Source organism: Panthera tigris, chromosome C2, assembly GCF_018350195.1.
Source record: "Panthera tigris isolate Pti1 chromosome C2, P.tigris_Pti1_mat1.1, whole genome shotgun sequence".
In the NCBI taxonomy this organism is placed as follows: Eukaryota; Metazoa; Chordata; class Mammalia; order Carnivora; family Felidae; genus Panthera; species Panthera tigris.
Genome location: NC_056668.1, coordinates 91271114 through 92279658, shown reverse-complemented (window position 1 = coordinate 92279658; position 1008545 = coordinate 91271114). Strand labels below are relative to the sequence as shown.

General features: G+C 35.3%; 1 protein-coding gene and 1 pseudogene across 1 annotated transcript; one reads left to right on the top strand and one right to left on the bottom strand.

The window, feature by feature from the left end:
• Positions 1–295696: 295696 nt before the first annotated feature.
• On the bottom strand, positions 295697–296151 carry LOC102971371 (annotated as a pseudogene).
• A 26564-nt stretch (positions 296152–322715) lies between these two features.
• On the top strand, positions 322716–994320 carry NLGN1 (neuroligin 1). Its single transcript, XM_042999129.1, has 8 exons — positions 322716–322822; positions 343046–343858; positions 344301–344360; positions 536614–536673; positions 543254–543406; positions 988166–988351; positions 991825–992614; positions 993498–994320. Exons 2-8 carry the CDS (start codon positions 343366–343368, stop codon positions 994318–994320), a joined length of 2565 nt encoding a protein of 854 aa, XP_042855063.1. The 5' UTR covers positions 322716–322822; positions 343046–343365.
• The last annotated feature ends 14225 nt before the right edge of the window (positions 994321–1008545 follow it).

Here is a 1008545-nt window from a genome sequence, read left to right as displayed (position 1 = left end):
TGTTTTTATTCCCCAAAGGTAATCATTGCCCTGGCTTTTTAACACAATGGTTTAGTTTTGCCTCTTTTTGAAACTTACAAAAATAGTCCAGTCATGATTTCACTGCTCTATATTGCCAATGACTACAGCTATCTTTTACAAAGTACACTCAATATAATGACTTTTAAATTGGAAGTCTACTTTGTCTTCCTCACATAACATTGGATAGCATTCATTTTACATGCCATTTAACATTCCACTAAAATATTATTTATTTTCTACATACTCTAGTGGGTGGATATACCATGATTTTATTTTATTGGGAGTATCAGTGTTTTTGTTATTGTTTTTGTTTTTTGCCAAATTTTCCCAAACAAATACATATCCTCATGCACATCTTTTGGTGTACTTTTTGGGGTTATTTCTTTAGGATTACTCTTATAAGTGGAATTTCTAAGTCAAAGAGCATTAACTTTTTAATAGCCCAGTGTCCTGCTGTGATGTTGACTTACTAAAAAATGTTGCCAATTTATAATCCTGCTAGTAGTACTCTGTGATGGTGTCTCATTTCAACTTCCCCAACAGCAATTTTTGTCGTCTTTGTTAATTTGGTAGGTGAGGAATATTTCCCTTTGATTTTCATATTTGCACTGCCTGGTTACCAGTGAAGTTGATTATACATGTCTATTATGTATATATATTTCTCTTATTATGTCTTATTTATACGTTTTTTACCCCCAGTCTTTCCAAGTTTTGACATTGATTTCTCCATGAGTAGGCAGCTACTCTGCTTGAGTCCCTTAAGTCAATGATTGGGCTAAATCTCAAAGCTGTCATATGAATTCCTTCAAAGTTTTAAAATATCTGTTGAATCCCACACCCCTCCCATAGGTGGCAAGATAGCGCTGGTTGGTTTCAATTTCTTTACCGCACTGCAGTGACTGAGTGAGGTAAGTCAGGTCCTTCTACCCTCCTATACAACTGAAGAAAATTACTTTTCCACAAATGACTTACGCAGTTTGCTGAATGGGAATTTGAACCTGTATCTTCCCGTTTAGATCTCTACTTTTAATAATCTTGAGCTAAAAGTTTTCCCTCTGTCATCACAGGTCAAATAGTTCAGATTTTGTTAGGTATGGAAGCCTATGTATTTCAGACGTGGAAAGAGTTTGTAAAACCAGGCAAAAGAGTAAGTAATTGCTGCAGAATGCAAACTACATGAGACGGACTCTTATACTCCTTAAATAAGGAAAATAATCCCCCAAATGATGCCACCATGCATGGCCATGAAAGTTGTACATGGCACAACTCCAGAGAAGGCATCATCCACATCCATTATGAATAATATGAATGATGTCCTCTGGACTTGTGCAGTGCCACACCTGCATAATCGTCTACAGCACTCTCTCAATATTTATTTTTTATAATCACAAGTGATTTCCAAGCACAGGTCAGTGTAAACTAAAAATAGAATAAGTGATTTTGGATTAGAAACGTCTTCCTGAACTTGGCTTTTAGTTGTCAAAACAATTGATACAAAAATTTGATAAGCCAAGGATCGTTGTTCCAGAAAACATCAAATAATATTAAGGACAAAAAAATTTAAGGCAACATTGTCCCCATAGAAATATGGTTAAAACACTTTCTGTTGGTGTGTATAAAGACCTTTCATGTGCCAAAAGAAAGTAGGACATTTTCTTACAAATACCAGGCAAATGCAATACAGATTCTCTAAGACGAGTTACCTGGTGAGCCAGTGAATAGGAAAGTACTCATAGGGATAAGAAAGAGACCATGCAGTTAGCAATGAACGTTTTATAGTAGAAGCCATTTTAGAGACCATCTTGTCTTGCAGTTACGAATTGTGGTTACTTGTTCAGTCACTCAGCATGAAGTTAGGAGGAATGATTACTAGAGATTGCAGATGGCCCTAAGTGAAACTATCACCTAAGGCTCTCTGAGTTGCTGAAGATAGAGGAGTCAGGATAACCCGGGCATTTTAGTGTTTTCTTTCAGTTAACCTGCTTCCCCTCACTCTACCTGAATATCACATACTTTAATATTTCGTACACCTTAGTCAATAAGTATTAGGTTATTTTTTTTCAGTGAAGCATTGTATCATAGTCCTAGAAAGAACACTGATTCAAAACTAAAAGACAGGACTTAAGCTCTTCCATTAGCAAACTGGCTGCAGTTCCTTATCTGTAGCATTTAGGCTTTGAAGTAATTGATTACTAAGATTTTGTTCTCCTCTAAAACTCTGTGTGTGTGTGTGTGTGTGTGTGTGTGTGTGTGTGTATGATTTAAGTACGTATTTTAGAGAAAGAACATCAAAAAAACTTTCACGAGCTCAAGGTAGAAAAATCAACACACACAAAACTGTAACACATATTTATTTCTTTTTTTTTTAAGTTTTTATTTAAATCCCAGTTAGTTAATAACGTACAGTATAATACTAGTTTCAGGTGTACAGTATAGTGATTTTATACATCACCCAGTGCTCATCACAAGTGCACTCCTTAATCCCCATCACCTATCTAACCTATTTCCCTACCCATCTCCTCTCTGGTAACCATCAGTTTGTTCTCTGTAGTTAAGAGTCTGTTTCTTGGTTTGCTTCTCTCTCTCTCTCTCTCTGTTTTCCCTTTGTTCATTTGTTTTATTTTTTAAATTCCACACATTAGTGAAATCACATGGTATTTGTCTTTCTTTGACTTATTTTGCTTAGCATAATACTCTCTAGCTCCATCCATGTAGTTGCAAATAGCAAGATTTCATTCATTTCTGTGGCTGAGTGTGTGTGGGTATATATATATATACATATATATATATATATATATATATATACACATACATATATATATACATATATATGTATGTGTATATATATATATATACATATATATATGGAGAGAGAGTGTATATATATATATATATATATATATATATACACACACTAGGTATATATATGCACTGCTAGGTATTTATCCAAAGAATACAAAAATACTAATTCAAAAGGGTACATGCACTCCAATGTTTATAGCAGCATTATCTACAATAGCCAAATTATGGAAACAGCCCAAGTGTGTGATGATTGATGATTGCAGGGCAGTTCTCTTTTTAACTTTTTGAGGAAACTCCATTCTGTTTTTCAGAGTGGTTGCACCAGTTTGCATTCCCATCAACAGTTCAAGAGTGTTCCCCTTTATCCACATCCTCACCAACACCTGTTGTTTCTTGTGTTGTTGATTTTAGCTATTCTGACAGATGTGAGGTATTATGGTAATTTTGATTTGCATTTCCATGATGGTAAGTGATGACGAGCACCCTTTCATGTGTCTGTTGGTCATTTGTATGTCATCTTTGGAAAAATGTCTGTTCATGTCTTCTGCCCATTTTCTTAAATTGGATTGGTTTTTGGGTGTTGAGTTTTATAAGTTCTTTATGTATTTTGGATACTAACCCTTTATCAGATGTGTCTTCTCCCATTCAGTAGGTTGCCTTTTAGTTTTGTTGATTATTTCCTTCATGGTGCAGCTTTTCATCTTGATGTAGTAGCAATAGTTTATTTTTCCTTTTGTTTCCTTTGCCTTAGGAGACGTTTCTAGAAAGAAGTTGCTATGGCTGATGTCAGAGAAGTTTATTGTTTTTAGTGCAATTATAAATGGGACTGGTTCCTTAATTTCTCTTTCCTCTTCTTCATTATTGGTGTATAGAAATGCAACAGATATCTGTACATTGATTTTGTATCCTGCGACTCTTGAATTTGTTGATCAGTTCTAATAGTTTTTTAGTGCTTTAAGATTTTCTTTTTTTTTTTCTTTTTTTTTTTCACGTTTATTTATTTTTGAGACAGAGAGAGACAGAGCATGAACGGGGGAGGGTCAGAGAGAGGGAGACACAGAATCTGAAACAGGCTCCAGGCTCTGAGCTGTCAGCACAGAGCCCGACGTGGGGCTTGAACTCACAGACCGCGAGATCATGACCTGAGCCGAAGTCGGCCGCTTAACCGACTGAGCCACCCAGGCGCCTCTCTTTAAGATTTTCTATATATAGTATCATGTCATCTGAAAATAGTGAATATTTTACTTCTTCCTTGCTGATTTAGATGCCTTTTATTTTGTTGTTGTTGTCGGATTGCTAAGGCTAAGACTTCCAGTCCTATGTTAAATAACAGTGATGAGAGCGGACATCCCTGTCTTGTTCCTGACTGGAGATGAAAAGATATCAGTTTCCCTCATTGAGGATGATAATAGTTGTGCGTTTTTTATATATGGACTTTATCTTCCTTCTGAACATACTTTGTTGAGGGTTTTTATCATGAATGGATGTTATATATTTGTTTCTGATATTATCCCTGGTCATTCTTTTACATATCCTTTATAAAATACCTATTCTATTTGTAATAGTAAATATCACAATTTCTTTAAAAAGCCAAAGAGATTAATGCTCTCTTTTGCACATATAGTGTAATTTCATTATCTGAATTGTCTTCAAAATTCTTTATTATGATTGGCAAAATTTTTGGTGAGGAAAATACAAGAAATGTGTTTCCTGTTCTTTGGAATAGGCTTAGCAATTACCTTCTGCTAAAGTGCAAAAGCAATTATGTGCTTTCCCTTGCAAACACAGATTGTTTAAGTTTTGTCCTTGTCTTGAAGTTACGGGAAAAGCAAATTAATGAGCAGGCTTGATATTGTTGAGCAAATTCAGGGGCTACCCCTGAGGATGCATGCTGAAGTCTCATTATTACATTTGGGGCCTTCACAGGGTGTGGGAGCCCTGTGGAACCTCTGGAGCCAATTTTGCAAATTCCAGGTATAGCCCCGCTTGGTCAAATAGCTATTAGTTTCTGTTTGGAAATGGGTGAAGTTTAACTTTACATCCTTCTTGCCTGTTTCGGCATCTCTTGCTCTCGGCGCCAGCTGCAGATACTTCATTTGGGGCTCTCAAGGCTAAAGTTTAGAAACAATAGTCCTTAGAATAGCAAACACAGGATTTGAATTTTTTAAAAGTAAAATCTGGAAGCAAACAAAAATAAAAATGTTCATGTTTACAGAGCATTGGTTTCTACATATTACTGAAAGTTCCCATGCTCTTTTCTCTGCCTCCACATAATTTGAGATAAACTTCTTAGATTTCTGTTCTGAATTAGATTTGGATAGGTAGAGCGTCTAGGTCTGGGGAAATTATGCCAGACTCTTCTTTCCAATTCTACTTCTGGTTCTGCTCCCTCTGCCCCAGTGAATATATCCTCTGGCCCCAGGCCATCTTCTTTGAAGGCATCCCGAGCCTGTTGGTCTTATACCATCCCTCTCGTGTTTCCTCTGCTGGGTTTTAGGTAGTGGGCAGTGCTGTGCTTATAAACCAGCTCTCAGGAAAACAAACACACACACACAAACACTGATTGGCAGTGTGCCAATTTCCATATATAAATATTCCTTACAGTGGCCTCTTTTAAACCACTACCACAAGGTCACTGCACATGGCATTGGGAAGAGAGGTGTACAATTGGCTCCCAGAAGCCAGTAAAGAGCTGGCTCCAGCACACCATGTCTGTTTTTCTTTACAGACACCTTCTGAGTTTCGGTCCTAGATATCTCTAGGCTTTTTGCCCATGATCCATCTATCTTCTTTAATTTTTTATGAATTACACTTATTAGGAGACAAAATCCTTTTTTATTTTTATTTTTTTCCCTTGTTTGGCTAGTTAGTTCCAAGCCAGGTTTTCTGCATCGTCTATATTGTCACTGGGTCCCTCTAATATGCCCACTGCCTTTCTCTCATGCTGTTCTACATCACATCACTCTGGCCACCAGCACAATGTACCTGTTATTCCTTGTTGTTCCAAAGCACATGGCTGCTTGCTAAACTCCCTCTTCCTGCTTAAGGAAAGCATTCTATTATTTTTAGGTCTCTTTCAGGACAGACAGCAGACAGGTTCTGAGTTTCATGCATGATGAAGCCTTTCTCTACTCAGAGTATTATTTCCAATTGATTTCTTTGATGACTGTATCCTTCAGGAAGCTGGGGGCAAAGGAGTGTGATCTTGAGAATCATATGCCTGAGATTTTGCAATATTAAAATTATATTGCACCTTAGTAAAACATAATAGATGTCATACAGAGGAAGTTATATCTGTGGGGGAGTACAGTGAGAGTTCATGGGAAGAGCAGGCCCAGACTTGGACCCCCACAAAGGCAACTTACTTATGTCTTGGTGCATAAGTAAGTTGAATGTGTTCAGATGTACATGTATCATTTTATGTTGATCGTTTTCCAATGTACCTTTACATTGATAAGTATTAGCTGTGCCACATATAGCCCATCATGGGGATTTAAAGGCTCCTATACAGTCCTGAGGAGAAACTCTCAGGGTGTCCAGGGACTTCTCTGCTTCCATGGACATGTAGACACCTCCAGCTTCTGCACCTCTGTCTTCTTACTGTACCACCATACCCATATCCTTATTTCTGGCTTAGCCACTGTTTTGCTTAGCATTATATTGCATGCATTTTAGTTAAATGGATATTTATATGACTTTTAGACTTTCTGAGAGAGCATCAATAAGCATGTCCCATCCAACCAAGCTTAGCTGTATTTTATTAGTGGTATCCTGAAAATGCCTCTTTTCTTAAAAAACAAAAACAAAAACAAACACTATCTAACACCTTTAGAGTAGAAGGCTTGTAAACAACAACAACAAGAACAACAAAAACACCAACAACAAAACCAGAACTCCTTGCAACTCTACTATCGCGTTACTGTATGTCCTGAACCCTGAGCCTTTGTTTCCTCAATGGAAAATGAGGAGGTTGGGGCTTAAACTTGGACCTGGATTGCTAGGTCCTTTCCTGCTGCATCCCTGAGTTGGTAACTTTCACAGTAATAAAAAGATGAGGTGGGGTTGGAGGGTTGTGGGATGTGGCTAGTGAGGAAATAGGTGATTTTTGAGATGGACTCTTTCTGACTGTAGCCCTCACAGCTAAGGTTACTAGATGTATCAAAATTAGAAGATGCTCAGTTACATTTGAATTTTAGATAATCAATGAATAATTTTTAGTACCCATCCATTACAAATAAGACATAGAACATGCTTACACTAAAATTATTTGTTGTTTATCTGAAATTCGAATTTAACCTGTTTTTCTGTATTTTGTCTGGCAACTCTATCTAATGGCAGATAACAGCATAATCTGCCTCGACAAGTTGGGCTGGACAAGTAGGGCATTTTAGCAAAGAACAGAACATCAGTTTGTAAAGACAGAGGTGGGTAATCACTTGGTACCGGTGCAGCATGGGGTGGGGAAGGTGTTGCTTTTTCTTTTTTTGCCCAGGTTGTAATACCACTTCTGTGATTTAAAAAAAACAAAAAAAACAAAAAAAAAAAAGCTGTGTGACATTTTAGTACTGACATAAGAAGTCACCAGGCTAATCCCCAAATAGACCTAAGAACTCTACATGGAGTTGTAGATAGGAAAGATCAGTTACCATAAGAAGGGAAAGATGAAAGAAAAACGATTAGACTTTTTACTTAAAGCAGAAAATATTAGCATTACGTCTGGTTCAGGAATGGAATTGAATGACTTTGTAGTTTGTATTTAAAACGGAGAAAGAAAACTAATAATAGAAGAGTGGAAAAGTTTTAGTAAGTGTTAAATAAGTGTAACATTTAATCAGGGTGCTGCACCAGTATTTTCTTAATCTTCAGCCGCTTGCAAAAAACGACGGTCATGCATTTGTGCAGAAGATTATTGCATCGCTCTCTTCCATTAGTCTAATGCATATTTAGTAGGTAGAGCTTATTAACTAGATAACGGGAGCCACAGCAGTTTTGTGACTGCTGACATTCTATTGTCTACCCACCAGTTGACAGGCCTTATTACTGATGGCAAGCAATAGATGCCCCAGCTCCTGACCTGCCTGAGCACAACAGTTTAACCACATCCAGGTTCCATATGTACTCTGCTTCTCATGCTGAGAGATTCTCACATGGTTTGATTTTCTGTTTTAAAGTGGATATACGTATTCATCTAAGGAGGACACAGATTTTTGCCTCCTCTTCCGTATTTCTTTGGAAATTAATCGTGTATAAGGTATAAACACTTGTACAACAAATGCTTTGCTGTGGGTGGACTTCATTTTTCATTCACTCAAAATTATTAACTTAGCACTTCCTCTGGCCTTGCCAGAGAATCATGATGCAGCATACATGCTAATAAAGGGCTAAAGCACGAGATACGGAGGCACCACTGTGGGCAAAAGTAACTTCTTGCAGAAAGCGCATCTGAAAGGTGTTCTGTAAGTGATAACCTCCAGATTAAGACTGAAGAAATAGGAGGAGGGATTATACAGAGGAGGAGGGCAGGCTGAGTAGGTAGATACAGGCACTCTAGACACAGGTATTGCATGTGCTAAGGTTCAAGAGGAAAGAGAGCATGACACTTTTGGAGCATTTCAAGGGATTCAGTTTGACTGGCAGAGTGAGTGAAGGAGCTTGCAGTGACAAGGGGTGAGATTCAGGGCTGAGCAGGGTCCAGACTGCAATTGTCTTGATGTCATGCTCAGCAGCTTAGAAATTCCTAGGGACTGTGGGTCGCGTTCAGAAGTATTTAAAAAGGAGATCTGTTTAATAAAATCACTGGCTACAGGGTGTAGTATGTTGGAAGGACCACACAGGAGGAAGAGAGATGAGCTAGAAGCTGTAACAGTAATCTAGAAGAGGGTTTCCTAGGTGCCCTCTCTCCCATTCTCAGATTGGCAATTTCAAACGTTCTCCCTCTCCTCATACCTCCGATCCCATCTCCTGATCTGTCACTCTCAACACAAGACCTCTCCTATTCAGAAAGAGAGAACTCAAGAGTCTCCTTGGTGCTGAGCTCTCCCTCCACACATGCTGGCTGGTCTCCGCTGTGTTCTGGACCCCAATGTCTGCCCTCCTCAGAGAACTTGCTCTCACACTCAGGCCCTCCCCACTTCAACACCCCCTTCTGCTTACAGCTTCTCTCTCACCAGCATTGACCCTGGCATGATGGTGGTGTGAATTAGGCAAGCAGCAGTGGACATGGAAAGAAACTGACAGATTCAGGTATATAGAGAAAGAAAAACTGTGTGGATTTTGTGTTTAATGTGAAACGATGTCAGGAAAAATTCTATATGTATCACTCTTAATTTGTACATATGTACGTACATCTCTGGCTCAATAAAACAGAAGAGTTTGGGAAGCCATGTACTAAAGCCAGAGAAATTTCCAGAGTCCCAGGAGAGGATTTGCAACAGGCTACATGTGAGTACCTAATGAGTTATGCTCTGACCATGGGAGTTGTAGGACTCCACTGCATGTCCCAGTGGAAATACCTAATGAGCAGTTGTTTACATGGGTCTGAGTCTCAGCAGAGAAAACTGGGGTGTAATTCTGGAAGTTTTCAGCATATGGATGGTAAATGAATCTATGGCAGTAGATTAAATCACCCAGGGGTAATATTTTAACATAAGAAGAGAAGGAGGCTGAGTGTGGAACCTCAATACCCTCCTTAAAAGGATGAGCCCCCAAAAAGGGACTGGAGACTAAAAAAGAGACTGAAGCCCCAAAAAAGAGACTGGGCAAGGAAAGTCAGGAGAGTGTAGTGTCATGGAAGATGCGAAAAAGGGAGAATTTGGGGGAAAAAAAGACCAATAAAACGTGTTACACGGAGCCAAAATATCAAGTAAGCGTAGGATTAGGAAGCATTTATTGGATTGGTAAAAAGAGATCATTAGCAAGGGAAGTTTTAATAGTTTGTGGGTGGGCTAAGATGCGGGAAATTGAGAAATGTGTGGGAGGAGAGTAAATGGAAGTAACTAGCATAGGAAAGGTCAGGAGAGTTTATTTTAAGGTGGGTGAGACTTGGGAGAGTGGTGCTTGGGGGAGGAAGGTGTTAGCAGAAGAAGGGTTTTGAAGTAGGAAGGGGAGGGTCTGGGTGTGAGAGCAAGTTCTCTGAGGAGGGCAGACATCTGGGGTCGAGGACACAGCAGAGGCCAGCCAGGTATGGGAGGAGGGAGAGCTCAGCACCAAGGAGGCTCCCAATGCTCTCTCTCTCTCTCTGAATAGGAGATTCATTGTGTTGAGAGTGACAGATCAGGAGATGGGATCGGAGGTGTGAGGAGAGGGAGGACATTTGAAATTGCCAATCTGAGACCGGGAGAGAGGGTGCCTAGGGAAACCCAGAAGGTTTACCAGACAGGTGTGAGTACCCAGTGGATGTGGAAGCCATAAACAATATGGAGTCAATCTGAGCAGTTGTGTGATTTCCTCCATTAGCGCTCAGAAGTGGTGATGTGAAGGCTAAGAAAGGAGGCAATGAAATTGATTTAAGGCTAGGGAGTTCCAGGCAGTGTGATGAATGGCAAAAGTCTCCTGGCCAGAGAGGAAGAATTGAGGACCATGGAGATGAGGAAACTGACATCTGCAGAGGAAGAATTGATTATTGAAGGACATGGAGAATTGAGGGTTGAGGATGGAGAGACATGGAGAGCAAAATAACATCTTCAAATAAAACGCCCACATAAGAACTTTGGTTTGCAAAGATAGGTGCTTGCCAAGACTTTCTTAATGAAATTTGTAACATTAGAAATAAATTAATAAATTAATAGCTATGGTGGAAATACAACATGACTATAGAAAAATTGTGGATTATTACATGAAAATGAAAATTACCGTAATGTCAGTGGGAATTTATAGTGCATAAATATATTTGAGAATATAGATGTAGCACTTTCCCAAGGAAGGAGCATGTATTACAGACAATAGGAAATGGATTTTACAAGATAACTATTGAAAGCTAGAAAACAAATAATAATTGTTTACATGTAATTTGTAAAGTCCTTTATCATATATAAACTTCAATTATGAGCATAACTATTTACTAGGATGTATGGAGTTGGACAAATGTATGATTGCACATGGCACATAAAAATAAACACATTTATAATAATTAAAATATATAATATTAATAACAGTCCACTTCTGAAACAGTTTCGCTAATATCAAGATTATGCATATTCCATATTAGAAGCAAGTGGTTTTGGAAATAATATATATCAAATAGGGAGAAATCACTGGATCCTCTAGAATCTATGTAACTACTACTATTACATTTTTTGGTATAAGAATAGTATGGAAATCTTAGTTGGAATGTGTAATTATTCTTACTAAAATGCATTCTATTTATTTATTTATTTATTTATTAAATGTTTATTCATTTTTGAGAGATAGAGCATGAGTGGGGGACGAGCAGAGAGAGAGGGGGACAGAGGATCTAAAGGCGGGCTCCATGCTGACAGCAGTGAGCCTGATATAGGGCTCAAACTCATAAACCTGTGAGATCACAATTTGAGCTGAAGTCAATGCTCGACCGACTGAGCCAACCAGGCTGCTCTAACATGCATTTTAAATGGCAATCAGAAAAACACTAGTGACTCTACAACTGCTTAAATCTCGTAGCATCAAGTCACACAGATTATAGTGGGCTACTTTTCAATGTTTCACTTAATTTTTTGCATATTGCAGAAAAAATTGTTTTTCATATATTTGGAATGTCTCCAGAACAATCAAAGGAAAACATACTTTGACAATCATTCAATTTATGAATGTAAATCTGATTAAACTATATTTTAATTTCAAATTGTTATTTAGAGCCTCGGTGGCTTAGTTGGTTAAGTGACCGCCTCTTGATTTCAGCTCAGGTCATGATCTCATAGTTTGTGAGATTGAGTCCCGCTTGGGCTCTCCACTGACAGTGTGGAGCCTGCTTGAGATTCTCTCTCTCCTTTTCTCTCTGCCTCTCCTCTGCTTGTGCTCTCTATCTCTCTCTTTTAAATGAATAAACATTAAAAAAAATAAAAATAAAAATAATAAAAACCAAATTGTTATCCAACACTACTTGGAGCTCCATGTTTAAAAACAGATACCATTCATATTGGGCAACTTTGTTTTATAAATACCTACTGGTTCTAGTGTTGAACACTATTAAGGTCAATTATTGCCCTACAAATAAAGCCATGTACCCAGAAATTACCTTTAGTGCTTTAGAAAAATGAAATAGAAAGTAGATGTAGGGCTTAGGCCAATGGTTGGTGTCTTATTTTGTGTGTAGTGCTGCACAAATATTTACTCTCCCCCCAAATTCCTATTCTACTGCAACGTCTTCTGTTCACATGGTCCATGATCTGCATCACAGTAGCAAATTTTCTGGGATATGGGAAGGAGACACTGTCTTTTGGTGTCTGATAAACTGCTAGCAGGTGGAGAAGCAGATCTTATTTTCTTCCTCCAAAAGCCCTCATCCTTACATGCCTATGCAAGGGTATGTGCATATAGATATGGATAGATACCTTTTTCTCATCTTGGTGGATGTGGAAAAGAGAGAAGGTGATGGAAGGAGGGCATTTGTATTTCCACAGTAGCAGCAGACATGGGTAAGAAATAATGAAGAGGGTGAAACATGGAAAAGAGAAGAGTGGTGAAATATGATTTAGTCTGTTTTGCAGTTTTGCCTAGAGCTAGCTGCTATCCTTTCGTGCATTAGGGGAAAAATGACAAAATCTTGGGGGCCAAATGTGGCTTAATATTTATATAAGCTTTAGAGTTTACAAAGGATTTTTTCTACAAAATATCTCTTTTGGGCGGAATTGTAACCCAAATTACAGATAAAGACCTTGAGGCTTGGACTAAGTGATTTACCCAGGTTTCATAGGGCAGAACAGGCATTTGAACTCAGATTTTCTTTTCTTTTCTTTTTTAATTTTTTTTAATGTTTATTTATTTTTGAGAAAGTCAGAGACAGATTGTGAGTGGGGGAGGGGCAGAGAGGGAGGGAGATACAGAATCCGAAGAACATGTCAGGCTCTGAACTGTCAGCACAGAGCCAGATGTGAGGCTCAAACTCACAAACTGTGAGATCATGACTTGAGCCGAAGTCAGGCACTTAACCAACTGAGCCACCCAGGTGCCCCTGAACTCAGATTTTCTGATCTTAGAATGCATGCTCTTTGCACTGTATGAGAATGTCCTCTAACATAAATGCCTATTAGAGTAGTCCAGCTATTACAAAAAATAGAAAAGTTAACTTCATTTAATTCTCCCTCCTCACTTTCATTTTCCCCTTTCAGCTCTCTGTATTTAAAGTTTCTATATCCTGAGATTAATGCCATCCTATTAGCACAATATTTTTGCAAGTGCTTACCTTAAATCTAAAGAGAAAGAGAGAGGCAGAGAAGAGGAACTTTTCGGTGAAACACTTAGAAATTCGTGAGAACATTTTTTCAATTACACATAGGTTTTAAATTTTTATTTTAAATAAAAGTTTTCTAGGGTGTAAAACTCATGTTTTATTCTTAGCCTTGCCATGAGTCATTCTCTGCCCTTGGACACCTCACTTAACACGTTGTAACCTAGTAAAAATTTCCTTTTTTCAAAAGTAGCTTGTGTTTGGAATGAGAAAACTTTAGTTTCTTTCGTTGTGTTGTCGCTCTGTTTTCTTAAAGTACTTGAGATTCTGGGCGTCCTGCTGTGATTTGTTCAAGCATAATTTGTAACAGAAATAAGATTGAAAGGTTTCTAGACTTCATGTGAGGATCTCTTCAAAAGGCATCTTTAACGTTGAAGTATGGCTAACCTATTATTTCTTTTCTATGGCCTTGCGTTGGGTCATCCTATAACAGGGCAGCCTGCAGAACCATCCACCGCGAACATCCCTGAGGCTACAACAACGGCTTGCTATGCACTTTGGGAACTTGACTACTAACGTTTCAACCTGATTTTTGCTTCATGAGTGGGAATAGGATTAAATGTTGGTTTTCATTTTTAAGGGTTTTTTAAAAATAATTTAAAGCTCTCTATGGCTATTTTCCTACTCATGTTCCATGTCCTTTATCACTGCCCCTAGCTTTCCCCCTCGCATCTTTAAGAATGTCTGCACTTGGATAATTAGGCACTCACGGTTGTGAAAACAAAGGTCACAAAGGTTGACCACTGAATTTGATTTTCCTAAAGGTTTTTTAAAATTCCATGTGAACTTTGAAACATCATCATCATTGATTTTTACTCATTATTGATTATAATTGGTGTTTTGGCTTTGACACACATTTTTCATACATTTGAGTATCCAATAAAAAATTTCATTTGTTGGAATGCAAAAGAGTCATCAATATATACAGCATGTTGGATCTCAGATGGTTGTAGGTGAAAAGTAGATTTAAAGGTATACGTTTTGGCTTATTTTTGCATAAGTCAATGTTTCACATGGTTTATTTTTTATTTTATTTTATTTTATTTTATTTTATTTTATTTTATTTTATTTTAAGTTTAGTTATTTATTTTGAGAGAGAGAGTATGCAGACGTGAGCAGGGAAGGGACAGAATGAGGGAGAGTATCCAAAGCAGATTCTGACTCAGGGCTTAATCCCAGAACCTGAGCCAAAACCAAGAGTTGGATGCTTAACCGACTGAGCCACCCAGGTGCCCCTCAGAGGGTTTTTTGGGTGACATCTATATGCTAGGCACATTTTGAATGATGTAAGTATCCTGGAAAATCAATTCCTGCTTTTGATGTACTAATAATCTAACTGAAGAAATATTACATTTACATTAAATATCAGTGGGAGTTGAAGATAATATTCACATAAGAGTTGTCACAAAATAGTATGTGATTAACTGTCAAATGAGTGATATAGGTAATAAAACATAACTCTATGAGCTGGGAGGCAGAGAATGCCTAGAAGGAAGAGATGAGACAAACTGGATCTTGAAAGATTATGAGAATATTTGTCAGGAAGCTGGATAAAGGGAAAGCCATGAAGACATGCAAAATAACCTGAATAAATGTAGGGAAGTGGCAAGGAAAAGACCAGTTAAAGGAAAAAAAACCTACTTCTCAGGGAGAAGAAGAAATAAGGTTGATTAGTAGTATGATAGATCAAAGAAACAGAGGAGAGGTTGCAAATAAAGAGCCAAAGAAAGATTTATTGAAGAGGAATTACATGATGAAAACATTGTTTGTAGAGGAAAGATCATGTTAAAGGCATACAGAATGAAATAAAAGAGATTCATGGTGGGCAATTCAGTTGAGTAACATAGCAATAAGGACTCAAGGAAAGAGACACCTATAAGAGTGACATGTGATTTATATAAATACCAAATTTACTCTCTTAAAATTTATGTATTTTTGTCATTGTGATAGACAGCTTATAAAATGGCCCCCAGTGACTTCTGCCTCTTAATCCTTGAGTACTTCCCTCCTCTTGAGTGTGAGCTAAACTTAATGATTCTTCTAATGAGTAGTCCAAAGTAACGGGATGCTACTTTCAAGATTAGGTTACAAAGAGATTGTGGCTTCATCTTGTCCTCACTTGATCTCTTTCTGTTTGTTCCCTCCAAACAAACCAGCTGTCACATTGCAGAAAAGCCCATGTGGCAAGGAGCTGATAACCCTGGCCAACAGCCAATGGAGACCTTAGTGAGTGAGTTTGGAAGCATATCCTCCTTCAGTCCAGCCCTTGAAATGACTGAAGCTCCAACCAACACCTTGAGTGCAGCTTTGTGAGAGACCTTGAGCCAGAGGTACCCAGCTAAGCCATGCTTAGAAACTATGCATGGCTTAGAAACTATGAGCTAAAAGATGTTTGTTGTTTTAGGGCACTAGTAAATCTCATAGAATTTCATATTCTTCTAGATCTTCCAGTACAGGTAAGTGAATACTATGAAGGACCCTCCCACTATAATACAACAACTCAAGCTAAAATACACTTTTTAATGTGTTACTTGAATCACTAGAATCACAGAAAATAAGAGATACTTCCAAGGATGAAATAAACTAAAACCTGAGAGTGGAAACCTTATCCTAGGATAAATATTGACTTATTTCTGGGAATAGGAGACTGAAATTGGGTTTCACTGTGAGATAGATCAGAAAGGATCCTTCAGTGGGGCTAACATGGTTCCGGGTCAATAGTGTCCTGGAGAAGTATACACTATTCAGGCCTTTAGGGTAATCTCCCCAAATTATATTAAAAATTAATCACAGTTAAAATAAAACCAATAACAAACAAAAGGGAAACAAGCAACCACAGATGGAATTAATGTTGAGATACAGATTTCCAAGGACTTTAATGACTGGAATTATTGATAAAGTGTACAAGTAAAATGTTTACAGAATTTATAAAGAAATAAAAATGGAATGTAAATAAACAATTAGGGATCATTAAAAACAACCAGTTATTCCTAAAAGAGTGAAAAAAACTTTAAAATTATAATCATTGAAATTAAAAATTAAAAAATGTTTTCTCAAAACGACAGAAGTTGTATAATGAAAAGTAAATAGATTTTTCTGCCTTTCCTGCCCTAATTCCTAGAAAGAACAGCTTTATACTGTGTCTATGGATTCCCCACAATTAAAGAAGAAGAATTCAGTTCACTTGGTCTATACTTTCTCTTGTCCCTTTGTTCCATCCTTATATTTCTCCTAGTCATGCTTTTCCTTTTAAGTCTCTTGGTTTAATTTCAAGAGTCACTTAATATACTAATCCTTTATTATCTGTTAATGTTAGACAGCGTCTAATGTTAGACAGCTTGCATGTTCACAAGGTAAACTAAGGAATTTTGTGCCCTTAAATATTCTTCCATCCTTTCTTAGCCCTTCCAATTCTTAATTACCTATTGCCACACCTTTATATTGTGGCCATCACTGTTTACCTTCTGTTCTGTTACTACATATCAGTCCTCCTTTTTATGCTTATAGGCAGCATATAAAAATATAAACAATGGTCAACGTATATAAATTCAGAGCTATGTAAATGTTCACCACAAAAGTGAATTTGAATCTTTTAAAAGAAAATGGTGTGCTCTTACTTCACAAGCCTGTGCTGCTCAGAAAGACACATAGCTAACAGGAATGAGTGGAGCTGAGGAGAAGGATGAGAGGGTACATTTACTACAATATAATTATTGTATTTTCTTTATTTGAAGATGAACTTTTTGCTCCTAACATCCGAACATCTCTAAATTTGGGATGCATCTTATAGCTATTGCTGGCCAGGCAGTGGTGGTGTTCATGTGAAAACTTGACCACAACTACTTATAATATCATCATTTTAACTAAATGATTCACACTGTTGGTACTACATGCTTTGAATTTAATTGGTATTTAAAATATCATCAGGAAGAATACCCTATAATTCAGTAATAATACAAACAGTTAAATGCGTAAAAATACAGGAAACAGAGCAGTGAATAATTGCTGAAATGTATATATAAATAAATCTAGAGGAGTTAGTGCAATGAGTATAAAGTAAAAATTCTAAATAATAAAAAGCACTGTGCTATGGTTCAAAAAGAACTTTTCTTCTTAGGGGTTATGATAGCAGTGCACTAATAATTATTGAACTGATAGCTCTTTAAAGTCAAGAAAATATAATTTTAAAATGTGTGTATTATAATATGACTTTACTTCTCAGTAAAATCTTTTAGCCTCCTTATTTTAGAGTGAATCACATTCTTTTTTGTGCAAAACCTTCTAAAATCCTGATCGAATGTGCTTTGCAAGCCTCTACGACAGAAGCAACAGATGTTCCATTCCTTTGGTCCCTGGATATATTATCCCTTTCTAGAGTAACAGGAATTTTGGTTGGACACATTTTCCATTTCCCTTGAGCTCTGACAGTGTGACTATGTTCTGCTCATGTGATGCAAACGGAAGTGATATATGCAATTTCTAGCTTGTGTATGTAGAATAAGAAGAACTTTTCCTCCACCTTTGTCCCTTTATCTTCTTTTGCTTTCCCTCTTTGCTGAGGTTGGAGGGTAAATATGGTGGAAGCCATCTCTGACAGTGAACCAAGGACCAAAAACCAGGGATTGCTGGAAAAATGTTCTAACACCACTGATTCATCCTACTAGCATTGGATCATCTGTGCTTACTGATATATAAGAAAAATAAATTTTTGTTTTGTTGAAGTCAATGTATTTTAAGAGAAAATAGAACTGCTATGTTAGCATAAGGTAGGGTCACAATAGTCTGAAGGATTAACCTTAAAAAACAGATGAAATATTCTAAACTCTAACTCCACCTTTTAAATGATTTCTCTTTGAGATAGTTATTGAGGATTAATTTAAAAATCTCATTACCTGGTAAATGTTACTGAACTCTAATTTTGGATATCAGAAAAAAATTGTACAATAATAATTACCCCACATGTGAGTATAGAAACCCAAAATTATACAGTGTATACAAAGCAGGAAGGCACCTGCATTCATTAAGTTCAGTGCTAGCTACTGTAATCGATAAACCCCGAAAACCCAGAAACTTAACAAATGTTTAATTTCTTGCTAATGTCAAAATAGACTGTGTGCTGGTGGGTAAGGACTCTTCCCTTGCAAGTCTTCGCAGCCCTTTCTATTCAGCAGGAGAAGAGGAAAAGGAGTGAGGATCCTATGGGAAGTTCTACTTGCAATGACTTTCATCTCTTGAGCTCATATTACCTTGATCAGAACTCAGAAATAATTGTGTTATTAGTCAGAGCCCTACCAGATAGAAACTACTTTAAGGATCTGAATGAGGAATTCGTTTCAAGAAATTTAGTACAGGAAATTACACAACTAATAAAAGAGCTGAGAACTCTTTTAAATAAGGGACAATAGATACCCCAGGAGCAGGAAGCTGTTACTTTGTCTAGTCGGAGCAGGTCGGTTACCAGATTCTAGATCATGTTACATATTGGAAGCAAAAACCATGGTGGGGCTCTCTGGTGGGGCTGTCTACAGAGTCTAGAGCTCTGCAGGGTATGTAACCACTGGTATAAATGCCTTCCTGGTCTTTGCCTTCCTCCCACCCCCTGATATTCCTCCAGTATTTCTCACTTGTGAAATCCAGCTAGAAGCCACTCATGCAAGCCTGAGATAGAAAGGCTGGCTGCAAGGGTCAACACCCTGCAATGCAGAACTGATCAGGGAAAGGGGAATTATCTCCGAGCAAACAGGTCACAGATGGACGCCTTGACACACCTAACTACAAGAAGGGTAGAGAATATAGACTGTGTGTCCAGTGGAGAATGTTGATGTTGATGAGTCAGGAATACCCAAATGAAAGGGAGAAGTTGAGGACTTCTACAGTCAGTTGGCAAATCCTTTCTAAAAGGCAACAAGTCCACCATTGATAGTTTCTAAATATATGATGTAGTCTGCCCAAATCCACAGAGTTTAATGTCTCTTGCATTTTAAATAAACTTGGCAGCTTTTTTGTATATTTTTAATAAGCTTAATAATTTTTCAGAAAATACTGGGCTATCAAAAATACAAAAGGTTTCCGTTTGAGTTGAATTGTGTTACGATTCGCTTTGTAGAGAGTGGGGCAAGAGAAGTCTAGAAATATTAATCTCTCTCATCTTAGTACATCTGTGTCTTAAATTTTAAATTCTATAGCTAAAATATCATTGCTTGTTTACTTTCAGCTAACAAAAGGGATTCTGTTAATATTTGTTAGAGAAGCTAAAGAAGGAAAATTCTCTCAGTCTCTTGCCTGGATGTCATTGCAACAATTTTTTAAAGTATAAAAATGGCAGATTATCCTCTTCCTTCCTCTGACTATTGCTTTCTATATATCATTCTCATTTAGTTTTTCCACTTTACCCAGATTACCACTGTATTTTTATTTAACAATTATTGGCATCAGTAAACTGATCTGCAACAAGGAATTGTTTCTAGCTGAGAAGACTGAAAAGCTATTATAATCTAGTAAATTTGTCACCTTAGAGATAATAGAATTAGAGATAATAGAATTTAAAATGGCAAGGAGGGGTGCCTGGGTGGCTCAGTCTGTTGAACATCCTACTCTTGATTTTAGCTCAGTTCATGATCTCACAGTCATGGGATCAACCCTGTGTCAAGCTCTGAGAGTAAAGCCTGCTTAGGATTCTCTTCTCTCCCTCTGCCCCTCTCCCTTGCTCTCTCTAAATAAAATAAAATAAAATAAAATAAAATAAAATAAAATAAAATAAAATAAAATAAAAATAAAATATAAAATAAAATGGCAAGGGATTAGACTAAAGATTAATCAGCCACACATATAACAAAAAATTGTTCAAAAAGCTGAATTTTCTATATTAGCAGTACATATTAACATTGTAAATTTAGGGTGGACATAATTAAGGTCTATCTCCAAGGAAGAAATAGTGCTTAAGAAGTAGTTATTGAAAAACAGAATTCTTTGATATCATAAACAAGTAGATTTGTTTTAATCTGATTCCAGATATTTGAGAATCTCAGAATTATGTATCCTTTTAGAAAACTGGCATTTTTTTCCCCCAGTTTGCTAAAGGTGGACAAATAAATATGCTTTGAAAATAATAATGCATCACTGTTCATGTTCAGCCTATTTCACCAAATGCACTCAAAACGCCTAGCAAATAGTAAGTCATTTTAACTCACATGGTCTCTGTGTCATTTGAAGCTAGAAGAGGCTATGATGGTTTTAGTACAACACTCCTGACTCTTTGATTTAAATCATAAATATTATGCTCTTCAGTTTATAGCTATCGAATCCGGATCTAGCAAGGTCACACTGAATGGAGATTCAGAGTAAGGATGGCAAACAGTTTCATCTCACCATGATGGTAGTGACTGTTTCAGGTGCTGTGGTGAGAAAGATTCTAAAGCCATATCTGGCTCAGCAGGATAGAATATGGTGATTAATATTGATCTCTTCCTTAAGCATAGGAAGGGAAGAGATTTGCAATTCCTGCTTTCATACTTGAGATATCTGAATTTCTGTTCTACATGGAAAATAAGAGTAAGTTGGAGCAAATTTTCTGTGGGTAATACTATATAGATAGTTTTCAAATTAGTCAAGAAGTACTTATTGAACGTGAAGACAACAGAGTTCTTTCTACTTTTCCAGCTGTGTATAATGGCTTTTCCTTCTTTTCTTACTGCTCCACAAATGACTCTTCTAAAGATTAACTATAGGTGAGAAAGGATAATTTTCCAGCTTCGAGGGAGTATTCTTCAATCACTAGTGTGCAAGTGTCTGAATACCTGTTTATAAGGCCAATAAAAAACGTATTGGATTGCTATTTTGCGTGTTCTTTCTTTTTGTTTCTTGAATTATGAGACAGAGAAATTAACAGAAACTGATACTCAAATAAGAATTTTGTTTGTATGTTTTGCAGAGTCATTAAAAATATACAATGAAAAAGGAAATGCACATAATGGGAAATATGGAAGTTAAAATTTATTGGTGGCAAAATATGGTTTTAGAACCTTCTGAGGGCTGGAATTATTTTTAACCCCAGGTGTTTTAGTGTAGGGCTTATCCTTTCTTATTTTAGTGTAAATGCCCTTAATAAGCTTTTATTGAATAAATAATATGTGTCAGCCACTAGGAATGATAGAACATTAAAAAATTTTGGCTGTCTGCTGAGCATATTTTAAATTTTATTGTAGTCCTGGAGATATGAATATGAAGGCAGTTGGGGATTAAGCAAATAGCAATCAAACACAATTTTAGAATACTCTAATTGAAAGCCTTTTATTCATTGGTCGAATTACTTTCTCTTTCTTCTGCAAGAATTCCAGTTTCCCACTGATTACAATAATGTTCCTGAAAAAATTTCTTTTTATTTATTTATCTTTTTTCTATTGTGGTATAATTATTATACAATCAAATGCACATGTCTTAATTGTTCAACTTAATTACTTTGACAGTTGGGTTCATCATTGTAACCACCTTTTAAAACAAGGTATGGAATATTTTCATCACTCATAGAAATTTTCCACATGTCTTTTCTCCATCAATTCTATTTCCCATTCTCCTTTCTTTAACAAGTCACTTCCTGATCATTACCTGTGGTTAGTTTTGCCTTTGGCTTTCCCTATAAATGCAGATAGTCAATGGGTACTCTTTTGTGTCTGGATTCTTTTGCTCAATATAATGATTTTAAGTGTCATCCATCTTTTTACATGTATCAATATTAATGATTATTATTATTACTAAGTAGTATCCCATTCTATAAATATACCAGTATTTGTTTATTTATTCTGTTGATTTGTTTCCAGTTTTTGCTTATTGTAAGCAAAGTGGTTATAATAATTCTTAGAGAAATATTTTGGTGGTCAGATATTTTTATTTCTCCTAGCTAATATTTAGGAGTAAAATATCTGGATCATGGTGTATACAAATTATAATAAGTCCAAAAAAGTTCCCCATAGTAATGGTATCATTTTACATACTCATATTAACAACAGTCATTATCTCTTCTAGTAGTTTGTCCCTTTCTTTCATCTTTTTTTGGCGGAAGGCCAATTATATATATGTTCTACTGTTTGATATTATTCCTCATATGTCAGATACTCTGTTCTTTTTAATTCCTATTTGTACTTTTTTTTCCCTCTTTGTGTCTGTTAGGAAACTTTTTTTTTTTTTGATCTGCCTTTAGTTCACTGATACTGCTCTCTGCTTTGTCCACTCCTCTGTTAAATCCATCTTTTTTTAATTGACATAAAGTTGACACACAATGTTACACTAATTTCAAGTGTACAAAACAGTGATTCAACAACTCTATAGATTATGCTATGCTCACCACAAATGTAGCTACCATCAATCACCATACAACACTACTGTAATACCATTAATTATATTTCCTATGTGCACACTTAATCCCTGTGACTTATTCATTACATAACTGGAAGCCTGTAAGTGTACCTCATATCAAACTTTTCACATGTAACATTTCTGTTTAGATCTTTTTTATAATTATAATTTTGTAATTCATATCTTTGCTCACACTTGCCAATTATTCATACCTATTATCCACAATTTTTACTATATTCTTTAACTTTTTGAAAATCATGGTTATTTTAAATTCTCTGTTTAATAATTCCAATGTTTGAGCTATCTCTGATCTACTTCTATTGACTATTTCCTCTCTTATCCATTGTTCATATATTTTGCCTTTTGTTTGTCTTGTAATCTTTCATTGTGTGCCAGACATTTTGTATAAGGGTAGAAGAAACTGATGTAAGTTATGTTTGTTTCTAGAAAGGGCACATTTTTTAATCAGGCTACCTGAGAAGGGACTGAGTCAATATGTTCTAGTTGACCTGGGTTGTTCTTTCTTTCAACGTTAGTTTTATTTTGTTTCTCATTGTCTTCAAAAGGTTTGAGGATTAAATCAGGGCTTTCCTTTCTGCTGAACTTGGGGCCAAAGTACTGCCAAGACTCCAGAGATCTACCTATGCTTCAAAGTGGGAGCCACCAGCTTTTGAAACTATGGAATATCTCTGTAGTTTACAGCCTGGTTTCCAGTTTATTAGATGTCTGGAGATTTATCTTTTCCAGTCTTGCCCAATGGTTTCTGAATCTGTGGGCGATCTCTTTAGAGATCTTTTACCCCTGTTACCTCTCTCCTGGACTTTGGAGCGCTGTGGCCCTATACTCCATGAAGATGTAGAATGCCTTAAAGAGATTTTTTTTCAGCTTTGGTAATTTAAAATTAAACTGTAATTGCATTTTGTGTGTGTGTGTGTGTGTGTGTGTGTGTGTGTGTGTGTTCCTCTCAGCTCTCTGATCTCTCCAACCTTTTTCAGATGATGAATTTGTCTCTGCTGTCATCCCTAGTTACCCTCCTCTGAGGGAAATGTGCACTTGAAAGAGGCCCTGAACAGCCCAATGGAGCAATCTCTTAGCTCTCATTCTTTGCCACCACTATCCCTTGCTTTTAGGGTATTACTCCTTACACTTGGTGAATACTTATGAGCAAGAATTGGTAGGTAGGTGCAGACTTGGCCTGTGAGTGGGGTTCCTCCAAATTCTAATCTGCCATGTCAGCCTACATGTTATTGCTAACAATTCTTTAAACCTGTATCCAATTTCAACTTATTTACCCCCACCCCCACTGTATCTCACTTTCATGGTGTATTTTCTTTCTCAGCAGCCATGGTCTCTTCTCTTCTATGCAGGACTCAACACTTTCTGTATATTAGTTTGTTTGAGTTTCAGTGTGTATCCAAGTCTTCAATGAGTTTTAAGAGCTATGATTTTTGTAGTTTATCTGGCTTTTGTTATTATTGATTGGGTGAGAGTAACAGTCTCATAGCTTTCTTATCTGATTGGAAAAGAAACTCCATTTATTATATTATAATTATTTTTAATTTGAAATTCCCTTGGTATGCATAGGAATCTCTGGTGTAGGTGAAAATGACACATAATACAGACAGTCAAACAATTACAAGTCCCTGTTCCTACTAAAAACATTGCTTATAGAAAATTAGATGTTTTTATTCTTTGAGTTTAGCAAACTGGATTTTGTAGTAGTTAAAACATGAGGAAATCCTGGATCAGGGCATCTCAATGACTCATACTTTCCTTCTGGTTTCTTGATATTCAAATTTGGAAACATTTAGCAGAAATATTTTGGTGCTCTGAACTGGTGATGGTGTATATAGGTCCTTAATTGTCACTGACTCATTTCACAAAAGATCTTCCCCTGCATTCTATTTCCTAGTTCCCAATCTTCCAAGAAGTATTTTTTGATAATTAAGGAAGACCTGTAATTTCATATGCTGCTCTTATTTTACTTTATAAATTAAGACATCTTTCATAGTCATGGCCACAATTTTTTTTCCAGATAGTGCATAATGTAATTATGCCAGTAATCTTTTTATTTCTGAACTTCATATATTTACTTATTTTAGTCTTTCCCTATAAATCAGTGTCCTTAACTGTTTAATGACTTCCACTGTTTATTGAATACAATTCATATTGTTTATATAAAAACTTCTGGTGGACCTATCTAAACATACCCAAATATATTTATGGTGTGTGTGTGTGTGTGTGTGTGTATAATGTGCATGTACTATACATATATACTAATACACACATACACATTTTAACAGAATTTCTGTATCAACATAAAGTGTTTCATGTTATATTAATATCATCTATATTCTGAAATTCTGTAACTTGTTTCTTCCATTCAATGTACATATATATTCTTATATATATTGATAGCTCATTTTTCTTTCTGTTGTGGGAATTGTCATATTTATAACTTCAATAGATCATCACAGTAATTTGATCAGGCACCTTGCCCTGATTGAATTCTGTCTGGACAAGGATTAAGTAGCAATTTGACACACATCTGTTTTCCTTTGGTGAACGTAAATCTTCCATTCTTGGAATGGAGAATGGGTGTCTTTTTTAAATTCATTTTTCTAGCACTTGTTTGCAAAATCTTCAGAGCAGTTCCTATTCCTAAAATCTCTTTTATTGGTTTTGTATTTTTAAGTTTTCTTGGTATAATGGAAAACAAAATTGCATAGAAACAGTGATGAACAGCTTTCTTTTCTCTTTTTTATACTTTAAGTGTATTTTTGTCTCATTGTGCAGTGTTAGATGGGACTCCACGGACACTCTACAGATCTGACTTATTCTTCTGGGTTAGCTAAGTACAGATGAGGTTTGAAATATTACATACCATTGCCAAATAAATTGGACAAAAATAAATCATATATAGAAGCCCTGATTTAATTAAGCTTGAGACAATATGGAGGCACTTTTTCAAGCTTTTGGAATTGGCTGCTTCTTCAACAGATGCTCCTCTGATGTTGAAAATGACCTATGACCCTTAAACACTTGACCTGCCCAAAATGGTCCCCTTCCCTGGGCTGGTAAGTTTACATATTTCTGCATAGCACAAACATACATAAAAATACAAAACAGGACAGAAAAACAAACCAAAAACAACCTCTGTTACCTGAGATCTGGCACTCACCACTGTACAACATGGCTTAAAGTTCTTGTGGCCAATTGTATTCAGGCTCCAGGGGAAAGCTTCTCCATGTCTTTAGCCTCATGTCCTAGATATCATAAGAGACAGCCTCCAAATGTGGTAAAGATTTAAGGATTACGCCTTTGAACATCAGAAAATGACACTGCTTTATGGTACAGGAAGGATTTGAGAGGCAGAAGGGCTTTATCGGCAGAAAAGACACATTAATTAACTTGTCAAATGTTTTCTTCTAGACAGCTTGACTGCAATAGATTTTGAAGTATAATGAAGTATTGTTTCTCAGTAGTGATGAGATTTCCTTATTTTACTTATTTTTCTATTTTAATTCATGGTTTTGGAAGTGCTAATGAAACAGTGTGAAATTTGTAACAGTTGCACATGATGACTGAGGAAATTTTACAATAAGAAATCATTGCTATTTACTCTGAAACTTTCATACACATAGATGTAGAGGTAATTGAGGTGAATCGTGACACCAGATTTTTACGTTGGCAAAAAGAAGACAGTGAATGCAAGGATTGAGAATAGTTGTGGTTTTATGAAAAAGTAATGACTTAATTAAATTTTCAAAAAATTAAACATCAGACTTAAGCAATGGATTTACATTTTAATATTCATTGTTTTTTAAATATTCATTAATTTTACTATATTTTTATAATTGTAATACTTGACAGATTATTTTATAAGAAAAACCTTTTTAGAAGACATGAAAATAATTTTGATTTAAAAATTTGACAGCATTTGATGAAGTATATATAAATTTTGTATACTTTTGAAAATAACATTACTTTTGTTTATTTAAATTATTCCCATCAGGAGAAAAAATTATGTTAAAAAATATGATCAGAATGATAAAAGCCAGTGTTTCTGCTAAAGTGAAATAGAGACAAATAAAATTTATGTAATAAATATCATACTTATGGATTATGTATAACTGTTTTTTTATTACATATCTAAACATTATTAGCTAACCAAGGAATGCCCAGGCATATGCAGGAATAATTAAATTTAGTCATCTTTTGATATTTTTTTAAAGTTTCATCCATATAAAAACTATAATTGTGCACATATTTTTCAGGTTTTGTTATTATATAAAGGTGTATTTGTCAGGGTAGAAGGGTAAATGTAATATATCTAGTAATTTATTAGTTTGATGTAAATCAAACAATCAGTGATTGGGGCATCTGGGTAGCTCAGTTGATTAAAGGTCTGACTCTTGGTTTTGGCTCACATCATGATCTTGCCTTTCATGGTCCGGCATCTGCCCTGATGGTGTGGAGCCTGCTACGGATTCTCTCTTTCTCCTTTTCTCTCTTCCCCTCCCCGACTTGTGCTGTCTCTCTCTCTCTCAAAAAAATATTAGTGGTTAAATATTTAGTATAAAATTTTAAATATTTAAATATGGCAAATGAGCCCATTTGTCCTCTGTTCCTGTTAGGACTAGAGGGAGGGGTAGAACTGCCCCTACTACCAAAAAAAAAATAATAATAATAATAATAAGGAAATGGACCAACTATTCTATGTTGAAAGTTATTAATTTTCTTGGGTATGATAATAGCATGCGATTAAATGTCTATATTTTGCAGACACGCTTACAGATTTATTTAACAGTTGAAATGGTAAAATGTCAGAAGTTTCCTTTAAAATATGACCAAACAAATCATTATAATATTTCTTGTTTGAAATATTCCTTCTGTTTGAAAGGAAAGGGAGTAGGTATATGCTCCATTTGTAAATTAGAATTTGGCAAAAAAAAAGTCTATTCTTTTATTTGATCAAGAATTTTATTTTCATCTTTATCTCAGATATATTTTGGAGTCTTTAAAAAATCCTGTAAGCATTAGAATGCCAGGGTTAAAACCATGTGTTTTAAAATGAGTTTGACTTGGGTTTTAATCCTACATTTTTACTAGATATTTGATTGTTGGTAAGTTGTTTATCCATCCTAAATCTCAATTTTCTCATTTTAGAAATGACAGTGCTACTACTAACACTGATCTCATAGCATCAAACCGAGGATTAAACAAAATAATGAATTTTGCTTAACACAATGCTTGACACAGAACAAGCACCCAATAAGATGCTAACAACTTAATAGCATCAGCTGGCATCAGTTTTGGATTATAAGACTATTTAGATATGAAAATGGTTGTTCCTTTTAGTTTATGGAAATAGATTATTGGTAATGTTTATGAAGCATTTTCCCCCCAGGCACTCAGTTAATTGTAGCTTTAGTTAGAAGTGAATCTTTTCTTTCTTTCTAATGTAAGTTCCTGAAAGGAAAATGAGCATCTCTGATTTGGAGATGGTGAAGCTCAGAAATGCTGCGATTCTCAAATTGGATGCCTGTGGCTGAGAAGACATCACTGTCTTGTTGAACTGGGGTTGTTGGTAGTAGGAGAAGAGGGGTGGTTTGGATGAGAAAAAGAAGAAAAGAGGAAGAAAAAAGAATAAAAGAAGGATCTAAAGAACTAAAGGAAGGAATGCTAATGCCTGTCACTTAAAAATGTCGGACTATAGGAGAAATGTTCAAGTTTTTAAAATAATTAAAGTCATCAAACATCGAACTACATAAATAATTTTTAGTATTAGAGATAGGAATATATATCCATCCAGGTACATACACACACACACACACATATATATATATATATATATGTATACATACAGAGAGAGAGAGACAGAGAGATTGTAGAACCAGAACCAGAGATTGTAGATTATATAACACACACACATGCACAGACACACACACACACACAAATATATGTATATATTATATTCAATACGCCAACATACTAATTGATAAGTCGGTTGTGGTTTTTCTGTAGTATGACATAATATTAGCTAAACAAAAAACAAAAAAAAATGTTCCAAATCCTCAGAAAAACTACACTGGGTTTAACTGCTCATTTTTTATGTCCACTGAGTGAGACTCCTGGACTTCCTGCACAAAACACTATACCTCTCAGCTAGTATTAGGGGCTCCAGAGCTTTGAGATGACTAGAAAAATTCAGAATAGTCTAACATTTTAATATTATGTGGGCTATATCCTCTTGGTCTTTCTGAGTTAAAACCTTGGAGTTACTTTCAGTACCATTCTCTCAACCTCACATTCCAATACATAGAAGACACTTGCATCATGCTCATTTCTCCTTTGTAATTACTCAAGAAAACCATAACCTATTTATCTCATGCTGACAGTCTTTTCCAGTCTCAAGTTCCATACATCACCGAAGAAGCAGGAAATGCTACCGAGGTAAGAAAGCACGGAAGCATGCGTTACTATGCAGACCAAAAGCCTGTGAGAGAGAGTGAAATCTGTTGCAAGGTTCTGTTGGATATTCTCTGTGGGTGAGGGTACTAGAGACGGGGTTAAAATCTTGCTTACAGCTAATCTACAGCAGGTTTGCAAGTTACCAAGTAGGAGAGGATGAGTCTTAAGTAAGTAAGAAGTAGCTCTTCTCTCTGGGAACAGGCGCCACAAAGAGGCAATTCGCACACAATTTATAGGGAGAAATACATCAGGGGAGCTAAAGAATTACTCCTGAGACCCATTACATTTGAGCATGATGGCATCTGTTCCAGTGATCTATAGCTTCTGTGCGATGTATGTATTTTTGCTTTGGATGATTGTTGGCTCTGTGGGCTGCAAACACAAGTTCCTGTCCATGCTGGAGGAAAAGGTGAAAGGAAATCTCTGGCAAATGTTCTTTTATTAAGAGGGTGAATTGTTGCAGACGGGTTGGAAGAAGTAAGTCAGATGGGCATAAAACAGAGGAAATCAATGAAAAGTTTGTGAATGGAAGTTTGTAACTCAGAATAAAAAATGGAAAAGAAAACAGTAACAGCAATAAAATGCACAAACAGAAAATCTGTCCATATGGGAATTTCATCCCAGTTAAGAGGATTTTCTTATGCAGTGTGTGGGGACTGCTTGAAGAAACCGTGTGCTGTTCTCACTGATACACAGGAGAATCATAGGCTCCACCAACCGGGAAGAATCTTGTTAATAACCCAGGAGGAAAAGACTTAACATGACCACCCTCCTGTGATGGGTTAAGAAGCTGTGGGTGGCCTTGACATGGCTGTGAAGGAGGATTTTCATTTCATGTCCAGCACTGGAAAAACCAGAATTAAGTAGGACAGAGATACTCCCTCTTTGCATCAGTTCTTGTAACTGCCCCCAGCAGGCACATAGAAAGTCTGATCAGAATCAGATACCACCTGAATTCTAGCTCAGAGAATTTCTCCAGTTTTACCCTCCTTTCATAAACTTCAAATTTTCTCATTCATCAGACTGTGTTGCGTCAATTCTTGATTCAGTTGTTCCTCACATACTCAGGCTAAAATCTTGATTTCCACCATTTGACTTTATTCTGTTTGGATTAGGTCACCCTGTTTTGGAATGTCGACTGCGTACCCACATAAAGTGTTGCTTCTAGTAACTGCTTCTTGGTTTTCTAGCTGCCAGCATGGGCACAAAGTCCTGAAATTCTGGGCAGAACCCTGTTCCCTGGGACACAGCTGGCTGGATCCATAGTTCCACTCAGCTTGTTGGCATCTGATTTCAAGGTGATAGAAGTAAAAACAGAAATTTATTGTAAAAAAGCAAGTGCTATTATGGAGGTACAAACTAGGTTCTGTGGGAACCCAGTGGATGGAGCAGACGACTAGGCTTATTTTTATTAAGGCCTCTGAAAAATATCCCACTACCTCCAGTGGGCAAGATGGGGGATAAAGGTAGGTGAATAAAAGTGAAATGCCCTTTTAACTAAAAACTATCCCAAAAGTAACTAATAATGTTGATCAGTGGAGTGAATGATGGAGTGAAATCCTGAATCACAGCACTAATAACAAGCAGAGTGGAACAAACAAGTGGTGACATTGACAAGGACTAATACTTAGGAAAACAACAGCAGTGGCATCTACCACTCAACTGATAGTTGAGCTGTACTGGCTCTTTGCATATATTATATCAGTTAATTCTCTCAAGGATCTGTAAGCTAGGCTGTTATTAGCACTTTATAGATTCAGAAAGGCGAGGAAACTGGCCCAGCTTTGCATAGCTAGTACTGTGCTTTTAACCCTCGTTGGTCCATGTGGAGGCTGCTTAACCCCTTTCGTTGTGTTAAGTCATGTCATTCTCCCAACACACAGTGAGTTAGACTCTGTCATCATCTCCCTCTTACGAACAAGAAAATTGAGGCAAATCTGTCTCCCAAGTTTGGCTTACCATTAGAATATAGTGTGTTATAATAATAACAGATAAACATTTGCTCCAATCTAATAGTAAAAGCCTGGTTAGAAGAGAAATTAAGGCTTGAAAAAACACATGTGATTTATTATTTTGTGGGTCAGAAAAGAGAAGTCCTGGGTGGTAGTTCTATTTTATCATTTATTAGCTATATGTCCTAGGGCAGGTGCATTAAACTCTCTGCACCTCAGTTTCATTATCTATAAAGTGTGGAAAATAATACCAGTCTCCATACCTCTTAAAGCTTTGGAAGAAAAAAATGAGACAAGGGATATGAAATTGATTTGAAACCATGAGTGTTATGCAGATCTACGTTTTTGTTTTTGTTACTATTTTGAAAAGACAACTGGTAAAAAAAATACTCAATAATCTGAAAATGGTGCAGTAAAAAAGGTTATTTTATACTTATATGAATTAAAATAATGCAGACCATGATGTTAAAGATCCAAGGAGATAGAAGTTTGTCTTTGCAATGAAAATGAAAATTAAACACACTTAAAAGCCAAACCTAATAAGATAACATATGAGCCTGAAGTAGAGCTGTGCCCTTAAAATTCTTAAGGCTTTTTATTCCTTCAATTAAAGTCAAGAAAGAAAACGAAGCTTGTAAACAAGGCTACCTGTGGGTAGCCAAAGCACAAAGGAATTCCACACTAGAAGAGTATACAGAGTACATTGGAATATATGCTCTGACTCTCTGAAGTGAATACAAATTTATTTGTTTATGGAATTGCAAACCCACTTACCAATGCCATTATCTGGGCACAGTATTCCTAAAAGAAATACAATTATTATCAGTGAAGTTTTGCCTTCCTCAGGATCAAGGAAAACACAATAAAAGAGAAATTAATTGAACACTAATTTTATAGATCTTCAAAATTTATAATTTGAAATAAAATTTGAATTTTAATTGTGTGGCTTTTCTTTAAAATATGAGGTCTTTCATTTATGTTTAATAATTACGTTCCCAACTTACTAGGAAGAAAAACATGAACTTTTCTTTTTGTTTACTTTAATCTTTATACCTACCACAGAGAATGAACATGGCTTAATTCTTTGAATTTGCTTGAGATAATCCTCTGGATGTTTTTGCCTTTAGAGCTTTTAAAATTAGGCCCTTCGCTCTTATTGAGTAAAGGAATTTCCAAACTTGGATAGCAAAGGGAAGGTCTGTTGTATCCATAGCTAATACCAAGGAATGAGAAATCGGTATAAATTGACTGCATGTGTCATCCTTTGAAGCTGTGACCTATATGAGTCAATCTAAGAGTAATCTCTCTTTTAGAGATGTATAGTCTAAACAAGAATTTCATTGCTTCTTCCATTTCTCTAGGAGAATATAAAGAAGGAGTTGTGTTTCACAGAAAAGCTTATGAAAATTCCAGATTGTCTCCTATTCTCTAAAACCCTATACCTCTAAGTTACTTACCTCCTACTATTCCTATTAAGAGGAATAATATGTGTTGAACTTGTTCATGGTAAGTACCCAATAAGCATTAGCAATTTTCAGTGTTAACTTAGAAGACTATTTTGTTCTTCATGACTTTCTTATCCCTTCCATGTCTTTCCTTCTCTGCTCCTAAATACACACTTCCCCTCCCAACCTAATTCCTCTTGAGCCAGCTTGTCATCTTCTTCCTTCAGCATCACAGCCCGCTGCAGAGCATGGTTGCTCTTTTACTTTCACTTTATTTCTCTCTACAATCTACCAGCACAGTTGTAGCTTTTATACGTTTTGAACTTTTTTGCCAATTCTGCAATGCTGAAATAAAAAAAACCTAACATGGCAACAAAAGAAACTTCCTTAGATGGCTGGAGAAGATCCGGAACTGAGCAGGTGAAGCCAGGACCCTCCAGCAGAGAGAGAGAAGACTGAGAACACGCCCTCTTCAACATACACAGGAACAGGAAGTCGAAATGAAGTTTTTCCTAGCCAAGGGGGATAAGGCAGAATGCTGACATTTGAGAAATGCATTCTGAATAGCAGCTATTTAATCCTCCTACTGCAATGTGAGGCCAGTATTATTGCTATCATCCTACGTTACAGATAAGAGGTTCATATGGCCTTAAGTCATGCATCTGGTTATAGCTAGAAACCTTGGTTTTAAAGACCCTACTATCACCCATTAAATGTGCTGGTTCCCTGAGCTAAGGATGAAGATTACCTGCAAAGCATTGGTAAAGGAAGTTGAAGTTCAATTTGTGAGTTTTCTTTCTACTGACATGCATTCAAAATTTTTTATTGAGTGACAACTATGTATCAAATATTATTCTAGATACTGGAGTGCTTTATGAGACATTAGCAAATTTCTATCCTAATAGTAAAGGAGAGAAGGAAGAAAGGAAAGCAGGAAGGGAGGAAGGGATTAGCTCTATGATAGATTCAGTTGGACTACTATAGGTTGGGTGGTTAGAAAACCACCTTGATAAGGAGACGTTTAGATTTCATTCCAAATGTGATGGAACTTTCTTCCTTTCCCAAAGACACTTAGCTTCTCAACATAACTAGGTGACCATACTTCTTTCAACATTGGCAGTACACTAGAGATTTATGTTCCAGATGGGTTGGAAGAGAGAGAGTCTGGGATTTTTGACATTAGGCCAGATGAGTATTTTGGTACTGTACTGAAAATGAAAGAATTCAATAAAATTCTATTTAGTAAAAGAAAATGCAACTTTCCAACTGCCATCCCCCCAGTGGCCATTCATGTGTATATGCTCATTCTATTCCCTAGTTTGCCCACCCATAAGAGATTGGGAGATTTTCCTTGGATAAAAAAAAAAAAAAAATAGAAAAGTGATAATACTGTAGATGCTAATTATAGTGATAACCCCATTAGATGTCTGAGTTTACGCCATTACCTTAGAGTGAAGCATGCCATTCCCCAAGCCTGCACCACAGAGAGTTCTCATCTATCACAGTAGTCAGTAGATAGTACCTAAAACAAATGAGCAAAAAGAAATTACAGTTTAATCAGGTTTCTTAAAAATGAGGTAAACACCTGAAGAAATAGTTAAAATGAATTGAAAATAGTTGCTTCTGGGAGATAGAAGTAAAGAATGAAAAGGGTTGGGGTAGAAGGGCTTTAAAATGTTATAGAAATATTTGACTTTTATAATTATGTATATATATCACCTTAATACACATAAAAGTTAAATTTAAAGAATGAACCATTATTAAAACATGCCCAGGGGTTCCTGGGTGTCTCAGTATGTTAAGCATCTGACGTAGGCCCAGGTCATGATCTCATGGTCCCTGAGTTTGAGCCCCATGTTGGACTCTCTGCTGACAGTTCAGAGCCTGGAACCTGCTTTGGATTCTGGGTCTCTCTGCCCTCCCCCACTTGTGCTCTCTCTCTCTTTCTCTCTCTCAAAAAAATAAGTAAACATTAAAAAAATTAAAACGTGCCCAGGTTCACACAGGAGTAGACACTACTGATAAAACAACTTTTAAAATCTAAACAAAAATTCCTTGAAAGGAATGCTGAGAATTGTAACAGGAGAAACATGATTCACTAGGTTGATGAAGGCAAGTTTATGTAGCTCTAAAGAGTGTCAAGTTTACATAGTCTAATAGATCTTTCTCTATATTTGGAAAAATAGCTTTGGATATAGACATAGGAACATTTCAAACTTATATGCGCACACAAAATATACCATAACATTACTTTGTTCTTTCACAAGAGAAGCAGCAGTGCATAATGGTTAAGAGCCCAGAGGAGCCAAAATCCTGGGTATGAATACCTTCTTTGCCACAAACTAGCTATGCCTGATTTCCCATCTGTAAAGTGGATATGACAGTAATACCTCGTTCATGGCATTGTAATAAGGATTACATGAATTAATACCTGTAAAGTTAGAATAGTGTCTGCCCCATAGTAAGCACTACATAAGATTTTCCTAATTAAATAAAAAAATCATATTTTGTTTGCTACAAACTTTATCAATGTTATAGGCCCATTACAAGTTTAAGTTCAAAGCTAAATATTCCAAATATTAGAAACTCTTTTAAAATAGTTCTTATATTAAAATTTACTGTGACTTACTGAAAGTACCTAGTTATCTATTTTACCCAACCATATAAAATTAAATACACATGTATGTAAATCACACATATATCTTCATGTACATTTAAATGATAGCTTCAGTGGAATAAAGTTATGAACAACTAGGTAAAGCAGATAAGCAGTAGACACATGGAATATATTTAAGATAGAAAGCTTTGCACTGAAAAGCAGCATGGATAACTTTGCCGTGTCAATTTATGGGTGTGTTTTACCCTGTTTCCTAATGGTTAAAGTTAAATAGCATTATGGAGACAATGTAACTGAGAATGGACACCGGAAGAGGAAATTGCCATGGGATTAAAATTTAATGAAAGGTAGATTTAAATTGGATCTTTAATGCAACTTTTAAAAGCATTGTTAATCTGTCAGCATGTGGGTTGTATCTCTAGTATTTGAATGCACCTTCACAGTGTCCCAGCTCCATCTTTTCCATTAAGTAAAAAAAAAAAACAAAAAAAAACCCTCTTCTTCCATTAGACAAACAAGAGAAAATTCTATGGCTTCAATCAACAAATATAAGTGAACACAAGCAAAAGGTGTAAGGCATAAAAAGAAAATTATGCATTGTCCCTGTCCTTCTTAGGGAGGTAAGGCATAAACAGAAGTTAAGCAATTCAGGAAAAGTTCACCCAATGCCATAAAACCATAGGAGTCCTAACTGAAAATAAAGACTGATATAAAAAATAAAAAAGTACCCGAAAGTAAAGGAAGAAGGGATAACTGGTGCAGCTGAAGGGATGTGGAATTCAGTCCCTGATGGAGAAAGTGGAATTCAGCAGGTTCTTGGAACGTGGATATAATGTGTGGATTCACAGAAGAAAGGAGAGTGTATGCCATTCATGGAGGGTAAAATGGGGCAAGATCTGTTCAAGAAACTAATTTGGTAGAGGAATAGAGAAGTAGAAAGGACTAGAAATAGGGCTTCTCGATCTCTTTTTCTCAGCCAAAAAAAAAAAAAAAGTGTCCAGGTACACTGACTTGAGCTAGGGTTTCTCAGGGTTGAGATCTGAAGGAGGTGCAGGTATGATCTATAACTTTGAAGCCTAGAATCAATAGGTTCCTGAAAAAATAACACCAAGGACAAAAACAAATGAAAATCAAGGTGGTCAGTTCAGAAAACCATGAAGTATAGTGAATGCCTTTTGGAAAGGAGGGTGAAAGGAACAAGTTTCAATGGGCACACAATAGACCAATGTTGAGGAGCTCTCCAAAATGCTCTGACATGGAGGGATGCACTCACAGAGACTTGTGGTCTCACCTATGTTTGGTGATGGAGATGTGAAGAACACCATGCAGGTTCCAGCACAAAGTTGGAATGCTAGGTTGAGACTAAATTATCAGAAATTATAAATTTTAGGGCAGGCATGAATTTTATCCTGGAAGCAATGATGATCTGGAGATTTGCATAGAACTAACTACTGTAAGAAAATAATAAACTTAGGAAGACCACTTAAGTCATTCATGTGTTCCAAAGTAAATGGTGATAGGATATAAACCAGAAAATTAGAAACAGAAATGACAAGGATGATAAATATATAAGAGGTACTGAGAAACAAGCAGTATTAAGTTTCAGGGATTATTTGGCTTCCAAGAGTAAGATCAAGAAAAAGAAATAAATCAAACTTAATTCTAAGCACTTGAGGGTAGGTGGCCAGGAGAAACTTCTGGAGGAACTGACAGAGGAGAGGGAAGGTGAAGATTACATTGCTTTCAGTTGGCAGGTGTTGAAAATAAAGTGTAAAGATAAAGTTATTTACTGAATTTAATCAATGAAGCATTCGTAGCCAACTAAATTTCTTAGGCTTTGCTATTTTAAATCGTTTTAAAAATCCATATCTATTAGCAACTGTAGATTCATAATTTTGATCAGCCTAGGGGTCTCATGTTATTTTTCCTGCAAGCTGATAAATAATATCTGGTATTTTCGAGTCAGCATGAATTAGTTAAGCTGGACTGTAGTGATCTTGATCTGTTTTTTTTGGGGGGGGGGGTGGGGGTGGGGAACAGGTGTTATTTCATTTTCTCCGGTATTCTTGGAGCTAGCTATAAGGATGGAAATACTCTCATTGAAGCTCAAGTTCGGTCCACCACTGAAATTTCTTCAGGTTATGGGCCAGCTGTGGTTCATTACAGCCTTGAAAGTGGCAGTGGCCAATAAGGTATGTGATAGAAGAGCCAATATAAGATTTGAGAACCATGTTTCTGAAGCTTTAATGTACATACAAATCACCTGAGGGATTTTGTTAAAATGCAGACTTTGATTCAGTAGGTCTGTGGAGAAGCTCGATACTCTGCATTTCTAACACGCCCCAGAAGATGCTGAAGTCACTGACCCCTGGACCACCTTTTGAGCAGCAAGGCACTAGAAATCAAAAGAGAGGATTTTAAAACTAAAGAAGGTCTCTGTGCTCCACACTTACAGTTTGCCTTTTCAGATCCACCTTCTACCCTTCTTCACCTGGAACTGTGCCTGAAGAGGCTGACCTTTATGGAGCACATCAGTGAGGTTTCTTTTTGCTGGGGTTTCCTGTTGGTTTTGGACAGTAAGAGAAATTGACTGAAACTGGAAAGAGAGAAGTGAGTGAAATCTGGGTATTTACAGTTATTTTGCTAAAACAGAACATTTGATGTCTTAAAAAACCTCCACAATGTACAAAATCATGCAATTAAAACCACAAGGCTTTGGGGTAAATGGGATCAGGGACAGGACATTCAAAATCTTGGTCAGTCACACACACACACACACACACACACACAGAGAAAGAGAGAGAGAGAGAGAGAGAGAGAGAGAAAGATTGAGAGAGAGAGAGAGAGATGGGAACCTAATAAAAAAACTATAGTACAATTTTGCACATAAATGGTTTAAAAAATACACATCTTCCAATAAATATGGCATTTTACCTTGAAGAAGCCCTGACGTTTGCTTGCAGAAGGGGGCATTAGAAAAGTTGCAGAACGTGAGTTATCATCAAGTGGTGGAAGGAGGATTATCTGAAATTGGAAGGAAAGCTGTACCACCAGATGTGGATGGACGAGGCTCATAACACACAGCGAACTGAAGTAGCTGGTAGATATTTGAGGTGTGTGCATGTGTACGTTTTGGGTTTTCCTACTCAGCACAGTTCAGCTATGCGGTCTTCTCTGTTTACCTGGTATTTCTCATGGATGAAATTGTGCATAAGCAAACATCAAATTCAGTTATGCTCAAATTGTTCCCTAATATATTAATCACATTGGAACAAACATGTGTTCTCAAAACAAGAGTTTTGCTGCAGTTTGCTGCAGATTGTCTGCATTTCTGCTTAGAGATGTGGCTTCTGTAGGTATCCTCTCATACAGCTACAGAAATCACTTCTGGGTTCAGGTAACCACCATTCACCTTTCCCCTTCTGAGCTAAGGGTGGTAACAATTCCCTGCTATTTCTAACTCTGGGTGATTTCACCACCAACTGTTCGTTTCACTTACTCTTGCCCACAACTCTGTGAATAGTCCCTTTAATGCATGGCCATCAATTACCTATGCTGGTTGAGTTTGTTATATGTGTCCTTCCAGTCCTGGACAATATTCAAATGTGATGAGTGATGTGAAGAGATAAAGGAGAATGACAGCGTGGTGGAGAACTTTGGATTTAATTTGTACTGATGTCCATTAACAGATATTTTAATGAGCTGCTTCTGCGTGCAACAGCTGGAGAAACCCTTTAAAAAGTCATAGCAAGTCATTCCTTTTCTCAAAACCTTACACTGGCTTTACTGTACTCTGAGAATAAAAACAATGGTCCTTTCAATAGCTCACAAGCCTGGTTTCCTGTTGCATCTCTGAATTGGTTACTCTCCAGTATCAACTCACCATTTTGATCCCTTTGTTCTGGAGACATTGGTCCACTTGTGGTCCTGGGACACAGTAGGTGGGCTTTTCAATAATGCAGACAGATGTTTGTGGAGGCATCTTAGCTGAAGACATTCGAAGGCCATTTTCTGAATTTGGAGTACAATTTGTAACAGGGAACACAATTTCTAAGTATGAAAGCTCCTCAGACCATTCATCTGAAAAACTAAGTGATATTGTTCAAATTCACATGCTTTCAAACTATGCAAATACATGTCTAATGAAAGGGAGAGCAACCAAAGTACCATAGGCTCTGGGAAATCATCCAAGAAGTCCATTGCCTGACCAGGTAGGGGTCATCATCCCTGCAGGTGGCCATCCAGTCATGGCCTGGAAATATGTCAGGTTTTGTTTTACATTTTATTAGGATTCAATTATAAATCATTTTTTTGAGTGACAAATACATGTGAGTCTTCCTGCCCAGTAGTTCCAACCATGCACTATGATGATAAGATACTATAATTTGTTTCATTAGAATCAAGACTTCCTTGCGTGTTTAAAGTTCATTTCTAAAAAGTTCTAAAACTCAGCAATTTTTCCTCACAAAGCCTCTTCCAGCTTTGCCTGTAGCCAGAGCACACCCAGAATCCTGTCCCATATTCAAGGTTTGTTTATATTTTGCTGGAAAATGCTGTTTTACATTCTTGTAGCCATCACCAGCATCATAAGCTCTTAAATGATTCAAGGCAGACAAATGAGGGGACCTCTATCAATGACACAAACAAATTATATTTAATGGTTGGAAAGTTTAAAGAATGTGCTTTTTTTTTTCCTTCCAACATTCTTAGCTTTGGTCAGGATAGACGAATTCTCCTGGGTTGTAGTTTCCATGTTTACACATAAGAAAATCAAGGCATCTATTTCCTTATATTTTTATCTGGGAAGAACTGTTGAACTTTCAGGACTAGTGTAAGACTAGTTTTATTAAATTGAAGTCACTGAATTGGCTAGAAGAGAAGGCTACCTTTTGATTATGATGCATCTGATTATATGAAATATTTAAATTAGGGAGCTATTTTGCTGTTCTTAGTTGAATGGCTCAAAACAAAAATGAAAGTAAAACTAGTATATTTAAAGCAGTTTTTGTAAGTAGCAATTGTATACATTCTTATGGAGGATTAGTAGAATAATGATATCTAAATCATAACAATGTTCATTCAACCAGTTTTCATTCAATTTTTGTAGAGCATTGATTATGTGGAAATATTGTACTAAAGTAGCAAAAGAATGGCATTTACACTACATTTCACTTTTTTTTTTCTTTTTAAAGTTTATCTATTTTGAGAGGGGGAGAGAGAGAGAGAGAGAGAGAGAGAGAGAGAGAGAGAGAGACTAAGCACAAGCAGGGCAGAGAAAGAGGGAGAGAAATAATCCCAAGCAGGCTCTACCTTTTCAGCACTGGGCTCAAACCCACGAACAGTGTGATCATGACCAGAACCAAAATCAAGAGTCGGACGCTTACCTGACAGAGCCACCCAGGTGTCCCACGTTTCACATTTTTATATTGAAGGACACATCAGCCTTGAAACTGGTAGATGATAGACCCTTTGGGCAACTAAATTACAGTGTTTGCTTCTTTATAATAAAAATATTTTGTATTTAGAGTATGTTCAAAGATAAAGGCTATTCTCCAGTTGTTTACAGTATATTCATTTACATCTCACTGACTAGAAGCCAGATACTTGAAGAACAGGAATCTTGAAGTTCTGTGTTCCTCAACTGCCTAATAGAAATGTAAGGCAAGGAGTGGAAAATGAATAATTATGTGTTGAGTGATGTAAAATAATTCATGTAATCATGTGGATGTTTAGTGACTTGAACTGATGAAACATCTGCAAAGTTGAATTTATGTTTATGTAGATGTTTAGTTACTCTTTGTTACTGACTCTTAAATTGAAACAAGCTTTTATTATAATCATATAAATTCTAAGCATAGTGACTTGAAATTTTTTTACATTTATTTATTTATTTATTTATTTACTTATTTTGAGAGACATAGAGAGAGCACAAGTTGGGGAGGAGCAGAGAGAGAAGGAGACACAGAATCTGAAGCAGGCTCCCAGGCTCCGAGCTGTCAGCACAGAACCTGACGCAGGGCTCGAACTCACAAACCGCGAGATCATGACCTGAGCTGAAGTCGGATGCTTAACCGACTGAGCTACCCAGGTGCCCCTAAGCATAGTGACCTATAAAGACTATTATCAAATTTTTGCAAAAGTTTGGTGTAGGGAAATCTTAATCAGAAATTATTTCTCTTCAGATACTGTGTTTTGTCTTTCAGAAAAGTCAGATGCCCAGGAAAGACACTAGAGGAAAATACTACAAAATATAGAATACAAAAAAATGTTTAAAAAAGCCAGTGACAATATTTGCAGACAGTCACACTGAAAAAGAAACAGAACAGCCATTGTACTATTTGACCAGATAGGAGATGGGTCTGAAAGTGACATGGAATGAAGTAATTTATATCTTCACGACAGCTGGCTTACAGTGAGGTTGATAGGAGGGAAGGTGCACTCTGAGCAAGGCATTGATAGTACTGGGAGCAAATAAAGATCAACAGAGACTCACTTTCTCAGCCAACTTTCTATTCTTGTGTAGAAACAGAAAACACACAGTGATGGGTGCAACATCTGTTGAATTGTTTTTCATGTGCCAAGCTAGAACGGGCTTTTCAGTTTGAGAAACAGCATTTAAAAAAAGAAATAAGGAGAAAAATACGGCACAAAATTAGAAAATATTTATGTAAAGAAATCTTCACAAGATACGCTGTAAGTTCCTGACTGAAAATAGGTTGACAGGCAGCTCGATGGCATAGCTGAGGGAGACAGACGAGAGATTCTGGGTTTCATTTTTTCACACAGTGACAATTAAATGCAACAGCAGTTTGGTACAGTTGGGCTTTAGGGAAGACGTAATTTTTGTCACATATGTTCCTTCTGCTTGCTGATTTATGGGAAGACAATGGCATTGAAGAAAAGAAGGGTAACTGCTATCTGTCTAGGATGAGGATATCCCTTATAACACGGCAATTGCAGGAGGTAGCAAGGAGCTGACAAAAGGTGGTTACTTCTCATTCTCAAAAGTCAGGTAGGATTTAACATCAAACATAAGCCTCACTGTAAAGAAATAAGAGCACAGAACATGAATGATGTGATTATAAGAAGCCTAGTGATGATGCCAACTGACATAATTTCTGGGCCAAGCTATTTGTGTGTGTGTGTGTGTGTGTGTGTGTGTGTGTATTCATCTAGGAAATTAGATTTACTGAATACAGATTATTACCAAATATTATTACCAAATATTTCTTTGCCTTCCCGTCTAATTCTATTGGTTCAGATTGACACATAATTATTTGGCCATATATTCTAGTTAAGTGCTAATCAACTAAGGTCCTTTTACACAGTCAAACACTATTGTTGACTAAATCTAATCCTGTTTCAGGGATGGTCACTGAGGAGAACTAGGGTGAATATGAAGAATAAACAACTTATTAAAAGAATTATCTATATTTCTAAGATGTATGGGTAGGAAAATAATAACTTCTTTATTTCTTGGCCTTTAGAATCCTTCTTTCTTTTTGGAATCCAAGACATTAGTTATAGGCCCTTTAAAAAATCAATTATTGGACAATTGTAAAATAATGATTTCTCTATAATCTGCATCTTGGTTTTGCATTTGTCAAGAATTCAGAAGTTTTGAAAGGAAATTTGTCTTATTTCCATGAATACTACAGTTGCAGTAGTCACATTAATTCCATGTTATGAATGAAATCGTCTCTGGGAAAATAATTTCAAAAAACATTTTAGGAAGGAAAATACAACAGTTAAAAAACCTGCTAGAAATACACAGTGAAATAGAAACTCAGTAGTAATGAGACACTTTATTTAACATGTTACTGTCCACATACAACCTAAAAAACATAATGATAAGGTATATGTAAAAATCTGTACCTTGAAAACACTACTTTTTCACATGCATATGGATTATTTATAAAAATTACAAAACTAATCCAAGTAAAGTTCTGTAACCCAAGCAGACTAGTTGCTATGGTAAAAACAAGGAACTTTTAGAAAGCAAATAATGCACCTCTACCCACCCCTTAGAGCCCCAGTTCTTAAGACTATGTAGTGTTAAAATGATATTCTATTAAATCTTTAAAATTAATATATCCAAAGAGAAAAGTAATGTGATTATCTCCATAAAGTCTGAAAAATATTAGGTAACATTTAGTATCTAAAATAAGAATCAATGCATACTTGTACGATGTAATAATATGTGAATAAACATCTTCACACTATGATAAACCAGTGACACACATTTCCATAATATTTTAAAATTGGAATAGATGACACTTTCATAGTTGTGATGTAATGTGTTAGCCAAAAGCTGGCACCATGCTTTAGCACTAGCAGCAGGAACAAGATAAGGATATCTGCAGTCATCTTTGTTATTTAACAGTGTTATAGAGCTATTACCCAATGCAATTAGACAAGAGAACAAAAGCAAAAGGTACAAAAGTAGAATGTAGAAAGGATCGTTGCTATCACAGAAAAGTGACTGTTTACTTAGAAAACCTAAAAGAATCACTTGGAAAAACTATGACAAGTAAAAATTTAGTAGATCGCTAAGTACAAATTTAATATATATACAGAAATCAATAAAGTTTAATTATAGAAATAAAATTATAGAACTAACTAAATTAGAAAATCTAATAAAATAAATATTCCTTTTACAAAAGAAGCACAATGATTATAAACATAGAATTACATTAATTGAAAAAAATATTTAATGGACAGAAGTAGGAACATAAATGGATAGATTCCTAATCTTAATGGTGGATTTTGACACATTTCTTTCTGACGATGAATGATCAAGCAGACAAAGCAATTATTGGGAACATTAGAAATTGAACAGCATAATCAATAAGCTAATATGATGAATATATAACGAACTTGCATCCATAGAAAATACTCACTCATTTCCAGCATACATAGAACATTTACCAAAACTGGGCAAACTCACAGTAGAACCCAAAATAAGTATCTGCAAAATCATAATCATGCATTCCTTATTTTATAATCTCAAAGAAATGAATATAGAAATTGGAAGAAAAAATCTGCAATTTCTATACTATTAGAATCTAAATCAAGCAAAAAAACACCTTTTCTAAGAAATTCATCGTCCAAAAAAAGAAATTACAATGTGAATTATGAAATAATTACAATTAAATGACAAGGAAAGTAAAAACTTGTAAAATAAAGAACAAACATTTTTACACTTAAATTCATATGTTAAGAAAGAGAAGAGGCTCCGGGGTGGCTCAGTCGGTTGAGCGTCTGACTTCAGCTCAGGTCATGATCTTGCTGTTTGTTAGTTTGAGCCATGCTTCCGGCTCTGTGCTAATAGCTCAGAGCCTGGAGCCTGCTTCTGATTCTGTCTCCCTCTCTCTCTCTGCCCCTCCCCCGCTCATGCTCTGTCTCTGTCTCTCTCTCAAAAAATAAATAAACATTAAAAAAAGACAAATAAGAATAATAGCTCACAAACTTAGAAAATGAAAAATCATGAGGATCAAAATAGGTAGAGGAAAAAGAAAATAGTTAATAAAGTAGACAAAGGAAAATAGAGGTTTTATAAAACTAAACAAAAAAGTTTAAAATAGGCAAAGAATCTGATAAAATTGATCAAGAAAAAAAGAGCAAAATTGAACAAAATTAGGAAAAAAGACATAACCACAGATTAAAAAAAAATCTTTACAGTGGCAAAACAAATTTATGAAATGAATAATTTTCAAGATAAATTTAAATTAGCACAATAGACTCAAAAAAGAAAGAGAAAACCTACTAAATATGTATCCATTAAAGAAACCGAATTAGTAGTTTAACATGGTCACTTCTCATTATTCACAATAGATATGTCTGTTCTATAAGTGACTGTGAACACTGAGGAAATATGAACCATTACTCCTAGAGGAAAATACAAGGTTAGATTCCTGCCAGCCTCTGGCCACAGCATTTTCACCAACCAATGAATACATAGTCTTGTTTTATGTGTGTTTTCTTAAAGATGCCATTTATAATATAATGTTTAATGTCTATTCATTAGCATTGAACTCACAGCCCACGATATTATAACTGCCTGAACAAAGTTTATCTAACCCAGACATTTTCTTTCTCAGCCACATCACAGACTTCTGTTACTTAGGAACATTAAAACAGCACTTCAGCACTACATCTGGGGGCCATTTTAAACAGTACAATCATCAACTAAAAGTACAAAAATGTGAAAAACATGGCACCGAACAGACCACAAAAAAGACGCCGTGTTCAATGTGGTATCTGGAACAAGAAGGCAGAATGTCACCTTGTTTGACTTAAGGTAGGAAGATTCCCTTTGGGTGACCAAGATTTTTTAAAGTTCCATTTAAATCTGTGATGACTACAAAAACACTGTGAATACTCATTTGGGGGTTACAAGTAAATTTTAGCGATTAGGCGGTTTCAAAAATACAGCATTCTCTCACACTAGAGATTAACTGTATATCCAAAAAAATTACAAAATCCCATTTTTCTTCAGAGGAAGATTATACCAAACTTCCAACAAATGGATAATCTTTGTCTTATACAAGCTATTCTAGGGAAAGGAAAAAATGAAATCTTCTTACTTTATTTCTAGGCTTGATAACAAAACTAGATAAGGAAGAAAGATTATCAGATGATTCACTTAATAACATAGAGGAAATATTCAAATAAAATATTATTGGCAAACTAAATTAGAAAACTATTCGAATAACCAAGTAGATATGAAAGGATAGTTTAATAGTAGTAAACAATAAAATAGTTCAGATTGTTAACAGATTAAAGGAGACTAACCTTATGATCATCTCAATGAATGCAGAAATAAAAGGATTGCATAAAATAACACTTTTTTTGTCATTACAAAGCAACACATAACAAAGCAAAACTCTACCTTTTATTGCCATAGATTAGTGGCTGTCAAACTGCAGCATAAGATTCAAATTACCTAGAGGGCTTGTTAAAATACTGATTTCTTGGCCGCACCGCTAGCATTTCTGATTTAGTAGATCTAGTGTGGGGTCAGAGAATCTTCATTTCTAACAAGTTCACAGGTGATGCTGATACTGCTGGTCCAGACAACAGTTTGAAAACCACTGCCATCCGGGACTTAGGCCCAGTATAATCACTATTCTGATTTTTCAAGAACAATCAAAATTATGAACTATTATACAAAATAGCCAATTTTGTAAAATTCTGGGCAGTCCAAATCAATTATGTTTTAGAGCAATATGTAATGTGTGTATATTCCTTGCAGATTTAGAGATGGATGTTCTGTGGTTTAGAATTTTCCTGCCACTTGTGTCTGCCTCAGTTTATATTACTATTGGAGTCCTCCAGAAGTATTCCACCCTTCATACTTAATCATCAGGTGCTTTACGATTATAAATTTGCTATATGTGTAATTGGTCCTGTGTCAATGATTCAGTAGGTTTACAACACATCAGTTGGACCATACAGTTTTCACATAGTTTGCTTCTCCTTCCTTTAAAACAGAACAAAACAATGGTGGTGAACAGAAAAAAGAAAGATTTGTGTGATACAGATTTTTGCTCAGTGGAATTAATGCTTCATTTTTATTTGGAGAAGAAAATAGTACATGTCAGAAGTGGAATATAATTCCTAACTAGTATTTTCAGTAATTTATGTAGAAAATCATGAGCAAGAATAGAAACATGTTGAAATGAGGAAGCTTGGTCAGGGCATTAATAATCTTTTTTTTTAAGTCCAATATACATAGATTTTATTGTATGTTTGTTATTTACCTACGTCCTTTCCATTTTATATTGGTTATTCCTGGTATTCAAAAGTAGCATTTAGCATATATTTAAATAGGATAACCAGAGAGAATACATACAAGTTTTTTGTTCTTTGGCAACATGCTGGTTGATTTTTATATAATTACTTTGTCCTGAAGATATTCATCATCAATGTTACATTTGAAAACTTATTTTATAAAGCTGGAATTAATATTTAAAAGGAAACAGTGGTATTTATAAATTTACATCATCAAAAATTTTCACAAGTGAAAAATAAGTATTTTCCTTTCAGTTTAGTATTTCATTCTCTTTTAAAAGGAGTGGGTACATTTTACTGTACTAGTAAGTGATCTGTGAAGGGCAGAGAGTATCCTAGTCTTAGTTTAGCATGGGAATGCAGTCCATTGTGCAGCTGCACAGAGGGCCAGGGAAACACCAGACTGGCTCCGAAACAAGCCCTATGTTGATGAAAACTATTCCTAAAATGCAGAAATCTTAAGGAATATGATAAAATATATACTTTCATCATGTATTTTTTTTCCTGTCTACATGAATAAATCATGAATTCTCAAATAAAATTTTGGTGGGCTCAAGAAAAAAGATGGTCTTTGGTCTAAGTTGGGGGTAATTCTTTTCACGGCTAGGTGCTGGAAAACCAGTATTTTGAAGAAAATTGAAAGCACCGAAGGGAAAAAAATTGAGTGACACAGGGTATAATGAAAAAATTTCATTCATTTCCCTTAGCTTTTTAAAAAAAGTTTATTTATTTATTTTGAGAGAGATACAGAGCCTGTGTGGACAAGTGGGGAGGGGCAGAGAGAGAGAGAGAGAGAGAGAGAGAGAGAGAGAGACATGGAGAGAGAGAATCCCAAGCAGGCTACCAACTGTCAGCACAGAGCCCTCCACAGGGCTCTATCTCAGGAACTGTGAGATCATGACCTGAGCCGAAATCAAGAGTTGGATACTAGACTAACTGAGCCACCCAGGTACCCCTCTTCAGCTTTTTTAAAGGATGAATTTTCAAAATGCAAAGCAAAAGGTGATTTTGCATTTGCACCCTCAGGAGATTTATTTTCCTGTAAATTGCATTGATTCCATGGATTACTGTAAATTCTCAACTGTCATTTAGATATCTTGTACTAGGGTAGAGTTCTTTATTCATGGAATGCTGTTTAAGTAACTTATATCCATGAATTTAAATCTTTTTTCCTCAGTTCTCTTTTAAGTTCAATATTTTATTTTATTCTTCTTTCACCACCACAGAAATCTACACTTTAGTTTTATGATCTTTTCGTATTCCCACATTTCTAGCTTTACTTGGAGTACTTTCTGGTATCTTTTGAATTTCTGCATCACATCAGTTTCATTCTGACAGATGCAGCCTCTAAAATAAGCTGTGTGATGCACTCAAACCTAAAATAAATCATTATTTGAGTGTTAGGTGCGTCATACCTGCAAATAACCTCATTTATCTAGAGAAATGTATTTAATGCTTATTGTATAAATACCAGTGTTTCAGTGTGCTTTATAATACCATCTGTCACTTCTTTTCATACAATACATAATTCAATGTATCCGTTATTACATTTTTTGAGATGCGGAGTTCTTGCATGTATCTGTACATACTGTGACAAGAATCCAGGTGTATTATAAAAAGTTATATCAAATATTATCCAATATAAAATTTTAATGCATGTTGAATCAAATACTTTCTCTGTGGCTAAGATATGCATCAAGGTAAGCTTATATCATTGGCATCTTTCACCAACTTCATTTACAGTAGATTTTAAATACAATGTTCTGGAAAGTAGAAAAGTAACTATTGTTTCTATTAAGGAATGTCAGTTTGTGTCTGGTTATGCCATAGGGGTTCCTCTGCTAGAGAAGCAGAAGAAAAGAAAATGGTAACATAAAATGGTAACATGTTGCTAGGAAATGATCACATTTTTTAGTTGAAACATTTTCTTTTTCCAGGTAAAATAAGATATTAATTAGATTTATATTCATGGGCATTTAGATCCACAGTAGATATCATTAAAAGGTTAGATTTGTTAGATTAACAAACATTTGTTGGGTAAATCCTAAGTGCCAGACATGAGGCTAAGTTGAGGTGCCTGAATTAATCAGATCCCAGGTGCTCATGCTCTACGCTCTATGCTCTATGAGGGAGATGGACACACGTGGATTGTTAGGAATACTGATGTTACTGGCGCAATAGAGGGGGCCCGGGGACAATGGAGCTGCTGAAAGGGGTGCCTAATTCAGCCTCTGGAAAGAATGAGGTGCCAGGAAGAGCTTTCCCAGGGAGGTTCTACCTAAGCTTCATTTTGAAGAATGAGTAGGAGTTAATTGTTTAGGTTGTTTTTAGATCATGTATCATCTAAGCAGTTTTAGGAAGTAGAAATTCTGAAATTATCTTGTCATGCACAGTTCTGCAAGTTGGATCAAGGTAGACAGTTCATATATCTTTTATTTTCCGCCTTCTTATATACACACATACACACAGATTTTTTTACATGTGGCTTCACTATCAGATATACTGCTTTATAATTAGAACTATATGATATATATTTATGTGTGAGAATAGGTGAAAAGGACTATATATTAGATCATCACTTTATTGTAGCTAAAATTTATCTTCTGAAGCATAATTGCATATTTCTCATCAAAATGACTTTCTCTCTAAACACAAAGAAGACATATTCTTAAGACATGACAAAGTCTCTTCAACAAACTGTGTTGGAAAAACCGGACAGCTACATGTAAAAGAATGAAACGGACCATTTTCTTATACCATACACAAAAATAAACCCAAAATGGATCAAAGACCTAAATGTGAGACCTGAAAACATAAAAATCCTCTAAGAGAGCACAGGCAGTAATCTCTCTGACATCGGCCAGATATGTCTCCTGAGGCAAGGGAAATAAAAGCAAAAGTAAACTATTGGGACTATCTCAAAATAAAATTTTCTGCACATCAAAGGAAACAATCAACAAAGCTAAAAGGCAACTGATGGAGTGGGAGAAGATATTTGCAAAAAACCTCTCAAAGAAAGGGTTATTATCAAAAATTATATATAAAGAATTGAAACAACTCAATGCCCCCAAAACAAGTAATCCAATTAAAAATGGGCAGAAGACATGAACAGACATTTCTCCAAAGAAATCTAGATGGCTAACAAACACATGAAAATATGCTCAACATCACTGATCATCAGGGAAATGCAAATCAAAACCACAATGAGATATTACCTCACACCTGTCAGAATGGCTAAAATCGAAAACGTAAGAAAGAACAGATGTAGGCGAGGATGAGGAGAAAGGGGAAGCCTCTTGTACTATTGGTGAGAATGCAAACTGGTGCAGCCACTGTAGAAAACAGTATGGAGGTTACTCAAAAAATAAAAAATAGAACTACCCTACAATCCAGGAATCACACTATTGGGTGTAGTGCAAAATACAAAACACTAATTCATAGAGATATATGCACCTCTATGTTTATTGCAGCATTATTTACAATAGCCAATTTATGAAAACAGCCCAAGTGTCTATCAATAGATGAATGGATAAAGAAGAGGTGGTTTACAAATACAATGGAATATTAGCCACAAAAAAGAATGAAATCTTGCCATTTGCAACATGGATAGAGCTAGAGATGTAATGCTAAGTGAAATAAGTCAGTCAGAGAAAGACAAATACCATGTGATTTCATTTATATGTGGAACTTAAGAAATAAAACAAATGAGCAAAGGAAAAAGAGAGAGAGAGAGGGAGAGAGAGAGGGAAACCAAGAAACAGACTCTCAACCATAGAGAACAAACATGGTTATCAAAGGCGAGGTAGGTGGGGGGATGGGTAAAGAAGGTGAGGCATTAAAGAGTCCACATGTCATGATTAAACTAATAATAATAATAAATAATAATAATAGAAGAATCAGAGTGAAATATATATATTGAAAAACAACAAAATCATGACACAGAAATAGGCAATTCTATTGGCTATGCTCTGCATTTCTTTTGCACACATTACCTTATTACTGTAGCAGATTCTTCTTTATTGCAAAAGTCCCAAAAGTGGAATTAAGGGAGTGAATACATGCTTGCTCCATGGGGTACCTTCCAGAGGAGGAATAACCTAATATTCGAGTTTCAACACTTTCCTTTTTTAAAAATTGTTTTTAAATGTTTATTTATTTTTGAGAGACAGAAAGAGTGTGAGTGGAAGAGAGGGGCAAAGAGAGAGGGGACCCAGAATCTAAGGCAGGCTCCAGGCTCTGAGCTGTTAGCACAGAGCCCAACGCAGGGCTTGAACTCACCAACCGTGAGACCATGATCTGAGTCCAAGTCAGTTAATCGACTTGAGCCGCCCAGCTGCCTCTCGACGCTTTTCTGTTTTACAACTTTGGAGAGAGGATAGTCAATATCTTAACACGCATATCTTTTTTGTCTGATAATGAGATACACATTTTATAAATATGCATGTTGCTATAAACCAGGCTGGTCTTACATATGGGACAGGTGTTGCTTTAGCTATAAATTTAGTTTTATCACGGATGAAAAAAAATATTTTAAGAGATGATTTTAATCAATATGGTATAGAAACCTAGAGAAAAATACTCCTTTGATAAGCTGTTTGGCTATCTTCTTCAGAGAGAGCCTCTGGCAGGTTAATAAGAACAGCTGAAGATTCATGAATAGTGAATAACATTTTCCCCTATTTATTCTTGAAAGACTTTTTATTGATTCTTCTAAGATCTATCATTCTAAGTTCTAACTAAGCCAGCATAATCACTTTAGGCCATAACGTTCAATACATTTTTTCCTTATCTAACTGGATAGTTTCATGGTGTTTTATTTATTTTGCTTACTCATCTATATTATCATATACTTCGACCTCAAAAAAATATATATATAAAAATAACACACTATTCTCCCTTGTATCTACTATGCAACCTAACAAAGAAAGCATTAAAATATAGATGAAGCTCTTTTTTGTGGCCCCATGATTTCATTGCATAAGATTAAGCCTACAAGTAATTACTATCCTAAAGTGTCATTTATTCTTCTATACGGTTTCATATTTTTACCAATTAAGAGTGTGTTGTTTAATATATAACATCATTTTGCATATTATGACATTATATTCTCTCTATATATTCTGGCAATTTACTTTTTTTTACACAACATTATGTTTTTGAGGATTTTTCCCATATGTGACTCGCGTTCATTCATTTTCACTGCTCTGTAATATAGCATTATGTGACTTCACCACAATTATTTTTCCATTCTCATGTTGATGATTGTTTTCAAGTGTTTGCTCTTGCAAACAAAGCTACTATGAATATTTTTGTATTTATCTCCTTGGGCATGTGTGACCTTTTCTAGGTCATATTATATAGCAGCAAAATTGTTAGTTTAGAAACTATATGGCTTTAAAAGTATAAAATATTAGCAAATTGACCTCCAAACTCTCTTGAACCAATTTGTTCTTCCACCAACAGTTGGCAAAAATTCTGGAAATGAAGACAAACTTATCTCTTTCCTTCAATGATCCATGCCTTTTTATTCACTGTTGAATAAAGTGGTGAAAGCTGATACCCTTTTCTTGTTTCTGAGTTTGAGGGAAGCACTGGTTTTCAATCTGAAGTAGATGCTTGTTGAGGAATTTTGTGATGCCTGTTATCAAGTTGGTGAAATTACTTTCTAATCTTAGTTTCTGAGAATTCATGCACCTGATTGTTTTGCTCATGGGTCACGATTTCCTGCTTCATGACTTTTATAGTTTTCTTTTGTTTGGATTGGTTGCTGGGCATTATGATTTTATATTATTGAGGGTTTAGATTTTATATTCCTCCTTTAAAGATTGTTGTGCTTTTTCTGGAAGACAGTTTAATTATTATGGATCAATTTGACCCTTTTTAGACTTGTTTTTAAAGTTTGATAGAGTAGATATTGACTGATATTTACTCTAGGGATAAATTAGTCTACACTGACTGTCCTGGTGATCATCAGGGAATGACTTTCTTTCCTGTGTGAGCTCTGATAATTCTGCAACTTATAGCACCCTGGCCATTATTATCTGACCTCATGGAGTTTTATAGTATGCATGCACAATTTGATACTTAGCAATAGACTCAAAGGGATTTTTCTACAGATTCCTGGAGTTGTTGTAGTTGTTGTTGTTGTTGTTGTTGTTGTTGTTGTGACTAGTTTCCCTCTGGAATTCTGCCTTTCAACTTCTAGATGCCTAAACCCACCAAACTGAAATATTTTGCTCTTCAATAAGTGAGACCTGCCATGACTGTGATTTTCTTCATTCTACTATATATAGTCCAGATGGTTTCTCCAGGAGAAGAGACATGGTGCTTGTGAGGTTCCTTTCATTTCCCTTTTTTTCAGAGATAACAGTTTTACCCTGTGTATTTTCCAGAACTGAACATGGGTTTTTGCTGTATTTTGTCCAGTTTGTTAAGTGCAGATTAAGTCCTGTTACTCCATCATGGCTGGGCGCACCAGACTTATTGCTGTATTTTTAAAAATGGACTCTTTTTTGAACAGTTTTAGGTTCAAATTTAGTAGAAGGCACTGGGATTCCCCATCTACCTCCTGGTCCCACACATGCTTAACCTCCCTCATCATCAATATTCCCCACCAGCGTGATACATTAGCTACAACTGATGAACCTACATTGACATATCCTTATTACTCAAAGTTCATAGTTTACATTAGGATTCACTCTTGATGTTGAACAGACTGTGAGTATCATGACATGTATCCACCATTATAGTATCAGACAGGGTAGTTTCACTGCCCTAAAAATCCTTTATGTTCCACTTACTTATCCCTCCCTCCCCCAGAAACCTCTGGCAACAACTGATCCTTTTACTGTCTTCATAGTTTTGCCTTTTCCAGAATGTCAAATATTTGGAATAATACAGTATGTAGCCTTTTTAGGCTGGCCTCTTTCACTTAGTAATATGCATTTATTTTATGCATGTCTTTTCATGGCTTGATAGCTCATTTCCTTGGAGGGCTAAATAAGACTACATTGTCTAGATGCATCACAATTTATTTGTCAATTCATCATTCAGATCTACTGAATGAAGGGCACTTTGTTTGCTTCCAAGTTTTGGCAATTGTAGATAAAGTTGCTAGCAACATCCATGTGCAGACTTTTATGTGGACATACATTTTTAGCTCCTTTTGATAAATACTAAGGAATATAATCATTGGAAATATGGTATGAGCATGTTTAGTTTTGTAAGAAATTATCAAATTGTCTCCCAAAGTGACTATACCATTTTTGCATTTCTACCAGCAACCAGCAATGAATGTGAGTTTTTCTTTTTAATTTTTTTAATGTTTTTATTTATTCTTTAGAGCGCGTGTGCACACGAGAGAGAAGAGAGAGAGAGAGAGAGAGAGAGCAAGCAGGGGAGGGGTAGAGAGAGAGGGAGATACAGAATCCTAAACAGGCTCCAGGCTCTGAGCTATCAGCACAGAACCTGATGCGGGGCTCAAACCCACGAACAGTGAGATTATGACCAGAGCCGAAGTTGAAAGCTTAACCGACTGAGCCACCCAGGCACCCCTGAATGTGAGTTCTTGTTGCTTCACAAATTCATGAGGATTTGGTGTCACTGTTTTGCTTGTTGGCCATTCTGTTAGATGTATAGTGGTATCTCATTGTTTTCATTTGTATTTCCCTGATGACATATGAGCTGAAGGACTTTTTTCCCCCCATGTTTATTTTGAATGTGTATATAGTATTTGGTGAGATGTCTTTTCAGATCTTTGGCCCGTTTTTAAATAAGGTTGTTTGTTTTCGTATTGTTAAATTTTAAGCATTCTTTGTATGTTTTGGATAACAGACCTTTAGAAGATGTCTTTTGCAAATATTTTTTTTCCCAGTCTATGGCTTGTCTTCTCATTCTCTTGACATTGTCTTTAGCACAGGAGAAATTTGTTATTTTAATAAAGTCCAGCTTATCAATTATTTCCCTCATGGATCATGACTTTGGTGTTGTATGTCCTCACCATGCCCAATGTCCCTTAGTTTTTCTCTTTTACGTTATCTTCTAGGAGTTTTATAGTTTTTTTTGTTTTACATTTAGGTCTGATCCATGTTGAGTTGATTTTTATGAAGGATGTAAGGTCTGTGTCTAGATTATTTTTGTTTTTGTTTTTGTTTTTTCCATATAGATGTCCAATTGCTCCAGTAACATTTATTGAAAATACTTTTTACCTTTTTTCCTTTGTCAAAGATCAGCTGACTATATGGATCTTTTTCTTGGCTCTCTATTCTGTTTCACTAATTTATTTGTATTTTTTTTTTTTTAATCAATACCACACTGTTCTGGTTACAATGGTTTTGTAGTAAGTTTTGAAGTCAGGTAATGTCAGGTCTCCAACATCATTCTTCTTCAATGTTGTGTTGGGTCTAATGGGTCTTTGCCTTTCCACATAAGCTTCAAAATCAGTTTGTCAATATCCACAAAATAACCAATGGGATTTGATTGGGATTGCATTGACTCTGTAGATCAAGTTCAGAAGAACTGACATCTTTACAATATTGAGTCTTCCTATCCATGAACATGCAATATCTCTCCACCTATTTAGTTCTTTGATATCTTTTTTACACAGCCTTGTAGTTTTCCTCATATATGTAAATTTTGTTAGATTTATACCTAAGTATTTCAGTTTGGGGATGATAATGTACATGGTATCTTGTTCTAAATTTCAAGTTGACTTATTCATTGCTGGTATGTCGGCAAGTGATTGACTTTTATAAATTCACCTCGTGTCCTACGGCTTTGCTATAATCACTCATTAATTCCCGGAGTTTGTTGATTCTTTTGAGTTTTCTACATAAACAATCATGTCACCTACCAAGACAGGTTTATTTCTCTCTTTTCAATCTGTACCTTTTGTTTCTCTTATTGCATTAGCTAGGTCTTTCATTATAATTTCAAATGTGTTGTGAGAGGAGACATACTTGCTTTATTCCTGATCTTATTGGGAGAGTTTCAAATTTCTCACCATTTAGTATGATGTTAGACATGTGGGGTTTTTTTTGCAGGTATACTTTATCAAGTTTAGGAAGTTTCCCTCTATTCCTAGGTTACTGAAAGTTACTGTTACTTTGAAAAACCACATTTTACTATTGCTGAATTACAGAATTCAATTGAGTTTTGTGTATTAATCTTCTATCCAGTATTCTTGCTTAACTCTTCCAATTATTGTCATAATTTGCCTGTATATCCCATCAGTGTTTTTCTGTGATAATTACAGTTTTAATTTTTTTTCCTCCCAAATCACATAGATTTTAGCTCTTGTTCTTGTCATCCCGGACTGACAAGAACAGTCAGTATGCTGCTAATAGAAGCAGTAATGGCAGGCATCTTTGTCTTAATTTTAATTTTTAAAGGCAATGTTTCTAGAATTTCAACATTAATTATGGAAATCTCTGTAGGTTTTTGTCAGATAATCTGGATCTCTCATGAATGTGTTCATTTGTAAGGTGACAGAAAATGTGACAAGAATCTAGTATCTCAAACACATAGAAGTTATCTTTTCTCATGTAAAAATAGGCCCAGATGTAGACCTTTTCCTCATGCTCTCAAAATGCCTGCTGCAAGTTCATCCACCTAGGCCAAAACTCTTGCAAGGCAGATTCACTCTCTGGGAAAGTGAGTGTTAAGCTTTCCAGTTTATATCATGAAAGGCAGCATTGGACAAGGAATTGAAATTGTATATTAGATTAACTAAACCATAGTGTTTGCACAGTTCATTTTGTTTGACTTAAGGAAGTTCTCCTCTGTTTCTGGTTTGATAAGGTTTTTAAAAAATCTTAAATTGGAGTTGATTTAAAAGAATGTGGCTGTTTTTGCATGGACAAAAAAAATGTTCTTGGTCCTTTATTAATGTATTGTACTACATTATGAGAGCTTTTAATACTGCATCAACCCTACACTTCTAAGATATACCCATCTTGATCATGATTTATTTTTTTAAATACATTGCAGATTTCAAGGCGCAGATACATATTTTTTTAGGAATTTTGTGCATGTTTTTAATAGGCTATGGTCAAGCCTCTTTTGGATTCAACAATTCAATAAAAATACAATGCATTGATGACACAAAATTGTATCACTGTCATGTAAAAAGAAATTGCTTTATAATATAGTAAGTAGATAGACTCTTGAATGATGATATGATCCTTCTCTTTTTTTTTTTTTTAATGCATAAATGGAAGGGAGCTAGTGACTTGAGTTTTTTGGTGTGGTGGGTTTCTTATCCTGCCCTTTCTTCATTGAAAACAAGATTTAGGAAGCACCTTGATAAGAAACCAGCCAAGAACTAGGAAACTGTATTCACTTTCTCACTTGTGTCTTTATCTCATATATTTGTGTTTCACTTGTTTACTGGTTCAACAGGGAAACTGAAATGAAGGTCACAGTGTATTAGATTTCAGTCATCATTCTTTGCGGTCTTTAGGCTGAAATCAAGCCTTTTTGTTCTAGCCTCACTCTATATCAAAAGTGAAATTGGCTTATAATTGTTTCTTATGCTGTCCTTTTCTTATTTTAGATCAAACTTACTTTATAAAATTACTTGAATGGTTTTCTCCTTTTCTTTCTTTCTTTCTTTCTTTCTTTCTTTCTTTCTTTCTTTCTTTCTTCTTTCTTTCATGAGTTTGGTATACACTGCCGATAGAATTACTTGTCTTTGCCCTTTTGATATTGTTTTTTTGGGTTTGTGTGGGTTGGAAGGTAGACTTGTATCTACTGATTCAATTTCTTTAATGATCATTGGTGGTTTTGGATTTTTTCCTTTTTTCTTAAGTTAGTTTTGGCAAGTTATATCTTCCTAGGAGATAGGTTTTTTCCCCAAGTTTTCAAATTTATTGGCTTAAATTTAGTTATAGTGTTATTTTTGTATGCTTCTACTGTAATCCTATCTACATATTCCTTATTAATCCTAACTTTTTATGAGCCTTCACAATTTTTTCCTTGATCAATCCTGAGAGTTTTGCCTCTTTTATTTGTCATTTCAAGAGTCTGTTCTTTTGGTTTATTGATTCTTTCATTGAATTCTTTATTTCTTTAAATATTTCTTTAAATATCTTTTTTTAGATTCACAAGATGAATGATATGGTGGTCATTCATTTATTGCCTTTCAGTTCTAAATTCATGCTTTTTTGAAAAGGAGCTTGGCCTTATAAATATTTCTCCTTTGCCTACCAGAAAAATCATAAGGGGCATTCCTGCTTCCAAAGGGGCTTGTTCACCAGATTCCTGGAGGATGTACTTTTTTTTTTCCCCCCAGGTTCTTGGTTTGCACAGAATCCCTAGTGCTAGATACTTAGAGGAATCAGCTTCCTTCAGCATTTGGCTGCTGTGTGCTTTCTGTAACTTTTAATTTGGGCAGCAAAAACGTAACTAGCGCCCCTGACAGCATGGACTAGGATGCCCTGACAGTATGGTGCCTCAGCCACCATCCTGGCTCCCTGTACCCTCCCCTCAGTCCTACTGGTACTGTGTTGGGGGACTCAATGGGCTTGCCATTTAGTGGAACTACTGCCCAACCTTCATCCGCAGCAGCTGGCCCAGAATCACTCAGGTCAAGCTGCACGCAAGAGGAGCACGAAATTCCCACAGAAAGAGGCTTACCCAGCTCCTGGTTCCAGTAGCATAAGCAGTCTCACTTCCCACCTGTACCCTTTCCACTCTCTACCAATCTCCAACTGCCTACCTGTCAGCCCAGCTTACATGTGTTTTTGAGGTTTATTTCCTGTACCTCTCCTGATGTGAGCACGGCACTCTATTTCTTAAATCCACAGTGATATCCCAAAGCCACCTGTCACCTGCTCATCCTCAGCCTCAATTTGTCTGTGCTCCAAAGAGGTGCTCTTGCTTTTCTGGTGTGTGTGGACCAGCTTTGGCTCCGCAATCTGCCAAACTTCTTTGTTATCTAATTGGCTACAACCAGGGCGCCTGGGTGGTGCAGTCGGTTAAGCGTCCGACTTCAGCCAGGTCACGATCTTGCGGTCCGTGAGTTCGAGCCCCGCGTCAGGCTCTGGGCTGATGGCTCGGAGCCTGGAGCCTGTTTCCGATTCTGTGTTTCCCTATCTCTCTGCCCCTCCCCCGTTCATGCTGTCTCTCTCTGTCCCAAAAATAAATAAAAAACGTTGAAAAGAAAAATTTAATTGGCTACAACCACACCTCCTTTAACAAGGTTTGAACCACCGTTTCAGATGTGTCCTTCCTTGGACACTTTCCCTCAGGAATGGGATTGATCCTCTTTAGGATTCTCTATCTTTACAGTAACTCTCCTATCATAATTAATAATTCTTTAAATCAAAATAATACAAAATTTTCTCTAATTTCTTTGTCCTGATTGGACCTAGCTTATATAGATACTAACTTAATATCAGTATGTTTTGTAATAAGAAGAGCTAAGGCTATTAATTCCCCTCTAATAATGAAGTTTTATATATGGTAAGACTCTTCTGCTACAACAAGGGTTTATTTTCTTTTTTTTAATTACTTTTTTAATGTTTATTTTTGAAAGACAGAGCACAAGTGGGGGAAGGGCAGAGAGAGGGAGACACAGACTCCAAAGCAGCCTCCAGCCCCGCTTAACTGACTGAGCAATCCAGGTGCCCCAGTAACAAGGGTTTCTGTAAGAAGAATTAGTTCATGTGTGATTTGTAAATAAGAGAATGATGACAGCAGAAAGCATACATTCCTTTGATTCCTGCATTTTTAAAATGTCAACGTGTTAATATTTTATGTTACAAAAAGTAATAGCAGTAAAACAGAAAGTACAGTAAAATAGAAAGTGCACAAATGCTGCTGAAATGCTGCCAGCTGTGAGTGAGCATGGTACTGTACATGCTACCTGTTCCCTTCATGTTCCTGCCCTTGGCTTACTTCAGTCACATGCTTCCTCTTAGAATGACTTACTGTGTGATTTTTTTCTCATTTTTGTACGTTTCTCCTTTGCTTTAATTTAGCTCAATGCTTCCTTATATCTTATGTTTGCCTATTTAAAAAAAATAATAAGGTGGGGTGCCTGGGTGGCTCAGTCGGTTAAGGGTCTGACTCTTGATTTCCACTCAGGTCATGATCTCAGGGTCTCAACATCAAGCCCCGTTCTCTCCCTCTCAAAAAAAAAAAAAAAAAAAAAAGGGCGGGGGAGTTCATATTTGCTATAGTATTTAAGAATAAACATTTTTTTTAACTATGTAAATTATTATTTCATTAGGATTATTATTTTACAAAATACATAAATTTTAGGTGTTTTATTACTGGATCTATCTTTCCTCTGATACACTGTTAATTTTAGAGGGTGATTTTGCAGAAATCAAAGTTTCAGAGGCATTATCTATATCATATTGCACACAAAAACCTGTTTTCATTCTCTTTCAAGTTCAGAGTTTTCCTAATTTCCTTTGTAATTAATATTTTGACCCATGAGTAATTTTTTTTATTTTATTTATTTATTTTTTTTTTTTGAGAGAGAGAGAGAGACAGTGCAAGCAGGGAAGGGGCAGAAAGAAAGGGAGACACAAAATCTGAAGCAGGCTCCAGGCTCTGAATTGTCAGCACAGAACCCAAACCGGGGCTCAAACTCATCGACCGCGATATCATGACCTAAGCTGAAGTTGGACGCTTAACCAACTGAGCCACCCAGGTGCCCTATGACCCATGAGTAATTTAAAACTTTAAAAATTCTTTATTTGAGAAAGTATAGAAATTTTTATTTTAGTTTTCTTTTTATTATTTATTTCTAACTTAATTATACCTTGATTAGAGAATGTGGTATGAATAATATAGATTTGTTAAATTTATTGAGCATTGTTTAATGGCCTAATGTATTGGACATTTTTTATAACTGTTTTCTGTGTTCTTGTGCATTTTTTAATTGCTAGAATCAAGGTTCTACATATCAAGTGCTGTAGGCTGACTTTTGTCCTTCCAAAATTCCCATGTTGAAGCCTTAACTGCCTAATGTTACTGTATTTGGAGATAGGGGTCTTAGGTAATTAAAGTTATATGAAATTATAAGGGTGGGGCCTAATCCCAGAGAACTACTGGCCTTATAAGAGACACTTCTCTCCCTTACTCTCTCTCTCTCTCTCTCCACCTGTGCACAAAGAAGAGGTCATGTGAGCACATAGTGAGATGGTGGCCAACTACAAGACATGAGAAAAGGTCTCAGAATGAAGCATATCACGGGGCACTTTGGTCTTGGACTTGCCAGTCTCCGAACTGGGAGAAATAAATTTCTGTTGTTTAAACCACTCAGACTATGATATTTTGTTATGGTAACCTGAGCAGACTAATGAGTCAAGCTTTGTAATTGTTCAAGTCTCTCTCTCTCTCTCTCTCTCTCTCTCTTTTTTTTTGCTTGAGTTCTTAGTTACCAAAAGAGGTGTATCAAAACTTCACACATGATTGTTGATTTGTTTTCTGTAAAATTCTGTCATTTTGTTTTAATAGCTTTGAGAATTACTATTAATTGCATACATATTTAGAATTCTAAAAGATTCCTGACAAGATTCATTTTTAAAATTATGAAGTAAATCTCTGTATTCATTGAAATTCTTTTGATCTCAGAATCTGTTTAGCATCTATAAAGCCATACTAGCTTAAACAAAAGCTTATTTTTTTCCACAAAAACTTACTTTTGACTAGGCATTTTCTTATATATTTTTTTATATATTTTCAACATTTTAATTGCAGCCTATTTGCCATTTTTACATGTACATTTTGTAGGCAACTTTTAAAAAAATATGTTCTTGCAGTTTCTGCCATTTACTGTCAATCCTGATATTGTGGGTTTTCCATTTATCCTTCTTTTTCTGTGAGTTGTTTTTCTTTCTTGTCTATATTTTGATATATCAGTTTGTTTTGTTTTTGTTCCATTTCCTTCCCTGGAGAGGATTTAAAATTTATATACTCTCTTTACAGTCCTTTAGTTACTACCCTTGAAATTTTAAATGATGTTTAACAAACTCAGAGTCAGTTAACCAGTTAATCTCTGCTTCTAAAACCATGTGGAGATCTTACAACTAACTACTCTTTTGTAATTTCGGCCCTTGATTCAGTTCCTTTCTTTCTTAAGTATGTTGTTTAGATATTAAATTATTAAGGGTCTATTGTGGCTAAAGTTTTCCAACATTTTTATCTACTTGGAAATGTCTTTATTTTACAACTGTTTGCAAAGACAATTTCATCAGATACAAAATTCTAGGTTGATAATTATTTTCACTCAATACTTTCAAGATACCTTTCAGCTGTCTTCTATTGTTTTGTTGTGTTTTGTTTTGTTTTGGCTTTTGATCTACCTGTCATTCCTTTATATGTTATCTGTTTTTTAACTACAGCTACTAGGATCTTCTCTTTCTCTTTGGTAACCTGAAGTTTGTCATTATATGTCTAGGTTTGTATTTATTTTTATCTACACCAGTAATGTATTTCATGAATAGATCACTCATAACTATTGTTCTGACAAATTCTAACTCATTATTTCTTCTAATTTTGCCTATTACCCATTCTATTCTTTTTCTAATATCATTTAGATGAATGTTGAGCCTTGTTATTTTATTTTCCAGATCTCTTACTTTGTCATCTTTTCTATCTCTTTATTTTTTCTATTACTTTCTGGTTAGCCTCTTTAGAGCTATCTGCTGACTTAATATATCTCTATTTACCTATGTCTGTTCTTCTGTTTAACCTGCTTACTGAGTTTTTATGTTCAACGTAATATTTTTCATTTCTGAAATTTCTATTTTGTTTTCTTCAAATTTGCTACATATTATTTTTAAGGGTATCATGCTCTTTTGTAATCCTTTCATAATATTTTAAACACTTTGTATATATTTTTTTAAGTTTATTTATTTATTTTGAAAGAGAGGGAAGGGGAATGAGGAGAGAGAGAGGGAGAGAGAGAATCTGAGGCAGGCTTTGCACTGTCAGCACAGAGCCCAATGTGGGGCTTGAACTCATGTACTGTGAGATCACGACCTGAGCCAAAACCAAGAGTTGGACGCTTAACCAACTGAGCCACCCTGGTGCCCCCAAATATTTTATGCATTTTAAACAAACCTACAGTATATTTTAAATCTGAAAATTCTATGATTTAATATTCTTAGAGGCTTGTTTTAGCTGTTTTTTCAGTTCTATGGATTCTCATTAAGAATGATTTATTTCCTCATAAGTTATGCAATTTTGAAGGCAAGTTCACATTTAGTGAGACATTATCCATGACAATCCTCTAGGCTTGTTCTAAGTGTCTAATCCTCTAGGCTTGTTCTAATGTATTGTTGTTGCGTTTCGGGTGTAATTGATTTCTACCAACATGGAACTTTTCTATATTATGAAGTTACCTGGATCTCATAAGTAGTTAAATTCAGACCTATGTAAGAGGAAACAATATTTTTCACCTTATGCATATCTTAGGTAAAGATAGAGAAGTTTTGTTTTGTTTTTGTTTTTTTCCTTTCTTTTCTCTTCTTTTCTGTTCTTTCTGTTTTTCTGTCTTTGTGTGTGTGTGTGTGTGTGTGTGTGTGTGTGTATACCTTTTTTGACAGGTGGATTTTTTTTTTTTTTACTTACTTTTCATGAGGATATGGCCTTTGAGGATTAACTTATACATGAGGGCTTTAGTTCCAATCACCCAACTTGTGTGGACCCTCTGTCATATTTCTTGTCTCTGTGAGGTCTCTCAGTTATTGAAATCAACTAATGTAGTTTATCATTCTGGTTTTCAGTCCCATAACCTCCCCAAACTCTAGTTTTTTGGCTCTGTGAATTCCATTGCTTTCTTGTTTGCTCAGTTATGAATTTATGTTTGTTACATTAAATCCAACATTTCTAGACATTTTGTATTAGAAGTTCTTTCAGTTTATTTACTCCACTACATTGTTTAAGTCAAAGTCCACCAGTACTTTTTAAAGGCTTCTGTAAGAAATTTTTAGAAATATAAATTATTTTATCACACCTGGTTGGAAAGAGAGAGAAAGAACTAATATTTGTAGGATGGCTAAATGTGACAGAGAAGTGGATGTTTCAAATGATATTTTTCTAAGTTTAAGTAATTGACATGTATCTTTAGGAACTAACTACAGCCAGTAAATAAACACACACACATGCGTGCACACACATACACACACACACTCACACACACACACACACACACAAGAGGAACTATAAATCAGGGGGAGTTTCTAGATTGTTCTAGAGACCTGTAAAATAAGTAGTGAGAGGAAACAATACTGAAGACGGTATTAATTTAGTGCCCAACTGATTTTAAGATAACTTTATTTTTCACTAGGACTCAGTTCTTTCCATTTCTTCATAGAGCTTAGCTCTGCTTTGTACTTTTTGTTGATTTAATTCTCTGCCATGATCTTTCCTCATTGCCACAAAATGGCTGCTATACTGCCATTTGTTATATTTATTCATAATTTCAGGCCCAGTGGAAAAGAATGCAAGTCTCTTTCAATAGCTTTTATTCTGAGATTCATTCTGGTAGGCCTCACTTAGGTCACATTTTCACCAAATCATAAGGATTAAGCAGATGTGATCCCCTGATTAAATTAGGACTGATCTATGTGTTCCAATCAGTGGATGGGGGCAGACTTATCTCCAGCAGGAGAACATGGGCTGATGGTGACAGAGATTAAAATATAGAAAGGTTTTTGGTATCTAAAAATGACATATTTCCACTACTATCTGACTAATTGACTATTCCATGTTTACTATACATATCCATCTGTCTTAATCTATGTGCTCAAAATGTTCATGTCTATACTGAATGTTCTCATCCGGTCCAAAAAATCAGACAACTGAAATCTTATCTAAGCTAAATTAAAAATATCTGAATAATATGTTAGTCTTCCAAGTTAATTCTAATTTTGGATCCTTATGGTTTCCTACATGTAGATAACTGGTAAATGTATTTATTCTCCAATATTCAATATAAAATGATGGAAAATTAGTGTGATTACTACAATAAAAGTGTGAATGGGAAACAAAACACAAGGGTCATCTTAGATTTATGTAATAGATAATATCTTTCTAGAAAGGCATAACAAAGAACCACTGCCCTGGAAAAGGATTGGGTCAATTAGTTTGATCTATTCTTTTTTTCTTTAAGATTTTATTTTTAAGTGATCTGTATACCCAGTGTGAGGCTCTAACTTATAACCCCAACATCAAGAGTAGCACATTCTGCTGACTGAGCCAGCCAGGTGTCCCTGGTCTATTCTTGAAAGGACCTTTCCCATCGATGGTCTTCTATGGATACATTTGGAGCAATCATTGGAGAGCATGCTCCAAGTGGAGAGAAAGCATAAAACAGAACTTTAAGAACCATCTTATATAGTTACTGATTCTTCACAGCAGTTTACATGGTCCTTTCCCTCTATTAGACTCTAAATTCTTTGAGGGCAAAGACATGTTTTATTTGCCTCTTTATTGCAACATGAAGCACTGTGATGGGTATAAAATAAGCACTTAATAAATGTTTGCTGAAAAAATGAATGACTGAATGGACTAATAAAATGATTAAATAACAGAGCTAGATGGGCTTCTAGGAGATGATCCGATTCTTCTGTATTTTAAGGAAAATAAATATCTTAATAAGGATAATAGAGGGAAAATTTAATATTTATCTTATGCAATACAAAGTTTGACATGTTTTGTTTCACATAAAATTACATTTTCTTCGGGGATAACTGTGTTTAATAAACAGTAAGATATTGCAGAAGAATCCAAAATCGGATTTCTCATGTCATAATCTTGAGATTTTGAAGTACTTTGAGGAAATGCATTTACTTTTTACTTCCAAGTCAATCAAATATCTAATATCAAAAAAGATTTAATCATCCATACCTTCATAAGTCTATTATATTTAGTTGGTGTTTCTGAATTTTTTTTTCCTTGATTGTAAAGAAAGATCGGCAAAGCAATTGCCCATTTATAAATCGTATATATTGTGTTGCTTATTTATACCTTATTCTTTTCACAAAAATAATAGAAAATTGAATAAGATTGTCATCTTCTTCATCATTTTAATAACTCTTACATGAGAGAGAAGGCTAGATATTGACTTGAATGGCTTTGGACAATTGCCACTTTAATTTGATCCTCACTGGGCTTGTTAACAATTATAAGACCTGCTGTCAGCAATGCTCTGAAAACTTTCTAGTCTTTTTGTAGATAATTTCATAACTTTTTATTGCTTTTGGAGTCATTCCTCATCTTTGAAACAAACTTTATTCTAAAGCAGTGTTTTCCCAACTTCAGTAATTTAAGAACTACCTTTACAATTTTTGCACAATTTTGGAAACCACTATATCTTTACTATTTCTTTTCTTAAAATTAATTCACATTTTAATTTCAATACTGGATTTAAGGAGTCTTTATCCTCTTACTAATATGAAAAAGCAATATTTCTTTTCATACATAGCTTATGGTAACAGAAGCAAGCAAAAATCATTAAATTCCGGCTAGGTATCACTGTCTGCTAAAGTATGGGAGCTTGAGATCTGAGTTTTTAAATGGAAAGTAAAGGTTAATTCATGTCAGAGAGATGTTAAGTAATTTTAACCTTAAATTGAGTTTTCCTCTTTTACATTGTTATATTGAAAGGAAAGGAAATGATGTTCTTGCCATTTCAATGAATGTTATTTTTTACTATGTTCTATCATCAAATGCCACCTCCAATGTTACCTAAAGCCATGTCTCTACCACCAATATAGTTCTTGTTCACCAACTTTGGTAAAACTATTCTAAAGAAATATCTTCAGATATGTGGCATACTGTTTTAAATTGTACATGCACATACACATGCATATATGTGAAATGTGTGTGTACATAGGGATGTAAGATATTAAAAGCTTATAACGTGTGTGTGTGTGTGTGTGTGTGTGTGTAAAAATACCCTTGAGAGCTAGAGCAACACTCCCAAATAAAGTTTTATGTATACTATATTTTGTTTAGAACTTTTCTTCAACTTTCAGCCCTGATTGGTTTTCATTTAAATAGCTATTTAGTCCCATAGCAGGAGAAATGAAGATTTGCCCATTTTAAATACAGAAAACAAAATTAAAGTTCATTTTGATTTTTATTTAATTAATTTCTGTTCTTGGGCCTCTATTTTTGCCTCCTCCTCTCCTGCCCAGACCCTAATATATTCTCTCCTTAACAGCCACAGTGCTCTCTTATAAAATCAGATGAAGATCTTGTCTCTGTTTTAAAACCATCTGTGGTCTCCCTCATGCAGTTTAAAATAAGTTTCAAGCGCATGCCTCAACCTGAAAACCTTCCATGATTCGGCCCATGCTCATCTCCTGCGGCAACTCTCTCCTTTAGTTCACCAAGTGGAGTTCACTCTGGCTTCATTCTGTTTTTATATAAGCCAGGTTTTCCTGCCTTAGATCTTTTTCACTTGCTTTTTTGTGTGTGTGTGTGAAGTGTTTTGTTGTTGTTGTTGTTGTTATCGTTGTTGTTTTTCTTCCCTGGATTCTCTTCCCCTGGGGCTTTCTTTTACTTAAGTCTTAAGTTAAATGCCTTAAGTTCCCTGGCTGGTACTTTCTTTTCCTTAAATCTCAAGATAAATGTCTTTCAAACTGTCCCTGTATACCCTTTATAAGTGGATATTCCCTACATGTAGTATTCTCTGCCTGTTTCCTTCTCATGCTTACTCTTTTGGATTATAATTTGTCTCTTTCCTTGTTCAATGTCTACTTCCTTACTAGACTCTAAGCTCTGTGAGGGCAGGGCTTATGACTATTGGTTTCAGGTGCCATGGCATATGCTGTGCCAACAGCATTTTTTTATTTTATTTATTTATTTATTTATTTATTTATTTATTCATTTATTTATTTATTTTTTCCAACACCATTTTTGGCACATGGAAACATTACATACATATTGAGTAAAATAATGCTCTTCAAAGAGTTGTTTTATTTGTTTGGTAGGCTTCCTGGATGATACCCTCACTTCTAAATAATTAGTTTATTGAAAAAGGAGTGTGTGCTGTGTTCAGTATTCAGAAAGAGTAAACAAATGAATGAACAGCTTCCCTTAGTTTGTAATAGTGCTTAAAACTAATTGTAGTGACTGAGCATAAGGGGCAGCATAAGCATCAAAGATGTATGGTTTTGCAGCATCAAAGGCAAGGCAGCAATACTGTTTTAAATCTTCTTCTAATGATCTCCTTATAATTATGAATCCCTAAGAAGAAATTCAACTGCTTTCTATGTTTGAAAATCTGCTTAACTATGCTTAATTCTTTTGCTTTGGCTCATCTCCAGACTCTGAAACTTTCTTTGCCTAACTAGAATTGCATTTGGACTTTGGGAGGAAACCGTTATTGTTCTACGTTTGTAGGTGTGAACACCAGCTGCTTGTGGAAATTTGAATTCATTATACATGTGAGTTCATAAAAAAAAACAAAAAACAAAAAACAAAAAACCCAAAGAAAACTGAATCAGTGGCTTTAACCCAAAGCCCTGAACCTGAATTTTACTACTGATTTACTGTAGCAAATTTAAGCAATTGCTCAAATTTTTGATGTCTGTTACTTCATTAATACAATAAATATATTTATTCATTCTAATCCAATTTACACAGGGGTCTTAATATTTCCGGAAAATATCTGCAAATATCCATAATGAAAATTTTGGTAGGATACCCCCACAGATGCACACATTTTTTTTCATATTTTGTGTTTGGCTGTAAAATATTGCTAGCTGACTACTGTAGATTTGTTCATCCCTGCCGTAGAGTGCATTTGTAGCTGCCCCTTAGGGGTCTCCATGCCACAGGCACTTTCCCTTGTATCCCTGTGACCAATGGAATGTGTGCACCTCCAGGCTGAGGTAGGTAAGTGTGGGACATGTGATCCCCAGTGTACTCTTCCCTTAGAACTGCTGGCTGGATGACACTGAGACGTCTTTGAATGGTGGTCCCAGACAATGCAAACTGGGGTTTGTGAATCACAGCTTGCAGGTGGGCTGCCCCAGTGAACCACCCACAAGGAGTATCAGCTTTGGGCTTTATGGGAGTGAGAAATAAATTTTCAATGTGCTATGCCACTGAGCCTCAAGGTTTGTCTATTACAATATTTACCCTGATAAATACAATATAAATTTATCCTACATATTCTATAAATGCATACATGTATATCATGTATACATACACTATTACGGAATTAGCTTAATGCCCGTTTTACATATGAAGAAGCTGAGGAAAAGGAGACCTTGACGGGGATTAAGTAAACTTATTCAGGTTATAGACTACATTAGTTAACAGCTGAACTAAACCCAGTGTTTTATTCATTGTAGCAAGAGTCAACAAACTATGGCTCTCAAGTCAAATCAGGCCTACAGCCTGTTTTTGTAAATAAAGTTTTATTAGAACACAGTCACACCCATTCATTTTCATAACGTCTAAGGCTTCTTTCTTGCTACAATAGCAGAGTTGAGTAGTTGTGACAGAGGCCATATGACCTGTAAACCTTAAAATACTTAGTATGTGACTCTTTCTAGAAAAAGCTGGCTGATCTGTGCATTGTACTATGCTTCCACCGACTCCTCAAGGTAACTCTGAATATGGGACATGATAAAAAGGTAGGCTTAAAATTTTACATCCCTCCCATATTTATGGGAACATAATAAATCTTTTAACTTTACTTCGTATTTCTGCTCTTTGTGTTCTTTCTCCTTTTCTGTATTTACCCGAACCAACTTCACTCTTAACTTCACTCTTAACACTCTTAACTCTCATTGGAAAGGGATGCATCCAACTTCTCCTCTTGCTTCTGATATGATTGAAGATAAACTTCAAGGAGGCAGGATTTCAGAGTGAAGTGGTGAAAGAGTAAAACATGCTTTGCCATTTCTCCTCTATCCCTACTGCAACGCTGAGCCTGGGCACATGCCACTTAATGTATTACCTCAGACTTTACCTTAAGATACCTTGTCAAATGCCCGAGAAAGCATGAGTATTTATATTAAACTCAGAATATGTTTTTCTTCTTTCTGTCCACAAAGATTCCATATTTTTGACAGAGATGTTTCTTAACATTTTTTGCCCATTGTCACTCAGGTCATATGAATCATGTTTGCACTGATAAGTAGAATTTAGATACTGTTCAGTTCCCAATTTATATATATGCAATCCTGTCATGTTCTTTTCCGCTTTACAAAAACACACCAGAATGTAAGGAAAAGACATTTATTAGAAAGCTAACCTTAAATTTATTATAATTTATTTTAAAGTTATATAAAAACATTGGTAATTAAATTGTCATTAATCAGAAATATTTGCCCCCCATCACTCAGATTTTGATAAACAAGCTTGCTGTAACACTGTGTGTAAAGACAACTGAGTCTACATGAAAAAGAAAAATCCAAGAGGCTCATAATAGGAAATTCTGTTTGTTTCTGCATTGTAAGTTGCAGTAAGAATTGATTTAAGTAGACAAAACTCAAAAGAAACAAAACACCTGGGAAATCCTTTTTTTATTTTTTACTTTATTTTAGAAGGAGAGAGAGTGTGCATGAGCAGGGAGGGGCAGAGGGGGAGAGAGAGAGACTCTCAAGGAGGTTCCACACTCAGTGCGGAGCCTGACAAAGGGCTCAATCCCAGGACACTAGAGTCATAACCTGAGCCAAAATAAAGAGTCAGACGTTAGACTGACTGAGCCACCCAGGCACCTCCAGAAAGTCCTTTTGAGTCTATCTTAGGAAAAGTCAAATAGGAGGAAAGATGCAAAACCGTGTTGCTCTAAGCTGACTTGAAAGAAGACAAATCCCAGTGAGAATCCAAAGGTAATGTTATCATAAGTTTACAACCTGACCCATCTTTATGGCTGACCAGAAAAAACAAAGAAGATGTTTGCCAAATGGCAATAGAAGTGTTTCCAAGACATGGTAACATCAACGGGCTTCAGTTCCAACTTTTCCTCAACTCTGGCTGCCAAAATTCCTGCACTAGCTTGAAGTTGATATAGTGTTCATTCTAACTGCCATGTAAGTCAGGGTGGAGCTGGAAGGAAAGCTTCCTATCCCACTAGAGCAAACATGGGGTGTGTTCCAGGCATTTCCTGAAAAATCAGTAACTGTAGTTTCTACAGAATTCTTGTTATGTATACGTCCTATAATTTGTTCTATATTCTTGTATATAGTCTGAGTTAAATTTATTTCTCTAGTTAACCTGAGAATATATCACCATGGAAATTACTGTGAATCTGACAAGAAGCATTCAAATAGTCATCTAAAAATGTGTTTTAAAATACAACTGAATGGCAAGTTAGAGATAGTCCGTACATTTTGCTTTCATAATGAAAATGTTTGGTTTACAGAGTGGTAAAGATTTAATTATGATGTGTCTTGCTATGATTTTCTTTGCATTTATCCTGCTTGTGCTCAGCTTGACTCTTAATTTGGCATTTTTCATCAAATCTCCTTTTGTTCTGCTGATGGTATTTGACAAGAGTGAATCATAGCAATGGGAAGAATGGCTCATTCTTCCCAACTCAACATTAGAGAAGTGTCTTTCTTCCTCTTTCCCCAAGAAACTCTGCTTACAGAGAGGATAAGAAGGAAGAAGCTTTTTGTAAGGATATGGGTGACTTTGGTAACTTAATCTGAATCTAAGTGGGAAGAAGGGAGAACAGTAGAGCAGACTTAAGTTTGAATCCAAGGAGACTCCATATTTTTCCTGATTCTTCATAGGTTTTTCTACAGAAGCTGTGCCCTCCATGGAGGAATTTCTTATCTAAATGGCCCAGAGCAGAGACTCTTGTGGCAGGGTTTTGTTGGAGAGAATCACTGTAGACTACATTTGCATCCTTCCAAGGAGGTTGCCCTCAGCACCCGCCCTATGGACAGCTTTGAATTCACCCACACTTTATAATAAATAGAACATTTGCCCACAGATTTCATTTTGCTCTAGTGTCTTAATGATCTTTCCCCGGTGCCTCTGATAGACTTAAACATAATAGAAACCAATTTTGACTCTAATTCAATGTTCTCTGTAGGAGAGGATGACTGAAGTTTAATTACAGTTCTTTTATACTAAATGTGTGTGCATTCTCTAGCATTTGATGTGATTCCTCAAAAATTTTCATCTCAAAATCAGCCCATCAGTAGAGTAGTCATATGCAGCCCAGTTAATTATAATGGAATGTGGTGGTTTGGGGCTGTATTCCAAACAGAATACCATGACATCTACAAAAACAAGCTTCTAAAAAAACTAATAAACTGAGGGCCTTTGTGCTATTTCAAATGTTTGTTTTATTTTGTTTTTGCCCCTTATCTAAATATATTGAAGAGGGACAGTCTTTTTTCATCTTTGCAGTCCATTTCATTGCCCTGATCTTCTGTTTTCTGTATATAGCTACAGATAAAACTTATGGTTCCTTTTGAGACCCAGAAATTCAAAACATATTCTAGAACATGGTGGATTTAAAGCACATCCACTGTTACTTTTAAAGAATAAATTTCCCCAATATAATTTACCTTTGGAAGAATACATATGGTGGACTGTACATTGAAGGCAATAACCAGGTTTTATGTTTATTCTGTGTCTTCTAAATCACAGACCTGAACGAGAGATACTAAACGGTAAATTATATTTCATAGATTAACTTGGTATTTACAATGTATGTTTCACATACATGTATGTGGAATGCAATGGTTTGGGGTTGTATTCTGCAAACAACACGACACAGAGAAGGCAGAGGAGGTACTGATATGATAGGAAAGGTAGGATAGAATAGGCAGAGAGGGAAAGGATAGGACCTGAGGTCCCTGGCTGGGGGAAAAAACACCTTTTTGGAACAATGCTGGGAGTGTCTGACCACAACAAATTCCCTCAAGTGTAAAGTTCCTCTTAAGAATGTAACAGAACTCAACTTCTTCCCCTTAGGTTTCCCTCAGGAATTTGACAAAAGACCATAGGCCATAGACAAAGCTTCATACAATGGAAATGAGCCAATCAGGAATGGACAACCCAGCACTTAGAGCTATCAAGCCAATAAGGGTAGAACCTGAGAAGGAACAAGGGGGAAAGGAAGGGTGAGGGCTGACAGGAATCTTATAAAGCAAGGACCCTTGGCTATTGTCCCAGGCATTCACTTTTGAATGTCCCCTCTCTATAAAGAGAGATTTCCTACCATTCTTCCTTTATAATCTTATATTCTAATAAGATTTAATCTTATAACCTAATAAGATTTTTAATAAGATTCTAATAAGATTCTAACTTTTGCCTGTTGCTCATTTTGTGTTCACCTCTTCATTCCTTGAAGTGGCAAGACAACGAATCCCGAGTATTGTGATAAAAAAAAATCCTCCAACACTGAAATGAATGGATACTATCAAATGCTCCTGAGCAACTTCAAGAGTATTAGAAGTATGGAAACAACTCTTATGGAAATCTTATGAAATGGGCAAAATTCTGTTTATTGGGACTGGTCTGGTACAGGGAGAATGCAAACATATGAAAATATTTTGATGAGCTAGTTGGCACTGAAGGTGAGAATAAAGCTCTGTGCTTGAGTTACAATAGATAATAAACTGCCTCTGGGGAAGATGAGTCCAGTTAACCAAAAAGGTTTTAATTTGCTGAATGATGGTGTGAGAATTTTTCACCAAAGCTAAATTTTTCTGGTAAATAGAATTACTAAGCACTAGGAAGGTGCTCTTTCTTCTCCATCCTTTTCTCTGGTGATATTTTATCTCTGAATAAATGTCAATGAATATTTAAAGCATCCCAGTTTGATAGAGTACCATACTATGCCCCTGCCTGAGAGGCTCACATGAGCCAGTATGCCTAACCCAGTGGATTAAGTGATTAAGGACTGAGGTTCTAGTTGCAGAAGTGGATACAGAAGAAAATTATTTTTCCTTTAAATGAATGTGTTAATATAAAAAGATCCAGAATCATGGGTGATGGTAAATTCCAAAAAAGTATTAATGCCTCTTCCTTCAACAGCATGATCAAAAAAGAAAGGGCAAAGTCCCTAGGTTGAAAGTGTTACCAGTGGGAGAGTCTGTATTGTGTGAATGGAGGTCTCCATTCTTGGATTCCCCATGAAAAGATATACATGAGGATCCATGCTCCAATAAAGACAGCCAGAAGGCAAGTAGCAAGCACAAAGCAGTTTATTAAAGCAAAAAGTACACTCAAGGTGGGAGAGTGGGCAGGTTCTGCAAGGTGGAAATGGCCCCTTGGTTGTCTTGGAACTGGATATTATTGGGTCTCTGTGGGCTGGGAGGAGCTGCGAGCCACAGTGGGGTGGTCTCTAATGGAAACTGCTTCCAAGCATTTGGGAAACTCCCCCCACAAGTTGGAAGGGGGAATTTTTGCCTCTACAAGGTTTGTACCCAACAGTCATGGAGGGGGGAATGGCTGTAACTGCAATTCAATGCATAATAATGAATCTAGGGGTTACCCTGGGGCAGAGGTGCAGAGGTGGAAGAGGAAATAGCATGCTCCACCTCTGTGGCTCTTAATCTGTCAGTCCCAACTTCTTGGAAGCCACAAGGTCAGGATGTTGTGCCCTGGGGCTTTTAATGTGTAGCTTGTTTATTATTGTTCTTACCTCCAGCTCCCATCTCAATCATTCCCCTTCAAGGAATCAGGACTCTGCCTCAGGGTGTTCCTTTCACTGCTCCTGTCTAGCTTCTACCTAACAAAAGTACCAGCTAAAGATATCACTCCAAGTGTAATTCAGTGAAAAGAAGTGTATATTAAATATATATATATTATATATATATATATATATATTATAGATATAGACTCATTTATTACATGGAATTTAAAATTATATGAACATGTGATTTTTAAAACTGCAATACACTCTTATATTCATATATAAATACACACACACACACACACACACACATATATATATACATGTGTATATAGATGTGTATATGTATAATTTGGTTCTAGTTTTACAAGGTACTATAATTTTTTTTAGTAAAAACACCATAATTGAATTTAATCATCAAATCACTCTATAGGAAAATTATATAATTTATTTACATTAAACAGAATTTGTTGATTATATGAATGTTATTATGATAAATGTAGATAGATACATGTAGATACACTCTTTTATACTTTAAATACTCTTTCAAAATGTTCACACTTAGTTTACAATTCAAACCATTGCAGTTATAGTTAATGAAGTAATAAAAATTACATGCAAATTGTTTCACCTTTTCCCCTACTTATAGGAAAGTAAAATTGCTTGAGTAATAACTTTTAGAAAGAATATCAAGAAACAGCTTATGTAACCAGTATCAGCTTTGGGTATTTCCTTATTTGTCTCCTTTACTTCATTCCCATGTGAGCCAAATGAAAGGATTTCCCTGAAAAAGCATGTAGACAAGAGAGCATGGAGGGCTTATAAGGCTAAACCAGGTCCTCAAATGCTTTACCCCTTGACCTGCCATTTCCATCATTAGAGATTTATTCCTTTGGGTCTTGAGGATTTAACCTACAAGAGAACTTACTGAAATGCAAATATTCCTAGGAGAAATAACATGTTAAAATGTAGTCTGCTGATGTTTGTTTAGCAATTAGTTGACTATAAGGTGAGAGAAGTGAGACACAGGATAGACTTTAGAGGTGGAAGGGGAGAACAAAAGTTTGGAAAAAGGAGGTTGGAGGTATCAAAGATTAAATATTATATCCAGATTTTATTTAAGGCTAACCATCTTGTTTTAAAACTTTCCTAAATATATGGAAATTACAAATTATAGAAGCTAATAAATAATTGTGTATAAGTCCACAACTTGGGGTTCTGCTTACGACCCTTTTGCTATGCAAGTGAATAGTAAAAAGTCAGTTTTAGAATCTATGAAGAGAGATTGAATATCTTATTCAGAAAATTTGTGTACACTAAAAACATATTAATTTCTCGGAAATTTATTTCTTTTGATAGCTCCAGTTTTTCATATGTTTGTATTCTGGCTCAGTACCTCCCCAGCCTGAAATACCCATTTCTCTACCTCTTCACCCATAGCCCAAACTGACCCTTTACTATAAATCTTTAGTCTCCAAATATTCCCCAGCAGGAAGTGATCATACATTCCAAAATTTTAGGGATTCACAGAACAACAAAAAAGAGAGAATCTGGACCCTGGATGACATGGAGACAAGATGCTTACATGCCCTGTAGAGAAATTAGAGAAATAAATGTCTAACTTGTATGTGAGCCACTGTATTCATTTCTATGAATTTTAATACGTCTATAGCTTTGTGAATTTTAACATATGTATAGATTTGTGATAATCGGAACACAAACAGATTCACCAGTGAAACTGGCTGGGCATGGAGATTTCTTTTTTGGAAGACATTTAACTGTTAATCTAATTGTTTTAACAGGTATAGGATATTTTGTGTTATTAATTTCATCTTAGGTGACTTTAGAGTTTTGGGTTTTCAAGAAATTGATCCACTTTATCTAAGTGTTTAAATTTACATGCATGAAATTATTTGGTAAGTCCACATTAAAATGTGCTGGCAGTAACTAGTGATTTCCCTTTTCATTCATGATATTGGTAATTTACGTTTTTTCTTTTTTTTTTAATCCTTTGAGAGTCTTGATCAACTTTTACTAGTTTTATTGACTTTTTCAAAAGTCTACCTTTTAATTGATCTTGTATATTTTTTTCTGATTTAAATGTCATTGGTTTATAGTCTATTTTTGTTACCTTTCAGTTTGTTTTGTTCTTCATCTTTTTAAAATTTTTGGTTTTACTGTGTGGAATTCTGTCTACATTATTGATTTGAGATCATTTTAATTTTTTAATATAAATATTTGATCCTATAAATTTCCCTCTAAACACTGATTTAGCTGCATCCAACAAATTTTTATATGTAGTTTTTTCATTTCCACTTACTTCAGAATTTATTATTGCAACTTTTAGGTATTTTGATTACAGAAGAAGTTTCTTTCCCTCCACTCTTATTTTTCCTGTCTTGCAGTGAATGGGCATCATGGAAGTGATCCATTTTTAACAATGTAGACAGAGATAACATACCAGGGAATAGAGGAACAATCAGCAAGAAGAAACCTGAGCTCCTAGGTGATCTCATGAGCAGGTAGTTACTTTTTTTTTGGTTATTTGCCATCCTCTGGACTTAAGGAATAACTTCTATTTCACTTCCCATTGGTCAAAATATAACACAGTCACACCTAACTCGGAAGAAGCTAGCACATGTATTCTCCAGTGCTAGCACTGGAAAATTCTAGCACTGAAAGGAAGAAAAACAGTATATATTAAGAGACAGAAGTCTCTGTCACAGTCATCTTCTGATTCCTGCATTGTTCTCTACTTGATTAGAGTAGGAAAGGGATTATAAAATTCAGAAAGAAATGAATACACCTATATAGACAGAATGCCAGTCCTGAGGGTTTTCAGGCAGAAGTTCCTGTACCCCAAGCAAGGAAACAGCAGACCCAGAGAACATCAATGAACTATATATATCCTGCCTTGGACCATGAGTAATTAATAGCAAATAGTGGAGTGGAGTGTGGAGGGCTTTGAGTATGAGACCCTGACACCCTGTCATGATCAAATTGGGGGTAAATGCCTCAGAGGGACTGATAATGAACCCCAGCTGGGGTGATATAATCAAGTTTAGGTTGATACAAAGAAAAAAACAATTACAAGTTTTCCTTCAATTTCCAGACTTTTCCTTGCAACCCAGTTGCAAATAAATAGCCACTACAATGGTCCAGGTTTTCTCTGGGAGGCTAATATAAGCCTGCATTTGAACATGATGTTCTTGTTGAACATGCTGTATCCTTTGCAGATGAATGTGGCTGAAGAGTTGACTTTCTGGCTAACTTTTCTTTGATGTCTAAAAGAAAAAAAAAGTTATGTAAAAAGAAAAGAAATGTCCTTTTTTGACTGCTAAAATTTCTGCTCTCAGTTGTGAAAAGTTTGGCTAAAAGAAATTCATTTTGTAATAAATCATGCTGACATTTTACTGCCTAAAATATGTGGACCCTAATAAATGTTTGCTGACTGCATAATGGTAAGTAACTACATCTGTATATATAAGGTTGATTGACAGTTATTTTATCTTCCTGACTTTAATGATAAGCACTAACTAAGGGCTTACTGGCACAAGGCCTCATTCCATCAGTAAGTATTTTACCTGCTTTAACTTATTTAACACTCAAAACAATCGAAAGAAATGGGTATTACTATTTTTCCCATTGTCCTGATGAAACAGAAAGAGATTATGTAATTAACCTCAGGTCACAAAGGGCAGAGCTAGAATTCAAGCCAGTCTGGCTTCACAGCCCAGACATTTAACCATGACATGCACATAAGGAATTCTAGAAACAGAAAATCTATACTCTTTTAAGAAAGAAAGAAAATTATATTATGATATTGTCTAGAGCATTGTCCCATGTCAGTCAAATATTTTAAGATATATTCTATAGAATGGCATTAGTTAAATAACTAGTCTCACCATAGACTGTTAATGTATACATTTCTATTGAGGGACATTTGAGAAACTGACCCTGTAGAGAAACTTTAATCCTTTTGGAAAATCCTTTGTTAAGACATCTCTATTTAGTGATTGATTTTGTAATTTGCATAACACAGATTTGCAAAACAAATTGGTTTAATTTTCAGGTGTGAAAATGCTCTGGGAATTAGTGGCTTTTTCTTGATGTCACAGATATCTTGATCACAGAGACTAACATTTCAAATAACATCTCTGCTTTCACAATTAGGGAGCTTTATTTTATAAAGCCAGTAAGATGTAATTACATCAGAGGTGTTATTGAAAGAAAAAAAACAACAACAAAATGAATTTATGTTGCAGAAGGCTATGGAGAATTTCATATTCATGTGTATCAACACACAGAACTTTAAACAGGAATATGAAACATTTCTACTAAAAGCTGGACACAACTGAAACCTGGCAGTATGATGATGAGCAATAGTTTCATCACATATTTTAAGAAAGCAACAAAGAAAACATTCTACTTTTGACTTGATTATACAGCCCTTGCAGCTTATTTCTAGATATTTTATAGGCCCTTATGGAAGGCATTGAAGATCCTGCATGGGGACGCCTGGGTGGTTCCGTCAGTTAAGCATCTGACTTCAGCTCAGGTGGTGATCTCACAGTTTGTGGATTTGAGCCTTGCATCGGGCTCTGAGCTGGCAGCTTAGAGCCTGAAGCCTGCTTTGAATTCTGTGTCTCCATCTCTCTGCCCCTTCCCCACTCATGCTCTGTCTCAAAACTAAATAAACATTAAAAAAAATTAAAAAAAAAAAAAAGAAAATCCTGCATTACCTTCCTACTGCTGCTGTAATAAATTGCCACAAACTTGGTGGCAACAACACAAATTTATTATCTTACAGTTCCACAGGTCAGAAGTCCAAAATCAGTCTCACTGGACTGAAGTCAAAGTATTGGCAGCACGGGTTCTACTGCAGTTTCTGGGAGGGAATCCACCCTTTGCTTCTTCTAGCTTCTAGAAACTACTAGCATTCTTTGACTCATAGCTGCTTCACTCCAACCTAGACCTTGATCTAGCTGTCTTCTTTTCACTGTGAGCCTCTTACCTACCTCTAAAAGAATCTTGTGGTTACACTTGACACACCAGGATAATCCAGAATAATCTCATCTCAAACTCTTTAGCCTAATCACATCTGCATAATCTGCCATGTAAGGTAACATATTTACAGGTTCAGGCATTGGAATGTAGACATATTTGTCATGCCATTATTTAACCTTCCACAAATCCTAACCTATTCTTTGTATTTTATTCTACTCCATTCTAATTTTTCCCGTCCTTGATTTTCACCTATTGAATAGTGTTATTGTAACCAATATTTAAAAATTGTTTTTGGAAGTGTAAATTAATTAACCAGTTAAGTCAGTTCATCCACTTGTGTACGAATATTATGGCCCAATAGGTGTAACAGGCTTCTTCCACCTTACTATCTTGTCCTCCTTGTAACTATTTCCTTGTAACTTGCCCTCCTTGTTAAGTATCTTCTATTGGATGATATTCATCCAATTCTTTTAAAAATTTTAATAGTATAAATACTTATGTGTAATTGTTTGACATCTATCTCTCTTTCTAAAGACCTCATGTTTTATACATTTACTTAATTTTAACAAGCTTCCCTAGTTAAAAGATTTTGAATGTATATAAGAAAGTAGTATCTTTAAAAGATGCTCGACAGAAAGTATAACAGAGTTTCAGGGCTCAATAAAAAGTAAATAAGAAAAAACAGTTCGATTCATATACAACTGAATGGTGGGAGGTCATGGGATAATTGTGAGCCAGGAGAGCTTACCCAGAACAAGAGACAGGGGTACGGTGAGCTACTCGTAGCATGAGTGAGTGTGGCTCTAAGCTCACATCATCTCCATGTCCATTCATAAAACCTAAAGACCACTTAAAAAAAATTTTTTTTAATGTTTATTTATTTTAGAGACAGAGAGAGACAGAGGACAAGTGGAGGAGGTGCAGATAGAGGCAGAGACAGAATCTGAAACAGGCTGCAGGCTCTGAGCTGTCAGCACAGAGCCGGACTCGGGGCTCCAACCCACAAACCGTGAGATCATGACCTGAGCGGAGGTCAGTTGCTCAGCCAACTGAGCCACCCAGGTGCCCCACCCGCCTCTCTTTTTTTTTTTGCTGCAACAATATATAGGAAAAGAACAAGTAGTTTTGTTTATTCATAGAGGAACATCCTGTGACAATGAGTAACGCTTTACAAAGGGACATGGGGTACAGAGGGAGAAGAATACCTGTTTTTTACATTGCCAGGAAAGAAATTATTACAAAAATAAAGGAGTTGGATGGTTTTACATAATCTTTAGGGACTAAAGTTGTTTTGATTTGTTTTTGGAAGCAGTGACGGTATTGTGAATTCTAAGGGATCTTTCTGTGCCTATAATTACCAAAGAAATGGGAGAAAAAGGATGCTTGGTATATTAGTGAGTCTGTTGAATCCTACTTTATATCCATTGGTCTGAAAAATAAATACCTGGGAGAAAGGTTTGGAAAGGGTAAGATTTTAGTGATATTCAGCAGATGTTGAGATGAGGTCAGAAATCATTGGATACTGTATACAGTTATGATGTGTGTAACTGATGTACAAACACATAACAATAGACACTTTGAATGAAAAGTCTGGGTTTTGATTCAATGAATAACATTTTAGTGCCCTCTGTTTGTTTTCTTCTTATATTTTTAAAAATTCACTCAAAACGCATTTATTGAATGCTTATCATGTGCCAGGAACTCTGCCATGGCTAAGTCATCTAAAAAAAAAGACCTGCCTTTCTGGGGCTTATGGTCCACTAGAAAAGGACAGTCGTATAAATAAGTGCTGCTCTGTGTTAAGATGATAGGTTGAAATTGTATCACAGAATCTCTCCCCTTCTCCAACACCTCACAATATGAGAAAATGAAAACTGCAACAACAAAATAATCAACAGTAACCAAATAAGGAAATGAGCATAGACTCATGCAATAAAATTGACCCTCATGGAAAGAAATAAGATTCTGGAATGGAGCAGAGCATTAGTAAGGCCCTGAGCAATATAGGTAGACCAACAAAGTACTGAATTATGGATACCCCCCAAGTTGGGAGAAACAAATGTGTGCCCATATCTTTTGATTATTGTTACTGGGGGGTAATTAAAACAGCATTTGGGAAAAAACAAGTAGAACTGAGACACTAGACTGGGGCTGGATGCTTCTGAACAAGCAATAAATAAAGCAAAAAAATAAAGACTCCACAGCTATACATCCACCTGGAGGAATAATGCAAAGGACAGGGAACTCTCTGATGCTAGCAGACAGAGTGAACTGTGTGTAGTATATGTAACAAGACTCAGAGAATGTGAAGCCCAAGTAGTCCAACAAAGACTACACCTCAGCTGAACTCTATCCCCTACTCCTGTCAGTCTACAAAGATGAGAACTTCTCATCCCTGAAAGCTACCTAGGTGATACCAACGTGCAGCCAGGTTTGAAAACCATTGGTCTGAAGGGAAGAAAATGTAACCCCCCAAGTCCCAAAGTAGTCAAGGTGTTATCTCACAGGTAAAGGAACTCAGGAAATCCAGCCATTCCTGAACAACAACAACAACAAAAATGAAGAAGCCAAGAAGGCAAAGCTTTGGAAAATCTTGTGTGTAATCCATTAACATACAGAACCATTGTAGGACAGGCTGCAGAATAAATAGCCTGTAAGCTTCAAAAAGGTTATGATTATGAAAGACAAAGACAGAGGGTCTGTTAAAGATTAAAGGAGAGTAAAATGACATAACAACTAAAGTCAATAAATGATCCTGGATTGATCCTAGATCAGTACAAGGATGTTAGTGGAATAACTGGTAACATCTGAACCAAGCCTGGACTTAGATAATACTACTATAACTATGTTAATTTCTTGATTTTGATAATTGCACCGCATTTATATAAGAGAGTCTCCCTGCTGTTAGAAACTGCACACCAAAGAATTTAGAGGTAGAAAGAAGTGATGTCTAACTTTCTCTCAAACATTTCATTAAAAAACCCTCTAGATATATACAATGATAAGGTAAGTTTAGTAAAATGTAATATTTGGGAAATCTAGGTAGAAGGTAAACAAGAATTCCTTGTACTGCTTTTGCTTCTTTTGTGTATGTTTGAAGTTACACCAGAATAAAAGATTTTTTAAAATATCATGTAAATATTAAAACCTGGACAATATGAAATTTTAATATAATTAATGAATAGGAAGGTAGGAGGAAAAGATAGAATTATAAAGGCATTAAAGTTTTCATGTTCCATAGCAGGAAGTTAATGAATACTGTCTGACACTTAATGTGTTTTGGGAAAGAAAATCACTCTGAGTCCAGAATTTTAATGCTTTTCATAAACTTTGCAAACTTAGAAGAGTCTTTTAAATATCTGTTACTGTGAAGACTGATTTTCTTGGTTAAATAGTTCCTTCAGATGTTCTTTAGTTTCTTTTTCTCTTGTTAAAATCACATAATTAATATCTACAGTATGGTTCCTTTTAATAAAGTCTCAGCCAAACTGGCTTCCTCATCGTATCTGTACATATGCTTTGTATGACGACTTGAATAATAATTATGAAGTTTATTTCTGGGTGATCAAATTCTGAGTTTTGTTAAACTTTCATCTTCCTGATTTTCAGCACTCTCTGAATTATTTACAATAAGCACAGTTCACTTTTAAGCAAAGGTGACTTTCTCTAAAAATACAAAAACAAGAAGATTAAAATAAATAAATAAATAACATTTTAAGTGTAAATTGTGGATGGAAGGAATGTAAATGCTTGTTATTCTCTTCTTTTGCCTTTCTGTATTTTTAAAGTTCACCATATTTAAAAGACGCCAATTGATAATAAACGTAATATAACTTTATAGACACTGCCTCAGAAGTGTATATAGTGTGCACTGGGATAAGATACTAGGAAGTGGTCAGTTCTGAGGGGCCTGCAAATGTTTCCAATGGATGGTGATCCCTAAGCTGCCCTTAAAAGATGAGATGCTATGGGTGGGTGGAAACAGGAAGGGGTACCAAGACTCTTGTTACAAATGTTGAAGGAATAATGTGAGCAACAATCATTTTCTTAAAGTAACCTGGTACAAAACCAGTAGGCAGTTTCAGAGAGTGCATAGAGCAGGGGATTTAGGGAAGGGAGTGGAGGAAGGGGTAATTTGGTGGCTGGGAGGGTGTTGCAAAGTAAGAGATCAGAATGAAAATATTAGGAACAGGACTCTGGAATGCTTTAGCATGCTGTATTAAAGGGCACAGACTTTATTTTATAGGCTAGTGGATTTAAAATCAGGCTCTTTAACATAAAACAGGAGCTGGAGAGGCTTTCAGTAGGGGGAGGGCAAAGGATGTTGCGTTGGGGTCAGGGACAGGTAGAGGAGAAAGCAGAGTTCCAATGATCAAACTAGCCTCAACAGGAGCGACTCCAAATTTATCTGTTTGGCATATTGAACTTTTATTTTAAGAAAGATTTTATGTTAACATACTCCAGAATCCATACTTCCATGGCCTCTTGTCTCTTGGGGCAATTAAGACAGATAGATTTGGCTTGAATGCATTATTGGACAGATTATATTCCTTATGCCATGTTGTCATGGGGCTAAGTCTGACAGAGAGAGAGGTTTTCACAAACACATTGGAAAGGATACCATTATCATATTACAGTATTCCATGGTAATTCCATTTCTCTCTTTTCATACCATTTCAACCACTCATATCAACAAGAAGGGAAGGGATGCCAACTGGGTAATAGAGAGAATCTCACAAGGATAGGATGGTGGGGATATTCTGCCGAAAGGTTTGGTATCTAACATATACTCCCACCAGATTCCTCATTTTCCCCTGGTAAACATTTAGAAAACCCCTATATACATATACCAGATAGTAGAAAACATATTATCTTTTCTAAATTAGTCGGGAGGAAAGGAAAAAAGAAGGCATCAATTATTAGTGTTATCTGGCCATTCAAAGCTATTCTGAAATGGGGCTCTGATACAGTGTGGAAGAAAGGGGAGTGGATTTGACATGTTCTGTCTGCTTTATATCAATTCCACTTTAGGATTAGATGCTTAAAAGATTATTATTATTTTAATCAGCTCCTAACACCTCCTTCTCTCATCCCCAGTATGTGAACACCATGTCTCAGGGCCATGAAAAGCCAAGGGAGATATTTCGTGGAGAAGTTATAGGACCAGATTTACATCTTAGAATCATTGCTCTTGGCAAAATTATAAAACTTCTATGTTTTACCAAGATGATATTAGGGGCACAAAACAGGAGATTCATCAAGAAGATGAAGGCCTGGGGCGCCTGGGTGACTCAGTCGGTTGAGCGTCCGACTTCAGCTCAGGTCACGATCTCACGGTTCGTGAGTTCGAGCCCCGCGTCAGGCTCTGGGCTGATGGCTCAGAGCCTGGAGCCTGCTTCCGATTCTGTGTCTCCCTCTCTCTCTGCCCCTCCCCCATTCATGCTCTGTCTCTCTCTGTCTCAAAAATAAATAAACATTAAAAAAAAAATTAAAAAAAAAAAAGAAGATGAAGGCCTGAATTGGAGATGCTGCTTCGGAAATATTTGCTAAAGTAATGTATGAGTATGTGGATGAATAGAAGCCTGAACCGAGGCAAAGAGAAAGGAGCATACTGAGATGAAAGGCTGCGAGCTGCATCATGGGGCATGCGACAGGGGCACACACACTAGATAGTGAGAAACAGACAAAGAAGAGAATCTGAGTAATGCCTAGGTTTCTGGCCCAGCCACAGAGCATCATGATGATATCTTTTCTCTTTTCTTTCTTTTCTTTTCTTTTCTTTTCTTTTCTTTTCTTTTCTTTTCTTTTCCTTCCCTTCTTTCTTTCCTTTCCTTCTTTCTTTCCCTTCCCCTCCTCTCCCCTTCCCTCCCCTCCTCTTCTTTTCCCTTCCCTTCTCTTCCCTCTCTTGCCTTCCCTTCCCTTTCTTCCCTTCCCTTCCTTCTTTTCCTTTTTCTTTTTTTTTTGCTTTTCTTTTCTTTGATTTTCTTTTCCTTTTCCCTCCCCTCTCCTCTCCTCCCCTCCCCTTCCCTTCCCTTCCCTTCCCTTCCCTTCCCTTCTCTTTCCATTTGCTTTTCTTTTCTGATGAATACATAGAGAAGGAAGAGAAGGAAAACTGATGCATTTGGTTCCAGATAGGTTGCTTTTGAGACAAGCCTGGGATATCTCAGTAGAGATGTTCAGTAGGCTCTGTGAGGAGAATTGAAGGAGCTATCTAGAGTGAAAAGAAATATCTGGGACTCACTGGCATGGGGCTAATTGAAGCCAATTATAGGGCAGAATTTGCTCAGTGATAATGCATAACGAGATGAGGAGGAAAGAACACCAAGGAACACCCATTTTAAGAAGACATGAGAAGATGATGGAGGAGCCAAGAACAGAGACTGAGAAATAATGGTCCAGTAGGCAGTATATTCTACTCCAGCTTCACCACAGTGTTTATTTGTCACGTATGTCACATCTGTCTGTCACGTTTGGGGGACTAAGTCCTTTAAGGGGGGGAACCATTTCATATCTTACCAAAAACCTAAAATAAGACAAATAATAGATGATAAATAAATATTGCCTAAGTCAATACATCTCTTTATTATAATATATATTTTTGAAAACTTTATACAAGTTATTTCTGCATGTATTTGGTAGATGTTCATAACTTAGTAAAGTTACCCATTCTTGTGTGGCACTTCATTAATTGTAATTATTACCCTTACATAATTGTGGCTAGAGAAACATTAGCCTACCATGGCTGAATTTTGGGAACATTGGAGCGAACAGTAGGGGCACATAACTAGAGACAGCATGCACACGATACCAATAACGCTCACAGATTTTTCCTGCTTTTATAAATCACCAGGAAGCCAAGGTATCTCAGCAACAACAACTTGACTACAGATATAAAATATTCCTGCAGACAGTAGGAAAAAAATAACTTTTATTCTGTAAAGTTATTTAACATTCTGCACCACTCTTCCAAATTAATTTGCAGTTGAAATAATAGCATTTCTACATATGTATTTTGCATTAATGCGAATCTAGATCTAATATTCAGGAACATCATTTTACATTGTTAATATTATTTCTAGCTATAGACTGTCTGGCTGACATGAGGTGCCTACAGGGGTGATTTCAGAAGCACTTGAAGAGCCCTCTGCCCCTTCAAATATAGTCCTCATCTGCTCTCTGACTCTTCTGATTTCTTTATCTTGTGAGATGGCTATTAGACTGAAAGACTGCAATCCAACACCCATTAAAGAGAGGCCATAGAGACTTCATTCTTCAATAATGAGTTATGAGCAAATGTGAAATTTGGAGAATAGAACAACCATACATTTGAGCATTGTTTTTGGAGGAAATTGTCAGGTCTCACAGTGAAATTAACTCTTGTCAATTATAGGAAAATATATTCATTTGATCAGTTTTTAGTAGCCTTTTGCTACTGATTCTCTTAATCTCAAAAAAGGCAGTCCTGGCCATTAAATTGTAAGCTTTTTGAGGGTAGAGGCTGCCTCTTAATCACCTTTATACCCTTCCCTTGTCCCTAGCAGCTAACAGGGCCATGCATAGAGAGGAGAGAGAGGGAGAGGGATAAATATATCACTACCGTGAAGGGTATATTCTAAAGTAGGAAATGGGTAAAGACAAGGCAGTGGGGGAAAACCAAAAATCAATGACCCACAAAAATATATGATACCATGAAATAATATGGAGAAGGAAAAAAAAAAGGAAGTTTCTTTCCTTTGAGAGACTGTCCAGGATTCTTCTTTGGATGGAGGCTTTGTCAGAGCAAGAATGTTTTCTCCATAAGACACAGGAAAGTCAAAGACAATGGAGGAGAAGGCTCCAGGAACTCTAAACCTGATGCTAAATTTATGCATGCTGTTTTCAGGCCAAACTAACATCTCTTTAGAGTCCCAGCTTTAGAGGAAATTCAAGGACCTAAAAGTACATGTGACATGTTCATTACTCAAGCAAATTAATCCATTATGGAAATCAGTGTATTCTTTTGCAAACTAAAGTCTAAATACCAACTGAAGGAAGTTATAAAAACAAGTGGTTTTCGGAAGCATCGTGAGGTTGCCTTTCACAAAGAAAACAGTACATTTGATTTAATAGAAATAAATATTTTAGCTTTAATTTTATTTTATTATAAATAAAAATAAATACTTTCCAAAAAGTATAAAGAAAATGTTTGAACAAGGCCAGGGGTTTATCTCATCAACAAATGACTGCATACACTCAAGTTCTGCTAAAACTTTCAGAACCAATGTCATTTTTAGCTCAGCAGGAATGGATAACAGAAGAGCGTACTTTCCAAATGAAACTAAGCCATCTCAATAAATATAAGCCATTTATGTAGAGTAATATTTCAAATACATAAAGTAGAATTAAATATGCAAAGTAGCATTTCATTTAAAGAAAAACTTCACAGGACTAACATTAAAATGTGAATGTGATTTTATATGTCAACATATATGAGTTATAAAGTAATACTTGTTTACAATATTTATCTTTTTGATGATTCACATGTCATTTGCACTTACAGGTGGAGTTATCAGTAGGTGGCAATATATTTATTATGTCCAGAAATGAGTTGAAGGGGCAGATGGTAATATTGAATACAAATATGCAGTAGACATATAAAAGAGTTTTCTTATACTAATTCAACTTTTTATAAGCACAATATTAGGATACAGCTATGTAAATTTTAAATTTGCATATTGGAAACAAATAGCAAATAGAGCATTTTTCCACTAGCAGAAGGTTATGCTTAAAACATTAACATTTAAATTGCATGAATTTTAATAATGTCTCTAAACAATGTGCTTTCTGGCATTTATTCAAGAACTGAGTAACACACTAAACTTGTTCTGGTCAAAAGTTTTCTGGGTACTCTCTCTTGCTGACATACTGATGTCTTCTGAAAACCATGGAATAAAGGATCAAAGAATATGCTAAAATCAAGCACTGATGATTAGCCCACCTTAATTTCTTTTCTTTTCTTTTTTTTTTTAACGTTTATTTATTTTTGAGACAGAGAGAGACAGAGCATGAATGGGGGAGGGTCAGAGAGAGAGGGAGACAGAATCGGAAGCAGGGTCCAGGCTCTGAGCTGTCAGCACAGAGCCCGACGCGGGGCTCGAACTCACGGACCGTGAGATCATGACCTGAGACGAAGTTGGACGCTTAACCGACCAAGCCACCCAGGCGCCCCTCTTTTCTTTTTTTAATGTTTATTTATTTTGAGGGAGAGAGAGCACGTGTGCAAGCAGGAGAAGGGCAGAGAGAGAGGTGGAGAGAGAGAGAATCCCAAGCAGGCTCTATGCTCAGTGCAGAGTCGACATGGAGCTCAATCCCATGACCAGGAGATCATGACCTAAGCCAAAATCAAGAGTTGGGCACTTAGCCAACTGAGCCAGCCAGGTGCCCCTAGCTCACTTTAAGTTTTTAATGTTTATTAAATGTAATACACATACAGAATTGTACATATATAAGTATAGAGCTAATCAATGTTCTCAAACCACAAATCTATGCAACTGTACACAGATCAAACAATAAGAAATTACCAGCCCCATAAAAACCTCTCCTTACTTCCATCTAGTCACGAGGCACCCCCTTCCTACTACTACATCCCAAGAATAACCACTATCCTGATATCTAACAGCATAGTTTAGTTTCTTTTGTTTTTATACTTTATACAGAGTCACATAGTGTGTATTCTTTTGTGTTCATTTTATTTTGCTTAACACTGTTTTTGAGTCATCCATATTATTACTTCTAATCATATGCCATTCATTCTTATTGTTAAATATTATTCCTTTGTGCAAATATAGCACAATTTAACTATTCAACTGTTGATGATCTTTTGTGTAGTTTCCAGTGTGCAGCTGTTATGAATAGTGCTGCTATGAGTATTCTAGTACACATCTTTTGGTGAACAGGTATATGTATTTGTTCAGTATAGACCTAGGAGTGAAATTGCTGGGTCATAGATTATGTCTTTAGCTTTAGCATAATAGAGACTGCTAAAACACTTTCCAGAGTTCTTATACCTTGATTTTTTTTTTAATGTTTATTTATTTTTGAGAGAGAGGGTGTGAGCAGGGGAGGGGCAGAGAAAGAGAGAGACAGAGGATCTGAAGCAGTCTCTCTGCTGAGAGCAGAGAGCCCAATGTAGGGCTTGAACTCACGAACCATGAGATCATGACCTCAGCCAAGGTCAGATGTGTAACCAACTGAGCCATCCAGGAACCCCAACTTGGACCTTGATTTTTAAACCACTAAGGTACGTTATCTACCTGGTATACTACATTTCTGATTTAGTCTAAAATTATAGACAAATTCCCAGTTATTTTAGATGAAATTCTTTGAGGTCAATTATTTTAGGGTAAAATAAAGTCTTACAGAATAAAGAAATTATCTAATCTACTTCTTGTACCCCCAAATAAATGATCCTTGTATCTTTATTTTTGTGATGTTTCTTGTCCAAACAAATGGAATGGGTATAATATGTCTAGAGAAATGGCAATTGTGGCTACCACTACTCTAGTGTATGTTATATTTTCTCAATACTTTTCACAGGGATCTCAGGTGTTATTATCCTCATTGTGTATGTAGGAAAACTGACTCTCAGAGAGGTTAAGTGACTGTGCAAAGTGAGAGGCAACGCAGGGATCCAGCTTAAATCTTTCCTGATTCTAAAGCTCAGACCTTCCACTCTGCCAAGTGCCTCTCACAGCATTATGCCACTTGGTGACTCCTTTTCATGCTGCCTGACTTAATACTAGCCTTTCCTGCATAAAGAGGGAGTTAAATGTGAACCTCATTGTGGGTTGATTCTGGTATGTTAATTAAGACTGGTTGCTTTCCGATAGTTTTCCACTACCTTTCATAATGAAAACATATGCAACATGAAAAATAATTTGAAATGTTACACAATCTGCTCCACATTATTAATATATAAGGATGTAGTATTCTAGACACAACCAGACATAGACACAGAAAAATTCTGTTTTGTTTTGTTCTTTGTGTTTTTAGTAATGGTCATAATTACATATTTCAAATATAAGTACAAATGTTAATCATGTGTCTTCAAGATCTCATCCTGTTCTGTGAAGATATAAGCAAAGACAGTGGTGTCTGTGACCATGACTCAAAAGGCTGAGGCTGCATATTGGTTTACAACTAGAGTCACTAGTTACAGACATCTTTGCAGATTGACATTCTTTCTCTCCCCTTATGGTTTCATCATTTTGCTCAACATGTACCATTTCACGTGTACTTGCCATATTCCAAGTTGCCTGTGTGTTTTAAATGTTTCTACTGCACATTGACCCCACTTCATTTCATCACACAGCTACTGACTGAATGTCCATATTTTGTACCCATCAAACTTGTGGAGTTTGATGAAGCAAATAATGTTAGTAGACTCCAATGTCAATACTCTGGCTTTATTCCATGACCTCCAACTGGGTGATCCTCTCTTGCTATTTAGTGCTAATTATGACTTTAAATGATGTAGGTGAGATGTTCAAAGAATTAAATGTGATTAATATAAAAGATCCAAATCTCTCATGGACATAAGATTACACAGTATCTTCATTCTATGTGCCTTTACTTTGGTCTGAAATAATTTCCTTTACATTTTCATTTTTATCATAATTAAGATATTATGCTGAATGGCCACATTTGCTCTAAGCATGAATAGAATTAAATCACCGTACTGTCATTCTCCCTAAAGAACAAATCTTTGCCCTTGAAAAGGTATCCATTGAGTATCATATTGTTTTGTCCTTGGCCCTGTACAATTCACTATTGTCAGCAATGTTTGAATGAAAGGAGAGGGAACTTCCTATAAACGAGAAAGGATGGTAAATTCAGTAATTCAGGACTATGATTTAAAATTATCCCAGGAGGCTGGAATACTTTACCAAAACAAATGGAATATAATTAAAAATAGAAACAGAGAGTGCTATGAATTTAAATACAAAAGATTAATTACATATGTAGAAGATGTGAATGCCTAACTGAAAGAAATTCCTATAAAGATTTGGTGCATTTAGTTCACCTGGAATGAAATATTAGCCAATACTATGATGCCAGTACAATCCTTCCCCATTTTGTGTACTGTTACCAAGCATTACTATGTATCTGGCATTTTACTAGGCAATTTTACACGTTACCTGCAGAAGATAAATAAAAACACCTCAAGTGTTAAATCTTTACATCTAGCTTAAAATGAAAAGCATATCACATAGAAGCAATTAACTGAAGGTATTTCTTTAGGGAGTTAAACTAATGCATTCCAAGGACATTCCTTTCTGGGCATCTAATGAATTTAAAAATATAATAAAGAACTATGTGTTCACTAATTCTTTCTTTGACTATACCCTCTTAACTTCCATTTGTTCCAGCCATAGTTTTTGCAGTCTTTGCTATTTTATGTAAGCATTTTCTGACATATCTGAATGCCAATGGTTTATATTGTTGAAGAAACATTTCTAATTCCAACTATACTGTTGAAGAAATATTCCTAACAACCTATATCTGTAAGTTGCTCCAGATATAATCACGGAAAATTTTCCCTCAGAAAAAGTTTTCTTTTTAAATACACAAGTTCCTTGTCAAGTGTTTGATGGAAATTGTGGGGCTATGCATCAAAAAGAATAAAAGAGATGATTTCAACCTGGAAATGCTGATAGCTATTAGTCCCAGGCTCCCTCATCTACAAATGAAGCTTATTGTTATCTTTGTCAAACTTTACAGTTGTGAATAGAGTTGCACCATATGAGTATGTCAGCATAGTTTGCTTCAGAATATACCTCCTAAGGTAGGTAAATACATGTATCTGTGGCACATTGGACAAACTCATTCAACCTTAGCTGGGACCACCCTTGGTCTGGAATGCTGTAGAAGTGACTCTTATCTTGGATCTCAGATTATACATGGTGAACTCTTCAGTCTCAGAAAGGACAAGATTAAATGATCCCATGTTTCTGGGCCATTTCTTGATATGATTATATGTTAATTACTTAAGTTCCATATATCAATATTAATAATGTTCTGGTTTCCATTCTCATGCATTGATCCAACAAAACATAAATTGAGTCCATTTATAGATCCAGTGGCATATTTGAGCACTTGAGTGAAATGGTGTTTGATGATTATTACATGTGGAAAAAAAAAGAATTCTAAGCATAAAAAACTTAATATTCAATAAATCTTCTAAGGCATGTCTTGTACTCTTATTTAAGGGAGTGGGATTTTTGTATGCATCTTATGAACAGTATGAGGATGGCCCTTAGGGTCCAGTGAATTTGAACCATTTTTGGATAATTTCTAAGAAGCTTTCACAGAGCTCCAAAATTATTCAAAATTGATTTTCTTCAGGGTAACATGGATATCTATGAGAAGTAAGACTGGAAATAAATTTTTATTGAGTTATATCCCTTTGGAATATTTTAAAGTTGCATGCAGCAACTGTATTCTCCTTCTGGAATATATAGATAAGAAAGATTGCAATTCCCATTTCTTTGGAATCTAAAATGGGTTGCGATAAAGGAATAGTGAGTGAAAGTTCGAGACCATGTAGTCTGAGAGGCTGCAGGTCAGAAATTAAATCCATCCTAGTTCAGGAGACCAGGGCAAACAATAGCTAGATACTGAAGGAGGTGTGTTTGAAAATATACTGAGGTAGTTTGAGTAGGGAAACCATGAGAACAGAAACAGTTTATGAACTTCTAGGAACACATAGATGTGGGATATTTTAAAAGACTCAGAGAATAGCATTTTTCTGTGAACATTCTGCTTTCCCTTAAAAAAAAAAAGCTGTACATTTCTTTTTCTCTTTGTACAAACCTGCACATTTAAAACGAAAATCTTTATATTTCTTGGAAATACTACATTGTGCCCACTTAAAATTTTGTTCATTTGCTGTTATTTTTTCTTATTTCAATTTCAAATTTTTGAATCCCTTTGTAAATAAATCTCAGGTAGGAAAACAAGGACATGTTTACTTAGGCAAGTTTATACCTATCTTTTAGACCTCTTTCACTCTGGAAAAAATTTGCCTACAAAATTTATGGAGTTATGTGTTGGATGGATTCTTTTTCACGGGTACTCACGTATACTCTTCATTATAAAGACAAATAGTTTTTAGTTTCTCTCAGCTAATTGTACATTTGAACGTCTTGGAATCAAGTCGTCTTAGGTTTGGAAAGAACATTAAACATTATATAGCTCATTTACTCTTATATCAGTGAGTCTACAGCTTTTCTGCTAAATATCTGTGTGACCTGAATCAATACTTCAGTGAATGGGAACATATTATCTTTGGAGGTGATCTATTCTTTCTTTGAAGAGTCTGATCTATTAAAAAGTTCTTATTATTAAACAAAATCTCTCTCTCGGAAAAAATTGGGGGTCCACTTCTCTTCAAGTGTTTGCATGTTGCCATTGACCCCTATCCTTCCTCTGTTGAGTCTTCTCGTGTCTTTCTTGAACCTACAGGTCTTTCAACTGCATATTGTTTTGAACTTTTTCACCACCCTTTTCTCTCTTCTTTGGTCACTGCTATTGATGTACATTACGTTAAGTGTGACATCTATACCTGATCACAATTGTCTAGAACAAAGTAGAAAGAATTTCCATTTTGCTGGGTTTCTTAGAATAGCCTAAAATACTATGAGACTTTTTAGTGACCATATTTATTGCTTCCATGCATGGTGCTTACTGCTTACTAAAACCTTGCACCTTCCTATTACCTATTATTCTTAAGGTACACAGCTCTTATCCTCTACATGTTAGGTGCTCAAGCAAAAATCTGCCAGAAATTGCTATTCAACAGGCAATTTGTGTCTATCAAGTAATCTTTCCTACTTTCATATATTCACTTTTACCAGCTATTGTGCCCAAATTTAAGGTTGGAGTCACAGAAAAAAAAAATTCACTTTGCATTTGTGGTTTTTTCAATTTTTCTCCTCTGTGGTGGGTTAGAACATTTTAAAGAAAAGCAAAAATAAGGTCACTGCAATACAAATAAAAAGTGCTACACATTTGAAAGAGTACCTGTAGCTAAGTATATATGCCTAGTTTGGACTAAAATTATAGCTTCTTTGACATTTTTATCAGGTGAAAATTTTGAGGAAACTTCATTTCTTTTACTTTCTGTGCTTTCCTTTAAGACTCATATAAAGCCAGCCGTGAAAATAGTGAGTATCAGGAAGGGAAATACAACTTTTAAAGTTTTAGTGCTACCTCTTTCTCATTCTGAATTCTACTTGGATCAAAGTATGTGATTTTTTTGTTGTTTGTTTGTTTTTGCTCTTTTTTTTTTAATGAGCTCTTATTCAAATCGTATATACTTTCTCTTTTGTTTGTGCTGTTAATTTTGTAAATCCCAACTAAGAATAGTTATATCAATGTTTGTTTATGCCAATTCGGTCTTTATATGTAAAACCAAAGTGAAATAAATACTTTTTTTTAAGTTTTATTTATTTTGAGAGAGACAGAGACAGCATGAGTGGGGGAGGGGTAGAGAGAGGGAGAGACAGAATACCAAGCAGGCACCGCTTTGTCAGTGGAGAGCCTAATGCGGGGCTCAAACCCATGAAACTATGAAGCCATGACCTGAGCCAAAACTGAGAGTCAGACACTTAACCGACTGAACCACCCAGGTACCCCAAAAATGAATATTTTGAAAGTCAGTGCAATAATCAAGTGAAAGGAATCACTTTTGGTAATGGTGGTCCTTCTAGGATTTGTCAGTTAATTTTAGCAATGAAAGTTATCTGAAACAATGTCTACATTGACTCACAAATACAAGAGCCATCAAACATAAAGGACAATTCAAATTATGTATTTGCTCTGACCCACTGGAATCAATAACAGCTGGCAAAAGCAAAGGACATACTAGTCATTAGTATGAAGGCCAGATCTGAGAAAAGAGTTGGTAAAGAAGATGTATTTACAGAGACAAGGTTGAAAATTAGAAATAATAGCTAAACGCAAGAGGAGTTTTCTATAACATGTATTAAACATGTAATATCACTCCTTAAAGTCACATATAAGTAATGAAGAGCACCATTAACAATTTTAAAGTACTTATCTATATCCCTGTGTATAATACACCTAGAAGCCACCTCTGAGATATTCAATTATGTGCTATACTGTTGCAGTTTCTCTTAAACCAGGGATTTACTCATTTAACCAATGAGAATTGTTCCAGTCCTAAATAAGTACTTTTGGCAACTCAAAGCACATTTAAATTAGTCTGGAAAACAAAAGACTAAATATAATCATAACATTATCAGCATTCTAACCCTAGTGTATATTATTCTAATCACTTAATAACAACTAATGGCAGCACCTATCATTTGAAAAAACAAAATATTGCTTTCTTTTGACAACAGAGGTACAAATATATCATAGTTGCATTAAATTTAATCAAAATCAACTATACTGACTCAGAAAAGAAGAGTGAGAGATTTATTTAGTGGGAGATGCAGAGAGAGAATGAATCCTAAGCAGGCTCCATGCCTGACAACACTGAGATCATGACCTGAGATGAAATCAAGAGTCAGATGTTTAACTGACTGAATCACTGCCCTGAGTGAGAGATTTTTAAATAGTGTCAGGACCTGATATTTCACTTAATAAGTATAAGTTCCAAGATTTGACTCCATTGTAGTTCAAAGGTAGTTCATATTTAAGTAATATGGCATATAAATATATAATTCTCAAGATTCTATTAATGCATTTTATTGTTGTTATAGGAAAAACTAAGGCACTTTTATTATTTTATCTGTAATAATATCTCATGCTAACAAAGCACTAATTGCTAAATATTATTTTATATATATATATTTTATATATATGTATATATATATATAAAATATGATAGTATACACAAAATTAGTTATCTGAAAATATGGTGAATTTTCAAGATGAAAAACCTGAGGTACAGAGGGCTAAGTATTTTACTGAAAGTCACAATGTTCATGTAAAAGTTGACCACAAGCAACTTGGCTTCAAAATCATCCTCTCAACTACTATATTTACATAGTACATAAATAAGTTTCCATGTACAGATTCACTATACAAGTCATTTCATGCCTACTGGTTGTTTGACTTTCTGAAATTTATGTACTCTAGAGGAATTATATGGTCATCATAGCCTAGGCTGCCATAACAAAATACCATAGACTGGTTGTCTTCAACAACAGAAATTTATCTTCTCATAGTTCTGGAAGCTGTGAATCAAGATGAAGGCATGAGCATGATTGGTTTCTGATAAGAGCCTTCTTCCTGGCTTGTAAATGACCAGCTTCTCTCCATGTTTTCAGATGGCAGGGAGAGAGAAAGCAAGCTGTTGGGTATCTCTTCTTATAAAAATACTAATCCTGGAGTGCCTGGGTGGCTCAGTGGGTTAAGTGTCTGTCTCTTGGTTTCAGCTCAGGTCAAGATTTCCTGGTTCCTGGGACTGAGCCCTGCCTCAGCCTGGCACTGACAGTGTAGAGCCTGGCTGAGATTCTCTTCTCTCTGCCTGGCCCCCCTCCCTACCTTGCTCACAATCACAAATTCTCTCTCTCTCTCTCTCAATAAAATAAACTTTAAAAAATAAAAAAATAAAAATACTAATCTCATCATTAGGGGTTCACTTCATGAAAGTGTCTAAACCTAATTATTTCCCAAAGATCCTCTCTCCAAACACTGTTTCATTGACTTCAACATATCAATTTTGTGGTACACAATTCCGTCCAAAACACTAGTAGGTTGTAAATGTCTGAAGCCATGGATCATGTTTTTTGATCTTTATGTCTTCATAACTCCTGCAATAGAGCTTTGCATATTTGGTCCCAATAAAGTTATGAATTGCTTATTAAAAATTGATGATAATAATCACCATTATTTTTAATCTCATTTTTCCTGACTCCAAACCTAGGAAATATATCTTAAGATTACCATGTAGTTTATTGACTTAACTGAAATATTTAAAAAAAAAATTTTTTTAACGTTTATTTTTGAGACAGAGAGACACAGAGTGCAAGCAGGAGAGGGGCAGAGAGAGAGGGAGACACAGAATTTGAAGCAGGCTCCAGGCTCTGAGCTGTCAGCACAGAGCCCATCATGGGGCTCGAACCCATGAACAGTAAGATCATGACCTGAGCCAAAGTCAGATGTTTAACCGACTGAGCCACCCAGGCACCCCTTAACTGAAATATTTTTGAGACAACACACGCTATTAAGAATTACATTAAGACAACGAGAGGAAACTAAGACTGTTCCTGGCCAACCAGGTGGAAGGCCTGCCTATGTATATGTGAGTAGAAAACTGAGGCTCAGAGTTTTGCTCAAATAAAAACATTTGGACAGGTTCTCTATCTTCAAATAATGCTTTTGCAATTTTATAACATGAAATGGAAGAATCATAGCATTCAGCACTAAAGAAGACTTTAGAAAACTGTATCATTCCCTATCAGTGTAATAAACTACTCAAAACTTAATGGTTTCACAACATTCATTTATTTAACTCAGAATTCTGTTGGACTCATTTGGGCTCACCCTTGTGCTTGCAGTTAGTTAGCAAGTTAGTCTGAGACCATGTGGATGGATGCTGACATGTCTCTTGAACAAGCTGGGCTTGTTCACATGTCAGGGTTCTAAGCCCAGTAAGAGGGGACAAGTCCAAATGGGCAAGCGCTGTTCAAATCTACTTGTATCACAATTGCTATTGTCCCACCGGCCAAAGTAAAGTACATGGTTATACTCAGAGTCAATGTGGGAAAAACTACCCAAGGACATGGATACTGGGGGCTGAAACAAATTGGAGGCTATTTCTGCACTGATCCTCCACAGTAACCCTTTGGTAGTGCCTCACTGTTTTCACATTTGAGGAAATTAAGATTGTGGGTGGTCAAGTGATTTCAGGAAGGACACAAACTAATTGGTATGTTGTCCTGATCCAAAAATAATATGATATTTTAGGTCCATTTATGTAATAAGTCAATTTGAACACTGTCCCCTTTATGTGTTAAAATTTATTTTGGATAATTTTTATTCTCTTCTGCTGGTTGAAATTGAATATAATTAAACTGATCATCTAAACCCATAAAATCATTACAAATCAAGGTTGTTATCTTTGTCTAACATGGTTCTGTGAATATACAAAATTTTTAAATGATAAAAAAGGATAAGTTTCATACTTAAAGTATTGAACCTCATGTCTCTCTTGTGATATTTTGTTCCCTTAAATGATTCTAAATAATTTTTTCTTTAAATACCCTGAGATATGAAAACACTCAAGACAAATGTAAACAGATTAGAAAATACAACTACAAAACAATATCTTAATGTTAGCTGTACTTTTAGTATATTAGTTAATGAGTTTGCCATCCTTGTTGACAGTAAAGTTTTCTCTGAATGTATGGTTTGTGCTAACATTTGTGGTATTAATGTGAATGCTTATACTTTTTCTGCATATTCATGATAATTGTTAATAAACTTGTTGATTGTAGTCAAGGGCTTGGAATCTGTCACAAAAAATACAAAAACTACACAGTTTTTGATTATTACTAATATAATGGAAGATTTGGGGAAAGTCAAAGAGACATCAGACATAGACAAAAGCAGTTCAACTATTTTGAGGACCATCTACAGGCAGGAGTTAGCTTAAATAAACCTAGAATTAGGGCCAATGCACATAGTGGGTGCTCATTAATAACATTCATTTTATCGCTTTCTTGACCATATTGTAAGATTGCATTAGTCACCTAGAGCCGCCATAACAAATAAAACAAACTGAGTGGCTTATAAGAGAAATTTATTTTCTCACAATACAAGAAGTCTCAGATCAAGGTGTTGGCAGTTTTGGAGTCTCAGGTCTGTCTCCTTGGATTTCTCCTCTCTCTGCCTTCCCACTGTATCCTCACATAGCCTTTTCTCTCTGCAATCATTTCTCTCTTTTTTATCTATATATATTTAATAGGAAGCATTAGACACATTTTTGACTATCTCTATGTTATGGCTGTTTATGTGTTTGTATTATTTGGAGATGGCAATAGTCTCATGCTTACTCACTCTGTGGGTTCTTGAAGTATGTGTGGTCTTCTCCAAAACCATGCTCCTATAGCAGCACTCGGAGCTTCTTTGCGGGCTAGTGCCTGCCGTGCACAATGGCCAGAAGCACCCAGCCGCCAGCGGCTTCCTGAGGCACAGCACACTCACAGGTGGTTTTGCAGCAGATTACCTTCAATTCCTGGGTATTTAGGGGGGCAAGTAAGAGAATGCCGCAGATGGCTCCTAGGATTCATGCATATAGACCAATATGAGGAAATTTCATGTTTATAGACACATTGTAAGTTATAAAATAGCAGTTTTTGTCCTTGAATATCACAAAAGTTCTTACTTTCAAAATAAGAGGCTGATTAGAATTTACCAAGCACTTTAAAACAATACTTGAAGAAACAACAATCTTATTTAGAAAGAAACTCTTCAATTTGTCTAATTTCTTTTAATGTTTTATTTATTTTTGAGAGAGAGAGAGAGCACAAGCGGGCCACGGACAGAGAGAGAGGGGTACAGAAGAGCCGAAGCAGGCTATACACTGAGAGTAGCAAGCCTGATGCAGGGCTCGAATTCATGAACTGCGAGAAAATGACCTGAGCTGAAGTTGGACGCTCAAATGACAGAGCCACCCAGGTGCCCTGTCATTTGTTTAATTTCAGAAATGAACTTCCAATTCTTGTTTTATATTTCCAGAATTCTAGGTAGGATCTATGTGAGAGTGGTTGAGACCTTTTTTTCTTTTTCTTTTTTTTCTTTTGAGATTTTAACATCACTTAGTCCCCCAGAGACCATGCAAGTTGAAAATGGAGAGAGAGAAAAATGTTCTTTAAATTAGGAATAAATAAAAAAAAAAACACAGAATTTAGTTCACGTATTCATCCAAGGTCATCTTACTAAAAGTACTGACAATCTCTTCTTCTCTAAAACCATTTGACTCTGGGTAGGTCATACAAGCAACATAGGGAATCTAAGATGAGTCACTCAACATTTTAATATGTACAGTGTCTGATGTAACTGAGTTTTATAGAAACTAGTAACACTTTGACAGCATGTATTTTTAAAAACATCTTTTTACAAAAGTCTTAAAGCATTTGAAACATTGAAAGCTCAAAAGAAAAAGTTAGAAATCTCAAGCAGTGGGAAGCATAGATCAATTTGGGAATAATTACTTCAATTATTTCTAATAAAATCATTTTGTATTAAGTGAAAATAGTCTTAAATTTTAAACATTCATTGAGGATTAAGAGTGGCAGGCTCAAGCCTTTATATTTCCATAAAAAAACGAGCCCTATTATCCATAGTGAGTTAATAGACTTTTGTAGGGTTTTTTTTTCCTTTTAGATAAAGGAAAGTATATAATTGCTTAGACTAATCAAGAAGGACAGCGAAATTCATTTTTCTTAAATCCACTCACATTGCAATAAAAAAACTAAAAATATAGGTAACAAATTCTTTCCATTGGTCATAAATTTTGTAATGTATTCCAACCCAACATTTTTACCCCCATTGTAATACTGTCTACTTTCATTTACTTGGGAATGATCTTTAGATTATAATGGTCATGAACACAGATTATGGAGCCAGTTTCAAAGCTCAACTCATAAACTGTTAAGCTATGTGACCTTGGGTAATTCACTTAAACTTTCTGTGTTTCAGTTTGCATCTCCACTTAACAGGAATAATAATAGTACCCATCTTATAGTGTTGTTATCAGGATCAAATAAATCAATATATTTGAAGTATATAGAACAGTGTCTGTCACATAATTAGTGTTATTTGAATTTAGCTGTTGTTGTTAGGTTCCTTGCAGCTCTAAGGTTTTATGATTCTACGATCTTCTCTATTGCCCTCTTTATATGGAAATGTAAGCTATTGATGGATGCTTTGTATTTTACTGCATTTTATAAGCATTGACATCATGGTGCAAATAATGTAACAGCTTATGATTTATAAAATGTGTCTTAATAGAGCACCTTCTGGAAAGGGTGCTGTTTAACTGAAAATTCTATCTTGGGCTTGTAACAGGTAAGAGCCACAAGTCCAAGTATCAAAATAGGTCACTTTTTCTCTAACTTTAAATATATATGTATGTGTGTGTGTGTGTGTGTATACACACACATATATATATATATACACACACACATAGATATATATTTATATGTACATAAACATACATATATAATATATAATAAATGTATATATATGTATATATACATATGTGTGTGTGTGTGTATATATATATATATTTATGCTGATTAATGATAGAAATGTCTAATTCCTCTGTAATGTGTAATTGGTGAAAATCTTTAGCCAAAGGAGGAAAACTCTCTCTTCTGGAACACCCCAAGTGTATCTATCTGTTAGAGATCTCTTTTCTTTGTGAGCAGTTTTGGTTTTAGCAATAATTTTCAATTTTTTACTAAGGCATTCTTATGCAGGTATCAGCTGGATATCTGTGTATTTGTGCACAAAAAATTTTAGTCACTCAGTCTGACATTGTTCAAAGTTCAAAATTTAAGGCAGAGATTTTATTAATTTTGTTTTTGTTTTTCTGGATACTTCTATATGTAAGAAGTTTCAATTTTTCCTAATATGACTTCTAAATTATTGGGTAAAAGCTATTTTTTCCTTGGTTAGAATATCTGATTACAAAATATAGTAGTAATTCTCATTTTTGATTTTGAACCATGTAAATGTGTCACTTATTCAAGTATTTTAATCCATAATTTAAAAATGCAAAAGAAACAAAAAGATACTTCCTAAATTAAAATTAAAGAATTTGTCTTAATGTGTAAGGCAGTTTTAATAAAATATAAATATTAAATGAAGTTTTAATAAAAGTCTCTCCAGTCGAGTTTTAACTATTTTGTTTTCACATTCTTGTAGTCCACATGACACAAATTAAAAAATTTTAAATTACATTGTGTATCATAAATTTTTCTTCACTTTCATAAAAACGTTATAAATCAACTGGATGCTTAACTCAATCTTCCATTCAGTGATAGTAAAACTTGAAGGATGCCAAATTCCCTCACAATCAAAAAAGGATTCCCAAGAAGCTGACACAATGTCTGAAAATCTTACAATTAGCATTGTCCCTTGAGGGCTTTGTGGAGACAACCATTTCAATTAGGTTAAGGCATTATATTTCCTGGGTAAATCATTTGCTACCCAAACACAATAGCATGAATTTTTCCGTCTTATTAAAACTCATTAACACACAGCAGAACCCTGAGGAAATGACGTGAGATAGAAAACAAGCATACGTCTCAGAGAAATGAAGAGGTACAGAAAGGTCAGATTCATAAGAATTGCCAGATCCCGATGGGCATTTCTAAACCAAAAGGGAGCGTCATGAGGTTTCAGGAATCTCTTGTGGTTTCTCCTAAATTCTTCATTGTATTAATAGTCTTTGGTTAAGACTTTTTTTTGTTGTTATTTTCCATTTTTGTTTTTATTTTTTTGGTTTTAATAACTGGTTCTTTAAAACAAGAACCACCCTTGGGGCACCTGGGTGGCTCAGTCAGTTATGTGTCCAACTTCGCCTCAGGTCATGATCTCACAATTCCTGAGGGCTGAGTGGGGGAGCTATTTCTGGCCACCTCAGAGCCTGGATCCTGCTTCAGATTTCTGTCTCTGCCCTTCCCTACTCGCACTCTGTCTCTCTCAAAAGTAAACATTGAAAAAAAATTTAAAAAAAAAATAATGAAACAAGAACCATCCACATTTGATTTGACCTTGTATTATCTCTGTGCTGGTTAGCCATGATCATGCATTGTCGTTTTATCTTTGCATTGCTATAAGAATTTGCTTTGGCCATACATATCTGCAAGTTTCCATTGACTATTTATTTTAAAAAATAGTAAACAAAAACAAAAAAAGAGAAAATAGTAGGCAAGACAGTAATGACACACCAGTGCATGGAACCCCGAACATGAATAATAAATAAATCAGGTTTATTGTTTTTTTAATGAAAATGAAAGTGATATAGACTCTTATTTTTGGCTCTGTATAGCTATTAAATATCCTGAAAGTTTCCCAGTTAAAAACAAATAACATAAAATAAAACCAAATAAAATAAAACCATCAACAATCTAAGAATTCAAGAAATTAAAGAAGGAACAAAATATTTTTAAAAACCCAAAATAGCTGAAATCCAGAGGAATAAATCGATCTTAGAGCTGCAAAACTCCTGGGGCAATTTTGTAGCTTCTAAAATAAGAGATCTGCATTTTGTTAACTATGCACAAACAGGAGACAAGTCCTTTATCTGTGTAATGTGAGAATTAGAACTGAATCTTTAATTTAAAGTGAAATTTTCAGGGGCACCTGGGTGGCTCAGTTGGTTAAGCATCCAACTTCGGCTCAGGTCAAGATGTCGTGGTCCATGACTTCGAGCCCTGTGTCGGGCTCTGTGCTGACAGCTCATAGCCTGGAGCCTGCTTTGGATTCTGTGTCTCCCCCTTCCGTCGGTCCCTCCCCCACTAATTCTCTGTCTCGTTCTGTCTCTCAAAAAGATAAATGTTAAAAAAAAATAAAAGAAAAATAAAGTGAAATTTTCAATAAGTTTTGTCCTTAGTAAAAGAATAGACTAACGAAATCTAACTCACCAACAAAGTAAGAAGACAGGTGAATTCTCTATCTTGGCTTAGGGTCTAAGCGAAAACAAAATCAAAACCAAAAACATTTATTTTAAAAAATGGTAACTGAAGGCCAACTTGTATGCAGGTTTGTTGTTCAACACTATACTCTTTACCTAATATTTGTACGTATTCTGGCACAGGCAATGCTATCCTGCGAAATTAACATTAAAAGACGCCATACTATGGCATTCTGGGTCACTGGTTAAAATAAAGCACAAATTCTCTCTCAAAGGATCACATCAGGTAAAAAACAAAACAAAACAAAAAACAGAATCACACCAAGCTGAATGTTTTTTTTACCTTGTGAATGTAAGGATGGCTTTCAATGGAAAATCAATCAAGATAATGTACTATATTGAGAAATTACATGATCATATCAATTGATGGAGAAAAATTATTTAACAAAATCAACTCTTTATGACTGACACTTTTAGAAAACTAGGAATGGAAATACACTTGAGAAATTTCATAAAAGCCATGTCCAAAAAAGCTAAAGCTAACAAAATACTTAATGGTGAAACACTGAATGCTCTTCTTTTACGATCTCTTAATGCTTCTTCCCTTAAAGAATAAGTTGAGGATATCCACTCTTAGCACTTTTGCTTAGCATTATAGAAGTCTCAGCCAGTGCAACAAGGAAAGAAAAACAAATAAATAGTATATGGATTGGAAAAGAAGAAATAAGTCTCTCTATTCACAAATAACATGCTTGTCTGTCTATAGAATCCCAAGGGTGGGAAAACGAAACAAAACACAATTCTTAGAAGTAATAAATGAGTTTCTAATGACACAAATACAAAGTCAACATGAAAAAATCGATAATACTATTTCCTAGCAATGAACAAAAGGAAACCAATCTTAAAAACACTCTTTACACTATTCCCCCAAAATGATATACTTAGGTATATGTGTAACAAAATATCTAGAAAGACCTGTATGCTGAAAATTACAAAATTTTGATTAAAGTAATCAAAAACCTAGGTAGAAAAATATATAGTATTCATAAATTAGAAGGTTCAGCATAGTAAAGATGGCAATTTTATTAGAGGTAATTAGAAGCAAATTAGTTGTTGCAGAAGATATCAGTGAACTTGAAGATATAATAATAGGATCAATCCAAAATGAAGCAGAAGAAAATAAGGACTGCAAAAGAAGTGATCAGAACCTCAGTGACTCATGGGGGAAACATCAAGTGATATAACACATATTTAATTAAAATCCCAGAAGAAAGAGAGGTGTGATGAAGGAAAAAATATTTGAGGAAATTATATCTGAAAGAAGGTGAAAAAAAAAAGGAAAGTGAAAACTATAAACTGAGTTTCCAAGATATTCTTTGAACACACACACAAATTTCATGCCAGAACAGATAATCAAATTGATAACCACTAACAGTAAAGAAAATAACACAACACCCAGGTAAACAAAAGGTATATCAAATGTATAAGACCAAAGATGAGAATTACTGCACTTTTCTTCAGAAACTGCGCAAAGCAGAAAACAAAGAACTAACATTGTTAAAGTGCTGAAGCAGTGTGTGTTTGTGGGTGGGGGGGGGGCACCTAGAATTTTATATCCAGAGAAAACATATTTCAAAACCAAAGTTAAGAAATTTTTTCAGGAAAACACAGTATCAGGAGAATTATTGCCAACATACTTACACTACAAGAAATGTCAAAGGAAAGTCTTTGTAATACAAGAAGAAAACTGGGATGTACACAGGGAATAAAAAATATTTTATTTTCTCTTTTTAATATTGGTATTGACTATTTAAAGCAAAAGTACAAGTAATTTATTTTCATCTTCAAAATATAGATAAAGCTAAAATGTATGAAAACAACAGCACAAAGGGTAGGAGAGGGAAATGGTAATATATTGTTGTAAGCCTCTTATATGTGAAATATTGTAATATTACTCGAAGGTAAATTGTGCTAAGCCTATAAATCTTCAAGAAAACCCTCAGAAAAATAATAAAAAGGAGTCTTAGTTAAATAGCCATTATTAGAGATAAAATGAGATACTGAAAAAAAATACTCTGTTGACTGAAAGCCTTACCTATAACATACAATTGATTAACACATATTTTTCATGTTATATGCATTATATATTGTATTTTTAAAATAAAGTAAAGAAAAGAAAAAGGCATTAAGAAGTCATAAGGAAGGGAAAATACATTTATAGTACTGTACTGTATTGATTAAAAAGAAATCCATGTGTAAGTGGACTCACATATTTCAAACCCATGTTGTTTCAGGGTCAACTATATTATCTCATTGGATTCCAAAAAAAAAGAAAGAAAAAAAAGAAAAAAAACCCAAACCCCAAAACCCAGGGTCCCCGTTTTACAAATGAGAAAACCAGGACTCTAAAAAGTTAGATAATTTCCTCTGTCAGAAAAGTTAATTTTAAAGAAATATCAGGCAAATGGCAGATGATAGTAGAGACGAAAAGAAGTCATGTAGAAAAGTCATTGTGAGTTAGCAGTTATCTGCCATCAAAATAACCAAAATAGTTCCCTAAAGGAAGGGCAGAGTTGAGAACTGAAGCTGGGTTGATTACCCGTTCTCTGCATATGAAACTTTAAGAGTCATGTGGAGTTTAACTCAGTGTCAAATCAAAAAAGGCCAGATGTATTGAATGGCTTCAGAAGCCTGTTTCATCACTGCATCCTGGCACTCAGGAAGTACATGTTAAATAAATATTTATATAATATGTAAATGGATAATAGCATGAAAAAATGAATGAATGATTTCCCAAGGATATTATGTTTTTGAAGTCTTATTATATGCATCTTCCTGGTCACTTTTGAAATCACATTACAAATTTTTGGCAGTATATGAAGATTTGATTTTGGTTTAATTTTTGCTAATACCCTTCATTGATGAGTTTGTCCTTCAATTAATAATTATATACCAAAACTGTTCAAAACTGCTGTGTATCATTTTAATAAACCTTTATCAAAATCATTATAAGTTAGATATTATTTTTGCAGATGAGGAAAATAAAGGCTCAGAGAGATTAAGCATCTTGTCCAAGGTTGCACAGCTGTGAATATCTAGAATTTTGCCCTACTTTCCCGAGCCCATGACTTTTATAATTTTGTAAACCAAGAGTGGAGCCATATTTACTCCTTTTTACCTGTTTGAGAAATTCTTACTACAAAAGCTTCAAATTATCCTGAAGTTTAAAGTAAAAATCCCTTTTGCTTAGGGAGATATATGTATATATGGGTGAGAGAGAAAGACACACCAAGGCCAAGAGAAGAGCAAGAGATTTCTTTTTGTCCTTTTTCCTCTTAAGTGGCAACCAACTAGCACAATTCAGAGACTACATGAAGTGAGCCACCAATTTTGGTGGAGTGGGGGAAAGAGTAAATCACACAGCCCAACAAAAAGGTATTGCTGTGCATATTCATGTTCACCCAACCCTAATCAGATTCTATATTTCTCTATTCTGCTCACTACTCTATTCTCAGAAGTGTCTATCATATATTTTTTGGTTTTTAGTGTGTTTAATCTCTGCCTAGGTACCAACCATTACTGCTGCCAGATAAGCTCATATTCTATAGAGGATATAGAAGTGGTCAGATGGGTGATCTCTGCTATCCCCATCACTGAATCAGTCCACCGACCTGGATTTGCTTCCACACTAGTTTTATTGGGGTTCAATGGAGGAAGAGAAGAACATTATGGCTTTCTGACTTTAGAATTAAGGAAAACATTTTTGGGGGGCCCTAAAACCATTTATGAGCTCCTAAAACTGTTCCTAATGTACTAAGGAGTAAATAGGTTCTCTGGAAGTCTTTCTCACCATCAACTACTAATCCTTCTGGGTGCACTGGATTGTATCTCCTCCCACCTGCTCAACGAATTTGGTTTTGGTTCCCTCTTCTCACTATATTAGCTACCTTTTTAATACTAGAATTTTACCAGTAGAATGAAAACAAGTTATCAGGTCTGTTAGTTTCAAAACAAACAAACAAAAAGAACAAACCACAGAACTTTATTCGTTTTCTTCCACCTGTTGCTAGTCACTGTCTCTCCACTTCCATTCAGTGGTAAGATTTCCTCGGTTCTGCCTTTTTTTGAGATTCATAAATATTTTTAATGATAATTATTTCCTCTACTATATAGTAATGCAGTATTCTTTTGACTGTTATCCAGAGGAATTTCACTGCCTGTGCCCTCTAGTATAAAGTTGAATACAAGTGGCGAGGGGAAAAATCCTTGCCTTTTTCAGAACCTTTAATTTCTCTCAGGAGTCTCTTGCATGTATCTTGTTAAAGAGAGTCCTCAGTATTTCATAGGTTTGTATAATATTATGATATTAAAAATGACGGTCTTTAAATTTCAAATTCCAGGGCGCTGCTTAAGACTCTTTCTCTTGGGGGAGGAGCCAAGATGGCAGAACAGCAGGGAAGTTTTTTGTGTGTCTCACACCCATGAAATACAGCCAGACCAACACTAAACCATCCTGCACACCTAGAAAAGTGATTGGAGGATTAACACAACAATCTGTACAACCTGAACCACAAAATTCACCAGGTATGCGGCGCAGAGAGGTGAACTTGGGGAGCAAAAAGCCGCGGGAAGGGAGGTGTTTTGCAGGCAGAGAGAGGATGGAGACGGTGGGGGCGGGGGGAGAATACAGGAAAAGCACCCCTCCCCAAAAGCAGCTGGAGAGAAAGTGGAAAATTGGAAACAGCCACAGGGACTAAAATAAAAAGGGAGAAAGGAGAAAGGAGAAAGGAGAAAGGAGAGGGTTTAAATTCCATTAAGACTGTAAACAAGGGGAACACAAAGTCTGCAACTCCGCAGCTCCATACCTGGCGGTGCTCTGGTGTGAAAGGTGAATCCCCAGGAGCAGAGTGGAGTCCAGGAGGTTCTCGGGCCACATGGGGAAAAGCAGTTCCACTGCTGGAAGGACATTTGGTAGAGACTGTTGAGGCCACCAGGTCCGAGCACACCCCAGAGAACGGCCACATTCGCTGGATCTGGAATAAGGTCCTAAAGGGTGAAGCCTGGTGCCAGATGTGTGTTGTGATTTTCCATTATCCCCAAAATGCTGCTGCTACACTATCTTGCGAACTTTTTCTGGGGCGGGGTGGCACCTTGCCGCAGTCTCGGGGCACCCGTAGCAGCAGGGTCCAGCGAGGGTTCCTGGGTGCAGCCGACATTCAGCCATTGCTTATTCGGCCATTTCTCGGTGAGACCCTCCCACAGAGGGGTGGAACGGGTCAAAGCCACAGTCCTTCAGAAGTAAGGGGCCGGGGGCGCCTGGGTGGCTCAGTCGGTTGAGCGGCTGACTTCGGCTCAGGTCATGATCTCACGGTCCGTGAGTTCGAGCCCCGCATCGGGCTCTGTGCTGACCGCTCAGAGCCTGGAGCCTGTTTCAGATTCTGTGTCTCCCTCTCTCTCTGACCCTCCCCCGTTCATGCTCTGTCTCTCTCTGTCTCAAAAATAAATAAACGTTAAAAAAAAAAAAATTTGAAAAAAGAAGTAAGGGGCCGGGAAAACAGCTGCATCTGGACAAAACTCGGGAGAGAGGTACTGCCTGGGGCCTGGTCACGGACAGTGAAAAAGCCGGGAGTGGACAAGAGCTGAAGACAGAGGAGGGGTGCTCGATTGCTGATCTGGGAGAACAGATTGGGTAGCTGGGTGACATCATTTTCACCACTCCCGCACATGCGCATACTCACCTATGAACGCCAAACACTCCATCCCAGTAGGCTAGCAGCGCCATCCAGTGGAGAGCAGAGCCGTTACACAGAGCCCCGCCCAACTGGGCCAACCTCGCTCTTCAAGAACACAAGTCTCACCGCCGGTTTAGTTTATGGTCTATAAAGCACTTCGTAGTCTGACTTCTATGGGAAAACGAAGTAATTCTAGTCCTATTTCAATCTGTTAGCAGGTCCATCTATTCAATTTTCTTTTTTTTCTCTTTTTCACTTCTTTTCTTTTTCTTGAATACAGAAAGAGAAAAAATTCATATTTATTTTTAATTTTATTAAAAATATTTTTCTTTAACTTTTTTACTATATTTTTTACTTTTGTGTAAATTTTTTCAAATTCTATTTTACTTCCATCATTTTGTTTTAGTCTACTACAGTGTATTCACTTTTTCAAATTTTCAAACGATTTCTTTTTTTTCTTTTTTCTTTTTCGTTTCTTTTTATTTTCTTGAATACAGAAAGAGAAAAAATTCATTTTTAATTTTTATTAAAATATTTTTCTTTAATTTTTTTCTACTATATTCTTTACTTTTGTGTAAATTTTTTCAAATTGTATTTTACTCTCATCATCTATTTTAGTCTACTTCAGTGTATTCATTTTTTCAAATTCTCAAACGATTTCCTTTTTTTTTCCTCCCCCCTTTTTTTTCTCTAATCTGTCAAACCACTTTTAACACTCAGACCAAAACACACCTAGGATCTAGCATCATTTATTCAATTTTTTTGTGTGTATGTGATGTTAATTTTTTAATTTTAATATTTTTTAAATTTTAATTTTTTTACTTTTAATTTTATTACCTCATTAATTCCTTTTCTCTCTTCAAAATGACAAAACGAAGGAATTCACCCCAAAAGAAAGAGTATGAAGAAACGACAGCCAGGTATTTAACCAACACAGATACAAGCAAGATGTCTGAACCAGAATTCAGAATCACGATAATAAGAATACTAGCTGGAGTCAAAAATAGATTAGAATCCCTTTCTTCAGAGATAAGACAAGTAAAAACTCATCAGAATGAAATTAAAAATGCTATAACTGAACTGCAATCACAGATGGATGCGATGGCAGGAAGAATGGATGAGGCAGAACAGAGAATCAGTGATATAGAGGAAAAACTTATAGAGAATAATGAAGCAGAAAAAAAGAGGGAGATGAAGGCAAAAGAGCACGATTTCAGAATTGGAGAAATCAGTGATTCATTAAAAAAGAACAACATCAAAATCATAGGGGTCCCAGAAGAGGAAGAGAGAGAAATAGGGGTAGAAGGTTATGTGAGCAAATCATAGTGGAAAACTTTCCTAACCTGGGGAAAGACACAGACGTCAAAATCCAGGAAGCACAGATGACCCCTGTTAGATTCAACAAAAACCAACCATCAACAAGGCATGTCATAGTCAAATTCACAAAATACTCAGGCAAGGAGAGAATCATGAAAGCAGCAAGGGAAAAATAGTCCCTAACCTACAAGGGAAGACAGATCAGGTTTACAGCAGACCTATCCACAGAAATTTGGCAGGCCAGAAAGGAGTGGCAGGATATATTCAATGTTCCGAATCAGAAAAATATGCAGCCAAGAATTCTTTATCCTGCAAGGCTGTCATTCAAAATAGGAGAGACAAAAAGTTTCCCAGACAAACAAAAATTAAAGGAGTTTGTGACCACGAAACCAGCCCTGCAAGAAATTTTAAGGGGGACTCTCTGAGGGAAGAAAAGATGAAAAAAAAAAAAAATATATATATATACACACACACACCAAAAGCAACAAAGATTAGAAAGGACCAGAGAACACCACCAGAAACTCCAACTCTACAAGCATCATAATGGCAATGAATTCATATCTTTCAGTACTCAATCTAAACGTCAATGGACTCAATGCTCCAATCAAAAGACATAAGGTAATAGAATGGATAAGAAAACAATATCCATCTATATGCTGTTTACAAGAGACCCACTTTAGACCTAAAGACACCTTCAGAGTGAAAGTAAGGGGATGGAGAACCATCTATCATGCTAATGGTCAACAAAAGAAAGGCTGAGTAGCCATACTTATATCAGACAATCTAGACTTGAAAATAAAGACTGTATCAAGAGATGCAGAAGGGCATTATATATTAATCAAGTTGTCTATCCACCAAGAAGGCCTAACAATTGTAAATATTTATGCACCAAATGTGGAAGCACCCAAATATATAAATCAATTAATCACAAACTAAACTCATAGATAGTAATACCATAATAGTAGGAGACTTCAACACCCCACTCACAGCAATGGACAGATCATCTAATCAAAAAATCAACAAGGAAACAATGGTTTTGAATGACACACTGGACCAGATGGACTTAACAGATATATTCAGAACGTTTCATCCTAAAGCAGCAGAATATACATTCTTCTCCAGTGCACATGGAACGTTCTCCAGAATAGACCATATACTGGGACACAAATCAGCACTAAGTAAGTACAAAAAGATTGAGATTATACCGTGCATATTTTCAGACCACAACGCTATGAAACTCAAAATCAACCACAAGAAAAAATTTGGAAAGATAACAAATACTTGGAGACTGAAGAACATCCTACTAAAGAATGAATGGGGTAACCAAGAAGTTAAAGAGGAAATTAAAAAGTATATGGAAGTCAATGAAAATGATAACACCAAAACCCAAAACCTCTGGGATGCAGCAAAGGCAGTCATAAGAGGAAAGTATATAGCAATCCAGGCCTTCCTAAAGAAGGAAGAAAGATGTCAGATAAACAACCTAATCTTATGCCTTAAGGAGCTGGAAAAAGAACAACAAATAAAACCCAAAACCAGAAGAAGAGAGGAAATAATAAAGATTAGAGCAGAAATTAATGCTATCGAGACCAAACAAACAGTAGAACAGATCAATGAAACCAGAACGTGGTTCTTTGAAAGAATTAACAAAATTGATAAACCACTAGCCAGTTTGATCAAAAAGAAAAAGGAAAGGACCCAAATAAATAAAATCAAGAATGAAAGAGGAGAGATCACAATGAACACAGCAGAAATAAAAACAACAGTAAGAGAATATTATGAGCAATTATATGTCAATAAAATGGGCAATCTGGAAGAAATGGACAAATTCCTAGAAACATATACACTACCAAAACTGAAACAGGAAGAAATAGAAAATTTGAATGGACCCATAACCAGTAAGGAAATTGAATTAGTAATAAAAAATATGCCAAAAAACAAGAAAGAGTCCAGGGCCAGATGGCTTTCCAGGGGAATTCTACCAAACATTTAAGGAAGACTTAACACCTAATCTCTTTTTTTTTATTATTATTTTTAATGTTTTTATTTATTTTTGAAAGAGAGAGACAGAGCATGAGTCGGGGAGGAGCAGAGAGAGAGGGAGACACAGAATTCGAAGCAGGCTCCAGGCTCTGAGCTGTCAGCACAGAGCCCGATGCGGGGCTCGAACCCACAAACTGTGAGATCATGACCTGAGCTGAAGCCAGACACTCAACCGACTGAGCCACCCAGGCACCCCTTAACACCTAATCTCTTGAAGCTGTTCCAAAAAATAGAAATGGAAGGAAAACTTCCATACTCTTTCTATAAAGCCAGCATTACCTTGATTCCAAAACCAGACAGAGACCCCACGAAAAAGGAGAACTATAGACCAATTTCCCCGAAGAACATGGATCCAAAAATCCTCAACAAGGTATTAGCCAACTGGATCCAACAATACATTAAAAAAATTATTCGCCACAACCGAGTGGGATTTATACCTGGGATGCAGGGCTTGTTCAATATCTGCAAAACAATCAGTGTGATTTATCACATCAATAAAAGAAAGGACAAGAACCATATGACCCTCTCAATAGATGCAGAGAAAGCATTTGACAAAATACAGCATCCTTTCTTGATAAAAACCCTCAAGAAACTAGGGATGGAAGGAGCATACCTCGAGATCATAAAAAGCATATATGAACGACCCAACGCTAATATCATCCTCAATGGGGAAAAACTGAGAGCTTTCCCCCTAAGGTCAGGAACAATACAGGGATGTCCACTCTTGCCACTGTTATTCAACATAGTATTGGGAGTCTTAGCCTCAGCAATCAGACAACACAAATAAATAAAAGGCATCCAAATCGGCCAGAAGGAGGTCAAACTTTCACTCTTTGCAGATGACATGATAGTCTGTATGGAAAACACAAAAGATTCCACCCAAAACTGCTGGAATTGATTCATGAATTCAGCAAAATTGCAGGATATAAAATCAACACACAGAAATTGGTTGCATTCCTATACACCAACAATGAAGCAACACAAAGATAAATCAAGGAATCAATCCCATTTACAATTGCACCAAAACCATAAAATACCTAGGGATAAACCTAACCAAAGAGGTGAAAAATCTATACACTGAAAACTATAGCAAGCTTATGAAAGAAGTTGAAGAAGACACAAAAAAATGGAAAAAGATTCCATGCTCCTGGATAGGAAGAACGAATATTATTAAATGTAGATACTACCCAAAGCAATCTACATATTCAATGCAATCCCTATCAAAATAACACCAGCATTCTTCATAGAACTAGAACAAATAATCCTAATATTTGTATGGAACCAGAAAAGATCCTGAATAGCCAAAGCAATCTTGAAAAAGAAAACCAAAGCAGGAGGCATCGCAATCCTGGACATCAAGCTATACTACAAACTGTAATCATCAAGATAGTATGGTACCGGCACAAGAACAGACATTCAGATCAATGGAACAGAATAGACAACCCAGAAATGGACCCACAAATGTATGGGCCAACTAATCTTTGACAAAGCAGGAAAGAATACCCAATGGAATAAAGACAGTCTCTTCAGCAAGTGGTGCTGGGAAAACTGGACAGCAACATGCAGAAGAATGAACCTGGACCACTTTCTTACACCATACACAAAAATAAACTCAAAATGGATGAAAGACCTAAATGTAAGACAGGAAGCCATCAAAATCTTCGAGGTGAAAGCAGGCAAAAGCATGTTTGATCTTGGCCACAGCAACTTCTTACTCAACACGTCTCCAGAGGCAAGGGAAACAAAAGCAAAAATGAACTACTGGGACCTCATCAAAATAAAAAGCTTCTGCACAGCAAAGGAAACAATCAGCAAAACTAAGAGGCAACGGGCAGAATGGGATAAGATATTTGCCAATGGCATATCAGATAAAGGGTTAGTATCCAAAATGTATAAAGAACTTACCAAACTCAACACCCAAAAAACAAATAATCCAGTGAAGAATTGGACAAAAGACATGAATAGACACTTCTCCAAGGAAGACATCCAGATGGCCATCCGACACATGAAAAAATGCTCAACATCACTCATCATCAGGGAAATACAAGTCAAAACCACAATGAGATACCACCTTACACCTGTCAGAATAGCTCACATTAACAACTCAGGCAACAACAGATGTTGGAGAGGATGTGGAGAAAGAGGATCTCTTTTGCATTGTTGGTGGGAATGCAAGCTGGTGCATCCACTTTGGAAAACAGTATGGAGGTCTCTGAAAAAACTAAAAATAGAACTACCCTATGACCCAGCAATTACACTACTAGGTATTTATCCAAGGGATACAGGTGTGCTGTTTTGAAGGGACACATGCTTATAGCAGCACTATCAACAATAGCCAAAGTATGGAAAGAGCCCAAACGTCCATCGATGGATGAATGGATAAAGAAAATGTGGTATATATATACAACGGAGTATTACTCGGCAATCATAAAAAATGAAATCTTGCCATTTGCAACTGGGTGGATGGAACTAGAGGGTGGGTATTATGCTAAGTGAAGTTAGTCAGAGAAAGACAAAACATATGACTTCACTCATATGAATGATAAGATACAAAAAAGATGTATATAAGGGAAGGGAAACAAAAATAATATAAAAACAGGGAGGAGGACAAAACAGAAGAGACTCATAAATATGGAGAACAAACTGAGGGTTACTGGAGGGGTTGTGGGAGGGGGGATGGGCTAAATGGGTAAGGTGCACTAAGGAATACACTCCTGAAATCATTGTTGCACTATATGCTAACTAATTTGGATGTAAATTTTAAAAAATTAAAATTAAAATTAAAAAAAATAAAAAGATTGAAGTTAAAAAAAGACTCTTTCTCTTCTTCTACCTCTCTTCCCTACTCATGTATGCTCGCTCTCTCTAAAATAATAAATAAATAAATAAATAAATAAATAAATAAATAAATAAATAAATTTCAAGTTCCAATTCCTTGCCATCGAAGATAAGAAAATTGGTATTTGTATATCAACTTTTTATCTTGTAACTTTGTTAAAATCACTTATAATTTTGAGTTGTTATCAAAAAAGATTCCTTAGGATTTGCTACATACACCATCCTGTCATCTAGAAATAAAGATGAATTAATCTCTTCCTATCCAAAATGAAAGTCTTTTCATTCTTTGTTAAATAAAGTGGTGAGAATTTATCTCCTTTTCTTATTCCTGAGCTTGAGGGATGTATTCAGTTTTTCAACCTGAGGTAGATATTAGTTGTAGAATTTGATAGATGTCCACTACCAGGTTGATGAAATTATTTTGTAATCTTAGTTGCTGAGAATTTATGGGACTGACTGTTTTGTTATGTGTCACAGTTTACTTCTTGGCCTTTCTAATTATTTTTGATTAGCTGCTGGGTATTCTGTTTTATGTTGTTGAATGCTTAGATTTTGTGATCTTTCTTTAAAGATTGTTGTACTTTTTCTGGAAGATAGTTTAATTATTATGGATCAGTTCAATCTTTTTGAGGCTTATTTTAAGATTTGACTAGTCTTTAAGAATAAGTTAGTTCTCCTACTCAGGTATGGCTCTCTGGGATCTCTACTGACTGCCCTAGGGATTATCAAGGACAGTCCACCTTAGTTGGTTAATCTGAATGTCTCCCTTCCCTATATGAGCTCTTGGAATAGTTTACAGCACATTGGTCATTTTTTTTCGCCTGGTGTCATGGAGTTTTGCTATATGCATGTACAGTTTAGTTTTAGCAATAGATTCAAAGGGATTACTATGAAGATTCCTGAAGTTCCCTTTTTGAAAAAAATTTTTTTTTTCATCTAGAATTTTGCCTTTCAACTTCTGGTCAATTTATACTCTCTGAACTGCTATTTTTTTTTTCTTTTTTCAGTGAGATCATCATGCCTTGCTTGTGATTGTCCTCATTCTAGTAGAGTCCTGATTGTGCCTCCAGAAGGAGAACCACATGCTTATAGGGCTCATTTCTATCATTTTCCTTTTTTTTTTTTCAGGGATCACAGTTTTACACTGTGTATTTTCCAGTATCTGAAAACAGGTGTTTGATGTATTTTGTCCAGTTTTCTAGTTGTTTCCAGTAGGAAGTTCAGTACAGACCCTCCTACTTCACTATGGTTGGAAGCAGAAATATTGTTTCATTTTTAAAAATAGATTTTATTTTTTAAGAGCCATTTTAGGTTCACAGCAAAATTGAGTGAAACTGGGAGATGTCTCATATACTCCTTGCTTCTGTACATGCATAATCTCCTCCATTATCAACATCCCCCACCTGAGTGGTGTATTTATTATAATTGATGAACCTACATTAACAAATCATTATCACCCAGGTCAATGGTTTATATTAGGATTCACATTTCATGTTGTACATTTTCTGAGTTTAGAAAAATATATAATGACATGTTTGGTGTTAGTGATCCAGATTTAGGTCATTTTAATAGGTGTGTAGTATTATATAACTGTTATTTTAATTTGTATTTCCCTGATTGCATACGGTATAGGCCATCTTTTCAGAGGCTTATTTGTCATCTTTATATCTTCTTGGTGAGGTGTCTGTTAAACTCTTTAGTCCATTTTTTTTAAGTTTATTTATTTATTTTGAAAGGGAGAAAGCATGAGCATGTGAGTGGGTGAGGGGCAAAGAGAGAGGGAGAGAGAAAGAATCCTAAGCAGACTCCCTGTTCTGAATGCAGAGCCTGACATGGGGCTCAATCTCATGAACTCAACCATGAGGTTATGACCTGAGCTGAAACCAAGAGTCTGACACTTAACTGACTGAGCCACCCAGGCGACCCCCCTCCTTTTTTTAAGTGCTCTTTAACCCATTTTTTAAATCGAGTTATTTTATTATTTCTGAGTTTTAAGAATTCTTCATATATTTCAGATAATAGTCCTTTATCAGATATACCTTTTGCATGTATTTTCTCCCTGTGAATTGTCTGTGAATTGTCTTCTTATTCTCATGGCATTGTCTGGAGCAAAGTGAAAGTTTTTGATTTCAGTGAAGTCCAGCTTATCAAGTCCATGGAAAGAGAGATTGAGAGAGAGAGAGAGAGAGAGAGAGAGAGAGAGAGAGAGAGAGAGAATGAATATGTGTGTTGATTCCTCTTCAAGTGACTTTAACATATAGGGCTTGTATGAATGTATGTGGAATCACCATTAAGCAGCATATTTATTAACATGGACATATGTTTTCAAGTGAAAAGAATAATAGGGTATGAGGCTATCTATGTACACAAAAAGTCACATGCAGGTCTTTCTTTTAGTTCTGTAGCACGGAGCAAGTTTTTCACCCTCTCTCTTCTTTGGTTCCCATATCTATAAATTAGGAATAATAATAATAACAACATCCTAGAATTGTTGAGAGATTGAAATGAATTGTTATGTGTAAAGACATTTAAAATAGAGCTAGGCAGGTCTGCAAATGGTTGTATAAATATTAGTTACTATTTTCCTCTCTGTCTTAGCTGTACTCTGATTTCTGATCTTTCTGCAATATGTACAACTTTGTTGTAATATGCACAACTTGTGTGATACAAAAATTATAAAAAATTAAATGTGAAAATACATATGAATATACGTACAACAGGTACAAATACTTCCTAAAAATGTAAAAGTTCCTGCATTTTTACTAAACTTTAAATATTAAGTTTATAAAATGTTGCAGCTAACATAACATTTTTACAAGAGGCTGAAAATTGGGGTTGTGTGCAGGACTTTGCTAAGAGATTGATTGCTTTGGATTAGCAACCTAATTTTCTGTCTGAGCTTTGCATGGTTTTAGGGGTTCTGCTGAAGTGCCTTGGGGGTTAGGCAGGAAATGAAGGGAGAATGAATATGAGTAGGGTACAAGACTCTCCTCCTCCTTTTTTTTTTCTTTTGACTTGGGCAACTTCATTTTTATCAGTTTTATATAGTACACTTCTGAAAAAAAAACTGGAAAACAACTGTAATAGATCAAACAGAACATATCCTACAAATATTTGAAACACATCAAGCTTATGATGACTCATTTGAACAATGAGAAAGATATGTGCAATGAGCAGAAGAGACTTTTCATGGAATAAACACTACTTGTCAATTTCATGAGCATGACTAATGAGAACATTTTTTAATAAGACTGAATACCATGATGACCCAAGTTCTATTAATTATTGTAGAAAACTTCTGAATTTTACAGTGACTATTATCAATTTTCTTAGTCTATAGACAAAAATTATTATCAGATTGGCTCTTATGTTCTTAGAATTTTGAAATTTAAGGAACCCTGAAGCACGTCAGTGCCAGTTTTCACAAAGCATCTCAATTTTAAAAGAACCTGTGGAAGTCGTTGTCCCAAAAGGAGAGACTTTTCCAGACACGACTCACTGGAACTCATTTGCCAGCTCAAGTTGGAGTCTCAGAGCCTCTTTGTAATGCTAAGATTATAAACCAGATGCCTCCAATCAAGATCAATTCCAGGAAATGCTGGCCCAGCTTATACTCAAAAAAAATGCTCAGAACTTTTTGGACTACACTCATCTATTCATGATGAGTTAGAATTAGAAGGAAAAGGATCTTTCTTTAGAAATCTTTCAGTGTTTCTCAAAAATCTTTTGACATCATATGTTTATTTACCCAGGAAGTATGAATTAAAAGTGGATTTATAGAGGTGGTGATTTTGCAGGGTCTTTGATTCAGCTGGAATCCTTGGTAAGTGGCAGGTGCTTTATCATGAAGGCTAATGGGCATGTTGCAGAAAGAGTGTGTTTTCTCCCTTGTACCAAGTAAGTACCTTTCTGAAGATACAGCCTGGAAGCTTCTCTCTTCAAACCAGAATGATGGGATTTTCTACGTGGCAGATAAATAGCTCTTTCTATCTTTCAAATAATCGAAGCAAAAGCAACCATAGAGAGAAAAGGTCAGATGGCAGTTTTAGGGCCTAGGCACAGAAACACACCAAGAACAATATGGGTAAGCAGTAAAGCAACAGTAGTATGAACAGAAGGTTCAGAGGAATTAGAAAAGAGCAGAACAGTCTAATAGCACATAAAGCAAAAAGGAAGAAAAATGGAAAAAGAAAGAAATCTAATAAGAAGCAATATACACGAGAAATTTTTGCCTATCTAAAGATTAAGTTACTTGCAGAGGGATAGCACAGTTTGTTGCAAAATAAATAAATAAATATAAAAAGCTGTAAGAAGAGAAGTGCAATTTAGTTAGCAAGACCAGGGACTAAGAAGTGAAGGGATGGACTGAGACAAAGAGCTAGTCTCCATACTAGAAAACTGTTTCCATTTCTCTAGGGTAGAAGGAATGATGGTTAAAATGGAGTTTAAATTGTACACTGTCTTATCTATACTTGTATTGAAATTGAGTACATTTGATTTAACTGCTTCTTTTGATAATAATTTATCCATACTTCAGTGACTGAGAAATTCTGAAATCATTTTTATCTAAGTCCTTATTTAAAAGAACTAAAATAGCTATTTGTTTTTAAGGATGCTGTCATGTTGCTGCTAATAACATTTCTCTTTGTAATAGAAACAAATGAATACAGTTAGGCCCACAGTTTTCCTGTGGTCTAGAATATTGACCATTTACTTTTTCTAGAAGTAACTTCTGCCACATTCTATTGAAGTAACTAGGATATTTTCTGTAGCGACTTTTTAATTGGTGCCTACTAGACAATAAATGTTTGTTGATAGAATGAAAGATTAGTTCATTTCCCAACCACCTGCAATGTTTCTATACTACATATTAAACACTGGTACATAAGAGATCTCCAAAAGATTACTAAATTTAAATTAAAATAGTCCTTGTGTTTTCCTTCCTGATTGGGTTTTCTAGTCCAGAAATTTAAGCTGGTTTACTTGTATATGAATTTAATAAACTAAAAAAAAGGAAGTTCTTCTTACATTTTCATAATTTCAACCAATTTCCAAAATTCACTTATTTGGATTGCCTAGCCAAAAGCAAATCAATGCCTGGTCCAAGTTAACATGCTATGCTTGATTTAAAAAAAAAAGGAGTCAAAATAGCACAACTGATTGTAACTGTAGGCATGGTTGATAGCTGTGGTGTTTAAAGTCTAATCTTAAATTTGCAAATGGCTCAGAAACAAAAGTGGAAAAACCATTAGTTATTAAAAAGTAGTATAATTCAAGGTTTGTTGTTTCACCTATCAGTTCAGACAACTAAGGAATGGTGATCCCCTCATTGCGTTAGCTGTCCGGATAACTTCTGGTAAATATAACTTTCTGTGGTCTACAAGCAGTATAACAATGTGATGTAATCATCTCAAAATGTCAATAATATGATATTCCTTAAAGGTAAAGCTAATGAGGGAATCGTGCATGTCATTCAGCTACACCCACAGAAGATAATTTGCCATCAAGATCCTACTGCTTATTCATCACCAGCACAGTGCTCTTACCTTTGTCCTCCCATATTATTCCATTCTGAAATAACCTGCATTTGTTGGCTTCTCTACTCCTGGGCAAAGAATTTCCACCAGAGCGTGCATTATCTCCTAAGAACAGATGTCAGTCAGCAGCCATATTGTCAAACTGCCCCCCCACCCCATTCCAGTTCTCAGTCATGACAGTATGACTCACCCTCCTGAAATATCATTATCATATGGTTTGAAATGTCTCTACTTTGAGTGAAGCCAGGGCCTGGCACTGGTGCCTTTTTTAATGAATTTCCCAGCTTTCATCACTCATAGCTATTTTAATTAGGGGCACAAATTTAGGTGCAAAAAGCTAAGTGCAGAATCTACACTATTTGCCAATATTGCATTTCCTTCCACCTAGTGCATCCTCTGCCTATCTCTAAACTGATCTTGAGGTCTTTCATATACTAACATATTGGTATTTTATCACTACCTAACATATTGGTATTTTATAATGGTGTTAATTCAAAGATAATTAAAATCACATTGTTGCATTTAACTATGTCCAGAGGCTCATGAACAGACTCATAATTTTGTTTTTTTTTTAAATATTTTTTTTTAACGTTTATTTATTTTTGAGACAGAGAGAGACAGAGCATGAACGGGGGAGGGTCAGAGAGAGGGAGACACAGAATCCGAAACAGGCTCCAGGCTCTGAGCTGTCAGCACCGAGCCCGACGCGGGGCTCGAACCCACGGACCGTGAGATCATGACCTGAGCCGAAGTCGGCCGCTTAACCGACTGAGCCACCCAGGCGCCCCAAGACTCATAATTTTGTATTAAATAATGAATTAATTCCAGAAAATAATGTAAATGTTCTAGGTTATGCAAGTGACATTGTGTTCACAATATTCAGTAAATTGTCAGTACCAATTTGCTGTCATTTTAATCCAACAGTTATGAATCATTCCACTGATAGATTTTGGTGTTCAGTATGCGATCAGTATTATGGAAAATAAAAAAGATGATCAATATATGGACTCTATCCTCAAAGAACATAGAATCTAGTAAGTAGATGCATCAAGTAAACTGACAAAATGCAAACACCAAACAATGAGACCAAAAGATAGGCCAAAAAGAAAAATTATATCTGGTTCAGGTGACTCAGAGAATTGAGCATTAACAAAACACACATGACAAAAGAACGAACTGATTTGATGGGAGGAGCGAGGATGAGATGAGTTTGGCATCCAACATGTTTGCATTGTGTTTTGATATAATGGTTATCAAAGATTTTGGTCTTGGAACTCCTTTGCTCTCTTAAAAATTATTGAAATCTCCAAAGAGGACCTTTCTTTTTTTTTTTTTTTTTACATTTATTTATTTATTTTTTTGAGACAGAGAGAGACAGAGCATGAACAGAGCATAACCGACTGAGCCACCCAGGCGCCCCAAGAGGACCTTTCTTTATAGGAGTTTTATCTATGAACATTTACAAGGTTAGAAACTGAGAAACTTTAGAAATTAGTATTTAATAATTTAAAACAACAATCAAGTCTTGTATATCAACATAATTAATATATTTTATAAAAAAACATTTCTGAAAAATATCAAGTAGAGTGGTAGGTATTATTTTAAATTTTTGAAAATATCTTTAATCCATGGCTTAATAATAGACAGTTGGATTCTCATATCTGTTTCTGCAATGTCATTTATGATACAGATTCTGGAAAACTCCACTGAAAACTCATGAGAAAATGAGAGTGAAAAAAAAAGGACAAATAGTGCCTAAGTTTTATTATGAAAATACTTTGATTTTGGTCAGAGAACATGCTTTATATGACTCAAGTCCTTCATACAAGTTGATACCTGTTTTATTCCTCAGAATATGATATATTTTTGTAAAATTTCCATTTGAAAATAATGTGTATTCTTTTGTATTTATGTGGTACTTTCTATAAATGTCAATAGGTCAAGATGTACTAGTATTGTTCAAATCTATATTCTTACTGATTTTCTGTATAATCATTTTATTATTAATTATATTAATTATTATAAAAGAGTTTCTGTATAATTATTTGTTAATTCTATTAATTATGGTGAGAGGTTAATTGAAGTGTCTGATTATAATTGTGGATATGTCTATTTTTTCTTGCAGTTCTATCAGTTCTTGCCTTATGTGTTTGGAAGCTCTGTTATTATATGTTTAAGTATTCAGGATTGTTAAATCCTCTTAAAGAATGTAATCTTTTATCATTATGAAATGACCTTATTTATCCTTGCTATTTCTTGCTTTGAAATATAATTTGGTATTAATGTAACCACTTTAGGATTTTTTTTAAATTAGCATTAGCATGGGATATGTCTTTTCCATCTTTTAAATTGTCACCTAATTTTATTATATTTAAAGAGTGTTTCTTGTTAGCAACATTTAGTGGTGAGTTGTTTTCTATTCAGTATAATAATCTCTGTTTTTTATTTGGAATATTTAGACCACTTGCTTTAAATGCTTTTTGGTTGATGCTGTTAGGTTTAAATCTATCATTTGCTATTTGTTTTCTATTTGTGTCATGTGCCCTTTGTTCCCTTCATTTTCATTTTCTGTCCCATTGTAGATTAATTTCCTGCTCTTATGATTCTATCTCCTTTATTGAAATACTAACTATAATTCTTTGTTTTTTTATGTTAGTTGTTGTTTTAAGATTTATAATATACAGATTTAACCTATCACAGTATATCCTTGAATGATATTATACCACCTAATACATAGTGTTAACACCTTACAATACTATATCCATTCTTTCATCTTGAACCTTATTGTATTATCACGTAATTTCGTTTCACATATGTCGTAAACCACTCACTGTAATATTTGTGTTTAAATAATTTTATTTTAAAGAGATTTACACAGAATTAAAAGGTATTTATAAATTTATCCATGTGGTTATTACTTTCAGTGCTTCTCATTTATTTGTGTAGGTTCAGATTTCCATCTAGTATCATTTTCCTTTTATCTGAAGACTGTCACTAATACCTGTAGAATAAGTCACTGGTGATGGAAACCTTCAGTTTTGTACATCTGGAAAAGTTTTACTGTTCCTTCATTTTTGAAAGGTATTTTGGTTGGTTATATAATTCTAGATTAAAAGATTAATATCTAGATTATTTCTTTTAGTAATTTAAAATTATTTCTCTCTTGTTTTCTAGTTTATGTTATTTCCAACAAGAAGTCTGCCTCCTTACTTATCTTTGTTCCTCCACATATAATGTGTTATCTTTTCTCTGACAACTTAGAAAAAATTCTTTTTTATCACTGGTTTTGATTTTTATATACTTTGGTATATAGAAGTATATACCATATTGCTTCTGTTACCACTTATTGAGATTCCTATATCTGTAAGTTTTTAATTTTTATTTAAACTTGGAAAATGTTTGATCATTATTTCTTCAAATATTTATTTTGTACCTCTCCCCCTACCTTCCTCAGGGACTGTAATTACACATTTAATAGGTGGTTTGGAGTTGTTCTGCAATTCACTAATTCTTCATTAATTTCATTAAGCACTGTTTTTTGTTTTGTTTGCAATAATTTTAATTACTTTGTCTTCAAGTTCACTTAGTCTTTCTTCTGCGATGTCTAATCTGCAATTAATCCTATACTGTGTATTTTTAACTTCAACCATTGTAGTTTTCATTTTTAGAAGTTCAATTTAAATCCCTTTTATTTCTTCCATGTCTCTGCTTAACATGTTCAATCCTTTTTTTCCTCTCATGCCCAGTTTTTCCAATAGGTTTTTTAACATAGGGAATAAAGCTGTAACAACTGTTTAAATATCAAGATATTTAATTGTTATAACTCTGCCAGATGTAATTTGATGTTGATCAATTCTTTTTCTTACTATAGGTTATATTTTTCTGCTATTTTTCCTGGCTGATAATTTTTTATTGGAAATTGGGCACAATTAATTTTTTAATAGGATGTCAGACACAGTGTAGTTTACCATATTGGTTCCTGGATATTTTTGTATTACTCTGAATAGTCTTTTTTTCCCATTTACTGAGATCTAATTGACATATAACACTGTATAAATTCAAGCTATACAATGTGATGATTTCATACATGTATATATTGTGAAATACATAATTATCACACTGCAATTAGTTAACACATCCTTCACCTCATGTAATTACCATTTTGTTGTTGGAACGGTAAGAATATGAAAGTTTTACTCTCATAGCCACTTTCAAATATACAATACAGTACTGTTAACTGTAGTCAACAGGCTGTACATTAGATTCTCAGAATTTATTCATCTTATAACTCAAAGTCTAAAAGTAACCCTTTACCAATATCTTCCCATTTATCCACCCCATCCCCTGGCAAACACCATTCTACCCTGTTTCTATTTTAATCAACTTTTTTTTCTTTAGATTCCATGTATAAGTGATACCATGAAGGATTTATCTTTCTCTGCATGACTTTTTTCACTTAGCATAATGCCCTCCAAGTCTATTCATGTAATATATCTGTCACATTTTCTCTAACAATCCATTGGTGGGCACTTAGGTAGTTTTCATGTCTTGGCTATGGTAGATAATGCTGCTATGAATGAGGGAGTATAGATATCACTCCAAGATAGTGATTTTATTTCCTTTAGGTATACACCTAGAAGTGAGATTGATGAATCATATGGTAGTTCTATTTTTACTTTTTTGAGGAGCCTCCATACTGTTTTCCAGAGTGGCTGTACCAACTTACATTCCCATCAACAGTGCACCAGGGTTTCTTTTTTTCCACATCCTTGCCAGTATTTGTGATCTCTTGTCTTTTTGATAATATCCATTCTAACAGGTGTAAAGTGATATTTTGTTGTAATGATTAAGGATGGCAAGGGATACAGAGCTGATGAATTAGGGATGTTGAGCATCTTTTCATGTACTTGTTGACCATTTGTATGTATTCTTTGAAAAAAATGTGTATTCGAGTCTTCTGCCCACTTTTAAATTGGATTGTGTATTTTGTTTTTGTTTTGTTTTGTTTTGTTTTGCTATTGAGTTGTATGAGGTCCTTAATATATTTTAGTTATTAACTCCTTATCAGATATATGACTTGCAAATATTTTCTTCCATTTCATAAATTGCCTTTCATTTTGTTGATGGTTTCTTTTGCTGTGCAGAAACTTTTAAGTTTGATGTGGTTCCACTTGTTGACTTTTGCTTTTGTTGCTTGTGCTTTTGATGTCATGTCCAAAAAGTGATTGCCAAAACGAAGGTCAAGAAGGTTTTCTTTATGCTGTCTTTTAGGAATTTTAGAGTTTCAAGTCTTATATTTAAGTCCTTAATCTATTTAAGTTATTTTTTGCATATAATATATGATATGTGTTCAATTTCATTCAATATCCAGTTTTCCCAACACAATTTATTGAAGAGATTATCTTTTACTATTGAGAATTCTTGGCTTTCTTGTCAAAAATAATTGGCCATGTATGTGGGGTGTTATTTCTTGGCTTTTGATTCTATTCCATTGGTTTATATATCTGCTTTTATTCTACTACCATGCTGTTTTGATTAAAATAGCTTTTAATAGAATTTGAAATCAGGAAGTGTGATGTTTCTGGCTTTGTTCTTTTTCAAGATTGCTTTGGCTATTTGGGGTATTTTGTAGTTCCATACACATTTTAGGATTGTTTTTTCTATTTCTGTGAAAAATGTCATTGGTTTTTTTTATGGGAATTGCATTGAATCTCTATATGGCTTTGGGTAATATAGACTTTTTAACAATATTAATTCTTCTGATCATGAGTATGCAATATCTTTCCATTCATTTGTGTCTCCTTCAATTTATAAATATGTTGATTTTGGGGGGTACACAATTAGGTTATTTGGAAAGAGTTTGATCTCTTTGGGTCTTGCTTTAGAGGTTTGTTAGACAGAGCTCTGATTGTTCTCAGTCTAGAGATAACTATTTTCTATTATTAAGGCAAGGGTGTTCTGAATACTCTATGCAATATCCTGTGAATGATGAGGTTTTCCAATCTGGCTGTTAGAACAAGCACTATTTCCAGCCCCATATGACTGTTGGGCGCTATTAATTTTTAATCTTTTGGTTGTACCTTCCTCAGTCATTGATAGTTTCCTCATTCATGTTCTGATTAGCACTTAGCAGAATACTTGATGGGGATTCTCTGAAGATCTCTGGAATTCTCTATTTGTGTTGCTCTATTCTCTCTGGTAGTCTTCCCTGGTAACACAAGCTCTCCCTAGGCTCTCATCTTTATCTCCTCAATTCAGGGAGTTCAACAGGCATTGACTCAGTTCTTTTTCCCAAGGAAATATCCTGGAAATGTCTTTATAACAGTAAGGTGGAGCAATTGTAGAGCACACCTCATTTTTTCCTACTTTGTCAGGGATTGTCCTTCATTGCCTGATAGCCAGTAGTTTTCAGCATTATTGTTTCATCTAATGTTTCCATTTTTTGTGGTCCTCCGTTCCCCTTTTTAACTGAAGGTGGCCTCTTTGACCTAGGAACAAATTTGGTAGGAAAGCAGTACCCTTAATCTCATTTTTGCTAAGCAATACTGCAAAATTTCTGTGGCAAGACACCCATCTTGTCTCTTGTTATTGTGCCTCCTGTCAATTGCTGTTGCTGCTTCTGGAACCAATTATCATATTGGTTAAAAACCATGAGCTGCAATGGACACTATTCTTGTTTATTTATGGGAAAAAATGATTTATCGCCAGGTGGTTATCAATAGAATTGAGAGTGCTAGAGAAACAGACTCCAGTGAACTTCTAGCAGCAATTCTTATGCCATAGTATAACATCATTTTTTATTTGAATAGGAAAGCAACTGCTACTACTGCAGAGAAATATCAAATCTGGAAGTGCTAACTACAGAACCAAACTGTCTTCACCATAATCTACAGCAGGAAAATGGATTCCTCATATTTTGTGTCTCTTTTCCTTATTTTGAATCCAATTGATGAGGTAGCATATTTAATTGAAACATGTTTTGACATAGTGATTAAGAACGTCGAACTTAAAGTCAAACTTTTTGGGTTTAAATTCCAGTTCACTACAATGCACCTCTCTGTGCTTCAGTTCCATTGTCTACAAAATAGAGAAAATATTATGACTATCACATCAAATGTTTGTGAGGATTAAATGTTAAATGCTTAGAACAGTTTCCAGCACACACAAAAATGTTAAATAAGGATTAGGGATTGTTTTATTATTGTTGGTAGCAGCAGCATCAAGGATGTCCAGCTTTACAGTGTTTTCACCATAAAAAGACCCACCAATAGGACGTCAGAATATCTATGTCAGCCATAGTATTGGGCCCATTGTTCTATATACAAGAATAGTTGCAGTTATGTATGTAAATGTAGATTTCACATAGATATAGATACCAGTTTGGGTGCATTTAATTTATAAAACCCAATAAATGTTAGCTAGTAGTAATAAAATGGAGTATGGCTGAGAAGAATAGGGAGATGAAAAAAACTATAACCCTGAGTACAAAAAACAAATTTAGAATGAATGGGAAAATGGGAAAAAAGGAAAAGTCTAAATGGTTTTTAGAAAATGCATTTTTGTACATTAAATAGTTCTAGTTGTTGAGAATTTAACAGTGGAAACTAATACATAATTAATTATAACAGTGTGATGATTACCATTGTATTATACAAGATGCAGTGGAAACAGAGAAGAAATGTATTTCATCTTCCTGAGAACATCAGCACCAAATCTACACAAAAGCAACTCTTAGGAAAGATAGTCATTGGTTTTGAAGAGATTAAGGATCTGCAGGGTTAAGGTATTAGAAAATATACCATTATCAATACTGAATTTGTTGAAGAGACTATCAGTTAAAAGAAAATAATATTTTAAGCAGGAAAAATAAATACAGGGATCAAAGAATTTAATTTTAAGGGGGTAATGCAAGAAATGTCACAGGCAATACAAAAATAATTGCTAATGCATATAGTTATGTAGTTCAAAGAATACATTTGTGTAAATGTTATAAATGTTTTTGCCTTATGTTGAGTCATCATAGTAATACAGTGACAGGCAAGGTGGAATCTAAATAATTAAAAGAAAAGCCAAACCAAAACAATGAATACTGTTTCAGTGTGGAAAAATCTTTTACTTAAAATACTTTTTTTTATATAGCTGGCAATTGACCCATGCACACATTATGACAATAACATAAAGATGTCCTCCTTACTTGCTGTGGAAGATCTTTTTTTGCTCTTTTTTTACATACAAGAGGTCAGGGCAGCAGAACTGCTAGAAAATAATACCAAGATGAAAAATAAGTTTAAAGATTGCTATTAAATCAGACAAGGTGTGTTTAATCAAATGTAAAAATGTTTTCCACTTTCTGGGAAGAGTATCATAAATGATGCAAATGAGTAAATTAACATATCCATTCTAGCATAAACAACCATATAGTGACTTTATTGTGTTGAGGGATTGGCAGGAAAAAGGCAAAATATTTTTTCTTAAAATAATTAGAAGTACTAAAAAATGTATTTGAGTATTCACAACATGAAAAATGTAAAATTAAGGAAAATTATTCCCTCTTTCTCTATGTCAGAATTGAAAGATTCTTCTCTCAGCACAGATTTCAAAGCTAGAGTAGTGTTAACTTTGGAGCTAGAATGAGTCAGAAAAGTGGCTACTGGGAACTTCATTATGCCTGTATAGACATTATGCCTCTGTATATGAACTTTCTCATAATGCCCCTGTTTCAGGTTTCGAAATCTCCAAGTTATAGCCTATTCATTACTTGCCATTTACTTTATTTTGCTAATTCTAATTTTTTTGTACCTAACAACAATATTTCATCATCTTTCCAGTTTTTCTTTTTAATCTGGTGGGTACTTTTAATCATACTGATGGTTTATCTTATGTTCTCAGTTCTTCCTTTCTCCATGCGTCTTCCTTGCCTTAACACAGATGTGAGACTGTCCATCATTTCCTTCTTTCAAGTCTCTTCTATCTCCTTTATTTCCAGCACTATGTTGCTTTTTTCAAGTTAACCCAAGTCTTCAACAAGTTGTCACTTTTGAGGCATGATGTGTGTATAATATTGTGTCCAGATTAATGAGTTTTAATAATTGTATAAACCTGTGTGGCTACAACTCCAGGAAAGACAGAGATAATTTCACCCCAGAAACCTCAGGCCAGTTTAATACGTTTGAGAGGTAATCAAGAAGTTTTCTAAAACTATACATTAGTGATGCTTGTTCTTAGCTTTCATAAAAATGAAATTGTATAGTATCCACTTTTTTGTGTCTGGATGCTTTCACTAAGTACTTTTTTGGGATTTATTCCTGTTGTTGAAATTATCAGTACTCTGTTCATATTTATTCCTGAGGAATGTGCTGTATAGTGAATATATCATACTTTGTTATCTTTTTACCTCTTGATGGATATTTGAGTTTTTGTAGTTTTAGCTATTATAACTACAGCTGCTATCAATATTCTTATGTAAGTCTTTGTATAACACATGTGTTCATTTATCTTAGGTAAATATTTAGTAGTAGAATTGCTGGATCATAGGGTAGACTTATGTTCAACTTCATGAGAAAATTCCAAACAGTTCTCAAAAGCAGTTGTATCGTTTTATACTCACACCATTGAAGAATGAAAGATCTAATTGCTCCACAAATTTGCCAACGTTTATATTAAAAATTTTTAAATCTTAGTTACACTACAAAGCATAAAATGATGTTTTATTGTGATTTTAATTTGTGTTTTCCTGAAGATTAATGGTGTAAACACCTTTCCTGTGTGTTTATTGACCATTTTGTATCTTCTTTTGTAAAATAAAAATTAAAATCCTTTGTTTTTTTTTTTTTAACTCCAGTTAACTAACATACAGTGTTATATTAGTTTCAGGTATAGAGTATAGTAATTTAAAACTTCCATGGGGCGCCTGGGTGGCTCAGTCAAACCGACTTTGGCTCAGGTCATGATCTCACGGTTTGTGAGTTCCAGCTCCGCCTCGGTCTCTGTGCTGACAGCTCGGAGCTTGGAGCCTACTTCAGATTCTGTGTCTCCCTCTCTCTCTGCCCCTCCCCCACTCATGCTTTTTCTCTCTGTGTCTCAGAAATAAATAAACATTAAAAAAAAAAACCTTCCATAATCACCCTGTGCTCATTACAAGTTCACTCCTTAATCCCCATCACCTATTATTTAATCCATCTTTCCACCCCGCTCCCCTCTGGTAACTACCAGTTTGTTCTATTAAGAATCTCTTTCTTGGTTTGCCTCTCTCTCTCTCTCTCTTTCCCTTTGCTGGCTTGTTTTGTTTCTTAATTTCCACATATGAGTGAAATCATATGGTATTTGTCTTTCTGTGGCTGATTTATTTTGCTTAGCATAATACTCTCTAGTTCCATCTATGTGGTCACAAATGGCAAGATTTCATTGGTTTTTTTATGGCTAATATTCCATTGTGTGTGTGTGTATCTATCTATCTATCATCTATCTATCTATCTATCTATCTATCATCTATATATATATAACCTTTTCTTTATCCATTCATCAGTTAATGGACACTTGAGATGTTTCCATAAACTGGCTATTGTAGATAATGCTGCTATAAACATTGGGGTGCATGTATCCCTTTGAATCAGTGTTTTTGTATTCTTTGGGTAAATACCTCGTAGTGAAATTGCTCGATCATAGGATGATTTTATTTTTAACTTTTTGAGAAACCACCATACTATTTTCTAGAGTGGCTGTACTAGTTCGCATTCCCTTTGACTATTTTTAGTAAATTATATTTTTATTATATTGACATAATTTTCTATATTTTTGGATATGAGTTATTTTTCTGACATGTGTTTTGTAAATATATTTTCCTCATCTGTAGATTGGCTTTTGAAAAAAAAATTTTTTTTGATGTTTATTGATTTTTGTTTTTTTTGTTTTTTTTGTTTTTTTTTTTTTTTTTTTTTTTATAGACATCTTTTCTTTATTGCTCCTAAGGATACCCTAAATTATGTAGGCACTCTTTAACCTCACAAATTTATTTAATGGCTTGCTATATGTTTTTACCATGGTCCCAGTATTTTTTTTCATTCACAATTTTAGCCTCTTGAAGTTTTGTTATAATTTTTAAATCATTTCTGATACCTAATTTCATCCAACTCATTTATGAATAATTTATCCTTCTCTCCACTGGTATGGAATGTAAATTTTTTTCTTATATCACATACTCCCATTACATGCAACTTCTGTACATACATAATTTCATTTTTTAAAGTTTACTGTAGCATAAAAACATGGCTTCATTTTGATGTTTATTGATTTTTGAAAGAAACAGAGCATGAGCTCCTCTAACTCAGTAGCAAAAAAAAAAAAAAAAAAAAAAAAGATTTAAAAGTGGGCAAATGATTTGAATAGACATTTTCCCAAAGATATAAATGGCCAATAGGTATATAAAAAAGTGTTCAACATCCCTAATCATCAAAGATATGAAAATCAAATCACAATAAAACATCACCTCACACCTGTTAGGATGTCTATTAGCAAAGATGATAGATGATGAATGTTTGTGAGGACCCTTGTACATTGTGGGTGGGAATGTAAATTGAAAGCTGTAATAAACAGTGTTATGGCAAATATAACATATGGAAAACAGTATAGAAGTCCTTCAAAAAAATGGAACTACCATATGATCCAGCAGTGCTCGCTTCATCAATATGTATACTAAAATGATCCAGCAATCCCACATCTGGGTTTGTATCTAAAGGAAATCAAATTACTATTTCAAATAGATACCTTACTCTTATGTTAATTGCAGCATTATTTATGATAGCCAAGATATTGAAAATACCTAAGTGTCCACTGATGGGTGAATGGTTAAAGAAAATGTGGTGCCTGCACACACACACACACACACGCACACACGAATAGTTTTCAGCCATACAAAAGAAAGAACCCCTGCCATTTGTAATCACATGGATTGAACTTGGAGGATAATATGTTAAGTAAAATAAATTAGAACAGAAAGACAAATACCATATGATCTTACTTATATATGGAATTGAGAAAACTCAGATTCATAGAGAGAGTAGAATGGTAGTTGCCAATGGTTGGGGTGTGGTATGGCGGAATGGAAACTGGTCAAAGAACTTTCAGTTATGAGATGAGTAAGTTCTGGGGATCTAATGTACAGTCTGATGACTATAGTTAGTAATACTATATTACATATATGAAATATGCTAGAAGGTAGATCTTAAGTGTTCTCCCCCCCTCCCAAAAAAGAAGGTAACTATGTGAGGTGATGGTTGTCTCAGTTAACTCAACTGTGGTAGTTATTTCACAATGTGTACATATATCGAATCATTGTACATCTTAAACATATATAGATTTTATCAATTATACCTCAATAAAGCTGGAGAACAAAGAATATATAAGAATTCTTGTATTTATGAGCCCAAACCTTCAGCAGTACTATAAACAGCTGGTACCTTTATGAAACAAGTTATGTGTTTTATGCATGTCCACCAAAATATTAAATCAAAGTATACATTTTATGCATTTCTATAAAATATGATGAGTGAAGATACAAAATTGTCATATTATGTGCATATAATGAGAATTTTAACAACAAAACAGTTAATTAATGCTAACATTTTAAAGAATATTTAAGATTAGTTGTTGAACAAGAAAATTTGAAATGTTCTGAAGTCTTACAGGTCTTAAATAAAGCTGAGTGAGATTTTTTCCCCAACTTAAAAAGAATCCTATAAATTTATGGGATATTACAAATAACAATTTGTGAAGCTGAAAGAAATTTCCGGAACAGTCAAAAAGTGAAATGTTTTTCATCAACCATAAGAGAGGAAAGTCTAAATGGTCTTTGAGTTTTCTTTATAGAAAATATTGCAAAACTGTCTTTTAAGAAGCCAATCACACTGTTTGCAGCTAGAAAATATTTAGGAAAAAGTGTTGTATAAATATGCCAAGAAGATAATTAATGATGGGTCTATACAATGTTAGTTTCCTGAAATTTTTGATGCTTACTAGTAGTCTTTGTTGGCATTTTAAAATTTATTATCTATTTTTATTTCTATTTTCATTCTGAATACATATATCCATTCACACTTAAAGAAGGAAATTTTTGCCTACCACAAGTTCATAAGGCTATTATCCCATAATCTCTAGTAGAAATTTTATGATTCTAGCTTTTACAGGAGGTGTATGATTCGTCTAAAATAATTTTTGTAGAGTGAAATAAGGTCCATTTGTTTTTCATAGAAATCTCCAACTGTTCAAGCACCATTAGTTAAAACAAACAAACAAACAAACAAATAACAAAAAAAAAACCAAAAAACTCTTCTTTTCTAATTGAAGTAATTTCATACATTGGCAAAATTCACATATGTCTGTAGATTTTACACATATTTTCTGGACTCTCTAACCTATTAAGTTGATCTTGAGTCTGTCTCTATACCAATTCTACACTTTCATGATTATGGTAGCTTTATAAAATGTTTTGATACCAAGATTTGTAAATCTTCCAAATTTTAAATTATTTACATGATCATTTTTTCCTGCTTCTTTTTGATCTCCTGTTGGTGCTTCCCATTTGCTGAACTGTAGCCAAAGTCAGTGAACAAGAGAAACAGTTAATACTGACAACCAATATTATCTCATGGGTTATAGATCAGGGTGGGGAATGTCAAAACGAAGATGTGATGGGGCAAATAGAGGATGTCCAACATAAATTACCCATGTGATTTTTGTCTTAGTCACTTAAAAAAAGTTATTCTGGTAAATAAGTTGTATTGTTCTTTGGCCTCATCCTCTGCTCTAAGCATCCAAAGACTGCAACATGTAATAAACTCAACCATCCTACAACTTCTTAGTTCCAAAAATACACAAGTGTCTGCATTTACACATGTTTTTATTCCCATACATAATTTTGAATATATAGTCATTTTGGCTATTTATTCATTCATATTATTTAAAATAGAGGGGAAGCTTTATAAAGTCAAACAATAAGAGTTCAATCTCTCAATTTTATTTAGTGGTTTCTCAATATATACACTCAAATTCAATATATGTGTTCAATATATTCAAATAACAATAATAGATACATTTTATTAAGAAACGCCTTTGCACAAGGTACATTGTAAAGCATTTATGAGTAATTTCTTTGTACAATTCTCATAATACCATTATAAAATAATTATTTTCATAACTAATTTCTTGATGAGAAAACTGAAATTAAACTGATTAAGAATATTCACAAGGATCATATAACAAATAGTGGTCCTTGGATTCAAGTGCTGGGTTTTCTGACTCGAAAGCCTGCTCTCTTGTTCCCTTTTTCTGCCTTGATAAAAGAACAAGAAACAACACAAGTTTAAAGACTGTCTTCATTGTTAGAATCCAGGAAAAAAATGAAAAGAAAATGATTCACATTTTCAATTCCTATATGAAGGTCAACTTAAGTGTCCCTTTAGGCAAGTTTCCCAGACTCTACTGTTTTTCCTCTGTAACCAGTTCTTTCACTCATTTGGCACCTCTCTCATATTGAACGATGAGTCCACTTCTAACATTTTTCTGTTAGTGAAAGAGAGAGTGAAAGAGAGAGTACTGAGCTTCAAGCCTTTTATTTAGTTATAGTTATTGAAATATTTTCAGGAATAAAGCCTCCAAATCTGTACTCAAAAATGGGTTGCTTGGCATTTCAAAATGGTACCATCTATGTAAAGATTAGAGGATGCTATTTACAAACCTTTCTTAAGACAAATGCATATGCTGTTTCAAGGATTTTTGTCATCTTAAGACCAAAATGCCTATACCTGTTTTCTATCTACTACTGCATTAGAAGTGAAAAAAAATTAAAGATCATGAATTTAGGTCTGACTGCCTATGCATTGTTACGTACAGATGAAGCTAGCTCCTTCCATATTAGCTTTATATGACCTTACTGACTTATTTACTGGTGCACAATATTTTCTATTTGTTGGGAAGAATGTGTGTGTGTGTGTGTGTATGTGTGTGTGTGTGTGTGTGTGAGAGAGAGAGAGAGAGAGAGAGAGAGAGAGAGAGAGAGAGAGAAAATCAGAAATAAAAGGATAATAATAGGGTAGATAATGAATTGGAGAAAAAAGAGAAAATAGCCCCCTTTTTCTGGATCTGTAATCACAGAGCAAGGAGAAGGCCTTTCATTATCTTTAAAGTAAAATCTCTAACAGTTATCATCATCTTTAAACTGACATCAAAATAAATGTCTCAGGCAACTCATAGGATTTGATGCCAGCAAATAGGTACGTAGATGTCATATATTAGTGAATTCTCTGTCATGGGAAATGTTCTAAAATTAAGACCACTTTGAAATATATTCATCAGATTGTGCCAAAGTAGAGTTTTAATGGAATGTAGTCAGAGATCCCTTACAACTATTATTTTATGATCTTACAACTGTAAGGGTTAAAAGTAATTCCATCTATATAACTATGAATTTATGATGTTGAGAGAAATTTCTGATTGTCACTAAGACAACAGTGTAAACACCTTGCTTATTTCTGGTCTTTTCATTGCAATCATAAAAGAAACAAAAAAATGAGAATTGTGATATTTAAAAATCATTATATTCAACAATCCATCTTACAGATGAGAAAACAGAGATTCAGAGAAGTGAAATGACTTATTAAAGGGCCCATAGCTACCCAGTCATAGACGTGGTAATTACACTATGGGGATTTAAGCCAGTGATCTATCTTCTACATGCTAAAAGTTATAGCATGTAGTTGTAGTTATAATGTGCAAGAAAGGCCTATGAAGTTTACTACTTCTTAGAATATCATAGGGTTACATTTGCTATTAATATTTTATTCATTTCATTGCTCCAGCAGTATAGTGAATAAAGTAATATCTTCTTCCCAGAAGTCATATAAATGTTGCTTCATATTTGTAATTTTCAAACGATCGTATGGAAAGAAATCCATATATTTCTATTTTACACTTTTAGGTATCAAGAAAGAGATAAAATAGATAATTTTCAAAAACAAAACATAAGCTCACAGGAAACTTGAAGTTTATCTGGATATTTAATAGGTTGTGCTACTACCAGTAAAGCATGAAGAATATACATTCTCATAATTCAGTTGCATTCATAGCTGGTTGTCTCTAAACACTCCACATCAATAGGTGGTTTCAAACATTCTTAACCATAGACTTGGTTACCTGAAACAAGACTTCCCGATAATTCATGATAATCCTGCAACCAACAGTATCAGCTGAGAAGCACTCTCCTCCTTGGAGTTCTATATACTGTCTACAAGACCTCAACTCAACTCCATGACTTATGCAAATCCAAAACTCTCCCAAGATTTCTTCAGACTTGCAAGGAATTTGCATTTTCATGATCTCTTCTATCACCTGACCCCCTATTTCCACCTGCCACTGTCTTACAAAATGCAACTCCCCTTGCCAATTTCCACCTGCAACTACAACTATCTACAACATCCATACCTCACAAAATATCCACAAATATGGCACAACTAAGTTATTTCCTGATGTGTTACAGAACCTGAGTCATGTGAAAGGGTGGAGTGGTCTCTGCTTTTCATGCAGTCAACACTCTAAGATTGAAATCTCTTTTCCATAGGTCTGTGGGTATCTCTCCTGGCTACCTCCCCATGCAGCAGTTAGTTACTTCTTCCTCTCTGCACTGTCCCCTATTTCCCTCTCATACTCCTTTTCCCTTACTTCTCTGGAGGAAAAAAATAATAGTCTTTGCCTGTCCTAAACAGAGAAGTTCCACCCTTTGCTGTGAGATCTTTGAATACCCTCAAGATTTATACCAAACAGTTACAGTATTTCTTTTCTAATCTAAACAAAGGCAGTACTCCCTAGCAATTCTGGGACATATTTTTAGATAATCATATATTTTCCAGTTTTCCAGTTCTAAAGTAAACTTAAGGAGGCTACAAAGGGATGAGATATCTAGAATCATCTTATGATAGACCAGAAACAACTGGGAGGCTTTGCTGGAGCAAATTACAAGCCTTTAGATCTAGGTGAGAAGAGATAAAGTAGGGTTTGCAAATTTCCATTACCTCCTTGAATCTTATTTAAGCTATAATTTTATCAAGGTTCTTGTGTTAAAAATTTTTTAACTTAACCATCATAATGAAAACTTTTACCCTTGTAAGAAGCTACAGCACTTCAGAATTGCTTAGTCATTTTATAAACACCATTTCAGTTGAGTTCCATGGAAACCTTGACAAATAGGCTAGAAAATATCATTAGTTCGGTTTCGTGCATGCCAAGAGAATGAATGATTTTAAAAATGGGATTTCAACTCGACTCCTAAGTTGCTTACTCAACTTTACCTACTTTTCTGTTTCCTAAGTGGTGATCTCCGTTTTGTTTTGAATTTCTCCAGTTGAATCTTACTTTTGCAACCAAAGGGGTATTTCTAAAGTCCAAATCTCCTCACTTTGTATCCTTTATTAAATTGCTTATTCAATTAATGCCTTCCCATTTCCTACAAGATTAAACCCAACATGGCTTCCAAGGTCTGTCTCTAAGTCTGTCCCATTCTCCTCCCCAGTGTTCTCAGCCTTCTAGGGCATGCACAGTCATGTGATTCCTCAATTTTATCAACTCTCTCTCTTTTTTGGAATTTTGTACACATTGTTCTCTCTCCTCAGAAGTTGTTCACTTCTAATCTCCTACTTCCTCTGCTAATCATTTTATCACAAATTACCTCACCTTTGACATTTAGAATGGGTATGACAGACCATACAACATCATGGCACCAGACACACTGTGGTACAATTCTTTCTTATTCATCTGTTTCAACTAGTTTCATGAGGGTGGTGACCTCATCACTTAAGAACAGTTGCTGAATGAATTAATTCAGGTGTCAGCAAATGACACCTGTGGGCCAGATCTAGCTCATAAGCTAAGAAGTTTTTAAAGTTTAAAGCATTTTAGCAAGAGAGAAAGAAGAGAAAAGGAAGAGGGAGAATAACAAGGGGAGGAGGATGTAAATGGAACTCAAAGCTAAAAAAATAATTTATTATCTGTCCCTTTACAGAAAACACTTGTCTTCTGAAATATAAATAAAACAATTAATATATACATATATTAAAGATATATATATATATATATATAAAGATATATAAAGATATAAATATATATATTAAAGTATTTATTTTAAGGGAGAGAGAGAGAGAAAGAGAGAGAGAAAGCAGGGGAGGGGCGGGGAGGGGGGAGAGAGAATCTCAAGCAGGCTCCTTGCTGACAGCATGACATAGGGCTTGAACCCATGAATCATAAGACCATGACCAGAGCTGAAATCAAGAGTCAGATGAGCCACCTAGGTGCCCCAAATGCATCATGTTTTTGTTTGTTTGTTTAGTGAAGGGTGGGGGAGGGGAGGAAGGAGAGAGTCCACAAGCAAGGGGAGAGGCAGAGGGTGAGAGAGAGAATCTTAAGCAGGCTTCATGCTCAGGGCAGAGCCCCACTGGGGCTCCATCTCACAACAACTATGAGATCATAACCTGAGCTGAAATCAAAAGTCCAACGCTTAACTGACTGAGCCACCCAGGCACTTCTAAGATATTTTGATTCCAAGTCTTTGGCTGTTTTAATAAATCATCTTCCAAATGCCTTTAAAATCTATTGATTACAGGGAGAAAGTCACCAGGCCTGTTATATGCACATTCTAAATGTCAGTTCACCTCATTGATTAATAGCAATAATAAAAACGTCTGATGTGTATTGCCAGGTAACAGCGGCTGCTAGTAGCATTAACCAGCTTCATGAAACTGATTCAAAAGAGGTGCCTTACATCTGCCAAAAGTATGATGAGCTTGGCAGACTACACAAAAAGTGAAAGGAAACTGTTTTCGAGAGCAAAATCAACCTGGTAATTTTGACTCTCTTCTGCTTTGTTTCCCAAAATATTTTATACATCAATTGAGAGCCCATATGCAAAAGAGAAGAAACAAAGCTTTCATTTCAGTTGGTGGCATATCCTCTACTGTTTTTACAAGAAAAGTGTGGTCTAGGTAGCTGTCAAAGGAGGAAACAGTTTTTTATTTCTGCTACCTTTTAATATGTTTTCAAAGTTGTTATTTAAATAGCTGGCATTGTTAAGGTCTCTTAGGCATTCAACCATGTGCAGTTTTATGTATTTTGCCTGTAGCAATCACGGTTTTCTTTCTTGTCTGTATCAGAATGAAGGTACTTACGCAAAGGTTTTCACTTTCCAATCTCTCTCCCTACTTAGCAAGTTTGCTGCATGCTTGCTGATTCTCGAAAGCATCAATTTACAGATAGGTGATTAAATAAAATAGACTCGAATCGGTAACTTATAATTCTGTTTTGAAAACTTCTGGCTCCAGGGCTTTTTGCAAAATCATGTAAAGATAAATTAATGTACATAGCCCTTTCATGATGAAGTGTTTTAATAGGCATTGGACAATAAATTATGACAGATTTTTTGTTAATTTTCTTTGTAATATGTATAAATTTGCTTACATGAGTAATGTCATTGGAAACAATAGCCCAATAATTTTACAGAGCAATTTCTGAAAATGTATTCTTTGTTCACTGGGTTGCCTGCCTATTGGAAGTCTATCAGCTTTAGGGTATGATTTATTATCCACTAAGCAACAGTATGGCCATTCAAAATGATGGACAGCAATACAATCAAATCTGGTCTGTTAGAATTGGTGGGGAGTTAGGGGCGCCTGGGTGGCTCAGTCGGTTAAGTGCCCGACTTCGGCTCAGGTCATGATCTCACAGTCCATGAGTTTGAGCCCCGCGTCCGGGCTGTGCTGACAGCTCAGAGCCTGGAGCCCATTTCAGATTCTGTGTCTCCCTCTCTCTGCCCCTCCCCTGTTCATGCTCTGTCTCTCTCTGTCTCAAAAGTAAATAAACGTTAAAAAAAATTTAGAATTGGTGGGGAGTGAAGGGGCAAGTTATTTGAGAAGAGGGATGAGATAGACTTCCAAAAATCCTATTAATTTGCTTTTTATAGGGGTGATGATTAAAATATCGATTGCCTGTAGTCTTAACATATAGTCAGCTAATCAGATACATAAAATGAGAATTCCTGATTCTCAGTTAATTTCTATATACTACTTGCAGTAAGTGGTATGTTAGTTTAGTTTTGGGCCATTGGTCGGTTCCCCTGATATACCTTTTATTGGAAAAGTATTAGAAAATGCAAAATCTATTACTGGTTAGTGTAGAGAACTTAAATCATAGATTCACCATTGGAAAATTAGGTGCAGATACGACTCCAAATACAGTAACTGACTTTTTTCTAATTCTCATTCATTCACTCAATCACATAACATTTTGGAGCACTAAATACATACAAGATATTTCAAGCTAAATAAGACAGCGTCTTCTATCAAGGAACAGTTTAATTGGGGAGAGTAACCTATAAATACTATCATTGCAAACAGTATTAGAATAAATTATGAAATTGGGCCATAAAAATGCAGACTGGGAGGGAATAAGTCTATCTAGTGGATTCCCTATGAGGTTCATATTGGCAAATCACCAAATAACTGATGAAAGAATAGAAAGAAAACATGTTCGAACTTTGAAAAAAAAACACCTCCTGATTTTCCAAAGAGCATTCAGACACTCTAAATATTCTTTTTTGTTGTTGTTGTTTTGCACCTGGACAGGTAATTAGTTTATTTTTTATTTTTTATTTTTATTTTTTAATTTTTTTTTCAACGTTTTTTATTTATTTTTGGCACAGAGAGAGACAGAGCATGAACGGGGGAGGGGCACAGAGAGAGGGAGACACAGAATCGGAAACAGGCTCCAGGCTCTGAGCCATCAGCCCAGAGCCTGACGCGGGGCTCGAACTCACGAACCGCAAGATCGTGACCTGGCTGAAGTCGGACGCTTAGCCGACTGCGCCACCCAGGCGCCCCAGGTAATTAGTTTAAAGGCAAGAAAGATCTGGCAGAGCTTAGTATAAAATTTAGTTTATAACTTAAGTTCCTAGGATAAAATGTACTGTAGATATGTTCGCTTGGCAAATTTATTATTGGAATATAGTAAATAGTTGTTAGTGATATAGCCCTCTTCATGAAATAGTTAATAAAAATACTAATATTATCTACTTTTAATGGAACTTTATTTAAACTCTCTGCTGAGTTTTTAAATCTATGTTTTCCATTAAATTCTTCAACAACATGTTAAGCTGGATACTATTATTATCACTACTTTATAGCCATGAAACTAAAACACAGAGACGTTGAGTAATTTCAAGGGCAGATGAGCAAGGTATTGGTCAAAGTTGATTGACTCAGGATATACTTTTAATCACTGTATTAAAGCAAAATAAAGCTCAACATGCTTATATCTGAAAATCCTATAACAAAAGACATAGGCCCAGGTTAATATACTATAATGTGGGCATACTCACTCATACATGTTTCTTTGAAAATAAAATTCAAGATTTTTTGTCTTGTTTTCCCTGAGATATTTGACCTGGTGGATCCCAACTCTACAATTTTGCTCTATTTGTGTACTTATTTAAACTTGTGTAAAATCAGGAAGGGATAACTTTAGGATGAAGTGGGAATTCATTGTTTGAGACAAACCAAGATGGAGATTGATGAGCAATAATCAAATTGTAGATACAAAATGTTTATGGGTTAGACTATATGATATAAGGCAAAGAATACTAGCTGATAGTCATTTTTTCCCTTGTTTCTCAGAAAAATTTATATATTACTGTTACCAAGAGTCAGAAACCTGGGTGAACTTTTTAAAATTATTTTTTAATGTTTATTTATTTTTGAGAGAGAGAGAGAGACAGAGAGAGAGTGTGAGGGGGGAGGGGCAGAGAGAGGGGGAGACACAGAATCTGAAGCAAGAAGCTGGATCTAGACTCCAAGCTGTCAGCACAGAGCCTTACAATGTGGGGGGCAGGGTTCAAACTCACGGACCAGGAGATCACGACCGGAGCTGAAGTCAGACACACTTAACCGACTGAGCCACCCAGGCACCCCAGAAACCTGGATGAATTTTGAAGTTAAGCATTCCCTTGTCTTTCCTCACACATGCCTCTTGAACTACTTTTAGGGCAATGTGCCCTTAGCACCTTCCTTAGTCCCTTGTGAACTTTTATTTTAGTGTTGCCTTGTGTGGTACATCATACCAGTGTGATCATTTCAGTATTCCTATTTTGCCTGGACTTCCTGGGCCTCTCAGGACCCAGAAACCTAGTTTTACATTTTCACCAAAAACTAAATTTTAATTTTAGTATCTGTGTTAATTTCCTAGTGCTGCTATAACAAAGTACCACAAATTTCATGGCTTAAAGTAAGACAAATTTATTGTCTTAAACTTCTGGAGGTCAGAAATCTGAAATGGGTCTTTTGTGGCTAATATCAAGGTGTCAGAAAAGCTGTTGTTGTTGTTGTTGTTGTTGTTGTTGAGGCTCTAGGGGAGAATCTGTTATTGCTTTTTCTAGCTTCTTACAGGCTGCCTGCATTCCTTGGGTCATGGCTGCATCACTTTGACCTCAGCTTCTCTGACTCTTCTCTCTCTAGGACCTAGTAATTACATTGGGTCCATCTGGATAATCCAGGATAATCTTTCCATTTTAAGATCCTTAACTTAATCACATCTGTGTTGCCTCTTTTTCCATGTACAGTAACAGGTTCTGGGATGAGGATGTGGATATCTTTGGAGGAATCATTATTCTGTCTCTCACAGTATCCCTTATTGGGGCAATGTGTCCCCAAAAGGTACGCGGCAAAGTTTGCAAGAAAAGCCATGCTTGCAATTTGCAAAACATGAACAACATTCTTTCCAGTTATAATAGGCCCCAAATAATCATGTTAATTCTGTCTGATTCTTTCTCTTCTTTCTTTGTTTCAAATGTTAGGAAGAAAGTTATTGAATATGAGAATACAAGTCAAGCAATTTTACATAGTAAATTATTTTAATCTTTCTTTTCTTCAGTGCTTTTTCATTCACCAGTGAAAACTGCTTCAGCACTATTATAGACTAAAGGAGGATGAACCGTAGCATGGGTCCCAGTTGTATGTCTGTAGCACATGCATTTTAGGAATTGCTTGAACATCACAGTCCTGTGAAGGGCATGCAGGAAGTGAAGATTGAAGTGTGGTCTTGTTTTCTTCATACCTTTCAAAACCTAGTCAAGGTTTGAGGAAGGAGTCCATCTGTTCTTAAGCATGACTCTTGAATGGTCATTTTGGTTCTTCCAAATGTCCATCCCAGAAATTTGTATTGAAGTTCACTGAGATTCTTGGATCTGCTCAGTTCTTGACCTGAGGTGACTTTAGTCCTTCATCAGATGGTATATAAAAAATAGATTAGTAAGTTTCATACCCTTGATGACATTACTAAATTTTGCATCATAAAATGGAACTTGAGCTGGAAGATTTTGAGGGTGGGAGTAATCAGAGTAATAAAATCTATGGTGTGGAACAGCGTTCAATTTAAGAAATGAATTGTCCTTTCTCCCTATGCTTCCGGCCTATACAAAAATACATTTCTTCATAGAAAACATGAAACAAGGAAAGCTTGCTTTGGGTTGGTTGGTGCTCCAACATTTGCTTCACTTAAAGTTTGTAAAATATCACTTCATTAATCCTTATTTTCATTTTCTTGGGCAACCACTGACTTGTAAAGGCCATTTTATTATTATAGAAACAAGTGAGAAACTTTGTTCATAAAAAAGATTACAAGGGGGTGCTTGGATGGCTCAGTCAGTTAAGCATCTCATTTCAGCTTAGGTCATGATCTCATGGTTCTTGGGTTTGAGCCCCGTGTCGGGCTCTGTGCTGAAAGCTCAGGGCCTGGAACCTGCTTTGGATTCCGTCTCCGTCTCTCTCTGTCCCTCCCCCACCTCGTGCTCTGTGTCTCTTTCAAAAATAAACATTAAAAAAAATTTTTTTAAAGGTTACAAAAGCATATTTTGTTTCTATCTTTTTAATTTTTTAAATAAGATAGTGGACATCTGTGAATAATGGCTTTCATTTTTATTTAAAAAGAAAAAGATTAATTTAATTTCTTTCTGTGAGCGATTGTGCCAATGAGCCCTTATCAAATGAACAGTATGAGACACTGATACACCTTGGAATGTATCTAGATTTCATAAAAGAACGTCAACATTTATTTAGTTAGGTTCAGCCAACGTCCATTTACTGCCTGCTATGAACTAGGCATTACACCACAAACAAGCACTGCAAATATAAATAATAAACCCTACCGGCAAGGTGTTTATATTTGAGAACAACATTCAAATTCTACTGAAATACAAGAAGAGTACTCCTGCCCAAAGGTGACACCAACATAAGTAAGTTTGGTTCTTGTCCTGGGGAACTCAGAATCTAATGTGGAAGGCAGACAAGTGAATAAAAATGTGCATTAAATGGAAGAGCTCTATCCTGAACATAATCAGTAGGCAAGTGACCTTACAGGATTGGATGGTATGGGCCAACTTACTATAATTCAAAGTATATTTGTCACCCTTTTAGGTCCAGAAACTGGGCATTATTAATGTAATAAGGAGAGATTATCAACCTCTCAAACAAGGAAATAATGGTTAAATTCTGGACACTAATCGATACATCACTAAAGATATTCTTTTGCCATGGTCAGAATGCTCATATTCCCTTTCTAAGACACTCTTCTTTCTAATTATCAAGAATGATATCAAAGACATATAGAGCTTACTCTGGGGTACATATTTACTTCTTTAATCCTCAGCACAACCTTATAAAGCAGGAAATAATATCTTCATTTTACAGCTAGGGATAATGAGACATAGAGAGGTTAAGTAATTTGCTTAATTTATGGCCAGGAATTGAAAGAACCAGGATTTGAAACCCAGTTTTTTTCTAAAATTGACACTTGTAACTTCTATATTGCTTAGAGAGTCTTTGGAAGAAATTGATTTTAAAAAAATGCTTTCTTTATATGGGTTACTATTACTGATTAAACTATAACTAGCTATTTCAAAGAGACATGTCTCCCCAATTATATGTTATTTAAGTAGTCTCAGCTTACACAGGGAAATCTTATTTCCCTGGGTCTTATTTCTTCTACCACCAGGTATGCCTTGAATAGTAAAGATGTGAACCAAGCATTCTAGAAACAAAATAGAGGGATGTAAATGTTTTAAAGTCATATCAATGGACACATGTGAATTAATGAATATCTCATCTCTATCATTCCAATATGGCTTATAGTAAAATTCCTTCAAGTGATGGAGGTGATAACATATATCAATAAGAACATATTTCATTTCTCTCATCTCAGGATTTATCTGAAAGATCTCTCAGTGTCATCCAGCTCTAGAAATGGTTATGATTCCATAAAGAACCCTTCCATTTCCTTGTGTATATAAAGTTTTTGTCCTAATTGCAGAGTTAATGTTATTTCCCGTTGTAGCTATTAGCGTTAATCTCTATGTACAATTTGCTTATTACAGTAAAGCTTGGCTATCTGGAGACCAGGCATCCTAAAACCTCAGGCTTTGGTCCAAATCTCAAGACAACTGGAGAAAACATGCACACACAGCATCACCTCTGCCCATTTCCTTTTTATCATGGAGACTTGTTTCCTGTAGACACTACTGAAATAAACAAATGAAAAAGCCTTGATAAAATGAAGACTCAAAGATTACAGTCCCATATTGTAATTGATTAGTTCTTCAACAGGAAAAAAGGAAGATTAAAGTCTAGATAAAATGAGACTTTTGTGTGTGTGAGAAAGGGTAGCATATATTATGTAAAAGGAAATAATGAGATAAAAAAGGAGAAAAGAAGAAAGAAGGAAGAGAGCAATGGAAATTAACAGCATCTTTTCTCTTACTGATGTTGGGGAAAATAAAGATGAGGAGAGGAGGGGTCTGTAATTGATACAGGGAATCCTAATTAGAAATAATGTAGGAAGGCCAGAGGGGCAAACTAACTCAGAAGATCTTCAGTAGAAAAGGTTAGATGCTGAAGATGAGTGGAGGATTAGGAAAAATGCTCAATCTCTAAGTATTAGAGGCCAAGATCAAAACCAGTATGGACACCAGGATTGAAACCAGCCAGCAAGGTGAAATGCAAGTAAACTGAGATCTCACATAAAGGAGAGAAGAGTTCTGTGTGATAGTTTATAACTCAGCAGCATTTGGGATTTCCTTTGGGGTCATCAGGAAGTTTTTGCAATGATGGGTAAATAACCTGCAGTCATGATTACGTATAAATAAAATAATTGAAGGCTATGGACAGCAGATACTCAGTGCTGAGCAGAGGTAAAATAAAAAGGCAATATGATGAGATAATTCCTAAATCTCAAATTTCCATTTTCTAACAGTGTATAGTATATTACTGTGTGTGTGTGTGTGTGTGTGTGTGTGTGTGTGTGCATTAATAGCATCTGCACATCAACACTACAGACTTCCTGACACCACTGACACTTCAATGCAAGTTGCTTTGAGAATGCTGTTTCCATTAAACTGTTGAAACCACCTACCACATGAACCATGGATGCAATGAAGGGTGAGATCACATGTTCAATAACTATGGCTTAAAACCATTGCCCTATTAACTGTGAGGTGCCACAAGGTCTGTCTGACTTTCCACCAGCTGTGTCATTACCCATATTAAATCCTGTGGTCAGTCATCATACTACTTCCTTGTATACATGCTTGATTCCATTGAATTCTCTCCCTTCATCATGGCAAAACTACAATCCTAGTTAAAACTCTATGCCAGCCTCATGCCTATCTCTGAATCAGTGAATGTGATTGAGGAAAACACATAATCACACTGTGTTAAATTCATGACTACAACCTCAACTGAGCCCTTAATACCATGTCACAATAATATTATACTTCCGTAATATAATTACCTTCTTACTCTTCAAAATGGGAGTCATCTAAATCCTTGCTACTCAGAGCAGAGCTGTATGGGCCTATAGAATCTTCATTACCTGGGGGCATATTAGAAATGCAGAATCTCATTCCTCATGGCAGACATTTCTTACGCACATTGAAGTTTGAGAAGCACCGATCTTCTGACATCTCTCTTACTCACTCTGCTCTAACCACACTGGCCTCCAGCTATTCCTAAAACATAACCAGGCACACTTCTGCTTTAGTGTCTTTGCACTGACTGTTCTCTCTGCTTAGAATACTCCTCTCTCAGGTATCTATGTGCTAATACCATCATCTCCTTAAGCTTTCTTCAAATATTACTATCTTAGTGAGTCCTAACCTGATTATCCTATGTTATTCTAACTTACTCTTTTTATCACACTAACCACCCCTTATATGCCTTACATTTTTCATTCCCATTGCACTCATTACTTTCTAACATGCTATGCTATGTTATTTGTTATGTATAGCTACTTATCATTTGTTTATTTTCTGTCTTACCTCTCTTGAGCAAGCCTAACAAATAGACATTATTATTCCTGTGTTACAAACAAAGGAGTCAGGGCTCTGCAAAATTAAGTCACGTGTACACATACACATGGTGAAAGTATGGTGGTAGAGGTGGTACACAGAACTATTTGCTTCTTAATACTTTATTCTGAAGGCCCTCAGTCTATCATCCATGGTTGTGCGGAAATAAGAGACATACCTCCTTCCTTGAGAAGCTGATTGTCTGGTAGAACAGTCTAACTATATCATTATAATAATATAACAGGTAAGACTCAGTTAAAGAAAGTTTCTTAGATGCACACATATTTGGAGCATCTTGCCAGATGTACTGGACTAAAAGTAATAGTCAAAAGGATTCTGTTGCAGGTGAAGACTACTTCTCCGGTGACCAGCTTAGCCATTAACTTTATTTATTTATTAAAATGTTTTTAATCTTTTATTTATTTTTGACAGAGAGAGAGGCAGTGTGAGTGGGGGAGGAACACAGAGAGAGGGAGACACAGAATCTGAAGCAGGCCCCAGGCTCCGCACCAGGGTCGAACCCAAGAACCATGAGATCATGACCTGAGCTGAAGTCGGACGCTTAACTAACTGAGCTACACAGGCACCCCAAGCTTTAGCCCTGAAACTTTATAGTAAGACTCCCTCTCTCATAAAATGTTCTGTGCACAAGCAGCATACAAGTTAGGTGTCTCAGAGAATTAATTCTACATCAACAATTACAAAGAAAAAATAAAGAGCCAAAACATAAAAAGATTATGCTAATTTTGAAACCAAAAAGAAGAAAAGCAAACCAAGGAAAGAAAATCTGTACTAACATTTAAAATGGTAGCTGTAAAAAACCTGATAGCAAGAGGCCCTGTGTGATAGTGAAGAGCCACCAGCCCTTACCGTCAGGCAGAACTGGTTCCAATCCCCTTCCTACAATGTTGTGTGAATTCTTTAGCATCTCTCAGTTGTATGTTGAAAAACAACAACGATGACAACTGCTTAATCGCAATACCAAACTCAGAGGGTCATCGTGAGGATTAAATGATTTGTTAACGTGTACTTTGCTTAGCAAGTATTTAATAAATGACAGCGGTTATTCTTAACCAATAAAATGTGTATTTGCCTAATGCAGACGCTCTTTAGCTCTCTGTCAGAAGCTTTTGGAAGCTTTAGCTGTGAAGGTCCTGAGTCAATGCAGGTCTAGGGTAAGGGAAAGGCATTTGTATTTTTTTTTCAACGTTTTTTATTTATTTTTGGGACAGAGAGAGACAGAGCATGAACGGGGGAGGGGCAGAGAGAGAGGGAGACACAGAATCGGAAACAGGCTCCAGGCTCTGAGCCATCAGCCCAGAGCCTGACCCGGGGCTCGAACTCACGGACCGCGAGATCGTGACCTGGCTGAAGTTGGACGCTTAACCGACTGCGCCACCCAGGCGCCCCTAGGTATTTGTATTTTTAAAAAGCTCTGCAGATGAAGCTGATGCACCACCAACATAGAGCTACTAATGCAGCCTCCATGTGCACACTGATTTTCAACTTTATGCCTAAGGACCACTAATTAGCACCTTGGGAATGCAGATACCCAGGCCCCACTCCACAGCAGGCGTGCTCAGTGGATCTGGACTGGGGCCCAGGAATGATATATGGAAGCAGGACCCAGACCGTACTTTGAAATACACTGGTCCCAGCCATACTTTTTATTGATGGTTCTTTGTGAACAAATTTGAAGATCTGGCTTAAACTCACTAGAAGGGCAAAATATTTTTAAGAACACATGTTAACTAAACCATGTGATTTCTGAAAGGATATTTTAGTGATTCAAACAGATACATAACTCAGAAAGTCAGATTTTGCTCTTTTAAATCATCTGGAAAAGCACGACGCTAAGATTTTGTGGTATTTTTTCCCCCCACGAAGTCATTTCTGCCTGCAGTCTACAGAAAGCACAAACAGCTAAACAGTACAACCTGGGTATCTGAGGCTGGAAGCAATATCAGGTGTTGCAATCAAGTAATCAGGACTCCATGTTTTCTGTGCAGAGAAGGAACCTTTGTGAGGCAGGACTCAAATGGGGAGCCCCAGTAACATTTTGTTGAACAGAAATGGACCAAACATCCCTCTTCCTGCCAGAAAGCTTAATAAGCTAGCCTCTTACTTCCATAGCACAGTTCAGAGGGGCCCAGAGAGAGTCAAAAGGCACAGAGAAGAGAGCACGCAGAGCAGAAAGGCCATTCCCAGGCAATAAGTGGCTGCGGCTGGCATTTTTCAGAGCTTTTGGAAGAAGAGCAAATCTTCTTAAATCCAAGAATTGTGCAGACAATGGAGTAGCTACAGGTTATAGAAATACCACTGATAAAGCCTCCAAAGAGTGAATGTAAGGCAGCTCTCTCCAGGGAGTTTGAGAATTTTCTGCTGTTAAAATTAATAACCTTGGTTCCGATCTAATATGGGACATACAAAGTGTGACATGCCGAAGAGATCAGCAGATGGCAGCACTAGATGATGAGGAAGAGAATCCAAATTGCCTGAGACAGAACTATTTCCCTTACCCTCCTTGGCAAAAGGGGAGCACACATGCACAAGGTGGTCATTTATAATTTTTGGTATACAACCCTACGTTGGTAGTTTTTTGAACACTGTTTATGGAGCTTCCTAAAATCCACGTGTTCTGTTAGCTTATACTAACCCTTTTGTTTCTTCACATATTTCCATATAGATGGTTACCTTAAAAAAGTTCATTCCTGGGTAAGTGTGCTGCACTTAGCAGAAGGACAGTCCAAATGCGGACAGTTTTAGGAAGCTGACTAAAGTAGTCTGTCTGGATATAGTTAAAGAGAAAAAGTAATCGCCTCTCTTTGTATGTAATTTTTGCTTCCAAGTACCATACTCTATGGTAATTGTGAGCAAATATCATTCATTATTCTAGAACTTTCTATTATGGTAAGTAATTTTAAGAATCTTGGAGGTTGTTCATGCAAAAATTGAAGTTTTCTATGATGATGGCCAGGGTTGGAACGGTAAGGAAAATCACGAGTCATTTCATGAAATGTTCAACAAACAGGGAAATAACCAGAAGGTCAATGGGTGACAGACAGTAGCAAAAAAGAGTAGTTCCAAATATTACACATTAAATGAAGACATATTTTGCACTCAAGAGAAAAAGTAAGATATCTAGAGGCAGCAATGGTGAGTTAAGAGATTGCCAAAGTGTCTTTTGCTCTTAGAAGTAACATAGAACCAAGGCGTATGACTATGACTAGGCAGTACTTGACAGGTCTTCAGGGGAAGCTATAGGGGAAGCTATGCCCTGACTTGGTTTTGGTTAGTGTAGAAAGTTTAAGGAAGCACTGAGTGAAAAAGATGTAAATAAATAGGATTACCACAGAACTAGAATTCTAAAGAGTACCAGGATGGATTGAAAAGAAAATCAACTATACTCAAAAGAGAATAAAGCACTGAGTTGTATGTGGACAACGGGACTGACAAAGTAGTTTCGTATGGTGTCTTGGTGTTTGTCCAGTGGCCAAAGATAAAAGTGAGAAGGGACATACTTATAATGATAGTTTTTGAGACTGCCATTTTAGAAAGGTGTGGCTAGTAGATTCATGCAGATAGCATATTCTTGAATTCTTCTGCAGTTTTGGTTAGGCATGGTTTGGTTTAGGGTTTTGGATTTGTTTTGTTTTGTTTTGTGGTGAATTCTCCCTATAGTCCATAGCAGGAAAATATTTGGCTCCTGAGATTCTTAAGTTTCAAGTGTAATCCCAGTTGCTCAATACTTTGCAGAAACTATTGAAGGCATTGAACTTGGATAAAAATGGTCTTTAAATACAATTTTTTGTGGGTGGTTTAGGGTATTAGTTCAATCCTTGAATTCTTACCTCATTTCATTTAACCCCTAAACAGTCCAGAAATTTATATATCATGACCCATTTGAATGATAAGGCTAAAAGAACAGTTTAAGCAGGAGACAAGTACAGGCACTCATGAACCTCTTCTCAGCAGGAGTAGGGCATGGGGAGGTAATCACCAATGCCTGGGGTTCTCCTCAAAGTTGGATTTAGGGAGAGTCTGAAGAAAAGTGTGGCCTGCTGTCATGTCAGCAGTAGTACAACATCTTCACAGAGTGACAAAGGCTTTATGTTTCAAGAATATACTTTGCTGAAAACATTCTAGCAAATTTTTGAAACAATAAGGAAAATTTTATTGTCATACCCATCAAAGAACACATAAATTTGGATAAGTATGCAGGCTGATAATGAGGAGTATGGTCATTGTGTCATTGACATTAAAATTACTGATAATTTTTTAAAATAGTGGCGGTAAAAGCCCAAGGGGTTATACAGCAACTGCGAGGAAGGTGATTGTCTAAAGAGTAAGAACAACATCACTTGGCAAGATATGGCCCTTTATTTGATAGCTAAACTTAAATTACATTGCCCAGGAAGTCATTCAGCTTTATGCATTATTAAATCTTTACTTTAAAAAAGAGCAAAAGATCTACAATATGACATTAGAGGGGGAGAAATGCCAGTATGCTGTCAGACTTATATCTGGCATCATCTGCAATGTAGAGGTTGTTTTTGTTTTTTGGTTTTAGTTTTGCTATTCATCTCCAGCTGCGATGGGTCTCCTTCAGCAGTACTCTGGGGGTGATAGTTTGCTGCCTTTCCTTAAGTGACTGATGGTTTTTGTTCCATAGAATCTAGAGTCTAGGTGGGGCTTCTAGCTTTTCATGCAAGAAAGACCTCTTCCCTCCTCCAGGCCTGCACCACTAAGTGAAGCTTTCTCCAGTCACCAACCCTGCCAGCAATCTTTCTCACTGGCATTTGTTGGAAACTGTGGAGAAGATACATGTAAGTGGGTGCAAATTCCCCCTGTGTCTATGACTCCCAGAGAGTCTATTCTCTTACAAACTGCCTTTAGCAATTTGTGAACATGATAACTGAATTCTTCTCACCCACTGTGTGCACCTGGTATCCATTTCTTTCTCTCCTCCTCACACTTTCTATCACAGGTAAAGCATGTTCATGTCCTGTCTCTACTTGGAGATACCTGGCTTTCCTTTGAGTTCATGCTACTTTGTGCCCTGAGAGCTTACCTGCCTGTTGGTTCAACAGAAGTTATGATTTTGCAATTTATTAGGCTTTTTCTTGTTTTCGGGGTAGGAACAACACTCTCCATATTTCTATGTTCTAGGCAGAAGCATCAGGCTTTAATTTTTCTCAGTACTTAATATTTGCTTACTTGCTCTTTCCCTTCTATGTTTTGGGTGAGGTCTTCAATACTATTTCTGAATTTATCCAGTCTGGAGGGTTTTTTTTAAAGTTTTTACTTATTTATAGTAATTATAATTTTCTTCCAGACTACTTATTTTCCATATTTTTCTGTTCTTCATTCATCTGATTGTTTTTGATTCCTAGTCTTTATTATGTATGAATGGCATTTCTTCCTTTATCTTATTGACAATATTAAATATACTTAGATTAAAGTGATTTTTAGATTGCTGGTATTTTTAATTTACTCTTAGTCAATTTATTTCTTGGATTATAGTTTTTATTTGAGTATCTCAACAATAGTTCAATTGTTTTTTTTGGAATACTAATTTACAGCCTTTTTTGAGTAGTTGATTTTTCTGTATGTGTGTGTGCATGTGTGTGCATGTGCCCATTGCCTCTCTCAAGTGATTTTATTGGTCTCTCTATCCCTGGGTCCTAAGTCCAGTTCTAATTCCTAATTCCTAATGTCACAACACAACCTGGCTCTGGCCCTTGATTGTATGTGGAATGCTTTTAGTCCCTTTTATTTGTAGGAATTGACTTCCTCATGGCTTCCTAAGTTCTTCCAGACCTAGAAGCCAGCAGCCTGTGGTCTTAACCCTTCCTACCACAGTGTTTCTCTTCTATTTTGAGGTAGTGGAGATATTTACCATGTCATTGAGTATTACTACTGTATTAGTGTTCTCCAGAGAAACAGAGCAAATAGAACAGAAACATTCTATTGGTTCTGTTTCTCTATATATGTATGTATATAGACATATTATAAGGAGTCAACTCACATGATTTTGAGGGCCGAGGATTCCCAAGATTTGCTGGAGACCCCAGAGATCCAATGGTATGGTTTCAGTCTGAGTTTGAAGGCCTAAGAAGTAAGAAGGTTAATATACACATTCCACTCCAAGTCAGAATCTGAAGAAAGGAGAAGATTGATGCACCAGCTCAAAGACAGCCAGGTAAAGAAAGAATTCTCTGTTACTCTGCCCTTTTGTTTTATTCAGGCCTTCAGTGGATTTGATGAGGCCCACTTACATTGGGGAGGGCAATCTGTTTTATGATTCAAATGCTAATTTCTTACAGAAACATTCTCATAGATACACCTAGAAATATGTTTAACCAAATATCTGGACATCCCATGGCACAGTCAAGCTAACACATAAAATTAATTTCTCTGCTTCATTTCATTTAAAAAATATATTTTACTTGTTACTGGCATAAATATGATGTAGGGAGAAGCACTTAAACATTGAACCCACGGTGCCATTTTAAAAAATTATTTTCATTAATTTTAATGTTTATTTATTTATTTATTTTGAGAGAGAGCTGGAGAGAGACGGTAAACAGGGGAGGGGCAGAGAGAGGGAGAGAATCCCAAGCAGGCTCTGTGCTGTCGGCACAGGGCCCAGTGCAGGGCTCCGTATCAGTCTCATGAAATTTGAGATCATGAGCTGAGCTGTTATCAAGAGTCAGATGCTTACCTGACTGAGCCACTAGGCACCCCACCACAGTGCCATTTTGACCAGAAATCTAGATGAGATCAATTTTACTTCCATTTAATGTATGGTTACCAACATAAATAAATATTTGGGCCAGTAATACAACTTGGATAATTGTGTACAGGAAATAATTCAGGGGATTTTACCACAAAGATATTGAGCATATATTTACAAATAGAGACAGATACAGATCCCAATCCCAGCAGTTACTAAGTCTATGGGAGTTCATGACTTCTGAAATTTTTTCAGGTTCTTTAAACTCAGTGCCTCACTCTCCTCAGATATAGCGGAGATAGTAAATAGTACCTATTTGATAGGATTATTGTGAAGATCATACAAAAAGGCTTGGACTTTTTGCCCTGTATTTTAATTTCTTTATCCCAGCTGTCTTGATTGCAAACATTGTGCATTAGGTTTTTTACCTGCTAGCCTTACAAACCTAGATCCATAAAATGGACAAGTCCATTCACACACACACACACACACACACACACACACACACACACACAGAGGGAATTTTAAATACACCTGTTAATGACATATTGTTAAATTTTTAGTTTTAATGACCATTAAATATATTTATGTTATTTAAAATATTGATTGTTTGGTCCTTTCAAACCTTCAATACCACTCTACAATACACACTTACACACACTGTTTATACATGTCATTGAATCTTAAGTCACTGAACAAATAAAACCATCAGGCAGAAGCTTCTCGACTTCCCAGGAAATCTGTAAGTTTACCTGCATCTGTACTTATCCCCCTGTTAGAAGGGTGGTATCTTTCCTCTTAGCTTTATTTTCCAGGCCCTTCTGCCTTCTTAGGAATCTTATCAATCTTCCTCTTCTCTGTTATGAACCTGACCTTCTATACTAGCTTCTTTCCATCAACATTTCAAAATAATCTCTCCAATAATAAAAACTAAAAGCAAAAAACAAAAGCCCCTCCTTTGACCAAATTTCCCTCTTCTGCTGGGAATCTATCTTTATCCTCCTTTTTACAGTCAAACTTCTTGAATGAATTTTCCATAATTGCTGTTTTCATTTTCTCTCCTCTAACTATTAAACACACTTCAGTCTGGTTTCTGCTCTGAATATTTCACAATAAATGTTTCCACTGAAGATACCATGGTCTAAGTTGGACCCTGTCTCGTTTTCATTCTGATCTCTCTCATCAGGATCTGATGCTTGTCACCTCTCTGTCCCTTAGACACTCACTACTAGGTCTCCAGAATCCTTTTTCACCTGAATTTAAAATGCTGTTGTTCTCTGATTCTAGCCCTTCTCTTTCCTGTTTACAAAGTCTTCTTAGTGATCTCTCCCGGTCACTGATACAGCTTCAATGACCATGCATGTGTGCAGGCTATTCCAAAATACATATCCACACTCCTCTCCTGATTTCAGATCCATCATCAATCCCTAGTTGTTTTTTTCCACTCGGATTTCACATGCACTTAAAACTTGAGATATCCAAATAAAAGGAATTATTTTTCTTCACCTGATACTGTTATTTCTTCAGAATTCTCTATCTTGGTAAATGGTACAATCAGCTGCTCATTGCTTCAAGCAGGAAATCAGGAAATAATATTGAATTCTCCTTCTCCCTCACTTTCCTCTCCATGCCCTGTTTCCCAAATGCCTTTCACAATTTTCCACTTCTATCCATTTCTACTTGCCACCACCCTAGTGTATATACTCCCATCATTCTGCTTTGAAAGGTGTGACCACTGAATGACCGCAATAACTTTTTAACTGCTCTTATTTCTACCACATTTATTTTCCACTTATTTATTAATTATATTATGTTATTCATTTTCACATATTTATGTATCCCAAAATGCTCATGAAGCATTTATTTGTGCAAGATAACCTATGTGCCAGGCACTCTAACAAATTTTCTAAAAAGAAAAAAATCTGCAAAGCACTTTTCCAATAGGGTAGATGAGAAATGCATAAAAATCACAATGAATCTATTAGTGATGCCTGCAAGGAGGGTATTATATCATGAGGTGGGAAGGGAGGAGGTTTCATGGAAGAGGGGATATTTGAGTTGTACTTCACATTTTTTGTATTGAGAGTTTTGAGTTGCAAATGATAAAGGGAAGGAAGTGCATGGAAGGGGAATGCTCCAGGAGGAGAAAAGAGAATGAAGTTAATCCTGTGGGGGGCAAGTATGCAAATCACTGAATCTGGCTGGCTACTAGGCAGGGTGTTTGAAGATGTTTAGAAGAGCTCAGAAATAAATGCTTAACATGATTCATGGGAGTGCATTGTTTCCACATTCCCTCCTCTGTACACTCTATTTTATTAGGAACATACAGAGATAGAGAGGGCCACATTTGAAATTGTTAGCAAATTGAAGGAGGGAAGAGATCCCTCTGGCCTCTGCAAAAATGAGGTGTGACCCAGAATAACGAAATGACCCTTCAGTGCATGTTACTCATCAAGTCTAACAACTTCAGAATTACATTTTACCTGGTTCTTCCCCATACATACAATCTTTACAAGGGAAAATTTCTACTAGGGAATTCTTGTAGGCTTTACATTACCTCCCTGTACTTGTAGGAGCAAATATCTAGCACCTTCTAGTGATCAAAATGTTTTAGTTAGCTCTAAGTGGCTGTTACATAAATAAACAGAAATCTTGGCGTATACGAATATGGTAAGGTAAACCTAAAAGATTTCTTTTCATAATTACATCACAGATATCGAGTTTTACTGTATTTTCCATTGTGAGAGCACTAGAATAAATGAGAACTTGCTACTTCAGGCTTGCAATCTGTTTCATGAATTTAAAAATTGTAATTATTATTTTAGGTTTCAAATATAGCACTTTTATTTCTCTGAAACAGAGAAAACGAGAAAGAAATGTGAGAGGGCAATTATCTCCAACTTGAATCCCAAGATGCTTAAATCATCTCTTCTTTCCTTTACATTAAATATTTATATTGATTTCCTAATACTGTAAGGGACACTTAACACCTCTATTTATATATAAATGACTGGAAGAACACTTTTAAACTATCGGCTGAGGTAGATTATTAAGAAATAGGCACTAGATATTGTATGAGGAAGTATTTTCTTGCTTTAATGTAGTCCATAAGTTACAATTGAACAGATTTAAAACAAAACACAGTAATCCATTATAAACAGGAAAATCCACTGTGAACTAATTTTTGCTATTTTAAAGTTAAGCCTATCATTTAAAGAAAGGTATTTTCCTATAACTTCTCTTGTTTGGTTTTGGTTTCCTAAATCTTTTTAAGATTATTTTTTTCTTAAAAGATTTGGCTTTAAAACTCCATTTATTTTCTATATCTCATTCGCAACTTTCCTAGGCCAAAATCTTACACCTAACCAATTTTTTTCTTAATGAATTTAAAATATCCCACTTCATATTTTTCTGCTTGAAACATGTTCAATTCCCTACTAAATTAGGAAAAGAAAGAAAGAAAGAAAGAAAGAAAGAAAAAGAAACTTATCTTTTCTTGACTCTACTACCTTTTAGAATTAAAAGCCTAATATTTCTTTATAGATGATAGAAAATTTAAATGCTTTATCTGTTTGTTCATTTACATCAGCTCATTCATTTGTTCATCTATTCAATTCAAAACAAATATGCACTGAATTTCAATCACTTTTAAGAGCTAAATCAAATACTTTCATTTAAGCAAAGCTTATTCTGGAATCCATATCCCCCTCCTCTCAGATGTGCTTCATCCTTTTCTTTGAATTTCCTTTACTCTTTGTATTCAGTGCATTGTTTTGTTTCATACTTTGGATATTTGTATATGTGTTTTCTATAACCTTCTAATCAAAAGCTCTTTGAGGTTAGTGACTCTACCCTGTGTGTCTTCTTGTCTCCTGAATGTCTAATGAATTGCTTAGACAATTCCCCACAATGAACATTCATTAAGCACCTAATATATGCAATGCATTAGTTCCTAGAATTTATATTTAATCAGGCAGATTTAGGGGAGGAACTCAAAGCAGCATAAATAAACTGAACAAAGACTCAGCGATGGGGAAGCATGAGATGTGGTTTTGCAACATCTAATAATCCATTTTTGCTAGATAAAAGAACTGAAAAGGAGCTCACAGGAGAAAAACTAAGAGCAGTATGTAGTGTACGACCATTATGACCTTAGTGTAGGTTTGCCCAGAAAAGTTTTTCACTTTTCTTCTTTTGGTAACCATCCTAGGGCTTTTCTTACATCAGCCTCCACTGTCTGTGGAAATCTTGGTGGCTTCTCTTACCTGGTGTAGAGGTAAATCATGTGTCCTGGGCTTGATAAAGCAAATTAACTCCATTGCCAGTCACAGGAAGGAACATGTCATCCAAGCAAAACCACTTGGAGTCTTCATAAGATTTCTTTCTAGAGTTAACAAAGTAATTTTCCCTGAGGATACCAGGTTGAAAGGGCAATCTGGAGTTGCACCTTGCCCCAGGGGTGAAGAGAAGCTGCCAGAAAGTAATGCTGCGTCAAACTGAAGAATGACAAAATGAAAGAAAAACTTAAGGACCGCAGTTAAGCTTCTAAATAGTCATGGTGAGAACTCTGTAAAGTCTAAAGTTCTCAGTTACAACAATAAACTGTGTTTTTGCTTTTCAGGAATTTGTTTGTTTTACTTATTGGGCTTGAGTTAAGTTTCTGTCAGTTGCCTTAAAAAGAGAGTGGATTATATTGAAATGTAGTCAGTGTTTTTACTATAAAGATGGAAGAACACTGAAGGTCTGATAAAAGTATTAGATAATTACAGTTATATCAGCTTTCTACTTATGTGTTCTCTGATTAGTTTTCTTAACTCCAGAGGTCTTCCTCTTTTTTCTACTCAAATTGATTCTTGAAAAATTGTCGCTAGATTCAAAGGTCCTTTCTCAGTTTGCTTTTTTCTTGACTTCATTACAGTGTGTGATGACAGTGATAATTCATTCTCTCAGTAGAGTGTAAGGCTGAAAAAGATAGGCTTTGTGCCAGACTTTCATTTGAATCTGGCTTCACTGAACAATTCACTTAAACATGGGCTTCGGTTTCCTCATCTATAAAATGGGGTTGGTAAACCTACTTCATAATTTAGTTGTGAGGATTAAGAAAGATAATAAATGGAGAGTGACCGAAAAATGTTTAATGTGGGGTAGCTATATGGTATGGAAAATAAAACATGTAATTTCTCACTCTGTCCCAACAGGTAAATGCTGATAATGTATTTTAGGTAAATGCTTTCATATCTTATTTTTACATTCATGTACAGCACTTTTAATTTTTTCTTTTATTTAGGGAATAGTATCCCAAAAATCAGTTTCTTCCTTTGAAATATTTCATATACAAGGTTTGACCTGATGACCCAGACAGATTTCTTAGCCCATATCGTTTCCCCTTCTAGTCTATCATGTATTCTGCTATTAGATTAATATTTCTAAAGCATGATAATGCTTTAAGATTCGTATTTTAAGATAAATACGAAGATTACATTTTTTAAAAAAGTTTGTTGGTTTATTTATTTATTTTGAGAGAGAGTGAGCATGCGCAGGTGCAAGCAAAATTAGAGGAGGGGCAGACAGAGAAAGGGAGAGAGAGAGAGAGAGAGAGAGAGAGAGAGAGAGAGAGAGAAACCCAAGCAGGCTCCACACAGAGCCTGACTCTGGGGCTCAGTCTCTGGAACCATGAGATAGTGACCTGAGCCAAAATCAAGAGTCTAAAGCTTAACTGACTGAGTGTCCCAGGTGTCCCTCAACCAATGAATTTTTTATGTCATACATAGTACTTTTTAGTTCTCGATTGTCCTTTTATTTCTTTTTATCATGTATATTTCTCTGTTTAAATATCCTATTTTTTAAATTTACTGCAAGTATATATGCTTTTACTTCATAAAGGGTAGTTACAATGGCTGTTATGAAATCCTGATTGGCTCATTCTAACATTTATATAACCTAGTGTTTAGTCTCAGCTGATTTTCTTTTTTCTTGAGAACACATTCTATTTTCCTGAATTTTTGTCTGTCAGATAATTTTGGATTACATTTTGAATGTTGTGAATATTAAGTTATGGGAACTCTGAGTTCTACTGTTTTTCCTCTAAAGAGTATTATTTCTTTTACTTTAGCAGGAAACCTAGCTACAAACTGGGCAATGACTCCAATACTTAAATAAATTTTCTTTAACTGAGCTACTATGATGTTGTGCTCATGGATGTGGTTCAGGGGTCAACCAAAGATGTAAGCAGACAGAATCTGAGCATCTCCTTTACATCTATTTTATCTTCCCCAAGATTTTCACTATTTTTCATTTTCTCCTGGCTTCAGACTTCTGATTCCCCCAAAGCAAGGTATCACTGGTTTTCCTACCATGCTGACTCATGGCCACAGGCTAACATCTGAAAAATGAGAACTCACTTTGCACAATTCCTCCTCTGTGTGTTGATTCACTAAAAGAATCTGCATGCTTCTGTTTGCTATAAAGTGCTTTCCTGTAGCTCTTTTTTTGTGTTATGCCCAAAGTTTATGGAAATTTTTGACTTCAGGAAGGCTAGTCTAAGATGTTATTCAGCCATTACCAGAAACAAGTCCTTCATATTAAAAAAAAATACTACTGTTTATCTAGAAGGTGAATTTATTCAGGCTGTTAGCTCTGTATGCTTCTTCCACGTAATTAAGTCAGATTGATCCTATAAGACTAACTAGAAATTCAGTCCTCAGTTGAGCTTTTCCATGCCTCCCCTTCTTCTCTCTTCCCTCTCTCCTGTATGCTTATTGAAGTTTTACACAGTTCTTGACATCAAACATATTAACTTCTTTTTAATTAACAATACAGAATACCTAAATTTCAGACATTTACCAGGAATTTCTAGCTTCAACAGTTTCTTCCTGAACTCATATTAAATACAAACTTGAATATTTGAAAGCCATATTCTCATACCTGTTCATTCCTATTAAGTTCAGGAGGATAGTGTGACATAGTGGTAAGTTAATTGGTTTTGGAGTCGGAAGACACAGTTTCAAGTTTAAACTGTTTTGACTTGGATCTAGTAATTTTACCACTGAGGTTGAGGTTTTCCATCTTGAAATAAGTGTACTAAAAATCACTATTTCATCAAGCTGATGTAATTGACATTACCATTTACTTTGTTGCTCCAGCTCAAAAATAAAAAATCATTTTACACTTTCTCTCACGTTCCACAGCCAATCAGTTTCTAAGCTTTTTAATGCACTACTTTTAATTTCTTGTTGTAGTTTTTGCTATGTAGTTCAGACACCTGCATCTCTCCTGGGTACTATTGCAATAATTTCATAACTGGCTTCCCTGACTCTGGTTTTACCTCTGCTTCCCAAGCCATTACCCATCCTACTTTGGACAGACTTTTCTTAAAGGCAAATGTGATCACCCTGCCACCACTGGCCCTGCCTGAGGGTCAGATCCAAACTTCATTGTCTAAAATGCAAGTCCCCTCATTATCTGACCCTACTTACACACAAGCTCATTTTTGCTATTCCCTTATATATCTTCTATGCTCCAGCTAACCTGAGCTGCTTGCCTTTAATAATATATTTTGCACTCAAGTGAGCTCATGCCTTTGCATATGTTGTTTCTTTGCTTGGAATGTCCTTCTCTGGAAAGTCTTTTTGTATAGTGCACAAAGTCATCATATTGTTTAGGTATGATCTTACCTCAGAGATACTGTATAGGTAGAGAGGGACCATGTCTTTTGTTCTTTTGATCCTTCAATAATGAGGTAATGGGTACAGGTAGGCACTCAAAGGATGGGTGAGTGAGAATTCATTTACTTAATAACAAAGCAATCTTGACCTATTTAAGAACTAAATTCATAGTATACTATAAATGTCATTTTGGGTTTATATAACTGCTCTTATAAATTTTTTAAATTTTTAAATAATTACAAAAAAGAATTTTAGAACCTTTGATAAAGAACATTACCTGGATACACAGTTTAAAGTCATTAAAATCTGGGAAATGAGCAAATGCAGAATCTAAGTCATACATAATAAAGTAGCATTGGCTCTCAAAAGAATAGCATATTTTTGGTAGTACAATATAGTATCATTGCTTTGTGAACACATTTGGGGCTAATATATACCCATTCTAAACATTATTTTTAAAAAGTGGGCTTATGTTCTGTAATTATGGCTTTAATGTATTTTAAGTAAGACATATATTTTTAAGAAATGTCTTTCAAGAACATCTGAGCAAATTCTTATGCCTTTATGTTCAATTATTGGCTGAAGTTAGAGATAGTCAGTAATCATGCCTCCAAAATTGCTATTAGTGAATCAAATTGACCACATTCATTCATTCATTCATTTGTTTCACTACGTATAGAGCACTATAATGCACAGGCATACTTCTAGGTGTTTGGTACAGAACAGTGAACAAAACAGACTAAGTATCTGATTTCATGGAATTTACCTTCTGGTGAGGAGAAGCAAACAACAGACAATAAATATAATCAGGTTATAATAAGAACACTGAAGCAAATATAAGTTAAGGAGACAGGGTGAATGAGGAGGAGAATGCTGTTTTAGATATTCCGTGAAGACATCTTTTGAAAGTGACATCTGAGAAGAGTTCTATATGAAAGAGCAAGTCATATAGCCATCAGAAAGAGAGAGTACAGGGAAGAAGGATTGGAAAGTGCAAAGGTCCTGGAGTGAGAAATTGTTTAGTATTCTGTAAATAAGTTAGACACAAAAGATCTAGAAATAATGGTAACACAAGATAGGATAAACTGTACAATTGCATGATGGGAAGTACACATCAGTTGTATTTAGAGCTAGAGAAAATAATTTCTGGCTGAGGGAATCTTTGAGGTAGTATTTTTGAGTTTTCAGTAGGCAGGGATGGTGATTTGGTAGCCCAAGAGAAGAAATTTTGAGAATTGTCCTTGGAGACCAATGAGTTATATCTTTTAGGGAAAAAACAGAGATGCGGTAGAAAAGTAATGGGAGAGAAAGCTGACTAAAGATGTATGGAACTGAGAGTATGTTGGCTTTGGATCCTGGGATAAGAAGTGTGTATTTCATGTGATGGGAATTACAGATTCATTAAGGATTTTCAAAAATGGTTTGACTCAGGGGGCATCTGGGTGGCTCAATCTGTTAAGCATCCTGACTCCTGATTTGGGCTCAGGTCATGATCTCACAGTTGGTGAGGTCCAGGGGCTCTGTGCTGAGAGCACAGACCTTGCTGGGCATCCTCTCTCTCTCCTACTCTCCCTCTCTCCCTGCCCATTCCCTACTTGCATGCTCTCTCTCAAAATAAATAAATGGTTTGACTTGGTAAAGGCTAGATTAAAAACAGATCAATTGGCCATGCTGTACAAAGTGCATGGGATGGAGAGGAGGTTTGTGGACAGACTGGAGTTGAAGACCAGGTGGATTGTGGCCAAAGAGATACTATATACAACTAGACTATGCTGGTACTCCAAGAAGTTAGGTCTGTCTTTTCTGTATGAATAACATGTATGTCTTTTGTCTAGGTTATAACAAAATACTGTCAGGAAGCTATGCAGGTGGTACACTTGGCAAATGCCATAACTTTAAAGATTATTCAGCTCTGTTTTTTCTTTCTTTCAGAGCTGAAATATGAACTTTTCACTGCCCCTATGAAATCGTTCTCAGTATATTATTTATATTTAACCCATTTTAAGTAATATACATATGATTTATGAGGAAAGTTGCAGTAAAATTTCATCTAAGCATGATATGATGTTAATACTTTTCCTTCTGAAGCCCCTTGGAAAAGAAAAAAAAAAGCGGGGGGGGGGTACTAATCTCCTGCTGAGTCTTTGGGATTTTCCAAAGAATGAGTAGTACTCGTGCTTTCTTTTTTTACATGCCATTTAATTATATATATATATATATATATATATATATATATATATATATATATATATACATATAATTACTGAGGGGAAAAGATCTTCCCACTTAATAACTTTCTGGACTGAAAGCAAACTGAGTCTATATACCACTGTACTGAGTATTTGAAAATACACTATAATATTTACCTTCAAGCCTAATTTCCTTTGCCAATATTTTCTTTTTTATTTCTGGGAAAGGAAATTTTACCATCACAACAATTAGGGAATAAACGTATACTTACAAAGTTGATTTCACTATTCCTTTAGTGACATTTTCTGCCATTCTCACTCAAGAGAGATTGGCTCTTCTGAGCCAATATTTTCAGAAAATGCTAATACTTTACATATGTGTCATATTAAGATCTCCTTCCCAATCTACAGATGAGCAGATGCATTTGGGCAAATTTCACAAGGTTTTTATTTGCATTTGACCTTACAGAGAGTTCCAGAATTCATTCCAAACAGTGTCTGACCTGGTTTAAGGCAGCAAACTTGAGCACAGTTAATGTCACAGTCTAGAAGATCACATGATTGGCAATGTAAATTGAATTCAACTTCCTACGTTTTATTGATGCCTTCATCACCTATTCATGTGTTTAATGTTTTCTTTTCTATCTCATTTAACACATTTAGTATGATCCCTTACACTGAAATTAGTTAATAGAAGACAGATATTGTACCATAAGAAAAAGAGAAGGCAGGAAGGGTCTAGCAATTACTCTCTAATCACTAATGGCTTCCATGCAACCAAATGTCATGTCAGTTTTTAACCCTAACCCCACATGTCACTACATATACTGGTGTTTGAACCTGAAGAGGAAAGATATAGCATAGATACCAAAAATAAAGTGAACGCTGAAAAATTACTTACTCATGTGCCAAGTGCTTTACATGCATTATTTTGGATAATCCTCACAACATTCATACAAAGTAGGTAGTTATTATCTCCATTTTGCAGAGGTGGAATTTGAGGTTTAGGGAGATTAAGTAACATGAACCATGCAATAACAAATTAAGTGCAGATCCAGGATTCAAACTCAGGCAATTTGTTACCAGAGTCCCAACTCTTAACTGCATACCAACAAAAGAAGAAAAACATAAGAGAAACAAAACTTCTTGCTTTCATTCTTTTTTTTTTTTCTTTCATCAAATGGTATAGGATAGGTTTATTTTCCTCAGGGGGTTTGACGGGGAAAGTGGGAAAAATGGGCAAGAAGAGTGTGGCTCATTTGCCTGTATTTACAGATTGTGATAAATGCTGTTTGTAAGGTAATTCTATTTTGTTAAAATTCTTGGGCTTTTTGTAAGACTAACTAATAAAAATGAGATAGTAGTGCCCAGTTGATAAAGTACAGCTATGAAAAGAATAATGAAAAAACACAATAGAACCTACTTAAAATTAATCTCATACTATAAATACCAAATATTAGAAATAAAAAAAAAACATTCAGTCATTATTACCATTAGGGTTCTAATATTAACATCATCTGATGCATTTAGGAAGTGGTCCCAGAGCCTTGAGTTATAAGAAAGTATACAAAACTTCATCTCTGTAAAGTACAATAGATAGCTTTATCACATTATCCTTATTTCTCTTTTAAAAGTTTGATTTTGCAGTTTTGATAACGATGTCCTCTATCAGCCTACCTCAATTGTGTAGTCTCGTGAAAGCTGAAAGGATTCACTTATGTACTTTTACTGGTATTGGAATAGATCCTTATTTCTAATTTTTCCTAGAAAATTCCAGTGAATTTTAGAAATTTCTGAGAATTTTCACAGGATTTAGAATTTAGACAAACTTGGGCAAGGCAGATCTTTCACCAAGAAAATCAGATGCATGTTTTAGTTGAATGAAATTTCACTTTCATGGGAGCATTACTGAGATCTACTATTTGTCAACACATCACCTAAAAGTTACTTTAAAAGAAAAAAAGAAAAAAATGACAAGATAGACTAAATTCTAAAACTGTCAGAAAAATGTGAAACTAAATTCCTTCTAAGAAGAAGGAAGGATATATTTAAGATGATTTTTTAAAAGATCATATATTCTAGAAACTTAGGTTTCTTATTTAGTGTTATTAATTAATTAATGAGTAATACTTCTGGACAACTGCAATCTAAATGTTGGTTATTTTAAAGTTCCTTTCTTTACTTGGCAGCGAGAAAGAATGAAATCATGCCATTTGCAGTGGATGGAACTGGAAGGTATTATGCTGAGTGAAATAAATCAGTCAGAGAAACACAGATACTGTATGTTTTCACTCATACGTGGATCTTGAGAAACTTAACAGAAGACCATGGGGAAGGGAAGGGGAAAAAATAGTTACAGAGAGGGAGAGGGGCAAACCATAAGAGACTCTTAAACACAGAGAACAAACTGAGGGCGAATGAGGGGTGGGGGAGAGGGGAAAGTGGGTGATGGGCATTGAGGAGGGCACCTGTTGGGATGAGCAATGGGTGTTGTATGTAGGCGATGAACCACGGGAACCTACCCCAAAACCAAGAGCACACTTTACACACTGTATGTTAGTCAATTTGACAATAAATCATGTTTAAAAATAAAAAAAGTTCCTTTCTTTTATCTAAATTTTACAGATGAAAACATACTCATTAAATCTCATTAAAACACGAGTTTGAGAAATTTGAGGCAAGCACTTAATAAGAAAAAACACCACTTTTCTACACTAAGTGTCACAATTTCTTCTAGCGATTTCCCACTGGTGGATTTATTTGTTTGAATTATGACACATTGCAATTGATTAATTTAATGCTTCTGTTGTCAGGGCCCTGTCCCACAATTCACTTTCATTCAAAAATTCACACAGAGAAGCTGATCAGAGGTGGGTAAACGATGTGGTATAGTGAGTCACACCCGTCACAAAAGCCAACACGGGTTAGCTATGATGAATTTTTAAATATCACCTATCCAGTGGCAGAAGATGTGGGAGCAGCCGGGGGGGTGGGGGGGGAAGAGGCCAAAGGCAGTAGCATTTATCTACACTATTCCCACAAATGGGGCTACAACAGACGCTACAATTCGGAGCTTACTCTGCCTCTGGCTGGTGGAAACAAAATGAGGGGGAATTTGGTAGCAAGAGCTCTACCACAGGGACGAAAACTGAAGAGGCACGCTAGGAGGCTCTTGCCTCTAACTGCGCGTTCAGTTACCAAGACGAAAACGCCTGGAAGGGAGCACAATGACGCCGAGAACACAGAAACTCCTCGAGTCCGAGGCCTCGCGGCTCGGCGGCCGGGCCCGTTCACTCACACGCTCCTCCGAGTGGTTCGGTGAACGTCACACGTGACGCCCGGAGTCCTTAACCCCTCCTGCCGCCTTCCGCGCTGCGGGCGGAGGAGGCTCGGTCTCTGCGGGAGGAGGAAGGGGGGAGGGCGGAACTTGTAAAGGGAGGGACCACCACTAGCAAAACGTTAGCTACCGCCGGACCCGCACCCCCGAAAGCCCACCCCACTGCGAACGCCGCTCGGGCCCGGGGGGAGGGAGGGGATGCGTAGGGCAGGGGATGCTGAGCAATAAACCGGGAGAAGAAGGGGTGGCGGAGGGGGGGAGTCCTGGTTCTGAGGGGGCAGGACGGGGTCTGAAAGATGGGTCTAGCTTAATTCAGACTCCTGCACCCGGCAACGCCACGGGGGGGGGGGGTGGGAGAAGAAGCGGGGGGGGGGGTTGTGCTGTGTGTGTGTGTGCGCGCGTGTGTGTGCGTGTGTGTGCGCGTGTCTACAGGTAGCAGCGGCGGCGGCGGCGGCGGCGGGGACCGGAGCAGGGGACGATCTGCAGCCACCTCCCCGCCTGTGATTTTCGGAGGCGATTGCTCACTTAGCTGGCGGATCTTTACCCTCAGGAGATCTTCTCATCCTCTCCATTTCCACGCGTCTTAGGCGTCTTCCAGTTGCAAGTGTGTGTTTTGGGTATTTTATTAAATTTTTTTTCTTCTCCCTCTAAATCTTCTCGGGAATTCTGCATATTGAAGCAGGTGGCTCCTGATAAATCTTTGGATATATTTGGCTTGCCAAGTTTTTCTCTTCCCGGTCCCCTCCCTCTCCAGAGGCATCTGTGGTGCTTTTCTTTTTGGATTTATATGCAGAAAACGTATATATGTTTATATACCGACCGCATAATATGTAAATACATATATGCGTGCCCAAGCGCTTGGTTTTCGTCTTTCTTCCCGACAAAGCGGAATGTTTCGGAGCCGATGGATAACGAGAACAGTATTAACATTCTTTTGAGCCTGTTTTTAAAAAAGGGGAGGGAGCGTGAAGAATTGTTTAACATTCGGCCATCGTTTGGCTGCACACTAAGCATCACGAAGTATTTATGGTTGCAGATCAGGTGCAAACGGGGCTTAGAGAGAAAGGTAAGGGAGCTTCCTGCGTCCGCCGACCTCAGGCGTTTATCTTAATCCCGGGGATTGCCGAGAACTTCCTACTTCCCTGCCTCTTTCTCCTCTTCCCCACCTTCCACCAACCCTGCCCTGCTCACTCTCTTAGGTACGCTTAACCCTTTTTCAGTTCCGATGGATTGGGGAGAGGGGGTGCTGAAGGTTTAATCGTCTGTTAGAGTTTAAATGCTTCTCTCTCTCTTTTCCCAGCCGAGTAACCGAGTTTCCCAATCCCCCTTTAGCTGTTTTAGGAAACCCATTTTGTCTTTTTGAAGAAGAACGCTACCTAGATAGCTGTTTTAAGCATCTCATGGTGCCAACCCCTCACCTCTTTCCTCTGACGAAAATAAAAGCAATAAAAAAAATAATGAACTTTAATGAACTGGGTGGTTTCTTTAGCACTGGGGTTCATGGAACCTCCCAAACGCTTATTTTCATTTAAAAACAAACGCATACCTCAGGGGGAGTCCACAGTGGAGGAAATTCAGCTTCCGTTTTTACATTAAGCCAATTCATTTTACTTGGAGGGTCATTTACCAGAGTTGAGCGAGATGGAGCGGAGTCTAGTGTAGGAAAAACTACACGATACTAAATTCCTTTTTCAGATCCACCCTTGACACCATGACCAGTCCCTGTTTAACTCCCTGCCCAGGGGACGCATTTTCAGACTCGACCTCTGGGGAGAGGTGGAAACTTGCCCTTATGTGTTTCTTCTCTCCCTTCAGCCTCCTTCCCCCTCCGCTCACCCTCGCTCGCCCCGGCAGTTTGCAAATTGCCCGTTTTGCCCACCCCAGTCAGTGGGTGTTTTCTGCTCTTCTCCTCTCCTGCCCCCCTCTGTCCTCTCTTCATTGGCGCTTTCGGAGCAGATGCATCTTGGCTCTTCTTGGGCTCACTCTCCCGCCTCTGCCCGCCCCGCCACCCCCAGCCCCCGCCCCGGCCCCCGCGCTCCCCACCTGCCCCAGCTCTCCTCGCTCCTCCTCCCCGCCTCCCCGCGGCGCCTTGACCCTTCAATCCCGAGTCCCGGCCGGCGGGTGGGGGGCGTCGTGTCGTGCGCCGACGACCCGGCGGCCGACGCCGCGCGGAGCTGGTGTGAGGAGACACCGCAGGAAAGGCGAGCCGTAGTCGGCGGACGCGAGGCCGGGAGAGCCCGTCCGAGCCGGAGGGAGCCGAGAAAAGGGAGAGGGCGAGTGTGAGGCGCGCACGCTTCCTGAGCTCGTGCGGACGAGTGCAGTCGCCTCCAACGCCTTAGAGCGGCGCCCCAGTCACTGCAGCTTTTCAGCCTAGAGCTGTGCCCAGGGACCACAGAGACCAAGAGCCAGGAAATCGGCCGAGAGGTACTAAAGAAATAAGGAAAAAAATACGAAAGAGCGGGGAGGGTTTGCTGGCGAGATACGGAGGCTGAACAGATGGAGGAACAATGCCGCCTCCAAAAGAAATCCCTCGCCCAGAAGCCCTGGCGGAGGGCGGCGGAGCTGCCTTCAGCCCCCTGCTCTCCCCAGGCCTCGGGCTAGTTCAGGGGGTGGTTCCGCCTCTTAGTTTGACAGGGATAAGAAAGTTGCTCTTCCCCGCATTTCCTGAGAAGAGCTTTTCGGATCTGCGTGGTGCAAGTCAAGATGTCACTCCCTAGATCCCCCCGCGACGAGCAGCTAATAGATTATGCATATTGGGCAATAAAGTCCCCCAGGAAGACAAGGTAGTCCAAACATTGCAAACGTTCTCCCCTGGCTCCTGACCGTCCAGCACAGTGCTTTGTGAGTAGAAATGAAAAACCACCTGCAGTGAATTTAAAATTATTTTAGGTTGAGATTTTGAGTTGGGAATAATTTATTCCAGAGGAGGTTGTTAGCGTGTTATAGAGATGAGGGAAATCATGTGTCTAACATTCGATTCATTTGTGATTATTCTAAATTATGGGCAGTCGGCCTCCACAAAGGTATTATACTATTTCTTTTTCATTTCCAGGGCCATAGTGATACATGTAGGATTTAGGAAACATGAATTCAAATAGCAAACCCTGTATCTGTTACTCTGCATTTTATAGGTACTTAATATTCTCATTTTTCTTTTTCTTATAGTGAAACTACAGTAGACTATTTTCGCTTAAATAAATTCTTATGCTGTGTATGAAAATTACAGGGTCCTAATGCATTTCTCCAAAATTAATTTTGCTTAATTACAAATAAGAACATAGATATAAAAATATCACTAAGGAAAGGTGTGGGTACGTGTGTTTGAGTGTAAAAGCTATAAAATGTCTCGGCATTTCAATCAGCCATTGCAACCTAGCAGAACACCAGCTTTTTAAATGAGCTCAGAAGCAATGGCCATGCACACATTTAAGATATTAAATGTTAAGTACAAAAACATTAAGTTTACTGTGCCCTTGGCAGAGAATGAATTTAAGGCTACCTGCACTGCTGAGTGATTGAATGATTTACAGAGAAAGTGGAAGTTAATCATTACTCAGGCCTTCTGATTACATGGTTTGATTAAAATAAGTAACTGTTTTCTGTAAGCCTGCTATTCTACAGTTAGTCTTTCCAATCCTCTTAACATAAGCAGAAATTGAAGGAGTCAATCTTTTAGCAGACTATCCTAGAGTTCCTGCAGTGTGGGGGTAAAGAAAAGCCTTCTTCTTCAGTTCCCCTTCTTTTCAGATTCCCTTCCTTCACCCCCAGAGTACTTTCTGTCAGTCTTCTCTCTATTCCCATGGTGTCATTTCATTTGTGAAAATTTTCTTATGTGTCTAGGTATAACATTTTCAAATAAAAATGTGTGACTTGTTTTGAAATTGACATTGGAATATACACTCATGGAAGGTAGGCAGAGAACTCCATTTGCTGCACATAGAGTGCATGAAGGCTTGGTGATTCTTTGCAGGGCTGAGTGACTTCCCTGACTTCCTAAAGCCTCTTCCAACTCTGAACTTTTCATATTTTTTTCCACTTTTATTATTTTCACATGGCTATCCAGTGACAGGATCTACATCTTCCTTCAAATTTCCTTAAATTAGTTAGGATTTTTAAAAATAGGATAATTAAATAGCTGTAACTAGAGACTACAGATACAAATCTAAGCTCTCTGAGTTAAAAAAAATTTTTTTGTTTCCATATAAGTTTTAATGTTATTGACAGCTTTGGGATAATATTAATGCAGATTTAGGTATGCTTGACAAATGCCTCTCTGGGTTGCCATGTGTTGAAACAAATAATTTTGAGTATTTTTAGCAAAGCATAGTAATCCTTTTTTAAAATTTTTATACAAAGGAATTACTTTATGAATTACCTAACATGCCAGTTTGTAGTTTTTGTAAGCAAAACACAATTGGAATTAACAGTAAGATTTGAAACCACAGCAGTTAAACAGTACACTTTTGCCACATTTTAAAGTATTTTGAAGTGAAGTTTGAAGCCTGTTTCCATCTTATTAGAGTGTAAGTAGGAAGATATGATTCCTCACTTATATTTTAATTATTTGTAAATGGAATCACCCAAGTTCAGTTCATCAAACTTATTTTTTTTCCTAGAATGCAGGTCTGGTCTTGCAGATCTCTTGTTAACAATGGCCAATGTTCCTTATAGCATGGATGCTAATGTCCAGAATGCAGATGGCTTTTAATTCTTTGCACAATTTACTCCCCAACTTTACTTTTTAGGTTAAAATATCTTCCACCTAGAACTCCTCCCCACTTTCCTCTTTCCATTCACAAGACTGTAACTTGTTACATTCCCCAATACCACCCCATTTTATGCCTCTGTACTTGACTTATACTAATATTTCTCCATGGACTACTTTCCCACATCCCCTACCTGCCACACACACACACACACACACACACACACACACACCCCAAATGTAGGATAGGAGAACATTTTGTTTCCTTAGAGTGGCCTTTCCTCCACCATCCTGCTTCATTCCTGGATTCTGACATGAGCTCCCACAACACGTTTTTTATACCAGGAGTAGCCTGCCTTTTACACTTCCTGATGTTTGGCTTCCTCAGTTGATAGCAAGTTCCCATAGGTGAAAAACCATACTTGATTTATCCTTTTATTCAGAATTCTTAGACCCATGTATGAACATGAAATAAATAATTTGAAATTGATTGAAATTGTATTGATTGAATGATTGAAAAATGATTGAAATGATTGAAAACTGTATTCTTTAGAAATCCATTTGGCTATGAGGTAACAGAAAACTTGGCTAACAGCAAATAAGGATTTCTTTATTTCATATAATAAAAACTCAAGAAGACAGTTGTTTAAACATTTGGTGAAAGAATTAGACTTCTTTTATAATCTTGGTATTTTTCTTCTCATGGTCATAAGATTGCTGCTGTGCTTCTGGCATCATGTCTGCTTTCTAGGCCCAAAGAAAGATAATGAGAATACTCTAGGATTTTTCAACTGGCACTATTGTCATTTTGGGCCAGATAAACCTTTGTCTTCATTGGGGGGAAATTAGGATGTTTAGCAGTGTCTCTGGCTTCTACTCACTAGATGCCAGTGGCACACCCTACCCATCCAGTTTTGACAACCAAGAGTTATTTCAGACATTGCCAAATGCCCTTAGAGGTAAAATTGTCCTGGATTGGCAATGATTTCCCAAAGTCAGAGGAAGGTAATTCCCGGTTACTACTTCCTCTTTTTCTTTGCATTGTAGTGGTGGTGAGGATCTATTTGGTTTTCGCTTAATAAATGGTAGTGGACTCTTTATGTGATTGCTTAAGAAAGGAGGGAAGGAGGGGCAAAGGGAGAGAGGGAGGGAGGAAGGAAGGAAGGAAAGAAAAAAAAAGAAAAAAAGAAAAGGAAATGAAAGGAAAGAAAAGAAAAGAGGAAAAAGGGGGAGAGGAAAAGGCCAAATGAAACTTCTCCTTGGGCAGTTTATCTCTTTTTTTGTGATGCGGACATTCTTCCTGTAGACTTCCATTCTCATATCACTGCCAGAACTGTGTCAAATGGCTACTTCTAGGTACATGAGAGGTCAGAAACAATATTTTTAGTGTGGCATACCAGTACCTCAGAGAAAATCAGAATCTGAAAAAAGAAAGGGAAATGGATTTGTAGTTGGAAACTAGAAGTGTTTACCACTATGACAGAATAAATGAATATGGAAAATTCATCTAAATATTTTAAAAGGAGAAAAAGTAAAAAAAGGAAAGCAAACAATAATAAAAGACGATAGATAAAATTTTTCACATGCTAAATATTTAACAAAATGACTTGGATAATACTGTGTTTTCTTTTTTTTTTTTTTTTAATTTTTTTTCAACGTTTTTATTTATTTTTGGGACAGAGAGAGACAGAGCATGAACGGGGGAGGGGCAGAGAGAGAGGGAGACACAGAATCGGAAACAGGCTCCAGGCTCCGAGCCATCAGCCCAGAGCCTGACGCGGGGCTCAAACTCACGGACCGCGAGATCGTGACCTGGCTGAAGTCGGACGCTTAACCGACTGCGCCGCCCCGATAATACTGTGTTTTCTAGATGCTAATTTAGTTGGAAAATAAGTGGGCAGAATGGAGGCATTTTGCTCTTCCTAACATTGTGTGTGTGTGTGTGTGTGTGTGTGTGTGTGTGTGTGTGTGTGAGTGACAGCACTCCATCCCCTTCAATCTACTGAAGAAAGCGGTAAAGTTTGTTATTCATATTTATAAATTAGTGGTCAATAGTGAGAAATGTTGTCAGAGAAGATGAAAATGCAGATCTAGTGTTTTAATACAACTTTCTAATGCTTGTATTTGGAAAGCACATGCTAGTGATGGCATTAGATAAAATAATGGTTTCTTGTACAGCTATGTTAGCATGGGCTATAGTAGCTTTAAATTAGATTGCTCAGTTGTTTACCTCAGTGTGGTAAAGAAGTACTATTGGATATCATTATAGGGGAGAATTCTACCTTACAAAGATATATCAACATTGCTGTGATGGGCCAGTAATCTTGTCTGATTGATTACAATTTTTTTTCTGCTTCTTACCCTTGTCGTTCATTCTTTATGAGTCTTTTGAATGCCAACTTTTGCTCAATTTTATGTAGAATATAGAAATATAAAATATGGTGTCTATTAAGAAACTTTTGCCTTCAAGTAACAGAATAAAGTAAGCCGATTAAAGGCTTTAACAGTGAAGACATCTCACAAAACAAAGATCCTGGAGGTATACTGGTCCAGCTAACTCAGAAGTTCAAGGATGTCAGGGCTCTAGGATAAACTTTGCTGTTATTCTCTTGGCTTTCCATCTTGGGAAGAAGAAAAACAATATGGCTGGCTATCACAGAGCCAAACAGTCCTACTCAAAGCAAAGAGTTGCAGTCTTATGGAAATGAGAATATGCTTGATTGACTAAAACTATGACACATCCTACTCCTAAAATGATCACTGGCAAAGAGATAATGCATTGTGCATGATTGATTTTGGTTAATCATGGTCCTTCCCCTAAGGCTGAGGGGAGGTCTCCTTTCCCTATGGACATGGCAAGGTCGTACTTAAAATCAGAGCTTTTGTTAACTGGGAGGAAGGAGGCAATAGTTGTAACCTTGGGTACCTAATAGGGTATTCCATAAACATCATGCTCTGTCTTCCTCAAACTTCTTATAGCATGGAATGACAATATTGGAAAACACACACACGCATTAACCAGTCTTTGAATCCATGAACATAAACTGAATACATGTCAGGCTGCATGCTTCTGATATAGAATGATTCTTTCGTGATGCTCCAGAGATTTAAAAAAATACTACCTGGAGAATCAGAAAATGTAGGAATGGGCCCTGGATAGAAGAATTACAAGCACTAAATTATGCTACATTACATGTCTAAATACAAAACCCTATCTTTTCAACTTATGCCTTCATTATATAATATAGCCGTAGTTAAATCAAAGCATTTCCTCTTCTACTAAATAGATTATCTGTGTTTGTCACATGACCTTATAATCATAATTCAGGAATAATGAGAGAAATAACTGAATCCTTTGCCAATTATTCTCATGATGAAGGACTTGATATTAGTTATGCCCAAATTAAAACTACCCTGCTGCTTTTGATAACTGTTTACTTGGAGGGCCTAGGGGAGGGTTTTCAGTCTACATGCCAGGGAGTATCTCTCTCAATGAACATTATGAGTCTTTTTTTTAAAACAAAGAAAGCTTTATTTTCATTCTTTTGTCTGACTTCATGGAAGGATAGAGTCAATTTTGTGTTCAGTTGAAAAGGGGTTTTAACCATCTCCTTTTACCCTGCTTTATTATTTGAATCTATTTTTTTAACTTAAACTTTGCTCTAAGATTTTATTGTATTTGGGCTTTTTATCATAAATAATCTGTGATTCAAATTTTTTCTGAAAGAGGAAGAATATATGTATATGTGCATGTACAAACAAGTGCTGTCATATATCACTCAGTAAGTGTCTTCTCCTGAATGAATACATGTTCAGAAATTAGACAATATTGTGTGCAATAAACTGCTGAATTATGCTTCCATTAACATGTGCAATAGGATTTCAGGGAAAGGAGATACCAGCAGTGCTTGAATCATTTTGATAAACATTGTAGTTTACAGCTTGATGGTAAACTAAGGCAGGGTAGGTGGAGAAAGTGTAAAAAAGTTGAACTCATCACACGTATTTTGCTCTGTGGTCATATAGAAATGGGTTTTCAACTTTTCTTTCCTCTGTAGGATAAGAATTTCTATGATCTCATTCCTATCTAATAACTTTCTCCCTAATAAAAATGGTCAAATAAGCTTTAACACCAAAGCCACCATGTAAAAGAACCATGAGCAAGAAAAGAATGGATTTGATCTCTCTTTGTTTTAACACAAATGTTGTGATGGCCATTGGCTATCTATCTCCTGAGTTAACTATCAGTATTTTAGAATGAATGCATTTTTAGCATCTCATCTTTCCATTGCCAGTGCTCTATTTTTGGGCTCCATGCTTGAAGCCGTTTGCGCCACAGCAACCATCTCTGACCTGGGCTGCTCACCTCCAGGTGAACTATTATTTGAATCAAACTTAAAATGATAATTAGTAACTCCATCTGTGTTTACGGGCAGAAACAGATGCTTCTCCTTTTTGTTTTAATAGAAGGTATGATTAAAAATGGAACCATAGTGAAATTTTGTTCTGAACAGATCCATGTTTTAGTGGGCACTCTTGTATCAAATGAAGACCACCAAGAGAACATGTTTTCTAAGCATCTGACATTCTCTTGTCTAGACCCAGGCAGTATCTCATACTTTGACAAATCCCCTGTGAAATAATTATGGTGCACAGAATTGACCCCAGATATTGCAGGTTCATAAAGCTTCTCTCAGGGAATAAAATGGTTAATTATATATTGAATATACTATGTTTCATCAAAACTGAGGAATACCTGATTACCGGACACATTCTTATTTTAAGTACACCTTTGAAAGAAGAAACACCTCAATTAAATCATTACACAATTCTTTCCTAGCACTTAGAATTTTTATTTTATACTTTTATAAGAGCAACCTAAATTAAACAGGTGTATAGTTTTATACTATATCAGTCTTGTAAATATATAAGAAGCATAATATTAATAAATACATTGGTTTAAGAATTAAAGAAAATTTGTTCTATTTAGATCCTCACTCTTCTGAATCTTTTTTTTTTTTCTTTTGACTCAGAGGTATCCATATCCATGTTTTTTTCTGATGATAGTCTCTGTGTTTGGTGGTATGCTATTTCTTAAGAGTGCTCCATGATTATCTTCAGCATTTCATTCCAAGCAGCTGATACCTTCTGAAAAGTTTGATGCTGGTGTTCTGTTGATCCTACTAGAAGGTGACAACTGAGAATTTTCAGATGACAACCAGATCTCATACTTATTTCTTAAATTATCTTGAAATGTCAGAAGTCGTGGCTGTCTGTTTATGGCAAGAGGAACACAACCAATTTTTACACACAAAGCCAATGACACCTGTGCTTCCACTACTGCTTGGCTATAGGAATTCTAAAATGCATCCTGATTTCAAAGATGTTAAAGGTTACAAAAAATGTGTCAGAATCAATGAAATGTGGTAACTTTAATGCTACATCTGTCCTCATTTTTTAAGGGAGCTAATTCAGTAATGATTATTAATTAACCAACTAATTAATCTCTAAGCATTTGGATATGAGAGATTACTACATAATTCTTAGACAGAATGATTGAATCTAATTCTAGCCCCTTTTATTCTCTACTTATCCTCCCAGCTTGTATTATATAAAACAAAGCTAGTCTTCCAAAGAGAGAATGGTAGGATGAAGAAAAGCACAGACTAGGAATCAAGAAACCTATGTGTGTAGAGTGGACTCTTACTGTCACTTCCTATAATTCATGTAAGCTCTCTGGGCCTCAGTTTCCATGTTTAAAATGTACAGCTAGACTAATTGAAATTAATGTGTCTTTTGGCTGTCATAACTGTTTGGGGTAAAGACAATCAGTAATAAAAAATGTTTATAATAATATATGATTAAGCTGGTATTATATAAACATGTAATGATAAGTGTTCCTTTAAATTAGTAAGTTTAATATATATAATATATATTATATAGCCTTAAGATTTATTGTATAGCTTTAAGATTTTACAGTTTCTGGAGGTTTACATATATCTTGTTTGCTCTCTAAAACAACTATAAGCAATACAGAAGTTTCAACAGAACAGTTAGGATTTAGGACCCTTCTCCTCAAATATACTGGATGAAAAAGATTACTGAATATACCAAAGCCAAATAAAGAGTGAAAAAGTGGGAAGAGGCAAGGAGAAAATGCATTTTATACCAAGAACAAAGAAAACTTACACAAGGAATTAACTATCACTATATATAAATATTCCGCTTAAAAAGAAAGTCATCAGAGGGCGCCTGGGTGGCTCAGTTGGCTAAGCATCTGACTTCAGCCCAGGTCATGATCTCACAACTCCTGAGTTCAAGCCCTGCGTCAGGCTCTGGACTGACGGCTCAGAGCCTGGAGCCTTCTTGGAATTCTGTGTCTCCCTCTCTCTGTGCCCCTCCACAGCTCATGCTCTGTCTCTCTCTCCCTCTCAAAAATAAATAAACATTAAAAAAAAAAAAAGAGAGAGAGAAAGAGTCATCAGTAAAAAGCAAGAGGAAATTGGCAGGTAAAAATGAATTTTACTTTTTTTTTGTTTTATCATTACTCAACTGCATACCACTGATTAAAAAAATATGAATAAAAGAAAGAGTAGTCTTGGGTTGGATCAGTCAGATGCTACTATTTGTGGAAATATCTTGACAGTTCTTACTGTGCAATTGCACAGGCGACAGTGTTTGTTCTCTGTATTGTATTTGAAAATTGCCACTGCTCCTAAGTGGTCAGAAAGCTGGGTACTTACTTTCTGATGACTAACAAGCTCTGCAGAGGTATGCCACTCTCCTTTCTCTCATTGTAGTATAGTCACCACAAAGAAAACACTGTGGCCTCTCACCTATCTTTTTGGCCATAAAAGCAAGTTGATTTCTAGAGCATGAAGAAAACCCTTTCTTTTGACGAGATATTCTTGAAGCTCCCATTTCATACAAGTCAAGTATAGAATGCATAATATTGCTGCAAAGAAGTAGATTTTTATTGAATTTAATTAATTAAATTATTTTAATCCTCTATTTAGGTTACTTGAAAAATATCCATGATAACTAATACTAGTATTTAAGATTAAAATGTTTAATGGTTTAGAGTTTTAGACCATTAACTAGGGTATTGAGGTTATATTCCCATTGCAATAAATATTTTTTGACTAAAGGGGAAAATCCTAGTTTTTGACCCCAGATAATATGAAAAATATGATGTTAAAAAGGATAATTCCTTTTTAAAATTTTAAAATAAATATCCAATGGTATTTCCATCTGAGAAGCTGAAAGGGCCATAATGTTTTTTTAGACAAGTGTAGGCCAGCCTCCTCAGTTTGCAAGTGACAAAGCAGGCCAAATAAATAATGTTTTGCTGGGTTTATACAACGATTGAACTTGGACCAAAACATCCCAATCTTCATGTAATACTTTCATGCATCAATTTTATGTACAAGATAGCAATACATATATCTGTGTCATATACGTATATATACGTGTATGTATATATATATGATTATAGAATTATTAGTTTGTAAATACAGGGAGATAATTGACAGAAGTTATAAAGAAGGGTGTTTTACTTTTAGGAAGGTTTTGTGAAAAAGGAGATTGAGATATGAACAAATGGAGAAAAGGGAGCAAAGCACTGCTTGAAGAAAAGCAAAAAAATTAAGAATAGGACATGTAGCAGAGGTAATCGGTCGTTCTACGCTTTTTCAAAAGTAAAGTAAGTAAATAAATAAGACAACCCACATTAAGAAGCACTATTGTAGAAGAGAAAGAAAGGTGCTTATTGAAAAGGTACATCTCATTCTGTGTTCAGTAGTTTGGCTTAGGACCTCTGCAAATCAGAAATGTCAATTATGTATTTCCCCTGAGATAATCAGTTTCCTCAGGAAAACTGGTTCATATTACTCACATCAGAAGAAACTAGAAAGCAAATTAAATTATTTAAAATGGAAAATATAACTTTCTGAGTATATGTCAAGTAATATAACTGGTTAATGCTAAATCAATTTGAATATGTAAGTGATGAATCACTAATTTTACTCCTGAAGCCAATATTACACTATATGTTAACTAACTAGAACTTAAATAAAAATTTGAAAAAGAAGAAAAAAAAAGTACTAAATCAATTTGAGATCATTGGTTGTCACCAAACAAGATTCTTCTTATCCTAACTTGCCCAGATACTGTTTTCTAACCTGGGCAGCCTCTCCCCAGAAAGTACTAGAGACATTGTGCACCCAAAACATCTTTCCAATGCTCCCATTCAGTATAATACTCTAGTCAGTCCCTTCAGAACTTCTGATTACAGGACACTTATAATCAAAATGTCCCATTTGCTTAAGGGAGAGAGGTTCTAGTTGGTGCTAATCTGTCTATTAACACCCAGAGATCATCCTCATCATTACTTAAAGGATTATAATATTACCAAGGCCTAAGACGTGCAATTTCAAGTGAGATATATTCCTCTGTTTCTACTAAATTGTACATGAAATCAACATGTCCCTCCCGACTCTCCTTCAATCCACTTTTTGTAAAAACAGCTCATTTTAGGAATCAGTGCTTAGAATAACCAGCAGCTGGAGAACAGAGAATGCATCAGAAAAGCATGAGCATGTTTTCTATACAACTCCATAAACACGGTTGTAATTTCTCATGAATCGGTGCATTTTGACTCTGCTAGTCAGAAATACACTGGGAATAGTCCTAGTAGTCAGTGTAGAATGTCGTTCCCTCACTGGTCTTCTCTAAAACTCCAAAGAAGCATGAAACTCCACAGAACTACCTCTCGTGGGGCCCTGTCTCTACTATGCAAACCTGAAAATAACAAAAGAGTGAGGTGATGTTATTACAGGGCAGAGAGAAGTCCCAGTCACTGAAATGGAATAGTCTATCAGGGACATATAGACAGTATAAAGAGCATCGTTTGCAATATCCTTTAAATTTTCTGCTAGACACAAGCTTGCAAAACAGTTATATATATGTATATATACACATAAAATGTTTACATGAATAATAAGTGTTTATGTTTATTTATATGAATACATTTGTCTGAATTCTTTCCTTCCCCATGTGATACTCATCTAAAATGAATGAAATGTAAAATAGGCATTTATGGGGAAGGCCAGGAATATTAGTTTAAACCAGGACCATTGCCAATGAGATGAACCTTGGTTCATGCCAAGTGTTAACCAGAAGGATGCTTTAGAGCCCCAAAGGGAGGACAGGAGGGAATCCCTGGAGAAGGTGGGAGATTGAGAAACTTCGGAGTGAGAAAAGGACTATAAAATAAACAAGACTGAGGCAAACAAACCTCTGTCTTGCTCTTAGTCCCAAAGGTGATCCTGTTGCTACGATAGTATTAAAATATGTGGTTTTTTGTAGCCTTCAGGTTTTCTTTGATTTTGTTTATGTATCCAATAGGGTTGATAATGTCAACCTCGTAGGGCTGTTGTGGAATTAAGTGAAATAATGTATTTAGTACCTTTGCTTGGCACATAAACAATGTCTCTGAGTGCTCTTGTTATCATGATAACCCTCCACACGTGTACACAAACACGTTCTCTGCTCACTCAATAATAACCATTTGTCCCACACTTTTTGTGTGCCGTGCAGTGCTAGTCACAATGAAGACAGCAAAGACAAGTCAAACCTTGTCTCAAATGTCCTGGGAATACTTGTTTTTCCCCCCACCCCGAGCCTTTGAAATTCAGATATAGAATGTTCTATATTCCTGGCTTGCCTAATGTAAGGAAGATAGGGCTGTTTTTATTTTATTAACACATGGAAGGAAGGATAAAGCATTTAGAAATGGTGAAATTGGCAGCTTTAAAAAAATTCAAGGACTCTATCAGCATTAGGATGTGGAAACATTTGAGTCATAGGCTTGCTAGGGAGTGAGTGTTTAATAGGCGCCTTTGTAAAATCTCCAAACTAAGCTGTATCATTTTCTATACATGCTTAAATCTCTTAATTACAAAGCAACTTTAATTATACATAAAGTATGCCTCTTCAATCATGTTTTAATCACACATGAAAAAATTAAATTTATACCAAAGTTATTTTCTGCATTTCAATTCTGATTTTTAAACTCTGGCATATTCCAAACCAAAAAATTACATTAAGCTAATGTTTATGCTTGCACATAATCCCACACTTTCAAGGCAACACTTAAAATATTCAGAAGAGCTTCATAAGAGGGAGTAGTTTAATTCTGCTGTTGACTCAGAGCCATTGTTCTTCACAGTTACAGCTCCGTTGGCATAGGCTACATATGGTCACTTGTTTTCTCAGTGTACAGAGTGATAATGCATTAACATTCTGGCTGGTGGTAGAGGATACGCTGTTTTAGAGAAGTACATCAGGGAGGATGTGCTGCCTCTTGGGCAGAAAGGAGGACAAGATCACCATGAAGGAGCCTGCAAATTGCCTTAAGAAAAATCCCTGTGGCTTTAACTGTGGTGACTGACTTGGGAGCCCTGATTTCAAACATTGGCTGTCTTTGGGTAGGACTTAATATTGAAAGAGCAGTCGTCAGAGAAAATGATGGATCAGAGCCATGGAAGGAGATGTTGTCATTCAGAAATGCTGTTCTGGAGCCTTTGGTTGCCTCTTGGAAAGGACATTTTATGACCCCATGTTTGCTCTAATCACTGCTATGTAGGTCATAGGTTAAAGTGGAGCTTTGGGCTGGTGACTGATGGCCTCGGAGGTCCATTAGAAGTCTTTAAATGAAATCTTTGAGTATTATTTAAGTAGTTTCTTGGGGACTTTGGCCAGGGTTTAGTGAACGTGATTTTTCTTTTACCTTTTGCAGTTTCCTTTGGTTTATATTAAATGAAGAAAAAAGGGCAAGGAAGATATTGTATCTATTCTTTTTTATGTTTATTTATTTATTTATTTTGAAACACACAGAGAGAGAGAGAGAGAGCGAGCTCATGCACATGAGCAGGAGAGAGATAGAGAGAGAGGGAGGGAGCCTGACTCAGGGCTTGATCTAACAAGAACCTTGACCTGAGTCAAAACCAAGAGTTGGAAGCTTAACTGGCTGGGCCACCCAGGCTCTCCTGTGTCTATTCTTATACTGTGAAAGATGTCACCTTTCATTTAATTTGATTCCAAGTGGAATTGTATCCCAAGAGACATCTGTAGTTATGCAGGCCATGACTTTACTTACTTTTCCCAGCTAATCTGGTTTATATCTATGGTTGTGAATAAAAAAGAATAAATAAAACAAAACAACAATGAATATTAGTAGCATCACCAGAGGGAGCCACTTACACAGTTTTGTCTCAAGCATCAGCAAAGCTAACTATAAGGGTTGAAATGCAGAAATATTAAGATTTTTATTGTATTTTCTAAAAAGAATGGCAGAAAAGTTGATGATATATAAAATCTGTTAGCAGCAATTCCAGATTATGGGACTAGCAGCAACCACTTCATTTCTCCCACTTGAAATATTTGTGAATGGTAATTGCCTGGCTGCAATCCAGAAAGTAAATCATATTTCAAAATGTAAAATTGTATTTGGAGCAAGAGGTATTTTCTCTGATCCTGTCATTGTCCCTCTACAGAATAGTATTAGCAAGTTTGTATGTTTGAAACTTATGCCAGTTTACTGTTTTTGTAATGTAAATTATGCTACCAAAAATAAAAATGAAGAATAAACTCTTTGGATGCACATGCCAGTGCTCAAACACATTCTGCTGGCCCTGTTTGTGACACACATGCATACACACGTGTACATATTTCCTCTAGTATTTGTTATCAATCAGTAGAAGCAGTGTTGCTGTACAGACATCAGATAAGTGTGTCTTTGGGTCCCCAGCAGGAAAGAGAAAATTAGTACACCTAAAGAAAAATAGGCACGTGTCTTTATTAGCACACTGACCTTTTTCATAAAGAAGCAGTCAAATGTATGCAGTCTTGGGGACACTCTCTTAGTTACCACTCTGACAGAATATTTCAGGAAAATGTATTGATTCCAACTGTCTGTTCTTGGACGGGAGATTGCTAGGTCTTTGGTTGGTTTATCTTTAGTAGTTCTAACTCAAATCATAAAAAAAAACTGGACAGGCAGAATTGCTGTAGTTCTTTAAACAAAAGCGCTTTATGCTTAATACTCCTCAACCCCCCAGCTCTGATAGAATCAGGTAAATCTCATTATATATAATCACAAGAAAGAATGTTCTATAAAATAAAATGATCTCCACTAGCTCATGTAATGGCACTTCGTTGATCTGATTACAATAAAGTCTGCAGTGCATAATATTGATACAGAATGCTTTCTTAGGCTCCTGTCCTTATAACAGTCATTCTCTTCAGGAAAGTATTTATTGTGGTTTGTGCTACAGATGGAAAGGAGAAAATGAGAGTGAAGATTAGTTGCACTTGACTCTGGCAGTACTTATCTTTCTTTCCTTATAACAGCCTTTCATTCTTTTCCTGCATTGCCACCCAGCCAAACTGCTCCCCTGACAAACTGCCTATATCTAATCTATTTGTGAGGGAAGTGGTGGGTGGTGGGGAGTTAGGGGCATGCAATGTGACTGATCAAAATGTCCTGCCTATGGGACTTCAGGTGTACAAATTTGCCTCGGAGGCAAAGGAGCACATATAGTTTATTTTTCGGTTGTTTTATCTACCTACTTTCTGTGTATTTATTCATCCATCCTTGCATCTGTGTGCTTTATTTTAATTTTTAAAATAGTACTTCTTAGTGTAGCAAGAGGTACCATTACTGAGGAAAGAGTCCGCAGGACTAGCACTTCTTCAGGGAGCCTCAGCCCCCAGATGTTCTAGAGAAGTGCTGTGTTAGGACAGTGGGTCAGTTGGGAAGCCCTGTACCTAAAGATATCAGTTGATCTGCCTACCCCATAGGCAAGAAGGTAGAAAAATACCTCTTTTTTCTGGGAAGAAGGTGAGGGAGAAAGCAGTAGTGGCAGTGGTGTGCAAGGCCACCCTCAAAGGCATAGAAAGGTTGGCGTGAGCTTTGCACAAAGAGGGTGCCTCCACATTGCCTCAGTGGCATCTCCATACTTCGATTGCCTTGGGATGTGACATATTCGAACAGAAAGCCCTCAGACAAAAGGGGCATGTAGGGCCTGAAGTGGTCGTTCTCATACTGTTGTCTCCAAGCTATGTCTGGCAGCAACATGGTAGCTGTATCACTGGCGTAAGAGAAAGAGGGGGGCAATGCCTGAACATTGATTTGAGTGTGACAAAGGAGATAGTATATACTACTTGCCTTAGTCCACTTGGGCTGCCATAACAAAATTACCAAAGAGGGGCAGCTGAAACAGCAATTTTTTTTCTCATACTTCTGGAGGCTGTAAGCCCAAGATCAAGTTACCAGCAGATTCTGTGCCTGGGGAGAGCCTACTTCCTGGCTCATAGACAGCCATCTTCTTGCTATGTCCTCACATGGCAGAAAGGGAAGGAGACCTCCCTGGGGTCTCTTTTGTAAAGGCACTAATTTAATTCATGAGGGCTCCCCCCTCATAACCTAATCACGTTCCAAAGTTTCCACTTCCAAATATCATCACACTGGGGATTAGGTTTCAGCATATGAATTGTGGTGGGGAGCCCACAAACATTCAGTCTGTAGTGGTCCTCTTACTGGTAATACTCGAGAAGCTAGGCAAGGGCGAGGGATAGGGTGAATAGAGGATCCAGTGTCCTACCCAGGAATGATTAAATGGCTATATTTGGATTGGACTAGAGAAAGAGCAATCCCCAGGCAGCTAGGATGCCAATAAATTTAAGGGATCAGTGGTCTTTTGTTTGTAATCTTCCCAGAATTAGCAGAGGGTACATGGAGGCTTCAGTTTGCCTCCTCAAAGGAAATCAGGAGTTTTAGATAAGAAATTAGAAGGGCATTGTGTAGCTGTGTAATTTCTCCATGATTAGTTCCATCTTCTCTTTCTTTTCTTGTGATTAAGAGTAAAGCCTTGAAAGGAAAAACACCCTCAACATTTATGTCTTTAGCGGGAGCCAAGAAGGAGAATTTAGGGAGCAACCACTCACGATGAAGTCAGATTTGTTGGAGCAGGACCCTAAGGAGTGGAGTGAGTGATGTTGAGAAGGCTGAAGGTGTAGGCCCTAAAAAGATAAACAATAAGAAACAGTCTGACATGGAAAGAGATCCTGGGACATAGCAGTGGAGAGGCCCTAAGACCCACATAGAAAAAGCTCTATCAAATAAGTCCATCTGGGACCTCTAAACAAACAAATTGGAATAAGATCTTACAATAAGATCCAGAAGAAGACCAGGGAGGAAAATGCAAAGTGAGCAAAATTTTTCCTTGGTCTTTGGCTCAATGTTTATCAAGCAAAGTCAGAACATTTGGAGTATCTTAACCACATTTGTTTTGCAAAATAATTGAGATTAAAGGATGATTTCAAATACTTTGATTTAACAGTCCTCCAAATAATTATAGTAACTCAGTGGTATATGGTTAAATTCTGGGCATTCAAGTAATGCTTTCAGAGAACGTTCTTTGTCGTCTGCAAATCAGGCAAATTTATAGCTCCCTATTATATAGGGATTGCTATTTAAATCTAATAAGATGGCAGGGGTGGGAAGGATGATTATTTCAGGCCATTGACAGGCATTATATCTCTTTCTCTGATCCTTATTTTTTTAGTCCTCAACAAGTAATTTAGCAGTATGAAGACAAATCTTGCTTGTTTCTGGAAGAAGAAGGATGTTAAAGAACTTGATGCAGTGGATAGTGTACATGACTTGAAGTTGGATGATGTACATAAAAGTTCTAACTTTGCCATGTGTTGATGATTTGGTGGAAAAAAAAACATTGAGATTCAGCTGCTTAACCCGGCTGAATCTCAGTGTTTTTACCTATAAAATGGGAAAGGCAACGTATCTTTGCCTGTTTCATAGCATAGTTGTAAGGCTAGAATGGGCCACAGTCTGAAAAGGCATTTTATATACAATTAAGCTCTATATAAATATAGGATTCTGTTGAATATAACAGAGCAGAAGGCACCATCTTACAGGCAGTGGAGGGAATCAGAGCATAGACCTTTTAGTAAGAGGAGTCTACATGTGAATTCCAGCTTTACCATCAAACTATTTAGCCTCTCTATGCCTCAGTTTCCTTATTTATGAAGGAAGATAAGGGTAGGTCTCCCTTTGGTGTACTACAAAGTAATGAAGACTAAAGGAGAGTGTACATAAAGTGCTTGGTATGGAGCCTGACACATGAGAGTCCATAGTAAAATAAAGATTAGCTATTACTAGGTGTGATTATTGTGGTTGACTCTACTGAGTTCATTTATCTTGGAAATAATAAACCCATGAACTTCACAGAAAGGGATCTTCAAGTCCAAGCACTGTATTTCTATATCACATTCACATCAGTTTGATAACTTAAAATATCAAACACTGAAATCTGTGTATTATATAGCTAACAATGTACAGGAAGTACATTAACTTTTTTCACTTGGATAATTTGGTGACCCAGAATTTAGCATTGCATTATTGGGATCTATCTGTTATCTATCTAGTTAGTTTTGTGGATTGCTGCATCCTTCAGCACTCATCTGTTGTGTCATATTGTCATCAGAAGGATCAATGAACATCATGTAATGGACAGACCTGTTTGTTCAAGAGGAAGGAATCCTGAGAACACCTCTTTCCCATTCTGTGACCCCAACCATGTTTATTATAGCCATGAGGACACAAAGTCCAGTGGTTCACAGATGGTTTACAAAAAAGAAGGGCAAGAGGTATTTCTTTTTTCTCTTTGTCTCTCTTTTTCTACTCTATTATCTGCTTTTTATTTTTCTTTTCTCCTTTTCTTTTCTGCCTTGTACTTGGCCCTATCCACATTTTCCCTATCTGTTCTCCTTCTTTTCTTTATTATTAGCTTAGATAATTTTCTTTTAAAGACCATTATAAATATTATTTATACATTTTGAATACCTACTATTGTTTGCCAATTAGTTTTTTTTCCTTACAGTTGCTTATGACTTGGCAGTTTTCCAAACAAATACTTAGAAGTGTAATAAATGAAAAATTTATTTTTTACCCTTGTCTTTGTTGACCCTTCCTAATTCTCAGCCTCTACCGTTTTTTTTCCAAAGCTAATGTACAATAGCTTTGCTATAGCTATAGCTATAGCTATATAGGAATAGCTATGGCTGTAGCTATAGAAAATCCCACTTTACTTCCTGAGGGCACAAGGGCATAAAATAGGTTTATAAGAGCTCGGGAATTTGGGGATGCAACAAGTTAAGTGATAATTTGACCTTTGGTTGACTTCTGAGGCCCGTTCTTATTTTACTGTTCTTCAGTTGGTAAATGGATATCTGTCAGGTTCCTTGTAAATAGATACTTTGTCAGGGCATGTGCCCCTGAGCCTTACCTGAGAGACTGAGGTCTTGCTGCCTGCTCTCAGCCCATCTTCAAGCTAACTTTTTATCTTTGTGATCTTCCAACTTCCCTGTCACCATGTCTGCCCCAGCATTGGATATTTTATTGGCCTTGAGTCCCTCCCAGCCATGTGCCATGCCCAAGGCTGCCCTCTCAAATGTTGCTCTGAGTTTTTGCAGCCCATTGAGATCTCCCTTTCTCATTCTATCCAGATGCCATGAAAGGGAGGTTCTAACAGTCCAAATGTTTATGTTTCCCTACCCCCAACATTTGTATGTTGAAATCCCAGTGTAATGGTATTAGGAAGTGGGGTCTTTGGGAGGTGAATTCATATGAGACTTAAGAAGAGTCCCCAGAATGCTCACTTGCCCCTTCCTTGTGAGGATTCAGGAAGTCTGTGACTTGGAAGAGGGCCCTCACTGAACCAATCTGGCACACCGATTTCAGATTTCCAGCCTACAGACTGAGGAATTTCTGTTATTTTAAACCACCCAATCTGTGGTATCTCGTTATAGCAGCCTGAATAGACTAAGACAGGAGGACGTGTGGTTTTTTGCCCTGTATTCCTAGTATCAAGCAGATTGAGAGCTTAGCCTTGGTGGGTTCTCAGTAAATGTTTGAAAGACTGTTGGACCATTCCACTGCCTCTCCCGGTGGTTTGTTGCCATTCTACTGGAAGACTTTTTCTCAACCTCTGCTGCTGGTAGGTTTGCATAGACAGGGTAGTAAATGCTATGCAGTGATGATCAGTGATAATGTGATAGGGGCACCTCAGTTCAGTCTCTAAAGAAGAGTAGGGGTTTACCAGTTATTGGAGTCCTGGAATGGGGTATTAAGACAAATAAAAGCATGGATTTTTTTGGACCTGTAGCATGGTAATGCAGTGTTTCCTTCCTTCCTTCCTTTCTTTCTTTCTTTCTTTCTTTCTTTCTTTCTTTCTTTCTTTCTTTCTTTCTTTTCTCCCTCCCTCTCTCCCCTTCTTTCTTTCTTTCTTTCTTTTCTTTCTTTCTCTTTCTTTCTTTCTTTCTTTCTTTCTTTCTTTCTTTCTTTCTCTCTCCCTTTCTTTCTTTCTTTCTTTCTTTCTTTCTTTTTCTCTTTCTTTCTTTCTTTCTTTCTTTCTTTCCTTTTCAAAAATTTTTTTTAAATGTTTATTTATTTTTGGGAGAGACAGAGACAGAATACAAGTGGGTTAGGGGCAGAGAGAGAGGGAGACACAGAATCTGAAGCAAGTTCCTGGCTCTGAGCCATCAGCACAGAGCCCGATGCAGGGCTGGAACTCAGGAGGTGTGAGATCATGACCTGAGCCAAAGTCAAGACGCTCAGCTGACTGAGCCACCCAGGCGCCCCCCCCCCCTTTTCTTTTCTTTTCTTTCTTTCTTCTTAAGCCCCAATTGTCTTTGCTATTTGGCTCCAAAAAGTTTTGCTTCGGCCTATAGCAGAGAACAGGTATTACTTTCTGAATTGCCTGAGTAAGCTTTAGAATGAGATAGAAATGGTTTCTAATTCATTATCTATTTCTGGCCATTTTATGATCTCTGCTAACTAACTTCTTTGAGCATCAATATGTTGCTAAATGTGCAGTATGTTATTGACACCTCAGTAAAGGTTCATTGCCTTTCATTCTTAACTCTACTTTTCACGGACAGATACTGGCATGCTTTCCCGGAACGTTTCTGGTACCTTTTTTTTTTTTTTTTTTTTTTTTAGTGTTTATTTATTTTTCAGAGAGAGAGAGAGAGAGAGAGAGAACATGAGTGGAGAGGGGCAGAAAGAGAGGGAGACACAGAATCTAAAGCACACTCCAAGCTCTGAGCTGTCAGCACAGAGCTGAATGCAGGGCTCGAACCCACGAGCTGTGAGATCATGACCTGAGCCAAAGTTGGACGCTTAACCACCTGAGCCCCCCAGGTGCCCTGTGATACCTTTTACCAGCAACTTGATAGGCTAAATATTCCTGGTGATGTGACTACTACCCTTTATCTTTTATTCTTACTCATCATGGTTTTGTAGATTTTTTTTTCGTGATCCAGATCTTGAAACATTAATTTCCATATCATGGGCATACATCTTTGTTGATAAGCTTTGTAAATAACTTTTCTGGTTTATCTTTGCATTTATTTTTCACTCTACTATTTTTTTCACCAGGTTTTTTCATACTTCACCACTTTACTTTTATTTTGTTCTTTGGGTCATACATTCTTATTCCTTGAGATTCATATAAGATAAAGAATTTAGACATCAAGATGGGAATCTCTGGAAAAAATGGCTGATAAAAATTCAGTGGAGGATGAATACATTTTCATATTTTGATTTGGATTGGCTAACTCATGGCACGTTTTTTATGAAGTTTCCATTGCAGTTGAATAATCAGATGTTTATGGAATTTGTGGTGATCAATCCAGGGATATTTAAACGAAGTGTAAAATCCTCCTTAGTAAGAGACAAGGAGGAAGAAGTGTGGTAAGATAGGATTAATAGTGAAAACTGGCTAGAATCTAAAGTTAGATTGATTCATTCATTTTGTCAAAGATATTTATAGTGCCAGGCTCAGTTCTAGTCTCTTGGGCTACACCAGTGAACTAAACAGGCAAAAATCCTTATGCTCATGGAACTCATGTCCTACTTTGGGGGAGATAAACTATAAACAATATGAGTGAATAATTTGTATAATGTGCTCAAAGATGATAAGTGCCATGGAAAAAATAATAAGGCAGAGGAGGGGTGTGGGGAATGTTGGGGAGGGAAGGTATCAGTTTGAATTCAAAATCACATGGTCAGAGTAAGCCTCATTGACTGGTGGTTTGGAAAAGACTTAAAGGAGGTAAAGGAGCAATCCATAGGTGTACTGGGGAGAAGAGCATTGCAGGTGGAGGGAACAACAGTCAGTGCCAAATTCCTACAGTGAGAACATGCCTGGTGTGAGCATCAAGGAAGCAGCTGAGGCTGGAGTTGGGGAGTTGTTGGCATACAGATAGTATTTAATCCCCAAGACTGGATTAGATCACCAAAGGAGTAAGCAAAGATAAATGCCCAAGATAGACATTCTGTCCCCCGAATTTATGAACCTTCCGTAAGCTCCTTATCCCTCTGAGCCTCATCCTTCATCTATAAAGTGGAAATAAAAATATATTCCTCTTAGTATGGGAGGATTAAATGAGATAATGGATATAGAATATGTGGCCTTTCATTGGTTTGATTTCCTTCTGTTCTTTCCACGATAGCCCAACATCAGAGATGCCATTAAAGAACCAAAGGAAAAACAGGCACCAAGGGACAGCTTCTTCCTCTCCATAAAGTCTCTTCCTTGACTCACACTTCCTCTGTTTTCCAAACTACTCAATGATTGCTTCAGTTAAGAAATTATTGCCGTTGGGGCACCTGGGTGGCTTAGTCGGTTAAGCATCTAACTCTTGGTTTTGGCTCAGGTCATGATCTCAGGGTTCCTGAGTTCAGGCCTCGCATTGGGCTTCACGCCAACAGGGAGGAGCCTGCTTGGGATTCTCTCTCCTTCTCTCTCTGCCCCTCCCCCTTTGCTCTCTCTGTCTCTCTCTCTCAAAATAAATAAATAAAATTAAAAAAAATAAAAAAGAGTATTTCCTTTGATCACAAAGCAGACCCTTGTCAGGTCTTTGGGACCCTTGAGACTTTGCCTGGGAAAAGCCATGTAAAAATTTACTTTCAAAACAATATGTTATTCCTTATTTGGATATCATACCAGGACATGTAGGAGTCAGTATTGGAAATGAGGGGTGAGGAGATACATGGATGCAAATAATAATTATATCCTTTGGAATTTAATATGATTAAATAGATACTGGCATGGTTCAAGCACAAAGATTATATCACTTTAAAATATATAGTTGAAGTGGGTCTAATGCACTTTGAAAGAGATAGAAGAAAACCCAAGTGTTTATTTTGAAGTCCACAAATATGTTCTTGGGATCTCTAATTCTAATAAATTCTTTTGTTACCATGGGTTGAACTGTAACATTGTCACCTGTCTGCTTTAATTTAACACCTATTTCCATGTCAATGTATGCTATTATAATTGTAAAATTAAGATTATTTGTGATTACACACTGGTGACCTTGGGAATCCCTTATTTGGAATTAGTACTTTGTGTTGTTTGTTTTTTTATAGAAGATAACCTATGTATTAGATATTTATTAGGACATATTCTTCCATGTCACAAGGTATTCCCTGTGGCCACACAAGTTATGTTTGTATTAGTCACTTATGTCATTGCATTTAAATATCCTATAAATGTCTAAAAGAGTTTGTGGCAGTAGTAAATAAATTAAAAGTAATTTTTCTGATGCATTTAAAAAAAAAAGTTTATTTATTTATTTATTTTGAGGGGGCGGGGAGGGGCCGACAGAGAATGAGAGTGGAAATATAAATATAAAGTGAGAGAGAGAGGAGGAGAAAGAGAGAGAGAGGGAGGGAGAGAGAATCCCAAGCAGGCTCCTCACTGTCAGTGCAGAGCCCCACGTGCGGCTCAAACTCACAAACGATGAGATCATGACCTGAGCTGAAAGTGAGTTAGACACTTAAGTGACTGAACCACCCTGGCGTCCCTGATGCATTTTTTTTTTTTTAAATTGGTGTTCTTCCCTTTTAAGACTATAGAATTAGACATTTAAAAGTTCACTACAATTATTTAAAATAGTTCTTGATATGATATTCAACTGAATTCTCTAAATTATTTATATTTAAAAAGTGTTTTCCTATTTTGCTTAATTATCTGAATCATAGAAGCATTCCTAATTTTATGGAAACAATCAGTCTCTTTATGAAATTAGTAATTCATATTTTATCATTATATAGATTTAAATTCTGTCTTAGAAAATATTTATCAAATACTAATGCTAATTCTTTTGGGTTGCTTAGTTTTATATTTTATACTACAGAGTAATGTAAAAATTTATAACAGGTTGCTTGCAACAATGACTTGCAGTTTTAAATATGTGATGTTGGATCTCTATCAGTTATATAGTTATTTTGTAGCTAAATGGAGCTACACAGAGATTGCAAGGCAGATATTATAATACAAAATATGAAAAGAATGTGAAATATGAAAAAGTAACTACATTTTTTAGATGTTTCATTTCTTCTTTCATTAAACTTTTTTTTTTGATAAATTTTCTCCCTCCTTATGAATTTTCAGATTAAGTATTCCCCACAACTTTTATAACTTTTATTATTTTTATTAAATAAGAAACACATGCTCATTTAATCATAATTAGATAAGAAATAGTTGTACAGGTAGAAAGAAAAACCCTAGAATCCTGTCACCCTGATATAACTACTTTTACCTATCCATTTTCTTTCTTTGACTTTCTTTTACTAATTTTCTCCCTCTGAGAGTTTATGTGTGTACAGCATTTGAAAATGTGTGTGTATCCACACACACACTTTTAAATACAAAGATGATCTGTTAATGCTCTGTCATACATTCATTTCTTGTAATTATATGCCAAATACTGGATGACATAATTATTAGCTGGTTGTTTTAATGACATACTTTAACACCTAATTACTTGATTTGTACAATTGTTTCTAGCTTTTTCTCCTATTATCAGCAAGAAGCATTGCATATACATTGCACAGTTGATTATTTCCTTATGAACAATTCTTGATGGGGAATTTTTTGGGTGAAGGATTTGCACATTTTCTTTATTTTTAAAGTATTTATTATTTATTTATTTATTTTTGGAGGGATATGCACATTTTCAGTCCTTTGAATAAATATTCGCAATGTGTCCTCCCTAATAGTGGTGGCCATATATAATCCCTCTGGCAAAAATTCAGGGTGCCCTCTTCAATACTAACATTACAGTCTTTATAATATTAGCAATCCAGTAGGTGTAGTCTTTTCTCTCATTGCCTAAATTGGCAGAACTATGATTACTAATGATTTAAACATTTGAAAATATATTTATTTGCCACATGAACTCCATATTTTAAGACTTGCCTAATTTTTCTAATCTACTGTCTGTTTATTCTGTTTTTGGGAATATAGATCTCCTTTATGGTTTTTTCTTTGACATCAAGCTTAGGTTCTGTGATGTCAGTTATATGCATATTAATCTATATTTTCTTTAGATACCTTTATGTTTTGAATTTTTTACCACTAAATTTTCATTTCATCTGGAATTTGTTTTGTTGTGAAATAGGAGATAAGATTCTAAATAGCAGTATTGATGAGCCCATCTTTCCATACTAATTTGAAATGTTTTCTTTATTATGTACAAAATACTTACATGTACTTGCATCTTTTGGACTTTTTCTTCAGTTTCATTAATTTGTTTATTTGGAAAAGTTCTCTATTGTTTTAGTTTATTATAAATTTTTCATACTTTATAATATTGAGCAATACAGGTCCTGTGTATTAGTCTTATTTTTCAAATATTTTCTTACTATCGTGTCCACTCTTTCTTCAGTTGTAATGTAGGATAAGTTAAAAGTAATAGTATTGGATTTTATTAAGCAAATTTTAAATAATCTTTGTACTGTTGAATTTTCAGAATCAGGAACCCAGTCTATCACATTTTTCAAATAATTTTTGCTAAAGACTTTTTATTTTGAAACAATCTTACTATGGAAAAGTTGCAAGCAGAATACGAATGGCTTTTTTTCTCTTAAGCCATGTGAAAGTAAGTTGCCCATCTTCCCATCACATACTTTATTGTGCATTTCCTAAAAATACAGACATTGTTCTTTTTAATCATGATACAGCCATCAAAATCAGGAAATTAAGGTTGATACATGACTCTATCTAATTCTCAGACCCTGTTAGTTTTTTGTCCAGTGTTCCAATAATATCCTTTATAAATAACAAAAGGGTTCAGTTTAGAATCCTGTTTTTAGTTGCCTTGTCTCTTTAACCTTGTTCAACCTGATGTAGTTTCTCAATCTTTCTTTGACTTCATAACCTTGGTACTTTTAAGGAATATAGGGCAGTTGTTTGGTGGTCTGTTAGTTTGTGTTTGTTTGGTCTTCGTGTTTAGCTTTAGCGCATGCGTCTTTGGGAGGTATATCACGGAAGTGATGCCGCGCTCTTCCCATTGCATCATCAGTGGCGGCACTTGATTAAAGTGATGTTTGCCAGTCTCCTTCCCTGTAAAGTTCTTCTTTTCCCCTTTGTAATTAAAAAGTATTTTGAAGGAGATACCTTAACACTGTAAATATTCCATTCCCAGCTAACTTTTAATTAATTAATTAACTAATTTTTAAAAAATCAGGAAGTGCTCAAGATATTCACTTTTATTTAATAGGTTATGTGACTCTCATTTTTCTTTTTGTGTTCAGATCAGTTTTCCCATATTTGATTAGTGGGAGCACTTCAGGGTGGATGGCATGTCCCTACCATGCTTGGAGGAATACCTTGCTTTCTGACACAGTAAGATGTTCCAAGTTAATCTTGCATTTTCACTTCTGTCCTGGAACCAAGCATTTCACCAAGGAGCCCTGTTTCCTTTTGATCCTCCTCCTCCTTTCCCTCCTCCTCCTTTTCCTTTTTCTTCTTTTGGTTATTTATACTTCATTTTGTTTCCTTAGGGAAGAGAGCAGTTTTGGGGCAAGTAGGAAGCTAATATCTGGTTTTAGTCATGCTAGTTTTCTTATCAAATCTAGCCAATATAGATACAGGTTTCCCCTGCTAGCTGAAAGTAGAGCGTTCCTATGAAACCTTTTGTAAGCCTAAATGGCATTAAGTGAAGGAGCATTACCATTAATGGAGTGGAAAATTTTTTTAGTGTTCCCAGACCCCAAAAATAACCTCTTGTAGGCTTTTCTGATACCTTAGGATACATCTTACTCATGAATACACAAAATAAATTGAGATAATGTTCAGATGCTCACACAGTTCATGGTGATGCTTCATGCTGAGTGTAGTTTCTGGGGAAGGAGCTTGGTGGGGCTACTCTCGCTGCTATGGACCTGTGGCTTCTGTAATGGCTCACTGCAAATCAAACAGTGAATGTTACTTTTGCTTTTATGAATAAAAGGTGAGAGCTTTCACCTTTCCTTTTATTCATAACAGCAAAAATCCTCTTCAGATTCCTTTTGGTTAATGAACACAAGTACTAATGTTGGTGTTTCGTAACAGTGAATTGCTGTAACATGAACCTTTGAAAAGTGGAGGATACCTGTAATATACAAAATATTTCATATATATAAATGTTTTTATTTGCACATTTATTGACAAATATGATGAAATCAACATCTGTTAGATTTTTTTCCATTTTGGTAAATAGTTTTTGCATGAATTTTTTTTTATATAAAATGTATTTTAACTTTTAGAGCAGTTTCAATGGAAAGTTCAGTGGAAGGTACTGAGAGTTCCCATATACTCTTGCCCCACACATATATAACTTCCCACATTTTCAACATCCTCCACCAGAGTGGTCCATTTGTTCAATTCAATGAACCTACATTGATAAATTATTATTCCCCAAAGTCCGTAGTTTACATTAGGATTAATTCTGGGTTTTGTACATTCTGTGGGTTTTAACAAATGTGTGATGATGCATATTCACCATTGTAGTATCATACAGAGTAGTTTTACTGCTTTAAAAACCCTCTGTGCTTTGTCTATTCATCATTCTCTCCTCGCTGAATTCTGACAACTATTGATCATTTTACTGTCTCCTTAGTTTTTCCTTTTCCATGTTTGGTTTTGTAAGAAACTGACCAACTGTCTTCCGAAGTAGCTGTATCATTTTGCATTCCCACCAGCCAAGAGTGAGAGTTCCTGTTGTGCCACATCCTCAACAACACTTGGTGTTGTCAGTGTAATGATTTTGGACTTTCTAATAGATATGTAGTAGTATCCCATTGTTGTTTTAATTTGTATTTCTCTGATGATATATTATGTGGAGCATCTTTTCCTGTGTTTATTTGCCATGTGCATATCTTCTTTGGTCAGGTGTCTATTAAGGTCTTTGGCCCATTTTTGTAACCCAGTTGTTTGTTTTTTTATTGTTGACTTTTAAGAGTTCCTTGTGTATTTTGGATAGTAGTCCTTTATATAAGATATGTCTTCTGTAAATATTTTCTCCCAGTCTGTAGCTTGTCTTCTTATTCTTTTGACAGTGTGAATGTTCTGCAGAGCAGAAGTTTTTAATTTTAATGAAGTCCAGCTAATGAATTATTTGTTTCATAGAGTGTGGCTTTGGTCTTGTATTTAAAAAGTAATCAGGAGTGATTGTTCCCTTTTAGAGGAAAATAATATTTAAAAGCCAGAATCTGGGTGTGAATTATTACTATTGGGGCATGACTCCTTCTAGACTTCTCAATGGACAGAGCTGGGACATGTCTCAATGGACATGTTCACACACAGCTACGTAAATATTTCCATATCTTTCTACCTATCTATTTAAAGCAGTGAGTTTACATTAATACTTCAAATTCTGATCAAACAGCATAGAATTCATTCTGGTTTTCTCCCTTTCCATATTTGCAAATTTGTTATCTGTTACTGGGAACATAGCTCCCAGCATTTTATTTTATTTTATTTTATTTTATTTTATTTTATTTTATTTTATTTTATTTTATTTTTCAATATATGAAGTTTATTGTCAAATTGGTTTCCATACAACACCCAGTGCTCATCCCAAAAGGTGCCCTCCTCAATACCTATCACCCACCCTCCCCTCCCTCCCACCCCCCATCAACCCTCAGTTTGTTCTCAGTTTTTAAGAGTCTCCCAGCATTTTAAAGATATTTACTCATTTGATCAAGTGTTCTGCATGAAACCAATCTCCTATTGCTGCCAGTACTCCTTGCTTTGAATAGATGTCCTCCTTATGCCACCTGGGCTCTGAAAGTCCTCACTAGCCTCCCTGCTGTGCGGACACCCTCCTCAGCCAGTTTGGGCCCTGACAGTCCATGTCTGGGCTTGCCCCTCTATGGATGCCCTCCTCACCTTGCTCATCTTCTGACTCCCCACACTGGGTTGCATCCCTGTTAAACTCCTCCTCACCCTGCCAGGGTCTGACACCTTGCTCTTGGCCCTTTTGGGCTCATTCCTTGCCCCATGCGGATGCTGTCTTTCCTCTGCCTTACCTGATTACTTAATTGTTTAATAAGGAAAATAAGGGAGTGGGAAGAGAGATCTTTTATTTGTTTTATGTTTTTTTAAGTTTATTTATTTTGAGAAAGAAAGCAGGGTAGGGGCAGAGAGAGACAGAGGTAGAATTCCAAGCCGGCTCTGCACTGTCAGTGCAGAGCTGGATGTGGGGCTCAAACTCACGAACCATGAGACCATGACCTGAGCCAAAATCAAGAGCCAGATGCTTAACCGACTGAACCACCCAGGTGCTCCAAGAGTCAGATCTTTTATGTCCCTCAGTAAACTTTATACTTTGTTGTTAGTTTTCTTGTTAGATTCTTAGCCATCTTGTGTTTTTGTTTGTATTGTGAACATTTATTTTATTTTCTATTTTCATCTAATTTTTGGTATATTAGGAAAGTTTTATTTATATGTTGAATTCTTAATTTGTAACTAACCAAGTTCTCCAACTCTTATATATAGATTTAATCATTTTCAATTTGGAATTATAATTTTATCTTTAAATAGTGGTCATTTTGCTTCTTCATATGTATGTAATTGGACTTTTCCTATAACATTAATTTCCACATATAGAAGTAGAAAATATACAATTACAAAGAATTCTAAAATTGATTTTAATCCAAAATCCTTAACCAGAAGGTAAGACTAGGTAGGATGGGGAATTATGAAAATAAAACAATTTGTTATTGTTGATTCATATTAGACAATTTTAGGCCTACTTGAATTAATCAATAGATTCCTTCCTCAAGTTTCCATTCATTTCCTAAAGTCTTCTAAAGTTAACAACAGCATAGCAAAGTAGATTGTAATTTTCATGTTCTTGCTCCTGAAATAATACACGAGCTCTTTCTAGCAGTGGTTTTCAAATTTTAACATGCATATGAATTACCTATGTATAGGGGCTAGGAATTTGCATTTTTTTTTAAAAAAATAAAATTTATTTATTTTTGAGAGAGACAGAAAGACAGAGCATGAGCAGGGGAGGGGCAGAGAGAGATGAAGACACAGAATCTGAAGCGGGCTCTAGGCTCTGAGCTGTCAGCACAAAGCCCAACGCGGGGCTTGAACTCACAGACCACAAAATCATGACTTCAGCCGAGGTCAGAGGCTTAACCAACTGAGCCACCCAGGGGCCCCAGAATTTTCATTTTAATCAAACACTCCAGGTGATTCCAGGTCCATGGGCCTCATTTAAGAAACACTGATTTAGAGTGAAATAGTGTTTAAGTAAATGTTTCAACTAGTTCACTTTTGTTCCAAGTGGAGATAAACAGGCATGTTTTCTAGTGAGGAGATTAGAATTCAGGGACTGGAGAGCATCGTGTGGTTGAAGTCAACTGCACTCTATATAATCTACTTCCACAAGAGTCTGTTGATGTTCATTTCTCTGAGACTAAGAGCTAACTTCCTTGAATGTTCCTATCCTTTCTTAGGTTTTTAGTAAAATGACACTATATAAAATCATCTAAAAGGAGTTGAAGAGCTACTCTGCTTTTAGTTATTTATCCAATTTTCAGTGTTTAAGAAGCTTTCTTCCAGGCAAGAGTAAGTTCAGAATTACCTGTGAATAGCTACAAAATAGTGGTTGTTCCTTGTAAGCTCCTAAGTATAGCACATGTTTGGGAGGAAATTATTTGGTCGTTTGGTCTAATGTGAAACTGAAAAGGGGGCCTGAAGTTTGCCCAATAATTTCAAATATGTTGGTGTTCAATTCTGCATAACTAATGGTCCACTTTCTCTGTTGGTCCCTTTGCTTTCTGTCACTTCTGAGGACCAGAGCTGTGATGCTTGAGGCCACTCAGGTTCCAAATTTGTGACAAATCCCCCAGGGCTCACTGGACTGGCAGTAAGTTCTCCCAGTTTGATTTCCTTTCAGCCACTGAAGTGTTAGAAAAGTAACAACAAAGGCTCCCACGGAAAACAGCAGTTTTGTTTCTTAACAGTCCTCTCTACTCATGAATTACGTCTTTTGTTCCATGGATTTTTTTTGTCAGATAATTTTAATAGTTTTCTCCATGTAATCTATGGTATGGTTTTCATAAACTGGCATAATCCTTTAAGGGTGTTTTGAGTGTAAGCCACTATTTCGCACATTTTTCCTCCTTCTATCCCCATCATCTGCCATAGAAAAGTTGATTTTATTTTTAAAAATTTCTTTAGCCTTTTAAGCTGTTATTTTCACTTTAAATATATGGTGTTTTATGTTATAAAGTTAGATCCTCTTTTAAAATAGTATAGATACATATAAAAACCCCATGCTCACTGAAACATTATTTTGTAATATTTCAGCATCAGTTCAATAAAAGAAAGTCATTTTTAGGGAGAAATGTATAGTCCATGCCATGCATTCAGTCCAGAAAGGAGGCTAACGTTTTAAATGAGGGAGAGATATTATGAGGAGAAAATAGTGGCTTTGGGGTTAGACGGAAACACCAGTACCAAACTGGTATTGCTCATTATAACTATTATTAAGAAACTGACAAACCTAAAAGACAAAGACAAAGTCAAACACCACATGATCTCCCTTACTAGCAGTATTGTTCTTACTTTTTTGTCATTCTTACTTTCGAGCATGTCTAAAACTCCCCTTTTAAATCAACTCATCAAATCCCAAGTGAATCCAGCACTCGCCAAAAAAAAAAAAAAAAAAAAAAAAAGAAATGATTATTTTATAGCCTTTGCTATAAAATGACCCACATTGAGAATGCAAACTGGTACAGCCGCTCTGGAAAACAGTGTGGAGGTTCCTCAAAAAATTAAAAATAGATCTACCCTATAACCCAGCAATAGCACTGCTAGGAATTTACCCAAGGGATACAGGAGTACTGATGCATAGGGGCACTTGTACCCCAATGTTTATAGCAGCACTTTCAATAATAGCCAAATTATGGAAAGAGCCTAAATGTGCATCAACTGATGAATGGATAAAGAAACTGTGGTTTATATACACAATGGAGTACTATGTGGCAATGAGAAAGAACGAAATATGGCCCTTGTAGCAACGTGGATGGAACTGGAGAGTGTTAATGCTAAGTGAAATAAGTCATACAGAGAAAGACGGATACCATCCATATGTTTTCACTCATATGTGGAGCCTGAGAAACTTACCAGAAGACCATGGGGGAGGGGAAGGAAAAAAAAAAAGAAAGAAAGGTTAGAGAGGGAGGGAGAGACTCTTAAAAGAGACTCTTAAAAACTGAGAACAAACAGGGTTGATGGGGGGTGGGAGGGAGGGGGGGTGGGTGATGATCATGGAGGAGGGCACCTGTTGGGATGAGCACTGGGTGTTGTATGAAACCAATTTGACAATAAATTTCATATTTAAAAAAATAAAGGTTTTAAAGATTAAAAAAAAATGACCCTCATTGAAAGCAAAATAATTTTTCATCGTTACTATTCAAAATGCTAATGAAAACATCTAGATATATTTCCCAATATTCAAATTATTTCACAGTATTTAGAAGCAAACAAAGACTGCTACTCACTACACATTTTCTCTTTGCTGTGATTAGCTGCTCCCATTCCTTTGCAAATAACACATGGCACACATAGGAGTTCTGGAATATATTTTAATAACTCTGGATTTCCTACCACTCATGACCTGTCTCTCATAATTTGAGGATTTCATGCTATAGGGAAGACAAATGGGGAGATCTCTATATTTGTGGCCAGGAGAATTCATTTCTAGGGATGGTTTAACCGTGTCCCAGTAATGCTGTAATGTATCTATTACTTATTATCTGTTTGTGACCCTGCCCTATCCACATCTACATTCTGCCTTTCTCTGTCTTGTTCTGTGCCCTAGAAGGCTGACCTTGTCTTCTATGAGCATTTACCCAAGCTGCCTTGACAGTTAGCTTCCTGTTTAAACACAGGCAAGTCAATGACAGGAATGGAGGGTAGTAAGAGAGAGAGTTTGGGTTATTTTTTCGCCATTCTTTCCCACCGTGTGCCATGGTTTCTAGTAGTGCCTGTATCCTCCCATGACTATGGACTGCGACCTTGGCATAGGTCCATGCCTCCAGCTCTAACTGTACTCCAGTAACACTGTTTTTTGTTTTTGTTTTTGTTTTTTTCTTCCTCTTTCCCTAGGGCAACAAGTGCCCTAGGGAAATGCCTCTTTCAGTTGCTATTCTCTGGGTGCTGCAACATTCCTTTCTGGTTTCCTTCACCCTGCCCATAACTCTATCAGTGGTTCTGCATTAAAATCTTAGTTTGGATTCTGGTTCCTGAATGACTGACACAGCATGTAATAGCAATTAGAAACACTGTGTAACACATTTGATTGTTAAGTTCTTGGATATAGAAATAAAGTGGGAAACCTAAGGAAGATCCTTAAGATGTGATCTGTCTAGAAAGTACTTATATTTGAAATAGCTTCAGTTTTGCTCTGTGTTGCTTCTCAGCTCCTGCTTTCCCAGTTACGATAACCAGCTTCTCAGCTGCTGGTTATCACCTGTCACCGCCAATGCCACCGTGCTTACTGTGGCAATAGCTGCTCTTTGACCTTCACTCCTATAGTGAGGACCCCATGGCATACATTGATCAGAAACCTTTTAAAGTGGGATGAGGGAAGATAAGGCTTTTTCAGGAACATAAATGAATGACAGTTGGAGTTGCAATAAAACTTGTGCTGGAATTTATCCAGCACTCCTCTTACTGTTGAACCTTTATTTCTAATCCCAGTTGTGCTCTCTGGTTCTCAGCTTGTAGCTGGCTTTTCCTGCTCTGATTTGATTCTTCATTTAGTGTATTGGACTTTCCTCTTGTTTGGCTACTCACTTTTGATGCCCTTTAAATCTTACCCCCAGACCATAATATGCCAAGTGTAACACAGGAGCTACCATCTTTGTCTTCTCCAGTGCTGTTCCTGCCACCATCGTCCTTGGTTTGGCCTCTGCTAATGCCTTTACTTTGATCATCACCATCCCCACCCCTTCACACTTTCCTCCACCCCCATCACACACACTTGTGCTGCCATCCTGCAGCCACCATCATCTCCACCATCAACTCTGTATTTTCCACCAACTGCCAATTGAACAGCCTGTTTCCTTCTCTATTTCAGCCCTTAAACTGAGCTCCCAAATATCTAGTCCCCATTGATAATGAAGTTTGGTATTTTGGACTTTGTTTTTAACACTTCAGATTTACTATAATAAAGAGAGGAACCTAGTCCTCAAGGATTCATTAGTTTGGCAGTTATAGCAGGTGCATATGAATATATTGTTCTCTTGAGAAAATAGGAATACACCTTTGATCACTTGGTTATTATGAGATAAATTTCATTTTAATAGTGCTAATTTTTTTTCTTCCTTTGGACTCTATTTCCAAACCAAAAACCTATTTATTTGACAATGGAGAAAATCTTATACCTTGTATTCATACATGTTTTGTGCAGTAAAGTTTCTATAACAGAAATTCAATTTCCTGGTTAAGATAGGAGTAGAGTTTAAATAAGGTGATGAAAAAACTGAGTCTTATACATGTTGTCTTTCCTACTAAAACTACATAAAAATTATCACAAATTACATCTTTATCTTCTACAACTCCAGTTTGTGATAATTCCTTGTTATAGGGATTCTAGTGAGAAATGATGAATTAAGTAACCTCCTTATCAGCTCTTCAGTGTTGTTTTGTTTAGTTTCCCCTCACTTTTTCTCTGGCACTATTAATTTAAGTCAAATTACACAATAATAAAAAAAAAAACCCTAAGTATAAAAAAAAAACTATGAAATGAAGGAAAGAACCAAAAGAGAGACCTGCCAACTTTCTTCAGAAAATTTTCCCCAAATTCTGGGCTATACCATTCTGGGATTGCAGATCTAGTATGCGATCTTTCTTGGGCGGTGTATAATATAAAACGTTTATTTTAAAAAATGAAATTAACATGATCCTGAGCTCTCTTAATAATTAGGAATCATGGAGAAAAAATTTATTTGTTTTTATAGTTTTACTTTCAAAGTTCAGGGTTACCATATTTAAGAAAGTCGAATACAAACTGTAGATTATTCAGGAACAGTGAAGGGTGACTCAAAAGTTTGAAAATGGGACCTCTCAAGAAAGCTTAAAGGAATTAGAGTTATTCAGTGGAAAGAAAAGATGAAGGCACACTTGCCTTTAGGGGGTTAATGGGCACTAAATGTTCCTTTTTTCCCTTGAATGTTAAGAAGAAGGAACAGTGAGTAGCATATGTTAGTAAGAAAAGTAAAAGCCATGGTTTCTATGTGGACATTTTTAGAAATCTCTTTTCTGAAGTTCTTCAAAAGTAGACTTATTTGGAAAAAATTTCCAGCATTTCCCAAATTACATTCAGTAGAAGCACAGTTTTTCAGTGATACTCATTTTTCTAAGGTTTCCATGGTCAAAGATGTTCGGGAAATGTTTCATATTGTATTCTCTTCTTGGATATTAGCAATACACATTAGCATGTTGCAGGCTCTGAGAAGTCCTGGAAAGGTAGGAACTTGTTGAAGTCTGTTTAATGCTTAGGCAACACAGTTTATGTGCACAGGGAAGAATTCCTCCCCCACTGTCAGCGCACATCATATTCTTTAGTTTCCTCTAGGGGCCTGTTTAGGAAGCACTGGTTTAAAGCCTGGAGAATGAATTTCCAAACCTGTTGAGGCTCACTGTTGACTTTTAAGATTATATTAAGAAATCATTATGAACTTGTGGAATTTAATCCAAGGGATGAATGAGAATTAAATAAGAAATATGTACAAAACTATACAAAGAAATTACCTTGAGGTTGCATGAATGCTTTATGCTTCTATTCACATGAAATATGTGTACCAGGATGTAAACACAAAGGAAAATATACTGGTTTAACATATTTGGAGAACCTGAGGTTTATTTTATACTGTTAAAAGTATTCTTCATGCACTTGCAAAATAATGTATATGAAGTGTAAAATCTATTAAACTATCAGCCCATGACGTAAATGCCTGGATGCCTTCTGCATTAATCTTAGTACTGTGAAATAAACCTCAAGAAATTTTTATTATAGAAAGTCAAGGTGCATCTTAGCCCTTTTAAATTCAAAATCACGACACTTGCATTCAAATTATGTAAAAATATCTCTAAACAGCAATTAACTTAAATTTGGAGGAATGAAAGTGTCCTTGTAGGTTGGAAAAATGCCAACAACATTTGGGAGCTTAATTCTGTTACTGGGTTTCCCCCATGCAATGATTTATGTTGAGTACATTGTCAACTTACTGTTGCTTTTAAAATCATTAAATATTGAAATTTGTAGTACTGTAAAGAACTAGAGGGGATGTTGAATGTATGAAGAGTATTGAGTTATGTGTAGTTGTATTTAAAGTTTGTTGAATGGTTATTTTTCCCTTTGAAATACTAATTCTATCCCATCTAATTCTTTCTAATTATTTTCATTCTAGTGTTGACTTGGTTTAGTCCCTCCTTTTAATAAAGTAGACCACATTTTTCTTGTATTCAACTAAAAATAATGTGTAGCATTCAAATTGTGTAATCCAAGGACGAATAGACTCCTACAGACTAATTTTTATAACTACTTTGTTACCACATAAATGACTGTGTACAGATGTCTGTGTCAAAGTGTTTAAATTTCATTTCAGTTTTCTCGTATATTTTCAGTAATTACTGAGTCTTAACATTAGACTCAAAACAACTATAAAATATTATTTTCATGATTATATTGAAACTTTAAAAATTACATTCTTTTTGAAAGGTGCTTGATTCATTCTGTTCAAGTTTTACGAGATAAATACCATGGAAGATGGTGTAACTTAGAGATCTTGAATCTCAGGATATTAATAACTTGGCTAGTAGTAGTAGTTGTATATCTTTTAAAATTTACACTCTGTCAGATTAATTATAGTAAGACTTAACTTAAGACACATACACACACATGCACACACACACACATACATATCTTTGAGTAAGCCAGGAACCTTCAATATTAATAAAATGTAATTTTATAACTCTGTATAAGGAGTCTACAAGAAATGACATGGTGGTTTGAAGTAGGTGTATAATAAAGCATTGGCATCATTTATATTTCTAGGGGAGGCAATTATATTAGGTTTATAATTATATTATTATATGTTTTATATTATATTGTTATATATGTGTTATTAATTTTATATGTATATTTTAAAGTGGAAACACAAGATTTAAAATTGAATGCCAAATTTTAGTTTTTTCCCTTTAATAATATGTGTATTCATGACAGACATTGAAGCTTTTTGTGACTAAATTATTATTTTTTGAAAATGGACTTTACTCCCAATACTGTGTGACACAACTTTATCACGATTTCCATTGCCTTGAGGTTTTTCTAAAAATTGTTTTCTAATTAAGAAAGCATTTAATGAGAAGGGAGAAAACAAAAGTAATACATATTTGTATTTGCAGTATCGATAAGATTTGACATCAAGTCTCTATGGTTGATTGTAGAACTGCTGTATTTTTGTTGGTTCATAACAGATCTTTTAAGGTTACTTTCAGACTTGGACTTTGGATATTTAATTTCCAACTTTCCTCAGTATTTACTTTTCTCGATTAATGAATTTCCATTGCTTTAGGGGGAAAAAGTATAAACATTACTGTTAGGTTAGAAATTTTTTCTAGCAAACAATTTCATTGTATTTTCTCAGTGGAAAGACTATTATGGAAGTTAAACTCATAACCATTAAGTATTGAAAATTGTAATGCTATAAAGAACTAGAAGGGATCAAGTTCTTCCCAGGTAATGCAATTTTGAAATAGATCATTTGTACCTACTCATACTTATTCATTGACAGCATGTCACTTTGTAAATACCAACTCACTTAACTGACCAGTGAACATATTTTATTGGGTAAAAAGCTATATGTGATTGTATTGACATTGGTATTTGTTTGCTCATAATTTATGTTCCAGTTTATTTTTGGTAACATCTATATATATTTTTAACTTGAAAAAACCTGCAAAAAATGCAGCTTGAAAAATAGCACCAACGGGCACCTTTTTAAAGGTCTTGGCAACACTATAGGAATACAACACTCAAATTGTAGAAATTCAAAATTTTAATACACTCTTGTGTATAAAACTCTGACTTAAAACATCTTTTCAGAAAGATGTCTGCTTTTTTTAAGGTTATTATAGAGTCCATTTCATGTTTGATATTATGTTGCATGCCCAGATAAAATGATTGATAGATTTCTGGGGTTACCTGTCTGTACAGCAGAAGGAGAGCAGGTAACGCTACTCATCAAAATGGATAGGTTCTAATATCCATAAAATGGAAGATAAAACTTAGGCTTCTGCTTGAATTAAATGAGCCACTGATGTAATTTCATGCAAGTCCAGTATACATTTATTCCATCTTTACTTCTGCCATTCTCTTCTTCCAGTCCTGACAAGGTAACTTTTGCATAGTTGACCTATTATCCGGATATTACAGCAGTTACTTTAAGTGCAGATGTTTATATTTTGGTCCTTAAAACCTGCCTGCCCCTGATTCTTATCATTTTTGTAAAAGTAAAATCAAAGACCAAAAAATACATATTCTTTTTTACTTTCTTCAATTTGGTTGCTTCGATGAAAATTGATAGTGATCAAAAAGGTTAAACTCTGAAAATGCCCTTATCATATTAGTGTATTCTTTATGCTCCCTGCCTTCAAAGGCTAGATGTTCACACTATAGGCTGCAGGATCATAGTGAGATAATTAAATTCATTATATACATATATACACATATATGTTATATTTTATAGTTATTTAAAGTTATAAAAATGTATTTTTGGTGTCTTATCCTGCTGTTTCAGAAATGCAAACCATAAAGAAATATATATTTTCATTTTATAAAGAAATATATAAAAAGCTCATATGAAGAACCATCATTTTTTTTTTTTTTGTCAATCAGTACCTTTCTTTTATCTGATACTAGAGTAGAATGATCTGTTCCACATGTATGACATTCCCAGGTTAATTAGAGCTTAATTCCCAGGCAAAACAACTCTTCAAGGAAGGCATACATGTTTCAAATTATAGAAGCAAAACCCGAGACTTGGAGAGATTAGGTAATTTGCCAATGATCACACAGCTAGTAAATGCCCAAACTGACTCCAGTTCTAAGCTTGTTGCCCTTCCCATGTGGTGAGTCAGTTGTTGCCCTTTGCGCTAATACACTAATGCTTTTAGAACCTGCTGAGGTATTTTAGATAGTTTTCTTTCACACTAAATGGCTTCAGATTACTAAACCTTTGCATTGTGCTTTTTATAGATCAGCAGCCTTCTTCATTCTTGTTGACTCCGCTAGGGTTTATTTTCTTTGTGCTTGCACCAGGGCAGCTGAGCACTGTTGGAGGAAATCACAAAACGGGGAGGTTTGGGAACACTTTAAATTCGCACTGACCAAGTACAGCTGAGCCCTCAGCACAATCTAGCAATTCTGCTGCCTTTCTCTGGTTTCCCCTTCTGTGTAATGAGAAGTTCAAACTTTTCTACCTTCAGCAGACATGTGATTTATTCACTCTGTGTCTTATTATGAGCAGATGACCCCTCTTTCTGCTTTATAGAGAGAAGAAATCAGATATAAAATTGGTAAACTTTCTTGCCAGCATTCACAACCAAATTTTCTTAGTCCTGCATTAAAATCAAAGTCATCCTTTTTGAATACTCATGCTAGGTAACTTTGTTCTAGACATTGTGTACACATATGAAAAAACTAAACTAGTTTCTTGGTCTTATGGAGCTATCATTCCATAGTAGAGACAGACAGTACACTCATATAGGAGTTAAATATAAATGGTTATTTAAAAAATAAGTTCTAGGAAGAGAATAAAGCAGGTGATAGGAAGCACAGTGGCTGGGATGGGAGAAGGCAGCATACTAGGGTGGCAAGGGAAGATGCCTTTGTGATGCAATATAGCATGGTGTTAGGGCATAGCCTGGCATCTGGATTCTACCACTTATAAGCTGCATAATCTTAAGCAAGTTACTTAAACTGTGTTTCTGAGTTTCCTCATTTGTAAATAGTTGGAACGTTAACAAGACCTTTATAATGGGGTTAACGTGAAGATTAAATACATGCAATGAGTTTAGAATAGTGCTTGGATTATAGGAAATGTTCAGTTGTATCTGGCAAATATCAATTAGTCTCCTCAAAAGAGTTCATTTGAAGAGGTTGTGAGGAAGGGGGCATTTACAGAGGTATGGGTTTAGCTAAGGGAACCAGCAGGAGATGGCAAATCACTCAGGTAATGGCAACAGTGGGAATCCATTAATTACTACTTTTAAGTCTGGAGAGGCAAAGAGAAATGATGGGAAGATGCAATAGCTATCTATGGTAGAGGGTCCCCCCCAACAAGTGCTGTAGTCATAGGGAAACTTGGCCACTGTCTAAAGAGTGGCTTGGCAGGGAGGAAGCTGGGAAGGGAAGCGTGTATAATACCCTGACCTCTCTCTTCCTATTCTTTAACCTTTCAGCAGTGCTTATTATCAGGGCACTCTACCAGAATTCAGGGGATAACGGAGGCTAGATGGGGCAGTCAGTGGAGGTCATACTTCCAAGGCACAGAGTAAGGAAGAGAAGGGCAGAGAGTAGGCAGTCAGCTATCATCAGATACTTGACCTGAGAAGTCAGGTAATTCAGAGATCAGGGGAATAGTGCCAGAAAGAGAGAGCATCAATGCCCCAAAGAAAGGTTGCTACTTGTTGTTGTGCAGATTTTGTGCCATACAACTCTAACAGCTGGTATTAGAGGCTATGTCCACAAAAGGAGAGAGATAAGTGTGTTTTGAATAAAATAAATAAGGTATATGGAAGGAGAGTTGCAACTGGAGAGATAGGGCCAAGTCATCTAGGTCCTTATAGCTGATGCTAACAGCCACACAGTTTATTTTACATGTAATAGAAAGACCCTGGGGATTTTCAATGAGAAAGTGGCTTGATCTGATCTGTATTTATCAAAGACAACTTTGGGTACTACCTGGAGATTGAATTGTGAGCTTCAACACAATTGAAGTGTAGAAGCAGGTGTAGAAGCAGGAAGGTTGCCATCGTAGACTCAGTGAGAGATGATGGTGGCTTAGACTATAGTGGAGAGTAGTGGATCAAATCCGAATATGTGGAAGTAAAGCCCATAAGGCTTTCTGATTGACTGTGAATCGGGGGGGAGGGTTGGAGATGATGAAAAAAGAGGAATCAAGGATGATTTCAGGACTTTGGCTTAAGTAACTAGGTATAAGAGATTGGCATTTACCAAAAGTTAAAGCCTGGAAGTAGAAGAAATATATGTGTTTTGCATGTGTGTTTTCAGGGGGTGGGGGAGTAAGAAGGGGTAACACATAGTAATTGTAGGATTAAGAGTTCTGATATGTCTGTGAGACAAACAGGTAGACATATTAAGGAGATAGTCCCGCAGTCAGTGGTGAATTAAGACCTCAAATACACATTAGGTGTCTTCAGCATATTAATGGTATTTAAAGCTATACAGAGTATAGTTAAGAGGATTAAGGGCTGAGCCCCTGGGGTCTACCTCAATGTTGAGAGATACAACAAAGATGTACACAGCATAGGAGCTTGAGATGAAGCTGACGGTGAAGTAGGAAGGAAACCAGGAGTGTTCATGACATGTAAATGTTTCAAGAATGATGGAGTGGTATCCTGTGTCCTGTGGAGCTGGACATACTGCCTCCTTCTTTCAGTCGCAGGAAGCTTACCCTGAAGATAATTCTTTTTCTATATCATGTACCTTCTGGTCTATATTGGATCCTTGCAATCATCACTTAAATGTATTCAAATCTTTTCTCTCTCAAAAACAAAAGCCAAACCAAACCCAAAACTGCAAATCTGTCCCCAAACTCCAGATCCAGCAATTTCCCAATCCCTCAGTATTTCAGTCATTTCCAAGAGCTGTGTAAACTCTCAGTTTCTAGTTCTTTATCAACCAGGCAGTTCTTAATCCAGTTAATGAGTTGTGATTCTTTTGGTAGAAAGTTACTAAATGCCCAGCTAAATGTGACTTTTTTTAAAAATGAAGATTTACTTTTTAGTGTAAGAAGAGACTTCATGTGTAATTCAACAATTCAGGAGTGTTGATGCTTTGTGATCTTTTTGGGTTTTTCCTCATGGGTATAAGGCAGCTCTAGCAACTTTAAGGGTAGGTTTTCACATAGGGCATGTCTTTATCTCTCAATGTTTCACGTTTAAGTGAAACGTGAAAGGAAAACCTTTCAAGAAGCCACCAGCAGAGGGCACTCAGGTTCCACTGGCCAACACTATGTTCTCTAGCTGCAAGGGAGGCTGGTAAAGCAGGGCTGTAGCATCTTTAGCCTCATTGGTGGGAGACAGGCTCTGTCAAGAGGGCAAGAAAGAAGAGGGCAGTGATTGCTGGATAGGCAACAGAATGCTGGCTGCCACAGTACTCCAATATTGCTTCCACTAGATCCCTCCACCAAGAGTTTTCACATCAATTACTTCACTTGACCTCCCTTCTTTTTAGAAAATAGCATCATCCTTTGGATTCAGGAGCACCACGGTCTGCATTCCTTCCTTATTGTCTACTTCTCAATGGTGTCCCATTGTTCTTAGGATAAACCCAAATCCCTAACCTAGCCTACCAGCCTGTGCATTTCATGACTAGATCCCCTGCCATGATTTCTGTCCTTCAGCCACACAGATCTTCTTTCACACACGCACTAACCTTAGCACTTTCCTACATGCAATTTGGTCTTTACCTGGAATTCTTCCCATCCGTTCATCTAGTTTATGCCTATCTTCCAATTTCAGTTCAAAAGTCACTTCATCAAGGAACGATTTCCTCATTTGCTCCTACTGACCTCCTCTCTTCTGCCCCCTCTTTCAGTATTATAGTTTACTGTACTTTTATCTTATTCCTTTCATCAGTTTGTATATTTATTAGATTACCAATGAATGACTAAACTACTTGATCTTATAGCAGTGTCTGTTTTGTTCACCATTTTATTCTGAAAACTCAACTCATTGTGTAACTCAGTTAAATACGTAGTTGTTGAATGAGTGAAACAATGAATTTCATGTCTTTCAATTAACTACTTCCACAATTCTAATTTTCTGTTTCTACTTTGCTGGGGATTAAGCAGATCCCCAAGTCCTTTCAGGTGTGTGTATGTGTGTGTGTGTGTGTGTGTGTGTGTGTGTGATGAATGTCATGGCAAATTGGCTTGGAAAGAAGTATTGGCAACTATTGTAACTAATGCACAAATTCTGTGACATTTATTTGGTTGATCAAAGCCTTACATGCTAATTTTCTCATTCTTGAATTTGTTATGGTAAACAAAATAACAAATAGGTGGCTTCTAGATCAATGAGATATTATTTAATTTCTTATTGAAGAGAAGATCATAGGAAATTATGTCAGAGTTTTCTTTCCTCACATTTTTTTCTCATAACTGAAGTATTCTGAAGAAATATTAATGTCTGATTGCACTTGAAGAAAAATAAAACTATTACCATTACTATATTTATGATAATTTTATGCTATAATGATAACCCATATACAGATACATTTCAAAAGAGTGTTTATAATAGGTTTGAGTGAGAGGCAAGTCTTGAATAATTAGGAGTTAAATACTATAAAAGCACTTTTTGTAAAGGTGTCACATATGTATTTTTATTTTATTTAAAAAGCAATTATAATCAGGGATTTTATTTATAAAGCTGTTATCCAGGGTTATTGGAAATTTTTGAGCTTTTATTTAAAATAAAAATACATGAGAAGCAATTATTTTTCTAGTGTATGTGTATGAAAATTGGCAACACAGAATTATTTTTTGCAATGAGAATTCTTAGATACATACCTTAAATAGTAATTTTAAAAATCAATATTTATTAATTAACATAATAACTAACACATATTTAGAAAACGACTAATGTAAGCCAGGCACTGTGGCAATAAGTGTTGATTATAAAACTCAGAGTTGGAATACTTTTATAAATCATGTAAGAATTTTTATGTGCTGTAATTACCCTTTGGACTTATAACAGTGTATTATAGACATTCTTAGTTACTTGTGAAATATTCCTAAGTTTGCTGAAGGCAGACTTAAGGAAATAAACACATTATATTGAATTAAAGGATCCAACATGTTTCATAACTAAGACAACCAGTGTGGCCTCCAGAAAGTTAAGGGGGTTTAGTGCTTAGTTGAAGAGATCAGACATATATAAAAATGATTAAAAAAAAGGGATAGTCAAAGAAAGCATTCTCTAATCTTTTTCTTTTCAAACACTGGCATCCCCTCCTCTTGTGCTGGTTCAAAGTAGTTAATATTGATATTATATTAAAATGTTGGAGGTTGTGACCTAAATATTACCTCAGAGCTCAAGGACTGAAGGCACAATTAATTGATTTTTTTTCCCCCTGGGAACCATTAGAGGTAGAAGTACTAACCAGTAGGGTCAGCAATTGGTTGTTTGTGCTTCTTTCTTTTCTTTCTTTCTTTCTTTCTTTCTTTCTTTCTTTCTTTCTTTCTTTCTTTCTTTCTTTCTTTCTTTCTCTTCCTTCTTTCCTTCCTTCCTTCCTTCCTCCCTCCCTCCCTCCCTCCCTCCCCCTTCCTTCCTTTCCTTTTCTCTTTCTTTCTTTCTTTCTTTCTTTCTTTCTTTCTTTCTTTCTCTTCCTTCTTTCCTTCCTTCCTTCCTTCCTTCCTTCCTTCCTCCCTCCCTCCCTCCCTCCCCCCTTCCTTCCTTTCTTTTTCTCTTTCTTTCTTTCTTTCTTTCTTTCTTTCTTTCTTTCTTTGTCTTTCTTTCTTTCTTTCTTTCTTTCTTTCTTTCTTTCTTTCTTTCTTTCTTTCTTTCCCTCTTTATATTTGTACTGTTTGCCAAAAGTTAGATGTAGTCTATATTGCGGACTTTATATTTTCTTGTCCCAGACAAAAGTTGAATCTACAAAGGGTAAATAAATTTTAATTTGGTTGTAATCAGATTTGTTGGTGTCTATATGATAATAAAAGAGAGATTTTCAGGGATAAATAGTTTTAGTGATAAACATTGGTCTCAAGTGACTTTGATATTCCCACAACATAAAAAGCTGTCTAGAAATTCTCTCTTTCTACACCTAAAGCACAATTCAGCCCATTCTGTAACCATCTTACAGAGTTGAGTTTGACAGGGACTTTAGGATGTTTCCCCAGAGACATCTAGACAGCATCCCCTCACCAAGATGAATCAGAGAGAAAGGCAGGAGTATGGAGAGACAGGAGTTTACTCTAGACATTATTGAGTGCCAGAGAGGTCCATTATAAGCAAGTCAGATACATCTCTCAGTCAACTCTAAGCAGTTAACACCTATATGAGCTTTGATGTAAGGAAATCAATCAAACAGATTGAACTGTCTATGCATGGCTGAAATCCTTGATTCTGAATTGAAAGGATGGTAAAGTACCAAATTCAGTTAGAGCTTTTAGTGAGTACTTGGGGAATTTTACACTCTAGCTAACCATATGGGTTTCTAGTTCACTTGGGAAAATGAACTTGTGTGCACTTGTACCTAACAACACATTTATTTCTATTCTCATTTTTTTTGAGCCCTTGCATTAGCCAGACATTGTGCTGCATTTTACATGGACCACATCACTTAATTCTCATATGCGGAGGATTCTACTATCATGACCATTATAGAGATATGGAAACTGAGGCTTAGAAAAGTTAACTTACTTAATTTCACCCAGTTAGAACATCACTTGACCCCAGTGCCTGCTTTTCATCATAGCACTATGTCATACGTGTAGTAGTTTTTCAATACATATTTGAGGAAAAGAGTAATAACTCAGAAGTCAACATTAATATCATTCTTTTCATTTTCAAGTTGGTTTTAGGATTGTTCTATAAACATTTGTGATTTAATCCACAAATATTATCAAATCACAAGCCATACACTCACAAAAGAAACTAGAAAATTTCTCTTCTCATGTGATTTTTTTAATATTTTGAAAGTGTACTGTAATATTGTGTGAAAAATCTCTCTCCTTCCCTTGCTTCTCCTTTTCTTCTCTTCACCCATTGTTTTAAATTTTTGAAAACTATATGAATTTCTTACCACTTAAATAGCTAATAGGTGTATGAGTTTGCTCAGTGCCTCAATTCTTCTGTAAAATGGGCATAAGAATATTACTTTATGAGGAGCGCCTGGGTGGCTCAGTGGGTTGAGCGTCCGACCTCAGCTCAGGTCATGATCTCACAGTTTGTGAGTTTGAGCCCTGCGTCTGGCTCTGCGCTGACAGCTCTGAGCCTGGAGCCTGCTTCTGATTCTGTGTCTCCCTCTCTCTCTGCCTATATGCATTCTGTCTGTCTCTCTCAAAAATAAATAAACATTAAAAAAAAAGAATATACTTTATGGTATAGCTGTGAGAAATAAATTAGATAAAGCCTGTAAAGTTGTGTTTCTCAAACTATCAATGGTGAAGTACTGTTTTTGGAAGGAGTATTTTCTTTAAGGAAAAATTAAATTAAAAATTAAATTAAAAAAATTATAATTAAATGTCAAATTGCTGTAGAAATTTCTCAAAGCCTACTCTCATTTTTGTACTGGTTTCGTTGCAGACTGATAGAGAATAGTTTTCCGAAGGGCAGTAGTCCTTTGGCCCTATTTTGAATGACACTGATGTGAAGTCCCAAAAAGAGTACCCAGCATATTAAATGCTCCATATGTGTTTGCATTTCCATTGTAAGCAAACAAGGTACCCATGACACTCTTAGTTCATACTCTTCTTGCTCATTGTCATCCAAACTACTCCCTGAGGTTTCTCTCTTATTAGATTTGTACCACTTCCTCCTCAACACCTTTATTGCTCTTGCTCATTTATTTTGAAAATTCTTTAAAATTTAACTCTCAGATTTGAGACTCTCTTTTTACATGAATTACCTTGAGTTGTTAATTTCATTAGAAGGTCACTCCTAATCACTCCAGTAGTGATTACCAAATCACTCGTCCTGGCCTTTTCTGCTTCCTCTTTTGGTTATGTGTCTTCCCATACCCAGTTTCCAACTCCGGTAATTCTGCCTCCAAGGTGACTTTAATCTTCAGCCTTGTTATTATACTCCCAGATTAAGGTAACAACCTCCTACTGCTCTCTCTACCATCATTTTATTTCTGTTTCAAATTATTTTGTATGCAGTGGTTATTATCCCACCATTTTAGTACCCCATCTCTGCTTTAAATGATATTTATTTATTCATTCATTCATTCATTCTTAAATTTCTATCAGGAGTTGATGACTTGGTGTTTCCAAGGAAATTCTATGGGGTGTTTGTTTTCTCCTGAGGTTTATTTTAACTCCAGCAATAAGTTTTGTACCTAAATATTCTGTTCAGAATTCAAAATCCATCTCTTAGCTTCCTCCACCCATCCATCATTCATCTCTCACATTTTGTGTTAAAATTGTTCATAACTCTGGTCATGCACAATTGTTTTATGTAGGAGAGACATGATCTCCACCTTGCCTTAATCCCTCTGGGACATTTTCTTTGCTCAAATCTAGCTCTGTGAGAGCTAGATTTCCCAAATTATGAGCTGAAGATCTTTGTGGAGTGCTAGAATTTTTTCCAGGTGGTCTGTGACTCTATATGTACCCCAAGCATTGGTATTGCTAACTATTCTACATAATTAAAACTCCACTTTCACTAATAAGGATTATCTTGCTCAAAAATCTCAGTAGCACATTGTTTATTCTAAATAATTTGAAAATAAATCAGTGCAAAATATAAATCAAAATATGGGTTTTTTTTCCAATTGCATTCAGAAGTTTTCATATTCCACATTTCCTCCACCCTTAAAACTCCTAATTTATCTCTGATTTTTTTCTCTGTTCTCTTCAGTACAGATCTATTACTCCTGCTGATATAATCTTCTCATGATATTTTACACTGGGCACATTCAGTTCCACATTTCAACTTTAACCACAGATGTTATCATTGCCTAGAATATTCTCTTATAGTTTTTCTCTGATTAGGGTTTATTTGTGATTATTGTCATTATTATTATTGCCATCATCATCTTCATCATCACTGAATGGACCTACGACTCATTTCCTGGGGGAAAGTATCTTGACTAACTTCAGGCAAGCAGTTTTTAATGGGTAATTGAATTGTTCAGTGTTCCTGATATTCTTTCAACTGCGTATCTATGTGTGGCCAGCTTTTCTTCTAACATATTAAGAAAAACAACATATCACAGCTGACTGAATGCAGAAGTATATAGGGCAATACAGCTGTTTTACATGAAGCCCAGCATTAAAGACACTTAAAAAAGTATAAACTAATACTTATGTTCTTACTGAATATTTTTGTTTCTGAAAATACCATTATTTTATATAAAATATGTTGTTAATATTAATAGGCAATGGATTCATTATTGTTATTTAAAGGTGAAGCAATACATAAATATTTTAAAATTTTCAAAATTTATTTTCCATTATGGTTAATATCCACAGATTTATCCTAACTATAAAAAAAACTCTTTGGAGTAGAAGTATACCTCATTTTATTGCACTTTGCTTTATTGCATTTTGCAGATATTCCATATTTTACAAATTGAAGGTTTTTGGCATCCCTCCATCAGGTAAGTCTATCTGCACCATTTTTTCAACAGCATTTGCTTCCTTCATGTCTCTGACACATTTGGTAATTCTCATAATATTTCAAACTTTTTCATAATTATATTTGTTATGGTGAACAGTGATCAGTGATCATTGATGTTACTATTGTACTTGTTTGGGAGCCCATATAAGAGGTAAACTTGAAAAATGTGTGTGTTCTGACTATACCACGGACTGGCTGTTCTCTGTCTCCCTCTCCACAGGTCTCCTATATACTGAGACACAACAATATTGAAATTAGGCCAATTAATAACTGTGTGATCATCTCTTAAGTGTCCAAGTGAAAGGAATAGTGATCCATCTCTCACTTCAAATCAAATTCTAGAAATGATTAAGCTTAGTAAGGAAGGTGTGTTGAAAGCTAAGATAGGCGGAAAGCTAGGTCCTTGTACCAGTTAGTCAAACTGTGAATGCAAAGGAAACGTTCTTGAAGGAAATTAAAAGTGCTACTCCAGCAAACACATGAATGATAAAGAAGCAAAACAGTTTACTGCTTATCTGGAGAAAGTTTTAGTGGTCTGGTTAGAAGATCAAACGAGCTATAACCCTCCCTTAAACCAAAGCCTAATCCAGAGTGAGGCTCTAACTCTACAATCTAGGAAGGCTGGGAGAGCTGAGGAAGCTTCAGAGGAAAAGTTTAAAGCTAGCAGAGGTTGGTTCATGAGGTTGAAGGAAAGAAGCCATCTCTATCACAGTGTTCAAAGTGAAGAGCAAGTGCTGATGTAGAAGCTGCAACAAGTTATTCAAAAGATCTAGCTAAGATAAGAAATGAAGGTGGCTACACTAAACAGATTTTCAATGTAGATGAAATAGCCTTCTACTGAAAGAAGAGGCCATCTAGGAATTTCATAGCTAGAGAGAAGTATATGCTCGCTTCAAAGCTTCATATGACAGGCTGACTCACTTGTTAGGAACTAATGCAGTTGGTGTTAACTTTAAGTTGAAGCCAATACTTATTTACCATTTAAACTTTTTTTAACGTTTATTTTTGAGAGTGAGAGCAAGAGCGAGAGAGAGCGCGCACAAGCGAGGGAAGGGCAGAGAGAGAGGGAGACACAGAATCCGAAGCAGGTTCCAGGCTCTGAGCTGTCAGCACACAGCCTGATGTGGGGCTCAAACTCCCGAATCGCGAGATCATGACCTGAGCCAAAATCAAGAACCAGACACCCAACTGACTGAGCCACCCAGATGCTGAAAAGTGGTTTCTTGAGATGGAAACTACTCCTGGTGAAGATGCTGTGAAGATTGTTGAAATGACAGCAAAGGATTTAGAGTATTACATAAACTTAGTTGATAAAGCAGCAGGGTTTCAGAGGATTGACTCTAATTTTAAACAAGTGCTACTGTGAGTAAAATGATATCAAACAGCTTCACATGCTACAGATAAACTGTTTGTGAAAAGATGAGTCAATCAATGTGGCAGACTTCATTGTTGTCTTATTTTAAAAAGTTGCCACAGCCACCTCACCTTTCAGCAACCACCACCCTGATTAGTCGGCAGCCATCAACATTGAGACAAGACCCTCCACCAGCAAAAAGGTTACAATTCACTGAAAGCTCAGATGATGGTTATAATTTTTTAGCAATGAAGTATTTTTAAATTAAGACATATACATTATTTTTAGACATAATGTGATGGCATACTTAATAGACTACAGTATAATATAACTTTTACATACACTGGAAAACCAAAAAAAATTGTATTACTGTGATGTTTATTTTATTGTGATGGTCCAGAATTGAACCCACAATATCTTTGAGATAATCCACAATTATTAAGAGTCTAAAAATGTCCAGGGACCAAAAACCTTGAGAACTATTTCTTTAGCATTAAGATGTAAGGGATGTTTTGTTACTATGTATCTGCTCATACTCCCTAGTTTCATAAGTAATCATAGACATCTTTTACTGACAGTGTTATAGAGAGTCATGTTATATATATTATCTCTAATCCACCCAGTAAACCTATAAATTAGCTTTCTTATTCTAGTTGTACAGATGTGGACACTGGGATTTAGAGACATTAAGGAATCCCTCAAGTTTTCCCAGAAACTAAGTAGTAGAACAAGACTGCTGGTTGACCCCAAATTCCTAGTATTTTTTACTATTTAACACTACTTTTTATAAATGCTTATTATTCCTGAAACTACTTCTTGGACCACCAGTTACAACTCCATACACAAAGAGTTAATGAACAAAATGATTGTTGAATACATATGGACAGCCATTTTTCAGGAGCCATTGATGGCAAAGGTCAATTTTCAAATGATATTTCTCTTTAGAACTATTTTTTTTTCTCTGAATTATTTTCAGGTCTGGATTGCCTCCTGTAGGCAGTGAGGTATTGGTTTTGCAAATCAATAGATTTCAAAGAATGAACACAATTCATTCAACTTCTACTTAAAGTAAGCTTTTGAAGCTTAATTCTATGTTAATTCACCAGTAGATCCTTAACTTGATCTGGAAACATTTCATAATTCCATTTCCCGATAATATACTTAGTGATTTCTCCACAGAAGAATTAAGATTTTCATAGTTATCAGTGCATAATTAAGCTTTGTTCAATTAACTGGCCTGCTGCCATGCTTGCAGGGTGCTGTGTCCTGCAACTCAGGAAACTGACACAGCATCACAGAGGATGCTGGCTTTTGTAGACTGAGCCAACGTTGAAGACGTAATGCTTAGGGAAAAAAAGAATGAATAATTGATTTTATTTGTTCCTGAGAACTTCTTGGAGGAAGGAGCTCTGCAGGACAACTGACTCATCTTGTAGCAACCTTATATAAACTTTGTGCTGGGGAAGATCTTGGTAGGTAAGACATACGAGGGAAGCAGAGAGAAGAGAAATACCCCAACCTAGCATACAAAAAACACGGGATTAATCTGGGGAAAGGAATTTGTAAAAAAAGGTAATAAATTTAGTTTCAGCCAACTTTGATGTAAAGGCTAGACTTTCAAATGGAAATGTCGAATAAGCAGAAATTTCTGACTGAGCTTAGGGAAAGAACAGGATGGAATTTATAGAAGTGAATGTTTTAAATTAGCGGTGAGAGATGAAGCCATACTTTTTTTTTTAATGGAAATCATAAAGATCTAGCTTAAAGAGATGACTGCTAAATCTTGTACAAATCCTATGTTAGACTGAAGGAGGGAACAAGATAAAAATGGCAGAAAATGAAATGTGGTAGAACATGGAATTAGAATACGCAAGTGCCTCTAAGGTCTAGTGAGAAACAAGTTTTGGAAAAGAGTATTTCATCAACAGTATAAAATGTTTCAGAGAAGATAGACTAAAGAAAGGAAAAGAATATCATACTTGTTAATAAGGAAGTTATTGGTGACTTGTGAGTTGTTGATGTGAGAGCTAGATCCTATGTCAGGATACACAAGAATAGAAATAAGATGATAACTTCAGGAACTAATGGAAAGAAAACCATTATAAATAAAGATATGAAAATAGACAAGGTTCTAGAAAAGACTGATAAATGAGGTTACAATGATGCATAGTTGACTTGAAAGAAAAGTTTCATCATCTCAGGTTGTCTACTAGACACATAGAACATATATTCATTGAGCACCTGTGGCATACAGGCACTTTTCTAGGTACTTGGCATACACCAGTGAAAAATATGAACCAAAATCTTTATGCTGTGAAGCCTGACATCTTTTTTGAATACTTAGGCTAATTGAGCACCATTAGAAGCACTATCCAGTTATGTATATGCCATGGTTTGCTAATAAACAGGAAAAAAAAAAGATAAAAAATAAAAAGCCTTGATACAGGTAAATACTCACACGTTGGCCAATTTCTAGATAGAACATGATACCATGCTGTCTCCATGTCCTGTTTTGTGTTCTAGATATATTAACATATCTCTGCCTTTACTTGATTTGCCTGTAAATGGAGAAAATGTTTTTAAGTTATTATGAGGAAGGAGGTTATTTTTGAATAGTTTTGGTGGAACCAAAAACTGGAGAAAGAAATGTAAGCTATCAAAAAATCACCACAAGTCATAGATCGTTATATGTGAAAACAATTTTAAATTTAGCTGTGGAAAACCACAGAAAATTAAAAAAATAAACTCACAGATGGTAGACAACTTTTAGAAATACTGTAATAACACCTCACTTATCTAACATCATCAGGGAATTAGCTGTTTCACATAAGTGAATTTTCCTATTAAATAGAATTACAGATTTAAGCACCAGTTTGTATGGAAACTTTTCAAAAATGGGTTAGCAAATTCCTTGCCTTCTTTATTTTTATAACATATATTTTGAATAAAAAATAATGCATGATCATTATATAACATTTTTAAATAGAGACATATAAAGGAGGATATTAGCATATTTCTAATCCCATCGTTAGAGGTAATTAATATCAACATGATGGTTTATTTCCTCTACATCTTATTATTTGCATTAATTTAATATTTTCAAAAAACCGAAGTATTTTGTATCTAGTATATGTCACATAAATTTGTGAACATTTTCCCACATCATTAACTATTCTTGGAACATATGATTTTTAATGGCTGCATAATATTTCATCAAATAGATATATTAGAATTATTTTAAATATATGAATACTGCTAGTCATTTAGGTTGTTTCATTTTTTTATAATTATAGTTTATGCTACAGTGGATAACCTCATATATCTCTGTGTAGATCTATGACATTTCTTTTTATTTTTACTAGTTAAATGAAATTTTATTTTATTTTTTTACCACGAATGATGATATATCTTGTCAATTGCTATTTTTTTAAGTTTTTATTTAAATTCCAGTTAGTTGAAATACAGCATAATATTAGTTTCAGGTGTACAATATAGTGATACAACATTTCCATACAGCACATCACAAAAAGCACACTCCTTAATCCCCATCATCTATTTAGCCCATCCTCCACCCACCTCCCCTCTGGTAACCATGTTTCTTGGTTTGTCTATCTCTCTCTCTCTCTTTCCCCCCTCCTTTGCTTGTTTTGTTTCTTAAATTCCAGGTATGAGTGAAATCATATGGTATTTGTCTTTCTCTAATGATTGTGCTTAGCATAATACTCTAGCTGCATCCACATTGTTGCAAATGGCAAGATTTTATTCTTTTTTATGGCTAAGTAATAGTCCATTGTGTGTGTGTGTGTGTGTGTGTGTGTGTGTGTGTGTGTGTGTGTCTTTGAGTGTGTATTACCTCTTCTTTATCCATTAATCAATCAATGGACACTTAGGCTGTTTCCATACTTTGGCTATTGCAGATAATGCTGCTGTAAACACTGGGGTGCATATAGACCTTTGAATTAGTATTTTTGTATCTTCTGAGTAAATCCCCAGTAGTGAGATTGTTGGATCATAGGGTAGTTCTATTTTTAGCTTTTTGAAGAAACTCCATACTGTTTTCCAGAGTGGCTGCACCAGTTGGCATTCCTATCAACACTGCAAGAATTTTTTTCTCCACATCCTTGCCAACACCTGTTGTTTCTTCTTGTTGTTCATTTTAGGCATTCTGACAGGTGTGAGGTGATATCTCATTGTAATTTTGATTTGTATTTCCCTGATGTTGAGTGATGTTGACCATCTTTTCATGTGTCTCTTGGCCATTTTTATGTCTTCTTTGGAGAAATGTCTGTTCATATCCTCTGTGCATTTTTTAATTGGATTATTTGTTTTTTTGGGGGTGTTGAGTTTTAGAACTTCTTTATATATTTTGGATACTAACCCCTTATTGGATATGCCACTAGCAAATAACTTCTCCAATTCCATAGGTTGCCTTTTAGTTTTGATGTTTCCTCCACTGTGCAGAAGTGGGTTTTTTTTGTTTGTTTGTTTTTTGTCTTTGAGACAGAAGGAGAGAGTTCATGTGTATGTGCACGCATGCAAATACAAGCACTGGAGGGGCAGAGGAAGAGGGAGAGAGAGAATCTTAAGCGGGACTCAATCCCACAACCTTGGGATCACAACCTGAGCCGAAATCAAGAGTTGGATACTTAACTGACTCAGCCATCCATTTGGCCCCAGAAGATTTTTATTTTAATAATAATTTTTTTGGAAGTGGAATTAGTGGGTCAAAAGATAAAGATACTGTTTTAGACTTTTAGTGCAGTTGGTCAAATGTTAGTACAAATTGGTCAAACCTTGACTTCAGAAAGATATTGATAACTAATATTTCTATAAGAAATGTCTGAGAGTACCCATTGTTCTACGTTCTTGCCATCAGCAAGTGTTGCTATCTTTGCCATTGTTTTCAAGCCATGTGCTACATAGTATAATGACTCAGAGTCATCATTGTGTATGTAAGTGAGATAAATGAGATAATGAAAGGGAAAGTGCCTAGAATATTCCTTGGCACATAGTCACTATTTATAAAATAGCTACCTAGGTCACAGTTATGGTTGACACAATAAAAGTTTCTTATTCACATTTCATTATGGATCAATGAAGAATCTGCTCCATGTAGTCATTCAGAGATCCAGGTTTCTTCCATCTGTTGGCTCTACCATTACTCAGGGTCTCAGAATCCTGTTTTTATTGAGATATAATTGATATATAACATTGTATAAAGTTAAGGTGTACAATGTGATGATTTGGTACATGTTTATATTGAAAACTGATTACTGCAGTAGAGTTAGTTAACACTTCCATCACCTCACATAATTATTGTGTGTGTGTGTGTGTGTGTGTGTGTGTGTGTGTGTGTGTAGAACATTTAAAATCTCTCTTAGCAACTTTCGAGTATATATTACAATATTATAGTTAACTATAGTAACCATGCTGTATAGTGCACCTGTAATAAGTGAGTTCAAGCAATGCAATTTCATATTATGGTTGAAAAAACTAGGTATAAAATATGTTCTAAATGTCCACTGCAATTGAATTAAAAATTAGCATATAATAAGGAAATTCACTATGTATTCTGGAATTGAACCAATTTTATTTGGTGTATGACTAGGATATGGTAGGGGTGCCTGGGTGGCTCAGTTAGTTGAGTGTCCAACTTTGGCTTAGGTCATAATCTCACAGTTCGTGCGTATGAGCCCCACATAGGGCTCTGCACTGACAGCTTGGAGCCTGGAGCGTGCTTCGGATTCTGTGTCTCCCTCTTCCTCTTTGCCCCTCCCCCCACTTATACACTCTTTCTCTCTCTAAAAAATAAGTAAACATTAAAAGAAAAAGAGAGAACAAATGACTAAGGTATGGTAGAAAGAGCTACTTTGGTTCCACTTCTACTAGGTGTTTTAATCTGAAAGTATTTTATAATATACTAAAGTGTTCTGTCTCCATCATAAGGTTGTCAGACTTAGGTGAGACAAAGTAGTCAGAAGAAATAAAAAGTGTGGGGTGCCTGGGAGGCTCAGTCAGTTAAACATCCAACTCTTGATTTTGGTTCAGGATCTTGATCTTACAGTTGGTAGGCTTGAGCCCACATTGGGTTGTGCACTGGCAGTGTGGAACCTGTTTGGGATTCTCTCTCTCTCTCTCTCTCTCTTTCTCTCTCTTTCTGTCTCTCTCTCCCTCCTCCCCAACTCTCTCTCTCTAAAAAATAAACTTTTAACAATTTAAAAAAAAGAAAAATGTTATCAAAACTTAAGGTAATACTATTTTATTAAATAATATGCTATTTGTACTTTTTGTAAGCTCTTAATTTTTAATCATCTAATTTTTCTAACTGCTTGGATATATTTTACACAAAATTACAATAATTTATTCCTGACATTATAATAGATAGTGCACCTTTAAAATAGTTTCTAAAATATCTCTTCAAAGAGAGCAATATTTTCAACATCCAACTAGGCCTTTGCCTGGGAGTTGGCCCACAGAAACATAGCAATACCTCCCTGATTGTCAATTAGTTCTCCCGCATCCGCTTACCCTGATGGTTGCCTCCCCTTCTCTGATGATTTCTGGGAAAGCAGCACCATTACATAGACTAATATATATTTAGTTAGCCAGTTAATACTATGGCATTTCAAATGCTTCTTGGCTTGTAGCACTTGTACCTATAACCTTTAAAGATTCAGGAGAATATTCTTAGGGTAGTTGGATTGGAACTGGCATTTGAGGGATGTTTGTGAAGAGAATTAAGTCTTCAAAATGTTGGTGAATATACTCCAAAACACTTCTTTTTTTTTCTTAAAGGAATTCATTGGCATTTTGTACAGTCTCAATGTCATGTAACCCCCACCTCTGTCTAGTTCCAAAACATTTTTATTATTCCAAAGTAAAAATCTCTTACCCGCTAAGAAGTTTCTCCCCATTTCTCTTCCCCCACTCCAGACCCTGGCAACCACCAATCTAAATTCTGTGCTTCTTAAAACTTCTTATTTGGAAATAATTTCAAATTTACAAAAAGTTGCCAAGTAAAACTATGACAAAAGACACTTGTATATGCTGTATCCAGATTCACCTATTGTTAACTTATTACCCCTTTTACTTCCCTCTTTATATATGTAATTATTATAATTATATGTTAATGATAGATGTGTTTATTTATAATTATATATATACTTATATATATAGGTATAATTATATATACATATATCTAGGTATAATTTATTTTCTGAACCATTTTGAAAGTAACCCTCAGGGTGATGGGTATTGAGGGGGGCACCTGTTGGGATGAGTACTGGGTGTTGTATGGAAACCAATTTGACAATACATTTCATATTAACAACAAAAAAAAGAAAGTAACCCTCAGACACCTGTGTGGTATGGACAGATTTGCCTTCTTGAGAACTGACTTACCTTCTTGTACAAGCCAGCAAGGGTGCATCTAAAGCATAGATGAGGCTGACTGTTTCTCTCATATGCTCAAAATCCAATGAAGACTCCTTTATTCTACAGAGTAATTACAAACCGCTCTACAGGGCATTCAGAGTGCTCCACACTCTGTCTTCAATCTTGTGTCCTACATAGTCTGGTGCCACCATTCTCTTATCTGTCATCAGCCCCTCCTATAGTGAACTGCTTCTGATTACCCATGTCTTGCATCATTTTTCTGGAGATTTCTTTTTCCAGATATATCCATCTCTTTATCTCATTGTCAAATTCATCCATGGCTCAGCTTAAATATTTTTGTGACAGCTTCCCTGACCTCTTTCTCCAACCCCTAATACTGTTAGCACTTATAGTGTAAGGACTAAAGCATGGATTTGTCTGATTGAATTCAGTTTCTGTCACTTTTTAGCCTTGTGAGTTTTATTAATTTCCTTGTCTTTTTTCTACTGCTCACCTGTAAGGTGAGAATAATAACAGTTCCAACCTCCTGAAGCTGTTACAGGATTAAATGAGATAATACTTTTAGGTGTCTGGAATAGTCTATGGAAAATAGTAAGCATTCTGTAGCATGTTTTTTCAGACATAGCTCAATATATTTTGATTAGTTGTTTATATATCAGTCTCCCATGGCAAATTATGAACTTCTTAATAGTTAAAATCTTGTTTATTCATCTTCATATCTCCAGCCCAGCCTTCAGTACAGTTGACTCTTGGGTAATAAATACTGCTAATTCTACAGGTAATACCTTTCTTAGAGTAGATTACAAGAGTTATCTCAAGGTGACACAACCTAAAATAAAAGCGAGATCTGCACTGAGGAGTCTTTAGCTTATAACTACTCATATAATCTATAATGAGCAAATAAGAATTGTCATTTATTTTAGGAAAAAAAAATAGGTATGTCAATTGATCTCCAGAAAAAGAAATAGAAGACCTTATCATTTCAGCAATTTATTGAGGGAAGACATTATACTTTGGGATACACCTGTTGGTTCAGGCCAGCCTCAAGGAAATAAAGACAATTTTCAGGAAAGACTCTAGTGCAGTCAAAGTGGCAGAAATATGAAGGAGATAGACTACAAAAAACACATCCATTAGAATAAAAATTTACAATCAGCCAGTAGCACTTCAGAATCAGACAGTTACTAAGGTCAAAATCTCTAATAGATATATTAGTTTTCTAGGGCTGCCATACCAAGGTACTGCAAACCAGGTGGCTTAAATAACAATTTATTGTCTCATAGTTCTGGAGGCTGGAAGTTTGAGATCTAGGTGTCAGCAGGGTTGATCCCTTCTGAGGGCTGTGAGGAAGAATTTGTTCCATGACTCTCTTCTAACTTCTGGTGGTTTGCTGGACATCTTGGTAGCTTGTATATGCATCACCCCTCTCTCTGCCTTCATGTTCACATGGTATTCTCTCCATGTGCATGACTATGTTTAAAATTTCCCTGTTTATAAGGACACAAGTCATATTGGATTAGGGCCCCAATCTACTCTAGTGTGTGACTTGACCTCATCTTATCATGTCTGCAAAGACCCTATTTCCAAATAAGGTCACAATCTGAGATCCTGGGGGTTAGGACTCCAACATACATATTTTGGAGTGACATGGTCAGCCCATAACAATAGACATTAGAGAACATGTTTAAAATTCAGTAAAGGCAGAATTTCATTGTATTTGATTATATTCTACTGCATCTTCAATGACCTTGTTTTTGATTTTGTTTTTCCGAGCTTAAGTGCCAAGAGTAAACACATTTATTGTTTCTAAACTTGTATCTATGATACCTGATATTTCTGTGGACTAGAGAAATTTCCTATCCAAATAGATAGGTTTATGATTGCTTAGAGATCATGAACCTGAACTTTGCTGAAGCAGGCAGGTTTGCAAATTTTAGCAGTGTTGACATTCCAAGAAAGAAGGTAATGAATTCCAACTTCCAGAAATTCAATCTGATTATTAATGCAGAAGTGTTTTGGGTTAAGAGAAAACTCAAGAAAGTAAAATATTTAGAGGAACTGTGGAGGTATAGAATTCAGGGACTTGGGGAACATAGAATCCTTCTCTTAAGAAAAGATAGTTACATCCAAAAGAAAGAACATAACATTCTCAGTCCCTAAGCAAAGAGATGGGATGCTGGTTACATTAGTGTATAAGATAAATTTGAAGAAGCATAACTTCTTACTGTGTCCAGTGGTAAGATCTCTTACAATTTGACTATAAACTTAAAAGCATGTCTATTTTTTTCTGCTTTCTTTTTCCTTAAAAAGAAAAAAAATCTCCTCTGTCCTTTCTATTATTTTATCCTAATTTGTAATGTCTTTTTGAATGATTTTATTGTTTTATATCCTGAAATCTTGCCCAATATAGAACATTCATATGTGAGCTATACAGGAAATGGTGTCCTTTGCCCAGAGAGGATATTTAAGAGTAAAATTTGTAGTTAGGATTTATATTAAATAGTTAAAATGGAGAATTAGCTTCATTTAGCAAATTATATTTGAGTTAACCTTGAGGAACTTCCAGTATCTAGCATTGTGCCTTGGGTAGACAGAATTTATTAATATTTCCAACCCTCTTGGACTTATTAAAATGAGCTTCTATTCAATATTTTTATCTAAAAATTAATATTTTGCTTTTTTATTACTAATAAAGGAATAGGCTTACCTGGAATGTGAACATATAAGAAATGTCACAAGCACGCAAGTTCTTGGTGAATTTAATTACTGTGCCTACGGTATTGTTCTTAGTATTTTCAATCATCAACTTAAAAAAAATCCATTGTTTATACAGTGTTATGGCATTTTTACTCATTTCTGAGTTTTTGACCCAAATAAGATAACAAGTTGTTCTTATCTTTCCTCTCAGGAATCTTTTGGCTTGATGTATCGCTCATCATGAATAATTAAACAGTGTTGGATTGTAAATTCCATCAAAACACAATATCTCAGAGATTAGTATTTATTTCACAAAAGACAGATATACTGAGGAAGCAAAAGTGCCAAATCTATATAAAGCTTATTTTCAAGTGTGTGGTATGAAGTATTTTTTCATGTAATGAGAAATCAAAATCTTTGATAGCCAGAACCAATAAGGACACAACTGAAATCCATGAAAGATCCATTATCCTTCCTTCTGTTAAGATCTCCTATGAAAAATTTAAATGTCTTAAAGTTTGAGAATTTAAGCCATTATGAAGTAAAAGAAATATTTAAAAAGCTGTATTGACCATTACTGCAAATTGAGAATCTGTACTGTCTCAGAAAGAGTACCTGATCTTTCTAGAATAATGAAGCAAAGTTTCAAAGAAGGCATTGCTTTCTCTGTTCATTTTGAATGTTGGCCATTGGGTTAAAAGTAGAGATTAATTCTCCACTGTGGAAAATGAGCATTGAAATTCTATAAATGCTGATTTGCAGAAAAGTGTTTAGAATATACTCCACTTTTTCTACCTTGACCTTCAGATATGGACCTTGAATCCAGGAAGCAAAAATTATATGTCTGAAACTTCTGTGAAATAATTTCCACTTAAGGAATCCAAACCTTAAATACTACTCCTTTCAGATAGTGATACAACATGGTGTCTTCCAGAAAACCGTTACTCTTCCCCTTCAATTTCCTCACTTTCAATTGTCCGTTTGTAAGTAGGACTATTATATAATAAAACAATAGATTTCTTTTTGCATTAGGCAATAATTCCTAGTCTGTTTTAATGTGTGCATTCCCTAGTCAGTCCCCAAAGAAGTATTCCTAAGTCAGCTTCTCAGCATCTTTTTCCTGGTCAAGAGGACAAGCCTGCTGTGTACTCTACAGCTGCTGAGATGCCAGCGGACTAATAACACAGCGCTCCCTTTAACGAGGTGGCAGATTTCTTACCTCTGAAAATTAAGAATGTTGGTCTCTGCAGTAATTTGGCCAGGGTTGCCTTTTCCTTATAAAAATTCTTCTAGTAGCAGCAAAAAGCGTGCCACTATTAGACTCAAACCTAGAACAGACTGGAAGTAAAATATGTTGTTAACCTAGACCAAGTCTCTAGCAAAGTTTAGATCTCTGTGTAACTTTTCTTCTTCTTCATCACCTCCTCCTTCTCCTCCTTGATCATCTTATTATTTTGAAGTTTAGTTTGCCTTCAACTAGCATGAGGTAAGATCTTTAGTGCTTTATAAAAGAATTGTCCTTCTTTTACATGAAAACAAAAAAAAATAAACCTGAATTAATACTTTATTCAACAAACTATCCTGTAATTCATACACTGGAAAAGTGCCACATATTCTGCAGAATATTGCATCATCCTAAAAAAGTTAATTATATTTAATTTTCTTAAAAATACCTGTGTCTATATTCATAGATATAGATACTTCCATGTAAGCATATAAATACTTACATATATAAAGTATATATCCATACATACAAATATACAACTTTAATGAAATGTTCGAGATTACTTTTAAGAATAGAACAGAAAAACTTGAGAACCACTTGCTTAATATAAATTTTAGAAGTTTTTCTGACACAGTTTGACTAATATATGCATACTGATTGTCACAGTTTTCCTTGGTTGTACATATGTGTATTTAATTTATAATATGTTCTCATGAAATGGTATACATTATGCATAGCAAGTTAGCATGGTTTCTGATATTCTGACATTATATGTAAACCAAAAAAATAATGTTTACATTATCTTAAATGCAGAATCAAATTTACTGAAATAAAGTTATACCCTGGCTAATAAATTTTCCAAATAAGAATAGAAAATAATGACACTTTATTTTTTACTCATTAATTAAACTGTCAGGTGATCACCTCTACAATTATTAAAAGTTGTGAAAGATAGAATTTACTTCATGTAATGTTATTGCAATAACTGTTAGTGTGGTCAGTGCTATTTATATATGTAACAAGTTACATGTGTCTGATGCTTTAAACTTTTTTCTGAAATGAATTACAATGTTGTTTTCTGATTAATAATATCCTTTATGTGAGATAGTTATAATCTCTGCATATATGTATGTATGTATGTATGTATGTATCTACTTCTTAGCATCTGATGTCACAGCTCTCTTACCTGCCATTTAAATATGTAGAGTTGTTCATTATTGTTTTTATTTCCAAATCTCCAACAAAATGTAGGAATTAGAATGAGTTGATCAAAAGCAGCACATCTCATATACTATGCTAATTTTTGCTTAAACCTGACTGCGTATTAGAACAAAACTTTATGGCAGCAAGTACTACATCTTGTCCACCATTGACTCCTCAGATCCTTGCATGATGATTGATATATGATGAGATATTTGCAGCACACATTAATGAATGATTGATTCACTTAATGAACAACAATTATTACTAGTCATTCTTCAAGTTATGTTTAATCTTTTTTGACTAAGCACATTAGCCTTAGTAAATTTATAAAATTTTGGAAGTGATGTAAATACTTTAATCTTTGTATCAGAAACAGTTTCTAAAATAAACAAACTGCTAAGTGTTGTTAGAAATCAGTTAACTGGGTCCATTTATTAACTTAACAAGCATTGTGCTTTAAAAGAATTGGCGTTCAGTCTAGCTAATGGAAAGAAAGGCAGGAAGGGAGTCATTTTCTTCTCTGAGAAATTAGTGAAGTCGACATAGTGTTATGATATTTTATGACTGTAGTTTTCTGCCTCCAGTGTCTCATAAATATTGATTACTTGAGAGTAGAGTGAGATAAGCTGGAGAATTACCTAAGGAGAAGGCCAAGAAGAGAACAAAAACCCCATGTGGCCGGAAGACATAATTCAACTTGGAAGCAAGCCGATGTCTCCCTTTGACCAGTGGAGCACAGCCTGAGCAGGCACTTTGTCCTCTACAGATTGCAGTAATACTAAAAGTTGAATATGGGTTTCCAGGGAAGTATTAGAAAAAGTCAAAGTTTTATAAACTATATAAAATTATTTTTCATCTGTTAATTTGTATATGGAAGAAAGGTTTGGATAAGCTTAACATTGCAGCTTTTAGGAGTTAAAATTATTAGGCAAGATAACTGCATACGTAATTATAAATCTATTTTTCAAGTACTTGAAAAATTATTCTAAAAACTATGGGGGTTTTGGCTGTTTTAAACCTGCTTGACTCTGGAGTTGGGGCTCCAGGAAGAATAAATACGATGGGTAAAGGTCTAGAGGCATGCAGCATTTAGGGAACTGTGTAATAACTCTATATCATAGGTGATGGGATGAGACTAAGGAATTAAGAAGGGCCAGAAGATGAAAGTTCCTTGTGTGCTAAGTAAAAAATATGTGCTTTATCTATCATTAAAGTGGAGTGAAGGGGTGCCTGGGTGGCTCAGTCAGTTGAGTGTCCAACTTTGGCTCAGGTCATGATCTTGCAGTCTTGCAGTGAGTTTGAGCCCCACGTCGGGCTCTGTGCTGATAGCTCAGAGCCTGGAGCCTGCTTTGGATTCTGTGTCTTCCTCTCTTTCTGCCCCTCCCCCGCTCATGCTCTGTCTCTCTGTCAAAAATAAACATTAAAAAATTTTTTTCAAAAAAAGTTGAGTGAAAAATTAAAGTTGTATTTTGAAGGGTCATTCTGACATCTCTATGGAGGGTGAGTGGATACTTTACCAGGGACAGACCAGTAATAAAATGTTGAATGTTCTAGAAGAGGTGGAAAATGTATTTATCTGCATATAAAAGGTAGAGTCCATAGTACCTACTAGGAGTTGGAGAAAGAAGGAGGAATGTAAAGTGTTATCTGAGTCAAGCTCATTGTAGGAATGAATAGTGGTAACCCTAACCGAGAAAAGGAAGAGAGGAAGAACAGGTTGGGAAAGAGTTTGGCAGATTCATGTTTTTATTTTTTGAGGTTGAGTATCTGTGTAACATCTACATGGAATGGGCATTGTCAGCCAATTGGATATATTGCTCAAAATTCAGGAGAGAGGTCTGAGCTGGAAAAGTGGACATGGGTGTCATTTACATATAGGAGGAAGCATGGAAAATGAAATGAGACCAAGAATGAACCACTAAATAATGATGCATTTTAAGGGATAAGCATAGGAAGGGAGCCCCTGAAGGGACCTGCACTTGGATAGCAAAAGATAAAAAGCAAAGAGAATGGAAGCATGGAAGACAAAGGAAGAATAAGTTTCAAAGAATTAATAATCAATATATTCATGTATTAGAGATAGGCCAAGTAAAACAAAGACAGAAAAATGAAAACTGGATTTGAGAAATAGTATGTCTATTTTGACTGTTGTATAATGTATTTCAACAGAGTAAACAAGGGTAAAACCAGTTTCAAAAGTGGAGTAAACAAGTATAGGCTATCCTTTCAAGAAGCTTACTTTAAAGGAATGTAGAATGAGAAGGAAGTAAATAGAGCAGAATTATGTCATGGAATTGTATGTGTTTGCATGCAATAGAAAAAATACATAATAGAAGGCATCATTTGAAGACATAGAGAATAAAGTCTAGGTTGGAAATGATTTGGTGAAGCAGAGTTCCTCAGGAAATGGAAGGAATGAAATCCAGAATACAGGTCAATATATATCTAGCCTTAGGTAAGAGTGAAGATGAAGCAACTAAGAAAATAAAGGAGGGAGAAAGTGGGGGAGGGGAAGAAAGAGGAGATGGAAGTGATATATATAATAAAATCTTAACCCAAAATATCACAAGCAAAAAGGGGAATTTATTGACGCATACTTGTGTGTTTCAGGTTTCAAACTGGCTTCCATAGAGCTAGAACCAAAGGATCAAAGTCACTGCAGCTGTGACAGTCATGGTCTCTCATGGCACATCGTTAGTTTGGTGGTCACTGAGAGGTCTAGATCCCACTCCTCTCATTTTGGCAACCTCATGGGAAAAGACTCTTCTACTCCCTATGTTTGAATATCAAACCAGAGGAGTTCTGTGCTTGACTTTTCCTGGCCATGTGCCTGCCCCAGATTACAGACAAGGTGGAGGTGGGGAACTGTGGTTGACAACCCAGTCAAGACCACAGGGGATGGGATTGGGATGGGGAGGAACCATCAAAACAATCTGGGACAGGGAAAAATCTGTCCTCAATGAAGAAGATTTGGTATAATTTGAGATTGGGCTTAAGATCGAGGTAATGAATACACAATCATCTTTATTTTTATTTTTTGTTATTTATATTTATTATTTGTTATTTTGTATATGTGAGGTTGAAAGAGAAATTATAAAAATGAGACAGATTAGAGTCAAGTAGGGGGCAGTGATGGAAATTTGCAACTCTACTTGGAATTGAAGAGAACTAGAAAGGAATCTGACCTGGATCTGTTAAGTGATGGACAAGTTGTAGGGTGTTTATTATGTAAGATAGTTGAAAAGATACTAGATTTGGTACAGAGGGATTAGAGTATATTTTAGTGCTGCCATATATTTTTGTATGAGTTAAGGTAACTCTTCTGACCCCCTATTATTTTCATTTTTCATTTATACAATTGAAATGTGCAAAGCATGTGAATCCCAAGGCTGACCGCAAACTAGGTATTACATTATGGATTTGCAGACTCAGAATCGGATGAATGACGTTAAAGTGATATAGAGGACAAATGCATGACTTGCTTCTTGGAAAAGAAATGAAGAATAGGTTTCCATTTGAAATTAATATCTAACTTCCACTGAATGGAAAATGTAAAATAAACCAAAGTTCACTTTCCCTTCTCCAGTTTTAAAATATATTAAAAATGAACCTGCTATATTGGTGATGCTCTACACACAAACCCTCAGATTTGAATAAACCGATAGAAAATATAAGAGGAAGAGGTCCAAGATGTTACTCATGGAGTCTGGAGAGATACTAAGACAGATTTATAGCAGTTGCTTTATGTATCGCATTACATAATTACCCAATCAAGGACATCAACAGGATTTAGTCTGATTAAATTTGCAGCAAATGTAGTAAATTTTCTAATTTATCAATAAGAAATCTCTAGATAATCTGGCTAGGTGATAGTTCTTGCTTTTTAATTATTCCACTTAATTAGTCAATCACTTATCTAGGTCTCTAAGCGCTTTCAATAAATGTTACTTGAATTTAGCAACTATGGAGTCTGTGAAACTACCTAGACTGCAGCCAAACTTCAGTGTTTAGTTCGTTTGTTCATAACAAGGGAAGTAAAATAAGATCAATTGAGTAATTAAATAATTAATGTTTCATGAGCACAATGAACTCGTGTGCATGTATGTATGTGTCTGTGTGACCCAAACCTTGACATGGTGTTTATTATGTGTCAGTCTTATAAATACTTTCCATATATTAGCTCATTTAAATTTCACAAACATGCCTTGAGATAGTTATTGGTGTTATCATTACTAGTGCAGTGGTCATATTCTGGTTTTTTAGATAAGGAAACCGAGGCATGAAAGCTGACATTTAAACCAAGGCAATCTGGCTCCAGAATCCATGCTCCTGATGATGCAATAATTATAGTCTATATATAAGCTATTTTAAAAAAGTTTTCTATGCAGAATTTCATATTTTTCCAGAATTGTTAAGATTCAGTAATGATTCATAACAACCAAAGAAATATTTGCAGTGGAGTATTTTAAAACATTTATTATTTTTCTGACTGTAAGGTTATATGAATCATCATGGAAAAGTTAAAAAAGAAATTAAACATTACACATACACTATTGTGCAGAGCCAACAGCTGTTATCGATTGGGTCTATTTTGTTCTTTCCTTCTTATTACGAAATTAATTTTTTTATTTTACAAAATTTGGATAAAATTTAAAATTTTTTGCTTTGCTTCTTTCATTTAACATTTCATGAGAACCACATATATTTATATGTCATTACACGTTCTTCAAATCAATATGTGTCTGTATATAACATTTTCATATGGGTGTATCATGATATATTAAATTAGTATTCTATTGTTGGGTATTTTATGAGTCCAGTATTTTAATATCTTAAATAGTAATGTGATGATCATTGTTATGTATTTTGAAAAAAATTTAAAGATAGTTACTTAGATGTTGAATTGCTCAATTAGAATACATGAAGATTTTTAAGGCTCTTTGGAAGGTACTCCAAAATTGCTCTACAGTAATATTATTATGCCAGTTTACATTCTCACCAGCAGAGTATGAAAGTATTCATCTCATCACACCCTAATTAGCATGAAAAATTTCGATTTAAAAATCTTTGACACTTTGATAAGTGACAAAATTAAATTTCATTGGTACTTTAAACACTTTTTTTGAAACATTTTTTTTTTAACGTTTGTTAGTCGTTTTTATTTCTTGGATGAATTGCTGAGGTCTTTTATTATTTATCTCTTTCTTATTAATTTAAACATAGTGATTTTGTTTTTCAAATTCCTTTCCATCCTTTCTAAATTGTCATTGGTCTCCCCATTTTGTTTCTGGTGATGTTAGATGACATTTCACTTGTGTGTATTCAAATCAAGTGGACACTTATGTGTTATTTTTCATTCTGATGGTGTGTATGGAAATATCTTTCTTACTCTTAGAATGTATTAATCTGTATACATGTCTGGGTGGTTTTACATTTTCATTTTTATAATTAAACTTTAATATAACTGAAATTTTCTTTTATATAAGGTGTGAGGAGGAACTCACATTTCTTTTCAAAGTACTTTTGAAATTACTAGCTTATTCAATGTAATGGTTTAATATACTTGATTTTTTTTTCTCCACATGGATTTACCTGTCTCTTCTGGTTTTTGTAATCTTTTGTATTCCTAGCCCTCACTGCCCACATCTTTACAGATTCAATACACTATCAATACACTTGGATATTTGTATGGGCTTTCCTGTCCAAGTGAATTGTAGGAAAAATTTTGTTTCCTCAAAATATCACATAGGAATTTTAATTAAAAAAATGGGTTAAATCCCTTGGCTTTTTGAATGAGATCTGTTTAGTTTTAATGTTTCTCTTGGAGGCTGTTTCAGATAGAGTGCTCAGGGAAAGTCACTGTTTTCTTCCTCCCTCTCATTCCCCCTCCCCACATCCCTTTTTCCCCTGGGAGTATGGCTTACTCTGTCTGGCATTCCTTACGGGGATGGCCGAGATGACAGTCCAAGTTAGCCCCAGTCAGCTAGGCAGTGAGGTAGGGGGTGAACCACAGGGAGCAGAGTGAAGCCCAAACAACACACACTCATAGAAGATCTATCTTGCTCCACAGACTAAATCCTCAGGTTAAGGCTATACTTCTTTCCCCTAAGGAGAGGCAGCATTAGGAGAAAACATCAGATCAGGGGGCCCATGAGCACATGAAACAAAATCACATTTTTTTTACTATTATCTAATTGAAATTTAACGTTTCTTTAAATAATGAATGTAGACATTACAGTATATATCAGATATTTTCATGCCATTTATAGTTGGAGATACGTCCGATATTATTTCTGCTTATTATTTTGGAATTACAGTAAGTACTAGCCTATAGCTATCATATTTAATGCTATACTTTTTTTTTTTTTAAAAGCACACATAGTGCTATATAAAGAGTTTGGAAAATATGGTTGAATTTCAATTTAACTTCTTTCCTTCGTAATGCTTTATTTACTGTATTTTTTGATATTTTGAGAAGAGATTTATAGGTTCACCAGACTGTCAAGGAGTTCATTGCACACAAAAGCTAAGAACCTTAGATTGTAGTTATCAGTCTAGGGATTTGGAGCAAAAGTTGTGGAGAAAAGACTTCATAAAGCTCGTTAATTCCCCTTCTATCTTTAGCCCTCCAAAATCAAAGGGCTCTGTACCCTCCGATGCTACTTCCTGGATACCTGAACTAGAGATCTGAATCACTGTGACTCTCAGAAAGGTATTATTTAGCTCTAGTCAGTGGTAGGAGCGAAGCAAAAATATAATTCTAATTGTTCTTCACTATTTTATCCTCTTACACTTGTGGCTGGCTGTTTCCTGCTGAAGATTCATACCTGAGCAAGAGTGTCCTTTTCGGTTTTGGGGTTTCTGTTTTCCCAGTTTCTTTTCTAATAATCAACTTTTGTCTGATTTATTCTATTTTAACTAATTTGTATATATCATTAATTTCTGGTCAAACAGAATTTTCTTCCTTTTAAAAATTTCAAATTAATATTTCTTAAAAATATGTCTAATGCTTAAGTTAGAAATTTAGTTTATTTTTAAACTTTTTGGATATATGCATTTAAGCTTATGAATATGCCTCTTAGTACTGCTGTGGATGTATTCAACAAAATGTATGTAGCGTTCTCATTATCATTTCAAATCTATATATTTGCTAATTACCTTTATGATTTTTTCTTTGTCCCGTGAATTATTTAAAAGTATATTTATAAATTCTCAAATCATGATAAGGGGATTAGGAGATTAAAAAGTTTTGTTATTTTATTTTGTTTTGTTGCAGTGTGATTTGTATTATATCAATCCTTTGGTGTCTGTTAAGATCTGCTTTGTGGGCAGTTTTGTAGATGTTCTATGTGGGTTTGAAATAATATTAATTCACTAATTGTTCTGGCTAGAGTTTTGTACTTATTCATTAGATAGAATTATTTGTCTTTTTTAAACTCTCCATGTCTTAGTATTGTTTTTGTTTGTTTTGTCTGATAAATGTTAAGATACTTATGTTAAAATTGACAAATTCACTTTTCATTTTTGTTGATTTCTCCTGATACGTCTTTCAAGGTTTTTAATGTATTTTGTAACAATGTTTTTGGGAACAAAAAGGTGAAATATTATTATGTCTTTCTAGTGAATTATTCTTTCTTATCACTCTGTATTATTCATTTTACCTCTGATATTTTTTCCATGTAATATATCTTCTTTGAGATCAATATAATTGCACCAGTTTTCTGAGTATTTGCCTAATTTCTTCTTTTTCATTCCTTTTTTTTATACTTTCTCTGTCATATGTTTTGATTGTTTCTTTTTTAAACAGCCACAGCTGTCATTTTAAATACATTCTAAGGGTTTATATCTCTGAAATAATATGTTTATTTAATGTATATTTATCATGGTTACTGACCCATTTGAATTTCTTCTTTAATCACAAATTTTTGTTTTATTTTATTGTTGTTTTCTGTGTGTGTTGTTTTTTCTTCTCCTTTTGTCTTATTTTGTTTTGTTTCCTTTTTTAATTTTTCTTTCCTGTCTTGTGTTTGATGACATTTTATCTTATTTTGTACATTTTATATTCTATTGCTAATTTTTAGTGTTATATTTATATTTTTAAACATTCTTCCCTGCCAAAACAGTACCTAACATTAAATAGCAACTACACTTTTCTTTATAACAATATAAGAATCTTAGAATACTATTTAACTTTAATCACTACCACCTCACCATTTTATGTATTATCTCAACTTGTTTTAGAATTTTAACTTGTTTTGGTACACGTACACTTATGAGTCAAAAAAGCAATATTTGCGTGCAGAAAGAGATGAAATGTATAAATGATAGCATTTTTTATCGTAGGATTTCCTGTATATTTGGATGTTTTTAAGCAAGGTTAAAATTAGTGTGCATATATCTGGTTCATGTTTCTATTAAAATTATTAAATTATAAAGAGATTAGAGTATAGCAGTGAATTAGTCATAAGTACATAATAAGAAATATAATTGGCAAGAGAAGATTTTGTAAACATATTAAATCAGAATTCATTGCAAATATAATAGTTCACTGTATCTGAGAGCCAATAGAAAAGTGGAATAGACTGGAAGGACATCCAAGAATAAAGGAAAAAGTAACTTCTGATTAAATTATTTGCACTGAATTATTAAACAAAATGACTGCATGAATAAACTGGTTTTACAGCACTTTGCAACTAGGCAACAAGAATGACATTTTCCCAAATTTGTTGTTGGTATTAAAATGCACAGACTTAAAAATATATATATACTCATATCTCTCCAGATAAATATACTTCATTTTTAAATTCTGGAGAGGCAAATAAATTACCTAAGAAGATGATGTCAACTCCAGTAATAAAATATCCAAACAATATTCATATAAACTATAGTGTTCTAAGCATAATCCTTCCATTTTTCTCAGGAATTTATTTTTAACCATTCCATATTCCTCTCTGAAAATTACTTGCACAGCTTTTTAGTTTGTTTTATAACAGTAACTTAGTTAAAATGCAAATGCAATTTTCTATATCTGAAAATTTAATTGTGTTAATGCAACCCTCTATTTGGGGCTTAAAACTTGGAATACTGACATTCTAGCATGGTAAATTGAGTGTGTTTCTAGAAGTCCTAATAGAAGGAACTTTCTGGATCTTTCTGCCTTATCCTCTAGCTGTGGGTCATTGTCAGTAGTCCCCGAGGCATCTTATTATTATACATCAATACGTATTTCTCAAGTAGTAAAAAAAATAAGAATTCCACTTATTGAGTTTATATTATATGCCATACTCCGTAGTAAAGTTTTACAAATAGTAAATTTCATTTATTCCCCAATATATGCCTGTGGGTATTATCAACCTCATTTTACGAATGAAGAAATTGAAGTTCAGCAACATTAAATATCATGCCCCAGGTTACACAGCTGTTGAGTCACTTGTCTGAGAATTCAATCCAGGCGTGTTTATGAGGTATGAACCACAGTCTCTGCCTTCTGGATATGTGCCATATTTTGCCTAAGTAGTGAAGGGATTCATTTTTATATGCTCCCTGGTCCAAAGAAAATAAAATGGGATAATTTTAGCATCTAATAACAAACTGCAATTTGTGTTAATCAATTGAACCTGCTAATAAAAATGGAGATCAGTTACTTAACAACTTTAGTGTGTAGTCTTGTCTGTTGCAAATATATAAGGAGCGAATGATGTACATGAATTAATGTATGTATGTAATAATATCATAATAGCTAATGCGGTTAAGTATTTACCCTGTGCCAGTCAAAGTTAGAAGTGCCTTACATGTGTAAACTCTTTCAGTGCTTACAACAACCACATGAAAATGGTACTCTTATTACTTATATTTTATAGATGAAGAAATTGAAGCATAATGAGGTTAATTCTCTTGCCCAGGTCCACCCAACCAGTATATGGAAAATTGGAATTAAAATGCAAGCAGTGAACCACAAGAATTTAGACATCAGGCCACTGCTCTATAAAACAAATACACGTAGAAAAACATTTAAAACATACATAGTAAGGGCTGCCTTGGTGGCTGATTCTTTAGCTCAGGTCATGATCTCACAGTCATGAGATTGAGCCCTGTGTCAGACTCTGCACTGAGCGTGGAGCCTACTTGTGATTCTCTCTCTCTCTCTCTCTCTCTCTCTCTCTCTCTCTCTCTCTCTCTCTCTTCCACCACTCTGTCTCAAAAAAAAAGTCTTAAAACATGCATAGTGAATGATTTAATTTAAATGTATATAAAACCAACTTTTCCTTGGGGTTAATATTCTTGTTTTTAAAATTTTTTGAAAGTTCTAAAGATTTATAAAAATTGAAAGATAACTATAACAAACTTCCGTTTAGTCACTACCTCGCTTCAACAGTTACAGTACTATGCTATATCATAATGATCTACAAACCGTTCTAAAAATCCAGACTTGTCTGTTTAGTGGCTTGTGTGTGTTTTCAACTTGTACTTCTAGTCCTTGTTTTTTCAGTTCCTTTACATCTTTGTCAAATATTAGATGACTAAATAAGTGGAAATTTAATATGGGTTTGTTATTCTGTTTCATTGATATATTTTTCACTTCTTATGCCACTACCATATAGTCTTGATTTCTGTAACATTATTTGAGCTCTCAAAGTCAGATAGTGTAAATCCTCTCATGTAGTTCTCTTACTCAATTACTTTGTTCTAGATGCCTTGCATTTTTGTATAAGTTTTATAAGCAACTTGTCAATCGTTTTGGCTGTTCAAATTCTTTGTATATGCATATAAATTTTATAATTTTATTATACCTATGGAATAATTTGGGAAGATAGATATCTTTCAATTCATGAACATGTCATATTGCTCCATTTATTTAGAAATTCTTTAATTTCTGTCAGCAGTGCTTTGTGGCTTTCATTGTCTTTCATGGGTCTTTCACATTTTTTGTTAAATTTATCTCTTTATAGTTCATATCATGATGCTATCATAAATGGAACTGTTCCATCTTCACACTCTCCCTTTGCTGGAGCACCACTATTTCCTGGAAGGAAGCTTTTATACTTGTCTGGTGCTGTGATCTTTGTGATTACCATCCAGGGGAACACCTTTTGACTGCCTGGCTCTGGAAGTCAGAGTAGAGCTTGAGTTCCTGGTCCCATGGGACTGAAATAATTGGTGTCACCCAGAAAGAAGCTCATACCTCTGTTTGGCATTCCAATTTTTTTTTTTTTTTTAAATTTTTTTTTTCAACGTTTTTTATTTATTTTTGGGACAGAGAGAGACAGAGCATGAACGGGGGAGGGGCAGAGAGAGAGGGAGACACAGAATCGGAAACAGGCTCCAGGCTCCGAGCCATCAGCCCAGAGCCTGACGCGGGGCTCGAACTCAGCCCAGAGCCTGACGCGGGGCTCGAACTCACGGACCGCGAGATCGTGACCTGGCTGAAGTCGGACGCTCAACCGACTGCGCCACCCAGGCGCCCCTTGGCATTCCAATTTTTATGGTTGCTGTCAAGGTACACTTCTGTATCATTTGGCTTTGGAAGCCAGTGATGCTTATGCTTGTCCATCCCACAAGATTGTAACCAATGGAGAAAGAGTTCTTAAATAGCTACTACCACCAGGGCACAACAAGAAGCAACAGAGTCAGGAACTTGTTCTTCTGAGAAGGAGACCTATTAACTAATCATCATGGCTGAAGCCTGAGGGGAAGGCTTCTAATTAGATATCTAGGGGCTGACCATAATCTTTTCCAGGGACCTTGGAGGGTAGGCACTGCCTTTGCACTTTCCCTCTGCCATATTTCAGAGCACCAGTATCTCCTGGAGGGGACCCTTATATGTGGCTCGTACCCTGGTTCTTACATCTGGTGCTCCAGTGTGTGCAGCTGCTTTCTGGGGGATGTTCCTTGATCACCTGGCTATGGTGGCCAGGGTTGGGGTGGGGGTAGGTTTAAATTTCTGCGTCCTACAGGACCATGGCTATCAGAAAGACACTTCTGGCAGGATACACCCTAAGGTACTTCCAAGGCAGCAGGTTGAGTCCCATTTTTGTAACTATCACCCAGGGAATACAGCTCAATCACCTGCCCGGAGGAGCTTATGCTGGTAGTCCCATAGGACTGTATATATTTGCATTAAGAGCCACTGACTGAGGGTCTGGCTTACAAGCAGCATGAATCTAGGTGCTGAGATTACCTCCTTAGGGACACTGACAGGTCTTGGCACATCCTCAACAACTGAAAGCCATTAACAATATAATAATAGGCTGCTTGGATAAACACAAAAGTTTGAGAGGCAACAAAGAGTTGGAACAGGGTTGAAAGACAAGGTTCAATGCCTACCTAAGGCCACCCCCTCAAGATTGGGAGAGATGGTTGATCTTCTATAAGAAACTAACACAGGGAATCAAGAAAAATAAAGAAATGGAGGAATGTGTTTCAAATGAAAAAACAGGATAAATCCTCAGAGAAAAACCTTGATGAAATGAAGATAACCAATATTTCTGATAAAGAGTTCAAAGTAATGTTCATAAAGATGCTCACTGAACTTGGGAGAAGAATGGATGAGCACAGTGAGAACTTCAATAAAGACATAGACAGTTTAAGAAACTACAAAACAGAAATCACAGAGCTGAAGAATACAATAGCTAAACTGAAAAATATGCTAGAGGGTTTCAACAACAGACTAGATGAAACAGAAGAAAGAATCAGTCAACTCAAATACATGGTGATGGACTTCACCCAGTCAGATAAGTCAAAAGAAAAAAAGGAACATAAACATGCGAAGATAGCTAAAGGGTTTATAGGACAACATCAAATACACCAACATCTGGATTTGCATTATAGGGATCCTAGGAAAAGAGAGAAAGGGACATTGATTGAAATATTGTTTGAAAAAATAATGGCTAAAAATTTCCTTAACCTGGGAAAGGAAACAGATATGCAGATCTAGGAATCCCAGAAAGTTCCAAACAAGATGAATCCAAAAAGACCCACACCATGACACATAATAACTAAAATGTCAAAAGTTAAAGGCAAGGAGAGAATCTTAAAAGTGTCAAGAAAAAAACCCAAACTTGTTACTAGAAGGAACAACCCTCAGCCCCACCCCATAAGACCATCAGGATATTATTCAGCAGAAATTTTGCAGGCCGGAGGGAGTGGCACAATATATTCAAAGTGCTGACTTAAAAACAGCAACAACAAACAAAAACAAAACAAACAAAACTTCCAGCCGGGAATACTCTACTGGACAAAGTTATTATTATTCAGAATGAAAGAGAGATAGATAGTGTTTCAGGCAAGTAAAGCTAAAGGAGTTCATCCTCAGTAAACTGGACTTACAAAAAATGTTCAAGGGACTCTTTTAAGCTAAACAGAAAAGGCACTAATTAGTAGCAAGAAAACATGAAAGAATAAATCTCACTGAAAATGTAAATATGTAGTAAAAGTAGATTTATGACTTGTAAAGGTATATAAAGGTTAAAAGACAAAATTAGTGAAAATAGCTATGATAACAATCATAGTGTGTTAAGGAATACACAAAATAAAAAGATGTAAAATGTGATACCAAAAAATAAAACATGGAGAGAGAAGAATAAAATTTCGAACTTCAGAATGGTCTCAAACTGAAGTTATTAACTTAAATGGACTGTTATAGATAGAAGGTGTTATATGTAAGCCTCATGGCAACCACAAAGCAAAAGCCTATAGTAAATACACAAAACATAAAGAGAAAGGATTTTAAATATAATACTAAAGAAAGTCATCAAACCACAAAGGAGGAGAGCAAGATAAAAAGAAAAGAGCAAAGAGGCACCATAAAACAGTAAACAATTAACAAAATGGCAATAAGTACATACCTATCAATAATTGTCTTAAATGTAAGTGGACTATATTCTCCGATCAAAAGACATAGAATAGCTGAATGGATAAAAAAAATCCAAAACCCATCTGTATGCTGCTTACAAGAGACTCACTTTAGATGTAATGGTACACATAGCGCTGAAAGTGAAGAGACAGTAAAAGATATTCTGTGCATATGGGCATCAAAAGAAAGCTGGAGTAGCTATGCTTATATCAGACAAAACAGACTTTAAAACAAAGACTATAAATGAGAGGCAAAGGTGTATTTTACACAATGGTAAAGGGGTCAATTCAACAATAGGATATAACATACAGAAACATTTGTGCACTCAACATAGAAGCAACTAAATATACAAAGCAAATATTAACAGACCTAAAGAGAGAAATAGACTAGCAATACAGTAATAGTAGGAGATTTTAATACCCCACTTACATTGATAAATAGGTCATCCAGACAGAAAACCAATAAGGAAATCTTGGCCTTAAATGGCATGTTAGACCAGATGGGCCTAACAAATACATAAAGAATATTCCATTTAAAAACAACAGAGTAGGGGCATCTGGGTGGCTCAGCTGGTTAAGCGTCTGACTCTGGGTTTCTACCAGGTCATGATTTCACAGTTTTGTGAGTTTGGACCCTATGTCAGGCTCTGTGCTGGCAGTGTGGAGCCTGCTTGGGATTCTGTCTCCCCCCTTTCTCTGCCCCTCCCCTGCTTGCTCTGTCTCTGTCTCTTTCAAAATAAATAAATAAACTTAAATAAAAACAACAACAACAACAAAAAACCCACCACCACCAACAACAACACAACAGAGTACGCATTCTTTTCAAGTGCACATGGAGCACTGTCCAGGAAAGACCATATGTTAGGCTACAAAACAGCTCTTAATAACTTAAAAGAAAATTGAAAACATATCAAGCATCTTCTGACCACATGGTGTGAAACTAAAAATTGATTACACCTGGAAAATCTGTAAACTTACAAATATTTGGAGATTAAACAACATGCTACTGAATGACCAGTGGGTCAAAGAAGAAATCAAAAGGAAATAAAAAATCCTTCAGACAAATGAAAATGAAAATATAATATACCAAACTGTGGGATGCAATGAAAGCAAGTTTAAGAAGAGAGTTAATAACAATAAATGCCTACTTCAAGAAACAAGAAAAGTCTCAAATAAATAAGTTAACTTTATGCCTCAAGGAATTAGTAAAAGAAGAACAAATGAAACCCAAAGTAAGTAGGAAGAAAATAACAAAGACTGGAACAGAAATAAATGAAACAGAGACTAAAAAGATGATAGGGGCAATCAATGAAACTAAGACCTGGTTCTCTGAAAAGAGAAACAAAATTCAGTAAGAAAAAAGAGGACTCAAATAAAATCAGAAGTTAACAGAAATTTCACAACTGATTCCACAGAAATAGAAAGGATTATAAAAGATTACTATGAACAATTACAGTTGAAAAAATTGGACAACCTAGAAGAAATGGATAAATTCCTAGAAAAATAAAACCTACCAAGACTGAATCATGATGAAATAGAAAACCTGAGCAGACTAATTACTAGTAAAGAGATTGAATCATTAATCAAAAACCTTCTAACAGACAAAGGTTTAGGACAGCTTCATTGGTGAATTCTACCAAACATTCAAAGAAAAACTAATATCAATCCTCTCAAGCTCTTAAAAAAATAGAAGAGTAGGGAACTCTTCCAAACTCATAACCTTGATGCCAACACCAGACATGGATGCCACAAGAAAAGAAAATTATAGACCAATATCACCGATGAACATAGATGCAAAAATCCCCAACAAAATATTAGCAAACTGAATTCAATAATATGTTAAAAGGATCATACACCATGATCAAGTGGAATTTATTCCAGAATGCAAGGGTGATTCAACATCTGGAAATCAGTGTGACATAACACATTAACAAAATGAAGGATGAAAACCACATGATCATTTCAATACATGCAGAAAAAACATTTGACAAAATTCAACATCCATTTATGATTAAAAACTCTCAATAAAATGGGGGTAGAGGGAACATACTTCAACATAATCATAGCTATATATAATAAGCCCACAATTAATATATTAAATGAAGAGCTGAAAGCCATTACTCTAACAGTAACAAGACAAGGGTTCCCACTCCCACCACTTTTATTTAGATAGTATTGGAAGTCCTTGCCAGAGCAATTAGGCAAGAAAAAAGATAAAAAAGCATCCAAATTGGGAAATGAAGAAATATAGCTGTTACTATGTGCCCATGACCTGATGTCATTTATGGAAAACCTTAAAGACTCCATTAAAAACTGAAAGGTTGCAGGAAAAAAATTAAAACATAAAGTAGGTATCATTTCTATATACCAATAGCAGATTATCAGAAAGAGAAATTAACAAAACATTTCATTATTTCATTTACAATTGCATCAAAAAGAATAAAACACCTAGGAATAAATTTAACCACAGAGGTGAAAGATTTGTTTATTGAAAGCTATAAGACATTAATGAAAGGAATTGAAGAAGACACAAATAAATGGAAAGATATTTTGTGCTTATGGACTGGAAGAATCAGTGTTGTTAAAATGTCTATAATATCCAAAACGATCTACAGGTTCAGTGTAATTCCTGTCAAAATTCCAGTGGCACCTTTAAAAGAACTAAAACAAATAATTCTGAAATTTGTATGGAACAACAAAAAAGCACCAAGTAGCCAAAGAAATCATGAGGAAGAAGAATAACTCTGGAGGAATCATGCTGTCTGATTTCAAACTATATTACAAATCTGTAGCAATTAAAACAGTATGGTATGGCATAAAAACAGACACATAGATCAATGGAACAGAATAGAGTCCAGAAATAAAACGATTCATATGTGGTCAATTAATTTATGACAAAGGAGTCAAGAATATACAATGGGGAAAAGACAGTCTCTTCAATAAATGGTGTTGGGAAAACTGGAGAGCCATGTGTAAAAGAATGAAAGTGGACTACTATCTTACAACACACACACAAAATTAACTCAAAATAGATTAAAGACTTGAATGTAATGTCTGAAACCATAAAACTTCTAGAAGAAAACATAGCAAGTTAACTCCTTGACATAGGCTTTGGTAATGATTTTTTAAAATTTGACACCAAAGGCAAAAACAATAAAAGCAAAAACAAAAAAGTAGGGCTACATCATGCTAAAAATCTTCTGCCCAACAATAGACACCATTAACAATTGAAAGTCAGCCTACTGCACAGGAGAAGATATTTGCAAATCACATATCTGATAAGAGGACTAAAATCCAAAATGTATAAGGAACTCCTACAACTCAATAGCAAAAACAAAACCAACCAACCAACCAAACAAAAATTCTATTAAAAAATGAGTTGGAGGTCTGAATAGATATTTGTCCAAAGAAAACATGTAGATTGCCAATAGGTACGTGAAAAGATGTTCAGCATCACTAATTAGGGAAATGCAAATCTGAACCACAGTGAGCTATCAATCTCATATTTGTTAGAATGGCTATTATAAAGAAGACCAGAAATAACAGCTTTTGGTGAGGATGTGGAGAAAAGGGAACCATTGTGCATTTTTGCAGATGTAAACTGGTAGCCACTATGGAAAACAGTACTGAGGTTACTCAAAAAATTAAAAATAGAACTACCCTGTGATCCAGCAATTCCACTTTTGTATATTTATCTGAAGAAAGCAAAACCACGAAATTGAAAAGCACTTCCATGTTTTTTGCAGCATTATTTATGATGGCCAAGATATGGAAAAAACTTAATTGTCCATCAGTGGCTATATGGGTAAAGAAAATGTGGCCTATGTATACAATGGAATATTATTCAGCCATAAAGTGGAAATCTTGTCGTTTGTGACAACATGGATAGACCTTGAGGGAATTATGCTAAGTAAATAAGTTTGATAGGGTAAGACGCATACCATATGATTTCTTTTTTATGTGGAATCTAAAAAAAAAATTCCAAAAACCAAAAAACGCACAAACAAGCTCATATGTATAGAGAATAGATTGGTGGTTCCCATCAGTAGGAAGTGGGGAGTCAGAGAAGTGGGTGAAGGGGATCAAAATAGATAAATGAATAGTAGGGAATTATCCACTTTAAACATAGAGTTGTGTACGAGAATTATATTAAAAAATAGAAAAAGAGTAATCTCCAGTCATAAGGACAGTGCCCATGGTATATTTTTTACTGCTTTTAATATTAAATCTGCTATTGTACTCTCAGCCTCTGACCATGTATCTTTTCATATTGTCTACATTGAACTCCAATATTTAATAATTAAGGTAAATAATTATTTATTTAAGTTATGCATACCGGTATCCATAGACTGATAATCAATATAAAATAGAACTTCAGGTCATTTCTGACTTAATGAAAAGGCTCATCATTGAATATATTGGCTTGTGTTTTGTAGGAATCATGTTAATCAATCTGAAAAAAAATAAATGTTTTAATGGAATTTGGTAGATATACTGTAGTCCCTTAAATCAGTTATTTAAAAAATACTTTTAGAGGATTCTTTGAAATTAGTGGAAATTGTTGGTTCTAAGTATATAATCGTTAAAAAACAACATCCCATCTATTTTTGAGTCTAAAGGTAAACTTATAAACTGAGACATTTTGTATTCACAGACTCTTTCAGAAGACAAATAATGTTGTTCGGATCATCTATGAGCATACTTAGTTTTTGTCTACTTTTTTCTATGTAATCTGAGAAAATTGTATCAAAATCTCTAACGATTATTGTGTAAATGACCATATTCACCTCTAATTTTGTCATTTTTGTTTCATGTAGTTTGAAGATTTCTTATTAGGTCTGAATATCTTTTTGAATGTTTTGTCTTACTGAAGAATTAACTCACTTATCATTAGTAAGTGTATCCATGGTAATACTCTTTGAGTTGAACTCCATTTTATCTGATATATTATAGAAAAATCCCCATTATCTTGTTTTCATGGTGTATTTTTCTATATCCTTCTACTTTATATTTAAAGTGTATCTTTTCTGGCTGGCATATAGTAGGGTCTCTTTTTTATACATTTAGGTAAACTCTACCTTTTAATTGGGGAGTTTAGTCCATTATCTAATGTAATTATTGTTATGGTTGAATCTGTGCGTACTATTTTATTATGTTTCTGTTTTTCTTTTCTTGTTTTGATCCTCTTTTCCCTCATTTTGGCCTTCTAGATTATATAAAGTATTTTTAGATTTTAAATTTAATGTCATTTTTAGTGTTTTTTCTAAATCTTTTTGTATTACTTGTAGTGGCTCTAGGGATTCAAATATATACTTCCTTAATGTATCAGTCGGCTTAGAGTTAATATTTTGTCATTTCACCAATAAAACAGAAAACATGAATCCATTTGGTCCATCTATCCTACCCTCTCACCCTTCAGTTATAGTTGTCATATATATTATATCCACACACACTGTAAACTACACAATATAATAATGTAATTTTTACTTAGCTTTACGTATTTTAAGGAAATAGAAGTTAAAAAATGTCTTCTGTAGTTATCTAGATACTTTGAGTGCCAGTGCTTTTCATCCTTTCCTGAAGATTCGCATTTCCTTTTGGTACTAATTACCCTAACCTGAACAACTTTACTTAGTATTGCTTTTACTGTAGATTGGCCAATGAATTCTTCTTAGTTCACTTTTGCCTTTGAAGAATATTTTCAAGTGGTAGTGAATCCTGGGTTGACGGTCTTTTTAAAAAGAACTTTAAAAATGTTTTTCCACAGTTTTCTGGTCAGTATAGCTTCTGATGAGAACCCAGTGGTCATTTGCCTTGTTCCGTCCTGCATGTAATATATCCTTTTCCTCTATCTACTTTGAAGACTTTCTGTTCATCGTGTGTGTGTGTGTATGTGTGTGTGTGTGTGTGTAACTTTCTAAAAATATTTTTTCTCTGTTCCTTAAATTGTATAACTTCTATTATTCTGTCTTCAAATCCACTGACTCTTTTTCTGTTGTCTCCATTCTGCTATCCAATTTTATTCTACTATTTTATTTTGTATTATTTATTTTCAGTAGCTTATTCTTTCTGAGAATTCTTTTATTTTTACTTGAGCATATGTTATTTTATCTCAGTGTATAGGTTACAATAATTGTATTAAGTTCTGCTAATTTCAGTCTTAAGATCATCCAGTATAGATCTTCATTTTTTTTGAGAATGGGTTATATTTATTTATCTTCCATATGCTGAATAATTTGGGATTTAACCTAGACATTGTAAATGTCATGTTGTAGAGTCTTTTAGTTTCATATCATCCTGTGAAGTATTGTTATTTTTGTATAACAATAATAATAGTGATGATGATGTGATGATGATGATATTAGAAATATTTGAAAAATGATTATAGTGTGAATTAAAAGAAGTAACTACTATGGCTTTTATTAAAACTTTTATTTCTTTAAAAAAATTTTTATTGAGGTACAGTTGACCTAACATTATATTAATTTCAGATGTGCAATATAATGATTTGATATTTATCTATATTATGAATTGATAAATGGTTTTCTTTTTTAATGCAGAGTAAAAATTATTTTCTCAGTTGATACTCAGGTTATCAACTGGCAACTGATCGTGGAGGAGAATCATTGTCTGTATATTCTCATATTTATCACTAGTGAAACTCAGTTATAGTTCTTTCTGTAGTTACTCAGCCAGAAATAGTGAGAATTAAGTATTGAGACCTTGCCACAGACCCCACCTTCTTTATATCTACTATAGAACCTGAAATTGTACCTTGTTTTTTGAGACTCTGCTGGTAGAGTTACCCATCTTGCTAGTGGGTTGTGATTATTTCTACATCTGCTTAGATTGTTATTTTATACTATCTGAAAATAATGTAATTGCCAAGGCATGATATTATGAGTAAGCAGAGCTCTTATTGAACCTAATTCCACTCCATCATTGTTACTAGAGCTATCTCTGACATAAAGCAATAGCTGAGACTGTAGTTACTCTTAGGTACAGCTCCTATAAAATATCATACTTGGTACAAAAGCAAGCAAAACAAAACAAAACTTTCTTAGATTATGGAGTATATTTTGCCTATTTAACTTAAGTGTGCAATTAACTTTTTCTGAATGCTAAAGTCAAATTTTTCCGTGTCTCTGGATAATAGCTGATAAAATGTTTCATCCGTTCTTTTTGTTCTACCTGATTTAGGATGGTTTTACATGTGCCTGTGTCTTTCCTTCTATATCTCTTTACATGTCACAATTTGATGTTGGTTCAGCCCCACTTATTTTTTTCTCTTTTTCTCTTGCTCCTTCCATTTTTGTCTTCACTATATTTTCTCTCTTGTTTCCAATTCAAATAATTCAAGTGCAGTTTAGTTTCATTACTTATTTATTAATTTTTGCCCATTTTGTTATTTCTTCATATTGAAGATTTTGGCTGCAAAATTAACTGCTTCCTTATACCTTGAAAGTTCACCATTCAAGATTTTTTTTAACAAGGCTAATCTCTGTGCTCTTGTTCTCATCTCTTCTCAACTTCTATGTATTTTGTGTTACCAAGTGTACTTGGGTTTTCATATCTCTATGCCCTTTCTTAGGTTTTTCCCTAACAGTATTCCATTCCTTCTTCATCACCCAACTTTGAGAACAAAGACCATGTCTTCATCATCCTTATATTCACTCGGTTCATTCTTTTTTGAATGCCCGTTTTGTGTCTGTATAGTTTTGAGCATCTAGGATGCAAAGATGTATAAGCTGTAGTCCCTGTATTTGTTTTTGATAGAGTTCACACTCTTTCACACCTCATCTCCAGCACTTTTGTCAATCCCTAACTTGACACCTTGCAACAAACAGTGCAACACTGAACTGAATAGCTATTATAGAAAGAGTCTGTAATTAGATGCACCCTCATTTATAAGTCTTTTGTTATACTGTATATTCTTTTTAAAGCTGTAGTAAATTATCACCTCTGCAAAATTCAATCTCTAGCCTAAACTCCCAGCCTCTATTCAAATCATAACATTTTATTTAAAATCTTCTTCTTATTTAACCCATAATCATCATTACTCCTATCAGTCCATCAATAGTTACCTTAAATATGGTGAATGAGGGGCACCTGGGTGGCTTAGTCAGTTAAGGTTAAGAATCTGACTCTTGATTTTGGTTCAGGTCACGATCTCACAGTAGTGAGATCAAGCCCGATGCCAACCTCTGCACTGAGTGTGGAGCCTGGTTGGGATTCTCTCTTTCCCTCTCCCTCTGCTCCTACCCCCACTTAAAAAAATTAAAAACCTGGTGAATGAGACAGCTTTAACATATCTTACTAATTGCTCATTTATAGTAGTATTCAAGGTTCTTAGAACAGTGTTTCATAAACTTTAGTGCATGTCTGAGTTGCATGAAAATCCTATCAACAAGGAGATTCTAATTCAGGAAGTTTGGAATGGGTCTGCATTTCTGCATGATGGCTACTAAGTGATACCTATACTGCTGGTTCAAGAACCATATTTAAAGGTTCTAGAGTATTCTGGGATATTGAGGAGATAAAGGTTAGAGCAATAAATATTTCTTAATCTAATAAAAATAAAAATGTGATGTTATGTAAGCATACAAAGTATTGAAATTTATATTCATCAAAAAAGCAACATATACTATAGGAGAACAGGACTAACTTGAAGGTGTGTATACATGTACTAAATTTCATTTTTTCTTTACTTTGCAGAAAATTGGAAATAATTAGGTGATTGGATTATTAAAGAGAAATATTTTTATCAAAACATGAAAAAAATCTGAGATACATTGAACTAATGAGTAGTGGAGAGACTAAATATATGGTTCTTCAATCAGGGGCACATTAATATTTAGCTTTCTGAGGTTATCTCATCATAATTGACAGACATGCTTTGGTTGTGAGTTTGGAATATGAACGTAAGTGTGACTGATGGAGAGAAAGAATAGACAATATATTAATGAGAATATAAGAAATATCTTGGTATAGCTAGTTAATATTACTCATATGTTTAAACGGAGCATATACTGAATTAGAAGAAAATTTAAAGAAATATGACTTCTTGTTTTAACTAGAGGTCTTATTAATCTTTATTAATTACTAAATACCTAAATATCTAAATACAGCTTGGGTTTCTGTTACTCTACCAGCAGCTGTTTTCAGTTTTTCTTATTCCGTCCTTTAATTTTGTTAGCAAAGAGTACCAATTATTTCTAGAATGGCAGGGAAATAAAGTTATACCGCCATGTGAGGGCACTGTTCTTCACAAATCATCATGAATACATTTTTTTGTTTGTTTGTTTAGACAAAGAGTGTTTGTTTTCTGACTTTGTCATTGTTTCTTCAGAAAGCCTTATTTATGTCCTATACTAAACCGCTACAGATATCCAGTAAACCAGCAGTATCTGCTCACAAGATGATTTAGACTCTTATTTTCTTGAAAATCTTGGGATTACAAATATACCCATATACATATATACCTATTTCATAATATAATGTTAAACTCAGTAAATTTATTAAACAGTCACTAAATGACTTGTAAGGTACAAAAATTGTTTTCAAATTATTCCTCATCTTTTGAAAAATCTTGAATATGAACTCATCAGAACTTTTGACAACTTAGAAATTGATATTCTATTAAAATTCAGTCATAAAATGAACATTTGTCTGAGAAAAAAAATAAATCTGTATTCAAGGCCAACGTAGCCTAAACTTTTTAATGTTTGCTTTAAAATAATGATCTTCAGTAACTATAGCACTTGTTTTATTTTATGGTGTCTAAAAATAGTCTACATAAACAATGCTGTAATAAATATCTTCATACATAGAAGGATATATCTGGTAATTTTAATAATAAAAACTCTTGTTGGACTGAAGGTAGGCACTTTTTATAAGGCATTGGCTGTGATTAACAACTTGCTTCCTTTTAAATTTGCAATAATTTACAATTCCCACGCCACAGAGTCATTTGTGCCAGTTTTCTTAAACTTCCCCCCAATACCGAGTAGGACCATTCCTTTAAAAACCTTCATTTTCATGGAGAGTCTTTCTCTAACTCTCCAGGGTGGGTTTAATCCCATGACAACCTACTCTCAGACTTCCACAGATTCCAGTAATAAATTACATAGTAGAAACTTAAAAAAATTCTGAAAATAAGCAAACAAATAAATAAAACAAAACCTAAAGTCCACTTCTCATGCAGAACCTCTCCTTTATCCTATTACAGTAGTTCTGTTTACTATGTTCCATTTATGTGACCACCGTTTTGTGACCACCTCCCATTTTGACAAATGGGAGAGAAATCATGTGAAATAATGGAAGATAATTCCAAACTTATTAAAATAATTTATTTTTATGTTCAGTGCATCTTAAGAAAAACCATCATGTAAAGAATAGATATAGATATAAAATTTTTATCAAAAGAAAGTTGGTTTCTCCTTACCTCATTAAATAAATGCTGAACAATCATTTAAAGACTATTGGTTGGAAGAGTTCTAAATTATTAGCCTACCCAGGGCACCCACATACCTCAGTATAGTCTTTGCCTTAGCAGTAATAAGACAGTGTGTCTGAGTACCCACAGTTTGCAAGTCCATGGCAGATCCCAACATTGTATCCTCTCAGTCATTCTTGATTTAATAATACCTGTCACGACCCAGACTTTTGAGGTTGTTAGACATTTACGACTTTATATTTTAACTCATAATGTAATAATTTTTTCCACAAATATTTTTGCAAGTTTAAACATTTCAAGTGGTGAGTAGTTCATTTTGACAGCAATCAAACTCTATTATCAAGAGTGGATTTCAATTCTTCAGTGTTCTGAAGTGATTATTAATTTTTTTGGCCATAAACATTAAAGTCTAGTTCTTGGCAATTTTCCTAGAGACTTGGGAAGAAAGTATCTTGTGTCTCAAATCTCTGAAGTATATAAATAAATCTCCAGATCTAGAGGAGTAATTTCAATGAAATGTGATACCTTTATTCATGTGTGAACTCTTAGATGACACAAATTAAGTTGATTTGAGGTCTGTGCCATGTCAAGCAATGTATTTAATAAATGCTTCCAGGGAATATGAAGCACTACTCTGGTGTTGCCATGATTCTCAGTTTTTCACAAGGGAACTACACACTTTTTTAGCTAATGTTTTCTTCATGTGCAGACATGTTTTAAGTGTGTGTGTGTGTGTGTGTGTGTGTGTGTGTGTGTATTGTGCCAAATATTTAAGTAAATTCTTTACACTGAAAAGTGTATGTAGGGATATTTTTTATAGTCTATGAAGTCAGTCACTTGCAAGAGAGGTATTAATAATTTGATGCAGCATATAAATACTAAGTGTTGAACAACTGGGAAAGAGGAATCACAAATGGCACACATCACTGAATTTTGATTGAGACCCTGTTCCCTGGCAGGCCTTATAAGTTCCTATAGGAACTTCACAAAGGGGGTTCTTGTTAAAACATTTAGAGGAAGCAGTGATTAGGCTAGGAAAAGAAGCTAAAAAAGCACTTCTGGTTCTTGGAGACTATTTGTTGTATTTTTATAAATTAAAGCTGAATGGTATATGGTTGCAATATATTTATGAATTATATAATTTTATTGACCTTTTACAACTTGTGATGCCTTATCATGTGTAGTATTTCCTTTTTCTTTATAATTAATACAAAAAGATACGTGTGCATTTGTGTGTGTATACATATACATATATAATGTATGTGTGACATATATATTTATATATGTACACATATGTATGGGTGTGTGCATAATTAACCCTAGTTTACAAATGAGAAAATTGACACTTAAAAACATCAGATGACTAACCTGAGGCCTCACAGCTATTAAGATCTATATATAACCTCTTGGATACTTAGAATCTTGGTTAAAGTCGATAGTAAATATATAAGAAGCAATATGGCAACAAATAAAACAAATCCATTTGCAAATATTTGCAGAATGCCTACTGGGTGCAAAACAAGGAAAGAACCCCATTTCCTCATTGCTTAGCTACACTTTCTAAACCCCTTGGCTGTTTTATAGTTGCATTTTCATCATTATAAAGGCATGACCCTCTCTGGGCTTCAAGCCAAATACTGAACAGCATGAGATAATGTGCAAAGGCTTATTCTTGTCATCTGATAATTTATAAAAGTAAAATAGTCCATAAGAAAGATTTCTATAAATATGTTTTATATAAAATAATTTGTAAAAGATTTTACTTTTTGAATTAAGCCATTTATTTTCACTTATATTTTAAGATAGTTGATTAATTTGGCCTACTAAGTTGTTAGAGAAGCAGATATTCCTAGTTCCTGCTGTTGTCCCTGGGAATGCTTGTCACTTTGTGGGAACCACATTATCTTTTCGAGGCCACCTGGGGATAGTTTATTAATTTGTTGGTTTACCAGTTTCTAATTATCTTGAAATACTTACTGCCATTTCCAAAGGTGCTATGGGGAACAGCACTGTAAATCTGATACTTGGTAATTTTCGCTTTATGATATCTTTCATTGGTAATTCTGAATGCATGTCTAAAAGGGAGCCCTGGCTGGAGTTATTTTCTCCATCACTTATTATCCCCCACTGAAGACACTTTGTTTCTTTGTTCACTGAAGAGAAAAAATAACACATTCAAATTATTGGCAACAAAGTAGGAAAATAGCAACATGAGAAATGTGGTAATTAGGAGGTCTATAATGGCACATATGTGTTATAAACTGCCAATTAATCTTGATGATAAGAAATGTAGTCAACTTTAGTTACCAGTAATTCCTCTTTCAAGAAGATCTTGACAACTATCAATGGTCAGTGCAGTTTCTAACTTTACTTCTGTTTCATTGAATCACTATAGGCACATTTTTTTTACTCCACTTCAAAATGTTCGTCTGTAGACTATAGGGAATACTGTTTCTAGCTATTGAATATAATCCATGTATTTTCTTATTTATACATTATACAGAACATGTGTATAAAGTACTGGGTGAATTCATGATGTAATGTGTGGAATACATTCTGAGATTCTTAAGCTGATAGCTCACTCATATGTGTGCTTCAGCATTTCCAGAAATAATGTTTTAATTTCCTTTGCATGAAATTTACTTAAAATGCTTCATCTGCTTCAATAATTAAAAATAGAGCCTAAAAAAGAGGAAAAAGAAGAGTCTGCAAAGTGCGTATCTTCTGGTTCAAATGTTCTGACGGTATGAGGACACTTGAAGTATCTCGACCTCACATTTGGTCTCCACACTAGCCTATTGCCAGTTGCAGCCTGAGGTTAAGACATACCTATTTGCACTGTTTCCATTTCTCCTTTTCCTTTCACTCTTCAAACCACTCCAGTCTGGCTTCATATCAACTCCACACCAAAATAGATTTGATCAGACCTGGATGTCACCAAACATCATCTTTCATTTCTCCTAATTCTTGCTCTCTCAACAGCATTTGACCTGACTGGCCACTGTCTCTTTCCCTTATCCTTTATTCCTACCACTTTCATTTTTTCTTTCTTTCAGAATTTCCTGCAGGCTTGTCCTCTGAAATGTGACTATTGTCAGGTTTCCTCAAGACTGAAAACTCCTAAATAGATATATATGGGTAGGGCCCCAATTCTAAGCAGTAGGCTCAGAAATCCAAAAGCCTGCTTGAGATCTCCAGCTTGATGTCTCATAGATGTCTCAAGTTTAATAAGTCTCTAACAACAAAGTGTATTTTTCTCCTGTCCTCCCCACGCCCAGCCTTTTAGATCCAGCCTTCCTCTTGTGAACTGAGTCTGAGTAAAGAGTATCTCTTTTCAACCATTGCTTGAGTCAAAGGGACTCATGCTGGAAATCTATTTCTTTTTCATTCCCTTTATCAAGTTATCATTTTTATTTATGAATTAAAATCCAACTTGGATTTGCCTATTTCCAGTTTCCTTGCCATAACCTGAATTCACATAACTCTGATCTTTTGCCTGGGTCAGCTTCTGCATTGGCAGATTCTCACCGAGCAACCTACGTCTAATCTAGCCACCACCCTGTGGCCAAAGTGAACTGTTAAGAACAGATCTGTCATATCACTACCTTACTTAAAACTCTGCAGTGGCTTACCATAATTCTTAGGAAAATGATCACGTGTTTCATATAACCCATGATGCCCTACAGAATTTAATCCTTGCTCCTTTTCTAGCTTTATTTTGTGCTGTTCTCCTCCTAACTGTCTTTCACTGTACTAAGCACCCTTCTGTCTCAGGATTTCATCACATGCCATTCCCTCAGACGTGAAAGTTCTCTGTACTCATTGAACCCTTATCTCATCTCCCTTTACCAGTGAATAACTACATATATTTCCAAGCTCGGTGAAAATGTTAGTTTCTCAAAAGCCTTCCCTGACCATTCAGGATGCTCTTGTTATAAAGAGGTCATAAGTTGTCTGTTCCTCTCTGTTGTGGAATTTAGCACAATTATTAACTAATGGCTGAAATAAAACTACTTGTTTGAAGTCTTTCTCACCTGCTATAATATATGCTCTATGGGATAAAAACCTGTATTTATATTGCTCTTTGCTGTACAGCATTCAAATAATACCTCGGCCTGAAAGCACTGCATGTATATTTACTTAATGAATGGTTAAATAAATAAGTTGCCATTTAAATGATAACTGATACTAGGTATTTCTAAAGCTACTGGCACATGGTAGGTATTTAATAAATGTTTATAAATATATCAAGGAATATAATTTTAAAAATGCCATTTTTGTTTAAATAAGGAATGTTCCTGATAAACACTGAATCCTGACTGGATTATTAAATATATCTTTTATTATAAAAATAATTTTGTTATCTTTTTCTTTGGCAAAAGAATTTTTTTGTCCTCTTTTTTCTGTTGTTGTTTTTAAGTAAGCTCTATCCCCACATGGGGCTTGAACTCATGACCCTGAAATCAAAAGTTGTATGCTCTACCAACTGAGCCACCTGGGTGTCTTGTCTTGACTTGTCTTGTCTTTTCTTTTCTTTTCTTTTCTTTTCTTTTCTTTTCTTTTCTTTTCCTTTCTTTTCTTTTCTTTTCTTTCTTTCTTTCTTTCTTTCTTTCTTTCTTTCTTTCTTTCTTTTTTTGTCTTCTTGAAAGCTTACTTTTCAGAGACAATAATTTTGAATTCTTGTATGTCAACATATTAAAGCTGATAGTTACCATTTTAATATCTAGGAAGTTTCTTCCTGTCAGAGTCTACATATTTTAGATTTTAACAAAGTAAGCTTGAATAAAATTTTCTGCAGCTTTTATGTTTAACTTATTTTGTTATATTATTCCAGATTTTTTTTTTTAACTCTTAAGCATTCAAGGACAAATTCAGTATCCTCTGCTGAATTGTAGCATTTCCTTTGATGATGAATTTAGACAATACACATACTAGTACTAGCTCTAATTGTGACTTAATTTTACCTACCGAAATTAAAAACATTTCATATCATATTCTAGTTGTTGCAGTCATTTCAAAATAGTGTAAAGAATTCCAGATATGAAATCAAGGCCCCTGAATTCAATCTCAGCCCTGCTACAAGCTAGCTGTGGCATTTTAATTTTTAAGTGATTTTTATTCTGAAATTATGGTAGTTTTTTGACCTGCTACTATATTTTGTTACTTAATGTGCTAATATGCACATAAAATGTTATATATTTGATTAATTTAAAGTATTGATGACCATATGATTGGTTCCTTTGGAATTCTATGCATTTTTAAAATGAATTTTAAAACATTATTCTGGGAAGAGGATGATAGGTTTTACCAGATTGCCAAAGGTTCCATGTCACATCAACGGTAAAGCACTCCTGTATTACACTATTTTTTTAGTTGTGTCATACGTTAGGTTTAGTGTTGATTCAGAAAAACTCTTGAGGGAGGATATTCCAATCTTCAAAAGAAAGATCAAAATTGAAAAGAATGCCATAGGTCCTACATTCAAGTTCGGTTGTAAAACCTGTATTCTTTTCCATCTCCATTCTGCTTTGTACCCAGACTCTACTCCTTTCAGGCTGAAAGTGCAGTTGGGTGTCTGAACACTTGCTACTTCACACCTTTCTGCATGGAAGAAATTCTTTTGGATTACATTTTTTACTTCCACTGTAGGAAATAAATAAATGTTTGCTGCTGATGAGAAAGAATTAACCTCAGGCTCACTCTATTCTGGGCCACACAAATCTATGCTTCTGACTGGAAGGAGATTGCAAGGAGCATCCTTATCATTCTGTCACACTGAGAGTGGAGGAAGTGGTGTAGGAACCTTTTCATGCCTGGTGAAGGACAATCAAATCCATCCAATTAAAATGAAAAAACGAGAGCACAATTGCCCTTCTCTTTTAAGCTAGATTTTGGTGGTGTTTGAACTGAATTTTCCATTTTTTATGGTTTAACCACCCAAGAAGAGATAACATAGTTGAATTCTATGATTGCTATTGAAAGTATAGTTCCACTCAGTATTTCTACTATGATATATATAATGGCCTTAAACAAACTAGCAATTAACCATTTGTTTTAGTGAATTTTACAAATAATTATTGATTATTTTATACATGTAGAAATTTTGTTTCATATATTTTATTGATGAAGTTATTTCTAAATGCATTATATCTTTGCTTTCACACACACACAACACACACACACACACACACACACATGTCTGCATTCTAAAAATTATTTCATTATGACCATAAACATCACATTCTGGTAATTGTGGTCCACTTCTTCTGACATTTTCAGATTACTAATAATGGCAGCAAGTGTTGGCATTAGAAAGGACATTGGCTTTGAAGCAAGACAGCTGGACTTGATTTCTGGTTCTTCTGTTCAGCACGTAGTTTTGTGAACATGGGCAATTTATTTAGCCACAGCTCAGTTTACTCAGCTGTAAAAAGAGGGTGTTAATACTACCTCATTAATTTAATGAAATAGTAGATATACATTGAGAGGTACATATCTGGTACCTAATAAATGGTAGTGACAGTATTAGTGTGTTATAAAAGTCTATCATTGGGGCGCCTGGGTGGCTCAGTCGGTTAAGCGTCCTACTTCAGCTCAGGTCACAATTTCACGGTCCGTGAGTTCGAGCCCCGCGTTGGGCTCTGGGCTGATGGCTTGGAGCCTGGAGCCTGCTTCCGATTCTGTGTCTCCCTCTCTCTCTGTCCCTCCCCCGTTCATGCTCTGTCTCTCTCTGTCTCAAAAATAAATAAACGTTAAAAAAATTTAAAAAAGTCTATCATCAAGACAACGGAAAACTCTGTGTTTTCCTTTATGAAAGGTCTGGTCTAATGTTATCAGGTCTGCTTTCCTGTGTAATCTTAAATGTTGCTTAGGTCTGCAGGTCACACAACTAAGGGGACATCTTTATACCTTTAGGTGTGCCAGAAGATAGTGGGTTGGGTAGGGTGCATGCTTTGTCCTGTAGAGATTCCTTTAGCAGTACAGTTCCTCTCCTCTGGAACACACTACTCCTGCTTCCCTCCGCTTCTCTGTGTGCCAGACCTGTGGGGCATGTGTCAGTCCCCGAGCTGTGCAACGTACTGTTCTTGTCCTGCTCACTAAGAGAGAAGCCCACAGCTCTTCAGTTTCTCTTGCAGGAATACAGTTCTCCAGTCATATCAAATTCTTCTCTCTGGGGCAGACAGGTATAGGGTGAGGTTGAAGTAGGCAGTATGGGTGCTGGGGGGGTTGAGCCCAGCCTAACCTGCGTGCTTGAACAGACAGCATCTGACACCCTGACCTTGTGGCTCTAGGTCAACCATCCTGCTTCCACCAGATGTCTTCACTCTCACTCATTTTCTCACAATTTTCCTGGAGAGTCTTGCCATCTTCCCGACATTCTCACTTCATAGTTCTGTCACTCCAAGTCCATCAGAAAGATGATGCTTCTGGAATAGGTTCAAATCTCTTTCCCACAGGCCCATATTTAAGAATATTCTGAGATGGGAAGTTCATCAAATATTCTGTAATAGTTAGGCTCCCTTCCCTCCCTTGTCCCCCACTCCAAATGAGGCACAAAGTAAAATTCTAATATAATCTTCAGCTCTGGCTAAGCTAAAACACGCTGTTACAAAAATAAGTTTGGCAAATCTTGTTGTTTCAACATTTAGATATTTTGAGGAAAGATTTTAAAAGTCATTTTATCCTATGTGAAGCTTTTGCCATTCATTGTTTCTCTTACCCTGTCTTTATGGGTTTACTTTTCTTTTAGTCAAATTTTTACTATTTAAAATATATTTAAATTATAAATAGTATTTCTACATTCATGGATTTTTCATACATTTCTTTTCACTAACAAGCAATAAGTCAACATATCTAACTAAACAGCATATCTATGTAATAGTGGTTCTAAAAATTTTAGGTAAATTTGTGAACATTAGAAGTTATACCTGACATGAAATTATAGATTCATGTAGAACTTTTTTTGAATTTCAAAAATACCATCATAGACTTTCATTTCCTCTGAACTCATGAACTGATTGCACTGATGTGTTTTTAATCAACAAGTTCATCTTAGGAGAATGGATTTGCTGTGAGATGGGCGCTTGGTTGGCTCAGTTGGTTGTGCATCTGACTGTTGGTTTTGACTCAGGTCATGATCTCAGGGTTGTGGGATTGAGCCCCTTGTTGGGCTCCACACTGGATGCAGAGCTTGCTTGGGATTCTCTGTCTCCCTCTCACTCTGCCTCTCTACTGCTCTCTCTCTCTCTCATTCTAAAACAAAAACAAACAAACAAAAGACTGTGAGAAACATCTAATTTTAATGTTCAAATGACCCATGCTGTGAAGGAGATAAGCTTGAGGAAGTATGCTTCAGTACCTGGAACGGTTCTCAGTCATTGGAGTAGATTTGATAGGAATCACATCAGTTGTAATGGGAATTTATATGAAGCAATGGAGCAAAGTAAATTTTTCACTTAAGGGATCAAAATATAAAGCAGACTTAACTAGCTTCTAGTTTTGTTTGCTCCTAATGTTTATTTTGTGACTCTACGTAAAGGATAGGTTTTACTGTTTGGTTTGGTCTGGTTGTGGGGATTTTTTACTGTTTTTTTTTTTTTTTGTTGTTGTTGTTGTAAGCGTTTTCTTTCTTCATTGTTTCACAGTTTCATTCAACAAACATTTATTCCATGCCGAATCTGGAAAAAGCTTTGTTAGATTCTATGGAATGACAGAAATTAATAAGATATGAACTTGAATTAGCTCCTAAGCTACTGAGGCAAAGAGATCCACAGACAACTGACTCATACAGAGCAAAGGAAATGAGAGCTTTGGCAAGTATGCAGAGGGCCACTTTTAAACCGGGTGTGGAGAGGAATATTTCTGTATTTCAAAGCAGATTCCTAAAAATGAAATCAAATTTTTGGGTGCTGGACCTAGAATTCCACTCATAGCTTGTGATTAATATGGGTATTATTAGAGATTTGTTTTTTTTTGTATTCAAGTATGATAAATGGGAAAAATTAAACATTTAAAATGTAAAAATTACAAAAAGTGAAAAATACACATAAGCATTTATATCACATTGGCTTTACTTTGGGAAGTAATATAAAATCAAGTCAGAGAACAGGGAAGTGGCTTCATCTGAAGGGTTCTTCTAGGAATCACTACGATTTGTATTAAAACTAGATAATTATTTTAAAGAAATATAGCTTTCATCCCAATGACTGTGTTAAACTCTTAAGCAATCTATCTAGTCAAGATAAACATGGTTTCACATTTCTAGACGTAGATAGGTACTATATAGTCGCTCTTTCTTGCCACTGTTTGCTGTTTGTGACAAAACTGATTGAATCTGAAAGGTTTTGTTGTAATTTTTATTTATTTATTTATTTTTCTGGAGGGAATAAATCCAAAAGATTTTGAATGGCTTAGGAAAAGACATTTATTTTTATTATAGAGATTACTTTTCTGTAAGATGTTAAGAGTGTTTTATGGGATTATTGGGGACATATTTAGAAATCCAACTGAGAAAAGGTTTTAATAAAACCATGTTTCACAGTATCTTTCTGAATCTCTCACATATCCATTAGCTCAGTTGCCAAAGCTCATGCCATTTTGTGATCATGGAACTTTAATAAAAGTGCCCCCATTCCCTTCATTTAATTGTTGGATATGAACAAAGTAGTAATTGTCTTCAGTAGTAGAAAATTCACACAAAATTGGTAAGTCATGTGGCTCAATCCAGAAAAGAAAGTAACAATAAACACAAAATGGTGCCATTCCTCAATATTCTCTTTCTGTCCTCAGTAGTATGGGAGTTTAACATATTATATTTATTTCCATACAAATTTTATAAATCTATTTGCCCTTTTGGTGGCAGAACTATCTTTGTTTTCCTTGCAATAGATAAATGGTCCTTGCATATAAAGGACCTGTTTGTCTAGAGTCAGATATAATCAAATGCTAATAATGTCAGATGGTTCAAACTAAATTCATTGAATGAATGAAGAAATGAATGAATGAATTATTCTTCCAACTCATAGTCTGGATTTTTATCACATACCCAGAACTTTTACTGGAATGTGCACCTTCCAGTCTACCTTCTTGCCACTCTAGAACATTGCTTTCCAAGCTGTTTTGGTCACACACCCCATTAGTAAATCATGTTTAAGGTGACACATCCAAATATGTTTTCTTATCATAGCTTATATGCATATATTTTATTACCATATTAAGGTATTCTTGAAATCCTGTGCATCATCTATTAATCACCTGGGGTTTGCATAACCCATTTTGGAAAATATCATTCACTGCTGAATTTTCTGATTTTTTTCACACAACTCCAAGTTTATTACACCTAATCTTTAAAATCAATACATTTTGGATAATTTGATATAAAATATAATTTCTGGGTAAATATTTAATGGTAGATTCAACCAAAGTGGGGAAGGGACATTTTTCATGTACAGACACATTATATATGTTTCTATATATAGACACATTAATTAAACAACAAAGGGGGAGGCCTCATGCATTCAAGAAAATTCCCCTTTTTGTGAATCTATTTTAATGCAATTAAAAACAGCCACTTTTTATTCCAGGTTATGTTGTTTTAATTTGTATCTATTGAATCTTTCATAAATTATAATATATTCTACATAGGATTTATGATTTACAGTTACTCTGCCTCATAAAATGTCCTTAGTACTTTAGCCTACATTTATTTCTCCTTAACAATCCTAATAGCATATATTATATAGTGTACATAACCATAGTCATCATCATATACTGTTTTTGTTGGGAAATCTAAGGTAGGGGAAAAGGCTTGAACTGGATGATCTGTTAAGTTTGATTCTAAGATTTGGTGCTTCTTAGTTTATGAATGCTTTTAGGACTTGAAAGTGGCCTTTCTCGATCTATGCAAGCAATATCCACATAACCAAAATTATTTTTTTTATTTTTTTAAAAAGAAAATTAAAAAAGGCTGCTGGAGGACAGTTAGAGAAACTGAGACTCCAATTCTTCTCTTAAATTTGATTCCTTTATTCAGTGTGATGATTCATATCACTCACCTATCATTTAACTTGATACTCTACTCTTGGCAAGGATTACTGTCCATTAGGCTCAGTGGGTGATATCATCACTGTCCATATGATTAAATGACACTTAGTAATATGGATTTCCCAAATTGTGTAATATCTTCCTACTATGTCATCACTATCCCCATTTTATAGCCAGAACACAGGCAAATTTGGCTGTACAATGAGGAGTTCAGATAGATAAATACAAGAAGGGGAGGTTTTAATTTGGCATTGGCATTGTTTAACATTCATAAAAAATTGTTTTACTGCCCAGATGTTGGAAATTTATTAATTATCATATTGGCTCTTGGGCCTGGTTCTTGCAAGAACTATAGTAGATGCCAGAAGCTAAATAACCTTTTGTCATTCTGCTGAATAAAGGATTGTTTGTGCTCTCCAGTTGATGAATTATCTCTGTGCCTTGTCGTTATAAAAAGAAACTCATCTTGTTCACTGGCCTGGCAGGAGATGAAAAGGCCCTAGAGAGAGCACAGAGAGTTTTTCCTCTCACAAATCATATGTAGGATGTATGCTGTGGGTCCTGTCTGGAAGTGAATGTGGAAAGAACCCAGGACAAAGCATAAAACTTGCATTGTTACTACTAGTTGATATGTGATAGATTATTACAAATTTATAGAACCAAAGATCTGCTTTTACCCATACTAAATTATTTTAAATCTAGCCATCAGTTCTAGCACAGACAAATGTTCTTTTGTGTGTGCTTTGGATGTAAGGGAAAGCTTAACATTCTAACAGAGCTAAAACAATACCAGTAGTTTTATAATTGTTTTACTCATGCATGATAAATTTAGGGAATCATTTGATATCAAACCTATATCATTGTGTATTGAAGAGAAAAAACTAACTTATTTCTTTACAATACTATGTTTCCATTAAATAAAATGTGTCCAAATCTACAGCTGGATAAGCTGTTTTGCTGTTTTTTTAAATTAATGAGTAAATCTTATTTTTAGAGCAGTTATAGGCTCATAGCAAAATTGAGCACAAAGTACAGAGAGTTCTCATATGAGCCTTGATCCCACACAGACAGAGCTTTTCCCATTATTGATGGTCTGTCCGCACACATGCATAGTCTCACTCATTACTGATATCCCACACCACAGTGGTACATTGGTTATAGTCAATGAACCTACACTAACACATCATTATCACCCAAAGTCCACAGTTTGCATTAGGTTCACTCTTGTGTTTATTCTGTTGTTTTGACATATCACCATTATGGTATCATACAGAACAGTTTCATTACTCTAAACCCTCTGTACTCTCCCTATTCATTCCTCCCTTCCCACCCCAACCACTGACAGCCACTAATTACTATCTTTATAGTTCTGCCTTTCCCAGAGTGTCATATCATTAGAATCATAAGTATGTAGCCTTTTCAGATTGGCTTCTTTGACTTAATAATATGCATTTAAGTTTCCTCCGTGTCTTTTTAAGGCTCGGTAGCTCATTTCTCGTTGTCTGGGTGTGCCACAGTTTATTTTTCCATTCACCTACTGAAGGACATTCAAGTTTTGACAAGTATGAGTAAAACTGCTGTAAACATCCATATACAGGTTTTTTTTTGTTTTAATGTGGACATGTTTTTAGCTCTTTTGGGTAGATGCTAAGGGGCATGTTTGACAATAATACAATATGTTTAGTTTTATAAGAAACTGTCCACTGACTTGCACAGTGTCTGTACCATTTTGCATCCCACCAGCGATGAATGAGAGTTCCTGTTGCTCCACTTCCTTGTCAGCATTTGGTGTTGTCAGTGTTTTCTAGTAATCCTTTATCAAGTTTTTATCTTTTCAAAGAAACAGATTTTGGTTTTGTTGATTTTCTCTATTGGTTTCCTGTTTAGAATTTCTTTGATTTTGGCTCTAATTTTATTATTTATTTTCTTATGCTTACTTGGATTTAATTTGCTTTTTGTTATTGTTGTTGCTTTTTAGTTATTAAGGGGATGCTTAGATTATTGATTTTAAATCTTTCTTCTTTTTAAATATATGTATTCAATGCTGTAAAATTTCTCTAAACTCTGTTTTCACGGTATCCCATAAATTTTAATAAGTTATATCTTCATTTTCATTTAGTTCAAAATATTTAAAAATTTCTCTTGAGATTTTTTTCTTTGGCCCATATCTTATCTAGAGATGTATTTTTTAATCTTCAAGTATTTTGGAAGTTTTTCAGCTATCTTTCTGTTATTTATTTCTATTGTGATCAGAGATCAGACATTGTATGTTTTTTATTCTTTTAAATATATTAAGGTGTGTTTAATGGCACAGAATGTAGTCTCTCATGGTGAATGGTCCATGTGATCTTGAAAAAAATGTGTAATATACTATTATTGGATGAACCGTCTATGTCTGTTAATTATATCCAGTCGATTGATGGTGCTGTTTACATCTGTATCCTTACTGATTATCTGCCTACTGAATCTGTCCATTTCTTTTTTTAAAAAATGTCTTAATGTTTATTTTATTTCTGAGGGAAAAAGAGAGAGAGAGAGAGAGACAGAGACAGAGTACGAAGGGGGAGGGGCAAAGAGAGAGGGAGACACAGAATCCGAAGCAGGTTCTAGGTTCTCAGCTGTCAACACAGAGCCCGACATGGGGCTTGAACTCACAAACTATGATATCATGACCTAAGCCGAAGTCAGAAGATCAACTGACTGAGCCACCCAGGTGGCCCTGAGTCTTTCCATTTTTGATAGAGAGGTGTTACATCTCTAATTATAATACTGGATTCCTCTATTTCTTTTTGTAGTTCTATCAGTTTTTGTCTCTCATGTATCTTGACTCACATGTACATTAAGAATTATATATCTTCTTGAAGTTTTAACCCCTTTATCATTAGTATGACATCTCTTAATCCCTTATAATTGTGCTTGCTCTTCCATTGTCAGCTTGTAGTGCCTGAATGAAGTAACAAGGAAGGAATGAATGCAGGAGTTAGAATAGGGGAGCTATTGAGGTTTAGTTGGACTCACCATTCTCACTTATTCCTCAACCAAATGCAATTACTAATTCTGCACACATATTGATGAAATTGCTTGTTCTAAATCCAATGAGGTCATTTTTAGTCCTTATCTTATTTGTTCCCTCAACTGTATTTAACACATACAGACTGCTTTCTTCTTTTGAAATATTCTTTTCCTGTGCTTTCTGTGATGCTACAATCTCCTTATTCTCTAACTTTTTTCTCCTACTCCTCTGTTTCAGATCTTTTATCCTGTCTTACCTTGTAGACTATGGTTCCCTTTATGACATTACTTTAAATATTCATCTTTTCTCCCTTTGTGCACTTTCCTGAGACAATCACGTTCATATCTGTGGCTTAAATTTCAATTTTTATCGTTAGGATTTTCACATACACTTTCAGTTTAGGTCAACCTCCATAAGCTACAGACCAGAGCTTGCTAGAAAACTCCACTGGGAAATCTTTCAGACACCCTAAACTCAGTGGATAGAATATTGAGTTTAAGGATTTTCCTTATATTATTAAATATTACTTATAAACTAAAATATTCCTTATTTTAGTTCATGATGTCAATCACCATATCATGTTGCTCTAGCAGAGAAATTTGGAATAATTCCTAACTTCTTTTCTTTCTCATTTCCAATATCCATTCAATCGCCAATTTTTGTATTTGAACTCCTCAATTTTTTTGAATATATTCAATTACCCGTGTCTTTTCAAATCCGTGTTATCATCATATTTCACATTTGAATGGGATTGTCATCATTATCTCCTAATTGGTCTTCTTCTCTCCAGTCTCTCTACTTTCAAATATCTATCCTCTGTCAAACTCTTTATAACCTCTTGTTGAAATTTCAACCACTTTAATCTTCTTTCAAAAAGGACAGTGGGTTTTTTTCTCCTGTCAGTGTACACTCAGGTTGTTTTCACTGAATGGAACTCATTCTTATGATGAACTCTCTCTTAGTGATCTTTCTTCTGTAGCTTAAATGCTACTTTCTCTGGAAATCACTTTATGGACATCCAAAGTGTGTGTGAGGGGCCCCTTCTATAAACTCCTATATCATCTTGTATATTCTGTAGTATACGACCTAATACACCTTTCCATTAGTTGTCTGATTAGCTGTCTCCTCCACAAATTGCAAGGTCCGTGAGAACACAGACCTTGACCTTTCTCAATGTTGTGTGTCCCTGGAATCTAACATGGTGTTTGGCATGGAATAGGTAGTTAAAATCATTTTCTTAATGGAGGAATAAAACTGAAACAATAGACAGAAAACAATATGAATAATTGGAGGGAATTTTATTTGTTTGTTTGCATTTTTCAAGTTCTTCTCACAAAGGTTTGCGGTAATTAAACAGAAAGAAAGGGGAGGCTGCATATGAAGATGCTTGGAAGGAAGAGAAAGAAGGGGAACAGCAGGAGGATGTTTCTTAGGAAAGAGGTAGGAAGAAAAGTATTAGAGAGAAAGCATAACTCTTATTTTAAATGTTAAAATGTTTTGTTTATTTTCTTGAACTAATATATATCCATGATACGAAATTCAAAAGTACCCCAGAGAACCCTCTTGCACTGTTGGTGGGGATGCAAATTGGTGCAGCCACTCTGGAAAACAGTATGGAGGTTCCTCAAAAAATTATAAATAGACTTACCCTATGACCCAGCAATAGCACTGCTAGGAATTTACCCAAGGGATACAGGAGTACTGATGCATAGGGGCACTTGTGCCCCAATGTTTATAGCAGCACTCTCAACAATAGCCAAATTGTGGAAAGAGCCTAAATGTACATCAACTGATGAATGGATAAAGAAATTGTGGTTTATATACACAATGGAGTACTACGTGGCAATGAGAAAGAATGAAATATGGCTCTTTGTAGCAACATGGATGGAACTGGAGAGTGTTATGTTAAGTGAAATAAACCATACAGAGAAAGACAGATACCATATGGTTTCACTCTTATGTGGATCCTGAGAAACTTAACAGAAACCCATGGGGGAGGGGAAGGAAAAATAAAAAGAGGTTAGAGTAGGAGAGAGCCAAAGCATAAGAGACTTAAAAACTGAGAACAAACTGAGGATTGATGGGGGGTGGGAGGGAGGGGAGGGTGGGTGATGGGTATTGAGGAGGGCACCTTTTGGGATGAGCACTGGGTGTTGTATGGAAACCAATTTGGCAATAAACTTCATATATTGAAAAAAAAAAAAGCAAAAGTACCCCAGAATGTATAGCAAAAAGTTAATCTGTGTTTCCTGTCACCCAACCATCCTTTTCCCCAATGTTGAGGATAATCACTATGATCAGTTTTCTTTTTCTTTTTCCTATTATTCATAAACATCTATATGTTTATATGTGTTAATTTTAAAAATGTATTTTAGAGCCAGCAGCATAGTACATACTTTTCTCTTTTCCATTTTGCTCCTGCAGTTATCTATCTATCCTACCTATCTATCATGTCCTCATTAGTAATATAGCATTACATTTTTCTTTTTAAACCTCATGGAGTTCCCTTATGTGGATGGGCCATATTTTATTTAATCTGCTCCACACTGACGGGCAATTTTGTAATAACGAAGAACACCACAATGTATACCCTATATAAGCATCATTTTACTCACATGAAAAATAAATAATACTTAAACGTAGAAATGTTAAATCAAAGGGCATATATATATATATATGTATATACACACATATATATATTAATTTTTTTAAATGTTTATTTTTTTTTTGAGAAAGAGAGAGAGAGAAAGAGAGACAGACAGACAGAGCTTGAGAGGGGAAGGGCCAGGGAGCGAGGGAGACACAGAATCCGAAGCAGGATCCAAGTTCTGAGCTGTCAGCACAGAGCCCAACTCGGGGCTCGAACTCACAAACCACGAGATCATGACCTGAGCCGAAGTCAGACACTTAACTGACTGAGCCACCCACGCGCCCAATCAAAGGGCAGATATATTTTTAATCTTGAAATATCTTACTAAGCTGCCTTTCTTTGAAGCTGTACTAGTTACATTCCCACCAGCTGCGTCTTCGACTACCTTTGTAGGCATTGCCACCAATGCGATGTTGCCAGACAAGTTTATTTTTGTCAAAGTAATGGGTTAAAAATGTCTCATTTTAGTTTTAATTTAAATTTCTGCTAATATGACTGAGATGCAGTGTCCTTTTCTATGTTTAAGAGCCATATGTTGTGGATTTTTTTTTATAAATAGTCCATATGTTTTGCTCAATATTTTTTAGTGGAGTGGGTCTTATGATGATTTACATCAAAGTTACATATTGCTACAAATATTTACATATATAACATATAATTATATTTATGAATTTACAACTATAACTGTAATTATTATATATGTTTGTATCTAGAGTTATAGTTTTGTATATATAGTTATAGAGTTATAGTTGCATGTCACAAACATATACAGATATGTATGTGCATTGTCTGTGATATGAGTTGAAAATATGTCCCCCATTTATCTTTAATTTTCTGACTTTGTTCATGGAGCTTTTTTCCCTTTGGAAAATCTTTTAATTCTATGAGGTCATATTTAGCAGTTTTTATTTTATTGCCTCTGAGTTTTGTATAATTCAGAAAGTCATTCCTTATTATAAATTATGTTTTAAAAATTTTTTGCTGCTTTATTTATTTATTTAGACATCTATTATTTGATTCAGCAGAACTTTATTTTGTCATAAAATATTAAGTTATATCCAACTTTTTTCAAAGAAAAAAATTTTTAATGTTTATTTATTTTTGAGAGAGACAGAGACAGAGCACAAGCAGGAGAGGGGCAGAGAGAGAGGGAAACAGAATCTAAAGCAGGCTCCAGGCTCTGAGCTGTCAACACAGAGCCAGACACAGGGCTCAAATCCACAAACCGTGAGATCACAACTTAAGCCATAGTTGGATGCCCAACCAACTGAGCCACCCAGGTGCCCCTCCCAACTTTTTTTCAGATAGTTTCCCAGATTGTCACAATACTATTCATTGTATGATACATATTTTTTTCACTGACTTGAAATGCCATTCTTTTCATATATGTCACTGATCATTTGCTAAGTTTTCATCTGTGGTTTATTATAAGGTTTCAATTCAATTTGATTTGATTCCTCTTCCTTTCTACTTCCCCACCAAGACATCAGTCTTTTAATTATTATAGTCTTATATTTTGATATCATTATAGTAAAGATAGTTCTTTCTCATTACTCTTTATTTTTTACTAGCTAGTCATGATGATTATTCTGTGTTGTCTTTAGAATAGTCTATGTGCTTTAAAATATTCTGTTGAATATTTTTATTAAAGTACATTTATTGCATTGATTAATTTACAGAATACTAACAACTTAATGAATGTGTATCTTCCTTGGCAAAAATATAGCTTCTATTCCTTATAGTTTTATTTGTTCCTCAGAGGTTTAGAATTTTTTTCCTTATATAGAACTTACATGTTTCTTATAATTTATTCCTAGATTTTTGGTGTTTTGTTGTCATTTAATGGAGTATTTTCTTTCATTATTCAACATAACTAGGGTTTTTTTGTGTGCGTGCATGTATTGAAGGTATTGATATCTATAATTAATTTTTCACTGTCATTAATTATCTTTGGGTTTCCACACAAAATAATTATATTAGTATCAAATGATATGTTCACCACCTTCCTTCCAACTTGTATTTTTTTCCTTATCTAATTGCGTTGGATAGTACCTCCTTACCTATGACAAAAATTATGTGTAAGAGTGGACATTGCTGTCTTGTTTATAACATTAATGGGGATGTGCTAGTGTAAACTTATTAAACATGTGTTGTGGGCTTATGATTTTAGGCAAATATATTTTATCATACTAATAAAATATGAATTGTAATTCATCAAGAATCCATCAAGAATGGATTTGGGTTTATATAAGATGTAGTATACTATACGATTTAATGTCTCTGTACTTAATAATGAGTAATCATATGATTTTTTTAACTTTAGATCTATTATTATGATAAATTACACAGATACTTTCAACAATTTTTGTTAATGTTTATTTATTTTGAGAGACAGAGCACGAGCTGGGGAGGGGCAGAGAGAGAGGGATACATTCAAAGCAGGCTCCAGGCTCTGAGCTGTCAGCACAGAGCCCAAGGCAGGGCTCAAACCCACGATCCATGGGATGATGACCTGAACCAAAATTGGACGCTCACCTGACTGAGCCTCCAACTCAGGAGGTGCCCCATACAGATACTTTTTTAATATTTAAATTTCCTTACATTTCTGGGAACAAATCTTACTCGGTCTTCTGATATGCTGCTGAATTGTTTGTACTTAGACTTATATGATAGGAATAGATACAAAATTATGTTGAGATGGGAATGAGCAAATGTGGGACCTTATTGTTACTAAACTTGGTCATTTCACTGAAGGGATGTGATAATCTATTTAATTACAAAGCATTTTAAAAGCTCATGCTAGAGGAAGGTAGTGTGCATTGGGGTTAAGAAAATGAGTAGGACATTATTCTTATCTTCAAATCCCAACACATAGACGATTGTGAGAAAAACATTCAACAAATCATAATACAGTGTGGTCAGTTTTTTTTACCTGATTGCAACCTAGGAAATTCAGGGACCTGGAATGTTTGAGGGAGTTGGGGAGGGCATCACAGGTGGTGACAAATGATCTGGTTTGGAAGGGCAAGTTTAAATTTGGCATGAGAAATGGAAGGAAAGAAATGCAGAACAGAGGGTGGCCCATGGGATATTCTCAAATCATGATGACATGCTAGAGACTGAAAGTTTGATGTGAAATATACATGGAACACCAACTGGATGTAGTTTCCTAGGAAACAAAGCCAAGAGATAGTTTCAGGTAACCCATACCTAGGAAGAAGTGTCAACTTGAATTTAAAGTGTAAGCTTTTATAGAACTAAGTTTACTAGGATTATTGAATATAAAGGCTGCAAGGAAACTTAAGACTCATTTCATTTATATGGCCACCTTAGTTGATAGCATCCTTCTCTAGCCTGAGAGCTAGGAATAGAGAGATTGGACTAGAAGCAACCAGGATGTAAAAAGTCACAGTAGATATCAATGTATGCAGGAGCCTAAGGAGGTCTTAGCACATCATGGATATTTAGCCCAGAGAGGGATAAGAATTACTCCACTACGTAAAGAGAGACCATTGAGAATAAACACATTCTGATGGTGTGAGACAAAGAAAGAAATCAGATAAGGTGACTGTGTAGCTGGTGCTTAATGACCACTTGCTGAATGCATGTCAGACATTCCTATGTATAATATCCCCAAACTTTACAGCAGCCCTGGGAGACAGGTATTTCATAAGTGAAGCATCAGATACACTATAGAATATGCTTAAGTCACAAAGTTGGTAAATGACAGAGCCAGGACTAGAACCCATGCCTGCCTGGTTCTGAAATATAGTGAGAGAACAGAAGCATCAAGCACAACACCACATACTTGAAGTGATGCCTTCTGATATCACAGTCCCATGTATGACTTGCCAATGTGAGACTTATGGGAACTCAGAGAAGTGTGTAAGATCTCCCTGGGGGACTAGCCTTTCATCCTCACAAATTGCATCTGTAAGAACCCAATTCTTCTTGTGGCTATGATGTGCCTATAAGCATTGGACACCTCCATGTAGCAGTGACTGTCAAAAAAGGTGGTGAAGCCTAGAATCAGCACTGTCCTATGGGCTGGTCTTTTATTCTGTACTAATTTTTAAGGTCATTAATTCTTAGCCCGTTTCTGATCATCCTAGTTGTGTCTGTTTTCATAGAAAGCTTGGCCTCTATGTTACATATACAAAGTCTATACATTAGGGCTTTGCTATTTCCAGAAACTCCCAGCTCACTTAGATACTCTGAGCCTAGTAATAATAATGATAACACTTACGTGGCATTTATTATTTGCTTGTCACTATTCTAAGTGCTTTACATATTTTAACTTATTTAGTCCTCACAGTAATTTTATGAGGTAGGTACTATATCATCAGGAATTGAGCCCCAGAGCTTCTAGTGGCAGAACAGGATTTAGACTCAGATCTTCAGAATGAAATTAACCAGTTGAATACTTTGTACATGCCAAGATGTGGTAGGCACTCTATCTAAATTGTTAGCTCTAATTCTCATCATCACTCTGTGAGGCAGGTATTATCATCCTCACTTGGTAAATGGGGAATGTAAGTATCATATAGGTTAAACAACTTGCTACTAGGTGGTGGATCTGGAAAAATTTAAGCCCAGTCCTGTTTGACTCCCAGACCCATACTACCTCTCTCCCGCTGTGCCTAGAGCCAACCCCTCATTCTGATCTAGCTCCACACGTCCATGCGGGGTCATGAAAGAGAGGAAGGAATAAAGGACAATGTACTGTCGTCTTGGATAAGGAAGAGGGATGAATGGAAGAAGCTAAACTTACCTAAGGGAGACATCTTCTCGCCTGGGCAGTAGTAGATATTACCCTCACACACAAAAGCTATTTGTAAGGGTAATTTCCAGAGGTGAGTTCAGTAGGATTATTTCCAGATATTAACCATCTCAATGAATGAAGAATTTCTATCATCTTTACTTAATTTGGCACTTTTGACTAAGAGCTGTTAGTGTTGGTCTTTTATCAGCAAAGAAAACATTACTGAGTTAATTATCACTTAAGGTGTTAATCTGCTGGTTCTTTAATTTCTCATGTTTCTACTCATAAATCTGATTTGATGATAAGCAAAAGCCTGGTCTTTTGCTTTAATTCTGGAGATAGGGTCTAAACAATTATTTCATAGACTATTTCTTTACACGTCATCACTTTTGTCATTTGCTTACTGTATAATTATATTTAAAATATTCTTTGGTTTTAGTTGAAATTCTTTTCACTGCTTGATGCTCTTTTTGAAAAATTAGGTTTCTTAAAGTATTTTTTATTATCTTGGGCTTTGCTTTAATTGACACAACCTTCCAGTTCTCCAGGTTTTTGAAACTTTCAAAATACTTTTTTTTTTTCTTCCCAAATCCTTGCTGTTGTTTTTGGAATTCTGTGACTTACATTGCTCTTTACTTTTAACATATACTGTTACATATTAGAAAAATTATATATTAAACTATAGTGACAATTTTTGAAACCTACATACATTCCATAAATTTTTCTAAACATCTTAACATCAAGAGATATTTGTGGGGAATATATAGGGGCATAGTGCTTGCAGAACTTGATTTTTTCAAGAATTTTTGTTTGGTATAAACTTAGAAAAACAGTATATAAGCACAATAACATGGTACTGTGACAGGCGTTCTAAAAACTCTCTGAAATTTCATATTATTGCTCATTCTCTGAAATGTTTAAAGGCACAGGCATTTATGGTATTCAATTTATGGTATTCATTCTATCTCCAGAATTAAAGCAAAAGACCAGACTTTTGCTTATCATCAAATCAGATTTATGAGTATTCAAATTTAAGAAAAAATTCAATTTTTTTAAAGTTTTCTTCCTTTTTGAGTTATTTCTAGTTCATACGATAAACTTGATTTTGATTCATTTTTATTTTCCCTAAGAATTTTATTCATTTTTACCTGTGTGAAAAAAATACATACCTATTTCTGTAGAAATCATGTTATTAGTCAGTCAAGTTCTCATTTCCTTTATTCCCGCTAAACTTACAACTACCTATAAATCCCATGCCTTCTTTCATTCAAAGTCGAGGTAACCAATTATTTAAACATGTAATTCTCAATAGATCAAAGATTTTGTCTTTGATTGGCAGCCAATCTAAAGCTCTGCCTTACATTTTATTCCTTTAAGCCTCCAGATAGGGTATTTGATCCTTGTCTAAGTCCTTTGCTCTTTTTTGCCCTCATGCCACTCATCTCCTTGTAAAATCCCGCATTTCATTATTAGCTTCACACAGACCCACAAATGGCTGTTTTCTCTTATTAAGTTTCCCTGGGATCTTCAGCTGAAATGGAGCTCTATTTTACAGAAGTGCATTTCTACTCCTACTATTACTATTGCCTTTCATTCATTGCTTGAATTTGCTCTTCACTAGATTTCTTTTGAATTTTCTTTATTGGTCCCTTAACTCATGAGTTCACCAAAGCCATACTTCCAAATGTCACTAATAATTATTTCTTGTTAAAAACCCAAAGATTTCACTCTGTTCTTGTATTTCTTTTACTCTTGATTACTTTAGGTATATTCAAAACTCTATTCATTGCTTATATTTTTTTCTTAGCTCTAGGACCTATGAGTGCTAGATGTTTGATGTCATGTCTTTCAGATATGTCTTCAAAGTGTTTTAAAAAATCATTTATATTATTTGGTCTCTTGAGGACCAACTGTAGATTTTTCAAGGTATAGCTGAGCCCTCTATTCTATTTGCAGGGACTAGCAAAGTGAAGGATAATTGGAACTACATTTATATTCCAAAAGTTCTGTACTTTCTTTGTTCTGTATTTTCCCATTGCCCAGAGGACATATCCACTAGAATAGCCCGTTGCCATGTTAAAACAAATAATTTATCAACTTTCTCCAATTTCTAAGCCATTTGTCCTACTGTATATATGTGTGCTTCTTGATGAAATCTTAGTGATTAATTAAATACTATATATTGTCTGTATCACCATAATAAGCAAAATCTGCTCTGTCCAATATAGTAGCCACTGGCCATTTGTGGCTATTGAGCACTTTAAATACGACTGTGATTAATTTCACCTGTTTCCTTTTCATTTTTAAATGTGGCTAATACAAATCTTAAAATTTCAGGGGCACCTGGGTGGCTCAGTCAGTTGGACGTCCGACTTTGGCTCAGGTTATGATCTGATGGTTTGCGAGTTTGAGCCCCGTGTCTGGCCCTCTGCTCTTAGCACAGAGCCCACTTCAGATCCTGTCTCCCTGTCTCTTTGCCACTACTCTGCCCACTCTTGCTCATGTGCGTGCTCTCTCTCTCTCAAAAATAAATGAACATTAAAAAAAATAACATAAAATTTCATATGTGGATCATGTTTTTTTTTTTCTTGGACAGTGCTGGGCTAGGATTTACTACAGTCACACCACAAAATCTTAGTGACTTACAGCTACAAAGGTCTAAGTTTCCCTCATGTTCCATGTCTGTTGCTGGCTGACTGAAATTTGTGTTCTATATTCCGTCACTTTTGAACCCAGCTTGATGGAGCAGCCACTGTCCAAGTCAACCAGTCAGTGGAATCGAGGGAAAGAGAACTGTGAGGGTCTTGAACAAATAATGAAATGCTCTATCTAGCTTGGAAATGACATTTTACATATATACTCTGATTCACTGACCAGCAAAAGTCACAGGGTACAACACGGTAACAATAGCATCAGAAAGTGTGTCCAGAAGATGGAGTGTCAAAAACACAATGAATGGTACTAATAAATACTACACAATCTTTTGAAAAGTTCTTTCTGATGTTTTTTTCTCATTTCTAATAGTCTCTTACTTGCAAAGTGGCCTCAATATCTGTTTTCCTATAGTTGGCTATTTGGAAATGCTATATTGGCAACTCTGCCATTATTTTTTATAGAATAATGATAATTGTTAGCTAATCTTTAGAGGTAGCTTTAATTATTTTCAGTTTCTGATTAGAGCATAGTCGTTGTTGGACAAGTCATGTAAAATTGTTATAGTTCAAATTAAATATGTATTTGAAAATTTAGAAAAGCAAACACTGGAGGATTATCACTTATTCTCTTTGCTTATACATTGTTTTGTTTTTCTGTTTTTTTTTCTCCCTTTAAACTGAAGGACCTTTTATTTTTCAGAATGCTACAGAGATGTGCTCCCAGTTTAGCAGAGACTTCGAAACAATTAACACACTGTCAAGAGCTATAGTCACTAGTAGAAAAGAAAATACTGAGTTAGTTGTTACCCCATAAGTGTGGGAGCAACCACTCCTTATATAAGACACTGCTGGTATTGGTGTCACTTGCTTCTCTGGAAGATAAAGCCTGTATTCTTATTTATTCAAATTCACATTTTGACTTGTTCAGAGAATTAATGTAAAATCCTATGTGAAGGGCTCACTCTTCATGTAAACAATCAAACCACATTTGTGACACAGTCATTAAAAAAGATCCTGTAAGATGCACTTATATAGAGAGGCTAAAGATGATAGTGAGAAGGGCACAGGCTTTGGAACATGGACTTTGTAGCCAGGAAGCATCTCCATGCCATTATTTACTAAGTGACTTTAATCAAAGTATTTAAGCTTATTAAACCTCATCTTCTGCTCTGGAAAATGGGGATAATTCTTATCTTGCTTGATTATTATGTATCTAAAAGACTTCTGAAACATATTAATTCTATACTGAATGCTAGTTGTTATGAGAAGAACTATAATGTAGCTACATATCCTAATTGGTGGCAACATAACGAGCATATTACTTTTCACAGAATGATTCCTTTGCAAAAGCAGTGTTCTCATTATTAGTTTCTTCTTGATAGCATTTTCATTTTACCTTGACATTGTACGGTCTATTCCAATTTGTACTTCAACCCAATTCTTGATGTAGCTTTGCTACGTGTTTTCAAACACATTAGGTAGCCTTTCATTCAAATAACTACAGGCTTTTCTTCAAGCTGACCCTACAGCTGGGGTCTCTGACTTTGATCATTTTTCTCTTGTTTCTCTTACCCCCATAACACTTTGCATATGCCACCATCATGGTATTTATTACATATGCCCGTCAACTATAGTCTTGAATACATGACTTAATTGCTCTATAAATCTCAAGTTTTTTAGGAAAGGAGCTGTCATAAATAAAAAGCAAAAGTGAATGGAAAACATATTCTGTACTAAGTTCTCTAAGGCCTTCATCTCAAGTTAAATCTCTAAAGGACACAAAGTTATTCCTGTTTTATAGATAAAGGAAATTGAGGCTAAAACAGTAAGTACCCAATGTGACACCAATAGGAAGGATTCAAATCCAAGTTGCCTCTATCTAAAACTCAAATTCTGAACCACTGTCCTCATTTCCTGCTTTCATCCTACCCACATCCTGTGGAACTCTCCACCCCTGAATACTCAGCAAAGTGCTTTGATTCATGCTTTTACTTGATTAATAAATAAATTCAAATTTTCTTAACCACTAATATTTTTATCAGTAGGCAACTCTTATGTTACTCATAAGAACTGAAAGTATCAAAGCATTCATAACTTAAACACTACAGAAAGTAATACTTCTCTCTCCCACTATCTTAGTGAAAAAAAAAAGACCAATCTCAGGACATGGTAAGAAGGTCTGTTTCAGTTGGGCAGGAGCTACTTTCTAAACTGCAATGCCACCATCTTGAATTTCCCTCATGGCTCATCTACATGAAAGATACCATTTCCCCTTCTATCTCTCTTTCTTCTTCATTTATTGCCTACCTACTACTTACACTTTTTTTTAGCTTGTCTCTGTTTTGAGGTATCTCATAAAAATACATACCATTTAACAAAATAACAATGAACAGATGAAAAAGATTAGAGTAAGGGAAAAATAAGGGTAGAAAAAATAGATATCAGGGTTATGGTTTAATTACAAAGATGCAAATCATAAGATCCTAGGCAGTGAGTGGGAAAAGACTGTAAATTTAATGCTAATCTTCTTTATACCAAAGTAAAGTGGAAATATAATCAGGTATAAAGTTTAGTGTTACTAGTATGGAAAAGACTGCTCACCCATGGAAAATTTATCATACACAGGCACGTTTTGGCATAGTGAAAAATATGTATTACATTCAACATTACTTTTTTCAGTGGCTACTTGATAAGTTTGACTTTGAGACCCAGCAGCTCAGTGAAACTTAAAACTTATTAAACAGTGTGTATTCTGTCTTTCTACCAAAAGCCAATCTTGTTCTCTACCGTATTTGAACATCAGGCTCCAAATGACAGGACTGAGGAGGGTGCTTTGTGTCTTAATGAGATATAAAATGAAGGGGAGATATGTAAATAGGATTGTATTTAGGTTACCAAAGTTATGAGAGGCCCAAACTGGAGTGAATGGTAAGCCAGTATGGACAGTCACCACAGATGTGGACTCACTTTCGGTGATGATGGACAAGATCAGTTTTCAATAGTGACTTCATATACATCATTTTTAATATTTGTTCACATTTCAGTAGTGTTTCTCTAGCAATCATTGCTAGCCTTTAGTTTTATGTCATCAAAATAACCAGAAAAAAACCCAGAAGATCAAATGGTTATGGCATTTTTTAAGTTTCAAAATATGGCAAGATTTTAATATAGCCAAGGGCATGCATAGATGAGTTTTAATAGAACTGGGAATATATTCACAATCATCAGTTCTACTGTTATGATCTGAAACTGATTTACTGATTTGCAGAGTCATGTGACAAAAAAAAAAGAGGAGCCTAATCTCAGAATTTTTACAAAGCAAGGCTCTGTGCCTAGGCCGCAGCAGGCAGTGGTCCCCTATGAGGTGGGAGAATAGAAACCAAGTTGCCTCCTGGAGTGCTCTGTTTGAGTGGTGTTGGGGCCTTAGGAAATTTGATTGGCTTTGTGAATCCCTTCCTCCTTGAGCCTGACTGCCTCTCTGGGATGTGTCTGTGGGAATGGGAAGATGGCCATTGATCCAGCTGGTATCTTATCAATCACTGAATTCTTCTGAAAGATGACTAGGCACAACCCTCATCAGGTTCCTGCTATGTTTTAATCACTGTCAATTTTTGAGATGCTTAATCATCCCTGATAATGAGGATTTAATTCTATTTGAAGTGTGATTTTGACTTTCTCTTAGTTTCCATTTTTATCACTGTGTTTATTGAGAGAGTTAATCACTCACTGATGTTTGGGGGCTGAAGTAAACAATCTTTTCAATTTCAATGTGTATATAGTAAAACATTAAGGCAATATTTTTAGTGTGTCTAAAGATTACCTATCTCAGAATATCTTCAGGTGCCTGATAAAATGCAAATTTCTGGTTCCTACTCCAGACCCACTGAAGTTTGAGAACCGGTACCTTATATAAATTAGCATAGCAAAAGAGTAATTCTTATTTAATCATTATGGTTTTAATTATTTAATGCTTTATTGTGGTATAGCAATGTTAAAGAATGACTAGCTGTCTTTCCATGAATTACCATATTCCTTATGGGGACTATAGTCCAAGTAGATTTCCTCATCTGGGGCTCCACAAGAAATTAAGCCCTGATGACTTAAGACATCTATTATATGTAATGAATTAATTTCTCTTATGCCTCTAGAATGATACCATTTATGTACCAACCCAGGAGAATGGAGAAAATAATTGCTCAATTTTCTGTGTTCTGAGGTTCAGAGGAAGAACCTTGTTGAAAAGAATTAAAATTATCTTATTAAGCTTATAGATTTGGCATTAACTAAGTCATTATATTTATATATTTAGGACAAGTTAGAATCTTTCCATGTCTTCTGATGTTTTAAAATATCTTATTACCAAAATAAATCATGCACATGTGAAAAAAAATCAAATAGCATTCTTTAACTAACTTTTGCTGCAGTGGCAAGTAACTCCAAAATTTCAGTGGCTCATAATACAAAGGCTGATTTCTAGACCATGCTGCATATCATAAGTTGTCTGGGGCCTAGCTCTGAAACATGTATTCTCATTCTGGTACTCAGGCTGATGATTAGGCACCAAAGTTTCTGATTCATGTTACAGAGAAAAAAAAAAAAAGAGGGTGATGAATTGTGTATTGCTTCCACCTAGAAGTGACACATGCCACTTTCACTCACAAGTCCTTAGCCATGACTAGTAATATGTTTCCATGCCGCCCCACAGGGACCAAGAGGTGCAGTCCTGCCATATTCTTGGGGGGTAGAGAACTGGGAATATTTGGTGAACATCAGTAAATAATTATAAGTTATATTGAAAAGCAAATGTTGATTATCAAAGTCCTCTCTCTTGCCAGGCTCTACCCTCAAGTGACAACCACTTCAGTTTCTGTTTAGCTCTTCTGATGTTTATTTTAAAATGATATGTTGATATCTCTCTTTAAAAAAAATCTACTTATACATTGTGTGTTGACTTGCTGCTATGAAAAAAGAGTCTAGTTCATTCACACCATCAACCTTCTCTTTGCTTCCTGCTCAGATCCTTCCCCCCTATTATCTTGCCTTCTTGGAAAGTTAATTAAAGATGTACTATAGTGAGAAGAGGGTATACCAAGAAAGATGAATACATGATATCACAGAAAGAATGGGTTTGACTTAGAAGCACAGTAACATGCCATCTCTCTACAATAACTAGACTCTGCCTTAGCAGTAGAACAAAGGCTTTGGACAGAAGGCTCTGGGAGATAGGAAGAATCTGTAAAAATAAAGAATGATTCCAAATTGTACAAAATTAGGAATATGGTAAAGGCATTTGGTAGAGGATTTAAGGAGAATTCATTCTAAATGACACAAGATGGTGTTTTTCTTGTGGAAATATTGGACTTATAGGGGATGAAATATAATCCTAGTATGTGACTCAAGATTGCAATAAACTACATTTGCAGCAGTAGCATCATAGTAAAAATATTTATTAAGTTTAAAAGTTTGGAACTGATCTAATGGTGTAAATGTGGAAGTAAATGTAAGGCTATCAAAGCTTCAGTAGAGCCTGATGTGGGGCGGGAACCTGGAGATCGTGACCTGAGCCGAAGTAGGACGCTTAACCAACTGAGCCCAGGTGCCCCTAATTAAAACATTTAAAAAAATCTTATTCTTGGGGCGCCTGAGTGGCTCAGTTGCTTAAGTGTTCGACTTCGGCTTAGGTCATGATCTCACGGTTCGTGAATTTGAGCTGTGCTGACAGCCCAGAGCCTGGAGTCTGCTTCGGATTCTGTGTCTCCCTCTCTCTCTGCCCCTCTCCCGCTCACACGGTCTCTCTCTCTCAAAAATAAATAAACATTAAAAAATTTAAAAAAATCTTACTCTGTTTTCTAAATTTTTTCTCTTTTAGAGTCCACTTTTCTGTTTGCTTAATTTGATCTTTTATTTTTTTCCACATCACTTGTTTTCCTTAAATGTCCATTAATCATTGGTTACCTGTAATGGTTAGAAATGAGGTATTTCCTAGAAGCTCTATGGATGTGGGCAGAACTGATCATTACCTTTCTCTTTATGGTGAACGTCAATAAGCCAGCCTTTATACTGGGGGACAGGAAATGTCATATGCTGAGATTTCTTTTAATATTTTCTTCAGAGAAGAGCCCTCTGTTATTTGTTTTTGTTTTTACCTGGGATAAGTGATGAACTACTAGGTATTTTGCTAGTTCAGGTCTTCTATTTAGAGACTCTCATCAATATCCCCATTTTTTTAGTTTGTCTTAATCCCTAGTGTTATTTATATACTCTTGCCCTTTAATTTAAAGATGGCATTGATACAAATGTCAACTAATACTCTAAGTTGACATTACATGCTCCATGTCTATTGTCCTTTCCATTCCAGTAACTATAGGATACATCGTTTGTCTAAATAGTTGTTATTTGTGTCTAGAGTTCTAAATATTTCCTCTAACTTTGCTCCCTCAGGCTAAGATGACTTGTCTTTAGCTCTTAATTTGCAGTAGGTAGTCTAGAAGAATGTACTGAAGAAAAACTCAGTATTTAATTGCAGCATTTTATTTATTTCTCTTGCAACCCTGAGGTGTGTCAGATGAGAATACCACCTAGCTTAATTCCGTCTGATTTCTTAATTCTGTTTAAAATGTCCATTATTGGTTGCTTTTCTTGCACACTAGTATGTTAGCAACTATGTCTTTGAACTCAATCTCTTCATCCAGAAAAAAAAAATGTTGCTTGTAAAGCTTCCAGCTAATTTCATAACATATGTTCTGATTTTCTACTTTTGTCTATTAGCATAACACTTAACAGTGTTCTACAAAGATAGCAAAAACGGATGTGCTGGTAATGAAATCTGTCACTGAATGTGGGGCTTCCCTGGCACAACTTAGTAAAGAACTTTGAGCTTCTTCAAGGTAATGATTCATTCCCAGTACTATTCTGCCTTTTCAAAGTAGTACATGAACCCCTGATGTATACTTAGGAGCATATCCATTAGGATAAAACCAGCTCTTGAATAATTGTTTTGAAGATGTTTGATGACTTTGACAAGTGTTCCTTGAGTGGAAAGTATGTCAGAAGATAGCATACATATTTTATTATCCTGTGTTCTGAAACATGGCTAAAATTGATTAAATAAAGTCAGATATCATAAGTGAAATTCTTGTAAGAGAATCTTGGATTTCTGAGAATAAGACATTGATAGGATTGATGGTGATGATTCATTAATTTATATATGTAATTAATAATGTTTATTGAACACCAAATCTGTACCAGTCACTACATTAGAAGCTAGGAATAAAATGATAAACAAAATAAATGCAGTCATTGCCCACATGAAGCTTAGAGACAAGTAAAGAGATAATTATAATACAATGTGATAAATGCAACAAAATCTTACTTGTCATGGGAACATAGATGAGTGACAGTAAAAAAGACTTGGGTGGAGAGATGGAGGTCAGAGTAATCCTCTCATTGGAAATAATGCCTTAGCTGAAATCTAAATGATGTGCAGAAATTAACCAGGCACGAGAGTTCAAACGTGTGTGTTTTAGAAAAAAGACATGTGGAAAGTTCCGAAGTATGGGTGGGAAAATGGTATAATTGAGTAACAGAATGATTTTGAGTGACTGAATTATTGTGTTGGATTGGGTGTGACGTGTGGTAAGTAATAATGATGTGCTAAATCATAATAGGGACATAGCCTTTATCTGAAAAGTAATAGGGGACACTTATTTGATTTAAGTAGGAAAGTGCCATGATTTTGTGTATGCGTGTTTATTACTCTGGTTGCTGTGTGGAGAATGATTTAGAGAGAAGCGGCAAAGGAGGGCAGGGAGACAGAGGGCTATCATTTATTTGTGTAAGAGATAAGGAAGTGGCAACGAGTACAAAGAAAAAAGTAGGTGTCATAGAATTTGTACATTCTAGTAATTTATTGGTTATAATGGATGAGGAAAAAGGACTCAAGAAGCACCATATTTTCTTGGGGACTAAAGTGATTATCAGTACCATTCTCTGAAAAAAGGAATACATGGAAAGGATTGGGTTTGAAGAAATCCCTTGAGACAAGGTTGAGGTATATTGAGTTTGAAGTAGTTATGGAACATCCAGATAGAGGTATGTAGTAGGCAGTCAGAAAAATAGGTTTAAAAAAAGATTTGACCTAGATATATAGACTTGGAAATTTTCAGTATGTAGGTGGCAAATGACACCCTAGAGTTCATGACACAATCTAGAGACAGACTAAAGTGAAAAGGGAAAGGGTCCCTAAAGAGAAAACTGAGGAATCCCAACTTTCAAGAGAGGGGAAACCTAGAAGGCCTTAGTTAGGAGAAAGACCAGGAAAGAGCACTGTCACAGAACCGAGGAAAGAAAGAGAGGCAGGAGGGAGGGAGGGCATAATCCAGAATGTGACATGATCCTGACAAACCAATGTATGATAGAGTATAAGTTATCTTTTAGATTTGCTACAAAATGGTCATTGATGGCTCTGCAAAGTTTTTAGTGTCAAAGATGGAGAGAAGTCTTGGAGATGGTGTTAAGGCAGAGATAGAAACAAATGTATATTCCAGGAGACTTGTAACTAAGGAAGTATTATGAGAATTAGCTTTCTCTGAAGCCCTGCCAGGGAAGAATAGAGATTAAACTAGATTGATAAATAGATTGATTTTAACTAAAATTTGAGGCCTTCTTACAAGACTAACAATAAAAGGAAAATGTAAATAAGTTAGATTTCACTAGATTACTAAGGTCCCTGATTCTTACCAGGTGACAGTTGTATGATTCTATTATATTTTCTCTCTGTGTTATGCATGGGTATGATAAGCCTTGACAGTTGGGTTATGTTATCAAATCTCTGAATTATTTTTTAACTCACAATGGAGTGATAACAAATGTCCAATATCATTCCTTTACATACTCTTTTACTTATACACATAAAGTTGAGCAATACATACAAATCGGCAAACAAAAAATTATTGCATCTTGAATGAAGAAAATAATTAAATATCTTACATTCTGTAATTTAATGAGCAATACTCTTTCTTTATAAATAATATTTTAAAATTAATACATGCATATGCTTTTAAGAAGAGTAAACAGTACAAAATTAAAAGGTATAAAGTAAAAATGTAACCTTTTAGCGTAAGCCCCTTGCTTACTCCTTGGAGGGAACTATCTTTTCAGAACTTTTCCCTGAATCTATAATAAGATATGCATTCAGGAGAGGCTTACCTACTTTGGGGCACTAGTTAATTGAATTTGGGGCTAGAGTGACTTGAATTATTTAAATTGTTCTTGGGTACAATTAGTATTTTCTCTTGTGAATACCTCAGTGAATATCAGTCTGAATCTTTCCAAATATTCTTATTTTCATACCAGAAGCCACCTGCCATCAGCTGTCATTTGCGTTCTCTCTTGTTCTGAACTATAGTCTTGTAAATCTTTTATTCACTCAACAGGATTATAGCCCATACTTTGAAAGAAGTACTTCATCCTAATTAGTTCCACAGGTGCCTTTCTTTTAAAAAGGAGATAGTTTCCACACTGTCTCCAAAAGAATGTTTTTGGGTCATTATCCCTTTGATAAATGAACTCACTGTTGAGCAGGGGTTTCCCTAAAGGGTCTCTGTGATGCACAAAAATGCTGTGTTATAACTTTTGATCCATTATTGCCCCAATTTTCTCAATTTATCCAATATTATATCCAGATATGCAGTCCCAGATCTCCAATGAACCATACTGATGCTTCCTTGTTGATTTTATGTACTTATTTTTCCTCAGGTTGCTACTAAACATAAGTTCTTCTCTTCGTACTAGGTATTATGTGTCAGCTTTTACAGAATTAGATTGTTTATGGCATTGGTATGAGAATAAAGTGCTTACAGACAATGGATTAGTGGTTTGAATTCTTCCCAGACTATCAGTAGTCAAAAGTTGTTAGTACTCTCTTGGGTTCTATATAAAATGAAGGTGGTCTGATTATAATTCCAGGCCAGCAAGAAGGAGCATGATTTCTGTTACAGAGGGCAGAGACAGAAGTCTTGGTAAGGACAGCAGATGTTTCCTTTGGATGGCTTATAAAAACAAAACCTGAACACATTTTAATTTTTTTTCCCAAAAGCTCTATCCCCGGGAGTAGGGATAGTGTAGTCCTTCTCCCCAGTCATTTCCTCTACTATAGTAATTCTTTAATTTATTAATTTACTCATTTACTGTTTTCTCCAACACTCATAAAGTTCTTTGCAATTGTTTCTATTTTCCTTTTTCCAAAATAATGCCCACCAGAAACACCTTTGGCCCCTCACTCAACATCTGCAACCATCTTGTTCCCGATGTTTCTCTGGATCCCATAACATCACCTTATCAAATGGGAGCTGTAGATATATACTGCTTCTCTAAAATTAATTGTCTGGTCAGTATATCAAGGAAGCTTTGTGCACATTTGACTATGTCAAGCTAGGATATAAAAATATATATAAAATTCTTAAATGATTCCTATATTAGCTAGACTTTCAAATTTTTGCATGCCTTAATGTAATAAAAAAGCAAAAGAGAAAGTATTGAGGAAATTCAAGTAAACCTAAATTTTTCTTTCTAGATCATGTGATGGTTCTGTGTTGATTATAGATTTAATATGATATGTAATACAATCTAACTGTAAAGCTAATGATGATCAGTTAATTTAAAGACAATTCTCTGAAAAGAAGTATAATATATGATTTAATATTGTTGATTAAAGACTGGGCTTTAATATTATTTATTGAAGCAGTTTTCAAAAAAAAATTTTTTTACCAGGCCTACAAAAATGTATTATTTTATATTAGGATCTAGTATATAACAACATACTGATACATGTGTGTATGTGTGTGTATATATATATATATATATAATATATATATGTGTATATATATATATTATATATATATATAATATATATGTATACTTGTATGTGTATGTAAATGATATGATGTAGAGATTTTATTAAATGTTTGTTACTTTACTATCTGCAGTGCCCTCCAATATATTATATTCTTTTTTCTTCCGCTGTGTACCATTAAGAAATAGCTGGCCACATCCCATTAGATTTATTTCATGTAATGTCATACATTACAGTTTGAAAAACACTAAGGGTTCCTGGCTGGCTCAGTTGGTAGAGTATGCAACTCTTGATCTTGGGACTATAAGTTCAAGCCCCACATTGGGTGTAGAGATTATTTAAAAATAAAATTTTAATAAAAACACTGATCTATTGTGACCCCTTGAGAATTGTGAATATATATCTATATTATATCCTTCCTACCACAGTTGCTTTTATTTCAGAAAAAGGTTTGTGATAAGACATGTTCTACATTGGAGATTTTTTTAACCACTAACTGAATTTCTATTAGATTAAAGGTACCACATTTTATGAATGAAGACTAAAAATATGTTCACCATCACCATGGGACTAAATAGTCTGTAACTATCTCCCTTTCACATGACTAGATAGTAAATTCAGATAAATTATGTGTTTAAAAAGATTTTTCTTTTATTTCTACTTATCTGTTTCCTGAATAAATAAAAGACTGCTTTCTAACATATTATTCCAGCATACTTGTAAACTTTAAATGTTACTTAGCAAAATATAAAAGAAAACATTTCAAATTTTGGTTAAGCAAAGTGATATATAATATGTTTCACTTTGTATACCTATTTTAATATAGTGCCAGTGAGCCATACAGGTTTTTTTTTTCCCCTCTGTTTACTGGTCCATATTCCTGTGTTAATAAAAATGTTGCTTCTCATTTTATACTAAAATTTACTTTCTCCCTGAATGAAAAGAATGCTTCCTCTTTTTTTATTAGATTAAATTATTTATAGGCAGGATGGTAAATCATGCAATGCTTGTGATAAAAATTGTTTGCACCAGTTCTTTATGATGCTGATATTACTGGTGGAAAGATGACCGTGCATATTTCTGAACCAAATTTAGCCAGCTGACAACATTAACCCGTGGGATTTGGAGAAAAACCAATCCTTTGTAAGTTATTTTTGAATATATATTTTATATTTATACTTATATTTAGAATATATTTATGAAAATTATTTCATATTTCCTCTGCCTACAAGTTACCAACATTGTTCACTCTACTATGGAGGTCAGTAACATTGTCTTTCCTAAAAGCTAACCTTTCCCAGTGGGCCATTATTGGTGACATAACCTTATCTTCTACCTCAATGATAAATTCTGCATGTTACTGGCAGATGATGGTATTCAAAATGCAGAAGGTGATGAGGAGATTGTGAGGATCTGTCACTTGAGTTAGACTCTGAAAGCTGGTAAGGAGTCCTGAATCCTGTTGTTGGCTCAGTCAAGATTTGATTTTTAATATCTCAATTGAACTTATCCATGGTATCTTTCTGTACAGTATTGCAATTTGTTGTAAATTTCTCTTTGGCAAGCTTTTTTTTTAAAGTTTATTTATTTGCTTTGTGAGAGAGAGAGCATGAGTGGGGGAGGGGGAGAGAGAGAGAGAGAGAGAGAGAGAGAGAGAGAGAGAGAGAGAGAATCTCAAGTAGTCTCCACACTCAGCACAGAGCCAGATGCAGGGCTTGATCTCATGAACCCTGAGATCATGACCTGAGCCAAAATCAAGAGTCAGAGGCTTAGCCAAATAAGCCACCCTGGTGCCCCAGGAATCTTTTTTTTTTAAATGTTTATTTATTTTGAGAGAGAGAGAGAGAGAGAGAGAGAGAGAGAGAGAGAGAGACAATGAATGGGGGAGGGACAGAGAGAGAGGGAGAGAGGAATCCCAAGCAGTCTCCATACTCAGCACAGAGCCCAATGTGGGGCTCAATCGCACAACTGCAAGATCATGACCTGAGCCTATGTCAAGAGTTGGACACTTAACCAACTAAGCCATCCAGGCGACCCTCTTTTTTTTTAATTGTTTTTAAAGTTTATTTATTTTTGAGAGAGAGAGAGAGAGAGAGACAGAGTGCAAGCAGGGGAGAGGCAGAGAGAGAGGGAGACACAGAATCCAAAACAGGCTCCAGGCTCTGAGCTGTCAGCACAGAGCTCAATGTGGAGCTCGAACTCACAGACTGCTCGATCATGACATGAGCCAAAGTTGGGGATTAACTGACTGAGCCCCCCAGGTACCTCTCTTTAGCAATCTTGCAGATTTTTTTTTCCAAATGAAATGTGACATGAATTCTATTTGGACAATTAAGGTGGAAATAATTTTGTTTTTAATAAATATATGAAGAAGTTTAGAACAAAAATCATCCATGATTTTCTCTTCTGCCCTTGATAAGGTATGGGATCCTATATGTGCCATGCTTGGATAAAAAGCATGTTTAGGCACACATGCATATCAAGGTGCTAAGGAAGGATCTTCTATTGTTATTATGTCCTCCATCAGGCTACATAGAGGACTAAAGGTCAAGTAAAATAAAAGAATAAATTAAAGCAAAGGACTTAAATGAGTTCATCAATAAAAATTATGTTAGATATTTACCTTACATTTCCCTTCAACACACTCATCACACAAAATTTGCAAATAACCTGGGAGTCTTCATAATTATCAGATGGCCACTTGGTATTTTAGTATATTTCCTGAAACTACTGAAAAGAAATATTGAAAGTATTAGCTAAATTCTCAAAGTTTACAAAAAACATTTGTAACCTTCAGTGTCTTTTTTTGTTTTGTTTTAAAGGAAAGCATTTGTTAGCATTTAATGAACCTCCCTCCACATGGCCTCAGGCTACCAGGACACAGCACCCTGTCCCCAACACCCCCCCCCCCTTAATCTTCTCAGCTCTTCTGTTAAAGAATTAGGTCTTCATGATGATATGCTGTTGTGAGGGCTTTCCCTTCCTCAGAACTTTGTAGTAGCCCAGTCACACCACATCAATGATAGGAGCAGCTCCAGTCTTGTTTTGGCAGCATTTACCCATGTCTGCTCCCTAACCAAGGTCTACAGTTTATAAAGGTTGATGGTTGAGTAGAAGTTCTGGTTCCTCCTTAAGTGATAATGCCTCATAGCAACTTTTCCAAAGTGACCTGGGTGATTTTTGTTGAAGTTGATCCTGTGGTGATGCATGCCACCAGCATTACTCCTACCTCTTGGGTGCTTCCCACATTTCCCTGTAAGGCCATGGCCATGGCTCACATGACCCTGAAGCTTCCTGGTCTTCCTCAGTCTGGATGGCATTGTTGGCAGCCCAGGCAAAAGAGCCCTCAATGTCTTTTTGGAACCATTATGCTAACTATTTAGTGAAGTTAATTTTACCAACAGAGACCTTAACAGTAGACCAGTGACTTGAACAATAGAATGAAAACTGGGATACTGTCATGAAACATCTTGATATGGAGAGGTTCTGAGTCTTTAAAAGATGCACCATAATTTGGTTGATTATAGCTGTATTCTGTAGGGAATGCATTATTACTTTAATTCCTTGGCAGTATTTTTCTCCCTACATAAAATGATAACTTCTCTTTTCTAATCTCAAGAATTTCTTTTCTTTTCTTTTTTTTTAATGTTTATTTATTTTTGAGACAGAGACAGAGTGAGAGTGGGGAAGGGGCAGAGAGAGGGAGACACAGAATCTGAAACAGGCTCCAGGCTCCAAGCTGTCAGCACAGAGCCTGATGTGGGGCTCTAACTCATAATGGCGAGATCATGACCTAGGCTGAAGTCAGACGCTTAACCAACTGAGCCACCCAGGTGCCCCTCATCTCAAGCATTTCTATGGATCTAATCAGATTTCTTCCTTCACTTTACTATACTTATTCTGAAAAAGGTCATTCTAATTCTTCTAATCACCGGCACTTTCATCCTGCTCTCATCTATGACATTTATAGTACAGGAGTCACCGATTGAGTGGATTGGAGGTGTGGAGATGAGCAGATGTGATGACTGCGAAAGTGAAGGAAGGCCAGTGATAGGCAGTGTAATTTTCAGGTTCTTACCCAAAGATTTACAAAAGAAGAAGCAAAAGTTGGGGGAATTCAAATTAAGGATCATGGCATCTTGGGGAAAACAAAATAAAACAAAACAAAACACAAAGCTAAGCCACTTCATTGCTAACTTAAACTAAAGCCAGGAGTGCTTAATTCTGCTAAGGTCTATATTATGGATTCATTAAATTGGTTGAATGCTCTTTGCCACTTAGTTAATATGTGAGATTTGAATAGCTTAAAGTAATTGTTAGACTAATTGTTTTATGTTCTTAAATAAAGCATTGTGTTTGAAAAATTCTCTTTTTATGATCCCTGATCCTAAGAAAGCTTATTCTTGTGCCCTGAGGATACTCTACATTTTAAAATATCCTCTTGTCTTCTAGATGTACTTTGGATCTAGTTTGATGGAACCTTCCAGTCTTAAAGATTGCTATAAATACTTTCTTCAAGATAAAAGCTATTATGAATAACATGAAATACTTTTCAAAGGCAGGCAGGGTTGCATTCTGATCATGGAGCCAAAGTTATTTGGCTCCAAACCTCAACTTAACCATTTACACTCATTTGACCCCAACCGAGCTATTTCACATCTATCAACTTCTATTTCTGCATCTGTATAATGTTCTCCGTTATACTTACTTATCTAGAATTCTGTAAGCATGAATAAGGATAGTACTTTTCATGAGATAAGTGCTCAGTAAATTGTAGTGGTAGCTGTTTTATTATTGTTGTATTAATAAAATCTCTGTAGATAGTTCTTAGGTACCAAAGCAAATTATTAGTTATTATAATCTATATAATTACATAATTTTCATTTTGTAAATTATAATAAATCTTATTAAGTTAGTAGAAAACTAAGTAAAACAAGTATATCCAAAATGACAGAGAATACTATTTGTAATCCAGCCATGAGACAATGACTGTTAAGTAATGGATGATTCTTTTTTCTTAGAAGAGAAAAAAAAATTATTCCATATTGAAATAGACTCACTGTGGAAAATTCATGTCATAACACATGAGAAAATTTCTGTAGTATGTGTGGCTAATACCCTGGAGAATAAATTCATTTTCACCTTTGTGAAAATAGAGACAAGGTTTTTTGATGGTAAAAGTGAGAGCTGGCCAGCAGGGAGGAATGAAAGTCAGCCTATGGAAATGAGACACTCAATTAACAGGTATAGGGTTAGAAAAGTTGTGGTGTTTTAATTACCTCACAAGTTTTGAACAATCATTGTCCTTTAAACAATCCAAGGTAATTTGAGAGAATTTTTTTTTTTCATAGCTCAAAGCACCCATGCACTAGGTAATAATTGTTAGCAGTGGAGAATTAATGTAATAATCTATTTTTTCTACAATTTTCTTGCATTAAACAGCATCACTTGTGTTTTTGTGTATATATGCTAGTGCTAATGTTTTGCCTTAATTATGTGTTTATATAAAATACAGTAGTATACAAAAGCGTATTATATTTTTGGAATTTAATGAAACCTGTATAAGAAATTCTATTTAGACCCTATTACTCAAAATGTGATCTGTGGACCAGTAACATGGTAGCTTGTTAAAAATGCATACTCTCAGGATCTGCCTCAGAACTACTGAATCAAATATTACATTTAAATAAGATTTCAGGTAATTCAATACACATTAAAGTTTGAGAGTCATTGGGTTAGGTCACAAAGCTATTCCTGAGGTCCTTATCCCTCCATATTATAAATACTTGGAGGATTTGCCTTGCAATTCCAAATTTCCAAAGTGATGGGAATCACCACATTTAACTAGTACATTAAGAAACAAATCTAAATTAAATGAGAACTAATTGCATACGGATATGTGTGAAATCATATTGTTTACCAAGGCTGATACCAAAACCCAAAGAATTGATAAGAGGCTGTAAATATATGAAGCGCTGTCCACTAACTAGATGAGGAATTGAACTAACTCCATGTAGGTACAGAGAGAATTACTGGGATCAATGAATAGATTTTACAGCAAAAGAGATTTTGGTGCCAGATCACAGAACTGTGCATATGTGCAATACATTCTCTCGCAAATGATATCTATTTATCTCCTTTCCACAAGCAAGAGGCTATCCAGTTATTAGTCAGGAGCACTGCTGAAAGAGCCTTTTATGTGAGAGGTTTAAAATGAAAGATCTCAGAGGAACAACCTCGGAGGTGACTTTGAACTCTAAAATTCTAGGATTTGTCCACTCAGGTACTAAAAATGCCTGTGAATAATTGGATATATGTGACAAGTGAAAAGAGAACTGTTTGAATGAACATAAGGAGTGGTTAAGTTTAACAACTAATAAGAATAATCAGCTACACTGCCTATGCAGATTTAAGAGGCAAATTACATGTTTAACAAAGCCGAAGAACAGAGGTGCTCTTAGCTATTTTCTGAGGACTTGGGAATTCATTCATTATGCCCTCTGCTGGCTGATAAGCAGGGCAGCACTGATTTTTAGATCGGAAAGGAGACTGAACTTCCTCCTTGGGCATAATATTAGTAGGCATTTGCACATGAAAGAGAGGTACTAAGAAAGAGCAGGGAAAAGTTAATTAAGATAGCTCATGAGAGCTGCAACTTGTTTGATTCTTAGAAATTTATTTTTTATTATCTTTGTTATAGCAGTTGATTCAATTGCTGCCATATGGTGACACCAGCAAATAACTTTTACCTATTTTTTAATACTTAAATCAACTGTATTTCCAAAACCGGGCTGAGAATTATAATTCTATAAAGCTTCAAAAAGCATAATTAACTAAGTAATGTTAGTTTCTTAAACTAAAGATGAAAGATAATTTAAAATTACTTTAGAAGAGAAAACCATCTAAAGTTTCTTCCTCCGGTTCAAAATGTTTAGAAGTAAGTTTGCTTATGACTGAATCAACAATGAAGTTTAACTCACTACTGTTTTCAGGACGTAGTGGTGACTTTAAGGGAAAATCCAGCACATGGGGGAAAAACATACCATATGGAATATTTCTACCATCCCCAAATGGGGTATTTCTGCTATCCCCAAAAGTTCTTATTGTGCTTTTTTCTAGTCAGTCTCCAACATCTGCACATCCCAGGAAAGTACTCTTCTGAATCTTATCATACTTCAACGATCATAGATTAGTATTTCTAACCTTTAGCATGATTAGTAATCTATACTAACCAGTAAAGATTAATATAATCTTTTACATAGGATCATTAATATAATCTATACTAATCAGTATAGATTAGTCTAGATTAGTGTTTGGCAATACTAATGCCATTTCAATATAAATGACATGTTTGGTTTTTTTTTTTTTGGTTCTTAAAGATTCATCCAGGTTGTTGACTTTATCAGCAATTTGTTCCTTTTATTGATGAAGAATATTCTAACAAATAGCATTCTGCTGTTTATTTGTTCTCTTGATAATGGACATTTATTTTACATTTTTAGCTCCTGTAAATAGCTGTTACAAATTTTTAATTTCTTTTGTATAAGTAGGAGTGGAATTCTGGCTATTAGGGTAGATGTGTAATTATAAAGAACTTCTAATTCTTTTTATATAGTTGACTCTTTCTGCATTCCATAAGCAACGTATGAGAGTTCCAGTTGCTCCACGTCCTTGCCAACATTTGGCATTTTTAGTCCTTTTTATTGTAGTTGTTTTAAATTGTATTTCCTTGTGGTTTTAACTTGTATTACTCTGATGACTAATGATGTTGAACACCTTTGTCTATGCTAATTGGCTGTTCATGTATCTTTAGTGAGTGGTCTGTTAAAATATTTGACAACTTTTAATTGTGCGATTTATCTATGTATTGTTGATTCTAAGTATAAGTCTTTATCAGATCAAGAAAAATTCCTGTTATTGTTGGTTTGCTGATACATATTTTTTTTTTTTTAATTTTTTTTTTCAACGTTTTTTATTTTATTTTTGGGACAGAGAGAGACAGAGCATGAACGGGGGAGGGGCAGAGAGAGAGGGAGACACAGAATCGGAAACAGGCTCCAGGCTCCGAGCCATCAGCCCAGAGCCTGACGCGGGGCTCGAACTCACGGACCGCGAGATCGTGACCTGGCTGAAGTCGGACGCTTAACCGACTGCGCCACCCAGGCGCCCCAGCTGATACATATTTTTAAATCACAAATGGGTATGGAATTATGTAAAGTTATTTTTCTCCATCAGTTGAGATGTTTATGTATTAACCTTTAATTGATAAATTGTATTGAATGATTTTTTAAATGTTAAACTTCCCTTTAATTAGTAGGATAAGCACTACAGATTAAATCTTTTCTATGTATTGCTAATTCATTAGCTAATATTTTGTTAAAGACTATTGTAACTATGATCACAAGGATTATTAGTGGATATTTTTTCTTGTGATATCCCTGTCAGGTTTTGGTATCAGGATTATGTAGAGCTCCAAAAATGAATTGATATGAATGATATTACCAGGTCAACTCAACCTACAAAGATGCTGAAAGGGTATTCCCTCACCTTATCTTCCAGGAAGAGGAAAGGGTTTGCACTTTCAGATATTTGTGTGTATTTGTGGATTTATCCCTAGCAAAGCCCTAGAATCTAAGGTGGTGGAAATACTACGTATTTCTCATGCACTGCTGCATTTTTGGAAAAACAGATTTGGGAAAAATTTAGCAGGGAAGAATTATGGCTCAAACAATGTGCTTTAGCATTTGGATGTCTTTCAGATCCATATACAACCTGCCTTTCCCACGCTGTCGTCTAAGACATGGGGGATTTGACCTTGTCCCTGAAAACTCTGTGGCAGACCCACTGTGTGTCTGCCCAGACCAACTATTTAGCCCAAGGTGTAGTGGCTGCTATGCTTATGGCTCATGTATTAAGTGTTTGTTCTTGTCTGGAATTTGCTTTACCAAGGTTTCCTAGCATGTACCAGGCTTTAATAACCACACAGAATATTATGATTTTTAATTTATCTAGTGTTTCCTCATTATTTGATGGTAGGAAAGGTGTTTTGATCCCTCTACATCCTATTTGGAAGCAGAAAACCCACCAGCAAGTAAATACTTTAAATGAAACTCTCTCCCTGCAGATATAAATAGAGATAGAGATATATAGAGATAGAGACTTGGTATAGTTTTAGAGGAAGATTTTACTTTAATATATGTTTTATATTCTAAATTCTAGAATGCTTTTACATATATTTTATATAAATAAAGATATATATTAATGGATTTTAAAATAGTATATGAAATATTATTTTCTGTCATGAAGAGAATACATTTTAATTAATGAAAAACATTAAAGCTTTTTATAATTTGGCTTCAGTGATAACATTACTTGGTCTGGGTCAACTTTATAGTAAATCTGAGCATGATGACTTTTTTTTTCTAGCCATTTAAGTGTATAATTGTAACAAGGAAATTGAATAAAAATAAGAAAGGAAAGAAAGGAAGGGAGAGAGAGAGAAGAAAAAAGAAAAGAGAGATAAAGGAAATGCAAAGGAAAGGAAGAAGAGAGGGAAGAGGGAAGTGAAGAAGGGAGGGAAAGACAGAGAAGAAAAGAAAGAAAGGGGGAAGGAGGGCTAACCTGTTACTTACTCCTGTAATTTTAAAGCAATCAACAGATTGATTTTCTTTTTCATTGTTTAAGTACCCACCATGTTTATATCAGTGCTAATTTTTCTTCAGGCCTTTAAATTTTGGACTAGACTTCCACTTTCCACTTAGAAAACACAATAGCAGACATTAAATATGTTTGGCAATAATATAAAATCAATTGAAATTAGAGACCAAATACTGTATCATAAGATAAATATTAGTTGAAGACTTTTCTCTCCAAAAGAAATGAAACACTGCTCAGGATAAACATATATTTATTACTTTATTCTTTGACTGATTCATTGAATTATTAAAAATTTATAGACTCCATATGACATATTAAGGATTAAATTAGATGCTGTTAGAAATACAGAGATTATTTAAGACATCTGTCTATAAAGCATTTAACCAGCCAGCAGGAGAGATAAAACATGTACATTAACAAGTATAGTACAAGGTATAATCTGCTGAAGGCTATAAAACATTTCGCAACAATGTTTTAATGGTTCAGTTTTTAAAATGGTATTGCAAAAAGATTGAAGAAGTTGGGCCATGGAAGGTCAGAACAGTTGGACTTTTTTTTTCTTAAGTTTATTTATTTAGTTTGTGAGAGAGTGAGAGAGAGTTCATGCAAACAGGGGTGGGACAGAGAGAGAATCCCAAGCAGGCTGTGCTCTGATGGCACTTTACAATTTATGAAGAGCATTTATATGTCATCTTACTTTATTTCCCAGCAGTGATCCTCACTCATCACTCCTTAGTCTCCATTGGTGGTTTGTTTACTCCTCTTCATCTAGACATTTTAACATTTGGGTGCCCTGAGGTTCCGTTCTTGGTTCTCATCCTATGTGTTTACACTCACTCTCTTGGTTATTTCACCCAGTCTTGTAGCTGAAAATAGCATCTATATGCCATTTTCAAAGTTACATCTCTATTCCTGGAAGTAATTCTGAATTCTAGGCTTGTATTGAAAGATACAAAGCCATACTACGTATTGGACATGTCCTCTATGATAGCTAATAAGCTTTACCTAACACATCCAAAGGTAAAATCTTTTTCTTTACAACCTGCACACACACATATACCAAAAGCCTGTTCTACACACAGCTTTCACCACCTGAGATGACAGGGATTCCACTATTCTAATCACTCTGGCTTATAGAATGGTATGTTGCAGTGGTAGAGAAGCCTGTTTCCAATCTGGGTCATCTGAGGACATCAGCTGGTTACAGCACAAGCCTGCAGCTTTGCAGTCATCAAACATTGTATAATAGAACACAGCGTGCCTGCTCAGAGTGAATTATTGTTAGGTGAAAATTCACAAACAACATGGGATTATTGATAATGTACATGCACTTGTTAGTTGAAAATCATCAATTTAGAGATGCCCTTACCTTTACCTGAAAAACCAATGCATGAGACATTCAGAATAAATAACTAGATACGTAGGGAAAAACTAAGGGAAATTAAGCACAAGTACATGTACACCAAAAGCCAAGGAATGATTTAATTTTTACCATCAAGAGACATTTATTTACATCAAGTAGTAAAGTTATGTTGCTGAAAAGATGAAAAAAGCAACAACTTTATCTAATTAGGAATCCCCAGCATTGCCAGGACTTCTGATTCTCTCCAATCTGCTTGTATCTGTTTGCTCTCAAACAGATTTACATTTTACTGAGCTCTTTGCAAATGTGATAATGTTATGCAACAAGGTTACAGACCTTAGTATCATATGTGGGCCAGTTCCTTTTCTCACACCCTTATACATTCAGGAAATCGTTTTGGATCAACCTTCAAAATATAGAAGAATCCCATCCCTTTTCCTCCCCACTTCCTCATTCCTGCCCCGTAAACATAGAAGCGCACTTGTTATTTCCTCTGCCTAGAATGTTTTTCTCCTCCTAAAAGTTTGTGGGTTTTTTTGTTATACCTTTCACTTATTGTAGGCATAGGTTTCTGTTAAACATCTCTGTTTTTCCTCTGTGCTCTTTATAGACTGGAGTAAAAAGAATATATAGGGATGTAGGACTGATACTGAAGAATGCAGATTTCTATTCATCCTCCTTGTTTAGGTAGATAGATATTTAAGTAGAATTGTGCTGATTTTACTGACAAATGAGTGCTTAAGGATATAAAACTTTGTTATTAATTGTGTCAAACATGACTAGTTCTCATCGATATTTTCAGTTCTCTTCATCCAGCGTCATGGGAGGATTATACTTCCATATCCTCTTGAAGTTTGATTGTCACTATATAACTTGCTTTGTCCATATGAAGAGATGTTAACAGATACGCTATTTGTTCATTGAAGAGCCAGTGTGCAATTCTCAGGCTTTCTTCCCCTTTGTGAATTTTGGACTCATGAGGAGATGGTAGCTTCACAAGATAGGTCCAGCCTCATTCCCAGAACTCTTCAATGATTGTGAAGATGAGAATCCTTATTAAATCAAGTTGCACATATGCATGCACAAAAAATCAATCTTTATGGTTATAAGCAATCTGAAATTTTAAGGTTGTTATTATAGCCTAACCTAAATTATTTTGAATGATATACTATTGTCTTGTTTAATTCTTCCATCTTGTTTTACCAGAATTATCTCTTATGAAGTGGTAAGACAGTTATTTGGAATTCATGGAAGAAGAAAATCCATTATTTCACTCAATTAATATGTATTAGCTATTTCTATGTTTTAAAAGACTGGGAATACAGGCATAAGCAAAATTTCCTGTTTTCATGTAGTTTACAGTCTAAAAGAAGTTGGAGTCAAGTGTTGAGCAGAAGGAATTATGGGGTCAAAAGGGAAGCCTAGGATGAAGAGGATGAGGGAGTGCAGGGCAGAGTTGGAAGGGATGTCACGCTAGGTTATAAGCCAGTGTGGGGCTGGAAGGCAACAGGGGAGAGTTGGACCAGTCCTGGTAAATGGGCCCCGTGAGGATGAGGAAGAGAGCAGAGAGCCAGATGAAGAATACAAGAGAGTAGTCACCTCCCTCAAGTAGACTAAGTAGAGTAAGATAGGCTGCCTTACAGATGGAGGGTGAAGTAGATGTGAAGGTGAAGGCGAGTACCATGCCTTGTGACAGCATGCAAATGGGAAGAAGGAGATCTCCCGAAAATTACTAGCCTTTGGGAGTGAGCGCCAAAATTATATTTTTCAAACTCTACTAAATCCCGGGACCTGAACTGCTGAGTTCCCACTCATTCTACTTCACTGAGGCTAGAGTGCATTCAGAAAGCTGATGCCTACTTCTAATAACTATAACGGGCCCAGAGGAGGGTAGGTGCTGAAAAGTGAGGGAAGAAACATAAGCAGTTCCCCAGACGGGTAGGTTTATTACTTGGCCTAGGGAAACAGAAGGCCGTTGTAAGATATCTGTCACCTCAGACAAAGAAGGAGTAGTTCCAGAAACATGGTTTTGAGACATGGCTTTTCTTCCTGGTCATATGTACTACCACATGAAGATAAACTGATTTATACTACCACCAAGGTGCTTTGACAGTTTCAAATTCAGCAGGTATAGTTGGAGTGAAGGAGAAGCAGATGTTACGATGAGAATTTTATTAGGACTCTAGATGTATGTATTGAAGAACAGTTCTTTTGATTGAATTAAAACAATATCCATTAAAACTGTTTTAGGAATATTAGAATTTATTGAATCAAACTGCTTTTTCCATTAACTGTGAATAGAGGTTTAATCCCTCACTATGTTCATCCTCTTCAAACTCAAAGCAAACAGATTTATTCATAGAGAAAGAAGAGGACCTAAGAGTAGTGGTGTTATGTAAAGAATGGCCTATAAATGTTCAGGTATAGTGGAGAGATATAAGCCTATAATTAATGGCACTGAGAGTGGCTGATGTCAGGCAGTTATTACACAACAGAACTTTATTATTTCAAATTAATCTAAAGAGAGCCTGAAAATATCCACCAACACGTCTGGTTAGTAAATGGGTTAACTGATGCACAAGTTTCATGAGTCATGATTTCAGTGGGAAATAACTTCAGGATGAATATTGAAGCTACAGATCCTAGCTTCTCCCCTAGGCTTTGTAATTGTTAGGCATTGTTGACCTTCCCTAACCTCAACTTCAACAGCATTCAGACAAATTACTTCATTGTATGAGTTAGCAGGTGACCAAAACATGTGTAGTTAAACAAACAGTATGAAATCAATACTAAATTATTTGGGAATTAAATAGTGCTTGCAAAATTGGATTTTTTAGTGATACCTATTAACAAAATTCTATGAAATCCTTTAATTTGGAAAAAGAATTTACTTTCTAAAATATGATCACTCTCTGCGCCATCTTTTATCTTATTAACTGCTACTTATCCTCCAGATTTGACCTTTCTCAAATACTTTCCCCAAATTCCTCTTTACACCCATCCCACAAATGATTCAACATTTCCTTGTTTGTATATAATTGGTATCTCTGCCTCAACAGTTATCGCATTGACTCATACTTCTTTACTTATTTGGATGTCTTCCTTCCTGAACTGCAAATCCTTTAAGGATGGAGGTATCTTGGGCATTTCTTTATCTCTAGCACTTGGTAGACTGCCTGTGTGTCTTCAAATTTTTATTGCATAAAAATAGGAATGAACAAGTGAAAAGTAAAAAATTAAAATTTTCCCGAGAAGACATACAGATGGCCAACAGGCACATGAAAATATGCTCAACATCCCTGATCATCAGGGAAATGCAAATCAAAACCACAATGAGATATCACCTTTTGGCTATTATCAAAAAGGTAAGAAATAATAAAGTGTTGGTGAGGATGTGGAGAAAAAGGAAACCCTTGTGCACTGCTGGTGGGAATGTAAATTAGTAGAGCTACAGTGGAAATCAGTATTTTGAGGAATGGAAATTCCTAAAAAAATTAAAAATAGAAGGGGTATTTGGGTGGCTCTATCAGTTGAACATCTGATTCTTGGTTTCAGTTCAGGTCATGATCTCATAATTTTGTGAGTTCAAGCCCAGTGTCAGGCTCCATGCTGATGGTATGGAGCCTGCTTGGGATTCTCTGTCTCCCTCTCTCTGCCCCTGCCCCACTTGCTCTTTGTCTCTCTCAAAATAAATAAATAAATAAATAAACTTAAACAAAAATTAAAATAGAACTACCATATGATCCAATAATGTCACTACTGGCTGTTTACCCAAAGAAAAGAAAAACACTAATTCAAAACAATATACACACCCCATGTTTATGGCAGCATTATTTACAATGGCCAAGATATGGACACAGCCCAACTTACCATTGACAGATGAATGGATAAAGAAGATTTGGTGTATATATATATTATACATATATTATATATATATCATATATATATATATGCATGTACACATATGCATATAATACATATGCATATACACATATGCATATAATACATATGCATATATAATATATATTATATAATCATATAATATGCATATATATGTATATAATATACATATATGCATATATATTATATATAATTGAATATTACTCAGCCATGAAAAGGATGAGATCTTGCCATTTGTGACAACATGGATGGACTGAGAGGGTATAATGCTAAGTGAAATAAGCCAGAGAAAAACAAACACCATCTGATTTCACATATATGTGGAATCTAAAAAAACAAATGAATAAATAAACAAAAAGCAAAAATCAGACCTATAATACAGAGAACGAACTGACGGTTGCCAGAGGGGAGGGAAATAGAGGGATGGGAAAAATGGGTGAAGCGGAGTGGGAGATATAGGCTTCCAGTTATGGGATAAATTAATCATGGGAATAAAAGGTTCAGCATATGGAATATAGTCAATGATATTGTAATAGTGTTGCATGGTGACAGATTGTAGCTACACTAGTGGTGAGCATAGCATAAGGTTTAGAGTTGATGAACCACTATGTTGTGTGCCTGAAACTAATGTAACATCATGTGTCAACTATACTCAAAAAATAAATAAATAAACTAAACTAAAATTTTCCTACATTTTAAAAACTTAATGAAAAGAAATTTATCCTCTGTAAGTTAAACATATAATGAATTATCTGTTATTAAGTGGGGTCATGAGATGATGCTAATGTAGAAGAAAGGATTGGAAATGGGTTTCATGTTGTGCCCCTGTGGGACCTTAAATTCACTTGACCGCTTAATCCTTATATATTGAAAAAGATGATAATACCTATAATATCTATTCCTTTTATAGTACCGATTTCCTTTATCTACTTTAACCTCGCTTCATGGTTAAGAGAACTGAACAAGTGTGTGTGTGTGTGTGTGTGTGTGTGTGTGTGTGTGTGTGTGTACTTTGAAAACTATAAAGTGGTATACATGTAAGTTTCTATTTCTACATTAAAAATGGTCACCTTGGATAAAATGAGATAAATTAGCGGACAGATTAGCAATTTCAAGATACTTATTTGATGTCAGAGTTGAGTGTATGAACCACGTATACATTTTACTATTAATTCAAAAGTGAATCAACTTTTTTCTTTTAGGGTACTCTTAAATTTGAGATACTGATAGGATAGAAGAAAAATTCTATTATTTTTCCCTTAAAAAATCTTGTTCAAATAAAATGAAAATTGTATATGTTCTTCAAAATTCTTCAAATTCAAATGTTGAAATTTTTATATAATTGGAATAGGGGCACAGATTTAATTTTGAATAGTTTTCTTCACTTCCATTTTATCCTGAACATTGTTCCATGTTGCTACATAATCTCCTAATAATGTTTATCAAGTATATTACTATATTTTACTTAAATATTGTATTACTTCTGCATATTTTGATTGCTTCTAATTTTGCTATTATAAATTATTTTGAAAGGAACATCTTTTCCTATGTGGGTCTTCTTTTGGATTATTGGTAATCGATGGAAGAGATAATTAAATCACTAGTTTAGGTCCACCTCCAGAGCACACCTATAGAAGAAAAAGGAAATAATTTATTTCTTACTAAAGAAATCTGTTAATCTCAAAATCCTGAAGCTAAATTAGTGACAAATAACAATTTAAGATATTTCACGAATAGTCAAAATTATTTAAAAAAAACAAATTAGGGAAATAAATACAGCTTCAGAAGGAAAAGGAATTTCCAGGATTTATTTTTTCAACATTCTGTGTTTCTTTTCTCAGTACTTTTGCCTGAGGTGAAAAATGCAAAAGCACAACGATAATCTGATGGTTCCTGAAAAGTACAGTAAAATTATTCTTCAAGAGTCTTTTACACAAATAATGTGCTAGGTTATCTAGTCAGTTTTATGACAGCATTGTGTACAACTTGAAAATATTTTATTAGACATAATTTTAATAAAATTGTTTTATTAAGTTTTCCTTAAAAGCAACAGAAGTAAAAGAAACCAAGGGAAAACATGGAATTGTGAGTCTTCATATAAATGTTTCTGTGTTTTGTAGAATTCTTAAAGGAGGTATTTTTACTTCATCTTTCAGCTTATAAATTAATCTGCAGCCCATGTGCATTCGGCTACTCAAGGCTTCTATTACAGTTTTCATTTCAATAAATTTTATAAAAACTATTTTCTTATAGTTATGTTTTTAGAGAAGCCTATATTTGTTTTCTCAAAATAGCAGTCCCTTGAGCCTCAGTAAAACATTAAATTTTAAAATATATATATATATTTCTTTGTTTCCTTAAATATGTTTCCCCACCATATATATTTTTTTCTATTTATCTGTTCTTCCTCTTTAATGCTATTGGTTTTCCTCAAATGCTTGCTGTTTATGGTTTTCTGTTCAAATTTATGAATAAAGGATTAGATTGTTTAATATAGGTAACTGGCAAGGTTTTTCTGTCATGGTAATGGAAAGTTCTAGAGCTGCAAATTAGGAGTTGCTGAGGACCATGGCTGTCCTATTTTCTGGCAGTATGATACAGCATATGCAGCAGGTTCAAGTGAGGCCTACTTCTCTGGAATATATACCACACTGTCCCACATTCGTGCTTCTTTGTAAGAAGTTACTTAGAAAATAGCGTTGATTCAATCTTGTATTTCTTGTTTTATTGTAATGCTGAATAGGTTCAAAATGCTGGTTAATAAACATAGAAAAAGTCAAAACTGTCTCCTTCAGAGAGCAATTAGGGAAAGTGCAAGTGTTCTTAAGAGATACATTACTAGCTAACCCAGTTTGGGAGTGGGAGAGGTATGAAGTGGGGTGGGATGGTAGTGAGGGGGGGAATGGGTGGGTGCTGTTGAGGAATGGTCTTTAGAGTCAGTGCTAAGGTTTGATGGATCTATGGAAGTTAGAAAAGTGAATAGGTTGGGAAGGAAGGCATTCAAAGAGAGAACTTTGCAGACAAAGAGAAAACCATGTGCAGAAGTTTAATGCTTAATAAAAAGCATGGTAGATTTGAAAAGAAAAAAAATGATACGTAGCTCTGTGCATTTCTGATAGCAAATCCTATGCATGTCACTTAAGAAAGCTTTGTTATCATTCTGTGGCATCTAAAATGCACTCTCTAGGTCAGTGTTCTTAAATCTGGCTATACATAAGAATTATATGGGAGCGTTTTTAAAATGTTGATGACCTAGTCAGAGATTCTGATTTAATTGGTTTGTGGGGGGCAGAGAGGTAGGGCTAAGCACTGGTATTTTTAACCTCTCCCCTTAAGTGATTCCAGTGGGCAACTATGGTGAGAACCACTAACCCTGGTAATAATTAATACAGAAGTGTTTCAACTAGATTTATTTAAAAAAATTTAATGTTTGTTTATTTTTGACAGACAGAGAGAGAAAGAGAGAGAGACAGAGCTTGAATGGGGGAGGGACAGAGAGAGAGAGAGAGGGAGACACAGAATCTGAAGCAGGCTCCAGGCTCTGAGCTATCAACACACAGCCTGAAGTGAAGCTTGAATCCATGAACTGCGAGATCATGACCTGAGCTGAAGTCGGATGCTTCACCGACTGAGCCCCCCAGGTGCCCCAGCTAGATTTATTTTATAAACAATTTATTTTGGTGTCCATATGGGGAACAGATTGAAAAAAAATTAGATGAGGGGAGTGGAGGCCAGTGAGGAGGCTGGCACAGCCATGCAGGATGAGTGTATATGGATCCACATCAAGAAGTCCAGTGTCACTTGCAATTCCTTGATGAAGAATCTTGCTGTTACCTGGTCCTCTAGGATCTGTCTCCCCAACCTTAGTTGACTCTTCTGCTGTCATAGTCTACTCTGAATATGCTTCCTTGGTGCATCTGGCTATATCTTTCAAAGTTGGTCCTGCCTGTGGTTTATAGGCAGCAAGCACCCTTTCCAAGATAATCAGGGAAACCAACTCTTTTGCTAGCAAACCGCAGTGTTGGCTTTGGTAGCCTGGTGTTTTCCCTTAGTTGATGGTCATTTAAAGAGGATTTTGCCAACTGCTCCTAAGTTGAACACTAGGCAATGCTCTCCTCCTGTAGTCCCTCACTTAAGTACATAGTTTTCCTTCTCAATGGGTGAAATCACCATGGTGTCTCACTACAAGAAATACCCTTACCCTCTACTGTTCTTCAAAATAGTCAGCAGCATTGGCCCTATGTGAGGCAGGGTGAGTAAAGCTAACCTAATCCTGGCATTATCCCTGCTTCTTGAGTGCATGGGGGCATCCCTTTGCCCAAAGGTGACCCCTTATCATTTTGGGGGTCATTCCATTTGTATGAACTCCTGAACACTGAGTCATTTCTTCAGTACCCATACTCTTCACCTGTGAGTTTACTTCTCTTTGCAGTAAAAAGGAAGTACAAGAAACTTGGATTTAAATTTGAATGCAATCCTAGTTTAATCCATTTATAGTGGCAGCAGGTCATTTAGTGTTATGAGGTTTCTGTTTTCTGTAAAAATAGGAAAAATTATATGAACAATTCAAACTTGAAAGACATACATAAGAATAAGAACCAAGTACAGAAGATACATTAAACAAATGAAAGTAGACATTATTTTTGTTATTATGATCATTATATCTTCGTGTCTTAAAAGCACTCATGAGCAAAGGAGTAGTTAAAACTGTTAGTCTTTGCAATAACCACATGGGAATATGTATATCTTTATTTGTATATTATGTATGTTTAATGATATGTATATTGATATATTATATATAAATATACATATATTATAGATGTATATACATACATATATTTAATATAATATGTATATTAAAAACAAGATGTGTAGAAGGAAGGAAAGAGAATGAGAGGAGGAAAACAACCTATATTGAGATTTTATTCTCTTTTCTGTTTTTATTAGTTACTACTACTACTATTATTATTATTATTATTTTGTCTGTTATATTGCTTTCTGATCTATTTCTTGATATATCAGGGGAGAGAGAGGATAGAGAAAGGTTATCTGACTTTGCCAAAATTAGGAATCAAAAAAGATTAAAGAACACTTTCATGTCTTTATATCATAAGAGTTCACTTGAAATGCATGTAGCCAAAATTAAGATTGATATTGAGTTGTATTTTGATTGATTCACTTTAAATTTAGATTGATTTTGAAGCTTTTATTAAAACTACTCTATTTATAACCTGAATTTCCTTGTAATCCAATTCAATACTATCAATAAGAAATGCCTTTTGATAAAAACATGCTTGATTAATTAAATAGAAATATTTATATCAGTGAGTAAATTAAAAATAAGGAGACTTTGGTTTCTATGTTGCAATGGAGGATACACAGAGGATCCAGATGTCAAAATCTGATTAAATTGAATTAAAATTCAATTTAAAATTTACTATTTAAATGCTTTATGTCAAACTCCTATTAATAAATAATTTGGAAAAGCATCATTGAAAAGTATAATTCCCAAAATAGTTAATGGTTTTAAGTAATCTATTTAAAAGTCCATGGTCTAAGTCCATCTCCTACTAAAGCATCTCATTCATACCCATCACTAGACTAATTTGCTTAATGGAAAGTCCTGATTACAAAACAAATTCTTTTAGAAATTTTAACTCTCAAAAAGGGAAAAAAGAAGTAGACATCAAAGAACATTCAGTGGATGCTACAGAAGAATGATTGTTCAACTTTCAAAAGATTTACTCAACTACATCATTCAGCCTATACTTCATAATTTTGTCCAGGAGAAAATTATGAGTGGTGTTTTTTTATAAAAGGCCTTGCATGAAGTCAAGATAAACAATTCAAACCACATTTTTGATCTGCCATTCCAATAACTCTAATAAGATTTTATTCTTTTTGTCATATACTTAGTGAACACATGTGAGCATGAGTTCTAGAATTTCAGTTAATGTCAAGAATAGTAAATGTCAGTTTCTGGAATTCTATTTGAAAACCAGGACAGTTAACAGTTTTCATGGCATTTTTCCATGGTGACTCAAAGATATTAGATATTCATTCCAAAAACACATCTTCAAGTATTTTTAGTATCCTGTTAGGTAACTGATTTGGACCTGGAATCTTAAAACTAATTTAAATCACCTTCAGGCTTTCTTATCATTTTCTCACCATCAAACTCTTTTCCAGTTCAAACATCATTCTTCTCTGTGGAGAAACTGGAAGCTGTGGTTTAATAGTTTTGCTTTTCTCTTGGTCATTTGTTCATATTACATAGTTGGCCCCAAGCAATGCCATTCTTATCTTTTACTTGGTTTATCTTTTTGCTTTGAAAATACCAGAGAAATTTCTTTTCTATTATCCTTAGCATTTTTCACAAACATCAGACAACTCTGTCATTAAGTGATCATACTCTTCTCTCACATTATTCTTTTGTTTTTGCTCCTTTTCTGATCTCCCTTTTGAAATACACTTCTCAAGCACATGGTTATTAGAAAACTGCCTGTACAACCATCCTGATTTCTTTAGATGCCTTTGTGATTCTTAGCCTAGATTGTTATAGGTAAGAGAATATTAGAATAATCTATAGAATAATATATGGATTTTTCTTTTTAATTTGCTTCTTATAGTTTAAAGCTGTGCTACCCAATATGGTAGTCGCTTGTCATATATGGCAACTGAGCTCTTGATGTGGACTTAGTCCAAAATGAGATGTGCTGTAGATACCTAGATATCCAGTATATACATTTGATCTGAAAGACTTTTACAAAAATTATAAAATGGTTTATTAATCATTTTCAATAGTGATTACATATGAAAATGATTATATTTTTATATATTGGGCTAAAGAAAATATATTAGTAAATTTAATTTCAGCTGCTTCTTTTTAAAAGTGTATACTAGGAAATCTTATATTGCATATGTAGCACGTATTATGTTTTTATTGGGCAGAAATGATTAGTCTCAGAATAATTTTAATACATATTTTTAGTTAAGTGTATTAGCTTCCTATTGCTGCTGTAACAATTTACCACAACTTTAGTGGTTTAAGACAATAGAAATTTGTCAACCTGCAGTTTAGCAAGTCAGAAGTCCAAAGTGGGTTGGCAAGGGCTGCGTTCCTTTTAGAAGGCTCTAGAGGAGAATCCGTTTCCTTGACTATCCGACTCCTAGAGGCTGCGTGCATTCCTGGGCTTATAGCCCTTTCCTTCTTCTTCTAAAGCAACAGTATAGCATCCTCAAATCTCTTTCTCTCTCTTTCTCTGTCTCTGATTTCTGCTTCTGTTATTTCTCTGACTCAAAATTTTCTGCCTTCCTTTTATAAGGCACCTTGTGATTACATTGGGCCCATTTCAAGATCCTTAACTTAATCATATTTGCAAAGTCCTTCATGTCACGTGAGGTAACATATCCATAGATTCCACAGATTAAAATGTGGACATCTTTGGAGGGCCATTATTCTGCTAACTATATTGAGCATATCTAATGTTGTGCTTTTTTGGCTTGTTAATATGCAATTTTTGAAGCTTGGTTGTGGTCAAATACTTTAAGAACAATGACACTTTAATACCAAGAACCAAAGGAAAAACAAATCTAAAGTGGCATGGTGCAGTGGTTTCTCATCTAGCAATGTTATTGACCTCAGTGTGACCTTGGTTATTTTAGTCATTTGCTTTCTTAGGTTTTTTTTTTCTATTTAGCAAAAGGAGATCTATGGAGTCTATACATGGACTATAAAACTGCATTTCTTTGGGCCACAGTTCAAATGTACTCTGCTTGCTTTAATGATAAGTTAATGGTAAAACTAATTTTTTAATGGTAAAACCATTTTTAATGGTGAAACTAATTTCAGACATGTATCTTTTATCAGACTTATACATGATGAGGATGTGAACTGTGAAGTAGGCTTAATATATTACAAATAGTTAAGAATTATATTCTTGTTTGATCTTATAATAGGTAAATTTTCTGTTAATATGTAAACTATCTACTCTGGTAATCTATCAACTTGGTGACATAACAAATCTTTCCTTGAACTTTTTAAATATTACTTTCTCTGAATAATATACTTAACTCTAAGAAGGTTTGGGAAATTTTTAGAGAAAAAAACATAGTGCTTAGGCTGAGAATCATGATTTTGAGAATGGATGGTTGGAAGTTTGAGCCACTTATGCATTTAGTGTTAATATAGTTTGACAATCATCTTTTTAATATATCATTCTAATGTGGTTAGTTCACTCTACTTTTTGTTTCGAGGTCATCAGAAATAATTTTTATTCATATATAATTAAAAAGCAAGCTCTAAACCAAATACAAATGATTATAGGAAAATTCATCCTTTTGAACGTTTGTGACATGATTTACAGTTTTCTCCAAATGATAAAAAAATTAACTAAGGAGGTGGATTTATGTGTTCAGAGATTCTCAGAGAGAGACAGAGAGAGTCAGAGGGAAAGAGACATGAAGACACATGTACACATAGGGAGAGAGAGAGAAAGAGTGAGGCAGAAAGAGGAAGAAAAACTGACAGAGAGATCATTCCTTTTGAAGATGTGATTTAAAGGTCTCCTTTATTTAATATTTTAGGAAATTATGAAACTAGATATTTTCGGACAGGTAGATGATGCTCATTAAATCACTAATTGAACAATAATGAAAATCCAGGCCAGTGTTTACTTCTAATTGTGTAATTAGCATAAAATTCTATCCAGAGAGGGAAGAGTACCCAACCCATGTATGTGAAGCCAATGAGATGGTAATGTCATTGGCATGTAACAAAATTTTTCCTTTTCTAGATTGAAATACAGATCATTAATTTTCATGTGACTTTTCCATAATTGAGTTAAAGTTTATAGTAAATTTTACTAATACTGGAAACATTGACTCAGATAAAGTAATATTGTACAATAAACTTCAATGGATGATGTACAATAGGATTTTTTTTGGTTGTTTTTATTCACTACTAAAGAAATACTTAAGATCATTTATATCATTTAATTCTAGGCTACACTGCAATGGATTAAAATCAACTAAGGTATGATGGAGTCAAAAGCAGCTAAAATAGAGAATCTGCTATGAAGTTATTATTTATATAATAATATTAATATTATTCAATTTCAAAAATATAAAAATCTAAACTCTAAAATACTGTGTAAAATAATGTAGTAAACTGTTAACAGCCAAAATCTTTGAAGATGAGAACTCACATATTTTTAAGTAAAGAATAATTGTGCCAATTTAATATAAATCATAGATTTAAAAAACCTCTTTCAAAAAGAAACAAAACAGATTCTTAATTATTAGCATAATGTCACCAAAATTTAGAAATTGTAACAGTTCAAACTGACTTAAATTTGTTTCAAAAATCTAGAGTTCTGACTTAAGCCCTTGAGCTTTGAAAATATGTTTTAGAATCTCAAACTAATCTTGATGAAGCCCCATTTCTTTATTTGACAGTCTCATCCTAAAATATCTAGTCTTGATCATTACTTCCTTGGTTTGCATTACAGGTCTTCAAACCATGAAATATAAAGACACATCTGGTAAATTTAGCATTCAAGCAGGTGTGTTCTCCCAATACATACCTGAAATATTCAGTATCGGTCAAGTGTTTTAAGTAGTCTTTTCTAATTAAGCAGAATTGTCTGAGCACATTCTTCCCTGTAGAGAGAACCTCTTTATAAACAGCTACCTTTGCAGTAGTTAGGCCTGTGATGTTGCAATACTTTTTATTTTTATGTCTTTCATAATTTCCAGTTGCCATTCATTTAGATTCAAGTTTTCAGCATGTAAAATGAGGGTACATCAGGGGAATTCTGAAGATGGTAGAAGAATATATTTTCCCAAGACTTGCTTTAGAAAATCTGTTTTACAATACTTTATAAGATTAATTTTTTTTCAGACATAGAACACCAATATTCCATAGCATCTTAAAATGTTAACTACCAGGCAGAACTTAATTGATTTGACTTGGTCGCATAAGATGTACTGTTATATCAATTATCTAAAAAATATCATAACCCTCTTTTCATAATGACTCTTGTATTAAAAGCAACAATTAAACACTTTCTCATCTGTTTTTTAGTAGAACTATGCCATTTCTTTACATGATACATTTGGTATTAATCAATCATTTTGTTTGCTTGTTTGAAGTGTAAAAACCAAAATAAGATTTGTAATCCTACTGTAAGTTTTAGCAGAGCTGAAATCTTAGTGACACCATCAAATTGGAATCCCATATTCCAATTGGCACTCAAGTTTGCCAATCTTGGCCTTTCATTTCCCATTGTTGTTAGTCACAGTAGTCTTTTACTTCCCTACTCTATTAATTTCATTTTCTGAAGAGATATTAGCAAGCTTATCCAATATAGAGAATAAATTTGTTTTCTTCATGTGCCAACTAGCTTCACACTTTGGTCCATTAAGTCATTCATTCACTAATCGTTTGTACTCTGAGGGATCCAAAGATTAAGTTTCTATGTTGTCTGTAAAGTAAATCACCAGGTAGAGAAATGAGTTTGATTAATATTTTTATCCTCAGTCTTTTCCTTTCCTCTACAACCCTCATCCTTTTACTTCTTGTTTTATTCTTCCTCCTTCATTGACTACCTTAAGCCATCACATCAGTTTGTACTTAAACACACTGAAAATGAACCTTCAGTTCTATATTAGTGTTTGATATCTCATTTTCAGTATAGATGGTGAGATATTAATTCAAAATAACTGTTAACCATTTAGAATGAATGAATCAATTATCAATAGCTAACTAAGGGTTTGTGGTGGCTACTTGTTTTAAAGTTAACTCTCTTGTGGAATACTTTATACTATGTCCAGTTTGCAGGAGGTATTCCATAAGTGGTTGCTGAAAGAATATGTCAACATCTCCAAATTTTGGAAATGCTACATCTGCTCTTCCCCCTTGTTCATTCTATCATTGAACGATATTAAATTGTCCCCTCTCTCTTTATTACAAAGCTGCTTTGGCTGTTGCTCAGGAATGCTGTTGTGAATGGTTGAAAATTGATTGATGATTTGTCCAGGTATCTTTACTGAGTTCAATGTGAGTTGAGTAGTATTAACTGCTAATCTAACTCACTTTTACTTCTAACATTGGGTTCTAAAAAATTCTTTCCTAATATTTGATATGATATCTTCCAGTTTTTTATGAATTATGAAAAATACTGTCTAATGATTTTGAAACAAGATTTCCAGTTCTTATATTTCATATCAACAAAGCCTCCCTGTTTGAATTCACATGTGTAATTTTAAATATTATGGAAGAATTATGTTATAGTTTGGTTTAGGGATACTCTGGTTTTGGTGGTTCCTAGTTAACTGGTCAGAATTGAACATCCATTGATTGATTGCCTGTTTCATAGTTTCAGAGCCTGGTTATTCTATGTGAAATCAAAGGAAAATACAAAAAGGAGCTAGTTGAGGATTATATTTTCCTTGTACGTAACCACATTTTTGTCACTTAGGTGGTAGTTTTTGCTTGTCAGCTGGAAATTTTCATACCTATGGTAGAAATAAATAAGCATTGATCCATTTCCACTTTCTAGAAATAGTAAGTACTTCAGATTTTTTAAAAAAGCACATTATTAAATTCTAGACTCTCATACTAATTTTACACTTCTACATTATATTTGTTCTAATTTAAAATATTCTAATACTGTCAAGTGTTCATGGAAATCATCCAGTTTAAATATTTCATTTTAGTGAAATAGTTAAGACATACAATTTATATATAATATAAACACATGTGTACTCAAGATTTAGTCTGAGAAATAAAGCATGTAAAATTCAGCTGAAGTTCGCTGTGATGTCTTTCCAGTGTCATTAACCTCCATTCTTCCCAGAGACAACCTCTACCAAGAATTTCAGGTTTATCATTATCATGGATGTTTATATACTTTTGTCACATATACATATGCTCAAATTATATATATGTATGTATATATATATATATATATAATTATTTTTGCATGTTTTAAAACTTGATACATAAATGGTATCATCCCACAAGTATCTTTCTGCAGCCTCCATTTATTGTGGCTGCTTCACATCGCATTTTTGAGAGGTATCCATGCTAACTCAAATAGCTATAGTGCATTTTTTTTCTGCTTCAAGTATCACAGTATGCGACTATTCCATAATTACTTGTCCACTTATTTATCTAAAGGTGTTTAGATTTTTTTTCCTTTTCCTTTTTTTTTTCTCCTTCAAGTAATTCTGCAATGGATATTTTCTGTACATGTGAAGAGAAGTACATAGGAGTAAAGACTAGATTTTAGGAAATGAGAATCTTCAACTGTCTCTAAACTGCTCTCTGAAATTGTCCTATTATAAACCTCCCATGGTTTCTCCACATTCTTATCCATCTTTCATATTGCTGGACTTACACATTTTTGCCAATTTCATACCTGTGAAATTATATCTCACCATTTTAGCTTCCATTTCACTAATAACTAGGGTATCTTTTTCAGATGTTTATTGGATATTGAAAATCCCCTTCTGTCAATTGACTGTTCATCTTCTTGGCTCATTTTTTCCTATCATATTTTTTTTCTTTGTAAGTTTGTAAGAAAGCTTTATGTACTAGAATACTAGTCCTTCTTTGGTTATATGCATAGCAACTTTCTTCTCTCAGTGTATGCCTTGGATTTTTCGATACACATACATCTTTAATTTTAATATATCAAAATTAATATTTTTCCTTTTGGACTTCCTTTTCGATGTCTTAATGTTTAATAAACACTTCTTGTCTACTCAAAATCACAAAGTTATTTCTCTTTAAAAGGTTTTAAGTTTTGCTCTGTATCTTTAGCCTTTATCCTACCTTAAATGCATATTTAGGTGTGAATTTGAAAGCTAGCATTATAATTTTTTCATTTGCCTAATCTATTGTCTGAATAATTCATTTTCCTTCACTATTCTCTAACGCCACCTGTTATTTATCAAGTTTCCATAAATTCAGGGATTTGTTTCTGAGCCCTCTGTTCTCTTCCACTGGACTAATTTCTATTCCTGAACCAAAGCTACATTGTCTCAATTACTGGCATTTTATATTAAGTCATAAAAGTTTATATGGAAATTATCCATACCTTGTTCTTAATTGTATTGTACTATATTGTATTGTATTGTATATAAAATCGTATTGACAAGTTTGATCCTTTAACCCTGCAAATACATTTTAAGATTCACTTTTCAAGTTCCATGAAAAATTATAGTGGGCTTTTAATAATAATTACATTAATTTTATAAATTAATTTACAATATTGAGTGTCCCATCTAGTAACAGATATGTTTGTTCATTTATTTTGGTTTACTCTTTAATTTTAATAGATAAGTTAGCCATGGGCCAAAAAGTGACTGCTCAAGGTCACATAGCCAATTAATAATAAAACCAGTAATAGAAGATCTCTTGACTCCTTAATAGCTCATATGCTAAAAAGACTTGATTATTTAGTTAGTTAAGAATGAAGATGGTGGAGTCCTTGCAGCCATTGCGCCCACTCATGAAAGTGAATTAAACTTCCGAAGTTTACTAATCCTTGATAATCAGCGTGTAGTGAGAGGGCTTGTTAGAAATGCAGAATCTCATTCCTTCTCTGATGCTACCAAAACAGAATCCTCATTTTGAAAAGATTCCTGGGTCTTTGGTAGGCACAGTGAAGTTTGTGAAGTATTGCTTACCAAAATGGAGTCTTGACATTGATTGCATCAGTTTTTTCTCTAAAACCTGTCAAAAATGTTAGTAGTGATCTTGAGATCATTGAATTGCACGGGGTTCAGATAAACATTGAGAAGTGGTATATGATGACCCTTAGGTCTTGCTCTTTGACCATAGGCTTACAGCATCCATCATCTGCTCTGCTGAATGAATATCAAAAGTCCAAAATGAGAAGAGCTTGTCTAAAAAATATGTATCCATAATCATATTCTTTTAAAGAAAACAAAACATTAAGGTTTTTTCCAAAGAGCAGCATCTCAGGAAGACTGAGGTTTCTTTGGGTATCTGTAGTTATTCAGGAAACAAATACATTTGCTTTGAAATCACTAGCTGCTCCAAACTGGCATTTTAGCTACTAAATGCCATTGGGGAAAATTCTGTTGAAAAAAAGATGCAATACTGGGGAGATAGACACACAGAAGATTCGGTCTTTAAAGTAAAACAAAGAAGAGAGATCAGACGACGTTTCAAGTAGTCATATACTATTCATGTTAATCTCGGTTCACCTTCTTCTTATTTAACTACTACAGCAGCCAGTTATCTAGTGGGGGGCGGGGGATGGTGGGGGGGGAAGGTGAGGAGAAGGGATTAAAAAAAAAAAAAAGTGAGATTCCCTGCAATATCACTTCGAGCCACTAGGGGTATCTTTGTACCATTTTTCATCCTGCACCGATTTGGAGTAGAAACCTATATTAGGGGAAAACCAGGGTCCTCGGCATTTTTTGCGAGCAGTGCACCCAGAATTCAAAAAGATTTTTTAAAAAGAAGAAGAAGGAAAGAAACCACAGTTCCTTCGGTCACCCGAACAGGGCTACGAAATCGCTCTACTGGACATCAGCGCCAGGGATTCATTTTTGAGGTCAATTTCCAATCGAGATAAATCTATTGGATTAGTAGGATTATCTGATTGCAGCCGAAAGAAGTAACGTTGTTTGATCATTTGTATTTCTTGCCTGATGGTCGGAATTACATGGAGGTGGCTTTGGGTCCCGAGGATTCTGGATCGTGGTTTCATCTGGAGAGAAAAAAGGATCAATCGACACGTTTTGGAAGTGTCCGTGGGTGAATAAAAAAAAGGGGGGGGGCGCGAAACTGGGGTTGCGGCTGCTTAAAGAAGAAAGATAAATAAAGGAAGCATCTTGAATTCTGAAACAAGAATTACCGGTGCTCAAGATTCAAAAAAAAAAAAAAAAAAAAAAGCGTCTAGAAGCTGATAAATACTTTGACCAATTCAGCTTAAATTTGACGGCGAAGTGTTGTAGAAACTGTCTCCTTGAATGATTGGAAGGGGACTAGGGAAGGTTGAGGGGGCTCCCTCTGTGGATTTATCTTACTGAGGGTAAGTTTGGGGGTCTTTGTTGGGAGGGGGCTGTCTGCCTGGGTTTGTGTGCCGCTGCGCGGTAGGTGCTGCGGACGCGGTGCCAGTGAAATGGGGAGAGAAGCGGGTATGCAATAAAGCCACGTCGCGCATCTCGGGGTGGATCGCTAGGGAGCTACCCAGATCGAGCTTAAAAACCTTATTTTGTGGCGTCGGAGGGGAAGCCAAACAACCCCCAAGCTCTCAACTTTGCGTTGAAAACCTCTCAGTTAGGAGATCCCTCTTGGATCCAGGGCTTTCCTCCTAGTGATACTTTAAAGAGAGGTAGCAGTGATGCCTTGGAAAACCTGCTTGTGCAGGAGGAAAACCCAAGTAGAAATCGCTGCTGCCTCAGCCTTGGCTTCGGCGGCTGGCTTGGCTTCTAGGGGAATTTTGCAGGGGGAATTGGCCCTTCTCCTATTATCTTCTTCTCCCTCTCTCCCTCCCTCTTTCCCTTTCCCCTCCCACCTTCCCGTTCTCTCAGCCGAACGCTAAAGGGTTACAGGGTCACTGCATCCTGTAGACACAGAGGTGGGTGACTGGCCTCACATGTTGTCTTGTAATTCACTTGCACGACTTTGCATAATACAGTCCGAGGTAACTTTCTTGGAGTTGGAAGAGTCCAGGAAGGCGTTGCAGCCTTTATGCCGAGGGCCCCGACTGGCGAGTGCGCCAGGCAGCCGGCTGCATTTCTGATGCATCCCTGCCCTGGCTGCTTCGCCACTCACTGGCTTTTCTTTCCAACTGAGCGGTGCGCGCGCGTTCCCAGACATTTTCTTGCAGCTGAATACATACAAGGATTTTTCCCCCTTTTTATTATCTTAATTTATTTTTTTAGCTCTCAAGAAAAGATCATCATTATTTGCAGAAGGAAAATCAATTTCAGCAGATATAATTAAAATTAATCACTCAAATGAGTGAATATTAATTGACTTCGGAAACTAAAAGTTGCTTTGGAATCCAGTAAAGCATATTATTCTGAATATGGAACACACATAGGTTCAGAACAATAACATATAAAGAAGTAATTCATTTAAATATAGATAGATAGATAGATATAGATATGTTAAACAGGTTAATGAATATCCCCCAGCCCTTTATGCCTTCTGACATCTCAGCACTATAATTTTAGTTGGTTCTTCCTATTTAAGTCCAATTCACTAAATTTTAAACCTTCAGATATCCAAATACATTAGCATAAAATGAAGATAGGTAATTGTTAAAATATAAAATAATTTTTTTGTACACTTTTATCTTTAAAGAAAAGCACCAAATATTTTTTCAGGGGTTTCTGTTTACAGGTTATGATATGAATGTGGATACCTTTATGGCTTTAGCACTGAAGCCTCTCCATTATGTGTGAACTCATGAAAGGCAACTCTTCACTGTCATCTGAAGCACTCATCATCCCACTACTTATTTCAGGAATCCCAAATACATCAGACATTCTGGTATTAAACGAGGAGTGTTGCCAAACTTTGTTCCTGGTTTTATGTGTGTCTATGTGTTTCTTAAATCTAAGTTCTGAAACAAGCACAATGCCATTCCCTTTTTCTTTTTTAAGATGAAATAGCAAAATATAAAACTTTGTCCCCCATGGATTCTATGGTGGTAAAGTTAAATATTTCTTATTTATGCAGATTTTGTGTAAGCTTGCCTAAAGGTGACAAAAATAGCAATAAAATATATATATATATATATATATATATATATATATATATATATATATAGCTTTTATAAGCCCAACTGTTAGTGTTAAGGAGATATCTGAGAGGCTAGATTTGCCTTGCTTTTACACAGCTCTCAGTCACGTGGTTCATGTGCAGAGTGAGCTAGAAGAATGGATGTTCTGTGTATTGGTACATTCTAGCCACTGATCGTAGCCACACAGTCCAATAATAGTTAACATATTTTTTCAAAGTTTAAATTAATAAAAAAGACAGCCAGTAAATAACATAATAAATGATGATAGTAAATAAATAATGAACGCTAAAGGGTGATGAACTGGAATTTTTCTTTTTCAGTCTAGTAGAGAATGTAATGTTGATATAAAGGTAGATGGAGAATATGAAACGTGAGAAATAGGTTCTTTTAGAAGTTAATTTGTGTATTTCACAACCATTGAACTGGTGGTCATGGCACGTACCATGGTGCTGAAGCAGAAGACTCAACCTAAAGTGCCTTTGTCATGGCTGGACAATGTTTTTCTCTGTCAAGAGTAATCAATACCCTCTACTCTCTTGTTTTATTCCCTTTCATCAGTGAAAAAGAAAAAGGGGAAACTTTGGCCTACTCTTTGGTTTCTACAAGCAGTGCCTGCACCAAACTTCAGTACCTTTGCAGGTAGTGGGTCCACTTTGGAAGGTCAACAGTGATGGAAATAAAAATAAAATTGCATACAACAAAATTTTTTAAAACTGTAGCCAAAAAATAAGAGCAAGGTATCCAGTTACAGAAATACTCTCTACTAATAGAGTAGATCACTGTAAGAACAATTGAAAAACCCAAGCATTCACTTAGAAAATTAATTACATTTTGCTCTACCTTATCCAAACACATATCTTGGGTTGTGATTGTTAAAAAGAACATGGTGGTCTTGATCAGCTGTTCCAATTTTGCTGAAGAATAACACAAACTGTGGCAGTTTGGGATGAAGGGATGGAAGCCTTCCAAAAAATTGGAAGCACAGAGCCTGATATATGTGATAAGAAATAGCACTGGGTTGCCCAAAGCTTATGACTGTGGAAAAACTGATGCTGCATTCACTGGACAGCTTCACCTGTCCCTCAAAAGCCTCCCATGTGTTGTTCTAATTGACCTTACATTCAGTGGGAGTTAAGATATTTACTGCAGCTTCCATCTGTGATTTTGAGATGATTAAATACAGTTAAATGCTATTCTATATTAATCGATTTTTGAGAAGAAAATTGCTATACACTCTTAATTGAAAGTAAAATGAAAAGGGAAATACTTCTTTAATGATTTGTTGAAATTTAACATATGACATCCAAAGATGCAAATATTCCATCTCTGGCTTTCTCAAGAAATGTAAAAACACAACAAAAGTTTCAGTTCATTTTAAATTTCAATGTTTTAATGTCTCAAATTTGCAAAGCCCAGAAAATTTTTAAAAAATAAAATAGCGAATATTCATGATGAATCTAGAGTGTCCTTCTTAATACATTTTAAAAGGTAACTGAAAATATTTTGAGGTAGCTAACCTGTTAATCTTGTGGGGTAGCTACATTCTCAACTGTTTCTAAGAAGAGTGATTCCTTAACAGTAACAAATTTGTTTTGGCTTTGTTTTTAATGGAATCACATTAACAATATAGAATATGTCTATGTTGTTATAAAAGGATATGAATTATTTCTGCCTTTAAAATACCCCCCCCCCAAAAAAAACCCCACCTATTTGGTAGTAAACCTACACGAAAGAGAAAGACTGCCAACTCTAAGCTTAACTGAAGTTAGAGAAAACTAGTAAATCACTTCAGGCGTTTGAAATTATTAGACATTAAACTTTTGGGGGATTTTATATGAATTCGTTTTATAACAGTCAGTACAATCTCTTCTGTGCCTATTTCCATTGCATGTAAGAGAAATTCTAGTCAATGGCAAAACGCTTTACTGCTGCCATTACTGCAGACTTTATAGATCAGAGACATGTCAGCATGTTAGCTTTAGCAGTAATGCCTCTTTTGTGTGAAACCTTATGGGCCTTGCAGGCAGTCTCTCATCCTGACACTCATAAAACGTTCAAGTCCCCATATTTATTATTTAATTTTCTTCCTATATATAGCAACAGAACACTTCAATATATGAATGTGTAGCCAAAAAATGACAGGCAAGCGTGAATGGGACTAATGAGTTTTAATAATACACATATTAGGGACTGCTAAAGGAAGTTTAATTAAGAAAAACAAGTTGAGCATGAAATTCATTTTGGAACAAAAGCAAGTTAAGTTACTGCTACAGATGTAAAATCAGAAACCACAGTGATAACATCACCGGAAATAAAGGGTCCAGCCTGAGACTAGAGCTACTTAGTACAGTTGACATCTTAGGACCTGCCTTTAAGTTCATGAGCTTGGATTTGATGTATGAAATGGAAGAATATATTTTTTTTTCACAGTGATTTCCCTTTTCTCTGGTTTCTGTAGCATTTTAGTTTAGTATTTTAACTATGTAGCCAGCCATACTTTTCAAACATAATACTAGTTCTCTTGAGTTGAGCCACACAGTAACCTTTTCTTTTTCTGTAGTCTTCTTCTCTAACACCACATATGCCTGCAATTAGAGGTACCTGATGAAGCCCATGCCATCCCTTTGGGTGTGCTGTAAGTGGTGCTTCAGTAAGAGAACTGCTTGTTTATCGATTTACCTGCACCTATAATTCTGTTTAATTTTTGGCATAATTTAGAAAATAAGTAGACCTACTTATTTGTTTCCTTCCATATTTGTTTATTTGGTAATGCCAGAGGAGACAGATAGGGCAGCAGTTGGGAAGCAGATGGAATGTTGGGCAAATATCTTCTTAGAATATGGTTTTCTTACATTTTGCCTATATCTAAATAACACAGTTATACTCTGGAAAGAGCGAAGATGTCAGGAAATGATATGAAGGTCTTGTATGTGTTCCTCAACAACTTCCCTTTTTGAAACACCTAACTGATATACTAATATTCTTTTGTATAGGTCTTTGGTATCACTTAATGTAATAGGAGTTTTATCCTCCCTTAACACACCCAGTGAATGCTGCCTTTTAGGAGAAAAGAGATTAATTGTAACATTTTATTTTATTTTTTATTTTTATTTTTTTAACATTTATTTATTTTTGAGACAGAGAGAGACAGAGCATGAACGGGGGAGGGTCAGAGAGAGAGGGAGACACAGAATCCGAAACAGGCTCCAGGCTCTGAGCGGTCAGCACAGAGCCCGATGCGGGGCTTGAACTCACGGACCGCAAGATCATGACCTGAGCTGAAGTCGGACGCTTAACTGACTGAGCCACCCAGGCGCCCCTAATTGTAACATTTTAAAGTGAATTGAAAATTCCTGCTGACTTTAAAAGAAAAGAGTTATGGTGAATACTTTCATACTGTAATATGGAATACCCACTTTGCTTGGAAGTTCAACAAGGTCCCTCGTGAAATCAATGAATATTGATTTGATAAAAACTAACTTGGGTTTGTCACTAGTATAAATTTTTCCTATAAGATAACCAATCCTCTTTTTTTTTTTTTAATGTTTATTTAGTTTTAAGAGAGAGAGAGAGTGCATGCGCGAATGTGCAAGCAGAGGAGGGGCAGAAAGAGAATCCTAAGCAGCATGGAATCAGACTCAGGGCTTGATCTCACAACCGTGAGATCATGAGCTGGGCCCAAATCAAGAGTCAGACCGCTTAACTGACTGAGCCACCCAGGTGCCCTGATAACCATTCCTCTTATGATAGAATTAACCAAGAAAACAATGATTGTAGCATATGACATTGACCAACAGTTGTCACAATATTCCCACACCTAAAAATGGTACTTGAGCCATTTAATAGTTAACCATAACACTACAAGGAATAAAGGTTCACTTCAGTAACCATCATGTTTCAAATCAGTGCATCTGTCATTTTTAATTTAAATCTATATTACTTAGCTGTCTAAAACTTTACACACAAGTGACAGTGTTATCTATCCTTTTTCTTATGGGTAAAAAAGTCACTAGTTTCATTACCTCTTTAACAATGCCAAGTGTTCTAAATATGTATGTTGCTGTGAAGCTGATACCAAAAGTTCTCATTATTTAGAACTGTGGTCTTCAAGTAATAACTTCTGAGGAGTTATTGAATATACAAAGGCAAAATATATTACACACTGAAATAATATAGTAGTAACTGTATAACTTCTATGATGGCAAGGATTTTTGTCTGGTGTTTCAAAGCTGTACCTGGCACATTATTGGTGACCAATAAATATTTGTTAAGTGAATAAGGACACTGGGTTCTAGTCTTGAATGTTGACAACTAAATATGTAACCTCTTGCTTAATACATGGTCTCTTCATTTTTGCCATTTTTTCCTTAACATAAATCAGCTGTTATTTGAATTGACAGATATTTTGAAGTTATATGCAAATCCCAAAGGTAGAAAGGAATATATTTAAAAGGACTGAATTTTAATCAAAGAAAAATAATAATTGAAACTTTGTAATGATTTTTTACAGTTTTTAATTTTGATAAATTATTAAGACTTACAAGTATAATAGGATTATTTCTGGTTGTAATTTACCACAATACATTAGAGTTATTTTCTGCCATGAAGAAAATGTGGTCTCTCAAGGAACTTCAGAAGGACTAAAAATTAGTCAAACACTTACAAACACTTAGACCATAGACAATAAGATCTAAAATACAGTAAAGTTTGGTGTTTTGGTTATAATCTTAAACACTTTTTTTTCATTTTTTAACACTTCATAATTCTAGCCCCCCCATTCAATTTTATTAAAGTTGGTGAAATCATTTAATTGGTGAAATCATTTAAATGATGGATTCATTTAGCAACTTATGTTCCATGTATATGTTAAATTCTTGCAAATATCTATTCATTGATGTTCTGTTACAGAAATGGCCCATGAATAGAGCATTGTTTTTAATTTTGTTACTGTCAGTACTAATAGAACTGTTATATGAAGGGAAAATAAAAGATGTGAATATCTGAAGATGATTGCAAGTGTAATATGCTTTCCCCTTTGGGGTACTGGTTGAGCTCTAAGCCAGGTCAGGAGTGGCAGGAAGCCATTATTGTTGTTTGGTGCCTTACGTGAAAAGAGTTGGTGGTGTTAGTCCAGTTCCTACTAGACAGTTACTCCTTAAACAATAGTCACTATAGTGTTTGCCAATTCCAGCAGAAGCCTGGGACTGAATGGGCACAAAGGTTTAACTACCCCCTCTCTGCTAATCATCCTCCAAGGGGTCAAGATTGACACAACCTGGCACAAGTCCATACTGAGAAACTTAGCACTGCTTCTGCCAAAGTTGTAGCTATTCTCTGGCAACAAGGGATTTTTTAAAGAGGACTTTAATTAAGCAGGGCACCAGGAATGGCAATTCTCCACTCTTCCCAGGCACAGCAGCTCACTAGAAACAAAAATAAGCTTAAACAGTGAATTGAGAATGTAGCAGTGCTCTTAGGTTGTGCTATCTTCTCTATAAAGATACCGGCAGCCGTAATTAAGTTGCATCTGGAAGCAACGACTTGTGACCCAAAAGTGGCCCCTTTCAGACAAAAGCATCAACTTAATATCAAGGGAAGTAATCAGCCCTACCTTGCTGGCTCTCTGAGCTCTTGAGTGATTGATTATTCATTTTCTTTTGGGGGATCACAGGGTCACCAATTGGTTTTAAAAATATGTCCTGCAGTGTTTTACATATACATTAAAAGTGTTACCTACCCATGCTTTTTTTTTCCTCAGCATCCTCTCTTATGAATTCCTGTCCCTTTCACCTTCTTCACCTTCTTATTCATTCAGAAGTTGAGATTACTAAGTTAGATATTAAATTTAACAATTAATATTTGGAGATCTTATCTGAAAGTAGATTCAGAGTAAACAGAAAGCAAAGCTTATTATATACAATTAAATGTTAAACAGCCTGTTTTAGCCATCTCTCCAAAACAAAACAAACAAGAAACTCTCTAATAGTTAGCTGTTAGTTGTAATGATGGCCATAGTAGAAATATTTAGATATGAATACAGAAGGAAGTGCTGTCATTTTGGTCTCTTTTTCTTTGTGTTGTCAGAAAAGCTATGGCCTTTCAGAATCCCGTTTTTTGCCAAACAGCAGTGGAATTAGCTACTAGTCTACATGGGTCATCCATGCACATTCCTGCATGATGAGGAATTTTTGTTGTACTCTAATTTGTTTCTACCTCTTCTCTGTATTACCCTCTCTTGCTGTAACTCTAAAGTAATGCCTTCACAGAGGTCAGACATCACTGATGGATAAAATCTGAGGGTAGGGTTAATTGATGGCAAATAATATAATAAATGAATGGGTTTCTCTCAAAGACTATGGCCACCCTAATTATGTCATTATTGTGATTGTAATTCTTCTCATCATACTTGGGATAAGATCTTAAATTCCTAAAATGGGTTAGACTTTCTTGAATTGTCCGCTCCTCTCCAGCCCCATGCCCTACTCTGTTCTCAAATTACACTTACCTCTTTGTTCTTGCAAAGCCCCAGGCTTCACAGCATTTGGGCTTTCTCTTGCCTGTCTGTCCCCTGATCTTCACCTGCCAACTTCTACTCATCCTTCAAAACCCACCGTATAGATCTCTTCTTCAGGAAGATCATCCATCCCACTCCAGACTGATTAAGTCTTCCCTCAGAGCACCCTGCATTATCCTTCTTGGCAAAGCATTTATGACTAAATAGTTGTCTGTGTGATTGATTTACATAAAGTGTGTCTTTCCCATGGAATTTTAGTCTCCATGAGAATTAAGTTAACACTATGCCTATTTTGCTCATGTGGGCTTCACCAATGGCTGACACTAAACAATATAAGAGGATGAAGAAGGAAGCTTTGTTTATAAATCACTGTAATAGAATGTACTACAGATTCAGTTACAAGAAAGGTAACAAGTGCTTTGAGAGTTGAGGGAAAAGAGTATTTTTGTGGCTGGAAGGATCTGGGAAGGAAGTAATGATATTTGAGCCAGGCTTTGGAGGATGCTAGCTGGGGTTCCTTCAGGCAAACACTGCTCAAGTGAGTACTTCCTAGACAGAAAGATGTTGGTGAACTGTTGGACCCAATTCACTGGATCCTGCTCCCCGTGCTGTGCGCTGCCTTCCAGTAGTCTTGTTTTTTTTGCAAAGATACTTTGTTACCCAGTGTAACCTTGGCAACATACTCATGATTTTTTCCTTGCTAATCTTTAAAATATTTTGGTCGTAAAATTTGTTCTTTTATTACTGTCAAATTTTAGTTTGCTTTTTCTTCTTAATAATTGTTTCTTTCTGATATTTTCTCACATCACTGGAGAGCTTCATTTAGAGTGGAAGTAGCTCAAGGAGAAAGAAAACATAGAACTACTTACATTTTCTTCAGAAGAGAGGGGGATGGTATATAACTGAAAATTATTGAAGGCTGCCTACCCTTTTCTCTGAAAAAGAGGCTCTGGAAAAAATTGAGAAGGGGGCAGGGCTTATCTTTAGAGTGTATTAATTCTTCAGCCTTATCTCCTTTTATTTATTAGAACTCAGTATATTAATAAAACTGTGGTCTTGTTTTATTGAAAAATGTTTCAGTGGCTTTGTGTTCCTGATTTTCCATTTAATTATCAGTTACAAGGAGATGGTAACTATCTCTACTTCATCGTAGTTAGAGACAATTAAATGAGATGATGCTGTTAGCTCACTGGCCCCAGTCTATGCTCAGTTGGAGCAAGCCATTAATCAAGTTATTAATTAATGATGGTAATGGCAGAATATACTTGTTACCGTGTTAGTTCTCAATAGCTCCATGGTAGTATGGCCACAATATGGACCATGGCATCTCTTGAAATTCCGCATGATCAAAATCTCAAATTTTGATATTCCCATCTCAGAGTAGACCTTTCATAATAATCCTTGGTTCTAATTATTTCTTACTTTTTCTCCTTGTACCCTTCAGGTACTGCTTACCTTTCTACCTAGATATAGTTTATTCAACACTGGAATTACCATTTCTCATAATCTTTGCTTCTTGAAATTCTAACATTCTTGACTTGCTTATTGCCAGTCCTAACTTTTTTCATTACTCTCTAGTCTATATTATGGAATGTTTCTGGAAGAAGTCTCAATATCACAGTGCTTGGAACTGCTCTAAACTATGCCTATTAATTAACCCTGGCAAGCTGATCAAGAGCCTTTTTATTTTCCTCCTATTAGTGTCTGGTGTGTTTCACTTTCTTCAAATGCTCAAACTGAACATATGACTTGATGGAGTTGGTCTCATTGGAGAACAAAGCAAAATGTCATGTATCATAAAAGTTCAGGGCATATTCTGTGGAGTTAGGCAGTCCCAAGCTTGTTTCTTGGGTCTGCCTTTTCCTACCCTTGCCTTAAGAAAGTTACCTAAGTACACAAATCCTCATTTTCCTCATCTCTAATACCAGTACTTGGCTTATAAATTGGTTGTGAGGACTAAATGACATGAGACATGTAAATGGTTTGGACAAGGCTTGGTGAGTAATTGGTGATTTATAATATTAGTCAATTTGCTGTCATTTTCGCATAAATGTGGTATATTAACCTATAGTTTAAACTGAACATAAAAATAAAATTGTTTCTTCTTTCTTTCCCACCATTTCATTCACTAAGGTAATGGTCTCCACATTTTTGTGATCATGCAATCCTGTGTTTATGATAACCAAACCAAAAAAGTATAAATATATGCATACATTCCTACACAAATATCTTTGTGTATCAACTTGTAAGGCATACACAAAAATAGGCATTAAAAGATGAGAAAGATAAAATTAGTATTTTTAATATTTTATAAATGTTGACGCCTTCATTCTATCATTCATGAATATATCAAGCCACTGAGATCCTAAGGACACAGTTCAGTTAGTGAAATGGATATAAATCTGCATTCTTTTTCTTTTAACATTTATTTATTTTTGAGACAGAGAGAGACAGAGCATGAACAGGGGAGGGTCAGAGAGAGAGGGAGACACAGAATCCGAAACAGGCTCTGTTGTGGGGCTGTGGGGCAGCCCGATGTGGGGCTCGAACTCACAGACCGCGAGATCATGACCTGAGCTGAAGTCGCATGCTCAACCGACTGAGCCACCCAGGCGCCCCTAAATCTGCATTCTGAGTTACTTTCTTGATTTTTTGAAAATGTTTGTCTAACTTATTATTGTATATGATTCAATAGCCATAGTTTTGAGTCTTGCAATATAGTTGAAGAGCTTGTATCAGAACTAGAAGTTTCATATCTGCTTGTTTCTTGTTGTTATGATTGTGTTACTAGTATGTCCTTTAACATATATTTATCTTGCGAGAAAAAAACTTAATTCAGTAGTTCTTTTTTGTGACGGTTGTTTTAATTACAACATGATGAAAAAAAGTATAAATCTACTTATCTAGTGATGTTAACTCTAATATATCATTGTGTGTTGGAAAGAAACAATAACAGCAAAATTGTCACTGCTGGGAATCCTACCATGTTCTAGATGGTAGAACAAGAATATCTCAAGTGCTATACACGTCATGCAACCATGTGGAGACACTGGTATTAAACCATATATTCATATTAGCAAAGCTTAATTTCTCTATCTTCTAGCTTTATATAAAAATTATGAGGGGCGCCTGGGTGGCGCAGTCGGTTAAGCGTCCGACTTCAGCCAGGTCACGATCTCGCGGTCCGTGAGTTCGAGCCCCGCGTCAGGCTCTGGGCTGATGGCTCGGAGCCTGGAGCCTGTTTCCGATTCTGTGTCTGCCTCTCTCTCTGCTCCTCCCCCGTTCATGCTCTGTCTCTCTCTGTCCCAAAAATAAAAAACGTTGAAAAAAAAATTATGATACATAGTTCAACGATTACCTTCCTTCTCTCATCTGGTCATCTTGTAGTAGGGTATGAGCACAGTGCTTTGGAGATCCCTGCTCCACAGTACTGCCAGTTTAATTTTCTTCTGAATAAATTTGATAATATTCTTCCCCTGCAAGGAATATTTAATGACTTTTTATCATCCTGTGAATAAAATCCAAACTCTTTAGCCTTTTATGAAAGGGCTCGTTTGATTTGGCTGTAACCTGCCTTTCCAGTCTCATTCAGTACTGAACCTCATTTACTCTGTGTTCTTGCCAAACTAAACTGTGCCCTCCTCAAACACTGCTGCTTCTTTCCTTTCTGTCATAGGTCAGGTTTCCCAGGGGGGAACAAAAAAGACTCTGAGATGGGGATTTACCTGCAGGAAATTTACTAGGGCACACCGCTGGGAAAAACACATGGGAGGGAGTGAAGGAATCATAGTCAACTCCTCCTTCTATCTCTTTCCATACAGTAGGGAGCTTTTGGGCCAGGATAGCCCCTCAGAGTTGGTCTGCATTGAGGCAAAAAGGCCAGGCCTTACACTGATGTGGACCAGTCACTGGAATGTGAGCTGTTTCCAGGAAGACTGAGCACTGCAATGTCCACTACATATTCTTTCCATGTTTCTAGAATGTGCCCCCTGCCTGGAATCTCTTCCATGACCATCAATATTTGTTCAAATCTCTTTCCTAATCTATTACCTAGAGGTAGACCTGTCTTTTCCTTTAAAGCCTAACAGAATTTTGTGCAATTGCATTCATTTGTTTATTCATCCTATTTCTAAGTACTTACTGTGTGAATTAATTACACATTAGTTACTTTAAGTGTTCAGGTACTGAAAGGACTCATGGGATTCAAACAGTTTATACTCCTTGGACAGCTTTGTTACACGCAAATAGTACCAGAGAGCAACAACAGGGGAAGGATATGCATTGAATGGGGTCTGGACATCTCAGAAGCAGCCTTCCTTGTTTTCCCACTGCTGGGTCACGCAGGATACTCCCTATCTCCAAATTTTGAACCACCTCCAGCATGTATGTGAAACATCTTGCTATAGGAATCCTAAAATCTGCTGGTGGTCAGATTCTCTTATAGCGAGCTGGCTACAATAAGCACATTCCAGTTACATGGGTGGCGTCGGCTGGCTGAGAACACTGTACTCCACTAAAACCAGTTATTATTAAATGCAATTATTATTAAATTATTAGTAGTAAATCCAATTCTTAAAACCAATGATTATTACTAGTTATTAGTAGTGACAGGCTGGTGACAGGCTGATATATTCTGACCTCAAAATGACTCATCGACCCATAGTTATAAAATATTATTTATCTTTAGTTAATACAGTCAATCATCATTATTCGTGGACCTGTGTTTTCAAATTTGCCTATTCACTAAAATTTATTTGTAACCCCAAAGTCAATACTCACAGATACGCAGCCATTCACAGAGCAGCAAACACTTTGCGTCTTCCTATAAGCATAGTTTCCAGCTGAGGTTATACAAGGGTATCTTCTCCCTCCTTGTTTCAGCTGTCACACTGAAATGAATGGAGGACAGAAATGGTAGACATAGTGCTGTGTGGTGCAAGAAGCTCCAGTGTTGGGGCCAGATGAAGGGGCTTTGAATCTCAACTCTGGCACCTGTTAGTGGAATGGCCTCAGACAAGTCACTTAACATTTTTGAACCCTGTTTTCTCTTTTGTAAAATAAAGAATATAGAATCTACTAGGATGAACTGTTTTTAGGGTTGAAGATTATAATTTACAACTATGTGAATGATTTATAAATATTTAATTTGAAATTGAGATTATGATTTATAACTATGTGAGTAATTTATAGCTATTTCCCTAGGAGCATGGATCCATGTTTCTTAACTTGACGTTTGCAGTGACTTTATGGAGCATAACTACAGTGAATAACAACAATCAATTGTATAGCATTGAGCAGACTCCACACCACTCTGGTGATAAGCATTCAGTCAGTCCATATGAGCTGAGGTTTTACCCATGTCTGCATTATATAAAGGATTGTCAACATAGAGTTTATGATGGATATGAAGATACTATTTAAAAACAACAAAATCCTTGCCCTTGAATAAGAAATTCAGTAGCGGGAGGAGGGCGGAGTTGGGTTCAACAATAAAACAAATTAAAAACAGAGCAAGGTAGAAAATAAATAGGTCATATTTTTAAAAAAGACATATAAGGCTATGTAAAGTTATCAATCAGAAACTTTTTGCTGGGTTCCATATCCCCATTCATTGTGTATTTGTTGCACACATGTCACATTCCAACCTACATTAGAGTCATTTTTTTTAATGTGACTTATTCCTTTACACTATTATAGCTACTTGGGAGCAAAGACGCAATTGTACTTGTCTTTAAATTCTCATAACATTTAGCACAATAGCTTATATATTATAGATACACAATAAATGTTTATTGAATGAGTGGAAGATTGGATGAATGATTATCTAATGTTTCAAGAAGTTCTCTCTATTCTCTCCAGTGTCATCTCTTTGATCTGGGTTACTCAGGAACAAACTAGTTCCACCAGTTATGATGAATTAATGCAAGTGAGATAATATATATCCATTTATGATGCCTTTTAAAATGTTATTTAAAATGTTATTTATTTTAAAATGTTATAATTCAGTGGAATTACTCATACTTTAACCCAAAGGGAAGAATTTTTTGAGCTAGTGTCTGCACTAACTGCAAAGTCCAATGGAGCTAGTCCTATATGAATTAATAGACTCATCTACTTGCCTGGCCTGCTGAATAAGGCTTGCTGATCTTATTATTTTAACATATTTATTATAAAAGATTTCAAACACATAGAAAAATACAGAGAATTGCATAACAAAGATGTATAGGTGTGTGTGTATGTATCACCTAATGCTATCAAATGTTAGATTTGTAAAACTTATTGTAGTCAATTAATTATGGTCTTTTAAGACCTCACCACAGGTTATCAATCTTAGTGCCAATTAATTAATAATGTTAATTATTAACCATTAGACTAATTTCATATGCTTTCCTCCTTACCCAGGGATGACAAATATTCTGTTACTACATATTTATGTAATCTGTGAATAATATATAGATTTGCTCTGCATATTTTGTACTTTATTTGAATAACATTTTACTTTGTCTCATCTGCAATTTGCTTGTTTAAAACTTCTGAGATTTATCTAAGTTGACATATTTAGGTCCAGGTCCTTTACTTCATTGATGTATAGAATTCTAATTTATGCATATATCATAATTCATTTATCAATATCTATTAATGGACATTTAGGCTATTAGGCTACAAAGTTGTAATTTTTTTGTTACCCATTATTATTTTAGCATAATCTTAGGTAAACACATATGAATAACTGATCACTGCAATAGATGTAAAAAAAAAAGTTAAAAAAAGTAAAATAGAAGAAATCTAGCAAAATAAAATTGAAATTTCCAATAAGAACAGGGTAATCCATTTAAATTTCTGTTCCTATGAAATTGTCAGAGTATTTACCTAGACTCTGTCCTTCTGAAGGAACATAAAACACTTTTACAATTCAATTTTAAGTGCACTAGGATCAATTTTTTAAAAAGTGTTAATTGTGAAGTGAGAGTGTTATCAGGTGCAGTGATCAAGAGGGCAGCTTTTAAATCAGATTCCACTGGGCTCCTGGATCTGCTATTGATTAGCTGAGAGACCTTGGTCAGGGTATTTAACCTCTTGAAGTCTCAGTCCCTCTGAGTAAAAAGGGGATAACTGTTGAACTTATGTTATAGGGTTATTGTAAATGAGTGTAAATGCATAAAAGCTAAGGGTTTGGCATATAAAAAAGCTAAGAAAGCACCAATAAATAGGAAAAAAAGTCTTCCAAGAAATTTGAGAGTCTTTATATTTAGTAATCTATACATGTATGTGCACACACACACACAAATTTACACACATATTTAAAATTTCATTAACTTAAGTAAGCCATATTTTTAGGTTAGACTTGGACAACTGTTATTAATATAACACCAACTTCTAAAAAATCTTTGGGGTCAATACCATAATTCTCCATACAGGTAAGCCCTTGTAAAATGGGACATTTTTGTAACCTCAGTAACAAAATGTTATTAGAATTTGAAAATTTACCCTGGTGTACAGAAATCTAATCCTTCACATCTTGTGTTAAAGTATCACATCAGTGGTAAACAGGACCCCCTTTATTTTTAACACAGTTAAGGGCTTGTGAATACAAAAATGAGTGTTCTTTGTTAATAATGAAATAATTACTTTATAATATTAATAAGGTACCAAGTGTATAAAGATGAACTTTTGGAAATCACTGTACTTGGAAATAAGGCTGAATAAAAAATGGTGATGGAGATTTTTAACGTGCCACCCAGTTTCTGTATTTTGGGTGTCGATATGGTGCTTTTTATTTGGGATTTTTCTTGTTTCTTGAGATAGGCCTGGATTGCAATGTATTTTCCTCTCAGGACTGCCTTTGCTGCATCCCAAAGCATTTGGATTGTTGTATTTTCATTTTCATTTGTTTCCATGTGTTTTTTAATTTCGTCCCTAATTGCCTGGTTGACCCATTCATTCGTTAGTAGGATGTTCTTTAACCTCCATGCTTTTGGAGGTTTTCCAGACTTTTTCCTGTGGTTGATTTCAAGCTTCATTGCATTGTGATCTGAAAGTGTGCATGGTATGATCTCAATTCTTTCATACTTATTAAGGGTTGTTTTGTGACCCAGTACGTGATCTATCTTGGAGAATGTTCCATGTGCACTCGAGAAGAAAGTATATTCTTTGCTTTGGGATGCAGAGTTCTAAATATATCTGTCAAGTCCATCCGATCCAATGTATCATTCAGGGCCCTTGTTTCTTTATTGATTCTCTGTCTAGATGATCTATCCATTGTTGTAAGTGGAGTGTTAAAGTCCCCTGCAATTACCACATTCTTATCAATAAGGTTGCTTATGTTTGTGATTAATTGTTTTACATATTTGGGTGCTTTTGAATTCGGTGCATAGACATTTATAATTGTTAGCTCTTTCTGATGGATAGACCCTGTAATTGTTATATAATGCCCTTCTTCATCTCTTGTTACAACCTTTAATTTAAAGTCTAGTTTGTCTGATATAAGTATGGCTACTCCAGCTTTCTTTTGACTTCCTATAGCATGATAGATAGTTCTCCATCCCTTCACTTGCAATCTGAAGGTGTCCTCAGGTCTAAAATGGGTCTCTTGTAGACAACAAATAGATGGGTCTTGTTTTTTTATCCATTCTGATACCCTGTGTCTTTTGGTTGGAACATTTAGTCCATTACATTCAGTGTTATTATTGAAAGATATGGGTTTAGAGTCATTATGTTATCTATAGATTTCATGCTTGTAGTGGTGTCTCTGGTCCTTTGTGGTCCTTGCAACATTTCATTCACAGAGTCCCCCTTAGGATCTATTGTAGGGCTCATTTAGTGACGATGAATTCCTTCAGTTTTTGTTTGTTTGAGAAAACCTTTATTTCTCCTTCTATTTTGAATGACAGACTTGCTGGGTAAAGGATTCTTGACTGCATATTTTTCCTGTTCATCACATTGAAGATTTCCTCCCATTCCTTTCTGGCCTGCCAAGTTTCAGTAGATAGGTCTACTACTACCCTTATGTATCTACCTTTGTATGTTAAGGCCCATTTATCCCTAGCTGCTTTCAGAATTCTCTCTTTATCCTTGTATTTTGCCAGTTTCACTATGATATATCGTGCAGAAGATCAATTCAAGTTACGCCTGAAGGGAGTTCTCTGTGCCTGTTGGATTTCAATGCCTGTTTCCTTCCACAGATCAGGGAAGTTCTCAGCTATGATTTGTTCAAGTACACCTTCAGCCCCTTTCTCTCTCTCTTCTTCTTCTGGTATACCTATGATATGGATATTGTTCCATTTGATTGCATCACTTAACTTCTCTAATTCTCCTCTCATACTCCTGGATTTTGTTTTCTCTCTCTTTTTCTTAGCTTCCTCTTTTTCCATAATTTTTTAAAACAATTTTTCTTTAATGTTTATTTTTTAGAGAGAGAGAGGGGGTGGGCAGATTATGAGTAGGAGAGAGGCAGAGAGGGAGGGAGACATGGAATCTGAAGCAGGCTCCAGGCTCTGAGCTGTCAGCACAGAGCCCAATGCCTGAATTGGCTCAAACTCACAAACTCACAAACTGCAAGATCATGACCTGAGCCGAAGTCAAACGCTCAACCCACTGAGCCACCCAGACGCTCCCATAATCTTACCTTGTAATTCACCTATTCTCTCCTCTGCCTCTTCAGTCCGCACTGTGGCAGCCTGCATTTTACTTTGCACGTCATTTATAGCATTTTTAAATTCATCATGACTATTTTTTAGCCCCTTGATCTCTGTAGCAATAGATTCCCTGCTGTCCTCTCTATGCTGTTTTCAAGCCCAGCAATTAATTTTATGACTATTATTCTAAATTCTTGTTCAGTTATATTGCTTAAATCGGTTTTGATCAATTTGTTAGCTGTCGCTACTTCCTGGAATTTCTTTTGAAGAGAATTCTTCCATTTCATCATTTTGGCTAGCTTTCTGTCCCTTATGTGTCTTAAAAGCTTGTTGTGTGCTCTGCACCTGCGAGCACTACTATATTAAAGGAGGGTCATACACTGTCCAGGGCCTGGCCCTTCAGGAGGTGTTTTTCTGGGGATTGTTACTTGCTCTCTGTTGTTGTGACTTTGGTTATTTTATTACCCTACTCGTAGTGATATTTTGGACCCTCCACCAGGTGTACTTTGATTTGTTCCTTGGAGGAGCCCTGTGTGGCAGGGCAAATTTTCTTTACCAAATATTTCCTTGTCTCATCTTCCTGTGATCTGCCTTCTTACCTTTTGAAGCACCCACACCCCTCTCCCTTTCCTTAGCTCAGGATGGCATATAAGGCTCAATTGCTTGCTGTCTTTTTGGAGTCTCATATCTTTGTGGGGCTCCTGGACGTAATTACAATGGCTTTTCTACCATTAACTTGACTGACTATTGTGTTTCATCTGTTGATACGGTGCTTTTTACCACCAAATGTGACTAGGAAAGACTCAGCCATGCTGTGGCTCACCACGATTCTGCACAAAAATAAACACTGTGTACTCTTAGTAGAAATGGGTTCGTGTAGCTAAATCTTCAGTATGTGCTCGAGTTTTGAGACAGGAATGGGATGGGTCTAAGCCTGCCTTTTGTATGTTAATGAGCTTTCACAGCAAAGGTTTATGAATTAACACAGGCAGAAGTACTCTTGAAGAAAGACATTTATCTCCTTATTGCCTTCTGTGATGGATTGTTCAGAGCTAAAGGAACACCAGGCCTGAATCAAATCTCCCACTGCCCTATATAGTTTGTACAATCTCCTTTTCGGTAACACAAAGTCAGGGCAACCTCACTGCCAGACCAGCACTTCTTTGGGAATCTTCTCATAATATGACAGGCTAGAACCATTTGTAATACAAATCAACGCTATTATTTTCAAAGTAAGCACTTTAAAAGGTTGCTTGAACAAGAAAAGATGAATTTGCCGAGTTGTATGCTATCTTGCAGTTAAAGTAAGATTATGCTGTGAATTGCACTGCACTGAGTGTTACATTTTATCCTGATGTGTTTTAAGTTGAATTGGGTAAACAGTGTTAGATGTTCTGGTAGTGTTAATATGCAAGATGTGGTGATTAGGTATGATTGTTTCACAGAACTACTACACTTTATTTTTTTTATTGTTCCTTTGATCTCTGATAGGTAGTGAAAACAAAACTTGTAACTTACAATACATTGACTTTGATGCAGAAATTAATTTTCACGTTGAGAATTTACTGATTTTTAAAATAGTATAACTAGATTGTAAAAAAAAAACAAAACTAAAAACACTTTAGTCCTCAAAAAGATGCCAATTTCTGTTTCTTTTTCAAATTTGTCTGAAGCCATTTTATCTTTAAAATTTTTGAAACTTAATTTAAGGTGAGGGACCTATACCCAATGATTTGGTGCAAACTTTTGAGAAACATCAAGGAGGTTGATCTTATAAGGTACTTGCACTTAAATGATCACAGTTGAACTAGTGTTAGTTTTCTTGCTCTAACATTAACTTTGTTTTTTTCTATGTAGCATAATATTGGGGACCACCTTTTTGTTTGTTTGCTTTTAAATATATATAGTCACTCTTATAGTTTGTTTACATTCCACTAATTCCCTACCAATAATTTTCAAAAGGTTTTCTGCTATTTAATTCTAATTTTTAGCGTGTTTGCTGATTACTTCTGTTGTTCCTTGATGTGATTGAAGACCATCAATAAAGGGGAAATTTTACATATAGCCTTTAGTATTTTTTTAAAAACGTGTACTGTGAAATGCTCCTGAAATCGCATATGTTGAAAAGGCCCGCTTCCACTTAAATGTGTGTAAGTCAGCAGGCAAGTTTTTCAAGAATCTAATAATCAGTTATTTCCCCTTTCACCTCACATCAAACCATAATTTTCCTATGGTAGTATTTAACTTAACTGACTCTAGCCGCTATTTATGTATTTCTGTAGCTTGTAAAACATCTAGTTATTGCTCTATTTCAGCTTGTTCATCCTAATGATTTATTTTCATTTTCTTTAGGATGCAGATCTGCTGCTAACTGGATTTGATTTGTAAGAGGGCAATCTACAGTCAATGGCCACTCTTGTCACATTGCTACTATGGAAAACAGAATGGTCAATAGGATATGGTCTGATAAATAGTGATGATTGAAGATGCTACTTCAATACATGTGAAATCAATGGGAGATACTGGATGCATAAAGAGCTTTCTGAGCTTTTCTTGACAAGCTTGCCTTGAAGAAGTTGGAGGTGCGTTCTACCATTATCCAGTCTTTCTAAAGCGGATACAAATACCTTTGCCTCACTGTAACCAGACAACTACACAACTAATGTGGGACCATGGCACTGCCCAGATGCATGTGGCCAAATTATGTGTGGAGAGCAGTAATGGCATGCTTGGTACACAGGGGATTGGGTGCCTCATTGACTCTCTGTGTGTTGGGATGTTTACTTCAGGCTGCCCATGTGCTTTCACAAAAATTGGATGATGCAGACCCACTGGTCACTACCAACTTCGGCAAGATAAGAGGGATGAAGAAAGAACTCAATAATGAAATTTTGGGGCCTGTTATTCAGTTTCTTGGGGTTCCATATGCAGCCCCACCAACAGGGGAACATCGTTTTCAGCCTCCAGAACCACCATCTCCCTGGTCAGATATCAGGAATGCAACTCAGTTTGCTCCTGTGTGTCCCCAGAATATCATTGATGGCAGATTGCCAGAAGTCATGCTTCCTGTGTGGTTTACTAATAACTTGGATGTGGTTTCGTCATATGTGCAAGACCAGAGTGAAGACTGCCTATATTTAAACATATACGTTCCGACTGAGGATGGTGAGTTTACTGCAGGAAAAACAGGGAGATAAATTTATATTTTCTTTTCTATTCTAAGTTCTAACAATATTGTTTCATGTGTACTGGTAGCATGCATGGCTTTTCCTGTTGGCATGTAGACATATTTTACATGCTTGCATGCTGCTCTTTTTGTTTATGTGTGTTAATGTTTCTGTTCTTATTTTTTCCTGTGCCTACTCATTTTCTTTCCTCCACAGCACGTATATTTAGGTAGAAATGGGTTCCTAATTTCCATTTCCTACCAAATGACTTCTGAGAAGATGCATCAACATTTCTCCATTGCATGTGCAGGCTCAACGAATTGGGGATCTTTCGCACTCAGTAAATGCAGGAGCGTATTAAGTTAGATAGTGGTGTTGCATGTTCCGGCGGTCTGTGATGGAGCGCCATGTTATTTTCTAGTCTTCTATTCATTTTTCAGTAAAAAGAATATCCAAGGAATGTGCCAGAAAACCCGGCAAGAAAATATGTAGAAAAGGAGGTATGTATAAAAGTGGAAATAAAAAAATGGGGGAAAAAGCTTACAGAGGAAGAAGATATTCTCCCTAAGGATGATTTGCTGAGCTGAGAAGTAAATGGTTAGGTGATATTTGGAATTTAATGAAGGCATGTCAAGGAATAGAAAGATGATTAAGGAGAGCTGTAGTTGAGTGGATAATATTGACAAAGCTCATTGGTGGTGCCTTATGTTTTGGTGCTGGTAGCATCAATAGGAGTTGAATCTCTGCTTTGAGTTTGTGTTCAGAGGACAAGATATGTTTAGGCTATGACATTGCCTGCAAGGAACACAAATGATGCTGCCTTACCAACTGGTCGACTTTATCTCTGAACCCTGTTCTACAGATACAGATTTCTGTTCCTCTTAACACTGGTCAGCTCTGTCACACACCTAGTTTTTTGTTTGTTTATTCTCAGCTACTTCTGAAAGCCCTGTGAACTTTCTCAGATAAGGGTAAATTTGCCGTAACTGTCTGGTAGTCACCATTATTCAGTCATGGTATTTTTTCCCAGATAGTCTATATTTTCAGTTACTCTTCCAGAAAAGAATGAGATTTTACAGATTTTTATACTAAATATTTACAGTCTTAAAATTACTTTAACATTTTTGTATTTATGTTAAACAATTTAACACATAGGGAAGAACATGATTCAGAAGCTACAATTAAATCAACCTTCAAATCATCCTCTAGCCAGATTGAGCACATGTACACACTGACAGCTGCAAGCTTGCATCTGAATGTAGCTTGTCCACACTCCATTTTTATATAACATCCAGTAAATCGCTCATAGGAGAGTATGATTTTTTATGGCAGTAAATCATCTAAGTGTTATTTTGACCTTATTCATAACTTTGTAGAATTTCCAATCTTCATACAGAAGTCATATTAACATTCCAGTGCTGTACATTCTGTCTCCCTATGCACTTCTAATCTGGCTGGACCAAGTCAGATTTCATTACAACATCCTGGTGGGGCAGGGAGTGTCTAAACTGTTCTGTTTTACGAGGATTGCATTATATGGAAGAAGCTTCATATAACAAAGTTCTCAACTGCTGACCAGAGTGTTCGCATTCAATTGAGTTTTGGTTTGGTTTGGCTTGCTTTTTATTTCTTTGGTCATACTAGTAGAATGGGATTTAACCTCTATTTTATTATTGATGCCATGATTTGGGTTAAAAGCACAGTATACTTGAGAAAAGCACAGATACAGACACAGCAAAGGTGTTCTAAATGACCAAAACAAAGTCTCTTGTTTTTCCCCAAATGAGAATAACTGCAGTAATTTACATATCTTTGACTAATGTACAATACTGCAGTGGTTATTATTATGCAGCTTGTCAAGCACGTGTAATTAACTAAGTGACTTTCACCTCCTGTCACAAAGATGTTGATTCACAAAGTCATAAATAAAGATGCTATTAAAGAATGCATAAATAGAGCATAATACATGAAAATATGTACAATCAAGAAAATGATAAAAACCAAAAAGGTAAGCTAGTAAGTGAGAAGTGACCTTTCCTCTCATATAACTTCAGGGGGGAATGAATTCATTAGAAAATTCTTTTTCATCATTCTTTAGATGGTCGGTTCCATCGGCTGTATGAGAGAGTTGGCAAAGAGGTGTGTAAGGCTGTGCTATTTACTTTGGCAACTTTGAACTCATTTATAATTAGCCTGAGGATAAAATCTGTAGATACCTACTTCAGTCTGTGTGGTTTATAGTCCAAATCTATTGTGCTTTTATGTTAAGCAGTTCAAACAATTATTTTGCTTTGGTATTTAATATATCTTATTAACACATAAATTTTGATCATTCATTGGCTGTTTGTATATTACTCCAAAGTCTAAATAACAAAGATTTTAAATGTAGCTTTCTATATAGATAGCTTTTCTTAAACTAAATAAAACTAAATTTTAGAGCTTGACTTTAAGCAGCGGAGTAGAATTCTTTTTTCCAAACTTTTAACTTTTTTCCTTCTCTATCATGGAAAGTCTCTTTTGGTCACTTCATGAAATCATAGCATTCTGGTTTAAGAAGATATTAGTCATTTATAATATCTATCTATCTATGCCAATATTTACCTCATATGGACTCTAAGTTCTTCAACAGAATTCTAGATGTTTATAAATGATGATTCAGGAAGTATAGGAATAGGTGTGCTGCATTTTATAGGTGATAAGATATTTTGGTTTGTTATTATTTATCTTTTTAAAAAAATTGTGTGTAGTCATCTTCCAAGGCGGGTGAACCCCCATCCCTGTGCCAAGGACATTATAATCTGTGCATACTGTATTCATCCAAAACTATTTCTTAATTGCTTAAATCATGCACTATGCAAAGGAGTCAGTAATGAATGAAACAAAGATCTTTCTTCTCATAGAACTTACTGCATTCAAGTAAATATACAAAGAACAAAGCATTTTCTCCACTTTAGTCTGTATAACAGGATCTTTTACTTTGTCTAAGAGATCCCTTGCTATAGTTTTTAAATAGAGCTTTTGTAATATTATCCTGTTCAGTTGAAGGGGGAAAAACATTTTACCAATAGGCTCCCACTCATTTCAAACAGGTCCTAGTTGCACTTTTCAATCTATCTTTTTATATTTCCCATGATAGTTTCAGCCATATGTTAATTACTCTCTAGATGTTTCTTCAGGGTTTTATCCTTGCAAAGTGAAACATGGGGGCTTAAAATGGGATGGCTGTCAACACTTGGCCAAATGGGCAGATAACGTGTGACAGAAACTGGAATTTGGATGTAGAGGACAGATGTAATTTATCACAAACAAATTTATGAGAAAAGATACTGCTATCCTTATTATATAAATAAGAAAGTAGGTTCTGAGGTTAAGTGTTCTGACCCAATTTCTATTGCCAGTAAGTGATAGGTTTGTCTCTAGTTCTTGCTTCTATTAGATGTATTTCCATCGTGTTAAATTACCTCTTCTAGAGATTTCTCTTTTGATTTTAAGTTTATTTATTTATTTTGAGAGAGAAAGAAAGAAAGCAAGCGGGGGGGGGGTCAGAGAGAGAGAGGGAGAGAGAGAATCTCAAGCAGGCTCCATGTAGTCGCAGAGCCAGATGTGGGGCTCCATCTTATGGTTCTTGAGATCAAGACTGGAGCTGAAATCAAGAGTCGGATGCCTAACCTACTAAATCACCCAGGCACCCCTCCTCTAGAGATTTCTATAGCTTTGGTAATATATCATATCTCTCTACCTTATTGATCTTCCTTTCCTTTTTTTCCTTTCAAAAATGTCATGAATTCTTTTTTTCTACCTGTTGACTCTATTTTAGGTAAATTTCATGCTCCCGTTAATTGAATTGGGTCAAGACGATGATAGCAACTGATTTCCAGAAAACATGCTAGTAACCATTGTAGTGACTCGGATCTTCAATCCTACACATAATTTTATTACTGTCTACGCCAAAATCTCAGCATATTTCTCCTGGCTACTATCAGAAGTAGCTTTAATTTGCTTATGTTTCATTTTGTTTCTTTAGTTTGCTGTCTTGTGAGAGTTGCCAACAAACAGAAGAGTGGTCAAATATTAGGCAGTAAACATGAGAAGGAGGAACAAGGGACCCAGAGAATCCACAAACAAATTGATTGGCTCATGGATACCCTAGAGTTGTGTAGCTTTGCATTTCTCCAGCACTTTGACTGTTATTTGCATAGCTCTTCTGAGATGAATACAGAATTGATTTTCCTTTCTGCAGTGGTGAGAAATTGTTAACCTAATTTTCTCATTTACCTCAATTTTTAATGTACAGAAAATTAGAATCTTAATAGACAACTCTTGCATAATTGTTTACTCCTTGAGCATTTTATTCCATATTTTCATAAGTATTTTACTTGTGCATTCTCCGTTTAGTAGTCATTACCTGAGATAACATTGAATTCATTCAAGAGTCTTTTCCACACATTTAGGGTCTATCTGGTTCTTTGTTGTACATAGAGACTGATTTTTCCCTAATTAAATATGTATAACACTACTCCTTTCATTGTTAATGTGTTTAAAAGGAGATTATATTCCAGAATGCTCTCCTTCTTGCCTCATATATTTTTAACAAATTTATTCATCTAACAAATATTTATTGAGTCCTTACTCTGTGCCAATTAGAGTACTGTTCTAAGACCCAGAGATACATTACATCAGTGAAAAAATAAAAAAAAATAAAAATAAAATAAAAAAATCCTTGACCTCCTGGAGCTTACATCTAGTGTGTGGAGACAAATTATAGACAATAAACACAATTAACAGTTAAAGTTAAAAGGTGTAAGAAGATGAGAAATCAACAGAATATGGAGGATCAGGAGTGCTGATGTGATGGATGAAGGTAATTTTAAATGAGATACTTAGCATAGCCCTCATTCTAGCAAAGACCTGAAGGAGATGAAGTGGTTATCTGGGGAGGTGAAGTGGATATTCGGAGAAAGAGGAGAGTAAAGAGCTAGTACAAAGGCATTAAGGTGACAGTTTGTGTTGTGTAGTTAAGGAACAATTATGACTATTGTATATATGAAAGGGGAGAGAGAGAGAGGCTATGAGATTCAGAATGATCCAACTTTTTTTATTAAAGAGGTAATGCCAGCACAGCATATGAAAGTATGAACAAAATTAAAAGGTAACCTACTGAGTGGGGAAAAATACTTGCAGATGATATATCTGATAAAGGGTTAATATTCAAAATATATAAAGAGCTTATGCAACTCAACACCAAAACAAAAGCTCCACAAATAATACAATTTAAAAGTGGCAAAGGACCTGAATAGACATTTTTCCAAAGAAGAGATACAGATGGCCAGCAGACATGTGAAAAAAATGCTCAACATCACCAATCATCAGGGAAATGCAAATCAAAACCACAACAAGGTATGATCTTATACCTGTCAGAGTGGCTAATATCAAAAAGACAAGAAAAGACGAGTGTTGGCAAGAATGTAGAGAAAAAGGAACCCTTGTGCACTGTTGGTGGGGATGCAAATTGACATAGCTATTGTGGAGAACAGTATGAAGTTCCCTCAAAAAATTTAAAAGAAAACTACCATACAATCCAGTAATTCCACTACTGGGTGTTTACCCAAAGGAAACAAAACCACTAATGCAAAAAGACACATAACACCTATGTTTGTTTTAACGTTATTTATAATAGCAACCTATTATGGATATGGAGATATGGAAGCAACCTAAATGCTCAACTATATGATTTTATTTATGTGTGGAATCTGAACAATAAAGAAAAAACAAACAAATGAACAAAGATAAAACAGACCCATAAATACAGAGGACTAACTGATGGTTTACCAGAAGGGAAAGGGGTAAGAGGATGGGCAAAAATGGATGAAGGAGAGTGAGGAAGTACAGGATTCCAGTTATAGAATGAATAAGTCATTGGGATGAAAGATTCAGCAAAGGGGAAGAAAAAGTTATTATGGCTGATGAATTGAGAGTAGATTGTATAAGAGTGTGGGGAAACCGGGAGAGCAGATAAGAGGCTATTATAGTCCAGACAACATAGAAGCCTGGTCCAGCCTCAGTCCAGGGAAATAACAATGGACGTGATAGTCTCGATGTATTTTGAAGGTCACATTTTCCCCCCATTAAATTGCTATGGGCTGTGAAAGAAAATGAGTCAGAGAAGATTCCTAGATTTTTTGTCTAAGTCCTTACAAGAGTAAATAAACTTGCCATCAATTACTATGGAAAAAAAAAAGGAATGTAGAGTGGTTTAGAGGACGTGTTAAATTTGAAATCATTTTTAGACATTCAAGTACAGACATCAAGGAACCAGTTTGAAGTTCAAGAGAGAGGTATAGGAGGAATACATTTAGGAATCATTGTGTATAGAAGGTAAATAATTAAAGTCATGAGGCTGAGTGAGAATGAAAGGAATTGAATGAAAATAGAGAAAAGAAAAAGACACCAAAGGCCAATCCATGAGACATTCCAACATTAAGAGGGCTGGAAGAAGAGAAAGAAAGCAATGGAGACTGAAAATGTGTTACATGTGAGATGGAAGGTAAGCCAAGATTTTGTTGTTGCTGTCCTAGAAGCTAAGTAAAGAAAACGCATCAGAGTAAACACAGTTATCAACTCTATCAAATGGACTTTTGTGGAGTCTGATGTACTGGAGTGGAGTCTAAGAAAAAAATGGGAGATTTGGAGTCTCTGAGCATAAATAACTATTTTAAGGAGTCTTGCTATAAAAAAAAGAAGAAAAAAATGGGAACAAAGGAAAATAGAGGTTGATTTTGTTGCTGTATGTTAAGATGAAAGAAAGAAATATTTGTATAGTAGAAAGAGAACAATTTAAAATATAGAAGATGGTGGACTGCTAAAATAACATTCTTATAGAAAGATGTGATCTAGTACACATTTGGAGGTTTTGGATTAAAAAGAGCATAGGCAGATAATTTAAATTAACATTAATAACTAAGAAGAGTTCATGAGTGGGATTCCATGGGTAGAAGTGGTAGTAGGATTCTATTTTCATCCGAGTATTTAAAAAAAATTAATGTTTATTCATTATCGAGAGACAGAGAGAGACAGAGCCTGAGCACGGGAGGGGTAGAAAGAGGGGGAGACACAGAATCTGAAGCAGGCTGCAGGCTCTGAGCTGTCAGCACAGAGCTGGACGCAGGGATCGAACTCACGAGCTACAAGATCATGACCTGAGCCGAAGTCGGCTGCTCAATTGACTGAGCCACCCAGGCGCCCCGTATCTGATTATTTTTATTTTGTTTGGTGTGTAATATTAAAGGGAATGGGAATAGAATTAACATTGGCAAGCTTTTAATTTGTTCTAGAATTTAGCCTCATTAATTTAATATCATAACAATCTTATGAGATTCTTATTACCATATTACAAATGCAGACATGGAGGACCAAAGAGGTTAAATATCTTGTCCTAAAATATGTAATTTGTTGGTGACCAATTATATTTTCTTTGAGGAGACTATTTTTGAACAGAATAGAACAAAACAATACAACAGCAACAACAGCAATCCTGTTTATGTGGGATCCCAGATCAAACAGAAAATGAAATTGGTGGCCAGTAGAAAAAAAAAATCATTGTATACTGGAATAATTACAACATCTGGTTCATTTGGGGGTTCAAAGATGAATGGGAAGCCAGATTGTACCAGAGATTTGGGATCACATTTGAATTAGTAGCCTTGGACAGATGTGGTTGTCTTCTAAAAGCTAAACAGTTTAAGTTGGAACTCTGAAATGAAGTAGATCTAAAGCGTTGTAAAGTTTTAAAAGAGTAACATCAATTGTTCCATTGTTTACTGACAGGCAGAGAGAGTCTTCTGAAGCGGATGATTAAAAGACCATTATAGTTGTCCAACTCAATTTTTCCAGAGAATAAATACCTTTTTTTCTTATAGAAACTAGGGTTGAAGTTGAAAACATGTAAGACTTATGTTACCAGCAAAAAGAGTTATTCCGCAAAATAAATCCTTTGTAGAAACTGCTTTTCTTTCTCCTATCCAGTGTATAATAAATAATATATTTTCTTTCGTGTATTGTTTTCACATATGGGACATGCTACTAGCTTAACAATTATGATATAATTGTTGCTTTAATTCATTTCTACATTACTTGGCATTACAGATTTTGTTGATAATCTTTTGGTTTTTAATATTTCTCCTATGAATGCTCTTCTTTTTCCTCCCCATCATGGTGGTACATGCTAAAATAGTTTAGGAAATGACCAATTTTAAAAATCACACCAGTATATAAATTTGCTAGAAGCAATCATATGAACTCATTCTAGATTTGATCATCTTAAATTCTTGACTAGATGTGGAAACATAATTTCTACTCATCAATCTTCTCATAACCATTTCTAAGAGGACAGAGTACTTAATGTAACACTTCCTATATTAGTTTCCTGGGACTGCTGTAACAAATTGCACAAATTGTGGGGCTTAAAATAGCAGATATTTATTTTCTCACAGTTCTGGAGTTGAAAAGTCCAAAATCAAGGAGGTGACAGGGTTGATGATTTCTGGAGCTTCTGAAGAAGAATCTCCCTGCCTCTCTCTGAGCTTCTGGTGGTTGCCAAACCTCCCAGGCATTCCTTGGCTTGTAGATGCATCTCTCTGATTCTACCTCTGTTGTCACATGGCTTTCTTCCCTGGGTCTCCCTGTTGTCTGTGAGTCTTCACATGGCCTTCCATAGGATGCCAATGACAGGATTTATGGCCCACCATAATCCAGTATGACCTTATCTTAATTACATTTTCAAAGCCTCTGTTTCCAAATAAGGTCATTGTCTTACTTTGCTAGGACTGCCATAACAAAGTATCACAAACTGTATGGTTTAAACAACAGGAAAATTTTGTCTCAAATTTCTGGAGGCTGGAAGTCTGAGATCAAGGGGTCGAGAGGGTTGATTCCTTCTGAGGGCTATGAAGAAGAATCTGGTCTAGGTCTCACTCCTTGGGCTTACAGATGGCTGTCTTCTCTCTGTGTCTCTGTGCATGGCATTATCCCTGTATGTATATCTGTGTTCAAATTACTCCCTTTTAAAATCTGTTTTTTTTTAAATTGACATATAATTGACATGTAACATATTAATTTCAAACGTACAACATAATATTTGATATTTGTATTTATTCTGAATTGATCACCACACCTAAGTCTAGTTAACGTCATCACCATACATAAGTACAAAAATTCTTTTTCTAGTGACAAGAACTTTTAATATTTACTCTTAACAACTTTCAAGTGTGAAGTACCATATTATTAACTATAGTCACCAGCTGTATATTACATGCCATGACTTACTTATTATATAACTAAAAGTTTGTACCTTTTGACCTTCTTCATCCATTCTTCTCACCCCTCACCCTCACCTCTGGCAACCACCAATCTGTTCTTTATATCTATAAGCTTGTTTTTTGTTGGTTTGCTTGTTTAATTCCATGTATAGGTAAGATCATACAATATTTATCTTTCTCTGTCAGACTTATTTCACTTAACATAATGCCCTTAGAACCCATTCATTTGTCACAAATGGCAAAACTTCATTCTTATTTATGGCTAAAGAGTATTCCTGTGTGTGCATGCATGTGTGTGTGTGTGTGTGTGTGTGTGTGTGTGTGTGTGTCTGCGTGCATGTGGGTTATTACATCTTTTTTTTCCATTTATCCATCGATGGACACTTGGGCTGTTTCCATATCTTGCCTATTGTAAATAATACTGCGATGAACATAAGGGTGCATAAACCTTTTCCAATTAGTGTTTTAATTTGCTTCAGATAAATACTCAGAAGTAGGAATTACTGGATTGTGTGGTAGTTCTATTTTTAATTTTTGAAGGAACCCTTTTGCTGCTTTCCATAGCAGCTGTGCCATTTACATTACCACCAACAGTGCATGATGGTTCTCTTTTCTCTACATCCTCAACAATACTTGTTATTTCTTGTCTTTTTGATATAGCCATTCTGACAGGTGTGAGGCGATATCTCATTGTGGTTTTGATTAATATTTCCCTGATGATAGGTGATGTTGAACATCTTTCCTTGTGCTTGTTGGACATCTTGTATGTCTTCTTTGGAAAAATACCTATTCAGATACTCTGCCCATTTTTAAATAGGATTGTTTTTTTGTTATTGAGTTGTCAAATTACTTTTTGTTTTGTAAGGATACCAATCATATTGGATAGGGTCCACCCTAATGACCTCATCTTAACAAATTTTATATATATATATATATATATATATATATATATATATATATATATATATTTATATAGATAGATAGATAGAGAGAGAGAGAGAGAGAGACCTTGTTTTCAAATAAGGTCACCTTCTGAGGTACTCAGGGTTAGGTCACCTTCTGAGGTACTCAGGGTTAGAACTTCAACATATTTGGGGGGGCACAATTTAGCCTATAAAGTGAAATGCTGAGGTTCTAGTTAGACATGAATTCTTGAGGGACACTAAGCACACATCCACTTTTCTTTAAACTGAATCCCCCTAAAAATTTCAAAATGGGTCATCATTATATCCATTTTATAGGTTTCTTGTTTAAGTTAAATAACTTACCCAAGGTCACATGCTGCTAGTTAGGAGCTGGGGCTTCTTTGCAAATCAGAAGTCAAATGTAATATTCAGGCCCTCCAACACCTGTAGATTCTTTGTGCTCTCCTGAGAAGTTTCTTTAATTTGTTTTTTCAGTATTTTTCTATCAAGAGAGGATGCTATGCATTAGTTTAGATACTTTTAAATATGCAAGTGTTTGATCTGTGATAAAATGATTCTGATTTTTTTAAACTTTCCCTGAATTTTAAACATTTTATCCAGATGGTTACTTACATGCAAATATGGTTTCAGTTAAAATTAAGATCCTATAAATTTAACATTGTAGTAGCATTGATTTTCAATACTATCTCATTTGTCATATTTAGGCAGTTGAACAAAGTTCTTTTTAAAATGATTTTTAAATTTAAGAACTATTTCTTTGTTTGCTGTAATTTTGCTCATCTGGTATCTATGTAATGATGGCATTAGAGCAATTTAATTACAGTCCTTAATTTTCATTAAAGCATGTAAAATGTGGCAAGAATCAGTTTTAAACAATTACGAAAAGAAATCTTAATGAAAGGCGTTGGGGTCATTGCAGCCGTAATTTGGAAAATTATAAAATCTGATTAATCAACAGTCCTAATTTTCTGCTTCTCATTTGAGGACTAAAAAAAAAAAAAAAAGTTCATCCTTCCTTTTATCTCTTTTCTTTGAGGCAAAGACTTTTGGAACAGTTAGGCCAAAAAAGAAATTACATGTTGTCTGCTAGTCTTAGGAGGGTGATACAAAAGCACTTTCCCTCTCTTCTCTTTCTCTCACAAAAGAGTTCCTATTCTGTTTCCCCAAAAAACTTCTGGGTTCCTCTTCTAGAGTCTTTCCAACTTCCTCAAAGTGGAAGTGGAAGGAGGAAGAGAGGGAATAGAAGGATAAATGAGTGCAGCACAGGTATGACATGAGGACAAATACAACCCTGAAAGGTAGATAAGAAGCATGAATATAAATTGTAAATATAGCTGTTCCCAGGAAAGGAGGAGGGAAGCCTAGGTAGAATTATTAAGAACACATATGCTCCTTCTGATTTGGATTCCTGGGCCTTTCTGGAATAGATATGTCCCTGTGAAGTGGATCTTTGGAGAGGAATGCCTATAGCTCGTGCTAAGTTTGCATTCCTGCGAAGTTCCTACTCACCGTTTTCCTCAGCTCATCATCTTTGCAGGCAGTGAGTTCAGGCCTCAGTTTGTAGCTCTAAGCTTTCATCACAAAGATTAATATTGTCCTTTTGGCACAATAATTTACAGGCCAGGCAGAGCCTGAGGTTTCTGACCTGCCTTTGAGCTAGGTAACCAAGGAGCCTGACAGTGCCTCTGTTGACCTACCCCCAAGTCCCCACCATCGCACACCCCTACACTCCCACACATCCCAACACCAACAGGACAGCTCGGCTTTCATTCCTTACACATGTAGGGAAAGTCCACCTATAGTGCCAAGATTTCTCTAAAAAAAGAAGAAAAAAAAGTGGGGGGAAGTGAGATTTTTTCTTTTGTTATTAAAAAAAGTTTGGCATTTATTTAGGGAATTAACTTTGTTTCCATGGAAACTAAAATATCTATAAATTTGGATTTTGAAGAGAAAACAATTTTTCTATAATGACCATTTAAAATATTTTGTATTCCAATTCACTCTGAAAAGCTAGGGATGATATTTGGGCTTATTTCTGTTTCTATAGTGTGAAAGCCTTTGGCCACCTGTCCAGCTCAGCAAAGGCATTTGGGGGGGGGGGCGCGCAAACAAAACCTTGTAAAATGTTTGCTGGGTCCTCAGATTGTCATTAAGTAGAGTCTTTGACTATCAGAATGATGCTTCTCTCTCTTTCTCTCTTTCCTTCTTCCTTTTGTTGTCTCCCTCTCCCTCACCCTCTCCCTCTCTCCCTCCCTCTGTCTCTCTCTGTAGTATTGATGTTGCTTTGATTTAGTTTGTGTTCTGTGTCCAGAAGGCACTGTCTTAAATTTCCTACATGGCCATTCTCTGTCTCTCTCTTGAGCCTACCATAGGCAAAATATATGTCCCCAACTACTGGAGGCTCAGTTGGGCAGGACAGATTTATTCTTCGCCCTCAGGGAGCTTCCTTTGCAGTGAGAACGCACCAGTAACAAGAAATCTGATATTGTTGTAGGTGGCCCTGTCAATATTACCAAGTAAATGTAAGCCTTATTTGTATTAAAATCTCGAAACCAAATGAGGAAATGGCTCTTTCTGTGGGGGGAAAAAAAAGGTAATGAAGCTGATATTTGGCACTGTGTTCCCTGTAATAAAACATTTAATTAAATCTTTAAATGTGTATGGAGCACAAAATATGCACATCAGAATAAAACACATCAGGCATAACCAAAACTATAATTATATCAGCCCTGTGCCTGAGCCCACCTCCGTTGCTCTGCCAAGAAGCAGTGCTTTAAAACTTTCTATCCATCTGTTAAAAAAAAAAACCAAAAAACTGCACTGTACCTATACAAATCTCTGGAAAGCTTGAGAATGCTTTGGCTACTGATATAGCAGCTGCTGAGTTACTGGGCTATAGGCTGTCTCTTCTGGAGGTAAATTAACAGCTGCTGCGCTGTAGTTCTTTCCACACTTCTGTTGAGTGTCTTCTCTGCGCAGGGCCCTGTGGTAGGCCCCAGACACACAGAGATAAAAGAAGGGCCTGAAAGGGCTGCCCTCAAAGCACTCACTAACTCTTGGAGGTAGCGGATTCGGAAACAGAAAATAGCAAAGTAGTAAGTGCCCTGAGGAATGGAAGCAGGGGGCATGATGGGGACACATAGGAGAGATGTCTGTGGTTTAGAGATGTTCTGTGGTAGAAAGTTGTCCCTGATGTGACCACTCAGGAATAAATATTGTCATCCGTCTAGTCTAGTGTGGTGTGTGGGACCATTGTACTGAGTTACTCCAGATTGAAATGTTTGTGTTTATTTAAAATGTGTTTGTTTGTATGTGTTGGGGGGCATGTATGTATGTATGTATGTATATCCATGTGTCTCCTCCTCTTTTCTGGGTTGTCTCCTTTTACTGCTCTCACTTTGCCAGGCTGTAGAAACACTGCCTGCCCACTTCTGAGGTGATTAAAACTGTAATGGGTTGGAAGACTGAGCAACCACACTTTAAAAACCACACAAACAAAAAAACTTGTTTGTGAAAGAAAAACAAATAGACTTAAAAAAAGTGTCTGCACTATGAGTAGTCCATAACAACTTAAATATGTAGGCTTTGTTCAAAAATAATTTTTAAATTTCATATTCAATATATTGAAATTTCATATTCAATAAATGAGGCTGCTGAAGAGGTAGCTTCCGAATACGTGAGGCAAACACCTCACCTATTGATTTTGAAGCTGACTGTGCTTCACTAGTTGTGAAGCTATAGGAGCCAACCCTTTCTCTTCACAAAGTCACCTCTCGGACATGTGTACAGACATTGCTTACCTCTGATACTCAGGACATTGCAGACATTATCCTTCCATCCTGGGGCACCTTTTCCCTTCTTCTCCACTTCCCTCACCTTCACCTGGAGCCACTTGTCTGAACCACTGTAATAGCCTCATACCAGGTCTTTCCATTTCCATTCCTGCTCCTGAATTCCATTCCTCATATGATGACTCCGTGATGACTCCTGCCCACTTCTGCAGTCTCCTTCCGTATATTTCCCCCTTGCTCTCTACAGTCTAGCCTTGTTGATCTCCTTTTGGTTACCGATCTCTATCCTACCTCAGGACCCTTGAACTTGCTCTTCCTTCTAACTTGAATATACAGCAGCTACCTCTTTTCTTGTCTAAGTCTTATAATTCAAGTCTTGGTAAATTGTCAGCCTTTGCTGAGCACTGTGTTAAAGTAACCTCTTTTCACCCAGGTATTCTTTTACATACCCAGGATTATTTCTTTTATTACATTTTATCTCCATATGAAATTATCTTGTTCATTTATGTGCTTACATATTTACTCTCTGTCTGCCCCAGAAGAACATTTTTCTTCTTCACTGTTACATCCCTAGTACTCACAAGGGATTAAATAAATATTCACTGAAAACATAAACAGCCTTAAGACACAATGCACTTTGTTGGAGAGAACCTTCATCTCCTACCATCTGCATTTAGTTGAGTAATACTACACCTGCTATCGTTTCTCACCAGACATAGCAGGTAAGAATATATTCTATTCCTCTCTGCTCTGCAATCACTGTTTGTTTATGGCTCCCAAAATGAAGAAAATTTCGAAGCCAACATCAGAGTCCTTAACTAAGAAATAACAGTGTTCAGTGGCTCAGTGTCTGACAGATATAACCTGGACTCTGTTGCAAGGGCCCTTGGGGCCGAGTGGCTGCCAACAGCCGAGGCTCTTGGCTCTCTGCCTGTGCACGTTACTGCCAGCCTTATTGCCTCTGCACTGAATTTATATTTTAATACAGGACGCCAACAACGCATTTGTGTAATAGAAGCACAGAGGATGATTTCCCTTTTCCAGGCCAGAAGCTTCATTTTCCCTTCCCACCCTCTAATTTAATTTCCTTTTCCTCTTACCTAACCCCAATTTCCCCCCTGCTACAAATATATCTTCTCTTATAATTATTTTACTTTCTTTGTCCTTGTTATACCATCTACCGCTATGATAGAATTTCTTGCCAGTGTTTCTAAGGCATGTCATTTGAGGTTACTAAACAGGCAGAATCTGGGTACTAAAGGATCTAAGAAAAGGTCTAACTGGATTTGTTTAAGGGATTTTCTATATAGCATGAAATAGTTCCTTCAGTGCTCTGTGCTTATGATTTAGCCTTTAGTTGTCTCAAATTGCCATTAACATGTGCATGCATCCAGAAGGTTGTTTTCTTATTTTCTTCTTTTATTAGATATTAGCAACTGCCAGCTTTCCCAGGAAAATCCAGAAATCACATTATAAAGTGGGGCACATGAGAGAATGAGACCTTATTGTATATATAACACCATAGGCAGAGCTTGTGAAATATGGTTGGTGCCCAATAATTGGTTGATAAATGAAGGAACATTTTGAGCATGACAGATAATCGGCAGCTTAGATTCCTAAGCTACATGGAGAGGCCATTGGCTTTTGTAGTGGACAGTGGAGGCTGGATCCTGGACAGTTCAGGGTAGAGAGGTGTAGTAAGAGCATTACAGATTTATAATCTCTTAATTTAGTTGTAAGAGACAAATCCGGCAGTCACATAGACTAGATCTGTGTCTCCAAACACATTGCGTAGCTGATGGAGAGGAGAATGTTAGATTCCTGGCAGGGCTGGCTTCACGGGAGGGCGATCTGTGCAGTCATATTGATCCCTGTGCTGAGAAAGGCTCCATACTTAGTTAAATGTTCCACTGTCACCATCTTGAAATTCATATTTATTTTTGAACAAGGGATCCTACATTTTCATTTGGCACTGGGCCCCACAAGTTACACAGCCAGTTCTGCTTCCTTGTTTCACTGGCATTTCCCCCATGCTTCATACCCGCTGATGTTCATACAATTCTGAGAGATAGTAAAACAGAAACCCTCTGTGCATGTTGGAAAGTTCGATTAAAACTCTCAACTAAACACTAAGAACATTTGTGTTTGTACCCTTGCATTTTCATTCACATTTAAGGGGAACAAAAGGGACCACGTGGTAACTTGGGGAAACAAAAGGTCTGTTTTTCTCTTATTCCTATTTTTATGTATTTGTTCATTGTCTCACAAAATGGTCATTGAGTATCCACTATGTCCTAGAGACTGTGTTAAACACTAGGAAAAAAACAACTAAACGTGGTGTTTACCCACAAGGGGCATTTAAGGGATAATAAAAAAATTATTCTTATTATTGTAGCTACCTACTGTACCTATACTGTATAATATCTATCAAGGACTAGCCATTGTTTTAAGGGTTTTATATACTAGCTCACTTAATCCCTGTGATTAATCCTCCCACAAATGCCCTGTGAAATTATTACTATTAACATCCTTACTTTACTGATGAGAAATGTGATGCACAGATAGGTCGCATAAACTCTACAGATTCCAGAGCTAGAAAGTGACACAGCCAGGATTTAAAACCAAGTAGCTTAACTTTGTTGACTTAGTGCCCTTAGCCACTAAGTGCAACAAATGTTAGAGGTGCTATGAGGGAAGGAGGCAAAGGTTATGCATGGTAGGAGGCTGCCCAAAGGAGGGAATTACCGGTTCTGTCTTGGAGGGGGCTGGTGAGGAAGGTTTTGTCAAATTCATCTTGCTTGAAATGGACTGCGAAGCATGAGGAGGTGGCCCATCCACTGAGGAAGAGAATGTACTGGGATGAGGTGGGAGGGGCTGGGATAGGTAGATAGCAGAGAAGTAAGCCTGGAGCTCTAGGCAGCAACCAGATGTTGTGTCTAAGGAGCTTGAAGGTATTATATAGGGATGGCAAGTCATTAAAATTTTTAAGCAAAGACTTGACATGATCAGATAATAACTATAGAATACTCTCTACAACAGCATTGTAAATGATAGAATCCAAGGATAAAAACTCACAGTAGAGACAAGTAGAAGATTATGGCAGTGGTGTGTCAGTGAACCTAAGGGACTTCACAAAGACAATGGCTGGAAGAGTAGAAAGGAGGAAATGAAAGATAAGCGATATTTTTTTGGCAGCTCAATGGGATTGGGGTATTGGCTGGTTGTCAGGAGGGCTGAAGAAGGGATGGAGCCTAGGATGGCTCACTGCCCGGTGCCTTCCTTCTTGACTTACTGCTCTCACTTTCCCTTGACCAAGCCTTCTTTAACATAGCTTCTTCACCAGGACTCAAGAAGGGAGGAAAGTATAGAGAGTAAGTTAGAGTAAAAAAATGAAGTCCGAGAATGGGAAAGTGTCCATTGCAGAGGAGAGAGAGAGAAGGGGGAGAAAATTTCCAGAAAACAAATGGAAGGACTAGATGGAATACTGAACAGTTTTTTTTAATTTCTCATGTGACAGATTAAGGTAAACTCTTGAAAATAATGCCACATATATGTATTTATTTTACTGAGCCATCTTTTAAAAAAGGAACTTGATGAAAAGATAAGTATGTCAGAACAAGACAGAGACAGGTGACAAGGATGTGTGGCAATGAGGCAGAGGAAAGAGTCGTAACTGTGTAACCTACCTCTGATTGGGGTAGGCTTGAAAATGAGAAGGAAGACATACATAGACAGCAAATCACAAACTGTCAACTGGAAAGAAAGCAAAATCATCTATCAAAATGTAAATTGCTAAAAAGAACAGACAGGTGTATAATTTATGTAGATTTGTATTAATGACTAAACAAATGAACCTAATTTTTCAGAACACTAGTAACTCAGAAAATACATGTTGATTGAATTCAACATGTATTTTTGAAGTGTTTACTGTGTGGCATGCTTCATGCTAGGTATTGGAATACAAATCCAGCCTGTGCACATTAGTAACGCACACAGACATACACACACGGAACTCAGTACTTAACATGCAGTATGAAAGCAAATTATAAATAACCAAATATATGTACTATAAGACCAGAGAGGTCATTAGGGGAATGAAATGTTATAAATCTTCATAAAAATACAGGAACTCATTAAGATGGGTGTGAATCAGCAAAGTTTCCTAAAAGAGGTAATAGTCTGGATCAGCTTTGAAGGATTGGAAGACTCTCAGCAGGTAGGGGTATGAGAACTTTTGTCTAGGGTGGAAACTAATTCGATTGTAGGAAAGAAAACTAGATAGGAGGTAACGGCCTTATAGTTCATATGGAAAGTGGTTGACAATGGCAATACAAAGATGATGGATTGGGGAGACATTTCAAAGCAGAATTAGCAGAATTGGAAACTGATGGCAAAAACACAGACATCAATGCGCATTAATTTCATTAATTTCATCAATGCGCGCACACACACACACACACACACACACACACAAATGCTCTGAAAAAAAATCCTACATTCATTTCTTACCAAAAAGGAGAAAAAAGGTGATGCATCTTCTGTGCAAAAATTTCTCTATTACTGTCATTTCTGAGCTGTGCATAGTTCTAGATTTCCAAAAGAGAAATGAGTAGGGTACATAATACTTCTCTCAGGAAAAGGCCACCCACTACCATAGTGTGTGAGTATAATTCTCACTGACAAGCCAAGATTGAAGGATGTATATAAGGCCAATTGCACAGACTCAGTGTGTTTTTCCAGCTATTTAACTCTTCACATCAAGTGCTGTGTTTATTTGCATGGAAGTGGAATGGACCCAAAGAACTAGAAAGCAGCAAAGCTACATACCTTGCTGTGAGAAGTACAGATGGGACTGGAGAGACTTTTACTTGAGACTTATACACCTAGATCATTAAAACCACATAAACCTCAGAGAAAGACTGAGAATATGGAATGTGCGACATCAAGTAGAAAATTGTCTAAAGCAATGGCAAGAACATCTGGCAAGATCAGAGCATGATAGAATGCGCAAATTGCTTTTTGATGCTGACCTGCTGGAAGAAGAGAAATAGTTCCAGGCAAAAGAGAGGTAAAAATATCAAACTCATTTTGAGATTTTAGAGAAACAAAAGTTCACCTGGAGTGATCATGGGGATCACTTTTCTTCTTATGATTCAAATAGGCAAAGTACTTATTTAGGGAATTTCTGAAAAATAAAAAAGAGAACAAAGTTACTAACTGACCCAATTAGTAAACACAGCAAGTTGCCATATTTCCTGCCCAATAACAGATGCAAGCCTTAGGGGAGCTGCACACTGCCTTCCAGATCATTGAACAAATGACTTCTTCAGTGCACTAATTATGCTGAAAGAGTTAAAAGAGCTCCTAACTGCATTCTACACCCAAGGGAATGTTGAGTCCCAGGGAAGCTAAGCTAAATGAAGAACTACACTAGGCTATTCCTGAAGCTTAAAATGCCAGCATCCTATCTCATCACTATTCTACAGCAACATATGATATTTATTCCTCACAGTCTACCTTGTTATCCATGTCCCTGTTGGTGGCCTGCCTCTAACATGACTTCCACATAAAACCTCAGTGAAGGTTAACATTGGTGAAGGTTGGATGCTTCTTGTGTATTCTGTCCTTAAAGTGCTTTGGCATGGAAGTCCACAATACTGAGTGGATGTTGGCAGCAGGGGTGACAATTGACCTGTGTCATCAAAAAGCTTAGTCTGATGAGAAAGGAAGTTGGGCAGGTTACATATATAATGTAAATGTAAAGGAATATGATAATTTTCATAAAAGACAAAAAAACCCAGAGTCTTTGGAGGGTTAAAGGAGAGAGGGATGATACCTAATCATGAACGTGTTTTTGATGAGTTTAGAGAGTAGACAACCAGGAAATGATAGGACTGAAAGTGACTCGAAATAATGCAGACTTGTGATGGATAGATATGGAAGGAGAGATCTGTTCTCTCAGGAAGAGAGAACAGCATGGGCAAAGGGAGGCGTGAAGATGGGAAAGAACAAAGATGTGACTGTCACATGGGTGGAGTTGGGCTGGGAAAGAAGTAATAAGTATCAGGAAGGAAAGATTGATTGGGACTTTTGTGAAGGACTTTGAATGCTCGTGTTAGGATTTAACATTTAATTTGGTAGGCAAAGGAGAGCCAGCAGATGTTTGTGCATAAGAGAGTGACATGATTAAAACTGTTTTAGGAAGATTAGTTTGGCAGTTGTCTTTGGTTAGATGGATATTGCAAGGGGCTGGTGCTTGGAAAAAAATAGTTAATAGACTTTTACAATTGTGTCATCTGACAAGAAGTTGATCAGTAATTTAAAAAATCTTATAAATATTTAAATTTTCCTAACATGCCACTGATATCTATTTAAAAGGCTCCAAAGATTTGGCAATAAGGAGTATTACTAGCTTCCTTCTTCTTTCCTTCCTTCCTTCCTTCCTTCCTTCCTTCCTTCCTTCCTTCCTTCCCTTTTCTTTCTTTCTTTCTTTCTTTCTTTCTTTCTTTCTTTCTTTCTTTCGTTCTTTCTTTTTTTTATTCTTTCTTTCTTTTGTTCTTTCTTTCTTTTGTTCTTTCTTCCTTTCTTTTGTTCTTTCTTTTCTTTCCTTCTTTCTCTCTCTCTTTCTCTCTCCCTCCTTCCCTTTCTCTTCTCCCCTCCCCCTTCCTCCCTCCCTTCCTTCCTTCCTTCCTTCCTTCCTTCCTTCCTTCCTTCCTTCTTTCTTTCTTTCTAAGAAAAGAAAAAAAAGTATGCCAGAAGTACCAGTATGTAAGGTTAAAAGGGGAGATGTGCTGGATTCTCTGGCTTTCTGTCAGCATATCAGCTCAGGATAGAATGCTGGACGCAGGGCTTCCTGGTCTGGCTCTGTCGTTGCATTGCTGCGTGACCTTGAGCAAGTCACACCTCTTTGGGTCTCAGTTTTCACTTGTGTGAAATGAGGGTTCAGGCTCCATGACATCTAGAGTTATTTCCAGCTTTCACATTTTCAGAATCTTTATAGGAACAAAGTGAATTGCAATGGATAAAAGGGTTAATGTCCGTCTTCGTTTTCTTCTGCCTATTTCACTGACTTCCCAAGAATCCTAGTAAGGAGGAGGAGTTGAAGATTTCAGTTCATGCATGGATTTAACTTAGCATGAGCTCAATTCATTTGTTGCAACAGTTTAAATACCATCTTTAATGTTTTCTTGTCGTGAAACTCTTGGTGTTTTTCCTTGTTTCCAAGAAGTTAAACTTTTGCTGATGCCTGCTTCCATGTCTTTACAACGAATTAGGATGCATTTTCTTCTTTATATTTAAGAAGACTTGGAATACCAGTTTAAATAAATTAGTCACAATGTAATATTGGTATATCTTAGTTTCATAGGGAATAATTTAAGTCAGCTAGATGTGCTTTGTAATACTTTAAAAATACGAATGCAAGACAGCTAGGACCAAATGCAGTAAGAACAAACAGAAACTATTTCAATCAGTGGGTTAATTAATTAAATGAATTATAATAGAATGTAGAGAGTATTAAGGAACCAGGGGTTGTGTTTCCAAGACTAATTTATAGCTCATAAGTTGTCTGATTATTCTTAACTAAATGATAAGGTTTATAATTCTGATATTCTATTCACTTTCTCTATTTGTATTTTTTTTTCTGGGGGCTTCCATATAGTTTTATAAAAGGCTTATGAGGACAGCATGATCAATATATTCCAGTGAGAATTTTAATGTTTATTTATTTATTTTGAGAGACAGAATACAAGCAGGGGAGGGGCAGAGAGAGAGTCCAAAGCAGGAGCCACGCTCAGCTTGGAGCCAATGTGGGGTAAATCTCATGAACCATGGGATCATGACCTGAACTGAAATTAAGAGTCAGATGCTTAACCCACTAAGCCATCCAGGTGCCACCCCCCCCCACCCCCAGTGAGAATCTTCTTGAGCTCTACAGTAATTGTTAGAGATTTCATACATGTCAATTTGGTGAGACAGGTGTAGAGAATGGGTGAGCCAAATATTCTTGACTGTACCCACTTACCATTTGCCTGATTCTAATTAGAGAGACATTAACTCTTTCTGGATTTACTCTATTATGTCTACACAGCCTTTAGCAGAGTTTGAGTCATCAGAGGACTGAGGCTACCACTGTTAAAAGTACCACTCCCCCACTTTTTTTTAATTTTGCAGAAAAATGGAAAGATTAACTGGAATGGTAAAGAATTTGGGTAAAAGAATGACATTATATAGATTAGGAAAAATATCCTTGATGTGGGTTTTAGAGATAAGCTAATGTGGACCATTTTCTGAGAGGGTGGACACGGTTTTTGTGATTATAGATACTGGAAAGAATATGCCTACATATTCACGCCCCACCCCCACTCCCATGCTTCATGCTCAGCACAGACTCTAACATGGGGCTCCATCTCATGACCCTCAGATCATTACCCTGAGATCATGATGTGAGCCTAAATCAATAGTCAGACACTTAGTTGACTGAGTCACCCAGGCACCCCGATAAAAGAAATCTTTTTAAGAGGTCCATAGATACAAATCAGATGACTTTTACCAGAGTTTCTAGTGTGAAAAACTCAGTACAAAATTAAAATAAACGTATTGTTAGGACTCTGACTTGGTCAAAATATAAAAGATGATAGAAACATCTTTGAAATTTAGCATGATTAATTTTTCTTGTAGCTAAGAAATACAGCTTTGGTAATTGAATTTATATTAGTTTTATATCAACAATACATTCAAATGTATGAAATCTCATCTCTGTTTATAGCCTATAGGTTAGTGCTAATAGAACTTTCTGCAGCCATAGAAATACTCTATATCTGCTCTGACTGAAATGGTAGCCACTAGCTACGTGTGGCTATTAAACACTCAAGACATGGCTAATGTGACTGAGAAACTATTTAATTTTGTTTAACTTTTATTAGTATAAATTAAATTTTAAGCAGCTACCTTTCATTAGTTGTTACCATTTATGGCTGTGTAACTAGAGAATGAATATTAGTATCACCAGAGGAAAGATAAAAATCATCTACGATTTTCTAATATGAGTAAAACTTAGTCTCCATATTGTGATAATTTTTGAATTTAGAAGATAGTAGCTAATTTTTTTATAAGAAATGAACTTGTTCAAATACATTGTGTCAAGTATGATTATTTTTAATTTCAGAGATTTTTTTTTATAACACTCTAAAATTTAACTATGTCTTTGCAAAAATTTTTTGAAAAAATTCATAAATTAATTCTCAGTTTTTCAAAATTAAAACAAAAGTAATTCAGAACAATTTATTACATTAAGGATTATTTAATATATAGCAAGTGTTCTTGCTAATATTTTCTAAGAGATCTATGGAGTTAAGAACATTTTGTTTGTTTCTGGAACTAATGTATACAATATTTTCTCCCAAGGATATACACCAGGATGGGCCACATACCGCCTGCCCGCCCCCCCCACCGCCCCAGCTATTTTAGAATTCATCTCTCACAAATGACTTAATCATTAAGAAATATTTTTTTAGCTGTTTTTTGACAATCAGTTTATAAACTTGCTATGCAGTTTGTTTTTAGAGGTTTTGAATTGACTATTATAACCACTGACTTTTCAAATCATTTTCTAAGACTGTGCTTATGATTCATAATCTATTCTTTATTTTTGAAAACTAGCTATTGCCAAAAATAGTAAAACTATCCCAGTGGGAAAGAAAGGTATATTTCCCTTGGGACCTCTTGAAAGTCACTGACTGGGAAACAAAAACATTTCCATAAGACTGGCTCACGAGTAAACTGACGTCATCAAAAGTTGTATCTTCTTTCTCTTTCTTTCTTTATTCTCATCTCCTCTGGTTTTAAGTTGAACACATTATATAGAGGCATTTGCAATTTGTGATTTTCTAACATATTAACCTCAGAGTCAAAATATTTATTATTTGCATATTGCATCATCTCACTTAGTACTGGGTTTTTTATTTGTTTGTAACAAATGGGTTCATTCTAGCTCTTGGTATGAAACTACCTCCTTTTAGGTCATTATTTTTTCATTCATGATTTTCTTGATAGCAACTGAGTTTTTCCTAATCTTTAGGAAGATACATGTCACTTATTTTGTATACTTTTTTCTCACAAAGACTCATGCTTTAAGTTATTCAAGCAAATGCAAAGGCTCTACGTTTCATCCAGGTGAGACTTTTTCTTTCTAATTTCTTGTTTTCTGTTCAGCAAAAGAAATCATCCCTGAAAATCTGTATGCATTACCTGAAGTCTGCTGTCTTTTTGTGAGGCTTTTGTTGATGTCGTACTTGATTCCAGTATTTGTCCATTGAACCTCTCTCTTTTCTCTGTATTTTTCTCTTTTATGTGAATGCTTGTTTCTCTTCCTGACAGATAGTGCTTTCATTTTCTATCATTTGCATGAAGAATTAGGCAGTGTAAAAGTTTTTACCTATGTGAGCCTGGCCTTCTGGGGTGAACAAGCTTCCTGGAGCCTCACCGTCATCTGCAAGGGCTTGGATTCCTCACCTCTGGGATGACCTTGCTCCATAACACGTTCTTTGTAATAGAGACTGTTTTCTGTCCCTGTATATAGATATGAGAATGTCATTTGTCATTACCCTTAAGGTAAGCCACTCAGGTGGGGAAACACACACACACACACACACACACACACACACACACACACACAACCTCTCTTATTCTGTGATTATTACTGATTTTTTTATGCCAGAAATTCATGTGAAAATGTCTTAGGTTTTACCTTAAAGCCATAGTCACTGAGCATCCAAACTGCTCTGAGCAATCTATTAGTCTTGTGATTGGTTAGAAATGAAGAAATCTATGCAAGTGTGCACGTAAAGAAAATTCAAGTTTTAATATAAATTCTATCAATATGTAAAACTCTGTACAGTTTTTGTCTAATAAAACTGGGAAGACTCTTAAGAGATATATTAAGCTACATCTTCATTTTTTAGGAAAATAACTTGTTTGGGGCCCGATGTAACTTTAAAATTTTGTCCTGAAAAAGCTGAATGTAATATTTTAATTGCTTACTCAATGAGGTCAAAGCACTTTGTAGAGCAGTATATAAATAACTATTTTTACCGTATAAGCAATATTAAGATTTCTATAATCTTTTATTTTTAATTTGATCACAACAGTGAGGGACATACCTGTATTTAGAATATCTTGTTGCTTTTTTATTTTTAATAAGTCTTCTAAACAGAAGGAGCTAATTATTTCTTTGTGCATGTGCTTGGACCATATTCCCAGACTGGGGTTGATCCAATGTTAATTAGGTTGGCAAACACCATCTCTGTGTTCCTAAAAATTAGACTTTCAGACTAGCAAAATGATCAATAGACAATTATGTTTTAATTAAGAAATACTTCTCAAATTTAAAAGAAATAGCTTTCTTTTACTATTTGTCTTTTACTATATGTCTTTTTTACTTTATGTCTTTTAAAGACATAGCTTTAGTTATCATTAAAAAGGAAAATAATAATTTAGGTTCAAAGGAAGAGCCGTGTAACAATAGGTTATAAAACATCCAGTGAAAGGTTGTTTGAAACTCGGGAATCCTTAGATAAAGGGCATTTTAGCAAATTGTATATCAAGTTTCTATGAGACAACTCCCTTTGAATCATATACGCGTAACTAATCCCTTATCTCCAACTCCTTCACATCTTGTTTAATATTGCTGGTTTAAACATCTGTACCTTCATTGCTTAGAAAAAAAGTCTTGACTGTGTTAAAATAGTGAAGAAATCAATCTCCATTTCAGACTTTATCAGACTTGTATAATTATAGCTTAAAAAAGCTTGAACACTCAATCAATTCTTTTTCTAACCTTTATAGAAAAGTTTTTTTTAAATACTGCATACCAAAAATTTAGAACTTAAAAAATGTTGAAGGTTAAAGAAGGCAGGAGTTATTTGAGAATGATTTTCTTTTTTATAGACAAAGAAAAAGTGAAAAAAAATGTATGACTTTAGAGTAAACTATGTTTCTCAGTTATGAAACCTGCCTGGGAAAGTGAACAAAGGCACAGCCAGTCAATTGTGATTGGGAAACAAAGCTATTTTGGAAGGTATCACAAAATCTACACAGACAAGGAGAAAAGTATTTTCACTGAAGCGCTTAAATGACTGATATGCTGTCCAAAGTATGAGGAAGATTTCCAAGGCACAAAGTTAATGTTTCCCCCTATTGGCATCATGAACAGTGAACAGTAATCTTGTTTTTAAGTAATAAATATGAAGTTCTAGAATCCCTAACTGAAATTATTCATACTCTTACCTGATTTTCTTCGATTTAGGAGTAAGTCTACTATATGTAAGAAGATAGAAACCAAAGGCCATTTCAAAATAAAGCTGAATATAATCTAAAAATAAAAAAAATAAAACGTGATTAAAGTATGTGTGAATTGGCAGTGTTCTGCATTTCCCTCCAAATCAAGTGGTCAAGTATATTCCTTTCAGGTAGATCCTACTGACCCTTATAATTAGGTTCCTTCCTCCGTCTTTCCCCTTTAACATAATTTTTATTTAATATTATCATCTTTTAGAATTCCTTCTCTTCCAGAGAAGGAAGCTCAGTCCTTTGTGGGGTCTCTTATCTCTTCAAGGACATCTCTTACTGGGCACGAGTATTCTTTAAAAGTTCCTTTTGAACATGTTTTCTTAATGTAGAACAATATTCTTCTGACATGCCTTGCTTAAATTTTTTTCAAGTGCCATAAGCCTGTTGACTTTGTTACCCCAATTATGCAACATTGTATGCAAATACTAATGTATTGGACTTTGGAAAAGGAGACTCTTGTAATGAAACTTGAGAGGTGTGCTAAGGGAGAATGGTTTGGTGGAAGTTAGTTTAGACGGAGACCCTCAAAGAAAATTCCAAGATGAGAGCCAATAGTTAAGGTGCTTTCTCAGGACATGAAGATGTGGTATTACAAGTTGGCCTTCCTAGTGATATTCCTGATTGGTAATCGTATAGGTAGTTGTAGATTTAAATGTTTGGAGAGAGACAAGTTCATTCTCAAAGTGCTTATTTTAAATCAAATGTGTGGTTCAAATCATTACTATTGGCAACTATCTACATTGAATTGTCACCGAGTAACACATAGTCTGTTAAGCAAGCAAGTAGAGGATTCTCACATGTGGAGAATATAGATTTCTTGTTTTGAGAAAGATTGGTTATGATACTATTGGTCCATCCTTTGTATGTGTAGATTAAGAAAAAAAATTAAGTCTTAATTTTCCTTTTTTCCCCCCTTATTTATTTTGGGGCTTAACTTTCCTTTATTCTTGAAGAACCAAAAACAACAAAAGACTTTGTGCTTGACATATACATACTTGTGTGTTAATGTGTATGCATGTGTGTGTATGTGTGGGGGTGTCAGTGTATGAATTTATGGATATATGTGAGAAAGAAGGAAACGCTACCAGGAACAAGGGTTTCAGTTTTACCTTTGTACTTGTTGGTTTTGATCCTGAGTAATTTTTGAAGTATATAGTATCATTTGACAACTCAGTAAGAATACATATTTGTAGTTACCTATAACTATGGTAACAAGAGTAAATCCAGTCTAACTAGGAGTAAAATCTACTCTGGAATGACAGCTATTTACTTGAAGCTTTTTTCCAACATGCATTCAGAATAGGTGAAAATAGGTTTCCATTTCACAAATTTCTGGTCATTATTTTTATTTCATTATGTATTAAAATTAAGTTGTGGCACAAAAGCCTTAAAAATCATGTTTTTGTAATTTACAATTTCAAGATGGAGTTTAAAATGTTCTTTATTTGATAATAAACTTTAATATTTTTCTCCTTTCTTAAGCCTACAAAACTTGATCCAGGAGCAGATTTTTTTTACAGCTGGTTTATAAACTCTTGGAAAATGGTGTTTATAATGGAAATACTGCCATAACTTTAAATCTAGCAGTGCTAAGAGGCAGCCTTCAAGCTTCATGATTTTCTGATAACGTAGAAGTTAGTTTTCAGATGCATCTGCAATGTCTATCTTGAGCATTTCAGATGTAGGAAATGAAGTGTCTTACTTTTAGAGAAAAAAAGAGACAAACAAACAAACATATTCATTTTATCGAGGTCAGCATCTGTGGAAATGGGTTTATTATGCTATACATATCACTTAATGCTTCTTGAATTTTGTTAGATATTTTGGTTATAGCATGGGGCTTCCCAGCTGGTGGTTGTGAAAACATTTGTTCTGCTTCATTTTATCCCCAGAATTTCTGGGAAACAAAGGTCTGAAATTCTTAGGAGTAAAGACTGTCATCTTGCTTCTTTTTCAAAAATTTGGTATATCCCAGTCTTGTGGAAAATGCTTGAAGTCATCATGAGCTTATTTTATCTGAAGAGATCCTTTTGTTGATGGTCTATATATACACACGCAAAGAATTGCCATAAACTGTAGCAGAGAAAAATGACCTTTTTTACTTTTAGTTCTGTCATTTGTGCTTCATGTTTAGGTGAAGGTCAGAGAAGTCAGTCAGTCAATTATTAGATTCTTGAATACAAGCTGGGTGCTTGAATATTTGGATGCCCTGCCTCAAGCAGGTGGGATTTTCTTATCAGCTGACTAGGCTTCCACCATCCAGTCTTTCTCTCTTGAGATTAAGAGCCAGGGAAAACAGCCCCAGACACTTGTTTCTCTAACACTATCGGTTCACCGGTACACGGACAGGATTTTGGATAACCACACAGGGTTTGTCTTGAGGGCTGGTTTCTGTAGTTGTTGCCTTCTATAGCAAGAGTGGGATGAGAATACTTTTGTACTGCTCCCAGAGCAATATGAGTCTAATTTGCTTCAAGAAAATTTTTTCAGTGGCCAAAGTTTGTAGTTTGCTCTTAAAATACTTTTGACTTTTGATACCGTGAAATATTTGTTATGTGAAAGAGATTTGTGGGAATGAAAATCTGAGAAATGGGGGGTCAGATCACAGAAAAGCTTTTAGGACGCTTTAAGGATTTTAGCTTTTATTATGTTTGAGATGAAGAATCTCGGAAGGGCTGTGCTCCAAGGATTGACATGAACTGATTTTTGCTGGCTCCTTTCAATCTGTTCTTAACACGACAGCCACAGTTGGTATCTTAAAATGACATCTTAACAAGACTGGTTATTTTATCATCCTTTCATAGACTCCAGTTAAAAACCCTTCTGTAGTGTTCATTTGGTCTTCATACGATACACTCATGGTTTGGCCTCTGCCGACTTTTCTACCTTTATCTGGTTTCCACACTCACCTGTGCTAATGGGACTACAGTCACTTTGTCCTTCTTTAAGCAATGTTAATGTACTCTTCCCTAATTTCCTGCGTTGTTTGCTCTTGGCCACATATATATGCCCTTCATATCATTAAGTGACAAGATGGGTGTCTATAATTAATCTGATAGGAAATGGGACATTTTGTAAGTTCCTGAAAAGAGGAACTTTGTAGCCCAGGAGCTTACCCACTGAGGGAACCTCAGAGGTATGTAATTCAAGCCATTCACCATAGCATTCAAAAATGGCAGCATGGGTTCTATGTGGGCACCTTCAGTGACAGGCAGGGAAACTGCCACCTATAAAGGAAGCCCAGTCCACTGAGCTCTTAGCAACACCTTTTCTGAGAAAAGGATTTCTGGTGAAGTCTTTTAGATGAAAAAAATTAGACTTCTAAGGCCAACAACAAAAAGAAACTTTCTGATTCTCATCTTATAATTCTCATTTAGCAGTACAGTATTCAAAAGAGAATATATTGGGCTGTATTTTTTTTCTCATAGCCCTTTCTGATCCCCCATAGCTTGTTAAACCTCTTATGCATAATCCACTTATATTAGCTTAAACTCAAAACAACACTGCAAGGCATTGTACTGTTGCCCGTTTTAATAGAATTTTGAGATGGTGTGATAAATGACAACTTGTTTAAGTAATTCCTTACTAGAATAAAGACAATCTACTCAAGGCTTTATCTGCCAATAAAGGTAACCTTGCCTAAATCCATATTTTTAATTAAAAATATCGTGGGCTTAAAATTTTTTCAAATCAGTAAAGAAATACATGTACTTTGTTTCTTAAAAAAACAAGCAATACAGTGTTGGATAAAACAACAAGTGAAAATTCCTATTGACTACTTTAATCTCACTAGATAATTCGTTGACAGTATATATGAAAAATATGGTTTAAAACAACAAAAAATAAAGTTTAACAAAATGCCCATATCTCTTGTAAAAGAAATGAATAATAAAATCTCCTCTTCCATTGTTCCCAATCTCATCCCACAGATATGATCACTGTGAACAAATTCATAATCCTAAGTATATTTACATATATTACTATGACTTATGTAATATGCTTTCACATACATATTTCAAATATCTAACATATGAATATATAATTTACTCTTTTACAAAATGGGGTAACATAATAGATGTTATTTAGCAATTTGCTTTTTTAAATTAACAATAAATGATAGATTGTTTTCCACATTAGTAATCCATACTTTTTAATTTTTTTACTAATTTTTAATACATATTTAAGAGGAGGAGTGCACCATGGTTAATTTAATCATCCTGTATTTTTTTTTTGTTTGTTTGTTTGTTTTGAGAGAGGTGGGGGAGGGACATAGAGAGGGAGAGAGAATCTGAAGCAGACTATGCTGCCAGTACAGAGCCCAGTGTGGGTCTCTCGAACTGTGAGGTCATGACCTGAGCCGAAATCAAGAGTCAGACGCTTAACTGAATGAGCCACCTTGGAGCCCCCCAAAAATTTTTTAAATGCATGCTGAGTATTATTTTAAGTAGTGCGTTTATAATTCAGCTTATTTACTATTGTTAACAAGAACTATGCTTTAGGAAGATTGTTCTATCATTGGCATGCAGGAAGAATTGGAACTGAGAAAGTAGGTGTGCAAGAAGAGCAGTAAGATATTTTTTATCCTTGTGATGATCCCAATGTGAGATGTAGAGAGATAGAGCAGGATTGGGCAGAGGAGGGGCTGACACTGAGAGATGGAAGAAGCAGAGTCAGGGAAGGAGCTCTTAAGATGGCAATAGAGCATTTAAGCAGACATGGAGGAGACAAGAAGACAATGCTTTGCTACATAATGCAGGAATGTTATTGTTACACATGGATACATTAACTTAATTTTGGATCTCCTCTAAAATATAACACTTTTTTAATTTTTTTTTTTGCATTTTATTTATTTTTGAGAGAGAGAGAGAGAGCGCGAGAGAGAGACAGAGCACAAGTGGGAGAGAGGCAGAGAGAGAGGGAGACACAGAATCCGAAGCAGGCTCCAGGTTCTGAGCAAGCATTCATCACAGAGCCTGACGTGGGGCTCAAACCCACAAACCGTGAGATCATGACCTGAGCTGAAGTCGGATGCTTAACCGACTGAGCCACCCAGGCGCCCCTAATATATAGCACTCTTAAAAAAATAAGTCATTAATAGTAACATTTTGCTTTGCTTTTTACAGAGTCCATGAACACTTATTTTGCCTAAAAATACTAATAAGTATACAATACCATGAATAATAACAGATATCTATGGGTTATTGTATGTTCCCACCTGCCATTTGCTTTTTATACATATAGAATCCACTCTCTACATCGTCTTGTGAGACAGTCATTGCCGTCCCTATTTTATTTTGTTTATGTAGCTCAGAAGTACTAAGTAATTTAAGTTTATAGGGGTTATTATCTTTGGAGTTATACTGCTTCGGCAGATGAGGACAAGGGAGCTCTGTTTGCTATATCAATTCTCAGTAGTTCTCTAGTAAGTATGAAATAAGGCATAATGGCATAGAAGTAGAGTCTTTGCTCCACTTTGGAATACTGTTATTCCACTATTCTGTTTTGAATTGAAAGTTTGGGTTCATTTTTTCCCCTGCTTTTAGAAGAGGAAAGCAAGCACAAATATCTAGTTTCTTAATTGTATTGCTAACAGGAATATACAATGTTTACCTGAAGAAAATGATTTCAAAAGACACTTTTCTGGAAATGAATGCTCACCAGGTCATTCGAGGAACCGACTAAAATTTGAATTATCTTTCTTTGTTTTGATGTTTCTATATTTGGAAATAATTTTCCTTTATTATCTTAATTTTCTCTCATTACTGTTATTAATTAGAAGACATTTTATATCAATGAAAATCTTGAAATATCATTCATTTTCCCTCAAAATTATTAAAGACTGTGTCTGTGGGGAGTTAAGTTAATTGCATAAAATATTTTTGAAAGGACTGAGTTTTATATTAATAAAAAGAGACTCACATTTCTATTGAATTCTTTTACACTTTAGTCTTAATAAATAAGTATGGAAGAAGATAGCAATCAAGAAGAACATTGGACAGGCTCCTGATGTGCAGTTCTAAGCAAAGGAGAACTGTAATTTTCTTACTAGCCTTCCAAAAAGACATCAAGGGTGGCAGTATTTTATTCCTAGCTTCTAAATTATTTTAATTTAGTATTTCACAAATTGCTTACTTTAATTTCTATGCTTCTACTAAAAAGTAAGAAAAGAACTCAACAATGGTATTTTATCAATTTGTCATTTACTAGAATATAATTAGTCACTATAAGGGAAAAAATATCATATATAGATTATCTGTGATCCCCCCTACCTCTGCTGCATTTCTGCAGAGAAGTCACATTTGGTCATTTCTTTTTGGCCTTTCCACCAGTGCCAAAAGAGAAAAGAAAAAGAAGCGGAGAAAATGCTTTCTATCAACCACATTTTCTATTGTATAACTAATAGCACAGTGAGGTGGTTTTATTACACTTAGGGATAATATAGAGCCCCAGAGGAAAGACTCAAGGTGCAGGAGTTGAAAAGGTGTGATAAATCCCTCAAGGGCATTATACCCATTTGTATAGATTGAAAAACTGAGGTTCAGAAATTAAATATCTTCCCTACAGTCACAAGTTATCCATGGTATTTCTCTCATTCCTCATCTTTAGTGTATCCTTTTTTTTTTTTTTTAACTCTTCACATAGGGATATTCTTAGGTATTTTATAATGAAAAAAAATTAAGCCAAGAGAATTGGGCTCATGGTCTGGAACTTCAAAATATGATTATTATAAACTTTTTGTTCATTCTTGGAACTAGCTGGAAAATAGTTCTATGGGGATTTAATGTTAAATTGATATAACTTTAAAAATGGATGGAAGTTGTTTTCTAGATAACATAGTGACTCTCATTTCTCTCTTGAATTTACACACTACTGAGGCCATTAATAAGCATAATGGGAAAGGTTATAATAAACAAAATTAAAAGTCTTAAAGAACTAAGTTGAAAATAACTTCTAGTAAGAGAGGTCAATAGAAGATATTTAGATGTCTCTTGACAGTGCTGTGCCTAAAGCCGTATAAAAAATAAATAAAACCTGAGTTATTAACTTCATGATGTAAAGAATAAATAGAAATATCGTAAATTCTAGGGATTTTTTTGTCTCCTTATATTAGTCTAATACTGATTAAGATAATCGGGGTTACCTTAATGATAAATACATAAGAAAATTGTTATCTTGGTTAAACAGGGGACATTGGGTGATATGGAACGCTCTTTATTCCCAAGGAAAAGACTTGGCTGTGTAGGGACTCACCTGTCTCCATCATCTGAAGGTCAAGGAAAATAATAAAAAGACCATTAAAAGACTTTTTAGCATATTATTCATGGAATGATTTGATAACTGTATCTAAGAGTTTACTATAAAATATCTTTGGAAATATGCAGTTTAAAATATTGAAAATCATTTTTGGTTTCCTCCTTTTTCATTTGTTTTGCTATTTTAATACATAAAGAAGACAATGATCATAATAGTCCATAATTGGCCTCTGAATAACAAGAAAATTGAATGACTCACCCTTGGTGTGAATCATATAGAAAACTATTTTTACCACTATTCCTTCATATGTAAGTTTGTTTTATTACTGTAAATGGTGAAAGTAATATTTAAAAATGAGTCTGATAACATTATATTTATTTAAGGCTGTTGATACAATCAAAATTTGACTTTTATGACCCTTATTGCTTTCATAGGCTGAGATAATTGAGTTAAGATTTTGAGATATTGAGATACTGTGACATTATGAAGCATGTCTATTTAGCACAGGTAGGCATTTGTTCTTTGGTGGCTGAGTTCAGGAAGGTTTCTATGATGCCTTAAAATACAGAATTGAGTTATGGGTGAGAAGACATATTAGTATGTAGTAATATGTATCTACATATTAGTATGTAGAACCATGAAAATGGCATCTTCTGTTCCTAGTCACCATAATATGTGCATAGGGTATAAATCTCAATGGTGTTTCTTCTTTGTGTCTGTGTTTTGGATTTAGTCCTCTGGACCCAGATAAAAATCACCAGAGATGCTGTTTCATTCTTTGCCTTTCAACATTTGCAAGTGGAAAGTTGTGAAACTTTGATGGTAAACCACTTACTGCAGTTGAAGATATATGCTAGTAGGAACATTGATAGATTTCAGCAGACATATTTGCTTTCTCTACATCCTCCAGAGATCTAAAACTTGAGATATATTATCTAGGATAAAACTCTGGTTTTGTGCCACTTCATGCTCATTAGTACAGTTCTCTCTCTTTCTCTTAAACCAATGAATAGATGGGGAAATTCGTTTGTTAGAATATTTCTTTTATGTAGCCATAGAGTTGAAAAAGCCTAGTTGTGCCTCTGTTTTGATGTTCCAGGCTGAGAAAGTGTAATTGTGTTTGTGAAATGAAGTGGGTATGAAATGAGTCTGATGGTTCAGTCAACTTCAGTAGACAGATGTTAATTTTATCCTTTAATAGAAAAAGGTTATGCAAAAATCCTTATAAAATTAAAAGGACAAGTTGCAGGTTTGTGAGCATTATTAATATATATATATAAGTAAGGAATTTTAAAATAAAATTGGGGATCATATTCTTCTAAATATTTTGTTTTTATGTTTTCACAGTTCTCTTCCATTACCCTCTAAATATGTGATGTTAGGTCTTTTACTCCTCTGCTATTGTTATTTCTCAATTGTAAACTGATGATGACACCTACTACACAATTCATGAACAATTAGATGATAAAATGTGAGAGAATTTTGATAAAACGTGAGACCGCTTGCATGTAATGAATTATTTTATCAGAGATAGAATCTCCATGAAAGAAATATTTAAAAAAAATTTTTTTTAATGTTTATTTATTTTTGAAAGAGAGAGTGAGAAAGAGTGTGAGCAGGAGAGGGCCAGAAAGAGGGAGACACAGAATCGGAAGCAAGCTCCAGGCTCTGAGCTGTCAGCACAGAGCCCGAGGTGGGGCTCGAACCACGAACCGTGAGAATGTGACCTCAGCCAAAGTCAGACGCCTAACTGACCGAGCCACCCAGGAGCCCCTAAAGAAATCTTCTTTATGGAAATACTGATTTTTAAAATATGCTTTATAATTTCATGGTTATATCATTTCTCCTGTGAGAACACTGTGAGAAGTAACCAGAGCAACTTTGGAGGGAAGAATTTTTTCATGTATTAATTTTCATGTAATAAATACAGGCATTAATTGCTTTCTGAACTGATAGAATATAAATATGTAGTACAGGAAGGTATTGCCACACACTGAAGGAAATATTTCATAAATTGGAGAAATATATTTATAATATTAAAAATTCAAAGAAATGAGAATTTAAGGAAAAGTCCAAACTTAGCTCCATGTTTGGTATCACCCATACTTTTAAATTACACCATGTTCATATTTACTGTTACCAAAGGTGAATTATTCACATAAAATGAATTATAGGATCTTAGTTTTTTTGAATAAAGGGAGAGGTTCTTATAAAAATAGAAAAACAAATAGGAACTTTAAAATGAGTAATTATCATGTCTCTATATTATTCCTAGTCTTTTTTGTGACAAACAAGAATACTGAAAGGATCATGAGTGCTGTAGGGATGGGGGAGGAAGGATTGTTGAGCTTGAAACTTTGGTATAAGATACTTCACCTACTCAGAATTTTATTCATTACATTTGCTTTCTGACTCTAAATGTGAATAGGACAGGACATTAAGAATAAAATATCTAATCAATAAACACTTTTCCTGGCCAGCATGTTCTTTCTGGCCTACTCCAAGTGTTCTTTGTAATAACCCACATTTAATATTCGATTATTTTTTCATAATTAGTTTAGTTTGGACATTTTTAGCAAGAATATTACCTTGGTGATGTTGCTTACCCCTATCAGGAGCAAGTAATGTCAGGGTATCTTATTATTGATAATGCTGTATTTTTGGAGACTTGATTAAGACAATGCTCATTATAGCTCACCACTGAGATATTGGGGCGACAGACATTGATCCAGCTCGGAAGCTGGTAAACTAGGGCTTGTGAGCCACATCTAGTGTTCTTCCTGTTTTGGTAAATAACGTTAAAAAAATTTTTTTATGTTTATTTATTTTTGAGAGAGAGACAGAGCATGAATAGGGGAGGGGTCAGACAGAGAGGGAGACACAGAATCTAAAGCAGGCTCCAGGATCTGAGCTGTCAGCACAGAGCCTGACATGGGGCTCAAACTCACGAACTGTGAGATCATGACCTGAGCTGAAGTCAGATGCTTAACTGACTGAGCCACCCAGGTGCCTCAGTAAATAACATTTTATTGGAACACCTATGCTCAGTTGTTGACATGTTACCTATTGATATTTTCACACTACAATGGTAGAGTACTTGCAACAGAGACCATATGAACTTCAAAGCCTAAAATATATACTATTTGACCCTTTGCAGAAAAAAAAGTGCACCAACCTCTGAGTTAGATGCTTTTAGTGGATTTAGTGTATTTAGGAATACATTTTTTTAATGTCACGATTTTACTTCTCCTTTGACCAAAATGGAGTAATAAAGACTTGATTTACCTCCTTCCTGAAATAAACAAAACAAAATAACACCAGACAAAGTATATGAAATGAGGAGTTATAAGACCATGTATTTCAGGCAATAAAAACAAAGGAGAGCAATCCCTGAGAACAAGCAAAGTGAATCCTGCAACTGTCCCAGCTTATTGCCTTAAGAGAGTTTCCAGACCATAACATAGGGACAGGAAATCCAGATAGAATCTAACCAGCTCCTGGAGAAATAGAGTCCAAGAGGTCAAGGCAGCTATAAAGTAAAGAGATGAGAAAGCTGCACACATAGAGAAGCCCCAAGATCTTCATAAGACCTACCTCAGGTATTCAGCACAATGATTAGAAGATGCATGTGTAGATACTATCAGAGGCCAGGGAAAGAATTATCCAAAAGTATTAAAGTGAACAGTACACAATGCATGGTAAATCTCATAATTCATGAGGTACAGTGTAGTGTAGAGTATATAGGAAGTTCTTCTATCGGTAGATGCGGAAAATAATTGGCCTTAGATTAAGCACTGCTCTGTACCTACCTAACATTTCCTAAAGCATGACTTGAAGGACAAAACTGTTTCCAAGTAACTTAACAGAGTCCTGGAACAATGCTCAGGAATATTTATAGGACTCTAAACATATCCAGTACCCAAAAGGTAAAATTCAAAATGTATGGTGTCCAATAACAGGTTACCAGGCATGCAAAAAAAGGAAAATGTGACCTTTAAGGAGGAAAATAGGTCAATTGACACTGAACTTGAGTAGGCAAAGATGTTACAATTAGCAGAAAAAGATTAAAACAGGTACAATAACTCTATTCTAGATGTCTAAATAAAGTTAAATGGAGACATGGAAGATATAAAAGAAGACCCAAATCTAACTTCTAAACATGAAAACTACAGTATGTAAGATGAAGAATACATTGACGGATAAAGACAAATAAGCACTGCAGGAAAAAAAGTCATGAACTTGAAGACATAAGAATAGAAACTATTCAAAATGAAATACATAAAGAAGAGAATTTAGAAAAATGCACAGTATATCAGTGATCTGTGTTACAACTTCAAGAGGCTTACTATGTATATAATTGGAGTAAAAAAATATAAAGCCACAGATATGAGAAGCTCAATGAGCCCCAGTGAGAAGAAATATATAAAAAAGAAGAAAAAGATAGTGACACCAGTAGAATTTTCATCAGAAACAATGCAAGTAAGAAGACAGTGAGCAAAACACTGCAAAGCAGTTTTTAAAACTGTCAACCAAGAATTCTCTATACTCAACAAAATATATTTCAAAAACTATAGCAAAATAATGGCAGCTTAAATAACTAATCATCAGTAGACAGACACTATACGAAATGATACAGAAAGTTCTTGAAGCAGAAGAAATATAGTACCAGATAAGAACATGGTTCTACACAAAGGAAATGAAGAGCATTGGAAATAGAAGCCACATGTGTACTTGCATATGATTTTTAAATAATTTAAATCTCTTGAGAAAATAACTATTTAAACAAAACACTTGAAGGGTTTATAACACAGGTTAAGTAAAATGCATGACAATGGTAGCATTAAGTCCAGGAAGAGAGAAATGAAAATACACTCTTAGAAGATTCTTATACATAATATTATATAATATTACTCAAAGGTGGATCATGGTAAGCGAAAGATGTGTATTATAAATCCTAAATCAATGACTAAAATAACAAAACTGAGTTATGTCTAATATGCCAACAAAAGATATAAAATGGAATTATAAAATCATTCACTTCATCCAAAGATAAGCAGAAAAGGAGGCAAAAAGGAATACAGAACACATGGGAAAAATTAAAAATACATAAGATAGGGCCAAACCTAACCATATCAGTAATCACATTAAAGATGAATGGCTTTAGACATCTTCATTTAAAAGGCAGAGATTGTCAGATTGTATAAAAAAGTGAAATTCAAATAATTTTGCTGCCTAAAGAAACACACTTTATTATTAAATATAAGTAGTTTAAAAGTAAAAAGATAGGGAAAACATGTCATGGTAACACCGATTACAATAAAGTTTGTATGTCTTATTAGTATATTTATATAAGCTATGTTAATTTGAGAACAAAGAATATTACCTGAGTTATATAAAAAGTTCATTTTAAAATACAAAGGACTTAATTCATTTAGAAAAAATAATAAGTCTAAATGTTCCGACCCCTAATAATAGTTCTTAAAAAATGCATAAAACCTATCAAATTTTAAAGAGACATAGATAAACTCAAAATCTTAGTTAGAAGTTACAATACTCAAAAAACTAAGAAGTCACAATATTCTTCTCTCCATAATTGATAAAACCAGTAGTCATAAAATCAACAAGTAACACTATCAACCGACTTGATGTAATTGACATATATAGAACATTCCACCTAACCTAGAGCAGAATAGATTCTTTTCAAGTGCACACAGAACATATACCCAGACAAACCATATTTGAGCCACAAAGTATGCAAAGTATGCAAAGAATGCAAAGTATGTTTCTGACCTTAATGGAAGTAAATTATAAATCAATAAGAGAAAGTCTATGGAAAATTCTGAAATATTTAAAAGTAAATAATATACTTCTAAATAACATATGTGTAAAGCAAATCAAAATGACTATTATAAAGTATTTTAAACTGAATGAAAATGAAAATCAGTATATCAGAATTTAGGGGCTACCTCTAAAGCAGGATATAGGGAAATATCTATAACAATAAACTCTTATATTAGAAAAGAAGAGCCATCTCAAACCCATGGCATCAGCTTTCGCTTCATGAAACCAGAAAAATAGGAGACAATTCTACCCATGTTTAACATCAAAACACCTAGGGATAAACCTGCCAAAAGATATTTAAGACATGCATTCTGAAAACCGAAAAATATTGCTGAGAGAAAGTGAAAAAGACTGAAATAAATGGCGATATCCCTTAATCATTAGTCAAAAGAGTCACTATTGTCAAGATGTCAGTTCTTTCTCTAATGATGGATGGATTCAATGTAATGCCAATAAAAATAGCACTAGTTTGTTTTTTTTTAAGAAATTAGCACCTGATTCTCAAATTTATAGGGAAATGGAAAGAAACTAGAAGAGCCAAAAACTTTGAAAGAGAACAAAGTAGAAGAATAGAAACTACCTGGTTTCAAGAAAAAAAATTGATAAGTTGGATTTCACTAAAATTCAAAATTCTGTTCATCAAAAGATACTGTCAAGGGAAAACAGAAATGCCATACATTGGGAGAAATATTTAAAAATAATATCTTTATAAAAGACATATCCTGAATATATAATAAAAGTCTGAAAATGCAGTAATAAGAAACCAAAACACAAATAAAAGCTGGTCAAAGTATTTGAACAAATACTTCATCTAAGAAGATTTAGGGATAAGCACATGAGAAGATGCTCACCATAATTACTTACTGGAGAAATTCAAATTAAAACAATAAGATACTACTACACATGTATTAGAATGAAAAGTTAAAAAGACTGACCATGCCGAATCAGTGGAGGATGTGAAAGAATGGAAACTTCTGTGTATTGCTGGTAGGAATGTAAAAAGATACAAAGTCTTTGGAAAACAGGTTGGCAGATTCTTAAAAATCTTCATAGACACCTACTATTTGATCGAATCATCCCACTCCTTAGTAATTAACCCAGAGAAAAGAAAGCATGTGTTCATGAAAGGATTTGTATGTGCACATTTATGGAATTTTTATTTGTATTAGCCAAAAATCTGAAATAGCACAAATATCCATCAATAGATGAACAGATAAGTTAATTGTGGAATATTCATAAGATGGAATATCACTCAGTAGTAAAGAAGAAAGTATTGATACAAGGAAGAACGTTAGTAAATTTCAAAATAATTATGCTGAATGGAAAAGCCCAATTCTTCTCTTTGAAAAGAGCATATACTGGATAATTCCGTTTATATAAAAATTTAGAAAATGCGAAATAATCTATAATTACAGAAAGAGTGTGTGTGGTCGCAAAGAGTGCAAGAAGGAGGACTGGAGAGGAGAGATAAAATAGAAGAATTACAAAGGAAAATGAGAAAACTGTGGGGAGTGATCAATATGAATGCAAATGATCAAATTATACATTTTAAGCATATGCAGTTTATTGTATGCCAGTTATATCTAAACAAAGCATTTAAAAAACAATGTTGAGTTCACATCACTATCTCAAATTCAAACACAATACCATAGAATTCTTTCTCGACTTCCCACAATCTATGTTTGTGTTTTCCTTCTCTCATAGTGAAAAATGGCTCTTTACAAGATCAGAATAGGTACTCATTATTCTATTTTTCAACATGCAGACACACGCGCGCGCACGCGCATACACACACACACACACACACACACACACACACACACACACACGAGTTAGTTAGTTTTGGGATCACATCTATACCGCTGTTACCAAAAGAAAGTCAAAGAAGTTAAAAGTTTAATTCTATACTTCCAATGCCTGATAAGCAAGAGGTGGTCAATAAATATTTGATGAATGAATTAATGAATGTAATGATGGGCATCATAAACAATTATTAGAAATCTGTGTGAGTTTTCAAAATAAAACATAATTTAACCTTAAAAGTGAAAAAAAAAAGACTTGTTGTAGTTCTTTTGGTCCTTTTGATGTATACTCATTAGGGTACACTGAAGGTGTACAATTAGCAACCTGTGTTTAATTTATTTAAATTATTCAGTTTTCTTTGGTAATAATTATACATTTGATATATAGGTACAGTACATTTATTTGTACATGGATTGAATTGTATGATTTGCCCCTTCCATCCTCTCTAATTTTTTAATTTATATCTATATGATCCCAAAGGCAAAACTATATGAAAACATATACTCAAATCTTTGTCCCATAATAATTTGCTCCACCTGCATAGAAAGAAAATTATTTTCTTAATTTCTTTTTACAAAAAGAAAAAAATTGTTATATATGTGTATGCATATATGTGTATACACACACTTATTTTGTATTTCTAATTTCTTTTTCAGAGGTGGCATATTGTGTGATATCCAGCTACTCTCTTGAAGCTTGCTTTTTTACTTAATACACTGGGGATGTAACATTCAGTCCATTGACATCTTTTTCGTTCATTTTCCGCTACATACTTTTCTTTCATCATTTTTTACCCAAATCAGTTTCCCAAGGATGACATTTAGATGGTTTCCCTATTTTGCCTTTGCAAATAATGGCAAAATGAATAACCTTTTGCATGTATTGGTTTTGACTTTTGGAGGTTTATTTCAGGATGAATTCCTAGAAGTGGAATTGCTTTTGTTGTGGAAGGTATTACCAATTTCCCCTCCATGTGGTTGTGTACTTTACACTCCCACCAGCAATCTGTAGACTACCATTTTCTCACAGCCTCGCCTTTGGGTGTGTTGCCAAACTTATGAAGTTTTACCAATTTGACAGATTTGGAATAGTATCACAGTTTAGGTTAAATTTTGAGCACCCTTTGATATGATTGTTTTAAAAGTGACTACACACTTGTCTCAACATAATTTTTTTAAAACATCTTTTTCTCATTGATTTAAGATACTATTTTTATGCCATACACTAAATTTTCATATATTCTTGAGTATATGTTAGGTATTTATTTTGTTCCATTGGAGCAGCATCTAGTTTTAATTTTAAGGTTGTAGAGTATGTTTTCATAACTGGTACCTGATTATTATTCTTATCTAGGGACTTCCTAGCTATTCTTACATGTTTATTTTCTTATATAAATTTGATCGTCAAATTGTTAAGCTCAAGAAAATGAGCTTAACCATTTCTATAGATATCGTGTTCAATTTATATATTGATATGGTTGATTAATGATAGCTGAACACTCTTTGCTACTCATACAAGAAGATGTGGAGTCTAATTCTCCATTCCTTGAATCTGGGCTGGCCATAGTGACCTGCTTGTCTAACAGTATGTAACAATGTGAATTCTGGGGCAGAGAAAGCATCACAGACACTTTACAGGTCTCTTGGGACCTTTTGAGACCTAGACACTGTGTTGTGAGGAAGTCCAGACAGCTCAATGAAGTGGCTACATGGAAAGGAACCAAAGGTTCTGGCCCACAACCCTGGCTGAGTCGACAGCCACTACCAACTAGCCAGTCACTTGAGTGTCTCTTCTTTGAAGTAGATTCTATACTGAGTTACCTCACCTGATGCTGTATGGAGCAGAGATGAATCATCCCCACTAAGCCCTATCAAACTGGAGATTTTTGAAGAAAATGAATAATTACTAAAGGTTATTGCTATTATTTAGTGTAGTGTATTACATGGCAGTAGATTGCCAGAGCAATTATGTTCAGGAGAGTTAAACTAGGTAATATTTTAACTTTACGTCTTGAACTAAGATGCTGTTGTAAATTCTTTACACTTTAATTTACCTACCTTATTTTATTGAAAAAACTGTTGGGAGTATAGTAGATTTAAGGAAGTGTTTTACCTTAAACACATCAACAATGCTAGTGACATCTTATAAAACATTGATCCTGAAGAGCATAACATAAGATTATCTTAACAGAATATTTTCTAACAGTTGAAAGCAACTTGTTTATTACTTTTATCCTATCTACTTTAAATAACTATTCAGGGTGCTTAAAATGCTACATATAGGTCAGGTTCTTGTTATAACAATATAGAAGGTGAAACCTATAAAAAGAAGAGATTAAATTATTATACTGTTTTCTTTGTTCTAGGTTTCATTCTTTTAACATTTTAATGTTTCTCAAGTTGAATACTTCTTGTGATTGACATATATGTTTAATATAGTGTTTCTTCCTTCCCCAAAAGCTATTATTAAATCAAAGAAATACATCACAATTGAGGAACCATGTACACATCATGAAGCATTTTGTTTTCTTTTTTTTCCCAAAATAAAATAAGCATCTATAGATGTCTAGTATCTACAAGAAGATTCTTCAGGCATTTTGTTTGAAATGGAAAATGTAGATGGATTTATATCCCAATTCATATAGGAGGTTAGGAATTCATGTATGGCACTATTATTTTTTGTTAAGGCATTGCCATATATGTATATATAATATATAACATGTAAGTTATACACATATATTATATGTAATATATAACTATACACACATATATTACATATAAATTATATATAACATAAATTATATATTATTTTTAAATATATTTTTGTATATTTACAAAATATTAAAATTTGTATAAATGTTAAATATTTATATTTAATGTATAAATATATGTTATATATATTGTATAAATATATATATTTATTATATATACATTATATATATTTATATATATCATAGAGTCGTCTGAGTATGCAGTGATCACAGATGCTGAAAGCAGATTGCTTGCGTTCAACTCTTCCACAGTACTTTGTAATTTGGGGAAATTTTCCCTACATTATAGTTTGCTATGAAGATTAAATGAACTAAAATTAAAAAGCACACAGCAAATTACCTTCATGTAGTAAGCATGAAGCAAGTATTTGTTAAATAAAAGCCAGAGAGGACCTCAGAAGGGGGATAGATAGCTAAGTATCTTAGGGGAAGAAAGAAAAAAGAAATAGAACTGACAACATTATAATCAGATTTATTTAAACAGCTGCTGTTCATTTAGGTCAACTCCTGTTCCCGCACATGTAGCCTCTCTGTAGCTAAAATGAAAGGTGCTTTTGAAAAGTTTTTAATTCCTTAGAAAACTCCAAGGTCTAAATATATGTGAACTTTTTGTATTGTAGCAAGTTGTTCTGTTATGTACACACTTTAGCACAGATGGCTATTTTGAGAGAGTGTAAGCAAAACTGGTTATAACAAATGAATTTTGTATTCCCAAGATTTGTTTTTCTCTCAGTATGTTATCATTTTGAGCTACATTTTTGGAAGCATATATGACAGGTGTACTTACCAACTGTGCCTGAAAGAATTATGTTTTGAAAAAAATCTACCACAGCAAATCTCTAGCTCCCTGTCCTTTTTTCATGTTGAAATTATTCCTGCATGAATTTGTTTACTTCATATTTCTCAGGTGTATTTATTTATAATTTATACCCTGCCTACTTCCCAAATGATTTTAAGATAGCTTTTTTAAAATTCATGTATAAGACTTTAATTAAACTAAAAATAGCTCAGACTCATGTGAGTGTATGTGAGGGAGGGGTTCTCAGTGGAAAAGTACATATGCCTTAATTAATAAAGCATTTATTAAAAGATGGTCTTCTTGCCACCTGCCTAGAATTACTTGAATAATTTGTTATTTATTTGTTAACTATTTAGGACCTCACCTCAGTCTTCCTCAATCAATCTTTGGGATTGGGTTGTTTTAATTAAGCTCCTCAAGGGGTTGTTATGAACACCAGTGATGGCAAATCACTTGGAGAGGGAGAGCTATGGGAAGAGATCAAAGGACAATTTAAGCTACAAGACATTTGGTATTTACAGACTTTGGAAACCATTATTCAAGGTTTTACAACTAGTGAGTTGATTAATTTTTCCTGTTTCTTCTTCATGTAAAAATAAAGAAAACCATTTTATTTTGTCTCACCTGCTGTAGAGAACAGTGATGATTACATTAGATACTAAATGTAAAAATGTTTTGAAAATCATGAAATTAAAAAACAGCCAGTTTTTATTGTTATTATTGAAAACATGTGGTTTAATAATCTAACTACTAAGGAAGTTGTATGGCCTGGGGGCTTTGGGATCTCACGGTGTGTGACTCCTGAATCCCACTCACTATGGTATCTCAGGTAAGAGCCTTAAATAATGAAGATGAAGGGATCTGGGGATCCTTCTGCTTCTTACATAGACTTTCAAACAATCCTGCTGTTTTCACTCTTGGATTCACCACCCTTCGAATTACTTGTGTTGCCAATTCCTGGGACATTTGGAGTTCTGTAGTGCAAGTTGGGTTGGTTTTTACCTTCTTTACTGCCAGTTTAGCAACTTTCTTAGCTAAGTACTTTACTTTTTGTTTTTTGTGTGTTTTAGTTTTTTATTTTTTGCATTTAGCTTCCAAAATAGTACTATTGTCTGCCCTCTCTTCTTTTGTTATCATAAGATTTTGCATCTTTCAAAGGCTCTGAACTATCATTTAACCGGGTGTTGGGGAGTAGTGAGGAGTGCTAATACACGGTTTTTGCTTTGAATTTATTCTTTTAAAGTGTAAATGCCTTCTCTTAACTCATTAGTTGGAAACCTGATTCACACTCTTATCTTAAGAATGTTTGAAAATATGGTGCATATGTTTTGCTTTCAGCTAAAGATATTAGAATTATCCCACCCACTCCAAAGCCCTAGGTCCGTTCATTTTACTCTCAGTAACATTAAAGAAGTATGTAAATAAACGTAAAAAGGCTTTTTTGAAAGAGGGAGCCATGAATAAAGGATGTCAATATTTTTGAAAAGTACTGGATGGTGATCCTTGTTGGCAATGCTCTTCCCAAAAGTCTCTTAGGATTTCATGTTGTTTTTTTTTCCCTATAAAAGCTCAAAAATGTGACAGCAGTATTCCTAAATCTACTATAGGAGTGATAAACCTAAGTTTGAAAGTACATGGACACTTTCACCAAAATCTAGTAAAGGAGACTGAAAGAAATTAGGTTTATCAACCTTACCAATAAAACAGATAATTAAGGAAAGAAAAGTGGTATAATTTATATGTCTAAGTGAAAGTACTTTAGTGGATATGGGGGCAATGTCTACATTAGTAGATGCTGTGGCTGTACATATTTATACCATAAGTCCAAGTACCACATCATGTAACTGTTAGCAATTGGGATGATCTTGGGCCTTTGCTGACACAGGCCCCATTGCTTCTCATTTTCCTTAGGTCTGTTGCTACCAGGTGTGCTATTAGGAAGCTATAATGACTTGATGTACTCTTTTATTGACTCTCTATTGGGTGTAATTACATTAATTATTTTATGGAAAAGAGAATTCACTTGGGACAGAGAAGTTTTGATGAGAAATAAGAAAAGCAATCTACATTTTTAGAGTAGAATCCAGGATAGTGACCTACAGCACTGATAATCTAAATTTTTTACATGCTTGGTTAATCCTAGTCTAATCTCTATATTGTGACTACTCTAACTTTTTTGGAAATAGCATAGAACGATCCTATTCCATCACATGACTTTTGATGTGTCTACTCTCAGTTGTGTATACTCCTGCAGAGTTGGCAAAAATCAGGGTGAAGAAGATATCAAAATCCTTTTCCTACTTTGCTTTGGTTTAAAGCTAAGGATGCTGCTAAACTAAGACTTTCTTGTGCTTTAATCTTGCTACCCATCCCCCCTCCTCCCCTAGGACCCTCTATCAGGCTATGAAGGCATGGGATTGATTCTAGCGCTATTGAATAGTAGTATCTAAGTGGAGGCCTCCAATGACCCACTGGGCCATAATATGTCTGTGGTTTATAATGTGCATTGTAATCTACTCTTTAGGTACTACATTTATATGATGTCTACACATGCATAGAATGGAGGTCCATTCTCAAAGTGCTTGTAAAACTATTTTATAAAATTAGAAAGTAATTCAAAGAGAATAAATGTCCTCAGGTAGCCTTATCTGATACTTCCATGAAGACAGGCACATGATTATTGTAATTCTTTCACTCCAAAAGAGAAACGTAACACCAGGAACTTGAAGCCTCAGGTTGTCTCATTAGACTGATGAGCCCTTAACTTCTATTGCCTCTATTTTTATATTTTAACCAAAGAACCATGGCTTACTATTGGTGTCATTGTGAGCAATAACCAGTGAAGATAATAATATAATATCCAGTGAAAATAAAACACAAATATAGAAAAACTTTAGAGGTCAGAAGAGTGCCAAATTAAGATATATGTATTCTCATATTATATTTAATGATGATGTATAAACTGTTAAAACCAAAGCAGATTAAAGAAAATGCATTTGTACTGCAATTTTTTTTTCAAATAAGCAAGTGGAGATTTCTAAGTCTGTTCTATTTGCTGACTCCTCTTTTTGCTGGTGTCAACTCTGTGAAAGCTGAAATGACAATCACTGCATGACATAACCATCTACCTGGGTATGTCAGAAATATTAACCACGTGGGAGTCATTTAAAAAGCAAGTAAGTATGACCAGGATCATTTAGCACTTAGAACCTTCCAGAGCAGCAGTTTAAAAAATAGCCTTGGGCCACAGAGTCTTCTTTGCCAGCTAACATACTGGGTTTATTATATAAAAGGGACATTGTGATGCTTTGATCCCTGATTCACACATTTTAGAGCATTGCTGGCTTCAAATCTTGATGTGTGTATTGTTGCTGTTTATTTGTAACTTTTCTGGGTTTGTTTGTCTGCCTTTTTTGGGTGTCTTGTCTTCACTGCTTTAATCATTTGCATGCTGGTGTTTGTTTTTAACTAGAGGATATATTTGTGTGGTCCTGTATTTTGTCAAAATTCTTTATCACAGTAGGCCCCCACCTCACTATCAGTCTTGGAGATTAAGTATCATGCCTAAAAGTCATATATTTTTGTTCTGAATTTACTTTCCTCTTGCATTTAATTGATAGATAAGCAGGTTTTCTTCTCTTGCATTCTGTTGGTTTATGTAGGTCGCTTGTTCTAAGTATATAGCAAGGAAAAATGTGGCATATGTTCTAGTAAAATGAGTGGTTATTCTTGCCATTCTGTAGAAACCTCCATGACTTGAAAACAATGGAGGCAGGTGAATTATGTTTCACTATGTCAGCCCCAAGCTAAATGGAGCTTTATCTTTTCCACACAGTGAAAGCATCTAGAGGAAATGCAAAGTAGTTTCCATTGTACAATGAATCACTCATTAAAGTTAATTGACATCCATGGAGCACTTGTTTCAGATATCACAGGTATAGGGGCAAAATCTGGTTGTCAAAGAAAGGCAGAATACAGGAGACCCCCTTGTCCATGGGGGATACGTTCCAAGACCTTAGTGGATGCCTGAATCTGCAGATCATACCGAACCTGTATATACTGTCTTTTCCCACACATACATACTTATGATAGTTTAATTTATAAATTAGACACAGTAAGAGATTAACAACAACTAATTATAATAATATTATTAGAACAATTATGACAATTTTATGTAACAAAAGTTATGTGAAGGTGGTCTCTCTGTCAAAATATTTTATTGTATTGTCCTCACCCTTCTTTTTCTTGTGATGATGTGTGATGCCTGCATGATGAGCTAAATGTCACAGTGCCATAGCATTAGGCTATGGCATAGCGTTAGGCTACTATTGATTGACCTTCTGAGGATACTCAAGAGGGTCATCTACTTCTTGATTGTGGTTGACCACAGGCAGCTGAGCCCATACAAAGTGAAACTGGATAAGGGGGTACTACTGTATCTCACTGGACCAATTTTAACTTGCACCGGTCGTTTGACTTACTTATTAAGGTTTTACAGTTGAAAGGAAGCACTGAGGTATGCATCTATTGTTCATTGAAACTAGAGAATAAAATATGACAAAAACAACTTTTAAAAAAAGAAAGTACTTGCATATATAGACACTGGTGCCAGAAAATAAATAAATAAATAAATGGCACTGGAAAGATACCTAAAGAACTATGCTGAACAAAAGAAGCTCCTAGAGATATTAAAACCACCCACAAATGAATCAGAAAAAAAGCCGCAGTTGAAAGATGGCTTGAAATCTATTGGTAGTTGAGCTGGGGACTATTTCGACCTGCTCATCTTCTAAACGCTCTGTCTCTTCTGTGCTAGTATGTCCTGTACCAGTCAGTAACCTTGACTAGAACATGTTCAAGTGTAGATCTGTGATCTCATGGACTCCTGAAAGCGAAGTTCCTTGAAAATCATCGTTTAAAATCTGTAAATCAGTGCTATTCTTTTCCATTGTGAGCAGTCTTTTCCCCAAAGGAATCCTGCCTGATGAGTAGGAGTGCATTGTTTGAAAGAACTGCAGAAGTATTTCCTAGGTGTTTTTCCCCTTTAGCAAACCGTTGGGAAGATGGAGGAGTATGCAGCATGAGGTGTGCTGTCATTATATTTATTCTGGGCCTTTTCAGCACTGTAATTTATTTCTGTGCCAAAACGATATGAATGGTTAAAAAATGTACTTCTCCACAAAATGAAACAATTGGACTGGATTCCTATTAAATTATGCACATATCTTAGCGAAGAGAATGGTATTTTCTGAATAATAAAAATCATATCTTTTTGCAAAAAACAAACTACTTAAAATCCTTATCAGTACATTTTTAAGGGGGACTCTCCCAGTTAGACCTAAAATGAACTTTTGAAAAATTTCAACAATTCCCTGAAAGCTCACCACATCTTTAATTTAGAATAGATTATATCCACCATCTCTTGTCTTTTTTTTTTTTTTTTTTTTACTAAGATGCCTCCTTCTGGAAATGAACACTTAAAACAGAATTCATGTCTACTTTTGAGACATACAGAATCACTTTATTGTACATGGAGACTCTTAAAGAATAAGTATGGCCAGATCATCCCTTTTATGAAAAAGAAATGAGCAGCTTGGGTAAGGGAACCATTAAAAGTCTAAAAAAATGAGCACTAGACAGAATTAGTAATTCCCTGTCCTGTGATCCTAAAGCAAAGGATAAGGAAGTTTCTAGTCATTGAACATCCAGCATTTTTCTGATGCCTCCACATGTGTTCTCATGGAATTCTCAGAGCCACCATGCAGGGTGAGTACAATCAAATGGCATATATATAATAGATGAGGATACTGAGTTGTAGAGAGGGTAAGCTAATTCAACTAGTGAGTAGGTCTGAGTTTGAGTCCAAATGTGAAGGTCTCTAAAGTTTAATGCCCTTCCCTCGAAATCACGCTACTTGCATTATTTATTGTTCTTTTATAGTGTTTCTATTTGAGCACTTACCAAACTGCTTTAAATTTCCACTGCTAGATGAGTTCTTCAATGTCAGAAGCCACGACTTGCACATCCTAGTGCTCATCAAATATTCAGTATTAGTGACTGGCATATGGTTGGTTCTTACAAAGATTTGTTAAATAGATGCCAAGGTTGAAAACATTCAAGTACAGCTTCCCCCATTTGTCAAACAAAGGTGGTAGAGTGGCATACCTGTCAAAGCATTTAGATATTCTGAAGATCAATGTTAAATACATGTGTAGTTATACTACACTTCTACTGCAGTGGCAAGGTTTACATAATTGACACTGAAGACTCTAACATGTGTAAACAGTGCTTAACTTCTGTCTACTTGAGTCACCTTACCAAAAAAAATCCTTTAAGTACGCGTTCAGAAATAATAATGTCAAGAACAATATGAGAAAAATAAAAAGACATGTATTTCAAAGGAAAGCATTTACATTTACCTGTGTGGTGTGTGCATTACCTAATGTGCAAAAGGAAAAAATAAACTGTAGTTAAGTTTAAAAGAGTAGTGACCAAATTCTTTTGGTAAATTGTTTCTATAATATGTGAGGTTTGTTATAATTCTTCTTACTTTGGGATTCATACTTGGTATTAGTTTCTAGCTCCCATTAATATGATAATGGAGTGTTGCCCAAGTGTTTTGTTTATATGCCTGACCTCTTTTCCATGAGCACCTGGAGGGCACAGACTGACTATTCATCTTTGTAGCCCTGCAGGTGGTTAATGGGTGAATTCATACTTTACCATACTGTTGTGCATGATTGAGGATGCAAATTGTGATATACTCAGAAAACCATCATGCCTAGATTGGAAACACCATCCCCCAATCTTTTCTTAAATGTCTCTAGACTTTGAGTTCCTAATAAGTAAAATAAACATTACAGTAGTTATAAAGTCTTTTCTCCCTCTGGCAGTCATATCTTACTGACATAGATAAACATAAGCCTAAGGATATCCTCTTTTTAAAAATTAAATTTCCTATTAGTAGGTTACACTGGTGCAATTCTGGATCAAACCATAAGCTCCAACCAAAATGTGTATCATTTTAAATGAACCATAATTAATGAGAGTTAAAAGTTATACTATGAAGGGAGTTGGAAGTATGCCTAATGTATTCGTGTTAAAACAGTTTATTGTTTTAGGAGGAAAGTTGTGTTAAGTTAGAAACAATACTGTTTTAATCAGAGGATGTCAGAGTTTAAGTATCTTTTCTCCTGCCTAGATATATGATTAACAGATCAATCATTCCCTAACAGGAACTCTCTTGATGATGCAGTCTTTCTTTGAAAATGATCCCAGTTCTCTTTTGATGTGTCATAGATTCATCGCTACCCTGAGGGTGAAAACTCTGCTTCAATGATAAATTTAAAAGAAAGTCCACATTTCAATGAATAATAACTAAAATTATAACAAGGATGAGCAACTTTATTTATAATAGTAGCTTTTTATGGTATCCATCACCAAAACATCTTGAATTTTATTTTTTTAATCTAAAAATTTGGGGTTTGTTTATTTTTGAGGGTGAGAGAGACAGAGTGCTAACAGGGGAGGAGCAGAGAGAGAGGGAGAGACAGAATCCGGAACAGGCTCCAGGCTCTAACCTGACGTGGGTTAGAACGTGGGTTAGACGTGGGCTTGAACTCAAGACCTGTGAGATCATGACCTGAGCTGAAGTCAGACGCTTAACCAACTGAGCCACCCAGGCACCCCAAAACATCTTGAAGTTTAAAAACAACATAGTTTTTAATTGCACTATTGGAATGGAACTATTGAAAATGCATATTAATGAACTATTGAAAATGCATATTAATAAACTCATTACCCTGACTCATAAAAAGCACATCTTAATATTGTATATTACTCAAGATCCATTCCTTTGCACATATTCAAAAACAGAAAAACTCTTTGGACTAAAAATACAAAACAATTAAAAATTTTTTTTTAATATTTATTTATTATTGAGTGACAACATTATTTATTGTTGAGAGAGACAGAGTGTGAGCAGGGAAGGGGCAGAGAGAGAGGGAGACACAAAATCTGAAACAGGCTGTAGGCTCTGAGCTGTCAGCACAGAGCCCGATGCGGGGCTCGAACCCATGAACCATGAGACCATGACCTGAGCCAAAGTCGGATGCTTAACCAACTGAGCCACCCAGGCGCCCCTAAAAATACAAAATGTGCACATAAAATAATAATTACATTGTATTTTACCCTGCTTTTTTATACCATAGATTGCAAACAGCACTGTATGTCAGTAAATCTAAAGAAAATATTATAATTTGCATGGCTTAATATAGCTTTTTATGGATGCAACATAATTATTCATTGGGAATTTAGGTTATTCCCAATTTAATTTTTTAAATAATGCCATGGTGGAAGACACACACACACAAGCACACACGCGCCTGCGCACACACACAGAAGCATGCATACACCCATAAAGCTTTGTGGGCTTTTCTGATTATTTCATTGGAATAAATTCCTACAGGTAAATTTGTGAGATTAATAGGTACGCACACTTTTTTTTTTACATTTGGAAATATAACTAATTTAAACTTACAGAAACCTGGCAAAAATAATACACAGATTTCCCCAACCCCTCTCACCCAGCTTCCTTTAAAATTAATGTAGTGTAACCATAGCACACTTAACAAAACCAGAAAATTGCATTGGTAGGAAACTATTATCTAAACTGCAGACCTTAACTGAATCTTGCCAGTTTTCTCTTTCATTTTTCTGTGCTAAGAAAATGCACAGAAAATGAAATGTATGGGCTCCCACATTACTTTTAGTTATTTCTCTTTAGCATGTTCCAGTCTGTGACAGTTCCTCAGTCTTTTCCTGTCTCTCATCATTTTGACCCTTTTGAAGAATACCGGTCAGTTATTTTGTAGAATGTTCCTCAATTTAGGTTTGTCTGAGGTTTTCCCGTGACTTGAAGTTACGCATTTTTGGCAAGAATATGGGAGAAATCACGTTGCATCCCTCACAGTGCATAGGACCAGGGGTTTTGTGATGTCCTCAGGTGTCATCACTGGTGATGTTATCCACCCTGAACATGTGCATGTCATGGTGCTTGCTGTGTTTCTCCACTGTAAATCTGCTATATTTACCTTTGTAATTTATAACTGTCTTGGAGGAGAAACTGAGATTATGCAAATCTTCTATTTCTCCTCATTTTTTGCCCACTAGTTTTAGCATCCACTTGTGAATCTTGTCTGCAACAATCATTACAATGGCATTTACCCAGTGGTGATTTTTCTAATTTCTTTTCCCTTTAGATTCATGCTACACATTTTAAATAACTTGTTTTTATTCTTAATTGTGGAATGCTCCAGAAGTAAAATATTCAAAAAAACAGTAAAACAATTATCTCTGCATTTCCCAACCTGATTTAATACACTGGTAACATTTGGAACATTAGCTTTAGATCTCTTATTTTTGCACATGTTTTTTGTTTTGATATTTCTTTAGAAATAAAACATAATGAATATAGGTAAGTTCCCTTCTGTCCCTTTACTCTCCTTACCTCTCTGGGAAGTTGGCATTTATCCATTGCATGCATTTTTAATTACATATGTGCATATATATTTGATCACAAATATTGTAAAATATTATGCGTATCAAAATTTTATCTAAACCATATCATACATATAAAGCTAAATATACTTTCTCTATTTGCTTTTTACCTGTTAATATTATCATTATATTTTTTAGATTTATCAGTGTTGATACATATAGATCTAGTTCATTCATTTTAACTGCTGAATAATATTTCATATGTTCTAGGAAATATGCTTAAGATTCAACATTTATTCAACTCATTTATTGAGCAGTTATGATGGGGCCAGCAAATGTTCTATTCTCTGACTTTAGAGAGTATCCATTAACAAGAAAGAAGATTTACATTTTAGGGCAAATATTGTGGTGTAATAGCAAAAACTTGAAACCATGAAAACTTCTTAACTTAATCATATGTTATATTTTCACCAAAAAGAAAAAAAAAAAAGCTGGGCCAATATGTGAAGTGATGGATGTGTTAACTTGATGGGGAGAGTCCTTTCACAATATAGACACATATCAAATCATCAAGTTGTACACTTTAAATACTTACAATTTTTATTTGTTAATTATGCCTCAGTAAAGCTTAAAAATAATGTTATGTCTCATTCATTCATTTATATAATCTACAAATCCATACTTATCATCTGTTGTAGGCACTAGGGATATAATGTGCTTTCCTTAAGAAGCTTATAGTCTAGAAGAAAGATATAAACTTGTGACTAGTAATATATTTGTCTAAATGCTATAATTGGCATCTTTCCAGTTATCGTGAATTCAGAAAACAGGCAGTGATCATCAGATTTTTCTTAAGGAGAAACTAACTAGACTTCACAGAGGAAGTGATAATTACCAAATCGTAAATATTGGAAAGTAGCTCTCAGTTTGGTTGGGCTTTCAGAAGAAAATTTAAAAAAAAGGTATTAGTAGAAGTAATGAGGAGAGATACATACAGTTAAATTTAAAGGCACATAATCTAAAATGAATGCATGAGACGGCGGGTATGTAGTGGGAAGGATATTGTAGAATCAGGAAATAATACTGAAGTACAACACATATAGAAGCCATATCTGGAAGGGACTTTCAGCTATTGTAGTTCCCTCATGGCAGCTAACTGTGTGTGTCCTCAAGGAGGATAACTCTGGGTGAAACCTGGCTTGGCTCTTCTTTAACCGTGTGATCATGGGCAATTCACTTTCTCACTAAGTCTTGGTTCTTTCATCTCTAATATTGGAACACTACTACTGCGTTCAAATGGGTGCTATGAGGGTATAATAGATGTGACTAAACCCCATGCATAGCCCATAGTACATTATCATAAATATTAAAGCTGTCATTGCTACATTTGCATGCTGTGTTTAATTTTTTCCTATCAACATGAGGAAGTCCTTACAGTTATTTTAAGCAGTAAAATAATTACCTTTTAAAATGTTGGGATGGGGTAATAGTTTATTTTTTCATTTTGAGTTTAATAGAAAAAAATGATTTCACCTTTTTTTTATCCATTGCCTTACATATTTATGTTTTTTGTTTATTTGTTGGTAAGAACACTTAAGTTCTACTCTGAGAAAATTTCTGCTTTACAATACAGTATATCAACTGTAGTCACCCATGTTATACGTAAATCCTCACACCTTTTCATTTCACAGCTTTAAAAAAAAAGTTTTCATCCTTTTACCAACCTCTCCTTACTTTCCCCACATCCAGCCCCTGGCAACACTTTTTACTCTGTTTCTATGAATTTGAGGTTTTTTTTTAGAATCCGCTTTTTTTTTTTAAGACTCTACTTATAAATGTTACCATACAGACTTTGTCTTTTTCTGTCTGGCTCATTTCATTTAGCATAATCCTTTAAGGTCCATCCACATTGTCACAAATGGCCGCATTCTCTCTTTCTCATGGCTGAGTAATATTCCATTGTGTTTATACATACCGCATTTTCTTTATCTATTCATCTATTGATGAACACAGGTTGTTTTGGTATCTCGGCTATTGTGATTGATGCTGCAGAGAACATGTGAGTACAGATATCTTTTCCATATCCTTTCTCTTTTCTTTAGGTTACAAACCCAGAAGTGGGATTGCTGAATCATAGAGTAGTTCTATGTTTAATTTTTTAGGAGCTACATACTGTTTTCCATAGTGGCTGCACCCATTTACATTTCTGAAACTACTGTTTTTTCAAAAAAAATGTTTATTTATTTCATTTTTGAGAGAGAGTGTGGGGAGGAGAAGCAGAGAGAAAGGGAGAGAGAATCCCAAGCAGGCTCTAGGCTGGCAGTGCAGAATGCAATGCAGGGTTCAACCCACAACCCTTGGATCCCACAGCCCTGGGATCGTGACCTGAGTTGAAAGCAAGAGTCAGACACTCAACCAACTGAGCTACCCAGGCACCCCTGAAATGATCACATTCTTAATTTAAGACAGAACAGTATTGTAGCAATTTGGGTAATGACTTGAAGGGACTTAAGAGACAGTAAGACTTCTTATGAGAGTGTTACATTTGTTGAGTATGTAGAGGGTAATGAGGTGAAATTTTTTAATACATTGTTTGTATTAGTTTCTTAGGGACGTTGTAAAAGAGTACCATATGCTGGGTGGCATAGACAACCAGAAATTTATTTTCTCACAGTTCTGGAGGTCAGAAATCTGAAATCAAGATGCCAAGAAAGTCCCACTCCCTCTGAAGGTGCTCCCTCTAGGTTGTCGTAGTTCTTTGGTTTATAGCAAGAAAACTCCAATATACTTATGGCATTCTCCCTATATCAATGTCTGTCTTTCACATGGCTTCTTTAATGACACCAGCCATATTGGATTAGGGACCCACTCTACTGCAGTATGACCTCTTCTTAACTGATTGTGTCTGCAACAACCCTATTTCTAAATAACACTACATTCTGAAGTGCTGGGGGTTAGGACTTCAACATATGAATTTAGGAAGACACAATTCAACCCATAACATTGTTTTTTTCTAACCTTAGGGTCACATGATTCTTTCTAGGTGTTTTCTAGGATTATGGTAATGATTATGTGTGAGAATTCATAACTAATTTTTAGTTATAATGTTAGCTTTGTAATAGAACCAATTGTCTCAGCTCATTGTCGCTATTCAAAAACAAGCATCATCATTCAAATACTGGGCAAGTGTGGGGTGGTATCCATAACTTCTGTTTATTGATACATGTAGTTCTTGGATCAAGTAGTTTAAAATTAAGCGGTGTCAGGTTTTAATAAAACAAAATACAAAATTTTGTTTGTGATATGATTAAAACTATGTCAGGAATATGCATATGTGTATGCATGTCTGAAATTTAACATGCTAAAAAGAAATGTTATTTTTATTATGATACTAAGATTATGATTTTTTTCTAATTATCTTTTTGTTGATTTTTCTTATAAATATGCAAAAGCAGATAAATCCAAAATATCAGCTGATTTATTAAACCTGATAGTTTTGACTCAGATCTTGATTTCTATGCGTTGAAAGCTATCATCATTATTCTGAGCACATAGAAGAAGCTTAGAAAATGCTTGGTGTTGTGATGTGACTATTAATTCTACACCTCAGATGTAACATGGAAAGTGAGTAGAGTACAGGGTTATTTTACTGCATCCATTTCATTTTTATTTTTTTTAATTTTTTAATTTTTTAATTTTATTTTTATTTTTTAAAATTTACATCCAAATTAGTTAGCACATAGTGAAACAATGATTTCAGGAGTAGATTCCTTAATGCCCCTTACGCATTTAGCCCATCCCTCCTCCCACAACCCCTCCAGTAACCCTCAGTTTGTTCTCCATATTTATGAGTCTCTCCTGTTTTGTCCCCCTCCCTGTTTTTGAATTATTTTTGTTTCCCTTCCCTTATGTTCATCTGTTTTTTATCTTAAAGTCCTCATATGAGTGAACTCATATGATTTTTGTCTTTCTCTGACTGATTTCACTTAGCATAATACCCTCCAGTTCCATCCACATAGTTGCAAATGGCAAGATTTCATTCTTTTTGATTGCTGAGTAATACTCCATTGTATATATATACTACATCTTCTTTATCCATTCATCCATCTGTGGACATTTGGGCTCTTTCCATACTTTGACTATTGTTGATGGTACTGCTATAAACATGGGGGTGCATGTGTCCCTTCGAAACAGCACACCTGTATCCCTTGGATAAATGCCTAGTAGTGCAATTGCTGGGCCATAGGGTAGTTCTATCTTTAGTTTTTGGAGGAACCTCCATACTGTTTTCCAGAGTGGCTGCACCAGCTTGCATTCCCACCAACAATACAAAAGAGATCCTCTTTCTCCACATCCTCACCAACATCTGTTGTTGCCTGAGTTGTTAATGTTAGCCATTCTGACAGGTGTAAGGTGGTATCTCATTGTGGTTTTGATTTGTATTTCCCTGAGGATGAGTGATGTTGAGCATTTCATTTTTATTTTAACTATTGGCCCATTTCTTGATCCTGAAAGCCATAAAGTTTAAATTTCCTTAGTTCATTTTAACTAAGAGTAAGGATGAAAAAGTGATATGCACCTCATTCATTTACAGGTGGATTATAAAGTATCATGGCAGATTCTTTTTCCTGGAAAAGCAATTTTTTGACTCAAAAAAAAAAATACAGTGCTTTTTGAGTGTGATGAGATGAGAAATAGAAGTATGCCGTTTGTTAATTATGAGTTATTTGTGATATTTTCAGAAATTCCTTAAGTAACTCAATTTAAAATTAAAACATGGACAAAGTATACAAAGTTATTTTGGAAACAAAATGTCATTACTGAAGGTGTACTTTTTCATATCCCGAACTAATAAATAGTTCAGAAAGTCCTTTGCATATTTATCAAAATGTCATCTTCAGGTACTGGGTTGGAAAATTAGTAACTGCTGGAGTGTGTGACTGTTGAAAGGTGTTACTATATGCAGAGGCCTAAGTTTTTAGCTTCTGGCATAAAGCAAAGATGTTAATCATAAATGTCGAGATTTAAAATGCCAGAAGTTCTAAGCATAAAAATAAAGGCCAAGAGTTAAGCATCTATTGTACTGTAAATCTCAATGTACAAAAAGAAAACACAGTACTCTAAAAGTGCTCAAACTTACAGTATTTACTATAATAGCTAAGAATGCCATAAATAGCAAACAGCTTTATAGAGTATAATGGCAGATTCCTTAATTTTATTCTTAGAGGATGGCTTGCCTTGGCTTTTTAAATTGTCTGAGGGATGGTGTGGTGTTAGTTCATGCTTCACACCTATACCACTTGTTCTTTTAGTTTTTTAATGTTTCTTTTTGGGGGGGGTGGGGGAGGGGCAGAAAGAGCAGGAGACACAGACTCTGAAGCAGGTTCTAGGCTTGACATGGGGCTCAAACCCACGAACCGTGAGATCATGACCTGGGCCGAAGTCGGATGCTTAACCGACTGAGCCACCCAGGCTCCCCTATACCATTTATTCTTAAATACATATGTGACTGTTAATATGTTTGGGAAAATATAATTTTGCTTCCCTGACAAAATTCTTTGCAAGTGGAAGAACTAGCACAAAACCTCTAATGAAATAATGTGGGATTGGACAACTTACCTTAACATAAGCACGTTGGAAGAGAGAAGACCTAAGACATGCCTCCATGCTTCACTATATTTGTAACAATATTTCTCCTGCCACTTTACATTTGACGTTTTGCTCAATTTCCCAATACTTTCACCTATACTTTACTCATTTGCTCCTCCCCATGATGCAGATGAAATAGGTAGGAAATCCCATTTGATGGGTGAGGAAACTGAGCCTCTGGTATTTCTAGTATCTGATCCAAGGGCAAGCACTAGATAATGCTTGAAAGATTGGGACTAGAAAATGGGTCTTCTAGAGGGCAGTGCTCCACTATAGAGTATTGTAGATAAAATGATATTTTAAATGCAGAACAGCAGAGTTCAAACAAGAAAGAATTTGTTTAGAGCTGTGAAGTTGTACTGGTCTTTATGGTTTTAGCAGATTAACATTTGAGATTTATAGGCTGCCTTTCCTCCAAAGAGAATAGAGGTATTTTTCAAGTGTTATTAATGTATACCTGTGAGATAGCACAGAGTGTCTATGATGGTGAATAAAGACGGACCCAAACACTTAAGTGACCTGCATAAAGTCCCTGTTTACAGAAGGGTCTGTTCTAATGCCTGATGATGTAGAAATCCTTGGACAGGTGAAGGTTAAATCCTGGCTAAATTCTCCATAGCTTTGGACAAATTATTTAACTTCTGAGAGCCTCTGTGCTTCATTGTACAATTGGGTGTTGCTGATACCTCTTGGACAGAGTTGACCTAATGATTAAATGGGAGAACACGTGTAAATTGCCAAACAGAGGCCTGACACATTTGAGAAGACATATTTCTTCTCTCTCTCTCTCTCCTCTCCCCACCACCTAATACACTATTATTTCAGCTTATGTTATGTTACTTCAATCAAACCTAGTTACTATTTACCTCATTACCATATGTATAAGTATATTTTAGTTTTATTCTAGAGTTTAAACACCTTTTATAGTGTACCTCTTTCAACTGTATTGTTTTATTACCCTTGCTGAAAAGTAGAGGTCAATGCCACTATATAACAGCACAAACGGTTATGTATTACTCATTATTCAGGGGACATTTTTAGAAGGAGGCAGACGGGTAGGACTCACTTTAGGTTTTGCTGGTTTTATCCTTGTCAATAAAGAATTGATATCTCAGAATAAAAGAATTTGAAATGACTGAGTTATATTTTTAAGAATTGTTATGGTATGACATGGGAGCTGGTTGTGATAAAGGTGTTTTTTTTAAGGATTAAATGGAGATTTTAGGAAATTTAATGTGTAATTCAAAGACTTACATTATCAGTTTCATTTCTTCTCTTATGACTAATATAGAATAACTGTACATGATCAAAATGGCATTATCTTGTTGCTATGAAATGTACCCCTGGGTAATTGAGAAAAATAAGATGCTGAAAACACATAATGGCCAGTCAAATTGTGAAGAATGTCTCCAAATACAGTGATTTCAGTGATTCATATTGAGTCATTCCTTTGTCAATAATTAGGTACCAGTACTAGTTAACTCCTGATGCCACCCTTAGCATATAATGATGTATCATATCATCCACATAGAGGAAGATAATATCTTCCCAATTGCTACGGTAGATCCTTGTGCATTTATTCTAAAAGCAGTATCAGAGCATTAGGGTATACGTTAAGAGAAAAGGCTTTAAAATAAGTCTGTTTTACTCTTTTTGAAATACTGGTCTGGTTTGTCAAGTTAGCATACCTATTGATAATTTTTGCAATGATATTAAACTAAAACTTTTTCAGAAAAGGAAAGGAGTATCAAGCATGGTGCCAACTATCTTACCTACATTATTGTATTCAGTTCTTAGAAGAACCCTGTAAACTCAATAGTATTATCTCATTCGACACATGAGGAAACTGGAGCTTGGAGAGGATAAACCCTTGTTAATGTCACATAACCAGTTAGTTAGACATCAGAATGCAATCTCTATCTGACTATGATATCCCTCATTTATTGTTGTTGTTTCTCAGTTACATGCAGTCAGTCAATGATCATTAGTATCTGGAGACCTATGTTAAGCTGCTAAAGTTTTGTTTCATTTTCTGGAGTAACAAGAAGTGAATGAAAAGTATACAAAATAACAAACTTTTTGTGGCAGATTTCTGTAAAATATGAAAGAAAATATAAACACAATCAATAGCAGAATGGTCATATCTGAAATTTACTTATTTCACATATGAATTACTACTCATTGCATCAAACATATTAATCGATTCCTTATTTTGTACCAAGAATTATGCATTTGTATTATTATCCCAGTTTTACAGATGAGGCAGCTGATGCCTAGGGAGTTTAAATAACTTATTGAGGGTGACAAAGCTTTGGAAAAGCTAAAAATTGAGTAATGTCTGAATGACTACAAAGTCTTTGCACTTAGTCACTATATTATATCTTGGGCTGAAGAGAAAGCCCTGTAGGGAAAAAAAAAACATGGTAAATTTTGGACATGTCATTCAATACTGTAGGAAAATGTGTTAAAGAAATAAAAGACTATCCTTTCAGAAATGAATGGGTAACTCTGTATCTGCATAAGATACCATTACTGGTGAGTTAACTAGGACAATAGTATATTAAGGATTTAAGCGCATTAATTATTAGAATAGCTTTTAAAATTTCTAGTATAAAGACCATTTCTAAAGTTATTTTTTTCCACTTTAAGTTAAATAAGACAGAATAAGAGAATTTAGGGAGTACCAGTTGGGATGAGACACAGGTTCGTAAACTTTGAGAAAATGATCCAGATTAGGATAGATTTTCTGACTCCCAGGAATCTGCAAGGTAATAGGGATTTCAGATGCGCCTTATTATTATAAAAAACTATTTTTCCATGGTTTTGCATGATGATTAAATTTATTTGTTTTTTACTCAAATTCAATCAACATGGTAGCATTGTTTTCTCCATGCTGACTAAAGGAGCCCCTCTTTTTTTAATCATATATGTATGTATGTATTTTCATGTATTTTTTATTAAAAAAATTAAATTGTGGTGGGAAAACAGTAATATAAAATTACCATCTTGCCAAGACCACAGGTTTTGATCAGCACATATATACCTTTTATTTTTTTAATTCAAGTAGGTTAACATGCAGGTTAGTCTTGGCTTCAGGAGTAGAACCCAGTGATTCATCTCTTACAGATGACACCCAGAGCTCATCCCCAAAACGTGTCCTCTTTAATGCCTGTCTCTCATTTAACCCACCCCCCCACATACCTCCCCTCCAGCAACTCTCCATTTGTTCTATTTAAGAGTCTCTTATGGTTTGCCTCCTCTCTGTTTTTACCTTATTTTTCCTTCCCTTCCTCCATATTATCTGCTCTGTTTCTCAAATTCCACATATGAGTGAAATCTTATGATATCTATCTTTCTCTGACTTATTTCGCTTAGCATAATACCCTCTAATTCCATCCATGTTGTTGCAAATGGCAAGATTTCATTCTTTTTCATTGCCGAATAGTGTTTCATTGATTATATTATATACACCACATCTTCTTTATCCATAAGTCAGTGGACATTTGGGCTCTTTCCAGAATTTGGCTATTGTCAATAGTGCTGCTATAAACATTGGGGTACATGTGCCCCTTCAGGTAATCATTTGTATCCTTTGGATAAATACCTAGTAGTGCAGTTGCTGGGTTGTAGGGTAGCTGTATTTTTAATTTTTTGAGGAGCCTCCATACTGTTTTCCAGAGTGGCTACACCACTTTGTGTTCCCATCAACAGTGCAAAAGGGTTTCCCTTTCTCTGAATCTTTGCCAACATCTGTTGTTGCCTGAGTTGTCGTTTTGATTTGTATTTCCCTGATAATGAGTGATGTTGAACAATTTTTCAAGTATACCTTTAATGTGTAAAATACATTGATTATTTATATGGTGTTTGTTAGTCTTTAAGAATAATATGGTTTTAGATTTGGTATAAAGGAGGAGAGGAGTAAATGGGAAGAAATCCTGTTGGAAATGGTTGCACTGATGTCCATGTGGATCTTTCTTAATGAAATATTTTTATTCTAACATGGATAAATATCAACAGAATACCTTTTTTTGGTCATTTTTGGTCTTCTAAGTAGCTGATTTGCAAAATGCCAGAATCTCAGGCTCATTTCATTGCACATACATCTCCCAATTGACCACTCAGCCCAATCTGTCTCTAGACCTGATTATTTTAATACATTTAGGAGCTTCAAGTAGCAGATGTAAACTGAGAAACTTATTAGAACAAATAAACAACAACAAAAAAAGCTCCAGTAAATTCTTACATAGAAGAACTCTGAAAATCAAGTCATTGTAAATAAGAAAAAAGTGGTTGTAGGTAGGGAGGTATCACTTTACCGAATAGTTTTTAACCAATTATTTTATTCTTGGTGGCTGCTAGTACTTTATTAACTACCATTTACTGATGTCAGGAGCCAAGCTAGATATTTTATAAATGTCTAATTTAATATTTGCCAAAACATTTGGGGTTGGTGTGTACATGGAAAAGATTAAGTAACTTGTCCAAGATTACATAGGTTGGGATTGACCCTGAGCTTGCCTGATGCAAAAGCCTATGATCTTTTCTACTATGCCATTATACAGTATGCTAAAAGATATAGCAATGGTACCATGGCATACTACTCAGAAATAAAAAGTAATGAATTATCTGTGTGCTCAACAACTTCCATGAAACTCAAAAGAATGATGCTGAATGGGGAAAAAAGAAGCCAATCCCAAAAAATTACATACTACATTATTCCATTTATGTAAAACTGACAAATTGTAATATGACAAAACTATTGAAATGAGAACAGAATAATGGTTGCTAAGGGTTAGGGAGGGAGCAGATGTGGGAAAAGGCAAGAGGGAAGTGGATGTGGTTAAAAAAGAGCAACACAAGGGGTCATGATTTCATTGATGAAATTCAGAATCTTGACTCTGCTATAGGATACATGAACCTGTAAATGTGATAAAAGTGCATAGAACTACACACACACACACACACACACTAACAACACCCACATATTCCCATGTACAAACATACACACATACACAGAAATATAAGTAAACTGGAGAAATCTGAATAAAGTCAGTGGATTGTACCAATGTCAATATCCTGGTTGTGATATCTGCTATAGTTTTGCAAGATGTTACCATGAGGGAAACTGGATAAAGGGTAAGTGGGCTCTTTCTCAACATTTCTTTCAATTGCACATTAATCTACAATTATCTAAAAAAAGGAAGTTGGATTTTACAAAGGATAGCAAAGGGAACCTAGAAAGAGAGACTTTCAGTGAGTTTTGGGGCTTGATGGTCTTCCCTTCTTTCAGAACAGCCAGAGAGCTGGGGTAGTGATGCTTTTGACAGATTGTACGATCTGAGCAGGCTAACAGGCAGATCAACAGGACTGAGCATAAACAGGGTGCAGATGGAAACTGGAACTAACAGTAAGGCCGGACAGTGGGTCCAGAGCCCTGCTCAAGTCAGTACAGAGTCCAAATCAGTACAAATCCTATGTAAAGAATTTTAGCCAGCCTACCCTTCCTGGGCCTTTACAATGGCCATTCAGCCCCCAATAATTGCTAAAGTATAGAGAATACACATGCTGTCTTTTCCAGTTAATATAACATTTTTGTGTGTTTTTTTAGATAAAGGTAACACAGTAAATGTATAACTGATTTTGTGTATATATTTTTCATATAAATTTACATATTACAAAATTCATTTAATTCACAAAAGATTTTTATTTTTATTTTATATAGTAGTTACTATAAACTGAGATATTAAATGACGATCCATCCTTAGTTTTAAGAATGCCTAAATGTTCACCACACATCTCAACATACTCCAAACAAAGCAACTGTTTTGCTTTCTTATGATTTATTTGTTTTCATGTGTTTCTCCTAACTAGACATTGAATCCTAGAGTTGTGAAACAGTTCTTCACTTGTTTGTGTCTCTCTTCTTCTTTTTATCCTAGGCCCAAATGTCTAGCATAATATCATGCAAATAATGACAATTAATGTCTGCTGAAATAATTTAAAAGTGAATTAGGAGAAGAGGTCAGGTGAAATTTCCAGGGAGGAGGAATCCTACAGAATCAGAACTAAAAGACCTGAGACTCCAAGAAAGAATATTTCGTTAGCCATCAAACAAGGACTTGGTTGAGGGACTAGCTCAAGGTGTATAGATGTCCAGCCAACTGTAGAGTGAAGGCAGCTGACGGACATCAAGGCCAGAAGGGTGATCTGGAGACTGAGGTTCACACCTAGCTATACAAATAGGAAGCCAGCGAATGATGTAGAATACTGTCTTGCACCAGGTCTAAAGATAGTGCCATCTTGCATCTGCTGGAGCTAGATGCTGGAATATTTTTCTGGTATCCAGCCTAGTCCAGAAGTATGTACAACATTTAAGCTTTACTTGCTTGTAACTCCACGTACCTCATAATTCTTTTTGTCTGCTTTCATTGCTTCATTTTCATTTGCCTTAATTTATTAATAAATTTATCATTTAAAGTCTTTAAGTTGCTGATAAATTGAAGAGAGAAGTTAATTTTGACTTCCTTAGCAACATTGTTTTTTGTTTTGACCCAGGACAGTTGCTTCACAGATGGACAGAAATATTGTTGCCCATAGACCACCATATAGATTTGATAACTGTATAACTGGTGCATAAAAATTATGGATTCTGAATATATGTTCTTCAAAAAATTAATGTAGATAGATAGAAATATATATGGATGTATAAATATTTAGATACATGGGAAAAAAGAACTACCGTAAATGGACAATTTTACTATCAGCCAGACACTGTATGCTAACCATTCACATAATCTTCCTAACAATTGTCCCTTCATTGAGTATCAATTTCCACACTTGTTAGGTACAGAAATTGAACTTTGGAAACATTAATTGACTGAAAGTCATACACAAATACTTGAGATGGGATTGAATTTGATGGCTGACTACAGAACCCTGTTCATTCGGTAACAGTAAGTGTTTTTAACTCCACCCCTGCCCCCAAAGACCTAGGGTGGTATAATTTAATTTTCAGTTATCTACAGATTCTGGTGCAATTTTTTTATTTATTTATGTCCCATTCTGTAAGTGGAATTGTGTATTTGTAATTTCCTCAGTTTGTCCCTTATCTTTCTGTATGTGGAAGCAATTATGATATCAGCTATTGAAACAGTTTCTGAATTGAAATACAATATGTCTAGTCAACCTGAGTGCCACAGACCTTTAATGTGACAAGAGCAGTTCATTCTATTAAAAATCTGATATATTATCCAACAAACATATACTAAATGCCTACTCTTTATCAGTACTTTTCCCATATATTGGGGAAACTGAGATGAAAATGACATGGTTCCTTCCTCTTAAGGAACCTGGTAGGAGGAATATATAAGAAAGAATAACTACACAAAGTAATTAGCAATCTAGATAAAAGAAAAAGCCACTGGTTATACAAAGAAGAAGGAGCTTATCTTTGCTTAGTTATTATGAAGCCATAGAAAAACTAGGGCAGACTTCACAAAGAAGGTAATTATTGACCTATGAATTAAAGGAGTAGTAGAGATGTTAGGTGGAAAAAGTCTAGACTCATTCCAAATGAAAAGATCCATGCCATGGAGGTTGCAGGGATACTATAATAGTTCACCAGTCCTAACTATAGTGACAATAGATAAAGAAGTTGAGGGTGTGACTGAAAATGAAGCTTAGAGGGGTATGCTGAAGCTAGATTTTAAAGGGCCTTGTACGCTAGCCAAGGGATTTAGTTTTCATTCTTGTGGTAATGAAAACCACTCATGGGCTAATTTTTTATCAGAAGAGTGATATGGTCAGATATGAATTTCAAAACGGTCACATTAACAACATTGTGGAAAAAAAGATTAGACAAACTTAAAGGCAGAATACTTATTAGGGATCACAGACCTAATCTAGGTGAGAAATATTGGGGCCCTTCAACTAAGGCATTGTCAGAGAATTTGGAAAATTGGCAGATTTTCAAGATATGGTAAAACCTTGGATTGCGAGTAACTTGTTCTATGAGTGTTCCACGCGATGAGCAAACATTTCTAATAAGTTTTAACTTGCTAAAGGAGTGATATCTTGAAATACGAGTAGTACGTGACCCCGAATGTCACATGATCAAAACTGAGCCAATGGTGCTTAAAATTCTCTTTGCTATATGAGTGCTTTGGATTACAAGTATGTTTCCAGAATGAATTATGCTCACATACCAAGGTTTTACTGTATTTAGGAGAATGTATTGTTTTATAACATGTTGGAGTTGAAAAGTCTGTAATAAATGGGTGGTTCCATTAAGTGGAAGAGGACATAGCTAAGTAGAGCAAGGGTTAGTTGAGAATTAAATAAGTTTGGCTTGTGTGTGTTGTGAGTTTGAGAATACTCTGGAAACCACCAATGAGTACTGATCTAGTCTGTCAGTACAAAGATTTCCATTCTGCTATGTTATGTAGCCTAGTGGCAAATTATATACGATTAGATTTTAGAAGTAATGTAGAGTTGAGGAAAGATGAGTAGCAATTGAGTTTACTGAGGTTTTTGATTAGAGAAAAATATGATTCACCAGAGCTAGTAAAAAAGAATAAGAACAGGAAGAAACTGATAAATCAGCAGAAAACATACAGATTAGGGAATTAGAGTTTCCGGGATTTCGGAAAGAATAAGGGAATGAAAGAGCTGAAAATAGTTGAAAGTTTTTACAGGTACAACAATTCTGAGTCATAAGGAATCCTATAGAGTGGGGTTACTGACATGATTTAAGGATAAATGTTATTATAGGAGAAGAGATTTAAAAAAATGTGAGAACCTAAGAAATTAGATAGGCTATCTCCATGTATTGAAATCACTCAAAATTATTACATGAGTTGGATTGAAGAGGGAGATTGTAAGCTGAGTTGTATTTCTATGAATGTAGGTGGGTGATCTGAAGGTCAGTAGAAGAAACGATTCAAGGAAGGAGTAAAGGATACTATAATAAAATATGTTGGCTTCAAGGAGGAAGGAATTTTTCAAGAGCAGATTAATTATATTCTTAAAGTTGAAGCCAGGAGCCAGGAAAATGCCTTAGGTAGCCTCTGCATCTGACTTTGTAATCATTACACTATGAGAAACCAGCTCTACAAATACTATGACTAGACACTGACCATGGATGACTGAGACATAGAAACCTCCTCCCTGTCCTAAACAATGGCACGCTTTATGACAGGGTTTCTTTGGAAAGTCTATGCTCCAGGAATAGTTATGGTTATAAGAAATCAGGACATGTTCTACAAAAGAAAAAATACTGGATTAATACTTTGAAGGTGCATAGGATATTGGCCAGAGGAAAAAAGAAGGAGTTAGAGGGAAATACTTTGGAATAGCAGATATTTTGAGGCTAGAATGAAGGGAGATGAGGATGGAAAGACTATCCTGTACGGAAAATGAGGTTTTAAAAGAGTTTTGTTTTTGTTTTTCCCTAGCAGGGTTATGACTTTTATGCTAATTTATATGAATATACCGCAGGTTTCTTAGAAATTTTACTTATATAGTGCTCATTGATAAAATAATTTGTCTAAAAGTAACCTAGCATTGATTTGAAAAAGAAGAGATCATTTTAGGGATAATCAGAGATATACTTTTAGTATAAATCATCGCTGTCATAGTTCTAAAAACTCCTAAAAGTAAAAGCAAAGGTGAAAGGTTAATAATGTAATCTTTGGGTTACTTTTAAATATAATCATGAGTTTTTAGACTAATGTTCTCTGAACATTGAAGGTGGCAAATTTTTAAAATTCTAAGCAACTAAATTCATTTTAAATTCTAATTCTCTGAATGTCAAGTGGCAAGATGTATCAAGGTTGGGATCCTTGTGTTTGCTCAATGCCATTTTATGACGAGGATAGTCTTCCAGCATACATTTGAAAGTGTTAATGGCAGGTAATTGAAGGGGGGAATTGAAGGGGGGGCATTAGTTGACAATCCAGTCAGACTTCTGTCACTAGGGTAAGGAAACTGAAACTTTATATATATATATATTATTTATTTTAGTTGTTGATCAGAAAATTCTTTGAAATATAAATGAACTTATATATATCATGCATGTTAAATATGTATGTCACATATATATTAAATATATATTATATGTTTATATTACATATACATTTGATATATATAAGGCTAAAGAATGTTCTGAACCAAGAACTGAAACAAATGCACCTTTTCTGGTTCCAACTTCAGCAATTTGATGCCTTGGAATTGGAAATTGAGACATGAGAAACTGGGCCAGATTTTCTTTCTGCTTCAAGCTACATTAAAAACAAAACAAAACAAAAACAACTAGAAAAATTCATCTTAAAGATTGCCCATTTGCTTCATGTTAAAACAATATTTTTCAAGAAAATAATGTTTACCGGTAGAGATTTAAGCTACATATTTTCATTTGAAATTTGTTAGGCAATCAAATACATGACAGGATTGGCTGGTAATTGTATATGTTCAAACTACTCTCTCTTCAAACTGTCTGCAACATTTTCTGTCCTGTGAGATGAGATAAGCAGAGGTTGTTTTATATGCTGAGCACTATTTTTTTTAATATGGTAAGGAAATAGAAACATGAAATGTTTGCTCCAAGACAAGGTAACAAAATGGCTTTATGGTCAGTGTTTGGATATGAAAGAGAAATAGAAGAAGATTGATGTTTTGATGGATAATAATTGACTCTTAGCTGTTCTCACTCTTCTAAAGCAAGGATGAATTTGCACTGATGCTTCCTTGCTGTCATTCTAAATAATATATTTCCGCGGCTCAAGCTGTTATCAGTAATTGTAAGTAGGTATTTTTGTGACAGTCAGTCATCTGGAGTCTGCATGATGAATCTGTCCTTGGCCTCTATAACCCTCCCTTGCTGATGTGTTTGAGGTTTGCATCTCTGCACCCACCTCTCAGGGTGAGACCTGCATACTCTTTCTGGAATTGTTTTTATGGGTTACTCCCTGAATAAGAAGTATTTGAATGCTCTGATTAAGTGCTTTGTCTCTGGATGCAGAGTAACTACCCACTTGATGAATGATCAGAGCAAGTTATTTAAGCTCTACACCAGATTCCTACACGGAGAATGGGAATATTGACAGTAACCTATCTCACAAGGACATTGTCAAATTGAATCATCAGGCATGTAAAGCCCTCAGCACAGTGCTAATAAGTGCTCAATGAGTGTTCAATAGTGTATTAACTATGATGTTTGGAAACTCCCTTAACGACTCCAGTTAACCTCCTCACTTCTAAAACTATTGTAAAGGATTCTGAGGTTTGTGAAATGAACTCACTAAGAATTGACAGACAGTGTAAGCCCTATTTAGTAGGAAAATGGACTATGAAGTTTGTTAGATCTGATTTGAACCTGACTATGCCATTTACTAGTGTTTGTGGGCAATGTGTTTAAACTTTCTTTAGTCATTATAGTGATAATAATAGTAATATCCACCTCATAGGGTTTTGAAAGAATTAGACAGGAGTGTGTATATGTACCATTTCACACAGTGATTGATATAGAGAGTTCAAGAAATGATACCTTTTGTCATTATTAATATTATTTTGAAATTTTTCATTAAGTGATTCTGTTTATGAATTTGTCTCTTCCCACCTAGCATAACAATAGCTATTACTACATATGCCATGACTTTCCATATTTAAGAAATCATATCTCTTAAATTGCTGCCTGAGGTGTTAATGAATTATATACTGGAAAGTAATGGATGTTAAAACCTGAGGCTCATATCAAATTTAGATATCTCCTGGGGCGCCTGTGTGGCTCAGTTGGTTGAGCATCCAACTCGATTTCAGCTCAGGTTATGATCCCAGGGTCGTGAGATAGAACCCTAAGGGTCGTGGGATTGAGCTCTGCGTCAAGTTTTGTGGTGGGTATGGATCCTGCTTAAGATTCTTTCTCTTTCTCTCTCTCTCTCTCTCTCCCTCCCTCCCTCTCTCTCCCTCTGACCCTCTCCCTGCTCTCTCTCTCTCTCTAAAATAAAAAATAATAATAATAATTAAAAAATAGATATTTCTTTAGTTGAAAAAATCTATCAAAGCTGTTGTAATTTAAGGAGTCTTCTCCACCATAATAGAATATTTAAAGATTTTTATTAAATTGTCATCCTGTATAAGTTGCTGTTCTTGCAACTGTTGACAGAGATTAAAGCTGTGCTTGTCATTACAGGGCATTCTGTATACTGCATGCATATTTGTGGTTAGTTTTACAAAAATAAATTTAAATGTTGCTTCCTTCCATTTAGTATTAATATGCAGCTGGCATGTATTTATAAATGATGTATAAGTAGCTATTTTTTGCTCCTTTTAAAATACAGAGATTTCATTTGATTTGCTTTTCTTTCGTTTTTATCCCCTTGTGTCCTCAGTGGAAGAAATGATCATCCCTACAATTTCAAGTCCTCTTTCCCTTCCCCTTCTTTGGTTCCACATAACTTTAATACTGCTTCAGGCACTGTGTGTTTGAAAACACCGTCCTTAGTGAGTGCTGGCCCTATCTTTCCAGGAAATAGAGTTGAAATTTCCCCAGTCTGTGACAATTGAGGATGTGGAATTAATTCCAGATGGGGTGGATCTCCCAGGGACAAGACAATAATTGTTGCTTGTAAAAGGTAATGAATGAGAGAAAATACTGGATTTGATAACCTAGAGGTAGCAACTCAAAATAGTATTTCCTTGCCCTTTTTTCTCTCATTCCTTAATTTCGTGGTAATGAAAAATTTTAATTACTTAACTTCCAGTTAATCACTTACTGTGAGCAAATATCTTATGCTTATTTACTCAGTCTTAGATCCTGTCCATACAATTGAGACATAGTAGATCCCTTTACTTGGTTGATGGGATCAAATAAAACAATACATATGAAGGCCCAGGAGAAACTGTAAAGTTGATAAGGGTATGTTGAGTATTATGCTTTGTACTTTGCAAATGTTTTCCAAGTTTAATCAGCATTTCAACCTTAAGAGATGCCTATGGGCACCATTTTGCAGATGAAGAAACAGAAGCTAAGGATGCAAGCAAGTAATTGTTTATAGAGTTTGAGATGGAGCAAGATCCAGATGATTCCAAAGCTGGGGGGGTTTATTTTTTAATCACAATATGCAAATATAAGATATTATTATTATTATTACTTAATTTTACATAACAAGAGTACCTTATTATACTCAGTGTGTTAAAATTCAAACCTGCCAAAACAGAAAATAATTTGGTGTGATTATTAGCTTTTCAAAAGAATTCTTTGCTTTGAAGATACAATAGTGTCTTTTTAAACAGAACTTTTTTTTTTTCTAGTGCAATTAAGACCCAATTTGTATTTTAAGGATTTCATTCATGTACAGATTTCCAGCAACATGTGTTTTGGCTAGATCAATATGCCCCTCCCGGTCCTTTTCACTTTGAGTTCAGGAAATAGGTGAAGCACATTTAACAAAGATAAATGTGAAGGTTAAAAGTCAGATTTTACATAGTGTACTTCCCATGTCTCCACAATGGTGTAAGTCTGAAGCATACCTGCATGATAGGATGTGAAGGATGTTAATTGCCCTAATTTACTTATAGGCTATTAGCTTACCACACATCTGGGCCTTGAAGAACTAGACCAAAGGAAAATATAGTTGTGATGACCAAAGAACTCAACTTTTTTAATGTGTTGAAGTACTCCCATTAGATCCTTGAGCTCCGTGATGTCCCATTTAAGCATGCTGGAAATGATAGTTACTAAATCAGGTTATTGTTTGCTTCTTTGTTTGAAGATTCCCTATTGAGAATTTACATGAAGCGAATATGTCATGGAGAAAATATTTGAAATTTATAAGTTGGATGTAGTTTAACTGAATATTTATTCATCTCAATTCAGTGTTTTCCTGATCACTGCAGTTAAGATCATAACTAAGCTATTCTAAAACTTAATCGAATGAACAACGGAATGTTGTTTTAAAGTCTTCAAGGTAAATAATCCTTGCCCTACATCTGATGATTCAGAAGTTACTATTTTTTAATAAAGTTCTTTTGAATTATAGATAATATATTATTTCATACTGATAGAACTTAATTTGTGTCACCATTTTAATCCTCTATGTCCCTGTATGGTGCCAAATGATTCTTTCCATGATGTTAGTTAGCCCTTATTATTAGACCATGCAAGGGCCTTTCTCTTTAATAATGGAAACTCATTTAATAATATATGGTTTGTGTTACATAAAAGATAATTAGAGGATACCTAGTAGTTGCTTCAGTTGAAAATCAATTTAAATAAGTTGCTCCCAATATTATAATAGACACAAAATAAAGCTTATTGGTAATTACTAATTATGAGACAAAATCATTAAGAACCCCATGGACAAGAAGAGAACAGATTTGAATCATTTTTTTTATGTGTAGTTAGGACATATTCCTAGGTTTTATGAGCTATGTGGGATGAGGTTATTAATACCTTATGAAAATTAAGTGCTAATCACATTTTAAATGCATCAATAATTTGAAGTGTCCTAAACACTATGGTAAAAATGCTCCCAAGATTCCTTCTCAACCATTTTTGAAACCTTAAGTTAATAGGTATCACTATCCTCCCTCACTCCCTGCATAGAACATGGGCTACCAGGCAGATGCCAAATCTAAAGAAGAGAGGATATTAGGGTCCAATAATCAGAAATAGGCTGTGACTCAAGTCAGTGATTCAAAACGGTGAGCTCTAAGTTCATAGAGCAGGAAGATGGCAGTGTCAGATAAGAACCCAAATCCAGAAATTCAGAAAATCAACCTGAAAGTGTTGTATCTAGATAGGGTGATCACAGGTGCTTCCAAAGCAGAGACTGGGGCTTTTTCATCATGGGTAACCATGATGAGGTTTGATGTGAGCATGGACAGAGCATTTCCTACTTCACAGCCTCAGATGTCATCATACGACTAAAATCTAATTTATACTCTTCTCAGTTGGTTGAGAGAAACAGAACCTGAACTCATGAGGTGTGTTTGTAGAGGAAGGGAGTACACTGTATCAAGCTATAAGAAGGTAAAAGGAAGAAGGAGGAAAAGAAGCATAGCAGATTCCAGTAATCGTTGAACATGCTCCCTTGTGGAGGTGTCATTGTCTAGCAAGTTATCTCCAAATTTTAAAACATTTTACAAAGAAATACATTGACTTAACCCAGGGCTGAAACTTGTTCTTTTGGTCACAGTATACAACTGATTTTTCACAGCATAACTGTGGAATAATACAGTGATAACTCTGAAGCTGAAGAAATTTTAACTTATTCTTGCTGAATTCAGAGTTCTCTTAATATTGTACCATGATGAGGAAGTGAGCACCAAGTATTTGTCTGAAAAAAAAACCCCAGAAAACAAAACAAAACAGAATAACCCCAACAGTATAATGAGTAAAAGTTCCTTCTACTTTCTCTCCTCCTTTATTCATTTCAAAAAAAGGTTTTCTAAACTTTACTTATATTTAATTTCACATTTCTTTAAGTCAGAATTACTGTATTGTTAAAATTTTTAAATTCAAATTATGGTCTCTGGTGATTTCCTAAGGATAGTTAATTTTTTGTTTTTACCACCGTGTAAATTTCTGCAAATTTCTAATCAGAAGTGTGCTATTGCTTTATGCATTCTTCTCACAGCCTTTTAGATGAGATCAATAACCTCAATATCCTGCATGTAAATAGACAGTCAAGGACCTTGTAATAAATCTTAATGGTATGTGTGGTATAGTAATTTGTATCTAGGATAGTGATTATTATGAGGGGTAAAGTGTGTAGCTCTGGGACAGTGGTAGTCTATGTATGTTGGGTCTGCTGTGATTACAGAGAAACTCCAAATGAAATCCACAACAGGTTGTTTTCCTTGGATTTTGGATTTAACATTTTGCTTGTAGAACCATGATGAATTCTCCTGAAATAGTGGTTCTCAATACGATCAGATCCAATAGCTCATTTGTATAAAGTCTTTTGTAATGTACTTTTAATTATACTGAAATGAACTTAAGAGTTGATATTCTCTACCTACACATGCAAGCTTTAGAAATAATTTAATAATAATATATACTTTTATTATATAAATGTATGTGCATGGCTTCACTAGAAGATAGATCAAGTAGTTAGGTGCTTATGCTTATACATAGAATTATTAAAATGGAAAGGCTAAAATGCAGGCAGGTACAGGTATGCTGTGCTGGGGACTCAAATACCATGAACAGCTCTGCTGTCAGTCACCTGATTTTCCTATAAGCTAACTGAACTCTTGATAATATTCTAAAATGAAAATTTACCTGCATTTGTAAAATAGTTGTATTTTGGGAGAATGCATTTTTATGTTAAACTGAAAAAATAAAATGTGAAAATATTGATATGTAAAAAAGAGTCAAGTTATGGGCTTCAATGAATATACATAGTTTTCTCACTTGTATATGTCCAGCAAGGTACTTGAAAGATGTGTGAGATGTAGGATAATTCTTCGTTCTACAGCATTGCTCTTGAATGAAGAGCACCTAGCCAGTAGTGGCCAACAATCAATGAGAGCGCCTCCCAACTTAAACAAACAATGAAAACACAGGATAGCAGACACAACCACTGTAGCTGAGAACTGTTCCTCTATACTGGTGCACCAGGTTTTAAAATCTTGGTTAAGTTTCAAGAAATATTAATTCTTTAAGAAGGGTCTAAGATAAAATAGAATGGTAGGGGATGTAAAATAAGTCATTCTAGCATCTAAAATGCCTGATATTGGGGACATTCTGCAATTTATACATAGACATGTATGTATTTGTTTGGGTTGTAGATCTAGACCAAATCTGAATGAGATACTGCTGACCATGTGGCTTGACTTTTCAAAGCCCTTTTCTTCAAATGTTAAATGACACTACATGACATAGTGTTATGTGAACCTGCTTTGTGAACTATTAAGCCAACTATGAATGTTAGCAATGCTCTTGTAGAGATTTCTTTAAATACTGACTCCTGAGAAGGCAATGTGATCCTCTTAATTCACTTGCTCTCCTGGGGTAGTAAGTTTAAGTAAGCTGAAAGAAAGTTAATGATTCATTAGGCATTGGATTTTGGCCTCCCAAAACAATACTGTTTCCTTAGGACTTTGTCTTCCTCTGAGTACTGCATGGCTGGGCAGTAGAGAGCAACTAAAAGGTCATTTACATTTTCTTTTTAATCTTAGCAGTACACTGGAATCAAACAATCATAGCTATTTAGAGAGCCCTTTAGTTGTTTCAGTCATTAAAATAAAGCTCTTTATCGAACACTAAACATATGCCAGACACTACTTTATTAAAGATATTGCAGACAAGTCACATGGTCAGGTTCTTACTCTAACTGGATGTGTAAGAAAACTATTCTGCTGGTTAGAAATTAACTAAGTGTCCAGTCTGTCCTAAACAGTCTTTTTAATCAGCATTCAGAATTAGTCTTCAAGATCTCATGGACACAATTGCTAATCTTTGAAACAAACTTTTCTTAAGGTCTTGTATCTCTCTAAAATGATGTCAGGGAATATTTGGTAAGGTGTAATATATGAGTCATGGTGAAAGTTTAGTCTCCATGTCACTATCCTGTTGTCTCATTTCATCCCTGCACCTTCTACTTGGGTTTACCAAATACTTATGACTGACATCTGCAGCTAGTGTAATTTATATATATTCTGCTCTGATAGACGTTGATCTGCTCTGCTTGGTTGCCTTGGCACTATTTGGTTCCAAGAAAGTCAGATCCTAGGTTATACCCTGATTCACTTCCATACCCTGCTTTGGATTCCTGTATATTACCCTGGTGGACCACATAGCAGGCTTGTTGGTTCTCAGCTCAATATCTTGGCCTTCCAGGATTGTGCCTTTAATATGGCGAAACCAAACCCAAGAGCCTCTCTTTGCTTGACAACTTCTGTGTCCAAGGGTATGAGAGTTAGATGTATTATAGAACAGTATGTATTATAGCCCATGATGTGGCTTCCTCCCAAAGTTGTAGAGACTAAAGTAATGGTAGTGTGCTCTTAAGTTTACTCCTACTTACTTGATGCCCCTTCCTGTATTCAGACAAATCCTGGAAACTCAAGACACACATCTGCTGAAATAACTCTTCTACTTTCATTTCCTTCTTCCCAAAACTCTCTAAGGCAAAACAAAGAGAGTGGAATTTGGTTCTACAGTCTTTTCCTATTGGCCCTGCCAAGTCTGACCTTTGTTATTCTAAAAGAGGAGCCAAAGGAATTTTGACAATTATCTTTCAAGATAATGGCCGGACTTGAGAGCCTCATATGTGCTGCAAAGTCATATTTTGAGTATCAAAGGTGAATTTTATCTTGATTGTTTTTCTTTTTACATTCCATCTGTAACAAATTCTAATCCTCCCATATTACCTTGCCCCATTCATTTAGGTACTATAATAAAAAACTTGTTCTCAAAATGTACACTAGAAAAGTACATTAATAATTTTCAAAACGTATACCCTGTAAACTAAGAATTTGGGATACAGAGGTGGAAAGGGTAGATATGATCTCTACCCTTATTCTATTTTTGGAGAATGGGTACAAGATAAATAAATACAAATACAATAAATTAGAATTTGTGTTACAAAAAACGTAAACAGAATGTTAAAGTGGGAAATAATTGTGAGGCTTGAAGAAATTGGGTGGCTCTATTCTTTTGATTATAGTTGAAGAAACTGAGACTTGGAACTTTCCAAATAGCAATCCTTTAGTTACTATAAGAGTCATGAGTGAAGGCATGACTCTAGAATCCTTGCTGAGTGGACCCATAATAATAAAATAAAATAATGGTTCTGGCATGATTTCAAGTCACACTGGTTTTTATAAAATACTATGCTATAAAATATTCACCAAATCTCAGCCCCAATTAAACAAGGCTCCTGACCACCTGAATCCAGACTTACATATGCCATTCCTTTAAGCATTTTGTTTCTCATCCCTAGAATGTCATCTTACTTTATTTCTAGGCATTGTAATATTTTCCAGCTCAGAAACATCCTTATTTATGAATCCAACTCTGATTAACATATCTAACATATCTAAAAATAATCTCTTAGCTCTTGAAATCACCTCCTTTGGTATTTTTCACATTCTGCTTGCATTGCAGTTCAATTTTCCACTGAATTGAAAACTTTTTGTGGTCCAAATACTATGTACTGTAAATGTATATGGTGCTTTGAATACATAAAGTATATAATGAAAGCCCATGATTCTGATTCTAGATTCCATAGAAATCCCTAGTACATAAATGATTCAAGAACCTCACAATCTAATCTAATTAATAAAGGACATGGTTTCTGCTTCTGTTTACAGCAACATTGAATGCATGCAAGAATAAAAAGCACATTGAAGCATAAAAATAGATATGGGACTCATTTGGTATATGAGGAGATCTTAACCACGTGTGGTTAGTGAAGAAAGACAAAAATGGAAAGACTTGAGTTTAAACCACTTTTGAAGTATGAGCTGAGCAGTTTATGGTACTTTAGGTAAAGTGCCTTAAGAGAAGCTGTAGAAATTGCAAAAGTTGTGGAAGGGTGAGCATTAGTTCTGTGTAGACTCTATTAAGTTGATATGCCTAATAAGTATTAGCTGGAGAATCCAGGGAGTGGCGGGTGGAAGTCTTGAAGCCTGTAATTAGGAGTCTTAATTACGTTCAAAGGATAATCGGAAGCCATTGTCTACTCTGAGAAGGGGAACTTGAAATAACATTTAGGTAGTGCTCCTTCTCCTGTCCTTCACTCTCGCTCTTTTTCCATCTGTAAGAATTCTGTTCCTCTTTTCTCAACCTCTGTGTAGCTCATTTTTCCCTCAAGGATTAGTGCAGGTCTTTCTATCTCTGAAGGTTTTCTGATGATTCAAGCCAACACGTTCTTTCTCAAACTCTCGCTCTCTCTTCCTCATTCTCTCTCCCTCTCCATACCTTCTGTATTTATTGCATTCACTACAAAATTAGCACCCTTCTTAATTCTTTCTTCTTAATTATAAATTGAATTTTAAAAGATTTTTTGTCTTATGGTCTTATTCAATAGCCCAGAGAACTCATGTACATATATGAAAAATAAGGTCCCTGAAGCCAAGATTTGTATATAATGTTCTTGTATGCTCTAAATAGCTAGATCTAGGTTTGTGGGTATTTAATATGTATCTTTAACTTAAAGTGAGAGAACCTAAGATCCAAGTATCAACCCAAAGATAAATAAAGCTTAAGGATTAGAAGGGACCTTAGAGTCCTCTTCAGAACTTGTGTTGGGATCAAATATAAAATCAGTACTAATGGTTTGTATCACATTTTTCACCTTCAGGGGTATTATGTAGCTTGATCATATGCTAGACTCACCAAACTTGACTCTGAATATACTCCTCTGACCCAAAACAAAACTAAATGAAGCAACAACAATAAATACTCCCTCTAATGTTTTCACTATTGAAGATTTTTTGAAAGAAAGTTATTGACTTCTATGTAGTAACTTAAATACAAGTTAAATATTCCCATTTGTGGAAGGACTTCAGTTATACGAAAGCCAAGATTGTCAAGCACAGTACATATTTTTGTAATTGAATGCAGAATTACTTTTATTGCTTTTAGGTACACATAACAACTTGCATACTGTGGATTTAATATATCAGAAATTACTTGAATATTTTTCTGGAGGCAATAATCAGTAAATAACATTCAATGTATAAATAAAATTCAATATAATACCTATTATAACAAATTCTGGCATCAGTATGATTCCCTTTATATTTAGTTGTTAGAGACAGGAAATTCTCACTTAAAATGAACATGTTTTAAAGCCTGTTAGTGTTTGAAGAAGATTGTTCTGATAATAACCTTGTAGATGTCACTACATCACTTACTGGGGTACTCACTGTCTTTTCAGGTATAAAAGGAGTAAGCTATAAACTTATTTGGCAGTTATCACTTCTCAGTGCATGGAAGAAGTTCATTTTTACTCAATTATTTTTTTAAAAAAGAGCAATGATATATACTCACATTTGTAGCATAAGGATTAATTGACAATTATCTCTACAATCCCCAAATACCATGTGACTGCTGTATAATAAAGCAAGTGATCAGTTATGTCTTTGAAAATGTAAAATACTATATAAGTGCAAAATATGACTTTTTTCAATCACATTTTTCTGCAGTACAGAGGTAAGATTAGACTTATCAAATATCTGCAGTGGGTGTTGAAAATCCTTGGTAATATACTAGTTTAACTTTTATATTGAGTATTTCAGAACTGTGTTTGATAGCTGAGATTTGGAAGTGCAGAGAAAGCTACAGAGCCCTGAAGGCAAAGATGAGCTGCTTGAATTTAATATGAACTAAAATGATAATACTTATTCTTAAGAGCTAACTTTTTTTTTTTTTTTTTTTTGCAAGATACTCAGAAGTCTTTAGCTGTATTACCTCTAATCCTCAGAATACATCTGTGAAGATGGTCTCTGTGAACAGGGTTAAATGCATTGGAAAGGACACGGATAGAAATAAAGAGGGGTCACTTTCCCATTAAGAGCTACTGTATGGAGTCAAAAGTACGTGCCTGATTCCAGAAAGAGCCGATTACACAAGTATCTTCTCTACCAGTGGGACAGTTCAATCAAATCAAATATCCTTGCTGTTTCGCATGGTACAAATTTGTGGCCTAGAGAGTTTTGTTAGATGATTTCCTCAAGAATACACTGTAAATGAGAGTAAGAACAAGAGTTGTGAGAAGCTGGCTAAGGAATATTTAAGGTATCTTAATATCTAAGGTAATTTTATAGAAAAATAATAGAGTGAGTGATTTGACATCTGGAAGCAGAATGAGATGAAATGTTGAGGATCTTGCACCATTGGAGGCAATATTTTGGATGATGATGAAACCATCCATAGTCAGTCCTATTAAGGTCTGAGACTATGTTTTAATCATGAAATTCAAGGAGGAACTGAAATAAAATTTACCTAACTATTACGGGAAATAAGTGCCATTATTGCAAATTCCTTCACAGACAGCTGAGTAGCATATATATGTAACTTGTCTGAGTAGAAAACAAAGGAGAATAATAGAGTACGTGGGAAAATGAAGACTAAATGACCCACCTACAAGTATTCAACTCCGATTTACATATCATCAGAAAGGCAAACATCTGAAGGCCCAATTTCAGGCTGCAGGATTTTAGACTGAATCCTCTGATATATGTCAAAATGTTCACCAGAAATACTGACTATAATTAGCAAATAACATTTAGTGGAAATTCTATACTATAAGCTCAAACTTGACCAATACTTCAAACACTATGTAGATAGTTACTTAAAACGTTGATATGTGTATCAATTAAATGATCTATTTATTGAAGAGAATTTCCCTCTCTAAGTATCACATTGACAGCCTGATTATATTCATGTTTTATTAGAACTTTAATGCATATTAGCCTTTACGCCTCTGAATTTTAGTAGCATGAATTAAAGAAAAATTTTCCCTCTTACACTAGCTGTATAACAGAATCACAATGTTTGGGGGGAGAAAATGGCATGGAAAATAATGAACAAACCAAAAAAAGGCAAATACAGTTAGGAAGAATGAGAAAAAAGTAACTTTCCCAAAAAGATTTTTCTTGAGTTTATTTAGGGTCTCAGGAGTATTAGGAGCAAATATTTTTAGAGAAAGTTAAATATTTGGAGAAAAATTGGAGAAGATAAAAATTGATTAGAAAACTATTAATATGGAGGTATAGTTTAATCCATGCTACAGAATGAAATTTGTAGAGAAAGCATAAAAACACACATTAAGAACAACACACTGGCAAGAATAGGAAAATAATGGGAAGAAAACAGCTCTTTTTTTTTTTAATGTTTTTATGTTTATTTTATTTTTGAGAAAGAGAGAGACAGAGCACAAGCAGGAGAGGGGCAGACACAGAATCCGAAGCAGGCTTCAGGCCCTGAGCTGTCAGCACAGAGCCCGACACGGGGCTTGAACCCACAAACCGTGAGTTCATGACCTGAGCTGAAATCGGCACTCAACTGACTGAGCCATCCAGGCGCCCCAGAAAACAGCTCTTAAAAAGTATGAGAGAGTCCAGAGGAAACTGAATTCTTTTTTTTTTTTTTTAATGTGTATTTATTTTTGTGAGAGAGAGAAGGAGCACAAGCGGGGAAAGGGCAGAGGGAGAGGAAGACACAGAATCCAAAGCAGGTTCCAGGCCCTGAGTTGTCAGCGCAGAACCCAACATGGATCTCAAGAGCCTGACATGGGTCTCAAGAGTCTGACGCAGGACTCAAACTCACAGACTGCAAGATCATGACCTGAGCCAAAGTCAGACGCTTAATCCACTGAGCCACCCAGGAGCCCCCAGGGGAAACTGAATCCTAAATTATCAGCCAGAGTGCTGTGAGATAGAACCACCCTATTAAGTGCTTTTGTGGGATGCACACCTGTTGCTGCTGGTTGGAATTATGAAATTTATGGTCTTTTTTTCTTTGTGCTTCGAATAAAATCAGATCAATTATCAATTATATTTATTCTATGTGTTTAAGCCAATGATTCATTGTGGGCAGGAAAGGACAAGATATGGTAAGATGAACCACCAAATAAAACATTACATAATGGATAAAATGCATAATGTTACAGGTGTTAAACAAACTGGAAATGATTTGGACACTTGGGGGCCAAGTGGGGTGCTGCAAGCTTGTGACCCATAAGAAAAAGGTCCCATTTAAAGTCTCAGTGTGTTTTGTTATGTGGGACACATTGATGGGTACATAATTGAGGGCTTCAAATAAACTGATGTATGAATTAATTCAAAAGGACACATTTTGTTATTACATTACTTTGTGCTACAAAAGAAACAACATTGGGTAAATTTCTGTTAGAGGATGGGTTGGATAAATAAGATTGCCTTTGTGCATAGTTTCTGGTATCTACAGTGAAAACCTGACATTTTTGCATAGGCACCATTGGAAATATTATTTGCCTGATAGATGTAAGCCTTGATTGTAAATTGAAAAGTAAGTTTATTAACCTAGGGCCCACACCATATCTATGCAGTGCTCCTGATCAGATTCCTTTTACATATGCATTTTTGTGTTGTCTTTTATTGACCAGGATGCAATACGTATGCAGCATATACAAAATCAATTGCTTCAGAGGATTAAAAAATAAATTCTAAAGGTGGAGAATGGAAGTGTATTCCATGGGCAGCCTTCCACTGAACTGTAGACAGATAGCTGATATGTTGAAAATTTCTAGATTTATCAGATTCTACTAATAAATTCTGCATATATATCTTTTCTTGTCCTCACTTTTTAACTAATGGTATTGAGACTTTTAGCTTGGCTATTTGAGATGTTTCCAGAGACTATTAGCTACATACGTTGATCCTTATAATCAAGGACTCCTAATTTTTTTTTAGTCATTTTTTTAATCATGCATTTTATGGCCTAAATAAAGTCACCAATAAAGAATTCATTTCAAGGTAATTTACTTTTTCGGGAGAAAAAGACAAATATATACTGTCTGTACCTAGAAGTACTTTAAAATATGATTCTGTAATTTTAAGTATTCTATCAAATTGAACATCATTAGTACAGTCAGTCCCCAAATTTCAAAGGAGTAGTGTTCTAACATTCACTTGTTAGTCAATAGCTTGGCAATAAAAACACATTTTATGCAGGAAATGGTGGTTAGGTTCCCAGACTGACCCACAAAATCCTCCTCAAAAAGAGTCCACCCACAGGGATACATTCATACTTGGACTTTTATTACCACCCATTTTTTTGTTCTGGATTATTGATACAGTTTTAATGGCAAAACTGGGCCTTGTTTTCAAATCTTTTGATGCTATTATTTTTCAATGCCATTGTACCAGTATGCTACCTCTAAAAGTTTTTTGTTGTTGTTGTTGTTGTTTTTTGTTTTGTTTTGTTTTTTAAATCTGATACCTGTTATTAATCCAACAGTCTACTTAATAGATTTTCTCTAGCCAACTATTTTGGAAAGCATATTAAGCTTAATTCAACCTTGTCTTTGTGACTTCTTGCAGTAAAACTTTGGGCAAATTATTGTCTTTCATCCAGTTTTTCTACCTGTAAAATGCAGACAGTAATACCTGTATCATAGGATGTCTGTGAACATTAGGGACAGTTTGGGAAGGATCTGGCCCAGTGTCCAGTATATGTTGAGATACTTGATATGTGGCAGCTGTTTATTTGCAGTTCTTTGTGGTGCCTGTAAAGAAACTAAGTTCCAACTAAATTTACCAGAAAAATGGAAATCTACAGATTATACATTTTAACAAAATATTGAACAATAAGATAGTGACATGGTACAGGAGCAACAGGTCATCAGAAATAACCACAACCAAGGATTTAAACATTCTCTATTGAACTTTCATTTTGGCTTGTCTTTGTATCTTGACTTCCATGATTACATCACAATCTTTACCCACCTACAAGGGACTCTGCATAAATTATGAAGTGGACACCAACATAGAGTAGTGTGTTTCACAGAAGTATTCTGCCAGATAAGAAGAGGTTTATTGTGAAGGAAAACAGTACATATCTTGAAAATGGACAGTCTTCTTTAGCCACTGAGTAAGCCACCGTATGTAGCTGACCGTGATTACCAATGCTACTCTTTTCATACAATTAAAAAAATATATACTCAGAAGTATTATTACTATACTAGTTTTGACTGTGGAGAAATTAAAATGTTTCTCTTCAATTTTTATGCTTTTATTTGCCAACATATAGATACATATTTTAATTATAGGATACTATGTACTATTTTAATTAGAAGATATATAATTCATAGATATCCATAGAAAATCTTATGAGAGTTAATAGAAACAAAGATTTGAAGTGGGCCAGAGCAGGGATCAAATCTTTTTTTGGGGGGGAAGGGAGAGTCAGTATTTTGTTCTAAGTGTCCTTAAGCACTTATTTTACTTTTCTTTTTAAAAATATTTATTTATTTTGAGAGAGAGCACACATGCATAAGTAGGGGGAGGGGACATGCTCAGAGAGAGAGGAGAGAGAGAATTCTCTCACGACTCACAACTCACGACACACTACTCAATCTCGGGAAAAACTGACTGAGCCACCCAGGCACTCCTATTTTACTTTTCTAAGCCTCAGTTTCTACATCTGTTAAAAAAGAAAGTGAAGATATAATAATAGTACTTACCTCCTAAGATCTTTTGTGAGAATTAAATATAAAATGCAGGCAAAGTATTTTGCACACAGTATTTTTTTTTTTTTGAAAGAAAGAAATGAATGAGTCATGGAAGGATAGAGGGAGAATCTTATTAAGTAGGTTCCATGCCTAGCTCAACACTGGCTCCATTCCATGATCATGAGATCATGACCTGAACTGAAATCAAGAGTTGGACACTTAACCCACTGAACCTCCCAAGTCCCCCAACACATAGTATTTCAATATTGGTTAGTGATGATAGAGGTGATTATAATGAGTTAGTGGCCCTTCTTTTGTTGTTGTTGTTTGCTTTATGAAAATTTTAAATAAGGTTAAAAGAGCTGTGTGCAAATGTCTATATTGTCTGTTAGAGAGACAGGGTGAGGGAGAAAGATTTCAATCCAATTTTTATGCCCATTCTCCCTTACAGGTTGGACCTTTTCTGTGATTAGAGGATTAACTACTCACTTTTTAGTGGCTTATTTATTTTTTCAGGTTACTGGGGCCATTTTGTAAATGTGTGCTCCAGTGCATTGAATGGTAACCAGTGGCCTAAAACCATTAAGATAAGTCTTAAAGGGGCACCTAGGTGGCTCAGTTGGTTAGGTGCCAACTTCGGCTCAGGGCACGACCTCACAGTTATGGGTTTGAGCCCCGCTTTGGGCTCTGTGCTGACAAAGCCTGCAACCTGCTTTCGATTCTGTGTCTCCTTCTCTCTCTGCCCTTCCCCACTCACACTGTGTCTCTTTCAAGGATGAATAAGCATTTAAGAAAGAAAGAAAGAAAGAAAGAAAGAAAGAAAGAAAGAAAGAAAGAAAGAAAGAAAGAAAGAAAGATAGGAAGGAAGGAAGGAAGGAAGGAAGGAAGGAAGGAAGGAAGGAAGGAAGAAAGAAAAAGATAAGGCTTAAAAAGTGAGAAAAAAATTTTTGTATATGTTTCATTTCTTTCTGCTTCCTCATGTGTTAGTTTATCAGGTCCATACATTCTTAGGAGAATCATTGCTTTGTTGCAGAAGTTTGCTGATTTGGGGAGCTTTGTACTCTGTTCTGCAACTATTAGAGAATCAATAAATGCTACTTGATGATAATGGTGCTATTGTTTTCCCAAGAAATGGAAATTCAGGAAAAAAGACATATTACAATATGAAAATATCAAATGGAAGATTTTTCCCCACATGCCAGTGAAAACAAAATCAGGGCTCAGGTGTTCTTCCAAATGCCTATTCTTCCACTGATGAGAAATAAGAGACCTCCCAAATCATTCCATTAAATGGCTTCTGATCATCTAATGTATTCATGCACTTTCTAATGGGAGAACAACCATATTCCCTTTTGATGTTTAAGGGTTCACCCACTGATGGCAGAATGCCTTAAAATGATAGTTGCTTCTCAGATTCAATTGAATTCTCAATATATACCTTGTTCTATACCATGCCCTATAGAACATACAAAGGAAGTATGTCCTCAAAGAGAAAGATTTTTGCTAGTTTTTTTCCTATATTATAAGAAAAAATATCTAAAATACTGACTCTGTTGCCCACACACACAAGGCAAGCATTCCTTTTTTTTTTTTTATTTTTTTTTTTTAAGTTTATTTATTTTTGAGACAGAGACAGAGCATGAATGGGGGAGGGGCAGAGAGAGAGGGAGACACAGAATCGGAAGCAGGCTCCAGGCTCCGAGCCATCAGCCCAGAGCCCGACGCGGGGCTCGAACTCACGGACCGCGAGATCGTGACCTGAGCCAAAGTCGGACGCTTAACCGACTGAGCCACCCAGGCGCCCCAAGGCAAGCATTCCTAAATGAATGAATGATTAGTTTCAAAAAGCCTTCACTTTGTTCTCTTGGTAGTAGTTGCCTCTTTGGAGTTAGGATAATGCCACTGATGAAATGGGGGAAAATGTTGGACATAGTACAGTTAGAAACTGAATTCTTAGCAATGAGGAACTTTGCCATCCCCTTAATCATGACAAAGCCATTTCTTAGATTACTATTCTATTTGGTCACACCATAACAATGATTAAATCTTTGCAATAGTCAATCTTAGGAACATCTATTCATTGTTTTATTGCGTAAAAATGAGAAAATAAGGCAAAAGACTGTTTAATCCAGTTCTAAATAACAATTTCAGATGAGTTAATTATACAGTGAAGCTGACAAGTATGTGTTTTGACTAGAACTGTGAATTATTTCAGTTGTCCTATGTGTACTTAGCTTAATAATAGTATGATTTATCATATCACTTGTCACAATGTTCTTATAATTAATTGAAAAAGCTTAATAGGAAATTAATCTAGGGGCATCTGGATGGCTCAGTCAGTTAGGCGTCCAACTTCAGCTCAGGTCTTGATCTCATGGTTCGTGGGTTCGAGCCCTGACTCAGGCTCTGTGCTGACAGCTGGGTGCCTGGAGCCTGCCTTGGATTCTGTGTCTCCCTCTCTTTCTGCCCCTCCCCTGCTCACACTCTGTTTCTCTCTCTCTCTCTCTCAAAAATAAATGAACATTAAAATTAATCTAAATTTTATTTTATTTGGATTAATAGCATTACATACATAAAACACATATGACCTCACTACTGCAACCTGTAACATATTGGTTTTAATTTATGCTTTTTATGCTCCCTTCTAGCCTTTCTACTTTCATTCATAGTTGTAATCAAAACTAATAATGGTGTGGATACTCAAATACATTTCCCTTCCGAAAATATGACATGAGGTATGGGATGCCTCATTAAAAACAAAACAAAACAAAAACACCACATAATGCCTTAACTCAAAACAGATATATGTATGACTCTGATTTAAAACTTAATGGCAACTTATGCATCATATAGATGTACATGCGTAGATATTTTCAGTAGCTTGATTATTAATTTTTGTAATGTACTCTGTTTTTTATTTCCCTAAATATGAATTAGCACTTTTCTATGAGAAAGGAGATACTTAAAATGGTAGGTATCGCTTCTATCTTAACTTTATACTGTATTCTGGCTACCTTATCTATTTTTCCATTTCAAAGCCCAAATTTCATGACAATTTACCAAATGTGAACGTAAGACAAAAGATTTACCAAATGTGAACCAAACTAAACATTACCAATACAGTTTAAAAATGTACATTCATAAATTTTAGGGCAAATCCAAAATCAAGCTGACATTAAATACATTAGTCTGCTCTTGTCAAGCTCTTTTCTCTTGGTTTGCTTTGACCTAAATTTTCAACCTGATATTCTTATTCAAATGTGTCATGAGGGCAGCCAGATGGCCTGATTTTTCCAAGGCAGAAGTAAAAATTGTTCTGCTTTCTCATGGATTATTTGAGATATTTTTCTCTTGCAGTGAGTATAAATGTAAACTTCCTGTCTCAGTAAGCTAAGCAACGGAAAGACGTTTAAAGTCACAGATCTGAGTTCTGGCCTCCTATACTGAGTCACCATGTACCCTCTGTGGCTTTGACTTCTTGGCTTTCATTCATGAAAATAGGAATTGTAATATGATAGATTTTATGTGCTAATGTTAGGAAAAGAATAATGTAGGAAGCTGTAGGATTAACAGCAGGTAATTTTTTTGAAAACTGGCTAATAGAGATGTTGTAAAGTGTCTCTCCCCAAAAAGCTCCCCAATAAGCTCTCCTCTCCCATCAGTGGGTAGAAAATTGGCCACCAATGGAAGGTTAGAGGATGATAAGAAAAGAAAAAGAAAAAGAAAAAGAAAAAGAACTCTGCTGGTCACAGAGGTACCATTGAGTAGTAATAATTTATTAAGTGGACCTTTGTGGCTAAAAAGAGCAAATTCATCTACCAAACTGAGAAAATTTACATTCTTTCCATCTGAAGGATGAGATTCCACATAGCCGGTTATTCATCTTTTGGGAAATAACTGGGTAAGATATGGGCAATGGAGTAAATCAGCAAAATGAAATGTACTCCCAAATGCCAAAATCCACAGGCTCCTGGGAAATATACTAAAATATTATTGTTAATTGTATATCTACAAAAATTCTTGTAAATGCACTCATGTTAATCACTACTATAGAAGTGCTATTTTTCCTTACTTTTTATAACATTCCATTTCTTGGAAAAATACAAGATAATTTGAAAAGCAATCAAAAGAGCCAGAGTGGTTCATTTTAATTAATTCTTACAGAAAACTGCTTTGTTATAGATGTGAACCTTTGTTAGTGACCTTCTCGAGGTGAGAAAAGATATACCCAGACCTCTGTACCACTGTAATGCACCTTGTACTCTACAGGTAGAAACAAATAAATTCCACCATTATTAAGACTGTGTGAATAAAGCTGAACAGTAGTGGTTTATGTTTTCATAATGAGTTTCTTCTGTTGAATGCAGAGCTTCTGTCATATTTTCATGGAGTTTTCATAACATCTGTACATAATGAAATGCTTGTTTTCTCCTCTTTGATGAATCATCTTTAGGCAGAAACCTTCATTTGTGTTTTTGAAGTGTAACTATTACCTGAATGTAATCTAGTCTCCAAAGATTTCTGTCACATTTATTTTTTGCATGCAAAAGATTTCCATAGAAGCTATGACTGATATATGGCAAGACAAACCAATTATTGAGAAGCCAGAGGAGAGTGCCAATGTGTGTGTTTGGGAGTGGCTTATAGAAATCTTAAAATCCAGACCTCACACAGGTGCCAGAAAATCCCATTAAAGTTTATCTATAGTTTTTCTGAAGCATATAGCCAGAATGATGGTTCCATGTCTAATCAGGGAATTTGTGAATATGTTCATATGGCAAAAGGCACCTTGCAGATATGAATAAGTTAAGTATCTTGAGGTGGGGAGGTTATACTGGCTTATCTGTGTGGAACCATTGTAATCCCAAAGGTCCATATGAGAGGGAATCAGGAGAGATCCAGTCAGAGGAGTGAGGAAGGAAGCAGAAGGCAGTGTGGTGTAGCCATGAGACAGGAAAGAGGGTAGCCTCCAGAAGCTTTAAGGTCAAGGGAGTGATTCCCCCCAGAGCCTCCAGAAAGAATGCTGCCCTTGATGCCACCTTAATTTAGGCCAGTGAAACTGATTTTGGACTTCTAATCTCCAAAACTGTCAGATAAGGAATTTCTAGCATTTTAAGCCACTGAAATTTGTGGTAGCTTGTTAACAGGAAACTAATACACAATTGTTAATATGATTTTCAACTTTAGAATATAGAATTCTGAAGCTCAAATTAGAACACAGTGATTCAGGGATGCCTGGGTGGCTCAGTCAGTTAAGCGTCCAACTTTTGGCTCCGGTCATGATCTCATGGTTCACGAGTTGGAGCCCTGTGTCAGGCTCTGTGCTGACAGCTCAGAGCCTGGAACCTTCTTCAGATGTCTCCCTCTCTCTCTGCCCTTCCCCCATTCATATTCTCTCTCTCTCTCTCCTTCTCTCTCAAAAATAAATTAAAAAAAAAAAAACATTTAAAAAACTAAAAAGAAATTTAGAACAGTGATTCAGACTCTACCCTGAGCCATAGTCTTCATCCTTTTCAAATAATAGAAGTAGAATAAATCTTAGTGATAGAAGCTTATTACACTTGAGTAACTAAAACCAGAGGAGATAAATCACCTGCTTAAGGTAACATAGCTAGTTATCAAGAGATGAGACTAAATTGGGGGTTACATCATATTGCCTCTGTTTCATGGTATGAAAACATTTGCATACAAAAAGTCAGCATTTGAGAAGTGTTTTCCAATGTCATGAGAAGGAGTAGGGGTAAAAGTGGGCATGACAATGAAGGGATAGAGCTGAGGAAGAGTTACTTCAGAACAAGAATTTATATGTCTCATTAAGTTCTGGATTAGGCAAATAGTCATGAACTGATTAGCCGTGGCCCCTGCCCTCTTGCTAATTATTAGTTTTGAAGGCAAAATAAACCCGTATCATTATAATTCATTAATAACTTAAAAGGGAAAAGATTCTGCAAATGTCACAAATGTCACAATGTCCAAGGAATTTCCCTTTTATCTATATGTCTTTCAATAAGATGGTGACCAAAAAAGAACTTAATTTCATCAAGAGGCTATCATGTGAGTCTTGAGCTGTTTGTTGTTATTGGCAAATATTTAATAATTGCCTTCTATTTGGGGGAATAACGGATACATGTGTTGTTCAATGTCTTTGGAAACATACTCGTGTATATTTTAGAAGCCCAAGTTTGTTGATGACACTTTACAGCAATGCCATCAGTTTCTATGGAGACACTAACTATTGTGCAGTTAGGGGGAAAAGACTCCTCCGCTTCCCTGTGGCTTTAAAACAGTTTCAGAAACAAAATTAAAATGGTTTTCTTTTAAGCAATATTACTTCAATGCCAGTAAGATTCCCTTTTATTTCGCAAAGATTATAAACATTTACAAATTACATACAGTACCAACAGAAAATGAGATCTTTCCTGATATCCCATTCTGATGACAAAGATAGTGTTTCCTCTGCATAGTTTGTAAATCTAGAATTCTCTTGGCGTTATATTACTTCAGTTTTTTTTTAAATAATAATTTATACGTTAAAAACTACCAAAAACTTCAACTTTGGTATTTTGCACAGCTGTGGTGTGTAGATAACTTTCGTTTATATTAACTGAAGTTACATTTGCATGCTAGTAGGAAAGTACCCTTTACAGAACCAAATTAGTACAAAGCCATGTGAAAGAACAAATCTTTTCTACTTAGAAGAGGCAGGGCAATTCTATTTAATAAAGAAATTCTACATTAGCATCTGTTTCCTGGATTCAGATGCATCCATTCTGTCTTCTTTGCATCATTCATTTTAAATAAGTTTTTAAAGAACTATTTGGTAAACAACAGATAGGATTCCATGCTCTGAATTCCCTTTTTACACTGGCTTTATTTACTGGTTGGATTTTTTAAATTCATTTTTATCCCTCTTAAAAATAGGATTCTCTGCCTTACTAAAGTGGTTTTTTTTTTTAAGTCCTATAAAATGCTGAGTTACATACATATCAGTAAATATTACAGTTGGCAAAAGCTTAACACCATTCCTAAAAATAGTTTTAAGAAACCAAAAAAAGAATCATTCCTGAATTTATATATCCAAGTATATTTTAATATCAGAGTTAAATGTTAAGTGTTAACAGTGAATCCATGGAGATGGCGTAGTACTTTGCAGTCTACGTACTTTTAAGTAGCACAAGGTCTTTCAACATAATTAGCACAGAATATTGAACCCCGCCAGAAATATGGGATTCGTCATTAAATTTAGAGGCTTCCTTATCTTTCTGAGTCTAATCATGTGTGCAGAAGACTAATTGTTATTGGCATGGTCTTTATTGCTCATAGCTTTCTTTTATTTTAAATGGAATGGTCTGCTTTGTGAGAAATAATTAGGTTTTATAGGCCTACCTGCATAGAGCCTTTTGTTGAATGTCTTATGGTTTTGCCAATTCAGATCCTGAGAGCAATTAGAGGCTGTGGCAGAACTGTTCCTTAAATCACACACATATTGTGTTATTGCCTGCTTTTTATTTTTTACCTGCAGTAGCAGATGCAGAAGCTTCAGTTACTTGCGAGTACACAGAGTAATGGTTAGCCAATGCAAAACTTGGTTTGGGAGGTAAAAGCTATGAAGAAGATGTTTTGTGAGTCTGGCACATGGCAGTGCGTCCTGATGTCTGACATTGTCCCCAAAATAATTATGTCCTCAACTGTAGAAGAGCAATTCTTTATCCACTCTCTAAAATGACATAGTGATTTTATTGTCTAAAAGAATGGTCAGAATTGGTCAAACTGTAGGCTTTTAGTATGTATGGATTTGTTCAACGAGAATGATTTATTTGCTTCCCATAGTTGTTGGGAATTATTTGTTGCGCAGTGAGGTAAATAATAGAGACACTTTTCAAAAGTGCTTGTAACAGTTGTAGAAATCATTTCATTTATAAGCGAGATCAATTTATATGATGAGTCAGAGAATTCACTGGTGAGATCTGATAGAAGTAGTATCTAAAATCTTGCCAATTCTAATAGATTTTTGGAGAGAAACTTGTGTTGTGGTGGAAGTTTTGTTGCATTATTTTGGTCACTTTGCCTACTTAATTTCTGCATGACACAGGAGGACTCAATGAGATTATTGTTCATAATTAAATGAGAATGAAAATCATTGTCGTTTCTATATTAGAATGTCCCTATAAAGTGCATGTTACCTTGGAGTTATTTGTTAAGGAGTGGTGGTCAGTAGGTATTCATTTTTCCAATAGTCTTTCACCAAGGGGGAGTGAAATATATGGATACTGTTCTGTTTCACTTGAACTTAATGTTTTGTCCTCTCTGTGTCTTCAACATGTTAGCCAGTTACCGTTTGCTCAAGCAACTCTACTCCTACTACCATATAATCGATAGCAGTCAAGGTACTTTCAATCAGGACAGTTTTCTGTACTGAAAAATTACTTTGCACAGACTTTTTACTATTCCAGTTGACAAGCCATCTTCACTCAAATCTATGATGTCAGGCATTATCAATCCCAAAACAACACTGACAGTCTTAGACATATACATGTACAACTCAATATTATTTTTCAACTAATATCCTTTGAAACTTTTTTAACTGAAATAATGGAAGCCAGATGAATTCGTGATCTAAATCTAGTAGCAAACTTAAAGCTAAGTTTGGAAAATGTCATGTAAATTTGCAGAATCCACAGTGAAATATACTGGTGAGGAGTTGGGTGGGCCTGTCATTTTTGATATATAGGTCACTGTGAAAATATTTCATAGCAACCAGTGGTACCTAGATGTTTATTTTCTGAATCTCTTCATTTCATTTATTTTCCTTTATTTTTTTCTTTTCTTTCTCTTTTTTTCTTTCTTTTCTTCTTTCTTTCTTTCTTTCTTTCTTTCTTTCTTTCTTTCTTTCTTTCTTTCTTTCTTTCTTTTCTTCCCTTCCTCTTCCCTTCCCTTCCTTTCCCTTCCCTTCCCTTCCCTTCCCTTCCCTTCCCTTCCCTTCCCCTTTCCCTTTCCCTTTCCCCTCCCCTCCCCTCCCCTCCCCTCCCCTCCCCTCTCCACCCCTCCTCTCCTCTCCTCTTTTTCTTTCTTTCAAATTCTTTCCCTGGATAAAAAAAGAAACAGGAAAATTGCTTTATATTACCTGGAAGATTCCATTTTGGGTAATGAATTTCAGACAAGCAAAAATGCATATTGTTGTTTTGAAGCATGCCTGAGATTTTTGAAATCCCAAGGGGTTTACAGTTGTATAAGAAATTGGCTAATTAAAATATTATTTAAAGATAATTTGAGGTATTATATTTTTATGGAAAAGAGATGAAGAAAACAAAATTCAAGAATAAACTTAAATAGAAAGTTTTATTTGAAATAATTTGACTTTTTTGTCATAAAAATAAATGGAATAATTATTCTGTCATGGAAAAAACCTAGCCTGTTTTTATTTTGTCTTATTTTTAAGTGTAGTCTCCACTGAGAGCGTGATCCTTTAAACCTGCCTATGCAGTTTTTGACATTTTGCCCACAAAAAAGCTCTTTTGTATTCAAGGTATGTAGGCCTTGTGAAAATCAGTTGTAGTGTTATTTTGTAGTCTCCAGAAGGTCAAACATGACCAAGGAAGAAAATCTAAATAAAGTTAGGATTATTTGAGTAATTTATCCTTTGTATGCAATAGAGTTTACATGTTGTGAGTTAAGATAACTTATAGTAATTAAACTTAAAATAATTAAATTAGAAAGTATTTGCATACTCCTTGCAAATACAAACAGCATTAGTGCTAAATAGAAGTTGAAAGTTCCTTGTAGTCCTATTTTCAGAGATAAATACTGCTTATGATTTGATGTAGACCTTTCTATATTTTTATGCACATATACCTTTATTTTATCATCCTAAGTGCAAGCACACTGTATTTACTATTCCATCATTTGCTCTCTTTACTTAACAATATAATAAGGATTTGTTAATACATATAGATCTATAATTTTTAGAAATAGATGCACTGTAATTTATTTAAATAATTCCATATGCTTAAGATTTGGATTGTTTTCAAAATTTTACCCATTATAAACACTACTGTAATAAATGTTCTTATTCCTATATCTTTGCATACTTGTTCAATTACCTCCTTAGCATCGGTTCCTGGAATTAGATTTGCTGGTTCAAAGGTGTTCAGGCAGCTAATACTATTTTAAACCCCTACCATCCGTGTTTTAAAATTTGGATTTCCACATCCCTTAGTAACATTGCTTTTAGCTATCTTTTTTTCTTGTGTTACTCTGATAGGTTAAAATATATCTGATTATTTTTAAAATCTGCTGCCCTTTGTTATTAGTAGGTCAGTTGTCTTTTCAACCTTCAGATTTAACAGGTATTATGTAAGGTATAAATATGGATATTTACCTGTAGTTATAGATCTAGATCATATAGATGGAGATGTAGACATAGTTATTGATATAGGTACAAATACAGATGTAGACATAGACAAACACACACATATATACACACACTTTTTCCTTTTATGTTCCACAAATACCTTATGATCTGGCAATATTTATTGATTTGAGGATGGTAGGAAGTCAGTGTTGGGTACTTATAGATTTTCATTGTTGTCTGCCATAAAAGGTATGATTTTGGTGAAGTATAATGTTCTGGTAAAGAGCATGGGATTTAGAGTCACAGAAATTGCCACTTGATTGCTGTGTGACTTTGGGGATGTTCCTCATCTTCTATGAACCTCAGTTTAATTTATCCATGAAATGAAGGCAATAACAATATACTTCACAAAATAGTAATGAAGAATAAGCAACATAATAGTTTGACAAATGCTTTGTACACTTTCTGTAAACATAAATATTATTACAGCTAAGATGTGAATTTTTATGTCAGTTGAAGGTAAATAAGAAGACTGAGTCCCCCATTCCTGATGTGTGCTCAGTGATGTGAATCTTAAGAACATAAATAGATAGCAAGATTTCATATGTAAATGCCATAACCATAAGCGTTGATCAGAAATTGTTTAGTAAAAGCAGAAAGTAAAATCAGCTCACAAATAGAGTTAAACTTACTTTCCTGTATGATAGAATAGTTAAATTAATGACTACATCTAATTAAGAAACTGAAAAATTACACCATGCCTGCTGTTAATACTAAACTCAGTGAACTGTGAGATAAGAATATGGTAACACTAAAAATTACCTCACCATTTTTGAATATTAAGGCAATTTTGCTACCTATCCTTAGAAATAAAATAGCCCTTGCAATTACATTTTGTGATTTGTTATTGGTTCAAAAATTAATGACTTTTATTGTGGTAAATGGATCATCACAGGTGACAAAGCACAGTTTTAATTAACAGTGACAGGTAAAGCTCCTCACCGTCAGATGGAATTTGTATTGCAGTTATATAAGAAATGATGTTTTGATCATCGCAGTTTTACATTGAAGTTAAGAGTACTAATTGTATGGCTTTGCCCTTAAATTTTTATTGTGAATGGGAAAATACATAAAAATTGTAAAATAAGTTGACCAACTGGCCTATCTTGGTAGATATACTTTCAGAATGACCTAGAATCCCAGGTTGGGTTAATTCTTCAACTCTTGAACTTCCACATCAGATCTTGGCTAAAGAGTAGGCCCCTTACTTGTTGCCTGCCTTTCCACCCCAAGCTCAAGTGCTGCACAAGAGATTTTGTGCTTCATATCTAGTGAATCGTACTTCTAAACGCCTTAACACTTACTCCCACCCCAACAGGCTGTGTCTTGGCCAACCTTCTGATCTAGGGAGATACATACTTGCATCTACCTCCAGGAAGATGGAATAGGAAAGAGGCCTGCACAGGTCCTGCATTGGGCTCAGGACCTTTAGGGCAAGAAATGTCAGTTTTAAATACCTGGAGAATAGTCTAGGGAAGGCCCTGTACACTGCAGATGGACATGTTCATTCAGCTCTACATACTCCTTGTCCCCTGATGAGTACAGGAAGGTAAGAGCCATAGTGAGGTCTTATAAAGTACAGGGTCTAGGGGTCTACCTTTCCTGGATCTAGCGGTGGTAATGATCATATACATGAAGACTTTGAATATATTTCAGAGATGTCAGTTAGATAATGGCACAAACATCTCAATGATGATAAGTCAAGTGTACTGATTTTAAGTTATATACACTTTAGAAAAAAATAAAGCTTTATATCTAAGCCAATGCGTTACTCAGTATATTAATTTTATTTTAAAGGCAGGGTTCTCAATAACATGATTTCTGTTGTATTGTGCTATTGTTTCTTTCTTGACATATTTGTAGGGCATGTAGTTATTGAGAAATCTAGTTTCTATGTGTCAGAGACACAAAATGTATCAAGTAATTGAAACAGACATAGCTATAGCCATGGGTATATGCACTCGTCAGGAAATCTAGGTGTTTGCTAACACGACCAATAATTAATCAACTAATCTGGTAGAGTGTACAAATGTATATCTAGAAAAGCAAAAAAAAAAAAAAAGATTAGATGCATATGCACCACATTGTTAACAATGATTTCCTTGGGTGTAGAGTTTATGATTTTAAAACTTTGTGTTTTTAGTACTTTTGTAATGTTTTTAAAACTAAGGCTTTGTGATAGAATTCAAAAGTACAAATACCTAATGCAATACTTAGATGTTGAAAATTAAAATATTTGTCCATCTAGCATTAATTATGCCTTCATGCCATGCCAAACTGGTGATAGACATCTCTTTGATTAAATTTGACATTTGGTAGACACCACTAATTATGGATTTTTCAAATATTTAATGAGTGTATATATATCTAATCTGACAATGTAAAACAATTAAAATGACATACTAAAGATATGGTAGAAAAGATTAGCCATACATAAAATAGAAAAGGACCAACAAGGTACCCAGCTTGACCTTCTTGACTTCTTTGGAACTGTAGATTCTGGAATCTCTGTACTGCCATGTTTAACATTTAATCTAATATTCTATTATTAGCTGTATTCCTACTCATATTAAAAATAAATAAATAAAAATTCTCTGCAAAGATTTCCCAGGATTCATTTCCTTCTTACTTGACTGTCTACAACAGTCTAATTTTTCAGCATTTAAATATCTAAACTTAGTTTTAAATGCAATTTTTCTGAATTATTCCAATTGTTACCTACTAAAAGTGAGTCATATTACTTAAAAGTAATGTAATTTTCTAAAACTTGGTTTATGAATGCTCTCTAAATCTATGCCTACAACGACCATTGAATGACCCACAGCACACAAGTGCAATGCCTCAAATGGCAGGGCTTTTGTTAATGAAATTTTAATAATTAAATTTTTAATCACATCGTAAAATTTGGTTAACTGAGTCCTTTTTAACAATAAAGTCCCTTTATATCTGAGACACTTTGGAGGTAATACATACTTTGGAGGCATGTATTCAGGCTTAGAAAACACAAAAACATAACAAGAACCAGTCAAGTACCCTAAAAGAACAAATTGGGTAATCCATAAGAAAATAGGAACTCATAGTTCCTGTGGTGATCTGGGAGTATAGACACCTCTTAAGAGCATTCAACTTAGAACTAATATTTTAAAATATACTATGTCAGTGAAACTAAACACTCTCCTGGGCAAAATTTGAGTATCTGGCTACAAGTTTGAGATTCTAGAACTCAGATTCCCATTTAGTATACATATTTATTATTCAATATTTAGCTACACAGACAAGAAGGTCCACAAATTGCCATATTGGAGAAACAGGAAAAATATAAACTTGTGAGATGCAGACAATCAAATAGTAGTGATTTAATGTTGGGTACCTAGTTTTGTTGAGCTCATCTTTTGGACTTAATGATTCAGGATAATATTTTGTAGATACTGCAATTTAGATGTTTTCTGGTTGAGAACCACAGTGGGCCTGTTAGTTTGTTTCTGGTGACAGTGGGAGAAAAATCAGCACGTATTTGTTTTCAGGTCAGGGAGGCAGAGGGTAATCTCCCAAGTTGAAACAAGGCACATAAAGAAGTCGCTGGCAAAACACAAAATGTTACAGCTATCACTTACTGCGTGTCTGTGTTTCCTAAGGTAATGTGTGAGGGCAGCATGGCTCATTATTTTTGTATTTCTAGAGTCAGGTCAGCCGAAGGCTTAAAAGAAAAAGTGGGGGCTTGAGAGAACTTGTTCTTTTGCCTGGTGTGGTTCTCTCCATCATTCTTATCTTTTACCTGTTTTTTGAGGTTCCCACTAAGTATGGTGGTTGCTTATACTTGTTACTGGAATTGGCCTACCAAGGTGATGTTGGGTCCCCTTGAAATGCTAGCCCATCTACCAAGGAGGTGAGAATACAGACTGGAACTTGACTGATTATGAGGCTGTTTGAATGCCATCCAATGTATTGAGCACCCCCGCCCCGCAAGGGTAGGGACTATACTTTTTCCAGCTTCAGAGTGGTCAGAGTGGCAATGAGACTGAGGCCAATCATTAACTGAGTCAGAGAGTGAGCAATAGAAAACTGTGAGCAATGCAAGTCATTTTACTTTTGAATCACTTTTGTTAAGAACCACAGTGTGTTATTTAGTTCCTGCTTTCAGCCAGCTTTTAAAAGTGAACTGAACACAGATCAGGAGGTACACATTTCTATGGCTGTTCTTAATAATAATTTATAAGGCATGTAACATACATATGCTAGTCACTACATTGAGTGTTTTGTTTGTTGCTAGTTCACTTAATTCTTTTTCTTTATTTTTTTAAATTTATTTTTGAGAGACAGAGAGAGCAGGAATGGGGGAGGAGGAGAGAGAGAGGGGGAGAAGCAGAGAGAGGGGGACAGAGGACAAAGTAAGCTCCCAGCCAATCTAACAGCAGGGGCCCTGCCTCAGGGCTCAAACCCAGGAACCTCCCTTGAACCATGAGGTCACAACCTGGGTCAAAGTTGGATGCTTAACTGACTGGGCCACCTAGGGGCCCCTCACTTAATTCTTACAGTGTAGTGTAGGTATTATACTGAGATCTCCAGATGAGGAAACTGAAATTTAGAGAAAGTGAAATGTTTGCCTAGGAACTCGTACCTAGTAAGTAATAGCAGAATGATTTTTTTGGTGTGAATCATCTCACTGAAGAGCTTTAACTTTTGCAAGTCTTGCTTTGCACTGTTGCAGAATAAAGACAGCAAACAAAGGAACTAGGTGAACTATTCAGGAGAAAGGTTTTCAATTTCTTTTATTACAAACAAACTTGACTTCAGTTTTCTCTCACTTTCTGCCCACCAAACAGTATATAGAAAAATTAAAATTACTCAGATAGGTTGCATTCATTGTTTTTGCAGATGGAAAATTCATTAGCCAAGAATATATAAACAAGTCCATATACCGCTTCCTTTGAATGTTTAAATGAAAAAAATAAAATCTTTGTTGTGTTCAAAGAGTCTTTTATGTCTTGACACTAGGAAAAACAGGGTTTCAGGCTTAAAAAATTTTTTTTCTTTGCTTCTATTTTGATTAATGTTTTTCAGCTCTTCAAAATAACAAACATTTAAATAAAATAAGAGTTGTATTTTAAATTACCTGAAGGATTTTAAATGTACGTAATAAGTAAACATGTTTACAATAGCCAGAGATATTCATAAGACAGTTCTACCACTAATATAAGATTTCTAAGTTATTTCACAGACAAAATTGAGTGAGTGTACATTTCTCTTCATTTCCTCTAAAAATTGACTGTATACAAGAAATGGTAGACACAATGACTTTGAAGTTTAAGAACAGGGATTTAAAGTAATTAATCTTTACAGATATTTATAATTTCTTAATTTAACTAAAATATTCCTCAGTTTTTAGGAAGGGGGTCACAGATTTTTTAGATGTATTCATTTTACCCAAATATACGAATGCTTATCAATAGGATAATTTTTGTTCATGTATAATATATAACATACATACGTAATGTCTGCATTTCAGTCTGAAGCACCAGTATATAATTTGTAAGAAAGAGATGTATTTAAATTCGAGAGTCTCTCTTATAGCAGCAGCATCAGTGTTAGTAATATATAGGAAGTAAGAGGCAGCAGGGTTTTCCCTTCCAGAAGACCTTGGGTTCACACCCCTTTGGAGTTCATCAGAGCCCATTCAGGTTTATCCTGAGGGATCCATTGCCTGATACTCCTTCTTTCCAGAGGCTGAATGCACAGCTTCAGCAAGACACCCAACTCCTGCTGGCTTGAGAAAAGTGTTATTTTAATGATGATTATAATGAGCTTTAGTGTTGCTGGGAGCCAAGTGTATCCCTTAAGTCCAAGAGAGAACGCTGCAATCAGAGTGAAGTATAATGTAACTTAGATTATTATTTGATAAATTGGCCTTTTAATTAGGATTTTTTCCTTCTTCTATAGTCATTTATTGCCCACTGTTCCAAGGTGAATAATTGCTATGTTTCTTTATGAAGATATCATAGCAACGGAAGCACACTGAATGCACTGAAAGGAGGGGACTACCTCAGACCGTTTATCTTGACACATTAATCAATGAAACTGCACTTTTGATCCCAGTACTGAATGCATTTCTAGTATTTGATTTTGCCTCCAGCAACTTTAATAAGTTACTTTTTATTAAGTGACTCCAGCCTTAGCAGATGGTTTTTAGCCACTTTTAAGCCCATTCCTGGACTGTATTGTCATGAGAAGTTCATTAGGGAAACATCTAGCAAAAGAAACTTCAGCTAGACAATTGGGTAAGATGATGTTCTAGCAATCCTCAGAGTTAGTGGAATTTGAGCATGAACTTCAGTCTTTTATAGAATTTAATCTAACTTGGTCTGAATTTAATGTGATTGAAAATTTCAGAAAAATAATACAATTAAATAGTTTTTATTTTTAAAGCTGTTTAGATCACCTAAAGAAAATACAGTGACTTGATAGTTGCCCATTTCCATTTTTACAAAAAAAAAAAAAAAAGTATGTCAAGCCAGATAATACTGGGAATGCATGCCAGGTTGGAATCTAGAAGTTTTGTTCCAGCTTACTATGTAACAGCTCTTGACCAGCAGCTTCCACACTGTTTAGGCTGTGATCCATAGTAGGTAACACATTTTCCATGGTCACACAGTATACCAGCGTATGTTAACAACTGAAAACATGTTTCCCAGAATAGTGCCCTTTGTATAGAGTATGACTCTATTTTCTATCCTATGGTGTACTATTTCACTAAAAAGAAATACCGGTCACAGATCATTACAATGATTTCACAATCCATGAATAGGTCTCAGTTTGTAAAACCTGCTCTAGACCACAAGTTACACAACTTGGAGGGAGGGAGATAGACAATAAATTTCTAAAAGTTCTTTTCAACCGTAAAAATCTATGACTCTGAGTAGAAAATGCATGTAGATATGACTTTCACATGTTAGATTCAAGTCAGTGAATATCCTGAATAAGCCAATAGATGCATTGCTTGCCTTTGTGATCCTGTTCAGTGTATGGCTCTGATGCAAATTGTTTCTAAAATAGGTAACAAGATGTAAAAATTTTAAGTTTATTTATTTATTTTGAGAGAGAGCACATGCATGAATGAGGGAGGGGCAGAGAGAGAGGGAGAAAGAATCCCAAGCAGGCTCCATGCTGTCCGATGAGGGGCTTGATTTCACGAACTGTGAGATCATGACCTGAACTGAAATCAAGAGTCAGACACTAAACTTACCCAGGCACCTCAGATGTAAAATTTCACTAATTATCAAAAAAATACTTATAATGATACCTGAAGCTTTCTGTTAAAGTACAGCAATGTGTATTAACATTGGTGAACTGAATGTGAAAAACTTTTCTTGAACCATGAAAATGAAATAATTTCTTATATTGCTTAGCCACAGTTGAAAGTAACTTAGGTAATGAGGTCCACTTTTCATACCACTGTTATTTTCTTTGTCCCCAGGGTAGACTAGGTGGGCATAGGAACTTCATAAAGACAGAGACAGTATCTTTCAGCCTATTGACCATTTTTGTCCACAAAGGAAAGCACCACTTGGTGCACTTGTTAGATTTTTGTTGTTTCTATAAACAGAAATGAGTGGACGGATGGATGAATGAGTCCATTTTAGTAAGGCTTGCCCTAGGTAACTTGTAAATAGCAAAATTTTCTTTTCATCTCTGGTTTTCCTTTCTTTCAATTTTTCTGGGACTTAATTCCCTTAGTAAGTACACATATTCTGGTCTCATATTTGATTGAAACTCCTTTCTGTATTTTCCTGCTTACCTAAACTTCCAACCTTCCCTTTTTAAAATTTAAAATGCCTGCCCAGTATGTCAGACCATTTAGTTACACACTAATTAAAATTCATGTCAAAGAATGAAGAAATTTCAGTAATGACTTATAGTGTAACTGCTTCCAGGAGAGTTTAAATGTCAACCATTTTTATGGAACAGTCATCGTATTAGATGGTGGTTTTACTAGCACTGCCAGAAAGATATGGGAAAGTTAAAAGATAATACTGTATCAATGTCCTGTAAATAATCTCATGGAGTTGATGTTTGAACTCTCCTCAGAAAACACTGAGACTTATGCTGGGGGCAGAGGTTAATGAGAAATATCATATCATAATATGATATGATATGATGTGATGATATGATATATCCTTTCTAGGGTCTAGGATAGGGTTTTCTCAAGCTGTGGTTGTAGATTTTGGGGTGCTTCTAGAAAATTCCTATTTCTGAGTTATAGTCCAGACTTGTTAAATCACAATTTATGAAAATAGCAACCAGGAATCTTTCCTTTAAATAAACTCTCAAATGGGGTGCCTGGGTGGCTCAGTCGGTTGAACGTCCGACTTCAGCTCAGGTCATGATCTCACAGTCTGTGAGTTCGAGCCCCGCCTTGGGCTCTGTGCTGACAGCTCGGAGCCTGGAGCCTGCTTCTGATTCTGTGTCTCCCTCTCTCTCTGCCCCTCCCTGCTCATGCTCTGTCTCTCTCTGTCTCAAAAATAAATAAAAACATTAAAAAAATAAATTTAAATAAACCCTCAAATAATACCTATGCATGCTAAATTGAAGACCCATACTTAAACATTTTTTTCATGTTGAAAAGTGTCTATGATAGCTTGTTTGAAGGTAAGTTTCAATGTCCCTTTATGCTGGTGATCCAAAGGTTACTTATTTCTCCTTTTACGTTATGAATGGGCATTGGGCCCATGTGACATGGAAGGACAGTTTAGCCAATAGAAACTTCCAGGGAATTCTGACCTACTTATCAAAAGTTCACCTCCATAATAGGCAGAGCCAACCTCCAGGATATCATAAATTATTTGCTTAGGAAAGATAAAAAAAATTAAATGAGAAAATAGGAGTCGACAACTTTTTCATCTTTTTTCAGCTTCAGAAAAAAACAAACAAACAAACAAAACAAAACTTCCATTATACCACACATTATTAGGAAGCTAATTTCACTAAAGAGAAAATATAACAAAACTAAATGTTTTGTTTATATTTCTATGCCAATACATTTTGGATACTCCAGACATTTAGATTTTCCATTTAAATATCCCTACAAGCATGGGTAACATAGTTAAATTTATTCTTTAAACAAGTATTATTGAATACCTCCTAGATAGCAGGCATACTGCTAAGATATGGAGATGGAGAAACAAAGACTTGGTACCTATTCTCAAGGAGCATTTGATAATGCTAAGGAAATAACTATTTGTGAAATTAATTTTTAATGACATCTAAGTACAGTTGTAAGGAGGAGAACTATGTAAGAAGAAGACCAGTGTGTCTGGTCTAGCTTTGGGGATCAGGGAAGGCTGCCTTGAGGAAAGATATTTAATCATAGTCTTGAAGAATAAACAGGAGGGAGTTGACCAGGCAAAGGGTCAGATAGAGCGTTTCAGGCAGAGAGACAATGTGAGTGAAGAGTATATCCTCTCATTCTTAAAAGACTGTGTTTTTGAGTGTTCATATGCAGCACAGCTTATATTTTCTAACTAAACTCTATAGTTTCAGTTGTACATAATCATTTCTTTACTTTCTATTTCCCAATTTTTCACTTCTGGTCACCGAACTCTAAAGTAAAATACAAGCATTTAATAATTATAATAACAATACTACTACTACTACTAATAATAATAAGTTTAGGTTACTGATTCTCTGCAAAGTACAGCTCTGAGTATATTTATGAATTATCTTATTTCATCTTTACAACAACTCAATAGGTTTTTCTAAGGCAAAACACACTATATAAATTTGATGTAATTATTTATGGAGATTATTACAGAATGCCTGGAGAGAGTAGAGAATTTTAAAAGCAATAAAATATGTTTATTGCTGCTAGAGGAATTATAAAATAATTTTGTATCATCTCTACAATATAATAATCACTAAAGCATGGCTTGCTCTTCACTCTGCATAGCCATTTAATCATTTTAACAGATTGGAAAAGTGGCCCCCATTTGGCCAGGATAAAGTACCAGGCATGCATTAGAGTTGAGTATAAAGCTGCTGTGACTTGATGGACATCATGAATATATGCTGGGCAAAAAAGGGATACCAATGGACCTGCGTTAGATATTTAATTATTAGGGATTTGGAGTCTTTTGTATTTTTCTGGAGTCTGCTACAAAATTGCAAATGTCCTAGAATGGAAAGATACCTTATGCAATGGCACTTCTGATGAATTAGTAAAATACCAGAATTGACTACAAAATTGCTCCAAAATGAGTGCCTGAAACTGGGTTGGTAGACTTTGCTATCTCAGTAGCATGCTCCATGGTAGCTTTATGAAAGTCATTGTCCTACACAAGCTTTTCTTTCTTTATCTTCGTAAATGGCCTCAGACCTGCACTCATATATTAAGCCATGAGAGACGATAATAACGATAAAAACCCAAGACCTCTCATTTATACTACCTGTAAGACCTTGATCTAATTATTTAATCTCTCTGTACTTCACTTTCTTCATCAGTCTAAGCAGAATGATAATATTATCACTATGGATGATAATGTCAGTGACTATCATAAAATTTTTGTGAAGATCTACTTATTCATTTATTCACTCAACAGATTCTTAAGAGCACCTGCTATGTGTCAGGCACTATGATGTTTTTCAATGGAGGAAAGATAGGCAATAAATAAAAGCATGAGAAAAGTATAGAGTATGGAAAACGTAATTTGAGAGAAGCAGAGATATTTTAAATAGGATATGTAGGGAAGACCTAATAAGATGGGATTTAAGCAGAGACCTAAAAGAAATGAGCAGATGAGTCCTACAGGTATATGTGCAGTAAGAGTACGTCAGGCAAAAGGAATAGCAAAGACAAAGGTCTTAACACAAGTGTTCATGGCATATTCAAAAAACTTCAAGGAGGTCATTGCAGCTACCGCTACGTGAGCAAAGAGGAGAGTTTTCAGAGATAAGTTTAGAAAGGTATCAGGACGGTAAGAGCACAGCATATAAGGGCCATGTAGAACATTATAAGGACTGGCTTTTTACCATATGTCATCAAACTTAAGACACTCCTGAGTGTTAGCTTTATCATTATTCCATGTATGACTAGGAAAAATAAACTTTTCTATGTAAACAATGACACAATACTTTCTAATCAAATACAACTTTTTATTTTGTATTTATTTACAGAGCTCATTTAATCTTATTTAGACAAAGATTCTTTTATATTCCATGCTTGTCTGCCACTGTGAGTTTTTGCATGTACAGTAACTTCTAACCTCAATGACCAATCTCAGAGAAAATGTCTTGAAGACTTTAAACTCAAGATGTTTCAGCAATGCCTATAAGTCAACTGAAGTGATGCCATGATGAACAACTATGAACAATGAACTATGAACTATGAACAACTATGTCTATTGCTTGTATATGTACAAGCAATGACCACTGCCGCATTGGATGCAAATATAAGACACCTCTTAATTTCATACATAAATAAATAAATGTGTATTATAGTAAATTAAATATGCAGTGTAAATGAAATAGGAAGTCAGAAGAGGATGTTGAGAAAGGGGGTAATGATTTAATTCAGAAACCACTCTTGCACCCATGAAGATAATAGGCTGAGTGAAATGAGCAAAGATGGAAGCAGAGAGTGGCCAGGACATTTATTTTAAAAACACTAATTCAGACGGGACATTTTGACTTGAAGTGGTAGTTCAGAAAGGGTATGAAATGATCAGGTTCTGATATGTTTTGAGGGCAGAAATTACAAGGTTGCTGATAATTTTATGTAGGGTATAAGAAAAGAAAGAAATCAAAATGACCCCCAGCTCTTTGGCTTGAGATGGGGAAGACTGTGGGCAGATGGGTTGGTATCCATAGAGAGGTCAGGAGTCTGATTTGGGACATGATACATTTGAATTGTCTATTATTCATTCAAGTGGAAATGTTGAGCAAGCTGTCAGAAAATGATTCTGGAGTTCAGAGAAGAGATACAGTCTAGAGATATAAAACTCATAAAATGACTCCATCCTGGTTTGGATGCTGTTCAGTACTCTGAAACAGGATGACATCACCTAGGGCTTTACCATGTATGATACATTTTGGGGTTTGTTTGTTTGTTTGTTTCTGCCTTTATTTTTGTTCAAAAGCCAAAAGTTACTGCATGTTACTCAGGTTGAAAAACACTGGCTTAGAGTGTGAATGAGGATGGAGAAGAGAAGAGTTCCCAGGACTGAGCCTTGGAGTGCTTCAACATTCAGAACTCTAATTGATGTAATATGTACATATGCCTAGCTCAAAACAATTAAGTGCTCAACAAATGTTAGTTTTTATATTAAAGTAGACTTCCTCCCCCAAATATTCCTTGATTTATTTTTATCAGTTTCATAGAAGGATTAAGCTATTATATACAGAAAAGGAAATAGGTGCTAATGTTAAGCTTTCTATGGTGCTTAACTAATCACCACAAACTTTGCAGCTTAAAACAACACACATTTATTATATCAGTTTTGATGCCTGAGAGGTCTGGATACAGTTTAGGTGAGTTTTCTCTTTCAGGATCCCACTAGGCTACAATTCAGATGTTGACCATGGCTGTACTCTCATCAGAGGCTCGACTGGGAAAAGATATAATCCAAATCTCCTCAGGCTGTGGGCAGCATTCATCTCTTTAAGTTGTAGGACTGAGGTCCCCACTTACTTGCTGGCTGTTGGCTGGGGGTTACTCTCAGCTCCTAGATGCCACCTCTTGCTCCTTGTCATGTGACTCTTTCCCTAAACAATTTAGAGCAATCCTTTTACTTCCTCAAGGACAGCAGGAAAGTCTCTGAAACTTCAGTCTGCTAAGAGATAGTCTTATATAGCATTACACAATTATGAGAATGACAACCGGCCACCTTTGCTGTATAGCGTAACTTAATCAAGAGAATAAAATCACTTTTGTCAGACTCTATTTAGAATGAAGTTATTTCTCATGTTCATACTCAAGGGGAGAAGACTTATATAAGGGCCTGACTTACTGCGGGTCATTTTAGGGTATGTCCCTCTGCCTATCTTCTTCTTATCCAAATATTCCCCATAGCCTGGGACTTGTGGTACAGTGAGATTTCTGTTCTTCATCTTGATTATGAAATAGAATAGCACAGACTAAGGGAAAAGGCATGAGCTTTACTCTTAGTACTTTCACTTTTATTATGTGAAGATGACAAGGTAACTAATCTGTTAGAACCTTGGTTTTCCCATCTTTAAAGTAGTGATGGGGAAGTCTCTTTCCAGCATCTTTTCTCATAGGACTCTCATGAATATTATATGAAATAATGTATATTTTGATTTTGAACTATAAAATGGTAACAGTATAAAAAAACTGTAAGTTGACATTATTCTTTATTATAACGATTATACTTTGGTTCTCTGTACTTTGGTTCTCTGAGCTCTTATTGGCTATCAGAAAGTCTATAGCAATGTTATAAATGGCTTATAGCCTTTCACCTCACTCTAAACCTTGTCCATAGCAAGCTCTCAAATATTTATTGAATGAATCAACCATGTTTTTCTCCATTTGGCTTATAACTAGTTTTGTTTATCTTGGGAGCCATAGATCGTTTACCTTCCTTTATAAAGCATGTTTGATTTTTAAAACAAACCACAAGTGTTGCACAGTTTGTACTAAAGGACTACTTTATTGCTTTTTTTATTACCTGAAAAATGCAACAAAAGTTTAAAATTAATAACAGTCAGTAACAGGGAATAGGGATAATAAAAGTTATGTTCCTTGCTTCGGAAGCAACTCAGTTTCCATTTCCTTATAAAAAAAATCAGAAAACTTTCTGGTGGTTTATCAAGGGATTTTTTTTTTAAAGGAGAGAGAGAAAGAAATAAAAAAAAAAAAACTTTTAAACTTTGCTATTCGGCATCTCTCTATTGAGAATAGCATTGAGAATTTGCTTGAGGAGTTGATTCCTCAAATCCCAGAAGTCCTATATCCATAATAGGGAGGAGACAACAACAGTGAAGCATTAGGGGAAAGCAGCTTTGTTAGGACATAACTAATCCAGGTACCATAAGTATTTCATGGCACCATGTCAGTTAGTCAAAGTGACAAACTTAAACGATCATTCCTAGATCATTTAAGATAATTTACAGAGTTATCTACAAAGCTGACTTTTCAGGGAACGGGGGGGGGGGGGCATTTACAGACCAATATCTATTTTGCAATTATCTAAAAAATGGAAAAACTTTCATCAAATTCATCTTCCAGTTCTACTCATTTAAAATAATAGAGTCTGGCCAATATCTTTCATTTATGCCTGTCACCAATCATCTTTGTGCTAGAGTTTTATCCCCTTTTGGCATCTTAATTGTTCTCCTAGAAATGATATTGACACAGTTCAGGCTTCCCTTTCACCATCTGCTGGATATTTCCAAATGGATATTCTTTTCTCAATTGAAATTCATTTTGGTAAAAACTAATTTCTAACCTTCCAGCTTAGCTGTTGCCCGACCACTTTCCCTTCTTTATCTCCACAAGCGCATCAACACCTTGTGTATGTTACGGGCCTCAGCCCACAACAAGTAAGTATTCAACCTCTTTATCCTCCATTCAGAGAAAACACTCTGATTCACTTACAAACACTTTCTACCTTGGAACACTAGTAAAAAGTGCCCTTTGAGATGAAAGCAGAATTATTCTGTACGTTTTTTGATGTTGCTGAGAGGGAATTTCTATAATTACTTTCTTTTCCAAGCAAGAAGTGAATAAGGAAAACTGACCCAGGCTTCCTGAAGATGAGGTTTCTCATTTAGTTGAAAAAGAAAGCTGACAGTGCAGAGTCTGCTTGGGATTCTCTCTCTCTCTCTCTCTCTCTCTCTCTCTGTCTCTCTGTCTCTCTCTCTGTGTCCCCCCCACCACTTGCATGGTCTCTCTCAAAATAAATAAATAAACTTAAAAAAAAAAGAAAGTATAAGTGGGTAAGTGGGTTAGGTCAGATCATAAATGTCTTTCCAGTTGGTCTGAAGAGCTTAGATTCTACCATAAAAAAATGGGGAGCCACTGATGGCTTAGTGATCATGAAAAAATGTGAAAAAAATGTAAGAAATTAATCTCTCATGGTTTGTGTTATGATTCAAAAGTGTTGAGGCAGTTGTTGCTTTAAAGGTGATTATATTCATGCTGGTGCTAAGGTTAAGTAGAATTAAGAGTGAGAAAGAAAAATCCGTGTTAGAGATATGTAGAAGAAAATTGCTAGACCTAGCATCAGGATGTAAGCGAAAATGCATAAGATGTGGCTAGACTGTATAAGCCCTAAGAAAACCAAAAACAAACAAGCAAAAACATAAGTAGAAGCTCACTTAAAGACACATTTTTTGAAAATGGAAAAATTGTATTTTCACACTGCAGGTCTAGGTTGACATTGTGTGTATGTATGTATAAGAAGACAATACGTAACAGAGATGACTATTTCTTTTACACTCAATTGTTTTTTGACTTTTCTCTCATTTTGCTTAAAGCCACATGAGCTTTAGATTTTGTTAAATATCTCTAGTTGGTTGAACAGTGCCACCCTAAAATTCATGGCCACCCAGAACCTGAAAATATGACCTTACTTGAAAATAGGATCTTTGTAGATGTAATTAGTTAAAATGAGCTATGCTGGACTAAGGTGGGCCCTTTATCCATTGACTGGTGTCCTTTTAGGATAAAGAGGTGCTACACAGAGCTACACATGTAGGGAAGAACCCCATGTGAAGACAGAGGCAGAGTTTGGAGTGAAGCAGCTACAAGTCAAGGAACACCATGTGTTGCCGGGAGCCACCGATAACTAGGAAGAAACAAGGGGTGATTCTTCCCTGGACCCTCCCAGGGAAGCATGGTCCTGCCTGCAGCTTGACTTCAGACTTTAAGCCTCCAGAACTGTGACAGAATAAAATTGTCATGTTTCAAGCCACCAAGTTTGTGGTAATTTGTTGTAGACACTGTTCTTAGTGCTTTATTCAAATGAGTTCACAGAAACCTGTGTTGGAGGGACAATTATTGTATTATTTTTAAATAAGCAAACAGAGGCTTCCAGGGTTTTTGACCAAGGACATATGTTGATAACTGATGGAGCCAGGATTCTTAAAATAGCAGTTGGACTCAGATTCACCAAACAATGTACCTCTCCTCCATTCCTTGAGTTTCTGAATAACTCCTAGCAAATGTATTTTAAAGTTTAAGGGTCTCTGGAAAACATTTTTTCTTGAGTAATCACATTCAGCAATGGATCAAGGGTTCCTGCCCTGGCTAAGACATCTTATCTATGTGTTTAGATTTCTTGGGCTTTCTGTAGGCCATTGAGTCTTTGGGGATTACAGTAACGTCATTCTGTTTCCATCTCTTGCAATTCTCCAGACTTTGGTATCTAACGGTTTTTATAATCCTTAAATTTTTTTACCAAGGGATGTAAGTTGTGTGGGTGTTTTAAAATACACACACTCCCATAAACTTGAAGTCACAGTGTAGCAATATGCAAAATATTTGAGCTTTTCTAATGATTCTTCTTAATTTATCCCTAATGTTTTTGATGGAATGCAAATCTGCACTTTGGAGTTTCTGCTGTTTGTAGAAGGTACATGTTGGCAAGTGAACTTTTTGTCTTTCGAGGGAAAGTATCAACAACATTGAATAGGAAGCTTTACAAATATCTTTATAGCCATATTTGTGTATTTTAAAGGTGAATGCATTTTAAATTTCCAGGTTGTCCCCATTATAAATGTATACATTGTTGCACTCATAAATGTGGGTTCTGTAATCTGATCTTATACAATTTATTTTACAATTTCTGTATTATTTCTATATTATTACAAATGCTTCAAAAGCCACATTTTTCATTTGTTGCATTAGCATGTCTCTTTGTTTCAAAGATTTCATTTATGGGGCTTAGAATTTCTGTGTGGGGCTGTTTGCCCTTCTAACTCCAAATTGCATCCAGTGCTGGCAAAGCACATTGGTTTAAAATGCAGTCCACGATTATTTACTGAACACCTACTGTTGGCCAGACGCTATTCTAGGTATTGAATATACAACAATGAACCAAAGAGTAAAATATACGTAAATGCTTATATATATGTATGCATAACATAATTTTATCAGCATATGAGAAACATACATTAGGGTATAAGGGAAAGAGTAAAACAAAATTGTTTTAGGAAATATCTTGTAGATAATATATGACTTCAGACACAAACTGCCGTGCCTCTTGCTTTGTCTAACACAGTGCTGCCCCAAATAAATACAGTATTAGCTACACATTTCATCCACATATATAACTTAAAATTTTTCAGCAGCCATGTGAGAAAAAGTAAAGAAAAATAAGTGGAGTAAATTGTCACCATACAATTTATTTAACTCAATATTTCCAAGTATTATTATTTCAACAAGTAATGTAAAAATTCTCACTGAGATTTTACATGTGTGTATGTGTTGGTATGAAGTTCAGTGCTTACTTTACACATTCAATACATCCCAGTTCAGACTAATTATGTTTCAGGTTTTCAATAGCCATGTGTGACTGGTGATGACTATAGTAGATAGTGCCTATCTAATGCCTGATTTTTTTCCCTTGCCTTCTCCGTTTAAGATGGGGACATTGGTTTTAATTCATATCTTTCTATTTTTTTTTCTTTTTTGCTCCACATTCTGCAAATGAAAAAGAATAAAAATATATTCTCTCTGGTTTTCTCCAATATTCCAAAATAAAACCAAAATAGTGGATTTATTGAGAGGCCTTTTTTAAAAATGTAAAGATAAAACTGTTCAGAGCTTACTTATAAGAATATAAAATTTCAATATCAAAAACAGATAATAAAATCTCTGATATAGTCTCTTTGAAAATAATTGAGCAAACAACATTTTCTAAGTTTAGAAATCTAAATAAAAAGTAAACATATATAAATTTGGATTCAGGTACATATGATACGTGCCTTGAGAGATCCGTGGCCAGCAAGTGAGGGGTTCTCTCTCTCAAAGCAGCCCCGCAGAGTAATTTTCACATATAACCTGTGACTGTTTCCATTCCAGTGTCTACCACACTGAGTCTCAGATGAAAATTTCTGTTTTTCTCTGGCACAATTCAGTACGGTTTTATGCATAATTTAGATTGCACTATTAGTAAACAGCTTTAAGAAGAAATAGGGTTGTTGGGTTTTTTTTTTCTTCAATTCTTAGTTTCATTTCATTCTTGATGAGCTTATAGTTATGATGAATTTTATACATTTGTTAATTAAACATGGCAATGAATCCTAGCAAAAAGTTCTGGAGAATGAAAAGAGAAATGAAGTTACTTTATAATTTTGTTGATAATTTTTGTAAAATCATTTAAATATAAGATGGACTATGTTCTGTTTTAAATCTTTACTTCAAAGATGCACAAATGGTGTGAAAAATGTAGGAGGTTTGGATCCTGGGTCCCATTAGGGTTACGAGTTTCCTCATTGTGAGATGGGAACAATATTACCTTCACTACAGAGCTTTTGAGAGGGTTGAATGAAATAAATGCATGATATATAACATGTATGAGTATTACATCAGGCTCTTAATAAAGGTTAGTTATCCTTTCTCCCTGAATCTCAAATTACAGCTTATTTTTCTGTTAAAAAAGAAAAAAAAAAACAACTTTTTTCTTCAATGTGAAACAGAGTAGATGAAACCTTTTTTTTCCTTCTTAAGAAAACTGAGTTAAAAAAATAATAAACTTGGTTTAAAAAATTACATCCAGAACAAAATCTTGTCCCTATATATATGTAGGTATATAAATGTTTAAGTAAAAAATGCAAAATAACATGTAATTAGTTTCTTACATCATGACTGGTCGCTAGAAGTAGTCAAAAAACAAAAATTGATTTTTTTAAATTACCATTGTTTTAAATGGCTTCTCTTTGCCAACAGATGAATCAAAAGATAAAAATCACTGAGGAATTAACTCAATAAAAATCATAAAAGAATAATCATTATGGTTTAAGAATAGCTAATGTATGTTTTTATCAAGAGAAGTACAGACTAAATTACTGTTTACATTCATTCTTATGCACACCTCCAATTTATCAGTGGTTAGGATAGTATTTTAAGCTAGTTAAGATAAAATATTGTCTGTCATTTAAATTGCTTAAATCCCCTTTACTAGGACCCTAAATGCCCCAGTAGGACATCTTAGCATAACTAGATGTTTTCCGTCTTTTAATTACTATGACTAATTTTTTACAGCTCAGTTACAAACCCTTGAAAATAATGAATATGGTGACACAATCTTAATTATAATGGTGCAAATAACACCACTCTAATACAGTGTGAGGCTTACATTGAAAAGGAATTTCCCCAGAACTGAAGCTCCTCTGATTGCTTTCCACATCACGTTTTAAACAAACACTGTGGTGCTTTAGCCATTACTTGGTTGCCTAGGATACACAGTTAATGTAGCCCTAAGATGCTGCTACCAGTTAGGCTTTGAGACCATGCCTGGAAGTGCTGCATATAGCTGCTTTTTAATAAATTAGGAGAATTTAACAGTGACACTTTTGGGTGGGGGGAGTTCATTTTGATTAATGAAATATCCAACTGTGTTTTTTGAGTGGTTACACTGAAAACAGTTATTTTTATTTCAGTTTAGTTTGTTTTTTTTCTGTGAGAGAGCTAAAAGCAAATGTTTTTAAACAAATGTAAAATTGATTCAGTGACCTAATTCTAAGACACATTCTCCAATAATATAATTTTTTTGTGACTGAAATAGTGGAAAAGGTAACTAGCTAAATCACAGGAAGTCCTTTCTGTAAGCTTCTTCATTGGGTCATGTCTTTTATTGTTAGATTTTTACTTCATCTGTATGGTTAAAACAGACCACAGTTTATTTGTATTAAGATGTTGAAAGATTCATGTGTTATCATAAAAGTATTATTACGAGAAAAATAATCACTAGCAAGACAACATTGTAACCTAGTAACTCACCAGAGTTTTGATGCTGAACTACAAAAACAGACATAAAATGTCACTATTATGTGTATAGGTTATTGTATCTTTCACACTAACAGCTTACCTTTCAATTCCTGAAACAGTGTATTTTTAATGTTTCACCAAAAGTTGGTTTGGGTTTAAATATGAGATGGAAATACAAAGCTAGTTTTAAATCTTAGCAAAATTTAGGTTGTCTGATTTTAAAAATCAGTAGTTTCCTTGCCTTACTTTTTCCTATGAAAAATTGAATTGTCTTCTTGGCTGATGTGACTGCAAACCAAATTGGAATTGTTGTTGAGGAAGTGGGAAGATCCAGTGCTGAACCAGCAGGTGGTGCTTAAGTTATAAGTGCATTTAGAGTAGAGATTTTTTTTTTTTTTTAAACCTGCAAAACCTTCAGGAATGGTTGCTCTTGTTTTTGTATATTTCATAAGGGGCATTATATCTTAGAAGGGAAAATATCATTTTGGGCTTCTGAATTGTCACCAGAATCAATAGGCTTAACTTCTTTCCATTCTCTCGCTCCCTCCCTTCTTCCGCTTTTCTGGAATCATTGTTTCCTGTCCTACAGTGGCTTTCTGCAGCTGTACTCTCAGGGAGGAGGGATGACATCTTTTCTCCAAAGCAGAGCACCTGGGTGGTGGGAGTGGTACTGTTTGTACAGTCAGGTGTACAGGGAGAGACGCAGGCATGTTGCCGGCACGTGCAAAGACTCTCTCACTTGGGAGAGACTCCGGGAGATTCCTATCTTCACTTTTAAATCTCGGTGCATATTTACGGCTTTACTTCATAAGTTCACTCTTTTGTGCCTGCTCTCTCTTTTTGCCTGTGTTTGTTAGCATGCAGAGCTCTTCACAGTGACTTTACTTAAATAAGTCCCCAAAGTACATGTGGTCTGAAAGGTAACAAAATTATGTCCTTCAACATTTGTCACAGTACAAGGATGGTGTTTATGTACTAAAGAACTAACAACTAAAGAAGAGTTGTTCATTTGGCTAAATTCAAGAAGAAATAAAAAATCATTGCTTTTTGATAGATTGTGCATTTTTTATTTAGATGTACTAACTCTAGTGAATGAGCATAGAACCTAAATAACAAAGGACATTATACTGCTGGTTACCTAGTGTTGTTGATTCTTTCCATACGCCTATCAAGTATACTTTTACTAATTACACTTTAATTATTAAATATTAAATCTTATGGAAGTGTTAGATGTCTATTATTTCCACAGAAATAATCAGAGAGCAGATTATAACTGTATTTATTAACTTTAGACAATCCCTTTATTGGTTGCTTTTATTAAATAATATTTTGTTTTGTAGCATTGATAATTTTGAGGTCCTAGAGTTTAATTTATTTGAATCATGCTTTAGTTTACGATGATAACTACCCTCTATTCTTAAAGTAATAGGTGTCCTGTGCTGTTTCTCCATCCATTGTGAATCCATTGTGAATTATATTAATAATAATTCAATTATATGGATAGTTAATTCATTTTAATAAGCAATCTGAATAAATTATTTTCTCCCCCAAAAAAGAAAACATTTTCTCCTGTTTTTCCTCAGTAGAAATTTTCCCTGCAAGAGTTAATATTTTTAACCAATTATTGTAATGGTTTCTTTCTGAACTCTGGTTCAAAGTAGTCAGACTGGATGGTGTCAGCAATGGTACAGTGAATAAAATAATAGACCTTTCCTTAGATTATATACAGACCTCCTTCTATATGATTAACATGGTATCATATCCTTCTCTGCAAAGATTTTTCTTTTCCCTCTAAGAATTAAACTTAATACAGTATTTGTCAATTATAAATCAGGCTATGCAAATAGGGGTCTGCTAGGTCTCTGATAAAGGGAGTGAATTTTATTTGCCTGTGTGAGATCCACTGGGTTTCATATCATATGAATATTCCAGTTTCCATGTTCTTATTATTATGAATAAACATTAGATGCAAAATGTAAAGATGAATTTATTCAAATTCCAACTGCTATTGAAAAAAAATAATAACCAAAATCCAAAGTCCAAGCAATTTTGGGTTCAGGGAATGGAATGTTTTCTTGTTTTTATACACAGGAACTTATTTTCATATCCTTTCTATGTGTGGGTCTTGCTTTGGAAACAAATGTTCTCCTGTCCCAGTTCATCTTTGGCTACTTGATTTTATTACAGAACTAGAGACAAGAAATATAAAATACTGATGAAACAATTCTATCTTATGTCCCAGAGTGCTGTGGATCAAACTTAAAGGATTAAGAAAAAGACACCTCTTACCAGTTTATAAGAAGGACTAAAATTTCTTACCAGTTCAGGAATTATCTTTAACTTTTGATTCTGCAGCATAGAACGAACGCTTGTTTTCAGCTGGCCGATTCCTTGCTCACCAGGCCAACTCTCCTGTCTCAAATCTGCATAGAGATAAGTTTTGAGAAGAGCAGAGTCCCTTTGAGGATGAAATTTGCTTTTGCTATTTTTGTTATTCCTTTTTCACAGGAGGCTGTATAATAATTTTCTGCTCTAGGGTCTTGAAATAACATTAAAGATTGACAATTCAGTTGGACTTGTTGCTCTCAGGGCCACAGCTGACTCATATTGCACAGGGGAATGGTGACGTCCACATGATTTTTTAAAAATATCTTTTACATAGAAATTTTATTTTTCCAATTACAGGTGGCATTTCAAAAATGCTTTCCTGTATTGTGTGTCATTCACATACATAAAAGTATATTTTATCTTTGTATACACATACTGTCCTTCAGGGTGATTTCGGTGTTTGGAGTAGCTCTTAGAAACTTCTTTCTCAGGCAGACACCAAACAGAAGGAAGCACAGAAAAGATGGAACACTTCATGTTTGAAAGAGAGGCAGGGACTGAAGGGCGTGGATACCCTAGGTTAGAGATATGTGGAATTTAAGAAGCAAAACACATAAGCAAGGAAAAAAAATGAGAGAGAGAGAGAGAGAGTCAAAGCAAGAAACAGACTTTTAATTATAGAGAACAAACTGATGGTTACCAGATGGGAGGGGTTGGGGAGGGTAGGTAGAACAGGCAATGGGGATTAAGAAGGACACTTGTGATGAACACAGGGTCATGTATTGAATTATTGAATTACTGTACACCTGAAAGTAATTTAACATCATATATTAATTAACTGGAGTTAAAATAAGAACAAAACAAAACAAAACAAAACAAAAGGATTGTGGGAATAGAGTAAAAAGAAACTCAGCTTGATTTATTTTTAGGCTTTATATTCACTATTTAATACAATATATGAAATGAGAATGGTTTCTACCTACCTTCAATTCTTTTTGCTCTTCCTTCTTTTCCCTACCTTCTCATACATGGACATGAAATTTCTCACTAATGTCTATGGCTGAAGAAGGAGGAAATTTATCCTGTACCTCATCTTCCTTCTCTGCAAAGCCCTGCAAATGTGATCGCTGAGCTTAGAAAAAGTATATTAATTCATTATGTATTTTTTATATTTAGTATGTTGGGAAACGTAATGTTCAGGGGACATGATTTACAGACAGGTGTGCAAAACCAATATCAAAGAATGGAGGAGAAATAAAAACCCAGAAAAGGACTAGAACATAGTTATAACTTGTGACTAAGCCTTCTCCCCTTTGTTTTTATTTCTGAACAAAGTATTTCCTTTCTCACTTCTCATGGAGCCTTCTTTGTAGAAGGGGGGTGTGGGACCCTGGGGAGGATTGCAATGTGAGAAAGAAGACATTAGGTTACCAAAATGAGTTTTCACTTGGAAATCCATGTGCATATGAAATATTTAGAGATGCTAGTAAACCATTTATTAAACTATAAAATAACTTTACAAGCTCAACTTAAGTCATCTACAATATAATTGTGAATTCAAAGTAGAAATATACTTGTGTATGTTCCATGTAGATATATACCTTAGTATTGGCTGGAAATGCTCATTATTGATAAATCAACCCTATAAACATTTATATAATACTCTTGTTTAATAATGAGCAATGTTGGCACACATAGTTCATTTTAAAGCTTATCTGAAATTTTAATCCCTAGCAGTAAATCAGAGGACCTATTTATGATTTAATTTTACCAACTCAAAAATGCTTACTAATTTTTACAAAGAATCTTTCAATTGTAGCTATATTATTAAACCAAACCTATTTGAATTATTAGATCATATCATAAGTACAAAAGCCAAAATCTACCATGAATCTGAAACTCAGATTTCTTTTGGTTGGAGGAATAGTATGGATCCATGTTAGCTGAGTTTATTACTAGTCAATAAAGGATAATTTTTTGTACTGTAGCATGATTGCTAATATTGAATATTTTCATTTAAAAAACTATTGACAGTTTTATTGAGATAGAATTCGCATGCCACACAATTTATCTATTTTAAAGTGTATGATTCAATGGTTTTTAGTATTTTCACAGAGTTTTGCAATTATCAACACTGTGAACCTTAGGACATTTTCATTATCCCCCCAAACCCCAAACCCATTAACAGTCATTACCCATTTCCTTCCAAACCCCTAGCCCAGGCAACCACTAATCTAATTTGTGTCTATAGATCTGCCTGTTCTAGACATCTCATATAAATGGAATCATACAATATTTCATCTGTTGGCTTCTTTCAGTTATCACCTTTTTTCAGGATTCATCCATGTTGTAGTATGTATCAGTACTTAATTCCTTTTTATTGCCAAATGTTTAATTGTATAGATATGCCACATTTGATTTATCTATTAGTAGATGGACTTTTGGGTCCTCCTACTTTTGGCTATTATAAATAATGCTGCTATAAATATTTGTGTACAAGTTTTCATGGAATACATGTTTTCATTTCTCTTAAGTATATATACCTTAAAGTGGAATTGCTGAGTCATATGAAACTCTACATTTAACCTTTTGAGATACATTCAGATTGTTTTTCTAAAGTGGATGGACCATTTTACATTCTTATCAGCAGTGCATGAGGATTCCAACTTTTCTACGTCCTCACCAACCTTTGTTGTTTGATTATAATCATTTTGATTATAATCATCTTAGTGAATGTGAGGTAGTATCTCCTGGTGGTTTCAATTTGCATTTCCCTGAGGGTGAATGCTGTTGAACATAGGTTCACTGCTTATTGGCCATTTGCTTATCTTCTTTAGAAAAAGGTGCATTTAGATCTTTTGTCCATTTTAATTTTTTTTAGTATTTTTATTATTGAGTTGTGAGAGAACTTCATATATCCTAGATGCAAGTTCCTTGTAAGATAGATCTTTGTAAATACTTTCTCCCATTCTGTGGGTGGGCTTTTTATTTTCTTTATGGTATTATTTGCAACAGAAAAGTTTAAAATTTTGATGAAATCCAATTTACTAATTTTTATTTTCATTTATGCTTTTGGTGTCATACCTAAAAGAGCTTTGCCAAACCAAAGTCACAAAAATTTACTCATATATTTTCTTCTAAGGGTTTTATAGACTGCTCTTACCTTTAGGTCTATGGCCCATTTTTAGTTAATTTTTTGTGTAGTGTGAAGAAAGGGTCCAACTTCATTCTTTTACATGTGAATACCCAGTTGACCCAATATCGTTTGTTGAAAAAATTGTTCTTTCTCCATTGAATTGTCTTGGAATCTTTGTCAAAAATCAGTTACGGCAAATTTGAGGGTTTATTTCTGGATTCTTAATTCTATTCCATTGACCTATATTTCTGTTCTAAGCCAGTACCACATAATCTTTCTTGGTAGTAAGTTTTGAAACTGGGAATTTTGAATCCTACAACTTTGTTCCTTTTCAATATTATTTAGGCTTTTCTGGGTCTCTTGAATTTCCATATGAATTTTAGGAGCAACTTGTCAATTTATGTAAAACAGGTAGAATTTTTATAAGAATTGTATTGAATCTGTAGATCAATTGGAGATCACTGCCATCTAAACAATATTAAGTACTTTGACACATGAACATGAGGTCTTACCTTTTACTTAAGTCTCCTTTAATTTATTTTGATAATGATTTTTGTTTGTTTTAATTTTCAGAGTATAAGTTTTGCCCCTGCTTTGTTAAATCTATTTCTAAATATTTTATAGTTATTTTTGATGGTATTATAAAGGACTTGTTTTCTTAATTCATTTTTTGAGTAGTTGCTGCTAGTATACAGAAATACAGTTTATTTTTATGTTGATCTTGTAGACTGCAAAATTGCTAAACTCATTTATTAGTTCTAATAAATTTTTAATGGCTTCCTTAAGATTTTATATAACAAGATATATCATCTACAAATAGGTGGAGTTTAATTTTTTTCTAATATGGTGCTTTTTATTTTAATATCTTGCCTAATGGTAATGGTGAAAACCTCCAGACCAATATGAATAGAGTATGAGGAGCAGATTTGCTTATCTTGTTCCTGATCTTATGGGGAAAGGACTCAGTATTTCACCATTAAAATGATGTCATTAGTTCTGGGTATTTTGTAGATACCTTATGTAAGATTGAGGGAGCTCTTTTCCATTTCCAGTTTGTTTAGTGTTTTTATCATGAAGTATGGGGTATTTTCAAATGCTTTTTCTGCATACTTTGAAGCAATCATGCAATTTTTGTCCTTTGTTTAATTGGTATGGTGCATTACATTAATTAAGTATAAAACAAATATTAAATTCTTGGGATAAATCCTAATTGGTCGTGGTAAATTTTGCTGGAATAGCTTGCTAGTATGTTGTTTCAGAGCATCTTCACTTTTACAATGCAAACCCTTTGCAAAAGCCAAGCTAAAAGATATAAACAGACCATGCATCCACACTTGTCTTGTTTTTATTCCACCACATATTTGGCATCTGCAACAAAAATGAAGAGATACAAATTTAAAGTGTTTGGTATTTTTAGCACCCTTTTACATTAGTGGCATGGCTAAAGAAATATATAAAATATCAAAATCATGCCAGTACTAACCATCTGGTGGTAGCCAGAAAGAAACATTTTGAATCTGAATCTTTATGCCCCAGAAAGGTGTCCCTGTCTCCATTGTGAGGTAAGGGGAAAAAATTACAGATCTAGAACTATCATCTAATATCTTACCAATTTATATCTATTATGTATCATCTATCTATCATCTATCTATCTATCTATCTATCTATCTATCATCTATCTATCATCATCATCATCTATAATCTATCTATCATCATGTATCTCAACGTCTCACAAAATTAAAACATATTTGTTGAGAAATGCCATTTTCTAGGTTTTTAGCCTTTACTTGGTAGGCGATGCAGAACCATTGCAGTCTTTGGATTGAGGTTGTAAAATCTGGTTAGATGGAAAGCACGTGTATGGGTAAGTGTTTTAACCTATACAAAAGGCTACCCACTAAAGGTCCTGGCTTTGACAATCAGCATAGTAGATCTTCTGGAAAACAAAGGGAAACATTGTTTATCTTGTCAATAGAAGAGGTTTGCTTATATTAATTCAGGATTTAATAGCAAGCTAAGCCATAGGGAGCTGCTGTCATGATGAAAAACGCCACTGGAGTCCTCCCGGAAAAGGTACTTCTGATGTAAAAGACCTCAGGGAAAGGTTTCTGGGGAATCCATAATTAAATGTCACATCACAGCAAGGGCAGAGGGAAAAATAATGACTCTACTGGAAAATTGTAAAATATGAATGTCTGGTCAAAATATTTTTATACTTTATAAAAAAGCTGACTTTTTACCTACTGGTTCTGGACTTCCAAGCCAGAAGCCTCAGTGAATAGACTATTTGTTAACAAAACAAGGGTAGTGAATGTACTTCAGCATTACTTGTCTTGATAATACTGGTAGAAATTTCTGAATTCTAGGTGGGATTCTTTCATTCTGGATTGATGATCAGAAGAAAATTGAACAGAATGATATAATAGTGATTTGTCTCCTAATGGACAGTTTAAAATATATTGGGGATGAAGTAGTTGTAGCTGCTTCCTGCCTATTCCCTAATTTAGTTTGTTTATTTTTTAAAAAATCACACACACACATATACATGCACACATACGCGCATGCGCGCGCGCACACACACACACACACACACACACACACACACACAGGGTAAAAAACCTACTTTGGCTTTTGGTTATGTAGTCTGATAAGAGAGTACTGTGATTCAAAAACCATTCATTTCTCGTGATGGGACCAACTCACTGTGATAAACACATAAAACATGAAGGTAAGTAAATTAACACACCGTACTACCCCTACGGGTGCCATGGAAGCCAGACAATTGAAATGGCTGGGCATCAAGGGAACCAGGTAGTTGGAAGGAGTTCAGTGATTTTGTAACATGCTGGCTTAATCATACAGTAGAAGTAATTGAGAATGTATGACTTTTCTGTTCTTTAACACCAGAGTTCCATTTTCATAACCTTCTTATAGGTAGGTTTAACAGCTAAAGGACCGATTCTCTTTTGCACATGGCACGGAATGAACATGGCTCTGTCGATGAAGTCAGGACCTGCCAATATAAAATCAGCATCCTGGCCACAGCTTCTTCCTAATCCTTCACCCAATTCTCTTTTCCCATGAAATTCTGATTGGAAAGAGAAGAAAATGAGTTATAGATGAAAAGAAAGAAAGGAATAGAAGTTAAAAGAAAATTAAGTTAAGTTTAGGAAATGGAGACCATGGAAAAGAAAGCCATGGTGATGGGCAGTGATGTCTAAAATGAAAATGTGCTTGTTTTGCCTCATACCGCAGTTCATAGATGAGGAAGCACCTATATGTTTAATTCTTGGATAATGACAGGTTTTAGAATTAAAAGAGAAAAGGAAAGAATAAATTGTTCTTAAAAACTGGAAAAACTGTACATAAGACAGAAATGCTAAAGACCAGCACTGACAAAGAAGAGCCAAATAAGAGTCAATGAGATATGAAATCAAGAAGGATTTATATTATATTCTGTGACACTTTGAGGGCCTGCAGAAAAAGTTTTGACCTTACAAAACACATATTGTACTATTAGCATCCAAAAGCAAGCTAGTAGATTTATGAAAACTCAGCATATAGGTATGCAGTTAGTTACAAGAAGGACTAAATACACAGAAAATTGACTTAGTCAATATTTTATAAACTAATGGAGTCTAATGAAGATAGTTATCAGTACATAAGTATTGCCTCTTAGACATCATAAGAATCCACGCAGTAATAATCCATTCACTTGCTGCTTGATTTTCATTAACAGCCACCAATTGTGCTCTTGCACTCAATACAATATCTGGCACATAGCAAGCAATCAATAACTAGTTCTTGAGTGATGTAGAAATAAGTTCTGGCCAGTGTCTTCACGGAGCAGAAGATATTACTGGACTACCAAATGTTTCTTACATGTCTACGATGTGCTAGACAAAAGGGACACACAATGTTCCAAGGGGATGACAGTCTTTGAAATGGCATAAATGAGCTCATTAGCATCTACTCTATTTACCATTATTTTTTCTCAATGTTTATTTGTTTTTGAGAGAGAGAGAGAGAGAGAGAGAGAGAGAGAGAGAAAGACACAGACTCTAAAGCAGGCTCCAGGCTCTGAGCTATCAGTGCAGAGCCTGATGTGGGGATTGAACTCATGATCCATGAGATAGTGACCTGAGCCAAAGTTGGACACTTAACCAACTCACCTGAGTTGCCCTGAGCCACCCAGGCACTCCTACTGTGATCTTTTATAACAATGTTCCAACTCACGGAAGCATATAGTCATGGTCCAGCTAAGAAAGCCCAATATACAAAGGCTGAGAAAAGTGAGAAAGCTTCTATCCCTGAGAAAGTCTGGTGTGTGTCCATGTACTGCATGCCTCTAATTCATGCTCTATTCATCAAAACCAACATCCTCATTCCCTCTAGGCCCTCTGGTGAGCAAGCAGAGCTGGTCTCACTTCAACTCTTACATCAACCAAGTCACAGAGATGTCTTCATTCTATGATGTTCTCCATCCTTTCGGTAATATGATTTGTTTCTTCTTTTTCTCTCCTTTTCCAGAATTTTATTCCATTTCATTCTCTCCAAGCATAACTATATTACCTCTTCTTTTTTTTTTAATTTTTCTTTTAATGTTTATTTATTTTTGAGAGACAGAGAGAAACAGAGTGTGAGTGGGGGAGGGGCAGAGAGAGAGGGAGACACAGACTCTGAAGCAGGTTCCAGGCTCTGAACTTTTAGCACAGAGCCCAAATGTGGGGCTCGAACCCATGAACCATGAGATCATGAGATGAGCCAAAGTCGGATGCTTAACGGACTGAGCCACCCAGGCACCCCAATTATATTACCTCTTCTTAGGGATGCACAGTATATACATTTTCCCTTTAAAGGATCTGATGGTTTTAGTGAAATTAAAGACAAGCAATCATCAATAGAGACACTGGGGAAGAAGAGGTAGGGAACAGAAGAACTGAGATTCTCTTATAATATTAGGACCAATGTCACTGTACCAAGTAATAAATACGGAGGTTTTCTACATCCCAAGTGATTAAATGTAATTAATGCATTTTCAAAAATACTGTTTTTATTAATGAAAGAAAGTGAGAGATATATTTTCAAGTGTCTACTACATGCTACATACGTTTTATATGCAACATCTTATTTAATCTTTACAATGATCTTTTTAGGTAGCTAGTGCATTCCCTTTTTATAAATAAGAAAGTAGTCACAAAAATTAAGAGATTTCTTTAAGGACTCATAACTAGGTATGTTATGGATATAACTCTAAACTCTTATATTCTCTTTCATAAAAGATAATGGACTATATAAGGAAATCAAGATTTAATTTTTATATGACATATCGGTGCAACAAATTCTGAGTCATGTATACATATCTTTACTTTTGACTTGTGCCAGATTCCTTTGCTAGAAGGCAAAAGTTGTGATTTTGTTCTCATGCAAGTAGCACCTGGTTTCCTTATTTATTTATTTTTTTTTTAAGTTTATTTATTTTGACAGAGAGAGAGGCAGAGAGAGAGAGAGAGGGAGAGAGAGAATCCCAAGGAGGCTTGGTGCTAATGGCACAAGGCAGGGTCGTGGGGCCCAAACCCACAAACTGTGAGATCATGACCTGAGCTGAAACCAAGACTCAGACACTTAACTGACTGAGCCACCCAGACATCCCTGGTTTCCTCATTTTAGTTGATGTTTTAGGAACCTCTTCACACTGGTCATCTCTGATGTTAGAAAAGCAGAAAATACATTTAATGTGACTTTGAGTAAGTTATTCCTCTAGATTTGGGGTGGGTTGTTTGTATTACACCTATAAAATTATTTGAACATATTTGTATTAAATAGATCTTTCCCCAAAGCTTCAATGAAGAAATTGCCTGGCTATACCTATGTTCTAATAGCATCAGCTTTGCTACAGGGCATCCTTTGGCTCCCTCAGTATATGGTATGTCTACCAAGATTTGGATAGCACTATTATTGGGACATTTCTCCAGATGGAAGTTCTAAGCTGTTGACCCTTAAAGACTCATAATAAACTCACACTTCAGCAATATGTGGCAACAGTTGAGTTCTGCAGTCTACATTTAATTTATTTTTATCATTAATATTTGATAACAGCTTTAATATTTAAAATCACACAAATACCTAGCGAGGAGTAGTGAGATGTGTAGAATCCTGAGTAGCTTGTCCTGGAGTGTAGTCTAAATTATGTTCTCTGGAAGGATGATTTCGTAGTGACTAAGTACTCATCAGCTCGAGGGACAAATACACCATTTACTCTATTGAGTTATATTTCCTTCTTTGAACAGCTGCTACTTATTATTCATAATACCTCATGTCAGTACTTTGCACAATCAAATATATCATAGCAAGTACTCACATCTTTTTCTTCCTTCACACAGGACTTGAGAAGAAAAACAGGGCTTTTGTTTTCTTTAGACTTTCCTCTTCATTTTTTTTTCCCAGCTTTGAAACACAGTATTGCCTGCATTGTTTTCTGTCTTAGGGAAAAATGTTTTATCCTTGCTGGGGTTACAGGGCTGAAATAAAAGAGATGGCAAGCTGCTGGCTTTTGATTGGGCCATTTGATGAGGAAGGAGAATAAATTGTTCAAGAATGGACTCTGATTATCTGGGTAGGTTCTCTGTCTCTCCTTCAGGTTTAACTTCAGCCTACACAATTTCTTTGACTGCCTGCAGAATCCAATGTTCAGAGATAGACCGTCAGATTTCATTTGCTGTAAGTTTAATCTAGTAAAACCTGTTAAAGGAGGCAGTTTTCAACTATGTCATGCTTCTGAATACTGTAACATCACCACCAGTTTATTTTAACTTAAGAGAAGCTACTTAGGAATTCAGATAAATTTCTTTAACATAAAGAGGCAACATGGTTTAGTAAAGGTTGGTGGAAAATGCATGGATTTAGGGCCTAACTGATCAGGTTTATATCTGTGCTCCACCCATTTTAGTTATGGAACCTAAGGCCATTGACTTCATTCTCCAAGATTCAATGAAATGGAAATAATAGGACTCACCTTGAAGGGTTGTCGTGAGAAATGCAGGACACATCAGGACAATAGATGCTATGCACTAGATGTACAAAAGGTGTTTTTCCCTTTTATTCCCCTCTTCCTTTAAACAGACATTTATTGAGTCTCCAGACACAGTGCTTAGGTAAGGAGATAATGAGAGGCAAAAGCAGATGTACTATATGCTCACAGGGAGTGTGTAAATGAGTGGAGAGAAATTACAACAAAGAACAGTCATGCAAATAGAAGCACACTGTCACTGGAGCAGCTGCTGCAGGAGGCGGGGAGAGGTGAGAGTGTATTTTAGAAGAATTTGAGCCTGTTATGAGGGTCTGGGAAGACTTCTGTGAGAGGGTAATAATTGAGCTAAGATATAAAAGATAAATAGGAGTTAAGTTGGCAAAGTGGTGAGTGAAGAGCCATCACCATCATCATCATCATCACCACCATCACCATTATAAAATACAAACTTCTTTTCATTGTTTGTCCAGACAAGTAAAACCCACCCCAAATTTTGTAATTCATTGAATTTTGCAGTGGCTGTGCCTCACATTCTTGTCTTTCTTTCCACTTTTCTCTATGCATGTCCCTGCCTTTGGTCCCTTGTGGAGGCCACTCATTAGCGGTGGTACTGAAGAGGCTGTTCTTAATCTTTTGTCTTTATTGCTCTGTTGGGATAAGGCTGATAGATCTCCATCCACTATTGCACATACCATCCAACCAATTAAAAAATCTCTGTATCCTCCAGCAGAGTCGTATCAATCAGTCTTTGTCCACATTACCAACTCCAGATGTTCTCAACATTGTTAACAGGCCACCTGTCTTTCCTTTCACTAAATTGAAACTGGGAGGTACAGTTGGATCAGTGGTGTGCATTCTTAATGACCCATTCCTGACCAGGGCAGATGAGCCCTGTGTATGAGCAGACACAATGACGGTTCTCTTCATCTACCGTGAAATGTCTTTAGAACTTAGTGACTTGATAATTCAGCAGTTATCATGTTTTCTGTGCTCAGAGATGCCTTGCTTGTGACTAATGACCTTATTAGAGTTTGAAAGAAGGGAAAAGGGAAATGGGGATCAGATAACAGTTTTTTTTATGCACTGAAAGAAAATTTTTTCCCTTTCTTATATTCATGTACTCATCCAAATATGTTGTCGAACATCATTTCTTTAAGTAAGTCTTGGAGATCCTACTTAGTTTATGCTTAATTGGATTAACATTTAGTAATCAGCTAATTTAATTAAATAAATGACTGATCTTACTTTCTTATAAGTACATCTAAAGCATTTTTCACAAGAAGGAGTTGGTTATTTGTGTATTTATTTATTTTAAACAGACATAAATTCAACCAAACTTGGAACTGCCTGAGTTGCATCACTGATCAAAATAGAGAGGAAAATAATGTGCATTATTTAAGGACTAAAAAGGAATTTTTTAAGACCATCAAGTCCATACCTCTGGTTTTGTAGATGAGATTATATGCCTTGCCCAAGATCACATGGCAGACATTTATGGGACTCTTCAAGCATCCCATTAGATGCTTGAATGCAATGTAACAAGGTTATTGGGTGACTTAGTTACTTAGTACCAGGACTCTGAGCGGAGGGTGGGGGGATGGGGGGGTGGGGAGGAGAGCCAAATTTCTATGTCTTTATTAGATTTTGACAAAGGCTTATTTGAATTATGAACTATTAGATTAAAAGAGATCTCAGACTAACTATAAATCAGACACATTCACTTCATAGATAGAGAAGCTGAGACTCAGAATATTGAAATCAGTTATCCAAGGGTGTGAAACTGATTTGCAACCAGGGCATTGGACTAAACTAAACTAGTATCATTGAATGCCATCTAGGACAATGGGTTATGGAAGTAATTATAAAATTTTCTCCCTGAAGATTGAAACTGGTTTTCCTGATTCTTAGCCAGCAGAAGGAATGGAAGGTTTATACCATCCATTAAAAGTTGATCTCCAGTTAAGGAGACTCTATAAAAATCCTTCAATTTTTTTCTCATTATTCTCAAGATAAAGTTTAAAATCCTTAACCTAGAATCTACTTGGCCTTCTACAACTAAATCTTCCCTTCTTACAATTTTAACTTATCTTTTAATATACTCCTCTCTATTCACTGGCCATGAAATCTTCATCCCTCTCTCTGGCTCTTTGTAGGACTTCCACATGCTCTTGCCTCTGCACTAGCTCCTTCTGACTTATTTTCAAGTCTGAATCCAAATACCCTTCAGGAGGCCATCAACAATTATATGGCAAATGTCTGAATAGATGAATGAATTTCTCTTAGACTGACTTGTCAGTGCTCTGCTTGATTGGCAAGAGAGAGTCCCTTTCTAATTTCTAAGGTATGTTTTTTCATAATCCCTTCTAAATCCTTTAGGAGATGCTTCTTCATGCACTCATTCATTCATTGACACAGATTAACTTGTTACCTGCTGAATAGGACTGGTATCCAAAACCAAATAATACACTCTTTGTTCCAAAGCTATTCACAGTCTTATTCATTTAGGGAATATTCTTTAAGATATGTGCAAACATTGAGGTATGATGAGAAGTTAATAAAACAAAATCTTCTTTCTCTTGAAAACATATATTTAAGAACCCCAAAGCATATTATTAGTTGATATATTACCAATCTAGAAATAACTGCATTGTTTTCTATTTGTTGTAAGAATCAAGAAACATTCCATCTTGAAGGGTGCACGTAATAGAAAATTTCAAGTGCAGAAGAGAGAAAAGAGTTTATTCCTTAAGTTGACTTTTGCTACTGACTTTCCTATTTTCACAGGCAGAACATTATATCTGGTCACATGGGGCAAATGGAAAAATGAAGGAAATGGTATCCACCTAGTATGTGCAGAATAATCTTTGATTCTTGCTGGCAACTTCTGGAAAGAAAGTGCCATGGTGGAATAGGTTTCCTTCAGGTTTATTCTTCAATGTGTGTGAAAGAAACTGGTTGAATTTTTCATATTTGTATAAACATTGACCATTTGCCTTCTCATATATCTAAATGATAGAGAGAGAATGAGGAAAGGATGCATGTGAGGAATTAGCCTCATGGCAACTGAGTATGTCTACATATTATCGCAACATCCAGATAAAATATTTAAAAAATACCTTTTCCCAGAAGATCACCCATTAACTACTGAAAAATACTTGGATATGGCCTTATGTATTTTACTTTTCATCTGGAGTATTTAGCTGTGAAGACATCTCCTTATCTATAAATGTAGCCATTGTATCATAAGTCTGGAAAACATATTTAAAACAGACATATCAGAACATTGAGGTATTGACATGAGATCTGAGAAGTAATTCTCATGGTGGTTCCAAATTCTTCTCAATGAATGAATGAATCTATTATGTAGAATATGAATGAAATGAATGAATGAATGAATCTATTCATTTTCTGTATGAATCTATTATGGCTAGATAAACTGTATTTGAAATACCTTTGAAGGTTTACCAGGTGTTTTTACATATGTTTTCTCATTGAATCTTCACAATAATTCTCTGGAATATGTGAAAATAAATATCAGAAAGTTACCCTGATTGAGTGACAAAAGTTAATAAACATTGAAGTAGGATCTCAAATCCAGATTTTCAGATGCCAAGTCTTATTCTCTGGGTCTAAGTCATGTCTGTTAAATATATAACCAGATATAGAACAGTTTCAGAAACTTACCGTATGAACTCTTAAGACACATTGTGCATTCAGATTCTCCTGTTGCTAAGATTGCCCCTTGTTAACACTAGTATTTGTCTTGTTGTAAATGCTAATGCTAATAATAAATATTTTGACATGGCTTAGAAATATTTAATGTGTATATGCAGTTTAGTTTGATGTAATTCTTAGTATTTAAGGCACATTATATATATATACTTTATACTTTATATATATACTTTATACATATACATTATATATATATACTTTATATGTATTAAATATATACTGTATCTAAATATTTACTGTTTATACTGTATATAAATATTTACTATATATAAAAATATATATATATACACACACACACAGACACATACTGTCCTCTTTTAGAGTTCATATTGTTGGCATCAGTTACTGTCAGTCTCTGAAAATACTTTAAAAGTTACAGGTACAGTAATATCTAATGATTTTCTATCTAGTTAATAAATTTGGTTGGCATCCAATATTTAACTTGAAATAATTTTTGTTAGCATTTAATGCTATCCCTTAATTAAATAATTATAAGTTGAAACTATTACTCTTAAAATGACTTTTACTTAGGTATATATGGGCTATCTATTTCTAGGTTATTACATGTGAGTGTTTAGGGTTGGAAAGTTAGCTGAAACATATACTTTTTTCACATAGATGAAGAAAAATGTGGCAGTTTAACCTTAACTATCTAAAAAGCCTTTGTGGAACAAGGTGGAGTATAAATAAATGAATGAATGAATGAATAAATAAATAAATAAATAAATAAATAAATAAATAAATGCAGATGCATGCAAAGTAGAGGCAGCATTGGAAAAGTGTCAGAATTTTAGCTTATATACAGAATTATAGCTTATATTTTTTTACAGAGTGCTATACTATAACTCCTAGCTTTTATATCATCCTGTGAGGGAATGGCTCCTGGAAAATGATGAACTTAGGACTCAGACCTGTGTCTGATCCCCAGCTCCTCACCCATTATGTGTGTGACCTTAAGGATCTTTCTACCTCTTCTATAAAATAAGGGTGATTGACCCCCTGGAATGATGGAAGAGATGAAATGATTTTGTGCATATGCACACAGGCACACACACAGTGTGGGAGTGCCCAAGCATAGGATCTGACCCATACTCAGTACTTAAAATATACGAAAATATATTCACTTGTCTTCTGTTTAAAGGCAAGGAAGAAGCTAGCATTATTATAGCAATAGCAAATAGGTTTCTTCACAATGTAATGTATGAGCTGTAAGATTAGAAGATAGAAAGATCATTTAAAATATAATATCTTATATATTGGCTAATTTATTCATTGTATCTCAAGTTATCTAGAAGTAGAGCCTGAGGTAGAAAATTCTTGTAGAGGAAGTGCACATGCAAAAATGGCATGAAGGAAGCAGGATGGGGTAGGAGATAAAGCTAATAAGCATGGTGCTCTTAGTGGGAACTGAGCTGCAGTCTGAGCCCACCAGGAGCCCTGGAGCACAAATTACTCCACAAAGCTGACCTGATCTTGAAATGAGAAGGGACAACCTTTTGTCCACCATGTCCATTGTGGGGGACGGTCATGCCATGGGTACAATGTTTAATCTCTTGGGCAAAGTGGCTCCTGTTTGCCCAAAGACAATTCTCCAAATAAAGAGGAAGCTGTGACCATTAGCAGCCAAGAACCACAGCAACTGAGGCAAGTTCTCTTGCCTGATAAAAGAAATGTAGGCAAAGCCACCACAGAAGTCAGAGCAGTATCTTATTAAATTGTCCTCTATCACACATGCCAACCAAAGGAAAAGACACATAGAGCAAAGCCTGGGAGAGTTCCCAATGAGAGTTCCTCTTCCAAATGAGAAGCTTCCATAATTCTCACAGATGAGTTACTATTCTGGCATCGATGGGTGATAATGCTTAAAGAGCGTTTGCTACTAGTCAGTTCACTTGAGCATTTCGTATCCAGAATTTTACTGAGGCTTCATCACCACAATTTAATTATTGCCAACAGAGTTGAACCCAATCTCCTACACCTCCAACCTCCCCAAAGATATGAGAAGATATGTGGCACAAAACCATGTGGTTGGTCTTTTTAGTGTGGCTACCTCTTAACTCTAAGATGCCTTGTTAGCATAAACTATCAGATGTGGTCCATGGGGCCTTCCATGGGTCACCTAGTAGGGAAAACTATCAGATATGAGGGGAGGGGCACCTTAAATATGAAGGTGCTCCTATCACTCAGGAAATTCCGAAAGATTAAAGGAACCAGGACAAAGATCAAACCTCTCTTTACATGCAGCCATTTTTTATACTATACATATTCAAAAATTCCATTCTTTAAAACAAATTGCATCTTGCTATGATAAATGCATTGCTGAATGGCTTATTGGACCTGAATTCTCACATACACTCCAAATTCATGTCTACTACAAATTGGCCCAAAGTCCTAGATCCTTTCTCTTAAACATTACTGTTTATGAATGTGACTTAACCTACCTCTACAGTTCTCATAAAGAAAGAGGAGAAACTCCTAAGTTTCTATAAAGGAGAGGATTTTGGTAGTGATACAGTTAACAGAGTGGAAGATTTGTGTAACTTCTGAAAGCTACATTTGTGGCTCAAGTCTACTGTTTGAATAAGATTGCTTATTTATTTGCAGAACTTTGAACTGAGATACAAAAAGACTAATTGAGATAATAAGGTGGTAACTCCTTGGTGCTGCCCTTAGGTATATAGAATCTGAGTTATTTGTGGCTCTGTGATTGCAAAATATATGAAGTGGTGATATGCATATAGCATGATTGAGTTATTGTGAATGAAAAAAAAACAAATCTGTTTAAATGCATGCTTATGTTAGTTTGTGAGTTTCGAGACCCACATTGGGCTCTGTGCTGACAGCTCAGAGCCTGGAGCCTGCTTCGGATTCTGTGTCTCCCTCTCTCTGACCCTCCTAGCTCATGCTCTGTCTCTGTCTCTCAAAAATGAATAAACATTAAAAAAAATTAAATGTATGGATATGTTTTGTTTGCATATATGAAACATCTGTGTGGTTGATGTCATCATATGTAAGTGAATAGAATACCTGAACATCATTCAGTTGTACTCCAAGATTCTGGTATATGGATTAATTCCTCCTGGCTGCAGTCCCTGTTTTGACATCTAATTGGATCTATGGTCGTCCTTTCCTGGTCACACTCTTGGGCATGCTTTCTTTCCTTTTTTCCTTTTTCTTTTATTCATTTACATTCCTTCTGTTTCATTTCTTTCTTGAGGAAACCAAAAATGTTATAGTTGAGAAAGACAAACCTTAAGTAGACTACATTTTAGTTTATGCTTAATTTGTTTTAGTTAACCAAAGAGTAAAATAAGAAGGTGAAAACATAAGGTGGAGAACCCAATAACTTAAAAGTACAGCTTATCTTCAAAAAATATTTCTCACATTTGCTCTCTCTCTCTTTTTTATTTAAAATTTTTTTTTAATGTTTATTTATTTTTGAGAGAGAGAGACAGACCGAGTGTGAGCAGGGGAGGGGCAGAGAGAGAGGGAGACACAGAATCCGAAGCAGGCTCCAGACTCTGAGCTGTCAGCACAGAGCCAGACTCGGGGCTGGAACTCACGAACCGCGAGATCATGACCTGAGCCGAAGTTGGGCAGTTAACTGACTGAGCCACCCAGTCAGTTTTTTAATCTAAGCATCTTTTTTAATCTAAGCATTTTTTAATCTAAGCATATTTTTGTGAGAATTTAGAAAGCAAACTTGGCATAAAGTCACAGTGCAAAACAAAATGATTTACAGTCTGCTAGATTTATGGTAATTTTTATGATCAAATAATTTATTCAAGACTATCAAACAGATATTAGGAACCCTGGGTGGCCCTGGGTGGATTGGTTTGTCCTTCTAGGTTTAGTTTCCTCATCTATAGAAGAAGAAGGTTGTCCTGGCTGAAAGATCACTAAGGATCCCTTCTAAATGTAACATTATATATTTTATAGTGTGTTACATGACTTGAATTTGACATTTTGCTGAAAAATTTAATTAATGTAGACAAATAACTTGTGATTTAATTAACTAGAAAGACCCCACCCCTCCTGAATTCCAAAATAAAGGCCCAGCCTTCCAGTTTGAAACAATACCAGAGATCCTTATTCCATGAGTAATACACCATTCCCTTGACTAGTGTTTCTTCTCCAAAAATCAATTGATAGTAACATGTAGGTTCAAAACCTTTGTCTTCCAACAAAAGATTATTATAACCCATTAAGAATTACTGTCACTGTGTATGATGACCACTACATATTAACTACAATAGAATGAAGTATGCCTCCAGTATCTGATTTTCTGTAAATAACTCCCTTTGTAAAAGGGTGACTATATGATAATAAAAACTTCAAAAACTACAGTTAACTGTCTGGACAGTGGAAATATTCTTGGTAAATTTTGTGTACCTTTTGTGTATTCATGTTCATTTGAGGATAACAGTGTTCAAACTAAGTAAACTTGATGAAGTTTGTCCCCAGCCCTGTACCTTTCTTCTGCTCTGGTCAAAAGTTTGTCCAACTAGAACTCTGGAGACTGGACTGAGTTGATTTTGCCATCCCACCAGAAGCTTCCAGAATGTGGAAGCTGCCCTGCCCTGATTTGTCTTGTACCAAAGTGATCTTCCTTATCCATTGCCCTTCTTCACATAAGAGCACCTATTCTCTCCTTCTACCTCTCAGAACCTTGCTCATTATTTTGGACTTTCTGCTGAAGCTTATTTCATGTTGTCCAGTCTTTGTGACTTGATTTTGCTCCATACTTAATGTTACTTTATTACCACAATATCACTTTTCTCATGTCTTGGACAACACCCTCGTGCTTCCTAAATTTGTTTTAAACTCAGGTAATGAAGTTTCTAGTGAGGGTGTTTCACTGGATTGCGTCGCCTCTGCAAATTGGAGGTTACTGAACTAAGATAGAAAACTAATTTCTTTGGCATAGTCAGCATGGTATCTTTTGTACTTAATAAAACTTAACAAAACATTAGCTTGCAGATTGAATGGGATTTGCCGATTTTTCTAAGAACTAGAACACAGTACAGTACAAGCAGTAGTGGATATGTACCAAAATAATTTTATATCTATTGAGAATTCAAAATGCACTCCTGTGCCTCAAAGGAATCATTATGCACACTAATTATTGTTGTACACTGCAGAAATAGCAGTTAGTAGAGGTTTCTTTTGACAGAAGGGCAGATAAATCAACTTCCCCGTAGTTAATTCTTTAGATGGTGCATAATCCTTTTATGCAAATGCTGGTATTCCTGCAGTTTACATTGAGGTCTAAACTCCAACAGAGTTATGATGTGTGGAGGAAATTCAAAGCCAAAAAAGTTCTTTGTAATGTACTTGACCCTGGGATCATTAGAACATTTCAGCACAACTCAACTGCCTGGAGAAATAACAGTGCTTTAGAAATACTTCAACTATGGGAGTTGGGGCAAAAAGTACAGTAAGCATGTGAGTTCCAGAAGAACATGTTTCAAAACACAGTTGAAAGGCCAGTTGTTTGAGCATGTGACAAATATGTTCCTTCAAACTGTGAATTCTAGTTGCAAACTATGGAAGTATAGCTTTGAATTTCAAAATATGATTCCAGGATGACCAGAATAGGGCATATCTATAACAGGACTATACTAGATTATAATAATGTTTAGTGCGAGGACAGAAAATAACTGACATGATTAAATTTCAAATGGACTAAATATTCTGAATTTTCATTTATTGCTTGTCAAGAAAGATCATAAAACTGTATAGCATATTTATCGGAGCACATGGGTGGCTCAGTGGGTTAAGCATCTGACTCTTGACTTCAGCTCATATCATGATCTCATGGTTCATGGCTAGAGCTCCACATCAGGCTCTATGCTGACAGTATGCTGCTTGGGATTCTCGCTCTCTGTCTCTCTGCTTCTCCCCTGCTCATGCTCTCTCTCTCTCTCTCTCAAAACAAATAAATAAACTAAAAAAGAAACAAAACATATAGCATTTTTATCAATATCTAATGTATGTAAAAAATAAATGCAATTGTCATAACTTGTCAATCAATCCAACATTTGTTTATTAATTTTTTAATACTTAACAAAGTAGCTTTACTTCAATCCATCTTTATTTGCTGTATGTTTTTGTAATAATGAAAGCATGTGAGCATAGCTATCATATCTCCTTAAATGCAGGCATGTCACATCCATTTATTTGATTCACTCAAACAGGCCTTAACTAAATTACCTCTGTGAAAGTCTGATATGCAAAGAATCAGATGCTGATAAGACAGTCTTTAGCCAAGGCATCAACAGTCTAGATAAGCAAATCAACAATTCTGTTGTATATAGACAAGGAAGACCATATCCTTAAAAGAGAACACCAGGAGCAAAGTCATAGAAGTGTGAATATTTCAAGGGATTTGGGAATAAAATATAATAATAGCTTCTAAGCACTGTTCCAAGAACTATGTTAAAAGCTTTATGTATGTTTTCTAATGTGAGTCCCACAACCATCCTTCAAATTAAGTTTACTCTCCTTATGTTGCAGATAAGAAGCTGAGGATTAAGGGGTTAAATAACTTGACCAAATTGGTACAACTAACATATCATGGAGCTGTGATTTGAATCCTGTTTTCACTCCAAGGCCTGTACTGTTAAAACACTGTCTTAATGTGAATGTGAATGTGAATGTGAATGTGAATGTTTGGCATAGCTGGAGAAAAGGGTTCTGGGAGAAGTGATAGAATCACAATCTGTTTACGGGACTAGTGAAGGCCTTAAGGAACCATGTACACTCTATTTGTATTTTTCTGATTCTCAAAATTTCATTCGTAAATGTAAGCTAGTCCCAAGATTATGGTGATACAAAATACCCCTCCTGCCAGACTTCTGAGAAGCAAATAACAAATGTTACCTGGTGTCTTAAAAATATAGATTTGTATTCTTGAATTGACTTCTCTCTACATGGAAAACATACCCAATTTTTAATATGTAAACTGTTGGCCTACTGAACTTTCCTTCTTTCTTTTTGCCCTCTACCTTCTTTTTTTAAAAAAATGGGTTTTTTACTGTTTATTTATTTTTGAGAGAGAGACAGAGTGTGAGCAGGGGAGGGGCAGAGAGAGAGAGGGAGACACAGAATCCAAAGCAGGCTCCAAGCTCTGAGCTGTCAGCACAGAGCCCGACATGGGGCTCAAACTCACAAACTGCAGAGATCACAACCTGAGCCGAAGTTGGAGGTTTAACCAACTCAGCCACCCAGGCACCTCTTGCTCCTCCACCTTCTTATCAGCTATTCACAAGTACAGACACACCCTATACCTCACCAAAAGCAGAAATCCCTCCATAATCTTGCCTTCAAGCATTCCATTCCCCAACTACTAACTACTTTTTTCCCCTCAATGCTCCAAACATGACATAGTCTTCAGTCCTACCCAGCAATATGATTCTTGATTCAACCAACTCTTCTCTGTTTTGCATCCCATTAATATCTTCTTCTACCTGTTTAGACAGCTTACATATTCTGCTAAACATGACAGGAAAAGTCATAACCATGTTGAGTGGTGTGCCAGTTTAAATATACTGCCAACTTCAAGTGGTTGCCAAGCTGCCAGTAATTATATTACAGTTCTCTGTTCATTCTCCTTCCTCCTTCCTTAGTTGACTTCCCCTCACCCCCTCAAATCTTCAGCAGTTCCTCTATAGTCTTCAATCTTGGTTGATCACCTTGCTTCCTATTTCAGTGAAACCATAGAAGCAATTAGAAGAGAATGCTCACTCTCCTCCCTCTACTTACTACCTATCCCTGTCTCTGCCCTTATACTCCAAGAAAGGCCAACCCCTCGACTTCTATGCTAAACACCATATCCTTTTGCCAACTCCTGGGCATTGTTCCAGAAAATCTTACCCAACCCTCTTTTCAACACCATCCACTTATCTCTCTTAGATCATTTCCATCATCATGTGTACATGCTACAGGGCCCAATCCTTCAACTTTTCTGTAAAGCTATACTTCCTCCCTTATTTATTTTATCTAGACTCTTGGCTTCAAATACTATCCATGAATTTATAATGCTCAAATTAAATGTTTGCTCTAGGCCTCTCCTTCAATACAGATTTGAATATTTTTCTGCTTCTCCATCTCTAGTTGAGTATCCAATATCTATCCCAAACTTAGCATGCCCCAATTATTATTCCTTCCATACTTTCTTCTCGGTCTTCCTCATCTTAGTTAATAGCAACTCCAGACTTCCAGTGGCTCAGGTCAAAAAATTTGCAGTCACCATTGACTTTCGTTTTCCTCTCACATCGCATATCTAGTCTGCTGGTAAATTGTGTTGGCTCTACCTTCAAAATGTGTCTGAAACCTAATCTCTTCTTACTATATGCACCCTGGACCAAACGCCATCATCTCTCATCTGGATTATACTTTCCTTCCTATCCTTGTCCCACTAGACCTATTCTCAACTCAATAGCCACAGTAATTATATTCAGCAATAAGTCATATCATATTATTCCTCTCCTCAAAACCCTCCATGGTTCCTTTTTCCCCCAAAATAAAAGCCAACATCCACACAGTGGCCTACAAGGCCTTACAAAGTGTAGGTCCTGTTACTTCTCTGAGTAGTCTACTTTCTCTCTATTCTCTCACTATACTCCAGCTACACAAGCCCCTTGTTCTTCCTCAAACAGAGCCAGCATACTCTAACCTCAGGGCCTTTGCAAACCTTGATGCTCTTTCTACAGGGATTCTCTCCTTCTACTATCTGCATGGTATGGTCTATTAATTTTTCCATGTCTTCACTAAAATGTCATCATATCATAAGGCATCTTCTAACTATGCTATATGAAATAGCAATGCCCCTTTCCTCCAATACTCCTTATCCTTTCTCTGCTATATTTTTTCTCCAGAGGTTGTATCACCATCTAAAATACTCTGAAATTTACTTATTTATATGGTTTATTATCTGTGTCCTCATTAATAATTTTGTTAGTATAAGAATTTGGTTTTACTATCTGTGCACTGATATATCTAGACTAAGTATATAGTAAGCATGCAACAAATATTTGATGAATAAATGAATAATCTGTAGGAAAATAAATGATAGTTCTGGCACAAATACAACTAATGCAGGAAAATACATATTCAAACACATTATCCAAGTCTTAGACCAAGATAGTATCAAACCTTCTTAAACATTTAAGAGTTGAAGAGACAAAATTATTTTTTACAAAAGAGTTCTGTAAGTAAGTTGTAAAAGATGATATAACTAGGAAAAATCAACATTTTTGCAATATCAAAGTCACTGATTTAGGTAATATCATCAATAGATAAAACCATTGGATGAAAGATTAATGGGGAATCAGATGTTACCATCTTGATCTACAGTTCAATCTTAGAATCACTGGAAGTATGACAAACCAACGTTATGTGACACATTCATCCTGATATGCTGAGAAATGAACTATATAGCATCGTTTATGAAATCTTCTTGGAAAAAAATTAAAAGTTGTACTTGTATCTATAATGAAGTCTTTAGACTTAAGTGATGATTTGCAAGAAATGCAGGTGATTGTGGGACAAATTAAATGACATTATAATAAAATGCATGCATTAAAAGTATAGGACATTCCTGCGGTGCCTGGGTGGCTCAGTTGGTTAAGTGACAGACTCTTGATCTCAGCTCAGGTCGTGATCTCACAGTTCCTGAGTTCAAGCCCAGGATTGGGGGCTGTTAGGACTACACTGTTAGTGCAGAGCCTGCTTGGAATTCTCTCTCCTCTCTCTCTGCCCTCTCCTCTTTCTCTCTCTCTCTCTCTGTCTGGAAGTAAATAAATAAACTAAAAAAAAAAAAAAAAAGAATATATGGCATTCTACCAAAAGAAGTACAACTCATTTTCTCAATTAAGCTAATGATAGAAAAGAAAGTTAGTGAGAGAAGACAGTTATAATAAAAGAAATTTAAGATATTAACAACAAATGACAATGTGGAGACATTGTTTATATTCTGGTGTAGACAAAACAACAAAAAATATCATTTTAGAGATAATCAGTGTAATCCAAATGTTTATGTTAATAAAGCCCCATATATTTTGAAATTATATACTGAAGTTTATAGGTATGACATGATATGATACCTGAGACTTCCTTTTAAATACTTTATAACAAAAGAAGAAGGATTTATGATAAAAGAGTGGCAAAAATTTTGATGTTTATTGGAGCGCCTAGGTGGCTCAGTCGGTTGAGCGTCCGACTTCAGCTCAGGTCATGATCTCACAGTCTGTGGGTTCAAGCCCCGTGTCAGGCTCTGTGCTGACAGCTCAGAGCCTGGAGCCTGTTTCCAATCCTGTGTCTCCCTCTCTCTCTGCCCCTCCCCCAGTCTCACTTTGTCTCACTTTGTCTCTCAAAAATAAATAAATATAAAAAAAAAATTAAAAAATTTAATGTTTATCAAACTCGAATGATGGGTGGTGCTATGGACTGAATTGTGTTTCCTTCAAATTCACATGTTGAACCCCTAACTCCCAACAAGACTGTATATAGGGCTTTTAGGAGGTGATTAAGATTCAATGAAGTCTTAGGGGTGAGATCCTAATCTGATAGGATTGGTGACTTTATAAGAAGAGGAAGAGAGAGAGAGAGAGATCTCTCTCTCCACATGCATATATGCACCAAGAAAGGGCCATATTAGGACAGAGCAAGAAGATGGCTCTGCAATCCAGGAAGAGAGTCTGCACCAGAAACTGAATCAGGTGGCTGATTGATCTTAGATTTCCTAGCCTCCAGAACTGTGAGAAATAAATTTCTGTTGACACCCATTCTACAGTATTTTGTTAGCAGCTCAAGCAGACTAAGACAATGGGTATATGGGAATTTATTAGGCTCTCTAATTTTGTGTATTTTGAAAATTAAAAAAAAATCTGCTGCTGAAAGTTTCTCACCTATGTTACTAGAAATAAAATGTTATATAAATTCTGATTTTGTGACTCTGCTCCCTGCCCCCATCTATCCAACCTGGTAGCTTTCCTATTATTGTATCATCCACAGTACTTCAGCCTACAAGAGAAGTCCAAGATGCTTAGCCAGGCAGTCTTTCCCATAATTGAGCTCTAAATGAATCTTTTCAGAAATGTCTCCTTTTGTTCTCTGTAACATATCCTTATATTTCAACCAAAAGAAACCTTACATCATCAAAAATGTCCTCTCTCCATTTATTTGTAGTGATTCTTCTAGTTCAGCTCAATTTTTACACTAAAATGAAAGATAACTAAACAGTTATTATACCCAGTTATATGCAGCTAAATAAATGAATATTTGTGTAGATTCTGATATCAGCCTTCAATTTTTCCTTCTTAGGAAAGTGGTAAATACCGAATCAGCAACTCAAGGATTACTTCTGAGACAACAGTGGGTCCTCTCCCATGGCTGTCACACTAGGAGCCCCATTGGTGCAGTGTGGTTTCCTAGCTTTGACGCCTTTATTGAGTTCTTACTTTTGCACTTAGATATGTGTAAGATGCTCAGACCATACATATTAAGTGTTATTTTTCTTTTACCTTCCCCATTTTCTTCCCCTTTCCCACCACCAACTTTTTCATGCACACCCTCAGGATCTCGGTTTTAACTTGTTAGTATGCATTCTTCCATATTATTTTAATTCATTCATGTAATCACACGCGCGCGCGCGCGCACACACACACACACACACGTGCGCGCGCACGCGCGCGCGCGTTTCAACTCTGGCTTACAAAATAGAAATATTTCATTTATACTTCTCTGCATCTTGCTTTTAATTAACAGTTCATTACAGAAATCCATCCACATCAGCTGATGATTTGACTCATTCAAAAAAAAATAACTTCATAGTATTTCTCAGCAAAGATAAAGCACAACTTATTTAACCATTTTCTTACTGATAGGCGTTCACTTTTTCTTTTCTAGTTTTACTACCAACACAGTGTATCAATGAACATTCTTGTGTATAGTAGCAGTTTTACTTCTTGGGAGTGACTCGTATGTGTGTTTTAACTTGAACACATGCTTTCTTTCATGTGGCTTTCTGAAAAGCCTGTGAGACCTAGCATTTCTTTTTTCTTTTTTTTTTTTTTTTAACGTTTATTTATTTTTGGGACAGAGAGAGAGAGAGAGAGAGTGAGCAACCGAGCATGAGCGGGGAAGGGGCAGAGAGAGAGGGAGACACAGAATCCGAAGCAGGCTCCAGGCTCTGAGCTGTCAGCACAGAGCCCGACGCAGGGCTCGAACTCAGGAACTATGCGATAATGACCTGAGCCGAAGTCAGACGCTCAACAGACTAAGCCACCCAGGCGCCCCGAGACTTAGCATTTCTTTAAGCAATGTATGAGAGTACCCTTTTACATGGGGAGGATGTTAGACATTAGCACACTTTTGACCATATGCCATCCACTCAGGAAAAATTTATCTCAAGATTTCTTTCATCTGCATTTTTTCTCACTCCCTTGGTGGTTCATCATACTTCCATGTATTGATTAGTCATTTTGCTTTGCTCTGTAAATTGTCTATTCTTCTTCTTTGGCCCATGTTTCAACTGAGATGTCAGCCTTTTTGTTACCAGTCTTAAAATCTTGTAGTATAGTAAATACAATAACACTTTTTTTTTTTATTATCTGTATTACAAGTATTTGTGTCCCAATCTATTATTCATCAACTTCTTAAAATATGGTTATCTACATGCAAATTTTAAAGTTTTTGTAGCAAATATATTCATTTCTTGTTTCCTAACTTCTAGGCTTTTTATCTTATTTTTAACAAAATCTCAAATATCTAGGTTGTATATGTAATCTCTTAAGTGTCTTGTAAGATTTTTATTGTTTTATAATTGTACCTTTAATCAACAGGAATTGGGTGAGACTGGGATCCAATGTATCTTCTCCTAATGGAAGTCAGTTGTAATATCCATTTGCTAAATTAGACCCTTCTTTTCATGTGAATTAAAATACCTCCTCAGTGATCCATTATATTCCACAATATACTGTGATCCATTTCTTAGCCATGTGTGCTACTCTGCCAGTGGCTTTAAAATTTTACATGCATATAAAATCTTCTCTCTGACTAGTTGAAAGTTCTATCTTCTTGTTCTGAGACCCCATAGCACTTTATTTTTACTTCTCTTAAAGCAATTACCACTTCCTACCTCAAATTGTAGTTGCTTATATACATGACTCCTTGATCTCATTTATAATCCCTGAAAGGAAAATCCCCATCTAAATTATCTTTGCACCCTTCAGTTTTTTGAGCTATTTAGAAACTTCTGACATAGCTATTGAATGCATACACTAATAACTAAATATAAATTATTAAAACCATAAGAGTTCCATGCAATTTTTATTTACTTTTGGGGGGTAACTTAGAGTTTATTCTGCTCTAAAGAAAACCACTCTTGGGACATGTTTACGTCAGTTCCTTTCCTCTTCCTCCAGAGAAAATGATCAAGGTTCAAACTCAGTTTGTGGTTAATATTTCACTCTGAATTTCTTGAAGTAGCTTCCAGTATCTTCCCCAGCATATGCGGTAGAAGCTTAAGAAATTTAGGGTATGTATTTTACTTTTTCTTAATGGGTACCTTTTTTTTTATTAAGTTTTTTATTTTAATTCCAGTATAATTAACATACAGTGTTATATTAGTTTCAGGTATACAATATAGTGATTCAACAATTCTGTACATTACTCAGTGTTCATCATGATAAGTGTACTCTTTTTTTAAAGTTTATTTTTGAGAGAGAGAGAGAGAGAGAGAGAGAGAGAATGAGTAAGGGAAGGGCAGAGAGAGAGGGAGAGAGAGAATCCCAAGCAGGCTCCATACTGTCAGCACAGAGCCCAATGTAAGGCTCAAACTCAAGAACAGTGAGATCATGACCTGAGTTGAAACCAAGAGTTGGACACTTAACTGACTGGGGGACCCAGGGTCCCCTTGATAAGTGTACCATTTAATCCCCATCACCCATTTCACCCCTTCATTCACCCACCCATCTCCCCTGTGGTAACCATCAGTTTGTTCTCTAAGGTAAGAGTCTGTTTCTTGGTCTCTCTCTCTCTCTCTCTTTGTTCCTTTGCTTATTTTGTGTCTTAAATTCCACATATGAGTGAAATCATATGGTATTTTTCTTTTTCCGACTGACTTATTTCACTTAGCATTATACTCTCTAGTTCCATCCATATTATGGCAAATGGCAAGATTCCATTCCTTTTCGTGGCTGAATAATATTCCATTACATATATCCCACATCTTCTTTATCCATTCATCTATTGATAGACACTTGGGCTGCTTTCATAATTTGGCTATTGTAAATAATGTTGCAATAAACATACAGGTGCATGTATCCCTTTGGATTAGTGTTTTTGTGTTTTGGGGGTATATACCCAGTAGTGCAATCACTGGATCATTGAACAGTTCTGTTTTTAACTTTTTGAGAAACCTTCATACTGTTTTCCACAGTGGCTGCAATTTCATACAATTTTAGAAACTCACAGTGACAGTGATTCTAGACAAGATGTGGCAGGTCTTTGTTCTTACTTTACTTCAGAAGTTCTTGCTACAGTGAATGGAATTAAACAAAGAAATTTCATTTATGTAATCTCTCAGTGTTTCACTCATCAATACATAAATCCAGACTACTCCATCAAGCATAGTTCTTTGTAATATATAAACAGTTAGTAGGTAGTTCATTTAAATTTAGTTTTGTTTATTACATCTTTCTACTTATTAAAGTCATAAAATGACATAGATGAGTTCATACATCTGCAGGATCCAGAAAACTTTGATAATATTAAACCAAACTAGATACAAGCATATAAAAAGTCATTCATTCACTTTCTTAATCACAGCTTTTGAGATGCGAATTTTGTCATAATACGTAACAAATGACAATTATGGCAACTCAGATTTCTAACTCATTAATGTGTTGGCATTACACAAATCATGATATTCAAGTCAGCAAAATAGAGCAATTAACAGATGTTTACCTGCAGCTACCTAAAATCTGCAGCTTTAACTCTAGGCCTATAGCAATTTGTAGAGGAAATGCTTGTGGTAGCCTCTGGGTAAAGTAAAATAGGAAATTCTGCTTCATTCCCAGACATTTTGTGCAATACACTGAGAAATGTTGAAAGCTGACTCAATCTTGCCCTTTTTGACATGTTTTCTGTCTTTATATTCAGCATATAAACTGAATATAAACCGGTGTACAATAATTTTTAATACTCAAATTAACATGTAATGATAATCCCTAAGTTGCAGTCCTTGTGATAAAAAAACAAAACAACAACAACAAAATCCACAAAACCTAATTTGCTTGTGCTGATAGGAAACTCAAAGTCCACTGGTGTGACCCATTATTTTCTCTTCTATTGAAGAGTGAGAGAAGCTATCTTCCTGCAGGTTAGCAGGGGTTCCAAACCAGGAAGAAAGGTTGATCAGATAGCCTACACATAGTAGCACTGACAGACGGGGAGCAATGGGTAAGATGCCAGGGAGCCAGTGTCAACAATCGAGTATGAATCAAAAGTGCAGTTGCACTGGGGCAAAAGCTGGGGGGTTCTAATGAGGCAAGTCAATTGGAAAGCTTAAGGGAACATTGTCATCTTTAACTGTGGCTATTTGTTTCATTTTGGGCAGCTCCCTTTGAGATTTCTTATTAAATAGATCATTACATTTCTGATATCATGGGGCCAATTATTAATGTTTTAATAGATTTCTTCTATGGCTTTTATTTCCTTCAGAATTATTTCTTCTAACCTGATGGCTCCATAATTAGCCAAATGAGCAAACAAGGTTTTGACCACCATTGTATGCATTCGATGGATGCTCTTTTTATCCCCTTTACACTTTTTCTCTGATTTAAGTTTCTTTTTTATTATTTATTTATTTATTTATTTATTTGAGAGATAGAAACTATGGATGAGGGGCAGAGGGAAAGAGAGAGACTCTTAAGCAGGCTCCACACTCAGTGCAGAGCCCCATGTGGGGCTTGATCCCACAACCCTGGGATCATGACCTGAGCCGAAATCAAGAGTCAGATGCTCAACTGACTGAGCCACCCAGGCACCCCTGATTTAAGCTTCTTAATTGAGGTAGACAATGTAGACTTTTTACCAGGAACAAATCCAGTGACAGAAGGCTAACCTAATAACAATGAGCCAAGAATGGACAGTCTAATATCAGTCTTTGATTAAATCTTTGGAATGGGCCAATAGTGATATCTAGTTCTCAGAGTTCAAAGCAAAGAAGTAATACCAGAAAACAGATTAGAGGAGATTGGAGGGGCAAGAATTTATGGTCTGCTAGTAGTTTTAGGACTAGTCTCTAATATTGAGGCATTATTCTGATCCAATCCTTATTATTTTATTTCTCCAGGAACAGGAAATAAGCCAAGGGTGGCTTGGGTGGTCGTGAGCTTAGAGGAGAGGCAGAAAAGTGACTCCCTTGGCAAGAAGGGAAATAACAGCAGGTCAGTGTTAAAGTAGACCCCAGAGAAAGATATTCTCTGACAAGCAAATGTGCTGGGTCTAACTTGCCTTCCCTGATAATGAGGCACTTTTTTTTTTTTTTTAATAAAATGGAAAGCAGTTTACTATAACGTTGGGTTGACAAACATGGTATCCATCATAAAAGTGATGATGCAAACAAATATTTGTACCTTTTAAAAATGATAATACATAAAAAGAAGTGCACAGCCAAGGGTTCAAGTGATTAAAATATAAATGAGATAAAATATAGTATAGCTATATAAAATATGCAAATGATGTGATCTTTTTCTTCATTTACTATGTCTTAATGGTGGGGGAAATAATGTACTTCCAATTGGTACTAAAAAGAAACTGTTTTATTATGTTTACTACACAATGAGCCTGCCTTCGGCATTCTCTAGTTATGTTATACATTATTAACTGTTATAAACCATTACTCTGAATAGCACCCAAGAGGCCTGAAAGTTAATGTATCTCTTTAAGTGCTTAGCTCACTACAAGGGAGTAACTTAGACATTGAAAAGTGATTGTTTGTTCATTGACTCTTATTCTGCCAAGATTAGGATAAGGTTTGGGGTGGGGTTGGAGCATGTCGAGAAATGTAAAAGGAAGAAGGAAAGGGGTTAAGTTCATTGAAACAGAAATTCCAAATACTATTTTTATGCTACTCTAGGGTTATCTCTTTGAATAATTATCACAGATTTTTACAAATAATAGGAGAGTATGTCTCTGATATGACTCATGAATACACATAGACACATACAGATCTTTGATGGGCATGAGGCATGTGGTTTCACATTTCTCCAGACTGCAACCTATTCCCTGCTACAACTGCTAAAAAATAAAGGGGAAAATGGGCAAGTTTTGGGGAGCTTCCTTCCTTCTTTCTCTTCCTCCCAATCTGGTCAATTTATGTGGTGAGAAAATGTGTCTATACATCCTATACTGCTAATAAAGACAGAGATAATATAACTGTTGATTATATAATGACTGCTATTCCAGAACATGATGTAAAGGAAGCTCCCCTTCCACTTATGTTCCAGCCTCCATTAAGAATGTATAAATACATATTCTCTTGTTTGATGGAATTTATTTCTTCAACAAATATTTATTGATGCATTTACTATGTGCCAGCTAATACGCAAGGGGTAAGGAAAAAATAAGATATATATCCATGTCCTTCCGAATAAAATTAGAAATTTATAAGAAAATAAGGGAGAAGTTCATGGTTTGGGTTTATTTATTTTTTTAAGTTTATTGATTTATTTTGAGAGAGAGAGAGACCGTATAAGCGGGGAGGGGTAGAGAGAGAAGGAGAGAGAGAGAGTCCCAAGTAAGCTCCACACTGTCAACACAGAGCTTAATGTGGAGCTTGAACTCAGGAACTGTGAGATCATGACCCAAGTCAAAATCAAGAGTTGGACGCTTAACCTACTTAGCCACCTTGGCACCCCCTGAGTTTATTTTTCAAATTACAATTACGGTTTTGGTTTGATAAGGCACTTATTATATTTTAACTTACCTTCTATTTCTCACTCATTGTGAATTTTTCCTAGATCTGTGAAACATGTTTTTTTTTCTTTTGATACTATGAAGTTCATCGTTTCATTTGCATACATGGTATACCATATACAGGGTATAGCTAACCATGTATTGGTTAACAGGTAATAGAACTGTCCCATGACTCCAACTCTGTTCTTCCTGAACTTCCCAATGAACTGTCCTCTCTTCTATCAGAGAGATACAAGAAAAGGGAGAGATATGAGGAAGATAAAAATTGAAGAGGGAACACAGAAAATGGAAAAAAAATGAGATGGAAAGGAGGAAAAAAGAATATGTAAAAGAAAGACAAAGACATTCAGAAGAGGGAGCACATAATCAATGATGTTAAAGACAAGCAAACTCACACTCATTTATCTTTTCACACATTGAGCATGGCCGCTCACTGTTTCCTCTGGGTAAATAACCATTTATACCCACACATTTACAAGAACATCTTTACTATGTCCAATACTCTAACAAATGTCGGAGACACTGCATTTAAGAAATTGAAAAACACTATTCTTATATTGTTTTTAAACTTTATTTTCACTGGGCATCATTACTCCTTGAAATTGCCTGGAAAATTTTTGTGTTCCCACAGATGAGTTTCAAACAAACAGCACAAAACAAACAAACAAGGAACAATAACAACAAAAACCACCTACAGTTCAGGATGGAGAAAAGTTTAACAGGAACTCATGATGCGAAAGATCTTGAGATTACAGTCAAGTCTTAAATATGGGTTAAATTGTGGGATGTGGTCATCAAGGAAACTGGTATGATCTTAAGTGGCATTTTGGAAATATAATTTGCCAAAGCGGTAATAATTACTCTACCTGACTAGATCCAACTTAGATTTTGCGGTCACTACAGAGGGCTGCTGACAGACTATACTTTGTTTAGAGGGAATGATTAGAAAAGTGAGAAACTGCCTCCGTGGGATTTTACTGCTGATTAAGCAAAATGAGAGCAGAACCGGGGAGGGTAGCATGACTAGCTTCACTTATCTGAAGGGCTGCCTCGTGGAGCAGGTATTTTTTGTGTGTGTCCCCAAAAGGTTAAGTGGAAAGACTGTAAAAAGTATATTCTAGCTCACTTTTTGAGGGATGATATTCTCATACATAGAGATGCCAATAATAGATTGGGTTACACCAAATGACCTCTGGTCATAATTAGTGCAATCTGGATAACTGCTTGGTAAGAATTTTGTTGAAAGGACTTGGTCATCAGGTGGGTAGTTAAATGAATGGATTTCTGTGTCTCTACTCTAAAACACAATTTTCTGAATAGGAATAGGAAATAGAAATATAGAGTTCTCCATTTCATCAAAAGATACATTTATTAGCAAATATCTTGGTACAGTTTTCCTGGAATAAATAATTTTTATTACCTTATGTCAATGAATCCATCAGTCATTTATATTATTTTTATAGCACTACATGATGCCATCTGATATTTTTTGTTGAATTTTTTTGTCTTATACAGTAGAAAAATATCTTTATGTCCATCATTAGGGCTTCAAGATGGATAAGTGAAGACATGTGCCAGAAATTGCACATGTAGATGTGTGTGTACACATACATTTGTTATGGGGGAGATTGTTTACTTAAAGACAAGATTCCTTCTGGCTCGCAGAATTCCTCCTGGTTCATGAGGATTAAGAAGAACAACAGTAACAACAACAATAACAACAACAACAACAACAACAACAAGAAGTTTGGGGCAGCAGAGAAACTTTAACTTAGTGAAAAAAGATATACAGAACAATGGGTTGTCAGAATCTAAAATAATGTGAAGGGAAAGTTCCCTTGGCTTGATGATAAAAAGTAATTGATTGGACAGACAAGAGCTATTTCTTATTATGGCCTAAGCAAATTGAGAAAAAGAGATTATGTCCAGTGATGTCTCTAGAGAGATGGTAAAATGTCACACGCAAAAAAAAAAAAAAAAAAACAAAGAGAAAATATACCAGTAAAACCGGAAGGAGAAAAAGGAACTGGTATTCCTTGTCCTCCTAGGTTGGAATCATTCCTCCTATTTCCATCTCCTTTCTCTAGAACCCAAAATAGTCAGTAAGCATCTTGATAGGAATGGCATCCTGCTCTAGAGAATTGTACATGCTCTCTTCAAACCATAAAGTCCATTGGTCCAGTCTGTGTCTATACCTTTTTCCAGTTTCCTTCAATGCCTAGGGTTTGGAATGACCACTGGTACCATGCAGATCCCTGTACTTAAATCATGCAGTAAGAATACCACGAGAAGCTGTTTCACATATTTTCAGTATCTGCTTCCATGAGAAAACAAAAGAATGACCTCCATTTCCTTTCAGCACGTATATATACTTATTTTGTCAGAGGTCCTTTTCCATCATCCTTGTGTTCCATCACTTAGTTCTTTTGGAGATAGGTCATGCTCAGAGTTTTAGTGGCATAGAAGGACTTGGTGGAGGAGGAAATCTTCTATTTTCTAAATCATTACATACATATTATTATATAGATGCATACGCACATGCACAAACACTTAAAATTTCATTATATTCGTCTTTTCTTTCTCTTTTCCTCATACGTTTTCTCATTCACCTTATTTTCCCTCCTCCTCCTATTTTTATTAGTAGTAGCAATATTAGTAATTGTACTGGTAGCAGTAGCAACAGTATTATCTTCTGTTGAACAAAGACCACATGTTAGTTGTGTGCTTCTAATTTCACATACACTATGTATAGTCCTAAAAATGGCCCCTACAATGTTATTATTTCTTCATTTTGTGGGAGTAAAGCAAAGGAAAAAGAGGTTAAGTTATACAATAGAACAAGATCCATGCATGGAATTATTTTAGGAGTCAGGTTACTATTGAAGCTAAAAATTCACAATTTATAAAGTTAAGAACTGGTCTCAAAGGACACTGAAAAGAACAAAGGGAAACATGTTTTACAATATGCAAAAAATAATAAACAGTTTCCATTTGTGTAACTTACAAATTAGTTTATAAACAAAGGCAGGGTATAAACTAAGAGTTATTTATAACTCAATCTTGTGTAAATAGTATCAGGAATTCATTAATTAATTGAAAAATGATTATTACTATTTTTATTTAAATAAATGATTTTAAAATTTTTATTAAAAGTTATCTGTTGCATCTCCCCCTAAAATTATCTCCTTCATTGGTGTTCCATTCTTTAGATCAATGATAAAATAAATAGTAATTATAGTTTATCTTGAGAGGGTACTTTAAAACTTCAGCTATAAGAGGCTGTAAATGTTTAATATGTAATTATTATATGTAACATATATGTATATGGACATAACTTGACAACCTGGAAAAATAAAAGAAGGGGCTGGCATATTTTACTTCAATGTTGAACATTTTTCTCTCACAGACATTGAACCAGAAATGTGAAATTGGTACTTAAAGCAATACTTTAAACCTAAAAGGGTTTCCTACACTTGATGATCAAATTATATTTATAGCTTCTTTCAATAAGGAGAGTCTAGTATATACCTGACACAAATTAACATTCAACAGATGTTAGTGAATAAATGAATAATGGATAACATAGACTGATAGTTGGCTTATACTTAGAATAAAAAGTATTTTCTTGTATACAGGCAATGATGGCCAAAATCATGAAGGGTGCAAAAAGTATTTGCAAAGAGAATAGGCATTTTTACTGGAAAATCAATGAAAAATAAGAGTACCAAAAAATCTTCAGACAGTTTCAGATACTGACTCTTCAAGATCTCTCCATGATAAACTTATTATTTGGTTTACTTTATCCAGCTAATTTATTAAGTAATGTAATTTGTTTCGTATGTGTAAGTATATTGTTTACTAAGTAAGAGTGGACCCAGAGTAAACAATAATGACACACTGAATTTGGAAGAAGCAGGCACACATTGATATTCTAATTTTATGTTTTAAAGTTTCTTTTTTTTTTTACTTTCTCTAGTTAATTGCTAGTTTCAAGTCTAGAAACTAGTCTAGAAAAATCAAGTCATTTGTCAAAATTCAACAACCTTCACAGCTGATGCAATTCCATCCATCATCACTTTATGCCTTTGAAGAATTAATTTTTTGTAGTTTAAATTATAATTTTTAACAGTTTATTTTGAACATTTAAAAGTTAATTTTATTTAAACTTGTCAGTTAATTTCAACATTACATAAGTACAGTTACTACTCAGAAACAAGTTCCTACATTGACTTTTATTTTTTCCCACTTCAAATTCTCTCTCAAGTTTATATGTATTCATGAAATACTTAGAAAATTTAATTTATCCATTCAGAAACTGAAAATTAGGTAGCCAATATATAATAAAGTAATTTGATTTACCAGTGTCTGGGATTGAGAAAGGAAGAAAGAAAGAAAGAAAGAAAGAAAGAAAGAAAGAAAGAAAGAAAGAAAGAAAGAAAAGTATTGCTCAGACAACAATACTTCACTGAGTTTTTAGAGAATATTTGATTGCTACCATGTAAAAGCAGAGATGCTTGCTATAAAGCTTTCCTTTTATTGAGAATGAATTTATTTATCATTCATCAACTACTAATGATGGTTCAACAGGAAGTGACAGAAAAATTGCAAGACAACTAATGCACTACGTAGTTTATTAATGAATGGATGAATAGTCCCCTCCCCCAATACTAGTAAATAATCTTGTGCAGATTTGCTTCTCAGGATCTTCAGAAGATTTTTATCTCAAGAATACTCTTTTAAAAAAAGTACCGAAGCTCGGGGTGCCTAGGTGGCTCAGTTGGTTAAGCGTCCAACTCTAGATTTCGGGTCAGGTCATGATCTCATGGTTTGTGAGTTTGAGCCCTACATGGAGCTCCACTCTGGCAGTGTGGAGCCTGCTTGGGATTCTCTTTCTCTCTCTCTCTGCCCCTCCCCAGCTCATTCCCTCTCTCTCTCTCTCTCTCTCTCTCTCTCAAAGTAAATAAATAAACTTAAAAAAAATACTCAAACTCTTGGAATGGTCACTCTTCATCAGCTTACACCTTACATATTACATACACCAAATATTTCTTCAAGGTCACCGTTTAATTAGCTCTTCCTAGGACCTTTTATCAAAAAAATTCTACCAAACTGTATTTATATTTTAATTAATTTTCTTACTTTTATACACACACACACACACACATACATATATGTATAATAGCCAATAAGAAATACTAAATTACTATTTTAGACAAAAGCAAAACAACAACCTCAAAACCAAAACTAACACTTTGATTGATTTAAGTATGTCTCCATTACTTTGAGAATCTACAAGGACCAGGAAGTCCAAATTAGGGACTTGGTGGAGGTATTAATAGTGAACTTCCCCCTGCCCCCTTGATCTAGCCTTTTCGCAACTGCCAGAGTATCAAATTTACCATAAAACTCCTTTGCCAAAAATCCTTTAGTGGTTCACTGTTCCTTCCAGGAGAAAGGCCAAGATAATTAACATGGTTTACAAGGGCAGCCATGACCTGGCTCATCCCTGATCTTCCACCATTCCTTGAGTTTTGGTGTATGCTCAAATAATTCTAAGCTATATGCCTCTCAATCCATACTTCACGTCCCAACATTCTCCCCAAACACACATAGTAGTGCTGTGTGTTTCTGCCAGTTACGCTCCTCCTCAGAACCTCTTTTAAACTTTCATGATGTGTTCCTATGACAACACATGTATGTGTCTGGAGTAATATATGCTATGCATGCAGCTGTCTGTCCTTCTAGGTGCTTAGCACATTGAGACATAGGACTGTGTCTCAGAAATCTTGTATTCATAGCAGTTCTTCCAGTGTCTGGCACAAATAGCAGAGGGCAAGATTAGAGATGGGCTCTAGGCTGTTAAGAGACATGCGGATTGGAAAGATAGAAGAGTATAAGGTTGAGTTCATCTATTTAACTTTTTTTATTCATATGCCAATTAATAAATTGGTTTTGATATCAGCTACCTAAAAGAAGAGTTCAGAGTCCTTTGGCTATTGCTACACTCTTCCCTCACCCACTCCTCTGGAAATATCTTTAAAAAAAGGTGGAATTTCCCCTCTAAGACACTAGAAACATATCCAGTATTCATGCTGTTTATATTTTCCATATACAGAATCTACAGTTTTCAAAGATCAAGGCAATTAGTGGAGTTTTCTAGTTTTTATTGTGTTCCAAAGATGCAACAAGTTTGGAAGTTATATTCTTTTCCTGGAATTCTGGAAAGTGGTGTACCCTAATAGAGGGAATTCTCAAAATGATGGGAACCTTACGAGAACTAGAGCAACTCCTTATTTTACAGATGAAGAAATATTTGCTCATTCATCCATCATCCATTCCATCATTGAACATGCCAAGAAAATGTGTGGTGCTGGGACAAAGATGAGTAAGCATGCTCTTCAGGGAGCTCACAGTCTAGTTATAAATAATGATGTGTAATAAGATAAGTATACAAGTGAAACATTTACAGAACTTGGACCCACAGAGGTATGGATTCACTTGCCCAAGGGTGCATCCGCAGATAATTGGTGATGGAGCTAAAGTGTAGGGTACAAATGAGCATTCTTAACTCTTATCTTTTGCTCTTTCTAAAATTAATAGCTTTTTAAATTTTGCAATCTATAGAGTGATGTGTAAATATTTTAACTACTTTATTGCTACCTCCTGATGTTTTACTTTTTTGTAGAATATTAAATCAATATTTACTGCAATATATCTAACATTCTAGTTCAGTGCTATTTCCCTTGGATTCCTAATTCTTTTGGGAGAGAGTATGGTATAATGAACAAGCTTGGGTTTAAAAAAAAAAAATGGAATCACAACTCTAGTCCACTGCTGGCAAGAAATACAACTTCAGACAAATTAATTGACCTTTCTAAGTCTCAATTTTCTCATCTGTGCAATGGGCATGACAATGTTCCTCCTACATAAGGCTTTTAAGGGGATTAAATAAGATACGCCTGTGATGCAATGAACAGTTAGCAGCACCCAATAAAATGAAAAAGAATGTCTCCTATTTTTGTCATTTTGTCATGAAAAGCCCTTCAACCTTTATAGTACAGCTTATGAATCAGAAAACATACTGCCAATAACATAGTCCTTTACAACTGAACCTGGAGTTCATTCCATTTATAAAGTAAAAATCCTTTGCTCACTCCTTTGTTCAAGTTGTACCCTCAACTTACAGTGGTTTTTCACCTCTCAATAGCCCTTTGATTTTTCAAGTTTCATCTCAAATGCACTTCTACAAAGGAGCCTTCACTGAGACTGCACACAGAAATCTAATCTCCCATTTCTTTCCCTTCCCATTGTGGTTTGCTGTTATCACTTTTATATCACTTATTGTGAGAATCTTAATTTTACAATTGTCTACCTGTCTATCTTTCCCTAATACAATGAGAGCTCTGAGCATATGGGGAATGGTTAGCACAACGCTTAGCACATAGTAGGTTCTTTCTACAGCAAATGTCTGTTGAACGAAATTGAAAATAAAATAAGGAACTTTAAAAATTTAGTGGTTTGTCTTAATTTTGCAATCATATGCCATCATTTAAAATCAAATCTATAAACTGAAAAACAGATGTGATATTTAGGGTATTTGAGCATTGAGGAATTTTATAATTTCAGAAAACTGTAGAAAAGGTAGTTTTCTTGATAGGAAAACAATGATAAATTCCCTCATTTTTAAAAATTTTGTTAAATGTTTTTATTTATTTTTTGAGAGAGAGAGGGAGGGAGAGGGAGAGGGAGAGGCAGAGAGAGAGGGTGACATAGAATCTGAAGCAGGCTCTAGGCTCTGAGCTGTCATGACAACACAGAGCCCAACAGGACTTGAGCTCATGGACTGCGAGATATTGACCTGAGCCAAAGTCAGATGCTTAACCAGTGAGCCACCTTGGTGCCCCAAAATTAACTCATTTTTAATTAACAGAGCAAAAGAAATACTCCTTGAATGATTAAGTACTCAAGGAGAAAATTGAGGGCTTGAATTGTACAAGGTTTGTATGTGACATTGTATTTTTAAAATAACAAGCTAGGAAACACAGAAAATTGGAGCTTCATTCATTCATCCATTCATTTTCTTCAAATATTTATTGAGCCTTTAGCAGGACTCTAGAATTTGAAAGATTATTAAGACTTTACCTTCTAAGAACTCAATATTGTTAAAATATAACAACATTAGTCTTGTTGGTCAGTGTTTACACCTGATTTTTATTTAATTCAATTTTGATATATAAGCGAACTTATTTTGTACGTGCAGTATTGTAAGATACAATCCTTTCGAGAAGAAGATGGGGAAACAAAATATTATAATTCTAAAGATGCATGTATATATACATACATATTTATATGTACATCTTCAAATGGCTGAGTATTTTAACTTTAACATTAATGCTATAATTAACTTGCAGTCTTTTCAATCTAGAATTTAAACAAAAACAAAGCATAACCTTATATATTTTTTAAATGTTTGTTTTATTTTTGAGAGAGAGAGTGTGAGTGGAGGAGGAGCAGAGAGAGGAGGGGACAGAGGATTTGAAGCAGGCTCCAGCCTCCCCGCTGACAGTAGCGAGTCCGACTCTGGGCTCAAACTTACGAACTGTGAGATCATGATCTAAGCTGAAGTCGGATGCTCAACCAACTGAGCCACCCAGGCACCCCAAGTGTAACATTATTTTGAAAAATTCTGTAATTCCCTTTGATTAATATACTGTTCATTAGTATTTATCAGAGAGGCAACAAACTTCATAGCATATTTTTTAGTCACATAACTGTGTTTTTTCATTAAAGGGAGAAATGAAGAGATTTAAAAGATTACTGGCTCTTTTCCATTTTTTTCTTGTGTAGATGTTAAAGTTTTTGACTCATGTAGTCTCACCTTAAATAGTGTACAGTAGAGATTATTTTTAATTTGGGAAACACTTTATTATAATGAAGTAAAAATCATTTTTTCACATTTTCTCATATTGAATAATGGAATGTTAGAAGGTATTCAGTTTCACATTGTAGTTAGAGAGTCATAAATTTAAAATGCACAAAGGTAATTATATTTATAAATGTGTACAATGATTTCAGAAGTTGATAAGTTCTATGAAATAAACAAAACATAGTAATATGACAAAGTGACTAAGGTTTGCAATAAGATGAGTTGTGGGGGGAAAGGCTTCTCTATAGAAGTGGCAATGAAGGTGAATTAGAAAAATGGAGTTTGTCATGTGAGGAATAGAGAATAAAACATTCTGATCAGGGAAAGTAACACATGCAAAGTCATAAAGTTGCAGTATAATTGCATGTCTAAGAAACAGGAAGAAGGGCAGTAGAGCTAGAGAACAACAAAGAAGGCAGAGAATGGTAGTTTCATTCAAATAGCAGTGCATGTGGACCATGGTAAACAGTGTTTTTTTATGTTTTGTTTTGTTTTGTTCTTTATGTTTTAAATGATTGGAAGAAACTGGAGTGTTTTAAGCAGGAGAGGGACTTAAAGGTATAAACTGAAGCTGTCACAAGCAGACCTTGATGTGTGATCATCCTATTTATAAGGATATTAAGATAGACAAAATAAGGAAATGTTAGTGACTCAAACAAAAGTATCAGTATAGAGATGGAGAGAACTTGTATGAAATGTGTGTCAAAGAAGAGAAGAGCATCCTGCCAGATGCTTCAGTAGCCAACCTTCTGCCCATGGGCAGTCCCTAGTCTTCCTCTAAATTTTCAGCCGCCTGATCATCCTACTCCTTATTAAAAAAAAAAAAAAAAAATCCAGTAACCAGTGACTCTTGTTTCTGGTCTGTTTAGGATTCCCCAACTGCTCCAATTGTCATATCCCAAATAGCTATACTATGGTTTCTCAGGACTCCCTTCTACTTCTAGTCCTTGCTTAGTGTTGAATCCACTTTCCATGGTAGTTTTCTGGTGATCATTTTGATGGTGGTTTCTTTGTTCGATCCAATCTTATTTGCTCTCTATCTTTCCGGGATGCTTTGATGTGTCTGAGTACATTGATAGTCTTATTCTGTTGTTTTCCCGGAATACCTAAATATGTGGGGAGTGAGAGAGATGCTAGCTTTTGTTTAATCAACAGTCTTGACCTCAAACAACTCTAATATAACCTCCCAAAACACACGTACACAAATGATATGACTTATATTGATTTAACATAGAGTGATTTTCCTTACTGCTGCACTATATAAACCACTTCAAATCTTTTAGCTATACCTTAATGTAGTATCTATTAGTTTTGAAAAGTTTTTAGATTTGATACTTTACAACTGCATCTTCTTCAGTTATTGAGAATGTTTTATAAACTTTTGTCTGTGTATCAAATTATTGCAGACAACCGTGAGTCAATGAAATATTTTTTAGTTTCCTAAATTTCCCATCTCGTTTTCATTACAATGCAAATTTACATAATCTAATATGCTTATATTTTCTGAGTACTTATAGGAATTACTGGGTTTTCTAAATCTGTATTGAATTTATAATAATCAAAAAGTAAAATCGCCAATACATAAATCTTTAAAATATGATTAGTTATTATGTATTCAGATTATATAGATTATTTTGTATCTTTATATTCTTTGTTACTCTTATATTATCAGTTTTAAAATACATATGTTTCTTCTTGTGTACTCTTTAATCTTTTAATGGGAATGTGCTGCTCTCCCTTAAGACTTTGGTCTTTGTATTTGAACAGACCTGGATTTGAATCCTAGCTTTGCCACTCTGTGACCTTGGGTAAAAAACTAATCTCCATAATACTTATTTTTCTCATCATAAAGTTGGAATTATGCCTACTGCATGATAATTTGCAGTGTAGCATATTTAAATCTCCTTTCACAATGCCTGGTTCTCAGTACATTTGTTACCATTGTTCTCCTTATTGGTTGCATGTTGGGTTTCCATTCTGGCATCACCATTTATTAGTTGTACAATCTCAAAAAAGCAAATTGATATTTCAGACAGCATAGAATTTTGAGGTTAATTAAATGTGAGACTGGACATTGGAGTACTTTAAAAACAACAAAACATTTTAAAAATTCAAAGTAGCAAAAACAGAACTAGAGTAACACCTTTTTTTAACTTAGGACATAAGAAAATATACCACTATTACATAGTTACAAAATAAAGGGAAGGACAGCAATTGTGAGATAGGGCTGCACAGCACTGAAGCTAAATGAGGATAATCATTATAAACAGTACTACCCAGATATAAAAACATCAACCTTTATCAGTCTGCTTCAGATTTTCTGCTGGGGTTCTTTACTGGGAATTGTAGTCAGTTTCTACCAGCAACATTACCTTGTCTATCCAACTAGTTTTATTCCTTGATTTTCCTTCACTTCCTCACAAAAACATACAGATGAAGAGGTCACACTTTTATTTTTCTTAACTAAATTTCTTCCTTGACCATCAAATGAGTGAAATTCTAAATAATTGTAATTTCCTTCAAATACTTGGGTACTAAGCAAGAATATTTACTGAGAGATTATTATGTTTTATTATATCTTGCCATTTGTAAATTATATCAGCTGGTTTTAGGAAGCCCGTAAGCTGAATATAAACAATATGACAATAAATGAAATTTAATTAATGTGGATTATATGAGGAGTTTGGTAAGATATATTATGGAAATCATGGCTTGTTTAAAATAATAATTACAGCTTTTATTCCTCTCTTATTTTTAATATTCAACAATAACAATATTAATTATTTGAAGATATTTTGTTTCCTTATTGTTAATAAATTCAATCAATTGACATCGATGATCAGGTTCAATCTGTTCTAGTGTTGACAACTTAATAGAGCTGCGATTACTCTAGCGATGTGTGTGGAGAAATCTGTTTAGTTGACTAACTCTTAGTAATTGCCTTTGAGTATCACATTTTTAGTATTTTGAATGTGAAAGAAGGAAGCCAATTAAATGATTAAAAAGAATCTCCTCATATGGGATCATCCCCTGATGGTATATCAGATTTGCTGGAAGCAATATGAGTGACTTGGCTGTTAGGTGTTTATTTGCCTTTATACACAAAAATAATATGGGGGACTCTAGAGCGATTCTCCAACGAGAGTGACTGCTTTTGCCAACCTAGATGCAGATACTTCTCTGATTCTTTCTTATGATCCACTGAAAAATAACTCTTGTGGAAAAGTTGGATAGATGGGTTTCAGTAGCAATAGCATAGACTTTCATAGGGAAACATGAGCTGAGCACAAATGAAACCTGTGACCCTGACTTTATTAATGCCCTAATCTTGTCATCCAATCCAGCAAGCTGTGTGGACTGTATAGTCCACACAGGTATAAGTGCTAATGAATTCAAATTTTCAAAAATAAAACCCAGTCAAAATAGAATATCTACATAACTGAGAAAAGAATAATAGTGACTAAAACTAACATGTACACCTGCCAATCACTAAGCTACACCTGACACTAATGTAACATTGTGTGTCAAATATACTCAAAACAGATGAACAAAGAAAACACTACAGGTTCTGTAACACTGCTATAAATTTGGGTTCTCCACTCATTGGATTGGGCAAATTACTTTGTTTAGAAGTATTAGTTTACTTATCTATGAAATAGGGGTAATAACAGTGCCTGCCTCATGGAGTTATTGAGTGTCAGAAATGAGGCCATTCATACATAGTTGTTTCCCCAGTGCCCAGAATTTAATAGAAAATAAATGTTAGCTTTATTAGATTTTATCACAACCACAAGACTATATAGTTGACCCTTGAACAATTCAGAGTTTAGGGACACCAGGCCCTCCCAATATAAATCCCTATATAAATTTGATTCCCTCAAAATTGAAGTACTAATAGCCTACTGTTGACCAGGAGACTAGCTGATAATACAAGTCAATGAACACCTATTTTCTACGTTATATGTGTTATATAATGTATTCTTTTTAAAAAAATTATTTTTAGTGCAAGTATAGTTGAGATATAGTGCTAAGTTAGTTTCAAGTGTACAACATAGTGATTCAACAATTATGTACATTACAGAATGTTCACCACAATGTGTCTTACAGTATTATTGACCATATTCCCTATACTGTACTCTTCGTCCCCGTGACTTACTATTTTATAACTGCAAGTTTGTGCCTCTTAATCCCCTTCACCCATTTGCCCAACCCTGTCTCCCTTCCTTTTGGCAACTACTAGTTTGTTCTCTATATTTATGAGTCTACTTCTGTCTTTTTTGTTGTTATTGTTGTTTGCTTGTTTGTTAATTTTGTTGTTGTTATTTTTAAGATTCCACATATAAGTGAAATCATATGTTATTTGTCTTTCTTCATCTGGCTTATTTCACTTAGTATAAAATCCTCTAGGTATATCCACATTGTCACAAATGGCAAGATTTCATTATTTTTATGGCTGAATAATATTCCATTTGAAGTATGATATATAAATATAGATACATCACATCTTCTTTATCCATTTATCTATCGATGAACATTTAAGTTGCTTGCATATCTTTGCTATCATAAACAATGCTGCAATAAATATAGGGCTGTGTGTATCTTTCTGAATTAGTGTTTTTTGTTTTCTTCTGGTAAATACCTAGTTGTGGAAAAACTGGGTCATATAGTATTTTTACTTTTAGTTTACTGAAGAACCTCCATACTGTATTCCCTAGTGGCTTCACCAATTTACATTCTAACCAACAGTGCACAGGTGTTGCTCCCTTTTCTCCACATCCTTAGGAACACTTATTATTTCCTATCTTTTTGATACTAGCCATTCTGACTGATAGATATTTTATTGTGTTTTGATTTGCATTTCCCTCATCATTAGTGACATTGAGCAGTTTTTCATGTGTCTATTGGCCATCTGTATGTCTTCTTTGTTATGTATTGTACTCTTACAATAAAGTAAACTAGAAAAAGAAAGTGCTATTAAGAAAATCATAAGAAAGAGAAAATGCATTTACAGTACTATATTGCATCAGAAAAGAATCTATGTATAAATGGACCCACACAGTTCAAACTTCTGTTGTTCAAGAGTCAACTGTACTTTGAATACCCAAAGTAGTGGTCTAATGGATTCTGGAGTAAATATTTGTAAATAAGTGATAAGCTCTATCCCTGAACCTGAAAGTGACTGCTTTGAAGTCATTTTCCAAAACTCTTTTCCAAAATCCATGCTGGTCTGTAAGGATTCATGCAACTCTCCAAAGTATTTATTTCATATGTGAAAAATCTAGCACATTTGTGACTGATAATGAAAATAATCATGTCATTAAATAACCAACACTTTAGTGGTACTAGTATATTCCTAAGAAATATAATCCTATGAAGTATTAACCAAATTCACTTTTCAGTTGAGGTTTAAAGATCATCCCTGGTCCCTAAAAGGCCATTTCTGATATAGAGACTGGAGTTGTTAAAGTGTATTTTAAAATAGCATACAATTTATTTAGTGTCCATATTTATTTACACTTTTTTTCACATTTATATCTAAAAATATGAGTGTCTTGTTCATGTGGATCCACTTTATCTTTTCTAGTTCCAAGAATCTCTTATTTAGTTTGAAATTAGACTATAAATTGCCCAAAGGAAGTACCTCATTATCCCTATCACTATTAAAAAATGGAAAAGACTAGAGCCTTAGAAAATATGCACTGGACTTTATTAAGCAATAGTTTTAGGAAACGGAAGTGAATTTTTTGTGTGTGCCAATATTTCCATCTTATTACAGATGGCTCTTTCTGGCAGAGGATAAGGACAGAGGGAAGCCAATACATTTGCCATCATTTTCCTAAGAATATATGAATAATATAGTATATTGCTCTTAAAAATGAGTTTTTGCCATCATTCTCTACTAATATATATATATATATGTATATATATACGTATACATATATACATATATATACGTATATATATACACATATATACGTATACATATATACATATATGTATATATATGTATATATATATAATCTGCAACCTTAAGGTTGCTCTACAAAGGCAATATTTTATTTTATTTTTGAGAGAGAGAGACACAGTGAGAGCGAGGGTGGGGCAGAGAGAGCTGGAGACAGAATCTGAAGCAGACTCCAGGCTCTGAGCTATCAGTGTAGAGCCCGACGTGGGCCTTAAACTCACAGACTGCAAGATCATGACCTGAGCCAAAGTTGGACGCACAACCGACTGAGCCACCCAGGCGCCCCTACAAAGACAATATTTAGCTTCCATGTTTCTTGCAGGAAAAATAACATATTGCTATTGAGTGGATTTTGCCTCTTAGTCTTCCCTTTCTTAACAATGAAGTTAATGCTCCAAAATAAATGGCAAAATCAATTTTAACTGGCAGTTGATGTCTATTCAATAAGCAACTTAAATCACTTCATGTTCTTTAAATATAAGAACAAAAGTAGAATTTCGGGTTACCTGTTACAAAGAGTAATATGGGTAATTAGTTGATATGATCAAAGATTATGATATACTTATGGTTTAATAATTTACAATAGTAAATTATTCTCATGAGGTAAAAGTAATGCAAAATTATGCAATTTAATTTGCATGTCTAATACATCCTTGATATAATAACCAATTAAGATGAGTGGGCTAACATCACATTTAATGATTTATTCATTAAAATAGCAAATATTTTAAATAATAATATTCTTTAAATAAGAGCTAATCATACTATATTCTACACCAATATTCTGTGGAAATAAATGATAAGATTATAGAAACAATAAGATTTTGATAAGCTGGAAAACTTTGCATTTGGATTTTCTGGTTAATTAGACATTAGTTCAGAAATTCATTTTCTTTTAACACTTTAAAAATAATCTTTCTAGAAGATATTATTTGTTTTTCCTGTATTTTTAAAAAAAAATAATGTTTATTTATTTTTGAGAGAGAGAGACAGAGTACGAGCGGGAGAGAGACAGAGAGACAGAGAGGGATACATAGAATTGGAAGCAGGACCCAGGCTCTGAGCTGCCAGCACAGAGCCTGACGTAGGGCTCAGATCCACAAACCATGAGATCATGACCTGAGCTGAAGTCAGATGCTTATCCAACTAAGCCACCCAGGCACCCCTTGTTCTGTCTTAATGAGTACACTGTATTGAATGCAGACAGAACATTTGGTTTTGTTTTTATTTTTCCCTTTATATTAGGATCAGCATCCTGAATATCAATTTAAATTACAGTATATGGTGCCTGTAAATATATATAAAGAGAAGAGATTCACTAAAGTCTTTAGAATATTTGTTACCCTGCCCCCCCCCCTTATTTATTTAAGAAACTGAGTTCTGAAATGTGTCAAACTGTGGACAGCGACTTCAGGTATAAAGATGAATTTGGCATGATCTCTCCTTCATATGCTCAAAATCTACTGGAGAAACCAGATAAGCATCACAGAAACTGAAAGCAGTGTGACAGGGATGATTAATGTGGTTTGAACTTACTATTATGGGGCATAAGATAAATCTGCAAAAATTATAAAATTAAGCTGATTTAATTTCAGTTAAAGAGATTTTGATAAGATTGGTCAGCTCTGTAGATCCCAAGCACTAGGTAACAGACCTTCGGGATGAGTGGCAGAATATGGAGTAAAATAATGAAAAATGTTTTACTAATTATCTCTCATCAATTACTATTTTTTCAAGATTATATAAAATGTTCATAATTTGACTCTTCATTTTATAACTTCCTTAAACTATTTTTTCATTTCTGTCAGTTCTTATTTTTGATAAAAAGTGTTATCCATTTACCTACAAGGTCTCGGAGTCAGGGTATTAAAACACATGAATAGAATTTCAAAAATGCATGCATAAAAAGCAACACATTTTCTAGACAGCTGTCCATGGAATATATCATTTGTTATTTGAAAAGTCCATATTTAAACTTAAGGTTGACACTTTGTCCTTAATTCACGCTGCAGTGCTTCTAACTTCCCTACATAATAATGTGAGTTAAAGAATGTATTAATACAATTGCTACTGCTGTCACTTGGTTCATATATTTAGTGATGATTCTTACATGTTTCTCTCTGGATACATAAACACATGCATGTATGTCCATGTATATGCTTACTGGGATCACGAATGAGCTAAAATGTTACACTTAGGTCTAAAATGTGAATCTAAAATCAGACTCAATAGTTTATCTGCTGAAATCATTTCTATGATAAGTGAAAATAACTGGAAGACTTTAAAGGTTCAGAGAATGTTTCATGAAACATACACACTTTTGAATTGCCCATCAGCACCCTCAATGTCATGTACACTGGTCATCCAGACAGTGGCATGTGTCTTGCTAATCCAACCAGAATGTCATTCTGAGTGGCTATTTTATTGATGAGGTAAAATTCCAATACATTTATCCCTGTAGTTTAAGGTTACCACTAGCATTATAATTAATTGGAGAAATTAAATATTCATTTAAAGAGTCAATAAAGATTTGGGCACAAATAAAGTCGAAGTTTCAATGAATGATCTAAGAGAAGCAGACATTTAAAGGTATGCATAGAGTGTTTGCTTGATTTGTCCCAAGTTTAATAGCAAGTTTAAATTATTTTTTTTAAGTTTTTATTTATTTTTGAGAGAGAGAGAGAGACAGAGCTCCAGAGGGGGAAGGACAGAGAGAGAGGGAGACAGAATCTGAAGCAGGCTCCAAGCTCTGAGCTGTCAGCGAAGAGCCTAATGCAAGACTTGAACTCGTGAACCACCAGATCATGACCTGAGCAGAAGTCGAAGGCTCAACCGACTGAGCTACCCAGGCACCCCAAAAATTCTAACCATATGATATTTTTAAGTGATAAAAATAATATATAGTCATGCTTTTAAAAACTACAAGCATTGAGAAGAGTGTAAGTGAAAAAGTAAAAAAAAAGTTCTATCTATTTTTCCATATGACATACTATACTCACTTTCTGTTGATTGATTGATTGATTGAGAGCCAGAGAGCACAGGCGGGGGAAGGGCAGAGGGAGAGGAATAGAGAAAATCCCAAGCAGGCTCCATGCCCAGTGCAGAGCCCAATGCAGGTCATGGCTTCATCTTATGATCGTGAGATCATGGCCTAAGCTGAATTCAAGAGTTGGACACTTAAGTGACTGAGCAAAGCAGGTGCCCCCATATTTTACTCACTTTCTAGAGAGTACAACTATTGGATATCCTTCCATGAAATGTCTATGTATAGTTAAGCATTTGTGTGTGTAATATTTTTTGTATACAAATGGGATGATGCTTTTCATGTTATTATGAAATTTGCCTTTTTTAAAAAGTATGTATGTTAGATAACTTTAATATAATAACATGGATCCATCTAATTCATTTTATCAAGTGCACAAGACCGAATTTGTTCACCATTAAGGATGGATGAACTTTGATGGATATTTTAGTTGCCATTTTGATTTTTTGTCTTTCCTTTCTTGGGACTAAATGACTAAATTGTTATCAAGTCCAATTATTCATTTCTGGATCTGAGGACAGGTTAGGATGGTTTCCATGAAAAACATTAGATCAAACATGAGCAACAGAGTTGCCACCACTTGTTAGTGATGTAACTTTGGATAGGATGGGTTATTTTCCAATGTTTCTATGATTAGATTTACAAAATGTATATATTTCTAAAACAGGAACATCAGCCCTTGACTTACAACGTGGTTAGAATAAGTGAAGCAATATATGTTGAAGTATTTTTTTAAAAAATGAAATCTTAAAAATGGAATGTAGATTTAGCATCCATACTCTTAGTAGAGTCATAAAATAAACTATTAGCTCAAACCTGGGCAGTATTTGTTATGTGACTTGGTTATGGACAAAGAACTTAAGGTAATTTTATTTTAGACTTAACTTGATCTGAGATTTAAGGGAAGTTTGAAATTTCACTGGGCAACAGGCAGGACGTAGAATAGGAGAATCTACCTCTCTTTGCTACTTACTGTGTTACTGTGAACTGTGAACTCCACAAAAGCAATTCTCCTGTTAGAAAGGCTTCTGAAGTTTTTAGTTACCTTTGCGGATTGTTATCTACTGTGTATTTTGGATAGGGAGGAATAAGGCAAATCAGACATAGATCTAACTGTGTTTCCATGGACAGTTGGGGAAGATGGGGTGTTGAAAGAGCTCACTAGGATAAAGTACATACAACACCTAACAACATTCCTGACAGGATTCTAGTCACTAAAATGTTAATTCCCTGAAATAATATAGATAAGCGAATTAATTAGACTGTAGTAAAGACAACGGATAATGGAATTATAGTAAAAAAAATTCTCAACCAGATACTTTGTTTTACTGTAATACCATAAAAAATTACTCTAAGAAAAAACTGAGTTTGTGTGTACGTGTATGGGTTTTTGTCTTGGTAAGTTTACAACTTAAAATGGTAGTTTGAGCACTGCATATTTTCAGGACGTTCAGGTCCTGCTAGGAGCTCCTATTTTATGAATGTTTGTATTGTATGGATTTTTGCTCCTGGGAGTAAAAAGTAAAATAACTGTAGACATTTTATCTATTTGTTTCATGACTCAGGCAGCCCTTGGGAGGTTAAGAAAGGGAACACGTGTGGCCAGACGGCTTTTACTGTGTGCTCAAAGTTCGCCTTGACCCTTCTCTTTGCATTATTCCTCACCACCCATGAAATAAAATTGGTGTGGGAATTTTTCCATATAGCCTTGTATCATTTTACCAAGCTTCATTTTTTCCCCTTTGGTTTAAGTATTCACAACTAATTAGATTCTTTAAAAAAAAAATCTGAAATCACTGTGCAGCTATAAAAAAAAAAGATGAGGAAGTTTTTCGTATACTGATATAGAAAGATCTCCCGGATATACGGTTAAGTAAAAAAAAGAAAGGGGCAAAACAGTGAATTTAGAATGTTATCCTTTATGTAAAAAAGAGAAGAAATAAAAATACATATAGTTTATAACTACTGTGTCTATATAAATAATCTCCTCGAATTTGCATAGAGAATATGGAAAGGACACACACAAAATGGAAGAGTGCTTACCTACAGGATCAAGGATGAGGCAGGAACAGGAGAGCTAAGGGTAGGTGAGATGGACCATGACTTTTCAGTATCCCTTCGTATTTATTGAATGATTTTTTAACTTTGTGAATGAATTATCTATTCAAACGATGTGATTATATGAAAAAAAAACTGTTTTCAATCCATAGTGAAGGTAGCAAAACACACTGGAAACAGCATAGACTATAAACCTGAGGGGCATGAAGGTTTGTGGCACATTTGCCACTGTTGCCTAGAACTTCGGACAGGTCTCTGAGACTCAATCTCCCTGGCTTCAGTGTTCGCACCTGCTACAGATGAAGAGGTTACAGTAAATGATCTCATACCTTAGATGTCATTATGAGTTATATTTTAATTGATCTAAGATTGTGCATAATCTGGAGCTACTGGATTAGTGCCATAGGCCACGGAAGGCATGGAAACATATGTTCTAATATATTTTCCATCCGAAATGTTGTCATAGTATTTCTTAGACGAGATCCATTTTATACCGTTCTTCTAGCTATATTTTTTAAAGGTAGGAACGTTGCATGAAATAATCTCTCTTAAAATTGTTTAATTGTATAGCAGGTTTCCTTAGAGGAATTTAACTTTTCAACAAAATTTAGCCTAGAAATGTGCCCTGATAAGAGTCATAAAATTATGGAGCACCAACTATGTGCTAGATAATGTGCTAGAAACTTTACATCTGTAATTTTCACAGCAATCCTACAAAAAGGTGCTTTTTTATCATAATTTTTACTTGAGGAAATAATGCTTAGAGACATTTAGGTCATGGAATAGATATTCTATGTGTAAAACAGAATATATTAGGAAAGGTAAGAAAGATGACTATTAACATCTCTCTGTGGAATACGTTAGCAGTAGCTCTGTCTGGAGGCAATAAAAGACTAGATAATTTCCTTGAGTCTTTTCACTGACAGACTGGACTTGAGAGAGGGTATATATCATGGGAGCTTCTCGTCTGCCTAGTCTCCCACAGGGCATGCTCAACAGAGAGACATATAGAGAAAAGAGGACACATTGAGATGCTCAGAGGTGCCCACATAAAGGGGAGCAAGCTTGCAAGAAAAACACGCATACAGGCCATACCCAGAGGCGCAAAAAGGAAGAGAGGGAGAGACACATAGAGATGGATATATGTAAAAACAATAACATGTGCCCTCAGAAACACAGAGGCAGAGACAACCACTGTAAACCTTCCAACACCGTGAGATGATCAGGGAGGCATACAAAGAGAAATACACAAAAGTACAGATAGAATGGGACACAAGGTGTCAACGACACTCAGAAGCAGAAGAAGTCTTCTAAATGGAGACACAAAGCACATATACAACAGAGAGGAGAAAAAGCACACACTTGGTCAGAGAGATACACAAGGCAGAACAAAGTATGCAAATAAGCAGCAAGATGTAATTGGGAAGATCTCATATATTCAGACAAAGTGAATGACACGTAACCCCATAGGAATGAAATGTGCGCCTAACTAGACAGGAAAATTCACACACATTTATACACAAAGAAATACACACACAAGGGTAGATGTGACATCCATGCATGGAGAGAGACACACACAGAGAAATAAGCAGAGACTTAGTTACTCATAGCTTGAAGACAAAAAGAATAAGACTTTAATTCTCACTATAATAATTCAAAAGCTTCCTAGCTTCCCTGGCTCCTGCACTGGGGGGAGTGGGGGGTGGGGGGGTAGGGGTAGGGGATGGAGGGGGGGCCCCAACGATGGTGCTGCCACCCTTAGATTGCTGTGCTATGTTCTTATTGTATTTTTATACTTCTGTTTATTTCATTATGTTCTAGGGAGCATATTTCCCTCACTCCTGGACATTTATACCCCTTAGATATCTCTTAAGAAATTTTACATCGTCCTTACGTTACATTCCTTAATTTTCCTAGAAGTATGTTCTGAACTACTTCAGGTTGAGCTCATTGCTTTGTCTGAAACTTATTTCTTCCTACCAGCCTTAGTTTTACTAAGGTCTGGTATGATATTACATGAGATAGTAAGGTGAGTTTTCTTAGTAATATGTGAGCCTCAAAGAATCTAAATTATTGTCAGGATTAAGTACATTTTAAACAAATATGTTGTGAAATATTTTGAGATGGAGATTATCTCTTCACTAAATTTCTAAATACTAAAGCAAAGGAATAGACACATTTAATATTTTCAATGACATATATGTGTATTATTATATATATGTATACATGTATACATTATTATATATATGTATACATATGTATACATATGTTTGTATACATGTTCATATATACACATATCTATCCATATCTACCTAATCTATATATCACCTAAAGTTTTCTAAAAAATAAAGCTTTATTTGGGAATAGACCACTCTGTTTCTTTTGGGTATTTTCTTCTCAAAGAGAAGACACCATATGAGTCAGAGAAATATTTCTAGCTGATGTGGGTCATAACTAAACATGCACACAATGTTGTCAACTTCATATATTTATGTAGATCTTTTTGTTTTATTCCTAGTGAGAGTTAAAATAAGAGTCAAAATCCCCAAATAGGAAAAGGGTCTAGATCCCAAGCTTTCCTCAAAGTGTGTTCCATAGACCTCATTCATCATTCCATTGCTGAACTCTGGACTGAACCCTGATCAATCTCAAAGGGAAGGGGAGTAGGAATTGTCACTTTTAATAAGATCCCTGGGTATCTTTTATGTACACTCATATAGGAGAAGCACTGTCTAGAGAACTGAATTTTATTGATTTTCCTACAGGGATTAATCTGAAAGATATGTTCAAATACAAAGGGAGAGTCATGTGAGGGAAGGATTCCACCTGAGAATTTTGTACAATGTAATTGTCCTGAATATTTCTATCTATTCATTTTTTTTTCTTTTCCTTTTGTTTTTAACACAGAACCATTTTGGTCTTTTTTTGCACCCTGTTCTCTTAGGAGTTTTCCCTTTGCCCTTCTGCTTAAAAAAAAAAAAGATCTACAGAAGTACCTGGGTGGCTCAGTGGGTTAAGCATCCGACTTTGGCTCAGGTCATGATCTCAAGGTTCCTGAGTTCAAGCCCTTCGTCGGGCTCTGTGCTAACAGCTCAGAGCCTGGGGCCTGCTTCGGATTCTGTCTCCCTCTCTCTCTGCTCCTCCCCCCACTCGCACTCTGTCTGTCTGTCTCTCTTTCTCAAAAATAAATAAACATAAAAAATTAAAAAAAAAGAAATGTCTACAATAATTAAGCTGACTGCAGAAGAAAATTTCTACTCCATTTCAGCAAAGTAATGTTGGAAATCATTCATTCTCAGTGAAAAATTATGTTTAGGTGAATATAAAAGATAAATGAACCCTAATTATAAACAATTAAAACATTTGATACTATTTCTTAACATGAACCAGAAGAGTTGAGTTTACTACTAAATAAATATAGATGCATCCATATTTAAAGGAAAAAAAATACATAGGAATGGTAACTTAGAAAACACATATTGAGGTGGCTCTTCTCTTATAAGAGAAATTTATTTATCCAAATAATTCACTACAGGGTGCCAACACTAAGCCTTTCTTAGTGTATTCCAAATTTACAAACATTGATTCATGTGCAAATTTCTGAAACACATCTCTTGCCTAAAGTCAATTGCATATTTTTATTGCTTTAAATTTTAATACAGCTATTTCTAGATTTCTATATTAAAATAAAAATTCTGTGATATTCAAGAAGTGGCTATTTACCTAAATGTGAAATATTTTAACAAATCAAATGTGATCTCTATATATTTGGAAAAAGTGCCTTCGTTGTAAAAATACTAGCAACTAAACTCAAAAGCTTTTATATTGATATAAGTAAATATATTTTCTTCAAAGGCAATCTTGACTGCCAATAGCAAAATATTAGTATTAGATATGTTATCTTTGATAAATATTATTATTCTGGACCATCTTACAAAAAGTAGCTTCATCTGAAGCATTTTAATAGCTTAAAGGAAGAACGAAAATGTAGCAAAGGAGAAATCAATAAAACATGGAGCCTCTTATCCCATATTGATTCTTGTAATCCAGCAACCATTAAATACTTGAGAGATAAACCCCTTTTAAGATGGCATGTTTATATTTTGAAGATCAAATACCTTAATTTTGCTCATGGGTTTCCCAAAACACAATCATGCCCAATATAGAATGTAAGCTTTCGGTGGCCATGTTTCCTATTGCAGATGTTCTTAAACTGAGCATCTTAAATGCACATTGTGAGTGGAGTCACCCGCAAGCAATTATTTCTTGCAGTGCTGGCATACATAACCACATTTAAACAGTACTACAAATTATGAAAACAAATCTAGAATATCAAAGTTGATAAATAATAGAATTAGAAAAAATACTTTAATATTCACATAATTTAAAGTATAATTCTACCCAGAATATCACTTTTGCCTTTCTATAAAAATTCTTGGTGTTTCAACTGGATAAAGTATTAAGAATTCTAGCTTGTCCTAAACCTGTCAACTCTTTCCTTAATGACTATTATTACAATGGAAATAGAGAACTGTTATGGCATTTTGCTTTCAAATTTTCTGCACTTTTTTCCCCTAATACTACAAATTCAGACCTGATATTGTGCCAAAAAAGAAAGTCTCTTTAAAATTCTCATTAGCAGATAATCAATTTCAAACCTGTAGTGACTAAATATTAAACATATTATTAATTAGATTCAGAGCCTTCACTTTTTTAAAGACACCAGAAAATACCCATTTTTTCCTCTTGTAAAATGACAATTAATCTAGTTTTCTAAATGTTGTATTTACTGTGTTTTAATACGAATTCTTAATATGCATTGTGTCCTTAAAATATGCCAGACACTGTTCTAAGTGCTACATATGTATTACCACCTCTAGTCTCAGATGCAATGCTATGAGCTTGGTGTTATTTCTATCCTCAGTTTACAGTTGGGCAAACTGAGGTATGGAGTTGTCAAATGACTTTCGAGAAGTCTGACAGTGGGTAGGTTGATGGAATCAGAAAATCTGATTCCAGAACCTGTGGTTTTGATAGGCACATAGGGAAGCAAGAGGATTTTAATTAAAAAAAAAAATGTTTACATGTATATATGGACTTTTTTCTTTAAGATAGTGTAGATACTCTTCTTTTGAATACATGATGCAGCCAGTCCTTTGTGTCAGTCATGACCTTTGTAATGAGCAGTCCCCACTATTTCCACTTGTTCAGAGCCAATAATGTAAAGCTTTCATATTACATATGATAAGCCTTTTGCCATGTGTTCACAAACACCACGTGATTTGATTTACAACGATTGCATGAGGTGGCTAGACGATATTGTCTTCCTTTTGACAGCTAAAGGAAGGCTCAGAGACATGAAGTGACTTGAACAATATCATATAGCTCATCTTGGACTCTTTTACCAGAGAACTTGGCAGCTGGCATTCTAAAATGAGCCATCTCATGCTGTTGGGGCCTCTGGTTACTGTGGGAGAGACTGCCTCACAGCTTCACCATCTGGGCCCTAGTATGCCTAGGGTCCACACCCCGGGACTAAGTAACAAACCCAGGTTCAACTTTGATGTTCTCCATTTGAATAAACATTTCTTGCCTTTTTCTAGACTGTCTTGCTCCCATGAAGTGAATTCCATCCTGCCTACCCAGTGTTTCTGTTAGGGATAAGCCATTCATAAGACTTGGTCCTTCTGCACAGCATAGTACTCACATGTCATCTTATTTTATTTTATTTTATTTTATTTTATTTTATTTTATTTTATTAATTCTGTATACACAACCCTGCTTCTTTTTTCTCACACCATAAAAGAGTTTCCCAACACATCTAATTTTGCACTTCCCCACATTTTAAAGTTTCATTTCTTTTTCTCTTCATCATTTCAATGAAACTAATGTCATGCAATAAGTTAACAGTAAAGTTTACTCTGAGCAGAGATCCAAATATGTATATATTATGAGTAGATATCATGAGATACATAGCTACATATAGATACATAACTATGTGTGTATATGTGTGTGCATATATATATGTATATATATATATATATATATATATATATATATATATACACATATGTATGGATATCCCATTGAGACAGTCTTAGTTTTAACTGCTATTCTATTAATCTCCCTGAAAGCAGTTTTGTGACACTTTTGTGATACCCTTTGGAAGCACAGAAGAAGCCTAATTGTGTGAATTCCAGAATAATACAGAACTTGTCCTGCATCCTGGCATCCCTACTTATTAGATGGAAGATATTGGAAAAATACATAATTTTTCTAAGCCCCAAATTCCCCTCCCAGTCCACCCACAGATGGAATAATAAGAATCCTGGGATTTGGAATAGTTGTGAGGACCCAATAAGATAATTCTTGTGGAGTAGTTAACATAGCATCAGGTTTTTTGAATAGTTCATTAATTTCTATTAAATGAAGATAATCACTACCCATCTCATAACAATAGGTAACACTTTGCTTCACCATTTACAGTGTATTGAGTAAGCAATTTGGTACATTGACTAATTTAGTTCTTACAGTAACTCCATAAGTAGGTACCATTATTAATTATACTTATTTTACAAATGAGGAAATGAAGACAGAGAAATTAGCATCACAGAGCTTATAATAACTACAGACAGGATTTGAAACCGGGTAGCATAGTTTTAGAAACTGTAATTTTAATTATTGTGTCCCATTCTTTGGCATGACCTTATAATTAAAAATATGTGAAAATCCATTATATGTTAGATGTGTAAAAGTAGATGCTCAATTATTGACTCATTGAGAAAATTTCTTTCTACCACAATCATTGTAAAAATCTGGAGCTATGTATAACTTTCAGGAAAACTGCTCCTGGCAGGTACTACCAAGAGGTACTTTGACATAATCTTCCTGGAGGTCACTGGTGGAAAATAATGTTTATACAGTCAACTATTGCCACACACCTTCTAGGATGCTTGGTGCTCAGTAGACTTCATAAAGCTTACATACTATTACCATCTGAGGAATATTCTGGTAAATTCGTGTCAGTACTTTTAGGTGAGTGTAAGATACCATAACCATCTTTTGCCAGTATATTCTGTTGATAGATTATTTGGGGAGAATGATGCAATATTAGACTCTAATTAGATGTTTGTAGATTAAGCAATGGAAGACTGGGTCAATTCTGTAAGTTCAGTGGAAATAGTTGTCATATGTGTATATTAGACATTAGTACATCTTAAATACAATTTAATCTCGCATTTAGATAATTCAGTGATAATTATCATTATTATTATAGTGTCTTTATAAATTAGACACTATACTAGGTATTTCATATCCATGATCTTGAATCCTTTTGATAGTCCTGGTAGGTGGATATTGTCCAAGTTTACATTTAAAGAAACTGAGTACTACAGAGGTTAAGAAAGTTACAAAAATCACACAGCTAGTAGACAGCTGAGTGGGAACAACCTAATTCCAAAGTCCTTTTTCTTGGGGCGCCTGGTTGGCTCAGTCGGTTGAGCATCTGACTTCACTCAGGTCATGTTCTCGCGGTCTGTGAGCCTGAGCCCTGCGTTGAGCTCTGTGCTGACAGCTCAGAGCCTGGAGACTGTTTCAGATTCTGTGTCTCCCTCTCTCTCTGACCCTCCCCCTCTCATGGTCTGTCTCTCTCTCTGTCAAAAATAAATAAAACACTAAAGTCCTTTTTCTTTAGCATATATTACAATGGGAGACATATGTGTGAGTGTAGGGGTGTGTGTGCACAGGCACACAGGTGCGTATGTGTTCAGCATTTGATTTGAGACAATAAATAAAAGAAACATGGAGGGCAAATAAAAATTTAACTGTACTTCTCTGCATTAAGCCCTTTAGTAGGCACTTTGAATTATATCATAACAATATTGAGGATGGGGTGGCACTGTGTTCCTAAGATGCTATGGACTTAAAAAAAAATGTCCAGGATTACACCACTAGCACATGAAAGAGTCACTATCCAAACCTGTGTGTGTATATATACAATTATATGCGTGTGTGTGTGTATATATTTATGTATCTGTTTCCAAACCCATTAGAACACAGTCACAATACCACGTACTATTTTTTTTTAATGTTTATTTATTTTTGAGAGAGAGAGGGAGAGAAAACGAGCAGGGGAGAGAGGCGGTAGGGACAGAGGATCTGAAGCAGGCTCTGTGCTGACAGCAGAGAGCCCTATGTGGAGCTCAAAATCACAAACCATGAGATCATAACTTGAGCCAAAGTTGGACACTTAACCACCTGAGCCACCCAGGTGCCTCTCAAGTAGTATTAATATATATTTTAGGAAATGTATTAGAGTCACAGACTACTAGGTTTGAAAATGTCTTTGAAAGTAATCCAGAGGGAATATTAAAATGCTAACATTACCTAGTTAGAAGGGATATCAGTCGATAGCACTATAGGTCGGTGATGGGAGCCCCTGCTATACCAAACATTAACCCTTTAGTTTCTTAATTATGCTACAGTTAGGGGATCTGAGGAATGGTTTGAGCTAAAGCATCTTAGGTGCTAGAGTACAGGGACTTCAAGAGTTCTGGACAGTAGTCATTTAGCCTGTACAGAGCATTTCACTATTTCATTGGCCTGTGGGCCATACATCCCCTAGCTATTGTTTTTCTTCTAAGTCAAGTGGATTATTTTTTTTCACACTGTATTCATTCTACACATCACTCAGTTTAATAATACTGGGAAATTGTACCTCTTAACTGATTTTACTTATTTGGTTTAAACTCTATGATCTTTGTCCTTCCAAATCTGTTGGTTTGTTTTAAATTTTTTTTGTTTTTTTTCCTTTTAAAGAAAGGAAAATATTTCTATAAATATTTATTTGTATTTAAAGTTTGACCTCACTGACATCTAAATACATGTTGGTTGGAGGAGTACTAAAGGCTTCATAGTTATAATAATGGTCTGCCTGTTGATTTGTGGTTTATTTAAAAGGTATCTATGCTACATCCAATACCTCAACACCCAATTTTTTTTTTCCTTTTCTCTGCTTATCTTTTATTGCCGTGTGACTTACTATAAAGAAGTGATAGGAAACCTGAGATCTAGACTGAGCTCTGCTTTTAATTAGTTTTGAGGCTTGTGCATAATCAGTTAATGGTTGTTTGTTTGTTTGTTTGTTTGAGGACTTGTTAAATGAGAGAGTTTGGTAGTCAGTAGGGTCCTTTCCAGCGTTAGCATCCTATGAGTCTGGGCATATAATTACTAGATTCACAAGTGGGTTATATATATATATATATATATATATATATATATATATATAAAATGTAAGCTTATCATTTATTGTATCAGGCAAGAGGGAGCACAGGACTGTGTCCCCAAAAGACTCCTGATTGCCTGGTAAGAGAGAATCAATCCATGTCTAATGGAATGCATGAGGTGGAAAGAGTGAAATAACTTCACTGAGGACAAGAGATATTTAGCCAGGAGGGACATGTGTGAGACTAGAAATTGTCAAGAAGTCACTTCAGGGGAACATACACTCACAGTTAATCTACCTCTTTTGGGACTTCAACAGTAGAGGTCTTGTCTTTACTGACTTATTTCCCAGTGAGCACCACTCAGAAAATAGATCTTAAAAATTACTGGCTCAACTGGGTGTTGTATGTAAGTGATGAATCATGCAAATCTACTCCCGAAGCCAAGAACACACTGTATATGCTGTGTGTTAGCTAACCTGACAATAAATTATATTAAAAGAGAGAAGAGAAGAGAAGAGAAGAGAAGAGAAGAGAAGAGAAGAGAAGAGAAGAGAAGAGAAGAGAGAAGAAGGAAGAAGGAAGAAGGAAGAAGGAAGAAGGAAGAAGGAAGAAGGAAGAAGGAAGAAGGAAGAAGGAAGAAGGAAGAAGGGAGGGAACAGAGTGTTAGCAAAAATACTAGTAAATATGTGAAAACTAAGAAAAAAGATTACTGTCTCAATTTATTTATTTCACTTATGGAGATAAAACTTAGTAATGTCCAGGAATTAAGGTATTTTCACAGTCAGGTCTTGCTGAGCAATATAGAACTATCTCTAGTTCGTATCCTGGAGACAACAGTTCAGGCCAAACCATACAATAGTACCCCTTTTTTTTTCAATGTGAAAACAAATTTTACATGGGATATTAGAGGAGATTCCCTATGCTCATCATCCTTCTTTCCTCCTCTGTGGTGAGTTGATTAGAACTTTAAGGAATCAACTCTATGAGACAAAACACACAAGATGTGAATGTGAGATCATTTGTGCAACAATGACAAGACTCACAATGGAAAAAGATGTATTTTTTTTTCTCACATATTTACCTTTGTGTGTGTTTATGACAGGACATTTAAGCTGTACTCCTGAGCAAATTTCAATTATACAATATAGTGTTATCAACTATGGTAACCATGTTAAGAATTTCAGACTTTACCTATTTTATAACTGAAAGTTTTTACCTTTCACTCTAAACGTCTTCCTATTTCACCCACTCTCCAGCCCCTGACAATCATTTTTCTACTATTTCCATGAATTTGACTTTTATTTCCTTATTTGTAACTCTTTTTAGATTCCACATATAAGTGATACCATGCAGTATTTGTTTGTTAGTTTGTTTTTCTGTCTAGCTTATTTCACTTAGCATAATGCCCTCCAGGTATATCCGTGTTACTAAAAATGAAAGAACTTTAAGTTTGAATAGTATTCCGTTGTGTATATATACTCCACATTTTCTTTATCCATTCATCTGCCTATGGACAGTTAGGTTTTTCCATACCTTGGCTATTGTGAACAATGCTGCTGTGAACATGGGGGGTGCAAATATCTCTTAGAGGTAATGATTTCATCTCCTTTGGTTATATAGCCAGAGTGGGACTGCTAAATCTATCGTAGTTCAATTTTTAACTTCTTGAGAAATCTCCATACTGTTTTCCACACCAGTTTACATCCCTATGAACAGTGTACAGGGGTTTCCTTTCCTCCACGTTCTTGCCAGCATTTATTTCTTATCTTTTGTTAACACATTCTAACAGAGGTGAGATGATAATCTCAGGGTTTTGATTTGCACTTCCCTAATGAGTATGGATGTTGGGCACCTTTTCATGTACCTATTGGTCATATAGAGGTCTTCTTTGGGGAAAAAAGTATGCCTATTCAGGTTCTGAATTTTTTCATTGGGTTGTTTGAGGTTTTTTGTGTTGTGTTTGTATGTTGGTGTGTGTGTGTGTGTGTGTGTGCGCGCGCGTGTGCGTGTGTTGTTTTTGTTTTTGATATGGAGTTGTATGAATTTATTGTATATTTTATTAACTCCTCATTGGATATGTGGTTTGAAACTGTTTCTTCCTGTTCCATAGTTTGCCTTTTCATTTTGTTGATGTTTTCTGTGGTGTGTAGGAGTTTTTCAGTTTAATGTAGTCCCTTTATTTTTGTTTTTGTTGCCTTTGCTTTTGGTATCAAAGCCAAAAAAATATTACCAGGGCCAGTGTCAAGGAGCTCACTTGTTACTAGGTTTTTTTCTAGGAGTTTTATGATTTCATGTCTTACATTCAAGTCTTTAATACATTTTGAGATTACTTTTTGTACGGGGGTCTAGTTTCATTCTTTTACATGTGGCTGTTCAGTTTCCTCAGCACCATTATTGAAGAGACTATCGTTTCCCTATTTTATATTCTTGGCTTCTTTGTTGAAAATTGATTGACCATATGCTTAGGTATATTTCTGGGGTCTCTATTCTGTTCTGTTGATCTGTGTGTCTGCTTTTTATACCAATATCATACTGATTTGATTACTATAGCTTTGTAATACAGTTTAAAATGAGGAAGTGAGATGCCTCCAGCTTTGTTGTTTTCTCTCAGTAGTGCTTGGGCTATTTGTGTGTTCTGTGGTTTCATACAAATTTTAGGATTGTTGGCTCTATTTCTGTGAAAAGCACCCTTGGAATTTTAAGAGAGATTGCATTGCATCTGTAGATCACTTTGAATAATATAGACATTTTAACATTATTATTCTTTCAATTTATGAACATGGAATATCTTTTCACCTATTTATGTCCTCTTCAGTTTCTTTCATTAGTGTCTTATAGTTTTCAGTGTACAGATCTTTTGCCTTCTTAGTTAAATTTATTACTAAATATCTTACTTAACCTTTTTGATTCTATTGTGATTGAGATTTTTTTCTTAATGTTTTTTTGTATTTCATTGTTATAAAAACACCACTGATTTTTGTGTGCTGATTTTTTTCTCCTACAACTTTACTGAAATTGTCTATTAGTTCTATTAGTACTTAGGTGGAGTCTTTAGGACGTTCTAGATATTTCATGTCACCTGCAAATAGAGGTGATTTTACTTCTTTCTTACCAATTTGGATACATCTCATATCTTTTTCTTGCCTAATTGTTTTGAATAAGACTTCTAGTACTATGTTGAATAAAAGTGGTAAGAATGGGCATCATTGTCAGCATTTTACCATTAGATATGATGTTAGCTGTGCACTTATTATATATGACCTTTATTATCTGTTGAGATACATTTCCTGTATATACAATTTGTTCAGTTTTTATCATGAATAGATGTGTTTTGTCACATGCTTTTTCTGCATCTATTGAGATGATCGTATGATTTTTTAGCCTTCATTTTGTTAACATGATATGTCATATTAATTGATTTGCTAATGTTGAACCATCCTTGCATCCCACTCCATCATGATATATGAGCCTATGAATGTTTTGTTGTATCTGGTTTGCTAATATTTTGTTGAGTATTTTTGCATCTATGTTCATCAGGGATATTGACCTGTAATTTTCTTTTCTTGTAGTGTGCTCATCTGGCTTTGCTATCAGGGTAATGCTGGTAACATAAAATGAGTTTGGAAGCATTCCATCTTCTTCAGTTTGGGGAAAGACTTTGAGAAATGTTGGTATTAGTTCTTTTTTAAATGTTTGGCAGAATTCAGAAAAGATGTGTTTTGGAAAGCAGTGGAATGAAGAGATAAAATCTGGAAAGAATAAGGAGAGTCTTAAGGTTTATTCTGGGACATTTAGTCTAAAATAATAAGAAAGAAGGAGATAGTAAAAACTTTTAACACAGTGGTGAAACAATGAAAGTGGTCTTCAATGAACAGTAATCTGAACTGCATTTAAAAAAAATATTTGAAATGACTTGTTTCCATTTTGAATAAAAAAATCTTTCTGCTCATGAATTTCTAAAACATCAAAATGAGTGTTAAACTATATTTAGTTTTCATCTGTCTTGTTATAGCTATTTTAAAATTCACAGTACAAGTTTTTTGTATACGCTTTTGAGTTCCTGTTCCCTTGGAATGCTTGCAATTTTAGTCTTAGAAGGAGTTGAATGTGTATACATTTTAGCTGGTGGTGATTAAATCTTTTTCTCTTTGGGTTTGCCACTATTATTATGTACAACTTCAAAAACCTATGGTATACAAAATGGCTTGGAGACAGTCTAGAGTCTAGATGACAGTGGGAACAGCTATGAGACTACTGCAAGAATTCAGGCACGTGATCATGATGGCTACAGACAAGGCCAATAATAGAGAGCTTTGGGAGAGTGTGACAAGAATAAAATTTCTATTGGAAAATTGATGAAATCTGGGTAAGACCAGAGGGAGGAAGAGGAAATGGTTAATGACTATCTCCAGGCTTAAAGTTTGGAAGCAGAGGGAAGTTATAAGTCTGAAAGCAAAACCTGTATGGGAGATACAACTGGCCTTGAGGTGGACCTTGTGGGTATTCCTATTGTAGTGAGAAGGGGGTGAGATATCCAAGTAGAAATCACTTAAAGAATATCTGCCTTTGTATGAATATTAGAATAGTTATGATATGTTAATTCTCATTATGTTAATTCTTAGGCAACATAAATTTAACTTTAAATACATATTTAATAGAAAACTTTAAAAATATTCATAGAGGTGCCTGGGTGGCTCAGTCAGTTAAGCCAGATCATGACCTCACCATTTGTGAGTTCGAGTCCAGCTCTCAGTGCAGACACTGGTTGGGATCCTTTCTCTCCCTCTTGCTCTGTCCATGCCCACCTCTTTCTCTCTCAAAATAAATAAATAAACTGAAAAAAATAAAAATACTCATAAAATTTTAGGTGTGCTGGAGTCTTAGATTTTCCTTTTTGGTGATATTCATTTTATTTGCAAGCAGAAAATAGAGAATTATAGACTCCTTTTCCATCGTCTGATTTCTTCTAATGAAACTCCTTTCATCTCATAAGAACATAATGTAGATCTCTATGTAAGATATTCTCTGCCATATTATTTGGAGTGACTTTGCCTCTTTCTGATTTTCTGTTGAAGATTCAGATAAGCCAGAATTTGTCAGTGTGTGCTTAAACCCTTTAAATGACTTTCCTTATTGCTTTTAGGGTTAAGACAAAAATCCTCTGGCTGGAGGAGCTGTGTGCTCATCCTCATCTGCCACTACTCTCTGCTCCCCATTGCCAGCCACACTGACCTCCAGGCTTCCTCTCATTGTAGGGCCTTTCTGGCTGGAATCTTCTTTCCACCCTACCTACTCATCCCCAGCCTTTTGGCTTCCTTTGTACTGAGCCAACCTTCAGTCCTCAGGCCACATTGCACTTATTCAGTGAAGACATCCTAGGCTCAGCTAGGTCGCTTTGTATAACCCCTCATAACACTAAGATTCTTTTCCTTAACACAGTCTGTGAGTATATGTTTATGTGTGTGATTATTTGACGAATGTCTCTTTCTCTGACAAAATTAATTTTCATGAGGGCTAGGGTCTTGCCTGTTTTGCTCACCATGTATCCTGAGGACCTAGCATAGCACATATTTGGAAAGCCTGGATGAGTAAATACTGGAAGCCATGTGAAGGAGTTTGGGCTATTAATGCCATCCCAATCCTCAAGCCTTGCTCAGAGAGCTCTGGGCATCTGTGGCACTTGTGTCCTCACCATACTTAGGTACATCTCTGGATAATGTGTGGAAAACCAGGTCAGTGGAGAGTATATCTTCACAAAGTACTACTGGTTATACAACATACAGCCACATTACTCCAGATGAGAAGGGAGCATTATTCTGACATTCTTCATGCTATAAAATACTGCATGTGCATTTTTTAAAAATCAAACAAATATAATGTAAAAAAAATAATAAGCTTGTGCAAATTTGGTGATGCTCAGATTGTTAGCCTAGTTAAATTCTTTTTATCTACTTAAAAAAAATTTCCCCAGACCCTATCACTTTTGTTCTAGACAAGATTTCTTCTGACTTCAAAATATTGTAACAAAGGTAATTTTATGAAAAAACAACTTGTTTTTCTTATAAATATGAATGAGTTCTTCTCAATGTATTGGATCCATGATTTCTCTTTCCCTTTTTCCTGGCCTTAACATCAACTTTTCTTTTCCCCAAAAGTCATGTTTTAAGCTGTGCTCTGCCTCTGAAGAACTGTCTGAGGGAATGTATTTTTTGTACATGTAGGTGTTCTCTCCTAATGCAAAAATAAAACACAGAGCATGTCTGCTACTTTTATAACCTTGTAACCTGGTCCTTTCCATAGCATACTTGAACCACTAGACTAGCCTAAACGGGCAGATTTCCTAAAAGATACTCAAACATCATACATGGCATAGTAGTGCCACCAAAATTTTCGCAGGTATGGATCCTTTAGAAACTATGAATTCTCCCAAAGTTTGCCTCCAATACCTTATCACAGAAGTTTGCTTTACATTTTTATTTTATCATAATGCATATTTATGATATTGTATAAGAATGCTCTATTTTAATTGAAAAATTAAAAAATTATTTTAGCTATGATTTCTTTATATATTCATATAATTGATAGTTTAAGAAGTATAATAACCTTTAATAAATAACACTAACATCAAATTAATGAGTATTATCCCAAATCAGTTTATCTCATTCATTTCTATATTCTCAAGAGTTATGTATCATAGTTTTATAAAATCCACTAAATTTCAATAGGTAAAATGTACTACCTTTGCAATGACGCCAACTGTTGTGATATCTGATTTCTTTAAGTCATTGTATTTTAATGTTTATCAATTTAGAAAAATTCAAATACAGTAACATACTGCTCTTTTTATTTATAAAGTACTGAATTCTGGCATTGTCTTCCATAAAGAGCAGATATAATTAGATTTTTACATCTTTGATTCTAGTTTTATAAAGACTATGAACATTCCTGAAAAGATTTAAACTGCTTCCAATTGTCCCAGAATAAGTGGCAACATTTTTTTTTCTTTTCTTTTCTTTTCTTTCTTTTTTTTTTTTTTTTTTTCCTTTTGGCAAGCCCAAAGCAATTTAAGAAAGTACACTCTCGGTGGGAGAGCAGGAGAGCAAGCAGGTTCCTGGAGGTGGACCAGGCCCTGGGTTGTTTTGGGATTACATATTTGTTGCTTCTCTCTGGGCTGGGAGAAGCAACGACTTGTAGTGGGGTGGTCTCTAATGGGGACTGCTTCCAATCACCTGGGGAATTCCTCCCACAGGCTGGCGGGCGGGGGGGGGGGGGGGGGGGGGATGTGAAACCTACCAGGTTTGTAGTGAAACAGTAAAGGAGACTTTCTCCCTAGGAACAGCTGTGTCTGCAATGCTAATATATTCTTTTTTTTTTTTTTTTATGTTTATTTATCTTTGAGAGAGAGAGAAACAGAGCATAAGCAGGGGAGGGGCAGAGAGAGAGAAGGAGAGAGACACACAGAATCTGAAGCAGGCTCCAGGCTCTGAACTGTCAGCACAGAGCCCCACGTGGACTTGAACCCAGGAACCTTGAGATCATGACCTGAGCCAAAATCCAAGCTCAACTGCTCAACAGACTGAACCATCCAGGTGCCCCTGCAATGCAAATATATTCTAATGAGTCTAGGAGTTAGCCTGGGGTGGAAGAGGACAGTGTGTGTTCTGCACAAGTGACTCTGGGTCTGTCAGACCCAAGATCTTGGAAGTCACAAGGTTAGAATGTTGTGCCCCTGGGTGTTTAATGTGTGGCTTATTTATCACCATCCCTGCCTCCAACTCCTGTCTCTATTATTTCCCCCTCAAGGACTTGGGACTCTGCCTCTGGGTATGCTTTCTACTACTTATATCTAGCTGCTACCTAACATCTTGTCTTCTTAATGATGGCCATTTTACCAGGTGTGAGGTGATATCTCAGTGTGATTTTGATTTACATTTCCCTGATGATTCGTGATCTTTTTATGTATCAATTGGTTATTCGTAGGTCTTATTTAGAAAAATATCTTTTCAAGCCCTCTGCCCATTTTCAATCAGATTATTGGTTTTTGTTTGTTTTGTTTTTTTTTTTTTTGCAGCCTTGAGTTGTATGAGTTCCTTATATAGTTTGGATATTAAATTCTTATCAGATATATAATTTCCAAATAAATTGCAACATTCTTCAATTTCCCCATTCTGTGGAAATAGCCTTAGGCATTCCATGGAGTCAGTTTACCTCAAAGTCTGGTGGGGAAAGAATAGAGCAAGGTCGTTAGCCAGGACTCTCCATCTATCACAATTGTATTCACAGGAGCCTGGAGCTCTAAATAATCCTAAAAATTTCAAAGACTCCTTCTCTTAAGAAGGACACATTTCTCATAGCCAGCCTTCTAACTCAGGAGCTAATAATACCCTCAACCTGCTTGCCTTTTGCAGATATGTGTGACACAAAGTACAGATAATTTCTGCTAAATTGAACCCATAATGAAGGAATTTATAATCAGTTCTAATGTATTTGAGACCTAAAGTATATTAGCCCTTCATCAAAGAAAATGATAAAAAGCAGCATTAATATGGGTGGATAGTAATTATTTCGGAGCCTCATAATTATTCTCCAGTTAACTACAGAGAAATGCTGATATTTTCATTCCTTTTTTTAAAAAATAAAAAGCACTGTGGTCAGATCCTAAAATGTAAGACTGTATCATAAGTCCTTTGTAAAGGCCAGTGCTTTGAATTATGCTTATACTAATGACAAAGGAACTATTTTGGATTTAAATGAGTTGAAAGTTCATGGTTAGGAGTTCCCTTTCCCTTCCTAGTCCTGTTGTTTCACCACTGAATCTATTTATTGCCTATAGGAGATATAAAATATAGTAATTACTCTCACTCCCTTTCAAAATGACATGAGGTCCACTTTCCTATTAACTCTAATGAGAGTTATGTGTGCATTCCTCAAGGAGGACAGATCCGATAGAGTTTCAAGGTAAAATAAATCACTTCTCCAGGTTGTAGAGGACTCATTCGCTTTATATTTTGATGCTTTAAGATACCCATTTAAACTGCTGGTATTGAAAATACACTGTTTGTAGTTTAAAAGAAGCATAAGCTGTGGTTGGATTGTTGTTAATGATTGCTATGTGTTTTCGTTGAAGGATAAATGTTTTAACCTTCTGGGGAAATCATGTTGATCAATTTATAGGAGCATGTGGTCTCTGAAATGTGGTTGTCTAATTTTCCTAAAACAATTAGTGACAATTACCTTTTACTGTATTTTCTTTCAACTAAAAAAAAATTAACATCAGTAATTATACCAAATTATGTCAGTTTAGAGAAAAGAAAAAATGAACCAGTGTTGCTGATATCCTAAAAAGAAGATAGTTTAAGGCAACAGACTGTTTTCCTTCTAGCCGTAGAATAAGGAATCTTGAGATCATGTAGGGATCTGTTTCTGTAATCCACAGTATATGTTTACTTGAGGCTTCCTCGGGGAAAGCAAGATTGAGTTTTTTATTTTGCATTCCTGGACACTCTCAGATACTTGTTCTCTGTGCCTTTAAGCATATGAGATAAAGGAACTCTATTTTTTTTGTTTTTTTCTTATAATCATTTTTGCCAAAAACTGTTATCAGCCCTCTTCTTCCCAGGGAGCCTTTAGAAAATCAGATGTGTAAACAATTATTGATGTTAAGAAAGCCCAGTTATGCTGGAATTATGAAATTACTGCTGGAACCCATAGTGTGGTAACAATTTGATATCCTATGATAATAAGATTTTATTTAGTATTCAGTAAGTGAAATTCTTTAGTTGGGAGAACTTGACTTACTCTTTCTCTACAATAATGATGTCACCATCTACTTATGATGCTGAAGCAGTATCTATATCTGTTTTTAACTCTTCAGATTTACTACAGTAAAAGATGTTGCATACAGTGCATGTATGTAATCATTATTCTGCATCAGTTAAGAGGCGTGCAGCTTCCTGAGTAGAGAAGGTGATAATAAATAATGAAACAAAAAAGGTGGTTCAACCATTTCATCCATGAAAAAGTCATCTCATTGTATATGCAGTATCATTTCCATTGATTCCCTACTTATGCAGACCCAGAGTCAGTTAGCAACTGAGAAAACTGAGAACTCTGTCCCACATGCAAACAAGTGGGAGATCAGGTTTTAATGAAGGTTCTCTTAATAGTGCATCTTATGCAGACCTAAGAACCAGCAGTTCTGTGTGTGTGCAAAGTAGGTAAAACTGGCTGTAGAAGCTGAATGATTTCCTGAAGAAGTCATGTAAATTTCCTCGGGTACCCTAGGACGGCTTCGCCTGAATTATCCAAAAGAGGCCTGCACAAAATGAAGACAGTGACTTGATTTAATTGTTACAGGTTTTACATGTGTATCCAAATGTTAGTGAATTGATGATTCAGCAAAAAAAAATTTTTGAGCTCATATTAGTGGTTTCTTAATAGAGTCAAGAATTAAGCAAATTAAGGGGCGCCTGGGTGGCTCAGTCGGTAAACCTCCGACTTCAGCCCAGGTCATGATCTCACGGTTCGTGAGTTCAAGCCCCGCGTCGGGCTCTATGCTGACAGCTCAGAGCCTGGAGCCTGTTTCAGATTCTGTATCTCCCTCTCTCTCTCTGCCCCTCCCCTGCTCCCACTCTGTCTCTTGCTCTCTCAAAAATAAATAAACAGTAAAAAAATTTAAAAAAACAGAATTAAGCAAATTAAGTAGTTTGGCAAAAATTGGAAAGTAGATAGTGGTTTTGGCAGCAATAAATAATGACCATTGCACTTAATCTGTGTTGTTAACCAGTAAATAAAACTGTAACTTCTATATAGCATCTTTGAAAATAGAAATGCAAAAAATCATAATTGTTGAAGTCTGTTCATTTACTGCTTAAGGTAGCTAAAGAAAAATAAAAAGTTTGAAAACATAATTTTATGAGCCTAACATTTTGTGTGATGTTTTAAAATTGGGACTATTTCAAATAAAGTTTTTGATATAGTAATTTTTAAATTTAAATTAAAAAAAACTCTATTTTTCAGAAACATAGCATCATTGTTGCATGGACTTCCAATAACATTGAGGGTATTTTTTCCACTAAACAGGGTCATATTAAAGAAACGTAGATTTCTGTGAACTTATAGCTGAGTGTCAATTAACATAGACTTGTTTTCATCTAGGTTTTCTTTTAATGGAATGATTGCTTGCAAGAGTGACTATAAAAGTGTATCACTTAATTTATTGTGTACCCCTTCTCCGTATTTGGAATGACCTTGAAACCATGACCTTGGAATTGAGTAGTCAATGGGTCCCTTCAGTTACATCGTTAATTTCTTCATTTCCAATTTTGGATTTTACCACTTACTACTATTTTTCAGGGATGTTTCTCTGAGCTGATGAAACAACTGGATTATCTCTCTCTCTCTCTCTCTCTTTTTTTTTCTTCCATTTTCTGGGATGGTGTTTTTCATTCTTTGAGGGTTGTGATAATAGGTATGGTTTGAATTACAAACATAATGCACAGTAATCACTGAAAAGACTCAGAAATCTTTCTCGAAATGTTTAACAATCTTTCCGTATGAAGTGTGCTTACAGTTAATGCCTGCTTTTTTTCTATTTATATTATTGAAATCAACACATGACTTTCAGTCCTTTTTCCCCCTTCCTTTTTCTATGACTCTTATTTTATGCATGACAAAATTCTCTTGCTTACTGCTGTGTTTGGCTGTCTTTTAACTTGAGTGTCCTGTGTTTGTAATGATTGCTTTTTGCATGAGGATTATGAAATGTCATACAAATTAAATGGTTGTGGAAACAAAAAGAAATGTGGGGCTTCACTTGCTTTTTCATTGTGCTGAATATGTCAAGAATGTGACACTTAAAATTACTTTCACCTGGCCTTTGGCTTCCCCTTTGGTGTGCTTCTTTATTTTAGCAAATTAGTATTGTTAAGTATAATAAAACATTTATTAAACATTCACAGTGTTTTAATGCAATTATTATCCTAAAACATGATTCCATTATAAATAACTCTACTGGACGTGAAATTGCACAAGTGCACAATTCTGTTATATTACTAAATTGCTTATGAAATATAAGGCCTGACTCTGTAACTTCCTTAATAACTAAACACTGACTTCTAATGATAGTAGCTTTCTCTACAGAGTGATGAGATTATCTGTTCATATTTTTGTGCAGGCTGCAAATGTCTTAAATCCACAGCTAATATTTAATTAAAACAAATGGGGAAATATTTGTTTTATGACAAGTAATTTTAAAAAGTCACAGTTACGAAAAATGTATGATATAAAAATGTGTAAAATTCAAGTGTTAACGCTCTTATAAGAAAAAACAGGAGAAAAAAAAGAAAAAAAAACACCATAAAAATGTTCATATCTCTGTTTTCCCTAATGTTATTATATTGTCCCAAATTAAAGATGAGTTTGGCCTACTTTATTGTTGTCACCAATTCAAATTAGAAAAGACACTGAATAAATTAAGTTCTTTCAGCTAAAACTGTTTACTTTTTTATATGCAGTAGATATTTAAAAAAAAATCATTTCCTTTGCTTATGACTTGAGTTTCAAACCATAATGTATTTTTTATGCTGGATATATTCACAAACCAAATCTTCTATAAGATATTTTGGGGAAAGGGATTCTTTTTTTTTTTTTTTTCCTTAAACAAAATAGATAATCACTTTGACGTAACCACTTCCCTGCTCTTTTTGGAAATACCCTTGAGAATTTTAGTATTTACATTTATTTTTTCCCCCTCAGTCTTGTTTATTCTTGAATTGTCTTTTTTTTTTTTCCCTCCATTTCTCCGTTCTCAATCCTAGGTCCCCTTACAAAGAAACAGACAGATGATTTAGGTGATAATGACGGTGCTGAAGATGAAGGTATTTTTTTCCACCAAATCTATTTGCATGACAACGGCCTCAATCACTTTTTCCACCCCTTTCTATTTTTTTACTTCTTGTCTTTTTTTGAAGAGTTGTTTTTAATTCCCGTTTTTGATGTGTTTTGTCTTCTTGCTTGTTGTTACATATAAATATACATTTTTAATTTTTTTTCAAAATGAATGTTAAGTTTTACATTTTGATGCCAACCATTGAAATGTTTTAGAAAGAGGGGCATTTTTTTTTTGTTTTCTTGAACTGACTTTTGATATGTTTCATCCCATGTTTTGACTGAAATTTGTCCATATTCTTTGAACTAACAATCTCTCCCCTGTAGTCTCTTTGTACCCATTTTGCATGTTTTCTAATATATGTAAACATTTTACCCAATATCAAAATGTGTTTCATTTTTACATATGATATTTGTTTAAAAAGAACCCCATACCCAATAAAATGAAGGAAAACTAAAGTGTTTCTTGAGCAATATAATTTAGAAGACAAAAAGACTGTTTTCTGTTGATTTGCTTAAATATTATGTAAATAAATTTAATTGTATAGATAAAGGTATTCCACCTATTTAGATAATTTCTAGACCGGCAAATGGAAATGTTCTGATTTTCAAAGTATTGCCAGCTATAAGCAGTAAAATATTTCCTACTTTGCTAATATCAAAATTGTTTTGTCTTTCTAACTTTCTTACGATGTACAATTCTGATATACTCTATAAATGTAAGTACTTGCTGGATTGATTTGACATTTCTCCTTCCAGTGTGTCCCTTTATCTGGTATTAGGTGGAGTGTCCACTGATATTTTCAGTTCACCTTCATTCCAATTAGGACTTTTTTTTTTTTTTTAATGCTACCCTAGTTACGATTCTCAGAGAAGTGACTAATGTAATCCCAGGCTTAAAAGTAACTCCCAGAACCCTAAAAATTAAATGTCATAAAAATATTAATAATATGGGAGAATGGTTTTTCAAAAGAAAATAAATCCACAAGCAGACCAGCAGAAATACTATCTCCATGAGTTACAACTATGAATGAATGCATCCTTACTAAACAATTTGAATTATTTTCATTGACATATATATTTAATAAACTACCTCATAGTAGAAAATTGAAGGTGAAGTATTGAAAGCTTAAAAATATTATTGTGTTTTAATATTTTTATAACATTCAAGAAATATTTTGATTAAATGAAATTGATGACCTTTGATTAAAAATATGTTTACTATGAACCCCAACAGTGGATTAAAGATTAAACACAAAGCTGTCATTAATATTTGAAATAAATCACTAAAACTGTCCAAGAGTTATCACTTTGAATGCTAAATTGCTAAGAATAAACTTATAATGTCAAAATGCAAATTTTGATTTTTAAAAACACTGTTGGAAATCTGAAGTTTTTAAACATTCAACACATTTATTGACTTTGTCCTCACAGCTAAGAAGCCTGCTTCCACTTAGGGGCTTTGAGATTTGTTGAGAAAATTCTTAACTTTGAAAATTCTTAACTCTTAGACATTTGTTATCTAAAATAATACTTAAATATAAAGGACTTCTTAGTGTGTAGACTTGTAAACTCCAAATTATCTGAAAGTACTTACAAGGTCAGTACACATAGTTTTCCTATTTAAAAAAATATTTTGATTGGTGACTTAATGTACTTCTTTTCTTTTGGTAAAATGTATCAAGTAAGACATTTACATGTTTACAAAAGATACCTCTGAGCCACCATAGTGAGCTAAGCCCTGTAAATGTGAATCTATTTTACAGACCTATTTTGAAGCACATTTAACAGTTTTAAATAGCCATTAAAAATGTACTAAACTCCTGTTTAAATTGGCAGATTAAGTCCTGAGCCAGTTAGTCAGTCACAAGAGTTATCAAATCAATAAATATTTTTAAATGCTCAAAAGTGTAGAATGTAAGAGCAGTCAATTCAAGTTGAGTCTATTCCTCTGTGCTGTCGTTTTGGGTAATTGTTTAGAAGACAAGAAAGATAAATCAATTTCTTTTAGGATTAAAAAAAAACTTTGCAGAAAAGTCTGAGCATCTTCTATTCAATTCCTTTTACAGTTATTTTGTAGATGTGAGTGTGGATAAAAATCAAGGCCAACTTTCACATTTAATTTGTTCCAAATGTTAAATCAACATCACTAGACATAAAGCAAACAAATATAAACTACTTGATGAATTATTCCTTTTATTTTAGTCAAAAGTCTAGTTACCCATTCTCCATGACTCCCTGATAACCCAAATCCTTTACTAGATTTCAAGGTTCCTATGACAGCCACTGCATTCAGAGGCTACCAGAGGCATTGACTGGGGTGTGCCCCTCATTCACTTAAACTAACCCAAATCATGCTTCTCAGTGGAGCATAATTGTTACTTCCTATTCTCCTTTGTGTCTTTACCGTTATTCTTTTGCTAATTTTAGGCCAGACACAATTGTATCACTTTTCATTTGTGTTTTATAATACCTCAAAAAACTACATATTTCATAGACTATTTCCATGGTTCCAAAAAGACTAATCTGAAGTGATAAAAGTGGGTCAAAGCAACACCCGAGATTTCTACCAATTTATTTTGGGAATTTAAGAGATGTTTAAATGTTTTTAATTGTGCTAAGAATACCTTGATATTAATATTTCAGTATTCAAATGCAATTTTATATTCTACATAGAGCCTTTTAAAAATTGCTCTTGTAGATTTTTACACACTTTTAAACTAAGAATTATATTCAGTCAACACTTCTATATTCTTTTGCTGGTTTGGAATGTTGGTAACTGAGGTTGGTAAATTCAGTAAAGAGGGGCACAAAAAATATCTTGAAATATCTTTAAATGTATCAGAGAAAAATTTAATTGCGGCACTACCCCACATTTTAAAAACTTTTAAATGCCAAAACCTCTAAATTATGGGCAATTAAAAACTTCATGAGTTTTTTTTAAGAAAAAGGAAACCGCTAAACTTGTTTAAGGAGTTATGTGACTAATAAATATTCATTAAGACCATTAAGGAGAGTAGTGATTTCAAAACCATGGTTGCCAGGCACAAATAAATCCCCATTAATTGCTCTAGAACTATTGGCACTTGCCACGTTGGCTTAAACTTTTTATCAGAAAGGTAAAATAGTTACTAAAATTTAAAATCGAGATATTTACTCAGATTCCAAGTTTATTAATTATTTTAACTTGAAACACTTAAATACTTTCTTACCATAAAAAATAACCTTCAGTGTAGTATTTCCCCCTTACCATCCTACTCTTTTCAGAGATTTAGATGTTTGGTAAAGCCTTAAAAAATGCATATAATGGAAAATATAAATATGCGTTATGAACATTGGTCTTTTCACTGGACCTGAACTAGTGCTTAAGGCTCTGAGAGCGGTTTTGATTTTAGTAAAGTCAGTAGCAGCTGTTTAGGCAAAGTCAGAAATCTTAGGTGAAATCTACCTTATTTATAAAGAAAAATATTAGACACGTTTTAGAAGGATGACTTAGCTATAATAAATTCATTAGCAATTACCAAAGGACATCTAATACATTTGCATGAAAGACATAATGGCTCCCCAAAATTTTATTACTAAAAGAATGGCATTAGCAAATAGTATTCAATAGTAAGCTATGTGATATATTAGTCTCACTTATAAAGATTCTGTATAAAAAAAAACAAGGGAAATATAAATACAATTTAAGCTATTTATATTTATCATTATATTATTATGCTATTTAAACTATTTACGACTTACATTTGCATCAAAAAGACTGTACACTATGAAGAAAATAAAGTCTAGGGTAGACCTCTGTATACACACTATCATAGAATACCAATTGTTCTGTAATAGAAATATGGCATCTTTCCAAACTATCAGTAATTTTAAGGGATGTTACATACAGTAATATTACTTATTTTATTAATTAATACCCCATATAGAATTAGCTTCAGGATTACTTCAAACAAAAAGAAATACTGTTCAGAACATAGCATTTAAATTTCATGTACCTTTCTGGAAAAGAGCTTAACATATTAAGTTCTTAGACAAGGCTGAAATCTTTGAGAAGTTTGAAAAGACAAAATGGAAATGAGAATGGGCCCAAACTATCAGTAATTCTTTCAAGTCTGATTTTCAAAGAAAAATAAAGAGACACCACTCAAAAGGCTCCTAGGATGTACTGTCATATTTTCAGTGTTTCCTGACAATGTCCACTTCATTCTGTTATTAAGTATAAAATGTGGCATGTCTTCTCAATGTGTGCCTGTATTGTTTTCCAGGTGAACAGAATGGTTCTACCAAGATTTCATTACTGTTCACAGTTGGTGCTTTGTAATTCTATGTAATTTTAATTAAAGAAGAATTCTGAAACAGCCTCCCTCTGTGCTACCTACAAGCATACAATTAGCAGAGTACAGTGTCTGCTGTGAACAGTCAGTTAATGATTTCAGTTTAATAATTTATTATTGCTTCTTCAGTGCCAGCCATACTAGAAAAATAAGCTAAAACTGTATGTAGCAAACAGGCATTTAAAAATGGAGGATAGTTTAAAAATTTCCAAAGGATTATTTTCTCTGTGTAAGCCTAACATCTCCACAAGCCCTCAAATCTTTACAAATGAGTGAATACTATTTTCCCTCCCAAGGATTTAAGGAGAAAATAAATTTAGATTTTTCTTCGAAATGAACTGTGTCTAGTGGATAGTTTCTATGTCAAAGTATCCTCCTCTACCACTTAAAAGTAAGACATTCTTCTCAAGTACGCCCTTGGGAGTGGTGGGCTTATGGTAAATTCATATGCTAGTATTAAGTCAAATTTAAAATAGTCTTTTTAAAAAGTCTCTAAATTCTGCAATGAGCTTATTTCCCCAATTTGAAAATCTGGACAAACGAGTTGAGTTGCAATTCCTGATCCTAAAAGGAATTTTTCATTTAAGAAAATCACTTTGTTATTACAGTAGAAAAATGGGCACATTTATATTAGTCATCCTTTTCACAGGAAATGTAAAGCAGCACCTAAATAATCATCAGATTTTTCAATGAGTTGGTATTATATTAGCCATTCTGAAAGCAGAAACCTCACTTGTAAAGATAAGAAATTTAAGTTTGACCAAAAAATGTCAAAAGCAAAGGAACAAAACTATAATTTTAAATGACACTTCTAATATTGGCATTAACAAGAAGATAATACACTTGATCTAATTTTGTTTCAATTGTAAGTAGAAGAGATAATGAGCTATTATAGAATAGTAACGTTTTATATATGTATGTATGTATGTAAATGTTCATAATCATATACATACATATATAATATTTCAATATATAATAGTTAACACCGGGGCGCCTGGGTGGCGCAGTCGGTTAAGCGTCCGACTTCAGCCAGGTCACGATCTCGCGGTCCGTGAGTTCGAGCCCCGCGTCAGGCTCTGGGCTGATGGCTCGGAGCCTGGAGCCTGTTTCCGATTCTGTGTCTCCCTCTCTCTCTGCCCCTCCCCCATTCATGCTCTGTCTCTCTCTGTCCCAAAAATAAATAAAAAACGTTGAAAAAAAAAAAATAGTTAACACCGTGTGTGCCAATACAAAGGTAAGCATGTATTTCTCTAGAGATTAGGGCATTTTTAATATCTATTAAAATTATCTTATGGTTCCCTTATATATCATTTCTAGATCCTTACTGAAAACTACAAAATTTGGGGACAGTATCTTAGAAAAGCAAACACAGTTGATTAAAACCCAGAGCTGTAGAAATCATTTTAACATCATCTTAAATTTTGCACTTGACAACTGGACTTAGGTATATTCTGTTTCATGTCTACAAGACAAAATCAGAGAGCCAAAGTGGGATTAAGAAGAGTACAATATTACACAAAGAGGTGAAAAGTATAATTTAGTCTGTTTTCTTCTTCCAAAGGGTAGAGTAGGTGAATTGGGCGGATAACACAGACTTAACTAAAAAATATCATTTAAGTGACAGTCCCCTAAGTGCAACAACAAAAATACAGATGTTATTACCCAAACATTCATTTGCCAGTTAATACTTGAGTCGTGAAATGAAACTTCCTGCAACCTATAACACAGTGTTATAATTACGTTCACAAGTTAGAGCATAAATTATTCAATATAATCATTATGCATTTAATAAAATCCTTATAGTAAATAAGAAATGAAAAAACAGAGTGTTTTATTCACAATAGCAGTGCTAACATTGTCCTTAGTATATGGCTCATAAATTCCATATGAGGTCCAGAACATTAAAAAAAAATAGTTCTAAGAACTATTATCATTCTTTTTGTTCTACTGTCACTTTAGAAATCAATCAAAAGCACCTATTTTCAATTTGTCCAAGTTTTGAAATTCAGATTATAATTTTTAACGGAATCTTATCAGAAAACAGTGGATATCTATTGCTCTCCTTTACAATAGCTCATTATATGAGTTGCTGAAGAAACACTTTAACAAAACAGCAATTTAAATAACTATATTAAAATCATACTCTTTCGTCCCTAAAATGGAAAATTTATTCTCTGCTTCATGATGTGTGTTTTTTGAGGATAAGAACAATTGCCAACCATTTGTTTTTCAGATATTCGGGACAGTGGGGGTCCCAAACCAGTGATGGTGTATATCCATGGAGGCTCATATATGGAAGGTACTGGAAATTTATATGATGGGAGTGTCTTGGCAAGTTATGGCAATGTGATCGTCATCACAGTCAACTATCGACTTGGGGTACTTGGTAAGAAGTCTCTTCTTTTCTTTTCGCCATTAATCCATGAAGTATGTGATAGTTTTGCTCTTGACTCATTTTGTTTTGCTTTGCTTTGTTTCACTCATTGTTCTATGCTTGTTGATTTTGTTTGAACCAAATTTTTTGATATTTTTAATAAATTCTATAAGTATGTTCATAAATTACGTGATGAAAGACAGGGTTGATTTTAAAATTTGAAAGTAAAAGGTACTGAAATTATTCACATTGTTGAGTAATGTATTTCCTGGTTTCACTTTACAGAACTGTGAAAGGCAACAACATCAGGGCCTTTCTAAAGAAAAATTAGTCCCTGGACAAATTTTCCCTTCTACTTTTCTTTTTTACAATGCCATAAAATTGTCTGAAATTTGACATGAGCTTAGAAACAGGTTTATAGTCTCTGAGAATATGTGGATGGACTGGCTTTGGGGAATGATTGTCATTGTGGTATAGGTTTGGGTTTTTAAAAAGCTGGTCAGATAAGAATTAAAAATATTTGTCTCAATGCATTTATATTGAAATATTTGATTTGGAAAAGATGTGTTGATATCATAAAGTGATAAAGAGTTCAAGTCAATTATTTATATATATATATGTATATACATATATATATATGTATATACATATATATATATGTAAAACAAAATCAAATTGGAGATTCTTGGTTTGAAGAAAATATAGGGAAATACTATTTTCAAAATAACTTATCAAGCACTCTGAAATACTGTTTTATGTAATAACAAACCATTATTAAAAGATAAACCTGATATTCTACTTGTGTAAGTATATTTTCATAGTATTGCCACAATCTGAGGAGTGAAATTACTTTATCATTTAATAAAACACCTTTATTGTGGTATATTAGTTAAGAGTATTTGCTAAAAGAGTACAATTGATCACAAAAGATTTTATCTTTTTAATATTAATTGTTCTTAAAGTCTTATACTATACATTTTTTAAATGTATATAATTTATACTGTTATTTGCACAAAAAGAAGGACCTCACTCTCATTCTTTAAAAGATTTTGAAAAAACAATTTAAGTTAGGTTTCTTTTATAATAATTGTTCATATCATATATTTTGGCCATTGAGAATCAGTTTTGTCTTCCTCTTCAGTGTTAGTTACTTCTATGTAATCATAAGCCTATGTTCATGCCAATCTCAAAATATAAAAAAAGAATAATTTTTTTTAATAGATTTTACATGTCTTGGGGAAGGAGATATTTTAGCCCTGCAAAGTGAAATCTTGATCTCTTTCTGGTTTTCTATTTTGAATTTGGAGTATGGTGGACAATAGATATAACGTGGCAAACTTAGGTATAAAATATTTCTGTAACATTTTTCAAATACACATTAGTTTCCCATAGTGTCTAATCAGGCATTGCTTCGGATGTTCTAATAATTTCAGTGAGCAGGAATGTGTTTTCCCACCAATGAAACTGTATATTAGAAAGATATATAAAGAGCTGTTCATAATCATCTTCTTAACTTTAAATATCCTATTGTTGTCATTTGTTTTTTATGCAAGACTTTAATGCAAGAATTTTTAACATTTTAATACATTTAATTTTAATTATTTAATACATTAATTAATAAATTTTAATATATTTAACTTTAAGTATTATTTATACCTCAGTTGTTTATATTCTCAAGTTTCTTATGAATTTTTCAAATTGAAAATCCTGAAGCAGTCAACAGTTTGCCAGTTGAAAATTTAAAATTAAATGCCGAATTGTGACAGCAATGTTTTCAAGAACTTCACCATGCACTTAATCATATATATTTATTTTATTAAAAAAAATCTTTTGGCCACACTTTATGTTGCCTCACTTTGTTTAGTTGTACACACATAAAGTAAGATTTCATAAAACAAGCTGTTATGTTACTAAATCTTTGCCTGTTTTTTTTAATGTATTCAGAATTGATGAGGACTTGATTTTGGTCCAATTTGAATCCGGTATTTGTGCTCATATCCTATCTCTGAACGCCATGTTCTGAATGATTGAAATGCAGGACAGTAGACTAACCAGCTAAAAAATGAAGAAATTGCTTGGTCTGTGAAATGGCAAACAGAGTTGGTGTTGATGATGGATAATTTTCTCAGTGCTAAATATTTGTTCTGCTGTACTTCAGTTTAGGGTTTAACTTTCAGTTGGCTCCTTTGTTGCTCACTAATAATCAACATTAAGAATCAGGTGTCCTTTCTAGACCTCTCAACATGATAAAGCACAAAACTCTGTTGGTGAACAATTTTAAATGCCTTTTGGGACACTAGTTCTGGAACAGGTATATTCTGGTCACTTTGTTCCTAAAATATGTATTGGGCTTTGTGAAAATATATTTAAGTGAATTAGTTCATGAAAAATAAATTATTGAAACATTCGTTTCAGTACACTTAGCATGTGTAGTATACTACAACCAGATCAACAGCTCATCTGACAGGTGATCTACAACAATAAAGATTATAGGGTTTTGTTGTTAATAATTCGTCTAATAGTAACAAGGTAAGCCAAGGTTTCTTGGGTATGGGATCCAAAATTATTGCTGTTTGCATTTGGGAGTGTTGGAAATTAAGTAGAAGATAAGATTTGGTTCCACATTAGAGGAAATCTTGATCTGTGTTTTGGTTTGGATGCTTTGGTATGAAGAATATGAATTTTGGGGTTCAGTGTACAATTTAGCTAATTACAAGACTATTGCTCTCAGAAGACTTGCAGAAAAAAATCAAGATGTCTGAAACAGGTAATGTAATTAGTGTTGATTGATTTTGCCATCCCAGAGGAGAAATATTACAGGTTTTATTTGTTTGTTTGTTTGTTTTAGCAATAACTAAAAATGTGATAATGTTTTGGTAATAAAATTCATACAGCTATCTAGAGGCAAGGTTCCAGTTTAAAGCATTTCATGTTGAAAATAAGATTTTGTTCACTGCAAAACAAAGTGGCATAGAAGAAAAAAAGATCTCCTATTGTAGCATTGTTCTAACGAAGCTAGGAACAAGTGGGAGTTAGTTTATCAACCGAGACCGTTTTGGGGTTTCCTTTAGAGTGGTAACATAGACTATCACTATTATGATCATAAGAAACACTGCTAATAAGTTTGAAAAAAAGGGAAGGGGGGAAAAGGTTGAAAAAAAGATCAGGGCTCTGCCTGCTAATCTCACTTCCCCTGTTTTGTCTTCGAGCTCTCTGCAACCCTATCTCTTCAGTCTCACCCGTCCAGTGAACATTTAGACTTTCTTTCACTTCTGGTTGTACACATTCTTTGTCCTTAGCCAGCTTTAACTCATCATCCTCTGTTATTTAGTACATTGTTGCATAGTTTTTTAAAATACACTTAAAATCATTGTTAATGGACTTATTTTTAATATTATAGTGTATAGTTAATAAAAGTACCATAATGGAAATTTAGGGAGAAGTGTTTTGATCATATGTCCTTAAAAGCCTTAGAGGGGGAAATAATATTAAATATTATGGTTCTAAATAAGATAAACATATGTACTTATGAACAAGAACTGGAAGGAAATATGAAATAAATCTCACACAATTAGAATGGGGTATTGTGCAATTAACACTTGAAAATAGAAACTATCTAAATGATATATTTTCAAATCTCAAAAATAAAAAACATATCAACTAAATTAGTGTTAAAAATGTGTTTCAACTGCCTCTTTAAATTTAGAGTGAATTTAAGAGTTATTTTTAGAGAAAATGAAAAAGTTTTATACCATTGTTAGGATCTAATTTAGGCAAACACAATTTTTATCTGATGGAAATTTAATGTAACTTGGATCTTTATATGGATATTTTGGAGGCAATTATGTGTTCATAATTCTAACCTATATGATTTAGATTAGAAAACAATTGTTTTAAAGATTTTGGAAGTACCGATATCTATCTGAAATTTGGCAAGTTTTAGCAGTCTAATGTCTGGTGAAAAAGTTTGAAGTGTACATACTTGTATTTGAAGAATTACACTTAGCTTACTTTTTAATGCAATGTAAACTTAGCAATTACACTTAGCAATCACACAATAATATAATGCAATTACACTTAGCTTACTTTATAATGCAGGGCTAAATCATTTAAAACACAAGTTTTTTTTTAACTTTACTGCATATCAACTTTAATGAACACCTGAATTAATTTTTATTCTATTAGAAATGGCTAATGAAATTTGTTGATTCTTATAACTATATTCTCTACCTTATGATAATACTTCAAGTATTATTAGACAAGTGAAAGAACTATAACTTTAACTATAACTTTGGTGGTGCTCAATTATCAAATATATAGTACTTGCTCCAATAACATACATCTTCTATGAGGGATAAAAAGTAAGAACAATATAGTACTTATCTTTAGACAGTTTCAATCTAATAGAGGGGAGAAATAAACATTCACTAGAGAACAATAATCGACATTCTGTTTCGTATTTATAATAATATTTTTATAATTATAATTTTAAAAAGCAAAGAATATCACATGGATCCCTATGGATGCAGTGATTGAGATTCATATTTGAATCTGAGCAGTGTAGCAGCAAAGAAATTTGGTAAAGTCTAAGTTATGCTTATGATTTAAAAAGAAAAGCATGTTGGGGTGCCTGGTTGGCTCAGTCCATTGGGTGACAGACTGCGGCTCAGGTCATGATGTCCCAGTTTGTGGGTTCAAGCCCCACATTGGGCTTTGTGCTGGCAGCTCAGAGCCTGGAACCTGCTTTGGATTCTGTGTCTCCCTCTCTCTGCACCCCGCGCCCTGCTCGTGCTCTCTCTCTCTCTCAAAAATAAATAAACATTAAAGGAAAAAAATTTAAAAAGAGAAAAGCATATTAATTTCTGAAGAGGCACAATGTTTTGTCATTATTCTTGGTTTTTGTTTGTCTTTTTATTTTTATTTTTTTGCGTTGTTTTTATTTCTGTTTGGCTATAAATCCTAAAACAGACAAATAAAAATCTTTACATGTGACCTTATATTTGAGATCAATGTATAATAAAATATAAGATTTTATAAGATGATCCAAATATTTTCTTGGAAGGTAGAAGAGAGAGTCAGGCTGTCCTTGAAGAGTCAAAAATTCTTCATAAGATTGATTTTATTTGAGTAAGATCATGAAAAGTAGATCATGTCTGGGATTAACTGAAGGGAAGAGAAAAGGTCTTTCTTTCAGTTTTTCTTGATTAATACTCTTTCTACTTCAAAAACGTGGAGATAATTTGTGACAAAAACACAGATGTAAATAGGCTGCTAAAATCATATAGGAATACATATGCTTTAGAGAAAAGATACAGAAACTTAGGTCATGAATCTGTATTAGAATTGAAGATAAAATGTATATCTTAATTTTTCAGAAGGAAAGTAAAAAGGATAATGGATTGTATTTCATAATTGTTATAATCAGATAAAGAAAACATACTTATTAATAAAAAATACACGGCTTTTTCTTACACTATACTCTAGCAAAATTTATCATATAGCTTGTTTATATTTGGAACCCTGAACAATATTGGAATCCTGTGATAGTTTTGATGTCCTTAAAAGATACAGATATAGTCTCAGTATATGATTATTTATATTAACGCTCTATAAAAGCCAGGACATAATAATAAATGTCCACAATTTCTACAGTGTCATAAAAAGACCTAATCAAATGCAATTCAAGTAAGATATTTGGTGATTTCACTCATAATAGGATAGAGCTAAAAACCAATTGACAGCTTGGACAGTTAACTTGGTCCACAGATTTCTTTTCTCAAATATCTATATCAACTCAGTTTTAATAAGGATGAGATGGCAATCAATTTTAGATTGAATGCTAAAATGAGCTACTGGAGTAGAGATATTGTTTGTCCTTTGGAATAAAGAAACATAAGACAGATAATGTCACAGGAGAAGCTTCACTATTTGTTCACTATTTTTATTCAACCTACTTCCTCCAAAATGATTTCAGGTGGCTTGAGATAAAAACAATTATTTAGTTATGCCAACAATTTGGAAGTAGCCTGAAAGTAAGCATGTGGGTTAGTGTGAGTGTTAGTCAAAAGAAGTTTGTTTTCTTTAAAATTGTGTTTTTGAACCAGTCATGTAGTGTAACTAATTAATTCATTCATTATAAATTGAGTAATATTATGTATCAGACATTCTACTAGTTATTCAGAATAATGTGAAAACCATGATAGATGTAATCCCTGCTATCCAGTAGATTACTAGCCATTAGGCAAGATAGAAAATAAATGAATAATTATACAAATGATATATTTTACATAGATGATGATTTAGTGCGAAGTCAACTTTCTTTACAATTATCTAGATGATATGTACTAGAGAAATGACAAGTGTTAATCTATTCTAGAAAGTCAGAAAATGTTTCTCAAAGGAGGTGACATTCAAGTTTCCATTTCTTATATTCTACTGAGAAAGCCCTCGTCAAGATTCCCAAGCACCTCCATTTTGTTAATTCCATTGGCCACTTCTCTGTTCTTGTCTTACCTGATCTCTCCATTGCATTGGAGACAGTTAACTAGTCCCTTCTTAGTATGCTGTTTCTTGGCATCACCCCAGGGTTATTTCCTATCTCACTATCTGCTCCTTCTCAGTCTCCTTCCCTATCTCTTTCTTACCCTGATCTCTAAATGTTGAAATACCATTATGCAGAATTGTTGGCTCCCTTCCTTTTCCTCTCTACAATGTCTCCCTAGGGAACCTCATGCATGGCTCTAAATACCATCTCTATGGAAGAGACTTCCAAAACTGTATCTTCAGGACTGCCTATTCCTTAAAACTTCACAGTTACATACTTTTGCCTATCAACATCTCCATGGAGATATCTAATGAATATTTCAACCTTCATGGCTAAAATATGTTGATTTTCTCATGAGTGTATTTCATTGTCTTCCACAATTATTATAATAATTGCAACAATAGCAATAGTAGCCACACTCATTGAGGACTTATTATATTCCAAAAGCTATTTTAAGCAGTTTACATTAATTGCATTATTAAATTTCCACAATAACCCTGTGAGGTAGGGTTGTTATTTTCCCAATTTTATGAGTGTAGAAACAAATGAATAGAGAGGTTAAGTATGTTATTTATAGTCAGACAGGTCAAATGGCATTAAGTGGTGGAGCCAGGCTTCTAACCCAGGCAGTCTTCTCTTCAACACCGTACTGATGGCATTAGCACTGCCATCCGTCTGGATAATCAAGTGAAACTCTATAGATTTTCCCTGATTTGTCTCTCCTTTATGCTCAACATCCAATTCATCAGCTTCTCTTGCTGAATTATTCCATGCATCCTGGATCTGTCTTCTTCTTTCGCTTTCCCCCTTTACCAAACTAAGTCTCCTTGAAACTCTTATATTATTTTCTTCTTTCATTTTTGCTCCATACCTATAATCCATTCTCCATACAGCAAAACCAGATTATCTTTTTACAACATAAAGTGTACCAGCTCACTTTTCTGCTTACCACCCTCTAGTGGCTTTCCATTATTCACTTAGAATAAAATTCAAACTCCTTCCCTGACCTGACAAAACCTTTCATAAATCTGTATCATGTATCTGTATCTCTTAGTGCCTGTACCTCTTGTACCTATATCTTAGTTCATCTCAAAATGCTGCTCCTCTCATTTCCAGTCATCTTTTTTCCTGTTTGTTTGTTTGTTTGTTTGTTTTGAGGGGGGAGAGGGCAGAGAGAGAGAGAGATAGAATTCCAAGCAGGATCCCCTGATATGGGGCTTAAAGTCACAGACTGTGAGATCATGACTTGAGCTGAGGTCAAGAGTCCAATGCTCAGTGGACTGAGCCACCCAGGTGCCCCCATCTTTTGTTCTTTATATACCCCAAATTCATTCCCGTTTTAGATATTTTATACTTGCTGTTCCCTCTCCCTATACCTGTGTGGGACTTGTTCCTGCTCTTCTGATCTTGGTTTGAATGTTTCTCCTTAGAGAGACCATCCATGTGCAGTCAATCTAACAAGAGCCACCATATCACAAGTAATCTTTTTAAAATTCTTTGCGTTACAATGATCATACCTGATTAGCTCCTATTTATATTTGGATTGTTTGTTTTATTGTTGTCTGGTGGTCTATAATCTGAAATAGTCCCTGACATAATGAATTTGCTGAGAAAATATTTGTTGAATGAATTTATGTGAATCTGAAGAATCAATAGGTGTTAATCCAACATGGTCCTTGACTGGAGGGTGAGGCTGAGCTTCAGGCAGTGAGGAAAATCTGGGTGAAAGCTGGAAGAAGAGAGAATTTTGGCATGTTAAAAGGACTGAGCAAACCCAGCTGGAATGTTTGGAGTACAGGGCAGTTGGTGTCAGGTAAGGTTGAAAACAGGCAGTGGACTATGCAGCATCTCTTTAAAGATGTAGGACTTCTAAGAACAATGAGAAACAATAATGGGGCCTTGAGCAGATAAATGACATGATTAGATTTGAATTTCGAAAAGTGTGTTGAGCAGGCCTAGACTTTGATCAAAGTTGACAATCTGCTACGGATACAAAGAACACGGCTTGCGCCTCATTAAAGTGAGATGCTTGGTAAAGTCAGTGAATAAGGCAAATATTTAGCTCATAGAAAATTGAGGGACCAGCCAAGCCTTGGCTGACTCAGGTGAGTATGGAAATCTGTCTTTTACACTAAAAGCAACATAAACATTTTGCCAATAATGGAATGAACGATAATGGAATGAATCAAGCCAGCATGTTCCATTTTTACCACAACTGCTTATTTAAATGACTAATTTTGGTTCTAATTTTCTTACATCTTTTAATAATGGAATGAATCAAACCAGTGTTATGGAGAGATCTTTTGAATTCCTGTTTTGAAGGAGTGTGAATCAATATGATCTGTATTATTCCAGAGACTGGTCAATATAAGAAACTGTAATAAATTACTATATTATGATGTTTCCTTATTTAAGCTCTTAGCTTCCTAAAAAGGATTTTTTTTTTTTATTAATCCTGGGAGGAAGTTGGTAGTATGTGATTTATGATTTTCTTGAGACATTAAGATCAGTCATTTGGAATAAGACCTAAGAACACAGAATAAAAATTTCCCCCATTCCTACTCAAGGTGTTCTTCTGGGTCCAGAATTGGACAACCATTTTCAAGTACTCAAAAGACTTCAACTAACAAACCATAAGCAAAAAGGTACTTAGTTTCCTTTTCAGAGCAGAAGTCATCATCTTAACTCAGTCATTCATTTATTCACTCATTAATTCACAAGTATTTGATAAGTGCCCACTACAGGTTCCCAGCAGTTGGGGTGGTCAGTGTTCACAATACAAAAAAATATATATAAAATAATATATATATTAGACATCAGACTCAATCCTTCCTCTCTGGATTTCAAAGTATGTAAGGCAGATCAACATGAAACAAACCAACAAAGCTATTCGTACAAATTTTGGTAAGTTGTGTTTTCAAAAAGATGAGGATGTCAAGAAAAAGAATATTTGTGGAAATGAAATGTAGAATGAGGGCTTCAGGAAACATTATGTTTTGTTTTGTTTTGTTTTGTTTTGTTTTGTTTTTTGTTACCTCTCATGCTAGCTTAGTTGTGGGGTTTTTTTGTTTGTTTGTTTTTTCCCCTCATGCATTTACAAAGTGAAGTATTAAATGACAGATAAAATATTTTGAAATAGTTTTAAAAGATGTAAGATGTATTTAGAAGCTAAATAAGCATTTAAACAAGCAGCTGTGGTAAAAATGCAAAAATCCATACAAACAAACAGACCACCCACAAACAACCAGGCAAAATTTTCTATTTGAATGTAATGAGCAAAATTGGTCTGTGAAATACAATAAACAGGGAAAGGATCCCAGGGGGGGAGTGACCAGCCCTTAACTATTGGGTCCATGGAATGAGAGTATAATCATAGGAATTTTCACAGACAATTGAAGGTTTTCTCCCTCACCTGCCCTATTGTGACTAAAAAAGCCATGCAGTGTGTAAGTTAGTCACATTAATGATTTTTTAAATGGAAATATAAATATCTTCTTCACTCAGTGTCAAGTTTTTCCTCTTTGTTCCAAACAAAGTGATGGCTCAGATTTTGCTTTTTAGTTTAGCTTGCTTTCAAATGATCCTTTCCCACCTCTGATGATCCCTCAGTAAGAAACTAAGGCCTTACTCCCTGTACCTTCCCATGATCTAGTGCCATGGTCCTTGGTATTTCATCCACTTTCAATACTTTGCCTTAAAAATATACTGCAATTTCATCTGCCAGAACACCTTGTAATGTCTTTCTCTTTCTAAAGTTCTTCCTTGAATAATTTACTCCATGAACACTTGGATATTGTTCCCTTTTCCTTTGTCTTTCTATTTTTAATTGGCATAGTTCATTTTAAAAAATACCTTCTATTTGTCTCCTTTTTTCTATTTCTGTTGCTACTAACTACTCACCTTAGGTTACCAGGTTTTCCGGCTGACTTAAAGCCTCCAGACCCAAACTTACATGCCAAATTACCTTAAAAATACCTTAAATTAAAAGAAATAAGTTTATTCGTTTCAAGAGAGATAGAGAAAGTGAGCAGGGGAGGGGCAGAGAGAGGGAGAGAGAGATTTCCAAGCAGGTCCCTGCTGACAGTGTCATTGCGGGGCAAGAACTCACAAAACACAAGATCATGACCTGCGCCGAAACCAAGATGCTTAACCAACTGAGCCACCCAGGCACCTCACCTTAAATAATCCTTAAAAATATAACAGAATACCAGTTTTCTTTAGTTTTTCTCTGCTCTGTATTTCTAAATATTTCTCACTAACTCTGGAATCCATTCCAGATTTTTCCTTCCATTTTAGGGTTGTTAAAGTGTGTTGCTTCTCTTCTTAGCAAACTTTATCTTCTATTAGTTTCTGGAAAGTCCCTTACACTCAAGCCAGGCTAGCCTCCTCACTGCATACCAGGACCATTTCCAATTGCTTACTTGCCAAATATAGTCATCTTGCTCAATCTACACAGCCTGGCTATCACCCTACCTTCTACAAAATTATCTTAGGCCAGACTGATTTATCTCTTCTGTCTGCTTCCATAGCTTAGGCAGCCTACTCTTCATTTTGGCATGCATAAAACCAACTCCCCTTGTTACTTTGTGTATATTAACTGCTCAATATAGTAGATGCCTTGCATCCCAAACTAGAAAATAAATACAAAATAAATAGAAATCTGGTTTTCCAATATCCTCAAGACTTGCAGGGTGTTCTGCATACATAATCCAAAAATCAATAAGCATGCAAATTAATTAACTTTGTCCTATTCTTATGATATGCATGTCTTAGGATAGAGAACAGATAGAATGAGTGGCTGATAGTGGAGGATGTGGGTAGTAAAGACTACTAACCATGTGCACGCCAGGTCTCATGTCTTGTCCCACATAAATGAGGTGAGGTCTTGTTGATGGTAACAATACTTTGCTCCCAATTGCAGTAGTATGAAAAGCCCCTGGATCCTCTGGAAAAATGCCCTGGGTACTGGAACTGTAATGCATGACAACAGCAATTTATTTAAAAATTTTTTAAATGTTTTATTTATTTTTGAGACAGGGAGAGACAGAGCATGAACAGGGGAGGGTCAGAGAGAGGGAGACACAGAATCTGAAACAGGCTCCAGGCTCTGAGCTGTCAGCACAGAGCCCGACGCGGGGCTTGAACCCACGGACCTTGAGATCATGACCTGAGCTGAAGTAGGCCGCTTAACCGACTGAGCCACCCAGGCGCCCCAACAGTAATTTATTTTAAACTGAGTAGTGATTTCTGAATTTATCATACCTTTACGATCTGCATTAATTGTTTCCTGCATAACATATAGTGAGTGAGAAGGTTGGTGTTCATGAGAATTAGATTAAACATAAGAAGAGTGATGAAACACAACTCTTCGAATTAAAATATATACAATATTAAAGAAAGGATAACTATTGACTTTATGTATGTAATGGCCTGTGAAATTTATGTTTTTAAACCCAGTTTAAGGTTGTTCTTTTGTAAAAACAATATTATAATTTCTTTGCCTTTTGATACTTCAGCTGTTTTGAGTTTAATTACAGGTTTTCAGTTATTGCCACAAACAGAGGTTGGGGTGAGAGATCTTAAACTATTGATTACTCACACACCCACCCATTTTATCTAACAGAACAGTTAAGACAATACATTTAATTTTTTTTTAAGAAAAATTTCTAAATACTGGGCAAGTTGTATTACTCAACTGATTTATGTATCAACAAAGTCACCATTTAGAAACCTTTCTGAAGAGCTGAGGCATAATCCTGAGACGAGACATATCCAAGGGAAATACTAATTTCTGTTCTGGTGTTTGTTAGCTTTTTCCATTTGAGCTTTTCAAAGCAGTACCTTTTCTAGAAGAGTCAGTTCTCTTAAAAGACTATGTAACATATCAAACAGAAATAAATTATTAAAAAGGATTTGTTAGTAACATTATAATTTGCAGCATTTTTTTCTGACAGAAAAGAATATGTAATGATTTTTTGTCATTTAATTATGCTAGAATTAAGGTTTTTGACTTTGAATGAAATAAGCTTTAAAAAATATGCATTCTTTCTTTTTAACCTAAATTAGAAAAATGCTTAACTAGATACAGTTTTTCCTTGAAATATACCACAGTTGTATCTGTTTAAAGTCAACAAAGAATATGTTTTTCAGAGTGTATTTTTGACTCTTCTCCTTTTTTAAAAAATTTTCATTTACTTTTGAGAGAGAGAGAGATGGAGTGTGAGCAGGGGTGAGACAGAGAGAGAGGGAGACACAGAATCTGAAGCAGTCTCCAACCTTTGAGCTGTCAGCACAGAGCCCAACTCGGGGCTCGAACTCACAAACCGGGAGATCATGACCTGAGCCAAAATGGACACTTAACCGAGTCACCTTGGTGCCCCTTGACTCTTCTGTTTTAAAGCCAATCTGCAATATTTACCAAAATAGACAGTTTATAGTTGACAATTAATATTTGGGTTTATTTTCTGGGAGATGTTTACAGGGACCACATCAGGCATGTATAACTTTTCCCTAATCCCAGGCTATTCTGCATTCAAATGCGTATTATCCATGTATTCCTTTAGTAATATTTTATCATAATTTATATAATCTTAATATTTAGAAAGACAATTAACCACACATTTAGTAAACTTATGTGTTTTTACCCTTCCATTTTCTAGAAAGTATTTGTGACAGATTATGCAGAGTATATACATAAAATTATAGTCAGATGTAAATAATGAATCAAGTCTAGAGAAAATAGAAGACCTGGAAAAGAAAAAAACGTAATCTCAGAACATTTTCTGAGTTGATGATTTGCACTCTGAGCTGGAAACTCTACCAAGTTTTATTTATTTGTAATTATCAGAAGGGGTGTAAAACATGACAATTCTTCAGAGAAATCAAAGATATTTATTCTAAGCACTGATTTTTCAAAAGAAATTTCTTATGTGAGATTTTATGTTAGGGGCAATTATAAAAATAGAACTCTATGATGAAATGCTTAAAAATAAGCAGCCCAAATCCTGTTGTTTAAGCTTATTCATGCACCATACTTTGTTATGCTCTATTTCCTGCAATCGTCTAGCCTATGAGTTACATTTTCTCTGCTTGTTGCTGGAGTCCAGCAAGAGGGATCTTTCAGATACAGAGCAGATAGGGGACGGGGAGACAGAAATTAAAGCCATGTACAGAGATGCATTTCCATGGTATGTGTGTATTCTATAGGCAAATCTAATTGGATATTTGTTTTATATGAGAAAACTACCTATTATTTTACTTTGTTAATCCACTAGTATAGGAAGACTGAGTCAGTGGGTTTTCATAAAAAAGACTTTTCTGTGGCTGGCTCAGATCATCTGCTGTTTTTAAGAGGAAAGAATAATTTACTTAGTTTTCCTTTTTAAAAATAGAATCATATGATCCATATCCCATACTTGTTGTTTTCTATCATTTTCTTAAAAAGATAAAAAGATTGCTATATTTATCCTTTTCTTCTTTTTCCTGTCCTTTGCTTTTGGTCTAGTTTTTACATAGAAGCAAAAAATCTGCTGTTTTTCTGAAATACAATTAAAATTGACTAATTTCAATGTAATTTCATGGCAGTTAACTCTATATGTCAGTATTGGCATTAAGCTCAATAAATCCCAATAAAAAGTATCTTCACATTGTGTTCAATTTGTGTGTATATGTATACCTTGTATAGGTTAAAACGATTTATTATTCTAGTCTTGAATTTTATAAAAGACCTATTCTCTTAAATATTCCTTTTGGAAACTTCCCTATTCACTACTTTGCTTCTGGATCAGATAGAAATACAATGCAATCAAATGTGTAATTTTAAATTTTATAGTAGCCACATTAAAGAAAAATAAAGAGACAAAATTAATTTTAAAAACTTTATTTCATTGAACCTAATATTTCATTCAACTAAAATATTACCAATTTTAGATGGAATCACTATAAAATTATTAATGGAACATATGCATTTTCATTCATTAAAATATTTTATACTTCTAGAACATCTAAATTCAGATGCTATATTTCCAACAGCTAAAGTGAAATGTAGTCTTCCCAAAATAATATAGTTGTATCAGAAAACAATATTTGATGCTGCTTCCCTTTTAAAATTTTAAATCAACTAAAATTAAATAAAATTTAAAAAATATGGTTCTTTTGTGACACAGGTCACATTTTAAGTACTCAATAGTCTAATGTGGATAGTGGCTACTTACTCGACAGTGCAGCTCTAGACATTAGATACTTTACTTTTTTGATTATACTCATCTGTTAGGTAAAATTTTTGAAGCAAAGACCCTCAATTCATGAATATATTTACAAGTTACATTCATATACCAGGGTATTAATGGATTATATATTACAAAATTAGACAGAAGATAAAAATCTTGAAGGTGAAACAGCACTTTAAAATAATAGTTATTTTGGGGTGTCTGGGTGGCTCAGTCGATTAAGTGTCCAACTTCCACTCAGGTCACGATCTCATGGTTCATGAGTTTGAGCCCCATGTTGAACTCTGTGCTGACAGCTCAGAGCCTGGAGCCTGCTTTGGATTCTGTGTCTCCCCTCTCTTTGCCCCTCCCCTGCTTACATTCTGTTGCTCTTTAAAAATTAAATAAACATTTAAAAAATTTTTAATAAAAAATAGTTATTTTATCTTCATTTAAAAAAGTTCTTTTTTTTGAAGTATAGTTGACACATAATGTTACATTAGTTTACAGCTTTTTAAAAGACAAAACAGATGAACATAAGGGAAGGGAAACAAAAATAATATAAAAACAGGGAGGGGGACAAAACAGAAGAGACTCATAAATATGGAGAACAAACAGGGTTGCTGGAGTGGTTGTGGGAGGGGGGATGGGCTAAATGTGTAAGGGGCATTAAGGAATCTACTCCTGAAATTATTGCTTCACTATATGCTAGCTAATTTGGATGTAAATTTTAAAAAATAAAAAATAAAGTTAAAAAAACCCAAAAAACAGCTTTTTACTTTAAAATTATGTGATAAACAGGCTTTATTATTTTTAAGATATTAGTTTTACATTTTGTGATCCATATATTTGGAAGATTGTTTCTACAATCAGTTTAATATTTAGTTGTAATGACTATTAGAACTGAAAAAGATGGTTTACAAAGGCAACAAACTACACATTTAAGAAGTTCAATGTTATCATAATATATTTAAATACATGTGATAGTCTTGACAATTTTGCAGACTGAATTCTTGTCAGGTGGGATTGAATTGTCATGGTTTCTACCTTGGAATTTAGTTGGCTATGAGTTCATTCTTAACACATTCACATACAGAAAGTGTCAGCTTTGCCTTTTTTGTGATTTATTGGTATCTGTAACATCTTCAGTCTGTGGTGAATTTTCAGGAATCTTTTGAAGCCACTGACCCCCCGTGAGTGCTAGTTTTATTAAAATTAGATGACATAAATGATAGATCTACCCAAGCGGGCTTGTGTAATCTGCAGCATACTTTACAATAATGAAATTAACAAGGGCATAACAGGCTGCCAGGCAGTCCCCCTGCCCTCATGCACTGTAAATGACAAGTTTATATGACATGTGCACTTAAATGACATGTTTCTTTTACATACCCAAGAAAGGCTTCAGTGTCATTCTGTGTGTTAGAAAAGTTAGATTTCTTTTTGCTTTTATAAAAGATAAATATAAATACATGTTTTGCTGTTTTTTTCTCATACCCCTTCAGATCATATGACTGATCATGAACACTGTGTCTTCCTTGGGTAACCACTTATCATTATGAAGACTATTGATATAAGTTAAAATGCTCCTTAGCATCAGGATTATGATTTGGTGATATTATATGCTGATACTTTGGTTTGAGGATTTTTCTTTTATTGAACATTGATAGCAGGTTCAATGTATATAATATAAATGACTAGAAATATCTTTCATTGACTAACATTTAATACCAGAATATAGTTTTTGTTTTTTTAATGTAATTGAAGTATAATTGACAGACAATGTTATATTAGTTTTAGGTATACACCATATAATTCTATTTTTGCAAACATTGTAAAATGATCACCTCCATAAGGCTAGTTCTCACTGTCATTGCACAAAGTTAAAATCATATTATCAACTATATTTCCCAGTCTGTACATCACATCCCCATGACTTATTTATTTGATAAATAGAAGTTTGTGTTTCTTGATCCCTTTCACCCATTTCACCCTCCCCATTCTTTCTCCCCACTGTAATCATTAATCTGTTCTCTGTATCAATGAGTCTGGGTTTTATTTTGGTTTGTCTGTTTTGTTTTTTAGATTCCACATATAAGTGAAATCATGCAGTATTTGTCTTTCTCTGTCTAACTTATTTCACTTAGCATAATACCCTTAAGATTCGTCCATGTTATGGCAAATGACAAGATGTCATTCCTTTTCATGGCTTAGTATTCCATTGCATATATGTGACATTACTTCTTTATCCATTCATCTATCAATGAACACTTAATTGCTTCCATATCTTAGCTATTGAAAATAATACTGTGATAAACATAGGAGTGCATATATATTTTTGAGTTAGTGTTTTTATTTTCTTTGGATAAATATCCAGGACTAGACTCACTGGATCATATAGTAATTCTATTTTAATTTTTTAAGGAACCTCCATACTGTTTTCCATAGTAGCTGCAGCAGTTTTCATTTTCATCAACAGTGCATGGGGTTCCCTTTCTGCATGTACACAACAACACTTGACATTTGTTTCTTTTTGATAATGGCCATCCATTGGTGTAAGGTGATATCTCATTATAGTTTTGATTTGAATTTTCCTGTCAATTAGTGATGTTGTACCTATTTTCATATGCCTGTTGGCCCTCTGTATTTCTTATTTGGAAAAATGTCTGTTTAGATCCTGTGTCCATTTTGTAATCATATTGTTTGTTTCTTTTGTTAAGTTGCATGAGTTCTCTATATATTTTAGATATTAATGCCTTATTGGATAAGATTTGCAAATATCTTCTCCCATTCAATAGGTTGCCTTTTCATTTTGGTGATGGTTTCCTTGGCCATATGGAAGCTTTTTAGTTTGATGTGGGCACATTTGTTTATTTGTACATTTGTTTCCCGTAACTTTAAAGTCAGACCAAAAAAACATCTCTAAGACCAATGTCAAGCCGCTTATTGCCTATGTTTTCTTCTAGGAGTTTCATGGTTCAGGTCTTAAATTCAGGTCTTTAATGCATTTTGAGATAATTCCTGTATGGTAGAAGATAGTGGTTCATTTTCATTTTTTGGCAAGTTGCTGTTCAGTTTTCCCAACACCATTTATTGGAAGACATCTATGCTTACCACTATACCACCAATGCACATCTGACATCATTTATTGAAGAGATTGTCCTTTTCCCATTAATATTTTTGGTTTCAATGTCATATTAATTAACTGTATATGAATGAGTTTATTCCTGGCCTCTCTATTATGTTCCATTGACCTATGTGTCTCTTTTTATGCCAAATCATACTATTTTGATTACAATAACTTTATAGAATAGTTGTAAATCCAGGAACATGATACCTCCAACTTTGTTCTTTCTCAAGATTGCTTTGGCTGCTCAGTGTCTTTTGTGTTTCATACAAATTTTAGAATTTTTGTTATATTTCTGTGAAAGATGCCAATGGAATCTTGATAGAGATTGCAATGGGTAGGCTATAGATTGTTTGGGGTAGAATGAGTATTTTAACAATATTAATTCTTCTAATTCATGAGCATGAAATATCTTTTCTTTCACTTCTTTCATCAATACCTTTGTACTTTTCAGTATATATGTCTTTAACCTTCTTGGTTAAATTTATTTCTAGGTATTTTGTTCTTTTTGATGCAATTGTGAATGGAATTGTTTTCTAGACTTGTCTTTCTGATATTTCATTATTAGTGTGTAGAAATACAACAGATTTTTAAAATAAAATTAATTGATTTTGTATCCTGCAATTTTACTGAATTCATTTATTAGTTCTAGCAGTTTTATCATGGAGTCTCTAGGGTTTTCTATGTATAACATCATGCAGTCTGCAAATAGTGACAGTTTTATTTCTTCCTTTCCAATTTGTATGCCTCTTGTTTCTTTTTCTTGCCTAAGTGCTGGGGCTAGGAGTCCTGATAATATGTTGCATAAAAGTGGGGATGTGCGCATTCCTGCCTTGTTCCTGATCTTAGAGGAAAAGCTCTTAGCTTTTCACTATCGAATATGATATTAGCTATGGATTTGTCATATATCTCCTTTATCATATTGAAGTACATTCCCTCTATACCCACTTTGTTGAGAATTAGTATCATAAATGGATATTGAATTTGTTAAATGCTTTTTCTGCCTCTATTGAAATGACCATATGAGATTTATCTTTCATTTTGTTAATGTGGTGCATTGTGTTAATTGATTTGCAAATATTGAACGATTCTTACATCTGTGGAATAGTATATATAATGGATATGTTGCTTTTCATGTATTGTTGAATTTGGTTTGCTGATATTCTGCTGAGGGTTTTTGCATCTATGATCATTAGGAATATTGGCCTGTAATTTTCTTTTCTGTGTAGGGTCCTTGTCTGGTTTTGGTATCAGGGTAATGCTGGCCTCATAAAATCAGTTTGGGAGCATTTGATTTTCTTCAAAAAAAATTTTTTTTTGGAAGAATTTGTGGACAAAGTATTAAATCTTTGAATGTTTAGTAGAATTTACCAGTGAAGCTGTCTGTTCCTGGACTTTGGTTTGTTGGAAAGTTTTGATTACTGATTCAATTTCCATATTAGTAATTGGTCTATTCAGATTTGTACTTCTTCCTGATTCGATCTTGGAACACTGTATGTTTCTACAAGTTTATCCATTTCTTGTAGGTTGTCCAGTTTGTTGGTGTATAGTTGCTCATAACATTCTCTTATAATCCTTTGTGTTTCTTGATATCAGTTGTAATTTCTCTTTTATTTCTGATTTTGTATATTCGAGCTCTCTTTTTGTCTTAGCAAGTCAAACTGAAGTTTTGTCAAGTTTGTTTATTTTTTCAAAGAGCCCGTTCATAATTTCATTGATCTTTTCTATTGTGCTTTTAGTCTCATTTCATTTCTTTCTACTCTAATCTTTATTATTTGCTTCTAGTAATTTTGAGCTTCATTTGTTCTGCTTTTTCTAGTTCCTTTAGAAATAAAGTTAGATTGTTTGAGATTTTCTTGATCCTTGAGTTAGGCCTATGTATTTCCCTCTTAGAACTGCTTTTGCTGCATCCCATAGATTTTGGTACATTGGTTTTCTGTTTTCATTTTTCTTTACTTATTTTTAAATTACTCCTTTGACTTCTTCAATGACCCAGTAGTTGTTGGTAGCATATTATTTAATCTCTACACCTTTGTGAGTTTTCCAGTTTTTTCCTTGCAATTGATTTCTAATTTCATACCTTCAGATCCTTGATATCTGAAGGCTTCAGTCTTCTTGAATTTATTGGTACTTGTTTTGTGGCCTACCATGTAATCTATCTGGAAGAATGTCCCATGCACACTTGAGAAGAATATGTATTTTGCTGCTTTTTAATGGAATATTCTGTATGTATCTATTAAGTCCATCTAGTGGAATTAAGTACACGTAATTTAAGGCCAATGTTTTTGTATTGATTTTCTGTCTTGATGATCTACCCATTGCTATAAGTGAGATGTTAAAGCCCCTACTATTATTAGTTTATAGCTACTCTCTGTTTCTTTCTTCTCTTTTTCTCTTCCTTTGAGGTATTTTGTTTTTCTTTAGTGGTGTGTTTAGATTACTTTCTCACTTTCTTTTATGTATTTACTATAAATTTTTGCTTTGTGGTTACTGTGAGTTTCACATATAACATTCCATGTATATAGCAGTCTATTTTAAGTAGATAGTAACTTAAATGTAAACAAATTTCAAAACTCTACATATTTATCCCCTCCCCTACATTTTATGTTTTTGATGTCACATTTTACCTTTTGTTTTATATATCCCTTAATTAATTATTATAGCTTTAGTTACTTTTATTTCTTTTGTCTTTTAAACTTCATACTAGCTTTGAGTGACCTCTCCACCACCTTTACTATATATTCACCTTTTCCAGTGAAATTTTTATTTTTGTATGTTTTCTTACCACAAGAAATAAATGAGTACCATTTATTTTCAGCTTAAAGAAGTCCCTTTAAATATTTTTAACATGACCAGTTTAGTGTTGATAAAATTTAGTTTTTACTTATCTGAAAAATTATTTATCTCTTCTTCAATTCTGAATAATCTTGCTAAGTAGAGTATTCTTGGGTGAAAATGTTTTCTTTTAGAACTTTGAATATAGCATGCCACTTCCTTCTGGCCTGCAAAGTTTCTGTTAAAAATTTGATAATAGCCTTAGGGGTTTCCCTTGTATGCAACAATTTGTTTTTCTCTTGTTAAGATCTTTATTTTTAAGTTTGACATTTTAATTATAATGTGACTTGGTGTAGATATCTGGGTTCATTTTATTTGGAATGCTCTGGACCTGAATGTCTGTTTCCTTCCCTGTATTAGGGAAGTTTTCAGCTGTTATTTCTTTCAATCAGTTTTCTGCCCTTTTCTCTTTTTCTTCTGGGAGCCTTGTAATGAGAATGTTATTCTGCTTGATGTTTTTCTATTAGTGTTTAAGCTATCTTCAATTTTTTTAAAATTCTTTCTTTTAACTGTTTTGACTGGGTGAATGCCAGTGTTTTGTTTTCCAGTTTACTGATTAATTTTTCTGTTTCATCCAGTCTGCTTAGTGTATTTTTTATTTCAATTATTATATTATTTAGTTCTGTGACTTTTGTTTGGTACTTTAAAAAAAGTGTGTTCTCTTTGCTAGTTTTCACTGTGTTCATCCATTCTGCTCCCAAGTTTGGTGAATGTGTTTATGACCATTACTTTGAATTCTTTATCAGGTTGATTATTTATCTTTATCATTAAGATCTTTTTCTGAGGCTTAGTCTTATTCTGTCATTTGGAACATATTTCTCTGTTCTAACTCTGTTTCCATGTATTAGATGAAATAGCTACCTCTTTCCATCTTGATGAGTGGGAAGCCCGAAGCCTGTCTGTTGGGCTAAAGCTCCAGGATAAGTAACCAGGTCTTTCTCACTGAGGGTACGTTTTAGTCTGCTGTCTGTACAGTATCCTGGGTGTGTTGGCTTACCAAGACATTTTAGCAAATGTTATAGTCCCTTATAGCTCAGGAATGTCAGCTGCTTTTGACACCAGAGCCAGGTGAACAATGGGCATCCCCTGTGTGGTTTATGCATGTCTGTGGGCTTTAGCAGGGCAGCTGGTGAGTGTAGGAAGCAGGCATGCTCATCATCGTCAGAAAGGCAACATGCCTTGGCTGCACATGCCCACAAGCTTCAACAGTGTTGCTGGCAAGTGCTCCTTCTGTGTGCATGTGCTGGCCCCAGTTTTGGGCAGGAGAATTTTGTGACCATTTGTGCTCAACTACCCCACCCAGGGAGCAGAGGATCATCACTGCAACTGTCCCTGTTCTCCAGCTGTGGCAAGGCAGTGGGACAGTACAATGACTCTTTGCTCCAACCCATCGTAGCAAGGCAGTAGGACATGCTTTGTCTGCGTGCACCTGCCTGTACTAGCAAGGTACGTGGAGAGCACACAATTGGCATTCACCAGTGCCTCGATCTCTGGAGAGAGCCCCAGTTGTCTGCCCTTCCTGCAGATGCCCCCAGATCAACAAATGAATCTCCTTCAAACACAGTCTAGGGGCTTTTCAAACTGGTGCTTTTGCTCTGGTTTCCCAGGAGAGTCAGAGTGTATGTAAGACTTTTAAAAGGAGAATCAGTTTTATATAGCACTTTGGGTCCATAGGATATCAACCCCATTCATATTCTATTGCGAGCATTTTTGGAAACTCACCTCTCCAGTGCAGATCCCAAGGGTTAGGATGCTGATGTGGGGCATCAACCACTTGCTCCTGCAAGAGAAACTCCAGACTGGGGAGACTTCGTCTTATTGTAAGCCTCAGTGCCAGCCGTGAAGATTTTTGCTGAGACTGTGTCTCTGCCTCTCATACCCTTTTCAGTGTGATCCTTAATCTTTTGTTGTGAAGAGCAGTTCATCTAGTTTTCAGATCTTTTTCAGAGGGAAATGATTCATATGTAGCTGTAGATTTGGTATGTCTGTGGGAGGAGGAGGTGAGTTCAGGATCTTCTATGCCTCAATCTTGGAACCCCCTCAAACACCATAATATTCTTAAAGCAGATTCAAGACTTTATATGGGTTCTTTCAGCTTTGTGAATATATAAAAACTCCATCCAACAATCTGGCAGTCTTAAAGTAGACCCAAATAGCCACTTAGACCTCCTCAAACTGTGCCCAAGAGAAGAGCACAAAAAACTGTGCCAGCTAACGAGCAAATGTAAGAGTGGAGGAATTAAGATCTCTATTTTAAAAATATTCCTCATTTTCATTCACTTCATAAGAATTCACATTATGCTTTATTACATTTCAGACTATGCTACTCTGCTGAAAAGGACTAAGAAAGCTTTTTAGCAAAAAAAAAGAAAACATTTTAAAGGATGCTTTAAAATGTTGCTAGTATGATTAATTTTTATTTATTTGAATTTTTTTTAATGTTTATTTTTGAGAGAGACAGAGCAGGAGAGGGGGGAGGGGCAGAGAGAGGGAGACACAGAATCTGAAGCAGGCTGCAGGCTCTGAGCTGTCAGCCTAGAGCCCAACGTGAGGCTCAAACCCACAAACTGCGAGATCATGACCTGAGCCGAAATCAGACACTTAACTGACTGAGCCACCAAGGTGCCACTATTTATTCTTTAAAACTAAATTTAAAGTCTGACCATTTATTTTTAGGAGCACCTGGGTGGCTCAGTTGGTTGAGCGTCCAACTTCGGCTCAGGTCATGATCTCATAGTTCGTGTGTTTGAGTCCCTTGTTGGGCTCTGTACTGACAGCTCAAGAGTCTGGAGCCTGCTTTAGATTCTGTGTCTCCCTCTCTTTCGCTCATGCTATGTCTCTCTCTGCCTCTCAAAAATGAATAAACATTAAAAAAATAAAAAATAAAATAAAGTCTGACCATTTATTTTTAAATGCCATGCTGATAATGAGTGATAGAAAAGGGATTTTTTTCATATTTTGTAAAAATATGCCATTTTTTATTTCAATTTGATTGTTGTTTTTATATCATTTGTTCATCCTTGTTATTTTTGTATGGCTAATATCAATAAAATGCATTCTGTACTTAAAGTTTTTTCCTTTATTCTATTTTTCCAAAAATTATAAAGACTTCTTTAGTCAAAAGTAATCAATGTTTACACCCTCTTCTCCAAAGCTCAGGCACTTCCCAGCCAAATTAGTTGGATGATGATCTCTATTCAATGTGATTTTTATTTTCATGGTACTTGATATGCTGTTTTCCACCAATGAGAAATAGATCTGAGAGGGTTAGATCTAAATAATGGTAAAATTAAAATCACCATACTCCTCATTTTGATCTTTTATATCAAATCCAAAAAGGCTTGAGGTGTCCCAGGTGAAAGATTAGTAATCTTTTACTATAATATGTTTTCTGTAAGTAGCTAAGACAGCCTGATCTTAATCTGTGATTTTGTTTTTTTATTTTATTAAGTTTATTTGTTCATTTTGAGAGAGACAGAGTGAGTGAGTGGGGGAGGGAGAGAGAGAGAGAGAGAGAGAGAGAGAGAGAATCCCAAGCAGGCTCTGCACTGTCAGCCTGGAGCCCGATGCAGGACTCGAACCCAGGGAATGTGAGATCATGACCTGAGCCAAAACCAAGAGTCAGTTGCTCAACCAACAGAGCCACCCAGGTGCCCCTGATTTTGGTTTTTTAAATAGGTCTGTGGTAGAGCAAAATGCAGTGGATTTGAGTCATAGCCCTCATGGAAATAGGCAAGATTACCCCAACTCACTTAGGGTGGATGTTCATCTCCTTGTTTATTTATATACTTGAACCAATGAGACATATTAATGAACAGAGCTGACAAATTCCCACAATTTAAATTAGAGTATAAATGTAATATTTTTTTTACAACAAAAAGTGCATTATGTGTGTATAGAAGGATGTTTGTCCCTTAGAATAAGCTAAATTCTGATGCAGGGATAATAAACTCAAAATATTAGTGGTTTAGTATGACAAAACTTCTTGCTCACTCAAATTCTTCTGGAGATACCGACAACTCTCTTGATCAGCCATCCATGTGACAGACATTTCTGTAACTCAGACTGCCGTGATCTTGATCTTGTGTCTCTGCCGTCTCAATACATGGCTTCCTCATTTCCTGAAGCAAAGGAAGATCACAGAATTGCACACAGCCTTTACATTGCCTCAGCTCAAAGTGAATAATACCATTGGCCAGAACAAGTGATACAGTTCCACCTAACTACAAGAGGACTGATAAATGTAAGGAAGCAATAGACTGTGTTGTGTGTCATTACTGTTTCTGCCACAATGCCTTAGTCATTTAAGGCAACACTTGAACTTCATGTGTCTGATTTCTCAGAGATTTATTCTCAGGTTCCATCTAAATATTTTGTAAAATCTAGTTGTCAGTGTTTCGAAAATAAGGGCTTCTGATGAGGGTGTTAATAATGATCCATCCATTTGAACAACAATTACTAAATGGTTAATTTATCCTAGATAGACACTGGGGACAAGGAGTAAGCCACGCCATAGTCTTTCTATGTTCAAGAAGCTTATTTATTTATGAAAAAGATACATAAATTTTTAAGTTATACTGGTAAATACATTCTCTCATTTATTCAATAATTATTTATTTATCACCCATAAGGGTCTTAAAATAGGGATTAGGACCAAGTTTCTAGTTTCTAGTGACTATATTTAGAGTAGGGTAGGGAAAGGTGTATAGGGAATAAACACACCAAACAAAATTTACATCAGAGAATAATGAGTATGATGAGGAAAATAAAACATTATGATGCTGAGAGATGAAGCTAGAAAAACTACTTTAGATTAAGTAATCAGGAAAGAATGCCCTAAACTGGAACCATTCATGCTGAGACCTGAGGAACCAGCCATTCCAATCTGAGAATACAGCATTCTAGTGGGGGGAAGACCAGGAAGGACCAAGTTTCTTAAATTGTAATTAGTTAGTGTACAGAATGTTGACCAGTGACATTGAGAATAATATATCAGGAGTAAAGTGGTAAGGAATGAATTTGGAGATGGAGGCAAAATCCCGATTTCATAGGGACTGTAAACTGAGGTAAGGATTCTATTGAAGAGATGTAAATAAACCGCAGGCTATTTAAGGCCACCAAATTGGTCCTATTATCTTAGAGTAGGATAGGGGGTTAATTAGAAAAACTATTTGGGATAGAGGATACCTGAGCAAGATTTTAAAGAAGAATATGAGTCAGCTGCCCAGAAAAGTGGAGGGGTCAGTACATGCAGGGAACTGTAAGCTGTAAAATTATTATGACAGCTGAAAATGGGAGGAATGGACTAGTAAAGATATATCTGCTTGTGCTGAGAATTTGGAGGCATGGACAGCAAAAAGACAGCAACTTAAGACCCCCATCATATCTTTTTGTGTTCCATAAAAACATAAACAAAATTGTACCATTTCACACATTAATGTTTTGCTTGCCTAAAGAAAAGAAAATTAAAAGATGTTTTATAACTTTCATAAACTTGAGTTTGCTAAAATTATTTATTTCATTTCTGTGATTGGAGCTTCTTCATTTTGTGTATATACAATGGCATGATTTGAGTTGCTGTCATGTCATGTAGACACTTATTTAAAACATTTATTAATTTTGACATTGCAGATTTCTTTCTGCAGTATGAACCCTGTCATGTTTTTCAGGACTTAACCAGTTGTGTAAGCCTTTTAAAACCATATGGCATTTAAAAAAAATAAATAAAAGGCTAATAGTATATGTTCAGAAACAGAGGTCTTACGTGATACGTAATAAAGGCAGGTGATTCCCAGATAGTAAGAGTCCTTCAACATTCATCCAGCTAATAGTCACAGGATACTCTACCATGATAGATACCATTAGATACTGGAGACACAGCAGCAAATCAAAGAGGCAAAATCCTCTTCCCTGTTGTGCCTCATATCCTAGTGAGAAGAGAAAAGCAATAAACAAAATAAAATATAAGTAAAATACAGAGTATGTTAGGTACTGATAGGTGCTGAGAAGAAAAATACATCATAGAAGATAGATGGGAACTTGGCAAAGGAGGAGTGCATTTTGATAGGGTAGCCAGAGAAGGCTTTCAATAAAGACCTGATGGAGAGATTACACCAATAGATACTTGGGAGAAGAGTGTTTTAGGAAAAGAAAAAAGCAAAAGCAAGGGATATGAGCTGAGAGGGACTCAAATGTTCAAAAAAAAAATCAGCTTGGTCTGCAGATGAGTCAGATAGGCCCTGGAGAGTAGGTGAGGGCAAATGATGTAGAGCTGTCATTGGAAGGAATTTGGACGGCCTTCCTTCCTTCCTTCCTTCCTTTTTTTTTTCCTTAGTAATATGGGAAGACCCTAAAGAGTTTTGAGAAATAATGCAATGACCTGAATTGCTTTTCAGCTGTCATCCTTTGGCTTCTGTGTTTGAGAATGGATTGGAGGGGAGGAAGACTATAAGCAAGGAAACCATGTGGGAGGCTACTACAATAATCCAGGCAAAGTATGGTGGTTCCTTGGACTGGAGTGGTAGGTGTAGAGGATATGAGAAGTGACTAGATTGTGCAGGTTTTTATTGACTGATTGATTGATTGATTTAAATTTTTTTTAACATTTATTTATTATTGAGAGAGCGCAAGCAAGGGAGGGGCAGAGACAGAGGGAGACACAGAATCTGAAGCAGGTTCCAGGCTCTGAGCTGTCAGCACAGAGCCCAACGCGAGGCTCGAACTCACAAACTGCAAGATCATGACCTGAGCTGAAGTCGGACGCTTAACCTACTGAGCCACCCAGGTGCCCCTAGATTGTGCAGATTTTTAAAGCAGAGCTGACAAGAATTGAGGGATGAATTAGAAAAGTCAAGATGATTCCAAGGTTTTTTCTCAGAAGGAGAAAATGGCATGAAAAATTTTGTGATGGCAAGGCAGGAGATCAGTTTTAGATATCAAGTTTAAAATGCCTATTAGGTGGGATGTCTGAGTGGCTCAGTCAGTTAAGTGTCCAACTCTTGGTTTCAGCTTAGGTCATGATCTCACGGTTGGTGAGTTTGAGCTCCGCATTGGGCTCTGCACTGAGAGTGCAGACTGCTTGGGATTTTCTCTCTCTTCTCTCTCTCTGTCCCTACCCTGCTTGCGCTCTCTCTCAAAATAAATAAACTTAAAAAAATTTTTTTTAATTCTATAAAATGACTTTTAGGTATCAAAGTGGAGGTTTCTACTTGGTAATTGGATATACAAGTCAGGAGTTTAGAGGAGAGGTCTGGACTAGAGAGAGAAAAATTTGGAAAATTATTGGGTTTCCATAATCTAAATAATCATGATTTTCAGGGTTTGAATTTTCTGGCAGGGTTTAACTGATTTGTTTTCTCAGATCCTTTCATTTAGATTTCCATTTATTCTTCTGCCCCCTTGTATTCTAACAGTTAATATTCAGTCTTTTTTATTTAAATTGGACTTGAACATGTCATATATCTAATGGTTTGTAAAAACTTCTGTGATGTCTTCTTTTTACCTGCACTAAATAGTTGATTGGTTTCAAAATGTCCTGCTGAGTGGTCATAATATTTTCCAGATCAGTTTTAGCAGTTATAGAATTAGTGGATTGATATATATATCAACATACACACACATACACACACACATATGTTTTATGTATATACATACATATATATATGTGTGTGTGTCTTAAAAAAGTCTTTATATTCAATTAATTTATCTGTATGTTTCCAACTGTTTAAATTGTGCTCACTTGGACTTATCTGAACATGTTAAAATATATCTTTTTAATATATGGTAAGCTATGCATACAGCCCAATCTGTACTCACCAAGATTTATATTTCCCTAATTTCATAGGTCAGTTAATAGGATTCCCATTCAGCTCCCAGGCTGTCATAACTTACGACATTCAAGTGTATGTTTCGGTATGGTTTTAGCCAAGGGAAGTCATGTAGCTAGTGAAGCAGAGAGAGGAAAGAAGATTGCCATACTTGAATCTGTACCATCAAAATGACAAAATGGGTCTATAATAAACAATAGGTTAGTGCTTGATATGCCTACAGCATCAATTGCAATGCACAACAGGCAAGTTATTTATGAAATGAACCTCTTGAAAATATATAGCTCTTATCATATGAATCTCATTTCTATGTCCTTTCCAACAAAATAGATTGGCATTATTCATCTATTTAGAACACATGGTTGCTTTATTATTTTTTAAAATATGATGACACCATATAGCTAGGAAATATTGAAGAAATCTAATTCATGTAACAAATGGAACACATTCTTTTTGTAAAAAAATCACTGTTGTGATATTTAGCTTTTCACAACTTAGGAAAAATGTAATTTTCTAGAACACAAAGCAATCTATGGTAGCATTATTTATATATTATTTGCATTGTATACAGAGATAATATTAAGGATGAATTAACTGTCATATGCATGTATGTCTATAAAAATTGGTCAGTATAGCAAATACTCTAAGAGGAACATGTGACTAACTAGTCCATATTTACCTTGTATTCCTGAGATATTTATTTACTCTTATTTCTACATGAAGATTGAAATTCAGAACTTTCAAGGAGACTGATTCAGAGTAACATCAATAAAGAGTATATTTGAGCATTGGCCTTCTTTAATAGGAATAGACAGATCATTTCAGATTTGATCTAGAGTTATTATAGTTCTCAACTTGGTCAGTTCCAATATCTTCCTTAAAAGCAATAGTTTGTAACCATCCTTAACTACCCTAGAAAAAAAAATTATGTTTAGCACTGTATTACCTACTTACACATATATTTAAAAATATATATATCAACCACATTTTCTACTGTAAAATAAAGAGGAGATAAAAGAAAAGTAAATTTTAAAGAAATTTGTGTTTCAAAGTGCAAGTTTTGCTTCAGGATCATGCTAGGAGACATAGTGAAATATTCGTATGTCTTCCCTGGTACGTAGCACTACTGTGAACACACAACTATGAAGGCAGGCTGACAGACACTGATGTGTTGTGCTGGTGTCTCAGAAACCATTAGTGGCATTGTAGGTGACGCCATTTTCTGAAATAGAATAAAAGTTTTGATAAAGTTTCAAATAAAACAAAGTACAACATTTGTACTCTATACATAGTGTCATAACTGTTGTTCTTATTTGTCATGCGGAAAATGGGGCAATTTTCATTTTGCAGGATAGTGCCACGCATTGTGTGACTGTCTAGCCCACTTTATACCAGTTAAAAATATATTTAAAAATTTGTTAAATCTTTAAACTGACAGCTCTTGGTCTAGAAATTTGGGGGACTTATAGGTTTTTGCTGCGTATCACAGCAGCAAAAGGGAATGTTACTTACATTCCCTTTTATCTTTGTTGTTTTTCTTATTTACCTTAGAATGACCAACTCATTATTAATTACTAATATTTTCATACAGCTTGGTCCATGTTGTACTTTATTCTTTAAAAAAAGTGATTTTTCCTGACCATTGAATCACTAAAGTTCTCATGTTTCTTTCAACACATGTAAAACATTCTATTAAAACTGGAAAACTTCCTTTATGTTGCCTATTCAGTTTATTGTTTTGTTTTTCACCTTTCACTACATCATTTCTCCTTAATTCTCTACCACATAATATAGGATTATTATTTTCTATTATATGCTACTCTTTAGTTATACCATTCTTATATTTTTACCATTGCAGAAACAGATCCTTCTGTTTGAGACTAATATTTGTTAGAAAAGTTTATATAAACATTAAAAGCTAAAAGACATGTATGAAATACTTACCTCCCTTTAAAGAACAGAAAGATTATTTAGGATATAAAATACCACTATTGTTATTCATCAAAACTAATATTTTCTGGAGTTATTAAATTGTATTAATTAGGAAAGTATGAAAAGTTAACTTCTAAGCCACATTAAATATATTATTATAATTAGTTTTTATTTTAAAAGTAACACATGTGTGTAGTAAAAGTAAATAAATGAAGATTAGAAAAGAGTTATGAACATGAGTGTTTCCTTTTACCCCTGACTCAAAGTCTTTGACTTTAAATTCTTTTTATGTAGTCAAATTTACATTTTTTCCTTCATGGTTTCCATCTTCTATGTCTTCAAAAACTAAACTGATTTGTAATTTCAAATCAGACTAAGATTACTTTTTAAATAAGTTTTAAAATAATTTTTTGAAAATTTCATTATTTTTACAGTGTATTTTCCAATTAACTTATAAGTCTTCTAGGATTTATTTTGGTATGTAGGAAATAAGATTTGCTTTAGAATGTGGAAAATAAGGATCAAACCTTTCCGCTCAAAACCATGTTTTCCTCAAATGGTGGACCCAGTGTCATTTATTATTATCTATTCCCCCTATTTAAAATGCCAACTTTTCATATTCCAAATTTGTATTATCATCACACACACATTCATATTCTAGACTATTCTATCTTTTAGATTAACTGTATATCTATATGTCATACCAAAACTATTTATTGTAGTTTTATAATACATTTTGATATTGGGCATAGCTAGTCCCTGTCCATTATTACTCTATTTTTAAGAAAAACTCTGACCTTCTCCGTGTATCATTTCTTCTATGTGAATTTTTGAATCAGCTCACCTAGTTTTAAATTTTCATCATATTTTTATTGGGATTGCATTAAATATTTACTTAAGGAAGAATACCTTTCATGATGTTGAGTTAGTCTATAGAAAATAGATGTAGTTTTCCATTTGTTCAAGTAGAGCTTTTTTTTTTTTTAGTGAATTTCCACATTTCCAAATGACCTGGAGTTCTTCTACATTCTATAACAACAGCAGCAGCAACAACAACAACAACAAAAACAACGATTACCCCTTAGGGAGCTTGTGTTTTCCAAACACTGTGCTACAAGGTTTAAACATATTGTCTCATTTAATTCTTGCACCATGTATTTACTTAAGTGAAGAAGTTGAACATCAGAGAAGTAATTACATATGTTCACAGTTAAGTAGGAAGCAGTACTGATTATCAAACACAAGTATACATGAATTTAAAGCTCATGCTGTCCTTACTATGCTAAACTATATTTATCTCTATTTAATCTTTCTCACTTATCAAGGGAGAGGAAAAGGCAAACAAAGTATATCTACAAACTGGCCAGGAGTTGTAACCAAGGATAAATTTGTTCATTTCACTGGAAAAAAGGGGCATCACTATGCTCTCCATTATACCAGCGTCAAACCAGAATAAAGGTCACTAATTGTTCTGTAGACAATGTATGTACGTAGGCTGCCTTATTCTGCCAGTGGATGCTTACCTGAATTTTCTGATAATTTCTTCAAATATATCACAGGAGGAAATATTTCTTATTAATAAGTACTTATTAATAAGTAATATATCTTATTAATAATAAGTATTAATAAAATTCTTATTAATTTCTAATTAATAAATCATTAATAATTTCCCCTACTATATTTGTCTCTTTATACCATTGTAATTTCCCTTAAAGTTGGTAGTGATTTTTCATTCGACTCTGAATATTGTAAATATTTTATCAGAAAAAAACATTTTCATAAACATTTTCTGAACTTTAATATATGGTTATTTTTTCATCATTATATCATACAAGAAATCATAGGTATTGATAGTGTACAGACAAATAAAAAGAGAAACTTCTCAGGAAAAGATGTTTATTTGTAATTGATAGTTGATAAAATTTTCCTTGCTAAAATTTTCCTGGAGTGATAATTTAATTTTGCAACAGAATTTAAGTCCCAAGTGTTTTCTTTGGAACACATTTCATTGTCAATAATCTAAGTCAATTGGTTATTAATTTTGTAAAAATATAGTTTATATTGAATAATACATGTGTTATTATGTGTAACATATAGGTAAAAAATAATATTTTCAGTATTTTACAAACACACACATACATTCTTTCACCTATGCCCTCATCTGTCTCCAAGAAAATGTAAAATAACATTTGGATGCAACAGATACATAAAACGTGAAGTTTTTAATATTGAGTTAAAGTGATGAATCACGAGATTTTTCTTTTGGGAGTGAAAAGTTTTCATTTGTTGAATCTTGAATATGAGAAACTTAGAACTGGAGAATAAATAGAGCTCAATAGGCTTACAGAAGTTATAAAAATAATATATTTATTTATAACTTTGGCACCTATGAATTATTTTCACAGTTCTTATCTGATTTGACCCTTACAACATTTCAGTAAAGTTGGCAAAGTAAGTCCTAATTGCATTTTGTATGTGGGATATCTGAGACTCAGTGATGTTAGCAAGAATATCTCCACCTATAGTCATTGCATGCCAGCGCTGGAACTTGAAACCAGGTATCCTCACTCAGGATAAAAATGTAACTTCAAAATAAGATAAATAAGGGATGCCTGGGTGGCTCAGTCGATGGAGCATCCCACTTCGGATCAGGTCGTGATATCACAGTTCGTGAGTTAGAGCCCTGCGTTGGGCTCTGTGCTGACAGCTCAGAGCCTGGAGTCTGCTTCAGTTTCTGTGTCTCCCTCTCTCTCTGCCCCTCCCCTGCTCACGCTCTGTCTCTCTCTCTCTCAAAAATAAATAAACATTAAAAAAATAAGATAAATAAATCTTATAAGATAAGATTACAATAAACACATAACATAAACCTATACCATCATGACTATAGGGGATAGTAAAGACACTAGAATGTTTTGGAGCACAACCCTAACTTTACGATGACTTTGTATCAAGTCTCAACCATTGTGACAATTCTATAAGGACTGAAGAGTCTTATAATATTATTATAAGACATATGTTAGAATTTTAAAGTGTTATCCATTCTATGAAGTTAATTATTCTTTGGGATTAGTACCATATTACCATAACTGCTATTTCTATTATTACCTCAACTAATACTGTTGTGGTAATAATCATTATACTAATGATAACAGTGATAATAATGGTCTATTGATTTATAGTCCTTACTATACATGCAGGATTGGAGGATTTTAGAAGTTTACTTTTTAGAGAAAAATGGCTAAATTTCAACAATATATTCTCACCAATGGAAAAATATAAACGTGGGGAAAGAAATTATGGTTTTAGGGAATTTTCTTTAGGAACTTCTCCCAGGAAATTTAAATTCAATTGACCTTGTTAATTTTTATACCCTAACCTAGTATTATGATTTATGAAAGAACTTTCTAGACTTTTGAAATTTGACTTCCATTTCCTCCATTACTGAGAAAGAATTTTTCTGATCCCTATCAGTATCCCTGTATCATAATTTTTCTACATTCAGACTGTGGCATCAAAAGTTAGAACACTATAGCATTTCCTATAATTTCATGTTAAAATGAGCATTTCTGGTTTGGATTTTTTCTAAGGCTGTCAACAATGTGATAATGCTCACATGGAGAAAGGAATCTTAAATATATAATCACTTGCTAGATTGATTTAAAGACCCTATATTGATCTACTGAGTAATATGATATTTATTTCTGAAAACACCATAATGTATATTATTAAAATCATCTAAAATGTATTTACATATAGATATTAACATCTCCTTTGGAACTTTTGAATCCCTTTTACATATTTACACAATGGACCAAATAATTTAAAAATTGTGTGTTGAGGAAACAATTTTCTTCTTTTCCCCTAAACTATACATAAAAGTGATAAGAAATAGGAAATTAAGACCACTCCATTTCATTCTTAATTCACCTTCTTGCGGGCTCATACTATAACTAGTTTATTTTTTGAAGACAAAAGGGTGTTCTTAATACATATAAAATTAAGTCAAATGATATTTATACTTTAAAGTAACATTTCTATTAATTTTTAAAAGGGTTTCTTATATTTAAATGTACTTACCATAGAAATTATAGAACAAAGGAAATTCTGCTTCAGGACAGTAAACATAGACAAGTCTCCATTCTTTCTGAGGCAATCTGAATTTTAAAAGAATGTCTATTATAAAAGTGTCTGAAGACTCTGAAAAGCCTTTGTTCCATAATGATATTCATTAATGTACAATATGTTGAGCAAAAGGAATAGCTGTCACCTGAGGTAGACTCTATGGTTATCTGAGCTTAGCACAGAAAAACAAACTCAGTGACATGCTGAACATTCAAATTCAAATTCCACTGTATAAGATGTTCTACATTTGTATCCATATATTGAAGTGCTAATTACTTTTTTCTACCGCAGAGCATTTTCCCAGCATACATTAGTATACATTTAAGTTATTTTTCTTTTTAACTGCGGCAAATCAGAAAAATATAAAAGAATAGCTAGCCAAAATGTTTGTGTGGCTACAATGACTTTCTATGCAGTAGAAGGAGGTGGGAAGGGAGTGGAGATCATGTGAAACTCAAGACAGTAAGTATTCTTGATCTGAAATTTTTATATACTTTCATAAGTAATTAAATCAGCTTACATTTTAAAGCAGCTTTATTGAGGCATAATTGATATACTAGACACTGGGCATATTTATTGTATACAATTTGATGAGTTTGGATGTATGCATGTAACCATGAAACCATCACCGCAATTAAGGTATCAGCCAAGGTATCAATCAACCGTATACATTACCTCCTAAAGTCTCCTTGTGTTCCATTGTCGTTGTTGTTGTCTGTGGTAAGAACACTTAATGAGATCTACCATACTAATAAATTTTTTAAATGCAATAGGCACTATATACCACAAATATCTAGAACTAATTCATCTTACATAACTGAAACTTTATATCAATTGAAAAACAATTCCTCATTCTCCTCTCCCCACCCATTCCTAGTAACACAATTCTATTCCCAGCTTTTATAACTGTTTTAGGTACCTCAAATAAGTGGAATCATAAAATGTTTGTTTTTCTGTGATTTACTTATTTCACTTGGCATAATGTCCTCCAGGTTCATCCATGTTGTTGCAAAAGAATTTCCTTCTCTGTTAAGACTGAGTAATACTTGATCATGTGTATATTTCCCATTTTCTTTATCCATTCATCTATTGATGGATATTATGTTGGTTTAGACTGAAAAAAATTTACCACTTTGACTTTGATTTGACAAAATAAGAAATAATGCTACACAGGTAAATCATAGGAAGTGAAAGCAAAACTGAGTCTAGAACCAGATTGTTTGATTCCTAAGTCAAAGTTTGACCTGTTACACAGTGCCTGGTTAACCTGAGCATTTTGCTTAATGTGAACATTTGAAATTGCATACCACCTAATTAACTTGCTTGTTTCAACAGGAAAAAATTAAAAGATATATTTTAGTAATAGACTATACAGGAATAAAATTTTATTTTTATGTGTTAACATCAGATTTAGCCAAGTGTATAGCTTTATAAAATAGGTATGGCCCCCAAGTTTTGGAGAATTTACATCAATTATATTTTGGATAACTTACATTTATCTTATTTTGTTTGACCAACTGCAAACTTAAGAAATATTTTATTTTGAAAGTTAACTTTTACCCTTTATGTAGTGGTTTATTCAGATACTGATTAGGTTACTACATTTATCAAATAAAAATTTGCTTAATAATTTTGTACACCCTTCAAAATTTAAGTTCTTGGTTTAGTACAATAAATAGCTTTTGCCAACCCTAGGCCCCAAGTCATTCTGCTAGAATGTATGTCTGATATGAACTGGGGATTTGTCTGTCTGATTCAATGCTGGATCCCAGTCTTAAATTCCTGACTGTCATACAAGAACCTCTCAAGAAGTATTTGTTGAATGAATGAATCATTCACTGTTGCTTTTCCATAGAACTTGTTTTTTTGTTGTTTTTTTTTTTTAAGTGGCTAATGATGTTGGTAGAGTTTCAGAATATTTCCAAGAACTTCTGAATTGCTTAGAGAGAGAGAAAAAAATTGGGACTTATGATTGCTGAGGCAATGGATTCTATACTCATAGGGTGAAATTGTCTCTATGTTTGGAATCCTGAGAGTGTGCGAATAAAAATATGATGTGCAAGCAGTCTAGTTTGACTGATGCTTCACATGAAAAGTCTTACTGATATTGAACTATATTTTTTCTTCTGCATATATTCATTCAGTTCAAGATGTTAGAGTGTGTTATTTTTTGCTCAGGAAACCATTTTTCTTAGTTTAATTTCATATTATCAAGAATCAAATTTTGAAGAGAAAATTAAACCCTCACACTATTCTTTCTTTGACTTCTTGAATCAGATGGCTATTTCTTTTTTCTTTTAACAGATTAGGATACAAGCCAGTAAATTACTTCACCTTTAGTTTATATGAATAGGGAAAAAATCCATCAACCTTTTCTTAATTCATTAAACTTAAGTCATATAAGATAATAGTCACTGCCCTGTTTGTCATTTCATTACTTGTTTTTATTTTTTTCAAGTCTCAAGTCAATTTAGAACATTTGCATGCATATAAAATTGTCATCTTCTGACACAATGAATTTTCACCTGCTAATGATCTGGGCCAAGTCATCAGCATGACAAGGCCCTGAAGACCCTTTGAGAGGCTTTAAAAACCAGTGTGTTTTGTTTGTTTGTTTGTTTGTTTGTTTGTTTGTTTTGCAGTAAAAACATTTAACATGGTATCTACCCTCTTAACAAAATCCTAGGTTCAAGGATGTGTGGATAATGTTTAAATCATCCAAACATTAGTGACAATCAGAAAGGAGAAAATTTAAATGGACTGAAAAACCAGTGCATCACTTCAAGAAATGTATTATTACAACTATAGCTACTAGCCCTACTATTATTTCCCCTCACCTAATTGATAAGGCAACTGAGGCACAGAAAAATAAAGGTAACTTGAAATATTCATTTTGCTAGTAAATGGTCAATGTGGACATTTGAGCCCAGAGACAACTTGAGACAAATTCCAGCCTAACTACCATGCTGTTTTACAAATTAAAACCTAGGTTAGGGCATCTCTTATACTCATGTTGACAGACAAATTGAGATTGGAAATCTAGTGACAGTTTTTGAAGCAAAAAGATATGCCTGGACTGTTATTAAGAAAATAATGGTAGATAATAACTAGGTACATAATGGTGGGCGATGATGAAGAGAATATGAGGTTCCTGCAAAGAAAGGTAGGAGGGTTGCACTAAGAATGTGAGCATGAAAAGGAGGGGTTTTGTCATTTGTGAAAGACATTACAGGACATCTCAAGAATAGATGGAGGAAGGAGGAGCCAAAGATGAAACTGTTTTTTTGATAAGCACAACCCAGTTTTTAATATTCTCACAACTTGGCTTCAACTTACCTATATAACCTCATTTCTTTCAGGATCCCTATGAGTATCATAGATGTCACCCCATGCTAAGAATTATAATAATGCAGACAATTTCACACTGTGAACATAAAAGGTATTAGGTTTATAATTATTATTCCCCACTTTTTTTGAGTGTCTAAGCAATTCTAAAGTTCTTAGAAATATTTGAAACCTTGACCAATTTAGTTATATCTGTATCTCCCAAATCAAATACCAATCAGTTGTGATAACTTCATGGTGGTCTCTAAATTGCTTACTGTAATACTATAAGGGGATCACTATTTGCATTCCTTTTGAATGGGGGTATATTTGTCCATTAAGTCATCTTTGGGAGTTTTGAATTTAGCATGTGACATAGATGGAATTAAGATTGTCTTGGCATTTACGAACTATGTAGGACAGAAGGAGGTTGTTCCAGGGAGATGAAGGAGGAGTTCAGTCATTAACATGTTTGCTGATTTAAGTTTATAATGAGATAGTGAGGTGGAGATGCCAAAAAAACAAAAACAAAAACAAAAACAAAACAAAACAAAACAAAACAAAAAACAAAACAAAAAAAACCACCACTGATCTATAGTTCTGGGAGGAGCTATTGAATTGAAGATGTGCATGGGGATAGCATCCATGGAGAGCATACCTGAATTCCTGGGTGCAAGTGAAATTACTGAAGGCAAAATATTGGAGAACAAAAGTGGAAACTTTGGAAACACTATAGACATAGAGGGAATCTCAGCAAAAAAGATGGATCAGCATAAGTGAAAAGAAACAACAGTGAACGGATAGCCAGAAGTTGAAATACAGTGAAAAGGAGCCATCAGTTTCTTTTTAAAAGATGGTTTCTTTTTTAGAGAATCCATCTTTTCTAAATCCCAAATTTTTAAATTCTCCACGTAAAGTTCTATCCAGTGTTACCAAGTAAAGCCTCATTGCACAGAAAAGCCACTAGGTTAGGTTCTGTGCCCTAGCAGGGTGCACTCTCAGCAGATAGTGGATGACCCAGGGCTCAGTGCTTTCCAATAAGGTAACTCTGGTATTTCAGGGACATTTCTGAGGGGTGCATCCCAAGTAATTTAGAATAGGAGTTAAAAACAGATTATAGGGATTAGCTGGAGTGTCAGGGATCAGGGAAGATGGAAGGAACATACAATGGACTCAAGCCTAGGAATATTCATTAAGATCCCACCAAACTTGCAAGTTTCTTAATTCTCTTGATGCTCCATCCAGAACTCTGACCTGGAGAGATGGGGAATCTGACTTCACTGTATGCCATCCTCTCCCATTTCTATGAATGTTCTGAACCATGGAGCATCCTATTGGGGAGAGACTGATGTTATTTTACTTTATTGAGGAGGAAATTGAGACATGGGAAGATGAAATCATTTGCTCAAGGGTAAAATGAGTTAAGTGTGCTCAGAGTTCTACACCAATCTGACACTCCACTTTCCAGGTGTTAGTATCACTGACCTCACACAAATACATTCCTCTGTCCTCTATGTGCTATTAAATTAAATGGGAACTTTTCTCTTTGGTAGCTGTCTTCAAAGTGGGTAAACATTGTCCTTATGTCTAAAGGAATCTAAGAACAACTGTAGTAAATATCTCCCTGAAGTATCAATAATTTAAAAATTTTAAAGGCTTCCTTTGGTTAATATTTTTTTCTTTCCTACCGTACTATGTGTACATAAAAAAGGAAAGTGTTAAATTGTCCATGCTGCTTAATAATATTCCACAGTGGTTGTCTTAAAAAATATATGAAAGGTGCCTCTCTTACATGTCTTTCTTTATCTGATTAAATGTTTAGAGAACAACTGTTTGAAAAGATGCACTTGCAAAAGACAGTTAAATATGTTCTTGCTTAAAAAATACTGCAATGAGAAGGTTGTTTAAAGATATCTTGGGATTGCATTCTAAAATGACAACTGATGAATAGCTTTGTTTTGCTCTTTTTTTTTTTTTTTGCCAGAAAGACTGTTCATACATTACTTAGATCTCTCAATGCATTTTTCTCACATCTTAAAGATGATAAGGTTTTTATATTACTTACCAAATGCAAATTAAACACAAAGGGAAAACAGACTTTTTGATCAAGTCTTCAATTCTTCAAATAAATGTTTCCCACAATGACTGCTACCAGCTATATTATAAATGCTGTCTCTAAAGAGAGTCATTTATTCCAATGAGAATGTTTTTTTTAGGTTATATTATTGTTTTATTTTAGGCATTCCTAAAAAGCATATTCATTATAAAATTGTATTATAAGTATGTAGAGAAAAAGGTAAAACTTTCTGATATTATGAAATTTATTCCACTTTCACCTTTTCTTAACCTACATTTCTCTAAAATTCATCCTTGGCTATATGGGTACATTTTTAGAAATGACAATAAAGGTAACTATACCAATTATTCCCTTACAAATAAATGTTATTTTCTTTCAACCAATAAGAATAATAGGAGAAAAACTTACATGCAATGCTATTTACTTGTATAATTAAAACATATACGGAGGATTTGAAACAGGTTAAGTGAATATAATGTCAAAGAAATAAATAACAGTCATTCAATAAACAAAAGTTTTCTGTTCACAGTGAGCTCACAGTCTAATGAAGGAAGTTAGTAACAAACATGTATGTTAGTTTCCCGTCTACTGAAAATTTACTCAATGCCATCTATCTTGTTAATGGAAGAACATGATTTCCTGAGCTGTTACCACCTGGATTCAGATTATAGATTCTCCAGTTACTAGCTGTGAGACCTTGAACATGATACTTAATCCCACTTTCCTTTTCTGTAAAATAGTGATCATTGTAATATCTAATGTAGTTATGACAATTTAATAAAATGATGAGGCTAAAGATCCTAGAAGAGTGGTAAGCACACAGTAAGCATGAAATCAATATTAGCTATTAATTACTCGAATCCTCATCCACATCTATGAGGTAAGTGACATAATCTCTGACAGAGAACTTTAGAGAAGTCAAACCATTCACTCAAGGTTGTATTCTAGAGAAGGGAAAATAATTCAGCCCCATGTCACTCACCAGACTCCCAAATCCACTGGTCTTTACACTCGTTTTCAAAGGAATTTTAATATTTAGAAATCTTCCTGTCATTTATCTCACAAGACAGTAATAATATCAAATTATATTGGGTTTTTCCCCCTACTGCAAATGTCATCTTTGTGAATGCTAAAATGTCTTATTCTTCCATTGCTTTTAGCATTAAAAATAACAACAACAGCAACAACAACAACAACAATAACAACAAAATGCCATTTTCCCCTGAATTGCTAAGAAAGAGAAGATTTGAAATAACCAATAGGCTTTTTAGAATATTGGCCTGTATTTATTGAAGTATAAGCAATCATCTTCCAGTCTGGAATACAGTGTTGATTTTGTCAGATATTTTTGTTCTATTTTTAATAGATATTTTATTTAATCTTTTCTTAGTGTTTATTTATTTTCGAGGGAGGGAGAGAGAGCGGGGGAGGGCAGAGAGAGAGGGTGACAGTGGATCCTAAGCAGGCTCTGCTCCACGCTGACAGCATTGAGTTCAGTGAGGACCATGAGATCATGACCTGAGCCAAAGTCCAACTCTCAACTGACTGAGCCACCCAGGCACCACTATATTTTATTTATTTATTACCTTTATGTGGATTGTTTTACCTCCTATTGAGTTTTAATGAGATGTAACTATTTTATTTTCTAGCTGTTATAAAGTTTAAAAGTGTTTATTGATATTTAAATTAGTCATAATTACCTGCAATAGATTTCTTTTTAAACAAAACTCATAAAGAATTGAAAAGCATTTTCTAGGCATAAGGTGTGTGTTGTGGGGGTGGCCTGTGGGGGAAAGGAGAATTGCATATAAGATAAGAAACTAGTTGAAGAGTCCATGATTTTATATACAACTTATCATTAATTCTGCTTGAATTATAGATAATTTTTTAAAAATATTATATAAGCTTTATAGCAACCGCCATACAGTGAAGAGAGAACTTTTTTTTTTTTTTTTGCATTTGGGGAAGTATTACATTTTTTTCCTTCAACGTGATAGATACTTCTATTTGAATTTGAATGACTTTGTATGTGGTACCAGGTAGATTGGCACTTAATTTTAATTCATATTGGTTAGTCACTTCTGTAAGTTCTGCTGAAGTTCATAGACATTAAGGCATAAAATGTTTGACAAACCCGAGTTACCTTCTCAAGAAACCAGACCTCTCTGTGTGACACTTAATCATCTGAAATGTCAAGACGAATCAGGAGAAGCAAGAGACTGCAGAGTGGCAGTGGGTCCTTCATCTGAATGTGTTTGAACAACTACCAACATTAGTAGGGGTCACATGTTACTAGAAGTTTGTTTGAAAATTCATACTATTTTATTAACACAAAATCTGTGCTATGCAAAATGTGAAGTTATTTTTAGGATTAGTAATTCAGCATTAAAATACTGCTTTAGCCATTGCTAATTACCTGTCCCTAGTCCAACACTATGGGGCAGTGTGGGAACTTGGGAGGAAAACTGTGATATAGTGAAAATGGCACCGATTTAGAAATTATCTTTGTTCTGGCTTTAGCCTCTAGTGTGGATTAAGGTAACTCATGTCAACTGCCTGAGGTTCTTTCTTCATATATAAAATTATGACAGTTAAACCAGATAACTTCTATGTTCCTCTATTGTGACAGAATTCTCAGATCCTAAGGACGCCTGGGTGGCTCAGTCGGTTAAGCGTCCGACTTTGCTCAGGTCATGATCTTGCGGTTGGTGAGTCTGAGCCCCTCCTCAGGCTCTGTATCAACAGCTCAGAGCCTGGAGCCTGCTTAGGATTCTGTCTCCCTCTCTCTCTGCCCCTCCCCTGCTCACACTGTCTCTCTCTCTCTCTCTCTCTCTCAAAAATAAATAAACATTAAAATTAAAAAAAAAAAAAAGAATTCTCAGATCCTATGACCATGAAAAATCTCCACGTAATAGATGTGTTCTTTCAGAAGTGTGATTCATTGATACCACCAAGTTATTTGAGTTCAAATGTAATAGAGTATATATACTACTAAAATGAAATATACTTATATGAGCTTAATATTTTCTCTATATTAATGTATTTGCTTTAATTACATACATCACATATTTCTTCATGTAACTGTAATACTTGATGTAGAAAATTCAAATAACACAGGAAAAAATATAATCAAGAGTATTAAGATCCCAGAAGTCTCATTTTATATTTAGTTGGCTCTCTTTCTAGATTATCTTTTCTGTTCTATGTATCTTTTAAACTTTTATATTGCTTATACCATGGTATTATTATTTAGCTTTATATTATGCTTTAATATCTGGTGAGTCAAGACCACTTCACACACATATCCATTATTTTTGTTCATCATCTTCCTATGTTATTTTTTCTGACAAGTCTCAGAACATTTCATCAGATCCAATCTCCTAATGTTCATAATAGGACTGTCATTAATCCTGTAGTGACTGTGTACCTTAAGTTAATGAAGATAAACAATTTTAGAATGTCCAGTCATTCATCTCTAAGAATAAGGTCTCTCCTATTTTCGAGTCTTTGATGTTTATTTCAATAGACACATATATCTAGGTCGTATAAATTTGTGGTTGTATTTATTCCTTGACTTTCAGGCTTTTGGTTACAGGCATATTTGAGACTATTGTTTAAATTATATGATACAAATGGTTTTTCTAAAGTGATTTATAACCAGCCACATTAAAGAATCATCTTATAATTTCTGATAACTTTTCTAATAACTTAAATTTCCCATGTAAACAACCAAGACATTTGAAAATATTACTAATGTTATCCTTGTCTTTCTCTGCTTATGTTAACTCTATGAGGACCAGATCCAGGTCTGTTTGTTAACAATATTATCACTTCATCAACAATGCCAGTTACCTGGAAGATGCTCAAAAAGCATCTGTGAATATATTAAGGACTTGGATCTCATGGTACTACTTAGGATTTAAACAAAAGAGGGATCAACGCTTTGTTGTGCCTAATTTCAAGAACGCTTCAAGAGTCCTATGGTTAAGTCAGACTCCATCTTTGGGTCAGCTAATAACACACTCATGTCAAAAAGTTTAAGAATCAAGCACCCATTTCTTCCATGCTCAGAGTCATTAAAAATAAATTTAAAATTTTATCAGATGCAATTTGATATCGTTTAGCACTCCCCCCCCTTTTTATCTATTATTATGGTAAATTAGAGTGTTTCTCGTTTTTGGACGATCCAAAGCTTACACACTGAAGGGCTTGAAAGTAAGTAGTTATTTAGGATGGAAGAAGAAGGGCTGCAGTGGGAGGGCCCCTCAGGAGTAAAAGATCCCGAATCTAAAGCCTCATCACTTTCCTAGTGAGTCTGCATCTTGTGGAGAATTATTGAGAATTCTAATATTTAACAAACCTTGTATTTCTGAAACGAATCTTGCTGCTCATGAGATACTGTTTGTGGGGCCACCAGGTTTGGGTAGAGGCCAGTGGTGTGGATGGTGAAAGAATTCACCTGAGGCAGAACAAAGGAGATTGAAGTTTATTGAATACACAGCAAGGGAGCAGCAGTCAGGACAGCAAAGGAGAGACAGCCAGGAGCAGGTGGGAGGGAGGGGGATTGCTGTAGGTAGGGGAGGAGGGTGAGGAGGTATGGGAAGGTATGGAATTTTCCGCTTTTGGAGCCTGTGCCTGGAGCCCATTGGTCGGCCAAGGCTTATGGCTATTTCGAGTTGGGTCACCCAATCGGCCTGTTTACATTCAGCCTGGTGGTGGCAGTGAGCCCTTTTACCTTACTCAGATTTCCACTGTTCAAGCTTATTGCCTAAAAGCGGCCTCTACACTATTCATTAAATATCTTGTTTACTTCTATTTATTATTAAAGCGTTTATAGATTTTGTATCACTATTCATATAAAATTGTTTTACAGAATCATTTCTTTATAAGATACATTTGTGAAGTTGTGAGTTTTTAATTCCATGATAGGTTGGTTTTGTAAAAACAAACAAATTGCTTTTCCTTTCTCTGTATTTTCTATATTCCAGCGGAGCTGAATGTTCTTGCTTAAAGTTATAAAAGTCTTTTATATTCTTGAAATTATCAATAACAACCTGTCTAGATCTATTAAGGGATTTTTGTTAATAAGAACAATATCATTTTACTTTGAAAAAAGTCATTAAAATTTTTTTTTCAAATGTTTTTCTTTATTTTTGAGAGAGAGAGAGAGCAGGGGAGAGGAATAGAGAGAGAGAGGGACAGGGAAACTGAAGCAGGCTCTGTGTTGTCAGCAGAGAGCCAGGAGTGGAGCTCGAACCCATGAACTGTGAGATCATGATCTGAGCCAAAGTCGGATGTTCAACTGACTGAGCCACCCAGGAGCCCTTTAAAAAAGTCATGTTTTGGGGGCGCCTGGTTGGCTCAGTCGGTTGAGCGTCTGACTTCGGGTCAGGTCATGACCTCACGGTTCGTGAGTTCCAGCCCCGCATTGGGCTGTCTGCTGACAGCTCAGAGCCTGGAGCCTGCTTCTCATTCTGTGTCTCCCCCTCTCTTTGCCCCTCCCCGCTCATACTCTGTCTCTCTCTGTTTCTCAATAATAAATAAACGTTAAAAAAAAGTCATGTTTTTAATCTCATCATGCTGATGCAGATAAATCATAAGGATAAAGATGTTTCCAGTAGTCTCAAGTGAGTTTATTTGTGTTCTTCCAAATGGCCTATATTATTGCTATTTCAATATGATTGCTGAGAACAGATTTGGGAGAAATGTACCAAGTCTTCTACATATTTATACCCATATCTTCTTCACTTTGCACACTATTCTACTTTTAAGACACTACCCTAATCACATGCAACCTGTCTCATTAGTCAATGCCCTAGACTTCTTCCCAGATTTTAGCTGTAGGTTGTCAGCATGGTGGTCCATCCCAGACAGGATAGCAACAAATGATACTTTATAAGTTTGGCAGGTAGTAAATTATCTGTAGAGTGGAGAAATATTCCTCTTTCATATACTCCTAATGCTTCCATTGCTGATGCTTATGGGGCTTAAAGAGAAGAATTGAGTTTAATTATTAACTTCATATAAAATAGTTTCAATACATCTGAAAAGTCAGGAAACCTAGTATGACCTGATTTTTGTACAGTGGTAAATACATTTTTAAATAATAGCCTTAATAACTTTCTCTTCCAAATCCAATTGCCTTTTCAGAAGGTGTACTTTTGTATTTAAAGTAATAGTTCTAACATTAGATCCAATATAAAAATAAATACAACAAATACACAATAGAGTGTCCAAAAAGTCTAACATGGGGGAAATTATGTATTTACAGTGCAGCATGATGAGTAGTTGAAGTGCATAAATGGATGGAATTAGAGTGGCACAATTCTTGTATGTATTTATTACTAAGTGCATTTTTACTGTCTTTTACCTTGGACCGAATATATGTTTTTTGACAAACTACTCTAATCTTAAAAACTTTCATTACTTAAAAAGACAGACTGTATATAAGCTGCATGCTTTCTGCAAATTTTTAGTGCCTTTAGAAATACCATGATCTTTTTTTTTAAAGTTTATTTATTTATTTTGAGAGATTGAGAGAGAGAGAGAGAGAGAGAGAGAACAGGTGAGGGGCAGAGAGAGAGGGAGAGAGAATCCCAAGCAGACTCTGCACTGTCAGTGCACAGCCTGACTTGTGGCTCAATCCCATGAACATCGAATCATGATCTGAGCTGAAACCAAGAGTTGGATGCTTTACTGACTAAGCCACCCAGGCACCCCTAGAAATATTATGATTTTAAATATTAAAATAATCAATCCAGTTGTGATAGGAACTCAGGGTCAGCAGTAATGATGATATCTTTTTAGAATTTTAAAGTTAATGAAATAATCATTTTATAATTTAGTTATCAAAATGTGTGTACTTTTGATGGCGATGTATCGTTTTATATAGTTGATGTATTACACCCCAAATATTTGTACTCAATATGTAAAATATTATATCTTTAATGTACCTGTGAAAGTTAATTTTAAACATCCTTGTCAAATATTTAAGCAATGTAAAAAACAAGGGAAGTAAACTTTACCATTCAAATATCCAAATTCTCATTTTATCTCGTTTATGCTTTGGAATATTATGTTAGGTTTTTAAAAGTAAAGTACACTTTTAATATGGAAAAAAACCTCCATCCATAATTCAAATATCCATTTTCTTTTGCAAAATACATCAGTATAGCTTTTAAAAATGATAGTTACTTAGGAACTCATTTTAATTAAAGCAATCAAATTATATTTGCTACCTAAATTAAATGTCCTATAACCACTCTGCCATTTCAATATATAAAAAGCAAAACAGTGCAAGAATGCCAACTGTAAGCTTTATTTTTTGGCTTCTCCCAGGAAGACCATTTCCTTAAGCACATATGAAAATAGTGAAAATTATAAAGAAAGAAGGGTGGGTTATGTGAGTATGAATCTGTTCTAACTTTCTGTGTCTATATAATACTCACAAATATCATAACCAGAGCTAATTTCTTATCTACAAGATAATGAATAACTCATTTAACTTTTTTAAAATCAATGTGTGCATTCATTATTTCATTATCTCAATGATAGCCAAAGGAGAGCTTGCATAGGAAATTCAACATTATTGACTGATTTAAAAAAATATATGGAAGTTCAGGGGTAGATTACCATTGAAGGTGATATCCTTTGGGGAAAACATAGGAGAAATTGATTCCTAATCTGGGTCCCAAAGAATATATAGCTTTAAAATAGAAAGAAACACAGATTAAGGCATTGTTACCATTTTGCCAAGATGAAGCGCAGCGAGATTAAGTTACCTCCCTAGTTATATCTAGTGTTTAGAAGAGTCAAAAAAAAATACAACTCGGATCCCCATCAGGCTATTTTTTTTCCTTCTATACCATAAGTATAAGATCACAAATCTGAACAAAAGAGACTAAATATTTTATTCAAATCCATGGAGAATTTTTTTTTTTTGGTAGAGCAGAGTGTATCACTCCTTGCCTGTTACATATTAATGCAATATTCCACATTTTTCACAGTTTGAAGGAAGGACTAAAAGTCTGTCACTTTAGATTGTTTAACAACAATTTGCCAAACTGTGGGTGAATTTTTTTAAGCCAATTATTATTAATGATTGATGATAGTGTTTATAAGTGTGGTGATATTAAAAATTTATATTTTAAAATTTAGTCTTATCTGCATGTGATACCAAGTTAGTGACTAAAGCTGACCCTTTTGAAGGAAAATTACGATACATCAAATATGAAAACGTTTTCAGTGCTCAAGTTATTTTTCTCAGGATGTTTATACATTGTCACTGAAGTGTGTATGTCCAATTAAAATAAAATTATAAGTTAAAATAACATGAAAATATTTAAATTTTTACAAATAACTGTACTCTCTTGCCTTATAAATGTTAATTTTGGTACATTAAGTAGAAGGCAACTAATAACAGAATATTCTTGATTTTTTAAAATTGAGAATATGTACTTGGCAAAGGAGTTTTATGCACTAAGCCCTACATATTTGAAACATTAATTTTAGATGCCTCTATGGCAACATAATGTATTCTTGTAGACTTCCAAGATGTGCCATAGTTTGGAATCTTTCCTAAGAGTCACAAACCAAGAGACATGTCACAAACAAAGTAAAAGATGACCACGGCTGTTTAGAGAATTGCCAACACTAGCACTTTTAATAAACTTCTATTATTTGACATGCATAATTTGAATGTCAAGCAATACTGTAACTAATTTTAACATGAAATTCTAAATAATTCTAAGTATTGCCAGTTTGCTCCCAGTAGAGACAGGCAATGTCCTAATTCAACTCTATAAATAAATATGCCAAATATTTTCTAATTTATATCATTAATGGTGGCCAGGCTGTAGATTGGGACCATATGCTACTACACCTTTATCATTTAAGAAGCCACTTCATTTCAGATTCCCCCATCACATTAGTTGCTTTTTGATGAAAGAATGGTACTGTTGAGAATCTTTCCTCTCCCTGAATCTTCATTACCAGGTCTTATTTATCCACTAAGAGCAAAAAGCCAAGATTTTATTTCTGTCTATTCCTCAGTGGTGTGCAGTATGGGGATCTGGAAGCATTCCTCTTGGGGTACGTTGTCAAATATATGTCTTCTTGCATTAGTATGGATAGAAAACAAAAGTTGCTTTCTGAGGGTTAGAGAGACTTTGCCTCTAGGGAGTGTTGTTGCAACAGACTCAGGCTATCACAGTAGTAGTTACAGTAACATCACTAATAAGGAATTAGTAGCATTTTGTAGCCCTTTTGCTACACATTATCTACTGTACCCTGCATTTGGCTCAGGCTATCTCATTTAATCCTTAAAACTACCTGTGGTATAGGTGGAGTTATTCCTATTTTGCAACTGAGCATAATTAAACTTTGAAAAGGCTTAAAAACTTTATGTAAGTCCTATAGTGGAAATGGGAATATAAGACAGATTTCTCTAGGGTAAAAACTACCTGACTATATACAGATCACAAACTCAATATTTAGTAAGTGTGTTTACCATCAGGAACTTTGTAGCTAGAAGCTATTGTCCAGCAAAAGCAAGAGTGATATTATATATTGCAGGTGTGACAGCTTGGTTCAAGCTGGGATTCAAAACCAGCTCTGCAAAAACTAAGAGGTTGATGATCTTTCCTGGAGTCTATTTGCATAAATCCATATGCATGGAGACTGTTCTAAGGAGAGTCTGAATAAAATGAGAGTTGTTTTGTACATGGAGGTCAAGAGAGTGGTAGAAGACTAGAGTGTGAAACACATGGCATGAATATCACCTGAAAGCCAGAACTTGACAAATACAATTTCATGATAGGCTTTGTGAAACTCACGATAAGATGAACTTAGGGGCCCAAGCTGACAGGGAAGTACAAACTGCAGGGGGTGGAGTCACTGTTCTTCCACACAGAACCTGACAGGACCTTGGCTCCTGGAACACTGGGGACTTGGGAATCTAGAAAAGATTCTTTGGGCATTTTCCAAGAGCGTTAGTGGGGGAAAGAAAAGAAAAGAAAGAAACAATATTCTTCATGCAGCTTATGTTCTTATTTAGGACTCCCTCTTGAGCACAAAAGGAATTTCATGTTAGAAATTACCGGCAAACATTCTAGAAACATGTAAGAATAACTACCAAAGGCTTTGAAGAGAGCCTTGGGTGAGGGTCCATAGGTCAAACAGATGGAAGCTAAGAGTCATGCTAATTTGGACACAAATTTTATTGTTGATAAAATTTGAACCCACTGACTTTTGATATCTGGGATGTTGAGACTCCCATACTATTTGTGACAAATATCCTAAGAGATGAGACAACTTGATGTCTAAACAATCCCCAGTTTCATGATTTGTAGAAAGTCTTCTCAACCTAAAACTCCCTCTATGTCTGTCTTTGAGATTTTATCACTTATTTTTCAAAACCCAAGTCAATGTTCCCATTTTCCTGACTGACCTAACTGATCTTCTAACTCTCCCACTTCCCCATCCTACAAAGTGGACACAAAATAAATACTTTTGGAATTGGCAATAACAATATTAAAGAAGCTTTGAAAAGCAACACGCCAGTACAAAAAAAATCATGGGATATCGTATTGCCATCTTGGAAGGGAAAAAGAGAGAAAATGGTTAAAGACTGGGGCCTCTGAAATAGATTTTGTTTATTGAGCTGTATATATCTTCAGGATGTTACTATTTTCTTATTTTACTATCCAAGAACTTTAGAATCCCTTTATTCCCTATCCCAAGCACATTTTTAAAAATTAAGTCAACAATGATTCCTAATAGGAAAAATATGAAAATAGAAGGTTAAATCTCAGTATTATTCTGCATGCAAAAACATGTCTATTTGTGATTTTTTCTTTTTTTTACATCTTGCTATTTCAATGACCTCATTTTGCAATTTCCTCCTTGTTAGTATCTCCACATGCACAGTGAGCCTGGAAAGAGATTTTCAACCTCTTCTCTTCCATTTTGAATTCCCAGGGGACAATACTGTGCTGGATTTTAAAAGATGCATGAGTGAAGAAAAATGAGCTCTGTCAGATTTCTCTGCTTTGGACAGAGTCATATATTTTCCCTATATCCATACACCAGACAAAACAGAAGGATAGAATGATTTGTCATTTCCTGTTCTGGAATGTTTAATTTCAGATACCTTTTTCAAGGACTGGAAAAACAGTTACCTTCTGTTTTAAAATTATATTCTGGTAATCAAGCATATGTAAGGCCTTGGTAAAATGCTAAGATTTGATTTATTTCAAGGAGCACTGCCATTTGAATAGGCTTCCAATTTCTGAACACTCTTATTTATCATAGTGGTTGATTAAAATGGGTCATGATTTCTAACATTGGTTATCCCATTGTAAACACACAACTTTAATATCAAAAGGAGTCGGTGTAGATGGTTCCCTCGATGATTCCTAACTCATACATTATTAGATTTTATTCATTTGGAATCCCAGTTTCAAACCTTTAAGTACTGAGCCCAAATGAAATTTTTATATGAGACTCCTTCCTTATTCATCATTAGAACTAAATTGCATGTATAGTTCATACAGGTAGCTCTGGATTTTTCATTACTACAGCATCTCTGCAAAATACTTATGCTAGGTCTAAAAATGATCTTCAAATCATTTATTCATGTCTTCACAACCATAGAAACCACACTAGTAATGTCAGTGGTTAATTGAAATCGTGGATCATGTCTTAGTTTGAAAATGTCTGTGCAGCTTTTGTCTGCAGTAAAACTGTCTACAGTTTTAGATTGGAGAAAAAAAAATCATAGTATATATTAAGGCTGTTTCACTTCTTATTAAAATATGTATATTTGATATTCCATTTCAGTATGTTTTAGTTTACCTTTATCGTTGCTCTTGCCTTGCTTTGCTTTGCACAGCAATGAAGTCTGAAATACTTTAGGGAAAGAATGAAAGAAAGAAAGAAAAAAGAAGGAAAGAAGAAAAAAAGAAAGAAAAAGAAGGAAGGAAGGAAGGAAGGAAGGAAGGGAATAAAACCTTCTTAATTCAAGGGATTTTGTATTTTATCTAGTTTGACAGTAAAATATTGGGTATTTTGAGTATCTTCTACATAACTAACACTGTGAAAACTATATATAGCTCTCAAAGAGCTTACTATCTAGTACTTCCCTTAAAAAGTCACTGTCTTCCTGTTTGTATTCTAAGAAGTTTGCCTTTGAGCCTCCTTTATTTTTTTGATCTCCCAAGCGTACCTAACTGTGACCAAGCAAAGTTGTTCTCCTTTTTCTGTTAGTCTATTTCTTTGCACCATAGCAAGCCACACCCATTGTATTCAGAGAGACCTGCTTGCAAGTGGGAGTCATGGAAAACATCAGTAAGGGCTCTGTTTTACTCTTTAGGAAGCTATGCTGTCATGTGATATAAACTAGGGAGATAACAATAAAAGAGGTACTTGATAATATTTTTTAATCCATTGATATAGTAAATAGAATCAGCTAATTTAGCAGCTTTTTCCCCATTGATTTTCTCATCTGTATATTTAGGCCGTTGAAACAAATAATGTATAGATCTGGTCTCCTAGTTTTCATACATGAAATTTTTGTTCAATATGTCATACAGAACACATACACTAAACTTCATCCATTTCATTCAAATTTTTAAATTTTTGGCATAAAGTTGTTCACAGTTTTCTCATTATTTCCAAATCTCAGTTGTACCAATAGTTACATCACTTTTACTCCTTCTTATTCCTAATCTTTAAAAATTTTTGCTTCTCCTTTATTTTCTTAATCAATCCTGCTAGAAAGTTATTTTATAAATCGTTCAAACATTTTTTTAATGTTTATTTATTCTTGAGTGAAAGAGAGACACAGCCTGAGCAGGGGAGGGGCAGAGAGAGAGGGAGACACAGGATCTGAAGCAGGCTCCAGGCTCTGAGCTGTCAGCACAGAGCCGAACCCAGAGCTCAAACCCACGAAGCATGAGATCATAACCTGAGCTGAAGTCTGATGTTTAACCAACTGAGCCACCCAGGCGCCCCTATTTTATAAATTTTTCAAAGACTCAACTCTTGGTGTAATTAAGCCTCACTCTTTTGTTTCTTTGTTTTCCTTCCTTATCATTAGTTATATTTTATGTTTACTTTTTGTTTTATTGTTTGGGGTTTATTTTGTTATATTTTATCATATTTTTAGAACCTTTAATTCATTAGTTTTACTTCTTCTTTCTTATTATGTATTTACCATTAGTAAATACTTTATTAATTATTTAATAGTAACCTTTAGATGTATCCAAAATATTTTTATAGGTAATATTTGATTTTTATTCAGTTCAGATATTTAGAAATATCCATTATGATATCTTCTTTGATCCATGCATTATTAGATGTGTTTTTTGAGTATCTAAATTTCTAAGAATTTTTGGCTGCTTTTTACGTTTCCAATTTGATTAGTCTTTCTAATTGCAGTTTATAAGCTATCAACTATTTTGTATCTGTTCAAATGTCCTTTTGTCATCCAGTGTAGTTATGACAAGACTATTTCATTCTAGAATCAAAAATATTTTCTAAAATTAATAAATCAAGGTACAGATACAAATATAGCACAGAAGTAAAAGTGAGTGTCATTAATAGACTAGTTAAAATTCACTTAAAAGGGCAAAGAAACTGCCCTTGTAAGCAATGTGATTAGGTTGATTCATTAAAAATTCCAAAAGGCAGGGATATTTGTACTCAACCTTTTCTATTCTCTTACAAAGAGAACTGCTCTCTAGGGAGATGAAATGTAAATAATTTTAATTAATTATAACCTTGTTCTTAAAGAAGGATCTTCCCTAATGTCTGCCTGCCTGTTCTGCTCTGTATTAAAATATGAAGGAGAACTTGCCCATTGACATGACCTAAATGTACACATATCTAAGTAGGAGGGCGCATTTAAGGGACAGGCCTGTGGGATAGAAGCTTATAGGTCTGTCAAAGAAATCCATGTTAGTTGCCTGTATTGATCAAAATAAACATAAATGGACAGCCAAGGAGTGTTAGACATCTTCTTTGAGTGGACTAAGTTTTTATAATATAAGCTTATATTTCTTTCTGTATAGATCAATCATAGCATATGATTCATACATTAATGCCATTGATCTGTTTTTATTTTTTTTTAGTATTCAAGGACACTCTTTTTAAGTTTATTTTTGAGAGAGAGAGTGCATGCTCAAGGGCACAAGCAGGGGAGGGGCAGAGAGAGAGCACAGAGACTGAGAATTCCAAGCAGGCTCCAAGCTGTCAGTGCAGAGCCCAATGTGAGGGGGTTCAAACTCACAAACCTTGAGATCGTGACCTGTGCCAAAATCAAGAGTCAGATGCTTAAATGACTGATTAACCCATGAACCCCTGTTTGATTAGTCTATTGTAAAGGCTAATTGAAAACTTTATCATATCTCAAACTTTAAAACATATGCTTAAACCTTGACAATATAAAAATCATAATAATTATAAAGTAACACAAATTCGATGGTATAAAAAGGAGAGTTTGAAAGAAAAGTATTTCCTCTTGTCTTCCACAATATAAAGTCAATAGATGTGTTATTTAGACAAATCAAGAAAAATTAGTGAAGGAATAAAAATCTCAAAGTCCTTACGGCAACCACTACAGATTTAAAAAGAAATTATAATGATAAAAGAAATAACAGAATCTAGAGTTGAGAGATACAGAGGAGAGGAGAGATAGTGTTTAGTTTCCTGAATTCCTTATTTTTCATAATGCCTAGTTAATGAATAGATACTGTTAGGAGTTGGTAAGTCAAGTGATTGTCATGTATGTGTGTATAAGTTGTAGAGATACTATAATAATTTAACTATACAACAACAATTATACAACCATAATTATAATATTTAACAAATAATACAAATTTGATTGCCGACAGAACAATTGAAAATAGAAACTTTAGGATAGCGGAGATGACGGACTAGAGTGTGTGTGTGTGTGTGTGTGTGTGTTACCAAACTTTTAATTTTACACCCTTCCAGGTGGTTGAAAATATTTAATCATGGACATGACTTATAATACTTTATTTAATATCCTATAGTCAATCAAAGAAACACTGTTCAGTTAAATAATTAGCCACATCTATATGTATTGATAAGGAAAGAGAAGTACAATATATTTATAAGTAAAATAAAAATATAATACATATAATTGTATGTATCCTGAGCATTTAAAAATGGTAACGATGCATATGTTTATATTAATCAATGCATGAAAAATATCCATAAATAAACACATTAAATAATAACAATGACTACTTGTGTAGGGTTTTATTTTGTATTCCATATATTACTTATATAAATTTTTCACTACTACAATGCATTGATTATATAATAAAATTTTAATAGTAAAAATAATTGAGATCCTAGATAACTTTGTCGGTAGGATATCCAACTTAACCTCATTAGTCTGGGCCTCTAATTCAGGTTTTAAGGTCTATGGGTACAGAAATTCTCAGTGCCTTGCTCACTGCTCTAACCCCTGCAGCTAGCCCAAGTTAGTCCCTACCCATAATATAAACCCTTTCAATATTTCTGGAATAAATTAATAAATATAAACTGAGTGCTTAATATAATATGCAACATATAGTAGGTATGCAATAGATGAAAGCTCTTTTTGTCAGTCTATATGAGCCACTAAGAATTGATAGATTTTAGTAATTAAAATTAAAAATCATTCAGATAGCAATGTAAGTGAAGCGTGATGGAAAACATTTCTTCTATTATTTTCCTGCCTGTTGATTTTCACTTATCTATTTGGACGCATCCCATTTTTTACATTAAAAAGCTATAAAAAAGCTAATGCCAGATTGTTTCAGCTCAAGATTAAAAACCAAACATTCTCATCTGTGCCTTTATATTTTTCTCAATGGCATATACCTGTCTTTCTTTGTGGTTCATATTTAATCCAGATTTCTCCAAAATGGATAATACATTTCCTAAAGCTTCTTCATTATCATCTTTCATATCAGCAAAGCAGCAGCAAATCTTTGCTTACTTTTAGGTTTCAGAATTCTAATAAGCAGAGTAATGCTTCTTTTTTCTAAGTCCTATCTACAATAAAATCCTGTTGAGTACAAGAGTATATAATGGCATTTCCTTCCTCAATTAATTTCATTGTGAATGTGCTAGAACTTGTGTCAATGAAGGCATTCTGAATATCTCCAATAGACAATAAACCTCAGTCATGACCAGAGTGAGGAAGAGGGAAAATATGCACATGGGCTAATTTGATGGCTATGGCTTCGGATGAGTTTCCATTTCCCTTCAGGGTTTGGACTCAAGCTGAAAGCTAAAGTAAAATTCAAGATGCTGGAGACACCCCTCTCTGACTTCACTTTAAGCAATCTGCTGTGTTACTGGCAGGACTGGCCCTTCACAGAATGGCGGTGACCATATTACTAAAACCTACAAGGTGAGGCCTGGAAGTCTTTGGGTACAAGAGAACTTGATCGGCTGTCACTGAGCCTTCATCTTATATTAATGAAGGGAAAGTGATCAGTCTATTGCAAAGGGCGTAGATAATTCTCCCTTCAAACCCAAAGTACAACCTGACAGAGCTTCTAATATTTGGATGATGGTGATGAGAGGAAAATTGGAGGAGTAATGATCTGTCTCAAATGGAAAAATTATGATTAGAAAGGAAAAATTTAACTATTTGCTTTGGTATAAATAAAGTTGTCAATCCAATAATAGACCATTGAATGGCTTGTTTAAATGCAAGAATTTAGTATTGAATTCATGAAATACTATATTGTACTCCTTAGTTTCATAAGCATTAAATATGACAGGAAAAATAACCTCTTGTCTCCATTTTAGAAATGAGGTATAAGTAACATATTATAAATTTGTCCTAGTTCATGGATGTGACAGCTAATAGATGCAAATATTGGCAATTTGCTTAGTAGATTATCATTTACTGTCACTTTTTTAATTAGAATGTGATCTTCCATTGTCTTTAATCTATTTACATCATGGATGACAAATTTCTTTCCCTTAAGCAAAATCTTTATTTATCATAAAGCAATTTCACCAAAACTGTTACATGAAGGAGAAACCATTATAGGAATCATTTAACTTTTGAATTTTCAGACTACTTTGTGTCTTAAAAAAAAGAATAGAAAATATTTTATTTTTAATGACTGATATTTGCACACTTGCCTTTTCAAGAACGTCCATATTTTTTTCTGTTTATCTTAAAATTATAAAGATATAATTACTTTACCATTAATTTTGTAATCATGCCATGAAAAATCTGAGTAGACTTAGGCTTTGTTTATGTAAACAATGAAAACTTAAATGCAGGTGTAATTAAATATTGCTGGTCAGCTCTGAGGGCAGGAATCATCTACGTGTGTTTAACACTGGCACATAACATCTCTTTAGCCCATCAAGGGACTTTTAAAGCAAACAATTCTACTGGTAAGGAGTTATTTGTAGAGGAACTTGGGATTATGGGTGGTGGAGGAGGGAAATGGAAAAAGGAGAGTCAGATGGTCCGAATTGTCTTTTGGGAGAAAAAAAAAAATGACATGGTTTTGACTGGATGTGATTTGATATCTATCAGCTTCTGTTGCAAGTATAACAGAAAGCATGTATATAGATGATGTTTAACTAATGAAACTTGTTTAGATTATTTTTGATTGGATTGTCAATTTAATGGTATAATTGGCTGGCACTAATTCCAGAGTAAGATTGTGAGTTCAGTATGGTATTTGTCAAAACTGAGGGCTACTCCATATTAAGTGACATCTTTAAGTCTATTTAAAATAAGTAATGAAATAAATATAACCTCATATAACCTCAATTATGTTAATTCTTCACTTTTATACCTCATGATAAATATGAGGAATATAATAAATATGGGGAATAAAAATGAATTAACACAATTGAGGTTATATTTAATTATTTATTTAAAATAAACTTAAAGATGTTGCTTGACATAGTCCAGTTTGTAAAAAAAAAAAAAAAAAAAAAAAAAAAAAAAAGTCCTCAATTTTGAACTTACCTTCAGCTCTTTAATCTCCCAAGGTCCTAAAATCCAGGTGTATTATGTGATCATGTATGTATTGTTATTTCAGTGTCTTTAGGAAAGACACTTCCTCACCTCCAAAACGCCCTAGCCTCAACAACTGTGGTTAGTTCTTATGCATACATCATAATAGCTAACATGTATTGGACATATGTGCCAAGAACCAATATAAGTGCTTTATGTATTTATTATTATTGTTATTATCAGTATTATTATAAGTATTATAATAATAATTATTATTATTCTTGAGTGCATCCCTGTGAGAGAGGTACTCTTATATTTGCAAGCTTACAGATAAAAACCTGAGGTACAGAAAGATGAAGAAACGTGATCAAGGTAGCCCAGCTAAGAAGTGGAAAAGTAGAAAAATTGGGGTCTAAATCCAGGTAGTTTGACTCTAGAAACATTGTCATGAATCTTAAACGTGGAGCTTTGATATTTGAAATACCCCTTTCATGTGGTTACTAGACATTATTTATGCACCTCGGTGAATGACAAGGAAGAAGCCTTTGATGATCATACGTTTAACACTGGATGAGAGATGGCTTTGGGGGAAGATATATGACAAGAAACTAAATGCTAAAATTTTAGGAAGCAAAACCCTTACTTCACAATTATGATTAGAAAAATGTGTAAGAGTTGTCTTGTGCTGTTAGCCATGTGGTCCTCGGTCTGAGAAGTAAGGGGTGGCAGGCTTCCTCTTCAGCTGACTAGTCTAACAGCATTGGTATTAGTCTAAAGGCACAGTAAAGAGAGCCCCCTAGAGGAACCAGACACCTCTGACTACATATCCTTTTTTTCCCTTGGGCCTGGCATCTTTTCTTTCATCAAGGTAATTTTATAGTTTGAGAGGGTGATTGCAAGAATATCTTTGTGAAATAATAAAGCAGCTCATTTGTAAATAATAAGGCAGATCATTACTTTGACTATTTCTTTTTTTCTTAAGTAGGCTCCATGCCCAACATGGGGCTTGAACTCACAACTCTGAGATCAAGAGTCTCATGCTCTGCTGACTGAGCCAGCCAAATGCTCCAGTGTTGACAATTTCTGATAATGCAAGCAGGCAGCTGAAAATGGTAATGACAGTAATTAGATAATGATTATTTTTTTACATTATATAACTGATACGAGCTAATATATGTTGCTCTATATATGAATGAGTGAATGAGTAATGAGAGAGGGAAAGAGAGGGAGCATAATGATGTTTTGATGAGAAATTGGTCATATGTTTACTATCATCTATTATGTGTAAAACTCTATTAGAAATTGAATTTTTGGCAACTGATTTACATGGTTGATTTTATGTTCTTAACTAACTTTCAGTCAATATCAAATTTGAAACCTCAGCAGAATCCAATTAATTTGTTGGTTTTAGGTAAAAAGGAATCTTGTAGAAGATGTAATGCCTGTTTTAACACATAGCCACTGAAGAGACCCCTTTTTCAATAAAGCCAGTGATTTCTGACTTGAGAATATCCATTAGGTTGGCAGTAGAGATTTATGTAGTGTTGGTGTTAGTTAAATGGCACCTTTCCGGAGATAGTCGTCCTTCTGGACCTAGACACCATAGGGTTTAACTCATTCCAGAAAGATGTGCAGCATTTTTGGAAGAGAGAGGTAAAAACAGAGAAGAGCTAAAACTTAAGAAATTACACCATTCATAATTGTAAGTTTCAAACTGTAATTCTTGAATGTTTATAGATAGTTTAGGCACAGTACTGTCTTCCAACAGTACAGTCTGTCTGCACTACTAGGAAGATCTGAGCAGGACTTTAAGGATCATTTATTTGGTGATCAATTAAGCTGTCTTAAAACTGATTTATATAGCAACTATCAAATAAAATTTAAAATGTAACCCTCTCCTGACCCAAATCTAGGGAGATGTTATCGCATTTCAGAATAACTATCAGTCATTTGTCTCCCTTAAATTTAGTTTCAACTTACCAACAAACGTATTCCCTGTATTTAGCCCCAAAGTAGAGGCAATCATGGCCAATAGCTTGAGTTCATACATCTACTAAACAGGCTGTATGAGATGAAAAAAAAAAGTATATTTTTCTGTATTTGCCAACTTAAAATTCGTTGCACAAGATTACCGACCTTGCCACTATGTGTCACTTATAGGATGTTTCTGACTTCTATCTTCAATAGGTAATTGATTTTTATGGTAATTTACTCTATGAATAATTCTTTTTAAAATATAAATATGACTTTACTTTCCAGAAATTAAACAGACTATATGAGCTATTAAACAAATATACAATGTAGGTATATTTTCTAACCTCATGACTTGTTAGTAAATTAAAATATTAGTTCATATTGATTATCAGACAACTACTTATAATGAACATTGTGAACAAAGGTGGTTTATCATTATTATGTAATGGTGGCTGGGAGGATACTTAAATTACTTTTTCAATTGTAATAATATAGACACATTTGGCTCCATAAAAAAATCACCTGAAGAGACAGAGTGATAGGGACATGTGATAGGTTGAGAAGTTTCAAATTCACTTACTAAAAATACATAAATGCGTGTGTGTTTGTGTGTTTCAAAGTGAGGTGGACTACTGATTCATTGTTTGAACTGAGAGTTGCACTTGCTTTGACTATACCAACTATACCCCTAGAGAATATTCTTATGTGGCTATTGCCATTAAGAAGAAGTTACTTACTGTCCAGAAGCCTGGATCTTCACATGGACAGTAGTTCAGATCTTGAACATATCTTAGGTTTCCCATGTGCATTGTGAAACTGTAGCTTTCTAATATTTTCCAATTACATTTGTAAATGCCAGCCAATTCATGTTTGTGGTTTCTATTCACATCAGTAATTGATAAATGGTTGGTAAAAGTACAACAGTTGGAAAGTCGTGAACTTTTCATCAGTCACAGAGCTCTATTGGTCTGATTACTAAGTGTAGGGAGAAGTAAGTGAAGTGGGTGAATATAGGCAGTAGATAAGGTGATTGGAGAATCTATAGGAGTTGGATAACTAAGAGGTTAAGGGAAGATATTGAAGTCAGTAATATGTTAATTGTGTATATACATTCAATCAACAGCTATATCTATATCAGTATTATTCAGAGGCTAGGAAATACTGTGTTTTAGCTACCCAGAGATTCTGGTATATATTGCATCATATAGACTTTATTTGGATTGTTGTTTTCAAGTCATTAGAATACCGTAAATCACAGAGTAAAGTTACACCAAGTGTCATTCACTCATTAGTGAATGAAAATGCACTTGGGCATCTTGTGTCCCTTGTAGTTGTGGTTTTCACACCTTTGAGTGAGAACAAAATGATTCCAGTTGTGGTGAAAGGAGAGATTCAACCAGATATCAGTCAGGTCTAGAAGTTCTACATAAATTCTGGAGCTGTGGCTGTCAGACTTCACCAGGCATATCAAACATTGGTAACAATGTGGACTTACTGGGACCCTATCTCAAAACAAAAACAAAAACAAAAACACCCTGATTCAGTAGTTCTTTTCAGACATGACTCTTGCATTTTAACAAGCAGCTCAGGTAATCTAAGACAGGTGTCCCACAGGAGTGGGAAAGAAAGAGAGCAAGAGAGAGCATGTGAGAGAGTGAGAGAGAGAGAGAGAGAGAGAGGGAGGAAGAGAGAGAACAAAGAAAGCAAAGAGAGAAATAAAAGAAAAAGCTTGGAACACCCACAGTTTAACTGAAAGGCAAAATTTCTCATTATATTCTCAAAGAGCACATGATACTGGCTTCTACACTTAAATGTCATTTTTCATATTTTTTAACATATTTTTACTGACTGATATTTCAAACTTTTAAGGAACGTAACAATAGATCAGAAAAGTTAATACCAACTGCTTAGGATATCACTTGGCTACACCATTATTTTTTTTAAGTGCAGATAAATGGTGAATAATATTCAACATGAACTTTGTAGTTTAAATGGCAGCATCATGCACTACTATTAAAATTGCAATCAGATTTAGGAAGAAATAAAAGTAATTCCTTTCAATTAGTAATTGCTCATAATTAATGAAAATGAGCTATTGTCTCAACACAGATATGAATATATGCCTTTAAAACTAGTTCTACATATAAAAATGGTACTAAAAATCCATAAATTTAATAAAAATTATAAGCAATTCTTAACTTTGTGACATAATCATATTTAGGATTTCATATGTATACTAACTAATGGCCTATGGAAAACGTTGTTTAGTTTTATTCCCTGGACATCAGAAACCTATAATCCTTTATTATAAGGAAAAGTGAAGGTTCACTTTAAATCCATACCAAGAGGGGCGCCTGGGTGGCTCAGTGGGTTAAGCGTCTGACTTCGGCTCAGGTCATGATCTCGCGGTCCATGAGTTCGAGCCCCGCGTCAGGCTCTGTGCTGACTGCTCAGAGCCTGGAGCGTGTTTCAGATTCCGTGTCTCCCTCTCTCTGACCCTCCCCCCGTTCATGCTCTGTCTCCCTCTGTCTCAAAAATAAATAAACGTTAAAAAAAAAATAAATCCATACCAAGAATCTACATTTAAGAGGGCACTCTATTTTCTATTTGTTAAATAGGAAATGGATGAAAATATTTGTCTGTAGGAAGCCACATTTGTTGGTGGTTATTAACCTCATCTGACCATGTCAGTGAAAACACATGCCTCTTGGTGTGGGAAAAGAACCCTTCAAATCAGCACAAGAGAGAAAAACTTCCTTCTATTTCTATTCCCCATTTTTTTTTTTTACTGATCCTTATGGAATTAAATATATACACTAATTATATCATATATTCTTATATTAAATATAATTTATATTATCATTTATAACATATATATCACAAACAAGGCTCTAATTCATTGTCTTTTTGACTGGTGTTTTTGTTGCTGTTTGCATCAGATGCTCAACAGAGAACAAATTACAATTTCAGTCTGTATCGAGAATTCCAGCAGCCAGAGGCATTTGATTCAGATAAATTGAGCACACATTTGAAAGAAAGTCTTTTATTCTAGACACGGCTGACTTCATTGCTAGCTGTGATGTTCAGCAATAGATCCAGAGGCTGGAAGAGAGGAAGTGCTGACCAGTACAAATACATTTCAGTGTGTGAAGCATGCCAGATTATCATAAAGTCTGTTCAGAGCAAGGGGTCCTAGGTTTTAGTAGAGATCCTTATTTTTGTAGAAACGATTATACACGTTACTATGTGTCTCTTCAGACCTGTTACTAAGTTGCCGTTTATACTTTGCCATTTTTTAATCTTATTTTAAATCTGAGCTTTTGAAGAAATTTTGTAGATATCTCATGATAGCGGTGACTATATGTTGAAGGAATGAATCCTTACTTAGTTTGAGGCAGTTTGAGAAATTGAACTAGAAAAACAAAGATTTAGAAGCTGATTTTTAATGATAAAATTTAGTACTTAATTTAGTTCAGAGTTTCTGATAGTTTCAGCAAAATGGAAACTGGTTTGATTTTGCTCTGCTTAAAAAAGAGCACTCAGGATGAGATATTTACCTGGTTCTGAATTTTAAGAATGTATCAACCTGGAATGCAGTTGAAAACATCGTTTTTCAAAAGGGACAGAAACAGTCTTCATGCTTCTTATGTTAGCCTTCAATGAAAAAGGACAGTGTGAAATTTTATGTTTACTCAGTGAGGATTTTACATTGAAAAGCCACCAGAGGCAAGAAGATCTTTGTTTCCCTAGGATTTAGCAAAATACATGGTACATAAGTGGTTCTCAGTAAATGTTGCTTGAATTGACATATCTCAATCTCAATTAAAAATCAAGTTGGTGGGGCGCCTGGGTGGCTTGGTCGGTTAAGCATCCGACTTCAGCTCAGGTCATGATCTCAAGGTCCGTGAGTTTGAGCCCCGCGTTGGGCTCTGGGCTGATGGCTCAGAGCCTGGAGCCTGCTTCGGATTCTGTGTCTCCCTCTCTCTCTGCCCCTCCCCTGTTCATGCTCTGTCTCTCTCTCTGTCTCAAAAATAAATAAACGTTAAAAAAATTTAAAAAAAATCAAGTTGGAAATAGATCACTCTTTTTAGTTCTCCAAAGGGTAGTATAGCCCTACTAGGAGCTATATGATACCTGAAACCCAGAAGTGATACCATAGGACCATATCTGGACCACAGTCTTAATGATGTATCCAGAGAAGCTCCTGACCGGGTAAAGCCTGCATATTACTGCTTTTGTTACTTTTCATCTGGTAGAATGGTCTAGAGGCCATAGGTGCATGCATGCCTCTCTGCTTCAGGTAAAGTACTAATGTACGAAATGCACAATCATTGTCTTGATTCAGCCAGAAACCTTAGGACATTGTTTAGGATGTAAAATATTTTAAACTTCGGAGGCATTCAAATAAAATTTGAAATATTAATTATTTATAGGACCTTTCGTTTTCAAACACTTGCAGCAGTTAACTAGAATTCATTAGAAGCACATTCCTGAATACCATCTGTGGTCTGTAATTTAAATAGATGAAGACTGCTTGGATGACCCACCAGCAGGAGGTGAGGTGGAGCTAGCCTCCAAAGGGTGGCTGGGTAATGAGACAGGAAGGCATGCACAAGGGCATTGGCAGTTGCCTCCCTCTATTGGAGTGAGAGAGGGTGGGGTAGCCAAGGCAGTCCCCTTGTCTACCCAAACAGGCAGGAGGAGAATTTGATTTGACTGACTGACTCGCTATTTAAATAAAATGCTCTAAATTGAGCATGTGGACGATGGAAGGGTCTCTAATGTGTCTCCAGTGTGGGCCTGTGCTGGTGATTTGAGTGATCATGATTTAGATGGCAGTGTAGTTGAACGAAAAGGAAGTGAAAAATCTGGAGTTACAAATCGCTTCTGTACTATCTCTGCCATCTTTCCTTTATCTCTGCAGGCAGACAGAGCCTCTGGAAAAATGCCTAAATGACCCCTGGATTTGTCCAATGGTGTCTGATGTCTTAACAAAACAAAGTTGTTATTGTTGCGTTCTTTCTGCCCCCCCAAACCAGGGAATTTGTTTTTCTGCTACTTTTACTGTAGAGACGTCTTTCACCTGGGGTGTGTGTGTGTGTGTGCGCGCGCGCGCGCGCGCGCGCGCGCGCATGCGCACCTCCAGAAGCTCCTTAGTCTCCTGAGGCTAAACAGAAACCCCACTGCATAGGAATCTTCAGTGTTTGGGGTGAGCCCAAGTGGCTTCAAGGCTATCAGAATGACTGCTTTTCTTTCCCACTGAGGCCCTGAAGCTTGCTTCAAGGATTTTAGTGTTTTCTTTCTATTTGGCTTCTCTAAATGTAAAGTTTTAATGTCAGTTTGAAGCTTATAATCGCACTAAGTATCTGTAGTTTATATCTCTGCACAAAGGGCTTTCATTTGAATAACATCTGGAACTTCCCTTCATCCTCTGGCAGCTTTGTCTTTTGTTCTTTATTGCAGAGCGAGACAGAGGGGATATAGGAAAGTAGGTGAAAGAAGAAGTGAGTCAGTTCTTAGAGTTTGATGACATGGTGTCACCCACGTCATACTACTGTGCAATGTCCCTAAACCCCAGGCCAAAAATGCCTAGCACATGAAGGAACTCAGTAACAACTTGGTAAATACAGGAATGCGTGTGTTATGAATCTTAAAATATTGTACTTTTAATCTAAAAACGTGCATTAAAAACCTCTTTCTACTGGGGCAGCTGGATGGCTCAGTTGGTTAAGTGTCCGACTCTTGGTTTTGTCTCAGGTCACGATCTCATGGTTTCATGGGTTTGAGCCCCATGTCCGGCTTTGTGCTGACTGACAGTGGAGCCTGCTTGGGATTCTCTCTTCCTTTCTCTCTGCCCCTCCCTCACTCATGTTGTCTTTGTCTCTTTCAAAATATAGAAACTTAAAAAAAAACCTTATTTCTATCAATATAATGAAAATTAACTTATAACTGCTCAAAGTTTTACCTATAAACTATTTAAAAGACAGAGCTATTTGTAATTCTAGATGTTTTTGCTCTATATTTATACAAGAACAAGAAACAAGAACAAGAAACTATTTAAAATTCTTGTTTTGTTTCATTGTGGAATTTTTTTCTTAGTAAAAGAGATGCATAAATTTTGCAAATGTTTTTGGAGTTGTCTTTCATTCGAGTCAGTATGGCCTGGTCATCTATAGAAGTCCAATCTTTTAAAATTACCCTCACCTGAGTACAAGCCAGGGTATCCCAAGATGCTCAGGGCAGGGGGGGCGGTGCCCTGCCTGGGCAACATGAAAAGATGCTCAACATCACTAATCATTAGGGAAATAAAAATCAAAGCCACAATGAGCTATTACCTCACACTTGTCAGAATGGCTAAACTAAAAAAGGTAAGAAATAAAAAGTATTGGCGAGAATATGGAGAAAAGGGGACTCTCGTGCACTGTCAGTGGGAATGTGGATTGGTGCAGCCACTGTAGAAATTGCATGGGAGGTTTCTCAAAAATTAAAAATAGAAATACCATATGGCCCAGTAATTCCACTGCTGGATAGCTGCCCAAAGAAAACAAAAACACTAATTCAAAAAGATAGATGCACTGCTATGTTTATTGCAACATTATTTACAATAGCCAAGATATGGAATGAACCTAAGTGTCCATAGATAGATGAATGGATAAAGAAAGATGTGGTGTACACACAGACTCACATATGCACGTGAATACACACAGGAATATTACACAGCCATAAAAAATGAGATCTTGTCATGCACAAGATCTTGTGACAACATGGATAGACCCAGAGGGTATTATGCTAAGGGAAATAAGTCAGACTGAGAAAGAAAAACACTGTGTTATTTCACTCAATTGTTAAATCTAAAAAACAAAACAAATAAGCCAACAAAAAGAATCTATAACTACAGAGGTATAATAGACCTATAAATACAGAAAACAAACTGATGGTTGCCAGAGGGAAGGGGGTGGAGGGATGGCTAAAATGAGTGAAGGGGAGTAGGAGATACGGGCTTCCGGTTATGGAATGAATTAGTCATGGGAACGAAAGGCACAGCATGGGGAATATAGTTAGTGACATTCTAATAGCGTTATATACTGACAGATGGTAGCATAATGTATAGAGGAGTTGAATCACTATTTTGTACATTGTGTTGAAACGAATATAAAATCGTATGTTAACTATACTCAAAATAATAATAATAATAATAATAATAATAATAATAATAATAAAATTGTTATCTGGTTTCAGACATAGTATTTTCTTCTTTCAGGTACACACCCTACTTCTTTGATTGCAGACTTTAGAATCATAAATTTTGCAAAGGGGGGTGTTTTATTTTGTATGATGATTTGTTTTGTTTCCTTATTTTTCTTTATGTTTCCTGTCCTTGCTCTAGATTTTTGTCTTGTGATTGCCGTGATGAGAATTGTATAAACTGCCTTATAGATAAAATAGTTCTTTTTCTGCCAATAGCAACTTAACTTCATTTGCCTATACAAGTTCCATCGTTTTCCTCCTTCACTTTTATATTTTTGTTGTCACAAATTATCCCTTTTTATGCTATGAGATTGTTACCAAAGTGCATTAGCTATAGTTATTTTAATACTTTTTTCTTTAACCTTTATGCTGTAGAGTTTAACATCCTATTCCATTTTTTTTAATTTTATTTATTTTGAGAGACAGAGGGAGTGTCCAAGTGCATGCATATAGAAGAGGGGCAGAGAGGGAGAGAGAGAGAGAGAGAGAGAGAGAGAGAGAGAGGGAGAGGGAGAATCCGAAGCAGACTCTGCACTGCTGGTGCAGAGCCAAACATGGGGCTTGATCTCACTAACTGCGAAATCATTACCTGAGATGAGATCAAGAGCTGGATGCTTAACCCACTGAGCCACCCAGGTGCCCAACACCCTATTCTAAAATACAGTTACAATTTTCTGATTCTATTTAATACCTTACTCAAAAGCTTTGGTAGTTTTGCTTTTTGTTTCTTTGTTTCAGGTAGAAGAGCTCCTTTAAACATTTCTTGTAAGGCAGGTCTAGTGGGTGGTAAACTCAGCTTTTGTCTTTATTTCACCTTTATTTCTGAAGGATAATTTTGCTGGACAAATTATTTTTGACTGGCAAGTTTTATCTCTCAGTACTTTGAATACATAATTCCACTCTCCTGGCCTATAGAGTTTCTACTGAGAACTCTGCTGATAGTCTAATGGGGTTCCTTTGTAGATTACTGGCTATTCCCCCCCTCCCCCCCCCCGGCTCCTTTTAGGATTCTTTCTTAATCATTGACTTTTGATAGCTTAATTATAATATGTCTTGGACACAGTCTTTTTGCATTATGATAGGAAGGGGATCTATTAGTTTCAGAGATTTATATGTCTGGTTATTTCCCCAGGTGTGAGAAGTTCTTAGCTATTATTTCTTTAAATAACCTCTCTCTTCCCTCCTTCTTCTCTTCTCCTTCTGGTATACCCATTATTCTTGTGTTGGCTTTCCTAATGGAGTCTGATAACCCTCGTAGGGTTTCTTCACTTTAAAAAAATCTTAATACTCTCTTCTCTTCCACCTGAATCATTTCTAGATTCCTATCTAACAGACCTTGTATTGTCCCTTCCATCTGATCTGCTCTATTCCTGTGCTTTCTAATGTATTCTTCATCTCATTATTGATTTCTTCATCGTCAGAATTTTTGTTTTGTTCTTTTTTAGAATTTCAGTCTCTTTGGCAGAGTACTCCTCTTCATTAATTTTATTCCTCAGTTTATTGAACTGCCTTTCTGAGTTTTCTTGTAGCCCATCAAATTTCCTCAAAACAGCTACTTTGAATTTTCTCACTTAAATCCCAATCTTCCATGACTTTGAGTTTGGTTGCTGGAGGATTGTCATTTTCTTTTCTTTTTATGATACTGTATTGCCGTGATTTTTCATGATGTTTGATGAGATGTGCCTCTTTCCATGCATTTGAATAGCAAAGACCTTTCTTATTTAGGTAAACTTTTGCTTACTTTAATTTTAACAGTTCAACAGGTTGGCAATTAGAGGCCTTTCTTCTTCCTTCCAGCAGGTGGCACTATAGCACAAGTTTTTGGTTTCTCTTCACAGAGCTGCCTTGTGGCTATTTGGGAACCTGCACTTCCCACCCCCCACCTCATCTGCCAGGGTTGGGGGTGGGCATTGCTAAGGTCGTGGGGTCTCTGGCATCGTGCAGAGAGGTAAGTGTGTCACAGGTGCTGCCACCACTGCCAGGGTCATCAGGTATCACAGTCAGTCCCAGTTGCTGAGGTTGACAAGGTCACTGATGTGTCCCCTGCTCCCAGAGCTGGCACTGCCACTGCTCTCCTGGTTCCACCACCTCTATTACATCCAATCCACCTACTTTAAGATGTATAGATGTAAGAGTCTCTCAGGCATCCTGGTGTTCTGTGCAGAGGGCTCTTTGCAGGGCTATGGATGTCCTATGGGTTGTAACTTAAAGGGGAGAGACAAAGGGAATGACTCATTCTGTCATGATGCTGATGTCACTCTTAAAAAGGTAAGGATTTGAGACTACCTAATAAGATGCACTTTTTGAGTAATGAATTTGCAGGTTTATCTCATCTCTCTTGGTCATTCCCCTTTGTCACTAGTGGTATGTTTTTGACAGGTAATGGAAAGGAGGGAGCAATCTGATTACAGATGGAAAAAAAAACCCTGAATCCTAAGAAAGTTGCCTTTCTAAATTAATAGGTTCTGAAGTGTTTAGGGAGTATGTGTACTACAGGCAATATGACTACTTATAGTCTAATAACTTCAGCAGGTCTTAGGGCATTTGTTTTTCAAAGACAATGTACTATTGAGGCTATAAACCATTCCCCCTCGTTTATTCCCGTGGCAAAGCAAGAAATTTTTTCACACACTTCCTCACATCCTGTCAGACTTTGACATCCAGGACTCGAGCATTGCAAAGAATAACACAGAAGGTGTTTGGCAACTACTGGAATGTATGCTTTGGTGGGGCAGTACTCTGGTCTGAATGTTTGCGTTTCCTCAAACCCCTGCTAAATTCACATACTGATTTCCTAATCCCCAAACGTGATGGTAATATTAATAGATGGGGACTTGGGTGGGTGATTAGATCATGAGGGTGGAGCTCTCATGAATGGGGTCAGTGCTTTTATAAAAGAGATCCAACAGGGCTCCCTAACCCCTTTCTCCATGTGAGAACACAAGAGGTCTGCAACCTTGAAGAGGGCTCTCTCTCAACTGTATTGGTATCCTGAGCTCAGGATTCCAGTCCCCAGCACTGTAACAAATAAATGTATCATTTTATAAGATACCCAGTCATGCTATTTTGTTATAGCAGCCCAAAGGCACTAAGACAGGTAACACAGAAATTCGTGAGCCCATGGCAATTGTTAGTTGTACATGTGACCATGACTTTCAGCTCCTTCTTACTTTCATCCAAACCTCACTTGCCACAGGTAGAATCTGTGTCTGGAGCCTCATTTCCTAGGGTCTGTATTCAAGTCCTGACTCTCAACTGTGCACTGAATTTCTCTCACTAAGCGAGACATGCACATAATAAAAATATCTGTTTTGCTTTCTAAAAAGATTTGTTTGAAGCATCAGATGTAATAATACATGCAAAATCCATTTATCATAAGTTGTGTAATTCAATGTAAATACAAGGTAATAATATGATAATAAAAATAAATATACTGAACGTTGTACTGGCAAATGAAAATTAATGTAGCAAGGTTTTTTATTTATCCAAAACAATTTTAAACAAAAAAGGCACCACTATTTTTTAAATGAGAATGCACTTTAATTTTAGCTCTTTTACCCAAATATATTCCTAATAATGGCCTATATTTTTGTAGAGTTATATTTTTAATAAGTTTTATAATATTAAACAGGGTAGAGTCCCTAAATGTAAGAAAACTTCTGACTCTATAAAATTATAAGAAGAGTTCATCATTTCAATTCAATTTCTAATCTAATGACAGACTTTTATTGTCATATGATTAGCAGGTAGTGTGTCAGATATGTCTTTGTAAATGAAATCTAACTACCCAGTAAGAACCGAGGCGACACGTACAAAGAGTTTAATGCAGGTCAGGCTGTGGTAGATAAGAATTTTTAAGCTTACCACATGCCTTAAAAGTCTGAGAAAATTTTGAAACTGAAGATACTGATTGATGACTGTGATAACATTCTAAGTATAGTAACAGTGATAAAGAGCTGAAAAATCAAATTGATTCCCCTGGAAGGCAGGGACATATTAAGGAATGTCAAGTTGGTAGGGGTTCTTAGAGGAAACAAGATGTATAATTTTTGAACAGTAGGTTATGAGGACTGTGGCAGTGGGTAATTTTGACAATGCATTTGTGGTGGTTATGCATCAGAACAGGTTAAATCACTTTTACAAAACACTTTTTTTCCTTATAACCCAACCTTTGAATATTTATATCTTATAGTTTAAAATATTTGGGGAGTTTCATTTAATTTTAAAAATTAGCAAGTATTGATTATTTCTAATTAATTAAAATAATGTTCAGGGGTTTGTCTACATGTATCAAATAATGAGGCAACTAAAATTCAATAATAATTAGAGAATTTTAGAGGGATACTGTTGGCTTACATTGTTGTGAAAAAAATGTATAGGCATTGCTAAAAATAGTGTGATTTAAAAGCTATTATACAATCCTAGAGCTGGGGCAGGAAAACTTAAGATGAGCCTGGGGCATCTTGTGTTAACAGAAAATAAAAATACTTTAAAAAGTGGGTGGTATCCAAAAGGCCTACTAGCTAAATGGAAAGAGCTCCTGGTGACCAAAGCTGAAGCAATGAAAGCAACAAGATAAATAACATAAGTAAATACATAAGTGAACAAATACATGATTTTTTAGATTATGCCCCTGAACTAAAATAAATACCTATGAATCCATACTGACACAGATACATAAGTGGATCAATACATAAATGGAGTCGAAATGATAGCTCTTTCTACGTAAGAATTCCAGTGAATAAATGTAGAAGGAATGAGAGAAATAGAACATCCTCATTAGAACACCAAAGCCGTAATTGCTTTACTCAAGATCCACTGAGGGATGCTAAAACTGGTGAGTAAAGGTTGAAACAAAAACTGGATATTTGCAGTCTCAAAGTATCTCCCTCCCCAAATGTGTAATTACAAAGGGAAGATAATATCACAGTGAAGAATCCTGACAGACACTACATTAACGAAATGATCAAGGTTAATTTCACTGATAATATACATCAATATGATGTACCCCAATGTGATGCACTGAGAAGGGCACATCACCTCTCTGATATCTTTTCCAATAACATATAAATTCAATCTAATAATAAGGAAACATTAGATAGACCCAAATTATGGGACAGTATATGGAATAACCGACCATTACGCTTCAAAAGTGTCAAGGTCAAAGAAGACAAGGAGGGGCGCCTGGGTGGCTCAGCTGGTTAAGCGTTCTACTCTTGTTTTCAGCTCAGGTCATGATCTAATGGTTTGCAAAACCGAGTTCCTTGTGGGACTACAGGCTGAGTGCCAACAGGGAGGAGCCTACTTGAAATTCTCTCTCCTCCCTCCCCCGCTTGTGCTCATGCTCTCTCTCTCTCTCCCTCTCTCTCAAATAAATAAACATGAAAAAAAAATTTAGAAAAAGATAGGGAAAGACTGAGGAACTGTCACATATTGGAGGAGACTAAGAACACACACAAATACATAAAATTCAGGGTTCTGGAATGGATCCTTGAACAGGAAAAAAGTGCTGAGGAAAAAAATTGGAGAAACTTGAATAAGTTCTGTACTTTACTGAATATTATGCACCCAGGTTAATTTCTTAGTTTTCATAAATGGTATATGATTATGTAAGATGTTAACATAAGAGGAAACTGGGTGAAGGATATATGGTAATTATACTATTTTTGCAACTCTTCTATTAAGTCTAAATTTATCTCAACATAAAAAGTTAAAAAATAAAAGCTATGATGACAAAACTTACATATGCAATTGTAAGATAATGACTAACACTTACATAGCAACATGTGCTAGGCACTGCTTTAAAAGCTTTACATATATTAACTCAAAATGTTTACAACATTACCTTGTAGCTGTTATTTTCAAGATGAGAAGACTATGAAAAGAGGATACATAAGGTCAGTTAATAGTGGAGCTGGGACCTTAGCCCAGATTTTAACTCTAAAGTAAATATTCTTTGTCCTTTGACAATGTGTTTGGTCTTTAAAAATCATTTAGTGCCAAATAAGCTAGGTAGCTTGAAATAAAAAAAATTAGGTGTGGTCATATAGGAATGACTCTAGTAGTCTTTTGTCTTATTATAGGTTCTATTTTTAAATTTTAAAGAAAAGGTTTTAATCTCTCAGTCTGTTAAACACATGACATATACATGCTGCATATATATGCAACCTACTTTTTCAGTAAACATTAGATCATGGGTATTTTCCTTATCTATAAATACTCATCTGCCTCATTTTTAATATGAATGACATTTATTTCTGTGAATATATTAGACTTCATACAATCAAATATCTGTCTTTGGGCATTCAGTTTTATTTTTTTAGAAACAATACTTCTATGAACATTCTTGTATATACGTTCTTGTATCATTTTTATTTATACATGTATGTATTTATTCATCCTTTTTCTCATTCATTAATTCAAATATATTATTTTTCCTACTATGTATCAGGCACTGTTCTAAGTGCTAGAGATACAGCAGAGAACAAAAGAATGTTTCTCTTGCCCTCAAGGACCTGATACTCATGGAATTGCTGAGTCAATAGTTACATGCATGTTTACATCTTTTTTTTTAATGTTTATTTATTTTTGAGACAGCATGAATGGGGGAGGAGCAGAGAGAGAGGGAGACACAGAATCTGAAGCAGGCTTCAGGTTCCAAGCTGCCAGCACAGAGCCCAACATGGGGCTCGAACTCATGGACTGTGAGATCATGACCTGGGCCAAGGTCGGATGCTCAACCGACTGAGCCACCCAGGCACCCCTCTGCATGTTTATATCTTGTGGCCCATTTGTCACATTATTGCCTAAGGAGTTATAGCAATGTGCAAGCCCATCAGAAATGTTTCAGAATCCAGGTAAACTGATTCCTCAATATTTTCTCTGTCTATTCCTTAGATTGGATAATTTCTGTTTCTCTATCTTCAGGTTCACTTAATCTTTAGGTATCTTCAATCTATTGTTCACTCTATCTAGTGAAATTTTATTTCAGGTATTGCATTGTCCAGTTCCAAAGGTTCATTTTTTGACAGTTCCTGTTTTTTCAGCTGACATATTTTTTATTGCATTAATGCAGAACGTAGTTTTCTTACATCCTTGAGCATTGTTGCAATGGCTGTTTGAAATCCTCATTTACTCATTCCAACACCAGTGTCACTTCAGAATTGGTCTTTATTAGTTGTCTCTTTATTGAGTATGGATCTTGCTTTCTTATTTCTTTTAATGTAATTCATGAATAGCACAGTGTAGAGACTCTAGATTCTGTTATGTTCTTCCAAAGGTGTGCATATAGTCCTCTAGAATCTGCCTCTTTGTAGCTATTGTCCACTGTCTTCAGATTGTTTTGTCTTTTGCCCAGAATTTATAGTTGTTGTATTTGAGACTTCAACAGGAGCTACTTGGCCATGACCAAAAACATAATTCCATGTAAACTGATTCTTGAGAGTATTTCCCAAGTGTATTTTAAAATGCTTTGAGCGCCAGAGTATTATTTTGTAGATGGACCATTACTGGACATATAAATTGTTTGGACTTTTTAAAATTTCACTACTTTGTGGCTATGTCCTATAAGTAGATATAATTTTTTTCTTGCTCACTTTTAAACCTATTAATGTGTTTGATAATCCGAAAAAGTTTTCTTTCTTGTAAATTAGATCAAAATTAAAAAAAAAATTACATTGCTTTGCTAGGAATCGTCTATTCTATAATTGGTACGAATTCTCTGTAGGAGATAGAACTACTTTTAATGTTAAAAAATTAAAAATAAGGTAGAAAACTCAGAAGGGATCAACTGCTATTTATGACTATGTTTCCTAGCGCCTAATTTCTATTTCTGGACATCTCAATCCACCCATCCTAGTCTTAAAGTTTTATCCTTACGTACTATTTCTAATGAGGCACAGTAGAATATAGATGGTTTCAGATTTATGGCGTGCCCTACATCTGTTCATAGTGATCTTCATGTAAGAAGAATAAATATAACACTTTCTGTGCTACCTGCTAATACATTGTTAACAGTGAGAGATGGGAGGTATTGATTTAGGTTATTTAATAACGACCTACATATTTGGAAATGAGTTGAAATTTTTACACCCATCCATACCCATATTACAAAAAAAGTCCCCTACATATGCATATACATAGGACCTTCTATCTATGTCTGTATATATATTTTTATCTTGTGTGAATTAAAATCAGATTAACACATATATGATCTACCAATACCATAATATTCAGGTAAATTGTCACAATGTTAGTGGATTCTGAGGATCTTCCCTGAGGAATCTAGCAAGTATTAATGTTTCACTGTGAAATTGTGTTGTACATTTTCCCCTGCCCTCAATTATATTACTTAATTAAATTTTTGTAATCATCCCCACACATAATTTTTTAATTTTTTTTAACATTTATTTATTATTGAGAGACAAAGAGACACAGAGCATGAGCAGGGGAGGGGTAGAGAGAGGGGGAGACACAGAATCCGAAGCAGGCTCCAGGCTCTGAGCTGTCAGCACAGAGCTTGATGCGGGGCTCGAACTCACAAACTGCGAGATCATGACCTGAGCTAAAGTCGGTCGCTTAACCAACTGAGCCACCCAGGCGACCCATCTTAGAAAAATAAGCATACTCTCTATTTTGTTATTTTTTTGTAAATACATTATGTCTATCCAGCTCACTTGAAGTACTTTACATAAATGAAACTCAAAGTACTTGTACTAGATACAGTAGATGATTCAGAGTTGAAAAGAATGACTAAGTCATACATTGTCACTACCATATTAGAGTTTAAAGACAAGGGAAACACTAAAATACTAGTTGTATTTTAGTTGTAAAACTAAAATTGTACTAGTTGTATTTTAGTTGTAAAACTAAAATTGTACTAGTTGTATTTTAGTTGTAAAACTAAAATACTTAACATAGTGTTATTAGTTAGTCTAGAAATAGATCCTGTTGTATATAAGAATTTGCTATCTTGTATGTACTATGTTAAATATATGATAAATAGCATTGTAAATCACTAATAGAAAAGAAGGCCATTAAATAAATGGTTAAGGGATAAATATCTAAAGGAAATAAAATTTATAACTTCATCATTATCTGTTCACTAAATATTCAATTAAACACTAGAATATTTTTAAACTGCTGAATAGGAAAGCTAAGGAAACAGAATAAACACAAGGAAGAAATAAACTGCAGGGAAGAAAACATTTTAATTATCTGAAACGTCATTTTCAGCAAACATTAAAAACAATACAAATATTTATTTGCTAAAGGATTCATAAATACTAAAAATATATTAGCATTCAGCAGATAAATAGACAAAGACAGGAAGTGATCGTGACAAAACATGTAATTAATAAATCTATTAAAAACTAATTAACCCTACTTGTATTTAAGGAATTATAAATTGAAATGACATTAAAGATCTATTTCCAATCCCCAAATTAGCAATTAATAAACAATAATACTATCTTCCATATTCTCAGTTGTATTTTGACTAGTAAAAATTTTTTAGAAAGTAATTGGAAGTTTGTGTCAGAAACCATATACATGATAACGTTATTTGTTATTATTTCCTTGACAAAGAATGAATTAATTGGAAAGAATCCAAAATGTGAAAAAAATACACCTACATGGGGATGTTTGTTTCAATATTTTTTAAGACAGAGTATTTCACACTTCCTAGAGGCTCATCAATATAAAAATACTTAGGTAAATTATGGTACATCCACACAGACACTTAGACTGGCATTACAATAATGGTCACTCAAAACCTATAAGGTCATAGCAATATGTTTATTATATACTATTAAATTAAATATTAGCATATAAAATTATAAAAACAGTATGAGTATAGCTATAAGCTAAAAGAAGCTATAGCTAAAAGAAGGACACTTACAAAAAGAAAATGAAAGTAAATACTTCATTATTGTAAGAGTATGTGCATTATGAAAGAAACACCATGAATAATTTTTGTCCTCCTTCTTTTAGTCCTCAAATTTGCTATTGTATGAATATTACTTTTTTAAATGCAAAAACAAATGTTAAGGTATAAAAAGAAAAAAAGAAAAAAATGTGTATCTTTAATACTAGAGATACCCTACTGTGAATTCTACATGTTTAATAGTTTCATCATTTTACTAATCACTATTTTTCTTATAAAGACTAGTTTTCAACAGGTGGCAAGTACAAGAATCTCTCTGGTTCTCAAGATTTCTATAGCTCTTAAATTATAAACTGAGTCTTTAAACAAGTTTTATCGTTATTTTAATAACTGGTTTTTAAAATTACCAATCTGTATTTTAAAAATTTTACTCAGAAGATTCAAAACAACAAACATGACATAAAAAAACAAAAACAAAAAACCACTTTCACCACCACCACCATTGCCAAAATATGTATTATTGTATTTAAAAAAAATGTTTATTTACTTATTTTGAGAGAGACAGAAAGAGCGAGCAAGCAGGGGAGGGGTAGAAAGAGAGGGAGACAGAGAATCCCCAGCAGGTTCCATGCTGTCAGCACAGAGCCCAGCTCATGGCTGGAACCCACGAACCGTGAGATCATGACCTGAGTCGAAATCAAGAGTCAGACACTTAGCCGACAGAGCCACCCAGGCACCCCCATATAAGGGTTATTTTTAAAGAAATAATTTATGAACTTCAGTTAGAACTTTCTAAGTGACCTTTTGCTAATATTCTAACTATATCTCACTTCTTGAAATAATGCAGATATTTAGCATAATAGAAAATGCATATTGCAAGTGACAGTGAAATGCATTGGCATATATGATCCACAAACATAAGGCAAGGAATAACATTTTTTGTGAATCACAATACCCTCTTTATTGTATTCCCAAAACTCTCAATTATAAGCATATCTAAACCTTTCGGTCCAATAATTGATTTAATAATAGATATCCTAAAGCAAAATAAGATACTGAAGTGCTTCTGAACACCAGAGATAAACCAAATAGTATTGAAAATATTTTTATACTATGCTCATTTCAATATATGTGAATCTTTTGAATGCATAATGAATGTATATTATTATATTATGACATTTTATTAATATGCATATTTGAGTCCTCAAAAATTCTATCTAAAATAATAGATTGGAGAACATTTATCACAAAATGTTTTTTTTTTTCCTCCATTATATACCTACATGATTTTTTTTTTAGATGCTGAAGAAGGCATTAAGATTTTTAGGAGTATTTCAACTCAACAGCATCCCAATAAAAATCAAGGCTCAAAGGTCCTCCTTTTGTTACCTTTTTTGTCATTCCTATATGGACTATTCATAGGTCACCATTTATAAGACATGTACAAAGAGAGGCTTATCATGATTTAGTTGTTAATTAACTGTTTTGGCTGGAAACTTTCAGTTGTTAGGATAGAATACTACATTTCAACCCGGCTATAGAAATTTTTTGTTTGTATTCACTATTTGCATGCAGAATGATTTTGAAACTAAAATTGAAGGCTTCTAATTTTATGCAGAATGACAGCTATGTATTTCCATAAATGTAGGAGCATTTTGATATGAAACTGTTATTTCTCATCTGAAGTCATAATTGTTCAGTCTGAAAGTAGGTCATGGGAATGAATAATAATAATAATTTGCCTTTTTGAGATCATGGCAATAATAAGCATAATTTTCAGAGCTGCATATAAGCAAAAGGAGCTTTGCCTGTAGGCAGCATGACATGATGGTTATGAGGGGAGGAGGATTGTGAATCGCTGACAGGTGGATTACCCATCTTTGCAGCCATCTTGTTTCTCTGCCCTTTCTTTCTGCATAACTGTAGCCTCTAGCCAGCTCCCTGCCATTGCTTTACTGGAGACTGTGACAAAGAGAGCAAAATAGAGGTCAGTGTAGGAATCCCAAGGGGTTAATACGTTTTATTATAAAGCTCGGTGGCACGACTATTTAGTTGTGACATGTCGTTTTTAAAGCAATCTGTTTCCTTTTAGAAGAATCCATTTCTCTGGGTTGTCAAGAAGTAAAAAGGTTTTTTGTTGTTGTTAAATGATGTTTTAAAATCCCGTCCAATTTATGTTAAAGAAGGTAGCTAGGATGGTTGAGACTGAAAGACAGTGATACATGAAGAGGAATAAAAGAACACAGCAAACATAAGGTCTGGCAACAACCATGATAGTTGTTCAGCTGCCAACAGCAGTAATAAGAACTAGTTGTACTGGGTGAGAAAGCTGTTTAATTCAGATGCATCCAATAAAATACACATCCTTCCAAAGAGATATGGTGTATAAATTTATACTGTAAAGGAACCATCTCCAGTTCCAATGCTGAATGACTCGCAAAAAAACACTTAAATTCTTTAAGCTCATAGACATGGGAAAGAATGTGTCAAATTGTGGAAGTCAGTAGAGGTTTTGCCTGAAATAAAGGGCTTACTCTGTGTGTGTGTGTGTGTGTGTGTGTGTGTGGTGTGTGTGTGTGTGTGTGTGTGTGTGTGTGTGCGCGCGCGCGCGCGTGCACGCATGTGTGTTTGCTTAGGTAAAAATCACATGAGTTCATTTGGGCTCTGTAGCATTTTCTGGTGATCCAGTAATCATTTTCAGTTACCCCACTTAGCTGTGTGGTGTAGGTATCTGCAATCAAAAGCTGTTCTATTTAAGACTATACATGTACTAACCTGGACTGGAAAAGGAAATTCCCTTATAAAAGTGATGGTATTATCTTTGGCACAGGGGACTGTCTCTCATGTGTTCGGACCATAATACTAACACTCATTTCAAAGACCTACCCCTCAGTTGTTTTTCAGATAATGGTGAGAGTTTTGTTCAGAACCACCCACACACGTTTGTCTAATTCCTGGGTGATCAACAGAAGGCATTTCTGAAAAGGCTGCCTGGATTGGAGATAAAGCCTATGCCTTTGGTACAGACATTCTTCTCAGCACAAAATCTAACTGGCCTTTATGGATATTGCATTAGCATCATGCACAAAATGTTCACCTGCCTTACTCTAGAACCCTTTTTCCTGACCCTAAACAAATGCTTTTTGGAGATATAAATGTGTGAAAGGTAGTCATTTATATAAACCTGGAGAAATACAAGGAGATAGCATTGGAAGAAAATTGTTATTGCACTCTGATCTTGAAGGAAAATTGATTTATTATTATGAAATAACAAAGTACTCTTAAGGCTAAAACCTTCTTGCCCTCCCTCAACCTGACAAAAAGGTTTACTTCCAAGTTATAAACCCGTCCAAAGCATGGCCTCTAATGGGAAATCTGAGAGCTCCTTCACACATGGCAATAGAAGCCACTCTGCTAATAAAAGGCTTCATTAAAATATGGTCAGAAATCTGTGTGCTATGGCAGTTTTCGGCTACAAATTAAAAAAGAATTGGTTGCGCCTGTAATGAGAGTTCAATGACATGATCTTGGAAAAAACTAGAAGGAAATTAAATATTGAATCTTTCATCATTCAGTGTCCATCTTGAAGGGAATAATGTATGGACTGGAGAGGAGAATAGTGCGGATTAACAGACATGGCCTGCCCTCTGTTTATTTTTTTACTGCTAAGTAGCTGTTTTGCAACCAACCGTTTCTCCCTCCATGTTTAGTTCTGCGATGAAATAGGATGATGCAAGACCACTTGTTCCATACAACACAGAGATGTTGGGAAGGTTGACAGGTAAAGCCAACAAAGAACTGTGAACTCTCTGGACACATTAGTAATATTGTACGCTGCTCATTCTCTGAACTATTGATCAGGTGCAATGGCCTAAACAATGGAAAGCAGCAAATACATACCTTGATCTCTCAGTCCCCAGCTGGGAGCATTGCGGGCTAATAACAATACCTCCCTAGATTCTCTTTAACTTGATGTGGTATTTTGTTGGATTTTCAAGTTATCTGAATAATCAGAAAATCATTTCAGATATTTATAGAGCAAAGGGTTTTCAAATCCCTCCAGAGTATTTCATTTGATCAAAGCCCAACCCTAAAATAGTTTCTCTTTCTCAGGTGTTCTATGCCCTTTGCCCAGCACATCCTTCTTCCCCTGTATACCTAGTCTGACCTTTATTTTTGCCTCTAAAATTCTCAAATCCAATTTTGCCTGGCTGAAATGTCCACAAACCTTGAACAGTGAGGATGATTTACTTCTGGCCAGTGTCCAGGGCCATTTGTCAACCTCCCCAACACAGTCTCAGAACTTACCAGGACAGTGGGTGTGAGTGGCCCCCACAGAGGGTCCTGGGGACTCCTCAAATCCAACACATTCAGATTTAGAAAGGTTGAGTTTTTCTAATACCTCACGCTCAAATGAAACCCGATTATACTATCCCTAAATAAACTCTCCAGCTCTGTCCTAATCAAGTCACAATAATGCCCATCATGCAGAAAAGACAAAATTGCTTCTAGCACACTGCCTCACACCTTGCAGTGAGTAATAAATACTTGATGAATGAATATGCAGTAAAGTGCACTAAATGGCAGAATGCATATTCTACGGCCAAGGTCAAAGCAATTACTTTTTTGGAAGCAGGCTTCGAGGGGAAGTAACAGTTACTTAAATCACTGTTCTACTTAAACACATAAATGAAATGGTTTTATTTATCATGGAAGCTTTATATTTGAGAGAAGTCATCCATTTTTAGTTTATTAGTATTTATCTCTTTTAATTATATTTTGCATCAAGACCATATTTAAATAAATATTTTTTCAATTCCACAATTTTTATGTATATTCACATTAGTTTCCTTTTCCTATTGGGCCTGAGTCTCTATGTCATATCCTCCAATAGTTCCTTCATCTCTGTTCTCTGCTTTCATTTTATGCAGCTTTTTTCCCCAGACATGTTGTATCCTTTCAAAATGTGGGTTGGTAAAGATGAAAGGTGGGAGGAACAAAATATTATTGAGTTTTTCCTATACATATTTGGTGTACCTCATTTTCTTTGAACCTTCAGAATAGCACTGTTGGGTAAACATTAGCTGCCCCAGCTTACAGATGTGAAAAATAAGTATCAAAAAGTGTTATAACTTCCCACAGATTAATAAGTGTCAGCAACAGGAAAAGACAAAGCAAACAAAAAAATGACAGTTAAGAAATGAAAAATAAGAGATAATATTAGTCTATTTAGCACTACAAATTGGGCCATTTGCTATGATTTCCAATTGCTGGACACTTGAAGGTTTCCTCCCTAGCTCTATATCCCAGTTATGTTTCAGGAGCCACAGGGCAGGAAAACAGGAGGCAACACAGGAAGGTGACTGCAGCAGTAAAGGGAAAGAAGAAGTGAAGAGTGCCTAAAATGTACAGCCATAACCCCCCAGATAGGTTTTACAATGACTCAAGATATGTTGTCCTTGATAGCCATCATGGTAGGTGGTGATATTATACTGTCTTGGAGATTTGGTGAAGCTTTGTTTTTGTTTTTGCTTTTTTTTTTTAATTTAAACATTTTTTAATGTTTATCTATTTTTGAGAGAGAGAGAAAGAGTGAGAGAGAGGGGGATGAGCGGCTGGGGGTGGGGGCAAAGAGACAGACAGAGAGAGAGAGAGAGAGGGAGAGAGAGAGAGGATCTGAAGCCGGCTCCGTCTTGACAGTACCAAGCCCAACGCAGGGCTCAAATTCAAGGAACCAGGAGATCATGACCTGATCCAGTCAGGCACTTAACTGACTGAGCCACCCAGGTGCCCCTGGTTTTTAATATCTGAGGTTAATCTGTAGTATAGCTGTGTATTTCCTGGGTTCCTCCCTCTTGTATACCCGCTAGTTACATTAATTTTTGACGCATCGTGAGAATCAGACAGGAAACAGGTATCTGAGAAATCAGATCCAGAAATCCAAAAGCCCTTTGTCTCTCCACCTAGATGTCTCTTGTACTTCAAACACAGCATGCTCCAAACTGAATATATTCTGACCTTTGGCTATTCATCTTTCATTTTTAACTTTTTATTTTTTTAATTTTTTTAAAATTTTTTTAACGTTTATTTATTTTTGAGACAGAGACAGAGCATGAACAGGGGAGGGGCAGAGAGAGAGAGGGAGACACAGAATCGGAAGCAGGCTCCAGGCTCTGAGCCATTGGCCCAGAGCCCGACGCGGGGCTTGAACTCACGGAGTGTGAGATCGTGACCTGAGCTGAAGTCGGACGCTCAACCAACTGAGCCACCTAGGCGCCCCCATCTTTAACTTTTTAAATGAGTGTTATCCCCAACTACCCAGGCACCCAAGCTGGTAGCCTGGGTGTAAGCCTTTGGAGCCAATGACATAGTAGTTAAGAGTGCAGCTTGTTTAGTAGGTGGTTTCTAAGGTCAATGGTTGGAGTTTGGAATTTGGCTCTGATGCTAACAGTGTAATTTTGAAAGAGTGACTTCTTTAAATCTCAGTTTTTTCATAAATAAAATGGATGTAGCAATCACACCTTCTTCTTGTTGTTATTGTTCAGGTCACATGATATAATCTAAGTAAAGTACTTAACACAGTGACAGGCATCTATTAAGACCCAGAAAAAATTAATTATGGTTGTGACCATGATGATTAATGATGATCTTTGACTTTTTCCTCAACCTACCCTTCAGGAAAAAGTCACCAAATCCTGCACATTCTAAGTACTTCAGATCTTCACTTCTTTTTTTAATCCTTTTTTTTTAATGTTTACTATTTTTGGGAGAAAGAGACAGAGAGCAAATAGGGAAGGGGCAGAGAGAGAGAGGGAGACACAGAATCCAAATAGGCTCCAGGCTCCAAGCTGTCAGCACAGAGCCCGATGCAGGGCTCGAACTCACAGACCGTGAGATCATGACCTGAGCTGTAGTCAGCCACCCAACTGACTGAGCCACCCAGGTGCCCCCAGATCTTCATTTTATGTCTATCACTTTACCTCAAGCTCTAATTATTTTTTGCATAATCATTATTGTAAGGGCTCCTCCCCTGTGTCTTTATTTCTTGCTTAACCTACCTCCATTCGTCCTTCATGCTGCCCCAGAAGCATAAATACAATTTTGTTTTCCTCTGCTTAGAATTCTGAAGTAGCTTGCCTAGTGTTTATAAATCCCAAACTCCTTTTTATGTCATAGCAAGTCTTGCATGATATGGACCCTGAATATTTATCTAACCACATCTTTGGCCTCCTGCCACTCACACCCTTTATTCCCGTTTATGCAAAATGTGAATGAGAAGGAACCAAAGTCATTTCACTTCTTCACGTCTTCACTTGTACCCTTACTTCTGCCCGAAATGTCCTGCCAATTTATCCAACTTTCAAATTCCTACTCACTAAATTCCCATAAAGCACCTCCACTTCTTCTTTCCTTCCATTCCCAATCCCTGAAAGGAAGCTGGTTGCTTTCTCTTGTAGGACATGCTATATTTAGTATAGATTTCCACTACAACGCTCTCACAGGGTGGTGCAATAGTAACCATTCAACAACAACAATAACAATTATACAGCTAGTCTGGTCCTACTGGATGTCAATATCTAGCACACCACTTACCGGAAACCTGAGTGGAAGCCTTGGGTTGGAACTAATGGAGGATACTGGCTTACGAAGAGGAAAAAGGAAGGCATTCAAACTAGTTAGCTTTCAAGTGTAATTCATTTCCAGAGACTCAAGTTTATAGAGATGGAAAAGTCTTCTGTCTCCTGCAAGTTTTGGGGGTCAGAGGAGGAGTCCCTAACTCATTCATTGTCCTGGAAGATTGTATATATTGATTCTCATTCTTCTTTGATGTTCATTAAAGATACAGTCTCATAGATACTTCAGAGTCATATAGTATATTAGCTTGCCATTGTTGCCATTCAAATTACCACAGATTTACTAGCTTAAAATAATTCACATTTATTATCTTAAATTTAAGTCTGACGAGGGTCTCACTGGGCTAAAATCAGGTGCCAGGAGGATTGCATTCCTTACTGCAGTCTCTAGGGTAAAATCTGTTTCCTTGTTTTTTTCAGGTTGTTGACAGAGTTCAGTTTCTTGCAGTTGTAGGGCTGGTGTTTAGTTTCTCAGTTGGACATCAGCTGAGTGCCATCCCTAGCTTCTAGAATCTCTCACTTTGAGTCACTCCTGCTTATGCTTCCCTCTTGTATCTCTCTGACCAAGGTCTTTTAAATAACTATATGTGGGTGCCTGGGTGGCCCAGCCAGTTAAGCATCCAACTTCAGCTCAGGTCATAATCTCCCAGTTCACGAGTTCGAGCCCCATGTCAGGCTCTGTACAGACAGCTGAGTCTAGAGCCTGCTTCGGATTCAGTGTCTCTCTCTCTCTCTCTCTCTGCCCTCCCCAGCTCATGTTCTGTCTTTTTCTCTCTCTCAAAAATAAATAAACATTAAAAGCATTTTTTTAATGAAGAACTAATATGATTAGACTGAGCCCATATCGTTGTCACACCTGTGAAGTTCCTTTTGCCATGCAGGTAACATATTCACGGGTTCTTGGGATTTGGGCATGGTCTACTTTGGGGGAGAATGTTTTGCCCACTATGTATAGAACCCAATAATTACTGTCAGTCTGATCCTTCTGAAAGCTAGGAGGCTTCTGATATGTAGAATAAAATCTCCCTGGTTCTGAGAAATAGGATAATTGAGTCCTCTGAACATCATGTTGTGAGGTATCTGAAAGAACCAGAGGTAGACTTCCATCTCTAGTGTAGCAAGGTTTTGGGATCGCCTGAGTAAGTGTCTCATGCCCTGGGAAGGCATTTTACTTCCCTAGTATTTAAGATTGTATTTGGCATGTGTTACTTTGATTTACAAAATGCAGGCCTGTGGGACAAAGTTGGTATGTCTCTATTAGGCATTCTCTGACATTACCTCTACTTTTTCATTCTCCTTTCCATTCCAGTCTTTGGTTTCAGTTCCCAACCACTCAGTGGACATTGCATTCTTCATTATAAGGTGCTACTCGGCCCTAAAATCTCCAGCTCTCTCAATCCAGCCTTCTGATCTAACGTAATTTTCAATCCCTCTTCTCACCTAGTCACCCTCTCCCTCAGCTAGAGTCTGTGACTCTCAATTCCCATTTCACCCAAATAAATACTTCCTTCCTTGGCACACTCCTTTTTCCTCTTCCTTGAACTGGACTGTCACTTGGTGTTCCCAAACCTATAGCTTGATTCTCAAACCTATAGCTGAATATATCCCATCAAATCTTCACAATAAACTATTCTGATGTCTTATTCTGATGCTGTTTCCAAGGTCTTCAAAGATCTCCTTGGTCAGAATCAGGGTTCTTTCATCCAGAAGCATGTACCTTACTTCTCTTCTGCATTTGGCTACTTCCTTCTTGAGACACTATTCACTGACCCTGTATGTTTTTACTCTTCCAGTTTTCACATATTTTTAAATTCCTTACCATCTATATTGACTTTTTGGCCTCATAATAAGATCCCTCAAGATTCAGTTCTACTGCTTTACCTTCTGGCAGCCCTGGTAGAGGTCATCACCTGAGTAGCACCTCGATGCCTTTATAAGAAAATCTTCCAGCACCCACTATCTTCCTAAATAACCATCACATTAAATTGAGGTAGTAAGATTTGGAATCTCCCCTCAACGGGTACTTTTCCATATTGCTCCTGCCTTCCTATAAGTCTATCGTTTAACAAACACCCTTGCTGATGCCCACTGCAGCTTTGTAGAATCTTGAAATTAGAATTCGAATATGAATATCTAAGATTGGATAAGTTGTTTAGTGACCAAGTATCATCTCCGTCACCACCAGGCATGGCTCGTCCAAATGAGAAATTTTGCTTTTAGAATGTGCACCTTAAATTAAGTGGCAATTTACATTTCTATCTCATTATGTCTAGGTTAGGTATAATATACAGATACCCTCATTTAAATGTAAAACAAGTAAAGCATTCTTGCTCTAATAGAGAAGGCAAGATAAACAATAGATTATCTTACAAGAGGAAAGCCTTGTTCACTGAACTGGATAAGCTTTAGGGACTCAGTTCTATAAGGAAACCATAGATTTTTTTCTCTCCTTGCCATGAACATCTACCGCTCATGTTACAAATCAATATTAATAGAATAGCATGGTGTTCTTGCCCCCTTTAGACTACATGAGTCATGGCAATCAATCAGATTTGCATTCATAAAAGCCATGGTATACTGTAAAAAGCTAATATTGGGGAGAAAAAAGAATTTAAAAGTCATACATAAGAGAAATGCATTTTGAGATTATACTTGAATTGCCATGAATATAGAAAGGAAAAATATCTAACAAAAGGTTATATCTTAAAAAAGAAGCTTCTGCTGACATTTATCAATGATCATTTCTCTGTTAAATTTCCCTCTCATTATACATAACAATTTTAAAAGATGTAAACTGTCAAAACCTTTATTTGTAAGTTATCTTGAAGATGTGTTTTAAGTCCAGTATTTGGCCACAGTTTAATCATTTAGAGGATTTTCTTTTTATCATACATTTTGTACAATTATATTTCACCATACATTTTTACCTTACATTTTGCTTAAGTGAACATTGGAAGGACTTTTACTTTTCAGTTTCTCTTTTAGACATGAGCAGAAAAAATACCACAATCTCTTAGTACAGCACCTGACAGTGCTGTGCTGTAGCTAGTCTTTCCATAGCGTGCAACTCTTTCCAGTCCTGCATTCAGAGATGTTACATTGTTGCTTAAAACGGGCCATGGTTTGGAGTATTCACACAATGGAAATCAGCAAATGTTACAAATCAAGGCTGTTCTCCCCAGAAAGGTAGGTATAAGCTTAGCCAGCATACCATTGATATTAGTGTGTATACGCCTCCTCTAACAATATAGTTAGCTGCTAAATCTAGGGAGACACTTGTACTGGTTCCTTATTTCTCTTATTGCTGTTGCTGTCATGGTGTCATTTTTGTTTGTTTTGGGTTGTTGCTTATTTTTGTTTGTTTTGCAGTTAACTGGGGACTTACTCATTTCTGCTGTAAAACTGCCACTATGCACTGTGGATCCTTTTTTAGTAGTAGGGTTGTATACTCTTCTGACATGTCACCAACTACAAATAATCAGTGTAATAAACATACTATCAGCCACACTATCAACATACTTTCAGAGTCATCCAAGGACATTAAGCATACTGAACCTAAAGGAAAAATGAAATTGTCCTGTGGGTCATTCAGATAGAGCTTTAAGAGAACATTAAAAGTGATTGTAGCAATAAAAGTCAAGTTTGATCAGTGGGGTAAGAAGTCAGTTGTTTCCCAAAATAATAGAATTATTTGAAAATGCCAACTCTTAAAATAATTAAGCATAGAGAGGGAATGATAAAACACACATCTCTGAATTTTTTAACCAAATAATATTGACATGGAGCCAATTCCATTCCTTCTACTTTTCCTTCACTGCCTCATTCCAATCTCCATCAAATTGTGGGTTTCGGTTAGTTTAGCAGAAGCAGAAAGCTTGAGAGGTTGGGAGGCTCATAGCTTAAATAACCTAAAGGACAGCCTCAGACAACAAAATTTTGCTGAACTTGCTACAGTGTGAGAATAGAGTCTGCATTTGTCATTTTTGCAATTTGAGATGAACACACTGGAAGTTTTCAAACTAAGTGGTTAAAAAAATTTCAGAGTGATGTTCATTAGAATAATTTAATGGTCTTTTTTTTCAAAAACATTTGGAATAAACCTAAAATGTTTCTTCTATGAAACTTTTAATTAGAAACATAGGTGAACTTTGTCCACTAGTTTGCAATTCCTAGCAAAACTAGACTAGCCAAGGTAAGCCAGGGCCTGACGAACTATGACTGGTAGACCAAATCTGGCTTACCATGTGATTTATATTTCTCCCGAGATAAGCATGATTTTTACATTTTTAAGTGAGAAAAATCAAAAGAGAACATTTTCTAACATGTGAAAATTATATGAATTTTCAATTTCCATAAACTTTTATTGGAACGTAGCCATGCCCATTCTTTTACATGTCTTTATGACTGCTTCTAGACCAGAATGGCAAAGTTTAGTAGTTGCAACAGAAATTACATGGCTTTCAAAGCCTAAAATATTTACTAAATGTCACTTGACCGAAATTTGCTTAAGCATGGAGTAAAATACACTTATTTTTTATTTGGTGTTTGATTCCATTCTTTTGACTTGAATCAAATTAACAAGATCAACAATTTTCTTAAGGATATCAAATAGCTACATAAGTTAATTATGAAACATATAAACAAGGAAATAAGATGATGTATAGTCAGTCCACTAAGTTCATAACAAATCATCTGTTCCATTTCCTCTCAATAGTTTCCAGTCAAAGGCTTTTAAGCAGCTGGTGGATCTTCTACTCATGTTCCTTCCACAAAAAAGCATAGAGGACAAAAGGGCAAAGGTTTTTGGAAGTCTTTTTAAAAATGTCAGTAAAGATAATGCTCAAGGCAGAGATAATAAAGAGATCTTGTAACTATATTGTGTGCTATTTTTCTATATATTGTAAGCATTAATTTGTCAAACATATACTTTTAAAATATGCCCAAGTTTTATAAATTCTATTGTGGTATTATTTCATTTTTTAACACCAACAGCCTCAAATGATTGGAATCATCTGGACCTTCTGAGAGCCTGGCCACAGCTTTGAGTGTATCTGTTACAGCATAGGTGTGAATATAGCCTAATGTCATTTGTCCTGACTTATTTGCAAATGCAGCTAACCAGTCAGAAGAAGAAAACTAATTATCTCCAGATTAAGGCTAGCCAAATATAGACAAAAGTGGATTTTGAAAAATCATGAATTTCTCCCCATGAATCCCTTTTTATTACTTTCCTTATATTACTAAATATGATTTTGAATAATTCTATCTCTGTCTCTATTCCGTGTAGTTTTCATAAATATGGGTAGAAGAGAGGGAATCTAAGTTCTCATTTTTAAGAGGCAAAATTTACTTAGGATTATCTATCCAAATCTCAAGCTATCTTGAGATCTTCTGAGTTTCAGGGGAAGACAAACACGCAAAGTACAAAGATTCAGGGATAGAATTGACACTGAGACAGGGCAACATTCATTTTGGCCAATAAAGTAATCCTGGTATATCAGTAAAACAATTCAGGTTTAATTATCATTTGCTTAGCATTTTATCCTGATAGGAGAGTATGAGATATATTCCCCATATTGTGGCAGAGAGAACTGGGTAATTACAAAGTGACTATTTTAAGGTCACAAAAGCAATAACTAACATAAGTCTGTCTTCTGATTCCAAATTCGTATCTTTTGCAATTGCTTTTCAACTCTATGGTGCCAAGTTCAAGAAAAGCACCTTAGAAATTCTCTCTTAGGACTTTTTGACCATCTGATTAAAATATTCAGTTAATGTCATTTGGCCTATCAGAATCTAGAATATAGATTTATTTCCCCTCGCTTCCCAGGAAACCTTTCTCCAGGGTTTAGCATGACACTGTGACCAAGAACACATTAGGAATTCACACGTGAGTGCTCCCTTTAACATGTACATGTATTGTGTGTGGCCCACCATGGTGTGTGTGACTGGGAAGGGAGAAGCAGTTAATATATAGACCCCCTTCTGAAATCAATAACGAAAACAGAAATAGAAACAAAATACTTGGAAGCTAGTTACCATATTTTTGTTGTCGTTTGTGCGAATTTTTTAAAAGAATGTATTTTCTTTCAGGGGCTTGGCATTTCTTGCTATTGCATATTAGATTTGAATAATATGAAATTCCATTTAAATCTGTTTGCAATCTCATTTTGGAGTTTATTCTATTTGTTAGCTGCCCCCTAAAGAATATTTCTTATTTTTCTTATTCAAGATTTGCATATTCTGTATATAAAATTTAGGTAAATGAGATCCTTATTTCTAAGATTCCCTGCAAAACGATAAAGGATTCTATTTTGCAAAACTGAAGTTTGAAAGAATGAAATCTCTCTTCGTGGTGCTCAAGACATTTTGAATTGATCACTTCATTTTGGAAACTATATTGGGAAATGATCTGAATTTACACAGGGGCTTAATTTCTTTTTGAAGACTCGGCCTTCAAATGCTGTGGAGTTTTATTGATTTACTTTGAGAATCACTGCACTGTCCTTCAAGAAATCTGAGCTGAATCAGAAGGACGTATTGCAGTTGCTGTGTCAGAGATGGAGCCATTTGTCTCACAACATTACACAGTATATATTGAAACTTCAGATACATTTTGCTTGTCTAAAATACAACTTTTATATTTAAGTCATTTTAATGACGAGCTAGAATAAAAACTAATGATCAGATCCTCTGGTATAGATCTTATTCTGACAAGTTTGCACTTTGCTTGGCATCCAAAATTTGGTTCCTTACTCAGATAGCCCTTGACTGAATATTATTTGAGTATCCTAATCCATGTTCATACTTTTTAAAAAAGACTTCCCATGTTTCCCATTCTTCCATATCCCATACTTTCACTTCTTATAGCCTGGATGCTTTTTCTTTAACTTTTCCAAATTTTTAGTTTTTCTCCTCCTCTTGTTTAGGACCGATGACACACTTCATTTAGGGATTTCAGCTTCTGTCTGTGGTGTTAACCTTCGCACGGGGATGGACACACGACTTGCCCATGTCTTCATCTCCCTCCTTGGTGGGTGAGGATTTCAGGACCGACATAGAAAGACTTGACCCTTGGCTCAAAAAAATTGTGGCTTTTAAGAGAGTTTGTATGAGGGTAAAGAAAAATACAATATTTCAAAGTTACAGGTCAACTTGAGTCCTAGGAGTTACCTGTGTATTGACTAGCTTTTCAAAAGATGGAAACATTCAAGGTTGTATTTATTCTTATGAATGACCTTTCAGTAACCAATGGCTATTCGGTTTTTAAGCTGGCAAGCCTCTGGCAGCTATATTTTCATATTTGATCATTAGTTATTTCAACAGACTAGATAGCTTTACTTTTTGTTTGTTTCCATTGAGGTAAGCATAGGGAAGGCATGGAATAGTACCTTCTGGCTTGTTTCTAGGCCAGCTGAAAATCTAGAACATGATTTTAATTGCATTCTACTATAACTATTTTGTGAACCCATAACATCAAGTCTAAATATGCTATCAGGAGCAGCCATTTAATAAATGTGTGTTTTGTGACTACTGTGTGCCAGGCACTATTCCGGTGTTAAAAACAAAACACAAGTCTCTGTACTTGTATTAAAGGGCTTTCATGGGTAAGGCCATGGGTAAAAACAAATGCAGGACTATGGTTAGTGCTATAATAAATATACTATGAGAATTCTTGGATTTATCACCTAACTGAGCTTTAGTGGATCAGGACATTCTATGCAGAGTTGAATGTCATGTGTAAAGGTCTAGACAAGTTTAGCACAGAGAAGAGACTTGTGGAATAGTGACCAGGTCAGGAAGGGCATCTTATGTTCTATTAGGAGGTTTATCCTGGGGACAAAGGGGCACTGTTGATGGGCTTTTAGGAGGGCTATGACCTTATTAGATCAGATCTGCAATAATCAGCAAGATTGGTGATCAGATCTAAGGAAAAGAGATTGCTATGGAGAGAAGAGGATGGTTCAGAGAGAGAACAGACCAGAATTGACTTGGCTATCGATGGGGTGAGACATAGTGAGGGAATAGGAGGAGTCAAAGTTAATCATGGCCTGGATGGATGAGGATTTTACAGTAGGAATGTGTGTGCCGATATTTAAAAACTTTTGCATGATAAAGATGATGTAAGCTTTGTAATTTGACTATGTTGTATATTTCACTATTTGACTATTTATATATATAATATATAAAATATAAACAGGTTTCTTTAAACTCTTTAACAAGCAAAGCTCTCTATTACTTCATTTTCATATTTCCTTGCTAGAAGGGACACATGGCAGCTGCAGATTGGGAAAAGGTGATTAAAAGGTGAGAGTTCTCTGTTGGTAAAGTCAGGCCTACCTCATCAAGGCAGCTGTACTGGAGGTAAAGGATATGGAAGAAGAGAAGGTAGGAAACTCTACCTGTGGGTATACACCTCCTGAAACAACGAAGCGGTTGCTGAAAGCTGGGACAGTTTGTCTTCTATTTTAAAGTCTCAGATGAGAGCCAGTGTCAGTCTCAGCCAGATTCCTTGAAATACTGTCATATATTTCAGGGAGCTGTAAGGAGATCTTTTATTACATCCTTTCAAATCCTGATGTGCCCTCTAGAAGTTGGCTTTAAAATACTTGTAGTCTTTCTTTTTTTCTCCAATGCAGACTCAGAATCCTTTTTTTTTCTTTTTTTCATTTTCAAGGAGCTACAAAGTTTACTTTTGAAGTAGAGATTTACTTTTCTAAGAAATGTTGAAGGTCTTCTATATGACAGTCCAATTTGAACTTTAAGAACTTTGTAATATATTCAACTTCTGTGGCTTTAGGCTGCCAATTTTATTTTTTGAAAAGTCAAACTAAGGTTTTTAGTCTGATATAAATTCTTGTGGGTTCCTTTAGGGGCCACCCATTATTTGTTATTGCAAGGCCTTTTTAAATAAAAGAAGTATGATGTAAAAATCTCCTTCTCATTTTTTTTCTGTTTCCTTTCTTCTTATCCCTCCCTTTCTTCTATTCATTTTCAGTCCAACAAATATTTATTTTTGAGTTTGGCATTGTTTTACCCTAGAAACTCGAAGAGAGTAAAAAGCTATTCCTACTGCCACATGATTAGAATCACACCTGCTTCTCTCTTTTTAACTTTCACCTTTTTTGTTTTATACCTTGCTTAATTTATTTTCTGCCTTTTTTTCCTCATCAATGGACCATTGTTTATATGTGAATATAATTTTTTAAAAATGTTTTATTTGTTTATTTAGAGGGTGAGAGAGTATGTGCGGGGGAGGGGCAGAGAGAGAGGGAGAGAAAATCCCATGCAGGCTCCACACTGTCAGTGCAGAGCCCTGTGTGGGTTCCATCCCATGAACTGCGAGATCATGACCTGAGCCGAAATCAAAAGTCACACACTCAACTGAATGAGCCACCCAGACACCCCTATAGCTTTTTTTTTTTTCATTTAATTTTCAAGTAGGCAAGCACAAATGGGTGACATGGGGCCCAGTGAATGTTTTCCTCTTCAACATGGCAGATAGAAGATGTGGATGGCACATCCTTCCATTTCTTTTTCTGGATCACTTCTCCTTCTGGAAGGGAATGCCTTGGACCAGATCTGACCATATACAGACACATTTATTTGCGTTTGTGGCTTTGCTTAGTAGTCACCAAAATGATGGTGATAACACTTGATAGAAAAATACCAACAGATGCAGAACAAGAGTGACCTCTTTTTCAGGTAGGTAAAGGATAATTTACTAACACAGACTGCATAAAGCTGGAGACACCGCAGTGTTCCCAGTGAGGAGGCCAGGCCGCCCCTGCTTTCCAGTCCCCATAAAGTCCCTGATACTGCTGCTTCTGCCATTTTCTTGTGATGAAAATTCCATAAGAACTTTGGAAAAGCTCCCTTTTCTGGTCTCATGAGGTTTTTAACCTCCTTGGCTCCTCCTCGCAATAAAGGCGAGTTCTGGCTGCTGCCTGATACAAGCGATTGGTAACAATTCCAGAATCTCCCTACATGCTTGCCCACGCTCTCTTTCCCAAGTGGACCATTGCCATAGCAGAATTAGGCCTCAGGCCTGCTGAGGTCTATTCCTACAGGTTTCAAACACTGTTCATTTTTTACAGATGAATAACACTGCCAATTTCTTGGTTATTTTTTGTTGTTGTTCCTATTGTGTACAGTTTGAATTTGCAACTTCAGCTCAATTGTTAAAACAACTCTAAAGTGAAGGGAGCCAAACATTTCTCGTTAACTTCCAACCCCAATTTGTACTGCCTGTTTAGAGCAATATGTTAAGGAGAATTCTAATGCTTCACTCTGGTTCAGTGAAAAAGGGCTCTGGTCCATCAGGGATACATTCCATAGGCAAAGGAAGGGAATAATGGCACGTGTTCCTGATGTTTCCCATCCCTGGCCTCGCCCCATCCTAAATCTTTGAAAGAGAGGGAGACATACCTTTTGTGTGGCCTTCACTGGGGCATTCATCGGCCTATTGGATGTTGGCTGTGACTTTACATTTCTAGATCTGTCAGTGACAATGGATGTGATATGAAATACAACACATGAGGCATTTCAAGCAAGCACAGAAATGTCGGGTAAAAATAACAGAAGACATGGATACAGCCACACTTTCTCTAGCAGGTTTGTCTCTATGATTACAAGGAAGTCTCCGTGCATAGCCTTTCCTTGAGGCAAAATTATGTCATTGACATGGTAGGATTTATGGGGTTCTAAAAAGTCTTGCCATAACAGAAATAAAAATTTATTCCATCAGTTTGTGCGAGGTCCTTGAAATTTAATCACAAGGAATGTATCCCTGTGGTACACCAAGGAAATTGAACTCTCCTATGTAAATAGATTATAGAATTAAAGAACTCTTGAAGAGAGAAGGGATGCTAGGGTCACTGATTCCACTGCTATTGTTTTCTAGTTGAGGAAACAGAGGCACCCTAACCAATTGGGTCTCTTTAATTTCAAGGGGAAAGAAAACTAGTATTTATCCACTAGTTATTACTGACTGTGTTATAGATTAGGAAACTTAAAAGTAGAGAGTTTGAGTAATGTGTTTAAGAGCACACAGCTAGTCTTATAGCACACTTGAATCCAACTTTGGCCCCTAAACCTATATGGTCTATGCACAAGATCATATTGCTCTCCATTTTATTATCATAAAATGGATCGCCGTCCATTTTCTTCACTATCCAGTTCACTTATGTGTATCTTACTCAACAGAAATCTGATCTCTGCTACTTTTGATTTCACAAGCAGATGATAAACTAATTTATGTCTCATGTTAATTGTTAATAAGACTCAATGCTTTATAACACTTATTGTACACCTACTTTGTGAATGGTCTCTAGAGATATAAAAGAGGTATCACTACTGCCCTGAAAAGTTCCAGAACATTACTGCATTGCCATCTTTCTAGATAACGTATCACTTTTTGTGAACAAATTTGTGATAAATTATAACCATATTTTCCATCATTCCCAACACAGAGTCACTGTGGTCTTTGGGCTATTTCAAATCTGCTGCCTCTGTAGCACTGTATTTCTTTCCTTTTTTTTCTTCTCTTTATGAAATATAAAAAATGTCCACCTACCAAGGCTCTCTTTGATTAATTAATAACTTCTTGAAAATGTCTTTAAGGGGCGCCTGGGTGGCTCAGTTGGTTAAGCGACCAACTTCGGCTCAGGTCATGATCTCGCGGTCTGGGAGTTCGAGCCCCGCCTCAGGCTCTGTGCTCACAGCTCAGAGCCTGGAGCCTGTTTCAAATTCTGTGTCTCCCTGTCTCTCTGACCCTCCCCCATTCATGCTGTGTCTCTGTCTCAAAAATAAATAAATGTTAAAAAAAAAAAAAGAAACAAAATGTCTTTGAAAGCCTGAAATACTAAGCAAATTGTAAACTATTTTCTCCTATAGCTTTTGGCACTTTTCCTCCCTGACACTTGAAGGTCTTTCCCATTGTCTGGGCGTCATCATCATTTAAAATTAAAGAACTGGGATTGGTGGTATGAATTATCCACTTATTATTACCCCTGGTCAGGCTCAGCAAGCAGGAAATATTCAAAACCCAGAAAGCCTAGAGCTGTGCTTCACCACCAGTATCTCTCACATCACTTTCGGAGAGGATATTTAAGTGTAAGAGGTTTTGTTGTTGTTGTTATTTTGGTTTTTTGTTTGTTTTCCCCAGGAAGTCCTTGTTATTTCACATTGAAACATAATGTCAGGTGATACCCTCTGACTTTGAGGTACCATTTAAAATACGTATTTCCCTTCCAGTTGTTGGAGAACAGACCTGCATGGCATTTCCAGAGTCCAGATTCCACAGATTTCTTTAGTGTCAAGGACAAACACTATTCCCCCCCCCACCCCATGTCCCTACATTTCTATCCTCAAGCTAAGTCATTTTCTCTCTTCTTTTTCATATAAAGAGCTGAGAGTGACAGTAAAAGAAGAGTATCCTAGAGCAGGTGTAACTTACAGTTGCTTCAATTATTTTTCACCTTTCCACCAACTACACAGCTAAGAGGAGAAAACAAGGAACATTTGATAGAAATGATAGATATGTGTCAGTTAAATCTCTTAAAACAAGGAAATAAAGGCATATTTATATTGACTAAATTAGAACAAAAACAGCATTTAAATGTTAATACCCAGACTAGTTTGCAGTAAAAACATGACACTCTGTAGTTGCTCTCAAATTAGGGCTGCACATTAGAACCCAGTCGGCAGTTTTTGTGACTTACCAATGCCAGCCCTCTATCTCCACCCCCGATCCTCAGGGATGGAGCAAATCATGCTTCTGGAAAGTAATTTTCATAATATTTAAAAGACTCCAAAAATGTTCACACCTCCAAACCTCATAATCCCACTTATGGTAAATTATCCTAAAGAAATAATTCATAATAAGGGGAGGGTACGTGAGAAGAGTTCACTTATTTATTATACATCAAAATTTAAACAGCCTAAATATTTAATGGACAATAGTAATTTCTCTCCCCATCACCACACACCCACCAATATAACACCACCTGCCTATGTGGGGTGGGAAGCCTGTGTAATGCAGAGTTGGCTCTGGGACCAGGCTGAATGCAGCCTAATGGTAGCAGATTATCTGGGACTCTAGCAGGGTTTGAAAAGTCAGGGACAATTGGTATTGATGTCATTACTGAAATTATATTTTAAAAAAAATAGACACTTAATGTAAATGACCAGAAAGAAATAGAAAAAAAAATGAATGATTTGGTTTGTAGGAATAGTAGAATTGTGCAATAATTATTTTTCTTTCATTTTTAATTCTGTTAACATAATTTTAATGTCTGTACAAACATTTTTAATGGGAACTATTGGCAGGCTAAAGAGATTTTTTTTAGCTTTATTAATTAATCTGAAGATTAAAATGCAATAACATCAACTGGCCAGACTCAAGTACCTTAAGCCCGGTGCCTTAAGAATCACATTTGTCTCCACTGTCACAAAGAATCTCTTCCTATCAGTGGAAGAGGAAAATGGATCATTCTTTCATTACTGGCACACATTTGGATTAAGACATTGTCTCCCAAGATTAATATTATTCATTTTTAGGAAATGACTGGCATATGCATTTTATTATATTAGCTAATTTCTAAGTCAGGAAGTCCTTATGGAATGATTCAAGGCAAGAAAGATTTGATTGAGGGGAGTAAGGGAGACTTAGTTAAGACAAAGAAGAACCCCAGGCTTTGGCATCTGGCACTTAGAAAGTAAAACAATGCAAAACTGCAAACCCTGGACTTGACTAGCTAACAAGGCTAACAGGCTGTTGGTCTTCTGTTCCCTTTCAGATACTTTTGTTGATAAATTGCTCCCAGGGGCCTGCATTACAGATCATCCTTTATCATAGACTTTCCCAAACAAAAGCATTGCATGCTTTGGGACTTTCCCTTAACAGAATTTAATTCAAAAGGGATTGTGTATGTGTGTGTGCGTCTGTGTGTTTTGTGCCAGGTACAGTCCCTGGCATCCGAGACTTTATAATTTCATATCAAGATTCACTTGTTCAGTCTGCACTATTGAGCAACCAATTCACTTGAAGGTACCAATTATTGCTATGGATTCTATTGTTGTCTCATCTGTCAGGTCAGTGTGTGAGAGAGTTATTAGCTTTAAACCCTAATGTCAATGTAGTCTTCACCCAGGCACTTGAGACACTGGCATTGGTGTTCTGTATTTTTCTTCTTTTCCTTCCTGATTACTGGTAGAGATTCCAGTAAATGCAGTGCTTGTCAAACATTGGAATGCACATGAATCACCTGAGATCCTGCTAAAATGCAGATTCTATTTCAGTAGATCGGGAGTGGTGCTTCAGATTCTGCAGTTCCAACATGCCCTCCAATGATATAAGTTGCGTTGCTTATCCATGGAATATACTTTGAAAAGCATGGACTAAGGAACGAGACAAACCCTGAGGGACATAGGAGGAGAAATGCAGTCTTTTCCTACAACAATGTGAATATCAGCCTTCATCCCCCACTTGCAGTAATTCAAGTGATCATTCTAAGTCTAAAATTTGAAATTTGCTACTATTTTACTCTGCTCTACTGAGGTTTTCTTTTTTCTTCTTTTCTTACCTCATACAGGAAAGAATATGGAAATAATGATGTAGATACTTCCTTAAATAGTTTGTATTTCTTTAACATTCTTTTATTTAGGTTCTATGTATGGTATACAGATTTACATGCAACTCAAGCATATATATTTAACTGGATTTGAGATTTTAAAATTACTGAATTTTTATAAATAATACATAATGCTTTCAGCTAATGTATATATTATGTACATATAATGTGCTTGTTTGGAAAAAAGAGAAGCAATTATTTTGGTAATGATGTAGCATAAAGAGTCTATATTTGGAGTCAGATACTTGATTTTAAGTTTGGGCTGTTTTAATTTCATTATAACTTTGGAAAATTTCTTATCTTCTCTAATTGTTCTTAATCATCTGTAAAATGGGTGTGATAATAAAGTGAGGGGTGTTGAAGATGAAAAGAAAATTTATGTGAAACACTTTGAAAACTGAAAGCATTTTACATAGTTGCTAAATATTAATTATTATTAAATTTTCATGTACATTGTCTGAAATCACATATTTTATTACATTTCACATGCCAATATCAATGAACTGTATTAAATTTAAGCATAAGAAATGGAGTAAAGAAAAAAGGAAACACCTGCTAAACTCATCGTACCTCTGGAAAGAAAATAAACTGTTGATTTGTATCAACACAGAATTTATTAAGAAAGTAATCCCCTAAACAATAAAAATGTGCTAATTTTTGAGAAATAATTATTTAAGCTATTACAAGCTCCAGTGCTTTTATAGCTCACAGTTTTTCCTCTAGTTTTACTATATCTAGTAGTTTATCTCAATTATTCAGTGACAGTAATACGTAAGTATCCAAGAGGTGAAATAAATCCCTATTAACCTTGCATAGAATGGCTTCTGAAAGAATGATCAAACTTCGTCAGAATGCAAAAATACTCCTTAAATATGATAATTCTTCAGATACAGTGACACAATGTATCTAATGAGTGAAAAAATATTAATTTCCTTTAACTCTCCCCCAATATATGTAAATGCTAGCAAGCCTGCTGAAAAGGTTGAATCAGAGATGAGCTCACAACTGTCAAGGAGAATATCAAAACGGCACCTTCTAGGGCATGTAGGCAAACCAAATACTTAGTGGCGACAGGCTAATTTATCATAGTGCAGTTGCGATGGCAACAACAGTTCTTGGTACCACGTGCCCCAAAGCAGTTTCTGTTGACTGGCTCTAACTGACTGTCAGTTTAGCAAAGGTTCCACTGTTTCCAGTGAAAGGGAAGAGAGAGCATTGATACTTGTTGAAAAGGCATAATAATAATAGTGTATCTCAAACCATGAAAGCGTCCCTTTGTCTCCTTGACGTTTATTTTTATTCTGGTTAAAGGGACCCCTCTAATTTTTGTTACACAAAGGTCCCTTATTTAGTCACAGATTAAATATGTGTTTCTCTGTTTACTAAGAATTCCATCCATGCTAAATAGAGTTGCAAGCAAATATTTAAATCTTCTATGGTAATAATATTTTATTTACAACATGCTAAATTTTGAACAGCATTTTTTCCAAGATTTTTCATAAAATCACAAGAAATCTGCTTGCATGAAATATGAACTAATAACTAAATTTCCCTGCATATAATTTTCTCACATATAAAAAATGAAGCCTGACAGCATTCCCCTCTGATCAGAAAGAGCGTGAGATCTTTGGGAAAGGTAGACAATAGGTTTGCACATGATTTTTCTTGTCTCTTTTTCACTGTTATTTTCAGTGATGGGTAAGTAACAAGGCCCACAGAGATAGTCACACTCTTTGGTTCGACAATTCCACTCTTGGGATTCTATCTTGGGGAAATTCCACTAAATAAAGAGTTCTATGACATAGAGGAGAAAGAATGAGATTTGGAGCCAGATAGATATGAATTTCAAATCCTGGTTCTGCCACATGCTCACTGAATACCCTTGGGGAAGTATTTTACCTCTATAAGACTCCAGTTCCCTCATTTGTAAAACAGACTTGAGAGTATCCACCCTGAACGGTGATTGGGAGCCTTATAAATCATATGTGTTAAGTGTCTGGTCTATGCCTCGTGTATCTATCAGGGCTCTCAGTATGTGGTTCTTCTCAATGCAGCATCATCTATAAAGCAAAACCTCAAAAACAATCCATAGGTACTAAATTAGAAATAGAAGTTAGTAAATTCTATATTACTAAATTAGATATATCAACAGAATTAAATATAATGTAATCATAAAAGATTTGAATTTTAAAACTGACTTATGGAGGAACATTTATGATATAAAAATAACAATATTACATGGGGCGCCTGGGTGGTTCAGTAGGTTAAGTGTCCGACTCTTGGTTTCAGCTCAGGTCATGATCTCATGGTTCATGTCAGGCTCTGCAGTGACAGCACTGAGCTTGCTTGGGATTCTCTCTCTCCCTCTCTCTCTGTCCCTCCCCCGCTCACCCTCTCTGTCTCTCTCAAAAATACATAAATAAACTTAATAAAAAAATAATAGTATTAGAAATAGCAGAAGAAGAATTATGGGCTTTGTAATACACTATCATTATATACAATATACATGCATGAGGAAGGTAATTTGCTAAATGAAACTAGTATGGGTTATATGATTATAAGTGATTTCTGTATTTGTACAGAAAACCTCCTTTAAGGCACATTACTATCTCTTCAATTGAAAAAGATAATGAAAGAAAAGCATGTAGAGGTTGGAGTGGTGAGGTGAGCCCCTTCAGGAGTCTACAGCAACCAGAATGCATCCTTAATTTCCTCTTTCTCTTTTATTTAAGAAAACTCATTCACCCAAGCTATGGCAGACACTAAAATGTAGTTCTGCCAACACTTTTGAATATTTCCTTTATGTCCCCAGAGCAGTGCTGCTTCAAGTGAGAAACAGAAAAGAATTTATAAGAAAGAATCCATGTGTGAAAGAATTCCAGTTTATGTACCAAGGAGATAGAATTAGTGGAAGAGTGAAAGCAATTTGCAAGGTTGCTTAAAAGGTGTGGTTTGCATTTGGAATGCATTTTCTTTCAAATTTAGAATTTAGACACTAGATATCCTGGCATACGGGAAGAACAGCTGTAAGTCCACATTCTAGAGTTTTCCATAGGACTAAAAGTTCATTATAACCGCAAACTAATGATCACAGGAACTAAGAGCCACATGATTTTCTAGCTGAATTTTTTTAAGTAGCAGTAGAGCAGTTCATTGAATGCCAGGTTCAGTGCTGACAGCCCAGGAAGGAGTGAGGAAGACAGATAAGAAGGCATTGACAGAGGCAGCTGGGTAAGGCTCACAGTGAATGCTGACATGTTCTCCTCTCTCAACATTCTAACTAAATTGGCTAGAGTCCAGGTACTATTATCTACTCTGGCAAGGACAGGCCACATTTCACTTCATGCAAAAAGTATGTCAAACAGAAGAACTCAGTAATAGCTAAAGAAAAGTGCTTGATGCCATATATATATATATATATATATATATATATATATATGTTTTGCTCTTTTTTTTTTAAACTGAATTCTTACCAAGACTGCTCTGCTTCTAACCATGAGGTGATTCTTAATTTACCTGAGGAGTCTCTGTTAACTTGCTGTTGTTGCTGCTGTTTTAAAACAGAAGAATATATACTGAAAAAGATTAAAACTATAGACTGAAACACACTCTCCTATTGGTTAGTGAAAACTCCATCTCATTCATTGTTAGGGTCCTCTCCCCAGACCAGAATCACATCACACTCCAGTGGACTTACATGATATAATCAAAACAAGGATATGGTACTAAACCTCAGTCAAGTGTGGTTGTCACTGGCATTCTCATTGACAAGCCAAGGTGGTCTTTTGAAATTGGGGGGCCCTGTTCTTCCTTACGGTAATGAACGTGTCATATCTTTAAGCTGTGGTTCTGCCTTCCTAGTTCACCCCAAGATTCACCTCTGAGATCTCATCACTCTCTGACATGTGGCTAATTCCCACAGACTTCTCCCCTTCCCCAAATCCTGGGACAAATGACTTTCGAGTCAGAGGGAACTTCTGCTCCACTTCAACCTTTCCCAATCCCTTTGCCTTTTCTTCAAAGGAATTAGGCTTTTGTAAAACAGAGGCCAGTAGGACTTATAGACTGCCTCGTGGTCAGCCTTATATATCTCTAGAAGCAATGAAACATGGAGGCTACTAGAATAGAGAAAAGAAAAAAAGGAGAAAATACAGAGTGAGAGAGAAAAAATAGTATTATCCCTAAGGTGCATACTTTCATGGCCCAAGACAAAGTACAAAGTAAAGAAGTTGTGTATGTGTGTGAGTGCGTGTGTGCATGTGTGTGTGGTTGTTATTGCTGTGTGAAAGTGAAAGCATGGAGGTGTGGAGTCTTTGAGACAGGGAGAGACTGAAGCAAACATAAATCAATAACTGCAAGATCACCAGGTTGAGTGGAGTAACGATTTGAGTTCCCTGATACAGGCCCTGCACACTAACGCTGGGTCAGCTCTAGAGACACTGTTTCATAAATCAATAACTGTTTCAAGTTCATTTGTTTGGACTTTTTTTTAAGCTAAAAGAATGCCATACCTTGTTTGTGGTGATGTTCATTAGATGATGTGCCTATATTTGGATGTGGCATGGGATTTTATTTTGAATGACATATAATCTTTGTGCATTTAAAAATAATCAATGAAATTATTAATAGCATTAATTCTAACTTTTTCAAATCATGTACACTTTTAATTTGACTTTGGCCCTTTAGATTAGCTGGTTTGGGAGACATATTAACAGGGTCCAGATCACGGGCATGAATTTCTTGGGGCCTGGCTAACCTGACCCTATTCCATAATTATAGATTATACTTCTAACCCCAACCTACCAGTTATAAATGCATTTTTCTGGTCTCAAGGATTATTTTGTAAGAGTATGTGAACAAATCAATGGAAATTGATTTCCTATTGGGAAAAAACTCAAACTTCATGACCTACATCTCATGAATAACCAACACTTTTGCATATGGAAGACACAATTAATTCATTCATTTTCAAGTGCAACTGTCTACATGGATGTCAAGATTAAACACATTTACATTAAAAGCATTGTTTACTCTGGACAGATCAGTAGACTGAAGTCTATATCTGTAGGCAGGAAATTTATTGATCTTGAATGAAATCCAATTAAGCTTTTCAACATTTTCCAAGAGCATTCAAGAAAGAAAAAAATATATGTATATATTCTCCTGCTAATAACCAGGTAACTTCTAGAATTATTTAGACCATTGGTAATACATTCTATTTAAAGTAATAAAGTAAAAAAGACCCATTTTGTCTGTTAAATCATGCAGATACTATTGTAAATTGGAGTAAATGTATCAGAAATAGCAATGGGGAACCACAGTTTTAGAGGCTCCAGTCATGTAACTTGTAATCTGCTTCTCCTTTATTCTGGCCCTTGACTAGCCTTTTAATTTTTTTTTTTTTTTTTTTTTGAGAATCATAATGTCTTATTTTGCATCCAATGTTCATGTAGATTTTATTTCCAGATTAATGCTCATATTTGACACTTATTCTAATCTTTCTTTTTTTCTGATGTCATTTTTGGATTATAATATCATTTTAGGCTAAATCAAGATTGTGTGGGAAGGCAACACGTGAAAGTAACTCTTCTGAGCCTGTTTTCATATCTATAAAATTTAGATAATTTAGATATTTACATTTAGATATCTTAGGTTTCTTGTACGAATGAGATCAGATCAGTGCATTATATAAACTAATGCCGTGTAAGCATGTAGCACATAGTGAAAGTACGTGCGGTTGTGATTACTTATTTTGATCATCACTCATTGAGAAGTCTGCATCCAATTGCCTTTCAGCCACCTCACTTTTGCTGAGTTTGATGAGCAAGCTATTCAGAACTGTAATGATACCTGACAGCTACGTCATTTCATGTTGCAACACATCATGAAGCAATAAACAAGTGCAGTTAAGATGCCATATGAAATTCATTAAAAAGATTATAAATCCCCTACTTTGAAAGATATTAACATTGTACCGCAGGTATCATATCTGTTGTATTATGGAACTCTAAACACAACTGGTAAAACACACCTGTGGCATCCTAGAAATATGCTGTCCAGCCATTGACTCATTCACCTGTTGATCACCCCAAGTGGAGAGACATTGGGAATAAGGAAATAATAAGTTCTGGCTTAAGGAAGTACGTAGGAGAAGCACATAATTACAATGCAGTCTAATTACAGTTGACCCTTGAACAGCATGAGTTTGAGCTACGTGGGTCCACTTATACACAAATATTGTTTTTATAAATACAGTAGAGTACTGTAAATGTATTTTCTCCTCACTATTTTCTTAGTAACATTTTCTTTTCTCTCTATAAGAATATAGTATATAATATGTATGACATAAAAATATGTGTTAATCTACTGCTCATGTTATATAGTTAAGTCTTCCAGTCAACAGTGGACTATTAGTGGTTAAGTTTTGGGGGAATCAAAAGTTATATGTGGATTTTCAACTGTGTGGGAGGTCAGCACCTTTAACCCCTGTATTGTTTAAGGGTCAACTGTATTGTATTTACTATGAAATGATTGGATACGTGTAAAATTTCTTTGTATGTGTTGTTATAATAGTGACAATAAAGAATTACATGAAAGCCATTAGATATGATGACCAGTTAATCACTGGTGACTTTCAAGACACCAATTTCAGTAGAATGGCTCTTTTAATGCTATTTTTTATTATTGTAAAGCCTAAAGAGATACATATTTTAGTGAGAATTACACAAAATATATGGAAAATGGAGATGAGGCTGGTTTTTCACAAATGTGCTTGAATTTGATCAAATTATAAAAAGAGGGAATGTTTCATTTTATCCATAAAGGATATCCTGGTCTTGTGAGGTTGAGGCCTCATTGCCTCCTGGAGAATACTGAGAACAAATCTGAAATGCTTTAATCAGCATAAATTTTTTTAATATAAGAACAAGTGAATGTTCTGGATGGTTTCATTGATTGGACCAAACTGTCAAAGGAAGCAGAGGGCAGGACAGCAGACTTATTTTGTGACAATCTGGATGCAGTTTTCCCCTCAGCCGCAGACTGTAATTGCAGAATAAGCTGATTTCCGGCATGCCGCTTAATTAAATGAGAGTAACTTAAAATGGAAGAAGATACACATTGCTTAAAAACCAGTTCTAGCAAAGAAATCTGAGTAAGTGTACTCCAAAGGGAGAATCCACATGACAGAAGCTAGAGCCAAATTTCGAGATGAAAGATCTGATTTGCAAAATCAAATACTGCCTCCCTATATAAGGAGGAAGTTCATGGATTTTATCATAAAGGAAGATTATTAGGAGAGAATAATCTTTTGGATTACTTTGTATCTTCCTAGTTGATACTCTATCATGACTATGAGAGTCTGTCCCACCTGGGATTCAATTAACTGTGTAATTATGGACAAACTTTGTGAGGCTTGGGTTCCTCTTTTGTAAAAATAGGAACATTAAAATACATAAAATATTATATGTGATGATGACTGGCATAAGACTAGGCACAAAATCAGTATTCATTTAATATTAGTTTAATTTTACTTTTATTTCTGATACAGAGTTGCATCACCTCTTAAGAAAATAGCAAGAGCTAGAACATAAGTTGAATAAAAAAGCAGATTTTATGTAAAATTTGAAAGAAGTAAATACACCTTTTTTTTTTTAACCTGTGTATTTTTCTAAGCCCTGACCTAAAATGCCAGTCCTGAGTTCTCTAGTGATGGGTAGGTCAATTGCTCCCTATTAAAAAAAAGATGTTCAGAGCAAAAGTAAGGCAGAAATGGTGGGGTGCCTGATGACCTTCACCTTGTTCAAGAAACCTCATTTCTATGACAAATTGAAATATTATCATCTGAAGTCAGGAGGGAAGCACTCGAAAATTCTCACAGAGCAATCTTTTGTTTTTGTTCTTTTTTGTTTTGGTCTCTTAATTTATCTTTGGTGAATAACATGGGATTTTAAATCAACAGACTATGGTTCAAATCCTTTCCCTTTCTTTTTGTTTGTCTTTTTGCAAGTTAAACAAAAATTTAGTCCCTTGTTTATAAAACCATAGTATGAATACTTCTCTCTAAGGTTATTTCCAGAATTAAATGAAATATTGTATGTAAAATGCTTATCTTATTGGCACATAGTAAATATACAGTGAATTATAGTGAATTTTAAGTTATTTATTAATATAAATAATAAATTATTACATATCAAGTGTGGGATTTGTAACTTTTAAAACATATATATATGTATATATTACTTTTAAAATATGTTTTTATGGGACTGTAACTGTACTTATTTACTGCTTCATGAGGTATTACAACATGAAATGACCTACTTATCAGATATCACAGTTCTCTGTAGCTTGCTCTCTATCTCCAAAAATACTAGACACCAGAATTTTTAAAATTTATAGAATGATAGCTTCTTTTAATTCATGTCTAGCCTTCACTGATTGTATCAGCTTTCGATTGCTGCTGTAGCAAATCACCACAAACTTAGAGGCTCAAAACAATGTAAGCAATTATCGTACAGTTTGGAGATGAGAAGTCCAAATCTCAAGGTGTTGGCAAGGTTGCACGACTTTTGCAAGCTCCAGTAAAGGATGTATTTCCTTGCCTTTTCCATCTTCTAGAGGCTACCTTCGTCCCTTGTCTTTTGACCCCTTCTTGCATCTTCAAAACCAGTGGCCTAGCATCTTCAAATTGCATTTCCTCTCTCTGACTTTTGCCTCCTTCATCACATCTCTTCCAATTCCCATTCTCCCGCTTCCATCTTTCCCTGACAAGGACCCCTGTGATTTTACTTTTTCCATTCACAGGATCCAGGATAATCTCCCCATCTCAACATCTTTAATTTAATCAAATCTGCAAGACCTTCTTTGTCAGTTAAGGTTATCTCTTCAAGATTCTGGGGATTAGGACTTGGATATCTTAGGGAAGCCATTATTTTGTTTACTGCGGTGAATTTAAAGGAAAGCCTATTTACTCCTTAAGGTCATAAAAGGCATATTATGAAAAAGATTCAAGTTTAATGTTCATATTCTCCTTTCCAAGTGTAAATCAAAAAGGATAGAGCCAAAGCATAAGAGACTCTTAAAAACTGAGAACAAACTGAGGGTTGATGGGGGGTGGGAGGGAGGAGAGGGTAGGTGATGGGTATTGAAGAGGGCATCTTTTGGGATGAGCACTGGGTGTTGTATGGAAACCAATTTGACAGTAAGTTTCATATATTAAAAAAAAAGGATATAACAGAAGAAACTTTTATTGGATTTTTATCCTGTGACAGAATTGTGCAAGGTAATTTACATAATTTCATAAAATTATCTAAGCCACACTCACTTTGTTAGTTGGCTTTACTCTATTTCACAGAAGAGGAAACAGGACTTGTAGGACAGTTTGTCCGAAGTCACCCAAATGGTGGTGGAATCAAGAATTTAGAACAAGCCTAACCATATTTAAATTTGCATTCTTAGCATAGATCATGCTCTGCATATAACTCATTACATCTTCACCAGAATGGTTTAAGAGGATTCTTAAAATATAAATAAAATCTTCAAGGATTCCTATAATATTTTACATGACTAATTGCTTAACCATTTCACCTGTGAGTTTATCCTCTACTAAACTAAAAATGGAAAACATGCAAACAGAAAATATTACTCTATTACATATGAAGCTATTAAATATTTAGCAAAAGAGTCTTTTTGCTAAAAAGATTATTTTTTCTTTCATGATGGATAATTGATACTTTTTTCTAAGGTTTGCATAAATCTTAGAAGATATTCAATCCAAATTTAAAACGTTAATGTGGTTGCTGAAGAGCTTTGCAACTTTATTTAGTCAAACAAGTGTACTGAAATGCTATTTATTTTTTAAGGTTTTGTAGAGGAACCCTAGATTGTGAACTGCCCAGAGTAGGGATGAGACATTGAGAAAAGAGGAGAAAACTTTATAACTTATGAATCTAGCAGTTTTAATGTTGATCTTCCAGTCTGAAAAGAGAGGTTAAATACAAATACTTTAAGGGAAGTGGAAATAAAATAAAATATTGAATTATTACTAATGATTTTCAATGTTCTACTCCACCTATATGGGCGACTAGTCTAATATATATATTTTAAGTGCCAAAATGCATGACCCTTTGAATTGAATGACTCATTACTTCCTAAAGTAGGTGTATTAGAAAGATAGTGGAAATGAAATATAAATATTATTTCGTCATTGAGAATACTCATGTAATAAATGAAAAGTGTGATTAGTTAAGTTAGAGCTGAAAACTCTAACCCTTCATTCTTTTCAAATTTGGGCAAAATCATGTATCATTTGATACAAGAAAACTAGAAGGCACAGTCTGGTAGAAGGGCTACCCAATGTAACTGGTGCAGATTGTTCTTGGTTAAAGGAACAGCTCTACCATAAAGGCAACAATTTACTCATTGGTTACTGTTATCCTCAGCCATCCTCAAACTTGTAAGAATGTATATCTGACATCTCATTTGTTATAACTCCCTCCTACACTCAAACTATGAACCATTATTTCATTTCACTTTCTTGAAGATTCAATTTCTAGCCCAAGTGAGAGGTTTTAAACTGTTCACGAATTCATTTATGAATCACCTAAATGAAGGAGGAAAGGTTACTGAGAAAAGGAAGGATTAAGTGTCCCAAGCCTTCCTTCCTTTTTAGTTCTTAGTTTGTTTTGAACAAGAGAGAGAGAGAGATGGAGGGAGAGAGAAATATCTGAAAATCGTTGTTCTAGCACTTTATACCTGGTTGACAAATGTATAAACATGTTTAAAATGAGAAGTTTATAGTTTCAGGGGCACCTGCATGGCTCAATTGGTTAAGCATCCGACTTCGGTTCAGGTCATGATCTCACAGTTCGTGGGTTTGAGCCCCACATCAGGGCTCAGCTGTGCTGACAGCTCAGAGCCTGGGGCCTGCTTCAGATTCTGTGTCTTCCTCTCTGCCCCTTCCCCACTTGTGCTCTCTCCCTCTATCTCTCTCTTTCTCAAAAATAAATGAACATTAAAAAATTTAAAAATAAAAGAAGCTTACAGTTTCAAATACTAAATTATAAATTCTAGGAACATAATATAAAAGTGAATTGGATTTCAGCTTATGTGTTACAATTTCAAGATTTATTGTTGACTTGTTTTTCAACTAAGATGCTTTCAACTTTTGAGAATTTAAATGAGTTCAACCTTAAAAATCCCCCAAAACAACTTGGAATTCATATGGAGCTCATAGCAACAGATTTCTTTTCAATTTGATGCTTAATGTACATACAGTGGAAAATAATGCAGTTGACTTTAGTAATCTATTGTTTTGTTTGTAGTGATTTATTTTTTCTGTGTTCAAGTTCAGTTGATACTGGGATTGCATTTAGAGACATTCAAAATGGTTTTCTTTCATCATTCTAAATGCTAAGTTTCTTTTGTTTTGATTGTGATCAAATCTTATTTATTTTACTCTAGCAAATAATCATTGCTCAGCAACTCAAATTTAATTGAATATATAAATATGAATTTTCAGTTCACTTAAGAGATTATCAAGGTGTTTTTCCAATAGGAAAGTACAATCGTCATTAAAGGAAGCAATTAAAGTGTGTATGAATTTTATGATGTGTCCCAAATCATACAGTGACTGTCAAAATGAAAAAAGGAACTGGAGACTCTTAACAACTAGTATGTATTTTCACCATGGTGTTCCTTCTTCTATACATAAAAACTTTGACAATACAAGTATCAGAAATTGACATCATGAAGAATTAAGTGCTGTTGATCATTACTAATTGTAGCAGTTGGATAATTTGAATCACTTGATTGACTGAAACAAACCCCTAGGGCATTACTATTCTTTCTTGATGCTCATTTCCTATCCTAAGCAGAATATTTTTCCCTATGCCATTCCAAATGCATTATACCAACAAACACAGCAAGGCAAACTTCAGGGCCTCTGCAACCAAAGTGGTTCTACACACTTCCTGGACTTACTGAAAGTGTCTTGTAATGGTGTTCCTTCATTAGTTGCTAAATTTATCACTTACAAAATAATATTTTAAGGAAACAGCCACACTGATCCAAGTAAATACAACTAGAAATCTTTAGGGAAAAATATAGAAATGGATTTTCTTTCTGACTTGGAATATAAACCAAGCTGTATGAAGAACTCAATATTTATGGTTTTTTATGTTTTTGATCAATTTTCATTAAGAAACTCTCTTTGGACTTCAAATGGAAAGGATCAAGCAACCCTAGGCTATTTGCCAAGCATGATAGAGGAAAAAAAAATATAAATATAGTTCAGGCACTGTGCCTCCAGTTTCATGTTTACTAAAATAAATTCAGAGAGAATTATTTAATCATTTGTTTGCAAGGCATCTTCAAATGAGTGATTTAAGGTACATGGCCTAAAGGTTTTGAGGAATTGTCTCATGGAAAAATACAATAATTTTAGATTTTAGGGGGAAATTGGGCACTCAGGGGAGAATTTGATGGCTTGTTAGACATATGTTTGTGAAAGGTAGATTTGGAATGCTGAATAATGAGAGGTTTTAAACTGAATTTATCAATTCAAGTTGTCTTCAGATAAAAACAAAAACACATTGAATTGGCAACATGTGCTAATCAAATATATATCAAGTGACTAGCAAATTATAGTAAGCATTTTTAATGATTTAATTCATATTGTAATTTTTGATCTAATATCAGTTCAAATGATAAGATAGCTCAGTACGAAGAAAAGAAAAATAAGGGTGTCTGGGTGGCTCAGTCAGTTAAACGTCTGACTTCGGCTCAGCTCATGATCTCATGGTTAGTGAGTTTGAGCCCCGCTTTGGGCTCGCTGCTGTCCACACAGAGCCTGCTTCAGATCCTCTGTCCCCTTTCTCTCTGCCCCTCCCTGGCTCTCTCTCTCAAAAATAAAAAAATAAAACATTAAAAAAAAGAAAAGAAAAATAAAACCTATTTCCTGAACTCTTACTTTAAACAATATAATCAAGATAATAAAAGAATTTAAAACACTCAAATAAAATTATATTTTGATAAAAATGTCTTGATAGCTGATCAGCCCTGGAGGTCAATGGGCTACAGGCCAAGTAGATCAGAGGTCACAAAGTTGAGGCTCACTGTAGGCTAATTAAACATTGTGCCTATTCTGATTATTGATTGCTGCATCTCAACCCAACCCAGAACGTAGTGGCTTACAACAATTTATTTTTTAGCTGTCTCATGGGTCTGTGATTGACTGGTTTGACTTGAGGAGGATTAACATCTAAAATGGCTTCTTCACTCATGTGAGATGCCTCTGTGATCGTTTCTGAGGCCCCTCTGCAGCAGAGCAGCTTGGACTTCTTGCCAGGAGCCAGCCCAGAAGGCAGAGATTACAAACCTTATTTAGGTCCTGCTGTGTAATTTGTGAAGCCTAGTGCAAAATGGAATGTGGGCTTCATATTCCACCATCATAAATTTCAAGATGATGAGAGCACACCATTAAGCCAAACATGAGGCCCTTGGAAGCACAGGATCCTGTGTGGCTGTAAGCAGTCACATGCCCATGAAGCTGGCCTTGGCTCTACTAAAAGATATGTATGCTGGGGCGCATGGGTGGGTCAGTCAGTTAAGTGTCCTATTGACTCTTGATTTGAGCTCAGGTCGTGATCTCACAGTTGTGAGATCGAGCCCCGCATGAGGCTGCACGCTGGGAAAGGTACCAGTTTAGGATCCTCTTTCTCCCACTTTCTCTGCTCCTCCCCAGCTTGCATGGGAGCGTGCTCTCTCTCAAAAAAAAAAAAAAAAAAAAAAAAAAAAAAATCTGCAGCTGACACAGTGTCACTTGTACCAACTCTCTGTGGGGGAATTCCTTGTGCAGATCGGGCATAAAGAATTTATAGCAGCCATTTTGGAGGTAAGATAACATGGTAATTTAAAAAGAAATGGAGTCAATGACTGATATTGAAAAGCAGACAATTTTACATGTTTTGAAAATACATATTTCTGTCTTCCATTACACAATGGGAAACTCTGGGAACAATGATATATAACTGAGAAATGGCTACCTCTTTCAGGCATATCATGAAAGCTCCATCCCCCACACTCTGTACCTGACACACTTCATACTTAGCTATGGCCTGGCCACCACAGGCATTTGGGTTTGAGACCTTTTTGTGTTACCAGCATAAAGTATTGTTTTACTTCTTTTTTTAATGATGTAAATATATATTCTAATAGCTATTGTATAAAATTATATGTGTACTATTCTAATTTTTTCTACATTTAAAATTTTGATTTTGTACATCTATCTTTTCCCCTTCTGATTTCACATTGTTTTCCTTTTAAAATAAACTATGGATTTAATTCACTAAAAATACAATATGATTTACTTTGACAAAACATGAATAAATTACAAAGCCTTGTATTATCTGGCAAGGGCTCATTTATACTTAATTTCATATAATAAACTTTATCACAGTAGCAGATTTTATCTAATTATTTTAATCATTGCTGGTTTTGTTTATGGATATTAACCATAATAACATAACCAAAGAAACAACTGAGCAAGAAAAAAAGTTCTGACCAATAAACATCTTGCAAACCATATTCTACAGATCTTTCAGAACTATTTGACATGTTAAAATAAAATAAATCAGGATTTGGGGGCGCCTGGGTGGCTCAGTCGGTTAAGCGTCCGACTTCGGCTCAGGTCACGATCTCGCGGTCCGTGAGTTCGAGCCCCGCGTCAGGCTCTGGGCAGATGGCTCAGAGCCTGGAGCCTGTTTCCGATTCTGTGTCTCCCTCTCTCTCTGCCCCTCCCCCGTTCATGCTCTGTCTCTCTCTGTCTCAAAAATAAATAAACGTTAAAAAAAAAAATTAAAAAAAAAATAAAAAATAAATAAAAAAATAAAATCAGGATTTGGATACATTAAAATTAATATTGCTATATTAAATAGTCTTTGTTACTGCTAATAGTGACTTATGAAGATTTCATACCATAATTAATTGAGCAATTATATTCACTACATTTTTAATATATTAATAATACCTTCAAAATATAAATATTAAGAAACTGCATATATTTCTTTGAGCATTTAACAATATGAAAACACAATACTTTCCTTTTGTAACTTTCAACTAATTGTAATTCCCATGTGGATACTAAAATTGAAAATGTAGTCCAATTAAAACTGATAAGAAAATTTAACATCTTACAAATACTCCATCACTCACTTTAAAACCAATCAACTCACAATTTAGCTGCCATGGCTAATTATTTCGTAAATAATGTTGACTTTATTAAGAAATAAAGCACAAATTTAAAAAAGCTATTTCTCTTCATGCATCCATATTTGTTCACATTCTAAAATTGAGAAGTTATTCTAGAAATAAAGACATTAAACATTATGTCTTATAAAAGCTGTTATATGTTCATAGAATTATTTAAAATTTCATCCAAAGTGGGCATTGGCTGAATTTTTCCCACACTGGTTCATTTATGTCAATTTTGCACACTTCATCAAGACCTATAGAATTTCAAAAAAAAAAAAAAAAAAGACAAAAAAAAACAATGGAATTTCTTTTCCAAATAGAGGAGATGGGAGATTTGGGATAAAGTAATTAGACAACAAACAAACAAACAAACAAAAAAGATGCCAGAGGTTCTTTACTGGAAATAACTAACCACATTTTGCCTTATTTTGTTTTTTGTTTTTTGTTTTTTTTTTTTCATTTTGCCTTATTTTGTAAAGCTATGTATCTTCACTGGGGATTCATTGCATTGACCAATAAATGGTTTTGTTATGGGATAGTGGTAGGTGTACAGTCACAGGAGACAGACCACTTGGGGTTAAATACCATGAGCAAGTCACTTAACTTCTTCATTCCTCAGTTCCCACGTCGGTAAAATGGAGAGTGTAATGGTGCCTACCTCAGAAGAATTTAATCAAGCCAATGAAATTTGAGGAAGTTAATGTGTGAAAAGCTTTAGTTACAATGATGGGTGCATAATAAGTGTTACATAACTGTTTGCTATCATCATCTTTGTCATTATTATGGTTTCACATACATTTTGTTACTGTTTTCCAATAGAGTCTTACTTAAGACGCTAACAGGCAAGATTGATGCCTAATCCAGTATTTTCAAATCTTATCTCACTATAATTTAAACATTTAACTATATGAATCTTAGAAATGAAGAGGAAAAGAAAGTTGGAGATGGAAAAAAGCCAATTCAAAGCCATGGTTGCTAAGGTCTATGAGAGAGGGCAGAGGAAAGATTGGCAGTAGAGATTGGACCCTTTAGTAGAGGGTCCTGTTGGATGGTAACTTTGTTCTTCAAACTAAACTGGCAAACCTCTGGAATTTCAAGATTCCTCAAAGGTTTCAGAATCAATACTACTAAAAGAATCGATATCTTTCTGCATCCCAAATGGTCACATATGATGCTAAGATGGATGGGCTTGAGAATATGCTTGCTACAGAGGTATCGTACAGTGCTCCTTTTTTTTTCTCCTTTCGTGCGTGCGCTTCGTAAACGGTGGCATCCTTCTCTCGCTTCCTAAGGTTTACTGATCCCTGTGATGTAGAAATCTCAGGGACAGATTAAACATCTTCCAAGAAGAAGCAATCTTGAGGACATATCTGGTTTTCTGAGTGAGATATGATATAACCTCCCTTTTCTAGCTCCTGAAATCTTCAGCATACATCTGATAAATGGATTAAAACAAAAATATCTTCAGTCGTAAAACAAAGAAAATTTAGGATATTGGTAATTGTATTGGGAAAGAAAATGGCTGGGTAAAAAATTCTTTTATGAGTTAGTTAATTTCCAGTTCTTTCTTTTCAAAAAAATTGAAGGTGATGTTAATTGAGTTGTCAGCTGAGAGATCATTAACAGTATTTTTTTATTATAGATTACAGTGTGATTTCTGGCACATAACTTGGAAGAAGTTCAAAGCAGTAAATGATATTTTATAAGAAAACTCTTTAGATTCTCATTTTGTTATATATGTGAATTAATTTTCTCAGGGCTGACATATATAAAAATAAAAACTAACAAATTTATGTTGAATATTTTCTTACTATAGCAATAAAAATATTCAGATATGAATATAAGGACTAATTGAGAAATAAAGGTCATTTATCTCACTAAGAAATGAATTTCCAATATATTTTTATTTTTATGTTTCATAACTATCAAGCATATTTATTTGTTTAATATGTATTAAAATGCTAGCATATATAATTAATAGTATATAATATACATATTTATATACTAAAAATATATACTATTAATAGTGTATTATTAAAATAATACTAAAGGCTAAATCTTGAAGAAAAATATTAACACTTAGTTTCTCGTGATCAGAGAATTTTTTAAAGTTTCTATTTATACACTTTTTTTTGCAGAAAATTATAAGAGGATGATCAATACAGATCTTCCAATGTAAAAAACAAATTATTCCACTAAAATGTAATGGTGTAGGACAGGTAAAATAAAAGTTCAGAGAGAAAAAGAAACAATGAAACATATTTTAACTACCTAAGCAGAGTTTGTTGATGTATTTTACTTTGTAATATATGATGGTGCTTATTAAGTTGATGTGACATTTAGAATCAATTAAAAACAAATAAAAGTCAAAAACAATTATTTTCACCTGCCAATATTTATGGTACATTGCGAATTAAATATTTTCAAATGTTAAATTTATGAGAAAATATCTTAGATGTTAAATGTATGAAAGTACATAGTTTTTAAGATATTTTTTTAGATGGCATATGGGCAACAATGCTTAAGAACCACTGGCTGGTGAAAACTTTCAAGGAATCATCTCGTTCAAAGATGATATCATTATTTTGAAAATGAAACACTAACTTCATGTATTTCATAAACTTTTATTTGGAATCTCATCCAGAATTGCTTTAGAAATATTTAGTGTTATGATCTTTAAAAGACCTAGTTTTTATTTTATTTATTTTTTTGCTTTGTGGAAATTCTCTTTGGAAATTTGATGTTCTTCCTAAAAATTGAAAAGGAAATAAGCACAGGCAGAAACACACAAAAGGCCAGACCTGTGAAAGTTTTTGTGGGAGGGTGGTAGGGGGAAGAGGAGGAAGCCAGGGATATTACAATGCTATTTGGTGTACTACAAAATTCCCTTTTATAAATGTTAATAATATAATCCATTTTAAGTACTTAATTAAAAAGTGACATTTCAGAAAGCCTACGTGGCTAATGAAAGTAAGCCATTGAGGTTCTTTTGGGGATGTTGGTATTTTGATGCAAGTTTTGCACTAACAATATTTTGAAGAAAAAAAAATAGTTCATGTAAAATATTCAGAGTAGGAACTCCATGACTGACAAACTAGCTCAGTGCCTTCAAGAAGGAGGAGAGAAATTTCCAAGGCAGCTGCTTTTTATTTCACTAATTCAGAACAATTGAAAAGGCATCTATCTACCTGGACAAATGCCTAGTAGTAAGAACTATTACTGCCCACATGTTTTCTTTAACTATCTACCTCCAGAACCAAATACGGCTTGCTGCTAACTAAAGAGCTGGAGGGCATACAGTCCTGCCTGATGGGGAACAAATGATAACTGAGAGACTGCTTCCAGGGCAAAGCCCATCTCTATACAATAGGGAGAGATAATATTAGATTCCCACCCCCCATGGATCCATTATCTATTCTAAAAAGACAAATTTGAAACATTTCTATCTTTAAAATTATTATTTAAAAATATACCACAGATATGGAAGGGTGAAAAATACATACTCATAGTTTACCTAATAGTCAATAAGCGTCCAGATTAAGAAACAGAACATTACAGTACCTTTAAAAAATGTATTTCTCTTTTAAAAATAGCATCTATGTCATTGTTCTCATTTTTCCCTTTCCATTTAGGATGCAAAAATTTTCAAAAATTTTAAGTGTCATTCAAAACTTCTTTAGCTGTCATTCATTCTTATTTTAGTGCTGCCATTTTCATTAGAATCACGCTGTACTAAAACCGTTAAGATCTTACTATAATCTAATTCCATTTAAGAAAAACCTTAAGTGATTATGCAATGAAATACTTCTAAATCTTCAGTTCTAAAGATTTTTTTTAAATATAATTTCATTCTTTAAATGGTGTGGGATTTTTTGTTTGTTTTCATGTTATTGAAAAAACAAAGAACTGTCTCATGAAAGACAACTATTTTGTCTACAAAAGAGTTATCTCTGCATTCTGGAAAAGATATTTTAATTTCACTAATTGTAATTTAAGTATATTGTGAAACCTTAAAAAAAAAGGCTATGCTCCCAACTCTAGTTTCCCCTAGATAATGCTACTTTATTTCATCATTTTCTTTTCTAATCATAAAATCAAAAAACAATTTGTAGGCTCTCAGATAATAAAGATCACCTGAGTCTGTTTTGATTCCTACAGTCTGGTCCTACAGTGTCTCCCCACCTTATTTTCCACTAAATTCTGAGACTAATCTGCTTAAAAAAACCTACTTGTTTTATATATTCACACATCCATCATTCTCTATCACCCATCTAGATTCTGTCCACATTAAAACAGTTCTCTTTTGGGATGTCTGGGTGACTCAGTCGGTTAAGCACCTGGCTCTTGATACTAGCTCAGGGCATAATCTCATGGTTCTTGAGTTCGAACCCTGTGTTGGGCTCTGCACTGACAGCAGAGAAGCCTGCTTGGAATTCTCCTTCTCCCTCTCTCTGCTCCTCCCCTGCTTGTTCCCTCTCTCTCTCTCTCTCTCTCACACACAAAATAAACAAATATCAAAATTTTTTAATTAAAAAATAAAACATTTCTCTTTCTAGATTAGTGTGTAGTGAATTTCATTTCTTTGCTCACGTGAGGGTTTTATTAACCATACTATCTTTGGTACCTACTGTGTGTTGTCCCTTGTAATATTCTTTTACCTTACAAATGTATATGTGGCTACTTGCTCCATGAAATTTAGAAATTTTAGGAAACTGTGTTTGGAAGGTGGGTAGATGCAGGGCGGGATACATTATCAGTCCTGACTTTAATATAAGCCTTAACTTAGTGTTACTAAACCTTAAAGCAACCCAGTACCATCTTCAAAATGTCATTATAGCTATATTACTGTTTTACTGACTGGGTTGATTTCGGATGGGGATAAGCAAAAAGCCAATTAAATCTTTCTTACCACTTCCCTCTTAAAAAAAGTTTATTTATTTTGAAATAGACAGAGACAGCATGACTAGGGGATGGGAAGAGAGGAGAGAGAGAGAGAGAGAGAGAGAGAGAGAGAGAGAGAATCCCAAGCAGGCTCTGTGCTGTCAGCCCAGAGCCCAACTTGGGGCTTGAACCCATGAAACCTGAGATCATAAGAGCCAAAACCAAAAGCCTGCAATTTAATGGGCTGAGCCACCCAGGCGCCCCTTACCACTTCCCCCTTTTTTTTTTAAATTTTTTTTTAAACGTTTTTATTTATTTTTGAGACAGGGAGAGACAGAGCATGAACGGGGGAGGGTCACAGAGAGAGGGAGGCACAGAATCTGAAACAGGCTCCAGGCTCTGAGCTGTCAGCACAGAGCCTGACGCGGGGCTCGAACTCACGGACTGCGAGATCATGACCTGAGCCGAAGTCGGACGCTTAACCGACCAAGCCACCCAGGCACCCCCCCCCACGTCCCCTTTTAATAAGCTCTGACGACTTAATGCTTTCTCCCCATAATTAAAAAACTCATAGCTTTTCCAGACATTCTGTGAATTAGTGAATTTTCTCAATTTTAGTATTTAAAGTCTAGTATAATCTGCTGTCAAAACTGAAATATCTCATCAAATTTGAATTCTCTCTTCTCTGTCTCTGAGCCTGACTGAGGCTCAGAAACTTCTAGGGGGGATGGGAACACAGTCAGTTACTACTGTACATCTCTGTCCATTTGCTGCTTCCTCTTCCCAAGCTGGGAAAGGAGAGGAAGAGGAAGAACAGGAGAGGGCATGGAGTTAGAAATACCTCCCTTGGAACTTATACATTTTTCAAGAATGGCTTCATTTTCAAGTTGGAGGAGACAATGGGGACCATTGAGGGGACCTTGGCCTCCCATTCTCATACACATAGGCACACATGTGTAAAGACACACATGTAACATATGAAAATAAACACAGAGACATGCATGTTCACATGTAGTCATTCCGGTATGCCGCCAAGAAGAACAAAGCCTTTCTTCCTTCTGAGCCAGGGAGCATCTGCTGAGGGAACCTACCCCTTATGTCCCTGTACCCTGCTTTTAGAGTGATAGGAAGAGGAGTTGCCAAGAGTTTCATACTTCTCTGTAGATCTGGTTATGTCCAGCACAGTGCCTTATTCATTAGGACTATAAACCTTTTCTTGAATCGTTGAAATTCCCAATATCCAGGGTCACACCCAGATTTCCAGAATACATCAAGTGTAGATAGATTTCCATTATTTATTTTTATTACTGTGACCAAGGAGAAGTTATTCTAAACAATTTTAATGTAAAAGCAGATTTGATATCCTTAGTTACAAGTTACCTACTGTTAACCTTAAGAATTGGATAGTGTCCTTATTCTCTTATATGTGGAAACTGAGACTCAGGTTAATTAATTTGCCCAGTGTCACACGCTTGTGACAGAGCCTTCTGATCCTTTGTTCTTTGGGGTCACCACATAGCCTGTTTCAGTAAGGCAGTTAAACTTTGATAACTTCCCATTTTGCCTTGTGAAGAATGCTGTGATCCCCTACTGAGTGGTACATCAACCTCTGTGATCATGGACAAGCCACTTGAACTTTTTGAATCTCAATGATCTCATCTGTTAAAATAAAATAATCTTAATAATACCTATCTCTGAGACTTATTGGAATAATTAAGATGTACAATACCCAAGGGCAGGGACTATATTACATAGTGCATGACACATGAAAGACACTTAACATTGGTTGTATTGAATTAATTCTCACAGATAATAAGACTTTTGCCTTAATTTTCAACTTCATATTTGTTTTGTTTTGTGTTTCTCTTTCTCTACTATCAATGAAGTGGCATTTAGAGGTACTCAAAATAAATAACGTATAGTAATTTTTGAGAGGGATTTTAAAAGAAGAGGTCAATTATTATTGTAAATCTCATCCTTATAGAATTCTGTATGAAAAAACTTCTAGTTTTTCTTGTGAAAGTCAAGTCCTATATACCAAAACCAGGTTTTATATCAACTGGCAAATTAGATACATTCCATTTATTCTATGCTTCATACACAAAAGTTACATGAAATGCTTACTTTTTTTCTGATTTGAAAGGAGCAAAATGCTCCTCGCATAATTCAATGGCTCACAATGGCTTCAGATGGAAGAAAAACTTGTAACAGTTGCAAGATGATCAGCTATGTTCTTGTCATCAAGGGTTTCCAATCTGAGCGCCATATGGTTGGTGTCATTTATTTTACACTCCTGCATATTCCTTCTTTTTGCAAATTACCAGCTAAGTTGTATGTTCACCTTAAAGGAATTCAAAGTATATGGCAGGTTGTCAGATTTGCCCACACAGTATCAGATGTCAGACCACCCACTGAGAGTCTTAATTGGAGTTACCTTTTGCTGAGTGGATGGGAATTATGTGACTTTTGATTCTGTAGTTATAATGGGATATTTTATAGATGATCACTGTCATTTACACAAAGAGAAGAAAAAAAAAATAAAAGAGCAGCTTAAAGTCTCCCAAATCTTTTCTGGGAGGAAAAATCTCCTTATCAAAGTGTGTGTGTATCCAGTAAGCTCTTTCAAGTTAATCCCTCCCTACACTTCCCTCTGATGACACCTGATGGCAAAAGAACTAGTAGGTGCTTTCATGGTGAGAAGAGAATATCTATCCCAGCGTCTGCACTTGATGTTTTTAAAAATGATGAATGTTTTAGCTAGGAAACTCTGCACCTCCTGGGAGATTTATACTTTCATGTCATCTATCAAAAATGTAAATTGCATATTACTTCAGGTTGGGGCTGATTATTCTAATTATTATTATTTATTATTTTTTGAGCACCATCAGTGCAGCACTGGGCAACTCTGGTGGAAATGTTCCAGTTAGAGGAGGAACTGTTATTTTCATATTTCCTAAGCGACATCGATTTGTATGGCTAACATTTTAGCAATAAAAAGCAAAATGTAAAACCGCAGCCTGCTGTGAAGGGAAGTCTACACATTGAATGAACACTGCAGGGACATACTCATAAATATTCATTAAACAGGGTTTCATTGAAAATGAAATTTAGGTACTTAAGGTAATGCAGTGCAAGTCAGTGAAAAGCTCTTACACCTCAGCTAAGGAAACAGGATAGAATGAGATAATCTAAGAAAGGAAGATTGAGTTTAGACCACTCCTTTTGTACTCCAAACTATGAATTAAGAAAATGGAGAGTTAATTCAATTGTCATATTTATTCTGGGGCTTCTGATGTCCAGTCTTCATAATAGAAAGTAAGTGTTTTTAAACATACTATCATCATGTGACTTGAGGAGATGGTTTGAAGGTCTAGAGAGTTTCTATAGAAGAGGTATAAAAAAGAAAAAACAAACAGGCTGCTGGAAACAGCATTTTTCAAGCACTCAAGGTAGCTTCCTTCTTAAAATATGTGTGGCCTCTAGTAAGTCACTAAGGTCTATGGTGCTGTTTCCTACCTGTCAAATGAAAATAATGCTACTCCTCACTCACATGGTTTTGTTAAGGAGAGTGTATGTTTGCAGAAGTTTTATAAATGATAATGCACCATGGAATTATCCATTGTTATAATTCCCTAGTATTCATTTCAGTGTATGTGTGGAACTTAGTTCCAATCTCTGTGATTGCTTACTTATACTGAGATTTTTACATTCATTGCCTCTATTCTTTTCTCTCATAATAGATGAATTAATAAATGAATTCAAATACTTGATCAATAAATATGAAATGGAAGCCAATTACATCTCAAGCATCATTTTAGAGGCTCAAGATAAAGCAACAAATAAAACAAATAAAATATTCCACTTGCATAGAGCCTATGTTTTATTTAGAGAATGTCAACAAGATACTAACATAATAACTCCATAGCAGATAAAATTTGTTACAGATGAGAAGTGCTTTGGAGGAAAATAGAGCATGGAAGTGAGATAGGGAGTATGCACGGTTGCAGAGATGGAGGGGAAGTGGGTACAGTATTTTCAAAATAGATAGGCAATGGAAAACATCAATATGGAAATATTTAAGGACACACTTTGAAGTAAGTGAGCAAGTAAGTCCTGTGGATATCTAGGAAAGAGTATTCCAGGCATAGAAAACAGCAAATGCAAAGGCCCTGTGGCAGAAGTATGTCCCTGGTGTTTGAGGAACATCACTAACTCCTGAGGGATTGGAAAGAAGTGAATAAGGAAAAGAGTGGGTAGAAATATAGTGTTGGAGAGTAGGAGGCCAAATATCATAGGGACTTTTAGGTCATTGAGGAATTTTATCTTTTGCTGTGCATGAGTAGAAGAAAGAGAGAGTTTTGAAAGGACATATGACAAAACCAGACTTATATTCTAACAGAATCAGTGTGCCTTCTTTGTGGAGGAATTAGATGTCCAGTTAAGAAGTTATTCTAATAATTCAAGTAGGAAACGGTGGTAAAATGGAGAAGGATAGAAATACAGAGAATAGGGAGAAGTGCTAAGATTCTAGATGTCTTTGAAAGTACTGCCAAAATAATTTGTTCAAAGTTCAGATGAACGATGTGACAGAAAATAATTTAAAAAAAAAAGAAGAAGAAGAAGTCAGGATAACTCCAAGTTTCTTCACCTGAGCAAATGGAAGAATTGGTTTCTGTTACAGGAAAGCAGGGTTTGTTTTTGCTTTGTTTCATTTTGTTTTTTTAGTGTGTTTGTGTTTGGGTGCACATGTGGGTACCTGGGGTCAATATTAGACAAGTTACTTGCTTATATTTTTCCAGTTATTTGTAATGAGTTTTTGTATTCCTACTGTTACCAAGCAAAAAGTGGTAGTATTTCAAATTGATTTATGTTGTTGTGGCAATAGTTTAGTCCTTAATTTTGTTTTGAAGTTGATTCATAAGAAACAAATTGGGCTATAACTCCTCTTTCTATATCATGTTTGTTATTTATTACTAAACTACGGGTATATGGGGAAAATATGTTTGTATGTTTTGATTAATTCCAATATACTGGAGAGCAATGAGTTATATTCAGTTAGAAAATGAACTCATCCTCAACTAGGCAATCTGTGAGAGAAAAGTGCTTATTATTTAAAAAGTGTGATCACTTTTAAGTCTGGTAGAAGAATAGGAACAAAAAAAATAACTGTGATATTATTGTTTGGTAAAAGTGTTAAGATAGGAGCATTACCTGTAGTTTGTGTGTGAACAGATTCTTTGGGGATGTGGTGATGGTGGGTAGGGGACTAAGCCACGAAGCTGATGGAAATCCTAAAATGTGTTTTCTTTGTTAACTTTGATTAGAATGCTGGTTTCATCACATTTTTTCCAGGCTAAAGAGAATGAACGAGGTTAGCACTCTTGAAGGCTGTCTGTCTGGGTAACTGGCTGAGGACCAGGGAATGACTGATGTGCATGCAGGGTGAGTCAGGTAAATGTGACTCATCCCAGACACCGGCTGCCTCAGGGAGCTGTTGTGTTATAACTTTAGCTTATGTGTAAGTGTGGTAGTATTTGCTAAGGTTCTTTTGGTAGAAGCCACCTGAAAACAAGGAAATTCAACTCAAGCATAAAGGTGGCTGGTGTGATGGGTGAGGGTGGGATATATTTGAAGGATGCTCAGAGAATCACAGAAGTCCTAAACAACAAAAGCTTGAGAAACACAGTGGCAGGGAAGCTCAGAGAGCCTTAGGGACCAGTAAGAGAGGTACCAGGTCTAAGCAAAAATATGGTATCTTGGGAGTCATTGAATGATTGAATGGAACATATAGAAATCAATGGTCAAAGATATGAGAAGGAACAAATTAAACATTCAGAAGGACATTGGAATCATCCAGGGAATTGTAGCACTTAGATTAGAAATGACCACAAATCAGATGTGAATTCTTTAGAAGTTAAGTAAATGGTGGGCGCCTGGGTGGCTCAATCAGTTAGGCGTCCAACTTTGGCTCAGGTCATGTTCTCACGGTTTGTGGTTCGAGCCCCGCGTCAGTCTCTGTGCTGACAGCTCAGAGCCTGGAGCCTGCTTCTGATTCTGTGTCTCCCTCTCTCTGGCCCTTACCCCCCCCCCCCACCCCGCACTCACATTCTGTCTCACTCTCTCTCTCTCAAAAATAAACATTTAAAAAATTTTAAAAAGAAGTTAAGTAAATGGCAAGAGAAGGGGGCCAAACCACCACTGTGGTGGTTTGGAAGCCACATTGTGAAGAGAAGGGACATGTTTTCCACCAGTGGACTCACAAATAAGATAAAAATGAGCCTTACTAGCAGAACCCTTTATAATAAAACACATTTCAGGTAAGACAAGAAGTTAAAAGGAATTGTGGATTAAGGGAGCTTGATGACTACAGATGGGTTCTAGAGAGAGGGCATTGGAAAGGAAGTGATAAGAAGGGGTAGAAAAATAGGTGTCCTGGATGATCAATAAAGAGAGCAGGCATTTGAGGGGTGCCTGGCTGGCTCAGTAGGTTGAGCGTCCGACTTTGGCTCAGGTCATGATCTCACAGTTCGTGGGTTCGAGCCTTGCATCAGGCTCTGTGCTGACCACTTGCTCAGAGCCTGGAGCCTGCTTCAGATTCTGTGTCTCCTCTCTCTGCCCCTCCCCTGCTCATGCTTTGTCTTACTCTGTCAAAAATAAAATAAAAATGTAAAAAAAAATTTAAAGATAACAGGTGTTTGAGACAGTTTATTTAACTTGCCACAAAATTACAAGTGACTCGGACCTACTGGTGCTTGGGAGAACCCCAAGCACTTTAGGAGGAGTTAGATTTGATATAATTAGTTATTGCTCCTTCTGGCCTTTTCTATTTCCTCTTTCAGAAACATATGATGAGATGATAATGACTATCAGATAAATCAACTGAGCTTTCTTGTGATATATTATTTACTTTCCCTTAATGTAGACACAAATCCCATTAGGTAGTGAGTAGGTTATTTCTGTGTTCTGAATAACATCAAGCAGACTCTCACTGCACTCCATAAATGTTAATCTCATATATTTCAACAAATCTCAAAGGCTCAGTTTGCTTTTGATAGATTTTCTTTCTCTTAAGATATTTGTCAGATCACAGTCCTTGTAATAAATATATATTGTAATTGAATAAGGATATTTTGCTAAGAGTGGTATAATAAACAAATATTTCATTCATTGAAGAAGAAATGTTTAACATCTGAATAATGCACAACACTGTTCTCAGTATTAGGGGACACTGGGTCACTCCCTAAGACTTTATAATATCCTTAGAGAAAAAAGCACATACATAAGTAAAGTAAAGCAACTATATATAAATGGACAATTTTAAGTAACAATTTACCAGAAAAAAAATAACAATTACCAGAATCTTGAAAGAAAAAGTTGAGATGTTTTACATTCTGTGGAAGATAAATAAAACAATGAATATCTAAGTTCCTCATTCTACTTTGTTGTTTTATGAAAGGGTTGAAAGAAAAATTGAATAGCAATATGAATAGTAGATTTGCATTTAAATTATAAGCACATATTTTTATTGATTACATGCTAACTATAAGTTATAATTAATATTATGATAAAACTCAAAAAGTTTATTTTTTAATGAAGGATAAGAATTACTTTAAACAACTGTTCACTTCTCATTGGCTACTTAGCTTTTTGACTCCTTTCTTCAGTAGAAATCACATTGTGCTCTTTATCTTTATCCCCGGTAATTAAGATTTTTTCCCTAATCTTTTATAACCTGGAAAAGTACTCTATAAATAAGCTACAATTTTCTTGTTTTTAACCAGTATTCTCAAACTGCTTTTTTGTTTGTTTGTTTGTTTGTTTCAAAAAAGCTCTTGATGTATCAGTCTTGATCACAAAATTAACCTTTAGGTAAATATCCAATCACAGGGAGGGTTGAGGTCATAGCTTTGCCACCAACATGTCGCTAATTATCTGATGAGTATGATTTAAAAACTCAGGAATATCTCTTTAAAGAGATAAGAGATTGTGCATGCTTGTAGTTTCCAATAAAAAAGCCAACATTAAGCGAAGGCTTATTGTCAGTCCCTGTCCTAAGTTTTACTTTCATGATTTCATTGCTCACAGCAACCTTGTGAGGTAAGTATTGTTACTGCCACTAAATGGATGAAGAAGTGATGCTGAGTGGGTATTCACAAGCAAAGCTAATTTTTCAGAGTAGCCATTATTCTTAAATTCTGCTCTCTAAATTCCCTCCTTCTAAGAGCTCTGGAGTCTTTTCCTTTTTAATCCCACTACCTCATCATTTTGCATCAAATCCAAACTAGTTATCTAGCATATATCTTTCATCTTACCTATGTCAGCTAACTTACAGTTAAACTATCTGAGGCTTAAAAAGTTAAGAGACTCACCTAAGGTTATACAGCTAAAAAAATATCAGACATGGGATTTAGCTGCAATAGGGAATGAGAGATACAATTCTTAGTTAAATCTTGGGACAAGAATCAATAGTAAAAGTCTAATCTAAAACTTTTCTTTTATGCAGTCCAACATGAAAATATGGATTTTTGTACCTGCCCTAAAGGTCAAAAGATGCTAGGTTTATTGGAACCTAGGAGAAACAAAAAATCCAATAATGCCACACCTCCACAAAGTCAGCCAAGTTCTAGTCCCTTGAAGTTCAAAGTGGCAGGTTCCATTTGTTATGAGAATATGGAGTCTATATAGTACTCACAAATGCACACACACATACACACACACACAAACACACTTTCCATTAAATTGATTCAGACAAAAATAAATAACAAATAAACAAATAAACAACAACAAAAAAAACCCCACCTGTTAAAACCGGAAACTAAGTTTTGGATAGACCAATTAGTTTATTTGAGATTTTGTTTTAGGTATATGTGTATGTGTTTTTAAGTCTTTTAACCAACTGTTAGTGTTCAAAGCAATGTATTTTTGATGTAACCAAGACACAAAAAGTTATTAGAATTCATAGACTAAAAGAAAATATTGAATTATACCATGCGGGAAGGTTATGACTAATGTAGATTTTTAGACTCCAAAGACTTATCAATCCCCATGGACAGTGTAAAGCCTTCAGCAAGTGTTGTTCTGAGCAAGTTAAAATTTCTTAAGCATATTTTTAAGAGTAATACCTCAGGGAAAACATTGAACTAGTTGCCAAAACTTCTCATAGACATGGAATCTGTTGTGCAAAACTGTCATTTACTTCATAACAATGTTTGAATTCCCACATTAATATTAACCCTGTAAAGAGAATAGTTTCCTCTTTTTTATCTAATGTTTTTTTCAAATGTTTATTATTTTCACCTGCAACTAGCAGAGGATTGTTTTTTAACAGTAGGACATCTAAAATAAGGATCAACAAACTACAGCCCATAGGTCAAGTCTAGAATGCTGCCTACTTTTGTATGGCCCACAAACTAAGAATGCTTTTTACATGTTTATACGGTTGAAAAAAAAATCAAAGAAAAGAATATTTTAAGACATGTAAAAATTACCTGAAATTCAAATTTCAGTGTTCATAAAGTAACTTTTATTGGAATATAGCCCTGTTTGTTCATTTAAGTATTGCTTATGGCTGGTTTTGTGCCTATAATGGCAGCACTGAGTAGTTGGAAAAAGACCCGATGGCCCTCAAAGCCAACAACATTTAGTATCTGGACTTTTACAGTAAAATGTACCAAATCCTAATCTAAGACAATGATTTTTAAATTGTCAAATTTACTTTCAATGTGAAAGGCATTTGCTTCCCTTTTTTCCAAAATGTGAAACCTTTTTCATTTACTTTTATCAGGTCTCTCTCAAGGCCTAGAATATTTGTTACATCGATAATGTTGGCAACTTCAGTTACAAAGATAATTAAATACTTAAAATAAGAACATTTTCTCGCAAGTAAATTTTCTAAGCAGATGCCTCTATTGAAAGGAAGATTCTGGAAGTCTCATTTTTAAAGAAAAAAAGTTGCTCTTCCTCAGACTATATGTTAGAATCAAAAAAATATGAACTTTGATTCAAATTCTTATGTAGGATATTTAATCTTGTGTAGGATATTTAATATGTATACCAACTTCATAGCCTTGTTGTGTAGTACAAATGTATTAATGACTCAAGTTTCAAAGATGAAAACTTGTAATATTTCAACTTTGTAGTAGATATTCAATGCATGTTAATCCTCCTTCTCTGTGTCTACTCAAATGCTGGGTGGGCTTTCTGACATCTTAAGGCAGAAAGTAGATCTACAATCATATATAACTGCTCTCACAAAATAAGCTAGGAGTGAGTGATCAGATTTTGTATTGCTTTTATATGTTTCATTCATTTATTCTGCTTTTGTAGTTTATTAATCCAGTCTCTACATTTGCTTTCTCCTTAAGGGCACCATTTTTCATCTTAAGCATGGCCGTATAGGTGTCTACCTCCCACACTTCCTGATAAGTACCATGCATTTCATGTTTATTACAGTGTGTTTAATTTGCATTATTTCTGGTCCCTACACCATGAGTTTAGAAATTTCAGGTTAATAAACACTATAAAAATTATTTCTCTCATTTATTCTGGCATTATAAGGGTAATTACATCTAAGCACAGTGACACTATTGTGAATCTGTGTAGATGACCAGAATTATAATGGCAGATGGCAAACCATGGGCATTGTTATTGCAGTTCACTGCAGCATTTTCACAAATTTTAAATTGAAATTCTCAGCTGAAAGGGTATCACAAGATCGAAGAAAGAATCTCAAAGCAAGACTTGCATAAGATTTCATGAATTAGCATTTTGATTCTATTATTCTTTATATGCCTTGTTTTGTTGTACCACAATGGTTATACCATGGCAGACTCTTGCCTCAGGTTTTCATTCTAACATTGGTACTCTTGCTTCAACATTGACCATCATATGTTAGGCAGTGAGTAAATTAACAAATTGGAGCATTTGGAAGTGACTCTAGTTTTGCGAGATCTGTCTTGGATTACTACATTTAATTGTTTAAAATGTAATAGAAAATAATTTTTTTCTTAATTACAGTAGCATGTGAAATCATATAAAATCTGACTCATGTGAACACAGGGACATACACAGAAACATAATGCAAGTTTTTTGAATTAACTTGTAAGATAAGCTTTCAGATTATAGAACTAATAACTTTCTTTATTCCTTTTCCATCTGCTCCCTCTAATTCTGTAATGCAGTTCCCAGACCATATAATGAGCACAAGACCATTGAGAATGTTAGAAATAAGAGCAAATTTAGGATACATTGACTGTAAGTAAGGGCATACGCGATTAGTTATGAATGCATAATCTTCAGTTAATGGACTGTGACTACATTAGCGGCTCAGGTGCCTTTTTTTGTTTATTAATTATAAACTGAGTTCATTACTAGTGAGTTTATGAAATAATTCACCCACCAATGAGGGGTGTTGAGATATGTACAATAAAACAAAGATTCTAGCTCACAGGACAAAATCAATAGACCTTATGAACTTTATAGTGTCTTAGATTGGGAGATGTGATTTATCAGAATCCACAAGCACTCAATAATGGTACTACAAACAGCAGGTGGACCTTGATAAGATCTTTAAATTGCAACTGATTTATTACTACTGAGAATTAACTATCCAAAGTTAGTAAGGTTGTTTTTTTAATTAATTAGAATGCAAAGAAAGAGGGCTAATATACAGGAGAAAGCATATTATCTGTGACTTCTCTTATCTATGCTATATCCCTTAGTAAGCAATTGTTAGAGATAAACCACTAATAGCCACTATACCCTTGATAAGTGATTTTATATCATCTGTAGCTATTTGTTTATATCTCTCTAAAATGTTGGGGTATTCTCAAAATGTGGTTAGCCCAAGATAGGGTAGTAGGGGCAAATGTCTTCCATCACATAATGTGAAGCAATTAAGTAAGAAGATATATGTCAGTGTTTACATTTTACAAAGTTACTACTAAATGCCCTGTTAACATTTAAAAATTTGAAATGTATTTGTAGATGTGATCCAATAATATAGTTACTCTGATGTTAAAAATAACCCTTCTAATGTTAATGTTAGGTAAATATAACACTTAAAACAATTAAACATAAATCAGTAATTATGTTATCAAATATTTATTGAGCACACCTATTATTTGTCAAACAGTGGGATACAATGATGATTAAGAGAAGGTGCTTGTCCTCAAGAACCTCACTTTCTAGCATGGGAAACAAACAAACAAAAAATTGCGTCCAGTTCTGAATCCAAAAAATTGCATCCAGTTCTGAATGTAATCTGGTTCTCTTTGTAAGTTCAGAGTACAATTACACTCCACAGTCCCATGAAGTTATGTACACTTGACTAGTTTTAGCAGATTAAATGTAACCAAAAGTGTCTCCCCAGCAAGTGTCTCCTCCCCATCGCATAAAATGTATAAGCCAGAATGAGTCACCACAGTCCTTCCGCTCCCATGTCAGGCTGAGCACTGAAGCATGTGTTCCTCATAGGACTTTAGCCACCATGGCCAAGTTACCAGAATGAGAAGGCTTTGGTGATCTGCACTGGACATGTACAGAGAGCAAAAAATACTTATTTGTTTTGTTAAGCCACTGAGACTTCAGCGTTCTTTTCTACTGCAGTGTAACTTAGCCATCTAGGCTGAAACTACTGTTTTGTATGAAATGTCAAGGAAGCACAAAGGAAGTTCTGATCATACTATTCCAACTTGTAAGAAATAGAATAAAATGAATAATTAGTCATTGGCTTGGTTTCTCCAATGCTGTTGTTTGACAGGAGGACTAGAAGAAACACTTTCCAGACTGGAGAAGTCTCCTACCTCTCCTTTTCTATTCTGCATCCCATCTGATCGGCTCCTACAAAGAGACAGGTGCTGAGAAGAAGTGTGCCCTCAAAAGCTCCCAGAGTCAATGATTTATGACAGATGTCTTTGGTGGCAAGAGTAGAATGTAGGGATGGTGATCTATGCCCCCACACAACTTTTACCTGTCAGCTGAGTCAGGGATAATATTTGGGGGTGAAATGAGTGTATCAGTGTTTCCCAAAACTAATTGGTCAATTCAGTGGCCTGAGGAAAAAATTTTAAAAGTTGAATTTTCTTTTTTAAACAATACCAAACAAGCCAAACCAAAAGATTTAATAAGATAAATCTCTTCCCTCACTAGACTGTGAATCTTCCTCCAAGAAAGAATTAGTATAAATAGTTTTTTTAGGCATCCAGAAATATGCAATGTATTTATGTATTTGTGTAGCACATGGAAAGTCTTTTATTATTGTTTATTATTTATTATTATTAATGTTTTATTTTTGCTAAGATAGGTTTATTTTTCATACTATTTTTACTTGTTGCTTTTTCGTCTTAATATATCTCCGTCTGAGGACCTTTTGAAAATTCAGATTACCAGACCTCCATAGGCTCTGATTGAATATATATGAAAGAAAACTCCAGAAATATTTATATTTAAAAAGCTGACCAGGTAAATGCAGGAGTCAGTTATTTTGGAAACTCCTGCAGTTGGTGAGCTATAAGATTCCTTTCAGTTCTGAGAGTTGTAGATTCTAAGATATGTCCATAAAAACTATAAAATTGTGACATTGTCACTGGTTCTTCATATAACTACCATCTATTTAACCTTGATGATTAAATAACTTTGATCTTGAATCTTCTCCGCACCTTACTTCACTGTTTTTTACACTAGAGTGGCATTGTGTGTATTGTGCACAATGGGCTTGTATAAATGCATTGTTAGCAGCATATTTTGTAAAAGCATACCCCAAAATGCCAAATATGCACATACTAGAAAAATTACTGCCCACAATATAGCTTAAAATTTCAGCCAGAAATGTTTACCTAACAGTTCTTTTGAGCAGAGCTCAACTGTGTTGGCCTCAACCAGCAACATTGATTTTCCATGTTCTTCTCCCTTCAGCTGAAAAGAATCAAGTTAAATCTGTAGGGAATGAAAACTAAACAGCCCTTAACATGAAGGTCCATGTTCTATTCCATTTATCTCGTAGGTTAAAATCATTCATTGATCGCTGATCACCTGTGGTTGTTTACACACAACAGGTTCCCTGGATAGCACACAACCACGAGGAGGATTATACATACCACAGGAAGCAATCAATAAAAAAGGCTCATAATGATCTTCCTGAGAGGAAACTGAAAGATTTTCCCTTTGTGACAGTCTGTATATGTGTGATAGGATTGTCAAAACAGACATAAGGGTTTCCAGCTGGCAGAAAAATGTTTTTAACATTTTGCTTTCATATCCACTTTTCTTGTCTAACTATAATGATATTAAAAATGAAAAAAAAATCTTTAGAAAATTTATTTTAATAGAGAATTCAATTCTTGTTTTGAATTTTTGCCCAAATAATCGTGACACATGCCTTTTGTCACCTTTGGAATGTTACTGGGTTGTTTTGATTTTTGTTTTTTACCTTGCTGTTGCCTATAGCATCTGATCAAGTCACTTTTATCATCTAAAAGAAGTTGGATGATATTTATCTTAGGGCTTTAAAAGTGGTTCAGTGTATCTTCAACTTAAAAATGATTAGTTGGTCTTAAACATAAAGCACATTGTGTGAAATCGACTAAAATATGTTAAAACTGATGTTTCAAGCACTGGTCTAGGAACAAAAAATAAAGCCATGAATAAATTAAAACTCAGTTTTTAAAGTTTCACATTCTAATAGTTTTATCTTGTAAATTCTGGTCTATAGTATATACTATACCTAGTTCTTCTTGGAGGAAATGATGGAAACCATTAATTCAATCAACATGAGTTTATCTTTCCTGAGTTTTGTCCTAAAACTGTTGGCATTTATTTAAAAGTGTAGATTTGATATGTTCCATTTTGAAAAGTCGATTTGAACAAATTAAATTTTAAAATAAAGTGTTCACTCCAACTCCCAACAACAAGGATGAAGAAAACTGACCCATCTGAGAACACCTGTGCCTTGGGAGACAGAATATCTCATCTGAAATTCCTTGAGATCTTCCAATAATATCCTGTTATTTTCTTATTTCATAAAGTAGTCTCATAATTTCTCCCCAGATGATATTTGATAGCCACATAATTCTCATAAACAGTTTAACATTATTGAGTCTCCATGTGTATTTGTCAGCTAGGTCTTCTTGAAGCCACTCAGCTGCTTATTATTATACATTTATAAGAAGATCAACTTATACTATATTATATGAATACTGACTATCTAGTTTTAATAGTCACCTTTACTTCCACTGCTTCTGAAACTTCACAACTCTCCCTACATTTTCCGTAATTATAGAAAATTTTTAAAGTTTTAAATGTTACATTTGGTATAGTTTGATAAAGGGGCTTTTGAGGATCTGTCAGGGTGTAATTATGGGGAGAAAACAGTGGAGGTTCTCTAACTGTATAAATGCATATAGACTCTGAGAGTGAATGTCAATATCGGCATGCCAGAAAGTTTTGCTTGCTGTTCCAATTACTCTAAGATCACAGTATGGAATCATAATTTGCTCCCCAAACTTACCCAGGCCTTCCAGAACACTGCCTAAAATTAAATCTTCTGCTTGTGCATGGCTTATGAAAAATTGAATGGCAGTTCATTTTCACAACACATGACAAACATAAAAGAAATTATGAATTAATTTTAAACCCTGCTTAGCAGAGTTTTATCAAATTGATGGCACCCTTTGTCTCACTGAAGTCAAGCATCAGATTTGATATGCTTAATTAGAATCAGGCATCTCTAAATGTTTTAGAATGACAGCTCAGATCATCCTATTGGACCCCCTCCTTCTGATGGTTTGAAGCCTAAAACAAAACAATTGGCTTAAAAGGTGACTTTCACTTCACGCTCTACATTAAGCATATCAAAATGTATTATTGTGCAAGATGTTCAAATAAACAAAATCCAAAGGCTTTTGAGAGCTTATTTAGACAGATGGATGGATAGAGATTAGGTAGATAGATAATAGATGGATGGATGGATAGATAGATAGGTAGATAGATAGATGAGATAAAGATCTGTATGGGCTTGTGTGTCCTTGGCTCTCAATTTTTCTTTTGTTTATTTCAAGAGAAAACAAGATGGAGTTAGAACTAACTGTCCTTCTCCAATAATCTTTGGCTCCTTCAGAAGCTAACTATGCCCTCGATGAATTATTTAGACTTTGCCTCTCCCATTTTGATTATTTCACTATTCATTTGATGCCATTGTCAGCTTCTAACTGACACCTTGCCATGAATAATACATGTGTATTATGTATCATAAAAGCATCCTACTTATAAACAACAAACACCCACAGATGCCATGGGACACTAGCTTATTATATACATACGTGTGTGTGTGTGTGTGTGTGTGTGTGTGTGTGTGTAGTATATAATATATAGTAAAGTAATGTGTGTATTTTTGGCAGCCTGTAATGGCTGCTCTACTGTTTTAGAGCTAAGAGCTATGATCGGTCAAGTTTAGTCACATCTGCTTGATTAACTCATTAAAGTTACCCAGAAAGAGAAACTCACTCTCATGGTGTTGGTTTGAAACAAAAAACAAAATATAAACCTGAAGTGTATTAGTCAGTGGGGACTACCTTAGTGGCCATTATAGTATGAGGGGGAGAGACCTCAGGTTGACTCAGGTGATTATCATGTGGTTCAGATTTTACTGTATTTCCAACATTTTCTGGTCTCAGAATAGCACCAACAATTACTGAAAGAAAGTGTGGCATAAGCTTTATAGTTCAAGGGTTAGTTTCATAGCTTTTTTATTTTTCCCAATTTGGAGGGGGAAAAATGTTTTCAACTGCTAAGAGCAAAATGCAGTCCAAAGGGATATGAAATTCTTATGCCTATGAGATCAGTGTTGTATCTGTTTCCCTTGTTTCTCCCCATGTTTTATTACAGCGTCTAATATTACCTTGCATGACGGACTTAATCTTCCACAAAAATAGCCATATTCATGACAACCATGAAAGACGCAGATATAGGAGTTAGTGGTAAAACTAAATTTTCATATGTTAATTTAATTAAAAAGAACAGTTTTGTTGTTGTTTGTTTTGTTTTTACTCTTATTTCTCTTTTTGGACTGACAGTTTAGCATACTGGTAGCCATGAAGGTAATAAAAGACATAAAATACTTACACATTTTTCCTTTAGAAGCGTTTCCTTATTACTTTTTTGAAGGAACCTTATACATTTCTGTACTTCTTATAACTGAAACACACTCCGTGCTGAGCCACGCGTTCTTTCTTTGGCTTTCAGAACTTAACAGGTCTTTGGGTATCACTTGCACCAGAAAAACCAGCCATCTCAGGAAGACACCTAAGGCTAGAAGTTAGCTTCAGTGGAAGGCCATTCACAGTCAATTACATTTGAGTTCTTTCTCCTTTCTTAGGTACTTAGAGTATTTACTCCCCCTTGAGTTAGTTGGGTAACATTTTGTGTCTTGTGCTTTGTAAGAGAACTCTAAGAATTTGAAAATGAACCAATTATTGAAGCTTTTGGAGGAATTCAACTTTTTAGTTTGGGGGGTGGGGTTGTGCTTTTGTGTTTTACAGACAAATTTCCTTCCCTGCCATCTGATTTTTTCACATCTCCTACTATTATTGCCTATAAAAGTGAGAACAGCATTTAGAGAGCCCAACAAAGCTTTCCAAGTGTGAAGCTGTGACATTTTGTTATTCCAGAACCACTTCAGAAATCAATGTTGTATTTCTACTTAACATTTAATGTTTTGCAGCTGCTAAAGAATTATTCACTAAGTAGTAAAACAGAGGAAAATCAATCTCTTTCTAACATTATTAGTAATAAGTATGTTTGCTTATATTTTCCAAAAGAAGTGACAGGAAACGGGGATATTAAGCAACTCTTTGACAGACATATGTAACTGTGCCAGCTAATATTAGAAAAAACGAAATACAAAATAAGGAACCAAAACATTTTATCATTTCTTACTTAAAAACCTCATTTCAAGTGTCCAGTAACATATTATAGAAATTTGTTGGTCTCTGTGCAAGGAGAATTCAAACAAATAGCCCAGGAAGGAAATATTGTATGCCTTAGAAGCAATTAGGTCCTATTTTATTTTTGATAATTCCAAACTAAGCCCAATGGAAACGAATTGTGAATGAGCGCATGGAAGATGTGCTTAAAATACCATGTTAAAAAAGTACAAAAATTGAACTTTTGTCTGAATTGTTGTTTACACGGGCAGTGAGAAGTCGATGGAGACCTTCCCTAAAGCACCTCCTGATGCTCTCTGTGCTGGACTGCACAGAGACACTGGGAGGGGCAGCCTTCTCTGGTCCTGGGAAAGTTGACTGGGATGACCTGTTAGCAGTCAATTATCCCCCTCTGAAACCCAGAGTGTTCACTGTCAAGGGTAGAGTTGGCTGGCAAGGCTAAGGTGGATGTGGGATGTGATTCAAGCTAGAACGGAGGATGCCCCCATCAAGTCTCACTGGCTTTCCTGTTATCGATTTAGATTAACTGGAAAGTTGTGAAACTCCCTTGCAAGGTAGTCCCCCTGCTATCCCACTGTACCTTTCTCCTTTCCGGTGCTTTCTAGCTTGACAACTTGATGCACAATGTTTTAGCCATTTGTTTTGTATTGTTGTTTACCCTCCTAGATTGTTAGTTAGCTTCCTGAAAGAAATGGCCATGCCAAATTCTTATTTGTTGTCCAGAGTTGTCATTCAGTAACCATCATTCGTACAAATGAATATATAGTAAAGACAAGAGTTTTAACCAAAGCTTTTTCGTTGCTCTAACAGTTCTCTGGGTAACTTTATATTGACAAACTTTGATGGTAAAGTAAAAATGAGACAGAGGCCACTTTCTGAATAATTTAGATCCTTAAGCCTCCTTTACCTGGACTTAAATGAAAATTTGATTGGATTGCTTTCATCCAAACTGGGCTTCATTTGACCTGATTTGAAAGTCTATAATGTGATCTGATAGAAGGACTCTAATCTATGGCTCATCTGCTTGATTTCAGGAGTGCTTTGGAAATTCTGCAATAGGTGGGTACTTTCCATCCACTCTCTGCTCCCTTCGGAGGGATGGTGGGAACAGGAACCAGAAATCTCTCTCTGGTTACATTGCTTGCATCTGTGCAGCCAGCAGCATCTCCTCCCACACCTCTATCCCAACAAATACATTTTCTGATGTGGGTGTAAACCTAATTTCCCTGTGCATAATGTTAGTGCCTCTGGAGTATACAGAGCTGGCTGGAATCTGCACTAAGTGGTTTGAGAATAAAGGCTTTCCTTGTCATTATTTGCACAGTCTGTAGTATTCAGCTGCCAGCCCATGCCATATTATTTGTGTGATGCTTGGTGACAGTCTGTGTTGAGTTTCAGCTATGATTCTTGACATAATTTAATGAGCTGGAATGCCATTTTCCCCGGTAAGAAATATGCACATATTTTCAATGCCAATGAAAAGTTGTTTATTTTACACATATATTATGTTTCTGAATCCAGGATTTCGACTCTTAACACATATTAACATGATACATTCAGTATATAAATGTACTTTTCTCCCACTTGCATTTATGAGAGGTTTAGTCTTCAGCATAATTGAGGGAGAAAAATGTACCCACTTGGTTGCGCAAGGCTTGCTTCTTTCCTTCTCTTCCTAATTAGCTTTTAACAAGCTGTCAGTCTTCCACTCTACATGTTGCATTTGTAAGGAAAGGACGAGTTGCAGTTGCCCTGTGAAAGTAGACTGTGCTTCTTAAGGGAAGCATCTCTGGGCTGTCAGGGTGGGTCTTGGCATGACAACTTTGAGTCAAATACAATATGATTTTTGCCTGGTGCCATAAACCAATGCTGAGTACATATTTATGTGTCTGTGTCATCTGTCCCTTTCCTGAGAGATGTCATCAGCCTCTTTCACACAGACCCACTTTCACAGAATAGGAAAGAACCAACTCAATGTTTTTCCTCTTGTTAAATTAGATTTTCAAAATAACATTTATTTTTTTCTTTCAGTCTAATAACAGCAGTAATGTTCATTCAATCTAAAGAGAGGTTGGAGTTAAAAAAATTATAGCCAATAAACCAAAATAACTTGTTATTCCACCAGACAGATAACCAATTTAATATTTTGATGCATTCCTTTTGACGACTGTGTAAGGGCTTTTGTATGCTTGTGTGTGTATTTATGTGTGTATCTACATACAGGCGTTTAATATTTTCTTCACAGAAAAGGTAGCGTTTCATATAATATTTTGTAGCATATATATTTTTTTAATTTTTTTAATATTTATTCATATTTAAGAGAAAGACAGGGTATGAGTGGGGGAAGGGGCAGAGAGAGAAGGAAACAGAATCTGAAGCAGGCTCCAGGCTCTGAGCTGTCAGCACAGAGCCCCCACATGGGCTCTAACTCACCAGCCATGAGATCATGACCTGAGTCGAAGTCGGATGCTTAACTGACTGAGCCACCCAGGCACCCCTGTAGCATGTATTTTTATTTAACAATAGTTTATGAACATTTCCCATGTCAGTAAGTATTGTTACAGTATGATTTTTATGATACTCTTTCATGTGGCAGTGTGATAATTTACATAACCTACCTCCCTATTAACGGTTATTTAATTTATTTCTCAATGTTTGTTATGCATAAATTACGTCTGTGCATTTCCTGGATCTTGTCTTTTAGGGCAGATTCCTAGACATGGAATTACTGGATAAAATATTATTTACATGCTAGATCTATCTATCACAAATTGCCCTACAGAAGGATTAACTCTTCATATACTTCCATTCACGGAGGACAAAAGACTCTTCCTGTACACTAGCTTCTGCTTACTAAGACTCACATTGTAACTTTAATCATTGCCAACATGACAGGTGAAATATGGATACTTTTCAAAATTTACATTGGTGAGGGGCGCCTGGGTGGCTCAGTTGGTTGGGCGTCCATCTTCGGCTCAGGTCATGATCTCACAGTTTGCAAGTTTGAGCCCCGTGTCAGGTTCTGTGCTGACAGCTCAGAGCCTGGAGCCTGCTTCAGATTCTGCTTAACTGACTGAGCCACCCAGGGACCCCATCCTGCTTCGGATTCTGTGTTTCTCTCTCTCTCTCTGCCCCTTCCCCACTCACACTCTGTCTCTCTCTGTCTCAAAAATAAATAAATGTTAAAAATTTTTTTTTTTGTTAAATTACATTGGTGAGCTGAAACGGTTATCACATGTTTAATGGTGATTTCAATTTAGACAGGAAACTCAACATAGGTAGCAGCTCAGTGTTGTGTTTGGGAGAGCAGTCCCTAAAACCAGGTGTCCTGGTGCTCCATAACAGTGCACCCACATGTGGCCTGTGTCAATTGCCTTAGCTTATCTATATGATGTGGACAACAGTAGTAACCATCTCATGGATTAGTTGTTAAGATTCATATATTCCCTTATATAATAGTAGTAAGAATAGTAATAATATAAACATCTCTGTAGTCCTTACAATGTGCCAGGCACTGTCCTTAGTGCTTTATATATGTTAACCCTTTTAGTATACATGAAGGTGTATATAAAGCATTTAACACAATGCTTAGTACATAGTTAACTCTCATAGGAAACCCTCATGACTGCTATTATTTAATTATTATGCTTTTCTCATAGTGCGTACTGCACATGGACTGATGTTATGGATGAAATTAATTTTATCAAGCCATCTTCAGATTATCCACATAAAATTGCTTTACAATATCAAATATAGACATTAAATATTGTGAGTGGCAATTTAAGATTGTTTCAGCTTAGCATAAGACAAACTTATGAGAAGAATGGATGTTTAAAAAATAGGTTAATAAGAAATAGAATTATTGTTGACTTATCAAGTGCCAGTATTCGATGTTCATACTCATTGCTACATTTGGAATATACGGATTAAATAAAGTAGAATTAAGCACATATCTAGCAAACTGGAATAGTGGATGCAATCTATCTGGACAGTTAAAAAAACAACAACTGCGTCACCATTTTACTCAGTTGTAGTGTCTGTTACTATAAGAAATACAAGCAGCTGAGAGTTTAAACACTTAACTATGTTCATTTGCTTCTCAACATCTGATGAGTGGCTTCAAGTGGACATGAGTGACTTTTAAAGTTATCATCAACAGATATGCCTCTGTGAGACAATGGGGAGGCAGCATAGAGGTTGCTGAGGGGCACATATTGTGTTTCAGTAAAACCGATCTTAAATCTCAGGTCCGCCACTTAGAGTTGGTTGGCACTGGACGTGTTGCTTACATTCTCCAGGCTCTCATTACATTTACAAAATGAGGATGTTTACCTGAGAGGTTGATGTGAAAATTAAGTGAGATAAAGAATATCAAACTCATCACACAGGCACATAAGTCAACTAAATGTTAGGTGTTGATTTTAATTACTGTATGGACAATGATAGGTTATCCAACAAATGTTCTGTTGATGTGTCAAGATGTGACTTTGAGGCATCTGCAGAACATCATTGTGGAGAAGACGGGAAGACATGGCATTGTGCTTGCCTATAACTTAGAAGAAAGATCTAAGTTTGAGAAATCAATCTGTTTGTCATGAGTATATGGGTGGTAAATGCAGAGACGTAAAAGTTCCAGGAGGAAGCCCCTGAAAAGTTGGGAGGGAATAGGGCCAGAAGATAGGACCATAGGCAGGAAGAGGGATGGACAGTTATGCGGTTGTGACATGAGGGAAGGCAAAAGGTGGCTGCAGACAGATGCATGAGTATTTATATGATATTTGTGTTAAACTGCTCTGAAACTCAAGTACCTATTTTTATGAATGTTAACAATTAATACTTTCCATCCTGATTCTTCCTAAAGTTTTATTTTAAAGTGATCCTCTATCTAGAAGTTTTAGTCAATTACAATAAACTGAAATGGAGTGGCAATCCAGAAAGACGCTTGGTAAAATAAAGGGATTTGGAAAAATTTATAATTAATGCATTTAAAAAAAACATTTTTTAAAAATGGAAGATAGTTTGTTAAATTTTTTAAATCACAGTTTTATACCCTAGGGAAAATTTGCCTTATGTGTAGACACCTCTCTTCACTCTTTTCACTGTAGTCAACACATGTAAAAAATGGTATTTACTCAAGAGCGCCTGGGTCTCTCAGTCGGTTAAGCATCTGACTCTCGGTTTCAGGTCAGGCCTAGGACATGATCTCACAGTGGTTCGTGAGCTCGGGCCCCTCGCTGCCAGTGCAATGCCTGATTTGAATTCTCTCTCTCTCCCTCTCTCTGCCCCTCCCCATCTTGAAAAAAAAAATGGTACTTAGAAAGAAAAAGAGCTAAATAATTAGATAATCAGTAGAAGTTTGCATTTGGAAAAACAGCTCCTAGCACATTCTCTCCAGACATACAGTTCCTTTTACATAAGGGTAGCATGTCTTTAAATGTCTTTTACAGTAGTTGTAAATCTTCAAGATACACATATTTTTCTGAGTATATTCTTAATTATTTAAATAATTGGCTGCCAAAAGGGAAGTGCTTTAATTATGATACAACTTTTAGTCATTTTCCTCTCCTAACAGAAATAATACATTGAAGAAATATAAGACTTCCTAATCTGCACGGTAGAAAAGAGCAAAACTATACATAAAACATAATTAGAAAGATTTATTTTCCTATGTAACTTGGGGCATTTTGTAAGTCCTACCCTCCTTACTTATATTTTCAGAAAAATCCTTGTAATAGCCAATGCCATAAATATCAATTTATATACTCTGAGGTAAAAGAGGCGTCTGAAATGTGCTTTTGAAACTTTGTCTTTACTATTTTCAGGCTAAATATGATGAATTGTGAAATAGTCTTCAGTTGGTAAAACCAAGTCTTAAAAAATGAAGGCATCCTATAAACATTCAGGTTAAAAATACTAAAGAATATCTGTATAATATTATGTCAGAAAGTGAAGCACAACAGTGCAATAATCTTAAAATGAAAATTATATCAAGCTAGAATTTATAAAAATTTATTATAGTAGATTTGCCAGAGTGTTACTAGACTGGAAGGTGTCAGGAGGAAATCATTCTGTCTTGCAGTTCTGGATCAATTACTTATGTGGCTTCTAATAAATTTTGTCCTCTGATTTTGATGGATGTTTAACCATCTGCTTCTGGAGTGATTTCTGTTTATAGACCTGGAAAATGCTTCAATGGAGTGCTTGTTAAGTATTAGCAATCGTAAGATACAAATAGTTGTTGGGTCGTTACTGTGGCTAAAACAACTGTTAGTACCATATGAACACTTTATATTGAGACTTGGTATCCTTTTGTTACTAAAAAAATTAAGGGAATTTGGTAAAGTTATTGTTTTTCTTTATTACCTATAAAATGCTCCAAAGAATAGTTAATAGAATAATTTATGCTAAACTTTTAAACTGCATTGAACAAATGGAACAAATTGGTAAATACTTTGAAATTTTGCCTCTGTGAATGTTAGACTTTTATGTAGCCAAGTTTGTTTGGTCTCATTTATAAATATTTAGGTAAACATTTGCTGACATAAAAATATAATTACTGTGAACTGTAAAATATTTTTTCATGGTTATAAACATTGTCTGGAATTGAAATGTTAAGTGCATGTTGTAAATTTAATTTCATTAAATACACATATTTTAGGCAAAGGAGAATTTAAACAAATATACTCATGTTCAAACTTCTTCTTAAGAGATAACAAATAATAAAAAATAAACATGGTATTATTTCTATAACTAGATTTTAAAAGAAACTACGTTTCCATCTAACTGGAAAAAATAAATATTAAGAAAATTTTCTCTGGAAAATTTGTGGTAGTTTTTCAGTTTATTCAAATTAGTATAATACATGTATATGTTATTTGAGAAGGCATTTGCCATAGAGAAGGCATTTGCAAACTTTTTCAGCAAATGGCCAAATAGTAAATATAGGTTTTATGGGTCAGATGATCTGGGCTGCAACTATTTGACTCTGCCATTGTAGCACAAAAGCAGCCATAGCTAAAATGTTAACAATGAATGTGGCTATATTTTAATAAAACTTTATTCAGGGGACACTGAGATTTGATTTTTATATAATTCTCACAAATCATGAAATAAAATTCTTCTTTTGAATTGTTTCAACCATTTAGAATTTAAAAACCATTCTTAACGCATAGGACACAGAAAAACGGTCAATGGGCCGAATTTGGCCTGGAACCATAGTTTGCTGACCTCTGTCATAGAACATTAACGCTGTGTCCGATCCAGAATTTAAAAACAAAAAAAAATGGTAGAGAATTGTATGTGGCCTTCAACAAACTTCTCCAAATGTGCCTCAAGGTATATGTAATATGTCTAAAAAGTGGTGCTAAATTTTTTTCTTCCTTTAAAAAGTACAGATTGTTATACCACTGGGAAAAGTCTATAAAAACAATAGCTTCTGATTGGTTTTTACATAAAGAGTCCATGACAAATACGCTGTCAAAAGAATGCTTTGTCATGCAGGGATATGATGTCAGTTTCATGTGTAACCAGCTTTCTTGCCAATCAAATGATGCTATAGATGGGTGTGACATCATGTCTGGGCATAATCACAGTTTGACTGATAGGTTGGAATATGGAATATAAACAGGAAACTGGAGAATAATTGCTTGACTTAAGATTTCAGGTAAAAATAGTTGAAGAAAAATATTACTAACATATCAATGTACTAGGAATTACTCTAAAATTGTTTCTTTTGTAACTGTCAAGATACGATCTAATGATGAGAGAAACGACCTTGGAAATGTTTGATATCATTTAATTTACGTTTAGTCAAATAATTCATTTGAATACATTTCTATTACATATATCAGTACTATTAATAAAATTAGAGACCATTCCGAACACTCAAGAATAAATATGGTTTATCATATGAAAAAGCAAATTTAATCTGATGCCAATTATTAGTAAAAAACAGAATTAATGTTATACTTTTACTAGTGAAGTTAATTCTCTTTTTAACTTAAAACTACATAGATGGGGCACCTGGTGGCTCAGTTGGTTAAGCATCGGACTTCAGCTTAGGTCATGATCTCACAGTTTGTGAGTTCAAGCCCCACGTTGGGCTCTTTGCTGACAGCCCAGAGCCTGGAGCCTGCTTCAGAATCTGTGTCTCCCTCCTTCTCTGCCCCTCCCTGCTTATGCTCTGTCTCTGTCTCTGTCTGTCTGTCTCTCTCTCTCTCAAAAATAAACATTAAAAAATATTTTTTTAAACTACAAAGAAAATGCTTTTCTAGAGCTTATAGAAGTCTTAATGACATTAAAATAAAATCACTCAAATTTGATTAGGTAGAGTTTTCTTTAAAACTGTTACAATACTATTATCCAATCTACAGATCTTATTCATATTTAATCAATTATCCCAAGACATATTTTTATCTATTTTAAAATGTATTATCTAATATTTCATATGTAAGAATACTTGAAAATTATGAAACAAAATAATAAAATGATCATCTGTCAACCATCATTCAACTAAGATCAAGAGTCAACAAACTGTGTGCTTTACTTACATAGCAGGTCAAATCCAGTCCACTGCCCATTTGGTAAATAAGGATTTAATAGAACAGTCATTTGATGGGGCAGTGACTTGCTTTGTTACATCATGTGGTTTGTCCAAGCCCTGCTTAGAACAAGGAGATTAAGTACAGAAATGCAAAAGGACTTACTTACAGTCACACAGCAAATTAGTGGTAAATAGGGACAAGAATCCAGTTTTTTTCTCTAACAATATTCTACAATTAAAGGAAACAAAATGAAACCAGCTTATGAACTGAGGAAAGAAAATAACAGTATCTGAAATTGGCCAAAAGGTCCTTCATCATTGCCATCCTCTCCTTCTTCCCCTTCCTCCTCGTCTTCCTCCTCCTCCTTCTTTTTTAATTAGCTAGTTGTAAGTTATTAATGTTATCATTTAAAATAAATTAAATATTATTTGTAATTATTGCTATCCTACAAAAATGTATTTTATGTATTCTCAATTAAATTGTATTTTATGAAACATTAATTCCTACAAGGTGGTCCTGTATATTTGAATATTTCCGAATATTTATGATATACTAAATACACTTAAAGAGTTGTATTGCGTTGCATTTGTTTTATTCCAAGCAAAACATGATGATACTGTTCATGACTAAAACTTCTTATTGATAAATAACATTGTGTGTAATCCTCACTTATGAATCCTAAGGAACATTAGTAAAACCTTGCATGGTAAATAGCTTACATTTTTGTATGGGGATGGGAAAATTCATTTTCCCCACCGATTTGAGCATATGGCAGATTTTCTTTTCTTCAGAGAATTCACTCTTTCCAACAGAGCTTTATATATTTTTTAATGAGTTGATAATATGGTGAGCATCATGAAATGGTGATTTTAGGCATCTGTATGAAAGGCTATCAATAACAAAAAATATTAGAGATACAGATATAAAACTATGATTAATGCCATAAAATTACCAAAAAATAACCATTTGGAGGGTAAAGTGATTTAATGAGGATCAAATACTATGTAATACAAATTTTAAAGTATCTGAGCATTAAAAGTATATGCCTTTCTGAGAGAAGCAAATGTGTTATTTATTTGTATGGGTAAATTGTTTAGGTTAAACCAATACTAATTAATCACTGTCTGCATTAAGACAAAAAAGACAATATTATGAAAATTTTCTCCCCAAACAGATGCTCAAAGCCTTCAGATCATAATGTATATATAAATATCAAAGCTCATTATATTTTAGATAGCTGTTAGTATATTGGGAACTTTTGAAATATTATTCTTTTGCACTCATGGCTTAAAATCAAATACTGACAAATAAAAGACATGTGATCTGAAGCATATATTGCTATGTTTCCCTATTATGCATGCTTCTTTTCTTGGAAAACACCTGATTCTTAGCCCAGAATAAAGGCTGTACTACTTAGATTCCTAGATAATCCCATTTAAATGGGGCATGTGCATAATTTCTCTCTAATGGGACATAAATAGAAGTTTCTTTCTATCTCCCTTCTGTGGTCCTGGATAGACATTTAGTAGTGAACCATCTTTGTCAGATCAGAAGCAGGAAACACTGAACAGCAGAGTAACAAGAGAGAAGGAGTCTGGGTTTTCGGTGCTTAGAGCCACCAAACAAGCCTTGGACTGACCATGCTTACACACTGATAAAAAAGAAATACACTCTTATTTTTTATACCTTAATTTGTAAATTTTTGTTATCTATCGAGATGATCATGTAGTTTTTTTCTTTATCTAAAGGTAAGAGGAACTACATAAATATTGAATCCCAATATTCAAGGAGCAAACATTTTGCATTCTTGAAACAAACTCTACACGTTCCAATCTGCAATAAATTCAGTTTGGTGCTATTTTATTTAGGCTATTTACATCAACATTAAAAAAAAAGTGATATTGGCCTAGAAATTTTTCTTTCTTAATGTTTTGATGACAAAATTATGCTAGATTTGTACAATTTTCAGAATCTTCCATAATTTCTATGCTCCTTCATTATTAATATGTAAAAAGAATGTTGGTTTCTTGAAAGTTTGAAAGAAGTTGCTTTTGAACCTCTTTGGTCCTCAACATTTTTGCCAACTTTTCTGGTTTCTTCCATAATTATTGATATTCCAATGCGTTCTTGTTGTTATTGTTTGTGGTTGATTTTGGCTAATGACATGTATCTAGAAAATCATCTTTACTTTGAGATTTGCATGTTAGATTGCACAGATTTGTATATCACATTTTTAAGCTTTTTCTCAGATTTTGGACATTTTTTTCTGAAATTATACACTTAGTTTTTTTTTTTCTTTCTCTTCTTTTTCTCAGCAGTACATAAGGCCAGAAGTTTGTCTATTTTATTACTTTGTCAAATAATTTTCACTGATTTTTTCAGCTTTATGATTCATTAACTTATTTACCAAAACATGTCTCTGCCTGTTTTCCTTGTTTTTATTTCCTTTTATATATTTAATTTGTCAATTTATTTTTAGTTTTTCTTGCTTACTAATAAAACATTTGCAGATAAAAGTTTGATTTTTGGTTAAACCTTTGACCATGCCTCAAATTTTTTTTTTTGACCATGCCTCAAATTTTTAATGTGTAGTATTTTCACTGTGATTTCTTTACTAATATCTAAATGAAAATTGTATCTGTTTGGCCACAGCAGTGATTTTATGGTGTTTTTTGTTTCTTTGTTTCTTTGTTTTAATTTCAGGTGATTTAGGAAAGGTTGAAATTTTATAACTAATTTTAACTTTTACCATGTTGAGTTTTAGAGAATGTGGCCTATGAGCTATCTACCATTAGAGATTTATTTAGATTTTTTGGTACTTATACATGATCACTTAAATACATTTGCATGAAGTTTTAAAACAAAGAAATAGGTTATACCTTTAATTATAAATTATAAAAAGAGAAATATATTATATATGTATTAATTTTTTCACATCCTTTGCATCCTTATCTGTTCATACTTAAAATAGACAGTAAGGCAAGTTATGTTTTTCCTTCTATTCTAATGTTTCTGTACATTTTCTCATGAAGTTATAAAATTTGTTTTTCTTTGTATAGGTAAATAAAATATTATTTTGTAAATTCTCATGTATGGCCTATCTTTAATATATATTTACACATCATCAATTTTGCAATATCAATGTCTGAAATACCACTTAAATTTATAGTATTGCATTCCTTATCTTTTCATTGAATTTAGATGAGTTATCCTTATCTGTCTTTTCATTTTTAATCTTCTTATGGCACATTCTTTAGATGTGGCTTTATGGATAGCATTTGGATTTGGCTTTTAAACAAATTTGATAACCAAATTTCTATTTTTGTGATTCTTTGTTGTTTCATATACATGCTTTACATTGTTTACTTATATGAACTAGAATGCAAATTCTATCAATGAATCAATCTGTCAGTCTATAGGTCTGTACTTTTTCCAACCGATCTTCTGTCCCATTCCTTCTTGTTTTTATTTTTTTTGATACATTTTAGCTCTGAATGAAAATAGAAATATGATCTGCTGGAAATAATTAAAGGGGAACCTCAAAGTGTCAGTACCCAAAACATAAACCAAAGATATGTAACAGATCTTGGATTTGGGGAAACTTTTAATATACTCACAACTTTACCAGTCACAACATATTGTGATTTGATTCCCCTTCCGTCTCAAGGCCAATTTAGGGGTTCTATGAAATTATTGTTTGTACATATAGACTATTTTTGAAAAGATTACAAAGTAGACAAGTAATTTGTAATAGTTGGAATATATACACATATGACTAATTCACTTTTGTGTACCACTTAAGATGATTACAAAAAAGGCCATTAGATCTAGAAGTTAAATATAGATACAGATGTTAAGGTGGGTACAATTTTTATAAACCTAAGGAAAACCTATGACAAGACAGAGGTCTCATAGTTCAGCAGAAATGGGGATGACATTCTGTATGCAGACAGAGAAGGCTATATTCCATGTTGAATGGAAGGCCTGAGGATTCAGGCTTATGATGATTCTTCTTCTCCTTTGAGAGAATTGAGAAAATAGATTCACGCAAGCCACCCAAGTTAGAGAAGCTTCATCAACCACTTCTACCTTAAATCTTGCGAGGGCTGACCCTAGTGTTTACTCAGCTATTTGGAGCCCCAAAAGTGACTCCCAGCTGCTGTGTCACATATGGAAATCTTCCTTAAGCTATCTCTTCTGCTTCTTGCTTCTTAACTTTCTGCTTGTCTGAGTAGAAAGTGACTCAAAGACAGAAAAACAATAAGCTGTTTTGAAGAGACTTGAACATTTGTACTCAGTTCATAAACAGTTTTAACTGGGAAGAGACTTTTTTAAAATGAGGTTGAACTTTGAAAACCAAACACAAGACACTGGGTTTACAACAAGATGAAGTTCAGAATTAATATATATTTATCTCTATATCTATATCTACATTATTTATATTTATATTTAATTTACCTCAATTAAAAGTTAGTAGGAGTTCCTCCCATAGTCAGGCAATCGGTATGTCAGGAGCAGATTGAATGTTAGATGAGTTTTGTTTTCTGTGTCTTTGGAGGCGTTTTGGAGGTCATTGTAAGTAGGTCACTAAGTTTCTTAGTCAAGTACAATCTTCCATTGGAAGCCCAATGAAAAGAGCATTTTATTCCCTCTTTTACAATACAGTATGTTAAGTCAAACATACTTTTCAGACTGAGCTTACCCCAAATGTGTGCTTGGGATAGAGCTCTACCATGGGCTGTCACATTGTATTCAAAGCTTTCAGACTGGACGTTTTATTGCTTTATTTTACCTGAACACACTTGAAAATGGTTTTGAATTCTGAAAGGCATGCTAGAGTGGCTCAAATATTTCCTAGTCATTTCTTATTTCAGGTGGAAATTTAGTCCCAAAGATTAAAGTTCTGAAATGATAAAGAATTTTCTCTGCAATAAACTAGGAAACTTTCTATTAATACCAAGGCATGTGTTAGTTTCATTAACTAACAAACAAATTCTTGGATTTGACTCATTAACTACAAAGTTATCTTTCTGATATAGAATAGCCAAGGGTGCTTTCTAATTAAAATTTTGAAAGCTGATGCTCAGCATACCATATCTGTCTCCAATTCTAAATTAAGCTGGGATCTCTTATGTTGAGTTAGTCTATAATCTTTCCTTTCACTATTATGAAGCAGTTGAAAAACGCTAATTTAGTAAATCAGATCAAGTTCAACTCTAAACTATTATTACTATAGCAAATAAAGTTAGTGGTAGTTATGGTCGAGTTACAATTTATGGAACCTCATAATCCTACTAGTAATAAAAATAATAATTCCAGCAATAATAATATTCTACCATTTATTGCACTCCTGCTGTGTTCCAAGCCTTTTAAATGCATTATCTCATCTGACTCATGCCACAACTATGTGAGAGAGTTATCATTTCAATTCTACAGTTACAGCAGCTGAGGTGAAAAAAGAAGATAGTTTTAACTAACACAGGGATTGGAGTCAAGGAGTTGAATGGTGGGCTAAAAGGGGCAGTTAGAAGAGGGGGTTCATTAAAGAACTTTAAGATCTTACAAGAACATTTTTGTAGTTTTATAAATTGCTTTAGTAATGTGGGTACATCTTAGATAGTGTGGAACGGTAAAGGAAAACATTGAAGAAAATAAAAATGACCAATTCCATTTCATATATGTTATGCTTAACATGATAGATTTCCAGAAGGTGTTGCCTATTAGTTAGATGTGGAGGTTTGGAGTTCAAGAAAGGGGTCTGAATGTTAGCTTTGAAATCATCAGTAGATAATAGAAGTTGAAGTTTTGGGTATGGATAAAGTATTTTTAAAGAGTTTTGTAGACTGAGAAGAAAAAAAAAGATAGGATCTGGTGAACAGTAATATTTAAAGAGCAGTGAAAATTAGAGATAATATGAGAATTAGCACAGGGTATTATCACCAAAGCTAATAGAAGATAGGTTTTATGATATAGAAAATGGTCAAAATGTTAAATTCTGGGATCAAGTAAGATAAGGCTTGAAATTTGTCTAGAGGGTTTGCTTATTAGTTTGAAATGAGCAGAGTAGAGGTAGGCAGGCTTGAGCACTCAGTGCTCTGGAGTATTCAGGAATGTATGGTAGGTGATGAGGTGAGAAAGTAAATGGAAATTTTATAGAAGCCAGGGTGTTCAGAGAAGCAGATTAAGAGGTCAGCAGCTAGAAATCAAGAGAAGAGTTTTATTAGACTTAAACACATTTATCTGGAGAGAGAGAGAAAAAATTAAGATATAGAACAGAGAGATGATACCAAAATGAGGTCTTGATAAGTCAACATGATGTCCTGAGAGGACTGACCCAGATGGGTATGTAGGGCCGTGAGTGGAGAGGAGACTGGATGCTGAAATCCAGCCTGAGTCTTGCTTGGTGAGCCATGGCTGATGGAGAAAGGGTGCTTTTTTGTTAATAGTCCCAATAAATGTGGCTTCTTTTTCTGTTTAGTTTTCTCAGAAAGGAAGCCTTTTACAATTTACCCTCCCAGAAGAGATATCTTTTTTTTTTCTAATTTGAAAAAAATTAGTATTTGCTAGTTACAGCCCAGACTTTAGCATTCACTGGCATTACTTTATGTATTCTGAATAGTGAGTGACAACACAGAGTCTTGCAGTTCATCTCGTTACCATACTGAAATCATAAAATGGTGAGACGACCCCAAGGTTATCTGCTGCAACTTGGACATGTTACATATGAGCACATTCAGGGGGTTGTGGAACTTGCCTAAGGTCAGGTAACTAGGTAGGGGCAGAGCCAAGACCAGGATTCACTTCTGATTTCCAATTCAATGTTCTTTTCACTGTAGCAGGAAACAAAGACTAAACCTTGCACTTTTGGTGATAGAATGTCAAAGCACGTTTTGACAGCATCCTGAGTATTGAATTCACCTGATATGAGGTGGAGGCTTGAAATACATTGCTCTTACTTTCTGAATTTGCCCTACTTGAGAAAGCTGTATGAATCAGCTATAATTCTGACTTTTAATTTTTAATAATTGTTCTTTCTAAATGCATTTTTTAAAAGGGCATGGTAAAAAATTTTTTAAAAGGGCATGGTAAAAAAAAAGGGCATGGTAAAATCAAAAAAGTTTGGTTTTTATGGTGGTCTTATACATTTGTGTCCTTGAATCCAAATAATTATGCTTTTGGAATTTTATGCTAAGTTTTTTAAAAATAAGACTATTGTTTGAGTTACAATAAACATTTTCAGTTGTACATGAGAAGGGGATTGGTAACTGCATGGATCAAATTTAGAGAAAATTTTGGATTTTGTGATAATTGTTTAATATGAAATCTGCCTGGCCATTCTGAGTAAGAACATACCCTGAAGAGTGGCATGCTGGTATCTTGGTTTATATTTTCAGCTATTGTCTTCCAAATGTGTTTCTTAAGTTACTGATACGTAGTCTCTGAATAAATAAGTCTATGATTAAATGGTGCCACACTTTTAGTATACACTCCCTCATCCCCTATGTGAAATGTATAATGTGGATTTAAAGGCGTAAACAGCCTTGCAGTAAAGAACCCCTATTAGGTTTGTTGAGTAACATTTTCCAAACTTGTTTGACCACAGTTTGTTTTGTTTCCTAGAACATCTACTAGCATCCCAAAGACAGAAGTGTTCCTTAGTTGGTAGAAAATTTTCTTAAGTTAGATTTTTTTTTTCAGGATCTTTCATTATGTAGCCAAGTTTTTAAGACATCTTTGGACACAAATGTCTATATTGCCCTGAAGTAAAGGTGCATTTAATGCCCTAAAAAACTGCTAAGCTAAACAACAAAAGGGAAAACATATTTCGTTGTACATGTAAATACTATCAATACTGACATTGTAAAAAATAATAATGTATACATTTTATTTATTTATTTATCTATTTTAAGTAAGTTTTATATCCAATGTGGGGCTTGAACTCAAGACTCTGAACTTAAGATTTGCATGCTCTACCAACTGAACCAACAAGGCACCTCTAAGTATACATACTTTATATAATTCACATGTGCATATGTGTATGTAGATTTTGGGGAAAGGGGGAGATCAGTATAATTATCAATCTTTACCTGGGCTTACAATCATGCAAATGCTTCAATTTTATACAATTGAGTAATACTTACCTTATCTTCTTTATGAGAATGAAATATTTTAGCTTTGGATGGCATCGACATTTGAGATAAGTATTATTTCCAGTGGAATTTTGTTTCTTGTCCCTTTCTGTAACAATAGAGCAAATGACCTCTTGCCTGAAATCTCTCCTTCCCATACTTACCATCTGATCAAGTAAAAAGTCCAGAGCTCACTTTAGTACATTCACCTTATAGTTTATAACATGGTTTTCTAAATGAAAAAGTGTATGACATGTAGTTAATCTGAAGATGCCAAGATATATATGTGTGTGTGTGTGTGTGTATATATATATATATATATATATATATATATATATATATTTGTTTTGATTTGAAATACTATTTTGAAGTAGAAGGGTAGTCCAAAGGGGCTAGCATCAGAAACAGATATTTTTGTGTTATCAAGTAAAGGACATAAAAATAATTAAATAATAAACTAAGACAGTATGTGAATTATTTGTACCACCTGTTTTTTACATTATGTAAAAGAACATGGAAACCTGTTGTTATTAATTTAAGAATGTTAAGATGCCTCAGCTGGTTGCTGAAAGGATATGTACATCCCATACATTGACTCCATCTGCTATATATCAGGCTTAGTAATAAGCAGACTTTATGAGTTGTATTACTTGCTTGCTTAGCAGAATCAGCCTTGATAGTCTGATAGATTTAAAAAGACAAAAGTTGAAAAGAACACTATATAAAAATAGATGAAATATTCCTTTAAAATAGTGCCACTATTGCAGTGTTGATAGTAAACATGGATAAACCCCCAAAATGAAAGTGGCTGGATGAACTAGAATGCATTTTGCAAGGTAAGTATATGGAACTATGATGTAATCCAAACATTTAGGTTCATTCAAAGAGAAAAGTCTAGGACTAAATGATGACAATGCCAAAATTTCTCCAGTACATGAATTAAAAACTAAAATCTTAAAAAAAATCATACAGTTTCTGGAATAGTTTCATCAACTTTGCCTACAAGTCATACTTAACATCTAATGGCAAGACAAGGTCAACAACAGCAGGATCCTTGGACATCAGGGTAGAAGTCAAGCTCACTGAAATTCAGATATACTGGGTTGGACATGTGTGGAAGATGGATAACAGCAGGGTGGCGAAACAGCTGATAGACTAGCCGAAATGGAGTAATTGTAAGCACAGTAGGCAAAAGAAGTTCTCTAAGGCCTTTAAGCAATGTGGCATAACTCCTGACCGCTGGACGGTGATAGCAGCAAACAGACCATGCTGGCGCACAGCAGTCAGAACCTGTGTGGCTTCCTTCTAGTGACTGCTCTGCAAGCCCTAGGACTCTTGCCTGAACTGTAATAAGGTGACTCTATAGAGGTGTGTAATGGCATGCTTTCTCTTAGAAATAGTTTAAGTATAGATCAGTCTTCATTGTATTGATCTGGACGCAACTAACATTTCCACTGAAAAAGAGTCCTTGTCAAAATCTGACCTTTGTCACCCAAGGAAAAAAGTGCCTTATTTCACTCTGCAGTCACCCCAAACTTCCCTATAACCTCTGTTTAAGTTTTCATATTACTTACTACATAGTTCAGTTTCTGAGAAATTTTTACGGGCTTTCTGTTCCCTTTGGTATGTACTTTATAATGTTTATATCTTGCTTTCAAGGTCTATTATGATTCTCAATCCTTCTGAAAAATATTTCATCCCATTTCCCTCTGTCTTATCCTGTCTATAAACTTGGCAGTCCCATGAACACTTACTTTCACGGGAGCTGAGAAGAAAATCAAGAGGCCCAGTAAATACATATCATCTTATTTCATCCTTGTTTCCATTTCTCTAAGCACTTATTTTTACTTTTTTAGAAACTTGACATAAAGTCTAAGCCCTAGTATTAAGTATTCCAAAAATAGCAAAGTTGATTGGAACGTACTCGAGTTTATTCCATTAATGAGGGCTGGGTTGAGGGCCCTGCAAGCCTCGCTGGTAGGTGACATGTGCCTGGTAATATACAACTCAAATGTGATGACATGATCCTTGCTGTGGTTTTCAACCTTAACTTTCAACATTAAAACTTGAGTGGTTCAAGGGGCGCCTGAGTGGCTCAGTCTGTTAAGCATCCGACTTCGGCTCAGGTCATGATCTCATTGTTGGTGAGTTCGAGCCCCGCATTGGCTCTGGGCTGACAGCTCAGAGCCTGGAGCCTGCTTCAGATTCTGTGTTTCCCTCTGTCTGCCTCTCCACTGCTTGCACTCTGTCTCTCGTATTATCTCAGAAATAGATAAACATTAACAAAATTAAAAAAAAAAAAAACTTGAGTGGTTCACGCTTGTGGTGGTTCACGATAAATGAATGAATAAACAAACAAATAAGTAAATAAATAAAATGTAAAATTACATTTTAAAAATTCCACAGTCTTTGAAAACACCTTGGAGACTTTCAGTTGCATGATTTTAGAATAGGTCATATAACTTACAACATTCATTTAACAAGTCCACCATATCTAAACTCTAGCTTAGGAACTATCCAGGACATCATTTCCCCTTAGAGAAAATGAATCTTTTAAATACTGACTGAACTTTGAATTGCCATTTTACCTGTTACACAAGCTACATGGTTACTGGACTTTTGCCTTTCAAATATAATTAAACCTAATTTCTTTTAACAATGAGGTATAGAATATATCTATATATCTATTTCTGTATCTATATGTATCTCTCAAACAGTTATAGTTCTTTAGATAATTTCAGTAGTTTTAAAAAATGAGTCAGTGACAATTTTTATTTCTTTGACACAATATTTCCTGATACTTGTAATAAAGTGTGTTAACCAGACACACACACACACACACACACACACACACACACACCTTTATATCCAGAAGGTAGTCAATGAATGTTTTATTGAATATGAAGCTTTCTGAAAAATTATTATGATTTGTTCCCTTCTCTAATACTCTATAATCATTTAAAAATAATTTTTGACATGATCAGATTGTTAGCTGGATAAGGCAAAAAAAAAAATAAGGAGAATAAAAAAATGTCTTGTTACTGTCAACTTGTTGATATATATTTTTTATTTTATTTATTTTTATATCCCACTTATTATCTAAACAAAAATAAGATTGAGGATGATATCAACATTACAATGTGACCATCCAAAGAGAACCAAAAATAAAATAAATTATAAGACATATTGGTTTTCTCGTAGTCAAAGACACAGGACATTATGCTGTACAATATGATGTTAAATATTTAATAAATGAACACATACCAGCTCATCTGGAAGACAGATTATTTCCTAGTATTGAATTTTATATGGAGTTTAACCTATAAAGCCTTACAATGGGTTTTTAAGTAACATAATTGGCAGATGTATTTTGCAGAAGAAGGGGGGAATTTCTTCAAATATTCTTATATCAGTCATTTAGAGAAGCCAAGAATTAAATACCACTAGTAAATATATTTGGTATTTTCTAAAATTTAGACAGTTTAGATTCTAAATTAATACATGGATAATAGAAAACTAGAGCAAGAATTAGCCTGTCTCTTGAGCAGTCTGTCTCAAAAATCCTTAATTTAAGTGAGCCTGTTTTAGAATTAGGCTATAGTCAATTCAGGCCTGGATTCAGTGATGAGTCTCTGAAATACCAATATTCTATGATGTTCATTCAATATTCTTTAAACGTGGTATATCAGTAGAGAACTAACAGTTGTTAGGAAAATTTGGGAACTTGATTTGTGTTCTTAACTCTTTTGCACAGAAAGGTGCCTATGGGTAAAATACAAATTGTTTCAAAAAAGAGTTTTTACTCATCCCAAGTAATTGCCCAATAGTTTATTAGAAATCTCAGAGTTCTGCTTCAGGAAGCATGATGAGGATATTTGTACTAAAAAATTTTAATTATAAAATAAAACCTTTTAATGCCCTATTTTATTATATCACTATAATATTTTACATGAGCTACATACAATCATTGAAATGCATTGAATAAATGCCTATCATTTGTTTCATTTCTGACTGTTAGAGTTTCTCTTTTAACTCTTTTTTTTTTTTTTATAGATTTTGATACCTAAAAAAGTAGGTGCAATTAAGTTTGTCTTTTCTTACACATCTCTAAATAATATACTCTGGTCTATTCAGCAACTATGATAAGGTAAGCACTGTCCTTTTTGCTAAAGACCAATAGAGCAATTGTGTTTAGTGGAGGACCAGACAAATTAAATGTAATATTCTGTGGTAAGTTCTATAAGAAGAGATGTTCAGGGTGCTTTGTGAGAACAGAAGAAAGTCATCTGTTAGATGATGAGCACTTGAGATAGAAAGAACCACGTTTTAATGAGAATCAAACCCAAATGCAAGACATTCAATGTGGCTACAGTCCAGATGTTTTATGGGTAAGTAGGAAGAGATTAAGTAGGAAGGGATAGAAAATCCAGATAATGAAGGACTTTGCTTAAAATGGAAAGAAAGTTGGATTTTATCTGAGGCTTATAAGGCATGAATTAAACTTGAGGATTTATAGAAAAGATAAGTTCCAGATCTATCAGAGAATACAACATAACATAGTGACTGAGAGGACCCATCTAGATCTGGGTTCAAATCTTGGCCTTACCACCTAAGAGTTCTGTGGTTTGGGCCCGTTATTCAGCTTCTGAACCTAAGTGACCTTTTTTGCTGCTGATGCTAGCTGCAACTTCTTTTTTAAAAAGTGGGAAGAAAGACTGAATACTAGAGGTAAGGGAGGAATGGAGTGCTACTGGAGAACTGACTGAAAATACAGGAAGAACAATGTGTTTGGAGTTTGGTGTTTTAGACATGTTGAATTTGAGCTGGCAAGTTGAGAGCTTGTGGAAATTGGTTCATGAGTTATTGGCAATGATGTGGTGAATGGTGAAATTGCCTAGGAAGAGAATATAGACAAGAAGATTCAAATATGAAAACCTGGGTACATGCTCTAATATTTGAGGAATGGTCCAGGGGAAAATGAAGCCTTTGAATGAGAAAGAGGAAACCATAAAGGGAACTAGGAGAATGTGATGCCACAATAGTCAAAGAAAGATTCCAGAAAGGTAATTATTTATACTGCAGATTGCCAATGGAAGTCAGCTTTGATAAAGGCTGAAAAGATACCCATAAAAAAGAGCAACTAGGAAATCACTGGCCACTTTCAGGGAGGGAGAGGGGCTAAAATCAAATTTCAGTGGGACGGGGAGTGATTGAAACATGAATAAATGGAGAAATAGTACAGAGATTTGACTGAAAAGGGAAAGAGAGAGAGGCATGATGCTGATAGAGGAGGTGAAAGATGTGTTTTATTTCACTTTAATTTGAGTGCATTATCATACCACAAAGAAAGAGCTGATTAAGGAGTGTAAGTGCACAAGAAAGTGGTGAATAATTTTGTAACATAATTCTCTTTAAAATTTCCCCCAGGACACTTGGTTGCTCAGTCAATTGAGCATCTGACTTTGGCCCAGGTCATGATCTCATAGTTCATGAGTTCGAGCCTGCATCAGGCTCTTTGCTGTCAGCATAGAGCCTGCTTTGGATCATCTATCCCTCCCTCTCTGCCCCTCCCCTGTGTGTGCTTGCTCTCTATCTCTCAAAAATAATTAAAATTTTTTTTAATAAATAAAAAAAAAGAAAAATTCCGCCCAATCACTGAGAAACAGTAGATGTAAAATCCTAAAGTGAGGCAGTGGATTGCTTTGTAGAAAGGCCGGTTTAGGTTTCTTGGGCTTCCCAGGGGACATGATATGGGTGCCTGCCAGTCGCAGGGCACAGAGGACTGGTACTCAACTCACACCAAGAAAGTTAAGACCTCCCTGTCCATATCTATATTTCCAGGGCCAAGGATGTGTAAGGATTACCTCTGAGACAGAGAACTGGCATACTGTCATTTTGACCCTTGCTCAAATGGACTATCTGGGGTGGTAATGAGATAGGTCTGTAGCGAGTGGTCTTCCAGGAAACCAGAAGCCAAAAAGGGAGCAAGTCATTAGCCACATCATGAGAGTTACAATGGAAAGTGCTCAGCTGAGGAGCTTCTGAAGAACCTACAAGTGTCCCCATGAAGAAAGAAAAATCAGCTTTAAACATATAAACAGGACTAGAGAGGATAAAGCATCTTACAACAGCATTAATCAAGTAAGAATGTTGCACCTTCCCTTTCCTAGTGAGAGAGGAGACAGTAAGAAATACATACGCCTTTCTTTGATGACAGGAGATCTGCCTGCCTGCAGTAAGAAAAGCTTCTACTTGGCTATGAGTTCAGAGTTTTGATTATTATTTAGAACTGGATTGCTAGGTCTAGTTAGTGATATTCTGTTTGTTATTTATTTGAAAGAAATCTTTTTTTTTTCAGCATTTTTTATTTATTTTTGGGACAGAGAGAGACAGAGCGTGAACGGGGGAGGGTCAAAGAGAGAGGGAGACACAGAATCGGAAACAGGCTCCAGGCTCCGAGCCATCAGCCCAGAGCCTGACGCGGGGCTCGAACTCACAGACCGCTAGATCGTGACCTGGCTGAAGTCGGACGCTTAACCGACAGCGCCACCCAGGCGCCCCTCTGTTTGTTATTTAAAGTGCTCTGCCCTCTTTACTGCCTAGACATGACCAGAAAATTCATGGAACTGTTTGGATTTTTATAGTGGTGGTGGTGGAGGGGAGAGACCCCTCCACTGAATAAATGTGAAGGGACATGAGAGTATACAAATAAATTGTGTTTTAATTGTGTATAAGTCAAGTTCATTTGACATGCTGTTACATGTGGTCCCAAGGGAGCGTGAGTGATGGAGTCCACATGTGGGAAAATGGACCTTAAACAGCAAATTTTCACAAATGTGGAAGAGAGAGATAAATGAAAGAAGATAAGACTGAATTGGAAGAGGCAGGGGAGGGGGGAAGTGAGAAATAAGAGAAAGTGAAAATAAGAGAAATTTGACTTACTGAGCCTCATTTTCTCTGAGAAGGGGTCGGTTTCTCTCCTGAGAATTAAGAGTAGTGGTAAGATGGTGGGCAGATGGGAGACTTGAAGAGACTGAGAGGTTTGGAATACAGTAGAGCAATGGTTCTCAAAGTGTGATCTGTGGATGGGGAGCATCAGCATCTCCTGGGAACTTGCTAGAAATGCAAATTCTCAGGCCCCAGCCAGATCTCCTGAATCAGAAACTCTAAGGACAAATATATGCATTAACAATAAGTGTTTTAACAAACCCACCTGTGCATGGTGATTCTCATGCACACTGTAGGATTTGAGAACCACTGGAGAAGACTGGTTTAAAAGTACAAGCTCTATGCTTATGTCACAGAACTGTTACTTATTAATTGAGTGCCTTTTTTTTTTGCAAATTATTCAACCTCTCAGTGCCTCAGTTTCTTCATCTGTAAAATGAGGATATCTAATAACAACCAACTCATAGTATTCTTGTAAAGTCTATATGACTCAGTGCATCTTAAGTCTTTAGACCAGTCTCTGGTATATTGCAAATGCTCAAAAACTGTCAATAATTGTTATTATAGGAAAATAGAATAAAGTGCTAATTACCTCTGTAAGAATTGATAGTTCTGTTAGTCCGATGTGCTTTGTGACATTTGCCCTCTTAGTGGTACAGGCTCATTTTTTCGGTCTCTTGCCACAGACTCTGAGCCCAAGATTTGCACTTTTTTCTTTTTGTGCAATGTCTTTAATGGCATGAGGTATGTGCTCAGGGACTGCTTGATGAAAAAAATGGAGGAAGTAATGTAGGAAAGAGTGAAATAATGCATGCAGAGCAATGCATATAGAAGTAGTCAAACTCTATAGAGGTTTTGAAAAACTATATGATAACTAATTTTTGAGCAATAAATTGTGTTTTGATTTTTTTGACACATTTTAAGTATTTCTTTGAAGAAATATTGCTGGGAGACCATCAAATATAGTGGTATGGTGAAGGACAATTTCTGTGTTAACTAGAAAAGCCCAGTTTACAGTGTATTTGAAAGGAGATGTCAGTTTGCACTGATTATTTTTCCATTTACTTAGATCTACATGGCTTCATTTTTCAAAGGTTTAATAATGTTTTCCAAGATCCATATCCTTTGATCATAATGTTAGCCACATAGATGAGTGCCTGGTAGTTCTGTACTTAGTAGCAGTGATAAAACTGCATTTGAAAATCTCCTATTTGTCTTTTTCTGGTTACCCTCTAATAGGCTGGAAATGTGTAATAAAATACCCTAATGACTACACCTTGAGAACTAAACCCCATTCTAATTGTTTTGATGCTTGGGCTGGCAGGATAATTGATTGACACTAAGACCACTCAGTAAACAGACAGCTAGCAGAATTAGATTAATGAAAACATATGGTAATTACAACTGTGCAAAACAACTTAGACTCTACAATGTGGCCCCAGGGTAAATAATCAAAAGTCTGATCAAAGAGCAATTAGAGTTAATAAAAGTCTTATTGTGCGATTAGGATTAAGAGAGGCTGAAAGATAAAATTGTAAAGTTTTAGGAGGGTATGTGATGGAAGATTTACTTCATTCCTGAAAGGAAGTTTTGGTGATCATTGAATTTTTAAAGGAGTGAATTACCGTGTATGTTTTTCTTTCAACTTTGCTTGGGAAGCATTGAAGACTTTTCATACTGAATTGATATTTTTTTAATAAAATACATGTATTTTTATTTAAATGAGTCCTCAAACTGACTCATTCATTCGCCTGACAAACAATTACTAAGCATTTACTATATGCAAGGATCTAAATAAAACACTGTTGAGAAGAGGTAAAACAGCCACAAATCCTGACCTTTGAAATCAGAGCTCGATGAAGAATTAAAATGTGTTTTAAAAATTTATGGTTCAATGTGGATGGAGTAGAAAATTCTTTAAGAAAGGTACAGGTAAATTACTTACAAAGTTTAAAAGAAGTGATTGCTTTTGTGGGGACTTGAGAGAAAGCTAAGGATTGCTCCCTAATTCTTATAAGTTTGAAGAATCTGTTACACATAGTGGTAAAGATAGGGATGTTTTACAGTACTCCACAGAGCGGGCCCTACTTTATGTTTTGTTGGTCCATGTGTATTCTTTTATAACTGCAAGTATACATATTTGATTTTATAGTCTCATCTTACTTCCTAGATAAGTGAAACTAGAAATAAAGCCATAGATCATAAATCATAAATATTAGGCTTTCCTTTGTTAGTTTCATTCGGGAACCAATAATGCTCTTCTCACAGGCCACCCTGAATATTTAATATTCAGTTCAATGAGCTCAAAAAATAGTGGTGACCCAAGCTCACACTTCTCTAGAAAAATAAAGAACATTGGCTAATTGGATTTATGCATTTCCAGGGCTGGGTTAGCATCGTATTGTACCAATTTCTGAAGATGAGTGTGTTTATAGCTTCAACTTTCTTTAGATACAGCCATTGCTTCTTCCTACATACCTTGGGCTAAAAATAATCTAGACTTTGTCTCATTAATTTGGGGATTCAGGGAAAGTAAGGAGTGAGTTTACATGGATATTTGATGGATGGGAATCTCCTCCAAATCTCTCCCTCTTTTCTCCTCCACTCCTATATGCCCCCTCCCTTTCCAATCAGTAAAGAGTGGTTAGCTAGGGAAAGAGGCTGTGGGAGGGAAAGAATGACAAGACAGGAATTATTGATCAGAAGAAAGTGACAGTTTGCTGCTATGTAAACCATGGGATAATATTGGTTGCATATGGAAATGTTACTGATTTCCAAGGAAGGTGAATATCCTAATACAACAACCTAAAAGGGTAATAGTTCTTTGATGTATGAAAAATAAATATAGGATACCTTTTTAAAGGTACAAGAAAATGAAGATTCAGACAGGATACCTGACCTACTGAAGGTTGTACAACTAATAGAAGCTATTATCTAGAGATAGTATCTTATGAATCCTATTCCAGTGCCCCTTTTACTCTGAAACTGAATTTTCAGCTCTCCCTGCCCACTCTAACAACTCCCTCCCCCCACAATAATTGTCCATCACATTATCCTATATCTTGCTTTTTGTGATATTTTATATTCATGTCATTGATTTATTTTCTTATATTTGGGTATTTATTCACTGTTTCTCTCCACTGGAAACTAAGTCTCCTAAAGACAGGAATATGCCTTATTCATTGTTGTTTCTAAATCTGATTGTCACCGCTGTATCCCCAGCTCCTGGTACACTATTGGTAAATAAAAAAGAAATATTTATTAAGTGACTATTTACTATAGAAAGTGGGGTAGATGGTGATAAATCAGGGTGATCCCAACTGAGTAATATACATTGAGTATAAAAAGAGCTATGGAAATGACATAAACATTTAATAACTCTACACTTGGGGGCTTTATTCCCTTATTTAACTATATTATACAAGCTTCTGCTCTTCTCCCCCCAGGAAAAAATGCACCTCCAACCTACACATAAATTTTTGCATATATTTTAATAAGAGATTTATTGATTTAAGATATTCTTAAGTGTATGCTATAGAACAAACAATTCAACTGGGTTAACATCACAGATCCCTAGGCACAATATCCCATGCCAGAGCCTGGGGAGTGCAGCAATGAGTAAGATGTGATCCTTCCTTTGAGTGGTTGATAGTCTCATTTCATGTAAAACTCTTCTGGAATTACAGAATCAGAATTTTAAAACTATTACTGATGAAGAAGTCACAGTCAGTATATTTAAGTGATTGAGCCAGGCAAGCTGAGAGAGAATAGTAGAGCCAGAACTAGAACACAGATTTCCTGATTCTCAGTCAGTATTTTTTCTACTTTAAATGGTTATGAACTTTAGTTATTCTCTTACTGCTTCTCTATCATGGATAAATATGCTTCATTATGATACAATTTCTCTAATCTTCTTCATTTCAGTTAGTTTTTCTGGGCTACACTGAAGAATGTGATTCTCTAAGCCAATGATTCTTTCCCTGACATGTGCCCTTAAGGAATCTATGACCTTTTATGTTTCTTAACTGTCATTTTCTCAAGCAAACATTGGCAGTTCTTTTCATCTTTCCTAACAAATACTTTTTCAACCTCTTACTAATTTGGTTTTTTAGGCACTTGCTAATTTATTAAGTGTATATATTTTCATTTTACTGATTTGTATCCGGGTTCAACCACAGTGGTCTAAAAGTCTTCTGAGCACTACAGCAAAGAAATTCACTCACTCATTCATTCTTTCATGCATTCTTCCATTTAACAAATTTATATTGAATATCTACCGTGTGCCAGGTGCTATGCCAAGTACTATGGATATAACAGTGAGAAAATATAGTCAATTTCCCACCTTTATAGGGTTTCCAGGCAAGCAGAGCGGAGGAGAGACATTCAAACACCCACCCACCCACCTGCACTCATACACGTATTTACATCTGTGATGAACACTAAAATAGAAAGATATCCAAACTATGTGAACCTATGAGAGTGCTGTATGACATTGCAAAGTACATCAGGGAAGGCTTCTCTGAGAAAATAACACTTCAGCTGAAATCTGAAGCATGACCAGATGGTAATTAGACAAATAAGGGAAGAATGCTTTCCTATGGGGGTACTGGAGATGGAGGAGGGGGGTGGTACATGTGAAAAGATTCTGTGATGGGAGGAATCATGGCAAAGGATAAGCGAAAGAGCAGTGTAATAGTGTAACCGCAGTGCAAAGGGTGAAGGGGAGCTTTATCTGAGTTGACAACGTGGGTGGAGATTGGATCATGCAGGATCGTGTATGACAAATTAAGAAGTTTCTTAATTATAAATGAAATAGGCAGCTACCAAAGTTTTGAAGCGTGAATTAAATTTTTTCATATTAGAAGATGAAGGTATTAAAGATGACTTTAGTGATTTGGTTTGTGCTCCTGGAAGACTGGTGGTGCTATTTACTGAGACTGGAAACAATAGACAGTATCCAGACTTTGGGAAAGTGAGGAAAGGAAAATCGTGTATATCAATTTTGGTCATGTTGAGTTGGAGATGTCTTTGAAATACCGAGGGGCAATGTAAAGTAGGCAGTTGGCTATACAAATATGGAACTCAGAAGAGTGTTATTGCCTAGAGATATAATTGAATGAATCAGTTGTGACTGGATGATAATTGAATCTGTGAGGATAGATGAGATCACACAGGGAGAAAATACCAAACAAAAAAAAGGAGATAGAGCTAAGGCGCAATCTTAGTGGAATGTCAACACCTTGTGGCTTGAAGGAGGATGAGCATGCCAAAAGAGTAGAAAGAAGGAGAAAAAAAAGGAAAACAAAGTGAGAATTGTGTTGAAACCAGGGGAGAGAAAATACCAACAATATCAGTGTTTATGATAGACTAAGCAAGGGATAAAAGGTCATGAGTCGAGTAATGAAGTATTCATTACCTCTGGTAATCATATGTCTGGCACTGATCAGGCTTTATTCAAGCCTTGATCAGACAATTTCAGTAAGAACCACATGTCTCCTCATGCCTTCTTTGACATTCGCTTTATCTTCATCCTCGATTGATTAGATGGAAGGATGAGTGATAAAGGAATATTGCGCATGGATCCCAGGTTCCAGCTGTGCAACTGATCATATACTGGCATTATTAAGATGAATAACACATAGGAAGAATAGTTTGGGAAGGAAACTTTTAGTTTAGTTATAAGCATGTTGAGTTTGGGAGATATGTGAGACATCCAAGTGCAGGTGTTGCATAAGCAGTTAAAATTAAAAGAAGGTGCTAAGTAAAGTCATGAAAATGCATGGGATTACCTACAAAGACAGAAAGAAACTGAAGAGTGCCTAGCACCTCGCACCTCGCACCCAGCAATGTGGGACTCTAGAATTTAAGGGTTAGGTGCAGATAAAAGAGCCACCAAATAAGAACAAAAAGTAGCAGTTAGGAAGAGGAAATATCAAAAGAATATGGTGTCACCCATGCCAAAGGAATAGAAACGTTCAAGAAAAAGGAAATAAATGGCCAACCTTGCAAATATTCCCAAGAAGCAAGTAAAATGGGGATGAGTAAAATGAAAACCAAAAGCAACCATTTTAATTAGCAATGAAATACACTGGTGATATCAGGAGCTGTTTCATTGATAAACTAGGAGCAAAGGCAGGTGGAGAGGGGAGGGTTAAGTTAGACTGGAGTGAATTAAAAAGTGAATGGAGAAACAAGAACTAAGGAAGGATGTTAGACTATAAAAGCAGATAAGTCTTTCAGAATAATTAATTGTATAGAGGAAGAGATAAAGCAGTAGCTAAAGGAGAAAGAGGGATCAGAGAAGTTATTATGTTTGATTAGAGAGACACCTAGGCATGTTCAATGTGGATAGGATTAATCCAACAGAAAGGAAGAAACTAAAGGTCTATAAAATAAAAGGGATATCAACAGATGGGAAAGGATGTAATTCAGAGTGCAGATTTGACAAGGCAGGTACCAAGTACAAGGTCAGAGGATTATTAAACGTAAGAGTTTATTAAAATGATGGCTCCTAGAATCCAGGTTGAATAGAGGTGTGAAGATAAGATAAAGAGTAAGAAATAAAAAGAAGTACCAATGATGTGAAGACTCCAATGAGACAAACAACAGCAGTGGTTAGTGTAACTGAATACCAATATCTCAAAGGTGTTCTGTTACAGCATAATTCATGCTAAGCCTTAAATGAAATGCAGAATTTTTCAAGATAAGCACGGGACTGGAACTCTGCCCAAGATTACTGGAGGAACACGTTATCCTCCTATACAAACATGGTACTGTTTTTTTTATGTCCCTGTTCTAGTCCTTTCACCGTATCCTTTCATTGACTGCTTATGTATCTGTCAAGATGAGTCTAGTTTATGAGGCCCTAGATTATTCCTTTCTTTACTCACTTCAAGCATACCAAATATTTTTGACTGTAAGAATACTCTATAGTGGGTTCAATGGATTGAAATGAGATTTCCCATTGGACATCTTAATGACTACTATATTTGTACCTCTGAAGTTGATCTTCAGCTCTCAAGTAGCAGCAGTAGCATGAATTTACTTCCATCCCATCTTCTGGGTTGAACCATGGTATCTTAATGATATAGAGACTTAGATGTAGTGTTGCCCCTCATCCAAACACACCTACTCAATACAAATACAGTGAGTTGTATCACCTGGTATGCCTCTTGGCCAAATTTAAATTATTGGAAAGTGAATTTGAAAAATTATTATATAGCTTTAACATATAAATCCCTCATTTCAAATATCTGTTAAACAAGAAGTAACAAGACTACATTGAACAAAATAACAGTATTTTAGAACATGCATTCTTCTTTTCTTTCATGTTATTTTTACCTTTAATTCTTATTTTCTATTATTCAATCATAAATGTTATATCTCAATTCACTTTCCATTGTATCATAAAAGTATTCAATGTTGCTATTTAGTCTTCATATTTATCATTTTTAATAACTGCACAAAATGCCACTGGGTTGATGCATTATAATTTACTCAGCTATTCCCCTTTTGTTTGACATTTAGTTTATTTCTATTTTTTCCTCATTATACCTTAATGAACATCTTTGGGAATATAGTTCATTCTTATTGGATTGTTTTCCTAGGATATGTACCTATGAGTGAAATTACTAGATCAAAAGATAAAGACATTCAAGCAAATGCTGATGTGCTTTCAGAAAAAAGGTTGTATAAATTCCATACTGGTCTAGACTCATCTTATCTTTGCCAACATCAAGTATAAATTTTTTGTTAATTATATGTAAAATGGCACCTCTGCCTTATTTCATATTAGTGTGAATATTTCTCCAATATTTGCATACTATGATTGTCTCATTTATATTTTGAGGAAAATCAGTTATTCCTTATCAATTTATTTGAGTTATTTCTTTTGGAGAAATCATTCCTTATAATTTGATCCACATATTCTTTCTACTCCACACTTTCCCAGTTATTAAAGTACAGTTAAGTTTGTTATATGCAACTCTACATAAAATATTTAATTAAATACTTATATCAGATTTCTACTTAAAGCCTACATTAAAGAAGATATTATTGGCTGAGGCTCTAGGGATTGTAGTCATGTAAAACTTTAAGTAAAGCCCACCTCTGAATCTCTGGTTGTCCTACTGATGACTTACCTCAGAGTTTCCTCATCCGGGGATAATACTACAGTATAACAGTTGAGGATTAAATATCAAGTACTTAAGAATTATGTTTAATGGCTTGGCTACTCAGTGACTTAGATTATCAACCAAGCAAGTTAAGATAACTGCTTTTCTTTTAGTTTATTTTACTTTTATCGTTCTGTTGTAGATTCACCAAGAATTTCATTTGGTAGTGTTTGGATGGTTTTATGGCATGAATAAAAATATAGAATGGTAAAATCTTTAGTGGGAATGCTGACCAAATATATTTCCATTTGAAGTTGTTTTAGCTCAAACTGCTAAAGAGTTTAGGTCATTGTTTACAGGTATCACTGATACACCATATAATTCCAATTCTTTCAATATTACATTAAAGCAAGGATCTCATTTAATTCAATGGATTACGTCTGCTGTCCAATGGTATTGGCTGAATAATGTCTTCTATTTCTTATAGTGTTTTCTAAGATCATGGTTTGATGTGCTATTTATTTTAACATTCTTGGGTTTGTCCTTTTTTCGATATAGAATTAACATATCTATGTAATAGTGTCTGCTCTTTTCATTATCTACCTCTTCATATTCATCATGATACCAAGCATAATTTCTTACATATAATCACATTCTAGCAATAACACACATATTCATATAGCATTTTATAGTTTTCAAAGCATTTTATAAGCGTTCATTTTCTCTTTGATTAATAAATGTTGTTTGACTAAAGTCAGACACATATGAGTGTCATGATACAGAAATCAATTAAATGCCATGTTGCTCTTTTTTTTTTGCTTTAAGTAAAATGATTTAATTTTTTTTAATGTTTATTTATTTTTTAAGGAGAGAGACACAGAGTGTGAGTGGGGGAGGGGCAGAGAGAGAGGGAGACACAGAATCTGAAGCAGGCTCCAGGCCCTGAGCTGTCAGCACAGAGCCAGACGCGGGGCTCAAAGTCACAATCTGTGAGATCATGACCTGAGCCCAAGTCAGATGCTCAACCGACTGAGCCACCCAGGTGCCCCAAGAAAAATGATTTTAATAGCTGACACTCTGTACCACATTTATGATTTTTGTAACACACTCACACTCACATTAAAATTTTTTTTGTTTGATATTTACCGCAAACATGTGAAAGATAGAGAACAGATATTAGTGTCCTTAATTTATGGATGGGAAAACTAAGACTTCAAGACATAAATGGCATGTTGTATAATCATATGAAAATGAGGTAAAATAACTAGGACTAGAGCTCAGCTCCCTAACCATTAGCTGTATCCTAACCATTCATGCATGCCATTCTTTGGTTTGATATAAATGTAATTGCCCAGAGACACTCAGGTTTCTGAGTCAAAGGAAAATAAGTATTTTTTTTCCAAGACACATACTAAGAAGTCTTATCTAAAATAATAAAGAAATAACAAGAAATTGAATAATTATATATTTAATATTTAATTATTACACGTATCCTTTTTTTTTTGAAGGAGAAAGAATATGCTAATGGAAAAATGCTTTTAGAGAAAAAACAGAAATCCAGTAGCCTCTCTATCATTCTAATTCTGCCATGTATCTTTAAATGCTTGATCCATAGAGCTAAGGAAGACCCCACAGGTAAAGAGCCAGAGAATGTCATGGGTAGTAAATTTAGAGTAAGGGCAGTTAATTCTATCAGGTGAAGAATTATTGATCATTCTAGAGAATAAGTTTAGGAATGATAAGCAGTGAATGAATTGATTGATGGTCACAGTCAGACATACCCTGTATCAATTTCTGAGTCAAACTGCTACCTGTCATATTGGTAAGGTTGGTCCAGTTTTCATCTCTAGTGCTGCTGTGAGTTTTGGTGAGAACCGTGCTGACATGTACCTAGAACATTTAAGTAGTTCAGAAATATCAGACTCTGTTTTTGAAGTTAAGTTTGATTGCAGTTTACTCGAAAAAATATATTCGCAAGTTTGGGATGATGCGTTGCATTTCCTTGACACCATCAGACTTTTCTTTGTTGTATGGCAACATGATGGCACTCCATACCCAGGCACCCATCTTAAAAAAGGTACTGGTCACTAGCCAAATGAGTAATATATGTACAGTCATCTAGAGATACTGGATAGAGTTAGAATGATGGATTATTGGAGTTTTACTTTTTTCCTTATAAAAACATTTTTATTTCTATTATACCTGTTCCTTCTGAAGAAAAAAAGAAACCAAATACAGGATAATTAAGTTTAAAAGCATATGTAGTTGATTTCTTCTGGGTTTTTTTCTTTATTATTTTGGGTGAGTGTCTTGGCATGCCTTCCATAAGAATTGTCAATTTTCTTTTATTTCCCCTTCGTATTTGAAGGACAACTAACCTTACAGATTTCCCCTGCTATCTGAAAGTAGAACATTCCTATGAAAACTTTCATAAACCAAAACAGCATAAAGCAAGGAAGCAATTACCATTAATTTATATGGAAAAATTTTTTAGCATTCCCAAACCCAAAAAGAATCTCTCTTAGGCTTTTCTGATAACTTAGGGACACATCTTACTAATGGATGCAGAAAATAAATTGAGATAAAGCCCAGATGCTCATGGTCACGATTCAAAGCTACAGTAGCTTGATGCTGACTGTAATACCTGGTGAAAGAGCTGGGAGGCACCACTCTGTCTGCATACTTCCTCTGTAATGGCTTGCTGCAAAACGGATGTCAGACATTATTTTTACTTTTTGCCTTTTTTTCCATAAAAGCATAAGTTGCTTGGAAATTCTTTGGTTAGTTGAAACAGGTACAAAAGTGGTCTTTTATGAAAGCAAAGTGACATAATTTGAACTTTCACAAAGTAGGAGGGACACCTGTGTTTGGTCTTACATGGGCATGACAGGATGCACTGCCAATAGGCACGTACTACACTAACTAGTCAGTTACTTTATATAAAGCATGACTATAGAGCACCCTTTCTTTAAATTTCCCTAAATTAGTTGATTTGTTCCTAAGTTTCCCTTAACATAGGGCTGTGAGTGGAGAATAGTGATTCCTCTTTACTCAGCAAATGTTTCTGTATTTCGGTTTTGAGTCCAGTGTACGTCCAAAGGATTAGTACAAAATTTCATTAGGTTATTGCATGGACCTCCTGATTCAGAAACACTTGGATCTTTGTTTGAAAGGCAGATCCCTAGGTCTATCCCAGACTTAAGAAAATCTTCCCTGGATCCCAGGAATATGATCTCAATGCCCATTTCTTTTCCTATCCCTTGGTCCTTATGCTCCAGCTTCTTTTAGTCTCTGACTCATGGCAAGTATGTCTCCACCAGAGGCCATGCACAGCTCTGCTTCTGCTTGAGTCTCTCATTTCCCACTTTCCATCAATGGTTACTTTTCCTCATTCAAATCGTAGTTCAACGAGTTTCACTGTCACCTCCATAGAGCAGAGTTCAATGACTATCCAAAGTCAGCTCACGCTCACAGACTTTTCTACTCATTAGTATGCTTTATGTGTGTCAAAGTGTTTAGCAGTGTCACATATTATTTATTTCTTTACTTATTTTTAACATTCAGCATCTGTTTCTGCTAAAATTGAAATTCCACTAACACAGGATTGTTTCTCTGCTTTGTTCACTGCTATATTTGCAGAAGGTGCTCCAACAAATACTTGTAAACTAAATGACTGAATTCTTTAACAAGCTCCCCAGGTTACTGTCACAGATCTTAAGATTTGACAGCATGGGACTAGAGGATGTCTTAGGACTAGGATGTTTCTCAATTAAAAACAAAGCAATGTGATGATTCCAGTTCTTCTGGGAAAGCAAATATTCTCAGAGGCAAATCAAGTCTAACTGAAACCCCCAAGAGTACTCAGGTATATGGAGTACTGCCCTGTGGCAGTGTAGAAGTTCACTGGCTGGGGTCAAGACGTTGGCTTTAGGTCCTGGTTCTGCTGATTTATTATGTATCTTTATTCAGCCAAATAACCAGAGATTTTAGACTCTAGGACTTCTCTCTTTAGGACTTTATCTCAGAGTCTGTATTTCTGCATATGTAAAACAAGGGAATAAGACCACATTAGCAACCCATGCTGCAAAATTCTAATGCTAGTGAGCTAAATATTGGCTAATCTAATATAACTGGTGTCCTTATAAAAAGGAGAAATTTGGACACATGCGCAGAGGGAAGGTGATGTGAAGGGATATGGGGATAAGGTGGCCATTTAAATCCAGGAGAGTTCTGGAATAGATGCTGCCCTGACAGTCCCTCAGAAGGAACCAACGGTACCAATACCTTGATTTCAGACTTAATAGCCTCCAAACAGGTGAAGCAATAAATTTCTGTTCTTCAGCCCACTCAATTTGTGGTACTTAGTTTCAATAGCCCTAGCAAAGTAATACAGGATGTAACTGTTGGAATCAGGTCTCTTGGTCCTGTGTGGACACATCCTATTGCCAGACAAATTCCTCCCTCCAGAATACCAAATGTCTGAGTGGTCCTAGGGCATGACAGAGCCACTCAGTGAGCAATCTTCCTCAGATCACGTTCTTTAGTTCTTGTGCTTAGAACTGCTGGTATAGCTCAAGTCTTGGAGTAGATCCCTTAATGACATTTCGGTAAAGCCTTCCTTTACTGTTCTAGTGTATTTTGCTTCAGTCAAAATAAGCCAAGATTGGCAGAAATTACAAATATTTGGAAAGATAAAAGGCAATGAAATTACTTTGAAACCCACTTTGTACAGCTCCATAAGGTTGAGCAAACAACATTTTGGGCAAAACTGCCTAGATTTTGAAAGTGGATGTTAGAAGCAGGTAATACAGAAAATTGAAGCGAATCTTCCTGAAATTACTGCTACCACTGCCAACGTTCTTTGGGGATTGGTCTAATGCAATTCCTACCTCTTCAGCCTAACAGAGAGAGGTCAGAGCTTTAACATGGCACTTGTAACAAAGGAAAGAGTCCAATTGTTCTTGTCATTAATTAGTTCAGATGTTATTTCAAATTGACTTTGGCCCTGTCATTGACTGAAGAAATCCAAGTTGGAGGGAATCAACTATGAAAATGCTACCAGTTGGGAAAATGAGATCACCATTTGTAATTTGCAGTTGGAAAGGAGAATTTAATGCCCTCGCTTGATTTCTATTTAGCACTAATCTCAACGTAAGAGGGTTGACGAAAATATGGCAAGAATTATATGAAAAATACCAAGGCTTGAATCCAAAAGTCTGTAAAAATTGCCATGACTTCTCCCGTGTTTTGTTTCTGTGTTTATAGTTCCTTTCCATATCTGTTAACCCGGCTTACCTTAGTAGAATAATTCCATCTACAACACTACCATCATCACCTTTACCTTTATTTTCACCAGTAAAACAATTATTCAGCTGTGCAAAGGGCAATGTGCAGATCCAGCTCTGCCCTGTAGTTATTTATAATTATATGGTTGCATTGAGAATATGCCATACTGTGATTCAGTTGGACTTAACAATTGACTTAACAATTCTTTTTGGTTTTATCAGTAAAGGAAGGTCTTACTTCCTAATTCTCACTTGCTTTGAGAATTAATGAGATTGTCAATTAGTCATGGCTTTACTGTCAAATATCCCAAATGCCTTTCCTTATCAATGTCAGTGATTTAAAGTATATTTTCATTTTATTAAAGCTAGTAGTTTCTACTCAGTTAATGTGACTAGAGCAACGATAAAGATGTACAGCTTCATTTTGAGAAAGCTCACTTTTTTCTACTACCTCGAGTAAAAAGATACCCAATTACTGAATAAGCCCACTTTTGAAATATAGTTTCATAGACTCTTAGTAAGGCTTCTCATAGCCATTATTTTCAGCCAATTCTAGGATAGATGAAGAAAAAAAGCAGGTTGCTTTGACTTTAACTGGGAGAACCAAGGTGGAAATACTTTACCTTCTTATTAGCACAAGTCTACCTGTCACAACTTCCAAGGAATATTAATATTTGCTCCAGTAATTATTAATGCTTTCTCAAGCACAGCGTCCAGGCAGGAATTAACCTTTTCTTCTCTACCTTCTTTGTTCCCTGCTCAAATTTTCTGAATTCCATATACCAATAGTTCTGTTTTGAAAATTTATTAATCCCTAAATAATATTTATCTCTCACTTTCTAATTTAATTGATCAACCCTACTTTAACGTCCTTCCTACTTCAACGTCCTCTTTTCTTCTTCTTGTCCTTCAGTACCATTACTCTCTCCTAAGCATCTTATTAACCTCCCTGACATTTCCATCCACCGTCCCCATCATCTCACTTCATCACCTCTCAACCTTGTTCTCTGGTTCCATCTCTGTTGTCCAATCCACTTTTGTTTTCTCTCACTTAAAATGCTGAAGGCAAGATAAGGCAGGAGAGACTAGCCAGCTGATTGGCAAGAATCTTCATGAAGTGACACTTAATTTGGTGAAGTCACTAGGCTTGGGTTCAGCTAACTTCATTCTGTCATGTCTTTCTCAGGTTGCTACTTATTAACGAGGCCTGCAGGGCATGGGGTATAAGACAGTTGGTATCCTAGAATGAGAACCCCAACAGTCACATCGACTGCTGTAACAGCATCAGCATGACTTACACATTCCTTACCTTTAGGCAAATCTACATGGGAAGTCACATGCTGTACTCAAAACAGTCTGAGTCCATTTTTCCTAAGAAATTATCTTCAGCTAAGAAAGTTTGAAAAAACCCTGTTATAAAGATAACTTTGACAACAGGATCATAATACTTCAAGTCTATTGCCAAAATTCTCTCTCCCATGTGAAGTACTTGAATAAGGGTCAGGGTTTATGTTTTTCTCTATTTCTTTTTCTATACCTCCATGCCTGAGCAGCCTCCTTTATGATTGATATATCCTTTTTTAAATTAGATTGACTTGAGTCAAGTTATAGTCTAATTTAGGAGTCTTTTTAACTTTAATATTACTTTGCATACCTTTACTCTCACCCGCTATAACAGTTAGAATATGTTTAGCCAAAAGTAACCAAAAATTCCATTCACCTTAGCTTAAACTATAAAAACATTTAAAAAGAAACATGAGGGATGCCTGGGTGGCTCAGTCAGTTGAGCATCCAACTTCAGCTCAGGTCATGATCTCACAGCTCGTGGGTTCAAGCCCCGCATCGGGCTCTGTGCTGACAGCCTGGAGCCGCTTTGGATTCTGTCTTCCTCTCTCTCTGCCCCTAAGCCACTTGCATTCTGTCTCTGTCTCTCTCAAAAATAAATAAACATTAAAAAATTTTTTTTAAAAATAAAAAGAAACGCGAGAATTTGTAGTCTCAGGGCAAGTGTAACAAGCAGTTCAACTAACTCATCGAAGACCTTCTTCTCCCACCCTTCCTTTCCTCCAGGCTCAGTGTTTTGGTTTTGCATCTCACGATCCTCACAGCTACAAGTGCTTGTAGAACATCACACAAACCAAGAAAGGAAGGAAAGGACAACAAGGCTCTTTAATCTTAGAGCACTGTCTTATCAGAAACATTCTGGCACCCCACCTCGTCCAAGCTACCCGTCACACTTTACTTCTCTGTGGGCAGACCTGGATCACCAGCTCAATTCTAGCTAGACAAATTACTGGCATAGAAAAATAGGATTGGCATAACTGGTTTAGAATAATCATGATCCATTCTCAGTGGCTGGGCACATTGCCCAGGATGAGAGTGGAGGATGCTTAACAAGCAAGAAGTAAAAATGGCTGTTAAATAGGCCACCAACAATGAGCCGCACCAAACTCCATTGGATGATTATATAGTTATACTTGAGGAAAATGTGACTTCCTTTATTTCCTAGTTTTTAGGGTGCTAGGAAACCTAACAATTTTCTCCATGTACTTATTGCTTACATTACCTTTCTCTCTCATTTAGACTCTACTTGTTGACTATTTTCTTTACTTCCCTATCATGAGTGAACACATTTTAAAAGGGATAGGTCAACAATACGTTTATAAAGAAATACATTTTGTTTGATACATACTTAAGATTGCAACTGGTTTGAAAATTTTTGCAAATGAGTATGCAAATTTTTATGACTTGCATAACAATTTCAATTTACAATATTCCATTGCTTTGAAGTTTTATTTTTCAGAGGGTCTTAATCTATTTTGAATATTATTTGATGCACAGCTAGTATCATGCAAGTTGTTTACTCTATTGGCAACTTGATTATAATAGTTCAAGCAGTATGTGCCTTCTTGAGACAATAATTTAAAGGGAAAATTAGTAAACAACTCACAGCTGTTTGATATGAAATGTGTGTATAGTTATGAATATTCATAAATATTGTATTCTAATCAAATATATTTTTTATTTAAAATGGTATATGATATTAGAATATAAAGAATGCTTTTTGACTCTGTTTTAATTTTTTATTAAAATATGTTTTCTGGGGCACCTGCGTGGCTTAGTCGGTTAAGTGTCCCACTTCAGCTCAGGTCATGATCTCACGGTTCATGGGTTCGAGCCCCACATCAGGCTCTGTGCTGACAGCTCAGAGGCTTGTGCCTGCTTCAGATTCTGTGTCTCCGTCTCTCTCTCTTTCTGCCCCTCCCCCACTTGTGCACACTCTCTTTCTCTCTCTCTCTTCAAAACAAATAAATAAATAAACATTAAAAAATATTTTTTCTAAGCATATATTCTTTTTTTAATAGACTTGATTTTTAAGAGCAGTTTTAGGTTCACAGCAAAACTGAGCAGGAGGTATAAAGGTTTTCCATGATCTTCCAGCTCCCACACACATAAGCTTTCTCGGTTATCTATATACTCCACCAGAGTGACACATTTGTTACAACTGATGAGCTTATATTGGCACATCATTATCATCCAAAGTCCAAAGTTTACATTAGGGTTTATTCTTGGTATGGTACATTTGTGGGTTTGGACAAATGTACAATGACATACGTCCACCATTGTAGTATTATACAGAATAGTTTCACTCCTTAAAAATCCTCTATACTCTATTTATCCCTCCTTTGCCTACCTGTTGTTTTTGAAATGTTAAAAAATCTTAATAATTGCTATAATCCAACAGAAAATATTTTAATATCAATAAAAATATATCGTCCCTGTGACTTATATACGTTTTAGAAATTGTATGTGATTCAATATCCTAGATTTGTATGAATGTACTCAGTGTCAAAACGTGGTGTACCAAATTCTATAATTCATTGTAAACCTCTAGAGCAGAGCTGTCCAATCGAACTTTCTGTGATGATAAAAAATATTCCATATCTTCACTACCCAATAAAGTAGCCACTAGGCATATGCATCTTGAGCACTTGGTATGTGATTAGTGTCACTTGGGAAATGATTCCTCAACTTTATTACATTTTAATTAATTTAAATTTAAATTTAAATAGCTGTATGTAGCCAGTAGTTACTGTATTGGACATCACAGATCTAGAATGAAGTAGAATGTAGAGAAGATAATAATTCCTCTGTACATACTGAAGGCTCTAGACACCCCCCTCAGTGTGGAGATGGTCTCTAGAATAATAAACCAAAAATGTTGGGACACAGAAGAATTAACTGGAGAACCAGTTTTGCATGAACAGGCTCAACACCAGAGGTACTTGACCAGGAGGCTTTCAGTGGAGCCTAGGGTCAGGTGATTCTGACACAAGTAGTCTAAGAATCACACTTTGAGAAACACTGTCATAGGGTCTTCCTTTCCTGGCTATCAGTAGCTGCTCTCACTTGAATGGTGACTTTCAAACATTTTTGACTTTTTTGTCAACAATTTCAATAGTATGAAATAAGGTTATCATTTCCCAGAACACACACACACACAATATACATATGTATATTCATGTTTGTTTATATATTATGTTTATACATATGCATGTGTATATATATCTATATATGTTTGTATACTACTCATAAATATATATAATACATATGTATAAATACAAAATATATAATGTTATAAAGCCATATTTACTTTTATTAGTGCAAGAAATTCTAGTCTTTTAAGTTATGTTTCTCTATTTGATTTTTTAAAAATCTGGTGGTGACCCATTAAAATGAGTTATGACTCAATAATGTGTCAGTACTCAAATGGAAAAGCATTGTGCTGGATAGTCATGATTCTGGCCCTGAAGCTGTGCATAGAACCTCAGGGCAGAAGTATAGAGACAGGAAGTGGAGAAAGCTTTTTTTGTTCCACCCTGCACTAAGCTGTGGGCACACCTGCACAGCTAAGAAATTTCTAATTCAACAAATGCACTGGTGGCTCTATTTATTTATTTATTTATTTATTTATTTATTTATTTAATTTTAAGTGGTTCAAGAATAAGATACATATTTATGGTCTAACTGCCAGAAACATCAAACATTAATGTCCCATGTAGAAAGTATTTTTGTAAGTAAAGTAGGTTTATCTTTTTTGGGGGGCACCTGGGTGTCTCATCTGGTTAAGTGTCTGACTTTGGTTCAGGTCATGATCTCATGGTTTGTGGGTTCAAGCCCTGCATCGGGCTCTGTGCCCAAAGCATGGAGCCTGCTTCAGATTATGTGTCTCCCTCTCTCAGCCCTTCCCCTGCTCGCACTCTGTCTCTCTCTCTCTCTCTCTCTCTCTTTCTCTCTCTCTCAAGAATGAATAAACTTCAAAAAAAATTTTGAAAAGAAATAGGTTTATCTTTTTAAAATATGATGATGAATTTGTCCAGAAATAGATATTGTGGTGACCTTTTATGCTGAACAGTAAATGTGTAGCTTTAACACACTCTTAGAGTATGTTGTGTTAGATTTTAACATATTCTTTCATTTTCATAGATGCAAAGAGACAAGAATATATTAATGGCATGAATATCATCTAAAATTCTGTTTATCATAAGAACCCAAATATTTATCTTACATCCTTAAGCCAAATAATTCAGCAGTACTTGTGCTTATTTGTTAAAAAATAGCCTGGAAGTTATTTCTATTTACAGCAGTCTTAGTCTATTTTTCTCACCTGTTGGAATGGATTTAATTTTATCCATGTGGGTTACAAATCTGAAGCAATTAAAATTAATGATTGTGTAGTATAATAGGAGAAGAAGCTATTCAATTCCTGGGGGATAAATTGTTCTTCGTTATCATTCATTATTCCTCCTGTTTCTGATTAAAATGTGTAAATAAATAGAAAAGGGACACCTTACAGGCATTTTCATTATTTTGATGTCACTGGGACACAGTTTAATACTCTCATAATGAGTGGTCTATACATGGTTGGATCCTATATTCAATGATAAAACATTTTCATTAAAACATATTAAATTTGTTGTGGAGCATGTAAACCATCTTAAAGATCAGTTCTCCATGGGTTCACTTGTATGTGGCCAAGGCAATTCACTCATTTAGTTATTTATATTGCTACTTGTGGTTTATAAAGGATATGCCAGGTGTGTAGTAAAAGGTCCATTCTGTGCTGTCTTTGCAGCATAACGTCAGATCAAATTTGAACATATGATTCATGCCACTTGCTGCAGAGCAGACACAAGTTATCATAGCATGAAATGAAAAGAGCTACTAGTAGTTAGGTCAAAAGTTAGTGAGAGAGAGTGGGGTGCCTGGGTAGCACAGTCGGTTAAGCCTTCCACTCTTGATTTCAGCTCCGGTCATGATCTCACAGTCATGATCTCACAGTGGTGAGATGGACCCCACGTCGTGCCCCACACTGGGTGTGGAGTCTGCTTAAGATTCTCTCTGCCCCAATCCCTCTACCCCCCCTCCCTCTCTCCCTCCCTCTCTCCCTCCCTCCCTCTCTTGAGAGAGAGAGAGGGAGAGGGAGAGAGGGAGGGAGGGAGAGAGAGAGAGAAGGCCTATATGTGCGTGTGCTCGCACGCGTGCATGTCTGTGTGTGTCTGGAGAATGCTATAGTAACTTTTGGTCAGTAGATGGAGGTGCAGGTCCCAAAGAGTTTTGTTTTGTTTTGTTTTGTTTTGTTTTGTTTTGTTTTGTTTTGTTTTGCTTTTTTTTTTTTTAATGCTTTGACCTTATTCAAAGCAGAATATCCATAGATGTATATAGTGCAGGGGACAACTAAGAGTAGCTCAGCTTTTTCATTCAGTAATTTAATAGTAAAATGTGTGTGTGTGTGTGCACACGCACACACACATAAATGCCTACAAATCAAGTTAAGAGAAACACAGTTTTTTTTGCCTCATATTATTGTAGGTAAATATTTCACCTCAATCCATGTAAGTAGATTGCCATAAAGGATTTTGGAGGTTTAACTTTTATGAAAAAAGCAAAATAAATTAAAAACATAAGTTTCATACTTCACTTAAAACTGCAAAACACATAAATTGATATATTGGCAGGTATTACTTAGTGAGAGTTTCTTTGGTGTGAAAATTTCTATATTTAACCTTGAGAAAAAGCAAAAAAAAACCTAATTAGTAATGCATTAACTCTGTTTTAAAACCTGTTAAAATTTAGTTCTCTATCTTATATCTGATGGCAAAATGTTGAGCTATGTGTGATTCATACCTCTTTTACAGTGAAACATTTTGTTTGGCAAAGACACAGGCAAAATTAAGTGACAGCGTAAATCCTTCATTTCTCTCTACCAGCATCTAAGTCCTTGGCTTTAGGTTATAATTGGGGACAAGTGCTTTTTTTAAAGGGTACTGAAATTCTTGTTTTTAAAATTCTGAACAGTTTTTGGAACACCATGAATACCTCACAAATGTCAAATAACTGTAATAATACAAAGCAGAAGGCTAGACCAACATCAACAGCTTTCCAGAGGAAATGTCTGAAACTTTACCCTTGTGAAGAGGAAACAGAAGGTGAGAGATTAAAGCTAGCAGAATTGAGCACCAAACCTTCAAATACTGTTAGATATTTTAAAAGTATAATACTGACTTTGAGTGAAAGTCTCTAACGTTTGTGTTTATCTCGCATTCATTACATGTGAACTTCTGTGGATTTTCATGCACCAGAAAATTCATCTTTCCTCTTCCTAGTTTGTTAAAAATTATCGTGCCAAACAGCCTATGTTTTGAGGGTTTGGTTTCATATGAGAGAAACTAACCAGAGCTGACTTTAGCTGAAAGGAGGTTTTATTAGAAGATTATTCAGGAGTCATGAACCCAAAGGCCAGAATTTCAAGATTCTCAAGGAAGGAGCTGCAACCAATGACTTAGAGCCTCAGGGAACTTTCTGCTCCTCTTGGTGCCTTTCCCCATTCTTTCTGTAGACCAGATTTCTCTCTTTCAAAGGCACATGGGAAAAAAACTTAGCCTCTCCTTAGTTCCTGAATTTATATATTTCAAGTCTAGCTGCATAAAGATGGAATGAATAAATCTCCATGAAGCCCAAGCCCAAATTCCTGAAATGGAGGATCTGAGCTGGAATAAGTCAGGTGCTCCTCCTGATCAAATCAAATGTGCCCACGTGGCATCCCATTGTACAAAATGACTGCAGAGAACCTTCTACCATGAATGAAGTGGGGATTAAGAAAAAGATTACTGTGAATTGATCAGACTTCCAAAATGCTCCTGATTAACGGTAGACTGTTTTGTGTTTTGTTTTTAATCACAACAGACTTTAATAAGTTCCAAAACACCAACAAATATGTATTGAATGCCCTAGAGCATAGAGTATCAGTCTAAGCATTAGTGTATCTTTATTGTCATTTTTTAAAGTAAAATTTAGAATCACAAATGGTGTCAAATAGAAAAATTCTAATTCCTGCTTTTATTCAATGGTTGTGGCTCAGCATCTACAATTTACATAGCACTTTCTTTCCATTCCACATGTCTTAAATTATTTCTACTTCTATTTTGAGATCCTTATTGCATATGTAACAGCAAAGAAATGCTACTTTCTTGAATTGGTTCTCCTCAAACTTTCTAGTGCATCAGAATCACCTGGAATGTTTGTTAAAACACAGACTGCTCAGTCTTACACCCAGAGTTTCTGATTCAGTAAGTCTGGAATGGGTTCCTAAGAATTCCTTCCAGGAATTTCCTCAGAAAAAAAAACATCCTAACAAGGTATAATATAAGCCCCAAATTTATGCAAGGCAATGTTTTTTCCCAATAGTGGCTTGTGATATGTCAGTGAGTGGTGAAATCAATTTAGAAGGTTATATCCATCTTTGGGGGATGGAACAGGATGGCATATATATACATATATATTTTTTTAATTTTTTAATGTTTATTTATTTTTGAGAGAGAGAGACAGACAGACAGAGCACAAAAGGGGGAGGGGCAGAGAGAGAGAGGGAGACACAGAATCAGAAGCAGGCTCCAGGCTCTGAGCTGTCAGCACAGAGCCTGACATGGGGCTGGAACTCATGGACTGCAAGATCATGACCTGAGCCAAAGTCGGTCGCCCAACCGACTGAGCCACTCAGGCGCTCCAAGGATGGAATATATTTTATACACAGGTAATTATACTGTGAAACTTGTTTCACAAGACAAGTTCTCGTCATAAAAATGCACAATAGCGACGCCTGGGTGGCGCAGTCGGTTAAGCATCCGACTTCAGCCAGGTCACGATCTCGCCGTCCGTGAGTTCGAGCCCCGCGTCAGGCTCTGGGCTGACGGCTCGGAGCCTGGAGCCTGTTTCCGATTCTGTGTCTCCCTCTCTCTCTGCCCCTCCCCCGTTCATGCTCTGTCTCTCTCTGTCCCAAAAATAAATAAAAAACGTTGAAAAAAAAATTTTAAAAAAATGCACAATAAACTGCATTAAATCATTTTTAGAAGGGGGTGAGATATAAATGATAACAAAACTGAATTATGTTACAATGAGGCTTTAGGGTACTTTTGTGCAAAATTATAATGGAGAAGCAACCTATCCATAGCGAACATAGAGATGAGTTATCTAACAGAGTAGACATGGTAAACCCCTGTTAATTAAGATTCTGCATCTTTGAAGAGTTTCAAAAGTCATAGCACTTTTATGCTGGATAGAACATCCAGAATCATCTATTACAGTGACCTTTAAACTATGTTTATAGACTCTTAAGAGTGCCTTAGAGTTTCATTGGCTGCTGAGAGTTGTCAAATGGAGGCCAAGAGTGTGGGGCTTTTGATCTCTAATCCTACCTCTAGTAAGCTCTCTATCAAATGGATTCTAGAGTTAACTGTGTTTCTTGAATGCTTACTATGTTTCTAGCACTGTTCTAATCATTCTTCTTCTTCATAACTATCCTATGAGGATGGTAGTATTATATTCAGCCCCATTTTTAAAAAAATTTTATTTATTTTTGAGAGAGAGAGAGAGAGAGAGAGCACTCTCAGGGAGGGGCAGAGAGAGAGGGTGAGGCACAGAATCCAAAGCAGACTCCAGGCTTTGAGCTGTCATCACAGAGTCCAACACAGGGCTCAAACTCAGGAACCATGAGATCATGACCTGAGCTGAAGTCAGTCGCTTAACTGACTGAGCCACACAGATGCCCCACCCCCATTTTTCAATTGAAGAAACTGAGGCAGGGTAAATTTAAGTTGCCCAGATTTCCAGATTGTGTTCTTAATCATTATAACATAAATACCTCTCATATAGTAAGTATCCCAGAGCACAAATGAAAAAGAGTTTGTTTTGGAAAATATTTCCCAAAGTTTTAACCCTTAACCCAAAAGAGTCAAGATCAAAGTAGTAAAACAGAGAGTGTATACAAAGAGAGGAATACTGCAAATGAACACAAAGTAAACAGAATAATAATAGATATGGCATATCAAAGGTTTACATAAGCAAGGCACTATGTTAAAGATCTTTACACATATCATCTCAATTTTTGTGACAACCCTCTGGAGGAGCGTGGCAGAGTCAGCTAGCTCTCCTATTCCCACCTCCATAGTGAAGGGTTTCTGCCAAGTAGCTATCCAATGGCTTCCAATGGCTTCAGTTTCTACCCCACCCCTTTGCCGTTAAATAAAGTAATGTGATTAATTCCTACAGTAGATTGAATAATGGCCTCCAAAGTTACCTACTTCATAGCCTATGGAACTAATGAACGTTAATTTCACATGGCAAAAGGGACTTTGCAGATAAGAGAAAAATAAGGGCCTTAAAAACAACAAAAAAAAAGTGGGGGGGGGACTAATAAATCATTTTTAAAAGACCCTGATCTAATTCAAACACCTAATTTAAAAAGGAGACTTTTACATTGCAGTGAAGTAAAATACTGGAACCAGGCTCCACAGCTGCAGGAGATCCAGAGCTAGAATTGAGATGCACGGTTTGTTCAGTGCTATTCTCACTAAATAACGATTCAGCCAGGATCTTGCCCATTTAAAGTATACTTTGACAAGTAATGTCCTGGTGGGCAACATAATACCATCAGTACAAATTTCTCTAGGAATTGAGCTACACTTGAGATTAGTTGAGAGGATCTGTAAAACCTCCTGGTAGGTACTCTTTCTATACTCATTTTATGAAGGAGGAAAGCGAAGTACAACAAGGATACATAGTTTTTCCTGTGTTACTTTTTTAGTAAGAAGCACAAGCAGGCTTTCCACTCAGGACAGCCTATCTCCAGAGCATTTATCTCTTTTATCTTATCCATTGATATTTCACTTGCCAGGTACTCTATGGTCATGTTACTTTGGTTGGAATATTCCTAGTTCACAGACAGCTTTCCCATTCATATGTAATTTATCTAAGTTTAAGGCACACTCTTACATCTTTAGAAAAAACTTCTGCGTGCCTTAAGTGTTTAAGTGGAAGAAATAATAGTGTTATGATTTCTCTTTAGCAGGTGGCTAAAATACCTTAAGAAGAAATGGTAAAGTGTAATCTCAAAGTCAGGCTTCCCTTGATTATGTGTGAAATAAAAATATAACTTTTATTAGAACCCAAATTATGACAATTTCATCCCCTCCCTGCCCACCAGGGATTAGCTACCTATAGTCCAATTATTTCATAGAGTCCCCAGAGCACTGACATGTGTTTAGGATTAAATCTACCTATGTTGTTTCATTCTCATCAGAGAATCGCTTCGTGTCGTACCACAGATCCCCTAAGAGCACCAACGATCCTGCTGATTTAAGTTCTTCCAGTGAAGTCACCCCCTGAGATATTGGTCTGATTCTGGGCTCTGGACTAAGATAAAGAGAACATCATTCACGGACACGCACCCTCTAACCTCACTCTAAATGCTATCACCTGAGTCTGAAAATGGTATTACTCATTATACAGCCTGTGATAGGTCCCTTGCAAATAGTTCCTTCTGCTGCTGATCTTCAGCCTCTAAATTCCTATCAGGAGTTGTACACGCCAGTAAAGGAAATACAATTACTTCTCTAAGGGTCAGCAACAGTCTTTAGACATAAAGCATGCTTTCTCCATACTTACAAACCTGTCTCTATAGGCGTCATTATTTCCAGAGATGCAGTGCAACTCTGGGTGCCCCATAAAATAACTTGATGGAATAGTTGAACTCCTTAGAGATACAACTGACTAGTTATATCCATTTTAGCAGAGCGTGGCTGTTTGATATTCTCATAATAGAAAGTCTAGTTGGTAGTTTTCCCAGAACACAAGAACAATCTGCCCCAAAAGGGATTTCATGGAGTTTTGAAAAAAAAACCTTTTAGATGACATTTTTTTTCCAAACTTCTACCCAGCAAAGTTTTAAAAATTCTAGGACTGCATTTCATTTGAAGTACTTGGTCATAGATAACATTAGAGGGATTCTAAGAGATGATCTTACCTTCGTTATGTCTGAATCTATGTTGTAAATAGCCAGAAATAGAATTTCCACTATTAATGGAAAAAATTACTAAGAGTTAGATGATGCAAATACAAGTTTTATAGAACATAACATTTGAAAATTTTTTTAAACTCACTGATTAAAAGAATATAAAATTTTCTAAGAGTTATAGCTAATGGGTATCTTTATTCGCCTACTACCACTTTATATTTTAAGATCCGAATAACATTTTGGGAACTTACCTCTTCAGTTGCCTTCTGAGCCAATTTATAAGACAAAGAGATCAATTTCCTTTCTAGTTATACTTCCTTTTTGCCCGAAGCTGGTATTACCCAGCATGATCACTATTTTATTCGCAAAAGTAGTTTCAGTTGGCATTTAACTAATTCCAAAGAATTGAATCCACCCTTGAATAATGAAAACATATCACTAATAAGTACACAGGGCAAAGCATTTTGAAATACAATCACATCTCCAAAAGAAGAGTAAAACTTACTTTAAATAATGTGATAATTACCAGGCTTTCTAGAGTTATTAATTTGAAGAAGTAACAGATGTTTTCTTTAATAATATGACTAAGTCTTCAAAAGCCCATTAAAACAGGGGATCATAATAAAGAATTGCATGAATACTTTAAATATTTTATCCCTAAACATGTAAATACACATTACTGTGCCAGTCTTTTGATGTAGGAACAACAACTTGCATTTGTGTCCTGGTCCGCTGATGGGAATTCTTTTCATTCTTTCTCATCTATGATACCCTGACTGCAAATGCCCAGCTTTCACTTCCTTAAACAGAGTAAATCTTCAAGAAAGTTGTTCATCAATATGAGCAGCTATTTTGAATTGTTATGCTGCCACACCTAATTCACAAGTCACCTGAATTTTTTTCAAAACATCTAAGTTAGTTTTCATAGGAGTGACTCTTTATATTGACATTCATTTTCATTGTTAAGAGAAAGAATTTACGTATACACCTACACAAATTCCACTGGCATAAACAATGTATGAAATAATTTTGCTAAGCAAACAACTCCACTTGTGAAAGCAAAAGTAAGTGGATGAGTCAGAGAAAATCCTACAGCCTCTGAGATTCTGCAAGTGCTAGAGAGCAATCAATAGGTTTCACAAAGGTAACAGAGTTTGCTTGATCCATGGAGTTGGCTAAATGATTGTTAAGAAAATTCTAGTGTATTGATTAAGAAATTGCCTTTATGTTTCATATAAGGTAAAATATGTTAAGCAACCAATATGAGAGTTGCACAATGAGAGTAAGAATGCAAAGAAGAGAGAGATCTCATTGGGTGGAAGTGACTAGAGAATAATTCACGAATTTAGTGGAACTTAAATGACAGTAAATTTAAATGCTCTAGGTGAAGAAGGGAAAAGGCAAAACTGACCTGAGCGGGGCAATGTGGCAACATGTGCAAATCCAGACATGTGTCAGATCAGATGTGTTCATTGGTAAACCGGGATTAAATTACTCTGTGAGTGGTGGGGGATGAGAGCAAGGGGTGAATGGGGTGGTCACTGGTCCTCCCTTGGGCTCTTCCAAACCCCAGGAGACCCAGGGAGCCCGGACAAGGACTGGCTCTCTAGTGTTTATTGCGTGGTACTTAAGCCTACTGTACACCATCCCCTACCCCTGCCACACACACAGCTCAATTATACATTGTCAGGCTTAAATGCAAGATTTAATTGTACTGAGGATTCATCAACAAAAGGTGTTTGTAAAGCACACTAATCCAATATCTTTCATGGAAGATAAAGTTAGAAAGCAGATGGAGGCAAAATTAAAATGTGCTTTCAAACTACCAGCCTAAAATCTTCAGGTTTACCTTTAAAGGTTGTGATAGAATGATTTGAACTGGCTAGGTAATGAGTTAAAAATCCAGGTTTTAAAAAGATTTATCTTTTTTTTTTTTTTTAAAGCTGTACCAATTTGCACTGGAATCATTAGTAAGTGCACATGCTGTACTTGATTTTGGAACACTTTTAATTTTCTTTTTTGATACATTATTATTCAATATAATTAAATTTTAAAAAGGTCATCATTTTTCTTCACCCTTACCCCCAACCTCTGGTAACCACCAATCTGTTCTCTGCACCTATGAGTGTATGTGTGTGTGTGTGTGTGTGTGTGTGTGTGTGTGTTTTAGAATACACATATAAGTGAAATCATATGGTATTTGTCTTTTTCTGACTTATTTTACTTAGCATACTGCCTTTAAGGCCCAACCATGTTGCTGCAAATAACAAAACTTTATTCTTTTTTATTCTTTTTAATGAAATAATATTCCATTATATTATATATTGGTGGATATACCAATATATTTATCTGTTCATTTATCCATGGACACTTATGTTGTTTCCTTGTCTTGGTTAGTATAAATAATGCTGCAGTGAACATAGGGGTGCATATATCTTTTTGAATTAGTATTTTTGCTTTCTCCAGATGAATACCCAGAAGTAGAATTGCTGGATCATATGTTAGTTCTATTTTTAATTTTCTGAGGAACCTCCACAACATAGATTCACAACAAAGACTTATCCAGTCCCAAATGTCCATACTGCTGAGGTTGAAAAACCCTTTTGAAGAAGAAATGCTTTAACATGAGTAAAAAAGATGTCTTAGAAACAAAAATGGGAGAGTTTGGAATGGAAGTGAGGTAAGTTAAGTTAACAAAATCACCGAAACATATTTCTTAAAATACCAATGCTCAGGCTCCTCCCAATGGAATGGGACTCTGGAATGGAATTGGGGTCCAGGAATCAATATTTTTTTAATGCTTCCCAAGTGATTCCAATAGCATTGCAAGTTAAGAACGGCTGGCCTAGATGAAATCACTAATAGGTGGCAGGTTGTATGAAACTGGACCTTGAGGTTTTTTTTTTCCCTTAGAAGCAGATAAGTGTTAAAGGCCACAGTAAGTTTTACATTAAATTTTCTGCCTCTAAGGAAGTCATTCTGCACCACCTACTGGGAAGAAGTTTAGAGGAGCAGAGAAGGCATGTGAAAGGAGTTGGTGCTGTCCCAGCTTTCCTCATTCATGGTCCTGTATGGGTCAGAAGCATGATTATTCATAGCAAGAAGTTTTGTTTTTTGTTTTTTTATATAGGTCAGGATTTTAAGTTGGGTTGGGATAAAGATTTTTGAGTAATTCGTATATCCACAAAATGTCAATACTTTATGAAAAGGAAATTAGAGAAGTATATAGAAGACCTCTGTCTTAACTCAGGCTGCTTTAACAAAATGCCATAAACTAGGTGGTATCTAAATAACAGAAACTTATTTTTTGGAGCCTAGAAGTCCAACATCAAGGTGCCAGCAAAGTGAAGTCCCTCTTCCAGTTGCAAACTCATATAATGGAGGGCAGAGCAGAGAAAGCAAGCTCTATCAAAACTCTTAGAACAGTACTAACCCTACTCATGAAGGTTCCACCCATGTCACCTCCCCAAACACCCCCTCCTCCTAACACATCACATTTGGGGTAAGATTTCAACATATGAATTTGGGTAGGACACAAACTTTCAGTCCATAACAACCTCAAAGCCCTATGGGAAAGACTACAGCATAAAACCAAAGGGAGTAGCAGGGAATTGAGGAGGAGTGAGGCTGAAATGGCAACCACTGAATGAGAGGCAAGTTGGTGAGCCCTCATGTAAAGGAAGGGCCTCACCTTTGAGGTGGAGGAGGTAGGAAGAAGGCCTTGATGTTTCAAAGGAAAAAGAGTGACATTATTCAGAAGAATCATATCAGAAGTGCTAAGGACTTTCAAGGAACAGAAAATTGCAAAGGTTCTTTTCCCTTTTTGAAGATAACTTCTTTAATTTTACATGATATATTTAGCAGGAATTATTTCAGAATAATTGGTAATATTAGAAGAGCACAGTTCTTTAAATCCTTGCTAGTCAATGAGTGGTCAGTGGACCAGAAGCATATCACCTGGGAACTAGCTAGAAATGCATAATTTGAGGTTTTATGCTAGATCTGCAGGTGTATTATATGCACATTAAAATTTGAGAAGCACTGCTTTGAATTATGAAGTAGATGTATATTAAAACAAAATGATTTGGGCAAACTATTTTATATTCCAATTCATGCTTAGCCTAAACACAATTTTAAAAGATTTTCTTGTCTAATAGATACCTTTTCCTACAAAAATACACATAGAATATTTTTTTAAATCTAATGTATCTCTTTATGTAAATTTCAGTGTAAAAATAGAGTTTGTTACAAAAGAAGCTGGATGAAAAATAAGACTCTTGAAGAAAAAACCATATTTGCCTATCTTATCTATAAAGCCTAAATGATTAGATGCCTTCCCCTGAGTTAATATGAGGAGAGCTGGTATTGTTTTACAGTGGGATTTATCAAGGTAATAATTTTGATGCAAACTCAGATTTTAGAAGTACTGGTATATAAGTACTGGTATATAAGAAGTACTGGATTATATGTACAGTATTTAATGGGATTTGTTTGATACAAACATGGTCTGCAACAGTTTACACTTTTCACGGAATCATAGCACTTTGATGCTAGAATGGATCTTATAAATGACCTAAAATAATTCACATTCAATTCTGTAATTTCTTCCTCTGTGGATGAGGTTTTGATTATCAGTGTCACTTAAATTATGTTTCTCAGAATTGAATCAAGCACCAGATCCACAAAGCAATGATCACTTCTCTATTATCTGGAACCTATAGTTTGATTTGGGTGGCCTACAGATTCCTGTTAGCTTTGTTATTATTATTTCTGTATTAACACTGTTCAGGGCCATTTGTCTACAAACTATGGCCAATCACACTCTTGAAAGCAGTATGGAGGTTCCTCAAAAAATTAAAAATAGAACTACCCTATGACCCAGCAATGGCACTACTAGGTATTTATCCCAAGGATATAAAAATGCTGATTCAAAGGGGCACATGCACCCTAATGTTTATAGCAGCACTATCAACAATAGCCAAAGTAGGGAAAGAGCCCAATGTCCATTGACTGATGAATGGATAAAGAAGGTGTGGGGTTACTTGGCGATCAAAGAGAATGAAATCTTGACATTTGCAACCACATGGATGGAACTAGAGTGTATTATGCTAAGTGAAATAAGTCAGTCAAAAAAAGACAGATTTCATATGATTTTACTTGCATGTGGAATTTAAGAAACAAAACAGATGAACATAGAGGAAGGAAAGGAGAAATAAGATAAAAACAGAGAGAGAGAGAGAGAAACCATAAGAGACTTAAATACAGAGAACAAACTGAGGGTTGCTGGTGGGTGTTGGGTGGGGATATGGGCTAAATGGATGATGGGTATTAAGGAGGGCACTTGTTGGGATGAGGCACTAGGTGTTGTATGTAAGTGATGAATCACTAAATTCTACTCCTGAAACCATTATTACATTATATGTTAACTAACTTGGATTTAAATTGAAAAATAATAATAATAAATTTAAAAAAATAAAATTATGGTTAATCTAAACTATTAGAACTTTCCCATAAATTCTTGGCAAGAAAGTTCTCTACCAAGCTAGGCTTGTACAGTTGATTGTGTGAAAACCTAATTTCTGCCTCACCAGTAGTTTGGGTTTAGGATTACCTTGTTAGTGTTTGTGAAGGTAAATTTCAACCTTGATTCTGTTACTTCTCGTAACAGCTAGCCCTCTGTGTTTGGTGTCATCTATACATTTTATACACTTTTTTATTTCCTTATTTAATTACTGACCAAAATGTTCACATCTAAGGGAGTGCTCTACTAAAGTCAAGATATCCTGTTCCCTGATTTACCAATAGTAACTATATTAAAATTAAATGAGTTGGACATGCCTAGGTGGCTTAGTCGGTTAGGCATCCCACTCGATTTCAGTTCAGATCATGATTTCCTGGTTCATGGAATGAAGATCAGGCTCTGTGCTGACAGCACAGAAACTGCTAGGGATTCTCTCTTTCCCTCTCTCTCTCTGCCCCTCCTCTGTGCTGTCTTTCTCCCTCTCTCTCTGTCTCTCTCTCTTTTTCTCAAAATAAATAAATAAACTTAAAAAAATGAAACCCTTTAAAAAATTAATTTAGAAGAAAGTTCTATGAGATCTATGCTGGCTTCTTCTGTTCAGTTTGCTACTTTCCACATGCAGGTGCTAATTTATAAGCAATAAGAAAAAATATTTCTACTATACCTTTAAAATGGAAAAATATTCATCGAGATTTCAAAATGCAAATACTTTAATGTATTTGGTCAGACAAAAACTCAGTCCAACTCTTAGAGTCTATTAAATAGACATAGACATAGACATAGACATAGACATAGACATAGAGAGAGGGCGAAGTATGGTTACTAGAGGAGTCATAACAATGTCTTAAATTATGTTCATGTTAAATCTCAATCATAACATAATTTTACTGTAAGATTTTTTCATTTAATTAACTTCTGATTTTATAAATTATAGCTTTATTACTTCTGGGGAAAACCATAAAAGCCTCTAAAGATTATTGAAATAACAAGCCTGCCTGGGTCAAATCCAATAATTAATATTTCCCTAATGAAAATAAAATGAAGATTTCTTATTATTAAACAGTATTATATGCTATCTTCATTTATTAATATTGCTTCACCTCTCCAATGTACCTTTTATTCAAAGATATAAAAGTCTGTTATAATTTTATCTCTGTTTTATTGATGGACAAACTGGGATATCAAAGGTATAATGACTTTCCTTGAATTGTATGTCCTGATAATGGTGAAGGTAGTTTATTATAATCTATGACCTCTGATACCAAATAGCTAGCTCCATTCTTTATCAAATTGCTGATGGTCTCTGTAAGCATTACTAGATGAAAAATCCGTAAGTCCTGGGACCAGTTCTGTGGGGTTTTTTTCCATCATATCTTTAGATTCTGGTGTTACGTGCCTGGAATGTAGTAGATATTCAACAAATATTTGTTGAATAAATGTACCAATGAAGGGTAATATGTATGACTCTTTCACTTAGGAAATGACTCATACTGCAACGTCCAAATACATAAATTTTACCTATTCCCTCAACTTGCTCCCATTTTATTGCTTATGATGAGTACTCACATAAGCCCTCTGCTGTGTAACAAACTCGTGAAATGAATTTCTTTTCACCATCAAGCAAATTTATGTAGAGAAACAAAATAACAATAGTGAAATATATGTATTATGGAGTTAGATGCCTAAGGTCATATCTAGCTCTTTGATTTACTAGCTATATAACATTAAATATGATATTTTACCTATATGTCTTATCTTCTCCATCTGCTTATTGGGGATTATGATAGTTTTTACCTCATGAGGTGTTGTAAAATTAAATGACCAAATAGTTAACAAAGTTAACGTTATGATATTTTCTACTATATTTAAGACCTTGTTTTTATACTCCCTTGTGCTGTGCAATCAAGCTTCTATCCAGCCTCCACTTCCATCTCCTCTATAACTCATCCCTGCTCTCTTCTAGACTGAAAAGGTTGCCAATATTTCCCTAGTTACCAAATCTAACACCCTTTTTCAGAATGTGCTTTTGTTTGCCCCATACACAGTTTTAAACACTCTACTGATATTGTAAAATTACCTCCTCTAACTTCATAGCTCATTTCAGAATCTCCTTCTACTTCTCTAGACTACATTTCTTTCTCTTTTTTTAGTTTATTTATTTATTTTTGAGAGAGAGATTGTGAGAGGGGCAAAGAGAGAGAATCTTAAGCAGGCTCTCTGCTGTCAGCACAGAGCCCAATGCAGGCCTTGAACCTATGAACTGTGAGATTATGACCTGAGCCAAAACCAAGAGTTGAACGTTCAATCAGTTGAGCCATCTAGGCAACCCTCTGGACTCTAGCTCTGTTTTTAAGACTTACATTTCTATTCTCTTCAAGACTCTTACCTTTTTGTGGCCATAACTGGCCACAAAACATCTGGTCACCAAAATAAAATCAGTTATAGTTTTGTTGTCATTATTTATTCTGTCTCACATTTCCTCCCATATGTATGCCTTTCCCTCCACACCCAGTGATATTATCTTTAACCAGGTTATTGGCTGCCTATATTTGAAAACATCTGTCCAATCTGTGCTGGTCCTACAAACCTCACATGAACTATCTAAATCACCATTCTAATTGTGTGTCCTTATCTTGATCACAAATTTTCAGTTCTTCCCAGTTGCCAATCAGCCTCTACTTTATTCAGTCTACTCACCTTGTTATGGACTGAATTATGTCTTCCCAAAATTCATATGTTGAAGCCCTAACTCCCAGTATCTGAGAATGTGAATGTATTTGGAGCTAAGTCTTTCAAAGAGGTGATTAAATTAATTAAGATGAAGTCATTAGGATGGGACCCCAATCTGATAGAACTGGTGGCCTTATAAGAAAAGGACATTCAAAGAGATATCATGGATGCATTTGTACAGAAGAAAGATCAAATGAAGACAAAGTGAGAAGGTGGCCATGGCAAGCCCAAAAGGAGGCCTTAGGAAAAACCAAACCTGTTGAAACCTTCATCTTGGACTTCTAGAGCCCAGAACTGTGGGAAAATGTTGTTTAAACCACCAATTGGTGATATTTGTTATGGCAGCCCTAGAAAACTAATATACATCTCTTAAGTCATTCTGAGTCCCATGCTTTAACCAAAACGAGTTATTATTTCCCATTCTGTGATTTTAATCACAGCATACACTCATTCTCAAATGCTATGACTCTCTTCCCATCAATCAACAATTTCAAAAGCTACTTCATCATGGAACATCTCAAATCTTTCCTGAGTATGATCTCCCAGAGCACTTTGTTTCACCCTCCTTTATGGTATATATTACTTTATATCTTAAGATAGTTTCTAGCTGATCATGTGCATATTTATACCCTCTATGCTAGGGTATAAATATGCTATATTTGGTGTATATATATATATATATATATATATGGTATATAATTGCTAGGAGGCAATCTCCTTGATAACAGAAACCACATCTAGCAAGATGTTATGTGTATGCATCATCCTCTATACTTAGCACACTAACTGTGTGGGACAAACCAGTGTTTGATGTAATGAAATAACTACTTATTCATGCTCCCAGGGTTTCATATGTGAAGTTCCATCAGTATTGTAAGTCCTAGAAAGCAGGAGTCAGGTCTTCTCATAATGCATATCTAGAGATACAGTCAGTTATAAAATCAATGTGTACACATACATATGCACATATACTTGTTAATGTTTGAACATGCACAAACAGAATGATGCTGTATAAGTGTGTAGCAGTTGTTAACTACTGAGTTTTCCAAAGTGAATAGAAAGTATAGTGAGTACCTTGATTTTGCTGGCCCAGACTAGTCTTGGCTAATTTTTGGGGTGTGTATGTGTGTGTGTGTGTGTGTGTGTGACAAGGGCAGAGGAAGCTCCTGAGGGGTTTTGCAGGAGGATTTAATTGCTCTAAGAATGAATCCCAGATGAGTTCTATATCAGTTGTAGTTTGTTGGTTTATGGTGTGGTAATAATTCCCCAAATCTCCATTCTTGCAACTGGTTGCACTGGTCTGGGAATTATATTCCCCCCATAGAGAATCCCTTTATCAATGGGGCTTATATATACTCAGTTTTGAAGAAAATATATGAGGAGTGCCTGACTGGCTCAGTCAGTAGAACATGCAACTCTTGACCTTGGGGTTGTGGTTCGGAGTATAAAGCTAACTTCAAAAAATGTGAAAATTAAGGGAGGTACAGAAGAATCCTAAATTCCCATTGCTTCCAACATATTTCTTCCCATATTTTTTTCTATTTTTTCCTCATTTATGCTCTTTCTCTAACATCAGAGCAAAAGTGATTCACTCTTAGCTCTTTAGCCAGGCACTCAGGTTTGCTTATACAGACATGCTGGGCATGCCTATATAAGGGGAGCAGGGATATAGCTTCCCTATATAATCACCTTCCCAACAAGGAAACAAATTTCTCCATAAAACTTAGGATCCTTTCACAGTTTTAGATGTTCAGACAGTGTTTCTTAGGAAGAGTCGATAAACCCTTTATAAATTAAAGATTTTCTTCTTCTTTATTGACTTAATTTTGTTCATTTATTCAGTTATTCACCCAGGAGTATTGAGCATCTGCCTTGTGTTACTGTGTTCAACTATGAAAGATACTAAATAATCAGTAATTAAAATATCTAACAGCTATTGAGAATTTATTATATGTCAGTCACCAAGATACATGCATTACAGGTTGCATGATTTCTTTAAATCTTTACAAAATCCTAAGAGATACATACTATAGTTTCATAGTAGACAAGAAAAAAAGCTTAGAGAGACTAATAACTTTGCCATATTTGCTCGCCAGAAATTGGTGGAATTAGAGCATGAATCATGGTCTCTGACTTCTTAGCCCAAACTCCTAACCACTGAATATACACAGTTTACTTCCTTAGGAATCTTATTATCTAGTTGGTAATGAGTAGAATCAGGAATTTCTAAATATCTAGGTTAAATAAAAAGTAGAAAACTAAATGTAGTATTTGTAAGCTAAGTTCCATAGAAGAATAGAGAAAGGTAGGAGTGATTAATTCTAACAGGCAACAGAAGGGAGACATAAGAGTTCTCTTCATCAAGAAGGCACTGGTTCAGCTGAGTATGGATGATGAGTAGGCATTCCCTACACAGAGGTCGTTTGTGACTCAAGCAAGGTCAGAGGGATGTGGCCATGTGGATAGGACAGAGTACATATCTGGGTGATGCTAAATGAAGAGGGTACCTAGTGAGTTAGAGGAAGTTGGGATCACAAAGGACCTTAGTGACTACACTAAAGGAATGTGAACATGTCTATGGAAGTCAATGGGAACTACTTCCCCACTAAATCAATGTTTTTATGGGTATTATAGGAAATATGGTATGACAGCTTTAAAGATGGCTTAAAAACAGGACTTCAAAAAATTTTGTAATCAAAGCATAATACCTTGAAAACAAACTCTGTGATGCTTAAGGCCAATTCAGTCTTTGAAGTTCAAATGAGCATGAATTCAATTAGCTATTTACTTTTTTAAAATGAGGATAGATCTGTCTAATGTGGCTTGTAATTTACCAATTGTATGAAAATCATGTTCTCCTGAAAATCACAGAAGTTATATAAAGGGACAGTCCTTTCAACATGTTCAACCCACATACACTGTTTTTTTTAAATATTATTTGATTTTTAAAATTTATAACATAATAATACAAAGGCATAAAGCTCTTCAGTTGAATTAAATATTGTTTAAATGCTTTAGGAATAATTCCATTAAGGCATTTAAACATAGTATTATCTATTTCATATACCACATTTCTTCCCACATGTAGTCACAATCTTTCTTATATCAGATTTTGCATAATCTTTAAACTGCTTATTGTTAATTTTTTTATAGCAGATAAAATGTTAAATGAAAAACTTGGATTTGTGAATCAAGTTGGGCTTCCTCAAAATTTTTTGTTTATGTATGCAGGTGGATGAATTTGTTGATGATTCATGCATTTTCCATTCGAGGGCATTTTATTTAGTACCATTAGGTTATTGTAAAAAAATATATAAAAAACTAGAAAAATTAATACCATGTCTCCCTCGAATTTGATGATGGGCAAGTACGTAAAATCTGAATCTCAGACTTCAAGGTCAAAAAGAGATTTCTTGCCTGATTCAATTACTGCTCAATTTGATAGCAATAAAGGAGTTAAGAGCATCTCCTATAATTTGGCTAGACTTTCATTATAAAAATAGAACACATTAACAGGAAACCATTAAACACAATTTACGTGTGAATAGCCCCCTCAGTGGAAGCTTTGTGTCTGCCATTTACAGGATAAAGTAAAGGTAACTGTTTCACATCAATTACCAGTGACTGCAGACAACATACTTTTATTAACTCTATGGTAAAAGCATTCATATTTATATTTTAAGAATGACACAAATCCATTCTTTTCAGTATTAATCCACATCCCACACAATTACTGCCCTGACATTAACTGAAGTAATAAATTGGCTTTAGTGTTTGTTGGCTTTTCTCCTCCTTTGGCCATCCTGTTTTGCTGTATGGTATAATGTGCCTTCATTTTTTAACTGACTAGAGGGAAAATGTTTTCAATTTCACATTAGTGAATGTGGCCCATTTATTTTAATTTCCTTGGTACCCCTAAGAGAAAAAAAAAGTATCTGCATTCAGTTTCAATTCAGAACAGTAGCTATAAACACAAAATGCAAACTAGCTTTGCAAGTTTAAAGCTTCTATTTATTGTTAAAGTTTTAGCTTATGTTTCTTGGATCCACAACTATGCTGGAATAGCTGTGTGCAATGAAAAGACCCAGGTTCAAGTCTAGATTGTGCTTCTCTCTCTCCACGAAACTGTAGGGTGCTGGCAGTTCTGTTATCTTCTCCAGGTCTTATTTCCCCATCTGTACAATTGGGATTCTAAAACTTCCTTTCAGAGTTATTATAAGGGTGAAATAAAATAACACATATTCAACAGTATTCCCTGAAGCCCATATTGTGCCAGACACTGGCGTAAGTACAAATCACATCAGTGAACAAAACCTAGAAAAATCTCTTCTCCCCTGGAACTTTATATTTTACCATATAAGAAAAACTGCCATTTTATGGTGTAGAGTAGGTGCTAATGATTTCCAGACCTTTTCAGACTATGACTATAAAATGAGATGGCATTTCCTTTAAATGCCAAATTTTGATAGATGTAGGACCAGAGCTTCTCTTCAAAGTATCATTCAGCACTTCTCTGAGCCCCCAAAGAGCCATCTGGTGTAAGCTCTGAGAACTTGCTCAAATTGTCTCCTTTCTCTCCCTCCTCAGGTCACTAAGTCAGTTAGCTTGTGCTGCTGAACTTGTGCTTGGTACAGCCCTGTACCCCCAAGGTGCCCCTCACCTCCTCCCTCTCTTACCTACATCCTAGCCTCAGGGAATACCAAGTCCACATTGCCCTACTCCCCAGTAGACAGAAAAGAATTTACCCCAACTCCATTTCTCTGATTGTTATTTTCAATCCCTTAATTTATCTCTCACTTTCTTTTTTCTCCAGTATGAATGTCTGGGAAATCTCATGGGTTTCAAAGGAAGTACCTTTTCCTACACAAAGGACACATGCTTTTACTCTCAGTTTCTGGCAGGGTAATTAGCAGAACATAACAAAGTATCCTGTCACTCATTCCTAACACTACCAGGTGTCTATTGTCCAGTTCACATCCTCTTTACCACTTCTCCTCCAGTGAAGGAGTTCTACGAGTTCTTCCCACCATCCTTGCCCCAGCTTCTTAGCTTCAAAGCCAACTACTTACAGATTTGCAATTCTATCTTCATTCTCATAGTTTCAGAGAAACTAGAGTCAAAGTTTGGTCATAGCTCATACCTAAGATAAGAACAACAGATGGTCTACTCCCTTTTATTGATCCCTGTAAATAAATGTTCAATAATTTTTTTTTTTGTAATGAGGTTGAAATTGTAGATACCAGTGTCAAGGTATGTAGTAGAGATGCTAGATTTAGATATAACAATTAACGATTAACAAAGGTCTCTTCTTCAGTCCTTTAAGGATTTTTGATATGCTGCTGTAGAGGAGGAAATAATTTCCTCTCTACCGTTCTGAGTTCTTAGTTGAAACCCCTGTAAAACAAGACAGATTAACAAGAGAAAAACAGGTTGATTAACAAGTATACGTGAAAACATTGGAAATACCTAGGGGAAATGAGGGTCTTAGATGACTTAGAATTCCACTGGATACAGCATCTTCAACAAACAGCCAAAGAATGGTAAATCTGTAGATAAATGACAGCACAAAACAAAGCAGTTTTAAGCAGAGATAAAGCAGAGGTAAAGGCTAGTTAGTAAAGTTTGTTATGTAGATTCCTCTGGTTCCTTCTCTAAGCTGAGATTTCTCTGCGGACTAATTTTTGTCCTTCTTGGTAGAAAGGGGAAGAGAGACACCTGTTTTTACGTGTAAATGTATGTCCTACTTCTGGACAAATGGAGGAAGGCGGAAAACTATTTCTTTTGCATCTGTTTCTTCTCAGTTGCTTTCAATTCAAAATAATCCATATGCCAAAGTGGCATATTTTGGGTAGCACAATCTTCAGTGTAAACTACCAAACAGAGCACAAAGTTTAGATTAGATCAGTAAAAGTGAATCAGATAGTGAATTGGAAAAGCAGGTACTGCATTGATACTCATACATAGGCAATAAATGCATCAAAATTGTCATCTTCAAATATAAAGAGCAGCTTTTGCAAAAATGTGAGAGGATACTAAATTCAGAAATGAGAATAACTTTAAATTGTGATGCACGTGACAGGTGAAGTCTTTCAAATAGCACCTCCAGATTTTCCACAAAGCAGTGCATATTGAATAAGTCCAATTCTTGGTTAAGGGTATTTAACCAGTTCAAGGGTATGATAACAGACACTTGGGATTTTGAGTCTTCTTCAATAAACTATTTCCAGCAGACTTTGCACTGTTAATATCTTATTATGAAGAATTTGAATATTTCTAATGCTCTATGATTTACAAATACCTCTTTTCCCTCAAAATAACAGCACAACTGAGTTTAACACCCATATGCTCAAAATTAACCAAAACCATTTTTAAAGATGCTAAAATAATAGTATTTTAGTAACCCAGAAGCAATTAAATTAGTGAGTGAGAATTTATCTTTAGGAAGATCAAATTCAATACAATGATGTCAACTGCTAATTAGCTACAAGGTCATCTAGCGGTTGTTTAACATTTTTGGTAATTGAAATAGAACTTAAAATTCCACACTAAAAGACAGAATTCAAGAAATGTGTGATGTCTCAAATACATTCTTTAAGCCAGAGAAATTATCCATTTTTCTATTTTCATCTTGAACTGGTGTGTTCTAAAGATATGATTGATACTGCTACATGTATTAAGTGAAGTGAAACTTTATCGAAGAATCTCCAAGTGTTGAAAAAATATCAAGATAGTTAACAGAGTTTCTCAAAATTGAAAGCCACCCAAGCCCCATGGGAAATGTAAAAAAATAAAAAAAAATAATAACATTAAAATATCTCAGAATAGGAAAACCACATTGTTCTATGTAAATGTGTAAACATATGATTTATTCTTTTTTTGGGGCCTACATAATAAACACCAATCTTATTAACATATTAAACTTTTTACTCTATCATCCTCACCTACCTTGTCACATTATCCCAGGTTTTGCTTAGGTTTAAGCTACATCTGGCAATTGCTTGTCCTTGAGCCCATCTGTATTGTTTCTCCCTTTTTACCACCTGTCAAAATTCTACTTACAGTTCAAGGCCTTATTTAAATGTTACCACTTTGAAAAGAAATAATCACCTCCCCCTCACCTGATGCACTTGGTGCATTCTTTTATTAAATACTTATTACCATCTCACCTTATGATTGCATTTTGCTCTTTTCCTTCACTCATTAAATTGCTGGTTTCCAAAGAAAGAGGATGCTTTATCCTCTCCTTAATCTCCAATAGCATGTGATAAAAGATAGAGTCTTCGGAGCCAGACAAACAAGGTAAGATTTTGAATCCTAGTTCACAAGTGTTATGCCCCAGAGCAAGACCCTCTGTTTGCTCATCTATAAAATGAAGGTATTAACCTACCTCTTAAGCTTGTTATGGCAATCAAGTGAGATACCATGTAAAGCACTTAGCACAGTACCTAACCCTGAGTACAGGCTTAATAAATGGTGATCACTATTCTTGAGGAAAGAGTAGTAGAAGGGAGTTCATTTTCAAGTCTATCTAAGCAGTGGTGAAAGTGGAAATGGCGAATAGGGGCAGCGCTGGGGAACAAATTGAGTAGCTGGAGAAAATTTCTACCAACTCATGTATTTGAGTAATTCTCACAAGGACAAAAGCATGGTCTTATTTAGTCTGTGTCTCAAAGTGGTGGTTTCATGGTTGTAAACTACGTGTTTGCTCTTTATTCCTATAGTTCTTTGGATGAAAATATGTTAAGCCATTATTTTAATTTTATGGCCATCAGTTTAGAAATAACACATTATATTCTTACAGAATCTATTATCAAAGTATATGCTGTATTTAAAAACATTCGAGTATTTAATCATAAACTCAATACAACTATAGATTTTAAAGGGACTTAGTTTTTATCTATCCAACATCTCATCTTGTACAAGTGAGAAAACAAAAGATAGGTTAGGTATCTTATCCAAAGTCTTCACACCAAATAACAGATAAAAAAAAAAAAACAACAACTAGAACTCAGGTTCTTTGAGTCTTCATCTAGTGTTTTTAGTGTATAAGTAGCACATAAGTGACACATTCACAAACCATGAAGAAAGCACATGCAGAGTGAAAATAAAAAAAATAAGAGAACAGAAAATTTTGGAAGAGGAAGAAGAAAGATGACTGAGAATGAACATCAAAGGGGTGACAAGAGATCATAAAACAGGAGAGAATAATGTCTGGAATGCCTAAAGCAACCTTGAAAGAATAGCATATGTGACCACGAGACAGTATTCTATAGAAAGCAGCAGCATCCCTGACCTCCCAGGAATTAGAATACAGTATTGGGCGCAATAATATGTCCCCAAGCGTTCTGAATAATGACCAACAACTGTATAAGTAGTAGATGCTCCAATTTGAACCAAAATGTGTTTATGCTAAGATTGAGACATAGTTGGAAACCTAGAAATATAGGTTTGTCAGAAGACCTTTAGAGTGAGAGTCAGAGAAAGTGCTGGGTTATAACTTATCCTAAAGTAAAAGAGCTTAGAAGTATATGGGACAGAGTCCAAGGGTACAAGTCCAAGTACAACTGAGATTGTGTTATAACCAGTTCCCCATGGAGTCATGGTTTGCTCACATAACACTATAATGAAAGGGTAAGTAAGTCCCAGAAAGAGCTTTCTCATTAAAATGACCATGGGATATTGAGTGTACAAGACATTAGCAGCCCTGGGGCTGGCAACTGTGACTAGAGCTGGTTCTGTTGGCACAGACAGCAGCACCCTCAATATTGGGCATAAGCAGACAGAGAAGATGCCAGAAAAAAAATGGCTGCACTCTCTGTGGGTACTAATAATTGACTTGCTCCTTTGGATGAGCTACAAAGCTACAAAGCTACAAAGAATATCCTCCACTTTAGATCTCAGCAAAAAAGAAGGAAATACACCTGAAGCTACATAGCAGCCAAGACGATTACCTCACAAAGAACAGTAGAAATTCCCAGGCCACTAAAGAAGAATATCATTTGGAGTCTTATTTTACCAGGAGCATTAGACAGGGTTGGGAAGGAGATGGGGCTAGGAAAATATTATTGAATGACTTATTTTAGTATGAAGGACAGGGAAATGTTTGATATGATCTGGAGAACAGAGGATGCAGTTCTTGGGGTACCTGGGGGTGGCTCAGTTGGTTGAACATCCTACTCTTGATTTTGGCTTGGTTCACAATCTCACAGTTTGTGGGTTTGAGTCCCATGTCCCCTGCTTGAGATTCTCTGTCTCTCTTTCTCTGCCCTTCTGCCCCCCTTGCTCAAAACTAAATAAATGGACTTTTTTTTATAAAGAAGCAGCTCTTGACAACAGAATGCTAACATCTGAGAAAGAAGACCATATGTACGAAACAAAATTTAATGAATAAGTAAGTAACTCTATCAAGGCTGTATAAGGGAGGAAAATACCATTTTCCTCCACTCTACTAAGCTCTTGGAACAGGGTCCTGTAACACAAGAAAGACAAACAAGAGAAAAACATACATGTTTTTTAATATGTTTTTCATGACATGGGAGGCTTCATAAGGAAATGGAGACCCGAAGAAGTTGTTGACCCGAGTGTTTCTGTGATAGTTTTGATGAAGAGTGGAGATTCAGAAAAGGGTAAAAAAGCTAACTGTATTAAACAGGATAAAAGAGCAAGGCCTGTTTGTTCATATTCCTCTTCATGTCTTAGAGATAAGGATGCCCCTTTTCCTCTAGCAGAGAGAGGGCACCGCTCACATGAGGGTTTTATGACCCATTTCAGGGAAAAGTCAGAAAACCCCTTCTTCACATGCCATTCCTCAATTTCCTTCAGCTTAAAATATTCAATGTGCCACATTGCCAGATTTGGGAGTAGCATGTCTTGAACCCCATCATCTGCTACTCTATTGTTAGGGGCCTTCAAAAGTGTATGTATTATTTGGAGGTATTCATTATTTGAAGGATGAATTTAGTTGAATAGAGGAAAACTCTAATGCATGGGCTCAGAGTGTTAATACATTATTTAGCTTGTTTTTCCACCCTTCTTTTGGCTAATGTTGGGTCTAGAGCTGTTCATTTTATTTCATTTTTTGAAAAGGTGTTCATTTTTCATTGCTGTCTAGGACTTTAACAGAAGTCTATGGTTGCTCTGTGAACATTTTATTCAAAGCCAGGTTTATGATGCATATATGTATATTTAATCTCTGGAATGTGTATAATGAATCATTTCTTTGACAGCCTGTCAAAGTATCCTAGTTGGTTGAGATCCATTCATATCAGTTGTCTCTTTGGTAGAATCATAGATATTGGTACAGTTTGTAGTCATTTCATAATGGATTTATTTAGAATGTTCTACGTGATGTCTCAAGGAGTGAGAGTCCATAGATACATCTAGAAACATTCTTAAAACAAAATTAAAATTGCCTTTAAAGCATATTATATATAGGGTTCTCCATTAATGAAAGAGTTAAGCGATGTTGATTGGATTCAAATACTGAGTACAGTTTAGATCCAATACAATGTGCATTGCATGTGTGTGTATATGTGTGTGTTAACTTTAACACATTTTTTTAAAGATAAGACTAAATCAGTAAAGATGTATATGAAAAAGAAGAACTGAAAATTAACTCCCAAAAAACAAATATTAGCTAAAAGGTTGATGGCCATAATGCTATTTATAGTATCCAAAAAGGGAACTTCAAAATATCATAAAACTGGAGTATTAATGAATTGACATACTCAGATATACCATATACAAGCAGTACTAATACATATACACACACACATATATGTATATATAGTTGTGTATATATACATGTATATATAGTTGAATTTAAGCAAGAAAATGTGTTACCAATGCATCTATATGTTAGCAAGTAGATTATAAAATTATATGTACAGTATGATACTATTTTGTTGAAAGTAAACACTTTCAAATATGCAAATACAACTAGAGATAAGTAGACAGAAAGGCACCAACATTTTTACAGTGAGTATCCCTGGATGGTAGAATTATCAGTGATTGTTGTTTTTCTTCTTACTCATTTAGGTTTTCTACAATGAGTATGTATCACTTCATACTAGGAGAATGGGAAAACTTAGTTTTCACAAAGAAAAAAATCTCCAAAGAGCTCTATTTTCTTTTGGTATTTGGTTTAAACACTTTACATGATTATGCACTAGAACAAATGATTGACTGCTACCATAATAATAACAGGTAAATAGAAAGCATGATAGAAACCATTTGAACAATAAACCTTGATTCACACTGTAACTCAGCCCTCAGGGTCTGTGTCCCTAGATTGTATAGGTTGAGTTTAACAATGTTCAATGGCTTGCTTCTAAAACTTGAAGTAATAAAGCTTCTAGGCTGGAGACTTCCTGTTACTGAATTTTGTACTGGAATATATTGCATTATGGTAGCTTGTGCTCCTCTGGTATTTTAATGCATGTGTCTTTTTGAAATTTTTGTTAAAAAGACAAATATCTTGGATAATATAAGTTTGTAGGTCACATATCCATCCGAACTTGTCATTTACCCAAATTGCAAAGCCATCATGTGTAATTTGTCTCAATTAGCAATTTTATAGTTTGTAATTAACTTTACTGTTAATTGATTCACTCTGTAATAAATGCTTGAGGAAGTAAAATGAATATGATGTGATTTTTTTTGTCAAAGAGAAAAAAATATAACTCGAGGTTTGAGTGAAAGCTACGTTGCCTTGGAAGGACAAAAAAAAATTTTCCCTGCCAAAAATGACTCCAAGTGATTGATGGGAATTTATACCAGTTCTTTTTAAAGATTGGAAATTATGTAAATAATTTTAGTATTGTTTTATTTTTTACTTTTATTTTTTTCTCATTAGAAATGCAATTTTACCTAATTTTTTAAACATTGATGTCTAGGTCTTGATGTACTACTCTTCCTAAAAGATGTAATTAAATGTGCTTTCATAAGGAAATCTATTACAGTAACAATTTGAGGAAGCCTGTATAAATTTGTAAAGGATTAATTTTATATTATATCAGAGTCATTCACTAATGCAAATGCTAATTTGAAAGCTTGGCTGGTTGTTGAATGACTGAATATATTTCAGTACAGCAGTTTGGGTTATGCTCTTTAGCAGAGGAGAAAAACTTTCAGTTTAAAGACCTCATTATGCTTCTGGATATATGGAGGGATGGGTAAAATGCAATTATAAAACAATACCAGCAAATTAGCATACTGTATTCTTACATGAATATTTGGAATTCAAAAGCAATTTTGTATTCTTTAATTGGTGCTAAAAGCAAAGATTTAGGGGTGTGGTCTATGTTTTTATATTGTGTAGCAGAATCGAAGAGAGGAAAGGATTTAAAAGCATATACTCCAGAAAGGGAAGAAGAGTTTGTAGGGAGGAATACCTTTTCTTCTTATAGTCCCAGGCTGGGTTTGAAAATTAAACTGAGAAAGACAGATTAACAGGAGAAAAGCATACAAATTTATTTAATGTAAGTTTTATGTGACACAGGAGCCTTCATGAGGAAATTAAGACCTGAAGAAATGGTTAACCTGAGCATTTTTATTCCAGATTTGTTGAGGAGTGCAAAGTCCTGGAAAACCGTGGTAGGACAGAAGGTAGGAGCTAAGGGTGGTAAACCAGGGTAAACAGCAAGGCTTATTCATTCAGATTCCTTTGGATTTCTTTCATCTTTGGCAATATGGGGCTAGGGAAGACACCTCTCCCATGAGGGTCTTTTGACCTGCTTCAGGGGAAAAGAGGAGGTCAGAGAGGCCTCTCAGCACCTACCATTTCTATGACCTGCTTCAGGGCAAGGGATTTATGACAATTGAGTTCTTTTGGGAGGCTCTGCTTTTAGGCAGATAAGTGATTTCAGGAACTCAAATGTTTTCAGCTCAAAATAAAACTGATGTTAAAGTGGTTTCTTTTGGGGTATCATATCCTGATCTCTTTCAAGCTCCATATCTTTCCCATAACTGATTTTACCGCCTGAGGTGTCTCTTTACCCAATTGTTGCCCCTCTCTTGTTCTTTTCCCTTGATTTCTTGCTTTTGATGAATCTCTTTTGGCTCTGGTCTCTGGGTACTAATGAATTGAGAGCACTGGGCAATAGCGAAGACAAGAAACTTAAAGCAAGACTGTGTGGAGAGAGAAATACATCAACCCTGCAGGTCCCCGCGACAGTAGTCTGTATCTCCTGGTATCTCTGAACAGTGATTTACAAGGACTAATGCTGGTCAGTGACGATGCATTCATGGGTGAAATGGCAAAAAAAATAAGGGCACTGTAATAAATTTTTCATAAAACTAAATATATTCCATTTAAAGAACTGTCCTTTATTTTGAGATTATAAAACTCTCCCCACTCCTTTTTTTTGAGTTAAAAATGTCCTTTTGTTTAATGAAATGATAGTGTTAGTAGAAGAAAGTTCATTCTGTTTTGTTTTTTTTCTCTTCTGGGGAAAGCAACAAAATGGACATTCTGCCTTGGTTTTCTAGAAGTGTGTATGTGTATATCTTAACTTTAACTTGACTATTTTGCAAAATACAATAATCTTGGAAGCAATGTAATAGAAGCTAAGAGAAGAAAGACAGTTCCTCTCAGCATTCAGGTGAAAATTCACACGTGGGAAATGCAGCAGTGATGGTTCTAGCTTTGTGGAAAAAGCAGATCTGAGAGAATAAATCTGTATGCAGAGAAAAGCAGGGAGAGAGAGAGTGCACGCAAGAGGGGCTGACAGAGAGCTTAGGAAAAAGACAGAGAGATCCAGTGGTCACCACATTTCTGGTTCCTTATCTCTGAGTCCAGCTCTTCTGTTGATTTTAGTTACCTGAAATAGTATACACATATTCCCTTTTTTGAATGCGGTAGTTTGAGTTGGGTTTCAGTCACCTGCAAACAAGAATGTCCAGGTGGAGATTCTGGAAAGGGCAATTTCCAGCTCTATGTGAGCGGTCTTTGAACATTTTCTTTCAAGAGCGTGCCTTCAGGCAGATATGGGAATGAGAATCTAGACCTGGGTTAGGTGGCACAAGTCTGAGGGGGGCCTGCCATGCTGCCTTCCTCTCCCCTCCCTCTACAGGCTCCATTGCGTGTTCTGAAAATAGCTAGTAGGTGGTGGGCACCTCCTACAACTTTGACAAATTTTTGATGCTCCATTTTCTCTCTAGGTTTCTTGATGGATGCTTGGTTGCTTTTCACTCAGAATGGATCTCCTTTTAATGTCAAGCATAAGGTGGGCAGCCCTAGGGTCTCTCCTCAATCCTAACCAAGCATCTCCCTCTGTTTATTCAGTTTGCTTTATACAGCATTTTTCTCTGGAACTGAGTTAAAATTTAACATATGTTGGGATGCCTTGATGGCTCAGTCATTTAAGCAACCGACATTGGCTCAGGTCATGACCTCACAGTTCGTGGGTTTCAGCCCTGCGTCTGGGCTCTGGGCTGACAGCTCAGAGCCTGGAGCCTGCTTCAGATTCTGTGTCTCCCTCTCTCTCTGCCCCTCCCCTTCTTGTGCTCTGTCTCTCTCACTCTCAAAAGCAATTAAACATTAAAAAAATTTAACTTATATTTATTACCATGACATAAAATAATCTAGAAGATTCCACATTTGCAAGGTGAGAAGGAATACATGAACATGTAATTTTTCAAAAGCTATAAATACAGAAACAAGGCGATTCGAGCTTACTTGATGATTTTCAACACAGTATTTTCCTTTACTTCTCTGAGATCATATCTTGGAAATCTTTATTGAAATATGTCTGGAATTACTTCCATTTTTTTCTGCCTTCCCTTCTAATGACATATAGTTCTCATATTTCTCTCATTTTAAGATCAATTAAATAATAAATCCTCCTTAATTCAGATTCTAGTAGTATATAATTTGCATAAGTCAGATAGGGAATTTTTTGTAAATTGATGTATCTTTACCGTCATAAAGTGGAAAATGTTTTTTTTTAATTTTTTTAAATGTTTATTTATTATTGAGAGACAGAGAGACACAGAGTGTGATCAGGGGAGGGGTAGAGAGAGGGGGGAGACACAGAATCCGAAGCAGGCTCCAGGCTCTGAGCTGTCAGCACAGTTGAGAGGGCTCAAACTCATGAACTGTGAGATTATGACCTGAGCTGAAGTCGGTCACCCAACGGACTGAGCCACCCAGGCGCCCCTGGAAAATGTTTTTTACAGAGAAAACCAATACTGTAAGCATGACTATTAAGGTAATATTTAATTTTTGAATCACTTTAAATTTGCATATACTTGCAAATAATTGATATGCTATTTTTAGAACATTCAAACTCATCTTCTGAAGTACCTTTACTTGATAAGACTGTTAATTATGTATGCCTTGTAGTAACAATTAAAATTTGAATTTTTCAGTTACTCTTATGGAGTATACCTTGAATAGAACTGAATTACTAGGGCTGCACCAATACAAGTTGACACCACATAAAAATCTTAGAGTTGTTTTTAGACTAAATCCTGATGTTAGGGATTTTTACATTTTTTTCTAAATTTTTTAACAGTGTCACATCAGAATGCATATCAAGTGAATGCCATTAAGCCAACATTTTTGGCCAGGAGTGGATTATCTTGCCTCTTGAAGGCTGAATTTCTCATCACTAAGATACCATTTATGGAATTGCTTGTAGGAAGATGAAAGAGAGAGTCATCTTTTAAAAACAGCTAAGAATATGGACTCTGGACAAGTCAGGAAAGAAATCTCTGGAGTGGAAGCTGGGTCAATTACTGAAACACTGCTGACCAAGAGTACTGAGGCAGAGTGAGACACAGACTGGGAAAACTGTGGCTCCAGAGTTTCTTCTGGAAGAACATTCATTTGGTGTATGATACATTATTTGTCCCTGGTACAAAATTTCCCAAGATCCTTTGTATCTGCTAAGTATTATTATTGAAAGACATGGGTTTAGGGGTGCCTAGGTGGCTCAGTCGGTTGAGCGCCGACTTCAGCTCAGGTCATGATCTCACAGTTCATGGGTTTGAGCCCCACATCGGGCTCTGTGCTGACCGCTTGCTCAGAGCCTGGAGCCTGCTTCAGATTCTGTGTCTCCTTCTCTCTCTGCCCCTCCCCCACTCACGCTTTGTCTCACTCTGTTTCTTAAAAGACAAATAAAAAAAAATTTTTTTTTAATTAAAAAAAAAAGAAAGACATGGGTTTAGAGTCATTGTGATATCTGTAGGTGTCATGCTTGTAGTGATGTCTCTGGTACTTTGTGGTCCTTGAAACATTTCACTCACAGAATCCCCCTTAGGATCTCTTGTAGGGCTGGTTTAGTGGTGATGAATTCCTTAAGTTTTTATTTGTTTGGGAAAACCTTTATCTCTCCTCCTATTCTGAATGACAGATTTGCTGAATAAAGGATTCTTGACTGCATATTTTTTTTCTGTTCATCACATTGAAGATTTCCTGCCATTCCTTTCTGGCCTGCCAAGTTTCAGTAGATAGGTCTGCCACTACTCTTATGTGTCTACCTTTGTAAGTTAGAGCCTGTTTATCCCTAGCTGCTTTCAGAATTTTCTCTTTATCCTTGTATTTTGCCAGTTTCACTATGATATGTTTTGCAGAAGATCGATTCGAGTTACGTCTGAGGGGAGTTTTCTGTGCCTCTTGGATTTCAATGCCTTTTTCCTTCCCCAGATCAGGGAAGTTCTCAGCTATGATTTGTTCAAGTACACCTTCAGCCCCTTTCTCTCTCTTCTTCTTCTTCTGGAATTCTTATGATACAGATATTGTTCCATTTGATTGCATCACTTAGTTCTCTAATTCTCCCCTCATACTCCTGGATTTTTTTTATCTCTCTTTTTCTCAGCTTCCTCTTTTTCCATAATTTTATCTTCTAATTCACCTGGTCTTTCTTCTGCCTCTGCAATCTGAGCTGTGGTCACCTCCATTTTATTTTGCACCTCATTTATAGTATTTTTTAGCTCCTCATGACTATTTCTTAGTCCCTTGATCTCTGTAGCAATAGATTCTCTGCTGTCCTCTATGCTTTCTTCAAGCCCAGTGATTAATTTTATGACTATTATTCTAAATTCTTGTTCCGTTATATTGCTTAAATCATTTTTGATCAATTCATTAGCTGTCGCTACTTCCTGGAGTTTCTTTTGAGGAGAATTCTTCTGTTTTGTCATTTTGGGTAGTCCCTGCAGTGGCTCCAAACTGCAGGACACTTTCCCTGTGCTGTCCAGAGTGACTTGTGTTGGTGGGCAGGGCCTCAGTCAGACCAGATGTCTGCCCCCAAACCACCACTGGGGCCACAGTCAGACTGGTGTGTACCTTATCTTCCCCTCTCCCAGGGGCAGGACTCCCTGTGGAGTGGTGTGGCCCCTGTCTGGGCTACTTGTACACTGCCAGGCTTGTGGTGCTGCTTCGATGGGATCTGGCATATTAGCCGGGGTGGATCTGCAAGGTGTCCACAGGGCAGGAGGGGCAGGCTTAGCTTGCTTTGCCGTCAGTGGTCCCCTGCTGGAAGTCAAAAGAAAGCTGGAGTAGCCATACTTATATCAGACAAACTAGACTTTAAATTAAAGGCTGTAACAAGAGATGAAGAAGGGCATTATATAATAATTACAGGGTCTATCCATCAGGAAAACCACTCCTGATGGATATAAATGTCTATGTGCCAAATATGGGAGCCCCCAAATATATAAAACAAGTACTCACAAACATAAGCAACCTTATTGATAAGAATGTGGTAATTGCAGGGGACTTTAACACCCCACTTACAACAATGGATAGATCATCTATACACAGGATCAATAAAGAAACAAGGGCCTTGAATGATACATTGGATCAGATGGACTTGACAGATATACTTAGAACTCTGCATCCCAAAGCAACAGATTATACTTTCTTCTCGAGTGCACATGGAACATTCTCCAAGATAGATCACATACTGGGTCACAAAACATCCCTTAATAAGTATAAAAGAATTGAGATCATACCCTGCACACTTTCAGACCACAATGCTATGAAACCTGAAATCAACTACGGGAAAAAGTCTGGAAAACCTCCAAAAGCATGGAGGTTAAAGAACACCCTACTAAAGAATGAATGGGTCAACCAGGCAATTAGAGAAGAAATTTAAAAAATATATGGTAACAAATGAAAATACAACAATCCAAATGCTTTGGGATGCAGCGAAGGCAGTCCTGAGAGGAAAATACATTGCAATCCAGGCCTATCTCAAGAAACAAGAAAAATCCCAAATACAAAATCTAACAGAACACCTAAAGGAAATAGAAGCAGAACAGCAAAGACACCCCAAACCCAGCAGAAGAAGAGAAATAATAAAGATCAGAGCAGAAATAAACAATATAGAATATAAAAAAACTGTATCTGCTAAGTATATTCCTGCTCATTATTGCCCTTCAGAAGTTTATAGGACCTAGAAGGGGGCAAAAAGGGCCTTCTGGAGGTGCTGCTAGTGGTCTGTTTTGGATCTGGGTGTTGGTTACACAAGTGTGTTCACTTTGTGAAAGTTCAGTAAGCTATAACTTAGAATTTGGGTGCTTTTTATGTATGTAGTGTATTAAGTGCAATTTCACTTAAAAATGAAAAATATCTACAAGGAAGCTCTAATTGATACATAAAAATTACACACATAAATTACTGCGAGAGGGAGTCACTGATAAATAAGGAGGAAAAGGAAAAAAAAAGATGTAAGAGAGGCAACATGCCATTGCCCCAGTGTGGCTCCCTGCTGTAGCTCACGTTTACTAAGCATCTACTGAGTGCCAGGAATCTGCTCTGTGCAAGATGTTATATAGCTATTCAGTTATCCCCAAAATTTGGTGGGTCAAATTTATTATCTCCATTTTACAAGTGGAAAAAAAAAGGAGTTCAGCAAAGTTATATGACTCTAGGATCACAAACCTGGTATCTGCAGGAGCTAGGGGACTGCTCAGAGACAAACTCCTTCTCCCAGGATATATATAATGCTTTTTGGTAATCTTAGGAGCTCCTGCTTTTCAGGCGTCCAAAATGCTGGCATCTGCTTGCTGTTTGCAAGGGTGAGGAATGGGATATGGGTAAAACAACATAGAATGAGTATCATGAAATCTCAAGGGGATTAATGCCCATTACTTCCTTTGAGGTGGAAATTCATCATCGCAGTGTGGAGAGGCACTGCTGTTAAATTCTCTGCCCTCTGCAAACAGCCATCTGTCTGAGATCTCCCTGAAGTGGCTGCCGTCCAGGATGACTGTGTTGCTGCAGTCTTTGAGTGGTTGGAGCACTGTAATGTCTATGTTAATAGCTGGGAAATAGCAGCAGCAGCAGCCAGACCACTCCAATGGAACAATCCGAATCGGGGTAAGTTTGATTGAGCAAGAAAGTCCTGCTGACTGTGTGATGAAGAGGCAGAACTGGTAACGGTGACAGGCCCTGCAGTCAGCAGCTGCAGATTTTATGCGAAGGGCAGACTGATCCGGAAAATGGGAAGAGCCAACTGCCAATAACACCTTGGGGGTTTGGTTCAGTGAGTCTCTCCACTCCTTGTATACCACCCATCACATGTAGAAGCTTGGGAAATAAAACACGCTCTTAACACCACAAGGTGCAGGTTAGTACATGTGGATACTAATGTAGAGAGAAGAGAAAACTAGTTTTTATTGCAAAAATCCAAACAGGGCACCAGGATTTTTTTGTTGTTGTTGTTCACTACATGCAGAAGTTCATCATCACTCTCTGGTATTCCTGGCATCCCTATAATAATAACACGGACTTGACCATAGTAAACTGCTACAGTAGAGCATAGATCATTGATAAGTCAGCACATATTTTTTTAAGTATCTAGTGGGTATAAGGATTGGAGTGGTAGGTACTTGGGGGAATAGAGAGAGATCCCATGATTCCTGCCAGTAAATGTTAACCCATAAATGAGTAATACAAGCACTGAGCATTATGAGTACCATGTCTCTCTTCAGGAAAATAGGTTAATCTGCTGGGCAGAATTAATTATATTTTCAGGAATGAGAGAGAGGCTAGGATTGGGAATTCTTGAAGTTTATGGTGCGTATATAACAACTCACAGATTTACACTTTCTATATCCCACTGAGAAAAATTTTCTGTTTGTACACAAGACACTCATTTGTATTTGGCCCTCCGTAGACCACCCCAGGGTATTTCTGGCAAAAATAAAATAAAATAAAATTTTAGTTATCATTCAGAGCCATGGAAGACTCTGAAGTCTTCTATCACACAGTGAAAAGGCTGGTGAAAGTCAGATTGCCTACCAAAAAGTCACCATGAATCAAGTCTTTCATAAACTCCAATGGTTTCTGGAATTTTTTAAATCTGTTTATTGACAATATAAGATAACCACTCTGCTGTTAATCTAGCTGTCATTAAATAGGTTGCTCTGTAGAGATGCCATTTAGGTTTTGTGGCATCTTTCATTTAGAAATCTTTAAAACAGAAAATAAATGCATTTCATTTTATCAGCATTTAATTGCACAAGGTAAACAAATAAAAATTAAATTCCCATCTTTAAATCACACCCATCATTTTTCATGAGACCACATGTTTTTTTCTCTGTTTTTTTCTGGCCAATAATACCTCTTCTAATAGTAATAATGGTAAATGCTACTTAGTATAATGCCTCCTATGGGCCAGAAATTGGAGATGCTTGACCCGTATTATTTCATTTAGCTACATTCTGAGTTCTGACTAATAACAAATTTCTGTAGATTTTTCTAGAAACTTAACTTTGACAAACTGATTAACAAGTACATAGGCCAAACTCAGATTTTCCAAATGAGGGCACCATTACTGAGAATCATTAAGTACTAAGTTTATAATCTTTTGATTTAGAGTTACATAAGTATGACTTATACATGACTCAAAAAGCATAACCAAAAATACAAAGCAAACACAAGAAAATTAAGATATTCTGTTTAATGAAAGATATTATACTATACACAAAGCTAAAGTAAAGACGGCAGCTTAAGGTGGTAGAAGATATACTCAGCATTTAAAACTAGTAAAAGGGATTGTTATCTAGAATATACTAGGAACTCCTTCAAATCAGTAACAATGCCAGGGACTCCAAGAGTAAATGGGCCAAGTATTTAGGAAAGGGAAATGCAGAAAGAGAAGCACAAACGCACAATAAACATGTAAAAAGACGTTTACATTTGCTAACAACTAGACAAAAGTGCAAATTAAAACAGTGAATGGTTGGTTATTTTATATGAATCAGTTTGGCAAAAACTGGAAAGGTGAATAACTGTCAGGATTGCTAAGGATGTAGGTAGCTGGGCACGTTTGGGCACTGTTGATAGGAGTGTAAACATGATTGGCCTTTCTGGAGAAAAGGTTATCACTGGAGAGAAGCCTTTACAAGGCTGCCATATGACTGGCTACACAGTAGAATTTAGTTACGTAAAACTCCTTTATTTAAAAAGTCATAGGGGTGCCTGGGTGGCTCAGTCGGTTAAGCGGCCGACTTCGGCTCAGGTCATGATCTCGCGGTCCGTGAGTTCGAGCCCCACGTCGGGCTCTGTGCTGACAGCTCGGAGCCTGGAGCCTGTTTCAGATTCTGTGTCTCCCTCTCTCTGCCCCTCCCCCGTTCATGCTCTGTCTCTCTCTGTCTCAAAAATAAATAAACATTAAAAAAAAATTTTAAAAAGTCATAAAGAGACAGCAACTTGTATTTTGTGGGACATGTTTTCTTATAAGAGAGAAATTTTATCAGTGGTTTCAAACCCTTTACTAGAAATTGAAACCAATAAAGAAATTGAAATTTTTTTTCAGATATAGTTACATATTTAGTCCTGTCTTCCCAGGGACCAAAGACTATGTCCATTATTATGCCCTGAATGTATTTGATACTAATAAATAGTTTCAGATGAATAAGTGAATAAAAAATACACAGAGATAATTTTCCAACCCTAATACCCCAGTGTACATTCAACCACATAGCTAATCTTAAAAATAATAAGTTAAGAAAAAAACAAAAAATCAACTAAAATGTAGACTACATCATAAGCACTACCCATGTAAATACAGAACAGATGAACATACAACACTATTACATACTTTGCAAGCATAACTCAGGTCATATTTCAGGCATAATAGAGTAGGAGATAGGAGAAGTTGGATGAAAGAGATGGTCAGGGACAAAGAGAATAAATAAATAAATAAATAGCTTTAGAGTACTTGTCATGACCATGTTCCATGAACTATCAGTAATAGTTAACCCAATTCTCTGCACTTGAGATTCAATAATCAAACAAAATTCACTCCGTTATATATCTTATTAACAGCAAAGGCAGAACTTGAAGCTAGGTTGCAAGACTTTCTGTCCCTAATCTTACCCTCTTTCTATAAAAAGCTTTCTATAAAAGCATACTCCTTTTATACTAAATATTCCCCACACTACGTAGATTCATGCAATAAGGGTTATTAAATAAACTTCAAAAGCACTTTTAAGCAATATGTGTGTGCAAGAAATTGATTGAGTGAGTCCTAGATGCTCAAGAAGAATACAGCTAGAAGGGTAAGCCATATAAAACTTGGCTAAGTTAGGTCCAGGTCCATTTTTAAAATGGAAGAAAAAGAACCCCCTATAAACAGAAATTGATTTTCACTAAACCTCTAAAGCAACACAAGCCTATACTAAAGTTTCTGCATAGTGGAACACCCAGAAGGAATTCCTAAAAATGCCATTTATCCAGTTGTCTGCCCAACAACTATTCATCCTGACAATTACTCCCTCCAAAATTTATCTTCTTGGACTGTTTGAACAGTTCCAATCTTTCTCTCTCACACCCTCTTCTCCAACTTTTGGATTTGTTTTAGTTTTTCCTCTTCCTATTATAACTACTTCCATTTCTCATTTTGAGCTCTTCAGCTGTACTCATAACCCTAATCAACAAAACACAAAGCTAACAGGTAAGCTTTAGAGGGAAAGGTTATAAATACTTACACAGGGCCACAATCCCTTTGAAGCCAGAAATATTTCAGAATTTCAGATTTTTCAGGTTTTTAAAAGAAATATGGTACATAAAAAATACCACTAAGGAGACAGGGATGCACTAATGTATGACAATTACATTATTTTTAAAGGATTTTTTTAATGTTTATTTATTTTTGAGAGAGAGAGAGAGAGAGTGACTGGGGAAGGGGCAGAGAGAGAGGGAGACGCAGAATCCAAAGCAGGCTGCAGGCTCTGAGCTGTCAGCAGAGCCCGAGGGGGGGCTCAAACTCACAAACCATGAGATGATGACCTGAGCCGAAGTTGGACACTTAACCCACTGAGCCACCCAGGTGCCCCCACATTATTTTTTCTCTAACAAGACATATGAATATTCATACTATATGGGATAGAGATGTCAGTTCAGGTCAAGTTTTGCCCCCAAATAAACTCAAATTGAGTGAAGTTTTGCTGTAAAATGAGTTTTTAAAAGCTTGATTTTTATAGCTTTTTGGAATTATGAAATTGAGGATAAGGGAAATGGTTTTGTATATTGATGAGTTAATTTGTATAAAACAAGCATCCAAATGCTTGCTTAAAACCAGAGAAGGCACAAAAAAGAAGGGGGGAAGTGGGCAGAGAGCTACAAAAAATAAATATTACAAATAGAAAAGGTAGGTAGACATTAATCTAACAGTAATAATTACTTCAGTTGTGAATAGTCTAAACAGAGCAATTAAAAGACAGATTCTGAGAGTGGATAGAAAGACAAGATTCTAATATAAGTGTCTATAAGAAAACTACTTCAGGGGCACCTGGGTGGCTCAGTCAGTTAAGCATCCTACTTCAGCTTAGGTCATGATCTCATGGTTCATGGGCTCAAGCCCCACATGGGGCTCTGTGCTGAGAGCTCAGAGCCTGGGGCCTGTTTCGGATTCTGTGTCTCCCTCTCTCTCTGCCCCTCCCCTACTTGCACTCTGTCTCTCTCTCACACTCTCTCAAAAATAAATAAAAATTAAAAAAATAAGAAAAAGAAAACTACTACAAATGTAAAGACTTAAGTAGGTCAAAAGTTAAGGGATGGAGGAAAATATACCGTGCTCATAATCAAAAGAATGCTAGAGTAGCAATGTTAATTTCAGAAGTAGGCAATTTCAGAACAAGGAGATTGTCAAAGTTTAAGAGGATTATTACATATAAAGCACCTGCTGTGTGTCTTAACATCATGACAGATTTTTTTTCACTTACATTACCTCATTCATTGCTCATGAAAATCCAATTGGTAGATAGCATCTGTTTGAATGTAAAGATAATAAAGATGCAAGAAAATAGCATGGCCTCAATTTCCTTATATTAATACATTGAAACAGCAAATGTGAAACCAGCATTTGAAAACTGCAAACAGGCACTCAACACACCATTATGTTTGTTAGTCTTGTATTACATTAATAATTGTCATGGGAACCTATTCAAAACTGCTCACAGTAGTACTGCTCCCAGCTAGGCAAGAGACCTAAGATGAGTGGTCAGCAGAACTTTCACACCAGCCTGTTGTCATATATGATATGTGATCATCTTGACTCATAGGCTACTCTTTCTGCTGGCAATTTCCACTGTTTCCTGGGAGCTTGATGTTGTTTTTGATATGTGCTTGGTACATTTCATCTGCCTGCCAAGTTTGAGTTTGCTCCACTTACAGCAGCTCCTGTGTTGGTGTCCTGCTACCATTTATCATCCACAAGCACCTCACCCTGCAGAGAGAGCAGAGCCAGAAGGAGTGTGCCTCCAGCCTGGCAGGGCTGGCTGGAATCCAGGGTCTCTTGGCCAGAGATCTGCAATTCTACTCAATAAAAAGGGCTGATGGGGTCGCCTGGGTGGCTCACTCGGTTGGGCGTCCCACTTCGGCTCAGGTCCTCATCTCACGGTTTGTGAGTTCGAGCCCTGCATCGAGCTGTGTGCTGACACCTCGGAGCCTGGAGCCTGCTGCAGATTCTGTGTCTCCCTCTCTCTCTGCCCCTCCCCCACTCACACTCTGTCTCTCTCTCCTTCAAAAATAAATAAACATTAAAAAAAAAAAAAAAGGGCTGATAATGTTGTTGGTGAAACTGCCTTAGAAAGTCATGTGATGGCAATTCTACATCTGATTATCACTGCCCTGTACATCAGTATTTCAAGTTACTAACTTCATTCATGGTTACATGAACCTTTGGATCACCAATCTTACATACTCTCCATTACAAAGCAGACAACATATGATTTGGTCTGATTTGGGAAATGGCATGGTTTAGGATATCTTTACAATAATGAGATGGTCGGTGTCTTTTGGTTATTAAGTGTCCTTGGCAGTTCAGCAACTTATGCAAGAAACCAAACATTAATGCTATATTACAAATGTTATTCTTTTCAAAAGTTGTCAATCAAGTAGAGAACCTTGGCAAATAAGACTGAGATCAGACTTCAAAAACAAAATGAAACAAATAAGCAAGTAGTTTAACCTGGATGTTAATGCTGCAGGCCTCCTCTCCACTTGTGGTTTGGTTTTTTAAATACATATTAGTTTTCTTCAACACTCTCTTATATAATGCTTATTATAGTCCAAGTACTCTTTTAAGTACTTGACAAGTATGAACTCATTTAATGCTTGTAACAACTGCATGAATCAGGTACGATTGTCATTCCCATATTGACAGAGGCACAGACGAAGAAGTAACACACCAAAGTCACATAGTTAGAAAGGGGCAGAGTGAGATTACATGAGGCAGAGGTGCTGCACAATCTGAGATCAAACCATCTCTGTGTTATAGCCTCAGACACACAGTAGTGTATCCCCAGTGGTGAGCTTTATGGAAACATTTTATTACTCCCACTAAGAAATCATGATAAGGACACCCTAGATGTTTCCTGATTGCAGCAGAACTAGACAAGGCATAAAGGAGCTCAATTTTGACCCCAAACTAACAATTAAGCAAGACAGTAAAGTTTAGTGAGTTGTGCATAGAAGATAAATGAGATTTACAGTGTTGAGAGGAAAAATCTGACAAAAATTATATTTCCGAGAGTCACACTGACTGGCCCCCTTTGGATAAACTTAAAACAACAGTGTCAAATGAGTGAGGCAGCCTGGTGTAGGCAAAAGACCACAGGCTGGGGATCACAAGCCTAAAGTTCTAGTCTGTCTTGTATCCTGGAATAATTGTATTACTTGGGGAGTCAGTATATAACTATATAACTCTATAGTTTCTGGAGTCAGATGAACCTAGTCCCTAACCTGGCTTTTCCATTTCCTTCCCATGCATCTTTAAAGGGGTAAGTACCTACCTAGCTCCTTACTTCCTTTTCTTTTCATAGCAGACATGTGTTTCCACTTTTTTTTTAATTGCCTCACAACATCTAGCTGGATGAAACAAACTTTACTTAAATATATTTCTTTATCCTGGAAGCCAATGAAATTATGAATAGCTACATACTAAGTACTAGCTATGTAACTAGATCCAAGGCTGTCTTCTGGGAATACAAAGTGAAGGAGACCTGTCTTCAAAAACTCGGTCTAATGGGGAAGATAGATGTTTAAGTGTGCTAAGGTGGAGATAAGTCAAAATTTTTAGAGGCTTAGAAAGAAAAGTAGCACAGAGAAAGTTTCACAGGGGAGATGATGTTTCAGCTGGGCTTGAGAATGAGTGAACTGGGTGCCCCAATAGGGAGATGAATAGGATCTGAAGATACATGGCCAGTAGGAGGAACCTGTGAGAGCAGAAAGCCTGTGGTGAGAAGGGTAATGAGAGAGTAATCCCATGGATTAAGAAGGTGGCAGGTAAGGGAAAGATGAGCATATCAATGGTCCTCAAGGTATGGTCTGGGCGGCCTCAACAACACCTGGGAACTTGTCAGAAACACATTTTTCATGATCCACATCAGACCTACTGAATCAGAAACCTTGGGGATGAGATCCAGAAATACATGATTTCACAAGTTCTCCAAGTGGTTTTGATGCAGGCTAACAAGAAGTAAAGTAAAAACCAAAGCTCCTAGAGACTCCCTTTTGTATGAGTCTTCTTCCCTCACTTTTCAGCTGGCTTTTTCAACATGTTCTTTTTATGCAAATAAAGACTAATAGGATAATCCCACCTCCGATTAAGTATGAGGAAGTTTGAATCAAATTGTAAATCTGGAAGCTGAGAATTCCGAGGAAGAAAAATTAGGGAGCAACACCAAAACAAATTCTATCTGGTGACTTAGTATTTATGGAAAGAGGTTTTAGGCTATAGCCTACATTGTATAGGCACAACTTTCATCCACCTCTGTTATGTTTCAACACTGAGCATTGTTGGTGATATTTTCTTTGTACGCTCAATTCAGAAACAAGTGTGTCACCTTTCTGTCAAGTGGAATGATCTCCACCAGTGTGATGGAGTTTGAGAAAACTCTCTTGACGTTAACGTTCACCATGTTGATTAAAGCATTAGCAATGCAATGTTCCTCTGAGCCAAAGGCGCAATAACATAGAGGTCCATGGAACAAGACATTTAGAAAGTTCCATCCACAGAATTCTCTGTATTGATAAGCACTGGGAGGAAATAGGAAGCAAAACTGGTTAGATATTAGCTAAGGTTGTTAGTTAAGGATGAACTTGATTTTAGTGTGTTAATTTAAGGCAGTGATTTTTTTTTAGGGGCAAATATGTCACTAATGCTATTTTTTGTGTTTCTGTACCTTTGGCTTCCTCTGGGGTGACACATGAAAAGGGTAATTAATAGCGATAGATGAAGGTTGAGAGAGTGGTTTTGAGCACGTTGATTGGGTAGTAATTTCAACAATAACAATGTACAATTGACAGTGTGATGAAACATTATTGAAGAAGGGTGTTATGAGAACAGTGGTTTAAACAGATTGAAGGAGGAATTATTGATGTGAAAAGTAAGGGCAGAGATGATGCCTGATATTAATGCCTCCAGTAATGATAAAACTATATTGAATGAATTTTATGACACAAATACATTTGCAAATGTGGAAAATTGTTTATTATTCAAAGAATGTTATGAGGCATGAAGCCTCCTGAAGAATATTAACTAAAATAAGGTAATAAAGAGAGAATTTAGTAGTCAGTGTGAATCTGGACAATGTAATTCTCATCTGGTTTTAACTCTGTAAATCTCATTTGGCTTCTGTGAACAAGTCATGGAACTTCACTACCCCACTGGATTGTTAGGTTTGAGCCAAAATTGACATTTTTTTAAATACAATGTCTAATTGCCCTGTTGCTAGTGGACAGGTTGTTTTTGTTTTGTGTGGTGTGTGTGTGTGTGTGTGTGTGTGTGTGTGTGTGTGCGCGTTTACTCAGTGTACTAAGCTGATTCATTGAGATGTCAGCTGTTTTGTCTCTCCCTTAGTTTTCAACTCATTCACTATATCAGCAAGGAATTAAACTATATCCTTTGCCCTTCTTGTGATACGGGAAACAGACTCTTCCTGAAACACTTCTTCAGAAAAGATTCTCAGCAGTAAGCCACTTCTGTAACTTGTCCTAAGGATGGTCTTTGCATCATGTAGTGCATACTAATAATGAAGTTCAATGCCAAACTTCTTTTATCTTTCTTCTACAACTACGGTTGCAATTGCTCCTGCGTGTGTCATATCTTATGGAGGATTTCCTCTAAGGATACGTAGTGAATCTATTGTTGGTTAATTTAAGGAAATCCTTTTCTAAAAAAAAAAAACAAAAAAAAACCCCTAAAAATAGCTATTACCAAGAGTTAAAAACTTGTTTTGGAAAAAGAAAAATTATGTTCTGGTTCTGCAGCAGTCCTAAATCTCTTATGTTTCTTTTCCTGAGCATTCAGGTTACCTTTCATAAACCCTACACATTCTTAAAGAGGTTTTTCCTCTCCTTTTCTAGAAAGCTTGAAGAACTAAGGAAATATACCCCAGCCCCCTTAATCTTTCTCTGTGCATATACACAGTAGCCCGTGATGCCTTATTGTTTCGCATTTTGAATTGTTCTTTAATTGTTTCATGTACATAAGTCTTGAGGAAAAGGACATGTGGCATTTTTCTTCTATAGGCTTCAAACAACCTACATAGGCTTGAGCATCAGAAATTGCTTGTTGAATGTAAATGAAATTCTCTTAGCTAGCTCTAGTTTCAACTGAACTTGTTGCATATGGTAGATGACTCCTCGTGTACCAGAAAACAAGAGAGGATCCCTTAGGAGCAGATCATTTAGGAAGGAGACATCCAGCCTCCAGTACAATTCACCTCATGCTTTTTAACCTAAAGATCTGGAAGATGTTTGTACTGCAAAAAAGGTGACCATGTAGGAAGGACTGTCTAAGATCCTTAGGTTAATATTTGTATTTTCAAAGTCTTTTCATTGGCTCCAAGTGACTTTTTTTCCCTTGAGGATGAAGCATTAAAATGCATTAGATAAGAAAGATAATCCTGAGTAAGCTGGTGAAACTTTGGACAAAATATATACACCCGAAAAATGAAAACAGCAATAGAGTGCTTTCCAGAACTAACAAACATAGCTGGGGTTCCTGGCAGTGAGCATGCCATACGCTTGAAATCATTTGTGTTCATGGTGCCTTTGTAAGCCTGTGACTGCCTGTGCTTAGGAAGATAAGGAACATTGAGAGGTAACAATTTTCTGCTTAAGAATGTGGGAAACTAACGTAAAATAGGCAGGACCTTTATCCTACAGCAAGGGTAGCTGGAAAGTTTGTTGAATTTGAGCTATTGATAAGCCCAGAATAGAAATAAGGCCAATCCTCTGATGTTCCACCCACTTCCCTGAAAATGATCCTTCTGAGGTCAGTATTCACAGTCCTCACAATTCAAAGGCATCTTCTTCTGTCCTAATTCTCCCTGACCTTCCATAGCATTTGACACTGGCTCCCAACCAGTCATGAGACCCTCATTTGACATCCTGGCTGCTGAATTCTTCAGTTCTGTTTGTTTTTGTCTACTCTTCTCTCTTTTGAGAGAAAAGGGGCTGGGGGCCAAAAAAGCCTGAATGTCTACATGGATCTATTGAGGAGCTCTGTGTGTTGTGAGGGAAGGGAGGGAAAGGAAGTCTGTCACTAGGAGATACCCTTCAGAAGATATCCTGTCAAGGATACTCTTCAGAAGGAACTCAGCAAGTGACTGCCAACCATGTGCAGGAGGATGAGGAGTTGAAAGTAAGGTTGAGGAATCTGAGTGGAATCTAGACTCATAAAGGAGGAGTTTGCAGTTTGAGGCTATTATGGATAAAACTTGCTGTGACCCCGAAAGGGAATGCAGGTGAAGTAAGGGATGAAAGAACCAACACTTATCGGAGATCAACTTTGTGTGGGCCACCTCATCCATTCATTCTAAAGGAGAAATTGATAAATTACATCAAAATGTAAAACTTCTGCTCATCAAAGGACACCGATAAGGAAATGAATTGATATCACAGAGTGGGAAAAGATATTTACAAAACATATCTCTAAAATGTCATTGTCTCATTTTATCTCTGAAGAACTCTTTAGGTAGTAATTATAATTCACCCTTTCCAGAAGATGAAAGAACATCAGAAAGCTTTAATTTTTTCAACATTAAAAAAAATTAATGTTTATTTATTATTGAGAGAGAGAGAGAGAGAGAAAGAGAGCATGAGTGGGGATGGGGCAGAGAGAGAGGGAGACACAGAATCTGAAGCAGGCTCCAGGCTCCGAGCTGTCAGCCCAGAGCCCGATGCAGGGCTTGAACCCACGAACTGTGAGATCATGACCTGAGCTGAAGTCCGGCGCTTAACTGACTGAGCCACCCAGGCACTCCTTTTCAACAATTTTTTTTTATGGAAAATTTCAAACATCAATAAAGTTGAAAGAATTTTGGAATAAACATTCAGATATCTATCACCTAAATTCTGTCATTAACATTTTATTTTATTTATTTTACTATATATTTATCCATCTATTCATCCCTCTATGTAGCCTTAAGTCCATCTTATCTTTTAACGCAATTCACAGTAAATCACAGACATCAACACATTTTTCCCAAAATACCTCAGCATGCATAGCTCTAACTAGAATTCAGTATTTGCTTATAGAGTTTTTTTAATATAATATACATGCGCACACACACATAAATGTAATGAAACAAAATCTTGAGTATTTATTCACTGAGTTTTGACAAATGCAAACACAACTGTGCAAGTAAACTGTGTTCAGGGTACAGAACAGTGGCATCATCCTCATGCTCCGTCTAAGTCATTCCCCAAATGAGTCTTCCAGGAGGTAACCACTGTTCTGATATTTTTCCACAACAGTTTAATTTTACCTGTTTAAAAGTTCTTATAATGGAATCAAAGAGTATGTACTTTTTCCTGTAAGGCTTCTTCTTTTCAACATAATTATTTTGAGATCTATTCATGTTGTTGGTTTATTACTATTTTTCCCTTTTTTATTGTTGAGTAGTATTTTATCCCATTATACAGCAGTGTATTTATTCATTCTCCTGTTTTTGTTTTTGAAGTAGGCTCCACACCCAGAGTGGGGCTTGAACTCATAACCTTGAGATTTAGAGTCGCATGTGGTACTGAATGAACCAGCCAGGTGCCCCTCATTTTCCTGTTAATGGACACCTAGGCTGTTTGCAGTTTGAGGCTATTAAGAATAAAGCTTCTGTGAACATTATTGTACAAATCTTTATATAAATATATATTCTTGTGGCACTCGGGTGGCTCAATCAGTTGACGGTCCAACTTTGGCTCAGGTCATGATCTCAGGGTTTGTGAGTTTGAGCCCTGCATCAGGCTCTCTGCCGACAGCTCAGAGCCTGGAGCCTGCTTCGGATTCTGTGTCTCCTCCTGTCTCTCTTCCTCTCCTCTGCTCATGCTCTAGCTCTGTCTCTCAAAAATAAACATTAAAAAAAATTTTAAACATATATTCTTTTTTTCTTGTGTGAATACCTAGGAATGAAATTGCTATGAGGTATTATTCCAAAGTGACTATGCCATTTCAAGTTCTTACAAACAATATGTGAGTTAAAATTGTTCCACATCTTTCCCAAAATTGGTGTGGTCAGTTTTTTAATATTAGTCACTCTGGTAGGTATTTGTAGTAGTATTTATCATGGTTTTAATTTTCATTTCCTGGTGACTAATGATTTTGAGCACTTTTTCATGTACTGTTTGCCATTCCTATATCTTCTCTTATTGAAAGTCTGTTCAAATATTTTGCTTATTTAAAAAATTAGGTTATTGGACCTTTATTATTAAATTATACAATTATTTATAACCTGGATACCTGTTCTTTATCAGACATGTTTCATAGACATTTTCTCCCACTCTGTAACTTACCTATATATTTTCTTAATGGCATATTTTGATGAGCAAAAGTTTTTAATTTTGATGTATTTTAATTTGTCACTTTTTATCTTATAATTATTGTTTTCTATGATCTAAGAAACTTTTATCTAGCTGCAAGTCATACGTATAGTCTCCTGTATTTTTTCTCTAAAAGCTTTAGAAGTTTAGGTTTTACAATTAGGTCAATGTTCAAAATTAATTTTTATATTATGGCGTGAAGTAGGTGTTGAAATTTATTTTTTCCATATGGATATCTAGTTTTACATTACCCTTTGCTGAAAAGACCTTTCTTTTTCTATTGTATTTCTTTGGTATTTCTCAGAGACTTTTAAATAAATTACCCAAGATTTCACAGGTAGTAAACCAAGAAACAACGGTCAACACTCACATTTGACTGAAAAAGATAATTTAGGTTATTTCCCCCAAAATTGTGGCTAATGAAAAAAAAATGCTAATATAAATAGCAAAAAATTATTGGTCAAGTTTCTTAGCATAGGTTATCTCATTTAGTTTTCATACCAACTCCATTAAATAAATTTTTATATGACGTCCACTTAGAAATAAAGAAACAAACTTGGAGTGGTAAAATAATTTGCCAAAGTCGCACAGCTCATAAGTGACAAAACTGAAACTTGCCCCTAGGTCTGTTTGAATCTTTAAACTGCTCTCTTACCAACGTGTTATATTGCCCCTTAATGAAGAACAGTGTGCCAATCATATATTAAACCTGCTAGGAAGAGATTTAGTATCAGCACTGTTTCTACTATTTAGAAAGCAGGCATATTTGAATCCACACACTACCTTGAGAAAACTAATTCAGACCAGCATTATTTATATGGTATCTTGATGTGTTTAATGACTTGTTTTTATCCTTTCGTTATGTCTTATCCTATATTACCGACAGTGTTTGAATGAATTTATTTGCAAATGTGATTAAAAATTGTGTAGCAGAGAGTAAGTATGGAAAGCTGAGCTTTTAAAATCAGTTTTTCTGGGGCGCCTGGGTGGCTCAGTCGGTTAAGCATCCTACTTCAGCTAAGGTCATGATCTCACAGCTCATGAGTTCGAACCCCGTATCAGGCTCTGTACTGACAGCTCAGAGCCTGGAGCCTGCCTCGGATTCTGTGTCTCCCTCTCTCTCTGCCCCCTCCCCTCCCCTCCCCAGTTGCGCTCTGTCTCATTCTCTCTCTCTCTAACATGAAGTAAACATTAAAAAATTTTTTAAAAATCAGTTTTTCTTATCAGCTGAAACAAAGCAAGTTTTTCAATCCTCTAAAATGATTTATCAAACAAGAGTTCTTTTTTTAAAAAAGGATTTTTGTTTATTTTAATTTGAGAGGTGGGGAATAAGGAGAGAGAGAGAGAGAGAGAGAGAGAATCTGAAGCAGACTGCACACTCAGCATGGAGTACGATGTGGGGCTCAATCCCACGACCCTGGGATCATGACCTGAGCGAAATCAAGAGTTGGTCACTCAACCAACTGACTCAACCAACTGAGCCACACAGGCGCCCCTCTAATAAGAGTTCTGATATTAAGTCATATTTTCTTAGTTTCAGGAAGTCTGAAAAAATACATTATTATTTAGAGAACTACTAGGGTAAAAACTGAATCCTATTTGTTTGGAGAATATTTGGCCATTATACTCTCAGTGTTTCAACAATGACCTAAAGAAAAAGGTGCTGTCTCAATATGTGTGAGATTTATTGCAAGCACATTAGTAAGAACTGCGCCTACTGTTTTGCAAAAGCATGTGAAAAATTGAGGCTCCATACTATATTTTCTTAAATATAATTTAGCAGTGAGTTGAAATTGCTTTTATACATAAAAATATGACAATAGTATTTCCTCAAATGGACTCTAATAGAAGAGTTTTGTGGTTTAAATAGTAATGGAAAATTGAACATTGGTGGAATAACATATTTTGTCTTGCTTTAATAAGAGTAGGTACTATAGGCTCTAATAGAAGCAAAAAGTTTTTTTAATTGTTTTCCTTTGTTTGTTTATGCCTCCTGTAGCTCTGCACTAGTTCATGGGAAATGAGGCTGTGCAGAAGCTCTAGGATTTGCTTGTAATCTTACAGGTGCAGTGCCCCTAGTGTGACACTTCTTGGACTCCAGTTACCTCCTGTTTCTGTGTTTGAGCCCATATTACTAGGTTGAACAAACACATACTTCTTTGTGCTTACATGGAATAAAGAAAACAATTTCAATGCAACTTTGTAAGTATTTGTTTCGTAAGGATTATGTCTTAGGAAATATAGACTTCTAGTTTATTTCATAAGGGGCTCCCTACATTAATGTTGCCTTCTTTATAATATTGAGGTGAAAATCAAACAAAATTTCTGAATTAATGTATTTCTGCAAAGTACCGGGGTGTGGATTCCACTGCTCAATAAGATACTGTTTTTTTATTTTTAAATTTTATTTAGTGCTGTCATCATCCACCCAGCAAATTTTAAGGAGCTAATAGCAAGTATATATGAAATTTGTGCATTATATTTGAAAGAATTTCTTTTAAGTTTTTGGAAAGTTAAAAGCAAATCTGCCTTGCATTTAAAAATATAATTGTTAAGAGAGTTATTGATGATAAATAAGTGGGATTTCTAAATTTTTACATTTTTCTACCTTCACAGAGAAAGAAATATTAAGGAAAGAATAAAATAGATGCCATTGGATCAGAGATTTTCTTTGTCTTTCTACTTAGTATGTTTTCAATCTTTAGCCTACATTAAATACAAAACAATATTGTTAATATTCTGAATACTAACATGCATTTAAACATTATCATCATGCTCTAATTTTAAATACTGGCTACCTTATGTAAGTATATCTTTATGAAGTGCACATTTTTCCATTTCCCCCATGTTAGTGAGAAGACACAATTCCATTAATGGAATATTATTTTACAGTAAACCCTTAGATTACATATCTATTCTGTCAAGTAAAGTATTAGACTTTTAGCCAAGGTCAGACATACAATTCTATATATAAGTGAGATGGTGACTGAGAATTGAGATATGAGTTAGGATTTAGCAAGATTGAGAGTCATCCAAATCCACTTACTGAGTTGCTACCATATGCACATACTATTATATTTGCTGGAGAAGGTTGAAAAAAAGTGTTTTTTTGAGACAATTTCTGTCCTTGGGGATTTTACAATCTGATCAGATATAAAAACACAAATAAATCTTAAACACACATGCATACACACATACACACACAGAGGTACACAGCAATATGTATCAAAATATATAAAGAACAGCCAGAAAAGACATGGCGTGCTACTAGGAGTCTAGGGACCTTGTAGTTAGTTCAATCTCTATATTTTACTATTTTATCTGTCTACTTATCACTATTTTCCTTACATAATTAAATATTTTTATTCTGTTCTATTCACCCAAAATATTCAACATAGTCCAAAAATAGATATAATTTACAAGTTGTTTCTTTAAGATGACTGAATGGTAATTGATGAAATTTATGCAAAGGGAAAATATTGGTAGGGAAAAGTAATTTGAAATCAAAAAGGACACTAAGGTTCAAACCAGATGCTCTGAGGTCTTACACACTTGCTATATGTGGGCAAAAACTGGAATATGAACTTTCTAGAAGGTAATAGGAAGATCTGTTCAAGTTTGTCGCAGAAAGCTTAGCTAAAGCCATTGCAGAGGAAGCAACCTATCTATTATCAGAACTCAGAAAGGGAAGAAATGATTTTTATCTATCTTAAAGAAGAGAACATTGTGGCAGAGTCAACATCCTCAACATATTGTTATAAACACAAGTTCCATAGGATTGTTTTAAGGCATCCCCTCAGATGGGCTCCTGGTTTAATATTAACTTTATCTGAAGAACAGTTGTGTTGTGTAATTTTGGACCAGTGACTTGCCCTTTTTAAGTTTTAGTTTAGTTTCCCCATGTGCACACTGAGGATTAGATGATTTAGAGAAGAAATTTCAGCTTAGTGTGCCAAAAAGAAGTGAAGTCATTTGTGTCAATGATGGAAAGGAGGCTTGGAGGAGGAGGTGTTAAGTTTGGTCACATACAAGTAGACATCCCAGCAGAAATTTTAAAGAATCCTTTGGAAACAAGGCAACAGAGGGGGCTGGAAAAAAAAGACAAAACATCTTACAGGTTAGTGTCACAAGTTAGAGTTATGAGAAAAATAATTTCTCCTGGAGGGTGTATATAGGTAAGAGTCAAGAACCAATCCATGGGATGCATGTATTAATCCATAAGGAATGCCAGAATTAAGAGAAAAAAGAGAAGCCAACAATAGGGATACAGAAAAAGAGAGTTCAGGAAAATGACGATTCATGATGTAATGAAAAACCATACTTGAGGCTAAGATATATTAAGTATGATGAAATACAATTAATGAATTCAAGTTAAATACACAGAAGAATTTTTATTAGATAAGTAATTGTAGAAGATAGGTAACACAGAAGGTTTTATAAAATATAAGGCAAATAGTTATTGCTTTAAAATATTTTATATTCCATGAAAAGTGATAAAATAAATTTAAAAAAAAACCCACAGAAAGTAAGTTAGACTATCATAAATGCCAAAAGACAAGTACAATTTTCTGAATCTTTGAAAAAGATAGGTTACATATGGCTAGCAGATCCAGGATGGAATTCATGGAAGTAAAATATTCAAAATGATTCCCAAAAAGAACAAAGCAACAGGATTAGCAGAAACGAGGAGACAAGTGTTTCTGAGCATTAGAAGTGGCACAGGCAGGAGCACCTGGGTGGCTCAGTCAGTTGAGTGTCTGACTCTTGATTCCAGCTCAGGTCATGATCCCTGGGTTGTGGGATTGAGCCCTATGTTCAACTCTGTGTGAGCATGGGGACTGCTTAAGATTCTCTCTCTCTCTCTCTCTCTCTCTCTCTCTCTCTCTTTCTCTCTCTCTCTCTCTCTCAATCTCTCTCTTTCTCTTGCTCTCTCGCTCTCTCGCTCTCTCGCTCCCTTTGCTCCTCTCCTCGACTTGCACTCTCTCTGTCTCTGTCTCAAAGGAAAAAAAAAGTGGCATGGGCAAAGACTTGGAAGTGGGAAAGTTTGGGGCTTGCAGGGAAGAGCTCATAACTGTATTGGTCAAGTAGCATGTAAGAATATATGTAAGGCAGTCATTGATATATTTGAAAAAGGTTGACATCCTCAAATGCTGATATAAGAAAAGTTTAATTTAATTTGGTGAGTGACAGGAAGCTATTGAAGGTTTATGAACCAGTAAGTGGTATGATCTGAGAAGTTCTTCAGAAAGACACATCAGGTGGTAATGGATATGACAAAGTAGAAAAGAATTTGAGCAGATAGAGTCTGGGATGGGAGATCTTAGTAGGAAGTCCAGTTATGGCAGTAGTGTAGGTGTCCCAAACTAGGACAGTCACAGAAGGAATGGCAAGAAGAGGACTGAGAGAAGTAGCAAACTTGGCCAGCGATTGAATGTCAGTTTGTAACTACTAGAAAATGACAGTGTGACCTAAGCTAATTCCCTATCTCCAGTGCCATCTTTCTTACTTAGTAAAAATGGATTACGGTATTTTGCTTCTACCTGTCTCAGAGATGCTGTCAGAATTGATTATACATATTTCCCCAAAGTAATCTAAAGTCCTTTAATTCTTTGGAACTGGACACTATGTAAATACAATTATTCATTATGTATAAAAGGGGCCACAGAATGATAGATGTGCCAAGCCAACACGAGAGAACTGTTTAAGAATATAAAGAGGAAAAGAAGCTAGAAAATCAATACAGTGTTGAATTTGGAGGGCTAGAGACGTTGATGGAAGGATACGGAGTAAAAGGGAAATGAAGAGGATGATGTGTTTGGGAGTTAGGAACGATGGAAGAGGACCATGTTACCTTAAATAATTTCAAGAGGGGGTGCTTGGCCGGCTTAGTCAGTTAAGCATAGGACTCTTGGTTTTGGCTCAAGTCATGATCTTGTGGGTTTGAGCCCCACATCAGGCTCTGTGCTGGCAGTGCAGTGCCTGCTTGGGATTCTCTCTCCCCGACTCTTGCTGCCCCTCCCTGACTCATGCTATCTCTGTCTCTCAAAATAAATAAACTTAAAAAATTTTTAAAAATAACTTCAAGAGAAAAAGTGAGTATTTTAGAGTTCAGTGTTAAGAAGTAATAAGAGGGGCATGTGGGTGGCTCAGTCAGTTAAGCATCTGACTCTTGACCTTGGCTCATGTCATGATCTCATGGTTCCTGAGTTTGAGCCTTGCATCCATCCCACTGCTGTCATGCAGAACCCCTTTGGATCCTCTGTCTCCCTCTCTCCTTTCCCTCCCCTGCTCATGCTCTCTCAAAAATTAATTTAAAAAAAGGAGTTATAAGAAAAAAGTTAAAAATATAAAATTGAGGCCATTTGTAGCATTTATGAAAAGGGATCAGAAAAATTATGTGTATACGTGTACATTTTGAATTTTATACCAAAAATGATCACTACTTCTATGCAAAGCTGCATTGCAGAGTAGCATTGTATTTTAAAGACAATTGCTAGAGTTCTAGAGGTCAGAATTTTTGACTAGAATTCAAAAGAATGGGCACTGTTATAGGCTATTATGTTCTCAATATTAGGGAATAGACACTTAGAGAGCCCACAAAAATCACTCTTGGATCACAGTTTTAGCTGATACCTGTATTGATGACCATGAAGAGAAAGAACTTCCACTGAGTAAAACTTGGATTTCGAAACTTTTTTTTTTTGCTTTATCCTAGCATGATTATGGATCAGATTGACCTACTACTTATCATAGCTTGAAAGTCTGTGATAAACCATTAGAAAACAGTGCATAATTTAGCATAAAATAAGCTGTACCTCAATTGGACAACTAATGTTGTAGCTTGGTGCAGAGATGAGGCTCTGCTTTGGGTTGAAAGATGAAGTTGGTCTCTTGGGCCTTCCCTCACCTTTATTGGACCAGCTGTTTGGTCTTTTCCTCACCAAAAGTTTGTTAAAACTTTTTCTTCTCTCGGCTCGTGATATGTTTAAAGTCAACTAATGAATGTTGAAGAACATTCTAGAATCACAGGAGGGAAGCTATACTGGTGAAATGGGGACTAGAGCTATGTAGTGCTCTAAGGGTTAGAGGTGTTACTTCTGTCTGTTTGTCTGAGTTGATCATGAGGACTCTAGCCACAGAGAAGAGAGCTCTGGGCTGAGAGGTCAGATATTGGGAGAGGTTGGGCTGCTTAGAATTCTACAGCCAGTGAAACATTGTCAAAGGTTGCCTTCAGGAGTGCTTGTAAGAACATTGTCAGTACAATTACTAGCAGCTGCAGGGACATTTCACAGGAGGTTAGAATTTGGTGAGTGTGTGAAATCACCGAGTCCACAGTTTTCAGAGTTCTGTGAGAGTCTAATATTCTTAGACTTCCCTCATGGCCAAGTGCAGGAGGTAAGAAATCAGGTAGGAGGGCCTCCAGTTCCCACCTTCTGATTCTACCACAACAACTCTGCTTGTACCTGTTTCATGTAATGGGGTTCCAGGTGTTAGGAAACAAGAGATTCTAAAAAGTGTTTTATCAGATAAAGTAACTGGGATTTAGGGAGTCAAAGTGATTCACCTAAAGCTGCTTTCCAGTTCCAGGTGCCATCCACAATGTCATTGTGCTGATTTGTAGAGTCCCAAGTGGATTCAATTTCCATGGCCCCCATTTAAGAGACAGACTAAATGAAGGTTTGGCATGTCACCTCTCGACGGTTGCCAAGTCTGGGGTTTCACTGATGAGACATTCCATTCTTTCCTCTGTGTGCTGGTCAGCCGCCATCTACACCAAAGCTCCCATTTGCTTTTTGTGAATTGGTTTTTGCTGTAGCAGAACAAACTAGCTGAGAGGCAGATTTCTTACAATCAATTTGGAATGGCTCTGACTTTCTCTTACCCTTATGCATGGCAATCAACTCTACATGGATGCCTGAAGGATGCTTCAAGGATTGGAGGATATGAATGGAACTGAAAAGCTTACAAACCAGGGCATGTTACAAAAACTGAAGGAAGAGGGTAATTATAGAACTTGGGGCTATGGGGAGAACTAATGGGATCAAACTAATAAAACATGTTCCTTGAGAGTGACATTAACTTGTGTGACAGCTTCAGAAATACTGTGGAATTATGCTTCGTATCATTAAAATTTTTATCCCACCCACCCACAGGTGGAATGTACACCCGTGGCAGACAGATGAGCTTCATATGTTTTGGTTCTATCTAATCTTCTGTTTGTGTGAATAAAGATACAACGTGATACTATTGAGAAGAGATGTAGATGTATGTGCTTGACAGTAATAGCTCTAGACACTCGAATCCTCTGCCTTTCCAGGGCCAATAAAAATCCTCTTCCTTTCTGTGGGGAAATTTAGTTTTCCATGTAACATAATCTGTTTTAACACTTAGCTCAAGGCTCACAAACTCCGAGCAATTTTTCAGTAAGATGTTAATTTCTTCTTTTACTTGCAGCCTCACACTCATATTGAGATGTCACTGGGATTTTTCTCTTCCTGTGAACCAGTTTATGAATGTGCCAGGTGGGAAATGTAAAATGAGATTGTCATTTTAAGCTGGGGCAAAGGGAGGGCATGTGTTGGGTAGGGGCAAAATTATTCAGTGCATTAATTTGTAATACATGTGTAAGACTTACTCTGACATAATTCTGGGCTCTTTTGATAGCATGTTCTACATGTTCTGTTCTTCCTTTTTCTCAAAAAGAATATTAATTATTTTCTCTGGAAACTTTATTGAAGAGTTAACAAGAGAATTGATGAGTTTTTCTTTTAATTAAGCAAGGGATATATTTTAGAATGCATAATTTATAATAAATAAGCATCAACATTTTAAAGAACCATGAAGCAAAGTTCTTTGGGACCTCTTTTTTAGCTGGAATACATGTTACTGAATAGCTATATTTTTATAGCATATATTTCAATGCATTAAATAGGGTGATATACAGGTATATTTTAATACGGTGATAAAAGTCAAATGGAACTAACCAAATTTGTGTGATGGGGAGCCTTGGGGCTAATATTTTACTGTACCATTTATTTAAATTTTCATCTTATTTGTTTTTAATAGGACAAAGGTGAGGTAATTGAGTGCTTCTATTAGAGGGTGTACAGTTTTAGCATCTGTGTCACTGATATTCATGCAGAGATCTGTGAGACTTTCAGTAGTGTGGACTTGAACAACAAAATTCACAATCAATAGACTTCTAAGAAAATCCCCAATTTTGTTAATCAGTTGAGATGATTACATCACAGTGCCAATGCTCTGTATGAGTAGCAGCAATGCTCTATCAAAAATGCTTCTAACAAAATGGATATAGCAGTAATATTTTATAGCTAACTAATTGCTACCTTATCCAGGGAGAACCATTATGGAATGGGGTTATTTGTACTCCATGTCTATCTTCGTGCAATTCCCAAAGCACATGTATAGGACTTTTAGAGTTACTGCATTCTGTCAGAGAAATATTGTCTTTTTAGAAGGATGATGGAGTATTGAAGAAAGTGCTCTGAAACTGGCATTTAAAAAGTTGGGGGGAGCCGAGGTGGCTCAGTCAGTTAAGTGTCCAACTCTTGATTTCAGCTCAGTGCAGAGCCTGCTTGAGATTCTCTCTCTTCCTTGTCAGTCTGCCTCTCCCCACTTGTGCTTTCTCTTCCTCAAAATAAATAAACTTAAAAAAAAAGCTGGGTGAGTCTCTTGTCTTCAAGATTTAAGATCATGTAATTAGGGAGGGACCACTTCCTCAATATCTCTGAGTGTCAGTGTGCCCATCAACAACATAGGAGTAAAATTCCTTGTTATACTCAGATCTGTGTTGTTATGATAATAAAATATGATGAAAGTTATTTTGTAAACTGTGAGGCCAGAGACAAATGATCATTGTTATATTTTTTGAAAAATCTATGCTTCTATTGATCTTAACACAATTTTATTAACTATAAATATGACATTTAAAATTGACTCCATTATTTACATATAGTTTTGACATCTCACTTAATTGATTGTACTTTTTTCAGCTAGCTTTACTGGGCTTCTATTAGTTTGAAACCATTCCAAGTAAATCTTTGTACACTTTTGAAGTCATGTTTTGATGAGTTCATGTACGGAAAAGGACCAATAGGGAGTGGATAAAGCCAAATGATCATTGAGTTCCAAGTGCTAACATTTAACAATTACTTCCCTTTGGGCTTTGGCCTTTGCTGCTGCTTCTTCTTCTTCTTCTTCTTCTTCTTCTTCTTCTTCTTCTTCTTTTCCCCCTAGAGCCATCTGTCTATATTCTCCTTTCCTATTCCTTAACCCTTGTCTTTCTTTCCCAACTTTTACTCTTCAATTCCTCCTTTGTTTCATTTCACTATTTTCTGCCTGGTATCTAGTGTCTAGAGAAGAAAATTTACAACACTGACTAAAACGTATTACTTTAAAAGTTTTGCCTTTCTGTAGTCTTATTGAAAATTCTGAAATGTTCAATATAGGGGACATATTTATGCCTTGCTTCTTAAATATTTCTTTATGTTCAATACAAATCTGAACGGCTTTCTAACATTTAAGAAGCCTTGGAAAGATCACTGGAACTTTTAAGACCATATAACTTGCCAAACTTTTATTTGTTCAATATATGGCTTCATTGTGAATGACAGGTTTGGCTCCTTCATTTATGTCCACTGACACAACTAGACAGTAGGGTCTATTCATGTCTATTCATGTCTATTCATGTCTAGATCCACAGTGCCTAGCTTGGAGTTCTGAGTCACTAAACAAAATGGAAAATTGACAGATTAGTTGTAAATCTATGCCAGTGTTTCACAACACTAATGCATCAGGAAAATTTCAAATGCTACATGGAACCTAACTAGCCTCTTACTATGAAGGAAATCACACACATACACAAATAATTTTATTCAAAAAGTACTTGACAGCACAAACTTGGGCAGTTGTGAGGAATACAGAGATGTCTAAATTCAAATCAGTCATTGATAAAAACTTTATAATCTTAAAGGGACAGACTAAATGAGTTGTGTAATAAACTTATTATGTTGATCCACATAACCCTTTAGGATCTGACCCACCCTGTCCCCTCTTAGTTTCTCACCATCCCTCCTTCCTATGCTTCAGATGTTCTAAATCAGTATTTCTCAAACTGGGTTGAAGGATCTGTCGCTCTTGTTTGTTTTATTTCTAATCCAAGTGGACATGTACACCGTCCTACAACAAGTGATTAGGACGCTGTTCATGCCACATGTGACTCCTTATGCTAGTTCAACAGTACAAGATTGGATGTATACCATATTCAAGGCAAGTATGAGTCCACTAAGGCTTTCATGTCACAGCAGGGTCAACTTTCTATAAATGTTTCTACACACTTACTCTCAATCTCTGACTTTATCTCTTGCACAATCTGCCAGTGAGGTGGTGGATCACAGTTTTAAGTAACACTCTTTTAAATTAGTTGCAATTTGCAAACTGTGTGGCACCCTCTGCCATTCCACTTGTGGTTTCTCCTTCCTGGAATGAGCCGACTTCCCCTGACTAATCCCCCACTTGCCTGTCAAAACTCAGACTGTCAAGTTACCTCTTCCAGAAAGCCTTCCAAGACTCTGATTCAAAACCCCATTACTATGCTTATTCTCTGCATGTATCACATGCATTTGGGCAAGTAGGTTCACATTTCTGAGTATGAACTTCTTAAAGGCCTGTCTTTTCTTTCCAGTGTCTGAGAGTGCCTGGTGGTCATCACTGACATTTAATATGCAATTTGTGAATAAATGAACACCAAATGAACCAAAGAGCATGCAAATAGCTCTGGCAACACAGAATAGGGAAGTATTAATTCCGGTTGAAGGAAGTAGAGAAGATTTCACTAAAGAAGCAGTATTCGAACTAGCCCTAGAAAGAAGAATAAGATGGTAGGCATTTGAAGGAGCAGAATATTTCAGGCTGCAGAAATGGCAAGGGCAAAAAAAAAAAGAAAGAAAGAAAATAAGCATTGATCGTGAATTTATGATCTGACCAAGAAACTGTGACTTGTCTTGTGTAGCTAGAATTCTGGGCCTCTGGCAGATAAATCTGGAGAGAAATCTGGAGAAGGAAACATTTGGACTTAACTTGTAGGATGTGTGAAAACATTAAAGATTTGGGGCATTTTAGAAAGATTCATTCATGTGTTCAGTTCACAGCTCTTAAGCAACAACTGAATGGCATGTTCTATGTTCTGTCCTGCTCCTAAAACATAATTCGCATTTTCAAACAGTTAGTGGAGTGGTCAGACAAGCAACAATGGAAACTATCTCAAGATTTTTGGTGAGAATTAAGTAATTTAACATGTGTGAAACAGTTAAAACATCACTTGGCATATTATAAGCATTCCATAAATTATCAATGATTAATTGTTCCCATTCTTGACTTTTCCCTTAATTTTATCAATAAATTCACAGTATCCTTAATGTTAGGTATCTACTCACTGACACTGGACACTGAATTTGCTTTGTTTGCCTCTTTTAGAAATAGGTTACAACCAACTGTATCTGTCCCAATAGAATTTAAGTATAAATTGTGTTTTTCAGTAAGTGCTAATATGTATTGAGAGCAGATTATATGCCAAACATTGTCCTCAAAGCTTTATATGTGTTACCTCTACTATTCAATCCTCACAACCCTATGAAGCAAATACTATTATTACCCTCTTTTCAAAGATGAGGAGGCTAGAGTTCAAATGATTTAAGTAATTTGCCCAAGAGAATTTGAGCACAGGTCTATCTCCAGAAATCAAGTCCTTAACCATGACATCTTACAGCCTATTTGTCCAGAGATGCATTTAGATATTTTGCAGTAATAATGACGTATATTAAGTGATTCCTCATGTCTGTGTTTTCCCCATACTTCATGCTTAGTTCTCTTTCTAATGTATTTTTTTTATTAAGATCAGAACAGGTTTGCTCTCCCTCTTTTTCAGATTTAGGTTCTGGGGATTCCGAAGGCAGTTCATATGGATGGGAGGAACGTTGAGCTGGAAGATATTTTTTCATCTTTTCCTTCTAGGAGTAACTTTTTTCTCTTTATTGAATTGTATGTAATATAAAATTATTATCAGTCACATGTCATTTAAACAAATTGTCTATTTGACTTCTCTTTCCTACTAACTCAGGATTATAATTTTCTTAAAAGATGAGTAAACCTTAAATCTTTCATTGGAGGAGGTTTTACTTCCAGCACAAAAAAGAATTCAAAACTCTCACCATAGAAGTTCTCTAAGACCAGTACATATAATGGGATTTTTATAGTCACTCCTCAAAGATAAATGGCCATTTCTGTTTTTATTTTCCTGTAATGAACCATTTAATAAAACATTAAATTTCTGTATGGCATTTGCAAATAAGCTCAAGTGCTATATTTCAGACTTAAGAAAACCATTCTCCTTTCAGGCGGTTTTAATAAATTTAGAAGACTTGTCATTTATTACGGTAAACATGAACTTGATCAAATTAATAATATAGAGCTTCTAATTCATCTTGGATGCTTTCATTTCCCTGGGGAATACAGTTTATATAAAATGACTTTTAAGCCATATATATATATATATATTCCATTTTTCTACCTTAAGATTAATTACTTGCTGATTGACATCTTGAGTTGGGTCCTATTTCCCTCCCGCCTAATTACATCCAATCATTTCCTTATTCTTCCGTAATTTCATGACAATTCTACTGAAAGTATTGTGACTGTAGATTGATGTTCCACAGCTTCTTATATTCTTGTAATTTAGGGCCTATTAATGGCAGACTGGGGAAAAAACTAAGAACTTAATTGGTTTTAAATTGCCCTTAGATTGTAATTAGTGGAGAAGAAGAGAAGTAAGTCATAACTTAGGTATTTTTTATCACAACAAAATTTAGAGGTGTTGATCTGTTTTTGGTAGGGGAGAGGGAACCTCCTGACAATTAGACATGTGTTAATACTCCAATGCTTAGCAGACAAAAAAAAAAAAGTCAGCACCTGTGGCATGCTGATGAGCCTCAGACAAGCAACAGTGGGACTCCCATGCTAGCAGTCCAGCCCCAGGTCTTGGAGTGGCCAGGGAGAAAGGTGAAACTATAATTGTATATATATGTGAAAACTTTTACAAAGCCACAGGCATAGAAATGCGTTGCTTGGCAATTAGATTTGAGGAATTCCCCTCTGTAAAGTTTTCTAAACTTCCACATATATTATCATTACCACAAGAAGCCAGCTCTGGCTGAAAGTAACATTGATCCTGCCATGGTCTTTGTGTGGATGGATGTCGATGGGAGGGCATTCTGGCTACCACATCTATTACCCATGTATTTTCCAGAGATGGTTCTGCTACTCTGACTTGCTAAGTGGGGTCCCTTTTTTTACCTTCAACTCTCCATCTGCATCCCTCCCACAACTCAGTTGAAAAGGATGACCTTCCCATATAGAGAAGAAATCATTTTCAAGCAAGGGAATCAAAGTTCTTGAATTCCCCAAGTGTCATTATGAAACTAGCTCTGTTTGTGGAGGGTAAACAGTTTCCTTTAATTTGCTAAGTCCTTCTACCTCTTTTACAATAGAAGGAGATAGTGTTAGATGTTGAAAAGAAGTCTTTGTGAAGTCAGATGTGGAAAGAAGAGTAAAAGATTTGGATTGGCATTATCCCAGGGCATTGATTGTGATTTTGAGGGAAGAGAGAGTTGTAGCTAAGATGATTTCTTTACATTTGCAGTGAAGTGACTGTAGAATGCAGTAACAATACAGATGGCAAGTGGTAACAAGGCAGGTAAGAATATATTTACCAGTATTTTTTATGCCTCCTTTGTCAAGTGAACGAGTTCAGAGTCTTTTGTATTATTATTCATGTATAAGCAGTCTGTGCATGGGGAATTAGCCAGAGAGGCAGTTTTTATTTTCACAGCTGACTTTTTAGAATTATGAAAATTTAACTTCTTTAACTCCATTTTCTTGTACACCATTTTGACACCATCTGTAATGAAATTTTATGGCAAAGTGAAGCATTTATACTGAAGAGTGCCTGTCTCAGTTAAATTAGATAAAAGTATATGAATTGGACATACTTGCCATCTCATTGCAGATGAATCTCTCACTTTTACAGATTTTGGAAAAGAGCATTAGGAGTGCCATGTTACAGTACTAATGGAGAGATTCTTGTATATCATCCTGCTTCTTCCTTGCCCAGGGCCCATCAAATTGCTTAAACCACAGAAAGTAGATACCCATATATTTGTTTAAGAATTCATGGGTGAATAGATGAATACTAATCAAAAAATACTTAAAGATGTTGTCATAAATCAACTTGCATATGTATTTTAAATATTAATAAAAATCTTAATACATCTCTTATTCTTAATTTTACCTCACCTACCTCTGCTGGAATATGTAAAAATAGTTTAGAAGTAGGCATGTGCTTTGTACGGTTATTGTGAAAAAAACTTATTACTTACAGTAATCAATACCATTTTCTTAAGATTTTAAAGCAGCAAATGTCTATGCAGAAATACATAAAGAATGAATGTGTTGATACCACCTTTTCTATAGATAATTTCTATTGCCAAAGGTTCAGCATTTTCTTGGGCAAGATATTGAGAACTCTTAAAGCAAATGCCAGATCTTTCCCATTTAATGCTGACGACTTGAGGATGAAATGTGAATAATCTGACCTACAAATATATTCACAAATGTGTATAATAGCTGTATGAAGAGAGGATGTGAACAGTTTCCCCTTGCTGTATAGTACTTTCCTGAGCTTTCGCAATGTGCCTGGTGCTCACTGGGCACTTCAATTAATCTCCGTCTGTGCTCACTAGCAAAGCTGCCAGCCGTCATACTGCTTAGGACACAGAGCCTATGGCAGAGAGCCTGATAGGGTAAATGGTGCCATCTAGTATTTCTTCCCAGGCTGGACTTAGTTAATCCGGTCAAAGGATCACTTTTTCCCCAGCATCGACTTAGACTATGAAAGAAAGTCATGGGTTATTATGGCCTCAAAGGCAACTCTTCATGGAAAAGATAGTACATTATAATTCCATATAACAGTATTTTCAGTGCCAATAGGAAGGAATGGCTAAGAGTGAAACTACAGTAAAAGAAAGGTTTTGGGGGAGCACTGGAGAAACTTAAGTAATCAAATTCTGGGGTTGTATATAAAATACATCAGCTTCTATTCCCAATTTTACCCCCTATCAAACAATTTGCAAAACTGAATCAGATGGCCTTTTCTGCAAAAACTTTGGGAAAATTATTCTTACTCTTTAAGCTGATAGCAGTTTTTTACAGTTATTGAGGCTTTTGGTGAAAATGAACATCCATGAGTTCTTGCAATATTTGAATCAAGTCATATACTTTATGATGATCGCCATTACCATTTAAAGGGAATCCGTTAAGTAGCAAGCTATGTGCAAGAAGTTCTATATGGATTAGCTCTATATGCATTACAAATTGACAGGAAGGAACTGAGACACAGAGAAGTTATGTAGTTGGGCTGAATTCACAGGGTTACAAGTGCCTGAGCTGCAGATTTGAACCTGGCTGTGTTTGGAGGCATAACCTACATCCTTATTTCAGTGTACACACTGCGTCTAGCACTCAAGGCCCCAGTGGGTTTAGAACCAGTTTCTGTGGCTTCTGAATTCTCATCTTTGTCCTCCATAAACCTGATGGTTAATGTGTGAATTGAAGGAGAGGCACCCATAGAAATTATTTAGCATTTTAAAGGGCATTTGAGGATGGTCATCATGGTACCACCGATATTGGACTTGAGGTCTTCAATTAAGAGACTTTCTTGTTTTTCATTTGTGTTTTCACATGGCTCTCAGTATATACTCTATAATAAAAATTTGAGTTAGGGGATGAAAGGAGGAGGAGGAGCAGTGAATTGGAATGTTTCCCCTTTTCCAACTAAACCTGGACAGGCGTCTCTCCATCTCACGTTAGCAGTTCACACAGCCTCAGCCATGAATTGTATAACTTGGGCTTTTTGAATTGATGTGAAAAATAGAGAAAGAAGAAGAAGAGGTAGAATAGGGAAGGACAAAATGGAAACCAACCCTGGAAGTGATTTAAAATTGCAAAAAAAAGAACCAGATCACATGTTCTCCTTCACTCTCTGAGCAATAAGGTTTAAAGCAAGTGGAACTAAACTTTTGAGGCTCTTTCCCTTAACTCTCTTCTTCCTCAAGCAAATACTCATTCTTCTTGAAGGAGATTGCTGATCAGAATAAAACCCTCCCTTCTTCTTTCTTGCCACATCCCGTCCTGCCTTAAATTCAACTTGCTTGCTCCTAGGCCTTCAAGATTCTTCCACTTTCAATCAATCATGCAAAGAGCTATGCTGTAATTTTGTACTTTTCACATTCTTAACTTATTTTACAATGGGATTTTGAGGTGCTTTTTTTCTGGCTCAAACTGATGAGAAAAAATATATAGAAGTGTTGGCTTCTTGAGCTTGCATCAGTGTTGTGAATTACATAATGAAACCTGTCTGGGTTGGAATTCTAAAGCTATTATCCTTCCAGTACTGAGATAGGACACCAAAGGAGCCATTTAGGATCCCTTAGCCTTTTATGGCTTGAGAATTCAGATTCTTTTCCCCTAAAAAAGAGGTTTGTTGAAGGTATTCAACTTACCACATTGTCAATATTTTGCATTATAAGCCCTTGGGAGACATACTGAATCCTAAGATATGATTTCTCCATAAGGTTATTCTGCCTCTTAAATGAGTTCTCAATAACTATTCTTGTGGTGTTTGAAAAGTTTTCACTTGGGATCTTCTGTGACCTTGGTGTTGTGTGCCATTTGTGCATCATTAAAAGGTTGTAATGAAGTTCTGCTGCACACAGATTGTAAAAGGTCAAGCAGAAAGTTGGGAGCCAATGAGGTTGGGAAGAAAAATTGTGCTTGCTGCAGAATTTGAGGGATTCATTATATTGATGCTGTGGGGTTTTCAGCAGAGTAATAACTGGGTTAGCAATAGAATGTAAATCTTCTCAGCCACTTAGTCTGAATCTGCTTCTTCTTGATTTGTGGGGATATATTTTTAACAGAGTACAAGGAAAGTCATTACACTCAGAGGAAAGCCAGTGGAATTGGTAAATGCGTTGTAGATGGGCCAGCCAAAAAGAGGAGTAGAACCAGAGGGATAAAGCATATCAGCTTTCCTGGTTGCCAGTATAAGAAGTATTGTCAACCCATATGAAACAATTGTCTCAGAAGAACTTTGCATAAGTGATTACTTTAATTCTTTAAAGGGATATACAGAATTGTTTTTAGCTTCAGTGGTTCAGAGTTGCAAGTATAGCTAATTAAAATGCTTAAAATAGCTATTGACAGAATTAAGTGAAAGAATTTAAGATAAAAATAGCATCAAAATAGCAGCAGCTTCAAGCCAGTTTGTTTAGTAAGGACCAGCAAGGTAAGCTAATGAGGTCTTGGCTACTCTAAAAAGAGAAAGAAACTCTAAAATTACTGGTTCTCCATTGAATGTTCTGTGGATCCATTTTCTTAAAATGGAGTTCTAGAAATTATGTGCAAAAGTGCAGCAGTTGATTGCACATCTCACAAGTGTACATATGGAGTGATATAATTTCTTCTTTAAACAAGCCCCAAACCATCTGTTGACTTAAGTCAACTCTGAATCTTACTTGGAAATAATTAGAAGCCTAGATATTCCATAAGACTAGTTCAATGTGTTTCTTTAATTTATGCATGGACTTTTAGGAGTACATGTGAAAGGGGAGGGATAAGAAAGGTTTTTCTAGAGAAGGATAAAGAGTCATTAAGATATGTTTATAAAATTAACACTAGTTTTAGGAGTTTCAACTTGATTAAGATCCATCTACCTAAATTCAATGATTAAAATTTTTAGAAAAAAATGAGAATGTGGGACAATGAGAAATTACTGATGATTTTATCCAAAAGCTTATTTTGTAAGTATCAAGTGTTAAGGTATCAAGGCCTATAATATAAGGTAGAAGAACTTCCCATAGCTCTATTTTCAATAAGTAGCACCTATTTTATATAGAAATTGATATTTTTCTTTATCAACACTTGTTAAATGACCTCCTTGGGCCAAGTGGAGTTTGAGTACCTCTTACTGTTGTTCACATATAACAATCCCAACATTTCTCAAGTTCTTATTTTCCAGAAATTAAATATCATCTAAGAAGACAATACAATTTGGTGTATTGAAAGTATTTCTGAGAAGAAATAAATAATTGTGTGAACTGGAATTATATAGCACAGGCCTTTGAAACTAGAATGATCTCTATATGTCATATGTATCATTCATTCAAATGGTCTCATTGTTCAGAGAAGAACACTATTTTTCTATCTAATTTTTTTTCTCCAAAATATAAGTATCATTGAAATCACTGCCTTTATTTGGGGCACCTGGGTAGCTCAGTTGGCTAAGCATCTGACTTTGGCTCAAGTCATGATCTCATGGTCATGATGGGATCAAACCCCACATCAGCGTTATCAGTGCAGAGCCTGCTTGGGATTTTGTCTTTCTCCTTCTCTCTCTGCCCCTCCCCCACTCATGATTTCTCTCTCTCTCAAAATACATAAATTTTTTTTAGAAAAAATTACTGCCGTTATCATGACAGAAACATAATCATTTATTAATGTTATTTCTTTATCACTTTAGAAACTGCCTTTTCCATTAAAATGTATATACTGAAAACATGCTAGCTACTAATCATATGATTTGTTTGATAATTATGAATAATAACTATTATATTTATTTTGTTTTCTCCTAAGTATGACATTACATTACATACTGATGATAACAACCAAAGTCTTTGTCTTGGCAATAGTGCCTATCTTATTAATTAATTAATTAATTCATTCATCCAACAATTTCTTAGTCATTGTTGTACACTAGGCTATAGAAAGTTTCCTCTGTGAGAAGAGCCTAGCTAAGAAGCAGATATCTAGGAAAATTACAGACCAACGTGGTAATGTATATAGTGGAAATGTGTAGTTATAAGTATAGCAAGTAGAGTAGTTATCAAAGGGTTCTTTGTTATATAGAATAAATCAGGGTGATTGTGAGGAATAAATGTGATAATCTGAGGGTACGGCATTCAGAAAACACTCAGGGCTTTTAGAATTAATTGGTTCACCATATACCAAATATTTATTGAGCCTCTTCTATATGCCACCCACTGTGTGAGACTCTTGAGATGTAAAAGTAAAGAAGACAAGCTTCTCACCTTCACAGAGTTTACTGCTAAGTAGAGGAGGTGATAGACTAGTAGAGGAAATAAAATCATTACAATCCAGTATGATAAGTGCTTAAGTAAAACAATGTATGATGCTTTTGGCAACCTGGAGGGCAGGGACTAATTACCTCTTTAGTGGATTGGGAAGACTTCACTGAAGGAAGAAAGTAAACAAAGAAGCAGCTGGTATAGAGAAGAGGGTTTCCTGGGCAATGGAAGTTGATCTAAGGAACAGGAATAAAAAATATAACAATAGGGTGGTCTGAAAAGCCATGGCAAGGTAGTCTAGTATTAGAATATGAATTTCAGGGAGAGAGTGAGTTAAGGGATAGGCAGGGTTGACCATACCATGAAATTCCTTAACATATGGGCATCCAAACCCTTCTGAAGGGTATAGCTCTTTCATTTAACTTATAATGTTGTACATTTAAAATAGTATGACAAATATTTGCAGCAACATAGATGGACCTAGAGGGTATTATGCTGAGTGAAAGAAGTCAGACTGGGAAGGACAAATACCATATGATTTCATTCATATGCAATCTTAAAAAAAAAAAAAAGAATACATGAATAAACAAACAGAAAGCAGGACCAGACCTATAAGTACAGAGAAGAAACTGATGGTTATCAGTGGGAAAGGGGGTAGGGGATAGGGAACAGGTGAAATGGGAGAAGGGAGAGAGGGAGGTATAGGCTCCCAGTTATAAATGAATAAGTCATGAGAATAAAAGGCACATTATAGGAAATAGTCAATGATTTAATAGCATTGTATGGTGACAGATGGTAGCTACACTTGTGAGTGTAACATAACCTATAGAGAAGCTGAATCACTATGTAGTACATTTGAAACTAATGTAACATTGTGTGTCGACTGTACTCAACAAAAGAAGACTTCTAAGTAAATAAAATGGCATGGCAAAGTAAAAGAAGACTTTAACATTAACGGTCTTACTCTAAGGACAAATGAAATAGAAATAGAAGAACTGAATAACATAATCAGGTAGATATTGTAAATATATAATAAAATTTACATCATGATAGTAGATCATATACATTCTTCTCAGGTTCTCTTGGAACATTAATAAAAATTGACCATTTGTTAGGCTATAAAGAAAATTTTAGTGTGCTATATAAAATTTTAATAATATCAACATTTTATCAATACATAGCAAAACTAGAAAATAATTTAAAAAGGCTTCGTTCTCCTTGGAAATATTAGAATTCTCTGTTAAACAACTCTTGAGAAAAACAGGAAATACAAACCCTGATTTCAGAATTTTCAAAGATTAATACTAATATTCCACATATTCAAACCTGTGTGATACAAAAAAGGTAGTGAACAGAGGAAAATTTATAACCTTAAATATTTGTATCAATAAAGATGAAAGAATCCTATAAATTAGTTAATTTTTCAACCCAGAAAGGTAAAAACACAACAACAAATCAAGCTGGGAAAAAATAGAGACTGAAGTTAATTAAGTAGAAAAGTGAAGAACAGTAGATATAATAAACCCATATAAAGTTGGCATTTTGAAACATCAACAAATTAACTAAATCACTATCTATCTTGATCAAGAAAAAGGAGGAGAATAAAAAATTAAAAGAAGTAAGTATATTCAAACAGAAGAAACGAAAAATCATGAGACTACTTTGCCTAACTCTGCAAATAGATTAGAAAAGTAAAGCAGCATGGATAATCTTCTAGGACACACAGTGTGCATGAACTCTAATACATTCATATAATGGAGTACTATAAAACCATGGAAAATAGTAAGAAATATCTCAATATAAAGGTACAGAATTGTTTTTAGGATACACAGTGGATTGAAAAAGCAAAATTTTAAATTGGGCTTTTAATACTGTATTTTAAAGCAAATTTGAATAACTAGATAGCAAAATGACAAAAATAGCTAGATAGACATAATACTAATTATTCACGAACTCCTTAATAGAAATTTGCAGAGGCAGTTGATTCTTTGTTTTTTTCCTTCTGTTCCCCTCATTAGGAATACATAATCTAGTAACTAAAGTAACTTAAAAATTATGGACAGTTTTTTTCAATTTATTTTAATTCCAGAATCGTCTGGCTCAAAGAAAAAAATGAAGGTATATCAAGATAGGGTATTTGATATCCAGTCAATTTACTTTAAATATGTTTAAGTAACCTGTCAATTTATTCCATACTTTTAAAATATTTCTTTTCTAGTTTGGTTTTTGTTATTGACTCTGACGTCAACTCCATCTAAATACAGCTTTTACTTACTTGTTTTTAATTTTTTTAACGTTTACTTATTTTTGAGAGAGAGGGAGAGAGAGAGAGACAGAGTGTCAGTGGGGGAGGGACAGACAGAGAAGGAGACACAGAATCTGGAGCAGGTTACAGGCTCTGAGCTGTCAGCACAGAGCCGGACGTGGGGCTTGAACTCACGGACTACAAGATCGCGACCTGAGACAAAGTCGGACATCCAACTGAGTCAGCCACCCAGGCGGCTCTTTATTTACATTTAAGAGAAAGACAGCAGGAGCAGGGAAAGGGCAGAGAGAGAGGGAGACACAGAATCCGAAGCAGGCTCCAGGCTCTGAGCTGTCAGAACAGAGGCCCACACGGAGCTCCAACTCCAGAACCCCGAGATCATGACCTGCGCCAAAGTTGGATGCTTAACCAAATGAGCCACGGAGCTTATGGAGAAAATCTGTTTGGGTCTCTCTCTTTCTCTCTTTCTCTCTCACTCTCTCTATGTACCCCATAATATTGGTTGTTTTAGGTTATGGTTAATTCTAATGTAGTGAAAACACTAGTGTCTTGTCAGCGAAGATGTATTACATGATCTGAAGGTAAAATCACGTCTCTGTGACATACTTTTCCTTTCGGTGATAACCTTAAATTGGTCCTTGCTAGGGGCAAGGTGTGTTTAGCAGGACTTCATACCTGAATGATTTGTTTATGTTGGAAATTATGACCTATACACAAAGGATCAGAGCCAGCAATTTGTTCAAATGACTGTTGGGTGTTTGAGGAGAGATTTGATAGGAAGTAAATTTTTCAAATATCCTCACTGACACTAATGTGTTTTTCTCAGATTGTGGTGCTCTTGGCCATAAAAATAATAACACAAAGAAACTTATTTGACACACTTAATCTAAAATCCTTTTATTCTCTGTATTTCTGACTTCTTCACTTAATAAATATTATAACTATTTCACTGTTTCACTGAAAGAAGTTTCCTTAACTGACTCCTTCAGATAAAGGAAAAAAAAAAAAAAACGCAGTCACAAAAGAAATTAGGTAAATAATGATGCTATGTTTAAAGTTGTCAAGTTGGCAAATCTTGATCTTTTTTCTTCTTTTGCTGAGACAATAAAATAAATTTGATAGATCTACCTTTCTAACTCCCAAGCCCTATTAAATTAATCATAGTGCAAATAGGATTTAGTAAAAGTAACATATTTTGAGGGTATATCATTTACTGACTATCAAGGCAATCTGAACTATAGTAACTTTTACTTCTACTGAGCATTTTGAAATAGCAGATCAATAATTGTACATTCAATATCTAGAATTGATTTTCTTCTGTCTTATATTAGAAGTTTACAATGGTGTTTGTTTAGGAAATGTGACTTAAAAGTCCATGTGAAGAGTCAGTCTTCCTTTTCTTCTCAGTAACGTTACTGAGTTTGATCAAGTTTTAACTGGGTTAAGGTAGGCAAATCTAAATAGATTTCCATGAAAATAATTGTTCTCAGGTCTCCTCTGTTCTAATGGGCACACAATGTTCTACCAAGGGAATTTCATTTGACAAAGTTGTTATCAATTTGTGCAGACCAGCTCCATTGCTGGTTTCAGTCATCTGTTGCTCTCTGTATCACCTCCCCTCACACTCCACACCCCCACCCCCGCCCCAAACCAGTATCTACACACAGACACGCTTTTAGAAATGGGATCATCAAATTCATCTATTCGAAGAAAATAGTTTGGGGCATTTGGGGAAAAACTCAAAAGGATGTAAATTTTAAAGAAAGTTCATGTGGAATGTTCAAATACAGAATATTGTCTTGAGAATCAGGACACAAAAGTCCTGAATAACACACCCTAGTTCTTTACTTTGAAGCTCCATTGGATTTCCTCTCAGCAGGCTGGCTTGAGGCAGAACAGGGAAGTAGTGAGATTTGAGTATTTTTCCCCTTTGTGTCATTCCTTCTAGTTAGGTATGTGCATTTGCATTTTAACTGGGCTCTTGCTTTAAGTACTGGAAACTTGTTATTTCTGACACTGAAAATAGCTGAGAGAAAAAGCGTTTCTGAGTAGGATGGACTTTTAAAACTCCTCTAAGTTCACTATACAGTGTCTGGTTACTCTAAGTACTCGAGGGCCTTATCTTGACGATAGGTAGGTAGCATAGCAAAAAAAAAAAAAAAAAAAAAAAAATTGAATGAGGGGCGGTTGGGTGGCTCAGTCATTTAAGCAACAAACTTCGGCTGAGGTCATGACCTCAAAGTTCTTGAGTTCGAGCCCCGCATTGGGCTCTGTGCTAACAGCTCAGAGCCTGGAGCCTGCTTGAGATTCTGTGTCTCCTCTCTCTCTGTCCCTCCCCCGCTTGCACTCTGTCTGTCTGTCTGTATCTCTCTCTCTCTCAAAAATAAATAAACATTAGGAAAAAATTGGTTAAATTTGTACGAAATGCAAACATTGTATGAAATACAAAGGCATCTGTTGGCAAGCTTTTCTGTCCCAGGCTGCTACCATGTGCCTGGTGTGCTAGCTACTCTGACCTCTACAAAAGCACGTGTGCTTGATTTGAACCGAAGTCATTTTGCACTTAGAATTAGCAAAACATTATTTGCTCATCACAAATGTTTATCTTACACTCACTTTACTTGTAGGCTTTCTTTGTTTTTTTGGTTTTTTTTTTTGCTTTTAATTTTATGGATTTAGAAAATGATGTACCTGGAGTTATATTTGATATAGAAATGATCCAAACCACAACTTTACTTTGATGGATCTTAATTCTGCTTCATTTAAACTTTTTAATATGATATTTATCTAAGGTAATAGATTGAGTAAAAACACATCTTTAATTTTTAATGTGAAATATCAAACTAAAATCTTTTTGTTGAATAGCAAGTATATTCTAAATTAAGGTGTGAAGAGATAGGTTGGTGTGATACTAGGCCTTTACTTACACTTATAGCATGCCAGCTATGGAGAAAAAATAAGTTGGTGGGGTGAAAAGAGGTCTTGCCATACATATGTACGCATATATATATAATTCTGTGCTAAACTATGGGATGGGATCAAGGAGGATGTGGAGTTTCAAAGGTCCCATTGGAAGACAGGAGACTTGTACAACCTTTGGAGAAGTAGAAAGAATGGGGTTTAATGTTTCTGAAAAATTAAGGAGAAGTCCCATGATATAGAATTAAGAATAAGTGTGGGGTGCCTGGGTGGCTTGTCGGTTAAGCATCCGACTTCGGGTCAGGTCATGATCTCACAGCTCGTGGGTTTAAGCCCCACATCGGGCTCTGTGCTGACCACTCAGAGCCTGGAGCCTGCTTCAGATTCTGTGTTTCCCTCTCTCTCGGCCCTTCTTCACGCTCACACTCTGTCTTTTTAAAAAATAAGTAAACATTAAAAAAAAAAATTTTTAAATAAGAATAAGTGCAACTTTGCATAAGGTATAGAATAAGTAATATGTTATCTGTAGCAGAATCTCATGGGGAAGTAAGGTTAAATACTTAAGAAGAACTTAATTGCCTTGGATGCGAGACTAAATAATTGAAAGTATGTCCTGAAGGTTGTGAACCTGGGTATAATATGATCAAAGTAGTGTCTTGGAAATGTAGCTCTGACAGCTGTGCATAAGCAGATTAGAAAAGAAGGGACAAAAAAAAGAAGAAGAAGGAGAAGAAGAAGAAGAAAGAAGAAGAAGAAGAAGAAGAAGAAGAAGAAGAAGAAGAAGAAGAAGAAGAAGAAAAGAAGGGACCAGATGAGATAGACAAATAAGAAGGCTATTGTAGTGACCAGACCGCTGGTGATAGTGGGAATGAAAAAGAAGGGAATACCCTGGGAGACATTTTGAAGAATTAATTAATAAGACTTCATGTTTCTACATGAAAAATTTGGAGGAAGGCTATGATATCCCTAGGGTAACCACTCACGTGTGCATCATACATTTTCTTCCCATATATGGTAAAAATAAAACCTTTGCTATCTAAACATATATCTTCTGAAGCAAGTGAGTGTTTGAAGGTTGGATTGGAGGAGAAACCCAACCAATTAGTTGATAGGAGTGTGTGGAAACGTGACACTGGGCCACACAGGGGACAGTGTAGAGAGCTCACTGATGGTGCAGCTCTCTAGATAGCTTTTGGACTGTAGATTGAGAGAAGATAAAGAAACCATCTTAGTGTTCCAGGTAAGTGACAGGAAAGTTGTTTGAACCTCAGTCTTGTTATTTCTGAAAAAGGTATGGAATAGAGTGGTTATTAACAGAGGATTTGGAGGCTGAAAGACCAGGTTTTGAGCTCCAGCTCTAAAACTTACTACTTATATGACCCGGGCTGAATGACTTCAACATCACTGAATCTCAGTATCCTTGTCTATAAAATGGAAACAGTAGAGTAATCCTGTAGGGTGATTAAGAGAATGAAATAAGACAGCTAATGTACAGTATTGACTGTAAAGTTTGGCATATAGTAATTGATCATTACATAAATATTAGTTCTTAGTGTGATATTGCTGTAATATGGACAAATGAGCAAACCGATGACTTGGGAGATGGTAAGAAGCGAGTGGAAGTCTGACTTTTTCTGCAACTCTCAAAGAAAACAAAGACTGTGCAAGGCTGAATTAAAGAGAACCTAGATAGAATACTCTGCCTAAGATTTTTTTTTTATTACATACAGGACAAAGCACTGTAACTATGCATGGTAGTTAGTTATTATTTGCCAGATAATTTATAACATGCACCTCACAATCCCTGACATTTTAATATAAAAGTTTGTATATTAAATATCAGAACATAAATTTAAAACTATTTTTCTTAGAGTGTCAGGAATGGCTAAGTATATAAACTGATAAATTACTGTGAAGTTGTACTCATTAAGAGTAAAGGACATGGCTAAGATACGAAGTTTTTTAAAAAATGAAAGTCTAAATAGGAAAATGTTTTAATTTATTTGTGACCACAGGAATCTGAGGCATCTTCCAGTTTTCTGTTACTGTATTATTTGATCAGAATTTATTTTTAAGATAACTGAATTTTTTTTTAATGTTTATTTATTTTTGAGAGAGAGCCAGACAGACAGAGGGCGAGTGGGGGTGCAGGGGGCAGAGAGAGAGAGATACACACACACACACACAGAATATGAATCAGGCTCCAGGCTCTGAGCTGTCAACACAGAGCCGGTTGCAGGGCCCGACCCCGGGAACTACGAGATCATGACCTGAGCCGAAGTCAGATGCTTAACCAACTGAGCCACCCAGGCTCCTCAAGATAACTGAATTTTTGATCATGGAAGACAAAGATATGTTCATAGAATATGGAAGGATTTAGTAATGTAGGGAAATATAATCAATTAAGAAGGAGGTGATGAGACTTTAGTTTTGTTGCATGGAATTTAGGACAAGAATAGGCTATTCCACTTAAGGAGGTGTCAGGTGGGCATATGGAAATATAAGTCTGGCAAGCAGGTAAGAAATGTTCTCAGTTCATTCAGTTATTTATTAAGCACATGCGTCCTTTGAAAAACAATGCGAAGTATTTCCAAGGATATAGAAATAATTTTCTGCTTTTCAGTAACTTACATACAGGTTAGATGTAGTTACAGAATCCGGAAAGCCTTCTGAAGGAGCTGGAAAGGAAATAACTTCAGGAAAGACTTTGGTTGGCAGAACATAGAGAGCTTTCTATGTGGAAGTGACCTGAATGAATAAAAGGGTAGAAGAGCTACATGGTTGTGAACAGAGAAGTAAAAATAATTACGCTATTTGGCTGCAGAAGAGGACAATTATAGTATCTTTGGAAAGTTAAGTCTAGGGTAAGAAAAATGCTTTCATATTATTGTATTTAATCTTCACATTTCCACTGAATAATAGTTGCTTGCTCTTTGCATTCTACAAATGGGAAATTTGAGAACCAAAAAATCTTTGATTTGTCTAAAATCACTTAAGCAGGAAGTGTGATATGAGGACTCCCAATCCTGAAGAGAGACTTTATGTCCTTGTGGAAAGGAGGAAAGGAGAAGGAGGTTTTGATCTTGGGTGAACTAAAAGGTGGTATTGTTATACACAGACCAGAGAACCAGCCAAAAACTAACTTTGGAACGATGACGAAGAGTTTATTCTGAGATTGTTATGTAACAGATGACACGACGACATCCACACCAAGATTGGAAAGTGTAGACTCAGGAGTTATAGTTGACAACTTAGAATAATAAAACTATGAAAGTAGTGGGCACATCAAGGGCACTGATGGCAAAATAGAAGACTGGGTTACAAAGGTGAGGTCGGAGCTGAAATTGGACAACAGCAGTGTGAATACTGCCAGATTGGTAAATCTCCCCACAGTGTTTGTAGTCCGGGATAGGAACAAAGAAGACACTTTGGGTGAGGGAAGGGTATTGGTGTGGCTGCTTTGGCATAAAGAGTCGAGAATTGGTTTGGAAACCCCACAGAAGGAACTGACAATGGAGTCAGTCCAAAATGAGTTCATGACCAGAGTAGCCATGAGGAAGCTACTGGGATATGAGCAATTGGGGAACAGAGGAGTGAATCATTGTTGTTATTCAGTGTGGATTCTGGTGAAGTGTATTTGAAACATAAATGACTCAAACTGAAGATGACATTAAGACACATTGCTGCTCCCAAAGTAATGGGTGTTATTAATAAAGTGAGTGGGTGAATAAAATTTGCCTTCTTGTGTGGAACTTCATCCAAGTATCAAATGAATTCATTACCTAAATAATTCCTTAAGTTATGTTTATATAATATTAATATAAAATATATAACTCAGCTATTTAATCAGATTCTCAAGAGAATTACAAGTAAATAAAAACTAAAATTTTTAGATTTAATGCAGTCAAGAAGCATAGATTGTCAGGGCTGGACCTAGAAAAAAATTAATCCAGTCCTTTGGGGTTTTTTTCCAAATGAAACAATCAAACAAACAAATGAAGTTATACTAGGGGTAGCGAGGACATTCCTTTAATACCAAATGATGTTCTAATAAATTACATAGTTTATATACAACTTTTACATATTTTAGCATTTTATTTCATTAAGATTGACTAAGTTTATGCTGCAAATAACTTCAATAACTTTCAAAATGCTTTCAATAACTTTTAAAAGATAGAATTTCAGAATTCTTAGATGTGAAGGCCACTTTAGAATATCTGAATACTGTCAGGATAAATGTTTAAGAGCATATCTTGTGAGCATAGAGCTGATGAGAGTTACCTAAAAGCATTTCCCCCACTGGTAGAAAATTCTAGACCTTGAAATCACTCCTTTGGATTAAGACCCTTATTCTCTGCTTCAGTTCTCTTCCTTCTAGATGTCTGCATAGGTAGCAGTGAAGCCTAAAAGATTATTTTCAATATTTTGGAAATCCTCATGAAAACATAATTTACTCCTTCACATTTGGTTGAAAGTATAGCAGCCCTAATTTCATGCTAATCAGCAGCTCAGATTAACTTCAGTGATAGCACACAAACCTCTGGGATGTGACTGGTGGAGACGACACACTTAACTTCATCGCATGTCTGGTCATCGCAGCGCCGATTTTGATCACTTCTTTCCACAAAAATTTAAAGTGATAGTCAAAATCTTTCCAAACATAAGATCTACAGCTGAAAGAATAAAGCAATTGAAGAAAAATAAGAATCACTATTTTTACAGTCTTCATAACATCCTGACTTAAAATGTAAACCTTGCCTAGAATGAAGTTAATAGTAAACTGTTGGCCCCACCTAATATAAAATCAAAGGCTGGTTTACCAAACAAACTAGAAGAAGGCAGAGATGGATACAATATGCAGAAAAAGTGTCAATCAAATTGAAAACAGTGGAAAGGTCAGGAACAGGATTCTCCTGGGAATGTTTATAACATAAGCTTGAGTCCAGTGTAGAAGGAGCATCTCAAAATCAGACTTGATTCCAAATGGAAGATTGAGGGTACAAAAGATAACGCTCACATGCATCTGCTTAAGACTAGCTCTGTTTAAATACCTAGAAAAATAAAGAGAATTAAGCAGATCTTATGAGTCATAGTTACTGCCCATGTCCTATTGGCAAAGATGATGACGTGCTAATATTTATGGTTAAGCTTCCATGGTTTGGGTGTTGCTCATGATTATAATTTTCACACTATTTAAGTGGTAATTATTGTAGTAGAAAAATAAGACACGAAAAGAGAAATATTTAATTCAAAGCTGTCTCTCTGGGTGATAACCAATGAAAAAGATTAAAAGTGAGTTTAATTTCTGGAGTATTACTTGTTTTCTTTGGAGAACATATTGAAAATATGGAACAAAATGCAAGTCAAAGTTTAGGATCAGACCTGGATTTCACTCCATGCTTTAACTTTTAGCAAATGATACAATGTTTGCTTTTCTAAGGAATAGAAAGCAAGGTCAGCACAGTCAATGTTGACAGCAGATAATCAGCAACGTTATTCTATGATGAAGGTTGATATAAGCTCCTGGGCTTCCCCAATGCGGCATCACTAGTGGAAACAGTTGTGGGTGATTCTCAGTGAGTAAGGGTCACATCACACTTTCTGAAAACTCAATCGTTTCTGTAAGTCCACCCTGAAAAACACCAGTTAAAGCAGGCTGAGATGCAGCCTTGCCCTTGACCATCTACTCCTAAACCGGGAGCTTCTGATCAACCTTAGGATTGTACAATGCACATTATTATTGAAGTGCATAAAGTTACCTTGTTCACTTAGTTCTGAAAAAACTTCTCATCCAGCACTCTTGGCCTTCCCAAGATTACCGCACTTGAACCAAGTACGTTCCTGAATATAGTGCTAAAGAACCAGAGCAAAATTTCGCTACCCAGATATCTCTTGGAGTAAAGCTAATAGACCTTGGATGAGCTCTAGGACCTATTTGACAGAAGAGTATCTACCATAAATCTACCATGAATATTCATCCCAAATGGGAGTGGCATTTAAAGGGTGTTTTTACAGTAGTCTAACTTAATTTTTAACTTGTCTGAAAAGTTTCCACTAATATTTGAAATATATACATATATAAATATATATATATATATATATACACATATAAAAATATATATATATATATTTCCATGTCCTAGGATCTGAGGAAATTGAAGATATAATCAATAATTTATTTAAGGATGCATACTGTCAAGATAAGTTATTATGTGATGACAGTGATTTAAAACCACATAATATTGGCTGATTATGTTTCTTAATCAATCAATAAACAGCAAATCAATTTAAATGATAATCAGAACCCCCAGAGTAGACACAATTTTGATTAAGCGATCCTTTAAAGTAAATGCCAGACATGATTGAAAATGTCACAAATTTTATTTCTGATACTCATGTTAGCAGTATAACTTGCCCAGGAATTACACATTCTAATTGAGGGCAGAATGGAACCACATAGGAATAGACATTTCTGTAAATTAATATGACTTTTCCTTCAGTTTTTACCACTAGGCCTAGAAAGCATTTGTGTATTAAAGAATATCTTAAGGGTAAATAATGTTTACTTCAAGATATTTATTTTCTACCTAAGTTAGTGTTTGATTTTTGTTCTTTTTCTTAAGGGAAGCGCCCCAAATAATATAAGCTTCAGGCACCACAGAACTTCCTCTTTTGAAACTGCAAGGTAGATGCAGGGGAGTCCAGCCCTGGACTAGTGAGCAAGTTTGGCATTTGTTTGCAGTAATCACTACATTCAATAGGGTAGCAGTGGGTCCTGCTGAGGTCCCATATTAGAACTATAAAAGTCTTTGGTTTTATTCTTGTTTTCTGTTCATATGTAATTTTTGCAAGGTGAAGTTTCTAAAGACTAAAAAATAAAGACATTGTAGTAGGGAAGAAACAAACATGTTAAAGCCAGTGAGATCAAAATTCAAAGTCCAAGTCCCACACCTAGCCTTCACTATAGGGTATACTCGTAACTATAATCAATTTAAAATTTCTAATCTTTTATATCTATATGTGTGAAATTCAAATAATGGTATCTCTCTGGCAGAGTTTGGGGAAGATCAGCGATAATATATTTAAAATATGTCATATATCGGGATGTCTGGGTGGTTCAGTCGGTTAAGTATCCAGCTTTGGCTCTGGTCATAATCTCACAGCTCTGAGTTCAAGCCCCGCACCGAGCTCTGTGCTCTAAGCTGTGCAGTTTAGAGCCTGGAGCCTGCTTCAGATTCTGTGTCTCCCTTTTTCTCTGCTCTTCCCTTGCTCATGCTCTCTCTCCTCAAAAATGAATAAACATTAAAAAAATTAAAATATTTTGTATATCTAAGCAATCAAAGCAAGTAATCAAAAAATAATGTAACTGCCATTAGGAATATTTATCCTATTAGCAAAACGTTTTAGGAAAAGATTCTGCCTGTTTCTCTCTTATAATTCTAAGTGTAGCTATGAAAGACTCTCAATTTAGTGCTAATATACCTTTAACAGCTCTCTTTATAGCAGGTAGCTTCTGATCTTACCCAATAAGGAAGAACCACTAGGTTCTATTTTGATGAGAAAGACCTTTCGTAGCATAAGATATTTACCTTACCCACTGCGAAAATACCAGGGAGAAGGCTGGCGGAGGGCAAAGAATATTTTAAACCAAAACAATCAAACATGTGAGTCAAGAAGATTTCTTGTTTAATAACATTTCCTCTGCCTACATGGCTGTACATTTTGGATACAGGAATAGACTATGTGCACTCCCTGTTGCTTTTAAAGAGCACCACCATTTGGCTGAGGAAGCTATGAGATTGTTGGAACCCTTGGAAATCACAGACAGTGATACCTAAATTAATTCAAATTTCTCTTATCCAAAGCAGTTCCAGGTATGCCAGCTTATGAACAAAATTAGTCTACAGAATTTTCTGCAGGTATTAATAAAAGCTAATTTGTTCAGACAATGGCATTTTAAACTGATTTCCAGGAGAGAGTTTACTTTATGTTTTTTGTGTGCTATTTTGCTGCTAAATCAGCACTATGATGGGCACATCAAGTGACAAGTTACAGAAAAAATAATAGATTTCTTTTCCAATTGAAAATATCTATCCCCATTCTTAAAATGAGATCATATAGGAAATATTGTGGGAGGAAATGAAGCATTATACACTTACAAAATGTTACTCCATGAAGATTGGAAGGCATCAACCTAGATACCCTGACTAACCTTACAAGAGTCGAATGCACTACTAGAATACTGAAATCTGTGAAAAAGTTTCAACTAGCTTAGTTTTAAAGTGGAATCTGTTTAAGGGAAGCACTTTACTTTCTGCACTTGTGATAATAGAGAGGGGAAAACTGATTGTATGGACCGTTGCAAATGTTGGGAAAATATTCACATAACAAAGAGAAAGTTGGTATGTTTAGACTTTTATCTTTATTGCTCAGTTTCCTTGTTAACAATATTCATTCAAGGAAGGCATATTTTGTATGGCTCAAAATATCAGGCATTTGGTCTATAGAGGGAACGAAAGCCAGAAAAATCTCACAAATGTGCCACTACTCTCCAGTGAATTACAAGGCTGTTTCCTAAAGCTGATGTAGTGAGGTAGGGAACGGAGGAACAAAACCTAACAGGTAAACATTCATGCCGTATATGATTTCTATACATATGTATGCTGTATATGCTGTATAAGCTACATAGAGACTTTTGTGTACAGAGGGAAAAACTTAGATTGTTAAAACTTAAGTACAATATTTTAAAAAGTCTATATGATGACTTCATTGTATTTTTAGAAAAGGAGCTACTATTCAGTGAGGTTTTCAAAGGAGAGCAACATATGGAAAACAGATTATTTTACTGATTGCATATGTTAGATTCATCCCTTTGGAGAAAAGAGTGAAAACCCATTTTGTTAATGGGTTGTTCTGAATGAGCGCAATTTGCTCATTGAGGAAAGAGAGGTATTCCATAGCATTTATTAAAAGAATTAATAGTGATCAATTGTCCATTGGAAGAGTTTTGGTGGAAATTAGACTTTATGGTTTTCGAAGGCCCTTACGACTCTAAAATTCTGTTGTCTTAATTTTGTTTTTCTATTCATGTATATATAGGATTCTTTCTCACAAGAATGCTTGATATTTCACACAAACAAAAATGTAATAACCTGATGGAAAGAAGTTACCTTCTGGGGTCAAAAGAAAGACCAAAACTTAAATCCTGATCCTCACTTCAAACCTTTGTAACAGGACTCTGGTTCTTGTTTTACAAGGTGATCTTAAGGATGCAAATTACTTTCCCTGTTCTGCATCACAGTATCTGAAAAAGAAAGGGGCCAGCAATTTGATTACTGCTGTTTTACATTACAAGTGATATTGGTTGTGTTAATTCAAGAAAAATTTTATCTCATTCTTCCCAACTATCTGTATCTTGCATAACCCTTTCCCACCTACAAATCTAAAGAATATTTATTTCTAATGTTCGCTGGATTTCTGAAAATGCAGATCATATTACCTTAGTGAAACAAAATGCCATGGTATAAACTATGTGTGTACACGTGTGTACAGGTAAATATACTGCTCTTCCTTCTCTCATATTGCAATGTTAGTGCATTTGGCTTTAGACTGCATGCTCTTCATATATTACCTCTGATTCTTTCCACTTTATTGGAATAATTTCTGTCATAACAACTATTTTGCCACTGCCTGCATCCAAAATATATAGCCAATAAGACAGAGATGCTGAATCATAACAGACAATAAATTAACCCTTGCCTATAGTTCTTATAGAAATTAAATGCCAGAAATCTGGTTGCTGTGTTAGGTAGGCTGCTGAGTTTGAAGATCATTTTCATCAGTTGGTAGGCTGCAACTTTCTGCTACATACCTCAACTATGAGTTGCAAACTGGATGAGAAAAAGTCTGCATTGCTCCATATTGGTGTGTGTCAGAGGGAAAAAACACACGTAATATGTTTTTATGACTTGGGGGAAAGGGGACACTGACATTATAAAAGCTTACCTTGAATTATTTAATCAAATTTAAGGGCACATCTATGTCCCAGTTTAACTCATACCAGAGAGCAATTGAGGGTTCTAATTTGAACCATCTAGGTTACAAGACTGTTATTGAAAAATGACGATGGCTACAGTATTATTATTATTATTATTATTATTTTTAATTCAAGTTAGTTAACACACACCCAGTGATTCATTTCTTACATATGATACCCGGTGCTCATCCCAAAATGCGCCCTCCTTAATGCCCATCACCCATTTAACCCATCCCCCCCACCCACCTCCCCTCCAGCAACCTTCAGTTTGTTCTCTGTATTTAGTAGTCTCTTATGGTTTGCCTTTCTTTCTGTCTTTATCTTCTTTTTCCTTCCCTTCCCCCATGTTGTCTGTTGTGTTTCTCAAATTCCATGCAGTGAAATCTTATATCTGTCTTTCTCTGACTGACTTATTTTGCTTAGCATAATACTCTCTAGTTCCATCCATGTTGTTGCAAATGACAAGATTTCATTATTTTTGACAGCTGAGTAGTATTTCAATGTGTATATGTATACACCACATCTTCTTTGTGCATTTTTCAGTTGATGGACATTTGCGCCCTTTCCATAATTTGGTTATTGCTAATAGTGCTGCTATAAACATTGGGGTGCGTGTGCCCCTTCAAATCAACATTTTTATATCCTTTGAATAAATAAATGCCATTGCTGGTTTGTAGGGTTGTTCTATTTTTAATTTTTTGAGGAAACTTCATATTGTTTTCCAGAGTAGCTACACCAGTTTCCATTCCCATCAACAGTGCAAAAGGGTTCCCCTTTCTCTGCATCCCCACCAGCAACTGTTGTTTCCTGAGTTGTTAGTTTTAGCCATTCTGACAGGTGTGAGGTGGTATCTCATTGTGGTTTTGATTTGTATGTCCCTGATGATAAGCGATGTTGAGCATCTTTTCATGTGTCCATTAGCCATCTGGATGTCTTCTTTGGAAAAGTGTCTATTCATGTCTTCTGCCCATTTCTTCACTGGATTATTTGTTTTTGGGGTGTTGAGTTTGGTAAGTTCTTTGTAGGTTTTGGACACTAACCCTTTATCTGATATGTCATTTGCAAATATCTTCTCCCATTCCATTGGTTGCCTTTTAGTTTTGTTGATTGTTTCCTTTGCTATGTAAAAGGTTTTTATCTTGATGAAGTCCCAATAGTTCATTTTTGCTTTTATTTCCCTTGCCTTCAGAGACATGTCTAGTAAGAAGTTGCTGCTACCAAGGTAAAAGGGATTGCTGCTTGCTTTCTCCTTTAGGATTTTGATGGTTTCCGGTCTCACATTTAGGTTTTTCATCCATTTTGATTTTATGTTTATGTATGGTGTAAGAAAGTGGTCTAGTTTCATTCTCCAGCATGTTGCTGTCTAGTTCTCCCTGCACTATTTGCTGAAGAGACTGTCTTTTTTCCATTGGATGTTCTTTCCTGCTCTGTCAAAGATTAGTTGCCCATATATTAGTGGGTCCAATTCTGGGTTCTCTATTCTATTTCAGTGGTCTGTGTGTCTGTTTTTGTGCCAATCTGTCTTGATTACAGCTTTGTAATAGAGGCTAAAGTCTGGGATTGTGATGCCTCCTGCTTTGGTTTTCTTCTTCAATATTACTTGGGCTATTCAGGGTCTTTTGTGGTTCCATACACATTTTAGGATTGTTTATTCTAGCTCTGTGAGGAATGCTGGTGTCATTTTGATAGGGATTGCACTGAATGTGTAGACTGCTTTGGGTAGTATTGACATTTTAACAATATTTATTCTTCCAATCCATGAGCATGGAATTTTTTTCATTTCTTTGTGTCATCTTCAATTTCTTTCATAAGCTTCTATAGTTTTCAGATTATAGATCTTTTACCTCTTTGGTTACATGTATTCCTAGGTATCATATGGTTTTTGGTGCAATTGTAAATGAGATCAATTCCTTGATATCTCTTTCTGCTGCTTCATTATTGGAGTATAGAAATGCAACTGATTTCTGTACATTGATTTTATATCCTGTGACTTTGCAGAACTCATGTATCAGCTCTAGCAGTTTTTTAGTGGACTCTTTCGGGTTTTCCATGTACAGTCATGTAATCTGTAAAGAGTGAAAGTTTGACTTCTTTCTTGCTGATCTGGATGCCTTTTATTTCTCTTTGTTGTCTGCTTACTAAAGCTAGGACTTCCACTACTATGTTGAACAACAGTGGTGAGAGTGAACATCCCTGTCCTGTTCCTGATCATAGGGGGAAAGCTCTCAGTCTCTCCCCATTAAGGACATTAGCTCTGGGCCTTTCATATATGGCTTTTACTTAAATATTATTATTGTTATTATTATTTGACTCGTGGTGTGCGTTAAAATGAGAATCTAAAAAATGGATTTTATTATTCAAATTATACTTGTGTACCTGTTTCTCCATATATTACCAATATTTTCCTGATATGACTACCCATCCCTCCCTCTTTATATATCCAAATATTCTTTTCAAAGTATAAATATTCATTTACCTAAGACCTTGTTTAGATCAGATCATTGGGCCAATGAGACATTCATTTGATTAAAAAAGTAGCAATTTAAAGAGAGATGGTAGATATTTTATCCGCCTTGTTGATACTACCTTTAGCAATAATTTTTCTATGACTTTTGGTTTAAAATTAAACCAGTATTAAAGTAGTTGCTGGCATGTTATTCCATCATTTAAAATAATGATCAAAAGGACTACATAATAGATTGGGGAAGAGTTTATGATACAGCAGTAAATTGAATGAAAGGATATACAATATATACCAACTATGATTGGAGCTTTGTTTTAAAGTGCTATGAAATTTTTTAAAAATAAGGAAGTGTACCAAAATATTAATAGTTTTTTTTCATGTATGTGGCAGAATTTCTGGTCATTTTGTTTTACATTGTTTTTTATTTATTTAAAGTTTTCCTTAATGAACATAAATTATGTTCTTAAAAGAAAGTAACAAATCTAGATAAACTTATGTTAATGTGAACTTGCATAGGATAGCCAAAAGCATGTAGATCCTGGATCAAGACTGACTGAGCTTAAATGGTGATTCCTCCTCAGCCAAGTTGTCTCAACTCTCTCTATCCCCACCTCTTAATTTATAAAATGTGCATACTTAGACTTTTAACCCCTGTGTCTTGTTGTGATAACAGATTTGTTACTGTATATAAAGCAATTAAGATAATGCCTGGTACATAGGTTGGTAGTCAATGGTATTAGCTATTATGATTAAATTTGTAATTAAAATTACATTTCAAATTGAGGACAACCTAACATGCAATGTTCTCTGAAAACACATAGTTAAAATTTAGAATTTGATTTATAATATTCGGTAACACCCAAATTTTGAGGTTATTTACTTAAAATCTTTAACTATTTGGAACATAATTAAAAATATGCATTTTAAGGGTTTGAATATTTAAAAAATTCAATATCAGAAAGTTCATATTCTGATGCTAATGTAATTCATTCTTTAAAAATTCTCAAGCCTTCAGAGGATTTGTTCTTATTTGCAACCCAGTGCTAATACTGGGTCACAGTTTTCCCTTATAAGCATAGCAAATAAGAAACCGATGGAAAGATGGTGGCCATTCATAACAGGCTTTCCAACAGGAAAAAACAGAGAGAGCCAAGTGCCACATAGGGAGGACAGAGATATACCAGCTGTACATTATGAAACAAAACAAAACGAAAGTAAAACAAAAAGCCTGAGAACCATTCGGTGGACAAACAGCTTCTGAAAGAAAAATATAATTTTGTATTTTACAATACAGTGAATACAAAAAGGAGATGCTTCTGCTCAGTTGTTATCATTAAGGTGCAATTAGAATTCACTATTTCATAAAGCATGAACTTTTTTCACACATTTTAGAAATTTTTTTTTAATTTAATACTTTTGTGTGGGATGGGATGTGGGAAGAAATAATTACATGAAATCGCAGATTCCTTAACAATTTCGGATAATTGAGTACTAATACAAAAATTCCAAATCACAGGTTTTTAAAAGTTTTCTCCTTTTGAATTTCTCAGATATATTTCTAAGATTGTTCAGGCACGTATATTATACCTATAGTCAATTAATTTAACTAACGGTAGTCCTTGAAGATTTATTAATGAGAAGATGATAATAAAAATTTACATATCTTTTCATAGGTCTTTTCTCCAGGTTTTACTTATTTATTTTATTTTATTTTATTTTATTTTATTTTATTTTATTTTATTTTATTTTATTATTTTTTCAGCAGTCTTCTTTCTACTCTTGGAAAGATGATACAGAGTGCAAAATGAAGAGGGAGATCAACAGAGATTGAACATATAAATGATATTCTCATATTATTTGTTCTCTAAGAATTCAGAATAAAAGAACCCAGATAACCAAAATAACGGAGTTCTTATGGTTATGTTTATCAGCATTCAAAAGTTAAAAAATAATGAAAAGGATTCTCTGGCCTAAATACATGGATAGGGATGTCAACCTGTTAATAACTTCCCCGAGAAATACTGTACCTGACATTTAGTGCTCCAAATTCTTTGTTTCACTCTTTTACATGCCATAAAATCTATTCTGTAATTCAAACATGATTCATATTTTTAATACTGGAATGATGAGTTTCAGTCTTAAAATCTTGCTCAAGTTAACTCCAAATATTTAAAAAATGTGAAATACCTCTTTAAAAAACTTAATATGAAGACTGAATTACAATTTGTCTTTTTTTTTTGTCAAAACTAAGACTATATTTCCTCATTTACTAAGTATTATCAGAATCATCACTAAGTTAGAAACAATCCTTGAAAGAAAAACAACACTATCATATTTAATGTATATGTTGGTTGTGAAATGCAACTCAATATCATGAAAGTTGCAATTATAAAAATATAAAAATAATTTCTGAAAATTTGCTTCTTAGGAATGAGTAGATGGATACATATGTGATAAAGGAAGTATAATAAAATGTTAGGTGTAGTTGCTATATGAATGCTTACTGCATTCTGTGGACTTTGGTGTGGATTTGAAATTTTTCCAAACAAAATGTTGGGAAAAATATACTTCTTGGAATAGAGTAATTAAAAATACCTTATTCAAATGAAGAAAAATAACATTTATTAGACTTTCAGTTGCTTCACTGAATTATCTATTATCGCTCATTTTTTTTAAAAAAAAAAATTATTTATTTATTTATTTATTTATTTATTTATTGGGAGTGCCAGAGATTGCATGTGCACAGGGGAGGGGCAGAGAGGGAGAGAGAATCTTAATTAAGCAGGCTCCTGCCCAGTATGGAGCCCAGTGCAGGGCTTGATCTCATAACCATGATTGAGATCATGACCTAGGCCAAAATCAAGAGTCAGACACTTAACTGACTGAGCCACCCCTCCCTCATTTATGAATCTGTTTTCATGAAGTTGTATCTCATGAAGCTTGAGTATGACTCCAAGTCATTTCTTGAGCAATATAGACCCTATAAGTAATTTCTCTCTTATCCTTTGGGTCTTGTTCAAATTTCCTTCTTCCCTGATACTTAACACCTCATGTAGAGTAATTTTCATAACGTTTCATACAACTCTTCCCCTGTTAAGGTCCCTCCCACATTCTACCTTGTATTGTGGTCATTGTGTCTGATTCTTAACATTTTGAGGGAAGATTCTTTGTATTTTGTCCTCAATAGCAGAGTATTACAGAATAGGAAGAAAGGATAGCCTGAGGAAGAGAGGAAAAAGGTCACTTTTTATTGCTTGAATTAAACATCTAATTGGTAAAATTTTAATTTTGGTTTATTGTTAACAACTTATTGAAAAGTGAAATAGCTAGTATACCTGTTTGTTAGCAGAAAACCGATTTTAAAATATATCTGAATCTAAGTTCAATTGTTTCAAATGAATTTCTTTATTCCATATTTTTAAGATACATAATTTGAGGTCCTACCAGAGTTGAGAACAACCTGCACTAGAACAGTCTTCTAATTTCCATTACAATAATAATTGTCAATTGTTTTTAGTAAAATGAATACACTTTTGGATAAAAATGTTAATATTGATGATTTTTAAAAAGTAAAATAGTATTAGAGCACCTGGGTGGCTCGGTTGGTTAAGCTACTAACTTCAGCTCAGGTCATGATCTCATAGTTTGTGAGTTTGAGCCCCACATCAGGCTCTGTGCTGACAGCTCAGAGCCTGGAGCCTACTTCAGATTCTATGTCTCCCCCTCTCTCTACCCCTCCCCTGCTCAAGCTCTGTGTCTCTCTGTCTCTCAATAATAAATAAACATTAAAAAAATTTTTTTAATAAAAAAAAAGTAAAATAGTACAAAAATATACATATAGTGAAGAGTTACTCTTTTCTGACCAAATGTACCAAATATTTCACCAATCTCCTATCTCAACCACAATCACTTTTTCCTTTAATAAATATTTGATGAAGCATGTATATGTATATGTCCATGTGTAAGTATACATACATACAGTTTGGGATTAATATGTGATTGTTAAACAAGTGATGTTTAAGTTTTTACTGATCTTGATACATTAATTATTAATAACTCGAATATGCACTCTTAAAGAAAAGAAGTCATAAGTGTAAAAAATATTCATGACAGCCTTTAACACAATAGGAAAAAAGCCTCAGTAGAACTGTAGAGAAGTGAATGTAGCATAATGCTAAATCCAGAAAGCAATACAAATTTTATAACTCTCTATGAACAACTATATAAACAGTACACTTACTTAAAATAACTGGAAAGGAAAACTCAAAACTATTTTGTTTTATGTTTTTATTTTAATCACCTCAAGCTCATCATGACAAGTACATTCCTTAACCCCCATCACCTATTTCGTTCATCCTCCCATTCTCTTCCCCTCTGGTAACCATAAGTTTGTTCTCTATAGTTAGAAGTCTGTTTCTTGGCTTGCCTTTCTCTCTCTCTTTTGTTTCCCCTTTTGCTCTTTTATTTTGTTTCTTATATTCCATATATGAGTGAAATTACATTGTATTTGTCTTTCTCTGACTGACTTATTTCACTTAGCATTATACTTTCTAGCTCCATCCATGTAGTTGCAAATGGTAAGATTTCATTCTTTTGTGGCTAAATATCATTCCATTGTATATATACCACATCTTCTTTGTCTATTCATCAATAGAGGAACACTTGGGCTGCTTCCATATCTTGGCTACCGTAAATAATGCTGCTATAAACATAGGGGTGCATGTGTCCCTTGAGATAGTGTTTTGTATTCTTTGGGTAAATACCCAGTAGTGCAATTGCTGGATTATAGGGTAGCTTTGTTTTTAACTTTTTGAGGAACTTTAATACTGTTTTCCAGAGTGGCTGCACCAGTTTGCATTCCTACCAACAGTGGGAGGATTCCTTTTTCTCCACATCCTTGACAATACCGGTTGTTTCTTCTGTTTTTTATTTTAGCCATTTTGACACACTGAGGTGATATCTTATTGTAGTTCTGATTTGCATTTCCCTGATGATAAGTGATGGTGAGCATCCTTTCATGTGTCTGTTAGCCATCTGAATGTCTTCTTTGGAGAAATGTCTGTTTAAGTCTTCTGCCCATTTTTAATTGGATTATTTGTCTTTTGAGTTTTATAAGCTCTTTATATATTTTGGATAGTAACCCTTTATTTAGATATATCATTTGCAAATATCTTCTTCAATTTGTTATGTCGCTCTTTAGTTTTGTTGATTATTTTCTTCACTGTGTAGAAGCTTTTTATTTTGATGTAATCCCAATAGTTCATTTTTGCTTTTGCTTTTGTTTCTCTGGCCTCCAGGGACCTATCTAGAAAAAGTTGCTACAACTGATGTCAGAGAAGTTATTACCTGTTCTTTTCTAGAATTTTTAATTTTCAAATCTCACATTTAGGTCTTTAATCTATTTTGAATTTATATTTGTGTATAGTGTGAGAAAATGATCCAGCTTCTTTCTTTTGCCCATTACTGTTGGTTTTCCCAACACCATTTGTTGAAGAGACTTTTTTCTATTGAATATCCTTTCCTGCTTTGTCAAATATCAATTGACCATGTAATTATGGGTTTATTTCTGGATTTTGTATTCTATTCCATTTATCTATGTATCTCTTTTGTACCAATACCATACTGCTTTGATTATTACAGTTTTGTAACATAACTTGAAGTCTGGAATTGTAATGCCTCCAGCTTTTCTTTTTCTCTTTCTTTTCTTTTTCTTTTTCTTTTTCTTTTTCTTTTTCTTTTTCTTTTTCTTTTTCTTTTTCTTTTTCCTCTGTGGTTCCATACAAATTTTAGGATTGTTTGTTCTAGCTCTGTGAAAAATGATGTTGGTATCTTGATAGGGATTGTATTAAATGTGTAGATTACTTTGGTAGTATAGACATTTTAACAATATTTGTTCTTCCAACCTATGAGCATGGAATGTCTTTTCATTTCTTTCTGTTGTTCTTTAGTTTTTTCATCAATGTTTTATAGTTTTCAGAGTACAGGTCTTTCACCTCTCTGGTTAAGTTTGTTCCTAGATATCTTTCTGGGTTTTTTTGTGCAATCGTAAATGGTATTATTTTCTTAATTTCTCTTTCTTCTATTTCATTATTGGTGTACAAAAATGCAACATATTGCTTTACATTGATTTTTTATCCTGTGATCTTAGTGAATTCGTTTATCAGTTCTAGCAGTTTTCTGATGGAGTTTCTATATGCAGTACCTTGCCATCTGCAAATAGTATAAGTTTTACTTCTTCATTACCAATTGAAAGCTCAGAAATTTTAATAGTCTCTGTACCTTTGTGGTACAATTCACGAAATTTTTTCCCCTCCTATTCTCCCAAAAACAGTTCAAAACTTTTCAAAATATTCAAAGTATTACCTTATTTGAAGTGAATATTTGAAAAATACAATATTAAGTAATTTATAATACAGGAATCAATTTTTCTTATTATAAATCAAAAGATTTTGTAGAATCTCTATGAAATTAAGTTTACATTTTGTAGTTTTTTTTTCTTGTTACACATCCCTGAAGACAAAATTAAGGATACCTTTTCACATCCAAAATGTGATTAATCTGGGCATGTGATACAAAATCTTTTCTGAAGGATATTATTTATGATCTTTTCATAGACAAACCATTGTTTTTGTCTTCAACTATCATGTGGGAGTGTGTTTGCAGCACCCATCTCCTTAGGATCATTTTGTTTTATATCTAGCACAACAAGAACAAGCTGATCAACCTTTCTATGGTCATTAAATGTAAAATTACAAAACTGCCAATGCATACATAAATTGCTAAAGGTATAAATGCCTTTATTATCTTGAGCCACAGAGAGAGCGTGAAAGAAAAAAATAAAGTATACTGTTGCCAAGTTTTATGTGATTTCACTACCTAATATTCCTTACTCTTCCACTCTCAAAATCCAAACCCAAATATGAGTTTTAGATCTTTTCATACATTCATTCTCTGGGATTTTTAATGAGAATATATCTTGACCTTTAAATGTAATGTAAAGTTCTATGCCACTGCTATACCTACAGTCACTGCAAATTTGATGCCAGTATGTTCATATTTGCCCACATTCTTATAATTCTTATCATTCTTTCCATCATTGATAGTGAATCCATTGCCACATGCTTTACTCATTTGAATAGCTGTGAACGAGAATTGTGGTGATATATGGAATTCTCTTAATTCCAAGCTATGTAACAGGGAAAGAAAGCAAATGTGTTCTCCATCTCAGGAAGGATTTTTTACCGTCATCTTTACTTCTGTATTCCTGCAGTCTAGTACCATTTACCGCTCAGGGCAGAGACTTTTAAATCATTATGAATGCAAGCAGAGTTTTAATAGATTTTACTACATGATATATATTTAGCATTCGTTACATTTTGTGTTTTTCCCTATAATGTCATGATGTAAAATAAAGTAATATCATCGAGTAATGGAAAAAGACACCCATTTTGTTTCGAGATTTCATTTCATATTGACATTAATAACATAAGTTAATGTACGGTTCATTTGAAGAAGAGTAAGCAATTCATTCCAGGGGCCAACAGAGGTTCAGATACTTCTAGAGAGAAGGCAGTAAGATTCAGAGGTAAGTGAAAGTTAAAAAGGTGACTACAGGGAAAATAGATCACTTAGAGGCCTTGAGACAACATGAAAATGAAGGACACATTAAAAGTACCCATTTTGCAACTTTTATTATCACAATCCAGGACCTTGTTTATCAAATTGTCAAAAGAAAGGAATGGGGAGGGGAAGGAGGAAAATCATTAATCAAAACAAGATTGTTTTATTCCTTAAAGTTAAACTCATATCCAAATCTTTCAGGACATATTAAAGAGGGTGCCTAAAATGCACCACCAAGTTGCAGACCCTCTGCACTGAATACCCATTTCATGACAGATTGGAAATAGGAGTTGAGGGTAACCCAGAATAAGACTGCGATCTCTTTTTTAGAAATCAATAGCTTTTAAAATCCCAAGTGCTCTCACTGCTGAGATTAATAAAGACCAAGAATCCATCCTGAACACACACAATGACTTCTATTACAAAAGGAAAAATGAAAACGCTCCTATTACTGACACAGTCAATAGATCCCACCTCAGTATATACTGTACTTTCTATATTTTTAATTTAAATGCATATAGTTCCAGGGACTGGAGCATGATCAGCATTCATTCACTTCAGAGAATAACGGGAGATGTAGAAGTTTGTCCCATAAATAAACATATAACCTGCTTTCAGTACCATTTGCTTAAAATATTTTCCCTGGAAACTTATCTAGCCATTCTCAGTATGTGGTTCTTCCTCTAGCCTGTGCTTCATTACTGCTTTCCTTCTTTCAACTAGAACTTGATCAGAATATCATGAAATTTGGCCTCTGACTCAGGTTTGAGGACATGTCATCCAGAGTCCCTAGAAACTGCAGCCTTGTTCAAAAATAAGAAAGGATTTAAGAAATTTGTAATCAGAGTTTCCTAAGTTTAAAAACATGTGCAATTTTGTAAGCACATAGTCTTTCCCAACTACCTGAAAATATTTCTTATCCTTTGTGTTTATGAGCCCTTGGGGTAAAAGAAGGCTCTACTTAAAAAAATTAAAAAGTAATTAATATATATTAAACTAGAAGATCGTTTAGCAACACTTTTATTCTTGTTATAACAGAAGAGGCCACCAATAAATCATTCAAGAGAGCTCTGAAGTATTCATGTGGAGTATGCAACAGATCCATTTAATCCAATTAAGTTCAAGTAATTCTCTCACTGATAGGCATCCAGGATTTCTATGGCAAATTCACAAATGCCTTCAGGAAGCAAAATATGCTATGTAGTATTTGTCTTAGAGACTTATGAACAGACCTTTTTTTTTTTTTTCTTTCAATATAATATGTGGTAGACCCAGGTTTTTGTGGTGGTGCATTCACTATATCTAGATTTATCGTTATTTTTATTTGACCTGTTATATTAACTCTTTATCACCCAAAAAGCAGTTCAATAGATAAAGATGTGCTTTTCATTAGGAATCAGCCATCATTTCTCTGTGCTCACAGTGCAGAGCCTGCTTGGGATTCTCTCTCTCCTTCTCTCTCTGCCCCTCCCCTCCTCTCTCTCTCTCAAAAAATAAATAAACTAAAAAAATAAAAAAGAATCAGCCATCATTTGTTGCATAAAATAGGCATCCACTCAATGCATTAATTTCTAAAGTGAGGAATAAAGAAAAAATTCTATGCATGTAAAATAGAACAGATGTAAAAGTAGGGAGAAATCAACCTGCCTGTTATAAGAAAAGCACGCATTCCTATGTGTAATCATTTGGTGTCTGTGTAAGAACCAACAAAGTGTTCCATATACTTAATGAAATTATTTTGTGTTAGAATTTTAAAGAGAAAAAAGAAAAAAATAGACAATTACTTAAGAAAATTGTTTATAGCTTTAGAAATGCTCACAAAAATATTTCAGGGGGAAAGAACACTTGGATCAATTCCTACAGAATGGGAGTATCAGTCTTTTGTGAACCAAACTAAAAAGGAATTTTCTGTCACGAAACCAGTAGAATTCAGTTTGAATATATGGGCACATAAGGATAACTCAGAGGACTGGCAATATTTGAACATGATGCACGGGGAGATATAAGAGAGCAAAGATTTTTCTTTCCGGATTATCAGCCATCTTTGGACCCTTTCTACTCAAAGTGTGGTCCTCAGATTGGCAGCATAGACCAGGGAGCTGGTTAGAAATGCCAATCTCAGGGTGCCTAGGTGGCTCAGTTGGTTGAGCGTCTGACTTCAGCTCAGGTCATGATCTCGTGGTCTGTGAGTTTGAGCCCCACATCAGGCTCTGTACTGACAGCTCAGAGCCTGGATCCTGCTTCCGACTCTGTGTGTGTGTGTGTCTCTCTCTCTCTCTGCCCCTCCCCCGCTTGTGCTCTCGCTCTCTCTCTCTCTCTCTCTCTGTCTCTCTCTCTCTCTCTCACAAGTAAGTGAACATTAAAAAAGAAAGAAAATGTTAATCTCTGCCCTAGTGTGACCCATCCAGGTGATTCTCACTCCCTTTAAAGCTAGAGTAGTAAGGTTTAGCCTTCAAAAATACTTGATTTTCCTCCTGATTCTCACTTTGTAAATTATGGTGCAACATTGTTAGACCATAAGCTGTTGTACCCTTATGGAAGTAGAGTGCTGAAGCTGTGGGGTAAACTTTCTCTTTTCCAGACAGCTCTGTCCTTCCCAGAGCAGTGACTGATCTTGGTTGACCTGGTACCTGAAGGAAATTAAACTGAAGGAAGTTGTGAAGCCAAGATGAACTTTGCGATGTTCTCTAATCAATCGGGCAAATGGATGATTCAGGGGATTTAGTTGTGGTCATCTCTAGTTAAACCTTTGAAAACAGCATTTGGTTTTTATAGCTTTCTGTTTGGGTGACTGGTGCCTCTTGTGGTTTCTTTATTTATTTAACAATTATAGAATATATTTCCTCTCTGTGAATTTTTAAAAATTTATTTAGGCGTATTATGTTTAATTACATCTGATGATAGAAAATACTTTCCAATTACTTAAAGGAAACTTCACATTAATAATAAGCTTGCCTTCAAACTTTGCCTATTGTAGAAATATTTTCTTAGCTGGCATAGTATACTATTCAGCCAGGGACCATACTAGATACAAAACTATTCTTTGATCTTTCACAGTGTTTTCTTCTTTAAAACTAGCAAAGAGATCATGCTGCGGTTACTATCATTTTTAATCCAGAAATATCATTCTTTAATATAGCTCGATGAATCATTTATTTTTTCTTTCCTTAGGAACTGGAAAATGTAAAAATGTTACAGTTTGCCATTCTAAAAGGAATATGTTTGTGGGTTTTGGGGGGAGGTTCTTTTGCATTTAAGATATTATAAAACCTTATGAAGACTGCCTGATTCCAGTTATACTTATGAAATAAATAAATAAATTAACTAATTAATTAATGAGTGCAAGCAGGGAAGGGGCACAGAGAGAGGGAGACACAGAATCCAAAGCAGGTTCCAGGCTCCGAGCTGTCGGCCCAGAGCCCAAAGTGGGGCTCGAACTCACAAACTGTGAGATCATGACTTGAGCCAAAGTCGGGACGCTTAACCGACTAAGCCACCCAGGCGCCCCTAGAATGATATTTCTTTTTTTTTTTAATTTTTTTAATGTTTATTTATTTTTGAGACAGAGAGAGACAGCATGAATGAGGGAGGGTCAGAGAGAGAGGGAGACACAGAGTCTGAAGCAAGCTCCAGTCTCTGAGCTGTCAGCACAGAGCCCGACGCGGGGCTCAAACTCACGGAGTGTGAGATCATGACCTGAGCCGAAGTCCGCCGCTTAACCGACTGAGCCACCCAGGCGCCCCTAGAATGATATTTCTAATCCATTGATTACTAACCGGTGGTTCCTCTGCCTCCTTCTGCCATTTAGACTTTGATAATATCACTCCTATTATCAGCCTCCTCAAAAATGGCCAAGTCCCCCAAGTTCACTGAATCTAAGAATACTGTACTAAGGAAGTCCCGAGATAATTAGCTGAAAAATAATTCTCCATCTCTGAGCTTATAATTCTCTCATATAAAAGGACAAATTTACCTAAATTATGATTACGAATAAAAATATATGGAATATAAATAAGTATGAAGAAAGAAAAAAATTAATATGTTTTGTGCAAAGCACTCCTGAGGTACCTGGTAGCCACATGAATACTTAGTATAAAGTGCACTTGTTCTGAGAAGAGGTCCAAAACAGATGACTTTTTTGAGCTCGTAAGAAGAGTGGGCTAGCAAATGAAATGCAGAAACTCTGATCTGGAAAAAGATACATGAGATAAACCAGAGGCAAGAGGGCCTGCAGAGGAAAATACACAAGTGCGAAAGAAAAGAGAGAAAGAAAATAAACTTACAAAAAATGGAAGACAGGTACCATGGTATAACAGATACAGTATGTTGTCTTTTTAGCAATTATAAAAGAAAGTTTTGTGGGAGGTTATGTGAGAATTTTAGTACATCAATACATTTCATTCTTCCATAGGTGCTCTAAGAGCTGTGCTTACCTCCCATTAAAAACTACTGAAATAGGTTGTCATTTGATAATTTAGAGAAACTAAATGAAACAGATACCAACAATAGGATCTGTGTTTCACATTTTTTAGACAAACCAAAAGGTGACATGATTTATAACATTTCTCTTATTTTTTTTTTTCACTTCAGAGAGGAAAGTGGGTCTCTAGAGCCACGTCTGCTGCCACATAAATACTTTAATGCATGGCAACTCTGGTCATCTCACGAAAATATATAGCTAATCCAGTCCTGGTGTCACTAAAGAGAACATGACCATTCAGCTTTATGGTTATTCAAAAGTTATGGACAATTGCCAATTCAAATGTGGTCCATGGATTCTAACTTCAAATCTGTCATCTATCTCCCTTTCCCCAAGTTTTAATCCATCAAGTCTTTAAATTTTCTAAGTCATTATCAAGATGAGCTGGATTTGTACCAGGATTCTAGAAGGGAGCAACCCTATAGCTCATTGTTATTCCCTTGAGCTAGCCAGTCCCAGGGACCATACCTAACAGTGAATGCAAAAATAAATCAAACTCTGGGATGGCTTTAAAAGGCTTACTTTTCTTATGAGAATGAAGCTTTAACCTTGCCTAGCACATCAGGGATCTAAAGGAATACAATCTTCCATTTATTTGCATTAACCAGAAAGGCACTGTACCAACACGAAGCCTTATTTTCAGCAAACAGGATTTTGCAGAAGAGAAGGAAAAGGAAGAATTGAGATACCTATATGAAATAAATTTAACCAGATACAAGAATTCAGTTATGGCTAAAAAGTGCAAGCAATAAAGATACATGTTTTCAGAATAGTGCTTTCTTTAATAAGTGACATCCCACACAGCCTGTTAGAAGATGAGAGTATTTTAGAGGTACAGCTTCCAACTAAACAGCTGCAATACATACCCCAGCTGTACAGGAGATAGTGGTTCGAGGAAGGAAATAAAGGTAGATCTCAGTACAGTTAAGAAAATAAAACAGCAGTTTGTGAAGCAAACTAATTAATAGTTACACACAAATTCATCAATAATGCTAATGCCTGGTAATAAGTTAATGCTGCACATTAGCTTAGTTGATATAAATGAAACCATGGGAAACATTTATTCAAGGTGTGCATTTGATTGTGATGGCCTGCTTTGCAAGTTTGACTTTATGATTAAATTGTCCACACCGCAAATATAATGTTTTCTGCTAGTTGGTTTACATCTCAAAATCCTTGTAGCCAATGTCAGAATAATTTAGTTAATATCCACTATTATAAATATAAAGATTGAGCATCTTTGTTTCTTCTCCCCCCCAACATATACCCACTCACAAATATTTCATAAATGTGTTTTTCTCTTTAATGGCCTTTATTGTCTGTATTCTCATATCTCTGAAGAGGATAATATAATTAAATTTGCTATTATGGTCTTGGTATTTAAGTAAGGAAATTCTGTTTTCTATTGAAATTAACTTGAGGAAATTTGTGTTTATTATAGGAATGCATAAATATAAACATTATCCAAAGAAGTAAAAATCTATATCCTAGTGTTCTGTATCATATAGACTAGATTCAAATTAGTAGCAACCCATACAGAACTAGAAGTAACAGGATTATTTTATATATTTTTAAAACATTTTAGATACTTGGAGCCACCCAAGTGTCTCAGTCAGTTCATCATCTGACTCTTGATTTAAGTTCAGATCATGATCTCACGGTTCATGATTTCGAGCCCTGTGTCGGGCTCTGCACTGATGGCACAAGGACTGCTTGGGATTTTCTCTGCCTCACTCTTTGCCTCTACTCAAAGAAAATAAATAAACTTAAAAAAACATTTTAGGGGCACCTGGGTGGCTCAGTCGGTTGAGCGTCCGACTTCGGCTCAGGTCATGATCTAGTGGTTCTTGAGCTTGAGCCCCGCAATGGGCTCTGTGCTGACAGCTAAGAGCCTGGAGCCTGCTTCAGATTCTGTCTCCCTGTCTCTCTGCCCCTCCCCCACTCACACTCTGTCACTCTCTCTCAAAAATGAATAAATATAAAAAAACTAAAAAAACATTTTAGACACTTTATATTTCATCGATGTACCATTTGATTGTCTAAAAAGCAATTTATTAACTATATCCTCAAAATAGCATAGTATCCTCAAAATAGCATAAAGTTTTCCATCTTTATGAAATATATATTTAATAATACTAATATAATATATATATAATATAGATTTTATATAAATAGTATATATTTCCTATATAAAATGTTTTCCATCTAAAATGTTTAAGGATTTGTATTGTAAGGACTCATTATCTCTTCCTGAGCCCTGTGGCTACAAAGTGAAGTGGCCATTTTTTAGCTGGTTGGAAGCATGTGTGGCTTGTGGCTCAAATCCCTCCATGTCACTTTGCCTTAGTTTTCCCATATGGTAACTGATGCTTACTATTATACCATTTTCCATTAAGATTTATCAGATATCCATTGGGTGTTGTTTTTGTTGGGTTCACATTTGAAGATTACACTTTCTATTAATCCCCAATAAATCTCTGTGAGAAATTCTACTTGAAGCTTTCATTATGCAGCATAATTGTCTCATGGAATAAAGGTGGGATTTTAGTAATATCTGGGATTTATTCATCTGCAAGTATAATGTCCTAGGAAATTTTCTTCTCCGAGCCTCAGCTTCCTTTCTGATGAAATAAAAACTATAATAGTAACATGTACCTCGCTGGATTAGTCTAAGAAATAAATGAATGTGTAGAGAGCACTTCGTAAATTGTGAAGTTGTACTGTATACGGCTATCAATAATATCATTCTACAGATTGCTATTACCAGTTTTATTTTGTGTTATAAAGAGCAAAAAAAAATTTATGTTCACATTTTAAATGGCTTATCTTAAAAATATTCATTCCTTGCTGGGTAGGATTTCTAAATGTATGGCTTCCCTATTCTCACAACAAAGTTCATGTAGACGTCACCTGCTTATCTGCTTATCTGCTGAAGGATTACTCTTATGTCTTCTTCATTGGACTCCTGTTCTGCTTCATTTAACTGAGATGCTTCAAAATGGGAGGAAGAGTGATGTCAGTTAAATGCAAATCAGAAAAATGTTTATGTTTTCAAAGGAGTCTTCGTTCTTAGTAAATTTCCCTCTTCTTTCTGGTCATTGGACAAAACTGGCTTCCTATTTGGCACACACTTTACATTTCCATTTAGTGGTCTCTGTCATTGCAAATTTAACAAATCCACCAATTTCATCTCATACCACGTTGTTCTTGCATTCCTAAAACTGACAAGGTCTTGTGGCCCTCAAGATCAATCTATCTATCTATCTATCTATCTATCTATCATTTATATACTGTTCTTTTTGCCTAAAATAATCTTTGAATATCCAGGTCCTTCTTATCCTTTGGGTCTCAGATTAGATGTCATTTCATCAGAAAGAGTGTCTCTGACTACAGAATCTAAAATACATCCCCCTATTTTACCCTTTTCTTTTCCTTCAATACATGATCTCATTTTGTAATTATAGACCTTTCTATCTCCTTATTTGCTGTTGCCTCCTCCAGTTGACTGTAAACTCCATGAGAAAAGATTGCCATGACTCTTTTGTTCCTCTCCATATACCTAAAAGAGGGTCTGATTCCTAGAAGACACCCAATAAATACTTACTGATTAAATGAATAAATTAATAAAGAATAGAGCAGTGTCATTTTAAGCACATTTGTGAACATTCAGTTTGTTTAGAGACACCATCTCAGAAGATTGGATTGGATGGTTTTAATTGCTGACTGATCATCTCCTTATGGAACTCTTGCTCTAGTTCAGCTCAATATGCCTTAAGCTCAGCTCATTATTTCTCTCCTTCCTATAGTTTCCACCAAAGCATCTTATCCTTATGCACTGCCTATCTCTTGTAATGATTCCATCCACCTCCTAGTTTAAGAGTAAATTTGGGGATAATGTTTAGGTCTCTCATCTTCTCACTCTGTACATCCAAGTAGATCTTCCCATCTGAAAGTCTTTCAGATTCATTCTTATTTCATGTTCATTTGTCTCTTACCTGAAAATCTGCATTATCAGGCCCATGTCCATGTCTCCTGTTCCTCTATACTTATTTACATGTTAATATCTCCTATTAAATTATAAAAATACTAAGAGCAGGTATTCTCTTAGTTATTGTAGTTGCAAACATAGTGACATACACATGGTCAATTCCCACTTAGTTCACTTCGTTATCCTAAGATTCAGTAATTTATACATGTCTTTGTAAAACCAAGTTATAATTTCTAATAATTATGACTTATATTGGTAAAGTTACTTTAAAAATATATTCAAATCCTTTGTCTCATAATTTAGCTCTAATTTGGTAATCGTTCAAATATCATCATTACAAAACCTGTAAAGCCTGATTCTTCCCTCTCTTTCAGGCAATCTGCCCTGAGGGTATAAACAATAGTATCTATTATTTATTCTTTAGGACTCCCTTGTTATACCCTATTAAACATCTATAAATATTCTCCTTCTGTGTTTATAGGGAAAATGAATTGCTTCCCTGTTCAACATTCCTTGGCCCCATGCAAAAAAAAAAAAAAAAAAAAAAAAGAGTTGAGCATATATTTTCAGCTAATAAAGGGAAACTTGGTAAGCCAGTCACGAAGCCTATATCTCAGCAGTTTTGGGGACTTGGTGAGCAATAGTCCTTCCTTTTGAAAAGTAATCAGAGTGGAAATTCAGGGCTGAGGTTGATCAAAGATTGGCATCCAACACCTGGCCATTTCTCTCTGCCCCAGAAAAGGGCAAAAAAGAGTTAATCAGGTACACAGCCATTGTATCAAATGTTCTGGACACCTTCTTTGGGTCATGTGTGTATTTATAACCAGACAGGCCCTTCTTGCCTCAGCACCCTTGTCAGGGTGTTTCTTCCCAGTCACCATGGCAGATGTAAGAAAATGTATAAGGCTCACTTGACAGGGTCTGAAAATGGACAAATAGATCCTGAACTTGATGAGGAAGTTTCAAAAGTAAAAGTTATAAAGGTGTTCTGTCAAAAATAAATTACATGGGTATGGAGCTCGATTAAGGTTAAGAAGAAAAACCTAATTTTAGTAACAAACAGGTAGTCAATGAAAATCAAATAAGGGCAGTCCTCACCCATCTTATAGATTACTTTCCTGGAAAGTCACTAGCAATTGCAATGATCAATGCAAAAGCAGACTGTATACACATGATAGGGGAGTCACTGTCTTATATAAGAGTCTACACACACACACACACACACACACACACACACACATTGTTACCATAATTCTTAGTAAACTTCATATGAAACATTATATATGTTGTGTGTATATATATATATATATATATATAGTGTATATATAGTGTATATAGACACTACCATAAGCACCAAATCCAAGGAGTGAGTTTTCAAGCATTTTTAACAGTAGAATAGTTTTTTCATATGCCAGTTTTAATGGACCTTGAATGTATAAAATAGATAAAAATAGAATGACTGTGATTAAAACAGTTACGGAAAAGAATTGGGAACCCCACACACTTGGTCTTTCCCCCATCTCCCATCATGGCCCCCGAATGGTCTTTCATGCAACTTGGTCTGATTTAATCAATGACAGGTAATATCGCCAATATACTTTAATAGTGTAAAACTTTCTAAAACACACTTAATGTAACCTAGGAAATATTATTTCATAGAGCATTAATTATCTGTATATTTCTTACCTTATTTTTGCAGCAACAAATCAGAGATGAAATAAATATTTTCACAAAAGGTGTTGAGTTCAGGAAGGGTTTGAGGGAAATTTGGCACATGTTTTGAAGAAAACGAGGCTCGTAGTGACTTTATTGTCATAAATTTTCCTAGGAGGGCATGGGCATTAAAAATCAAGTGGTTCCTCCGGATTTGACATTAGAATTCCATCACCTGGAACTTGGATAGCAAACATATCAATCTATGTGCTGCTCATCATAAAGGTCACAAAGAATATCACAAGTGTTATGACAGACTTCAGTACATTCACAATAACTTTAGATTAGAATAGTCTCAAATTAGAAGACCAAAGAAGACCAAATCATACAAGTAGGGAATCCTATTTTTTTACAAGTTTCTCAGTGTATTTAGCTCTATTAATTTGTAAATACCTAAGGGTGCAGTTCTTTGGAAATTTTGCAAAGTGAACTTCTATTAATATTTAAAGGTCTAAATGGCAAAGCTGGTCACACACACTCTAGAGGGTGGTCAGAATTCATTCTCATCACCTCCACTCACATCACAGAGAAAGAATGAAATGAGTGGTTTTTAGGGGTCCCCAGTGAACTACAAATACTTGAAGGCAGAGACCATGTAATATTGTTACTGTAGCCATTTTGCACAACCCCTGGTTCATTGGGGGCTCTCAATTTTACATTAATATAGAAACATTACTTTTATGAATGGGTAAACTCAAGTTGTGCCAACAAATAGCACTCCTCATAAATAAGCCTCTCAATAAAATTTTTGTAACCAAGTGACAGCAGTCTTTTATGCATCTCCTTTAAATGATACTGCACCCTCAAATACTGATGGCAGAACGGGTAAATGGATGGTACAGTTCCCCCAGTCTGTGCTAAGAACCACTCCTGAGAAAGTCATTTCTTCTATCATTAATACCTCTTACGATCACACTCATTTATCCAGATTTACTTTTTTTCTTTTACAATCCAGATGACAACCAACTCATCTGATAGACTAATACATAATGATTAATAAGTAGGTGTTAACAGCAACAGAATAGCTTAATACCTAGGTCTCTTTCATTCTTAGAATACATGCATTTAAAAGTTACCTGTAAGGGGGCTCCTGTGTGACTTAGTCAGTTAAGCACAGGACTCTTGATTTCTGCTTAGGTCATGATCCCAGGGTCATTGCACCAAACCCTGTGGCTTGGTGGAGGCTGCTTAAGATTCTTTCTCTCCGTCTCCCTCTGCCCCTCTACCCTGCTCACACACTCTTTCTCTCTCTAAAATAAAATAAAATAAAATAAAATAAAATAAAATAAAATAAAATAAAATAAAATAAAATAAAACAAAAATTACCTGTAAGGCTTAATCAAGAGTAATCCTACCTGGAATGTTAGAGATCATGGAAAACAATAGCAAGAGATTATGACTATATGTCTACTTTACAAAAATAGATACGAGGTCAGTTTGAAAGTGGATAAATTATAAATGTAGAAACTTCTAGGTAGAAACCTAGACTATGAAAAATGAACACTTGAGTAAGACAAGGTTTCTAGTAATACTTTATGACTTTTTGAATAACAGAATTTATAACAATGGAAAACCACCTGATCTTCTTTATATTATTTACGTTTTTGTTAGGAGTGATCATTTTTGAGAAAACTTATTGAACTCTATTATTTTGGTGGGCACTCTCAACATTCTTCTTAATTAATATTTGTTTGAATTTTTAAAAAGTGTAACTGTATTTCTAGAAACCTCAATGACAGTGGTATTTAGAAACTATGAGACTTTCATAAGTGACCTTAAAAAGCAAATCACATCTTTTTGGAAGTAATAACCTGGAGTGAATTAAGTAACTAAATAATTAAATTGTGCACGTGTGTGTGTATGTGTGTGTAATTTTTGAACCAATGGCTTTGCCACCACATATTTTAAGGGATTCCATTTCTCCACTCTGGGAATGATTTGAGGGTTAATGAGACAGTGGGTCTATGAGCCCCACTGTAGAAAGATGCTAGCTTCATATAAATGATTATAATTATCCAATTTTCTCAATGTTTTCTTAATAAGCAGATGGGAAATTTCCATTCATGGCAAGGAATTTCAAAGGCTTAATCATTTCATTTTTGTAACTATTCAGAATTTCAAGTCTAGCTCTGCTTAGAACTCAAAGCACTTTTAGAAATCATTCATATTTATTCCTCAGAGCAAAAATCAGTGAATGGATGTGAATCACTTTGGATGGTCTCCGCACCAAACACCAAAGTGAAAACTTGGCAGTTGTTCAATTTATTTGATCAGTGTAGATTGTCAAATAGAATATTCATTGCCCAAAAGGGAGCTTTTAAAAATGTTTGGATTTGGATCTGCAAAGAATTGTTTTTATGTATTAATACAAAGTTCGTGAGTCATTTCTATCAAGTCTGTGTTAAAAACAGATAATTCTGCCAGTCACTCACTCAACCTTTTGAATAGTCAATCATTAAATCCCAAATTATTTCAACTGATATGAATATAGGGCACAATTATGTAGTGTTTTGGAGTCAGTGTATCCAGCTGTGAAGAAAAACATAGTATATAATGGAGAAAATCTTTGCTCTGAGAATACAAAGAAAGCAGTTACAAAGAGTCACTGAAATAACTCATGGAGTTTCATGGAAAGATCAAGTGCTGATGGAAGTGGTCAGGGATGGCACAGCTCTAATTAGCGACAAGGACACCCACTTATTATCACTCCACACCAGTTTGCCCTAATAAGGTGGTGAGTCATTGTCAGTGGGTGAGTGGTGCAGTTACCGGCAAAACTGCCCACCGTTTAAAGTAGCTCTAAGCATGTGTCTGAATTAGCTGTTTTATCTGTCTCTCCTCCAAGTACTTTCTCTGCAGCATATCACTGAAGTGGTATTAACAGTCATCTGATAAAATCAAAGCATTTCCCCATAAATGTTGGACCAAAGCAAACACATTCGCAGGAAAAATAAAAAGGGAATTTAAATACAAATCGCCTTCATAATGTTGCTAATTTGTTGCTACTTGCAGTAAAGCTCTTAATGAGATTATCTAGGATTGAGCCCTGTTTCCATTGAGAGTTTCATTAACCTCCCCAAACATTTTTCCTTCATTTATGGCTATGTACTTAGTATGTTTGATTATCTATATTTCACATCTTGTAATTCAGTTTCTGCAAATCTGCAAAACTTGTTTTTATAATAAAATGAGAAAACTCAGAGTAATTATGTGCATGATAAAAATTTTCTTTATGTACTATACTTACGTCCATGACCATTTGTCTCTACACCCACCTAGCAAATTATTTGGTGAAGGTAAAAGGAAGAGCAGTGGCAAACATTTTTATCAAATTCAGGGAACGTGCTACCTCAAATGCTTTTTCAAGTATGGTAGACAATAAGAAAATACGTAAATGTTGGATGTCTGGTAGTCTCTGCTTTCTGCAATCCTATTCAGCAGTGATATACTATTTAAGTAGAGTACAGAATAGTATTTCTCAGACTTTCCTGTGTATCCAGATCACCTGAGCATCTTATTAAAATTCAGATTCTGATTTAGTCAGTCCAGTGTGACGCCTGAGTCTCCGCATTTCTAACCAAATCCCACAAAGGCTGTTGGTCCATAAATCAATCATACTCTGAGTAGCAAAAGTGTAGTATATTAAACTATTAATAGGTAGAATCACATCTAGTTTAAAGAACTGGACATAAAGCAAATGAGTATTATAACCAACACCCAAAAAATTGAGTAACCCCCCCAAATACATAAGTTATTAGAAAATTCAATAGGAGCCTACTTACGCATATATCAGAAATTTTAGCTTTGTTAACATAAGTAAGACCTCTTTACATGAATGAAAATGCCACAGAATGAAAGTATCAACTAAGTCCGGTTCCCTGCTCTGAAATTCTGATAGTCATATTAAAGATAAATTGCTTTATTAAAACTGGACATTTCTATTAAAACCGGAAGCAGTCCTTACAAACAACCACATAAATCAAAAAGTGATGTCCAAAGGAAAACAGTAGGAGTTATGAAGCAGACATTTTATCCCAGCTCTGCCATGGAAACAGCTTTCTTTATCTACAAATTGAAGATGATAAACATCTGGCTCAAATCTCATAAATATGTAGTGAGATGTGAATATGGTCATTCACATGTATGCATTTGGAAATAACTTATAACTTATACCTAATACACGTTTTAAGTTGTAGATATTATTTTCTTCTGTAGACAACAGACCATGATATAGGCCATGCTAGAGCATATGCTAATTTGTAGTGTTTAAGTTTGTTTATAATCTCCAGGTTTTAATATATGTGAAGGAAAGGGTGGTCATTTTTATTTGGTAGTGTACTTTTTTAAATGCCCTGATTTCACCTTAAAAAGATATGCTTAGAGTTTCCTTAACCTCAGATTTCATTCATTCATTCATTCAGATTGTTTCTTTCAGTTTATTGAGAAATAATTGACATGTGGCACTGTAAAAGTTTAAGGTGCACAGCATAATAACTTGACTTATATATATTTTGAAGTGATTACCATGGTAAGTTTAGTTAACATCCATCATCTCATATAGAAAGAAAAAAAATGTTTTCTTTATGATGAGAACTTTAAGAATTTACTCTCTTAGCAACTTTCAAATATATCATACAGCATTGCTAACTATAGTCATCATGTTGTAACTTACAGCCCAGTATTTATTTATTGGAAATGTGTACCTTTGACCGCCTTCACCCAATTTCTCCTCACATTCCCACCTCTGGTAATCACAAATCTGATTTCCCTCTCTCGCGCGCACGCACAGTTTCTACATACATATAAATTAGGTCATACAATATTTGTCTTTCTCTGACTTTCACTTACCATGATACTCTTAAGGTCCACCCATGTTGTTACAAATGGCAGAATTCCCTTCTTTTTTATGACTGGATAGTATTCCATTGTGTATATATACCACCTCTGCTTTATCCGTTTTTCTGTCAATGGACATGTAGGCTGTTTGCATATCTTGTTGTTGTTTTTTTTTTTAATTTTTTAAACGTCTTATTCATTTTTGAGAGACAGAGAGAGACAGAGTGTGAGCAGGGAGGCAGAGAGAGAGAGGGAGACACAGAATCTGAAGCAGGCTGTAGGCTCTTAGCTGTCAGCGCAGAGCCTGATGCAGCACTCGAACTCAGAACCATGAGATCATGACCTGAGCTAAAGTTGGATGTTTCACCAACTGAGCCACCCAGGTGCCCCATGTCTTGTTTATTTTAAATAATGCTGCAATGAATATGGCCATATATCTTCGAAATAGCAAGTTTGTTTCATATATACATATGAATATAGATATATGTATATATATGAATATATGTGTGTATATATACATGAATGTTTATATATATGTGTGTGTGTTTGTGTGTGTGTGTGTGTGTGTGTGTGTGTGTGTGTATATATGAGTATGTATACATACACACACAGAATTGACATCACTGGATGTATATTTGTTCTCCTTTCATTTAATTTTTTTGGGAACCTCCATAACGTTTTGCTTAGTGATTGCCACTTTATAATCCACTCCTGCCCACCAACAGTACCGAAGGGAGCTTTTTCCTCCACATTATCACCAGCATTAGTTATCTCTTGACTTTTTGAAATTAGCTATTCTAACAGGCATGAAGTGATGTCTCATTGTAGTTTTGATCTGCATTTCCCTAATGACCTACTGACTAGTGACTTGGAACACCTTTTCATGTACCTGTTGGTTGTCTGAATATCTTTGGGAAAGTGTAAATTCAGGTCCTCTGCCCACTTTTATGGGATTATTTATTTATTTATTTATTTATTTATGTTTTGCTACTGAATTTATGAGTTCATCATATATTTTGGTTATTAATCTCTTATCAGATATATGACTTGCAAATATTTTCACCTATTTTTAGTTTGCCTTTTTATTCTGCTGGTGGTTTCTTTTGTTGTACAGAAGATTTTTAGTTTGATGTAGCCCCACTTACTTATTTTTTTATTCCATTGCTTCTGTTCTAGATGTCATAACCAAAAAAAAACTATTTCCAGGACAAAAAGAATTTTTCTGTTTTCTTCTGGGAGTTTTATTGTTTTCAATCTTACTTTTAAGTCTTTAATCCATTTCCAGTTAATTTTTGTGTGTGGTGTATAAGATAGAGCTTTACTTTCATCCATTAAATATGAATATCCAATCTTTCCAACACCAGTTATTGAAGAGACTGTCTGTCTTTGTTTCATTGAGTATTCTTGGCTCCTTGGCAAATATTTGTTGACCATATATTCTGGGGTTTATTTCTGGACTCTTAATTCTGTTTCATTGGTCTGTGTGTCTGGTTTTGTTTTTGTTTTTTGTTTTTTGTTTTTTGTTTTTGTTTTTGTTTTTGTTTTTGTTTTTGTTTTTGCCAATCCTATATGTTTTGATTACTCTAGCTTTATAATACAGCTTGAAATCAAGAAATGGGATACCTTCCTGCCCCCGCCACCATTTTCTTTTCCCTCAGGATTGCTTTGGCTATTTGGGGTCTTGTGTGGTTCCATAAAATTTTTGAATTATTTTTCTACTTCTGTAAAAATGCCATTGGACTCTTCATAAGAATTGCATCTATAGATGGTTTTGGGTAGTATAGGCATGGTTTACACAATTAATTATTCCAATCCATGAACATTACATATTTTTCTATTTGTTTCTTCTATTTCTTTCATCAGTGTCTTACAGTTTTTTTGGTTTTTTTTTTTAATTTTTTTTTTTAACGTTTATTTATTTTTGGGACAGAGAGAGACAGAGCATGAACGGGGGAGGGGCAGAGAGAGAGGGAGACACAGAGTCGGAAACAGGCTCCAGGCTCTGAGCCATCAGCCCAGAGCCCGACAGCGGGGCTCAAACTCATGGACCGCGAGATCGTGACCTGAGCTGATGTCAGACGCTTAACCGACTGAGCCACCCAGGCACCCCAGTGTCTTACAGTTTTTAATGTAGTGATCTTTCACCTCCTCTGTTAAATTTACTCCTACTTTATTGTTTTTGATGCTGTTGTAAATGGGATAATTTCTTTTACTTCTTTTTCTTTACGCTTCTGTTCTTACGCTTCTGTTGTTAGCGTATAGAAGTGCTACTGATTTTTTTAATTTAAATTTCTTTCTTATTTTTCTAAATTAACTTATTTTATTTTTTATTATCATTCTTTTTTTTGCTTAAAACAATATATATTTATTATATCACAGCTCTGGAGACTTAGAACTTGGTTATATCTTTTAGAGGACAAAATTCAACCAATAACAGCTTCTGACAAAGAACAATTACTCTACCTTACCTTGTATTCCAACCTCTCCCTTCCCTGGCTCTTAGATCATATTACAAGTGGAATCATAGGTAGTAAAGGTCATTATAAAAATTTTAATTTAAATATTACCTGTTAAATACTGTCACTTAACACCATATATATCAATAGCTATAACCCAGTTAGAACCTCTTATTCTCACCAAAATTTTTAGATACATTTCTTTATGTTGATCCGTCTCTTCTTCAGCACCTCCTATTCTGTCACCATTTCTGCAGACTAAATATTTTTCTCAAACATTGTGCCAAAACCACTCTTGTCGAGGTTGCTAATATGTTGCACTATGTAAAAAAATCAATTGTTATCTTTAAAACAACTTACATATTGTTAAACTCTCCAACTACTTTTTTTACTTGAATGAGTAGGACATGAGAAGTGCTACTGATTTTTTAATGTTACTTTGATATTTTGCAACTTCACTGAATTTGTTGATTAGATCTAACATCAGATTCCATTTAAATGTGTGGTAACATTATTAGCTCTTATTGAAGGTTATATTTAACATACTACTGTTAAGCTTTGTCCGCCTGACAGAATCATCTTCCAAAAGTGCATAGCTAATCCCGTCTCTCAGTTTAAGTCCTGCAGTGGCTCTGCTTCACAAAGTTGTTGAATAAAGTCATAACCTCTTTAGCGTAGCATGCAAGGTTCCTTAGGATCTGGCCTCACCTACCTGATTTACAGTCCAACTTCTTTACTCTCACATCCTGGATTCCAATCATACTGAATTCTAAGAGTGGTTCCCCCATCAAACCACCAGGCCTTTACTGAGGCCGTAGTTTATATCTGAAAGTCACTTTGTGTTCTTTCTCGAGAATCTCCCAATTTCAGTTCAGAGGTCATCTCCTGCCAAAAGCATTGTAAAATCCTTCTAAAGGGTAAGAAAGATGCCCCTCTGGATGGAGCAACCATTGTCCTGGTTGACTAGGAAACCTAACTATGTCTGTTTTCTCAGCATTCCATTTGGGTAGTACCCCCTTTACTTGGCAATATAGTGGTTTCTAGGTTTGGGTAATATATTACAAGGCCATCACACTTCTGCAGATTGTGTAGAAGTGCACTTACTTGTGCAGCAAGTAAGAGGTCAAGAGCATGACTATTTTGAAGCCAACCAGGTCTGATTTCAAACCCCACTTTCACCTTCTATCAACTATAGGATATGAACACAGGTATTGACTAAGCTCTGTTTGGCCTTGATTTCCTTATCCATAAAATTGGAACAATGATAGCTTACTTCTAATGGTTTGTGATTTTAAATTCAATTATGCATATAAAATTCACAGTTTAGTTCTTGTGCATTGTAGGCTTTCAATAAATTACAGCCTTTTTTGTAAAGTTAATAATGGCCCTGTGTAGTAATTACATGTTACTTCCTTCACTGGACTATGAACTTCTTTTTTTTAAGTTTTTATTATTGATTTTGAGAGAGAGGCTGTGAGTGGAGGAAGGGTAGAGAGAGAGGAGAGAGAATATCAAACAGGCTCTGCACTGTCAGCACAGAGCCCGACATGGGTTTCAATCCCACGAACCATGAGATCATGACGTGACCTGAGCCGAAATCAAGAGACAGATGCTTAACCAACTGAGCCTCCTAGGTGCCCCTGGACTACGAACTTCTTTTTTTTCATTTATTTAATAAAAATATTTTCCTTACTTTCATTTAAGCAAAATTACAAAATATGTTTTACGAACAATTTTTCACATAATTTTTGCTCTTTTGACATTGATAAATTAGATAAGCTTTCTTGAATCATTATAGTTGTGAGATTTATTTTTATCAATCAAACCTTGCCCTGCTGAGGCAATAGCAATTGGTATTAAAATTATTTTTAAGTTTATTTATTTTTTATGAATATAATTTGTTGTCAAATTGGTTTGCATACAACACCCAGTGCACATCCCAACAAGTGCCCTCCTCAATGCCCATCACCCATTTTCCCTCTCCCCCCCCACCCCCATCCACCCTCAGTTTGTTCTCTGTATTTAAGTCTCTTGAGATTTGCCTCCCTCACTCTCTGCTTGTAACTATTTTTCCCCTTCCCTTCCCCCATGGCCTTCTGTTAAGTTTCTCGAGATCCACATATGAGTGAAAACATATGGTATCTGTCCTTCTCTGATTGACTTATTTCACTCAGCATAAAACCTTCCAATTCCATCCACATTGCTGCAAATGGCATGATTTCATTCTTTCTCATTTCCAAGTAGTATTCCATTGTATAAATAAACCACATCTTTTTTATCCATTCATCAGTTGATGGACATTTAGGCTCTTTCCATAATTTGGCTATTGTTGAGAGCACTGCTATAAACACTGGGGTACATGTGCCCCTATACATCAGCACTCCTGTATCCCTTGGGTAAATTTCTAGTAGTGCTATTCCTGGGTCATAGTGTAGTTCTATTTTTAATGTTTTTGAAGAATCTCTGCACTGTTTTCCAGAGAGCCTGCACCAGTTTGCATTCCCAGCAACAGTGCAAGAGGGTTCCCATTTCTCCACATCCTTGCCAGCATCTGTAGTTTCCTGATTTGCTCATTTTAGCCACTCTGACCGGTGTGAGGTGGTATCTCAGTGTGGTTTTGATTTGTATTTCCCTGATGATGAGTGACGTTGAGCATCTTTTCATGTATCTGTTGGCCATCTGGATGTCTTCTTTGGAAGAGTGTCTATTCATTGGACTGTGACTTCTTAAAGACAGATTTGTGTTTGTGTTTTATCCATTTTTTCCTTGAGACCTAGCACAGTTGTTGCCACATTATAGATTTATAATTAATGTTTATGAAATGGAAAAATGACTAAAAGAATGATTGACTCACTGAATGAATGAATGAATGAGTGAATGAATGAAGTAGATTACCTGCCCTCAAGGGAAGAAAAGTGCTTTTACAGAAGCCATAGTATACGTCAGAAGTGCTCTAAGAAATAAAAGATAATGTAAGTAGTGAAGAAATTGCACTTGTGTCCACTGGGGTGATTAAGGAATATTCACAGAGAGAATGGTACTTGAATAAACTTCAACATGTAGAAAGATGTGAGAAGAAATGGCATTTTAGACAGAAGCCCTGAGCACCATTATTTTCATTGTACAATAAAAATCTTAGTAAATAACATGTACTATAACTTTAAAAAACAACGAAGAGTATTTTTAAATCAATGCAAAAGTTCAGACTTTCTACCCTCTGAAGGCATTTATGGTTGCCATTCTTTTCAATGACAGAGGTGTTCCTAGCTGTGATTTCTCCTATGTCAATATGCAATTTTTTAAAAAAATCACAAAAGTCAGGCTCTTTTCCTCTTGGTTTTACTGTTGAATGTTCATGTGTTTGAGTGGTGGGGGTAAGTGAAATGTTCATCCCCCCACCCTTTGCTTTTTAATATGATAATCAGCTCCTAAAACCACAGTAGAAATTAATAAAGATCTTTTTTCTAAAATTAGAAGGATCTATTTGCTTTGACAAGCTCTAACTGTTTATAGTGTCAGATTATTTTCAAAATATTACACATGTGGAAAAGGGGTAGAATTAGTTTTGAGTAAAATTATGGCTTGTCGGCAGATAACACAATCAACCTTTCAAAAGCAAACACCTCTTTCCAAGTAGTATAGTTGTTAGGAAATGAAAGCCTTATTCAAATGCTAAATAAGAAAAATGAGGATAGGAATAGAAACTCCTCTAAAGAAAAAAATAAAGACCAGCATTTTAGGCCTGGTTTTTAAAGAGATCCCCACTTGCAGGTGCTACCCAGTTGTTGATTGGTTGATTGGGTGGCCTTGGTGGTGTTGACAGCCCATCAGAGTGGGGCATTCCAGCTAATGGACAGCTAATATCATGATTGAATGGTGCCTGATCTATTTAAGGATGGAAAATCAATAGTCTATTAGATTCACCGTATTTGCCTTCATCGTCACGGCTGCACTAATTAAGCACCGCCTTAAGATGAAGAGGAGCCTGGAGAATTGAACTGGTAATGAGATTCAGGCTTGAAGTAAATGAAGCAACTTCACCATAAGGCACACTGACAGACAATTAAACCTCTTTATCAATGCAGCTTTCATCCAGAAATAAAATCTCATATGGCAGCTATAAAATAAATGGGGGACTGAGAAGAACTGTAAATCTTTTTCGTAGCTTGCTGTTGTACTTATAATTTCAACATTGTTTTGACATTTGGTTTATTTGCATTAGAAGTTAGTCATAGTGAGTAACATTTCATTTTTCTACATAGAAATTCCTAGTGTGTCACTTTGTTGAAATGTTTCAAGAAAGGTTTTGATTAAGCATAAAACTGATTAGAGATAAAAAGCAATTTCCTGAAAAATTTTTGGACTTGAGAGGGAATATTCTACAGAGTAATAATTGCTATTAACATTTTTAAAATGCTTTCAAAAATAGTTCAAAGTAGTTAATTTTACAGATAAAGGCTCATTCCTGCTTATCCAAATACCACCTTTTCCTCAAATTAAGAATTTACTGTTGGAAAGGACTATCACAAATAGCCAGATAATCTTCTCATCTTACTATTTGGAACTGGAGAAGATATTATTTTAAAATACAATGACGGAAGTTGACAATTAAATGCTCTGGTGAAGAGGTAATTATCAAATATGTTATTAGAATACACTCAAATAATATAACCTATCTGCATTTTATAAGAAAACATGCCTTTGAAAATAGGCTTTTTGTTATGCTGCAGTATATTAGTGGTATGGTGAACTGCTGTACATAACATAAAAGATACTATTACCTATTAGAATCACACCTAAATCCCCCACTACCAATGTTCTGGAATATAGTTTATACTATATGGCATAGCTGTACATTTATTTACCTGTCAAATTCTATACACACGTTCTACAATTTTGAGGGGAAATGGCCAGAATATAACATCTTTTTTTTTCATTTCCCATGATAACTAATGCTATGTACTGCACACAACTGATATTTATTATTTTGTTGTTCCTGCATGTAGGTTATTGGTAACATTTCCTAGTTTATGTTTTGAGTAAAGGCAGAAACATAAGAACACCTGGCTGTTTCTTCTCATCTTGTAGAGTGATGATATTTCACTTTATCTTTTGTTTACACATATATTTAATACAATTTTCCATTTCATAGTCTTTCACAATAGGTTCTCATTTCTTCTTTCAGCATTACATATCATCTTTTTTTAGCCTGTATTTCGTTATTTCTTCTATAGCGGTTTGGTTATTTCTCCTCCTATCCCTGTTCTATGGTTTGATTATTTGAGCTTTAAAAATATTATATTAATACTTCAATCAAACTGGCTGTATGAATTTTAGGAATGTTATAATAATATTTCACTCAAAGCTATTTTACTCAGCTTTTACTGAGCACTTACTAGATATATTGCACTGGGGTATATTTGTAGAGAGATACAGATATGTGTAGTTATTCATTCATTTAATCAAAAAATATCTATGGAACATTTAGATGTGAGTACTCTGCATGTACCTAACACCAGGGAGGATACTAGAAATTCAAAGATAATCTTACTAGGCATAGATTGTGTCTTTGAGTATTTGTAATATTTATTTTAAAAATTCAATATCTTTGGCCAACTAATCTTTGACAAAGCAGGAAAGAATATCCAATGGAAAAAAGATAGTTCTGTAACAAATGGTGCTGGGAGAACTGGACAGCAACATGCAGAAGAATGAAACTAGACCACTTTCTTACACCATTCACAAAAATAAAGTCAAAATGGATGAAGGACCTGAATGTGAGACAGGAAACCATCAAAACCCTAAAGGAGAAAGAGTAAAAAACCTCTCTGACCTCAGCCAAGCAATTTCTTACTTGACACATCTCCAAAGGCAAGGGAATTAAAAGCAAAAATGAACTATTGGGACATAATGAAGATAAAAAAAAAAAAAAAAAAAAACAAACTTCTGCACTGCAAAGGAAACAATCAACAAAACTAAAAGGCAATTGATGGAATGGGAAAAGATATTTGAAAATGATGTATCAGACAAAGGGCTAGTATCCAAAGTCTATAAGGAACTCACCAAACTCCACACCCAAAAAACAAATAATCCAGTGAAGAAATGGGCAGAAGACATGAATAGACACTTTTCTAAAGAAGACATCCAGATGGCCAACAGGCACATGAAAGATGCTCAACATCACTCCTCATCAGGGAAATACAAATCAAAACCACACTGAGATATCACCTCACGCCAGAGTGGCTAAAATGAACAAATCAGGAGACTATAGATGCTGGAGAGGACGTGGAGAAACGGGAACACTCTTGCACTGTTGTGGGAATGCAAACTGGTACAGCCTCTCTGGAAAACAGTGTGGAGTTTCCTCAAAAAATTAAAAATAGAACTACACTATGACCCAGCAATAGCACTACTAGGAATTTACCCAAGGGATACAGGAGTGCTGATGCATAGGGGCACTTGTACCCCAATGTTTATAACAACACATTCAACAATAGCCAAATTATGGAAAGAGCCTAAATGTCCATCAACTGATGAATGGATAAAGAAGTTGTGGTTTATATATACGATGGAATACTACTTGGCAATGAGAAAGAATGAAATCTGGCCTTTTGTAGCAATGTGGATGGAACTGGAGAGTATTATGCTGAGTGAAATAAGTCAATCAGAGAAGGACGGATACCATATATTTTCACTCATATGTGGATCCTGAGAAACTCAACAGAAGACCAGGGAGGAGGAGAAGGGGGAAAAAAAAGTTACAGAGAGGGAAGGAGGCAAACCATAAGAGACTCCTAAATACAGAGAACAAACTGAGGGTTGATGGGGGGGGGGGGAGGGAAAGTGGGTGATGGGCATTGAGGAGGGCACCTGTTGGGATGAGCACTGGGTGTTGTATGGAAACCAATTTGACCATAAATTTCATATTAGAAAAATATATAAATAAAAATAAAAATAAAAATCCAATATATAACATGACATATAACTCAAGCTAGACACACAAAAATTAGGTATAATATAAATAAAAATAATAAAATAATAAATATATATCTTGTGGGCTGTAATGTACATAAAAAGTTGCAGTTCTTTGTTTGGTTTTGTTTTTATTCTAATTCCGATTAAAAAGGGCTTCAGGGAGGAGTACAATCTTGCAAATGAATAGGATTTTTGTAAGTGATGAAGAAGTGGAGAGATATGCTCATATTTGTGAAGATATACAAATCAGCAGAGTTAAAGGTAATAGTTTATTTTGGCAGGATCATAGGTTGTGTTAAATGAGTAGCATGAAATTAGGGTTAGATCATATAGGGTATAAAGTGCCATGATGAGGAGTTGAGAAATTATTCTGGAGCCAGTGTGGATCTACTAAAGATTTCTTCTGATCAGGAAATTACATGACTTGAAATGAGTTTATAGGGTATGGCTTGTGGCAAGAGTGGGCAATAATGAACAACATATGTACCTTCATATTGTAACCAGCAGCAAGAAAGGAAAAGAATGCAGATTCGCAGATTTTGGTGAGGAGGCTACAGCATAAGTATGAGTAAAAAATAACATATACTTATGTTTTGGAAAGTAGGGTAGAGCTGAGAAAAAGGAGAGACCAAAAAGTAGGTTAGAAAGTCTAATTTCTAAGACTTAAGTTTTGACTCATGTGGAAGGTGCCAGAGGGGGAGGAATTGAAACTGAGTTTCTAGCTTGATTGTTTCGATTAAAGGATTTTGCTGTTCACTTAAATCAGTGACACCAGGTCATTTTCATTTTGGGTAAGTGTCTTCACCATATTGAGGAGATTGTTTTTGTTTTGTTTTGTTTTGTTTTGTTTTGTTTTGTTTTGTTTTGTTTTTCCCTCGGAAATATATAACTCTCTGGCTTCTGTTGTTCCCACCTTTTTAATTTTCACCTGGTGAGTTCCTGCCACTTCTCCAATAAAAAAAAATAACAGTACAGAAGACACTAGGGACCCCATGAAAATGTATATTATCAGTGATGTTGGTTTTGGAGCATTGTATGAATGGGTACAGTATCCCATGGCCACAAAATGTGTCTGGGGATTAGTCTTTACCTGGGATCTTGAATCCCTGAAATTAATGCATTAACTACCATTTATTGGGAATTATATTGTATCTGACCTAGTGATGAGATCTTTACATAAAATATCTCATTCATCTGTTGATGGACACTTTGGTTGCTTCCATATCTTGGCTATTGTAAATAATGCTGCAATGAGAAACACAAACACCATATTATTTCTCTCATATGTGGAATCTAAAAGACTAAACAAATGAATAAACAAACAAAAAGCAGAACAGACCTATGAATACAAAGAACAAACCGACAGTTGCCACAGGGAAGGGGGGTAGGGGGATGGACAAAATGGGTGAAGGGGAGTGGACAATACAGGCTTCCAGTCATGGAATAAATAAATCACGGGAATGAAAGGCACAGCATAGGGAATATAGTCAATGGTACCATTATAGCTTTGTGTGATGACAGGTGGTGACTACATGTGCGTTGAGCATAAGGTAACACATAGAGGAGTTTAATCACTATGTTGTACAACTGAAACTAATGTAACAAAATAAAATGATTTTTAAAAACCCAGATATATACAAGGCACCCGCGCACATACACACATACAAATATCTCATTCAATCCTTGATAAGAATCACTAGTCTTCTTTTACAAATGAGTAAAAGGAAGTTCAAAAAGTTTAAACCATCTGGCCAAACTCTTACAACTAGAGTCATGGAAGAACAATTTTAACTGATGTTAAAATCTAAACCTAGTGTAAAGTTTGTAAACTGCCCTGATATCTTTTTGAGATTAAGGAGCTCTCTCATATATGCTTTTTTTCACCAAGAATTTAGTAGTATTCTTTGTATGTAGTATTTTCTCAAAAATTCAAGATTGGTTACATTTTTCCATTATAAATTAAAGCTAACATTTTTCTACCTTATCTTTTCTCTTAATATTCCTGGATCCAGAGCAAATGTACAAAAATCTTCCAGCCATCCATGCTCAGGCTTACTCAACAAAATATTCTTGTCTTTCATAAGGATTTTGAGAATTATTTTACTGCACTTCACTTATTCAAAGAAATTAATAGCCATGATTTCTGGAACACCATATTTCTTAATGAAATTTTCTTAATTTTACTTGAGATAATTGTAGATGCACATACAGTTGTGAGAAATTACACAGAGAGATCCCATGTTGCCTTTACCCAATTTTCTGCTGTGATAATATATTGTGAAACTACAGTAAAATATCATAACCAGGATCTTGATATTGATGGCAGCCAAGATAAAGAACAATTCCATGACCACAAGGAACTCTCATGTTGCCCTTTTTTAGCCACACCCAACTCCCTTCAGCTCCACCCACTCCTTGCTCCTTATCCCTTGGCAACCATTAATCTGTTCTTAGTCTATAATTTTGTCATTTCAAGAACATTATACAAATGGAATCATGTAGTAACTAAGGTTTGGGATTGGCATTTTTCACTCAGATTAATTCTCTAGAGATTCATCAGGGGTTTGTGTGTGTGTGTGTGTGTGTGCGCGCGTGTGTATGCATGTGTGTGTGTATGTACACATGACTTTTTTTCTTTGCTAAGTTTTTAGAAATAATGGGTCTATTTGGAAAGGGAGAAATGAAAAATGACTAATAGAATTTTATAATCTTAAAATAAGTATCTTCTAATGATCTTAAATTATCTTACTTTGGGGGTGACTTACCCTTCTGGAGTAATTTAAAAAATAATAACCCCCCAGGGCACCTGGGTGGCTCAGCTGGTTAAGCGACAGACTCTTGATTTCAGCTCAGGTCATGATCTCACAGTTCATGAGTTTGACCCTCGCATTGGGCTCTGTGCTGACAGCATGAAGCCTACTTGGGATGCTCTCTCTCTCTCTCTCTCTCTCTCTCTCTCTCTCTCTCTCTCTCCTGCTCTACCCCTCCCCTGTGCATTCTCTCTCTCTCTCTTTCCCTCTAAATAAATAAATACATAAATACATAAATAAATAAACTCCCTTATTTAATCTTTCAAAAGTATTTTCCCCCATATCTATTTGCAGCCTCTCGTTGACTGTGCATTACTTCTTGTGCATCACTTTCTAGTTTGGATTTAACCAGTTTTGAAAAGTCACTGTTATGTGCTGTCAAATGGCCATTATAGCCTTTTGAAGTTGCTTCTCAATTTTTATTCTCCATTCCTAACTTATAAGAGCCCATCCTCTTTTTTGACCATGCACATTTCATTAAGCCACCTAGTTTTCATAAACATTTTATTTGTCCTACACTGTCAAAGAGTTACCTCTCCTTTCCTTTGATGATATTTTTCTCCCTGCTGATCTTAAGACTCCATAAGAAACTAACATATTAAACATATTCTTTTATCCTTCTTTATTTTGGATTCTTTGAATTTTTATTCAGTGTGGAAAAAGTATTAGCCATTAATGGGTTGTACCTTATTAGAATATTTATGATAAGCAAAGATGTGAAGATATTTTAAGCCTCTAAAGATCCATTCCAGGGTTACATTTGGTGTTACTCTCTAGGAACAAATCCTTTGAAATTTAAATGTGGGTTCATGTCTGCTGATGCTGTAGTGTTCATGTCTGAGGTAAAATCAGAAGCTGTCCATGAGTTGCTAAACTATTTCTCACTTAGTTGAACAGGGAGAAAATGAAAAACCCTTTTTGTGAGTTAAAAACTTGTTAAAGAACTACAAAAACCTAAAACACTGCCTTCAGTGAATTCTGTGGAGTGTTTCACATTTTTCAGTTTTCAGAGTGGTATGCACTCAATTTGTCATTTTTAGAACATTCTGCCAGTACATACTTCCCCAGACTTGTTAAAGCCTGAAACTACAGATGTTCACTTGGGTGGCTTCTCCTTAGCGAACATTTCCCTGATTTGTAGTTATTTAATTCTCTATTCCATCGAGTACAGTGCTACATTTCCCTGTAGATTTGTACTTTCTTTTCCACATATCTACCTCCCACATGGACTCATCACAGCATTCAGTTGGGTTGCTTGCATTTTTGCAGTATCCTGGTTTTATTTTTATCTTACTGTTTTAAAGGAATGTTTGTTTCCTTTCATTTTCTCAGATAAAGTTAAATATTATTTCTGTTGTTGTTTGGATCCAACATGTAGGGGAAAAAAGCATAAAAACCTGAAACTACTGGAAAACAAACTGTTTTATTCTTTACTAACTGGCTTTTCAAGTATTTTTCCTTTGGGTTTAAGTACCTTGTAAAAATGAATGAACATGGTCAAAAGAGAGTTAGCTATTGCAACACCAATCCCAAGGACAATGCCTACCACATAGTAAATACTCAAGAAATACCCAGGGTAAGGAGCTTTCTCAAAAAATTTAAAACAGAACTACCCTATGATGCAGCAGTTGCACTACTAAGTATTTACCTAAGAATACAAAAACACTATTTCAAAGGGATACATACACCCTGATGTTTATATCAGCATTATCTACAATAGCCAAACTAATAAAAATAGCCCAAATGTCTTCTCGGTCCATCAACTAATCAATGGATAAAGAAGATACTATACGTGTGTGTGTGTGTGTGTGTGTGTGTGTGTGTGTGTGTGTACACAGTATATATAAATATAATACTCAATATATATACGTATCCTAATATGTATAATATTCCATTGACATTTGCAATGGCATGGATAAAGCTAGAGAGTATTATGCTAGGTAAAATAAGTCAGTCAGAAAAAGAGAAAAAGAGAAATACTCTATGATTTCACTCATGTGGAATTTAAGAAACAAAACAAACAAGCATGGGGGAAAAAGAGAGAGAGAGAGAGAAGCAAACCAAGAAACAGACTTTAACTAGAGAAAACACACTGATGGTTATCAGAGGGATGGTGAGTCGGGATGGGTGAAATAGGTGATGGGGTTAAGGAGTGCACTTGTGATGAGCACTGGGTGATGTATAGAATCGTTGAATCACCAAATTGTCCACCTGAAACTAATATTATACTGTATATTAACTAACGAATTTAAATAAAAACTTTTTAAAAAACCATAATTTTAAACAGGAAAAATATATCCAGTGTATGAACAAATGAATAATTGTAAGGGTTAAAATGTTTGGTTGATGTAGACTGCCAAGATATGTTATTTTGACCAAAGAATTATTTTCTTAATATCATGACTCTTTGCTTAAATTATCTGGACAAATGCTTCAATTTTCAGTGTATTTTGACTATATAAACATAGCTCCTTGGAACATTTTCTTTTAACCAAGGGAGACCCAGGGTAAAATGTGGATAGGTTAAATAAATTTAAAGCACTAAACAAGAAATATATTCCAGAGAACAATCCTTTTCTGGCTTTTGGTAAACAGTTATTGCTATTTTTTTAAAGGTCACATTCAGCAACACCTAAGGCAAGTGTTGAGAAATATTTATTGTCAGTCTTTCTTATACACACTTGGGTACCACCTGGCACTAAGCAGCAGTAACTTTGTTCTTGTGGATCAACCTGAGCAGACTATTTTTTAAATTACCATTTTTTTTAAAAGAAAAAGTCACATTAGGGCTCAGTAAATTGACCTTCTGACTCTTGATTTCAGCTCAGATAATGACCCCAGGGTCGTGGAAATGAGTCCTGCCTCAGGCTCCACACTCAGCATGGAGCCTACTTAAAGTTCTCTCTCGGGGCGCCTGGGTGGCTCGGTCGGTTAAGCGTCCAACTTCGGCTCAGGTCATGATCTCACGGCCCGTGAGTTAGAGCTCCGTGTCGGGCTCTGTGCTGACTGCTCAGAGCCTGCAGCCTGTTTCAGATTCTGTGTCTCCCTCTCTCTCTGCCCCTCCCCTGTTCATGCTCTGTCTCTCTCTGTCTCAAAAATAAATAAACGTTGAAAAAAAATTTTTTTAATAAAATAAAATAAAGTTCTCTCTCTCTCTCTCTCTCTCTCACTGTCTCTCCCCCCCCCCCCCCTCAAAAAAAAGTCATTTTAAAGAGTTGAGATTCTGTGCTTTTCTGAACTATTAGGTATTACTTTTGTCAATTTCTGACCAGCCAGTCTAAGAAAGGAGGTACCAAATTATATCCCATAGTATGCCAGGTGAGGTGGTGAAATCAACAGGGGGTGGAATGTAGCATATGGTATGGTCTGGAAAGCACAGTCCAAAAGTAATGCTTCTTACCTCTGATCTATAATATGTAAAAATGGGGACAAAATATCTCCAGATCTTAAAATTGCTTAAGAGAACTTTGGATTTCTCCCAGTCTTTAAATAATGGTGGCAAATATTTCATGTTTTTTTTATTTATCTATTTTGAGGTGGGAGGGGGCAGAGAGAGAGAGAGAGAGAGGGAGAATCCCAAGCAGGCTCTCTGCATCATCAGAATGGAGCCTGACTCAGGGCTCAAACCTACAAACCATGAGTTTATGACCTGAGCCAAAACCAAGAATGGGTCACTCAACTGACTGAGCCACTCAGGAGCTACTATTTCATGTGTTTTTAAACCCACTGTGACCAAAACAAATGAATTACAGGAATATGCAAAATAAAAATGAAGCTTAACAATATATTAAGTGAAAAATAGAGTCCCCAAATGATTCACTTAGTCTTTTTACATTTTTGTAAAGTTTACAGTTATAAAATCTGGGGCACCTGAATGGCTCCGTCTGTTAAACAAGTGATTCTTGATTTCAGCTCAGGTCATGATCTCACAGTTGTGAGATCTAGTCCTGTATTGGGCCTGTGCTGATAGTGTGGGTCCTACTTGGGATTCTCTCTTCCTCTCCTTACCCCTCCACTGCTCACTCTCTCTCTCTCCATCCAAATAAATAAATAACCTTTAAAGTTCTAAAATCAGCCTTTCATAAATACATACATGTGCAATAAAACCCTAGAAAAAGAAAGCAATGGAATGATGAACACAAGGGATACAGAATGTGGTACTTATATTTGGTGGAGGAAGGAAAAGAATGAATTATTGGATACAGGTTATCAGTAAGATCCTGTCTTATGATTTAAGTGAAGGGTTCCTGAGAGCTATTACATTATTAAAAATAATCAATTAAATGAGAACTAAATAAATGAGTGCCACACATGAACCTACAAGGAAAGTATGTCATGAAACAAGGGTCAAATTCTGTGCATATTTAGTCTAATTAAAAATATATTAGACCACATCAAATACATGTACTGTTAGATCTACCAGTGAACCTAGTCCGGGAATGACCAATTTTCAACTACTGTTCTAAAAGAAGGACCCAGCTAGCAAGATGATTATTATCCAGTTGAGAAGTTGATGTGTAAGAAAAACATAATTTAGTAGAATGACCTAAAAATGTCACAAAGTAATATCTGAACATTTGCCAAATTAATATATAAGCCATTGATACTAGATCATGAACTAGGGAAATTTCTAATGGCTTGGAAAGATTTCTAAATGAGGTATAAGAACTAAGTCTTTTGATGTATAAGTAGTTCATACTTAGGAACTTCACAAATTATCTAATTGAAAAATACAGTCATCTGGAGATTGAAATAGATAGATTGATATCAATTTAAACTTTCTTTTAATCTATTACCATATCTTAAGTTAAAAAAACTCTATACTTAAGAAGACTGTTTTGAATGTGAGAATTAATTCACAAAATAGAGTTTGAACTTTGTGCATATAGTCATTAAAATAAATGTGGGAGAAGTCAATATTATTATTATTATTAATCTGAACTTAACACTGCAATTCCAATTTCTCTTTTTTTGACTCAATGCCTTTTCAGTGATATTTGCTAATATCACTCTTGTCTTCTCACTGTTCAATAGATCCATGACACTGATTAACAGCCCAAGTTGGATGCAGAACGTACTTTACATCTTCAGTTGTATTGAAAAGTCATTCTAAAATGTCACTCATTACTCCTGCTTCTCTATTAAAATGATGAATTCAAACAGAAGACAAAAATAAATTGATTTAGAAGTGCTTATTTATAAGCCAATAATATCACATTTTTAAGATATTTTGACTGAAATGCAAATATGATTTATTCTTTATTTAGGGCCTGTTACTGATTAATCATGAATATGGCACAGTGGTTAGCATATAGTAGGCACTCAATAAATAGTGAAAAAATGAATTGATGGTTTGACCTTTTTATTCTTTAATTGATCCTCAAAACAACTTGATACAAATCACAAATCTTTTTGGCTAAACATAAGCATGTATGTATGTTTGTATTTTTTTATAGAATATGCATATAAACAAATATGCCTACATGCACATAGTATTCTCTATAATTTCTGCATTCCCATTTTCAAGGAATATTCATGTGATCATAGGATAGAAGCATTAGTAAAGAAAGGAATATGAGAATAGTCAAAATAGAAATAATCCCACCCCTCAAACACTTTTAGTGTTTACTTTTTATATTCTATACCATGAGTGAGAGCTTTGACATTTTTTTCCTCACTTGGATGCATACCTCTTAACAGCATTTGCTTCTCAACAATATGCAAGCTCCAAACATACATCTTCACGTGCCAGTAGATTAGGATATTAATTTCATATACTTTCAAACAATTGATCTTCCAAGAATCAATACCATACAGTGATTTTGAGCTTCAAATGTTTCTGAAGAAAAATCATAAAGTAAAAGCAATACAAAAAAGAAAGGCTTTATTTTCAAAATGAGACAAAGTTTTAGAAGACATGATCTTTACTATTTAATTCAAATATATTCTACTGTAGTATTTATTAGGGGAAAGTATCAGTAAAAGGTAATTTAAAACTTTGTGGTAGTACAACTTTCTTATCGTTCTTATATTCCTTAGCTAAAATAAATTTAAATACCCTTTTGTCCCAAGGGCTTTGTAACAATTATTGTCATAAGGACAGCAAATGGAGATGCTCTGTGTTGTTTCAGATCTGGTAATAAGAATTAATGAGCTTAACTTCTACATAAACAATTGCAGCTAAGAATCAACCAAGCTAGGTTTCTATCCTTGCTTTGCCATATATTAGCTGTGCGAACTTGGAATCATCACTGAACTACTCTGAACCTCAATTTAATTATTTAAAATGTGAATGCAAATAACAATTATGGTATAGAGCTGTTGTATAGATTTAATAAAATCACTTGTATAGATCTTACATGGCTAATATTTAGAAATATAACATATAAAATGATCCTTAAAATATTTGATGTTTTGATAAGCACACTAAGTTTATATATCAGTAGCTGAACATGGATGAGTCAATTTAAATCTTAAGCGCTGAAAATTTGAAGGGGCTATATCAGCCCCTTTTATAGTCACACTATAAATCTTTGGAATTCAGGATTTATTGCATCGGCTCAGACAGAACTTAACTACAACCCAGCAATGGTAAGTGCCACTCTAATAGAGATAATTTTTCATTTTGCCAGCTTTCTTCCCCAACGTTATCTCCCTCTCCTTCTCTATTTTTAGATTAAGTGGTACAAATATTAGCTTGAAATATTCAGCATATGTTAAATGGAACTACTCTTGTGTAACAGAAATATATTTCCGCATCATATTTATTTAGACTGAGGTGCTGGGTTTAATTTTTCAGTGTTGTGCATTCACAGGCTTTGATTTTTTATGCCACGCGATCCTAACTACTGGGTTTCCTATCTGTCTTTACCCACATGGCTTTTAGGGTACTGGAAGTATTTAGGCATTTGAGTTCCTAGAAACACAGCTTGCAGTAACAACCATATGTCATAAACATTAAGGGGGAGACTTTATGTAACTCATTAAAATACCAATCTACAAATATCAACATAAAGCCCCTAGTAATATGACTGAAGTTGTAAAAATGATCTCTTCTCTCATTTTGCATAAGCTTCCATTTTAAAATGGCATATAAACAATTCCAAAACTCCCAGGAGTACTCTAAATATTGTAAAGTGGATGCTTCATACCAGTTTATCTGATGCCTCACTCAATGAGGCTTTCAGTTTCAACCAGACCAAGCCACACAAATAATTAATCTGTCAAAAATGAAAGAAAACAAAATCTATGACTCCCTTCTTTCAAAATCTGTTTCCTCTTAAATTCTGAATTTGGGAAACATGATTTTGCTCACATAGCTTCTAGTTATGTTTGGCACATGCGTATTATGCTGCAGAGTCTCCATGTACTTCTATATAATCTGTAAGGTGCCGTTATCATTGTCCACCTCAACAGAAGTACCCAGCAAATGCATGGCTTTCCTTTAGGCTTATTTTTACCCAAACTGGAAGGTTTCCAGCAAAGCTTTTAGGTCTCCTCTCTCACCTGCTAGGGTTTCCTGATTCCCTATCATCTCTGACTCTCCAGATTGCTTAGTCTCAGAGCTATTTTACAAAATCATAAGCATTATTATTCATCTTTTCAAGGCAAGGAAACTGAGATTCAGAGTGATTCATTCAAGATTAGAAAGCCAATAAAAAGCAAAATTTGGACCAGGACCTAGGTTTTCCAAACCTTGATGGGAACATCCACGCTGTCCGGTTAGCAAAGGACTATTAACTACACTGACATTTAAAGTGGTCCCAAGATTGTGGACTGTCTCTCTCAGCATTTCCTATGATTTGGGTTTTTCTTATTTGCAAATTAAAAATCAAAGTCAGCCAAGTGTGGTCAGCAGAGTAGTATACTGAAGTTAGATTTGGGTTCAAATCCTGTAATGCTGCTTGCTAGTTCTGGGACTATGGAGAGTAATTTAATCACCCTGAGTTTACTCATTTGCCAGTGAAAAGATTAAATGAGATAACTAAAGTACTCAGGCACAAAGACTGACATTTAAATTCCATAAATGATAGCCATTATTTTGTAAAAATTAAAGCTTATGGGAAAATAGGTTTAGATATCAGGCATTGTTTAGGCTTCAACCCTAGTTCTTCATGTCACAAACTGCTGCCTGACCTTGAACAAATCTTATCTTCTGGATATTGTTTTCCTCATCTGTTAAACAGATATATAAAACCATATTACAGAATCCAAATAAAGATAAATGATTCATAGAGAAGTCCTTGAAGCCAGAGAGCCTGGAGGTCATGGAGATAACTTTTGAATCCCTGATCCAAGAAATGAAAAGCATGAGAGTCTAGGACTAGGTGATGAGGGAAAGGATTGTCAGGGTTAACTTGGAGACTGGGCAGAGATAAAGGAAGCCTGGGGCTATTATTTCATTACTTAATGTAATGAAAAGGACACAGCCCTAGATTGAGAAATTTGGACTATAATTTCTCCTCTACCGCTAATTTGCTATGTAGCCCAGAAGATGTCATTTAAATTCTCTGAACTTCAAAGCCCCTTATGTTCAGTGAAGATGTGGGACTAGATGACATGAGACTGTGGTCATCTCTAGCACTAAGGTTCTATGTATTTATTCATGAGATGAAAGCATCATAAAGTATATTCTACCAAATAGTTAATATTCCACTTGGTGTTTTGGAGTGAGGGAATGAAATGTTCCCATGGGGAATTCTGTATATGCCATCTACCCTCTGAAAATGTACAGTGAAAACCTGCAGGAAATATTAAACCTGTAGGAAGTGCAGTACAAAAGGAAAATTATTAACACCTCAGATTCAAAACTTAACAGCTTCTAAGGAATTTCTAAAATCACTTTTATAAATGCTGCACTAGATGACATAAGGGTTTTGGACAAAGGTTGAGTCAAAAGTAAGAGATTTTTACCATCATCATCCTCATCCCCATCCTTACCACCACCGCTATCATCATCATCAAAACATTACTATCTTCTTACATTTATGAATACTGCACTATGAATTGAGACATGTGATATTTTGGGAAAACACAGGCAAAAAATAGAATTTGGAAACTGTACACTCACATGCCAAAAAGCTAAATGTTGATTTTGGATTTTGATATTAACTTGCTACAAGTGTAGAATTCAAATATTCATAGATGATGGCAATTGAAACAGAAGGCAACTGAACCTTATTCCAGTTAAATTTCATTTTAGTACTGAATGACTTTCACTTACAATATTTTTTCATTTCTTAGAAGAATTAACAAAATGATGTATGTTAAGTGATTTCTAGTCCATACAGGGGGAGGAGTGTAAGCTGGCATTGACAGCCTTACAATTTAATAACACACAATGCTCAAAGCACTTTCACATCCATTATTTCATGTGATATTTGTAAAAGTCACATAAAAATAGGTTTGGCAGATATTATTTTGTATGTTTCATGGATAAGCAAACTAAGGATAAAGAGGTTAGGTCACTTCTTTAAGGACACAGATAATTTTGAATTGTTAATGATCATCAATTTTTAAACTTTATATCCTATTTTGTTGTGCTGCCATTCCCTTCGATTATATTACCATCTGTAATAGGCATTTATCAAAAAGCTGGTTCACATGAAAGAATGAAGATTTCAAATGACAGTAGATCAATGTGTCTCAAGTTTCTTATATCATAGCACACAAAGAAAATCACTAGGACAAATGAGCCAGCCTGCTTATGGCTGGTGAGGAATGACCATGAGGGTTGCAGGAGGTCAACATCTAATACACCTGCAACCTCTGCAACACACCAGCTTGGAAGCTCTGAAACCCGTACAAAAGATGTGATTGATTCAGCCAAAGATTGGAGGGAAACTTTATTACTTTCATTTCCATAGATGATTTTATTTTATTAGCCGTTACAAATGCCCTTTATTTAACATATAATCTTAACACACATTCAAGTCCCAACACTCTCTTTCAGGAATTGATTCTAATCTGGCTTCACAGAGAACAAAAAAAAATCCTACATGCAGGGAATAAATCTATTTCACAAGGAGTGGGGTTTTTTTTTCTTTCTCTTTTTTCTGATAATTAAGGTCATGCCATTATTACTTGTTTTTTTTGTGGATTTTTCATCTCTTTTTATAACTGCTGATTTTCTTCTTTTAATTTATTTTTATTTTTAAAATTCATAAATTGTTTGAGCAATGACTATTTACCACTTTTCAGCAATGTTTTTAGGGGCGAGAACAGCAAGAAGTTTCTCTAAATTCTTCTCATGACCCTAATCACTTTCTTCTTAGTATCATACTTATTTGTATGCATTTCACTTATTTTCCTAGAGGAGCCTGCTTAAGCCTCAAGCCCTCAAAGAGCTCACTATACCATTTTACACATAGCATCCTAACTTCATGACCAAAGCCATTCATTTTATTTTTTTTCTTTTCTTTTCTTTTCTTTTCTTTTCTTTTCTTTTCTTTTCTTTTCTTTTCATTTCATTTTTTTAGAGAGATACAGACAATGGGGGAGGGGGCAGAGGCGAGGGATGGGGTGGGGGGGGGAGATAGAGCGATAGAGAATCCCAAGCAGGTTCCACACTCAGCACAGAGCCAGATGCAAGGTTCAATCCCATGACCCTCAGATCATGACCTGAGTCAAAATCAAGAGTCAGATGCTCAACTGACTGAGCCACCTAGGTGCACCAAGCCATCCATTTCGGGAATTGAAAATAAATACATACATACATACATACATACATACATACATACATATTTTAAAGTGTATATGATTTAGTGACGAGAGCTAAGGTTAGACAATAATTTCAATGCATTATAATAAATGGTAAATAAAAGCATCATTTATTCACTTGTGGTGGAGAAGGAGCTAAGTCAGGCAACATTTCATGAAAGAATAAAATTCTGAAGTTATTCCTGAAGGATTCTTAGAAGTCAACAAATACATGGGGGTGGGATGGGTAGTAGAACGAAGGATGTTTCTAACATTTGCTGCCTATGTGGTCAAAAAGAAAAGAAAAGAAATCTGAACATTTGAAAGGATCTGGGAAGAAGTTTTATACGTGTGGAGTGCAAGTAAGGTACTGGGGCTTCGGTTCCATACTAAAAGCAACTTTCCCACTCACACCCTAGGCTTGCATAAGGTACATAGTTGCATGTGAGCAATGCCTGATGTTTTCCAGAGTCTATAGTAAATAACCCTATGTATTCCCAATATTCTTAAGGCATTAATAATTGATATTCCATCTGTAGACAAAGGAAAAGAAAATCACCAGAATATGGTTTTTTTTCCTCATGCTTAGAATATGTATGATTCAATTAAAATAAAATTATTACAAAATTAATGCATGCCAGCTATCGAAATCTCAAATCTCAATAACTAAGGTTATTAGAGTAAAACTGAATGTCTTCCTTCACCCACAACCCCTCACCCCAGAGTTCATCTTTTCAGCAGAAACCATTCAGTGTTTTGTATGCATATTTCCAGACCTATTTCTATGTATTTCTAAATGTACATGTTTCTTAACATTATAAACATAATCATTATAGAATGTGCTTTCTTCAATTTGTTTCTTTCTCACCTAATAATATGCCATAGACAATTTCCCCTGAAGTACACCTAGGTCTACCTCACTGTATTTAACCACTTCATAGTACTACATAGACTGGATTTACCATAATTTTTTTAAGTCCTCCTTGTGTTATAATTTTGTGCAATCCCATTAGATTGGACAGTGTTCTAATTTCACATGGATCTATGAAAGCTTTTTCAGGTACCAAATTATTCTGTGGACTTGCATTAAGGTCCTCTGTTCTATAGGACAGCCCCTCTGGCTGGGGACTCTAAAACTGCTTCAGAACAAGCATTTCTTCTTAGAATGACTACAAGATTGCTGTATGACTTACTTAGAAGCCAAACCCTCAGGTGGTAGCAAGCTCTTTTTGACTTGGGAAGTGCTCTGGGTATATTTGCCAAGGACTCATCATTCTAGGATTGATTTATCTAGATTAGAATTTCTCCAAGTGTGTTCTGTCGAGCACTAATAGAGTTCAATACGTGTTCAACCAAGAAGAATCCTTCGGCATATAATACAATAGTATCCCAGTACCCCTGGGACATTCATGGGGCACCAACTTTTATTAAAAGTCAGGAATTCCTATAGTAAAGAAACTTATTTATCTTTGTTTCATCTAGCTTTTCTTAATATGGACACTAAACCTTTTTTTAAAAATATTTTTTGGAATGTTTATTTTTGAGAGAGAGAGAGAGACAGACCATGAGTGGGGGAGGGGCAGAGAGAGAGGGAGACACAGAATCCAAGCAGACTCCAGGCTCTGAGCTGTCAGCACAGAGCCCGATGCGGGGCTCGAACTCACGTGCTGTGAGATCATGACCTGAGCCGAAGTTGGACGCTCAACCAACTGAGCCACCCAGGTGCCCCTAAACCTTTTTTAATAATCATGATATCTCATGAAATACTGTAGTCACAGTTTGAGAACCATTGGTGTAGATGCCTAGGTATTTCACAAAATGTCCATTAACATTAAAAATAACAAACATTAAGAAACTAGATTCCAAATATCACAAAATAATAGAGCTAGGGATATCATTAGAAGTTTGTGATTGTAAGGATCAAATAAATTGATTATATGATGCAACAGGACATCAGCACATAGCAGGTGTTCAAAAAAATGTTTTCATCATCCGTTCTACCTATCTGATCATCTCATTGGATCACTTATTAATTTGACTCTCTAGAAAATATTTACTAGCAACACACTTTCCTTCTTTAGGAACTTAACTTTGATCCCGTGGCATTTAATAATTGGAGATTTTAAAGCAGGATATGACACGGTCACGTTCGAGTTTTAGAAAAATCTCTTCCTCCCTGTCTCTCTCTCTCTCTCCTTCTCTCTCTTCCTCCATCCATCCATCTAGAGTGGAGGTTGAATTGATAGAGGAAAGTTAAACCCCCAAGAGGTAGAGTTTTAAGCCTCAAAATATAAAGCTTGTTGGCCAAGGTATCATAATTTAAAAGTGCTAGAACCAAGACTAGAACTCCCATCTACTTAACTCTGAATCTAGGCTTCACTTAATACCACTATGCTGCCTATGTTCCTGGCTTTTGCTAAAATAGGGCCCGACAGTCATTATCTGGCCTGAGATATATCTGAATCTGCACAGCAATAGGCCTTGTTATGTTAGCTCTTCACTTTGGTAATCTAAATTGTCTGAAGCTTTCAAATTCCTGTAACTTATGCACTAGGAAGTACCTCAGAGCCACAGATATTCAAGTTCAATTTGAATGATACCTTTAGAGTCAACTGGCTAGCCCTGTATGTGCCCTACAGTTGGTAAAACATCGAGGGTTCAGACCAAGCACATATACTCATTATTTTTGCTGTTTTGGAACAGAGACTAGTGACAGCATTTGAAAGAACAAAAGCAGTGAGTTCTGTCTGAGAGCCACTTGACCTTTTCAACTCTACTTGGCCTCCATTCTGTCCATAGGTCCTAAGTGGAATGAGTGTGCCTGAGAGTGCTATTGTCTACAGCAGCATTTTATTTTGAGATCACTGACCAGACACATTTCCACCCAATAGGGTGACCTGTGCTTTGTGTGAAAATGCTGTGTGTAGAGCACAGGGCAACACTGCCACATTGATCCACATTTGTATTCCAGACAAGTTGGCAAGTGTATGAAATGAATGCAATCAGTGATTAGGGCTTGAGCTTCCAGTAGCCCTAGAAATTAGTTCTAAGGTAGACCTTCAGCACAGTGAAGGAAGAAGAAGAAGAAAATAAAACTTTGCTCCTTAGCTGGGGGAATGAGATTTAGTTCTGAATAGATGCATTTCTGGATGCTCAATCTCCAATTCTCATCACTGAATTTTTCATCAAATATGAACAACTCCTACACCTCCAGGATTTTACACAATGAGAACTATACACTCATATATTAAAGCACCCAACATTTAAGGTACATAGGATTTTACAGGAACAAAAACTGGAATATACTACCCGAACATGTTTCTAATTTCTTTACTTCATAGAGCTGAACTTATATGTGCATGTAAATATGAGAAACCAAACTCACTATTCTTACACTTGTCATTTTTTTCTCTACATCAATCAGACTTTCCTGCTTTTAAATGACACTCACACGCTCCTGCATCTATTCTTTTACCATATTTTATATCTAAATTTCCCATCTTTTATAAGCAAAGACTTCTCTTTCCCTTCTTTGAAATCACTTCACCTCTGGACTAGCTGTTGATCATGCTGTCTTGAAATGTCCTATGGAATTAAGAAACTAGGTGAAAGGAGAAGTGAGTAAACATATTTCCCAAGCCCAGTGAGTGATATTGCCCATTTTGAGTCTCCATGAAAACATTGTATGTTATTTAAAGCCACCTGCAACTGATTATTTTTCCTTTTTTAGGAGGTAACCTCTTTGAGAGCAAAATTTTTTCACTTAAAGTTTTAACCCATTTTTAAAACTGGCTTTCTGCATGTTCTGTAAGAGTTTGAGCATGAAGGCTTAATAACTATAACATAAAAATAGCAGGGTCATACAATGGAAATGTAACCTTGCTGCGTTCTTTCTTGCTTTAACTGAAAGAAGGTTTGTGCCCTGTGTTAGCTGAAAATCCACCAGGATCCCTTAGTCTTTTATTATCTTCCACCTAGAGGCGAAGATTATTTTTTTCCACCTCTCTGATGACATTTTCAAAATAATTCTTGCTCTATAATAACCTCTTCAGGGAGAAGGAAAGAATGCAATTTACGACATCCCTGTGATTATCATGTGGTAAATTTGCCCTTCAGATTTAACAGTGACATTGTTTTTAAGCCAAAACCTAGAACTAGATCTCAGAAAGCAAAGATCACTTGCCCTGGCTTCTCCTTCACCTGGTAAATCATTCCTAGCCTTGCTTCTTTTATGGTTTTTAAATAACAGAGGAGAGAAATTTCTTTCTTTTCTTTTTTTTTTCATAGCTGAATCTGTCATGCCTGTATACACTTCATAGTCAGAGACTTTCATAGTCAGAGATATACAAAGAAAATTGGTTTCAGCACCATGTTATTTTAAAACAAATGAATAAATAGATAAATAAACAAACAAATGCATGTCTCTTCCTTCAAAGGAGATAAGGAGAAAACTTTTTATGATACTAAGCATATACAGTTGACTCTTAAACAACAGGGTTTGAACTGCACAGGTTAAATTATATATGAATTTTTTTTTTAGAAATGCAGTATAATACTATAAATATATTTTCTCTTTTTTATGATTTTCTTAATAACATCTTCTTTTCTCTAGCTTATCTTTTGTATGAATATAGTATATAATACATAAACATCCAAAATATGGTAACCAACTGTTTATGTGACCAGTAAGTCTTCCCGTCAACAGTAGGCTATTAGAAATTAAATTTTAGGGGAGTTAAAAGTTATATGTGGATTTTTGGCACCCCTAACCCCCATGTTGTTTAAGGGTCAACTGTATTCAAATAACCATTAATATTTGAGCACAATTTAGAAACACCAAGAATGAGAATACCAAACACTACCAGTTACGCATTTAGGTAGTAGGCAAATGGCACTACAGATACCTAATCTAAGGTAAATTCACCTGACATGAGGCTCTTTAGTGTAGTCTCCAACTGGAAGGGAAAACTACTTTTCTCCTCTCTTCTTGATAATTCTGGTATCAGATATGTGGGGGTTTTCCTACACCAACCAGTTCTCCAATTTCTCAGCTGACAATGACTGGGTGTCCTACTAATTGAACTTAATTCTGATACTATCTACCTGGAGATAGCTTCAGATCCCACTGGTTAGAGGCTCAGTCCCACATGACTGTTCCCATTGCAGATGCCAATCACAAGTCTAGGTCCTCACCAATACTTCTGACCAACCAGCAACAAATTGGGATTCCCACAATCCCCTCCTCAGGTTTGATAATTTGCTAGAATGGCTCACAGAACTCACAGAAACATTTAGTGATTTATTATAAAAGGATACAACCCAGAAACAGCTAGAGGGAAGAGATGCATAGGGCGAGGCTTAAGGAGAGAGGTGTGGAGATTCCCTGCCCTCTCTGAATGCACCACATTCTCCCATTTCCATGACCTAGAAGCTCATCAAATCCCATGGTTCAATACTTTTTATAGAGCTTAATCTCCAGTTTTCTCTGCCTGCACCTCCTTCCCAAGGGTTGGTGGGTGGGGCTGAGAACTCTACCTTCTAAACACTAGGTCTTTCTGGTGACCAACCCCATCCCAAGTCACCTCATTAGCATAAACTCAGATGTGCTCAAAAGGAGCTCCTTACAAATAACAAAAGACACTGCTGTCATTCAGAAAATCCCAAAGGTTTTAAGAGCTCTGTCCCATGAACCAGGGACAAGGACCAAATATATTTCTATACCATACCAACTCATCAGGATTCACAACTGGGAATCCCAAAGTAAAGATAGAGAACCATTTGTAAGTATGTTTTGGAAATGGAAACCAATAATAAAAGACAGAAAAAGTAATGGTCACCTCAGTAGGCAGAACAGTGGTATTTGTTGCTGGTGAATTAATAGGAGATAGATACGTAAGAGCCTATGTAGCCACTGTAGTGGTCAAAGATTTCTGCTGATGAGTAGTCAATGCTGAGTTTGTAGTCAAGTGGCTGTTTTCTTTTGTTTGCTACCATTTGTTGAACATAAAAAAAAATCTATCAACAAGTATTTATTGACCACCTATTTTATACAAGGCACTGTACTAAGTAGTGGGGATATACTGGCACTGGTGAATAAAACTAACATAATTTTTGTTCTTTGGATCAATCTTCAGCAGAAAAAATGGAAAAGAAACAAATATATTATGAATATGCTGAGTTATAGGAAGTAGAAACACAGAGTTCTGTGAAAGCATCACACACACACACACACACACACACACACCAAGCTTAGTCTGGAGGTTCCTGGAGGTTTCTATGAGAAAATTTAAACTAAAACTTGTAATTTTAATGAGGAATTTACCAGGCAAAGATGAGGAAGGGAGAGGAGGTACAAAAAACCTGACCCAGGAAAGGACTTAGAGCATTTGAAAAACTTGACAAAGGATAATCTAGCTGAAGATCATTGAACATGAGGTGGAATAAATGATATGAGGTGAAGCTGAAGAAATACTTAATTGGCAGATTACAATGTAGGCAAAGGTTAAGATTTTTTCTTTATTTCAAAAACAATGGAAAGCCATTAAAGGGTTTAAAGTAGAGGTACCGTATAAGTAGGTTTTCAGTTTTAAAAGAACTTTTTGATGACTGTGTGTAGGATGACGTGGATCAAAAAAAGAAAAAGTATATAAAATTCTATAGTTCAGTCTGGAGGCAAAGTTGGCTTGCACAAGGGTGCAATGAGGGCAGATAAAAAGTTGAAGTTTTGATTTAAAGTATATTTATTTATTTATTTATTTTAAATTTTAATGTTTATTTATATTTGAAAGAGAGAGAGAAGAGAGAGAACGAGCAGGGGAGGGGCAGAGAAATAGACAGAGACAGAATCCGAAGCAGGCTCCAGGCTCTGAGCTGTCAGCACAGAGCCCAACGTGGGGCTCGAACTCACAAGCTGTGAGATCATGACCTGAGCCCAAGTCGGCTGCTCAACCAACTGAGCCACCCAGGCGCCCCAAAAGTATATTTAAAATATATTGTGAAAAACTTGACAATCAATTTGATATGGGGACAAGGAAATGATTATTAAAGATGACACCTGACTGTCTGGTTTGAGCAACTAGGAGGTTAGTAGTGTCATTCTCTAAAACAGGAGTAGAGGAAGAGGTGGTTGAGTGCGGGAGTCAGTGTGATATAAGGAGCTCAAGGAATATGGACATATTCCTATTGGGATACTGGTCACATGGATAGTCAAGTGGAGGGTTTGGGGGGTATTTTTTTAGTTTTTATTTAAATTCTCGTTAGTTAACATGTAGTGGAATACTCGTTTCAGGAATAGAATGTAGTGATTCATCATTGAGTGGAGGTATTCAATACGCAGTGGCATAATCCAGTTTAAGACTCAAAAGAGAAGTCAAAGTCTGAAATGTCCTGTATGGATTTGTTGGAATGCATGTGTCTATGTATCTGTTGGTTGTACATGAGATTGTATAGAAAGAGAGCGTACCATGATAAAAGAAATAAGCAAAGGCCTAGCACTGAGCCCTAAATAAATAAATAAATAAATAAATAAAAGTGTATCCAAAGAGATAGAAGAAAACCTTTAAGACTGGAATCTTAGGCCCTGAGGAATGAGGTTGTTTCAAGAGAATTAGCACCACTTACCTTGTCAAAAATTACTGTGGTCAAATAATATGAGGCAGCAAAAAAATGCCCATTGAATTCAGTAACACAGAGGTTCTTTGTGGCATACACCATGCAGGGTGCCTCACATCTAACTGTAATTCTCATAGTGCAGTAGGTTTTATTGCCATGGGGCTGATGAGGAAATAGCATCAGTGTTCAAGGTCACACATTAAGAAGTGGTGGGGGAAAACCTGAGGTTCAAACCTAAGTCTATAACACAGGAGAGATGGAGTCCTATGGTCATGCTCTGCACGACTTAGCCCTTTCCTGAATTAGTTTTGCTGTTTCTCTTGTTGCTATTTGTTTGTTTGTTTGTTTGCTTGCTTTAGCATTAAAATCAAGGGCACAGAACTAGATTCTGTTTATTCTGTTATTGCTCTAGGTGGATGTAGTAGCCTTGCCTTTCCCACTAGATTTATGAGTTCGCTAAGGGCAAGCACCAGAGCATAGTGTAGGGGGGAAAGAAAATAGATTTTGCAACCTGACAGACCTAGGTCATAGTTTAAAAATTATAATGTCCATGAAGTGTCTAGTGGAGTGACAGGTACAGATGAGCCAAGTGTTGAATGGATGTGATTTTTATTATTTCTTTGTATCCCTCTTTGCCCAGTGTGCTTTACACAACAAGATGAAATATATATCAGATTTAATTCTTAGGATACTGTTAAGTGATAATAAATTCTTCATCCGTTAATTGTACCCATCATAATTGCTAATATAGTTTAGGAGTCAATCAACTCCTAACAAAAACTTGCTTACCCTGGGACTGAGAAGAGAATAGAAAATGAGATACTCTGCTTTCCCTTAACCCTGTGCAAATGCCACATTGGAAAACTAGACCCCTGAAAATCATGAGCTCCTCAAGGACAAGTTCTGTGATATCTCTAAGCTGCCATTTCCATTGTACTTAATCTAGCACCAGGCACATGGTATTTACACAGTACTTACGAAAATAAGGTAAATAAATTGGATGTTGATGAGGAAGAGATTTCTTGCCCTCTAAAGACATTAGAAGTTTTCTTTCCTGAACTACAAAATGTCATGTGCTAACATGGCATTCTAACTCCTTAACTACTGCTCTAAGCTCTATTTGTAATATAGTTATATATCATTTATGTGCACATACAATACACTACATCTTACCACCCTTTAATGTCATGGGAGTTATATGATTTCAGAGGTTATGTCTGACCCATGAACAAGCTAAATAAAACTATTTCCTAGACTGAAGCCGGGCTTAATCAATATTTTCATCCCGATGACTCATCAAGCTTAATATGTTGGAGTACTGTGTGAGAAAACTTACTTAAATGGCTCAATCACGCCCAAGTATGTGGGATTTATGTGGGACCAAAGGTAGACATTTAAAAACTCAATTATCAGTTTTCCCCTTTTCAAAGCTTTACAAGTATAGTAGCAACTGCATAATCCAAGTGTGTGCTCATGTTCTGTTATGTAGGCATTATAAGAATATAGTATTTTAAAGCTACTTGATTCTATGTTATCCTTCTGTTCTTTTCTGGAGGATTTGTTTACCTGTAATAGCTAGTTCTTTAACAGAGTGACAGTAGCATCGGCCCCTTCTGACTGTGCGGAGTGTTAGGAAATATTGCTTCTCCTCTCCTTGTCCCATGCTCCTGCCACGCTGGTCTCTTCAACACTTTTGAATAGTCCAGTTCTACCACCTTCTCCAGACATATCACTTACCTCCTCACACACATTCTACTGTGGAAATTCCACTCCTTTCAAGGCTCAACTTCCAGACCACCCTCTCAAAAAATATACATGTAGCAGGTACTTGATAGAGGCTTGAGTTGAGTTTAATAACAGCAATTTTCCTCCTAAACTAACCTCTCATGTACTACTATTTGGAATGAATAAATTTTGTCCATTAAATAGCTTTTTCTAGAACATAGATGTATATGGGTAAAGTGCAAGTGCATTGCAGGCATCACAGACAGCAATGTTTACAGGAATCAAGTAGTTAAATGAATACAGTAGGCTTGGTACTCAGAATATGGATGGGGGTGTGCTGTGATAAAACTAGACAGCATGTGCTTATACATAGAAGCAGCCCCTGATATTTTTAGCTGCTTTTTGCAAGATTTTGTTTTGTCATTTTCTTAATGCTTAGAAATGTGCCTGGCACATAGTAGAACCTCAATAAATATTGTTGGATGAGTGACTGAATTAATGCTAAATGAGAACCCATTGCTTCCAGATATCCCAATTTCTCAATAAAGAAGAGAAACCCAACATTTCTGTTGGAAGCATTCTGAATTTTTAATTCTACTGACAAAGTCCATTATGATGAAAAGCCTGTTCTGACCAAATACAACTACAAGCTTAACCTGAGAGCCAGTAATTTACTATCCATCCTATATTTGTTTTTTTTTTAAGAGGGCATTCATTTTTAATAAGTTTGTAAAGGGTATCAATTCAGATATTACTTCTAGCTTCTCTCCAGCTGGAGTCATGAAAAAAATACTAAAATAATAATAGAAAAGATAATGTGTAGGATAGATAGGAATTACATTTAACATTTTCTGAAACATTTTTATTTGGATTCTCACTTGATCCTTACAACAGCTCAGTTAAATGGAAAGAAAGTAGCTTTCAACTCCATTTTACTGCTGTTGAATACATCCAGTCTTTCCACTGTTGCTCTGATTGAATGGTGATTATTTATTGACCCATTTTAAAAGCAGCCCCAAAGTTCGTGTAGTTCTCGTCTTTGTACATTTAGTCAAACTGACTGACCTCAGAGAACTCAGAGTGCAGTGCTTTTACCTGCTCAGTTGGTAGCTTGTAACTTGTCCATTTTGGGACGAGCTATTTCAGTGGGCTTCATAAAGGAGCCACCTGCCTGGACATTCAGGAAGGCTGGTTTCTTTAGATACGGTGCTGCATAAAGCAACCTGAAAAGAACATCATAAAGCATGTCCTGATTGTTGCTTTTCTCACGGCCTCATCTGGAAAATGTGTCTGCCTGCCAAATACAGCAGTCTCAGGAAATCAAAATAGAAACGGGAAACAAAGGAAATTAGAGACAAATTTATTTTCAGAGTGCGTCCTTGTCCTGTGAAGAGCAAAAGAATGCTGCATCTGTTTGAGGTCATTACCTAGACATTATAGGTAACAATCCTCAATTCAAACATGTCCAAGCATGTGTGGTTAGTCTGCTGTCAAATCTGGAATGAAAGACCTAATATCAGCAGATAGGCATCATATAAAAGTGGGTGACTTTTCGCTCCTTATTAAACCTTCATTTGGTTTCAGTTGTCTCAGGCTGCCAGGGAAATCGTCTGTACCTTCAAGACTTAGAAGTACTAGGGCCCAAACAATCCATTTTTTGGTTTATAATATAAAGATATAAGAATCCCAGACAGTTGGTATGGAATGGATGAATAAATGAGTTTCAATACACCACCTATTCCTCCTGTTCCCCCACCAGGTATACCACACACGCACACACACACACACACACACACACACACACACGCACATACACACACACACAGACATTCATTAATTCCACTGTATCTAATAAAAAGTGTTCATTGGAGCTGAAAATGCATATAATCTTAGGAAATAAGAATTTTCCTAAATTCACAAAGTTAAATTTAGCAATCAAGGTGCATATGACACTTGGATTAAGATGGGTTTATTAGGTTCTTTGACATTTTTAAAACTTGTATGGGCTAGACATCATCTGTGCTGCTGGCTAGTTGGGGTATCCCAGCCAATGAAATAGTGTAACTTTATCTTTAAGCCTAGGACTGGGAACTATACCAGTCCATACCACTATATAGGTAAAGAAATATTTGTATTTAATAATAATTGCTTAAAATCATGCAAAAATAAAGTAGCTAATGTGCCTCATAAAATAAGATACCTAAATTTAAGTTAAATGGGTCATACGTATAATTTTTCAGTGTCTGCTCCAATACATTTGCCACTGGAAACTCATGTGTAATTTTCAAGTAAATAATGCCTTTCCATTTATTACTGATCTTACTATGTTGGTCACTAAATCCACGCTTCTCATGTAATCATCAGCCTCTGTTCAGGCCTGTCTATTGCTAAAATACAGAATTCAGCCACAGTGCACACAAGGTAAGAAATAGAACATCAGGATAAAGTGCAGATGATACTTCTCTGAGGTGTTGCAGACCCACCACATGCCTCTAAATCTTTTTCCAGTGACCAAACCAAAATCTTTTCCTTTCCTGGCATCTGCAAGGCCTGGGAAATCCAAATCGATCAAGCAAAATGTAATAAATAAAAATGAATACACATTCATGCCTTTATTCATTCCACACAGTCTTGAGGACCTGTGATATGTCTGATAATGTGGTATATGACAGACACAAGATAAAAAAAAGCTGGGAGATGGTGGCTAGGACACAGTATGGCGAAGGTGTGCCAGATGGAGCAGGCAATAAGAATGAAGGCAAAGGGGCACGACAGAATGTTAACAGAGTTGTGGTCATTCATGAAGACAGAAAAAATGGGGTACAAAAAGAAAGAGAAATGAGAAAAGACAATAAAAACTCAATTTAGGAATTTGATTTTTACACTGAAAGTTTAGAGCATGCAGAACATCCCTCGGTCAACAGCAGAGAATACTTATTCTGAAACTACTTGCTAGAAATTGTGTTTTGTAATGTCTGGCATTCCTGCCAAATGCTTACTGGGACAATATTTTAAAAATTGTCATAGGGATGTAGGCATATATTGTGAAAGATCTTCATGAGATTCTTATTCACCATACCCTCTTCCCAAGAAGAGAAAAAATAGTGAAATAGTATAATGGATATATTAATCATTCATTTGTTAAGCTTCATCTCTATATTAAGCCAGGTTACCAAGAAGCTTTTAAGCATCATCATGCATTTTAACTCCTCCTGTAGGTAGCATGATACCCTGGCCTTTCTCCAAGGCTAATATGGGAAATAATCATATATGGGAACATCTCTGCATTGTTCAAACTATTAACAACAGGTGTATTCTCTATTATATTGTCCAAAATGATTAATATCTATGTTTTCACACATATATGTGTTTTTTCTCCAAGTTCTTTGATTACCTGTGAAAATTACATAACTGCAGTGTTTACCTCTTTATTGTGGAAGATGAAAGCCCAGAGCTAAGTTTTGATTTACATGGACATAGAGTTGTTTCCATATTAGTTGTGTGATTTAGAGCAAATTAGTTAAACTCTGAGCATCAATTCTCTCATCTATAAAATGGGAATAATAATGATAATATTAATGACAAAAACAAGAAATAATAGCACCTGTTTTACTGCCTGAGATAACTTACTTTTTTAAAATTCTGGTAAAACAGTGTAATATGTATCTATATGTGACTATTTAAATTAAATGTAAATTATTCCCTAGTATTTGAAAAGCTCTGATCAAGAATCCGTATTCCAAGGTAAACACTTCAAATATTATTAATGAAACTACACCAGAAAGTTTGCCAATAAGTATGAAGGATGTTAGAAATCTATGTAGTGAAATGACAGATGTTTAAAGTTCGCTGTTGCCTGGAAAGACGATAAGGACATCACTGCCCTTTCCTAAGCAAGTATTAGAATTCAAAAAGCCCAACAGCTCAATACTTTCAAAAATGTGTTTCAGGTCTGAACAACCATGTAGTACTATGTCATTCCCATTTCATGGAATATTTTGTTGCCTGACCCAGCTCAAAAATTGGCTGGTCCTTCCATTGCAGCAAATGCCTAGAATGTAAAAGAAAAGGAAAATTCATTCACAGTTTTTTCCTAAAGATTCTCAGGACAGAGAGAAGCCTCCCTTGAACTTACAAGAAAAGGATGTATGATGTTTGTGTCTGCTTGCCAATCAATCCTTGTAAAAGAATTTGGTATAAGATTTGCTGTTATTGTAATAAACACCTGGTAGCCTGGAGATCTATAGAACTCGACTTGCCTTAGATTACTAGGCTAAAGATATTTACGAAACAAGGACACAATTGAAGGTGATGTCATATCTAGCCTTATGGTAGACTTATAGAGCAATAGGTAGACTTTTTAAAGCAATATGTGATAAGAAAATGTTCTAAAACTAAATTTAGGCAAAATAAAATTAGTCAAATTTAAACAAAAAAATTAAGCAGGAAGCTAAATATGTAGCAACAAATAGATTTAAATGTATCACAAGTAGTTGTTTTTAAGTGTGTATCTTTTGATTTAGCAATTCTACTTCTAGAACTTTTATATGAGAAAATATTATGATAATATAAAAAAATGAAATACAGGAAAGATCACTGTTATAGTTTTCACAACAGGGAAATCTAGTAATGTCCTATTACTTTCAACAGGTTATTATTTAGTAAACTATAGTACATCTATACAATGTAATAATTTCCACCATTACAATGATAATATAAAACTATATTATTGACACATAAAGATGTCTATAATATACATTAGATGAAAAAACATATTACAAAAAAACAGTGAAATAGCATCATTGTATTTTTCTTAAAATATATATGTATAGAAAAAAATCTTGAATGATGTACACTAAAATATTTGAAAAGGATATATCTAGAAAATGTAATTAGGGGATAACTTTATTATTCTTCTTATAATTTTGCATGTTTTACTAATGAGATGCCTAGAAATATATATATATATATATATATATGTGTGTGTGTGTGTGTGTATATATATATATATATATATATATATATATATAAAAGCAGAAAAAAATAAAGGCAAACTTATTTCTATCTCAGATCATAGTACTAGAAAACCACCTTGTGCAGTCAGGCTAACAAAACCACTTGGGTCACTTGGGTCACTCTCACTCACAAACTCAGGTTTGCTGATGAGCTGTGTTTCTTAATGACTCAAGGAACTTCCAGCCCTTTGTACTTATTCAATTTCTGATTTTGATAGTGTTGAAATGATCTGCACCAGAGAATTTAGAAATTCTTTACATTCTTGAAGGTATCAGTTGGTCTTTCTAAGTTACTTTTACTGTCTTACTATTCAGACTTCAAAAGTATTTACTTTTTATCCCCCACCTTTGTTTCTTGTTTCTTGTTAAGTTATTCTAACATGCTTATTATCAAACTGTTCCAGATTCTCTTAAAATAACCAACAATGGATGAAGACCTCCATAGTGTATATGACAAACGATAAAGGATATCTTCTTCAAACTTCCTTAAATCTTTGAACTAATTTTGAAGTATCTTTTGCACAGAAACAAACATGTTCTGCCATATATTCAACATATCCCATCTGCTATCTATTTATATGCTAATCTGGAGGCTCCCAGATGAGTTCAAGACAAAACATTTCTATTAATGGTTTGGCTTCCTCTTTGTATTTCCTCTAAGATATCACTTAACTTGTGTTTATGGTAATAATAAAAAGTGCTGAGAAATCCCCAGTAAAATGATTGATTCAGAAATGGATTACCAATGGATGCTGAAACCATTATATGAAAGTTTAGGTTGTTAACAGAGTAATAGTAAAGTTTCAAAATATTACCTTATAGATTACTTGTTAATTACAACTGGGAAAACTTACCTTTACTATAGAAAATCTGGTGGAAACCACTAACCAAGACATCAAATTTAACTTCATTAGTAGTGGGAGAAGCTGATATTATGTGCATTCTGAAGTAATATGAAGTGGAAATTATTGCCCAGAGAGTATTTTTGTCAACACTGTTTAATTTAAGGGGTGCCTATATGGCTCAGTTGGTTGGTTAAGCATCTGACTCTTGATTTTGGCTCAGGTCATAATCTTCTAGTTCATGAGATCAAGCCCTGCGTTGGGCTCAGGGCTGACAGCATAGAGCCTGCTTGGGATTCTCTCTCTCTCTGTCTCTCTGTCTCTCTCTCTCTCTCTCTCTGCCCCTCCCCCACTCAAAATGAATGAATAAATTTAAAATATATATATTGTTTAACATATCTAACCAAGCCTTTAGATCTAACTTTCAATTCACAGGAAATGCAGAGGACAGAGAAACAGGTTACTTAACATCAGGAAGAAACAATATGAGAAATCCAGATTGTAGGCCATTCTACAAAACAACTACCCTGATGTTTTCAAAAAGTCAATGTAATGAGGGGAAAAAAAGTGGTGGGGAGAATGCTTTAGACATAACAAAACAAACAAAAGCAATATGGGAAGATTTATTGGATCTTGGTCTGAAAAAAAATAGCTATAGTAGATATTTTAGGGACAATTGACAGTATTTGAATGTGAATCAGATATTGAATAATATTGCAGAATTGCTAAATTTTTAAGTGTGATAATGATGTATTATGGCTACAAAGGAAAATATGCTTATATTTAGGAGACAAATACTGAATTATTCATGGGAAAGACATGTTCCTCCCAGAATGAGAAGAGAGCAAGAGAGAGAGCACGTAAATGTGGCAAAATATTAATACTTGTTGAATTTAGATGATAAACATATGAGTATTCTGTTTGAAATTTTTCATAATCAAATGGGGGATAAGGGAAGGTTAAAACAACAAAAAAGGAGATAAGCCCTTTATATGAATATTTGGCATTCTGCTTGCACTTGCAAACACATGTCGTAAAGATAGGATATTTAGAATTGTCCTTGCATGGTTCTTTTCTTCTAAAACTGCTTCAGAGAAAATAGTTTGAATACTCTTGTAAGACTGGCCCTGGCTCGAGGGATTTATGGATTTTTTTCAGTCTGTTTATAACCTCCTGGAAAGCTTCTGGAACCTTTTGGATTAATCATCAATAAACATTTACTAAGCACTTCCCAGAGATCAAGGCACTCTACTAGTCACAGTGGGCTTAATAGTGTTCAGAGTGGACTCAGTCACTGTGCCTCAGGTGTCAGCAAAATGATTCTGTTCTTTATCTAGTAATGAGATTATTTTAAGTGATCTCAACTGGGAAATTCAATCTAACAAATGACTGAATATGTCCCAGGTATAAGACTCAGTGCTGTCTGCCAAGAGAGTGGATGAGCTTGCTTAAATTTAGGACACAGAGGTTGAGAGAACTGTAGGGAATGTTAACTAAGTGTGGGATTCAAAAATCTACTAGGAGCACTCTATCTTTTGGCAGATAAATTAGACTTAACCTTTACTCCATGATTTTTGGAAAGTCCAGGGCCCTCCCCAAGGTTGTTGTGAATTCCTGGGTGCTATAGATTCTCATGGTCATCTCAGACTCTGCTCATCTGATGGTGAATTAATTCGGTTCTTATTCTATCCATGGCAGCTCAGTCCCCACTCCTTGATTCCTTGATTCTCATATGAAAACAAGGATTTTATATACTTATTAGAATTTTCTCAGAGATCATGTGGTCAGATATGTTGCCAGGTAGATTGGGGAGACCCTTAGGCCCTGAGGCTTCCATCCAGCCCATCCCCAGGATGCAACCAAAGGCTCTTGGTCTCCTCTCAAGAAAGAATTCAGGGATAGACCAGACACAATGGTTGAGTGGTACAAATAGGAAAGTTTATTAAAATGAGATGTAAGAGTGAGTGAGCCCAAAGGAGACCTCAAACCCAAACCCAAGGGTTTGGGTCTCTCTCTTTTATTGACAATTGTTAACTAGGGGGTAGAGTATTTATTACTTGGGGGAGGGGATTTCTTTGAGACCAGGGTTTCATCCTTTTTCTTCCTTACTTGATCAGGGTCTCTGATCTTCTTTGCCTTGGGCCTATCTAGTTTGATCTGGCTTCTAGTGGCTTTGCTTTTGGAGTGCTGCCAGGACAGGTCTCTAACTTCTCCCAATAGCTAGCCATGACCCTTTGCTGGCCTCCAGGAATCCTGTTAAAGTCAAGAAATGCCTACTCTAACATTAATTTATGCAGGAAAGGGTCATATGTAAAACAAAGAAAAAGCAGCCAAGAAGTTAAAACCTGCACAGGTCATAAAAAATTGTAGATTCTATCCTGTTTCCTTATCTTCAAGTTGAGCCTCTCTGGGAAAATGTCTTTGTAACCTTTAACATCTAAATTTCCAATGACCTTCTAGGAAACTCCATCCATTTAATCTCTCCTTCAGGACCCATCCCCCTTTCCCCAACAGTGAAAGTTCCAAGTCTAGGAAATTCAGTGTAAATCCATGCTATAGGTCACCTGGCAATCACTTTTTAGAGGGTTTTGTCCTTTGAATTAAAAACAATGTTTACTTTTTGGGGGAGACATGTGGAGAAGTGTTTTTCTAGGGTTCCTAGACCCAATTCCAAACTGGGAGACAGAGATTCCCCCACCCCACCAGACGCACCAGCAGGCATCAGATTCCACAGGTTAAGGGTTCAGTACTATGAGACTGCCTTCCCCACTCTCCATTTCAGATACCAATGAGGCAAACTTCAGGCTGTTTCCTGTGCTTCTAACAGACTGGCTGTAGATCAGAGGTTCCCAGGACCTCCTCCTAAGGTTTGATCAATTTTCTAGAGCAGCTCACAGAACTTAGAGAAGCATTTACTTACTAGATCACCAGTTTATTGTGGAAGGATATAACTCAGGAACAGCCAGATGGAAAAAATGCATAGGGCAAGGTATGTATAAGGGCATTGGAGCTTCCATGTCCCCTTCAGGTACTCCAGTCTCCCTGTATCTCCACATGCTCATCAACCCCCAAGATTTCCAAATCCTGTCCTTTCAGGTTTTTATGGAAGCTTCATTATATGGGCGTGCTTGATTAAATCATTGGCCACTGGGGATAGATTCAACCTCCAGCCCTTCTCCCCCTCCTCAAAGGTAAGGAAGGGTGTGGGACTGAAAGCTCCAACCCTCTAATCAAAAGTTTGGTTTTCCTGACAGCCATCCCCCCACACTTAGGTTACCCAGGAGCTAATTTATAAAAGCCACATCATTAACATAATAGAAGACACCTTTATTGCTCTTATGGCAGAAAATTCCAAGTGTGTTAGTAGCTGTGAGCCAGGAGCCTTGGCAAACCAAATGCATATGTGAAATAAAGTTTGGCCATCTGAATAACAAAATATATATTTCTTATACATCATAAAACTGCAGGCACCAAAGAGATAGGGAAAGAGGCCTTGGTACTCCCAATTAGGCCAAATAGTATCTATTGAATAAGATCTCCTAGTCTAGTCCCCCTGAAACTCTTCCCTCCAGGGTAACCTGAAAACATTGTTAATTACTGTTCTCACCATGAGATCTAATTCACATACTTCCCAAAGATAAACAAGTTTTTGGAGGCAGATTGTCAAGTCCCAAGAGAGAAAACCTTTCCCTGCCTGCCTCCTTCTTTTTTTTTTTTTTAATTTTTTTAATGTTTATTTATTTATTTTTTATTTTTTTTAATGTTTATTTATTTTTGACAGAGAGAGAGAGAGAGAGACAGAACATGAGCAGAGGAGGGGCAGAGAGAGAGAGGGAGACACAGAATACGAAGCAGGCTTCAGGCTCTGAGCTGTCAGCACAGAGCCCAAAGCGGGGCTCGAACTCACAGACCGTGAGATCATGACCTGAGCTGAAGTCAGATGCTTAACCAACTGAGCCACCCAGGTGCCCCTCCCTGCCTGCCTTCTTAATTAGCAAGGCCATCTTTCTCACAATGGAATGAATGGATCTTGTTATCACACAAAACAGTGATATTTTTTTAAATCTCTGCCCCACGATACCAGTCATGTGTGTGTGCATGTGCATGCACAACACGCGCATATATGCACACACACACACACACACACACACACACACACACACACACATCTCTTATTTGAGCCTTTTTAAGAATTCGAAACAGACCTGGTTCTTAGTAGGTTCTTAGGCAAGGCCTTCCTTCTCCTCAATTTTGATCTTGAAGGTGAAGGAAGAGGACAAACTATATTTTATTGTAACCATGAGACCAAGAAGGAATGGTTGTAGTTAAAAGAAATCAGAAATCAGAGAGTAACAGACTAAGCAGTCAACATACTAAGAAGAAAATTAAAAAGACCATTTTAGAAAATGGTGGATGGGAAAGCCAATTTGCAAAACATTAAGGAGTGAAGAGAACATGAGGAGTTGGTGAGATAAAAACCAACAGCATTTTTACAAAATCTAAGGGTAAAGCTGAAAACAATGGGAAAGCAGCATGGCCCATGTTTGGTTATCCATTCAATGCTTTCATGTATACAAAGCAATGTACTTAGCCAAGTAAATAAATAGATCATTTGGGGAATCTTTATAATTTAAATTATATCTGCATTTGAGGCTTTGAGGATGAAAAATCTATATTCCTTTGTAAACCTGAATGAAATATACTGTCCCCTTCCTGACCTGTACTGAGAGGCTGAGAAACCAGCCCTACCTACAGTGAATGCCCAACATGATATTACACAAAGAGACTGAGGCGTGTGAAGTACTAAGAGAAACCTGATTATCCTAATATTTCCACACGGCCCCCAAGGAGGCTGCAGTTTCTAAGTAAATGACTTGAAGCTACATGGTGTGGGCCCCAGCAATTCTGAGGAAACACTCTTATGCCACCAGGGGTGTGAACACTGGATCAATTTATCATACACAGTGAAAAGCTACCTGACCAGTTGTGATATAGCTGGGTACCCAGATGAAAGCAAAAGCCAGGGTCTGTCTGATCCTGCCTTCCCAACTATCACACAAATTCTCTGAAGGGTATCCAAGAGAGATCCAGGGCGGTGCCCTTCTACTGTTTTCCTGGAGTGGATGGCACCTTCCCTGCAAGAGCCTGCTATTTATTCTTTCTTTTTAGAAGCAATTGTACCTACTTCTGATACAGAAAAAGGCAATTTAGAGTTCTGCCAAAGTTCTGAGATTATTAAAATCATTTCCCTAATGTCTTTATTATAATAGCTATCATTCTGATCGTCCCACATGTAACATTATTGTTTCTTAAGATTTCTAATGCATCTTAATCAGACATTGCATTTCCTAAGTTAACCATTTTTGAGGCAATTTCATACAGATTATATTTCTCAGAACGTTTATTTTAAATCATTTATTAAATAAATGTCTGAAAATGCTGAGTGAATGAGGTAAAATTTTTATTTTTTTTTTGACAAATAAAATTGTGAGCAGTTAGCTAGAACATGCAATAGGATTGTTTTCTGTTACATCCTAATGATAAGCAGGTGACATGGGGTGTTACATGTGTTTCAAGGTAAACAGTGTTAACCATGCTTGGAGAAGGCTGGTAGTTGCCTAGAGAATATGTGGCTTACAGCAAATATTTTTCTCTCAGCGGGTTTTAATGATTTCTATTAATAACCCAATTTCATTATTTCACTCTAGTTCTAGGTACATGGGTTTAAAGTTCTAACAGTCTTGACTTTTAAAAGCATATTCTGTCACTTCCAGATCTTCTGTGGAATAGAATGATGTTCAAAATATGCACTCATCACTGTGGTCATTTGATGCGTTAGTTTCATTTAGAATAAAAATTAAAGTTTATCTAAGTGCTAAGTATGTAGCCAAAAAATTACAGAACATAAACTATTTTGAGTAAGTAGTTCTGAAATATTTTAAATTAATAGCTTCTGAAAAAGCCATTTCTAAGATTCAGCTCTAGATTAAATCTGGTGAAATAAATAAACTGTTACTGTATCATTGAAAGTTGAAAGTCAATAAAGTGAAAAGTGACTATTATTTAAAAACCATTGTTTTTAAAATTTAAAATTCTACCCTTCTGTTTTCTTGCCACACATAGCTTGCTTCTATTCTGTTTGACACTATACACACATGTAGAGGGCTTTGATCTCTGCTAAATCTTGAATTCCAAAAATTGCAAGATTGGGACAGTCTTCAACTACTGAATATTTTGCAGCACACAGGATTATAGCAGATGTCTGTAAGCTACAAAAATATATGTCCAGTGTTTTGGTGGGATGGATGTTCACATTAATATTCAGAACAAGAAAACAAAGGCACATAGAAATACATATTGTATTATTGGTGTTTGTTACCTTCACTTTCCAGCTAGTTCAGGAAGGTACCAACTCAAATGAAGACTGAAGTCTGCCTTCATGAACCTGTTTTTATGTGTCTCGGTATTATAAAACTTGGTCATAGAATTGTGACACCACAAAGCCAGATAAGATACAGGGAAATTTTTGCACGTTTTGGAAAACTTTGCAACATTATTCTGACAGTAAAAATTACCCCAATATAATAAAACACACCAAGAACAGACCATCTGGCTCAAAGGAAGTTGGGAGGGGATTCTACTAGAGGCAGAAAAGATACACGGACATTTTTCATTTGGTCCAGGAGAAACAACTCAGTTTACTATGAATAAACTAGCTCTCTTCCATTTAAAACAATGTCTGGTCCAGGCAGGTCTGCGTAGCAGCTTTGCATAAGACTTTAGGGCAAGGAGTTGGGATCCTGTGTTAGGCTGAGCTCTTTAGGCTTCTTAACTATCTCTAGAGCCAGATACTACCAAAGAGGGGCAATCATTCGTAATTGTAATAGCACCTAGCGGCCATTTTGGCCCTGGCTCAGACTTCCCACTAGCATAGCTTACAGTGATCTATCCCTGCAATTATCTTACTGTGCAACTGCATGCCTGAGAATTAAATTGAATACACATTATTGTGTATTAAGTTACTGCTTTTCGAGTCTTGGTGAGAGGTTTGTGTGTTTTTGTTTTTTTTTTCAAACTTATTCAGTGCACACAAACTATGAAAAGAAAATAGTAGGAGTTTTCACCTAAAAATACTCTTAACTTTCTGGCCCAATGAAAAATCTAGTTAAATTTTACTGGAAAGGGCCGGATCAATTGTACACTCATTCAGTGTTTGCCTTATGTCAGCTCTCAGTCAAGTTCCAGGTACTGTGTGGCAAAGGAAACAGTCTCGGCCTCGTGAGGGTTAGAGTTTAGTCATACCATTCTGTGAATGGTGTTAAGAACATTATAATCAATGCTTGAAGATCCACTTGCTTTCTATCATGAAAGCACTCTTCAATCAATGCCCTGCCCCCAGTGCTATTATCCTCTGATTTCATCTTACTTAAAAAGTGTGTGTGTGTGTGTGTGTGTGTGTGTGTGTGTGTGATTCTAGTTTATCTTATCAACAGTGGAACCAGTTTTCCCCTATTGAACCTGGGGGCTCACTGGGGAAATATGCTTTTTTGCTCTTCTTCATTCCCTATCAGAATGGAATGCATTTGTATTCTCATACGAAAAGAAGAGACAAATCTCAAGGTTAGAGCTCTAATCTTTCCTTTTCATCATTGATTTACTCAATACTAGGAAAATTAGTACAAAGTGGTCATAAATTTGTTTTTACTCTTAATGTAATAGCATTTTATTCATAGTAACTTAATAAATGTCTGGTAATTGTATTCATATAAAGCTTACCATTATGTGTCCAGCAATTATTAGTTAGTAGGAGGTAAGAGGATGAGTAACATATAGTCCCTGCCCTCTGAGTGCCTAAAGTTATGAAAATGTTGTCATTAACACTAGAAAGGATTCAAGGCCTTTACTAGAAAAAGTAAAATTAAAGAAAACTACAGAAATTTATGTTTCATTCCATCTTCTTTAAGGAAATGTTTCAGAAATTGTTCCAAGGTCAATTATACATTAATACATTATATGAGAAAAGAAGCTAATGATAGGTTGAATTTAGGTTATATTCCTATGTATACAACAGATATGCAGCAAAGTTAAACAGGTAGCTTTACTGCAGGGCTTAGTACACTGACTGTTTAAAAGGGGCTAATGTACTAGATTTCCCAACTAATTTAACTCTAGAATCTTGTTTTTCTAGAATACTTATTAACTTTAGTCCCACAGAACACAATGTGTTCCACTAAACACAGTTTGGAAAACACTGCTTTAAGTTTTATTTTTTGAATAATACCTCCTGGAATATATTTCTGTGTAATCTAAAAGAAAATGAAATATACCAACAAGCAAAACATAAAAATTTATAAACAAATATGAACTATACAATGCCCTAAGGCTATTTAAAAATAACACTTTAATATTAAGAATGAAAACATTATTTTGTAGTTAAGAAGATCAGTTTAGGAGTCTAGGTTTTCATCTAGACTCTACCTAACTTACTTGTCATATGACCTTGGGAAAGCAATATCGACTCTGAACCTTAGTTTTTTCATTGATTCTATGGGAATACTATCTATTTTGGCAACCTTGCTGGATCATTGGAATTCTCAAATGAGGTCATGGATATGAAGCAACTTTAAAAACTCTTACATGGAAGGACTATTTTTATGCTTTACCAGAAATACTATGTGTCAGTTAATGCCCTAGGATAACAGAAGACTGTTACACATAACGAATCGTACAGACATGTTAATTTTGACATTTTTGGGTGTAAGAAAATACATATACTTCTGAATTATTTCAGCTATCTTACATCTGGGGGAACTTAAATGTTGAAAAGTAAATGATTCCCTCTGGTCTTCATGGGCAGAAAGGGGTAATACCAGCTCCTGATTTCTAGAAAGACAAAAATAGGTTTTATTTGTACATAAGGTGTCCAAACTATTGTGGAAACCATTCATCTGGTCACATTTGGTCAAGTGTCATTCTACTTGTTAACACTGTTAGCATAGAAGAAATTGATCACTCCAGTTGCACTACTAATCCATTTGACTCACAGTCAGAATCAGCACTATGTTCTAACTATTCTATTAATCATCCCAAACACTAGTAAGTTTTCGGTCCCCTAAAATCTAGCATAATGCTTAAGATAAGCTATAAATAACTTGACATTTGGGTATATTAAATAGTCTAACAGCAAGTTTGGTCTCAGTAGAATGTATATATATGGCATTTATGTCAAATTTGGCATAGAAACTTAGTCTCCAATGTTCTCTTGGTAAGTAAATTCAAGTTACTAGGAAAAAATGTTGATTGTCAAAATTCATGCAAACTTTTTTAATAAGGTTGCTTTTTGTCTTCTCAAGACATAATTCTAGTTGTAATTTAAAATGAATGATACCATTGTTTTAAAGTTATAATTTATTCTACATTTACTACTATTAGTACTTCCTACTACTCTTGAACTAAGATTTACTTCATTCTGCATATAATTCTAAATGTTTTTTAAAATAATGAGTATATTGCTTCAAATATCTATTTTTAGTTCCTTATTTTTGGCTGTTCACAAAAAGACAAATAGGGAGGGCGGGGTGCTAAATGTAAAAAAAAAAATTAAATCATCTGGTTGATCAGTTAATTCCAGGCAGTAAATTTGAAACAGACATTTTTGTTTGTTTATTTGAATTTAATTCTCTAGTTATTTTATAATTATGGCTAAAGAGTATGTAGGCTAAATATATTTTAATACCTAGTTTCAAATCTTTGTGTAGAAAACCCGGATTCTATGTTCTACTGATATTATTGTATATTGCTTGGTCAATATCTACATGCTAGATACTTTTTTTTTAATTTAATTTTTTTAATTTACATCCAAATTAGTTAGCATATAGTGCAACAATGATTTCAGGACTAGATTCTTTAATGCCCTTTACCCATTTAGCTCATCCCCCCCTCCCATAACCCTCCAGTAACCCTCTGTTTGTTCTCCATATTTAAGAGTCTCTTATGTTTTGTCCCCCTCCCTGTTTTTATATTACTTTTGTTTCCCTTCCCTTATGTTCATCTATTTTGTCTCTTAAAGTCCTCATATGAGTGAAGTCATATGATATTTGTCTTTCTCTGACTGACTAATTTCACTTAGCATAATACTCTCCAATTCCATCCATGTAGTTGCAAATAGCAAGATTTCATTCTTTTTGATTGCTGAGTAATACTCCATTGTGTGTGTGTGTGTGTGTGTGTGTGTGTGTGTGTGTGTGTGTATACCACATCTTCTTTACCCATTCATCCATTGATTGCCATTTGGGCTCTTTCCATACTTTGGCTATTGTTGATAGTGCTGCTACAAACATGGGGGTGCATATGTCCCTTTGAAACAGCACGCCTGTATCCCTTGGATAAATGCCTAGTAGTGCAATTGCTGGGTCGTAGGGTAGTTCTATGTTTAGTTTTTTGAGGAACCTCCATACTGTTTTCCAGAGTGGCTATACCAGCTTGCATTCCCACCAACAGTGCAAAAGACATCCTCTTTCTCCGCATCCTTGCCAACATCTGTTGTTGCCTGAGTTGTTAATGTTAGACATTCTGACAGGTGTAAGGTGGTATCTCATTGTGGTTTTGATTTGTATTTCCCTGATGATGAGTGAGGTTGAGCATTTTTCATGTGTCGGTTGGCCACCTGGATATTTTTTTAATTAATAAACTTTATTTTTTTAGAACAGTTTAAGATTCCCAACAAAATCCAACAGAAAGTACAGAGGGTGCCCATTAATCCTTGTCTCCACACATGTACAACCTCCCCACTATCAACAACCTGCACCAGAGTGGTACATTTGTTACAATTGATGACCATACTTTGACACATCATTATTGTCCTAAGTCCATAGTTTACATTAAGGATAACTCTTGGCGTTGTGCTTTGTATGGCTTTGGACGAATGTATGGTGACATGTATCTACATTGTGTTATCATATACAATAGTTTCACTGTCACCGAAGTATTCTGTGCTGTGCCTTCCTAATCCCTGGCAACCACTGTTTTACTGTGTCCATAATTTTGCCTTTTTCAGACTGTCACACAGTGAGAATTATAGGTGTGGAAAACTTTTCTTCCCTTCTAGATTCTTTGGCTGGTCTAGTAATTAAATGGACATAAAACAGGTTAACAGGAGAAGAAAAAATTTCATATGTATGAGAGCCTCAAAGAATGAGGTTCCAAGAAGTGACCAAAGCAGGCAACTTTTATATCTTTTAGGCAAAGAAAAAAAAATGTGAAGAATTGACAAGACAAAGAGGTTTGGGCTTAAGACAGTATATTAGTGAGGAAGTAACAAAGTTTGTTTATACAGCCTTCTCGGCCTTGAATTCCCTATCTCTGGCATTAAGTATGCCTTTTCCTCTCCTGTTATAGGGAGGATACCTTCACATGGGAGATTTATTTTCTACTTTCAGGAGGGACAAAGGACAGTCAGAGTGTCCTTCTTGCACCAACTATTTCTCAATTATGAAAATAATCAGAGGTGCCTGGGTGGCTTAGTCCATTAAGCATCTGACTCAGCTCAGGTCATGATCTCACAGTTCACAAGTTCAAGCCCCACATCAGGCTCTGTGCTGACAGCTCAGAGCCTGGAGCCTGCTTCAGATTCTGTGTCTCCCTCTCTCTCTGCCCCTCCCTTGCTCTCTCTCTCTCTTAAAAATAAATATTTAAAAAAAAAATAAAAAATATAATAAAATAATCAATAGGCCAAAGTGGCATATTTGGGGTGGCATATTCTGCTCCCCTTCAGAATCATAAAGAAATGTGGCCTTTTCAGATTGGCTTCTTTCATTTAGTAATATGCATTTAAGTTTCTTCCATATCTTTTCATTTCATGGCTTGATAGCTCATTTCTTTTTAGCATTATCTAATATTCCATTATCTGCATGCACCACAGTTTATTTATCTGTTCTCCTCTGAAAGACATCTTGGTTGCTTCCAAGTTTTGGCAATTATGAATAATGCTGCTATAAATACCTGTGTGCAGTATTTTTGTGGACATAAGTTTTCATTCGACTTTGGTAAATATCAAGGAGCACAATTAATGGATTGTATGAGAAGATTAGTTTCATTTTGTAAGAAACTGTAACACTGTGCTCCAAAGTGGCTTACCATTTTGCATAAGCAATGAATGGTGTTGATCCACATCATTGCCAGCCTGTGGTGTTGTCAATGTTTCAGATTTTGGCTATTCTAATGAGTGTATAATGGTATCTCATTGTTGTTGTAATGTACAAATCTCTGATCTTTTCATATGCTCACTTGTCATCTATAGATCTTCTTTAGCTCTTCAGAACTTTTGTCTGTTTTTTAGATTGTGTTGTTTGTTTTCTTACTGTTGAACTTTGTGTTCCTTTTTATATTTTGGATAACAGTCCTTTATCAGATATGTCTTTTACAAATATTTTCTCCTAGTCTCTGGTTTGTCTTCTTCTATTGACCAGATACTTTTCTTCTGTGGAAATATTAGCTATATCTCTAAGGTGATTTGTCATAAATTATTTATTTTATTCAATTTTAAACAGATTTGATTTTGGACAGACAAGATTTATTATAAGACTGTAAACATCAAATTGATCCATGTGTTTTTTTTTTTTTACCAGATGAATTTATATGTTAAATTGACTATTCCTAACATATTTTCCAGATTTATTTTAGACATATTCATTGACTAGAGTTAGCTTTAAGTTAATATTTTGTAAGGGACCCATCATTTCTTTCACACAGAACTTAAGCATTAAATAAATTAATCTTTACACTTCAAGTTCCATGTTTTATATAGGTAGTAGTAAACTTATACTATATGCTGGGGGTGTTCCGGATATTTTATATGTATTATTTCATTCATCATTGAAAATCCTATGAGACAGGAACTATTATTATTATCCCCATTTTGTGGATGAGGAAACAAGGCAAAGAGAAGGTAACTCTCTGAAGGCTGTATAACTTGTACATGGGTGATAGAAGTAGTATTCAAACCCAAGAAATCAATATAGTCCAACAACCTAGATTTGTCTATTACATTTCATTACTGTAGGTTAGTAGTATCTCCTTCCGTTTCCTATCTTGTAGATCGTTCTTTTTTTTACAGAGATTAAATTTTGACGAAAGAGCTGAGGAGGAACATATCCCCCCAGTTAGGTTATTTTTTTCTGTAAGTGTTCATAAATTGTATAGCCAAAATTTTAATGATTTTGTATAACTCTGTGATTGGAAAAAAATTATCCTAGCTAATGACTCAATTCTTGAAAATGATGTTAGGAATTTATTTTTAATCTCTACATTAAAGTATTATCAATTATTATTTCTAAAATAATTAAACACCCAAATGGTACCATTTGAGTAAAAGCAAAATTTTAAAATACATATGTTAAGTGTTGTTTAATGGCTTCTCAGCTCATTTTATAATTGTTGTTACACTTCACTTAACATTTTTCTGGTCTTTCTTGGTAATTAAGTACTTCAGGATTTTCCGTGCCATTTAAGTAATAGTTTCTGCACTGTTTTTCATTAAGAAATTAACAAGAAAAAGACATTCCTTTAATACAAGCAAATTATTTTTCAGGCAGTTAACCGGAATAAGATTATATTCTTTAGGAAATTTGTGACTAATTTTCCTACCCAGTGATAGAATAGATGAGAGGAGGGTTGCCGAAGCACTTCCTGATCTTTCATCCTACCACATTAGGATTCATTAAATGCCAAAATTCGTATGTCTGCTGTGAAGAAAATAAAATCACAAGTGTCAGTGGTCAGCTATCCAAGGAAGAGCAATGGGTACATGGACATAAAGTCAGTTTGATAAGAGAAAATGGTTTGATTCACTGAAGATATGTAATGTTGAACAAATCCAACTAAAGGGCATGATAAAAAATGCCCCCCTCACAATTCTCTGTAGTTAGTTTATTTGTAAAACAAATCTGCTAGGACTCCTTAAAATAAGAAATAAGTGTATGTAGTGCTTACTGAGTATGAGGCATTCTCCTACCTTGAGCCTTGAACCAGGTATCAGCTTCTGTGAAGCCTGCAGTCTAGTAGGGAAAGGGACAGAGACAGACTAGAAGCCTCAGCAGTAAATGAATATAGTAACTTCAGATAGTGATACATTATGAGAAAATAAAACAGGACGACTTTAAAAAGGACTGATGGTCCATTGTTTTAATTTATAATATTAAATACATAAAGCTGTTATTATTTAATACTCTTATTTATATTATTTATTACATGTATATACCACATGTGTAAAACTAAAACACATAGGTTCTTAAAGTGTTCTTAAAGATTAACAAATAAAACATTTGAAGCCTCTATGTGCCCTTCCTATCTCAACTTTTCCCTTACCCCTTACATCCAGAATTTGCCACCATTTAAAATTTGTACTTGCCATTTGCTTAGTTTTCCTGATGATTTTACCACACTTACCTGAAAATATATTGTTTTGTGTGTTTAAAATGTTATAAAAATGAAATCATAGCTATTTACTATAACTGGCTTTTTTGAGTCTGCATTTTGTTCTGATATCCATCCTTGTTGATGCATACTCATTTATTTTCAATGCTATATATTAAATTTCAGTGTATGAGTTCATTACAGAATATTTATCTGTTCTGCTCTCTATTGATATTGGATTGTTTCCAGGATGTTTGTTTTCTTTGTTTGCTGTTACAGCAAACATAGCTCACATATCATTTTTTATGATACTTGTAATCTGATACATATGTGTTTCTTTATGGATATGTGCCTAGATGTGGAATTTCTGAGTCACAGCGTATGCTAGTGTTCAAATTTTCTAGATTCATTTTCTGGTTTGTTTTTCAAGTAGCAGTACTTATGCACACTGGAAATGAGACTCTTTGGATGCAGAATATTCTACACAAAGAGAATATAAGCAAAAGCCCTAAAGTGGGATGAACTTTGTTGTTCAAAGAAGAGAAAAAAGGGCCAAGAAGCCCAAATATAGCTAAAGGTCTAAAACTTAGGAAAGGGCCAGATCAGATGAGGTCTTGCAAGACATTTGAAATAGTGATCAGGATGAGAAGCACATGATTTTTTGCACTAAACCAAATTGTTGGTAACTTTCAAATATAGATACATTTCTTTTATATCAATAATATATATAGATGATATATTAATATATAATAATATTAATGTGCAACATATATTGCTATATAATATGTTGATATAAAGTAATTTATAATCTATAACATAATACAATATTGTGTGTGTGTGCCTGTGCCTGTGTGTGTGTGTAATTTACAAATTGCTACAGACTTCATAGAGCAGGGAGAAAACCAGAGCCACCATGAGCCACTGGGAAATCTGTGTTTTATAAAATAAATCCAAGTTATGAAACCAAAAGGAAGAAAACCACGGAAAGCAAAGGTACTATTATTGATGTTTGGCCCTAACCTTACAATTATTATTCTTCCAACATATGATGCAATCAATCCATCTACCTCAAGATGTCCCCTCTAATAATGTCTCTGCTCCAAACGGACTCCATTGTTGTGCAAATTGGCTATGAAGCAGCCAGCAGAAGAAACTGCTATTAGATTAAACTTACTTTATTTAGGGTCAACTTTGTGAGGTGCTATTGGAGATTATTGAGGTCTAACGCCTGTCCCCACAAGACACCCTTTGGTACAATCCCAGAGAAACAGCTTAAGTATAAAAATATGGTCAGTTATTTCAGGCTCCAATGTGTTTATTTTTCTCCATCAAACATGAGTTCAGGATTTGTTAACAAATTCTTCACAACAGAAATTAATTACTCGTTAACAATATCTACAGAGCCGAATAAAGCAACGTTGCCTAACTAATGTGTCTACCTTGTGTTCACAGAAGAAATAAGGTGTTTAAAATAAAATAGACAAAATGGTTTTAAAAAAGCACTGGCAAAACATATATTGTACTTTTTTTTTGAGTCATCAGTCTTAAATCTCTGACATTGCTACTTGAATTTTATAGCACATTGATTCAATTCCAAAAACATTCTCCTTTTTACAAGACTAGTTAATGTCCTAAAAGACTAAGGTATAACCATTATTCTTAATTTGGAAAGTTGCAATACATTTTAGTAATTTTTTGCACTGTAATGTTAAAGGAACATAATGTGTTTTTAAAAGATGTTTAAATCTAAACTCTATACCTAAAATATGAATATAATTTCATTAAATATTATAAGTTCTAATAGGAGAAGACATTAGGTTATAGTGTAGTGCCTTTAAACTTTTTTTTAATGTTTATTTATTTTTAAGAGAAAGAGACAGAGTGTGAGTGCGGGAGGGCCAGAGAGAGAGAGAGACACAGAATCAGAAGCAGGCTCCAGGCTCTGAGCTGTCAGCACAGAGCCCGACATGGGGCTCAAACTCACGAACCGTGAAATCATGACCTGAGCTGAAGTTGGACGCTCAACCGAGCCACCCAGGTGCCCCACCTTTAAACTTTTTTGATCAGATTTCACATTAAGGAAAAATATACCACTTCTAGGATGTACGCACACATGAAAACATATACATACTCACACATGCACAAACTTTATAACTGCATGGAAAGTTTCAGAATCAAATTTACCATTAATATAGGCATGACCTAGATATAACCAATAATGTTAATCTATTCTATTCTACTCTCTTCTACTCTGTCATTTCTTCCCTGCTTCTTCTTTCCTTCTTCGTTACTTCCTTTTCTCACACTGCTGCAGTGGTTAAGAACATGACTCTGAAATCAAGCAAAACTGTCCTCAAGACTTGATTTCACCACTTTGAGACCTTGGGAAAGTTATTTAATCTCCAGTTATAAAATTAGGATGATAATAACACATACTTCATATGGTTTTTGTGAGAATAAATAAAATAATGCATATAAAGCAATCAGTACAATTTTATAACAAATAGTAATTGCTCAACAAATGATAGACATCAGTAAAAGTGTTGGTAGTTTTAATTTTAAATCAAAAGCAAATACTTTTGCATGTTTAAAGTTTCAAATAAAAATATCTATAAAATAGCTGACGTGTACCTGAATTACAAAGTGAGCCTTTAACAAACTAGTCCATAATCTATAATTCACCCTTCTCTTTAGTAGGGTTTATATAAAACAGGTTTATGAGAAAAATAAAATTCATGTCATGGAAACTGTCTTTTAACAAGGGTGAAAAACTGAAGAACTGAAAACTTTTCTCTTCAAGATGGCTTACGGATATAATGATAACCAAGGTGTCCCTCTAATAGTAGAGATCGACTTTACCATTCATCCGCATTTCCAGAAACAGTATTCTAGTTGCCACCAGTGTTTTTGATTCCTGCCAAACTATAGCTAAAGCCATAGATAATGAAATTGAATCGGGCTGTGTGCAAGGACGTAGCACCCGTGTATGTTCCCAGTGTCTGCAGAAGTCCTCTTTAAGCCAAGGGAAGACAAGTTGCGTGCGGTAGGGCCTGCACAAAATCAGACTGTAGGGGCCCTACTCAGAGGCCTGATGAGCTAGGGCAGATTATTGCAAAAGGGGCTGAAAATCTGAATTTTTGTGGAATGCTTTCTATTTTTAGATTCTGGCAAATACTTAAAAAAAAATAAACACTGTATGAGCAAAACGCATGGCTAGCTTGATCTGGCCCATGAGGTGCCAGTTTATAGCCTGTGATATAATTCAGCCTGAAGATTCACACTTGCTGAAGCTAGAGGAAGGGAGGTGTGGGAATTAATTAGATTATTGTGAATAAGAGTTTCTTAATATATTTGGAAAGACCTCTACTTCTAACACTGCATATGAATAATACATGATAATGACATGAATATTATTGTACTTTAAACATAAATGTACCACCACATAAATTAAAATAGCTTCTAAATCCTCCTCTTGTTCCTAGTTGCAGAACAAATTTGCATGCCCCAATTGCCAACATTCTGGTGTGCTTTTAGCAGAACACTTCTACAAAAGAATGTGTGTCATTCTGTGAAGAACGTGACATAACAGGGTTTCAAGCTCCTAAACTGAACAATGAATTTTTAATTTTGTCAGTGACAAACATCAGCTTTTCTCCAATCTGATTAAAGAGTATTGGTGTTTTCCCACTTGTAAATGTTACATCCTTTTTCTGGTTTAAAAAAAAAAAAAAAGGAAGGCCTTAGCAAAATGTGTCACTTATGAATATGTTGGTTTTCTATTCATTCTCACTAGTTTAGATTGCATTCAAAAGTGACATAATGTGTTCTGGATAATATGTTCTTATAGAAGCCACACATTACCCGTGGAAGTAGAATATAACTAATTGTTCCAAAAAGGTAGGTACTTCTTCTCCAGGTGCATAAATAAATAAATATAAATATGCAACGCTTTTCACCTTGCTGATTTGGAAACACATGCCAAATTGCCATAAGCTTATAGCTACATTTACATTTTTTTCTTTCCTTCCCACTCTCTTGACTATGTTTCTTTAAATCCATTTTCAGTAACATGTAATTAATACTCAGCAGCATAACTGAATTTACTAGTGTTTAATTATGTCCTCCCACTTAAGTATATAGATCTGTTTGATACAGACACCATCTACACTTGTACGTGTATTCTAAGAAATTTTACATGTTATAAATTCAAGTAGGATCATTAAACAGGGATAAAAGACAATAAGCTATTGAGAATTGTTGAAGACTTTATAATAGCTATTTGTGTGGCTTCATTCCTTCATTTATTCATCATATATTTACTTAGCACCTACTATGTGCCTGACCCTAGCATAAGTGTAAATAATACAGCAATAAAGTAAAGCATTTATCACTTGTATTACACATTTCCATAGTTATATTACTCTGTTTATACACCTTCTGCAGATCTACCAAATGAAGTACAAGTTGCCACAGTATATCATTGTACACCTGTCGCAACAGTATATAATCTCCTTCTGACATGATTCCCTACTTTTCTATGTGCGCCAATGATCCTATCACATCTGATTATATTATAAATTAGAATACTTTTATTTGCAAGGACTTAATGAACAAGGAAGTGCTAAAGGTATAACTTCACCCAGCAGTCATGACCTTGTCCAGCTCTCATACTTTTGTATTTAACAAGGAGGAAAAACCACCCCTCATGTTCCCCAAGGTTCCATTCGCTAGAATCGGGTCACATCATGCTCCAGCCAAAAGTATCCACCAATAGCATCTGCCACAAACACTCACTGTAACCCGAACTTAACTATTTTCTCTTAAATATTCATCTTCTCACATCCTATTCCTTTGCAATATCTTCTTCCTCTGATATCTCCACTTGTGAAGAGCCTGCATTTCAATAGCCAGCCTTAACCTGAAGCTTTCATACTCCTTCCCAAAAAGGAGTGACTCTTGTATTTTGAACATTTAGTCTATCCGTATCTCCCCCTTTACTTTTGCTGTTTTGCTTAGTAGTTATTAGCATGCTTCTCTTCATTTACTTATCAGATTTTAAACATCCTTCAATGTAAGGAGTTTGGTTCTTATTTTTTATGGCCTTCAAACCTTTTGGCGCATTTTTTAGAAGTTATTTATTTATTTATTTTGAGAGAGGGAGGGGGAGGGGTAATGGCAGAGAGAGAGGGAGACAGAGAATCCCAGGCAGGGTCTGCAATGTCAGCACAGAGCCTGGTGCGGGGCTCCATCTCACAAACTGTGAGATCATGACCTGACGGGAAATCAAGAATTTGACTTTTAACCTACTGAGCCACCCACGCGCCCCTTTTATCACTTTCTTAAAATGATACAGGCACTAAACAAATATTTGATAAACAATAAAATTCAAAAATTTTAACCCAAAGATCTCTGAAGATATTTGAAGTGATTTACAAGTGAAACCTAGAACAACGTGTGATAGATAGTAGTAAAAGAGAATAGAGACTAAAGAAAACAAAATTGGGTACTACAAGAAACCTGGATAAGCAGATCACGGAGGGTGGGTAATAAATTTGCTTGAGAGCTTCTGAACAGCTAGGCAGAAAAAGGAAAGCATGCTGAATTACACAGATGTTGCCTGCTGTCAAAAGTGACTTACAACCTCATTTTTTTTCTTGTAAATAAACTCAAGATATGGCATTCCAATACATGGGTAGCTTTCAATCTTTATTGACGGATAATCTCTACTCTTTTACCAGGAAAACTTAAAAGCATTATTTTCCCCATCTTCTTAGACTCTATTACTGAGGATGAGCCAAATAGTCACAATGTAATTAACAGCGTAAAGGAAGGAATCAGCTAGTAACTTGGATTATATGTAGACTGGAAAATCCATTGATAAAAACTTAATTATTCCTCTAAAATATCAGAAATCATGCCATGTGGTAGAAATTCTTATTATTTGAAGTATAAATGTTTACGAACACTTACAAAAACAAATTCTGCCCCCTTTTCTTTTTCATACTGAGATTCATGTGTTTCAGCAAAGTTGATTACAAAACAAATGCCCCTAGAGCAGAGTTTCTTCGCAATCTCAGCACTATTGACATCTTGTATCAAGTTACTTATTTGTTGTAGGGGGCTGTTCTATGCATTTCAGGATGTTTAATAGCATTCCTGACCTCTGCAGTCTCTCGCTTGTGGCAACCCAAAATGTCTCTTAACCTTGCCAAATGTCTCATGTAGGATAAAATCACTCCTGGTTAAGAACCACTGTTTTTTGTTTTGCTTTGCTGTTTTTTTTATATTTTTTTAAGAACCACTGGTCTAAAGCCAACCCTGTGTCCCAGGGTTATGTTGGGAGCACGGGCTACAGGTAAGCCAGAACCAGGAAAATCACACAACCTAACATAATGTGACACTATGTGAATCCTGAAGCCTCATATTAATTGCTATTGAAGCTACAGTTCAGGGATATGGCCAGGATCTACAGAGATTGAGGAGACGTATATAGGTAGAGATGGCAGATCACTAGTTCTATTTGGAGTGGAAACTGTAGATGTGGAAAGAGATTAGGAAGTTCTAATATTGGAGAATGCAATGGCATAAGAAAAGATTAAATATTCAATCGTTAAGTTCTTGCTAATAAAAATTCTAAATAAAAATTAATTCTTGGGGCACCTGGGGGTCTCTGTTCGTTGAGCATCTGACTCTTGATTGTGGCTTAGGTCATGATTTCACGATTGTTGGATCGAGCCCTGCATCCGGCTCCACGCTGGCATAGATACAGTATGTTTAAGATTCTCTCTTGGGGCGCCTGGGTGGCTCAGTCGGTTAAGCGCCCGACTTCGAGTCAGGTCATGATGTCGCGGTCTGTGAGTTCGAGCCCTGCGTCGGGCTCTGTGCTGACAGCTCAGAGCCTGGAGCCTGTTTCAGATTCTGTGTCTCCCTCTCTCTGACCCTCCCCTGTTCATGCTCTGTCTCTCCCTGTCTCAAAAATAAATAAAAAAACGTTAAAAAAAGAAAATTAAAAAAAAAAGATTCTCTCTTTCCCTCTCCCTCTGCCCCTACCCCACTCTACACTCACCCTCTCTCTTTCTCAAAAAAAATTTTTTTAATTAATTCCCTCATATGTTACCATCATATCACATTACTTATGGCATCTAACATAGTCCTCTCAAACGAACGGGACTTGACCTAGCAGGTCATTTGTCTCTAATAGCATTTTCCCCATTGCAGTTACTCTCCTCTGTCTTAGAATTCCTTGGGCCATAGACATGTTTTTCTCTAAGTCTGGAAACATCTCTTTTGCTCACATAATTCCCTCTTTCATTTTATCTAAGTGTGTATGTCTGACAGAGCTAGGCTGCAGTTTTATATGCTGACAAATGATGACCTTTACATATAGAAAACAACAAAAACAATCTTCATTTTGAAATATTGAGTTATATAAAAGAAGTTAATTCCTCATTCTTATTTATGCAAGCTTTAAAAAAGCTGCTTTTGTACTATAGCTTAGAAAAAGGTGTTTATTAAACAGAAAAGTTATGAAATAGGTTGCTATCTGTTGGTTGATCACTCTACACTTGTCAATACTTTAAAATTTTATTTTCTACCTTCATCACCTTCTGACAACCTTTGCAGGCTTTTGAAATAGTTGCTATCATGTTGAATATGCTGGTGATGTGCATAATTAAAAATATTCCTCTGACATCTCTGTCATAGTATATGTTCATTTACATTTCTCTGAAAAGTTGAATTGTCCTCAGGCCTCTAAGTTAGAACATATTTATGTTCCCAAATAAATTTCTCATAAGAACTTATCACAGACAGATTACATTCCCTTGAATCTCTAGAATGTTTGTTCTTTGTAAACCTTTACATAGACTTCAGAAAACAAGCATAGCTTGGTAAGGATTTATTCAGATCATTGTGTTATGTTGATGGATTTCCTTTGTGAAACCTAGTTCTAAAAAGGTTTTGGCATTAAGGACTGATTGACTGATTTAGATCAAATATGCTGCCTGAACCATTTGTGTATTAAATGAGATCTAGATATCCCTACAGTATTTGAACTGTCAAGAGTTCCTCTTCAGCTCTTTAACTGATGCTCATATTACAGATGGACAAAACACATATTTCAAAAATCCATTTCCAAGTTAAAAGTTGGCTAAGGAAAAATATCTCATGAACATTTATTAGCATTTTTTGGGACCTTATAATATGAATAGAAAAGATAATGGCTCTGAGGGAAAGAATATAAGTCCCCAAACACCTCTGTGTATCAGTTTTCATATCAAAACATTGTGGAAAGGCTTTAACCACAAATCACATGAAAAAGCAGCCAACCAGAATAGGTCTCATTTTTGTATTCTTCTAAATTGCAAAATACAATGGTGGAAAATAAATAATATTAACTAAAATTCTAAAATGTTTAAAGGAAAATAACTAAGCTTTTCATCTATATTTATCCCAAATGTACCATATGTTATTCATATAACAAGATTTATATATAAAATGTACCTATCTATCTATCTGCCTGTCTGTATGCATAAATATACAATCAAATCACTTTTAGTATATTTAGGATTCTTCACCAGAAGGAGAGGATGGATGTTCTCAATTTCAATAAAGCAAAATAATTTAAAGATGAATGGTATGTTACCTATCAAATATATTAGCTTTAAAGGATACACCATTTAGGCCTGCACATGGTGTTCATTGCATCCAGTGAGTTCTGTCATATTGTGGGAAAACTGTTTTTTATTTAATACTCATCTAAGAAATCCAGATAATATAACTGAAGATCCTGAACCATTTACTTCTGTGTACCACATGTCATCACCACCATCCATTACCTGTGCATAAGCCTGGATGATCTATCAGTTCTTAAAATTTATCAAATTACTTTACTCTTTTGCTTTTATGTCTGCACTGGCTTTTCATTCATTCAGAATAAAATGAAAATTCTGTTTCAGTCTCTGCTAAGCTCTGTATGGTCTAGCCCTAGCCTACCTTCCCAGCTTTACCTCGTTTCTCTCATCTCCCTCTCTCACTATGCACCAGACAGCCTTTAAACACCTGCTTGGGTGCTCTTTATGGGTAACTAGACTCTTCTGTTAGCTGACTTCCTCATCGTCAAGTCTTAGTTTAAATGGCACTTCCTTGAAGATGTTTACCTTAATATGTCACTAACTTATTAGTCTTCCTCAGCACTTCATAGAACTTACCCCGATTTATCATTTTGACATATTGTGACAGTTGCATTTTATAGAACAATGGTCAGTGTGATGAGTGTAGCTAAAGTAAGCAAGGTTACATTTCAAGGACAATTTTAACCTCTATTTCCTTCACGTTTGAAAAAAAAATGTGGAAGTAAACATGGTGATATTCACTTTCCCCCACACATTTAAAATACTCATAGGTATAGATATATGTAGCACTATTCAGCAAATAGTACCAAAAATAGCATATAGTTTGGCTAGAGGTCTTAACTTTTCTCTTCATCTTTAATGTCAACTCTACCATTTTATAACAACATTCATATTTATACTTAAGATTTAAAAAATATTTTAAATCTTACGATTCTATTAAATTTAAATTGAGTTAAAGTTGGCATATCATCACAGAATAAAGCCACAATATGTTGTAGCATATTTTTAAAAACATCAGCTGCATTTTGAGCCTCCAGGATTTAAAATTTTACTTAAATCTTGTTTTATAATTTATTGTTGCATTTTGATAATTGAATTTTAATTAGCAAATGGTCATTTTCAAAGTTTTTTTTAATGTTTATTTATTTATTTGAGAAACAGAGAAAGTGAGAGCAAGCAAGGGAGGGGTAGAGAGAGGGAGCGAGAATCCCAAGCAGGTTCCCTGCTGTCAGTGCAGAGCCTGACATAGGCTGCATCTCACAACCACGAAATCATGACTTGAGCCAAAATCAAGAGTTGGCACTTAACTGACTAAGCCACCTAAGGTGCCTCTAAAGTTTTTGTTTTTTTGTTTTTAAACAGTACTAGATTATAATGGCTTACAATGTTTGGATATAATCAAATATCAAAATAATTTGGATAAGAGACTATGAATGAATATGGTTTAACTACTGAATTTATATACAAATGATTTGAGTGAATTTTTTTCTCCTTAAAGAAGTCATTATTTTCAAATGCTAACCAATTCACAGTGACTGCCTATTTTTTTTTCTATTAGTGTTTTCTGTTGTCTTTGACATTTACAAAAGTAGGTATAATATGTAATTGCAGGTGGTTAATGCCCATGGAAAATTTTGAAGACAACCCCTCTTCACTGAATCATATTAGGTTATTAGAGAATCAAGAAGAATCTAGAAGTATCTTTTTTAGGATGTGCATTTTTTCCTCTCAAGGCAGAAGTCAGCAGAAAGCATCTTAGAATATGGATTACAAAAGAGATAGTTTGTGCTTCATTTTATAAAGAATTTCAATATTAAACCGATTTTAAATAAATCTCTTTATTGGGGTGATGGTATAAATACACCTTAAAATGCTATAATGGAAAAATGAAGTTCCTTTTCTGTGGAAGCAAGTGGCAATCTTTCCAATCTAATCTAGGGCTCTCTGTTCTCAAATTGTTCTGTAGATGAAATAAAGTAAGTGGTTTGGTCCTATCTACACAGGATTTTTCAGATCAAGCTTTTATGAAGGAATATTACTACAAAGAATTTTACTGAACCAGAAAGTGTAAATGAAGGATAATTGATGAAATGTGTTGAGAAGAGAGCAAAATGTGAAATGCTGCTGAACTAAAATGAACTTTGTTTTGTCTCCAGGGCAGCCATGACTTAATGAAATACAGCTTTGAGTTCAATAAATCAAACTGCAGAAAAAATTGACGATGAAAGCAGTTAAAAAGAAACTGTAATGTCCCCCAAATAGAATAGATATGTATATATGTTTGGTATATGTGTTTGTGCATGTGTGTATACATATATATGTTTTATACATGTTTTATACATATGTGTGTGTATATATATATAATATACATTTTTTTCATTTTTCTTTTCTAAATACATCTGATATATTTGGAATGTTTTTGTTCCTTGGTTACTGAGAGATCAAAAGTCCATCATTTTAACATCAAATAGAGTAACTTGGATTTTTTTTTTATTAAAAAATCTTGCCCTTACTATGTCTTTTCTCAAAGACAAGACATTGGTACTCTAGGTGGAAGCTGTTTATGTTTCTTTCTTTCAAGAGAAGCTTGACAGCTGCTCCCTGGAGAGGAACTCGGACTCTTTAAATTTTTATTAGGCTATGGTATTTGAAATTTTGAAAGTAGACATTAGCCTTTGAGGTACAGTGTTTGATGGTATGAATCTTTTAAGCTGTAGTACTGCAAAAGAAGATTTTAGAGATTTGCTACAGACCATTTGTCAGGGGACAATGAAGCATTTGTGAACAATATACAGTGAAAATATGCTTGCAAACTTTTCATTAAACAATATAGGAATATCTTACTGGTATGTCTTTCAGGTTTCAATGATATGTCAAATAATATAGTTACTAAGGGTGTAATGGATTTTTTTTCCATTTAGTTCTCATTTTCAGACAAAAGAAACATCTCCCTAGCTGGAGTTGCTTTATATTGTAGAAGTTGTATATAGCATAAATTGTAATGAAAATAAGCAAGAGCAGGCAAAGTGAATGAAGAAGTATGAAAATGAATAAAGAAATAAGGATGGCAAGAACTGGAGTGTGTGTGTGTGTGTGTGTGTGTGTGTTCACATTTTTTTTTTTATTTTTTTAAATGTTTTTTTAGCTTTGAGACAGAGAGAGACAGAGCATGAGCAGGGGAGGGGCAGAGAGAGAGGGCAGACACAGAATCTGAAGCAGGCTCCAGGCTCTGAGCTGTCAGCACAGAGCCCGACGCGGGGCTCGAACTCACGGACTGCGAGATCATGACCTGAGCCGAAGTCGGGCGCTTAACCGACTGAGCCACCCATGTGCCCCCACATTGTTTTTTAAATGTAAAGAAAGCCTTGCAGGTTTTCCAGAGAGTAAAGTAGATCTTAGAGAAATCCCTTTTATAAGCCTTACAGAAAAGAAAGAAAGTTACTCCTTTAATTTTTTTTGCCCTTACAAGTGTTTCTGTCTTCATTTATAATCTAGCTACAATACTTTGAAATACCTTTCCATGATAAGGTAAACTGGCAGGAGGCCAAATTTAGGATACATGTTGATTATTTGAAGGAGCGTGATACGTTGGCTGTGAGAAGAAAATTTACCACCTTTAACCAGTCAAGGCATAAAGAGCGGTGGTAGAGTTTTGGTGTACAAAGTTATTTTCCTTTAATAATTAACATCATGCTCTGCTTTTTTCTACTCTAAGGACTTTATAGCATTATAGCAGCTGAAACTCATTGTTTCCTGGATATGACTTTAGGAATATCTTTTAAGCCAGTCAACTGCCTTAATACCGTAGTAAACCTTTTTAACAGCTATTCCCAGAACAGTTTATTTCTCTAGAAAATCTGTCTAGGAGATATTTCAATCAGGGTCAGTTGGGTTTCCAGAAATATGTTTATCCCTGTGGACTGATATCTTAGTCTGCTTAGACTGCCATAACCAAATAATCACATGTATTAAACAATGTGGGTTAAACAATAGACATGTATTCTTATAGTTCTGGAGGCAGGGAAGTCCAAGATCAAGTCAAGAGCCAATTTAGTCCTCTGATGAGACCCTGTCATTGGCTTTCAGCTGGCCACCTTCTCACTCTGTTCTCACATGGCTGAGGTCTGGAGTGGTGAGCAGAGAGGAAAGAAAGGGAGAGAGGGAGAGAGAGAAACAGGGAGGGAAGGAAAAAAGAGCTATCTGATATGTCTCCTTAAAAAACACTAATTCCATCATGAGAGCCCTACCCTGGTGACCTCATCTTAACCTAATTATCTCCCAAAGGCTCTCTCTCCAAATTCCATCACACTGGTGGTTAGGGCTTCATCATATGAATTTGGAGAAATGACACAATTTAGTCCATAGCACCCAGGGTTTGTTTTTGTTTTTGTTTTTTTTTCAAACCTATTTTGTTGTTTTCGTTCTTTTAATGCTCCTGGTTTTCTGAATGAAAATAAGATGATCTAATTTGAATTGAATATTTAGAAACCTCCTTAAGTGCTCACTTCAGCAGCACATATACTGAAAATTAGAAACCCCTTTCATTCAGTGACTTTATATAATTACTCTTCTGTCAACAGAGTGAGGTTTGCCTACAAAATTATGGGTTACGTAAGTTTGATACCTATGTATCAAAGGTAATTGTCTTAAGAATGATGTTAATTAAGGCAGTCTAAATTTAAACACAAGGGGGTACATCTCACTTAAGGAGGTCCTCATATTTAAGAGGTAAATATAATTTCCAATTAACAAATTTGAAAAAGTGTGATATTGGTAATATTAACAAAATCTAGGTTTTATACAAAATAAAAATTTTTGCCGAAATTAAAATAAAAACATCAAAAATAACAAAATTGCAAAGCTAACTGACCAAGTGAATTATAAATATATATTACTACTCTGTTTCTATACTAGAGTACTACTTGAGATGGGAAATAGAAATATCTCACTATCACGTGTAAAGATTAATTTTAAACATACGATTTTAAAAATTAAACTCTATGCTCTTTAAATAAAATGGAAATGCCCTGTATTTTAATTACACATTCATTAACATGAGAACTTCAAAAGCACTTGGTGAGAGGTAGACCTGGAGATGTGTTGGAGAGAAAATGGTTATTTTACTCAAAAGCCAATTTGACCACAGTGCTCTGAAGAAGATTTTTAGATCAAGGATGTTTCTTAACAAGATGCTTGTTTAATTGATAACATAAACACAATGACAAGTGTAATCAGTAACCTCAAAACACTTTTTCTTTTCTCTTTCATATTTTTGTGCATTAACATATTAAGAATAAACAATGTAGCACATATTTATATAATATGCAGGCTTTTGTTTATTAAAAAGCATTACAAGTAATATTACTAAATATGATTAATGCAAGTTTCCTAAAAATTCCTTTATCATTAATAGATTTAGATAATAAAGATATATTTTTAAATGTTTATTTATTTATTTTGTCTTTTTTTCCATTTCTTTTTATTTTTTGTTTTTTTAATATATGAAATTTATTGTCAAATTGGTTTCCATACAACACCCAGTGCTCACCCCAAAAGATGCCCTCTTCAATACCCATCACCTACCCTCAGTTTGTTATCAGTTTTTAAGAGTCTCCCACCCTCCATCAACCCTCAGTTTGTTATCAGTTTTTAAGAGTCTCTTATGCTTTGGCTCTCTCCCACTCTAGCTTCTTTTTTTTTTTCCTTCCCCTCCCCCATGGGTTTCTGTTAAGTTTCTCAGGATCCACATAAGAGTGAAAACATATGGTATCTGTCTTTCTCTGTATGGCTTATTTCATTTAGCATAACACTCTTCAGTTCCATCCACGTTGCTACAAAGGGCCATATTTCATTCTTTCTCATTGCCACAAAGTATTCCATTGTGTATATAAATCACAATTTCTTTATCCATTCATCAGTTGATGGACATTTAGGCTCTTTCCATAATTTGGCTATTGTTGAGAGTGCTGCTATAAACATTGGGGTACAAGTGCCCCTATGCATCAGTACTCCTGTATCCCTTGGGTAAATTCCTAGCAGTGCTACTCCTGGGTCATAGGGTAGGTCTATTTTTAATTTTTTATGGAACCTCCACACTGTTTTCCAGAGCGGATGCACCAGTTTGCATTCCCACCAACAGTGCAAGAGGGTTCCCATTTCTCCACATCCTCGCCAGAATCTGTAGTCTCCTGATTCGTTCATTTTGGCCACTCTGACTGGCATGAGGTGATATCTGAGTGTGGTTTTGATTTGTATTTCCCAGATGAGCGATGTTGAGCATCTTTTCATGTGCCTGTTGGCCATCTGGATGTCTTCTTTAGAGAAGTGTCTATTCATGTTTTCTGCCCATTTCTTCACTGGATTATTTGTTTTTCAGATGTGGAATATTTATTTATTTTGAAAGAGAGAGATGGAGCACAAGCAGAGGGAGAGGCAGAGAGCGAGGAGAGATAGAACCCGAAGCAGGCTCCACACTGTCAGCAGAGCCCAATGTGGGGCTTGATTCCAGGAACCATGAGATCATAACCTGAGCTCAAACTGAGAGTCAGATGCTTAACTGACTGAGACACTCAAGCACCCCAATTCAGATATACTTTCAAAATATATGCTTTGAATTTCCCCACAGACATTAGTTGATATAACCCCTCTCCCCACCCCCCCAAAAAGTAAATAAGAGACAAATGCTTAATACATTGGTGGTACTCAATAAAGTTGAGATATTCATTATGAAAGTAGAGTAAGCTTTTTAAATGTTGCATGATATATATATATATACACATTATATATTTGCATGGTATATATATATATATATATATATATATATATATATAAAGTATATATACTTGCACATTTATACATATTTCTACTTGCATATTTGGACTAGATAATTGCAAATACCTCTTACCTGAGAACTTTTACTTCCAACCCAAACCCCTAGACCTCCTGGAAATAGATTGCCGTGGTCATGATTTCTAGCCATCTCCTCAAGCACAGGGAAGAAGCAGACAGAATTCTGAAAGGATATTAAAAACAGAATGAGGGCAGGGAAGAAAAATATTTTTGAGGAAATGTTAATAGACACTTTTTTTTTAGATACATCCTTTTTTTCTCCTTCTCTTCAGAACTCTCTTATTCATTACTACATAATTTTTCTTCACTACTCCTTAGTCTTAATCAACAATCTAAGATTGTAATGCCACTCATTAAAACTACTTCTTTGCCACTGTCCTAAGTAGAAAGCACTTTTCCAGTAGACTAGTCCATCTATTGTAGGCTTCTGGAGGGTTGTAAGTGGGAGAGAATATCTGTAATAAATAAAGTGCTATGTCCCTATGGCATTAAGATTACACAAAGAACAGCAGTATGTTTTGTGTTTACTGACGTTGTTAAGTGTGTTTTCTCTCCTCAAATCATGATAATTATTTTTCTACTTTATTTTGGAGTACTAACCAACAAAATTTCACCTATAAGTTTCCCCTGTGCAAAGAAGAAAATTTTTATTCAAAAATTAGATAAATTGATAAAATTTAAGGTGGAACTTACTTGAGAATGCATTCATTAAGTGCCTACTGTGCATCTGGAACTCGAGGTTATTAACCTTTGGAGAAAAAAAAGATTCAGCTATTTTGCCAGCAAAATGGGTTTATTTGGGAATAGCAGAGAATTGCAATTCAGGACAAGCAAAGTATGGTCAACCATAGGCAAGTCAGGAGAACAGAAGAGAGGGGCTTGCTTTTATGGAGGAAAGGAGGAAGCCGGGAGGGGTTCTTTCAAAAAGTTCAAGGTGGTGATGGCCTCTCATTCACTAAGTGTGGCAGTTTCTCATTGGCTGAGCTGTTGCTGTACAAGGAGAAATTCTTTTTTCCTCCTTCTGGGATATGTAAAGTAAGCTTTTTCCTATTCGGAGTCTGAGCAATAGCATGTGAAAGCTCTCCCTTCAGGGCTTCCCAGCTCTATTTTTAATAAAGCTTCCTTTATTTATTTTCACTGTATATATTATATGGTGATAAAATATAAGTAGAAACCAGATCCTAAATAGTTTATATATTTAAGGAGGGGGGAAGGATAACATAACATTTATAATCATATAAACATTAGAGACAATATAAAGTAGAAAATCACCAGAAAGTCATTGAGATATAGATCTTGCTACTCTGTGGCGTATCCACTAGAAGCCCTAGGCCCTCTTAGATACTTGTTACAAATGCAAAATCTCAGACTCTGTCCCAGATCTACTGAGTCAGAATTTGCATTTTTGTAATATCCTCAGGTAATTTATATGCACATCAATGTCTGAGAAACACTTACATAGAACAGTATTTTTCTTATGTGGGTGTGTACGTATTTTATAAGATGAGGGATCTGGGGAGGTGGAAAGAGGATGAGGGGAGCCAGGACAGGATATATGTACAAGTTTGAAAAAGCCGTTAACCAAACTATCAAGGATTGCTTAGTACAGACATCAGACTCATATCTGAGCTTCTGAACACCACCTTATGAACCAACTTCCTTCATTCTTCAGGCATTTCCCATCAATTTCTATGTTAATCCAGGCTATGGTAACAGATGCTCACAGCTACTGGGTGTCCTCATCTTTTTTTAGATTCCCTTTCTAAAATCTTGCTTCTGAAGTCTTCACAATGTATGTGAAAGATATTAAAATTTTTTTCTCTAGGGTGCAGAATTCCTTACTGAATAACCACTGGGTCGACTCAGGAATAGCCAGGCTGATATTCATCCAGTATGCACTGGGTAGCATTGTATCTATTGTGAAATAGCTTGACTGGCTCCCTAGGGAATATCTGCTACCATAAAAGCAAGACTTCTTTATCCACAGTTCTCTGAACCCATGGTGTCTAAAGCCAAGTATGAAATAGGATATTTGAGAGATTTTTACTCTTGGTATCTACCCCTATATGACTGCTGTTAAATTTTGATCCATTTTTAAAAACTAAATGTCACTCAACCAACAACCAACAACCACCCTCCCCCCAAAAAATAAACCAATAAAGGACCAAATCCAAGGAAATAGCAATTTGAGGGCAGTTTAATTACAAGAAAAGTTTTAAAACTTCAGATCTAAGTATAAAATAGTAAGGCACACATTGTATTCATCAATTGCAACAACTCAATTTTATAAAGTCCTGTTTGTTCTGCTTATAAAGACAGAAATGGATAAGAGGGAGACAAACAGGATCTAGTGAAAAGTAACGAGAGGGAAAGGAAAAAGAAAGCCCAATAAAGAATAAGCTTTTCTAAAAGAGGTGGAGAGACAAAAAAATTTATAAAGAGAAGATCACACAGAAGAGAAAAAAATTTAGAGAGGCAGCAAGAGACAAGTTCCCTAGGCTATGGGGTTGATGTGTTAAGTTAGGCTGCTAGTCTGATTCCACAGTTTATTTGTAGGATAGTCATCAAAGTAAGTTATCACCTGTTATGCCTATCCTTTGAAATTCCAATGAGCTTTTCAGCAATTATCCACTAGCCACTACTATTCAACTATACTTATTATGCTTAACCTTCAGTAAGCATTTAACAAGATACCATGACAGCCTCCATGGGGGACTGATTTTATTCTTAGATGCAGCATTACAATCATAGCAGTATCATTTCATAAGTACTTGGAATGGGCCAGATGAAATCAGTTTCTTATGGGATTTTCTTTTTCATGCAAAACACATATTCATTTTGTTCCCTTATTTTTAGCATGGAACTTTTCCTTTCATCCAGCTCCAGAATCCCCAAATAGACACACACATATACACTCATGCACACACACAGCCTCTACAAACAGAAGCCATTACTTTTTTCCTTTTTTAACTTGTATTTTAAAATTATTTCAAGTTTAAAGAAGAGTTATAAGAATTATTCAAAAAATTATACTGAGATGTTTCAAACGTTAGTATTTTACCACCTTTGCATTTTGTCTCTCATTATTTTTGTCTGAGCCATTTGTGAGGAACTTGTAGACCTGTACATCCTGATTTCTCTTTCTCCTAAATACTTCTTTCCCTCCTCCCACCTCCTGGAAAAAGAAAAGAAATTCTTTTATATTTAACCATAGCAATCAGTTATTTTAAGGCTATTTCTACTATTAAAATTGATTGGCACCCTCTACTACTGAATGTCTTATTTACAATAAAATCAGTGGTTAAAAAACATCTTTATTTTGGCTTTTCTTTCCACAAGAGCATTTTTCAGTTACTGACATCTCGTCTCTTCATATTCATTCTTATCCTTTTGTGAAGCGTTTTGGAGGAGATGGTTGCAAAGCATAAAACTTTGGACACTGTTTTTCCTCTAAATATTTATTCCCACCTCCTTCTTAAATTCCAGGCTTAACCCTACAAATATTTCAATCCTAAATAACTTTCAATCATACCAGTATAATATACTATACCGCTTTAACAATGGTGTTTTGAAGAACTGAAAATGGTTTATTTTGGTTAGCCAATGTAAAATTCTAGAACAACAATCTTTGCATTCCTAACTTCACTGAAACCATGTCAATGTGGATATCTACCATGTAAGGTTTTTGTGAGGACTGAATGTGTTAATCAATGTAAAGAACTTAAGAACAATGTTTGGTGGTATTATATAAGATCTACTATTATTATTTTTATATCAAAAAATTCTTCAAAACCATCTTTCCTTTCTGTTATTTTCCTACTGCTCTCCTTGGTTATATCATATTCTTAGCCACATACATTCAATTTCTTTTTTTTAATATTTATTTACTTCAAGAGAGAGAGCGTGCATGCATGCACAGGGAGTGGGAATAGAAGCAGAGAAAGAGAGAGAAAGAAAGAGAGAGAGAGAGAGAGAGAGAGAGAGAGAGAGAAAGAATCCAAAGCAGGCTCCATACTGCCAACACAGAGGCAAATCCGGGACTCGATCTCATGATCACAAGATCACAACCTGAGCCTATATCAAGAGTTGGATGCTTTACTGACTGAGGCACCCAAGCATCCAGGTTCAATTTCTTAGAATGATAAGCAGCTTTCCTTTCAGTCCCTGCCACCTCATTCCTATTCCTATCCTTTAGCAAATACATCTGATTATTTCTGCTTTTGTAATAGCATGTGTTCCTGTCATTACTGTCACCAGCCCGGGCCAGGCCTCACCATATTATGTCTCCCCCATTTAGTCTTTCTAAATTACATTCCCAGGTTACCTCCTCCAAACACTGGAAACAAGGCCCTCCACACTCCAATACTCCTATTGACTGTAATCTATTTCTCTTATTATCTATCCATTAAATGAGAATATTTGTGAATGTACTTTGTAGACTATAAAGTTCCCTGTGGAATATTATGGTCATGTTACATTTTAACATCTCCAGTTTGTAATCAGTTAGGATAATATTCTATTTTTTATTACCTATATAATTCTATTCTTGAACCAATGTGACAACAATGAAAATTACTGTGTCCTTAAGGAGTTAATTTAACTAAACATCAATTGTAACACTATATACAGTCACTTCCATTTTCATAAAGAAAATAGTGACCAATTTCTAAACACCTTGATAATGTAGATTTGTGTTTTCTTTATCTTTCCCTTTTTCTACTCAGTTGAGTAAAACGTTGTGAAATCAACTCTGAATCTGTGATGGAAAACTATATGAATAATATTCAGTCAATGGATCATAGCTTAGAAATGCAATAACAACCAAAACAATTCACCTGAAAACCATAACTCACTGTCGGAGTTTCACATGTCAGAAAGCACAATATTTACTCAGAAAAGAAAAGAATATTTTGTTTGGACTTCACATAGGCTTAGTGTTTACAAGAAACTTCTGGAGGAATCAAGGAAGAAAAATATGTATAGAGTACCTACTGTGTGCTCAATACATATGTGTGCTTGTACATACTTGTATAAAAAGTGTTTCAGTTGTTTTCATTATTGTGAGCCTCAGTTTCCATCTGCTTTCACAAAACAGGAATTCTAAGGTTGGAAGGGCCTTAGCTGGCTGGTCCAAATCTCTATCCAACACAGGAGTCTTCCATCATTTAATTTAACAATTACAGTTGACCCCTCATAAGTCATATAAACAAGCAGACAAACCTACTTCTGGACAATTTAGTGTCTAAATTGAGGAACTGTCTGGTCTCCCAGGATCTTGTACACATGTGTACTCGCTATAACTTCTTGAGCAATATAAACATGACTACATTGTACCCCTCACCCACAAACAAAGACAAGACCTCTCATGTTCTTCTTGGGATTTTTGTCCCCCATTTGTTGGATTTATTTAGTCAGTTTTTCTGTTTCTAACTAACATGAGATGGTTTCCAGACTCTAATATCTTGCTTTAGTTTGTCAAAATGAAACATCCAGAGACATACCAAGTAATCCAGGTATGGATTGAATTTGATGGGAATAAAAACACTAATATAAACTGTTGCCATTCCTCTAATTCTCTTTTTTTTTTAATTTTTTTTAACCTTTATTTATTTTTGAGACAGAGACAGAGCATGAACGGGGCAGGGTCAGAGAGAGAGGGAGACACAGAATCCGAAACAGGTTCCAGGCTCTGAGCCATCAGCACAGAGCCCGATGCGGGGCTTGAACTCATGAACCGCGAGATCATGACCTGAGCCCAAGTCGGACGCTTAACCGACTGAGCCACCCAGGCGCCCCGCCATTCCTCTAATTCTAAAGCAGTCGCCTCATAGTTTTTTCATTTATTAAAAAAGTGATTGACAGGGTGGATGACCCTGTTAGTCTCAGTAAATGAACCCCACAAAAGGATAGGAGGAGGGCGAGGCCCAGGGTGAAGATACTGGGTTTAATAATACAGGAGGAAGGTGACATGACCACATTTTTACCCAAGCTGGAGAATATTAATATTATCTCCTCCCTGGGCAATAGGATTAGAAAAGGATTGTAATTTTGAAAAAAAAGAGATCAATAAAACCATTATTTTTTGTTCTGCTTTTTAAGATAAACTGTATCAACTGAATTATATCCCATTCTGTACTATACAAATGACGTCTTGAATTTAGTCAAGATTTTTTTATTTGTTCTTGTAAATCTTACTTTGCTATTTTCTAAAGAAACAATTGGATTGCCCCCAGTGAGAGAATGGGTATGGATACTGACTATGGATTTGAAGTAAGAAATGGGACAAATTTAAAACATCCTTATGGCTATTCTACCATCTTGTGAAAATGCAAGCTCTCTGTGGGTTCAAATGTACGATAATGTGAGAGCCTATAATTCAAGGAAGAAACATGTAATTAAATGAGGCTTAGGGAAAGGAAAGAAAAAAGATCACTTTACGGCTGTGTTTGCTCTGTCTGGCACAGAACTAAGTGTATGAATTATCAGTTTTTATTGACACTAAGAGGTAAATATAAACATATCTATTCTCTTTGTAGTCTGCCACACTGAATTGAAAATCCAGAGACAGGCTCACATTTTTTATCCACCACTTGAGAGCTATGCATTCCAAGCAAGTACCCTGAATCTATATCTTAAAGTGGAGAGCAGATGAGATTAAACTATACAGAGACTTTTTTTTTTTTAACGTTTTTATTTATTTTTGAGACAGACAGAGACAAAGCATGAACGGGGGAGGGTCAGAGAGAGGGAGATACATAATCTGAAACAGGCTCCAGGCTCTGAGCTGTCAGCACAGAGCCCGACGCGGGGCTCAAACTCACGGACCACAAGATCATGACCTGAGCCGAAGTCGGCCGCTTAACCGACTGAGCCACCCAGGCGCCCCCAGAGACTTTTCATTAATAAGTACTGTCCATATTAAGGTTATTACTAATTACAGGACATCTCTACCTGCTAGACTGTAATATTTTCTAGACTGGGAGAAAAAGCATCAACCTTCTCCTGGTCAGAAAGTTATTTTTTTTCTTTTTTTCTCCTTTTATGAAATCATATTCACTACCCATGGATATTTCTAAACCCAATCTCTCTAATAAAACTTGTGTTGCTTCTTTAAAATATGCAAAGTTGGGGCGCCTGGGTGGCTCAGTCCGTTGAGTGCCCAGCTTCGGCTCAGGTCATGATTTCACAGTTTGTGGGTTCGAGCCCCGCATGGGGCTCTGTGCTGACAGCTTAGAGCCTGGAGCCTGCTTCGAATTCTGTGTCTCCCTTTTTCTCTGCTCCTCCCCCGCTCATGCTCTGTCTCTCTCTCTCTCCTTCAAAATACATAAAAAAACATTAAAAATATTTTTAAACTATGCAGAGTATATTTCCATTTGGATCAGAAACCTAGAAAAATTTTTGTTTTTTCTTCTGTGTCACCTAAAAATGTGTTCAACTAGTCCATCAACATTTCTCACCTCTTTCCACCTTTGGTAATGTCTTTTAAAATGGAAAAAAATAGAGAGCTTTATCTGGAATTTCCAGTTCTTTCAAAGCTACTTTGGTTTTGTGCCCCAGTAAGAGTGTATTATAGAGCACATGGCACACGGATGATCCACTACTCTAATCCATCAGCAGGGCTCCCTGGCTCCATGATGGATTGTTGTATTACATCATCAGCCCAAGGGCTGACAGGAAGGAAAGTGCTTCAAACAGACCTCTTCCATAAATTGTTTTAGTCCTAATGAAAGAAAAAAAGTTTTGAAAGGATATGGATGAGTGGGAAAACTCACTATACCTTTCAACTGTATATTGAATTATATACATGAGAAATCAGGCACCAGATTTTCTTGGTTCACAAGATAGAATTTTCTTTTCATTTGAAAAGTATGATATCAGTTAATGTTGGTTAACGGTGACGATGTGTTTGGCAACGTCCAAGGAACTTTGGATCAATTATCTGAGTTAAAGAAAAGATTTAAGTAATATCAGTATAAGTTTTTTTAATCTGCGTACTTGTGGTTCTTCAATAATGTACTCTGGTGCTCTATTAACCCAAATGTTTAATTAATTACATGTACATTTGTACTCCTATCAGATGACAGAATTATCTCTGGAGTCAAATGTACCTATTTACATGTTTCTTTACATATTTTTATACATGAAACAAAATGTGAAACAAAAATTTGCATTCTTATTTAGGAAGACCAATCATAAACCCTGTTATCCATTTACTCAATACTTGACATTTCATAGGGTTTTAATAAGTCTATGGAAGGAATAGATAGACAAATGCATGACTAAACCTCTAAGTTCACTTCTCTCCTTAAAAAAAAAAAAAATTCAGGGTCCCCTGAGTGGCTCAGTCAGGTAAGCACCAAACTCTTGATTTTGGCTCAGGTCATAATCTCACGGGTCGTGGGTTCGAGCCCTGTGTTGGGCTCTGTGCTGACAGTGCAGAGCCTGTTTGGGATTCTCTCTCCCTTTCTCTCTGCCTCTCTGTTCCCCACGTGTCTCTCAAATAAATAAATAAACATTTTTTTCTAAAGTTCAGTTTGAAATGTATAGCAATGTCATGTTTTTGAGAGTAACAAGTCAAATATTTTTGCAAGCAAATTAAATGAACATTTCATACAAATCTGAAAAATAATTTAAAATCAGGTGTCACTATTGGTAATCATTAAAAAGTGCAGAAAACATGGGCTTTGAAAGACTTACTGTGTAACTGTTCTTCTTTGCTACTAAATTAAAAAGCATCATGAATAAAATGAATTTGACAATAAAACCTGTTATATCTATTATCCTGAGTATGCCCCCTCTGTATCATTTTTCAATGATAGGATTTGCCATTCAAAAATAAATAGTGGCACACTATTGGCAGAGAACCTGATCTAGAATATGAGCTTTAAAAACTAGTTTTTGTCTTTTTCTAATAACTCTTTTAGTGTTTTAGAGAGATCTTTTATGTTGAAAAATTAAATATTAAAGTCTTTAATTTCCTTCTGAGGCCACTAATAAAATTGGGTAAAATGAGTTCATAAGCATTTTCATGGAGTTCTCATAATACCAGTACCACAAATCATATCATACTTTGGGAGTTTGAATTTTTAGGTATTACTTTACTCCCAAACTATGAAGCATTTAGTTACATCAGTTACCTTCTTGTTTAACAGTCCCAGGACTCTCTCCTTATCACCAATTGTTCTAGCTCTCAATCCGAGTTTTGTGACCTTGAGATGCTTATGTTTCACATGAATTCAATTTTTTTATTCTTCCCTCACATTTTAATTCTTTCCCTCACGTTTCCCAATTTATTTGCTAAACCCCAAATTCCAATGTAATTCTTAGGTAGAATTTAAGCTCACTCAGATCTTTGGATCTTTGGATTTCAAGAGTTTTTCCCAAAGCCTTCTCTATCATGCTAAATATCTCTTATGAAGTTCTCCTGACCTTTAAATACCCACCCCCTACTTTAATGGCATGCATTTTGCATAGAAAGTTATCATTAAACTTTCATTGCGAGAAACCTGTGGCATCTATTAACCCCTCCACCTCTCATGTGCAGATGGCTTTAGCATTTATAAAGCGTCCCAATATTTAATTATTTTAAAGGACCACAAGTGTTTTTCACCATTTTCAGAGTGAGGAAAACAAAGCTCAAAGGAGGGTAAAGATTTGCCCACCGTAATCCTGGTGTGGTGAAGAGAGCCACACCAATCCTGGGTGGCTGCATGCTAGAGATATCACAAATGCTTCCAACTCTGCTGTGCTTGCCACTGGTCAGATTGCCACTGAGACGTCTTTGGGATATTTCTCTTCTCCCACCCATGGTGAAAATGTTAGAGTTGTTTTTCCCCTTCATCCACTGTGCATATGCTTCCCATATTAAATCCACATTCACTAGCAGTTCAAAGCATACATTATTAGGAGGACTTCTGTACCACGCATCCAGGAGTTCTGTTTTCAGGTCAGATTTCTGTCTCTGGTATCAGCTTTGTTGAATAATGTATTTTACTACATCGTTTACGAGTCACATTAGGAAATGGGAACACGTAATTATACATTTTTAGTGCAAAATACCCTTCACTTTTTACCTTAGAGTATCCAATGGAGCCTCATTCAATACATTTCTATCAAATATAGGAAGTGGCCAAATAAGAATCTCCGTAACTCCGTTACCTACACAAACATTCAGGATTTTTACAGTAAAAATCTCCATATAAATGTTTAAAACTTTATTGTCTTTTGTTACCTCCAGCTATACATAGATATAAGTGAAATAAATCACCAGTGGCATTTTAAAAGTTCCTACCCTAATGTATAGAACAACAGAAATTTGCATTTAAAGTAAATAGCTTTTCTGCGAGCCATCAGATGTAAGATTCCTTTTTTCTACTGAGTAGTCTGCCTCCTTGGGAAGGAGAGAACCATTACAGCTTAGTGCTCTGAATTGTTTTTATTTTATTTTATATTATTTTTTTGCGGATTGTAAGTTGTTGTGTGTGTTCAAGTGTAGAACAGTGAAGAAACAGTGAGTAATGGCTTTGTGATATAGATTGCTGTCTAAACAGAACAGAACAGAAGCCAGTAATATCATTTTAATTAGACCTAAAGATCAAAAACGTATATCTTTAAATGTAAGCCTGTGCACGTAATCATACAGGCACCCCCATATAGTCACAGCTAATATAATTTGGCCATAATTTAGATACATTACATTCTGACAGAAAAGAGAGCTACTAGTAATGTGTATGACTTGCCTCAACCCAACACTGCCTTGGTTTTGATAACTGAGAATTAATCCGTGCATGCTACTGATTGTGAGGTGCTAAATTTTATGTAATACATCAAATAGCTATCTGGTCAAGGCCTAGAGTAAGAGATTTTCATAATCTGACAAGCTATAAATATTTAACTTAAAAAGATGCTATTGTAGAACAAACAGTGTAGAAGATATGCGATTATAATTTTTTTACATTTATTTATTTTTGAGAGAGAGAGAGAGAGAGACAGACAGAGTGTGAGCAAGGGAAGGGCAGAGAGAGGGGAGACACAGAATCTGAAGCAGGCTCTAGGCTCTGAGCTGTCAGCACAGAGCCTGATGCGGGGTCCAATTCACAAACCGTGAGATCATCACCTGAGCTGAAGTCCAACGCTTAACCAATTCAGCCGCCCAGGTGCCCCAATATGCTATTATAATTCAACTGTGCCCTTGTCTATGTAAGAAACTAAAAATTTGGAAACGATTTCAGAATTTTGGGCTGCATGGACATTTTGCTTCACTAACTAACAATTCCTTATTAAAATATTCATGAAAATATTTTAGAAGGAAATAAATCAACGCATTATTTTTCTCCAACTGAGTGTATCACCTATAGGTGATTTTTCTCCTTTTTCACAGTTTCTTTCTCCCAAGTTTCCTATGCTAAGTACATATCTTATATTTTTTTGTTTTAAAAGCTATGTAGGAAATTGTCAAGTACAAAATTTTAATATTTACTGAAAAATTTAACATTAATTAGTATTCTGATTTGAAGTTATGACCATATGATTGGTGATCAATGCTGCTCGATTCCTTTGTTTATAACCTCCATTCTTGGTTTTCCATATACATCATGTATGATAAATATGATGAAATAACAAATTAAAGTCAGTGTCTTCAGCAAGGGAGAACATTATTGAAATTTGTGCAACAAGTTTCTTTTCATTTTTAGGACACCAAATAAAAGACTATTCTTTGGTTAGTAAGTCTCAATAGAAAGAAAAATGTAAGACTTTTAAATTCAATTATAATTGCCTACAATCAAAACATAGTCATTTACTGCTGACCTCTCGTGTTATATTCCCAAGAAATATGAGTAGTCTTGAGAATAGAAGTAAAAGCATAGTCACAATTAATAAACCTTTGATTTATTCTCCATGTTGGAATCGGTCTTTAATCATGATGGAAAGACAACCCAGACAACGGTACTGCTGGTGACACATTTGTTCCACCATGGGAAGATAGGAGAGCCAAGTAGTGAGAGCTCAGGCTCTAGAGTCAGGCCCAGGATGGACTGTTTGTTCTGCCACTCACTAGCTTTATGAATTTCATCTCCCCTTGCCCCAGTTTTCCCATCTGCAAAATGGGGGTAGGGAGGTAAAATGCTTAATAGTGCCTGACACGGTGGGACGTTCAGGATAAAGATGAACAGTTATTATAGTTATAATTAGTGATTTCTACCAATTATAGTTACTGATAAAGGAAACTCATTTATACCATTTGAAGTATTCAAATTATTTCTAAACAGGAAGTGCATTATTTGTTTTATATTTGTCACATAAAAGGCTGTCTCTGTACCCACCAGAATAAGTGGAAAGGAGAGCACACTAGCTAATCTAGGGCAAAAAGCTTTATCTCTTGATTTATTCAGATAACTGACCCCTGAAGTATGCTTGAATTATAGTTATAATTTTCTCCATTCTCCACACAGTGTGTATAGTCAGCCTAGGTGTTATTCAATAGACCTGTTCCAACATCTACCGTGATTGATTTATTTAGAAATACCTCCAGGCCAAAATGAGAATGAAAATAAATGGAACAGATGAAAGTGCCCTGCTGCAAGCAAGAGCTACAAATTGAGGTTAAGAGTAATTGCTTTGGCATAATTGTTATTTGTAATCTTAGAACAAATGCAAATCTCCCATTAGGAGCAGTAAATCTGGTGCTTAAAGTAGAAGATGAGTATTTCACTGCCTAGCAATGGGAAGCCGTAGCTGAATGCTAAATGCAACGACATATAAATTCCCCCAGGTCTTTCATTTTGACTAACAGTTCAGGGGATATGGTGGACACAAGAGTACCTCAGAAAATGACTATCGAGATGATTTATTCGCTCTATGTATTTTCTTTTTCCAAGACGCTTTATATAAAACCTTTCTCTTTGCATTTAAAAACTCCTTGTGTGCTCTCTTTCATAAATACTTTATATTTATCCTGAGCCTGGCTTGCAGAAAGCCTGATGTACTTTTTATGGTTATTAGTCTTCACACCTTCATCACTGAACTAGGTAATAAGGCAAAGTCATTATCTTTATTTTAAAGAGATGAGAGTAGAAGTATAGAGAGGTTCAGTGACTTTCCCAAGGTTATAAAATCTTTCTGTGATACATCTGGGAAGACTATAAAGAATATGTAATTCAAACTCATTTTAACTACCACATCATTGTTTTTCAGATTATTTTTTAAGTCACTAGGTTATTAATAGCAGTGGAGGTTATGATAATCATAGTGATAAACCAAAGGGTCTCGTTAGATTCCTCAAATATCCAACAATTTCTGGGCCAAGATTATGACATAAGAAACACCATGCTTATTTTAAATGAATCGTGTGCCTCACAAGAGCATCTTAAACTTAAAGCCTAGATAGGATTAAATTGAGTTCTTGGTTAGTAGCAGGTACCCTGCTTGTTTGTTTTTAATTGGGCAGACAAAATGAGATTGCAAGGTCCATGTGTACCTGCAAGAATATTAAGAAATATTAGAAGTTGCAGGGGAAAAAATAGGTAAAATTGAATCTGTGTATTTGAGAAAGTGATGGGTGCAGTGGAAAAGAAATATATTGTAGTTTTTGCAATAGAATAATGAAAAACATCAGTATTCAGTTTCTGATGTATACATAGCCAGGGTCAAATACCAAGTAGATTTTTTTTAGTGTCTCTGACTGAGATTATATTACCTTAAATATTATGTGTTAGATGTTGACAGGAAAAAAGTTTAGGATGGTAAAAATGTATTTTTCACTTACAACTTTTATTTTGTATATTTTTAAAGAACACCATGTCAGCCCTTGAGAGGAAGGAGGACAATGCATAGTTCATTGCAAAACCAGAGTATTATATCCTACTTTAGAAAATGGGTATATTTGAACTCTAGAGAAATTAAACAGTTCTGGAGGTTATTACCCTAAAGCTGCTATCCAAAGATGATCTCCGCTTTCTCACAAGGCCTTTCACAGTTTATAAGAATAGAGTTTTAATTTGAAATTCATTTCTAAGGAGCAACATCCGCAAAGCCATCCTCTACTACGTCGTTTTAACTTGTGACCTCCTTCCACAGAACCTATATAGCAACAGCTTTTGATCTGTGCCCATAGTTAATCATTTATGGTGCCCTGGGTTGGGAGGGACGTTCTTTCCAAAACAGTGACAGAATTATAGCAATATAATCCCAAGCTGATTCAGTGAGGCCATCTATTTTTCTTTAATAAAATAAAATAAAAGAGCTGTCAAATACTATTTATGCTCCCTGCTACCATTTCTATAGCCAAAGAACGCAGCCCCTTCTTTCAATTTAGTAAGGAGGCAAAAGAGTCACAGAAGAGTTAGAGATGAAAGAAAAATTAAACACAATGCAAAAATGTGAGCGCACGTTAGCACACATTAGGGAGAGGAGAGTAAAACACCAAGGACATTGTATCACTGGCAAGCAAGTAGAAGACTCAGACCTCACGAAAGAAAAAGGGCAGTCCATGGATAATGAGCTAGAAAAACTTTGCAACTACAGAAAAGGGAGAGAGAATAGGGTTAGCTTCTTTAAAAAATAAAAAAAGAAGTATTTAAATGGATTCTGAAAGATCAGTGGGATTCTATCAACTGATTGGAGTGCAGAGAAAACAGATTTAAATTTGATTTACTTCATAGCAGACAAGCAACAAGGATAACACTAAATTGCTGTGTTTTCCTTATGAGAGACGTGGTTTGCAAGAAATTACTTTGTACTTTGATCTGCAATAACCAGATCAGTGACACTTTATTACATTATTTTACTTATTTTTACCTATATTTTTCAGTATAGCAAACCTCCTCTTGGCCCTGCCGCCACATAGAACAACATAAATTTACTGAATCAACCATCCACACTCTCTCTCCAGGGTCTTCCCTACATGATTTGCTTTGTGTGCGAAAGTCTACCCACCCCCTCTTCTTATCCACTGAATATATGCACATATGTCTGGCTGCTTATTGAGTTTGAGGGGTCTTGTGTGAGTCCCCTCTTCTGAGAAGCATTTTCTGAAACCACCCACCCCAAATCTAGATTCAGACTCCTCCCCGGGGCCATGTAGCCTGTTGGGGTTACCTGTGTCACAGCACGTACTTTACTCCATTCCAGTTGCCAGTTTGTTTTTCTCTCCCTTCCATTAGACTGTAAATTCCTTGAGGGCAGAGACCAAATAATATCAGATGAGCCTTTTTATCTATAACACCTGGAAGAGAGCCCACATTCTGGAAGGCACCAACTCAATAAATATTTGTTGACTAGAGAGAAAAATAGAAAAATGTAGGGAAAATGTCTGAATAAAATTGGAATCACATCCAATCTTCAGTTGGCCGATGAAATCAGCAGGTGATGTCCTCACCTCACCCACACATCCTGTACTTTCTCTTACCCTCACTTTTTATATTTAATTATCAAGCCTACCAATCTTTCTTTCTAAATATTTCTTTTCTATTGCCACTTCTTTTTTTTTTTTACCTCTACTATCATTGCCTTAATGCAGTACTTCATTTTTCACCTAGACAATATTGCAATAACCTCTTAACTGGTCTCCCAGTTGCAATAAATGTCTATTAAATTGAAATGGTTGAACTGTTTGAAGTAACACTCTTATTTTGAAAATAAATCGACTAGGAAGTGCTTGCTGCCCACCTACCACATGCACTATTATGTGCTTCGGGGGAGCCAAACGAAGCAGAGCATAGAAACTACCACTCTACACCCCCCTCCCCTCAAAAATACAATGTGGGCATAGAGCACCAGGAAATGTGCTTCTCCTATTCATCACGCATACAAGTCACCTAGGGAGCTTGCTAAAATATAGATTCCACAGGTCTTAAGTGACGGCTGGGATTTTGCATTTCTAACAAGTTCCCAGGTGACGCAGGTGCTGCTGGACCATGAAACACCCTTTGAATAGAAAGATATTAAAACCCATTGAGTGCCTTAGAGTAGCTTCCTAGTGAAGATTTTAAAGGCAGACAGGCTTCGTGGACGCAATAGGAGATATAATGAAAACCTGTCCATGTTGAGGGAAGAATGTAAGCTGAGAAGATGACAGTTTATGTCCTAATCCTATAAGGCTTGACTCACTTTTCATGTTATCCCCAAAGACTTCCTGAAACTCCTTGGCACAGTCACACTGCTGCCCTTCTTCCTGACCCTCTTCTTACCTACCCTCTAAAGTACACTCAGAAAGCTCTTTCTAAAATACAAATCTGACTGTGCCATGCCCAGACCTAAAGCCCATTAGTGTCTATCCATCACTTGCTGTAATCATTCCAGACTTGAAGACCCTTCCCACACTGGCCCTGCCCAGTTCTGTCACCTCACCTGCCACCACTGCTAGTGCACGTAACCTGCATTCACCACATGCTTTCTTATTTTTTTAATTTGTTCTGTTTATGTATTTATTTATTTATTTATTTAGAGAGAGAGAGCAAGAGAGCAAGTGGGAGAGGGACAGAGCGAGAATCCCAAGCAAGAGGGAGAGGGACAGAGCGAGAATCCCTGAGCTGTCAGTGCAGAGCCCGATGTAGGGCTTGAGCTCACAATCTGTGAGACCATGACCTGAGCTGAAACCAAGAGTCAGACGCTTAACTGACTGAGCCACCCAGATGCCCCTCACCCATCCTTTCTTTCCTCTGCTTTTTACAGGCTGCTGCCTTTGCCCAGAAAGCTCTGTCCCCATTGTCTACTAGGCAAAGTGTACTCATCCTTTGAGGTAATTTCCCTCCTCCTGAGGCCTGTCTTGACCTGGCCAGGAAGAGTTAAGTATTCAGTGTTCTTTTTAGTTCCATACTACATAACACCTATTTATTTCCACTGATGTCAACACTTACGTATAAGCCTCTATTTGGAAGCGTCCGAATCTCATCTTTCTTTGCATCCTCTACTTATAAGGTTATGTTTAAAATATAGAAGGTGTTTCAATAACTATTGCTTAAAAAATGACTGAATGAATAAATCCTAACTAATTACTTACTTAGGACGTAAATGTTGGGATGAAAGGGCAGAAGAGAGGGAAAATAGAGGAGGAAAATTCTAAGAAACACTGCAACGAGGGGAAAACATATTTCTAACTTACATGTTAAGTCTCTACTCCCCTGCACATGTGCACACATTCATAATTAAGTTGCCTTAAAAAAATCTAACCTAATTTTAGCCCATCTCCAGAAATCAGCAGAAAAGACAGAAAAGTGTGTGACTGCTCCTTCCTTTCAAAGTACTCCATTATTTGCTTAGGTCCTGTGAATTGTGTCTTGAATATTAGACTGAGCTGAAATGAAAAATCTCATGGCAAGAGGAGTCAATGTTCCTCCTACTTAGAGAGGGCATATCTGTGTGTATAGACACATCTGTGAACTATTATTTTTCAGTTGAAAACAAAGCTCAACCTTGAATATCAGGGAGCAATTCAAAGATGATCCTGAATGAAAAAAAAATCATGTCCCATAGCAACTCATGAGAAAGCCACACAGATGATCATATTTGTAAGAAAAAAGGATATCTTTAGCATCTTTTCTAGACCAATTCTCCATATAAAAATATGAAAGTCAAAAAAACACTAGACAAAGTGATAAGCAAACAGAACGTTTGAAAGATTACCTGTCATTTACCCTGAACAAATTATATTATACGAATTGTTGTTACTCAGAAATCTTACATCATTAACGTGAATAAAAGCAATTTGGCAGTGAATAAAATGATTTAAAATTTCATTATATCTCACCCCAAACAAAAACCACTACACCAAAAATTAATTTACATAGAAACATCAATGGATGATTGTTCACACTGTAAAGCATGGTGTCACATTACATGAGGATTAACCTCAGTAATCCTCTATATCCCATCATTCTTCTATAGCAGTCGTATATAATTTAGTCCCCCCTCCAAATTATTATAGAACTTTTCCATATCTTCCTTCATTTTCATTTTTTTTATCCCCACTATTTTAGAGTGCCTACTTGGGTTGTAAACTCTGTATGTATTGAAGTGGAATAAAAATGATTTATAATTAGTTACTATATAAACCAATCTGAGCATCTACCTATATGCCAAGTACTGACCTGAGGAAAATAGAAGAAACAGAGGACATGGACTCTGTCTACTTTCCTGGGCATTAAAGTGTAGTCAGAAGCCTAACAGTGGGAACAGTGAGAAACTGTGAAAGCCAGTATATGGTCTCTACAATGTAGCTCAGAGTGAAATTGTTTTGGGGACTCAGTGTTGAGAAGTTCTACAGTTCAGGCATGGTCTTACGGTTGGGGATGGAAAGATCAAAAAGATGTCAAGAGGAACCAGACACGCAGTCCAGAGTGAAGAGATGTGAGGAGATGTAAATGTCTCCAGACTCAGGAAAGGGCATAATCATAGATCCAGAGACCAGAATGAGTATGGCATACAGCTGGGCACCTGTAGTACAACTAAGATACAAATGGAACCCTTCAAAGTTGTGACATGCACAACCTGCTTAACTGTATTCACAGGTCCTACTGAACAACTCTCTGAACACATGCTGTTTCAAGCCTCTCTGAGACCCAAACATTGATTCCACCCTTTGACACCCAAACATTATCACCTCTGGGAAGCCTTTCCAGATCTTCGTATTTCCATCCTACTCTGTACATCTATTAACAATTCTTTCTATAGGTTATAATTAAAAACTAATCATACTACCAACTTCACTACTAACCCTCCCACACATATTCTAACCAGCACTGTCCAATAGAACTTTCTGTAATGATGAAAACACATCCTCACTGTCCAAGAGCCTCTACCCACACTGGCTACCAAGCATTTGAAATGTGGCAAATGTTATAAAGGAGCTAATTTTATTTTATTGAATTTCAAAGATTTGAATTAAAATTTAACTTGCCACATGTGGTTAGTGGCTACTGTATCAGACAGTGCATTTCCACCTTCTTAGGGGAAAGAATTATCATCCATATACCTCAGCATATTCAACTGTGGTATGTATCCAATAAAATGAATGGTCTAATCTGAGTGGGTCCCAATGTGTATTCAAAGTAATGAATATAAATATTAGATCCCATGAAAATGTTACAAATTTTAAGGGCACTTAAAAATAACTATTGGGGCACCTGGGTGGCTCAGTCAGTTGAGTTGACTTCAGCTCAGGTCATGATCTCATGGTTTGTGAATTCGAGCCCCACATCAGACTCATTGTCTCAGCGCAGAGCCTGCTTCAGATCCTCTGTCCCCTTCTCTCTCTACCTCTCCCCACTCTCTTTCTCTGTCTCTGTCTCTCAAAAGTGAATAAACATTTATTATAAAACTAACTATGGAAAGATAAGAAGGAAAAATAATGTGACATGAATAGAGTTTACATTAAAAAATTATTGGTAACGGTGGCCTAGAATGCAAACTAACTAAAAATCTGCTGAAATACTGATGCTCTATATTATTTCTCTGTTTATGTTTTATAATACATTTATCTCCCTAAAGCGTACTCTCTTCATTATATCTAAGTCTTCACGCACAATGCTGTGACACCCTTGAGAACAGAAACTTCTAATCTCTACTGTATCTGCAGTTCCTAATATAAAGCCTAGAACACTGTAAGCACTCAATAAATATTTACTGGATAAGTGAAATGAATGAGAAAACAGAAAACAAACTATTTTAATAAAACTAGCAGAGTGGATGTTCAGAAAGAAAAGATAGTTATTGCAAAGGCCATAAATAACGATCATCAGTAAACATTCTGCAACACCTGCTTTATACGTGCATTTACACCTTGTGCTTGAGAAACCTGTAAATGTTATTTCCAAAGACTTTTCCTAAAACAAAATCACAATTGCTGTTTTCTCCCTGTCCCTTACCTATTGTTCTATACAGTCCCATTGCTTTTAGTTTTACATTTAATTTCAACCACTTTGGCTCTTTCACTATTTTCTTTTAATATTTCATGACCTGTATGGAATTTCTTTTACTTTCTTATAGTAAGAGGTTAACACTATGCAAGGGGAAAGTGTCATCAAAGACTAATCGGGACAGATTGCAGTTTTGCCTGATGTTTCTGCTTCAGACCAAGCAGGCTGACTAGCATATTCAATTTATCATTTCTGATAGGTTGGAGTCTGGTTTATATTTGTCAACCAGTGCTGCATACGTTAGGGTAAAGCCTCTAACTGAAGAGTTTCTTAGGAATCAGGAATGATGACATCAACTATTCTTAGCCTCACTTGACCTGATGGTCTCCTGGGAGAATCATTTCCTATCTCTAACTTCCACCGTGGCTTTCTCCTTGGGAGAAGTGATATTGTAGGTGTGCTGGGACAATGGGTTGCTTACATGCCAGGGACTGTGCTTCAGTTACCTTTGTATCCTCCACACTAAGCACAACTTCTACTGCATGGTAGAAATGAATCAATCAATCAACATAGTATTGAATAACTATATTCTAGTATTTATCCAAGAGTAAAATTCACAGACTTGGAAAATATTCTTAAATAACTATTTGAGTTCTATAATGTGTATGTTTAAATAGCACTTATCAAAGAGAACAAAACTTTAAAGCCAGAGCTAACAACAGCTAAATGATTTTAATAATGAAAGTAACATTCACGGTTACATCACCACACGTTTGTATAGTTTATGCTTTTCTAAAATTCTTTTGGACATTTTCTATGGTTTTAGTTTTGTATTTTGTATATTTATGAAATCAGTATATTTGAATTTGTATAAAATAAGTATATGTTTACCCAGAATGTTTGGAGAAATGAAAAGGTATAAAATAATAGCCAATAATAATAAAACTGGGAACAACAATAACATCAAAAATATGAGCTACCATTCATGCTATGTTTCAACTAATATGGTAAATACTTCTCATGTGTCATCTTATTTAATCCCTGCAACAATTCTATGAAATAGAGACTATTGGAAGCTCCCTGCTATAGTGGGGGAAATTCAGAATTCGAAATCTTAAAAGAATGTCAAAGATCATACAACAAGGAAATAGCAAGTCCAGGACAGAAGCCAAGTTTGTCTGCCCCCGAAGTCCTGACTCTTCACCACCCCCACTAAATGTTTCCCCAGGCCTAAATAACAAGAAGAACAACAACTAATAGTATTTGTAAACTCATCCTATGTTCTATGCGTTGGATCTTCATTGTATTACTTATCCTCAGAACAGAAATAGGGAGTTGTACGTGGTCATCCTATTTCCCAGATGAGAAAACTGAGTTTTGAAGAATCGTGACTGCTCTCCCATGTTCACAAAGCTAGTCAATGTTAGAATAGAGAAGGAACTCAAATGTGCTTCTAAGAGACAGCAATGTTCTTAATCACCACCATCTATTAACGGTAATCAGATATTCTGGGTAGGAGAAAATTATTATACTCAGAGTATGTGAGTTTTTACTATAGCTAGAGCAAAATAACATACTTACACTTAACATTAAAGTCATACCAAATAGAATTTCCTCTTTCTACAGTGATTAGAAAGGTACTTCAGAATGTTGAAGTGCTTCATCATACACATAGTTAGCACATAATAATATTTTTAAAGTGTGGGTATTTGAACCTTTGGGCCATTTAGCTTCTGAATATGTGGGAGTTGGCTTTAAACATTTTCCTTTCCTGTACCAGTGTCTGGGTAAATTATTTTGAAGTCGACTCTGAACGGAAGACACAGAGCAAAGAGTGCTTTCAATCCAAGCCCTACGCTCTCACGTGAGAGAAAAAATACCACTCTTCCTCAGAGAGATGGAAGCATTATGGGACAAAGGGCGCTTAGCGATAGTGTTTCAACCTTTTAAATTACTCTTCAACACCGATTTCATTTCATTAACAGCACAATCAAGTACCACCCTATTTGAGTAATTGCTAATAACCAGAAAAAGTTTCCCCATCCTTCAGATCTGTTTCATGAAAGCAAAATTTTCTCTAGCACCATGACAAAAGGGAAAAAATCAAGTTCTGTAATGTGAACATACTTCCCATTTCATTTGAGGTGCTGAGATTTAAATTATGTATATGTCCATCATTCTTCAGCATGTTTCAAAATCTGCTGTGTATTGTCTTTTTTACAACTAATAGAACTCATTACACTAATAGTCTAGTATTATGTAAATGTATTTTATCCAAATATCTAGTATCCATAAGTAGTTTATTCTCTATATCCCTAATGTAATATATCAAACAATAACTCATTTGTCAAAAGAGACAGTTCATTAAAATTCAACAACCATTTGGCCAGGATAAAACAGCAACAGTATAAAAATTGATGTTGTGAAACTTAACAAATGAGGGAATAAGGAAAGTGCAAATCAGGAAATTGCAGGCCTGCCCTCTAGGGCCATTTTTGGGTCACTTGCCTGAATTTTAATATTACAATTGTTTTACAAAAAAAAGTCTCCAAGTTATTAGGCCGGGAGGAAAGCCAATTTACAGCTAGGTGACTTAACTATCAGGGGTATTCAATAAATGAGAACATGATGCCACTTGAGACTTAAGAGTAGAAAGGTACAACACTTGAGCACTGTGCTACAACTCAGTTTTTAACAGTGCATTATTATTCGATTTAGAAAACACATTTCCTACTTGGTTGAGTGGTATTTAAGTAGCGTGGAGAATAAGAGTTTTAGACTCTTGTTTATGGTTTTAAATGCAACATTTTCTCCATGTTTTTTAAAAGAAAGATAATTTCAAGTGCAGAATAGCACCTACCAGGATTTTGCACAATTTAAAAAGCAAAGAAAATGAACCTGCTGATTGGCTGAAACTCACCCTATTGTGAAACTCACAGTATTAGAAAAGGTCATCAAATGGTTAATTTTTAGTTTTAGAAAAAAATGAAAACATGTAACTCTTTAAAGTACTCAGAGAAAGGCATTTGTTTTTGGTGATATATCTATGAAATCAGTTTAAAATTAACAATAAATTTTATTTTAATTTTTTCAATGTGTATTTATTTTTGAGAGAGAAAGAGAGACAGAGCATGACTGGGGGAGGGGCAGAGAGAGGAAGACACAGAATCTGAAGCAGGTTCCAGGTTCCCAGCTGCCAGCACAGAGCCTGATGCAGGGCTCGAATTCATGAACCACAAGATCATGACCTCAGCCAAGTCAGATGCTTAACCGACTGAGCCACCCAGGTACCCCAACAATAACATGTTTTTAATTATAAAAACAGACATTTTTAATATAGATTATGTTCACCAAGATCATTATATTCTAATCATTAAGATATTAATTTGTGCATGTGTACACACTTAAGAGTTTTCTTAATTGCTACACACAGCTGTTGGTTTGCACATGTGCACACAATTTATTAGTTAACTGCATATAATTATTATGTAAGTCCCCACCTCGGGTAGTCATTACCTCAGTGTTACCCACACAAATTGGAATCCCTTTCCTTGTGTCTAAACAGGCTCTGTTTACATACTCATCAGGGAATGTCATATTTGATGCTTCATGTAGCCAAAGCAACTAATTATCCAGAAATCTGTCTTTCCAAAGGCAAATATTAAGGGTTTGATTGGCTGCAGGAATTTCTGATAACTGAAATTTTATTGTATTCTCTCCTCTTGATATATAAATGTATATTTATATTTATATACTTTATAAAGTATATAAATATATTTAAATTTAAAATATGAATATATTTATAATATATGTAAATATATTTATATTTATAAACACATAAGGCTGTATACTGATATATATATTACTCATATAAAATTTATATATTATTTATATACCAATATATTTACATATTTTATACTTATGTACTTTATATAAATGCATATATTTAAATAATATATGTCTTTTATTTTCCTGCATGCACCCAATACATTGCATTTTTACTTCTATGTAAGAGAAGACTTTGCATATAGTTAATATCGCATGCATTATGAAAGGAATCCAAAGTTGCCAGCCTTGTTTGGCTCATTCATGGATCTAGTCTTCCTTAGAAATCCATTTTCTGGTCTCCACCAGTTTATTGTAAGGAAATTTGCTTATGCAAATAAGCAAACCTGTATAGTGATCTCCCTAACATACTGTTGCTCTAGCTAAATTCCACCTGCTGTTAGAAAGTAAAAATGGTGGTGTCACAACCACTGCTCTGTTATGCATGGGAAATGAAGTAATCAAAGTATATATTTTATTAGTACATAGTGGAGTGGTACAGCTATGCTTCCTTTTAAGCAGTTAGTCAAATCATACAGCTAATAAGCAAAAGACAAATGAACAAAGCTATTTTTGCTCCCCAGTTTTGCTCTTGACAGAGATCAAAAAGTGAGACTGGCTTGCAACTCTATGACCTGTCATTATGTGAGAAGTGTGTCTGTTGCCAAAAATGAAACTATAAATCACATGTTGTTTGATAGTGTTTGTATGCTTGTTTGAGCAGGCCACCTTGTTCAAGCTATGAAGAAAGTGCTGACAGGTGTTGTCTGCTTAGCAAAATTATAATTGCAACAAAGCATAGAGAAATGGAATCATTAAGATTACTTAAATGCGGTATCCCAGGCTTTGAAGCTTGAACATACATTTTCAGATTTTTTTTTCAGTTTCAAAGGTCTATCTTCAAATAAAATAATCTGAGTAAGCATTTTGTTTATCTATAAAATTTGCTTCAAGTGGGTATCTTATTCAGTTCTGCAAATGAAGTCCGTTAGAATTTCTTGTCAATGCTGTTTGACAGAAGTTTGTTAAAACAAACAAAAATGGCTGTGGTTTATTCAAAGTCAGTAACACTTACACTTCAGTTAGTCTCCCTTGAGCCTAAACCCCAGAAATGCTGTTGTGCATTGACCATACAGCAGGATACCCAGAGCAGACATATATGTTTTGTTTTTGACAGTGTCAGAGGGTGGGAAAAATTGCTTTATTTGAAAAAAAAATCTTGAAAGATACGCTATCATAGGATTTTTGAAACACATTAAGGAATTTTATCTTGAAAAATTCAAAATCTTAAACAGAAAACTTGTTTACGTGTTTACTCTAGTTTATTTTTGAAAAATGAATTCAATCAATTACACAGGGTTTTTTGCTTACTTGATGACTAGTAATTTCTTGGAGTAACATTGCCTTTTCAAATAGCTGCTTGGTGTCCAATCGAAGATGCAATTAAGAGAATATTAAATTCTTATAGAAATAAGTGATACTGTGCAGCTGTTGTAACTCAGGAATGTTGTTCTCAACAAGTTAACAGGGCAAATATATTTTTTAACATTTATTTATTTTTGGGAGAGGCAGAACGTGAGAGGGGAAGGGACAGAGAGAGAGAGAGAGACGTAGAATTCGAAGCAGGCTCCAGGCTCTGATCTGTCAGCACAGAGCCAGATGTGGGGCCCAAACCCACGAACCGTGAGATCATGACCTGAGCCGAAGTCGGACGCTTATCTGACTAAGCCTCCCAGGTGCCTCAAGCTAAATATGATTTTAAAGCAGTTTTCTCAATAGATTGTTTTAAACCACACTCTCCCCTACCAACACACACACACACACAAACACAGACACACAAGACAGTGGTAATTATTTTGAAGGTTACAACTATGGATATTTGTGGAATTTTGACTGCCCATATCTATTTCCATTTCCTAATAGTAAGCTCAATGGTCTTCAGGAAAGGCATATTGTCCTCACTGAACATAGTCTAGCAGGATTGTACTCTAGTCCCCTTCCTTTTCTAGCCAAGAAAGAATCATGTTATTGAAGTCCTTCTTTATTATACTTTGAATCTAGAATTTGAGTAGAGTAGCTAAACGAACCAAAAATATTTGGAATTCTGTCATCTTGGTATGATTCCCTCGACCACTCTACCTGATGTAAACTGAATCTATAGTTCTGCTTTCCTTCTCCACCAAGATCACGTGGTCCCGGTTAGTTTCCCAGCTTGGTTCTCCAGCCTTCCTGTGATTCCGTGGCCTCCCTCTATTGTTTGAATACATTTCCTTTTGCTTAGGGTAGCCAGAGTTGTCTTCTGCCGCTTGCAACCAGAGATCACTTCGCTTGTAATTGAATCCAGTCTTGAAGAAATGACTAAATAAAAACTCATTCACTTATTAGTTAATAACACTAATAAGTTGGTTTTAAGACATACAAAGAATTTTAGTTTATCATTAGAACACAACACGTACACTATGTTGTTGAAACTTATCCTTGCCTTTTCAATTCTATGCTCTATTTGTTAAAACTGGGTACATAAAATGTTCTCACCTTCTGTGGGCACAGCTTCCCCCATATTTCAGGAAAAGTCATGGTTAAACAGGAAATTGATTTTTTTTGCCATCTATGCATCCCTAGTAACAGGAAATGTTACAAAAGACTTCGTTCTAAATAGACAGAATGAAATATTCACTAAAACACAGACTCTGGGGCTTGACCACCTGGAATTAATTCCTACTTTTTCACCTGCAATCTGAATGACCTTGAGAAAGCTACTTAACCTTCAGTGTTCTTCATCTGAATTGAAATAATAACTGTTTCCTACTCATAGGGTCGTTATAAAGATTAATAATGTCAACATAGTTAAAGTACTTAGGGTAGAAGCTGTCATATACAAAGTTTACACACAAAGGGGCACAGAATGTGTCTCCCTCTCTCTCTGCCCCTCCCCCACTCATGCTCTGTCTCTCTCTCTCTCAAAAATGAATAAACTTAAAAAAAAAAGAATAGTACACATCTCATAGGTTTGTTTGAGGATTAAATGAAATAAAACATAAGGGCTTAGGACAATATGTGACTCACTATGAGTTAACAAGTGTTAGTTACTGTCAGTAGTGGTAGTAGCGGTAATAGTATGAACAGTGAAGGTGATTGTGTGGTCAAGGTTATCTTCTCTTAAAAGCAGTATTTTCTGATTCTCATTGATCTGAATAACTCGCAGAGAGCAAGTCTGGACAGGGTAGAAAGGTTGTCGTAGAGCTCAAAATCTAGATCTCCTCTCAGGATTGTCCTCTTGCTTGGCAGACACCTGTGTCAATGAATGAGAATGACAGCTAGATGAGATTTATTTGCCTTGGAGTTAGGGCTGGAGGTGGAGGAGTGTCAAATACGCACTCTGAACCATGAAAATATATTGAGGTGTGAACATCAATAATTGGTACATTCAATAATTTACCATTAGAAAGTGGTAAATGCTTCGATAGGATAGACTTTGGAGAAAGTGCTACAAATGTTGGGGAAAGAGTTCCACAATTATCATTGTGGTACCACAAATGCCACCATTTTACTTCTGCAGAAACACAGATTCAAATGGCCTTCATTGACGTACCTATCATGTGCCAAGGTACTGCTCTAGGTGAGTTTTTCAAGCATCTCATTTTAACCTGATACAAAAAAATACTCAACAGCTGTGGAGGAAGTACTGTTATTTACAGAGTAATACTATTTGCAGAGGAGGAAACAAATGCCATAGGAGTTTAATATCTGCCCAAGCCCACAGTTATAGTTAAGTTTGTCTGGCATTTTTTTTTTCCTTGCTTGTGACCTTTTTTAATCATCTATGCATAGAGAGCTCTCCACGCAGTCTGGATTTAGCAGGGGAACTTTTATAATTCCTGATCTGACCAATATGTGTCCAATATTAATGCACCAGCTGCCCTGAATTTGAATTCAGCCTCTCTGCCTCTGCCTTTTACTCATTACATCACCTTGGACAAATTACTTAATTCCCTGTTTCCTCATCTTCAAAATGAGGATAATAACAACTAGCTAGGAATGTTAATTCACGGAGGAAAGGTAACTGCTTTAAAGATCCTAGCACATAATAGCAATTGATAGTTATTATTAATAACTATGTTCTCAGCTCAATTTCCTCAAAATTAGCAACAAAATTAGAGATAAACTCAAAACTTAAGTCTTTATATCCTGTCCCAGAAACAGACCCCCTTCACTGCTTCTAAGATTTATGCAATTTATGCCCTGAGTGTAAACTGAGTGTTTCCTGTGCACAAGATACTATCCAGGGGCTGTGGAAGGCATTACGATTAAGCAGACAGATTCTGCACTGAAAGTCCTTACAGTCTAGCAGACAAGGTGAAGTGTGAACATCAATAATTGGTTCACATAGTAGAAAGGGGTAAATGCTTCACTAGGATAGATTTCTTTTTTTAATTTTTTTTTAACGTTTATTTATTTTTGAGACAGAGAGAGACAGAGAGAGACAGAGCATGAATGGGGGGAGGGTCAGAGAGAGAGGGAGACACAGAATCGGAAGCAGGCTCCGAGCTGTCAGCACAGAGCCCGACGCAGGGATCGAACTCGTGAACCACGAGATCATGACCTGAGCCAAAGTCGGACACTTAACCGACTGAGCCACCCAGGCGCCCCTCAATAGGATAGATTTCAAAGAAAGCCTTTTAAATGTTGAGGAAAGGTTAATTTCAACTAATAAAGGTCACAAGATAGTAATAGTAACAACCCTTCCTTTTATATGAGCTTTTATCTGGGACTAAAATCTCACTCCATCCTCCCTCTCAGCCGTTAAATTGGGCAACTTTACCTTACTGGATCCTAAACAGACCACTTAGCCCTCCTCTCACTACTGATTCTCCTTAGCCATCAAGCACACATATTCCAATCGCATGGGGTATAAAGCACTGACAACCTTTTCTTCTCCCCCTAAAGAAAGAAATAGCATCCTTAGAATCTACACGTGTGCATGTCCTGAGGGTAGAAATCGGCTGCAGTTTGTTCTTGCCTCTCCTAAAGTCTCTTTTTGTTAGTGGCAGTGCTGAGATTGATTCCATGTCTCCTGACTCTCAGTTCTGCCTTCTCTTTACTGCAGCGTATCACCTCTCCTCTGCGATGGCAGGTCGCTGACAGCTTGCTCATCCCTGGATAGGTGGGTTAAAAACTGCAGCCTGGATGTAAATTAAAAAATAAATATATTAATTAATTTAAAAACAAAAACAAAAAACAAAACCCTGCAGCCTGGAGATCCAGGGACTGCACATTTGAATGGATGTATTCTAACCAGAAGTAGAGGGATCAAGATGTCAAATTCTTCTCAGAACTTAAATGTAAAAGGAGAAGACAACATCCAAAGAGGTTTCTCATTTAGAAAGGTCTCCCAACGGGACTGCCACTTGCTCCCAAGGAAAGCTTGTGCCTGGGGTGTGAAGGAAAGAAGCCTCATTCGGATGGACAAGATAATGAGTGTAGAATGATGGTAGCATTCCATTACTTGCTTCTTTCCATGGTCCCATTTTACCTAATTTGCCCAGATCTTTTGGGTGAAGTTTCTTGTTAAAGGTGGGAATTTTCCTATTGTGTTCTCTTTTTCATTCCAATTTCCTTCCAGTCATCTTTCTCTCTCTGCTTCTTATTCTTTAATCATTCTCTGTCTCTCTCTCTCTCTTTCTTTTATGCTTCTTTCACTTCCCTGTTCTCTATATATTTCTTCCTTTCTCTTTTTTCTTCTCCTTTTCTACTTAATACAGTCCATCAATTCCTTTTTTCTTGTTTCACTATCTTGACATGTCCCTATCTCTTGATGTCTCTCTGCCTTTTTTCTTATCTCTCCCCCTTGAAACATGTCTTCTATACACAATACCCATAGTACAGGAGGAATTTGAGATAAAATGACCTTGATCCAAATACAAATCTTCTTGTCCAAGAAGCTAAACACAGAGTGTTTGGTATTTCATTTTTGTTTCCTGCTCCTCTTAAAGAGCCATTTCTATTTCCAAACGAAAAGACTGTTAATGATGTAGCAGGTTCACATTGTAGATGGAATGCAATTATCTGCTGTTTGGGGTACAATGGCCTTTATGTCTACCAGCCCTGCACCAGGTGGTGAAAATAGCATGCTTACTTTATTCCTAAACATGAGGGTGTTTTCTACTAAAAAACAAACAAAACCTGCAAAATAGTTTTGAAATAAAGTATTTTATCTAAAAGATTACTTATCAGAGATTTAATGGAATTCTGTTTTCTTTTTCTTATTATTTAAGTTGGCACTTTTCTGTAATATTAGCTGGGGCATGTTTTCAACCTGCATTCTCTCTGTCCCCTACTATTAGACTTTGCCTTAAACTCATAATCCTGCCTGCTGATTTTCAGAATGTTCATTTTTCCATGGCAACAGAGATGCAAATGAAGAATTCTGGTGTTACTGTGGGGAAGAACTAGAGGAGAACTGAGTGTGACTCATCCAAAAATCTGTTATTCGAGAATAAATATCTGCAGCAGTAATAATAGAGGTCAGCACTCACAGAAGTCAATGAGTTGCACATGAGTTGTGGAGGGCAGGATTTTAGCCCTCAGTGAGTGCTGAAACATGTCAGTCAAGTAAATTGCCCTTACTTTCTGCTAGAAGTTCTGGATTTTTTTTCTTATAAAAAGAAAGCACTTCCTTTACAAGTTTTATGAGCTTTTTTTGACAGATTTGAACGTGTCACTGAACAGATCTATCTGTATGAAGTGCTTGCTTACTGAAGCACACACTTAAGATCTCTTCTCCTATGATTATTGGAGTTCTTGGCCATGTCTACCCACCATCTCACATCCCTGACTGGTAGAAATTTCCTCATGCTGCAGTGACCTAGACAAGAGGAGTAATTTTCTGCCCCTGTGCAGTCTGGCAAAGGTTACTATTCCAATTGCCACTAAGGATTTCTTTCACTGAGAGATGTTTAGAATTCTTGTTGGAAGGTCCTGGGGTGGGCAGAAAGTGAGGGGAGTATGTAGGCATTCACCCCTACAGATTAGTTAGTTGCACATTTGTTCTTGGACAGCTGGAGGCTGATGGATCTTAGGAGAAAAAGAAGCCATCATAAACATGCTTTCCTGTAGTGTTTTGTCTCAGGACTTTCTTCTCTTGCCCAGGGCACTGTTATTCCATCATCAGCCATGCTGCTTCAGCTGCAGAAGGCAGATATAGATCTGATACACCCAGGGTACCCAGATGTATGAAGGAAATGGATGAAAGACCAGAGAACACCCTCCCGTCACCTCTGCTCCAGCATCACAAACGTAACATGACCTGTTACATGCATATAGGCTAACAGTTGTGGAATTATACTTAATGGAATAGGATCTTCAAAGAGGCAGATTTTTAAAGAATATTTCTACAGAATTTCTAGATTCAAATGATAAAGCTGTGGCTATTCTATTATTATTAGACACTGAATCCAATCCTTGTTTATTAAAAAAACATTTCCACAGCAACACAGACACAAAATAGGTTTCTTAAATAGATATTATAATTTGATTCAGATAATATAGAACTTCTATTAGAACCATTTTAAAATTATAATGGTTGTACAGATATTTTTCTCAAAGCATTAATATTAACATTAATATTAACATTTTTAGGGAAAGAAACTCATTTTGTAAAAGAATACATTTTTATATCTTTCTATTAGACGTAAGAGACAACAGACTTGTATCTACATAAGTAAAATTAGATCAGTTAGTAATTATTAATTAGAGTTATTTCTCCAAATCTCCAATTTTTTCACAGCAGTGGGGGTTCTTGTTTTGTTTTTATAAAATTAGCATATCATTAGCTAAAGTCTTTAATAACCTCTAATGCCAGAGTAGGTTTCTTGTTCTTCAAGGACAGTGAATCAGAATATATTTTAACATTCCACAACACTCTTAACATGTTTCCAAAAGGAGAAATATTCTTCACGTATCAAACAAATTTTTAATTTAAAATTTAATTAAGCAAAAGCATAGATTAATTGTGTTTCCGCTGATGTAAAGAACTCTTTATTGAATGTTCCAGCTGATCAATCACTGGCTTAGTTCATAAGATAAATTCATCTATGAATGGTAACTGAAGCCCCTGGGGTCTCAGTGGAGTGTGCCAGATTCTGTTGGCATTTGCTCTACTAAGCATAGGATTTTTTTTTCTTTTTTTCCCCTAAATAATGAAGTTTGGGGTGAAAGTTCTGAGACAGCATAAGCTCATGAAGAAGCAAAAACGTAATCTGATTAGCAGGATTTGTATCTATGCATGGTAAATTGTAGAAGATCGTGGTGTTTCCATGACTAATTCCCAGAAAAGCTCGAGAGATGAAGACTTCGGTTGTTAAGGTGGGCACTCCTTTATCTCTAAGACAGCTTAGCCTGTCATCTACCACAACTTTCCAACTTCTGAATTCGTAGGCATGAAAAACATTAAAGTGCATATTAACTGAACTTCAAACAGGTTTTTTTTTTTAGATGCCACCTGTAAATCCTTCTGGATTACCCACCTCCAGATATCATATTTTAGCCTGCTGTGGCTTATTAAAGAAGGATTTAAATGTGATAGCCAGCAATGAATTGACAGAAATGGAACTTAGCAAACTAGTCACGTGATCGTGTGGTTGCAAAGTCTCTGGGACCAGAATGTATGTAACTGTGCTTAACACCAATAGTTAGCAAATTATTATGAGACTTTTATTAATTTCAATATGATTCAAAATAAAAAACCATTTTATATCTTCAACAAATATCTCAAGTGACATGAAAACATAGTTGTGGTAATTTTACCCTTAGGAATCCACTGAATTTCTCTCTTTAGAAAACTAAGATATTCAAAACAAAGCACTTGAAGATTTAACATTGATTCTGTCATATTCCCTTTTCAGAATACAATTAGCCTGAGGTTAAAGCTAAATATTATATCATTGCATTTTTCAAAAAGAAAATGGAGACGCTTAAATTCCATTGCTCACTATGACTTCAGTACTTCTTTCAAATTAGTCTCTATACCTCTCCAACTTTAATACTAAATGAAAATTTAAACTTCACTTAGCATTGAAAAGTCAAAGTAGCTGTATTTTGTTACTGAAAATAATATTTTAATGCTTATTATGGTAGTCATTTTTAAAGTTTTCAATTCTTCGGGACTTTTACTCTTCAGCCATAGTATCTGTGTGTGCACAGTTCTTTTGTATTTCTTTTTAAGTTGTGTTAACAAAGGAATTTGGAAGCTAATTCTCACAATAGCAAAATAATTAACTAAATAAACTAGAAGATATAAATTAGAAGATATGTCTGTTTTCTATTTCTATGAATTTGCATTTTAAAATTATGGAGATAAAGGACTGTATATTTTTAAATAAGAAATACAGAAGCCCTTAAATTCAGGTTAGAAAATGTGCTCTTTTAATTTTAATGTTTCCCCAATATATTCTGGAGTAGGACTGTTTTAAAGACTGTTTCCCCAAACTTCTAAGTTCAACCTTAGAAGGTTCTTGTGAAGATTGCTGAGGTGGTTACATGTAAAGTGCCTCAGTGCAGTTCCTGGTACCCAGTGCCCAACAGATTGTGGCCATGATTATTTTTATTAAATATTTTCATCAACATAAGAAGTGGATATGGAAATTGTGTGGTTAATTTGGTCAGTCTAGAACCCAAAAAACAAATGGAGCAACTGGGCACACATCTCAATTGTTAATGTCTGCACGAGTCTACCAAAACTCTCCAGATGTGATGACCATATTTGTTTCGAGTCAAAAATAAGAACACATGACTTGATTTCAGATCAAGAAGATAACCACAGATCATCACTTGAGCAGGGACTTCCAAAGGCCTTAGAGATGCATCACGTTCCTTTCTTTATTTAATCTTTTTGTCTGTGGCCAGAGGAGAGAAATCAGATGGTGGCTCAGGGCTCACATCAGCTTTAAGCCACCAAGATCAGGAAGGCAAATCCAGATCAAGGAGGCATGGTCAGGCACCTCAGAAGCAGAGCCAGTCCTTGGCAAAATCATGAATCATGTTTTAGTGTGAACACCTTTCCATCTTTCTGGAGAGAGCCCCTCTTTCACTTCACACCACTTTTTGTGACTCATAGGCTTCCCCTCAAACCTTTTTTATTTACTCAAGAGATCTAGTCACTGCTCTCCACAAGGTTCCCACTCCCAGATGAGGAAGAAGCATCCTGTGTGTAGACTCATTCCATTACTGCTCGCATTTCAAAATGTTCTGGAAACCTGTCAGTGCTCTATAGGAGTAACTTCATGGAGTTTCACAGGCTTTATTTGCAGCTCCTGGTGAATAGTGCAGGTTAAGATCTTTGTTGTGTGGACACTTGGGTGGCTCAGTCAGTTAAGCAGCTGACTCCTGATTTCAGCTCAGGTCATGATCTCATGATTTGTGTCGTCATGCTGTCAGCAAGGAGCCTGCTTGGGATTCTCTCTCCCACTCTCTCTGCCCCCCCTCCTCTCTAAAGTAAATAAACATATGTTTAAAAAAATATTTTATTGCTGTGAATTGCTTGCTAGTCTTCTCTTCATAACTGGCATTCTGAAGACCTGTGTGGAATGGAGAAAAGAACTCTAGAACCCAGGCAGCACCATATGCTCCTATCCTTGTGAAACTGATAAGCTTCAAAAGGCACAGATGTACCTTTATTTACCCACGGAGACCTAGTACAAAGTCTGGAAAAAAAAAGAGATACCAATTGGCATGAGTCTTCTAGATTATCCAAGAGAGCCTATGAGCCTATTTCTGGTTGAGAGTATGAAGTATGGACTTCTGCATACTTGCCTTATCATCCCTTTCCCTAGACCCCGGACTGCTCGCAAAGTTACAGTGGAAGCACACACACATCAAAGACTTGCCAAGGGCTAAGACCACCCTGCCCAGCTCCAAGGGCTGCTGGGTTAGCCTTTTGTAAGAATAGTAAAAGGATATTAAAAATTGCCTTCCTCTTTCCTCTTCTTCTGGAGTGGTGAGATTTTAAAACTGAATGGTGCTTATGTTTTTAAGATTTAGTGGGGTCTGAAAAGAGTAGAAAGAACAATAAATAAGAAATGCCTGGGTGCATACTCAGACCTAGTAGGTTAGTATTTAGACTTGAGAAATCTAGGGGATACGTGAGGACTCTACATTGTTTTGTTCAGCTCGTTTGTGATGAAGGCAAGATCTGGGAACAGTACGTGCTAATAATGAATAAAGAGAACATTTGGTGACCAGAGCACTCCTCTATCGTATCTCTTAGCGTAGCGGCCCTACCAAGACCGTACATACAGTGAGACCCCAACAGGTTCTTCAGCCATAGGCACAGGGCCTGACAGGTAGTAGACACTCAATACATATCTTCCCAGCAAATACATAAGGATACAGACAGAATGCAGTCTGTTCTCAATTCATTTAGAAATCAAATGATTATTTTTTTCTATTATGAAGAAATTGATTCATCCTCTCTTGCCAAGCTAAGTGTGTAAACTGAATGGATTTTATTATAGTCCAAATGTATGTGGCTCCTATACATGGATGTCACTGACTATGAGAAATTTCAACTGTAAGGATATTTTGTATTCCAGGATACCTTTCTTATTCTATTCTTCAAGTAAGATGGCCAAGAATAACTGTCCCCAAAGATGTTTACTTGTAACTTTTCATGACTATTAAATCGTTGTATGTCTTGCTGCCTCACCAAACCATAATCTTTCTCCTCTTTGAACCCCTCATTGTACCAAGCATAGAAATTTGCACATTCTAGGCCTTCAGTGAAAGTTGAATTAATATTCTTGTTAGAGATGTACAAGTGAATTTCTCTTAATTCAAATATATGCAAACTAGAGCTGCTTGCCAAATTCTAATTGGTAAATAATGCAAACAGGGTATGTGTTTGCTTTGCTTTCTTTGAATACTGCCTATATTTTTCAGACCCCTTCACACATTATAAAACAAAGCTTTAGCAAAAGGCAAATCAATTTGTTTTCACAGAGACTTCTTAAGAATGCCTTTGGGGGACATGAATGAATGATATAAAAAACGCATCCGCTCCCCATTATTTCTAGATCATGAAAATATCATTAATTTCCAATTTTGTGTTTCCTGCATGGCCACCCAAAGGAAAGCAGCACCCTAACTTTGTATGCTCATTTCCGAAGGAGAGTAGTCTGTAGGAGGTGGGGAGACACAGTTGAATTCAGTCAGGTTAAATTTTATTGCTCTTTGCAAAGCTTGTACTAAACCTGCAAAGCAAGGAACAGAAATGGGGGCCATCTGATTTGCTACCACAGCTTAACAGTGAGTTTATCCAGACAAGAAGAGGAAACAAATGGTATGTCAAGGTAGATGATACACCATTACTATAGCTGACATGACCCCCATTTCAAACACCTGATTTAAATCTGATCAGCATTACTTCAGAGAGCTAAGTCTGGGATCAGGTAGTCTGGGCTCTCTCTGAAAGTCCCCTAACCCTCTCTAATATTGTGGGCACACAGCCGGCCTTAAGTCGCCTGCATTTATAAATTTGACAGCCTATCCATATGTTGCCTTCAAAGGTGTTCCATTATTCCAACATAATGCCTTTACAGGGAAAAAAAGGAAATGATAATTTATCAATCATGAGAGCCAAGAAAATAAGCACAGCGCCTAGAACCTCAATTCAATCAGCAAAGGCCCATAGGAAATCAGCATCAGACCTAAAAGAACTGAACACTCATCTTTCTTTCTTCTTCTGAGTTTGTGAGGGTCTTTAGTATATTTCAGACAGGGAGTAGTGATATAGGCAGGTAGTAATTCTACATTTTTAACTGTGACACTTCTCCTTTTGATGATTTGTTAAATCCTTTATCCTTCCCTGTGACCGCAGCAGTTCTGTTTCTTTCTTACTGAGATCTTTAGCACTGCGCATTATACATACTTTAGATCAGGGTGTGGAAGAACAACACAAAGTTTATTGTTTCAGTGCTTGGCACCATAAAAATAGTGTTTATCTTGTGTTTTCCAGTAGATCACTCCAGCACACAGTGTAGACTTGTTCCTACAAGTAAATGCTTAATAAAGTAGTTAGGTCAGATAAGAATATGTGTTTGAGTAGACACATCATCACTCTGGAGGAAGACCAAGTTGACCACACTGGTACATCCCCTCTGGCTACTCCACTGCTTGTCTGTCAACATTTCTACCTTCATCTCCTACTACCCCCACCTAGATCACCATTTCTCAGACCCTCTGGAATTCTCTCTCTTTATAGATCCACTAAGCTCATTCTTATTTGAGGGACTTTCTGTTGCCTCTTCCTCCAACTCGTCACATGGCAGGTTCCCTTCTAATATTTACATCCAAGCTCATATATGACTTCCGTGAAACTTAAATCAACTATATTCCCCAACGCCTTCCTTGCACACTACCATGGGTTTTTACCTGTCACATCCCTTTGTTTGGTGTTCTTCATTTCACTTGTCGCCATATAAATTTATTCTATTTATTTTATTTGTTACCCTGTGTATTTCTCTCTTCTCCACTGTGAGAGATCTATGAGATTAAAGGCCTTGTCTCTATCCCCTCCTGTTGTAACTCCAGCACCCTGAGGAGTGCCTGGCACATAGTAAGTATACAACAAATATTTGTTGAATAAATTAATGTGTCCTTCAAAGTGTATTGCAGAAAGGATTAATAAACATGACTGGTGTCAGCGAAGGTGAAAGTGGGAGAACCACTGCATATTTTCCCTGATGACCAAATTTTCCGAAGGCCCTGAAATGCCATAGAATTTAAAAGCTGAAAAGAGCTTGAGGCCCAAGAAAATTAGATATTCAGTGTTTTGGCTAATAATTGGCAGAGCTGAGACTAAGTCCAAAGTCTTTGTGTATTGCTTTCCTTCTCCCTTCCAACCCCTGCCTTGAGGCTCTAAACTATGCTTTCCTACTCACTTTATTACAAATGACATTTTTAAATATAGAAAAGTTTATTAGTTTCCCATAGCTGCTATATACCAAGTTACCTCATAGGTAGTGGATTAAAATAATGTAGTTATTACATTATAATTACGTGTGTCAAGTCACACACAGGTCTCCCTAGGCTGAAACTAAAGTGTTAGGAGGACAGTATTCCCTTTTGGAGACTCTAACAGGTGATCATTTCCTTGCCTTTTCTGGCTTGTAGAAGCTAGCCATGTTCCTTGGATTATGGCCCTTCCTTCATTCCATCTCTCAAGGCAGCAACGCATGGTCACATCCTTCTCACACCATAACACTCTGACCTTCTGGTCTGCCTCCCTCTTCCACATTTAAGAACCTTGCAGTTACACTGAGCCACACTGCATAATCCAGGATAATGTCCTTATTTGAAGGTCAGCTAATTAACCATCTTAATTCCATTTGCAACCTTCCCCTATGTAAGGTAGAACATTCACAAATTCTGGGGAATAGGCTATGGACATCTTTGGGGGGCATTATTCATCTTACAAGAAGCAATATGAAAAATGTTTTGAAAAGTCTCTCTCTTCCAAAGTAACTATGGTTTACATTGGAGTGTGTGGTACCATTTGAGTTGTAGGCAATTTTTGGTGCTGATAAATTCTGCTGAAGCAGTTGCCCAGATCCATAGTTCATTTTTCTGTTAAAATATACTTTATCAAAAGTTAAAAATAAAACTCTCATATAAGTTTAAAATAAACACATGTCAAAGATTTTATTCACTTATCATCTAATAATAGAACCATGATTATGAGACTGGTTCAAAGGAGTATATGAGGAACTAAGATGTATATAATCAATCAAAGAAATGCTAAATGATTTTGCTAATGTTAAGAAACATATATGACCATAAAATTATAACCTTTGGATTTATTCTTTTCTATAAAATAGAAATCTACTAGTTAAGATGTCATTTACAATGCCTGCACTGTCATCAAACATCTAGGTTCATTCTCTTAGATAATTTTTTGATTCCTGGGTGTGCCTATTAAAATAATGACACTGGAAAGGATTATAGTCACTCTGCTCTACTCCTAAACCTTGGATAATTTTTCTTAACTAAAATAAATAAAATTCTAAAAGGACTATTGAGTTAAAAGTTATAATTTCAAAGTTACAATTTACCTTTGAAAACTACTACATTTGCAGGTGATGATTCATGGTGTTTGTCTCCCTTAGATTTAAATTTAGGAATGAATGGGGTGCCTGGGTGGCTCAGTCAGTTAAGTGTCTGACCTCAGCTCAGGTCATGATCTCACGGTTTGTGGGTTCGAGCCCCGTGTCGGGCTCTGTGCTGACAGCTCAGAGCCTGGAGCCTGCTTCGGATTCTGTGTCTCCATCTCTCTGTCCCTTCCCCTTTCATGCTCCTGCTCTCTCTCTCAAAACTAAATAAACATATATGTATATATATAGTATATATATGTATATAAATAATATATGTGTATATATAATGTATATAAATAATGTATATTTATAATGTATGCAAATTACATATATATATATATATATATATATATATATATATATATATATAAAGCACCGGCTTTGTGATGCTATTTTACCATAACTAATTTACAATTATTTGTCTTAAAGGGATTTTTAAAGGATTAGCAAGTTAATATATATAAAATATTTTAGCACTTTAACAATAAATCATTTAAGACAATGTTACTCATTACTTGGAAGATTTTGACCTACTCTAGAGGGTTTTTTTGATGTTACCGTAGTTTATTAGATACAGCTTGTGTCTTTTAGAATATTTGTGATTTGTTTTAATGGATGCAAATCGTAATCCACATTACCAGAGATGAAATTTTGCAGTGCCTATTATGTCCTCAGAATTTAAACATACCCACTATTTTCATCGTTTCCTCAAAATCATTATTTTCGCCACATTCTGATTTTCTGAATTATGTAATTATTTACCTGGATTTGCATTAGCTATTCTGAAATGCTTAGTAAATTGCTGTGAAACTATCTTATAAAAACAGACTGCTTTTAGTGACTTCTTAGCTTTCTTTGCCAGGCAGCCACAGTGGTCCCTATTAAAAGTATTAATAAGTTCTTAACATTGTTATGGGCATACATTTTAGTGTTATTTTCTGAGATAAACCTAGGTGCCCTTTTGTTGATCCAAGATGGCAGATTCCAAAACATTGTTATTGAGTTTTTAGAAAGCTTTCTATTTTCATTTTGTTTTGTTTCAAGCATAGCAATAGCATAGTATACAGTTTGAATTAGTCTTAGCTCTATACAGTATAGAAAACCCAAAATAACAGTAGCTTATAAAATAGGTGATTATTTGTTTCTCAAGTGAAAGAAATTCACAGATGATAAGTAGAATGGATCTGTGGTTGCTAGGGACCCAAGATTCTATAATTGTAACCTGTGTTCCTTGAAAGTCATCTTGTAGTCCAAGATGGCAACTTCTTAGAAAATGCGCCAAAGTCTCACACTTAAATGTTATTGTCTAAAAGTTACCTGGAAAATGTAGTTTTTGGACTAGATGCCTTGTTGCTGAGAATAATATCAGGAAAAGATAAAAATGATTATTTAGTAGCAATGAGCAGTTTCTGTCATGCTTAATTAATTATTTATTAGAATCTGATGGAATTGACAGGGAGTTCAAATCAAAGTCAAGACTTCTGAATTTCAGGTCCACGTATTATTAATTAGGAGCTTTCTTTCTAAACTTTGAGTCACAAATCATCAACTGATTTAACGGTGACCATGTGTTGGTTTCTTCCAGTTCCCGAATTCAGTAATTTTACAATGCATTGCTATTTATATTTTCCTATTATGTAACATTTCATTCTTGGTCTAAGAAACAAATTATGGTTGGATTTAACTATTATCTAATATAGGCTCCTGGTATGCTCAAGACACAAGATAAGAACTTTTTGGAGAAATATTTAAGCATACAGAGTGCGACGTGCTGTCCCACTAATAAAAAATGTGACACTCCCAGAAGCTGTGGATAAGCTTCAAAGCAGAAATACCTATTTAAAATGATAGCTCCTGCCTATGATTGAGCCAAGGCACTGAATGCTCTCCTTCATCTGAAACTTTAAGGACTATTTGCATATAAGGAGTATAAATCTTAGCTAATCCAGCAGGAGGGAAAGTATTTATTTTGTACTGAGAAAATTTTGTTTCAGGCAGAGTGAAGATATTTGACTGATGATTGTCATCTTTTATATGCCTTGTAACTGTGATAGATGGTCTTGAGCTTCAGTGATTCATAATGGCATTTGGAAGCATGTAAAAAAAAGCAGCTAATTCAAATGAAGCAGTCAGTAAAACATCACAGCAAATGTAGGTCACACAAAACCATGGAAATCTAACAGAAGGGCAGTGTGTTGCCAATGAATATACTTGAGGGCGGTAAAAGAAAACTATTTCTACACTCATCACTGGCTCCAAATAAAATGGTGTTTTTATCTTTTCTACCGCAGCCTCCCAGCTTGACAACCTTCTTCCCTCCGTTCAGCTCATCCTTCCAAAGCCCCTCACCCCACAGAGCCAAATGGCTTTATGCTTACTTCCTCTTAACTAGTCAAATCTCCTTAATATCCTGAGGGGAAAAATGTGACCCAGAGGAGATTCAGGACAACCCCACGGGGTGAGTTTTTGGCAGTACAGAGATTAGAAATCCAATTTTAGTGGATTTCCAATCCAGTTTCAATTGCATTACTGTGTTTGTTAATAATTCCTGTTAAATTGTGCCCTGTCCAGGTTTGGGTATCTAGTTAGTAGGTGAGCTGAGACCAGAATCCAGACTCTTCCCACTGACTCCCTAATACTTCCTTCTATACATGCTGCTATCAGCCAATTGATCTGTATTCTCAGATTTTCTTTTAAATAGGCTTCATGGAGTAGGGGTCTCGGCAGCTCAGTCAATTAAGCATCCAACTCTTGGTTTCAGCTCAGGTCATGATCCCAGATTGAGCCCCACATTGAGCCCCACATTGGGCTCTGCACTGAGCTTGGAGCCTAGTTGAGGTTTTCTCTCTCTCTCTCTCTCTCTCTCTCTCTCTCTCTCTCTACCTCTTCCTCTCTCTCCTGCTTGCATTCTCTCTCCAAATAAATAAATAGATAGAGAGATAAATAAATTAAATTAAAATAATAAAAAATAAAATAAAGGCTTTGTAGAAACAATGAGAGAGATAAACAAAGGAGCATAGAGTCCCCCAGCAAAGCACCCATGAAATCACAACAAATGGTGACCCACCCTGTCCCAAGGACAAACCAGTTCAGACTTTCTGGACTGATTATTTCATTCATTCTTTCAAATATTTTTGAATACATACTGTGTCCTATGCATTATGAAAGGAGCTGGGGATTTAAGGGGAAGAAAAATATTACGTTGGCCTTGAACAACTGGGTAGATGGAAGTGCCCCTTCCTGAATCGGAGAAGACTGTATGAAGGGAAAGTGCGGGAGGAGAGCAAGGATGTACCAGAGTGCCTAATACTTTAGACTCTCAACCAGTGACAACTGCCTCCCTTGCCATGTTCCTCTTTGTATTGCAACATTTAAGAACTGAAGCCCCACGGGATAGTTTAGATGTTAGGTTGTGATGCTAGGTCAGAAATCAGAATCTCTCATGTGCACTTGGTAGATACCACACATCCCTTTCCACTGCAAAATACCTTCCTCATTGACCGGTTGGGTCATTGGTGGTATTGCTTCTGCTATGACTTTGTCTACTGAAGGCCTTATTAAAATAGACATGTATGTAAGTTACTCAGAAATAGCATCTTAGTGAGTTAGTCTCCGTATTAGTGTCCTGTGCCTGCCATAAACTCTGTGTTAAAACAACAAAAATTACTCTCTCACAGTTCTAGAGGTTAGAAGTCTGAATACAAGGTGTTGGTAAGGTCATGTTCTTCCCAGGGCCTGTAGATGAAGATGCTTCCATCCTTTTGCAGCTTCTGGTAGCCTTAGGTATTCCTCAGCTTGTAACAACATCACTCTGCCTCTGACATCTTATGGTGGTTTTTTTTTCATGTGTCTGCTTTTTATGAGGACCCCAGTCATATTGAATTTAGGGCTCCCCCTAATAGGGTATGACCTCACATTAACTAGTTACATCTGTAATGACCCTTCTTCCAAATAATGTCACATTCTAAGATAATGGGGGTTAGGATTTCAACATCTCTTTTGGGGGGACATAATTCAAACCATAACAGTTTCCAGTAACACACATTAAGTTGTTTACCAGGTTTGTCAGACCTCACCTAGCAGGAAACAAGAACCCTTAAAAAATGATAAACAACATGAATAAGTTCTCACAAAGTGAAAGTGGGGGTTAGGAGGGTATAGCAGCATCGTGAAGGAGCAAAGAGTGAAGCCAGGATGCCAGGCCCAAGAGAGGTATGATAACAGCAACCCAGAATCCACACATTTAAGTATGTGAGGCATCGAGGTGGGGGTGGCTACAAGATTATGCCAGCTAAAGGAGTGAGGAGGGCTGAAAAAGACAAACTTTACCTACTTCATAAGTTTGCCTGGGCCAGAAGATAAATGAACTTTAGAAGCAGAGTTTTGCAATTTAAAGTAAATTAAGTCAATGAATAATTTCCACAGAAAATTGTCTTTGGCCCTCTCACAGCTCTTTTATGGCTTATACCATTTTTTTTTCATGGGAAAAATTAATGCTTTAGACGAGTTGAATCCATACCACTTAAGTTCCCTTTAAATAATCAAGCAAGGTTAAAATGAGAATATTCATGGTAATAGAATCTGCCATCAGGGGAATATAGCTTACCAAGAAAACTATGACTAATGCCATTCATTGACCACCCCTTACCTTCCCGAGAGTAATAAGGTAAAATTGCATTAGGGAGGATTTAAGACAGTTAATAAAAATGCTCCCAGTACAGGGTTGTTTTTTTTTTCCCCCAGTATTGCTGCACCATCTCTCCTTGAGGGAGATTAAGGAATAGGAAGGAGATTATCAGAAATGGTTTAAGTACAATGCTGCCTTACTTCACTCAGAATTACAGATTTTTCTCAGTTTAACCAAAATCCTTCCTCCTTTTCTTTGCCTTTCGGCACAAACATAGAGTAACTTTTTCAGTAAACAGCACTATGTCTTTGAGAACCTTACTCTGTAATAGTATTGTAGCCAAGGTCCATGCTGTGGACCTCCTTCAAAACAAGACATCCTCATCTTTGGAAAACTCTTGATGGGAGCTAACATGACCCTTTAAAATGAGACCTCTCAGAGGAGAAGTGCATCAGAACAGCATAATTGAGGCATTGCTCAATGAGCCTTGTATCAGATAAGTAACCTACATTTCTCAAGCTTTATTTCCCCCCTTGGGCTACATTGTAATTGTAGTTTCTTGATTCTTGGCATTCTCCAAGTTTCCCACTCTGTTCAGGGATCCAACTAACAGTAGCCCATTTTCTATTGTTTGAGAGCATTTCATCAGTCCCCTCAAGTGCAAGGATTGCCTCTGGGCTGTTATTGCCATTTATCAACATTGGGATGATGCTCTAGTTCTGACAGAACAATCCTGGTTTATGTTCAGCTAGTGACTCATTCTGACCTAGAACATTTTCTGCCATATTTGTTCACACTCAGTCTTCCCTCTTTAAAGCAAGCATGGAATGTCCAGGTTTATTTCAGGCAACTTGTCAAGATATCCAAAAAATGGTTCCATATTTTCTAAAATGCTAGAAAATGCTATTTTATTAGTGAGGGTCCCCCAGAGAAACAAATACAACAGGGGAGATCATATATATGGTTGGCTCATGCAATTATGGAGGCTGAGAAGCCCTAAAATCTGCAAACTGCAAACTGGAGACCCAGAAAAGCTAACATGTAATTCCAGTCCAAAAGCCAGCAGGATCAAGACCCAAAAAGAACCGATGTCTCTTTCCAAGACCAAAGACCAGGAGACAACAACAACCTCAGCTCAACAATCAAGCCTTGTTACTCAGCCTTTTTGTTTTAGTCTGGTCTTTAGTTGATTGGATAAATATCACCCTCATTAGGGACAGCAATCTGCTGTACTCAGCGTATGATTCAAATGTTAGTATTGTCCAGAAAACCCTCAAAGACACTTCTAAAATAGTGTTTGGCCAAATGTCTGGGCACCCCATGGCTCAGTCAAATTGACACATATAATTAACCATCACTGCTGTCAATAGTACCAGCTACTGCTATTATACAGTTTGTCTGGGAGACCACTCTGGAAGGTGAATCAGGGACCCACAGGTAAGATGCTCTGTGAAGGAGAGTGGAAATGACAATGGTTTTCAAACCATATAGATTGGGTTTGGTTCATGCTTCTTCCACTCTTCAGTTGGGAAACTTACATAACTTTCCACTCTTCCCCAGAATCTTTATCCATAAAATGGGGATTATTCAACCTAGTCCATAGAGTTGCTATGACAGTATGTCTCAAGGTAAGGTCCTCAGATCATCTACTACATAATCACATAATCATAGGAGTTGTTTGCTTAGGCAGTTTCTTTGACCCCATTCATGATGATTCTGAATAACTAAATCTAGAATGCAGTGCAGATCTCTGGTATTTTTGCAAACATCCCAGATGATGACCAAGTCTGCCAAGCCTAGAGAACCCACATTTGTGGTATTTAAGTGTAACCCTCCTGCTACATAGTAGGAATACAACAAAACAGAGCAATCTTGTGCAAGCTATTAGCTCCTTGAAAATAAGGACAAATTCTGTTCCACCTTGGATCCCCAATATGCAATGCCTTGGCACATAGTAAATGCTTAGTGTATGTTTGTTGATATGGATGGTTAGAAATCACTGGTCAGACTTGGAGGTGAAAACCAGGAGGGTCAAGGAATGTTTGGTTCAAGTGAAACAGCATAAAAGCAAGACATACCATCAGAAAGGAAGCAGGATTGTTGACTGCAGTTCAGTTTTTCCAGATGTCAGCATTATGGCAGAAGAGCAGCCAGCAAGTATCACACAAGTAGCAGCCATCTGGAAGACAGTGAAAGGAAGAAGGTAGAAGATAGAATGGATACTGTAGCAGGAAGGAACCAGGCAGAGAGATGATGCAGTACTCATTGGCAGTCAGGACTAAGGTGTCCGCAAAGTCTGATGGGCAAAACACCACAAGCTAGAGAGCAGAGATGTTGTCCATACAGTCTGAAGCAGAAAATTTGGGTGACTAACTGAGTCTGAGAATTTGTGAGATTTCTGGTGAACAAATCGTCAAAGGTAAGTAGTTTCAGGGTACCAGATTAAACTGAAAGTAAAACATACCAAAAGAAAATAGAAACATCAGTAGTTCTATGATAAAATTAAACAAATTGGGCAGACCTATTCTATCAAAATTTTGGTTGTAAATCAGCGTGGCGGTCTTCTGAAGAAATGCACCTACTGAGACCCTCTTTCACATACTCTCCATCTCTGATCTAGACCTAGGAATACATAATTAATACCTTATAACTGGAGCTAAACGGTTGTAATTGGAATCATAACTAAGCAGTGACTAGAATATTCTAACAAAGTATTCTTTGACTACACATACACATACTTGAAGACAAATTTAGACAAAGACAGCATTATTAAAAATAATAGTGAATTGACCATGTGAAAATGATCTCACAGATTTGAGAAATATCCCTGACATGTGTAAATATAAAGCTTTATTCCTCTTTCATTTTACATTTGATTACCTCAGATATTATCCATAACGAAGTATGGATCTATTTTGCTAGTCTCAGCATAATACAGTTTTCTAGGACATCACTTTACATATGACCATGCTTTCTCAGTACTTGAGCTATAGCCTTCTATCTTACAATGCATATGAAATATTTAGACAGCAATTAGTCCAGCGATTCGGTGTATTAATTACTTGCTTTTTAGAAAGTTGCATGCCAGCAGTCTACAAAGAAAATCACAAAATATTCTACGGCAATACAAACGTTTGTGTGTTTTTACAGATAAGTCCATTATATAGAGTCATTCATGGGGAATAAATGGCAAGCAAAAATAGGATTTATCAGGGTAGAGCCCTAAGGGTTGTAGAAAACACAGGAAAATCCAATTAGAACTGCGGGGAGTTGGTTCAATCTCTTAATCGGCACTGCAGCACAGCAGATTAATATTATTGCCTACTATTTAAACTTTATTACTCCATTTTTCTGTCTGTGGTCCTCTGCTTTGCCAGCCCACCTTGAAAAGATGGCAGGCAGAACCATATAATACTTTTTATGGCCTTGGCATCAGCACTGTTTTGTGGCTTGAAAGATAAGTACCATTCTGGAAATGATGAGGTGAGGAAGCAGGCGACACTTTAGCTTGTTTTATAAGCCAGAGTGTGGGACTGTTTGCCCTGCATTCTAATCACAAAAGCCATCAGCACCAGCACTTTGCCAGCTCCCACTGACTGACAGCAGAATTTACAAGAGTCATTTTTCTATAGAATTATCCTTGTAAAGTCAGAGGCAGCAAGAGACAGAGACTACTGCAAACACTCCCAATAGTTGGTGGTCTTGAGTTCCAATTACAAAACAAAGACACATGTACCAAATAACCTTGAGCAAATCACCCAAGTTCTTGGACTCAAACAATGCTTGAAGTTCATTAAAGTCAGATTTCTGGATAAGCAGTACTTATGTAAACATACATAAACATCTCCTTTTCTAAAATACTGGGTATTTTACTTTCCTTGGGCTCCCATAATAAATTACCACGAACTGGTGGTTTAACACACCAGAAATTTATTTTAAGTTCTGGAGGCTAGAAATTTAAAATCAAGTTGTTGCTAAGGCCATGTACTCTCTTAAGGTTCTAGGGAAGAACCAGCCTTGCCTCTTCTGATGACTCCCAGCAGTCTTTGGTGTCTCTTGGCTTATACCTGCACCATTCCAGTCTCTGTCTCCATCATCACATGGCTTCTCCCCCGGCATGCTTGTGTCTGAATGCCCCTCTCTTTTCTTTTATAGACGCTAGTCATTGGATTTCAGGCCCACCCTAATGTAGTATGACCTTATCTTAACTAATTATATCTGCAAAGATCATATTCCTAAATAAGTTTATATTCTGAGGTCCCAGGGGGACATAAATTTTGAGAAGACACTATTCAGCCCCCTTCATGAGGAGAATTAAATTTATAGCCCCAAATCTTTTAATATTTTGAGCTGACTAGACATGAGTATTCAAATAATTTAAATCATAAGTCTTTCATTAATGGGCTATTGCATATACGTATTATACATGGACACAGTCTGCTTGATTTTATGGTATGTTAACTTATGCAGCATTTATTTTATTTGAAACCTCTTAGATAGCTATAATAGAAGCAGATTTTATAATTCTTTCTTGAACTTTATTTTACAAATACTTCAACTAACAAAAGACTTCTAGGGTTAAGCGTTCATTCTTTTGCTCTATGTGGAGACTCAGTAGGTAAAAGTTAATCTAATTTAGAATTTAGAAAACTTCTAAACCAGAGCATTCTCCCCTCCCCAAATCAATGCATATACTACTGTATAAACAGATGTAATATGTGGCTTGCAAAGCAAATAACTTACTCTTTCACAATCAACATGGTTCTCTCTCACTTAATCATTTTTAGAATAAAAGGTTCCTAGGTTAGGTTTGGGGTCCATTTTGCATTGGCACAAGAACTCATTAGATTCAGCTCAGTCAATATATCTGGCCAAATAAGATTCCTGTTTGGGCAAGCAACGTTTTCTCTGGGTTTGCAATTCTCTTCCATTTTTCAGGTTCACAAGACACATGTAAATGTAATCTCCTTTTGCACACCACTGGCTCATTTCTTTCATCCATGTCTTCCCAGGTGTTGATTAGACCATCCTAGCTGCTGTTTGTATCTATTTTACCATATGGAGTTGTTGAATTGATATAAATGGAAGTGTTTATTTGAAAACACATCTTTTTTTCTCCCTTATACTTTTACTATTCTAAGGTTGTACTTTATTTTTTGAAGTGTGCCACTAATTTTTTCACATTTTCAAAATCAATTCTCACATTTCATCTGATTTATTTTCTTAGATTCTTGCATGTTTTGTGCCACCAGAGAGGTGAGTAGCTGATCACAACTCCTTTGGGGTTTTATATATCTCTTCTGCAAATCACTGAGAATACTTTCCCTTCTGCTAACAGGGTTCTCACATTGATCAGAGGAGAACTGACAACTTCACATTGTTCTTATCCCTCCCTCACATCACCTCCCACATCTCCTCCTACCCTTGGCTTCCTCACCAAATATGTGTTTTATCTATCTTAACTCTCCCTTTGTGCCAAATTAGTGTGCCTATTCTGCTTTTTATATTTATTGTTAATCTGGCCAATGTCGACTTGGTATTTGATGATAAGTTCCTACAGGGAAATCTGTGTAATTTTCAAATCTGTGTAATTTTCTTGGCACAAAACCTAAGAATCAGACGCAATTAGCTCCCTGATGAGCTGGGTCTTCTCTCTTAGCTTTCAGGACACTTTTTTGTATCTTTTCCTGTCTCCTTTTCCTCAGTCTCTGACTGTTGGTATTCTCCAGAGTTTCTTCTTTCTCACTTTTCCTTTACCCAGTCTCACCCACTCACCTGCCTTCAACTAACCTGCCCACTGGCAACTCTCAAATTATTCTGCACAGCCAGATGTCTTTTGCTAACTTCTAAATATGTATCCTAAATTGAGAACAAGTACTTTGTTGACAACTGAATATCTCATGCGTACTTCTTTAAAAAAATGTTTTTTAAACTATGGTGACTGCTGCCCACAGAAATAAACACGTTTGGCATCTTAAATCACAAAGTATACCCAGAGATACAAAAGGGACACCTGACTGGGTGCTCCCAATAACATGACCTTAATTTAACAAATCATCATTACCTCCCAAATTGCTCCTCCTTCTGTATTTTCTTTTCTGGTTAATGAGACCCCAATAGAGAAATCTGAAAGTTATTTTGGGTTCTCCTCCCTCATCTTTCTTGCCATGTTGGCCATGAAGTCAGAAGCATTCTACATCTAGACTGTCTCTCAAATTTACTCCCATCCTTCCATCCCACTGCATGGACGACTAGTGCATGACAGTCCTGACACTCTGCTTGTGTCTTATTTGTCTCATGAACATTTAATCCATCTTCCATACTGCTGCACAAATTATTTTCCTTCACCTTCTGTTTACCTTTCTCCTTCTATATAACAACTACTTCCTCGGTTATAGAGATGGGCAATAAATAATGCCTCTCCTGAGTTACTAACAATCCCGTGGAGGAAATAAAATTGTAAACTAATAATTACCACACCACATATAAAATGTTCTCCTAGAAGTTCGGGCAATTTCAACATCTCGAAAAGATCTGATGTGAGAATCCAAGGGAACAACCTAACATAATTTAAATTGGTGAACTTGAAGACGTAAATCTATGTACTCACTTGGCATCTACCACCTCTACCTTTCCTTTTAGGAGATGCGTGAAGCTAACTGAGCTTTTTTACACTAGTCTTTTATCTTGGGAGGGCCACTGCACTACTTCTCCAGACCCCCCGGGCCCTTTAGGACATCAAAGAACATGCTTTGAACATCACACTGATGTAACCCAACACACTCTGTTTAGAGACAAGGAATCCAAGACCAAAATGAGACAATTGATAAGTATAAATCTAGAGAAGTTTTCATGGGTTAAGTCAATCTGAGGCACCTGGGTTGCTTAGTTGGTTAAGTGTCCCACTATTGACTTTAACTCGGGTCCTGATCTCATGGTTCATGAGTCTGTGCAGACCACACAGAGCCTGCTTGGGATTCTATCTCCCCCTCTCTTTCTGCTCTTCCCCTGCTTGCACTCTCTTTCTCTCAAAATAAATAAATATTTTTAAAAAATGAAGATCCAAACCTTCTAATAACCCATCATTGGGGGGGGGGGGGTTCAGTACAAGCTCTTCCTTGTCCCTCCTGCCCCTTTCCTCTCTCCCAGAACAGAAAAGACAACTGTCCTATCTGTGCAGCCTGAGATGTTAGTTATAAAATAATCTTTTTAAATAATCTCAAGAGTTTAGAGCCTTGTTTGAAATCTTAATGAAAAATATGGCCTTTTTCTACAGATAAAAAAAATGTCTAGAATTTTAAGGATTTTCAGATCCCAGTAAACACTTCCAGGGATCCCATGTAGAGAATCCCTACCCTAGGGATTAATGGGCATTCATTTTGTGTGGTAGATAAGGGGAAGAGAAAATTCAACAATGAGCATCTGGTCCAACCATCTTGTAACATGGATAACCAAAGTGATATAACATGCCTTGTACTATTGGTTTATCCCTGTACTATTAGATTAGCCTTGCAAACCATAAATACAAGCAAGGAGAAAAACAAAGCTTATAATTAGGACTATGAAGTGTTTTTACTTTTTTGGGTATTTAGAGTTGTTTGTATTTTGTATCATTACAGTTAAACTCTAGAGTAGCAAAGCATATTAAACAAGTCAAGGAGAAGATTTCTACAGCAGAACTATCAATATGAAATATAGCAAAAGAACAGAAGGATCTTATTTTATTAGAATTTGTGCAGATACGATCACAATTTTCCATACAGTTTTCTCCGTTATACTGAATGTCATGTTTCCTATGTGAAACAAAATTGAAACTCACTAATGGCCTCCAAGTCTTCATTATCCCCTGGATCATCAAAATATGTTCAAAGAGATGATTAAGAGACAGATGGCTGGAATTGTCTCCGCTATGAAGAAAGCATGGAAGTTCTTTATGAATACAACTAGAAAACGATTGTGGATGCCAAGAAAGTATATGGTTTCTAATTAAAAGCACATACTGAGTCATAGAGGGAGATGGGCCATTAGCTGCTCCCCTGGTTAGCTAGGTGTACCTGTGACCATCCATCTCTCATAGTATGAAGACCTAAACAGGTCATGATTTAAGAGGGATTTTCTCTAGAGTTGTTTTTGGTTGTTTTTTTTTCCTGGTTCACTTAGCATGATACTGAAGTAGTAATTTTAAATGCTAGTTTGTGTGAGATTTCTCTATTGCTGTAACATTAGGGTGCTATTAAAGACAATCTATGTATAAGATGCTTTTAGGCTCGTTTTTCTTTAACTCAAATTTTACTAGACTCATGATGCATTGAATTTTATTGTTACTTCCTCTACTTCTGAAGTATTTTATGACATAAGAACCAGGTGCTATATGTCTGTTACTCAATTAAAAAAGGTTATATACCATCCACTAAAATTTAAAACAACACTAAAATGAAGTGACTTGCTGAAATATTCCTTTGTGAATATTCCCCCTACTTCTTGGCTCCCTGATTATGGCTATTTTATCCAAATTGGGAGTTCAGAGAATTATTCACTTCAGGGGGTGATAACTTTTTCCATTTATCCTAGCTGCAAAGGAGCACATGTTTTAATGAAGTTAAAGACTTGATTATTTATTGCTGGTATATAAGAAATGAAAACAAGTAGGGATAGGATCCTTGATTATTTTATTTTATTTTATTTTATTTTATTTTATTTTATTTTATTTTTGAGAGAGAGAGAGAGTGCATGAGCAAGGGAGAGGAAGAGAAATAGAAGAGAGAGAGAATCTAAAGCAGGCTCCACACCCAACCACAGAGCCTGACTCAGGGCTCATACCCGCAACCAGGAGAGCATGACCTGAGCCGAAATCAAGAGTCATATGCTCAACCAACTGAGCCACCCAGGCACCCCAGGATCCTGGACTTTTAGTCATTCAAATATTAAAAATAATTCTAGGCTTGGTCTAGTAAGTTTTATAGTAGACAAGTTGTTAAGAGTAATGAGGATTAATTTCATAGGCTTTACCTGAATTTATACATGGAAATGAACAATCCTTGTACTTACCTGCCAGGTTCACATAGACTTTATGTGAAAAGCATAAATCCATGTTTATTACCTTTACAAGTAGCTAATTGAACACTTAAGTAATTATAAATACTATGGATTCATTACATTTATCAAATTCCTATGAAATGGTAAGACTAAAATATGGCCACCTGAGAGGAATATTCGCTTTTGCTACCTCCTGGGGAAAAACGACATTTTTACTACCATGTTCATTTTACAGATGAGGAAGCAAAAACTCAGAGAAGTTAGTATAAAGTCATAAAGCTCACCAGAGTTACAGCAGGCATTTGACCACAAATCTGCTCTTGATTCCTCTAAGCACACAGTAGTCATACCACTTAATATAATTATTTTATTTTTACTTTTAATGATTTCATAATTTATCAGTATAGTCATATTTTTAAAAGTATATTTTTGTAACAGAAAACAAGCCTTAGATTTCATCTAGTTAAACCCGTTTATTTCATAGATGAGAAAACTGTGACCACAACAGGTAAAGAAAATGTCAAAGATTAATAAATGTCTGGTGGCAAATGTGTCTGGTGTTGGGACCCAAATTTCAACAATCTGTCAAAATTGTTAATAATTGTTAATAAATATTTTTAATAAATTTATTAAATGTTTATAAAATAGCATTACTAAGTTAATTTCAGTGGAATTATAGTTCAAGTACAGAGATGGAGAAAGAAATTAATGTTAGCTTTATCTGATACATATTTGTCTTAGATATACCAAGTGTATTAAAAATATAATTTAGCTAGTTGCTTGGAAACTTGGCCACTGTATAAGCCCAAATAACAGAATCAAACCTGATATAATTCGCACATTATATATACTTAAGTCATATTTGATGTATATTTGTACATATGCCTAGGAAAATTTCTATACCATATTTGTCGGGGGGGAGTTTATTATTACCTTAGAATTATTGTGTTTATCTCTTTCTACTTCCTTACATTGAAATCATTTCTCAATTGGCTTTCCCAAAGAGAATTCCTTAATTAATTATTTAGGTATTTATTAAGATAATTGATTCATGAAATTAAGATTACCTTTGTTCATTTGATTTTGGAGGAACACTACTGTAACAAATAAACAACCTTGTCATTTGCTACTTTTTTTCCAGTGAGTGCTCATGAAAGAAATTAAAATGATAGATCATCAGTGTATCTTCCCGTAAAGTCGGATGGAACAACTTTTGCAAATCAAATAGCATGCAGTTCCACATAACAGAATTTGGCTCAATTATGAGTCTAATCATGGTTCTATTAGCATAAATCATTTACCTTAATCCCCCAAAGGCATGCATTTGCAGGATACTACTACATGATAGGGGCTACGGAAACAAAACTAGAGATGCCAATGTATTTTCTTCACTGTGCATATAAGGGGAAGGTGGACATTTTGAAAATATCTTTTAGAAAACAAGTGTGGCATAGATGCTATATAGTAACTATACAGTTGCATTTAATTCCACTGATATTACGTTCCTGCAAATAAAATTCCATTTGCCCTTTATCTACATTAGGTGAAAAAATTTCATTTCAAACTATAGCCTGAAATATGCCCTTTCTTTTCACAACTTTCTTCTGAATATGCCCTGTCTCCAAATAAGCATTTTTGTACAAATCTATTGATGGGAAAATAACATAGTGTTTCTAGTCTACCAGGTTTCTGTGGGAACCAAGAAGTAGTACAAATATTCATTATGTAAGTAGACTATTATATCCAGACATTGGATAAAGCAGACATTGATGATTTCCTGGAGAGTGTCACATGGTAGAAATTAGGCTGTGATGTCATATATTCACTGAAGATCATTGATTTCATCTATTTCCACAGCACGTCAAGAGGTAGTGTGGTGTTGTGATCCAGTGTGCAGACTCTAGTCTCAGACTACCTGGATTTGATTCCTAGCCCTGCTGCTTACTAGCTGTGTGACCTTGAGCAAATTCTTTACCTCTCTCTGTGTTAATTTCCCCACAGTAAAATAGGTAGTTATAGTTCCTATCATATAGAAGTATTAAGAAAATTAAATGAGCTACCTGGGAGGCAAAAAATTAACTAGAAGGAACATGGGCTTTGGTGCCCATGTTTTAATTATGAATCTGCCATTTTATTACCTGTGAGATCTTGTACAAGTTTTCTAAAATTTGTGAGTCTCAGTTTCCTCATCTAAAAATAGGACTCAGGTACCCATCAAGCCAGGTTTATAATACTTACATACCCTTTTCCCTCACCACTTTTCTTCAAACTCTGTTACAAACTTGAGACAAAATCAGATTTTGTAATGCCAAAATTAATAAAATTCAAATGATAAGTTTGTTTTAGTAGCTTAATTTGAAGTATAATAGATTTTCTTTCAGGCCCTTTTCTTTAGCAGTCTCCTGCAAATGAATGTTTTAAAAAAAAAAACCTAATAGATATATTTGTTTATAGAATTTGCCAAATATCTTTAAAATATTGTTGGAATTTTGGTGCATTAATTTAAGGAAGTGTTCGACTAGAAGAAATCAAAAGAATAGAATAAGTCTCCATTTTATTGTAATTATGATTATGTAATGTCACTTTTAAAAAGAGTTCTTAGGTCTGGTTTACATAAACCAGTTCCTGTTGCCATTTATTGCTTGCATACGGAGATCTGTCTCCCCACTTCTGTCTGAACAGAATACGCGGGAGCCTCCAATTCTTGTGTGACACTAATTTCACAAGAAACATATTCATCTCAAATTCATAAATTAAAGGAAGTTCAGAAAAGTCCTTAAATTCCTTCTCATCAAAACATTTCCCCCCATTTCATTTTAGTCTTCAGATACATTTTTCTAGAAGAGTTTCCTACAAGTGAAATCCTTACATGTTCATTCATGGCAATATAGTGAGATGCAAATAAGGTTCTCACTCCAATACATATTAAACACCCACTATGCGCACAGTGCCTTCCTGTTGCCTTATGAGGCCCTGTCATTGGAGAGGAAGTATAAAATTGAAAAAACACCACATTCAACTTCAAAAGATGCCTGAGAATTGAGATGAGTATTTTCCTGGGAAAATTTCAATCAAGGAGCTTAAATGTATTCGTGAACAACATGAGAAAATTTTAAGCCTCACTAAAAATCAAAGAAATACAAATTAAAAGAAAATGAGCTGCCATTTTTCCCCCATGAAATTATCAAAGATGATTACAAAAACTATAATAACCAGTGCTAAGGGTAATATAATAACATGGATCTAACATTCAATAGTATTAGTGTGTGAAGTGATATAAACTTTCTTGAAAGAAATTTCATAGTATATATCCACCTTAAAATATGAGTACAAATCTCCCCAGTAATTTCACTGCTAAAAAGCTAAAGATGATCAGAATATGGAAAAAAAATGATATATGCCCAGAAGCCTTCACCTTGGCATTGTTTGTTTTAGTGAAATATTGGCATCCATCTATATGTACAAATATAGAGAAATCATTAATAAGTTACAGTAGATTTATAAGACAAAGTATTATCTTGTTATTACATATTATACTTTGAGGTGACTTTAATGATATAGGGAATTATTTCTGATACAATTTTAAGTGAAAAAGCCACATGAAAGCTATACACACTATATACATAAATGTAAGAAATTCTCTTGATTAACAGGAGATACCCAGGTGAAGAAATTATGGGTGATAATTAATTTAATTTTTTATAGTTTTATTTTTTCTAATTCTTCAACAATGGCATGTACTGGTATTATAGTCACTGAATGCCTTTTAAAACTATAGAAATCTGATTTAAATGACATTAGAAAACATAGCAAAGAATATTAAGATATTAGCATATTATTGGTTTATGAAAATTAATTTAAACTCTCATCCACATGGCAGGAAGTTGTCTAATGAATCCAAAGAGAAAGAAACATAACCCTCTGCTTTCATTTATGTGTCAATTTGCTGTCCAGCAGTAACACCCAGAAGCACATCCGCCCCATTGCTAAAAGTCGTACTGCTCAAGCTCTAAAGAAGAGATTTGTGCAACTCTCTGACATCCCAATCACCGCACAGCTAGGTGAATGGAACGTCCTGCCCCTTTAGTTCTGTCCCTCCAGGAACTCAGTGAGAATCAGGGAATGTCCAAAGGAGGAGCAAACTAGAGCCACAGGCAGGGGCAACATTGAGAAATCACCTCAGTGGAAAGTTGGTTGTCACAATGAGTCTGGAAGCCTCTAAATGTTGGGTGGTTTTATGTCTGATACTCATAGCTGAAAAATTATGCACATCCGTCCTCTGCTTTCCAAAAAATAGGTTGAGTTAGGATTCAGCAGGGAAGTTCTTAAAAGTTGACCACTTGTACTTTGGACATTCTGAAATGTTTCTTCTTTCTACCCCCAAATGATTTCTGTCAGTCTAGCACTAGTTCTTAAAAACTAATTTAAAAGATTACCTGGAATAGTCTTGGTTTACACCTCTTCTCTAGATATAATTGTTAGTAATGTCCACTTTCACTCTCAAAAACATCCTGGTTTGGTGAAGGTGTAATCCCTGATATTACACAAATAAACCTCAAAGAGTAATAGATTGAACTGTTGTTATGTGCAAAAAACCATCTACTATTTTCCTTCTTATTAGGGCTTTAGTTTTAGTTGATATCATTCTACACTAAGAATAATCCAATAATCTTTAAAATGAATTTTTTCCCTCTAGCCTTATGCTTCCCCAATGTACTTTCCATGTTGCTGTCAAACTGATGGAAGATCCATGTAACCTCTTGTTTTCTCCTGCATATTAAAGCCCTGCACTGAACTTTGGTGTAAGATTAGAAGATACATTTTCAGCATGACACATATGATCCTTCATAATATGGCTCCTACCCAAAACAGAAAATACTCAATAAAAGCAAGCTTTTGTTATTATTATCCTCCAATAACCAACTATATCATTTCAAAGGCTTCCCTAGGTTTTTGTGCCACGTCTGTTTTCTAGATTCTTTATTGCCAAATTTTTCATACTATATTTTATTACAAATTATGTTCCTCACTGACCTAAAAAGACTAGATCTTATTTATATTCCCAGGGTGCCTGGGAGTAGGTGCTCAAAAGTATGTATTTATTCAAGTGGATTTTAACTTAAAAAATTTCTTTAATGTTTATTTATCTTTGAGAAAGAGAGACACAGAGCAGGAGTGGGGAAGGGACAGAGAGGGAGACACAGAATCTGAAGCAGGCTCCAGACTCCAAGCTGTCAGCACAGAGCCCGATGAGGGGCTCAAACTCAAAAACCGTGAGATCATGACGTGAACCAAAGGTGGACAACCAACTGAGGCACCCAGGTGCCCCCAATAGAATTTAATTTTTGATTGATGTTTGTCACAGTCTTTCCAATGGGTCAACTTGCTGAGGAATGATTTATAAGAGGAAGTGGGAAAAATTAGGGCCTTCTGAGTCTAAGACATGGAGGACTAGCTCATGACAAACAGGAAGTGCTGAAGATAGACGTGAGGGAGCCTAAAAGGTCTGGACAAGTCTTCCATGGTTTTCCAAGGAGTGTGTCTGCAATGTTGAGGATTGCCGGCTGCCAACAGGACTGGTGTTGGAAGAGTGGTAAAATACGCAGACTTGCAAACACACTTGCCAACAGTGCTTCTCTGCAAAGTAGCGCTTTCCCCAATCCAGGGGTCTCTGCACTCATGCTTCCCAATCTTGGGCTCTCATGCCTTCCTATCATCCCAGAACCCAAACTGGGATGCCACGTTCAAGTCGGCCTGGCCGATGCTGACATGCTCCATACTTGACTCTTTTCTCACCTGTGAGGCTCCTGTTTATGGTGGCTACATGGAGAAATGGCATCATCTAAGTCTGGATTAATCCTCTATAAAATCATGAAGTTGCATATTCCTTGTTTTTATGGCACAATGATACTGGAAAATTTAGATGAGTATCCTCTTGAGCCAAAGGAATGATTTACAAATTTGGAGATTTCAGCAGAGAGAACTTTGCACTGAAGATGGCATTTAGTGAATACCAACCTCTAAAGAGTAGTCACCATTACCACCCTAGCCATTTAATTCTTTAGTAATAATGCAAATTCAGTATTTATTATATTCAGTATTATATGTTAATTTCTAGCTTATTTTGGTTGTTCCTGTGACATACTGACATACAGTTTCTTTTTCCTTTTATTCTTTTTTTTTTTAATTTTTTTTAACGTTTATTTATTTTTGAGACAGAGAGAGACAGAGCATGAATGGGGGAGGGTCAGAGAGAGGGAGACACAGAATCTGAAACAGGCTCCAGGCTCTGAGCTGTCAGCACAGAGCCCGACGCGGGGCTTGAACTCACAGACCGCGAGATCATGACCTGAGCCGAAGTCAGCCGCTTAACCGACTGAGCCACCCAGGCGCCCCTCCTTTTATTCTTTATGTGGGCATTTAAACTTTAATTTTCTATAGTTTTTTTTTTTTCAGTAACCTACTTAAAGTTCCATATGAATAAAAAGAATATGGCATTTAACCCTTCCACACTAAATCACTCAGTTATGCTTTTAGCACCAAATTAATGTAAAATAAAATTGTGCAGTTTATAACTTCAATTTAAAAAAATATTTATATATATAAAATCTTCTCTTCCCCAAATTATCTTATATCTTGAATTTTAAAATAATTTTCCTTCACATTTCTTCTCTTTGGTGCATATTTTTATAACCCACCCTTATGGGCTTTGTAAAACAACAACAACAACAACAACAACAAAAGGAAATTATTCCTCTCATTGATCTAATAATGGCTAGGTTTGTTTGTTTCCTGTTTTGTTTTGTTTTAGTATTAACATATAATGAAATCAACATGTGGAGCCTTTGACCTGAATTTTTCCAACTGTGTCACTGACTTGGACCGAGAACTCAGATTTCATATGTTCTGAAGTTTAAGTATGCTTCCCCCAAATTCATTTAGAAATCTACTCGTAAGAACATTTAGCCCAATAAGCATTGTCCCCTTCTTACCCCTTTTTGGAATATGGAAAATATGTAACCCCCAGTCCTTCTCCTGCCCTTTCCTTGAACTTTTTCTCTGGGCCAAAGCCTCAGTCTTGGGGAGTGGTAATAATTAACTCGAGTGAGTCTGGTGTAAGGAAAAGTGAACAATGGAGAGCACATACTTCTTAATATGGTTACTTGTTCACACTCCTGTATGCTTCTGTATCTGTGGGAGATAATGTGACTCTAACTCAGTGGTTTATCAAACCTTTTCAAATACATATCACCTAATTGTTCTTTTATTATTAAAAAACCAAATTTTATTTACATTTATTTTTTTTGAGAGACAGAATGAGGCAGAGCATGAGTGAAGTAGGGGCAGAGAGAGGAGACAGAATCTGAAGCAGGCTCCAGGCTCTGAGCAAGCATTCAGCACAGAGCCCAATGCGGGGCTCGAACCCACAAACCATGAGGTCATGACCTGAGCCGAAGTCAGACACTTAACTGATTGAGCCACCCAGGCACCCCACCTAGTTGTCCTTTTATAATATCCTAGTCAGATGAATCGTAAGGTCAGATTCCTAAACCCAGAAAAAAAAAAAAATAAGGAATCTGTTTTAATTAAAAATGGAAAATCCTCCTTAATAGGCTGATATTCTTTCTATCGATTTAAGTTCTTTGTGGGTACAAACAGGATATATGGTTGCTACTTACATGTTAAAAGTGTGGATTTGTTAACTTACCCTCTTTGTTATGGTCAGATAGCTTATGTGAAATTATAAAAGGCTTAATTCTAAACAGGATAGTGTTGTCTTAAACAGCAGAACTAAAGAATAGCCCAAATTTCCAGTAGGTTTGAGAAAAAATGACACCAAAAAAGCAAGTAGTTAAAGCGAATTCTTCCAAAATCATCATCCCTCGTTCCCCTGACCTTTCTTTATTTATTTCTATACCACTCTCCACCATCTGATATACGATATATTTACTGGCTTATTTGATTATTCATGTCTTTCCCCACCTAAACATAAAATCCAAGAAGGCAGGAAGTATTTATTCTGTGTTGTTTACTGATGCATTTCTAATGCTTAGAAGAAATCTGGCTCATAAATATTGGGTGCTGGCCCTCAATAAATAGTAATAAATAAATGAGTGAATATGGCTAATATGCTTTTTGATATCTATAAAGGTTTGAGGTCTGTTGTCTAATCAATTTTGGTAAATATGACATAGGTGCTTGAAAAGAACTTGTATTCTCTATAGGGTGCTTGTGGTCCTATTTGGGCATGTTAATTCAACCTACAATCCAAACAACATGCATTCATATCATGTAATTCAAATTCTCTGTACCCATATTTATTTTTATGTAATCTGTCAAATGCCCAGAGTTACATAAAGTCTTCTAAAATAACTTTGTGTTTCTACCAATGTTTCCCTTGTTTTTTGTTATATTTCTAAGAGGCTTATTTTACAAATTTTAATGTTCTTCTCTTTGTCATGTAAAGATTCATGACAACTATTATCATTGCAGGTTATAATTCTGGTCCAAACAAAAAAAAGTTCCTCTTTAGAAAAAAAAAATCAAGGGGTGCCTGGGTGGCTCAGTCGGTTGAGCGTCCGACTTGGGCTCAGGTCATGATCTCACCGTTTGTGAGTTCCAGCCCCGCTTCGGGCTCTGTGCTGACAGCTCAGAGCCTGGAGCCTGCTTCTGCTTCTGTGTCTCCCTCTCTCTCTGCCCCTAACCCACTCGCATTCTGTCTCTGTCTCTGTCAAAAATAAATAAACATTAAAAAATTAAAAAAAAAAAAAAGAAAAAAAATCAAATTGTTTACTACTTTCTTTCTTGACTTTTACTTTGTCTAAATTTAATCCTGCCTTTGGTGCTTCCATTTAGTTTGTATCACCTTGCAAATCTTGTTCACCCATTGATTTTTACATTTTTAAATGTATTGCTTAATTTCAGCATTTATTTGGAATTTGCATCCTAACCAGTCAGAAATTCTTCATCTTTTAAATGTAGAATTTATCCCATTTGCATTTATTATGATTGCTACTCTCCTTGATCTTCCTTTTTTTAATTTTTTTTTTTTAGAGAGAGAGAGAGAGAATGCATGAGTGGGGAGAGGGGGGGTAGCAAGAGAGAGAATCATAAGCAGGTTCCATGCTCAGTGCAGAGCCTGATGCAGGGCTTGATCCCTGACCCCAGGATCGTGACCCGAGCAGAAATCAAGACCCAGACACTCATCCAACTGAGCCACCCAGGCACCCCACTTCTTGGCCCTCCTTATTCTAGTTTTAAATGTTTTCATTTGTTTTTTATCTTGCTTGTAATTTCTGGCTGTTATCTTCATTTTTTGTGTTTTTATTATATGGATTCTGGGGGTTTGCTTTCAGTTTCCCAATGAGTACAACTATTTTCAAACCTATAAAAATAAATACAAATACATATATACACTGTGCTTCTAACTGTAAGTTCATTAATTCATTCAACAGATATTTATTGAGCATCTACCATGTGCTAGGAAATGTTGTAGGCAGTTGAGGTATATCAGTAGCCAAAATACAAAAATTATGGAATTTGCAATCTAATGGGTTGCTTTTAAGAAATTATAAAAAAAAAGTGTTATATTACAGTTAATTCATTGGTAAAGTCAACAAGTAAATAAAATCCTTTCTGCTTTTCTAATTTAATGTTGGGAATTTCAAATACTTTATCTTCACCTCTATTTGCTGCCCTCCCAATTTAAAGACTTTGTTAATATATTCTATGTGTTTAGATCTAACAGTTACAGTGATTTTTATTTATAGTTTTATTTTAGCAATGTGTTATGTTTTCTTCATTTGCCCACCCAAATTTATAATTACTTAGAATATTAATTATGTTTAACAATTTTAAATCACACTACTCCTTTAGTGATATAATTTCCCTGTTTTTCAATTCCGAGTTTTAGTTCATCAGTCAGGTGAAAGGCATCATTAAGTAATATTTGCAAAATGGACATAACTTGCTGAGCCAAGCATATCTGAAATTATCATTCCATTGTTTTTACATTAGTATACAATTTTAAGCCATAAGTTGATATCCTGCCCTGAACACTCTGTAGCACCTTTTCTATTGTCTCCAGGTATTTTATGTCTCAAAGTAGTTAGTTGCTAGTCAGACTTTTATTCCTTTGTGGACAGCCTTTTCACCTGTGTAGTTGACAGTAGGATGTATTAATTATCCTTCTGATTCCAAAATTTTGTTCTACTACATGCCTATATGTTCATATCTTTTCATGCTAGATCATCGGAGTACTTAGTTGTTTTGTTTTGTTTTGTTTTGTTTTTCAATCAAGTACAAGTATCCCTGTACTTGACTTTTTGCTTTGATAATTTGTACCTGCTAATTGCCCACTTTGTAACTGCCCTGATGATGTCTTCCTCTGGAATTAATATCTATAACTCTAAGATTACATAGCCATTTTCTCAATATCTAATTTCTGTTCTCTCTTTGTTTTTGTATCTTTGTCCTTTTATTTTCTATTATAGGGAAGCTTCCTAAGTTTTTCTTTCTCCTTACAGATTCCATTTTCAAATCAAGCTTTATTTTATTCTTATGAATTCCTAATCCAGTTTTATAAACTATATATTTTTGTACCCTAGAATGAATGCAAAATAGTACTGTCTATATTTGTTTTCCAACCTCTGTAGTAAATAATTTTAGAGATAAAAACTCATCTTCAGTCATACAGATAATTCTTTTTCTCTCTTTCAATTTCTCCTTAATTTTCTTTACTTATCCTCAAATGAAATATCATCTATACTCAATAATGTGGGTAGAAGTTTATGGCTCCAATCACTGACTACCCTGAGAGCTGCATAGATACCAATTTCATACCTACAGGTAAAAGGCAGAATGGTATGCTGCCTAAATCTGAGTACTTACATCTTTGCTTTTAGTGTGCATTAGTACTGTACTGATCTTGTATCTAGAACTTATATATTCAGGAGAAGGTCCTGATGGTAGGGGTTAAACCCTTGGATGCAACCATGCCTGATGCCAATTACTTTTTAGTTATTTCATCATATGCCCCAATAAATTCCTTTTATTGTTGTTGCTCTTTTTTGCTGGATTCATTTTTATGTTTTCCCCTTTTATAAAAGAATCCTAATACAATAGTTATTAATATTCATGTATTTTAGCATGTCAGAAAGAGAGCCTGTAAAATTGTAGATACTAAAGCAGGGTTAAGGAGAGTGGACATCAACCAGGTAACCAGTCTTAGATCTAAGAAGGGCATTTTACCAGTTGAAAAGTTGACTGAGTAGAAGTAAGAACAAGTCAAAATTCATAATTTGACAAAATTCCTGTCTGGATACTATGTTCCAGGTGAAAACTAAAAAACCAGAAAACATTAAAAATACATTTTTCCCATTTTAAAATATTATCAAGCAAGAGAAAGATTTCATCATACAAAAAGAAAAGCAGACCTCTGAAAATGATGTAGAAACCAGAATATAATTTTAGAAATTTGACATTTTCCTAGAATATATAATACATTACCTTTGAAACAGAGGTATAAATCAACTTGGAGAACACAGATTGAAATAAAAGGCAGCAGGCTGATATTAAAAAATGGGTGGTGAGATAAGGAAGGATATCAAGAGAATGAAATAATAATGGCAGATTTTAAATCCAAAATGATTGATGTCGATTCATTGATGTGGAGGTCATACTTTAAAAGCTTACTCATAATATAGGGAAAAAAAGGAAAATAGCATTGACATGAGGAGGGAGAAAAAATAGGTATGATATTAAAAATATGGAAAGTTAACCTTAGAAAAGTTTTCTAAGAAAGATGTAATATTGGAATAGAAGTATAATGAAATATATTATGGAAGAATTTTCTTGAGTTGATAAAAATGGCTCGAGTATCCAAACTGAAAAAGCTTTCAATGTAAGCAATGACTAAAAAAAGATACCCATATTTAGATAAATCCTAAAACATTTTTAATTACAAAGAATGAAAAACACGTACTCTCATTTTCCAGGCCACCCCAACCCCCACCGCAAATAAAGTCCACAAAGAAAACAACAAAACTAACACACGATAGTATACCTATTGTGGAAAGGAAAAAAAAGAAATCACACTGGCCTCAGCCCTCTCTGGAACGTCATTCCAGAAAATGACAGAGCAGCATCCATAGTTTTAGGCAAAAACATTGTGACCTGAGGATAATATTCTATTCTCAGATATTCAAAGGCTCACAATATACACCACACCTGCATTCATCTTGAAACAAAAGTAAGGATTCAAGCACAAGTCTATAAGAGGACTTATGGCTCTTTTCATACCTTTGTTTGGCCCCAACTCAGGAATCCAGGTGGACTATGCCATGTCAAGGGAATTCTACAATCCAAGGGAGATACTGGGCTCTAACATTTTCCTCAGCTGTTTCCCTTCTGCCTCCACACTCCCATCAATTTCCAAAAGGTGTTTTTTGTGCATTGTCTTCCACGTAACAACTGAAATGGCCTCTCTCTCTCTCTTTTTAATGTTTATTTGCGGGGGGGTGGGGCAAAGAGAAAGGGAGACACAGAATTCAAAGCAGGCTCTAGGCCCTGAGCTGTCAGCACAGAGCCCAATGCAGGGCTCAAACTCATGAGTCATGAGACCATGACCTGAGCCAGTTGGACACTTAACCAACTGAGCCACCCAGGCACCCCAACAACTGAAATGGCCTCTCTTGACTTATTTGGTCACTACTTAAAATAGTAAGTGCTGTCCTAGTCTAATACTTGCTAACAACGACAAGCTTAGTTTTGACAGCTACACACCATCTTGAATGCTTTTTTATAAAAAAATCTTGAATAAAGCTTTTTTATCCTTTCTTTCCCTCCTAGAAAAGTTCAGTTTTAATCATTATAATTATTAGGAAATTTGATCATATCTTTCTATATCTTTTTAAAATTCTTATCTTATAACCTAAGTTGTTGTTTCCCTGTCTGTCTAGTAAGAACTGAGTTATTTTTTCTCTAATTTATTTTTATTTTTGTTGTTTTACTTTTCAGGTTTTAAATATTCTTTAGTTTACTGCTTTTATGATTAAAAAGAAACAATAGATGATTAAAATTTCAAAAAGCTGTTCTCATACAGTAGAGAGAGAGATGCCCAATCAGATATTGTTGATCTTGGACTTTGGAGCCAGGAATCCTTGAAAACAATTTTCTAGCTATTGTTCAGGCATACACTTATCCACAAATAAAAAATTTCTTCAAACATTTTCTGGTATTTAACATACAAAAAAAAAAAAAAACAACAAAATCAACATAGCCTTTGTCTTGAAGGATCTTGTGTCTTTGGGGGATACAGGTACTAAAACAATAAACCTACCTGCATACACATTCTTGTCAATTGGACATGTGCTAACACAGCACAGCAGCTCTGTTCCCCAAAGTAATCCTTTATCTCACAGTCGCAGAGTGGAATGTTTTTGAGAGGACTTTGGAATTAGAGCATCTGGGTTCAAATCCAAGCTCTACTACTTAACCAGTTGTGTGATTTTGAGCTGATGTTAATAAAACTGATCTGGGGCGCCTGGGTGGCTTAGTCGGTTAAGCACTGACTTCAGGTCAGGTCATGATCTCACAGTTCATGGGTTCGAGCCCCGTGCCAGGCTCTGTGTTGACAGTTTGGAGCCTGGAGCCTGCTTCAGATTCTGTGTCTCCTTCTCTCTCTGCCCATCCCCTGCTTGCTTTGTTTCTCTCTCTCTCTCTCAAAAATAAAAAATAAAACATCAAAAAATAAACATTAAAGAATTTATTTAAAAAAATACTGATCTAATAGGATTCATTAGGATCAAATGAGTCAACATTTGTAAGTTGTTTAGATTGCTTGGTACATCACATGTGATCTACAGATGTTAAAGAAATAAAATCTAGCTCAATCAACTTCATGATCAGTTACAAATCCTCCAAGATGCTTATTATACCTTAACTCCCAGCCTTGACTTCTTTGTCATTTCCAGCTTTTAATTTCTCTATGTGTTTTTTATTATTTGAGGGAAGTTGAGAGAACGTATGTTGGGGCTAAATCATATGCCATTTTTAATCAAAAATCTTCCAAAGCTGAATAGGATATCTAAACAGGCCCAAGCTACTGGTGTATTTAAATATTCACTTACAAACATTTCTAATTTCTCAAAAAAATTATTCCCTTTGCCTACTGTTTTGGTAACCCTTTTCTTCAAGAAAACCAGAGATCATATTTAAATTTGTCCTTCCGAACGTGTCTATCTTCCCAGATACAGGGCTTGCAGAATAACTGAATGTGACTTTTCAGGCTCACAGGTGGGAAGGCCAGGGACTTAGTCACTATGGCAATGACACCTTTAACAGTGTCAGCAATATAAATAAACTGCTGCCACAAAGCAAGAATTCTAAACTAAACATAGAACCACATTTTAATGACTGTAGGTGCAGAAATTTTTACCTAATATTAAATTACCCAGGTCTTTCCTTTCTCAAAATCTCCTTAAAATTAACCTCTGTGACCCCTTTTCTACCCCAACAACTTTTTAAACCTTCCTAATATGTTCTTTAGAAGTCAGATTGGGTTGGTGGTTTTACAGGTGCTCACTAATTACAATTAATGTGATTCCTTCCTCTTAGTAAAAGGACCGTAGAATACTTGCTACAGAGAGAAAAAGAAATGTCTCAGAAACATTTTAATGTTTATTTACTTATTTATTTATGTGATTTTGAGAGAGAGGGAGACAGAGCACGAATGGGGGAGGGCCAGAGAGAGGAAGACACAAAATCCGAAGCAGGCTTCAGGCTTTGAGGTGTCAGCCCAGAGGCCGCTGTGGGGCTCAAATCCACAAACTGTGAGATCATGACCTAAGCCGAAGTCAGATGCTTAACCGACTGAGCCACCCAGGAGCCCCTCTCAGAAACATTTTAGAAATTATCCTGGTGTCCTATTTGAAAAGTACCCTGCAAAAATGACAATTGCCCTTACTACACACAGTCAATATATGCTAATCCATTTAGTCCTTATAACAACCCCCTGAGCTATCATCTCATTCTCCAGAGAATCCCATTTCACAGAAATCAAAATGTCCACCCAAAATTCACACCGCTAGTAAGTGGTAGAACTCACTTGAGGACACAGATTGTCTGACTTTATTAGGTCCAAGCTTCTGGATACTTCCATCATCACAGGAAAAGGGGAAAAATCAACTTGTTTCACTTGTGTTTAATTCTGCTCTTTTGTATCTACGAGTAAGTTATTAAGTAGACCATTTTCTTTCTTAATACAATAAATGTGAGTTTTCTTTATATTTCAGTTTGTTTTTCTTCAGATAATAACTGAAGAATAGAAAGGGATGGTTTCAATAAAGCTATTTTTACTTCTCTTCTTTACTGTTTCTTAGCCATGTCTGTAGACACTTAAGTACTGATTTGAGAACAGATAATCAAGGATAATCCTCCTGCTTAATTTGAGGAGAGTTTAACATATTACGCACAAAAATTTCTTCATGATGATCATCATCTACTAAGACTTAAAATTTTAGTTTGAGGAAAACAGTAATTAAGAATCTGGTTTCTTTTTACTACAAACACTACATTTTCACATTGTTGAAAGTTAGTTATGTATGTTCACTGAGGTGAAAACACAATACAGAACATTTGAATAACAATGTTATTCAAAAAATGTCTTCTTATTGTTACTTTATTGAAGAAAATGTCCTTTAATGCTAAGTAAAACCAGAATTGAAATAAAAGAAAAATGTGTAAGCAAAATAATAGAAAAAAAATGGGAGATGATTAAAATTGATTATTACTGCAAAACACTTGTCGTTTAGGGAATTTTAAAAAGGAGAAGTCATAGATGTGTAAAACAGGTATATTGAGTCTTTTAAAAGGCAAATTTAGAGTGTTGCTAGTTTCTGACCAGATATGAGGACAAGAGGTGACAGAGAGACCCCCATTAAAATGCTTGGTGAGCACTCCAGAGGCCGCCTTTGAGTTAATCGGTAATTTTTCACAGACGACATCTAATCTATGAGTATAAATTACTTTGCACTCTTATTATTCCTTAATTGAAGTGCACCAATGTGAAATTGCCATAGATGTTGCAGGAATGATTCTCGCCTCAATTAACTTGGGTGGAATTGAAGCCCTTTTTTTCCCTGAACTGGGACTATTGTCTGACATCTTGTATTTATTTAAATTGTTGCTGGAAAATTAGAGGGAGACTGTGTGTGACTAGGTGTTTTATAAGGATGTGCTGGAGCCAAAAGAGCATCTACACAATCTATCTCTATTTTAATCTCTACCCTCTGATGCAGCTGTTTTGTGTAACAGATGTGCAGCCAGCAGTAGCTTAATCTCCCCAGATTCCATTTGGGAAGTGTAGATTAATAGCACTCATTTTTTTTTCAAAGTGGCATTTAGAGTCTGTGATTTTTAATTCAAAAGGCAACTACCTCTGTTATTTTTTAAATGAATTCTCCTACATAGCTGCTGTTGTTTAATATATAAAACATGTTAAGCTTTCTGTCTGGTTTGTGGGGAAGGGCAACACAAGCGAACTCAATACTAGGCATTCCACTCTACCAATTCTAAAAACAGCTGGAAGAACATATCACCAATAGCTGCTGAATATTAATAGGTAACTGATTTAAAACTATGGTCTTCTGTTTTATCATAACCAGTATCATTTGGAAAAATATTCTTGGTTCATTAGTTTTTACCTGGAATTAAAAACCATGAAGACAGGGGCGCCTGGGTGGCTCGGTCGGTTAAGCGCCAACTTCGGCTCAGGTCATGATCTCACGGTCTGTGAGTTCGAGCCCCGCGTTGGGCTCTGTGCTGACAGCTCAGAGCCTGGAGCCTGTTTCAGATTCTGTGTCTCCCTCTCTCTGACCCTCCCCTGTTCATTCTCTGTCTCTCTCTGTCTCAAAAATAAATAAACGTTAAAAAAAATTAAAAAAGAAACATGAAGACAATAAACCTGGCCTCTAAACACAACAGTAATTGAACAGATATAGATACAATTAACTGTACAAAACTATAAAGTTTTGATGAAATTGCTTCCCAGTTTTCCTCTTTACTAGTAAATACTATTTATATCAAGGATACCTCTAGGTGTTTTCCAAATTGTAAATTCTCTATAAGAACAAATTGATCAGTTTATGTTTTGATTAAAATATCCTGCCCAATTACTTTTCACATTCTTAAACCTATAGCCAGCTCTGAACGTTGTCTCCAAGAGCCTCCTATTACATGAAAATATTACCCAATATGGTAACCTAATATGGTATCTGATATGGAGCCGAACTGGCATTACTTGGAGACTAACATCAAACATGGTTCTCTAGCCTTGACAAAGTTGTGCCTATCATCAATTAAATGCAATGTACATTTATTGGGTGCACATTATTTGGCAAGCCCTTACATACCTAAAGTCATTCATCAGATTATTTACCTAGTCCCAGAACAAATATTTTAGGACTGAGAATGGTAATGCTGGCCCTGGATAGCACTGGATACCTGTAGAGGATAGAAGAAAGCAGAATGATCTAAAAGAAATGCAGCAATGTCAAGATTCCCACCACACTCTTGTTTATCTATTTTGCCTAAATCGTGTTTAATGAAAATGAAGTCATTGTTCTTTCAGTGTATTGATTGCTCTATATGTGATCTCCACACCCATCTGGTTATCAGTGTAAAACCAGCTCTACAAGCAGACAAAATTTTGTGGGAAAAACAGGCAGAGGTATGCTTTAGAAAAAACTCACTGGGATGACCCTAGTTTCATTTTTAACAAGACCCTTTTCTGGATCCTAGAGGAAGCACACTCAAGAATGAATGGGTGGTTAAGTTCCTTGCAGTGGTGAAAAATGGCTCTTGATAATCAGCAGATGTTCACACTGATGGACGTGATCAGTAAGAACTAAAGGGAGCACAGTTAGTATACTGTAAGAAAGTGACTAGTAAATTGAGTTCATCCAACTCAAATGCCCATTGATTCTTAACCTAGTTATGTTATGGGTCAGATAGGTATATAGAAAATAATTCTTAAGAATCAATACCACAAAAGCCTATTCAATTGGAATGTTTCCAATTCTGAAGACTGATACATATTAAGCATTCTCTAAATTATTGTGAATCATACAGTAGGAAAGATTGCATATGTCTCTTTCTAATGCCAATAAAATGTATGGGTTGTCATTATTTTTTTGGCATTAGAGATCAACATCGAAGGTGATGCTCTAGTCTTGACAGTACTGTGGCCATTTTAGTTCAAGTCTGTGTACAGGTATTAGGAGCCTATTCTGTGGTTAGCCCTAGGGATACACATCACTTGAAAACTGTAAAAATAATCCTTGACCTCAACAGGCTCACCACTCAGTGAATGTCTTCTTAACATGAGTTCTCCATCCTTATCTGGCAGAAGGTATATTCAATGTCTGAGAGAAAAACCCAACCTTTATTTCTCTGTTAAGGGTCTGTCTCTCAAAACCTTTACCGAGGGCCTTGTGACAGGTCTTTCTTGTCCTGGTTATCTCAGGACTCCACCTCTTACTCAGACTTCTCATCTAAATGATTTTATCAGTGCAGCTGAGAAGTCTCCCATCTTTTAACTGTACTTACAGTTATCTATAGCCCCTCAGCAGTAGACAGCTGTCAGCTAGACCAGCTTGCATTCATCATTCACCAATCAAGCAGCCCAGGTCGGAGAAGAGATAGAGAGCCTAAGCCAACAGTCCATTACCACTATCTCAGGAAGTCACTAACAGCCATCCCAGCTGGAAACCTCCCTGGCTGTGAAAGACTAGCCTGTTCAGGTTTCATAGTGATGGCTACTGCTCTGCTTTGCTCAATATCTAACCTCATCTGAATAAGGGCTGAGAGTGTCTGTAAAGCTGCCTGAAAATTTGCAGATGTGTGTAAATTATAGATTCTTGAAAAAAATAATAATCCACATGACATGCTTTTAGCTTGTGTCTGTACACAAGAAATAAGCAGACCAGGCATGACTAATTCATTCATATTGGCTGTGTAAGCGAGTGATGTGGATCACTGCACGATCAGTTCAGCTTCCAAACTGGTAGGTGCCAGACTTCCAGCTCCACCTTCAGATTTGCAAGTGGAGCTCAGCTAGATCATTAACAAGCAAGGGGTTGGCAGAGCCAAGACCCCACTTGGGGTTAGAAGAAAAGATACCCAAATTCAATTACACATTTTGCCATTCTATAAAATATGGCCTACTGTGTGCCAGAGTCTGGGAGGGGATACAAACATGAATTCTCTTTCTCTTCCCTCAATCTCCTTCAAATGTTTGTAGTCTAAAATGGAAAAAAGTCATGCACATAATTATTTATAAAGATTATCCACAATTGGGGTGCCTGGGTGGCTCAGTTGGATAAACATCTGACTCTTGATTTTGGCTCAGGTCATGGTCTCATGGTACCTGAGTTGGAGCCCCACATCCGGCTCTGTGCTGACAACAAGGAGCCTGCTTGGGATTCTCTCTCTCTCTCCCTCTCTGCCCCCTCCCCCCCCAATAAATTTAAAAAAAAACTTTAAAAAAGGGATTATCCACAATAAATATGTATAGTCACCAATGCAGCAAGCATTAATTGAGTATTTATTATTTATTAGAAAGTATACTAGGAGCACTTACTGTATTATACAATAAAGAATTCTAATATAAAGATTGTATCTCACAGATAATAGTTTGAGAGGTTAGAAACAAAAGTAAGCTCTATAATCCAATATACAATTTATAGTATACAATACATACAATGTACACTATAGAGTATTTTATACTACTTCTATACTGTCATTTTCCCCACCCTTGCTTCTCTGCCCCCTTAATTCCATGTCCAGGAGATTTGTAATGGTACTATATACAATTGAAAGTTTCAGATGAGAGTTGTAAGGAACCCTAAAGGAGATATAACAATTATGTTAGTGCCCATATCTTTGTCTCTTCATGTTATGGCCTTAGACTCTGAATAAAATAATGCACACCCAAAGTCTTATTTTCTACATGGTTTCCTTTAAAAGAATTGCATTTTATTGAAATTTGGTTATTTATTTTTGAGAGAGAGAGAGACAGCACATAAGTGAGGGAGGAGCAGAGAGAGAAGGAGACAGAGAATTCAAAGCAGCTCCAGGCTCTGAGCTCGAACCCATGAACCGTGGGATCATGACCTGAGCTGAAGTTGGAAGCTTAATCAACTGAGCCACCCAGATGCCCCGTATTTTCTACATGTTAAAAACGTACCTATTGTAATACTGCCCTCCCCCCACATCCCATCTTTCATATTATGGCACTGCTCCATTTTGGAGAGCAATAAGTAAGAAATGCATTTCTTCCTTCATTGTCGTTAAAATGTGATTGTTCTATGCCTCTCCAAATTCAGTGCCTAGTGCTGTGCATGTCACATGTTCCAATAAATCTTCCATTGAACTAAACTATACATTCTGAATATAATTAGGACACTCTTTCCCCCACCCTACCCCCCTTAGAACCACATGGTCAGAAGTTATGAAAAATGGAGCACTTAGGGCAAAGATCCAATGCCCATTTCTTTAAGTTGCATGACCAGGGAACATGGCCCTTTCTGGAAATAAGACTAGACAGTTCTGTCCCCAGGAACTCTGACAACGTGCTTTCTTTGAGATGAGTGCTCATATCAAGTGGAGCTAATTCACATTCCCTTTAAAATTAATGTAGAATTGAATGAGTACTTTATCCACTTACCTACTTTATGAAAAGTGAGTCCTATTCTACTTAAATGAGGACTAAAGAAACCACAAGTCATTAGCCTGGAAATACTTTTGATGAAAGACAAATTTTCTATTGAGTTATGTTTAAAATCAGAGTAGTTTTTCTCTCACTTTCCTTTTTTTTGCCTAGCTATTTTTCTCTTCTCTGATTGTGCCTTTGTATTATAAGAAGGAGGCTGCTGTGTTTCATTGTCACAAATGGATCATGCATTTGTTCCAGTGTGTGACCTATGGAAAGGAGAAGATTATATTATCAAGGAATAGAAGGAGGTTATGTAGGCTGGATGATTTGTTAAGGGGGGAAAATGTTAAGTGTTCAGAATAGAGACGCTCAGAAGCCCAGGAAAAGTTTGTCTTTTATGTTGCTACAGCAGATGAATATTTTGCTTAAAAAAAGATCATACAGTAAAGACACACTTCATTATCAAAATATTAAGTGTATACCATTCTTCAGAGCAAATCCTTAAGTCTTACTCTGTCATTAACTCACTAGATGACCTCAAACTCTTATCTACTATTCAGAGTTATTATATAGGTTAAATGAAATGTGGCATGCAAAGTACTTAACTAAGTGCCTAGAGTGATGTGAGGTTCTCAGTAATTTGTAGTCATATTACACAGGACTAATCACCATTATTTTTAATTATTATAGTAATAGAATAGGAATTATTAAAATCACACAATTAGTCCATATTCTGGAAGGATTTTACATATATATATATATACACACAAGATTTTATATTTTTTTAATTTAAATTTTATTTTATTTGGCTTGGAATAAGGGGTTTATTTGTATTCAAGAAAAAAGATGGTAAAGAAAAAAATGATCACTTGAGGAGTGAGAATCTGATGCAGAGAAACTTTAAAACGGCAAAGGAGAGACAAGTTGAAGGACACTGGCATAACTGAAAGCCTGGAGGAAGACTCTGGAAAAGAAAGGAATAAAAGTATGCCTGGCTGAATCAAAGAGGCTGAAAGAAAGAGAGGGAGAAGGAGGTCATATTAGTGGAGCAGACTTGGTGGTAGGCCTCCAAGCTGAGTTTGAGAAGTTAACATTCCTTACTTCTGATCGTAAATAATTTAAGAACTATGGCCCAGCTCAGGGAGAGAAGCAGCTGTGACCTAGGATGTATAGATAATCAAATATTGATCACCCCTTCTGCCCTCAGAGCCTTACTTGTTCCTGTGAGCAAGATTTCTCTGGGCAGAATCTGACATGCTGTTTTAATAAGGAAAGGGCTTTTCTGTTTTTCCACTGAGTACAGTGTGATTATACTAGCCCATCTTAGTAGGAAATCAAGCTTTGCTCCATTGCCAAACTTAGAGTCAGCCTACCAAGTGTGCTTTTGTGGAATTTTTCATCTTAGATGCTAGCAAAATCCACTAACTCCATTAAAAAAAAAAAAAAAAGGAAGCTATGTACAAAATAGAAAGCTGCTAATTGTAGAACTCTAAAATATTCACAGAAATGGCTACTAAAAAATGAAAACTTTTCGAATGATGTTCATTTAATGTTGGACCAATTTGCAGTGTACAATATATTATTCTTATTTTTTCTTTGTGAGAATGGTAGAATGGCCTTCTGTCTATGTCTAGGAAAAGAGTCTAAACCTGTACAAATACAATGCTGAACAACTGGTGGAAGCTTGTGGCGGACCTCGGGCCAGGTGCCACTAACTCATAAGGCACCTTTGTGTAAATTAGATAAAAAGGTGCCCCTTGCAGCCTTGTGCCGTGATGATTTCCTCACCATGAAGTTGCTTACAGGCACCCCTACAACACCTGGTAAAGGCTGGTCAAATGCAGGCTACCAGCCAGCCTTTCCTCTTAGATAAGCTCAAAAAAAAAAAAAAAAAAAAAATTCTTAACATGCTGTATAATGATATTTCTTTTGGCATGGCTAACAGATGAAAAACCTAAAGAGCAAATTATTTCCTGTAGAATTTATTAACATTGCTTTTGTTATAATTAACTTTATTCAAAGAAATGGCAAATTAAACTACTATAAGTTGGCTCTGATCAACAAATATCCATCTCCATTATGCAATTTATCCATTTATATAAGAGTTGGAGAGGAGTTCCACACAATGTAGACAAAAAGGAATTGGATTATTTTGCCTGAAGAGTAAAGATTTTCCTTGGATATCCTGCCAAAAGAACCTGCCAGATGTTTTCCATCTTCTCTGAGCACAGAACAAAAGGAAACTGGCTTAAGCTACATAGATATTTCAACTCTGAAAAGAATTTCCTAGCAAAGAGAATAATAAAATTAGTTTAGAAGAGAACTTTTTTCCCCCAAGGTAGATAGAACCTTAAAAGTAAGATTAAAGATTTTATTGCCTCACATTTTATTTTTCTATTTTTATTTAATTTTTTAATGTTTATTTACTTTTGAGAGAGAGAAAGAGAGAGAGTGAGTGGGGGAAGGGCAGAGAGAGAGGGAGACACAAAATCCGAAGCAGGCTCTAGGCCCTAAGCTCTCAGCACAGAGCCCAACACGGGGCTCAAACCCACAAACGCTGAGACCATGACCTGAGCCAAAGTCAGAATCTTAACCAACTGAGCCACTCAGGCACCCCTATTGCCTCACACTTTAAAATCCAGTTTTTACTTTACTTTGGAAATAAAAGGATAACTTGTAAATAAAAATTAGCATTTTTAACTGCAAGAAAAATTAATAAAGGTATGTAGAATAGGAGGGCCTCACATAATCATTTTTTGTTGCAGGAGATCTAATTTTTGCATGGGACAATACCCTTGCTTGTCTAGATAGTTAAGGGTGGATGAAGGGTAGTCTGTAGAAAAGGTCAGGAGACTAGAGAGCTTCATATACCAAACTTTTGTCATCATAGTTGATGGAAATAATTGATTACTAAATAAAAAACAAGAGGGGAACATATACAATGCATTGTTTGAGTTAAGAAATCCAAAACAATGTTCTTACTTTACAAGCACTGGGCTTAGAAGACAGGAAAACTGGGGTCCTAACCAGCTGTGTGACACCAGATAATTTATATTCACTCTCCAACCCTCAGTGTTCTCATCTGTAACATATGTGGTTGCACTAGTTACTAAAGTTCCTTCCAGCCCTAATATTTTTGGTCAGGATTCCCTACATTCTTTACCTTTAAGACATCAGAGTTCTCAAATTTTGGTATGCTTCAAACTCACCTTGGAACTTGCTCAAAGTGCATATTCCACCCCCAGATGAGGCCCTTCTCTCAGACATTCTGGTTAAACAGGTAGAGTCCACAGAATCTTTTTCACACACTCTCTCCATGGTGAGATTGCAGGAAAATCAAGGAATACATTCAAGAAACATTCAAACGAAAACTAACTTTCTGAAGGACAGAGGACATGACATATATTGGGTAAACTAGCAGAATGCCTGGAAAAGAGTAGGTCCCACCAAATGTGGATTTAATCAACTGTTTTCATTAAAAGATTCATATTTGTGATATTAATTGATCTCCATGATTATCAAATTCTCTAAGAGAAAGAAGGGGTATTTCTAACAGAGGGAAAATTGTTTATATAAAGATCCTCGGTAGCCACAAAGTGATGTAGAAGTGCTTTGTAGGTCAGCAAATTAAAAAAAGAAAAATCATAGCTTCTCTTCAATATCGCACTTCTCCAATCCTCAATGTAAAGGAAAAAATTGAATTCTGCACTTGTATGCATTTTACTAAGTGCCATAATGACAGGATGCTCTTTTTATTCTGAAAAAGGAGTAACTCTTTCCATTAAAGTGCTAGAGAATCAAGCTGTCACTTCAACCCACAGCAGCTGTCTCTTGCACCACCTCTGCCACATGTCACCCTTCCTCTGTGGGGTTTGATTCTGTTACTGGATCCGGGGGAGTATGCCTCACTGCACAGCTTGTAACATCAGTCTCCGTGCCTTCGAGTCTCCGATTCTTTCTCATTTCCCCTCATGTATATTAATACAGAGATTAGTTTCACTTTTTTCTTGAATAGCTAATCACTTGGCAGCCAACATCCTACTCTGGCATTGCAGGTCAAACCAGCTGAAAAGGACAGTGACTTCAAACTGGAAAATATAATGCTTAGTGAAAATTGTACCCAGGACAGGACCTCAGACTTGTCACCCAGACATGAAAGATTTATTTTCAATTACAAATCCAAGCTTAATGTGAGGGCACCCTGGGGGAGATTCAGATCACTGCTTCTTCTAAATTGACCTTCTACTTGTTTCAATATTTCCTTCACTATTGAACAGCATTCCATGACCCTCTGAGCTGAAGATCCATATTAGCTACTGTAGGAATTGCTGGTCTAGGAAGACTTTTGAAAAATTCCTCCAACTGAAGGCCAAGTTACATGAGTAATTTTCTCCTTGGTGAGCTTTCACAGATTAACACAGCAATAGATTTGGGGCTTCAGACCATACTTCCGATGGATTGCAGGGGCTAATAGCCCTGTGTTACTTATGCTCAAGTACAAACCCAAAAGTTATTCCAATTTTCAAGATTAGGTGGATTTATTGTTAACATCTAAGTAACACCTATCATATATCCCTTTGGCGTTAGTAAATGAGATTACACAAGGCTAGCTGCTGGTGCTGCTACATTGGTCCCTGGAATTGGTTTGCCTCAGGATATTTTGGGTCCCTTCTGGTGCCTTTATGTACATTCAGCAGCTGCTCTCAAAGGCATACCATATGGTCCTAATCTAGGGTTCACAAACTTGCCTTTTAAGAATCACTAATTGAAACTTCTTAGGAAAAGTTAGTTTAAAAAATAAATAAATAAATAAATAACCTTTGTAATTTTAAATTTGGGAGAGTGAGAAATTTGGATTATCATTCAAGTTTTATCAGAGATCTGACTACTGGAAGGTAGTTGAGTGTAATCTTCATATTGTAGCTTCCACTACTTTATATTGTAGATTTTCACTCCAGGTAACCCATATTACTATGTTCTTTCCATAATCTGTATACTTTGAGGCATTAAAATATTTTTAGCTAGGGTGAGTCATAGATTTGTTACTGCCATTGTTTTTGTTTGGTATGTAGTTGTGTGTTTGTGTGTGTGTGTGGTGGTATGTTAATATTTTATATGTGGTGTTGGTGAAATTATTTAGTGTTGTTCCAACACTAGTTGGTAGTGGCTTCAACCTCACTGTATGACACTTTTTCACAAATGAGATACCTTATACTCCAAAATTCAAGAATAAGCTTCAGTTTCTGCTTTTTTGTATTACTAAATATTTTTGTTATTTTTGTAAATGATTTTCATAATCTTAGTTTACCTTTACTAAATTACTTTGGAAATTTAATTAATTTTGCAATTACTAAAAAAAATGTAATTGCTTTATATATGAAAAGAGTATTCAGAAATTTTAACCAAAGGGAAGTCCAACACCCCAAGAGTAGTTAGAGGTTTCTTGCAAAAATACTATTTTTATTGTTTCAAGGAGAAGTAACCATGTGCTCGAAGATGATAAGGACATGTCAAAATGACACAGGGGCCAGCTTGGAGGGAATCCTACTGGCCAAATAAGGAACAATTTAAGTATAAAAATAAATGATAAAAGATTCAAACTCCTAGAATAAAATAAAAACGCATGAGTCCATTACAATACAAATAAATGAGTGAAAACAAAGTACAGAGAAGGGAAGGCCTTTTTCTTGCTGCCAATTCCAACTAACAATAAAATAAATGATGAAATTAATATTTGTTTCAGATAAGAATCATAAACAGATGCCAGTTAGTGGATGACAGTGTGATGAGAAACAGGATATTTACATAGTATCAATATAGTCTGCCTACCTTATATTTATTAACTATGAAGGGAAAAAATGTAACTTAATAGTGAAAAAACATGGAAAATTACCACCTTAACCAAGTGGTCATGAGACAAATCAACATTGTGTGCCTGTTGTTTTGATGAACTGAGATAAACACACCGTTACTTCCATGGACCTTCTGTCAAAAATTGATAACCTGAGGAAATATAATCAGGAAGAAACATCAGATAAATCTTAATTGAAGAACATTCTACATAATAACTGATCTGATCTGTATTCTTTAAAAAATTTCAAGGTTAAGAAAAACAAAGAAAGACCAACAAATTGTTCAAAATTAAGGAGATTAAGTAGAAAACTAAATTCAGCATGTGATTCTAGATTTGATGGTGTGAGGGGGAGTGAGAACTAGTGGTAGGAAGGAAGGAAGGAAGGTAGGAAAGAAGATGTTAATATGTGGGAAATCTGGGTGATGAATACATGGTAAATTTGTGTACTATTTTTTGAAATGTTTGGTAATATTGAAAGTTTTCAAAAATAAAAAAAAATTTAAATTGGTAAATCAGGGTAGCTTTTAGTAGAGAAGAATACAATGGAAGCAGCATTAAAGATTATCAAATTTTATTAGTCATACCTTAGGACAATATTATCTTCTCAAAAACTCCTACTATAGTAGAAACAAAATACATAAAACAATCTGGTTTGGTTAACATTCATATGAAATTAGTTAAATTGTCTTAAGTTAGTTAAGTTTATTCATTACCAGACATTTATTCATTACCCAGACCTTATCTCCTACCTTTCTTTCTTTCTTTTTTTTTTTTTTAATTAATTGTATCTTTCTCAGAGGTCAGCTAGTGTGGGATTGAAGAACACAGCATCCCTCGTCTCTCTCAGGTCTCAGCTATGTGCAGTTGAATACTGTTGCCTGTTTTATAATAGTCAAAATTACTTAAAAAATCACTTATCTTTTTTTTTTCTGCTATTTTCTTCTACATAAAAAAATGTACTACTAATATGTTTCAGCAATTTTGCTGACTATTCTAAAATAATGAGTGATCAGCAAATCAAGATGCCACGTGTTCTATTTAGTCATCATCACAGTATTTTGGCTTATGAAACTGTTCTCATTACAATTCAACCCAATTATATGTTTGAGTTGAATTCGAAGGATGTATCTACAATGCATACAAACATGCTTTCTATGCTTAATAGGATTCCCTAAATGTGTTTATGTCACAACAAATATCCTTACGACCTGACTAGAATTTAGAGGGCAACATATGTATTGTCAGTTGTCTTGCCAACCGCAGCCCGTAGAACAATTTTAATACCTCTGTGACAGAAAACAGACTGGTGGTTGTCAGAGGGAAGTGGGATTGGGAGTTGGGCAAAATGGGTGAAGGGGATCAAAATAAATAAATAAAATATAGTTATAAAATATAAATAGGTCATATTGGGATATAATGTACAGCACAGGGAATATAGAAAATAATACTGTAGTAGCTTTGTATAGTGGTGAGTGATAACTAGATTTACTGAACTGATTACTTTGTAATGTATACAGAAGTTGAATCACTATGTTGTATGCCTGAAACTAATATAATATTGTATGGCAATTATACTTCAATAAAATAAAAAATAAAATAAAATAAAAACCTCTGGTTAATTTAACCTTATTGTCTATATACATACATTTAACTTTTTTGTAATTGAAATTTGTTTTTCTTTTTTTAACTTTTTTGAATGTTTTTTATTTATTTTGAGAGAGAGAGAGAGATCTCAAACAGGGCAGGGGAAGAGAGAGAGAAGGAGAGAGAGAATCCCAAGCAGGCTCCGTGCTGTCAGCGCAGAGCCCAACACAGGGATCAATCCCACAAACCATGAGATCACAATCTGAGCCGAAATCAAGAATCTGACGCATAACTGACTCAGCCACCCAGGCACCCCAAATTTCTTTTTCTTTTTAATCCTTTTGAAGTTCATATTTTTTCAATCAAAATGGAAAAAAAAATTAATTAAACAGGTGAAAATGAGGAAAATGTCAAATTAGTTAATTAAAACCAAAGCAGTTTTAACTAACATATATTAAGCCCTCCTGTGTGTCAAGACATTATCTTTTAATAATGATAACTCTGTAGGGTAGGTACTACTATTAATATTATCTGTTAGGAAACTGAGGCACAGAGGGGCTGACTAACTTACCCAGCAACTTGCTTGTACATCAAAGTTGTCCTATTAAAGCCTTGTGCTTTTTTCACAACACTAACTATTGAGAGGATCTCAAATGCCTTTCTAACTTTATGTCCTTGGGACGGTAATCTGAGTCAATATCGGGGCCAGTTTGCTGGTTGGCATGTCCTCTTCTTCCATCAGGAGGTCTCTACCCTGTATGGCTCTACTTTTCCCCCTTTAATGTTGCTACCATCCACTCTATATTTAAGAGCAATTTCCAAACAGATTGGCTGCTGAGAGGTTCCTAACTTCTCACTTCAGTGCTGCCATCAAAGAAAGATACATAGACCTTTTCTGTTTGGAAAGAATTTAATTGTTGGTCTCCATATTATAACAGAATTATAACATGTTAATTCCTGCCTTCATTCAGAAAACATGTACAGAATGGCCATTTGGGGGCAGGTACAAAGGAGCATCCAGTTCAGAGGAAATAAAAAAGATGAACAAATTGTAAATACAAATGATAAATTGCAAAATACACACACACATTATAACAAGACCAAAATATGCATTAGACAGATAGTTGGAATATTCTTATAGTCTTTACTGTTCCTGAAGCTATATAGTTCTGAACTATATATATAGGTGTTGAAGATTTTTCTTATATGGCAGCCTTTGTGTCTCCTTGAATGTCCTGCTTTGAAGTAAATTATGCTTTTAAGTCATTAGACACATTCCTGCATAATCAGAACAGTTAGAAATTAACGATGTGATTTCTTTCCTCTAGCTTTTTTAGAAGGGAGAGTCCTTTTTCACTTCTTTGTGAGAACAGTTATTCAGAAAGGATGGGAATTTTATCAGTTTTGGTACTAGGTCTGTTGTCCAGATTCAAATAGCCAGAAAATGCACAAAGCCTAACTCAAGGAGTGTTGCATAAGCATTTCTTGACATGGAGACCAAGAACTGTGAACATTAACAGCCTCAGGTTGGGGTGAAGAATACAGGTAATGGCATGGGATCAGGAACTGAGTGTTACCTTTTCCTTAGTATCTTGGGCTATCCTTGAGGTGGGAATAGTGTACACAATTCAGAGCCAAGCAAACCAGAACCTTTGTTTCTTCATTACTATTTATGGGGGAAAGAGTCACAAATGTTACCATTGACTGTAATATAGACAGACCAAACTCACCTGTTTACCTTGGAGATGGCAAACATATGGGAAATTTGAAGATTGAAAAATAGAGAGACATCTACAGGTGTCTTATTTCCAGACATCTGCTGGCAGTCACCTTCACCTTTTCCATGTCAGCTGTCAGCAATCAAGAGATGTGGCCAGTAATTCAGTTTGCTTTTCCCAAACATGAGCCATTAAAAAGCAAATTACCTCACAATAAAAAAAATAGGTAGATGATAGATGATGATGATTAGATAGATAGATAGATAGTAAATGTACCAAGATACAAAGTTTGGAAATACCACCAAGTTATTTGATATTAAGATATCACCCATTTCAGAGCAAGTTTTTTCTGGAGGATACATACAAAAAGGGAATTATTTTGACTTTGTCTTTTATTGCTTTCTAAGAAAAATTTAGATGATAGCTCTCAAAAGAACACATTAGCAGGGAAGTTAAGCTCGAGGTGATGAGTAATTAATAATATTATGTGTATTCCTTTTCCCTACACAGACCCCAAATTGTCCAATTTGGGGAATTTTAAACCATCATATTTTAAACAATCCTGACTCAAAGAGAAATTGAGGAGAAACTGTCCAATATGTGTTAACATAAGGGTTTTATTTGATATAACAATGTCCACCATTAGAACAGAATATTTTTCAAAAGTGAGTCTGGTGACAGAATGCAAGGTAGACTTGTTTGCTGAAAGTTTGGAGGTTGAATGACTAGCTCAAAGAATTTCATGAGTCTAAGAAAGAAAGAGGAGGAACTAGAGTAAGTCAGGAACAGGAGTGAAAAGCAAGAAATAGAGACAGAGTACAGAGGAAGAACAGACTGGATTTGGCAGCTAAGAAGACAGGGAAAGTTAGTACATGGGATTTTCAGTCAGATTTTTAGTTGGGAGGTTTTGAGATATTAATCCTACTGTTTTAAATCCTTTTATGTTTAAGATGCAAAATCCTTAATGAGTTATTTTTCTGATCTATATTCCCAAGTCCCTAGAAGGATGCCTCACTATCATTCAAAGTCTCATGTCTTGAAGGCAGGCTCTTGAATGCTCAGTATGGCCTCTATTTGAAGTTCTTATCAATTTGACTCAAAGACCAACCACAACCGTCTGTATCCAGGCAACAGCATTGATAAACAGACAAGATTTCTTTCTTACTTTTTTATAGCACAAACACATACTGAGGAGTCCTATATATATATATATATATATATATATATATATTTAACACTGTCAGATATCAAACACTATAAGCATAGGCATTCAGATTTGCCCTTCTGCCCTTAAAAAAGAAAGCATAACTACAACATAGAATCACTAACATCTTATTTTTTTAAGTTTATTTATTTATACAAATTTGTAAACAGAAAGAGAGAACACAAGCAGGGGGCGGGGGGCGGGGGTGGGCAGAGAGAAAGAGAGGCACAGAGTCTGAAGCAGGCTCCAGGCTCTCATCTGTCAGCACAGAGCCTGACCCAGGGCTCTGACCCCCAAACTGTGAGATCATGACCTGATCCAAAGTCGGATGCTTAACCAACTAAGCCACCTAGGCGCCCCTAGAATCACTGACATCTTAATTTCTGAAAATTTAGATGTCATCTCAGATGTAAACAGTCTGCATTTTTGCTACTCTCAGTGTCCTCCTTGAATATGTTTAGATCTTTTTTACTGAGAAGCACCCTGCTTTCCTTTTGTTTTACATTCGAAATATGTTGTCTCTACAGTTATACTGTAAGCGACCTGAATATAGATCGGGTCAACCAAGAAGCTGCAGGGCTGCTGCCAGACAGCTTAACTCAGCTTCTCTCCTACTCTCTCAGGTCTGTCTGAATTTGGTGGGCATCAGTAGCCCAAGCCAACAGCTGGTTACAGCCATTATCTGTTTTTATTTATTTCTCCCTTGCCAATTTATTTTATGCCTGATCTGATTTTTCCATTCCAAGGGCCTGTGGACCCATGTTCAGTTTGCTTGGTTTCTAACACCTGAAAGTAATCCTAGTTGCCAGATCAGGTAAACATCAAACCCTGCTCAGTAAATTTAATCAGATCAGTAAAACTAGTAGTCCAGGTAGTAAAAACAATGATTGGAGAAGTTTTTTGTTTTTTGGTTTTTGGTTTTTTTTAGTAGGACTAATTTTTAGGTGGGGAAAAAAAGGCATTAAATAAATTCTATTTGAACACATAGTTGGTGAGAATTCTAGTGTGTACATGAGCCACTGAAACAATTCTTGGCATACTTGTAATTATGAATTTGAAAAGTTTACCTTAAGTTTAAATGTAATAATGTTTTCAGGTTTTATACTCATGAGTCAAGTAAATTAAATAGGTAAATATTGTTTTCTGGAGAATTCTGTTGCTATCTCCCCCAAAAAGAAGAAGAACTTGTAATCATTATTGTTCTATATTACAAAATAATGTGTAATTGTGTCAGGACAATAATTAGTCATACATTCTAGGAGCTTACAATTGAAAGCCAGGAAAGGCCTGATAAATTGAATGACTACAAAGAATGACTTAAGTGACATTAAGGGAAAAACCTTCTCGAAAGTAATCAGGAAGGTAAGGAACACTGGGATCTTTGCAAAATTGAGTTCTGCCATGGCTGGCCTGTAGTTGAGAAGTCCAATGTAAAATTCCAAGTAGAGTGATCTGAAATGATTCTGCTGTTAAGGACACAGCAGCTAAGTCAATTTTAAAAAGAACTTTAAATGACACTTCACTGGATAGCAAAGTATAAAGAATACTGCCAATGCAAATCACTTGGGTAATTAGCGAACTGTGTCTCTTTTGAGGCAGCGATTTACTTAACTTTCCTCATTTATTGCTCTTGGCTGAGGCACAAACTCTTGTTTGAATATAGCATCAGAAATCAAAGAATTCATAAAAGCATGTAGTATTACTTTATCAGGTCTAAAGAGATATGATTTTGATTGGCTGGCTGACCTTAATAAAGGCAGTAGGTATTATTTTTTCCTAATTCATGCTAATGATCAGTTGCTTTTAGTTAGAGGATGATAGATGATTGATAGATAGAGAGATAGATAGATAGATAGATAGATGATAGATAGATATAGATAAACTACAGCATACACATGAAATAAAAATTAATAGTAAAGGAAATTCTGTAATGAAAGGTAAAAATGAAGTTTGACAGAGTAGCTTGGGCATTCCAAGCCTAGGACCACAATCTTTTATCTGATGATTTACTCCATTTTCCATGCTATGACTTAACAGTGCAACTTTGGAATTGAATTGACTTTATTTTATTTTTTCTTGATGATGCTATAAGATTTCACTAAATCATATATAAATTAGAACTTGCTTTTTGGCCAATTGACATGCTTTTTCAAGTATTATGATATAAACACAAAATTACTTGACCAACTTACCAGAGTCCTTAAAATGATGCTACTAAAACTGGAATTATAGAGGCCCTATATTTTAGTTAAGTTAGAGATAATAATATTATTACTATGGTTCTCTACATGCTACATGTTGAGTTATGATTATTTTATTAGGAAGTCAATTTTGTATGAATATAGAGATTTATTTGAATAATACTGGAATTATTCAATATTATTTCAAAAGGAATTAAATACAAATCCTGGGGTTTATGCTGAGTGGCATAAGCTATATTCAGAAATCTAATTTCTATCTGGATATAAAATTATAGGTAATAAACTACCTAGAGTGTACTCCCATTCTCTCATTCATTTATTCTCTCTGTCTCTCTCTTTCACACACACACACACACACACACACACACACACACACCCTTATTATATCCTTCAAGAGTCACTTTATCCTTCAAGAGTCACTTGTATCTAGTGCATAGTAATCCTTTCATAAGGTTGTGTTCAGAGTTCACGCATCAGTCCATGTTTATAGAAAAAAAGGTGTAACAGACCCGTTCAGGAACTTAAACTAATGGTTCTATCTTATACCAAAATTTACTTAATAGCAAATAAAGTTAAAAGAGCTGTTTGCCATGTTTTGTTTTGTATTTTAATATGCTCTCATTTATATGACCTTTGAATATTCAAAAGTACTTTTATGTTAAGAAGATACCATGAAAATTTCCTTAAATTGTTATGTATATTTAATAAAAAAGTAATGAGTATGTCCAGAAAGATATATTTATTTGAATCCTATTTTTTAAAAATTAACCTCTGTATCAAGGGTGATTGGTTTTGTGGTTACACACACACGCACACACATACACACACACACGTGCACACACGTGAACACATATGCTCGCATAATGGACTAGAGATTGTGTTTTTGTTTCTTAAATTTTTTGGTCTTATAGAAAAAGAATGACTAATCAACATTACCTCATATTTTTTTTTGCAAAACTATTCAAAAAGATTTGTCTTCATCTATTGCTTCCTACAGTGATCCTAAGAATTTCCTGTCCCTTTATTCATTTTGGGTATGGATTGATTCACTTAACTGATAGGTACTGTTATCACAGTCTGGTTTTCACAAGTATCACTGACTTCCTGACTTATAAATAAAAGTCAGGTATAAATGTCAGTTATAAAATAAAGGTATATTTCACATTGAACAAAGTAATTTTTACTTTTTTTTATGTTGAGTTCCTCTAATGGGTCTGCAATAAGGGAATATATCTAATTAAAAAGATGAGTTCTATACACTTGGTGAGATTGGAAATTATATCCCTAAATATAATCAATTTATGTGTAGTATATCTCTAAATATTTCCTACACAATATGTGAATAATCTATAAAATGGAATCTTTTATGAATTACTTTATACTTCTTCATTTATAGCAAATGTGGAAATATATTAGAGAGTAGATATTTGTTTTACAAGTTGTAATAAACATAATATAAAAGCTATTAAGTCGGTGAAATGAGTGAATATGTTTAAAGTATTATTAAAGTACTATCTTTGACTCCTCTCTAAAACTTTCATATATAAAGAAAGTTACTCAGCCAGCTGTTACAGCCACAATATTTTTTCTATCCCCCTTTTTCAATGGTCTTTGCCAATCTGTGAATTCAGATCCCTATAAACTTTCTTCTACCTCCTTTCTTTGTATTATGCAATATATATTCCTCTTCATTATCAGATTTACTGTTAAGCAGAGCTTTAAACATTCTAGATATATGAGTCTGAACTTTTTAAAAACCTCCAATTATTCTATGTTGTTTTCTAATTGAGCAAATATGCTCGGTTTAGCATTTAAGGTATTCCAAATGTGTTCTCAAATTACCTCTAACACACTGATTCATTCTTTTCCTTTAAAGATTATATTTTATTTTATTTTGAGAGAGAGAGAGAGAGTGAGCGCAAGTAGGGGAGGGGCAGAAAGAGACAGAAAGAGAGAATATTAAGTAGATTCTATGTTCAACATAGAGCCCAGCATGGGGCTTAATCTCAGGACACCGAGATCATGACTGGAGTCGAAATCAAGAGTCGGACACTTAACTGACTGAGCTACCCAGGCGCCCCAACACAGTGATTATTTCTTAAACATGGACCATCATTGATAAAAATGTGCATACATATCTACATGCAAAGAGTTGCATATAATTTTATGCACAAGTCTTAGAAAAATACCCATGCTCATCACCCTCACATCCTGCCCCTGTGTTACACATTCCTTAAATTCCAACCATGTTAGATCATGAGCAACTTGAGGACTGACACAGTGTTTTATGCAAAGGCACATTCTCATATTCCCCATGATACTATCTCAAATATCTCCACCAAGTAACTTGGCCTATAGAATGTCTCCCTTGAGGTTTTTCAGAATGTTTTCATTCTCTTTATCTGCCCCTTGTTACCTATTACCTGGGTAACTTGGGGAGGATAAATGTCACTTTTCAGATTTCAGTGTCTACTATTCTTCCTCAAGTATATTCTTCTATTCTGGTGGGAAATAATTTTTTACTAAAGAATTTGTACTGTACTCACCTTGATGAATACAAGCTTTAATTGTATTTTTTAATGTTTATTTATTATTAAAAAATAGAGAGAGTCAGAGCGCGAGCAGGGGAGAGGTAGAAGGAGAAGGAGACACAGAATCTGAAGCAGGCTCCAGGCTCTGAGCTGTCAGCACAGACCCCGACGTGGGGCTCGAACTCACAAACCACAAGATCATGACCTGAGCTGAAGTCGGACGCTTAACCAACCGAGCCACCCAGGCACCCCAAGCTTTAATTGTATTTTTTTTTAATTTTTTTTAACGTTTATTTATTTTTGAGACAGAGAGAGACAAAGCATGAACGGGGGAGGGGCAGAGAGAGAGGGAGACACAGAATTGGAAGCAGGCTCCAGGCTCTGAGCCATCAGCCCAGAGCCCGACGCGGAGCTCGAACTCATGGACCGCGAGATCGTGACCTGAGCCGAAGTCAGACGCCCAACCTACTGAGCCACCCAGGCGCCCCTCTTTAATTGTATTTTAATTGAATGTCTGTTTGATTCATGTCAACTCAAAAAGGTGATCTAAGGTATTCTTTTATTTCAATCTTCCAGGTTTCTTAAGCACAGGGGATCAGGCTGCAAAAGGAAACTATGGACTCCTTGACCTCATACAGGCTTTAAGATGGACTAGTGAGAACATTGGATTCTTTGGTGGTGACCCCTTAAGAATCACTGTTTTTGGATCTGGCGCTGGGGGTTCATGTGTCAATCTGCTGACTTTATCCCATTATTCTGAAGGTAACCGTTGGAGCAATTCAACCAAAGGTATTATGCAGGTTGCAAATTTTGACAATTTTGGTGTCTGCATGCTACCACCATCAGTAGTATGTGATGCTCTGTACATATTTCTCTGTTGAAACTGAGTGTTAGGTTGAGCTCAATAACTGTTTAAATTTTTGTTTCTTCAGCTTTTCTATGCATGTTTAAATTTTTGTCAAACTCTTTTCTTTGTCTCCTGTGGAGCTTGGTAAGGATGCCCTTTCAAGCACACTTCAGAATAGTTAGCATTACAGTTACTTTTCTTTCCTCTAAAAGGTGATTTTGGGGAAAATCAAAGATGTTCACAGTTCTGTCATCTCTGTTTATTCAGTAATCAAAAATCAAAGACAGGTGTTTTTTTTTTAAATGCAAGGATTGTGTATTATCTATTTTCAAGACAATAGGCATTTAAAACCCTTCACCAGTAGGAAGATAAGGAAGCAGTCACAAGCTGGTTTGTCTGGAAACAAGGTTTTCACTTGTTGTCTGAATAGAGAATGGATGTTTGATTATTTTGCATGCATGATCCAAAATTGTCAAAGCATCAAGGTCACTAGTAGAGCTTTTCATTTAAAGGAATATTAGGTTTGAATTTGTGCTTTTTCTATTTTCAACCTCCAAAGTGTTTATTTTTTTTCCCTGTAAAGCTTGGCAAAGCAGCTTGGAGCACTGAGGCTGCTTAAACCCATGAAGCATTTTTCTTGTCTCCATTTTCATGCCTTGACACCCTTTTTCCAAAGTGCCTGCCCAAGGCTCATCATGTTGGTTTTTTTTTTATGAATTTCCATTTTACCATGAGTTTAATTCACTCATTCTAATTGCATTATTAACTTGAAATATCCACAAGAACAGAAGTGTTTTGTTGGAAAAGACTGCAAAAGCAAATACTTTTTCTCTATTATACATAACAGAGAGGAAGACAGAGCAGGCACATCAACACAGACCATTTTATGTTTTCTGCTTTTTTTATTGTCATTTTATATATATTAAAGAAGTATATACTGTCAAGTGTAATTCATGAAGCATCTTGATCTGTAAGACTGAGTTTTATGATATGGAGCATCAGACATAGAATATGTGTTTTCAGTATCAAAGATACATTGATGTAGAATTTCAAAAGAACAGCCTATCGCTAAATGAGTATATATATTTGGAGAATCATATATTTTCATAGACTTAATTTATAGATATAGTTTATGTGACATCTTCTTTATGTTATAGAGTTAATAGAGTTCTGATTTGAGATGACAAAATGACACATATGAGAACATTTCCAAGTGTATAGGGATTTTGGTCTATAATGAAGTGACTTATTTTGAAATAAACTTTGTTGTTATTGTTTTTTCATTGAAGAGATTAGATTGTTCTAGCTGAGGACTATATGAATGCCAATATTTATGTAGGTTAACATTAGACAATCTGTTCAGACTTCTTAGGGTCGTTTGATCTCAAATATTATTTCTTTCTATTTATTCTAAAAGTTTTTCTAAATGTAGAGCAAAAATGGGCACCAAAGCTAATCACCTAGTATAAAACTAACATTTGATAAAGAGATGAACCAATTAGTAAGTTGGCCAGCATTGCTATTCATCAATTGATGATTTAATGAACAGTGGCCAATGTCTATGCCAATAGTTGAAAATATAATATTCCATCACACTCTTCAAGGAAGACTGTCCATGGCAGGGCCAGAGAAATGGACTTATATTTTATTTAGTCCTAAGCCTATCTCTACAAAAAGGCTGCATGATTTTTAGCGGGAGATGCCCAGGAGATACCTGAAAATCATCAAGCTAATTCTGTCTCCAGTGCAGACATTGATTTAAAGTCTGTAAACAGCAAGGTTACAGCAATGCTCAGACTTGTATCTACCAGGAGTCAACCACAACTTATATAAACATAATAAGCATTTTCATTAATGACAAAGTATTTGGTTTTTCTAATACTATCTAGATGGCATATTTCAGACTATAATGAAATATATATTTTTTTCAAATCTTCTTTGGTATATTTAATTAATCTCAATGAGCCCCTGAAATGGGAAACAATCACCAAGTTTATTTTAGTTGTAAAGTTTTTAATTAGTAAAATATTTTTCTGAACAATTTTTAACAAACACATAGCCTATGTAATTTTTAAAAATTATCTGTATTTATATCATTTGCTCTGGCATACTTTGCTCTGATAAACTAAAAATATGTTCATAAAGAAGTCAGAAACCAAAACAAATTTAAATTGGTACTGTTTGATTTTTTGAATATTTTTAGAATTATCTAAGAACACATTATAGACACTTTGGATACATGTACATGTTTGGAGAAAAATCTAGAACTTTGCTTCTAATTCAGACGCTGCTTTAACACCTTTTTGAAAAGAATAATTCTTATCTCATTAACACATATGAATAATTGAGCATGTGTTTAAATAACAACTATGAAGGTATTTTTGGAAATTGATAATAAATGTAATTTTTAAAGAAAATAGATAAATTATGTTTTAAAAACAAAAATTTTATTTGAAAATATCTTAATGAGTAGATAAAGTGCATTTGTAAATTTGAATGGGATGCAGCCCTTATCAAACTGCATTTGGGACCATGATTTATAATTCTTAAACGCAATTAAGTAAAAAGCAGTGGACCATGACTTTTTCATCTTTTATGATAAAATATAGCAGTGAGTATTCAACAGTAGAAAAAGTTAAATCACCCCACACACACACACAAACACACACTGAATCCTTCTGCTGATGGTTTTTTCTTTAACCTAGTGAAAACACTTCAAATGTTATATCTTCTTCTGAAAGATGAATATTCAGCACTCTATGTCTGACATGAAGAGCTGGAAAGAATATGTCTAAAGTGATATTCTGTTCTGTGTGCCTTCTGGGCCATCCCCAGGGTATTAGCAAATTCCCCAGCCCCAGTAGTTGTGTGAGCTCCCAGCAATTCTTTTTTTTAATAAATCTGATTAAAACAAGCATACAGAGCCATTTTGAAAGAAGATACATGCAGCCAAATTGGAAGAAATATTCTCAAAAAAAAAAAAAACAGTACAAATTCTAATGAAGAGTTAAGGGGGAGAAAGCCCACCTGGTTGGCTTTCATAATAACATGGGTGTTTACATGTTGGGTGAAAAAATACTTGGGACTTTTTACCACTAATATTTACATGTTCTCCATCTCTCCTTGCTTATTGCCTCTTTGAGACACTAAACAATTTAGACCTCTTGATCCTTAAAGCAGTTGCCACTCAAAGCATAAGACTTTACCTCTTTGACTCCTTATACCTTGGGGATGTCTTTATGTACCTTCTCTTAAGCAAAAATGTCTCTATCTTCCTGTTTCTTGAGTTGTATATGGGTTTTTATATACACAGCTAAAATATCAGATGTTATTGTTTTACCACAACATTATTCAAAAGTCATCTCAAACTCTGTTGTTTTTCCTATAGGACTTTTTCAACGAGCAATAGCTCAAAGTGGAACAGCCCTTTCCAGCTGGGCTGTTAGTTTCCAACCTGCAAAATATGCTAGAATGTTGGCCACAAAAGTTGGTTGCAATGTTTCAGATACAGTAGAGTTAGTGGAATGCCTACAGAAGAAGCCTTACAAAGAACTTGTTGACCAAGATATTCAACCAGCACGATACCACATAGCCTTTGGACCTGTGATTGATGGTGATGTAATACCAGATGACCCTCAGATATTGATGGAGCAAGGAGAGTTTCTCAACTATGATATAATGTTAGGAGTTAATCAAGGGGAAGGGTTAAAATTTGTTGAAAATATAGTAGATAGTGATGACGGTATATCAGCTAGTGATTTTGACTTTGCTGTTTCCAATTTTGTTGATAATTTATATGGATATCCTGAAGGCAAAGATGTTTTGAGAGAAACCATTAAATTCATGTATACTGACTGGGCTGACCGTCATAACCCTGAAACCAGAAGGAAGACATTATTGGCTTTGTTTACAGACCATCAGTGGGTGGCACCAGCTGTAGCTACAGCAGATCTTCACTCAAACTTTGGTTCACCTACATATTTCTATGCCTTTTACCATCATTGCCAAACAGATCAGGTTCCAGCTTGGGCTGATGCAGCTCATGGAGATGAAGTTCCCTACGTACTAGGAATCCCCATGATTGGACCTACAGAGTTATTTCCTTGCAATTTCTCCAAAAATGATGTGATGCTGAGTGCAGTTGTAATGACATACTGGACAAATTTTGCTAAAACTGGGTATGTACCTAAGTAATAAAGTTACCTATAATTGAATAAAAATATCCTTGTAAGCATTTAAAAATAATACATACTTTGTGTCCAAATGATTTAACTTAATGGATTAATACCAATAATACATTAAGTCTCTTTATTCAAACTTGTATATTGTGCTGTTTCAGAAATCATTGCTTTATTAGCTCTTACTTCTTAGAAGTTTATTAAGAAAGACATACCTCTGGGGAAAAAGAAAGAAAGAAAGACTTATATTTCTGTTGTATTACTCAATAAATAAATTTATTTTATTTTTTAATTACACGGGACTTATTCTTGTTATTTAGTAGTGACAAATATTATTTTATAGTGCTTTCCAATTTAGACTATTGTTTGTCCTTTGATCCTTCCAACTTCTTTTTTAGGTGGGCAGGTCAAGTATCGTTAATCCATTTTGTAAATAAGGGACTGAGGTGATGAGAGCCTAGCCTCATATAGATATTCATAGCTCTATGATATACATAGCAGTACTAGGACTTACAGCCTCATCTGCCAATTCCAAAACTCAGGTTTTTTCCACTATTCCATGCTGTCCTTGCTAGTTTGCCTATGAGACAATGTGTATGTGTGTGAATTTAAAAACCTTTGGGTAGACAGTAACCCATCTCTAAATGGCCAGAGAGAGCAAGATTGTGAGGCTTACTCACATTACATCATCATCCATTTAACCTGCCTATGATAGGATCTATATTTCTAAGTTGACCCAAATTGTTATTAAAACACAATCTAAGGCCTTGCTAACTTGCCAAGTTACCTCTTCAATTAGATGTTAAACTAGTACTATTTTGAATAAGAAAAAACAAAAACAAAAACAACTTTGTTCTCATGAGCGCTTTTGTTCTTCCCCTAGTGACCCAAATCAACCAGTCCCTCAAGACACAAAATTCATCCATACCAAACCCAACCGCTTTGAAGAAGTAGCATGGACCAGATATTCCCAGAAAGATCAACTTTATCTCCATATTGGATTAAAACCAAGAGTTAAAGAACATTATAGAGCCAATAAAGTGAACCTCTGGTTGGAGCTGGTACCTCATCTGCATAATCTCAATGACATTTCTCAGTATACCTCGACAACAACTAAAGTGCCATCAACTGACATCACTTTCAGACCTACGAGAAAGAATTCTGTACCTGTCACATCAGCATTTCCCACTGCCAAGCAGGATGATCCCAAACAACAACCGAGTCCATTTTCAGTCGATCAAAGGGACTACTCCACAGAGCTGAGCGTCACTATTGCAGTTGGAGCATCACTGCTGTTTCTGAACATCCTTGCCTTTGCAGCCCTGTACTACAAAAAGGATAAGAGGAGACATGACGTTCATAGGAGATGCAGCCCTCAGCGTACTACAACCAACGATCTGACCCACGCACAAGAAGAGGAGATCATGTCCCTCCAAATGAAGCACACTGATTTGGATCATGAATGTGAGTCCATCCATCCACATGAGGTGGTTCTTCGGACCGCCTGCCCCCCAGATTACACACTAGCTATGAGGAGGTCACCTGATGATGTTCCCTTAATGACACCCAACACCATTACAATGATTCCCAATACTATACCAGGGATTCAACCCTTACACACATTCAATACATTTACCGGAGGACAGAACAATACTCTGCCCCATCCCCATCCCCACCCCCATTCACATTCAACAACCAGGGTATAGCCAGATAAGAGAAACAAACTCTATTTTTTTGATGGATTGCAGTAAAAGATTACTGAAGATTCCTTGGCTTTCAACCTACAAGACTCTTACTATTTAAATAAGGAGGAATATTATGTGAATATACATATCAAGAACTTTGGGGGTTTTGAAAAAATTAAATTGTACATATATACACAAATCAACTTTAAAAATGAATTTCAATTGCTTGAAGCAATTGTTCTGAATGATACTTTTTCATTCATATTCAAGAATTAATTTTTTGAAGATTTATGTTACATAATGGAATTAGGCATGTGGAACACCAAACAGGAAAGAACTATGTCTGAAATATAAAAAATAAAAATAAAAAAACAACCATGAATATGCACAAGGGACACACCAATGGAATGTCAGATAATTTTCACCAGTTTTTATTTGGAGCTGTTTTATTGTGTAGACCATATTTACATATTTGGATAAGTACACAAAGCACCAGTGCTGTTAATGGCCTTAGCGGAGGCTCATGCTGAAATTTGCCAGTAAGACAAAGTTTAAAGACTGGCAGGTACAACGTTATCACATAAGTGCTGTCAGTATAAAGTTGTGGGGATAAAGGAAACTGGATATTTTTAGCACGATGTGCATGATAATTTATATGCTTGGTGGCTGTGCTGCTGATTAAGCCGTAATTAAAATTCTTCTCATCCCATTGGAGTCTTTAATAGAAGCTTCCTCTATCAATTGGCAGAACCTAAAGAAGATTTGTAAGGGGCAAAAGTAATTAGAAGTAAATAATTCACAGTAGTTTTGATAATAGGAAGAATTAGTTATTAAAGGTATTTGAAGAAACTATAGTTATAGTGGTGAATACTCGCTGATATGAATCCCAGGAAAAAAAACATTCCTGTGTTTTTAATGTTATTTTCATGCCAACCTAAATAATTTATAGAAATACAGCCCTATTTGGACATGTGCTACAGGATCTATAATTTTCTGTGGTTTTTGTTATTCTGTATTTTGTTCCTTTTGGTAAGGTGAAGTGTGTCCAAAGAGTTACTTGCAACAGTCTTTTATGATATGAGGATGCCCCAAATTACCACTCTGATTACAGTTCTCAGTTAATTGATTTACTCATGTTGCATGACAAAATGTTTACTACTAATAATTCAATATACAGTTATGTCCCTCCTCATATCACTTATCTTTCTCACTGAGGTTCATCCACTGGAATTTACTGACGCAATCTCAGTAGAGTACAACATAGGTACAGAACCTAGAAGGAGAGTCAACACCTGGAGGATTTTAGTCTTACACGTATGTGTGATTTTAAATGAATACTTTAAGACCACAGGAAACTCTTCATCCCCCTGTTGTTTACCAGTAACAGTATATCACAGACCTTTCCAAATGTTTGTATATGTAATCAGATGTACATTTATATTAAAAAAATTGAGATGGACTTAAAGAGCACATCCTGATAAATACTTTCTCTCTTACCTGTACTATATTTCTATTAGACTAAAGTTATGTGATTTTTTTTTACATTTTTTCAGATGACTAGCAATTTTGATAGTTTGTAAGATAATGCAAAGAACTTTCTCTGACAAACTAACTGCAGTAACAGAAACCTTTCTTTTCAGTTACTCTTTTTCAAGAATGAAAGCTTATTATACAAAAAAAAATTGTATACTACTTGATGGAAACAACTTTGTACATCCTGGCCATGTCACTGGTCATTGCGTGAAATAAAGATAATCTGGATAATGACTATTAGTCCAATGCTAAGAGACATGATCTTTGCTCATTAAAGAGCTAAAATGTTTATTGCTGTTTTGTCTTTTTTTTAAAAAAAGGAAAAGAAAAGAAAAGAAACATGACTGTCTCAGAGAGTCATTTTTCTAGACCAGTAGGGTTTTTGAAGACATACAGGTAACTTCTACAGGAAACACACCGTGTATTTAAAGGCAAGAGTCATCTAAGATGAAATTGATGAAACTTTATAAGCCCAGGAACTCATGAAAAATATTAGCTTTGTACTTTTAAATACCTCTTATGTGAAAGTGTTGTAGAAATAAAATGTGCCAATTGTTTTCAATTAGAAACACAGGTCCCAATTCTCACTGTCAAGGAAAAGGTCTATTGGAAATAAATGTGCAATATTTCATGGAATGAGAATAGCTAGGTTCATAATATAAGGGTGATTAAGCTATCATAAAGTAATGGATAGGAAGTTATCTTCCTAAGAGAATTTAAAAGTGCTGAGCAAGACATTAAGCTGACACTAAAAGATAAAATCTTCTATATCAAGGAATTTCTTTGCTTGTAATTTCCCCTCCCAATTATTAACTATCAATTAAATGTAGAAATTACTCTATAACTTCAAATAAAAATCCCTGTTAGAAGCAAAAAGTCTTCAAAACCCAGAGCGGTCTACATGCAGTTTTTGCCTGATGTGGTTATGCTTTTAGGCTGTGAACTGCCAATGTAAACCAAGAAAACGAATTGCTTAGCATCTGAAATATTGCTAATCAGAAACCCGTCTTTTAATACACTGGTTAAAAAGCAGAAATAGAAATGGTAACAAAATGAGATATGAGTGAAATCTTTCATATGCATTACTTCACTTGGCAAAATCAGGCATTCCGTTATATCTTAATGATGGCCATATTTACGTCCACCTACGTAGCTGTTGCTCTAAATTAATCTATCAATCTACCTATATATGCCATAACTGACATCTATGTTATATTAATTTAGGGAAGTGATTTAGTAAAACAAAGCGTAGTCCTACTCTTTTTTCTAAATTAATGTAGTACCAACTCTGTGAAAGATAAGAAGCATTTCTAGGTTTTATTACTGTTCTCAAGTTGTGATAAAGTCATTGTGAAGGAGTGTTAGTTGTTAGTTTTATAATTACAGCAGCTAGTTTTCTGAACATAAAATGATTTCCCACAATAAACAGAATATTAAGAACTGTTTTTAAAGCTGAAACATAATTTCTAAATCTAAGAAAGACTTTGGATATTGTTAAATTTTAACCAATATCTTTAAAATGTATTTATTTAGATAATCTTCTTTAGAAAGAAGTAAGTCACAAAATTAAAAGAATATTTTTGACATTACTTATTAGTTCAGATTTTCCTCCCTCAGATTAAATTGCAAATAGTCAAGGCTGCTTAGAATTTACACAAACATTAAGCCAAAATGGACTTTATTTCACTGTTTTGCTATTCTATAAAATTATTGCCAGACATTTATCAATAGATTAAAGTTGTCCTAGAGTATGGGATTAGAAACATGAAAGTGATAATTTCCATAGTTTTAAATTTCTATTGAATATGTTGACTCTGAACACAATCTGGTTGGCTACTACAGATGTGTCCTAAGATTCATTAGCTTTATAAAAATTGGAAAGTCATTTGCTAAAGCATTAAAAATGTCAATTTGAATTTGGAGAGATCATGCTAGCAGGTCAAAGAAGAAAATCTGAGTAAAGTGTAAATTGTTTCATTCCTCATTTCAAATTTAAAAGTTGACCATAATGATGCTTTCATTTGATTTTTTGATCTGTACAATGTGAAAACAGCGACAAATTTTTAAAAATAATTAACCATATATAATACTTAAAAGGAAAACAACTCACTAATTTTCTTACAGAAAAGAAATGCCAAAACTCGATTGTTGTATCTTTATCATATTCTTCTCAGTGATTTCACCTATTGACATACTCATACTGACACACATATTAATATCATGAAAAGATACAAAGAATGTGGCAAATATGTTTCAGCTTTAACAGCACTACTACATAAAAACTACTGGGGTTTTTTCTTTGGCGAGTTTCACTGAAAGATTTTCACAGGGCAAAATGATGAATGGAATTTTTAGGAAGCTGTCAAATATCATGGCAATCCTTTGATGTTTGTTTTCCTCTGTGTTATTGGTTTAAAGTACTGGGCTTTTTCTTCATTTCTAGTAATTAGTTGTTATAGACTATCAGTTTTTAAGGTGAGTGAAAATTAGATAATTTGGTTATATATACTTGTGAAAACATGCTCCCAAATAAATTCAATTAATGGGCATTTCCCTGCTGAGATTTTTGTTATCATTCATTTAATTATCTTGTCAAGCTTTACTGTTAACGACAATTGTTTTGGCTTTTTAGTCAATAAACTAAGGGAATTTCTCCAACAGCCTTATACCTCTCCTGCACTTGATATGATAACATACACTTCAAATTTCCATCAGAAGCCTCTAAAGAAAAATCCTGCTAATGTGAAACATTTGGTAGCCAACTTGATTCTCTTTATTCTGGCACTTGGGTGTGTTTGTATATAGGCCAAAAATCAATTACATTTGATAAGAATTATGGAGAATACAGCCTAGAATTACCATGTGCAGGGTATAAGTGCCTTTCTTCCTAGGGTTTTATTTCTTATTGTCTTTTTTAAATTTGCAGATCCTGATAATTCAACTCAAAAGATACAATAGGATGACCATGTTATAAATTTCCAAAAAGAAAATTTTATTTAGAAAGATCTTTTGTTGCATTTAATTTGATTTTTGTATGACAGCAAATGGGTCCAAACTACTCCTACAAAAGATTAACGTGAATTTTTGGAAAATAACAAATAATTATTTAGGCATCTGATGTAATAGTATTTAAGTGTAGAAACTTAAATCTCTAACAAACTTTAGCCTTTTTCCAAATAAGTAAATTTAACTTAAAAGGAGTCTGAAGCTATTAGGGACAAACATAAGTTAGAAAGTATATCACTTTTTCTAGTCAACCATTATATATACCACATGGTATATATATCCTATATAGTATGTGGTTTATAGGATGTTTGTGATGGTCCTTCCAGACTCATATATTTTCAAATGACTTTGTATTCCATTCTACATATGTACTAATGTCATAGAATTTAATCTTCTGTAGAAGGTCAAGCCAAAGTGCTAGCAGTTTTGTGTTGAAATGAACAATAACAATTAAAGCTTTAAAGAAATTTGTAAAGGTACAGTAACAAAAACACAGCAGATGAAGTTAAAACAAAGGGACTATTTTTGAATGCCATGTCTAGGGTTGTTGTCTATATTAGATGGTATGTTCAAAAGAATTTTAGTGTTTTTGATTCATCTTTTCTGCACTCATATCATTTAGCAAATTAATGGGACATATGTCATGGTTTTTGTAAAAAAGGCCATTGGGTGTCATGATTCAGTTTGTGTTTGGGCATCCATGGCTTTCATTAAAACACATTTATTATCATGAATAAATATTACCATGTTTTCCAAGTTGTGTTGACTATTTTTAAACTCAGAAATAATTTCTTGTCTGTGTGACACACACAAAAACATTTCCAAGATAAATGTTCCTTTCCAACTTCTTTGTATTGCCCACACATGTGCTGACAGTTCTGATTTGACAGAGCAATGGTCTGTTCACCTTTGGTGAATGCAGAGGAAGAATCTAGAGAGTGAATTTGGGGAACTTGAACACTTATTGCTCAGCTTGTCAGAAAAGAGAGAGGAAAGGGGGAGGAGAAAAAGGGAAGGAGTAAGGAAATGAGGGAGAAAAAAAGAAGAAAAACTTCTCAGTTTTAGATTAATGACTTTATACCTCCAAATAGTTATTTTTTAGAGGTTAATGACAGCTAACTAATAAAGAAGAGTAGAAATTTAAATAAATCTCTTTAAACCATAATCCACTGTCCTTAGAGAATAAGATTTAGGAAGAGACAATGAATTTAATCATTAATCCAGGCCTTGGTCAAATTGTTTCACTGGAAACAAATAAAAATAAAATCTAGAGTGATATATTTCTAGTCATGTTCTATTTAATCAATAGTGATCTTGATAGAGAAGACTGAGTGAGGTATGGGCATTGCTCGTCTATATATAACCTTAGGTAAGAATACAGTTAAACAAATAAGCCATCATAGAATTTCCCAAAATATGCCCTAAAGATCGATATTTCCAAATTGCTAAATAAAAGAAGTGTCTTGTTTTGCAGGTCTCTGGGGCCACATATAACCATCAGTACCAAATGTCAAAAAGACGTTCAAAGAGTTTCACATTCCACAAAAGGGTTTAGATGTTTTGTAGGGTTTGAGGTCTTACATGATTACATTCTTACCACATCTTTACATTTCCTTGTAGGTTACAGAATGTTATTTCTGAGTTCAAAAAACAGTCCCAAATATATTCCATAAATGTTTATTTGAAAACACTATTTACCAATGGAGTGACAAAGTTTTCAGTTCTTCTTACTGCCCCAAATCTGGAGAGTTTCCTTGAATATCCCTTTAAAACATTTCTTTCTCTCCCACAAAAATATTCAGCCTCATTCTTGAGTTGTCCTCTGCACTAGAGATCTTCCTACCAGCTACTTTCTACCAGCAGCTTTTGTTTCCACGCCATCTTCCATAACTATCTATGACTTCTTCTCCAAGAATGTAGAATTTATAGGGAATGTGTCCAGGTGATCCAAATGAATGGTGCCTTAGGAATTGGCTTCCTCTGTTCCTCACACAGGTTAGAAGCTAGTGTACATCATTCAAGCAATGAGAAGAATTAGTCATTCATTTATTCAACAAATAGTGCTCATCATGGGCCAATGTGCTGAATTTTAAATACAATGGCCTGAATGTTAAACACTTACCCCATAAAATACAACTATTACCACCCTTGGAATAGGTTTAAACGCTTAAACTATTCAGATATCCTTCTCTACTCTCCACTGTACCAAATCATTACACAATACTTTGTTTTATCTGTTTTAAATGTCTCAAAGTAGTAAATATAAAACAGTATTTGCTGAGTTCACAGCCATATTAGTTGAATTCTATTGACCAAGTTCACCCATAAAGGCAGGTGTGTGACAATCCTTTCCAATGATAAATATAGCAATATCTGAAGCCACATTATACTATGCCAAAATAAATCAAACATGAAATATCCAGCTTAAAGTTCATCCAATCCAGCCACTTAACTGATTCCTTAATCCTCTACCACAGTTCTAACATGTGGTTGTGAACTTTATTATTGCATACCATTGGTCTGGAATTCTAAAGCAGGTGGCTACTCTTGAGAGCATTTGGAATTTCTTCCTTAAATTGATCTATTACTCTATTTTTTCTTTTGAAAGTCATAAAGTCTCCAGCACATGACTTCCTTTCAAATATTTAAAGACAACTATCACATCTTTCATGAGTCATTTTCTTCTCAAAGCAAATTTCCTATTTTCAATACATAATAGCTTAGTCTTCACCATTTTGATCATTTTTTTAAAAATATTCTCTCAGTCTTATATTTCTTAAGATGTGTGATGTCTATAATTGCATATAACAAATGATTTAAGTATAGACTGATCCCTAATAGAGCACTACTAACAATATCCTCATTGTAGAAACTGTATTCTTTTAATATAACATGATAACATTATATTCTTTGGTGGCCACAGTGCACTGGTAATTCAGATTGAGACCTACTCCCTATTAAAACTCCTTAAAATTTCTACATGTACTACTGTTAAGCAAATTATGCCTTCATCCTGTCCTTGATCATTTGAGGATTATCTCATCGTCAGGATACCGGACACTATTACATTCCACCTCATTAGATTCGGCACATTGTTCCAGCCTATGAAGATCTTTTTACCCACCCCAGAGTAATTACATCCAATAAAGTGATAAATATACCTTTTTTATCTTCACCCACGTGATACAAAGATACTATGCAGAATCAGGTTAATGATAAAGTTCTGGAGTAATGTTAATAGAAATAGTATGTATATTACTGAGAAAATCAACAGCTGACATTTACTGAGCACTTACTATATCCTAGATTCTGTATCATACCCCACAATAAACCACTACATGCCACCCTCAAAAACGTATCAATAGTTTTAGACCTATTTATTAAGGATCTATTATTATATGTGAGTCACTGAGCTACTGATGATAGAAAAGGAAATAAAATGTAGCCTTTATTCTTTTGTAACTGACTAATTCTTCATTTGGTCTACACACATAGCACAAGCTACATTATCAGATAAATTTGAAGAATCTGTTTTCTTCCATTTAAAATATTTGAATGATGTGATAGTCATCCTAAGTAAGAAAATTGAGATTACTTTAGACCCATTTGGAGATTTCTGAGTTGCTGGTGCTTATTAAATGAAAGAAATTATGGAAAAAGAATGTGGTTCTGCTACTATGATGTTTTCCCCAATTCTCATACCAGTCACCTGTCATAACTAAGATGCTGATGTAGGTCAGTCAAGTGTAGTCTTCAAATGGAATTGCTTACGAGAAAAGGTAATACATGCACAAGGTTAATAAAACCCAAATATGATAAAATATTTTACAGTGAAAAGTAAACATCCTACTCACATCAGATCCTAATTCTCAGTCCCCTTCCCCAGAGACATTGACAGGTGGTAATTTGTATATCTATCTCTACAAATATTCCATCCATATACAAACATGCAAATGTGTACTATGTATATGTGCAAGGGTCATTATATGTATGTATTCTTTTTTAAATTCATCTGGACATGTTCCATGAAAGCACAGTACATGTCTGCTTTATGAAAAAATTGAAGTACATTAAAATAAGTCTCAAATTTATCCACAAACCCAAAGCTTTTCTGATCAAAATTGTAACAGAGCATGTTTCTGTGTGTGTCTGTGTTTAGACCTTAGATGGGTAAAGGTCGAGAATGGCCAAAATCATTTTGAAGCAAAAGAACAAGGAGCAACTACTTCACTTCAGAGTTACTATTAAGCTATTGTAATTAAAACAGTAGTATCAATTTAAAGAGAGAGAAATGAAAAATAATAGTAAACTCATAAAGAGACCTATGAAAAAGGAACAATTAGGTGTATGCCAAACATTACAAACCAAGAGGAAATGCCAAACTCTTCAGCTAAAAATGGCTCTGTACTTGAGGGAAAATAATCTCTATGTCCTACTGCACACAAAAATTAATCCTACATAAATTGCATCCATAAACATGAAAAGCAGATTTTAAATGTTTTAGAAGAACACATAGGAAAATATTGCCATGTCTTCTGAATAGGAAACAATTTATTAAAGAAGACAAAAAACAGTATAAACCATAAAGGAAAGGATAAGAAATTGAAATGAAAATCTCAATAAATTAATTAACAAGATTGCTTAAATGATGACAAGTACATACTAAAAGTAAATATTTATAATATGTATAGCAATGAAAAATTCACTAATGAGTTGGATAGAAAACTTCTATAAATCAAAGAAAAGACAATCCCCAAGAAAAATGAGGCTGATTAAATATTATGGATTGAAAATATGTCTTTGTTTCTTTCCTCTCCCTAATCCTCACAAAAATATAAGAGGGAAAAAAATTACATAAGGCTATCAGAACAAGGAGAATAGAAGAAGAGATAACAGCTAAGAAGTTCTAAAACGTTTTTGGAAAATTAAAATTAAATAAACTAAGATATTAAGGAAATAATAAAATCTATAAATAATAACATAAAACAGAATTAGAAAAGTTGAAATGCTTTAACAGAACTCAAGAAAGAATTATAAATAAAAGACAGAATGATTTCAAAAGTAAAGATTAGGGGCACCTGAATGGTTCAGTCAGTTAAGCACCCAAGTCTTGATTTCACTTCAGGTCATGATCTTATGGTGGTGGGATGAAGCCCCAAATCGGCCTCCATGCTGAGCATGGAACCTGCTTGGGCTTCTTTCTTCCTCTCTCTCTGACCCCCTTCCCCACTCACACACACTCTCTCTCTCTCAAAATAAATAAATATACATGTTTTTTAAAAACATGAAGATTGGGTTGAAAGAAACACAGGACCAAAGAATGCCTTAAGAGACTTAAAAAATGTCGAAAAAGAAATATAAGGTAAAAGGGAGAACATGTCCAAAAGAAAAGAGAAGATAGAAGAAAAAATTCAAGAGTAATTGACTAATAAAAAGACAGACAAAAAAAGACTCAATATATGTATATAGGGAGTCTTCAGAAAAGACAATCAAAATAGGGGACAGAACAAATACAATAAAAACCAGAATTCAAGACAACATTCTCAATGCAACAGAAAAGTATTTAAAATTGCATTTTTGAAATGGTGCACCGAGTATCTGAGAAAACCATTAAGACATTCCAGGAAGATTATTGAATATCAAAGAAAAAATTCTTCAGGCATTCACATCCAGATAAAAAGACCAAGTCTCTTATAAGGGAGACTCTCATAATATAATAGATTATCATCCAACTTTTTGAAAACAATGCTTTATGCCAGAAGAAAATTGAGTTGAGTGTGTAAGATGCTCAAGAAGAGAGAATGTGAGTCAATGATTTTTATATTAAGTCATAAACTAACTTTACTTAGGAAACAAATATAAAGGCCACAAGAAACTATTATCCACATTCAAGAGCTCACGTAATACTATTCCTATGAACACTTCCTGAGAAATTTAACAGACAATGACCTTCAGACAAACATAAAGGTGACACTGATGTAAGGACTGGTGATGGTATTTAATATATATATATATATATATATAATAAATATATATATATAAATATATATATATATTTGCTCAATATATATATATAATATAATATAAGGATGTAAGGATGTAATATAATATAAGGATGTAAGGACTGGTGATGGTATTTAATATATATATATATATAATAAATATATATAAATATATATAAATATATATATATATTTGCTCAAAGAACTACGACTAAATGAAGATTGCAAGGTGGAAAGTACATTCTATAATGGTTATATGTTTTGACAATGGATACAGATTATAACTATTTTTAAAAATGTGAAGAGAGTAAATCATATGCAGAAATTGTAGTTACCTTCAGTCATCATATTGGTTTTGGTAATAGTGTTATTGCTACCCTGAGACTGTTACCAGTGTAACAAGGATTACAGCAGATGAGGAATACTGTGATATGCTAATTTTGACACCTCCACTGTCTTGAGAATGAACAATCTTAATGTGGAAGAAAGGATATTCTGAGGCAGGATAAGTGATGTTAAGTTTAAACCCCATGGTGTGGATTTTAAAGTGGAAGTATCAGAATAAACATGAAAAATGTTATGCAAAAAAATGACCAAACCAGTAGCAAAGAGCATCTCTGGGCTCAGATTATAATCTTGAAATAACATTCCCTATGATAAAATGTACACACACACACACACACACACGCACACACGCACACACACACACACACACACACACACACAGAAAGTAAAAGAGAGAGAGAGCTGGGGAAGAAACTATACAAGATGAACCTGGAACATCTTGTCAAAGATTTGTATGGTTATATGAAAAAGACTCAAAAGCCAACTTGAAGATCTGACTATGTAAATACGGGACAGTTTGAACGTCAATAAGGATAATCTCCATTAATTGAAATAAATCAAGTTGAACATATGAAGGATAACTGGAATTCAACTCATTGTTTTGAAACTGATAAATAAAAGGAAGCATTAAAGAATCTGTCCTACTATTCTTCTGTGAACTATATAACTAAGTAGCCAAATAGCAGATAAAGGGAAGTACACTTTATAAAATTTATTGCAGCTAATAAAAGAAGGAATCATCATATTAGAATTTCACCCTTTTCTCACTCCTAATGAATTAATGCATCTAACTATTGAGCATCAGTGGCTGATATCATCATAAAAAACAACCAGTCATTATGTGCTTCCTGAATGGAAATACTTAACACTACCTCTGAAGGGGTCTTGCACCCAAAAATGGACCTGTATCTAATGACGTCTCTAGGTCCAACTATCAGGAAATACACAGGACAAAAGAGCAGGTCAATATATACCATGGGGATGAAATCAACAAAATCCATACTATAGGAAGTTTTATCAATTAAACTTCTTGATTTCTTCAACAAATAATTAAAAGAAAAAATATGATGGGATAACATGTAGATTAAAAGAAACTTACAAAAATGTAAAAAATATACTGCTTAGGGAAGTACTTTTGGGGGATAAAACTATAAAGAAAAACAAGGTGAGTAGTAAGCCCTCAACATGGTGATTATTTATAGGAAAGAAGAAGTGGTTGTGATGGTGCATGTGGAAGATTTTGGGGTAATTTCCAAAGTGGTATTTCTTAATCTGGGTGTTTTTCTCCCAAGTTTTGCTCTGATGATGTTTCAAACCACTTATTTCATAAGTTTTTTCTGTGCCAGTGTTACATTTTATAATTAAATAAAAAGGATTGTTATAAAAGAGATAATACATAAAAATGTTTTAAACTTAAAAGGTACGAGTTTATTAATTGAAAAGGCCTTTCAACCACCTACTATAATGGATGTAAAAAGCACCCTATCAAGGCATACCATCAAGGAATGTCAGGACATCAGATGAAAAGAAAAGTTCTTACAGCTTCCAGAAAGGAAGAAAAGGGGTCCTCAACACCAGTCCTGGAAGCTATAAGAATAGATGCCTTGAATAATGGCCTTCACATTTGTTTAGGGGAAATTATGATCAATCTAGAATTTATATCTAAACAAAATATTGGTGCAGTGCTATTAGTCCAAGAAGGCATAGATCCAGGAGGACAGTTAAGGGAACACCCAACATGTCTGCTCAGGCAGCCAGAGAACAACCAATCCAGCTTCAGAGTGTGACACAGGGGACCCAGGTAGAGATGTCACTAGAATAAAATTGAAAGTGATAGAGTATCTGATGTGTTTCATTATGCAAAAAGAAAAAAGTTATTTGTACGGGTTTTATATTTTCTTTGCTGAATTTGGGAAGGATGTAAAAAAAAACAAAACTAAACAACAAACAAAAAGACCATTGTTAATGAGAGAAAAGCAAAAATTATTATAAGAATGGAATATAATCCTTGAACATATATTTGTGCACATGAATAGAAGTACATTTAAGGAATAATTCTTACAAATAGAAAGTTTAGAACAAAAGATATTTTCTTTTTTTTTACTATTTCCTGATTTATTTTCAAATATGGTATACAAATTTACACTCCCACCAACACTGTATTTGCGTGCCTGTTTCCCTATACTATGGCCAAAATTGTAATTAGCACTTTTTTACTTTTTCATTTTAATATAAATGGGATATCATTATTGTATTAATTTGCATTTTAAATTGAAGTAAAGCATCTTTTCTTATGCTTATAAGCCATTGTATTTCTTTTTATATTAAATGTCTTCTTCTGTATATTTTTTCTATTTGTTTTTTAATCTCTTATGGAATTATAAGAGCACTCTATAGATGAATAAAATCAGTACTTTTTGTCACACGTGTTGTAAATAATTTTGCTCAATTTTCCTTTGAAAATCTAATCATATTTTTTTCTTTATTGACATCCTCATTGTTTATAGTTAAATCTTTACTCCATCTGAAATTTATATTGTCGTAACAGATTAAGGAGGAAGTTAAGCTTTATTTTGTCCCAGATTAAGTCAAGATTTTAATACATTTCAGACCTGAGTAAAAGTAATGTATTTTATTGTAAAGATAAGAACTTTTTATTTTCAGATTTTGAAATCTACAGGACTATAGAAGAGCAAGACGTTAACTAAACCACACGTGGATTGTTACTACCTATGCCTGTCTTCTTACATGCCCATGACTGAAACCTGCCTGCCCTGTTACTATGTGACATCTTATTTTGAAATAGGAAGCTGCCAAAAAGCTTAAAATTATCCAGCCAGTGAAAGGAAAGTCCTCTGGTTTATAATCCCAGTCTGTTTATATGTGCTGCTATGGGCTTTGGATTATAAAATATATTCATGTCTAAAGACCTTATTTTCTAACTGCCATTCAATTTTAAAATAGATTAAGAATAACAAGTTTGCTGAGTCCTATTATCAGAAAATCAGCAGCAAGCAAAGAACTATAATGGGTAAGTATTTTGGTCTAGATTGAGTCGGGAAAGAGAAATTACAACAAAAGTATACCTCCACCTGCCCCTGGACTCACAGACCTAAACCAAATGCTAGGTAGATGCTGCCATAGTATTGCCAGGGATTTCTACCGAGTACAGTATCTTAAAGACAACAATGGTTGTCTTGGCATCTTTACGGTATCTTTCTTGTCTTAGGTTTCTTCCCAAATTGTACAGCTATAGAGTAGTCTTCTGATCACGTTTTCTACATTACTAAGAGAAATCTAATTTCACTCTGCCTAATTTCCTCATCCATTGCCCAAGACATCTATTGCATCTCTGATTCT

Coding starts and splice junctions, on each gene's coding strand:
- NLGN1 (XM_042999129.1), top strand. CDS start 343,366: ATGGCACTGCCCAGATGCATGTGGCCAAATTATGTGTGGAGAGCAGTA. Junction 344,361..536,613: donor GAAAATATGTAGAAAAGGAG/GTATGTATAAAA, acceptor TCTCAATCCTAG/GTCCCCTTACAAAGAAACAG. Junction 988,352..991,824: donor TTTATCCCATTATTCTGAAG/GTAACCGTTGGA, acceptor TTTTTCCTATAG/GACTTTTTCAACGAGCAATA.